Consider the following 1,153,433-nt stretch of genomic DNA (forward strand, 5'->3'; position numbering starts at 1 on the left):
GCAAATAAAAATATATTTTTTTAAAACAGTTAGAGATGATTTCCCAAATTATTCATCATTGTTTACACACTCTTCCACCAATATTCCCAAGTCGACATCAGAGCACTTTTGTTTCCTTTATCTGCCTTCATCCTTCTTCTTGGTGCCCTGGCTTGCCATTATGGCGCTGGATTTAGGTTCTTCAATGACCCCCTCTTCTAATGCCCGCTCTCTATGATTTTTCCTGCTCAGTTATGTGTTTTCTGGTTGCAATGTCATCAATCATTTGGAAGGGGACATTCACAATTTGCAAATGCTGATTCACAAAATGCGACAGGTAAGAAATCACACTTTACAAATCGGTAAATTTACATTTTAATAACTTGCAAAGTGGTGTACGAGAGGGTTGGTGCCTATGGATGTGTGATTGTCAATTAACATTTTTAGCTATTTTTCGCAATTTGTAAATTGCAAAATTGACAGTTAGTATATTAGGTGTAAGTCCTGACGATTGTATCAAGACTAGGAAATCAGACTTTTTCCCACGGCTTGCTTTGGAGTTTTCACCACTGCATGGTGACCTTAAGTTTTAATTGTAGTATCCTGTCGACCACAGAAAATTGGGTCACTATGCAGTTGCATGACAGGATCACTTGTGGCAAAGAGCCCCAGTGCTGTTGTCCTAGTTGGAAATTCTTTTAGAACTGAGGGACCTGGTTTGAGTCTCGGCGTCATCTCCACAGCCTGTGATTCTAGGCAAATCACTTAATTACCCCATGTCTATAAACAAAAAAATAAATATGTCCTTGTATAATTTAATTTTTGCTCATGTAAAGTGCTCCAATTCTTTCGCTTCAAGTTTGCGCTGTATAAAAGAGAAAATAATCCTTGTCTCTTTTATTAATTTAATAAATGTGTCAATTCAAGCATCGTTCATTCGAGTAGGGAGTATTCTGAGGAATCCAGAACAAGGGAAATCAGTATGGGGAAGTGAGAAAATATTACTGAAAACTAGTCTATAATGTGGTTTGTCAGGCCTTGGCTTGAGAAGTTTGACAAGAGAGGCAATTTAAAATTTCTGAATACAAAGTCATTCAATTTTGTTAGTTATTGGCCTCCAGGTGACTAATTGATGCACATCTATTCAGGGTGCGTTTAAGGAGGTACCAGGAATACTTACAATATTGATGCCAAAATATTGATTGCCTCTTTCTCTCGTTCCTTCTGAAAATGCACTATTCTATTGCGAATGATGGGGCCTAGAATCATGACTGGCAGACACTGACAACAGTCTGAGCAATATGACTTGGTGCCCCCACTTTCAATATTCCAATAAATGTGCTAACTGCTTTTAATTGTTTCTCCTATAGCACCTGAATACAGCAGTAGGCTGTTTCACAGTGCTTGCCAACCAGAGGCCTCTTTGGGGATGGGGAGCTATGATGAAAAAAACACATCCTAGTGATGCCCGCAGTGGTCTGTTACTGGGGGGCTTGTTCTTTTTCATTTTACTTTTTTGTTCCTTCTCTTCTTCTTGTCTTTTTTTATTTTATTTCTATCAATGTTTTCTAGACATGTTGCACAGCAGCGCATTCTACTGTGCAACATGCCTTAAAGTAAACAAAAAATGGCTATGACGCTGTCAACACCGGCAGCACTATAGCATTTTTTTTTTACTTAAAGCCACGAAGCACAGTCCACACTGCTCTGCAACATCTCGATAAAAACATTGACAATGCCAATAGGTCTTGCATTGGTGAAATCTATTGGCTTTGTTCATTCTTTATTATTTCTACACTACTGTATGAATTACAAGCAACACCCTACCATAGAAAATAATGGAATAATGATTTACTACAAAAGTGTAAGTTAATACAAAAATCCTGTTTGTAAATATGGAAAGTAATAAACTTACTCAAAAGTGTAAGTAACTACAGAAGTGCAGTTTGTGAATAGCATTTTGTGGTATTTTTTGTAGTACTGCAAAGCTTACTGCAGAGTGTGGTTGCTGTGAATCAGGCCCATAGTGTCTTTGGGAAACCTGGAGGGATCTAAGCAAATGACATCCTACTGAATTTAGAATCTTGTTTGCTTTTAAAAAAGATATAGTTTTCAGGGCTCACTTGTGGGTTTCACACTTGTTTCGATCACAAACTAAAAGCAGGCTGAAACCATAAAAATTAGGACTATCTCTTAGAAAAATGCAAAAACTAAAGTAAAAAAGTTATCTGATACAACTCTGCTTGTTCCTAAAGCTCAAAAGATGGTTATTCTAGCACAGCAAAACTTTGGTTGATGCCATTTTTAGGAAGAAAAAAACATGTTTTATTACACTGCACGTTATCTTTACTCTTATTAGAACCCCCCCACCCCCCAAAAGAATTCAGCTATATTGTGGCTATATTCTCGAATTCCATCTAGGAGAAGCTACAAACCCTGGGTATATTTTGGATACACAGAAAAGTGTGGGAAAAGTATGCAAATTTAGCATGGATACCTTGTGTGGCAGAAACGCTATTAAGGTTTAAACACAAGGTATCCCTAACATCCAATAAACGGCTTAGCACCAGGCAGGGCTGGCCCTAACCGGGACAGGACCCTGGGCAGAAAGAAAATGTGGAGTTTGTTGTGGTGTGTTGAAGTGTGAAGGCGAAGTTGTGAGGAAGATGGGAGGAGGGCAGCGGGTTGATGGGGTGCTAACAATTACACGGAGGTACATTAAGGGCTGATTACAAAGTCTTTAATGGGACTAATTGAGGCCAAGTGGGATGGATGGGCTGCTGTTTGCATAACATTTTGTCAGGCAGTTCGCTGCTGTGCCCCTTGGAATATTGGTGCCCCAGGGATGGGCTCATTTCGCCCATGCCTAAGGCTGGCCCTGGCCTGAGGATGTGTGTGTGGTAGGGGGGTTAGAAGTCAAAAGGTTAAAACACAAGCAGAGTTTCCCTCTGTGCCAGTCCACACGTTCATGCTAGGGCCTCTGAAGATACTCTTTTCGTTTTAAATGACCTATTAGAGTTCAACAAGGGCAGGGAGGTTGCTTCACCAAAAGGCCAGGTATAGTGAAAATAACCATTCACCCTGCACACCTAAACCCCCAGTGATGTCAAACAGTGACTACAGATGTTGATTATTCCTAGCACTAGAAAAAAATATATACTCTGTGCACAGTTGAGAGCTTATCCGAAGATTGGATCTGAATATCCATGTGAGTATCCAGAGTCCCGCAGCCATCGTTTCATATCATTTGGAGAGGGGTTTGCTCAAATTGAGCATTCCACCCTGTCACCAGCACTACAACACTGCCACATTGCAACATGCCCATGCCACTACAACATTGCCTTTTTGTCAGAAGCAAGTGCTTATAAAACAATCAAATAAATAAATAAATAAATTATTACCCCCCCCCAACCCTGCAGCAATGACCACATGCAGGCCAAGCAGCCTCAAGCAGGATACTTCACAGTACCCTAAAGTTGTGCATATATTTTTTTAGGTAGAGCATTTGAGACCTCTTGTATATACTTTAGTACATACTTATATATATACTTCTTTGTGGGCTTACAGCCCGCCCTCTGCTTTCAATGGTCTATTTCAGTCTCCTTTAAAAATCCTTGCTTGCTAGTGGTCAATCCTTCCTCTTGTCCCTCCTTTTTGTCTTTCATTTTCTCCCACTTGGAGCATTGGCCTCGCATGGTGTCCCTAACCTATTTGGGGACTATATTTTTCTGTTTTACTGTATTGCCTATGTTCAGCTTCGGAGCCTTAGCTGCTTACATGTTAATATAGCATTTCTTCCCTCCCACCTCCTCCTAATGCCACAATTGTGTTAGTGCTGACTCCTGCTCAGTTGCTTGCATTTATTTATTTTTGCGCCTTTTTTTTGGCAATTTTGGATGTTGACCGTCAGTGGGGCTTCTTTTGGTAAGATAGTCGTTTGGTTTTGGTCTTCCTTTTAAGGGGGTTGGGCTTGTTTTATCCTTTTTTCACTTTTTTTTATGTCGACATTGTTTACTTTATCAACATTTCATAAGCGGGGTATGCCGCACTTTATCTTAAAGCATGGCGGCCGCACCTATCTTTTGTTCTGTGTGCTTGTTTTTATTTTGGGAGAGTCTGTGCTTAGCAGGCCTCGTTAACATCACATTAAACATGATGGCGGCATTCTTTGTGATTCTGTGTAGTATTTGATATTTTTTACTGTTAATTTATATGTCACATAAGCCTTAAAATTCAGGGAAAAGTGAAGGAAATAATTGCTCTTATCCTCACATTCAGGAAGTCTAACTAGAATCTACACCCTTTCAAGATGGATCCTGCTTTAGCTACAGTGTCTTGACCAGTTGAACCTCTTCCACGACAGCCGGAAGGAAATGGCTGGAAACCTGCTCATGCTAGAACTTATCGCCGCCCGACTGCCAGTGTCAAGCAGGGCACATGCGCGAAGAGCCCACTGTTCTGTGCCACTCTTGCGGTCTGCATCAGGAGCAGGGAGGCAGCGCATGCTGCAGGTAGAGCATTGCACCCCCAAGGGAATTTATCATCAAATCCCACATTCTTTTTCTCCGCGGGGAATCACAACGCGGTCATGATAACGACTGCGTTGTGATTCCGCATACCATTACTCCGCAAGTCATAACAACGACTTGCGGAGGGGGGCGCTGGAAGTTGGAATAGTATAATTTACTATTCCAACTCCAGTCTGTGCGGACACTAGGTAAGGTGTTGGATTTTAAATCCAACACCTCCCCCCCTCCGCAAGTCGTTGTTCCAACTTGCGGAGTAATGGGTTGGGGAATCACAACGCGGTCGTGATAACGACCGCGTTGTGATTCCCCGCAGAGATAAAGTTTTGTTGTAAACGTACATCACCCCCCCAATGTCCTCTCGGGCTGCAGCATGGCTGTGCTCAGCTCACGGGCACTACAGGGAGCGCTGGTGCTGGCTTCCCTGGCTGTGGTCATTCAACTGCTGACAATGTGACTCCCTCTTCAATCAGAAGGAAGTCGTAGAGCTGGCCAAGCAGCAAGCAGGTGAGATCCCATTGTAGTCTGTAGGAGGGACACTGCATTGAGGCGAGACTCTGGATAGCTTGCACAAGCAGCATGCGAAGAGATTACTGATTGTCTGGTGTCTCCAGGGTATCACAGTTCCAGTTCTGGCTTTCATTTAAGGTTTGATTTGGTAAATCAGTGCATTCTGGGATATGTAGTCTTATTTTACTTCCTTAATATTGCATGAATTAACTGTACATAACTAGTAGCTTTGAGCACATGGCTCTGCTATAAAGACTAGTATTAAAGACTGAAGAGGAGTCTGAATTTACTTCTGAGCTTAAAGATTCAGCACTGCTCTTGCAGATCTGCCCCCCACACCTTCGCCCTCTGTGCATTCACCTCCATGATCCAGGCTCAGTGACAGGTGAACATATTTGAAGAATGTTAAACTTAGCTATTATGCCTGTTTACTCTGCTGAGAGCCGTACAAAACAAGTAACATGTAAGACCAGAATTAATAGTGTTTCTTTTTTTTATTTCTGCATGTAGTCACTGCGGTGTGTGGCTAAAGTTATAGGCCGCCGCAAAAGTCAACTGGGGGGATGCGAGAGGGGGACGGGGAATAGGGGAAAAAGAATTTTAAAAGTGCCTGTTCCTACCACCAATGCCGACGGCTACCTCATGCTTCTCTCCCGCAGTCACTGGAGAACACATGCTCCCCACCCAATCCAGATCTGCTCTCATGGTATGAGAGCAGTGCCAGGATAGGTCGGAGTGACATGATCTGCAACTCAGACAGTGCCTGGGAGCCTGTGGCTTTTCTCCAGCCTGGCTGTGAATGAATGAATAAATAAATGTCTTTATTTGCATAATTAATTAAAATCGTTGCAATAATTTACTTAAAAAATAGAATGAAAAACCAAAAGAGTCAAAATGTACAATTTTACATTTAACATGGTTTCACATAGGAAATCAATAAAAGTAAGTTAAAATTTGAGGAGTGGCGTGACTGGGGCTTGCGGTTCAGAGTCCCCGGCTTGAAAAGCGAACATGGCCGTGTTTTATGGGCAAAAGTGTCAATAGTGGGATTTCAAGAGCCATCTTCTACTATTAAAAGCAATGGTAGCAGCAATTTTTTATTGCTCATCGGCTCATCTGCTGCAGTTTTGATAAGAGGGTTGTCCACCCGAGGTCGTCTTTAAGTTTATGTGGTCATGCCATTGTTTTATCATGTATTGGTTGTTTGTCTTTTATCTTTGTGTCCACTATGGTCATATATTGTACCAGATGGTTACTCAGCTGGACTTCATCTCCAGAGAGGCTTGCAATCACTGCTTATCTGCAGGACCTTATGCTTTTTATGTTGAACAGTGGTCTAAGTAATTCTCAATGCTCCCTTAGTATTTCCACGCACATGGGTAGGAGGTGCAGAATGTCCTCCTTCCCTTCCGCGCAGAGTCGGCAGGTTGCTGGCATCGGAAAGTCAAGTGGAATGCATGTGGTAGTATACCTAGGGGAAATTTTAGGAACTTCTCTTTGATGGCCTTGGAGAAGCTGATGTGAAGGTACGTTTGCAGGATCATTTTGATGTAACTCTGAATAGTGAACCAGCTGTGTGCTCATCCTGTATAAGAGACTCTCTTTTGACAGTTTTGTTGACTAGTTTTTTTAAGTTCACGTAGGTCCCTGATGTCTCCCAGAGGCCACTTAGGCCTAGTTGATCAAGAAAGTCTTCCAAATAGTGTCTAGCTAGACCTGCCTCCTTAGCTTGCAGTTCTTTTCATAAGTATGCATTTAGGTTTTCTTGGTCCCAAATTCTAATTTTATACCAGCTTTTAATGTATGCTCCTTTGCAGGCCAGTTCTTGTTTTTTAATCCCAAACTCGAATCTCAATTGTGTAGGGGACGTATATTTTGGCAAACCATAAATCATTCGTAATGCTTTTGCTATAGTGCCGTTCAGTGTTTCTGCATCTCTTCCTCTCAAGACCTCACTTCTGTAGGTGATAGACGGTGTGAGTTACGCCTGTACTTCCCGAATCACTGAGGAGAAACTGGTGCCAGAGCTCTTATGTTTCAGATTTCTTGGTGCCACTGCTGTCGCTATCCCCCTCTTTTATATGGCCTCCCGTTGGGCGGAAAAATTCCCTTTGCTCCCAGATATTTATACTCTTGTACTATTTCCAACTGGTGTGTTGCTAGGTGCCAGGGATAGAATGACTTTGCTTTGCGTGTATTCATGCACATGACCTTTGTTTTTTCTTGATTAATTCTCAGTCCATTATCTTCTGAGTAACAAGATGTTGCATCGAGCAGGCGCTGTAGGCCAATTGGGGTCCGGCTAATGAGCACAAGATCATCCACGTAAAAAAGATTTGATGAGGCCAAGCCTCCCAGCTTCGGACATGTGTGTTGCAGCCTGGCTGATAAATCTGCCATAAAAAGATTGAAAAGTATTGGTGCAGGCACACAGCCCTGCTTCAGTCCTGAGGTTGTAGGGATCTTTTTTGTTAATTAATCTCATGTGCCTAATTTAACTTGCACCCACATATTGGAGTGTAGGAGGGTTAAGTACTCTAAGAGTAATGGTGGCATTTTTAGTTTTTGCAGCTTTTGCCATAGTATGTTTCTGTTAATGTGGTCAAATGCTGAACCGTAGTTAATGAAGCATGTGTAGAAGGGTTGTTTGAGTGCAGTTGTGGCTTATATCATCAGTGAGAGGGTTAAGATATTAGTAGAGGTCCCCATGTTCTTACAGACGCCTGTTTGATTTGGTGGAATTGCTGGGTTTTCTGTGGCCCAAGTGGTTATTTGTTGTACTATTAGCCCTACATAGTATTTTTCTTCATTGTCCAGTAAGGATACTAACCGGAAGTTTTTCGGATCATTCCTACTACCTTTTTTGTAGAGTGGGGAGATAATAGAACCCCTCCAAGATGCTGGAATCGTCGATGTTTGCAAGAATGCTGCGAAGATCGGTTTTAATGCTTTGGCCCAATATTCTTGGTCAAGTTTGAACAGAATTGGCAGGATCCCATTAGGACCTGGTGCGTCCTCTTGCTTGCCATTAGAAATTCATTTACAAATTTGATTGTTCGTGATGGTTAATAGCTGTTACGGTGTAAGGATAAGATTGGTTTGGGTCGGTAATTCTAAATTAATCCAAGGTGTATTTATGTTGGTTTGAGACCCTAGACCTCTGTTAAAATTAAGTTGGAGTAAAGTTGACCAGGTATCTTCTATCAAATGTGAATTGATGCCTTGGGTCAATGAATTAGTCAAAGTGTTGATTGTTTGCCAGAAACAGGAGTTGTTGTTGGTCTTAATATCGTATAATGGTTTTGCCCAGAGACTCCTCCTCTTCTTTTTTGAGGCGCTGTTGGACAGGCCTCGTGAAGGGCCCGCTCCCTCCCCGCATGATAGGGCCCGGACGCCGGCTCTCCCTGTATCCTCCGAAAGAACCCTCCCGGCAACCCACCGAGGCAACCCGCAACCCATCCCCAACGGGACGCCTGCTCCCGAACACCCCAGTATCGGCTGGCCCGGGCCTCCGTCAGCACCATTGCCCCGGCCCAGCCGCCATCTTTGGACACTGCATCACGAGGCCGCGTGGCCTCGGCTCGACCCCAACCCTGGGCCTGGCCAGGCCCCGACATCGAGGCACCACCATCCACCCAGGAGGTGAAGAGACCACTTGGCAGGTCAATGGGAGAAAGGAGTGTCGATGGCTCTCCCCCCGCCAGGTGTCGATCGCCCCCGGCCCCCCGGGTGCTGGCTCCACCCCCCTGCTGGGTGTCTGGACTCCCTCATCCCGGACCTCCCGACCTCCAAGAGCGAGGGTCCGGACATCAAAGGGGACCAGACCTATAATTGGGGCAGCTCCCGAGCAGGAAGGCAGTTGTATCCTGGAGTCGAGAGACACCTTGAAGAACTCATCCTTGACGGACTGCTGGCGCTGCCGCAGCCCTGCCTTGTGGACCACCTCTGAAGCCTGCTGGCGCTGCCGCGGCCCCTCTGCAACGTGAACCATCGTCTTAGCCTGCTGGCGCTGCCGCGGCCCTCCTCGTCGTAAAGCCTTCATCCTGGCCTGCTGGCGCTGCAGCGGCCCTCCTTGCCGAGAACTATCATCCTAGCCTGCTGGCGCTGCCGCGGCCCTCCTTGCCGAGAACTATCATCCTAGCCTGCTGGCGCTGCCGCGGCCCTCCTTGCCGAGAACTATCATCGTAGCCTGCTGGCGCTGCCGCGGCCCTCCTTGCTGTGAACTATCGACCTAAGCCTGCTGGCGCTGCCGCGGCCCGACCTTGCGGACCCCTGAGCTCGAGGATTGTGAGCTCCTTCTGGCCGCCCCTGTACCGGACCGGTATCAAGACTGTCCCGCTACCCCTTACCCTACAGAGACTAGAATTGGGAGGATCCTCGTGTCCTGCCCCCACTGTATCGTTGATAACCTTGCCTCAAGAACCCTATATAAAGTCTACAGATCTCATCCTGGTGTGGTGTCCATTTGTGGGGGGGGGGAAGTTACTTGTCTGTAGGATCGCCGGAGACGGCCCTCACCGGAGGCCTCTCCCCCTGTACTCGGCCGACCCTCTGGGTCCCCGTCTAACATTGGTGGCCAGCGGCGCGATCCGAACCAACGCGTAATCGTACAGAGAGTAACTCACCCCACGACTCAACCACAATGACAACAAAAGAGAGCGGAACCACAGAAAAATTCCAGATGGAGAAACTAGAGGAGTACAACCACAGAGAACTAAAACAATTTTGCATAGAACTAGGCATTGCTACCACAGGACTGAGCACGAAAGAGGACTTCAAACACGCCCTGGAATCTTGGGCAGAGACGGGTACGGCCATACCCCAAAACCAAGGCCTCGAGGCACCGGAAACGAGTACCACTCCGACAGAAGAAAGAAGATCCCGGAGGAGATCCGAGAACGGGAAAAAAGCAGGCTCCATGAATTGGAACTGGCTCGACTTCGGTTACATGGAGAACTTAAATTGGCAGAACAAAAAATAACGTTAGAACACCTGCGGCTCCGAGAGGAGCGAGAAGAGAAACAAAGACAGAGAGAGCTAGAGGAGAAAAAGCTAGCCTACGAACATGAGCGCAACCTAAAAGAAATAGAACTTCGAAAACAGAACAAAGATCTCGGGGTTCCCGAGCGCCCGAACACTCCTGCCACTACAGAGCCTAAAGTCCACATCCCCAAGGATGTCGTCAGAGAATATTACCGGAACGATGATATCCAGCAATGGTTCAAAGCCTATGAGGTAGCCATGACCTCCCACCGGATTCCCCGGAGCGACTGGGGAGCCGGGTTATGGGGGAGGTTCGTCAACGAAGGGCGAGACGCCCTGCTGCAACTCCCGGACCATCAGATGACCACCTACGACCACATGAAAGCCGCCCTCCTCACTCGATACGGACTCACGCCCGAGATGTACCGCCAGCGGTTCCGCGCCTGCAAACGGATCCCGGGTACGACTTGGGTGGAGTACGTGAACTTCTTCAGCCGAGCCTTCGAGGGGTGGATCAAGGGCAGCAAGGTGACCACTTACGAACAACTCTTCGACCTTGTGGTGTGGGAGCACCTTTCTAACAATTGCTTCGTCGAGCTCAGACAGCACCTCCTCGACAGTAAATTGACTGAACCTCGGCAACTCGCCGCCGAAGCTGACCGATGGGAAAGCACCCGAGTTGCCCGAAACGGACCCAGCGAACCGAACAGAACCACCCAAGGTCCCCATCGCCCCCGAGGGGGAGGAGGAGGCCAGGGTCGGGGCAGAGACGCCGTCCCGGTGGCTCCCGCCAGCAACGCCCCACCCCCGGCCGGCAGGGGAAACCCCCCGATGCGTCCAGGCTTCCGGGCCAACGTTACTTGCCACCGATGCCAGCAACCCGGCCACTACGCCAATGATCCCAATTGCCCGAAGAACCAGAACCCTATGCCCCGCCAGGTCGCTGCCGCCGCCCTGGGGGAAGAACAAACCCCCGAAGACCCTGAGGAGTACGAGGCCGACCAGCCCGAGTGGGAACCAGCCGCCATGTCCCTGGTCTGCCTAGGGGAAAGAGACATGATCCCGCGGGCCCCCCTACCCGCCAACACGCAGAAATACAGCCAGTGGGTCTACATTAATGGGCGCCGGGCTGAAGCCCTACGCAACACCGGGGCCAGTGTGACCGCAGTCCGCTGTCATCTGGTGACCCCGGACCAGATCTTGCCAAACATCCTTTGCCCCGTTCGGTCAGCCGACAACTCAGAAAGCCTGTGCCGGATGGCCTGCGTCCCCTTCGAGTGGGGAGGAGTGTCCGGAATGCTGAAAGTAACTGTCCGCGATGATGCACCCGTGGACTGCCTCCTGGGGAACGACCTCGAAAGCTCCCCATGGGCAGCCGTCGAAAGAAGAGAGCACCTGGGGATGTTGGGCCTCCCTGAATGGGCCTGCATAATGACCCGGTCCATGGCCGCCCGCGCCATCCCCAGTCCTGAAGAATCCGAATGGCCAGAGCCTCCTCCCCCGATCGTCCCAGAGGGAGCCACCCTAGAGGCCAGTCCTCCAGAACCAAGCGAAGAAGGGCCCGATCGGCTCCAGGACCTTCCCGAACTGGCCCAGTGGCTTCAAGAGGGTGGTCCCACCCAGGAACAATTCCGACAGGAGCAGAGAACATGTCCCTCCCTCTTGGGACTCCGGCAGCAAGCCCTCGCCCAGAGCGCAGGAGACACCTCAGGGGCCCACTGGATTTATTGGGACAATGACCTGCTCTACAGTGAGCAACGAATTGCTGAGCTGGGGGCCAGTCGGGTGCTGGTGGTACCCCTCCGCTTCAGAGACTTCCTCTTGAACTTGGCACACGATGTCCCTCTCGCTGGACACCTGGGGCAAGACAAGACGTACAACCGCCTGGTGACCCACTTCTACTGGCCCAAAATGCGAAATGATGTTTCCAACCACTGCCGGGCCTGCCCCACCTGCCAGGCCAGCGGGAAGAGCGGCCGAAAGATCAAAGCACCCTTGCAACCCTTTCCCGTCATCACCACCCCGTTCGAACGGGTGGGAATAGACATTGTGGGGCCCCTAGACCCCCGAACGGCACAGGGGCACCGATTCATCCTGGTCCTGGTGGACCACGCCACCCGCTATCCCGAGGCCATTCCTCTTCGGACCGTGACAGCGCCCGTGGTAGGCCGAGCCCTGATGGGGATCTTCTCTCGAGTGGGCTTCCCCCGGGAAGTCGTCAGCGACAGGGGCACGAACTTTATCTCGAAGTACATGAGGTCTCTCTGGCAACAGTGCGGGGTCACCTACAAATTCACGACCCCCTATCACCCGCAAGGAAATGGACTGGTCGAGCGGTTTAACCGCACTCTCAAGGGGATGATCATGGGCCTAGAAGAACCCCTACGTCGCCAATGGGACGTGCTGCTCCCGTGCCTCCTATTCGCCTATCGAGAAGTCCCACATAAATCCCTAGGCTTCAGCCCCTTTGAGCTCCTGTACGGACACCCCGTCCGGGGTCCCCTCAGCCTGGTCAAGGAAGAATGGGAGATGGCCCCCCAGAAGACTCCTCCAGATGTATATAAGTATCTCCTGACCCTCCGCAACCAGACCCGGCGATTCAGGGAGCTAGCCAAAGCCAACCTGGAAGCCAGCCAGGAGGACATGAAGAAATGGTATGATCAGCATGCCTCCTCCGTCGAGTTCGAACCGGGACAACGAGTCTGGGTGATGTCTCCGGTCGAACCCTGTGCCCTACAGGACAAATGGACAGGACCCTTCAAGGTGATAGAGCGCAAGGGGCCCGTCACCTACTTAACCGACGTGGAGTCCCCCCGGAACCCCCTACAAGTCCTCCACGCCAACAGACTCAAACCCCACTTCGTACGCTTGGAACTCAGCCTACTGATGGTAACCGATAGTGGGACAGAGGAAGACTCCGAGCCCCTCCCTGACCTACTGAGGACCCGTGAGCAGGATGGCTCAGTGGAAGGGGTCCGACTCTCCGAGGCTTTGCCCCCGGAGCAACGCCAAGACTGTCGAGCTCTCCTGCTACAATTTGCAAACCTGTTCTCCCTTACCCCCTGGGTCACCCCCTGGTGCCTTCACGACGTGGACACCGGGGATAGTCCACCTATTCGACACAGGGCGTACCGGGTGCCTGATCGGGTGTGCACCTGCATCCAGAACGAAGTCACAAAAATGCTGGCTCTGGGAGTGATCGAGCCATCTGACAGCCCCTGGGCCAGCCCAGTCGTACTGGTCCCCAAGGCTGCCGCCCCGGGCGTTGCCCCCGAGCTCCGGTTCTGTGTGGACTATCGGGGCCTGAACGCCGTTACCAGAACTGACGCTCACCCTATCCCCCGGGCAGATGAGCTAGTTGACCGCATGGGGGCCGCCCGCTACCTGAGCATCTTCGATCTAACAGCATGCTACTGGCAAATCGGCCTCACCCCCGGGGCCCAAGAACGATCCGCCTTCTCTACCCCGGATGGCCACTACCACTTCAAAGTGATGCCATTCGGTATGAAAAACGCTCCAGCTACCTTCCAACGACTAGTGAACCAGGTACTGGCGGGCCTCGAAGAATTCAGCGCCGCCTACCTGGACGATATTGCTGTGTACAGTCGCCACTGGGCAGACCACCTCCACCACCTCCGAGAAGTCCTGCACGCCCTCCAGCGGGCCGGCCTCACCATCAAAGCTAGCAAATGCCAGATCGGCCAGGGGTCCGTGACCTACCTCGGACACCAAGTGGGGAGCGGTCTGGTGGCCCCCCTTCAGCTCAAGATCGCTGCCATCCAGTCCTGGCAACCACCTGTCACTCAAACCGAGGTCCGAGCCTTCCTGGGGCTCACCGGATACTACAGGCGGTTTGTAAAGGACTATGGCAGCATTGTGGGGCCCCTCACAGAACTCACTTCCAAGAAAAGCCCCAAAACAGTCAAGTGGACTCCGGACTGTCAAGCGGCCTTCGAGAAACTGAAGGCCGCCATGTGCACCGCCCCCGTGCTCCAGGCCCCCGACTACAGCGGGGAATTCATAGTTCAGACGGACGCCTCAGATCATGGCGTTGGAGCAGTCCTCTCTCAACTCAATGCCGAGGGAGTCGACCAGCCAGTGGCCTTCATCAGCCGACGCCGGCTGGCTCGAGAACAGCGCTGGAGCACCATCAAGCGGGAAGCCTTCGCAGTGGTGGGGCCCTCAAGAAACTACGGCCCTACCTCTTCGGTACCCATTTCCGGGTACAGACAGACCACCGACCCCTGCAGTGGCTGATGCAAATGCGGGGGGAGAACCCAAAACTGTTGCGATGGTCCATCTCCTTGCAGGGGATGGACTTCACTGTGGAGCATCGTCCTGGCCAGGACCACGCCAACGCGGACGGCCTGTCATGCTTTTTCCGCCTCGGCGAGGAGAGTACCCAAGAGGATGGGTGACTCTCCCTGCCTTCAGCTGGGGGGGACGCATGTTGGACAGGCCTCGTGAAGGGCCCGCTCCCTCCCCGCATGATAGGGCCCGGACGCCGGCTCTCCCTGTATCCTCCGAAAGAACCCTCCCGGCAACCCACCGAGGCAACCCGCAACCCATCCCCAACGGGACGCCTGCTCCCGAACACCCCAGTATCGGCTGGCCCGGGCCTCCGTCAGCACCATTGCCCCGGCCCAGCCGCCATCTTTGGACACTGCATCACGAGGCCGCGTGGCCTCAGCTCGACCCCAACCCTGGGCCTGGCCAGGCCCCGACATCGAGGCACCACCATCCACCCAGGAGGTGAAGAGACCACTTGGCAGGTCAATGGGAGAAAGGAGTGTCGATGGCTCCCCACCCCCCGCCAGGTGTCGATCGCCCCCGGCCCCCCGGGTGCTGGCTCCACCCCCCTGCTGGGTGTCTGGACTCCCTCATCCCGGACCTCCCGACCTCCAAGAGCGAGGGTCCGGACATCAAAGGGGACCAGACCTATAATTGGGGCAGCTCCCGAGCAGGAAGGCAGTTGTATCCTGGAGTAGAGACACCTTGAAGAACTCATCCTTGACGGACTGCTGGCGCTGCCCCAGCCCTGCCTTGTGGACCACCTCTGAAGCCTGCTGGCGCTGCCGCGGCCCCTCTGCAACGTGAACCATCGTCTTAGCCTGCTGGCGCTGCCGCGGCCCTCCTCGTCGTAAAGCCTTCATCCTGGCCTGCTGGCGCTGCCGCTGCCCTCCTTGCCGAGAACTATCATCCTAGCCTGCTGGCGCTGCCGCGGCCCTCCTTGCCGAGAACTATCATCCTAGCCTGCTGGCGCTGCCGCGGCCCTCCTTGCCGAGAACTATCATCGTAGCCTGCTGGCGCTGCCGCGGCCCTCCTTGCTGTGAACTATCGACCTAAGCCTGCTGGCGCTGCCGCGGCCCGACCTTGCGGACCCCTGAGCTCGAGGATTGTGAGCTCCTTCTGGCCGCCCCTGTACCGGACCGGTATCAAGACTGTCCCGCTACCCCTTACCCTACAGAGACTAGAATTGGGAGGATCCTCGTGTCCTGCCCCCACTGTATCGTTGATAACCTTGCCTCAAGAACCCTATATAAAGTCTACAGATCTCATCCTGGTGTGGTGTCCATTTGTGGGGGGAGGAAGTTACTTGTCTGTACGATCGCCGGAGACGGCCCTCACCGGAGGCCTCTCCCCCTGTACTCGGCCGACCCTCTGGGTCCCCGTCTAACAGGCGCCAAATTAGTTTTTTTCATGTCGCTTTTATTTGCCTCAGTTCGTTCAAAGCGGAAAGGTCTTTAAGACATATTTTAGATTTCCGAAGTGCACGATTTATGGATGCCTTAAGATGTTTACTTGTGCGTTTTTTCCAATGGTGAAGGTGAGGGATCTGCTTTGAAGATGAACTGCTCTCCTGTTTTGCTGTTGTTCCTTTTTACCCCCATGTATGTTGCCTAAGTTTTTTGTGAATGTCTCCTAGCTTTTTATTGGTTTAGGCTCTACAACTTAAGCTTCTCTAAAAGGTTATTTTGCAAGGGCTAAATGGCCATCCGGGTTGTTGGTTTTGCATTTTACTCTTTTGTCGTTCGTTGTGTATGCTGGGAATTCTGCTGGCAGTGATCGAGTTGTTGCCAATGTTTTTATCGTAGTTTCTTGCGGCAAGTGATCGCTGTGGTCCGGTATTCCAATGTGGTAGTCGAGAGAGAGATAAAAGTATAATCGATCGTTGTACTTGCTACTGCTGTTATGGAACATTGCCGTCTGTGGACGATCTCCTGGGAATCTGCCATTTAGTGCACAGTAGTCCAGCTGCTCTAGGGTTGCAAGAAACTTCTGCGCTAACTTAGTTTGTCTTCTGCAAGTATTGCTTTCTTGTGTTGGTATTTTCCATGCGAATGGATCGTCTTCCATGTAGTTATCATCGACTGTTGAACTCAGCATATGTAGATTAAAGTCCCCAGTAATAATCATGTTGGTGGCACATTGCATGATGAATGGGATGGGGGTTATAGCAGTTATCATCCTCAAAGACAATCTACCTTTCAGCCAATTCCTCTGGATAAGGAGGAATTGTAGTTCAATAAATGATTACAAAACTGAAGCTGTGACACTGTCAGCAAACTTACTGAAAAGACAATATCCCAGCAAATAAATCAAGACATGCATGAAACGAGCCAGAAATAACCACTGCGTGAGCCTATTAGAGGTACATGAAAAAGAACCTGCATACACTCTTACCTGTGTAACCACCTGCACACCCAGGTCTAACATGATCAAGAAAGCTGTGAACTATCATTGGGGTATCCTAAACACTGGCACTCTTGAAATGCCTAAACCCAGATTTGCGTTTAAGTGGACATAGAACCTCAAAGACATGTTGATACACACAAGACCAAAGGACAGACCTAGTACGAACCAGAGACTACTGTGGGACCTTCCACCTATCATAGGTTGTTGTGTGTATTTTTTGACATGCCCCTGTGAGAAAAAATACATTGGTATGACCATGAGGGCCATAAAGACCAGAATAACCAAACATAAAAGCAGAATTCGCTGCCTTAAGACAAACACCAAACTCTACACCCACTTTACAGAATTCAGACATCCTCCTGAAAGTTTACGTTGGGTGGTCCTTGAAACACATCAACAAATAACACACTCAGCCCTTTTCAGGATAGAACAGAGATGGGTGTTTCATCTTGACTCAGCCAACAGTGGCTTTAACGATGAAATCCTGTGGAGTACTCTGAACTACTAAATGATATCTGTGTAACATGTCTTAGCATGTCTGATCATGACTCATAGTCCCCAATGCCATAAAGGTTATGTACCACCTTCTAACTCCAATAGTACATCCCCAGATACATTACAAAGTGGGGCCCCTTATTCTTACTGCACATCTTTATGCACACTCCAAGATGGCCACCATGGTTTCCTCAGTAACTTGATCACCTATTCACCACCACATGACTCTTCCGAAACCATCTGCGGCCGCTTGGCTCTCCCGTGCGCGTCTCAGAAGATCTCTGATAAAGAGCCCCTTTATGGGTGCCCGTCGGGTATTGCAGCGCCGGCCCGACGAGGAGCAGGCCAATATGATGAAGCATGACTCCTAGTTTGTTGGGTGTGTGGGGCCCTAGTTCCGACAGGAGAAATTCCCCACCTCCTGACTACCTGGAGCACATATACAGGGTGGTTAATATACCACCGAGGAACTCCGTACCCTTCTCTTTTTGACTTACCTTAGGGCATGTATGTTGGACCTTTATAAGCCCTATCCGTCCCTTCTCTTGTTGACAAGCTGAGAGATTGCCCATTGCTGTTGGCAATGTTGACAATTTGTCTACAATTGTTATGTAGGTGCAAATGGCATGAGTAAACTGCGACTCTGATTGGGCCCTCCTGATCAAATTGTTACGGTCTGCCAGTTTGGTATCGATGTTTGCCACAAAAATAGAGAGTGAATTTAGGACTGATAGTTGGATATCAATCTTGTCAGATGGGTATTGCATGGCATTTACTGACATTTGCTTAGTGAACACAGCTGGGTTTGAGAAAAAGAAATGCACATGTCACAGAAAACCAAAATGATAATATTAGTTGATTATCATTTTATTTTTCTGTGACGGACTATGACCAGTGGTGCGCTGCTCCTCCGTCATTCCAAAGGCTCAAGATGTAGGGGCAGTAAATGGCAAGCAGAGGGAGGTGATCCAGAGAGTTTTCCATAGTTTGCACGGGGAGGTATGTTAAATCTGTCATAGTATTGTGTTAAACATAACGTACCCCTGACGCTGATTCTTCAGGCTGTTCAATAATTTAGTGATGCAATCACACACAGAATGTTGCAGTGCTGCTGGCTTGCAGTGAGGCACTTGTCTTTCTGTCTCTGTGTTAACCTCATCGCTGCTAGCCATATTCCCCTCCGGTGCTGAACTATAATGATAATGGGTGTGGTCATGACGGAACAGTTCCGTCATCAGCACAGCTCCACTGTGCCTCATGACGGAACCGTTCCGTCATGAGCATCGAAGGGGTTAAAAAGCCTTGTTTTTTTATTCAGAGGCATGATCAAGCAGAGGTCAGGTGCCTCACTGTCCTCTGTGTCTTCTCGACACCTGGCTGAATAAATGTGTGAGATTGTGCTCGCTTCTGCTTTCTTCCTGTGTGTCTCAGGTCAAGGCAGGGCTTCAGTCTCATGAGACTGAAGTGCTCAGCAGGGACTCTATATATTGTTTACATAATGTTTCATCTAAACACACTGCTGCCATTGAGGATGAGGAGCGCTGCTGTCGGAATCAATCAATCAATCAATCAATCATTTGTAAAGCGCACTACATACCCGCGAGGGTCTCAAGGCGCGGGGGTGCTACTGATCGAACAGCCAGGTCTTGAGTATCCTCCTGAAGGTCAGCAGGTCTTGGGTCTGTCGTAGGCTCAGTGGGAGGGTGTTCCATGTCTTGGCGGCGAGGTGAGAGAAGGATCTCCAACCGGTGGTTGTTCTTCGGATGCACGGGACAGTGGTGAGTGAGAGGTCAGCGTAGCGTAGCTCGTGGTTGGGGATGTAGAAGGAGAGCCGTCTGTTGAGGTAGGCTGCGCCAGTCTTCTGGAGTGCCTTGTGTGTGTGGGTGAGGAGCTTGAAGGATATCCTCTTTTTGACGGGGAGCCAGTGCAGGTTTCTCAGGTAGGGGGGTGATGTGGCCGTGGCGTGGTACGTTGAGGATCAGTCTTGCCGAGGTGTTTTGGATGCGTTGTAGTCGTTTGATGAGCTTGGTAGGGGCTCCCGCGTAAAAGGGTGTTTCCATAGTCGAGTCTGCTGCTGACAAGGGCCTGGGTGACTGTCTTTCTTGTATCTGCCGGGATCCATCTGTAGATCTCGCGGAGCATGCGGAGGGTGTTGAAGCAGGAGGAGGAGACGGCGTTGACTTACTTGGTCATTGAGAGCGTTGAGTCAAGGGTGATTCCCAGGTTGCGTGCGTGGTCGGTGGGTGTTGGGGCTGCCCCCAGTGCCGTTGGCCACCAGGAGTCATCCCAGGCTGAAGGGTTGGAGCCGAGAATGAGTACCTCCGTCTTGTCCGAGTTCAGCTTCAGACGGCTGGTCTTCAGACGGCTGGTCTTCATCCAGTCGGCGACGGCCTTCATTCCTTCGTGGAGGTTGGATTTGGCGGTGATGGGGTCCTTGGTGAGGGAGAGGATCAGCTGAGTGTCGTCGGCGTAGGAGATTATGTTGAGGTCGTGCTGTCGGGCTACGTGTGCGAGCGGGGCCATGTAAATGTTAAACAGCGTCTGGCTGAGAGAGGATCCCTGGGGTATGCCGCAGATGATCTTGGAGGCTTTGGAACGGAATGGGGAAGGTGGACGCTCTGGGTTCTGCTGGAAAGGAAGGAGGTGGTCCAATCCAGAGCCTTGTCTCGGATCCCTGTGGCGTGGAGGTGTGGGCGTAGTGTGCGGTGGCTGTAATCCCTTTGTACCCTCAGGATCGGATCTAGTTCAGTAAACAACTGTATGAACAATACTAGTACATAAAGGACTAGCAAAGTATAAGAGACCATTGTAGAGGTAACCAGGTTTAATTAAAGCAAAACATATAACCAGGTATTTCAAAAGTAAGTTCAAAATAAAGTCAGTTACCTGGTTAAGGTCACCCTACGTAACTTAAATAAAGAAGGTATATAAATGAATGATTGTACTGTCCTCTGCATGAATGCTGGTCCCGGCACTTCCCAACGGAGGGCACTGTGCTAAGCAGTGGCCGACAATGCCACTCGAGATTGTTCTAAGGCTAGATAAGTTTCCTCAGCAAATGTCTACTGGTCTTACCGTCCCCCGCATGAGTGCCGGTCCCGACACTCCCCAACGGAGGGCACTGTGATAAGTAGTGGCCGACAATGCCACTCGTTCCTTCCCACACTTGCTAAGCCCTCAAGCATGAACTGGAGAGCAAAGTATTAACGATCCGCAGTTGGCGTCCTTCCCACACAGCCCGACTAGGACAAAGTAAGAATTATGTTCCAAGCTTAACTGGAACCGGGATCTCCTGCCAAGAGGGAGCAGCCGCTCACCTTGCTGAACAATCCCTTGATCGAAACAAATAACCAAATCAGGAATCCTAAGAACTGTATCTCACCTTAGAAGCTTCGTGGAGTACAGTCTCGAACGGACCCTGAATATCCGACGCCGGTTGTTGTTTCCGCCTTCCCTTTGTGCTATCAGGGGCCTGCGCATGCTTCGCTCTAGGCCCTCTGGGAATCGTAGTTCTTTGTGCGGCAGTCTTGGGGAATGTAGTTCCGCTAGCAGCCTTCTAGCGCTGTTGATTGTGTGCAGGCCATCGGTTCGTTCCTACCTGAAACCTGACAGTGGCAGACGGTGTCGAAGACGGCAGAGAGGTCTAGGAGGATGAGTGCTGCAGTCTCGCTGTTGTCTAGCAGGGTCCTGATGTCATCGGTGGCGTCGATGAGGGCAGTCTCGGTGCTGTGGTTGCTGCGGAAACCTGACTGGGAAGGGTCCAGGATTCTGTTTTCTTCGAGGTATTGGGTTATCTGTCTGTTGATGGTTTTCTCGATGACCTTGGCCGGGAAGGGGAGTAGAGAGATGGGGCGGAAGTTCTTGAGGTCTCTTGGGTCTGCCTTAGGTTTTTTGAATGGGCGTTGATCTCGGCGTGTTTCCAGATCTCTGGGAAGGTTGCGGTCTCGAGGGAGAGATTGATGACGTTATGCAGGTGGGGTGCGATGGAGCTGCTTGCTCTGTTGAAGACATGGTGCGGAAATGGGTCTGACGGAGAGCCGGAGTGGATTGTGTGTATGGTCTTGATGGTGTCATCGATGCTCGCGCTGGCCCAGGCTAGCAGGGGTTCGTGGTCAATGGTGTGCGGAGGGTATGTTGTGTTGCTGTCTGTTGGGGCTGTCTGGGTGTTGAAGTTTTCGTGGATGTCTGCTATCTTGTGGTGGAAGAAGGTGGTAAGGGAGTCGCACAGGGCTTGCGGTGGCGGGATGTGTTGGTGTTGGAGCTGGGGTTGGAGAGTTCCTTCACGATGTTGAAGAGCTCCTTGCTATTGTGTGTGTTGTTGTCGAGGCGGTTTTTGAAGGAGGTCCTCTTGGCCGCCCAGATGAGGTGGTGGTGGTTGCGGATGGCGTCCTTGTGTGCTGCGTGGCTGTCTGGAGTTGTTCACTGTGCCATTTCTTCTCTAGTTTCCGGCAGGCTTGCTTGGAGGCTAGGAGTTCTGGGGTGAACCAGCGGGCCCGCTTGCTGGTGTCTCTGTGGGGGGGTTTCTTCAGCGGGGCGAGGGTGTTGGCGCAGTCCTCGATCCAGCGCCTGAGGCTGTGGACACCGTCATCGGTGTTGGAGGGTTCAGTGGGTGGGCTGAGAGCGAGGTGTGCGTGTAGTTGGTCTTTGGTGATTTTGCTTCAGCAGCGGCTGGGGATCTGTTGGGTGTGGTGGGCTTCTGAAAGGTGGGGTGGATGCAGCGGTGGTCGGTCCAGAGGAGTTCGGTGGTGTGGCTGATGGAGACGTGCAGGATTTAGGAAAAGACAGAGTCGAGCATGTGGCCGGCGGAGTGGGAGGGCGTTGTGACAAGTTGCTTCAGTCCGAGGTTGGCGAGGTTATCGATGAGGGTTGTGGAGTTGTTGTCGTTGTTGTTCTCAAGGTGAAAATTCAGGTCTCCGAGGAGGATGTACTTGGTGCATGCGTGATGATCAAGTCGGCGATGGAGTCGCTGAACTGGGGGCGGGGTCCGGGGGGTCAGTAGACGAGGGTGCCTCTGAGGGTGGAGTTAGGGTCTATGTGGATCTGGAAACGCATGTGTTCGGTGGTGCTGAGTACGTCGTCGGTGCTAGTCGAGACCCTGATACTGTTCTTGTGGACGATGGCGATTCCTCCTCCGACTCCGTTGGTGCGGTATCTGCGGGTGATCTTGTAGCTGTCTGGGATGGCTATGGCGATGTTGGATGCGGAGGAGTCGATAAACCTGGTCTCTGTGAGGAAGGCAACGTCCGGGGATGTTGTGTCGAGCAGGTCCCAGAGCTCAACGGCATGCTTGCGGGCGGACCGGGTGTTCAGTAGTATGCATCGGAGGTAGTTGGGGGTCTTTCTTGGCGGGTGGTTCGTCGGCTCTGAGGCTGGTGTAGCTGCAGTTCCGGCAGGTGAAGGGGCCGTGTGTGCGGCCTTGAAGCAGGTGTGGCTCCATCCGGAGTTGAGAGCGTGCAGAGTGTTGGTGTCTTAGGGACGGCGGTCGTCGTGGTGGGTGCGGGGGCCTGGGGTTCTGGCACTGGGCACGGTCCAGGCGCAGACAGGCTTTCCTTAGGCGCGCCTTCGGAGCGCCAGCGGCACGGCCGCACAGCACCGGCATATATGGGGAGGTGGGTGGGAGGAGCAGCTGGGAGGCGGGAGGCGGGGGCAGCGAATGGGCAGTGGGCCGTCAGGGGGCGGGCCGCAGGAGACGCAGCGGCGAGTACAGTGTGGGACAACGAAGGTAACAGAAGGAAAAGGGGCACAACATCGAGGGAAAAACGAGTGGCACAGAAGGCAAAAGAGCACAAAAAACGAGTGGAACAGAAGGCAAAAGGGGCACAGAAATGAGGGGAAAACGAGTGGCACAGAGAGCAGAAGGGCACAAAAAAAACGAGTGGAACAGAGGGCAAAAGGACACAAAAAACGAGTGGAACAGAAGGCAAAAGGGGCACAAAACAAGGAAAAAATGAGTGGCACAGAGGGCAGAGGGGCACAAAAAACGAATGGAACAGAGGGCAGAAGGGCACAAAAAAACGAGTAGAACAAAAGGCAAAAGGGGCACAAAAACAAGGGGAAAACGGGTGGACCAAAAGGCAGAAGGGCACAAAAAACGAGTGGAACAGAAGGCAAAAGGGGCACAAAAATGAGGGAAAAACGAGTGGCACAGAGGGCAGAAGGGCCCAAAAAAACGAGTGGAACAGAGGGCAGAAGGGCACAAAAAAATGAGTGGAACAGAAGGTAAAAGGGGTACCAAAATGAGGGAAAAACAAGTGGCACAGAGGGCAGAAGGGCCCAAAAAACGAGTGGAACAGAGGGCAGACGGGCACAAAAAACGAGTGGAACGAAGGCAAAAGAGGCACAAAAACTATGAAAAAACGAGTGCCACAGAAGACAAAAGGGCCCAGAAATACCAGAAAAACGAGTGGCACAGAGGCAAAATACAGAACACAGAAATACAGGGGCAGCTAAGAACAGGAGGCAGAACAGGCAGAGAGGCACGGGGGCAGCGAGGGGAACAGAACGGAACAGAAGGGAAAACCAGGCAGAGACACAGGGGCAGCAAGGAGAACAGAAGGGAAAACCAGGCAGAGACATGGGGCAGCGAGGGGTAAAGAAGGAAAGACCGGGCAGAGAGAGCACGGGGACAGCGAGGGGAACAGAGGAAAGAAAAAGGGGCACTGGCCACGTACAAGTAGCGGGGGAAGACAGACAACAGCAGTCACAGACACAACAATGAAAATACAGGCGATACAATAAAAGCAATAAAGCGGAGGATGAACAAACCTACCTACGGTCTACCACTGGCCACCAGGGATGAGGCGCAGGTGGTAGCCTGCGGGTGGTGGAGGGCCTCGAACTTCTTCAGCAGCTGCAGCTAGAGCAGGGAGACACAGGCGGTGCTGTGCGGAGGGGGAGCAACCTACCTGGTGGGGTCAAGGGTCGCTCTCCTCACCGCGCAGCGGCCGGCCTATATGGGGAGGAAGAGCGGCTGGGAGGCGAGAGGTGGCGGCAGCAAATGGGCAGTCAGGGGGGCGGGCCGCAGGGAACGAAGCGGCGAGGGCGGTGAGGGACAACAAAGGTAACAGAAGGAACAAGCATTTGCAATGCAATAGGTCTCGCATTAGGAAAGTTTGAAGTATTGGTATTGTAAATGAATTTTTTTTTATTTATGTGTTGGTTTTGAAAATAGAGAAATTACCAGCTTTGTCATTTACAATGCCAATAGTTATAACTTTCGCAAATGTGACACCTATAGCATTTGTAATGCAATATGTGTTGTATTTACGTGACTTAGATGTATTGATATTACAAATAACAATGGCTTTTAATTTTTTTAAATAATTAATACTTAAATAAAAGTTAGTATAATTTATAATGGCAATAGCTGAAACTTTTGTAAATAACTTTTATGAAGATTATGTTCAGTGTATTTATTGTGACGAAAATCCAAGAACAGAAGTGAAATATTAACATCTTTTTGTGACATTTGTAATAAAGCTTAAAACATTGAGAGAACATATTTGAACCAGTTGTTGTTGAATGGTTGCACAGACTGATGCTGTGGTGGCGCTGAGTGATGTTGTGGTGGGGGCGAGTCATGCTGTGACGTTCAATGATGCTGTGGTAGCGCATAGTGATGTTGTGGTGCCCCTGAGTGATGCTGTGGTGGTGCTGAGTGATGCTGTGGTGGTGCGATAGATAGATAGAGTGAGTGCGATAGATAGATAGAGGGAGGGCGATAGATAGATAGAGTGAAGGCGATAGATAGATCGATAGATAGACAGATAGAGAGATAGATAGATACAGAGATAGAGAGATAGAGATAGATAGATAGATAGATAGATAGATAGATAGATAGATAGATAGATAGATAGATAGATAGATAGATAGATAGATAGATAGATAGATAGATAGATAGATAGATAGATAGATAGATAGATAGATAGATAGATAGATAGATAGATAGATAGATAGGAGTGTTGGCGATAGAGTGAGTGCGATTGATAGTTAGACAGATAGATAGAGTAAGGGCGATAGATAGACAGAGAGATAGAGTGAGGGAGATAGATGGAGTGAGGGCGATAGATAGATAGATAGATAGAGTGAGGGCGATAGATAGATCGATAGATAGACAGATAGAGAGATAGAGAGATAGATAGATACAGAGATAGAGAGATAGAGATAGATAGATAGATAGATAGATAGATAGATAGATAGATAGATAGATAGATAGATAGATAGATAGATAGATAGATAGATAGGTAGATAGATAGATAGGTAGATAGATAGATAGATAGATAGATAGATAGATAGATAGATAGATAGATAGATAGATAGATAGATAGATAGATAGATAGATAGATAGATAGATAGATAGATAGATAGATAGATAGATAGATAGATAGATAGATAGATAGATAGAGTGAGGGCATTAGATAGATAGATAGAGTGAGGGCGATAGATAGAGTGAGGGCAATAGATAGAGTGAGGGCGATAGATAGAGTGAGGGCGATAGATAGAGTGAGGGCAATAGATAGATAGATAGAGTGAGGGCGACAGATAGATAGAGTGAGGGCGACAGATAGATAGAGTGAGGGAGATAGATAGATAGAGTGAGGGCCATAGATAGATAGATAGAAAGATAGAGTGAGGCCGATAGATAGATAGATAGATAGACAGATAGATAGATAGATAGATAGATAGATAGATAGATAGATAGATAGATAGATAGATAGATAGATAGATAGATAGATAGATAGATAGATAGATAGATAGATAGATAGATAGATAGATAGATAGATAGATAGATAGATAGAGGGCGATATGTAGAGTGAGGGCGATTGATAGATAGAGTGAAGGTGATAGATAGATAGATAGAGTGAGGACGATAAATAGATAGACAGATAGATAGAGTGAGGGCGATAGGTAGATAGATAGAGCGATGGTGATAGATAGAGTGAGGGCGTTGTGTGTGTGGTTGTTGTGTGTGGGGTTGTGTGTATGTGGTTGTGTGTGTGGGGGGTTGTGTGTGTGGAGTTGTGTGTGTGTGTGGGGTTGTGTGTGTGGGGGGTTGTGTGTGTGTGGTTGTGTGTGTGTATGGTTGTGTGTTTGTGGGGGGTTGTGTGTGTGGGGTTGTGTGTGTGAAGGGGTTGTGTGTGTGGTGGCATTGTGTGTGGGGGGGGTTGTGTGTGGGGTTGTGTGTGGGGGGTTGTGTGTGTGCGGTTGTGTGTGTGTGTGTTTCTGTGTGTGTGTGTGTGTATGTGTGTGTGTGACCTGGGATACCGACTGGCCAAAAGATAAATTGTGCGGAAATGGGGAAATACTGACAGACCAAGAGTGCACGGCTGGCGAAGGAAATGTAGAGGTGTCGAGCCCTGGAAAAACTGGTGTACAAAGGCTGGGGATATCCCAGGAATTTGTGAAGATATGGGATGTCTGGGGCATGGTGGAATGCCAGTGAACGCAGCTGAGGGGGGTGCAGACCAAGAAGGGATGGGGGGGACGAACACGCAGACGACCGGAGATGTGTGCTGGGGGAAGATAGTGCACAGTTAGAGCCAGACAGGCAGGGGGTGTTAATTAAGTCCCTTGTGAGGAAAAGCCTGTTGAGGTCACTCAGTGTGGCATCCCATGGGAGGGAAGAAAACACAGGAACATTATTGATTGCAATTAACCCCCTCCCCCATTCTGCATACCCCCTCCCCAATCTCTCCCTGCCCCTGTGGCTTCTGCTTCACAAAGGAAGAAAGACAAAATCAAGAGTATTTGAGGGGGCAAGAGGCGCTTTACAGATAGGTGCAGTAAAGGGTGAGCGCTCGGAATAAGTGAACGAGAAGGGAATCAGATGAGAAAGGGGGGACACAGGAGGGGCACAAGAAACAGAACTAGAAAATGGGATTTAAAGTGTGAAACGGTATAAAATAAAGGAAGGGAAAGAGAAACACAGTAGTAAGCAAACAGATAAACTGACATCGAAGAAAATAGAATGAGAGAATGGATGAAGGCAGGTGACGAGAAATATAAATAGTTGGAGACAAACACAGAGGAGGAAACAATGTCAAGAGAAGTAGAGACGGAGGAAGGAACAAAAGGGGATCGACTGAAAACGAGAACGCTACGAGCAAAACAGCTTGAGTAAATATCTTAAAAGAAATGTAAATCACAGTGTGACTATACACAAAACGACGGGCAGGGGGGTGTCGGGGAGGATGGAGACGGCGCACACGAGTGAGGTTGCAGGACATGGCTGATGGAAACATCTATTATATCAAGTAAAACCTCCAACAAAATGTTGTTGAAATTTTTCAAAAGGATGTATTGATTAAGTGCCATGCAGAGGGTTGATAATTATAGAAGACATTATAAATTAAGTGTAGTCCATAATACCTATGTACAATGTTGAACATTCACTTGTATATTTCCTTTCATAGTAGGCCAATTTGGCGTTCAGTGAAATTTCTGTTTGCAGAGAACTTCAACAAAGCCTTGCTGTGTTGTTGTGAATGCCTGTAGCCTGTGATGTAATGAATTTACCAGAGTTTGCAGCCCCCTCCACTCCCCCTCCTCCACACGCTAAGCGTGCTTGCCTACTGGAAAGGGGAAAAAATCAGGAAATCAGAGAGAAATAGTATAAAGTATGTCTATATCGATTTAGGACGGTATAGTGATAACTTTTATGCTTCACCGGATAGAAGACAATTACTAAAATGCCTTTACAACCTAGAAGGTAGTAACTAGGGCAGGGAGGCACGGGAGGCAGAGGTTCATGGGAGAAAAAAGACACAGCATAGATGCACATGAGACAGGTGGAAGAGATGCACAGGAGACGGATGGAATAGAAACATAGGAGACAGAGACAGATCGATGAAGGAAAGAGAAGCATAGGGGGCAGAGGAGCACGGGAGCCAGATATTCACTGGAAAAAGGGAAGCACCGCAGAGATGCTCCGGAGCCAGATGGTAGAAAGAGAAGCATGGGAGGCAGATAAAAAGAGGAAAGAGAAGCACGGGCGGCAATAAGGCAGAGATTCATAAGCGAGAAAACAACACGGAAGAGATGCACAGGAGACGGGTGGAAGAGAAACACGGGAGACAAAGACAGATCGATGAAGGAAAGAGAAGCCTAGGGAGCAGAGGAGCATGGGAGGCAGAGATTCATGGGAGAGAAAGAAACAAGGCAGAGATTCACTGGAGATGGATGGAAGGAAGAAACACAGGAAACAGAGAGGCATGGGAGGTAAGAATTCATGGGAGAGAAAAGACACAGCACAGATGCACAGGAGACAGGTGGAAGCAAGAGATGCACAGGAGACGGATGGATTAGAAACATAGGAGGCAGAAATAGATTGATGAAGGAAAGAGAAGCATAGGGGGCAGAGGATCACGGGAGCCAGATATTCACGGGAGAAAGGGAAGCACAGCAGAGATGCACCGGCGGCAGATGGTAGAAAGAGAAGCATGGGAGGAAGATCAAAAAAGGAAAGAGAAGCACGGGTGGCAGTAAGGCAGAGATTCATGAACGAGAAAACAACACAGAGGAGATGCACAGGAGACAGGTGGAAGAGAAACACGGGAAACAAAGACAGATCGATGAAGGAAAGAGAAGCCTAGGGAGCAGAGGAGCACGGGTGGCAGAGATTCATGGGAGAGAAAGAAACAAGGCAGAGATGCACAGGAGACTATGCTTGCGCTAAACTGAAAAAAAAAAGAATTAGGTGGCCGACGGAAGCGAGAGTAACACAGCTGGGGGAGTGGGAGAGGGAGGGGGCAACAGACATGGGTGTGGTAGTAGCTAGTGGGGATGGCAGAGACAGATCGATGAAGGAAAGAGAAGCATAGGGGGCAGAGGAGCACGGGAGCCAGATATTCACGGGAGAAAGGGAAGCACAGCAGAGATGCACCAGCGGCAGATGGTAGAAAGAGAAGCATGGGAGGCAGATCAAAAAAGGAAAGAAAAGCACGGGTGGCAGTAAGAGATTCATGAGCGAGAAAACAACACGGAAGAGATGCACAGGAGACAGGTGGAAGAGAAACACGGGAAACAAAGACAGATCAATGAAGGAAAGAGAAGCCTAGGGAGCAGAGGAGCACGGGTGGCAGAGCGAGGGGGGAGGAGAAGTGAGCGGATCCCTTTGAAGCACGCACGGCCTTGCGGCCGTGAAAGAAGTGTGAACAAGCAACAAGTGGCTTTCATGTGGTGATGCGAGGCAGGCGGATAGAAGCGCGTTCACGAGACCACATGCACTTCTGGAAATCCGCATTTTTCAGAGCTTAGTTTAGCTCTTAGTTTAGCCCCATAGTCTCGTCCTATTTATTCCTTGTGGAATGGAATAGGACGAGACCTAAAAACAATCCCTAACAATGGGCCTCCAAAATACCGATGGGAAACCAGACTGGAAGCCGCCTGACCTACAATGGAAGTTTGGCACCGAACCTCTGACAACCACCGAAAGGGTTATGGCCGCCTTAATACAGAAATAAAAAAAGTATTATTTCTAATTCAATCTCCCCTAAAGAATCTTTACATTTTAAAAAGTAACATAAAAAATGAATGAAAAGGTCTACCTCGGAGAAAGAACTTCGCTTTATGTGGGGTGCGTTTTGTTCTTTTGGTAACATTCCCTCCAAGTGTTACCGAGAAAAACAAAGTGTTTGTGTCAGGTGTACAAATGCGTCAATTACACATAAATAAATGCACAGTAAAAAGTCACTAAAATGCCGATTTATATTTTTCTTAACACACTGCATTCTCTTTAAGCAATTAATTCAGCAACTAAATATGATTTAAGAGTGACGTAGTGTTATTCTGACAGTTTTTAAAAGCTACTTCCCTTTGCATGATGCAGAAGCCTGCTGCAGCACAGAAGACTTGTAAAGCAAAGTACAAACCCAGTGAACGCATTCCACTTGTTTGCCTAAAAGCTCATCTATTCATCTATCTGTACGCACGCGTAGCTATACAAAACACCTAAACTGCACTAACTGTGTAATGTTTAGAGTATGCGGGGCCAGCCTCGGACACGTTTCATGTGGTGATGGCAGAACAATTGGAATGCTGGTGGTGCTCATTAATCGGAGAGCGCAAACAATATTCTTTAAAGACAGAATCCATTTGTTTACATTTGCGGTGGCACGAAGCCAGCAACAGTGACACTCAATTCTTTTGCTTCTACAAACGGCAGTTTGCAAATCGCCTCAAAAGGCCAGCGCAGAGAGGAGCCGCGGCCAAACATCCGTTTTCTAATGAGGTCTATGACCTATTGGCTTTTTTCTTTGTTATACAGTTTTGCTGCCAAATGAGCTGCTGACCCAGTGTTATTCTGACAGTTTTTAAAAGCTACTTCCCTTTGCATGATGCAGAAGCCTGCTGCAGCACAGACGACTTGTAAAGCAAAGTACAAACCAAGTGAACGCATTCCACTTGTTTGCCTAAAAGCTCATATATTCATCTATCTGTACGCACGCGTAGCTATACAAAACACCTAAACTGCACTAACTGTTTAATGTTTAGAATATGCGGGGCCAGCCTCGGACAAGTTTCATGTGGTGATGGCAGAACAATTGGAATGCTGGTGGTGCTCATTAATAAGAGAGTGCGATCAATATTCTTTAAAGACAGAATCCATTTGTTTACATTTGCGGTAGCACGAAGCCAGCAACAGTGAAACTCAATTCTTTTGCTTCTACAAACGGCAGTATGCAAATCGCCTCAAAAGGCCAGCGCAGAGGGGAGCCGCGGCCAAACATCAGTTTTCTAATGAGGTCTATGACCTATTGGCTTTTTTCTTTATTATACAGTTTTTCTGCCAAATGAGCTGTACACGTTAGAAATCGATCTGTGAATACACGTCTCACTGACCCGACCAAACTGGTGAAAATGAAAGCGAAAAAAGAGAGTTCCCTCCGTAGCAAGTTATCTATTCAAAAACTTCTGAGTAGGTTTGCAAGGGAAACAGTAAGGTATTGTGAAAAAGAGCAGAGCAATTGCCTGTAGCTTGTGTGTTGCGTCAGATTTCTGTTTAGTGCTTGCATGTCGCATAATCAAGTTAATTACAAAACACTATCCTCGAGGTTTGAGCGCGCAGGTTCCTTTCTCTTGTTACAGCTCACACATGCTCGTTTGGTGTAATTCCTATGAGCAGGCCTTCAATCCGACTGTTGTTACCAACTCCATTATACATCAGTAAATATGACTGGGAACTCGAATTACGAAGTTCAGGTTCTAAAATAATTTAGGAGATCGAATTCAAAGCACTATGTGAGAGCCAAGCAACAACGAGTCTAATAGGGGCAGAAAGGCACAAAAAACGAACCTAACAGGGGCAGAAAAAACGCGGCCGCAAATTGAAAGTAAATAAATGCGGCCACGAAATGAAAGCCTTTGATGCAGCAGGGGGCGGAGCGGATCCCTTTGAAGTGAAGCTGTTGGCGGCACCACGCTGGGGAAGCAACAGATGGCTGGCTTTGATGTGGTGATGCGAGGAAGGCAGGCAGGCGATAGAAGCGCGTGCACGGGACACATACACTTCTGGAAATCCGTATTTTTGAGAGCTTAGTTTAGCTCTTAGTTTCGCCCCAATAGTCTCATCCTATTCATTCCTTGTGGAATGGAATAGGACGAGACCTAAAAAGGGCACAAAACCGAGGGGAAAACGAGTGGCACAGACGGCAAAAGGGGCACAGAAACGAGGGAAAAATGAGTGGGACAGAGGGCAGAAGGGCACAAAAAAATGAGTGGAACAGAGGGCAGAAGGGCACAAAAAACGAGTGGAACAGAAGGCAAAAGGGGCACAAAAACAAGTGGAAAATGTGTGGTACAGAGGGCACAAAAAACGAGTGGAACAGAGGGCAGAAGGGCACAAAAAACGAGTGGAACAGAAGGCAAAAGGGGCACAAAAATGAGGGAAAAACGAGTGGCACAGAGGGCAGAAGGGCACAAAAAACGAATGGAACAGAGGGCAGAAGGGCGCAAAAAACGAGTGGAACAGAAGACAAAAGGGGCACAAAAATAAGGGAAAAACGAGTGGCACAGAAGGCAGAAGGGCACAAAAAAGACGAGTGGAAACAGAAGGCATAAGGGGCACAAAAACGAGGGAAAAACGAGTGGCACAGAGGGCAGAAGGGCACAAAAAACGAGTGGAACAGAGGGCAGAAGGGCACAAAAACGAGGGAAAAACGAGTGGCACCGAGGGCAGAAGGGCACAAAAAAAGAGTAGAACAAAAGGCAAAAGGGGCACAAAAACGAGAAAAACGAGTGGCACAGAAGGGAGAAGGGCACAAAAAACGAGTGGAACAGAAGGCAAAAGGGGCACAAAAACGAGGGGAAAACGAGTGGCACAGAGGGCAGAAGGGCACAAAAAACGAGTGGAACAGAGGGCAGAAGGGCACAAAAAACGAGTGGAACAGAAGGCAAAAGGGGCACTAAAACGAGGGAAAAAATGAGTGCCACAGAAGGCAGACGGGCACAAAAAACGATTGGAACAGAAGGCAAAAGGGGCACAAAAACAAGGGGGAAAAAAACGAGTGGTACAGAAGGCAAAAGGGTACAGAAATATCGGAAAAACTAGTGGCACAGAGGCAAAATACAGAACACAGAAATACAGTGGCAACTAAGAACAGAAGGCAGAACGGGCAGAGAGGCAGAGAGGCACAGGGCCAACGAGGGGAACAGAAGGGAAAACCAGGCAGAGACACTTGGCAGTGAGGGGTACAGATGGAAGGGCCGGGCAGAGAGAGCAAGGGGACAGCGAGAGGAACAGAGGGAAGAAAAAGGGGCACAGACCACGTACAGGCAGCGGGGGAAGACAGACAACAGCAGGCACAGACACAACAATGAAAATACAGGCAATACAATAAAAGCAATAAAGCGGAGGATGAGCAAACCTACCTACGGCCTACCACTGGCCACCAGGGATGAGGCGCAGGTGGTAGCCTGCGGTGGTGGAGGGCCTCAAACTCCCTCAGCAGCGGCAGCTGGGGCAGGGAGACACAGGCGGTGCTGTGCGGAGGGGAGCAACCTACCTGGTGGGGTCAACGGTCGCTCTCCTCACCAAGCAGCGGCTGGCTTGAACACTTACCAGGGCAAATAACTTAACAGCTTGGGCAGAGACTAAACACATGTGAATACGTGAAGTTTCCTAAAATACATTATGTCGAATATGTGGATTAAGCTAAAGAAAAGAAAAAAGCATGGCAAATATTATGGTTAAAATCAGACGAATGTGAACAAAGTCAAATGGATAACTAGTAGTGGGATCCAGTATCCTAAAACATGCAGTGCGTCTGGGAGTGGAGCGTGTATAACGCGCTCCCCACATCTTTGTACTTCATGAAGGTGCATGCAGGGCAAAGCACAGCCCAGTTCCACATGCAATGGACACAGTTTGTTAACAATATACATGAATTAAACATGGACTATATAGAGTAATGCGGTGTGCACACCACCTCTTTGAATGTTAGATGCATTATGACAGTTGTGATTTTCTGTACAGAGGCTTGAACCTCATTTGACTCTTTTAGTTCAATTTTAGTCACACTTTAGTTTTTGTGCGCTGTGCACTGGTCCACCTCTTGCATCCACCCCCAAACGCCCTGCCAGGTGCCCCCTTCCACCCATCTCACTTTCTCACACCTCTCTCTCGCTCTCTCAATCACTCTTCGCACCTATCTCGTGGTTCACTTCAGGTCTTTGAGCGCAGTTTCTTTCCTGTGCTTTTTGAACATTTCCGTCTCTAAAACCCATTCTCTCCTCCACTTCTTGGGATGTCTTCTGCACACACAGGTGCTCCCTCTCAATGCGTTCATGGCCTGCTCTCCCCTTCTTTCTCGCTTTCTCACATACTTTTTCTGCTGCTCTGTCTGGAGTTCATTCACCACTTTGTGCACAAACTACCTATCCCTCTCTACCTTCCTTTCTATTCTGTGCAGCTCGCACCCCTATCTATTCACCATGCAATATAATTCCACTACACACCACATAATTCCACCGGACACAATTCCACATATCTCCGCGCTGCTTTGCCTCCTCTGCCATAATTATTGACTTGGTTCATCTCGCCTGCTGCATAGCTAAGTAGCGCTTTGCTTGTTCAGCGCTGTTTATCTGCTCAAAGTGTATCTGGCATTGGCGCTCTGTGGCTTCTGAAATTGTGCTAGCGCTTTGCTTGTTCAGCGCTGTTTATCTGCTCAAAGTGTATTTCGCATTGGCGCTCTGTGGCTTCTGAAATTGTGCCGCTTTATTGACATTCTGCTTGCTTTGTGCCTCATTTGCGCTCTGTAACATTTCAACTGCTTCCCCTACGCTCTCAGCGCATTTACCTGTAGCGCTACGCTGTGCCTCCCCCCTCCGCCTCCATTTTGTTTGTTGTCCTCGTCGTCCTCGTGCACCCGCCCCGCCTCCCAGCTGATACGCCCTCCCACTGTCCTCAAATAGCTCCCTGCCCCTGGAAGCGCCGTGACTCGCTCCTTTCCCACGAACTGAGGAGTCGCTCCCACTGTCCCTGCAGACAGCTGGTCTCTCCGCGCTGCTTTGCCTCCTCTGCCATAATTATTGACTTGGTTCATCTCGCCTGCTGCATAGCTAAGTAGCGCTTTGCTTGTTCAGCGCTGTTTATCTGCTCAAAGTGTATCTGGCATTGGCGCTCTGTGGCTTCTGAAATTGTGCTAGCGCTTTGCTTGTTCAGCGCTGTTTATCTGCTCAAAGTGTATTTCGCATTGGCGCTCTGTGGCTTCTGAAATTGTGCCGCTTTATTGACATTCTGCTTGCTTTGTGCCTCATTTGCGCTCTGTAACATTTCAACTGCTTCCCCTACGCTCTCAGCGCATTTACCTGTAGCGCTACGCTGTGCCTCCCCCCTCCGCCTCCATTTTGTTTGTTGTCCTCGTCGTCCTCGTGCACCCGCCCCGCCTCCCAGCTGATACGCCCTCGCCCCTCCCCCTCCACTATCCATATATGACAGTAGCTCCCGCGCGCAGCATTCACGCGCAGCGTCCGCGCCCAACCCGCGCCGAAGGTGCGCCAAAGGTAAGCCCGTCTACGCCCGTCCGCGCCTGGACCGCGCCCAGCGCCAGACCCCCTGCCCCTTGCGCTGCCCAGCCCCCCCGCGTTACCTACGATGCTGCCACCCTCCTAGCCCTTAACCCCGGTCGCGCCCCCAACTGCGTCCAAGCCGCTCCTGGACGCACCCATGGACCGTTCTCCTGCTTCTCCTGCAAATTTAGCGGCACCGACAACTTCCCCGCTACGACCACAACACTGATTCCCGACACCAACCACCTAGAATGCATCCTTCTCAACACCCGCTCGGTCCACAGGCACGCCATTGACCTTTGGAACCTACTAGACACCATCTCTCCTGACGTCGCCTTCCTAACGGAAACATGGATGAACGCTTCCTCCGCCCCTGACATCGCCATCGCTATCCCTGATGACTATAAGATCACACGCGAGGACCGCACCGACCACACAGGAGGTGGAATCGCTATCGTCCATAAGAAAACTATCCGCATCTCAACCAGCTCTGATGCCAACCTCGCCAACTCCGAACACCTTCACTTCCAAATCCACATCGACCCCAAGACCACACTCAGAGGCACCCTCCTCTACAGACCACCAGGACCCCGCGCAAAATTCAGTGAAGACATCACGGACTTCATCACCCCACACGCACTCCCCTCCAAAGACTACATCCTTCTGGGAGACCTCAACTTCCACCTTGAAAAGATCAACGACCGAAACACCGCCACCCTCTTGGACAACCTCGCCAACCTCGGACTTAAACAACTGGTCACTTCCCCCACCCACATCGCAGGTCACACTCTCGACCCCATCTTCACCTCCAGCAACCATGTCTCCTTCAGCCACACTACGGATCCCCTCTGGACTGACCACAGCTGCGTTCACTTCACCTACAACAAGCCGAAACCCATCATCCACCACCAACCAACTCTACAAAGAAACTGGAACAAAATCACCACAGAACAGATCTCCACATCGCTCCTTCAAACCTCCCCAGCCCTCTCTTCTAATGCCAACGAAGCCGCCTCCAACCTCACCCTTTGGTTATCCAACACCGCCGACAACTTAGCACCACTGAAAAAACGCCAACACAAACTTGGCATCAAGAAGGCCTCATGGTTCAACGACGACCTCAAGAAGTCCAAGAAACTGTGCCGCTCCCTGGAAAAGGCCTGGAAAAAAGACCCATCCACCAACAACAAGGACGCCTTCAAAAGCGCCATCCGTACTCACCACCAACTGATCCGAAAAGCCAAGAAAACAGCATTCAAAGATCGACTTGACAACAATGCCCACAACAGCAAGGAACTTTTCAACATCGTCAAGGAATTTTCCAACCCCTCAGCCAACTCCAACGACATCACCCCCTCCCAAACCCTCTGTGATTCCCTAGCCTCTTTTTTCCACAACAAGATTGCTGACATCCACAACAGCTTTGACAACCAACCCGGAAGCCAACCCACCCTACCATCAGCTGACCATCTTCCCCCCGTTAACTCCCTTAACGCCTGGAACCCAATCTCCACTGAGGACACCATCCGCCTGATGAATTCCATCCACTCTGGATCCCCCACAGACCCATGCCCTCACCACATCTTCAACAAAGCAGACTCCGTCATAGCTCCGCACCTCCGAGACGTCATCAACTGCTCCTTCAACTCCGCTACCTTCCCAGAAGACTGGAAACACGCTGAACTCACCGCCCTTCTGAAAAAACCAACAGCAGACCCCACCGAACTCAAAAACTACCGCCCCATCTCACTTCTTCCATTCCCGGCCAAAGTCATCGAGAAAGCTGTCAACAACCAGCTCGCCGCCTTCCTCGAAATCAACAAATCCCTTGACCCCTCACAATCTGGCTTCCGAGCAAAACACAGCACTGAGACCGCCCTCATCGCAGCAACAGACGACATTCGAACTCTACTGGACAATGGAGACACTGTCGCCCTCATCCTCCTCGACCTCTCTGCAGCCTTCGACACAGTCTGCCACAGCACCCTGTTACAACGCCTCAGAAACATCGGAATCCAAGGAAAGGCACTGGATTGGATCACCTCGTTCCTCACCGGAAGAACCCAGAGAGTCCGCCTCCCACCATTCAAGTCCGAGGCCTCTGAAATCATCTGCGGCGTACCACAAGGATCCTCACTCAGTCCCACCCTCTTCAACGTATACATGAGCCCCCTCGCGGCCATCGCCCGCCAACACAACCTCAACATCATCTCTTACGCGGATGACACTCAACTGATCCTATCTCTCACCAAGGACCCCAGCACCGCCAAAACTAACCTACACGAGGGAATGAAAGAAGTTGCCGAATGGATGAAACAAAGCCGTCTGAAACTGAACTCAGACAAAACAGAAGTCCTCATCCTAGGTAAATCCCCCTCTGCATGGGACGACTCTTGGTGGCCGGAAGCCCTCGGAAAAGCACCCATCCCGACAGACCACGCACGGAACCTAGGCGTCATCCTGGATTCTTCACTCTCAATGAACAGACAAGTCAACGCCGTATCCTCTTCCTGCTTCAACATTCTTCGCATGCTCAGAAAAACATTTCGCTGGATCCCCTCCGAAACAAGGAAAACAGTCACCCACGCTCTGGTCACGAGCCGACTGGACTACGGAAACACCCTCTACGCAGGTACTACCGCTAAACTCCAGAAGAAACTACAACGAATCCAAAACGCCTCAGCCAGGCTCATATTAGACATCCCACGCAACGAACACATCTCTGGTCACCTTAAAGACCTCCACTGGCTACCCGTCTGTTATATTGTTGACGGTCTAGTAGTTGGGGTGGGAGGAACTAGGTGGGCTGAGGGGAAGAGGTGGGGTCAGGAACAGGAAAGGGCAGTTAGAGTAGGGACGGGGACCAAGTAAGAAGCAGTAATAAAGAGCTCTTAAATACAAGTCAGTGTCCACGTGTATGTGTGGGTTGGGACACGACAGCTGGCGACGAGGGTGGGATCGGAAGAAACCCCACCTCACGAGTACCCCGTCCTGCAGCGTGGAGCGCACTCCGCTGCAACGTGGCCCCTGCGGCGCCGGTAACGAGCCCCCCAGGAGTGGCCTGATCTCCCCTCACGAGTGGACGAGGGTCGAGACGAAACACAGCGACACAGCAAGCGAGCGCTGAGGTGTCCTGGAAGCGCTGAATCGGAGCGCAGGAAACGCGGCAGAAAGGGCGCCGAGTGAAGAGCGCCAAACGCCGACCGCGCTAGACGCGCTCACGAGCCCATAGTGCGCTGACGCTGACAAAGGACCGGAGACCCCCTCCGATGCTGCCCAGGTGAGCCTGATATGCTGCGAAGGCGAGAGGAGGCGGAAAGAGAGCCCCAGACACGCGCTGCCCCACGCAGAAGCCAGCGCTAACCCGGCCAAGAAAAAAAAAAAAAAAGGAAAGCGAGACAAACAGCAGGCAATGCGCGAGACCAGCGCTGGACAAGCAGTCCTCACCTGAACGCGCTGTGAGAGCGGAGGTCGGCCCAGCTCCACTGTGAGCTCCCTAATACCGAATGTGTGTGCCCGGAGAGGGAGAGAAACCTCGTGTTGTGCCAGAGGAGGCGGCCATTACAAGGTCAGGCAGCTTTAGGGACAAGCCCTGTGAAAACTGAGGGCGGCCATCTTTGAGTCAGGCAGACTCTTCAAACAAGCCCTGGCAGCCCCAAAAGACACCGCCAAGCGCCAACAACTAGTGAACAGTGCTCGTGGGGCACAGCAGCAAGCAGCAACAGACAAGCATTGGCAAAGAACAGCAGCAAGGCGCAACAAACAAGCATTGGCATCTACAAAGTTTACCGAACACGCCAAAAGTGAAGGGAGCGGACGCCCGCCCCTGCAACCAGAGTCAAGCGTCAGGTTTGCGTCAGGATTGAACCCACCTCTTCAGGATGTCCAACAATCGCGCGACAGACGCACAGGATGCCCCCGCTGGAAAGGAAATCAAGGGCACGCATCTGCGAGCGCCAGAGCCCCTAACAGTCACGACAGGGAGCAGCATGGGCCTCAAGTGGCAGGAATGGTTGGAGGATTTCGAGGACTACGTCAAGGGCTCCAGGATCGAGTCAGACGAGGACAAAATAATAACCCTTCGCAATCTAGGAGGGCGCGAGATCAGCAAGATAGTGCGAGAGATCCCAACCGCTGATGGCGGCACCTATGTCAAGGTAAAGGACATATTGAACAACCGTTTCCTGCACAAACGAAACGTTGATTATGAGAGGCACAAGTTTCACCAACAGCACCAGGACAAGGATGAGCCACTAACGTCTTTCATACACCGGCTAAGGCGTCAGTCCCAATACTGCGACTTCACAAACTTCTCCCCAGATGCGGCCATCAAGTCTCAAATTATCTCGGGATGCCATTCAGAGTCGCTGAGACGAAGACTACTAAGGAAGCCACAAGAGTTGGCAGAAATCGAGGAGAACTCACGAATATATGATCAAGCTGAAGAAAATGCAGCGGAAATCGAAGTTAAACCCAGCACTAGCCGAGAACATGCCAACCGCGTCTCTGACCGACGACACGGCCGACAGGCTTACCGAGGCAATCCACGTGACCGATCACGCCGATCCAAATTCTCACCCAGACGCCGGACAGATTACCGGCCCAGAGACTCAGAGAGGAGAGACCGACGACCTGAACGCACAAGACGGTGCTACAGGTGCGGGTATGATTACCCCCACATTGACTCGTGCCCTGCCATGGGCCAACGCTGTCGAAAATGCGGACGATCCAATCACTTTGAGATCATGTGTAGCGAGTATCACCGAGAACAACGTAGCGGTACTGATCGACGCACCAGCCAGCCAAGATCTTCAAGGACAGAAACCAAGCGGCACCACGCCAGAGCCGTCCAGGATGAACCTGCTCACTCCCCAGCGTCGTCTCACTCCAGTCGTGAGTCCAGACGGTCCAGATGGGATCGCCGATCCCCCTCGAGAGAATCCAGATCCTCCTCCTCCAGGCGATCGGGCTACACCACCGAGTATGTCAACATCGCTGACAACGACCAGCTCAAACGCTACCCCCGGCTCGACATCATGGTGGGCAATCATGCAGCGAAGTTCGTCATGGACAGCGGTGCCTCTCTCAATTACATCTCTGTTGCTGAACACGAGCGCATGGTTCCCAAGCCTCACCTGCGTTTTGCACCCGTTCGAGTATACACATGGATGGCGAGGAAACCCCTCCCGTGCCTGGGGAAGTTCGACACCACCCTCACACACGGCGACATCACCATTCCCGCCGTCATTCACGTCATCAAGGGACCCGATGCCGACTGCCTGCTAAGTCTTCCGACTGCGGAGCGCCTACGCCTTGTTCACATTCTTTTCAACATAAACGACAGCTCCAACTACGTTGTGAAGTACCCAGCCCTCTTCAAGGGCCTGGGCAAACTAAAAGGCCGACAAGTACACCTGCATATCAACGAGCGAATCAAGCCCATTGCTCAACATCCACGGCGAGTGCCGTTTCACCTGCAATCCGCGGTGGCTCAAGAGCTGCAAGACCTTCTGGATGCCGACATCATAGAACGCACCGAAGGACCCACTCCCTGGGTGTCCCCGGTAGTTGTCGTGCCAAAAAAAGGGACCCCCGAGAAAGTCCGTCTATGTGTAGACATGCGCCTCCCGAACACAGCAATCGAAAGGGAGAGACACCCCGGCCCACACCTGAGCGATATGATTACAGCCCTCAACGGAGCCACGGTCTTTTCCAAGCTAGACCTCAACAAGGGCTATCACCAGCTCGAGCTAGATGACAACTCTCGCTCCATCACCACGTTCGCCACACACCTCGGCCTCTTCCGATACAAACGCCTCAGTTTTGGTGTGTCCTCAGCAGCTGAAATTTTCCAAGAGACAATTCGACTTATCATCCACCACATTCCAAATTCTCTTAACTACAGCGATGACATTCTGGTGTACGGCGCCAATCTTCGAGAGCACGACATCGCCCTTGACCGCGTCTGCAGGGCTCTGCTAGACGCAAACCTGACCCTCAATAAGGACAAGTGCGAGTTTCATCAATCGACACTGAAATTCTTTGGACATATCTTCTCATCCAACGGCATGAAACCAGATCCCGACAAGGTGGCTGTGCTCAACAATACCAAGAGCCCTGAGGATGTAAACGATCTACGCTCCTTCCTTGGGATGGCGAGCTACTGTGCTCGCTACATCCGCGACTACGCCACAATGAGTCATCCTCTGAGACTCCTCACGAAATCCAACCAGCCCTTTGAGTGGACCTCAGACTGCGAGCGTGCCTTCAGAGACATCAAACGGGCGGTTGAGTCGTCCGACTGCTTGTCCTACTTCAACCCCAAACGCAAAACAGAGATCACCGTAGACGCCAGTCCCGTAGGCCTGGGTGCGATCCTGGCTCAATATGACGACGAATCTGACCAACGGAGGATAATCGCCTACGCCAGCCGCAGCCTCACGGACCCGGAAAGGAAGTACTCTCAGCCTGAGAAGGAGAGCCTGGCGGTCGTATGGGCGTGTGAGCACTTCCACATCTTCATCTATGGGAAGCACTTCACGCTCATTACTGACCATCAGGCACTCGTGACAATATACGGTAACCCGAAGAGCAAGATGCCCCCCAGGATTGAGCGGTGGGGCCTCCGGCTGCAGGAATACACCTTTACAATCATTCACAAACCGGGGAAGGGTGACAACCCTGCTGATTACATGTCTCGCCACCCCCGAGACTCTCCAGCACCGACTTCATCCATAGCAGAGGAATACATCCACTTCGTCTCAAACCATGCTCGCCCCCCAGCCATACCAATGGACACCATCCGCGAAGCAACCAACAAAGATGCCGTTCTACAGATCGTGATGAAGCGAATACTGTCCAACAGGTGGAGACATCATCCGCAAGATGATGAGGAAAACCCCGATGTCAGAAGTGAACTCCAAGCGTTCCGACACGTTGCTGACGAACTTTCAATCACTGAAGATGGCCTTCTTCTAAGAGACCACCGGATAGTCATCCCGGCCACCCTCAGACAAGGCGTAGTTGATCTAGCCCACGAAGGTCATCGTGGGGTCGTCTCCACCAAGAGAGCGCTCCGAGAGCGCGTCTGGTTCCCTGCGCTAGACCAGATAGTCGAAGCCACCCTGAAGGACTGTCATCCCTGTCAGCTAACTGGTCCCAGCACGCCGCCGGCACCGCTTCAAATGACCCCGCTACCTGACGGTGTATGGCAAGAAGTTGCAATGGATTTCTACGGGCCCCTACAGTCAGGGAAATATGTGATCGCCATTGTAGATGAGTATTCCCGGTTTCCAGTGGCTCAATTCATCCCGTCCACCAATGCCGCCTGTACCCTTAAAGTACTGGAGGAAGTCTTCGCAACCTGGGGTGTTCCCAGAATCATCAAAACGGACAATGGGCCCCCATTCAACGGGCACGAATTCAGTGACTTTGCGAAACAGATGGACTTCCAACACCGCAAGGTCACCCCGCTCTGGCCACAAGCCAATGGAACTGTCGAACGTTTCATGGCCACCATCAAGAAAACCTTCCAGCAGGCCGCTGCCGAAAGAAGGGACCTGCAAGCAGCATTGAACGAAGTCCTCTGTGCATACCGAACCACTCCCCACTCCACGACGGGTGTCTGCCCTGCTACTCTCATGCTCGGGAGGACACCTAGAACTCGGATCCCAACCTGGGAAGGCGCGCTGAGGAAGCCCCTCTCAGACCATCAGATCAAAGACATGGTTGCAACAGATCGATATCACAAGGAGAAGATGAAGGAACATTCTGATCTCAAACGGAGGGCCCGATCCCCTTCCCTCAAGGAGGGCGACAGAGTCCTTGTTAAACAAGAACAGCGCCAGAAAACTGACTGTCGGTTCAGAAACGAACCTCTTACAGTGGTGCAGCAGAAGGGCACAATGGTGACTGCGGAGTCAGAGAACAGGCGGGTCACTCGGAACGCATCCCACTTTAAGAAATGCCCTCCTGAGAAGCGTGACTGCACGCCCCCTGCCTCCGTGCCAGAGAACTCTGAGCACCCCGAAACAAGCACACCTGACTCGGCACCCTGCATGGAACCAGCACCCGTGGTCGAGACCGCTGTGACCACCTCGGGTCGCCCACGACGACAGGTACAGCCTCCAAAGAGACTGATTGTTGAAATGGACTAATTTCACTTTGCTGTTTTGTTAAGAAAGGGGGAGATGTTATATTGTTGACGGTCTAGTAGTTGGGGTGGGAGGAACTAGGTGGGCTGAGGGGAAGAGGTGGGGTCAGGAACAGGAAAGGGCAGTTAGAGTAGGGACGGGGACCAAGTAAGAAGCAGTAATAAAGAGCTCTTAAATACAAGTCAGTGTCCACGTGTATGTGTGGGTTGGGACACGACACCGTCAATAAGAGGATTACTTTCCGACTGCTTACCCACGCACACAAATCACTCTACGACATCGGACCAGAGTGCCTCAACTCTCGACTGTCCTTTTACAACCCCTCCCGCCAACTTCGCTCTTCCAGCCAAGCCCTCGCCACTGTACCTCGCATCAACAAGACCACCATGGGAGGCAGATCCTTCTCATACCTGGCTGCCAAAACATGGAACTCACTCCCCGCTTACCTTCGCCTCACCCAGAATCACCTAGCGTTCAGAAAGCAGCTTAAAACGTGGATATTTGACAAATAATCCTCCTCCCCTCCTAAGCGCCTTGAAACCCTCTGGGTATGTAGCGCGCTATATAAGTGTTATGACTTGACTTGACATATAACAATTGCAATTCAAACCACATAATTCCACTCCAGATACATACTCTCCAAATAAAAACACATGGGTGAAATTCGCAAAGTCAATAGCTCAAACTCTCATAAATGTGAGATCGATTGCATTGCAAATGATTGTTGTAAAAGACTCTAAAGTGTGAAAGGACAATGGGCGTTGTTGAAATAGCGTGACTGTCCCCTCTGGGCGGTTCTTCTGGGAACAGGCAGCGTGCCTCGTGGGTGTTCGTTCCTTGTGCACATTGCTTCTCGCACTCTGGTCCTGGGCGTCAGGGGGGCTTGTCCGGCGCGCCGGCCCCCATTGGCTGAGCAGCATATAAGGCGTGGCCGTGCAGGGGGCGCGATCACCAGGGGGAGCTGCAGGTGAACTGAGAGCGCGAGCCAAACTTTCAGCAGTTACTCGACTGACTGACTGACTGACGTCGCGCGCCCGCCGGCATCCTCCGCCAGCAGCATGCAGAGTTGTGCCGCAGCCTGGGGGCTCTTCTGCCGACGCTCCCGCTCTTTGGCGGGCGGCAGGCTGCTCCTGCCCCACGCTTCCTGGAGCCCGCGGAGCAGGGAGAGCAGCGGCAGCGTGCAGGAGCCGGGGTGCGCCCCCAGGCACATCGAGCGCCTCGTCCCTCGCCACGATGACTTCTCAGAGAGGCACATCGGACCCAGGGACAAAGAGAAGCGGGAGATGCTGCGCACCTTGGGGCTCGGGGTGAGTGTGGAGGGGCTCGCAGGTGAGAGGGTGGGGGACGCGCCCAGGCAGCACGGGTGTCATCGGTGGCATTTGTTGCTCTGCTGTATGGTTATCCTCGTCCCATTAAGGGGAGCATCATTGTTTACCCTACATTAAAACAAATGCTAGTTCACTGTACCCACCAGGGGCGATCGAACGCCCCTGGGGAGCGGGGGCGTCCTTATGGGGTGTTCAACCCTTCAAAATGGGCATCCATTCACCCCAAGGCCGATGAAAAGCTGAGAGATGCGAGACTCGGGGGGGGGGGGGGGACCTTATCGCATTCTGCGGGGTTGAGGTGGGGGAGTTATTTTAGGTGAGCCCACTGGTACCCGCATCCTGGACAGGTATTCAACTGGAGAAGTCACTCGTGAATGCGAATGACGAGTATATGGGCCCTGTGAGGGGGCAACTTGAGCCCCCAGTATTGCATACCTAACCGAGTCTGTGGACACCAATTCCAATTTTTAATTTATTTTGTTTTGGAACCCCTACGGAGGTCCACACAACAATTAACAGGACAAACTTTAGTCTGTGGACACCCTCAACTGCCCGCCGAGAAGCCTACAGATAGGGAGCCATGAGGAGCTGAAACCAGATGAGCTATCTTCATCCACCATCACCGCTGTGAGCTGCGGCCACACGGCAAACTCCCAGACCAACCAGACAGGAGCGTCGCCTTACAAAAAGATGTTCTTATTTGGGATTTATGCACCAGAACAATTGCATGTTGTGTCCGGCAGAGGGACTCGTTTCTATCGTAATAGAGTAAACAAGGTAGATTTTGCACGCGACATCAACACAACTTGCTATTCACATAAACAAAACATTGAGGCGGTGGTATACTTGTATACCCCCCCCCCCCCCCTCCCCCTACACAATTCACCCATCCCTGCATCGCCAGTGTCTATCTGGATGGGGCTAAAGAACACTATTTAATGCCTTTCAACAGCCCATTGTAATTTGGCACAATAATTCACAAGTTAAGTGGCTCGGATTCCCACGTTGGACTTAATTAAATGAAGTCCCTGGACTGGAAACTTGGTAAGTGGTGGTCCCTACATATACGCAACGTCCATTGTCACACTATGAACCAGCGTCCATTCATACCAATTGAGCATCGCATTACATTCTTATCCCAAACCCACACCCATTTTCCTTCTTTTCTCTTCAGAGTATCGATGAGTTGATTGATCGGGCGGTTCCTGCCAGCATCCGCCTGGGGAGGCCACTGAAGTTGGATGACCCCGTCTGTGAGTGCATTTTTGTTTTCTTTTTTGTTGAGATGCCATCCATTCTTTTCAATTATGCACTGATCCCCGCTTTTTAAAAAGATACTGAATCCCCCCTTCATTAGTCAAGAGTTTTCACTTCAGAATAGGCGCATGCAGTGAACGTTCTGTTCTCAGTTGAGGATCCGCTTGGAGCTGTAAACAAAAAAAATACTTTAAAGAAAACCCGCTGCATAAAGGAGTATAAACAAACACGATGCACCTGCTCGGTGGCACGGTTCTTAAATCCTCAGACTAAAATGGAAAACAAGATTTACCAGGTACTTGCTGCTGCTTTTTTGTTTTTTTGTTTAAGGCGCCTGGCTGGCTGACAAATTATAAAAACATCTACTGACTAAATGAACTGTCAGAGCAGAGCGACTCTTAAAATGCCAACGCCCCTTCCAATAAGAGCTGTGATTTGATTCTAAACTTCAGACCCCGCAGCTCTTGCGAGGTCCAAGGCCAGTTTAATCTGGTTAGGTCGAGATGACATCCGACTCGGCGGGACCAACAGAAGCGAATAGCAGACATCCGGGGAAAGTTCGTGCTCTGCAAATCTGGAGGTGGTGCGGGAGATTATTTGTGGATTTCAGGCATGTGAGGTTTGGGTTTAATGTGTTTGCGTTTTACGGTGAGATTATCCTGGAAAACAAGCAGCAAAACGTACTTTTAAATCTTCCTCTGGGGTTGTAAATTAATTCAGCAGCAATTGAAACACGATTCGGCAGTTTTTTCCCTCATACATGACTCCAGGGCTGGCTTTAGGGTGGTACGACCGGTGTGAGGGCGCTGTGTTTACCAATAACTTACAATTTTAAAAGCAACTGCTGTAGAGTTCCTTGTGCCTCCGGCTTTCAGGCAGTAATAAAGTTGTCAAGATAACTGTTATTGTTACTGCTAGAGAGTTAGATGTGGTTTGTCTAGTGGCAGTTTTGACTTGTCATGAAGCAGCTCAGTGGGTTAACATGCCTGCTGCAAAAAAGATCTGTATATTTTATGTAGATAGCAGAGTGGTTTAGTAAAGCCTGCCTTTACCAGCCCTTTAAAACAAATAAACTGTATGTGAGAGGGATTGAGAAGGGACTGAGGAGAGATTAGGGGCCCTTTAGCCAGGCATCAATCACATCTGATCTCTGACATGTACAAAATTGCAGTCTTCAATCCATGAAACCTAGTGTGTGTGTATGTGTGTATGTATGTATGTATGTGTATGTATGTGTGTGTATGGATATATGCATGTGTGTGTGTGTGTGTATATATATATATATATATATATATATATATATATATATATATATATATATATACATATATATCTCCATCACAATTATACTCTCACTCCTCCAGGATGTTGTTCTATAGCAGGTTTATTTTAACAACGTGCCATTATAGCACACTGTCATTAACCAACACGTTTCAATCTTGCGATCTTGCTCACGGTTACAAACATTGTCCCTCCTTAGTTTCAACATTTTATACCAGGAAGTCATAGCAGCACTGTTATGATGCATTATGGTACTGGTAGTTACTTCTTACATTAATTTAATTTTTTTCTCCTTTCATAATACTTTTGCGGTGTCTAAATTATTGCATTACAATACTGGTACCGGTCAGTATAACTGTATTTGTCTCTGTTAATTTACATTCGCGTTTTTATAAGCATGATAACATAGTTCACATGTAGTCTCTTAAGTGAGTTACTGTGGATAAGTATTCCCATATGCAACCGTAGTATGATGCCATATGGATGCCCATTTTGCCACACATTAAGTACATATGCATGGAAGGATATGACATACAGTGGACTTGCAACAGTACCGGTAAAAGAGAGAGGTGGATATAGACTGATGACCCTACGTCGACTAGAATCGAGACTTATCATCCGATTTAAAACAAAGATCCCTGGGGGTTGAATGGGGATGAAGAACTTTATGTGCACCTTTTGAGTAATCTTTACCCCATCTGAAAATATTCTGGTCAATAATAAGATACATGTAGGTCAAATATGTACAATGTGTATGTATGTCTCAGAACTTGGACACTAAGTCCTTAGAGATTATAAAAGGCGCGATATACTATGCATATGTACTTAATGTGTGGCAAAATGGGCATCCATATGGCATCATACTAAGGTTGCATATGGGAATGCTTATCCACAGTAACTCACTTAGAGACAACATGTGAACTATGTTATCATGCTCATAAAAGCGCGAATGTAAATTAACAGACAAATACAGTTGTACTGACCGGTACCAGTATTGTAATGCAATACTTTGGACACCGCAAAAGTATTATGAAAAGAGAAAAAAAATGAAATTAATGTAAGAAGTAACTACCCAGTACCCTAATGCATCATAACAGTGCTGCTATGACTTCCTGGTATAAAATTTTGAAACTAAGGAGGGACAAATGTTTTTAACCGTGAGCAAGATCGTAAGATTGAAACGCGTTGGTTAATGACAGTGTGCTGTAATGGTACGTTGTTAAAATAAACCTGCTATAGAACAACATCCTGGAGGAGTGAGAGTATAATTGTGTTGGTGGTTAATTATTTACAGGGAAAGCCTGTCCCTGCAACTCGCACTGGCTGTGAAAAGTGTGCCCTCGGCAACGGGGATACGTTGGTGGATTTTATATATATATATATATATATATATATATATATATATATATATATATATATATATATATATATATATATATATATTTTTTTTTTTTTATATATATATATTTTTTTATATATATTCAGTTTCACAGGTGCCCACATGCAGGATGTACTCACTGTGAGCAAACTCCAATTTGGGGAAGAGACCCATGTTCCCAGCATCAGCAGAACCTGACTTGTTTCAGGACAACTCCCTTTCTCAAAGGCTTTCTGCAGGTGAATGACTGCCAGCAATGCGAACATCAGCGTTTCTCCCTCCTTTATTTTAATGGCACAATCATTCTCAGGTGAGTTATACACCACTGCTGCATTATGGGGCTGGTAGTTCGTAATAATAAGACCCAAGTGGGCTGCAGGCGGTCCTTTCAATCCAATATTTAAAAAATCACAGGGGCACAGGCAGAGTTCATCCCTGTTCAAATTTCTTGCTGAACAGTCCTGCTCCGCTGATGCGACGCACCAGCAGCGGGACCGCTAACTTCATCGGCGGTGCATCCTTTGACCGGGTTGGCCGATTTAAATTCAGCGTCCCACCATACCGTTGCTCTTCCCCAGTTCGCTGCCAGGAGTGTGTCCACTTAACCTAGTGTGGTACTTTTGAGTCGTGTTGCATGTGTTTGTAGTGCGATGTTTGTAGTGCGATGGTTCATCTGTATGCTGTCTTGTTGATCACCAAGTGGGCTACCTCCTCTGTTGTGTCGCTGTGCGTCTCGGTTCTTGGGTCCTCTAGCTGGTCTCCAGCCTTCGAGCCAGTCCTGTGCTTGTTTCGGAGATTCAAAAAACCATGTTTTCCCTTCAGATTCTACGCGTAGCTTTGCTGGGAAAATCATTGAATACTTCAGTTCTCGAACTTGGAGCTTCCTCTTGACCTCTCTGAAACTTCTACGTTGTTGCACCACCGCCGCTGTGTAGTCTGGATAGAAATTGACTTCTGAGTTGTCGATTTTTATTGGTGGAGTGACACGTGCGGCCTGTAAGACTGCGTCCCGATCTCGAAAATTAAAGATTCTCGCTAAGATGGGCCGTGGCGGTGCTCCTGGTCGTGGCTTTCCTCCAGGCACTCGATGGGCCCGCTCCACCGAGAAATAATTGGACAATCCTTTTGGCTGAAGTTGGTTGTGTATGAGGTCCTCCACATATAGATCTAGGGCTGAGCCTCCTGCGGATTCCGGCACAACTATCAGACGCACGTTATTACGCAGTGAGCGGCCTTCCTGTTCGTCGAGTTTGGCTTTCAGCATGGCATTATCATCTTCCAATTTTTGTACTTTGTGTTGGAGGTCCGCTGTGTCCCCCACGAGCCCCGTAGTCGTCTTTTCAACCTCTAGTAGCCGTTTCGACATCTTTGCGAAGTCTGCCCTGATTAGGGAGATGTCTGTAGAAATTGTGCCCATTGAAGACTTAATGTCCTTTAACGCCGCCATGACGTAGAGTAATCTTCTCTGTGTTGGAAGGTTCGCCGTTGAGCTGGGGTGGTGTTTTCGGCATTTCACCCCTCGCATTGTCTGGGGGGTCTTAGTGATAGGCGTACTTGTCCAGTTTCGGGGCCTGTGGGACTCTCTGCCCCCTGTCACTCATTGTCCCAGACACAGGATAATACTGGTTTGGCGAGTCACGGGTAGGTGGGGAGTATATATCTCAATATCTGTAAGCTGGTACGCTTTGCTGGCTTTCTTGGGGTAGAGCGGTGACGCGGTGATTAATAGGGCTGGGTAGGGTCAGTCTCGTGTATCTACTTCAATCGCGGCTTGATGCCCACGTAGCTTGTCCCTTGCCTCAGTGGTCGGGTCCCCGTCTCCTTGCGTGTATTTACTGGCCAGATATGAGACTCCTAACTGTTCATGGCTGCCGCTGAGTATTAGGGCAAGTCTTTTGTATGGGACCCACTGCGCTTATTATTGTAGCCCAGGGATCGTGGATTCTCAATGCCTTATGCCTTATCAGAGCTTCATTATTACGGAGTTCAGTCACTAACGGTGGTGCCTTCAGGTTTTCAGTGGTTAGGGTCCCTTGGGTTGCGCTGCTATTACCGCGTGCCAGCTGTAATGGCGCAGAGATTGCTACCGTCGGAGGCCGTCCGACCCTCACTGTGCATGCTACGGGGTATGGAGCCACTCTTTCCTCCCTTTCAGTTCACCTCGGGAGACCTCCCCGTTGCATATGGTGCAGCGTCTGTTGTTTGCGCTCAGGGGGTGGGCATTTGCCTCTGTTGCCGCTTACCGGTAGTGTGGCGTTCCTCCGAGTCTGTCTCCGCGGCTCCTGGCAGCTACTTTAATCCCCGGCTCCTGGGGCCAAAACAGGCCACAATCTTTTCTGCGGCGCCGCGGAGCTTTGGCATACAGCGAAGAGGGTCAGTGCAATGGGTACCGGAAGGTATGCCACTTCCTTTTCAGTGGTGCAGCACCGGCATTAGGTCGGATAAATGAACGGATTATTCGGAGAGGGGCTCGTCAGTCAAAGAGCTCCGTTAAGCTGCGTCCATCTTGGCTGGTCGGTAGCCATGCCCCCCTGACAAATACATTCTTGTTGCACACTTATGTTTTTAAGTGAACCTAGTTCTATGTATGTTGTGGTTAATTTTACAGCACTTCTTTTGTGGTCTTCTACAATGTTTTTAAAATATGTAGAGCGTGGATTAAGCAGCCTTTTAATCTCCCAACCCTACTTTGGGATGGGATCACCACGGACCCCTTGTTGCTGTTGTCATCAGGCCGTTTGAGCTCAGGTACAAAAAAACAACCATCTGCTTCTTGCCGCACAGATTAATGTCCTCACAGCACTCAAACAAACATTAACTATTCCCTTTGCCGCTAAACAATTCCCACCCCCTTTAACAATTTATTCTTTAACTTAATCTTGACAACTTCCGTTAGTGACAAACCCTTTTGCCCTTTCTCCTGACTCCAATATTTCTTTGCACCGAACCAGCCTATCTGGCCCTGTACCAAGCTTGCCTTCCTTTCATTCCACCATTCTCCTCTTACTTTCCGTTGCTCTTTTCCCCTATACCTCTAAATTCATCCTTAGTGCCTTTTGATGAGCTTTACCCCTATAACTAATACCTCTTTCTCTGACTGCATCTCTTTCCCAGTGCTCCACCTGCAGCTGAAGCCTATTGTCCCTGTGTACAGAGTGGGTTGGTAGGCTCAGTGCTTCCCTAGAGTAACTGCCCGGTTGTGAATTCAGAGCTGTGAAGCAATTACCACTCCCAAATCTCACTGGGTGAAGAGGGCAGTACCTAGCAATCCACCCAGTGCCCTGCAAGTCCCTCCGTGTGTGGTGTTATTTCCTATGAGGTTTAAATGAACAATTGAATTTACAAACACTGTGTTGTTCTGTAATTACCACATTTCTTATAAACCTGATTCAAGCTGAAAAAAACAGCTTCCACAAGATTCGGGACTATGGAAATTTCTGTAACAAAGGCCTAACTATTGATGTTTAGGTATACTAATAAATACAGCCAGTTGTGAACTCTGTGATATTCAGTGGGTTTTGAAGCACTTATTTTGGTACTCTTGCTGTTAGCAGATGTTAAATTCATTCTTAAGCATTACTCACATAGGTCAGGAACTGAAATGGGGCAAAAATAAAAATACATAAATGTCTTTTGTTTTCAGCAATTCGTCAAGAAACATAATTTACAATGCAATAGCGCTAACTCTCACAAATTCGACCGATAGCATTACAAATGATTGTGTTTTTTAGAAACCTTTTTGACCCTGCCAGCACACTTCCTGACCTCCGCCCCCGGCATTCTGATCACAGGTCTCACAGAAGTAAATGAAGACAGCCTGTAAATGCAGCACATAAAAAACGCACACTTCCAGGACATCTTCATTTACATGCAATTGTAGAGACATTTACGACCCCCTGGGAACCCATCCACGCCCCCCAGGGGGCGCGCCCCACAGTTTGAAGACCGCTGCCCTAGACACTTGAGAAATCGGAGGTTTGAAGTAAAATAACGAAAAGAGAAAAAAGATGTGCAAAATAGAGAAAGTTGGAAGTAGGTCTTCTAGCATTAACTAGGCCCACATGGTGGTAGTAAATGCTCCCTAGGAAGATAGACCTGGTGCAGTACACTTTAAATGATAACACTGTGCTGGAGTTCTCTGCTGCTGAGAAGGCCCTGCGCCTGGTCTGTGACACTATCTGGCCTCCTAAAGTACTGAGGTTTACAGTGGATGACGGTCACACTGCTGGAACTTTGCACAGCTGAGCTAGCTCTTCCAGGGGAAGCTGGTATTATCTGACCTTAAGCCCAGAGAAACCTATGCTGGACGACACTTTCACCGCTGAATCGCTTTACTGCTGAGAAGGCATTTCCACAGGAAGCGCTGAAAAGGCAGTACAAGGGGAATGGAAAGATTGCACTAACGTAGTCCTCTGATGCTGAAATGCAGCACTGGGGGATCCGGACCAAATTGGGCACCTAAAATTGTGGGATACCCCATCTACATGTAGTTTATACCATGTTCATCATGTAGAACTGATCCAAAGCTTATCCTTTTCAGCTGCCGAGAAGCAATACCAGCGTAAACTGGAAGCACTTGCTTTTGGAGCTATCTAGTGCCTAGCATGTACTGTAGGGGAAATTTGTCTCCACCTAGGTATCTAACAGCACATAGATGGCACATCTGGATTACGCTTGCATTGCAGGAATCCTCTACCACAGATATAGCCTTACTTTCACTCTTCAAGGTGCTATATATGATTAAATAAAAGGAAGGAGTCCAGAACCCAATAGACCCTTGGAGGCTTGGGCAAATAGAATATCAACAGGTATGTGTCTACAAGGGATTCTTTCTTCTACTCATTCTCATGTGTTATGAATTCATCTGCAATAAGCTCGGAGCAGTAGCTTACATCGATTTTATTTAAAAAATGAATTCCTTATTTTAACATGAACAGATCTATGAAAGGCTGCAAAGGAACAAAAAGCAAAACAGGTGTATATTTCTTGAAACACAAATTTATGTTGGGAAAAACATATTGAAGCGTTCATAAAACACTGCACATATACACAGTGACCGAGATTTAAACGTTTTATGTTGCTGCTCTTATCTCATTGACACATATGTGGTCACCCATTCCATACATTATATACATAAAGAAATTGTAACTAATTATACAGAAAACAATTCCACTGGTAGGCTGGAGGCTTGGGCTGCTTTTTAGTAGGGAGGGCCTGCCATGGCCCAACCAGGGTCCCATTCTCCTCTAGTCATCTTAGTTTTGAGCTGGTTTCAGCTTGTCACAGCTTAGTTCCCAGACCTGCCTGTGGGATGATCTTGGTGCTGTAATCTAGCCTTAGAACCGACTTGGCGGGCTCAACCTTTCATTAAAGGCCTGCTCCAGCGTTAACAATGGAGCGGGCCTTTAATGGCTGGTACATCCCTCTAGGAGGGTTCTAAGGCTACTAAAATATTCTGCCCCAGAGGGCAGAATATTCTAATTACTAAAAGCAAAGACCTCTTTGAGCCCAAGTGAAGGCATGAGACAAGTGTGGTGGTCTCGGTGTTGCTGTGTCAATGCTTTTTTACCCTACTCTTTACCATCTGCCCTCATGTTTCCAAAATGTCCTATTCACCCATGCTAAAGAAAAAGCTATCTGTATGAAGTGCTGAAAATGAAAACATTATTTGCAGATAACAAATTTCTTTGAAACTATCCAGTTTATTGTGGACTGCCAAAATTCAAATATATATATATATATATTTTTCATAATAGCGCTTTAAATTTTTGACAAATAAAAACCCCTTGATGTACTTCGCACAATTTTTTCATGCCGTACATTACCCACTGTGGGATAGCTGAGAGGAGGGAATGGACAGAAACTCCCCCAGCAGAGGACTTCAGATACTGACCAGATAACTAGTTTTCTAGATTGTACTAAAAGAACACCATTTTTGTCTAGATTGTACTAAAAGAACACCATTTTTGTCATTTTTTTAATAAAAAGGAGGTGTTATTCCTTGTTTTACATCACCCAGTTTATCAACTGTGACACTTTGAAAGGCTGAGTTGGCCTTGCCATGATTTGAATTTGGGGCTCTTTGAAAAACACATTGGGAAATGCACACTTCCTTTTTAGAGTCTGCCATTAAACATTTTTGTGTTTGGTTTAAAAGTGACACCAGGGCAAATTTTGTAGATGGTTCATCAGTTGTACTTTATGCCACTGCAATTTCGACAAGCATGGACAATACCAAAATGGGCCACATATGAGAGCAATTGGCTTTGTCAATGTTTGTGGCCATGTTGTAGAGCAGCATGACTTTGTGCAGCATGGATAAAACTAATAAAACCAGCACTGGCTAAGACAATAGGGTTCACCTATGTGAGCGCTATTGGCTTTGCCAATGTGTCTTAAAAATGTTGTAGAGTCGAATCTTGTTTTTAATCCGTTGTGCCCCCTGGTCTACTTTGTTGGAAGGAAGACTGTCTGTTGCATATTAGCGCGGAGCCATGCCGTGCAAGGGAGGCCCTTTCTGAAGCGTCTTGGGGAAAATGGCACTTACCCGGACCGCCTTGCATCCCAGAGGCACAGAGACTCCTCTATCACCAGATAGTCCATGACCACATGGAGAGACACTGCTACTTTAGCGATGTACCAGAACCTGCTACCTCCGGTGGTGACCAGGCTGAAAGCGCGGACTTAAAAGCTTCATTGATGCCCAGGATTACACTACGATCCTTACCGGACTTCGTTGTTCAGCCAGCCTCTACTAGAGGTATCAAGAGAAACTGGCTAAGTGGATCGCCTATCGCAACACGGTGAGAAAAACAAACTGCACTCTGGGAGTTGCAGTTTCTACGTGCTGAACTACCGAAGCGACCGCTCCTAAACGAAGCCCAGGTGTGCAATATTCTACTTCAGATAAGCCAGCACACTAAAACACTTAGAATCGCAGTGGCAGTGGTAACATGGAAGGGTGTGCATCTGAGGAAAGAGAAAGCTGAAACGCGTCATGCTATTCCCTTCAATAAAAGGAATCTTGTTTTAATCCTTTGTGCACCCTGGTCTACTTTGTTGGAAGGAAGACTGTCTGATATTGATATATATATATATATATATATATATATATATATATATATATATATATATATATATATATTCACTGAAAAACCATAGGTTTCACACCAGTTATAGTTAGCTGGAAATTTTACTGACATAAAACCATTGAAATTCCCACGTTATAGTTAGTTGGACTCACTATAACTTGCGCGCCTGCAATGCACTGCTGATGACGTCACATATTACATCACTCATGACATGGTCAGTGACATCACTCATGACATCACTCTATACATGTATATGTATGTATGATTGTATGTATATATATATATATATATATATATGTGTGTATATATGTGTATATGTATATATATATCGCCAAATTTCCCACAAGAAGAAATCAGAGGCCAGAGGGGATTTCAGAAAGGAAGCACGTTTAATTCGGAACAACGCAGTGGCGGCGAATGCATTTCAGCACAAAGCCTTCTTCAGCGCCCTGCACGGAGTCCTGCTTCATGTTCGCACAATTCTGTTCGTTAGCACCACCCCAGCATCACTCAGCACCACTCACCATCACCACATCATCACTCAGCATCAATCACCACATCATCACTCAGCGCTACCCCAGTATCACTCAGCACCACCACATTAACAGCGCCACCACAGCATCACTCAGCAACACCCCAGCATCACTCGGCACCACTCACCAGCATCACTCAGCACCACTCACCATCACCACATCATCACTCAGCATCACTCCGCACCACCACAGCACCACTCAGCATCACCACATTATCACTCAGTGCCACCCTGGCATCACTCAGTGCCACCCCGGCATCACTCAGTGCCACCCCGGCATCACTCAGTGCCACCCCAGCATCACTCAGCGCCACCCCAGCATCACTCAGCGCCACCCCAGCATCACTCAGCGCCACCCCAGCATCACTCAGCGCCACCCCAGCATCACTCTGCGCAACCACAGCATCACTGGTTCAAATGTGTTTTTTCAATGTTTCAAGCTGCTTTCAAGCTTTATTACAAATCACAAAAAGATGTTAATATTTCACTTCTGTTCTTGGATTTTCGTCACAATAAAAAACACTGAACATAATCTTCACAAAAGTTATTTACAAAAGTTTAAGCTATTGCCATTACAAATTAAATACATTATTTAAGTATTAATTTTAAAAAAAAACTAAAAACCATTGTTATTTGTAATATCAATACATCTAAGTCATGTAAATACAAAACATGTTGCATTACAAATGCTATAGGTGTCACATTTGCGAAAGTTATAACTATTGGCATTGTAAATGACAAAGCTATTCTAGCTATTTTAAAAAACACATAATTTAAAAAAAAATTCATTTATAAGACCAATAGCTCAAACTTTCCTAATGCGAGACCTATTGCATTTCCAATGCTTGTTTTTCTTGTTGTGGTTTCAGTTATAGCTGTAACAAACATATTCATTTATTAATCACTGAAGATATTCCTGCTCTAGTTTCCAGTTCTGCTGTTATTCCAGAGCCCTTAAAGTTTATTTTCTTTAATTCAGGCGAGAACTCAGTCCTCTGCTCCTTTGTTGTCTCATATGAAGGCCACTGAGTAGGCTGTTTCAAATAGAAGTAAGACTAGTGGGAGATGGAGTTTTGAAAGGGAAGCGGTCAGATGCAAAGCAGTAAGACAGTTTAACATGGAGATGGGTACGCTGCGTCTGAAAATGTAGCACTGGCATCCATTTTGGTGAGAAATACAAGTGAGAAAATCATGTATCTCATTCCATGGTAAGAAATGAAATTCAGCCGGGGCTGACAAAAGTGCATCTTGAATGAGCATACATCAATCCCTGGAAGGCAGTGTTTGAAAAAACGGAAGTGCAGTTCAGGTTCCTGGTAGTCATGGTAGCGCAAACAAGGCAATCCATACAGGAAGCATTTATCCATGCGTGAGAGCACAAAGCCCACATTAACAAAAATAAACAAGGCACTTGATACAGGATATGTTAATATGTGCATAAGAGCATAAGCTCCTCATAAGAACAAGCATTGAAAATGCAATAGGTCTCGCCTTTGATTAAGTGAAAGACATTTGCTTTGCTAATGGTACTATATAGCAAAGAAAATGGCTTTAACTTGATGAAAGGCGACACCTATTGCATTTTTAATGCTTGTTTGTACTCATGGTGCCTGGTTCTTTCAGAAAATTACTGTCAAGTCATCAAAGGTGTGAGTTTGGGATCTGTACAGAGTTCCGATTTGAACATTTTCTCCTGCTCGGTGTGTGCACTGCTCCTGAAGGAAGGGCTGGGGCAAATGGTGATGGAGGGGCAGGAAATTCAGGAATTCACAGGCGGCAGATAACTCCCCTTCTTGCTCCTTTCAAACAAGGGAGCTGAGGCATGAGAGGTCCTGAGGGAAGGGGGGGGGGGTTGGATCAACCCTGAAAGCTGGCTTTAAGCCCTGGATAAAGCAAGCACCAGCAACTTTTCCATCTCATTCCCAGTCAGGTCTGTACTAGAGTTCCTCCCAAATTGTCCATTTTCTCTGATTAATAAAAGTTTGGTTCAAAGTTGGCATAGGGCGCCTAGTTGTTAAGTAGAAACGAGTGCACAGGATAGAATACTTGTGGAGTGCACAACATAGGATCAAAATCGGGACAATATGTAATGTTACATTAGGTAATGCAGAACACGTGTCTGCCTAGATCCATGTTAAGAGCTTTGACATTCTTAATAAACTACTAAAATTCTAACTGAACAGAGCCGCACCCAACCACTTCATACATGGGATAATTGTAATAAGCCCAGTGTTTGGTACACGAGTGTGGAAGAGAGTACAGTTGAAAGTTGCGGGGCATTCAGAGATGTTCGTCACATAGCTGGTATATGTAGAGAAGTAAGCACTAGTGTGAATGTCAAATGGAGTTGTACTTTGGTGGGTGCGTGGCTGTCTGGAACTGGCAGCATGGTGTCTCAACAATTAGCCGGGGGTATATATGCACACCTCATAAATGTAAAACAGGCACTAGGTCAAAGAGAATAACTTAATTTAATGGGGCTTTAAGGCTGTCATTGGCTGCTATTTGCAAAGGCTGATGCCACCATAGGGTGCACGTTCACATTAAAAAGTAAATATATTTGCTACCCTTAAATACCCAGCACATATGATCTAAACATTATACATTAGATCGGTGAGTATGGGAAGGGTTGGGGTTAAAGGACCCAAAGTACAAAACGTGTTTGTATAAATATATGTATATAGTGCTTTACGAAGCAACCGTTAATTGTACGTCTAATCGGTAGCGCACTGCAATTGAAAACTGTTTCAAACTGGACCATGGTGTCTCCTGAGCAAGGAACGTCTGTGCCTTACTTGAGAAACAAAGTAATCTGCCCGGGCATGCAGGCAATGAGCCGCCGGGGTCACTGAAGCATCCAGAACTGCAACTCACTGCAGTCAGATGACCCCCACATCACCAGAGCAAAGAGGGGCGTTCAACGCAGGCATCCAGTCACCAAAACCCGACGCTGAGCAGAGAAATATGTGCCATGAGCCACGCGTGAGGTCATGCTGTGACCGCTGCTAGTTTTCCATGGGAGCAGCTGATGTAGTTCTGGCAAAGACCCAAAGCACCCTGGCTTCAGCGACGACAGGCGTGGAACCTGTGATCCTGCCTGCCGCAGAGTCATCAATCAGCCACCGGACCACCTTCTCCCAAAGGCGCGGGGAATAGGAATACAACCAGCCAGCTCTGTGGGGGCAGGCAGGATAACGAGAGGCGCCATTCACAGGGCTGTGCAGAGCCCGCCATAGGCACAAGCACAACCCACTGAGGACACCCAATGATCGGACCGCTCAGACCACATGGACACCAATAATGCGCTTCGGATCGAATTGCTAGAGGTGCGGGAATGACTGGGCAGCCTTACATTCTGCACGACCTTCAAAAAGCCAGAAATCCACAATTGGGGCCGCGCCCTGACAAAGAGCCGGCCCTCGCACCCATATTTAAGTGATTCTCACCACCAATAAAGGCCACCAGGAGACGCGCCATACCAACAATCGACAGGTTACAGCAGAGGACATTTTGTATCCAACGTTGTCTCCACTACATACACCACCAGGGTCTGACAGCGCAAGCTACACACATATGACCATTTTGTATTGGCGCCCCCCCTCAAACTGACTAATAAAACAACCCTGCAACCATTCATGCTTACAAACACCCAATTCGCTTCTCATTTCTGACCTCGGGATGGTACGGAGGTCCCCGGATCCTTGACTGGGCCCTTGCTGGCAAAACCAGAGCTCCAGCAGCTTCTCGGTGCCCTCAAAGAAGTGTGCGCTGTTCTCTTCCTCCTCTTGCGCGCCGACAGCCACCAACAATCGCAGAATCAACTAAAGCAACTAGGGAAACTTTAAAAAAAACTCTTCCGTTTCCCTCGTCGTTGTATGTTAAGGTTAAAATCAGGGCCACTGCAGTTTATGTATACATTTTACGTCAATATCCACTTTTCTTGTTTTGCCGAATGGTGAGAAACTTGCCCGAAAATAGATAACATTAATTTATCAAAGATTAGAGAGAAAGTGATCATGTGGCACGGAGGGTGAAGAGACCTGATAAGTTTCGGTTTCTTTTTTCGCTTGCTTTGTCTATGGACGTTAGCAGGCAGACAAGGGAGCGGTCCGTCGGAAAACGTACTTTTCAAAGTAGAGAAAATATAAGTATTTTAAGCCTGTGTGACGGTGAACGCATAGGATGGATTTCGGATGACAGGTATTTTGTTCTTCGTCTTAAGTCTCCAGTTTTTGTAACAACTAGAACTTCCGCATACTCGATGCTTGATCCCGAAAGCTCCCTGCTTTCCAAGTTCTTTTTGTAGCAGGTTTATTTGCATTCTTTCGAGAAGAGCAGTGATTGTGCTGGTATCAGAGTGACTAAAATATCTCTAAAGCGCCGACTCCTACTCCAGCATGGCATGCTATGTAAAACAAGTGGGAGGCGGCTCGGGCGCAGCACGTCTTCCGGAGACGTTCGTGTTCACAGAGCTGAATCGGCTCGTGCACAGGCCAGTAGCTGCTCGTTCACAGCTCTATCTCCCTTGCCAGTTAGCACAGTGACTATAGAACTCGCGCTGGCGGGAGCGCTTCGCGCTCCAACACCAGCTCGACCTAAAAAAAGGACAGTAAAAAAGTGACTCAAAGGGGTCCGCACTGGCCGCATCATAGAGCTTTTTACAATGATGGTCCTTTGGGTGGGGGAGGAATAGACAAGAGGGACAGCGGGAGGGGGGGGGGGTTAATGGAATATGGGACACTGCGGGGGAGGGAAAAATTAACACATACAGGGGTGTGATGGAAATAAGGAATGTGGACCGGGCCTGGTAGGGTAAGAAGCAACAAGGGCGGCAGTCCTTACCTGCCTTTCACTGCTGGCACAGTGAAGGCAGAGGAAGAAGAAAATAAATAAAAAAATAGTTCCTCAATCACAGCACCAGCACCATAAGGCACCTAATCCAAGTGAAGCAATCAGTACTTTCTTTGTCCGTGCTCCAGCCAAAACAAGAGAAGGTGAAGATGGCTTGCACTGCCCAATTAGAAGACAGTATAGAAGTGACAAGCCCGCAAATCATAACTAATGGGTGGACTCTAAGCCCCTTATTCCATACAAATCGCTCGCAAGTGAGGGTGCAGGCAAGACCTATATAACCCCTAGGATGCTGCCTGCATAAATGTCTTTTTATTATTTGTTTATTTCTTTTTTAAAAGACCATAGAGAGTGGGACAGTCAGACGGCAACCGGATTGGGCGTGGGGGGGGGGGGGGGTAGCAGATGGACAACTTAGAGTGGGTGAGAGTCGTGTGGCAAGCAGACGGGCAACAGTGGGTGGTCAGGGGGCTGGGGCAAGCAGACTGACAGCAGCATGTTGGGGTGGATGCTGGGGCAAGTAAAAGAACAATAGATGGGGCTGGGGGATTAACACAGGGAGAAGTACGTGAGGGAGTCAGTTGAAGAGCCCATGCGGTCTTGTAACATGCTCAAACCAAAAAGTAGCTCCAGAAAAAGGAGTTGAAGTACACAAGTTAATGCATCAGTGAACCAGAGGTGGGGCTAATACACAAAGAATGATTCCTTCGGAAGCTGGCAAATAAGAAGAAAGCAGATAGGTGACAATGCAGCAGAAATACCAGCACAAACTGCAGTTCGCACTGCACTCCCACCACTCGCGGGACTTCGCAGATTTTTTTGTAACTTTGTCCAATTCTGCGTTGCAAAACTCTGCCCAGCCCTAATTTATATCCCTACATAAAACGAGGGATAAGAGGTTGGCCTGCCATGTCCTCTCACTGTGAAGATGAACACATCGAAATATCCTGAAAAGGGATTTCCCCAAATAAGATTGACCCTAGTGCTTAAGAACAGCCTAGTATCTTTCCAGACAAGCACAGTATTCATGGAACGCCACACTTGAATTTTTGTTGTTATATCGATAACTTGTTTCCCAGCGTTATCTACTTATTGAAGGTAAAAGTAATGTTCTTTAGAATATCCGAATAATCCTGGTGTGATGCTTTTCTTCTATTTCTTGAATGTAAACTGTTTTTGTTCTCAAGCAGTGGAAAACAATTGTCTTCAGACTGACGGTTCCCTATATGCTCTCTGCTATATGAAATACTCTCACTCCCAATTTACCTTGATCCTTGTGTCCTGGGATTCTGTCCTGGGATTGTTTTGCAGCTAATTGTTGATGCACCACTCCTTTGGGGCACAGCCATCAGACTGTCACACTGGCAGAATACGAATTCTATACCAAGTGGAGGAGTGCCCTCGTGGAGGTTGATTACAACCTCAGATTTATGAGGTGCTATTCTTGTACCCCGAATAAGGGACAACCTTTGTCCTTAGAAGACCCCTCACTCACCAACCTGGTTGGTGACATGCTTCATCATCGGGGTCCCATCCAGACAGCCGAATGCCATCTGGGTGTGCTGCGACACCTGACTATAGTGGAGCTGGTTTCCGTAATTTTTATATGTGCAATTAACTTTGTGTGTTTAAAAATTGCCCAATACTACCCACTCGTGGATTTTATTCCGGATTGATTGGACAATGGTTAAAAAAAACAGTGGGACACCTATTGCCCGATTAGGTAGGATATTGGTGTCGATAAAGACGTGTGATTTATCTTAGCACACGGTTGGGGAGTGAGGGGTCTTCGAAAGACAAAGGTTGTCCCTTATTCGGGGTACAAGAAAAGCACCTTATAAATCTGAGGTTGTAATCAACCTCCACGAGGGCACTCCTCCACTTTTTGTTATAAAACCAGTCCAGGGGACCAGGAGTTCCCTCCCCACCCTTGTGGTGGAATTACCCTTTCTCTCCCCTTTGTTGATTAGAATACTAATTATGCCAGACCTTCATGTCCCATTGTAGTGCTGTTGAGCTGGAGAGAAATCCAATTAAAGATCACTGCAGGAGGCTCTACCTGGCCATGCTGGTCTTAACTCCAGTTTGTGAAAGGGTAGAGTTTAACTTTTCTCATGGTGAAAGAGGGGACCCTGGTGTCTGGGAAGTGCCGGCCTAAGGATGGTGCAGCAGAGTCCCGAGCAATTGGACCACAGTTGATACTACAATGGTGTGCAGTCTCGCCAGGCCACAGGAGAATAGTGGAAGGCATGGAGGGTGCTTGACTGATCCTATCAAATGGGTGGTCTGCCTCTGAGGTTTCCCACACTACCTAAACAAGTGCCTAGGGTGGGCTCGGAAACTTGAAAGTGTGATCGACCACGGAGTTGGGCAAGCAATACGCTGCTTCTGTGTCGCCATCACGCCTCCTGCTTGGAACTATCCCTTACAACAGTGGGTCCTCTGAGCTTTGTATGGTCTACATCTCCAATCTGCCACAAATCATAATGCCAAGAAGTCTGGCATTACGAACACTTCCTACCCTGTGATGATAGTGATCCACAGTGCAAGAAATGACGTGCAACCAGAAACACCACTCTTCCCACAACTTTAGAGATGGGTAGGCTAGCTTGTCTTCTGTGTTGTATCTAGGTGTTCTCTTTTTGAAAGGTTAGTAATTAAGGAGCAAATAGTGAGGTCAACAAACACTGCTTTATAAAGCACACTGGACACTGCTCTGCACAATTCGCATGGTTTATGATTTGGATGTCAAGCATCCACTTCCTCTTAATTCAGCAGTTTAGTGCTTAAGTCATTGGGTTGTTTCTGCTAATTGCATCAACGGCCCCGCCTTTAAAACTAGGAACAAATGAAAGATGGCATCCAACTGGTGTACTGCTGTCACAGATTATTGTGTCCTCCTTTGACCCCTGAAACAGTTACTTATGTTTAATTAAGACAGTCACTGTAGGGCACGTTACTGTGATCCTCCCGAAGCACCCTAGACATATAGAGGAAGGGGAAGGCACAATAGTTAGTTGACCGTAAAGCAAGTATTGTAGAAGTTTGCATGTGTTGACTGTCTTCAGTCATAGATTCCACACCTCACGTAAGGGATAATGGAAGCAGCTCCTGGAGACTTCCCGTACAGCCTAGGTAGCTTGCTTCTCCTGAGTTAAAACATACCTTTCATGGGTTACAATGAAGGCTGCATTGTTGGTACCTCTCCAAGATGGCCCTTGCAGGCTGAGCACGAAACGGGGACTGAACTGTGAGTATGGCTGGTCTTACCTGAACATTGTTACAATCCTCGCTATTGTTATTCTCCACTTGTCACACTGCATCTAGAGCAAGCTATGCAGTAATAGGGCTACTGGGTGGGGGTTGGGGTAGGAGTCCGGATTTCCTGAACACCGCATGGACCAGAGCCAAGAGGGTGCAGATATTACGGTGGTAGGATGCAACCGCTTTATCTGCTGGTAGGTAGGTTGCCCTCTGGTGTTGGAGACCTGATCGCTGTGAGTCAATAAATCCGGGTTTTGTAGAGCCTGACTACTCACCCGTAAGTGTCTCAATGTGTTGTGGGGAGGGTGGGGTCTGCTGTTCAGTTGAAGAGCCAGGTCTTGAGGTCCTTCCTGAATTGAGGCAGAGGTGTTGATTGTCTGAGATGCAGAGGAAGGGAGTTCCAGGTCCTTGCAGAGAGGTAGAAGGATCTTCCTCCAGCGGTGGTCCTGCAGATCCGTGGGCTGGTGTCCCGGGCCTGATGGGAGTGTGGAAGGTGAGTGGGAGGACTTCTGTCAAAGTTACTGTTGTGGCCTGACACCCGTAAAGTGAAATTTGTTATTTATGATGGAATGAGGAAATGTGGGTCATGAATTGGTGTGCTGCCAACTCCTCGAATTGCTGTAATTATTAACATTGTTATGAACGACCTGAAGTTGCTCGTGCTGATATTGCAGAGCCGTTCCAAAGCCAAAAATGAATGCTTAAATCGCGTTGGAAAAGTAATCTTTATGGTAATAATTTATTGGTTATCAGGGTGGTTCATTTTGGGAACAAGGTGTGCAAGGGGAGCTTGGTGGGGATACATTACTTCATTCTTTTGATCTCCATGGAAAGCATAGCCTAGTCAAGAGGATTGTTGCTTAGGAATATCCTGGTTACATTTTCAGAGTACACTTTGTGTTAAAGGTGATATACAGGGTGCCAGTAGCTCGAATGATAGTTACTTTCCAAATGGAGCCTAGCCAACCATAGCCTTTGCAATGCATGTTCTTTTGTTGGTCTAGAGACGGTTGCATTGTCTGTGGAACCTTGGCATTGATCAAGTGCTGGTATTGAATGTGCAGCCGTACCCAGTAGGCACTGGCTTGGTGGTCACCTTATGAGAGCCTTCTGTTATATAGGACGGCATGGAATTAGTAGCAGTTCTCATATACTCACTAATGACTCATAAGCGATGGTTGGTTGAGCATCAGAAATCAGCAGTGACTGCTTGCAGTACATGGAGTCCTCACCTGAGCGTGATGTACAGCTGCTCATTCCAGGTAGATCTTTGCTAATAAGTGTGAACTGATGAGTAAGTTGTAACAGGCAAGCATCACCTCGACCCCCCCCCCCCTACCCCGCGGCCCACCCCCTGTAGAGGGCTATTCAGCTGTGTTGTCTTCCGTCCAGTCATTGATTGTGATGGTGGACCAGTGATTTGCCCAGGTCAAGAACATTGTATGCTTCAAAGTCCCTTTTGATTGGTCATTTCGAAACAGATATCTCAAGGCACGCGTGGATTGAGAAATCCGTCTCGTGATTGGCTAAACCAGTTCAGGTAAACTGAAAACGGTGCACCGACCACACCTGCGCTCAACATGTTTATCAGTCGGAGCTGTGGTTCCACTCGCGTGTCGCACGTGATGGCCCACAGCTGTGCTATAAATATACACGTGCGCGGGTGCTCAGTTGATTTATAGCTTTGTGTAAAGACAATCCACAAGACCTTATCATGTTTTTCTGGGCTTCAGGTTGTGTAACATTCGGAAAGAACATTTGCAAATTATGTTCTTGAACTTGTCAACGTGACTCCAGTTCCAACAACAAATAAATATGTTTTTCAGCCTTGCTCTCCTGCAGTTTGTTGTCTTACACGCAAGGGTGTTCTTTCAGGTGTTATAGTTTGTTATTGTTTACCTCTGTCATAAATCTTAATGAAGTTATGGTGTTGACACTAAATAACACAAGTTATTTTATTTGTGGATGACGGTTGACATTTGTGTGTCGAAATGTAGTGTTATGCACTTGAAAGCTTCGGTGGAAAGGATTCCTGCAATGCCTGACGGGAAGTTCATGTCGCATACAGATATGGTGTTGGGCAATTGTCTTTCTGCAACACAACCTAGATCAGTACACGAAGATCAGTGACCTTTCTCTGTTGCATCACCTCACACCACTTTTCTGTCTGCCCGAGGGTTTTGAGACCACGCTGGAGCAAATTAGCTTATTTACTTCGCTCGGATTGATTTTCTTGTGAAATCCAAAAAACAGCAGGGTAGCCAGGATGTGTTTTTCCATTCAGCTTTGCCTTGTGTCCCTCACCTTAACATGCTCAAAACTTTGAGTAAAGTTTTTACATCATCTTCAGGACATTCTCATATCTGACTAACCTATCCACCACTTTAATTACTTTCATATTTCACTATACTAATTCAGCACTAATTCTTTATGGGTCTCGGAGTGCTAGAGTGCGTGCTAGTCGCCGAAAGAGCGCTTTGACGCTTCATCAGGGGTAGTAAGCGCTATATAAATGCAATTACAATACAATATCTGGAACTCCCCATATAAACTGATTTTAATACACAAACCCTTATTCCGAATTTGTTTTCAGACCCATGTGCAAGCCCCTGTTGGTGAAGGTGTCAGAATTCCGCATTGGGTGGTGTGTACCACACCTGGTAATTACCAAGTGTGTTGTATACATCATACGTTGAGTTTCAGTTGGTAATACCGAAATTTAACAGGGGAAAATAATACAGTATTTAGAGACCAGCATATTTTGGTGCAGTAAGCACCAAATACAATCTAAGAAAACCCAAACTGCCTGAAAATGGATAATAAAGAGCTAATAAAGTCTCTGATATATTGCAAAAAACGCTTTCAAACAGAAGTTCCCCCAAAACAAATAGCTGATCCAGCTTACAACAGGAGTTTTGTTTTCTCGCACGCCGCAGGACGATTATGGCTGCCACGCCGTACACCTCACTCTGGACATATTTGGAATATTGTTGAACACACGTCATTGAACGCTGCTCTGTTGGAGATTGGACTGACCTAAAAAGCAATCCCCTTGGTATTCTAACTATAGTGTTAGTGGATCCAGCCGTAGTTATCTATCTTAGTATCCTGACTGTGTTGTCGAGCCATCTGCTTATCCATTCTGTTCCTGCTGGTGGATGCCAAGCTGCCCTGAATGCCGACGGATCTACCTTTGTTGTCCCACATTTTGAATTGATCGTCCTGATGGTGTGACTTACTCTGGGTTAGACAACCGAAATGCGCATTGGCGCTGGAGAACCTTGTGCCTCCGTTTTGCTTTCATCTTCGCTGACCAGAAGGAAAATTGAATGACTACTGATTATTTGACGCCTACTATGTATACTGTATTATGAATGTTAACCAATTTGATTTTTTACAAATGTTCAATTTCTCTGAAGTGTGGAGAGTGAGTATGTCTGGAACTGTGTTTGATAGTGGGTATTGTGTGTGAATGTGACTGTGTGTGTGTGTGTATATATATATATATATTTATGTACGCTGGAATGGTATCCTACCATGTGTCACCCTAATGAATTGGGATTAAGTATTATAAATAATATTAAAAATACATATTTCTCTCTGTTCCCTTATCACTTATTTGTTTTGGGGGAACTTCTGTTAGTATAGCGTTTTTGCAATATATCAGACTTTATTCGCTCTTTATTATCCATTTTCAGGCCGTTTTGGGTTGTCTTACATGCATTTGGTTGTCTCCCCAGTCCGATCTGCCTGTTATCTGCTTTCAGGGGGCCCCCTTCTGTAGTAGCAGTAAGCACCAAAACCTGCATGTTAGTCCCCGTAAACTCGGAAAAGGTGCTATTTATCATACCCGATAAGTTCTGGGCCTCTGGGAATTGGATTTGTTCTGGGCCTCTGGGAATTGAATCCGACAACCTCAAATCCAACCACAGAAGTGAGTAACTTCCATGGGATCCCAATCTTGAGTGTCTTACAATTGTCCAAATTAATTATACATATTTTTTCATATTTTTAAAAGATGTACCCAAATTGCAGCACAATCTGTTTATATCGGATTCCTAGGGTTCAGGCCTAACATGTCAGAATGCTGCCTTGGTAGGTCCACCATTATTGTGGGTCCAAATCTCAAAGCATTTTGTTCAATTTAGGTTAATAAAAGTATCTATCTAGATATCCTGATTAACAGAACTAGAATTGGTAAACTCCTACATTTAAAGTGCATTTGGGAGTATTTTAATTTTGTCAGTGTGGTTACATTTTCCTAGGCTTACATTTAAGTTGGGGGTTGGTTTGTTAGTCTCAGGTGGGTCTGCCTGGAAAATAAGTGAACACCCGAAAACCTGTCAGATTGTGGGCATTCTATTACTTTTAGGCAATGGCCCACCATAAACATGCACATTTACTCCTGCCAAGGGTAGGAATTGGTGCATTTCGAGAATGGCAATCTGGAGGGAACACCTCCACCATATTACTGTGAAAGGAGGTGGTTGCAGTGACCTTTTATTTATCTGTTCGGGGCAGAGTATCAAATCCCACATCATCTGACTTAGCTTGTACTCTTGATCCAAAAATGTACAGAGCAGTGGGCTGTGACTCCCCCGACAGTGCTGTGACACTGCTTTGGGTGAAAAGTGCTATGTAAATTCACTTACAAATCAAGGTAAACTGATATTTAAAATTGATTTGGTGAGATTGGAGGGACTGTTCTCCAGCCGGAAGTGTAGGATGAGAATTTAAACGTGTGAATTTCCATTTACATCTTTAATCAAACAGATGTCTGCGCCAGGAGGGAATTGTGCATGTGTATGTTACTCGGGTCACTATGCCCATTGCCGAAGTGTCTTAACTTGCTTGAAGGACTGCAGCCTATAAGGCTGCTTTCGTTATTGGAAGGGATGTGTAGGAAGGTACCTCCTGACTATGGTTGCCCCCCACTTTTTGCCCTGTGTTTTAGCTGGTTTTTGACATAGTCGACCTGGGGCCCTGCCAATCAGGACCCCAGGCCTACTGCTCTCTGTAAAATGGATTCCATGTACCCTAGGTGCATTTCCAATTGGTACTGGGCCACCCTATCAGACCCTGTAACTCAGGGCATGGGTGTACCCAGGGCTGCCAGGGACTGAAGCATGTATTATGCCACCCCTGACTGGCCTCCTAAATTTGACACAACTGGCTGCATGACAGCTGGGGCAAAGTCGTGTAATCACCCTTTGCTGTAGATATAGTATACCTATATCTAACCATAAAATGGACACACAGATTCCTATCAGTCACTCCTATGGCAGGCCTTGACAATCCTGAAGGCAGAGTGCTTGGAATCGTGTGAGATGGTGCTCTGGCATGAGCTGAGCCTGTCTGCAGCTTGCGGAACCAAGTCCTAATAGCTGTTCCATGATATCGCATACCATATACTCTTAAGTGCATTATAATCCTCGCGGTTAAATGCTATCTTTGGTATTGCTTTATCAAAACATGTCGAGTAAGGTGTCATACGAATTGGAATACTAACCCCTCGCCAATTCTGGCGACGGGGTTAGCATTCCACCCTTCTAGAGGGACACGACATGTATGTAACTGTGAACCCCGGTTAAAGTTAACTAAAGCCTCAGCTCCACAAAATGAATGCTGCCACCACAGACACGAGTCTGACCCCCTGCAGCTGGGAGTCCTTCCAGCGAGGGGAGCCTGGACAAAGGGTTTCCTGTCAGGGGCGGTGCTAGCACCGTCCCAGACATGGTTTTGTGTATCCTGGGTAGGCAGGGCTTTACAGGAAGGTGACTGCTGAGTGGCACCCCGGTGCTCACTACGCATAGGCCAGTCTGAACCAGTTCCAGGTGCACACCAGCCCCTGGCCTGGGGAAGTCCGGCATGGGAGAGGGGTGTAACCACCCCCCTCCTAGTCCCACCCATGGGCAGGACCTAGTCACCGGGCCAGCCCCCTTTTTTAGTATAAAGATAGGAGCGGGCCCCCTGTTCAAATTAGATCATCTTTGGAATCAAGACACGACTTTCTGCGAAAGACATCAAGATTTCCTTCTTCAAGATTCTCCCTTGTGGCTAAGGAGTAGTCACCCTGCATCAAGCAGGCACCATCCTAAGAACACTGCGGTCTGCTGCAAGTCCTTCTTCACGAATCCGACGACCCAGCTCGACGAGACCCGGCTTCCCTGGCACCTCTGACCTCTACTCACCTCTACAGCAAAGCTGAGAACTGTGAGTGCGACGAGACCTCGAGGGACCGACGATCGCCAAGACTGCACGACTTTTGTAACAAGCCCACCGTGTGCTCCACTGGTGAGTGCTTTGGGGTCCGAGAAGCCCCAACCCTGAGCAGCTCCAGCACCGAAGATCAGCCCTCCAGCATCTCCACGATCTGCGTGGGGCCCTTCTGCTTTTGCGTGCTCACCGCGGTGTGTGGCTACTAGCCGGCTGGCTTGTGGCCTTCTTCACGACGCCCGACGACATCACTGCTGCTGGTCTGGTTGCTCCGGACTGGCCCTTGCTTCCTTCTTCAAGAGAGGCACCCCGGACCCTCCTGGTCCACTCCAGACGCCATTTTGAGTCCACCGCGTGGGCTTGAATTTGCCAAGGCTTTGTTGCCCAATCCTGGGTCCAGCGACGCCGACAGCTTCAATCTTCGTGGGACAGCTCGCTCCTCCATCCTGGTCGCCGACAACGCCTCCTGGTCCGTGAGATCTGCGAGCACAGCGTCACCCACTCACCTAGTCGAAGTGACTACCATCCGGTGCCCTCCTGGGGCCACCTGACTACTGGCTAGTAGTCTCGAACTTGGTCCCCTCTGCTTTCAGGTGTCATCTTCCATCGATCCAGGCTTGGATCCATCGAACTTTCTTCACTGGTCGCATGCCAGCAACTTCTTTCTTCCAGGCTCCTGGTCCGTCTACGAGGATTCCCGACGTCTTTTGAGACCTATGCAGCTGCAGCCCCTGGGCTAGGTAACTTCGGCATTTCGGTGCCCCAGCATAGCCTCACTATCCAAGGGTCCGAATCCACTTTCGTTTTCCTCCTACCAGGTCGGGTTCGCCCGAGAACACTAACTTTGCATTTACTAGCTACCATAGACTTTGTCCCGCATCACGCGTGAGAGTGCACACTCTGCACCCGAGTCCCCTGGGTCTCCTAGAAGTAATCTGAAGATTCTATAGTCAAGATCTAGCGATTCCAAAGCCTATTAGTACTGTACTTACCTGCTAGTAATTTCGCATACCACTTTCAGAGTATATGGTTTTCCATGCCCCTCGGGCATTTGTATATACTGTGCTAACTTAAGTATTTTCGTAAGAGTTTTGTTTTGTGCTTAGTACCCTGTCCTCATAAAGAGTACAGGGCTGTTGTGATTCTTAATAAATATATTGTTTATTTTCATAACACTTGTGTGGTGTCCTTTCACTGGGTGTTCAAGGGGTACATGTGTGGTATAACAGCTGGCTTAACACGCCCTCTCGAGTTTTTAGCCTTAGACTGCTCGTATCCACGCTACTAGGATAGCTGGTCTATAAGGTTGACTTACAACCAATCATCAATAAGGGTTGCTGGACTGATACATAGTGTTCACTAGAATAGTGAGCACTGCATATCAGGCCACCTTCTCACAGGATGCCCATCCTGTGACTAGCCATTCAGGCTCCTCTTGCGACAGACCCCTACTCGGCGGCACTGGCCACACTCACCTTCTGATAGTTTAAACAGTGCTTTTGTGCATTGTATGCATGTGCTGTAGAAACTAGGTTTCTGAGAGGTTGGGCATGTTGGTGGAAAGCCCAGGAGGTGAGCAATTGAGTGCAGACACCAAATGAAACACGATAGTGTGCATGTTCGGCATTCCACTAAAGACCTCATGTCTGCCGCTGGCCCTCCAAATCAAAGGCTAAGTGCTACACGTTGAGCAGCTGTGTATCTACTATTTGCACATTACAGTCCCGGTATCTTTAAGGACAACACTTTGGAGTAGTGCTGGCTTCATGTTTTATTGCCAAAGCTAATTGTCACAAGTTTTCCGGCCCAAAGTTTTGAGGCGTGGTAGTAATCCTCATACATGGAATTCACTATCGGGTGGACCTCCGCTTACAGCAGCATCTATTCTTCATAAGTGAATGCTAGAATGGTGGCCTCTACTACCACCAGCCGGCTTTGCATTGCCATCCAGTTGTACACACATTCAATAGTATAAATTTCTTAAGGTTTGGTTCTACTTGTGCTGCACATACCATTAATGTATACAGGTGTGCAGTCACTTCAAGCATTTGTTCTTCTGGGTGTTCGACTCAACTGTTCTTCAAGTGTTCATTCTACCTGTTTGGTGTCTCCCATGGGGGAATATCTTTAACTCTTTCTGGATGCACACCCACTTTTGGTGGCTTGTCTTAAACCCTTCTAGAACATGTTAATTTTTTTGGGGCAACGTGTTTTTGGGTCGCCAGAAGTTATCACTTCTGTCATTGTCATTTCTGGTCAGTGTCCCTCTTTTCTAAAGCATCTGCTTCTGGGTCCCATAGGCTTGGTACTGTAGGCAGTCCGGGTTTAAAGGCAGAAACACCATTGCCATATCCTACAGGTCCATTCCTCATAACTTCTGATGGGGCAGAGACTCTGCATGTTGCAGCTCCCTTGTACTTCTGGACCGTGCTGCCTGATGGTCTGGGATCGCTTTGTAACCATCACTCTTTCGAATTGGCAGCAATGCTAGTGAGGCTACCCTGCTAGAATCGCGCTTGTAACCCAGCCTGCTAGAGTCCCTTATGTGTAGGCTTCTCAACAAAGGGGTAAAACCAAAGCTGTATACTGCATTTAATTATTTCTTTTGTGATTGAGGTATGGTAGGCCTCCCAAACAGAGCCTTGCCTAAGCTGAAAAATTGTGCAGTAAAAGGCCCTTTTGGATTTACATTTTGCAAATTTGGATAAGACATCCCCCCCCCCAAACCCTCAAGTAAGAGGTTGGGGGTTGCTTGGCACATTGTGGTTCTTGTGTTAATCTTGTCAGGACTGCTTTTGGATCCCTTTGTATCTAGCTTCCCAATCTCCCTCTGTTGGTTGGTCCCTTGGGGCAACTGTTTTTTTTTCTGGGAATATTAGAAATCTTGGTTTATTCTAAAGAACGAATATCTGTGACCCTGGGGCTGATGAATGCAAGAAGAAATATAGCTATTAAGTCGAAGGCTCAAGACTCGCCAACTTTAGATGAATGGCGGAAGGATATGGACTGGTAAATGGGAACAGAGAAGGCCATATATATATATATATATATATATATATATATATATATATATATATATATATCCCCACTAAGTGGATACAGATTATGGGACAAATGGAGTGAATATAGAGGAAAGTTTGATGATCCTCCAGCAACTGGGAGACAAGGATTTAAAATACTGGCTGTCGATGAACCGAGATTGTAATGTCATTTTTGATCATGTGTTTCCAGATTTGCCGCTCACAAAGTATTGCTAGAGCACTGTATCTGCTCATAAATGTAAGTTGTCTGAATTGTCCAAGCTTGTTCTCAATAAAAAGATTTATAAAAAAAAATAATCCTGGTTTATGGGTACTGGCAGACAAATGTAATTCCCCTTATCTCCTTAAATACCCCAATGCCCTAAGCCAATCCCTTTTTTTTTAATATCAAACATGAGGAATCCCAGCAATATCGACATGAAGCATGAGTGTGCAGGCCAATAAAAGGACCAAATTCTGCCCCCCCCCCTCCCCTGTTTTTTAGTAAAAAGCCATAATTGGGGTGCAGGCCCTTAAACTAGTTGACCTTGGTGGTGCTACACTGGCAGCCCTAATAGCTATGCGCCTAGCTCAAGGGCATACTGGGAATTCCAAACTACTATAACTGGCTAACAGTCCCTGGCTGCGTGGGTGCAAGATCTAAGGTCACAATGTATTTCAGTGTGCAGTTTCCAGTTCTACAGCAGTGCAAGACAAGTCCCTGGCTTAACCTTCTGATCTCCTACGCCGGTTCCTCCTCTGGAGACTCTGGGTATGCTGCGATCTTCTCCTACATGACATCAGGCGGGCTGCAAATGAGGTGAATGCTAATTCACTCCTGTACCTCTTGCGTGGCTCAGATTTTCTTCCAAGCTTTACTTGGAACAAATCTCCTTCAGACACAGCACAACATGTTCATTTAGCTTATTTTTAATCTGAAGTTGAGTCATGTGGCGTTCCTTCACAGTTCATTACCCATACTTTGTTTCTCTAACCCTTTCGAGATGTTCTTGTGCTGCTGAAAATGCTTTGTTCTAGTTCCTTCAGAATCATATAAGACTCCTACATATACAGTTTTGTTATAAGCATTGCATATGGATTTACTTGGTGATAAGGAAGTGTGTATATGTTTGTATATATATAATCTCCTTTCAGGCATATCAGGCATAGTGACGAATAAATTATGCAAAAAAAAGCAGAACACTGGGTAGTTCTCAAGTTTAGGTGGAAAGCCGCGCCTGTATACAGCTCTCTCAACACTAGCGACACAAGATCTGCACCACAAATGTCTGCTTTTCTAGCAAAGTCTTTAAGCATAGGATTAGCACAGTGCCATCCACGCCGAGATAGAAAGGGACAAAGTCTTTTGCCATTTCTACAGGAAAGTCTTTAAGCATAGGACTAGCACAGTGCTGTCCTTGCCGAGCTTTAAAAGGACAAAAGCCATTTACCACTCCAAAATTATGTAAGATGGTGCCTACAAGGGATTTTGTTTTTTATGTTTGATTCAATAGTTATTTGTACAAAAGTTACTTTCTGTTCAACTCTGAATGTTGATGAGCTAATGATAAATCAAACAAACAAAACAAAGCACATTTCTTTTTCAAGCGGACAGTTTTCTCGCAAACAAAATGGGGATACACGGGGCGAGCGTTTATTCAAAAGAGCATATATTTAATATATATATCTCGAGCACTCCACGGCTGCTGTCACTGGCCCTTCGGTTTGGAAGAATGGAGCACGGACCACAAATACAGTGCATCAAATTAGTTTATTCACCCCTTGGTACAACAGCCAATACGCATTTTGGCTCCGAAGAGCCTTGATCACTATCTGTTTCTATATGTTTCTGTTTCTGTATGTTTCTATATCTTTTTATTGGTCTATATTTTTCTATGTGTGTCTATCTTTCTATGGGTTTCTATATCTTTCTATGTGTTTATATATATTTCTGTGTTTCCATATCTTTCTATATATCGGTTTCTATATAAATCTGTGTTTCTATATATATGTGTTTCTATATATATCTGTGTTTCGATATAGATATCGATCGTCCTCCAGCCACACTCCTGCTCTGTATGAAGACGAGGCAAACCCAGATGGATGTTGCAAATTTTTATTATTCAATACACGACACCACCGCCACGTCTGGTTTCAGCCCTCGTGGGGCTTTGGTCACCTGACATGTTAAAAAAAGTTACAGGCATTTAAAGTGCAAGTGTCTGACGTACTTCCCCTTCAGCTAGTAAACATGAAAGAAATACTTTTATGTAAACAGAAATGTCGATTGGTTGCCAACCAGCGTTCGTATATCTCAATACAATAATATACACTAATCATACTGAATTCAAACGATAGAATTCTGCATGTTCGCCTAGGTTCGCCTAGTCTTCATACAGTGCAGGAGTGTGGCTGGAGGACTATTTTTCTTCAAATATTTTCCGGCAGTGCTTCCTCGGAAATTGGCGAAACCCCTTTTCTACATTGGGCTGTGCGGCAAGAAGCAGCAACTGTGTGTGTGTGTATATATATATATATATATATATATATATATATATATATATATATATATATATATATATATATATAAATAATATAATCATGCCGCCAAGCACAAAATAAAGAATTGAATTTGGCCCAATACCGTGGTCCGGACCAGTTTTATTTGGAGGGAATCCATCGTTGTTACGGGTGTAATGAGATATATATTATTTTCCCCTGTTCTCATTTGTGTGTGTGTGTATAATAAATATATATATATATATATTTTATTATACACACACACACAAATTAAAACAGGGGAAAATAATCCGAATCAACCAAACCTAGTGCTAGAGGTATGACATCTCAACCTACAATGCAACTATGCGTCATCACCTGAAATGAGTAAAAGCAACCCTTGACAGTGTTTCGCTCTAATTAGAGCTCTTCAGAGAGTATAGCTTTGTCCAGACACAAGGGAGCAGCCATTATAAGTAAAAAATACCCTTTCAGGCATAGAGTGACGAATATCTATCTTTTTTTTTTTTAAGTTTGAAATTTATTGAAATAGAAAGAGACAAGGACAGAAACAGAAAATGAAGAAACAATCAAGAGTTATGAGAAAACATTAAACCAATCTTACATATTAGCAATTTTTAGTTAAGGAAAACTTATGCATAAAATATAAAAATAGGTAATGAATATGAGGAACATAGGGGGATGGGAAAATATCTTAAATTATGAAATAATATATATAATATAATAAAACAGTAGATGTAATAGATAACATAATAGTCTAATAAGGTAATGCATTCATGGTGGTTTACAAACTTCAACGTTACGTATTGGAAATGATGGAGGAGGCCTAGCCACTTTGGAGAGATAGTTAGTGAGAGGGAGCCATAAGAGATCACGTTTGATTGCTAAGGAAATAGGAGAGACAAAATTAGTGTCAAGTCTGTGATTAAAGCAGACTGCATTCCACCAGGCAGTAAAAGAAACATCATTAGCTTGTTTCCAGTGTGATGTAATATGGTGGAAAGCAATAGCTATGCAAAGGTCAAGTAATTTGTGGTTGTGATGGGAGTCTGTAAGAATGGGGGAAAGGGAGCCTAAGAAAATATGTGAAATGGAGAATGAAACAGTAAAATTGAAAATCTTCTGTAGTTGGGACCAAACTAAATGCCAGAAACGTAATATAGGAGGGCATTCAAATAGCATGTGTTTCAAATCAGCCGAAAGGGAAGGGCAGGACCAACAAGTAGATGAAATGTCTGGGGAAAAAGATGATAGGAGTAATGGAGTGAATAATATACGATTATATATAAAGAATAAGGTTTGTGTGGTATTTGCAGCTCTAGAAGTACTATGAATCTTAGACCAGATTTTGTCCCATAAATTAAGGGACCATGTGTGAGATAAATCTTTTTCCCAAGCCAACTCAATCTTAGATTTTGTACGATCAGCAGAGAACTGTAGAGATTTATAAATAAGTGAAGCAGAAAGAGATTGATCAATATTATTAGAAATCGAAAGATGTGTGGTAGGGATGGAGTTAGAGGTCGGGAGCGAAGAAAGATATTGTGTAAGGGGTGGAAGTAGTGATAAATATTGTTTACGGGAAGAGGAAGGTAATGAAAATTGTGTTTGTAAATCATGAAAAGAAAGAGGTTGATTATCTGAAAGAAGCTGTGAGATCCATTTTAGACCAAGGGAGTGCCAGGATTTCCAATAGAAGGAACGGTTACGAATTTTGAGGGATTTATTATGCCAAATAGGTTGGGTGTGAGTGGAGGAGGTAGATGGGTAAGTAGATAATAAATATGGACGAAGAAGAGAGCAAGAGTGAGAGATGATAGGGGAACATAAGGATGACAACTTAGAGGTAAAGGATAGAACTTCTTGAAATTCGTAAGGATGGAGTAGAGAGGATTCTAATGTAAGCCATAAGGGGGGAATGCGAGGAAGATCCGAAGAGAGCCATCTCATAGCTTGTTTTAAAGAAAATGCGTTGTGATATGATTTAAAGTGGGGGAACTTGACACCACCAAGAGATTTATCTTTTTTCAGGGAAGAAAGAGCTATCCGAGATTTTTTGCCTTTCCACAAAAATTTTAATAGAAGGGAGTCTATTGATTTGAAGAAATGATCTGGGATACGGATGGGAATCATGGAGATAGAATAGAGGACCAAGGGTGCTAGCATCATTTTGATGGAGTCTAAGTGGCCCCACCAGGAAAGGAAAAGAGGATTCCAACGAGTTATTGATGTATTGATTTTGTGAGAGAGAGACTCAAAATTAAATTTAAGAGTGTCCGGAATACGGGGGGCAAACCAGATACCTAAATATTTAATTTTCGCGGGTTGCCAAGAAAATCCAGAAGAGTCAAAGAGATGTTTTTGACATAAGGGGTTTAAAGGTAAAATTTCACATTTATCCGTATTAAGACGATAACCTGAAACGGTGGAAAAAGAAGAAACTTGACGAAGGAAGGAAGGGAGAGTTGTTTGTGGGTCTGAGCAATAAAATAAAATGTCATCAGCGTAAACAGATAATTTAGCTTGTTTTTGAGGGCCATAGTGAAAGCCAGTAATCGTGTCATCAAGTCTAATCTTAGATAAAAAGGGTTCTAAGGCTATAATAAACAAAAGTGGGGACAGGGGACATCCTTGACGTACCCCTCTTCGGAGAGGAAAGTAGTCGGAAATCATTCCATTTGCAAAGATTGAAGCATGGGGGCTAGAATAGAGTAAAGATATCAAAGATATGAATTTTGGGGGGAAACCAAACCATTGGAGAGCTTGGAACATAAAGTCCCACCCTATTCTATCGAATGCTTTTTCAGCGTCTAGGGAGATAGCAGCAAGTGGGGAAGAAAGAGAGGGAGCTTTACTCAAAATATTAAAGAAGACACGAGAGTTGTCTGATGATAGGCGACCTTTAACGAATCCAGATTGTTCAGGGCCTATAAGTTCTGGAAGTAAGGGGTCTAATCGAAGAGCTATAATTTTGGCAAAAATTTTATAATCAGTGTTTACTAATGATATTGGACGATAATTTTTACAAAGGGTGTGATCTTTATCGGGTTTGGGAATTAAACAAATCAATGCTTCTTGGAAAGTACCTTGAGAAGATCCAGAGGTCGCAAAAGATTGGAATAGCAAATGTAATTTCGGGAGAAGAAGGGAGGAGAAGTGATTATAGAACTCAATGGTAAAACCATCGGGCCCCGGTGCTTTACCACGACGAAGAATAGAGATCGCATGAGAGATTTCCGAAGGGGTAATGTCCAATTCTAATGAATGAAGGTCAAGATGAGAAGATTCTGGAGGAGGAATGCTTTGAAAGTATGTAAGAAGGTCATGAGGGTCAGGAGTAGATTCGGGAGTGTAGAGAGTTTGATAAAAGGAAACAAATTGAGCTAGTATGTCTTTATCTTTAAAGAAAGAAACGCCATTTGGGCCTTGTAAGGAGTCAATTTTTGTACGTTCTTTACGTATCTTAAGATAATTAGCCAAGAGTTTGCCCATCTTGTTCTGTCCGCCGTAGTAGCGGGAATTGCATTTTAGAAGAGAGTTGGAGGCGGCGTTAGTGGTATATTTATTAAAATCAAATTTGGCTGAAATTAATTCACGAAGAGAAGATTCAGAGTTTGAATTATAGTAAGCGGATTCCAATTTTTTAATTTTATCTAAAAGTTGAGTTGACTTAGAGATTGATTGTTTTTTCTTCTGGGAAACAAAATTAATAATAAAACCTCGTGCAGCTGCCTTAAACGAGTCCCAAATCATAACAAAGGGAGATTCAGGAAGGTGGTTAAATGTAAAAAATTCAGTAGAAAAATTCTTAAATTGGGTACAAAAATTAGAATCAAGGAGTAAAGAATTGTTAAATCTCCAACGGCCTGAATGAGGGGAGTAAGGGATAAGGTCAATGTCCACAAAAACGGGAGCGTGGTCTGAAATTAGAATGGAGCCTATGTCTGAATGAATGGCAAGTTGTGCTAATGGTTTGCTGAGAAAAAGATAGTCAATACGTGATTGGGAATGATGAGTAGGGGAATAGAAAGTGTATTCTCTGAGGTCTGGGTTACAAAGTCTCCAAATGTCAACTAATGCATTATTCTGTATAGAGGAGATAAACTGGGCATGCATTTTGGAAGGAACGAATTTAACTTTTGAATTTCTATCAATAAAGGGGTCATAAACTTGGTTGCAATCACCGCCAAGAATAACATACTGGTCATTGAGGGTAACAAGTTTGTCCGCAACAGCAGGCCAGAACAATTTATCAACACCAGTAGGAGCATAAACATTGAAAATAACCAGAGGTATTTTATCTATAAGGAGATTAACAATTACCCAACGACCATCTGCGTCGCATTCTTGAGATACAATTGAAACATTTAACTTCTTATGACAAAGTATAAATGTACCATTTTTCTTACCTATAGCAGGCGAATAACAAACGTGACCCACCCAACATCGCTTAAGTTTAGTAGCCTCTAACTCTGTAAGGTGGGATTCTTGAAGGAGGGCTACATCTGCCTTAAGTCTGGTTAAATGCGTTAAAACTCGTTGACGTTTAATGGGGTTATTTAACCCCTTAACATTCCAGGTGACTACTCGGAATGTACATTAGCATGAGAATGGTATAAGACAGAAGGAAAAATGGAGTTGAAAAGCAGTTTAAGAAAGGTTGAGAGAATTAGTAAGATTGTAAAAACAGATGTATGAGAGAGATAGTGAGAAAAGGTGAGACAGTAGAGAGGTGTGAAAGTAGATATACTGAAAAGTGAATTTGAAAAGAAAGATAACAGTAATAAGCATGTAAGAAACAAGAGGTGGAAGAGAAAGAGAGTAAAGAGGAAAGAAAGTGAAGGAAAGAGATAGGAGAGAAAGTTATGAAAAAGAGAATAGAGAAAGAGAACAGCAGAGGATAGAGAACAAAGCATATAGAAAAGTAATATCATAACAGATAAAGAGAGATCAAAAAAGGACTGAGGGATGACGACGCCAGAAGAGGACGACATCAACAACGAAGACTCACATCGTCGAACACCTGAGGAACCAGCGAAGGAACGAAGTGGGAGGGAATACGGATACACCGGGATGAAGAAACACGGGAAATGGATCTGTAAGAAGGTAAAAAAGGAGAAGTAAACATTAAAATACATATGGTAAAGTAACAAGGAGTAACATGAGAATATGTGATGAAGGGGACGAGATAGGCAGGGATGGAGGAAATTCAGTCAGACATAGACATTAGAAACAATGAGGAAACATGGCAAAAACAGACAAAACAGATCAAATGATCAGACGGGTCTTGCAGTGTCCATGTTTTCAGCCTCATGGCGACGCAGGAACTCTTCAAGGACGAGTGGATCTTCAAATGTAGTTGTTCTTTCTTTGTAGGTGACCTTGAAGAGGCACGGATGTAGTAGCCCATATCTGGCGCCAAGGGTTCTTAAACGAGGTCTCAAATCCAGGAATTGTTTCCGACGGTCGGCTGTGGTCTTGGCAACATCTTGAGAAAGGTATAACCTGCGTCCCTCCCACATGATTTGTTTTTTAGTCTTTACTGCTGAAAGCACTTGGAGGAGATCTGTGTATTGAAGGAACAACATGATGACACCGCGTGGTTTGTCAGAAACTTTCGGACCAAGCCTGTGGGCACGTTGAATATTTAGAGAGGTGGAAGCAGGAAGGTCTAAGATTTTTGGTAAAAAGGTTTGAAAGAAGACTGTTGGATTAGACCCCTCTGAATGTTCCGGAAGATTATAAAGGCGCAGGTTGTTTCTTCGGTTGCGATTTTCCAACTCCTCCGCCTGTCGCTTCAGAAGTGAGATATCTTTTTCCAAGAGCGAGATTTTTGCACAAGAGGTATGAAGAGTCTCTGTCGATTGTTCCACCAAAAGAACCCTTGATTCCAACGTAGACCATTTATCGTGGAGAAATTGTAAGGTTTTAGTGGTTTCGGCCATGAAGGGTTTAAGTGCCCGCAACTCTTCCAGAATAAGATCCATTGAAGCAGATTGTGATGAAGAGCCTGGAGATGGAGGATCTTTTTTCATACGCTTCGTTGAACCAGGTTGTACAATCTTGCTGGTTGAAGAGTTCTTAGGAATTGCGCCGTGAGTAGCGTTGGGTTTGAGAGAAGTGGGGTCATCCATAGTTGGTGTTGTAGAGTCAGAGTCTGAGGAAAGCTGAGGTTTGTTTTTTGATGCTGTAAGTTTGAGGGTACGAAGTTTCCCCATATATGGTAGGGAAAGTGAGTATAAGTCACCACAAAAAGTTATGAGCAAACGTTGTAAATAGGAAGTAAAGTTGCCTTTCACAGTGGAAAGGTGTAAAAGAGCGAGTATTTGTTGCACGAAAAAAATGATGAATTGCAAGCAAATATATATGTTGAGTGATAGACACGTAACCTTTTTCTCAGATACAGCCAAAAGAGTTCCGTTAAAATAAATTAATTATCTCCACCTGTCAGAGACCTTGACAAGAAGACGCTGAAAGTAACTAGAAGTGCTCAAAGCGTTATGAAGAGTATCGCGCCTTCAGTTTATGTGGAGAGAATCATTTTCTGACCTGAGGAATCATCGGTGAGAAATGGGAAATAAAAGCTGAGAGGAATTTCCCATAACCAGCAAGTGAAGGCATAGACCACAATAATTGCAGTAGAAAAGGGCGTTTTAAGGCAAATGGTCCGTGTAAACAATAACCGCGTTGAACATGCTGAGGTATGGCAACGGCGCTCGCTGTGGAGGAAGCGCGCGTCAGAGGCAGGAAATGGCGGTCGTCGGAGAGGTGAAGAGCGTCACTTACTGAAAATGCGCATTCCGACGGAGTTGAGAAGAACTGTTCGGTTCGTCTTGCACCGCTCACATTCCGACGTTCAGAAACAGCATTGAAGTTCACGAAGGTGCGGTGAACACGGAGATATTCGCCGGCTCCGGTGATCGACTCGCGGAGCTCCGGTGTCAAGCCGCCATCTTGTGCGGCGTTCAAGCCACGCCCCCATATCTATCTTCATTTTGCAAGTCTCAATGTGTTTTTTTTTTTTGCAACTCTCAATTAGAGACTCGCAATGAAATGTACAAATGTCTCCGACACATTAGCGATTTCCAATGGGATGGCAATGGACCTGCTTCATCAATATACACGAGGGAGGTAACAGAGCAATGGCCTGCCGGGGACAGCAGACCACCATGTCAAATAAAGCAACTTTTTTTTTTTTTTTTGTAATGCAGCTTGTTTTCCTTAAAGAAAAACTGATGTGTTTCAAAAACAAAAATTAAACGTTTGTTTAATTTTTTAAGAGTAGGCAGTGGTCTGTGGGACTACTGTGTGGCCGTAAACTTTTTCGCTGCCAGACACAAAAGGGGACCCCTTCTTTTTGCAACTGGCTTACAACCTACTCGGAGTAGGCAGTAATATGCAATTGTTTTGCAACTGCATTCCTGTCGCAAAACAATAGTTTATCCCTCTGCGACTCGCTATTCGAAAGGGACGCCCTTGGCACTCCCCTTCCTTATAGCAACTCACAAACCCTATTTTCCGAGTCTGCAATAGGTTGTTGACTCGTAAAATAGGTTTGTACATGGTAGAATGCATTTTACCAGTCGCAAACTGCCCATCGGTAAACTGTGTCATACATCTGGCCCCTGATTATCACAGAGGGCCTAGCAAGTACATTTTACACAGTAGTTTTGAGCTGTGCAAGGTGAATTCCATCTTAATGGCTCAAAACATGAGAAGATAAACTATGTACAGCTACCCGCGTGAGCTGCACATAGGATACTTTAAATGTGTAGTATTGCTGGTCATCTTATTTTGGTTTAGTCTGACTTCGTCGTGACTTAGGTTACTTAGCTTTTCAGGTGGCTTGCCTGCACAAACTCTGTTTCATGGTTTTAGCTTACCTTTTAAGACACTGATACATTTCAACAGGAGCGTTCAGGGTACTTATCCTTGTCCTTAAATTATTTAGTCTATCTCAGTAGTGGGGGGTAGTGGCTTGGGATGTATGCAGCCACCTTCAGGTTGGAAACAGTGACTATTTAAAAATATACTGGTAATCATCAAAGATGCACAGGGACAGGATGATCTTGCTCAGAGGAGTTGCACGTCTTCTGAACAGGCCCAGCGCGTTATAGGAGTAGCTGTATGAATGTAGCAACGCTGTTGAGCCTGAGCTGGCTTTGGTGCTAGTTATGAGCATGCTGTTTGTCTTGCTGCTTCCTTCATTGTCCTTGAATAGCTCTTGCCTTTCTGTTGTGGCTGTCTCTACTGGTTTCGCCATTTTACTTGCATGGAACAGGTCCTCAGAGCTGGGGCTCTGATCAGGGTGCAGTGTGTCCAGGGCTAGGGAAACCAGATGGGATGGTTTTCCCATGTGTTGTATTTCTGCCGTGTATGTCCGTGGCCACTTTTCTGTGTTAATGACACCCTGTGAACTGTATCTGAGAGCACTGAAGCCTTGGAAGGCTGGTGGCAGAAATGTGGACTTGCAGCTCCCTAATCTTGGTTAGGAGAGGAGTGGTTCTTTTGCCCTGATGAGGTGTATTACCAGAAAGCATCTGGTTTTAGGTAGCCTAGCTTCCTCAGTGACCTGACTGGGATGATAACGGACGAAAGTAAAGTCATCGTATTTGGACCTGATAAATATATTAAGGTAGCAAATTGAAGACTGAAGCCAAGTAGCTCTCCAGAAACAATCGAAAGATGTGTCAACCTGACTCGTTCCAAACTAGGGAATCTTCTTAAAGGCTTTTATGTATCCCTGGGCTCAACACAACATTAAAACCTAGCCTCTAAGAAACGGGGTTTATATAGATTTTGAGTTTTGGATATAAAATGAGGCCCTGCTTAGAACCACTGCCACAGTTATTAGTATCGTTTAGATCAATAAGGGGAATGATTCATTTGAGGAAAACAGAGGCTAGAATCAAAAACTAATTTCAACAAAAAAGGTTACTTCTGACACCATAAATCACACTGACTTTTTTAACAGCAGAAGTCCCTTTTATTGACCCTGCACTTTTTAAATAATTTTTTGTATCTCTTTATATTTTTTTGCAGTTAATTATTCCTTCACCGTGTACACTAATTTTTGTTTTTAAAAAGAGACCTTTACATTTATACACAAAACATAGTCTATACAAAAAAACACTTACATAACAAAACACTTAAATTCATACAAATATTTGAGAATCACTGAAACTTTACATTTTCATTTTTTCAGACAAAGAAGAAACACATTTGACACCTTTGGTTAACTTAAACGTGTATAAGCACTATTTGTTTCTCTACACGATTATAATGTCCTACTGTTATTTACTGTGTCAAGACTATACAAAATGTTAGTCCTGTACACTTGTCCTGATTTATGGTCCTTGTAAATGGTCTGAAGAATCTTTACGGTTTGTTTAAATGGATGAGTTTATCTTATTCCAACTCAACCAGGTGAAAGGAACACCGACTTATCTTATACTAGATCTTTCTAGACCACTAGAATGTGCCGACGAGTTTCCACCTTGCAGTTGTGGGACCAACACGTTAGTTTATATCAAGGTCTTCATCAGGGCTGGTTTTGGTTGTGGTAGGACTGATTTTTGATGTAGTCTTTGTAGCTGAAGAACGTTAACATTTCTTGGCTACCCTCTCTCCTGTGTTTGTGTATTTTTAGGAGTCCAATTTTTTCGATGTTTGTGCAACTGGTTTCTTCTATACTGCGGCCAATAGCAAATATCCTGGGTGTTATGGTATGTGGCAGAATTCACGCTTCTTTAAATATCGCTCGTTCCCAACAGGCTCGCGCTCTGGCTTTGGTGACGTCTCAGTTATTAGTATCAGCAGACAGTTGATCTCATGCAAGAGCTCACCTGGAATGCGTATCTGACCAGCATAATTAGCTGCTGGGGTTCAACATGAAGTCAACAGAATGGAGTTTTTGGTTGTTATAAGAACTCGATAACTGGTTCAAGTTGTCCTACTCTCTGGGTCACATCAGTGTGCTGCCTTTCTGCTAATTTCCTTTCAAATTACTTCATGCGGGTGACGTGGTATTGGCTGTAATGCAGACATTGGGGTGAAGTTTTCCTTAAGGCTATTATCTGGTAGTACTTCCAGCAGGGGTGGCCAGCATGGCTCGTGGGAGTGAGGGGTGGGGTGCACGGGGCGAAGCAGACTGCTTTAAAAAAAAAAAACAACAAAAAAAATTACCATGCCGCTGTCTTCTCTCCTGCTCACCTTGCTCACCTGTGTCCGACTCCAGGTCGGAACAGGTAACAGGAACCAGGCAGCCAGGCCCCCACCCCTAAGCCAATCGCGATGTTCCAAATGAGAACTGTGATTGGTCTGAACACCGTGACGCGGCACTCAGCCAGGGGCTGAAGGGGTGGGCATGTTCTCCATGCAGGCTATAATCCTGCATGGAGAACCGGAGAGTGCACATGACTGTTTTGGGCAGCCTGAGAGGGCAGTCAAAACCATTACGTGCAGCCACAGGAGCATTCTACCACTCCTCTGCTGCAGCTCTGCCAGCCCCCCACAGCCCACACACTGCTGCAGCAGGAGAAAAAAATAAAATGATAATACCATTCAGTTCTCTTTATTTTTTTCCTTTCTTTGTTGCTCCTGGCAGTGGGGGCGACGCTCCTCTGCCATAGTGGAGGAGCCGCCTCTGAGTACTTCGAAACTGCGCCAGAAATCTGTTTGAGATGTACAGGCCTTTCCATTTTATTAGGCGCAACACTGATGCTTTCAGTGTTGGAGCCTGTATTTTTCAGAGCGGTACAAAAGGGGGTGGTGATGGACGGAGCATCTGAATCAATCAAACACTCACACCCAGTCAAAAGATCTGGGTTTAATCCATCACTGTTCTTTAGCCCACTCTGCCACCCCAGTTCAGACATGGCTATATGCAAATCGGTCTGACCCTGTGCCTCATGGGAACAGTCCAGCCCGAACTGCCAAGCCATGCCTTCCCTGGACCGGAAACAAGCTTCCGAGGACCGGTTTCTGGCATTCTGAACTGGGGTGGCAAAGTGGGCTAAATAACAGTGATGGATTAAACCCAGATCTTTTGACTGGGTGTGAGTGTTTGATTGGTTCAGATGCTCTGTCCATTACCACCCCCTTTTGTACTGTATTTTTCAGAGGTCCGCATCACCTCCGTGTGTTTATATGTGTATCTTTTTGTGTCCAGCCTCTGGGTTTGAGGTTTTACAAGGCCTTTAGAAAAAGTAGTACATCCCTGGAGCCTTTCTGGTTCTGTAGTCCTCCCTGTCCATTAGAGAGCTTGGCCCATCATTGTTGGTCAGAGGCCCCATTGACGGAGGAAGGCTTATCCTTGCAGCCAAGTTGGTGCTTGGCCAACTGTTGAGCTTGGCTCTACTTGAAAAGGCACAGCACCAAGACTGACAGCTCCCGGGCATCCGAATCCCACCCCTCCCAACTCTTTGTGTGAGTGGCTGAATGGCAGTCTGCGATTTGTGAACTAGCTCTGCTGACTAAGCAGTACATTAGTGACAGCTGGGTGGATACCATGTGTTTTTGCTGTTTATTAACATTTGTGCGTGCGTGTACACAACTCTTGCATTGTGCCAGATTTACAGCGAAAATTGTTACATCGCATATGTTGTCAGTGTGATTAATTGAATCGCTCTGGTTTTTTTTTTTTGGGTTTTTTTTTCGTATAACTCTGAGGTTCTGACCAATTAATCTGGGATGTAAGTACATGTAATCTGGTATTTATTGAAGCCTAGCCCTACTGACACATTATTCTTACATGCTGTAGGCTAAAGTGTTTGACAAGTTCTCTACATAGTTGGGTGTGGCGTATTATGCTTGTGTAGGGATTACAATTTGCATACAAATCACTTTCTGCTGCTTCAGACTCCCTGTTGGTTCTATTTTTGTAAAAAGGAACTTCTATTTTTGTAAAAAAGGATTTTGTCATGGTTCTGTGGTTTGGTGCGTACATGTTTTAAAAAGTAATGTGTTGATGCGTTTGCTTTTCAATCGTTTTTCTCTCCATTTTACAGATCCTCAGTGAGGCATGGCTGGCTAAAGCCAACTCTTCACTAGTCTTCAGAGGAATCGACTATCTTTTGTTAAATTCCGAACTTAAGTTCTCTTAACGTTTTATAGAAAACACCAGTTGAATTGTACAGGCATCCTAGGATAAATGCATGGACATCAAGTTGTGGTAACCAGGAGCTCACCGGCTAGCCCTGGCACCCTGCTTGTATATCTGGCACTGCCACTGCTACCCGTTGTCTCGAAGTACAGGCAGCAAACGGGACCAGGGCTAGACTGGCCGTAACTGGCACCAGGCATTTTCACTGTGGGCCGGAAGGGTGAGGGCCGGTTTTGGACCGATGGGACTGTTTTTGCAGCAGTGCTGCAATATCTGCCCCTCTACCAAAAGCAGCACCAGACCACGTGGCTGGTTCGACTTGCCAGCGCCGGGTTGCGTTCCCAGTCCGGTCCTAAAGGGGACCCTAAGAAACATGTTTATACTCTTCATTTTACCCTGTTGACTCTTTCCTAGCCCTTCCACATCACATAGGAGGATGTTGATGTGCTAATGGTGGTCCAAGAGGTCATCAAAATAAATTGCTGTGACGACCACTGATGTTGCGTAGAACAGTGTTCTTGGCACACCTATACCTAATGCCAGTCTCACCACCTACTGCTACACTCCCTCAGGTAAAACGAGGCGATTCCTTGAAAGTTGCATCTTCCTAGTATGCTGGGTACAGTAGGCTTCTTTTGAAGTCATCCCTCTGTCTGCTGCCAGATTTCCTTTCTTAGGTCTCGGTATCAGTCTAATGCAGAACAATAAACCCTTTTTGTAGCGAACGAGGAACCCAATAACACTTGCAGAGGAAAGAAAACCACATACTGCTTTGTATGCAATGCTCACCTAAGGCCTAAAGTCAAGCTAAGTTAACTCAAGAAACAAAATGGAGGCATGTTGCAGTATTACTAATCCTTACCAATTGAATGATTATCGTAATGCAAGTATATTCAGTATATTTGGTTACATTGACTATTATCCAACTCATTACGTCTTCATATGAATTCCTAACATGATCAGAAGTGGGGATCTGCTACAATTCTTATTAAAATTAAACTCTGATCAACCGATCAATGAATTAAGGTGCACGTTGAATACATGTTACATGTAAATGCATATTAATTATATAGAGGGTGGAGCCTAAAATTATTATGCTCCACTTTAAGTAGCCCTTTAACTTCAGTGCCACCCTTAGTGAAATGAAGCTCATAGGGTGGGCCTTATTCTCGAACTTCATATTCCGCACAGAGGTAGGGATGACAGTGCGACTTTGAGCATTCCATCAGTGTCACATGTGCTTCTCAGGTTATGAATCCGTAACTGATCCCCAAAACCTAGTGCTTTCGCATTCCTGAACTCTTTCCTCTCATGTAATTATACTCCATTTCATTGAATGGAATTACTTTTATTTTGGGACAGACTGGACTCGCCATATGGAATATGGGGGAACACGCTTCAATTCTTATATAGCTAGGTTAGAACAGGCTATTACATGTTTTGGGAGACCTACCCAAGGAAAGTGGTCAATGTTCTGCATTGTCATTGGCTAGTGAAAAAGCCTTCAACACCATTGGCTGTGGATACTTGTCATGCAACAGAGCACATGCATTTTGTATCAACCTGCATCGGATGGCGAAGGTTGCTACATACTAAACCACGAGCAAGAGTTAAAACTAATACCTTATTTGATCCCAGGAAATTGAGTGGAGACACCAGTCAGTGTCCTTGTCCCTCTTCTTCCCCCTTGTATTTGCTCTGAACTGTTGGCTTGTGTGCTAAGAGGTAGTGGATGGTAGTGGGATTCAAATAAGCAGCACTATCACTATATGCAGATGATATTCTGATATTTTTGAATGATAGACATCCCTGTCTGTGAAGTATCAAGCTTCCAAACAAATTGGAAATAAACACTGCTCTTCTTGTGGGGCGAGTGGGTTAGACAACAGTTACATTGCGAGAAGTACAAACCCAAGGGAGGCTGTAGCATGCGCGAACCAAGATGGCCACGCAGTGTAATCCTGTCCTACCTGTAATCTTTATGGATCTTTTCGCACGGTCTGGGACACTGTGCAATAGCTTTTTTGGCTCCCGTCGCTCCACTTTCGATGCTGTACTGAAGGGTGTTTTAATTTGTGATGTGTGTAGACCGCTCCTTCTGGTGCTATGCTTACCTGCAGTTTCTCCTTTTACTTCAGAAAAGGTAGGTCCTGTAGAGGTGGTCTCATAGCTGGCAATTTTTATTTAAAACATTGGAATTTTTTACATTTTGTTCCAGATTTTCTGAACATGATCGGAGCATTGTATAATAGTTTAGAGAAATTGAGTTAGATTGAGGGGGTTAAACTACTTAAGCAGCAGCCACAATTCTTGTGAGGGTGAAACACAAGGAACCTCCAAATTAACCTATGCTTAACCCTCTGATAGGTTGTCACAAAAGCAGGAAGACTTAACTTAGAGGTAATGTGTAAAGTATTTCTGCAGTTTACCATCTGTAACAAAGTGAAAACACAACATATGAAAAATCCCACACCAATTTAGAAAGAGTAAAATCTAGTAAATAAATTCATTAAATGTAATAAATTAACAAAACTCCAATTCATAGAACCGGAGATATGCAATTAAAAATATGTAGGTAAAGATATTGCTTAAAAACAGTGCAAACTGTGGTAATCTGGTCGCGCTGTATTGGGCACAGTCTCTAGTTCAGACGTACTGCGATGGTGTACATGCCAGATACAGAGGTCAAGTTAGTCCCACTGAAAATGTTACGTTAAATTCTGGATGCAGAGTGTTACACCAGTTAGTGGCGGTCCAGAGGAGCGATGTGAGGTCCACATCGAGGATGCGTTGTGCCGTGGCAGTTCAATGAGGTCTGCATCACACAACGGTGGTTCCGATTAGCTGTGATGCGGGCTTTTGTTGTGCCTGTGTTGCGCTTCAACTGTTCTGAAGAGGTGCTGCCTGGTTTGCATCGTACTTCTTCGGTTTTGTTAGAAACCACAGCTGGGATGATAGAGCACCTTTAGCCCCACTTCAAAGTGGAGTGGAGTGGAGTGGAGTGGAGTGGAGTGGAGTGGAGTGGAGTGGAGTGGAGTGGAGTGGAGTGGAGTGGAGTGGAGTGGAGTGGAGTGGAGTGGAGTGGCACCACTTGGGTGGTAGGCCAGCTAGCCCTTGGAGTCGCTCTGGAGGTCATGGGTTCAAAGTGGTGGTTCAGTTCTTATCACTTAGTCAGCAGTGTTGCATGGCAGCACAGTAGTCCTTCTGAGTCTTCCACTGGTCCAGAAGTGTACTGAAGTCTTGGGTCAGAGGGTCCATTATTTATATCTGGTTCCCAATTTGAAGTGGGAGATGATTCTAGAGTCTTCCACCTACAGAGATGTCTGGAATGTCCTGCCTCCCTACCCTGGCTCCAGCTTGTCTGGGGGCACAAAAGACTAGTGTGACACGCTTTGAGTGTGCTGATGTAGTCTTTGTGATGAGCAAGTGTGGTATATAGCAGCTCTGCCCCCCTCACCCTGACAGATAGCCCATCACAACTACCTCTTACCCACCCACCTGTGTCTCACTGTCTGGGAGCGATGCACAAGGACCAACCTGTGACTACACCTAGTCATGTGACCCAGGTTACAGGCTGCAAACACCAAATGGTTAGGATAAGATGATGCCAAACTTCTGAAAGTGGCTTTTCAAATTGTGACTTAAAATCCAACGTTACCATTAAAGAGGGTTTTAGATTATAATTCTATAATGACCAAACGCTTCTTTCCTACTTGATAACAATTAAAATGATCACTTATCAAATGTAATAAAGTAGCTCAATGTTATCCTATGGGAGACTCAGGCCTTGCAGTAGTGAAAAACAAATGTAAGAATTTTTCACTATAGGACATGTGAAAGTTAAGTACATACCCAACTTTATACATTCAATGCACCCTGCCTCGTGGCTATTTAGAGCTTTCCAGCATTTTTGTCCCTCCTATGGAGCATAGACCTGTTTACTGTATTCTTCCACAAGTGCTTTCTTTCTGTAAACAAACCTTTACATTTTGTCTTCTTCTCACATATGCTGTGTATTCAAAGACAGAGGTCAAATGTCAGGCTCCCTTCCGAGGGACTTTGGTGTTTACTTTTCTTTAATGTCTGCAAATGAACTGTGCAAATATTCCAGAGTTGGTAAAGCACAAATAAAGCACATTTTGTTTAATTATGAAGTGTTCTGGAAGCCAATATTTTAATATGATCAAACAAATCAATACACTTGGTGATACCATTTCCACATATCCTTATTTGTGTGCTATATTGTATCAGTAAAATTGTCTGTGCAAATGTAGTGGTAATCTCAATTGAAAATGTCTTTCCCAACTGCAGTGCACTACCACACCATGCATACGCCACACCACTCTACACTACTCCACTCCATGCCACTCTACGCCCTCCACTCTACTGCACTCTACGCTATGCCGCACCATTCTACTAACTTTTAGCCATGGTGAACAGCAGCCACGCTGGTGTACAACATGGCTAAAACACATTGGCAAATCCAATAACTCTTTCATAGGCGAGACCTATTGGTTTGCCAGTGCTTGTTGCTACTTTGGTCTAGGGTTCTGTTTTTTTTTTTTTGCCACATTGCCCGCTGAATTTCAGTTTTGAAGGCAATTTTATTAACCATCTCCTCTTACCCCTGTTCCCTTCCTCCCCCTCCTCTTTTGACTCTCCGCTGCCTATCTATGTTTTCTGTTTACAGGTTACTTGCCTATGTATCAGTGGCGTTATGTGTAAGGCGCTCTAATACCTTATTGGTGCAGTAGCACTATAGAGTGGAGAATATTTGCTTTGGTACAACCTTTCTGGTGCCTATCATTAGAAAAAGCATTTGCAATGCAATAGGTCTCGCATTTACATGAGTCTGAGCAATCTGGATTATAAATGACAATGCCTTTTATTTGTTTTGGTTTTTAAAACCTAAATAAAACGCATTGAAATTTACTATGCTAATAGCTTAACCTCTGGCAAATGCAAGACCAGAGGCAGGCGAAGCACAATCTTTTTTTGGGGGTGGGGGGGGGGGGGCAGGATCTTTCTGGGGTGTCACTAGTGAGGGCAGAGGAGGGTCTAAGACTAAGGGAAGATTCTGCCTTCTGGTAGTCACTGCCATGGGGTAAACAGCTTCAGTCTACTCCACACGGGTGAAGAGTAAATGCCAATCCTCTCCCCTCCGAAGAGGTTCATGAAAACAGCAGTTCTTTAATAATCCAAGTGCCTCTGCTTGGTTTATGCTGATTTCTACATATGAAGGACTTGCTAACTGACGTGGATAAGTGAAGGCAAAGAGGCAATCGGATGGTTAGTTTATGCTGATTGACAGGCTAAAAGGCATTACTGAGATATGCTGGTTGCCAGCCCTGCCCAATAAGTCCTGCTATTGGCTAGAAAAAGATATCGCCCGCCTGGAAAAGATAGGCAACACTACACAAAATAATTACTTGTACCTTAAACTATGCGTTGAAAAAAAAACCCACAAGAAATGCAAGTAGCTTTCCGTGCCACTGTGCTCTGGTGAATTAACACTTTGCCCTTTTCAGAAGGCAGCGGCATAAACTATTTTAGTGCACATGAGTCGTGTGAGTGTGTGACAGTTTCCTCTGTTTGAGCACACTGCCAGTCTGCGGTTTCTACCGCTTTCTAGTTTCTTAAAAAACACCATTTGCGAAGCAATAGGTCTCGCATTTGCAAGAGTTTAAGCTATTGGTATTGTAAATGATGCCTTTTATTTATGTGTTTAGATAATAGAAACCTAAATAAAAGGCATTATCATTTACAATGCCAATAGCTCAAACTCTTGTAAATGCGAAAGCTCTGCCGCCATGGTCACGGGCTGCTTGTTGTAAAGTCAAATCCCGCATGGCACGCTAATGGTGCAGGAAAACGTGTGTGCCTGCAGTAGGTGAAACGCATTTAAGAAAAGAGTGCTTACCTACTAAATAAGACATACCGTGTAACAACCGAAGTAAAAGGGTCAGTCCTCATAGGAGGTTACAAATGAAGACAAGGCGGTACTAAGGAGGGACTAACAAGCCTAAGAACGAATCAGAAACCAGCATTTACAGAGGACAATGACACAAGCCAATGAAAAATATGGACGGAGAGTGGGCAGGGCTTCAAGAACATACTCCAATACAGCATGGCTCGCAGAGCAGCGCATGCTCTGCCCATGCTCGACCTAAAAATGAGTTACTGTGGATTATAAAGGCATTTGATCTGTGCAAATAGGCAATTGTGGCACTCTGTTTTATACAGAGCAATGTTAATGTATTTTTAAGTGCCCTAGAAGATATATTTTTTTTCACCCACTATCCTCCTTTTTAGGTCGAGCCTTGTGTTGCAGCGCGCATGCGCTGCTCGCTCTGAGGCATGCTGTAGTAGGGTATGAAGTGGAAGCCTCACCCACACTCCACGCATTCTTTGGTAAACGCTGGCTTCAGATTCAATATGAGGCTTCTTAGTCCCTCCTTGTTACCGCCCTGCCTCGTTTTATGACCACCCATAACGACTGGACCTTTTACTTGGGGTGTTACACGGTCGGCGTTATGTAGTAGGTGAGCATTATTTTCTTTCAGGCACACACTGCTCAACAGTGGCAGTGCTTCCCCCATCGGTGGCTGGCTGCTGTGCTTGTCACTCGCTGCCCGGAGGTGCGCTCACTATTCCGGCTGCACACACTGCGAAGAGGAGAGGTGCTCTTACTCCCGGAGGGAGCCCTGGCAGAACTCTCGTCCCTCTTGCTTGCGCTCTCCTCTCCGGGGCACCACCAGTGTTGTGGACAGTGCCAGCCGGCCCTGTACCCACCTCTGCCAGAGGGCTACGCCTAGGGCACAATTCTAGACACCTGTGGCTGCTGCCAGCTCTGCGCCCCTGGGGAGGGCCAGCTGTGTGGACCGGCGGGGGCCTGTGGGCCAGTACCGAATGCCTCAAGATCACCAGCACAGGAAGCGCCCCGCAACATCGGGGGTGTGCATGTGCAAGAGCCGGTATGTGGCAGCGATGGCGCACCTACCCCACCTGCTGCAGGACGCCAGTGCCGCCGCCCAGGAGAGGGACGAGGAGGCCATCAGCCAGTGGGCCATGGGCGAGTGCCAGCAAGGTAAGGGAGCTGCCCGGCCCCTTCCCGTGCACCTGTCAGCTCCTTGCCACAGCTGGCTCTGCTTATAGCCACTGGCACCTTTCCACGGTCCTCTTTCTCCTCTTCACAGTATCCTGTGTACTCGCTTCTCCTCGCACCTCTTCACAGCCCAAAGAGCCTCTGCCATACTTCACAGCCAGGGTCGGATTGGGATCACAATTCGGCCCGGGCACCCTTTAAAAAAGTGGCCCACATTCGCAGATTTCGCCCATTTATAAAACCGCATTTGGCTAGTCTCATTGGGCTCAGTTTTAGGAAATGTTTGATAATTTACATATTTTAATGCTCGTAGAGCCAGACACATTGGTGAAAGGTAGAAGCACTACCTTTTGGCTGGTAGTTAGGTGAAATAAAGGGGTCAAAACGCCACAAATTCGGATGCAGACTCTTAAAACATGGCAAACAGAAGATTTTTTTTATTGTAGTTTTAGAGTAAACTCTGCCCGAGGGCAGTGATTATATGAGCACCAGACACATTAAAACAGATCACATTAATGTTTGTTTTAAGCCTTAGGCATATACGTTATTTGCCCAGAATCACAGCATGTTGCGCTGAGGCTGGGACTGGAATGTATTTCCAAATTCAGCAGTGCTGACCCTAACATTACATCCTCTTAGTTTTTCTGGCTGAAAGATGCCTCACAGCGAGGCCTTTCCATTCCAAAGATACACCCATCCGTTTACCAAGGCCTGACAGACTCTGGCACTAAGGTGCCAACAACAGGCCCCCAGCAGTGCCCCTTCCCTTCACTTACCCTTCAACCTACCCAGCCAAGTAAAGCCTCAGGGCGATGACATAGCAGGGTAGGGGTACCGTAAAGCACAGAGCTGCTGCTGCTCCAGGGAGATGAGGTGATAATGGCCCAATAGCCGCATTAACTGCTCCCAGCCAGGCGCCTCAGTTTAACAGCACAGCAGGGAAATGAGCGTCTGTCCCGGGCCCACGGGGTCCAAGCTAAAGTCTGCAGGGGTGAGAATATTGACCGAGCGACGTTGCTGCAAGCTACCCCCTCCGAGCCTGCCATGATGCTTGCTCCACATTAGTGGCTGGGCTGGGAAGAGGCAGTAAGGCACTGTGTGCCGGTTGATAGAGCTAACAAAAAAACAGCCCACGGGTGACCCCTAGGCACCAGCCCATCGGCCGATGCCCGACCGCCCGCCTTCCCAATCCGATGCTGTTCACAGCCCTCTCTCTCCTCCTCTTCGAAGAGCTCTGTTCCTCTTCAGTGAATACTGCTCCTTGTCCATGGCTCTCGGTGTCTCTTCCCAACCCTCCCCTCCTACTCAGAAACCCCTATCCTCCTCACAACCCGCGATCCCTCTTACAGGCCCTGTGTTTTTTTTTCCTTTTTAATAGACATCTTTTCCTCTTCTTAACCCGCTGCCCTCTGTTTGTCTTCCCAGCTCTCTGCTCCTCTTTACTGCCCTTTTCCCAGCTCACTACTCCTCTTCATTGTCCTTTTCCCAGCTTTCTGCCACTCTTCATTGTCATTTCCCCAGCTCTCTGCCACTCTTCATTGCCCTCTGTTCGTCTTCCCAGCTCTCTGCTCCTCTTACCAGCCTCCCGTGCCCGAGTTCGGTGTTCCTCTCCCACAACCAAAGGTAGAAAGGGGAAAAGGAAGGATGAGGAATAGTGGAAACTATGGTCGAAGGGAGAAAATGGGGATGAACCCGGAATAGAGATAAAAAGAAAGGAAGTGTAGGGGGTGGGAGAAAGACATGTATGAGGTTGAATCAAGAATCGATAGCCTCTGGATTTGTCAGCAGACCGGTATTCTGCAGCGACAGCAGTGGTCTGTTAATAAACGCTTTGTACTTCTGTGCTTATTTATTTAGCTATTCATTTTTAATGTACTAAGCACAGTACACAAACTCGTCACTGCCTGGGAGCAAGATCACACACTGCGGCATCCAAAATAGGGTTTTCCTCAGAGCGCTTCTCATACAGATGGTATACTGCTAAGAAGGATCTATTGAAAAAAATCTGCTTGTTTGTTACATTATGAGGAAACCGATCTGTTTTCAGGTCCCCAAAAAACATTCTTGCAATATATATTTTTTTAATTCCACAGTATTATATCACCTTAGAGTGATCTTGGCTTGCTGTTGCAGGGTATCACTACTCGCGCTACACCCCACGTCCTAAGGTATCGAGAACATTTTTAGTCCCATCAAGCAAGGTGGTGCACTCTGTGGGTCAGAGTAACCCATGTGATTCACAAGAAGATGGCGGATCTGCAGAAATGTATCCGCAACTGCACCATAATGACGCACAATGGCCAGAAATACCGTCATTCGTACAACAGATGCCACGCGAAACACAGCAATGGCATTGGTACAGCAGCCAGACAACAACTGGTCCTACTAAGCTACAACAACTCAGCTACCACCATGGTAACCTACATGGGAAATCACAATGTCCTGCCACTTGCCCACCAACTTTGAACCTGTAAGGACCAGTTCTGGATAGTAGTGCTGGCAGCACACTACAGTGGTCATAGTGAGGCCCTTCCTCCCCCTGACCAGGACTGGTACACTGTAGGCATGCACAGGTGGCAACTGTGCTGCCAAAGCAATATGTCCAGTAGCGGCTGGCACAGGTAAGAGCAGTGGGTAGGGGGGCGGTGGAAGTCGACACACAACGGGTTAAGTAATATTAAATAAATATATAAATGAATGAATAAAAACACTTCTCTTGCGCTCGCCGCATAGCCAATGCACATATACATTTACCTACTCGACACATTGTCCGATATTTTGGCTTCCAAATTCTGGTAACTCCATTTTCCAGACGACATTGTAAATGTTACTGGGAAATGCCTCTGGTTTTATGAAGCATATATCAGCCTTTCTGTTGATTACTCGAATAGAGGCTGCTTCCGGTGTGAGAGGGGAGGGGGTGGCGTTCAGTCGCGCAGGGGCTCGAACATTTGGAGTGAATCTTGAATCTTTAATCTCGCAGTTCAGTTTGCCTTGACCCGAAGTGATAGTCTGTGCTTTACGACTTGCTGTCCCAGTGATTAATGGTTAGAATGTACTTTTAAAAATGCAAGTCATGCTGTGGAAACCGCTGGCTCAGCTGTTCAGGTAAACACATTTCTTTCTTACAGTTGGGCTGGCGGCGGAGGGATCGTCAACAATCTGTTTATGACTGACCTCGTGACGTCCCCATCTGTGATAACAGTTCCATATGTGTACAATGAACTTTGCATTTGCTGTGTGTGCCGCAGCTGGCCATGCTGTGTAATGCACCTTCAGTAGAATTCTAAAACAACTTAAATTCTACTAATGAGCAGGTGAGGCCTGCCGCGCAAAACCCGTAGGAAAGCTTCCATGCAAACAAGCACCGGCAAAGCCAATCGGACTGGAATTGGGACGAGTGCCATTGTTTAATTTTGGAAGCATATGTAACCTAATTAATTTTAGAAGTAATTAATATTAATCCTGCTCCCATCTACAGCATGCTTGCCAAATTAGAAAAATGTGCACTACTTTTCAGGAAGGCTTTGTACAGGCAAAATTACGTTACTCAAAATGCAAGACAACTGGATGAAGTGGTCTGACCCATTTCCCCGTGCTGTATGCTGTGTTGGGCAGAAGAAAGGTGTGAATGACACGAACTGATCAATGGATGCAAAAGGCTGACCTATCTGTGCTTTTATATAAATAAAATTTAAACAGGAGGCTAGTGAGTCAGCTTAAGCTTCCCCTAGCAAGACCTAAAAAAATTTAAATAACACGAGTGAGACTGTTAACATTGCAGAGATTTATTTGGCTGTTTAAATTGAGTGGAAAACAAGGTTAACTGTAGTTGTCCAACCCCATGTTTTATTTGTTGTTGTTTAACCAGCTACAAGTTTGGACACCTACTGGATAGTGCCCACACCGCCAGCGCTTGCTCCACCTTGAGCCCCATACCACTTGCATACCAAGGAGACTCATGAGACAGAATTGTGGGAAACGGTGGTGCAGGTTTATTTTGCATAACAAGTAGCAGATAAGGTGGGTCATCTTACAGGCGATCCAATGCGGCAGCCCCTCGCTGACCCGCATGCCTAATTAGCCATCTTGCACGGTGAGTCGATGCTCTGACGGTGCAGTACATTAACACTTTATTTCGTTCTACTCCCGCCCCCCCTGTCAGGGCGGAGCGATGAGGCACACCCCCGGTCGGTTCAGGCCCCCCGACCGCTCGAAGGACTAACGGGGCGCCGACGCTGTTTCCTGGAACCCCCTCGGCTCCAGGTTCTTGGCTCAGGCACCCCTACTGTGCCAGGCAGAGGTATTGACTGTATCCTTCTGCCGCAGAGGTACCCTTACTGTCCATCTGCTTCCAGATCGCCCTGTGACTCCGCCTGCAACACAAAACAGACCATTAGTAGTTCACAACTCGCCTGCCGCTCTGCTGCTGGGTCAGGGCCAGGGTGGGAACAGCGCAGAGCAGCCCAGGAAACGCGGCAGGAAAGACCGGAGCAATGTTTGCTGTGCCAGTTATAAGTCCCTTGAGGCCGCCTCCCTTGCCCTGTGCTGCCCTCCCATTGGTCGCTTGAGAAAGGGGCGGCTCAGGGGCCGGCGCGCTATCGTTCTGCTCGCGCGGCATGTGGTACTAAGACGCTGTGTCGCTTAGCTCCCCTTTGCGTCACGCGGCCAGCGGCATAGTGCCCACACCGCCAGCGCTCGCTCCACCTTGAGCCCCATACCACTTGCATACCAAGGAGACTCATGAGACAGAATTGTGGGAAACGGTGGTGCAGGTTTATTTTGCATAACAAGTAGCAGATAAGGTGGGTCATCTTACAAGCGATCCAATGCGGCAGCCCCTCGCTGACCCGCATGCCTAATTAGCCATCTTGCACGGTGAGTCGATGCTCTGACGGTGCAGTACATTAACACTTTATTTCGTTCTACTCCCGCCCCCCCTGTCAGGGCGGAGCGATGAGGCACACCCCCGGTCGGTTCAGGCCCCCCGACCGCCCGAAGGACTAACGGGGCGCCGCCACTGTTTCCTGGAACCCCCTCGGCTCCAGGTTCTTGGCTCAGGCACCCCTACTGTGCCAGGCAGAGGTATTGACTGTATCCTTCTGCCGCAGAGGTACCCTTACTGTCCATCTGCTTCCAGATCGCCCTGTACTCCGCCACAGCTCTGGAGGAGGCCCCCGTCGATGACAGAGCCCCCCCACCACCTAGCTACTTTTCGCTGCTCTTTAGTGCCATCAAGATCACTGGCACCCTGCTGCTGCCAGGGCTTCCTGTAAGTCTAGGAGGAAGACATCCATGCCAATCCCAGACAAGTGAACCCCGTCGCATTCATAATAACCCACAGTCCTTTCCTGTATCAGCGCATGCCTAATGAAACCCAGGCCCCTCCTCTCCATGAATTTTGCATGGCCCTGTTGACCCTCTTCCTGCCTTGCTCTATTGTAACTGCTGACCGCGCTCCCCTCCAGGCCCTGCGGGGGACAATCTCCGACCATATTAGTTCGGTGGCACCCAATTTGTTCGTTATAGCGGTTACATCCCTCTGCATGGCATCCCCTAGTGCTCTTCTCCCCACCGTCGCCAGATCATTTCCTCCCAGGTGTATCACGAGGATGTTGGGAGGCCCACTCCGCGCTGCTAAACATTGGTCAAGTCTGCGCCTCAGCTGGCCCCATCTCATTCCCGGGGAGCCCAGCCACAAAATTCGTGTCTTTGCAAAGGCCAACTCCCACTTCCTGTATGACACCACCCATACGCAACAGTCAACTGCAAGAAAAGACCGTTGGCATTATTGTTTTCTTTAGAATGACCTGCACCACAAACGAAAAACTTAAAACACAGTATCTGCCAGTCCTTTCCTGTATCAGCGCATGCCTGATGAACCCCAGGCCCCTCTTCTCCATGAATTTTTACTTTCCGTTGCTGTTTATTGCACCTTATCAAAGTCTATTTCTCATTGTATTGGTACCGGCCAATCAAGGTTTCTTGCTATAGTTTTCATGCTCACAATCACATCAGCCACGCCACTTATGGATATTTCTTAAACGGGTCTTAAGACGCGCCCTTGGTTACCTGAGCCATGGTGCATCAATAATCATGACAGTGATTGTCCTGGCAGGTCACTGCAAGATAATTATTTGCGCCTGGTTGGGGCCGGCTAGCGGATGCCCCTAACCGTCGATGTCATACCCAGTTCTCAGTGTTTGCCATTATTGCGGTGCTCCCCTTGTACCCGTGTTTGTTACACTTAGGTGCATGCCACCCACTTCTCTCTGAACACACCGTATGCTATCTTTCACGTGTTGTGTTACCTTTGCACTTGCACAAGCGTCATGGCTGCCTATGTAACGTTTGTTCTTGTGCCTGGGTGTCTGGCATGTATTGTGTACTACCTGTTGAGCCCCACTCGGGGTGGCGTGTTTGTCGACCAAGCATGGCATGCCATATGCTGCACCCCTTATCGCCCGCCCAAAATTGCAGATCCATTCAGGATTCTCTGGTGTAACAGTGCTTGTGTGCTTAAGTACAGCCTGGGTAGCCGTTTCATACCAGGATGGGTATCTGCCTACAATTTAGTAGATTATCGGTTGAAAGAATTTCGTCGTTTCGTATGTTAGCGAAACATTTGGAAACAATACACCTTTGCTAGCGCTAGCTTTGTCTACGGGCACGCCAAGGCCGAAACATGGCATTGGTTTACTTAACATGAACACTCACTTGTTCAGCAATGATCCTATCTCCGATGCAGGGGTGTTTGCGCCAGTCCGCATACTGCCAGTTGCAGGTTGCTATGCGTGACATCTTATAATTTGGGTGTAATTATGAGTGACAGTTCAATGCTACGAGTGACGCTTCCTCGTACGTAAAGTTCAGCAATGAAGACTAGGGAACCGCAGCTGCTCAGCAAGGGATCGTAATTACCTGATCATTGTGACTTGTGCCATAGCGACTACACTGGTTGTAGGCTTGCATATGCACACACCATTCGCACACATACATAATGTTTAGTCAAACTGGAAACAAGCTAACCCCCCGTATTCCAAAGACAGCATGCCTCTTGTTTAACTTACTGGAGAAATTGTCGTGACCTATACATAGCTGTTGAAGTTTGGGACTAGGTATGTGTGGCATAGTTTCGCGCGCGCCGTTGGAGCCCCCGGACTACGAGTCCCAGACCCCACCCATGTAAGCAACGAGAAGTTGCAGGATCTTAGAAGTGCTTTAGAGCACCGGAAATGATCGCATGTTCACCATAACTGGACGCACACAACGACATAATAATCAGTACCCAAAATGCAATATATTTGCAGAATTAAAGACACTTTAAGGCAGATGACAGTGATAAATTGCTTGCCGAGTTTATTTCAGAAGAGGTTAGAACAGGGCAATTGTCTGCCTAGGGCTGTGTGGAGCAGTGCACACCCACCTATGCACGGCAAATGGAGGAAGTTGCATTGCTATTCACGAACCGCTAACATGCATTATATTCTATTATCTGCCCCTGTGAAGCTGCAGCTGATGGACCTGTACGCGCGCCATACAATCACTGATAATTTCGTGAGGCCTCTTTCACAGGGTGCAGACTAAATGGGACCCCAAAACACCTCAGGGGTAGATTGCTACCACATGGTATTAGGTTGGATTTAGCACCCGATTATTATTTGCCAGCTGAATAACCAGCATTAGTGGTCTACATTTTAAGATTTGCAATGTGGTGCAAACAACATTTGCACAAAACGTTAACTCCTGCTGTCTTCGCTGATACAATCGATCCTATATGATCTCTTTCGTCGCTGCTTTATTGTAACATGTCTTATTGCTTCATGCGTGCACTCGATAAGTAAATGGTCGAACTGAAGTCTATCTTTGAATGCACATTCCACTGTGACTTTGGAACGGCAGTGAACGGGGAAGGGCGGTAATTAAACAATGTACTGTACTATTATTTATGTGCCTACAGCTCCAACTAAATTACCCATGGACATTTTACTGAAAATCCACTAACCCAATTGTAACACTCTATGGCAGAGGTCTTCAATCTGTGGGGCGCGACCCCCAGGGGGGTCGTGGAGTCCTGGGAAGGGGGTCGCAGATTCTGTTGGAGTGTGCAGCAGTTCCTGGCGTCAGGCTGATTGAGGCCGGGTGATCACGGTGGAGGCCTAATTCACGCCTCATTAACAAGTAAAGGTCTTCTGAAGACCTGTGAAGTACTCGGGTGTGCCTTTCTGTGTGTCCCGAAGCTGTTTCAGCCGGGCTCACTTACACGTGCTGGGGAGTGGGGGGGGGGGGGTGTCTGGGGGAGGAGGCTGTAGCCCTTTGAGTTCAATCAATGGACTTAGCTGTGGGGTTTATTTTTATTTTTAACGTTTTATATAGCGCTAGCTTAACCCGTAGGTATCAGAGCGCTTTACAAACACACATAGCAAACAGCAGAAGGACATTACAGTCATTGGTTCAAGTCCCACATACCTGGCGCCTGTGCAGGAGAAATGTGCCTGAAACTGTTCTTCACCGTGAAGTGTTTATACAGCCTGTCTGCCCCCCCCCCCCCCCCCCCCCCCAAGCAGGGAAGCACAGAGATGCCCTCCCATGAGAGAGGAAGAAGGAAGAAGACACAGAGAGATACTGACCCCACCCCCATGAGAGAGGCACAGAAAAGGTGGGTGGATGAAGGATGAATGTATGTGTGGATGGAAGGATGAAGGGTGGGTGGATGGATGGATGGATGGAAGGAAGGATGAAGGATGGATGGGTGGATGTAAGGATGAATAGATGGATGTGTGAAAAGGTAGGTGGATGAATGATGAGTGGATGGATGTAAAGATGAAAGGGTGGATGGATGGATGAAGGATGGATGGATGTGTGAAAAGGTGGGTGGATGGATGAAGGATGTATGTATGGATGGATGTGTGAAAAGGTGGGGGATGAATGATGGGTGGATGGGGGTGGATGGATGGATGGATGGATGGATGAAAGGGTAGGTGGATGGATGAAGGATGGATGGATGAAAGGGTGGATGGATGAAGGATGTATGTATGGATGGAAGGACAAAAAGGTAGATGGATGAAGGATGGATGTATGGGTGGATGGAAGGATGAAGGGTGGGTGGATGGATGGAAGGAAGGATGAAGGATGGATGGGTGGATGTAAGGATGAATAGATGGATGTGTGAAAAGGTGGGTGGATGAATGATGAGTGGATGGATGTAAAGATGAAAGGGTAGATGGATGGATGAAGGATGAATGGATGGATGTGTGAAAAGGTGGGTGGATGAATGAGTGGATGGATGTAAAGATGAAAGGATGGATGTGTGAAAAGGTGGGTGGATGGATGGATGAAAGGGTGGGTGGATGAACGATGAGTGGATGGATGTAAAGATGAAAGGGTGGATGGATGGATGAAGGATGGATGGATGTGTGAAAAGGTGGGTGGATGGATGGATGAAAGGGTGGATGGATGAAGGATGTATGTATGGATGGATGTGTGAAAAGGTGGGGGATGAATGATGGGTGGATGGATGGATGGATGGATGGATGGATGAAAGGGTAGGTGGATGGATGAAGGATGGATGGATGAAAGGGTGGATGGATGAAGGATGTATGTATGGATGGAAGGACAAAAAGGTAGATGATGAAGGATGGATGTATGGGTGGATAAAAGGTTGCATGGATGAATGGATGAATGATGGATGCATGGATGGATGTGTGAAAAGGTGGGGGGATGAATGATGGGTGGATGGATGGATGAAAGGGTGGGTGGATGAAGGATGGATGTATGGATGAAAGGGTGGATGGATGTATGGATGGAATAATGAAAGGGTGGATGGATGAAGGATGGATAGGTGAAATGGTGGATGTATGGATGGAAGGATGAAAGGGTGGATGGATGAAGGATAGATGTATGGATGGATGGGTAAAAGGTTGCATGGATGAATGATGGATGGATGGATGTGTGAAAAGGTGGGTGGATGAATAGATGGGTGGATAGGTAAAGGATGGACGTATGGATGGAAGGATGAAAGGGTGGATGGATGTGTGAAAGTGTGGGTGGATGAATGATGGATGGATGTGATGAGGTCTAACAGGCGCATTTATGGTTGTCGATAGTTGTTGATGATGAGGAGTACCAGTTTCTAGAATCTTTTGTCGTAAGGGGGTCCTTACGCCTAAAAAGGTTTTACAAGGGGGTCTCGGCATCAAAAAGTTTGAAGACCTCTGCTCTAAGGTTAGGCTCGTGATTTATGCGGCGTTCACAGCTGATGGGCCTCGCTGGCAGGTTATTGGGGATGCGTCCGTGGTTATAGGACCATTAGCGGGTGTGATCTCCATCAGTATCAATAGCTTCTAATGCGAGTTTCCAAATAAATACTGAAAGCTAACACGGTGGATCTATCTGGCCCTCCAAGTGTGTGCATAGTATGTTTGGAGCTGTTCTGTTTTGGGAGACATGCACCATCGGTTATCCTAATTATAGCTCCTAAGCACCGCTTCAAGAAGTGTTTTTCATCACAGAGATCATAACAGAAGCAACTCGGGGACACGCACACGCTTGCCTAGTAAATCAATTGTGCGGTGCCAATAGCTTTGAGTAGGGCATTTAGTTCGTATTAAGGAACTGACACACAGTACGCAGTGCATAGACATCGACAAGGAGCACCACATTGATTTGTGGTGGTTAGAAACCGTTCGCGATAATGTGTGCGGCAATAATCAAGGTTTTCATAGTCGTAGGACAAATTTAAGAGGGTGCATGTGGAAAACACGCCGATACGAGGCTCAGAATATCACATGCATGGGCATAAACAGGCGCACACGCACAGGTAGCGGTGGCACCTCACAGGACCCTTCATAGCCCTTTACAGACACCCACACACTCAAAATGGCTGCCCTGATTAGTGCCCGGCACAATAATCCTGCTGTTCTCCACCCTCTCCTAGGCGCATAGTGGCTACCAAAGTTACCCCGTAATCGCGTACGGAAAGAACCATGGAACGCCTGACTTATCTCCCTGCCTGCACAGCATGACAACCCGAGCCCGCTGTTTTTATCTTACAGGCTTAAAGAAACTGAAAAAGGATGATTAGAGAAAAATGTATCAGACGCTGTGCCCAAGTCATGTTAAGTTGCAGGAGGTTAGAAGACCAGGCCATTGGGCGGCCTCATCCTGGAGCACAAACTTCCCAACATATGTTAAGGTGCAAGCTGGTTTTCCATAGGCAAAACTATTTCTCAAAAGCTCTCTGTGCTAGACAGTGGATGGGGCGGAAGCGCTTGTGAACGGGACCGCCCAGAGCTGGAGGCCTTTGTTTCACACCAGGGTAGACTGGAAAAAGAGACTGCCCCACGTGCGTGTAAAAGGATTAGATCAACAGTAAGGCTGATTTTAACGATAAACGTCAGCACATTTCTTCAGTTTAAAAGACCCCAATATCAGATGGCCAACCAGGGCAAATCCACTATTACCCGAGATACTCAGAACCTCGCGCATTCAGAGAGGACCGGGTTAGCCGTATCCCAAGAGCTGTGGAACATATTACAGAAACCGCCGTAATTATGTATCGCGCCTTTCAAAAGCTACATTCACTGGCTATGGATCTTGAATATAAAAAGGAATGAAACGAGCTCAAAGTTCACTACGGTAATAAAGTGGTGATCAAATGGAGTTACGGGGAGCGATCGAGCGCCCTTCATCTTGAAAAGATTTCCAAAGTTAGGGTTTCTAGCATAACTTAAAACAGATAAATGCCCAGAATGAACAGACACTGCCCGGCCCGCATTTACGAATAGTTAGAATAACAATGGACCTCTTGGGTTATACATTTATATATCCCCTCGGCTCTGATCTCGACGCTACAATTTCCCACTGCCCGGCCGCATTTACGAGTAGTTAGAATAACAATGGACCTCTTGGGTTATACATTTATACATCCCCCCGGCTCTTTGTGCAAATAGAGGTTTTCTTTTTTCTAGATTACGAAGGAGGATGGTAGGTGATCTCGACGCTACAATTTCCCACTATGCTACCGAAAAAGTTTTAAAATTGCCCCCTGAATCACACGACGGCAGCACCTAGAGGAAATACCGCAACACATGGCACACACCAGCACCAGGCACACGCTACGTAGGCAATGATGGCACTTATGCACGCATCTAAAGCAAACCATTCGTCGAGCCCAATCTATGTAGCTCAACCTAACACAAACCCAGACCTCCTTCTTAGTTCTGTGTACCGAAGCCTGCTCCTCGGTATGAATTCGCTTTGGGGAGAGCAGGCTGCGGAATGGTGAGATTCTTCTAATGAGGGCCTTTAGTCAGGTTTTACTTTAGAAGAGGAACATGCGGCTCATAATATCACATCCAGTGGGCCCCACCGCCAATCAGCGGCTCTACGTAAGCACTGCTCATAGGTGGCCATAATGTAAGCGACTAGTATTCAGCGTTTACAGAGTGGAGTAGGTATTACAGTGAATATTCGTCTGTTCTTTGGACCTCTTTATCAACCGATCTGTAGCCTAAGAGCAAATCCCGGAGCCATGTTTTTAATGGTGATATATACATCTATGATACAGTCAAATGCCCAAACTGAAATATTCGATGCTGTGTATTAAAATTATACATCATGCCATACTGTTATTCGGTATACTGATCGACCATTAGATTTCACTTTTTCCTCCTCTATCTTCCCCTGACACTACAGTGCAATTTGTTCAGACCTCCACACCCACGAATACCAGCAGCGCTACCGAAGCAAATGGTGGTGTTTACACAATCACACACAGGTAGCTGGTTGTAAAATAAAACACGTGCCTGATTAATCAACAAGGTTAAAGCCCCACTCGCCCTTGAGCATCCCATGTGCAGTAAAGACGCAACAACAAGACTATGAAAGCCGCCACCAAAGCGCCTCAAAGTTCTCAGTTGGGAGGAATAATTTATCTCCCTGATATTTGGAAACTGATAAATGCAAAATCACCACGAGACGTCATGCGCATCTCATCAATGCCGCAGACATACAACTAGACAATTTACGTGCACGTCCTTGCAAGATTGGTTGTGAAAAGTACACAAAACAATGCTACGTATCGCACCAGGAGGAGACTCGTCCGAGCAAGAGACGCCTCAAAGATGCAGCGCACCTCCTGTTAACAACATTATGGCGCTACACTGTTTCCCTGAAATTCCCACAATGCACTTCTCCATACCAACAAAGGGGGGGGGCTGTAAACACATTGAGAATTAAGGTGACTTCTCACGGACTGCAGGGTACTGTACAACAACAATTTCCTATTCTCGCAAGCCCCCCGCGTGCCTCTGCATCCTAACATTCACCCGCCCGGACTGCATTGAACGCGTCCAAGACGGATGTTCTGCGCTATCCTAAAGAAATGCGCCAGAAGCATAGCCTCATACCATGGCAACTGCGGGGGGACTCGTGGAAGGAGGGCAAACCTATATAACTGTTTATTTTACTGGCGCAACGTCCTAGAAAAAGCCCAAAGAAAGGGATACGCACTCATAGTGCCGATGCTGCCATTCCAGTGTGCAATCTTAGCAACAAGTTCACAAGTAAGAGGGAAGGTAGTGCTGACAAGAAAACGCTAATAAAATACAATGTAAAAAACTTGATTATATTTAATAGATATTCATATTAAAAGCAGCATGTCTTGCAAAATCAACAAAACATAACAATCAATAAAACATACATAATTATACATAAATATCACAAAATTTATAAAATTAATCCAAAATATTTTATCAAAAGAAGAACAAGAAGTGGCAAACAGAATATTTTTCCGACGCGCGTTTCGGCGTTTCAAAGACGCCTTCTTCAGGAGCCACAAGTATGTCTGTAAAAATATATGGGAAACAACATATACACATAATCAGTAACATCTAATGACACATTTTAAAACTTAATCTTTTTATCACCTTTTCGATCTAAACATTTTTAAACATTATTTGTACAACCAGTATTAGGCAACAAACATTGCTTGGCAATTTCCCTGAAAAGCACAAGTTCCCTCTTTACTACAATAATGCAAGCAAATAACAGAACACATTATAGTTAAGATAAAGTTATATTTGAGCAGTCGTTATCAAAAAGATTCTTTTGTAAAAGGCAGAGGATCAAAGGCCCTCCCACCATTAGGCTGCCATTCCCAGCATCCCTCGGCTTCTGACCGAGTTCCAACAAGGAGATGGGGAAACCCCTGACGGGTGAAAAAACACACCAAACTCGCGGTATCAACTCGACTTGTATGAACAGAGTTACCCACGCTCTCCCTCGGCGCCCCAAACCGCTGCTCTGCGACGGAACAACAAACGACCAAAACCCCCGATCCTCGCTTCTTCCCGCTCTGTGTCCTCAAAACTCCTAACAACCCGCAAGCGGGCCCAAGAACACCAGGACTCACCGCAGACCCGTTGAGGTAACAACCCGACGCAAGACCAGCGAGGCAGGCAGACGCAGGACGGGAACAACAGCAAGAGCGCAGAGACGGGAACAACAGCAACAGCGCAGAGCAGCCCAGGAAACGCGGCAGGAAAGACCGGAGCAATGTTTGCTGTGCCAGTTATAAGTCCCTTGAGGCCGCCCCCCTTGCCCTGTGCTGCCCTCCCATTGGTCGCTTGAGAAAGGGGCGGCTCAGGGGCCGGCGCGCTATCGTTCTGCTCGCGCGGCATGTGGTACTAAGACGCTGTCTCGCTTAGCTCCCCTTTGCGTCGCGCGGCCAGCGGCAAGAATCCTGTTATAAATAAAAACTGGTAACCGAACCTTACTGGGTACAGAACGTTCTCTTCACATTTGTGTTACGTTAAAAAAATAGTGAACCCACAGCAGTTAACATAGTTATGCTTATTGCTGTGTTCCTACTTGATGTAGAAATGGGGGTTGTGGAGAGAAGACCATATAATACAGTTTATCACACCCCATGGACTAGCTATGTAATAACATTTTCAAATAGGTCCATGCCTACCACACTTAAATCCACATTTTTCAATTAAAAAAAGAAAAATCTAATCTTGATCGTTAATCCAATTGGTTCAATTAAGCATGATCAGGACCGCAATTCCCAGAATGCATTTAGGTCAAGAGTTCCATGGATTCACACAGTCCATGGCCTGTCATCAGCTAACCTTACCCTGTGAGCTTTGTTCCATCTTCATACTTAGTTTTAATAGAACCTGCAATGCTTTAACCACTTTAACTTCATAATTTCGATAAGTTTATTGAAGTGTTAGGCAAGCTTCATTTTACGTTACCAAGTGGGTAATAAGTGAGTAGCACTGATTCCAGGATGAATGTGCGATACTAACCTCGTTCTGCTCAATAAAGAGTTGGTCATTGGGAGAATCAAACAAAACTAGGTTAAGGCAAAGATTAGCCCTACCAGCAGGCCGTAGTAATTCATTTAGAGAGGTATGGGCAGACAAATGAGACGGAGGAGCTGTCCATAGACACCTTACTGCCACACCTGCTGGCAAGATAAGTTTATTAATGGTTATCCATTTGTACAGCAATAAGTGGGTGGGAGGCGGGGAAGTCTATTAGTGTCCTAAAGGGTGTATTAGCCTAGCGGTCCATATTTAAGCCAGGCAGATTCTCCACATTTTCTTCCTTAATATCAAAATATTGTACTTTTTTTTGTCAAATTGAGATTTCCTTTGGCAAGTGTCAGCTGCCAGGATGCAAGCAATGTAGAACTGATGTATGTGAATTAATGGAACAACTAAAACTGAAAAAACACTGTTAGAGTTGGCATCTTTGGCGTATTTTTCTCCTGTCTTTTTGCTTCTGACCTCCTTTTTTTGACTCTAGGCTGCATTTCGTTTTTGCTGGTTGTTGAACTCTGGGCACTTTACCATTTCTGGTCAGTGCTAAAGTGCAAGTGCTCTGTGTAAAATGAATCTGTAATTGGTTTATTCATGATTGGCATATTTGGTATTCTAGTAAAGTGCCCCTGGTGCTCCCAGGGCCTGTAAATCAAATGTTACTAGTGGGCTGGCAGCACTGATTGTGCCACCCACATGAGTACCCTTGCAACTATGTGTCCACATGAATAGCCATGCAGCCACCTGCAAGGCCCAAACCTTCCCTTATATTGCATGAAAGTCACCCATAAGGCTGGCCCAAGGTAGCCCCATGGGCAGGATGCAGTGTATTTAAAATGTAGGGCATGTATACTGGTGGGTTTTTTTTATGTCCTAATAGTGAAATACTGCTAATTTCGTATTTCACTATTGCAAGCACTATCTCTCCCATAGGTTATCATTTGAGTTGCCTTGTAACCTCTTACTGATGTAACTTCCAATTGGGAAGGGATGGTGTTAGAATTGGGGGTCTCTGGTTGGCACAGGTATACACTTGTGACAAACAGGGACCCTCTCCTCTAGTCAGGGCAAAGGACTACTTCAAGAAATAACCCCTGCTCACCCTCTAGGCGGCGTGGCATGAGCAGACAAGGCTAATCCCCAGAGTACATACGGTTAAGCATTTGTCATAATACACACACTGACTCATTAAACCACCACGCATAGAGACACAAGACTGTTCTGTAAAAATAGTCTTTATATAAAAACGCTCAAGCAGGCTTTAGGTACAGTTTTTAGGCTTCAGAAACTATTCCAGTTACTTTAAAAATGCCACAGTTAGGGGAGATTTGCTGCACTGCAGGGTCAGTGGGAGTGTAGACTCATTAATGTGGTGTCGGTATACATTCCCCCGGCGCTCCACACGGTGGCCTTCCCGGCCCTCAGTGGATTTTGGCTGTCCTTGCCAAAAGGAGACCTTCTTATTGGGGGGGGGGGACTTCAATACCATGATGGATGACCGTGTAGACCGACACCCAGTGAGGACCTTGATACCGGGGGTCCCCCACCTACAGAGCTTCGCAGAAGCATTGGGACTGGTGGATGCATGGAGGCATACACACCCAGTAGCAAAACAATACACATTACACTACTGTGCACAACAGTTTGACGAGGATAGATTATTTTCTGACCTCAGAGTCAAGTCTACAACATATAGACAACATTGATATTGGGTCCAGGGGTGTAACTGACCATTCACCAATTGTGTTAGTCTATTCTTCCCATCACACTTCCCGCAAGCGACTTTATCCTATTTATCCAGGGTACCTACAGGTCCCGCAGGTGCATAAGGAACTTCGCAAGACCACCAAATACATTACCGAAAATTTGGCCTCGGTTAGCTCCCCGGCTATTCTGTGGGAGGCCTACAAGACAGTTCTCAGGGGACAAGCGATAGCCTCCGTCACGGGACACAAGCGTAAGCAGCAACAAGACCTTGTAGCCTTGGAACGGGAGTTGAAAGCAGCTGACACTGAGCATGCGGCTGACCCAACACCTGCTTCGGCACACACCCTCCACATAAAACAGCAATACAGGGAACACCTTAGGCACGAAACGACAACAGCCCTTACGGCAACCAGACACAAAGTCTATGATGTAGGAGATAAAGCAGGGAAGTTGTTGGCCTGGTTGGATAGACGGGAGCGCGGCACCAGGGCTATAGCACAACTGCGAACTGCCGAGGGCCAGCTCACGTCGGACACGAGGGCTATAGCACAAGCACTAGCTGGACATTTCTGGGCGGTATACACATCCTCCTCGAATACGTCAGAGGCTCAGGCAGCGGGTCTTTTAAAAGACATAGCAATGCCTGGGCTCACGCCGGAGGCTTCTTTGGAGCTTGAGGCGGAGCTCGCGACAGAGGAGCTACGCGCTGCCATTGGCACGCTACAGTCGGGTAAAGCACTGGGACCAAACGGGATCCCGATAGAATTATACAAACTTATGGCAGACACTCTTTGTCCACACCTACTCGATATGTTCAACAACAGCCCGGAGAAGGGGCAGCTGCCTTTGGATCAGAGAATGGCCACGATAGTGGCTATTCCGAAGCCCGGGAAACCACCGTCTGAGTCTCTCCTATCGCCCAATCTCTACTCAATGCGGAAGCAAAAATACTAGCCAAAGTGCTCGCAAATAGATTATTACCACACCTTCCGAACTTAATTCATCCGGACCAATCAGGCTTTATGCCAAATAGAAATACAGCACTCAATCTCAGGCGCCTGCATGGCACGTTAGCTCGGTCACACGCCCTGTCTGAACCCTCGACGGTCCTTTCCCTTGACACAAGAATGGCTTTTGATATGGTGGAATGAATGGGCCTACCTTTTTGCAGCGCTACCGCACTTGGGCTTTGGCCCAAAGTTTTGCGCATGTATCCGGCTCCTTTACACCGAGCCGATGGCACGTGTGGCGGTGAATGGGCACCTATCAGAAGCTGTACCGCTGAGAAGAAGGACTCTACAAGGCTGCCCTTTATCGCCGCTTCTTTTCGCACTGGTATTAGAGCCCCTTGCGGCTTGGATTAGGGGGACTCCCCTGCTGGGTGGTATTAGATGGGCGGAGGGATGGGAAGACTGCATTTCTCTGTACGCTGATGATATTCTGGTGTACCTTGGAGACCCAGAAAGCACTATACCAGTGCTCCTTGAGCTTTGCAACACTTTTGGGAAAGTCTCCGTATATACTATAAACTGGTCTAAATCAGTCTTATACATACTGAAGGGACCGCTGCCGCGAGTCCCCCCGGACTGTCCACTGGCGATGTCCATGGACTCTTAAATACTTGGGTATTCATATAACGACAGACCCCGCGGCCTTCCTCGCCAAAAATCTGGCGCCTCCCTTGGAGCGCTTGCGATGAGATGTGGCACACTGGGCATCTCTACCCCTGACCCTGTGGGGAAAGGCGGCTTTATTTAAAATGATGGCCTTACCACGGTTTTTATATGCGCTAGAAAACACGCCATTTCCAGTACCCTTGAAATATTTTAAACGGATGGCAGCGCTGGTGTCCACGCTCCTGTAGGGCAACAAGCCGGCGTGCATTGCGCAGGCAAAACTGCACCGCAGTTGGTACGACAGTGGCATTGCGCTTCCCAACGTACACTTGTACTACTGGGCTGCGCACCTCAAAATTATCAATCAATGGATACATGCCCCTCAGGCAGATCCAGCATATATGGCTGATAGGGCACAATTGGGCACATGCAATATGATGGTGGCCCTGTATAATAAAAGACTGGCGATGAAGTTAGAGGGACCGACAAAACACACGGCCATGCTATGGTATACAGCGCAAGCACGGTTGGGATGGAGGGAGACCATCACCAAACGTACTCCTCTTTGGGACGCAAAGCAGTTGGGGACACTTAGGAATAGCAGGGGCTTTGAACAATGGGACAACATAGGAATATCCACAGTGGGCGACCTATGGGACAAGGGGACGGTCATCCCATTTGACCAGGTTCGACAACAATATGAGCTTGCACCTACCAAAACTTTCTGCTACATACAAATTTGCTACGCCCTCTTGGCAGTACTCCCACAAGATGCAGATATACCTGATGCTTCCCCCTAGAAGATAGACTACTTACAGATTTCATGCCAAAACGCGCCACATCATTCACCTACCGCAAATTGGTTAATAATCTCCCAGATCCCACCGTGGCATTGAAAGATAGATGGACGGCTGACATCGGAGCAATGGACGAGACAGAATGGCAGGAGGCACTAGCCTCAACCAAAGAGGTGGGGATCCCGGCAAGACTCCGGCTTATTCAACTCAAAATCATACACTGCTCCTACCTTACCAGGAGCACGCTACACAAGATAGGCAGGACACAACATCCATACTGCCTTAGAGGATGTTGGGGACGAGGGCTCCTTTTTTCATACAGTATGGGATTGCCCGCTGATAACTGACTACTGGCGGAAGATCCTGCGCACAATGTCCCAAACTGTTAGTGTCTCCTTGCTACCCGAGCCACGTTGATGCCTTCTATATATATGGGAACCGAATGACTTATCACGACATGGACAAACATGGGCGACATTGGGCCTCATGGTGGCTAAAAGGAACATAGTGCAGAAATGGGGGGCCACTGAAGTACCATCGTTAGAGGCTTGGTGTAGGGACATGGACATCAATATGATGACTGAGAGGATTGTCTACATAAATCTGAGGTGCCCCCGGAAGTGGACCAAAATATGGGCGGCCTGGAACACTTATAGGGGGGATATTTGCGACCCAATTCCTGAATCTGATGGTGATAGTTCGGAAGATGAATCAGGGGAAGACTGATGTGATGGGTTGGGGAGGGTACACTTTGTCTTATGATGTGAACCGCTGAGGTGGGATGGGGGAAGATAAGAATTTATGTTGATCGATTCAAACTTAGAGTAACCTTTGAATATATACCTGCTGATTGTCTCACCGATGTTCTGTGCAAAACCAATAAAAACTTTTTTTTTAAAAAAAATGCCACAGTTCTTAAATGGGATGTTAAATGCTTAGATTGGGTTGCAGGACTCTTAAAAGCGGCTTCACGATACTTATGTAATGTCCCAAGCGTTGCGGCGCTGTTCGTGAAGGCCTGAGCACTTCGTCTCGCTCCTGTACGCCTCGTACGATTACTCAGGGAAAAGGCCTACCAAAGTTCATGCGCCCTGCTTTAGACGCGTGCGACGCGGCCGATGCAAAGAGGGAGTACGGGTCATGCGATGCTTGTGCCGTCCGTACTTCAGAAGTTGGACACAAGCGTTGCTTCAAGGCGAAGCAGGGCACAGCACACAGTTGGAGGCGTTCAAGGGGCCTCTATACATACAGGCGGTGCGAGTCGTATTGTGAGTGTGCGACTCGCATGGCGATGCAGTTTCACAGTACCTGTTTCTTAGTTGAAAGTTCGAGGCGGGCGGCTGCGGGGCCCAGTCGTCCCACGTCGCAGTGTCTCCCCGGGGAGCTACGGCTCGAGGCTTTGGTAGGCGCGGCTCGGGTTAACTATGCGTTGGGGAGCGGCAGGCTTACCCGCAGCGTGCGCTTCTACCCTGGAGGGGAAGCGGCTGCAGGTGGTGCGGGCGGGTGTACGGGTTGCTGAAACGGGACATACTCACTCACCGGACGCTCCGCAGCTGTTCACTTAACAGCAGCGGGGCGCTCTCCTCAACATGATCACAGCGGAAAGATAAATGCAGGGCGGGTCCGTCTTTACTTTACGAGCTGCGGCTTGGGCCAGAAGCTTGTGGCGCTTGGACCGGACGGGTCCTCTTTACTTTGCGAACTGCAGTTCGGTCTTGCCCACAGTTACAGTGGGGCGCAGTTCAGGGGGCAAGTTCACTAGCAAGCCCTTGGAGATTGTAAAGATGCACAAGTTGAATTCAAAAGTCTTTCAGTCTTTTCTTCCTCTCTCCTTCTTGCAGCAAGGCACCCACCACAGGCCAGTCTCTCAGGCTAGAGACCATAGTCCTCCATGCAGCTTTCCCAGGTCCTTCTCTTCAGGCAGAGTTTCTTCTTGGCAAAAACAGGATCTGATTTCTTACGAGCAGGGCTCCTACATTTATACTGAAAATCCTTTGTTCTTGCAGGCCAGGGGGCCTGAGTCTGGTTCAGCCCAGTTTTGGAGCACTTTGTTTTGGTGACTCTGGCTTCTTTTTTCAGTGAGCAGGGCAGAGACATCAGACGCTCTGCACGGGGTGGAGCCAGCCCTATTCAGTCAAGGGGCACTCCTCCCACCTATCCTGGTGTAATCTCTATTCACCACCTGGCAGCGCAGACTCCTGGAATCCCGCAGCCCTGTCACTCACAGAAAACAGACAGCAGATACACATCCTAGCAGAGGCGGGCTGAAATGGTCAGGCAAGCAAATGCTAACTTTCTAAAAGTAGCATTTGCAAACACAGGATATTAAAATAAACTTTACTAAAAGATGTATTTTATTATTCTGAGTTCAGGCATACTAAACTTGACTTTCTACCATGTTCCCTGAGCCTGCTGGGATTATAGAGTGTAATAATTCCAGCAGCCATTCTGGCCTATGAGAATAGGTAGCCTTACAATAGTGAAACACGAAAATGGCTGTAATTCACTATTAGAACAAGCCACACACATCAGGGCTTGTCCTACCTTATGCTTACAATGCACCCTGCCCTATGGCCTACCATAGGGGTGACTAATGAAGTTACGGGAAGGTTTAGGGACTGGCAAGTAGGTATACTTGCGCAGTCAGCATGACAGTACCAGTCTGCACGCAGGTTCCGCAATTGCAGACCTTAGGCACATTTTACCAGACCGCTTCTGTGGGTGGCACAACCAGTGCTGCAAGCCCACCAGCGGCATTTGTATTTACAAGCCCTGGCACTCCTGGTGCACTTTACTGGGGACTGTCAGTAAACCAAAATAACCCAATCTAGGAAATCAATTGCATATAACAATTTAAGGTAGGGAGAGCTTATGCACTTTAGCACTGGTCAGCAGTGGTAAAGTGCCCAGAGTCATTAAAGCAACAAAATCAGGTCAGAGAATATTGGAAGAAGGCAAAAAGTTCAGGGATGACCCTGCCAAGAGGGCCAAGTCCAACAGATGGAGATTGAGTTTGGGGTCCCTTAACTCACAATGTAAAAATACACTTTTAGGTAAAGTTGGTTTTTAAATTGCATTTTTGAAAATGCCACTTTTAGAAAGTCCATTATCTTGTTTTACAATTCTGTGCCTCTGCCTGCCTGTGAAATCCACATCTAAGGGAGGATGAAATTTGGGCTATTTGTGTATTCACTCTTGACAGCCACACAAAGGGAGCTGAGGTGTGCCCTGCATATTCTGATGCTCAACATCAGGCTGATGGATCTAACTGAGCTAGAGTGTTGAGGAGCATTGCCACTGACACCTGAATAGGGCTGTGCTTGTCCTCACACAAAGCTGTCTCCACCCCTCTGTAGTGTCTGGAGCCAGGTCAGGAAAAGGCAAGGTCTTGTGCATTACAAAGACAAACTGGTATAAGTACTGGAGCTGTGACACCATTACTTCAGAACACTTTTGGACTAGGTGTCAGAACCCCGCTCGTCTTACCGTAGTCTTGCGGGGCGATCTCGCAGAGATAACATGAGCATCCACCACAGTCTCCACCTACCCCCATTAGAAGCTGAGACTAATAAGGATGTAGATGGGAATGGGGGAAGATGCCTGGAAAACTAAGGAAGGGTTGTGGAATGAACGGGATGGTGAACTATAGTTCCTTATGACCCCTTGAGAGACGCCGCCTTGGATGGGAGAGCAGGGAAGGATTACTACCAATGAAACATGCACATCCCCACTCTCTTCCTGAACACTTCCTTACAAATACATCAGCATATTCACCTTGTGGAAGGCACCAGGGAAAATCATTAGCAAGGTCAGCAGATCGTCAATGAAGACTGCAAAGCAAACTAGCGCTCCTGCACATAGAGCACCAGGAAACAAGCATGCGCTCCTGTGCGTAGAAAAACTCCAAAAGTAACTTAGCACTCCTGCATGTCGAAAACCCAGACACCCAGCAAGCGATCCTGCGCATAGGAAGCCAGAAAACAATATAGCGCTCCTGCACTGTGCTCCAAGAACCACAACGTGTAGCGAGATGTGGCAAGTAACAGAGGCGTACCTTAGTCAGTTAAGACACGCCGAGCGCGATTCTCTGTCTGAGCAAAAGTCACGGGAGCAGAGTTTTCCGGGACATCATATCCGGTGAAGGTGTTAATCTAAAGCACGGACGCAACTGGAACCGCGCTGGTTATGGGGATTCCCCTGGATGTGCCGTGATCACAGTGGCATCAGCTTCCGGTCTCTGGAAGCTAGACAGCTGACCTTGCGCTGTATAACAAGGGCGGATTCATCCTTCCACATTAGTTCGGGGAGCCAGAATCGTGACACAAGGAGGACAATCTTCTAGGAAGAAGAGCTGGATGCTGTAGGAGGGGAAATGCCACTCTGTTGCTTTGTGTTTGCCTGCTTCCTGCTTCTGTTCTGGGAGTGAAAGGACTGGATTTTGCTTTCTACAGCCTGCTCCCAAGTTCCTCCAAGGGCTTGTGTGTGACTGCCTTTTCTTAAGTCTCAGGGCAATCAAAGACTTCATCTGCAGCCCCTGAACTCCTCTGCTGGGAGTTCCGACCTGCCTAATAGTGCCAATTCGAGTTCTGGGCCCTTGGAGGTGTTTTTTACTTTTAAGAAACCAAGAAAAACCACTCATCTACTCTCCATGCCTGTAATTCTGATGCAGCATCGCTGTACAATAGAAAAACCAACGCATCGCCGGGGTGTTGACGAAGAATCAATGCATTGCTTGCCGTGCAGCTGAAGGATCGCAGCAACCAGATTCCCGGTTATTTTATTTTTATTTTGAGGGTTTTATATAGGGAGAACAAGACCCTTGCGAGTATCGGAGCGCTTTACAAGTCCAATGTAGACAACAAAATGTAGCACACAAAGATATAGGTGAGACAACTACACATAGCTTAGTGTCACCGACGTCCGTGGCGCACGTTCCAACGCCAGTGCAAGCTCTGGTGTGCGGCTGAAGAAATTGGCGCAACACCTGCTTCGCGGCTGGGAAATGTACTCAGCACATGCTCTGCTGCTGCCACATTGACCCAGCATGTCTGGATTTTTGACTCATCGTCCCTTGGCGCGAAATTCTTGATCGACAAGGCCCACCAGTAAGGAACCGAGGCAGCTTGTCCGGAGATCGACACATCACCTCCTCTAGCAGTAAGGAACTGATGCATCTCATCCCCTGCGTTGCAGTAAGCAACAGAATCAGCGCTTCCCCAGGCAGTAAGAAACCAGTGCATCACCTCACCTGGGAGTAAGTAAGCAGTGCATCGCTTTGCTTTTACGGCACCTCACCTTTCCTGTGCCTGTATTTGTCTATGATGCATCCCAGATACTTGCGGTAAAAGTGCATCTATAGTTTCCTATGAACTGAACTATTTTGACCCTTTCTAAAAAAAAAAAAAAAAAAAAATTCAATAAATTTAAATGTGAGATCTTGATTTGTGTATGTTGGATTTTTGTTTTGTTTTATTTAACCCCTTGCCTGCGCTGAACGTTCCGCGCTCGTGCGGAACGTTCTATTGCGAGGGCGGGGCTGCGACGTTCAACAGACGGCGGCAGCGGTGGGGTTAATTAAATATTGGCTGTTTTTCTAAACTTGTGTGAACTCATTTTGTAATGTTTTCACTGTGTGTACAAATGCTTTACACATTGCCTCTGGGATAATCCTGACTGCTCATGCTGAGCTACCAAGGGGGATGAGCTGGGGTTATTTTAGCTGTGTGATTTCCATTCCTGACTAGAATAAGGGTCCCTACTTGGACAGGGTGCAGACCACTGCCAAATAAAGACCCCCACTTCTAACAACTGCAATGGAGGAAACAAAATCATAGAAAACCAATTTTAAGGAAATAAAAATAAATCTAAAAGGAAAAATTTTAAATGAAAGATAATAGGAATGCTCTTCGCTGACTTTCTGTGATAAAGAAAGATCTAAACTTTCTTGTTCAATTCCACTTTCTATTGTTTGTTTTAAACTGTGGGAAAGACTATTTGGAAACTCTGTATATATATTTTTTAAATGTTGTACGTTAGGTTATGTGTAATACTGGAACAGACAGTTCTATCTGTCTTAGTATTTTCACTAAAAACTAAGACTAAACAAGTGAAATGTTTAAACTTGTATTGTTCCACTCGGCTAATCGCCAGGAACAATTTGTTTTATTGTGCAAGAGTCCTCTGGGTTACTCGCCCAAGTGAAAGCAAACGTACCGTGCAATGTCAAAACTTTTGCTTTATCAACGGTCCTGCATAAGACCAGAGATGATCGCTAGAGGACATTTTTCAACATTTAATGGCGCAATGTTCCTCCTTCCCCACGCCAAGTACATTTTCCTGTTGATCTCTTACTAACCATTTGGGAAGGGTGCATAGATGGGACCACGAGAACTTTCTTGGATCCTTACCACGCCGGATATGACAGTACTCCAACATGTATGCAGTCCTTGTCTTGTCTCCCAACCCCACCCCATCGCCCCACATGTTAAAAGCACTGAGCCTCTTTCATAGAGGGAACGTAATTCCTCTGATCTGAAAGCTCTGGAATACCACACCTAGATAGCTGCTCCAGGCATGCTTTTGATGAGTCACGTGCCCATCCCCATAATTTCGGTATTTCATCAGAGCGTACTTGTACATGGTGTACAGATGCACATGGTGGAGTAGTAGGCCGATGTGCAATTTCTTTCCCTCTTCACCCCACAGAGTTTTGGAGTGTTCCTGTCCTAGACTGGGTTTTACACCTGCCCTTTGAAATGTCCGTTTGCAGAGTGAGGAGGGTTCAGGGAGGAGTTTGGGAATCCCAATAAACTCCCAGGTTTGTGGGCATTCACAAACTTTGAATGCAAGCCATGCCTTCAACTTCTCACTCCCCGCCTTTTGCGTGGGATTTATTACTGGGTACATCTATGCAGATGTAGTGTACAATTCATTAGAAACAAACATTCATACCTGACGGGTATGCTTTTGTGTATAGCTGCCAGGCATGAGCATATCTACTTGCAACCTCAAAAATAGTGCTTCGATTGTAAAAGGCTTCGAAGTTGGTCCCACTAATTTTAGAGGGTTTTTACTAGCGTCTTGTTCCTTGGCTAATCCAGGACATGTTTTTTCACTCCTGAACTGTACTTTTACAGCATTCTAGGAGTTTTAATGTTCGCTCAATTCAGAGAAACCATTTGGGTCGAAGTACCTAAAAGCAGCGCCAGGACTGGGCACTGGTGTCTGCATGGACATCATTTAGGGGTCACCATGGGTTGCATCTGTGACCGCTGCCCCTGCCTTTGCGACCCCTGGCCCCAGAGGCTGCAAAGTCAGTGCCAAAGACACTGTGAGGCAGCTTACTGTTATGGGCGTGGATGCTGCACCCTTGAATTCTGCCTGTGGTGTATTATACTTGTAGCTAATTTTTTATTAATCACTGTTTGTTTAATACAAAATTGGAGCACCAAGAGCTAGAACGAGATCTCAAGTTGCAGATGATACAAGTAAAAAAAAGTTTTAATTATATGTTGCGTGCCTGCTTGTGGGTGAGAATGTTTGTGTGCAAGAGCGTGTTTGTGAGCATGTCTGTGTGAGTTTGAGAGTCAGTGACAGGTAGGGAGTGATAATGATTGTCAGTGAGTATGAGTGAGTCATTAGAGTGAGTGCAAGATAGTGAATAAGAGTGAGTGGAAGTTATTGAATGAAGGAGTGAGTGTAAGCGTGGGTAAGAATGTAGTGTATGTCATTGGCCCTGGCATACTGATGGTAATACTTGACTTATACAGGCATGCAGGAAAAATACTTCTGCTGGCAAACTGTAGGTAATTGTTAGCATGACTGGCACCTGTGGCAAAATACTGACACTGGCGTGCTAGCGTTAATTATTGGCATAATGGTCACCCTTAAGTAAAATACTTGTTCTGGCATACTAAAAGCAATTCTTGGAAACAGGGCACCCATGGAAAAATGCTGACACTGGCATACTTGATGAAAATGTTGGCATTGGGGCACCTGTGACTATAGCTTATTGGCGATAGTACTTGACAGGAGAGGAAAGCCATGGCATACTGGAGGAGGCAACCAGGATAAAACACTGGCCCTGACATACTAGAGGTGATTTTGACGTTCGATTTATGGATGGAATTATTGCAAACTTTTGACACTGGTGTATTGTAGATACATCTTGGCGTAATGGGACACCCATGGCATAACACTAGCCTGCTTGATAAAATGCTGGCCCTAGCACAATGGAGGTAATCTTTGACATATGGGGGCACCCACAGAAGATTCAGAAAACTAGAAAACAATAGGGTCTTCTCCTCAGGAGCATCAGGTTGTATTGCCTTGGTACACCATAAAAGAACTTGAATATGTCCTTTCAGAGCTGGTGGTTTTATTAACAGAATTACCATAAAAGAACTTGAATATGTCCTTTCAGAGCTGGTGGTTTTATTAACAGAATTATGTGAAAATTGTGCTTTTAAATACACTATTTGATCCCATGTAACTCCATGTTCTTAGACGAAGAGCCCCAGTTTGGTTTGCAACAATACAGGGCAAGTAGTACTGTCCACCTGTTTCAAAGATCATGTCCGCGCCCTGATGTAGGTGTTTCTAAAATGGAAGTGTGTTCTATTAATCATGCAGTTATGGTACTTTAGCTATGTCCATTATTGTGATGTCTTTAGGGGTAAAATACTGCAACACCACTTCATGGGGATATTCAAGGTCAAATGATATGACTTACTGTGATGTGTTTAAGGTGTTATGTAACTTACGCTACCCCTGACATTTTGGTGAATCGACCTCGATGGGTGCCTGTCCTATGGAGTCACGTGCTGGGGACCTGGAGGGTGCGTGCGCCGTTAGTCATGGTGTGTTGTGTAAGATCGCACACCACCCTAATGATCTGGTACTTGAATGTTTCTAGGGCTGCTTCCGGTGGGTGTTTGGGTTGTTTGCCACGCAGAGAAACGCCAGCCTTTGCTTGGTAACCACGGACTGAAGCCTGAATGGCTGTGCAAATGCAAATTGGCTGCGTCCAGGCCTTCTCTGGACATCACTTTGTATTTTTTTGGAATAGAATGTACATCAAAAGTCCATTCATTCGTCAACTCTTTGCTAGGGACTTTAATTTGCATCCACCGTGTGTCCTATCGCGGTTTTGTGCTGCTTAATAAGTGACTAAAGATAACCGGTCTGATTGCAGTATTTCCGCTGGATTCCAGTGTATTAACTAAGGCACAGTGCTGCTCCAGCGTTAAGTTTGTTTTCTGGTGTTCCTGCTGGCCTCCCCTCTGGTCATGTTGTTGACAATTTCCCGATGAGATCCTTTATAAACATAGGCACAAAGAAGCCGCGGGGCGAGGGGTTAACGCGGGGGCCGTGCGGTGCTGTCAAGCTGCGCGCTCTGCCCGGACTCTCGGCTATTCTGTTTTTAAGAGGCTTATGCAGTCAGGGCGAAGGAATGTGCTTTCAGGGCTATGAATCGGTAAAAAGAAAAGCTATTGTGTAACGAGGACATTTAAAAGCTCTCTGTGCCAGGATAATGCGCCCCCCTCCTCCTCCCGGTTGACCCCGCACCAGCCAGAGATTAGTAAGCAAGAGAATAGGATGTTTTTTTTTTGTAATGAGGGTTGTGATAAGGGGGAGAGTGCTGAGTGCTGCTGGGAATGTGACCGCACTCGTTTGCGCTTACATGTTTTCATATGAGCGGTAATCAGGGGTGATCACCTACCAAGAAGGAACATCCTGGACAGTTACTGTAGAGACAAAGAGTCCAAATCGGGGAAAAATGCAATTTTTACGAGCACATCTGAGGAGGTCCCACAATTCTAAAATAAATGGCCGAGGGAAGTGCTGTGCAGGTCAAAATGCGTTTCTTTGGTGTATGTAAAGCAAAGGTGTATTGAGCAAACGCTCACATATAGTTGAACTTAAAGACGAAAAACTAGCGAAAGTATACACTTTGTTATGACCTTGTTGACACCGTGGATGCGCTCCAACATTCGACCGCTGACATCGGGGAGAGTTGTCACAATCACCCCCCCCCCCCCCCTTCCCCACCCCTACCCCCTGATTCGACAGTTGTAGTAGCAGCGCTCTGCTGCTGAATATAGACTTTCAGTTCATAGGCAGCGGAACTAGTCGGTTTTACATCTTCTTTCCGAAGGTGCCATGTCTATCCGAGCTGTCAGACTTGTGAAGTTCTTTGTTCCCGAGAGACCAGAGTACCAGAGAGTTTAGATGTTAAGTGGTCAGTGTGAGAGCAATGGTTAGCATTGTGTAAGTATTGTGGTGAAAGTGCAATTTTTGTGCGCGTGTTGAGTGCTAGAGCGTGTGTGCTGGAAGGCAATGGTGCGGCAATACTGTGGGTGTCGGTGCTCCAATGTTGTGAAAGTGTTGAAGCCCGAGAAGGCTTTTGCTGTAAGCACTGGTGGCAAGAGACGGCATTGGTTGTGGGGGCAGGGACAATGAAACATGGTTGGCTCTCACCCAGATTCTGTCACCACCTCTGTGTAAGTGTTGTGTGTTGCAGGGATAGGACAACAGACTGCAACATGAGCATTAGACAGAGGGACATCTTTGGCAGCTGTTGCTCTTTGGAAGTGATTTTGTATCAATTTCCACCCCGAAACGAACTGTGTGAGCAGGTTGCACTTAACGAAGGGTTTTCGGGAATGAGAGGAAGGAGTGTAGGCAGGGGGACTTCCCCTCCACCACCTAGAGACCTACAACAAAATTGGAAAAAACGGGGCCAAATACGGTTTCATTTTTCAGAGCCCTTTTCCTAAAAAGCCAGAGTTTCTGAAAGAGCGCTTTGGGAAGTGTCACAGTATTTTATGCTGTGCTAAGTAAATCAGACCTACTACAAGGCCCACACACCCCAAGCAAATTTTTAGAAAATTGTTCTAAAATAGTCTTAAATCGATTTAGAGAAGAATCCAAGGAATCACCCAAAACATATTTTTTTGAATGACCTGCTTCGGTCTCCGCCACTATGTGACAGACTTGTTCTTCAATGCTAGGGAGGCTGTCGGGTAGACATGCGCTTTACAAATCCATAGCATAGCAATTTTTCAGCATGTTCCTTAAAAATTTCTCACCGGCTATAAAAGACAGGCTTGTTAGAAAACTCCATTTCATGGGTGTAGTATAAAATCCTGTCTGATACTGAGCTATTCTTAGCTCCTCAGATTAACTGCATGGTGAAAACACAACTGTTCAGCTATCGAACAGTTCCCCAGCACAAAGGCTTGGTGTCATAAAAATACCTTGTCTTTCAATAATTTATTTTACCCAAAGGTGCACGCTTGGATGCCAAACATCAGTTTGTAATTTTTGTCAAGTACTCGCGTGCTAATGCCGCCACCAATTTGCCTTTCATTCCTACATATCTCCATCTGCCTGTAACTGCCACAGTTATGTTCATAAAAGCATAATACTAGAGGTGAGCATTACCATGCCATGAATGCCCACAATACAACGACAATTGCTGTAGGAAATCGGGCTTTTGATTGGGCATGGGGGAGGGGGTGAAGACTCTTCTCAAGCAACAACCACCATTCTTGTCAGCATGAGCCACAAAAATAAATTAAATTAACCTGTGCTAAACCGTCTGGCAGCTTGGCATAAAAACAGTCCAGCTTAAATTTGCGATAGAGCGTGGCTTGGCTACATAAGGCGGATTGGGCCTCGTCTCGGCTCACCTTCGGACTAAGAAGGCATTGTGAAGATACATGCCTATGAAGGTTAAGTTCCGCAAGGCAACCAGTGGTATCCGAGGAGGAGGTGTCATTGGAGAGCCGCTGGATGAAGTTGTGGTGAAGATTTGTACATTCGGAATTGCACTTTTTTGGAGCAAATCAAATCTCCAGCTGAGGAGACGCTGCACGTGGTAATTGAGGGCTCCATAAGGCCGGATATCCCTTCCGAGGGGTCTGGGGGTGAGGAGATGGGAGAGTGATGGGGGTTTGAGGGGGATGGAGTGGATGGGGCAGGACCTATGTTCCCCTTAAGATGCGCTTCTGTGCGCCCGCACATACTGTGATATCTCCTGTGCAGAGTCATTTGATGCACACTTTTCAAAGGGCACTGGGTAATGGGAGAAGAGCTATTTGCGAGGTGTGAAGAGTGATAGAGCTGAAACAGTCTGCCGGGGAGACAAAAGGCATTGTCTCCTACTGTGAAGCACTTCTGAAACGGGGCCCATTTCCTTCCCATGGAGCACATGCTACTGGATTTTCCACTTTAGAAGGTATTTCACTGGACTGGGCAAAATAATGGCTGGTTCACCTCCAGAACCTAGTCTCCCACAAGGCATTACTGAAAAGTAATGCGTACTAATTAGCTTTGCCTTTGAAACTCAATCGAATCAAGTGCATACCTGAGTACTTGATGGAGCAGACTGTGTCCTGTGTGTAATCTAAATTTTGGTCTAGGAATTTTTTCACAATAAACCTCGGAGCGATCTATACTGTAATCTGAGTGCTCTACAAAATGTGTTGCCCCATCCTTTCCCTTTTCAAAACTCCTTGTGCTGACACATTATTTACTCTAGGTATGTGGTACATTCCTGTTTGTTTCATACGTTTGAATTAAGTGTACATTCTCTAGGGGAATTAACTATTTCAGAATGTTGAGTTTCTTTAAGTAGCATATTACTCTTGCATTGTACATGCTTTGTACTAAGTCGCTTCCATGTGTTCTAAACTGGCCACGATTGAGCAGTCCTGAGCAGAAGCTGAAGACCGTGCGAGTTTCTCACAGGGCCTATCGGTGTGACATGATAGTGTTCAAAATACGTGGTCCTCCAATCCTTGCAAAAGGCAGAATATAATGATGGACCCTTCTTAAATTCAGCACCTGAACGATTTTCTCCCCGTGATATTCGTTGACCCTTATATTAATTAGGGGGATTGTGTGCACACTGGATGGCACCCATCATCACTATGCCTAATCCCTGAGGGATTTTAATGCAGAAAAAACTACCGCTAAGGTGTCCCACACAACAAGAGGTGACAGAAAGATCAGTGCAGATGAATTGTAAGCACAGTAAGGAATTAATTTTCAAAGAGATGTTGTTGATCTTCTTTAAATCTTTATTTTCAGTTATCAATGAAACAGAAACAGCCGACGCGTTTCGTCCCAAGCTGGGACTTCTTCAGGGCTTAGGATTTAAGGTTCGTCGCTTATGCGGGGGGGTATGGGAGGAACCGGGATGCAAGGAACGCCTTCCCGGAAAGTGTAGTCCTCTTAGGAATTTGAATTGACCAGAGCTGGACTGTAAGCCTGCAGGTGCGCAATGAATGCAGCGCTTGTAGGGAATACCGGGTGGTAAAACCGGTCTTAACCCTTTAGTGTTAGTCTCAAAGTCGTTTGCTGAGTAGATGAGGAAATAAGTAGTGGACTGTATGTCCTAATCGTCCAAAAACAGCACCCGCGGCGACGTCGTGTTCTCGAACACGACGTCGCCGCGGGTGCTGTTTTTGGGACGAGGGACGTGGATGGGAGCCGGCCGTTTTAGCAGGAGCGGCCTGCTGGATTATACAGTGCCCACTCCCTCCTCCCTTGGACGATTAGGACATACAGTCCACTACTTATTTCCTCATTTACTCAGCAAACGACTTCGAGACTAACACTAAAGGGTTAAGACCGGTTTTACCACCCGGTATTCCCTACAAGCGCTGCATTCATTGCGCACCTGCAGGCTTACAGTCCAGCTCTGGTCAATTCAAATTCCTAAGAGGACTACACTTTCCGGGAAGGCGTTCCTTGCATCCCGGTTCCTCCCATACCCCCCCGCATAAGCGACGAACCTTAAATCCTAAGCCCTGAAGAAGTCCCAGCTTGGGACGAAACGCGTCGGCTGTTTCTGTTTCATTGATAACTGAAAATAAAGATTTAAAGAAGATCAACAACATCTCTTTGAAAATTAATTCCTTACTGTGCTTACAATTCATCTGCACTGATCTTTCTGTCACCTCTTGTTGTGTGGTGCACATTAGCAGTAGTTTTTTTTGTCCTCCAATCCTTGGCCTCTTTGCAGAGCACACAGAGCAATAGTCATGTATTTTAGTCACACTTGTGATTCTGTGCGAATGTTTGTCTAAAGGAAGTTCACAGTTGTCAAAATATTGACAAGGCGAAGGCAAAGAAAATACTTTGCTTACAGGTGGGTGGATGTGTTGTGTATTGGGGGCTGAATTGAAGAAGATACAAGAAAGTGCATTCAATAGAGTGAAAAAAATGTGATGAAAAGGACAAATGAGTTGTTAGATATGCAGATTTGGCAATAAAGGGCGTAAATGTCTAACGGTGAACACAGCATGTGTGATTGAGTCACAGACTATCGCTACCCCTGTCACAGGCCACGGTAAAATGTAATCAAAGTCTCACAATTTTCAGACAAACATTTTCAATATTAATTGTTTACAGCAAAACATTGTTGCTCCTAACGTACCTTGAACAGCTAACAACCAATGTCAAAGCCAAATAGTCCTGGCTGGATTTAGGTGTATGTCAGTTATGTTCTATGAATGGAAGCAATAGCAGAATGCACAGAGGAACCAAAACAAGGTCAAGAAGCGCACTATGAAATTCCGACATTTAGATTACATGTTTAAGTCACTTCCTTAATTATACAAGCCACACCCCTTTTTAAAGACCCTGACTTTTTAAATCCCACTCAAACACTGCATCCATTGCTTCACCAGTGTTATTCTCCAGGGCTGCATGTTTCCCCTACGCCTCATGCTCTTCTCTGATGCGGTCTGCTGCCCCTTCTCTGCTTGCTCTGTTCTGTTACACTCTCCCTTTACTCCCCACTTCTCCCTCTTGTGTGTTCTGTGCTGTTGGGTTCCAGTGCTCTGTTCTTGCTCTTCCCAATGCTCTGTTGCCCTCTTCTCTATGGCTTCATCCAGTGGACTGGCCGCCTACTCCTCTTCACCCTCTTTTCTAGCTCTTTCTTTTATACCCTCCTCTTTATGCGCTCTTCCAGTACTGGTCACAACCCGCGCTGCTTCACAATCTCCTCCACCGCCTCTTCCTCTTCACACTCTTCTTCAAAGGTCTCCTTTAGTGCTGTTTTCCAGTGGTCTTCTCTTCCCCCTCCTCATCATGCTCTCCTCCAGTGCTTACCACTGTCTGCTCATATGCTCTTCACCAGAGGTGTCTTTTGGTGCTCTTACGGTTGCTCTCCTCCAGTGTTCCTTGCTGCTCATCCTCTCTGGCTCTCCTTTAGTACCCCCATTGCCTGTTTCTGACGGTGTTCTACTCCAGTGCTCTCCTCTGGCACCTCCTCATTTTGCTCTCCTCCTGTGCTCTAACCCCTTCTCTGTGCTCTCCTTCCAAGGGCTGTAACTTTCATGCATAAGCATATTCGGTAAACCGTCCAGGAGACTGGGTGTTCTTTCACAGGGTTGTAGCCAATGAGTACCAGTCCAGTATTTTAAATCTCATATTTTTAGCAGCCTGATTATAAATTCTCCCATTGCTGGCAAAACATGACCGCAGAGGAGTACGTTCAAAAAGTGATTGGCAAAGAACACATGATCTAAACCTGTGGGGATGGAGGCTGGGATTATAATCCATTTCTCCTGGTTAGTTTTCACCCTGTCCACTAGACCATCTATGTGGGGGAGTTCTGATGTACTGGTGAAGACACTACCCTTCTTAGAAAAATGCCACTATGTTGGGGTCCATGTCCACATTTTGTGTAATGTTTATTACTAGCAAGTTTAGGTAATAGGAAAGCTGGAATTTAGATGTTGAGTTTACCATTTCCACCACTAAGATTTAGCCACTGGACCACGTCTAGCAGTGATGCCAGCCCAAACCAGTGAATTGTCCACCTTGAGTAGGGCCCTGTCATTGTTTTTTTTTTATAGCATTCACTACATAAATCGGACCCTGTTTCGAAGCAATCTTAAAGTTTGCAGAACGAAAGGAAACTAAAAGCATAAATAGATCATGACAGCTGGGTGTTTTTAGGTCTCACGCCTAGCGTTGCAGTGCGCAGTACTGCTCGCGCAGCGCGAGACTTCTTGTACAGGGTTCTGAAAGCTGACCACACGCTCGTGCTTTTAGTTTTGCTTTCCCCAGCTGCCATTGGCTTTAGCGTCTTTTTTAAAAAAGGCACGCAATTGGGCAAAGGTGGGCGGGTGTCCCGTCTTTTTGCTTCGCCCAGTCCAATCTGTGTACATTACGTGCATCAGCGCGGCACAGATGACAGGCTCTCTCGCCCGCTCCTTTGTGGTTCGCGTGCACCACTGGTTTTGATTTCCGCGTCCGCTGGCTCTTCGCCTGTGTGGTTGTGTATACGTGCTGCCGTTTAGGCTTTTTACATCTCAATCAAGACAAACGCCTAAGCAAGTTCTAGGCGGTTGGTAGGTTCTTGATCCTTGGGGGTAGTACGCTTTCACTCCACGTGTTCTATGGAGAGAAACTTTTTCTTTCCGAATTCCACTGCTCTGAATAAAGTCTGTAAATTGAATTGTCTTCCCAGAGTTCCATTGTTGGAAATAAAGGCGGTAAACTGAATTTTCTTTCTAAGAAATCACTGTTCTGAATGAAGACAGTAATTTGGGATTTTCCAGCATATCCCGTGCAAAAAACCTTACCAAACTCTCGGAGCGCTGAATTGTAGCTGCGTTATAATAGCATGGCCATCTCCTCTGTGCAACATACTCTGCAGGAGAGAGAGTTTTGCCACGGTCCCTGGGAAGCTATATTGTGCTAGTAAACAGGAAGTGGTGCAGGGGCTCTGAGTGTTGATGCTGCCGAAGAGGAATGAGCAGATACAATGCTGCTGCTGGTGTCCAGGGACCAGGTTCTGCTGAGGAAGAGTGGATCTGTAACAGTTAGCAGGGCAGATGCCAGGTCAACGTCCATCCGAGAGGAGATGGTGGTAGCTTATCCAGTTAATCCATTTATATCAATATATATTTTTATTGTAGTTTTACATAGCACAAACTTTACCCGAAGGTGTTGTAGTGCTTTAGATGAGCACCAACCAGTTACATCACAAGAGGAAACATACTATGGACTCCCACTAAATCATTACTGGATTCTGAGCCCCAGCACATGTCATTATTGTAAGCTCAGGACCTCTGTCCTAGGCAATTTCTATGACTTGAACCTCAAAACAATATACAACAAGCATTTTTTTTAAATCATAAGTCCCAGCCAGTTGACGTTAAGCGTCCAGTTTGTTCTTCCCATTTTCTCTGAGCCCCCTTCCTCTGTGCCACCTCCCCACCCTCTCATTGCCTCGCTCTGTACCCTGCACCCCCACAGGGACACAGCTTTTCATTCAGATGCACGGTTTGAACCTGGCCTCTTCAGTTCCACCCCCCTTGTGCTCCAATGTTTCAGAATGAGGAATACGTTCCCTCCGAGGAATTGCTAAGTTATTAAACAGTATCTACGTCCCGTGCCCCACTGTCCATCTCTGCCCCATCTCCTCCTGCCCCCGGTTTCCTGCCTAGGCCCTTCACTCTCTCAGCCTTATCTTCTTCCCTCCCACACTTGCCTCCCTCCTCCTGGACCTCTTTCTCATGGTCACCCCTCTTACCCCGCTGACCTTTCTTTTCGTCATCTACTGCTGCTTTCCGCTCAGACTACTGCACTACCTACTTCTCCCTGCCTTTTTCCCATCCTTCTCAGTTACCCTCCACTTCTTGACTCCCTCCCACCCCACTCTTCTCTCTCTAACTCCCATCGCACTTGCTTTTGGCCATCTGTCTTCTGAGCTTCTCGTGCGCCCCCCTTCTAGGAGCCCACCTGTCTCTCCTTAATTATCCTCCCCTCATCCAACGTTGCCTTTAATTGTTTTCTAGGTTTATTCTCTGCCCTCTCCAGCCCGCCGCAATCTCCATTGGTACCTTCCTGTTGTGTGACCTCTTCTGTGCCTCTCCCAGACCCCTACCTTGGCCCGTCCTTCCCTTAGTCAATCCCTTTCCTGTGTCTACAACTTTACTTCTTCCATGCCATTCTTACCTCTCCCTTACTATCATTCTGCCCATAGCACTTTCTTCTCATCTCTTTGAATTCGACTTCACTCTCCCTTCTCCCTTCACAAGCATTTGCAATGCAATGCAATACGTCTCGCCTCTACTCGAGTTTAAGCTATTGGCATTGTAAATGACAATGCCTTTCTATATTTTAAAAACCAAATCCTAAATATAAGGCATTCTCATTTAAAATGCCAAAAGCTCAAACTCAAGTAAATGTGAGACCTATTGCCTTGCAAATGCTTGTTTCTTTGGGCTCGGACCCGGAAGTAGCAATGAGGCAGTATCATGGTGTATACTGTTGTTCCATTGGTGTCCCGGGAACAGGCCACTGTTTTATTACAAGAGATCAAGGAAAGAGGGGTGAAAAGCTCTGGCATCACTTAGGAAGGAATGATTGAAACTTTAGCATTTGTACCAACTCATTTAATCAACACTTACAGGATGGATGAAAGTCTGATAGGGCAATGGGAATCCAATCAGACGCACCAATTGTAGCAGTTGATAGCTCACATAATCTTGAATTTTGAATTGTCACTTGCCCTTTGTGCACTGTAGCCTTGGTGCAGTGTGCAGAGGCCCTTCATTGACGCACAGATATTTAAAAAAATTAAGCGCAACATTGGTCAAGACTCACTCAAGGCAGAGGCCAGGTGCAGGATTCAAGGTCTCTGAAGCTTGTCTGTAGCTCACACAGGAGGCCAGCTAACTAGACTTTGCAGTCACTATGGTTGTCCTTTGATCAAGCAGCAAGGCATACCTCAAGCGGCAGGTCAGCCCTCTAAGGGGATAAGGTGGCTTCAAACATCATGGCAGTCCACTGGTAGAAGCAGGTTATCCCTCTGAGGTGCAAAGCACAAGCAGCGGGGCAGTCTTCTGGAGTTCAACGCAGTCCTTCTGGCGGGTCCCCACAGGTCCTGGAGTGTACTGAAGAGTTGGTCTGAGGGCCAAATATTTCTACTTGGTGCCAACTGTCGTAGTGGGTGAAAGTTCTTGGCTACCCCCACCTGGTTCTGGAAATGGTATTCCTTGCCCGGCTTCAAGTTATCTAGAGTGAAAAAATATTTGTGTAAGTTACTTTGTAAGTGTGCTGAAGGCAGACCTTTCAAATGTGAGTGGGGCAGGGACTAGCTCCACCCCACCTATCCTGACAGGATGGCTCATCCTGCCATCACTAGTCCCCCTTTGTCCCACTGTCTGGGAAGAATGCACAAAGCCCACTGCTAACTGTTCAGTCATGTGACCCAGGAAACAGGCACCAAATAGTCAGGACAAAAAGTCATATTTCTAAAAGGGGCATTTTTGGAGTTGTGACTTAAGCTTCCAACTTTCCCTTGAAAGAGGATTTTATATTGCAATTCTTTTGATACCAAGCATGACATTTTTAAACTTTCCAGTCAAAGGTGAGCACTTAATAAATGTAATATGGTAACCCAATGTTACCCTATGGAAGAGGTATGCCTCACAGTAGTGAAAAAACGATTTTTGAGCTTTTCACTACTTGGATATGTAAACCTTAAAACACATGCTCTATTTTTTAAATACACTGCGCCCTGTCCTAGGGGATTTTTGGGTCCTAACTTGGGGAATACTTGTATTAAAAAAGGAGGTTTAGACAGGGCAAAAGACTTATTTTTCAAGTTTGAATTGGCAATTTAAAGTGTCACACAGGCTGCATTGGCAGGCCTGAGACCTGTTTTAAAGGGCACTTGAGTGGGTGGCATAAGTGCTGCAGGCCCACTAGTAGAATTTAATTTACAGGCCCTGGGTATAAGTAGTACAACTTTACTAGGGGCTAGTAAGCCAATGTTACCACGGTTTAAGGACAGGGCACACGCACTTTATCACTGATTAGCAATGGTAAAGTGCAAAGAGTCCTAATACCAACAAAAATGAAATTCAGAAAACAGGAGGGTAAACAGCAGAAGGTTTGGGAATGAACCTGCAGAGATGACAAAGTCCAACAATTGGAAAATTTAAGACTACCTCAGTAGAAAGGCAATTCTGCAGGACGCTGTCTAACACATTTACTAGATAGGAAACTTACCTGTACTTTAAATGTAGGCCTGTTCTGGAATGGAGAGACTTCAATATATGATGGGGTCTCTGCAAGGCAGCAGGGCTGGGGCAGAGTAAATGGAGATATTTCAGAACCTGATGTTGCCTTGAAAAGTTAACATGATTGTGTGATTCGGAGCATGTTTGTTCTATTGTTGGTTTGTTTGTGGCCCGTTCTAGTGTCAAAGCACTGAGGGAGTAATGGACTTGAAAAGGAGGGACTGGCAGAGGATGGGATGTGACACCATGTTGTGGGCAGGAAAAGGTGTAGGTAGTCAGAATTAAGTAATCTGCTTGATAGGATAGAAGAGGGCAGAACTAATTTGCTTGGAATAAGGGGACAGGAGGGAACAGAAGATGAGGTGATATAATACTATATTACAGTGCATTGTCTAGGCGATAATACTGGTCAATGTAATCCCCTGGCGAGGCAGAAGACTGCCCTTCAACCCCGTCAGCAGTTTTTTATCAGACCTGGCATGTTATCGGTCCCTTTTAGATGCACCCACCTGTGTTCCTACAGCTGAAGAGGAAATTGGAGGGCGTGCAGTAAGGCTGCTTTAACATAGATGTTTAGGTTTCTGCCGGTTTGGAACAGCAGTCTCACATAGGGTACAGTTGGCTTGGCCCTTATACACGCCTAGTCTGTGGCTGAAACTGGGCTTTCGGCATTCAAGAAAGTCCCGAAGTTGCTGGCTGGACCTGGAGAGGCCTCCGTGCACTTAGCCCAGCAAGAGCTGGATCTCCTGGTTGGAATGCATGCAGGATGAAGAATGCTGAATCCCACCCCATTTTGCTCCAGGATTTCTTGTGCAATGGCAAGAAGATGAATTTGCAGTATAGCTCTAATGATAAGTTAGATGCTGGAACATCAGCTGGAGTTTTTGTTGTTGTTGCAATCACATCAGAATACAATGCAGAAACCATTCTTGACATGAGGAGCCGAACACGCAAACACGTCCTGCCAAAGTACGGACATACCAGATATTCCCCTTTTGCAGTTTTCCTACCTCATGTTTATAAAATCTTGTTGATCGCATTGTGTGGTTAACTTGGCCTCGGTCTCAGCCTCTTTCATACCATATTTCCACACCTTGCCAACCCCCTTCAGGTTGGGTAGTTCCATGTAGGCTTTTCTAGGATACAGTACATGTTGCTCTTTCAGCTATTGGAGAAATGCTTGTGCGAAGTCTCAGCAAATGCCTGGAGTAGTTAAACCTGATGATAGATGTTCTATTTTTCAAAAAGTTAGGTTGGTGGTAATTGTAGGAAGTTGTATACTGAGAAAGTATTCTTTGTGCCAAGATCTCAAACAGTCTTGTTAATCAAATGCCACCGCCTCAGCCCCCACCAAGACAACAACCACTACATCGTCTCCCCACTGACCTGAAAGTCTGTGTAAATGATTTCTCCGGGCCACATAAAAGGATGGAGTCTGCCTCTCGCCAGATGGTGGACATTTTCAATATTGCTTGTGTTGGCCTGTTACGTTTCCAAATGACAATTGGTGAAGTTATTTTTACTCAATTAAGAGTCCACATGCTGGTCATGCACAGACCTTTATTACCCCTTTCCCTCCCCCAATAAACAAAATTGTAAACTTGGATATATTTTTTTACTAAAACCCAAAACCTAATGGTGTGATAAAAGCAAAGTATTCTTTTCTGGAGCGGAAGCAACGAGACACTTTCTCCTCATTGATGAGTTACTACTTGTATATATGTCCTCTAAGTTTGGTTATTATGGAGGATATCTTATGTTCAATTTATCTTACGTTATCCAGATGAGGGACAGTGTAACTGACAATTTACAGATCTAATCCACAAAATTATGTGGTATTAGACTTTGAATACTGCTTTTTTTTACGCATTTTATTTTGTACATTTTTAGGTGAAAATGAAATTCTCCACACGCTTCACGAGATTGCAAGTAAGAATAAGATCTGGCGGTCCTACATTGGCATGGGCTACTACAACTGCTCGGTCCCACCGGTGATACTGCGGAATTTATTGGAGAATGCAGGATGGTAATTACAATTCCATATATAAATTTATAAAATGACCACGATGTGCGAACTTGTACTTCCGATAGGCGAAGAGGCATGGTTTGGAGTCTGCCCTGTGACCCTGAACAATTGTAATGTATTTGACAATTCAGGGTCTTAGTGTACCACATTTCAGCTGAGAATAGCACTGGGGGGGTTAACGATATTCTTAAACACCGTCAACGAGTAGCATTTTTGTGTTGGCAAAATCCACGTCTTCAGCTAAATCTGCTGGATTTACTCTTTGTTGTGTGAAATATTTAAAGGCCCTGGGAATTTCCTAGTGCGGCGCGGTGTTACGAATAATTGTCTGCGACTGTAGCAAGATGGTAACATTTTCTGGCCTACACACTTCATTCCAGACAAACACAACAATATCCCGGATTGCTTCGAAGGTCATTTATATTTCTTCAAGGGTTACAAACTGCCTCAAGGCCGATCGCAGTTGCACTAGTCTAGCCACGTTGTTAAAAGTGGAATTATAGTGGTGTGATTGTGCCTCCCCCCTCTGTGGTAAGAGAAGAGACCTTTTTAGGGGCAGATTCACATAACCTTTCTAAAGAGTGAGGGATTCTGGTTTCTGTTGGTAGGAAGCTGTACTCGTGCGTCTTAAGCTGATCTCCTTTGGTGATTGCCAACAAGCAGTCAGAGTTGCTTCTCCTCTGTTCTTTCTCCTGTAGTTCTCCGATGGGCGGACAGTTAGTATGTATAAATGTGCTACAATTTTGCAATGTAATCTAAAATTGTCTGTTGAGAAACCAGTTCTCCTGCACCCAGCTGACGTTGTTTTCGAGGTTTTTCCCTTAGCATTCCCACCCTCAGAGGAAATATATTGTTTCTAGTGTATATTTTTAAATGTTTGGAAGTTAATCGCCATATAAATTGTTTCGAAACATCCAACACTTAAGTGTGTGGCGTTTTTATTCATCCTGCACAGTGCTCCTTTCTACTGCTCAGAATCTTCCAACCCCCCCTCCCGTAACACTAAACGCGGCAAATCAAGCACAAGTGCACATTTACTTAGTTTCTAAACTCCATTGGGCAGGCGTTTCTGCAGATCCTGATTTTGGGTGAATCAAGGGTCTGCGCAATTGGCACACATATATACTTTATAGTTTTCCTTGCTCATCTATGTGTAAACTTGCTGATACGGCTATAATTGAAATATTAATTTTCAGGTAGTGTATGTGGAGGGTCAGCTATGCTATATTTGTTGAGTTTCATCACCACTTATGACCAATTTCTTTGAAGCTGCTTGATGACCCTTCAGCCCACAGCCTTATGGGCTGAAGAGCAAAGATGTCTGCTGTGGCCAACAAGCTGGACTTCCCTCAGATCCTGCGCTGAGCACCTAAAGAGAGGCTAAGAAACGGTAGTTCATGCACGCGTGTGTTTAAGATAGATCCCACTACAAATATTTCCTATTATTGCAAAGATCTACACAGCTTTACAGCACAGCATCTTGAAGGCGCAGCTCTACAGATCTAGACACTGGGAAAACACATGTGTGACGGGGATAGCACACATGCACTAAAGTGCAGTGCACCAGCAAGCTGCGCTGGTGTCTAAAATTGTGGTCCACAGAACTGCAGCAGAGCACTGTAGGACAGCGTTTCAAAGTCCGTGGCACAACTTACATTGCGCTAGTTGTGGTGGTCAGCACAGGACCAGTCCGGCAGTCGATGAATTTTCTGATAAGTTCCCAGGCTGGTTGGTTTGGGGTTTCTCACAAATAGGATGTTGACTAAAGTTCAGGATTTAGGCGTATTTTAGGCTTTACTTTAATTCTTTAATAGGTAAAAGGTGCCAACAAGGGAATTTATTTGCAGTAAACGTATGTAAATGTAGAATTGCTTCAAGGATTAGTCTATCTGGAACAAACCCTAATGTGTCATGAGACCACTTCAACCAATGAACTTAAGCACAGAGAACACTGAGATCCTAAATCTTTGAAGGTACACATTTGTTTATATTAAGCAATAATTAAAAAGGAGTACTAACACATGAATTTAATCAGCAAAAGATCAACAAAAGAAGTGAAATCAAATTATCCTAGCAGTTCATAACCAACAACTATTCAAACAAGATATATAGCACGAGAAATCTCCTAATGAAAATGTATGTCGCAATAGATTAACAGTTTCTCTGGAATAGAAGGTGGAGTTGACGTTTCGGTCTTGGGGCTTCAGTCCTTCAGACCATCTTCAGGACAATGGTGTTTGCTAGAAAAAGATTCTTGTATGAATAATAGAATGCAGCTAAAATCCACGAGACAAATAAACGGCCCCAAGCGTCAATATAAACACTGACGTCTATGATGCGTGCATATGTTTAAAGTCAACTGAAGCATTCGTATTGGGCAGGAGAGCATGCCCTGATTTCCGGACTTACGCTGGTCGTCACGCTACGCCATTTACTTTCTCTAAAGAAATTCAAGATACAGAACGCTCTCCTGCCCAATACGAATGCTTCAGTTGACTTTAAACATATGCACGCATCATAGACGTCAGTGTTAATATTGACGCTTGGGACTGTTTAGCTTTAGGCAGTTGGTCTTCATCCAGTGAGTGATTTCCGTCATTAGGCATTGAACTTGATGCGTGTAATGAGTTTCTTATCCACGAGGCAGCAGGCGAGTTGTCTGTCGTTGCCGTAGAAGAGGACTTGGATTTCATGAGTGCGTATGATGCTGGCTAGAGGGATCATATATGTGTTGAAGAGTCGAGCTCAGGGTGTATGAAGCCAGGCTGACTGACTGGGTCCTTCCAGTCAGGAAAGAGCAGATTGGAGTGCATGTCCTTGGACTCTGATGTGTAGTCTTTGGATGAAGATGAGGTGGGAGGCTGTTGAATGATGTGTAGAAGTACAAGAGGATGAAAGCAGCCATGTCTCCTATGTCCAGAGTCATGTGAATGTCCTCCATAACAGTGAGGGCAGTTTTGGTACTGTGGTTGGGTCTGAAACCAGACTGAGTGGTATTGAGGAAATAGTGGTTATTAAAAAGTTCGAAGAGGCATCTGTTATGGTCTTCTCTAAGACCTTGGTTCTGTAGTTGGCGAGTGTTAAAAGGTCCGCAGAGGGTTTCTTCACTAATGGGAGGACAGTTGGATGTTTCCAAGCATCTGTGATGGTTGCGGAAGAGGTGGAGGCATTCAGAATGGGTGCGAGTATGGTGCTGAAATGTTGCAGTCCTTTGGAGTAGGCATGGAGAGGGCAGGGGTCAGATGGGGCATGGACTTAATGTTTTTTCTGCGGCGATGACAGGCCATGTGTTAGTATTGGTTCTTTGGATAAGATCGGGAGATGTTTGGTGAGCTTTGTTGGTCTCATTGCGGGCTAAAGTTGCCTAAATGGCAGTGATTTTGTTGCTAAGAATTGTGAAAGATTGTTGCAGAGGTCCTGGGAGGGGGTGATCGAGTTGGAGGTAGCTGATGGTGAGGTGAAATTTTTCACAATGGTGAAGTGTTCTTTGCTTCTGTTGATGCTGACGTTGATGGGGTCCACCAGTGCAGCACATTTGGTAGCCTGAATAATTTGACAGTAGTGTGAGTGGATCTGAATGTGGTCCTGTGTGCATTGTTCTAGCTCATTCTCCTTTTGTGTTCCAGTTGTTTGCAGTGGCATTTCATCAGTCTGAGTTCCTCTGTGTGCCACTTGTCCTGGAATTTGGATCCTGTTGTATTGCTGTGTTTGAGGGGGAGGGCAGGGAGTTGGCACAGGAGGTATAACAATTGAAGTTGATTGAATTGGGGAGGTTCTTGCTATGTTTGGGTCAATAAGTTTTGAGAGGGCGCTCAAATCCTAGTCAGTGATGCTGGTCCAGTTTTCAGTTATGCTGTACAATGCTTGGTATTCAGGCTAACTAGCTTGCTGCAGTTCTGGGCAAGGGCTTTTGCCCCACTACCATTAAAGACCATTTGCCGCCACTGTTGCTGAACCCAGCTTTCAGAAATCTAACGTCTGCTTTGGGTGCACGGAGTGACTTTTTTTCTCCAGGCCTTTCACATCCACTCCTAGTACACAATGGGCTGGTCCTTTAGTTGTGCTAAGTTGACTCTGCCCTTAGAGGCAGTTTTTTTGTGAGAAATACATTTGGCAACATTACTCCCCCCGACCCCCCCCCCCCATCTCCCCACTCCCCCAGTTGCCCTTACAATGGGGCCAATAAGGCTGGCCCCACACTTCCTAGAGGGCTCTTGGATACCCTCACGGGTGATTGCTGCACTGCAAAAACACCAATAACATATAATCTATTTTGCCTGCCTAGAGTCTAATAATACAGTAGATTGTAGTGGAAGTTTGAATGTTTGCCCAGTTGTATTTGCTTTCTATTGGAACAAATACTCCACCAAATTTTCTATAGGGAATTTAACTTCAGGATCCACCCCTAGCTTTTATCACTACCCAATTTGCATAGTTTTCTTGGATCAATCTTGGGTGCACTTACATTTTTTCTAATAGTTTGATCCAGAATGCTTGAAAAGGCCCAAAGCTGTTAACGATTTGAACTGAGAAAAAAATATTTCAGCAAACATTGCAATTTAACATAATCTGCAGTGTCACTATTGACTGTTATAGGTCACAGAAGAAATTGATCAGCACAGAGGAGACAATTGTATTATGCGATCAGTAGATCTCCAGACAAGGCCTTTGCTTTCATGTCATGGCTACTGAAAAGCCCCCATTGGCCATTCACACTAGAGTTTCTCCCAAGAGCGATCCTGGACACAGAGCTGAGAACATGTTAAATTATTCCTGTGCAAAAGTCCTTCAGTCCAACATTTGTTAAAACTGTGGTACCATTTTGAAAAGATCTGGTCCATTTTTCTGGTCACTGGCCAGATATGACTAAACTTTTAATATTTTGCTTTGATTGCTAAATAGCAGAACATCTACAATAATTATCGGGATATAGGTTAAATAAAAGAGATTATGTACTACTTGACCGGCAACATAATGACTATTGGGAAGGAGGTGTTATTTATCCAGGTGGTAACCCAATGAAAATTACAAACTGCATTTTCAAAGCAAGTAGGTTTGACGTTCGTATGCCATGTCCGGGACGCCCCTTTGCTGGGGCAGCCGTGTGCTATACAAACTTATGTAACATAACATATGGATTAAACGTTAAAGTAACTCCAATAAAGCACAAAGAATAGCATCTGAAAAACTGATGCTTTTGTCAGTGTTGTGCACGGTGTAACTTTACCCCTCTCCAACTGATTTTAGACGTGGAATAGTCTCTCATGGAATCCATTGGTGGTGAAGGACGCAGCCAATAGAAAACCAGTAACATTAAAATACTCTTGTGGGCAGATGCAATATATTAAATGTCTCAAGCCAATGACTAAAGGCTCTAGGGGCAAAAAAGCCAATGGCCAAGAGGATGCCCCCAAGGCCCCCTCAAATTATATGGTACATTGGTTGTTCTTAAAGGTGCAAGCCATTGGTGTAATGAAACTTGAGGGCCCTCTACAAAGTATACGGATGGGACCCTCTCCCTGCACCACAAACTACCACTTTTGCTGAGGGGGCTGGAGCTTGCTCCGGCAGGTACATACTGACTCTGCACAGTGTAAAAACTACCACATCTACAGGCTCAGGAGGGTGGTGGCCGGGAAAATTACCACACTGCCGAGGACTCTATTTTTGTTTCAGGTCCTCAGTTTAGTGCCCCCACTTAGTTTGGGAAAAGTGGAGGCCATGCATGAACCACGCTTTGATTCTCCGTCCAGCCTTGAAGGAGAGTTTGGGGGTGCCCTAGCCTCTTGCACCACTACTGGGCTGTGCAGCTACGCTTCCTGGTGGAGTGGGGCCGTAAGGAGTCGGAAAAGCACTTGTGCTTTATGGATAGGGCGATAGCGGAACATCTGCGGAAACAGTGTCTCCACCCGGAAGGCCCTGACCTATGCCTTTGATGCTTAAAATGGGCAACTCAGTTTACTCCAGGCCTTCACCCCACAAATCCATAGGCCACTTGTCTGACCCTGAAGGACTCATACCTTTTGAACAACTTTAGCCTTCTATGGCATACCGGAGATAGGACTCCTGCGGTACCTGCAGGTTCACCACTGGGTTACCCACCCAGATTTCCAGAGGGGGCGCAGTGGGTGCTCACACCCTTTGAAAAGTGGCTACTGTACAAGGAAAGCGAGCAAGCATTATCACAGATGTATATGACCTCTTGCTGCAATCTCAAACTGAGGAGAAAATGCCAGGCCGTAAACTGTGGGAGCTACAGTTAGGATGGACCCTGACACGGCAGGAGTGGGTGATATTTACTACAGAGCGCGGCATATGGCACACAACAGCGCAAGTATCGAAGCACCTGCTAAAATTCCTACGTATAAGTATCTCACACCTGTTGGGCTACCCAAGAGGAACCCACTCTCTTTGCGTACTGCTGAAGTGGCTGTGGTGCGGGAACGTTGCTCCGCCTTATGCGGGCTTTTCTAAAGCTCACCACGTACTGGGGTGCGGTCCTGACTGACATTGACTAGTACTTTGACATGCAGCTGCCATGCTTCCCAGCAACTAATATGTTTAGGCTTTTCCACCCTTTGACCTTTTCCCTTAAATCTCGGAGGGATCAATCCATTGGCTGGCACTGGGAGGAGCACTACAAGGAATTCTCTCCCTTTGGGGGACAGAGAAACTCCTGACACATATATATTGGCTCCACAGAATATGGTGTATATTAGGTATGGAACGGCTGACCCTCCCTAGTCCCTACCGAGAGCTGCTGTGGCTACCCTACATCACACTGCTCTCGGTGGAATTGTACAAATGAACGTGTCTCAAGTAGAATTACCTAGGCCTGCTGCAACTGACAGACTGAGGATAGTATACAATAAGGAGGGCGGGTTGGGGAGGACGACCGGGCCCAAGATACAGGAGGATCGCAAGACTTAAGTGAAGCATTGCGGATTGAGTACAGGGACGTTGAGGTGCGGGGTGGAGCAGTTGAGGTTTTGTTCTGGTTGCTTTTATTTTTCACATTTCTATGCGAGCCCCGGTTAACGGGTCTTTCAGCGGCTGCATTCATGTATCATTAGCACCAAAATGTTAAGAACTATAAAAATATTTGAACCATAAGTCAAGGGAGAATGAGCCCATAACACCCCCAAGAATAGGCTTCTTTCTAGAATACTAAATACAATAAGAGTCAACATATTTAGTAAGTACATCTGTGTTAGAATCCCATGATTGTAACTAATCGCATTTTAAAAAACCGTAGTTATTTTGTTCATATTCTCAATTATTCCAGATTCACACAAGCCAGTTTCTTTTTTTTTATTTATTTTTTTAATTTTTGAAAACCTTTATTGTGCATGAAAAAGGAGGACAAATACGGGCCTACAACCATCAGGCCGGCCACGAAACAGTTGAGCACGAGAGCAAACAATCCAGACCCCCAGCGGCCTCAGGTAGTATAGCAACAAGTAGTAGCAGTTACACAAAATTGAGTAGCGCCGCCAAGGAGAAGGAGCAGTGAAGGTTAATTTTAAATTTTTCCCTAAACATAAATCGGTAAAAATTAAGTCAAGGAGAACTGAGTCCATACAGTCCGCTTACAGTACATGCAGGCAGCAATAAACATGGCAGTAGTGATGACACCCAACAATATGGCGGCACAATTCTAAACAAACAGGAGCATCAGTCCGCATTTGCATACCACCCACAGCGCCACCCACTCCTTACAAACCCCCATTACAGACCCAGAACAAAGGAAAGAGAAAATTATAAAGAGATCATAAATAGGTACCATAGAAAGTAACGAAACTAAGACATACCCCCCCACCCTACACACATGCAGAGGCTATGGCCTGCCCCCCCCCCCCAGCAGAGTGTCTGTCGCCCCATAAACCCGAAATGTAGCAAGAAAAGAGAAAAGGGGAGAGAAAAGGAAGAGAAAGTAAAGTCCAAGATCGGGAGAATGCAGAAAAGAAAAAGCGTCATTTTTGACATATAGGGAGGAAGACAAGTGTGCAAACTAGTCTATGACCCCCCAAAAATGAAGAAGGTGGGGAGGAGCCAACAATTATCAAGCTCTCTAGGCTCGCGAGCAAGGCAATGGTTAATATCCCAAACGGAGCTTCAAAATTAAAAGACCTCACAACAGGTATAAGCAAGTAGCCCACCTCCAGACCCTCTTGTCGCCCAGGACCAAGATCCCAACCACGAAGACTAGCAAGAGGATTTTAGAACTGCGGTCGTGAAAGAAGGAAGGCATCCCTTCCCCGGCGTGCAATACACAACAAATACCATAACAGGCCAAATCGTCACCAGTCAGTAAGCAAGCCAGCGTGTTAACATCCTCAGCCCTGGCCAGTGCTCCGAAATATCCCCAAACATGTCCACCGCCGTACACTCCCCACCGGCCAGACAAAAAAACAAAATGGCCCCCCCCAGCAGGGAAGGCGAAGAGGAGGAAGGTACAAGCGCCCCCAGTCGACATCACCAGCAGTATACAAATAATCCAATGACTTAGGGAGCAGGAACAGAAATCCGTCCCTGAACTCCCGTAGGGGAAGGTCTGGGAGGAGGCTATGTTATACACACATACGAACTCCGCCGGTCCATCAAGCATTCCCCGCCCCATTAGCAACATTAAATTGAGCATCAATAAGCAAGCAATTGGGGAGAGTCAATGTACAGTCCGTGGCAAAACAGGCCAAATCCGAGGCCACCCCACCTCCACCCACCCGCCCGGGCACCAAACAAAGAAAGTCTCCTAGCCCTGGCCAGATCTGGAACTCGGGAGAACAGGAGAAAATGGCCGCTCGAAGGAGGGGGGAGGTGCAGACACGAAGAAAGAATGGCGTCCGGTACCAGGAAAGGAGTCCCCCTCGGTCTCAGTCGTATCTGGCATAGTCCAGCCGTGAAAGTCACGAGGCAAGGCGGCCAAAATCCAAGACAAGTATGCTGGTACTGAAGCCGGAGGGCAGGACACCAGTAGCCAAATCCCCGTCATCTCGAAGAATCGCACACAGTCAAGCACTGAGCAGGGGGGAAACACTGTATCGGTGACAGTACTATTAAGTGGCAACACTCCGCCATCAGCCACAGCAATAGTTACTGTATCAGCCACTGCTTCTCTCTGAGACAATGTTGCGATAGTAGGCTGTGAGAACTCCTGGCCGGAGTTTTGTAGGAGATAGTCCCCTCGCTGCTGGCTGGAAGTTTGGGTGCATACATCGAGTCGTGACCCCAGCGCGCTATAGCCATTCTTCATCGCTGCACGTAACTCACCCAGGCTGCCATCACGTCTGCGAGGGTGGGTTCAGGCTGTGAAGTCCCCATGTCGGCGGCCCTGTAGGAAAATTATACACCGACCCCTCTCCCGCCGGGGAGCTAGCTGCTTTCAAGGGGGATGTGTGGATTTCCGTTTAGCAGCAAACCGCCGGTATCGCCATCTTGTCCGCTTCCCAGCGAGATAGTGCGGGGGGAGATCCAAAAAAGCAGCGGGGCGCGATCAGGCAGCCATCAGCCGTCCCCAGGCTAGCGTTCTTAAGTCCAATCGAAAACAATGCTGGAAGGTCTTACAATTGCGTGGTGAGGCAATCGGAGCCGGGTAGGGCGCACAATCACCAGCCAGAATGACTTGGGGAACGGATCATGGCGGCCGAGAACAAAGGACCCGCTAGTCCGGCGCCTCCGTCCTCCGTCACCGTGTTAGCCCAGGGCGTGCACAGTGGTTGCTGTCGGCAGGCTACGCACAGACCGTAACCCCACAGGGAAGAGCCGTGCAGTCGCACCACCCCCGCAGCAGAGCAGCCGCGGAAGGGGACGTGAGGTCCGCAACACGTTGCGGAGCAAGCTGGGTCCCGGGCCGGGGCTCATCCGTACACTGCTTCGGATCCCGGGCGGGTGGAGAGGCCGGCGGAGCACCGGTAGCATCAGCGTCGTTGCCCGCACCTTTCAGGATAAAAACTGGAAAGCAAGGCAAACAGGATCGTGGTGCGGGAATCCGGGGCCGGCGGAGCCGAAGGCTGCACGTCCGCTCAGGTCGCCATCTTGGCTCCTCCCCACAAGCCAGTTTCTTAATAGCTAGTACGAATTGTTACGTAATATATAATGACAAGTTGGGCATCCACTGGATAATGCATTGGCAAACCCAACTTGTCTGGTTATTTTAGAAGTGAAAGTGCTTCATTGTTGAGTCTGTGTGTGGATGCGATTGAATGGGCAGATGGTTGAATAAGTGCTGCATGCATGGCCGAGTGGATAGCTGGATGAGTTGAGTACATTGGTGTAACCGGCCAGCACGAATGCATCACGTGGTATTGGTGATGCCAAAATGCCAAGAATTAGCAATAGGTCTGGGCCAGTAGAAAGGTGCCCTTGGGGTTGGAGCAGCTGCTGCCCCGCTCAGCATCCGATTCCACTGAGACTCCATGATGGCCAGAACAGCTTCTATCATCACGCTGACTTCACGTCACCACTTTGTCTCGCAGACCACCTCTCTGCACCCTATGTGTGTGCAGTCGGGGTGCATGAACCGCTGCTGCAGGTAAAGGTGCTTAGTGCTCTGCAACTCGCCCACTGACAGGCAGGTCTATGCAAGTGTCCCTAGGCAAACAGCCAATCCAAAGTCTCCATGAGTTGCTCCCCTGATGGCTGAGCATGTTTCCACCTGATTGGTTGTTTGTGAGTGTCTGAGTTATGTCTGACACTTTGGTCAGAGGAAAAACCAGCCTTTTGTATGTGGTTTAAGGCTCTGGATCAGCCACAAGATGGCACGTATAAAGCATTCTGTAAAATCAAATGTATTCTTTAACACTGCAATTCTACCTTTAGTTGCGTGAAGTTTAGATAACTCCAGAGAACTTGTGAAGTTTTTGTCTTATTTGTTGCTTCACATTTTTTTATTTTTTTACGGTTTGTATTAAGATTTTCTTAGAGCAAACTGACATTGTTACATTTCAGATAAATTCAGTACATTGCGTTTTACTGGCATATGTCCAAGTCATACTTTTCATCTGAGTTCATTGTAGTATATAGTATTCGTCATACAAAGTTCTCATTGTTCCCATTGTACACAACTTTTAGCAACTGTTTCAAACCGATGCTACAACCCCTTCACGAAAGTATTACTCAACACTTTCGGCATTATGCTCCTCTCCTCCCTCCATTCCGTCCAACTCCCCTAGGTGAACTATTTAGTGTTTTGCACTGTGTTCCAAAGCTTGTGTTTCGCACGTGAGGCATTGCATTGTGAGGTCACTAAACATAATCTCAAGTTGTTCTCCATTTTGGGTGCCGTAGCATTCTTATAACCCTACTGCATCACCCTTACCCCAGATAGGCAGCAACCATCTCTATCCATAGGTTCACTGTAGTTTTTTTTTTGCAGTCCCCTGTTCTTCTGTTCGCATGGCAACTCCCTGTGCAGTAGCCAAGGTCTCTATGGCTTACTTTCACCTAATGTGCGGTGGACCGTCTGGTGATCGCCAGTGTTGTAGTAGGTCTCTGCAGGCCACCACCTGTGCTAAATCTAAAAATCAATTAGTTTTTTCTCAGATCTTTGAGCATAAAATCTTAACCGACATATTTCCATTTTTAGTAAACTACGCCCATCAACTGTGCATTCCTTGTCATCCACAACTTTCATGAATGAATAAATAAAGGATGGGATTAGTAGAGTGCACGGCTACTACTGGTGTCCCGGTGCTAGGCATAAAGCTGAAAGGGAGGGGAGAACCAATTTAGTCTTTACACAGGTGGGTTTTCAATTGTTTGCGGAAAATCTTTTTGTTGGTGATACATCTGAGGGGCATAGGGAGTTTTTTCCATTGTGTGGATGCCAGTACCGAGCATACCAAACTGCTCAATTTCATTTGTCTTGTAAATGGAATGGACAACAGATGAGGCGATTTTGACCTCAAGGATCTTTTAGGGTAGTACGGCGTCAGTTTGTGCCGTAGGTATTTAGGACCTATCCGGTAGAAGGCTGCATGCACCACTGTGCGTGCTTTAAAATTGACTCTTCACTGTAAGCCCGTGCAGCTGGGTACTGGTATATCGAAGCATGTTTAGGAAGGTTAAACAAGAGGCAGACAGCCATGTTTTGAACCTTTTTGTAGTTTCTGAATGAGGTGGTCTGGGATTCCTATGTATAAGATGTTAGCATAGTAGAGTCTGAATAGGATCAAAGCATGTACCACAGTTTTATGGGCTTTCCATGGCATGAGTTTGAGGAATTTCTTTAACATCTTAAGGATCCAGCATGCAGTTTTAACCACAGATGAGATCTGGGGTTTGAGGGATAGGTCTGTATCAATTAGAACTCCTGGGTTTCTTGCCACTTTGGCTGGGGGAGGAGGTGCCGTGCAGTTGGTTGCCCGAGCCTTAGATTAGCCGGGCGTGGGGTTGTTACCAAACAGCAGGACCTCAGTTTTATCGGGGTTGAATTGAAGGGAATTTGCTTTCAGCTATCCCATCACAGCTGTCACAGGCAGCAAATTTCACTTTTATCGGACTCATAGGTCAGCAGAAGTTAAGTATCGTCTGCATACAAGACTACATGGATGCCAAAAAAGTCGATTAGGTATGTCAGCTGCGTCCTATAAATATTAAAAAGTGTGGGGTGTAGGGCTAAGCCCTAAGGTATTCCATACTTGAGTTTTTTGGTGTCCGAATAGTAGTATGAGCCAAAATGCCTGCTCCTTATCCTCTAGCAAGCACCTCAGCCATGTCCAAGCCTTACCCTGCACCCCAATATGGATGAGTAAGTGAAGCAAGATCATGTGAGATTGTGTCAAATGCCACTGAGAGGTATAATGGAATTAGTGCGGCAGTGCGACCCTGAGGAGAGCAGTCCTGAGCTAGTTGCTGTGTAGAAGCTGGTCCCCAGTCTTCTTTCCTCATGGAAGGTTGGGCCCTCCTATCTGAAAGAGACACATTAGTGATAGATTCCTTACCTTAGAATATCACCAGGCGTCAAACTGGATCTAGAAATTTTTGCGTAGCAATACCCCTGCGCATCGGTAGGCGTAGTCCGCGGCTCCGCGTCCGGCGTCGTTCGCGCCGGAATGACGTAGTCGGAGTACTTAGACGCCGCCAATGCGCGCTGACGTCAGTTCTTCTTTTTTTCCACGCCAGCTAGCGCAGATCTGGAGAAGCTCTACCCCTAGTCATTTTTTGACTAAACTATTTGATCTTTTTGATCATTTCTCTACTCGAGTCTTCGACTCGATCGGTGCCGGTAGGGATGCCCGGGTTCAAGCCCTGCTCGAAGTGCGACCGACTGATGTCGGTTACCGACCCCCTTCGCCGGTGCCTGAAGTGTCTAGGCCTCAACCACGACGACCGCACCTGCTCCGACTGCCGGGCCCTGACGTCTAAAGCTAGGTGGGAGCGGTCCCGCAAGCGGCTCAAGCTCCGGCAGTCTGCCCCACGCCGTTCCCGGTCACGGTCCCGGTCCCACGGGAGGTCGAGGGACTGGGCGCGGGGTCGGAGTCATCGCAGCTCCGGGAGTGGACATCGGTCGTCAGGATCCAAGTCCTCCGGTAAGAGGCATGAGAGGTCAGAGAGATGTCATCGTGCTTCCGACCCACCCCGACGCTCGCACGATGCGGCCGGTGGTTCGGGTGACACCACCCACGCGGCTCCGGAGTCTCATGCGTCGCCGCCTGCCCCACACCTTCGGGTCCCTGGGCACGGTGCGTCGCCAGAGGAGATTGAGCGGTACCTCATAGCCATGAGGTCCCTCTCTCCTCAGCCGGGTTCTGTGGCGCCTCCAGGCCCAATGGTCCCGCCTGGCGGCCCTAGCGGGTCGGGTGCTTCGGCCCCGACGCCGTCGGGTGCTTCGACGCCGACGGGTGCTTCGGCCCCGACGCCGCCGGCGACTTCAGTCCCGGCGCCGCAGGACCTCACCGGATCCGCTTCCGGATCCGGGTCGTCGCCGGTCGACCTCACGACCTCACCAGCGCCGCCCCGCACGTGTCTCCCCCAGCGCCCGCTGTGAACGCTGTCTCCAATCTTCCCTTCGGTCTGACTCTGGCGCCGGAACGGCGCCGCTGGGCGCCGCTTCCGACGGCCTTTGGAGATTTTTATTTCCATGAGGAGGCCCAGTCTGTTGCCCCCGTTTTACAGGAGACGGGTGACGAGGGTGACTGGGAGGGGTCTGAGGACCCTCTGGCACTAGAGTGCCAGTCTCAATAGGACTGGACATATGAGCTTGGGGAGGCCAGTGGTATTGACACTTCACCAGACACTGGATTTGTCTCCCCCTCCCACCGTGGCTACGGAGGAGGGGGCTGCTTACAGTGTGGTGTTGACGAGGGCGGCCAAGGCCTTAAACCTTGAGCTCCCGGTCACGGCCGTGAGGACTAACCTCACTGAGGTACTCAAACCTCAGGCAAGCTCCAGTGAGCCTCTACTGCCGTTCAATGAGGCCTTGTGTGACGTTCTTGTGGGCACTTGGTCCAAGCCCGCCACAGGTCCGCCTGTGAATAGGAACGTGGCCAGACGCTACCGCCCGGCCCCGGGCGACACTTGCTTTTTGTCCACCCATCCCACCCCGAAAGCCTGGTTATCCAGGCCTCCACTTCCCAGACCGCATTCCCAACGGCTTCGCCCGATCGGGAATCCAAGAGATATGAACAATTTGGGAAGAAAGTGTTCTCGTCCCTGAGTTTGGGGCTGCGGTCTGTCAATACCGCCTGTCTCTTGGGCCGCTACACCCACACTCTGTGGGGCATGGTTGCGGACGTGCTGCCACAATGTCCGGAGGAGGTCTGGGCTAAACTCGCCCAACCCCTTGTGGAGGGCCGAGATGCAGCGCGATATTCCATCCGGTGTGGGCTGGATACCACGGACTCACTGGGCAGGGCGATGGCAAGGACAGTGGAGGTTCAACGCCACGCCTGGTTGAGGTCCACCAACTTTTCAGCCGATGTCCAGGCCACACTTCTGGACATGCCGTTCGATGGCCGTCACCTCTTTGGCGACAAGGCAGACCATGCGCTTGAGTATTTTAAGGACTCCAGGGCTACGACCAAGTCCTTGGGCCTCTCGGCCACATGCCAGCAATCGGGTGCCTTTCGCTCCTTTCTTGGCCACGAAAGGGGCGCCCCCACATGTGCTGCCAGCCACGCACCGCAGAATGTTCAACAGCGCGGTGGTGGCCATGGAAACCGCCGTGGCGACGGTCGGGGACAACGGCGAGACCAGCCCACACCTCCCTCCGCAGCGCCCTCCTCGAAACCTTCCTAGTCCGAGTTTTCAGGCCCATGTGACGCCAGTGGGGGGCAGGGTTCGCCATCACCTCTCCCACTGGCACACTGTCACGTCGGACAGGTGGGTGCTGCAGATCGTCCGAAGGGGCTACTCCCTCCCCTTCGAGGCGACCCCTCCAGCCATGCCACCGCAATTCCACCGCGTGTCGGAGGATCACTTGCAACTTCTGCAAGAGGAAGTCACGGACCTCTTGGCCAAGGGGGCCATCAAACGCGTTCCTGTGCCAGAAGTAGGGTGTGGTTGTTACTCCCACTACTTTCTGGTACCCAAGAAGGGCAAAGGGGGCCTACGCCCTATCTTGGACCTAAGGAACGTCAACGGCTTCCTCCGGAAGGAGAAGTTCAAGATGCTGACTTTTGCTCAGGTCTTAGCTGCTCTGGACCCTGGAGACTGGCTGGTAGCGTTGGACTTGCAGGACGCTTATTTTCACATCCCCGTCCTGCCGGCCCACCGGCGTTACCTGCGGTTCATGGTAGGCCATGAGCACTTTCAGTTTACCGTGCTCCCCTTCGGCCTTACCAGCGCCCCACGGGTGTTCACGAAGGTGATGGCGGTGGTCGCAGCTCATCTGCGCAGGTTAGGGGTGTCAGTCTTCCCCTACCTCGACGACTGGTTGTTGAAGGTGGGCTCGCCCCAGACAGTCGTCAGCCACCTCCAGACTACGGCCGACCTCCTGCACTTGTTGGGGTTCTCCATCAACGTGCCGAAGTCGCACCTGTGTCCCTCTCAGAAGCTCCTCTTCATCGGAGCAGTTCTAGACTCGTGTTTATCCTCCCGAACAGCGGGTTTGCGATATTCAGGCTGATTCCGATCTTTCAGCCTTTATACCGAGTCTCGGTCAGGTTGACGCTGTGGCTTCTGGGGCTGATGGCTTCCTGCATCCTTCTGGTGCATCACGCCTGGTGGCGGATGCGGACTCTGCAGTGGGACCTGAAGTTTCAGTGGGCCCAGCATCAGGGCAACTTGTCCGATCATGTCTTGATCTCGGAGGGCACTGCAAGAGTTGCAGTGGTGGCTCACGGACCGCGATTGGGTCAGTGGCAGATACCTCTCCTACCCCACCCGGAGCACGTGGTTGTGACGGACGCGTCCCTCCAGGGCTGGGGAGGCCACATGGGAGAGGCGGAGATCAGAGACCTCTGGTCTCCGGCGGAGTCCCGGCTCCATATCAACCTTTTGGAGCTGCAGGCGATCCTACTAGCACTGAAGGCATTCCTCCCCTCTGTCCGGGGGAGTGTAGTGCAGGTGTTCATGGACAACACCACCGCCATGTGGTACTGCAACAAACAGGGCGGGGTGGGGTCGTGGACCCTATGCCAGGAGGCTCTGCGCCTCTGGCAGTGGCTGGAACATCAGGGCGTGACCCTGGTGGTTCAACACCTGGCAGGTTCTCTGAATGCCAGGGCGGACGAACTCAGCCGTCGGAGCATGATGGATCACGAATGGCGTCTGAACTCGGACGTGGCGCAAGGCCTCTTTCAGCAATGGGGAGAGCCTTGGTTAGATCTATTCGCCACAGAAGCGAACGCGCAGTCATCAGTTCTGCGCGTTGGAATTTCCAAGGTGGCACTCGCTCGGAGACGCTTTTCGTCGCGAGTGGAGTTGCAGTCTATTGTACGCCTTTCCGCCTATACCACTTCTGCCCAGATTACTGAAGATCAGGCGCGACTGGGCCCAGGTTATTCTTGTGGCTCCGGAGTGGGCACGAAGATACTGGTATCCCGAGCTACTCAGCATGTCAGTCGATCCCCGGATTAGTCTGACTCCTCGGGAGGACCTTCTGTCGCAGCAGCAGGGGACGGTTCTGCACCCGGACCTGTCCAGTCTCCACCTACAAGCTTGGAGATTGAGCGGCGGCAGTTGAGGCCATTTGACTTGCCTCCCGAAGTCAGTGATGTCATTCTGGCAGCCAGGCGTCCCTCCACAAAGTCAGTATAAGGCTGCAGATGGAACAGATTTGTGGCATGGTGCACAGCAAAGGCTGTGGACCCACTCTCTGCACCCCTTTCTGAGGTTCTCCTCTTTCTTCTTTCCCTTGTCCAGCAGGGCTCTGCTCTGGGCACTCTCAAGGGGTACCTTTCTGTCCTTTCCGCCTTCTTACGGCTACCTGACCAGCCTTCCTTGTTCAAGTCCCCCATTGTAAATAGGTTTTTGAAGGGCATCACACACATGTTCCCTCCTGTTCCCTTCGTGATGCCCCAGTGGGACTTGCATCTTGTACTTACTTACCTAATGTGTGCTCCCTTTGAGCCGCTCCATAACTGTCCTCTCCGTCTTCTTACTTTGAAGACTGCTTTCCTGGTGGCCATCACCTCTGCCAGGAGAGTGAGTGAGCTCCAGGCTCTTTCTTCTACACCTCCTTTCCTCTCTGTCCATCCGGACAAGGTTGTGTTGTGGACGATACCCTCTTTCCTGCCCAAGGTTGTCACGGCCGTCCACATCGGGCAGTCCATTACCTTGCCCACCTTCATTCCGCCTCCGCATCCCTCGAAAGAGGAAGAGTCTCCACCGTCTGGACCCAAAACGTGCGCTCTCTTATTATCTGGATCGCACACGGCAGTTCCGGGTGGATGACACTCTTTGTTGGTTACGTGGGCGCTAAGAAGGGAAAGGCGGTGCAAAAGCGGACCATCTCGCGGTGGATCATCTTGTGTATCCAGGCATGTTACTCCTTGGCCAAAAAGAAGCTCCCTGTTGGATTGCGGGCTCATTTTACCCGGGCCACGGCGACTACAACTGCCCTGGGCCGAGGAGTGCCCTTGCAGGACATTTGCCAGGCAGCTACGTGGGCCTCGCTGCACACGTTTGCAAGACACTACTGCCTGGACAGCCAAGTCCGGAGGGATGGCTTCTTTGGCCGTTCTGTCCTCCAGGACTTTCTGGTGTAATTATTGGTTTGCAGACCCACCACCGGGGTTGGTATTGCTGGGGTATCTATTCTAAGGTAAGGAATCTATCACTAACGTGTCTCTTTCAGATGCACAAGTTACTACTTGTGTAACGATATATCTGTAAGAGACATTAGTTAGTGATAGATTCCTTACCGACCCACCCATCCTGCCCGTTCTGCGAACCGATATCTAGGGTTAAGGTCATCCCCTTTCAGGGCCCTAGTTTCATGGCACCAGTGTTAGTTCTATCATGGCTCTGCGTATCTGGCGCGGAAAATCTGTGTATCAGAACTGACGTCAGCGCGCATGGGCGGCGTCTAAGTACTTCGACGTCATTCCGACGCGGACGACGCCAACAGACGCGCATTTCTCCTGGGGAAGTTTTGTAACCCCCTTCTGGCCACTCCCAGTGGAAGTTGTGGCCACCCTTGTCTTGACTCAGTGGTCTGCCTTCTTTCCCAATTCTTGGAGAGAAATTAGACCTAGGTCTACCAGATACTGATGCAACTTGTCATTTGTGCAATTACTTAGCTTATGTTCTTTCATCAACACATTGTAAAGACTGAAATAGTCCTGCACATCACTTTCAGTTAGCCAACCATCTACTGTTTTTACTGAGTAGTCCATGAAGTCAACCCAAAATTGGCTTGGATTTTTGTGAGCCCCCCTGAATCTAATCCTATACTCCTCAGTTGTGAGTCCAAAGCCCTCAATCAGGATGCCCTTCAGGAGGTCGTAGAAGTCGGCAATTGGCCCAGTGAGGGTCCGTGGTCTGTCACTGCAGTTCCCAGGGAACAATTCGCAAAGTAAGGCTCCCCAGTGTGACTTCTTCACCTACCTCATTCCATAAACCCTCTCAAAGGCTGTGAACCATTTGGTGATGTTATCACCTTCCTCATATTTGGGGAAAATCCCTTTGGGGATTTTGGGGTCATGAGAACTTTCGTTTTCCCTCTGTTTGATATTTCTGCCATCATTAATTGGGGCGGGGGGGGATAAGCCATCTCTAATCTTGTGCTAGTGCCAGGAGTGTGGACTCTAGGTCTAAACTTTTGCTATAGGAATGTCCTCTTCACTGAGGCTGTCCTCTGTGATCTCATCAAAACCTGATCCACCTGTGAGTGCTACTCTGAGGCACATGGGTCCTGTTCTCCCTATCAAGGATGGGCGGGGGTTGGGTGATGTCCTCCCTGTCACTGTTTTCATCTATTTCTGAGATGGGTTCGTTCCTCTTAGAAGGGTGGTCCTTGGAGTACTCTGCCAAGAACTCAAGTTTGACCTTGGAAGGGTTGGACCCCATGGGTATTTTCTTGAGTTTGCATAGAGATCTTAACTCCACGATCTCCATATGGAGGTAAGAGGTGGTGTCGAGCTCATCCACCCTATTCTGTCTACTACTGTAGTCATGTTTTGAATCTTTTTAAAGGAGGTCAAAAACTTCTAAATCCTTTTACCCCTACTATAGTGAGTTAGAGAATACTAAAATGACTTAACCAAGGCACTAACAAGATGGTTAAGAATTCCGATAAATTGTCAATTCAAAAAGGAGTTGAAATTAAGACAGTTTTTGGATTTTAGTCCTGTGATCAGGCATTGACTTAGTGGTCCAACAAATGCAGTGTTATAGACCCCACCGCTGATCCAACAATGTAGGAAGCTGGTTCTGTATATACTGTACCAAAGTAAGGTAGTGTGCACAGTCAGTGGTCCCCAAAGGTATAGCAGAGATTAAAGTAGATAATACCTTACACTCTTTTGTGGTAGTGTGGCTGAGCAGTCAGGCATATCGGAGGATAGTGTTAAGCATTTGTAGTACATTAGGGAAAGACATTATGTAATATGCTCCAATACTGAATTCAGACCAATTGTTTGTATAAAAGGTTGTTCCTTTGGTTTAATTACTAGAACCAAGATTTACTCAGTGGCAGGTAAGTATACTTTTCATACAATGTTACTTTTCAAAATATAGCGTGCTCTGGTTTTGTAGGAACATACAACGTTTTGTAGTCAAGAATATGGGTTGTAAACTCTTTAGAACACTTACAATTACTTTAGATTACTTTTTCATTACTTTTCAGTTACTACTCTACTTTTGCACCAACAAACTAATCACACAGTCTAAGCATCACAGGACACCAGTAAGCATGTTAATTCGTTTGAAGGCACTAAGGGCCAGATGTAGGTAAGTAACATTTACCGAATCTTAATTACCGAACATTACCGAATTTTACCGATTCGGTAATTAAGATTCGGTAAATATGAGGGGTTGGTATGTAGGGAATCCAGATGTTCCCTTTTACCGAATCGGTAAAATTCAGTATTTACCGATTCGGTAAATACCGAATCGGTAAAGCCTATTGATTCCTATGGGCTTCAAAGCCCATAGGAATCAATAGGCTTTACCGATTCGGTATTTACCGAATCGGTAAATACCGAATTTCACAAGGGTGCAGGGGGTGTCACTTTGACACCCCCTGGCACCCCCTAAACAGGATTGGGTGCCATGTGGCAGGCATACAAGCCCTAGGGGCAGGTCTGCCTGCCACATGGCATAGGTGTGCATGCACACCGGAATCGGTATTTTACCATGAGGTTGGATTTCATGGTAAAATACCGATTCGTTAAGCCCTTTGGGACTCAGAAGAGTCCCACCTACATATCAATTTTACCGAATCGGTAAAAATACCGATTCGGTATTTTACAGAATCGGTAAATGTACCGATCGGTAAATTTACCGATTCTGTAAAATACAGGGCCCTACATCTCAAATTGCATTTACCGGTCGGTAACGGCCGAATTCGGCCGTTACCGACCGGTAAATGCCTACCTACATCTGGCCCTTAGTTACTCTTTTGTTGCAGTACCAGACGAGTTCAACAATTAAAATATTTTTCAGAGAAAACCCACCATACAGCCCTTTGGAGAAAAACAGAGTTAGCTTTGCAGGTAAGTAAACGGTTTTAGGAATGGCGTGTTGGTGGGGTAGAACCAAGGTTCAGGTTGGCACTCAAGCGCAACACCAGCAGCACTAGGGCAGCCGGGTGCAGAGTCTGAGGCCATACAATGCTGGATAACGGGTCAGGATCGCCGGGGGACCTCGTTGGAGGTCTCTGAGCAATCCGAGGACTTCTGGTGCAGAGTGGTGAGGACTTAAGGATACCGCTGGATCTCGAGTTCTCCCTTGGGTTGCTGTTAGACAAATCCAGTGTCCACTGGAGATCAGAGTCCTTTGGGAAGGCAGGGAAGGTTCTCTGGGTTCTTGTAGGCTGCTGGCTTCAGGACACGTTGGTTTGAGCTTGCCGGGGTTCTGAAGCAGGAAACATCCCCTTTGGTATCGCTTTGTTTGCCCTAATACAATCTGCACCCCTCAAAGGCCTTTCCCTGGCTTCCATGCCCTTGGTATCATAGGTACCCCTTACATGGGACTTATAGGTAGGTCAGAGTTGTGCCAATTATGGAAACAATGGTACAGTTTAGGGAAAGAACATAGGCCCTTGGAACCAGATTGGTGATCCCAGGGCACTCAGTCAAATGGCATCAGGTATCTCGCAAAAATGTTAGGGGCAACCGTGCAGAAAAGGCACTTTCCTAGAACTGGCTCAAAGGCCTTTGATGTTATTTTCAGACTAAGGCAAACCTCAGCATTGCATCTTTTAACAGATTTACAAGCTTGTTGATGATGCATCTATGTAACAGACTTCTGAATAAATGCCTTTAAGGCAGTGGGATGAAAATTATAATTTTAGCAACAGTCTTTATGTACATTGCAAAAACTGAGTCGCACACTTCTGACCTCACCACCGGGTGTAAACCTCGAGCATCATGGTAAATGCAGTCTTTAGGCGTGTGGGCCTTTCGTAGCTCTGGACGTCATCAGTCCTACAAGTACCGACTTGCACCCACCTGGGTGATCCACTAAAGAACTACAAGTACCAGAGTCCCGAGGGGCGATCCGGAGGAGGGGCTAGCGGTGTCTGCTCCATTGATGACTAAACTCTTTATGTACATGTTGACAGTCTGAACTGTCAGACGCTTGCTTGCATGTGAATTAAACTTTACTTCTATATGAATGGCAGCCAGTGCCTTTCTTCTTAAAAGACAACGTTTCAAGATGGCTATTTAAGAGAGTTGAAGTCCACACCAAGAACCAACTCTATCTGTACAGCATATGGGCCCTTAGATTTGCTTCCGCTGCTTGCTGTAATTAATTGCAATGCCTTCCCTAAAATGTTCTGCTTGTATCTGCTCCCTCCTACCTTCTGCAAAAGATTTGGAAGGTGGCTGCAACCAGTGTAGCATGAAGCTGTTAAAGTTGGCAATCCCTAGATTGAGAGAGTGGTCTTCAGATTAATTTAGTGCCAGACTGCGTTATTTTTCTTATTTGTGATGGTTTCGTCTTTTGCGTGTAATACGTACGTAATTACTGTAACTTATGCATCACTTTTGAGGGGGTAGTTTGAAGGTAGGGTTGGGGATCTCATGTGTAAAAACTAAAAATACACAGCACAAGTATCTGTGTCCTGTTTTGATGTTTGGGATCTTGCCTCAAGTCCTGTAGTTCTTCTCTTGCTTCCTGTGTGTATGAAACTGCACTTGGATGCATTGCAGTTCAGCTGACACCTCCTAGATGGTGTGTAAATCAGACTGCTGACCGCATTAAGGCTCTGTTTTGAAACTCTGACCGATCTTTATATTGTCTACAAATAGTCATGCTTGAACTACCATGGTCTATGCCAGGTCATCAGGGCAATGTACTGAAATCCATTCCCTCTGGCAATCTAGTTGTGTTCTGTTCATTGACATGGAACTCACTAAACCGGGTGCAGCTCAAGGGCAGGAAGGTGGCTGGAGGCAGAAGTCCTTTGGCTGATCTCCCACAATGCCTAGCCAGTAGTTTGGTAATGGAGTCTGATCAAAGTCCTCCATGACGTACTCCTGGCTCAACCGTGCTAGAGCAGGCAGGGTTCCTGGCTTCATTCTGCTGAAATGCGGAGGGTTACCGAAGTCAATTAGCACAGTTGTAAGTAAAGTGGAATAATGAACAGAAGGCCATAACAATGGGTTTGAGTTTAACATTTGAGGAAGTGATAAACAGAAACTGGTTTATTTTGTTGAAAATTAGTTTAGATCCTTTCAAGTTTTTCAATATTCAAAATGTTAAAAAGGCGGGCATACATACTTGTGCACTAGGCTGCTCGAGGAGGTGATGGTTGGGCCCACTGATTAATGTACTCTCTGAGCTTCAGGTCATGGCTGTGATTGGTTCCACAGTTTAAGCTTGGATACTACTTGCAGGGTCCACAGTTTAAGCTTGGATACTGCTTGCAGGGATAAAGAAAGCAACAGGAGCACGAACTTGCTTCTGGAGTCTGAGGTCGGTAGGTTTACATAGTGCATGCAGTTGATTGCCCTTCAAAGTCATTTCAAAGTTTCTGAAACTCTTTTCTTCATGAGTTCTCTCAAGGGATGGATGTCAAGTGCTCCACTGAGTTGCAGCATCTTGCCCAGAGCCTGCAAGGAAGTGTTTGTGTTTTTAATAAAGAAATATTTGATGCAATGCACTGATTGAAATTGAGAAGGGTGTAAATGTTACGAGATAACCATAGCACACTTTTCTGTTGACCTCTTGTGGATCAGTAAATTCACACATCCTTGTGCAGAATTACTTTCCTGCATCTGTGCTTTTTGGCATTTACTACTTTGATGGAAAGCCGCAAAGAAAATTATATTTATCACACCTTTTCACTTCAACTGGTTATGAGCTCTGCTGGTTCCCAGAGGCCTGTTCACTGACGTGATCACCTCTACGCCATCTGATTGATTGATATGGCACACAACTTGTCGATTCTGTTTGGCTTTCAGGCAATGGGGTGCCTGTAGGCATGTTAAGGTCTCAAGTGATAATGTAACATTGTGTCCAAACAACCAACCCTAGAGAGGAGTCCAGGAGTTGTATTCCTATACTTGGGAAAACCATGTTAAGTCCATGAAGAAAACCAGGCAACAAAGGGCCGCACTTTTTTGCAAGGTGACAAGTTCTGCCCTGTTAAAATCCCAGTGGCTGGCCATTGGGATGATGCAAGTGTTGTAGAGTCACTGGGCCCTTTTTAATCACTAACTTTCTCATTACCAGCCTTACTTCTCATTCACGGTCCTACGATGGATCTTGCTTCGTGCCAAGAGGGGTCGGACATAGGGGATCCAAATCCAGTTATCCAATGAGGACCAGGAATTGGTTAACTGACCTACAAACTCTTAATTAGATTCTTGCATATAACTCTCAGAACTAAGTTATACAAGTAAAATATCACTGTAGACCAAATCTCCTGATAACATTCAGTCAAACCAAGATTATACAAACCAATAATTATGTAGAGCTATGCAGAAGAATAACTAACCCTGGGCGTAGTTCGCGTAGTAGTGCTACGATTAGCTACGCGAAGTGCACTTCGCACTACGTCAGCTACGTAGTACGGTACGGAAAATGCTGTTCGCACTGATTGCAGTGCGGACAAGCATCCGGCACTGTGCAATCATTGCAAACCGCCTCTTGCACAGTGCAAGTGGCCGTTTTCCTGCCGCCTGAGTAGATTTATACTCTAGCGCCAGCTTTCTCAACGCGGATTGGTAGTTTCTCGTCGCGAGCGGTCGCAAGCATACGCGACCCCTCTCAATGTGAAACCTGACCTCCCCGTGTGAATCTCCCCAAGAGGTTTATTTTCCACGCCCGCGATCGGCAACTTTATGTTGCTCATCTCGAACAAGGAAAAAGTCTCGTTGGGATGTTATTTTGCTCGCTCGCGGTCGCCAACTTGACGTTGAGGACTGCGAGCAAGCAAAAAATGCCCGCTACACGTTTTTGCCCTGTGTTACATGCAATTCGCATAGTTGCGCAAACTAGGCACGCCGTGCGAGCGTAGCGTAGTCCTACGACCAGGGTTAATAATAACCTTAGTATCATGAAGAGACAGAAACAGGATTTAGTTAAAGTTAGTTTTATCATAATTGTTAAAGGAGTAACTACATCAATATCATGCATTTAACACCTAAGAGTACAAGGTAGTCAAACCAGATTTGGGCTGGCCATTAATTACCAAAGCTCTGAGAAAGTTCAAAAAGGGACATAAGCCATGATAGCTCAAAGTGCTCTCTCATGAGAGGGAAAGAAGTCTGATAATCGCGCACATGCGTCAGTCAAAAGGAAAGCCAATGGAGTCTGCTAATAAGTTCCAAAAAGCTCTTTCCATAAGGTGAAGGCAGTCCAAACAACATTCTTTCTTCTCTCCGTCACATAAATGTATAATATAATCCTCCAGTTCCAGGGTGACACCTCTTGGGTCACCTCATATGGTCAGATCACTGTCATTGGTCAGTTTGTATGGGGTGATTGTCATGTAGCATGAAGACCCAGATTATAGCAAAAAGATGGTGATTAGCACGTAAGCTGCCGAACCATCCAGTGTATATAACTTTCAAGCAATAGTCCCTTTGCAAAAGCCCATGAGTGAGTTCAAAAGACCGTTTCTCATGGCAAATGTTCCCAAAGTAACGAAATTGTTGCGATCAGTCCTTGTGTGTGAATGACAACTCTCCCTATGAGACATAGTTTCTTCTTCAGATTGCAAGTTTACAAAGTGTTTCCATGAGAATAGAATCAAGGAAAGTAAGGAGAATGCAGGCCTTAATTGATTACGGTTCATGAAATACGGAATAAAAAATGATGGAAATACACATTTCATTTATAGCCTTTGGGACCTTACATATTTCTATTAAATTATTTGCACTCATAAAGTATGTTAGTTTTGTTGTAAATATCACGTGTAACTATGACATATTACTGCATTTTCAAAGTACCAATATGTAAAATTATTTAAAAACATAAATTATCATGTCTGGTGATTCATATTGGTACATACATGATCATTCCCCAAAAGTTTCAGAGCATTTGGTTTTAGTATAAACGTGCAGCACCCTTTTCTCCTTTTTTTTTTTTTTTTTTCTTGGTGCCAATTTCACATATGCAAAATATGGAGTTTAGAATGGGTCTTCATTAACGCATAGAATGCCCTCAAAAGTACATTCGTTTTTAATTCTTCACACACATTATTACATAAGTGAAATTAAGAAATGTTTCTAACCATGTGAATTTATCATTTAACATTTTATATTACATTTTGAAAAGATAGAGCAATATTAGTAAATAGAGTACAATAAGTTACTGCGCCGTAAAAGCATGCAGACGAGAGAAATTAGATGAAATGTAGTCATTTGAATAACAAAGTCTTATGAATTTTTTTTCTCATGATCCTTCAATGTATAGTTGGCACAGTTGCTGTACTTATGTCGTTTTTCTCTCAAATGTGTCATCGGTTTCATGTGTCCGTTAAAGGGCACAGCAGTTCCCCTGTTTCAGCAAAAGCTTCAGGCGTGCTCGCACGCCAGTGGTGCCTTCTCCCGCCTTTGTTTACCCACCTTTTTAAGCAGTGCGCACAGCTTCAGATCTCATTGGTTATGGTTGTGGGCCATTGTGTGCTCATGTGACTTAGAGCAGCTAAAACTGCTCCTGGTGGGGTTTTCTAAGCAAAATGCCTCTGTGCCTTGCTTCTTGCCTGCTGAATTCCAAGTGGCCTGAATTCTGACATGCCAGGCTAACACCTGCCTATTTGCTTGGTCATTCACACTACCACTCTTCCATCCAATCGTCTGAGAGTAATACTGCACAGGAGATACATTGGGACCTTTCTTTATAGCATCAAAGCTTGCTTTGCAAAAAATTAGGCTGAGAGTCAGTAAAAATCATTACGTTTTATGACTGCCTAACCAGTGCTCAAGGTGTGATTTTTATGAGATAAACACCTGAGATGCTCCAACAAACCCCCATTGTCTGCACATCACTACTTCACGCTACAGTGAGATTGAAGAGTGTTACTGGGGTGCTGGTGATGACAGCGGTAATGGATACCTGATCAAACACTAAACCAAACACCAACTTCCTGATTGGCCCAGAAATTCAATCAACAGACATGTCCAATAGATATTATCCTTACTGTGTTCCAATACCACATTTCAAAACTAGGTGCATGTGTATTTGTCGTTTTCGAAATGTGAGTCACATTTTTAGGGCCTTATCTATGTGGAGGCCCGCAAATTGTATTTTTTAATTTTTAGGGCTGGCTAGAGGTGGCTGTAGTTGCTGCCTGAGCTCATGTGATACCAACAAAGTGTAGGGGGAGTGGTCAGAATACAGTTTCTTTGATCAGCCACTTGGACTAGGACCTGCTGGCCAATTGAATGCAGTCAGCTTAGGGTGTGCTTCCAAAGCATGGGCTGCAGGAGCACACCGGAGAGTAATGGGACACAACAGATTGATAGCACACAGGACAGATTACAGTATCTTCCCCCATTCCTGTCGTCAGCCTAAACATCCCCATTCCCTTTTTTGTCCTCTGTTAATATACTTTTCCTTTTTAGGTCTCGCCGGTCGATGCGCATGCGCATCGAGCTTGCGAGACTATGGGGGCTTAAACACTCTTTAACCAACTTGCAAGGAATCGTGGCGATTCCTTGCAGTGCCCGTGAAATTTAAGCTCAATGCGCATGCGCATTGAGCTTAAAAGCGCGTGCACATGCCCCCAGCCGCCTGCCTTGCATGTCTTTTCCCTCAGCCGCACTCCTCCCACACCCCCGCTCCGCCCCCTCCCCTGCCTGCCGTGTCGCAGCCCCCTCCCCACTCTCTCTCCCAGCACACCTCCCCCTCCAGCATACAACACGGAATTCAGGCTCCGCCAGCTCGTCGATTTATTTTAGTACCAACCAATTGACAAGTCGCCAAACATATGCTTTACTTGAAGTTTGAATTATTTTACTTAGCTTGGGGCTGACGATTATTTGACAGTGAGCGTGACACGCATGAAAGGGTCTCCTTGAAGGAAATTCAGTTTCTTCAACAGGCACTCTGCTCCCCGCTCCGCCCGCCCTCCCCTGCCTGCCGTGTCGCATTTCTTCAGGGCACCTCCCCTCATCACTTCCCCAGCAGCATCTGTTCCCCAGCCTGCCTAGAGCAGCTCTTCCTGCTCCGCCCTCTCCCCACTCTCTCTCCCCTCACGACGCTCCTCCCGCTCCGCCCCCTCCCCACTCTCTCTCCCAGCACACCTCCCCCTCCAGCATACAACACGGAATTCAGGCTCCGCCAGCTCGTCTATTTATTTTAGTACCAACCAATTGACATGTTCCTGTAACTTATTTAAAACTACCATATTTTATAAAACACAATTACGCCCAAATTATTTACTCATCACTTTCGCGGTGGCAAGTCTGCAATTCATGAAAGGGGGAATGGGAAGTCACCAAACATATGCTTTACTTATAGTTTGACTTATTTTACTTAGCTTGGGGCTGTCGATTATTTGACAGTGAGCGCGACACGCATGAAAGGGTCTCCTTGAAGGAAATTCAGTTTCTTCAACAGGCACTCTGCTCAGCACCCCACCCTTCCCCCACACGTGACTGCTGCCTTCTTTTAAGCTACAAATGAAGCGTACTTACTAACACTCAAACCTTCCTGCCTGAACAATTACCTTAACCGGCATATTACACCAGGCTCCAGCACGTGTAACGTGTGGAGTTCAATCTCTTACCTAAATGTCATTTCAAAGTCACATCTGAAAAGAGCTTGCTTATAATGTATAATGGCGCTGACGCATGGCTGATATAGTTCACATGATAAATAATGATAAACTTGTAACTTTCATTGTTTTACGCACAATTTCCGCAGGAGCATGATAAAAATTAAAACGTAGGAATTTTTTTTAGGCTAACTGATCTATTTCACCCTCCCACCTCCAATTGATGGGCCAACAAATGACTATTAAAACACGGACTGAATTATCTCATTTTGTATAATTATAGTCACAATCCAAATGCTGGATTTAATGCGAGCAGCTTAACAAATCTACAAGAACCGCATTTTCGAATTGGAGTAGTGGGTCTCAATTTCGCATATGCACTAAAGGCACAGTGCTCACAAACTCTCAAAGGTTATCACGAACAGTAATAATCCTAATAAATATGAGGTCACAAGGGGAAATAGGAAATGGGGTCCTTTTCGTTCAGTCATTTCTTTCTGGCTGGCTTGCCTGCACTACAACAGTACCCAGTTCTTTTTAAGTCCTGCTAATAATAGTTTCCACATGCTAACTTTAACTGGTGTGCAACTTCACTTGAGTAAATGGAACACAGCTGTGCAATTGCTCATTAAACATCCACCACCACCACATCCACCATCAACTCCAAATCCACCTCCACATGCACTACCACATCCAACATCACATTCACCGCCACATTCACCGCCACATCCACCGCCACATCCACCGCCACATCCACCGCCACACCCACCACACCCACCACACCCACCACATCCACCACATCCACCACACCCACCACCACTACATCCACCACCCCATCCACCACCACCACCGCATCCACCACCACCACCGCATCCACCACCACCACCGCATCCACCATCACCACATCCACCATCACCACATCCACCACCACATCCACCACCACATCCACCACCACCACCACATCCACCATCAACTCCAAATCCACCTCCACATGCACCACCACAACCACTGCCACATCCACTGCCACATCCACTGCCACATCCACTGCCACATCCACTGCCACATCCACAGCCACAGCCACATCCACAGCCTCATCCACCGCCACCAGATCCACCACACCCACCACCACTACATCCACCACTACATCCACCACTACATCCACCACTACATCCACCACTACATCCACCACTACATCCACCACTACATCCACCACTACATCCACCACCCCATCCACCACCCCATCCACCACTACATCCACCACCCCATCCACCACCCCATCCACCACCCCATCCACCACCACATCCACCACCACATCCACCACCACATCCACCACCACATCCACCACCACATCCACCACCACATCCACCACCACATCCACCACCACATCCACCACCACATCCACCACCACATCCACCACCACATCCACCACCACATCCACCACCACATCCACCACCACATCCACCACCACATCCACCACCACATCCACCACCACCACATCACCACCACATCACCACCACATCCACATCCACCACCACATCCACATCCGCCATATCCACCGCATGCACCACCACCACATCCACCACATCCACATCCACATCCACCACATCCACATCCACATCCACCACATCCACATCCACCACATCCACATCCACATCCACCACATCCACATCCACATCCACCACCACCACATCCACCACATCCACATCCACATCCACCACCACCACATCCACATCCACCACATCCACATCCACCACCACATCCACCACCACCACATCCACATCCACCACCGCCACACCCACCACCACCAACACCACATCCACCACTGCATCCTCCACCACCGCATCCACCACCACCACATACACCACCACATACACCACCACATACACCACCACATACACCACCACATACACCACCACATACACCACCACATACACCACCACATACACCACCACATACACCACCACCACTTTCACCACACCCACCACCACCACATCCACCACACCCACCACCACCACATCCACCACCACATCCACCACCACATCCACCACCACATACACCACCACATACACCACCACACCCACCACCACCACTTTCACCACACCTACCACCACCACATCCACCACACCCACCACCACCACATCCACCACACCCACCACCACTTTCACCACACCCACCACCACTTTCACAACACCCACCACCACCACATCCACCACACCCACCACCACTTTCACCACACCCACCACCAGCACATCCACCACACATCCACACCCACCACCACCGCATCCACCACCACCACATCCACCACCACATCCACCACCGCATCCACCACCACATACACCACCACATACACCACCACATACACCACCACATACACCACCACATACACCACCACATACACCACCACATACACCACCACATACACCACCACATACACCACCACATACACCACCACATACACCACCACATACACCACCACATACACCACCACATACACCACCACATACACCACCACATACACCACCACATACACCACCACATACACCACCACCACTTTCACCACACCCACCACCACCACATACACCACCACACCCACCACCACCACATCCACCACCACCACATCCACCACACCCACCACCACCACATCCACCAACACTTCCAACACCACCGCATACACCACCACATACACCACCACATACACCACCACATACACCACCACATACACCACCACATACACCACCACATACACCACCACATACACCACCACCACCTTCACCACACCCACCACCACCACCTTTTAATTAATATTTGCCTACCGCTTAGGGGGAAATAAGGGAGTCTTACCCGCACCATAATTTGCCACATACCCACATTTGTGGGCTAGAAGGGACTCGGGGGCTCTGCAGCATCATCGCGCCGGTTGTGAGCGCCATCTTGGAGTGGGGAGAAGTCCTTCCACTCTCAGCGCCATCTTGGTGAGGGAGAGACACTCGCCCTGCCAGGACCCTCGCATTGGAGGAGAAGGTATTATTAGTAGGACCTCTACCTCGTTCGGGCAGACCTTGACCTAGTGCTTAGTGCTAACGCTGCTCCAGCGCTGCGCGCACATCGCTCCTTTGCTTGTAGCATTTTAAGCTTTACTTGCCGTTTTATGTAAATTGCGCCGAGCGCTTCGCGCTTTTAATTAATATTTGCCTACCGCTTAGGGGGAAATAAGGGAGTCTTACCCGCACCATAATTTGCCACATACCCACATTTGTGGGCTAGAAGGGACTCGGGGGCTCTGCAGCATCATCGCGCCGGTTGTGAGCGCCATCTTGGAGTGGGGAGAAGTCCTTCCACTCTCAGCGCCATCTTGGTGAGGGAGAGACACTCGCCCTGCCAGGACCCTCGCATTGGAGGAGAAGGTATTATTAGTAGGACCTCTACCTCGTTCGGGCAGACCTTGACCTAGTGCTTAGTGCTAACGCTGCTCCAGCGCTGCGCGCACATCGCTCCTTGCTTGTAGCATTTTAAGCTTTACTTGCCGTTTTATGTAAATTGCGCCGAGCGCTTCGCGCTTTTAATTAATATTTGCCTACCGCTTAGGGGGAAATAAGGGAGTCTTACCCGCACCATAATTCGCCACATACCCACATTTGTGGGCTAGAAGGGACTCGGGGGCTCTGCAGCATCATCGCGCCGGTTGTGAGCGCCATCTTGGAGTGGGGAGAAGTCCTTCCACTCTCAGCGCCATCTTGGTGAGGGAGAGACACTCGCCCTGCCAGGACCCTCGCATTGGAGGAGAAGGTATTATTAGTAGGACCTCTACCTCGTTCGGGCAGACCTTGACCTAGTGCTTAGTGCTAACGCTGCTCCAGCGCTGCGCGCACATCGCTCCTTTGCTTGTAGCATTTTAAGCTTTACTTGCCGTTTTATGTAAATTGCGCCGAGCGCTTCGCGCTTTTAATTAATATTTGCCTACCGCTTAGGGGGAAATAAGGGAGTCTTACCCGCACCATAATTCGCCACATACCCACATTTGTGGGCTAGAAGGGACTCGGGGGCTCTGCAGCATCATCGCGCCGGTTGTGAGCGCCATCTTGGAGTGGGGAGAAGTCCTTCCACTCTCAGCGCCATCTTGGTGAGGGAGAGACACTCGCCCTGCCAGGACCCTCGTGACATCCAGTCGGCCATTTAAGATGGCCGCTAGACTAGTGCGCAGCGACGGTGCGCAGCGGGGGCGCCGTAGGGGCGCCGGAGGTGCGCCAGAGGTAAGCCCGTTTGCGCCCGTTCGCGCAACGGACGCGCTTAGGGCCGCTACCTCTGGCCCATCCGGTTCAAACCGCATAGCTTACACTCGGAGTGAGCTCATCGAACTTAGACCTGGGCAGGACCCGGTTAGACCTTCTACCTCCAAGCCAATCACCTGTGGTTTGCTTAATGTTAGATCCCTCTGTAAGCACCACACGGAAATAGCCTTCCTCATTGAGTCTGAACAGCTCGATGTCCTCTTTCTCACAGAAACGTGGACCCGGGAGGACTGTGAGGTCGAGCTGGGTTTAGCCTGCCCTTCAGGATTTAAAATTAGCCACTCACCGCGCCCACTTAACCGAGGAGGGGGAATCGGATTCATTCATAGAGACTCGCTTACCCTCTCCCAGTTAAAGATTCGAGAGGTACCGGGATTTGAACTGATGGGTTTTTCAGTCAAACAGCAGGAGTCGATCTGCTGCTCGGGTGTTCTGTGTTACCGTCCCCCAGGACCAGCACCATCCATTCCTCTTCTTATTGACCTGATCTATGAACTTGCCAGCTCCCACTCCAGGTTATTAGTTCTTGGAGATTTCAATCTGTGGGCAGGCAGCTCGCTGGAAAATGCATTTTTTTCTCTTAGCCAAGCCTGTACAGATATCAACTTAGTACAGCTGGTGAACGCCTCCACGCATCGGAAAGGCCACATGTTGGACTTGGTGTTTGCGGATCCTCAATGGGCATCATTCGTGGACATCAAGTGCCAATATTGGACGGACCACTTTCTGATCAGGTTTTCCCTTTGGTCGGAGGACCCTGCTTCGCGTAAGGCTGGACTACCTCTAGCTAAGCTAGAGAGACCTTGGTCCCGCATCCTAAACACCGTCCCATTGCCGAATATCTTAGATGAGGACTTCAAACTTGGCAATACAGTCGAAGACAGTTACACCCTCTTCTGTCAGTCCATAGCTAGCTCGCTGGATAAGTTAGCGCCCCTCCGGAAGTCGCGAGGGAGAGTGAACCGAGCTAGTCCTTGGTACACGAGCGAACTTCGCCAGCTCAAACTCGACTGTAAACGCGCGGAAAGGGCCTGGAGGAAGCAGTACCTAGACTCTGAGAAAATTGCATTTAGGTCTGCTATGCATAAATATAAAGCCCAAATTAAGATAGCGAAAGTGACCTTTCTTGAACTCACTCTGAATCAGGCCCCAAACAAGGCTCAGGCTCTTTTTAAAATTGTTAAGGACTTGGCTCACCCTACGTGTGTGGCTAGTGCTGTTCCCTCGTCGCAAGCTCTTTGTGACTCTCTTGCGGATGCCTTTGAGGAAAAAATCCGTAAAATCCTAGCAGGTCTGCAGGACCCACGGAATTCCACCACTGAGGAGGGAGCTCCGGAGGAGATGGCCAGTCGACCCCTGCAGAGGGCTACTAATCTCTGTCAGGAAGCTCCGGTCACGCCCTCCAGTCGACCCCGACCTGATGAGCAGCCCCCCAGCTTGGGAGCTCCGGCGGCGGAAGCCAGTCGACCCCAGCTGAGTAGCCCTCCTTTCCTTCTTTTGGATCAGGCCCTCAGCCTGGGAGCTCCGGCGACTGCGGCCAGTCGACCCCAGCTGAACTGTTCTTCCTTCGCAGCCCCTGATTCGGCTCCCTGCTTGGGAGCTCCGGCAACTGTAGCCAGTCGACCTCAGCAGGGCAGCCTCCACCTTCTTCCTGTGGAGCCAGCTCTCAGTTTGGGAGCTCCGGCGAGCGAGGCCAGTCGACCCCAGCTGAGTGGCCCCTCTGTCCCCACTTTGGATCCGGCTTTCTGCTTGGGAGCTCCGGAGACCGTAGCCAGTCGACCCCGGCAGAGGAGTCCCTTTCCTCTTTCCTTGGAGCCGGCCCTCAGTTTGGGAGCTCCGGCGAGCGAGGCCAGTCGACCCCAGCTGAGTAGCTTCCCCCTTCCATCCCTGAAGGAGTTCGGCGACTTAGCCCTGACGATTTCTTCCGGTTCGCCTTTGGATCCGCTCCCTCCAAGACTATGGAAGGTGTTTCAAGAGGACCTCTTCCAGCCCCTGCACGCCATCTGCTGTCAGTCATTCGAGACAGCTACTGTTCCAAGCTGCTGGAAGAAGGCAGTGGTATCCCCGCTCTTGAAAAAACCTACGCTCGACCCTGCCTGCCTTTCTAACTACCGGCCAATCTCCCTGCTCCCTTTTCCGGTTAAGATAATGGAAAAGCTGGTCACCCGTGCTCTGTCCAGTTTCCTAGAAGGGAACAGCTGGTTGGATGAGACGCAATTCGGCTTTCGCCCAGCGCATGGGACGGAATCCGCGTTGGTGACCGTGTTAGACAACCTACGGGCGCGAGTCGACAGCGGTCGGACAGCTTTTTTGGTGCTGCTCGACATGTCGGCCGCGTTCGACACGGTCAGCCATCCCACCCTGATCTCTAGGCTGGAGGAATGCGGGGTCAGTGACAAGGCCAGGGATTGGTTAATCTCCTATTTGGACTGCCGTCAGCAACGGGTTTCGCTACCCCCCTTCAGTTCAGAGGAGCGGAGAGTGGGACAAGGAGTACCTCAGGGCTCGGCCATCAGCCCCATACTCTTTAATGTCTACCTCCGCCCCCTAGTCCAGCTCTTTAAAACCTTTGGTATCTCCGCATTTAATTATGCGGATGATACTCAGCTGGTCTTTTCGCTGGAGGGTCAGGATGCAGTCACACTGGAGACCTTTCACTGGTGCATGCAGGCGACAGCGGAATGGCTCCGGTTGAACTCGCTACAGTTCAACGGAACAAAGACGGAGGTCCTACACTGCTCCACTGATCGAGTCCCTCGCGATCTCCCAGTAGACTTCTGGCCCCCGTCCTTCTCAGAGACGGTGTCTGCGGCACAATCAGCGCGCAATTTAGGCGTCACTTTTGGGCCTAACCTGCAGTTGGATCTACATGTGAATAAGATTTCTTCTACATGTATGATGCTGATGCGTATGCTGCGCAAGGTCCTTCCTCTCCTCCCTGCGCAAGCCAGACCAGAAGTAGTGCGTTGTACCATCCTAAGTCGACTTGACTATTGTAACGCACTACTTCTGGAGGCCCCGGTAACACTCTTGGGCAAGTTGCAAAGGGTGCAAAATATCGCTGCTAAACTCGCCCTTTCTCGCCCCTACCACAGTTCTTCTACGGCAGCATTGCGAGAACTTCATTGGCTGCCAGTTCATCTACGGGTGCGCTATAAAGCAGCGTGTATTGTGTTTAGAGCTATTCATGACCTGGGCCCCATTCCTTTGCGGCGAATGTTTGCCTGGTACTGTCCATCTAGAGCTTTACGCTCTTCGTCATCCAGGCTATTGGTAGTTCCACGATTCCAGAGAGTGAGGATGGGAGGCCGCTCTTTTAGAGTAGCGGCAGCCAAACTCTGGAACTCTCTACCTATATCCTTGAGAAGCCTTGGAGATCTTCCATCTTTTAGAAAGGCTCTAAAAACTCATCTTTTTCCCAGGATAGGCTGAGCTACTGTTTCATTGAGTACGGGTCAAAGCGCCAGGATGCCCTTGGTGGTGACAGGTTGCGCTATATAAGTATGCCACAATACAATACAATTCACCACACCCACCACCACCACCGTATCCACCACCGCATCCACCACCACCGCATCCACCACCGCATCCACCACCACTGCATCCACCAACACCACATCCATGACCACCACCGCATCCACCAACACATCCACCACCACCATATCCCCCAGATCCACCACATCTATATGTGTGTGTGTGTGTGTGTGTGTGGCTCTGTGTGTGTAGGTGCAAATGCAATGTGCTTGGATTTTCGTCACAATAAAATACACTGAACATAATCTTCACAAAACTTATTTACAAACGTTTAAGGTATTGCCATTATAAATTAAAATAACTTTTAATTAAGTATTAATCATTTACAAAAATAAAAGCCATTGTGATTTGTAATATCAATACATCTAAGTCACGTAAATACAACACACATTGCATTACAAATGCTATAGGTGTCACATTTGCGAAAGTTAAAACTATTGACATTGTAACTGACAAACCTATTAATTTTGCTATTTTCAAAACCAACACATAAATAAAGTGTCATTTACAATAACAATCGCTCAAACTTTCCTAATGCGAGACCTATTGCATTTCCAATGCTTGTTTTTTTACTTTTTCACCCTTTACTCTTTACTACTGTCAGCCTGGCTAAGTTTGCCTAAACACTGCTTTTAACGGTTTGTCACAGCTCTTCTCATAACAAAAAAAAAAAACATTTGACATTCGATTTGGCTTATAACCAAAAAGTTCCTGGATACTTATATCCATGCAGTCACTGTTGCATCCATCCATGCACTCAGCGCTAATCCTCCAAGCACTCTAGGCCCCTTATGCTTGCAATCATCCACCCATTCACTCAGTCACCCACTTGCCCATCCACGGTCCCACAAAGGTGCCAATATAACAGAAGGCACTTTAAGTTCTATGTCAGACCTAGTGCAGTTCATCTTCTGATCAGATCGCTCGATTTCCATACTGGAGCCACTGAGTAAAACTGTTTGAGAACCCGTCAATGGACTGGTGCAGGAAAGTCCTGTTAGGACCGGTCTTCGGAAACCAACTTCCTGCTGCACCGCAGCTTTTCACTTGGACTGTTCCTTCACTTGCCCCCCAGGCGAAGGCGAAGTTTGTTTGCTCAGCCCCGGGCACATTAAGAGACATTCCTGCTCGGGCTCCACTGTATAATTTGCATGTGCTTTAATGTACGTATAAATACCAGACTACAGACCCATAACTCGAGTTATTTATTATCTCGAGTTAACACCCTGCGGCTCTCCACACCCAGCAGCAGCTCCCTACATAGAACTGTGCTCTTCAGACCCGCCTTCCAGAACAGAAGGCGGGTCTGAAGAGACCCCACACATTCATAATTTTAGAAACCTGTGATTTTCACCCTTTTGCTGTCTGTCCCTCTGAAAATGTAGTCATCACAACTGGGCATAGCTTTCCGGATGTGCACAGGTGGTTTGTGGTAAACTGCTTTGTTAGACGTGTCCCAAAGTGCACTTTGACCTTTAATTCGCTCGGATGAACATTGTGGATTTCCAGAATGGCTTTTATAGCCGTGAATGTTATGGAGTCTGTTACATTGGTTAGTGGCCCATGGTTTTGCTACACTTGCTTCAGGCCATTCCAGTTCGCTGCACACGCTGTAGTTACGTGTCCAGCTTATGACCCTGCGTTAGCTGGAAAACGCATTAAAACTTGAAACCGGATGCCACCGACCGCACTTGTTTTCCCTTTTAATATGCATTGGCCCAGACAAATGTCCCTTCTGCCTTGCTTGCTTTACATCACTGCATAGTGTGTGGCTGATGGACAAACGTGTCGATTGGATCACGGGGGATGCATGCTTGTTGTCCCCATTCCTTCTGTCGCTCTCTGCAAGCCCCGCTCTGAGGTCGTTGCCTTGGAAACGGAGCTAACAAGTTTCAGTGACGTGACGGGAAAATGAATGGCCGGGCTTGAATGAGCGGGCTCTTCAACACATTTACATCTGGTCTAGACTTGTATTTCTGGGGGCTAGATGCACACGTTTGTTAAACCAAAGCTCGTTTGAGGAAGGTTTTGGTTTGTTTCTGTGCTCCACCGCTCCCTAGAGAATATGCTGTAAAGTTCAGGACACAAGTGATGTCGTTTGAAGGACATTTGTGTTTTAACTGTGTACCCGTATATTCACTATTACGAAACCTGAAAGGTATCGATAAAGTGTCTACGTCCCTTTTTTGTTTAAAATTGTTATTCTGGCCATCCATGCTGGTTTTACAGTTTGAGCACAACGCCCAGGAGGAAGCCAGTGTGACTGCTGACGTCAGTCTTGTTTTGTTTTTGAATATTTTTTTAAAACCTTTTTTTACAATTGCACTTTCCTCTTCACGCAACAGCTAAACAAAATGCAGTAATGCTGTAAAACTTGTTTTATTATATACACGTGTGAAAATAGTTTTTAGAATAAAGCAAGGAGTACGCTTTTGAGCCAGACGTTTTAGTGTTTCGAATGAAAACTATTGGCATCCAAGGTATTCCAGGCAAACTTTACCAGCACTGAAATGTGCATTTCTTACAACTTGTCTATACCAGGTGCTTGCTTTCTCTGTAGTTGCATGACCCACAGTAACACTCTTTGTTTTTATAAACAAGGGGTAGTGAATCTGGTTGCCATTTTGGGTTTGTGGTTCTTTTAAGGGGCAAGTTGTGTTGGGGTGTAACTTCGGTGTGGTTTGCACAGGCTGATTGCTATATGCTGAACTAGGATTTATCATTTTTACGTTGTAAATGTTTCCCCCTCCCCGGCCCCCCCCCCCCCCCCCCCCCCCCCCCCCCGTGCACGGTGGATGTTTGGTACAGTCATGGTAGCTGCTCTGTGTCCTGGGCAAGAGGATGATCTCTCATTTGTGTGTGAAGGGCGAGCATCGTTAAAAGGACCACTTTGTGTCTGTTCCTCTGTCTGATATCTTTGCTAAGGTTAAACTTGGGCGGCTCTAAAACCCCTCCCAGGGGAGAGTCCTCCTCCCCCCCACTTGCCCACTTTACCGCGTCTCTTTTACCCTTACATCACACCACTTACAACGTGATTTGGTGCCTTAAAAGGTCGCAGTTTATTCAGACATAACATGGTTGTACATTTCGCAATTTCATTAGTCATTTATAACATCCATGTTACTATATACTTCCATTGTCTTTGTACATTTATTGCTGTTATTTGCTCCCAACCAGTATTGTTTTGCGAGGTGCCCCTTTGGCCAGGCCTCTGTGACTGTGTTCCAAGGCTTCATCTTGTTACTGAAATTTGGTGGGTGTTCTTCAGGACCTGCCCGGGCTGCAAGTGGCGTTCCGCTTGCCCTGGAGCCTTTGTTGGTCCCTCGGCTGCTCCTCAGGGCCCCTGCTGTGTGGCATCCCAAAGACCCTGTGTGAGCATCTCATCTAATCGGCCTGTGGCTGTGTTCTGTCATTTAGCTCCCTCAGTAGCCCTGCCTTGAGGCATCTCAAGGGCCCTGTGGGAGCGTCACATCTACTCTGCCTGTGGCTGTGTGCCGTCATTCCTCCCTCAGGGCCCCTGCCGTGAGGAATCCCAAGGACACGGAGTCTTCCATCTACCGCTAGTAAAATTTCTCTTTTGTATATATTTTAAAAACAACCTGCAGTCTTTAAAAACAAGCACTGCCAAAGGCAATAGGTCTCATTGTTGCGAGAGCTATTGGCAATGTGTTTTAGCCATGTTGTACACTAGTGTGGCTGCTGTTAAGCATTGCTAAAAATAAGTGCAGTGGGATAGATTTGGTGGGGTAGATTGAGGTGGGGCAGATTGGGGTCGACTGGAATGGGTTGCTGTACTAGATTGGAGTTGGGTAGATTGGGGTAAATTGGAGCGGGCAGACTGGTATAGTTTGAAGTGGTGTAGATTTTTTACTTGCTTTTAAAATGGTTACATGACTCCAATTCCTTTGGCGTTATTTGTAGATTTCATTTTGTGCTTGTTTTTCCCAAAAGCTATACAGCATTAAGGTGTATTACTACTTTGTCTAAATAAGCAATTCATTTATAAACTTTCTTAAATGCCCCTCTGCCTTTTCTTTTTCATTGTTGTATGTATGGATGTTCTTGGGCTATTGTACTTTTAGGGGGGTTTTATTTCCGCAAGCAGTACAATAACGTAACTGTACATATTACAGCAGCCACATCATCAATTCCCCAGCATCGTGTACATGGTAGTAGTGACATAGCAATTAACAATACAGCACAGTCCACCCCACCATCTGAGTAATCAGCTCACTAGGTATCATGAACAGCCCAACAAGTATGTTATAAGGGGGGGGTCCGTACCTCCTTCGTCCGTGACTACGCAGTCAGGTCCTCTGATTACTTTGTTAGTGTATCTCTACACTATATCCTATCTTGCAGCCATTGCTTGTATTTTGGAACATTACTCTGGCCCCAGTATGCTGCCATCAGCCTTTTGGGCAGTAGGAGCGCTTCTGCCACAAACCAGTGTTCTTTAAGTTTTAGATTCTTGATTAAAACCAACAAGCATACCTGGATCGTGCAGTCTACAGAGTTTTCTGTCATCAAGCCCAGATCACATACCCCTGTCTTTCTTGCAAGTGTCCTACCTTGTTAGAGACAAACCCTTTACCACTCCCCTGCCACCTTAGTCTGGATATAAAATGCTCTATATGAAGCGCGAAAAAAATATTGGACACGTTTCAAGGTTTCGAATTGCTCTAAGATGTTTTTTTCTTTATTTTTAAAGGGTTACACAGTATACTCCCTACCAGCCGGAAGTATCCCAGGGACGACTTGAAAGTCTGCTCAACTACCAGACCATGGTGTGTGACCTCACTGCAATGGACGTCGCCAACGCCTCTTTGCTGGACGAGGCCACGGCAGCAGCGGAGGCCATGCAGCTAAGTCACAGGTAGTCAAAACCAATGAATTCTACCTATTAACCATCTTCCTTGAGCTTTACTGTGTAACAAGGTCCATACCCTATCTTATGCACTGTCATTAAATTAAAGCCATTCTTTGTATTGCTGTGGTGTTAGGCAAAACTAATTGGAGCCTTAACCAACTTTTTTTTCCCAGGCCATTGATCTGGAATTTGTTCTCCTACTAGAGTAGTTATCACAAAGTATGGACAGAAAGGGCACTAGCCATTTGCCCCCCAGTGGGAGTCTTGTCTTTGTTCTTTTTGTGTATTGAAAATTATTGGTAATCTGGCTAAAGTGATTACAACAGTCTAGTGCCGCAGGGTGGCGGCAGCCGGAGGGGTTACGCTGTGACCCATTCCTCAGCTACAGTCACACCTAAATGCCCTGCTTCCATAAAATAAGTTTAACCCCGTATACAAATTCCTCCTCCCTTTTTTCCCCGCTTTTCCTCCGTCATGTTGCTGAATGTAATTTCCAGAAGGCCTTAACCTCGCTTACTGAATGCAGCTTTTATTATTAGAAGCACTTCCGGATACCAGGGCGTCTGCACCCAGCCCAGGAGATGTAAAACCTATTTACATAACAAGGCAGCTACTTATTGCCGCACAAGAAATATTAAACTTTTTTTGTATCCTTTCAGGCACAACAAGAGAAGAAAATTCTTTGTGGATCCCCGCTGCCACCCACAAACTATAGCTGTGGTCTTGACTAGAGCAAAGTAAGTCATGTTCACGGTGAATATTTTTTCTGCAATTCACACAAAAGCAACATGAGGGTTATACTGGCATTGGTTAAATTTGCTGCCACACTAGACTTAACTCGAGAGTTAGTGCTTCAGCACGTGACAAAACGCAGGCCCACACGTCCCTGCATGCCCCTGCTGTGCAAGGACGCTTGCCCACAGTCAGCCAAAATACTGTGAATATCGCAAGATACTCTGGTCCCCTCGCCACAACCTGCAAAAGTGGGGGAGGCATTCATTTTGGGCTGCACCACTGTTGGAGATCTGTGGCTCCCACCCTCCTTCCACAGAAGAACCCTCTGATACATGTGAAATGGGAGATTTATTTTCGACCACCGAAGTCTTGTATTTATTGGGGGGGGGGGGGGGGGTGATGATTGCCGAAATCATCCATCTGAACTAGACTATTGTATTAAAAACAGTTGGCAAACTCCTTCTTGACCTTTGCCCATGACCCCTCCTTGCTGCAGGAAGAAGAACAAATTCCACATTTTCCCTTTGTGTCCTACTCTGGTTTAATCTATTCCTCCCCGCCAACCCCCAACATTTACTTGTGTTGAAGCTGTCCACCCACTTGGCTCAGTGGTTGGCTGGCTATCCATCACAAAACTTTCTCTAGACTTAACAAGCCGGCGACCATTTCCTCTATTTTATGTTCAAGTCACGCTACAACGTAGCCTTCAACCGAGGGGGAAAAAAATCCCACCTAATCCCCCGACTAATATTTAATTAATAAATGCATATAGTACCCACTTTGTATCTATTTTTATAAGCTTGTGCAAATCACTAATTGAGGAATGCACAGCTGCACTGAGGATAATCATGCAATGTCGATCACTCTCGCCCTCCTGCTGATCTCAAAGCATGAAGATGGCCTATTGTGATACTAAAGTCAAAGATACGTTTGAGACCATGGTCCATTAAACTTTTCCATACATAAAGCACAAACCTATGTATTAAACATAAGATTTTAAATATTATAAAATGCGCAAATAAGGTAGAAATACATTAAACATTATAAATAAAAACATCAAATAAATTAGACCCCTTTTAATATCCTTTCTTACTGCTTGCAAAATTCCCTACTGCAATTATTGCCTCTAAAAAAAAAATATCCATAGTGCAAAGAACTTTAACACTGCCTGGCGTGTTTTGATATTATATTACTTCAAAATGGGCCTTTCCTCCGTATAAAACCAATAATCCAATGAAATGTTGAAACTAGTACATTTCATATTACAACAATTGCAGTAACCACTTTGAACAGAAGAGTTGCCAATACCTGATCAAGATGCCGAAATTAAATTATAAAACTAAAGGAGACAAGACTCTTTCATTTTTATCCTCCAAAGCCTGGAATGCAATTCCCAAGAACCTTAGATCCTTAAGTCAGGAAAGCCAGTTTAGGAAGCAACTCAAAACATGGATTTTTACCCTCCCTGATGATTATGTAATGTCTGCTATCTAGCTTCCTAATTTTAACTCTTGCACACGGTTTATCTAGCGCCAGGATGCTCTTTTCGGAGCGATAGCCGCGCTGTACAAATACACAATACAAATACAAGTTGGATAGCTTTATTTCATACAGTATTGGGTTACTACCCAGTCTATATGTCAAGATGATGATCCGTAGACCTGGGTCAGGCAAATTAGAAATATAAGGATACACGTCTGCATTACTCCATCAATCGATTAGATGAATGTAGAATATTTCTGAACATTAATGCTTCAAATCAAGTTCTTTAGACATAATCACCATTTTCGTATTAAAGTCCGTTCTAGACCTTTTCATTGACTCTTAAGTGGTAGAATGTAAGGAGAGTAAAGTAAAACATTTCCTTAACTCGCAGCCCACGACCATTCACTCTATAAAATCAAATTTTTGCAAAAATATGAAATCTTGACCTCTCCATCTGGTAATAACTTATTGTAACATCGTATCCCTTATTTCATAAAGGAAAAACACCATGAGACAAGTTAAAGTTCTATCCTTATTGCTTGAACCGTAGACAATTAAGGAACACTTGAGTCTTTTTAGACTCTGGCCTTGCAGCTTGTACCAGCCATGATGACCATTGGTTAAGATTTCGGTTTCGTAAAGCAATTTTTTTGGCACCATTGGTTTAGAAACATGTAAGATCGGGATCATGGCACATATCAAGCTTGTATAACCCCAGGACACATGACCGTGCACAAGCTTTAACAGAGCGCAGATGTGGTTTCCGTTCTAAATTTGATTGGACATTAATACCAAGGTACCTATATGAGGAGACTCAATCTACCTTTTCCCTGTTAATAAACCATTGCTATTATTTCTTTTGGGGAACAAATATCAAACTCTTTGTTTTGTACATGTTAAGCACCAACCTTTTCTTTTCGCACTATTTGGAGAAACCCTCCAATTTCCTTTGTAAACTACTGGTGTAAGATACATAATTAACAAGTCGTCTGCATATAACAGACAAGGAATGTGACTTCAAACATACCACACCCCATTTTATGAGAAAATACTTGCACTTATGACAAAATAAATGGAAGCTCTGATTGGTAGAGGGCGAACAAAGTGGGAGCCAATACACAGCCCTGACGTAAACTATTTTTAATCAAGATTTTTGGGATAACAGGCCTTGCTGATTTATTTTGACCCTTGCACATTTACCCCAGTGCAATCCCTTCCAAATTTTTATTATCCCTAGAATAATTTTTAATTTCTTCTATTTCTCCCACAATGTATCCCGATTTACTGAGTCAAAGGCAGCTTTGAAATCTACAAAGCAGCAGTTTTGGTTGCTCAACATCTCATTTAATTGCTTGGCTAGAGACCATAAGCTAAAGCAGTGATATTTTCACTGATAACTGCATTAGATTGGTATTGTATTGACTTCACCATATCTCTTAGTGGTCCTTATCTAAGAAGCTTTGTCCTACAGTGAAAACTCCCATTGGCAGTTTTGACGAGTGTTCCGCCTAGCTTCTCTTAAATATCTATACTGTTCCATATATCTGAACGGGGGATTAAAGCGCTTTTTCTTTCCACAAATGTTCTGCCATTATAGCTCTAAAACTGAATGCTTGTATGCATTCTTTATGCAGGTGCCTTGTATGTGTAAAACATTAAAGAGCTACAGGCCTTCACATTTACTAAACCATGTTGGGCTCTCAATATATCACTTGTGGCGGACGGAGGGAATCCAGGTAGGTGTGACATTAAATAAAAACATCCAAGATTTTCTAACCACTGCCAGTCCCTCAAGTAGGACACGAATTCTTGGACACATTGCTATATCGAGTTAAGACTGGCAAACTCGCTTACTTTTGTTTATCCAACACATCTCTCCTTCTAGTCTTGTGAAAATCGATGAAGTGGTCTGTGGTTGGGGACAGCCTGCTTGCCATAGACCACCTGCTCAACCCTTTGCTTCATTTGCTTGCTTTTCTGCAATGACCGGTAGTCACCCACTGTCTGCTGAAAGAGAAGTACATTACTCTCCAGTGAGCTTCATCTAGTCTAGATCCTAGGAAGCTGGTCCATCTGATTTAGAAAAACTAGCAGGGATTTATTTTGGAATCTGTTAATTATTGATCATAAAAATACCAACACTGTACAAACATGGTCATTTTTTCATTTTTTCGAAAAGGAAAAGATAATAAATTAACTATATTCAGCATGAGGTAGATCCCAAACTGAGCTCTACCCTGCCCGCTCGACAACCTAGCTATAACCCCTGTCCAGCCTTTCCACTCCAAAAAAGTCTGAACGAATCCCTTGCTGCTGCTATTCACCCAGAGCCCTTTAATGATCTGAGGAATTTAGTATTTTTTCAAATTTGGGCATCACAATCTATATATCAATGTCTCACAAGTAGCCATGTCATACATGCTTTTCAGTCCTAAGTGGTAAGTTGTTAACCAAGATGTTTTTTTACAGTTTTAAAATGGCAGTTTTTGCCACTGCTATCGACCTAGATAACCATCTGTGAAGCCAAAGTCACTTCAAGGATAGTGGCTTTGTCAACGAGCAGTGCTATTCGAGCAGACAGTGGCTCTTCATCACCCAGCTATTTGTGTCCTCCCAAAAACTAGGCATATATCGGTCAGGTTTACCTAATTCCCACAATATATCTTCCATAGTTAGGGTAGCCAGATGTTCCATATTTGCCTAGACAGTCCTGTTTTTTCAAGGACTGTGTGGAAATTAAAAAAAATAATAATAATGCATGTCCAGGTTTTGAGAGGGTAGGGTGAGCTGTGAAGGCTTGTGTTTACAGTGACCCTCATCACAGCTGGGACAGTTTACTTGATAAAGAGTCTCCTGTTGTACTGCCTGGCCTCAGTCTTGCAGAACAGCGGGTTTTAATAAGGGATGAATAAGTCTTCATGGAGCACATCACACAGGACCAGTATCACAAACCTCCTTCCCTTGGAACAAAGCTTTCGGGGAGGGAGTCTTTAATATGTATATGTATTTATGTATGTGTGTGTGTGTGTATGTATTTGTGTGTTTGTATATGTATGTGTGTGTATGTATCTTTCTATGCTCTCACCTGCCTCTGCTCCACTTGCCGTGTGCTGCTTCCCGTGAAGGTGAGTCGCATCCAACTGTCAAATCCAGAGCTCCGTCTTGGCTGTGTATCAATGAAGCGCACTCTCTAAAGTTTCTATTAATAAAAGTTTACTGCCACATCGCAATCGGAATTCTTGTTGATTAAACTAAACCGCTCCACACTTCTCTCGGGGTGCCCAGCGGCAGTCAGCAGCGATTCTTCAGAAGTGGCTTCTGACTTTCCGAGTTTGGCTACTTCTGTTTTGCTGGGGGGGGGGGGGGGGGGTGTGTGTATCAGCTGACTAACCCTTGGAGTCACAACTTTTGTCTGGGGATTGAGAGCGACTTTTACTCAAGCCTAGAGCAACAGGCACAGAGCTCTTTGCTAGCCCAAAGTTTGGCAGGTGCATGTCCAGGGATCAGCAGGGCAGTCCTCCTTTCCTCTCGTCTTTCCTAATGTGGTTACTACCGAATGGGCTACCAGGAACCCTCCCACCCTGTAATAACGCCCGACTATGCGTGTCATCTAGAAATCCCAGAGTTCACTATTCTGCTCAAGATGTCTGAACTATTTCTCGGATGTTAGGAGCTGGGGTGGCTACCTGTGGGCTACATGCCTGTGAGTAAACTAGTTTGGTCCATGGTCTCTCCTCTGTTCCCGCTGCTGGCTTGCCTACCAAATAAAGGGACAGCCCTTTAGGAGTGCATTCGCCCTGTGCCCACCAAAAGTGGCTTTGCCTCTGAAGCTCACCTTTTGGCCTAATACCTTGAGTGGCTTTCTGCAAGGGGAGAGCTAACACTTTTCCCTGTAGCAGGATATCGTTCCTGAGCCTGGGTAGTCTTTCACACTGTTCTCCAGGCCGCCAGAAAGCTGTCTGGTGGCGAGTGACCATGTGAGGCCACTGGACAAAGTAGGTCAAAGAGGGGCAACTTTCTAAAAGTTGTGTTTCTATAAAAGTGACTTTAAATTAGACTTGTGCATCAAGTCTGGTTTAATGCCACGATTAATTTGATACCTTGAAGTACCCATGTCAGTAGCCCCATTGAAATGTTAGCTGAGTGATCAGCTGGCAACTCTGGTGTGAAGAAGATGGTGGAACACAAAGCCTCTTTTTTGAAGTTAAACAGCATAATATTGTCGCACCCTTTGAAGTGCTGAGTCAAGCTAACTTAACCTCAATCTGTCAACAGGACTTCTTGATGCTAGTCCTTGGGTTTTCTTTGCAAATAGAAATGAGATGCAGAGGCTTAAATGATGCACATCAAGTCTACAATCTCTAATATGCGAAAGGGGTATCAAATATAATCTTAGTACCGAACAACTGTATCCTGATGACCTGGAGCAATTCAGTACCAATGCAATCAGGATAAGGTGTTCTTTTTTTCAATGAAAAGTCTCTGATTTTCAAATTACAGGAAGGGTTCTGGACAGCACAAGTAGCAGAGGGAATATTGCTAGAGGTTGTTGTTTTTACTTTTATTCTGACATTCTACTCTGTCTAATGAAACAGATCTATATTTCCTAGATTACAAAGAGAGACCATTCTTGAAGAGATAGAATAATCTAATCTTATCAGTTACTCTTTAAGATGTGGCCGGATAAGAAAAGAGTGCAAATGTGTGGAAACGAGAGGGATGTAGTGCTGTAAATGTGATAAGTCAATCTTTATATTTATTTAATAAATTCGCCACACTGCAGTGTTGCCCCGAGGTTACAGCAAACTTTACTTAAGCGGGTTTCTAGTGTTCGATGATAGAAACTAGGATGTGGGAAAGAGTGATGACCAGTACAAGACAAAACAGAATAGTCCTTGGAATGTTTTTCTTTCACGTGAAGTCCGCGTTGGCATTTGCTGTGATTGCACTTTGCGCATTTCTGCATCTCCAGATAGTTAATGATCTTGTTAAAGGTGATGAGGATAAGGGAGGGGCAAAGCCATGTTTTTGGGAGAGGGCATTGCAACGATTCGCCCTAATAAGGGAAAACGTCACCATCCGGTCTGCATTACGGTGCACTCCAGCCCAATGCTGTATTGGGTCACTGCACTTTGACCACATTTTAAGGGTAAATTTTGGCTTCCCCCTCAAGTCTCGCTTGTTTCATTCCTCAGCCACCTGCCCTTGAGTTTGTGGCTCTACAATGACTAATGCTCAGTCTCCTTTCCTTGCTTTTCTACTGCGTTTGCGTCATCTTCTGGTTCCGGTTACCTCCGCCAGCCGTACTTTACTGGTGTGCTGCCTGGTCACCTGGCTAACCATACTCTCAGTTCTTTGCCACTCTAGGTGGTAGAAGCGGTGTGTCCTCATCCACAGCGGTTGCTTTTCTGTAATTCTATCACTGGTTGTCCAATAGCTCTGCAGACTCATTTTAGAGTAATATATAAACTTATACTTTAGGATGGTTCTCTACAAGTCTAACTATGCGAATATAAAACAGCTCTGCATTAACCTCCTCCTTTTTATTTGCTCATCAGTTACATTGGGGTTTCTATTGAACTGAAACTACCTCAAGAGATGGATTTCAGTGGTAAAGATGTCAGTGGAGTGTTGTTTCAGTATCCAGATACAGAAGGGAAGGTGGAAGACTTCGCTGAACTGGTTGATCGAGCACACCAGAATGGGGTATGAGTGGTTTATTACATAAATTGCTGAATGTATGTTTTTTTTCGCCTCTGAAACTTGACAACCTTTTCCATTCCTCCATTTCATCAGACTTTGACCTGTTGCGCCACTGACCTTTTAGCCCTGTGTCTTCTGAGGCCTCCTGGTGAGTTTGGCGTGGATGTCGCCTTGGGTAACTCCCAGAGGTTTGGCGTACCCCTGGGCTATGGAGGACCTCATGCTGCCTTCTTTGCTGTCAAAGAAAGTCTGGTGAGAATGATGCCTGGCAGAATGGTGGGAGTCACTAGGTAAGCAGTAGCCTTCATGTGGAGGATGTTGCCTGTTGTAGCATTTAAACTACATTGTTTCACATCGCAGGTTATTCCGAAATGTGGTTCCAGTAAGCTCTTGTTTTCTCACACTGATTAAATTATGCATTATTTCTAACTATTGAGCCAATTGAGTCCGATTAAGATGGCTAGTCAATAGGTAAAACGTTTTATGAATGGCCAGTAGCCTTGACCCTGTTTATAAATGTTCACCAACATTTCCAAGAAAGGTATACATTATCAGTGTTGCATTACACACAAGTGGACTAGGCCCAGGGTATGGCTGAAGGGGGTGTCCTGTGTCTGATATGAATGGTAACTGACTTTCCAGTGGTACTGGTGGCAACAGGGATACTGAGCACAAACCAAGGACAAATCTGGCACCTAGTACCAAGTCATAGGCCAAGCTGAAGGGCACTGTTAGCGAACTGGGCACAGGACTTGGCCACCTTCCCTGCCCATCACATAGTGGGCTTAGCTATTGACCATGCTCAGCAGCAACTAGAGCAAGTAAATGTAAATGTAGCTGTACTTGTAAAGCGCACTCATACTCCTGAGTGTCCTGGAGCTGTACTCATACCGCTAGGGAACCCTTCCTGGTTTTTCCCCGTGAAATGTCCACTCCTGGGCATCCCCAGGGTGCAACCAGGCATCCCCAGCGCTATTGGGGGCCGTTGTGGAGACTAAGCAAGCTATTGCCCAGAGTTGCAGCGTGGGACCCATGATTAGAATAGGCACCGAGGCGAGAAATCCGATCAGAGGAATTATGAGCCCAAGATCCGCCAAGACCAGCTGAGGTGGGAATTGAACCCTGGTCCCGGGCCAGACCTCTGCATCAGGGTCTGCCGCTCTAACCATTGAGCCACACTTCTCAGAGTGGTAAAGGCAAATTGCAGCCAGGGTTAAATTATAACATAAAGGGATGTTGGATGTCTACTAAAATAAGTTACTAACCAGTGATATAATAAACTTTATTTATCTTGCAAGTTACCTAGTTTAATGAAAAGTTAGAATTGCAATCCGAAATCATAAGAAAAATGTCTCCAGTTCACATTAGCTATAGCAACCGTGATATCCTCAAAGTGCCCGAAACAACGTACATGGCCTCAAAAGTGACATTGACATAATTGATCCCCACTATTCTAGAAAATACAGAATAGCACTTTCATCTATTTTCTGTCAGTGGAACTACAGACGGCGTTTACTAAGTGTGTGCCGTAATGATGGATTTAACCCCTCTGGACTGTGGGTGACTGTTTTGATTTGTTCTGCATTCCGTCCATCAATTGTGTCTTGTGCTTTCTCGCCCTAAGTGCGCTAGGTATGCCCATACGTGGCTCCTGGGCTCACTGTGCCACTGGAATCAAGCTATCCTAGCTGAAGAAGGGTGAAACCCCGAAACTGGTCCTAGGATGCTTGTTTCCGGTCCAGGAGGACCTGGCTTGGCAGTTCAGTCTGGACTGTTCCCATGAGGCACAGGGTCAAGACTGATTTGCATGTGGCCAGGTCTAAACTGGGGTGGCATGGTGAGCAAAAGAATGATGGATTTATCCCAGATCTCTTGACTGGGGGGTGAATGTTTTGATTTGTTCTGCATTCCGTCCATCAATGTGTCTTTTGTAATGCTATTGCTGACAGCAGGGCTACAGGCTTGCATCTGAATGTAATGTTTTATTTTACACAAGCTTAAACTTAAAACACAGTATGATTGAGGCAGTGATTTGCAGATTTATCTGAATTTAATATATTTATCTCACACAAACGCAAACCAAAGTATGCTTGAGGCAGTGATTGCAGATTTGTGATGAGTAATCAGCTAAACAAGTGCAACCTATATACAGGTTACATTGTGTACTTTCATGTTCGATCTGAAAAAATGGCCAACGTTAAGTATTCTTTCTCTGATCTCATGAAATTGCTCTTCGAGATGGTGCTAAACTCCAGTTTAAGGCAGGCTGTGATATTGAGAACTCTGCGTCGTAATCATTGGAACCAATAAAATTATATTAAAATTGAGATGCCACACAAGGTGATTTTGGTGTAACGAACGGATTCTGGTTTGTGGAATACAAAGTTGTGATGTATGCATAGTGGGTGAAAATGGTTGTAATGTTGAGTGGGAAAATACCATGAACCATTTTGAAAGCATTTGTAGAAGGCCCGCTTTAGCTGAAAGCCCTCCAGCTAGCTGAAAAAGGTCTCGGTAGTAAAGACATCATCTTGTCTGGGAAGAATGAATTTGAGGCAAGAACTCAAGAAGGCTGTTGTAATATCATTTGCTAAATACTGGAGAATTAAATGGTGCCTTATTGGTTTAGAATGGCTTGCATGACCTACTTGACGTATGTCTATTGCCTGGTATCTTGCTGCAGTGGTGGTTATAAGGAACTCTTCCATGCACCTTACAGGGTTGTGCATTGAGGCAAAGGTCAGGCTGTCTGAATGGAAGTATATAGATGCAGGTGAGGTGGTGAGAGCAGAGGAGGAGGGAGAGGAGAACACCACCTGTTTAGAAGAAGTTGTCATGATGGGCCAGAGGGCCATCCAGTACCCAGTTACATTGTCAGTCAGTAAGCATGGGCGAATTTTGCGAATCTCGCGTTCGCAAATTTTGCGGATTTGCGAACTCTCAATCCGCGAATTCTCGCGAATTTGCGGATTTTTTTTTTTTGTGTTCGCGCGGGTTTCTGCCAGTTCGCGAGGCTTTTGTACAATTTCGCAAACGCGAACTTACCTGTCGGGTCGCAAGTTTTGCGAACTTGTTGTTTCTACGTGTCCAACCTGTTTGGGACACTCTTCTTCATCACTGCCACCCTCTGTCACCACTGCCACTCTCTGACTACTCATGCCACCCTCTGGCCCACCCATGCCACCCTCTGTTTCATCACAGCACCCTCTGGTTGTCCAGTGTACATTATTGTGGCAAAGCACACCTTCCCTGCCTCAAGTGACCTGAATTAATTTGGGGCTGATTAATGTGTCACAGAAGATTTTTTTAGCTGGCACCTGCTTCCTTAGTGCTTCCTGATTAGTGATATTTTGCACTTGCTAAGTGCTTTCATTGTTGCAAAATTAGTTACAACACCTGCCCTGCCCCAACTGACAATAATGAATTAGGGGCTGATTAATGTGTCACTGTTGGATTTGAACTTCCAGCCTGGCTCCTGCTTGTCTCCCTTAGCTGTAATTCAGGACCTTTGTGGCATATGTGTAACTATTCTGAGGTTCAGAGCAGGGTCACATAATAGTTGCAAGTAGGCAACTGAACTCTGGAGGGGCCCCTCAGGAAGCACTACAGGAAATGGCTACTAATGATGAGCTTGAACTTTTGAACCTGGTAAGTAGTTTCAGTTTTGCTAAGATCGTATTTCTGCAATTTAGCGCTTAATCGCGGGGCGCGAAGTTGAACTGGGAAGCCGCGAACTCACGCGAACAGTGCGAGCAAGCCATAAAATCTGCTGCTCCCGGATTTTGCGGGAAATTCGCGAATCTCGCGGATCGCGAATTTACCGAAAATCCGCGAGCGGAACGGATTTTCCGCCCATACTTATCAGTCAGTGATGCAGGGCTGAAATTAGGGAGAGGAGATGGAGAATGGGAAGATCATGGTGCAGGCACAGATTGTGGGAGAATCCAAGTGGAGACGTCACCATGTGAGGTGGTAAATAGAGGACCTTTAACTTGTCCTTCATGGACACCAATGGCAAGGGCTGTCAGTTGAGAGATCTACAAAAAATGGTATAATTGATGACTAATAACATTGAAGTGCTGTTGATACCCGCGGGTTGTACAAAGAACATTGATGGGTTAAAAGCTACAGAAAGATGTAGGAGAATGACAATAGAGGCTTGGTGATTGTGGTGAGCAGAGAAAATATTGACATGGAGAACATGTTTTCCGTCACTTGAAGGGCACAGAGAAAGGTTTAGTCAGTTTATTGAAAAATAAATATTCCAGCGCCCATCTTCTTCCAGTCTTTTTGTTCATCCTTTTGTTGTCTGAGCAAATGCCCCATTTGATTCCTTATAATCTCTGTGGACTTCGTTAACTGTCACTGGGGAAAACATCTTTGCTTTTTAAGAATGTTTTGTCAGGACAGTCGGTGGCTGCAGCAGTTTGACACCATGCAAAGTATGTGGTGGAATGATGTCATCTGTTTTGATCCTATGTGGGAAGTGTATCCATGTCATGCTGATGACAGCCGAGGTGTGGTTATCCTGTTGATGGCTGCACCATGTAGAAGTGTCTTGGATTAAGAAATGCTAGAGAGACCCACCGTTTCATGGTTTTCTATATGCTGGTAGCTTTGAACAGCTCTGTGGGTCACTTTAAGGTATTTAACGATATACTCTGCTTAAATGGTTACTGCACTGGGTTGTCTAATCTGAGACTTCGTGTATAGTTGTGGCCTGAACTGGCATGGTTGGAGGGAGATGGAGGTAGAGATCTGTCCGGATGGGCATTTTTATTTATACCCCAGATGAGTGTTTTTGTGAGATGCGAAGATGCAGTCAGAGTGTAAAAGATATTTGAAACCTGCAGTGGTGGACTACTTTAAAGGCCTCCAAATTGTCCTGTAATGTGTGCAAGAACTCTTAAATATTCCATGCCTGCTCATTTGGTGAAGTTTGGTTTTTGGCTGTACAATGCTGGTGATGGACAACCCTCATAGCAGATGTGTATTATGTAAATTTAGGAAGTATAAGTTACAATTTGTTACTGATCGCTGTGTAATGGTTTTATCGTTAATGTGGGCCATAAATTTGATATATAGATATATATGTGCACAACTATATAATGCCACGACAAATCATAGGTTAGCCTTTTTTTAGCTGACCTGCTTATTGAAAGCAGTTTGTTCGTTGAGTTGTTTGCAATTCGTGAGTTGTAAGACTAGGATTGCACTTGAGGGTGCAACTGTTTTCTGGTCTCTGTTGCTGGGATGAAGGTGAGCAGTTATCTAGAAAATAGCCATATTTTCATCTGTCTTCAGAAGTTTATATGCTCTTGGGTGCTTCTAAAACTGGCTATTAGAGCCCACAGAGTGGTACTAAGTGCTGTATAAATTCTGCATTACAATACAATGTGATGTAGTTTATGGTGGCACATCATTGCTTTCATCCGTGTCAGTGTTGATAAAATCTATTGTGTAATGTGGATGTTGCAGTTATATCATCATACCTGGGTAATTTCACTGGCTTTTAGGTTTGTTCTTAAACTTAATGGTCCTCCGGGTTAGTTTTTTTTCCAGAGAATATTATCTTGTTTGGAACCTTGGTTAATAACTAATCTTGGCTTCATACCAAGTAGAAGGCTGTTCAAGTGGGACTGGAGCTGCAATCTGAGGTATTTTGCACTACTGATCAAATCAGAGTGGCCTCACGAAATATTTGCTTAGACAGTTTACTAGTACTTTGGTATAGGGGTGCTAGCATCCTAGAGTTACTCCAGGCCTCATAAAACCGTTGCCAAACAGTGACTGTAGATTTATTAATGAAAGATCAACTGTACAACATTTGTACAAATCTTTATATATTTTAGCTCATTTTCCTTTTTTTTGTTGTTTTTTTTTGTTCTCATCTCACCAATAAACTTCTGCGAATCTTACAAAGCCGATATTTGGATCAGTGCACCCTTCAGATTACCGCACTTGCTTAGGTCACCAGGACCGGCCCAATTTAGTTAGAGCTTGGTGTAATCATAGGACTGATTATATTAATCTCAGATTGCGACCCCAACTCAAAAGAGGCTGCCAAATGTTGTTCGAGCTTTCTTCTACTCCATCCTGATCTTAACGAGCCATTGTAAAGACCGCTTTGAGCCAGTCATCACTCTTCGGAGGTAGAGGGTCTTTCCACTTGCAGACTTCTCTGAGTGAGAAGCACCAAATATTATAGCAACCCCCGTTGTGGCTGTGATGCATTCTGGCTAAACAAACCATCACCAAAAAACACTAGAGACAAGATGACTTCAATGCACTCATTAAAGATGCCACAAATAGCGTCTCCCACCCTTTTCCTTGGTACTTTTTTTTGTGCAACCACATTTTGTCACAGATGATTGACCCTTTCTTTGCTTAGCATTTGGAAACGTTATTCTGAGAATTCGCAATTCTGATGTGCCCTCTAACAGCTGCTGAGCCATATCGCGATATTAAAATATGTAATTAGGTAAACATGTGGTTCAATGATTGTATTGTATAAATGTTACAGAGAACACCTATCCTTGAACAATGGTCTGTGTTAACCGGGCTGCCTGTGGTGACAGTCTTCCTGCTTTTGGCTCAAATTGACTGACAAATCGACATTTTAGGTCGAGCCTGCGTAAGCATGCACTTTAGCTTGCAAGACTTTTATTTTGAAAAATGGGCTTGGAATCCACCCATTGCTTACCATTCGTTGGAATCATTGTAACTTGTTTCTGATGCTTTCTAATTGGGCAGTGCTTGCCATGCGTCATTTTCTTTTCTTTCTGTGGTGCATGGGCTAAGCGCAGATTAATTAAATGTGGTTAGTGTCCCTCCACTGGTCAGCCGCTGCTTGCACTGTGATTTAGTGGTCATTTCTTCTAAAAAATGTTTCTTAAACTTGGTCAGTACTGGCTGCGTTATACCTTCTCCCCACCCCGTCCCTGTTTATTCTTTACCCGCCCCATCATGTTTTTTATCCTTCCCACCCATCCTGTTTCTTTCCAACCTCCCATCCACCCCCATTTTTTTTCAACCCATCCAGTTTCTTTTTTCCTCCCACCAGCCCCATCTGTTATTTTTTCCGTCCCATCCATTTTTTTCCCCACCCACCCATCTGTTTTTACCCCTACCACTTTCCCCACCTGTTTTTCCCCCCTTCTAGCCACCCATCCATTTTTTATCTTCGCACTCAATCCGGTAATTTTGTCCATCCGTCCTTTTATCTCCCCTCCTGCCAGCTGTTTATCCCCCTCCCACACGCCCGTCAGGTTTTCCTCTCCCACCCGCCCTGCCAGTTTTTCCTCCCTATTCATTTTTCCGTACGTCTGTTTTTCCTCCTATATCCACCCTGTCAGTTTTTCCTACGCCATTTTCCAATCGTCCGTTTTTCCTATCACCCATCTGTCCTGTTCGTTTTTTCTCTATCCGTTTTTTCCCACCCACCCTGTCCATATTTCCTCTCTCCCGCCTGCTTTTCCCATTACAGGAAGGGTTCTGGACGGGAGAAGTAGCAGAGGAAATATTGCTAGACGTTGTTTTGTTATTTTTTATTCTCACGTTCTATTTTGTCTAATTAAACGGAGATGTATATTTCCTAGATTCTCAAGCGAGACCCTTCTAGAATAGCCAGAACAGTCTAATAGTGTCAGACACTCTAAGTTGTGGGAGGTTAAAGAGGGCAAATGTGTGGAAAGGAGGGATGAGGTGCTGTAAATGTGATAAGTCAATCTTTTATTTAACTGACAAAACAGTCACACCACAGTGTTGCCCAGAGGTTACAGCAAATTTTTACTTAAGCTATTTTCTAGTGTTTGATGATAGAAACTAGGATGTGGGAATAAGTGATAAACAGTACAAGAAAAAACAGAGTGGTCCTTGGAGTGATCTTATTTCGCGTGAAGTCAGCTTTGGCAATTGTTGACAATACACCATTGAATAATGGTGCAAATATGGGGTAATAGCGAAGATTGCTTATTGTTGGTGTACAACTAAACATTCCACTCTGGCGCTCAGTGGCTTGACACATCCTCCTATAGGGAACTGTTTGACCTCATGGTCATCTGGTCCAATCCTTGAGCAATCAATCCGCCTCTCCTTCGCCTCCGGTTGAGTACCACTGAGCCGGGCAATAATGAACATTCATTATCTGTCTATAGCTTTAAGAGTCCCCTTGAGGTGCTCTGCAAATCCGCCTGCTGTATTATTACACCCTCATGTGTGATTGCCCGTGCTCTACAAATTCACATAACATAACTAATACGCCTGCAGTGAGACTATGATTACGGAGTAATGGGGCAAATCTGAGCATGCACTAGGAGAAATGAGTAATGCTACAATCGGAACATGCATTGGGGCGGTAACTCATGCTATATTGTGGGCAGTCTAGGCATAATTTTGCTCACTTCTAGTCTACTGCCAGCACTGGCATGATGATGGTAATGCTTTATATACTATAGGCATTCATGGCACAGTGATGGCCTAGAGTAATGCTTGCATTGGCATAATATTGGCAATGCCAGGCATTCTTATAACCTTTTTAAATGCTGTTTGAGTCCTCCGCTTGCACTACTGTTCTAAATTGTCCATACAGTCAACTGTCCAGCCAGCGACACTCCTCTTTACAACCCCACACAAACGAAATTACCAGCCAACCAGGACTCAGTTTTACTTATGGAATAGCCAAACCGGATGGCTTTGCCAGAGTTTGTTTTCTTTGATCCTGGACCTGGAAGCAGGGAACAGTGTTTGACTGATTTACAGCTCTTTGTTTTTTAATGCACATTATTGATCATTGTTGTATGTGAAAAACACATCATAGGTAAATGTGTGACCTTCAGAATTTGCTGCATCAGTGACTTCACGTTCTTTAAATTAGCCTTCTTACTACATCTTCTTATGGTATCTGCTGATTGCTGTATTTACGGTAATCTCAATTATATATTAAAGCTTTTAGTTTGCAGCATGTGCTGCTGTAGATCACATGTGTACACTCCTGTGTTCTAAGCCAGGACCATGCACGCCATTTTCCTTGGATGGTGTTTCAATTTTGAGGTGACTCGTGGTACACACCGTCCCATTCTACCACAATGCACCAGGACAGACACACCACAAGTTATTTATTTCTGCAATCACGTTTGGACATTCACGTTGAAGTTCATAAAGATGCGCAATGGAAAACGTTTGATTCATGATATCATAATAACATTAATGAGGCAAACGGACTGAGACCAGCCTAGGGCCTGATCGCAGCTGAATGACTCCTAGGTACACATTTAACCCTTTGTGCTGCAATATATTTCTGTGGTCTGTAATCTATACCTACCAAGAGACCACAACAGGACTGTGTGTTCAGGATAGAACATTAGGTCGAAAAAGACTATTTGGCAGTAGCAACAATTAGGTGCTTTTTGATCCAGGGCACTACTGAGTCTTCATCTGCTGCAGTCACCGAGGAAGCCAAAAGGCGGGAGACTGATAACAAATGGGCGGCCTTACCTTGAGCAAAAAGATGGGTGTCCCATAACTCCTACCCTAGAGAGGCTCTGTGGTCCTCACCTAATACTTAAAATCGAAAGCCAAAAGTGTAGGTACTCACTTCCCAGAGTACCGGTTTGTTACGGAGAAGTTCCTTTACACTCCCATTGAAAATATTTCTCTGCTGAGAAATGAAGGTATTCATGGTTTAAAATTTAAAAAATACACATTCAGTAGGTGACAGTACACACACATTTAAAGTTATGCCACCACTAAAACCTACACCCAGTGCTAGGACAACACCAAGTGTCCAGTGAAAACAGGATTGAGAACAACACCCTCAACCTCAAAAGTTCATGGGAGGCTCTTTCACTATCCTCTCTCCCATAGGGATCAACCTCCAAAGAAGCATTAATGCCTTCCTAAGGAACTTCCCCACGTGTGCCAAGGTTTAGCCACAGTAGAACCACCACTGACAAGGAAGTCTTGCGAGACTGCGCCACCTGCCACCACCAAAGTAGTGCAATTCTGTAAACACCACTTGAGCCCAGAGAGACATTGAAAACAAGACATCAGATCTCCAGCATGAGTGTGCGACTCTTCTTCAGTGTCCGTCTCTGTGCTGAAACTCATCTCGACACCAGCATCAAAGATAAAGACCAGCTTTACCACATGCAAAGAACTATATACATTGACCCACAAATTGGCCACATTTTAGCGAGGCCGCCTCCTACTATCAAGCCAGAACAAAGTCTAGGCTTTGATTTGAGAACACACTATTTCCCTAAGAAAACAGAGTAAACACCCGCACATGGAACAGAGGAGGCTACATCACAAGCAACCCCTCCAAACATCTTTTGCAGTCTATACACAGCAGTTCAGATACTGATACAGGTGCAGAACCACTACAGCTAAGTTTCCCAGGGAGGTTTGAACAGGATGATGCCTGGCATGGTTCCATTCAAACTGCAAGGATGACCCCATGTTATAAACACATCCTGATAAAGCATCCCATCTGGTGACACATGGTTAGGGTAGCAGATGACCACAATGGCCCTATACATTTAGATGGATGCTTAAGAGGATTATTTAATAGAAATACTGTCCAAAATGGAGCTCTCTACTCTGGTCATGCTAAAAACAAAGCTAAAGTACCGATCAAAAACGAAAATCAAAGATCAAGTCAATTCTAGGGGTATAACTGCAATAATTAAAATTAAAATAAACATTAGGGAGTGCCTCAAGACCCACTCTATAGAACAGACAGTGTAGCATGAGGCTGACTTATAGTACATACAACAAGGAAACCAGCATTGACCAGAAGTTCAAAATCTTGTAGGTCTACCCTTTGATGGATGACATCTTTGTCCCATAGAAAGATAAGATGTTGGGAAAAAATCAAAAAAGACATTTATACCACCAAACTCATGGACAAGTTGCATCACCAACAAAAGCATGAGTTTCGCAGGCCACAACCATGCAGAGCAACTAAAGCAGCCTCTTCAATTACAAGCAGAGTATAGACGGTCCTTTAAAAAAGGCCAGGGACAGTATAGCAGATATGGATTTAGAGGGTATGGCCATGGCAAAGGTAGAGGTGCACCAAGAAGATGCATCACTGCCAGGAACAATGGCTCTATTACTTTTCCTTCCCAACCACCCAACACTTGTCAAGGGAAAACGGAGTTGTAACTTCTTCAATAACAGTATATAACTTCAGGCTGGTCAGTGCTATCCATCATTGCCCACAGTTGTTCCTTAGCATTAATCCACCACCACCCAAACCTCCGCTACGCTCCCACATTCAGAATGGCAAACACTTGTGGAAAGGTTCTGTCACTCCTATGAAGGAAAGCCATCAGACCAGTTCCTCAGGCTCAAAAGAGATAAAGCGTGTATTCGCTATACTTTCTCATAACCAAACCAGATGGAAATGTGTGGCCAATGATCTTTAAGCTCATAAATCCAATAGATCATTTTAAATCCCTTCAAAATGACACATTTGCAGTATATCTAGGACTCCTAAAGCAAAGAGTGGCAGTATTTCAATGGATCCTTTGTTTACCAGGTGTCATCTTGTCGCACAGTGACGTTGATCGTAAAACCTCTGGGCGTGATGGCATCATGTAGTGCCTTAGTACCAAAGGCCAGGTTACAAATGCATCCTCTTCAAGAGTGTCTTGCAAAACAATGGTCAAAACTCACTGGGTAACGCGAATGTACAGTGTAAGTGAAGTGCGGGAATCAGAAGTTGTTACTGGGTACTTCGTTCTTCCATCAACAGCCATTGGTGACCACCACTACAGACATTAGATGTTAGAAGAGCTGACATGTATTACATGAAATATACAAAGACAAGTTGCAAAACAATTGATAGCTGCAGTTGCACAACCACATTTTAGAAAATCATTCTCAAAAGCAGGTGTTGCCAGGCGGATTGTAAGATTTGTTCCAATATGTTATGCAAAAGCCAAGCGTACATTAATTGCTATACCAAGAACATATTCAACTCCGAGGAAGGAGTTTGTGATTTTTATGCGTACTATTCCATTAGCCAGACATATGTATATCTGCTACTTGGTCGTTTATACATACATTTGATAAGCATTAATGTATGGATGCTCAAGCCCAACAAGATGCACAGGTCGGACACATTGTTTTAAAGACATTCCAAAAATATCCTGCATTTGCTTGCAACCCATCACTTTACTGCTTTTAAGTCTATGCACACCATATGCTCTTTCATTTGCAATACGAAGTTTATTATCTGTCGATGCCATCTTAAACAGCATGGCACCGACATCTCATTAACTCATATTACGTTCACTGTAGCAGTTAACATCAAGTACCTGTAGGCAGCATTTCAGAATCCAACTATTGTGTGTTTTGCATGAACACAGTTCTGCACTACCCCACGGGATTGCATCAGTCTGTTCACCCATGTATCATCCACTCTGCCAGTTCTGTTCACTTCCCTAGACAGTCATTTAGTCAGGCTTCAAGGTAATACTTATAATGTGACTTTATGCTCCTTGTCCTGATGAAGACCCAGCAAGAACAAGCATGCAATCCTAAATGTTACATTGACAACCACTTAAAACATGACTGCTGTAGAAACTAAAATATTATTAGCAGAGTATATTTTTACAAATCCATCCTTTATTGGGCTGGAGAACATTTAACAATATCTATAACATTAATTATAGTATGGCGGCACAGTCTTACTTTGCTTGATTGCTAACGTTTCATGTTTTGCGCCCTCGTGTCCTAGAGATGCCACAGGAAAGGAGGTGTATCGTCTTGCCTTGCAAACCAGAGAACAGCACATTAGGCGGGATAAAGCTACAAGCAACATCTGCACAGCACAGGTAAAGCATGATGCATATGGTTTCTAAATTGCATCCAATTACTGCAATTATTTCGTGTATTTTTCGTTAAAAGATGTATTTTTCTTAATCCGCTAACATTTAGGGTTTGACCAAATCACCAGTAATGGCTTTCAAGGACTAAAGTCTTATTTACATTTGTGGGCATTAGTCTTCGGTTACAGTTTTTGCGTTTAAAGTAGGGTTCGAGCTATTCAGGCCAGTATGCTGGTATGAGTGTATACAAGGAGTTGAGAGCAAGTGCTAAGCTGTTGAAGGTTGCTGCCGAGGGCATTGCAAGTGCTGTTGCCAACACTTATTCTGTGTGCCTCATCTTATGTAGCACAAGATTGAAGGTGGATCACAGGGGGGCATTCATCTGTTGCAGGCACTTACTGTTCTGTTGCCCTTACTTTCTCCTATATCTGCCAACTTCAGCCCAACATTTCAACTTCAGTGTTAACCTACAAAAGCAAAACACCATCTGCAATCACAGCACTAACCTGCATCAGCTTGTGTTTACCGAATGACCCAATTCATTGAAAGGCATAGCACACACTAAAGTAACACTATAACAAAACCAAGCTTATTACATTTGTCAGTGCTTGCTTAACCACATTTTAGGAACACACAATAAATTGGTAGTGTTCTGCATGCAAAGTGGGTGTGGGGCGGGTGAGAAGCAAATAGCTATGGTTTGCTGTTGGGTGGAGTCTGATCAATTTAAGGAAGGGATTATAGATGGGGTAGTTTTTGTTGCCATGCATAGTCTATGCTTAGGTAGATAATATTTTAGAACGCTTTTGAAGCCACCATTGGAAGTGACCATTGCAATTTTAAATAGAAATTGCAAAATGCTGTTTTATTGTTAATGTTTTGAAATTGCATTGCAACTGTGTGCCATGTTCATAGCTAACGATGAATTCTTTCCTCCCTCCCAAATAAATTAAGTTAATTGAACAACTTAACCTTATGATGTACAAAGTACTGTTACGTTAGGAGTATGTGAACTTAATGAAATCAATCTACCAATTTGAGTAACATACCTTATCTAATCTTGTAGGCACTTTTGGCAAATATGGCCGCCATGTTTGGCGTCTACCATGGACCCAGTGGTTTGAAGCATATTGCAAAGAGGGTCCATAATGCCACTTTGATCTTGGCTGAAGGTATGTTTAGTTAACTGGTTAAAGGCTGTATTATAGTGGCTTGTGCTACTAATGTTGAAGGAGTAGGTGTACTAGTGGATGCAGATCGATTTGTATTCGAGGTGCAGGAATACTAACAGAAAATGCTGGTGAAGTGGTAATCGCTCCTTGAAAATTGATGGTTTCTATTAGTGGGTTGTGATGACTATGAAAGTGTCTTCTAAATCCATCCTAACAGTTAATCATGGATGTATGAGTGATCACAAGGCATGTCTTTCTATATATAATAAAATGCTGGTTTGTTGCTGGCACTAACTTTTGCACCCCAAAATTATCATGATGTTCCTCCCCATATGCTGGTAGTTTTAATTGTGGGTATTTTAAATATTTTTTTTATTGATTTCAAGATATGTTCTATATGTTGCTAGCTCCAATTGTGAGCATAACAAACGTCTTAACTATTTTATATTCTACATGTTGTGTTTTCAAGTATTTTTATTCGAGGATTTTTATAGCTGTAACTTATTGATTTGCTTTTATGACATCTGCCGAAATGGTTTGATTTGTTGTTCTTCACTGTCCAGCATTTCATTTTTTTCTCAATTAACAATCTGCAGAGAATGTGAACTAACTTACAGTTTCTGCTAGGTCTGAAACGTGCAGGCCACAAATTGGAACATGACAGTTTCTTCGATACCTTGAAAATACACTGCGGCTGTTCTGTGAAAGAGGTCTTGGGAAGGGCTGCTCAGCGACAAATTAACCTTCGCGTAAACGGCGATGGCACAGTAAGTGGTTGTTTTTTAAATGGGCGTTAGAAACGAGTGTATAGAACAAGCTGCACTGGAGAGATACGCTTACAGCAGGGGTCCCCAGTTTGTAGTTGGCAACATTCTGCTCACAGCACGCTAAAGCGGCAGGATATCTAGACTTGGCCTACAGCTTGAAAATTCTTAAAGTAAAAAGCAGCCACCTGGCCTGAACTGTTAAGACTAGGTAAGGAACTTCGCCTTGCTTTAATGAAACTACATCGGAAGATTCAAGCAAGGAAAAATAATGTATGAAGTCTTAATCGCTTTACGGAAAAATGGAAGCCTAATGGGTGCAGGTTCTTCCAAGTCTGATGGGCTCTCCCCAGAACTCCTGGTGTTCTCCTGGACCCGTAATCTGTAAGCCTTTCGATCTTGGACAGAGGGACCATGTTTTGCTTTGTGTCAGAACTAGACGGTTGCAAATTGTAGGACTGTGGGCGACAGATCTATCCAGACTTCAGCACTGTCCAGGGCCTATATTACACATGGGAAGCACTGCCCTGGTCGGTGCCACTAGGTGCGCTGGGAGCGGACCGGGTTAGAGTGCCCGATTTTAAAACTAATGTGCTGCTCCCAACGTAGCTAGACCCAAGTTGCTGTATGCTAAATAAACGAGGCAGGCTTACCATTTGCTTCCTTTACCCTGGAGGGACCCACTAGCAGTTTTGATAATGAGGGCGTGCCTGAGATCTTACACTCACAGGGGAGATGGTCTGCTCAACACAGAAATTCCATTAAAATGGTGTCTGAAGACTGGCATCTGGGAGTTGATACAGGGTAGTGTATGGAACGATTGCTTTTGAAAAATTGCCTACCTGAAATAAAGGTGGAGTGGCTAAAATTCCATGCATCACTGACTGGCAGGATGTCTATGGTAAAATGGTGATTCCACCCAAATTTTCAAATCTATTCTTGGTCATCCCTATAGTGCTTCGTAATGTTTTATCGTGACTGCACAACCTGATGTGGCGTCAGTGAAGTGGAAAGGTCAGAGAGCACTTGCGACATGTTTGACATTTCTGCCCTGACCTTGAAGGCGCATTATCTGGTGATCAATGGCCATTTCAGTCACTGTGGTTAAAAACTAGAATGTCCCCGTCCTCATTCAATTATTACATTTTGGTCTTCATGCAATCTCCTATCTATGTTCTTGTGGCTTTATACTGGTTGATTCCATCAGGTGGGCCTCAGGGGTATAGTTGTATTCGCCCAATCTCCCTGTACATGGGTTCAAGATTTTTCCAGGAAATTGCTTCTTTTGACATTCCCATGGTATCTGTGTGTGTGGTCCAGATTTGGTCATCGGAGGAAGTCACTTTTCTACTGATTTTTTTTTTTTAAGTGAACTTTTAATAGAAAAGCTAGTTAACTTATAGCTGTTATTGTTTCATAGGAATAAACACGTGAAGGAGGCCTCTTCCCCTCTTACTAGCTTACCAAAGGACCTTTAAAGTTACCCAGTTTATCATAGAAGCTGCTCGGAGGTGTAAAATATTGTTGTAAATGTTGCCTCTCACAGTATCTTTGGGACATGCATGCTCTTCTAAGATTGAGTTGGACTAAGCTAAAAATACCTCGGGCAGTATATTAATTGAGACCTTCTGGGTTACCAAGAATCTCTCGTATCCCATGTCTACACCGAACACACAAAAAATGCCTGCCCATGATTCTCATCCCTGATAACATAAACTGATTCTGTTGGATGGATTGGAGAAGTTTGAGATGAACAACTCAGTTTTTATTTTAGACTTAAAGAAATGCATGGGTGTGCCTCTTTGTATCCCGTCTCCAGCTGTGAAGCACTCATTTTCAAATATGGAAGGGACTTTTAACTCCACAATCAATACCCACCTCCAAACACATACCCACTGCCCCACTGTTTGCTTACTGGGTGTATTTTAAGTATATGCTCTTTTTGCTAGTTGGCATAGAGCTACCCAGTAACTTGGAGCCTACCACTAATATGGGGCTTGTCTCAAGATTACGAAAGAATCGCCGTGTGACGTTTGTTACCCAAAATGTAGGCTCCACCCACCATAGAAGGATAGAGCTTCGATCTTCACTGCCCTCCATAAAACTCTATGTATGAAAGAAATTGTTATTATGACCTTACCTTCCTCCCATTGTAACATGTATATCCTGTACTCCATGCTACACCTCCGATTGTGTTATGGGAGTATTACTTGAATTTGGTTAATAAAGTCTGGCCGCTCCTTGAGTGCTACTCACTTACCTTGTTCCTCGTTATCAAACATTGCTGATTTAATTGTTGTGGTGGTCAGTATTTTTACAATTTCACAACAAATTCCAATAAAAAGTAATTGTGTTTTTGCTTTCATCCTATACTGCTTTAGTTTCCCACCACGTTAGGAATGGGTTATGCTAATAAAAAGCAATCCATGTATGAAGTAAACACATGAAAACAAACGGTGCTAATGGAATGGGATTAGGAGGAGGGGGGTTTCTTATCTTGACAAAATTGTCCTCAAGCTCTCCAACTGAAAACTGAGGGTGCATTGTATGGAAGGTGCTTGTGGTATTTCAGAATCCCATCCCACTGATTGCCTTAACAGCAATCAGATTTTGCCTCACTCAGTGAAGTGTTGGTTATCGTCTTCAGGTAGAGGATGTCACTTAATCGTGTCAAGCACTGTACTATCCTTCGGACCGCAGGCGGAGGGTGTAGAGCATTGCTTGTCAAAAAATTCACCACTGTAAAACCATATTGAGGTCTGCCAGTTCTGACCTGGATCCTGACTCCCAGGTGTGAGTTGCAGTGGCGGCCGCCGCAGAATTCAAGCGGGGGAGGAGAGAGGGTGGGATGGGAGATTAGAGAAATAAGAATTTTAAAAGAGTACCTGTCCTGCTGTCGTCTGCCTCTGTGCTCCTCTTCTCTCCTGATGGGGCCCCATCAGATCCTGGAACACCAGCACAGGCTTCCCGGCTCTTTCTCTTTTTTAAACATTAGCTCACTACATTGAAATGCCATGGAGGGCAATACCTGTGAATAATACATAATGCTTAGCTTTCACTATCAAAGCAAATGCAGTCTTTTGAGAATATTAGAATACCTTGCAATGTTCATTTTGATCCCCACCGCCAATGGTGGTTTCTTTTTGCACCAGTTTCACAAAAATAGATGTTTGTGGTGAATTGCACAGCAAAATAAAAAGGAGGAATACAGCAAGAAGTGATGGACGTAGAAACTCATACAAACAAATGAAGGTTGTGAGAAGAGGATGAGGCCGAGCATAAGCAGGCATGGAGGGAGAGAAAGTATTTAAAGAAAGCGGGAATTAAGGGGAGAGCTGGGAGACGAAGGAGCGACAGTGGGAGATAAAATAGTTCGTCATATCCTGCAATGCGTCATCTGCTGTGGACGTATGAAATTCCTCCAATCAAAACCCAGTGAAATCAAAATGCTCCCTGTGTGGTGCAAACACAGGAGTATGGAGCAAAGCAATGAAATCCGGAATAGGGAACAGAGGTAGACGAGAAATGTCCTGAGCTAGGAGTGGGCCCAAATACCACTAAGTCTACATTGGAACAATAGACCTGTTCCCAACTGACCACTAAATCCATTCGTATGCGAAAACTAAAATCGAATCAAAGGGTAATGATGGTCATTATAAATGTGTATTATGATGTCTAAATGATACCAAATGTTTAGAGGTAGAATACTGTGATTTTGTGGGATGCTCTGTTAGAGAAAGTATTTGCAGGATCTTCTTGACCGCGTCTCCACCCCTGCCCCTGCCACTAGTGTATATCTATTCACCTGAGCACCTGTCATTTCTTTCTAGCTCGGTGTTTCGCTCGATGAAACCGTGAATGAGAAAGATCTGGATGATCTGCTGTGGATATTCGGTTGTGAATCATCAGCTGTAAGTTGATGTTTTTTGTTTTGACCCAATGTGCATTGTGAATTGATTTCGAAACATTGCAGATCCTTGGTGCTAGAGATTTTAAAAAAACCTCACTGTTCTCAAAGATGTATTGTTTGGACCTTATGTATCATGTTATGTCATGTCCTGGACACATTTATCGGCTCATGGAAAATTCTCAGGAGCATCTTGCTCATGTATTAGTTTGCTTAATGCAAGGAATGTTTTTTTTAAAAATCTGAATACTTGTTCATGCAAACGAGTGTTGTAGATTGACTTCTCTTAGCCAGAGCTCAAACGACCTGCAAACGTGCCTCTATTCACTGCATCGTCTTGCGGTATATAGCATCTTGATTGCCGTTTCTGTGTAGAATGTCTCCTCTGTGATCTTGTTGCGCTGGTCTTTAGTCCTTGACTGCTAGAAGACCCACAAAGACATCAGTTCAACAAATTTCATGAATAGCGGTAGTGACCTCACATGGTTTACCCATAGTCTTATCCTTAACTCATAACCAGTCTTATATTTTCCATTTGAGTACTAAGAGGGGGCAACACATGAGAACCCCAGAAAATACTTTGTACTCCCTGACATGTCTATTACTCTGTTGCAGCTTTCATGACCCTCCGCAGTAGTGTAAGCGGTACTAGGGTTGTCTAATCAGCCAGGTGTAGTAGTAGGGAATGCTGTTTACCTGCTAAATGTCAGCAGAAGTGCTGGAATGCCTTTGTGCCCTTACCCTGGCGAGTCTTCGCTGTTCCTGAAGATGCGAGTGCTATAAGCCTATTTAACTTGCTCTGCCATCAGGCAACAAGCAGTGCCAGGGTCACAAGATACTCCATGGGAAACTTTATACATGTGTGCAAAGACTGTAACTGGCTTTTCACCTTCTGCCTACAATACCGATTTCCAGAGCGCTAATTTGAGGTATCCGATTCTAAAGTGCTACCTGCTACTCTTGTTTAGTAGAAGAATAAACCAGCAATTTGCTGCCTGACCTATATTTTAAGTCTTTGACAATTGCTTCTAACCCACGGGATGTTGATGCTACTCACAGGTTTAAGTACAAAAGAGAAAAGTTACCTTTATGTAGAGAATAACATTTGCACAATGTGTAAACATCTGATTTTCCAGATTTGAGAGACACATAATTTAATGTTGCTTATAATGTTTGTATTTGTAATCCGGATCCTAAATTTGTGATTCTTGCTACAGGAATTGGTTGCAGAAAGTATGGGCGAAGACACGAAGGGAATTCTTGGAACAGCATTTAGGAGGACAAGCTCATTCTTGGGTCATCAGGTATTTAACAGGTAAGAGAAATCGAGCATGTGTGACTGTTACTAATGGAAATGATCGTCCAGTTATTGCCAGTTTAATCTGAGGAAGGTGGGGTGGTTATGGCTTTTTTATCATGGAAAATGATTTTGATAGCTTGTCATCAATATCTTCTCTTTCACAATGTCTTTGAACGTTTGAAGTCCCAAAAAAAATTGACTTAACAGTTTGTGGATGTTTTTCAAATCCAAACTGAATCCTGATTGGCTAGGAGTAGAGTGAGCGACGAGCTGCACAGGCAGGGAAATTGGGCAGTTTAAATGTGAAGGTGAACAATTTCTTGGAAAATGGGTGAGCATGGGGTATTGGGAAAGATGAAACAGTTTGTTGGCAACATAATTCTGAAACACTGCACTAACATCCACTCTGAATTGAAGCAAAGGTTTGTACATAAAAGTTGAAAGGGCTAACAAGCATTATTCCTATGGAACCCCACAGTTAAATGCTGCTTTTACGTCCGAAGCATGGGTAGGGATGTAATACCACTGTCTGTTATATGGAAGATGGTATTGCGAATATTTGAGTATTTGAATATAGCTCTTGCAGTGCCTCTGAGCATGGAATCCGGACTATCTCGCCAAAGATATTAGCTTCTACATGATACTAAAGTTTATGCACTGTAACTGTTTCAATAGGCGTTAAGATCCAAAGTACAATAGTATAGGTATATATGTTTCGGGATCAGATCTGTCCATTTAATTGTTTAACATTTTGTTTTATTTTAAATTTTTTGTGGGGGGGCGGGGTGAGGGTTAGAGAGTTTCAGACTTAGTGCTGCTCTAATAAAGGATCCGTTCTGCCTGGTGGGAACATTTTAAGTGCTCATGATTGTTTGGCCATTGTCGAGTGGACTGAAAGTCAACGGTTTTTCTCTCCCATGCATGTTTTGGCAGTTCTGACCAGGGGTTTTAGCAGAGGAGCGTCGCCCTACTGCTCTAAAAGCAAGAAAGATAAACTGATCATAACAGTTATCATTTTATTTTTCATAGGTTTGGGGCTGGGTTGGGGCGGGGCTGGTGGCACACTGGTGGCACAATAAGTGCACATGACTGCTTGGCCTTCCACCTGGAACTGGCCAAACAATCATGCCTAGGCTCCCTCTCTAAGTCCTGAACTGCAGCGCTCAGACCAATCGCAACGCTGCATTGCATTGTTGTGATTGGCTTTGGGGAACCTGGGAGCTCAGGTCCTTCCTGGTCTCGGGTCGAAGCAGGAGAGAAGACTGCAAGCGGCTGTGAGGACAGAGGTAATATTTTGTTCCCCCTGCCACCCTTGTTCTCTGCCAGCCACTACTGATTCGGTCACGTTCTAGTTGTGGTGAGTAGTGTTTTTAGAAAGGCATTTGCATAGATGACAGACTTTTAGTTCCTCTTCAACACTGTCATCAAGATAAGGAAACCAGACTGTCTCAGAGCTTGTTTTGTGGCAATAATTTCAGTGTCGTTCATGGGCTACTTCAATTATCCGTTTGCGACTCTCTGGAATCGACCCTCTTTGTATAACTCCTTCCTGAGTTATGGACTGTTCATCCTCAACATTATTGTATTGTTGTTACTCACCATCACTAGTAAGCGGTCGAGGGTGTTGGTTCCATGACTGATGTTTAATTATATCCTGCAACTTTAACATGTCGCTATCATGGCTCGTGGCAGTAATAATCTGGGTGAACAAAATGGCAGCTGGTATGTTTGATTTTGCAATGAAGTTCATCTAGTCCTCAGCTGTCTTGTATGGAGTAATGTGACCCTGTATAGTCACTCTAGAAAAGTAGTCAGCCAGGTTCTGATCCTTCCCTGGACAATGTACAGTGGTACAATTATACTCTTGCAACCATAGTCCCCATTATTCAATGCAAGGTGGCATTTTGGCCTTTGGATTTTCAAATAATCAGTAAAGCTTGATGATAAGATACCAATCTAATAGGGTTTTCTGTCCAAGAACACATGGAAATGTTCACAAGCCCATCCAATGGCTAGGCTTTATCTTTCAGGTTGTGAGTAAGCATGTTCTTTTTCGGTCAAACTTCTATTTCCTTATGCAACAGTATGCCTTTGAGCATTCTGGTGACTGCTGTGCTGGGATAGCTCCTAACCCAACTGGGCTAGCATAAACAACCTCTGTATGAAGCTTTGGATTGAAGTATGCCATTTCAGTAGCATTCTCAATGGCTTTTTGGATTTTATTAAAACGTTTCTCTCATTTATGCGACCAATGAAATGTTTCGGCAAGTCTCAACGCAACACTTAAAGTGGCAAAGTCTTGTATGTATCGGAAACAGTAACTGGCCATGCCAAGAAATGAAAGCTCTATAGAAATATCTTGTGGGGGATCAGCATGCGCTGGTACTGTAGCAGGATATGGTTTCCTATCCCCATCAGAAAAGATATGGCCAAATACTTTTAACCTGGTCTTATGGAAAGCACAATTGTCTGCATTCAAAGTCAAACCTGCTTTGGCAGGTAAACCTACTTGGGTAAGAGCTTGATTGTATTTTTTCTGTAGCTCTGAAAACAAATGTAATCGCTGTAACTGAACGCATTCATGACAGGCTGTATGATATGTCGAAACAGTTCTTCAGCAGAGGACAGACCAAAATGTAGTCGTTTGTATCAAAACAGACCAACATGTGTAGAAAATGTACTGTTCCTGCAATCTTTGAGTTCAACTGATAACCTTTATTTAAATCAAGGCGAGAGAAGACCTTTGCACCATTTAGTTGCGTTATGTTAGCAGTATGCGGCTAATCACCCGTGAGGGTATACAGGAGATTAAATGATTTTCCTAGAATCACAGGATGTTGAACTGATGGCGAGACTCAAACCAGGATCCCCAGCTCCAAAATCGGCAGCTCTGGCCATTACGCCACATCCTCTCACACAAGGAGTAACCCATGGCGTTGGACCAGTAGAACACTCAATAATATGCTTAAGTAATGATTCAAATTCTTTCTCAACAGGTTTTCGCAAATAAAAGCAATTAGTCTGTCTTTGGTTGTCCTCATTATTATGCAACTTTACTTTCATGTTGTACTTCATAGAAATCCGTCCCATATCAGCAGCTGTGTTGAAACTGAGTAAACAGGCATGAGAAGCAGATGGATGGGTCCTTGCACCGATTTATTGTTTCATTGTCGCTGGAAATGAACCTTTGCTTTTGAAAGGTGTCGATGCAGCCCATGTATACACTTTGGTTTTCAGTGGTGTAAGTTGCTGCAATGGAGGCAATTCATTGTATTTCTCCTCAGGCATAATGTTTATCGGTACACCACTGTCGATAATGAAAGGTATCGAGCAACCATTTACTTTAAGTGTAATCCTCCGACAGTAAATTGTAAATTTTTAAAAATTGATACTTGATACAGTGTTGGAATGACTTTGGTGCTTTGTCATGCCTATCTTTCTTTGACTGACATTTTTCTTCACAAGCAGCCAAACCAACCTGTGCACTCTTTTCTGAGGTAAACATCAACTTGGCACAATCATTTTCTTCACATTTGCTTTATACTGAAATAAAAGAGCTGTTTAACAATGATTTAGATGACGATCGATTTCTTTCAGTGGCGATTTGTCTTAAGTGATGTCGCCGGTTGGCCTTGTGGGTGTGCATCAAACGTTGCTTCTGAAATGTTCTGGCTGCCATTTTGTCTTAACGTCGTGATTCACTAAATTTTTCGTTCACTTTGCAAACCATCACAAAATGGTACTCCTTCACACAGCCTTTTGTTATCTGTCCAAGAGCGGGACCTTTACCTTCGTGTGGAAACGAAAATCCACTTCTAAAACACAACTTTTTATATGTAGACATCACTGTGTCCTTCGATCTTTGGCTTACTTTTCGCACTCATAACTGGTTCATTCTGGGCAACTCCGCCCTCCATTTCAGCAGCTTATCTATCACCACTTTCTTCAGCTCTGGCAGCCATTAACACTCGTTCCAGACTACGTGTCTCTTAGCATTCATCTTCTAAATTAATCTGACCAGAATCTCTCAATCACTCTCAGATGTATAGCTTCATCATTAAATTCATTGAACTTACAATATCTGTGTGTAGAGTCTCTCCACAAATTCATCAATGCTTTCAGCAACTTTCTGACATTCTTGGTTGAAGATGCATTGTTCGTAAATAACATTTGGTATTCTATTAAACTTGAGATTCAAAGCTTTAATCTGACTCTGACTTAATCAGTTTGCAGCATTTTCTTTGACTTCTTTTACACCATCACCAGCCAGATTTTTTAAGATACCGGATAATCTTTTTGTTATCAGTCTCCTCAAGTGAATCAATGCTTCAACTTTTTGGTGGTGGTGGTTTCAGGAAAGTGGTAGCCTTGTAGCCATTTATGGAAGTTGCTAACGTGGTTGAGCCCTCTCCAGCTCCATTGGCTGTTCATCTTGACCCTGTTCATTTGAGCCATCTTTGAAGCCTTGGGACGTGCTGGCCTCTGGAGTAAGCATGGGGGAATTTTGCGAATTCGCGATCCGCAAAATTCGCGAACTTGTGCGAATTTTTTTATTTTTGCTTGTTCGCGGGGCGCTTTGCGTGTTCGCGGGGTTTTTTTTTGCGCGAGACCGCGATGCGCCCTCTGGTTCATCACTGCCACCCTCTCGTTCTTTGTGCCCTTCTGCCCCCTGCCCCACTCGTTTTTGTGCCCTTCTGCCCTCTGCCCCACTCATTGTTGTGTCCTTCTGCCCTCTGCCCCACTCCTGTTTTATTTTAGAATGGCGCCAGCAAGCTGCCAGCGCCATTCTAAAATAGTTACTAAGTGAGCTTCATCAGGAAGCACTAATAGATAAAATAAAGCAGGTGCTCGAGCACCTGCATTTTATCTATTAGTGCTCCCTGTTGAAGCTAACTTAGTAACTATTTTGGAATGGTGCTGGAAGCTTGCTGGCGCCGTTCTAAAATAGTTACAAGCTTGAAGCTTGAACTTTTGCCCCCCGGATCCGCTCCGCTTGCGGATTCGCAGATTTTTGGCAAATTCGCGGAAGTTCGCGGATTGCGAATTTGCCGAAAATCCGCGAGCGGAACGGATTTTGCGCCCATGCTTACTCTGGATCATCCTTGATGGCTTTTAGAAAGACGCCCCCAGTCTTTGCCTCTATTGGAAAAGCAGTGTTTCACTATTCCGAAGATATCCGAGACTGTGGTAGTTGTCGCGCACTTGTCAAACACAACCCCCCGTGCTTGTTCTGGGTTGCGGCGCCTGGTACTTCGGTCGTAGCTGCTCACTTTACTATGGCTCTGGTGAGTAAATGTTTGTTTTATCCTTTAGCGGCTCTTTCCGTGCTGTCTTTACTACTTTCTAATTGTAACGTTATCTTGCAGTTTGTGATTATCAATAGCTTCTCTTTGAAAATCTGGTTGTATCTGCCTTTCGCATTAACGTTCCGGATTATGTATGACTCTCTTGCGTAGCAGAGCGTTACCTTTTATGTACGGTCTGACCAGCAGGTTCTTGGTCACGGATATGTAGATTTCTTTGCAATGCTTTCGTTGTTTTCAATTCCTTTACAGTGCCTGGAGTTGCACTTTGACTTCACATGCATTAAGCATCGGTTCCGTACTTTGACTTTAACACATGTGGCACACACTAGCAGTTTGCTTGGACCACAGCAAACTGTCTGGCAGAGCACTGTTTTTCTTCGGGGTACACATCGCCTAACTCGTCGCCAGTTGTAGCATCCTCCCCAGCCTGGGTACGTGCAAATGACTACATCTCACAAGAAGCTTAGTATTACCAGTCTTAATTTGTCTGTGTGGCAAACTCAACATTCTAAACCAACCTTCATTGCATTCCGCTCTAGCACAGACACCACCATTCTACAGAGCCCATCAGTAGCCAGAAGGGTTCCATCATTTATAACTCTCAAAACACTACACTGCAGATATATCGAACAGGCAAGATTCTTCTTCATTCGGCATCTTGAATATTGTTGAGTACTTTCAGCAATGCAGTATCAGCGTTGAGATATTCTATAAAGCTATATTTTTCGCCAATAAGGCAATTAAAATGGGGCTCTTGATAGGCTCCTGTTTTTGGTTGGTTCATCCAGTGTAGTAGTATCAGAAGGACAAGGATATTCCTGCTCTCCTATTACACCGGCATCTTCCCATTTGCAAATTCCTCCTCTGTCCGCATTAATGGTGAAATGTCGTCAACTGTCTGTTTCTTGGACTGAAAACATTTTTACAGTGCCACTCCAGCCTTTCAGCTGCTGTACCATGTCATTGGGAAATTAATTAATTCAATATTTCCTCTTATCTAAAAAGTAAATTTGAATTATCTTATGCCACAAATCTGGCAAAAATGTTTTTGTATTTCTGCATTTAAGATTGCTTTATTTATATTTAGACCTTTTCATTTAAGGTTTTGACTAAGACAGGGCATCCTCTGTGTGCACCCCCACCTGTGGCCTTGCCTCCCTCTGTTGCCTCTAGCCCTCCCTTCTTCCATGTTGCTTCTCGCCCTCTGTGTTGCCTCTTGCCCTCCCTCTCTGTTGCCTCAGAGCGCAATAAAGCACAATGATGAGGCAAGTTTAGTGCCCACCCAGTGATTCTTTTGATGTATTGGCCCATCTTTCTTCCTTTACTGGTAATTCCCAGATCTCCGCCTATATAAGAGACTTGTCCCTTAGACTCTGCTCAAGCAGGTTTTCTTCCTGATCATGGGACTGAATAGGTTAAAGTTACTTTTAATATTTAATCTAAGAGACTAGACTGTGCTGGTCCTTCCTGTTTCTTCTGTATCTCATCCTCTTAGCGCGTCTTAATGAGGCTAGAGTGAGGTATTACCTTGCAATGGAATCCTTCTTTCGTAGATAGATGACAATTCTTAGTGCTTTTCCTGTTTAGATGTCTTTCATCCAGTTCCTTGTGGGATTTCTTACTCATTTCAATCTTAACATGATATCTCTACCTCACTTCATGAGATAATAAGGGTTTCAGGTTTTCTGGTTTTCTGCTATGAGGATCACATAGAGCATGTCTTATAGGCTCCACTTTCTTACCCAATGCCTGGCAGACTTTCAGAATTGTTTGAAAGACATTGGCAGTTTGATGTTCAACCATCACTTAATGGTTGGTTGGGATAAAAGTAGATTCTTAGCTTCCATTCATACAGGTATCTCTTGCCAATGTCTTGGTGGCCTTTATTGATGCTTATTTACTGGTATAGATAGTCCAGGCAGTCAATTTGGGAATCCTCTTTGACCACAGGTTATATTTCAATACCCCAGGTACTAATCTCACATCAAGATTTTGAAGCTACTGCTACCCCTTTGCTTAAAGCACCTCTGTAATTCAAAAAGAACATACATTTTTTCTAACACTGCATTTCTAACAAAGCTACAGCAAATGCTGGCCCTTGCTTTCCCATACGTTTTTGCTGCAACATGGGCTCTTTCGCTTTGAGATTTTCATCTGCTACCCTTCTAGTTCTGCCTTGCATTCATCATGCTAGTCTAGGAGGGCAACCTTTTCCATGTGTTATAGCCAACTTTAGCATTGCCTTTATATTAGGAACCATTTGAACCAAGCATACTCCTCATGGCTCTTAAACATGGTATTTTAGATGTTCTGCCTTTCTCTGCATAAGCACATTGGTTGTCTTAGCATCAGTATATCTTGAAGTCACTGAATAGTTTGCATAAGTGAGAATCATTCAATCTAAAAAGCTGAATGCTGAGGTTGAACGATTGTTTTATGAATTCAAGAAGAAATGTGGAAACAGTCTTTCCCTACTTAGTTCCTTTGTCCCCAAATTCCTTGTTAGATACACTTTGACTTCATGCTGATGGTCTCAGTTATATTGTAAACCTTAACATGAAATGGCTGTCTTTGTAAATTTTCACTGAGCGTGCCTTAGTAGACCCAGTCAGTCTTCTGTGCAGTTAGAAAAACAGGACGCCCGCATTTAAAAGATCTTTTAAAAACTGTTTACCAACTATGTGTTAAACATGTTCTTAGCTTGATCGATCAGGCGCACCCTGGGCTGACACCAAAGTTATTTTCTGAGCGCACAGATCTTGCTTTAGCTCGTATGTATACCATAACCCCTATGCTAGCCATATGTACTTCGTATTGCTGGACCATGGTAATCCAGAACATTGTAATTTTTGTTAGCTTAAGATCTGCTTCTGAAACACAAAACTGTGCAAAGTCCTGTGACCTTATTGTATTGGTTCTCACACTTGCCCTGATGTCCTGAGTGGGCTACTAGAAGTGTATGAGTGTTACAAGGAGGGTAGAATGTAAAAAACAACCTATAGCTTTGGTGATCACCTACAGGGAAAGATTGATTAAGTTTGAGCCAGTTTGTTGTAAAAAAAATAAACAAGAGAAAGGTGCTATGACTCAACCTGTTCAGTGACTTCGGTATGAAGGGTTTAACGATGGAACTAGGTTTACAACTTGTGATGCTTCTAGTTGTCATTTGATTCATCTGTGGGCCACTCTACATCAAGGCTTTTGTTAGGCTGTAGTCAGCAGTTGTAGTAGGTATTTGTGGATAATGTGTCTTTTGGGCCAGTGTTAAAAGCTTCGTTGGTAAATACACACTTTTTGTGTTTCATGTCCTGCAGCTATCACTCTGAAACCAACTTAGTGCGGTACTTGAAGAGACTGGAGAACAAAGACATTTCCCTTGTGCACAGTATGATTCCTTTGGTAAGTATTGTGGATTTTTAGTTTGAGGTGGGATGGGCAATACTGCCGGCAAGAGTGTTTGGGAGAGTGGGTTGTGAAAAATAAGTAGTCAAAATTTGCGAAGAAACGAAGCACTGACCATCAATTTCGCCTTCATTTTTTTAGGGTTCGTGTACAATGAAACTAAACAGTTCATCTGAGCTTATGGTAAGTGTTAGGTAGAATTGCTTTTTTTGCAGAACATAATGGGAAGGCAAAGGAAACATTTTCCTGTGGTGAATCACGTATCCCTGGTTACGGATATATAAAAATCAGGGTATCGAAGGATTGTACAATTTACAGTTATGGCTTTTTGTAGAGCCCATATCTCACCCGATAGGTTATCCTCACGCTAGATAAAGAGTAAAGGGGCAAGTCTTCAGTTTCTTGTGGAATTCAGGGAGGAGGTGGCTCTGAAGGGCAGGGGGAGGTCATTCAGGCCACAGGAGCCACTGGATAACTCTAGAAATGTAACTATTGCCGAACAGTCTAAATTCAAAATGCCTGTTTATTGGATGCTTTTCCTTCTCGTGTATTTCAGTGAATGTTTATGCCTTTTACTTGTTTGTCATTAAAAATTTCATTCTCGGTTTCCTATAAATGTAACCATATTCTACTTGTGGTTGCAGTATCGTGAAGTCATTTAGTCGACCATCTATAGGACACATTCTACCTATAGCTGCAGAAGAGCCTCCCTTTGTTCTGCGTCTGGGGCTTTGCCAGAAACAGGCAGTCATGAAACCTGGACAGATTGGCCAGTTTTGATCAAAGTGACAAGATACTGACCACTTAGGATCTTAATAAGATTGTATGTTGGCTATCCCTTCTGACCCCTGCAGTTGTTTGGAGTTTCGAGAAAGTCTTCTAAATCACTTTTTGTCTTTTAATTTAGAAGTAACGGTGGTGGTGATGGCGGGTAGCAGACATGTAGAGCTTTCTGTGATGTAAAACCCCAGTGTTGCTCTCAGCGCTTTTGGAAGAGTTAATCTTCTAGGTGTAATGGGTTTGCTCCCTTAATAGAATAAACCAACCAATGTAACAGTTAGAAAAACACTTGCAAATGCAACTGAAATATTGGGAAAAAATCATGCAACTACCAATGTTGGTCCTGAAGTAAGACCACTGTCCATGAAATGCACGGCAGATAAAAGGTCAATAAGATCCTGGGTCATATTAATTCTTAATATTTTGGCTCGCTTTAAATGTAATGTAGAAACTTTATTGGGAATGTTACCTGCCCCAGAGCAAATGATCCCATGACTTTCTGAAAAACATTCTGTAGCTCTAGTCACACTAACCAAGGTCTAGTGACGCTAAGCAGTCAATCTAATCTGTCTTTTAAATGCATCTAACTGTCGTAAAAGTAAACCTCTCTTCTTAAAAACCCCCAAAAATGTTTTTCTTTTTCTTTCACAGCCTATAACATGGCCATCGTTTGCAAATATCCATCCGTTCGTGCCTGTTGAGCAAACTCAAGGGTACCAACAGCTTTTCAGGGAGCTTGAGAAAGACCTTTGTGAAATCACAGGTTATGACAGAATCTCATTCCAACCAAACAGGTAAGCCATGTAATAAACTGCAATATTCAATCCAGTGTATTGGTTAAATAATTGTCAAAAATATTTGTTCTCAAATGTTTCACCTTCTTACTGCCACAGGAAGGCATTCTTTGGGACACTGTAAATCCTAATAACTGTAGCATTACTCAGTAATAGAGAATAGATTATTGAAGTTATTAGCTGTTTTTCCAGAAATATTTGATTTGGGATACAATGAATATTAGATTGTTCCATGTTATCGGGAACACCCTATTCGAGTCCAGTTTTTCTATTCAGTCCAACTGGTTCATTTGAGGTAATGCAGGACTATCAGAACATGCAAGTTGCGCAAATGAAAACCCATGACTGGAAAATGGGTCCCCCATGACATGGAGTCATTTAGTAACACTAGCACACATACACAACTGTTAAGATGTCAGAGCAAGGTTCATGTTTTGTTTCATCTGACTACATGAAAAAATATTGTTCACCATTTCAAAAATATTTTGAACTAGTGTTTTGAGGTTCCTTGCAATGGTGAATGATAGTGTGCTTTGTAAGTGCAGTTCTGGGAAGCTGTAATGTATACTGTTGACATAGGATTCTAAGACTGGTAAAACTGCATTCATACACTAACCTCTTAGCAGCTATGGAACGTCCAGCTCCAGTGCTGAACGTTCCATTGCGCAGGTGAGGTTCGAACGTCCAACGGCCGACAGCAGCACTCCTGAGGTAGTGGTGCCGTCGGCCGTTAGAATAGGCGCAGCACCTAAGAGGTTAACAATGCTTCACTGGTGTAAGTCAGAGCTGTTTACTACAAGTTGTGTATATTGTGGCTATAGTGCAACAATGAAATTTGTATCAAACAGTAAATGGAGAAGGCACTGCATTTGACGCATAGTCACAGCAGTTGTATAAGCCAGAAGACATAATTTATAAGACGGGTATTCAGATGTATGAATTTAAATGGAAGATCTTTGAATAAATGAGTTAGAAAATGGGGGGAAAAACTCTTGACGACTTTTGAACAGTGGAAGGGTTCAGAGGAAATGATTTTCGGTGGTATACTGTTCCAAACACTAAGATTAGAGAATCTGTGGGGATACCCTCTCTAATTCTGAGAGGCACAGAACGATTGTAGAGTTTTTTTTTTTGCCTCGTAGAATCTATGATAATGGTACTTCCTGAATTACTGTTATGTTCTTCAAATAGGGAGGCTACTTTGAAGGGTGTAAGCAACGTATCATGAATACCGTGAGTTTTGAACTTGAGCAAGTGAAGCTATGTCAAAAGGGGTGTGAAAGGAAGGTGCAGTATCCACGATTGGACTACTTAACTCCTTTTACACTTTTACAAGAGCTATTGAACAACATCAGGAATGCTTTACCAGGAGTTAAATGTTTTGCAAGGCCTAGTAGGAGGCATTACTACCAACTGTGACTGAGCTAGGAATTTTAGAACAGTTCTTAAGTGCCCCTTTGAATGAAGAATTGTCACTTTCTGTAAATTGACTGGGCTTGTAAAAGCCAATTTTAGAGTTTTATTAATTGCAAGGCTTAAAATAGATTGGTATCTAGTGGGAAGACTGAGATTCTGGTTGTAGCACTAGGGGTGGGTAATTCTCTAATCGAATAGACTTTTGGGCGAAGTTTGGAAGAATTGACTCTAGAGAGAAGGACATTTTCTGTCTTGCTTTGGTTACAATTTTAAGTGAGACGAGGAATGTATCCATTACTCTAGAACATTTAAGTAAACCCTTGTGGTACAGCTGCGTGCCATCTTATTGGTGGGTGGAGATGGTAGGTGTTAGTGCTGCGGCTCCTGTTGGTTCTTGCTGATTTAAAGAGATGAGGCCACAATAGAGCCTAGTCTTTCCCCATAAGGAAGAGGGATAGCAAAGGATCACAGTGATTTTTTTTATATACCAATTAGGATCTTAACAAAAAAAGGCAAGAACCAGCTCAGGCTCATGCAGGTTAGAGGCATTCTTATGATCCAATCTGTTTAGAAAAAAATGGACAGTAGTATCTAATTCTCTATTGTGCTTTACTGTGCAAAGACGTCTAACAAAATGTGGAAACAGATATACCCATTATCTGAGAACAAGGTATCATCCATCGCTTAGTGCAGCATCTGTCTATAAACAAATTAAGTTATTTAGATTGTTATTGGTGAAGTATGGTGCTAGTTGTACAGCAACTGCACTTTTGAATGAGCCTGCGTACAAAAGATGACTTGAGACACTGTTAAAGGGATTTAAGTTGTATTTCTTTAGAAGACAGCTGACCTGCTTTTGGAGATGATGGTAACCTCTTTTAACAGAAGAATTTGTGATCTTCAAGACTAAACAGGCACACTTTTACTAATCATTCAAAATGAGGAACTGAAATTATATCCTTTGTGTACAAAGATGCGATGCCCAAGTGAATTTGTGACATCTCATTGGTGTTTTGGTTTTGGAAAATACATCGTCCGGAAGGCACTAGGTGTGACGAGTTCAAAGAAAGTCTGTGGATCCTTGGAGTAGATTTTGTCCTGGGTTTCTTACATTCCTCTGTATAATATCTGCAATTCTATTATCTGCAATGTTTTGACTGTCCGAAGTATCGAGGCCTTCTCTACCCTATTATTTTCATCAATTTGTCGAGGTTATGTTCGATGTATTATAGTGCTTCAGTATGCTGTAAATCTGAGGTGTTTGTCCAATCAAAATTAATCTTCTCAACTGAAGGGGCCATAGTGATTTGTGATGCCCTCTTGCAGGGAGTGATCAAATTGATTTCTCTGTGTTGTTCACCTTGGTTAACCACCATTCTGTAGTTTGCGTAAGACTTAATTTGATCCAAATTTGAATACGGTTTAATATTTCAACGTGGTACCACTCTTGCACATAGTTTGCGATGCGTCAGTTCTGTAGTCCTCCCAAAACCCTACTTAGTTGATTCAAATGCATTATGATGATCCTGGCATTGTCACTAATATGTTTAGATACTTCCGAAAATTCGCCATGGAAAAATATTGTTTTGCAAGATGTGAACCATTGGATTGTAATTGTGTTTGAATGCAAATCTTTTGACTTAATCGCGTGTACCTTTTCTCACCAGTGGGGCTCAAGGAGAGTATGCGGGCTTGGCTGCGATTAAGGCTTATCTAAATGGCAAAGGAGAACACCACCGAACCGTAAGTGTGAAATAGTGGAGTGAAATATGAAGCCTACCTAGCTTTTGTTTGTCTACTGCTGAAGTTGAGAGCAGGCGTTTAAGGACCCTCAGAGGTAATAGCAGTATAAGCTTTAACTTCTGGCATTCTTTAATGTTTGTGAGCATGCACAGCAAATATTAGTCCATATAACCAAACAATATATGTATTCAATTGTTTATTTCGTGTTCACAGTGAAAGTAGTAAAGGCAATATTCAGTTTTGTTAGGATTTACTTATCGTTTTCTTCAGATGTGCATTTGTGTAAGAATGAGCAGATATATTGGTGAAGTATGATATTCTCTGCTACTGCGCGTTCTATCTTTGGCATATTTCATGAAGCCAGTGTTAGGAAAAGTGGACACTTAGTGCACCATCAGCAGGAGGTTGCCATGTTACCTCTATATGTAGTACCAGCACATAATATGCATCTGTACTGGTAGAACAGTGGCTAGTTTCAATTGTCACTTTACTTGAGTACCATGTGAATATATTTTTAAAGGAAGACCCTCTATACAGATGTAAGTCACAAGTGTTCCTAAAATCTGCAGGCATTTTTTTAAGCAGACTACGCTTTCACTCAAATATTGCACCAAACAATATACCAATAGCAATAAAGAAAAGTCCTATTGTCCGTTCCCTCCAGAACTAAACACACTCCTAAATATGGTCAAGTGACCGCTGCTAAGAAGGTCCTTAATCTGTATGTAGTATTTCCAGAGTGCACACATAGCCAAAAGGCAGTGTCCAATACAAGCATGAAGTGGATGAGTGACCGGAGTGGTAGTTGGGTAACTGGATGTTAATGATTTGTCATAGAGTGTTCTTTAAAGAGGTGAGTCTTCAACGCTTTCCTAGATTGGAGCAGTGTTGGGACAGACCTGGTGGATACTAAGGCATTCCAGATTGTAGATATCTGGATGGAAAATACTAGCTGCCTTGTCTTTTCATATTTCACCATTGGTCTTCAGTTTGGTGTCCTGGCTAGTGGTGTGGGGTGTGCTGGTTGTGATAGCTTTGTATATGATGCAGCTGGTTTTGAAGATGATACGGGCCAGCAAGGGGAGCCAGTGGTGGTCCATCAGGATGGGGCGGCTCTGAATGTTTCTTTAAGCTTTGTATGAGACCTGCTGCGGCATGTAGGATCCTTTAAGCGGTGTTAGAGCGCTTTCTGGAAAACCATGGAGCTGGGCATTTCCACCATCCAGATGCAAGAGTATGAGGGCTTCAACAGCAGTTCTGAAGGTGCTTTCTGAAAAACAGTTTCACTTAGTGAGCTAGTACCAAGCAATATGTGTCTTAAGAGTAATGTTTGTGTCCAGGGTGACACCAAGTGACTTATCATTCGCTGAAAGTTGGATTTCAAAGCCCGCAAGGTTCATTTAATCAAACCAGGTTTGTACTGTATGTTTTTGACAAATAACAGGAGCTCTGTGCGTTGGTTGAGCTTTAGGTAGAAGATGGATGTCCAGATCTGGAGGACGTGCAGCAGTATTTGAGGTGATTGATTCTTGGAACAAAGGAGACTTTCAAGCAGAGTCCTGTATCATTGGGATATTGGCTTGATGCTTTTATCTTTGAATAGAGCATCAAGTGGCTCAAAGAACTCGCCTCTCCTTGCCATTTTCCAAGACTCTGATCCGTAGCATGTAGCAGGCCTGATCTGTAATTTGAGGAAGGGACAGAGCCAGATATTTTCAAAGTCACTGTGGTTTTTCACTGTTAAAACTAGTCCAGTCAACTTTTGTCGGAAATTTACTGGCACATTTAAACTTTTCCATCATCAATGCAAATGTATCAAAGATTTATTTCTGTTCAGATTCCGATTATTTGCAAAATTAAATGGAGTTAAACAATATCTTTAAAAATCAGAAACCCTGTGTTAGCACGTGAACCAATTGCATTGTTGCTATTGTAGAACTACTTATCACTGCGGTGATGTCAACAGACAGCGCTGGTGCTTTTGTGTCATCCTGCCAAATTAGATAACTGGTTCTTCCCTAGCCTCAATACTATCTAATATTTTCAGAAGGCTCCTTGCAGAAATGATGCAATAGCTGCTTGAGTGTTATGGTCACAACTGTCACCAGTGCGAGCAATGTAACAAAAAAGGCATGTCTAGCTCCATTCCATCATTAATTGCCTGATAGAAATATAGTCTTGAAAGTGTGAGTGCTATGCAGCACAGAACATCTCGGGATGGGTTTTAATTGACAAAGAACAGTTTCTTATCCCCACATTAAACAGTTAACCATGCATCATGGTGTAGCCCCGTACTTCTGCATGGGTGGGGAGTAACATTTCCTTGGACTAATTCAGTTACAGTGCTTGAATCCTACAAACATTTACATCAAAGTGCCTCTCATTGACGTTAAAATAAGATTATTCCAGCTAAGGACTTCACACTAGGTATTTTCAGAATTCCTAAAAACTGAACCACATTCAACAGAGCTGAAAAATCTACACTTCTTGTTGAGCACTGTTGTCTGTCTGCACATAGTTCAATGTGCATTTTAGGACAAAGCCCAACCAAACGTTGGGCTTTTATAAATTCTATTAAACCTAGAATCTTTTGGCATTGTTTCCCCTGTATTTTTGATTTCTGAGTGTGCTAAACTTTTTTGTTGGTTTTAGGACTCTGACCACTTTACCACTATTGTCCTGTGCTAGAGTGCATGCGCAGTGTGACTAAAACGTAATACCATTTGGTTTCTCCCTGATTGGTGTTTGATTTACTAGTAAGACCCTAGTACAGGGCACTATGTGCGCCCAGGGCCTGTAACTCGAATGCTACAATTGGGCTGCAGCACAGATGGTGCCACCCATCTGAGTAGCCCTTCTAACCTGTCTCAGGCCTGCCATTGCAGCACCTGTGTGTTGTTCTGTGGCTGCTCCAGTGACCTGGCAAGTCCACAGACTTGCTAGGCCCAAACCTTCCCTTTTATTACATGTAAGGCACCCCTAAGGTAGGCCCTAGGTAATCCCGTGGCCAGGGTGCAGTGTATTGAAAAGGTAGGACATGTACATAATGGTTTTACATATCCTTGTAGTGAACAACTGCTAAATTAGTATTTAATATGGCAAGAACTATATCTCCCATATGTTAGCCTTGGCGTTGCCTTGTAATATCTTATAAGAGTATCTGCCCTTCGGGAGCAGATAGAAAATTGGAGTTTTTGTGTCTCTTGACTCACAATTTAAAAGCACATCTTTTAGTAAAATTGATTTTTAAATTTCAGGTCTGAAAATGCCAGTTTTATTATTTTAGAAAGTTGCCATTTTCTTACTTAACCATCCGGTGCCTCTGCCTGTCTCTACAATACACATCTGTGTTGGATGACAGTTGGGCTTTGTGAATTAACTCTAGGCAGTCACACATCAGGAGCTGAGGTGTGCCCTGCATATCTTGATGGCCCATCACATGGCCAATGAGATTCCCTGAGCTAGAGTGTTCGGAGGAGCTGACACTTGCACCGTAGTGTCTGGAGCCAAGGCAGTGCCTTGTGCACAACAAGGACCTTTCTTTGAAGTCTTCCTAATTCAAAGGCCAAAAAGGGTATAAGTACTGGACCTTTGACACCATATACTCAGGAACACTTCTGGACTGAGGACATCCTACCAAGAAGAACTGTTGAGCTGCCAGGAGGGACTGCCACTTTGCTGTGCTGGCCTGCTACCTGCTGCTTCTGTCCTGGGAGTGATACTACTGGACTTTGCTCTCTACATCCTGCTTTCTAAGGTTCTGCAAGGGCTTGAGTAGAGCTTGCCTCCTGTTCCAAGTCTCAGGGCCATCAAAGACTTCACCTGTAGCACCTGGGCTCCTCTGCTGGGAATCCTACTTACCTAGTAGTGTCCAATCCCGTTCCTGGGCCTTTGGAACAGAGTTCCGTGCTACAAGAAGAAACCGATGCCGAGCAACTTAGGAACTGGCACCTGTCTAACTTTGAGGCCGTGCTGCTGCATGCACAGAAGCCACACTTTGCAACGACAGCGATTTTATAATGCAAGCTCTGACAATGCAGGGCCTCCAAAGAACCATGACTGCCGGCGTCTCAAGCCCCGTGCCACTGACCTGACGCACCGCTCCATTGCTGCAGCTGTGGCTCAGTGGTTCGACCTAGACGATGTACACCCAAACCCCTGCGCTTGACATCCAGCCTAACCATTGACCACACATAGCAGTAAGGAAAGAGGGTCATCGGCAACCACCGCATCAACTCCCCTGGGCCCTGCAACATTCCTGGGCATCAGTGACTTCCTGACTATGTGCCAATGCCAAGAACAGACACCTCACTTGCTTCAGTGATGTCTCACCTCCTTTGTGCATTGCACTATCCTCGCGCGCCAACCTGCCAACAAACTGCATAGCAGTAAAGAACCGATGGCACTGGTGCCTCACCTCCGCTGCGTCTTGCACCATTTTTTGATATCCACAATCTACAGGTACTGTACCGGGGTCTGCGTGACCCCGACGCCAGTCCTCACTTCCCAAGGCCTGACTGACTTTGTGGAGTAATCCATGTCCAGTGCAACCAGATCGACCGTTGGAGCTTTTGTGTTTCTAAAGTCCTATTTGATCCAATCTTGGAAAACGTGTATTCTGATATGTATGTTAGATTATTTTTGTTTTACTCCGATAAATATTGGCTGTTTTTCTAAACTGATGTGGGGTACATTTGTGGGGTTTTCACGGTTCATGTGTCCGTACGCAAATACTTTCATATTGTCTCTGGGGATAAACCTGACTAATCTTGCCAGCTACCAAGGGTGTGAGCATGGGTTATTCTTAGCATGTTCTGTACTTTCCTTGATTAGAGTGAGGGTCCCTACTTGGACAGGGTGTGAGCCCCTGCCAACTAGAGTTCTAGTCTGTAACATATCCTATGTAAAAGAGTCCACCAGACCTGAGAGGAATGTACTAAGTCATCCAAAGTTCTAAATCTGGGAAGGAGGCGAGTGAGTTTTGTGGATTAATAAAAGTGCTTCTTAATTGACCCAATGCTTTGGTATTTACCGACTGCAAATATTTATTTGGAGTTGATAACCCTACAGCAAAGGCTTCCCAACTGATGGTGAAAACAGTGGCATACAGTAATGCCTCTCCTATGCCACCAAGTTATGAAAGCTTATTAAGAGCCTTTGCAGTGTTCATGTTTATCTAGAAGGGCCCAAACAAGTTAGATACTTAAGAGCTTAATGAAAGGAGTAACAGTGATGTGGGAAGGAACACGCTGGGACTTGGCTTGTTGTATCATAGTTTTCTGTTGCACCTTCATGTTACAGAGGAACTTTTTATTCTTGAGAGTTTAATTTGAAACTATCTAATAAACTTCAAATGATTTTATGTTGACTTTAACGTGCAAAATGACAATTGTTGCATTGGCATATCACACTTGTTACTTTGAGTGCCTTAAATGTGCAGCGCAAGAGGTAATAAGACCCGCGGTTGACGTAGCATGTTTGTGGTGCATTTTAGGTCTGCCTTATTCCAAAATCTGCTCATGGAACAAACCCAGCGAGTGCCCAGATGGCAGGCATGAAGATCCAACCAGTAGAAGTGGACAAGCATGGAAATATAGATGTTGCGCACCTCAAGGCCATGGCAAGTATTGTTGCTCTACTGTAACTGCTAACCAGTGCCTGCTGTCCTCATTTATCTTTATCCCAATCAAAATGTAATAAACCAAAGCTGGGAAATTCCTTAAACATTTTCTTGCTATTAACTTTTTATTAGTTCGGCTTGCTTCTCGTCTGTACTCTAATTTCATTTGATTACTGGATTTTCTTTTTTCAGTTACCTCCTGTATGTTTCTTTTAACTTATGTTAATAGTTGTTCACCTTTTAGAAGATATTTATGTAGTCAAAATTGTACTTCAGTTTTTCAACTTGGGGACTGTACTACACATTAAAAATGCAGTTCATAACACTTGCCTGACAAACTCAGCGGCTAGTGAATGAGTTTGGCTTCACTCCATCTACTCTTATTTCCTATTCATTCGATTCATGGTCCAGGGCCTTCATACTATTTGGGAAGCATCTTTGAAGTTTTGTTCCTGAGTTTGGGGAGGAAATTCAATCAAGCCACTAAAGACTGTGTTGGGCACTATGGTTGGAACCTTTGCCTCAATCTTATTAGCAACAGCTTCACCAATCTGCTTCTTGGCCTGTTTGTTTGAGGATCTGTTAGTTTTTTACAATGGAGCCTTGTCATTTCTTGCACTCTGCCTATGCACATTCTGCCTTTGAGTCTTCATTATAATGGAAATAATGTCTCAGCAACAAAGATCTTGAGGGACTTCTCCACCTTCTCCAGTTTGATGAAGTCCCTAAAAGGTGGCTCAACTGGGAGAGGGGTAGTTACAGGTCATGCCTTTGTGTGCATGGATAGGATGACCCAACTAGGAATCAAAAGGTCCTCGGGAGTCTTACCTATTCCAGGCATCAAGTCTGTTCTTGGTATGCCTGTGCTTTTAGCTTAAAATGGAAGAAAAGGGCGGGGGGTTAATCTCACAAAAAGGAGTTTCCTAAATATATACAAGGGATAGTTGTATTTGACATCATTGAGCAAAACAAACATAGATAGGCCGGTGCTTTAGGTGGGCGTCCTGCACACTGGTCCCAGAGGTGGCACTGAGCTTTACCGAACTCCTCACATCAAATCTGCTGCCGATTCACTTGACCCTCATGAAGGGAGATGAAAAGGAGAATGTGAAAATACTGGTTGAGAGCAGAACACCAAGCATGTGGGTCCAAAAGCAAGCCCCCGCCTCTTTTTTTTTCTGCATATCTGCACAGTCCACGCATGTCATTACTCTGAATGACCACATGGAGGGATAATAGCAGGTACATGAGTGCGACTTTAACTACCATTAGGAGGATTTTAGGTTATGTATATTTGTGTATTGCACTAATCACGTGAAGGAACACAGTCACTTTGCAGGAGGTTTAGGCAGCTGTCTCCACGGTGACTTTATTAAAAAAGTCAGGTCTTCAGCTTGTTGTGGCATTTGAGAAGAGATGAGGAGGCTCGGATGTGGTGAGGGAGGTTGTTCTGGCTTTGGGGGAGATGTAGAAGGCTCGACCTCTTGCTGTGGCTTTGTGTATGCCAGGTATGTGTGCTGTTGAGAGTCCAGCTGAGTAGAGGTACTTGGGAGGTAGGTGGAAGTGTATGCGGTTGTTGAGATAGGCAGGACCGTGATGTGAAATGCTTTGTGTGTGTGTGTGTGTGTGTGAACAGTTTGACCTGGGAGCGTTTGTGTATGGGGAGCCAGTGGACTTCTCGGAGATGTGGGTGTGGCGAGGAGAGTTGAGGAGGAGTCTTGTTGCGGCGTTTTGGATGGTTTAGAGCCGGTTTAGCAGCAGCTTTGTGATTCCTGCAGAGTGTTGCCGTAGTCAAGAATGCTGGTACTCCGTGCCTGGGTAACAATTTTCCAAGTGATTTCTGCTAGCCATTTAAAGATGTTTCGCAGCATATTCAGGATGTGAAAAGAGGTGGAGATAACTGTGTTTACTTGGACTGTCATGTCGAACTTGACGTCTGAGGTGATACCCAAATTTCTGGCTTGAGTAGTTGCGGTTGGGGTGGGCCAGAGTTCAGCTGGTCACCAGGTGGAGTCCCAAGCAAAGGCTTTCCTTCCGAAGATCACTTCCAGTGCATTGAAACTGCAGAACAGGCTGTTCCAAGCCTATTCTGAGTGATACTTCCTTAAAGAGAGGTAAAGAAAAAGCAGCAACATTTCCAAAAATAGCAGAGGCCTCTCCCATCCTCAAACAAATATTCTCGATCTCGGCAGGCCACAGAACATGTTTGTGATTCACATTCATTTGATATCTCCATTCTATGTAATAGGTTGACAAATACAAAGAAAACTTGGCAGCCATTATGATAACCTATCCATCCACCAACGGCGTGTTCGAAGAAGATATCAGCGATGTCTGTGATCTCATTCACCGACACGGCGGCCAGGTCTACTTGGATGGAGCAAACATGAATGCTCAGGTGGGGATTGTTTTCATCCTACTGACATAACTTGGTGTAGTTGGTTTTGAGTTGTGTGAGTGGTGTGCATAATGGGATTGTAATGATTTTGAGCTTCTGTTGATGGATTTGAAAGGAGATGCTGCTTCGAAGCTTTTAACAAACGCTGGTCCAATATATACATCATTGAAACCTATTCTTAATAGTCTGCAAGATAAGTGAGACGAGATTCAACAGAAATGTACATGAATGCTTTGAGAAATGTACATGTATGTCCTTCCATTTACTTTTTAGCCTGCCTTTTAAACCCAGACCCTCGTCCTGACATTTTAAGAGAAATTCTAGATTTAACTTAAGGGAGGTTTTGCAGTGTATGAACTCCGCTAAGATTGAGGTTCTGCAATGTGTCCATGTCGCGGAGAACAGGGATCCACTTCTGGGGTTTTCTTTAAACTAACTCATGGGAGTTGTATTCCTGGGTGATATTAGTTGAGGCATTTGAACGGACAAACCTGAAAACAGTGCACTGTAAAAGTAAGGCTGAGGATAGGGGCCTTGCCTCCTTAGTCTGTGCCACCTGTTACCTATATGCCTGGACAAGCCGCAGTTTAATGTATGCTGCGCTTCTTCGTACTGTAACATTCGAGGTTGTGTAGGAAACAAACCAGTTTGTTTTGCGAGCTTTTGAATCTAGGTCACAGGCAGATTTGAGTTAACTGCGTTAAGCTGTGTGTTCCCAGGCAGAGTGACCCCTTTAGTGCTGTTGAGTATCCGGATATGTCATTGTGCTTGACGGAAATCAAGTAAGCAGATTTGAAATGAATGATAGAAATTGCATACAGCCTTCAAATCCTTTCTCATGTACTTAAATACATCTTTAAAATATTACTCTGAAAACCAAATTCTGCATCTTTGCATTCACTCACTCCAGTTTCAAAATGGGCACCTTATCTTTAAGAATAGAATAACCTTGTATGTGCTTTTTATTGAACTCTACACTATGCTTTTTGTAGATGTGTGATGAAAAAAATCTTGCGTTGAAAGGAAGCTCTGCATTTTTGTAAATTAACCCTTGTGCCACAAAAAGGTCTCAAATTAAAATGGAGTTTAAAAGCTTTATCATGCTCCCCCAGCTCAGTACAAGATCGATAATTTACCACATAGCTCTCTCCACCCTTCTATACCGATTTGTATTATTTATAACATGCCGACATGTCACCAAGGCCACCTCGCAGCGCTGTGGCAGGGAAGGTGCAAAGGAGCAACATGTCATCCCCCACCTCCGTAAAGAAAGTTTCTGAAGCCCAAAAGAATCTAGTCATCAGTAAATGCAGGTTTTGTTCCCAAATGGTACAAAGTTGAATAACAAATGTTACATGGTCAAGCACCTCATATGCAACGAAATAATTGGCACTTTTTAGGAGTAAAGTGTGTTTTAATGATGCACTGCTACAATATGGTAGGGTTCAACTTTGCATCAATGGGTGTGTAAATGCGTAGAACAAGCTGTGCTAGTCTATAGTCACAATTGATGTAGGCAACAGGCCTTTTCATCCCCAGTACCAGACACCCCCTCTCAATCCAATGAGGCTGCTCTGGCCAACCCACTTGGCTCATCTGTGGTTTCACTATTCGATACAGTCGGACAGTGAGAAGGGGCGCTGCTGGAAAGTGAAGTCCATGATCTCATCACCATTGATTCCAACTGCCTGAGCAATGCCCTATCAAAAATATTTTTCCATGCCACACCAGCTGACCGTACTGGCAGTTGACTTTAAAGTATTGGTTTTGTATACTTTGCTTGTTTTCCATTAAATTGCTTTTTTTAAATGTATAACTTCGACTCAGCATGGTACGGGAGCGTATTCACTTAGGCTCGGCATGGTACAGGAAAGTATTCACTTAGGCTCGGTATGGTACAGGAGCGTATTCACTTAGGCTCGGTATGGTACAGGAGCGTATTCACTTAGGCTCGGTATGGGACAGGAGCGTATTCACTTAGGCTCGGTATGGTACAGGAGCGTATTCACTTAGGCTCGGTATGGTACAGGAGTGTATTCACTTAGACTCTGTATGGTACGGGAGCATTTTCATATATGTCTTTGTTACTAAAGTTGCCTGCAATTATTGACTACTAACAGTTCTGCTGATTTGTTTAACCAGGTTCACAGCAGGTTTGGCTGTTAAAAGTTCCTTGGGCACACTATTCGTTCTTAAAGTGCATTATGGGGTGATATATCATGTTGAGGGTATTGTTAGTCTCCTTGGAAGGGATTCTTCTAGAGATCTACTTTTAACAAATGTATGACGCTGCTAGACTTTCATGAATTTCAGCTTTCCCCAGATTGAAAATATTGCTTGCAAGGCACATCCTAGAATGTTTATCACATTTTCTTTGTCCAATTGAGAGATTGCTGAATCTTCGACTGTAACAGAGTAGCACTGGAATGGGTGAATATGGGGGATTTTTTACAATATTTTATAGCTCTTGGGGCTTGTTTTGGAAAACGTTAGAAGATCTGTGTGTGACCACGATTTATGGATTCCCAATTTATCGATTTCCATACCTTTTTTTTGAAGGTGTGACGTTGCACAGCTTTTCACTATAAAACTGTTATCCAGTGCAGAAAAATGTTATTTGGAATTTGGATGTCAAATCTGTCACAAAATCAGTTTATCTGACAGCATTTCTGGCCTTTCTTTCAACTCGAAAATATACTATTGTTTTTACTGGAATAAGTGTGGGAAGGTTATTTACTGCACCTTTGTAGCATGTTGTAGCCTTTGTGTTACTAATAAAAGGGGCTTCTGATTCCTCTGTCCTTGTGAATACTTGTTGGCAGTAGGTGGGGGAATTGGAACTAGGAAACTGAAATCCGGTAATGACCCAACAGCTTTGGCAGACAAAACTGAAAAAACACCCCTGCACAAGCACCTGCATAAAGATAGCAACCTAGCAAGGACATCGCCTAAAAGGGTTACAGGATCAACTGGAATCAAACTTGAAGAGAGATATTACCAGGATTCACTGGCAACATGCAAAGGAGAACATTGAAAGCTTCATGTTCTGCTCTCACTTCACTTAACCAGGAAGAAGTTGGAATTGTTCCGAAATTGAGAATAGAGTGAGTGGGTATGTTGGGAAAGGACTGGAGCCACTCCCATACCATGCCATGAGGCTGAACCGTGCTGTTCTGCATAGTATGTCACCGTTAAACTTAAAACCTGGGATGAGTGAGGCTTATACTGGTAGGCCAAGGATAGCTCGAACCGGGTTGCAGTGGGCTGTACATGGCTGGAGGCTAGCGGCTGACGGAAGCAGGAGGGCAGGAAACTGCACTGCGACACCATGGGTAAAACCTCATTTGAAGTGTGTCAAGTCCGTGATAGTAGCTTATTTTCATTTGCTGTCAGTTGGACTGTGTGTCTATCTAAAAATAAATTCCCCTCCTCCAAATGACCCTTTTGCATGGCATTCTTCAGGGATTTTTGTCAGTACAGAAGTAACCGAAGTCTGTGCTTTTATTTCAGAAATATCTTGGGAAGGGATTTTTTTTTCTTCCATGGCAGAAGGTGTGTCCCAAGTCTACGAGGAGGCAATGAGAAGCCCTTGTAGGCTCTTTTAAGTCGTAGAATCTTGGACAAGTTCATATTTTAGACAAACTATGAAATTGAGTGGCCTTGGAATATCATTCGTCTGAGAACAATACAAGCACAGATAGATGTGTTTGGAAATAAAATGGGTAGAACTTTTCTGGAGAAACGCATGATTTGCCTGTTCCTTAATTCACAACCCTCTATTTTTATGAATATGTAACTTTCTAGTTCCTTTGTTTACAAATCCGTTCCTTTTACCACCAAAGCGCAAGCACTTAAAAATAACACTCAAAATGAGTACATTGTCCCTTTTGCATCTCCAGTGATCTTTACATAAAACAACAACTCATCCAGTTTGTGAACCTAAAGACTGATTTTAGAAATGTCACAATTTATTCATAATTTTAAAAGCAAAGTTTTGCAAATGTTTCTTGTGTGAGCAGGATCCAGAAGGCTTCCTACCATCCGATTCAGTGTGATGGGACAGACTGACCTGATAAGCTCTTTGAAGACCATGGATCAACCCACTACCTCCCATTGCATTCAGTTGGACGGATCCTATGGATCAACCCGCTGCCTCCCATTGTATTCTGTTGGAGGGATCCTATGGATCAACCCGCTGCCTCCCATTGCATTCAGTTGGAGGGATCCTATGGATCAACCCACTGCCTCCTATTGCATTCAGTTGGAGGGATCCTATGGATCAACCCACTGCCTCCTATTGCATTCAGTTCGAGGGTTATCCTATGAATCAATTCGCTGCCTCCTAATGCATTCAGATCGAAGGAGCATGCGGACATCAGAGCTCCAGCCTGTGATATGAGATGATTGTAAATTACTATAATCTGCAGGTAGAAGGTATCCAAGAGGGCTTTTCCTGACGTGCTAGCAACTCAATCTCAAGTTTAAAAATACAGCACAAAATGTCACAAAGCTCAAATTGAATAGTCGAGTGTGTAGTAGGTAGAGCGAGCAAAAGAAAAGCACTTCTTAGTAACACATTATTTCAGTTCTCTACTTCTCGCATAACTTTCAAGCTCCTACTCCCCTCGTGCAGTAAACGCAACATTTATTGACTCACTTAAGTGTAGGCAGTACTTAATAGGATAATATAGAGGCGACCTAAATAATCCAAAGTGCAGTAAGATTTCCATCAAACAAAGGAGGCTAACAACCTGTGGCATTACATTGCATCCACATCCTAAATACGTCATTTGAATATGTTTGGACAATATTTGCTTTACTGAGATCTTATTTTTCCTTGACAGGTGGGGCTATGCCGTCCTGGTGACTATGGATCTGACGTCTCGCACTTGAACCTTCACAAAACCTTCTGCATTCCCCATGGAGGTGGGGGACCTGGAATGGGACCGATCGGAGTGTTAGTATCTTAGGGGCAAACTCACCTTGAGCCCATCGCATCAGAAAATGTGCACTTGTTACTAACAACTTTTTATTATCGTGCTCCTCTGAGCCGAGAGAATGGATCCTATACATCTGGTATACATTTGTGAGTACAGCGTGGCTGGTTTATCCAAAACTGCTTCTTTCCAGGGATGAGATCAATTTTACATATGCATTGGGTTGCCTTTCTGCATCTAACACAAAAAGAATCTGGAGTTGATTGTGTTCCCTTCTCGAGAGGGCCTTGCCTGGTAGTTCATGCCAGACTGCTCCCATGAGGGGCAGGGGCAGTACTGATTTGCATAAGGCAGGCATTGTTCTAGAGTGGCATGATGGTAAAAAACAATGTACTGGAGTACAGCCTGTAGCGATCGCTAATGGCTGAGATTGATTACATACCTTATTTATTGCCTTTTTCATCTCACCAGAAGTCTGATTTTTTATAATGTAAGGTTTTAGTTATCGCTTAGGTACGTTCATATCAAGTAATTGTTCAATTGACGAATCCTAACATTGGGTGTGTAAAATAGCCTGTTTTTCTTTACTAGCCATACTACATAGTAGGTGTTCTCTTGCACTAGGAAATGTGCCAACGGTATAGACATGCTCATCCAAATCCTACGCTCATTGGCTCAGGGATTCTCTTTGAATGGCGCAATACACCTGCATTCAGTCCCTTTACTGATTGTTGGAAGAAAAAGCCAGAGCACTTTTTGTCCTGAGCAGAAGCCGTTTGATATCCCAGGGCAGTCCTTAATTTGTATAAGGATGAGTGCCAGACCCCAAAACTCCGCTCCAATGGTGTTCTTAAAAATCGGTGCACTGAATACCAAAGGCTGCATAGTGTTGAATTCACCTCGGGCCTCTCTATCCACTACCAGTCACTTCTGCCCAGCTGCGGTTCTTCCTCTAGGGCGGAGGAGCATAGCCCTGAATGATGTGAGAGCAGCAGCTGCAGAAACATACATTTAATAAAATGGTCAATGGTCACATGAACTTTTCAAGTGCGTTGCATCCCTGTAGACTCTGGGGTGGTTGCCTAAATATAGTCCGCAACTCAGATTGGCTGGCACATGGGTCACTTCAGCCGCACCATGAATGGCTATGTTGACAGCCAGGCAGACTGCAATCACAGGCTCCTAATCAGAAAAGGAACACTGTTCCCTTGCTCAGACCAATCATGGAGCTGCTCTCATGCTGAAACCGCATGAGAGCAACTCCATGATTGGTTACATTTGTTGCCCTCTTCACTTCCTAGTCAGGTTTGGAGGATCTATGGTTAGGGAACACTAGATGGTGGTCCCGGCGTCCTGCCTCTTCCTGTGTCTTCCCTGCACGCCGTTGGGTAAGTACTTTTTCTTTTATTTCAACAAAGTACTTTCTCTGACTTAATGCTGCTGTCTCAAATCAAGTAGGCGCTGCATTGCTATCCACAACTTATGTCCCTTGTTTCCAAATCATTGGCATTTAGTGAATTGCATTGCACAATTCAGACCTTGGGTTCTTGTAAGTATTGTCTCACTCGCTTCTTTCAGTCAGTGTGAAAGTTGGAAAGTTCTTTCGTGCCCCACCGATTTCAAGTCACCAGCCACCCCTGCTTCTGTTCTTTGTCACTCTTGCTGGTGGTACCTGCTTTCTCCCTTTGTGCCCGGTTTTCCGTCTTTCTCTTCCTCCTCCTTTCACATTTGCGTGTTTTTTTTCCTCTTGTTCGCTGTCATTATCTGAGTAAAAAAATGTGCTGGAAAGCCCCACCGGCAACCACTGGCTCAAATTAAGAATTGGCCAATGGCATTACCTGGCTCATCTGCGCTTGGATGCAGATGAGTGACATAACCACAGGTTTGCTCATACTTCAGTCCTTTTTTTTATTTGGTTGTGTTTGGCACAAACCTTGCCAGACAACCTTGGGCACCACTTTGTATTTTTGTTGAGAACCACTCTTTGTATTCATTGGCAGTTCTTTTCTTTGTACATGGACTTCTACTTGGCTGGATTTAAAGAATGTGAAGCATGTTGGGGTTATTGTTACAGCATTCAGGAGCTAGCCCTCCCTATTCATGCCAAATTTCCTGGGACCACCTCACCCACACCTGTGCTATGTTTTTTCTGTTAAAAAGAACCAGTGAATGTGTCTTTACTGGTGAATGGATGTCTTCTGTGTTGACCACTCAATGCATATCGACATGTTACACAGCAGCAAATGACTGAACAGCTTTCCTCAGAAGCCCTCTTTCCTAGTGGCATAGCTCCCTCCCTTACATGCCGGGCGTCAAACGCCTGGGCCGCCTTGGGGGGCCAATGGCCTAGCTATGCCACTTCTCTTTCCACTGACCTGCCCTTCCCAGAGAGGCATAGTTACACTGAAGAGCTCTTGTAGTGAACATCATTGGAAAGCTGCAGGGCGGGGACGGTGTCTGAGTGAGGCCTTGAGACATATAAACAGAGAGCCAACATAGAACACGTCCCCATGCAAGCCTGCTCAAGCACAGGTGTAGAGCTGACCTTGGCCTTCAAAGGCTGACATCCAGTGCTGATTCCCCAGGCCCTGGGCATCTGTTTTCCAGAGTTCTGCCAAATGATGTGAAATCCAAGTAGGACAATGTAAAAGGCCCGCTGCCATTGTTCAGGTTATGAAGTGCCGGGTTTGGCTAGACCCTGGGAGCATAAGTTGTTCCCCCACTTACCCATTGAATGGGGACCTCAACTGCCCTTGAATTCTGTTGAACGGATTTAATGTTACTGTCTTTTAATACTATTAGAGAATGGTTTTGCACTGGCTGCTGCATGACCGATCTAGCCATAAGGTGTCCAATCATGCTCATATATGTACAACACACCTCCCAAAAGACGCAACTTTACATTCTTTTGCTCACTTAAGGAGCAAAGCTATGGGTTTATAAGAGATTGAGAGTCCGCTCTAGCACCTCCACTGATTATCTTCACACCGAACGCCATGTTCATGTCATTGATTCTGCATGTACAGTACTACAACATAGCAATAAAATGTTGACTCATATAGAGAACTGTCTGCGCCCTACTATCGGGTGCATAAATCACAAGGCAGTTTTTGTCCCTGGGGGTACAAGATTTACGTGGTTGCAAGAACTAACTTTTTTTTGCTGTTTTTTGTTTGACATTTTGTTCTCCCTTTGCTCAATTTGCAGGAAAAGGCATCTTGCCCCGTTCCTCCCCAGCCATCCTGTCATCCCTCTGCATACGGACAGCAATGCCACCCCCCTGGGCACAGTCAGCGCTGCACCGTGGGGCTCCAGCGCCATCCTGCCAATTTCCTGGGCGTATATCAAGGTGCGTTCGGGAGTACACTCACTGGGGTTCCATTGATTTGAGTTTGAAGGGGGGATTTATTCTCGATATCTAGTGTGGTGTAACAGGCTTGGCTTAGTATAATCTATTTTGGAAAGCTTATTGGTATCTTTTCTTATTTTGTAATCACCTGGAGTGAGTTCCTCAAGATACATCCCCTCCGTACGACATCTGAGCATAGTTAATGGTTTTATCAGGGTTGATATATATTATATTTAGAATAGCACAACTGAACATTTTTTTGGTTAGTTCTGAAGTGTGTTGGAAACAATTATTTTAATACAAACAAAATAAATCAATACACTGATGACATTTACACACATAGTTTGTGCGCTGTATACTTTTATCAGTAAAACTACTGTCTGTGCAAGTGTAATGGTCATCTTAATTAAAGAAGTGTTGTCTGTAATGGCAGTGAGCTACCGCACAATGCATATTTCACTTTACGCCACTCCACTCTACACCACTTCACATTACACCACTCTGCACTGCGTCACTTATCTACAATGCACCACTCCACACCTCTCACCTCTACACCACTCTACGCCAATGCACTCCACCACATGCTATTCTACTGTGCACCGCTGCACTCTTCGTCGCTGTACTTTACACAAATATTTGCCACTCCACTCTGTACCACTCCACTTTATGCCACTCTACTCTGCAACACTGTACACTAGGCCAAGGCACTCTACTCTGTACCACTCCAAGCCAGTGCACTCTATGCTAATCCACTCCAATCTCCAATCTCCACTCTGCGCCTCTGCACCACTGCACTCTGCACCCCTATACTCTACTTTGCAACCATTCACGCTACTGCACTCTACGCCATTGTAATCTGTCACACTTTTACTCTTCACCACTGCATTCTAGGCTAATCTACTCTTCACCACTGCACTCTAGGCTAATCTACTCTTCACCACTGCACTCTAGGCTAATCTACTCATCACCACTGCACTCTAGGCTAATCTACTCTGCACCACTACCTCTAGGCCAGTCTACTCTGCACCACTGCACTCTAGGTTAATCTACTCTGTACCACTGCACTCTAGGCCAGTCTGCTTTGCACCACTGCACTCTAGGCCAGTCTGCTTTGCACCACTGCACTCTAGGCCAGTCTACTCTGCACCACTGCACTCTAGGCCAGTCTACTCTGTACCACTGCACTCTAGGCCAGTCTACTCTGCACCACTGCACTCTAGGCTAGTCTACTCTGTACCACTGCACTCTAGGCCAGTCTACTCTGCACCACTGCACTCTAGGCTAGTCTACTGTGCACCACTGCACTCTAGGCCACTCTACTCTGCAACTCTTTATGCTACTGCACTCTGCCATTGTACTCTACAACAGGGTTCTCCAAAGTCGGTCCTGGGGGCTGGATCCATGCCATCTATCTAAATGGTGATATGCTACACATGGATCTGACCCTCCAGGACCGACTGTGGAGAACCCTGCTCTACGCCACTCTGTTCTAACTCTGCACCACTGGACCCTAAGCCACTGCTCTCTTCACCACTACTTTGCTCCACTTTATCTGCACTCCACGCAACTCTACTATACACCACTACTCTACGACTGTCTACTCTGCAGCACTGCGCTCTGCCACTGAACTCAACTGCACTGCTCTCTGCTGCGGCACTCTACTCTCCACCACCCTACTCTGCCATTGATCTCTACTCTAAACCACTGCTCCCTGCCAATGCACTAAACACCACTACTCAAAACCAATGCATTCTGCACCACTGCACTGTATGCTAACTACTCTGTATCACTGCTCTCTACACCACTGCATGCTAAGCCACTCTTTCCTACTCTGTGCTGCTCTACACCACTGCACTCCCAACACTCTACTCTGCATTACTGCTTTCTATGCCACCGCACGCTACAGCACTCTACACCATTGCACTCTGACACTGCATCCTATACCACGCTGCCCCACTCTGCGCTGCCCCACTCTGCGCTGCCCCACTCTGCGCTGCCCCACTCTGCGCTGCCCCACTCTGCGCTAAGCTGAGCCACTCTGCGCTAGGCTGAGCCACTCTGCGCTAGGCTGAGCCACTCTGCGCTAGGCTGAGCCACTCTGCGCTAGGCTGAGCCACTCCACCCCACTGCATTCTACTCTGTACCTCTCTACTCAAAACCAATAGTCTATGCCTCTGCACTCTATGCCAATCTACTCGGCACCAATGAACTGTACGCCATTTCACTCTACACCATTCTACGATACACCACTCTGACACTCTACTCCAATAAACTCTACTCCACTCTGCCACTACACTCTACTGCACGCTATGCCACTAAACACTACTCCACTCCCTCTGTCACTTTACTCCACTCTATTCTACAACACTCTACCTCGCTCTACTCCACTGTGACACTGTGCCACTCCTCAACGCCAGTCTACTTTACTCTGCCATTCCACTCTCCTACACTACGTCACTCCACTCTGCGACAATTTATTCGACGACACTCTATGCCACTCAGATCTACGCCCTTCGCCTCTACATTACTCCCTCCATGACACTGCACCACTCCATGACCCTCAACTCTGGTCTACACCACTCCACGTTACTCTGTAACACTCAACTCTACAACACTCCACGCCCCTCTCCTTTACCCCACTAACTTTTAGCCATGCTGAACAGCATCCACACTGGTTTACAACATGGCTAACACATATTGGCAAAGCCAATAGCTTTTGCATTGGTGAGACCTATTGACTTTGCCAATGTGTGGTGTTCTCCCCTACCTACACACACTCTTTCCCACACCTTCTGTGACTATCTGCATTTTCGCCCCTTCCATCTCATGTATCCAGATACCACTGATTCCTTTCCTGACCCCCTCCTCCCAGGAGTGCACCATCCCCTCCACTACTAGTGAGACATCGGCTCCAGGGCATATGTCCTCTTTTTTCGTTCCCTGCCTCTTTAATTGCTTATGTATAATCACTTGTTTTTTTTCTCACAAATTCCAGTAACATTACTCCCAGCCCCTTTGAAGTCTTGAGCTTCTGTGTAGTCCTGCCAGGTGTTTTACACAAGTTCCATTTATTAAGAGGAGACGGCAATCAGATTCGTATTGAATCAGCTAGGTCCTTTGATCACTTTGCAGGATGATGGACCTAATCAGTTATAACCAGTGCTCTAAATGGAAATACAGAAGTGCAGATACTCACTATTTAGAGTACCGGTCTGCTCCTTAGAATTGCGGCTACTCTCCCAATTCTCCCATTAAATGTATTGCAGCAGTGCTGAGAAGTGCAGGTACTCTCCCTTCAAATGAAAAAAGTGCAGGTACTCCGTACCAGACAGTACCTGCCCATTTAAAACACTGGCTATAACAGTGGAATTTGATGGTATTACCACAAAAGTTAGTGTTTATTTTTATTCGTGTTTAATAGTAACTTTTAGATGAGCCTAGGCACCACGCATGCACTGTCTGCAAGACCTGTTCGCTCCTCTATCGGCTTTTGGCATGCCCATGAATTGCCATTTGTTCATTGGTGTGCCATTTAGAAATACAGGTTTTTTTATTGGTGCATTGGGTCTGATTCTCCCGCCTTTGCGTGCTTGGCTCACGCCCAGGCGATTTCACTCATTGTTTGCTTGCATGGCCATCCCAATACCTCTGCAGTTCCTCTGGGTCATCCTGATCTGCCTTTTTATTTTGTAGGTTATCAACATCGTTATAGGCTTTCAGGCCGTTTCACGGAGCAATGCTCTCTGCGGAACCTGCAAAGTGGTAATTTCTGTTCGGTAGCTGTAACTGTAAGAAATGCGAGACCTAATGCATTTCTAATTCTTTACGTTTGTGGGGTGATCTGTGTTCAGGACCCAGGGTCAGGTTAAATCGTGTTATAAAACATTCACCCCCGTACCATATAGTGAGCACTGCAAGTGATAACTTAAGGAATGGTCTCTGCTACAGGTTTGGATTGACTGATGCATTTAATTTTTAGAGCTGAAGCGGTGCCATTTTACTACCTTAGACTGCGGTAAATGATTGATTGTCATAGGAAATTTCAAGACCTGTGCTGCTTTTGTCTGGAAAATGTAGCAGCATTTCTGAACATATCTAAAGTAAACAGAATATAGCAAAATGATATACACAAATCAACATAGCACAAAAAAACCCATCTGTGAACCGTTCCTCAAAACAGTCCAAACAGAACGCAAGACAATCACAGACCAACACATGACCATCAAATTACAATAAAGCAGTACAAAAACAGCAGCGCAGATCACCACTAAAACAAAATGCCACCCAGCATTCTTGTTGCACGTTACCACCTCCAGAAAAGATTTCATAATACGGTGGATAAAAGGGGTTTGTGCCAAGCAGTATCTTAAATTACCACCTTTGACATGAAAATGCGTCGGTCAAATGTTTTGAGATCTTGCACTGTCTGTTTATTCAGCTTTACTATTTTTGTCAGCACTGGGTGGATGTGTGGTCTTTTTAAATAATGTAACAGCCTTTAAGTGTAACAGTATAGTTAGTTGTGCAGATTACATATGCACACTCCTTTTTCTTGGACACGGAGCCTTTGTAAGGGCTTATGATCTTGCTGCCTATTTCCTTTATCACATATGCAGTAATAATAGAATACACTGATTGTTTGTTTTCTTTTTCCTGAACTAGTTTCTTATTACTTCTTTACTGTATTCCAGATGATGGGCTCAAAAGGTCTTAAACATGCTACCGAGATTGCCATATTAAATGCCAATTACATGGCAAGGAGACTAGAAACGCATTACAAAGTGCTTTTCAGGGGTATCAGAGGTAAGTTGCAGTTTATTACAACTGATTTCACATGACTGTCTTACATAGCAACCATTTTGTGAATGTGGCTTTGCTTCAGGAATATTGACCACAGACAATACCATAAACCCTCTCCTGTGCTTTTATATCAGTACTAACCAGTAGCATTCGATGTCATTTCGTTGACTTTCACACCCACTGTCAAACTGGCCCGCTACATCTTACAAATAAATGTTAACATTTATTTTCCTTTTTAATAAACTGCATACAGCATTCTTGTTCATTCCTCCACGTACTGCAGTTACTAGTAGGGAGATCGCCCTGTCATTCGCCATGTGGATAAGGATACATGCCGTCTTCCTTTCTCAAGACTCTTTGGATGTCGTGTTAGCAAGGCTATGGTACGCCGATCAGTTTTGCCCATTGGCAAAAATGAAATATTGATTCCTGTGCAACCCGTTTGTGGCTTGGCCCCAGCCCCATCTCTCCCGCTGGTGCGGGGGGGACCCTCCTCCGTTGGAGCAGAGGAGCGTTACCCCACTGAAAATCCCCCCCCCCTCCCCCCCCACCCAAACCCCACGAAAATCATTTTATTTTTCTTCCCCGTCCTGAACAGAGCGTCAGGATGGGGGCGGGCCTCTGCTGAGTGTCAGCAGCATGTCACTCAGCAGAGAGCCTACTTTAAACAGTTAGAGCCAGCTGCCCTGACAGTTGGGTTAGAGGCAGCCATACCCTCAACAGCCCTGAGGAGCGCAGAGTGAGGCTGCTCCCAACAATCGGGGTGCTGCTCTCATGCTGCATGAGAGCGCCCTGATTGGTCAAGGGAGTTGCTGTTGCCAGTTCCAGGGGAGAGAAGGGGACCGGAGGAGGAAGTCGCGTTCAGGTAAGTTAACATTTTTTTTTCCGCCTGTCTGAACCCAGCCCCCCTCATCTGGGATACGCCAGCCGTCAATGCACTAGCGCTCTGTTTCAAATCTCCATCCAGATTATGCCAGTGGCCAATCCGACAACAGCAGTGGGACTGGGAACTACTACAAAGTCATTGCAGTGACAAACATTCCTCTGCTGGTTAGCCCAGTTCTGCTTCCCCCAACTCGAGAAAAGATTTTAATTTCTAAAGTTGTCGCAGTAGACTGAGATAGATGGGAATTGCCCTCGTGAGTGGACACACCCTCACCTACTGAAACACAGACAGGAAGTCCAGTGTAAGAGGAGTCACTGGATGAAGCATAGCAGCAGCTAAGGAAGAATCCCGCTACTGTTGTATAACCCTATAAAAGATGCAAAAAGTTGAACGAAAAACATCCTCCTTCCATTGGCGTTCGGTGGGTTGGGGGGCGGTCGGAACCACATGGGAAGCACGTGGCTGGGGGGTAATAATAATTTAAAAAACGTACCTGATGCTGCTGGCTGCCTCGCGCTCTTCTGCTTCCAGTTTCTGCCATCACACTCCTCAGCCAATCCCTGCACTGCTCTCAAGCATGAGAACAGGGTGGGGATTGGCCTGAGCGGGCTGGATTAACTTTCGCTCGGGCATAGGGAGTTTGTGCTGTTTCTCCAACCAGACAGTCGACTTTTGGTTCCCCTTTCTGTGGATTATGGTAGACTGCAGAGATAGGTCACTGGTCACTTCCCGCCTGGATTACGGCAATTTACTGTATCTGGGTGCGACGGGGGTGTGTCTAAATAGGCTCCAATGTGTGCAGAATGCCGCGGCTAGGCTGGTTCTCATGCTACCCAGAAGGGCCTCCTCGAAGAAGGCGCGGGTGTCGCTCCACTGGCTCCCTATCAGAGAGAGGGTGATGTTTAAGGCACTGTGTGTGCCATCATCTCCCAAGGCAAGAGTCCTGCTTATTTGGCGGACCTGGTCTCTCACTATGTGCCCATGAGACAGCTGAGATCCTGCGGATCGGGTCTGATGAGTGTCCCTAAGATCTCAGTCTAGGATGGGCGGCAGATAGTTTTGTCGCCTGGCCCCAAAACTGGAATAAACTCCCCTTGAGTCTTAGGCTGGAGGCAGCTGAAACCAAGTTCAGGAATGACTTGAAAACTCACCTTTTTCGTGCGGAGCTTGGTCACTGTTAATCTCTGCACTCTCACTCTAGCTCTGTGCAGTCGCCTCTCACCACAGCGCGGGGACACACTAGTTGGTGTAACCAGGCGCTCTATAAATCATTATTATTGTTTTGGCTAGGTAGTGGGGCCAAAGAAAAAAATTCTGACATTAATTCACGCTTTAACGGGTGAATGTCTCCCCATGTCACTGGCACTTTAGCTGCCGCTGGGTAATGGTTAGTTATTAGGTTTTGCCTGGCGAAAGATGCGCTCTGCGCATCTTTTTCACGCAGGCGAAAAACCTAATGATTATGGTAGGGGAGACAGGAACGGCCCCTGTCTTCCATTGGCTAGCTCCATAAATGGAGGCTAGCCATTGGAAGACGGGACGGGCCTGTCCGTCAATGCCGGACCAGATTCGGGGGCGTTCCCGAGAATTTTTGGCTACGTCACGCTACGTCGGCCGAAAGCCAATTCTCGGGTACGCCCCTGAATCTGGTCAGCACATCAGCGGGCTCTTCCCCCTCCTTCGACCCAAGCTGCTGGGCTTGCCGAGTTCGTGCCCCGCTGAAGGCCGTCATTTGTGTGCACCCCAAGGATTATCTGCCTTGAAGTGCTTGGAGCCGTGCCGTGGCCGCACTGACCCGTGTGCCGCCGCTGATCGCAGCCGCCGCCACACCGTGTCCTCAGGGGCCGCCCCGCACCCTGCCTCCACCCATCTCCGAGGAGAAGTGCACCGCCCGCCTTGCAGCCCCCCACGAGCTCCCGGGACCCGAGTGAGCAGATTGAAAGGTGCGTGCTCTTGAGCGTTTGCTCCGCACCACACCTTACCCCTGAGGCTGCTCACCTCAAAGACTTTCCACATAAGACATCCTTTCGTATTACTCATGTAGGCAAGTGCTTCTGCGCACAACACAGAGGTAGTAAGCGCTATATATGCAAATGCTGCATTACAATACAATACGCTACAGGGTTTCATTTATTCTGCCACTGCCAGAGGTCCTTCCCTTCGGAAGCCTGTGAGCCATGTCCTCACAGTGCCCTCTCTTCCTCCGGGTCGGCGTCACACCACAGGCCCCTTCCTCTGTGCCAGCAGGAGCAGGCACTTACATGTGGAGCTTGAACCTGTGCCAGCTGAGCGCTCTGGACGCTCTGTGAGGCTGAGGAGGAATGGGAGAGGCCAGGAATGAACAGACTCCAGAGTCAGAGAGCAGAGGCAGTTACCGGGCGTGCTTCACTTTTCAGGGCTGCTCGCTCCCATCACTACCGCACCCGGGCGCTGCTTATTGGCTGCGAGAATTGTTATTATTTAGATAAACTTACAAACCACACCAGAACACAGTAGGCCCAGAATCAGCATACCCTCATACACCTAATCCAAACACACGATTTGAGGTAACTTCACACCGAACGTTGTTACTTTGCAAGCACACCTTTGGAGACCAAACAACACCTATCCCTCCCTCACCACACACCTTCCTGCTCCATGCATAGCGCATCCCCAAAGCGCAATGCCCGTCCATCCTCTGACACCAAGCAATGAACACACTTACATTCACCTAACATTCAAAATCAATAACATCGGAACACAAAATGTAACCTAGCAACCGACACAACTCTTTACAGCACACCCTCACACATCCGGTCCTAGCAGACTACTCAGCAGCCGGTACACACATACCTCACTCTACTCAAGGTAGCTTCTTCGCGCGCGCACCCCAAGACATGGTGCACTCCGAGTCCCGTCACACTTTGCCAAACACATCACACAAACTATACCACGATGTGCCTGGCATGCCTCCACGCACACATCAGGATACCACTCCATGCACATCACACACATTCCCTGTTGTCGCCCTCTGCCAGCACGCACCGACTCCTATAACTATATGTATGTGCGTGTGGGTATACATAGAGTGTGAAACTACTCGGTGTGTGGGGGGGCTCGCAGTGTGTGGGGGGGCTCTGTGTGGGTGTGTGTTGGGGGGCTCTCGGTAGGTGTTTGTGGGTGTCATTTGCGAAAGATAAAGCTAGTGGCATTGCAAATGAGAATGCCATTTATTTATGTAAAAAAAAAACATAAATAAAAATAATGTCAAGAGCATTGCCAATAGCTCAAACTTTAACAAAGGCAAAACCATTGCATTGTAAATGCTTGTTTTTAGAACATCTTTTGGGTCAGGTTTCTGGCCATACAGCATTTAATGGATGGAGGGAGTCTGAGCTTGCTTATTATGAGCAGGGGTGTCGTGAACCACCTGCTTTGGCAGCTACAGCTGAGGTGGGGCACTGTATGGGCCGCCTCTGTCTGCAACTCCGCAGACAAAATTAACACAATGGAGGAATTCCGCATCAATAAAAGAGCATGGGGAGCAAGGACAAAGAAAAGATAGTAAATAGAAAAGGTAAAGGACGGAATTATGAACAGAAGGAAGGGTGAAGGGAGGTATAAGTAGGCGGAAAAATGTGAAAATGTGTAGGTAGATGAATGAACGGGTGATTTAATAAGTGAACGGATAGGTGTCAGGATGGCCCTATGAATGGATGAGTTACTCAATGGATGGATGGATGGACAGGTGAAAGGATGGTAAAATGGAGGCAGAGTGGGTTGATGAGTGAAAGGATGGCAGCGTGATGGAAGGCAGAGTGAATGGAATGATAATGATGATGGATGGCAGGGTGAATGAATAGAGGGATGAATAGCAGACTGGATGGATGGCAAGATAGATGGAAGAGTAAATGGATTGATGGAATGGGGAAAGATGGACTGCCTGAAAAAATTAATGGATAGATGTAAGAACGTAAAGGTAAAATTGTGAATATCAGTGGGTGGATGGAAGGCTAAATGGATGAATGGATAGAGTTCTGGATGGAAGGCGAGCTCTTCTAGGGAGGGGTCGGCTTCCTTGCTTTGTTAGCTTTTTGCCACCAGAGCTTTCATTTCAAAGTGGGGGGTACTTTAATTCTCTGGCTATTCCCTCCATTATGAGATGCCATGGCTGGATGGAATCACAATTTTTATTGACCTATGTCGAGTCTGGGGTCCGGTGCCCAGGGCAACTCCGACCCAACAAGAGGCAGATGAAAGGGTTTTCTAGATGGGGAGGTGGGGTTGGGCACCGATCACTGCATGCAAGGGGGAACCCCAGGCAATCACCGTGTCTAGTACCACCTCTGAGCATTAGAATAGTGGTGTTGCACCCTGTTGCTTACTTAGACTATTGGTGCTGTGGCAGGTCAGGGAGGCCATGTGCTTCAACATGACCAATCAGGGAAGGTGAATGTGGCTGGGTGGGGAGCCAATCAGTGTCCATGATTTAAAGCCAGATATCCATGCAAGCTGTCCCAAGTTTCACTTATCCCCACCCCCACCCCCACCTCAGTCTTCTGGTCCTCTTTATGGCATGCCATTTACCATGTGTTTCTATGTTTCATAACTATTAGTTCTGCATCCGGATACACCACAGTACCATTAATGTTTCAAGGAAGCATTTGATAAAAGCTTTGTCACATGCACTGCTCATTAATGTTAGCGTGGTTTATTTTATTAAGTACTTGCAAAGTTAATGTAAAGGCAATGGAGTCGTGTGCACACAAGTCAAGAAATCGTCCTCCGATAAACCTTTCTCTTCTGCTCATTTTCTAACACCTGCTTCCAAATGTAGAAGTGCTCATGGTTATTTGTGATCTAGTTTGTGATTTACTCCTGTATGCGATCCAGCTATCTTTTTATTACAGGTTACGTTGCTCACGAGTTCATTTTGGATACAAGACCCTTCAAGAAATCCGCAAACATTGAAGCTGTGGATGTTGCGAAGAGGCTGCAGGATTATGGTGAGTCAGTGGAGCTCTTGAGCAGCTTGTTTTTGAAGTGCTGAGAATTAACATAAAAGGATAATCTTAATAATTAAAATGCTAAGTTCTACGGACATAGGTTTTTGACTGGTCTTTGGATGCACTGTCGGACCGCATGAAGGAGAGTTGCGTGAGACCCTAATCCTTTTTAGGTCTGGCTAGACCTAGCTTTAGCCACTGCGGGATTCAGTCAGCTCATTTTAGCCGGGGTCTGTTAAAGCGCCTTTTTCTCATTTTGCTTCTACCCTCCACTTCATGCTACATTGGCCAAAAGACCAGCCTACGTCATCCATTGGCAGCCCCCGATCACATGTGCACAGCCGCCTTAAAAGGAGTGCGCCTAATTGCCAGGACTGGCTGTCTGGTCTGCTAGACCACTCTTGTCTTTTTATACTTTTTTTACATTTTTGTCGGATTTCTTTTGCATGTTTGCAGAAATAAAAATAAAGAACATAGCATGCTTGCAGAGGTCAGACCAAGTAGCTCTTGTATGTACTTCCTTGCCAGCTGTCTACTTTGATGTAAACCTATTGCGCTTGGATTATTGCGATACTAAATTAGTAGATGGGTAATTGTGCTATTCCTAAACAGCAGGGTGCAGCCTGACACTAAAGAAAACACAAATAGTGTTGGTAGCCAATGTAAATAAAGCAAAGTGATTAAAAGGAAGGTGTATAACAGAAATGCAGTCTGGTTATACTGCAATTTGCCTTAACGATGAAATCAAACTTTTTTTCTAATCTGAATTATTTTATATTTATTCATCTGAGCCCAGCAATAGAGGAGACTATTCAGACATGCGTTAAGATCCTATGTGAACAAAGTCCTTAGGGTCTGAGGCTCACAATACACCTGAAGGAAGGTAGTGTTAGCCACTGATACATAGAAAAATCTAATTGAGGTATTTTTGGTATCCTTTCATATGAAGTATGATGGGGTTCTAGGGTGGACATTTGCCAACCGATTACACCATATTCTCTTTTTGAGGGAAGTTGAATAAAATCAGATTTTATTTGAAAGGAAAGATATCCCCTTTTCTACTGAGGCCCTAAATCAAAAGGATCGTGACGGGAGATGGTTAGGGGTCTTACATGATACTTACACAAATAGGTAATGGCAAAGGAGCCTAAAAAGACTGGACATGTGAAAGTGGGGTAGAAGCAAGGTGGGGCACAGCTCCAAGTCTGTTTACCCACAACGTATTTAGCAGTGTGGTCTAGGTAAACATGCTCTCTGACCCCAACACCCTAAAGTAAATCCCAACCGGTGGTTAGAGGACCATAGGGAATAAGCAGAGGTATCAACAGATCATAGTGTTTGTTCAACCATAAATGTCCTCTTCTTGCATAGCTCACAGGTCTGACGCTTTCAAATGATGGGCCACTAACGCATCTGTTTTACTAGACTAGAGGGTTTGTAGCTTCTTGCCTGGGGAGACGTGCCCAAAGAGACATTGCAATGCTTTGCATTTCAGAAACTTGGGTAGACACTATGCAAAACATTAGCCTTGCACAGAGCGCCACCTATCCCATATCGAACATCACCGAAACCTTCACCAAAAGCCAAGGCATTGTCAAGGTATCCATCCCCAAGAAGGAAAGATGCTTTTGAGAGCTAAACCGGTACTGCCTCACTAACACATCTATATTACTCCCAGAGTCCGGTAGCTCTACAAACAGGGTATTAGAGTTAACCCTATAGTAATGGGACACTCTTGCATTTCACTAGTTGCTCTAGCAGGATTCTTACTAAAAAAGAAAGCAACCCTTCACCCATGCAAGGTACACGCGTCATTCCTGGGAGTGCTTCTTCCCCAGCACCCAGAGCTTTTTTGGATGTATTGAAGATCCTAAATGTTTAAAATTGCATCAAGTGTGGAAAAGTATTTATTTTACCGTCGCCTTTATCTCACATATACAAAGGGGGGGCTGGTCATTGGAGGTTATTAGGGCACGTCGAATCACTAGCATTTGGTGAACATATTTCTGTACTAATTACACTGCAGTCACCTGACTTTCATCAGGACGTCATGACCATCCTAATTAGCATAAACTGACCTACCTATTCTAAACCAAGGTGGTACAATTTGTGTGATCTACTTATATAAAAAGTACAGTTGGTGAAAATGGATGCTGTCTTGTAATAGGTGCAGTAAAGCACCATATTTTGTTTGGTTCATAAGATAAAACATTGTTCATGCAATGATCAGATTCTGTGAGAAGAGAATACTCCGAGTGCTTGACCTACACACATTGACGTAGGCACACATCAACCTGTTTGTGTTGCATTGTAAACTCCACACTCATTGTGAGATCTAACGTGCTGACTTATGCCTGTTTGGTTTTATACCCCAAGAAGTCACTAGGCATTTGTGCATTTCAGTTAGACTGCCAGAGAAGTTTCTTTGTTAAGTTTGTTTGCATAGTAATTAGTCATGGATTTAGAGTCACAGATAATCGGGTGCTGAATCGTAGGGAGGTGGCCCGTCCGAGGTACACAAGAAATGTTTGTCCCTTTGAAATGGAGGAATGCAGTGCTAAAGAGGTAGGGAGACACCACCCTACTCCCTAAGATGTGGTCTGAGACAACATAACAAAATACAGTTTATCCTCAAGTACACACTAACCCATACTGTCAATACAAAAGAGTGATTAACAGTTGTCTCCGTTTATTTTTTCGTGTCTTTTTCTTGTACGATTGTTATAATCTTTTAGCCTCACAAGCAAACACGTGTTTTATCGCTTATAGGGAAATCTCCAGCGACGTCCTCAGGGCTATACTCTTCTTCCAAAGCTCCTTATTGGTTTTAACGCTGGCCTGCTCTTTTAGCACCATAGAAAAATATTACTTTCTCATAGACTCCGTATAATGTCAGATGCAAAATGTTATCGCATGGATCCATAAATAACTTGCTTCCCATGTAAGGTAAACCATTCAGGTGTGTACCCATTGCCGGTACAGTGCGTCTATTTCAGGAGCAGTATGCAGCGAATGCACCGTGTCTCTAGCGCATTGAGGCATCCTTTGACATTAAAACACACAAGATGATGGACGGAATGTTGCACAATGACAAAACATTCACCCCCAGTCACAGATCTGAGTTTAATCTATCGTTATTTTTCTCACCAATCCACCCGAGTTCAGACATGGCCATATGCAAATCAGTCTTGATCCTGTGCCTCATGGGAACAGTCTAGCCCGACCTGCCAAGCCAGGTCTTCCCTGGACTGGAATCAAGCATCCTAGGAATGGTTTCTGGCTATCAGCCGTCTTCAGCCAGGATAGCTTGACTCCAGTGGCTTAGTGAGCAAGGGACCCACGTCTGGGATTACCGTTCCCACATAGGGTGAAAAGCAAAACGCACAAGATGATGGACGGAATGTTGCACAATGGCAAAACATTCACCCCCAGTCACATTTCTGGGTTTAATCCATCATTATTTTGCTCACCAAGCCACCCCAGTTCAGACATGGCCAGCAAAATGAGCAATCATTTGTGTTTATCGAAACAGTCTCAGACAAAGTCCATCATAGTATTCATGGTTTCTGGAATAGGCATTAAGGAAAATGGACTGTTCCACAGGTATTGGGTACTCTCCAAAATGTAAATACTGACTGAGTTGAGCTGATGAAAGCCTTGATAATTGACCTTGAGCATTGAAACATCTACAGCGGTCTGTGTAAAAAAACTTGCTAATGGTTCAATTGGCTTTGAAGCCAAACAGACTGGCTTAATCCTTTCAGAGTGGCTTTGAAACCACCTCATTGGCTCCCAAAGGAGGAAATAATCAAATGCAAGATTGTGCACCGTGCACGAAGCCTGTTGGAGCGTAAGGGCTTAATGTACCAACATAAACTTGCTTCCCAGCATGACGCACACAAAACCCTATGCTTTACTACTGAAAACTTGCTCACCTAAAGAGTTGAAACTGCGAAAAGAGACCTGGAGTCTTGGATCCTACTTAATGGAATATGCGTAAATTAGGTCTGAGATTTTAACCAAATTTCTTGATCATGAAGAGTTTGAAAACAGCTGGTCTGGCTCGCATTCCGTAGAGCTTGCAGCTCTTTTATGTAGCAGTGAAGAATCGGGTTTGGGGGTTCATCACAGATTGAACGTCCAACTCCTTTCGTGCATTTCCCAAGCCATCCTAGTGCTCTGGAGTAACTGCAAGGCTACACACAACACTTCAGAATATTCCTTCATATTTTTGTTTTTTAAGTCACTAGTTGTAAGTTATGTTGACAAATGTGCCTCTGATAAGGTTTTCTTACCTGTAGCTTCATCTACTTCTACTCCAGTGAAAGATTTCTAATTAATAAAATATTTATTTGTGGTTCTGAATGCTCTGCACTGTGTGAAATGAATCTATTTTATCAGATTATTGAAGTTAAAGTGCCTAAGCAGGATGGGGGGAGGTGCTAGCATGAAGAACGAGACAATGTGCCCCTTGCAAGATAGAGGTTATAAAACCAATCGAATAGCATAGACACGGATGCAGATTGGCAACCATGAACTTTTAGTTAAAGCTTAGAAATCATGACAGAAGACAAATAGTTGTTCATTTCGGAATATACAATGGATTAGCATGAAGCTCCGTCAATAACAGAAGTCAATAACAAAATGCAGGAATAGGTGCTCCAGGCCTTCCTCAGTCTGAGTCCAAAGCATGGATCTGCTGGAGTCTAAATCTAAAAATGCAAAAATAAGCGGAGGTTAAATCTGCCCCCAACAGTGTGAGGAAAAAGCTCCCCCTGAGAGAGGCAAAGTAAGTAGGCAGAGCAAGTGTGGCTCCCCTCCCTTATAGCAAAATAGATCAAAATGTTTCGAAGGCTCAACAAATCACGATACAGAATAAAGCGCAATGACCTGTAACATTATCCAATAAATGAATAACTAATAGTTGCTGTTTGCCCTAGTGTCATCGGATGTGACCGTGCGAATCTAGTTAGACATAAGAGTCGTTTGCAATTAATAGGGCTCACTGAGCTTTAGGCCGGAACAACCGTGGGAGAAAAAGCTTCCGGAGCTTACCAAGAATGAAATGGCAAAGCATCTAATTTGTGCGTATTTTGCTACGTGTGGAGAGAGAGAAAGGTTGAAAACTGTCCGGTTCTGAATTTCAAATTGAGGTCGAAGCCTAGTTCGAACAGGCTTGCACGATGTGTGACAGGGAAGCCACTAAGTTCCAGTTACTAACAGAACGAGGTAATGGGTATTCCACGGATGTATTTATTTACATTTCTATTTCGTGACTTGTAGCCTATTTCGTACTGAAATTCTAGCAGATTCATGCATTTGTCATCCAAATGCCAACATTCAATATCCAGGAAGTCCTAGAGCGCCCCCTGCTGGATTGAAGGCTATTGCTCTAAGTAATTACTTATCCATTTCTAAAATTAGTTGTACTGCTGAATGGCGAGAGGCCAGTCCACGCTTCGCCCAAAAGCCTGCTACAAAAGCATATTCTGTTCTCGGGTGTGAAAATTAAACCTTAAAATTTCCATTTAATAATGTACATTTTGTCTCTTCTTTTGGGCTACTAATTTCTGAGCTTCCCTAGTGATTACATGAAGGCCTATCTCTTAAGTAAGCGTTTCCCATGTGTAATTCTAGCTCTGTCATGATCGGTCCTAATTCATTTGACCAGCCTCCTCTGGTTCTTGAATAAATTTGACCAGCCTCCTCTGGTTCATGCTGTCTCAGTCTCCAAATAGAAGTGAGGGACTTTTGCAGAGCATTCTGGGTGCTGTAAGGCTGGTGGCCTCCAAGTTTCAGCTGCTAATCCTTGTGCAGACTCGGCTTGACAATATATATATATATATATATATATATATATATATATATATATATATATATATCCTTCAATGAGCGAACGAGAGCCTACACTCGCTTCACCATCAGGAACAGACCACCACAAAAGGTAATTTATAAAGTGAACATTTTATTCCATCTAAGTCACAACATGACTCGTTTCGACCAGGTTGCCTTGGCCTTGATCACATGACATTTCAAGAAAACCCACGCCCTTAAATCTCATGAGGCATACTCTGGTCACTCCCATTCTAATCATGAACAGTGAAGAAAGACACAATTTAAAAAAGTGCAAAGTGCATTTAGCGTAGTCAACTCGCAATGAACAAAAACCTCGTAGTTTCACAATTAAACATTTCATTGTTAAAACCTCCTATATTAGGTAAGAAATCTGGGACAAGTGCCCAAATTCTGCTTGTGAAGAGAGAATATGCAAACCATACTATAAGATGTAATGGGAAAGAGCAGCCCTCATAATGAATACACCCAGTGTAGTAATGATGAAGCGTAGCTAAATAAACAGCCTAACTTCTATTAAAACAATTTTAAAATCGGATGCGAATGTATTACAGCAATTTGAGCAAAGATAAAAAGGCATATTTTCACCTGCTTATAGATATTACATATAATTATTAAAATTATTATTAAAAGGCTCTTCTATAGCGCATGGCCACTCGGGAGCATCCCAGCGCTTAGGACTAACCAGAAGGAGATGGATTAAAGATGCAGGTCTGTATTAACTAGTTTTTTGGGAACAGGAAGGTTTTTAACTTTTTCCGGAAGGCGAGTAGGTTAGGCTCTTGACGAAGAAGTGGAGGAAGAGCATTCCATAACCCAGCCGCATTATGCGAGAACAGACGCCCCCCTGTACGGGCCCTGCTAATCCTGGGAGTTATCAGCAGGTTTTGTTGGTTCGAACGAAGGTTCCTAGTAGGTTTGTATGGCCTGATCATGTCATCTAGAATGAGGGGGCCTCTCCCGTAGAGTGTTTTATGGACCGTGCAGAGTGTCTTGAAGTGGATTCGCTCCTTTATGGGGAGCCAATGCAAGGTGCAGAGCGCGGGCCTGGCTGATGTACGATGGCTAGTGCCCGTGAGTAGCCGTGCTGCGGAATTCTGGACAACCTGAAGTTGCCGGATAACCGAAACAGGGGCTCCAAGATAGAGCGCATTTCCATAGTCCAGCCTAGATAAAACAAGGGACTGGACTATGGTTTTCTTAGCTGTTTCAGGTAGCTGAGGGAGGATTTTTCGAATTGTTTTCAGCAGTCCGAAGCAGGTGGCTACTGTCTTCCTTGCCTGGATCTTAAATGACAGCTCTGCGTCCAACCAAAACCCGAGACTCTTTATCTCGGTCTTTGGAGTGGGTCCAGGACCCATGCAGGAGGGCCAGTGTGCCAAGTTGTTAAATATGGCCTTTTTCCCTAGAAGCATCAGCTCCGTTTTTCCTCCATTCAATTTCAGGTGGGACAAGTCCATCCATTTTGCTACCGCCTCCAGGCAACAGCAAAGATTGGAGGGGGGGGACTCCACCTGATTAAGAGAAACAACTAGCTGGGTGTAGTCAGCATAGCTTACTAGTTGGATTCCAAAGGGAGCTACTACTTCCGCCAGGGGCGCCATATAAACATTAAACAGTGTGTGGCTAAGGGAGGAGCCCTGTGGCACCCCACACTGTAATGGTATTGGTGGAGAGCAGCTGTTTTCTGAAAAGACCTTGAAGAATCTGTCGCCAAGAAAGGACTCCAGCCACATAAGTGTTCTGCCTTTGACACCGATCCTTCTGAGACGAGACAGGAGGACACGGTGATTCACCGTGTCGAAGGCGGCGCTGAGGTCCAGGAAGATAATGGCCGCGCTGCCACCTGCGTCCAGAATCCTCCTGGAATCCTCTACCACCCTCAACAGTTTCGTCTCCGTTCCCTGTCCTCTCCGGAACCCGGTTTGGGTTGGATGAAGCAGATTGTGGGTCTCCAGAAAGGATGCTAGTTGTTTGTTTACCAATTTCTCGGCAAGTTTACTAATGCCAGGGAGCAGGGAAATGGGACGGTAGTTGGAAAAGTCTTGGGGGTCGAGATGTGGCTTTTTTTAACAAGGCCCTGACCATGGCCAGTTTCCAGTCTTGAGGTACCTTCCCGGATTCAAGTGAAGTGTTAACTAAGTGGGTGATGTATGTACTGATATTGGGCAGGGGTAGATTTAAGATGTTCAAAGGGGCAGGGTCTAGCGGGGAGCCGCTTTTTATAGAGTTGAAGAGCGAGGGTAAGAGCTCTTTACTGAGGGGAGAAAAGAAGGGGAGGCAAGGCGAAATAATATCAGTGTCGTCTGCCAAAGAAGGGATTGGTTCTTCCAAAGGGAGGGAGAGGAGGATCTTTTGAATTTTTTCAGCAAAAAAAATCGCCAAATTGTTGCAGTGAGCGTCAGCTTCCTCCGTACAGGGTGGTGATGATGACGGATCGGGGACTTTTAGCAGAGATTTGGCTATCTTAAACATCTCTCTTGGGGCGTTGGCGGAGACCTCAATTTTTTCTGCATAGAAGATGGATTTGGCCACGTTAAGAGCAGATTTATATTTCTTTAGAGTGAGTCTATATTTGATTTTTTTCTCTTCCTCAAAGTGTTTTCGCCACTGCCTCTCCAACCGTTTACATTCTTGTTTTAGGGACCTTAATTCTGAAGTAAACCAGGGTTGTTTAGTGGGGCCTTTCTTTTTGGAGATATATTTTTTTGGGAGCACACTGTGAAGATTAAAGTTAGAGTCAAATCTATCAGAAATGCTAATATATATATAATCTGTCCATAAAAGTTTTTATTTTTATTTTTTTGTACTCTACGATTTTATTTCCCCCTGCGGCTTGGGATATGGGTGTATTGTTGCACCAGGAATCTGGTAAACAGATTGTGTTTTAGTACTTAAGCCTCTTAGAAAACAACCTATGTTTAGGACAGTTGCCCGTTTGGTAGAAAGTTTATCCATTCAGGGTTTAACTTCAGTAAGTGATTAAAACAGTCTGACGAACACCTGCACAGTATTTAATAATCTTCGGACTAAGTTTATCAAGAAAAAAGTAGATGGGACTTACACTTGAAGTACTCCTAGGACCTTATGAGAAGTGTTGCATCGCTGCAACACTTATCAGTGTGCCCTCCTTGCAGCACCATCGATGAGCTGTATTTACAGTACGGTGCATCATGCCGCAAGGAGTTAGATATGTCCGTATTACTGGCGTATCTGTAGGCACAAAAGAGACGCAATGCTGCGTTGTGTCTGAAAACAGACGCAACTCCAGCAATGTTTTGTTTCACATGGGGCAAACCCCTTACGAAAGGGCCTGCATCACCCTTACCCCTGCAATGGCGTCCTAGTAGTGGCGCACTGATAGCTTATAGGTTTCAATGCGCCACTTCTACAAGGGTTTGCCGGGGAACGCCTACCCTGCATACATTATACCTGATGCAGGTATAATGTAGCGCAGGGGTTTACGAAGTGACGCATCTGCCTCGATACGTCACTTCGGGAGCAACGTGGCACATTATTTACGCCGCTGCAGCGTCACAAAAAGTGACACAACAGCTGTGTAAATGTGACACAGGGCTTCATAAATAAGGCCCCTAGTGTTTACTCTAGAGCACGGGTACTCGTAGTACGGCCAGCGGCCCGGCAAGCTTTCATTGGTGGCCCGCGGACCTTGCCTTGCATTTCCTAGGAGTAAACAAAAGATGGGCGCAGGAGCATAAGCAGTGAATACATATTCAATAAGTATTCACTACGTATGCTCCTGCGGCCATCGTCTGTTTACTGCTGGCCTCGGATTGTGCCCGCCTCTGTGATGTCACGCACGGTACCGGCGAGAAGCACAGGCCCTTTAAAAGTCAGCTGTAAGGGCTTTCACAGCTGACTTTTAAAGGTCCTTTTGGGAAGCTTCCTGTCTCAGTGGTGCCGACTACGTCCTCTCTCCGCCCGCAGCCTCTTCTCTTCCGCCTTCAGTCTTTTCTTACCCCGGAGCCTCTTCACTGCCTCAGGACGACCTCTCCTCCGGAGCCTCTGCACTTCGTGAGTATGTAGGTGAGCCCATGCTGCTTCACAAAGGCTAGCCAATTTCATCTTTCGTTCAGAGAACTGGTAATTCCTCCGATAGATTTGTTTGTCCTGCAGTTTCTGTCCTCGGTACCTGTACAGGCAATGCACACTTTATTTACCCGTAGCACATCTTTGATAAGACTTTAGCATCTATGTATTTGTGTGTTCCCTGGTCCAGGAGGTACCCTGCCTCATGGGCGTAGGAACTGTGGGGGACGCGGGGGACATATCCCCCCCAGATTTTGAAGTGGGGGGACGCGGGGGACAAGGGTGGAGGGGGCGAGGGGACGAACGTTTTTCCCCTCTCTCTTCTGTCAGTGGCAGGGCCATTGGTATGTCAAAGCGCCAGTGCTTTGACGTGCTAATGGCCCTGTACTTGACCTGTGACCAGTCTGCATTTCATTTCAAGGATGAGGTAGTTTGTTGATTGCTGAGTGCAGGGCCGGCTGTAGAGTTGGTGGCGCCCAGTGCGACCATCTCTGTGGGCGCCCCAACAAACTTTTTCATTTTAAGTTATTCGGGAAAACAATGCTGGTGTAATGTTTGTTAAGGGACTCAGATTTACGGCGCTCTGAGCACATGAGAAATAAATGTGCTATTTACTAATTTCCTGAAAACAATAAAGGTATTTGGACTAGAGGCACACAAAGTAAAGGAATAGAAAGAAGTGCCTAGAATGCAATAGGCACACACTGCTGAAAGGCATTGTACATGAGGAAATGAAGAGCGTGAGGAGCACTCCGTTATTTTTTGTCAAACTGTCCTGTTTATCCACTGGTGGTGCTACGATTAATCAGGGTAGTCACTCCTGGACAATTAATAGTAGTTATGATGGGTTTTTAAAAACCCATCATAACTACTATTGAAAGGCATTGTGCGGCACACACAGTGACAGGTGCAAGGCTACGTGAAGCACAGCTACTGTAAGGTGCTTAAACCAATGAGACTTCTAAAATGAAGTGCATCTGATGCCCTATAAGACACAAAGAAAAAGTATTAGCAGGTTAGGCCAGGGTGTCCACCCACCATTTTATCCATGTTAGCAGTTTTCATATTGTGCAAACTTGGCCGAATGGGATCACAGTGCTTTATGTAAACACCAGATTATAGTACACAAGTCAGATTCATGTTTTTTCCAGGTATGGGAAAATTAAATACTTTGCCCAGAGTCACAGCATAGTGAGCCTAAGTGCCCAGTTGCAAAGTCAGAAGCTCTATGCTTTAGGCCACATCTGGTATCCTAGCCACTTCAATTCGTCGGATGGCAGACTGTGTATGCATCGAAAGCGGTATAAAAAACAGTCCATACCAGCCTGTACACACCATGACAGAAGCGGAAAACGGGTACCGGGCAGACTGAACACACCAGAGCAGCACAAGCCACAGCAGTGTAAAGAGGGTAAAAAAATAGACTGCATATAAGGGACAGCAGTTTAGACACACAAGTAGGCTATACACCAGAAGAGTAGCGTAAACAGAGATAAGGGCATACTGGACACAGCACACAGCGTCACTGGGACCCACTGGCCTGAAGGGCACATTTTCTTTCTTGCACTGGGGTCCATGACACACTGGTAGGCCTCTGGTAGCAGGAGAGCAGTGTAAATAGGCTCAGGCAGACTGTCTACCACTGTAAAGTAAGACAGTGTGGATCCAAACAGCTGTGTTAAGGGGGCAGGCTGTAAAGTAAAAACATTGACAAGCAGACTGGTCACAATAAAACATAAAGGCATGAAAAACGGCGAGACAAGGAAGGTTTGTACATACCAAAAGACAAGAGCTGTGTTTTCAGCCACAGTGCTTTGCCTCAATTTCCTGTGATGGACACTCGAGTGAAGGCCAGTGATGTTCCTCTCCTGTATCTGAGGGTTGCCCCTGCGAGGGCCCTTGGGCTTGTTGTCAGAAGCCCGAGGGTGCACGGCTGCTTAGACTAGCTGTTGTTGCGCAGCACAAGCACTGGTACAGTGGTGGACTCGAGGCCCAGCAGCAGCGCTTGCTGCATGTGCAACAGCAGAGGAGGCATCTTCAGAGGGACATACTTATTGTCCGTGTACATCCATCTGCAACCACGTGAGCGCATTTGTCCATCTTCTATTTTCACAATGTTGTGGAAATGGAAGAGGACAGTGCATGCATTTTGGTCAGAGGCAAATGACACCCCCTGAGCTTGGTGCCTGGTGCAGTGGCACCGGTCACACCACCCTAAAGTCGGCCCTGGCTGACTGCATACTGTCCCTCCTCAGCCCAGACCCTACCTCATTTGACTGTTTCACACTGCACAATTCAGCCACTCAAAACCTAATGTTTTGTTGGAATGTTTATTTTGAGCAGTTGAACCTTTCCCTGGAACATGAGAACAATTAGCATCAAACATAGTCTAAGCTATCTTGCATTATGTTATGTCAATGTGCTGGTCTGTCCTAATATTTACACAAATAACTATTTAAATACCACTATTTTGTCTTATTTCTTTTATAGCGCTACTAAACCCAATCCAGGCTGTTGGAGCGCTTTAAATCACACATCCACATTATACATTCACAATAAACCATATGTGTGTAAATCAATTTACAGGATGTGTTACATAAGATAGTGAGGGTTACAAGGTGTAGGAGTCACATGTCCTTTCCTTTATAATTCGTTTTGCTATATTATAAGGATTACAATTCATGAACTGCACGTAAATAAAGGATATCTGTGTTAAAAATAATAACCCATAAAAGAAATATTCATCATCTGTATATCACATTATGTGCTTTGCGTGAGAAATATTAACCCTCTATGCTACATTGATTCAAAACTGGGACTAGACAAAACAACTGTCTCTCCAGCAAGAGCATTCACCTCCAGAGTTGTCTGACCATTATTATCATTATTTCCTGGGTACGTAAAGAGCACTGCACCAGGTTCCTTAACCCCATAAGATATTTTAAAATGCAGAATTTCTAACCAATTTAGCAGAACAGATATACAGCCATGTTTCTCCTTATTGCCAATTTCTTTCTGGCAGAGTTTTAATACATAAATGTATAAGTAAAGGCCTAGTCCTTGCACCAGGGTTGCATCACTTTTTGGCACAACTTCGACGCAAACTCTAATTTGTTAAATATTGTAATGCGCTCAAATGTACTCATGATAGACCTGCTTAACATATGCGAGGTCTTAAAATCTGATGTGATTTTTTGTGATATCATTTCCAGTGAGGTCATGTGTTGTGATGTCACGTGCGATGTCATGCGCTGTGATGTCACTTACATACTGCCTAGCTTGGTTAGTGCCCCACTTCTTTTTTTTAGGACTTGTGCCCTTTTGGGAGAAGTATATTAGAGAGGTGATGTTGGCGGTCGTGTGAGGCTGGCTTAGGATATGGGGCACATTGCACATTCTCAGGAGAGATGCACCTTGCACTAATACAGGCAACCTGTATGGTGATTATAGTGGTCTTTGATACCCATATAAAGCTCTCAAAGTGGTAGCTGTGGAGAGAAGCCTTCAGACTTATCTTGAAGGAGTGTAAAGCAGCTTGTGTTACCACATTTAATTAACAGTGTAGATTAGATGAAAAAGAACCACACAATGTTTATAAACAAAGGCTTTTTATTATGCAACACAATCACTAACACATTGGTATATCTTCTACCCAGAGATATCAACAATACACACAAGATTACTTCAAAATGATTAGGTAAGCAGCACAAATATACACTGGTGTCCAGGGGAAGACCAAACCATATGCGAAGAAAGTGCAATGCAAACTTCAAGGAGAATGGGACTTGGACCAGAAAACTCATAGGAGATGGGAACACAAGGAGCTACCCAATGTAAGTACCCAGGAACCCCAAGGGGCTGTGTGCAGATTAGAAACACAGCCGCATGCCTGATGGACGCCAATGGAGAAGTTGTGGTTGCAGTTTTTCAGAAGAAGGACCCTTCCCAGAGGACCCGAAAAAGCACCTTAGAAGTAATCCCACCCATGGATGCCCCAGGAACCAGGTTAACTTCACCAGGGAAGCCAGGTGCATAGGGGTGAATTAACGTCGGAACCTACCATAGATGACAAAGGAAGACTTCAAAGAAGATGCCTCTGAAGAAGCATTTGAAGGTGTCCAGTGGAATCCAAGAATGGATTCTTGAAGAAAAGAACCTGCAAGCAGAGGGGATAGTCTATCCCACTCTGAAGTGACCAGAAGGCACAGAAGCACATTCCCCACCGATGTTGGGAGGTTCAAAAGTGAAGACGGTGACCGTGCTTCTGCAGCTGCGAGGACCAGGAGATGCTGAGGCAGACCAGGAGGCATGCACGAGCTGTCCCATATTGGGTGCCGGTGTTCAGGTGGTCGGTGTCTAGCAGGAGGACCAACAAGCCTTGCTAGCCGCAAATTTCATGGAAAGCAAACAGATGCAAACATTGGGACCAGTAAGATCCAAGCGACTCACCAAGTGCAGGAGAGTCAGAGCAGGACCTGAGCAAGCAGGGGAGCCCACTGAAGCAAAGGAAGACCCTCAAGAGGACCCACATGCCGAAGGTACAGGAGTCACAAGAGGACTTCAGGCAGCTCACAAAAGATGGAGGCCCACAGTGCAGAGGATGCAGTGAGGATGCTTATAATTGAGGGATGAGGTTCTGAAGGGTCTTGTAGCCCAAATATCCCTGGAGTGCAGAGCCAACAAGCCTTGGCAACAGCAATTCATCGCAGTGCACATGAGTGGTACCAGCGGCTTCGATGAGATATACTGTCCTCAAAATTGCAGAGATGACCGTTCAGGCCTCTAGGGGCTGTAGAATCAGAACCTGTGTTGCTGGGCCACGTGAAGTCCATTGGATGACAGGAGCAGCAGACCGGTCAGCTTTGTTGCAGTGCCTTCAGATGCAGGGGAGTGGCAAGGGAGATTACTTAGGATGTCCTTGATGCCCACAGGCCTTCGAGAACTTTAGTGATGCACAAACACAGAAGACGCAGAAGACTTGAAGAACAGAGGGACCAGGAACAACAGGAGCCTTCCTTGATGCAGTCTCTGGTCCAGTCAAAGTTCGGCGAAGTCCAAGTGCCCAAACGATAGAAGACTGTCTTGGTTTCAAAGGCGAGTCTTGTTCCAAGAAGAATCTGAGGACCTACCCACAAGGGAGCCCTTAAGTACCCTAGGGAAAGGGTTGCAACGACTTTGGGGTCCCTCCCAGAGGCGGGGCTGGACAGAGGGGAGGATACTCCCCTTTTCTTTGTCCATTTTCGTGCCAAAGCGGAAACCAGGGGTTCCTGAACTGTCTCAAACAGAAGTATGCAAGACAGGCACAAATTTGGGCCTTCAAAGTAGTCTGGTGCCACTGGCAAGCGCCCCCACCCCAGCCCAATATAATAAGTCCTGTCTGGGAGGTGGCCACACCTCCCTGTGACAGGAAACCTATTGTTCTACCTTCCCTTGCTTAATTTGAGCTCAGTAGCAGGAGGGCAGAATCGTGTCTGTGGTCTGCAACACTAGGTTGCTGGCAGACCCTGAAAGGCTGTTACTTGGAGTACAAGGGGGTCATCTAAGGACCCCTGACCCCAGTTGCTCTGCCTTGTCAGGCCCAAGCTCCTCTCGTAAAGCTCCTTCACAAGTACGGAGATCATCTCCCTGAGGAGGCTAATTCTCATTGTAAGTCTGAGAGGAGGATACATCTGTATCCTTCTTGCTCCTTCTCTTGGGAGCTGGTTGGTCCATTTCTTCAGGATCCAGGGCTCCTTCAGTGCCTAACCTCTTGGCCTCAGCCCTAGAGACAGCAAAGACACTGGCGGAAATTCCCATCATTTCTACACGAGTCCTGAACTCCACTTCAGACCTGTCTGATATTTCCAAATGATTGCCCAGTAGACAGTCCACAGGTAGGTTGGGGGATGCCACAACTCTCTTTGGGTCAGTTACCCCTCCCCAGCTGTGAATGACATCTGCCATGGAATCATCTGTCCTGGTATTGTTAGCATCGGTCACTTGGTAAATCTGTCCAAGTAGAATCTGCTAGGTAAACACAAGTTTTTCTGTCACCATAGTGACACTGGCCCCAGTGTCCCTGTATGCCACAGCTTCCTGACCATTGATGAGAGGCTGTAGTCTGTATTTGCCCAAGTTAGTGGGACTTAGAATAAGGGTCGGGAGCTCAGAGCCACCATCACAGACTAAAACAGCCTGAGTGGGTGTCCTGACTAAGCCAGAACCCTCTTTAGTACACAATGTTAACCCAGCTAAACTCTTGGGGGCCCTACTACAACCATTGCTATTGCTAGTGGAACTAGGAAGTTTAGGAGTAGTAGTAGCAGTATTGGTGCTAGACTTAGAGCAATTGGCATCCTTTGTCCTTTTACGTTTTTCCTTACACAAATAGCACCAAGGTTCTTGTTAGAGTAGGAAACGGAATGGGATCAACCCCCAGAGAAAGATTTTTGAGGACCTTCAGAAGACTCTTTTCTTTAGATTTCTCACCACCTTTCTCTTGGGCCTTAGAGTAATCTTCATTTGGTCTAATTACTTTGTGAATCGAAGCATACTTGCAACTGTGACTACATGCCTGCCTTTATCAATGTTTCACTACAAAACGATGCAATTGTATTCTTTTAACGGAGTGTACGGTTCCAGACAATGGTCGATTTGTATCGGGACACTGGAAAGTCCAAAAGGTTGTCCCTGTCCCCCCCAGAAATTAAGTGTGTCCTACGCCCCTGCCCTGCCTCCGTATACATAGCATCTGTTTCTTTTATCATTATTTTAGGGAGCCGCACAGCCTTGACTGGGGAATACACCACTGCAGGAGAGATGCTCTTTCTATCGAGGCCCTGCCTCTTGTCATGCGGGTTATTTGTTATCTGACTGATGGTGCTGCTGTGTGAATAGTGCTGCTACATGCTCCAGCTGCCTTTTGAGGCAGGAGCCGCAGGCCAAGCACCCTCTGCACCTAAGAAAATTGGTATTTTCTAGCTCCGGGTTGGAGTTTGTCAGCATGCTTACGAAATGGTTTACAAGGGTGAAGGAAAACGAGGAGTGAGCGATATATAGGGGAAATGACACCCAAAAATTATTATCCTAAAAAAAAGTACAATTACACAAAAACCGCACTATTGTTTTGCACCTTATTACTGTGCAAACCTGGAGGTTGGACATCGGAGCTTTAAAACCGAGGCAGATTACGTTCCAATTTTTTTTTTTTTTAGGCATAGAGTTTAAGTGATTTATGTATAATTATAGGATGCTGAGGGAAAGCTGGGATTCAAACCTGGGGGCAAATTTGATGCTGAGGGAAGGCTGGGATTCAAACCTGGGGGCAAATTTACTAAGTGTGAACAGTACAGCGCAGGACAGAGCATGATGAACCGTACTATGGCTTCCTCCCTACTCCAAACCTCTGACTTCAGTCCCCTCCCCCCCCCCCCATAGACAATCCTGCAAATACTATCTCCTGATGTTTTCCACCAAAACATGCTACCACCAACGGAAGTATCCCTTCTCTCCTATGGCCCCCATGTCCGCCAGCACAGTTGTCTTGTCCTTGTCCGACCCTGTGGCCAGCCCATGGAGTCTTCATCCACTGTGAATGGAACAGATCATGTGCAATGCCACTGTCAACCCTTGGCACATGTCTTGCCTTGAAAGCTACCTCTTGTCAAACAATCCATCAGGAAGATGCGCAGCAGCTTGAGCACCTGTTGATCCTCAGCGGACTGTCTATTGGCCACATGTACTACTGCCATATTTCCACTCTGAAAGAAATCCTTCTTGTGTGCCTGGACCTGCCCTCAGAGAATCACTGCTATACCTAGGGGTCAGAATTCAAGGGAAACTATGCTACTTCCCCGCTGCTTCCACCCCACAAACCACTCTTCCGCACACCAAGTTTTGCCAATACAACCCAACACCTAACCCCAGCATTGTCTAGTAATGTTTATAAACGGTAGTGCTGTTATTAACCCCTCTAGCCCTGCCCCCACCGACCTCCCCCCCCCTCCCCACGCCCCCCCCGGCCCCACCCCCACCCCCACCGGTGCGGCCCTAGGCCACAAACCACACTGTAAATTTGGCCCCGAGAGAAAGTTTGGGAGTACCCATGCTCTAGAGATCCAGGAATAAGCTAGGAGTACTCCCGTTGTACTCCTGAAACCCAGAGGGCTACAAGAGTGCATCACAGTAAAATCGTTGGAGTATTGGAGACAGTCTATTCTAATCTGTAATGTATTTAGCTATTTTCTACACTGTGCGCCTCATATCTAGGCTTATGTCAAAAATAATGTTCCGAGTGATGATGGGTGGGGGCATGTCAAAACGAGGTCTGTTTTATACTTCCTCTCTCAATGACTTACTGCTGTTTTCTGTCAGGCTTCCATGCTCCCACAATGTCCTGGCCAGTGGCGGGAACGCTAATGATTGAGCCAACCGAGTCTGAGGACAAGGGCGAGCTGGACAGATTCTGTGACGCAATGATAAGCATCCGGCAAGAAATCGCTGAAATAGAAGAGGGCAGAATGGACTCTAGGGTCAACCCATTGAAGGTAAGTGTCTTATCCATTTTTATTCTCCCGCATAAACGAGATATTGTATTTAATGTTCAGCATTCTAAGGCTGTGTAGGAGGTATGCGATAAAAAAAGTTACCATTGGAAGTGGAATAATGAAAAATAGGGTGCAACATGCAAAAATCAGGTAATATAAAAAGGAAGCCTGGTTAGGGTGGCGGTGAGCCTTTATTGCCCCAGCTGGCAGTATCCTTGTTCCATTATCTTTAGCCAGTGACCCGCACATACTGTTACATGAAGTTAAATTTAGTACTGACATATGAAGGTTTCTGAGGGATTTTAATCCTCTGGTTAAGGTGGAGAAGAGCTTTGTTTTGATGGCTTTTCTGAACTTCAAATGGTCATTTCCATATCTGTATAGGTAAACAGTTCCAAAGTGTAGCTAATTTTTCAGAGACTGATTATCAGGTAGTTTATGATATTAGTTTATGATATGAGTTTGTGTTTTTGATTTAGAACATAAACTCCCTCTAGAAATGGAAATGTGTAACTTTAAAAAAAAAAAATGAGAGCTTGTGTACATGAATAGCCCTGTGAGTGAGGTATGCAAATTTCAAGCGTATCCATTTGGTCCTAGGTTGTCATTGCAGACTATAAGGCTGGCAATATATGGGTTTAAGAGCAGTTTCATGGCAGGGTTTTGCATCCTTCGGCTTCCATGCAAGGGGTTCCAAAGTGTAGTCCATTCAAGGGAGTGCATGAATCTTGTTCGCTTTTACTAAATACCAGAATCCAAGATACATAACCTTGGCAGTCTCAACCTGTATTAAAAAACAAAACAATGGGACCACTGCTCCAAATTTCAGTCTTCACTAGGGCCAGATGTAGGTATCCAAATACCGGTCGGTAACTGGCGAAAATACTGATTTTCGGCCGTTACCGACCGGTATTTGGATACTGAGATGTAGGGAATGAAAAAATACAGATTCGGTAATTTTACCGAATCGGTAATTTTACCGAATTTGTATTTTGTAATGTAGGTAGCACTGTAAACAGTGCTACAGGGCTTTAAGGATTCGTTATTTACCACCAACTATTAGTTGGTGGTAAATAACGAATTCCTATGTAAATGCAAATATGTGCATTTACACCTGTGCCATGTGGCACACAAGCACTAATTAGGGGTGCAGCAGGGTGTCAAAGTGACACCCTGCCTCCCTTGAATTTTTCGGTATTTAACGAATCAGTAATTACCGATTCGGTAATTGACATTTATTCCTATGGGCCTCCAGGCCCATAGGAATCAATGGCAAATACCGAATCGGTAAATACAGATTCGGTAAATACCAAATCCTACCGATTCGGTATTTTTTTATCGAATTATTGCAGGTGTTTACAGACAACATCAACGCCATGTGGTATTGCAACAAACAATGTGGGGTGGGGTCATGGACACTATGTCAGGAGGCTCTGCACCTCTAGACATGGCTGGAATGCCAAGGCGTTTCATTAACTGTTCAACACCTGGCAGGTTCTTTGAGCGCCAGGAAGGACAAACTCAGCCACTGGTGCCTGATGGATCACAAATGGCGTCTTCACTCTGAGGTGGTGCAAGGTCTCTTTCGACAGTGTGGAGAGCTTTGGTTTCGCCACCGAAGAGAACGTGCAATGTCAGCTGTTCTGTGCGTTGGACTTTCCAAGGCGGCACTCGTTCGGCTACACTTTTCGTCGCGAGTGGAGCTGCGGTCTATTGTACGCCTTTCCGCCTATACCACTTCTGTCCAGAGTGCTGAAGATCAGGCGCAACCGGGCCCAAGTCATTATTGTGGCACCGGACTGGGCTCGAAGAGTTTGGTACTCAGAGCTACTCAGTATGAGCGTGGATCCCCCAATCAGACTGCCTCTTCGGAGATTCTTCTGTCGCAGCAGCAGGGGATGGACCTCCACCCGAACCTGTCCAGCCTCCACCTGCATGCGTGGAGATTGAGCGGTGACAGTTGATTCTGTTTGACTTGCCTCGTGAAGTCTGTGATGTCATTCTGGCAGCCAGGCGTCCTGACCTAAATCGGTATACACCTGCAGGTGGACCAAATTTGTGGCATGGTGCACAGCAAAGGCTGTGGATCCCCTTTCTGTACCTCTTTCAGAGGTCCTTTTGTTCCGTTTTTCTTTGGCCCGGCAAGGCTCTGCTCTAGGCACTATCATGGGCTATTTTTCTGCAATCTCGGCTTTTCTCAGGCTCCCTGATTCGCTCTCTTTTCAAGTCCCCTGTTAGTAGATTTCTCAGTCATTACTCACCTTTTCTCTCCTATCCTGTTTGTGATGCGTCAGTGGGACTGTAATCTGGTACTTACTTTTTTGATTTATGCTTCTTTTGAGCCGCTCCACAACTGTCCTCTTCGTTTGTTGACCTTGAAGACTGCTTTCCTGGTTGCCATCACCTCCGCTAGGCGTGTGAGTGAGTTAAAGGCGTTTTCTTCTAAGCCTCCTGGCAGTTCATCCGGACAAGGTTGTGCTTCGCACTCGTCCTTCCTCCTTGCCAAAAGTTGTCACTGCTTTTCACATTGGGCAGACTATCACCTTTCCCACTTTCTTTCCGCCTCCGCACCCTTCCAGAGAGGAAGAGAGGCTCCACCGTTTGGACCCAAAACATGCACTTTCTTTTTACTTAAATCGCACACAACAGTTCCGGGAGGATGACCAGCTATTTGTTTGCTACGTGGGCGCCAAGAAAGGCCGGGTTGTACACATGACTACCATCTCCCGCTGGGTCGTCTTGTGTATCAAAGCCTGTTATTCTCTGGCTAAAAAGGAACCTCTGGTGGGGTTGCGTGCCCGTTCTACTAGGATGACAGCAGCTACTACTGGATTGGGACGTGCCATGTGGGCCTCGCTGCACACTTTTACTAAGCATTATTGCCTTGACAGTCCAGTCCGGAGAGACCGCTTCTTTGGCCGCTCTGTTCCCTGTGACTTTCTGGTGTGATCTTTGTTCGCAGACCCACCACCGGGGTTGGTATTGCTGGGGTATCTATTCTAAGGTAAGGAATCTATCACCAACGTGTCTTTCAGAGGCACAAGTTACTCAATTGTGTAACAATATATCTGTAAAAGACATTAGTTGGTGATAGATTCCTTACCGCCCGACCCATCCTCCCCGTTCTGCGAACTGATTTCTAGGGTTAAGGACATCCCTTTCAGGGCCCTAGTTTCAATGCACCAGTGGTCAGTATCTTGCATGGCTCTGCGTTCCTGGTGTGGAAAGTCGTGTACCGAACTGACGTGGGCGCGTCTAAGTAGCTCCAGCGACGTCATCTCGGCGACTACGACTAATGCAGAGCCATAAGACGGCACCTACCGACGCGCAGGGGTACTGTTGACAAAAAACCATTCCGGATCCAGTCTGACGGAGTCTACTGTGGAGTACCCCAAGGATTCTCACTCAACCGCACACTCCAACATCTACATGGCCGCCATCGTTAGTCAGCATGGGCTCAGCATAGTATCTTACGCCGACGACACCCAGCTCATCCTCTCTCTCACGAAGAACCCCAGACTCTGCTTCCAAGAAGGAATGAAAGAGGTTGCCGCCTGGATGAGCAACCACGGTCTAAAGATGAACTCTGAGAAGACAGAGGTCCTCATCCTCGGACCCTTCCCCACTGCATGGGCCTGCTCCTGGGGCCCCCTACACTCGGAAACCCACCTACCCCGACATACCTTGCCTGGAACCTCTGCATCATTCTAGACTCTTCCTTCACCTTGACCCACCATACCCAATGCCATTGCCTCCACCTGTTTCAACTCCCTCCACAAGACATTCAAGTGCAACCCCCCACCCCCTGAAAGCAGAAAGACCGCCACTCAAGCACTCATAACCAGCAGATTGGACTATGGCAATGCCCTCTACACCGGAATCAACAAAACCTGCTACACAAGCTCCAAACCATCCCGAACACCGCAGCCAGACTCCTCCTCGAAACCTCACTACACGAGCACATGACCCGGCAACTACGAGACCTCCATTGGCTCCCCATTGCGAAGAGAGTAAACAGGCTACTCACACACGCCTACAAATCCCTCCACAACATCAGACCCAAATACATCAACGAAAGAGTCTCCTTTCACGTACCAAAAAAGAACATCCGCTCTGCCGACCTCGCCCTGGCAGAGACCCAAGCATCCGCAGAACCAGAGCAGGCAGAAGAGCCTTCTCCTACGTCGCAGCAAAGACCTGGAATGAGCTCCCAGTTAACATCAGATGCTCTCCCACTCTGCACACCTTCAGGAAGTGTCTAAAGACCTGGCTCTTCGACTGATCTGGAGCTGCACCCCCCCCCCCCCCCCCCAACCCCAAAGCGCCTTGAGCCCCTTACGTGTGAGTAAGGTGCTTTATAAACCCCTGATTGATTGACTACCAAGTGTTGCTGTTTCTGCCAGGGGATGGTGTGTGTGACTCCACCGAGAACAAGCTTTGTTTCTGACCTCTGAGGGCACAAAGGCTCTCACCCCATGAGGTCAGAAACCTGTCTGGTGGTGACTGGCTGACTGGGACCAGTCAGCCAATACACTAGAGTTCGTCGTTTTTTCAGGGGGTATCTCTGAGATGCCCTCTGAGTGCATTTTATAAATAAATCCATCATTGGCATGAGTGTGGGTTTATTATGCTGAGAAGTTTGGTATCCAACTTCAGTCAAGTCATCATGGAGCTGTGGACTTCGTAATGACAAACTCCAGCCCATTTACTCAAAATGGCCTTACTGTTCTTACAATGCCTGTGAATTACCGACACATATTGCTCATGCAGCTATGCCCTCACCTGTGGTATGTTGCACCTGGCCTTAGGGCTGTGAGGCCTGCTAGTGGTGGTGGGCACGGCAAAAAGGGATGTGTGCCATGTCGACTCTTCAGTATGGTCTGCACCAAAACAAGCAGCCTGCAATGGCAGTGTGTGGGTGTTAAGGTGAGCGGTCTCTGAGGGTGGCATAATACATGCTGTAGCCCTCAGAAACCTTCTCTGGTCTCAAGGTCTCTTGGTACCAGTGGTACCTTTTACAAGGGAGTTGCATGCGATCCAGAGATAAGACAATGGTGGAAAGAAAGGTACAGTTTTGGGAAAGAACACATGCCCTCGCAACCTGATTAGCAGGGACCCAGGTCACACTCAGTCAAGTTCACATCCGTTATCTGGCAAAAAGTGTTAGGGTAACCATGCAAAAAGGGGCACTTTCCTATACAAGGTCTTATAAATTTAACGATAGTTGGGAGAGGGAGTATCCAGAGAAGAGGGAGGTATTCGATGGTCCAAGTCGAAGTAGAGAAGGAAAGGAGTAGGTTGGGGTCGAGGGAAGAGGAGCAGTGTATTTTGATCGGAAAGGGAGGGGCTATTTAGTGGTGTCACAGTAAGCATTGGCTAGAGCGGATTGAGACACAATTTAAAGGCGAGTTTTAGAGTAGAACAAGATCATTGTTTATTAGGAAGGGCACAAAAGGGGAAGATAGAAGAACAATTGCTATTGCTCACCAAGGAGTTGAATGCAAGTTTTTCAGGTGCACTTGTAAACTAGTCTACTGACAGTATTTTGGACCTACTCTCACAACGGATATTGATTTGCACTAAGACTAGCACCAAGTGATTTACAATAGTCTAATATGGTTTTGACAGCTGCCCCATCATTAAAGCCCTATGCAATCTGGCAGTAGAGGCATCATGGGTTTTTCAAACTGATAGTAAGCAAGACAGCATACCAAATAATGATACGATACAAGAGGTATTATGATCGAATTCTTCAGGGGTTTTGTAAGTACTTAAAATAGGCATCCTCTACTTGCATGACTTAGTAAGCCTGCGGGCACTCTGAACTTGGTCCTGGATAAAGCCATGTTGACCTATATGGGCTATTAAAAGTGGCAGAAACATGTACACGACACCCAGGATGAACACACCAAAGATAAGTGGGACCAACTAAGTAGCCCACATATATTCATGACTCGCTTTTAATATTGACCAAGAGTCCTAAGAATAAAATCACTACCAAAAAAATAGGGAACCTCGAGCCAATTTTAATCCTCTCCTCACATAGACACATACCGTTATTTGAACACTCAAAATAACCAGCTCTGCTGTAATCGTGTGTCACAGCACACCCTGGGAGCATTCGGCAACCAGGACGGGAACCCAATGATGAAGCAGGTCACCTACTAGGTAGGTGAGTGAGGGTTCTTTTGAAACACCCTGTGGGTTCCAGGTTTCTGAAGCTTTAAGGGATATGCAGAACTAATACGAAAATAGGTAGGAAATTTGTTCTAATTTTGTTTATTGAATGACTTGGCTGGGAAGACAAACATATTATTAATTCTCCGTTTATCCTTGTTTATCCAGCACTTGTAAACTAGTGCACTGGCAGTATTTTGGACTTGCACTCACAACGGAGTTTGATTTGCAGTAAGACTAGCACAAAGCGAATTACTATAGTCTTACAAGGTTCTGACAGCTGCCCCATCACTTAAGCTCTATGAAATCGGACAGTAGAGGCATCATGGGTTTTTAAAACACATAGGGTGCGAATCACAAATATTAAATCTGCACACGTACTGGTAGCCCTATAAACCGCTGCAAATGTACTACTTTTTAGAATCCATGAAGATTCTCAGTAGTATGCCTGAAGAGCTGGGACAGGATCAATCTTGCAGTGGTAATATTGAACCACATTTGGAGCAGGTAGCGAGAATGTACTCCTATGTGTAAAATGCAGGGCCAGCACTTTTTTTCTGGAGCTTTCCTTTCCATTTGAAACCTCAAGTGAATATCACCCTCCGATGTGTGGTTAGTAGTGGCGCATAAATAACATCGTAGTTAACCCTTGAACATGAGAGGTTGAATTTATCGATGGAAGGTATAAAGAGACTTTTACCATCTGAAAATAAGTGGGTCAAACTAGCAGCTTTTCTAGCTAAGGAAATTTGTTATCTTGAGGGCTCTTTGATTCCCTGCTGTAGTGTTCATCCATCGGATTTTATGCCTAAAAGATTGTCAACAGGTGTTTGTCTTTTAAAGCTTCCATCAGAAATGCACAACAGTTGCGTAATCCTGGTTGTACTTCGTGCCCAGCAGTAATTATATTCATGGCTTTCCTCAGTCAATGTCTATTTTGCATTTGATTGCTTTCCCATCTTTGATACGGATTATTAAGGATGAATTGGTGCACTTAGCCCGTCGTTTTACATGAGAAAATGTTCTTGACATGCAGTCGTTATGATCATACAGAAACACTTTGATAGGGACTTACAGTCCTGGTTTCACAGATCTGCTGTACCCACTCTTGGGCTGCAGGTTTGCATTGGCTCTGACCTGTGCCGGAGGAGATCCACAACCAGATCAGGACTGCGGAAGTGTATGCAGGGCATCTGAGAAGTTCTTGAACATCACCTTTATCTGCTTATCTAAGTCTAGGAATCCTATCATGGTGCCATTCTTGAACTCCCACTTATTGCATATGTGCTATACTCTGAAATTTATTTAGTATATATGTCCGCTATATAGATATAATCTTAACTATATAAAATAGAGCCACATAAAGAATAAACCATCCTCGCCCTCCTCATTCAGGCCTTTCCAACTTGATCAGATTCTTACGGTATCTTGGTTGACCCCCTTCACCCATGCGAATGGTAAATTAGTCTTTTTGGGTTTAGTGCAGGACACGAAGGGGCATTTCAAGAACAGAGATAAAATGATCGCCGCTTTAGCGGCAGAAAACTGCTGCTAAAGCGGAGATAATAGGCTTGATAATACGCCCTGGAGAATTCCAATAGAAGCCCATGTTCACACCTGAACATGGACTTCTATTGGAATTCTCAAGGGAATATTATCAAGCCTATTATCGCCGCTTTAGCTGCAGTTTTCTGCCACTAAAGCGGCGATAATTTTTAACGCCTTCCTTGATAATATGCCCCTAAGGACTTTATTACGAGTCGCCAGACTTGCGGGGCGCCTGGTGGCAGCCTTCCAATCGCCCCAATACCACCAGGGCTTTTGGGCTGCTTTGGGACCACTGCACCTGCTAAGGATCGGAGATCCTTGGTGGCGATGTGGGGGTATTTTTCATGATAGTGTGACTGCTATGAAAAGTGTGGCTGTGAGGAAACAAAGGGGGCCCTACAGGGCCCCCTTGTGCCTCACGCCATGTAGATGTACACAGGGGGCCACAACATTTGCCCCCCGTGTGCATGCACACTAGTCTGCCAGACATGAGAACTCCTAACTTGGCGGGTGGTTTGTACATGGGTTTGGTAGTGTGGGGTGGTGCTGCACTGCCAAACTCATAATGATGCCTTAATACCATAAACTGATTTATAGACCTTGCCTTTGTATTAGCACAACTAATAACAGCCATCAACATAGTGTTAGTAGCAGCAGCCTGGGAGCTTATGCAATTTGCGCTATGCCGGTTTGCCTATTTCACGAAGTTCAATGCATTTGTGGCCGGTAGATGCTCTGTATGGAAAGTACTGGGTGTCGCAACTTTGGAGGGGAGAAGTAGCAAGTGGCAAACGTATTTTTATTTTTCCCCTTCTATAAAGTTACACAGTGATAGGGCAGCCCTCAGTGTGTATAGTCCTGATTCTGGGTGCATTTGGAATGTTCGTTTTGCAGCTACTGACCTGTCTAATTCAGGCAACGCTCGTTTTGCAAGCTTGGCTTTAACTGCACATAGTCCGGGCCTCAGTGGAGGTAAAAAAAATGCTCAGTCGGGTACAAGAAAATCTTGGGTTCATGGGAGAAAAGTAGGGTTCTATACATAACTAATTTCTGTTGAGCATCAAATGTTTGACTTGTTTGCCTGTCCCGAAGTATCACCAAGGAAAATGTGACATTGGACTAAAGCACAGCACAGGTGTCTGGATAAAGTTGCGCTTGCCCGTTTTTCCAAGCCTTAAAATGCTCAAAGAAAATAATTCTAAGCATAGACCTGTTCAGAACAAGGCAATAGAGAGCAAGCTTCCAGAGTCTGTGGAAATGAAATGCCTACAAATCCCTCCACATCGAACCCAAATACCTCAACGAGAGTCTCCGTCCACGTACCCAAAAGGAACCTCTGCTCCTCCGATCTCTCCCTGGCAGAAACCCCACGCATCCGAAGAAACAAAGCAGGCGGAAGAGCCTTCTCCTAAGTCTCAGGCAAGGACAGAAACAAGCACCCTGTCCACATCAGACTCCCACCGACACACCTTCAGGAACAACCTCAAGACCTGGCTCTTCGACTGAACCAGAGATCAGCCCACCCCCCCAGCGCCTTGAGACCCTCACGGGTGAGTTGCACGCTTTATAAAACCCTGATTGATTGTTTACCTGTCACCCTAAAGAGGTGGTTTGATGGTACACATACATTTTAAGTTGTCAAAATGAATTTGAAGCGGTGAGGTCCATATGAAGCGTTATTTGAAGGTTACCCACACACGTCAAGTTATCTGAAGTTTTATGCCTGTAGACAGAACTACACAGTTGCTGGGGGTGGTCGTTTTGTGCCCTTGTCCATCTCTACTAACAAATTGTGGCTCACACTGTTTTATTTCCTCCTGCGGTCAGTCAGTAACAGCCTGTGTTTTTTCCCCCTCTTTTCCGGTAATAGATGGCACCTCACACTTTAACCTGCATTGCTTCCTCAACATGGGACCGGCCCTATTCCAGAGAATTAGCTGCTTTCCCACTGGTAAGTAATTTAATTTTTGCCAAACCATACAGCAGTCTGCCTCAAGCTGTCGCTTCATTTGAAAACTAGCATTTGAAATGTAATAGGTCTTGCATTTATGATAGTTTGAGCTATTGGCATGGCAAATGCCAACACCTTTAATTTGTGCTCTTACAAGTGAGAAATAAAAGGCTTTGTCATTTACAATTCCAATAGATTAAACTCTCGCAAATGCAAGACATATTTCATTGCAATTGCGTTTGTGCTATAACAAGTTTAAAAAGCACTAGGAGAGAGCATTGCAGGCAGGACAAAGCTATTTGAGAAAATAGTGCTCGGAGGCTGTAATTAAAGCCTACCGAGTAACACATGTAACAGGAGGTGTTGCCATGGGGGGTTACAAAAAGACATGGTGGTACTAAGGAGGGACTACTAAGCCTATGGACCAATGAACAGCCACAATTTACAATTAACAATGACACAAGCCAATTAAAAATATGGGCAGAGCTTCAAGTCCCTACCTGAATAAAGCATGCCTCGCAGAGCAGAGCATGCGCTGCCCAGGCTGGACCTGAAAAGTTCGTTTATAAATACCCTGGTCTGCCTGATGGGTTGAAACAATGTTAAGTTCATTTGTCTTCAGAGTTGTGCATCAAATTTCTCCATATAAGTAAACTAATTCCACATTTGCTCCTCTTTCAGAAGGTCAGCCATTTTTTTCTCACTTGTGTAAGACCCTTGCAATGCCCATGCAAAACCTTGCACGTTCTTTGTGAAAAATAAAAGGCAAATGCGTAAGTTATGGCTGTGTATGTGCATTTCATTCTGACATTTTGTTGTGCTTTTTTAGCCATTCGTGAAACCAGATAGCAAGTTCTGGCCTACCATATCACGCATAGATGACATCTACGGCGACCAGCACTTGGTCTGCACCTGCCCACCAATGGACTCTTATGAATCACCGTTTGCAGAGCAGAAGAGGGCCTTGTCCTAGTCTCTTACGTTTATTTTCACAAGACTGTCCTTTCATCACTTTGCTTGAATTTGGCGATGTCCTTTTTCTTTCCTCCCCTGATTCAAAGAAGGGGTTTTATATACTGTGTATATTTGTCTTAGTCCACATATTGTTAATTGAATTGCTGCTACACAATTGTGAATACAATCAAAGCATTGGACGGGAGTAGTTCAACCCGGAAGCTGACTTGATTCAGTGCCTCAGTTTCCGCAGCAATCGATGTTAATGATGCCTTCATCAGACACCCTTTTTTAATGTTTAGGGCTCAGAGCTTCCTCTTTTCACAGTAAAGATTTCCAATTTTAATGTAACTTTTTTTTTTTTTTTTTTACTTTTGGGAGTCAGTCTTTAAAGAGATGTCCTTTTTCAGGTTTCAGATTTTTGGGTGCCTATTAAGGTAATTGTCATTGTAAATATTTACTTTTTTGTATAAAAAAAATTAGGAAGAACAGGTGTTAATACATTTTCTTCAAATGTAACCCACTACTGCCTGACCAATTTAGAAGTTAAACCTTTATTACATGCGTTTTAACGTATTGATTTGGTATTCCAATAAAGTCCCTATGTTTTCTCCTGTTCTATCTTCCCTTGCAATTTATCTTTTTTTATGTTGCTTTTCGGCGTTACCAGACGTAAGTTTTTTTAACATTTATTTTTTAAGGGTGCATGTTTTCTGGTTTCTTACCATTGAGCATCAGTTTCTGAAAATGCTTTGATCTTTGTGTTTCGGATGAATTAGAGTGTCAGATTTGAAATTAAAATGACTTTTTATGGGGAGGCGGTTTTTCATGTGTTCAAAAGGTTTGATTCCTCCCTTCTTTCCTTTTTGTCCCCTACTAACATTGTTTTTCAGCTCACTTACCTGATCTGATATCCAGACCTGCGGGCGAAATATTATTTGCTTCTCTCACAACCCTGCACAATTGGTTTTGGGTTTAAAGTTTTAAGTGGCTAATTTAAAATTTTTGTGGTGAATTTGTTTTTCTGGTTTCATGTATTTTTTAATTTTGTAATTTTGAAAACATTGACTTCATACACAATCTCATAGTGACATAGTCCGAAGGTAAGCGTAGTCGTGCATTGTGTACTATGCATCTAATACACATGTACAGGCTTACATTATATTCAACTCTTGTAAAGATATCACAGCAGTCCGTCCCAATACCTGGAAAAATACATGAGGTGTGCATACAATGTCTTATAGGAACCTGATCAGACAGCAAGTAATGATGTGCAGTATGCACTACATGATCAATATACATGTAAAAACCATATAATATGTCCATCGCTTACAAATACCCCATGCCGACCCGCCTTGCTGTTCAAGGAAATAAATTAGCTGCAGAAGCTCAATAAGAACAAAGTACAATACATAACTGTCCGCATCGGCTTGCCTACCAATATAGTCGCACAGTTTGAACTTGGTATTAGCAGTCGAAAGCATACCTTTTGCCTATCTGAGGGGGGGGCGATCGTTCTGAGGACCAGTTCTCTATAGCTCAGCATAATTAAATTATTCCAACCCGCCATCTTCTGACGCCGCAGGCATCTGACTTAACAAATACTCCGAAATATATATGGGCTCCACTAGAGGCTGTGTCTGTAGCGGCATGATTTCCCAGTAGGCAGCAAGCTGTGCCTGACAATAGGCAGCATCTTTAAGCCAGTCCGCCAACCGGGGCGAAGGCATGACAACCCCAATGTGGCCGCCCTACGTTTAGCTAGCAGCAACAAAAGCCACCAGTTTGTGCCAGTCTAGAGGCACTGCATGCACAAATCCCAGTAGTGCTACCAGGGGAGTACACTCAAGCTGGAGCCCTAGTAAGTCACCCAGTCTAGCAAAAATCTCCTCCCAGTATGTGGGGATACCCGGGCATGTCCAGGAGAGGTGGAGATAAGCAGCATCAGTGGCGGAACACCTACAACATCTAGAGTCTCCCCCAACCTCATTCTGTGCATCCCTGCCGGAGTGCGATAGACGGTGCAGAAATTTGAAATGTATGAGTCTGAGGCAGTAGTTTGGGATAATGCACGTAACTGTGAGAAGCAGTACTGCCATTGAACATCTGTTAATGGGGGCGTGATATTAGTGTCCTACGCTGCCTTACTGTAAGTATGCGCACATGGGCGGTATGTTGCATGTCGGCATACAATCTGGTGATAAGTCTGCAGGGCGAGGGGAATGTGAGAAACTACTCCAGCACGTGAAATTTCGGAGGGGCATCAGGGAACCCTGCAAATGTATGAATGGATGTTTGCACTTGGAAATGTGTAGGAGGCAAAGAAGGTAGCTGCGCTGTCCCCGAGGGCATCCTGGGTGGAAATGAAGGTATTGGTAGGAAATAGTGTACCCATGGACGTAAGTCCAACTTTGCGTAGTCTAACACAAGTATCACGGTCTGGTGTAAATGCCAGTGAAGGGTGTGCGATGATTGGAACTAAAGGGGTAAAAAGATGGTCCAGTCTAGCTCTGCGATGTAGCGCATCCCACGCCCATACTGTGCACGCAACTGTGTTCACGCAGTCCCGTGGGCGTACCGGAGTCTTAAACGTGGCCATTTGCAGTGGGCAGGGCGCTGCCCAATCGCTTTCAGGGGCCGTATGTGCCATGAACGGGGTGGGAAATGGCCAATAGTGTGCGAATTTGGCCTGTGCGCAGTAATAGAGACTGAAGTCTGGCGCTCCGAGACCACCCTGTTCAAAGGGAAGCGGCACCGTCTCCCAGGCAATGGCGGCTGAGATCCTGCCCATGTGAGTGAGATGAGGCACGAGCGAAGTTGCTTGTGGAAGCCAAGGGATAAAGGGAGCGGCAGATTTAGGAACAGGTAGAAGAACTTCAGAAAGATAATCATTTTGGCAGTGGCCAACCGGCCCATAAGAGACAATGGGAGCCGCAACCAACTGGCGAGTCATCGAGCCAGTCGACCAGAGTTGTTCTACAATTTGTCAATATTTCTGCTAAGCCAAATACCAAGGTATTTGACTGTGCCCTCTGCCCACACCAAAGGGAACTCAAAACCTGTCATGGGAGTGCCATTAGTCAAGGGAAATACAATGGACATGGCCCAGTTGATAAAAGTTTCCCCGCATCTCGAATTCCCTAATGAGTGGATCTAAGGTGACATGAGGCTCCTGCATGTAAAGAGTAACATTCGCGTACAGGGACACCAGCACATGGCGGGCAAAGAAGGCCATTCCTCTCTGCGAGTGGTATTGACACAAATCAGATGCAAGGGAATCCATAGCAATCGAAGAGGATCGGCAACAATGGCAAACCCTGTCTGGTACCCCGGGAAACAGTAAAGGACTCCGACACACTCCCATTGAGGCACAGCCTTGCTGTGGGCTGGAAGTAGAGCAAACCATCAGCCTTAAGGCAGGATGTGCTCAGACTCTAGCGCCCCAGGAGGGCAAACTGATACAGCCACTTAGTGGTGTCTAAAATAAACGTGGCCGCATGCAGTGAGATAAATGGAATAACCGTAGTTAGAATTACATTCCTTACCTTAGAATATCCCCAGGCGTCAGACTGGATCCGGAAACCTTTGCGTAGCAGTACCCTTGCGCGTAGGTAGGCGTCGTCTGCGGCTCCGCATCAGTCGTCGGAGCAGGGATGACGTCGCCGGAGTACTTAGATGCCGCCCTCGCGCACTGACGTCAGTTGTTATACATAGCTTTTCTGCGCCAGAAACGCAGAGCCATGATAAAAACCAACACTGGTGCCATGAAACTAGGGCCCTGAAAGGGGATGACCTTAACCCTAGATATCGGTTCGCAGAACGGGGAGCATGGGTGGGGCGGTAAGGAATCTAATACGAACTACTGTTTCTTACAGATATATTGTTACCGAAGGTAAGTAACTTGTGCATCTGAAAGAAACAGGTTAGTATTAGATTCCTTTCCTTAGAATAGATACCCCAGCAATACCAGCCCCGGTGGTGGGTCTGTGAACCAATGATCACACCAGAAAGTTCTGGAGAACGGAACGGCCGAAAAAGCCATCTCTCGGAACTTGGCTGTCCAGGCAGTAGTGTCTTGCAAACGTGTGCAGCGAGGCCCACGTAGCTGCCTGGCAAATGTCCTGCAAGGGGACTCCCCAACCCAGGGCAGTAGTAGCCGCCGTGGCCCGAGTGGAATGGGCCCTTAGCCCAACAGGAGGCTCCTTTTTAGCCAAAGAGTAGCATACGTTGATGCACAACACGACCCACCAAGAGATGGTCCGCTTGTGCACCGCCCAACCTTTCTTAGTGCCTACGTAACCAACAAAGAGTTGGTCATCCACCCGGAACTGGCCTGTGCGATCCAAATAAAATGAGAGCGCACGTTTTGGGTCCAGACGGTGGAGCCTCTCTTAATCTTTCGAGGGATGCGGAGGCAGAAAGAAGGTGGACAAGGTGATGGACTGCCCGATGGTGGAAGGCTGTGACTACTTTGGGCAGGAAAGAGGGTCGTGTCCGCAACACAACTTTGTCTGGATGGAAAGAACCTGGAGCTCACTCACCTTCCTGGCAGAGGTGATGGCAACCAGGAATGCAGTCTTCAGAGTAAGGAGACAAAGAGGGCAGTTATGAAGTGGCTCGAAAGGAGCGCACATCAGATAGGCTAGACCAAGGTTCAAGTCCCACTGAGGCATCACAAAAGGAACAGGAGGAAACATATGAGTGATGCCCTTCAAAAACCTATTTCCAACTGGGGACTTGAACAAAGAGGGCTGATCAGGGAGCCTTAAGAAGGCGGAAATAGCAGAGCAGAGCCCTCCTGGGCAAGAGAGAGCAGAACCTCCGAAAGAGAGTCAGAAAGGGGATCCACAGCCTTTGCTGTGCACCATGCCACAAATTTGTTCCACCTGCAGGCGTATACCGATGTAGTGGAGGGACGCCTGGCTGCCAGAATCACATTACAGACTTCAGGAGGCAAGTCAAATGGCTTCAACTGCCGCCACTCAATCCCCACGCATGTAAGTGGAGACTGGACAGGTTCGGGTGGAGGACCGTCCCCTGCTGCTGCGACAGAAGGTCCTCCTGAAGAGGCAGACGAATCGGGGGATCGACAGACATGCTGAGTAGCTCGGGATACCAGTATCTTCGTGCCCAGTCCAGAGCCACAAGGATAACTTGGGCCCGGTCGCGTCTGATCTTCTTCAGCACTCTGGGCAGAAGTTGTACAGGCGGAAAATCATACAACAGACCGCAGCTCCACTCACGACGAAAAGCGTCTCCGAGCGAGTGCCGCCTTAGAAATTCCAACGCGCAGAACTGATGACATTGTGCATTCTCTGCTGTGGCAAATAGATCTAACCAAGGCTCTCCCCACTGCTGAAAGAGGCCTTGCGCCACGTCCGAGTTCAGACGCCATTTGTGATCCATCATGCCCCGACGGCTGAGTTCGTCAGCCCTGGCATTCAGGGAACCTGCCAGGTGTTGAACCACCAGGGTCACGCCCTGATGTTCCAGCCACTGCCAGAGGCGCAGAGCCTCCTGGCATAGGGTCCACGACCGCACCCGCCCTGTTTGTTGGAGTACCACATGACGGTGGTGTTGTCCGTGAACACCTGCACTACACTCTCCCGGACAGAGGGGAGGAATGCCTTCAGTGCAAGCCGGATCGCTCGCAGCTCCAGAAGGTTGATGTGGAGCCGGGACTCCGCCGGAGACCAGAGGCCTCTGATCTCTGCCTCTCCCATGTGGCCCACCAGCCCTGGAGGGACGTGTCCGTCAAAACTACGTGCTCCGGTTGTGGTAAGGAGAGGGATCTGCCGCTGACCCAATCGCATCCGTGAGACACCACTGCAACTGTCTTGCAGTGCCCTCCGAGATCAAGACATGGTCTGACAAGTTGCCCTGATGCTGAGCCCACTGAAACTTCAGGTCCCACTGCAGAGCCCGCATCCGCCACCGGGTGTGATGCACCAGAAGGATGCAGAGGACCATAAGCCCCAGAAGCCGCAGCGTCAACCTGACCGAGACTCTGGATAACTGCTGAAAGATCAGAATCAGAGCCTGAATATCCCGAACCCGCTGTTCGGGAGGATAAACCCGAAACTGCGCTGAGTCTAGAACTGCTCCGATGGAGGATCTTCTGAGAGGGACACAGGTGTGACTTCGGCACATTGATGGAACCCCAGCAGGTGCAGGAGGTCGGCCGTAGTCTGGAGGTGGCTGACGACTGTCTGAGGCGAGCCCGCCTTCAACAACCAGTCGTCTAGGTAGGGGAAGACTGAAACCCCTAACTTGCGCAGATGAGCTGCGACCACCGCCATCACTTTCGTGAACACCCGTGGGGCACTGGTAAGGCCGAAGGGGAGCACAGTAAACAAAGTGCTCGTGGCCTACCGTGAACGGCAGGTAACGCCGGTGGTCCGGCAGGACGGGGATGTGAAAATTAGCGTCCTGCAAGTCCAACGCTACCATCCAGTCTCCTGGGTCCAGGGCAGTTAAACCTGAGCCAAAGTCAGCATCTTGAACTTCTCCTTCCGGAGGGAGCCGTTGACGTTCCACAGGTCCAAGATAGGGTGTAGGCCCCTTTGCCTTTCTTTGGAACCAGAAAGTAGTGGGAGTAACAACCACACCCTACTTCTGGCCCAGGAACGCGCTCGATGGCCCCCTTGGCCAAGAGGCCCGCAACTTCCTCTTGCAGAAGACTCAAGTGATCCCCCGACAGGCGGTGGTACTGCGGTGGCATGGCTGGAGGGGTCGCCTCGAAGGGGAGGAAGTAGCCCCTTCAGATGATTTGCAGCACCCACCTGTCCGATGTGACAGTGCGCCAGTGGAGGAGGTGATGGCGAACCCTGCCCCCCACTGGCATCACATGGGCCTGAATGCTCGGACTAGGAGGGTTTTGAGGCGGATGCTGCAGGGGTAGGTGTGGACTGACCTAGCCGGTGGTTACCACGTCCGCCACCGCGCCGGATGTTAGTCTGCGGGCCATGGCTGTCAGGATGTGTGGGGGCGCCCCTTCCGTAGCCACAAAAGGAGCGAAAGGCAACAGTTTGCTGGCGTGGGACCGAGAGGCCCAAGGACTTGGCCGTAGCCCTGGAGTCTTTAAAGCGCTCAAGCGCACTGTCTGCCTTGTCGCCAAAGAGGAGACGACCATCAAACGGCATGTCCATAAGGGTGTTTTGGACATCAGCCGAAAAGTTGGCGGACCTCAGCCAGGTGTGGCGACGAATTGCCACAGTCGTTGCCATCGCTCTGCCCAGCGTAGTATCCGTAGTATCCAGCCCACACCGGGTGGAATGCCGTGCCACATCTCGACCCTCCACAAGGGCTTGGGTGAGTTTAGTCCGGACCCCCTCCTGACATTGTGGCAGCACGTCTGCGACCGTGTCCCACGGAGAGTGGGTGTAATGGGCCAAGAGGCAAGCGGTGTTGACTGACCGCAACCCAAAACTAAGTGAGGAGAACATCTTTTTACCATACTGTTCGTACCTCTTGGATTCCCAATTGGGGGGAGCCGTCGGGAATGCGGTCTGGGAGTTAGAGGCCTGGATGACCAGGCTCCTGGATGTGGGGTGGGTGGACAGGAAGCGGTGGCATCTGGCCACGTTCCTATCTACAGGCGGACCTGTAGCAGGCTTGGACCAAGTGCCCAGAAGAACGTCTGACAAGGCCTCATTAAACGGCAGCCGAGCTTGCCTGCGGTTTAAGGACCTCAGTGAGGAGGTTAGTCCTCATGGCCGCGACGGGGAGCACAAGGCCCAAGACCTTGGCAGCCTGCGTCAGCACCACACTATAGGCAGCCCCCTCCTCCGTAGCCACGGTAGGAGGGGAGACAAAACCAGTGTCTGGCGAAGTGTCTAGACCACTGGCCTCCCCTAGCTCACCTGCCCAGTCCTGAGAAGACTGGTAGTCACGTGCCAGAGGGTCCTCGGACACCTCACAATCCTCATCGCCACCCATCTCCTGATACTCTGGGTCAAAGGATGGGGCCGGGTCGTAGAAGTACTAATCTCCTAGCGGTGTCTAATACGGCACTGGACCCGAATCGAGGGTAGGACTGGGGACAACATCGTCCTGGGACGGTGCCGGAGGAGACACCCTGGGGGCCGGCGTCGACTAGGTTGACTGGCGACGCTCCGGAACCGGATCCAACGGGTCCCTGTGGCGTCGGGACCGAAGTCACTGACTGCGCCGGGGCCGAAGCACCCGGCCCGCTTGGGGACCCAGTCGGGCCGCTTGGCCCAAAGGTGCCAGGGCACACTCCGCCGTCCCTGCTGGAGGAGTGAGCGACCTCCTGGCCATGAGGAAGGCCTCAGTCTCCTCCAGCGTTGCGTTCTGCCCAGGGACCGGCTGGTACGGAGCAGGCCGCGATTCCTGCGGCGGAGCCGCGTGGTTGGTGTCGCCCGAAAACCCGGCAGCGTCGAGCGAGCGTCATGGGGGAGTCAGAAGAGCGATGTTGCCACTTCGACTTCTTGTGCCTCTTACCTGAGGACTTCGAGCCCGAAGACTGATGACGACTCCCGGAACTGTGGTGACTCTGGCCCTCGACCGCCTTCCGGACTGGGACCTCGAGCGGCGCGGGGCTGACTGCCGCAGCTCGAGTCGCTTGTGGGACGCTCCCGTCTAGCTTTGGACGTCCGGGCCCGGCAGTCGGAGCAGAACTTGTCGTCGTGGACAGGGTCCAGACAGTGAAGGTACCGGCGACGGGGGTCGGTAACCGACATCAGTCTGCTACAATTGACGCAGGGTTTGAACCCGGGCATCCCTACCGGCACCGTCTGAGTTGAGTGACTTCGAAAGATGATCAAAAAGGATCGAAAAAGTTAGTCAAAAATTGACTTTGGATACTACTTTTTCTGGATCGGTGCTTGCTGGCACGGTAAAAAGAACTGACGTCAGCGCATGAGGGCGACGTCTAAGTACTCTGGCGACGTCATCCCGGCGCCAACGACGGACGCGGAGCCGCAGACGACGCCTACCGACATGTAAGGGTACTGCTACGCAAAATTTTCCGATCCAGTCTGACGCCTGGGGATATTTTTAGGTAATGAATCTAATACTAACCTGTTTCTTTCAGATCTGGCCTTACAACCGATGGAAGCAGCGGGAGCTGGCGTGAGGAGAGCAGCTTGGTGAATATTCTGTAGTGTTCTTGGTGGCAGATGACACTTCAAGGCCCTGGTCGAAATACCCGGTAGCTTCAACTCTAAAAGTACTGGGGCGTGATCTGAAACTGATTGTGGAAGATGAGACAGTGCGGGCCATGTTATTTTGCATGACACTAGCCAATAATCAGGCATGACCAGGTAGTGTGTGCAGTATTTATGCATGTACCTTCGCTACATACTGGGTTACTGGATCTCCGAATGTCATGTAGGTCAAAGTCTCTCATGGGTAAGCCTAGTTGAGCAGCCCCCCGTGGATGAGTAAGTCAGGAGGTGCTATCTCTGTCATTCCCGGGATCTAGGATTACATTAAAGTCCCAGTCCCTCTCCCACCGCCAATACGTTGCCTCAGGCCCAAGCGACTCAGCCTGCCTTAACACATCTGTGAAGAATTGGAGGGGGTTGTCTATGTCCAGCCCATAGACCACTATTATTCTAATTGGGTGTCACATGTTGCATGTAACAATCTCATACCTGCCATGCATGTCGCACTTGACCATGCACATTTGCCACTCCACTCACTTTCTGAAGACACTCAACCCCCTCTCCGAAGTCAGAGTAAAGCAAGGTGTGTTTCTCACCTAGCCGGTTGGACTTTAGCCTGGACGCAGACCCCTCAGTGAGATTTAGGTTTGTTGCAGGAACTACATCTATTGCATTTCACTGGAGATAAGCAAAGACTTGACTGGTATTTCGAAGATATTAAGACCTTAGATGGTCCACGTAAGAGATTAGAGACTCGGCATCAAGTTGCAATAATAGGTAATGATGTGGGTGATCTATGGCCCCCCCTCCCAAAAGGCACACCAACATTGTTTAGTATTTGCACTGCTTAGTATTTGCATCACCCAATGCTGAAATAACAACCCCCCTCACACACACCAACCACCCAACTTGGGTGTGCCCCTGCCCCCCCCCCCCCGCCCGCCCCCCCGCCATACCCCATAATGATATCTAACACCAAGGGACTCACCCGACAAAGCTAAAACGGGCATACAGCCCTACCAAAATGGCAGGGTGGCTGAGATCAGTTGCAATAAACAGACTGAAGAACAATTGTACAAACTTTAGGCTCACCAACTGTATAACATGGAGACCTACTTGTGATGGCAGCTAAGCAGGTGATTGATCAAGGTACAATGCTTAACAGTCAATAATTACATTGCACCGTAGTTGACTGTACAGACGTGCAAAGCAGGTAAATAAGTACTTTCCTATCAGCAGGTTCTGTGAAATCCATCGTTATCATTCAGTGCATGATCAGGAAGTTTCGCTGGGGAAGATCTAGGGGAGCCCCTGTGCGCTGCAACCTGCTTGTCTAATTTTAATGAAGATTTAGTATAGTTGAAAAAGTGCTATTTGCCCTCAGAAGTTACCATCAGGCGTGCTGGATAATCATTGCATAGGGGACCTAAGCCTTTTGCAGTATTTTTTTTGTGCTGGGGTGAGCTTGCGCCCGGCCGCCTGCACAGTAATAGTAAATTCTGGGTAGAAAGAATTGCCATTGCCCTGATAATGAATCGTACCACCCTCTCGGGCTATGTTCAGCATTGCGTCCTGGTCTTGATATTTTAGCAGCCATGCCTCTAGTGACTTAGCATTGGCCCCTGGAGGAGGCCTGGATCCCAGTGCCCTATGGACGTGCTCTACTGCAAACATGGCTGACAGTCCATCCCCAAACAGGTCCTTAAGTATGCTCTCAATGTCCTCTGTTTTTGTGATGTTAGTGGACTCCGGGATTATTATAACTAATGCGTGTTGAGGGCCTTATTCTTGGCCCTAATTATCTCCAACACCCTGTCCATTTTTAGGTCTCGCCTGGCGTTGGAGCGCAGGCGCTCTGCGAGGGCCTTTTGGAATCGATCTAGTTTCGGAAGGGGACTTGAAGTCCCGCCCCTCTTTTCCATTGGCATGCATCATTGTTTATGCTAAATGATGGCCTGTGATTGGAAAGGGGGCTTGTTACCGCTCTGTCGAATTTTAGGACGGCCCATCTAGACAGGCCAACACAATCTTGGTTTGTTGGGACAAAGTTGCAAACTGTGCCAATAGCATCGCGGCGAGCTATCTCTTCGCTACACAAATGTTTGTTTCCTGCATGAAATGCGCCCCGGACACTGCCTCAGTGAGATTAAAAACTGGCACAGTTTGAGAGATACAAACTGCTTAAAGGAGATGGTAGTGTACGTGCTCGCTCGCGCATGCGGGTTTTTAACTGGTCACCGACAGGCGGGTGCACAAATGCCACTTCACAGGTAAGCGGAGACGCTTAGACGAGCGAACTTCTATTCATGCTGGAACGCCAGGTACACAGTTAGTAAAGCGAATTCTAGGTTTGCACAGTGCTTTAAATGGGCAGGCACTCTCCTGTACTGAGCACAAGCACTTCTCAGCATTACTGTAATACATTTAATTGGAGAGCACCAGCGCTTCTAAGGAGCAAACAGGTACTCTAAAGAGAGTACCTGCACTTCTATACTTTCATTTAATGCACTGGGGTTGAGCCTCACCAGAGACACCATGAAGAGCTGAGGACGTGAAGGTGGCCTCAATAGCATTTCCCAAAGAGGGCAGCCTGTGACGTAAATGAAAAGTGGCAGGCACATCCCAGGCTCCCCTTGGGCATAGGCAACCACTTGCCTACACATGTCAGGCAAGGTGGTAATGCTCTGGCTTGCAAGGGCTTTCAGATACTGTGGGTGGACAAGGCCAAACAGACTCTAAATGATGCCTAAAGGCAGAGTTCTCCAACATATATCCATAAAAGCTGGACCCATAGCAGATTTTAAGGATAACCACTTAATAAATTAGTGTAATTCAGACATATTCCATGTAAATTCTTCTTCTATGGATATCAAGACATTCTCGCATCAGCCTGGCCCTGCTAAATGCGGAGCTGAAATCAGAAGTGAATGCCATGTTGCTAGAATTAAATGTCCAAAATACTGATTTTACATTCCTAAAGTCAAACTTGTGCGAACTAAAAGGTATGTTCAGGAATTATTTTGTGATAAATGTCTTGTAGGTACATCTAAATCAATGCAGTTTCCCACAAGATATATGCCTGTATCCCAGTATCTACTCAGTCATGGCATCTGTGTCTTTAAAAAACAAGCATTGAAAATGCAATAGTTCTCGCCTTTAAATAATGCAAAGCTAGAATACAATACCATTACCAAAGCAAATGGCTTTAACTTAATCAAAGGCGAGACCTATTGCATTTTCAATGCTTAACAATGGCTCCTGTGCCTCCACGTCAGATACTCGTTCAAGCTGGTCAATACGGTCATCGTGCTTATCTACTCTTTGTCTACTCTTTGCTTGACATGTTCCAGTCGGTTAGTAAGGAAATCCAATTTAGGGTCAATAGCCTAAAGACTGGACTGGACCTGGATCTCCTTTATATCCACATGAGCTGCAGCGGACTATCCGTGTGCTCAAGAGACGTTCCAGAGCACGTGCTGGACTCTCCTTGCCTGGTGCCACATTTGCTGTCAAATTGGAGCTTCATTTGTTTACTGTTGCTTTTTGCCATGGTGAGACCTCTTCCCGTGAGGCGGGTGCGCAGTGGTGTCTCATAGTTCTGGTAGCAGCAGGAACTGCATTCCTGTCCCCTCCGCCTCTGATCACGGAGCCAAGAGTCCGCACCCACTCAGTAGATAATCTAGTGGAGTCCCAGGCAGCAGCTCAGTCGCCAGTGGAGCCAAGGGGCCTGCCCCCTGGCTCCAGGAAACAGCACCGCAGGCCTCCAAATCTATTCAGACCAGGAGCGCCTAGCTCCTGCTGCCCCAAGGATGTCCAAGGCCCAGGCCACGCAGTCGCTTGATGGAGACTACCGAATAAAGAAGCCAATCGTTGAGTGAACTTTTTATTCATGAAAACAAAAACAGATTCTGCTAAGGTCGCGGAGCTCAGGACCGCTCACCTCAGTCCCCAGCTGTCACAGTCAACATTCTAAAACTGACAACTGATGACAGGGGAGGAAGAGAGCTACAGTGTCTGTTTGGACACAAGTACACAGATTGCAACACATAACCGTGCCAAGGTACCCTGTACAGGACAAGGGGGGCTGCCAGAGTAAGCTGCCCTAACGGGCTCCCCCTCACACCACTGTATCCACGTATGAAAGGACCCCTTCAGTGTGGCAGACGATGACTCCCATCTCTGGCCACAGTCTTCACTCTATCAGGGGAGTGCGACCTTATGCAGGGCCTCTCTGCTTCTCCAACGAGCAGGTATTCACCCCCCACCGGCACACACCCTGCACTGGTCCCACTGTGCACCGCGAAGGACACTGAGGCTGCTGCAGCTCTGTGGCGAGCAGCTGGGTCGCACCACTCAAGTGTTGGGAGGCCCACATCAGCCCCAGTGCAATCTCCTCAGTCACTACAGCCCGCAGGCTCTGCTCTGGCCTGCTCCTGTTGCTGCCGCCATCACCCGCTCTGCTATGCCCCTTCCTGAACTCTAGTCAGCCATGATTAGAGCGACTCACGGCTGAGTCTTACATTCTGAGACTGTTGGATTTCTGCAGGATAACTATCTCGGCTGGGGGAGCTATCTCAACGAGCGCCCATCTCGCTGCCCAGGCAAGATCTGCCGCCACTGGTTTCATGTTTAAGTATAAACCATACTAACTTAAAGAAGCACATCTCCTGTTTCAACGATTTGCCTGTTATGTAATTTATATCACTTTCCTATTTTGCATCCAAAAGTTGACAGTGCATTTGTGTTACCAAGGTTTTGATTACTACTTTGTACTCTGCTAAATTGGCTTCACCCTGTAACTTTTTTAATCTTAAACTTTGTACAGCTTAAGTATGTGTTCTGCATAAGGTAAGTCTATATGGTGATCCTTAAGTGTGGGTTGCTTGGACTCTTCTTGTTCTCTTCTGTTTTTGTTCTCACACCACATGAAGATGGGCTACCGAAGGCCATGGAAAACTGCCATCTGCTGGCTCAGATCTAGCCATTGAGACCCTGGGTCCCTAAAGGTCCTATACATCCTAAAGGAGGACCCTGCTGTTGTCAATGTGTTTCTGAAAGGAAACCATTGATCTCTGACCATTCTGCCCCAATACTGTGGTAAGTCCCTGTAAGTCTGCACTTTCAGAGCACTCCTACTTAAAATTCAGTAACCATTCCGCAACCACAGCCCAGAAGGAACACAACAGATCACCTAACTGTAGGTACTGTCACTCGCTCTGGGTTCAGCTGAGGAATATTCAGTTACCTTTTTCTTTCTTCTATCTCTCTCAAGGTATATTGTGTAGGTTGCCCCTTGGCTCCATAACTGGGTTGCCCAGTTGCTTGCTTGGATAAATAGTGAGCCCGCTTCTCTCATTCTCTGAACACTGAACATCCTGCCAGGATAACAGCCTTACACTTGAGTTTGTGACTGCACTACCATATTTTGAGTAGGATGAGCTAAGAGGCCCTAGGACAGGCAGAAATTACTGAGCCCTAATTGTGTCCACTACAATCTTTTCACATAGTTTGAGGGCAGACTTACTGGGGTCCAGCACCCCAGAAGCAAATTATCCTTTTTGACACATGACTCGCAGGTTAGAGGGGCAGAGAAGTCAAAGGTGTGACTCGGGGAAATGCTGTGGACTGGGAACACTCAACCAATGCACAGTCCGTGCTTTTTCTTTTAAAAATAAGATGTACTTTACTTGCACCACTAAATACTGCACAGTTTCAAAAAGCAATCAGAATTCTTCCTAAAATGCCTCATTAACTGCTAGGGTTCACCCTAAATAAGGGCCAGAGTCCACTAACCCCAATACTTCACCAATACACTGTAGTTGTAAGATGGCCTATGCTCTAGCAGAACGTAACCACTAACCCGTTCATACCCTAGATGTGCTTACAGCAAATCATGTAGGGGTTACACAGTTCAGAATGTAATCAGGGAGGCGCAGAGCCAACCCAGATGCTGGCGCAACCACTGAGCAAAACCTCGAGTGGCGACCATCACTCCTTAGCAGCCGGACTAGGTGAAGTCTAAGCACGTTTCAACTTTTTTCTCCTTGTTGGACTTTGGTTTACTTGAGTGGCTCAACGTCTTGGATTGCAACAATGACCTCGGGCTCCATGACTGCTGTCAGGACTTTGATCGTCATGGCCTCGCACATTAACCTGCCATATACTTGAGGGATCACTCCCTCAAGGCGTTCAGGTGCATGGCCTGGTAGTAGGGAGCAGGCCTTCGGGTTGTGGTCTGGCTTGAGGCACTAAAGGCATACACGGTGTGGGTCCATCAAACATCTGTCGGTGACAGGCGCCACAGAGCTTGAAGCTGGCCTTCTTCAATTACATTTCTGCCACACCAGGAGGTAAAGCTTAAAAAAACACTGACAAAACTTTGATAAAAACTAGTCAAGAACTTAGGGGTGGCTCTTCAAAGAGCGTGGAAAGAAAAGAACTGATGTCGGCGCACCTGGGTGGAGCCTATATAGGCACAGCAAATGTCACATCCAGCACAAATGATGCCACACTGCGTCAAATGATGCCACCTACTGGCTTGCAGGGATACTGCTCATTAAAAATCTCCGAATCCAGTCTGACTCCTCTGGATAATTCTAAGGTAAGGAATCTGCGGCTATAAGTCACTATCAGATATAGTTCTCTCTTCATGGTAACTTGCTGGCTCTGATCACCAGCTTTTACACGAAGCCCTCCCAATGGCCCAATTAATTTGCTAAGGAAGGTGGCCAGTGGAGGGAGAAAACTATGGGGCATATTAGCAGGAACCTCGTTAAAATTATTGCTGTTCCGGCATTATAGAATTCCAATAGAATCTAACCTGGGCTTCTATTGGAATTCTAAAATGCATATTAGCAAGCCCATTATCGCCCTTTTAGCAGCAGTTTCCTACCGCAATAACAGCAATCATTTTAACGAGGTTCTTGCTAATATGCCCCCATGTTTTGGGAAGCAATTATAAATACTAATTTATGTGCCAGAGTGGTACCTCAATATTACTAAAGCACTGAGAGAGATGACTGATAAGGTGAGAGCAACATAAATAAGAAGCTGCATGCCAGTGTTAAATGTAGGAAAGTGCACTCCACGTCACGAAATAACACCGTAACGCTATTTAAAAAAAAAAAAAATCAATGTTGCAAACAGACGAGGAGTACTTGGTCTCCAGAAAGAGCTGATACAAGAAAGAAAAGGAAGCCTACAGGAGCTAAGAATCAAGAGTGCAAATAAGTGACAACGAAAACAACTAGTGGTACGCAGTGTGGTTTGTAAGCCCATTGAATAGTAAACCATACATCTTGCAGTACAGCTCATGCACTGTGGTAGGTGTTAGAAGGCGACCTCAGGAGAGGCAGGTAGTGTACCTGACCACCCTGGGACCCACGCTATCTAGAAGTGTAACCGAGCACTGGCGGGAGACTCCTCAGGGGACGAGTCTCGTATCTAGGGTTGTACGCGCTGCACAAGTACCACTTCAACAAAGTGACACCACACTTGTAGGTTCTTAAGAACCGATCTTAATCTAAGAAGCTTGTGAGATCTTTATGATCAGCAAGATGGATATGTACAAGAAGAGCAAGGGCTCAAAGAATCTGGATAGGGGTAGTGGGACAGTCTTTGCGGATCAGAGTCAATGTAGGTGCGTATTCGGCGCACAGCTCTTAATCCTCGAGCCGGGGGATACGATGCAGTCTTTTGGGTCCAGCCGGACCGAGAGAGTCGTAGGAGCCGCGAGTCACTCAGCAGGGCTCAAGCAAGGGTTCAGAGGTCTTACGATCTTCAGGGGAGCCGCGAGTCACTCAGCTGGGCTCAAGCAAGAGGTCGGAGGTCTTACGATCTTCAGGGGAGCCGCGAGTCACTCAGCAGGGCTCAAGCAAGAGGTCTGAGGTCTTACGATCTTCAGGGGAGCCGCAAGTCATTCAGCAGGGCTCAGGTGTTCCAAGGTTGCAAGGGAGCCACGAGTGACTCAGCAGGGCTCAGGTGGTTAGGGCAGAAGTCCTTCTCTGCCAGGAGAGCCACGACCACGTCAGCAGGGCTCTTGTCGTTCCGGGATCGAATCTGCCCGATAGTCCCAAAGCCCCCCTTGTTATAGGTCGACTCCTCTTTGATGTCCGGAGTCCTCGCCGGCAGGGGTCTTAGCACCTGGGGGCGCTCGTTGGAGTTTCCTGCCACACGGCCCTTTGATCCTTTAAAGTCGGGTTCGGGAGGAGTCCCAGACACACAGCAGGCATGGAGCCAGCCCTCAGGGAGGCCGGAGGGGCGACCCATCTCCCACGAGGAGGTTGGAGGTGTGATAGAAACTGCTCCTCCTTCTTCCACTCACTGGGAGCGCGGTCCTCCAGCCGGGGTGGCGCCTCTAGGCCTAGGTCACGCTGTGGCTGGGCGGCCATCTTAGGTGCAGGGAAGTGGGCATGCAGGCCTTATGGGGCCGGGAAGATGGAGGGTACGGACAGGGAGGCCCGGGGTCGGGTGTGTTTTTATCGAAGGAAGGCTGGCTGGGCCGGGGTACCCCTGGGTTGGGTGTGGTGCAAGGGTAAGGGTGTGTCGCTATGGGTCAGGGAGGACCATGCCCCGAGGCCGGGTCCAACAGTAGGCAAGACCTAAAAAGAAAGCGCCCACTCCTCACCTCCTGCAGGTTGCTGCACCAGAATGGAAAGCAGACAACATGCAGGTGCTGCTGAATTCATTACCCGGTAGTAACTAGGGACCTGGAGTAACACAGCAATTAAAGAGACAAGGTGCCCTAACAACAAATACTAGAATGTTACATGACCAAAAGGTATTTTAATCAATCTACACAATGAAAATGGATGCTTGTGCAAAAACGTTCTCGGTGCTCTCAAGTGATACAGCGCGATCATCATATGTGCCAGAAAAACAAGAATAGCAAGGCCCATCAAAATAAAACGCAATGTGTTAAAGTCAACAGTGTTTCGATCCCTTCGAGATTACTTAAATCATAATCAGGACTGGCGTTTAAAGGGGAGCCCACAAGAGTTAGACGTGTGAAGGTCACTCTTTACATGAGGGGTAATTGGAGGACTTCCATGAAAAGGAGCCGATTGGGCATGCCAGGACACTGGCTGCAGGTAATGATGAAAGCAAAATGGCAAGATATAGCAGCAAGGACAATGCACTGCAGATGAGTGCGGGGACCAAGGGGAATCCAAGCAGTCTGCTGCAGAAACTGGAGTCCTCGCATTTCTGCAGCTGACTGGTTGCCCCTAGAGTAAGAAAAGGTTAGCTAGGGAGGTCTATGAGCCCCTAAAGAAGGTTGAGTGACCTATTGGACAGTTTTAGATTCATCCAAAACGTGTTGGCATATGAGAGATGGAAGAATCATTGGATTTACACTTTAGCATCCCGAACCTTTGAAAAAAAAGTGTATGGTATTTTCTAACAATTTATAGCCTGAACTGGGCATCCTGTCATGTATGTGTACATATATGTATATATATATCTCTCTCCCACATTCCACCTAGGTGACAGTGTTGTACCTAGGTGAGTTGAGGCACCAATGACGCATGCCACCACTGGGTGGGTGAGGTGGCTCTTATTATCTTTATTGATCCTATAGGGTAGACCTTTTGAACAGGTCAGAATTAATCTTAGTTTCCTCATTTTTTTTGTAATAGAATTCAGACTGAGGCATATGTACAAGCCTGGATAGCCACATGAATGTCACTTTTTGTGAGGTTTACGTGGCGATAGGGGCTTAGTATTTACAAGGCAGCGTTAAACCACTTAACGTGGTTTAACGCTGCCTTGTTAATAAGACCCCTTTCACCGCTATGTTTAGCATGACAGGGCTGGGAAGTGGGTGTTGCGGAGGGCGTTCCACTCATTGATTTTGACGCTGCCCCCTATTTGCAAGGGCAGTGTAAATAGGAGGCAGGACCAAAATTAAGACCAGGGAATACTTGGTCTTATGGAAAAAGCAAAAAGCCTTTTATTGTTTATGTATAGGAAGGTCCCCCTACCTGCACCTAAACATTCTTTAAAAAAAAAAATTGTTACTTCCATGTACTGCATTAAGCAGCACACAAAGAAGTGACAACATGGCATTTCAACATTGTTTATGTACGGAAAGAGGACCTTCTGGACATAAAAAATCTTTAACCTACATGCAGACACCCTTGCACTATGGTGCAAGGGTGCCTGCGTTGGCGATACATGCAGGGGAAAACGCAAGGCTGCACTATGTTGTTGTAAATATGGTGCAGCCTTGCGTTTCTGAAGTGGGGGAGTGAGGCGTTAAGCCATGACTGCTAATGCCTCACTCCACCACTTCTGTTGTACATATCTCCCTAAGTGGCAGCAGGATTTTAGAACCTCTAGTGCGCTCCTTGGATGAGGAATGCAAACATCTGTATTGCTAACTATAAGCACTAACCACTCTCCCACTTTTGGAAAAATTCTTAATATTAAAACGGCGCATCTACAGAAGTATCTGGGTACTTATATTTGCCTATTCCTGCTGGAATTCCATTTAATCAGCGAAAAAGGACGGAGGCAGCCCTGCTTGGTGTTTGGGATGTTAAACCCGTTTATGGATGAGAGCTATGTCAGTCTCCTGCTTAAGTTGGACCTCTCTGTAGCATACAAAATCATTGACCTAGTTACTCTTCTAAGCAGGCTGTCAGCTGCTGCAAATGCAATTAATACTACACTTAAGTGAATATATTTGCCCTTAAGTAGTAACCAACTCCAGTGCCAGACGGGGAACCCACAACAGCCCAGGCAGTTTTCTCGGACCAGCCCCTGGGGAAGCACTGCCTGGCTCCATGAGGCTGGAAACACTTACTTGCTGCTTTTATTTCTGGAGGCCGGATATTGCAGGACCACTGCAAAACCGACTCCCAGAAACAAAATGGGCATCCAACGCTCCCCAGCCTCAAGGGGAACCGCCTGATGGCCAGTCTGGCCCTGCCCATCTTGGTGAGCTCATCAGGGCTCTTCTCTTTCACCGGTAGTCTCTACCATTGATTTCACTCCAGTGTTTTGACACAGTTAAGAACACCAACGTGACAGTACAGTCATACGCCAACAATATGTAGGTCTTTAGCAAATTCTTCCAATGTAGTTTGGTGGTAATAAACCTAAACATTAGGCTAGAGTATCCTACACCCTGGATACTTGCGATTTACAACTTGAAAGCCCCAAGTGTGACTTGATTATTTGGAGACCTAATTATTCTCCAAATTATCTTCCATTCCTATCCCAGTCTACCTTTAAGCAACGGTTCCCATTATCTCTTAAGGTGCAAACCTTCGGTTAGTCTTTCAGTTAGGGCTAGCTTTAAATACTCAGGTCAGCTCTGTTGTTAGCAGCTGTTTTCATAAGCACTATTTTTAAAAACCCATTTTGGCTTAGTATCTCAGACACATAAATCCTAAATGGTGGATGAAGCTATTGTTCCAAGAATTGGTCAATACCATTCCCACCTCTCTATATCTAAAATTATTTCTGAAGTGCACAAGGTTTGCAGTCAATTATCTCTTTGTGTTTGCTTTGTTTGCCCTAAATTGGCAGGGTTTTCCCCAGACGTGGGCCCTTTGCTCACTTTGCCACTGAATTAAAGCTAGCCTGACCGGTCCCAGGAATGCTTGTTTCCGGTCCAGGAAAGACATGGCAGTTCAGGCTGGACTGTTCCCATGAGGCACAGGGTCAAGACTGATTTGCATACAGCTGTGTCTGAACTGGGGTGGCGAAGTGAGCTAAAGAACGATGATGGATTCAACCCAGATCTGTGACTGGGGGGTGAGAGTCTGAAAAGTTTAAGCGCTCCATCCATAATCTCCTTGTTTGCTTGGTTCCTGGATCAAGCAGAAAATATTATGATACCCATGCTAGATGCTTGCTACACTGTTCCTTTTCTAAAATTGCATCCTTATAAAAGGAGGATGCCCAAGTGTACCCATGCTCCTCCCCAACTTATTTCATCCAGAGAATCGCTGCTTACCAGCCAGAGTATTATCTAAGAAGTAAAGACTAACATAATCCCATTGATAAAACTTAGGTCCAAGGAAAGAAGGAGTTTCCTGTACCAAAGCCTATATTTGGTGAGAGCACGTAATAATATATTCACCAATTGTGACGCAATGAATCATCCGAGTATCTAGATGTGTATGCTCGGGAGTAACACAGCTGGACTTGTGATATGATAATGCAACTCAATGAAACTGCAATCCATTTAATGTTTCTGTTGTAGAAACAAAAACCTCTGCAAGTGATGTTGCTTTCGGAGTTTCTTTGCTTTCTTGTGTGAGATTTCTGCTGCAGTTTTCAGGAAGCAATGTGTAAGGGTCTTCAGCAATTCATATTTTACAGAAAGCTTTGTATCTTAATCGAGAGACATTTACGCACATTTTGATAACTAGCCACAATTTAGAAAAACTTTTATACATTTTCTCTTTGCCCCAAAAAACAAACAAACACTATGTATGTATATCCGCTTCCGTGCGTCGGACGGCCGACGTCACAATGCGCGTGTGCGAACCGGGCACACGTGGAATTCTCCAGCACCGCAAGGGAATTCCGGTCGCAGCAAAGCAGTTAAATAAATATATTTATATATATATATACACATACACACACACCTGAATTAAACAACCAAAGGTTCCAGCATAATTATAGTTAGGGAAACTTATTTTCTCTACACAAACCAAGTTAAAACTACACAAACTTTAACAATTCTAAAGTTCTAACTATGACTTTAATTTACAATTTATCCACCACCTTCAAATTATTATAAGTATTGAACCTCATTATACACTCTTTTCAGCTTGCTAACCAGACAACACTAACTATAACTGGCCATTATACCACACATATAGCGCCGGGAAACCCTTTGTTGGGTAGCTGTCGCGCTATATATATAAATGAAATAAATAAATATATATAAAATATTTTCTCAAAACCAATACTTACCTGCATGAAATGATACACTATGGGAGATGCAGACTACAGACAGTCAGGTGACAGAAACGTTTTAAAAATGTAGGCACAGATGCACTTTGTAAAACTTCGTGTCCGTGAGCAAGGTTGTAGTGCCAAAACTAGGTGGACTGCAATTTTTGGGAATAAAGGCATCCAGCTTCCTGAAGTGGGCCTCTATTGTTTTTTCGTGGAGTGTGAAGTGGCGGGTTTCTCTGTGCCCGTCTTGAAAGAGACCGCCCTGTAGGGTTGGGGACTTCCTACTCAGAGGCTTTTCTTGGATGTTGATAGAGAGCATGACACGCTGCCAGTACACCTACTGAAGAAATGCCAATAATGGCGAAAATAACGGCAGCGCTGGAAGGGATTTGGTTGGGGATAATTTCCCTTCTAATTGTTCTGGTGACAGGAGCCAGCAAACTGAGAAGTGGTAACATCCAGCATTACGCTGTTACAAGACATTTGACTGTTTTCCATTTGGATTTAATTAACATTATGTGCATCTGGTAGCTGAGTAGATTACGATCTTTCTGCCAGCATAACTAGGAATTTTTCTCAAAACCCCCAAACAACACTTACCTGCATGGAATGATGCACTATGGGAGATGCACTTACCTGCATGGAATGATGCACTATGGGAGATGCAGGCTACACACAGTCAGGTGACCAGAAACGTTCTTAAAATTTAGGCACAGATGCGCTTTGTAAAACCTCCTGTCCGTGAGCAAGGCTGTAGTGCAGAAACTAGTTGGACTGTTGTGCTGAAATTCTCGAAATAAATGCATCCTGTTTCCTGAAGTGGGCCTCTGTTGTTTTTTCGTGGAGTGTGAATTGGCGGGCTTCTCTGTGACGTCTTGAAAGAGGCCGCCCTGTAGGGTTGGGGCTCCTTACTCGGAGATATATATATATATATACACACACACACACACATACATACACACACATACATACACACACATCCAGGACAGTCAAAACTTCTTTGGCCCAATTAACACGTTATTTAGAACAGCTGTTCAAATAAATGCACATCCACCGATTTATTACTACAGCCCAAAGGCAAGTTTGAGTTTAATTCCACAGTACAGTAACACTGATTTGAGGAAAAAAAATAACAGATTACATATAACAATTGATGAAGTAAGTGGGGGTGCGCTAGGTAATGAAGTCTAGACAACTGCGTAGTTTCAAAATCTTTATTTCAATTTCTTCTTTTCTTTTTTTCCAATAGCACATACAGCTCAGCCAAAGCGCTTCGTTCCTACATTGGGAACTTAATCAGGGCTGAAAATTGATACATAAATGAACCAAAATCAAAATGCTAAAAGATTACTCCAATTAAGACAAAAATGGCACAGCACTTTCACGTGCAACATTGATAAGGACATTTTAAAAACACACAAACAAGTAAAACTCCTTGAGACAATATAACCAAACTATGCAAAAACAGAAACAAAAATAAAAAGCATCACACATTTGACAACACAGTACAACAGTTAAACATCCCGAAGAAACTGCCCAGTTTTACTTCTGAACAAATCTCCTATTTGGCGCATGTCAGTTTTGCCATTTTAGAACAATCATCACAGTAATTTTAACTGACACAATGCTTCTCATAAACGCGAGTTTGCACGAAAAAATATTACTTGTGCGTACATGTTGGACTTGTTGTAGCAGGTGAACTATCGTAGACGATTCAAACCATAATGATTGCGGTGAATAGAGCACGACAGAGTAGCGGTGAGGATAAACATAGTGAAAGTACAAAAGTTAAAACAAATGGTAAGTGGGTAAAAGCCATAGGAACCAATTAGATTCAACCCCCATTGTGTCATGAGCATCGACAAATGATTTCACGACGGGCACAGAAAAATCTAGGTTACATAGTTGGCGTCACCAAGTTGGGTAAGATGTCAAGAGAGACACAGACAGACCATAGCAAATTTAAAGGTCTCACCTAAAATGACAGTCAAGTTCTAAGTCCATAAGCCTCGATATACAGTATGTAGCATCCAACTTATTCGGCTGGATGACGTGGGAATTCCCGGGGCATCATCATACACAATAAGGTAACCTGTCTATGCATTATTAGAACTGGGGGTCTCTAGTTGGCAGAAGTAGGTACCTTGGACCAAATAGGGACCCTTGCTTCTTAGTCACAGTAAGGTGGATACACACTTTACTCGTCCCACGGGGGTGAGCAGGGGTTAACTAGACAGCCTTATCCCAAAGTATTTGTACCAACACTCACAGTAACACAGTGAAAACACCACAAATGGACAACACACCAGTTTAGAAAAATAAAATATCTTTAACTAAACAAGACTAAAACGACAAAAATCCAGCATACAGATACTCAGTAGAATGTCTTTAAAAAGTCTTCCTGCGCTCCGTTCCTGATGCGACAAGATGGCGCCTCGATGCGTTGCGACTATCCGGTGCGATGCGTCAAAATGGCGTCTTTGCTGCGATGCGACAACGTGGAGGCGATGCATGCACGCCCGACGGCCTTGCGGCAAACTCAGTGGTTTTCTGAGCCGCGATACGCTTCTCCAGGGAAGCAACAACACCCTCTGTGACTTCGACGCACTTCTCCGGTATTGCAGCAGTGCTCAGCGGAAGTGCACTTACTCAGCGATGCAATGGCCCTGCGACACGTTTCTCTGGTGATGTGACGGCACCATTTGTGGTGGCGGGACGCTTCTACGGTGATGCGATGGCGAGCAGCGGCGTCACGCTTCCCCGATGCGACAGTGGCTGCTGCAGTGGTGTCACGCTTCTCTCTCCTTGTGTTGTACTTCCAGCTCCCAACAGGTAAAAGCGTCACACACAGTTACTGGCCCTCCTGGCAGACTGGAACTATCAGCAAGGAAGTTCAGGGAATCTGGGGGTGAAGTCCTTTTGTGCATGGGACTTCAGAAACAGGAGGCCAGCTCTTCTCAGGTCCTTGGAGACTTTCCTTCAGATAGACACAGCAAAGTCCTTCTTCAAGCAGGGGACACAGCACACTGCAAAGTCCCTTGGTCCTCTCCCCGGTAGAAACAGCAAACTGCAGGCCAAGCAGGGGGACAGAGAACACAGCAAAGTCCCTTGTCCTTCCTTTGGCAGAAATAGCAACTGCAGGCCAACCCCAGACACACAGCAAGGGCAGTACTTGTTCTTCAGCTTTTCTCCTCAGCAAAGGTTCTTCCTTAGTTCCAAAGTAGTCTAAAGTTCAGAGGTTTCAGCTCTCATATTTATACCCCAGAAGTCTTTGTTCTCTATGTGTGAGGGGTCCTGGACCCAGTTCAAACCAGTTCAGGGTGCACTCCGCCAGTGCACAACTTCTTTTGTGAGTGTGGGCCAGGGCCATCAGACACACAGCAGGAGGTGGAGCCAGCATTATGGAAGGCAGGCACCGCCCTATTCAGGCCCAGATGCTTCTCCTCCGACCACTCCAAATGCAGATAAGTCTATTCAACCTAGTGCTGACTCACCCAGACTCTTGGAGCCACCCCAGGCCCTGTCACCCTCAAACCAGACAGTCCATCCACAAACAGGCGGAGGCACACAAAGGTTGAACAAGAAAACAGCCACTTTCTAAAAATGCTATTTTCACACACCATATTTAAAAACCATCCTTCCTAAAAGATGTTATTAAATTCTGAGTTCAGGGATACAGAATCCAATTATCCATCTCGCTCCTATGGGAAGAAATGCAGGTACACATGTTGCACGACATTCTCCATTCTGGTCTATGGGCAATATAGCCTTTCAATAGTAAAAACCAAATTGGCAGTATTTCACTATCCGGACATGTTACCCACACTAGTACATGTCCTACCTTTCACATACACTGTCCTACCTTTCACATACACTGAACCCTGCCCTTGTGCCGACCATAGGGGTGTCCTATGTATAAGAAAAGGGAAGGGTCAGGCCTGGCAAGTGGGTACACTGGCAAGGTCATCATGGCAGTTAGCAAACGGCACATAGGCACTGCGGTGGCAGGCGTGAGACATCTCTTGGGGCTACTCATGTGTGGAGTTACAATCAGTGCTGCAGGCCCACTAGTAGCATTTGAATTACCAGCCCTGGCACACTTAGGGCACCTTACTAGGGACCTATTGGTAAAACAAATATACCAATCATGGTACCCAATCACAATACCAATTTACACAGAGACCAGTAGCACTTTAGCACTGATCAGCAGTGGTAAAGTGCTCAGAGTCCAATAGCCAACAACCACAGGTCAGGAAAAACAAAGGAGGAAGAAGCAATATGTTTGGGAATAACCCTGCAAAAAGGGCCATTTCGGACATGCATAATAATTGGAACAGTTGTATTACACCTATACAGACCTCCATAAATCTCTTTAACAAGTCTTCCAAATACCCTTAACTAAGTAAATTGGGCATGGACTAGCCAGTAAACCTAGTGTTAACTAGGTACTGCCCTGTTGGCAAAAAATGTTTGTCCATAAGACAAGGCCTAACCCCTGCTTTGAAGGTGAGAAAAAAATGTGGCAGAATGAACTTTCGCTGCATTTACCAGAATTCTAACTAGAGTTGTCCATAAGGCAATGCCTGACCCCTCTTCAGGGTGAGAAACGTGGCAAAATGGATATCTGTTGTGTGACATAACACTAATATATATATCCATGTTAAGGCCTACTCTATGCAGTCATGGCTAAGCTCCCCTTGTAATTGGAAGCTCCATAAGAACTGTCCCAAACTATCTGGGCAGTGCTAGCAGATAAATGCTGTATAAGAATGCTAAAGGTTCAAGTGCAAAACTGGATACCACATAGTTCCTTAATTTGAATAATTGCATATGAACGGGGCCAAATACCCCTACAGTAAACACACTTATCGAACTCAATCCTACAAAATGTGGGAATGCGGAGATGGTGCCGCCTACACTGCCCCCCCTCCCCCACTGTTTCCCTTCATGTTACCATAATCTTCCTATCAGGCCCAATGGTAAAGCTCAGAGCCCTAAATACATATCAGGGATTCAGAATTTCTATTTACACTTTACCCCTAATAATAGGTGCTGCTTCATAAACAAACAAACTTCATTATGACGCCATAATATGCAACCACTCAAAGCCCAGAAGGACTGCCGGCTTTGCAACCAGACATCTCGCTGTAATCACTATACTTTAAGATGTCTGACAATCAATATGCTATGCCCAACAGGCTAGCCTACAATCCTGAATAACCCTCACATTCCGTATGATCTGTATGTGTCCCTCGGGAACGATAGTGTCAGCATCCCCAGTGGTTTGGCTTACCTAGTTATAGGTCCTAGCAGCTCAGTGTCCACGCATCAAGTCATGCGTGCATTGCTGGCTGTATCTGAAAGAAACAGGTTAGTATTAGATTCCTTACCTTAGAATATCCCCAGGCGTCAGTCTGGATCCGGAAATGTTTGCATAGCAGTACCCCTGCGCGCCAGTAGGCGTCGTCTGCGGCTCCGCATCCCTCGTCAGCGCCGGGATGACGTCGCCGGAGTACTTAGACGCCGCCCTCGCGCGTTGACGTCCGTTCTTCTTACTTCCGCGCCAGCAAGCGCAGGTCCAGAGAAAGTGGTACCCTTTAGTCACTTTTTGGCTAAGCTTTTTCGATCCGTTTCGAGTCGAACGACTCCATCGGTGCCGGTAGGGATGCCTGGTTCAAGCCCTGAGCCAACTGATGTCGGTTACCGACCCCCATCGCCGGTGCCTACATTGCCTTGGGCCCGACCATGATGACAAGTCGTGCCCCGACTGCCGGGCCTTGACGTCGAAGTCTAGGCGGGGGCGGTCCCCAAAGTGCCTCGAGCTCCGGCAGTTGGCCCTGCGCCATTCGAGATCCCGATCCGAAAGGAGGTAGAGGGACCGGCCGCGGGGCCATCACAGCTCGGCGAGTCGACACCAGTCGTCGGGCTCCAAGTCCTCAGGTTAGAGGCACAAGAAGTTGAAGAGGCAATATCGCTCTTCTGACCGCCCCCCTGACGTTTGCGCGACATGGCTGGGGTTTCGGATGACACCGCCCACGCGGCTCCGCCGGAGCCGCAGGTGTCAAAGCCTGCTCCATACCCGCCGGTCCCTGGGCAGAACGCGACGCCGGAGGAGATCGATTCTTTCCTCATGGCCATGAGGTCGCTCACTCCTCCGTCGGGTTATGCGACCCGAATGTGAACCCAAGCGCGCCGGGTGCTTCGGCCCTGGCGCCGTCGGCTCTTGAGCTCCCTGTCGCAACGGTGAGGTATAACATCCTCACAGAGGTCCTTAAACCGCAGGTAAGCTCCCCATAGCCTCTACTGCCATTTAATGAGGCTCTCACGGATGTCCTGTTGGTCACTTGGTACAGGCCCATTTGACGCCAGTGGGGGGCAGGGTTCGCCATCACCTCCTCCACTGGCGCTCCATCACATCGGACAGGTGGGTGCTGCAAATAGTCCAAAGGGGCTACTCCCTCCCCTTTGAGGCGACCCCTCCAGCCATGCCACCGCCGTACCACCGTGTGTCGGGGGATCACTTGTAACTTCAGCAAGAGGAAGTTACGGCCCTCTTGGCCAAGGGGGCCATCAAGCGCGTTCCTGGGCTAGAAGTAGGGTGTGGTTGTTACTCCCACTACTTTCTGGTTCCCAAGAAGGGCAAAAGGGGCCTACGCCCTATCTTGGACCTGCAGAACGTCAACGGCTTCCTCCGGAAGGAGAAGTTCAAGATGCTGACTCTGGCTCAGGTCTTAGGCGTCCTGCAAGTCCAACGCTACCATCCAGTCTCCTGGATCCGGGGCAGCTATTTCTACAACCCCGTCCTGCCGGCCCACCGGCGCTACCTGCGGTTCACGGTAGGCCACAGGCACTTTCAGTTTACCGTGCTCCCCTTCGGCCTTACCAGCGGCCCACGGGTGTTCACGAAAGTGATGGCGGTGGTCACAGCTCATCTGCGCAGGTTCGGGGTTTCAGTCTTCCCCTACCTCGACGACTGGTTGTTGAAGGCGGCCCGCCCCAGACATTCGTCAGCCACCTCCAGTCTACCGCAGATCTCCTGCACCTGCTGGGGTTCTCCATCAATGTGCTGAAGGCGCACCTGTGTCCCTCTCAGAAGCTCCTCTTCTTCGGAGCGTTTCTCGACTTAGTTTCGTGTTTATCCTCCCGAACAGCGGATTCGGGATATTCAGGCTCTGATTCCGATCTTTCAGCCGTTATCCCGAGTCTTGGTCAGGTTGACGCTGCGGCTTCTGGGGCTGATGGCCTCCAGCATCCTTCTGGTGCATCACGCCCTGTGGCGGATGCGGGCTCTGCAGTGGGACCTGAAGTTTCAGTGGGCCCAGCATCAGGGCAACTTGTCCGACCATGTCTTGATCTCGGAAGGCACTGCAAGACAGTTGCAGTGGTGGCTCACGCGATTGGGGCAGCGGCAGATCACTCCCCTACCCCAACCGGAGCATGTAGTTGTGACGGATGCGTCCCTCCAGGGCTGGGGGGGGGGCCACATGGGAGAGGCGGAGATCAGAGGCCTCTGGTCTCCGGCAGAGTCCCGGCTCCACAACAACCTTCTGGAGCTGCATGCGATCCTGCTTGCACTGAAGGCATTCCTCCCCTTTGTCCGGGGGAGTGTAGTGCAGGTGTTCACGGACAACACCACCGCCATGTGGTACTCCAATAAACAGGGTGGGGTGGGGTCGTGGACCCTATGCCAGGAGGCTCTGCGCCTCTGGCAGTGGCTGGAACATCAGGGAGTGACCCTGGTGGTTCAACACCTGGCAGGTACCCTGAACGCCTGGGCGGACAAACTCAGCCGTTGGTGCATGATGGATCACGAATGGCGTCTGAACTCGGACGTGGCGTAAGGTCTCTTTCAGCAGTGGGGAGAGCCTTGGTTAGATCTATTCGCCACCGAAGAGAACGCGTAATGTCATCAGTTCTGCACGTTGGAATTTCCAAGGCGGTACTCGTTCGGAGACGCTTTTCGTCGCGAGTGGAGTTGCGATCTATTGTACGCCTTTCCGCTTATACCACGTCTGCCCAGAGTGCTGAAGAAGATCAGGCGCGACTGGGCCCAAGTCATCCTTGTGGCTCCGGACTGGGCACGAAGATACTGGTATCCCGAGCTACTCAGCATGTCAATCGATCCCCCGATTAGTCTGCCTCTTCATGCAAGACCTTATGTTGCAGCAGCAGGGGACGGTCCTTCACCCGAACCTGTCCAACCTCCACCTCCATACGTGAGGATTGAGCGGCGACAGTTGAGGCCATTTGACTTGCCTCCTGAAGTCTGCGATGTAATTCTGGCAGCCAGGCGTACCTCCACAAAATCGGTATACGCCTGCAGGTGGAACAAATTTGTGGCATGGTGCACAGAAAAGGCTGGGGATCCCCTTTCTGCCCCCCTTTCAGAGGTTCTCCTCTTTCTTCTTTCTCTTGCCCAGCAGGGCTCTGCTCTGGGCACTATCAAGGGCTACCTCTCTGCCATTTCCGCCTCCCTAAGGCTACCTGATCAGCCCTCTTTGTTCAAGTCCCCAGTTCTAAATAGGTTCTGGAAGGGCATCACTCATATGTTCCCTCCTGTTCCATTCGTGATGCCTCAGTGGGCCTTGAACCTTGTTCTGACTTATCTGATGTGTGCTCCCTTAAGTCACTTCATAACTGTCCTCTTCGTCTTCTTACCCTTAAGACTGCATTCCTGGTTGCGATCCTCAGGGAAGCTTAAAGCGAGGCACCGACAACAGTCATCTGATTTTATCGACAATTGTAAGAGGCTGGGATTTCACGGGTACCGCTGATGGCAATCGTGACCTAAATACAAATTTACCCAAAGACTTTCAATATAACCAATTTAACGTTGAACCCTGACTGGAAGTGGGAGATTTGATTGTCGTATATAGTAATACAGGACATGCTACTGGTAGCAGCAATCTAAAAGGCCTCCAGTATAAGTCCTCGTTTTTATCTGGAATTGGTAATGGACTACTACAAACGATCCGTAACAGAAACCCAGGGGCGATTGTATACACTCCCTGGGTGTGACAGATTATTACTTGTCTTGACAAAGGTGGTAACTATAAGGACAATCCACCGAAACGCGTCAACGCAATTGTCTGTATAATTCGAGTCTCCAACACCATAATTGATATACTAATGTTGCAGCGATACAACTCTGGTGTCTTTACAACGGAGCAAGAATATACAACTTGTATTCAACAATTTTAAGTTGTACCTGTTCTGTCTGTTCTCAATTGTGCAGGTCACTTTTGAGTGTACTGTTTTATTGTGTTTTAGACTAGGGAACTAGATCAGTCAGCCCTAGTATTGTGTTTTTTAACTTATTCAAAATAAATTAATTTTTTATTTTCAATTTGTTTCTGTTGTATGTACGTGTGACATTGTAAGGCTTGGTATTCCAAACCTATGCTCAGTTTGCCTCAAGAGAACTTTCTCACTTATGCTATCACCTCTGCCAGGAGATTGAGTGAGCTCCAGGCCCCTTCTTCAAAACCTCCTTTCCATTCTGTCCATCCAGACAAAGTTGTCTTGCGGACGCGAACCTCTTTCCTGCCCAAGGTAGTCACAGCCTTCCACATCGGGCAGTCCATCACCTTGCCCACCTTCTTTCCGCCTCCCTCGAAAGAGGAAGAGAGGCTCCACCGGCTGGACCCAATACGTGGGCGCTAAGAAGGGACGGGCGGTGCACAAACGGACCATTTCCCGATGGGTCGTCTTGTGCATCAAGGCTTGTTATTCACTGGCTAAAAAGGAGCCTCCTTTGGGGCTGCGTGCCCATTCCACTCGGGCCACGGCGGCTACTACTGCCCTGGGTCGGGGAGCCCCTTGCAGGACATCTGTCAGGCAGCTACGTGGGCCTTGCTGCACACGTTCGCACAACACTACTGCCTGGACAGCCAAGTCCGGGGAGATGGCTTTTTCGGCCGTTCCGTTCTCCAGGACTTTCTGGTGTGATTATTGGTTGGCAGACCCACCACCGGGGTTGGTATTGCTGGGGTATCTATTCTAAGGTAAGGAATCTAATACTAACCTATTTCTTTCAGATGCACAAGTTACTTACCTTCGGTAAAGATATAGCTGGAAGAAACAGTAGTTAGTATTAGATTCCTTACCGCCCCACCCATCCTCCCCATTCTGCGAACCGATATCTAGGGTTAAGTTCATCCCCTTTCAGGGCCCTAGTTTCTTGGCACCAGTATTGGTTTTTATCATGGCTCTGCGCTTCTGGCGCGGAAAAGCTGTGTATAAGAACTGACGTCAGCACGCGAGGGCGGCATCTAAGTACTCCGGCGACGTCATCCTGGCGCCAACGACTGACACGGAGCCGCAGACGCCTATCGACGCGCAGGGGTACTGCTACGCAAAAATTTCCGGATCCAGACTGACGTCTGGGGATAATCTAAGGTAAGGAATCTAATACTAACTACTGTTTCTTACAGATATATCGTTACCGAAGGTAACTAACTTGTGCTTTAAAACCCAAGCTGTGCTTCCCATATTCCTTGCTCGTCCTATCACTGCTTAGGAACGAAAGCGATAATTGGGTAGGTGTCAGAGCAACCTGACTCGCCCGCAAGTATTGCGGATAAGTGAAAAATGGGACCGCCATCTTGGAAAGGTGATTGAATTCAGGAAAATGGATTCAAGGTAAAAGACCTGGGCCAAAGAGTGATGTCGGATCTGTATAATAGAAGACCTAAAACAGGATGAGTGCATCATCTGTTAGCGGTACGTAATAACCAGAGTAATCAACAAGTCGTGTCTTAAAAATCAGGTCATAAAAGTAAAAATGGGTACACCATCTTTAAATAGCCAAATTCGTAGGGAGTATAGAGTCAAGGTGAACCGGGGCCAAAAATGTTTACCTAAAGCATGTAGCTTTAGCTTCCACCTTGGTAAGCGGGCCGTCAGTCACCAGAAAAATATGGTCCAAGAATAGCAAGCGGGTAGAGAAAACTGTAACACCTGTGCCACACAATGCCACGTAATAGGTCTAGTGATAGTATCAACCATAACAAGTGTAATGTCATTTTAGGAAATTTAAGTCCAATTATGAACTAAGTAAGTGGATAGAGAGAACGTTGAAACACAAGTCCCCTTCTTCCATATTAAATCATGTGGAACGAAAAATAAATGTAGAATAATATAGATGAGAAAATAAATAAATACAAAAATAAAATAACAGAAGAAGAGAGAAAAGGGGGGGTGGGGGCTGGGGGTGGACGTGTTCACAATAAACCAGTTATCGAAAGAGTAATGTGTAATGAGGTCGGAAGCGCCCTTCCACACCACCATAATTGAGTGGTGGGAAAAAGAAGAGCAAGAACAAGAGTGTTATCCTCATATATGCGCCCAAGACCATTTCTCCTCTGACCCAGTGTCATCAGTCACTGGTAATTGGTTTTTACGTAAAGAATTCGGGCATAGGAGGGTCCTAGCAAAGCAAAGCCAATAGCTTGACTGTAATGAGAAGCAATATTCTTCATAGATAGTTGTGTCCTATCATTAAGGTGCCAGAGATGAAGAACTCTCAGGAGCTATAACTAGAATATGTTGAGGAATTTTGAGAAGAAAAAGAGAAAGCCACAAATGTTTGCACATTATTGGGCATGACATAACCCATTTCTCAGACTTGATGCCCAGCCAGTATTTATCAAAGGCCATACTATACAGTATGCTGTGGCAGTAACACACATACTAACTAAATAGAAAAATTAAACATCAACATAAAAAGTATTCACTAGCACTATATATCTATAGTAGATGTTACTGTTGGTAATATAACATTATTGCTTCAAATATGTCCGGGCCATATTCGAGGTAACCTAAATTCCTAATGCCCATTTTGTACCCCTTAGGTAGTGTACATGATGGTCAATTATGAGGGACATAAATTGTGGAACCCCATAGTTAATTATCATTAAGGGAGTAATGCATTTCTTTGTCAGTATTGTGATCCTGTTCAATATCCATTCTGATTCGCACTGTCTCAACAGCAGTTCTCGGTTACCTCCCCTCAGGCCCGCATCCACGTCTACATATAACAATTGCTTTACACAGGGTACCAGAGCTCGCAATAGCCAGGAGGTCTATTCAAAGTCATTTTATTATCCGCCTCCCATTTAACTCCTTGCATCCTGGTTTTGGTAAAATACCTTTTGCTTGTACACTTGGAAAAAATACCTTGGCATAAACCATATGTTCAGCTGTGCAGACTATAATATGTTTTCTATTACCTCTGTTGAGGGAATGGAGGTGTATCATGACTCACTTGAGTGTTCACCTTTCATGAGTCACAGCCCTTTCCAAACAACAAAGTTAATAAGGAACACATTACTTACCTTCTGTGAGGAGTCGAGAGTCCTTCCCACACTCAACAATGTCAATAAAGAACAAGTTACTTACCTTCGGTAACACCTTATCTGGTAAAGTTTCTATCTAGCTATATATTCGTTACCTTAGAATTATCCCCATGCGTCAGACTGGCTCCAGAAAGTTTTCTGAGCTGTCCCCTTGCAAGCTAGAAGATTGTGTTATTGGGCTTCTCATGGTGTTGTCGGCTGCACTAGAAGTGATGTGTGCGGTGCCTATATAGGCACCACCCCAGCTAGCTGACCTCAGTTTCATGATTATTTTCCATGCTAGAAGCAGAGCCATATTGAGGTTGAGTGAACCAGTGTGCCAGAGTGAGGTCCTTAGATTGATTGACAGGAGGGTCTGTACAGAGTTTATACTAAGAAGTCCTGAAGGGCCGAACGGACGAAAAGCCCATCACACTGGACCAGACTGTCCAGGCAGTAGTGCTTGGTGAACATGTGCATCCATGCCCAGGTAGCTGTCTGCCAGAAATCCAGGAGAGGGGCTCCGCAAGCTAAAGAAGTGATTCTGCAAGCTAAATTCTGGTGGAATGAGCCCAAAAACCCTCTGCGGGTTGTTTCTTCGCCAGTGCGTAGCAGATCTTTATGCACAGCGCAATCCACTTGGCGATCATTCTCTTCTGCACTGCTTTGCCTTTCTTTGCTCCAACAAATGCCACAAAGAGTTGATTTTCCACCCAGATGTCTTTGGTATGATCAATTTAGAACAATTTGGTAGGGTGAAGTGGAGCAAAGACATTTGTTAGCATAATATGTTGGACGTGAAATAGTGTTAACACCTTGGGTAGTAATGAGGCACGGGTTCTAAGGACCATTTTAAATGGGAAGAATGTAGTATACAGAGGATTGACAGATCACTTGCAACTCACTAACCCTACTGCCACATGTAATCGCCTCTAGAAAGACTGTTTTGATGGTGAGTAGTCTTAGAGGGTAGCTGTGCTTGGGCTCGAATGGTGAGCACATTAATAAAGTGAGAACTAATTATGGTTCGATTGGGGCATAATGATCGAGGTGGGAGGGGAATTGTTGTAAACCTTTCAGGAATCCTGTCACAGTGGGAGACTTTAAAAGGGAGGTATGATCCAGCAACCACCAGAAAGCTGAGATGGCCAAAAGATACCCTTTAACTGTGCTCAAAGCAAGGCCTTGCCAGGCGAGGGTTAATGGAAGAGGGTGTGGCGTATTGGCCAGTGCTTCCGCCTTTGGAGCTGGGGATCCAGGTTCGAGTCTCTGCTCAACATCCTGTGATTCTGGGCAAATCACTTAATCTCCCTGTGCCTAGAAACCCTCATGTGTGGTTAGCGACGCTTTATAAATCAGAGTATTACAATTATTATACTGCAAACAGGAGAACGTCATATAAGGGTGCAAACCGTGGATCAATGGTTTGGGCAGCACACCAATCCACAAATATCTCCCATCAGCAGACATATATAGTTTTGTGGAGCAATACCTGGCTGCTAAGATAATATCACACCCTTCAGTAAGCAGGTCAAAAAATTCTCATCTGTCACTGTTCCAATAGTCACGCATGGAGTTGTAGAATGTGCAGGTTCCGGTGCAGTACCCTGCCCTGCTGCTGTGACAGGAGATCCCCTCAAAGCGGTGGCCTAATCAGACTGACTGATGCTCATGTTCAGGAGTTCAGGACACCTCACTCTCCGTGCCCAATCCAGAAAAGTAATCTGTGAGGAGGAATATGGAATTATGTGTCCTGCAAGTCCACTGCTACAAACCAGTCTTCTGGATCCAAGGCAGACAGAACCTGAGCCAGTGAGAGCATTTTGAACTTTTCATTTTTCAGGAAGTAGTTGAGAGGCTGCATGTCTAGAATAAGTCAGAGACCTCTATCCTTATTTGTCACCAGAAACTAGTGAAAATAGCAACCAAAACCCTTTTCTGACGGAGGCACTCTTTCAATGGCTCCATTGGCAAGAAGAACCTGTGGTTCCTGTCACAAAAAACGAAAGGTGGTCCTCCATCAGTAGATTGGAGGACAGTGGGCAACGTGATGGGATTTGTTGGAAAGGAAGAGTGTAACCCCGCTGGATAATCTGAGGCACCCATTTGTCCGATGTTATCATCTGCCATTGGGTCATAGTGCTGTATCTTGCCACCAACCAGTTGCCCATGTTGTTGTGAGGGCATATTAAAGGGGCCTCAGGCTGTGACTGCTCGGGGACGGGAGCAGTGAATTGAGTATATCTCTGGCATTAGTTCCCGCAAGGTTTGCCGGAGGCGCGTCCATTGCCACGAAAGGACTGAGGTATCTGTTGGCAATGGTGGCTAAGGAAAAAGGATGCTGTTTACATCGCCTATTGTAGCCACGGAAGGTGGATTGCAGTTGTTGTGGGGTCATGGTGATCCCAACCGACTTATCGGTGGCCCTGCTATTCTTAAAATACTTAAGCGCCAAATCTGCTTTATCGCCAAAGAGCTGATTGCCCTCAGAGGGCATGGGCATAAGGAATGCCTGGATATCTCCCAAAAAGCCAGTTGTCCTCAGCCAGGCATAATGTCTAAGCACCACTGTAGAAGCAAAGGCTCTGCTCAGAAAGTCGATGGTACAAAATTTGCAGCAAATAGTGTACTTTGCAGCATCTCTAGCATCAGAAATAGTTTGGGAGAGTATGGCTCAGGCCTCCTCTGAGACCAAAGGCAGCACTTGTGCAACCAAATCCTATACAGTATGGGATTATCAGCCTAATAAATGTGCAGTGTTCACAGACCGCAGTGCCAACCTGGTGGAAGAAAAAATTATCTAGCCAAAGGTATTCAGACTCTAGGATTCCCTATCCGGGTGTGTGGGTAGGAACTCGCAAGGGTTAACTTTAGACGTAGAGGCCTGGACCAGCAGATTCTCAGGGATAGGGTGCTGGGTAGGAAAGGTTGGATGCTTAGGAGCAGAGCGAAGGTGGAGAGTGAAGGTCCTGTGCACAGGAGGGCCTGTGCAGGGTGTGACTCAGGCCCAAGAAGGACATCAATGAGGGCTTTCTTAAAGGGGATTGGAGGATACCCTGGGTAGAAGCACCTTTGTCAAAACATTAGTTTTGACTTCCACGAGGGAGAGTGTCCGATCCAAGACCTTCGCACCCTCTGAACCACTCTCATAAAGGACGCCCCTTCCTCCATAGCCACTGTGGGAGGAGAGAGGGGATCACTATTTATTGAGGTATCCAGATCACTGGCAGCAGCCAGTTCCTCATACCAGTCATTGTCAGCTGTGAACTCTTCTAGGGGGCAGGGATAAGTGTAGGTCCTCAGACTCCCTCCATTTGTGTTCGTTACAGGGCATTTCAGGAAAATAAGGCTCTGTTTCCAGTTCATCTGAGTCCAGTTGGCGGTAGAGCAGGCATTCTGCGATGCTGGTCGGGCTCAATATAGGGAGTCCGGAATCGTGATGGGGTTGGAGTAATTGGTGCAGTGAATGACACTAATGGAATCTACCCTGAAGGAGGTTGTGAAATCACCCCAGGGACGATCCAGATCGACTAACTCATCCTGAGGGCCCGACTAGCGCCGAGTGCGTACTCACCAGACGGGAATGAAGTTGCTGTCCCTCATGAACCCCTGGGGCCAGAAGGAGCTCCAGTGACGCCTAGCTGAGGTGCATGGCCTCATAGAATAGACCTCATGTAGTTGGGCAGGGGTCACTCTATCGCTGGGAAACTCGAGTAAGCTTGGCGCTGAGCCAGGCTGTCGCTTGATAGGGACCACGTGGGAGCAGTGCCTACATTTACGGTGTTCCTGTGCCTCGTCTGATAATCTGGACCAGCACACATAAGTTGAGGAGTGCTTTGGTTACTTGAACTCTTTGTAGGACTTACCTGAAGAACTCCTTTATTGCGAGGATGACCTCGCTACCTGGACACAGAACGGTGTCGAGTGGCCAAGAGCTTCATATCTTGTTTGACGAAGGCCTTCGGGTGCATAGTCTTCAACTCCGAGTAGGCCTTGGAGTCTTAGTCGACTCCAGGCACCAAAGGTACTCAAAGTGGGAGTCTGTCATGGACATATGCCTGCGACAGGCACCACAAGGTTAAAAACCCATTGGGTTTTTAAGGGTATATAAAGAAAGAAGTTTGAAAAAGGGCACACTGGTGAAAGTGTTCGAGAAAAAGTCAAAATAATTCAGTAAAAAAGTCAAAATGTGACAGGCACCACAAGGTTTAAAACCCATTGTTTTTTGTTAGGGGACATGTACAAAGAAGTTTGAAAAATGGCACACTGATGAAAGTGTTCGACAAAAAGTCAAAATAATTCAGTAAAAATGTGACTGAGGGGAGCCAGATCCAGGGAACTGAGTTCCGCATGCTGGATTGGCACCTATATAGGCCCTGTGCATGTCACTTCTAGCGCAGACGACATAGACGATGACACGCGGAGTTGAATGATGCAACCTACTGGTGCACAATGGGTCTGCTCAGAAAAATTCCAGATCCAGTCTGACGTCTAGGGAAAATTCGAAGGTAAGGAATCTGCGGCTACAGGTTTATCAGATTAGCATACTACACTTTGCAAATATGCATATGTACAGATACATGTATACTATAACATATATATGTTGTCTCCTGTTCGGCATAGAGTTCCTGGCCCCCTCAGAGTAGGAGCTTGCCAGCGAATCTCGTATCCGCCTTGTATTTAAAACGACAATCCCTCTTCCTAAGTAAAGAAATTAGTCTTTTCACTATTGAATACACATTTAAGATGGCAACTAAAAGTCAAATGACTCCGCTATGAGCAAGATCAATATGCATGAAATGCATTAGCGATCCACCAAGCACCCCACAAATGCAGAAGCAGAAGTTTGCTTTACAGTGGCTTGTTCCCTCCATTCACACCGGAGGACGAATTGTTTGTATGTGTATACACATACACAATATTTTATAAACTCAGACTCTAACCATCTGATTTTTATTTTCGTATTTTTTATATTATCCATATGTTAACATAAAATGGGAGGAGCAGCAAAAAAGCAATTAAAATCTTACTTTTACTTGAATTAATATTTACATCCACAACAGATTGATTTTTATTAACCTTCAAAAAGTAAGAACGTTTTTGTTTCACATGGTTTGTGCTTGCGAGCATGGTCATAGGAGTACACTCTGTTTACCAAATCATTTTATTTTAACTGGTGTACAAGCAGTAGCATTACAACGTAGGACACACTAAAGTTAAATAAGGGCATTTCACCACTCGAGCCAAATGTTCCCCATTAAACCTTTTTTCTTTTTGTAGTGCCACTTACAATGTAGGGACTGCACAGGTTTTAAAGTGTTTACTAAAACAATTATACAAAAAGTGGACTCCCAGTAATACAATAACAGGAAGATGTACTGAACTTGAATTACGAGGTTACTCTGCACTTAGTAATATATCTCATCAGGCTTGCTGGATATTTTTCATCTAAAAACATTTTTAAAAGGTGGACTAGCCTGACACTGGTACGAGAGGGGACAACAAGTCAGAATCAAAGTGCAAACTTCTTTCAGTTCTGAAGGGTGCAAGAGCAAAATGTAGTTATCCCTCGGAATTGGGCATGGGCAATTATTCTGTCGCTAACTGATGAGGCACGTGAATAGAAAACCATTAGCTTAATAAATGGGAGGCACAGCATATAAAGCAACAGCAATACTGACATCATTACAAGATCTAATCATTCAAAATCAGTGCCCATGGGAACAAAATCATTGGGAACTGGCGTAAAGTGGATGTCTTACCTTCTTCGGGTCATGGTAAATTGAATAATACAAACAAAGCCAAGAATAAAAATCTTACTCTAATACAAAAGTGTTTCATCTGAGATTGCAATCCACATCTCTCTACCTAGTTCCCATGAACAATCGTCTGCTTCCTACGAAGCTCCATGCAGCAGTATTCAAAAGATGTCAGTCAAATCCTTTGCTCCCATTTGATTTAAGGACAGTCATCAATCTTTTGCTTGGATATCAAAAGGTTCTGAAAAGTCCACAAACCCACACTCGAGGAGTACTTTGAAAACCATGCAACTGATGTATTCTCAATGGTAATTACGATATTTCATCATTTTCCTGCTTTTGAAAGATGTTTTTTTTTATTTAAAAATTCGAACACAGATATGAAAATGCGTCTGAAGAAAGTTATTGTGGGTAAAATGGTTAACTTGCCATGACTACAGATAAGTAAATGAAAATTTTCAACGTGGCAGAATCATAAAATATTTAATAAGGTATATCTTGGGGGAATAGGGGATATACTGTATATAAAATCTGAGATCACAATATGAAGCAGTTTTAAACCCTCAAGCTTGCACTGCCCTTCCTCAGCGTACAAAGCTATGTAAATGTAGACACTGATACAAGACCTTACTAAAAGCATACTGTTTTATCTAATACAAAAAAGCTTTTTTTATGTTTTAAATTTTTTTTAACACAACTAGAGTGTCTTCGTTACCTCGAAGTGCAAAAACACATATCACTTTACCCTAATGTAGCAACAACGCATTCCATATTGTTGTCATTAGTCATTAGTAGTCAACTTGCATAAGATGCGAGAAAAAGCACAGTGAAGCTCACAGAAGTAGATTACAAGCCAGCCTGTTCCTGCAAAGAATGAATTGGAAAAAGAACAGCATAATGGAAGTGGAGACTAAAGATTATACTCGCACATCATAGAATCTGCTATCTTTAGTCAAACTCGTTTTTTAAGTGCTGTTTGAGATCACACTATGATGGGCCAGGCACAAGTTATATCAGGGAGGAAGTGTGTGGCTGAGCTTTACAAAATGTTCCTATGTTATTGACACAGCCACAAAACTATGTGGTCTGTATCAAGAGTGATTTCAACACCCTACCATAAGCCATAAACCTATTTCAATAAGTCTGTGCTTAGGTTTATGCGTTATCCCCTATTGGAAGTAAAGTTGCCGTAGTCTGACTACCTTCCAAAAGCTCTGATTGACATTAGATGTAGTTCTCGCTCCACAAAGTGATGGCGTTTGGGGATGAAAGTAATTGCATCATACTAAAGCAGATTTGTGGACTCACAAACTGTCAGTTGGTCCAATTTTGAAGACGCTCTTTTTCTTTCCTTTTGGGCGATCAACTATAAAGTCAGTAGATTGAATATAGAACATTTCCAAAGCTGCGCATGATCATCGTCCTTTGGTGTACCCTGGAAAGAACTGGTCGAGCAATGTCTGTAGAATATTGTTGGGGACCATGGTATAAGACTTTCCTAGGTCGTAGCGGCAGGCAGGGCAGGTAAAGACTTCAGCACGGAAGGAACGGTTCAAACAGCTCTGGAAAAGCAACAAGGAAAAGTTTGGTTACTGTTAGTCGTTTGCAAGTTGAATATGCAGCATGCATAATCCAAGCATTTACATAGTTTTTTTGAGCAACAAGAAAGTGTTACTCTTCATAATACAAAAAGCGTTCATTTTTTGTCAGATTTTTAAAAAAATGCTTTAATCTTTAGAATATATATATAATCAAAGTATTGAAAGATCGGCCATAATCATCATTTCACATTGACATATACACGTAATCCACATTAAAGTTACTAAAAGTAAAAAGAAACAAATCGGTTATTTACATGTAGGAGTGATCTTGAATTGTGAGTGCCTGTCTCTATGCAGTGACGTCATAGCTATTAAAAAGATGTTTTGAGGGTTAGGAATTTTAATCGTGATTTGTGCATAAATTAAAATGGTGTTTTCATAAATTGTGGTAGCACCAAGTTAAGGTCCCACATGGGTGTGGGTGCTGACCTTGGTGGCACAATTTATTTGATCTCTCATAAGAATCCCTTGACAACAGTTGAGATAAAAAATACTTTTGCCTGTGATTCCCCTGGTGTATGCCGCAACGGCAAAGTGAAGCTTTATAGATAGTCATGAGAGTTTCTCATCCAACAGGTAAAAAGGCAGCCAATCACAGTGGTTTCCCAATGTGGCACTAGTTTCCCTTATTTGCACCAGTAAGTGTCACTTGGCTGTGTGATATTTCCTTGTTGGTTTCCTTGCTTCCCTGGGTACTTCCATGTATCTTTGATGCAAGCTTAGGTGCCGGAAGTTTGTTTCCACAGGAGCCATGCTGCTCGGCTGAGGAGCCTCGGTCTGTCTCCCCTGTATGATAAACATGTCCTATGAGATTAGCAGCGTCCTTACTCTGCCTGGTGCTATTTCTACCAAGTCTGAGCACCATATCGGTCTGGCCTATTATGGGGCTAGGAATATCACTGTCACAGTTGCCCGTTTAGAATTGCTTGTGACCAGAGGTATTAGTGGTTTGCAATGGTCATTGACAAAGTCTATTAATAGGGCATTTCCCGGAGACTGGTGGAGTGTATACCTGGAGGCGAAGTTTTTGCATTTGTGGAATTTACTAACACGTCTATGAGTGGTGTGCCCCATGTTGTGAACTACTTCTTGTTTGAGTTTCCACTTGTGTTAAGTGTTTCCCAGCATGCTTAATATGGCTGGCTCTTTGTTTTGGACGCCCGGTAAATGCATGGCTGTTAAAATTATGTTCTTTTGTTCAAACCATTTTTACAGCTCTTGTGCTAGCTTTGGCAGGGCATAAGATCTCATTCCTTCCTGTGACATGTCTTCAGATTGAAGAGTACTGTCTTGAGTTTTAGGATGTTTGCATTTGATCGGTTACTGAGAGTTCCATTGATCCCTGATGTTTAGTGTGCCCATGTGCGCTCCCCAGCCTGTCTAGGATGCATCTGTTGGGGTGGTCACAACTACCTTTTGACATCATGTGAACAATCTACCATTGCATTTCCCTTTAAACTCTGTTCCTAACAACCACTAGATCTTTCCTGTTCCCATTTTGTGCCTATTGGTTTTGTAACCATTCCTGAGCTGGTCTCATGTGTAACCTTAAGAATCGGAAACGTGGTATGCAAGAAGGCCATCATACCCAGTGGTTTCATCACAGCAGAGGCTGTGCCATCTGGTATAGATAAAGTTGTTCAGTTAGTGAGGTGATTATCTTCTGCACTGGAAATACCCCTTTTTGGGGTTGAGGGTTTTCCCTAGAAAAAAAACTTTGTTTCTCAGGTGTTGGCGAAGATGTCTATATGTTGAGGGCAGAACACAACCTCTGTAGGGTGTGTATCACTGCCCTTGTGCTCTTGCTTCACTTCTGCAAGGAGCTCGCCTTTACCATTCAGGTAAAGGTAGCCATACACATGTATTCCCTGTCTTTTGAGGTGAGCTGCCCCCAACAAGAACAACCTTGGTGCTGACTTTATCACAAAGGGTAGGACATTGAACTAGTAATGTCAGTTGCTTAACCACAAAGATATAGTTCTTGGGCTTGTTGTTAATCAGTATATTAAGAGAGGCATCCTTGAAGTCTATGGCAGCAATGTAGTCCCCTTCTTCCATCATCGGTATGACCTCCTGGAATGTGGTCACCTGAGAATTTTGCATATTTATGTATTTGAAGAGGAGTCCCAGACCTATACCTGTTTGGGGAACAGGAAAAACAAGGAGTACATCCCCTTGTTGTGTGCCACAGGGCAAATTTTTTCCATGGCTTGTTTTATTGACAGTTCTGTTACTTCTTGCTGTAGGATGTGCTTGAGGTCTTTCCCTTTGTGAAACATTTTCTTTGGTTTTATAATTGGTGGTTTGTGTTCCAATTCTATGCAATGTCTATTGTGTTTAGTTCTTGTCTGTCCGAGGTGACTTTTCTCTAGTCCTGGAGAAACTCTTATTTTCTCTCATACATATGTTATCTGTCGGGGTCTTGCCTTAAACAGTTATTTGGAGATTCAATGTTGACCCTCTGGGGGTCAGCCTCCTGCCCTCCATTGAAGGGGCTGCCCTTGGTGTTATTGGGACTGCCATGATGTGCCAGATTCCTTGGCCATGATAGGGTTATGTTGGCTGTATCTGTGGTTGAATCACAAGAAAAAATACCCTGCCAGTTGGACACCTTGATGAGAGTTGTACCTCAAGTGACACATCCAGGGCTTACCTAAACAAGCTGTTCCCTGTGAACGGCATGCTAATTATGGATTTGCTCACCTCCTGCCTAAATTCTGAAATTCTGAGCCAAGCATATCTCCAGAGTGTACTGCCTATGCAGATGTGTGTGTGCTTATGGTTTCTGCAGAGTCCAAAACAGATTTGAGACATGATAGCTTTTGTTTTGCTCACTGTATGACCTCTTTGTCCCTTTGCTTATACAGACCTGGGAGGTGCTGCATCAGTTTTTCTAATTCCTACCATTGTTGCTGGCTGTACCGGTTTAGGAGAACATATGAATTTGTGATCCTCCTCTGTGTGGCTGCTGAACACATAATTTCTCTGCCCACATGCCAATACTTCTGCTGTCCTTTGGTGGAGGACTTGTGAAAGAGGAACGAAGAATCTTTTCTGGCTATAGAAATAATTAAAGAGTCTGTCATGTATGGTTTTTAATATGCATAGGGTCTTGGTTGGAGGGTTTATACTTTTTCTCTATCCTCGGTGTTACTGGCTTAGAGGATGCTGGCTTTTTAAAAGCTTCTTTCCCTGATCAACGATACTGGGTAGTATGAGCAGAAACAGTGTCTTTTTTTCTTCTGGTAGTAATGTTTTAAGCAGGAAGCATGCTTCTATTTCAGTTTGATCCCATAGATGTTTGGGGCTCTCTTGTTTTACGGCATTATACGTGGAAAGATCATTCAGTGGTGAAGGCTTGGAGGGATATGAAGCAAATACTTACCCTGAAGTCCATCCCCATATCCTCCTATGCCTCTAGATCCTGTGCTGTGTAAGCCATGGGACCCTGGACAAGTTACTCTACTTCTTAGAAGTGTTTTCCTCATCTTGGGATTCAGGTTTTAGAGGGGGGCAGGGTGGGGGGATGTCAAGCTTATCCTGTTGTTGTTCCTGCTCGGTTTCCATCACTGGGTTTGGAGGGATTCAGAATTACTTGAGGAATTTGTTGAAGTCCTTGTTTCTATGTAGTAGGGCTGCCACTTTGGTTTTGAGACCTGCATCTGCTGTTCTCCACACCATGCGCCATTATTTGCGGAATCAACTGCCGCCTCTCCTTTTTGTCGCTGATAGGGCCTTTTTGGCTCCTTATCCTTAGCCTGGTTGCAATTGCCTTTTGCTGTTGAGTGAGGATGAGAACGGATGCCCTCAGTGTTTTCCTTTGTTTTGGACCCATGGATCCCTTAGTTTTGACTCTGCCTTCGACCACCTTTTGTTATGGCAGTGAGGCGGTTTCAGTTCCTGTTTATGCAGTTCTTTGATCTTGTGCACTTGTGGTGCGGTTTTCTCAGTGTTTGCACTGCCTCATATGCCTTTATGTGTACATCATCCCTCCGTGACTCGGTGTGCGTTGATTCTTCAATGTTTGACCCCAGAACTTCCTGGGCAACTTTGATGTCTGACAATTTCTAAGTCACTGGAGAGTCCTAAGTCTTTAAAGGGCTGTTAGGACTTAGATTGAGCCAAGGCATAATGCGCCCACCTCTGCTTTTCCCTTACCGTAAGTGGTTGAGGCAGAAACTCTGCACAAGTTCAACAACCTCTGGGTAGACATAAATTACACACCTGATATTTGTCTTTCTGCACCAGCTAGTGGTGGCAAGTGCGGTAAAAATTAAAAGGGGTATTTTCTATCTCTTCGAGGCCACTACCAACACCAACCCTCTAGTGTCCATTCTCCAATCACGTGGTTGAAGGCTAATTGAACAAACTGTGGTTTCCGGAGCTATACTTAGTGAATGATGATCATATTCTTTTGGTGTTTTCTTTGTTCTTCAGTGCTTTCCTCAAATACTTTTATACTCTTGGCCTGTAGCTGTGGACCATGCTTCTGTATCCATTGGCAGAAAACAGAATCTGAAGATGATATCCACACACAGGGACTTCAGGGGTTCATCTGATGGAGGGGTAGGCCATCTAACACTAGATGAAGGAATTACGCACAACATGTGAATCAAGAAAAGATTTACACAATAACACTAAAGTAAACCACCATGCTACAAACCTCACCCAAATTAAAAGTGACACACACTGTGGTAGAACCAGTACAATTTCAAAAACTAGAAGTACTTCCAAGGTTTTTGTTCATTTTTTTTATCCTCCAACTCTGAAGAAACTACAGAGACAATTTCTTTAATTCTAGAAATCGTATCCAGTAATTTTCAGAAACGTCTGGTCAGCTTATCCTAGATCCAAAGCAACAGAGAAATAGGCAAGCAGTTTATCAAATATAATGCACGTCAACTTCTTGAGTTCAGATTTTGTACATTTTTGAGAATACACAAGTTTTGGTGGCACTTGAGACTTCCCACCCATTCAAGACAGAGTCTTTACACCTGTTTTAAAGATTTGAATTAAAAGTCTATAATCTGCATGAGGCCCGAAGCAAAGCTCTTTAAGGATTATAGGACAAGAAGTGTAGGGACCTTTGGGACACAGTGAGTCAACTTGCTTCATGTGTGTGATTCAGGTTATTTTCCTTTGTCTTGAAGCATACCAGATGTAGCAGATCATTTGGGTAAGCGACTTCGCAGGTGCAATAAGTACATCTTGTGTTTGTAAAATTACCATCTGTTGAAAAGACTCTGTGGCATCTCTCGGTATTTACTATGCAGAATGTGTTGGCTTTCTAAGCTCTATTTTAGATTGTTAGAATTGTTGTTTTACAAATGCAAGCAGACAGTGATGACTGGTTCCAGACTAGTTGGAGGCTGAAGTCATTATAAGGAAATAAACTTGCTTCTGCTCAATATCATCTGCCTGCTGATTTTTTTTTTTTTTTACTATTCCACCAACTCATTTTCTCTTCACCACTCTCCAAATATTATCCAACTGGTTAAACTTCGGCTCTCGAATCCAGTTTGCCATTAAAATGAATAAACCCTCTGACCATTCACTGTCTTCCATTTGTCTTGCCTATTCAACCAGCCACTCCACTCTGTAGTCTACTCACTCTGCTACATAACAACTCCAAATATCTCAAAGACGTTCCCACTCATTCTTCTCAAACACAAATTACGCTCAAACACAATACCCAAAAAAGACTCTCATAATAAAAATATAAATTATATATCTCATAAAGTACGGGGAAGATTCTAGTAAGACACAATATTCTATAATTTAGCTCTACATATCTACTAAACATGTTACTAGATGAATATCAATGATAAGAAATAAGTGACTTACCTGTAACTGTAGTTCTCCAGTATTGGTATCTTTCATAGATTCACATGCTTGAATCATTCCCCGTCGTCGAAAATGGAGTCCCATGGTATTATATCAAAGCTTATAAAAATATATATGACTTTAGTTACACTCTCATAATAAAAATATAAAACTGTAAATGAGGGGGCGTGGCTAAGATTGCGGCGTGAGAGGACGTGAGATCCTGTCCCTCCGCTGCTGCTGAACATAAGCCTTGTTTTATCGCTCCCCTCCTGTGCCATCCGCCTCTCAGTGGGGTCGCCCTGTATCCGCAACACAGCTGTGCAGCCCCCGTTTAAATTTTCCCGGGTGGCAGCCCTCGGCTTGGGGCCCTCGGATGAGTGAGGAGCGGCGACCTAGCACTCCGGGTGGTGGAGTGGCCCAGCTGCGAGGTTCGGAAGATCAGGAGCGGTCCCGAGAGGCAGCCCGCTGGCGAGGAGATGGGTGAGGGCCGATTTGAAACTAGCAAGCAGATTGTGCAGGGTGCTGAAGTACACCGGCGAAACGAGAGTCGGTGGTGGAGCAACGGTCGCTGAAGGCGCTATTTTGTCGCGGCTGAGGGTGGCCTGGAGAGAGGACCTCGGGCGAAGTCCCGGCATTGATGGGCTCGGCTGAGGGAGCTCTCGGCTGAGGGAGCTCGCGCCTGCGTGTCTGAGGGTGGAGAGTGACAAACTGGAGAGGTGCTCCGGTTGAGCCGCTGTGCTGCCGACGGAACTGGCCTGCCTCTGCACCCACGAGAGCCCAGTAAAACATTGCGTGTGTGAAGGGAAGAGGCCCAGCACAGCAGACTCGGTCCGTAGGTCGGCGGATGGCGAGCGCTGACAGGCGGGGCGCGAATGCTGGTGGGGGCTGGCAGATTGGAGTGCTGTGACTCGGGTTCTCTCGGTACAGGGCGACCCGCGGTGCCTCAGCAGTGAAGGGCCTACAGGCTAGTGGCTGATTGCTTGGACCCGGGGTGCAAGGGCTTCCCCCTGCCAGCTGGCATCTGAGTGCACCATACCCTCAGTGACTGCGCCTTGGTGGGACCCGGGCAGCAAACGTCGCTGATGGCCTGGCTTGTTACACAGCAACGAAGCCGGGAGCTCCTCCTGATCGCCCCCCCTATCAGTCGAGACAGTGCAAAGAACCCTCTGTGTAGCACCTACGCAAGTATCTTGCCCAATGCTCCTGGGCTTTGTGGACGTGGAGCCTACTGCTGGAAGGAGGAGACATTGGGATGTGTGAGAGTCAGCAGTGAGGCCGCTGGGGCCGATTTCACGAGGGCAAGGTGAGTGAGCGGTCGCGTGGGAGTAGGGTCAGTGGACCGGAGTGACCTAGAGGGGAGTATTGGCGGTCTGCAATTCGGCGGGCGGTGAGTCGAGGCGTAAATAGGTGCCCAAGAAGGAGTGGCGAGCGGTGCCCGAACGGTGACAGGGCGAACCGTCTGGATTCTGAGGGGTGCTTACCAGTCCCCGTGAGTCATGGCTGCAGCAAGGGCACGCAAAAGGACCTCCTCCTGAAACAGTCCGGTCATTCAGCAGCACAGGGTGACTAGGAGACTGGCTCAGGATAGGGCGAAGATGCCCCTGCTACCAAAGCCCTCATGGTGGAGCTCTTATCATCGATCAAAGAGGACATACAAAAGTTACGATCCCAGCTGGCCTCGGACTTAAAGGAAGTGCGCCGCAACGTGTAGGAGATTAGGGAGCGGGTGGCGACCCTGAAAGAGCATGACCTTTCTAGGGACGAAGAGATCCATCACCTGCAGCAAGAAATGCTACGCCTCAGCAAGCAGAATATTGATCTTCAGGCCCATACTGAGGATCTAGAGACCCGCTCTAGACGAAACAACGTTTGCATCAGGGCGGTTCCCTGGAAAACAGAGGGGGATGATCTTAGATCGTTTGTCAATGCGCTCTTCCAACACCTCTTCGGTGAGGAAGAGGCTGCGAACATTCAAATGGACCAGGTCTACCAGGTGGGTCTCCCGCGAGGCAATAAAGCGCCTCCACCGGATATCTTAGTGTGCATGCATGACTTTCAGGTAAAAGAACGTATACTTCAGAAAGCCCGCAAAGCTCAGCCTATACACTTCCGCGGCTGCCAACCGGCTCTGTATCAGGACCTGGCGGCTTCCACTCTCATCAAAAGGCGAGCATTCAAACCTGTGACCATGCACCTACGAGAGCACAATGTTCCCTATGCTGGGGGCCACCCCTTTCGTTTGATTTTTAAACACCGGGGCAAGTTACAACAACTCAGGTTGCTTGAAGAAGCAATGAGAATTCTGGGCCTTGAACGTTCCACACCCGTGGATAATACGAAAAAACCCAAGTCGCAGCGGGTGCGTTGCACCTCAGACTGGCAGCAGGTGGGCAGAGTACCCACGCTCAAGAAACCGGACCAGGCCACCCGAGTCAAAGAGAAAGAGGCAGTGTTTTCCGTCTTGATGCACACCACGGACCGCCCTGCTACCCCATGAAGTTGTCAATTGTAGGCATGGGAGTAGGTACATGGAGGGGCGTCGGAGGGAAGGAACGTAGTGACCGATTGAGGGTCTCGTTGATACTTCACGGTTGATGGGGTCACGTTCCAATCTCCACTTGGGATAGATTTTGGTTGCAGCCACGATCTCCCAGATGTTACTCACTGTGACAAACTTTGGTCATGCTTTGTTTGCTAATGTTTTTTTCATTTTTGGGCGTTATGGTTTTGGTAATTTTGGGGTCGGGAGGGGGTGGGCTGCTGTTGGGAGGCTCGGCATCAGTTCTGGTATCAGGGTGGCATGCCGAAAGGGGACGCAAGATAGCTACCTCTTGTGAGGGGTGGAAGCCAGCACTAGCTTTACAATATGATAGATGGTCAGGGATCTCAAGGTGGTGAGCCTAAACGTCCGTGGGCTGAATAATCCGGTCAAGCGCGCTGCGGTGCTCTCACTTCTTGAAAACGCTGATGGTGACATTTGTCTTCTCCAAGAGACGCATTTGCTCTCCAAGGGCGTTAGGCGCATGCGCAATAAGCGATTCCCACTACAAGCTACAAGCTGGTCTGCTGGCCGTCCAAGAAAAATGGAGTGGCTATCTTAACAGGAGCCCGATGCCAATGCAAGATCATATCAACAGTGACAGAGATAAAGGGGCGGTTACTGGCCATTAGGGTGCAGTGGGAGGGTATTTACCTTACTATCGGGTCTATATATATACCCCGAGTGAGAAGAAAGAACCCTTTCTTTTGTCTGCCTTAGCTGCGGTGCTCATTTTACCGGACGCCGCAATCCTAGTCAGTGGCGACCTGAACCTGGTGATGGATGCGGATCGGGATAGATCAGGACAGTGGACACACCAGGCTGGAACACCGTCATCAATAGGAAAGGAGTGGCTGGTGAATAGTGGGCTGTGTGATGTGTGCCGTGCTCAGCATCCTAATGACCAAGACCATACATACTAATCTGCAGCACATAAACATACGTGTGACTCGATCTTTTTTGGGCTTCTACCTCACTCATGTCCAGTCTCCTCTCCTCTGACATTATGACCCGCTCCCTTTCTGATCACGCTCTCATCTCTGTTAGCCTGCCTGCGCAGCGTATGCGAGCCATTCCGCCTAGCTGGCGACTTAGAGAGAGTCTGTTGCATTCCGAAGATTATGGTGAAGCGCATGCGAGACACAATAGTGCACTACCTGCAGGTGAATGATGTGGGGTCGGTATCCTTGTCATCGGCCTGGGAAGCTCTGAAACCAGTTGCTAGAGGGGAGTTTATTGCGATCGCAGCAACCTATAATGCCATTCGTAGAGATAAGCGCGCTGCATTGGAGAGGGAAGTCTGTGAGCTAGCAACGATTCATACGCGTACCGGGGCCCCACAGATTTGGAGGGAAGTAGAGAATCGTAGGCGTGCACAGAAACACTTGGATCTGGACAGAGTGGAACATGCTCTCATCAGATTAAAACCCAAATTTTATATTAGCAGTGTTCGATGCGCCAAAATGTTGGCGCAGAGACTTTGCGTTAATACGCAAACCTGGTTCGCGATTGCAAGGGAGTAGAACCGTCGGCAGATGAGCAGATTGTGGACGCCTTTCGGAATTTTTATCAACTTCTCTATATTTCGACCAGGATTCGTCTTCGCAGGACCCGCAGACTTATCTAAGTACTGGTGGCATTTCACTTATTCCTACCTCCGTCACAGATGACCTGGAGGCGCCAATTCACATTGAAGAGGTGATGTCAGCGATCTCTAGATTGAAGCTCGCCAAATCTCCGGGGCCGGGCGGATTTACTGCATCTTTTCATAAGGCATTTTGTATAGAGCTGGCTCACTTTTTAACCCGTCTGTTCAATTATTTTCTCGATACAGGAATGGTGACCCCTTCTATGGCGGAACCGGCGATCTCGGTCATTCTGAAGCCAGGCAAAGATGCACAAGCATGTGGGTCGTATAGACCTATTTTGCTTCATAACATTGACACAAACTCTTTGCGGGGAGTCTGGCTGCGTGCCTTAACCCCCTTATGGTGGACGTCATTGATCCTGATCAGTCGGGTTTTATCCCATCCAGGCAGGGGGTTAATAATACCAAACGCCTGTTACACCTTATAGGTAGCTCACAGAGATCTCAAAGGCCGGCCTTTCTGTTATACATCAACGCTGAAAAAGCCTCTGATCATGTGGTGTGGGACTATCTATTTGTGGTGCTGCGCAGGTATGGGATCGATGAGAACTTCTTCAAGTGGATCCGGTGCATATACCACTCACCCAGAGTGGTGCGAGCGGGTCAATGGGTGCAGATCTGACTTCTTTTCTATTGAGCGTGAGACGAGCAACGTTGCCCCCTGTCCCCGTTTTTATTTGCGATCTACATGGGCCCTGTGTGCCACGTATCTGGGCCAATCAGGAGGTTAGGGGACTTAAATTTGGAGCAGACGTCCATAAAATCAGTCTGTACGCAGATGACGTGATTCGATCGCTCACGTAGCCTAAGACGACCATCCCAGCACTACTAGGCGAACTGGCAGCGTTTGAGGAAGTCTTGGGGTTTAAAGTTAATTTAGAAAAATCGCTGGTCCTGACCCTGACCGTACCCACGGGGGAAGTAGAGTCCCTGCAGAGAGATTTCACTTTCCGATGGACGCATGCCGACATAACATATCTGGGAGTTCGTTTGATGCTGACTATTGGGAGGAAAGTCTCGCTCAACTATGCCTTACTGCTGGAGCACACGACCGAGGCGCTGGGCGCCTTGTCACGACTGCGTTTGGGAGGGTGGCGGCGGTGAAGATGATGGTTCTTCCACACATCTTGTACATCTTCCAGCTGTTACCAATGACCCTGCCACCGGACATGCTCAAGAAATTGCAGGGACTAATCAATAGGTTTGTGTGGACAAAGGAAAAAGCCAAGGCTCTCTTTCTCGCAAATCACTCACCCAAAGACGTAGGGGGGTTTGGGCCTCCCGAGCATAGGCGGCTATTACAAAGCAGCGTATCTCCGCTACGCGGTGGAATGGAACAGAACTGTGTCCAGTAAACACTGAAATTTTATGGACCAGTCAGTTGGTGGCACGAATATCTGGAGGTAACTTTGGTTACCCCACAAACACAGATCAGGGGGGCTCTACTCCTCGCCGGTCACTTCGCCTACTCTTAGAGTCTGGGATAGAGTGGTGCTGAAAAGATGGTGGACGTCATTCCGATTGCCGATGACTCCCATAGTGATAACCCTGAATTTCCGCCGGGGCAGAAGTCAGTAGTGTTTCAAAGATGGAGGGAGCAGGGATTCAAACGAGTCGGGTCCCTCTTTGATTTGGAGATTTGGAGGGGCTGATACCCTTTGCGGAACTGCGACAGGACTATGGGGGGGTCAGGGGATGGGACGGGGGTTTGTTTGTCTTGTTATTTCTCTGTTTTATTTTAACAGTATGCCAATTGTTCTTAAAGTGGAAGTCACTGCATACATTTTTCATAATTGAGGCTCCAGTGCCCGATCTTCAGGATGTGAATGTGATAACTATAACCATCGCTCTGCCAGCCTTGAGAGGTAGGCAGGAAGCTGTGTACATTGCTCTTGCATTCCACTAAATAAAAATTATTGATTCTAAAACTGTAAATTATATATTTCATTAAAAAAACAGCAGATCCTAGTAAGAAAGTATTCTATTGACAGAAAATGTTTTAACACAATCTGTGGGCACTGGTTGTCTTCAAATGTTCTTCAGTATTGGATCTTTCATAGATTCACATGCTTGAATATTCCCCGTCATCAAAGTGGGAGTCCCACTGTATTATATCAAAGCAATTATATAAGTAGCATAGGCTAAGATGGCATTAGGCCATGAATTTAATAGCCATCTATGACCTTTTTAAAAAAAAGGACCAAACTTAGACAACAGTCAATCAGGCAACAGCATCCTCTAGAACCTTCCCTACAGAAGCAAGTTCCCTCAGATTTTCGAGGACAAGTGGGAACACATAGTCCCAAAAGTGAAGGACAACCTCTAGGGGAGGAGGATGGGTCATGTGAATCTATGAAAGATACCAATACTGGTGAATTACAGTTACAAAAAGTAACTTATTTTCTTCTCCAGTATTGGATCTTTCATAGATTTACATGCTTGAATCCGAATAGTCTGCAATATATTGATATGATAATAAGTATTCATATTACTGCTAACATATCAAGATAGTTGCACCATCAACAAATGACATTAGTAATCATAATCATAGAGGATGGCGGGATAGAAAGGAAACATAAATGCAAAGAGACTCCCCTTAATGAAAAGATGCAGCAACACCACCTGTCCCACTGCTATGTCAGTTTTATCGACAGCATCCAGACAATAATGCTGGGTAAAGGTATGCCTGTTGGACCATGTGGATGCTTTGCAGATTTGCTGTATTGGAACTCCAGCAAATAATAATGCAGTGGACATAGAAACAGCTCTTGTTGAGTGAGCCTGGACTCTAGCAGATAACGGTATTACTGCAGCGTTATGGCAGAACTGAATGGCTGTTGCAATCCATCTGGCAATAGAACATTTAGAGACTGGAAGTCCTTTATTCATATTGCCATAAGCAATAAACAATTGATCAGATTTTCGAAACTGTTATGCTCTGTGTGGATAGAATTTACTGGACCTCTTAACATCCAAATTATGTAAGGATTTCTCAGCCATAACGAGTGGATTTGGAAAAAGATTTCTCAGAACAGGCTCATTGAGATGAAAATCCGAAGGGACTTTTGCATAGATTTAGGGTTATTCCTTAATATTACCTTGTCCTTTTAGAATTGCATGACAGGTTGTCTAATAGGGAATGCTTGCAACTCGCTAACGCTTCTTGCAGAGGTTATTGCAAGTAACAGAGACATCTTCCATGACAGGAATTTCATGTTGAGTTTTGTGGATAGGTTCGAAAGGGCTTCTCATTAACTGACTCAGTACCACATTCAAGTGCCTTGATGGAGGAGGTTGTTTCACTGGTGGACAAGTGCATAGAAGTCGGGTTGGAATGCAGTACTTGGCCCTTGTTCATGGATAGAAGCGTCGGTGATGCTACCAAAGGAATGTGATGTTGCTCTGAGAGAAGGAGAAGCTCAGGGTACCAGAACTGTCTTGGCCATTTAGGAGCAATGAGGATCAATCTGCATGGTTTTTCTCTTCATTTTCTTTAGGACCTTCAGTATTACAGGAAATGAGGGAAAAGCATAAGCAAATATTTTCGACTATCCGATCAAAAAGGTATTTCCCAATGATCCTCTCTGGGGATGCCAGCTTGCGGAATTTTGGAATTTCTTGTTCGTCTGGATTGTAAAAAGATAGAGCTTTGAAACACCCCATCGAAGGAGGATGTCTTTTAAAATCGTTGAATTGAGTTCCCACTTGTGGTAATCTGTTGTCAATCTGCTTAATGGGTCCGCTAGAACATTGGATACTCCTGGCACATATTATGCTCTTAGTGTTATCTTGTGCTGTAAAACCCAATTCCAGATTGTTTGTGCCTGATAAGATAGAGCCACAGATTTTGTCCCTTCCTGTTTGGTTAAGTAGTGCATGCTGGTGGTATTGTCCGTACGGATGAGAACCGACAAGCCTGCAATCCTGGGAAGGAACGAACACAGCCCCAGAGCTATGGCATTCAATTCTAGGAGATTGATGTGTAATGTTTACTCGATAGTCGTCCACGTGCCACTGACTGACAGCTCCTGAAGATGAGCAACCCATCCCTCCAGGGATGCGTCCATTGTAATGACTAAATCTGTTGCTTGCGACAGAAATATCATCCCTAGAGAAACGTTGGTTGATACCATTCACCATTGCATAGCCTTTATCATTGTTGGGGTTATCCGGAATATATAGTCGAATGATCCCAGAACCTGCAGCCACTTCTTATCTAGCTGCTCCTGTAGAGGATGCATATAAAGTCTGAAGTTTGGAATTAGAGCTATGCAGGAGTTGTAAATTCCTAGGAATTACTTGTATAGTCAATAGAAGCAGACTTTCTTATACAGAGCTTTTGTGCCAGCATTTTGATTTTTCCCTGCCGTTCTGGAGAAACACTGGCTTTGTCTGACAGGGTGTTTAAGACTGCTCCCAGAAACATTAACGATGTCGTAGGTTCGAGAGTTGATTTCCGAAGGTTTGGTTTGAGACCCTATTGTTTGAATAATGACAGGCATTGTGCAGTATCCAATTTGGCTTGATGGAATGACTGAGCTTTTAAGAACCAGTTGATTAAGTACGGAAAAACCTGCACTCTGTCTAGCCTCAGACGTGCTGCCACTGGTGCCATGCACTTCGTGAATATTCTTGGAGAGGAGCGCAGTCCAAAGGGGAGCACTTTGAACTGAAAATGAGGCTACATGAAAGCGCAGAAATCCCCGGTGACGGCGATGAATCGGGCCATGAAAGTATGCGTCTTGAATGTCCAAAGCGGTCATGTAGTCCCCATGGTTCAGAAGGCTTAAGATATCCTGCAGGGTGACCATTCAAAGTGACTGTTTTTTGGGTATTTGTTTAATTTTTGAAGATCTAAAACAGGGCGCCAGTCTCCTGACTTTTTCCTGATATGGTAGAAACAGGAATAGAAGCCTGCACCCCATTGGCGTTTTGAAACTTTCTCTATTGCCCCTTTTTGTAGCATGACAGCAACATCCTTCAATAGTTGTTTCAGACGGCGAGTAAATTACCTTTTTGGAGGCGCATTCGGAGGTTTGGTGATGAATTCCAGGGTGTGCCCTTGTTGTAAGATGTTGAGGACCCACCTGTCTGTTGTTATACCGGTCCACTGGTGGGTGTACTGAGAAATGCATTCTACTAATAGTGTGGATTTGGGGGAGGCAGCCAGCTTTAAGGAAAGATCATTGCTTTCTGTTGACATCCCACCCCCTGGTGGGCTGCTTTCCTCAGGGTTGCTGCTTGTAAGCCGCTGCTGGCGGCTACCTGTACTGCTGCATGTATAGTTGTCTATACTGACCTAAGCCTGGTATTGTTGCTTATAGCTTTTAAATCCTCCTCTGAAGAAATAAGTACTTTTTGCTCTAGCTCGTCGAAAGGGTTGCTTTCGAAACTGTAAAGTTCCTAAGGCCTTTGCGGTATCAGTATCCACTTTAATTTATTGTAGTGCTTTGTTGTCAATATGCTTTCCGAATAGCGCTATTCAGTCACAAGGCATGTCCAGTATTTTTGTCTTGACTTTCGGTCTAAATGTTCGTTTTCAGACAACCTTGCCTGTGTAGGACAGCTGCTCCAGCAAGCTGACAGAATCATGTAGACGCTACATCGACAGCACAGTCTATGACCCCTAAAGAAACTTCCTGCTTCAAGAAGAATTTTCCTGGCATCTGACTTGACATCCTCTTGTAGAACATCGATGAACTGCACCATGTCCGACCACATTTGCCTATCGAATCTTCCTAAAATTGCCAGAGAATTCGCTGCTCTGACTGTCAATGCAGCCATGCTGGTAAATCATTTGTCAATCGTGTCCAGTCTACGCCCCATCCCTATTTGGTGGTGTTGTGATAGGAGTAGCAGGATTCCAAGAGGGTCTCTGAGCTGCTTGGCTGATGACCGAATTTGGCCTCGGTTGTCCGACTAACCATGCAGGGGCATTATCCGGTGCCTTGTACATTTTGTCCAACCTAGGCATAACAGCTGTTGACTTTTCATTATATGGACCCCTTCTTGTCAAATAAAATCCATAATAGGGATGAACCTTTTTAATTGGTTCTTTAAAATCATAAAGAAAACAGTCTGTATTCTTGGTCGAGAAGGATAATTGAAAGCGTTTTGCCGCTCTCTCCAAAATATTGTGGAAACCTTCATTGTCATCCGGAAGAGAATCCACAGGAGGGGTTGCCACAGGAGATGTTGTTGTTATTAAGTAATCGTCCCATTTGTTAATAGTGGAAGCACGATCCCTTATCCATCCCTCCGGCATTATCATGGTCATGCGTCTGGGGTAATGAGGATAAAGGGGTTCCTACAATTTGCAAAGTGCATGGCCTAGGACGTGGTGTCTTTTGTGAGGATTGAGCTGAAGGTGTAACCCGAGGAGCAGGAGTAGAAGAAACAGGCCCTGGAAAGCGTCTATAGTAGTCCTGCAACATTCCCTGTAGATTGGTTACTAAGTCATTTGTATTGAGCGTTATTGAGGAATATACTCAGGATAATATTGATATTCCTCCTCATAATATTCCTTGTCATCAAAGTCTTTCATAACTCCCTCGTCAGCTAGGATTTTAACACTTTTACAGGTAAAACAATACTTTCTGACAGAAGTACCGTCGACGAGACTGTCGCCGTCGACGGCGGTAACTTCGCCGACAAATGTTCCATCGATGGTGGTTTCTTTACGATATCCGTCGACATGCGCATCGACGGTGCAGGATCCTTAACCATCGACGAGGATGTCGACGAGCGCTTAGAAGGCAAGAGTGAAGACTTAGAAGGTGTTGATCGTAACTGTCTACAGGTAAAAATCGTTGTCAGAGAGGATAACATTATAAAAGGTGACGATGCTGTAGTGAATGTGGATGTCAGCATCGTCAATGTCATCGACGATGCTATCGTCGACGGGGAAAAAGAAGCAGAACTCCTGATTTTTTTGTGTCTGAGAAGATCCCGTCGTTGACGGGAGGGATTTAGAAGACCTTTTGTCCAGAACAAGTTTCTCAGACGGTGTACAAGGCTCAGAAGGAACCCTTGAAGGAGTTTTGTGGTGAGACATTTCCTGAGTTTTCCTAGAATGACCAGGCGCTTCAGGGTGGGATTTTTAAGGGCCTTTTTAGGATATTCAGGAGACTCCTTTTCTGTAGATCTTTTTTTAGATTTGGCAGGCATAAGTGAATCATCACTTTCCTCAACAGACACAGGGTTGTTTTGAGATTAAGTCTCTGCAACCACAATTGAAGCCTTCCCTATCTGTCCTTGAGGGTCTTCTGTGAGAAAGTGCGACATATCTTCCAGTCTTTGACTGTGTGGTCAGGATAAAGGCAGTAAATGTACTTTTTATGAGGGTCATCAATGAAAGTCTCTTTTTGGCACAGGTGTTACATGACCTGAATAATCCCTTCCTTGATTGGTCTGATAAGATCAGAAAATTCCCCGGGATATAGAAAGCAATATATATCTGATCTGACAGAAGGTTCTTGAAACCAGAAGCAATTACTGAGCAGAGCTCAGGTAGACTACCTTCACAAAACGTGCGTTAGAAAATCTGAGGGAACTAGCCTCTGTATGTGCCTTCTTTTTTTTAAAAAAAAAGTAACAGATAGGCTATTAAATTCATGGACTAATGCCATCTTAGCCAATGCTACTTATATGATTGCTTTGATATAATACAGTGGGACTCCCACTTTGACAACGGGGAATTATTCAAGCATGTGAATCTATGAAAGATCCAGTATTAGAGAACATATGAAGACACCCAGTGCCCACAGATTGTGTTAAAACATTTGCTGTCAATAGAATACTTTCTTATTAGGAGCTGCTGTTTTTTAATTGAACATATCATTTACAGTTTTATATTTTTATGGCGGTGTAACTAAAGTCTATATATTTTTATAAGTTCTTTGTGGTGCTTTGTTTTTCGCCCTATTGTGAAGAATGGGGTATGAAGGTAAGAGATGTATGGTTGATATGATTACCGCAAGAAGTTGACAGTTATCAAGGGAAGCCTTTGTGATTTGGTCTAAACAGCCCTGTTCACTTGCTCTGATAGATAATCTTCTTTATTTTCTAAGAACTGCCATACATTGACTGCAAGACTGGTCTGTTTGAGTGCTGGCACAAGGATCTAGCACAACGGCCGCTTGCTGAAAAACTACAAATTCAAATGGTACGTGCCGAGGAGAAGGTGGCATATGATTTGCTTGAATGGAGAGGAATGTTTAGATACTCAATGACGTAACTTGAGGTCTGAAGCGGAGGAGTAGGGGCACTCAGTAGAACTGACAGTGTGGTGACTGGGTTCATAGAATTAATTTAGCTGGGATCCAATAGATCAGATTAATATTTGCAAGCCTCTGTTTCAGACCAAGAAGAAGGGCCCTCTTGGCTGGTGGTGACAAAAAAAACATGCAGCAGGCAAACTCACTCTCTCTTCTCTGTGCTGTAATTTGAATGTATGGGGGTGCTCTAGGGAGAATGCTTAGCTTGCTGCACAACACGAAAAGGTGTAATTTTGCTTTCCAATACAGAAATAATGGCTTAAAGGAATTGCACAAAATTCTGCAGAATGTTAGAACTTAACCTAGAAAGTGTGCTTTTTGTGATTTGGTATAAACCCATTCAGATGTTTTTGGGAAATTAGCATTTAGGGAGGGGGTAAGGTAGGGCTTTAAGGAGTTAAAATGTTAGGTGTATCTGGGACACTGGTGTTCAAATATGCTCTGACTGGCAAACTTAGAGCAGCTAGTCAATTAACATTGACTAGCCACAACATGAAATATAGGTGTGGAAGTCATTACTGGACTCTGGAACAAGGTACTTATTGAAATGCATTTTAGTCAACACCAGAATTAGGGGGTAACAAAAAGGAGCACATATAAAACGTAATAACATATTTTATTCACAATTTAAAAAATGTGTTGGTGTTGTTTTACTCATTTTAGGAATTTTGGTGAGATCTCGGGTGATTTTTCTCTGTGAAAAATGCTGACCCTCTACTGCGATATGATGAACCATGTTTGAGAGAAACCTTTTCTCACATGAATTTTGTCATGGAGGTTATGGAAGGTGATCCAGAGGTTCAAATCAGAGCATATTTTCTATAAGGCTGCATTATCTACCCATTATCTACCCTATTAAAGTAACATCAGATATTCTGCTTCAAACACGTACTTCCAACAGCAGCAGCTTCTCTTTGGATCCCAACCATGTACTACTCCTGTTTTTCACAGTACTATAATGAACAAATGGAGTGCTAACATTCTGTATTTATGACAAATGTGTATATTCTTGAACGCCATCTTGATGGAATCAAAGCTTTAAAACTGAAAGGAATTTCCTACAGAGGAGACTGCAGTAAAGGAACAAAATGAAGAGGTTCTTTTATCATAGAAATTATAAGTAGTGCTCTAGAAGCTCAAATAAGGCCACATTTTCTACAGGTTCTCAAATATCATCCATGTCACAATGTTTCTGCAACGTAGAAAGAAACATGTACTTCCAAAACCTGCAGCAGTCTGTCAGTTAACTCCCTAGTAGCCAACTGCAGAGTAACCAGAGAATTGTATTGAAAAACAAGACTGCTAACACTTTGCATTCAACAAAAAAGTGTGCCTCTCCAGAACATCCTTTTGTTGTAATAGGAGGTGTTCAATTTAAAGCAATTCCTGGGGAGCAGGCAGTAGTAAACGAGCATTGAGATGTTAAGGCAGGTATGAAACCAGGGAATTAAACATGTGAGAGGATATATGTGTATTTAGCCACTTGAGCCATGATTTATTTTAAAGGAGAAAACAGTTCAAGAGAGAGGCATCTGCATAAGTGCAGCATCCCCTTACATCAGGTTACTCAGCCTACACATTATATATATATATATATATATATATATATATATATATCCAAGTGGCGGCTGTCACCACCAGGTACAGTTAGGATCGTTTTTCCATAGGAAATGTTTATTTTTTGGTCGCTAATAACTTTGGCGCCATTTGAAGAATCTCTGATTAATTTTCCAAAAGATGCTACTTTTTTTTTTTTTTACTAGTTTGCGCATGGAAAGTTTCTGGCTGATCTGTCAAGCAGAGGCCGAGAAATAGGTGGTGTCCCAAAACGCGTTTCCCCCATTAATTTTTCCATAGGAACTTTGGACACAGCTACAGATCAAACCACTGAACGGATTTACACCAAATGTGACAAAAAGTTAGATCTTGGTAAGGAAGGAGTGCTTTTTGTGATTTGGTCTAAATGTGTTCAGTAGTCTTTGAGCAATTAATGCTCAAGGAAATGTATATCTAAGGACACAGAGCCTCTGCAGATCCGACAGATCTTAAGAGATATGATTGACTGCCCACACCAATCAGGAAGTGGTGACAGCTATTTTAGGACTTGGGACTCAGTCCAGAGTCCTAAGAAAAATGCAAAAGACACAGGGGGCAGGGTGAGCTACCCTGACCCCTAAGCCTGCTGGTGGGGACCCAGCGGGCCAAAAACGTTTTTTGTTTTAATTTTGCAGCAAATTTGCAGAGGATCAGCGAATCCGCAGCAGAATAAAAAAAAGTATGAGATCATACGTGTCTTTTTAAAACCTACCCTGTAGGTAGGCCAGGTCCCAGGGGGAGACATATATTTTATATTTTGGGGTGGGGGCATGTGGCCACCCTCCCAAAGCTTTTGAGAGGCCGCAGGGATTTCAAAATAAACATATGTTTGCTCCCGTCTGGCGGAAGCATTTTAAATCTTCTGCTAAACGAGTACAAACATACAAGTCTTCTCCCAGGTAGTAGAAGCTTTAAAAATGCTGCCACCGGCTGAGAGCAGACTTGTGTTCTGTTTTCCTGCCTGCATTCCTGCAGGCAGGGAAACAGAACCGAAATTGCTCCCACCCAGAGGGAGTAAGAAGAATAGTTTCTCCTTCCAGGCAGGAGCAATTCAGCTCCCGCACCATGCTCCCCCGCAGCCCCAATGAGTTACTTTGTGGGTGCCCTGGTGCACCCACCTATAAACAGACCCTCCAGGATTTCGCGATTTTTACAAAACTGCCTGCGAAATTTGGACGGTTGGTCAGCTCATGGAAGGAGGCCCCTTTTAGGTCTGTGTTGACAGTACAGCTCTGCTCTAGTGGCTGAGAAGTACATGCTTCGGTATCAGATATGTCTTTCTAATGTTTCTGGAGCTGGGGGGGGGGTCTCTTTTTAGCAGAACTTGCCCAACCTGCTGGAATGTCGGCCCCCACGTCTATTCCTGCATGTCATGCTTGTGGGGAACAGGGGGCGGCTTCACTCCTAGGTGACTCTCTGGTAGATGCCGAGCAAGATTTCAGACAGCCTGAGCATCCTGTGGGGGAGCAGGCGAAGGAGGGATGGCTGATGTGACAGACAACTGACAATACCCAGGGACCAGCGGCAACTGCGGGCATTTAAATGCAGAAAAAACTACGAGGGACGGAAAGATGTGCAGCATGGAGAGGGGGGTGTGGTGTGGGGCTGAAAAGTAAGAGTTGAAGGAGCTGCGAATGAGACGTGAGAACAAGGATTGAAGGGGGAAGGGAGGGAGAAAGAATGAAGGGACACAAACCGGGAGGGCAGGAGGATGTAGAGGCGAAGGGAAGAGAGATTGGAGGAGGGGGAAAGATGAAGGACAAGAAGGGGAGAAAAGGGTGAGATGTGAAGGAGCTAGAAAGGGGAAGGTTGGAAGGAAATGGAAGGTGTGAGTTGGAGAGGATTGGAAGGAAGCTAAAGATGGCAAAAGAGATGGGATAGAAGAATTAGGTGTGTGAAAGGAGGCCAAGGCTAAAGAGGGGAGGGAAGGGAGATGCCTTGAGGGGGGCAGAACGAGGTTGAGATGGGGAAAAGAGGAGCAGAAGAGATATGAGAATAAGGGAGAAAGAGTACAAGATGTAGAGAGCGGTGGGACAGGAGAATAGAGATGCAAGGAGAATGAGTAAAAGGTTCCCCGAGCGGAAATAGAGGGTGGGAGGGAGAGCTTGAGAGCTGAAGTGGGGGAGAAGGGCACAGAGGAGGGAAGAGAAGAGGGGGAGAGGTGGGGAGATGGAATATAAACGAGAGTCAAAGATAGAAGAGCTGGGAAGACAAGTGAATGCGCAAGAGGCGGGAAGTAATAAGTGAAAGATAGGGAGGGAGGGAGCGAAAGATGCAGAGGGAATGGGAGTCAGATGGTAAAGAGGAGAGGAGCAGAGAACTAAGAGGACTTGAGAAAGAGTGAACGGTGTATAGAAGGATGAAAGTGAGAGGAAGAGGAGGGACGCCTGGGAGGAGGAATAAAAGGGGTTGAGGGAAAGAAGTGGGGAGAAGAGCAGTAACCCAAGGTTCAATGCTCTTAATTCATGAGAAACGCAGGCTCTGTTAGACTGTTTTTTGAATAGTTTCAAACTTAGAATAAAATGGCTTTAAGAGGTCTGACAGGCTGGCTGAGTCTTTATTTAAATTATTTATCTACTTGATACTTGTTGGCAATTCTGATTTTGTGGGGCAATAACATGTTAATTGTATTCCTTAATGCACAAAAATGTGCCTGTAATGTAATGTAATGTAATGTAAAATAAATGTATAGAGTGCATAAATCACCCGAAGGTCTCAGAGCGCTGGCAGATACCTCAGAGCAGATAGACAGAGCAGGTCTATGGGCTACCAGCCAAAAAGAGCCAGGTTTTTAAGTGTTTACAGAACCTTAGATGGTTAGGTTCAGTCCTAATCTGGAGGGAAGGGAATTCCAGGCTACGGGGGCAGTTTTACTGAAGGCCCTTTCGCCATTTCTGACTGTGCGTACCCTGGGGATTGTCAGCAGTGACTTGCCAGTGGATCTGAGGGTTCTTAACGGGTTGTGGGGTTTAAGCTTTTGTTCAATATACATTGGTCCATGTCCATTGATGGTTTTGTGGACTAGGCAGCATAGCTTAAATTTTATGCGCTTTTTTATTGGGAGCCAGTGTAGGGTTTTAAGGCAGGGCAGAGATGGGGTGCGCTGGGGGAGATTTAACACCAGTCTAGGCGCAGTGTTTTGGAGAACCTGCAGGCGGGCCAAAAGGGTTGAATTGACTGAGGACAGTAGCGAGTTCCCATAGTCTATCCGATTGATAAGGAGTCCCTGGACAACGAGCATGCGAGATGGGAGAGGGATCCATTTGAAAATCTTCCTCAAGCTGCGCATAAGGCCGAAACTGGTCTGAACTACTTTGTTGACGTGTTCAGTCATTGATAACTTATTATCAATGATCACCCCAAGATTTCTGACTGAATATTTGGGTGCGGGGCAGGGGCCGAGGGAAACTGGCCACCAGTCATCGGACCAGGTCTTATCGGCCTTTCCAAATAGCACAATCTCCGTTTTGCTGGCGTTCAGCATCAGGAAGTTCTTTGTCATCCAGTTTTGAACGTCAACCATGCACTTTTTAAATCTCAGTTTGGTCTGATCTGAATCATGGTTTATTGTAATCAGTATTTGGGTGTCATCTGCGTAGGACACGGTTTCAAAGCTGTGTGCTCGAATAACCTTTGCCAAGGGGGAGACATAAAGGTTAAAAAAAGGGTGGGGCTCACAATTGACCCCTGTGGGACACCCTTGTCATTAGCATGATAGCAGGAGGAGTGGGAGCCAACTTGGACCTTTGACCGTCTGTTGGTAAGGTAGCTTTTTATCCATAATAGCGCAGAGCCCTCAACACCAACCTCAGCAAGACGTTCTAAAAGAATGTGATGCGAGATGGTGTCGAAGGCTGCGGACAGGTCAAGTAGGACAAGTATGGCCAACTGTTTAGAATCCAGGGTCATTCTGACATTGTCAATGATCTCAAGAAGGGCAGTTTCGGTACTGTGGGATGCCCTGAAACCCGACTCTGATGGATCCAGAAGTCTGTTAGACTCAAGGTGGGTGATGAGCTGCCTATTTATTAGAGATTCCATGATTTTTCCAAATAGAGGCAAGAGGGAAATGGGTCGATAGTTTGAGAGTAATTTAGGGTCGGCTGTGTTTTTTTTTTAGGATTGGCCTAATTTTCGCCTCCTTCCAGTGAGTGGGGACGGAGGAGTGCAGGAGGGACTGATTGAGGACTTTGGTTAAGGCGGGGACCAGGACAGGGGCGATTTTCGCTAAGATTTGAGGGGAGGCGGGGTCTCCTGACTTCATTTTATGCAGGGTTGCCTCCACCTCTGTTTCAGAACAGGTTGAGAATTCCCTTAGGCTGTTGCTGTGGGTTGTTGGGTCCCTGGAGTAGTTGGTGGGTGGCAGAGTAGTCTGAGGCAGGGGGGGGGGGGGGGGGGGGTATTGAGGAAAGAGTTTGTGTATGTCATTGATTTTTTCATGAAAATACAGGGCTACGGTGTCAACCCACTCTTTAGATTCGTTGGGTGTTAGCTGGCAGGCAGGTGGATTGGTGAACTCTTTTACAATTTTATATAGCTCTCTCTGAGAGTTGGCTGCTTGGGAGATCCTGTTTCCGAGATACACTTTTTTGGCCGTGGCAATTTCACTCATCTAGGACCTGTGAGCTGCCTTATAGTGTAGCCTGTCATTAATGTCTTTGGTTTGGCGCCATTTTCTTTCTGCAACCCTGACCAAGTGTTTGGTTATTTTCAGGTCCGGAGTGAACCATGGTAAGATCTTAGAAGGAGGCCTGGAGGCTCGTGCCGGGGCTATAGAATCTAGTGCCAGGGAGATGGCAGAATTCAGGTCGGTCGCTGCAGTATTAGGGTTGGTATTATCTGTGATGGGGGTGGGGAAAAATGGGTGGCAAAAGCAGTCTGGGTAATTTTGCTCCATGATCTGCTCAGTTTTTCTTGGGTGATTTTGTGAGGTTCAGGGTGGAGACTTATGATAGAGAATGTTATTACATAGTGGTCAGTCCAGAGCACAGGGGAGATCTGATTGATTTCTACTTTGGTCGAGTTGGTACAGATAAGATCTAGTGTGTGGCCAGCGTTGTGCGTTGGGCCGGTCGGTATTGGGTAGAGTCCAAGAGAGGTCAAGTTATTAACTAGATCTACAGTATGGGGGTTGCAGGTTAGCTCCAAGTGATAGTTAAAATCCCCTAATAGCAGGAAATTCCCTGTGGCCAGGGAGTAGGGAGCAATAGCTTCAATCAGCTTATTTACAAAGTGGGTTTTAACTCCTGGGGGTCTGTAAATAAGGGCCACTTTCCATGCCTCTTTATTCCCGAGGGTCAGGGTGACAATGCCCAGTTCGCCCCAGGGCTCTAAGTAGGAGTCATGGGGATGGAGTTTAATGGAGGATTTGTATATGATGGTGATACCTCCTACTTTTTTGCTGCGCCGGTCGAGGCTGTGTAATTTGTAGTCATGGGGCAGGGCGATAGCGATGTCTGGGGTAGAGGACTCTTGAAGTCAGGTCTCTGTGATAAATAATATATCGGGATTGTCGGAGTCCAGGAGCGACCAAACTTCTAGGGCGTGTTTGGGCAATGATCTTGCGTTGCAATACATGCACATTAGGTTTGTCGGGGAGTCAAAGTCCGGTATGCTATTATGAGTTTGCACTGTTTTAGCCAGGTTTGTACCATTCCCTTTGCAGTGGATAAGTGGTTTGGGAGTTTTATTACTAGTGCTGGTTGTATTGAGTTGAGTTCCTGGTTTGTATATCGTATGATACCCATTAAGGAGTCTGGGCCCGAAGGGCAGTAAGGAAACTAATATAGAGAATGAAAAGAGCAGTCCTGTACATACCATGCCTTTTCCTCTGGCTAAATTCCCGCAGAGTTGCTTTGCTGAAATCGTACAAAGGGTAATTACTGAATGTGATAGGCATCACAACACTTACAATCTCTGGCAAACAGGTGTTTGAAGGGGGATCGCAATTTAATGGGTGTGTTATAATAAGGCTGTATACTTTTATGTATTCACTATCCAAGATCCATAGAGAAACTTATGCCTGCAAGCAATGTTACATAAATGTAAATATTAAGCAATAGACCCTCCAGCAACATTAAAGAGTTAATTTTCATTGCTTGATTTCATTGCTTGGTTTTGCAACTAAGAAAGTATCACTCGTAGTCGTTGAAATGTCACTCATAATTTCACTGAAATTATGAAAATGTCACACATCGCAATCTAAAACCTTGGCAGCTATGTGTGGGTCGGTTTGGGGAGGATGAGGCAGGGATTAAGTGGTTGGCCTTCGTGGAAAGGTAGTCATGGCGTCCCAAATCTGTGCCAAATCCAGGCTGATATGTGGTGCATACCTTGTATTTTCACTTTGCGTGACCTTCCCTGTGGCCATGTTTAAGCCGGGTCCTCATGGTCAAAGGTTCTAATCCCGGTAGGTCCACTCAGCCTTTCATCTTTCTGAGGTCAATACAATTAAACCAGAGTTGGGTAACAATAAACATCTGTTATTCAGTGTCAAGATGCCCTTGGGTGAACTTTGTTTTACAAATACTTATGCTATGTTACTGGTGGAATCTCCTCAGCGTTGGATGTTACTCAACAGAGTATCTGCACCCCCCATGGGAGAAGCCACTTTGGTGGGTTTTGGCCTTAATGTTTTATCACCAAAGTATTTCTTCCCATGGCGGATGCTGCAACTTTGTTGGACAAACCTCCTGTGCACTGCTGGTTAATCCTTCATAAGGTGAATTTTCAACATCTGTCTTTGTCAGAGGGAGTAAGTCTGCCAGCATGGGGGGTGGAAAATCCGTCAACGCAAGTCAAAAGGCGGCTGTTTGTTGTGTAATTAAAAACAAGATACAGGGTTTTACTGTCATTTCAGTAATCTCATTTCGGCCACATCCAGTAAGGCGACCCTAAGCTTAGCTGCCCGTCTCTCCATGTAGGACAGAATAAACCTTTCTAATTCAGAAGTTGCTTTAATATATGAAAGTTTGGGTTGTCTCAATCCATCAAGATATATTTTAAATGCAGGCACATTGGACACAGGAAGGTGAGGGGGTAACATGGCCAACTAGAGCATGGGTGTCAATTCACTAAAATGCTAGGGGTACTGGAAGGGACATCAAAGGAAATGACTTCACATCAGGGCCTATTTCCAAGTGGAATACTCTGCTAAAACAATATTTCCCCCACTCCCCCATATGGACTCCCCACCACTCTCTACCTGTATATTTGAATCCCTGAAAGTCTCCTACTTCCTATGTTCAGTTACATCTTTCTGTTGCTCACACAGCATTTCAATCTTACTTTCTCAATGCTGCTCTCTGTGTGTATGAGTCACTCATCTCTCTCTCGCTCTCTCTCCACACCACACTGCTGGTTTGGAAGGTCGTGTGTGATGGGTTAGAATAGGCATAGCTTACCTTGGAGATGTCTGGGCAAGTAGTGACATACAAGCGTTTTAAGAGCTGCAGGAGCAGTACCAGTTCTCCCACACCCAGTTCCATTAAGTATCTGCAGCTGCCACACACCCTCTCGGTCAATATTCCCCCCAACACGCAGACTGCTGAATTCAACCCCCTCAAGGCTAAACTGTTGATGGGGAGGCTGGGGAACCATCACCCAGATCTATTGTTCTCCAGTTATCAATGCTCCAGACCGCTTTCCTGGGCTATGAAGGAGGTGGGGAGTCTGGGTAGGTAAGTTCGAGGATGAGGAGTGGTGTGAGGCTAGATTCGACCCCATGGAATTGGCTATCCCCACGTGCCTCCGGTTGGTCCAACTTAATTACCTACACATTAAGTACATAACTCCCCTGGGGCTCCACTGAGCCAGCCTGCTCTCCCAGGCCGTGATCGCTATTCACTACCAGAAGCAGATTTCTCCCACGCAGTGTGGTCATGCCAGGCGCTGACTCCCTTATGGGAGGAGATCGGAAGAGAGCTCTCTGCAATTTTGAGCGGCACCTCATTCTCACCCCAAGTTGCTTTGTTTGGGTTTCTGGAAGATGTGTGAGTAGAGGATGGAACGCATGTTTATCGGGGTAGCAACACTTGTGGCCAAGCGACATATTGCAAGCAAATGGAGTTCTACCAACTCCCCCTAACGGCGGTGGAGTGGCGGAGAGGAGTGGATTGGTATGCTCACCAGGAGCGACCCATACATGAGGCTCGAGGGTGCCCGCAAAAACACAAGAAGATTTGGGGCAGGTGGTGGACTTACTATGGACTGGACGTGGGGATAGCTGAATAACCTTGTGTATGTACTTATTGTTTTGGCTTGATCGACTGCGGTCATGTTTGTATTTTTTGTTGTTGCTGCAAAATCAATAAAATTGGTAGTTAACAAAATAAACTCACCAACTATGAAAAAAAGGAATGGGCTGTGTTCCCTCTTTACAATAATTCTAAGTAAAAAAAGACATGTCAATTCAATTCAAGAGGGATGCAGTCCACATCAAAAGCTGTGTCAGTGTAATTAGGCATTCCTCAAGGCAGAACTGTGCACAAACAAAGCCTCTACTTACCTTGCACACATTGTGTAGGCAATCTGTTGTTACTGGCTGGTAAACCAACTCTTGACAGCAAACACACATAAATGTTTGTTCTACATTCTTCAGGAAATTCTGTTGACAGAAAACAAAATGTATAAAAAATATACAATTCTTCCACAAAAAGCAAAACATATGCCAATCTAGTATACAACTAATATACAACACAACCTACAAGGATGGATCTCATGCTATTGTACCTTCTGTCGAATGCACTATTTACTTCTACTGTTATATACCATTAGGATCTATGGACATCACTTTGATGATTCATTGGTATTAAATGCTCAACTTTACTTGTATGTCATATTTGGTTTGCAGTGGAAAGTGCTGTAAATCACATGCTGTACACTCTCCTACCGTCTAGTGTTGGAAACCGATCATTTGAAGTTGTTTTTCTTTAGAGTCAAGTTTCACTTTCTTACATGACATAGGATGCTTGACATGTTCCGGAAGCTCACAAAGCACAGGTAATTAGACTACTCAATAGATTGTGTTCTTTCTAGTATGTTGGAGAGGTGTGTTTCCTGTTGCATAATTGAAGAATTAGGTACAGTCTAATACAAAAATGGTAAGTGTAATAGCTATTTTCCCCAACACTAGGGAAGTGGGAGGGTTTTCTGTCAACCTACAAAGCTGCAAACCGAGCGCTACTAGTGAGTAACATTTTCCATTTGTAGCATGTCTTGTTGCAAGCCACATGCTGTGTACAAACTGAATACCAAAAAGTAATTGAGGAAGTGGCTAAGTTTTAAAAACTGAGTAACCCACGTGTGCCTATCTACACACATGGATGTCTACAAAGTAATGTTTAGTAAAAGAGTGGAGGAAAGTCAATGAAGCTCATACAAATATTCGCTAATGGAATGTTACGACCTATGGGACCTTTCTTTGCGCATGGATTGATGCTGTGGCATGCAGACATTTACGCTTAGCCCAGGCAAGTACATTTAAATGCAAGAAACAATACATTGTGCACTCAGTGCACTAGAGATGGAATTACCCTGATGTGGTGCAACGAAGGCTGCAAACAGTAGTCTTTTTGAACTGCTTAGTTCTTTGGAGGTAGCACATGAGGGCACTTTTGACATCCAACATACGTAACAGCCTTTCCACTAAGTAATGTGTGTTACAGAAGAAGATTAGAAGCTCAATTATTTGATTTCTTAGAAAAGTAGAGTTTGCCTTGAGCAGAAAGGGATTGTATGTTTGTAAAACAACCCTATCTTTATTTATTTGAAAATCGTTTTTTTCCAATTGCTACCTCCTGCAATTTACCGCCTGAGCAGAATGGTAATGACCATCAGTAAAGCAGCTTTCAAAGCAATGTACTATATGGTAGTGTTATGTGATAGTTTACTAGGTACTTCGTTAAGTCTGGAAGGACTAGGTCTCAGTGGTATTATTCTTTTAAGGCCTTTAATGAAACTTGAAGGAGTAATTTGAAAAAGGAAAGTCGTGTTTAGTTTTACAGATAACTAGCTAGTGATGCTAAATGAAAACAAACTGACTTGTTAGATAACTGTAACTTATGTAGGAATAAGAGGTACTGTAGAGTGTGCTGTGTGTAAGCATGTATTATGCTATTTGAAAAGACTTACAGTAATAAACAGATCATCTCTACTTGGGAACACTGCAAGCTCTTGCCGTTGAGTGACACGCTTCCTTAAGTACAGCCATACATTCTATAGGTAACTGTAAATGCATACATTCTAAGTCTTAAGATGCCGGATTGTCAGAATCAAAGAGCATGGGCCTAGGACACAGAAGAGCACCCAGTTGCTGTCCAAAGAGATTGTGTTGGGTAGACAGCTTGTGAAAAAGATGTATTGACAGATCAAGTAGATGGGAGTTCCATCGCCAACGTGTCGATGTGGGGAATACTAAATCAATGTCATTGTAGCTTGCCTCATTTTGCGAATCACATAAGTAAAAGGGGAGGGGTGCAAAGGCATAAGCAAATGTTCCTTACTAAAATATGGCATTCCCATGTAGATTGTGGATGTGTACTACTAGACAAAGAAGTTGGCACCTTTTTAATGGTGGGAGCTGCACATAGTTCTGTTTGTGGAGTTGCCCACTCTGACATTTTGGATGGTATCAAAGGGATTTAACTGAGACTCGTGAATTTCCAAACTTCCACAAGTGCAGTTCCAAATGATAAAACCGTTTTCTAAAGCATTTTTTTAAAAACAACTTTTCTGACATCTTTTATAATAACATCATTTTTCTTTATAGTTTGATATTTTGACCAAAATATCATGTTTATAAATTTCGATCCCCCTTAACATTTTTAAATACACACACACACACACACACGCACATTTAAAGCATATGTGTACCACACACACACACACGTATAATATATAAAGTGGTATTTGAAGGTACATTTTCATGTTTGAATAAATATTATACATGTGTGCGTCATTATTTTTATGTTTTTAAAAAAAATAAGAAATTGTGGACACCTTTTTAGGTCTCGCGACCTATCGATGTGCGCAAGCGCATCGAGCGGAGCGAGAATTCAAGTGGCGAAAATCTTCTTCAAACCACGGGCTTTCAGCCCCGCGGTTTTCATGAAGTTCACGTGAACCACGTGATTAAACATGCACGCGCATCGGCAGCAGGCTTGCAAAAGGCTCTCCTCCCTCCCCACATCAAAGTAATCAATCACCCTCCCACAGGCTTCCCCAGCGCTGCCCCGCCCCCTGCTTCACGCCCAGGCCATCTGTTCCCTGCCAGACCTCGTTTAACTTGTTTTCCCTGCTTGCCTCTCCCCCGCCCCCCCTCCCCCACCACAGCAATGCCGAGGGCTGGTTTCACTTTCAGCACGGAAGACTTGCCTGCTTTGCCAACGCTTGTTATTAATTTTTTTTATATATTCAATGCTTGTTGCCGTTGCCTCTCTCCAGCTCCACGCCTGTTTCCCCTCTCCAGTTCTTTCCCCCTCCACGTCTCGCCTTTGACCCTAATCTCTTCACCTCTGCGTCTCTGCTTTCTCTCGCATCTCCCTGTCTCGACTTTTATCTGTGTATCTCATTTCTCTCTTCTCATCACTTCCCTCTCTTCTCATCACTTCCCTCTCTTCTCACCACTTCATTCTTTTCTTCACTCCCATGCATCGTTTTCCTTCTCTTTGTCTCTACTCCCATGCATCTTTTTCCTTCTTTTTGTCTCGAATTTCCCCTCCTTCGACTTCTTGCCAGTTCCTTTTATCCTCGTGACTGTTTATTTCACACTCCTTTTTGTTTTCCTCCCCTGTGATTCCACTCACTTTGTCTGCATCTGCTGTTCCATCACTTTACTTATTTTTCCTTCCAACGTAGTCTAGATTGCCTCTTGTTCTCTCCTCTTCACATCTTTGTTTCGTTGTCTGTCTTCTCCGTACTCTTTTCTCGGTTTCTGTACTAAGCTCTCCAACAATTTCCATGTTCTCCCCTCTCGTCTGTTTTTCCCTTCTCTCCCCCTGCCCGCAGACCACTAATTACATATCTTTTCCGCCTGCCTATGGATTAGGCAGGGTCAGTTACTCGTAAAAAGACCCGAAGGCGCTGAATCGGAGCGGAAAAACGTAACCAAAATGATGGGAGGCTCCGAGGGAGATCCAGCCGCCTGCACAGTCGACAGGAGGCTGCCACTGCCGGGGCTTTTGAGCAGGAGCGGAAGGAGTAGTTTCTGTCCTGTAACTCAAGTTCTGTAGTAGGGGTATCTCTGTTATAGTCATAATCTAGTGAATAGTCCCGCCCATGTGCGTGGACCCCGGCAATCAAAAATAATCTCTTAAGTTGTCAAAATAATGCAGAAACTGCAAAGACACTTAAGAGAGAATTTAAAGACAAATAATGCAGCCTATATCCACAGGCTACACTGTCCAGTACTTCAACTAGAAATCCCACCAAAAATCACCACACACAGCCCAGCCTGCTAGTTTCTACCATAGAGAAACCTGCCTCCCCCAGTCAAAGACTCAGGAATGATAGAGAGGAAGGTAGGGACAGACAAGCCCCATAGGCTGCCATTATGTGGCTTAAATAGGATACTGTGCCTTTAAGACAACTTTCCAGACTTCTCCCAGTATCCCAGAATGCATAGCAGGTCCAACTTACTTTCAGTTCTTTTTGAAGGCGTATAAAACGCCAGACCTGCAGCATTGTTTACATGAAGAATTCTCCACCGGGGAGGAGGGAGGGCGCTTATGACTATAACAGAGATACCCCTACTACAGAACTGGAGTTACAGGACAGAAACTACTCCTTCTGTAGTAGGGGATCTCTGTGTATAGTCATAATCTAGTGAATAGAATGGCAAGCCCATCCCCACAACTAAGCGGCGGTGGAGAGTAAATACATAATGCCACTATCGTGCGAACAAATTCCGCAGCGAAGCCTGTCCAACCTGAGCGTCTGCCCTGGCGTCAGTGTCCAGGCAGTAATGCTTAGCAAAGGTATGAACCGACTTCCAAGTGGCTGCCTCGCAGATTTCAGCAATCGGCACGTTACGGAGCAGAGCCGTCGTGGCAGCTTTGCCCCTGGTGGAATGAGCCTTAGGCTTACCTCCTAAGGTCTTATTAGCCTTCTGATAACACAATTGTATGCAGGACACAATCCACCTAGAGATGGACTGCTTAGAGGTCGCAAGACCTGTCCTGACCGATCCATAATTGATAAACAACTGGTCAGACCTACGAATATCTTTGGTTTTATCCAGATAAAATTTCAACACCCTCCTAACATCCAGAGAATGGAGAGACCTCTCCGCTGGGGATGAAGGGTTCTGAAAGAACGTAGGTAAAGTTATAGTCTGGTTGACATGAAAGTCAGAAATAACCTTGGGAAGAAATTTAGGGTGAGTACGCATAAAAACCTTAGCAGCATGAAATACAGTATAAGGTTCATTACAACACAACGCCTGAATTTCACTCACCCTGCGGGCCGATGTAATGGCCACGAGGAACGCCGCCTTCCAGGACAGGTGCTGCAACGAAGCCTTATGAATAGGTTCAAAAGGTTCCTTCATCAATCTGGACAGCACCACATTCAATTCCCATGAAGGCGAGGGAAGCCTGACAGGAGGGAATACTTTCTTCAATCCTTCCAGAAAATCTTTGATCACGGGGATCTGGAAAAAGGAAGTCTGTGAAGGGCATTTCCTGTAGGCAGTCAATGCAGCCAGATGAACCTTAATGGAATGCACATTAAGGCCAGACTGCGCCAAATGTAAAAGGTAAGGAAGGATGACATCCTCCTTACAGGTCGTAGGATCATGGTTCTTAGACTGGCACCAGATACAAAACCTCTTCCACTTGTAAGCATATGAAGTCCTAGTGGAAGATCTCTTGGACTCCTTCAGAATGTCCATGCAATCATCGGGCAGATTAAGATGGCCATACTGCACTATCTCAGGAGCCATGCCGCCAAACTCAAAGACGAGAGGTTGGGGTGTAACATCCGTCCCCCGAACTTCGTGAGAAGGTCCGGCCTGCACGGCAACCGAATGTGAGGAAGGAGAGACCGGTGAAGCAGGTCCGTGAACCACCACTGCCTGGGCCACTCCGGGGCGATGAGTATCATCCGAGCCCTGGACCGGGCCAGCTTGATGAGCACCGCCGGAATCAGGGGAATGGGAGGAAAGGCGTACAGAAAGTTGTTCGTCCAGTCGATCCATAACGCATTCCCCAGCGTCCCTTGCTGGAAGTACCTGGAGGCGAAGTCTCTGCACTTGCTGTTTTCGGCGGTGGCGAACAAATCTACGTCTGGAGTTCCCCACCTTGCGAAGACTTCTCCTAGTACTTCGTCGTTTATGACCCATTCGTGGTTTTCCTGAAGCAGTCTGCTCAGTGCGTCTGCCTGAACATTCTGCACACCTGGTAGATGGGTGGCCGTTATCGTCAGTCCTCTGGCCAGGAGCCAGTGCCAGATCGTCTGCGCCTCCTGTGACAGAGTGCGCGATCTCGACCCCCCCTGCTTGTTGAGGTAATACATCGTGGTGGTATTGTCCGTCTGTACAAGCAGAGAGTTGGTCCGGAAGGACGGAAGAAAGGCCTTCAGCGCCAAGTGAACAGCTCCGAGTTCCAGGAAATTGATGTGATACGTGGCCTCCATCGGTGACCACGCGCCTTGAATCTGCAGAGTCCCGGAGTGCGCTCCCCATCCCAGAAGAGACGCATCCGTCACGACAGTCTGCGTGGGAATGTCCTTGTGAAAGGGAACCCCTCTGAGGAGATTCTCCGCCGAACACCACCACTTCAGGGACTGAAGAGCATGCAGCGATAGGCGAATCTTGTCGTCCCAAGATCCTTTCCTCTGATCCCACTGGTCCTCCAAGCACTCCTGCAACGGTCTCATGTGCAGCCGTGCGTGTGGCGTCAGGAAGATACAAGAGGCCATCGATCCCAGTAGAGAAGACACCGTCCTCACTGTTGTAGATGGAGTCGTCATAAGAGCCTGAGCCTTCCGAAGGAGTGATAATCGTCGCTCTTCCGAAGGAGACACGCTTGCTGACAGCGTATTGATGGAGGCTCCCAAGTACTGTATGCATTGGACCGGAGTCGGGACAGACTTGGCCATGTTGATGTGCAACCCCAGCTTGTTCAAGAGAACGCACGTCTTCTGGAAGTGTGCTCGCGCTTCCGAGAAGGAGGATGCCTTGATCAGCCAATCGTCCAAGTAAGGGTAGACGAACACCTTGTTCTTCCTCAGGTGTGCCGCTACCACCGCCATGCACTTCGAGAATGTCCTTGGCGCAGACTTCAGTCCGAATGGGAGTACTGTGTATTGATAGTGATTGGTGCCGACTTGGAACCGCAGGAACTTCCTGTGTTTGCGTGCAATGGGCACATGGAAGTAAGCATCCTGTAGGTCTATAGCGCAAAGCCAGTCTCCCTGTTGCAACTGAGGGTAGATCTGGTGCAACGACAGCATGCAGAACTTTTCTCTGCGAATCAACTTGTTTGCCTGTCGCAAATCCAGAATGGGCCTGAACTCGTTCTTGTCCTTCTTGCGAACCAGAAAGAACCGGGAGTACAGACCTCTTCCTCTCTGAGACAGAGGTACGTCTTCTATCGCCCTTTTCCTTAACAGGATATCCGCTTCCGCCTGAAGCTCGCGCAGCTGAAACTGCGAGCTGACCGGGGGAATCGCTGGAGGAGGGCTGGTGAACCGAAGACTGTATCCATTGCAAACAATATTCAGCACCCACTTGTCCTGAGTAATTTTTCTCCACTCTGCCAGAAAAAGTAGGATGCTTCCCCCTACCGGAGTGGGTAACGGATCCGGGGGAAGTAAGTTCCTAGGGCCTAGACCCCGCCTGGCCCTTGGGCGCCGGAGCCGACTGCTGGCCTCCTCTGCCCTTCTGCCGCTTCTGGAACGGCTTACGGAACGGCTGCTGCTGTTGCGAGTGCCCCGAAGCCTGTCCCCGTCCACGGCCTTGTCCTCCGAACCGCCGTTGGAAAGGGCGGTACTGCTTCTTGGTCTCCTTGGGCTTTTCCAGGCCCACAGCCGTCAGCGTTTCGGCCTCCGCCTTCATGCGGGCCATTTCATCATCTGCGTGCTTCCCGAAGAGGGTCTCCCCGGAAAACGGCAGATTGGCCACCCTCTGCTGTGCGTCCGGTTTCAGGGACGTCAGCCGGAGCCATGCGTGGCGCCGTTGGTTGATCCCGTGGCAAAACCCGTGAGCCGCCAACAGGGAAGAGTCCGCAGCCGCGCTGATTATCTGGTTGGCCACCAACATCCCCTCACTCAGGACTTCCATGAAGTCTTCACGCTGCTCCCGAGGTAAATGCTCCGCAAAGCGCTCGAGGGAGTCCCAGAGGGCGCGGTCGTAACGCCCCAACAGAGCCGTGGCACTCGCCGCTTTCATGGATGTCGCGGAAGTCCCACAGATTTTTCGCCCCGCCGAGTCCATCCACCTAGACTCCTTGTCCGGGGGAACCGTGGAGGTCGGAGTGGTGGCATGCTGCTTGCGGGCCGCCGTGACGATGACGGAGTCAGGCGGAGGCTCCGCTCTCAAAAAGGCCGGATCCGAGTCGGGAGCCCGGTATTTCTTTAGTAATCTGGACGGGGCCGCTCTCGTCACCGCCGGGGTGAGAAACAGTGCCATAGCCGGTTCTTCCAGGCCCGGCACCAAGGGCAGGAGGGGACGAGACATGTGCCTCTGATGTAGAGTCTCGAAAATGACGGACGTCTTCGGAGTAGGCACTGTCAGTGTAATGCCTAGCTTCGCCGCGCCCCTCAACAGGACGTCCTGAAAGGCAACCAGGTCATCTATCGGGGACACTCTGGTGTCCGGCGACCCCGATAGCGTAGGTGAATAGTCCCTGGTCCCAGATGATCTCGTGCGAGAGCGAGATTCGCGCCTCCTATGGCGGTGTCTCGACCTCGTGGAAGATCTGCGCCTAGAGCGAGAACGAGACCTGCCAGCTCTAGGGCGCTCCTTCGGTTTGCGAGGAGGGGTCTTCCGTGGTTCCTCACGGGGTCTCTTCGGATCCTCCCGGGGCTTCGGTTTCGGGGTCCCCTTGGGAGGAGCAGGCAGGGACGGCAGTGAAGTGGACCTCGGCGGAGGAACCACCGGCTGCGGGGTGGGCCCATGCGGAGGGACCGGAGGTGGAGCAGGATCCCCCGAAGGAAGTGGTGGTATGGGCGGAGGGTCCTCCTTAGGTACGGGTGGAGGAGTAGGAGTCCTGGGTCGAGATGGAGTGTACACTTCCGAGTACACCGAGCCCGGTGACCCTTTAGGGGACGGGTGCGGAGATCCATCCCCATCCGCAGGCGACCGCTTCCTCTTGCGTCCACTGGAAGCGGCGTGACTCCTGGGGCTAGAGCCCCCTCTGTGTCGTTTTGGAGAGGGTGACCTACTCCTCGACGCTGACCGCTGTCTGCTGGACGCAGAACGACGCTTCTCCGGCGTCGAATGGCGCTTCCTGGACTCCGGCGTCGAACGTCGTCCCCTCGACGTCGACCCTCTCATCCTCGGCGTCGAACGTCGACTCCTCGACGTTGATCTCCTCTTGCGCGACCTCTCACGTCGCCCTCTCGACGTCGGGCGGTCCGCCCTCGACGTCGACCGCCGTCGTCGTCTTGATGTCCTCGACGTCGAGGAGCCCCTCGACGTCGATCGGCGGTGTCGCCTCGACGACGACCGACGGTGTCGCCTCGACGGCGAGCGTCGGTGCCGCTTCGACGGCGAGCGTCGATACACGTCCCTGCGCCTTCGGCGTCGGTATGAAGACCTCGACGTCGACGATGACGTCGACGGCGGCTTCGACGTCGGCTTCTCCTTCGCCGTCGAGCCGTCACGCCGTCTCGACCCGGAGCCCCGGGGAGACAGGGAGCACGCCGTCGTCATCCCTCTCGACGCCGTCGTCGAAGCCCTCGACGTCGACGGAGAATGGGATCGTTGGCTGGACTTCCTGCCCCCGGGGAGCCCCCCAGGGGCCTCAGCAGAGGCAGAGGGATCCCTCCCAGGCTGCCCAGACCCACCTGCAGCACGTTGACGCCTATCCTCCAGGCCAGCCAGCCTGATCTTCAATCTGTCCCTGAGGGTCCTAGCAGAAAGTTGCTGGCAGATAACACACTCCTCAGGGCCATGATCTTCTGGAAGGCACACGATGCAGACATCATGGGGGTCGCTTTTGGCCTTCTTCCTCTCACATGCTGGGCACTTAACAAAAAGGCCAGGCATTTCGGAGCCCCAAAACGCCTAAAAAACAGCACAAAAGTGAGAAGAGAACACCAAGCAGTAACTGCAACACTTTTAAAAGTCAAAAGTGCAAAAACGAATTCAATAAACCCTTGAAAAAGGGAGAGCTCAATGCCAGGGTCCTGTAAGCAGGAGCCGGAAAAAAGAACTGAAAGTAAGTTGGACCTGCTATGCATTCTGGGATACTGGGAGAAGTCTGGAAAGTTCTCTTAAAGGCACAGTATCCTATTTAAGCCACATAATGGCAGCCTATGGGGCTTGTCTGTCCCTACCTTCCTCTCTATCATTCCTGAGTCTTTGACTGGGGGAGGCAGGTTTCTCTATGGTAGAAACTAGCAGGCTGGGCTGTGTGTGGTGATTTTTGGTGGAATTTCTAGTTGAAGTACTGGACAGTGTAGCCTGTGGATATAGGCTGCATTATTTGTCTTTAAATTCTCTCTTAAGTGTCTTTGCAGTTTCTGCATTATTTTGACAACTTGGGCGGGACTATTCACTAGATTATGACTATACACAGAGATCCCCTACTACAGAATTTCTTAAACTCCTAAATGCACATGCATTTTCATTTGCCAGCTATTCTTTTTAAACGGCATCTGGATTTCGATAGTCATAAGAAAGCCGTCTGCAAGTGTAATCGTGGCAAGGTATTTGAATCGAAATTAGGGGCGCATTCGAAGTGATCAGTGCACGCGCACTTTCGGCTGCTCACTTCAGGTGCTCTTAAAGTCTCACCTGATTGTAAAGATGTAACGCTCCTTCACGTGCGAGGCTCAGTGCGCTCCAAAAGGCCAGACTTCTGTTTCCTGTGAAGTACTACTGCGATGCTGCCAGTCTCTGGCACTCAAGAGGTTCCATAATCATAGCACGTTATTTGAGGTGTTACAGAAAAATAGGGCAATGATTAAAGGCACGATATATAGGTTTACACAATAGTCTTATAGTCTCGGCTCTTTTCCGGCCACTCACTCACGCAACGCCACTCACCCACGCAACGCCACTCGCCCACGCAACGCCACTCGCCCACGCAACGCCACTCGCCCACGCCACTCGCCCACGCAACGCCACTCGCTCACGCAATTCAACTCGCACATGCAATGCCACTCACACAAGCATCGCCACTCACACACGCAACGCCACTCACACACGCAGCGCCACTCACACACGCAGCGCCACTCAGACACGCAACACCACTCAGACACGCAACGCCACTCAAACACGCAACGCCACTCAAACACGCAACGCCACTCAAACACGCAACGCAACTCACGCACACAACGCCACTCACGCACGCAACGCCACTCACGCACGCAACGCCACTCACGCATGCAACGCCACTCACAGATGCAACGCCACTAACACACGCAACGCCACTAACACACGCCACGCCACTCACACACGCCACGCCACACACACATGCCACGCCACTCACACATGCCACGCCACTCACACATGCCACGCCACTCACACATGCAACGCCACTCACACATGCAACGCCACTCACACATGCAACGCCACTCACACATGCAACGCCACTTATCAACGCAACGCCACTCATCCACGCAACGCCACTCATCAACGCAACGCCACTCATCCACGCAACGCCACTCATCCACGCAACGCCACTCATCAACGCAACGCCACTCATCAACGCAACGCCACTCACACATGCAACGCAACACACCCACGCAACACCACTACCGCCACTCACACATGCAACGCCACTCACACATGCAACGCCACTCATCCACGCAACGCCACGCCACTCACACATGCAACGCAATGCACCCACGCAACACCACTCACACATGCAACGCCACTCACACATGCAACGCCACTCACACATGCAACGCCACTCATCCACGCAACGCCACTCATCCACGCAACGCCACTCACACATGCAACGCAACGCACCCACGCAACACCACTCACACATGCAACGCCACTCACACATGCAACGCCACTCACACATGCAACGCCACTCACTCAAAGCAACGCCACTCACTCAAAGCAACGCAACTCACTCACGCAACGCCACTCACACACGCAACGCCACTCATCCACGCAACCCCACTCATCCACGCAACCACACTCATCCACGCAACACCACTCGCACACGCAACGCAACACACACATGCAACGCCACTCACACATGAAACGCAACTCACACATGCAACACCAATAAAACATGCAACGCCACTCACACATGCAACGCCACTCACACATGCAACGCAAGTCACACATGCAACGCCAGTCACACATGCAACGCCACTCACACAGGCAACGCCACTCACACAGGCAACGCCACTCACACACGCAACGCCACTCACACACGCAACACCACTCACACACGCAACACCACTCACACACGCAACACCACTCACGTTGCCAATAGGTCTCGCAGTAGGAAAGTTGGAGCCATTACAATTGCAAATAACAATGCCTTTTATTTTTTTTTTCATTTTTAAAACATAAAGGGCTTTGTCATTTACAAAACCAATAGCTCCAACTTTCCCACTGCGAGACCTATTGGCAACGCCAGTGCTTGTTATATTTATACGTATGTAGCCTTTTCGATATTATATATATATATATAGATATATATATATATATATATATTATTTTTGTGGAAACTCAAGACCCCCCCTTATTTTATATATACATGTTTACAATGGACACCTATGTTTTAGCAATATATTTAATACCTTTAACTGTAAAAACCTAACCCCATTACATCTGTGTGCATAGATATTTTGATATAGATATATGTAGAGAAGTGTGGCTCAGGGGTTAGAGGCGGCAGACCCGGAAGCTGAGATCGGCCCTGGACCAGGGTTCAATTCCCCGCCTCGGCGGGTCTCGGGCTAAAAATTACACGGACTCGATAATTCTCGCTCCGGTGCCTTCTCGACTCACGGGTTCACACTCTGCGACTCTGGGAAATAGCTTGCTTAATCTCCACAACGGCCCCTCGCGGCGGGATGCCTGGCTTTCACCTTGTGGATACCCTGCCAGGGGTTATCTCACAGGGGAATACCAGGACGGGTTCCCTAAGCAAGCGCCGGGAAACCCACTGCGGGTAGCTGTGCGCTATATAAGCTCAAATACATTTACATTTACATGTATATATTGTTTTGGGGGAGGTAACACCTAAACACCATTTTGGGGGGCGCTAGGTGGCACACATGCAGATGGCCGCACTAGCATGTGGCTCCATTAGTCTGGCACTCAATATCCTTAATTTATCCTGCTCACGGACCTCAATGACGGATCTGACTATAGATGGAGGTAGATCTTAACTCGCTGCAACTCCGATACAGAATTCGGCCAAGCCGAGACAATATTGCAGAAGATACGACCGTGTTAAGATCTTGCCGTGGGGGCGGACTGAGAAGAGTGAAGCCGGCGAGCGGACTCGAAGAACACGCGAGCCTGCGGTGGCCCATGTGACGCTCAGACCACGGGACGCTGTTCACTACAGGGAGACTCTACAATTGTGGCCAGATAAAGACTTTGCCCGTGGACCAGTCTGATGCCTGCGCTGGGACCCTGATTGCCGAGACTGCTCTTGACGGTGATCGGAAGGGGAACTGAGGACGAGGAGTGGCGGTAGGTGCTGCACTGCGTGGGGTCTTTTTGCGGTGGGGACCCTGATCGATCCGGCTGCCGGTCCAGCTTATTTGCAATATCCGGGCAGGACTCTACTTGCCCGGCTGCAACACGGAAGGTAAATGGAGGTCATCTCTGCTACTAAGTCTATAATTTAATGCTGGAAACAGCGCAGCATACTGCTCCCACACTTGCGGGGGCTGCGTCTGACGAGCTCTGCTGCCGCAGCCCGTCCCTGCACTAGAATACTGCCTTGCCGGGGTGGAGGACGTGAAACATCAGATCGGGCGCTGCACACTCCTGGGTACCCCATAGATAGCAACCTGTTAACTCTCTGAAGGCCATAATTTATTTTTCTTTATTATTTAAGCTTGTAGAGCGCGACAGCTACCCGAAAGGGTCTCCCGGCGATACTGCAGCTATCAAGAGATGGTTGGCCAAGTAGTTATAGATCGAAAAGCCAGGTCCTAACAGCTTTGCGAAAACAAATAAGGCTGTCCTCAGACTGGATGGCCAGAGGAAGGGAGTACCATAACTTGGGCCCTAAGTAAGAAAAGGCGCGACCTCCCATTCTGGAGAGCTTGATCCTGGGAACTGAGAAAAGGCATCGGGAGGAAGAGCAGAGGGAACGGGAAGGTGAATAAGATTTTACTAGGGTCTGTAGATAACTAGGTGCCACCAAATGCCTGATCTTATGCATGTAGGTGAGAGCCTTAAACCTCACTCGGTTTTCAACCTTCAACCAGTGAAGATCACGGAGGCGGTTGGATATGTGATCGGTTTTGCGGCAACCGCTGAGTAGACGCGCGGCAGCGTTTTGGACTAGTTGCAGGCGACGGGTGACAGCCTTGGCCACCCCCAGGTAGAGCATGTTGCCATAGTCCAACCGGGAGGTGACCAAGGCACTCACCACCGTCCTTCTTGTGTCATCAGGCAACATCCACAGGATCTTGCCAACGTATGATGGTAAAACATATGGCAGATACTTTACTAACTTGACATTGCATTGTCAGGCCCCTGTCAATGACAACGCCTAAATTTCGTACTTGGTCCCCTGGTACAGCAAGGGGACCTAGGTTTGCTGGCCAGTGTCTCGAGGTCCACAGGTTAGGCTTCTGTCCTAGGACAAGGACCTCCGTCTTCTCGCCATTCAGTTTGAGAAGGTTGTAATTCATCCATTTTGCTATTTCTCCAAGACCAAACTGAAGGTGGGAGGAGGAGGCCTCACCGCAGTTCGTGAGCGAAAAGATAACCTGGGAAATCGTCGGCATAAGTGAATAACGTAAGACCGACATTATCAGCTATATGAGCTAGAGGGGTAACAAAGATTAAAAAGGAGGGGACTGAGGATAGAACCCTGAGGAACACCATGGTGCTGTGAGTAGGTATTGGAAGTGGCAGACCGGGAGAAAATTTGAAAGGTGCGTTTGGAAAGAAAGGAGGCCAGCCAGTCCAAAGCTAATCTTCCACGCCCATGGTGGTTAAGGTGTCAAGAAGGATTTTGTGAGAGATGGTGTCAAACGCCGCGCTGAGGTCAAGTAGTATCAGCGCGGCCGTTTCACCTTCGTCAAGCAGGGACCGTAGGTTCTCGGTAACGCCCAGGAGAGTGGTCTCCGTCGAAAAACCCGGCCGGAAGCCTGACTGGGAAGGATGAAGTAAGTTGTTAGGGCTCACATACTGAGTAAGATAAAAATGGATGTGACGCTCCAGGACCTTAGAAAAAGCAGGTAGCAATGAGATGGGGCGGTAGTTAACAAGAAGCTCGGGATCGGCGGTTGGCTTTTTTAAAAGTGGCGTGACCATTGCATGTTTCCATATGGCAGGAACCGTGGCAGTCTTTAATGATAAATTCAGGATGGAACAGATTTTAGATAGATGCAGGGGGTCAAGCGCCCTAAGTACAGAAATAGGGAGGGGATCCAAAGGGGAGCCAGATTTTACATTACAGAGCAATTCCTGAAGACCCTCTGGCTGTAATTCAGGCCAAGCTAAGAGCGGGTGGAGAAGGGAGGTCTCGGGCCGGGGTGCTTTCTCTACTAGAGTGGATTGGACAGCGGTCTTGTTATTAGAGTTGCAGGTGGAGATGTCCTGATGGATCTTCTCCACCTTGCTTAAGAAAAACTGGGCAATTTCATCGCATTTCCTGTCTGTCAGAGGAGGGGTTTTAGCTAAAGTGGAGGAGCCTGCAAGATTTTTCATTAAGCTGAACAAGACTTTGGAATTATCGATGGCATCTGTTAAGGATTTCGTCCCAAAGTTGGCCCTAGTAGAGGCGCACGCTTTGTGGTATGATTTCAAAGCGATTCTATAAATTTGGGCTGCATGCTGAGAATAGTCTTTGCGCCAAAGGCGCTCAAGCTTCTTGCACCGAGACTTCTCAGCTTTTAATGCCTCGGTGTACCATGGGGCGGGCATCTTATGAGATACATCCTGCTTTAGAGAAGTAGGGAGGACGATATCAATGGCATTTTTTAGCCAAGAATCGATCAGCATAGCGGAAGTTTCCACATCAACTTGTGTGGACAGTTCCAAAGGGAGATGGAAGGCAAGAACTTTATTCAAAGAACCGATGTCCAATTTCCTCCATGCCCTGCTCCTTTCCGCATAGTTGCCTCTGTGCAGGACTGCGGTGGTCAGAGCCGAAATTCTGAAATTGACAAGATAGTGATCTGACCAAAGGACGGGCAAGGCCGGAAGACATTGTAGATCTGGCAGACTGGAGAAAATGGGGTCTAAGAAATGTCCACCTTTGTGTGTGGGACCATGATTATGTAAAATAACGTTCATCGACTGGAGGTCGGTGATCAAGGTTCTTGCTACAGTGTTGCTAGGGTCGTCCAAATGAATGTTAAGATCACCCACAACTAGAAGGGTACTAACGTTAGGCAACAGGGAGGCAATGAGCTCAGACTTGTGAGTGACCCAGTCATTGACTGGCACTGGTGAGCGGTAGATAAGAATGCCATTTAGGTCTAAAAGATGCGGCTTCGCAGTTTTGTAGATTAATACGGTCTAAGAAGCATTGATACACGTTTTTAAAAAGAATGGCAATGCCCCCACCAATTTTGGCCACCCTGTCACACCTGACCATGGCATAGTTAGTCGGAAGTGCTTCTGCAATATCCGGGCCCGAACCTTCATGGAGCCAAGACTCCGTAACGAAGAGGGCGTCCGGTTATTCGTCATTTAGAAGGTCAAAGATCTCACGTCTGTGCTTAGGTACAGAGCGACAGTTCATGCTGAGGAAATTATATACTTTTTTAGAAACAATCGGCAATTGAGGTGTACAGCTATGACAGAGTTGGGGAACCTCGAGGGACAAAGAGCAGTTAGAGCAAGACTGTGAGGACTTGGTTGTTAAATTGAACGTGGAACAGTCTGCATGACGATAGGGCCTATAAGCTCGCAGTAAGCTGGTGCTGTAGGTAAGTCTAGGAGATGGCTTGGCAATTTGGCCAGGGGGTATGGCCCCTGGGCCCGTTTGGGCGCCGACGGGCACGCCTTTGGCGCGCCTGCTGCGCAGCAACCGGGGACTGTTGGCATCCATTTTAAGTGGCAAGGAGTCAGATGAGCCCTCCCCCTTGGACATTAGCATCTGCATGGGGCCTCACACTCGCATAGGAGCACGCATGCAGTAGTGAGGAACACATTGTAGTAACCTATGGGAAACGCAATTCTGAATCTCTTCACCAGTGCAATCTACCAGCTCCTTGAATGCCATAAACAGGCGCCATCTCGAAACCAGGAACTGCCGGCCTCCATTTTGAGTAGTGGGGGATAGATGTGCCTTCTTCCATGGACATTAGCACCTGCATGGGCCCTCTCACTTGCATAAGAATATGCATGCTGTAGCGAGAACCACACTGAAGTAACCTATCGGAGGCACAGTTCTGAATCCCTTCACCAGTGCAACCTGCCAGCTCTTTGAATGCCATACTTAGGCGCCATCTTTAAACCAGGGACTGCCGGCCTCCATTTTGAGTAGTGAGGAGATAGAAGCACCTTTTCCTATGCACCTGCAAGAGGCCTCACACTTACATAAGAGCGTGCCTGTAGGGGCACAAACCACTCTATAGTGGCCTACTAGAGACATAGTACTGAGCCCCCTCACCAGCACACTAGCACGGGCTGCGTGGTCACTTCACTGAGGGCTCATTGAACGAGACCCGTTGCTCCACTAGCGGGCACGAGAAATCACTAGCGGTTTCACTAACGCACAGCAGAGACATTGGCCTCAAGCTTTGGTTCCATCGCTACTAATGCGGGAGCGGCCGCAGAGTGGCCCTCATTCCTCAGTCTGGGGGCAAACATACCAGGGCTGCGAGCACACTACCAGGCAGATCATAAGCCCTATCATGGGGAAACCGGATACCCGCCAGCCGAAGTTAAACTTTGAAACAGCGAAGTGGAGTGCCCGACATCTGCAAGATGAGCAGGAGGGTGACAGGGGGGACGGTGCCCAGGAAGATGCGCCATCGCAATCTGCAGAAATGCAAAGTACTATTCAGGAGGTTCGGTAGGGTTTCGCCACCATAGTTAATAAAGTGGACAGAATGTCGAAGCGCATGGATGCCATTGAGCACAAACTTGAAGGGCATGAGGACAGTCTCAAAGAAGCCGAACGTCGCTTATCAGATACCAAAGATACAACGTCTCGGCCACAACGCAAATTGCCCAAATGGACAAGCTGTTGAAACTCATTGCGGTAAAAAATGAGGATTTAGAAGCGCGGAGTCAGCGCAATAACATCCGCGTCCTTAGAATACCTGAGTCAACAAACACGGGGAGAATGGAGAATTACGTCGAGAAGTTGCTGGTGGCGTCGATAGGAGCTGAATCCTATTCCAATCAATTTATAGTAGAACAAGCTCATCGCACCCTGGGCCCGCGGCCGCCACCGGGTGGTACACCGCGCCCTATAATAGCGAGACTCTGGAACTACAGGGACCGAGACGTTGCCCTCTGTGTATCGAGAAGTAAACAACAACTATCCTACAACGGAAATACCTTCTCAATCTACCCAGATTTCACCCCCATAGTTCAGGACGAGAGGCGCACGTTCTCTGCAGTGAAAAACAAACTACGCCTAGCCCAAATCGACTGCGCATTGTTATATCCCGCCCGCCACAGAGATACACATCAGGGCAAGCAAAATTTTTTCACGAAGCCGCAACAGATAGATGAATTCCTAAAGCATTTGAAACGCGCGAGCCGGAACAACGGATCACACACACTTTGTCTCAACAATCAACCTCGATTGGTGCAGAAGACGACTCACAATGACGGTTTCCCATATGAACAGTGTTTTTGTATATCGGCGTTACTATATTAACTGACTAACTGCTGGAACTGCGTCGCGGGACATACAAAACTGGTCAGCTAGCGGTTTGTTTTGAGTTAATTTTGATGGCATGCCAGACACCCTCTGCCCAGGTCTGTACCCACTTATCCCACCTGGCACAGGCTAACAGGGCGAGGGATACCTGTGACGTCACCTGGGATTTACCCCAAAAGAGCATTAACCTCCTAGGGCTAGCTGCGTACTGACTGCAGCATATGTCTGGACCTTATTTTTTTCTACTTGTTGGGGTTGAGGGAGGGAGGGTGGGCAATCATTTCTGGCAAGTTGGGGTTTGTCAGTGGCAGGGGGTGGAAAGTGGGGAGGGTTGGGATAAATACAATACATTTAAGGGAATGGGAGTTTAGGAGTTATAATGGCACATATGCACAAGATGTTTCACACATACTTACTTTGTTGAGTACACACATTCTGGAGTGTGAACGACCACAGATCAGGACGGTGCAAAAAGAAATCATGGCACCGGCGGATAGGGTTACACTAAGAATACTGTCTTGGAATGTCAGGGGCCTTGGGGATCCGAGAAAGCGGAGGCAGTTAGCATATTTAGAGAGACAACAGATACATTTGACGTTTTTGCAAAAAACCCACCTGGATCCGAGGGCCCAAAATCACTTTGCAAAGAAATGGGCGGGATACCGATTATTTTCTTCCTACTCCACGTACGCACGTGGGATGGCAAAACTATTTAAAAAACAAACTCGATTTGAGCTGGCAGGGGTGACAGAGGATACACAGGGCAAATATGTTATCGCATGAGGGACACAGGGGAACGTGGGCAAGGATAGATTACTGTTTGCTGTCCAGGGGACTGGTGGCAGAGGTACGCGATGTGTTTCACTTGACTAGAACATTATCGGACCACTGCCCAGTGAAGGTATCGCTCATGCTTCCATGGTATGATAGCCCTAGGCCGTGTTGGAGACTACAACCCACAGCTTTGTTGGATACAGTTTTTCAAGCGGAATTGGGGGACGAAATCCAAGACTTCTTTGACAGGAATAAGGGATCTGTAGAGAGTGTGGAATTGATCTGGGAGGCTTTCACAGTGACAATCATGGCGTTCTGAATTTCAAAGAGCTTCGGGGTACTAAAGGACATAAGGCATACCTTACAAAGACTAGAGCGAGACTTAAGGGGATTGGAGAGGCAAATGGGCAGTGGGGTGGCAGGGCAGGTGCATAGAGATTTTCAAGAGAAATTATCAGAATATGAGGAAACTGCACAGCGAGAAGTGAAGCTAAAGGGACACTATTGGATAGCTCGGAAATATGGGGAAGGGGAGAGGCCGGGTAAGGCTTTGGCAGGAGTGACCAGGCGCCCCCGCTTCAACACACATACTGGAGATACAAAGACCAGGTGAACTAGTATATCGAGATTCACCAGCCATATTGGATGTATTTGTGGCACACTACAGTACGTTATACACCTCTCACAGAAGTGTTTCACCAGAGTTACATGACTTCTTAGGGGGGTGGTGCTGGGATGGCTCAGTGATACGCAGCGAGCCTTCCTCTGTCTCCCATTTGAGTTAGATGAAATTAGGGAAGCAATTATGCAGCTGAGCAATGGGAAAGCGCCTGGATCAGACCGCTTACCGGCTGAATTTTATAAAAGTTACATTGATATCATGTCACCGGTGCTAAAAGAGGTGTATGAGGTGTCTCTAGAGATAGGAATACTTCCCTACTCGATGAGAGAAGCCATAGTTACTTCCCTGCTGAAGCCGGGGAAACCCCCAGAATTATGCGATTCATATCGGCCGTTGTCAATGATGAACTGTGACACAAAGATATTAGCAAAAGTACTGGCGTATCGCTTGTCCCTCCTAATGGACAAACTCATACTTCCGGATGAGTCAGGGTTTGTACCGGGCAGGGCTACGTCACATAACCTTAGGACCCTGTTCTCATTGATCCAAACTGTTGCGCCGGAATTCCCACTCGCCGCAGTGTTTTTAGACGCAACCAAGGCGTTCGACTCAGTGGAATGGGACTACCTATTCGGGGTTCTACAGAGAATAGGGTTCCCGCAATTGTATATATCGTGGCTCTAATTGTTATATACCCAGCCCACTGCCAGAATATTAACTAACAGGCACTTGTCCCGGCAACTCACAATCTGTAGAGGAACACGGCAGGGGTGCCCTCTCTCCCCACTCCTGTTCGCCATTGCGGTAGAACCGTTGGCCTCAAGAATACACCAGGTTCATCAGGACAAGGCATTTCAGTGATGCCTGCGAAAAATATTAAAATCACTCTATGCAGATGATATAACGCTATACGTCAGAGATCCTCAAACTAATATAAATCCTTTATTGCAAGTTTATAAGATTTAGTAGACTGTCAGGAGCCGGGGGAAGTCCCAGGTTTTTCCTCTTACGCCAGCAGTGGGTCGGTTCCAACTCGATTTCCCGTTAGAATGGTGTCACACAGACCTGCGGTATTTTGGTGTGCAGATAACCAGAGATAGGGAAGAAACCATACGAGCGAATTACAGCACAGCCATTACACATCTAACTACCAATGTTACACGCTGGATATCACTACCCCTTTCACTAGCGGGACGGGCATCCCTCATAAAAATGATAGTGGTCCCGCAATTTCTGTATTTATTTCTTAATGTTCCTTACCAGCCTGGGCGAGACTTTTTCAACACGCTGCTTTCTGAACTCACTAGACTGTGGGGAGCAACCGCAATTGAAATGGTCTATACTGACTAGGCCTTATGACCCGGGGGGGGGGGGGGGGGGTGGGGGGGAGAGTGGGGGTGGGGTTGGATGTCCCTGATTTTGAGGTATACTTCTAGAGAGCCCAGGCCCACTACGCTTACTACTGGATATATCCTCCTCGCTATATGCCCAAGGTGGCGGTTGAAGACTGGCTTGCGGACCCAGTACCACTAAATGGGCTGATATATGGACCTGTACGCACTCACGCGACACCGCCCACCACAGTAACTAGCACGGTAGATGCCTGGAACCAGATAACTTCACTCTTAGATGTACCCCTTCTCTGTTCCCCCAGACTACCGCTCACTTACCATCCTAGCCTATCCATATTACAGGAGAAGGGATGCCTAGACTTATGGAAGCGTGCTCATATCGCTACATGGGGAGACCTCTTTCAGGAGGGGGCATTTCGCACACTGGAGCAATTTATGCAGGGGGTGCAGCACACTCCCCTGGATGTATTCCTATATGTACGACTACGACAAGGAATGCGGTCGATTCTTCTCGACTTCCCACAAGGGCCAGAATGCCTGATCACACTACATCAAATGCTAGGCTCTACTGATGGAAAGCATTTGGTTTCAAGCTTATACAGCACTATACGCATGCATAGAGTGGAAGGTTTCAGCCCAGCCAGACTGCAGTGGGGAGAAGATTTAGGGCAAGACATCCCTGATGACCAATGGGAATATTGCTGCCTACAGACAGCACAGATCTCGGCTAGTTGCAGGCTGCGAGTGATACACTAAAAGTATTTACATCGCCTATACTATACCCCGGTGAAGAAGTTAAGCTTTCAGTTAACAGATGTGAACGATGTAAACAGCCTGGAGCAGGGTTTCTACATCTAGCGTGGGAATGCATAAGGATACACGAATACTGGGAACAAGTGTTTATTGCATTGGAGAAAATGGTTGATAGCGAGTTGGAGAGACACCTGCTGCTTGCACTGCTTGTGTACACAGCACTAATACCTAAAACGTACAGAAAGTTTATAGCTATATCTTTCTTACTGGAGAAACAAAGGGTGGCCTGCAGGTGGGGGAGAAGCCGAGCTCCGAAATTTAAAGAATGGATGTCAGATCTCATATATTTGCAAGAACAGACTACATGAGTAGTGTATTGCAGAGATCTGCAAATACATCCCCTGGGTAGGCACTCCAATAGGTGATCAAAGTGATTGATTCATCCACAAGGTAGAACGTTAAATGCTTTTATTCAGCAAATTTATTCAGTTCGATATTTTAGGCATATCAAATGACGGTTTGTAATCCATATAGGTACATCCATGAACTTTGCTCTCCTATGCATTTCGGGCTGGGAAGCCCTTGGTCACGGAGCGCTGTTGAGGAAGGGAGGGAAGGTGGTATCAGTAGGAGTCCGGTGGATCTAAACTAATATTTATGTACATGTGCACTATGTGACAGAGTGCCAAAAATGACGAAAGCGGGTGTACTAATGGGCTTCCGAGTGACTACGTGAGGGTAAGGGTAGTGCAATGGAAGTTACCGCGTGTGTTATCTTCAATGCGCGCAGTGCGCGATAATCTGCTGAGACGGTCGCGCTATAAGCGGGGGAGACTTACTTCATAGGGACTGGTGGCAAGGCGTGCCGTCCATCTCGTGTTCGAAAGGTCTGTAGGTGACTCGGGCGGTTGGACGCTAGTTAAAATCACTCGGTGGTGTGACGGGAACAGGTAAAACATAAACGAGGGACTGGTGTTGTGTTAGTACAGTGGCGGCCATCTTGGAGTGTGGGAGTAAGGTGTGCTGATTGTTCAAACAGGGTAGGGGTACAGGGAGTCAATGTCAGGAAACAGATGTGGTGTTGCATAAATAAGCAGAAAATCATACACAATACATAATATCAACATTACAGGTAACAACTGTACTCAATGCGATCATTGAGGCCATGTGGCTTCAGGGTCTGTAACAAATAAATCCATTCAAGTTCTCTTTTTAGCAATAGTTTATGGTTATCTATTCCTTCTCGTTTAGTTAGGGTCTCAAGCACTATGAACTTCAATTGGGCGATAGAATGTCTGGCTTCAACAAAGTGCATGGCAATGTTGGATTTCTCTACTTTCAACCTGATATTAGATTTATGCTCGTTGAGGCGAGTTTTGATCTTGCGCTCAGTTTTGCCGATGTACAGCTTTCCACAAGGACATTTCAGAGCATAAATAAGATTCATCGAGTCGCAGGTGGCATCAACTTGGAGTTTAATGTTATGACCTTTCATTGGGTGTTGAATGCTGCTGCCTTTGATAACGCTGTTGCAGTGGTTGCAATTGTAGCAAGGTATGGTGCCACGGTGTTGTATGTGGGTTTCGGTGGGTTTTGATAGGATCTCTTTGATGTTCCTGCTTCTGGTATGTGCAAACAGTGGTGGTTTTTCAAAAATGCCCTTAAAATCGGGTTCACTTTGTAAGATGGGCCAGTGTTTCCGTATGATCTTCTTGTATGTAGGGCTGACTGTGGAGTATTTAGAGACTAATACCATGCGTTGATCTTGCTCCTTCTTGGTTTTTAAAAGGCTGTCTTCTCTGGAAATAGGATCGACTCTGGATTGGGCTTCATTTAAGATGTGTTCAGGGTATCCTCTGACACGAAACCGTTCACGCATTTCATTATTGCGCATGATGTATGTCTGTTCATCAGAGACAATGCGTTTAACGCGCAGCGTTTGTGAAAATGGCAGGTGTTGCTTCAAGGAACCTTGGTGGAAACGAAAAAAATTTAAGGTGTTGTTCCTGTCTGTACTTTTCCTGTGTAGATCGGTGATGAATCCCTCTGGTGTAATCTTAATGTTGACGTCGAGAAAAGAGATCTCTGTATCACTTATGTGCCATGTCAGTTTTATTCTTGGACCCTTGACATTGATTTCTGTTAACAAATCGTTAAGGGACTCTTTGGTGTTGGACCACATGAAAAACAAGTCTATGTATCTGACGTACATTTTGGCATAGTCTTTAAACTTGGAGTTGGTATATATGTACTGCTTTTCAAAATTCTCCATGTATACGTTCGCATACGTGGGGGCAGCGCAGTTTCCCATCGCCATTCCGGATAGCTGTAGGAACCATTGATTGTCTAGCTTGAAGTAACTGTGATAGAGAATGAATATCATCAGTTCCATGAGGAAGGCCTGCATGGATGTCTTTATCTCACTGTTGAGCAGAATTTGTTCTATGGCTTCAATGCCCCCAAGATGGGGTATCGATGTATAGAGAGAACTCACGTCTGCGGTGCAGAGGATCAGTGGTTGCGTGTTGTTAACTTGGATAGATGAAAGCTTCACTAGAAATTCGGTAGTATCTTTAATGTAACTAGCAGTGTTGACAATGAGAGGTTGTAGGTACTTATCGAGTAGTTTGCCTGTGGTCTCATGTATGGATCCTTTCGTTGACACAATTGGTCTGCAAGGTGGGTCTGCTAGATTCTTGTGTATTTTAGGGCACATATGAATCGTGGGACTTTTTGGATGTTCTGTTATGAGATAACTTCTGGTTCGATCTTCTATTGTACCTGCCTCATGAGCTCGATTGACAATTTCTTTAAGCAGATTCTGAAATTCAGTAGTGGGGTTATTGTCAAGTACCTGATAGGTCTCTGTGTCTTGTATATGTTCCCATAGTTTTTGTGTATACATACTTGAGTTCATGATTACTAAAGCACCTCCCTTGTCGGCCTTGGTGCATCTGATTTTTGGATTGTTGGCCAATGCTTTAAGTGTGTCCCGATCCTTATTGGTGAGGTTGAACGCTCTCCTGGGTGCTTTGTAGTTTATCGTCTGCAGATCGTTGCGTACCAGTGTCTCAAATAGGTCGATACATTTGTGACTACATGGAGCTTGATAGGTGCTAGGGGGTCTTAAACCTTTGAGTTCATCCTCTTTTTTGCTAGTTGTGGTGGTAGTGATTGGTAGTACATTATCGAAGAAATGTCTTAGTCTTAATTTTCTTGTGAACTTAAAAGTACTGACCTCTAGTTCAAGCAAATTAGTCACAGTGGTTGGGATGAACGATGTGCCTCGTTCAAGTAAGTTCATTTCGTAGTTGGAGATCTGGGTGTCAGAGATGTTGATCACTAGACTGTCTTTTTTAGTTTCGGATCCTTTTTGGCTACCACATATGCTGAACTGTTGCCGCATGCCTCCAAACCCCGAGATATATGGGGGCCACTTCAGGGTTACCTCCTCTCACAGGACCACGAGGACGCACCTGCTATGCCACCATCGATACATGATTAAGGAGAGGTATGTTTCAGTCACTGGTCTAATTCCCTATTCCCTCCTATGCTATAGAGACACCAAGTCTCTAGACTGACAAGGGTCCGAGTGCCCAGATGGTAAAAGAGATGTTCTATCACTGCTTGTGTGCGGAAAGACGCCCTGGGGCAGCACGAATGTGATGCTGTATGGCTAGGATTCATCGCTCGGGGTCATCACTCTTCATGTAATTGTAGTCCTCTACATAAGATATTGGAAACGGAATGTATGTCGGTGGAGACTGAGAATATTGTTTATTTTTATTTTATTTTTTTAAAATTTTTGTAAACTTTTATTGTGCATGTAAATATAACAAATACGGGCCCACAACCGTCAGGCCGGCCACGATACGTTTGAGCACAGGAGCAAACAATACAATTCCTCAGTGGCACCAGGTTAAAATCAGCAATCAATTATCAGTACACCAAACAGATTTGTGTCACCGAGAAAGAGGAGCAGTGAAGGTTAATTTTAAAGTTTTTTTGTGGTCTTAAAATATATGACAGTGAAGAATAGAAATCCAGGAGAGCTGAGTCCGTACAGTTACTTCACAACATGAGCAGGCAAGAGCATCACAGGAGACCAAGCGTTAAAGCCATTCCAGGCAATATGGCGGGTACGAGTAAAACAACAAAGTCGTTAGTTTAGCAATTCCACGCCATGTACAGAGCAGCCCACTCCCTAAACGTCCCTATCCCGGACCCAGAACAGAAATTAGGTAAGAAAAGCGCAGAGAAAGAATAAAAATAAGGCCCATAGAAACCAACATGAGAACTAAAACCTTCCCCCCACCCTACATCATTGCAGAGGCTACGGCCTACCCCCCCCCCGCAGTGTGTCTGTCGCCCGCTAAAGAACCCGAAATATAGACAAAGGAAAGAGAGAGGGAAAACCCTAAGAAGAGAAGAAAGAAAAATGTTACTATTGGATATAGGGAGAAAGAACAGTAAATCCTAATCTATAACTCCCAATAGAGAAGGAACGTGGGGAGGAGCCCACCAAACACCAAGTCTCTCGGACACCCCATCCATGCAGCAACTCCCACCCTATATACCACCTAAGGATTATAAATTGTACAGTGCGAAACAAAATAGGGAGAGATCACACGTATCATAGCAGCACGCACATAAAGGGTGTCTCGTCCCGAGGTCCCACCCGCCTAACAAGTCTAGTCGTCCCATCCCCCATGTGTACCAACAAGAACAATGAGCTGCGAACATCATAGAACGCAAGGAGAATTACACTCGCACATTGCAGGAACCGTTGCAAACCGAGATTTTAGTCAGCCAGGAAGACACAGTCCACCAAAAAAAGTCTGCTAACCCTGACCAGTACGTATTCGCCCCCACAGCCAAAACCCTCGTATGGCAGTCCACACGGGCTGAACAAAGGGACAAGATGGCCGCCCTCGGCAGGAAGATGATGTTCCATAACAAAATGGACGGGTCCGTCCGCGACCAGTTCCATGTATCCCGCCAGCCAGCGCCAATGGTTGCACACCGGTCAGCGAGAGAATGAGTATCAGCAACAGGGCCAAATAAACACGGGCAGGCAGACTTACTAGTTGCTGTGTCTGTGGCGTCATTACCAAAGGTAGCAGAGCCTCGAAGGAAACTGTGAGCACTGGTGGAGGCAGAAACATTGTAGCGCCAGTGAAAGACATAGGCATCAATTCGCGTCTGCCAACACTGCCGGGAAGCTGAAGGGTAGAGCACTTGTTTGGCAACAAAGTAGCCTGGGCAGGAGTAACAACAGACACATCATCCCAGTGAGAGAGGCAGATCGGTGATGTGCAGGTCACCACGGGCGTAGCAGCCTCAAGCCTCTCATACAGCGATAAAACGCCCACACGCATCTCTGCCCACAAGTCATGGATTGCAGCAAGAATGGAGCCATAAGTTGGGGCCGCCGGGGGTGCCATATTCGCCTCGATCACAGGCGCGGGTCCCCAGACAGGACAGTGTCCGGGGGACCTCAGCACAGTCCAGGTCCTATCCGAGGCAGCGTGAGCAGTAGATGCAGCCAGGTCAGCCATTGCAAGAGCCCCGCCGGGGGAAGCAGGGGGGCGCGGGGGCGCAAGTGCCAAAGAGAACACAGGGATGTAGGTCGCCGTCCGACCGTAGACACACAATCAGTGGGCGACCCGTAATGGAAGCCCCACGGTGGTCGGGAGCAGGCTTGAGGGAGAGCTGCGGTGTTTAAATGTCCGCCATCATGGGGGTGACGCTGCGTACCTCGCTTGCAGATCGCGGCAGCGGAGGCGCCCAAAGAAGTTCCCGGACGGCAGGCACTCCGTGCATAGGTGAAGGGCAGGCGCTGATAGTAGCAGGTAGAGGCGCCAGTCAGGGCGCTGGATTCACTCTGCCTCCGCAGCCTCGGTAGCTCCGGCAGCCGCCATGCCAGCGTGTCCGCCTGGGTCTCGGTCTCAGGGGTAGAGACGAACTCCGCAGTTCTCTCGGCCGTGCAATGGCTTCCAGGCAGGCAGGAACGTCGGGAGAGCACCAGTCAATTCCGCACACTGTCCCCGTCCCCTCGCTGGCGTTTCGTGGCAGGATAAGGTCAGGATTTCGGTGAGGGGAACAAAGGATCGGGGAGCCGAGAGTCTTCACGTCCGTTCACATCGCCATCTTGGCTCCTCCCCCGAGAATATTGTTTATTAATTCACTGTGCTCAATGTGACTATGTGCTGGGTTGTCATGTCATAAAATCACAAATAAAGTTTAAAAACAAAAAACAAACAAAAAACAAACACCTAAAGCATATGTTACTTACCTTTGGTAACAATATATCTGTAAGAAACAGTAGTTAGTAATAGATTCCTTACCTTAGAATATCCCCAGGCGTCAGACTGGATCCGGCAAATTTTGCGCAGCAGTACCCCTGCGCGTCGGTAGGTGTCGTCTGCGGCTCCGCGTCCGTCGTCGGCGTCATAGGCGCCGGGATGACGTCGGAGTACTTAGACGCCGCCCTCGCGCGCTGACGTCAGTTCTTATACACAGCCTTTCCGTGCCAGAAACGCAGAGCCATGATAAAAACCAAAACTGGTGCCATAAAACTAGGGCCCTGAAAGGGGATGACCTTAACCCTAGATATCGGTTCGCAGAGCGGGGAGGATAGGTGGGGCGGTATGGAATCGAATACTAACTCCTGTTTCTTACAGATATATCGTTACCGAAGGTAAGTAACTTGTGCATCTGAAAGAAATAGGTTAGTATTAGATTCCTTACCTTAGAATAGATACCCCAGCAATATCATCTCCAGTGGTGGGACTGCGACCAATGATCACACCAGAAAGTACTGGAGAACGGAACGGCTGAAAAAGCCATCTCTCCGGACTTGGCTGTCCAGGTAGTAGTGTCTTGCGAGCGTGTGCAGCGAGGCCCACGTAGCTGCCTGGCAGATGTCCTGCAAGGGGCTCCCCGATCCAGGGCAATAGTAGCCGCCGTGGCCCGAGTGGAATGGGCACGTAGCCCCACAGGAGGTTCCTTTTTAGCCAGAGAATAACAAGCCTTGATGCACAAGACGACCCATCGGGAAATGGTGCGTTTGTGCACCGCCCTACCCTTCGTAGCGCCCACGTAACCAACAAAGAGTTGGTCATCCACCCGGAACTGGCGTGTGCGATCCAGATAGTATGAGAGCGCATGTTTTGGGTCCAGACGGTGGAGCCTCTCTTCCTCTTTCGAGGGATGCGGAGGCGGAAAGAAGGTGGGCAAGGTGATGGACTGCCCGATGTGGAAGGCTGTGACTACCTTGGGCAGGAAAGAGGGTCGCGTCCGCAACACAACTTTGTCCGGATGGACAGAAAGGAAAGGAGGTTGAGAAGAAAGAGCCTGGAGCTCACTCACTCTCCTGGCAGAGGTGATGGCAACCAGGAATGCAGTCTTGAGAGTAAGGAGACGAAGAGGACAGTTATGAAGTGGCGCGAAAGGAGAGCACATCAGATAAGTCAGAACAAGGTTCAAGTCCCACTGAGGCATCACAAAAGGAACAGTAGAAAACATATGAGTGATGCCCTTCAAGAACCTATATACAACTGGGGACTTGAACAAAGAGGGCTGATCAGGGAGCCTTACAAAGGCGGAAATGGCAGAGAGGTAGCCCTTTAGAGTGCCCAGAGCAGAGCCCTGCTGGGAAAGAGACAGAAGAAAGAGGAGAGAGAGTGGATCCACAGCCTTTGCTGTGCACCATGCAGGCATATACCGATTTTGTGGAGGGACGCCTGGCAGCCAGAATCACATCACAGTCTTCAGGAGGCAAGTCAAATGGCCACAACTGTCGCCGCTTAATCTCCACGCATGGAGGTGGAGGCTGGACAGGTTCGGGTGGAGGACGTCCCCTGCTGCTGCGACAGAAGGTCCTCTTGAAGAGGCAGACGAATCGGGGGATCGACTGACATGCTGAGTAGCTCGGGATACCAGTATCTTCGTGCCCAGTCCAGTTTCACAAAGATGACTTGGCCCGGTCGCGCCTGATCTTCTTCAGCACTCTGGGCAGAAGTGGTATAGGCAGAAAGGCGTACAACACACTGCAACTCCACTCGCGGACGAAAAGCATCTCCGAGCGAGTGCCGCCTTGGAAATTCCATGGCGCAGAACTGATGACATTGCGCGTTCTCTTCTGTGGCGAATAGATCTAACCAAGGCTCTCCCCACTGCTGATAGAGACCGTGCGCCACGTCCGAGTTCAGACGCCATTCGTGATCCATCATGAACCGATGGCTGAGTTCGTCCGCCCTGGTGTTCAGGGAACCTGCCAGGTGTTGAACCACCAGGGTCACGCCCTGATGTTCCAGCCACTGCCAGAGGCGCAGAGCCTCCTGGCATTGGGTCCATGACTCCACCCCGCCCTGTTTATTGGAGTACCATATGGCGGTGGTGTTGTCCGTGAACACCTGCACTACACTCCCCCGAACAGAGGGGAGGAATGCCTTCAGTGCAAGCAGGATCGCCCGCAGCACCAGAAGGTTGATGTGGTGCCGGGACTCCGCCGGAGACCAGAGGCCTCTGATCTCCGCCTCTCCCATGTGCCCCCCCTCCTCTCCCCCAGCCCTGGAGGGACGCGTCCGTCACAACTAGGTGCTCCGGTTGGGGTAGGGAGAGGGATCTGCCGCTGACCCAATCGCGGTCCGTGAGCCACCACTGCAACTGTCTTGCAGTGCCCTCGAGATCAAGACATGGTCGGACAAGTTGCCCTGATGATGGGCCCACTGAAACTTCAGGTCCCACTGCAGAGCCCGCATCCGCCACCTGACGTGATGCCCCAGAAGGATGCAGGAGGCCATCAGCGCCAGAAGCCGCAGCGTCAACCTGTCTGAGACTCGGGATAACGGCTGAAAGATCAGAAGGATGAACCCGAAACTGCGCCGAGTCTAGAACCGCTCCGATGAAGAGGAGCTTCTGAGAGGGACACAGGTGCGACTTTGGCACATTGATGGAGAACCCCAGCAGGTGCAGGAGGTCGGCACTAGTCTGGAGGTGGCTGACGACTGTTTGGGGCAAGCCCACCTTCAACAACCAGTCGTCGAGGTAGGGGAAGACTGAAACCCCTAACCTGCGCAGATGAGCTGCGACCACCGCCATCACTTTCGTGAACACCTGTGGGGCGCTGGTAAGGCCGAAGGGGAGAACGGTAAACTGAAAGTGCTCGTGGCCTACCGTGAACCGCAGGTAACGCCCGTGGGCCGGCAGGAAGGGGATGTGAAAATATGCGTCCTGCAAGTCCAACGCTACCATCCAGTCTTCTGGGTCTAGGGCAGCTAAGACCTGAGCCAAAGTCAGCATCTTGAACGTCTCCTTCCGGAGGAAGCCATTGACGTTCCGTAGGTCCAAGATAGGGCATAGGCCCCCTTTGCCCTTCTTGGGAATCAGAAAGTAGTGGGAGTAACAACCACACCCTACTTCTGGCCCAGGAACGCGCTCGATGGCCCCCTTGGCCAAGAGGGCCGTAACTTCCTCTTGCAGAAGTTGCAAGTGATCCCCGACACGCGGAGGTACTGCGGTGGCATGGCTGGAGGGGTCGCCTCGAAGGGGAGGGAGTAGCCCCTTCGGACGATTTGCAGCACCCATCTGTCCGATGTGATGGAGCACCAGGGGAGGAGGTGATGGCGAACCCTGCCCTCCACTGGCATCGAATGGGCCTGAAAAATCGGATTAGGAAGGCTTTGAGGCGGATGCTGCTGGGTGGATGTGGACTGGCCGTGCCGTTGTCCCCTGTTACCGCCGCAACGGTAACCACGCCCGCCGCCGCGCTGAATGGTAGTCTGCGGCCCGTGGCTGGCAGGACGTGTGGGGGCGCCCCTCCCGTGGCCACGAAAGGAGCGCTGGGCAGAAGTTTGCTGACGCAGGGCCGACAGGCTCAAGGACTTGGCCGTAGCCCTGGAGTCCTTAAAGCGTTCCAGTGCACTATCTGCCTTGCCACCGAAGAGGTGGCTGCCATCAAACGGCATGTCCATAAGGGTGTTTTGGACATCAGCCGAGAAGTTGGCGGACTCAGCCAGGCATGGCGGCGAACCGCCACAGACGTGGAAATCGCTCTTCCCAGCGAGTCCGTGGTATCCAGTCCACACCGTATTGAATACCGTGCTGCGTCTCTTCCCTCTGCGAGGGCTTGAGCGAGATTCGCCCGGGCCTCCTCCGGGCAGTCAGGCAGCAGTTCCGCGACCGTATCCCACAGAGAGTGGGTGTAACGGCCCAAGAGGCACGCGGTGTTGACCGACCGCAATCCCAAACTAGGGGAGGAGAGCATCTTCTTTCCAAATTGCTCATACCACTTGGATTCCCGATCCGGTGGTGCAGTTGGGAATGCGGATTGGGAAGTAGAGGCCTGGATAACCAGGCTCTCGGGGGTGGGATGGGTGGACAAGAAACTAGGGTCGCCCGGAGCAGGGCGGCGGCGCCTAGTGACGTTCCTATCTACAGGGGGACCTTTAGCGAGCCTGGACCAGGTGCCCAACAGGACGTCCGTGAGAGCCTCATTAAACGGCAGTAGAGGCTCTGGAGAGCTTACCTGCGGTTTAAGGACCTCTGTGAGGATGTTAGACCTCACCTTTGCGACGGGGAGCTCAAGAGCCAAGGCCTTGGCGCCCTCGTCAGCACCACACTATAAGCTGCCCCCTCCACCGTAGCCACGGTAGGAGGGGGATACAAAACCAGTGTCTGGGGGGGAGGTATCCAGGCCACTGGCTTCCCCTAGTTCCTGTGTCCAGTCCTGAAATGACTGGCACTCATGTGCCAGGAGGTCCTCAGAACCCCCCCCCCCGCCACCCCCCCGTCTCCCTCGTTGTCCATGTCCTGAAAATCAGGTGTAAAGGATAGACCCAGATCCTTGAAGAACTCCGCTTCGAGTAGCGCCGGATGCGGCCGGATCCGGACCGAGGGGTGGGCCAGGGACGGCGTCATGCGGGGACGACGCCGGGGATGACACCCTAGGGGCAGACACTGGCGGGGTCATAAGGTCGAACAGCGGCGACCAGAATACGGAACCGGATCCAGCGGGACCTTGCGGCGCCGGGACCGAAGTCGTCGACGGCGCCCGGCCCGAAGCACTTGGACCGCTTGGACTCCCAGTCGGGGCAGCGTGGCCCGAAGGCGCCGCGCGGAACCCGACGGAGGAGAGAGCAACCTCATGGCCACGAGGAAGGCATCAATCTCCTCCGGCGTCTCGTTCTGCCCAGGGACCAGCGGGTATGGAGCAGGCCACGACAGTGTCACCCGAAACCCCGGCCGCATTGCGCAAGCGTCGGGGGGAGTCAGAAGAGCGATGTCGCCTCTTGGACTTCTTGTGCCTCTTACCTGAGGACTTGGAGGCCGACGAGTGGTGTCGACTAACCCAGATGTGATGACTCTGGCCCCGCGATCAGTCCCTCGACCTCCTTCCGGACCGGGACCTCGAACGGCGCGTGGCCGACTGCCGGAGCTCGAGGCGCTTACGGGACCGCTCCCGCCTAGCCTTCGACGTCAAGGCCCGGCAGTCGGGGCACCACTTGTTATCGTGGTCGGGCCCCAGCCAATGTAGGCACCGGCGATGGGGGTCGGTAACCGACATCAGTCGGTTGCAGTCGGCACAAGGCTTGAACCCGGGCATCCCTACCGGCACCGATGGAGTCGTGCGACTCGAAACGGATCCAAAAAGGATCAAAAAAGCTTAGTCAAAAAGTGACTAAAGGGTACCACTTTCTCCGGTTGCTTGCTGGCGCGGAAAAAAAAAAAAGAACGGACGTCAGCGCGCGAGGGCGGCGTCTGAGTACTTCGACGACGTCATCCCGGCGCCAACGACGCACGCGGAGCCGCAGATGATGCCTACCGACGGGCAGGGGTACTGCTACGTAAAATTTTCCGGATCCAGTCTGACGCCAGGGGAAATTCTAAGGTAAGGAATCTAATACTAACCTGTTTCTTTCAGATCTCCATTTTTTATATTTACATGTATGTTACCTACTATATATATATACATATATAAATCATTTGAAAATTAGAAGGATAGTGGAGGAGGGCCTTTGCAGAAAATGATAAGCTACAATTCAAAGCAGCACTGAATAAATATAAAACTGCAATCAGGAAAGCTAAAGAAAATTATTACACTAAAATAATAATGGAAGCTACCAATAAATGTAAAAAGACATTTAAGATGGTGAAGACTCTAGTTGATCTAGTTTTTTCAAAACAATCAGTGAAGCCTTTACAAGATCTGTGCGAGAATTTAACAGAATACTTTAATAAAATTGAGTTGATCCTCACAGATATTACTAGTGATCAATTCTTTAACATCCCACAAATGAAGAGAGGGCAGATCCGATAAGCCTAGAACGAATAAGGCCAAAATTAGACAGAATCGTGGAAAGATAGGGAGGAGGTACTGCTCCCAAGTTTGGCAAAAATTTGCAACCAACCTTGGCAGAGTAGTACTGTAATACAGGTTTGGAACAAAGATTTAGTCGCTGCACTACTGAAGAAACAACTGCTGACCTAAACGATCCGAGTAATTATTTTCTGATCTCCCAACATCCTTATCCAACTAAAATAGTGGAGGAACACATAAGTAAATTAGTAGCAATTTTTCTGAAAAACCATAGCACTCTGGAGGTGGAACGGAAGGGCTTCAGACCAGCGCATGATACAGAGTCAGCACTAATTCGGAATTTGTATGAATTGAGGATGGTGGATGATAGTGTTAAAACAGCAGTTTTGATACTTTTAGACCGGTCTGCTGCATTGGACACCGTCTACCACCAGATACTGCTTCAGAGACTGAAAGATAGGCATGGAAGGATCTTTCCTAGAGTGTATTGAATCATTCCTGTCAGATAGATATCAAGCTATCTCACTCCGTCCTTTCTGGTCAAAGTTTAGCAAAAAAACATGGAGTGCCTCAGGACTCTGCACTGAGCCCCATTCTCTTTAACATTTACACACGTCCATTGCTGACTCTAATGAGAACCTTTGTGATCCCTTTTGTGAATTACATGGATGATACACAGCTAATAGTGCCTCTCAAGAAAAAAACTGCTCTAACTAAACAGGTAACCTCCACGCATACATTCAAGGATCGGCCAGCTGGCAAAAAAGCAAACAAAATAAACTGCATGAAATTCAACGAAGATAACACATAGTTTTTATGTTGCTCTCCTTCCAAAAGCCCCATAACACTCCTGAACAATTTCTGGCCCTGGACCAGTACAAAGGGCTCAGAAACATTGCAGGTTGTGCGAAACCTAAGTGTGTACATAGAGGAAAAACTAGCAAGAAAGCTGGCAGTACAAAGGGCAATCTTGAGCAGGTCAGACTACTGTAACACTCTCCTTTCAGGTGCCCCGGATTATCTAATTAACAGCCTGTTCAGGGTACAGAAATTTGGTGCAAAACTGGCCTTGAACAAGCTAAGAACTGATACTTCCTCAGGTGCGTGGAAAGCACTACGTTAGCTGCCGTGAAAGAAAGATTAATTTTCAAGGCTTTATGCATTGTATATAGGGCCCCCAAAAGAATTTGCACCAGTACTGTTGCAAAATAAATTTTATTACTACATGCTGAGAAGGAACTTACGCTCCACCAAGGTGAATTTGGTCTGTTTACAGAAATTCAGGAAAACTAGGGAAGGTGGGAGGACTTCCCCTATTAAGGCTGCCCAGATGTGGAATAGGCTGCCAATCCACCTTCAAGCTAGTGAAAACATGAACAGTTTTAGGAAACAATTGAAAACTTGGAGCTTTCCAAAAATGGACTAGGTATAAATCAAGAGAGTCCTGGACCAACCAGCAGAGGCATCAGTGTATTGTAGATATGTATTCCACAAATATGGTGGGGTCACTTTTCCTGATAGAATTAAGAGGGAAGAGACTAGGTACTAGATGAATTATAAGGGGCAGTTAAGGTGTGTCATGTTTCATAATAGAGCGGATGCTCCTAGTCAGGCTGGTGCTGCAATGCCCTATGGGTCCGCCGAAGGGTCACTTTAGCAGAGATCTTTTAGTTTTCTCACTGTTTGGTGAGTATGAGGAAGTCCTAATAGGGTGGTTAGTGATGTGTGTCGGAAAGTGAGTTTAAAAATGGCTAGGGTATATTGATTTTATGTTTAATGAGTTGATTCCCCTGTCAAAGCCTGGTAGGTTGGTGCTACGATGTGGGCTGCAATGTCCCTTAGTAGCTGAATGTGATTTTTGAGTGAAATAAAAACATGTTTCACGCCCTTGTTGGTCTTGAAAAGATCCCGGACGCTTCTTCAGTACTGAAAAATAGTGAAGAGAGGGTGAGTGGCCTATCCCAAATATCATTCAGATGTGAGTGGTACGAGTCTTCGCAGAGACGCTCAACATCCTATGATTCTGGGCAAATCGAACAAGTCACTTATCTTCAGTAACACATTATCTAGTAGAGACTCTTAACTAGCTGCAGATTTCTTACCTTTGAATTTCCCAGGTGTCATGCTGGATCTGGAAACATTTGCTGAGAAATTCCCTTACGCGCGCCGTAGGACGGCTCCATTTGGCTCTGTGTGATGTTGTCAGCGTTGGTTATGACGTTGCGGTGCCTATATAGGCACAACCCAGGCGCACGGACGTCAGTCTGAGCCACGAAGTAACTGACACAGTTGTGTGCAAAACTAGGGCCCTGAAGGGCATGGGTGGGGCTGTAAGGAATCTGCAGCTAGACAGTCTCTACCAGATAATGCGTTACCGAAGGTAAGTAACTTGTTCATCTGATAGAGACTTGTAGCTGCAAATTCCTTACTTTTGAATTAGATACCCAAGCTATACCATTCCGGCAGAGGGCAGCGGACCAATACCTTAAACTAGAAAGTTCTGCAGGACCGAATGGGTAAAGTGCCCGACCCTTCGGACCTGACCATCCAGGCAGTGGTGTCTTGCAAACGTGTGCAATGATGCCCATGTTGCCACCTGACAGATTTCTTGGATTAGGACACCCCGAGCCAAGGCTATGATCACAGCCTTTCCCCTGGTGGAATGGGCCCTAAATGCTTCAGGTAGCTGCTTCTTTGCCAGGGCATAGTAGATCTTAATTCAAAGAACGACCCATCAAGAAATGGTCCTTTACTGCACTACCTTCCCTTTCTTTGCTCCCATGTACCCCACAAAGAGTTGGTCGTCCACATGGAACTCTTGCGTGGGGTCAAGGTAGAATAACAACGCTCTTTTTGGGGGCAGTCGGTAGAGACGCTCATCTTCCTTAGAGGGATGCGGAGGAGCAAAGAAGGTGGGCAGAGTGATGGATTGATCCAGATGGAATGGGGTCACAACTGTTGGCAAAAAGGAAGCAGAGTGCAAAGCACCACTTTGTCCGGAAAGGACATTAAATAGGGAGGCGAGCAAGATAACGCCCACAACTCACTCACCCTCCAGGCCGTGTAATCGCCACTAAGAAGGCTGTTTTGATGGTGAACAGCCGGAGGGGACAATTGTGTAGAGGTTCAAAGTGAGCACACAACAGGTAGGTGAGGACAAAATTAAGGTCCCACTGTGGCATAACAAAGGGCATAGGTGGAAACAAGTGAGTCAGCCCTTTTAGAAATCTATGTACAATCGGAGATTTGAAGGGAGAGGGTTGGTCTGGCAGCCGCATAAAAGCAGACAGAGCAGAGAGATAACCCTTGAGAGTTCCCAAAGCATAGCCCTATTGGGCAAGGTTTAGAATGAATAGCAGGACAGTAGAGAGAGAAGTAGAAAGAGGGTCAATAGACCTTTCTGTACAGTATAATACATATGTCTGCCAACAGCAGGTGTATACCGTCTTAGTGGAGGGACGCCTGGCTGCCAGAATAACATTACAAACCTCGGGAGGAAGGTCAAAAGCCATCAACTGCCGACGCTCAATCTCCACGCATGAAGGTGCAGAGTTGATAGGTTCGGGTGGAGAACACTCCCCTGCTGCTGCAGCAGAAGATCCTCCCGAGAAGGCAGCCTGATCGGAGGATCGATGCTAATCTTCAGAAGCTCTGAATACCAGACTCTCTTCGCCCACCCCAGAGCCACAAGAATTACCTGGGCCCAGTCGCTCCCGATCTTCTTCAGAACCCTGGGCAGGAGTGGTATGGGCGGAAAGGCGTACAGCTGGCCTGAGCTCCACTCTCGACGAAAGGCGTCGCCGAGCGATAGCCTTCTTGGAAACTCCAGCACGCAGTACAGCTGACACTGCACATTCTCTTCGGAGGCAAACAAATCTAACCAAGGTTCTCCCCATTGATAAAAAAGACTTTGTGACACCTCCAACTGGAGACTCCATTCGTGATCTGCTAGGCATTGACGGCTGAGTTTGCCGGCCTGGCTTCAAAGAACCTGCCAGGTGTTGAACCATCAGGGTTACGCCCTGCTGTTCCAGCCATGTCCAGAGACGCAGGGCCTCTCTACAAAGGGTCCACTACCCCACTCCGTCCTGCTTGCTGCAGTACCACAGGGCAGTGGTGTTGTTCGTGAACATCTGCTCTAGCTTCCACTTGACAGAGGTAAGAAATCCTTTCAATTCCAATTGAATCACTCAGAGCTCCAACAGATTTCTGTGGAGCCCTGACTCTGTGGAGCCCTGACTCTGTGGAGCCCTGACTCTGCCGGAGACCAGTATCCCCTGCACCTTCCCAGAAGTGACGCATCTGTCACCACTGTTAATTGTGGTTGGGGAAGGGAGAGGGGTCTGCCGTTGACCCAACCACGGTTCGTCAACCACCACTGCAGATCTCTCACAGTTCCTTCGGTGAGGTTTCCTCGATGCTGTGCCCACTGGAACTGCAGGTCCCACTGCAGAGCCCTATATGCCACCTGGCATTGTTTACCAACAGGATGCAGGAGGCCATGAGGCCCAACAGCCTCAGTGTCAGTCTCCCCGAAATCCAGGACAGAGACAGAGGCCGAACCATCGGAATCATAACTTGAATATCCTGGACTCGCTAATCTGGTGGATATGCCACAAATCTGACCTGTGTCCAATACTACCCCGACGAAAGGGAGCGTCTGAGAAGGTGTCAGGTGTAACTTTGGCAAGTTCATAGAGAACCCCAGCGAAATGCAGGAAGTTTGCCGTATTTACAACAAGGGGTGGTAAGGGACAGAGTCTCTGAATTAAGCAGAAAGCTCTCACCCAGTCAAGAGATCAGGGCTAGGTCCAACACCGTTTTTTAGCTCACTGCACCATCCCAGTTTCAGAACCTGGCTGTATGCAAATTAGTCTGTTCCTGTCCCAGTGCATGATGGGAACAGGGCAAACCAAACTACAAAAGCCAATTCTTACACTGGGAAGGAAACAAGCTGAAGGCTGAAATGCCAGAAACCGGTCCCCGGTTGCTTGTCTCCTTTCTGGTGAAGAATTGGCTTGGTAGTTTAGTCTGCCCTGTTCCCATGATGCACTGGGCCAGGGACAGACTGATTTGCATATAGCCAGGTTCTGAGCTGGGATGGGGCAGTGAGATAAATAACGGTGATGGATCAAGCCCTGATCTTTGGACTGGGTAAGAGTGGTCTGCTTAATTCAGACACTCTGTTCATCACCACCCCCTTTTCTGAATCGTTTTTGGCCACTATAGGTGTGGCAGGGTATACTCAGACATGAGTCCCTTTCTCACTGCTCCATCAGGATTCAAGCAAGCTGGGCCGAAGACGGCTGAAATGCCAGAAACCGGTCCCCGGTAGCTTGTCTCTTTTCTGGTGAAGAATTGGCTTGGTAGTTTAGTCTGCCCTGTTCCCATGATGCACTGGGCCAGGGACAGACTGATTTGCATATAGCCAGGTTCTGAGCTGGGATGGGGCAGTGAGATAAATAACGGTGATGGATCAAGCCCTGATCTTTGGACTGGGTAAGAGTGGTCTGCTTAATTCAGACACTCTGTTCATCACCACCCCCTTTTCGGGAAGTTTGCCGTAGTCAGAAGGTGGGAGACGACTGCCTGGGGCACGGACAGCACCAACAGCCAGTCGTCGAGTTAGGGGAAGGCTGACACCCCTAACCTGCGCAGATGAGCTGTGACCATCGCCATCACCTTGGTGAACACCAGAGTGGCACTGGTAAGGCCGAAGGAGAGCACAGTAAACTGAAAGTGCTCACGGCCTACCTTGACCGCAGTTAATGCCTGTGGCCCAGAAGGATGGGGATGTGAAAATATGCATCCTGCAGGTCCAGCGCTACCATCCAGTCCTCTAGGTTAGGGCAGACACAACCTGAGCTAAAGTGAGCATCTTGAACTTTTCCTTCTTGAGGAAGATATAGCGAAGATCTAAAATGGGCTGCAACCCTTTGTTCTTCTTCAGAATAAGAAGGTAGAAGGAAGAACAACCACTGTCTACTTCTGAAACCTGGACCCGTTCTATGGCTCCTTTGGCCAAGAGAGTTGTAACTTCCTCCTGAAGCAATTTCAGATGATCCTCCGCCAGCATTTCCTGATTTGGCAGAATGGGAGGAGGAAAAGAAAGGAAAGGCAGATAATAGCCCTCCTGAATGATCTGCAAGACCCACTTGTCCGATGTTATGGATCACAAGTGGGGGAGATGGTGACGAATTCTTCCGCCAACTGGGGTAGTGTAGTCTTGCAGACTCAGACTAGGAGGCTGCAGCTGTCGGGGGCAGGGTGACCGATGGCTTCTAGCCTCCATTCCTTGAATAGAATGCACTGCGTCCACGTACGGCTTGGGCAGTCTGTGCAGGATGGATAACTGGGATAGGGATGACGAGGCTGGAAACCCCTTCCGTTGCTGCAAAAGGAAGACTGGCCACGAGGAGTAGAGCAGAGGCCCAAGAATCTGGCCGTAGCTTGAGATTCCTTCAACCTGACCAGAGATGAATCTACCTTTCCCCCAAAAAGACGGGTTCCATCAAAGGACATGTCCATGAGAATGGCCTGGACATCGCCCGAGAAGCCAGTTGTCCTAAGCCAGGCGTGGCGCCATAAGGCCATTGTCGTTGAAATAGATCTGCCAAGCGAATATGTTGTATCTAGGCCACACTGAATGTAGAATTTTGCTGCAATCTCTACCATCCTTGACTGTTTGGGAGAGCACAGTCGGGGCCTCCTCTGGAACTTGTCGCAGCACTTGCGCAACCGTCTCCCAAAGGGAGTGGGAGAAACGGCCCAATAAGTATGCAGTATTCACCGACCGCAATGCCAGGCTGGAAGAAGAAAACAATTTCTTCTCAAATGTATCCAACCTCTTGTATTCCCTGTCCCAAGGGGCGGATGGGAACGAGCCCTGGTAGGTAGAGGCCTGCAAAAACAAACGCTTTGGGGTGGTGTGTTGGCTGAAGAACTTCGGATCACCCGGTACTGGGCAATGGAGGCGTGCAACCGTCCTATTCACAGGAGCCCCTGCGCTAGGCTTGGAACACATGCCTAGAAGGACGTCTGTAAGTGCCTCAATAAAGGGCAAAAGGGGTTCGGAGGTGGAAGTCCCAGGCTGAAGCTCTTCGGTCAGGGGATTAGTCCTGACTTACACTGAGGACAGCTCTAGTCCAAGGACCTCAGCTGCCATTTTTACCACCATGGCATAGGATGCCAGTGTTGGCGGAGTGAGCATGCCAGTATCTGGAGAAGTGTCCAGTCCACTGGCCTCTCAAAGTTCCCCATACCAGTCCAACTGCTCCCTGATGTCATCCTGGTGTTCCAGAGGGTCCATACACCCCTCCCATTCCTCTCCTCAGCCAAGCACATCCTCAGAGTGCTCAGGAAACAACATAGAACCCCTGGGTTCAATCGACGTCGGAATCGGCGTCGAGCAACGCAGTTTCGACTCTATGTCATCGGATGGGGCTGACACCGGCGGCGCCGCAGGCACCGACTTTGGGTCCAACACCAGAGGAGGTCACGTTGGCACGACCAACGTTGACCCGGATCCGATCCATGAGGCCCCACCGGCGCGGACAGCATCAAACCTGATGGGACCTCTTCCGACCCCGCGGGCTCACCAACGGGGTAGGCACGCTCAAATACGCGGCGCATGGCCTCGTAATTTTTTTTCATTTGAGCAGGGGTCGCTGCACCTCCCGGAAAGGGAGGCGTGAAGTCGACCCAGGCTCCAGCTCCGCAGAACTGTGCCTAGAACGTTGATGCTCCTTACCTCTCTCTTCGGTGGACGACAGCAGAGGTGCAGATGAAGTCAGCTTGGACTTCATCTTCTTATGCCTCTTCCCAGAGTGTCCTGTGGACCTCGAGTGGAATGAAGAGGACTTAGGGCATCAGGAGCGTTCCCGCAACCTCCTTTTCTTTGATCGGGAACGAGGCCGCCGCCGAGTCTCACTTGATGGTGTCGACTGCCAGGCCGCAAGGAGTTTCATCCCCCCTCCCTCAAGGCCGTCTGAGAAAATGCCCAGCAGTCCAAGCACGACTGAGTCGTGGTCATGCTCGAGACACCAGAGGCAGGGGAGGTGGGGGTTGGTTACTGACATGTGGTGGCAGGCATCGCACGGCTTCAAACCTGTCTTCCTCGAAGACATCCCTCACACACAAAGTTGGAAATTGTTTTCCGAATTCAACAAAAGTCGAGAAAAAACCTGTCAAAAAGCGACAGAAAGCAACTCATCCCGGATCAGCGCGTAACTGGTGCGGAAAGAAAGAAAACTGACGTCCACGCGTCTGGGTGGTGCCTTTATAAGCACGGCTACATCATAACCGACGCAAGGGGTATTGCTTAGCATAAGTTTCGGTATCCAGCCTGACGCTTGGGAAATTCAAAGGTAAGGAATCTGCAGCTAGAAGTCTTTGTCCGACACTTAAAATGGAGCAAGCAAATGGGAAGCCTACTGGTGGGCTGAAGCCCACAAAGTATATACAACATGTCGCAAAGAGACAGCTACAGACCTGCCAACTTCAATAAAAACCTCAATCTGTGTGGAGGGGACGAGGCCTCAGACTGGAAATACCTAAGAGGCCATTTTACCCCCAAGTCCCCCCCCACCCCCCACAAAAAAAGTAGAAGCTTGCTGAGACTTTTTCCGTTGTCCTCGGGTGTTTTCACACCCATTAATGGAATGTGGCAGTTGAAAGCCTCTGTAAACGTAAAAGATGATATCCTTATACCATGGAAGAGCAACTAGATAACTTGCAAGATCTACATCGAATAGATTAATTCTCTTACTCCTTATCTTAGTTTTACAAAAACAATATCGAGTACGGAACTTTCATTTTTGGATTTGTCCATCATTATTGAGGAAGGAAGACATACAACCATAAACATACAAAAACACTGATTGCAATAGCCTCCTAATATACTAGTCACCACCCTAGGACCCACATGGGTAACCTCCAGTTTGGCCAATTCTTGGGGATTCGCTGTAACTGTAGCACAATCACAGACTTTGACGAACAAGCTATGTCTTTGACAGACAACCTGAGACAAAGGAACTACCCTCAACATATTATTACCCTGGCTCTGAAAAGGGCTAGGAATAATCATTGTGAAGCTCTTCTTGAGACTAAAACAAAAGAGCCTGACGACACACTCACCTGCGTGACTATCTACACCCCCAACTCTAACATAATCAGAAAGATCACCCACAAACGTTGGGGCATTCTACAAACTGGCTCTCTTGATATCCCTATCCCCAGGTTCTCTTTTAAACGCACCAGCGATTTGCTAGATATGTTGGTGCATACTAGACCAAAATCTTCATCACGGAAAGAACTGCACCAGGGACATCTTAAGGATTTTGGGGGCCCCCTGTTCATACAGCTTTCAATGTATGATCCAGTTTAAGCTCTTTCAGGCTCTCTTTGGCCAAGTCACTGACAGGGCACAGGCACACTGGTCCACATTGTAAATGTGTTACATGTAATATTCAAGGATAGTGATGTGTGTTTTCAAAATTGTAACACAGCAGCACCTCACTAATTTTGCAAATAATCTAAATAACACCCTCCCTTTGCTAATACGTGAGCTCCTATTTTTATCTAAAAGATCCTTTTTATGGATGTTGGATGAAACAAACAGCAGTTCTCTGCAAAATGTCTACAATAGACTTAGACACATCATCCACATTAACAATAAATTAAAGGAAAACAGCATTTAAAACAATCTGTTTAAGAATGACTCAAGGTCATCAGGGCAATACTCTCGTCAGAACAAAGCAGGCTCTATCAGGGGGCCCACTGAAAGGCTGGGTCTCTGGGCCAGAGCCCACTTTGCCTATGCCTTAACACGTCTCTGAACAGCACAGCCTACGGGATTTGCCAGCGGAAATGGGCCATCATCCTTGTGGCAATTCTTGTGACTGCCACTTGACAAAAATCAATCAAAGAGATAATGTTGGACAGTACTTACACCTGGACGTTAATGGGTCCTACAAACTGCAACACAAAGAACTGCATCTATATGATCACATGCCCAAGTAGACTCAAGTATATGGGCATGACCACAAGACCCATTAAAAATCCAGATAAATGAACACAGAAGTGACATAAGATATAGAAGGATAACCACTAAAAAAAGTGCACATTTCCTAGACGTGAACCCCACTCCGATGACATTGAATGGGAGGTTCTGGAGACATGGCATCATGCAAATAAAAACCCTTTCCTTTAAAGAGAACACTCGGTGTTCCGCCTGCAGCTCCACATTACTGGCTTTAACAATGACATCCCTTGGAATGTACTAGATCAAAACCGATCACTCTAGTATGTTCTGCTATTATACACTAATCAAAATCCATCACCCCAGGATGTCTTGCCCTTGATGCATTGTTTGACACTTTTTAATTCAGTGTGCCCTGCCGGTTTTGCCCGTTACTACCTTTACATTCCTACTATTAAGTGTCACACACATGACTTTATATAGCACCTCCATTCATCTGGCCCCCTTTTTGGCACTGAGCCAGCCCGATGAGCCTTACCGACATTTCCTTGCTTCCCCCATAATACCACCCTCAACACAACTTCATTAGAAATGGCAGTGTCTTTTTCGAGCCTCATTTCCTTGAATTATTATCACTATATTCTGCTGGTGATAAATCAATCTTGTTTTTAGCAGAAACAGGTTTGTTTTCAATATCACACTTTGATATATTATCACTGTCTGTGAACTTTTGTTGACCCGTTTTCAGTAGAAAAGGGCATGTCCAACATGGTGACCTCTCTACCCCTGGATCCGCAACTCCTACAGTCGGTTAGTCTCTGTGCAGCACATCTGCATGACACGTGCACGTTTGAATGCGCCTCGCCCACAAGTGCAGATCCACTGCAGACGCAGATGGTGGAGATTTAAGCCACAACCTCCCCTTCAAGGACAACTCCAGGATTGCAGAGATGGGGTAGGTCAGCAGCAATTACCATGCTTGACAGAGTGAGTATGCTTTTTTTTGTCCCAGGTCCTCTGCTTCCAGTAAATGAGGCATTGCTGTTGACTACTTTTTATTTATTGATTTACAGAGACAGCACAAAGTGCGGTTATCCCTGCAATACCTAGGAGGCATGTATCTTACTCCGACAGAGTAGGGTAATATTTAACAGATAACGTACTCACTGACCTTCGCGATGTTTGACACAGTTTAGAGTGACCGTTTGACTTTTGTTTTTACTTGTTATGCGTTTGTTTTGTCCAGTTTGTCATTCCTTGTGGTACCATTTACAGGGAGTGGTGCTTGCGATTATGAAGAAGTTTTGGGTCCAAGTTGAATGCTATCATACTATATACATGGTATATTTACTATGTTAATACCCGATAAGAGATGCCAAAATAAACATACCTCTCTGTCTACTTTCTCAATGTGATGCAATTGTAGGTTGGAAAGGTTTTTTACAAATAACTTTGCAATGCTATATGGACGAACATTTTTTATTAAAACCTTGAGTTAAAAACATTTAGCATGGTTTGTAACATCTGACTCATTTAGTATTGAGGTTACGAGTGCTTGACATATGAGTATTGGATTTGGTTGTCTGAATGTACACCCAGTGTACAGGGGAAATATATTGTGGTTACAAAGGGAAAAATTAATGATTTGACAGTGTTTTATGGAGCTCTTTCCCTTTGGATTGTGGGGTCCCTCTCATTGCACTTACTTGAGGACCAAAAAGCACAGAACCTGAGAAGGGTAAGTTCATGAGCTTCAGTTGGGTATTGTTTTTAAATGATGGGAATCTTAACCAGGAAATATCTTTTAGTGTTATACCTTGGCAGCACTCTGACAAAGCCAGGCCTGTAAAATCTTTAGGAAGGGTTCCTGCCACTAGTGGAGGAAGACCTGCGCTACCTTGTGATGTAGAAGCCAGTCATGATCGGCCAGAAGATGCAGCCGAGGTAGATCTGGCACTCATGGACTTCACCAGATGGTTGATGACCAGAAGGGGGGAGACGTGTGGCTAGTAATCAACACTATATAGGTAACTGTAATGTTCAAAGTATGGCTCGGAGTATTGAATAATTGTTGAAGAAAACATTCACTTCATGAGGGAAAACCTACAGGCCAGGTAGTAGAACTATGTTCAATTAATCTGAGTATTTAATGTTGTACTATGTTCCACTGAGGTGCAGGTCTTTTGAGAAGTACTAGATTACAGAAGCATTTGTTTTATTTTGATTTCTCTACATAAAGTTTTAAAATAATTTTAGTTAACCAAACATAACAGAACTCATTATAGTGATGGCTAGTCCCTTATGGCGTATGGATATTTGGCTATAAACAAATAGTGATGCACGTTCTTATAACACACAAGCAAAACTCATATCAGAATAATGCAAAGCATGCAAAATAATAAACACACCGGTCCTTCCTTGAGATAAACAAGTACTTGCTCCCATATCTTCTGGTTCAAACTGTCTTCATTGATTAACCCCTGCTGCTCTGGGGTCAATTTGTAAGGTTCTACTCCAAGTTCCTCTTCTGATAACTTTAAGATTTTCGGCTGTGAAACAGGCTCATCAACCTCCACTGAAAAAATACAAGACACTTGATCAACGTAAGAAAAGAAACCATGAAGAAAAGTTCCAACAAACAGTTACTAACTTTGCAAAAGGAACAGTTGTTACTATTATCTTAAAAAGGAAAGTGGCTTTCTTAACAATTACATTGCTGTCTGCTGAAAAGGGTTAACTATCTCCTTGAAACGCAATACAACCAGCAGAAACAAGGCAAAGAAAATGTTTTGTACTGCTACAGGAAACAGCAAATGAGCACCCTGTAGACAGTCTAGTAAGAGCACCATGATCCGGACAGTGGCATTGTGGGGACCATTTTGTAGGCTCTGTACAATGATGACATTCTATCCACTGCATCTTTGGTTTTTCAGCTGATTTAAAATCTCTAGAAAGAAGAGTCCTTTTGGACAGGCTTCAGCTCGTGGCCTGAGTCTGATGCAGTTCTTTAACAGCTTAAATCATTGCTCTGCAAGCACGCTCAGCAAACTCAAACTGGTCCATTCTCCACTCATTCATCTGCACTATTAGATGTGCTATAACCCTTCTCCTGTTTAACATTTACACTAACTCCCCACTGTTCATACTAAACATGTGTCGATTGAAACCTGGATGCCATCCATCTTACTGCAACTCCTCCCTAAAAAATAATAATGAAATCCATATACAAATATTTTCTGCCTGCAAAAGTACTGATCTCAAGAATAAATAATTCCATACTAGATTAAAGTGCTCGATCCCTTCTTCATTTAGTCTTTTCTTTTATACAAAGTCAATCACACAGTGGATTCGTATTAAAAAATATATGTACTTAGTGTGTTCCATGATTCAAGATTTAGTGAAAGAAGAAAAGCCAACATGTGTTTCTCAACTTAAACAATCAATTTGTCCCTACTACAAAGCTTGTAAAATTGCTAACGTGATGTCCACAGAGAGGTCATACAATATCATCGACAAGTGCCTGGTCAGTAGAATCAAGAGTTAAAGTGACTGCAATTAAGACAAAGGGGGAAGAATTTAACGTGAACAAGAAAAGAGAAAGTGTTTGAATTTATATACATAGGCATCACACCATTAGTCAGGACGCTTCTTTGATACATTAAAGGCAAAACAGATTTCCACGAATGAGTTTATGATATTCCATGAGAAAATGGCTTGTTACTTGCTACAAGGGATGTCAAATCACTGCACACCTGCATCACTCACGAGGATTTATTTATTTTATTTATAAGGTTTTGTATAGCGCGAACGTGACCCACGAGGGTATCAGACCGCTTTACAGTGTACAGTATAAAACATAAAAAGATTAGGTAGTATACAAACATTTGGTATTTGTCATTATGTATAAAAGAAGTATGTAGTATATGGATAACATAGGTGACCTGTAGCTAACAGAATATTGCACTATATACAGTTATTGAGCATTAGGTGGTTGTGATAATAAACATACTTATATATTCTCCTTCAGTCTACCATCGGAATGTGGTATATGGATAATATAGGAGACCCGTGGCCAAAAGAGCATTACATTAAATACAGTTATTGAGCATTACATGGATTTAATAATAAACATACAAATACTATTCTCCACCAGAGGTAAGCAGTGATAAGAGGATCATATAGGTGACTCAATGTCAGCATATGATTAAGTCTTAGGACGTGAATTTGTTCATTAGTAGTGTTTTTACTTCTTTTTTGAATGCGGTAAAGGAAGAGATTCCACGTACCCATGGAGGTTAGAAGTTCCAAATCTTTGGTACAATCCCTGAGAAAACCCTGCAACCAGTTCTCTTCTTACGGAAGGATTGTGTTTTCAGCAGTAAAGTACTCGCACTTCGTAGTTGTCTGTATCCTCCCGACCTTTCTAGCTTTAGAGCGAATTAACTGGGTGTATTGTTATGTAGTGCTTTATGGGTCATGCAGGCAACCTTTAGGTGTATTCTTGCCTCGTATGGCAGCCAGTTCAAAGCTTTCAGGGTCAGAGAGATGTGGCTATTTCTTTTCGTTCCTGATACCAGTCTTGCCGCAGCATTAAGTGATGCCCTCAGCGGAGCTAACTTGTATTTGGGGAGACCGCAAAGAGTGGTGCTTCCATAGTCTGATCTTGGTAGCACTAGAGCTTGCACTGCCATTTTTAGGTCGGCCTGCAGAGGAAGGGTTTGAGTTTCCTTAGTATACTCAACTTGTGATTAGCTCCCTTAGTTGCATAAGTGATGTGCGTCTGCATATTCAGGTGTTGGTCTACGGCGATTCCGAGGGATTTTGAAGAGTCAATGATGAGGGGATTACAGTTAAAGGAGGTTAGGTGTTTCAACCATAGGTTTACCTTAGGTGTGTGATTTGGTGGAGAGATGAGAATGATTTCCGTTTTTTTGGTATTCAGCATGAGGTGGTTGTTAGTGAGCCAGCTTTGCATGTTCTGTAGAATAGCATTGAGGGAAGTGAAGTCTTCTGGAGTGGAGATTTTCAGATACAGTTGGGTGTCGTCCGCATACAGGTGATATAGAATATTTGCTGATTTCAATGTGTTCGCCAGGGGTTCCATTAATAAGTTGAAAAGAATAGGTGATAGGGCTGATCGCTGTGGAAATGCCCAGGGTGACCACGAAGGGTTGAGAGAGTGAGTTCTTCATTTTGATTCTTTGTGTTTGGTTATTTAGGAAGGAGAGCCATTGTAACACTGTGCCCGAGAGGCCCATCCTTCGTTCCAATAGGATGTCATGCTTGACCGCATCGAAGGGGGTGGATAGGTCAAGAAGTATCATTAGGCATAATTTGTTGCAGTCAAGCATTTTTAGTATGTCATCCATTAGGTTTTTGAGTGCAGATTCTGTGCTGTGACCTTAACGGAAGCCAGATTGGTGACTGTCTAGGAAGTTGCAATTCTCAATATGGTTGCATAATTGAATTTGTACACATTTCCCCAGCAGTTTCACCAAAGTAGGGATGTTGGATATAGGGCGGTAGTTGTTGAGATCAGATGGGGTGGCGTGGGATTTCTTTAGTATAGGTGTGACCTGCCCTATTTTAAGACAGTTCGGTATAGCGCCTTGTTTCAGAGAGGCGTTTACAATTTTATGGCAAGACCGGAGGCTCCTATTATGCTTTCTTATCTTGCTTTATTACACACAGCAGCCAAGATAAGTAAAAAACTACAGTTCCCAGAGGGCCAGGGGACAAACTGGGCCATGGGACTGAAAAAACGTGAGAATACATTAGCCAATCACAATGAACCTATCAGATAAAGACCCTAACCGACTGCGCAGCTTCCTCTTTTCTTGCTGCTCGCAGTCAGATAAGTGCCTTTATCTTTGCTCTCAGTACTTTTATGCTCTGTATGCATTTATTGTGACCGCTTGTATTATATTTCATTTGTGCCTGTTTAGCGCGACCTCGCGCTAGTTCTTTCGCGCTGTTCGCGCGTTTCTACTCGGAGCTCCGGCGCTTCGTGCTCGCTCCCCCCCCCCCCCCCCGTTTTCAGACGCTCTTGGTAGCGTCTCAGCGCGCGCGTCTTCGCGCGCCTTCTGACCTCTTTCTGGGTTCTTCTTTCCCTCCGGTCACCGTCCTGTGTGTGCCTGCTGCTCCGCTTTGTGCTCCAGCCTCCGTGCCTTTGGAGCTCCGTGTGAAGACGTCGCTTCACGCTCTGCCCAGCCCACAGCTTGTACACGCCCCCGCTCTGTCCATTAACCCTCTCCTACCTCCTGGGTGTTATTTCTGGCTCTCTTGACAGCTGTATCATGGAACGTGATAGTTCCTCAGAGGAAATCCCTTCCCAGGAATCACATTCTTTTAAAAGGGATTTAAATAAATTTATTAATAATTCAGTGGAATCAGCTGTAGAAGTCTCTATGAAGAGAATGTCAAAAAACATGGAAAATTCAATGTTAAGCATCATGTCCAAAATGTTGGCCCAGTCTGCGGGGGAAAGCAGAAAGAAAAAAGTGGAATTCTCTGCTCAATCTCGTGCCCCTAAAAAAGCGTCTTTGATTAGCGAGTCTTCCTCGCATTTGACTGAGGACTCTGTTCCTCCCAGGCCTCCTTCTAAGGAGGGGTTTGTTGGCTCCGAGGGTAAACGCAAACAAAAAGAGAAACATGCAGAGTCTCCTAAGAGAAAATTGGTAATTTCCACTATATTGGACACAGATGACGATGATGATGCTAATTTCGATGACGCTGACCAATATTTTGACCTGTTTGATACTACTGACCCTTCCCCCCCCCTGCTAAATCTCCCAAATTGGATTCTTTTTCTTTTGAGCCTGTTTTTGACTCTGAGGGTTTACCCATGTTTGATCCCTCCACTATTCGTCATCCTAATTCCACCGAATGGTTCCCTTCTCACCATGTGGGAGAATATATCTCTGCCAGGCTGCGTCTCCCTTTGGAAGCACCGGTAAGAGCCAGACTTAAATCCGAATGTCCCAAGCCTTCTCTTCCAGACAAAATTACGATGGTCCCTTCCATCGACCAACCTCTCCTCACTTTCTTCTCCAAGTTCGGCAAGGACCCCCGCAGAGGGGTGGATAAAGCTTGGACCACTTGCCAGGACAAACTATTGGATGTTGTGGGCCCTCTCGCCCGTATCTTTGATTTAGCGGAAGCTGCCCGCTTAGAGGGTTCTGAACTTTCTGCAGATGATGTTTCCATGTGGGCCCAACGCGCCTTCTGCCTTCTAGGAAATGCCAATTCCGCTATCACTCATGAGCGCCGTAAAGGTCTCTTAATCAAATTGGATCCTAAACTTTCTAATCTGGCTCCCATGGATCCTGGCCCCAAGGCAAATGGTCTCCTCTTTGGAGATTCTCTGGTTCGTGACCTTAGTAGATTTGTTTCTACTTTTGCTTCTTTGGACAAAGCCCAGCAAACAGTAAAGAAGGTCTTCGCCCCTCGGGTTTTTGGACGGGCCGGCAGAGGCAGGGGTCGCTCTTCCGGCCGTCCCTACAACCAAGGCTCCAGAGGTTCGTCCAACAACAACCAGGACTACAAGCCTCAATTCTATCCCCAACGTGGCCGCGGATTCAAAGGCAGAGGCCAACGAAATTATCGTCAAAACTCCAACCAACAAGGTAAGCCTTTCTTCTTCCCCTCCTGTGGGGGGTCGCTTAAAACTGTTTCTTCAAAAATGGTGCACACTCAGTTCAGATCCGTGGGTCTTAAGCACGGTACAAGGCTACCTGATAGAGTTCCTTTCTCCTCCCGTCCAAACTTCTCCCCCCCCCCCTCTCGTCTTTTCAACTCTGATGGCATCTCAAATTTCAAACGAGATCGAGACTCTTCTCCTCAAAAGAGCAATTCAAGTTTTTCCCTTCGACTCCTCAGGCTTTCTAAGCTCCATTTTTCTTGTTCAGAAGAAAAACAAGAAGCTCCGCACGGTCATCAATCTGAAATGGTTCAATCAGTTTGTGGTTTACCGCCATTTCAAAATGGAGACCATTTTACATTTGAGGGACACTCTTCGTCCCAACGATTGGATGGTCCATCTGGACCTTCAAGACGCATACCTCACGATCCCCATCCATCACTCTCACTGGAAATTTCTTCAATTCCAGTGGTCAGGTATCAACTATTGTTTCACCTCTCTTCCCTTTGGCCTATCATCCGCGCCCTGGTGTTTCACAAAGCTTTTGAAACCAGTGGTCGCCTATCTTCGATCTCTTGGCATAAGGCTAATTATTTACCTGGACGATATCCTTCTCATGAATTCGGACAAACAGTCTCTCCTTTCCGACCTTCTTTTGACTCAGTCCCTTCTCCTAGATCTGGGTTTTCTCATCAACAAAGACAAGTCGTCTTTGACTCCTTCTCAGAACATGGAGTTCTTGGGATTCCTGGTGGACTCTGCTGCAGCGTCCCTTCGCCTCCCCCTTTCCAAGGTTTCCAAGATCAAAGCGGAGATCCTATCTGTTCTTCAGTCCTCTCTTTTGTCCCTCCGATCTCTGGCACGGATTGTCGGCCTTCTCTCTTCTTCCATTCAGGCCATCTTTCCAGGCCCTCTCCATTATCGTGCTCTTCAGCGCCTAAAAATCCGTCATCTTCGTCAAGGCCTTGCATATTCAGATCTCGTGGCACTAGACCCCGAGTCCCGCACCGAGCTTCAATGGTGGATAGACCATTTAGATGCGTGGAACGGGCGCACTATCTTCGCCACGGCCCCAGATCTAGTCTTAGAATCAGATGCAAGCCTGTCGGGCTGGGGCGCCCGGTGTGGACCAATCTCGACTGGAGGTTCATGGTCCGCAGAGGAGTCAAAGTTGCACATCAACTGTTTAGAGATGCTTGCAGGTTCCTTTGCGATCAAAAGCCTTTCCAAAAACAGGATTCACTGTTCTATTCTCCTCCGCATGGACAATGTTTCTGCGGTCCGCTACATCAACCATCTTGGCGGAACACGGTCCAAACCCCTGGCGGACTTGGCAAAGAGTCTATGGGAATTTTGCCTCGCCCATCATCTCTCTCTGACTGCCGAGTATCTCCCTGGAGATCTCAACAGCGTGGCGGATTGGCACTCGAGATTTCTTCGAGATTCCAGCGATTGGAAGCTTTGTCCATCCGTTTTCCTCTCTCTTTCCCATCTTTGGGGCTCTTTCTCTATCGATCTTTTTGCTTCCCGTCTCAATTCCCAATTGCCCCGGTTTTACAGTTGGCGCCCGGATCCCCTGGCCTTGGCGACAGACGCTTTCCTGCAGGATTGGTCTCGTCATCTTCATTATGCCTTCCCTCCTTTTCTGATGATCAACAGGGTTCTTTCTCAGGCTCGCCGCCAGTCCTCGTCCCTGGTTCTAGTTGCCCCCTTCTGGCAAGCCCAGGTTTGGTTTCCGACTCTTCTCGAGATGGCAGTGGACTTCCCGGTCCTTCTTCCCTCTTTCGGAGACCTACTTCTCAATCCTCAGGGCGAACAACACAATCTCATTCTCGATTCCTCCCTGCAACTCTCGGCCTGGAAAGTTTCCGGCCTTCCCCTTCTGACGTCCTCATTTCACAAGAGGCTTCGTTCTTCATCAAACAAGCTTGGGCTCCGGGAACATCCAAAGCATACAGATCCGCCTGGTCTCTTTGGACAAGCTGGTGTTTGGAAAGGGACCTCGATCCCATTTCAGCCTCTCTGTATTTCATAATTAATTTCCTTGGTTCACAAGCCAGTGCCGGTAAGGCTTACCGCACCATCAATCTCTATCGCTCTGCCATCTCCCTATACCATTCCCAAATTGATGGTAAACCAGTTGGTGCTCACCCTATGATTTGTCGTCTACTCAAGGGTGTCCGTTGTGCGAAACCTCCGTTGGCTAAGTATACCTCTTTATGGGATGTTACAGTGATATTTAAATTGTTTAATGATTGGCCAGACAATGCTGTTCTTTCACTAAAGATGCTATCTGCTAAACTCACTATGTTACTGTGTCTAGTTTCCATTAAAAGAGTTTCTGATGTTAAGGCTCTAGATGTTTCTGCTCGCCAATATTCTCCTTCAGGTGTGCTGTTTCAGATACGCAGACGTACTAAAACTAATTTGGATTCAGTGTTTTATCCTTATTTTCCAGCTCATCCCAAACTGTGTGTGGGACAATGTTTAAAAGTGTACGAACACCGAACTGCTGATCTCAGAACGCCCTCTCATTCTCAACTCCTTATTTCTTTTATTAAACCCCATCTTCCTGTCTCTTCTCCCACTCTGGCCCGTTGGGTCCGTTGGGTCATGTCTCTTGCCGGAATTGACGTCTCCGTTTTCGGGGCTCATTCGGCCAGGGGAGCCATGGCTTCTACAGCCTTTTGGTCTGGCTCTCGCCTGGAAGACATTCTGAGATCAGCAGACTGGTCAAATGACAGCATATTTCGCATGTTCTATTGCAAACCTGTTCATACTGTGGCTTCTGATATTGTTAATATGCTTTAAACAAGCATAATAGGAGCCTCCGGTCTTGCCATAAAATGTAGATTTTTCTAGTATTCATGACGGAAAATCTTAATTTTATTAAAGACACGGAGGCGAGTATTATCCCGCCGCAACATTTCTTAACTTTTGTTCTCCCTCCCTACAGCGAATCCAGCCTTGCCACCGGCTTCATCTTAGAAGATCTACCCTGCACCTTCTTCGATCTTCTCCTGCAAGTGCTCCGATTCCAATGCTCCCGGATCCTCCTCCTGGACGCCTGTTTGGTCTTCTTCCTTGGATTCCCCTGATGCAAGACTTATGTTCCTGGACTTTGGCTATATCCTTAATTTTATTCATTTTCCCTTTGTTTAATGACTATTCTTGATCTGCTCGCCAGCGAAAAGAGGAAGCTGCGCAGTCGGTTAGGGTCTTTATCTGATAGGTTCATTGTGATTGGCTAATGTATTCTCACGTTTTTTCAGTCCCATGGCCCAGTTTGTCCCCTGGCCCTCTGGGAACTGTAGTTTTTTACTTATCTTGGCTGCTGTGTGTAATAAAGCAAGATAAGAAAGCATAATACTCGCCTCCGTGTCTTTAATAAAATTAAGATTTTCCGTCATGAATACTAGAAAAATCTACATTTTTGCCCATAGTGGTAGGATAGTTGTTTTTATCATTTTGAAAAGAGCAGGAGGAGGGGGGTAAGAGAAGTGATTGGAGGGGCTAATTGCTTGAAGAGTGTTATAGATTTTTTGTTGAGAGATTGGCGAGAAGGTGTGCCATGAGGCATTGTTTTTGTGACTTTCCCATGAGTATTAAAATGGCCCTTTAGTTGTGCGCAACATTTATTATCTTGGGCCACAGGTTGTGGGAAAGCCTTCTTAAATTAGATCGATACTAAAGAATGGTGATGGATTAAACCCAGATCAGTTGACTGGGGGTGAGTGTTTGATTTGCTCAAACGCTCCGTCCATCATCCCCTTTTGTATCGTCTTCTTAAATTAGATGTCAAGCTCGATGGCCTTAGTCTTTTCACAGAAGAAATAGGCAAGCTCATCGCAGGTGGGTGTAGCCAGGACGTTTAGTTCTATAGGGTTAGTCGTGTTGCGTGCTTGTTGCTTGACGATTTCAAAATGTTTTAGGGGACGGTTGATTGCTTGTTTCAGCTGGGTTTTGAACAAGTCTGCCTTGGCCTTAAGAATCTTCCGATTGTAGGAGTTCCTTAAACCTTCTAAGGTGATCAGTGGTGGGTGCTGATTTCCATAGTCGCTCAGCAGCTCTTAGCTTGCGTCGTTCCTAGTTCAGAGTCTCATTGAACCAAAGTTTGGACATTTTGGAGGAGACATATTTTTCTTGGAGGGGCGCTGTAGAGTGCAGGATTCCAAACATAATGGAATTGTAGAAGGCTGTGAGGTCATGTACATCAGTTATGTCCATCGTGGGGGCCAGGGCGGAGTTGCATCGGTTTACCAAGGTGATGGGGTTGATATTTTGTACGTTCCTATTCCATTGCTTTGTTTTTGAGGGTTGGCCCCATTTTGGAATTACCTCGATATTGATGGAGAATAGGATGCAGTGATGGTCCTATAGCCATTATAGCCATTTTAGAGCTTTCAATTGGGGAGAGATGTGGTCGAATTTCTTTGAACCAGTTAGGAGTCTGGTGGCAGCGCTGAGGCAAGCTTTCAATGGGGCCAACGAGCTCTTGGGTAGACCTGTGAGGGTGGAGCATCCATATTCTAGTCTGGAGATGACTTAGCCCCTGGATTGCCATTTTTAGGTCGGGAGTTTCGAGGAAGGGTTTCAAGTTTCTTAGGTAGCTCAGGTGAAATCTGGCAGTTTTGGCAATCAAATTGATGTGGCCACGCATATTCAAGCTGCCGTCAAGGGTTATTCCTAGTGATTTGGCAGAGTCTATAATGATAGGGGTGCAGTTTAACACTGTGATAGCCTTGAACCATTCTTGAATGCCCGGGTTGTTTTTGTTTGGTGAGATGGGGAGAAATTCAATTTTTTTAGAGTTAAGTTTGAGCTGGTTAGAGGTGAGCAAGTGCACTGTTAGCTTCAAGGCCTCATTCAGGGAGTGAATGTCTTCAGGAGAAGATATTTTGATGTAGGCTTGTGTGTCGTCGGCATACATGTGGTAGGTGATATTGGCGGTACGAAAAACCTCTGTGAGCGATTCAAGGTAAAGGTTGAAGAGGGTTTGGGAGGGGGTTGATCCTTGGGGAACCCCAACAGTGATCGGAATGGAGCGGATAAGGTGCTGTTGATTAGGATTCTCTGTGAACGATTCTGGAGGAGGGACCTGAACCATTCTAGAATGGTGCCATCCAGTCCCATCCTGAGTTTGAGGCGTTCGAGGAGTGTTTCGTGGTTCACCGTATCGAAAGCAGAGGATAGGTCAAGGAAGATCAGGAGACATGTTTTGCCTTGGTCAAGAGCTTGTAAGGCATCATCCACGATGTGTAAGATGATGGCTTCAGCGCTGTGACCAGGTCTGAAACCGGATTGGAAGTCATCTAGTAGGTGGAAGTTGGTGATGTGTTGGCTTAGCTGCTGCTGTATGCATTTCTCAAGAACTTTCGCTAAGGGTGGGATGTTGGATATAGGTCTATAGTTGTCAGGGGAAGTAGGATCCAGCATAGGTTTTTTTTTAGGATAGGGACGACTTGGCCGGCTTTAAGAGAGTCAGGTATTGTTCCCTGTAGGAGGGAAGCGTTGATTATTGCAGTCGAAGAGGGAATGATAGCTTGAGAGGCGGTGTTTGGCAGTTAAGAGGGGAAAGGATCGTTGTATTGATTGTTCGGGTTTAAGGAGGACAGAATTTTTGAGACAAAATATTCCTCGTAGACTTTGAAGTTGGACCAGTGAGTTAGGTTTTTGGGTGAAGTCTGGGAAGGCCACTGTGAAAAGAAGAGGTAGAGCCAGTGAGGTTTGGGAAAGCGTTGCTGATTTAAGAGTATTGCCTAGTCACAGAAGAAGGTGGAAAATTCCTCTCAAGTTATTGGTGCTTTAGGGGTTTCTTTGGAGGCTTTAGCCAGTTAGTTAGATAGGTGTTTGACCAGTTTGAATAGCTTGCACGGTCTATTCTTGGCGTTCTCCAATTCAGTTCTAACAAATTCTTTTTTTGAGTTACGGACTTTCCCGTTATATGAGTTTCTGGACTGGCGGAGAAGATGTGGATGGGCTTCTGATGGGTGCTGTTTCCAGCTGCGTGCCAGAGGAATCTCCTCTCATTGCTGAGGGATCCATTGAACCAAGGGTTCCTGTCTTTGATCTGGGTTTGTTTTAGTTTTAATGTGGCCAGGTCATTGGGAATGTTGGATTACTTATGGGGGGTGATGAAACAATATGGCTTTAAAGGACGTTTTTTAACACCTTGGCTGCTAAGGGTTTTCCCCTCCGGTGCTGACTTTTTTGAAAGCTCATTTATTCATGACGAGCTCAGCTCGTCATAAGCACAGCTCAACTGTGCCTCATGACGAGCTGAGCTCGTCATGAGCATCGAAGGGGTTAAGAAGTATACAAGCTTTGTATAAAGATCCTAATGCCAAGATCAGCTATGCAGGGGCTGTTTCATCTAAATTTGTAATCTTACGGGGGACACGGCAGGGGTGCCCTCTGTCACCCCTACTCTTCGCTCTTTCTATGGAGCCGTTTATTAATGCCCTTCAAGAGCAAGTCAAAATAAAACCCATGCATCATGAAGATAAAATCTTGAAAATCACTGTTTATGCCGATGATTTAGCTATTTATACCACCAATGTGGTAGAAGCACTAGTAGGGATTTCAGAAGAAGCCAACAATTTTGGGGCTATTGCAGGTTACAAACTTAATATAAATAAAACGCAAGTCATAATGAATTATCAGTCTAATCCTCAAGTTTCAGGACATTGCCTGGCAGCGATTTATTTAGGGGTTAAAATGTCTTCAAAGATCTCGGATATAAACTCATTAAACTATGAACCTTTATTGAAAGAAGTGGCAGTTCTTTTAAAAAAGTGGCATAAGATTCCGCTTAACTTGTTGGGTCGAATGAATTTGATTAAAATGAATGTCCTGCCTAAATTCTTATATCTTTTTCGTTGTATACCACTGCGCGTTATTAATTTGTTTTTTAAAAATTGGACAGTATTATTAATAGTTTTTTGTGGGGCTATAAGAAGCCTCGAAGATCGATGGCAATTCTGAAACTACCATTGGAAAAAGGAGGCCTTAACTTCCCTGATTTTAGAGCCTACTTTTTTGCTTCTTTTTTGAACCGGCTTCGTAGTCTGTTTACTAGTTATAATCAATTTTTCTTTCATCAATTTATGCTTGGCAGAGAGGCAAAACAATTTTTGGCAAAGGTGCAGGACCCGAATTATTTTAAACGTGTAAAATTCAAGACTGCACAGGATGCAGTACGTGTTTGGAATATGATTATGACTAATTGTGAAACTTCTTTTTTTCACACTGATTTGTTACTTTGGGGTAATCCTGGACTCCCAGGGATTTTTAGTGATAAGACGGGACGGGACTGGGCTAAATATGGTATTCTAAAACTGGGAGACTTATACGGTTCAAGTGGCTTCTTACAATTTGAAACTTTGAAACTTTTGTTCAAATTACCGGAAATGATGCGGTTTAAGTATATTCAAATAAGTCAATGATACCTGAAAAGGTAATTTTATTTATACCCATTACTCATGTTTTTTGTTTTTTTATAAAGTTTCTTTTAGAGACAGAAAAAGATACACTAAAACAATCATCACAATGACTAAACCACTTATACAAAATTCAAAAAGAAAACGATCAATATGACAAATGGAAACACAGAACACAACATATTAACACATCATGCCAAACATTCTGCAGGAGCCAAGTGTTTCATTAAGTGGTTCTGTAAATAAGAAAAATACAGTCCTCGCTCTTGCTTTCACTGAGCTTTAGTTGTCATGGAATAGGAATTCATTTGTAAATATTAATGAACTGATGTGTTAATATGTTGAGTTCTGTGTTTCCATTTGTCATATTGATCGTTTTCTTTTTGAATTTTGTATAAGTGGTTTAGTCATTGTGATGATTGTTTTAGTGTATCTTTTTCTGTCTCTAAAAGAAACTTTATAAAAAAACAAAAAACATGAGTAATGGGTATAAATAAAATTACCTTTTCAGGTATCATTGACTTACACTTGTTTTCTTCTAAATAAATTTCAATAATTGAGGTGTGGGCAACTCACATTGATTTGGCAAACATGCCAAACATCGCATTTAGAAAATGTGACTGATCTGCACCTGGATCCGGAAAAGGCGGGTATGGCTCCAGAGCCACCTGGTCTGGTTCAGTCCGATGCTGTGAGGTGGATTCTGGCTGTGGCGCTGGAGACACCAGAGACGGAATAGGTGAAGCCAGAGATACAGGAGATGCCTCCCTGGGTGCTGACGAATCCCTCAGCACCAGAGAATGTACCGGAGTCGCCTGCGGAGAAGGAGAGGGGGAAGGCGATATGTAATCTTTTCTATGACGCCACTGGACTGGGGAAGCCAACCTCGATGACATGCCCTTCGAAGAACGAAGGCTTGACCCATGATAATGCTTCTTGTGTTTTTTGGACGACCTTAAGGTGTGCAGTGTCGGCAACTTCGACTTGGTCCTCTTGCGGCCTCTCTTTTCCTTCTTCGCCCGGGCCATAAATAACTTCGCCTACCCTTCCTTAAGAACCTTCGGATTAATTCTTCGACAAAACGAGCATCCCTTGACGTCATGATCTACCGACAGACACTTAAAGGCCATCTTCGTGGGGGTCCATGATGGGCATATGACCCCCACATTCCCTACAAGCTTTGAACCCGGACTTATTCTGTGTAGCCATCACGCTGCCACAACCACAGATAGACTGTAACCATGTTAATTCTACAAAGAAGGTGATGCGCCGATGGCGCGGAAAAAAGGAAACTGACGTCAGCAAGCCGACGAGGTCTTTTTATGGCTCCGATGACATCATACGGAGTCGCCAGTGGAGCTGTGCTATTGTGACCTCCTCGTTGACATGGGAGAGCTATGAAAAATGTTTCTGTGGAATGCTGCCGCAAGGGTAATTCGAAAGGTGAGGAATCCACAGGCAGATGTATCCATCAGAAATGCTTTGCAGTGCTGAGCTGTAGCTAAGGCTAAATCCAAGAACACTCTCATATGAACATTGTCAGAGATAGCAAATGATTTTTGGCGGATTGCATTCGCCATAATCTGTTCTTTAATGTGGAAGTCTGCAAAATTAACTAATATCGTACTTGTATATTTGGCATCCGCTGAGCGCTGGCCAGGGACCCTGTGAGCTCTCATAATAGATAAATCATTTGGAGCTATGGACAATATCAATTTCTTAATGAGAAAATCCATCAGTCGGGGAACATTCTGAATCTCCCCCTGCAACTCGCTTCATTCTGGAATACCAATAAGTCCTAAATTGCTGCGTTGCGAGTGATTTTCCAGCATCTCCATTTTAGTTTCCAGCTGCTGCAGTTTATTTAATTCTGTGAGAATATTCTTATCAAATCTTTTAAATCTATCTTCAAGATCAGAAATCCTTTGCTCGGCCTCCAGGAAACGTTTAGGTAGCTGTACCAGGCAATCCTCAATTTTAGACAGTCTTTAATTACCTGTTTCCGCGTCCAGTGCTTGCTTTGTTTTCAGCCCCCGAATATTCAATAAAATTGCTTCCAGCAATGGCCGTACAGGGCTCGAAAATTTCACTCGACCGCTCGCATATGTGAGCTAAATTTACTGAGGGCGAGATATTTTTAGGTCCTACTCGCCCTTTCTGGCGAGTAGGAAGACAAACTAACTTTTGTCCTCTTTCGGTGAAAACTGAGAAAATGTGACAAGATAACAAGATGTATATGCATTTTTATTGCTCACAAAGTTAATGAGCAATAAAGATGCCTTTAAATCTTGTTATCTTGTCACGTTTGCTCCGCTTTCAGGGACGGAGGTCAAGTAGGCTGCAGTTAGGTCGAAGAGATTTTTCAAGATACTAGTCCTGCAGGACTAGTACCACTTTTTGGATTTTTCGAGCCCTGCCGTAGTGCCTCAGAAGTAGTGTCTAAATGCAACTTTGCGTTATTCATTCCCAACAATGCACCCTGTGTTTGACTCCTGATGTAAATCTTGTTGCTATTCTTGTGCTGAACCTTGATCTGTATTTATTATCTTGGGGATGTCTGCCAGCCCAGCATTACTTAATAACCTTACTGACCCTGGTAGGTCCGGTATAGGACTTACCTGAATCTGGGTTAACTTTATTAGCTCTTGTGAACTTAGGACAGTCTCTGCCTGTACTGAACTTGCTTTGGGAGTGAATTTCTGAAACAGAGAATAGGCCTTATATTTCCCTAGTGTGTTGAGATGTTGTATTTATTTATTTATTTATTTATTTTTACAATTTGTTAAGCGCGAACGAATACCCGTAGGCGTCTCGGCGCTAAATAATTCCCTAGTTTTCCCTGGAGGCTCATAATGAAAATTGTCATAAATTACTGATCGAAAAGCCAGGTCTTTAATCCTTTGCGAAACTGCAGAAGTGAAGGGGACATCCTGATGTACTGCGGCAAAGTGTTCCAAAATTTAGATGCCGCCACTAAGAAGCGACAATCACCCCACGAAACTGTTTTAGATCGAGGGACCACTAGTTGGTTAAGAGTGGCCGATCGAAGCTGTCTAGCCGGTTTATAAGGTATCAGCTGATCCTTAAAATAGTATGGGCCTTGGTCATGCAGTGCTTTATATACTATGCAAAGTGATTTAAATTTGATCCGATTACGGATCGTCAGCCAATGGTATTTCTTGATGGTATCTGATATAGGCGAAAACTTGGGTGTTCCCGAAAGCAGCCGTGCTGCTGCATTCTGTACTGTCTGAAGCTTATTCGTTACCCTGACCTGGGCATTTAAAAATAGTCCATTACAATAATCAAGGGACGATAACACTAAGGAGCTAATCAGTGTTTTGGCGGCGGTGTCAGGCAAAAACGGGATGATTTTTCTGATCAACCTTAATTTGTGATGGGCTGTTGCCGCTACCTTATTCGCATGTGCCACAAAATTTAAATCCACATCAAAAGTTACTCCCAAGTTCCTAACCTTGAGAGCTGGCGTGGGTGGAACTCCCATGGCTGATGGCCACCAGGTTGTTGACCAATCTGGTCGAAGGGGTCCAAAGATAAGCACCTCCGTCTTATCGGAGTTAAGCTTAAGGCAATTAGATGCCATCTACTCTCCGATTGCGAGCATTCCGTGTTGGAAACGGTCTGCCACCTCAAGTCCGTTGTCTTTAATGGCCAAAACCAGTTGAGTGTCATCAGCGTAAGAGGTTACGCTCATCCCATATGCTTTGATGACATTAGCAAGGTCCGACACATAGATATTAAGTAGTGTCGGACTTAGGGATGAGCCTTGAGGAACCCCACACGGTAATGACAGCTTGGCAGATTGATATGGGCCCAGGGTGACTGCCTGTGATCTATCGGCCAGGAAAGATGCAATCAGGTTTCTCGCTAAATGGTGAATGCCTATCTTTTCGACACGGTCGACCAAGATATTATGGTCCACCGTGTCGAAGGCCGCCGATAGGTCTAACAGTACAAGTACTGCTGTCCCGCCTTGGTCTCGAATTGCCCTGATGTCATCTGCAGCCTTGATTAAGGAGGTTTCGGTACCATGATATCTTCGAAAGCCAAATTGTGATTCATCCAGTAGAAGATGTTTCTCTACGTACTCGACCAACTGGCCTTTTCTGTAAGCCCTCCACATTTGAAAAAATACCATCTAAAATGTGTCCGGCTTGGTGGGTCGGGGGGTCATTTGTCTAAGCCCCAATGTATCCAGGTCCGTGATAAGAGCCCGTGTATCCTTATCATCCTCTTGATCCAGATGAAAGTTCATGTCACCCAAAACTGAAAAAGATTCCTCCATAACTAACGATTCCATTATTGTACTTAGATTGTTTAAAAACGCAGTCCTTGTGCCAGGAGGTCGGTATAAAAGTATTCCCTTAAAATTATAAAGGGCACTAAACTTAATGCTAAACTGCAATGCTTCGCATGCAGTAGCTGGGATGGATGCCGTTCTAATAGGAAACCGTTCTCTGGCTATGATTGCCAGTCCCCCCTCCGAGTTTACGTACCCTATCCTGTCGATAAGCTTTATAACCTTGAGGTACAGCAATTACTAAATCCAGGTCTGATGCATCATCCATCCAGGTCTCAGTAATAAACAGGACATCTAAGTTGTTATCGATTATAAGGTCCGCTATTTCCTGTCTGTGTTCGCATACTGATCGCGCGTTTATGAATGCCATTAAAAAAATCAGTTTCTCTAAAAGGAGTTTGTGGCTTAGGTTGGATATTATGATTATCTATAAAAATCGTAGTATTGCGATCAGAGCATTTAATAGTGGCATTATATGTTAAGCTTATTGGATCATGCACTATACAGCGGGAGGTATGAGGTGATCGAAGCTCTATCAAGGAGGAGCGGGAGTAAACCAACCTGTGATCTGGTAAAACCTGGCCAAGGGTCGTGGCCCTAGGCCCGGACTCGGCGCGGACGGGCGCAGACGGGCTTGCCTTTGGCGCGCCCGCTGCGCGGACGGGAAGGCATACTATATTTATACGTGACACCGGGGAATTTAGAGGAGGGTGGGAGGCGTCCAACAACTGGAACGCGACCCTTTCCTCCCAGCAAGATGGCGTCTGAGGTGGGTGTTAACACGGTGTCAGCCCCAAAATCGGCTGCACCGTGCCAGAAAGTGTGTCAATTTCGGCTTCGGTGCGACGCTAATCTCGCGCCGAAGTGCGTGGCAGTACAAGTTTAAAAAAGCACCATTAAAATATTTACAGATATAAAATTCTCAAGTACTTCGTGATCAATGGGTAGATTTTAACAATGCCAAGGTTTAACTAGGAGCCCCCGGCTTCCGCCTCGGGGGTAGATTTAGGGAAAATCACCGCGATGCGGTGTGCTTGCCCTTAAGTAAGCTGGGATGGCGGGAGGCGTCCAACAACTGGAACGCGACCCTTTCCTCCCAGCAAGATGGCGTCTGAGGTGGGTGTAAACACGGTGTCAGCCCCAAAATCGGCTGCACCGTGCCAGAAAGAGTGTCAATTTCGGCATCGGTGCGACGCTAATCTCGCGCCGAAGTGCGTGGCAGTACAAGTTTAAAAAAGCACCATTAAAATATTTACAGATATAAAATTCTCAAGTACTTCGTGATCAATGGGTAGATTTTAACAATGCCAAGGTTTAACTAGGAACCCCCGGCTTCCGCCTCAGGGGTAGATTTAAGGAAAATCATCGCGATGCTGTGTGCCTGCCCTTAAGTAAGCTGGGATGGCGGGAGGCGTCCAACAACTGGAACGCGACCCTTTCCTCCCAGCAAGAGGGCGTCTGAGGTGGGTGTAAACACGGTGTCAGCCCCAAAATCGGCTGCACCGTGCCAGAAAGAGTGTCAATTTCGGCTTCGGTGTGACGCTAATCTCGCGCCGAAGTGCGTGGCAGTACAAGTTTAAAAAAGCACCATTAAAATATTTACAGATATAAAATTCTCAAGTACTTCGTGATAATTGGGTAGATTTTAACAATGCCAAGGTTTAACTAGGAGCCCCCGGCTTCCGCCTCAGGGGTAGATTTAGGGCAAATCAGGCAATAGAACAGTAAGGGAGTAGCTGGGCTGGCTGATTAACAAGAGATATTGCATTTGGAATGGATCACTTGCCGCCTCTGCACCACCTTCCTCTAGAAACGTCTCCTATCCTGTCGAGCACGATGAAAGGGCAGACTCTGTTATGTCCGTGGACTGTATTTCCGTAGTACCAGTAACTAAGTCAGTACTTGCCAGTATCCTTTTCTCTCTCCAACCTGTCACACAACACTGGGATGTTTTTTAGCATTGTTTTCTTATGAACTGAGTGGTTGGATACTACCAGCCTACTTTGAGTGCTGTTGCCGAATTACGTTGGGATGCATGAGCTGCCTCTGCCTTGTAAGTTGAGCCCACCCTGCGACTCCTCGTGTGCTGAACCCACCTACCTTGGGTCAGTTGGACAGCCCCGAGCATCCAGTAGTGCACTGGCTGGCACCACAATAGATCCCCCACGCTCACAATACCGCTACACCACAGTCCTAAGAGGCTGAACAAGTGCAGCTCTCTCATTTTCCACAGGGCCTCGTTTAGGCATGCCCACTTCAAAAAGCATACCGCACAGAGAAGGGACCGATCTCCTGTAAATTCCACCGGCAAACCGCGGAACTAAAGAAACACAGCAGCTCCACGTCTCTGCGGGAGTGTGTGACGTCCACTGGTGAGAGGAGACTATATCTCGGAACTCAGCAGTCAGTCATGGTGGCTCCGCTGACTGCCATCCGCCTTAGCAAGGTGTCTTGCTGCACTGCTTGAGGAAATTTAACTCAGTGATAATCAGGCCACAACTGCCTCATATCATCATTAAAATCACACACTTCATATAACAATGGAGGTGTATAAACCACCTATTAACAGGCAGCCTGCCCAATTGAATGTTTCTCAAAATAAACGTTTACAAACTATTGAAATTTTGTTCTAAAATGACTGTATACCAAAACAAGTGAATTGTGATTATTACCACAGCAATTTACAACATTGAATTATAACTTATTGCTGAATTAAATTATATTGCAAATATGAGCAATTACTCTTTATTAAAATCGTTGCTCCTTCATTCTTCACTTTTCTTATTCACACTCATCTTTCACTTATCACTTGTTCTTACTTGTGTAATCTGTATCATTTGATTCTGATGGCTGGTTATGAGCTTTGTTTGAACTTCATGCATTCACAAATTACAAGCCCTGAACAAGTGACAAATTGTTGAAGTCACGTAACAAGTGTTGACTTTTCTTCTTCCCATGAACGAACTAACACACTGGAAGTCTATCTATGTTTTTTTTTTAAATCCACTACGGGATTGATTTTGTATAAAAGATAAGCTTAACATAATAAAGGATCAACCAATTCAATCTATCAAGAATGTACTTGATCTTCAGACCTCATTTAAATTAAGCAGTGCTAACTCTTTAGTAAATGAAATTAAGCAGTGCTAGGAAGGGGTGCTGCATTCAGAGTTAATCTTGCCAGTACATTTCTTCATACGCATTATATTTTATCTGTGCTCATGTTGCATAGAGTGTCCACAAGCCATGGTTCAAATTTCAAAGGGCTAAAGTCCTAGGTATTAACATTTTGAGTACAATGCGAAGTACAACATCAAAATGATCTTATTTCTCTTTCCGAGAAGAAGAAGAAAACAAGTTACTTACCTGTAACTTTGGTTCTCCAGTATTGGTAACTTTCATAGATTCCCATAGCTTGTATCATTCACCGTCGTCGGAATGGGAGTCTTGGTAAACAAAATAACATAGCAGTAGGTACAAAAGAGAAAGAAAAAGGCCTGGGTCTCATTCCCCTTTGTAGCATATCCACCTCCTTTTGAAAAAGAGACCAAAGTAAAGCAACAGCCAATCAGATTAACCTCACCCCATAGAACCCTCCTGAGAGAACCTCAGAGCCTCAGATTTTCTACCGCACGTTGTGCTAAGGGAGTCTCTTTTGAGCTCTGCTCACTTCAACTCTAGTTGACTATTTTTTCTTCAGAATTGTTTGGTATTTCATCTGGAAATGTCTGACAAGGAGAAGAAAGCCCTTTTCAAGGCTTGTTCCACCTGTGACAAGAAGAGGCTGTATGTGGAGGACAGGCATAAGGACTGCATGTATTGCCTGTACCCTGATCACAAATGTAAATGTAAATGCAGTGTATTTTGTAAAGCGCACAGCTGCCCCAACGGGGCGTCCCGGCGCTGTGGAACCCTTCCTGGCTCTCCCTGTGAGATGCCCCTTCTGGGCACCCCCAAGGTGAAACCAGGCATCCCAGTGTTGTAGGGGCCGTAGTGGAGATTAAGCAAGCTATTGCCCAGAGTTGCAGCGTGGGACCCATGATTAGAGTAGGCGCTGAGGCGAGAATTATCGAGTCCGCGGACATTGGGCCCAAGACCCTGCCACGTCGGGACTTGAACCCTGGTCCCGGGCCTGATCTCTGCTACAGAGTCCGCCGCTCTAACCAGTTTTCTGTAGAGCAATATAAGAGAAACTTAGTAACTTCACATTTTTCTCCCTTTTTTGTCACTCTTACAGATAATAAAAGGGCTGATTGTGGATCATTCTCATTCTGTCTTAGTCTGTTTTAAGCACGAGCTGTACTCAGAAGCCAAAATTCTTGGATTTAAGCTCTTGGTCTCTCTTGGTCTCATAAATATTCTTTTATAACAGGTTCCTCCTCCCACCACCCCACGTGACCAGCTCTTTTGGCAATTCCTCAGCAGAATTTCTCACACCCACTGCCCTTAGTTCTACTTATGTTCTACTACTTGGAGATTTCAACATATAAGACACACCACTCACCTCTCCTTCGCCTCTACAGAACAAATTCTTTGCTCGCACCATCTGACCCTAATTTGGTGCCATCACTTGCTTCCCCCTTCACTACGGTGTGTCACTGTGGTTCTTAAATGCCCCTTGCATTACATTCCTGCAGATAAACTTCAGATTGCTCCAGGTAAAGCTTCTCCTTTTTTTCCCTTTCATATACCAACTCCTTTTTGGATTTTAACAGATGAATTGCCCTTGCTCTCAACAAGGGGCTCCTCTGAAACCTTTTTGGGTAATTAAATTAACCCCAATGGACCCCTGCATAAACAAGAGCTTACAAATGTGCAATCTCTTTAGTTAAACAAAAAATTAGAACATCGGCCCCGTTTTCACCCTGTCTTTTCCCCTCCCCCCGCCAGCCCAGACGACCTTTTCCTTCACTAATACCTAAATGTTGCCATTCACTCTTTATCTGTTTTCCTTTCTTCTGTTCTTCTCGATTCCTTCTCCTCTGGGCCTCTTGCCCATGTTTTAGTACTGACGTTTTTTAGAGAGCCCTGTGAAACACCATGACAAACCAGTATTGCCTTCTATGATATGCCATGCGGCCGGCCCAACACGGGTTGTAAGCGACATGCTGTGTTTAAATTACCATACAGCTTTCTCTTTTTCACTCTATCTTACGCAGCCGGCCCTGAATAGGGTTGTGGGCATGATGCTGTGTATACTTGGCCCGGTGTTTTGTCCTTATTTTGAAAAAAAAAACAGATTTGAAACAAACAATAAAAAGATTAGCAGGCATGGCACATGGATTGTAGTTATGAGAATAACTCTTCCTAACAGAAAGACTTATGCTCTTAAACATCTCTAGTGCGCTTGACTTGCATGTCCTATTATACAACAAGGTGAAATGAGACAGCTAGCTCTACTAAAGAACTTTTCAAGATTATTAACTCTGACATCATTGCCTTCCTGCTGTAGGCTGCACATTTCCTCATCACAAAAGGTTTGCCAATCTCTCTAGATTCATTACAAGATAACATTGTGAAAATCTACAACTCTTTCCCTCAGCAACTGTACTGAGACTAAAGGAGGAATCCTGCTCCAACACCTTTGCCCCCCTCTAATGTTTGTCTTCTATAATTCATCTCTTTTTTTGGCAGGCATGCCCAATTTGATGTGTTTCTTCACTCAGGCTTTCCTTGGGATTCCTGCCCAACTTTTATCTGAAAATTAGCTTGCACTCTATAAGCCTGATACTCCATGACCTTTGTAATTGATTACTGTCACTAGGTGAGGTTCCTTTTGGTGGTAAACACGAGCAGCTACATTATTGCTTAAGAAGCCTTCCTGGGATTTGTCGATTACGACCATCTTTAGGTCAGTCTTTCTCCTTTCTCTGCCTATTAAGATATTCAAAAAGGAAATTAAGTCAAGTCTCCACAATCTTTTACACTAATCTTATCCTCAGATTAGAGCCATCAGACTTTCACCCTCTACTAGCACTGAAACTGACTCAGTTTCCATCTTAGATGACTTTAGGCATATAAAGTAAGTTTGGTGGCCCCAATCCTGCTTGAGCGCCTAGCTGCCTTGTTTACACCAGGTTAGCGTCTGGCTGAAGGTAATCCCTTGGCTGTCCTGATCTCTGAAAGATAGTTCTCAAGCCATCCATCTTCCTCTTAACCAAGCGAATATAAACATCTGGTTTGTGGGATGCCTCAGAGCTCCTCTCTCAGCCCACACTTTTTCATTTCTATGTTAAGGCCAAAGCTGAGCTCAACCGGTCTTTCGAGCACATTTTCATGACCTACGCTGATGTCATGAACCTGATCATCTAGCTTAAGGATTACTTTTCATCCGCTCGTTCAAATTTCTAGAACAGCATCCTAGCAGTTGCCTCCTGGATGATTGTGAATTCTCTTAAATTCAATGATAACAAAACAGAGGATTTTTGTTTTGGCAAGCAATTGCCCAAGTAGAAAACAGAATGGTGGCTCATTGCCCTGGACTTAGCCGAACCCTGTCACTTGAGGTCTGCCAGTTCTTATTGCTGAGCTCAAATCTGCACTACAGAAGTGTTGATATCTTGTGAGAATCTCTGTATAACTGACTCTCTATGGTTGGCGCTTTGCCTTCCTACAGATTCAGAGAACTGTAAATCAAGTCTGTGATCTAAATAATTCTCAATTTAACACGTTCTTGAGCTTAATACCATGCAAGTCTCACAGCAATATCAACAAAGCATTTACATATTAGGATTTGTTTATCTCCTCTTGCAAAAGAACAAGTGCAAAAGAATTTGTCATCCTTGGAAAGATAACTGCAGTAATAATTTGCAATCAAAGTCGAAATCCTTGATCTCTGGTTGTATACAGAGTAACTCTCTGTAAACAGTACATTTTTGACAACTCCAAATGATAGTGTGACAAATTTCAATGTCCTGGCAACAAGGTTCCAACTATAGCAACGAAGGCCCAGGTTTATCAAGGGCATGTGTCATGCGCTGCCTGTGTGTCATGCAAGGCAATGCAAGCCCTTAAGTTAGATTTATAATGCTACGCAGAGCCACCTTGCATGGCTCTGCGTGGCATAGTAAATCTGGAGAAACACAAGGCAGTGTTAGTTGCTGCCTTGCATTACTCTGCATTGAAAAGGCGTTCCATGGGTGGAGCGTGGGTGTTCTCACGCATCCACCCATGGTTTTTGGCACATTCCCAGATTTACTAACACTAGTAATCCTGTGTCAAAAGGTTACGCTTTCCCAGGTGGAGCATAACCAAGATATTTCTCCTTGTTATTTTCTCGGTCTACGTGTGCTCCATTCTACTGCACACATAGAAAGAGGAAACTGCCTCTGGAGATTGTCTTTGTGCAGGAAACTGTCCCTTTCCATACAAAAACAATCCTCGCTGTAACGCAGGCACCCTTGCACCAGGGTACCAGGGTGCTTGCATTGGCACTTGGCAGCCACAAGTGCGCCAGAGCAGAGGTAGATCAAGAATGTGCAATATATGGCAGAGTTCTTTTCCAATAAAATACAAGTCATATATAACTTCTTTCCATAGGTGGTAGCCCAATAAAATGCAGTATTGAGGGATAATAGGTCCCAAGACAGAGATGGTTTAATTAAAGAAGTTACCCCTCTTGATCGGACTACTCTGCAAGGTATTCTGAGTAAATTAAAATCGGGCTCTTCTATCGACCCCCCCCCCCCCCGCCCCCCCAGCATTTTAAACGTAGTTTCAGAGATTCTGTGTTCAGTCATTCTTGATCTGATCAATGCCTCATTTACATCTGGACTTGTCCCCCCTTTATGGAAACGGGCACAGTTTAAAGCACTACTAACAAAACCCTAGTTTGGACCCCGAAGTGTGGAGTAATTATCGTCCCAAGATTGCAGAGAAACATGTGAACTTTGTACGCTCTGCTTTCCTAGAAAACAACAATTGTCTCCACCCCTCGCAGATGGGTTTTAGACCGCAACAGGGCACGGACTCTGTACTGGAGGAGGAGTCCAGAAAACGTTTAGCTGCCGGAGGCTGCGCTGCTATCATTCTTTTAGATCTTAGCGATGCCTTCGACACGGTTAACCATCAACTGCTGATCCAGAGGCTAGGTGAGGTGGGAGTGTCCAGGAAAATGCTTAAAATGCTTCACTCGTTTCTGGAGGATCGATTCTTTGAAGTCTTTGAAGATGGAATTACTTCAAAACGGACGCCTCATAAATGTGGGGTCCCATAGGGGTCCTCCCTGATCCCCAATCTTTTCAACGTTTATCTAAGTTCTTTGGCAGATGTAGTCTTACCTTTGGGATTCCAGTTGGTTATCTCCCTCAACAAGCAGGGGCATACTGGGCCGGACCTTGCCCGCTGCCTGGAAGAAGTCTCAAGGTGGATGAAAGATTCATATTTGAAACTCAATGGCTCAAAAACGGAGTAACCACAAGACTATAAATTTAGGACTTTGCTGGCCCAGCTGTCTTGGTCCAGTCCGCCCCAACTAAAAATGAATTCAAGAGCCTAAGTGTCTGGCTTGATTGTAATCTTGATTTTAACGAGCAAGGGAAGAAAGTGGCAGGTAGTTGTTATGGAATACTAAAGATGTTACGCAAAGTCCTCCCTCTGCTACCTTTTCTTGCCAGAAGACTTATGGTTCAGGCACTCATCCTTTCCCGGCTTGATTATGCTAACACCCTTTATCTGGGAGCACCTTGCTCCTCAACAAGGAAACTACAAATTGTGCAAAATTGTGCGGCGCACATGCTCCTGAACATTCCAAAGCGCCTTTCGGCTAAGTCTGCTTTGGCGACACTGCATTGGCTCCTTATTCAGGAGAGGATACAGTTTAAAGCGCTACGCATAGCACAGAAGGCTCTTTCAGGCAAGGGATCACCTGTTATTCATTCCCTGATTCAGCCATACCGGCCTAATAGGACTTTGAGGTCGGAGAATAAGCATTTGGTGGTAGTGCCGAAAATTAGAAGAGCACGAAGTGGCGGTGGTCTCTTCTCCCATAATACTGCCAAACTTTGGAATCGTCTGCCTCTACTGTTCCACGCTCAACCTAACTATTTGATTTTTAAGTTTAAGTTTAAGTTTAGAAATTTGTATAGTGCACTATCCACCCAGAGGGTCTCAAGGCGCTTGAGGGAGGGGAGGTAGATTACTTATCGAATATCCAAGTTTTTAGTTGTTTTCTGAAGAAGAGGTGGTTCTGTGTAAGGCGGAGGTGGATGGGGAGAGAATTCCAGGTCTTGGCCGCTAAGTAGGAGAAGGATCTTCCCCCCATGGTGGATCTTTGGATGCGGGGGTGTAAAAGGACAGGAGCGTGTTGAGGTATTCGGGTCCTAGGTCGTAGAGGGCTTTGTGTGCGTGGGTGAGGAGACGGAACGTTATTCTCTTGTTGACGGGGAGCCAGTGGAGGTCTTTCAGGTGACCGGAAATGTGAGCTTGGCGGGGGATGTCTAGGATGAGTCTGGCTGAGACGTTTTGGATGCGTTGGAGTTTTTTCTGTAGTTTGGCTGTGGTTCCGGCGTAGAGGGTGTTTCCGTAGTCCAGTCGGCTTACGTAGGATGTTGAAGCATGATGAGGAGACAGCGTTGACTTGTCTGGTCATTGAGAGGGAGGAGTCCAGGATGAAGCCCAGGTTAACTGCGTGGTCCGTTGGTATGGGTGTGTTTCCCAGGGCCGGTGGCCATCATGATTTGTCCCAGGCGGAGGGGGATGATCCTAAGATGAGGACTTCCGTTTTGTCCGAGTTCAGTTTTAAACGGCTGTTCTTCATCCACTCAGCTACTTCTTTCATCCCTTCGTGTAGGTTGGTTTTGGTGGAGTTTGGGTCTTTGGTGAGGGAGAGGATCAGCTGGGTGTCGTCTGCGTAGGAGATGATGTTGAGGTTGTGTTGGCGTACGATGGATGCGAGGGGACTCATGTAAACTGAGTGATGATCCTTGTGGTACGCCGCAGATGACTTTGGTGGCCTCTGATCTGAAAGGGGGAGGCGGACTCTTTGGGTTCTTCCGGCAAGGAACGAGATGATCCAGTCCAATGCTTTTCCTTGTATTCAGACGTTGCTGAGGCGTTGTATAAGGGTGTTATGACAGACTGTGTTGAAGGCTGCGGAGAGGTCAAGTAGGATGAGGGCAGCTGTTTCTCCGTTGTCCAGTAGAGTTCGGATGTCGTCTGTTGCTGCCATGAGGGAGGTCTCGGTGCTGTGTTTGGCTCGGAAGCCGGACTGTGAAGGGTCGAGGGATTTGTTGGATTCGAGGAAGGCGGCGAGTTGACTGTTGACGGCTTTCTCAATGACTTTGGCAGGGAATGGGAGGAGCGAAATGGGGCGGTAGTTCTTTAGTTCAGTGGGGTCTGCTGTGGGTTTCTTCAGGAGGGCGCTGAGTTCGGCATGTTTCCAGTTTTCCGGGAAGGTAGCGGATTTGAGGGAGCAGTTGATGACGTCTCGGAGATGGGATGCGATAATGGATTCTGCTTTGTTGAAAATGTGGTGGGGAAATGGGTCGGTTGGCGATCCTGAGTGGATGGAGTTCATCAGGCGGATGGTGTCTTCAGTGGTGATTGGGTTCCAGGCGCAAAGGTTGTTGGAGGGGGGTTTTAGTTCGGAGGTGGGTGGGGTGGACTGGTCTCCGGACTGGTCTCCAAAGCTGTTATGTATGTCAACGATTTTGTTGTGGAAGAACGAGGCTAGAGAGTCGCAGAGGTTTTGGGAGGGGGTGATGTCGTTGGTGCCGGCGGTGGGGTTGGTAAACTCTTTCACGATGTTGAATAGTTCCTTGCTGTTGTGGGCGTTGTTGTCGAGTCGATCCTTGAATGCTGATTTCTTGGTGGATCGGAACAGTTGGTGGTGTTTGCGGGTGGCATTCTTGAAGGAAGCTAGGTTGTCATTGGTTGGGTTTTTTCTCCAGGCTTTCTCGAGATTGCGACAGATCTTCTTGGATTTCTTAAGGTCATCGTTGAACCAGGGGGCTTTTTTGCTACTTTGCTTGATTTGATGGTTTTTCAAGGGTGCTAATTCGTCAGCGCTGTGGGTGATCCATTGTGTGAGGTTGGTGGCTGCTTGGTTTGGGTCCGATGATTTGGCAGGAGGGTTTTGGTGACGCGATGTGAAGAGTTGGCCGGTGGTGATTTTGTTCCAGTTTCTGCGGGGAATTGGTTGTGGGTCGTAGTCGTTTTGTAGTTGAAGTGAACGCAGCTGTGGTCCGTCCAATGGAGAGTTGTGGTGTGATTGAAGGAGATGTGCTTGCTGGAGGTGAAGATTGGGTCGAGCGTGTGCCCGGCATAGTGGGTGGGGGTGTCAACAAGTTGTTTGAGTCCGAGATTTGCGAGGTTGTCCAGAAGGGTGGTGGTGTTGCTGTCGTTGTTCTTTTCCAGGTGGAAGTTGAGGTCTCCCAGTAGAATGTAGTCTTCGGAGGGGAGGGCGTGTGGGCTGATGAAGTCAGTGATGTCTTCGCTGAATTGTGTACCGGGTCCTGGTGGCCTGTAGATGAGGGTGCCTCTGAGTGTGGTCTTGGGGTCGGTGTGGATCTGGAAGTGAAGGTGTTCTGCGGCTGTGAGGTTATCGTCGGAACTGGTCGTGATGCGAATGGTGTTCTTATGGACGATGGCGATGCCTCCTCCTGTTTGGTTGATGTGGTCTTTTCGGATGATCTTGTAGCCGTCCGGGATGGCTATGGCGATGTCGGGCGTTGATGAGGCGTTCATCCAGGTTTCTGTAAGAAAGGCGACGTCCGGCGATGTGGTGTCGAGTAGGTTCCAAAGTTCAATGGCGTGTCTGTGGACCGAGCGGGTGTTGAGCAGGATGCACTTTAGGTGGTTAGTGTTGGAGCTCTGTTTGGAGTTTGTGGATTTGGTGTGGGTCTTGATGCAGTCGAATTTGCAGGAGTGGCAGGTGAAGGTTCCATGGGTGTGTCCTGGGGTGGCTTGGTAGCAGTTTGGTAGTCGACCGGGGTTAAGTGCTGAGAGGGTTGCAGCGTCGTACGTTATGCGGGTGGAGTGGATTTTGGGGGGGCCAGGGGGTTTGGCGCTGGGCACGGTCCAGGCGCGGACGGGCGTAGACGGGCTTACCTTAGGCACACCTTCGGCGCGCATGGGGCGCGTCCGCTGCGCGTGAACGCTGCACGCAAGAGCATCCGTCATAAGTGGATCGTGGAGGGGGCGGAGGGAGGGAGGAGCAGATGGGGGGCGGGAGCGGGGTTGTGAGGTCTGGGGATGCCGGAGGGCTGCGGGGGAGGGGCCGTGGGTCAGCAGGCACAACAAATGGCACGATAACAGTGCAGGACAGGGTCGGGGGGCACTATCTGGCAAAAGCGGCGATACCAGGCAAAGCGGAGCAGAATTATTAAATCAAATGGGCAGATCGAAACAAGTTAAAAGCAATTGGCAGGCGCGGCAATGAGCACAATATTACAATATTAGATTACGAAATAGGCAAATCAAGGCAGCTTAATATCAATGGCAGGCGCAGCAGTGAGCACAGCAATACCGGCAGCCCAGGAGGGAGCAATGTGGACACCAGGCAGCCACGAACACCAGGCGGCTCAGGAGCGAGGTGGAGCGACCGGTTCTGATGAGGTCAGGACAGTCACAGCTCCTAAATGCACGTTTGTATCCATATGTGTTTCTGTGGAAGGGAGGAGCAGCTGGGAGGCGGGAGCGGGGTTGCGAGGTCTGGGGATGCCGGAGGGCTGCGGGGAGGGGCCGTGGGTCAGCAGGCACAACAAATGGCACGATAACAGTGCAGGACGGGGTCGGGGGGCACTATCTGGCAAAAGCGGCGATACCAGGCAAAGCGGAGCAGAATTATTAAATCAAATGGGCAGATCGAAACAAGTTGAAAGCAATGGCAGGCGCGGCAATGAGCACAATATTACAATATTAGATTACGAAATGGGCAAATCAAGGCAGCTTAATATCAATGGCAGGCGCAGCAGTGAGCACAGCAATACCGGCAGCCCAGGAGGGAGCAATGTGGACACCAGGCAGCCACGAACACCAGGCGGCTCAGGAGCGAGCTGGAGCGACCGGTTCTGAAGAAGTCAGGACAAATTAAAACTTTACTCTTTCCTTAATACTGTTCGGAGTCTGTAATTGAGCTGTTATTAGCACGAGGGTGCCTTCGGGTAACCAGGCGCTTTGGAAATGCAGTTTCATTTCAATTCAATTCAATTCAATATATTAGTAAATATGGCACATTACTGTCCTCTACATTTGACGATGCGCATCAAGTAGGCTTGCTTCTTTGCGCTGCATCAAATCCTAGTAAATCTGGGCCAAACTATCTTCAATTACCCAGCAATGAACACTCTAAAACAAGACAAACTTACACTCTATGGATCTAAGATGCTTGTCACCATTGCAAGTTTATTTAAAGTCCCATGGCGTTCTCGGACACGCATACTGTCTTAACTCCACTAGTGAATATCATGTAGTGCAAGATTTGCAGCCGTGAAGCCTCACACCAAGCAGCATCTACACTCTGCATGTCCCACTGACCTCCTTTGCAAGGGACTATTCAAATATCAAGTACCTCGGTATGTCAGAAGAGTACGTATCCATGCCCAGCCTGCATATACAGTGGAGTGGGTCGTAGACGTCAGTGAACTGCTATTTACATCTCCAGCTGTTGCGCAAAATTGGTTTCGGTGGTCCAGGAAATTATTTTATTTTGCCTCAACAACTTCATTTCTCTGTAGCCCGGGTTTCTCCATTTCCTCTTGCCCTTCTTCAAACAGTACAAAATGGGGCAGTGAGACTCAATTTGGGGTTACATTGCTGGCTGTTGCAGCTCTGACTTTTTTGCTCCCAAAGGGATTGTTTTTCTATCTGTGCCTAGACCAATTGGGTCCACCAAAAAAAAGACCCCTATTTATCCTCGAAAAAAATTCTCATTGTCCTGTCCACATAATTGGGGTCTCAGCTTCTCGGTTTTTTACAATCCCACCTCTTCTCCTCGGTTGGTAAGGTGGTTGGGCCTTCTCAAATCTGCTGCCAAACTTTGCAACTTTACCCATCTAGTTTTGTCTGATTGAGAATCATTTTGATTCACAAAAAGCTTTTAAATCTTGGCTCTTCGATACCCACATTAGAGTCTTTGTGCCCTAGTCTTAGCATCCTCTAACACAAGGATACCCTTCTGGGTGACTGCGACTAAGTGCACACTTAATGAAAACCTTTTAAGGTAGTTCTATTCATCGATATAGAGGGCAATATTTGAATGCTTGTGAATACCCAAAAATTTGTGAATGTGTTCGTGTTTCTGATGTTCCCAGTGGCAAACACACTTCTCCTAATCACGGAAGTCCTAGTTTCCAAACCTGTTCCCACATTTAGGACTATGCAGAGGGCTCTCTGAAGTGGTCTTCTCTATTTTTCTCTCGCCTTCTCCAAGACAATGACTGGAACTTTGGATAGCAACAACAAGAGCATCATATCCTGCACCCCCAGATTGGGAAGAATTCTGTTTCAGCATTCTTTTCTGAAATGTGTTCCATAAGAAAATCCACTTTTGCATGAAAGGTCTCATTCATAATCTTTTGTAAGCTTACAACAGCACATAACTGAAACAATCCTATCCTCTCTGAGTGGTCTTTGCAAAAAGTCAGTGCTGGCTACTCCAGCAGAAGGCAAAGGGGGAAGGCAATTAGAATTCTGCAGTTAGATTGAGTATCCACCAGAAACAGGGTTACCTAAGGTAAGTAGCCTGATCTTCTGATGGATACTACTTGTAGATTACTCAACCTTTGGTAGATCCCAAAGAAGTAGCTCCTACAAGGTAGAAATTCTGAGGAGCAGACTTTAAACCTGGAAGTTCTGCAGAACTGAATGGGCAAAATGGCATTCTCCGCGCATTTGAGAATCAAGACAGTAATGGCTGGTACCACCAAAGTACCAGACTGGCAGATGTCCAACAATAGAGCAATCCTGGCCACCACTGCAGTAGCTTACTTGACTCTGGTGGAACAAGCACAAAGACCCTTAGGAGGCTCCTTTGCGGCCATAGCACAACACACTTTTATGCACAAGATGATCCATCTAGACAAGGTTTTCTTCAGAACTGCCATTTCTTAAATTAATAAAAAAGTTAGTAATCCAAACAGTGGTCCTTAATGCATTTGATGTAAAGACTAAGGACTATTTTCCGGTACAACAGGTGAAAGCTCTTAGCCTTCTCAGCAGGATTTGGATGTGAGAAAAACACAGAGAGCATGATGGACTGTTCCACTGTGGAAGGGTGACACAAGTTCCGGCAGAAAGGAAGCACAAGTCCGTAGCACCCATTTTTCAGGGAAGAATGGGGTATACGAAGGGCACAATTATAGGCAGAGGACGGAACATATATGTGCACCCATTTAAAAAAGCATCATAATAGGTTATTTGAATAGCGAAGGCAAATATACAAAGGCTGAAAGGACAGTCAAATAACCTTTAATAGGGTGCAAAAAAATCCAGGAGATTAAGGCGGAAGCCATTGCCATTACCTTTGTAAACACACGGGTGAGCTGAGTTGAGGCTTAAGAGCAGGACAATAACCTAAAAGTTTTCTGACTCCACCACAAACTGAAGAAAGCCTCTGTGGGACTGCAAGACGGGCACATGTAAATATGTGCCCTGCAAGTCCAAAATCACCATCCAGTCCAGTGGATCGAGAGGGAAGAGGATCTGGGCTAAAGTCAGCATCTTGAACCTGTCTTTCCAAAGAAATGTGCTCAGTTACCAAAGGTTTAATTTAGGTCTGAGTTCTCTGTCATTTTTGGGCCCAAAACTCTCTCTATGGGCCCTCTGATCACCAGTGACTGACCTTACTGGGCAAGGATGGAGGCACTATCTGCCAAAGTCTGAAAATAAAGAGGTGGAACAGGAGTGGGAGTGGATATAAAAGGGACAGCGTAACTGTAAAAAACAAAGTACAGCACCTAATGGATGGAGGTAATTGCACTCAAGCCTGGCAGGTAAAAACTAGCTCTGCAGGAGCATTTAATGGACAATCAAATTGGCTTGGCTTCAATCACAGACGGCAAGAAAAAGGACTGCTGTCTTTGGTGGTGAGGTGGCCATGTTCTGTGACACCACCACATCCCATGCAGCCACAAAAACAGACAAGACTCAAACGGTATCTTCTGAATTGTCAGTATTGTTGGTGGAATTAAAAGGCTGTGGATAGCAAGCTTGCTCTGTTAAAGTGCTTCAAAACAAAATAATTTTATTCAGAAAAGCTGAGTGCCATTAAACGGGATGTGTATAGGGATGCTTACAATTTTCAAGAACACCCCATGGACTGCATCCAGGCATGGCACTGGTGGCCCTGGTGTGACCTATACAACTTGTTGTATCTAGAGTGGGTCACAACACATACTTAGCCGCACCCTGTGCATCTTGAATTGTTTGTGCAAAAGCATTTTTGTCCTGAGAACTGCAGCTAGGATTCTGCTCCTCATGTGCCAGAGGGCACTGAGCACAGTGTCCCATCATGCTTGCGTCGTCGTTCAGGGATCTCAGATTCAAGCTTGCAAATGATAAGACACTCTTCCCAATGAGTTTATGCACTTTATCTAGACAAGAGAACTGCTGGCGAATTGCGGGTGGGGGGATAGTTGGGGTAGAATTTAGATGGACCTTTCTCTATTAAACTAGGGTGAGTCAAGCCTGCAAGCCTCTGGGATTGCCGTGTCAAATCCCTGTACGCAGTCAACGGTATGATGACACAAATCTTGTAAAGACATCACGGGAATACTAATCTGTTCACTTCTAGATCTATAGTGCAATGTGTTATCAATGTACGCCGCCGAGCCTCCGGGATGTCGGCTTTCAGGCTGTGTCGGGATCTGGAGGTGTGCACGATATGATTGCTTGCTATCAGCTGTCAGCCCCCGGGCTGCAGGTGGCGAACCCTGTAACAGATTTTGATTATGAATAAAGGTAAAAAATAAAAATAAAAATCTAAATTTAAAGGCATCTTTATTGCTCATTCACTTTCTGAGTGAACAGAACACCTGTTCTTTGTCAACTTGCCAGAACGGGACAGTAGGCCTTAAAGCAGCTCACTCTAATGAAATCGAACTCATCGTAGTGAATGACCGAGTAGATTTCTCGAAGCTTGGTACCAGTCCGGGATAGACAGTGTCATTTGAAGTAGGTGTTTTTTGGTCCTTCGAGTGTGGATTGCGGGACTTATCCCCAGCTTGGGAGTGACAGGAATGAAAATAGTTTCTCTTAAGACTGCTTGTATTTATGGCAAGACTTGTACTTCGATTTCACCTTACTACAGGACAGAGACTTGGAGGTGGCCGGGGAGCTGGAAAGGCTTTTGATTGCATCAGAGAGCATCGGTCACAGGACTTTGAGTCATGCTTAGACCCTAGACACCACAGGCAGATATCGTGCAGATCCTGTTGCTTCCTGGTGTCACAGCGCCATTTGAACCCTGTGTCCTTCAGGAAGACATGTCCATAAAACACTTTCTTGTAGAAAAAGATATTGGAGTTGGTAAAACTGGCAAACATTTGGGAGCAGATCTCCAGATCCACACTGAAGGGTGCAGAAAAAAGGGAATGAATATCAGCATGCATAGGGTGACACCTATATACGCCACGTGCTGTCGCTTCTGAAGGAAGTGCCACTGTGTAGTCTATTGGAGACACCAGGTGACGCACTGGAGCAATTGCTGATAAAGTCCCAGATCTAGTCTGGTGCCAGGGAGAATTCAAAATATGCTATTTATAGAAGTATCTGTTGGAAATCTATTATATATTTGATTGACACTAGCAATTTCTGTTACACAAACACACATGCAAGCCTCTCTCATCAGGACACTGAAGATAATATAGGCTCAGTCGGACAGATATTCATTGCTGTAGACAGCAAAATAAACACATGACTCGAGATCCCTTGCTCCATGATTGTAGTGCCCAAGTGATCACTTTGCTAGTTTAGTTAATATGTTGATCTTCAATGTACTTTTCACAGCCATTGCCAAAAGTTCAAAAAAACACATTCAAAATGATTTTGAATCCTGTTCCTATTTTTCAGAATCATGCAATAATAGATAACACACACACACTCTTGTGCATCAAATGACCTCTACAACCAATCAATTCCAAGATAACATACCCTCTTCTACAGGCCGTTTCTGGTCTCCATTGCTGTGAACGGCCAGGCTGGTGATGACTTCAGGGCTGCTCTTCGGAGCCTCGATCACTGGACTTTCTACAACAGATTCAACGGGGCTTGTAGGACAGCTCTCCTTATCCTGATTTGTAGGACAGCTCTCCTTATCCTGATTGCTCTCAGAGTCTGGGTCCCCAGGTTCAGGCTTTGCGGTTTGCTTTTTAGCCTTATCTTTCTTCTCCTTCCTAGCCATGGCTTCTAAATAGCCTGCTGGAAACTACGCCAGTGGACATGAAGCAAAACAAAATGGTTATACAATCATTTTTTCAGAAAAGTAAAATAAGCAGGATAGAAAATGTTATTTCACATAGACCCTATAATAATGCAAAGATAGATAACATTGCTACAACAGAAGTGTGTGATTTGAAGGTATACAATCTTGTGTGAGAATGTAATTCTTTTCGGGACCTTTGAAAAAGGGTTCACTTGTATGTTTTGATAACTGTCAGCTATGGGCGAAGTTAGCAAAGAGAATACAATAAGATATTTTAAGACCAATAATGTTTTTGCAGTAACTACACTACCAGTAACCAAGATCAATGAGGGAACATGCTTCTCCCTCCCTTGTATATGCAGCACTGCAATATCGTCACACAATAATCTGTATGCCAAAATGAGACATGAAGGAGGAGGTTGCACAGCATAACGTTCAAACCCAAGTTGAACATTGAGCTCAAATGAGGAAAACCAGATAAAATAAATTAAAAAGATCTATTTTACCAATCAGAAACTGAAAACCCAAACATGATTTTGACAGTTGAAGCAAATACGGCGAGGGGGAGAATTGATCGACAACAAAATATAAATCACAATGTAACTAGAGAAGAAAAAATGTTCACATGGGGCAAGAAAGATTATACATTCAGATAAGGGTGCATCGTTGCTAAGCATCTCTGTAACATTAATCACACTCCATGCTCAGATACTGACAACACCTGTTAATAAGTATTATCAAAGTCAATAGGTCTCGCTTTTCCATGGTTTTACTGTGTCTTTTGGCATTGCCAATGCTTTTTTTTGCTGATGCAGGTGATGTAAGCAAAAAGAAACAAGCATTGGAAATGCAATATGTCTCGCTTTTTATTAAGTTGCTATAAAATACCATTAGCAAAGCAAATGGCTTTACCTTAATCAAAGGCGAGGCCTATTGCATTTTCAATGCTTGTTTTTTTTAGTGGGGCCCAACTTCTTGGCAGGGGGGATGGCGTCCACCCTGTGAAAAAAGTGGGTGGACGCCGTGTACCTGTGTACCTCCAAGTCATGCCCTTGTCTTGCCTCAATTTTGGCGGCCCTTGTTCCACCAACATCGGCTCTTTTGATTCACTTTCATTCGTGTGCACTACACAGGGACATATGTAATTTGCAGTGGGTCTAAGAGTGGGAGTTAAAACCTGTGCAGCGTAAGGTAAGGCCTTGGTAGTTTGACAAAAAGAACGAGAAGGGGGTTTAAAATGGTAACCAAATCCATGCATGAAAAGTTATTGCATCTCCATTACATCCTCAATGAACTACTAAAAAAAGAGAGAAGGGGCTGGAAGATGACCAACAGGTCATCGAGTCGACATAACGTCTCAACACTTGGTTTCTTCATTTCTCTAACTTTTCATGAACATGTGTGCGTGGTCTCTTATTGGGTTTTAAAAGCAAACAAACACAAACCACTACTACACAAACATACATTCAGTACAGGAAGCACGAGTAAGAGTTGTGTGGGGAGGGGAGGGAGTTATTAAAAGTATGGAAGAAAAGAAAGGATTTAAGAGAGTCACCTTGAGAGAGGAGGCAGAACGATGAAGATAATGAGGATTAGTTATTTTAGAACCTGACATTCAGGTTCTGATCTGGGAGAATCCTCCTACCCCTCTGGGCATGAGATGAGCTCATGCAGAAGAGTGAGGAATGAGATTGGGGCAGGCTTTGGCTCCAGAGGTCAATTACGTCTAGACTGGTCGGACAATTCAGAGGAGGTGAGCGATTTAGAGAGAAAGAGAGGATTGATTTTGATTCAAGAAATGTGTTTACTCTACCGTTTGTCGACCAATTTAGAAAGTTACCACTAACCTTACCGGCTGGTAATAGTGCTTCTTCTCTTTATTCACCCATACCGTGAAAAGGCCTCTTAATTGTGGGGCAACCGCTATTAGCTTCTCCAGTAGTGCGAAAAAAGACATTTTTTTCTGTATTCAGAATGATTTAGTTGACGTACTTATGAAGCACAGGAGACTAGCTAGCCCTCAGTACTAAGCAGGGACCTTTACTTCACAAGGCCTCCCTAGGCTACACCCACTCCATAATCCATTTATAGATCCCTCCACTTTTCACATACTTGAAGCACTCAGCGGAGAGGGGTTACTGGTCGGGATTAAGAAGTATTGGCAGAGCTAGTCTGGGAAGCTCGAGGCAAATCGCGCCCTGCACCTCTCGCTGCGTTACCCCACGCTTTATGCTCCCAACAGGATGTAATACAGCCAGTGGCACGGCCTGGCGCGGAAAATGTTGATAGGGGATCAGGGAATGTTACCTTCTCTTTCTTAGTGGACCATGGGCCATCCTCATCTAGTCGGGTTGATCCAGGGCTTAGATAGAAGAGAGAAGCTCCAGGTCGGGAGCCCATTTCTGTGCGACCCCAGTCTGTGGTGGGAGATTGCCCACAGTTCAGACAACCTCCAGGCCAGCGCTTGCTACTAACACAACACGGCCGAGGCCGTTGCCAGGGCAACCTAGCATGGAGGGCTAGGAGGTCACGATAAGGTCAAAGGGAGTCCGGGTGACCAGTCTCACTGTGAGGTCAGATGGAATGTTGTAATATCAGGTGAAACGCCTTGACGTCAGATGGAACGTTGATGTCGCTCTCAAGCTGATTTGCAGGGTTTTCCATTCATCTTAGTTTCCCCTCACAAGTAATTTTCAGCAAATTCCCCTTAAGTGTCTATTTTCAGTCAAGCACGGCATTCTGTTGGACGTTTGGCTATCCTATTACCCCTAAACGTTCTTTACAGTTTGGAAATCAATAGAAAACAAAGCCAGCTGCAATCCACTTAAACAATTGATTTATGAACTGTTAATTAAAGACATCTTGTGCCACATTTTTAAACCAGGCCATTAATGGAGCGCAGAGCCCCCGGTGTGGTTAATGGAGGTCACAGCAGTGGGGGCAGTTTATGCAGCGGAGAGCACCAGAGGCAGTTAGTGCAGAACAGAGCCGGAGGGGCAGTTAATGGAATTTAGATACCCCTTGAAAACCTGCTAGGACTCCACTCTCCCTTCCCATGATCCCTTTTCTGGCATCTCTTAGTAAATGCCCTCGGTTCAGGGCAGAAGGGGAGGCAGGGTCAGCATGGATTGGCAAGGTTCTGTCGAGGGGACAGCAGGAACAATACTATACAAGTGCGGGCCGTCATGGGACGGACCGAAGATGTGCACGCGGGGACTGCCTTTACTAGCGGCGAAAAAAAAGTCCCCAGTGTATCACGCCGCCAGTAAAGCATCCAATCCCAGCGTGCACATCTTCTGTCTCTTTTGTCTTCCCGCGTGCACCCTTTGGAATCGTATTGATTTCAAAAAGCCTCTGCATGGCAGAGCAGCGCATGCGCTGCTTAGCCAGGCCGAGACCTAAAAATACATATTTGCTGTGGTGGATCAGTATTGGGGGAGGGGGTTGAAGGATAGGTGCTGAAGTATAACATATACACTTTTGTGCATCACCACGCATGCATTTGTTAAGACGCAACAGCCATTTAACTTTTAATTTGAAGTACAAGATGGCGGATTTCAAGTTTGAAGCAGTAAATGGGAAAAAAACATCAGAAACGCATTAAAACCAAAGGACTGACCTGCAAGCAAATTGTAATTGCGGAGTCTAAGAAAAAAAAGATTTCAAGAACAACCACTGGCAAAGCCAATCACTTGTCAGCCTTTTGTCTTTGACAAAGCTTGTTTTGTTTAGCCATTATTACTACAAAACATAGTAGGTGGAGCTACCAAGCCCTCGCAAAAATTAGGACAAACATTAGAAAAAAGCGAAATTATTTTTTTCGGTCTCAAACAGCACACATTGCTATAGTAGATCCCTGGCACTGAATGGATCTAATTTGTATTTGGTGTGCTCCTTGTGAAAGTGTAGAATACCGTCATTGACAGTGAAGTTAGCCAATTGTTAAAGTGGGAAGACTTATTACCCCCATTTTATATGCAAGATTAGGCAGAAAAAAAAAGGGAATGACACAACTTACCAATGGTTAAAGAGGACTGGATGACCGCCCCTTTTAAGTGTAATTTTGTATGAGGGCGCTTTTAATTGTGTCAATATTAAATTCTTTATTATGTGTATGAAGCAGCATTACAACCAAGGTAAATAAATACATGTCTGAGGTAACACACTGGAACCACCTTTTCATTTTATATCCAAATCGATGTTTCTTCTGAAACAAACTGCTTTGAATTGTGTAAAAAGTGTGCATCTTTTATTTGTAACTGTGACCTGTTTAAGCCATAAAATACACACTGGGCAGCAGCTGCTTCCTTTGATGCCAGCCTTCTTGCATACATGCCACATTCTTTACCTTGCAGATTAAAAGTAGCATCATGTTCCATGCTCTTACATTGCCATGCAAGTACTACGAGGTCATACCAAATAGCAGTTGTGCGCTAATAAATGGGTTTACCATCACCTGATCTGCTTAGACAAAAAAATGTAAATATAAGCAGAGTTAATTGTGCACTACGGTTAAGGTGGGCTAGGAAACTGGTAAAGTAGAGTGTATATCGTACAGCCCGATTAGCTGAAGTTGCATGTAGGTAAAATCAGGTCAGTTCTATCATGCAACTAAAATTAGCTACAATATCTTTTACCTGCAGAAAAGAAAAATATTGCTCCATCACATAAAAGCTTGCTACAGGAGCCTTGTAACATGGATCGTATCTTCCTATGAATCTTCGATCTGTTTCCATAGCAAATCTTGTTCTTGCTGGGCAGGTCTCATATGCAGCCTGCAAAATCGAATGAGGCCTATAAATGAAGCCATCAGGCCCAACAAGGAATTGTATATTGTCTCAATGTGATTGATAGTTTTCCCGCAATTGTCTGCATTTTTCTCCCCCTTTTCCCAACTGTGTGTCGCATATCGCTCCCACAAATTGGACATTTTTCTGGGGTTTCGCCAATGATTTTTCTCTGCTTAAAGTGAGACCCAATCTCCAGAAGAGACTGAAATAGGCTTTCGAAGAATCTTTTGCTCCTTCCATGGATGGTACTTTGACTAGCCAGTCATCCAGGTATGGGAACACCTGGTGGCCTGCTCACCTGAGAAAATTGGCAACAGGGACGAGACATTTGATGAATATTTGAGTAGCTGATTGGGGCCCAAAAGGGAGCACCTCAAACTGGTAGTGCTGCTACACTACTGAGAATCAAAGGTACTTTCTGTGTTCTCGATGAATGGGTATGTGGAAATCTGCATCTCAAAGGTCCAGGGAGGTCATAAAATCCCATCAGGAGAACATCTTGTAAAATATTCATACAAAATGATTGTTTCTTTCGAAACTTGCTCAGCTATCGCAGATCCAGCATTGGTCTCCATTGACCTGTCTTCTTTTCGATTAGGAAGAACCTGGAATAAAATCCTTGGTTACTTTGCAATTTGGGGACAATTTCTATGCCTCATTTGAAGAGAAGCATGAGAATATCCATTTGAAGAGAGCCTTCTAATGAAGATGATGTTCCTCTCTTGGTGGAAAAACTGGGGATTTCTAAATTAACTTCTACGTAAGGCCTGATTGGACAATTTGAATCACTAATTTGTCTGATGTTCTGTACTTCCATGCAGGAGTAAAATGGGAAATTTTCCTGCACAACTTCTGAGAACCACTTGAAAAAGGGGGTACAAGCTGGGAGTCAAGCTTTTTTCTGATTGTCATTGTTTTGTGCTTATGAGCAACCTCTCTTGCGTCCTGAAGAGCTCCCACAAGACTGTCTTTGATTCGGAATTGAATGAGTATCCTTGCTTGTATCCACACTGTCTTTGAGGAGAATATGAACATTCATGACTTCCATTTCGATTGAATCCTCCTCTGAAATTTTGTAATTTTATTGAGTCAATAATGAAAGAAGAGACAAGCACCCCTTCTTTTAGGATCATTATCGCTGCCTCCCTCTTATCTTCAGTAATGAGTTCCAGAAAAGGAGCAATGTCATACAACATCTGACAATCATAACCTAGAATTGCCAGGGCATAGGCGGTCTTAATTGAGGTTGCTGCCATAGACGAAATTCTACGGCCCAGATTATCAATGCAGTTTCCATCCTTTGTCCATAGCACTGAAGGATGGCGTTAATGGGGTCCGAGCTCTTCTCTGAGCTGTTGAAGAAATGACAGTATTCATTTTTGTGTGACCAGTGAGACAAGTCAAAGCTGAATCGGGAACCTTATATTTTTTCTCTAGTGAAGATATCCCCGCTGGAACTGTAGATTGATCATTTCTATAGTGTCTACAGATATGTTTATCCTAAGAATTACCAGGAGAGGTGGAAGCAAGTGTTGTACAAAATAAATCATGCTCAGGAAACTGTACAAGTCTCCTCGTTTTGCGCTGCCTTTGTGGAGGCGCACGGAGGGGCATCTTTCGCTGAATACTCCCTTGAAGAGGGAGCATCTTTTTTAGAAAGAGGAAAATTCTCTTTGTCCATAAGGAATAATACCAACCTCCTTTCTCTGTCTAACAGTTTTAGATGAAAAAGTCTTAAAATATCACACTCAAGCGCCTCATGAAGTGGATAAAGGCAATAAATAACACTAAGAATGCGGATCATCTGTGAAAATCGTCTTGTTACCACAAGATGAACAAGATTTAAATAGAGACTTTGTTTCACTGTTAGCCATTGTGATAGATAATTATCAGGACAAAAGGTCTCCCTGGTCCAGAAAATAGTAATCTTCCCTGAAAACAACACACACTACTTCATTGTTGAAGATATGGCTGGTTCAAACCCATGGCAGACCAAAATAATAACAATTTATGGTTCACTGATGGGTCAGAGCAGTGGTCTGTCAGCGAAACTCCCTCACATACGACGTGCGGTAGAGTTCAGAGCAATGGTGGCGTCTAGGGGGCGTAGGAGTGCTTAAGCTTCCACCTCATTGGCTGAAGTTATGATTCTTTCAAATGAGGTGGATGCACTTCTAAATATACTATGTTGAGTCAGGCTTATGGCCCTTTTGCATTGTATATTGTATGCCGTATATTTTTATCCTGTTTACTGATACATTAATGTACCAGGGATCCCCCATCCTGATGACTGGGAATGATTTAAGTTGTGAAAATGGTAGAGAAACAGTTTCCCTAGCAGTTTGACCTGCCCACAGATCTACGATAAATTAATCTGTAGAGGACATAAAGAATCACGGTACCCACAATAGCGCTCTCACCCACCAGTCGGTCACAGTAGGAGTGACTTCATGTGTATGTGCTCCTAGATATTCAGATAGGATCACACTGATGTGTTTACACACTGTGGCTCAGATGCTCCTGGCTGCCCACGATCACCATCCTGATAGAGAACCATGCAACACAAGAAAAAAACCTGCTAACCTGCTTGGACTATGTACAGCATGCAAAGGGAGGCAAGGCAGTGAAACCCAGCTGCCAGTCAGACTGGTGGGACAATCATGCTCATAATCTGACTGTCCTGGTTTCACTCCCAGCCAGCCAGTCCGGATTTGCACTGCGACAGGGTCTGCCCAGAGCAGAGAGAAAGGGCAGCACTAAAACAGTCGTGCCCAGCCCGACCGGGTGGCTGCAGGCACGGATACAGGATAGAGGTCAGTGTTGGGGTCACAAGTGGTTTCGACTGGGAATAGTGGGCAGCATGCTGGGGTATTGGAATTACTCAACTGAGCAAGGGAGGTGGGGCAGTTTATGGAGGCAGTATCTATGCATGGAATGCTGTGCCACAGAGCTGCACGATTAAACAACAATTACAGATGTCACTACCCATGGCCATGGCATGTCCCAGTTCACAGCTGCCAGCTGTCACGGCACCCTATTGGTAACTGCGCAAGGCTTGAGATAGATCTGCAAAACTAGGAAGGGACCAGCTGATGGAGATGGTGCAGTGCCATTAAAATGTTATTGATGTTCATTAAGCAATTTATTTATTTATTTATTTTTGCAATTTATACAGCGCGAACAAATGCCCGTAGGCGTCTCGGCGCTAGATACTGTGCGTAAGGTTCCCAGAGGCTGAGTCGGTGGCTATTCTTGATCAAACAACCAGGTCTTTATTTTTCTGCGAAATTGCATCAAGGACGGGCTTTCTCTGATGGATGCTGGTAGAGAGTTCCACAATTTGGGAGCTGCCACTAAGAAGCGTCTATCGCCCCAAGTGACTGTTTTAGTTCGTGGTATCAACAAAAGTTTGAGGTTGTTGGATCGAAGCGATCTTGTGGATGAATGGAACCTGAGTTGGGATTTCAGGAAGTGCGGACCATAGTTGTGCAGTGCTTTATAGACTATGCAAAGCGCTTTGAACTTGATCCTATTCCGATCTTGAGCCAGTGAAGGTCCCTTATTTTCTCGGAAATTGGTAAAAACTTCGGGGTTCCAGACAGGAGGCGGGCTGCAGCATTCTGGATTGTCTGCATTTTGTTGGTCACTCTGGCTTGGGCATTAATAAATAAGCCATTACAATAGTTGAGAAAGGACAACACTAGGGAACTTACCAGTGTGTTACCTGCTGCAGTTAGTAAGAACGGCATAATTTTCTTAATCAACCTAAGTTTATGGTGGGCGGTGGCTGCTATTTTGTTTGAATGGGCCATAAAATTTAAGTTATCGTCAAAAGTCACCCCAAGATTTCTGACAGTAGGGACTGGTTTAGAGGGGGTTCCATGCGTAGGGGGCCAGCAGGTTGTTGACCAACTGGGTGAGAGATGTCCAAAAATGACAACCTCCGTTTTTTCGGAGTTTAGTTTTTGGCAATTGGAGGCCATCCACTCTCCAATCGCCCGCATGCCCCCTTGGAAATTTTCTGCTACTTCTGCTATTTTGCACTTATGCGTGGAAAAGTCACACGTCACAAAAAAATATCATTAGACACAAGTTTTTGGAGCCCTCTTATAACTTTTGACCTATTTGGTATATCAATATCAAACAAAGCATGAACAAAAGCTGAATTTTGAATGCCCTTTTCCCCATGCTTGGTGAAGTTGCTCGGGGGAAGGGAGATATGGGGGTGCACACTACCACTACCTACCTTTAGACCATACACCATAAGAGCAGGCTTACTATTGCATTATATTTTAGTTGGAAACTTCTGTTGATCTCAATACTGATATGCTTTTTGTATCATACACTGGTATATTCTCACTGTGCAAATACTTCTGCATATGATCTTTTACTGCATTGGCAGTTATGTTATTTTTAAATCCCCAAGCTGGTTTAAAACCAAAAGGTGAAGGAGGAGGAACAACAATAAGGGTGCAAAAATGGGAGATGGCCAAAAAAACAAACAAACTTGTCAGCACTTAATTTGTTAAAAGTTAATTGCAGAGATGAATGCTTTTTTCCATAGGAGCATGTCTCTGCAACAACAAATGCTGTTGTTGCAGAATACCAAACGGCAACTTGTTTTGCATTCCACAGTATGGTGAGGTTTGTGCTGGGAATTATGTATTTAAATGTGTAACCAACACAAGAGGAGACATTGGATTAACTGAGGGATATTGGAGAAAACAAAATCTAACAAGCATTTGCAATACAATCGGTCTCGCCTTTGGGACCTTATATGTATTAAGCAATGCAGCACATTACCCTGGGTGCTGTAACATTTCCTGCTCTTTAACATGGAGGAAAAGTTATCACCAAACTGCGTGACACGCCAGGTATGGGAACACATGGAAAGAAATATTAGCTTTCAGCGGGAAATGGTATAGTCCAAAGCTCTGTTTTTAATATAAAATCAGGGCCTTTATTGGTCATGTCACTGAAAATACAAGATTTGAAAAAGATATTTTTTTCTACGGGTGCCCTCTGGAAGACAAAAGGAAAATGCTACTTACCAGTATGCATCTGTTCTTGGCATGTAGAGCTGCAGAGTTACACACTGTGCATAGATGGCCACCTAGTGTTGGGCCCGGATGTTTGCGATTTGTTTTGTTGTAGAAAAGTCTTTGGAAGTCACAGGATAGGTGACTCCTCCTTTGGATGATATTGCGCATAGGCATCGGCTCCATCCCCAGATTGTTTTTTTCCGCCACCGGGCTTGGATGTGTTTCCAGGGCTCCGTGTTGGAACCGATTTCCTTCGGCGCTCAATCCTCACCAACTTACAAAAAATCAGTTTCGAACTCTTTCGATCTATGCCAGTGTGTAATCTGCAGCTCATATGCTTCGAACATATATTTACTGAAAAAGATGGATACTTAATTTATACAGGGACTCCAAGACACATCTCTGGAGTCTAACTGTGAAAAGTACTAACAGCCAGATGGACAAGTTACTTACCTTCTGTAACGCTTTATCTGGTAGAGACATGATCTAGCCGCAGATTTCTTACCTTTGAACTTTCAGGCTTCAGACTGGATCCGGCAAATTTTTGATAGCAGTACCCCTGAGGGAAAGTAGGTGGCATCGGTCGACTCAGCACGATTTTGTATGCGTCGTCATCGTGATGCCTGCGTCGTCAATATAACCCCCCCACTACAGCGCGCTGACGTCAGTACGTTTCAATACTTTCCACAAAAGAAGCGCGGAGCCATGAAGTGACTGACCGTGGTGTGTTAAAAAAGGCAACTAGTGCCCTGAAGGAAAAGAGCCCTTGTAGCTAGGAACATTCCGCAGAGCAGGGAGGATCGGTAAGGAACATGCAGCTAGATCATGTCTCTACCTGATAAGGCGTTACCGAAGGTAAGTAACTTGTCCATCTGATAGAGACATCTAGGCACAGATGCCTTATCTTCGAAAAGACACCCAAGCAATACCATCCCCGGAGGAGGGACGGCGGAAAGGTTTAGACCAGGAAATCCTGCAAGACAGAGCGACCAAACAGCCCTTCTCTGCGAACCTGGGAATCCAGGTAGTAGTGTCTTGCAAAGGTGTGCAGCGAAGCCCACGTGGCTGCATGGCGAAACGGGAACGGTGCACACATCACAAAGGTTAGAACTAAATTTATGTCACTGTGGCATAATAAAGTGTGACGGGGGAAACAAGTGGTTCAACCCCTACAAGAATCTCTGCACCAGAGGGGATTTGAAAAGAGAAAGCTGATCAGACAGACGAAGGAAAGGGCCGAAAGATAGCCATTGAAGATGCCCAGTGCAGAACCCTGCTGGGCCAAGGAAAGAATAAACAGGAGGATATCAGATAAAGATGCAGATAGAGGGTCAATAGGACGGTCTGTAAAATATTTACAATATTTGGACCATCAGCAGGCGTATACCGACTTCGTGGAGGGACGCATGGCTGCCAGAATAACCTCACAGACTTCGGGAGAATGATCGAAAGCTGTCAGCTGTCGCCGCTCAATATCCACGAAAGGAGGCAGAGAGTGAACACGTTCGGGTGGAAAACCCTCCCCTGCACCAGGAGATCTTCCTGAAGGGGCAACCTGATCGGAGTATCGATGCTCATTGCCAGAAGCTGGTGCCCAGTCCGGAACCACAAGATTGACTAGTGCCCAGTTGTTCCTGATCTTCTGTAGCACTCTGGGTAAGAGTGGTATGGCCGGAAAGGCGTACAGGAGGCCGGAGCCCCACTCATAACAAAAAGCGTCACCGAGCGAGAGCCGCTCTGAAACTCCGGCATGCAAAACTGCTAAAATTAAGCATTCTCTACGGAGGCAAACAGATCTAACCAAGGCTCTCCGTACTGCTGAAAGAGTCCTTGCCCCACCTCCGGATGGAGACGTCACTTGTGATCCGCTAGGCACCTTCGGCTGAGTTTGTCTGCTCTGGTGTTTAAAGAACCCACCAGATGCTGAACCACCAGGGTAATGCCCTGCTGTTCCAACCATGTCTAGAGACGCATAGCCTCTTGATACAGGGTCCACAATCCCACCTCACCTTGCTTGTTGCAATACCACTTTGCGGTTGTGTTGTCCGTGAACACCTGAACTAGCCTAGGCTAGGCAAAATGGCTTTTAGTGCCAGCCGGATTGCCCGAAGCTCCAACTGGTTAATATACAGCTGGGGTTCGGGCTTCCGCCAGAGACCAGAGTCCTCAGATCTCCACCTCTCCCAGATGACTGCCCCATCCCAGTAGGGACGCATCCGTCACTACTGGGAGTTCTGGTTGGAGAAGGGAGAGGAGTCTGTCACTGACCCAATGGCAGTTTGATACCCAACACTGCAGGTCCTTCACAGTGCCTTCCAAGATCTGGACCAGGTCGGTGACATTTCCCAGATGCTGCACCCATTGTAACTTCAGGCCCCATCGTAGAGCTGCATGTGCCATCTGGCATGGTCCACAAGAAGGATGCAAGAGGCCATGAGGCCCAACAGCCTCAGCGTCATTCTCACCGAAACCCAGGACAGAGGCTTAAATATTGGAAATATTGGCATCATAGCACAAATATCCTGGATTTGCTTCTCTGGAGGATAAGCCCGAAATTGCACAGTGTCCAGAACTGCTCCGATGAAGGGGAGCGTCTGAGAGGGAGTCAGGTGTGACTTTGGCACGTTGATAGTGAACCTCAGCGAGTGCAAGAGGTTCGCTGTAGTCTGGGGATGGGCGACAACTGCCTGGGACGAGCTCGCCTTCAACAACCAGTCGTTGAGACAGGAGTAGACTGGAACCCCTGATCTCCACTAATGAGCTGCGACCACTGCCATCACCTTGGTGAACACCTGCGGGGCACTGGTGAGGCCAAAGGGGAGCACAGCAAACAAAGTGCTCCTGGCCCACTGTAAACCGCAGATAGCGACAATGGTCCGGCAGTCTCCCGCGTCTAGGGCAGACAGTACCTAAGACAGAACGAGAATCTTGAACTTCTCCTTTTTGAGGAAGTAGCTGAGGGCTCTGAGGTCGAGGATAGGAAGGAGGTCTTTGTCTTTCTTTGGAACCCGTAAATAGCGAGAGTAGAACCACAGCCTATTCCTGGTCCGGGGACCCTCTCTATAGCTCCCTTGGCCAAGAGAACCATGACTTCCTCACGGAGTAGCGCGCGATGGAGGCAAAGCTGGACGATCTGCAACACCCACCTGTCCGAGGTGATGTTGCAACAGTGGTGGTGGTGATGGCGTATACTTCCACCCACTGGGCGCTCGTGACCCTGGAGGGCAGGACTAGCAAGGTTTTGTGGTGGTGGAGGGGCTGGTTGCTTGGCTCGACTTCTACCCTCCCGACCCTCGAGGACGGGAAGAACCACAGCCACGGCCCCGCAGAGGCTGCTGAACTTGCGGAACCCGCTGGCTGGAATAGGGGTGGCGCTGTTAGACGTCCCATCCACAGCCACGAAAGGAGCGAAATGGAGACAAAGGCCGGGTGGTAGTACTGAGTCCCAAGGACTTGGCCGTAGCGCACGAATCCTTGAAACGCTCAAGCACCGCGTCAGCCTCGTTTCCGGAGAGACGTGAGCCATCAAAGGGCATGTCCAAGAGGTTTGCCTGGACATCCCCGGAAAAGGCCAAGTGTCCTCAGCCAGGCCTGATGGCCACCATCGGAGAAATCGATCTGCCCAATGAGTCCGTTGTGTCGAAGCCACAGCGAACTTCACTGCATCACTCCTGTCTGATATTGCTTGGAAGAGCAGGATCCGGTCCTCCTCTAAAACCCTAAGCAGCACCTGCACAACCGTATCCCATATAGAATGGGAATAACGGCCCAAAAGACATGCAGTGTTCACCTACTGCAATGCGTGGCTGTGGAAGAGAACATTTTCTTCACAAAGGTCTCCAGCCGTTTGGATTCCCTGTCCAGAGGGGCGGAAGAGAACGTGCAACAGGAACTGGAAGCCTGGACTACAAAGCTTTGGGGGGTGGGGTGGGCAGTGAGGAAAGCTGGTTGGCCCGGTGCAGGTCGATGGCGGCGGGCAATCGTTCTATTAGCAGGATCCCCTGTGATGGGCTTGGACCAGGTGCCCAAAAGAACGTCCGTTATGCCTTGTTAAAAGGCAGCAAGGGTTCTGATGAGGAGACACCAGTCTGCAGGATCTCTGTCAAGACATTCGTTGACCGCCACTATAGGAAGCTGCAGGTAAGGAACTCCGCAGCCCACGCACCACCATAGCAAACGACTCTCCCTCCTACGTAACCAGGTTAGGGGGAGATAGCTTGCCAGTATTTGGGGAGGTGTCCAGGCCACTGGCAACACCCAGTTCCTCATACCAGTCCATCTCTTGGGGCTGCAGCATTTCTAAGAGATCATGCTCCCTCTCCCAATCCTCTTCCTCCAACTCTAAACTTTCAGAAAGGGGTTCGTTAGATGGTATGAAGCCGTATGGCTTTGTCGGCGCAGGTCTCGGCGCGGCAGACGCCAGACCGGCTCCATATCGTTCGGAATGAGGATGGGGGAGGCTCTGCCAGCAGGCGCCGGAGACCTCAGCGTCAGACACAGCGCTGGAAAGGTCGCTGTCGTGGTGCAACTGACGCCGGACCGCATCTTCGGCTCCGAACCCCAGAACAGGAGACTGTGGCACCAGGGTTCGAAGCCAAAGGCATGGGGTACATAGCATCTCCTTCACCTGGACCTGCAGGGCCGGAAGGCTCGCCGGCAGGATCAGGCCACCCAAACACAGTGCACATGGCGTCGTAAAATTCCTTAACTTGGGCGGGGGTCGATCCTGCCCCAGGAAAGGGAGGGAGATGCGGAGTCAAACCAGGTGCCCGCTCCGTGGAGCGGGGCCTTGAACCCTGAGGGTCCTCAGTCTCACCACGCTGCGGACAAGGCAAAGTTGAAGGATGCTTCGACATCTTGTGCTTCTTGTGGTGCATCTTACCTGACGACTTCGACGAAGAGAACTTTGGCATAGTTAATAGGTCGCGCCTTTGGGACCTTATAAGTGTTTAGCCATGCAACAGTTGATGTTGTTGCACCAAGGATATTGTGCTGGATAACTAAACACGTATAAGGTCCCAAAGGCGAGACCTATTGGCTATGCCAATGCTTGTTTCGGATATGTTCTTGAGATGGAATGGTATCTGTGAGCGATGCCTTCCTGAATGAGCATGGAGTACATTTTGAATTGTTGTCTTCTGTGTGGCTTTTAACCCCTACATAAAACAGAGCTCTTCCCCACTATTGATACCCCACATTTTTGTGGGTGTATGGCTAGTATAGCAAAGGCCGAGCTCCAGACCTTTGCAGATTAAAAATAGCGAAATCTGTTTGCCAACTGATTGCCAATAACATGTTATATGTTAAAATGGTGAATTGTTAACATTTGAATGTGTCCACATTTCTGTGGAAACAAGAGCGGCCTGTTGTTTCTACATGCAGAGTCTTGGCGTGCATCCGTGTCACGTAGCCCTGCAGCAAACAAAAAACGGCAACTTCCACGCACATCTCTTTATTCGTACGGAAAATAAAATGGCATATTCCAACTAATCACTGGCAACACAATCCCTTGATGTTTCTATTTCCCAATGTCTTGCTCATCTCACTCATATTGCAAACGCACAAAATCGGGAATATTTTATGCAAATGCATCTGCATACTTTTATATACTAAATACGTATGTCATCTTTCTGTACAAAATCAAAAACACGCACGTGTTTGTCGGTGTTGCCAGTGAATGTAGGAGTGGCCATTAAAAGTAGAGACCAAGGAGCATCGGTGTGCAAGGGCTTACGTGCAATGTGTGTGTCTGTGTAGATTGCTTCTAAGTGTACAATGTATGCGAGCCTGTGTATGACGGTCTACATCTGTAAAATGTGTATTACTTTGTATTCTATATGTGTGCTTGCATAGAGGAGCACGTTTTTCTGTGTGTACCCCACTGCAATTTACTTGTGAGCTTGTGCACGAGTCATTGTGTATGTAAACGCTCATGCATGTTTGCTTGTGCAAAAAAATGTGTACAATGATGTGTGTATCACATTTTATGGCGTGTGTGTGCTGTGCGAATGTTGTGCTTGTGCCTTTGTGCATGCCTGTGTGTTTGTGTAGATTGTGTACACCTTTGTACTTGATATATAGCTCCGTAGTAGTGCTACTATGTGTAAAGTATGACTGTCACTCAGAGCTGTGCGTTTGTGCATGTATACAAAAGCTTCTCTAACGCCTTTGTATGGTGTGTATTATTATTATTTATTTTTATTCGTACAAATCTGAGTAATGTTGACATTTTTTCACCCAGTTCTGTAATATTTGGGGAAATTTTATTGTTTTCGTACTTTGGTCCACACCAGTGTCTTTGTTAGATATAGCGTGAATCACAAAGTCTGTTTTTCATGTTTATCCACTAGCCATGTGATCTGTATGCACAGGATTGGTAGATGGTGTATTTAAAATTCTGTTGGGTCACTAATCACCCTGTTCCAGTGAGCAAGGCGACTGCATTCGCCGAAACGCGTCTGGATTTTTTCCACAGCAGTTCACTTTAAATTATTTCTTGAATAAAACACCTGCTTCAAGGAGAAGAAAGCAAGTTGTCCATTTCTCTGTCGTTGCGGAATGCAAACTAGGAGGGTTTGATTCATTATTATTATTTTTTATATAGGAGTGACTGTGTTTATAGATAAGTATGCGTGTGTAATATGTGTATGCACTGCATGTTTGTATTCCATGCTTGGCTACGAACTCTGTTGTTTTGTGTGCCCTTCAGCGTATGTATGAATTATTTGCGAATACATGTCTGTGTGCATTTGTGTAATATATGTGCCTTTGTGTGGGGCATTGTGTTTGCTTGTGTAAATCTCATGTGCACTCACCGTGTTTCTGACTCTTAATATGCACTTATATACCAGCAACAAACAAGCAAACATAAGCATTAGCAACGACCTGCTCGGTACTGCATGCTCCCTAAGTGACAGAAGTGCATGTGCCTGGTAAAGAGATGTGCCTCAGTATAATATAGAAAAGTAGAGAGGAAGAGACTGCAGAGGAAAAGCAAGTACAAGAACGACAGAATAAGAGCTGGAAGATGCCATACAACAAAGATGAAATATATAGGGGCAATATTCGCTACATTTCACTAAAATATGCCAGCGACAAAATACATAGGGCCACAGGGTGTTAAAAGGGAGGTCGGGACAGTGGAACAAAAAAATATAGCAAAGAAAGTGAACGGAGGAGTTGATGCAGAAAAGTATGAATGCAACGCCTCAGTAAGTCATGGGAAAAAAAGGAAAACGTGCATGGGAAGGGAAGGTAGCAAGCTGAACGGCAGGGGTGTAAAAGGAGGTGAGAAAGGAGGCGAGAGAAGAGAAGAAGGGAGGGGAGGCAAAGTGGTGGGAAGAGGAGAGAGGGCATGAAGGGATCGAAGGCAGGGAAAGAAACGGAAGATGGACGAGATTAAGAGGAGCCACAGATGGACTTCAGAAAAAAGAAGGGAGGAAATGGTAGAGGAGAAGACTCAAAAACACTGGAAAGAATAATGAGAAAAGAAAACAAGCAGTAGGCGACGTGTTTCTTACACATTTTTCATTTCAAAACATCCATTGTCTATTTTCACTAGGAAAACAATTTACTAAACAGCACTTTGCAGTTTTCCAACCAAACCTTTAGATTCCAGACGCATTCAATGCATGTGAAATTGGAATTTGAATTGCGTTTTTGTTTGCAGGCAAACATTTACTCACTTGAGTCCGTGCACTGTTTTTATCTAAAACAAAAAAGTGTCCATGAAGTTTATCAAGATTTTCCGAGAGTCGTGGCTGAAAATAGCCACCGTATTTTAACATTAACAAGCATTGGCCGTGTGGCCATAAAAGTAAAGGGCCGCGTGGCTGTGAAAGGGGACGTGTTCTGTGGAGTGGGAGAAGCAGATCGAGGAAAGGCAGATGGCGGCGCCGCGAAAGTGAAAGTAATCGCGGCTGTAAGGGTGCCCGCAAGATGGCGTCTGTGCTCGTAAGCGCGCGCCCGCACTTGTAACCGCTCACTGGTGGCCGGAGAAAGCCTTTGGTAGCACTTCAAAAAGTCAGTTACTAAATGTCTCGCCAGACCAGCGCATGCGCTGGTTCTGGCGAGACCTACAAAATGGCAGCAAACAGTGAATCTTTACTTCAACCTTGATTCATTCTGGATGTAAATAGAAGATATCAGACTGGTGTCATTTCCATTTAAAAATTACCAAATCTTAATTCAATCTCATGATTTTCTTCTACCACTCCAAACTTTCGGTCTCTTTACTTCACTCTTGCAGGTTCTTTTTAATCTCTGCTTTCTCGTTTTTTTTTAACATTGCTGTATCTTTTTCTTTCTTCTTTTTCTGCCTTTCTCTCTGGTGCAAAGTTTGATTATGAAAAATAAGTGCTAGTAACCACCACCTTTAACCACCAACACAAAGTAAGCACTGGTGACAGCGAGTGTTCTTATGTACTATCTGTCACCACTGCAGCACTTCAGTAAGAAGGGCTACTAATTTCACCATACATAAAAATAAAGATTTTTACTGCTTCGACTGCATGTTTAGTTTCATAGGAGCCTGGGTCATGTGAGACTGAGAATGTCAAACTGGCTTCAAGTATCAGGATGTGCACCGCCCTAAATTCGGTATATCTTTCAATCCTGCACTAGGGTATCACTCCCCCCCCTGGGGTGTAATCGAATACTTCAAAGTGTAGCAGACCTATTGAACCATAGGCCTCTCACCCTTGGCACGGTGATTGGGGCTGAATAATATTCAGCAAAAATTCATGTGAAGTAATTACTTTGTGCAATTCATATTTTTTATTTCATTGTTCAATTTGTTAATTTCACCCATATATGTTTTCATTCACATATTACGATCCATTTTCAAACATTTTCATATGGTTCCAATGCATTTCGGTGCCTCTTGCACCTTCATCAGGGAAAATCTAGAATATACAAATAAACATACTGAATACCAAATCCTCTGTGCCTCCCTGTGTCAATTAACTCGAATTATTTAAGCGTGTGCTGGTATCATAAATCGCTATGTGTTCTGGCTCCCTGGGTTTCTTCGTAAAACTCTCTCCCTTGCTAGAAGTTCAACACCTGACTCATATATGAAACCCATTTGCTGTTCAAAGATTGTTGCGCCTTTTTCATACGGATCACGTAACATAGTTACCCTTTAACTGAATTGGGCCGCTTGTCTGCTTGCCGGGTCTCTACTGTAAACGCGCTCTGCCTGTACTTAATTCGTCTTACCTCGCGAGTAGTTCGAACGCGGCGTCTTTCCTACTCTTCGTGTTTCTTCGGTGTGTGTTACAAAACCGGTGCGAGCCGGGTATTTACGCTAAGCACGTTACGCGCATGAGAGTTGGGAATAGCTCTTTTTTTTTCTATCTAACTTTGACTATCGAGTGTCCGTCTCTGTGTATCTAAATGAGATATGTGAATCACTTACAGCGTGCTGCAACCAGTATACGTATCATCTAACGCTATACATGATTTAGTAAATAACAGGAATAACAAAAAACTCATACAATGCAATGAAGTGCTGTCAACAAGTCATCATAGATAACATATAAATTCAGTCCGGTCGTTAAGCCCGTTTGGCTTAAGGCTATTCAGATGATAAATCCATTAATTCTCGCGCCTAAGTAATGTCAAGAACAACTGAAACTCATGGAGCATAGATTTCAGGATAGGGGATATCCTACCACCATTGTCAAAACAGCGTTAACGAGGGCACTACAGAAACCAAGAGAAGAACTACTCATTGGTAAACACAAACCAGCAGAGAACAGAATAACTTGCGTCAGTAAATTTTCTAATGTGAGTTCACAGTTCACCAAGATGATAAGGAGACACTGTCAGATGCTAAAATTAGAAACTGACTTTAAAGGAGCATTTGACAAGGAACCATTGTTTGCCCACACCAGGGGCCGCAATGTGGGAGAAATGTTATAAAACAGAAAAGAACCAATTGCACTGAATTCATTCTGAGGAACCATACCATGTATGAATTGCAGTAATTGTCACAACATAATGAAGAGCAATGCAATTTCCCATCAAATGAAGGGACATAAAATCCCAATAAAGGTGAACACGACATGTGACACAATGAACTCAATATACATGTTGAAATGTCCGTGTGGGTCAGTTTATGTGGGACATACAGAAAGAAAGTTTAAAACGAGATTAACGGAACATAAGAGCAACATAAGAACTGGTTCACTTAAATCCACAGTGGCTACGCATTTTCTCGAAAAACGACATCACATCAACCAATTGCGGGCTTGTATCCTGGAAGTAGTCCCTAAAGTAGAGGGTCCACTGAACAAAAACTTACTTAGGCGCGAGAATTTGCAAATGCTACTTACCAGTATGCATCTGTTCTTGTCATGTAGGGCTGCTGACATTCATATCTGTGCATAGATCGCCGCCTAGTGTTGGGTCCGGATGATTGCACATTGTTGTCCTGGAAGAGTCTTCGAAGTATCACGAGATAGGTGGCTCCTCCCCTGGACTACAGTGCGCATGGGCATCGCCTCCATCCCCAGATTGTTTTTAGCCATTATCAGAGATGGAGTGAAGTATGTGAGTGATGCCCATGCTAAGAGCATATAAATATATGTAAATGAATACTGCAGCTGCTACAGGCGCCGGGGAGGAGGGCGGGCGATATGAATGTCAGCAGCCCTACATGCCAAGAACAGATGCATACTGGTAAGTAGGATTTGCAGTTCGAGGCATGTGGGCTGCTGAATTCATATCTGTGCATAGAATACATAGCAGTCCCTCCATTAGCGGCGGCCGCCCGTGCCAGCTGCAGCAGTTTGAAAAAGTGTTTTGAGAACAGCCTGACCAACAGCTGCCTGCTGTTTAGAGTGCACGTCTACACAGTAATGTTTAGTGAAAGTATGTGTGGTAGACCATGTGGCTGCTCTACAAATATCTTCTAAGGGAATGTTACCTAGGAAAGCCATAGAGGCCCCCAACTTTCTGGTGGAGTGGGCTCTTGGTGGAATTGTGAGAGTGCGTTTAGCTTTAGCGTAACAGATCTGAATGCATTTCATGATCCACCTAGCGATCCCAGCTTTGGAGATAGCGTTTCCCTTGTGGTGTGAGGCAAATGCAACAAAAAGTTGCTTGGTCTTACGAAAATCTTTTGTCCTGTCAACGTAGTACATCAAGGCTCTTTTAACATCAAGGGTGTGGAGCATCCGCTCCGCCAGTGACTCTGGGTTTTGAAAAAACACTGGTAACTCAATTGTCTGGTTTATGTGGAATTGAGATACAACCTTGGGTAAGAATTTAGGGTTAGTGCGGAGCACCACCCTGTTAGCGTGTACTTGGAAGAAAGGTTCTTGGATGGTGAGCGCCTGCAACTCGCTAACCCTCCGTAGCGACGTAATTGCTACTAAGAAAGCAACCTTCCAAGTCAGAAACTGAAGCTCACAAGAGTGCAGTGGCTCAAAGGGAGGACCCATTAGCCTCGTAAGAACCACATTGAGGTTCCATTCCGGAGCTGGTGGTGTCCGTGGTGGAATGACTCTTTTGAGTCCTTCCAGAAAAGCCTTGATAGCAGGGACCTTAAAAAGTGATAGGTGTTGCCTATTCTGGAGGTATGCTGCCATCGCAGACAAATGAATGCGGATGGAAGAGTACGCCAAATTGCATTGGTACAGGTGGAACAGGTAGCAAATGATGTTCTGAATGGAAGCATCCAGTGGGTCAATATCGTGGTTTACACAGTACATGACAAACCGCTTCCATTTGGCCGCGTAACAAGCTCGAGTAGTGGGCTTCCTTGCCTCCCGAATGATGTCCATGCAATCGGGGGGAAGATTGAGGTAGCCAAACTCTAGGACTTCAGGAGCCAGATCGCCAGGTTGAGCTGTTGCGGATCTGGGTGCTGAATGTCGCCATGGCTCTGCGTCAGAAGGCTGGGGGTGAGATGAAGCCTTTGATGCGGTACCACGGAGAGTTCCAGAAACTTGGTGTACCATGGTTGGCGGGCCCACGTTGGAGCAACCAGGATGAGAGTCATCGAGTGCTGCCTGAGTTTGCGTGCCACCAGCGGTATCAGAGGTGCTGGGGGAAAAGCGTACGCAAATCTGCCTGACCAGTTCATCCACATCGCATTGCCCTGCGATTGCGGGTGTGGGAACCTGGCGGCGAAGCTTTGGCATTTTGCGTTCTCCTTTGTGGCGAACAGGTCCATCTCTGGATGACCCCACTTTTGGAAGTACGGTTGGAGTACTGATGGATGTATCTCCCACTCGTGCATTTGGTGGCTGTGCCTGCTGAGCAGGTCCGCCATCTGGTTGTCTTTGCCCGGGAGATGCTCTGCCATGAGGAAGATGTTCCTCTGAATGGCCCACTTCCACATGCTCTGAGCCAGATGAGACAGCTGCGGAGAGTGTGTTCCTCCCTGCTTCTGAATGTAGTACATGGCCGTCATGTTGTCCGTCCGGATCAACACGACCTTGTTGCACAGATGTACTTTGAATGCCTTCAAGGCCATGAAGATTGCCATCAGTTCCAAAACGTTGATGTGCATCCTCCTCTGCTGTAGTGTCCATAGTCCCTGCACCGTGTAATGGAGTACATGCGCTCCCCATCCCTGGAGAGAAGCGTCCGTTGTCAGGATAATCTGTGGCACAGGCTCCTGGAACGGTCGGCCCTTGCAAAGGTTTTGTGGATTCCACCAATGCAGAGAGTTGTACGCCCGACCGCTCACCAACACTAGGTCTGTCAGTTGCCCATGAGCCTGAGTCCACTGACGTGCCAGGCACTCCTGAAGCGGACGCATATGTAGTCTCGCGTGCGGGACGATGGAGATGCAGGAGGCCATCATGCCTATCAACTGCATGAACACCTTCGCTGGAAGCGAGTGCTGAGGTCTGAATCGTTGGATCAGCGTTTGGATACTGGCGATTCTCACTGAGTTTGGCTGCGCAGTGGCTGCCAGTGTGTTTATTGTCGCGCCCAGATACTGCCGTACATGGGCGGGTTGGAGATGGGATTTTGGATAGTTCAGCGAGAATCCCAGATCGTGCAGGAGATGAATGGTGCGGGACTCGTGGTCGGCGCACTGCTGCTCTGTTTTTGCCTGAATGAGCCAGTCATCCAGATAAGGATAGACGTGGACGTTCTGGCGTCGTAGATGCGCCGCCACAGTCGCCAGGCACTTTGTAAAGACTCTTGGCGCTGTGGTGACCCCGAACGGCAGAACCCTGAACTGGTAGTGCTGGTCTTGGATCGTGAATCTGAGATACTTCCTGTGGGAAGGATGCAGGGGGATATGAAAGTATGCATCTTTTAGATCCAACATAGCCAGGAAGTCCCCCTGTTGAAGCAGAGGGAGTACCTGCTGTAACGTGAGCATATGGAAGTGCTCCGAGAGAATATACCAGTTGAGGGGCCTGAGGTCCAGGATGGGGCTGAGGGATCAGTCCTTTTTGGGGATTAGAAAATACAGGGAGTAAACCCCTGTTCCCCTTTCTTGCAGTGGAACGAGCTCTATTGCCCCTTTTTGCAGCATGACTTTGACCTCCTGCTGCAACAAGTGCAAGTGCTCGCCGGACATAGGACGGCTTCTTGGAGGTATGTTTGGTGGAGTGGAAGTAAGTTCCAGACAGTAACCGTACTGGATAAGAGATTTGACCCACCTGTCCGTGGTGATGGATTTCCACGCGGGCAGGAACTGCTGGAGTCTCCCCCCGACCGGTGTTGTGTGGTCGGGGGCAGTGACAAGACGTCACTGCTTGTTGGCAGTGGTGGACCTGGAGCTGTTGTTTCCACGTCCCCTGCCCTTGACGTTGTTGCCTCTGTAACCACCTCTACCCTTGTTGGTGTATGAGGTCTGGGTATTGCTCTTATAGTACTGTGTGGATTGCGATGCCTGACCCCTTGAGGTGCCTCTGGTATTGGAGCGGCGAAAGGAACCAACCCGAAACTGCTGAGATTGGAGGGCCCCCATAGACTTAGCAGTGTCTGTGTCTTTCTTCATTTTTTCAAGTGTCGCATCCACCTCGGGGCCAAACAGGTGGTCAGGATTAACTGTTTGGTTCAGTATGGTTGTTTGTATATCTGGTTTAAAGCCTGATATCCGAAGCCATACATGTCTTCTTAGCAACACACTAGTGTTGATTGCCCTGGAGGCTGTATCAGCCACATCTAGCGCACATTTGATGGAAGTGTTAGTGATTAGCTTGCCCTCCTGAATTAACATCTCCCCAGCCTCCTTGTACTGGTCAGGTAAGTGCTGCAACAGTGTTTCTAGGGTGTCATAGTGAGCCCTATCGTAGCGTGCAAGTAGGGCCTGCGTGTTTGAAATGCGCCAAATGTTAGCTGCCTGCGCAGCAATCCTTTTCCCTGAGGCCTCAAATATTTTCGACTCTGTCTGGGGGAGGAGCGTCACCAGTGGTCTGTGAATTCGCCCTCTTCCGAGCGTTGGATACAACCAAAGAGTCCAGTGGCAAGTGTCCCTTGATGTATGTTGGATCCGAGGGCGCTGCCTTATACTTTTTGTCAATTCGAGGATTGATGACACGTGCCCGAGTGGGCTCCTTGAAGACCTCCGGCGCGTGCTTTAGCACTCCTTTGAGCATTGGCAATGTCTTGACTAACTTCTCGGCCACCGAGAAAGTGTCGAACAAAAAATCCACATCCACAGGATCTGAGTGGAGCTCAACATCATGGTTAGCTGCGGCCCTCTCAATCAAAGCGTTGAAGGCTGCAGAGTCCTCCGTCAGTGAGGTTTTTGCCGCAAAGAGCTGCGGTTCCTGACCCGACTGCGGGTCGTCTGGGCCGGCTCCGGCCGACCAAGGTTCATGTTCCTCCTCCGGATCGGAGTACGCCGGATAGTTGTACTCGACCTCCTCCTCATCGTCACCCTCCCCCGCGTTGGAACGCGTTGGAGAACGTTCTACGTGTTTGGGAGACGAAGGCTCCATAGGGGCCGAAGTACCCGCCGAGTCCTTCTTGTTTTTGAGAGGAATCCGAAAATGTTCCAACACCGGCTCCGTGGTGATTTTCCGTTTGAGGAGAGACAATTTCCCAGTATTGGCGTCGATGATGACCTCTCGACGCTCTTCCTCCGCGAGTGGCTGGAGTCGAAGCTTCGACACCACCAATGACGCTTTGGACGTCGACATCCCCTTCGAGGGCACGTCCGCCCCCTGCTTCGGAGCGAAGGCTTTCGGCGTCGACTTTGGCGGCAGGGTGAAGCGGATAGGCGTTTGCACCTTTGCCGGCTTCGATGCGGTCTTCGGCTTCACGCCCTCCGGTTCGGGAACCACAGCGTCCTTCCGAATCCGTTGCAGGGACTCCGCGACCTTTTTCGTCAAGGCTGGAGAGGGCTTGACCGGCTCGAACGATTTCCCCGAGTCGGGAGTCGGGTCGGCTGGAGGCACCGTCTTTGGAGCCGACACCGTGCCATCCTTGGCCCCGACGGCCGGAGCCGGCGCAGCCAGAGCTTTGGAATCGCCTTGACGCTTCTTCGAAGCCTTCTTCGGGTCATCGACCTCGACCATCTTCGGCGCCGACGCAGCCGCGTCGGCCGCCTTTGCCTTCGGCGTCGACCCCGAGGCTTTGGGGTCGGCCATCTTGGCGTGGCTCTTCAAGTCGGCCATTTTGAGTTTCTTAGATGTTGACGCCTCTAGAGCCTTCTGTCCCACCATTGGAGCTTTCACTTTCGGTTTCGAAACCGATGGTGTGGATCCCGATGGCTTCACTTTCGTTTTCTTCAACGGGAGTGGCGCATCAGAAATGTCCGTGGCCGGGCCGAGAGGCGGGCTGCTGGACTAGTAACAAGGTCTTGGGTAAGGCCCGAAGGCGATCCCTCGACCTGGGCCGTATGTTGGGGGTTGGCCCCTGAGTCAGTTTGAGGGTGCTCTTCCTCCGAGCTATCCCCCACGGTGGCAATGGCCCCATCGTCGTCCCCTACCTCGTCGCCGGCTTCATCAAACTCCTCATCTCCCGCGTCGTAGTCATCTCCCTCCGACGCAAGGCTAGAGTCCGAAACCTGAAAGACATTGTCGTCTTCCACAAATTCTTCGAAGATGTTGTCCGGCGGGGGCGCCGGGGGTGCCGACAACTGGGCCTGGAGTCGAGCGGCCCGACGATGCTTGAGGGTCTTCTTACACCGGAACTTTGAGCAGGCCATACACCTGGCCTCGTCATGGTCCGGTGACAAACACTTGTTGCACACAGGGTGCACGTCGAGGTGTGAATACTTGGAGGTGCACACCGGGCACCTCTTGAACGGAGTTCGTTCCATGTTCAGTAGTTTGGAGCGTCGAGTAGGCCCGTCCGCGCCGACAGCACGCGGAGGGGCAGGAAGCGTTCGGAGCTGAGAAGGAAGACAAACCCGAACGAAAACAAAACCGACGCCCAGCCTAAAGACCTTTAGGTCTCAAGGTAGAAAGTTAAACAACTATCGATCCCGACAGAGGGAACCGAAACACATCCGAACCCAATGGCGGAAAAAAACAATCTGGGGATGGAGGCGATGCCCATGCGCACTGTAGTCCAGGGGAGGAGCCACCTATCTCGTGATACTTCGAAGACTCTTCCAGTACAACAATGTGCAATCATCCGGACCCAACACTAGGCGGCGATCTATGCACAGATATGAATTCAGCAGCCCACATGCCTCGAACATTGGATTTATCATCGAATAGCCTTAAGCCAAACGGGCTTAACGGCTGGACTGAATTTCTATGTTATCTATGATGAATCGTTGACAGCACTGAATTGCATTGTATGAGTTTTTTGTTATTTCTGTTATTTTCGAAATCATGTATAGCGTTAGATGATATGTATACTGGTTGCAGCACGCTGTAAGTGATTCACAGATCTCATTTAGATACACAGAGACGGACACTCGATAGTCAATAAAGTTAGATAGAAAAAAACGAGCTATTCCCAACTCTCATGCGCGTAACGTGCTTAGCGTAAATACCCGGCTCGCACTGGTTTTGTAACACACACCAAAGAAACACGAAGAGGAGGAAAGACGCCACGTTAGAACTACTCACGAAGTAAGACAAATTAAGTACAGGCAGAGCGCGTTTACAGTAGAGACCCGGCAAGCAGACAAGCGGCCCAATACAGTTAAAGGGTAACTATGTTACGTGGTCCGTATGAAAAAGGCGCGAGAATCTTTGAACAGCAGATGGATTTCGTATATGAGTCAGGTGTTGAACTTCTAGCAAGGGAGAGAGTTTTACGAAGAAACCCAGGGAGCCAGAACACATAGCGATTTATGATACCAGCACGCGCGTAAATAATTCGAGTTAATTGACACAGGGTGCCACAGAGGATTTGGTATTAAGTAAGTTCATTTGTATATTCTACATTTTTCCCTGATGAAGGTGCAAGTGGCACCGAAATGCATTGGAACCATATGAAAATGTTTGAAAATGGATCGTAATATGTGAATGAAAACATGTATGGATGAAATTAACAAATTGAACAATGAAATAAAAAATATGAATTGCACAAAGTAATTACTTCACATGAATTTTTGCTGAATATTATTCAGCCACAATCACCGTGCCAAGGGTGAGACTCCTATGGTTCAATAGGTCTGCTACACTTTGAAAACTGAGAATGTCATCATAATCCCCCAAAAAGATCAAATACTTTTAGGGTTTAATTACAAATATGGGAAAAGTTATCAGTAAAAAAAATGGTCAGAATGTTCAGATTGGCTCCGTTGGTTTGGTGACAGCCCCACAAGACTCCAAGCCCCACAGTTCCCGAGTATTGAATCTGTAGATCAAAATTAAAACAAATATACTTACATATTTCTGACACCTGTGCTAACATCTAGGATGAGAACACTAGTTTCAAAATACATTTACAATTAAAACGGTTGGCTGTGGACAGTTGAGATGGAGCTATATCATATTTGCCTGACCCAGTTTCTTATTCTGAAAGTGCTGCCTCTGCTGCCAATTTTACACATGGAACATCAGCCTGGCATCTTCTACAAAGTGTGAAATCAGTCATGACATACATGGCAATTATGTGGAGCAAACACCTGTACATCTAACATGATTATGTCATAGTTATAAACTAGAAACAGACAATTAAAACACGCATGTCCACTATATAAAACATGACTCTTCCGTCACAATGGGTAGTACACTTCAAGTGCGCAAAGTAACACCAGCGAGGCACAGAAATGGCTTAATGCAACTCCACACCGAGCGCCCTTAACATTTTATCGTATTTACCTGATAGGGAAGCAGACTCAAGCACTGCTTTTCAATCTGAGGAAGTTTAATAGGATTTCAGTTTGAAATCCTGGGTTGAATTGTTTTCCAAAGAAAACTCTTAAAAATTATGTAAAGCAGTCAGATAGAGCATGCATTTTCAGGAGAAGTGCATCTGTAAAAATAATGTAAATTTGTCTAACCTGCATGGAAAGGCCAAGCTTCTTTGACCGCTCAATTCCTTCGGCAGTCCAAGGAGCTGCTTCAACATCATCTCTTCTCAGAAGATAACGCCAAACCAAGAATCCACATTTACCAATTTCTGGCCAGTATTTCACCACCTACATTACAATGGTTTAAATACAAATATTATCACGCAATCTAGTGTCTGAAATAAAATCCGTTGTTACACCATTTACCGACAGCCATAACGTATTGCATTACTGCAGAATGGAATGCAGAAGGAGAGGGAACCACGGGCTGCAGAATAACCAGAGGACAAACACCGAGATGGCAAACTAGACATTGTGTTTTCTAGTTCTCATAAACGATGTATCTATCCTTAAAAATGCTGGTATACATAAGCTGTTTAAGGTCACTGGTTTGTGAGGAAAAGGATAGCAGAAAATAGGCATTTGGCAAAGACAACGTTTCTGGTCTGTATGTAGTACCTAAAGTAACCACAAGATGTTGCCATTACTCTATCCATATTAAATTGTGAAGCGGAAAGAACTAGATCTGCTTCTTCTGCAACATTATAGTTTTCAAGGGCACAATCTAAAACAAGCATTTACAATGCAATGGTTTTGCCTTTGTTAAAGTTAGAGCTATTGGCATTGCTCTTAACATTTTTATTTATGTTTTTTTTTTAACATAAATAAATGGCATTGTCATTTACAATGCCACTAGCTTTATCTCTCGCAAATGACACACACAAACACACACAGAGCCCCACCCCCACACACACCCACACAGAGCCCCCCACACACAGCCACACAAAGCCCCCCACACACACAGCCACACAAAGCCCCCCACACACACAGCCACACAAAGCTCCCACACACACAGCCCTCCACACACCCACACAGAGCCTTCCACACACACCCACACAGCACAAGCAGGCAACAGGGGCACACAGAGGCACAAGCAGGCAACAGGGGCACACGGAGGCACAAGCAGGCAACAGGGGCACACGGAGGCACAAGCAGGCAACAGGGGCACACGGAGGCACAAGCAGGCAACAGGGGCATGAAAACTGAGGCACAAGCAGGCAACAGGGGCACACGGAGGCACAAGCAGGCAACAGGGGCACACGGAGGCACAAGCAGGCAACAGGGGCACACGGAGGCACAAGCAGGCAACAGGGGCATGAAAACTGAGGCACAAGCAGGCAACAGGGGCACACGGAGGCACAAGCAGGCAACAGGGGCACACGGAGGCACAAGCAGGCAACAGGGGCACACGGAGGCACAAGCAGGCAACAGGGGCACACGGAGGCACAAACAGGCAACAGGGGCACACGGAGGCACAAACAGGCAACAGGGGCACACGGAGGCACAAACAGGCAACAGGGTCACGAAAACAAGCACAAGCAGGCAAAGGGTCACAAGCAGGAATTGTAATTTAGACTGGGCTGAAGTGGAGAACGGTCAGTAGGGAAGTAGTGCGGCTGGTGCAGTGGTGTGCTGCAAACTTGAGCTGCAGTGAACTGTGAACGCTCATAACTGGAAGGTCCTAACCAAGTATTTGGGGGGAGTAGGATTCCTTTTCATTAACAAGGGTTCTATGCATTAGTTTGAGGGCAACCACTCTGAATTCCTGATTCAATAATGAACCTACAAAAAAAAGAAACTGCTTAGAAGGCAGGGACTGCATCCCGACCAGGATTTCTAAGCAGATCACAGAACAGCTTCTACTAATGCAACCTGACTCTGCTTTACAATACAAGCCAGCACAACACTCCTTCATTGACTCCAGCAATGGATCTACTATGAGCTCTGTCAGCCTGACCCATCTGAATCCTAGTTCTCATTTCAAAATTAGGATCCAAGACAGCTTTGTGCCAATGCAGAGCTCAATCAGTGCACACGTGATATCTCTACTGTTTATGATCACAACAGAGGCAGATGAAAGCTCAAAGTTTCTACTTGATTCACATAACACCAAGAGCACACACAATAAGGTCTACACAAAAGAAGATGGCTGGCAAGTGTATGCTGTATCTTTGGCTCCTAGGATTTGCACCTAGTGGCCCTTAGATGACAATCTTCGCTTGTATGTCAACAGATTATTCACTCACTAAACCAAAGAAAGCACCATCAACTAAAAGCCATGTATAACATTTTACTGCAGCGACAGGTTAAAGCTCTGCAGTTAGTACATTCCCACCAACCTTACTGAGTGCCGAAACAACAGTGGAAATCTCGCTCAGATCCACAGTGAACATAACTAACGGGCCCCGCGCTAGTTAGTGACCCTTGTCCCCAGAATTGTTCATCCTATACTCCTGGCTCAAACACACTACTCCACAGGATACCAGTCTTTCGATGCAATGATACAATATCAATTTCAAGGCTTTCGCTTAGCCTACTTACCCTGAAGCTGGTGTATCACGGATCACGGATGCAGCATTGGCAAGAACAAAACCTTCACAGCAGAACTTACCTTCATTTGGAATAAAGATGGATAATGTCCCTAAACAGAGGGGAAATATATTTCGCAACTATTCTGCAAGTGGTTTTACATTCAGGGTCAGAGCATGACCGGAATGAGTGAAAATTGAAAGAGGCATTCAAATCACATTCCATTTACTCAATTTGCTCACAAGTCTCTTTTCTAGATGCATCCCTCAGCATCTTTCTCCCTTTGGCACTATGCTGGAACTGATCTCCCAGTGAGAGATTAAATGCCACTAGGATTACATGCATCAGTCTTTTGCCTCTGTATGTGTCATTATGCCTACGTGTCTTTGACTAAGCCACCAAGCGCTCTCTCAATGCGCCTTTATTATGACTTGCATCATGCCTTGGTTTCCTTGTGCTAACACACGCATAGATCTCACAATGCACCTACACGCAGTACACACTTGTATCCGAGCAGCAGTGAGTCATCCACTCAGCCATGACAAAGCACTTCTACCCTAACCTGCTACATGAGCGTATTTCAGTACTGAGTCATATCAGCCTCCCTCAATACACTTAGATTCCGATTTGCAGAGTAAACTTATCTTGAAGTTCCGAGGTAGAGTTTACAAAATGCACACCAGTCCGAGTACTTGCACTAACCAGCACTCCTACAACGCACATCTAATCTGCACCGTATAAAGCTCTACCACTACGGAAACTCTCACAATACTCCTCGGTCCTGACTAACAGTGTGCACTGGAAACGTAGTACGAAGATTTCGATTAATCGCTTACGCTGACATTGCACTTTATGATTTGACATTGACTCTGATGTATTGGTACAGATACACTCATTTAAAATACACTAAACATTTTCTCAATGGAAACTTAAATCATTCTGCTCTGTGGTCGCCACCAAACTGTCTCAAGAGTTAATTCTTTGGCCACTGCCCTCACCCCTCGCCTTATTAAAGCGCTGAAATAAATACGGGTGTCTGTAAAAAATGAATGATATCGCCGTCTCCTTCCACAAAAAAGCTAGCTTCTATTTTACTATTAACATGAGCGCCTAAGCCCTCGGTCATAACTTCTATCATTCGGTTGCACTGAGCATCTCCTGCACATGGAACTGCTGATCTAGACAAAACTTAAAAATGTAACGTATTTAACGGGACATCACAACCGTACACCTCAGTATCTTTCGGTGAAAATGAGGACGACCACCGCCGCGGGAGATGAGCCTTCAGAAGCGGAGCCTCCACTCCAGCGCGACAGCCCCCCACCCCTGCGGTCCTCCCCTCACCTTCCCTCGGTACCGGTTTCCTCCCTCGCTGGGGTGTAACAACCCCCGGGAAGAATATGCCCCATGGTGTACCCCTGCAAATAGAGACTGATGCTAGCTGACCCTGCGCACCACCTCGGAGCAGCGAGAACGGTAACCAGTGCTGAGACGCGAAGGCGACCCTGCTTATCGAGGTGTCACACTGAAGGTACGGCAAACTGCACGGCGCGGGGTCGCACTCACAGCGGGGTACAGGAGAGGAGGCTGGCGGTGCATTCTGTTATCACGGAGCCTTCAGAAGCGGAGCCTCCCCTCCAGCGCGACAGCCCCCCACCCTTGCGGTCCTCCCCTCACCTTCCCTCGGTACCGGTTTCCTCCCTCGCTGGGGTGTAACAACCCCCGCGAAGACTATGCCCCATGGTGTACCCCTGCAAATAGAGACTGATGCTAGCTGACCCTGTGCACCACCTCGGAGCAGCGAGAACGGTAACCAGTGCTGAGACGCGAAGGCGACCCTGCTTATCGAGGTGTCACACTGAAGGTACGGCAAACTGCACGGCGCGGGGGTCGCACTCACAGCGGGGTACAGGAGAGGAGGCTGCCGGTGCATTCTGTTATCACGGAGGGAGAATCTCGGAAACTCATTACTATTGAGAGGCTTGGGGTTTCGCTGCAGCTCTTCCTCACCCGGTCCCGCTTCTTGGGGCCGGGTGCTCTCACGGGCAGCGGCGGGGCTCCTCTTTGACCATGGAGCCCTGCCGGTGGGTGCAGCTGCTTCTCCTTGTCCGCGCTGGGGGGGCGGGACTTCCGGGTCGCCCCCTCAGCTTTCGGGTCGTCGCGGGCAGCGCGGCGGCCCGTCTCAGCTACTGCAGGCGGGGAGTGAATTCACCGAGGAGTGGGCTCCCTCGAGGTGAAAATAAACAATGCCGGCAAGGCCCCTGGGCGCCTGCCAGGGGACAATTTAATTACAAAAAAGCGAGGTGAGCACTCGCTGTGGCAGAAAAGCGCTATGAGCAGAAAGGCGGGTGCCGGTTCAATGCCGGACCAGATTCGGGGGCGTTCCCGGCTTTTGGCTGACGTCGCGTGACGTAGCCAAAAGCCAAAAATTCTCGGGAACGCCCCCGAATCTGGTCCGAGATTGACGGACGGAGCCCTCTCCCAATGGCTAGCCTCCATTTATGTAGCTAGCCAATCGGAGGAGGGGGCGTATCCCGACCCACACACACAACTCAAGAGGTTTTTTGGCGCATGCGCAAAGCGCATCGCCAGGCAAAACCTAAAAACCTGCATTAAGCCGTGTTTCTTGTACTATGGAAGTTATTAGCTGTCTGTTACGGACACTACATATTTAGCAAGGCACAGAAGAAGGTGCACCTGCCTCTTGAAGGAAAAGGGACTTGATCGGATAGTTAACAAGTCAAGAAACTAACGTTATTTGTGTAACGTGGAAAGGCACTTTGTGTAAGACAAAGAAAGAGATACAAATATATGTTCCGTTGGTTCTGTGTCTCTGCAGTACAGAGGATCTGAACAGTGTTTCAGCTGTTCACTGAGGAGAGACAGGCGTCTAAAGTAACGTTGTACTACCAACAAAGGAGAAACCAAGCAGCAGGCAGCCATTGGTAAGGAAGCACCTTGTAAATGCCGTCATATCTGTTACCGTCCTCGGGGGCATACTTGCTGATCCTTTTTCCTTTACAACTGCGCACCACTCGCACAGGTTTACCAGATCTCCAGTTTTTGGACTCTGCTCCATCTTCCTCGTCGAGGGGAGCGTCACAGTTTAAAGCCAGCGCCCTAGAAGTACAAACAAAGTCATCAATAGTGCGCCCAGCACACACAAGTAGGGCTGCACAGTAGTTCACAAGCTTCGCAAACAAATTATGATACAAGGAGGCATTGTATGAGAGATACAAGTTTCTCCCTGTCCACGGTATAATATTAAGATGTGGGTTGTATACATTGTGCCTAATTTATTTAGAGCCACTCTTAATAGTTGGCATACACAGTATCTTCACCGTTCTCTTAATTACACGAATGGCCCATTTATTACAGTTTTTAACTCTGCTGATTTGCTGACGGTTAGAGAGATGCAGGAATTTTCTCGGTTTCCGATTCTATATTTTCAAGCATTATTTTTAGGGGGGCTAAAATAGCTGAGAGTAAGTGAGTTACTGAATTTGGCTTTATGTTAGGCTGTATTTTCATTTGTGGACATTAACTACAGCGATCACCCCATTCACATGCTCAAATCTGACAACTAAACTTCAGATATAAAGCTTAACATAAAATCAAATTTTCCCTAACTCGTGCCAAAAAAGAAACTTCTAGATAAACTCCCTGATGCCAATATTGTATGCAAAGAATACTCAAGTAGTTAGTAGACAGCTGTAAGAACATGAGTTTGTTTAATGCATTGGAAGCCATGCAAAGTTAGAATCGTTAAGTGCACACACGAAGGTTAGGAGCATCCTTGGTCTTACCTGTTCATGTGTGTTAAAGTTTGATCAAATGTATGTTCTCCAATTCTTTTGTTACCAGAGAGATCTCTACCACCACTTCCCGTGTAAGTGAACTCATCTCCTCGGTCCTGGTAGGGAAAGTACATTGATTTGAAATGTTAAGGATTAGAACCGTAGATACTGCTTAAGCAAAGCATCACAACTACATCAGATCTCGACATGAACTTTACAATTAAAGAAATGCATTGCCACAAACTAGCTCTAAAGGAACACTGAAACCTATTCTGAACACGGGTGACTATCATAAACAAGTGCGGTAAAGAGATGCTCCAACGAAGAATAGAATTCACGATTAGAGGCTCAAGCTGAAGTACATGCAGCGATATGTTTAGTTCCTATTCACAGTCCTCATATCAATTCTGGATTAAAAGGATGCATACCTAAAAGCCTTTGTATACATCAGGAAGCTAACGATTTTGCGTGACAATCTCCTGCTTAATTCCATTACATATTCATGTTTTTCTAAAGTGTCTGAAAGAACTGTTTATTTTCGTCCCAGTGTAGGATCCAGAGCTTTGAAGAGGATGCGAGTTTTCTGTCTCATTTGGCCAACCAGAGGTGGATCAAAAGACGTCCCCTGTGGTTCCTGGTGAAAGGCAAACAAGACTCATTCTTCTTCCGCCTCCAAAGGCAGTGATGAACCAAAATTTGAAGAGATCCTCTTTATAACATGGAGGTCACAGTATCCTTGGAAATAAATAAACTCAGTGGTGAGAAAAGGAGGGTCTCCCTGGAACAGCATGTTTTAATCTCAGGGCTGAGAACAAAACAGGTCATTGTATTCCACCACCTCACTGGAGTAGTCTTGAGAATCAATTGGATGGATGCTATCGTTTGGATCCTCCCCAATTTCATGAAAAGAGGTTTATTGGAGTTCTTCTTTCAGAGATTTTTTTCTGGGTGGGGAAAGTTTGTAACCGAATGTGAAGGTCACTCGTCACTCGAGTACATTAAACAGAACATGATCTCTAAAGAAAAACCTCAGGGACTCTACATATTCCTCAGATTATAGAGCATAAGAAGGTGGTAACAATATCTCTCTCTATGAAGACGTATTTTCTTTTGTCTCTCCAGTTCTTCTTTGTTTCTCTTCTCCTTAAGGTGTAAGCCAAAGTACCTCCAACTTCTTCAAGGAAGGAGTGTCTATGCTCCTTGTGTTTCCAGGTAGGATCGTGATGCTATCTTTTTATTTCCAAGTCATTGGCATTATCCATTTGTAATATAACAAGGAAAGTAGTTGCCTGGATCTTCTTTGAGAATCACAGATGCAGGAAGGGATCTACTGGAATTGAATGCAGATGTTATTATGTGGTTGACATAAGGGCTCAAAGAAAGAGCTGAGGCCATTATAATTCCTAGCGGTCTTATTTCTTTTGAAGGTATTGGTGGAGCAAGATGTTAACAGAATATAGTTTTTCCAACCTCAGAAATTTAAAATCTATTTTTGATTTGTTGAGTATAAGATGGTTTCTAATTATCCAGTGATCAAACGCTAGTTTTAAAATGTCAAGGTCATAAGGATTTTCTAAATTAAGGATTATCTCAGTATTATAAACCTGACATCGATCCAGCCTTGCATACACTGTTGACATGGAGCCACAGGATCACAAATGTGTATAGGGTGCTGGGGCGAGAGGCAGGACCGGCACGGACTGCCCTCCGGCTCCTATTGAACCAGAATTTACAGATCGACCTGTTGGATGAAGATTGGCCAATAACCTGTGTCAAATTCCCAAGATTTTGAAAAACACACGTCTGAAACTGCTACAATTTAATTTTGTCCATCGTATGTATCAGACTACAGCGTGGTTGCAAAGAATGTTCAGCTCTGTTTCACATAAATGCCCCAGGTGTGAGTCCGATAACACAGACTTATCACATGACACAGCAATGATCCACATTACAACACTTCTGGGATGAAATATGTAAGTATCTCACACACATACCAGACAGAGGTCACATTAACACCCCGAAGACATGCTTTTTGGGTCTTATGTCCTGCCTCAAGACGAACAAGACAGAGTAATATGATCAATTTGGCATTCATCTGTTTATTGTCAGCATTGTTATAGCATGCAAGGTGAAAAAAGTAATTATTTCCGGGAGTGGGTTCATGTATACACTGGAAAGAAAAGAGGATTGGTACGATGAATCTTGAGATACCCCTGCTTTGGTACAGTATGCTGTATTTCGACTGAGATAATACTTTATCTGTCCATAAGGTAGGAGTAGATCCAACTAAGGATGGCTAGTAAACTGAGTACAGTTGTAAATCTGAGTAGAAGCTACTTCGTTAATGCTTTGGAACAAGCCTATACATTGAGGTGGGAGTTGGGCTTAATAAAACAGGAGATGAGTGGCCCAAGCTTTGGCAGGATGCAGACAGAGGCAATAAGGCTATTCAACATGGGGACTCTTTCGCATAAAATGATAATGGGACAATTTCTGACACCTCGCAGGTTGTATAGGATGTTTCAGTATGAATAAGTTACTTATCTTTGAAAACTCTCTTTCTGGGGATACTCTTATCCCCGTTTCAGACTGGATGTGGATACTCTTGCAATCGTTCCTATGCCGACTGCTGGCGTCATTGGACTCCATCACCACTCGTTCCCAACATGACGACACAGAGCTGCACCCAGGTGCAACATCCTGTGTGCTGACATCAGTTGTCAGACAAGAATGAATTGTACTGGGAGCATGCAAAATATAACTTGAGATCTGATTAATCCTTTAAGTCCATTCCACAGAACAGGGTGACAAGTGGGAGGTGAGGTATAAACCAAAATGAGCACTTATACATTTAAGTAATTTATACTAATTGATATTTAAAACCACAGACTCCTCACCTTGTGTATTAGTACCAAAAGCAATGCCCTCTCGAAGGCAGTGGACTAAGGAATATGCTTACATCAGGTATTCCTGCAGGACCACAGGACCTGAAGGACTACACAGGCAAATTGGCCCTTTCTGCTCACTTAAGAATCAATACAGTAGTGCTGAGCAAAAGTATGTACAACTGCCCACATGGCTGCATGGGAGATCTCCAAAGAGAGGAATACAATGACCTAGGGTTGAAGTAGTGGCGTTATCTCTGGTGGAATGAGCCATAAAGCCTCCAGGAGGATCATTCTTGGCCTAAGCAGAACAGCTTGATGCAGAGGACAATCCATAGTGATAAGGGCAACTTCTGCATTGCTTTTCCCTTCAACAATTCTGCAAACTCAACAAACTGTTGATCATCAATACCGTACTCCTTGGTCCTATCAGTACAGGCACACCGTGGGTCGAACCAGTGTAGCTTTTCCTCCTCCTTAGATGGATGCAGAGAGAAGAGAATGCAGGGTGGTGAGAGAGACTGCTCAGAGTGGAAAGGGGACACTGCTTTTGGCAGAGAGGATGCATGAGTACAAAGCATTAACTTAAGAAAAAAGGTACTCTGGCAGTGACTGCTTGTATGCAGTATTGCTACAGAATCTCTGAGCTAACACACCCTCAAATAGGTAAGAACTGTTTCTGATTACTCACAAATTATTTACATATATGCTAAGCAATGATTTATTTATTTTAATTTTAGAGGTTTTATATAGCGCTGGCTGGACCCGGGGGCATCAGAGCGCTTTACATTTTGTGAGCCAGGCGGTCAAAAAAACAGGGACCCCAAAACATTACAGTATAGTATATACACAACATATAAGTCAACATATGGGGGACATCAGGAAGATAAATATGGGAAGACAAAAAACCCCATAATGTGGAGAAAGTGATAATTATAATTACATAAGGCACAAGATTAAGAAGAGTGCTGGGAAAATAGGGCAATCAGGAAAGGGAAGATAGTGGTCAGTTAGGTTGATAAGGAAGGAAGGGTAGGACAGTAAGTGGAGGGGGTTGGAGAGGGATGATGAGGGCTGAGGGTTGACGACGGACAGGGGTGCAAGGGAATGCGAGGGTGGTAGACAGGGAGGGGATGTGATGAAAGGAAGGGCGGGTGGGGCTGGTCGCGGGGAGGGGGGGCAGAAACATCTACGGTCGGACAGAAGTGGCCGGTGTAGGGGAGCAGATAGGGGTTAGGGTCCCCAGTATTTATTGAGGACATGTAGTTTGAGTTCTTTTTTGAAGCTAGAATAGGAAGGATTGCATCGAAGGTTAGTGGGAAGGGCATTCCATATGCAGGGAGCATTGCCGGAAAAGGATCGAGACTGAGTGGTTTTCTTTTTCAGAAGGGGTGATAAGAAGGAAGGAGTTAGTGCTTCTCAGGGATCGGGAGCAGCCGGCTTTACTAAGTTTGTTAGTGAGGTAGGATGGTGTGTTCTGATGGAGTTTTGTGTGTAATGCAGGCCGTTTTGTAAGTGGACCTACCTTCAATGGGGAGCCATTTAAGGGTTTTGAGGGCAGGGGAAATGTGGTCTAATCGTTTACAGTCTGTGATAAGCCTCGCTGCAAGGTAGAGAACAGATTTTAGAGGTGCTAGGTGGATCTTGGGAATTCCAGTAAGAATGGCATTGCACTAGTCAATTCGAGAGAGGACAAGAGATTGGACAGCTAGTTTGAAGTCATCTCTTGGGATGAAGGGCTTGATTTTCTTAAGGTGGCGGAGAGTGAAGAGGGCCCCTTTGGCAGAATTGTTGGTGTGGACCTTGAGGGTGAGGAGGTTGTTAAGGGAGATCCCTAGTGATTTGACTGAGGCGGACAGAGATTGAATTAAATTGAATTTAAAGGTATTTATTGAGCGCACGATCACCAGGCGGTTTCTTGGCGCTAGGGGGCAGGCCATAAAGAGGGAAGAAGGAAGGAAGCTAGGGTGAGAAAGCCTGTAGAAACAGGAAAGTTTTGAGCACTCTTCGGAACTCCAAATAAGTCACTGTTGACCTAATGGTAAGAGGAAGGGAGATCCAGAAGGCGGGGGAAAGGACTGAGAACTTCGCGCCCCCCTTTTGATCTTCCTAAACCGGGGGACCGACAGGAGAGATTGGGAAGATGAGCGCAATTGTCTGCTGGGAATGTAAGCCTTGACTTTGGAGTTGATGAAGGCTGGAGCCGTCCCAGCAAGAGCCTGGAAGGTCATGCATCCCATCTTAAAGAGGGCGCGTTCTCTGATGGGGAGCCAGTGGAGGGATCTAAGAAGCGGAGTGACATGATGTGATTTAGAAAGACCATGACTAAACGGGCGGCTTGATTTTGGACAAGTTGGAAACGCCGTAGGGCATAAGCGGGGACCCCATTATACAAAATGTTGCCATAGTCCAAACGTGAAAGGACCATGGCCATAAGAATAAGTTTAAGAGCTGAAAAGGAAAAAAACTTGAAATCTTTCGAATAGTGCGTAGGGCAAAGAAACAAGGAGACCACCGTGCTGATCTGGGAATGTAAGGTGAGGTGTTGATTGAGTGTAATCCCATGTGTTTTAACGGAGGGGGAAGGTGAAGGGGGAGGACCAAGGGACAGGGGCCAGAAAGCAGGGGACCAGGGGCTGGAGCTGCCACCTGTGAGAACCAGCTCGGTTTTATCAGGGTTGAGTTTAAGGTGGTTAAAGTTCATCCAATCCCTGATAAAAGTCATAACAGATTGAAAATTGTGAATGGAGTGGGGGGAATCCGAGAGATTAAAGATAAGCTGGAGGTAATCGGTGTAGTTGAACACCGTGACCTCCATCGACTGTAAAGCAAAAATAACAGAAAAAATATATAAATTAAACAAGAGAGAGGAGAGGGAAGAACCCTGCGGAACGCCACAATGCACCTTGTGTAAGGGGGCAGAAAAGTCGGCCAAGTGGACGGCTTGTGTCCGGTCCTTCAGAAAGGAGGTGATCCAAGCCAGAGCCGAGCCCCCGATGCCCGCCGCCTCGACACGGGAGAGAAGGATGGTATGGTCCACTGTGTCAAAGGCGGCGGACAAATCGAGGAGAACGAGGGCCTGGGGTGAGTTGACATCTATCCTCTCCCTAAGCGTGTCCAGGACCGAGACAACCACTTTTTCGGTGGAATGTAGCAGGCGAAACCCCGCCTGGCACGGTGCAAGGCAGCCGCTGTCCTCAATAAAAGAAGTGAGGACTTTACTGGCGTGGCGTTCTAGGACTTTGCCCAGAAAAGGGAGGAGGGAGATGGGGCGATAGTTGGTAAGAGACGTGGGGTCAGTGCCAGGCTTCTTCAGAATGGGGATAATGGTGGCAGATTTATGAGAGGGAGGGACCACACCTTGCTTGAGGGAGTCGTTAAAAAATGTCAGGGGAGGGAGGGGGCACACCGAGAAGATCTCTCTCAAAATATGAGCCGGGCAAATGTCGGCGGGGGATCCTGACTTCACTCGAGGGAGCAGAGACAAAAAGATTTCCCTCGTCAGAGGGGCAATCTGATCTAACTGGGAATTATTGGGAGGCGGGTAGGGGTTCAAGAATACAGGGGAGGGGGAGGATATGTTGGCCTTAATGGCCGTGATTTTGTCAATAAAAAAATCATTAAGAGAATCGCATAAGGATTGGGAGAGGGAATGCTTGAGCGTGACTCTGTCTGAAGAGGCCAACTCATAAACTGTGGCGAAGATTTCCCTGGGTTGATTTTCGACCGAGAGAATTTTGCCAGAGAAATAGCTGGTCTTGGCGTTGAGGATGGCCTTTTTATAATCATTTAAGGTGGTAATATGCTGTGATTTTAGCGTCGGGCAGTAGACAGTTGAGGGCATTAAAGTCTGTGATACAGTTCTGAATGGGGAGCTGGCTGTTTTTTGGGGAAAAAAGAATAATTTCGGTTTTTTTGGGGTTAAGTTTGAGGTGGTTCATGTGGAACCAGGCTTGAATCTTGATGAGGGTGTTGTTGAGGTGAATGATGTCGGCATGAGTTTTAATCTTATAGTAGAGTTGGGTGTCGGCGGCGTAGAGATGGTAGTAGATCCCGGCTTGTTTGAGAATGAGTGTAAGGGGTTCCATGAAGAGGTTAAAGAGAGAGGGAGAGAGGATAGATCCTTGCGGAACTCCTAAGGAGGTGGGGGTAGGGTTAGATTGGCAGTTATGGACTTTGATTTGTTGAGTGCGGTGTTGAAGGTAAGAGGCAAACCATTTGTGTGTCATACCATTTAGGCCGAATCTATCTCTAAGAACATTAAGTAGAGCAGAGTGATTAACAGTATTAAACGCTGCAGAGAGATCAAGGAGGATCAGAAGGCTAGATTCGCCATTGTCGAGTGAGTGGTGGATGTCGTCTACAATGTTGAGCCTGGCGGTTTCCGTACTGCATCCTCTCCTAAAGCCAGATTGGAAGGGGTCAAGTAAGTTAAAGTGTTCAATGTGTCTGTCTAGTTGGAGAAGGACGCATTTTTCCAGGGCTTTAGAGAGAAGGGTAAGGTTGGAGATGGGACGCAGATTGTTGAGGTCATTTGGGTCCGCAAGTGGATTTTTGATAATGGGGTGATTTGTCCATGTTGCAAGGAAGAGGGGACACAGCCCGTGGCAAGGGAGGTGTTGATAATAGCGGTCCAGGGAGGGGTGATGATATGTTTGAGGTTTTGGACAAGTTTGGAGGGGAGTGGGTCTTTGGTGTGGGAGGAAGGCTTAAGGTTGGTGATGATGTTGAAGACGTCTCTTTCAGTGACTGGCTGGAAATTAAGCCATTCGGCATTATTTTTAGGCAGAGGGTTAGGTAGCTTAAGGTTCAGGAGAATGTGGGGCAGGGAAGGGAGAGGGAGATCAGAGTTACAGTGGGTAGTAGCGGGAGTAAGGGGAGTTATGATGGAGGGGGGGTAATAAGAGAGATAAGCAAATCTTTGTATGTTTGTATATGCAAGAATAAAAAGGCAGATAACTTTTACCCCATCATTAAACTGATGCTAGTTCATGTCAACCTACAGAATGCCAGTGTGTCATGCAGGGCAGACTGAAGGTCTCTATGGAATCCCCTTTAGGTATCGCTGCCATGGCAAACCGGTTGTGCCTTGGTAATGATATTGCCAAGCTTAGGGTAAACTTTAATTAAAGATGGATCTGAATCCATGGCCGGATCCAAAACTGGATCTGGAACTGGGGACAATGGAGTACCGACTGGCGAGACCTGCAGTAGGCGGGTGGAGGCATGGCACATCACCAGAGACTGACTTTATCTGGTGTTAGTTAGTGCAGGGAAAGAACCCACCTGTGAAATCTCAACAGGAGACCTGCTAGGTGGCAATGGAAGACAACCCACTAAAGAGAGCTGGAATAATTGTAAAAATCTGCAACATGGACTCCTTCAAGGTGCAATCTGCTCCAATGTTGATAATGGCCCGAGGAACTCACCGGATTCAGATTTGGCATTGGATCCAAAAAAGGACGGCAGAGCCAGCATGGGGTTTCTAGAACCGTGACCTCTCAGGATAGTAGTAACATTTGGACATTAAAGAGCTTTGTGTACTCTTCCCCTGTTTTTTGTAACCTCTTACCATAGGAGGGTGATACTGAATCAAGAATAGCCCACTTCTTATGTTTGGCAACAGAGTTTGGCTTCTTGCTTCCTTATGGGCTTTGGTATACCTTCAGGAGCATTGGTAACAGGACTTGGAGACATGTTTGGGGCAGACACACCACAGTTTTGCAGGGCGTTAACCAACATCTCTTTACATCATACACAAGCCCTTTTGTCTTTGCGCATTGCCAAAATAATCTAAACCAAAAGTGGCGACAAAGGACAATAGTGCCACCTACAGGCGGACACAGGGGTTTGCACGAGTTTCGGCATTCAGTCCTGGCGACATTCACAAGGTGAGGAATCTGTAACTGGAAATAGCCATCAGAAACAACTGACAAGTGTTGGAGATTATGTAAAGATGTAGGTACTGTGACACAGTGAAAAACAGTGGCCAGTAAGAAGATAACGAGTCTGTGTCCAAAATTTGATGGTCATTTTAATATTCAACCCCCAAAACTGAGAAAAGACTGGATTTAAAAACTGGAAATTAATATTCCAGGTCTTGGTGGTGGCAAGAATCGTCATAGCCAGACAGCTGTCAGAACCAGTCCTTTCTTTGTTGGTTGGCGAAATTTGAGGGACTACAGCACCAGTAAGACTTACTGCATGCTCCGCTGGGAAAGATCCCAGATGATCTGGTCAGTGGTATAGCAAGGATATTAGGGGTTCTTGACGTGGAACCTCGTACCCCGATAATTAGTATTGAATCCCAAACGACCATATCTCACTATTTACCTCAGGAAGTCCACTTTGAGTTGATCTTACATGAACAGCACCTTACCAAACATTAGTTTAACATAGTATCATGTAATTAAGACTACTCAATAATTGAGTTCTAGATCAGGGGAACATTTAAATGGTTTTATCACAGAAATCTCAAACTCAGGTGGTACAGAATAAATAATTCATATGAAAGCTCAAAAGATGAGTTATACAGAGTAGTCAAAACCAGAAACAATACTGAACAGCAAAATCAAGAAAAGGTCAGAAAGCCTCCCCAAACACAAAAGGATAATCTCTAAAAATATGTCTCACCCCCAGAATCAAGAGGTTCATATACACATTCTTGCAAAGAAAATTGGCTACACCACAGATTTAGCATGGTATGATCCCATGCATCAATTATTTTGCAAATCAGAGAAATCAACATCATTATACGTTAGCACTATCCTATTTTCTAATCATCCTGTTTTCCACGTCATAGTCAATGTTTCGAACAAAGTATGCAACATTAAACAAAAGCTATTCACCAATTAATAAGACTAAACTGGGCTACAGAATAACAGTGGAAGGACCTTGGGGTTCTGTTACAGTTAGCAACACCGGAAAGTTAATTCAGAGCACAACATGAAAATTAAATCAACGTATCTTCATTCTGCAGAGCTGTGGGGAGAGAAGCTATGCAGGTGAACCCAATAGGAGGGGGCGAATGCAGTATTAAAAACAGAGACAACAGCTGCATCAATTTTATGCAATATGGATTTTTTTACAACAATGTGGCACAATTAAACACACTTCTACACCTCATATTAAACTTGTTTTAACTGCAATCATATTAGTACGCCACTAAGAATTTCAATTCAGCATAAACATTTAGAATACTTATTATATTTCAACAAAAAAATGTACTTAAAAAAATACTGTAACAGGGCCCTTGTGCAAGAAAGGAAAAGTAGACCTTTGAACCCTGGTTATGTACCAAAAGCAGAAATTACGTGTGGTTCAATGGTCCCAATGGCACCTGCGTCCGGTTTACATTGCACCTGCTGTATCACTGATAGCTATACCCCTGGATATAGCATCTAGTATTACTCTATGTAGAAGGAAAAAAAAGAATTGTCCTAACCTCTAAGACGGCAAGACTTCTAAGACAGGGCAACATCTGTTAATATATCTGGTGTCGTAGGATTACATAGGCACAGTTGGGCTCTACTTTCTACACATATGATGCATTTTCTAATGGACATGTTTAACATTTGTGACACAATTATTTCCGAACGAGAAAGTCGCAATAAAGCAGTATTTGTGTTTGCTTCATTATCAGAGCACTGATTTTTTGGAATACATTTCAATACCTAAGAACGCACTGATCTGACACTTTTTACTGTTGCTGAATCACATCATATGTGGTATCAATGAGAAAAAAAGCTTTGGGTTGGCATAGGTCGGAAAGCATGGATTTTTCTGTTTGCTATGGTGAACTGAGGAATTTGGGATTGAAATTGTGCTGACTTGGTGTGTGCCGCCTAATCTGTTTAGGATTTGAGCTTTTACTTCTAATTAAGTTGGGGGTTGGGGTTGGTGGCTTTTCCAGAGGCAGGCACCGACTCGGAGGTGCTTTTTTATTTAAGTTTGAGTTTATTGAGATAAAAAAAAAACAGGAACAGAAATGAAGAAAACAGGTGAATGATACAGTCTTACAAAACATATGATAAAAACATAATTAGCAAAAAAACGGTGTAAAGTATAATTGACACAGAAGAGAATCAATCAAAAATTACAAGTATAAAGCTACTTCGTAAGCATAACCATAACAAAGGATAGAAGATAATCAACTGTAATACAAAAGATAAAAAATATCAAATAATGAAATCATTGATGAAAGAGGCAATGGGAGGGGGTTCAAGGTGGTTTGCGGACATCATCAGAATGAGTGGTAGAGGAGGAGGGTGGGGAAGTAATTAGCGTTAATTAATTAGTTAAAGGTAACCACAAGAGATCCCTTTTGATTGCTAAGGAGATAGGAGTGACATAATTGGTGTCTAGTCGATGATGAAAACAAACTGCGTTCCACTGAGAGCGAAAGGTCACACTGTTCGCATCTTTCCAATTAGAGGTGATAAGGTGAAATGCAACAGCAATTAAGAGATCAAGGAGTTTATTTTGTGGTGAGGAGTGGGGCCATAAAGGGGAGAGAGTACCTAGAAATGCGAGGGAGATGGAAAAGGGAGTGTGGACATGGAAAATTAATTGAATTTGGGACCAAACGCGTTTCCAAAATTGGGAAATGGGAGGACAGTCAAAAAGCATGTGCTTTAAATCAGCAGAAGGGTGTGTGCAAGACCAACAGGTGGAAGGGGTATCTGATGAGAAAGTAGACAGAATTTGTGGAGTAAATAAAAGTCGATTATAAATGAAAAAGAGGGTTTGGGTGGTATTGGCAGCTCTAGAGGTCTAATGAATCTTAAACCATATTGTATCCCATAAAGGAACTGACCATTCTTCAGATAGATCTTTTTCCCAGGTTAATTCAGTTTTAGTTTTAGGCCTATCGATGAGAACTTGAAGGGATTTATACAGAAAAGAAGTAGAGGGAGATTGATCCAACGTGGAGAAAATGGAGTGAGATTCAGTTGGAATAGCGGAAAGAGGTGCTTTTGATGTTTCTCTGCAGGACAGACAGATAGAATAGATTAGAGAGAACAGATAGATTATATGTGAGCACACTGGACATTTTCTGAAAAATCACGGTATGAAAATTCAGCAAATCAGCAAAAAGCATCAAATGAAGCCAAGCACTCTATACCCACTCAGTCTGGTGTACCTTCCTTCAATCGTTTGGAGTTTTCAGTTTGAGTGGAATCTCAGAAGGTTGGGGACACCAATATAAATGTGATCCCACAATGCTATCATCTCACCTGTATGGTGCCGATCTCACTGTAAGACTCCTAAAAAATACCTTGGGCGCTTAACTTACTGCTCAGCCTTTGATTGCAGCTCAGCTTGGTTTGCTCTAAGTACTTCCACATACAGATTGTATGTCAAATTTGGCACAAACATTTGCAGAGGCCAACATTTGTTTTTCCAATGTTATGCAGATTGATTAAAGGCATGTCAAGACATACCTGGTTTCCTCCATTCAGAAATATAAATTAGGAATACGTTTTCACACTTCTCAAGATTCAGGTGATTCCCCTCTAATTGGAAAGATGCAAACAGTGTGACCTTTCGCTCTCAGTGGAACGCAGTTTGTTTTCATCATCGACTAGACACCAATTATGTCACTCCTATCTCCTTGATTCGTTATGGTGGATAGGAATACCCACCCAATCGCGCACTGTTCACTTGGTGCTGCCGCACCTTTTTATTTTTACGTTTTTAAACACAATTTAAACCAACAGTATGTCTTATTTTTTTCTTTAGTTTTTAATTTGTGCTTATGTTCACCACATCATGTAAACTATAGTTTTGTTATTCACCATTTTCATAACAATTTGCTATAAAATACATCATTTCAATGCATATTTCATTTCATAATATTTTTCAACATTTTCAATATTGTACATGACTCATATAATCAATATTCCTTGGTTGAGCCCAATGCATTTCGGCACTATTGGAGTGCCTTCATCAGGGGAAATTCTGCAGAAAAATAAAAGTAAAAAACATGGTGTAAGTGTGTTGACTTGTTTAATTCTTGGGGGTTCACTTAGTTTATAATGTATTAACTGGCATACCTTAATGTTGCTCATATGTGACGTATGAATGCTGTGCTCCGACTTGGACACAATGCTTCTGTTTAAAACAAAATTCAAACTTCTCTTTAATCAACCGGGTCTAATATGTTAAACTGATTTTGAATTATCGGCCACTTAATAACCAACGTACCTTCTGCTATTGTACCAAGATTTTCTGAAACAACAAACGGGAAATGCCTTAGCACCTAATTATTGTGATCTTATTTTGAATAGCAAGCCACTCAATGGGCAACGTACCTTATGTTAATGTGCCACAAGTTTCTGAAATAACAAACGAAGAAATGCCTTAGCACCTTGTTATGATAAAATATGGGCTTTAATCAACTCTCGGCGAAAAGCCGACTTTACCTTATCTTCCGTTTCCAACTCGTATCTCTCAACTTAGATTTCTAGTTTTGGAACAGGTACCCTTAAAACAAGGAGTCAACAACCATCAAAAACTATTACAACGTGAACTTTTTTGGATCAAATATTTTAATACCATGTACCAACAGGCCTCAATGATAAATATGATTTAGCGTGTTTTCTGTAGGGACAGCAGATGAACTGCATAGCAATTGAGGTCAGGGAGGCGTAACTCAATGTGATTTTCTGATTGTTAAAACTCATTAACGAAATGTTAATTAGACCATAATGAAATATCTTGGACAACCTTGCTATCTACTGCATGTATATAATAATATGAGGGAGTCTGACACAATGTTATACATTTAAAATATACAAACAGATTTTCTCTGTTTCACAGGCCAGCACTAAATCACACACTTAGTCATACAGCTAGCAGTATTACACTTATGACCAACCATGATAGTGCCATAAACAGTTAACTACACAACAGAACGAGAGTTTGGTTTGTTCAGAGTGTAGAGAACTTTACATTATCTGGAACGCTTAGACTTTTACAAAATAACACCCATGAATCACAAGGAGTATGTGGAATGGTAGCACGAATTCTGTCATAACGAATTGTTGTAGCGGGTTCCATTAACGTCAGCAGAATTAGGACCACTCTAAGATGGCACCTAACGGAGTGTAGTGAACACAGCGATAACAACAGATAGTCAGTTTTTGGTTTCTACTCTCGCGGAGTTGTCCCGGAGTGATTTTAAACCCAGTAAATTTCGACACACGCCGATGTTAATACAACTTACTAGGTTGCGGTTTACGTTGAGGACGGCAGAAGGCTTTTACACAGGTATGAACAGCATGCGCTACGCGGTTATTTAGAGTAATGATTCTGGCAGCATCTAGAGATGAAGGGCAACTGATGGTGATTATTGTTTGTTCTGATTTCCTCAGATACGAGTTGGAAACGGAAGATAAGGTAAAGTCGGCTTTTCGCCGAGAGTTGATTAAAGCCCATATTTTATCATAACAAGGTGCTAAGGCATTTCTTTGTTTGTTATTTCAGAAACTTGTGGCACATTAACATAAGGTACGTTGCCCATTGAGTGGCTGGCTATTCAAAATAAGATCACAATAATTGGGTGCTAAGGCATTTCCCGTTTGTTGTTTTAGAAAATCTTGGTACAATAGCAGAATGTACGTTGGTTATTAAGTGGCCGGTAATTCAAAATCAGTTTAACATATTAGACCCGGTTGATTAAAGAGAAGTTTGAATTTTGTTTTAAACAGAAGCATTGTGTCCAAGTCGGAGCACAGCATTCATACGTCACATATGAGCAACATTAAGGTATGCCAGTTAATACATTATAAACTAAGTGAACCCCCAAGAAATAAACAAGTCAACACTTACACCATGTTTTTTACTTTTATTTTTCTGCAGAATTTCCCCTGATGAAGGCACTCCAATAGTGCCGAAATGCATTGGGCTCAACCAAGGAATATTGATTATATGAGTCATGTACAATATTGAAAATGTTGAAAAATATTATGAAATGAAATATGCATTGAAATGATGTATTTTATAGCAAATTGTTATGAAAATGGTGAATAACACAACTATAGTTTACATGATGTGGTGAACATAAGCACAAATTAAAAACTAAAGAAAAAAATAAGACATACTGTCGGTTTAAATTGTGTTTAAAAACGTAAAAATAAAAAGGTGCGGCAGCACCAAGTGAACAGTGCGCGATTGGGTGGGTATTCCTATCCACCATAACGAATCATTGATCCAGGACCGACAATCCTTAACAATCGCAGCACCATTTGAGTAAAATTCTAAGATCCTGTTAACAACGGAGTGCTCCTTACAAACTCAATTATTCTTTACTACAGTCAACCCAGTAAGGAGGCACCCAAACAAACAAAGATGCAATTCGAAACAATAACAGCGATCACGGACAATAGAGCCAACACATTGGCGTACACCAATGAACAGGCAGACCAGATTTACTCGCTCATCAAGGAAGTCAGAAACATGGATGCTCACGGGGGTTCCATAAGTCAACAACTCAAACAGCTGGAATACCTTACACGACGTCAAGTTAACCAAAGAATGCACGCATCGACACTCATCCAATACCATAAAGCCAAACGCATCCCTAGAGGACTACGTTTGTCAATCAAACCAATGTTATTTCGATTCAACCTTAATTCGAAGTTCATGGATAAGTGGTACAGAATATTAAATAAATGTTCATTAGACCTTATACTGCTCATCATTGAGGAACTAGCCAAGACCATACGTGAGTTAGAAGATGAAATTTACACACTCAAAACAGAATTGGAAGCAAGAATGGAAGAAGATTCATGGAAGATGAGTCTAGAGGGTATTAATCTGAAATTGGAAAAATACGAGGAAGAATTACAAGAAGGAAAGCTACGCAAATACAAACGCGATACAATAGATTATAAGCTTAACGAAGTTTATACATGGGCGGATATCTACGCTCGACGACAATTTGTACCACCAAAAAGAACAACCCCAGCTACACATTCGTCCGAAGAAAGTCTTGTAACCGATAAGGAAACATCGATACGGAGAGGACCCATAAGAGCAACACAGTAAGGAGTAATATTACCCACTGATAACAGTCAACATGCTACAACAAGCAGAGATACGGCTTTTTTGTTACAGGACCAGGATCAGGGTCAACCACCAACATCACAAACGCCAACACCAGCATTAAGCGCAAAACAAGGCGAGGAAGTGGCAGGCAAAGCCCTAAGAAGTGGACGGACAGTAGTTTAATCATTAACATTTCTTCAACAACACTGACGAGGCAACAAACATTGACTTTAAACAAGGGACTTACATTTGTACCTACCACAGCAACAAATGAATTGGAAACAGAAGGTGCTTTTTTCAGGTTCATGAGAACATTAAAACTTAGACATTATTTTGAAAATGTAATTGAACCAACAAATACTCAGACTGAAAACACAGATAAACAATTCAAACCAAAAAGTGTATTCCAAGCTCCAACATCGCACAAAATGCTAGACACCTTTGAAATCATGGTGAAAAATGATTTGAAAACATTGGATTACAAGAAAATACAACATAACAACTTGACGAAAATTGAACAACACATAATCAACAACTTGGCCAATGATGCAAAATTAACCATTCAACCAGCTGACAAGGGTGGCGCTTTAGTGCTAATTGATACACATTACTACGAACATAAAGTAGATGAACATGTGTCACACCAAGACACATATTTACAGCTTCCTTCAGATCCAACTTCAATGCTTCAAATTATGCTTAATGGAATTTTGCAGACAGCTAAACTGAATGGATGTGTTGATGATCAAACAGTGGCATATCTAACAGAAAAAAACCCGAGACGGCCACAATTGTATATGATCCCTAAAATTCATAAACACCCGACCAATCCACCGTTCAGACCAATAGTGTCGGGGTGTGGGTCAATTTTTGACCCCCTTGGACAATACATTGACCACTACCTGCAGAAATTTGTTCAACAATGGGGTTCATATATCAAAGATAGAACTGATTTTCTGAATAAATTAACATGGATTCAAGAAGGATATCAAAACCACTGGATTATGTGCACCATAGATGTGGTGGCACTTTACACCTCTATACCTCACGGGGCAGGCCTTGAAGCCGCAGAATGGGCACTACTCAAGCTGGAAGAAGTACCAACTGACAAAAAAATCTTTTTGTTGCAGCTATTGAAATTTTGTCTCTACAACAGTTATTTTTTATGGAAGAATACATTCTACGCTCAACTCAATGGAACATCCATGGGCTTGGCTGGGTCCCCAGCATACGCTAATACTTACATGGCCCAATTTGAGGCACAGAACGTGATGAACTTGAGAGAATGGACACATGTGAAGTTATACTGTCGATTCATCGACAACATCTTCTTAATTTGGGACGACACTCAGGAATCATTGGAACACCTAATCAGAACTCTCAACCAAGTTGAGGCAAGAATACAATTCACACACAAAATAAGTAAAGAAGTAATTGATTTCCTGGATGTCAGGATAACCAAGACAGATAATGGATTTGACACGGAACTGTACACTAAGTCCACAGACCGTAACAGTGCACTCAGCTACACCAGCTTTCATCCAAGGAGTTTAATAAGGAACCTACCACTATCACAATTTATTCGGATTAAACACATATGTTCCAATAAACAAACGTGTGAAAACACCTTGGAAAGACAAGTCCAAAAATATGAGGAGAGAGGATACCCAAAGGTTATACTACAAGAGCAAATACAAAAGGTCTCATTAATGAACAGAACAGAATTGTTGAAACCACGGATAAAAAATCAACAAAACAGAATGGTATTTGTAACAAAATACACAACCCAATCACACAGAATCAGAAACATCATTAACAAAAGATGGGAACTATTATCTATGGAGCCAGATTTTAATGGATTATTCAAAGAGCCTCCACTACATGCGTACACCAGAGGATTGAACTTAAAAGAAAAATTGAAATTCAAACAACAGCCATCATCATCAACAACAAACAAAGGAACAACACGCTGTCTAAATTGCATTAATTGTAACAACGTAATAACAGGAAGCTCATGCACTCATCCAACCTCAGGAAAACTGATTCAGTTAAAACATACCAGTGACTGTAATTCACAGAACGTTGTGTACGGAATTAAGTGCCCGTGCGGAAAGATGTATATTGGAAAGACAGAACGGAAAATAAAAGTGCGAATATCAGAACATAAAAGCCGAATTCGCAATAATTCTTTAACTTCACCATTGGTACACCATTGGATACAAGAGAAGGAGTAGTTTCTGTTCTGTAACTCCAGTTCTGTAGTAGGGGTATCTCTGTTATAGTCATAATCTAGTGAATAGTCCCGCCCATGTGCGTGGACCCCGGCAATCAAAAATAATCTCTTAAGTTGTCAAAATAATGCAGAAACTGCAAAGACACTTAAGAGAGAATTTAAAGACAAATAATGCAGCCTATATCCACAGGCTACACTGTCCAGTACTTCAACTAGAAATTCCACCAAAAATCACCACACACAGCACAGCCTGCTAGTTTCTACCATAGAGAAACTTGCCTCCCCCAGTCAAAGACCCAGGAATGATAGAGAGGAAGGTAGGGACAGACAAGCCCCATAGGCTGCCATTATGTGGCTTAAATAGGATACTGTGCCTTTAAGAGAACTTTCCAGAACTTCTCCCAGTATCCCAGAATGCATAGCAGGTCCCTCTACTTTCAGTTCTTTTGAAGGCGAAGCATGCCAGACCTGTCGCATTCTTTACATGATGAAAATCTCCACCGGGGAGGAGGGCGGGCGCTTATGACTATAACAGAGATACCCCTACTACAGAACTGGAGTTACAGAACAGAAACTACTCCTTCTGTAGTAGGGGATCTCTGTGTATAGTCATAATCTAGTGAATAGAATGGCAAGCCCATCCCCACACCAAAGCGGCGGTGGAGAATAAATACATAACGCCACTACTGTGCAAACAAATTCCGCAGCGAAGCCTGCCCAACCTGAGCGTCTGCCCTGGCGTCAGTGTCCAGGCAGTAATGCTTAGCAAAGGTATGAACCGACTTCCAAGTGGCTGCCTTGCAGATTTCCGCAATCGGCACATTACGGAGCAGAGCCGTCGTGGCAGCTTTGCCCCTGGTGGAATGAGCCTTAGGCTTACCTCCTAAGGTCTTATTAGCCTTTTGGTAACACAATTGTATGCAGGACACAATCCACCTAGAGATGGACTGCTTCGAGGTCGCAAGACCCGTCCTGACCGACCCATAATTGATGAACAACTGGTCAGACCTACGAATATCCTTGGTTTTATCCAGATAAAATTTCAACACCCTCCTAACATCCAGGGAATGGAGAGACTTCTCCGCTGGGGATGAAGGGTTTTGAAAAAACGTAGGCAAAGTTATCGTCTGGTTGACATGAAAATCAGAAATAACCTAGGGAAGAAATTTAGGGTGAGTACGCATAACAACCTTAGCAGCATGAAATACAGTATAAGGTTCATTACAACACAACGCCTGAATTTCACTCACCCTGCGGGCCGATGTAATGGCCACGAGGAACGCCGCCTTCCAGGACAGGTGATGCAACGAAGCCTTATGAATAGGCTCAAAAGGCTCCTTCATCAATCTGGACAGCACCACATTCAATTCCCATAAAGGCGAGGGAAGCCTGACAGGAGGGAATACTTTCTTCAAACCTTCCAGAAAATCTTTGATCACAGGGATCTGGAAAAAGGAAGTCTGTGAAGGGCATTTCCTGTAGGCAGTCAATGCAGCAAGATGTACCTTAATGGAATGGACATTAAGGCCAAACTGCGCCAAATGTTAAAGGTAAGGAAGGATGACATCTTCCTTGCAGGTCGTAGGATCATGGTTCTTAGACTGGCACCAGATACAAAACCTCTTCCACTTGTAAGCGTATGAAGTCCGAGTGGAAGGTCTCTTAGACTCCTTCAGTATGTCCATGCAGTCATCCGGCAGATTCAGATGGCCATATTGCACTATCTCAGGAGCCATGCCGCCAAACTCAAAGACGAGAGGTTGGGGTGTAACATCCGTCCCCCGAACTTCGTGAGAAGGTCCGGCCTGCACGGCAACCGAATGTGAGGAAGGAGAGACCGGTGAAGTAGGTCCGTGAACCACCACTGCCTGGGCCACTCCGGGGCGATGAGTATCATCCGAGCTCTGGACTGGGCCAGCTTGATGAGTACCGCCGGAATCAGGGGAATGGGAGGAAAGGCGTACAGAAAGCTGTTCGTCCAGTTGATCCATAACGCATTCCCCAGCGTCCCTTGTTGGAAGTACCTGGAGGCGAAGTCTCTGCACTTGCTGTTTTCGGCGGTGGCGAACAAATCTACGTCTGGAGTTCCCCACCTTGCGAAGACTTCTCCTAGTACTTCGTCGTTTATGACCCATTCGTGGTTTTCCTGAAGCAGCCTGCTCAGTGCGTCTGCCTGAACATTCTGCACACCTGGTAGATGGGTGGCCGTTATCGTCAGTCCTCTGGCTAGGAGCCAGTGCCAGATCGTCTGCGCCTCCTGAGACAGAGTGCGCGATCTTGAGCCCCCCTGCTTGTTGAGGTAATACATCGTGGTGGTATTGTCCGTCTGTACAAGCAGAGAGTTGGTCTGGAAGGACGGAAGAAAGGCCTTCAGCGCCAAGTGAACAGCCCTGAGTTCCAGGAAATTGATGTGATACGTGGCCTCCATCGGTGACCACGTGCCTTGAATCTGTAGAGTCCCGGAGTGCGCTCCCCATCCCAGAAGAGACGCATCCGTCACGACAGTCTGCTTGGGTATGTCCTTGTGAAAGGGAACCCCTTTGAGGAGATTCTCCGCCGAACACCACCACTTCAGAGACTGAAGAGCATGCAGAGACAGTCGAATCCTGTCGTCCCAAGATCCTCTCCTCTGATCCCACTGGTCCTCCAAGCACTCCTGCAACGGTCTCATGTGCAGCCGTGCGTGTGGCGTCAGGAAGATACAAGAGGCCATCGATCCCAGTAGAGAAGACACCGTCCTCACTGTCGTAGATGGAGACGTCATGAGAGCCTGAGCCTTCCGAAGGAGTGATAATCGTCGCTCTTCCGAAGGAGACACGCTTGCTGACAGCGTATTGATGGAGGCTCCCAAGTACTGTATGCATTGGACCGGAGCCAGGACAGACTTGGCCATGTTGATGTGCAGCCCCAGCTTGTTCAAGAGAACGCACGTCTTCTGGAAGTGTGCACGCGCTTCCGAGAAGGAGGATGCCTTGATCAACCAATCGTCCAGGTACGGGTAGACGAACACCTTGTTCTTCCTCAGGTGTGCTGCTACCACCGCCATGCACTTCGAGAATGTTCTCGGCGCAGACTTCAGTCCGAATGGGAGTACTGTGTACTGATAGTGATTGGTGCCGACTTGGAACCGCAGGAACTTCCTGTGTTTGTGTGCAATGGGCACATGGAAGTAAGCATCCTGTAGGTCTATAGCGCAAAGCCAGTCTCCCTGTTGCAACTGAGGGTAAATCTGAACTTTTCTCTGCGAATCCATTTGTTTGCCTGTCGCAAATCCAGAATGGGCCTGAACTCGTTCTTGTCCTTCTTGCGAACCAGGAAGAACCGGGAGTACAGACCTCTTCCTCTCTGAGACCGAGGTACGTCTTCTATCGCCCTTTTCCTCAACAGGATATCCGCTTCCGCCTGAAGCTCGCGCAGCTGAAACTGTGAGCTGACCGGGGGAATAGCTGGAGGAGGGCTGGTGAACCGAAGACTGTATCCATTGCAAACAATATTCAGCACCCACTTGTCCCGAGTAATTTTTCTCCACTCTGCCAGAAAAAGTTGGATGCTTCCCCCTACCGGAGTGGGTAACGGATCCGGGGGAAGTAAGTTCCTAGGGCCTAGACCCCGCCTGGCCCTTGGGCGCCGGAGCCGACTGCTGGCCTCCCCTGCCCTTCTGCAACAGCTTCCGGAACTGCTGCTGCTGTTGCGAGTGCCCCGAAGCCTGTCCTCGTCCTCGGCCTTGTCCGCCGAACCGCCGTTGGAAGGGGCGGTACTGCTTCTTGGTCTCTTTGGGCTGTTCCAGGCCCACAGCCGTCAGCGTTTCGGCCTCCGCCTTCATGCGGGCCATTTCATCATCAGCATGCTTCCCGAAGAGGGTCTCACCGGAAAACGGCAGATTGGCCACCCTCTGCTGTGCGTCCGGTTTCAGGGACGTAAGCCGGAGCCATGCGTGGCGCCGCTGGTTGATCCCGTGGCAAAATCCGTGAGCCGCCAACAGGGAAGAGTCCGCAGCCGCGCTGATTATCTGGTTGGCCACCAGCATCCCCTCACTCAGGACTTCCATGAAGTCTTCACGCTGCTCCCGGGGCAAATGCTCCGCAAAGCGCTCAAGGGAGTCCCAGAGGGCGCGGTCGTAGCGACCCAACAAAGCTGTGGCACTCGCCGCTTTCATGGAGGTCGCGGAAGTACCACAAACTTTCCTCCCTGCCGAGTCCATCCATCTTGATTCCTTGTCCGGGGGAACCGTGGAGGTCGGGGTGGTGGCATGCTGCTTGCGGGCCGCCGTGACGATGACGGAGTCAGGCGGAGGCTCAGCTCTCAAAAAGGCCGGATCCGAGTCGGGAGCCCGGTACTTCTTTAGTAACCTCGACGGAGCCGCCCTCGTCACCGCCGGGGTGAGAAACAGAGCCATAGCAGGTTCTTGAAGGCCCGGCACCAGGGGCAGGAGAGGACGAGACAGATGCTTCTGATGTAGCGTCTCGAAAATGACCGATGTCTTCGGTGTAGGCACTGTCAGGGATATGCCGAGCTTCGCCGCGCCCCTCAACAGCACGTCCTGAAAGGCCACCAGGTCATCTATCGGGGACACTCTGGTGTCCGGTGACCCCGATAGGGTAGGTGAATAATCCCTGGTCCCAGAGGACCTCGTGTGCGAGCGAGACTCGCGCCTCCTATGGCGGTGCCTCGACCTCGTGGATGATCTGTGCCTCGATCTCTCCTTCCGCCCAGAGCGAGAGCGAGACCTGCCAGCTCGTGGGCGCTCCTTTGGTTTGCGCGGAGGGGTCTTCCTCGGCTCATCACGAGGTGTGTTCGGTTCCTCCCGGGGTTTCGAATTTCGGAGTCCCCTTGGGAGGAGCAGGCAGGGACGGCAGGGAAGTGGACCTCGGCGGAGGAACCTTCGGCTGCGGTGCGGGCCCATGCGGAGGGACCGGAGGTGGAGAAGGGTCCCCTGAAGGCAGTGGTGGTTTGGGCGGAGGGTCCTCCTTAGGCACGGGGGGAGGAGTCGGAGTCCTGGGCCGAGACGGAGTGTACACCTCCGAGTACACCGAGCCCGGTGTCCCTTTAGGCGAGGGGTGCGGAGAGCCATCCCCATCCGCAGGCGACCTCTTCCTCTTGCGACCACTGCTGGAAGCCGCGTGACTCCTGGGACTAGAGTCCCTTTTCCGCCGTTTTGGAGAGGGTGACCTGCTCCTCGACGCTGACCGCTGTCTGCTGGACACAGAACGACGCTTCTCCGGCGTCGAATGACGTCTCCTGGACTCCGGCGTCGAGCGCCGTCTCCTCGGCGTCGACCCTCTTCTCCTCGGCGTCGAACGCCGACTCCTCGACGTCGACCTCCTCTTCCGTGACGTCTCCCGTCGTCCTCTCGACGTCGGGTGGTCCGCCCTCGACGACGAGCGCCGCCGTCGTCTTGATGTTCCCGACGTCGAGGAGCCCCTCGACGTCGATCGGCGGTGTCGCCTCGACGGCGATCGACGGTGTCGCCTCGACGACGACCGACGGTGTCGCCTCGACGACGACCGACGGTGTCGCCTCGACGGCGAGCGTCGGCGCCGCTTCGACGGCGAGCGTCGATACACGTCACTGTGCCTTTGGCGTCGGTAGGAAGATCTCAACGGCGACGAAGACGATGACGTCGACGGCGGCTTCGACGTCGGCTTCTCCTTCGCCGTCGAGCCGTCACGCCGCCTCGACCCGGAGCCCCGGGGAGAAGGGGAGCACGCCGTCGTCATCCCTCTCGACGCCGTCGTCGATGCCATCGACGTCGACGGAGAATGGGACCGATTGCTGGACTTCCTGCCCCCGGGGAGCCCCCCAGGGGCCTCAGCAGAGGCAGAGGGAACCTTCCCAGGCTGCCTAGACCCACCTGCAGCCCGCAGACGCCTATCCTCCAGGCCAGCCAGCCTGATCTTCAATCTGTCCCTCAAGGTCCGAGCAGAAAGCTGCTGGCAGATTACACAATCCTCAGGGACATGATCTTCCGGAAGGCACACGATGCAGACCTCATGGGGATCACTCTTGGCCTTCTTCCTCTCACATGCTGGGCACTTCACAAAAAGGCCAGGCATTCTGGAGCCCCAAAACACCTAGAAAACAGCACAAAAGGGAGAGGAGAGCACCAAGAAATAACTGCAACACTTTTAAAAGTCAAAAGTGCAAAAACAATTCGAATAAACCCTTGAGAAAGGGAGAGCTCAATGCCAGGGTCCTGTAAGCAGGAGCCGGAAAAAAGAACTGAAAGTAGAGGGACCTGCTATGCATTCTGGGATACTGGGAGAAGTTCTGGAAAGTTCTCTTAAAGGCACAGTATCCTATTTAAGCCACATAATGGCAGCCTATGGGGCTTGTCTGTCCCTACCTTCCTCTCTATCATTCCTGGGTCTTTGACTGGGGGAGGCAAGTTTCTCTATGGTAGAAACTAGCAGGCTGTGCTGTGTGTGGTGATTTTTGGTGGAATTTCTAGTTGAAGTACTGGACAGTGTAGCCTGTGGATATAGGCTGCATTATTTGTCTTTAAATTCTCTCTTAAGTGTCTTTGCAGTTTCTGCATTATTTTGACAACTTAAGAGATTATTTTTGATTGCCGGGGTCCACGCACATGGGCGGGACTATTCACTAGATTATGACTATACACAGAGATCCCCTACTACAGAAACACAGCATCTCTCAACTTAGATTTCTAGTTTTGGAACAGGTACCCTTAAAACAACCATCAAAAACTATTACAACATGAACTTTTTTGGATCAAATATTTTAATACCATGGTACCAACAGGCCTCAATGATAAATATGATTTAGCGTGTTTTCTGTAGGGACAGCAGATGAACTGCATAGCAATTGAGGTCAGGGAGGCATAACTCAATGTGATTTTCTGATTGTTAAAACTCATTAACGAAATGTTAATTAGACCATAATGAAATATCTTGGACAACCTTGCTATCTACTGCATGTATATAATAATATGAGGGAGTCTGACAACAATGTTATACATTTAAAATATACAAACAGATTTTCTCTGTTTCACAGGCCAGCACTAAATCACACACTTAGTCATACAGCTAGCAGTATCACACTTATGACCAACCATGATAGTGCCATAAACAGTTAACTACACAACAGAACGAGAGTTTGGTTTGTTCAGAGTGTAGAGAACTTTACATTATCTGGAACGCTTAGACTTTTACAAAATAACACCCATGAATCACAAGGAGTATGTGGAATGGTAGCACGAATTCTGTCATAACGAATTGTTGTAGCGGGTTCCATTAACGTCAGCAGAATTAGGGCCACTCTAAGATGGCGCCTAACGGAGTGTAGTGAACACAGCGATAACAACAGATAGTCCGTTTTTGGTTTCTACTCTCGCGGAGTTGTCCCGGAGTTTTGCGGAGTGATTTTAAACCCAGTAAATTTCGACACACGCCGATGTTAATACAACTTACTAGGTTGCGGTTTATGTTGAGGACGGCAGAAGGCTTTTACACAGGTATGAACAGCATGCGCTACGCGGTTATTTAGAGTAATGAATCTGGCAGCATCTGGAGATGAAGGGCAACTGATGGTGATTATTGTTTGTTCTGGTTTCCTCAGATACGAGTTGGAAACGGAAGATAAGGTAAAGTCGGCTTTTCGCCGAGAGTTGATTAAAGCCCATATTTTATCATAACAAGGTGCTAAGGCATTTCCTCGTTTGTTATTTCAGAAACTTGTGGCACATTAACATAAGGTACGTTGCCCATTGAGTGGCTGGCTATTCAAAGATCACAATAATTAGGTGCTAAGGCATTTCCCGTTTGTTGTTTCAGAAAATCTTGGTACAATAGCAGAATGTACGTTGGTTATTAAGTGGCCGGTAATTCAAAATCAGTTTAACATATTAGACCCGGTTGATTAAAGAGAAGTTTGAATTTTGTTTTAAACAGAAGCATTTTGTCCAAGTCGGAACACAGCATTCATACGTCACACATGAGCAACATTAAGGTACGCCAGTTAATACATTATAAACTAAGTGAACCCCCAAGAATTAAACAAGTCAACACACTTACACCATGTTTTTTACTTTTATTTTTCTGCAGAATTGCCCCTGATGAAGGCACTCCAATAGTGCCGAAATGCATTGGGCTCAACCAAGGAATATTGATTATATGAGTCATGTACAATATTGAAAATGTTGAAAAATATTATGAAATGAAATATGCATTGAAATGATGTATTTTATAGCAAATTGTTATGAAAATGGTGAATAACAAAACTATAGTTTACATGATGTGGTGAACATAAGCACAAATTAAAAACTAAAGAAAAAAATAAGACATACTGTCGGTTTAAATTGTGTTTAAAAACGTAAAAATAAAAAGGTGCGGCAGCACCAAGTGAACAGTGCGCGATTGGGTGGGTATTCCTATCCACCATAACGAATCATTGATCCAGGACCGACAATCCTTAACAATCGCAGCACCATTTGAGTAAAATTCTAAGATACTGTTAACAACGGAGTGCTCCTTACAAACTCAATTATTCTTTACTCCTATCTCCTTAGCAATCAAAAGGGATCTCTTGTGGTTACCTTTAACTAATTAATTAACGCTGATTACTAAGTTTTGGCATTTTGCATTTGAAAAGGGGGGGGGGCTCTTGGCCCCCCCCCCGCCCGCATGGCGGCGCGGCGATCGTCCCCCTCCTCAGTGCTTCTCGTGGTGGGGCGTGCCCTTCCAGGCGCGCCTCACCACCGATTGGTTTGCGCCCTCCCTGACCCGGATGTCATTGTAGGGCTTCCGGGTCAGGGGGGCGGGCTGCAGGAGGGGCTGGGTGGGGGCGTGACCGCCCTCACCTGGCCCCTTGTGAATAAAGAAGCGGGGAGCGCCCAGGAGACCCTCTTGTTCTCTGGACGCTCCCCCACAGAGTCTCGTGCCCCGCGCTCGGGGCTTCTTGTTTTGTTTTTTATTCTGCAGGCCGTCGGATCCGGGAAGAAGTTGAGCTCGCCCGGCGCTCCGAGAAGCAGTGTCGGCGTGTTGTTGTTTCGTGTCCTGCAGGCCATCGGATCTTCAAACGAACCGGCGGGAGCGGAGGTCGTCCTGCGTTTAGCCAGCAGATTTGGAGCGCGAGCACGAAAGTTAAGTGGGGAGCACAACTGCCAAAAATGTGCGGTTTTCAAGCCGATTAATTTATAATTGTCGAGGAGTAATATGGCAAAACCTGGGTCCTGTTTTATTTCAAAGGAATTTACAGTAAAAATGTGTTCCGCAAAGAGCAAGTGTTTTATCTCTTGAATTTGGTCTATGGCATAGTTAAATATAGTAAGGCTGAAGTAATGAGAAAAGGAGAAATATAGATTTACAAACGGCGTTCTCTAAATTTCATTTCAATGTTTTAGATAATAGCCAAAGTGTATTTTTACCTAACAAACGGAGCGTTTGATGGAAATAACTATGTGATTGTGTAAGACCATGTGACAATGCAGGAATTTATACCAAGAAAGCAAGTTCTTCTTTTCACTGTTCGGCACATTGGAGGTCAGTGAAACATCTTTTGATTTGGATAACACAAATTGAAAAAAGTCATTTCTGCTAGGCAGCATTCCAGTAGATCACAGTGAACCTTTAGTGGATCATGTTAAAATTGTAAGAAATGCTGAAGGGTGAGAAGCGTTTTCCTCCGGCTTTGAAAATCACATTGTTATATTGATTTAACGATGAGTCTGAGGCACGGGTAGGACGCTGATAACTCTGCCATGATTGTGATTACTTACCCGCTTTTATACAAGATATCCCGCCACCCTGCACTCCCTCCCCGCTATTTTCAATTTTAAACAGACATTATGGTCCTTGAGCGAAATTCGCGCTCGTGTTATTTTGACATTTAAATACAAATATTAGGAGACGCTGTAAAAAGCTTGAGGAGGTGGAGAGCGCCTCTGTCAGGAATACTGTCAAGCAATAGCTCGTAGGCCTTTGTTTTGATCTCCAGCTTGCTCCCACACCAAAAAAAATGCTTACACAGGCACACGAACTCGCGTTCTGCCCCCTCCTTACGCCCCCGCCCTCTCAGTTCAGGCTGTGGGCTTCATTTCTGACTGCAAGAAAATGGGAAGTAAATAACTCCCTGCTCGAAGACTTCTAGAGGAAGAAGTACCATAGGAGAATACATCAGGAAGAGGATGTGGCGTAATGGCGAGAACCGCCGACTTTAGAGCTGAGGAACCAGGCTCGATTCTCGGCGTCAGCTCGACATCCTGTGATTCTAGGCAAATCTCCCCTTGCCTACATAAAGAATGTGTCGTTTTGTAGTGCAACTGGTGCTCATGTAAAGCTCTCCAATACCTTCGGGTCGAGTTCACACTATATAAAACTGCAACAAAATAAAGACCAAGGTTAACTAAGGCTTTATGTGGGCAAAGCAATGAAGCGTTGCACGCTGTTCATTACTGTGTCAATATACTTTAAACTCTGGGAAAGTAGACTGGGTACACTCAGCAAAGAGGCATTTGGATGTACACAGAGTTCGGGGGTTTGCTTGAAGGCACTGTGCAAAATCCACCCTTTCTTCAGGGGCAGAGTCACAAGTACAGAATGTATTTTGGAGCAGCTGAAATCTAGACTTGATGCTTCCATTGGCTTTCGTGCCATGAAGTTTAGAAATCGACAGTTCTTACCTTTTCAGGCGGCTAGCTCATCAGTCATACTGGTTTTCAACAGCTTTACTCTGGCTATTCTGATCAAGGAAAACCTTTGAGTAAAGGAGACTTCAGAGTCCTCTACATCGATGTTCTTTGGTAATAATTTTAAGAAAGTCTCAATGTAAGTAGACATTTTAAAGATGTTGAAACATGGAGCTCTAATGTCCAGATCTGAAAACATATAGAAGTCGTCATTGCTACGAAAAAGTTATTTTTCTTTCAAAAAATCTAACCTTGGTGGTACCAAGTACGAAAGTGTCTGTTTTGTTTGACTTAGTGTACGCCGAGCAGAATTAAGTCTAATGTTTGGCCCTATTAACTCGGCGTTACTGCATAGCTGGCCGTCCATTCCAGTCCAGCTCAGTAACCCAGGCATTATCTCTGTTCTAACTTAGGTGGCGGTGCCTTGAGTGCTGTCTGCAGCAATCCTTAATATATTTTCCTTCCCTGGTTGGGAAAATAACTCTGCTTGTTTTCTGTATGTATAAAGATATGCAGACCTTGCACCATATTTTAAACTTTTATCAATTTACAGGAATTAAAAGTATCAATAATTCAGGTTTTTCTCCTGTAGGAACTTGATGTTTGAGATATTACACATTATACCTATCAGTTTGTTGCACATGTTCAGGAATTAGATAGCTTGGTTGCAATCAAGTAACGCAGATCATTCGAGCTCATACCCTAGACATCAATGGCCCATATCATACATTTGAAAATCTCATCTTACTACAAATGCCATGGCTTATTGTTTCCCAGCAGGCGACAACGCTATCTAGCTAACGTAAACAATTGCGGCATGACAAAGACCTCGACATGCCATCACGGGCACTGAATATGCTACTTACCAGTATGCATCTGTTCTTGGCATGTAGGGCTGCTAACATTCATATCTTAGCATTAGATCGCCGCCTAGTGTTGGGTCCGGATGATCGCACATTGTTGTCCTGGAAGAGTCTTCGAAGTATCCTGAGATAGGTGGCTCCTCCCCTGGACTACAGTGCGCATGGGCATCGGCTCCATCCCCAGATTGTTTTTCGCCATTGTGGCAGAAGATGGAGTGAAAAGTGTTAAGGATGTCCATAATAATGATTGAATACAATAGTATCTGCAGCTGCGACAGGCACCGGGGAGGAGGGTGGGCGATATGAATGTTAGCAGCCCTACATGCCAAGAACAGATGCATACTGGTAAGTAGCATATTCAGTTTGAGGCATGTGGGCTGCTAAATTCATATCTTAGCATAGAATACATAGCAGTCCCTCCATCAGCGGCGGTTGCCCGTGCCAGCTGCAGAAACCTGAAAAAGTGTCTTGAGAACAGCCTGTCCTACAGCAGCTTGCTGCTTGGAATGCACATCAACACAGTAGTGTTTTGTAAAGGTATGTGGTGTAACCCACGTGGCTGCTCTGCAAATGTCCTCTAAAGGAATGTTCCCTAGGAAAGCCATGGATGCCCCCAATTTGCGTGTGGAGTGCGCCCTTGGGGGTATTGTTAAAGTGCGCTTGGCCTTTTGATAACAGATTTGAATGCACTTAACAATCCATCTGGCTATTCCTGCTTTGGAAATCGGGTTGCCTTTGTGTTGTGGTGAGAAGGCAACAAAAAGTTGTTTTGTTTTCCTAAAGTGTTGTGTCCTGTCTATGTAGTACATCAACGCCCTCCGTACGTCTAACGTATGGAGCATTCTTTCCGCCACCGTTTGTGGGTTTTGGAAGAATGCCGGCAAGTCGATAGTTTGGTTGAGATGAAACTGTGACACCACCTTCGGAAGGAATTTGGGGTTAGTACGTAGCACTACCCTATTTGGATGAATCTGAATGAATGGCTCTTGGATTGTGAGCGCTTGTAGCTCACTAACACGCCTCAGTGACGTAATAGCAATTAGGAAAGCTACTTTCCACGTTAGGAATTGTAGTTCACACGAGTGCAGTGGCTCAAATGGTGGTCCCATCAGTCTGGTGAGGACCACATTGAGGTTCCACACCGGAGCTGGCGGTGTTCTTGGGGGAATGACTCGTTTCAGACCTTCAAGGAAAGCTTTAATGGCAGGCACCCTGAAGACAGAGAGATGCTGCCTATTTTGAAGGTAAGCTGCGATGGCGGATAGATGTATCCGAATAGAAGTGAATGCTAGCTTGCACTTGTAAAGATGTAACAGATAGCAAATGATGTTAGGGATAGATGCATCTAGCGGGTTGATGTCATTGGCTGTACAGTAAATGACAAAACGCTTCCATTTTGCAGCATAGCATGCTCTGGTTGTTGGCTTCCTTGCCTCCTTGATGATGTCCATGCATTCAGGAGGTAGGTTGAGGTATCCAAACTCTAAGACTTCAGGAGCCAGATCGCTAGGTTGAGCTGTTGCGGATCTGGATGCTGAATTTCTCCATGGTTCTGCGTCAAAAGCCTGGGCGTGAGGCGCAGTCTTTGATGCAGTACCACTGAGAGTTGGAGGAACGTGGTGTACCAGGCCTGGCGAGCCCACGTTGGAGCAACTAGGATGAGTGTCATCGAGTGTTGCCTTAGTTTTCTCGCCACCAGTGGTATCAGAGGTGTTGGCGGAAAAGCGTACGCAAATTTGCCTGACCAGTTCATCCATATCGCATTGCCCTGCGATTGCGGGTGTGGGAACCTGGCGGCGAAGCTTTGGCATTTTGCGTTCTCCCTTGTGGCGAACAGGTCTATCTCTGGATGACCCCACCTTTGGAAGTACGGCTGGAGTACTGATGGATGTATCTCCCACTCGTGCATTTGATGGCTGTATCTGCTGAGCAGATCCGCCATCTGATTGTCCTTCCCTGGGAGGTGTTCTGCCATGAGGAAGACATTCCTCTGAATGGCCCACTTCCACATGCTCTGAGCCAGATGAGACAGCTGCGGTGAGTGGGTGCCCCCCTGCTTTTGGATGTAGTACATCACGGTCATGTTGTCCGTCCGGACTAACACTACTTTGTTGCACAGATGTACAATGAAGGACTTGAGCGCCATGAAGATCGCCATCAGTTCTAGATAGTTGATGTGCATCTTCTGTTGCTGCGTCGTCCATAGTCCCTGCACTGTGTAAGTGAGCAGATGAGCTCCCCATCCCTGGAGAGATGCGTCCGTTGTCAGGATAATCTGTGGCACTGGCTCCTGGAACAGTCGGCCCTTGCAAAGGTTGTGTGGAGTCCACCAATGCAGAGAGTCGTATGCCCGACTGGTAACCAACACTAGGTCTGTTAATTGTCCCTGAGCCTGTGTCCACTGATTTGCTAAGCACTCCTGGAGCGGGCGCATATGCAACCGTGCGTGAGGGACTATGAAGATGCAGGAGGCCATCATGCCTATCAACTGTATGAACACTCTCGCTGGAAGTGAGTGTTTTGGTCTGAACTTTTGGATTAGAGACTGCATGCTGTCTATCCTGACTTGGTTTGGTTGAGCTTTGGCCGTCAGGGTATTGATTGTCGCACCTAGAAACTGCCGGACATGTGCCGGCTGAAGATGCGACTTTGGGTAATTCAACGAGAAACCCAGGTCGTGAAGGAGGTGAATGGTAGTCGACATGTCCGCGGCGCACTGTTGTTCCGACTTGGCTTGAACGAGCCAGTCGTCCAGGTAGGGGTAGACATGGATGTTCTGCCTCCTGAGGTGCGCTGCTACTGTCGCCAGGCACTTGGTAAACACCCTTGGGGCTGTGGTGACTCCGAAGGGTAGGACCTTGAACTGATAATGCCTGCCTTGGATAGTGAACCTGAGGTACTTTCTGTGGGACGGGTGTAGTGAAATGTGGAAATAAGCATCCTTGAGGTCTAAGGTTGCCAAGAAGTCCCCTTGGTTTAACAAGGGAAGAATCTGTTGCAGTGTAAGCATATGGAAATGTTCTGACAGTATATACAGGTTGAGGGGACGGAGATCCAGAATTGGTCTGAGAGATCCGTCCTTCTTTGGAATAAGGAAGTACAGGGAATATACCCCCGTGCCTTCCTCCCCCACTGGCACGAGCTCGATTGCGCCTTTTTGCAGCATCACCACCACTTCCTGCTGCAATAAGTGCAAGTGCTCTGCGGACATAGGCCTTTGCCTTGGTGGAATGTTGGGTGGAGTGGATTTTAACTCTAGACAATAACCGTACTGGACAAGTTGTCGCACCCACCTGTCTGTGGTGATGTTTATCCAGACGGGCAGGAACTGCTGTAGTCTCCCCCCGACAGGTGTTAAGTGGTCGGGGGGCAGTGACAGAGAGTCACTGTTTGCTTGGGGTAGAGGAGCGCGAGTTGTTGTTCCCTCTGCCGCGTCCTCTGGTGCTGTTTCCTCTGTAGCCCCCCTTGTTTTGTTTGGGGTACGAGGATTGTGCTCCACCTCTAGAGAATTGTGACTGCTGACCCATCTGTCCTCTGGTGACTCCACGTGCACCTGAGCGACGAAAATTATTGCCACGAAACTGTTGTGATTGTAGGGCCCCCATAGACTTAGCAGTTTCGGTGTCTTTTTTAATTTTTTCTAGGGTGGTGTCAACATCTGGACCAAACAGTCTATCAGGATTGACTGGTTGATTAAGTATGGTTGTTTGAATGTCAGGTTTAAACCCCGATATGCGGAGCCACGCCTGTCGTCTCAGCATAACGCTAGTGTTAATGGTCCTAGCGGCTGTGTCCGCGGCATCAAGTGCACACTTTATGGCCGCGTTGGAGATCAGTTGTCCTTCCTGTATAATCATTTTGGTGCCCTCTTGAAACTGCGGAGGCAGGTGTTGCACAATTTACTCTAGGGTGTCGTAATGCGACCTATCATAACGTGCCAATAGTGCCTGTGTATTTGCAATACGCCAGAAATTGGCAGCCTGCGCAGCTACTCTTTTGCCTCCTGCCTCTAGCACTTTGGACTCCTTATCCGGGGGAGGAGCTTCACCCGTTGTTTGGGAGTTGGCCCTTTTTCGGGCATTTGCAACCACCAGGGAGTCAAGCGGCAACTGTCCCCGAATGTATGCAGGGTCTGCAGGTGCTGGTCTGTACTTTTTTTCAATACGTGGATTGACCACCCTCGCCCTGGTAGGCTCTTTAAAGATGTCCGCAGCATGTTTGAGGACCCCTTTGAGCATAGGCAGTGTCTTTACAGTTCTTTCAGAAACTGAAAAAGTGTCAAATAGAAAGTCTTCTTCGACTGGGTCAGCATGCATGTCCACATCATGATTAGCAGCTGCCCTCTCAATGAGTGCATGGAAACCTGCAGAATCCTCTGTTGGGGATGCACGTGTACTGAAAGGCTGTGGGTCCTGTCCCACATTTTGGGTGCCTTGGTCACCAATGTCATCATATGAATCTGGCTGTGCATGTGGAGAAGCGTGGCTCAGTGGTTAGAGGCGGCAGACCCGGAAGCTGAGATCGACCGCGGACCAGGGTTCGATTCCCCGCCTCGGCGGGTCTCGGGCTTAAAATTCCACGGACTCGATAATTCTCGCTCTGGTGCCTACTCAACTCACGGGGTCACACTCTGCAACTCTGGGCAATAGCTTGCTTAATCTCCACTACGGCCCCTCGCGGCGGGATGCCTGGCTTTCACCTTGTGGACACCCTGCCGTGGTTTCTCACAGGGGAATACCAGGACGGGTTCCCTAAGCAAGCGCCGGGCCGCTTACGGGCAGCTGTGCGCTATACAAGTCCAGCACATTTACATTTACATTTACATCTGGTTCATTGACTGGGAAAGTGTATTGGTCTTCTTCATCATATCCCTCACTTTCAGAGTGGTCTGGAGAAGGAGTTGGGCTCCTTCTTGGAGGGGGCTGGATAGGTTCCATGAGGCCTGAGGCGTCCTGGGGAAACTTTTTCTTCTTCAGGGGGATGACATAGGAGTCCACCGGCTGTGAAGTGATCCTCCTCTTGCAAAGGGTCTATTTGCCCGTTTCTGCGTCGATAAAACGCTCAGAATCCTCTTCTGAGTCGAGTACTCGACCTGAAAGTGCCCCTGCCGTTGAAGAATCCGACTGCTTTGGCGTCGATTTTGTTGAAAAGGCCTTCGGCGCCTCTTTTGGCGGCAGAAGGAAGAGGAGTTTACTCGCAGGCTTGACCGGAATGTCTATCGCCTTCTGTGGCGATGGCGTCGGCGCCGACGAAGCAGAGGCCTTCTCCCTAATTGTTTGTAGTGAAGAAGCGATGGGGGACGCGTCACTTACAGTGGCCTTTGGCACCGACGAGGAGGTCTTGACCTTGCCTTCGGATCCGACGTCCTGTTGGCCCTTCTGAGTTTTGGACGATGATGCCGCATCCGCCGACCCAGAGTCCTTGGACCGATGCGCAGATGTGCCAGCCTTCGATCCGTGTGACTTTGACGGCTCTGTCTCTACCACGCGTCCGACAAACGAAGTCCCAGTCGGAACTGGAGCCGTGCCGCTGGCTTTGGCGGGCTTTGCCGGCGTCGCAGCGGTTGACCTGTGCGTGCCACCCTTCTTAGAGGATCCCTCCTCTGGCGCCGATTTCGACACTGTGGAATCGACAGATTTCTTCGACTTCTGTGGACCGGAGGTCGACGGAGTCGATGAAGCAGGGGGTTTAGTCGTTTTTGGTGGTACGGCCGCCATCTTAGGGACGCTCGAGTCCTTAAGTTTCGGTTTCGATTTTGGGTCGGCCATTTTAGGTGTAGTCGATACCGTAGGTTTCAGTTTCGGTTTTGATACCGTCTGCGCAGCAAGTATGTCCGTGGCCGGGCCTGAAGGCGGGGCCGTGGCTTGCGCTACGGGGTCTTGGGTAAGGCCGGCAGGCGATCCCGTGACCCGCTCTTTATGTCCATAAACTTCGGGGCATAGCTCGTCCCCTGAGCTATCTTCCGCGGCCCCATAAACCTCTTCGACGTCCCCTACCTCGTCGACGTATTCAAGGCCTTGACCCACGACTCCGTCGCCGTCTTCCGGATCTGCCTCGACCTCCGTCTCGGGCGGGGAGATTTGAAGATGATGGCTCTGGTCCTCCTCTTCTTGGTCGTCGAAGATGTTTTCTGGATCCGGGGCCGCTTGTTTGGCCTCAAGGCGCACCGCGCGCCGAATCTTGAGTGTCTTCTTGGACCTGAAACTCGCACAGGCCCTGCAGTTGTCTTCGTTATGGTCTGGTGAAAGGCATTTGTTACAGACCGGGTGCACGTCTATATGTGGGTATTTGGACCCACAGAGCGGACAGAGCTTAAACGGACTCCGCTCCATGCTGGAAAGTCGCTGTCGAGTCGCGATGAGAAGGCCTCGATGTCCGAAGAGTGCAAATACTCCGCTGATTCGTGCTCCGAGAGACGGAAGAACTCGAGACCGCACGCAAACAATACCGACGTAAAGAATACAAGGCCTTTTGGCCGTTTAAAGTTATGTTTTCTCGGTTCCGACAGAGAGACGTCGAGACCGCATCCGAACCCAATGGCGGAAAAAAACAATCTGGGGATGGAGCCGATGCCCATGCGCACTGTAGTCCAGGGGAGGAGCCACCTATCTCAGGATACTTCGAAGACTCTTCCAGGACAACAATGTGCGATCATCCGGACCCAACACTAGGCGGCGATCTAATGCTAAGATATGAATTTAGCAGCCCACATGCCTCGAACTGTTTAATATAGATACGAACACTCCCTTTTTAAATTCTGAGAAGCACTCTGCTAACGCTTCGAGGTCGCGGTATGTCGGAATTCCAGCTCAGCTGATTCCTGTCCTTTCTACAAGGGATGTCCCGCTCTACAATAAGACGGACAACCTGATGACACTTGCCTGCAGCTAATGGGGAGTTAGATCACTCTGCAGAGATTCTTGGCAGATCACCCACCCTAGGCCAAACTAGGTTAAGGAGTATTAGGTAGGAGCACACTACATTATACTATATTACACCACATATATGCCAACATATTCATTTTTTAGCACAATGGTGAAATTATTCATTCTCTCCACTATTCTTGTATTGCTAATCATGGTAATATGTTTCGTTCTATTATTAATTGCAGTACATGTATTTTACTCAAGGATCTCACTGCTTCAATACATTTCGAAACTGCAGGTTGCTGTTTATTCTGTGGCCTTTTTAGTGCTACATGCATGGAAATGCAAATGCTACTTACCAGTATGCATCTGTTCTTGGCATGTAGGGCTGCTGACATTCATATCTGTGCATAGACCGCCACCTAGTGTTGGGTCCGGATGATTGCACATTGTTGTCCTGGAAGAGTCTTCGAAGTATCACGAGATAGGTGGCTCCTCCCCTGGACTACAGTGCGCATGGGCATCGCCTCCATCCCCAGATTGTTTTTAGCCATTGGCAGAGATGGAGTGAAGAATGTTAGTGATGACCATGCTATGAGCATATGTGTTTGTATGAATAAATACTGCAGCTGCTACAGGCGCCGGGGAGGAGGGTGGGCGATATGAATGTCAGCAGCCCTACATGCCAAGAACAGATGCATACTGGTAAGTAGCATTTGCAGTTCGAGGCATGTGGGCTGCTGAATTCATATCTGTGCATAGAATACATAGCAGTCCCTCCATTAACGGCGGCCGCCCGTGCCAGCTGCAGTAGTCTGAAAAAGCGTTTTTAGAACAGCCTGACCAACAGCTGCCTGCTGTTTGGAATGCACGTCTACACAGTAATGTTTAGTGAAAGTATGTGTGGTAGACCATGTGGCTGCTCTACAGATATCTTCTAAGGGAATGTTACCTAGGAAAGCCATAGAGGCCCCTAACTTCCTAGTGGAGTGGGCCCTAGGTGGGATAGTGAGAGTGCGCTTAGCTTTAGCGTAGCAGATCTGAATGCACTTTACTATCCATCTAGCAATCCCCGCCTTGGAGATAGCGTTTCCCTTGTGTTGTGTGGCAAAAGCAACAAAAAGCTGTTTGGTTTTGCGGAAATCTTTAGTCCTGTCCACATAGTACATCAAGGCCCTTTTCACATCAAGGGTGTGGAGCATGCGCTCCGCCAGCGTCTCTGGGTTTTGGAAAAACACCGGCAATTCAATTGTTTGGTTAATGTGGAATTGTGAGACTACTTTGGGTAAGAATTTAGGGTTAGTGCGGAGCACCACCCTGTTAGCATGTACTTGGAAAAAAGGTTCTTGGATGGTGAGTGCCTGCAACTCACTAACCCTCCGTAGCGATGTAATTGCTACTAAGAAAGCCACCTTCCAAGTCAAAAACTGAAGCTCACAAGAGTGCAGTGGCTCAAAAGGAGGACCCATCAGCCTTGTAAGAACCACGTTGAGGTTCCATTCCGGAGCTGGTGGAGTCCTTGGTGGAATGACCCTTTTGAGTCCCTCCAGAAAGGCCTTGATAGCAGGGACCTTAAAGAGTGACAGGTGCTGCCTGTTTTGGAGGTATGCTGCCATAGCAGACAGGTGAATGCGGATGGAAGAGTACGCTAGATTACATCGGTACAGGTGAAAAAGGTAACAGACGATGTTTTGAATGGAAGCATCTAGCGGGTCAATGTCGTGGTTCCCACAGTAGATGACAAACCTCTTCCATTTAGCCGCATAACAAGCTCTAGTAGTGGGCTTCCTTGCCTCCCGAATGATGTCCATGCAATTGGGAGGAAGATTGAGGTAGCCAAACTCTAGGACTTCAGGAGCCAGATCGCCAGGTTGAGCTGTTGCGGATCTGGGTGCTGAATGTCGCCATGGCTCTGCGTCAGAAGGCTGGGAGTGAGATGAAGCCTTTGATGCGGTACCACGGAGAGTTCCAGAAACGTGGTGTACCATGGTTGGCGAGCCCACGTTGGAGCAACCAGGATGAGCGTCATCGAGTGTTGCCTGAGCTTGCGTGCCACCAGCGGTATCAGAGGTGCTGGGGGAAAAGCGTACGCAAATCTGCCTGACCAGTTCATCCACATCGCATTGCCCTGTGATTGGGGGTGTGGGAACCTGGCGGCGAAGCTTTGGCATTTTGCGTTCTCCTTTGTGGCGAACAGGTCTATCTCTGGATGACCCCACATTTGGAAGTACGGTTGGAGTACCGATGGATGTATCTCCCACTCGTGCATCTGATGGCTGTGCCTGCTGAGGAGGTCTGCCATTTGATTGTTCTTGCCCGGGAGGTGCTCTGCCATGAGGAAGATGTTCCTCTGAATGGCCCACTTCCACATGCTCTGAGCCAGATGAGACAGCTGTGGAGAGTGTGTGCCCCCCTGCTTTTGGATGTAGTGCATGGCCGTCATGTTGTCCGTCCGGATCAACACGACCTTGTTGCACAGATGTACTTTGAACGCCTTTAAGGCCATGAAGATTGCCATCAGCTCCAACACATTGATGTGCATCTTCCTCTGCTGGAGTGTCCATAGTCCCTGCACAGTGTAATGGAGTACATGCGCTCCCCATCCCTGGAGAGAGGCGTCCGTCGTCAGGATAATCTGTGGGACAGGCTCTTGGAATGGTCGGCCTTTGCAAAGGTTTTGTGGATTCCACCAATGCAGAGAGTTGTATGCCCGACCGCTCACCAACACTAGGTCTGTCAGTCGCCCATGAGCCTGAGTCCACTGACGTGCCAAGCACTCCTGAAGCGGACGCATATGTAGTCTCGCGTGCGGGACAATGGAGATGCAGGAGGCCATCATGCCTATCAACTGCATGAACACCTTCGCTGGAAGCGAATGTTGGGGTCTGAACCGTTGGATCAGCGCCTGGATACTGGCGATTCTCACTGAATTTGGCTGCGCAGTGGCCGCCAGAGTGTTGATCGTTGCGCCCAGATACTGTCGCACGTGGGCGGGCTGGAGATGGGACTTGGGGTAGTTCAGTGAGAAGCCCAGATCGTGCAGGAGATGAATGGTGCGTGACACATGGTCTGCGCACTGTTGTTCTGTTCTTGCCTGAATGAGCCAGTCGTCCAGGTAAGGATAGACGTGGACGTTTTGGCGACGGAGATGCGCCGCCACAGTCGCTAGGCACTTCGTAAATACCCTTGGTGCCGTGGTGACCCCGAACGGCAGGACCTTGAACTGGTAATGCTGGTCTAAGAGCGTGAATCTGAGATACCTCCTGTGGGAAGGATGTAGGGGGATATGAAAATAGGCATCTTTCAGATCCAGTGTAGCCAGAAAATCCCCCTGCTGAAGCAGGGGAAGCACTTGCTGCAACGTGAGCATATGGAAGTGCTCCGAGAGTATGTACCAGTTTAGGGGCCTGAGGTCCAGGATAGGCCTGAGGGATCCGTCCTTCTTGGGAATCAGGAAATAGAGGGAGTAAACCCCTGTTCCCCGCTCTCGCAATGGAACGAGCTCTATTGCCCCTTTTTGCAGCATAACTAGAACTTCCTGCTGCAATAAGGTCAAATGCTCGCCTGACATAGGACGGCTTCTTGGGGGTATGTCTGGTGGAATGGAAGTAAGCTCTAGACAGTACCCGTACTGGATAAGGGACCTCACCCACCTGTCCGTGGTGATGTTCTTCCACGCCGGCAGGAACTGCTGAAGTCTCCCCCCAACCGGTGTTGCATGGTTGGGGGGCAGTGACAAGACGTCACTGCTTGTTGGTGGTGGTTGACCTGGAGCCATTGTTTCCACGTCCCCTGCCTTTGGTATTATTGCCTCTGTAACCGCCTCTACCCTTGTTGTTATACGAGGGCTGGGTGTTACCCTTGTAGTATTGTGCGGACTGGGATGCCTGTCCCCGGGAGGTGCCTTTTGAATTTGAACGGCGAAAGGAACCACCCCGAAACTGCTGACTTTGTAAAGCCCCTATCGACTTTGCAGTTTCGGTATCCTTTTTCATTTTTTCTAGTGAGGCATCCACCTCAGGGCCAAACAGATGGTCAGGGTTAACTGTTTGCCCTAAAATAGTGGTTTGGATGTCGGGCTTGAACCCCGAAATACGAAGCCAGGCATGACGTCTAAGTAACACACTTGTATTGATGGCTCTAGAAGCTGTATCCGCCACGTCTAGAGCACATTTGATGGATGCATTTGTAATGAGTTTACCCTCCTGAATGAGCATCTCTCCTGCCTCCTTGTATTGGTCAGGCAAGTGTTGCAGAATGGCCTCTAATGTGTCATAATGGGCCCTATCATAACGTGCAAGCAGGGCTTGGGTGTTAGATATTCTCCAGATGTTAGCTGCCTGTGCAGCAATACGTTTGCCCGAGGCCTCAAAGATCTTGGACTCTTTGTCTGGGGGAGGAGCGTCACCAGTAGTTTGAGAATTCGCCCTTTTTCGAGCGTTGGAAACAACCAGGGAGTCCAATGGAAAGTGTCCCTTGATATAGGTGGGATCCGTGGGTGCCGCCTTATATTTCCTGTCGATGCGAGGGTTGACCACCCGCGCCCGGGTGGGCTCTTTGAAAACCTCCGGTGCATGCTTAAGCACCCCCTTAAGCATCGGTAGCGTTTTGACTTGCTTTTCGGCTACCGAGAAGGTGTCGAATAAGAAGTCCGCATCCACGGGGTCTGAGTGCAGCTCGACGTCGTGGTTCGCCGCGGCCCTCTCAATCAAAGCATTGAAGGCCGCCGAGTCCTCTGTCGGGGACGTCTTGGCGGTGAAAAGTTGAGTGTCCTGACCCGACTGCGGGTCATCTGGGTCGCCTCCCCCGGCCCAGGGCACATGCTCCTCCTCCGGATCCGAGTACGCAGGATAGGTGTACTCGGCATCTTCCTCGTCCGCATCGGCCGCGGGGGAATGCGTCGGCGAGTGTTCCAAGGCCTGTGGGGACACCGGTTCCACCAGAGCCGAAGAGTCCGCAGAGTACCTTTTATTCTTGAGCGGGATTTTAAAAGGTTCCAACGCCGGCTCCGACGTGATCTTTCGTTTGAGGAGCGACAGTTTCCCGGTGTTGGCGTCGATAATGACCTCACGACGCTCTTCTACCGCAAGCGGCTGGAGCCGAAGCTTCGATACCACCAAGGCAGCTTTCGGCGTTAACACCTCCCGTGAATGTCTGCCCTGTTTCGGCGCGAAGGCCTTCGGCGCCGACTTGGGTGGAAGGACGAAACGAATAGGCGTTTTCTCCTTAGTAGGCTTAGGCGTGAGCGTAGGCACTACAGTGTCCTGAGTGGGAACCACCGTGGTCTTTCGGATCCGCTGTAAGGATTCCTCCACTTTCTTTTTAAGGGGTGCCGAGGGTTGCACCTGCTCGAGCGACCCCTCATCTTCGAGAGCCTGATCGCCGGTAGGCTTCTTCTTCGGGGCCGACGCCCCATGCCTAGGCGCGTCGTCGCCCTGACGCTTCTTCGAAACCGTCTTCGGGTCCCCGACCCCTTTCGGCGCCGACGCGGTCGCGTCGGAGACCTTCGCCTTTGGCGTCGACCCCGAGGGCTTCGGGTCAGCCATCTTGGCGTGGCTCTTGGAGTCGGCCATTTTGGATTTCTTTGAAGTTGACGCCTCCAGAACCTTCTTCACCAACGCAACTTTCAGTTTCGGTTTCGCATCCGAGGGTGCGTGACCAGTTGGTTTCACTTTTGTTTTCTTCAACAGAAGAGATGGCTTAGAAATGTCCGTGACCGGGCCCGGAGGCGGGGACGTAGGACTGATAGGCAGATCTTGGGTAAGGCCCGAAGGCGATCCCTCGACCTGGGCCGTATGAAGGGGAATAGCCCCTGAGTCCGACTGGGGATGCTCGTCCTCTGAGCTATCTCCCATCGTGGCACAAGCCTGATCGTCGTCCCCTACCTCGTCGGAGACTTCGTCAAGGTCCGCGTCACCCGCGTCGTAGTTTTCCTCTTCGGACGCGGGGCCAGAGTCCGACTCCCGCACGTCGTCTTCTCCCTCGACAGATTCCTGGAAAATGTCATCTGGTGGGGGCGCCGAAGCCGACAATTGAGCCTGGAGCCGATTGGCCCGGCGAATCTTTAAAGTCTTCTTGCTTCGGAACTTCGAACACGCCATGCAGGTGTCTTCGCGGTGATCCGGCGACAAGCAGGTATTGCACACAGGGTGCACGTCGAGGTGCGAATATTTGGAGTGACACAGCGGACACTTTTTGAATGGAGTCCGCTCCATAGCAAAAGTTGTAGTGTAGGCCCGTCCGCGCCGAAGGCACGTGGAAGGGCAGCAAGAGATAGGAGCTGAGAGTCAGAAAGAAACCCGTACGCAGCTATACCGACGCCCAGCCTAAAGACCTTTTGGTCTCGAGTAGAAGTTGAACAACTATCGGTTCCGACAGAGGGAACCGAAACACATCCGAACCCAATGGCGGAAAAAAACAATCTGGGGATGGAGGCGATGCCCATGCGCACTGTAGTCCAGGGGAGGAGCCACCTATCTCGTGATACTTCGAAGACTCTTCCAGGACAACAATGTGCAATCATCCGGACCCAACACTAAGTGGCGGTCTATGCACAGATATGAATTCAGCAGCCCACATGCCTCGAACCAGTATAGCACAATGTGAACCAATCGCTGTGAATCCATGTCAATGGCAGTTTGTGCGCTATGCAAATGCCATAGCAATAAGCGACAGAAAGGTCCTTTGACGGCAAGGCAACAGCTATTGCTGCAATTTTGTAACTCTTGAACAGTTTGAGCTAGACATAATTTGCTTTTGTACATATCTGCAGACTACCAGCAGAGGCTGGATTAGGTGTCAAATGCAGCAAAGCATGGGTTGAAGACCCTACCCTTAAGGCTATCTGTTACTTTCCAGAGAATAGTCTATGGCCCGATGCCATCCTGGTAAGAGCATCTGCAATTGAGGGTGACTTTCTGAAATCACCCTCGAGATACAGTCTAGACGGTGAAGGGGTAAGTGTCTTTACAAGTTAATATACAGGCTGAGCATGCGGTACAGGTTGAACTGCTCTTGGCTCAAGAGAGAAGCAGAGCATTGATTGCGTCACTACCTGGAGAGATGATTTAACCTAGCAGAAATATCTAGGAGGGCCTTTGACAATGTCCTTGCAAACTTCCTCGGGGGGATTATAAAGCTGGTCAGTGCAGCCGGGTAAGTGACCGCCCCCCTTTGTAACTCCCAGCAGCAGAGTTTGGAGCCAGCAGTGGGTTTTAGACAGCGTGACCCCCTCACACCACCTGCCTGTGAGGGGGCTCCTCAGCATTTGAGTCCAGACGGAAATTACTCCTGGTCTATTCACTGCCTCCTCTCTGTCAGGAAGGATTCAATATATTACATGGCAATACCTCCAGTCACACGGTTTCATAGACTTGGTGTAAGGGTCTGGTAACAGGACCCAAGATCACAGTACAAGCAGGCGAGGGGAGAAGTCTGCCTACCAGCAAGGGTGGTCGAACTTCAGTCCGAGGGAACAGGGTTCGAGTCCTAGCAAAGAGGCGCAACATACTGTGATTCTGGGCAAATCACTTAATCTCCTCGCGTCTAGCAGAAAAACGAATGTGTTCTCAGGTAACGCAACTGGGACTCATGTAAAACTCTCGGATGCTGTCATGGACCTGTCTCATGGGTTCTTAAACGATATGTGCAGTTTGACGTGTTGTAACGTGCAAGGTAACTCACGCCTGGTGTTTTTTCTGTTTTTGCAGTTTCTCAAACCTGTCACGCGGGGGAGGAACTCGCCGCGGGGCATCAGCAGGCTTCAACAGCTCAACGAAAGCAGCAAGACGCGCAACGGACACTGGTGACTTGGTTGTGGGCCACTCTGGTGTGAGGCGTGCCAAACAGGTTTATTTTCCTTGAAAGTGAATGTAGGAGGAGTGCGGAACAGGGGTTTCCGTCCCCTTAGGGGTGAGGGGGGCCTACGCCCTAGGCAGTTTAGTAATTGTTCTGTCTTGAGCTACTGTCCTAAACAACCCGCTCCCCGTCAGGGGTGATACTTCACCAGGGGGAGAACGATTTGGGCCAACCTAGGTAGGCGCATCCTTCTTGAGGAAATCATTTCCGCTGTCAGGGGGTGGCCAAGACATGTCCGGGTCAATGTTTCTCTTTTAGGTGACCGTAGGAAAAGGGCGGCACAGAAGGGGTTTTGATATCTCATTCTTTGGGAGAGGGGGTCTATGCCTCAGCCCCCCCCCCCCCCCACCCCCCCGTCAGTGGTGATACTTCACCTGGGGGAGAATGATTTGACAAACTGGGGAGGCGCACCCTTATTGAGGAGATTATCTCTACTGCGGGGTGGGTGGCCTGGATTTGCCCGGGTGGCACAGTAATATGGTCGCAAACTTATCCCTGGTGACAGTGGCGAGGGGGGGGGGGGGACTCGGTCAGGGCGTTGAATCACTCGGTAGAGAGGATCAGCACACAGTTGGACAACCTATTTCAAGCCCCCTGTTCCAGACGATTCCACAGGGGTGTATCTGGGGCGCACAGTTTTACCTGGGGGACGGGGTGCACTTGACTGAGGCAGGGAACGTACTGTAGGTTAATAATCTATGGGCCTGGTTGGAGGGGTTTTGCAAAATAAGTATGCACCTGGTTTTGGCTTGGAAGGGGGAGGCCAGATCGTCGGTTAACAATGCTGGCCTGTGGCGGTAAGGTCATGACCGGTGAGCAGCTATTTTAAGGTCTGAGGGGGCGTTCATCCTCCCATGGAGGTTCCCGCCCAAGGGGAGGGGCCCCTGGCACCTCCTAGAACTTCAGGGGCAAGGTAATTGCTGTTTCAAAGGGGCGCAGGTTGGAGTAGTCACGCTTTCCTTAGGCTGGTAGCCACCCCGCGCGCGCATACTCATGACGTCACCGGATGGCGCAGAGTAAGGGCCCTCCTTTAGTGGGTAAATGGAGTTCACGGCGTGGACCGGGTAATTACCAGGCCCGGCTGCGCATGCGCACATCTCTGGTGAGGCGCAGCTAGTAATGGAGTTCACGGCGTGGACCGGGTAATTACCAGGCCCGGCTGCGCATGCGCACATCTCTAGGTGAGGCGCAGCTAGTAGGACCTGACACCGGTTAGCGACCTTGCCATATGGCCAGAAATGTAGTATACAAAAATCTAGATGAGGATGTTAGATTCGGTTAGGAAACAACCTGTATTAGAGTTTCTGTTAAGGTTAGTCTCTCAAGCTTGTTGACAATATTGTATCTAATGTCCTGCTGATTTTTGTATAAATTGTTTATCATGCTATTAAAATTTTTAATTTTATATCTTAATAAATACGGCCGGGGGGTTTCGCGACCCCCGCCTTCCAAAGATAACCATGTTTCATGTTCGTGTGTCCGGGAGTTGGTGTGGTCATTTGGGAGGGGGGCGGCAGCCAGTCGCTGACCATGCTGGCGTGTTGCAAATAGGTACACCAACGGTGTCCCCCACCTGTCGAACTGCCTCCTTGTCTCTTGTGCATTGATCTCCCACTCGTGGGATGCCGATGTCTGTCTGCTGAGCCAATCTGCTTCTACATTGTCCTTCCCTGGTAGATGTATGGCTAGTAGGTCTATCTCTAGTGGGATGGCCCATCTCTACATTTCCTGCGCTAGCTTCGAAAGCGGGGCTGGTTGTGTCCAACCCTGCATGTTGATGTAGAACATCGCTGTTGTGTTGTCTGTCTGGCTCAACACTCTGGTTGTACAGTTTCGTCTGGAAGGCCTTTATCGCGAGGAAAACTGTCTTCAACTTCAGGTAATTGATGTGTTTGACCACATCTTCTGGTGCCCACAGACCCGTCACTCTGAGTTTCTCAATGTGAGCGCCCCAACCCTTCTGGAATGCGTCTGTGGTGATGGTCACTGTTGGTGTTGGTGGCGTCAGAGGCTTCCTTGTTATATTCCCCATGTTCCACCATTCCATCTCTTTCTGCACTGAGTGCGTTACAACCACTAGATCCTCCCAACGACCTGTAGCTTGTGACCATTGCTCTTGTAGCCATTCCTGTAAAGGTCTCATGTGTAGCCGTACGTTTGGCACTAGGTGTCTGCATGATGCCATCATGCCCATGATTTTGCTCGCCGTCCTCACTGTCCGAGCTTGCCCCTTCTGGTAGAGCTGCGTCTCCTTCACCAGCGCTATCGTCCAATTCTCGCTGGGGAACAGCTTGCTTTGTAAGGTGTCGATCTGTGCTCCCAGGAAGATTTTTATTTGTTCTGGTTCCATTGAGGATTTCCCCCAGTGAATGGAGAAGCCCAGGTTCATCAGCGTGCTTGTCACTCTCTGTGCGTGCTGTTTGCACGTTCTATATGAGCTTGCTTTTATTAGCCAGTCGTCCAGGTAAGGGTATACGTGTATTCCTTCCCTTCGTAGGTGAGCTGCGACTGTAGCGAGGCACTTTGTGAAGACCCTTGGTGCCGATTTGAGGCCGAACGCCAGAGTTGTGAACTGGTAGTGGTCTTTGTCGATGACGAATCTGAGCAGATGCTTGTGCCTTCTGTTCATTGGGATGTGCAGGTAGGCATCCTTGAGGTCTATGGTGACCATGAATTCCCCGCCTTGCAATTGGGGAAGTACCTCTTGCAGGGAGGTCATTTTGAACTTTTGCGTTGTTATGAATTTTTTTAAGAACCTTAGGTTCAGGATGGGCCTCATTGTTTCGTCTACCTTTGGTACCAGGAAGTATGTTGAGTACACGCCCCTGTTCCTTTCTCTGTAAGGTACTGGTTCTATGGCCTGCTTTTGCAGGAGCTCTTTTGCTTCCTCTTGGAGGAGCTCCAGCTCTTTCCGTGCTAGTGCCCTTCTTTTTGGCTTTCTGTTCGTTGGTTTCCCTTCCAACTCTATGCAGTACCCGAACTGTATGATGTTGAGTACCCATTTGTCTGAGGTTATTCTCTTCCACTCCTGGAAGAAGTGCTTTAGTCTTCCTCCCACTGGTCTTACATGCTCGCAGGTGTTTACTTCGCGTAACTCCTGTCTGTTGTATTTGTGCTCCACCCTGTGAGTCATTGCTTGGGGCTTGCTTAAGTCACTTAGAGGGGGGTTGTTGTCCCCCTCTCTTATTCTGACCACGTCCATTCCCTCTCCCGCGAAAGGACTGGCCTCTTGGCTGGTACTGCAGGGACTGATTTTGTTGCCCCTGCTGTGTCTGGGTGTTGGCCTGGTGGGCTTGTTGGAACGCCTGGTACGATGTCCCTGGCTGGTTTCCTCCCCTTCCGTTAGGCCTCCGTGACGGGGTGCCTCTCTTAGTACCTCTGAACTGCGATGCCCCCATGGATCTTGCAGTCTCGTTATCCTTCTTCAGTTGACTGAGCTTCTCATCCACTGGAGCCCCGAACAAGGTCTCTCTGTTGAACGGGGTGTTCAGGATGCTGTTTTGCACTTCCGGCTTGAAGCCTGAAACCCTGAGCCAGGCTTGCCTTCTTTCCGTGATGCCCATCATCATGAGTCTGCTGGAGGTGTCTGCTCCGTCGAGGGCGGTTTTGAGGCAAGAATTTGCTACATTCTTCCCCTCCTCGACAAGGTGTTCAGCTCTTTGCTTGAATTCCTTAGGCATGTTCTTTATTAACTGGCCCAGTTCTTCCAGGATCTGGTACTGGTGCCTGTTGAGCAGTGCGTTGGAATTTGCCATGCGCCAGTGCATTGCGGCATTCCGTTCAATTTTCCTCCCAACCAGGTCTATCCTTCTGCATTCTTTGTCTGGGGGTGGCCCAGAAGTAGTTGGCACATTGGCCCTCTTCCTTGCCGTGGCTGCGATGATGGAGTCTGCTGTGACCGAGCCCTGAATGTAGGGTGGGTCCTTGGAGGAGTGCTTATACTTTTTCTCCGTCTGGGTGTGACGGCTTTGCAGGTTGCAGGCTCCTTGAAAGACTCTCTCCCCTGTGCCATGACGCTTTCTAGCATGGACAGGTACTGGCGTCTTGTTTGTGTGGGGAGCAGTGTCTCTAGAAGGAAATCTACCTTCTGCTTCTCTTCGTCGAGTTTTACTTTGAAAACTGTAGCTGCTTTCCTGATGACTGTGTTGTAAACCCCAATGTCATCAGGCGGCGAAGGCCTCGAAGGATACGTGTCGACGCTCTCTTCCGGGCTCTCGGTGTCAACGTCCTGCCAATCTATTTCTTGAGTCTCCGAGGATGCAGACCAGAGGAGCGTCCTGCGGTCGGCGTCCCCTTCATATTCATAGTAGGAGGCCTCTTCTTCTGGTTCGTAGAACCCCTATGCGCTCCCCGACTGTCCTTCGACGTCGTAGTCCTCCTCCTCTGTTATCTCGACAAACTGTGGCTTGTGTTTCGTCGGGCTCATGAAGTCTTTCATCCTGGCGTCAAATTCTTTCTTCCGCTGGAGGATGTTCTCCATCTCGGCCTTGAGGCGTCTCTTCTTTTTTTCCATTTCGGCAGCGTGGTCTGTGTCGAATGGTTCGGCCAGTCTTTTCGGCGGATAGGTCAGCGCCGAGCCGACCTTCGGCGTCGAAGGTTTCGGTGCTGAGCTGGCTTCCGGGTCCTTTGTCGGCGCCGAAGTGCTCTTTGGGTCTTTTTCCCTCGGCGTCGAACGTTCCTTTTCGGGGACGTTTTCGACGTCTTTTGCTGTTCTCCAGCTCTCGGCGCCAGGAGTTTTTCTCAGAGGATCCGCTGGGCTTGGGTGTAGTCGCGGATGCCGAAGCTTTCGGCGTTGGCGCTTTCGAGGATTTACCCTCGTTTCTCCGAGAGTCAGGGTCTCTCGGGATTTTAGGGGCCGTAGAGTCTCCTACCTTCTTAGGAGTCTTCGTGTTATCGGTCTCTACGGCCGTGTAGCCGTCGTCTTCACCGGCGACGTTGTCCTCTTTATCTGATGAGAGCCCCAGGTCTCGAAGGAACGGTGGCTGGCCCTTGCCCTGCATGCTGGCGTTGGCTATCCTCTGCCTCGCTCGAACTCGAAGAGTCTTCGGCGTGAAGGCGGAGCAGGCGTTGCAGTCCTTGCTCTAGTGGTCGACCGGTAGGCAAAGGTTGCAAACCGGGTGCTGGTCCTTCTGCGCGTACTTGTGGTGGCAGTTACGGCAGAATTTGAAAGGAGTGTTGTCCATCTCTTGCGTTCAGGGGGCCCCCTGAGCGTGCATTCTCTGATGGACGTCTACGTTCTTGAAGTTCTTCTTCTCCTTTGTCATCCTCTTCGATGATGTAGTCTCCTGTAGTATTTCCAATATCTTTTTGTCCAAAATGTGTATTTTTCTTCTTCTTTCTCCAAAAATGTCTGGAGCCCTTTCGGGAACGATCCAGACCCAACCGCGGAAAAAAAAATCTGAAGATGGCGCCCAAGAGTGGGAGCTTCCGCAGGATGCGTGCCAACGTCACCGGAAATACACTAAAAGGTGGGACGTCGACGCGCACCTGGGCTACGAAAAAAAAACTAAGAAAAGACTACGATTCCGGACCCAACCACCAGACCGCGGAATAATGCACAGCATAGTGAATCCAGAAAGATTCATGCTGCAAAATAATTGTGGTCAGGCCTCCCTCTAAACTTTGGCTGATGGCGATGCAGTGACTAAAAGCATTTCCAATAGGTGGGCGAATGCAGATTACACTGGGGCAAAAAGGATGTGAGACTCAGACCTTTCCCTCGTCTCACTCTTTTATTACCCTCTAGGTCTTCTCCTCTTATTGGTCCCAAAATGCCTTCTTCGCAGCACACATAGCCCCCTTGACGCTCACAACCCCATCAAGATTCCTAGCACACCTCATGCTTACATCTCCCCTCAGTTTTCCTACACTGTACCCTCTCTACCATTACGGTCCATTTCTCCTGCCATTGTTAACTTTTCCCATAAATATCCACATGGCCTAACAGTCTCTACCTTTTCATCCCTGCCTATTTCTCCCATTATTGTCCGGATCTCTCACTGTCCACTCTCCCATCACAGGCGCACTTTGTCTCCTGTATCTAGCCCTCTGTCCATCAATATCTAAGTTACCTATTCCTACCCCTCTTTACTGCCCCCCTTTCTTGATAGTGTCGACTTCTCCCTTCAGTATCTGCCTTTCATGTCCATGTTCATCACTGCCTACCACCTCCATCAATGCCAACCTGTGATCAGTGTCCATCTTTTCTGTTACCGCCTACCTCCTTTATCATGGCCCATGTTCCCTATCAATGTCCACTGGTAAAACAAATATCTTCTTTTCCCTGCTAGCTTCTCCTGCCAAAACTCTACTCTCCTTACATGCCCTCTCCCATGCCCATCTACTTTTCAAGACAAAATGATGGTTCTTAGACAACATCCATGATAGGTCACGAGGAACTGGAAGTTGGCAGAGAGGTTTAAATTATGGTATACTGGTGCATTTGAAAGCAAACTAGACCACATTGACTTGGGTAACTATTTTATAAAGGCCCACAAAATTGAATGTTTATTGATTTCTTGAGGGAAGATTAGTACTTTCACAAATTACACTTACAATCAGGCCTCCGCATGTCTGCCAGTGAAAACCTTATTTAGCGGATAAGCTGGTGCTGAATTCATTTGACACTCGCATATACATATTGACAGCAGCAAATTGCGGGTATCTTGACAGGTCAGCTCTCCCCATTACTTCACTTTCCCTCTCCTTTCACTCACTGCACATCACTTCCACCTCTTCAGGCTCCTGTCTCTGCCCAACACACCATCACTGCCATGCTCACCTGACAATTCCCTATTTGTGTTTCTAGGTACCATTCCTGTTACTGCCTGCTCTCCTCTTACTGCTCATCAGCCGGTATCTCTGAAAGGTTGTCAGTGTTGGGGCAGAGGTTGGGTGACAGGATTTTGAAAACGGAAAACCGGGACTTTTGCAAACATCAACGTAGAACTCCATCATCACCATCATCAAATGCTTTATTCAGTTTAAAATATTAAAATCCATAAAAGTCAAGTACAGATATAAAACCGAACAATACACATACAGAATTATTAAAAAACAATATGCCATTATTCAATATTCTTAGAATTCCTTAATCTGACCATGCAATTTAAAAAAACAAGTTATAAATAAACAGATCTGAGTGTTGCTAAGTAATTGTAAAAACAATAATATAGGCCTGGCCTGAGTACAATTCCTTCCAGCTAAAAGTAGCCTAAAGAAACAGACTCAGATGTTAATAAAATTGGACAAATTGAGATAAAGTACATATGTCTTATTTAGAGATCGAGTCACAGAGACAAGGTGGGCGAGGCGCATCCGTAGACAATCCCTTGGGTACACTAAACAAAAAAAAATGACCAGGTTTAGCTTATAGCGTGTAATTAAAAAATTATATAAAATATACAGAACACATGCGGAAAATCATGGACACCGGTAAAAGTGCCGCGCTGATACTGCTCGATCTCAGCGCGGCCTTTGATACGGTCTCCCATGCCATTTTACTAAAACGATTGGAAAACATCGGGATCATAGACTTAGCACTAGAATGGTTCCGTTCGTTTCTCACGAACAGATCCTTCCAGGTATCTGCCCCCCCCCCCCCCCCCCCTTCATTTCCAAACCCCAAGACATAGGACAAGGAGTCCCACAGGGCTCTGCCCTCAGTCCATCCCTTTTTAATTTGTATATGCAACCGCTGGCGGAAGTTGCCAAAAAATGGGATCTCACAATGGTGTCGTACGCCGACGACACACAGTTGGTCATCAGCCTTAATGAGGCTCCCTCCCTCGATGCCACTAGATTCAGGGATGGACTGACCGCTGTCGCCAATTGGATGACAGCGAATTGCCTCCAACTCAATGGAGGTAAAACTGAGGTGCTGCTCATGGGCAAAAACTCCAACAGCTGGAGCAACCTTTGGTGGCCCAGCTCACTGGGCCCAGCCCCCCCTCCAAAAAATCTGGCAAAAAACCTGGGAGTCTGGCTGGACTCTGAACTTAATTTTCAGTCTCACACTAAAAAAGTTGCCGCAACTTGTATTGGACTACTGAGAAGCCTTAATCCCATCTTAGGCTTCTTTGATTCCAAAACGAGGCAACTTATTGTACAATCGACCATTCTGGCCAGGCTGGACTACCCTAGTGTCCTGCTGTTAGGAGCGAACAAAGCGGAAATCAAGAGATTCCAACGGATTCAGAATTCCGCCGCCAGGGCAATAGTAGGCCTGCCGAGAAGGTGCTCTGCGAGAGCTACCATCCACAGACTGCACTGGCTGCCTGTGGAAGCCCGTATCCAATTCAAGGCCCTCATCTTTGCCTTTAAAATTCTGTGTACTGAGGGACCAGAGCTCCAAAGGGCAACACTTAGTCCTGGTCCCCTACACGAAGTACTGCCGTATAGGAGGGCGCTCTTTCAGACTGTTAGGGGCAAAGTTATGGATTTCCATCCCCTCTCCATATCCGTAGCATTAATAACCTACTGGCTTTCCGCAAAGCTATCAAAACTCATCTCTTCCCCCCCCTGTAGGTTTTCTCCCTTCTTCTTCTCCCAGTTGGTTATGACGGTTCTAGCGCAGGGACACCCCGTTGCCAGGGCAGCTGTCGCGCTTTACAAAAGCTTAACATAACATATAGGGCTCTAGTGACATAGGAGTCTGTACAAGCACATACATCCTGTCAGAGACCTTTGACAAGACAGATGATTCCATTTCATGGCGCTGATGACCAATAAACGTGTCCTTCACCCAGTTAAGGCCTCCTTTAACAATACTCTCAGGATTAATAAAGAGGAAAGGGCAGCCTGGTTTAAAAAAGCTCTCCTTAACATATCTATCCATGGTATCCGAAGGCCATAATTCAAACTCAAACAGTCCCTTACAAATAACCTGTTTAGATCTAGCTCAGGTTTGAGGCAGACGGACAGCCTTAAAATGAGAGGCCTCAACTGGATAGTGTCACAAAAAAACCATGCCCCAGGTCTTCATGACGGACAGAGGAGAGGTTTGTCCAGCTCCTCTTGTTAATTGTTTATTTATTCATTTTATTGCTTTATAAAGCGCAAACTTGACCGGTTGGGTTATCAGAGCGCTTTGCAGAGTCAAAGAGTCATACAATAGGCAGGATATCACAAGAGTATACTGTAAATTAGGGAGGAGGGGGTGCTGGACACAAGAGTATACAAGGATAGTCAATATTACAGTTGCTGTGGACAGACCCCCGGTTTGTTGGTGGGGCGAGGTCGAAGGATGAAGGCAGTAGTCTCTGAGGTGGTTGTGGAACGGGTTTAGCCGAGGAATTTACCCATGAGGAAGGATTTAGCCTCCTTTTTGAAGCGTGCCAGAGAGGGGATTCTTCTGATGATCGGTGGGAAGGAGTTCCATATTGTTGGTACAGCCCCAGCGATCGCCAGATGATAGTTTTTTTTTTCTCCAAAAGCGTGCAGGCTGGAGTAGGAGAGCACTGGCCAATCGTGAATTTCTGCTTCCTCCGGATATCACAAGTTTCTGTGCAAGGTACGCAGGGGGAGTTTGAGCGTAGGGCCTTGTGCGTGATGCATGCCACCTTGAGATGAATTCTAGCCTTGAGAGGAAGCCAGTTAAACGCTTTCAGATGAGGAGGGATGTGATCAAATTTCCTTGTGCCGGTAAGTAGTCTGGCGGCTGCATCATTGAGGCAGGCTTTTAAGGGTGCTAGGGAGATCTTGGGTAAACCAGAGAGGGTGGAGCAGCCATATTCCAGCCTAGAAATAACTAGTGATTGGACTGCAAGTTTTAGGTCGGGAGCGTCAAGAAAGGGTAAACATCGTTTACAACGTGGTGTTTACACCGCAGTGCCTTTATAACAATGCCATTACAACGCAAGTCGTTACTGCGCTGTTGGACAAGGAATGTTGTAATTTTATATTCCAACACCTTCCCTACTGTTAGGTGGACTGGTGTTGGAATATAAAATTATAATATTCCAAAATACACGCCCTCCAACGCAAGTCGTTGTAACGACTTGCGTTGTAATGCCCGCTTTGTCAAGTACCACGATCTAAAAGATCGCGTTGTACTGACATACATCCCAAGAAAGGGTTTCAGTTTCCATAGGTAGCTCAGGTGGAATCTGGCAGATTTGGCCATTGAGTTGATGTGGTCTTGCATGTTTAGGTTGTAATCCAAGGTGATTCCCAGAGATTTGGCCGAGTCCACAATGTGCGGGGGACAGTTTAAGGCTGTGATAGCTTTAAACCATGTCTGGATCTCCGAGTTGGTTGTAAACGGGGAAATTAGGAGGAACTCAGTTTTCTTTGCATTGAGTTTGAGTTGGTTGGAGGAGAGCCATTGGACGGTCAGCTTCAGGGCCTCACTCAAGGTGAGGATCTCCTCGAGAGATGAGATTTTTATGTAGCTCTGAGTGTCGTCGGCGTACATATGGTAGGAGATATTTGCAGTGCGAAGGACTTCGTCAAGGGGTTCTAAATAGAGGTTGAAAAAGGTGGGGGACAACGTTGATCCTTGAGGGACTCCCACCTTGACCAAGGAGGGAGCGGACAGGTTGCCGTTGATTAGCAATCTCTGAGATCGGTTTTGGAGGTAGGAACTAAACCATCAAGGACAGGGCCATCTAATCCCATCCTAAGCTTGAGGCGTTCAAGTAGCATCTCGTGGTTGACCTTGTCGAAGGCTGAGGATATATCTGGAGGATTAGGAGACAGGTTTTGTCTTGGTCAAGGGCTTGTAGGGCATCATCGACAATGTGGAGCATGGTGGTTTCAGTGCTGTGGTCGGCACCCAGATTGGCAGACATCGAGTAGATGGAAGCTGTTGATGTGCAGACTTTGCTGCAGTTGCACACACTTCTCCAGCACTTTAGCCAAGAGAGGAATGTTGGAAATCGGTCTAAAATTGTTTGGGGAGGCTTGTTCCAGCGACGGCTTTTTAAGAATGGGAAGAACTTGGCCTGCTTTCAGAGAGTCCGGGATTCATCCTTGCTGGAGAGAGGCGTTGATTATCGCAGTCCAGCTAGGAATAATGGATTGGGCGGCGGTTGCAAGCCAGTTTGAAAGGAGCGGGTCGTTGAAGGGGTTGTTCGGGTTTAAGGTGGAAAGGATTTTGGCAACAGAGTCTTCGTCGGTCCAGTGTGCTAGATTCTTAGGTGAGGACTGTGGAGGCAGGGATGGAGGAGGCAGAAGGTCTGGGGTCGGTAGAGAGAGAGTGAGGCAGCACTAAGTTCGTTACGTAAGGTTTTGATTTTGTCTGCGAAAAACAAGGAGAATTCCTCGGATGAGATGAGAGACTTGGGGTTTTCTTTAACTGTTTTGGTCAATTTGTTCGATTGGTGTTTGACCAGCTCAAAGAGTTTGCGTGGTCTGTTCTGGGCATTCCCTGGTTCCGCTCTGAAGAACTCTTTTTTTGAGTTGAGGATCTTCTTGTTGTATGTATTTCTGGCCTGGCGGAGAAGTTTTAGGTGAACGGCCGAGGGGTGCTGTCTCCAGATTCTTTCAGCTTGTCGGAGGGATCTCGTCTCGTTGTTGAGGGAACCAGTGAACCATGGGTTTCTATCTTTCACTTGAGTTCTGTTTAGTTTAAGAGGGGCTAGGCATTCCAGAATGTTCGACATCGTTGCAGAGTAGTGATCATTGAGGTCACTGACCGATGTGATAAGGGGGAGGGGGGGGGGGGGAGGGGTCGGATTTGCAGCAGATCTCAATTTCCTTGTGCTCTAGGTTCTTGGTGTCTCTGACCCAGCGTTTAGGAAGCACCGGTTGTAGTGTTCTTATCTTGTGGGTGCCAGGTAGAAGGAAGGCGATGGCGTGGTGGTCAGACCATTTTGTGTGAAGACCAGTCACAGGGGTCTATAGAGATAAGCTTGACGGTTGCCTCTTTAGAGATTATCCAGTCAAGAGTGGCACCTTTCAAATGGGTTGGGAGTGAGCAAGCTTGGGTCAGGGCTTGATCGGCCAGGAGGTCTTTAATGGCGTTGACATGAGGATCCTTGAGATCGTTCCAGTGCAGGTTGAAATCTCAGAGGAAAATGTCTTGGTGTTGGAGGAGCTCTTAGCTGTGATAATTTCCATGAGGCGGTCAGTGAAGGGGTTGTTCATGCCTGGGGGTGGTAAAAGATGTGCAGGTTGCATAGCTGGGTGGTGTTACTGCAAATTGAGAGGGCTAGATATTCGCAGGAATCTGTAGTATCCGCCAGAAGCTCTGTGACAAGGAGGTTGGAGCGATAGATGCAGGCGATACCGCCACCTTTCTTGTTATGTGGTCTGTCTAGCCTAGCAATGTTATAGTTAGGGGGGACTAAGAGGTCAAGGCATGGGGATGAGGAATCATTAAGCCATGATTCTGTTAGAATAGCCAAGTTGGAGTTATTGTTCAGGATGAGAGCAGCGACATCGGCTGCATACTTTACTGCTGATCCGCAGTTAATTAAGAGACCAGTCAGGGAGGGGAGGGAGGTGGTGTCGGGAGTCGGGGCAGACAGGTGTACAGGCGCTAGATTGCTTCTGATCACCCTTCTGTTACAGAGGGGAGCTGATCTGCAGGGGTTGATAGCGACCGTGCAGATAGGATTAGTGAAATGCAAGATGATACTCTGAGGAGAGATTTGTATAGTTGAACTGAAAATAATTTTATTCTGCGTAATTTTTGCGCTAGCTGTTGAATCCTTATCTGTCTTTTTGCAAGATGAATGCCATGTCCTGGTTCGTACCTAGAACTGCTCCCAAAAAAAGTTAAGGTTGTTGAGGGTGTGAGATAGAATAGCTATGTGCTGAATGAGGCTCAGGTCTTTGAAGAGTCTTTGAAGAGTGTGAGATCTGTTTTTGCTTTTTGGGATATCTAGGTAAGAAAATACCTGCACTCCCTTTGTGCCTCAAATGGCAGCCCCTGGAGCTGGACATTTGATAAATGTGCGGAGAGCTGATTTTAATTTGCGTGAATTGGGATATGGAAGTAAGCATCCTGGAGATCTAGTACAGTTATATGATCCTGGAGTGGAAACAGATTCCACTCTGGGTCTCTTGTACCTCTTCTACTGCTCCTTTTCTTACCATACTTAATATCTCCTGAAGAAGCTGTGGTAGATAGGGCTTAGGCGGTTCTCTAGCAGGGGGTTTTGGTCGTTCTGTCTGAGATAACATCCAGCATCCCTCTGTCTGTTATGTGGAACCATTATTCGAGATTCAGCCCTCAAGTTGTTTTTACGAATTGCGGGGAGTAACCGGCATTGTTGTATGGTCACAGTTTTCTGCCAGTGTCTCTCCTCCTGGGGAGGTTGTTTACATCTGAGTGCCGGCTTGTAGGCAGCTGTAGGCTGCTGTCTATATTGCAGCTGGGAATATTGAGAGCGATACTGGCTTTGAAAGGGCTAATATTGTTGACTGTATGGCTGAAAACCTCCTCTGTAGGTATGATTCTCTGCTCCTCGAAAAGGCTGGCTGCTTATCTGCAGTGTCCCAAAGGATTTTGCCATATCAGTGTTGATTTTCATGGTTTGGAGAGCGTCATCAACATGCTTCCCGAATAATGTGACGCCGTCAAACGGCATTTCTAAGATCTTGCTTTGTACTTCTAGCCTGAAAGATGTTGCCTTCAGCCATCTCGGTCTCCTGAGAACAGCTGCACCAGCCAGGTGCCTGAATCCAATCAACGATATTTCTACCACGCAATCAATTATTTCAGTGGAAGTTCTTTCTCCTGACTGCAGAATTTTTCTGGCTTTGCCTTTTGCATCTTCTGAAAAGAGGTCAATGTATACAGGGATGTCAGACCATATTTGCCAGTCATAACATCATATTATCTCTAGGGAGTAAGCTTCTCTCACAATAGAGGCTGCCATGGTAGAGAAGCATTTTTCTATATTATCCAGCCTATGTCAGTTTTGGTCTTATCGTATCCTAATAGGGGTGGACAGATTCATAGAGTGACGCTGGTCTGCTTGCGTTATAACCAAATCCGGTTTGGGATGACTGATTCAACATGCAGATGAATCGCCCAGTGCTTTTTAATTTATATCCAGCCGAGGCAGCACTGCAGACACAGTCACTTGATTTTTCATAGCCTTGATGTCTTCCTCCCATTTAAAGTCCACAATGGGGATTACTCTGATTGTTTTTTTTTCATTAGCTCTTTAAAATCGTAGAGGAAACAGTCTGATTGTTTTGTTGTTAGAGGGAGCTGAAACCTTTTACTTGTCCTTTCCATAAGGTTTTGGAAGCCACAGATGTTGTCTGGTGGGGAATCTGCTGGTGGTAGCCTAGGTGAAGATGGCGCTGGGATCGGATAGTTATCCCACTTATTGGAAACTGAAGAAGTGTCTCTGATCGTGCCTTCTTATTTGTCCTCATCTGAGGACGGTGCGTCATCTGCTGGCTGTTCAGTCAATGTACTAGCCAGTGTTGGTCATGCGTAATGGGTTCACCGGTGCTGTTAATACTTACGGTGAGCGCAAGACTAGTGTCTGGATTTGTGGTGAACATACTAGTCTTGGTGCTTGTGGTGGAGGAGCAGCTCTGGAGACTTCTTGTAATAGTCTTGTAGCATATGATGGAGATTATTGACCAAAGTCAGGGGCATCTGAACTGACTCTTCATGCTAGGCCTGCCGACCATAACTCATCATCATATTGCTGAGTTTGCTCCCCTTGTATAATATAACTCCCCATAACATGGATTGTTGTCTACGTCATCGCCCTGATACTTCCCATTTAATTCAGAGGGACTATGCGCTACCCCAAAGGGGCCCTCATTCTCTGATTCGTCGTAGTCTAGGAGATGGGAAGGTGGGAAAGGAGAAACCTTGCTTGGCAATGTATGAGCTGGGAAGAACATAAGTTACTTACCTGTAAACTGTGGTTCTCCAGTATTGGTGTCTTACATAGATTCACATGCTTGAATATTCCCCGTAGTTGAAGTGGGAGTCTCACGGTACATAAAATAGCAGTAATATATGCATATATAAGTAAAAGTATTATAATTATATAAATCACATCCGAACCCAATGGCGGAAAAAAACAATCTGGGGATGGAGTCGATGCCCATGCGCACTGTAGTCCAGGGGAGGAGCCACCTATCTCGTGATACTTCGAAGACTCTTCCAGGACAACAATGTGCAATCATCCGGACCCAACACTAGGCGGCGATCTATGCACAGATATGAATTTAGCAGCCCACATGCCTCGAACATACATATACATATATAAAATACAGTAAAATATCCAGAAAACTCAAAAGTACCATAGAACAGAATAGGACCATAGAAAGCCTAAGGGAGAAACTCAACTTGGTAACATATCAGTGTCATTATGTTTTGGTCCAAATTCCAGCCAATCAGGCTGTAGCTCCCTCTAGAACCTTCTCCTCAGAAGCCCAAGACCTCAGATTTTCGTAGCACAGAGTAACCAAAAGTGCCTGAGGAGAAGAGAGCCTCTGAGGGGAGGACGGGAGGGTCGCATGTGAATCTATGAAAGACACCAATACTGGAGAACCACAGTTTACAGGTAAGTAACTTATGTTCTTCTCCAGTATTAGGGGTGTCTTTCATAGATTCACATGCTTGAATAAGAGTAGAAAGCAGTAATCATCACATAAGTCATAAAGGTAACAGTAAATTCAAGCATACAATAAACATATCCTATTAAAGAGAAAAAACCTTTATGACTGGAGGCGGGTAGCAACAGAGGCTCACCTTTAATGGAAAAGATTCCGCAGCACCGCTTGTCCTACTGCTGCATCTGCGGCGTCTGTTGACTGCAGACAGTAGTGCTTCGTAAAAGTATGGCTGCTGGACCACGTGGCAGCTCTGAAAATGTGTCGCAGAGGTACCCCCGCAAAGAGGGCAGTAGAAGCTGACACAGCTCTAGTTGAATGAGCAGGTACTGGAGCAGGAAGAGGCTTTGATGACAAAAGGTAAAGGTGGAAGAAATCCACCTAGTAATAGTTTATTTGGTGACAGGTTGTCCTTTGCAGATCGGGCCATAGGCTACGAACAGTTGATCAGATTTCCTGATGGATGCAGTGCGCTGAATGTAAAACTTAACCCCTTCCATGCTCATGACGAGCTCAGCTCGTCATGAGGCACAGTTGAGCTGTGCTGATGACGAGCTGAGCTCGTCATGACACCAGCAAAATGGCAATTTCCAGCATAGGGGAAAAATAACCACAGCAGCGATGTGGTTAAGACAACGTTTCAAATCCAGGGAATGTAATGAACGTTCCGCAGGAGTTTGTCGTTCAGGAAAGAAAGTTTTTAAAATGACTGGTTCATTGAGATGAAAATCACTGGGAACTTTCAGAATAAATTAGGGATTAGTACGTAGTGTAACAGCCTCTTTTGAGAACTGGAGAAAAGGAGGCCGAATTGTGAATGCCTGAATGTCACTGACACGCCTAGATGACGTCAAGGCGAGCAATAGGGCAACTTTCCTCGTAAGGAATTTTAAGCTTGCTGAATGGATGGGTTCAAAAGGAGGTAGGAGGAGCTGAGACAAAACCAGATTTAAGCGCCAAGCAGGCGGAGGACGCCGAATGGGTGGAAACATACGGAAGAGGCCTTTGAAAAACTGATGAATGATTCTAGACGAATACAGTGAGGTAGAACCATCATTGCGGAAGCGGGAGAGAGCCACCAGAAAGACCTTCAGAGTGGAGTGGGAACAAAGGCAGGATCTTTTCTGGTTTGGCGGTCATCGGATCCAAGGCTTTGGTGTGGCACCAGACACAGAAAAGCTTCCACTTCAACTGATAGGTTTTAATGGTGGAAGGAGCACGGGCGTACGCTAATACCTCTACAGTCAGCGTCGATGGTCAGACGCGCAAATTCATGGTGTTCAGGTTCCAGGCATGGAGCTGGAGGTATGCTGGATCCGGATGGCAAATCTGCCCCTGCTGCATCGTGAGGAGGTGAGGCAGTGGATGAAGCGGAATTGGCTCGTTCTAGGAGAACAAGAGCAGGTCCGAGAACCATGGGCGCCGCGGCCACTTGGGTGCGATCAGGATGATGTGGCAGGGTTGAAGCCTCATCCTGTGCAACAAGCGCGGAATCAGAGGAAGCGGAGGGAAAGCGTAGCTGAATGCGTTCAACCAGCTGATCGAAAATGCATTTCCGCTCGACTCTCTGTGGGGATGAAGACTTGCAAAGCGTTGGCATTTCCTGTTGGTGATAGTCGCAAATAGATCCATCTGCGGCTGGCCCCACTGGTGGAAAATGAACTCGAGAGTTGGTTGATTGAGTTCCCACTCGTGGTTGTCCGAGAAAGACCTGCTGAGCGAATCCGCCAGAACATTGGAAGCACCCGGCACATGGATGGCTGTGAGATGAACTTGATGACGAATCGCCCAATTCCATATCTCCTGTGCTTGTTGGGAAAGCAAAAGGGACCTTGTGCCGCCCTGCTTGTTCAGGTAATGCGTGCTGGTGGTGTTGTCTGTCCTCACCAGCAGAGATTGACCTTGAACAATCCGTTGGAAAGACTTCAGGGCAAGGAAGATCGCCAGAAGCTCTAGGCGGTTTATATGCCAAGTGAGTTGGACCGCAGTCCATTTCCCTTGTACTGACAGATCTTAGAGATACGCTCCCCAGCCCTCCAGGGACGCATTGGTTGTAAGCGTCAGATTTGGAACATCGTCTTGAAAAGACCGACCTTTTGAAATGTTTGGAGGGTGAGGCCACCACTCCAGAGCTTCCTGAATGCGGGGCGTGAGAAGGATCCTGCTGTTGAATGATCCTGAAATCTGTTTCCACTGCTTGTCTAACTCCTCTTGGACGACCCTCATATGTAGTCTGCAGTGGGGAATGAACTGTATGGCAGAGGAAGCCATGCCGAGGAATGATTTCAACATCCGGACTGAAACGTACAGTTTTGACTGCAGGGACCGTACCATCTGGAGCATACGGTCTTGTCTTTCCTGGGAGACATAAACCATTGCCAGCTGAGAATCTAGTGAGGCTCCTAGAAAATCTCGCCGCTGAGACGGGCGAAAGTGTGACTTCTGGCAGTTGATGGAAAGGCCCAAGTCTTGAAACAGGGAGATGCAAGACTGAGTATGCTGGATTGCCAGTTGGAGGTTCGGAGCCTTTATGAGACAATCGTCCAGGTATGGATAAATATGTATGCCTTGCAGGCGCAGAAAAGCAGCTACCGGGGCCATGATCTTGGTAAAGACCCTCGGTGCTGAACGGAGGCCGAACGGCAGGACTCTGAATTGGAAGTGTAGGTGTCCAATGTGAGAAATTGGCCTGATAGGCAGTGCTCACTATTCTAGTGATCACTATGTATCAGTCCAAATGACCCTTATTGATGATTGGTTGCAAGTCAACCGTAGATCAGCTATCCTAGTAGCATGGACAAGAGCAGTCTTTAGGCTAGACTCTAGAAGCCAGCTGTTATGCCATCACATATACCCCTTGAACACCAAGTGAAAGGACACCACACAAGTTGTTATGAAAATAAAAGGATATTTATTATAACACAACAGCCCTGGACTCTTTATGAGGACAGGGCGCTAAGCACAATACAAAGCTCTTAAAGAAATACTGAAAGTCGCACAATTTACACAAATGCCCGAGGGGCACGAAAAACCATATACTCTAAAAGTGGAATGCGAAATACTAGCAGGTAAGTAACTAGTCTCAAAGGCTTTAGGATCGCTAGGACTGGACTACTGAACCTTCAGATTACGAGCAGGAGGCCTGGGGAGATCGGGTGCAGAGTGTGCACTCTCACGCGGGATGCGGGACAAAGTCTATGGATGCTAGATTTTGTAAAGTTAGTGTTATCGGACGAATCCGACTAGGTAGAGCTGAAACGAAAAAGGATCTGGACACTTGGATAGTTAAGCTATGCTGGAGCACCGAAATGCTTAGGTTACCTAGCCCAGGGGCTGCGGCTGCATAGGCCTGAAAAGACGTCGGGAATCCTCGTTGCAGTCTATGGAGCCTGAAAGAAGAAGTTGCTGGCAGGCGACCAGTGATGAAGTTCGATGGGATCCAAGCCTGGATCGGTGAAGAAGGATACCTGTAAGCAGAGGGGACCAAGTTCTGAATCACTAGCCAGTGATTAGATGGGCACCAGGATGGCACCGGACGAAGTCACCTCGACCAGGTGAGTGGGCGACGCTGGGCTCTGCAATCTCTCGGACCAGGAGGCGTTGTCGGCGACCAGGATGGAGGTGCGAGCTGTCCCACGAAGGTGTCTGCTGTCGACGTCGCTGGACCAAAGATTGGGGCAACAACTCTTGGCAAATGCAAGCCCACGCGGTGGACTCAAAATGGCGTCTGGAGTGGACCAGGAGGGTCCGGGGCGCTCCTCTGTTGGAGGGGAGCAAGGGCCAGTCTGGAGCAACCAGACCAGCGTTGGAAATGTCGTCGTTCGTCATCAGGAGGGCCACAAGCCAGCAGGCAAGTAGCCGGACAACGCAGTGAGCAGCAAAGAGCAGAAGGGCCCCACGCCGATCTCGTGGATGCTGGGGGGCTGGTCTTCGGTGCTGGAGCTGCTCAGGGTTAGGGCTTCTCAAACCCCAAAGCACTCACTCGAGGATCCCTCGGCGGTCATGCTGGGCAAGCGTCGTGCAGTCTTGAAGATGGCCGGTCCCTCGAGGTCTCGTCACACCCACGAATCTCAGCTGGGCTGATGATGCAGGTAGAGGTCAGAGGTGCCAGGGAAGCCGGGTCTCGTCGAGCTGGGCAGTCTTGATCCGGAGGAGAGACTTACAGCAAACCGCGATGTGCTTGGGTGGTGCCTGCTGGGCAGGGTGGCTACTCCTTAGCCACAAGGGAGAGTCTTCTGAAAGGTTCAAGAGTTCTTTCGTGGGAAGTCATCAAGATTCGGAATTATCTAATTTGGGAAGGGGGCCCGCTCCTATCTTTATACTAAGGAAAGGGGCTGGCACGCGACTAGGTCCTGCCCATGGGTGGGACCAGGAAGGGGGGTGGTTACACCCCTCTCCCATGCCGGACTTTCCCCAGGTCAGGGGCTGGTGTGCCCCTGGAACTGGTTCTAGCCGGCCTATGCATAGTGAGCACCGGGGTGCCACTTGCAGTCACCTTCCTCTAAAGCCCTGCCTACCCAGGATACACAAAAACCCTGTCTGGGATGGTGCTAGCACCGCCCCTGACAGGAAACCCTTTGTCCAAGCTCTCCTCGCTGGAAGGACTCCCAGCAGCAGGAGGTCAGACTTGTGTCTGTGGTGGCAGCATTCATTTTGTGATGCTGAGGCTTGAGTTAACTTTAACCGGGGTTCACAGTTACACACATGTCGTGTCCCTCTAGAAGGGTGGAATGCTAACCCCATCGCCAGAATTGGCGAGGGGGTTAGTATTCCAATTCGTATGACACCTTACTCGACATGTTTTGATAAAGCGATACCAGAGTTGGCATATAACCGCGAGGATTATAATGCACTTAAGAGTATATGGTACGCGTTATCATAGAACAGCTATTAGGACTTGGTTCCGCAAGCTGCAGACGGGCTCAGCTCATGCAAGAGCACCATCTCACATAATTCCAAGCACACTGCCTTCAGGATTGTCAAGGCCTGCCATAGGAGTGACTGATAGGAATATATGTGTCTATTTTAGGTTATATATAGGTATACTATATCTAAAGCAAAGGGTGATTACACCACCTTGCCCCAGCTGTCGTGCAGCCAGTTGTGTCAGATTTAGATGGCCAGCCAGGGGTGGCATAATACATGCTGCAGCCCCTGGTAGGCCCTGGGTACACCTATGCCCTGAGTTACAGGGTCTGATAAGGTGGCCCAGTACCAATTAGATATGTACCTAAGGTACATGGAATCCATTTTACAGAGAGAGCAGTAGGCCTGGGGCCCTGAATAGCAGGGTCCCAGGTCAACTAAGTCGGAAAACCAGCAAAACACCAGGCAAAAAGTTGGGGGCAACCATAGTCCGGTATCCACCCTCCTACATCCAACTGTAAAACGAAGATATTTTCTGTGCCTGGGGTGGATCGGAACATGAAAATATGCGTCCTGGAGGTCGATCGAGGAGAAGAACTCTCCGGGATTGAGGTAATGTAGAATCTGGAGCAGGGTTAACATTTGAAAAGTTTTGGACGTGATGAATTTGTTTAAAGCTCGTAGATCCAAAATTGGGCGCCATTCCCCCGATTTTTTCTTGACTAGAAAAAAGCGCGAGTAAAATCCTTTGCCCTGCTGGCCTTGTGGTACTACCTTGACAGCACCCTTCCTGATCATTAATTTGACTTGAGTCAAAAGGTCTTTGAAATGGGGAGGAGGTGGGCCAGTAGGAGGGCGGGGTGGAGGACATTTTGTGAATTCCAAGGTGTGTCCCTTTGAAATCAGATCCAGGACCCACTGATCGGAAGTAATGGTGGACCAATTCAAGATGTAATTTGAGATTCGACCTCCAATTTTTACAGTTGGTGGAGAAATAGTGCTGGGACTGTCACTGTTTCTTTGCATTTGAACCACCTCTATAGGTAGTTTTTCTTTGGTATGGTCTGGAGGAGGTCTGACGACTCTGGGACTGGTAAGTTTGTCTTTGCCGGTTGTCATTGTAGGAGCGATATTGGTTTGAGCCACGAAAAGTGGACGAGTTGCCGCCTCTACCACGTGCTCCTCAAAAAGGGTGTTTCTTATATTGGAGAGACTTCAACTCCTTGGCAGTATCCGTGTCTTTTTTAATTTATTTATTTTATTTATTTTAGATTCTTTTATAGCGCAGGAATTCCATCTCCGGAGAGATATCTCCGCTCTTTGTTCTTTCTGATATCCAAGTTGAGACAGTAAAATGTGAAAAGTAAATGATTGGCATATGGGAGCTAAAGAGTGGAGAATAAATATGTCTTTAAACATTTCCTAAATACAGGTAGATTGGAATTAAGTCTGAGGGTGAGTGGCAAGGAATTCCAGATAGTAGGGCCATTGTAAGATAAGGCTCTACCTCCTTGTCTCTTTTTCCTAACTCTAGGGATTGAGAGTAAAGCCTGGTGTTTTGATCGTAAAGAACGACCTGGTTGGTAAGGCTTAAAGACTTCTACAAGATATCTGGGTCCAGTGCCGAACAGGCATTTGTGGATGGTACAACAAATCTTGAATTTCACTCTCAGGCGGATGGGGAGCCAATGGAGTTTGTTTAGAAGGGGACGGGAGGGAGTCCTAGCTGGAACATTTAGGATCAGTCTAGCGGCCGTATTTTGTGCCACTTGTAACCTCCCCAGTTGTTCCTCGTTGGCTGATATAAGTAGCCCAGTGCAGTAATCTAACCTGCTAATTACCAGGGTTTGTACTAGTGTTCGTCTATGATGGTCTGCTAAATAGGGGAAGACTCTTCTAAGTAGGCCAATCACCCTCATACAGGTTCCTGTAACCTGTATGACGTGATCTTTAAGTACTAGGGATTGGTCCAATTTAACGCCTAAGTTTTTTTACATTTTCTTTAGGGCATGGAGCCGTGCCTAGTTCTGGCGGCCACCACTCGGGACCAAAGAAGTGGAGCATTACCGAAGAGCATGACCTCCGTCTTGCCCACATTACACTGTAGGCAATTGGAGGCCATCCATCCGGCAATGGCTCTCATTCCAGCAGCAAATGAGTCTTTCACCTCAGATGTCATATTCTGGAAGGGAAATAAAAGCTGAGTATCATCAGCGTAGGATATAGGTGTAAACCCATATTCTCTCACGATAGTCGCCAGGGGGGCCACATATATATTAAAAAGTGTAGGGCTCAGGCATGAGCCCTGCGGAACCCCCTTTGTGAGCTCCCTATAGATGGAACTGTGGGAGCCCAGGCGAACACATTGTGAGCGGCCTGAGATAAAACTTTGCAGCCATGATAGGGCCACTCCACCCACTCCCACTTTTTTTAGACGACTGATGAGGATGTCATGAGATACCGTGTCGAAGGCAGCGGACAAATCCAATAGCACCAGAATCATTGAGCCTCCCCCATCTTGTGCCATCCTGATGGTATTGGTCACAGAGGAGGGCTGATTCTGTGCTATGGTTTGGTCTGAACCCAGATTGTGAGGGGTCCAGGCCGTCCGCTGCCTCGATGAATTTCGACAGGTGAAGGTTGACATGTCTCTCAGTCATCTTACTTAGGTGGGGCAGGAGGGATATCGGGCGGAGATTGTTAAGATTTGACCATGGTAAGGAGGTATTCTTCCGAACCAGGTTTACAACTGCTTTTTTCCATTCATTAGGGATATTTCCCTCCTTGAGGGAGAGATTAATTAATGACGTAAAGCTCGGAGCTAATAAGCTTCCTAGAGAGACCAACATTTTGGCAGGTATCTTATCTGTTGGAGAGCCAGTTTTTATTGAATTGAGTAGGATGGTGACTTCTGTTAAGCTGATTTCTGGGATTGTAGTCAAAGTGATCCTACTGTTGTTCATTTTGTCTAGCTTAGGGCTAGGAAGGCACAATATTTCTCCATTATTTATTACCTTGGTGATTTTGTCATAGATGGAGTCAATCTTGTTTTCAAAGAATATAGAGACATCATCACACAAGGTTTGGCTAAAATCGTCTGAGCTTTCGCAAGCTATAGGCTTGACGAATGTTTGCAAGATTTTATAAAGTTCTCTTGTGGAGCTTCCAGCCTCCGTTATTTGTTTCTCCAAATTATATTTCCTTGCTTTTTTTTATATTTTTGAAGTACTTGGATTGTGCCTCTAGATAAAGCATTTTACTAGTGGGGGTATGTCTTTTCCTCCATTTTTTTCCAAGCTTCTACATTTTTGCTTCTCAACTCTTAACTCTTCTGTATACCATGCTTCTTGCTTGGTTTTCGGTCCCTGCTTCTGTAGTTCTAGTGGAGCCAGTAAGTCAATAGCTTCCAAAAGTGATTTCTGAAATTTGGCAAGGCCTTGTTCGATATTATCTTCAGTTAAAAGCACGGGTTCTATCCATACTTTTTCTAATTTTTCTAGGGTTATTTTGTGCCACTTCCGTTTCCAAATCGCAGGGAGACTTTTTTTTGTAGGGGTGGATAGGAACCAAGTAAGTTAAAATTTATCATGTAATGATCTGACCAATTAATAATAGTGGTGGGAAGACCTTTTATTTTCGGACAGTTAGTCAAGATTAAATCAAGTGTATGGCCACCTAGGTGAGTTGGGCCCTTATTCTGCACTTGAAGTCCCAAGCTAGAAAGATCACCCAATAGAGATTTACTATCGGGGTGATCTGGGAGATCTACATGAATATTGAAGTCTCTGAGGAGAATAAAATCATCATGGGCTTTTAGGTATGGAGCTAGTGACTCCATAAGTGTTCAGGAGAAATCAGAGCATGGGCCGGGGGGGGCGATATACTAGTGCTCCTTTCCATTGTGATTTCGGGGAAAGGGAGAATCTAAAAATCATTATTTCCATGTGGGCCGAGCATTGTTGGTCAAATATTGATACTTTTAAACTTTCTTTATAGACCACAGCTACTCCCCCCTCCAACTTTGGATATTCGGTCTAAGTGCAGAATCTTATATCCGACAGTAATTCCTAGCATGATTACAGGGATGGTGTGAGGTTTTAGCCAGGTCTCAGTAATAAAACAGATATCTGGTTTATCTGTATTTATTAGATCCCATAAATGTAGGTAATGCTTAGGTAGGGAGCGAACATTTAATAAAAAACACTTAAGTTCCAGATGAGTGTTATCGGTAGCAGAATTAACGTTAGATATATGCACTCCGTTAGGCAGAGAATTGATTCGAGGACCTCGACATGCTTCCCGAAAAGCGATTCCCCATCATAAGGAAGATCGAGGACTTTCGCTTGGACCTCAGGGCGAAATGCTGTTCATTTTAACCAGCCTTGACGCCGTAAAACAGCAGCTCCCGCCAACTGTCTAAACCCCGTAGAGGAGATATCAATGGCGCAGTCAATGATCTCCGAGGAGATTTTTTCACCCTCCTGAATGATGGTTTGTGCCTCTGCGCAAATATCATCTGGAAGTTGTGGAAGCAATGCCGCAATCTCGGACCACATTTGGCGGTCATACCGTCCAAGAATGGCCAAGGAATTAGCTGCCCTTACAGTGGTGGCTGCCATTGTAGTAAATGTTTTCCCTATGGAATCCAGCTTTCGGCCTTCCTGATCTGGAGGAGAAGTAAGGGGCGTGGAAGGATTGCGAGACCTCTTTTGAGCCGCCTGAGTAATGACGGAGTCCGCTTAGGTTGAGACACCAAACATGCTGGAGAATTTGCTGGTGCTTTATATTTTTTATCAAGTCTTGGCAGGACAGCTGGGATCGAATTTGGCTGCTCCATTAATTTGAGACCTTCCTCCCAAATGTGGTTAATTATAGGGATAGTGTGAGCTGGCCTTTGAGGTAGGTCCTTAAAATCGTAGAGAAAACAGTCAGTTTGTTGGACGTCCAAAGTGAGAAGAAATCTCTTAGCCGCGCGGACCATCAAATTGTGGAAGCTGCCAATGTCCACAGGAGGCGAAGCCAATGGCGACGTTGGTGGAGTGGAAGGTGTGCGAGCCCTGTAACCATCCCAATCTTGAAGGGCATTGTTGTCATTATCATTTGGATCCGTATTTTGAGGATCAGGATCGTCATTGTCTGTATAAGGCAGGGCCTGCACCTGTGATCGTGATGGAACTGGTGCCGAGACTTGTGTTTGCGGAGGTGGCTGCGGGACTGGAGAAGCAGGCCGAGATGGAGGAAATCTGCGGTTATAATCATCCAGCATGTGTTGCAGATTCATTACCAAAGACAGTGGTATCTGTGTCGTTTGGTCTGACATAAGTGCTTCCGACCTATCTACTGGAAAAAGTTCTGTCCCATCTTCGACGTACTCTTCGTCCTCATCATAATCCTGGCACTTAATGTGCAGCTCGGATGGACTAGTCGCTTGACCAAAGGCATTATCGTGCTCCGCATCATCATTGGAGTCCTCCTCCGCAGACTGAAATAACTTTTCAGGAAGTGCAGAACCACTCTTAATTGGACTCAGTTGAATTTGAGGTACAAGTCGCAGCGTAGAAGCAGTAACCACTGTGAAGGTGGTAGCTGTGGCTAGAGAGTGGTGCAGCGTCGACGAGCACGACGACGTGGCGATGGAAGAGTCAACAGCCGGTTGAGGCGTTTGCACTGTGTCCACAGGCAAGGATTCCGTCATCGGATGTGTCTTAGGCTACGTCGACGAAGATTTCTTCGCCGTCGACGGCGCAGTCGACGAGGCAAAGGACTTGCTCGTCGTCGAAGCAGGTCCCGTCAACGGGCGACGACCCGTCGACGATGTAGAAGTCTTGGTCGACGACGAGGAGTGCGTCGACGAAAGGCGCGTCGACTGGTGAGTCTTCGTCGACGAGGTGGATTATGCAGCCGTAGACGAGATCTTCGAAACAGAGGTAATAGGCCTCAGCTCATGTGATGTCGTCGACGAGGTGGACGTTGTCGACGTAGTTTGAGGACATAGAGCAAGTCGTCGTCGACGTGGAGACAGCATCCACGCAATTTGCCCAGATTAGAGGATGAAGGCATGGCTTTGGACAATGACGCCAGAGAACCAGGTCTCGTAGGCGCATGTGGAGGTAAATCCTGTGGGGAGACAACCTTAGAAACATCAACAAGTCTCTTTTTCTCAGAAAAGGAGAAGGTATTTCAGTCTCTGACCCACGTTTCTGAGAGGTCTTTGATTGAAAAGAAGAGACACTCTCGTCCTCCGAGACCACAGCGTCCGTTGTCTTCAACTTCTGAAGCCACAGAAGGAGACTGGCCTCTCTGTCCCTTAAAGTTTTAGGTGGAAAAGTACGACAGTGCTTACAGGTCTTCACTTCATGGTCAGGGTAGAGACAGGGTAGAGACAGTAAATACATTTACTGTGTGGATCTTCATGAAAGAGACGCAGCTTTCCACAGGATGGACAAGATCCGAACAAAGATTTCCTTGAAGAAGACATTAGAGTTGAAAAAAGTGAGCAGAGCTCAGGGAGACTCCCTTCACACGACGTGCGGTAGAAAATCTGAGGTCTTGGGCTTCTGAGGAGAAGGTTCTAGAGGGAGCTACAGCCTGATTGGCTGGAATTTGGACCAAAACATAATGATACTGATATGTTACCAAGTTGAGTTTCTCCCTTAGGCTTTCTATGGGCCTATTCTGTTCTATGGTACTTTTGAGTTTTCTGGCTATTTTACTGTATTTTATATATGTATATGTATTTATATAATTATAATGCTTTAACTTATATATGCATATATTACTGCTATTTTATGTACCGTGGGACTCCCACTTCGACGACGGGGAACATTCAAGCATGTGAATCTATGAAAGACACCCCTAATACTGGAGAATATAAGTTCTGTAAAGGATCTTTCTTTTACAGAAATGAATGATAATGGCATCAATGGTGTCAATCGTGTCTTTGAGATCTTCAATGGAGGTGTTGTCGCCAATGAGGATCTTGTTGGCATTGTTGTCGTTGTCTGAGCTTTCGCCAGCATTGTTGTCAACAGGGCTCTCGACGACGGGATTACCATTGCTGACCTTGTCAATGTAGCAGTTGGTGGCAGTACAGTCATCAACAGTGCTTTTGTCTACATTTTCTATGAGGTCTTCCTGGTAAACAGTTTTGTCGTCGAGAGAATTCTTGCAGTTTTTATAGTTGTTTAGGCTTTCTGGGACCACGAGATAATCATCGGTGATGCAGCAGACGAATAACTAAGGAAGGACCACAAGCCTACACACCTGCTCAAGTGCCTGTATAACCTCACTGGGTGATTTGTGTGCTCTACAATTCGACATAACATAACATACAAAAACTAGTTACCTTTTCGGGAGCAGCAAAACAATAACCATGCAGAGCATGCACAGATGCCATTTTATGTTTTTTAGTTTAACTACATTAAAAGAAAAAATAGTGTCAATGGGAGCTCCCTAAATATTATCTCACTATCCGCACCAAAGATTAGCATTTAAAACCTACCACTTCATCTTCAAATCCACCAGCCAATACAAGGGAGTATGCACCATCATTGCTGCGTCCATGGATTCCACCAACATGGGGTCTGTGAACTCCTGCTTCGCTCACCTTAGAAAAAGAACAAACAATATTGCTATTAATTTTAAACTTTCCAGACATTAAAATTATCTTAAGGAGAAGAACTGGCTTCACTGCTATGTGCCGATGCAGTTATGACTTTGAAATGAAAGCAAAGGAATTATTAAAAAGGTTTGGGGATCCATTGAGCTTAGAAACAGAAACATGTAGGAAGATGTCAAAAACCATTGAAGAAGAGTATTAAAATCCCCTACATGTGTCAGACTCTTCTAGAAGAGATTCTGATTCAAAAAGAGGGATAGGTGTCATGTGGTAGTATCCATGAGAAGCTGCATTGAATGATCCTAATCCCTGCAATGCATAAAAAGAGGAGCAATGAGCTTTCGCTGATAACATACGGACATACGATGAACACCTCTATTCCCTTAACAGCAAAGTGTACAGTACACACACGCCAACACACTAACACAAAACACACCCACCCACACTCTCTCTCTCTCGCTCTCTTTCCCTCTCTCCACCTGATGCATAATCTATTCCAGTTGAAAAAGGGAAGTCATGACTAAAATATGTTTTGCGTCTCTTAAAATGTTCTTGCAATCTTTTGGCAGATTTAAGTGGCTTTAATGTTTCTGTTCAAACTGAATACTTTTGAGCTCAAAGACCGTAAGCTGGGGTGAAGAAGTGAGTTTAGTAGCAGAGATAACGGATTTAGTCTGCATGGAGGCTCCTTTTGTGCTCTTGTACATGTGGACGTGTTCCAATAATCACCTATACCTTGATCATTTAGGGGCAATTAGAAATATGTTTAAGCTGACATGTTTTCATAATTTGTACTGATGTGATAAATGGCTTGGTGAAAAAGCACCAAGATATTTACCTACAGTTGATCAAAAGGTTATTTGCTAAAATATGGCATTTTTTAAGGTGGCACGGAGAGCTATTTGTTTCAAGCCCAAGTACAAAAATACTTTTTTTGGAACCTCATCAACTAAGACCCACTTTTCATACTCTTGCAATATTCTACAGAGCATATCTGCTTTAATATTCAATACACCTAGCAGGTGTATTGCTTTTGTTAGGTGGGTCCTGGTTCTTCTGAGGTCAGGACTTTTGACTTTGTTCCCCTGTCTGTTCAGACAGAGTATTGTGGTAGCAATGTCTGATTGAATCAGCATTGAATGACAGGAAGAAGGACACCATGGCTGGATTAGCAGCTGTGATCTCCAGAAGATGAATGTGGTATCACAATTCTTTTTGGGATCATTTACTTTGAACATTTTGGGGTGAACATTTAGCACTGCGCTCTGTAAGGAAGGCATCAGTCACAATTGCCTGCGTGGACAATTGTTGATACAATGGCATTTCCACCAAGAGGGTTCACTGAAAAACACTGTCTAGGTAAAAGACTGTGGAGTAGTTAAGGACAGACTGAAACTGCCCTCCAAGCTGCATTTGAAATGGCTCCTTTAATCTTTTTGGTTCTGTTGAAGTGGTCTCATGTTTCATAAAGCATCTGGTTCAATGAACATGCAAAATGCCATGCAGTCCACTCACCAAGAGATTAGATAAGCAGTTAGCAGCTTCTGGATAGGGAATATGCTACTTACCAGTATGCATCTGTTCTTGGCATGTAGGGCTGCTGACATTCATATCTGTGCATAGATCGCCGCCTAGTGTTGGGTCCGGATGATTGCACATTGTTGTCCGGGAAGAGTCTTCGAAGTATCGCGAGATAGGTGGCTCCTCACCCGGACTACAGTGAGCATGGGCATCCTCTCCATCCTCAGATTGTTTTTCGCCATTGTGGCAGGGATGGAGTATGATGCAGTAAGTGATGTCCATGCTAAGAATAATTCTGAGTGCTACAGCTGCGACAGGCACCGGGGGGGAGGGAGGGCGATATAAATGTTAGCAGCCCTACATGCCAAGAACAGATGCATACTGGTAAGTAGAATATTCCGTTCGAGGCATGTGGGCTGCTGAATTCATATCTGTGCACAGAATGTATAGCAGTCTCCCCCTTAGCGGTGGTTGCCCGTGCCAGCTGCAGCAGCCTGAAAAAGAGTCCCGAGTAAAGCCTGTCCTACAGCTGCTTGCTGTTTGGAGTGTACATCTACGCAGTAGTGTTTGGTAAATGTATGTATGGTAGTCCATGTGGCTGCTCTACATATGTCTTCTAGAGGAATGTTTCCCAGGAAAGCCATGGATGCCCCTAACTTGCGTGTAGAATGCGCTCTTGGGGGAACTGTTAACGTGCGTTTAGCTTTTTGATAACAAATGTGTATGCACTTAACAATCCATCTGGCTATACCTGATTTTGAAATGGGGTTGCCTTTATGCTGTAGTGAAAATGCAACAAACAGTTGTTTAGTTTTTCTGAAAGGTTTTGTCCTGTCTATATAGTACAGGAGATCTCTTTTAACGTTTAGTGTATGTAGAGCTCTTTCTGCCACTGAATCTGGAGTTGGAAAGAACACTGGCAGTTCAATAGTTTGATTGATGTGAAACTGGGATACCACCTTTGGCATAAATTTAGGATTTGTACGCAGTACTACTCTATTTGCATGAATTTGTTTAAATGGCTCCTGAATAGTTAGGGCTTGTAGCTCACTAACCCTTCTAAGTGATGTAATCGCCACTAGGAAAGCCACTTTCCACGTTAGGAACTGTATCTCACAAGAGTGTAGGGGTTCAAAAGGTGGTCCCATCAGTCTGGTTAGAACCACGTTCAAGTTCCAGACAGGTGAAGGTGAGTGTCTTGGAGGAATCACTCGTTTGAGTCCCTCCATAAAAGCTTTAATAGCAGGTACTCTGAAGCGTGAAAGGTGTTGCCTGTTTTGGAGATAAGCCGCCACCGCAGCTAAGTGTATACGTATGGAGCTATAGGCTAGATTGCATCTATGTAAATGTAACAGGTAACATATGATGTTTTGAGTAGATGCATTTAGCGGATTTATGTCATTATTGGTACAATAGATGACAAATCGTTTCCACTTCGCCGCATAGCAAGCTCTGGTTGTAGGTCTTCTTGCCTCCTTGATAATGTTCATACAGTCAGGAGGCAAGTTCAGGTAACCCAACTCTTTGACTTCAGGAGCCAGATCGCAAGGTTCAACTGTTGCGGTTCTGGGTGCTGAATGTCTCCATGGCTCTGCGTTAAAAGACTGGGTTTTAATCGCAGCCTTTGATGAGGCACCACGGAAAGTTCTAGGAACGTGGTGTACCACGGTTGCCTCGCCCACGTTGGAGCAACTAGGATGGTGGAAATGGAAATGGAAAAGCGTACGCAAACCTGCCTGACCAGTTCATCCATATCCCATTGTCCTGAGACTGTGGGTGTGGAACCTGGCGGCGAAGCTTTGGCATTTTGCGTTTTCCCTTGTGGCGAACAGGTCTATCTCTGGGTGACCCCACTGCTGGAAGTACGGTTGTAGCACTGAGGGATGTATCTCCCACTCGTGCATCTGGTGGCTGTGTCTGCTGAGCAGATCCGCCATCTTGTTGTCCCTGCCCGGGAGGTGTTCCGCCATGAGGAAGATGTTCCTCTAAATGGCCCACTTCCACATGCTTTGCGCTAGATGTGACAACTGTGGAGAGTGTGTCCCTCCCTGCTTCTGTATGTAGTACATGGCAGTCATGTTGTCCGTCCGAATCAACACGACTTTGTTGCACAGATGTACCTTGAAACGCCTTCATTACCATGAAGATTGCCATCAGTTCCAGCAGGTTGATATGAATCTTCCTTTGCTGTGTCGTCCATAGTCCCTGCACTGTGTAATGGAGGACATGCGCTCCCCAGCCCAGGAGAGATGCGTCCGTTGTCAGCACGATCTGTGGTACAGGCTCTTGGAACAGTCGTCCCCTGCAAAGGTTTTGTGGGTTCCACCAATGCAGAGAGTGGTATACACGACCGGTCACCAACACTAGGTCTTTTACCTGTCCTTGAGCCTGATTCCACTGCCGTACTAAGCATTCTTGAAGCGGACGCATGTGTAGCCTCGCATGAGGCCATCATGCCTATCAACTGCATAAACACCCGTGCTGGGAGCGAGTGTTGGGGTCTGAATTTCTGAATCAGCAACTAAATACTGCTGATTCTTGCTGAGTTTGGCTGTGCTTTTGCTACCAGAGTGTCTATTGTCGCTCTAGGTACTGTTGTACGTGAGCAGGTTGGAGATGATACTTTGCGTAGTTTAATAAGAATCAGAGGCTGTGCAGGAGGTGAATAGTGTGCGACATGTGGCTGGCACATTGCTGGACCTACTTTGTCTGGATGAGCCAGTCGTCCAGATAGGGGTAGACGTGGACATGGTTTCTCCTCGGGTGCGCCGCTACTGTCGCTAGGCACTTGGTAAACACCCTGGGGGCTGTTATCACCCCAAAAGGTAGTACCTTGAACTGGTAGTGCCGATTTTGTATGGTAAACCTGAGATACTTCCTGTGTGCAGGATGTATTGGTATGAGGAAGTACGCGTCTTTTAGGTCTAGTGTTGCGAGGAAATCTCCCTGACTGAGCAATGGTAGAACCTGCTGTAAAGTGAGCATGTGAAAATGTACTGACAAGATGTATTGGTTTAGGGGCCTGAGGTCCAGTATTGGCCTGAGAGACCCGTCCTTTTTGGGAATTAAGAAGTACAGCGAATATACCCCTGTACATTGTTCCTGTATAGGGACAAATTCTATGGCCCCTTTTTGCAGCATGCTGATGACTTCTTGCTGCAATAAGTCTGTGCTCTGCTGACATAGGACGGTGTCTTGGGGGCATGTTGGGTGGAGTGGAGGTTAGCTCTAGACAATAGCCGTACTGAATAAGTTGTCTCACCCACCTGTCTGTGGTAATGCTCTCCCAGACTGTCAGGAACTGTTGTAATCGCCCCCGACCGGTGTTACATGGTCTGGGGGCAGTGACAAGGCGTCACTGTTTAGTATTGGCGGAGGTTCTGGTGCTGTTATTCCCCCGTCCTCTGCCTTTGCTGCTGTTGCCACCGTATCCACCTCTATTATTTTTATTGTAGGTGGTAGGCGTGCTCCCTTTAATGTATGGAATTTGTTGTGATGCCTGGCCTCGTGTAGCTCCTCGGTTACTGGAGCGACAAAAGGAACCTCCTCTAAATTGTTGGGACTGCAAGGCACACGTGGACTTGGCTGTCTCTGTCTCTTTTTTAATCTTTTCTAAGATTGTGTCCACATCAGGACCAAAAAGATAATTTGGGTTCACAGGCTGATTTAGTAATGTGGTCTGAATCTCAGGTTTGGATCCAGAGATGCGCAACCAAGCATGCCTCCTGAGCATGACGCTTGTGTTGATGGCCCTGGCTGCAGTGTCTGCTCCGTCTAGCGCACACTTAATGGGTGCGTTGGATATGAGTTTACCCTCTTGGATTAGCATCTCTGCTCCCTCCTTGTAGGCCTCAGGCAAATGTTGTAGCAGTTGCTCTAGAGTGTCATAATGTGCCCTATCGTATCTGTCTAATAGGGCCTGTGTATTAGAAATCCTCCAGATATTAGCTGCTTGAGCAGCCATCCCAGAAGCTTCTAGTACTTTAGATTCTTTGTCTGGAGGAGGAGCATCACCCGTAGTTTGTGAGTCGGCGCGCTTACGAGCATTTGAGACCACCAAAGAGTCTAACGGCAGCTGTCCCTTAATATATGTAGGGTCCACAGGCGCCGGTCTGTATTTCCTTTCAATCCTGGGGTTAAAAACCCTTGCTCTAGTGGTTTCCTTGAAGGCCCCTTGGTGTCATGCTTCATCATCGGGGTCATCGTACCACATCGGAACACAGAGTCTAACAAGTGCTCCCACATCTCCGTAGGTCGCAGCACGCCGTACCCCGTAGAGGGGTACGATGACCCCGATGATGAAGCATGACACCAAGGGGCCTGTTGGTGTGTGAGGGGACCTAAAAACATAAAGGTGGTCCCCACTGTGGAGGAGACGCCCTTAATCTCAAGGAGTGGATTCTAACTGTTTATTTAAATATGCCCAGGGAGAATGAATCCATTCTGATTTCTCTCTCTCCATCCTCTGATTGTTAATCATGCTTGAGTTTGGTCATCCTGATTAGTGTCCTCAGGGTAATTATATTGTTCATCATCATCATAACCCATATCCTTAGTAGTGGGTGTGGGCGAATATGCCGAAGTGTCCTGGCCATAGTACCTCACAGTCTCAAAAAGGACAGGTGATGTTGCAGAATCCCTTTTCTTTTTGAGTGGAATTTTGTATGATTCCAAAGTATTTTCTGATCTGATTTTCCTCTGATAAATAGTAAGTTTACCAGATTCTGAGTCGATATGTAACTTGGACTGGTCATCATATGAGTGCTCTTGGTACATAACGTCCTCTTCCAGAGGATGACTCCTTTTTCCCCAATGACACTTGTTTGGGGGTTTCGACCCCAGGTTTTCAATCGAGTGCAGTTGGTGGTAGTCCGAATTTTATCGGTGGCATAGTGTCTTTAGACAGACTGACCTTCTTCGGCGCCGGCGTCGATGTAGGCCCGACCGACTTTGCCTTTTCGCCAATAATTTTTTTGGGCGTGCGCCGACTTCGGTGCTTGTGGCGTCGGAGGCGCACTCTTCTGCCTCGACTCGACGTCTTTCGAGGCGCTTTTGACTTTCGACTCGAGGCCTTTGACAAGCTGTGGTCTGTCGACCTGATGCTTTGGATCGAGACCCTTCCGAGACTCGAGTCCCTTGTTTGTGTCGCTGTCCATCGACGTCAACTTCTTCAGTTCGACGTGCTTGGTTTTAATGGCGGACTTCAGCGCCCGATCTTCGGTACAACACTCTTTACTTTCGACCCCGCAGGGTCGTCGACACCTGATTTCTTCGTCTACTCCGATGGGTTTGAGGTTTTCGACCCGAAGACTGTTTTTAGCACTTTCGGTTTTGTTATTGGCTCAATGGCTTTCGGTTTCGTTTTGAGTAGTGGAACCGATGGCTCTTGTGATGTTTTCTTAGCCGGGCCTTGACGCGCGGCTATAGAATGTTGTTCATGATCTCGGCTAAGGCTTTCTGGCGATGCCTCGACCTGAGCCTTTGAAAGTCTTTGAGTGTCTGTTTCGGGCCCCGTACCCACTGTTGGGCCGGTTTCATCGCTTGAGTCGTCATCAACGGCTCCGATGGGGGATACGTCGTCCCTTACCTCGACGACGTTTTCATATTCGACGTTGTCTTCGTCTTCTTCATAATAGTTGGACCATGCTCCGAACTGGGATCAGACTGCTGTTCCGGATCCTCTGTGTCGACGACCTCATCGTCGTCTTCTTCATCGAAGATGTTCATCGGCTCGGGCGCTGGCTTCGACATCGTTTGCCTCGCTGCGCGTCGGAGTCTAAGTGTCTTCTTCGACCTGAATCGAGCACAAGCTAGACAGTTGTTCGCGTCGTGCTCCGTGATAAGCACTTGTTGCACACTGGGTGTACATCGATGTGTGGGTACTTAGAGTTACAGAGGGGGCATTGTTTGAATGGGCTCCGTTCCATCGACGATCAGGCCTCCGGTGTCGAAAAGGTCACGCGGCTCTCTTCGACGTCCTGCTCAAGAAAACTGGAACAAGAACTCGGCACCGAACGAAATAATACCGACGACCCCGAAGGCCTTTTGGGCTTTAGAAAGTTTCCGAACTTGAGTAAAGAAAAGTACATCCGAACCCAATGGCGGAAAAAAACAATCGGAGGATGGAGAGGATGCCCATGCGCACTGTAGTCCGGGGGAGGAGCCACCTATCTTGTGATACTTCGAAGACTCTTCCAGGACAACAATGTGCAATTATCCGGACCCAACACTAGGCGGCGATCTATGCAGAGATATGATTCAGCAGCCCACATGCCTCGAACATAACAGTTTCTCCGCCAAAGAAAATACTTTTGCTTTTTGTGTAACCACTGCAGCTCCCATGCAATGAATACTCAGCATGGAAGAAGGCAAAGCTGTGGCAAAAAATGTGGAGCTTCATTAGCAAACAAACAAATACATTTTTATGGAAACGTGTTCCTGACTATACCTATTCATTGACAGCCACTAGGTAATATGTATATACACACACCAACAGCAAGAATGTGCGATAATCTGGGTTGAGTGCATATACATATATGTGTATGTATGTATATGTATATATATATACACACACACACATATATATATACACACACACACCCACATACACATACATACACACATACACATGACATGACAAACATGCACAAACTCTAGGTTAAGTAGAGTGGATGGTGTTTCCAGTGAGGCATAATTCTTCATACTACTTAGTACTGAAAGGATCATTTACATCAAATATTCTTCATTTTAACCTGAACCCAAGATTGCCCTGTGCTAGTCATGTCATTTACTCTACCTGAGAAGAGTTTGACAAAGTGGCAATCACATATAGACCCAGTACCTGTCAGAACCAGTACTAGGGGTGCTGATGGCCGTTTTACAACATCTGGAGCCTCTGGTCTAATGTCCTTCACGCCGCGGGATGGTGTGAGTTGAGATGAGGACCTGTTGATCATTGAATTACAGTGGCAACATTCTTCCCACCCGTAAACGAGGCTCATGGAGCAGTCTCCTATCAGTTCTAGCTTACATTTCAGAAATGCTGATTGGGCTTACATTCTAACAATACTGACTGGGTACTGTATTTAACCGCATGCGCGCTAGCGGGTTTTCCCGCTGCGCGCTGAAAATTAAAAAAACCCGCGTTACGTGACAAAGCCAGCTTGTCATGCGCGCAGCGCAGGTAACGCCCATGACGAGCTGGCTTTGTCATACGCATCGAAGGGGTTAATGCATAATAATTTTTTTTCAATGTTTTGTATAGAGCACATCATTCCTACACCATTTGATAGCAACATAGTTAGCACTGAAGGGATCATCTTTATGTTATGTTAAAATAAGTTTATATAGCGCACGGCTACTCTAAAAGAGTGTCCCGGCGCTTTCCACAGGCGGCTCTGTGTGTAATAACATAACAAGAAAAACAGATACAAGAAAGAGAGAAAGACCCACCAAAGAGAAACTAGCAATTAAAAAGCCAAGTCTTCAGGCTCTACCTAAATTGAAACAGATATGGGGTGCTGCGTAGCGCCAGAGGTAGAGAGTTCCACAACTGGGGCGCCTTGAAGCTGAAGGAACGGCCCCCAGTGCGGGCCTTCCTCACACGCGGAACCACGGCAGTAAAAAGAGATTCGGACCGCAGTGAGCGGGCTGGGCGGTAGAAGGCCAACCTGCGCCGTAGGTACCCGGCCCCTGAGCCAAACAAGGCTTTGTGCATCAACGTAAGGGATTTAAACATGATCCGCTTACGGATAGGCAACCAATGGAGCTTCTGCAGCAACCCAGAAGCTCGTGCTCGCCTATGCAGGCCAAAGATGGCACGGGCAGCAGAGTTTTGTGCCACCTGTAGGAGCTGGACCAGATAGTCAGGGAGGCCAAGAAAGAGGGCGTTGGCGTAATCAAGCCTGGACCCAATAAGCGCCAGCACGGTAATCCGCCTGTGCTGCGCAGAAAGCAGTGGAAGAAACGTGCGGAGCATCTTCAAAATGCCGAAGCAGGTTCCGGCCAGACCAAGGACATGAGTTCTCAGTGACAGCTTATTGTCCAGTTTGACACCGAGATTTTTGGCGACCAATGATGACTGTGCGGGAGGACACATTTCAGACGGCCACCATTGCCGCCACTCAGGGTCGGTGACACAGCCGAAGAATAGAACCTCCGACTTACTAGAGTTGGCCTTCAGGCTGTTGCGCTGGAACCAGTCGAATACCATGCCCAGACAGCCCCGAATACTCTCTCCGTCAAATGCCTGATCTTTACCGCATGTGAAGAGGAGTTGAGTGTCATCGGCGTAGGACACGATCTGGGCCCCGTAAGCCTCCACCGCCGCCGCCAGAGGGGACATAAAGATGTTAAACAACGACGGGCTCAACACAGAACCCTGTGGAACCCCGACCCCCAATGGCGGCATCTCGGCGGAGCTCTGGGAGACGCAGATCGTCTGGCGGCGGCCATCAAGAAAAGATGTGAACCATTTGAACACCGTCCCCCTAATGCCGATGTCATGGAGCCTGGCGAGAAGCGCCGCATGGGGGACAGTGTCAAAGGCCGCCGACAGGTCCAACATTACTAACATGGCCTTGCCACCAACATCCAAGGTCTCCCTGATGATCTCCGAGACCTCCAACAACGCTGTTTCCGTGCTAAAGTTGGGACGGAATCCGGATTGGGAAGGATGGAGAAGATGGTTGGTTTCTAGAAAGCTCGACAAGACGCCATGGACATGTTTCTCGGTGATCTTGGCCAGAGCCGGGAGAAGTGAAATTGGCCTGTAATTGGCCAGAACCTCGGCATCAAGACCCGGCTTTTTCAGGAGGGGGATAGCCATCGCCCTCTTCCAGGTGCAAGGCACCCTCCCCTCCCTCAGGGAGGTGTTGAGGATGGGATTAACCAGAGGATTCACCACTGCCGCCATCCCAGCCAAAAATTTGGCAGGGCAGGGGTCAAGTGGCGAACCTGATTTGAGGCTGGCAAGCAGCACCCGCGACGCCTCGCTAGTGACAGCAGGAAAATCTGTCAGCACTGCGGCAGGCGTGGGCGATAGCCCATGTCCCGCCCCGGGGCCGCAGCCACCCTCCTCGACGCTCTCCGAGAAGGAGGCCTGAATCGCCTTGATCTTGTTGGTGAAAAAACTGGCGAGATCACACGCCCACGCATCCGATGATACTGGCGGGGTGAGTGGGAACTGGGGGTCGTGAACTCCTTCACCACTGTGAAGATCTCCTTACATTAGTTCGCCGCCGCCTCAATCCTCCTAGCAAGGTATTCTTTCTTGGCGCCTAGGATGTCTCGGTGATAAGCCTTTACAGCCGCCCTGTAGGCAAGTTTGGCCTCCCCATTGTACTGAAGGCGCCAGGCCCGCTCAGCAACCTTGCACTGTCTGCGAGCCACCCGCAGCGCCTCTGTGAACCACGGCGCAGATTGCCGTAATACCGTGGACCGAGGGGCTGCCAGTGGGGCAAGATCGTCCAGCCTTTCAATCAGCCACGACTGCACAGCCTCCGTGTCTCTTTCCAGATCACCCGAGAGGTGGCAGGGATGTTCCGCGAGAGCCTGCTCTAGCATATCAGGTGTCACTCTATGCAACGCTATCGAGGCTGGTCTAGGCAACATAGGGGCAGTGTTATCCGGCCGCCCATTCTCCAGCACGGAAAACCTGATCAGCCTATGATCCGTCCAGAGCACCGGCAAAGTTTCTACATCGGCAATCGGAACTGATGAGAACACTTGATCAAGGGTATGCCCTCTCATGCGTAGGACCTGACACAAACGGTGCGAGGCCCAGCGGAGATGTGATGTCCAGCAATTTGATAGTATCCGGGTCGTCTGTCACATCAAGATGGAAGTTGAAGTCGCCAGCCACTACACAGTGCTGTGTAGTCAGCGCCAGCCCGGAAATCGCTATCTGCAGATCATCCAAGAAGGAGCCCATAGGGCCTGGCGACCTATAGACCAACAGCCCCATAAATGCTTGGGCCGGAGACAGTATGAGCGTAAAAGCAATGGACTCCGAGCCCCCAATGAGATTCAGAGGGAGAACTGAGCAGGAGACGTTCTTCCTCACCACCACAGCTACTCCACCGCCCCTACCCTTCCCTCTATCCTGCCGAAAGATGTTATAGGCCGGAGGAATAGCAGAGAAAATATCCGGGTTTGACGCTTCTCCCAGCCAGGTTTCGGTTAGGAGAAGACACAAGGGGTTTTCCCTCACAAGGAGATCGTATAAGTGCAGGGCATGACAGCCCATTGACCTCGTATTAAGCAGCAAACAAAGGTGCTTAACACGAGCCTCTACAGGCCTATACACGTTGACCGGTGTCCAGGTGGGCGACCAGCCGCAGGCCGGGCAGCGCCGTTTACCCTTAAAGCGCCCTGGAAAAACCGAGCGACAGGAGCAGGAGTAGGTCTGCATGGCACGCAGCATCGCCGAGGTGTAAGTGATCATCCTCCCCCTCGCCTGACCGGGCCGCAGTCCACCGCCGCCCCGGCGCCTCCGGGCCGCTGACGGGCAGGACTCCGGCACGACTCAGGCGAAGGCGTCCCCCTGCGCGTCCCGCTGCGCGTAGGGGAGCGACTTTAAGTAGGCGCTCCCGTCATCCCTTCGCACGCGAGTCCGCTCAAAGATGGCGGCCGCCGCCGGATGAAGTGCCCCAAACAAATATGGCGCCCGAAGTTGACCCCCAGGTCCCGGACCCACCAAAGTGGTGGTGCTTTGGAGGCACAAAGTGCGCTTTTTAAATGCAGTGAGGGGGCAAAGGGGCGCGCGCTAGAAGCAACAGGTTAAAAACAAGGGTAAGTGAAATAAAATACAAACCAAGATACAAAACTAGGAGGCTTTAAAAAAACACAGCGCTGGTGCAGCGCGAGCTCAGCAAAGTGGTAGGTGGTATAGGACACCGCTACACAAAGGACCGCCTTAAGTAGGCGCTCCCGTCATCCCTTCGCGCGCGAGTCCGCTCAAAGATGGCGGCGGCCGCCGGATGAAGTGCCCCAAACAAATATGGCGCCCGAAGTTGACCCCCAGGACCCGGACCCACCAAAGTGGTGGTGCTTTGGAGGCACAAAGTGCGCTTTTTAAATGCAGTGAGGGGGCAAAGGGGCGCGCGCTAGAAGCAACAGGTTAAGAACAAGGGTAAGTGAAATAAAATACAAACCAAGATACAAAACTAGGAGGCTTTAAAAAAACACAGCGCTGGTGCAGCGCGAGCTCAGCAAAGTGGTAGGTGGTATAGGACACCGTCACACAAAGGACTGCCTTAAGTAAGCGCTCCCGTCATCCCTTCGCGCGCGAGTCCGCTCAAAGATGGCGGCCGCCGCCGGATGAAGTGCCCCAAACAAATATGGCGCCCGAAGTTGACCCCCAGGACCCGGACCCACCAAAGTGGTGGTGCTTTGGAGGCACAAAGTGCGCTTTTTAAATGCAGTGAGGGGGCAAAGGGGCGCGCGCTAGAAGCAACAGGTTAAAAACAAGGGTAAGTGAAATAAAATGCAAACCAAGATACAAAACTAGGAGGCTTTAAAAAAACACAGCGCTGGTGCAGCGCGAGCTCAGCAAAGTGGTAGGTGGTATAGGACACCGCCACACAAAGGACCGCCTTAAGTAGGCGCTCCCGTCATCCCTTCGCGCGCGAGTCCGCTCAAAGATGGCAGCCGCCGCCGGATGAAGTGCCCCAAACAAATATAGCGCCCGAAGTTGACCCCCAGGACCCGGACCCACCAAAGTGGTGGTGCTTTGGAGGCACAAAGTGCGCTTTTTAAATGCAGTGAGGGGGCAAAGGGGCACGCGCTAGAAGCAACAGGTTAAAAACAAGGGTAAGTGAAATAAAATACAAACCAAGATACAAAACTAGGAGGCTTTAAAAAAACACAGGGCTGGTGCAGCGTGAGCTCAGCAAAGTGGTAGGTGGTATAGGACACCGCCACACAAAGGATCTCTTAAGTAGGCGCTCCCGTCATCCCTTCGCGCGCGAGTCCGCTCAGTCCTGATGAAGAAGCCTTGACGCTTCGAAACATGTTGACTTGACCAGGAGTATCCGCACATTACACGCAGGACATCTCAGAATCAACATTTTAACAGTACCAGCCTCAATGACCTATTATATTCATTAAGTCCATAAGGCCAAGTACTTTTTAATTTACTCAACTCATCCACCCCGACCCTTCCTCTCACTACCTATACACCACACATAGTACTGCAATAACAGTGCTCCAGCGTAGTCGCCAGTCGTAGCACGCCCGTCCCGCAGCGAGGCAGGAAGACCCCTATGATGAAGCATGACAACAAGGGCCCTTTTGGTGTGTGAGGGGTATTTAAGCACACGCTGTGTGTGCCCTACCAAGACTGGGAACACATTCCTTTGAACCTCTTTGAGGTGGATCCTTTTATTTTTGTATAAAATAAAGGGGTACATGCTCATCTGTATGTGGCTGGACATATGTGCATGTATAAGGATCTTAGTCTCCATTTGAATGTATATGTGTGCTGGTGATGTGTGAGCACAAGTGAGGTCAAGCTGAGCGTGTTTCTGAGCGGAGAATGTTTACATACATTCATAAACATAGACACAGCGAAACACACACACTCCATGATATGGCAGCCTTCCAGCTGGTAGATATTCCTAGCAAAGAAGTGGTGACCACTGCTCACAGCAGGTTTGTTCTATCATAACAAGACCTACTCCCCCTTGTCTTGTAGAGGACAAAGCAGCAATTCCTATAAGAATCCCTGGAATAATGGTGGCCTTCCTTTATAATATGGAAGCATCTTCGTCATTGTTGCGGTCATCACTGTCATAATGATGGCCATGTAATAGGGCCCATCTTTTGCATATTGCAGGCATCCATGACCTACGAAGGGCCATCTCAGGCATAATGCTGGCCAATGCAGAAGACGGTCTTCCTTGCACTTTTGCGGACACCATAGCATTTGTGTGGCAATGCCTGGTAAAATGGTGCTCATCTCTGGAATACTGTGGGCTTCCATATCCTTGGCACTATGGTGGTTTTCTCTGAAAATGGTGGGGAAGCAAGGGTATGTGAGAAAGAGTAGTCCATGTGAGGTATGAGAACACCGGTAACTAAAGGTTAAAAGCGGATGTTTTGAACAGAAATGCGCATTTATTTAAGATGGATATTTTGTATTGCTGCTTTTTTTTACAATATGAGGGTTTTGTTTTGCCTAAAACAAAAAGCTGGCGATTGATAGTAAACTGTGTTTTCAGAAATTCAATCAGTGATGCTCAGGAACCAAACTATAGCATTTCTAAAATATATTTGAAGCTGATACCTCAACTTGGAAGGATATTTTCGAAAGTTTTTTTTCACTGATACCACTTGCAATTACTATAATTCATTTATTTCATTACTCATTTAAAAGGATTTCATCGTGTGCATCGCCAAAGCCTTTGACAACAAAAAGCTGTTGTCTTGAGCAAAACCCTTCAAGATTGAGCTAACCTATCTTAAGTCGGTACATTAACACGTGTTCTACCTTTTCTGCCTTCAACCTGAGAAAATTAGATGTGTATTGTTTCAGTTTTTCAACATTTTATGGTGATTCTCTGTTCAGTCTCTAAATATGACAGAGAATAACATAGGAATAAGAGGAGATGTATAAGCAAGTGGAATATAAAATAGAAGAAACATGTTTCATACATTTTGATAGGCTATGTAAAGATGCAGAACTGTCTGTTCACACTGAGAAGTTTTAGGCAATTTTTAACAAAGTGGGTGCACTCTCGCTCGGATAATGATAGATTTGTGAACATGGAGGAGGTTAAATCTCTCTCTCATGGAGGGAGGCATATCCTTAAGGATATGGGTCCTTCAGAATCAAGTGAGAATCACACCTAGCAAGTGTGGTGAATATCTAAGTAACTAACACTTGAGAACACCTACCTGATGACTACTAATTCTTGTGAATTGGCATTCAGAACTGGAAGAAGGGTGTGTGCATATTATTTTTAACACCCCGTTTGGTTAAGGGTCATGGGACGGTGCACACTGCTTAACTCCATTGTAGTGGTTGCACCTGACAATGTATGTCTCGCAACTGAGGAATAATATTAGATGTGTGTGAAATTTTAATTATGCCTGAGAAAATGTAGTAAGTCTTGAATATAATGTTACTTGAAATTTTGCATTATTCAGATTTGCTCACAAGACACTTGTTAGCACATACAATTACACATTTACTGCTATTACCAGTCTCCTACTGGTATCTTGTGAGATTAATTTTACTCGACAAGGTGTGAAAAAGTCACGTTAGATACCGACAAACACATTCCACTCTTAAAGTGTAATCTGGTGTCATACTGTGAAATTGTTAAGGATTTTTGCTAAAATAAGATGTGTATGTTTTACACCCACAACATGTAGAATCCGACTTACTTTTCGCCTTTACAGATGGAAGGAATAATCTTTCAACCCCACCAAATTGAGAATCTAGAGGCACAGGTCTGATCAATCAGGTAATGGAGACTTCATAGACAGCATGTAAAGATAATCTGAGCCAATAACTATACAATTAGCACCATGGGTGCTTATGTACTGAAAAGCTGCATAGAAATACTTTGACCTACCTGTACTCTAAATTTCCAACTTGTACCAACTGGAACGCCTGGTACAGGTCCGTAGTGATTAGATGGAACAATAGTGCACTCCTTTGTGCGACCAACACATGCCATTCCCTGGAAACGCAAAGAAATATCTCAGGATTTAGCTTGAAAGCTGCAAAAGGTAATTTGCTATAGAAACAATTACATGCATCCTCCCCTAATATATATCACATAACATCATGGAATAAACTACTGCCTTAACAGCTTTTGCCACAGTAAAAGCATTGTACCTGTCTCAAGACTTTTTTATTTACCCTTTCTGAATAAACTTTTTTCTGCTCATTTACATGTCCCTTCAGCCAGCGCCATGAAACCTCCGGGTGTTAGTGCGCTTAATAAGAATCATTTAACATAACATAACATAACATAAAATGGCATTGTACCTAAAATGGAGAACTCAATAAAAAAAAAGTACTTCTCTCAAATTGTTTTTTTTTAATTACCTAAGGTGCAATAAAGAAAAAACAAACCCTTAAAGAAAAAAATACATGGCTGCTTACTGGCAATGAGTGTCGGCAGGAAATCCTCCCTCAAGCTGATACCTGGCTGATTGGGGTAGAGGGCTACTTTACTGCTCTCCTCCACCTATGTGAAGTTGTTTCTGCCAATCCATTAAACTCAGACTGGAAACTAGAGTTTTTGGCACTTTTGGAAGGCCCATAAGATGCTTAGACACCTATGCACCAAACCCTGTTAAAGAGTTTATTTTAAATATAACATTAATTGTGAACTAATTAAGAAATCTCCTTCAGAGGAATATATTTTTTAATTATCTAAGGTGCTCTGAAGGACAAACTTACCTGTAAAGAAATCAGAAAACACAGGCGATTATTGGCAATGAGTGCCAGCGGGGGCACATCTATCCACCCATCCCCAGCTCACCCTATCAAGCTGATCAACCTCAGAACTGAAACAAAGATATGCAGTTCACTAAATATCATAAGCTGTGGTCAAAAAAATCACACACAACTCTACCCGACTTTAGCCCCGTAGAAGCGAAGGTCTTCATGGGAGACCTCCCGGATCGCAAGATCTCCCGAATATACCAGACATTGGTCATTCACTGTTCCCCCAGCCTGCTTAGGAATGCATGGGAGGCAGATGTGGGTGAATTAGAGGAGGAGGACTGGGCTGAGGCTCTAGCGGCCCGTGAGGAGCGGCGATAGCAATGCGCCTACGGCTAGTGCAATTTAAATACTCACACAGAGTGTATTTCACTAGAGAGCGCCTGTGGAGGGCCGGAATGATTGCCTCTTCCACATAAGGTCTGGAGCTGCCTCTCATTAAATGGCTTCTGGAGGGGGATATACTCCTGCCTCTCTGAGGTATTCGGTTGGCAGCTACCCTGCACGCTGTGTTTGGCCCTGCTGCATGTTATGAAGGGAGTGGGGGGCAATACTTCCAGATGTCGCCTTCTATTATTAGACCTCACATTAGCGAAAAGAGATATCGCCAGGTCCCGGAAGGCACCTAGGGCTCCAACAGTGGCTGCATGGAAAAATGGGCTAGATTTTTGTATGATGCTTGAGCAACCCACTTTCCTTGCCAGGGGGTGTCCGCACAAACATTACAGGATATGGTAGAGGTGGGTGGACTACCGGGGTCTAGAATTGGACCCGCCACAGGAGGTAGAGGCACGCTTGCCAGACTGATTCATATGCAGTTTACATGGAAGACGGTGGCGGGGGCGGACGACTCGGAGGGACTGGGATTCCCAGGTGTGAAGTAACGTGATGGATGGACTCATGTGGCATAGGTGCAATCTGGCAGGAGGGGGGGAAGGGGGGGTTGTTATAATGCGGTTTGTGATTATCCATAAAAGTCAAAGTCATTATTACTGTGTATTTGATGTGTGCAGTTGTCTCTGGAGTGCAGCCCATGACTTGCAGCACCTGGAAGCATCGCACCTTCACCAGGGTCTTACATATTCTCAGACAGTCAGCCTTACAGACGAGGTGCAAAAGAAATTTCATGGTGGCTCTGATACATGGAGGCCTGGAATAGGAGGGCTATCTTTGGATCTGCTCCGGAACTCATCATAGAGTCAGACACAAGCAGATCCTGATAGGGAGCGTGTTGTGGTGAGTTTTCCACAGGGGGTCGTGGTCTACCTAGCAGCAGGTACTGCACAGCAACTGTTTGGAGCTCTTGGATAGCTTGTTTACAGTCATATGTTGGACGAAGGACAGAGCCCACTCACGTGTATTGTTCAAGATGGACGTGTCAGCAGTCAGATACATCAACCAACTTTGGGGCACAAGGTCCAAAGTACCTAGCGACCAACTTTTGGCAATATTGCCTGGACCATCAAGTCTAGGTCACAGCAGAATACCTACGAGGGCAGGAGAACCAGGTGGCGGAGCACTCCTGTTACCTTCGGGACTCCAGCCTCTGGAAACTGGACAGTTACAGACCAGGTAGGGCCTGTTTTCGGTGGAACTGCTTGCATCCCGGCTAGACCACCGGTTGGCCTGGTGTTACAGCAAGAGACCGAAATGGATGCTTTTTTACAGGATTGGGCTTCAGAGAAGGGATATGGCTTTCCCCTTTCACCATGATCACTCGAGCATCGTCCCAGATCCGGTGCCAACATGCAGAAGTAGTAATGGTCACGTCGACTTGGAGATCTCATGTGTGGTTTCCGGTTCTACTGGAACTTTCCAGGGATTTTCCTTGAAACTCTTCCAGTTTCCTCACATCCTTCTCAATCCAGATCGGATTCCCCACCAATTAGCACTGAACAGCTCCCTTCCCTTGATGGCATGGAGGATTACAGGTAACGATGGTCGATACCAGGGCTTTCGAGCCAAGCTGAGAAGTGCTTCTCTAAGGCATGGGCAGACATCACAGTCAAGTGGTACAAATCAACTTGGACACAATAGAAATGTTGGTGTCTGCGAAGGGGTTAGGATCACGTGGTCGCGGATGTCATTCAGGTTTTGAATTTTTTAGCAGATCTAGCCACTGAAAGCTTGGCATGTAGGTCTATTAACATCTTTAGATAAGCCCTCTCTGCAGGTCACTCTCCAGGGGACAGTGTGCCAGTGGGGGAGCATCCTTTATTCAGCGGATTACTTAGGGGAATCAAACTGTCTCTCCCTCCTGTCCTGAGGTGCTCGGCGCTTTGAGACGTTAATCAGGTACCAAATCTTTTCCTTTCTTGGCAGCCAAACAGGTTCCTGTCTCTTAAGAAACTTTTTGCCAAGATGGCATTGCTATTGTGTCTAGTTTCTTGCAGACGGGTATCAGATATCCGAGCCCTGGATAGAATTGGTAGGATTGTTTCTCCTACAGGGGTGTCATTCACAATCTGCAGAAGGACAAAATCCAATATGAGGACTATTATGTATCCAGCCTTTCCAGACTCCCCAAAACTATGTGTGGTTCAATGTCTAAAAGCATAAGAACAAATGTCTGAGGAGTTTCGAACCCCCCGGGTGAGAGAAACGTCTGATTGCTCTAAGGAAACCGCATGCAGCAGTGTCCTCTCCCACCAATGCACGATGGGTGCAATGGGTTATGAAGGATGCAGGTATCGACCGAATCGCCTTTCGGGGCAAAATCCACTAGAGGAGCCATGGCTTCTAAGGAATTATCTCTAGGAGCAAGACTAAAGGTCTTTATGAATGTTGCGGATTGCGCCTCAGATTCTACGTTCAAGAGATTTTACTTCAAGCCGGTGCTGGATATGGCTCATTTGGTGGTGAGCAAGCTTTGAACCAGCATAATCCTCGCCTCCAGTCCTGACACAGAATGAAAATTGTTCCTGTTGTGTAGGAAAGTTTCAGGTTTATTAAGCACACGAAGGCGAGGATTATCCCACCGGGTGGGAAGGCATTCTCTGTTTGGATCCCACCCTAGTGCGTGAGTGCAAAGTTTATGATAAAGTACGTTATTAATGTATGCTCTAAGACTCGGTTGATGATGTTTCCACAAACGGATCTGTAAGGATTGTGTATGTACATAAAATGTAGATCCAACATAACTCCTATCTTTGTTCATAGCAGCAGAAGGCATGAAGCTGGACTAGTGAGAAATAGATGGAGGCTTGACTAGAGCAATGAAAGAGGGAGATCTCAGTCAAGGAAGGACTATATCAAGCAATCAGAGGTCTGGATTGGATACTCCTGCGGACTACAGCTGTGATGCTATTGGTTGGTGTGGGAGTGTTCTCCCAAGGACTCATGGAATTTTTAGTTTTGAATATTCTTCTTTTAGAAAAAAGATTAAAGATGTTGTTTTGTGTTTCTTTTTAAAAAAGAAGTTTGAAGCAGATGTTTTTATTAAAGGCTGCTAATTAATAAAAGCAAAGAGAGTTCAGCATAATCCTCTCCTCTGTGTCCTTAATAAAATTGAAACTTTCACCACAACAGTTAGGATCAATTTTCATTCTCATTTGGAATTCACAAGCCTTGAACACACAAACGCTCTAGGACAGCAGCCCACTGAAATGAAGCAAATATACAGCAGGCACAATAATTTGCTGCTTGCTATGCGTCACAGTTCCTCAAGATGATGCGAGATACAACTTCTCACTGAGGAGCACTCTGTTGCTGATAGTATGTGGAATCTTTGTAGCAATAATGAGACCTGTAATATTTTCTCAATTCCTCTAACTCCAACACTTTTAAGGTTTCCATTTAATGGGGGGCGTGGCTTAGCCAGCTGCAAAATGGCCGCACTATAAGTGGGCTCCGCCGGCCTAGCCTTAAGTCCATCTTCATCCTGCGGATTCCATCGGAGCTGACTCTCCTACCTCAGCGCTTATAATTTCCTGCTCCGCAGGGCGATGAGAGATCCCTCAGCGGTCGCCCGACTCCACCGCCACACTGCTTACTGTCGAGCTCCTCTTTATCTGTGTGTGGGGCATCTTGTGACAGGGTTGGGGGCATGCAGGCCGTACTGTAGTGTAGTTCCCATATCCCTAATAGGCTCTGTGCATTGGAATAACATACACTATAGATTTGACATAGGACTGAGGTCAATATGTCTCTATAGAGTATATTAAACTTAATTGTGTGTGTGCCAGCTAACTAAGAGGTCACTATAAACGTTCTCGAAAAAACAAGTAGGGATTAGTCTCGGACAACCACATAAACATGACAACTTTGTTCCCCTAGAATCGGAACAATATCTTCAAAGTCGTGGAAACAATAGATAACTAGTTCACTCAGTCAATCGGGCATGCTTCGTTTCTACAGAGTTGCATAGAAATAGATAGACGGGCGTTTCAATAAAAAGGGTTTATTGAACAGTCTTATTTCTCATGCAAGAGATATGAACTGCTACAATCGTTAGACAGAAGGCGAAGTATAATGCGTACAGTGTAAACAGTAATATAAAATAATACTGTAATAGCATGTTCTGTTGCTATGATATATATAAAAATACATACATAAATAACACAGGCTAAAATACTCAACTGGTGCTTCTAAAATACGCCTACCCCAGTGTACCTAACCTAGGTCTAGTACGAGGGAAGAAGTAGATGCTGTTTTAGCTATGTTTAGTTTTGCCAAGAATCTGCCAAAGGTTAATCTAGGTTCTAATCAGCTCCATACCTTAGAATGAGAGAGATTGGTATCTCTTTCCCGGGACTCGATTTCCCAAAACCCCGCAAGGGGAGTCAGAAACACTGGGCAGGAGGATGACAGCATCTAGTCAGTGTGTCAGCTGGAGAGTTGGCTTCCATCTGGACTAGCTGTGGTGAGCTGCGTCGTGCAAGTAGGTAGTCGAACTGCACCAAACCACACCGTCGTTTGCCATAGCAAGTGAAGGTATATTTATACCTTGAAGGTGTTTAGGAATACCAGTATTGACGTAAAGTCGGGCATATGAACATGATGAATGAACCCCTAAGAAATAAATGTTCATGCATAACAAATGAGATCTTGGAGAAATCAATATCCAAGCAAGGGGGAAGTCCCTAACGGCTTAAGAGTCTGGTTTTCCAAGAAATAGTTGCGACGTAGATGAACGGATGGAAGTAGCCATGCCTGTATTTGGGTATTATTTCCCCTAGGGAATAAATGTTCATGCATAATAAATGAGTTCTTGGAGAAATCAATATCCAAGCAAGGGGAAGTCCCTAACGGCTTAAGAGTCTGATTTTCCAAGAAATAGTTGCGACGTAGATGAACGGATGGAAGTAGCCATGCCTGTATTTGGGTATTATTTCCCCTAGGGAATAAATGTTCATGCATAATACATGAGTTCTTGGAGAAATCAATATCCAAGCAAGGGGAAGTACCTAACGGCTTAAGAGTCTGGTTTTCCAAGAAATTGTAGATGAACGGATGGAAGTAGCCATGCTTGTATTTGGGTAGCATGGGCTATGCTTAAATAAGGACTGGATTTCTATGCCTATATAAGAGTAATGTGAATTGTACATATATAAGGGCATGAATCAGGAAATTCATACATCTGTGGCCTGTAGTCTGCTGCACCGCTAACATTCTCTGGGGATCGCTGTGCATTGGGGGCCCTACCAGCTACCACTTTCTGCCTCTCCATCTGGCTCATACACTGACTGTTCCTGGCGGCGGGGTCGGCGCTCTCTCCCCCATCCTTGTGCATGTGTGGAAAATGAGCTCTGACTTTCACCCATTTGACAATCTTCGGTACAGTGAGTTCAAGATCTCAGTCCCACTAAGTGACTTTCCACCAATGCCATATTCTGTGCATGGATACATTAAAAGAGTGTTCTACTTGATCAGAAGATGTGTAAATGTTTTGGATCATGCATATGAGGAGAAAGAACTGTGTGAATTTGGTTGGGAAGACACTGATGGGGTGCTAAAACCTACAAAATTTCTAAAGCCTCTACTCATAGAACTTTCATGTTCATGTACTTGCAAAACCTGTGCTGCAAAAAGATGTCCCTGTCGATATGCTCTTCTCAAATGTTCAGCATTCCGCAAATGTACCACGAGCGATTGCCGAAACAAATAAAAAAAGTGACCAATGAAAATTTCTAAAACAGAAATGATAAACAATACATTTTTTTCATATTCAGATCATAAACATTATTTGGTGTATACATACAAGGATTAAAAAGCATTATCATTAGTTTCATTTCTGTATATGTCTCTTCTCCTCTATTATAGCCGCATTTTGGAAAATGGTGGAAGGGATGTTCTGAGGAGTTATTTTCTGTATTTACATGTCCTCGAAAACCTATGTTTTGACAACAAAATGAATTATATATGTCTCAAGGTTCCTGAAATATTACATCATCACTGCAACACATTTTCCATTTTTGAAAATGTTGTTCAGAAAAATTCGGCCCAGCTCAGCAATGTCTGACTAAGCTAAATTACTTCTCTAATTATCCAAAAACACAAATCTAAAATGAAAATCTCTGGACAACATTTTTTTTACTGAGGTATATCAGGGGGCCAGGATAAATTGTGGTTATGTTGCCTGTTTGGATCAGGATTCTGTTCATTGTAAAGGAAAGTAGGAAGGCCTTCACAGCCAAAAGGACTGTCTTCAACTTCCGGACACTGATATAGTACAGCTTCTGTTTTTCTGAGGACAACCACTGCATAATCAGAAACTGCAAATGGGCTCCCCACCTCCTGAGAGGTACATATGTGACAACAGTTTGTGTTGGAAGGTTATGTTGAAACTAGGTCCCTTTTAGAATACTACTTCAGTTTGTTTTGCCAGGAGAGATAATCTCAACTTGCATTCTAACATGTTCTCCCACTGAGACAATTGATCTTCTAAGCATCCTTGCTGGGGTCACATTTGAAGTCATGCATTGGGTACAAACATGATTCAAGTGATTCAAGTGACCACTGACACCAGAAGGTAAAGAATTTGACAAGCTGGAGCGGTGTGGCTCACTGGTTAGAGGCGGCAGACCTGGAAGCAGAGAACGGCCCGGGACCAGGGTTCAATTCCCGACGCGGCAGGGTCGTGGGCCAGGGTCAGCGGACTCGATAATTCTCGCCTCAGTGCCTACTCTAACCAGGGATCACACTCGGCAACTCTGGGCATTAGCTTGCCTCATCTCTACAACGGCCCCCCCACATTCGCCGGGGATGCCTGGTTTCACCTTGGAGATACCCAGTAGGGAGTATCTCAGAGGGATTTATCAAATCGTCAAAACCCTCTCCAAAATTTCCCCCACTGCAGTTTCAGCAAATAACCCTATCAGCCGCTGCAATGATTTAACCGATTTTTTTCACCAAAAAATCAACAATATATACTCTTCCTTCACCTTCACCACCTCCGCCCCCGAGCCTAACATCAATGGGCCTCAGCTCTCAACAGATACAATACTCCTGTGCCGAGTAACCATGACCAACTTCCCACCATTAGACCTGGAATCACTTCAAACTCTCGCACAACAGATTAAATCTGTCTCTCCCTCGGATCCAGCACCCCCCTTACAATGACCATGGCCAGCCAAATCATTTTCCCACCCTCCTAGAGCTATTGAACTGTTCCTTGGAAAAGGGAGTCGTACCTCCCATATGGAAACAGGCGATGGTGAGAGCGCTTTTGAAAAAGCCCAATCTTAACGTGAACGACTCTAACAACTATCGTCCCATCTCTTTGTTACCTTGGGCAAGTAAGATACTGGAGAAACATGCTAATCTCCACCTAACAAAACACCTCGAAGAAAATCTCCTATTGGATGTCACCCAAACAGGATTCCGCCCAAAACATGGCACGGAAACAGCTCTTCTAGCCGTGGTGGAAGAATCTAGAAAGATCCTAGATTGAGGGGGATCAGTGGCAGTGGTCCTCTTCGATCTCAGCGCCGCATTTGACACGGTGTGCCACAAAACCCTGTTCCAACGACTGCTTGATCTTGGAGTCTCTGGAGATGCTCTTGCTTGGTTAAGATCTTTCTTGAGCGGAAGGACCTTCCAGGTCTTCGATGGTGACGCCCGCTCCACCAGCAAACCTCTGAGCTGCGGGGTGCCCCAGGGCTCTTCCCTAAGCCCCACGCTGTTCAATGTGTACATGAGACCACTGGCTGGGATAGTTCGTCAATATGGTATTAAGATCATATCATATGCAGACGATACCCAGCTCGTGGTCTCTCTGGCACAAAAGAACAGCGGGCTCCCGCAGGTCAACATGGCCTCCTGCATGGAAGAGATAAAAAGCTGGATGACGGCATCTTCTCTAAAGCTGAATGGGGATAAAACCGAGATCCTGCTTCTCGGTTCCCCTGTCCCCACCACCATCCCCCAGCTATGGTCCTCCAGTTTGGGCTTGCCCCCATCCCCGAAGGAGGACATCAAGAGCTTAGGAGTCTGGCTCGATAAATCGCTGACTCTTAACACTCAGGCAACTAAGACATCAGCAATCTGCTTCGGGTTAATCCGGATGCCAAAAATAATCCTTCCTATCCTCCCCCTTGAAGCCAACCAAATCGTCATTCAGGGCCTTATTCAATCTTGGCATGATTTTAACAATGCCCTCTACTTGGGAGCACCAGAATACGTATTATAAAAGCTTCAACTGACCCAGAACTGTGCAGCCCGGACCCTACTCCAGATACCCCGTAGAGAGTCAGTTAAGGCAGGGATTCGATCTCTCCACTGGCTCCCTGTCACGGAGAGAATACAATTCAAAGCCCTCTGTATCTCCCACCAAGCTTTCTACAGAGTTGGCTCTCAGATCAACCACTCCCTTCTCACCCCCTACCGCCCCGGTAAACAACTTCGTTCATCAAATGCCTGCCTGGCCGCAGTTCCCCGAATCAAAAGATCCAGGGCAGGAGGCAGGTCCTTTGAGCTCAACGCTGCTAAACTGTGGAACTCCCTCCCCCCCTCCCTAAGATCTAACCAGATCCTCTCTTCTTTCCGCAAAGAACTAAAAACTTTCCTTTTTAAAAACTAGGCACCCCTCACCCCCTCAGAGTACTACACCGTCTACTCAGCGCTTGGACGCCCTCGGGCAGCAGCCGCGCTATACAAATCCCCTTTTCATTTCATTTCATTTCATAGCCAGGACGGGTTCCCCAGCGGTCTACAGCGCCACGACGCCTCAGGGCAGCAATGCGCTTTACAAGACACATACATTACATTACATTACATTACAAGCTGTCGGAAAAGGAGCCCTCTAAACATGATGGTACATCTGAAAACTAGTAGATACTCTATTTAATGTAATTCCTAGACAGAGTGATTTTTGGAGGTTAGCAGGGTGACCTGGTCGATGTAAAAGTGCAGTCGAGATGTTAAAGTCTTGACAACTTGTCTGAAGTGTGCACCTTTATCAACCAAGTGACGAGATAGGAAAGGTGTAGATATTCTGTTTGTGGAGATGAACCCTCACCACAATATGCAGTTTGAAAAAGTCCAAGGTGCAGATTTCAGAACAAATGGAAGAACTGTGTATTGGTAATAAGAATGGCGTACTGTGAAGTTCAAAATGTTCTGTGCTTCCTCACTACTGAAATGTTAAAGAAAGAATTTTGTAAATTCACAGTACAGATTCAGTCTTTTTTCATAAGAAGAGGATATTTTAGGTGTAGAGATAACATCCAGAACCTCTGTCTCTTAATCCATTTGTTGGACTGCCTCAGGTCTAGAATCAGTCTGAATTCTTGTTTGAACCCATTTCTGGGGATCCAAAAATAACCTGCTCTATTGCACACTTTAGCAGAAAGTCTATTACCTCCATCCAGAGCAACTGAAGTAAATGTTTTAGTGCAGGTTTCAAAGAGATTGAGTAAAACGGATTTGCATTGAAGATTTTAATCATTCTGAATTAGTTGTAGGGACTTTCTGTGAGTGGTTATGTTTTGCTACTCTCCAAAATGATTGAAAATAGTCTCCCATCAGAGTGGTAACCAGACATTAGGAAGTAGGAGAGTCCTTGTCTAGGATGAGACTGGGACTTCACAGAGGAGGCAAGTTGCTGGTGTTGCTATTTACCTCTACCAGATCTTCTATGGAATAAAAGTTGTGGGTGTTGGTGTTGTCTTGGTGGTAATGACAGTCCCTGCATCTACACTGAAAGCTGAAGAATTTCTTCTGCTCCAAACCTTCCACTACCAACGTTTCAGCCCCATTCTCCATTCTTTGTATCTCCTCATTCATATAAAAGCAGAAGAGGGACCAACTATTGAATGGCAGGGTCATAGTGTTTTTTATTGCGCATCAGACTTCAATGATGTTAAAAGAAGTCAGTAAGTAGGCCTTACGGGGATTTGGTGACAAAATGTGGTAATCGACTAATTCACAGTGTCAGTGGAAGCACTGATCACTTGGTTTGTCACTTGCTGGCGCTTTTACAGGGCTTCCATGAAATCTTACCTTGGTTCTCTTGGGTGTTCCTAAAGTGGCCAAGGGTTTCTATGAGGGTCTGTCATATTGGCCTACCAAGGCCATGGTGCAAGCGGTCTTAAAAGCAACAGCAGTGAAACCGCAAACTTTACGGCATGCTGCAAAGACCTTTGACACCAAGGCAATGACAGAATCCGCTTTAGGTTCTTATCGTAGGAATACTGAATGGTGATCAGAGGGTATGAATTTCTTTTTAAATCTTGGTGTAGCCATTTTCATTGTGGCTGGAAAACGGTCCCTCTAAAGTCCTTTAAAGCTGGATTCAAAGGCAAGAGGACCCCTGGGCAGAACGAAGCTGTAAGGTCTCCACGATAGCCAAGACTGTGGTTTGAAGGCCTCAAATTGTACTTTGAGCTTCACCGCTCCACTTAGAATATCATCATAAGTGGTAATGAAGTTGTTTATAGGTAAAAAACGTACCAGGGAGCAGGAAGTGATGTGGGAGTACAAGAAGTTTAAGATAAATCTGACGAGTAATGTCTGAAATGATACATAGATTGAGACCTCTTTCTCTTAAGCCTTCTAGGAGACAGTGAAAGCAGAGACTAAGGACGATTCAAAGCTCTTGAAGTAAAGTAAGGATGCACTGGAGCCAGAGGCATCTTTTTGATGGAAAACAGAGAAGTGCCCTAGGAAAAAACACTGGTTTCAATGAAGATCCAAAACTTATAAAGACACAAGCAGCACCTGGAGAACATCCTCTATAGGAATTACCTGTGAACCTGACGGCAACAGTGACACCAATGGCGAAGCAGAGAAGGATGTTCAGAAGAAGAGTTAGAAAAATAGATGTTGACTGCCTGGAGAAGTGTTGCAAGATCTATTCAGCAAGAGCCAGATAAAAGAACTGAGGCTGTAACACAAATTGCTATAACAGTTCATGCTGGGAAAGGGAACTTGCTGGCTCCTTAAACAAAATGGTGCAGGTTTTCCAGCCGTGTACACTACCTCATACCCTATTTTCCTTCATGGTTCTTCTTCCTGTCGTGTAAGGGTGTGAAAGGTCAAATCTAACACTTAAGGACAGCTTTTAATTATATGCTGCAATGTTGCCTTTTATTTTGTTTAAAAGTGGTCATTACCAGAGAGAAATATTTGAAAGAGGTTGGCCTGCTTTCTCACTTTCAGACTGTTTTACACCTCCATTTGAAGATATGGATGTTGATTTTGACTATATTTAAAAAGAGGTAGCCTGGATTCCCTGCAGCCTGGATTCTTTGCAGCAAGCATGAATATTCAGAATGTTGTGAGTTTATAGTGTGTAGGATATTTTCATATTAGTGTGATAACCAAGCCAATATCTAGACACACTCTGGCAGGACACTATATGCTGAACAATCATTTGCAATGATGGAATTATGGATACAAGAACGATAAAGTAAACACACATTTTTGGAACATGTGGAAGCATGAAGCCCTTTCTAAATGATTGACTTAACCAGAAATACACTTTGGCTATTTCACCACTAAACAAATTTCCAAGTCACCATATGATACTTTTCCATTTGAAATAAAGATTGAGTAAAAAAAAAAACTATGGGACGTGACAGGAAATAGAGGCAATACATCCTCTTGGGCAGGAAAGTTATGAGCTTGTGGGCATGCTGGCCACTCGCTCGACCCAGTCTTCTCCTCAAGCCCGTACGTCTCCATCAGCGACACCATCGAACTCCTCTGGACCGACCACCAAAGCATCCACTTCACCTTTTCAGAAACCCACCCCAGACCACTGCACCCAACAGATTCCCCGCTGCTGCTGGAGCAAAATCACCAAAGACCAACTACACACAAAACTCGCTCTCAGCCCACCCACCGAAACCTCCAACACAGACAACGCTGCCCACAGCCTCAGACGCTGGATCGAGGACTGCGCCAACACCCTCGCCCCGCTGAAGAAAACCACCCCACAGAGACACCAGCAAGAGGGCCAGCTGGTTCACCCCAGAACTCCTAGCCTCCAAGCAAGCGTGCCGGACACTAGAGAAGAAATTGCACTGCGAACAAACTCCAGACGGCCACGCAGCACACAACGACGCCATCCGCAACCACCACCACCTCATCAGGGCAGCTAAGAGGACCTCCTTCAAAGACCACCTCGATAGCAACGCACACAATAGTAAGGAGCTCTTCAACATCGTGGAGGAACTCTCCAACCCCAGCTCCAACACCAACGACGTCCTGCCGTTGCAAGCCCTGTGCGACTACCTCGCCACTTTCTTCCACCGCAAGATAGCAGACATCCACGACAGCTTAAACACCCAGACAGCCCCAACAGACAGCAACACAACAGACCCTCTGTACACAATCAACCACGACCCCATGCTAGCCTAGGCCAGCGTGAGCTTCGATGACACCATCAAGACCATGCGCTCAATCCACTCCGGCTCACGGACCCATTCCCGCACCACGTCTTCAACAGAGCAAGCATCGCCATCGCACCCCACCTGCGCAACGTCCTCAATCTCTCCCTCGAGACCGCAACCTTCCCAGAGATCTGGAAACACGCTGAGATCAACGCCCTACTCAAAAAAACCTAAGGCAGACCCAAGAGACCTCAAGAACTTACGGCCCAGCTCTCTGCTCCCCTTACCGCCCAAGGTCATCGAGAAAACCGTCAACAGACAGCTAACCAGATACCTCGAAGAAAACAGAATCCTGGACCCTTCCCAGTCAGGGTTCCGCAGCAACCACAGCACTGAGACTGCCCTCATCGCCGCCACCGACATCAAGACCCTGCTGGACAACGGCGAGACCGCAGCACTCATCCTCCTAGACCCCTCTGCCGCCTTCGACACCATCTGCCACCGCACACTACGCACATGCCCCCACGCCACAGGGATCCGAGACAAGGCTCTGGATTGGCCAGAACCCAGAGCGTCCGCCTCCCCCATTCCGTTCCAAAGCCTCGGAGATCTGCGGCGTACCCCAGGGATCCTCCCTCAGCTCGAGGCTGTTAAACATTTACATGGCCCCGCTCGCACACGTAGACCGATAGCACGCCCTCAACATAATCTCCTACGACGACGACACTCAGCTGATACTCTCCTTCACCAAGGACCCCATCACAGCCAAAGCTAACCTCCACAAAGGAATGAAGGCCGTCGTCGACTGGATGAAGACCAGCCATCTGAAGCTGAACTCTGACAAGACGGAGGTCCTCATCCTCGGCTCCAACCCTTCAGCCTTAGACGACTCCTGGTGGCCGACGGCACTGGGGGCAGCCCAGACACCCACCGACCACGCTGGCAACCTGGGAATCATCCTTGACTCAACGCTCTCAATAACCAAGCAAGTCAACGCCATCTCCTCCTCCTGCTTCAACACCCTCTGCATGCTCCGCAAGATCTACAGATGGCTCCCAACAGATACAAGAAAGACAGTCACCCAGGCCCTCGTCAGCAGCAGACTCAACTACGGAAACGCCCTCTATGCGGGAGCCCCAACCAAGCTCATCAAACTACTACAACGCATCCAAAATGCCTCGGCACGACTGATCCTCGACGTACCATGCCACGGCCACATCACCCCCCACCTGAGAAACCTGCACTGGCTCCCCGTCAACAAGAGGCTATCCTTCAAGCTCCTCACCCACGCACACAAGGCGTGGGTGATGAACTCCGTAAGTCTGGCCCAGCCTACCTCAACAGAAGGCTCTCCTTCTACATTCCCAACCGCCAGCTATGCTACGCCAACCTCTCACTCTCCACAGTCCCGCGCATCCGAAGAACAACCACTGCACCCTCCCACTGAGCCTACGACAGACCTGAGACCTGCTGACCTTCAGGAGGATACTCAAGACCTGGCTGTTCGATCAGTAGCGCCCCCCCCCCATCGCCTTGAGACCCTCGCGGTGTGTAGTGTGCTTTACAAATGATTGATTGATTGATTGGTGTTGTGGGATCCTGACTACATGCATTGCTGGTGTGAAACATCCATACATAGCAAACTAATGTGTTTGACTGATGCTAACAAATATTGCCAGTGTCATTATGAAAATAGACTTTTATATATGATTTTTAAAAAGCTCATAATTTAGACATTGGTATAACTGAGCTTACAAACTTATTGTGATATATTTACTTTTGAGTTTCTAAGCTTGCTGAGTGCATTTAACTTCATATACAATGTGAAAGAAGCTTAGTTCAAACTGCAAAAAGTTCAATAACACATACAAGCAATTTGAGACAGTAAAATACAGTTTCAGATCTTGTAATACTCATGAATCGATAAAATACAAAAGACTTTAAAGAAATGTTCCCTGTTAAAGACGAACATTTTTTTCCTCATGCTGCAGAATTCAAGTTTGAATATATCCATTACCTTGCCCCAGTCCCGCTGGCATTCTGTCACTGCAGATGGCATTTTTGCTTTCTTTTTACTCTTCTTGAGCTTCTCCCCGGCATTCACAACTTCAGACGAATCAATTTTGCACGATGGACAGTACCTGGAAAGTTATGATTTTTAATATTTTCTTTATTGTTTCTACTAAGTGATAAAGAGGAGTTTTCAAGTATTGCATACATGCCATGTCAAGTGACACTGTCCCATTCAAATACATTGAGGACTGAGGTCACAGGTAAGCAGTTATTTATGTGCAAGAACACGACCCTGAAAGAAATTTGCCAGCAAATTTATGGTGTCCAGAACCCACAAAGAACCAGGGACCATAGAATGTTATGACAATTTAACATGTGTTATTCTTGAAAGTAATGATCATTTATCTGTCAAGCTTTTGGAAGGCACCGTACAGATTGATGAATTATTGTTATTTTGTTTTATAAACCGTGGAACTACCCCATAGGGCAGCAGGGCGCTGCACCATAATACAGAAATTGGACAAAATAACTAAAAACATGAAAAGATCACTACAAACGCGTTTTCAAAACCTTCCTAAAGCCATGATGGTTGCAGAGGAAGGCCAAAACAAATATTGGCTGCCATATTATGAATAAACTCGACAAAGTGCATTGAAATAATCCAGGTGTGAGACGGCTGTTACACAAATAAACCTGGAATGAGCACTAGATGGTAACATATGAAGGATCTGGTTTAAAACTTTTAGATAAAAAACAAACAAGTGAGGTTTGCAATATGAACAGAAGAGTTCAGCTGATCAAAGATGAACCCAAGATTGTAAACGAGGGCACTGGAGGAGGGATATTAGCTAGTAACTAAGTAACCATTCTCGACATCATAAGGAAACTGAGCTCCCACTCGTGGGATGTCGATGTCTGTCTGCTCAGCCAGTCTGCCTGAATGTTCTCCTTCCCTGGTAGGTGTATGGCCAGTAGGTCTATCCTGAGGGGGATGGCCCATCTCCATATCTCCTGCGCCAGTGTCGAAAGCGTTGTTGACTGTGTTCCACCCTGCTTGTTGATGTAGAACATCGCTGTGGTGTTGTCTGTCTGCAGCAACACCCTCTGCTTGTACAGTCTTGTTTGGAAGGCTTTCAATGCAAGGAAGATTGTTTTCAATTCCAGATAATTGATGTGCTTCGACGCATCTGCTGGTGTCCACAGACCCCTGACTTTGAGCTCTCCCATGTGAGCGCCCCATCCCATCAGGGATGCGTCTGTGGTGATGATCACTGTTGGTGTTGGGGGTGTAAGAGGCTTTCCCTTTGCTATGTTCTCCATGGTCCACCATGTAATTTCCTTCTGCACTGCGTGCGTCACAACCACTAGATCCTCCCAACTCCCTGAAGCTTGTGACCATTGTTCCTGGAGCCATTCTTGGATGGGTCTCATGTATGTATGTATGTATGTATGTATTGGCATTTATATAGCGCACTACTTACCCGTAGGGTCCCAAGGCGCTTCGACCGCTGCGAAACCCTTCCTGGCTTCCCTGAGAGATGGTCCCTTAATGGGTATCTCCAGGGTGAGACCAGGCATCCCCGGCGGTCTGGTGGGGCCGTTAGTGAAGATGAGGCAAGCTAATGCCCAGAGTTGCCGAGTGTGATCGCTGATCAGAGTGGGCACCGAGGCGAGAGAATTATCGAGTCCGCTGACCCTGGTCCAGAAACCTGCCGCGCCGGTGCAGTCGTACGTTTGGTACCAGGTGAATGCATGATGCCATCATCCCCAAAATCTTGCTCGCAGTCCTCACTGTCCGAGCTTGTCCCTTCCGGTAGAGGCGAGCTTCCCTCACCAGGGCCCCTGCTCTCTTGTTGCTGGGGAACACTCTTCCCTGCAAGGTGTTGATCTGTGCCCCTAAGAAGATCTTCACCTGTTCCGGCTCCATTGATGATTTTTTCCAATGGATGGAGAACCCCAGGTTTATTAGCGTTCTCGTCACTGTATGTGCGTCTTTCTTGCATTTCTGGTACGAGTTTGCTTTCACTAACCAGTCGTCCAGGTAAGGGTATACGTGTATTCCCTGCCTTCGTAGGTGCGCTGCGACTGCCGCGAGGCACTTTGTGAAGACCCTCGGTGCTGATTTTAGCCCGAAGGCTAGTGTTGTGAACTGGTAGTGGCTTTCTCCGATCGTGAACCTGAGCATATGCTTGTGCTTTACGTTCATTGGGATGTGCAGGTAGGCGTCCTTGAGGTCTATTGTGACCATGAAGTCCCCAATCTGCAATTGCGGTAGCACCTCCTGCAGGGAGGTCATTTTGAATTTTTGCGTTCTTATGAATGTGTTCAGGAACCTGAGGTCCAGAATGGGTCTCATTGTCTCGTCGACCTTTGGCACGAGGAAATACGTTGAGTATATTCCCTTGTTTTTTTCTTTGAAGGGAACCCGTTCGATGGCCTCCTTTTGAAGGAGCTCTCCTGCTTCTTCCTGAAGCCGCTGCAGCTGATCGTTTGTTAGTTGCTTTCGCTTTGGTCTCCTGCTTGTTGGTCTCCCTTCCAATTCTAAGCAGTACCCGTATTGGATGATGTTTAGAATCCATTTGTCTGATGTGATCTCTCTCCATTCCTGGAGATAGAGTCTTAATCTTCCACCCACTGGTGTTACGTGGTGGTAGTTGTCCATTGTGTCCTGACCCCTTTGTACGTGCTGCCCCCTGGGATCTTTTCTGTGGGCGGGCACACGGGTGACTCTGAAGTCATTTAGAGGCGGGCTGCTGGCCCCCTCTTTTATGCTGTCCTCGTCCATTTCCTCTCCCTCGAAAGGACTGGCCCCTTGACTGGTACTGCCAGGACTGCTTCTGTTGACTCTGTTGCGCCTGAGAGTCTGCCTGGTGCGTCTGTTGGAAAGCCTGGTGTGAAGTACCTGGCTGGTTTCCACCTCTTCCGCCGGGCCTCCGTGACTGGGTGCCCCTTTTGCTGCCTCTGAACTGCAAGGCTCCCATGGATCGCGCAGTTTCATTGTCTTTCTTTAGTTGACTGAGTTTGTCGTCAACTGTTGTCCCGAACAGCGTCTCACTGTTGAACGGGGTGTTCAAGATGCTGTGTTGCACTTCAGGCTTAAAGCCCGAGATTCTGAGCCATGCGTGTCTTCTTTCCGTGACACCCATCATCATGAGCCTGCTGGAGGTGTCTGCACCATCCAGGGCCGTCTTGAGGCAACAATTTGCCGCATTCTTCTCGTCTTCCACCAGTTTCTCGGCCCTCTGCCTGGCCTCCTGGGGTAGGTCTTTCACCAGTTTCCCTAGCTCCTCCATGATCTGGTACATGTGCCTGTTTATGAGGGCATTGGAATTAGCCATGCGCCATTGGGTTGCGGCATTCCGTTCGATCCTTCTGCCCACTAAGTCCATCCTCTTGCTCTCCTTATCAGGAGGTGGTCCAGAAGTAGTGGCCACGTTAGCCCTCTTCCTTGCTGTGGCTGTGATGATCGAGTCAGCTGAGACCACGCCTCGGATGTAGGCTGGGTCCTTCGATGAATGTTTGTACTTTTTTTCGGTTCTGGGAGTAACTGCCTTGCATGTTGCGGGCTCTCTGAATGCTTCCATCCCCTGCGCCAAGACGCTGTCGAGCATAGGTAGATACTGGCTCCTTGTTTGCGTGGGGAGTAATGTCTCGAGGAGAAAGTCCACTTTCTGCTTCTCCTCGTCGAGCTTGAGCTTGAAAGCTGTTGCCGCCGACCTTATCACCGAGTTGTAAGCTCCGATGTCGTCTGGCGGCGATGGCCTCGAGGGGTATGTGTCGACCGCCTCTTCTGGGCTTTCGGTGTCGAGATCCAAGTAATCCTCCTCCTGCGGGTCAGAGGTGGCCGACTCGGCGTCCAACCTGCTGTCCTCTTCCTCCTCATAGCTGTAAGCCTCGTAGGGATTCTCGTCCTCTTCCTGGTCGTCGACCATTTCGGTGCCAGGCTCATGTTCTTCGACCTGTTCCTCATCCTCCTCGACCATTTCCTGCATGGGTGGCTTGGTCTTGTGGGGGATCGTGAAGGCTCTCATCTTGGCGTCGAAATCCTTTTTCCGCTGCAAGATGTTCTCCATTTCGGCTTCTAGTCGCCGTTTTTTCTTTTCCATCTCGGCCGCGTTGTCCGCGCCGGATTGTTCGGCCACTCTCTTCGGCGCCTGGCTCGACTGTGAGAGTTTCGGCGTCGAGGACTTGGACGTTGAACTGGGTTTCGGGTCCTTGTACGGCGTCGAGGCTTTAGGGTCTTTCTCCCTCGACGTCGATCGGTCCTTTTCGGGGACGATCTTCGACGACTTGTGCTGCTCAACAGCTCTCGGCGCCAGGGACTCCTTCTCAGAGGATCCGCTGGGCCTGTGGGTAGCCGCGGACGCCAGGTGTTTCTGCGTCGGCGCTTTCGGGGTCTTGACCTCGTTTTTTCGAGACTCGGAGCATCTCGTGCTCTTGGGGAACGACGAGTCTCCTACCTTATCAGATGTCTTCGTGTAATCGGTCTCTACGACCGTGTAGCCGTCGTCTTCGGCGGCAGCGTTGTCCTCTACTGAGGACCTCTATTGAGGAAGAGCCAGAGGGTAGTGCACGCCACCCTCCAAGGAAAAGCCCCGACGCCATCGCTGTACGAGCTGGGGATGTCCTCGGAGGAAGAGGGTCCCGTGAGCAAGAGGCGCAAGCTTCGAAACGCGTAGGGTTTGTCCGTGTGCCAATAAATATATAGCACTTTGAACGAACATTTGGGCCCCGGCTCTGGTGTGTTGCTGATTTATGAGCTCCAACTACCAGGAGTGTGTGGATATAGATATATATATATATATACAGTTCCTGACCGCCAATTGCAAGGCGGATTACAACAGGCACAGACCACTTCCCAGACGTTCTTCATTCAATGATGAGCCATAGCACCAAAGGTTCGTGCAAGCAGTATTATTTCTTTATTTAAGAAAAATCATAGACTGGTGTCTTCCATTTACGCGTTTCACTCCGTAAAGGAGCTTGTTCACATAACGCGCCTCAACAGGCATTGCAAATTTAAAGTGCTTTAAAAGCCCAAACAGCTCCAAAAAATGAACTGAATCACGTAAATAGTGCAAAGTTAACATAATGACTAGCCATGGCAGCAAAATCACACACATATTGCGGTCTGCAAAAAATGGCTGCTAAAAAGCTACAGCTGCTCTCCCTGGTGAGGGGAACTGGGGCTGCGAGCTGCTGATGAGCTGGACAAACGCGATTTGAGGCGCATTCATTTCAGCCTTCCCTGCATAGCAATTGGAGCGTTTTTAGACCAATTTTAAAATCGCCGCTTTTTAACTTTGGGGGCTGTTAGTTTAAGGGGAATTGAGAAGACAGGCACTCTGACACCTCTCACACCCTCTCTTCCTCTTGTTTCAGCCCTGCCGCTTTGAATTCAACATCACTCGGCGGTGGGCGCCATCTTGAGTGAGGAAGGTGAGGTCAGCGCTATAGTCGCGCTGTCCTCCCGCCCTCCCATTGTATTTAGGTGTGTTTTTACCAGCGTTCCCTGCCTTACAGATGCTCTCCCTGGTGAGGAGAACTGGGGCTGCGAGCTGCTGATGAGCTGGACAAACGCGATTTGAGGCGCATTCATTTCAGCCTTCCCTGCATTGCAATTGGAGCGTTTTTAGACCAATTTTAAAATCGCCGCTTTTTAACTTTGGGGGCTGTTAGTTTAAGGGAAATTGAGAAGACAGGCACTCTGACACCTCTCACACCCTCTCTTCCTCTTGTTTCAGCCCTGCCGCTTTGAATTCAACATCACTCGGCGGTGGGCGCCATCGTGAGTGAGGAAGGTGAGGTCAGCGCTATAGTCGCGCCGTCCTCCCGCCCTCCCATTGTATTTAGGTGTGTTTTTACCAGCGTTCCCTGCCTTACAGATGCTCTCCCTGGTGAGGGGAACTGGGGCTGCGAGCTGCTGATGAGCTGGACAAACGCGATTTGAGGCGCATTCATTTCAGCCTTCCCTGCATAGCAATTGGAGCGTTTTTAGACCAATTTTAAAATCGCCGCTTTTTAACTTTGGGGGCTGTTAGTTTAAGGGGAATTGAGAAGACAGGCACTCTGACACCTCTCACACCCTCTCTTCCTCTTGTTTCAGCCCTGCCGCTTTGAATTCAACATCACTCGGCGGTGGGCGCCATCTTGAGTGAGGAAGGTGAGGTCAGCGCTATAGTCGCGCCGTCCTCCCACCCTCCCTCCTTCCTATATAATGTGTCACCCATTCAGACGGCGCAGCGGGCTGGCGCAGCGGGCGCGCCGGTTGCGCGCCGAAGCCGCGCCTAAGCCAAGCCCGTCTGCGCCCGTCCGCGCCAGGATCGCGCCGGGCGTGGGCCATGCTGCTCCTACACCCCCAGCCCTCAGGTACGACTCCTCTGCGCTGCTTTCTATGCGCCCCACCTTACCCAGTCCTTCCTGTCATGTTCATTCCTTTTTAGACCACCTCTGGGGCCCTTTTATCTGCCGTTCATGTGGTTGGTCATCCTCTAGTCCCGTCAGCACTATTCCTCCCCTTCCCTTTCTTCCTTGTCACAAGACAACCTCTTTCAATGGTGGCCTCATCAACGCCAGATCTTTAGCGTGCCACGGACAAGACATCAATGACCTTATTGTATCAGCTGATCTGGATGCCCTATTCATTACTGAATCCTGGCTGCATGATGCCTCCAACCCTGATCTTGCAACCGCCCTCCCTCCTGACTTTACCATTCTCAGGCAGGACAGACCCATTGGTCGGGGAGGCGGGCTGGCCATCATTGTAAAGAAATCATTCAAATGCCATACATTCGATCTGGCCGCCCTCAAGGATTGTGAGTCCCTGGGATTTGTTATCCAAATCAGTTCTTCCTCCGCCTTCTCAGGAGGACTTGTCTATCGCCCCCCTGGAAATGCCTCTCCATTCTTAGACTCCCTTGACGAAACTCTGGCAGCCCTTCTTACCCACTACCCCACCTTCACCCTCCTAGGGGATTTCAATCTCCATTTGGAATCCTGTACTGACCCCCACACTCTTAATTTCCGCCACTCCCTTGAGATTTTTGGTCTCTCCCAATCAGTCTCCCATCCTACTCATTGTGCCGGGCACACTCTGGACGGTATTTGTACAAACCTGGCCTCCTTAGATGTCTCTCCCCCACTACCACAAATATGGACAGATCACTGTTTCATTCCTTACTCCATCAAAACCAAAACCCAGCTCTCTCCCCCCATTAAACACTCTTACACCCCCTTCCCCGTTAATTGGAAGAAGGTAGCTGAGTGCATCAAACTTAATCCCCAACTGGCTGTCCCCCCCCTCCTATTATGGGAGACGCATCACTAGATTCCACAAACTTTCACCTGTGGATTGACAGAGTGGTCTCTGCCAATTCAAAATCTGCTACTCAAAAACCAGTCCGAGGTAAAAAGAAGCCCAATGCCCCCTGGTATACTCCGGCCCTCACTGACTGTCACCTTAAGTGTAGGCTTTTGGAGAGAGAATGGAGAAAAACCTACGACCCTATTGCCAGATCCTTATACATTCTCCAGAGAAAACAATATCTTTCCAATATAAAAAAAGCAAAAAAGACATTCTTCACTCTAGCAATAGACTCAGCTAATCAGAAACAACAAACGATTTTCAACATTGTAAAATCTTTCACTCATCCCAAGGCACTGGCACTTGAAATTCCCCCCTCACAAACCCTCTGCGATCAAATCGCAGATTTCTTTGAGGAGAAAATTAATAATATTCATAAGGACTTCCCCCCCTTACCCACGTCAACCCAAGAGCCTGACACAACTATTCCCTTACTAAATCAATTCACACCAGTGTCCCTACAGCAAACGCAAAAAGCTATTTTGGCCTGTAAATCAGGAGCCCCTACGGACTCTTGCCCCCCAGTCATCCTGCACCACCTTATTGAGGCCGTCAACCCTCTAATCAATGCTATTGTGAACGAATCTCTCAACTCCGGTATTGTTCCTACTGATTGGAAGAAGGCCATAGTTAAGCCCCTCATGAAAAAGCAAAATAAATCCCCTACTGATTTGTCTAATATGCGCCCAATTTCCCTTCTCCCGGCGCTAGGCAAAATCACCGAGCAATTAGTCCATGAGGAATTAAAAGATTTTGTGGAAAACAAACGCATCCTGCACCCACAGCAATCCGGCTTTCGCCCTGGCCATTCCACAGAAACCGCCCTGATTGAATTGTCAGACACCATTAAGTTCTTGCAGGATGAGGGCAGGCAGGCTGTCCTCATCCTGCTCGACTTAACCGCGGCCTTCGACACCATCTCACATGCGATTCTAATCAATAGAATGCGTGAGATTGGTGTCTCGGGTTCCGCGCTTGCTTGGATAATTTCATTTCTGTCCAACCGCTCTCAAACGGTTTCCTTAGGCTCTTTTCTTTCTGGCGAACGATCCATCATCTCAGGTGTGCCCCAGGGTTCCATCCTGAGCCCTCTCTTTTTTTATGTATATATGGCCCCCCTTCTTACGTTGATCGAGTCACATGGGATTCTTGTGACATCCTACGCTGACGACACCCAGCTTGTCGTCACTATTGACAAAAGACTCCCTGATGTTGCCATTAGATTTCAAAACTGCCTGTCAGAAGTCTTTTCCTGGCTTAACCTGAATCATCTAAAATGCAACAGCGCCAAAACCGAGATAATACCCCTCGGTAAAGGCACACTCTTTTCCCCCAAAGACTGGTGGCCTCATAACTCCGAAGCACCACCTAGCGCGGTTGTCTCAGCCCGCAATCTGGGAGTTCAATTCGACGCATCCCTTAGCTTCGATGAGCATGTCCGTATTACCGCAGGGCGATGTTTCAGTCTGATCAGGCAATTAAAGAATTTTTTTTATTTTTTGCCCATTTCAGCCAGGAAATCAGTCGCGGTGGCGCTTATCCTCTTCCGGCTGGATTATTGTAACGGCCTCCTAGCAGGCATTAAGAAATCCTCTCTTAAAAAATTACAAAGCGTTCAACACGCAGCAGCCAGGCTTGTCCTGAAACTCCCCCGCAGGTCCTCGGCCTCTGCAGCCCTCAACGCCCTCCATTGGCTGCCCCTCCATAAGAGAATCTTATTCAAGCTTCTAGTTACTGTCTTTAAAGCCACCAGGTGTACGGGCCCATCTTACCTGATCAAGCGCTTCCAGCGTTATATTCCAACTCGCTGCCTGAGGTCATCAGGCGCTAATTTCATCTCTGTACCCCGAATAAAATTAAAAACCAAGGGCGGAAAGACCTTCTCATTTCTTGCTGCTAAGGCATAGAATCGTCTCCCCCCCAATCTTAGGCATGCCCCCTCCGAAAGCCTTTTCAGGAAATCCCTGAAGACTTGGATTTACTCTCAATCCGACTCCTCAGTTCTCGCAGCCATTTGATCCTTGCTCCCCATAGTTGATCTTCTGTGTGCTCAGCGCCAAGATGCTCCCTCCGGAGCGAAAGTAGCGCTTTACAAATGCTAATAAATATCAAATATCAAAATATTGCAAGGGAAATGCTGACAAAGGCATAACAGAAGCACAACCTAATTCATACTGGCAAGTGCCATATTAGTAATAAAAAAAGGAGCAGATCATCAATTTTCTAAACATAATTATAAACAACATAGTTGTCAATATTCATGTGTTTGAAGCAACCATTGAATTGTTGCTATTTGAAATCCCCAAATAAGATGTCAGTGCATAATTCAAACAAAATGTGCTTGAAAGCCCATGTCACGCACCAATTGCCACACAATAATTTCTTAGAGCAATTCTAACATTATCATAAATAAAGTGCAAGTGCAAAATATAGAAATTCTTCAATAAATATATGCTCTATCTGAGCCACCGTCCAAATGAAGTGCGAGTGCACATACAGTCTCAAAAAACCAACTACTAATGCAAATTCAAACTGTCACGTTAATGCGACAATATGCCATGTAATCTCTTAATTGTAGAAAAAAAGGGTGCTGTGCAATATAATAAACAAAAACATACAAAATATATCTAACAGCAACACTGAGGCTCAAAGTATGAGAAACAGAGTATTTCAAAAAATTCTTTACAGCAAAAACAGCAATGAGAAAAAGAACTGCATGTATGGTGAATAACTATTATAACATCGAATGGAGAAATACATAGTTAAAGGTCACCATTAATTTAAAAAAATTATGTAAATCTTCATTAATGTTCAAACCATTCGGAACCCTGGTATCTAAAGAGAGAATGAAATGGGCTTCTTTTTGTCTTAGTAGCTTGTCTCGATTCCCGCCCCGTCCGGGGTTAGGGACTGAACCTATGACAGTATACTCTAAGTCTTTAAGTTTGTTATCATGTACAGACTTAAAATGTCTGGCCACCGGATAGTTACTGTCGGAATTGACGATGGCCCTTATGTGCTGTAAGATACGTTTGTTAACCGGAAGCTTAGTACCTCCAGTGTATTCCAGATCGCAGGTACATCTAAGCTTGTAAACTACATATTCTGACCTGCACGGGAGATATTCACAAATCGGGATCTGTTTCTCACTAAAGGCAGTTCTATAATGAGTGCCAGTCTTTGCAAACGTACAAGCACGACAAGACGTGTATTTAAAGAAATCCATTTTGGATAACCGGGTTTTCTTAGGTGGAACTTCTGGCATGGATCTATCTAGGGCATCCCTCATAGAGGGCGCCCGTCAAAAAGTAATAGCAGGCTTGCTTGGCATGATGGGACCTAGAATGCTGTCAGTCATAACAATAGGCCATTCTGAGCAGATAATCCGTCGAATGGCTTTTTCCTGGGCACAAAAGGTGGTAATTAGATGGACCGGGCAAGCTGTTTTATGATCAGTAGATATAACAGTACTAGATTTAAGCAGGTCATCCCTCATTCTAGCTTTAGCTTTCAAAAGTGCCTGATCCAGAATTTTCTTTTTATATCCTCTCTGGAGGAATCTCTGAACAGATTCAGCCAGGTACAAGTCTGATGTCACTTCATCGCTACAAATCCTACGGATGCGGATGAATTCCCTGTACGGAATATTTGTAATGGTGTGACTGGGATGCGAACTACGGGCATGTAGAATCGAATTGCCTGCTGTGGACTTCCTGTGTAGCTTAGTGTGGAGGATGCCTGCCTCAATATAGAGTTGCACATCTAGAAACTCAGCGGAGTCGTTGGTAATAGATGAGGTGAACTTGAGATTGATGTTGTTAAAGTTAATGGCATTAACAAAAGCAGTTGCTTCTTCAATAGACCCCTTCAAGATAATGCATATGTCTTCAATATATCGCCAGTAGTGAACAATATTCGTCCACCACTAGCGATGGGGGACTCCGAGCACGTGCCTCTCCCACCAGCCTACATGCAAGCACAAATAGCTGGGGGAGAAGCACAAACCCATTGCAATCCCACGTAGCTGTTGGTAAATCTCATTCTGGAATTGGAAGAAATTGGTAAGCAGACAAATATTAATCATTTCTAAAAGCATTTTGTTATGCTCCCTTAAGCTAACATCACGACTGCCAAGAAAAAATCCAGTAGCCTTGATACCCTGCCAGTGATAAGTACTGGTATAGAGTGATTCTATGTCCATGACAAATAATAAAAAATCAGAACACCAGTTAACATTTTTTTACTTTAGTTAAGAAATCAGTAGTGTCCTTTAAATACGATGGTAAACTTGTCATGTGTGGTTGGAGAAAAAAAAATCAACATATTTGGATACATTTTCATTCATGCTTCCATTAGCTGATATTATAGGCGGCCTGGAACAGGAGTGACCAATTTGTGCACCTTTGGCAGAAGGTAAAGAATCGGTGTGATAGGATGTTCAATACTTAAAAATGTCGATTCTTCTTTAGACAACAATCCATTTCTCTGCCACTTATGGATCTTTTTGCGAGTAGTTTCTTCACATTTCCTCATAATTATCTTAGTACTTTTGATGTAACAGGTGGAATCTGATAGATGTTTTTCAGCTTTGTTTAAATAGTCCTTTTTCGACCATAAAACAGTGTTCCCACCTTTATCTGAATTTTTTATAATTACATTGTGATTGTTTTGAAGTTTCTTAATTAAAAGATGGTATTGGTCATTGTTATAGTTAGCCTGTTTCGATTTGCCCAATTTTTTTTTGTTGAGGTCTTTCAATTCAGCGATGATTCGATCACTGAAAACATCTACAGCGTTCTTCGGCATGAGTGGTAAGAAAGTGGATTTGGGGCGAGAAGGACTGGGTGCAGATTTATTAACGTTGATAACTTGACTTACAGTAGGCGCATTCTGTGTGCCATCTTCAAAGGCAAGATCATACATGGATTGTAAATCCGGAATGTCTCTAGCTTGCATAGAATTGGTGGAATCATCACCTTCTGATTCAATAGATGTTTTCCTCTTCGGAGACGAATGTAGCTGAAAATACTTGATCAGTTTGATCTTCCGAATAAATTTAAAAACATCTGTGCGCATTTGGTTGTATGAAAAATCCTTTTTAGAGCAGAATGTAAGTCCCAAAGAAAGGAGCTGTTCCTCAGCCTTTGATAGTATGTCATCAGTCAGGTTTACAACTGTATTTTCCATCGTGGCGGTTATTTTTTCCAGTTTCTCCGCGCATTGCCTCGCGATGTACCTCTGTTTGTGTTTGCGCCTCTTATCGCGCCGGTTCCTGTTGGTACTTTTCCTTGCTTCGGCAGAGGTTGACGAGGGCGCAGGGAGTACCTCCGGTCCTCGCTCACAAAATGCAATTCATCCACCACTGAAAAATTCATCATGTCCAACTGGCCCGTTGATGTACTTGGCCTGGTATCATCAGAATCGGTATTTGATGTTGGAGAAGCAACATCTGTGTCGATTTCTCCTGGAGTAGCTGTATTCCCAGCTGCCGCACCAGTACTTTGTTTTTTCTGACCTGTTAGAGCTTGGCGCTTGTAGCTGTCGTATTTTCTGGCGAATGTGAATATGCGACCAGTAGCATAGTCATTTTGGTCACGGGCAAATTTGAATACTTTGCGCTCCTTTATAGTTTCTTCAAACTTTGAAATGCGTGCTTCAATTTCTTTCTTGCTTTTAGTAATGACGTCCACTTCGCCAGTAGCATCTAACAAGCCATTGATGCGTTCAATTTCAAGCAATAATGCCTCCCGATCGGATTCAGCATATTTAATCAAGATGTGTAGCATGTTCATCAATGTTTTAAGATTATTATCAGCCCACTCCTGCAACATTTGAGGGTTGGGAATTTCATAAGTGTGCACAATTAGTACTCGAAGACCTCTGGGCACACGGTTGGAATCACAATATTTTTCTAATGATTTCTTTTCCCACCACTTTGACAGTTCGTTACGTAGTAGTTTCTCCAATGTTTTTAATAAAGTTCTTACATCAATGTTGTCAATAATAGTTTAGTTTATTCGCGGTTCTTCCGTTACTGCTGGAAGGTTCTCAAACAGTGCCTCAGCTGCTGTCTCCCTGTGTCTGAGCGAGTCGCTGGATAACATGTTGTTTGGTCAATTGTCGGCTCCTATAGTTAGCTGTAATACTGCTTAATTGCTTAAGATGGTATCAGAGGGAAATATCCCGTAACCCGCTAAATGTCCAGAAACAAAATGATAATGCAGTCTGCACGTGTGTGCCTTACCGGAATCAGCATCGGGTCTCACGTCTGTCAGCCCACCTTCCGGACTCCTCAGCAGCCACGCCGTCAGGCACCACAACACAGCAGCAAATGTTTGTTGTAATCAAAGCGGGGGGCACAGCAGGACGCAAAACTCATCTGAGTTGAAACTGGCAATACGCAGAAACGTAGATGACTGTGCAGACGCCGTGCCTCATAGAACGGGAGGGTCCAATACAACGGAAACAGCCAATTCCGAATTTCGATATCTAAGTGGAGTTCCTGACCGCCAATTGCAAGGCGAATTACAACAGGCACAGACCACTTCCCCGACGTTCTTCATTCAATGATGAGCCATAGCACCAAAGGTTCGTGCAAGCAGTATTATTTCTTTATTTAAGAAAAATCATAGACAGTTGTTTCCATTGATGCGTTTCACTCCGTAAAGGAGCTTGTTCGCATAACGCGCCACAACAGGCATTGCAAATTTAAAGTGCTTTAAAAGCCCAAACAGCTCCGAAAAATGAACTGAATGGCGTAAATAGCGCAAAGTTAGCATAATGACTAACCATGGCAGCAAAATCACACACATATAGGGCGGTTTGCAAAAATTGGCTGATAAAAAGCTAATATTGCAAGGGGAATGCTGACAAAATCATAACAGAAGCACAACCTAATCCATATTTATATATACACACACACATGATTTAAAAAAACCTTATAAATTCACAGAAAATCCAAAGGTTACAGGGACGTTCTAGCTAGGCTCAGAATTCACTCGTACAAAACCAGTGAAATGCAGCGGTTATAGGTACCTGAGCCAACTATAACTTACGTCCTCCGCCAAATGCACAGCTTATGACCTCACATATTACTTCACTCATGACATAGTTAGTGGCATCACTGATGACATCTCAAATGACGCATTCATTTAACTTGATTTGCCCCAGGGAGGTGGCGGTCCCCGGGCCCAATCACATTTATATTTCTGTAGAACCCTAGACCGCTGGAAGGGGCTGAGGGGTTGGAGGAGCAGTGGCGTGGTAAGGGTACTATAAGTCACTGCATTAATTTAACTTCATTTGCATGCAATGCTCAAGCCTTTTAGTACAAGCAGGAGTGGCTGTGAAGGTAAGAGCATTGAGACGGGTTGGGGACTCAACAGACAAGGGGAAAAAAATGTATTACATTTCCCTTGTCGTTTCTTAAGTTCCAGCCCCCCCACACAACACCCCAGTGCTCTTACCTGCAAAGGCCGGTCCTGAGTACAAGATAAGTTGTTGATGTTCATTTTTGAAAGAAGAGGAGTCACATTGATTTAAATTTGAAGATCTTAAGAGAAATGCACTGGAGACAGCACTGTTACTGTGAGCAACCCAGTGGCTCTCTCTTAAAGTCCCAAATTTTCCCACAGAGCACAGTAAAATATTTGTCCTGATGTGGGCAAGAAAAATATGTATTATGATGTAAAGGGTTCAATGGAACAACTTGATTGTGACATAGCGAAAGAAACTTCACCAAACTGTAAGAAATGTTTGCGGCTTGAACACATAGGTGCACATGCAGCAGCATATCTTGACATCTAACTGTTCAGTTGAAAAAGTGCTGCTGTTTTCCTCCAAAAATATGAAACTGACAACAATGTCTCATGAGTTGGCCCTAACTTAAGGTTTTCTGTTTATGCTTTAACCTGCTTGTAAGAAAATGGGTTATTAGTTGGGGAGGGTGTGATTTCTTCTTAATTAATAAGACACATTTTGTCATTTCCAACACACAATTTCAGTAAAATAAATCGGGTTCAATCACTGTTGGTCATGGCACAGAGCCGACAGACTTACCTTAAGGAAAATTAGCAGTATCATATCTTTTAAAAAGTTAAAACACAACAAAATAAAAATCCCACAGACAATTTCTAAAAACAAAAAAACAAAAAGAAAATTGTTGGCAAACCCAAATGTGCTATGCCAACAGGACTAAATCAACTAAACACTACCTCAACGGGCCAAGTACGTCCAAATCCTGACCTGAGCTATGCATAAAAATATGGATTTCTGCTACTGTAACCTAAAAGTATAGTACAATCCATCAGCGTAGGTGTACCAGTCTCAAAACAGAATTAGTTTAAGAAAGTCCAATCGTGAATTCAGCAATAATTCTAAACCAAAACAACAGGAACAATTCTTCTGCAGGTTTCTCCCAACTGTAATGCATGTGTGTTATCACGGGTACACTCATACCTAGATGAAGAAATTGTCAGGTAATTAGCATTAATTTATCTTGTCTTCGTGCATGTGGGAACATTCATGAAACAGACTCTGTTGCTAACAGGCAAAGGACCAGGGAATATATACTTGTTTGGGTTGGTAAAGACACCGGTCGTGATTTCCCACTGCCTTGTCTGCCTAGTTTGTCTCATCACTGTGAATGAACTAATATCACAGATGGCACCACTAAAATGGCTACAAGAGTACTATGGCATTGGAACACGCTAGCGGTCATTGATTTATGCATTTCTATGTTTTATGACATTCCTCTTAAGGGGTAACCAGCCAATATCCACTCTTCTCTTACGTTTTAGGTGCTTTTGACAAACGATTGTGTCCTGATGAGACCTGACAAATAACGCTGAGTCAAAACGTCAACACCTCCTCCTCCCTTCGGTTGTCTTATGACACACTATATAAGCCTATGTCGATTTATTCATATAGGCTTACGATCGTACTGTTTCCCTGTATATTATGCACTTCAATCTTTTTTCGAATAAATAATGGCATTGGAAAGTAAGAGAGAAGAATTATGACATCCCATTTCAGAATGAACCCATGTATTATATGATCATTCAGACTACCTGAAGGAATTTATATGATTAATTAGATAACCTAGGATTAACACATGAGGTGGTCACTTGAATGAGTTCCACAAATGTTGAGTATACTAGTTGTAAACAGATATAGTTCTGAGGTACCTCATTTGTTGGAAATGCTACTTAGACCATTATGCTCTGCAAGAGTAAATCCGAAGGGGTTACTTTTAACTAGATGTGTCCCCCAGTGAAGAAGGTTAAAAGCTTAAATAAATGTAAAAATAATGACCAGGTCACCTCACCAATGCGCACCTCCCTGTTTACAGAGTATTCAAATCAGCCATACCACAGTGGTGAGGTAGATGGAACTGAGAAGATCGTCAAACAAGGCTGGGTGGATGAACTTGTGGGGGATTTGCTTGGGAAAATCAAAATAGTGATAAAGGAGGAACTTTCCCCAATATTATAAAGATTATCCGAAGTTGAACATTTCATAAAATCTTCCACTAAGGAGCCCCCACTTATATTACCTGGAAATTCTAGGGATAGCACAGAGACTAGTGCAGAGCATATAACGGAAACTAATTGTAAAACAGAGCAGAATGGTTTCCCCCATACTTTAGGAGACGGGACGGGCTCGGTTACCCCATGGTAGCAACCTCAGATCACACAGAGGAGGTTCAGAATTCAAGTAAAACCAGGACGACCCCACAAGCCAATAAAAAGGACACAGCAACTGATACTGTGAACTTACCCGATATTGGATTGCTTCCCGAAACAACTTTGTTTGTCGTTGTAATGGTTGGAGTTCCAAGCCTTAGAATGGACCAGAAGGAAACATTTCCTGAGCTCAAAAACAAGTTAATTAATTGGTTGAGACTTTATAGGAAATACCCCATGTCACTGGTTGATAATATCCTTTTTACCCGATGAGTGGACTGGATTGGTGAGGGGTTTAAGGATCAAGAAGGAGACTGTATTGCTATTAACCTCAGAGATTCATGTTTTGTGAGGACTCTATTACAGAACAGGACAATTAGGTATACAGGGGGCATGGGGCCTTCAAAAATAAAACTTCTCCTATTGGGATATTGTCATATACCTTTTATAGGAGTCATCAAGATAAATACCCTATTGCCAAATCCCAGGTGGTACCAACCTAACGTAACATATAACATTCCTGTCTATAATAGGTTTGGGCCCTGGACCAAGTTGACTGACTGAAGGTGGTTGAAGAATTCCAATATCCAACTCGCCAATTCAGAAATGCCCACCAGACCAGGGTGAGTAAATCTAAAATTCACATTAATAGCCGTTATAAGGGGATCACGGTAAAGCAGCAACGAGTTTGTAAAATAAATGCCTTACAACAAGGAAGCCAGGCACCGTACACTTGTACAACATTATTAGATTCTGACGGCCCTGGGTACACTGGGAAAGAAAAATCTAAACCTAGTAGACCACCTGAAAATACAACCGGTGAGACCACCACAAATGAGGTTGCTGAGAGAGTACACGTCCCGAAGATAGTTTCTTGGAATGTTGCAGGAATTGGTTCAAAACATGGGAACCAGGACTGGGAATATTTTTTTAGAATAGTACGACATATGCCTTTTCCAAGACACCTGGCACTCTTCGCTTGTCCACTGGCGGGCTATGTTACATATGGTATAGCAGCAGCAGAAGGGGTGGGTGCCAGACCCTCTGGGAGTTTACTGGCCAGGGTGGGGATGCATCTTGGTATCATGGTGTTGAGCATAGAGGAGGTTTCAATGACATTTAATGTGTAACAATTACATTTCTCAATGGTCGTATTCTAACAGTATATAGAATATTTACCCAAGTCACCTTCATTAAACATGGCAAAACTACCACCAGCGTATATAAAACTAATAGGCGGCGATATTAACTACCAGTTTGAACCTTTGGACATCTATTGCTGCACTATGCTATCAGAAAAAGACAGACTGTGGGCAATTTCCGACTTAAACCTCCAACCCATCAAAAAATGTCCAGCCCTGTCAAATCAAATCAACGCAATAACTCTTAATCAGGGCATTTAAGCATGTAACGGCGGGACCAATTCAGATAAGACAGGAAACCCGACCTTTTATAGAGCATCCAGTCCGAGTCTTATAGGCTACATCTTAGTAGATGTCAGATTATGGCCTTGTGTACTGGATATGATAGTGATAAACAGAATAGACAGTGACCATAAAGCTCTAGTTCTTTCTTTGAGTATAACTGTGAGAAAAGATGCATATACAATTTCTCACCCCTTAGATAATAGATGCCAGCCATCAAAAAATAAGCAAAGAATTCAATGGTAGTCAGTGAAGTGCTCAGAGGAAACTATGAGACATGTATACAGATTAGTGGAAAAGAGCCTAGGGGCTTATTGCACCTTAGATATAGATCTAAATGAAGCTAAGTCTCTGCAAGCAATAGGGGGAATCCATTTCGATCTTTTTGGGGACCTTAAAGATTTGTTTTATATAGAAGCAGAGAATCAGGGCAAAATTAAAAAGGAAACACTGACTTGGTATAGCAAGAAATATAGATTGGCCAAAGAAGCCCTGATAAATGCAGAAAAATCTAAGAACAGATAGGATATCCGAAAATGTCAAGCAGATTATAATAAAACACTAAAAGATTAACAAAATTAAACGGGACAGAGTAAAGTGGGATTTTCTTTTGGCCGCAACAAGAGAAAAAAAACACCACACAACCTTCTGGAATCTGGTTACTAAGGGAAATGTCAAAGGAATCACTAAAATCAAAACCAATATAGCGGCAAAAGTTTGGACCGTCCACTTCTCACGTATATATTTAATCCCACATTGTACAGGATTAAATGATAAACCATCAGAGAAACTAATATAACTGACTCAAATAGTCCTGAAAACTTTCCAATAATTACGTGTGAAGAAGTTTAAGATGCTACTAGCAGCCCGCCCCAGCGTTGCCTGGGGCAGAAAGGGGCTGGGGGCAGTACACCCGCTCCCGCCCCGACCTCCTCCCGTCCCGACTCCCTCCCGCCCCCACTCCTCCCGCCTGTCCGTCTTTGCACACCCGCTCCCGCCGCCCGCCTCGATTTCAATGAGCATTTGTTGCCTGGGGCAGAAAGGGGCTGGGGGCAGTACTTCCGCTCCCGCCCCGACCCCCTCCCGAATCCCTCCCGCCCCCACTCCTCCCGCCTGTCCCTCTGTGCACACCCGCTCCCGCCTCCCGCCACCCGCCTCCTGCACAATGAGCATTTACTTTACCTGAGCTGCCGCTCCTTCCCGCGATCTTCACTTTACCGCCGCTCCTCTTCGCCATGATGCGCCCGCGCTCCTCACTTCACCGCAGCTCCATGTCTCTCCTCCTCGTCATCACGCACGTCCTCATCATGCACGTCGCGGCCAGCGCTACGTCGCGGCCAGAGCAGCGTCGCGGCCGGCGCTACTTCCAGGGCACTACTTTTTTTTTAAAGTTATATTCTTAAATGTACGTTTTTTTTTTTTTTTTATAACCTATGTCCATCTGCACACCCTGACAATTTCTACAATGTATCGGGTGTGTGGATTGGCGCTGTGGTTCCCGAGTTTACCTGGCTCAAAGGTGCGTGTTCTCTCTTTATAATAGTAGTATATATTAGGAAGCTAGTTCTCCACAAAGCCCCTGGTCCAGATAAAATCACGACGGATCTATTCCTGTCTGAGATAAAAATATCAGAGCCCTACCTTACTTTGATATTTGATGCTATTTTAAAAGGCCTACAGGTACCGCACTCTTGGGCTGTAGCAGAAATATTCCCAATTAATAACCAGCATTGGCATAGCTAATAGGTCTCGCCTTTGGGACCTTCCGTGTTTAGCCAGAACTTTTGGCTATGTTGTAGAGCATTGTGGCTGCTGTGCATCATGCCGAAAAGTTATAATAAAAAGTGTTAAGCATTTTTGTTACTTTTATACAAACCAAGACGACATTATATACAACTGAACAACCTGGTTAAAAAATGATTTTAACATAAAATATGTCTTCTAGTATTTTTGTAGTCGCACTGCTGGCAACTTCTTCCTGCCTGTTCTCATGCTTGTTTGTTGGAAAAAATGTTGTTATGGGGGAACAGGACATAAATAACGGGGAGTGGAGATTGGAAAACAGTAATTTAATTAGAACATGAGCAGTGGACGGACACTAGGGGAGAATCAACAGATGCCAGACTGACATGATGCTTAGGTGATGTTTAAGTGATGCCTAGGTGTGTGTAATTATGTGGCACTGAGTGGTAATATGTGGAGTGTATTTATGTTGCATTGAATATAGTAATTGTTACATGTGATTATATGGTACTGAGTGGTATTATGTGGAGTGTATTTATATTGCATTGAGTTGAGTGTAATTACGTGGTGTGTAATTATGTGGTACTAAGTGGTAATATGTGGAGTGTATTAATATTGCATTGAGTAAAGTGGAATTATGTGGCGTGTTGTTACGTGGCATTGAGTGGTATTATGTGGAGTGTATGTATCATGCAGAAGAGTATAATTATGTGGCATGTAATTATTGGCACTGAGTGGTATTATGTGGAGTGTATTTATGTTACATTAAGTAGAGTGTAATTATGTGGCACTAAGTGGTATTATGTGCAGTGTATTTATGTTGCATTGAGCAGAGTCTAATCATGTGGCTTTTAACTATGTGGTACTTAGTGGTATGTGGGGTGTATTTATGTTGCACTGAGTAGATAGTAATTATGTGGCGTGTACCTATATCAGACTGAGTGGTATTATGTGGAGTGTATTTATGTTGGATTGAGTAGAGTGTTATTATGGGGCATGTAATTATGTGGCACAGTGTTATTATGTGGAGTGTGGAATATGCTACTTACCAGTATGCATCTGTTCTTGGCATGTAGGGCTGCTGACATTCATATCTGTGCATAGATCGCCGCCTAGTGTTGGGTCCGGATGATTACACTTTGTTGTCCTGGGAGAGTCTTAGAAGTATCACGAGATAGGTGACTCCTCCCCTGGACTACAGTGCGCATGGGCATCTTCTCCATCCTCAGATTGTTTTTCGCCATTGTGGCAGAGATGGAGATAGTAAAGTAAGAGATGGCCATGCAAAAGATAATGCTGCAGCTGCGACAGGCACCGGGTAGGAAGGCGGGCGATATGAATGGCAGCAGCCCTACATGCCAAGAACAGATGCATACTGGTAAGTAGCATATTCCGTTCGAGGCATGTGGGCTGCTGAATTCATATCTGTGCATAGACTGTATAGCAGTATCTCCTCTAGCGGTGGTTACCTGTGTCAGCTGCAGCAGTTTGAAAAAGAGTTTTTAGGACAGCTTGGCCTACAGCAGCTTGCTGTTTTGCTTGCACGTCTACACAATAGTGTTTTGTGAAAGTGTGTATGGTGGTCCATGTGGCTGCCTTACATAGGTCTTCAAGAGGAATATTCCCTTAAAGCCATGGATGCCCCCATTTTTCTTGTATAGTGTGATCTTGGGGTTCGGTTAAAGTGCGTTTGGCTTTTTGGTAGCACATTTTAATGCATTTAACTATCCATCTGGCTATTCCTGACTTTGATATTGGATTTCCTTTATGTTGTGGTGAAAAAGCAACAAATAATTGCTTTGTCTTTCTAAATGATTTTGTTCTGTCCACATAGTAAAGGAGAGCTCTTTTTACATCTAGTGTGTGTAGGGCTCTCTCGGCTACTGACTGTGGATTTTGAAAGAACACTGGCAGTTCTATTGATTGATTAATATGGAAATTTGATACGACTTTTGGCATAAACTTAGGGTTTGTTCTAAGAACTACCCTGTTAGCATGTACTTGCATGAAAGGTTCTTGAATTGTTAGTGCTTGTAATTCGCTAACTCGCCTGAGTGAGGTAATGGCAATCAAGAAAGCCACCTTCCACGTTAAGAATTGCAGTTCGCATGAGTGTAGAGGTTCGAAAGGAGGTCCCATATGTCTGGTAAGTACTATATTTAGATTCCAGACTGGGGAAGGAGGGTGTCTTGGAGGGATCACCCTTTTAAGACAATCCATAAAAGCCTTGATTGCTGGTACTCAAAACAGTGAAAGGTGTTGCCTGTTTTGAAGGTATGCTGCTATAGCAGCTAGGTTTAATCTTATGGAAAAGTATGCTAGGTTGCATCTTTGAAGATGCAGCAGGTAACATATAATGTTTTGTATGGAAGCATCTAATGGGTTGATTTGGTTATTGTTGCAGTAAATAACGAATCTTTTCCATTTAGCTGCATAGCATGCTCTAGTAGTTGGCCATCTTGCCTCCTTGATAATGTTCATGCAATCAGGAGGCAAGTTAAGGTATCCGAACTCAAAGACTTCAGGAGCCAGATCGCTAGGTTCATCTGACTGGGATCTGGGTGCCTGATTTCTCCATGGTTCTGAGTTAGAAGATGGGGTGCGAGGCACAGCCTTTGATGAGGAACTACTGAAAGCTCCAGGAACGTTGTGTACCATGGTTGTCTCGCCCATGTGGGAGCATCTAGGATTAGCGTGAGTGACTGTTGCCGCAGTTTGCGTGCTACCAGCCGAATCAGCGGTGCTGGGGGAAAAGTGTACGCAAATCTGCCTGACCAGTTCATACATATCGCATTGCCTTGTGACAACGGGTGTGGGAACCTGGCGGCAAAGTACTGGCATTTCGAGTATTCTTTTGTGGCAAACAGGTCTATCTCTGGGTGACCCCACTCTTTGAAGAATGGCTGGAGAACTTGGGGGTGAATCTCCCTATCGTGTAGTTGTTGGCTGTGCCTGCTGAGCAGGTCTGCTATCTGATTGTCTTTCCCTGGAAGGTGTTCTGCTAGGAGAAAGATGTCTTTTGGAATTGCCCACTTCCATACAGCTTGGGCTTTAAAAGGCTCAGGTAGGTGTTGCATTAAGCTTTCAAGCTGGTCATAGTGTGCCCTGTCGTAACCAGCTAGCAGAGCTTGTGTATTGGCAATCCTCCATGAATTGGAGGCCTGTGCTGCTACCCTTTTACCTGAGGCTTCTATTATCTTTGATTCCTTATCGGGGGGAGGGGCTTCCCCCGTTGTCTGTGAGTTGGCCCTTTTGCGTGCGTTAGCCACCACTATTGAGTCTAACGGTAACTGCCCTCTTATGTAGGTAGGGTCTGTAGGGGCTGCTCTATACTTTTTCTCAATCCTGGGATTGATTACCCGTGCCCTGGATGTATCTTTAAATATGTCAGGTGTGTGTTTTATACACTCCCTTTAGCATAGGAAGGGTTTTGACACTTTTTTCTGAAGTAGGGAAGGTGTCAAATAAGAAGTCTTCCTCTACAGGGTCATTATGCATATCTACATTGTGGTACTGAGCTGCCCTGTCTATTAATTGGTAGAAGACAATGGTGTCATCAGTAGGTGAAGGCTTAGTTGGATAAGAGGAGACATCAGGGATGGGATGGGTGTTATAAGGGTCAGTTGGCTCCTCCCATGGTTCATTTTGTGTCTCAGGATCCTGTGGATAATCATAATCAGGCTGAGGATCCTCCCCTGTGTTCCCCTCATTGTCCCCATAGTGAGAAGGAGAGTAAGGAGCAAAAGGAGTAGTAGGCATAATGGGATAGAAGGGAATGAAGGGTCTAGATGGAGAAGTCCCAAAGTCCTTCTTTTTAAGTGGAATAGGGTAATGAAAGTCAGTGTCCAGTGGCCTCTTCTTCCTGTGCAAGATTGTGACTTTACCAGTCTCAGGATTAATATATATTTTTGCCTGGTCGTCTGTTGGATCAGGATGAAAGAGTTCTTCCTCCACTGTTTTTGGTTGTGACTTTTTTGGTGAGATCTCGTCATCGGAGTCCGAGTAGTCTTCGACTGTGACGATCTCTAGGTCCGAATCTGGAGCTTCTGGAAGTTCTTTGTCATCATCGAAGATGTTGTCCGGTGCCTGTCGCTGCATCTCTTGCCTAGCGGCCCGTCTATTCCGTATGGTTTTCTTCTACCGAAACTGGGCGCAGGCTGGGCAGGTTTCTTCCTTATGGTCCGGAGAAAGGCACTTGTTGCATACTGAATGCTTGTCAGTATGCGGGAACTTTGAGTGGCATTGTGGGCATCTTTTGAACGGGCTCCTTTCCATCGACAGCAGGCCCACGTGGCGTCGCAAGGCCCAACGGCCCGCGTCGACGACCGATTCGAGATGGAAAGCTTTATCGAGTCAAGAGGTACCGAGCAAGAACAATACCGTCGAAGTCGAAGGCCTTTTGGCCTTTATAAAAGTTTTGTTTCGATTCCGAAGTTGGAGTGTAGGAATAACATCCGAACCCAATGGCGGAAAAAAAAAATCTGAGGATGGAGAAGATGCCCATGCGCACTGTAGTCCAGGGGAGGAGTCGCCTATCTTGTGATACTTCTAAGACTCTTCCAGGACAACAAAGTGCAATCATCCGGACCCAACACTAGGCGGCGATCTATGCACAGATATGAATTCAGCAGCCCACATGCCTCGAACATTTATGTTGTATTGAATAGAGTGTAATTATGTGGTGTGTAATTATGTGGAACTGAGATGCAGTGGTCATGATGAGTGAAGCTGTGGTGCGCTTAGTGATGCTGTGGTGGCACTGCATGATGCTGTGGTGGCACTGAGGGATGCTGTGGTGGCACTGAGTGATGCTGTGGTGGCGCTGAGTGATGCTGTGGCTGCGCTTGTTGATTCACCATGACACACCAGCAGCAACCCAGATATTTCTACCTCTAAAAATACACGCTAATGTCTTATTCATGTAGTGCTCGCTGCCCGTCTTTGTACAAAGCTGCGGCGTGAATCCATCACTGAAACTGTAGTGAATGTCAGTCAGTGCGCGCTGTTCTGGCTGTGACAGGCAGGTTCTCACTCCCTAACCCTTCTCCGTGTGCTCTGCTTTCCCTTTATTGCAGATATTAGTGAACATCGGAGGCAACTTCCACGTGGTAAAAGTGTACAACAGGCAGACAATTACATGGAAAGAATGTGCGCTATATAACAGGTCTAACATCACAACATATGCTGCACATGCCAGTATTTAATGAGGTCTGATTTAAAAATGTTATGTAATCCAAACTTGTAAAATGTATATATACCCATAGGGTTTTCGGGCGCTAGTGAGGAGACAAAGTGACAGCAGTAACAGGGAAAACAAGCGCAGAGTTTAACAAGAAAAAAACACGAGCACCATCTGTTTGCAATTACCGCCAACGCGAAAATTGGAAACTGATGGGGCTAAAGCTCGCTCCCTCGGACCCTAGGCCTTCGACCAAACAAGGTGGGACAATCACCCGCCTTGCACCAATTGTGTGCTCTGTTTTTAAAAAAGACACATGCACAGGCCAATTGCAGGCTAAGAAAAAAAAAAGCCCAAGCGTGTGTTCAGAGTTCAAAAACCCTTACTTAATGCCTCACAGAACAACGCATGCGCGCTGGCTCAGGCGAGACCTAAAAAGGGTAGTCACCTAGACCGAGCAAGCTATAAGCCAATTAGGCTAGTAGACACTGTCCAGTTTTTTTTAGAAAGGTTGGCCGACATCGGCTCCAGTAATGGTTAGATAATCAAGAAGTCCTATGCCTTTTCAGGCAGGTTTTTGAACCAATACGTCAACTATATATCAAATGTTTAGGTTCCAGTTAATTTATTGGAAGACAGTAACAATAAATAAAGGAAGGCTATGCTGTATTTGTGGATCTCAAACAGCTTTCGACCTGGTGCTGAGGGCCACTCTGTGGAGGGTTTTAGCAAAGACGGGGATACCAGATTATATTCGTGGAAAATACTTCATTAGTCTAATTTCACACAGGTCCGAAGTGGCAGACTAGGCGAACCTACAGAACTTTTTCTGTAAATAAAGGTGTGTAGCAAGGGTGTGTCCTTGCCCCTAACCTATTTACACCGTTTGTCAATGGTCTAGGTGGCTACCTAAATAACTGTGATAACGATGCATCCAAACTTGCAAAAATGAGGGTCACGGCCCTCACATTTGCTTACAACACTCTTCTTTTGGCTAAGTCTCCAATGAGGATACAGATATTACTGAACCAGTTCAGCAGATGCTGTCTAGATATGGGGGTTGGAAGTTAATGTGTCGAAGACCAAGTATATGGTCTTTAATCAATGCCAGACAACTCAATACAACCCAAAGCTCAATGGGGTCCCTATAGAACAAGTGCAATTATTTGAATATTTGGGAGTCACCCTTCGTGGAACGATGGAATGGACCCACCACATTAGCAAACGAAGGAGCAAATTTGAGCAACAAATCAGAGGGTTGCTAAAGATATACTGGAGCCTCTACTTTAAAACATGTTCTCAAGTTGTTCAGCTCTACTTTTGTCAGGCTCTGGGGATGGCCCTACATGGAGAAGTTATGGGGGCACAAAAACATTAAAAACTTAGAGCTCATGGAAAATAGATTCTTGAGGCAGGTGTTAAACTTACCGGCAAGTACCCCTAGGATTCCCCAAGACTGGATCAATCAAAGAAAAAGCAGCACTCAAACCCCTGACCTTCTGGAGAAAAGTTTGGGCTACCACAGAATTAATACATTATCACAAGGGTCTGGAGGATATGAAAATAAGTTACTTACCTGTAAACTGTGGTTCTCCATTATTGGTATCTTTCATAGATTCACATGCTTGAATCATTCCCCGTCGTCGAAGTGGGAGTCCCTCTGTACATAGAATAGCAATAGAGTAATGAAAAATACTCAAACAGTAAAGTTAATAGAGAAAAAACATTCACTTTAATAGCTCGTCCTAGTCATTAGATATGGTCCAAACTCCAGCCAATCAGGCGACAACACTCTCTAAAACCATCTACACAGACTCCAGGCTCTCAGATTTTCGAGCATAAGTGTGGTATAAACCTACCAAAAAGCAGGGGAGCCTCTATAGGGAGATGGGTGGGTCGCATATGAATCTATGAAAGATACCAATACTGGAGAAACACAGTTTACAGGTAAGTAACTTATTTTCTTCTCCAGTATTGGGGTATCTTTCATAAATTCACATGCTTGAATCAAAGTAGATAGCAGTTATCACAGAAGTATGAGGCGGTCATATCAAAAGATTTATCGTTAACAGTGTACAAAGTAGAAATGTATGCTACCCAATAAGACATACTTCAGAAGTCGCTGCTCTGCAAATTTGTTGAATAGGCACACCGGCAAAGAGCTGTAGATGATGAGACTGCTCTCGTAGAATGTGCTTTAACAGTTGCATGCAGAGGCTTGCCAGCTTGCTGATGATAAAACTGAATTGCACATGAGAGCAAACGTGCAATAGTCTGTTTAGTCACTGGATGTCCTTTTCTTATCTTTCAACGGGCTACAATAAGCTGATCAGCTTTACGGATACAGGTAGTATTTTGTAAATAAAACTTTAAACATCTCAACATCCAGAAAATATAAAGCCCTTTCCGCTGATGCCTGAGGATTAGGGAAGAAAGTCTTCAAAATGACTGGCTCATTTAAGTGAAAATCCGATGGTCCTTTAGGAATAAAGGCAGGATTTGTACAAAGCACAACTGAGTTCTTAGTAAATGCAGCCCCAGCCAGCTGGCGAAAACCTGTGGAAGAGACATCCACAGCGCAATCAATAATCTCAGCCGAGATCCCCTCTCCCTCCTGCAGAATTTTTAATGCTTTGGCTTAGATTCCTTAGTCAACAGCTCTATAAATGGCGAATTGTCCGACCACATTTGCCTGTTGTATCTGCCTAAAATAGCGAGTGAATTGGCCACTCTGACATTTGCTGCTGCCATGGTGGCAAACTTTTTGCTGATAGAATCAAGACGTTTTCCATCTCTATCAAGAGGAGCCGATAACGGGGATGAAGGATTTCTGGTACAACGTTGTGCCGCCTGGGATATAACAGAGTCAGGTTTAGGTTGTCCAATAAGACAGGCAGGATAGTTATCCGAAGCGTAATATTTTTTATCTAATTTTGGCCATACTGCAGGAATTGAGGCTGGGGTCTTCATGACCTTTAATCCTTCCTGCCATATGAAGTCAATAATAGGGATAGCTCGAACCTGTTTCCTTGTTTGTTCCTTAAAATCATATAAGAAACAGTCATCCTGATTGGTGACCACAGGAAGTTGGAACCTCTTCACCGCTCTTTCCATCAGAACTTGGAAACCTCCAATATCTGCAGGTGGTGAGTCTATTGGCGGAGGAGTGGAAGGCGATGGTGTCTGGATTTGGTAGTCGTCCCATTTGTTAGGAAGGGATCCTTCATCCAACACTCCCTCTTCCCTTTCTTCATCAGTAGTGTGAGTGTCTTCCGGATGTTGTGACACTGTGGCCACTGGAGAAACTGGAGGGGGCGATCTGATCAGCAAGGAAGGTTGCGGAACAGGTGTCTGTGGAGTGGAAGATGCCGGATCCGAGGGTGGAAACCTGCGGTAGTAATCCTCTACCATGTGTTGTAAATTTGAGACACGAGACATCAGCATTTGCATGGTCTGATTTGCTTGTCTTTCTTGAGTAGTAGCCTCTGGGTAATAATCGTAATCATCATCATCATCCTGACACTTAAGAAGTTTGAATGGACTTCGAGCAGCACTAAACCTCTCATCATCCTCTGAATCCTCTTCATCAGCTCCATAGTCAAAAATCTCCTCAGGAGGACAAGGAGATACTTTACTTGGAGATGTATGTAATGGTAAATGAATTTCTTGGGAATTCTTTCTCTTCAGAAGCCCTGAAGCATCCGTTTACACCGATGGTACAAGCATTGATGAAGATGTTAAGGGTAGTACTGACATCAAAGTTGTAGATTTAACCAATGGTTCTTCTGTTGTCGTTTTGGCCGTCAACGAACTGCGTCGATGAAGATCTGCATCGGAAAACTTCTGCATCGTCGATGAAGCTACCGTTGATGAAGCTACCGTTGATGAGGCTACCATCGATGAGGCCACAGTCGGCGAGGCCACCGTCGACAAGGTCACCGTTGACGAAGATTTCTTTTTCAGAGCCGTCGACAGTCTCAGCAGCGATGAAGCTTCCATCAACGTGGGCTTCTTCGTTGACAAGGATGACAAGGACAACTTCGACGTAAGAGGTCTCATCTTCACCGATACCAACGTTGACGGAGAAGATGCGGAAAACATAATCATCTTGGGCTGAGGAGAAGAAAAGGTAGATGTTGTTGTGGCGACGGATGATCTCGTCGTTGAATAGATCGTCAACGACTCGTCTTTTTCTGAGGTAAAAGTGCCTCAGTAAGAGACTTAGACGCCTGCTTAAACTTTGAGGAAGATTTTAAAGGCATAGAGGGCACAGAATGACCCTTAGGAGTGGCAGGTGCCTTTTTTGAGGATGAAGGTTGATCTTCTTGCTTAGAGGTGTGATGATGTTTCTTCAGCACTTAGCCTTAGGAGATACCAACTCCGCCTCACCTGCTCTCTTTTTAGAGGCTGTTGTTTTGATAGAGGAATAACTCCTCATCAGACAAGGGATTGTCTTTAGTCTTGAGCTTCTGTAGCCACAGAATACTACGTACCTCCTTGTCTCTCAAGGTCTTCTGAGAAACAATTCTACAGATCTTGCAGTCTCTCACCTGAGGATCTGGGTAAAGACAGTAGATACATTTTTTGTGGGGATTATCCGAATGAAGTTGTAGCTTTCTACAAGATTCACAGTGTCTGAATAGAGATCTCTTAGAAGTAGACCTGTTCAGAGAACAAAACAAAATAAGCTCAGGGAGACTCCCTTCACAAGATGTGCAGTAGAAAATCTGAGAGGCTGGAGCCTCTGTGGAGATGGTCTAGAGGGTGCTGTCGCCTGATGGGCTTGAGTTTGGACCATATCTAATGACTAGGACTAACTATTAAATTGAATGTTTTTTTCTCTATTAACTTTACTGTTTAGAGTATTTTTTCATTACTCTATTGCTATTCTATATACTGTGGGACTCCCACTTCGACGACGGGTAATGATTCAAGCATGTGAAGTTATCCAGCGGCAGGTGAATTTGAGTGGTTAAATTACATAAGGGTCTCTATTAATGAATTAGGTTTATCCAAATTGTGGGATGAACCGGGGTACAGTTGTTGTGCCATTTCAGGTACAGAAATAAAGATCCAATTTAAATCACACAGACAAAACGTACTATTAACTTAATCGACACTGGGCAAATTGACAGATACATTGCTAATGATTAAGGATACATACAGAATCGAACCCTTCTTAGGTGACATTGACCCAACCTTGGCCAGGAAATTGTATCTGCACTTTAGTTATGGGACTTTTCCACTTTGCACATTCACCTCAAGATGGGCCAAGACAACAGACCCTGCTGCTCTGAGTTGTCCAACTTGTGGCCACGGAAAGGAAACCATAGCACAGATGCTGTTTTTTTGTCAGACATACAGTAATGCAAGGGCGAAATGGACAATTCCTATATGCAGATGTATAGGAATTACTAGAAAACTTGAGGTCAGTAGAATCTTACATACAGATACAACACCCTCAGCAGGGTTTGCAGATTCTTGTATGTGGTACGCAAGGAAAAAAAATATAATAACTATTAAACCTATGTAATTTATTCCACGTTTTTTATAATTTTTATAACAGGAGTACTCCATGATGCTGGAATTTTAATGGGTAGTTGATCACTCCTTTTTAATCATATTTGTTTTTAAACAAACATGGGCCTGCCTTTTTTAAATTGAAGGGTTTCATATTTTTTTTAAATGTTTGTCTCTTTTATGGTATTTTACCGACATTAAGAGTTTTCGATACAAAACAGAAATGCTACTTATTTTATCAGTGTCTAGTAGTCATTTATGTTAATGGAAATATTTCAACCCAATTGGTCAACCAAATTGTTTTCCATGCCTGCTATGTATTTACCATGAAGTTTATTACGTTCTCTAAGGTCATAAGCCCCTACGCCTCATGTGTCGATTTAAAAAATTTGAGATTCTGTATTTTTTTTATCACAGAATGAATTTTAACACTTTCTTTATTACAACCACCAGGACTTCCCTATCTCTTTGCTCTGTTATTACGGAGTGCTGCACCACTCATGAACAATGCATGAAATCATTTCATGTGTAGTCGTTCACCGTAGTCGTTCACTGTGGATCAGCTAATATATATATATATATCAGCAAATCAGAACCAGTAGGTTCACCTGTGCCGTAGGTTCACCACCTATGGCACAGTAACCAGTACTTTTGGTCAACATTTCTTTTTGCTGGGTTTTAAATCTGTGGACGTTTTAGCATGCTTTGATTATTTGAGACCATTACTTGCAAACCAGTGTAAATAGTGTGCGTACAGGCTGCCTAAATCTTCGCTGTCAATGCTGAAAATATACTTACCAGTCCTCGTCCTCAGGGATCTTGGTTATTGGTGGATTCAGGCAGTACATATGGTAGGCCATGTTGCACTCGTCACACAAAAGCTGCATGTTGGCATCCTGTTTGCCTCCACACACCTGGCAGGAGCAAAAACGGCATTCGATAGCTAGGTCTCCTTTGCAGTGCTTACATTCAGGACCACTCTTCCCTGTCAGTGAAAGAAGAAAAAAATCTGTTTTTTTTGCATATCAAAATGAGGATGCGCACGAGTAGAAAAACAATTTTAAGAAAGACATAGTTAGTTGTAATGAATAATTGTTCCAAAAGCCAACGAGAATAGGCTAAAGATAATCAAAATAAAATATATATTTAAAACTGACAAGAGAGCTCAAATAAGATATTTATTGTCCTTTTCAATAGCCCGCTCTACTAGGATAGGTGCTCGCCTGAGATGTGAACAACTACAGAGGCATGTCTCAAATAAAAAGTAACAAGAGTCCTAAAATTAGCGATCAGTCCTGAGATTAGTAGATAACCACAACAAGGGAGGAACAGGGTTGCGTCTTATCTGGTTAGGGGAATGGGGGGCCGGAGGCTGAAAAGAATAGCTTGGGGTAAGAGAACAGGAGGACAGCTAGATAAGAGAAAACGTAGAAAAGGAAGAAAATAGCATTATAGTCTAGAGGGGAAGAGATCTTACAGGACTCCTTTCAGACCTTGTAAGGTCCGAAGCGAACTTCCTTCATTAGCTGTGACTTCGGTTCACGTTAGAATCAAAAGGTACACATTTTTGATGCTCTTCCACATTCTTTCTGACAGATTATTTTTTGTTCAACGCACAGAAAAAGCGAGCTCTTATTTAAACCTAAAATGGGAAGTAAACCTGGAGGGAAGCAGAGAATGGGGTTAAAGGAGAAATATTTACTCTGCAGTGGGGGCTCTTGCTGTGGCCTTAGAGACAAGTATTGGACCTTATTTTTTCAAACGATCCACGAATCAAGGTGGAGGTTCCCTTGCCATTAACGTGGTCAGACCATTGCCTGGTTCCATTTAGCAGATTAAGAAGTGGTAGGAAACATATCTCGAGACCAGAGTCTGTGAAGAAGAGAAACTGGAAGAGGGTCCCCTCCCCCCCCCTCCCCCCCCCCCCCTCCCCACCTGAGTCCTTAGATCCCGTCCTACATAATACCCACCTCTGTTGACAGGTGATCCCAACATGGATGAAACCTCCTTTACTGAGTGGGTTACAACTTCATTTGATCTCATTGCTCCCATGAAAATGGTAAAACTTGCTAGGAAAAAGCCCTCCGTTCCCTGGTTCTCTTCAGAGCTCCGCTTAGAGAAAAGCGCTAGTAAAAAGTTGGAGCGCATCTGGCGAAAAACGTATAATATGGATGCGAAGAGTGTTTACAAAACTGCACTAAAATAATGTTGTGCCCTCAAACATCAGACTAATGGAATTTCCTAGTTACACAAATTAAAGAGTGAGACAATTCATCCACGGAAGTTTTTAAGATCGTGCAAGATTTTATGAAACCTCAAGCTACCATGAGCACGATTATGCCATCAGCGGACCTATGCAGAGACCTGTCGAATTTTTTCCAGGAGAAGGTCCAATCTATATATTCTTCCTTCTCGGTGTCAGAGGATTGTTCAACCACCTCTGAGGGTCCTGTTTCTCCCAGTATTTGGTCTGAATTTCGGCCTTTTTGCCTGACTTTTTCCCTGCCAGACCTAGTGAGAACCAAACCAGACTCGCCTCTTGATCCTTGTCCAGCTAGATTTTTTAATCTGCCGGCTCAATTTTTCAATCCTCACCTAAATGTTATCTGGAATGCATCTCTAATGTCGGGTAGCTACCTCTCTGTATGGAAAAGGGCATTTGTTCTGCCGATTCTTAAAAAGGAAGACGCAGATCCTGACATACTCAAGAACTTTAGGCCCATTTCGCTCCTGCAAAAATTCTGGAGAAGACAGCTCTCCAATTACTTGTGAGTCCAATAACCTTCTTCATGACTCCCAGTCGGGCTTTAGGACGGGCTATAGTACTGAGACGGCTCTACTGGAGGTGGCGGAAACCATCCGAGAATCACTAGACCAAGGAAGCTCTGCCATGTTTGTGCTGTTGGACTTGTCCGCAGCCTTCGATAGGTCTCTCACTCGATTCTTTTAGACCAACTGGCACAGCTGGGTATCTCGGAGACCATCTTAATTTGGTTCCACTCATTTGTGGATGAGCGGTCTCAGCAGGTCTTTCTGCGCCCCCATGTCTCCTCCTCCTCCTGTTCCATGGTATGTGGAGTTCCTCAAGGTTCGGCATTAAGCCCCACCCTGTTTAATGTCTATCTTGCTCCTTTGGCATCAGTAGTGGAACACGGTGGAGTGAGAATAATATCATACGCTGATGACACCCAGCTTGTGTTTTCATTTAGAGACACTGCAAAGGCTGCGTTTGACAACTTCAGGCATTGCCTAACCAAGATCGCTTCCTGGATGACGGATAATTGCCTGGAATTAAATGCTGACAAAACAGAGGTGTTGTTCTTCAATCAACCTATACCCCCACCGACTGATCTATGGTGGCCGATGCAGCTGAATCCCCTTCCCATGCCTGTCACCTCAGTTAGAAATTTAGGCTTCAAATTGATTAAAAATTGTCAAGTTTCCAGAGCGTGTTTTAGGAAACTTAAAACCCAGCGAAGATTTCTCCATCTGCTGTCGATGGACTGTTGGGCCACTATAGTCTATGCCCTTATTAAATCTCAGCTGGACTATTCAAACAGCTTGTATCTGGGTCTCCCTGCCTATCTTACCAGTAGGCTGCAGACAGTCCAGAACGCTACAGCAAGGTTCATCAGAAATGTGCCTCTCCGACATCACATTTCCCCTCATTTGCGCAGCCTTCACTGGCTCCCAGTGAAAAGGAGAATTGAATTCAAGGCACTGTCTCTTGCCTTAAGAGCCACAAGAGATAGAGGTCCAGGTTATCTGAAACAGAGACTTCAGAAATACCATCAGAACAGAACACTGCGATCTAACTCTCAGATGCTTCTCCACACCCCTCGCTTTTCTAAATCCAGGATTGCCGGGCGAGCCTTCGCAGTAAGAACAGTCGCTCTTTGGAATTCTATGCCTGATCACCTGAGTAAAGCAGAGTCGGAATCCACTTTAAGGAAGGCATTGAAAACATGGCTGTTTGATTTGCCCTAGCCCGTCCCTCTTCCCCCTGCCTGACCATTTAGCGCTGGGACACCGACGTTGGTGGTAGCTGAGCGCTCTATAAATGTTTTAGTATGGTATGGTATTGCCGAAGCCAATAGGTCTAGGCTCCAAAAGGCAAAGTAGTTGGTTTTGCCAATGCTTTCTTGATAAAAAGTGGCATGCAAACATGTGAGACATGACCCATTGAAGATGGCTGCCAATGCATATGCAAAAATGCGTACAGCATGATGCATGCATGCTCATTTGAACGGTGGCCACCTAATTAACTGTTCTGGCAGAGGGCCATGATAGAACTGTAAATAAAATGTAAGAAAGCAGAAAAACTGTGTGCCGGTGCATAAAAAAAGGAAATACAACTTAATTCACTCAAGCTTAGTTACGTGAATGCCAACTCAAACCTTTTTTTTAAAAATAATTTTTATTGTAGTCATACCAAAACAGGCCAATGCACAGATATTCAGCACCATAAGTTTGAGCAGTTACATAATATGATTTGTTGTCTCATACACAGCCTTCGTGCCCACAACCCGGGGGTTGGACGGCGATAATTTCACGGCTCTCCCACGCCTGACATTAAAGATAAAGGAGTAGCTGGTTTCCGGATTGTGTGCATGACTACTTTTATACCTCGGCTAAACAACGCGCTGAACCCCAACTCCCATCCCCTGCGCTAAAACCTGAAACCCCTCCCTGTCCCGCCCCGCCCCCCACCACCAGTCTATGGCCCTTGCAACGATCATTCCTCCGTTACTAAAGTGCTTACTTCGTCTCCCCTGTATACCTGCCGCCCCTAGGGCATCAGCTTGCTCCTTCTACCCTTCCTGCCTCGGGGGCCTCCTCCACCTCGTCTGCCTCGCTATCTCGAAGTGCTTGTGCCATCACTTCCCATAAGGTCGCTGTGTCAGTCGCTCTCTGGCTAGGGGTCCTGCGCACAAGCTGGTACCTGTGTGTGCTGTCAGCCGTCGCCCATTTCAGAAATTCCTGCCGCCACCTCCGGGGAGTCGGACCCACCCTCGCTTTCCAGTTCCTAGTGATCTCCCTTTTAGCCACCATCAACCCCATGTCAATAAACTTGCAATGCCAACTCAAACCTTGTGTACAATGCATAAGCCTCGAAATCTCTTCGGAGACCTAACGGAGCCTGATGCAATATCCTTCCAGATGCGCAGCACAAATAATACATACGATTCCAACACGTACACATCTTTATTAGAAGCTACCCTGTCAACATCCTATGACGTGCTTGCTTGCACAGTACACCTTGGAAATCTAAAACCAAAGTCAGACAAGCAGAAAAACTCAGCGAATAAAACGTCCATGTGAAAACTAGAAACGCAGAAACGTTGTTTAGAAACAATAAGACATAGGAACGAAATGAATATGCTACTTACCAGTATGCATCTGTTCTTGGCATGTAGGGCTGCTAACATTCATATCTTAGCATTAGATCGCCACCTAGTGTTGGGTCCGGATGATCGCACATTGTTGTCCTGGAAGAGTCTTCGAAGTATCCTGAGATGGGTGGCTCCTCCCCTGGACTACAGTGCGCATGGGCATCGGCTCCATCCCCAGATTGTTTTTCGCCATTGTGGCAGAGGATGGAGTAAAAAGTGTAAAGGATGTCCATGCTAATGATTGAATACAATAGTATATCTGCAGCTGCGACGGGCACCGGGGAGGAGGGTGGGCGATATGAATGTTAGCAGCCCTACATGCCAAGAACAGATGCATACTGGTAAGTAGCATATTCAGTTCGAGGCATGTGGGCTGCTAAATTCATATCTTAGCATAGAATACATAGCAGTCCCTCCATTAGCGGCGGTTGCCCGTGCCAGCTGCAGAAACCTGAAAAAGTGTCTTGAGAACAGCCTGCCCTACAGCCGCTTGCTGTTTGTAATGTACATCAACACAGTAGTGTTTTGTAAAGGTATGTGGTGTAATCCACGTGGCTGCTCTGCAAATGTCCTCTAGAGGAATGTTTCCTAGGAAAGCCATGGATGCCCCCAACTTGCGTGTGGAGTGTGCCTTTGGGGGTATTGTTAAAGTGCGCTTGGCTTTTTGATAACAGATTTGAATGCACTTAACAATCCATCTGGCTATTCCTGCTTTGGAAATCGGGTTGCCTTTGTGTTGTGGTGAGAAGGCAACAAAGAGTTGTTTCGTCTTCCTAAAGTGTTGTGTCCTGTCTATGTAGTACATCAAAGCCCTCCGTACGTCTAACGTATGGAGCATTCTTTCCGCCACTGTTTGTGGGTTCTGGAAGAATGCCGGCAAATCGATAGTTTGGTTGAGATGAAAATGTGACACCACCTTTGGAAGGAATTTGGGGTTAGTACGTAGCACTACCCTATTTGGATGAATTTGAATGAAAGGCTCTTGTATTGTGAGCGCTTGCAGCTCACTAACACGCCTTAGTGACGTAATAGCAATTAGGAAAGCAACTTTCCACGTTAGGAATTGCAGTTCACACGAGTGCAGTGGCTCAAATGGTGGTCCCATCAGTCTGGTGAGGACCACATTGAGGTTCCACACCGGAGCTGGCGGTGTTCTTGGGGGAATGACTCGTTTCAGACCTTCAAGAAACGCTTTAATGGCAGGCACCCTGAAGACCGAGAGATGCTGCCTATTTTGAAGGTAAGCTGCGATGGCGGATAGATGTATCCGAATAGAAGTGAACGCTAGTTTGCACTTATAAAGGTGTAACAGATAGCAAATGATGTTAGGGATAGATGCATCTAGCGGGTTTATGTCATTGTCCGCACAGTAAATGACAAAACGCTTCCATTTTGCGGCATAGCATGCTCTGGTTGACGGCTTCCTCGCCTCCTTGATGATGTTCATGCATTCAGGAGGTAGGTTGAGGTATCCAAACTCTAAGACTTCAGGAGCCAGATCGCTAGGTTGAGCTGTTGCGGATCTGGATGCTGAATTTCTCCATGGTTCTGCGTCAGAAGTCTGGGCGTGAGGCGCAGTCTTTGATGCGGCACCACTGAGAGTTCGAGGAACGTGGTGTACCAGGCTTGGCGCGCCCACGTTGGAGCAACTAGGATGAGTGTCATAGAGTGTTGCCTTAGTTTTCTCGCCACCAGTGGTATCAGAGGTGTCGGGGGAAAAGCGTAAGCAAATTTGCCTGACCAGTTCATCCATATCGCATTGCCCTGCGATTGGGGGTGTGGGAACCTGGCGGCGAAGCTTTGGCATTTTGCGTTTTCCCTTGTGGCGAACAGGTCTATGTCTGGACGACCCCACCTTTGGAAGTACGGCTGGAGTACCGATGGATGTATCTCCCACTCGTGCATTTGATGGCTGTATCTGCTGAGCAGATCCGCCATCTGATTGTCCTTCCCTGGGAGGTGTTCTGCCATGAGGAAGATGTTCCTCTGAATGGCCCACTTCCACATGCTCTGAGCCAGGTGAGACAGCTGTGGTGAGTGGGTGCCCCCCTGCTTTTGGATGTAGTACATCGCGGTCATGTTGTCCGTCCGGACTAACACCACTTTGTTGCACAGATGTACAATGAAGGACTTGAGTGCCATGAAGATCGCCATCAGTTCTAGATAGTTGATGTGCATCTTCTGTTGCTGCGTCGTCCATAGTCCCTGCACCGTGTAAGTGAGCAGATGAGCTCCCCATCCCTGGAGAGATGCGTCCGTTGTCAGGATAACCTGTGGCACTGGCTCCTGGAACAGTCGGCCCTTGCAAAGGTTGTGTGGAGTCCACCAATGCAGAGAGTTGTATGCCCGACTGGTAACCAACACTAGGTCTGTTAATTGTCCCTGAGCCTGTGTCCACTGATTTGCTAAGCACTCCTGGAGCGGGCGCATATGCAACCGTGCGTGAGGGACTATGAAGATGCAGGAGGCCATCATGCCTATCAACTGCATGAACACTCTTGCTGGAAGTGAGTGTCCCGGTCTGAACTTCTGGATTAAAGACTGTATGCCGTCTATCCTGACCTGGTTTGGTTGCGCCTTGGCCGTCAGGGTATTGATTGTCGCACCCAGAAACTGCCGGACATGTGCCGGCTGAAGGTGTGACTTTGGGTAATTCAACGAGAAACCCAGGTCGTGAAGGAGGTGAATGGTAGTCGACATGTCCGCGGCGCACTGCTGTTCCGACCTGGCTTGAACGAGCCAGTCGTCGAGGTAGGGGTAGACATGGATGTTCTGCCTCCTGAGGTGCGCTGCTACTGTCGCCAGACACTTGGTAAACACCCTTGGGGCAGTTGTGACTCCGAAGGGTAGGACTTTGAACTGATAATGCGTGCCCTGGATAGTGAACCTGAGGTACTTTCTGTGGGACGGATGTAGCGGAATGTGGAAATAAGCATCCTTGAGATCTAAGGTTGCTAAGAAGTCTCCTTTGTTTAACATAGGAAGAATCTGTTGCAGTGTAAGCATATGGAAATGCTCTGACAGTATGTACAGATTGAGGGGACGGAGATCCAGAATTGGTCTGAGAGATCCGTCCTTCTTTGGAATGAGGAAGTACAGGGAATAAACCCCTGTGCCTTCCTCCCCCACTGGCACGAGCTCGATTGCCCCTTTTTGCAGCATCACCAACACTTCCTGCTGCAATAAGTGCAAGTGCTCTGCGGACATAGGTCTTTGCCTTGGTGGAATGTTGGGTGGAGTGGATTTTAACTCTAGACAATAACCGTACTGGATAAGCTGTCGCACCCACCTGTCTGTGGTGATGTTGATCCAGACGGGCAGGAACTGCTGTATTCTCCCCCCGACAGGTGTTAAGTGGTCGGGGGGCAGTGACAGCGAGTCACTGGCTGCTTGGGGCAGAGGAGCGTGAATTGTTGCCTCCTTTGCCGCGTCCTTTGTTGCTGTTTCCCCTGTAGCCCCTCTTGTTTTGTTTGGGGTACGAGGATTGTGCTCCACCTCTAGGGAACTGTGACTGTTGACCCAACTGTCCTCTGGTGACTCCACGGGCACCTGAGCGACGAAAATTATTGCCACGAAACTGCTGTGATTGTAGGGCCCCCATAGATTTAGCAGTTTCAGTATCTTTTTTAATTTTTTCCAGGGTGGTGTCAACATCTGGACCAAACAGTCTATCCGGATTGACTGGTTGATTAAGTATGGTTGTTTGAATGTCAGGTTTGAACCCCGATATGCGGAGCCACGCCTGTCTTCTGAGCATCACACTGGTGTTAATGGCCCTAGCGGCTGTGTCCGCGGCATCAAGTGCACACTTTATGGCCGCGTTGGAGATCAGTTGTCCTTCTTGTATAATCATTTTGGTGCCCTCTTGAAACTGCGGAGGCAGGTGTTCCACAATCTGCTCTAGTGTGTCGTAATGTGATCTATCATAACGTGCCAGTAGTGCCTGTGTATTTGCAATACGCCAGAAAGTGGCAGCCTGCGCAGCCACTCTTTTGCCTCCTGCCTCTAGCACTTTGGACTCCTTATCCGGGGGAGGAGCTTCACCCGTTGTTTGGGAGTTGGCCCTTTTGCGTGCGTTTGCGACCACCAGGGAGTCAAGCGGCAACTGTCCTCGAATGTATGCAGGGTCCGCAGGCGCTGGTCTGTACTTTTTTTCAATACGTGGGTTGACCACCCTCGCCCTGGTAGGCTCCTTAAAGATGTCCGCAGCATGCTTGAGGACCCCTTTGAGCATAGGCAGTGTTTTTACAGTTTTTTCCGAAACTGAAAAGGTGTCGAACAGAAAGTCTTCCTCAACTGGGTCAGCATGCATGTCCACATCATGATTAGCAGCTGCCCTCTCAATGAGTGCATGAAAACCTGCAGAATCCTCTGTAGGGGATGCACGTGTACTGAAAGTCTGTGGGTCTTGTCCCATATCTTGGGTGCCTTGGTCCCCAATGACATCATATGAATCTGGCTGTGCTTCAGGTTCATTGACTGGGAATGTGTATTGTTCATCTTCACCATAGCCCTCACTTTCAGAGTGGTCTGGAGACGGTGTAGGGCTCCTTCCCGGAGGAGGCTGGATAGGTTCCATGAGGCCTGAGGCGTCCTGTGGAAACTTTTTCTTCTTTAGGGGGATGACATAGGATTCCACCGGCTGCGAAGTGATCTTCCTTTTGTAAAGGGTTAACTTCCCCGTGTCCGCATCTATGAAACACTCCGAATCCTCTTCTTGGTCGAGCACCTGACCTGAAGATGCCCCTGCCGTAGAAGATTCCGACTTCTTTGGCGTCGATTTCGATGAAAAGGCCTTCGGCGCCACTTTTGGCGGTAGAAGGAAGAGGAGTTTACTTGCGGGCTTGACCGGGACGTCTGCCGCCTTTTGCGTCGATGGCGTTGGCGTCGACGAAGAAAAAGCCTTCTCCCTGATTCTTTGTAGTGAAGAAGCAACGAGAGATGCGTCGGTGACCGATGTCTTTGGCACCGACGAGGTGGCCTTGCCTTCGGATGCGACGTTCCGTTGGTCTTTTGGAGGGATGGACGGCGCCGACCCCGAGTCCTTGGAGCGATGCGCAGATGTCCCCGTTGGAGCCGGGGCTGTGTCGCTTGCTTTGGCTGGCTTTGCCGGCGCCGGCGCGCTTGTCTTGTGCGTGCCACCCTTTTTAGAGGATCTCTCCTCCGGCGCCGATTTTGACCCTGTGGAATCGCCGTGTTTCTTCGACTTCTGCGGACCGGAGGTCGACGGAGTCGATGAGGCTGCCGGTTTATTTGTCTTTGCTGTTACGACCGCCATCTTAGGGACGATTGAGTCCTTAACTTTCGGTTTCGGTTTCGGGTCGGCCATTTTAGGTGCAGTCGAGACCGTTGCTTTCAGTTTCGGTTTCGAAACCCTCGGCGCAGCAAGTATGTCCGTGGCCGGGCCAGCAGGCGGGGCCGTGGCTTGCGCTACAGGGTCTTGGGTAAGGCCGACAGGCGATCCCGCGACCCTCTCCTGATGTTCGTCAACTTCGGGGCATAGCTCGTCCCCTGAGCTATCTTCCGCGGCCCCATAAACCATATCGTCGCCCCCTACCTCGTCGACGTATTCAAGGCCTTGACCCACGACCCCGTCGTCGTCATATTCCGGATCAGCCTCGACCTCCGTCTCGGGCGGGGAGATTTGAAGATGATGGCCCTGGTCCTCCTCTTCTTGGTCGTCGAAGATGTTTTCTGGATCCGGGGCCGCCTGTTTGGCCACAAGGCGCACCGCGCGCCGAATCGTGAGAGTCTTCTTCGACCTGAAACTCGCACAGGCCCTGCAACGTCCTTCGTCATGGTCTGGCGAAAGGCATTTATTACAGACCGGGTGCACGTCTATATGTGGGTATTTGGACCCACAGAGCGGACAGAGCTTAAACGGACTCCGCTCCATGTTGGGAACTTGGTGTCGAGTCGCGATGAGAAGGCCTCGATGTCCGAAGAGTGGTAAAAACTCCGCTGATTCCGGCTCCGAGAGACGGAAGAACTCGAGACCGTACGCAAACAATACCGACGTAAAGAACCCAAAGCCTTTTGGCCGTTAAAATTGATGTTTATTCGGTTCCGACGGAGAGACGTCGAGACCGCATCCGAACCCAATGGCGGAAAAAAACAATCTGGGGATGGAGCCGATGCCCATGCGCACTGTAGTCCAGGGGAGGAGCCACCCATCTCAGGATACTTCGAAGACTCTTCCAGGACAACAATGTGCGATCATCCGGACCCAACACTAGGTGGCGATCTAATGCTAAGATATGAATTTAGCAGCCCACATGCCTCGAACATGTAGATCTACTCCCAGATACTAACACACACACTGATATTCAAACACGTGCTTTTTGGTAAACGTTTTTGTACTGGCAGGGCCGTTTCTATGTGTTTTGCCGCCCTAGGCAAGAATTGAAAAATGTTGCCCCCTCCCTTTTACTACCATCACTCTCTCCCCCTTTCATCCACGCTTTTCAATATAAAAGTAAATATTTTAACAGCATATTTTTGGGTGAAAATGAATTGAAGCAGAGCTGAAGATGCCCTGGGAGGTCGGGACTGGAGCTCTGTGAGGACTGAGGCTGCTAGGGGACGGGGGCTCTAAGAGGGCTGGGACTGCTAGAGGACGAGAGTTTAAGGTGCAGAGGCTGCTAGTGGATGAGAGGTCTGAGGGACCGGAAGCTCTGGGACAGGAGCTAAGAATGCCGAGGGTTCTGGTGAAGGCCCGGGCTGCCAGGGGGTAGGGAGTTCTGATACGACTGGAGCTGCTAGAGTGTGGGACCTTTAACGGCCAGGACAGGCAAGGTTTTGAGAAGACCAGGACTGCTTGAGGACGGGAACTAAGAGGATGGGCTGCAAGGAGACATAGGCTCTGGGAGGACTGGGGGTCGCAGCAGCTAGAGGAAGGGGTCCGTGAGAGTGCTGGTGGAAGCTCCAAGAGACTCCCCTGGGGCACTGGACGGTCCAAAGGGCTGGGGGCTGCTAGAAGCAGCGAGCTCCAAGAAGGCCAGTGCCACTAGGCGATGGGAGGTCTGAGAACACAGGCTGGGTGTTAAGGAGAGTCTCCGAATGTACCGTGTCTCTGCCTCCCATGGGCTGAGATTTGAACTCTCAGTGCTGCCTAAGCCCCGTTACGGTTTTGAGAGTGCTTGTTCTCTAAGGAACCTGTCCCTACCTTCAAGGCCCTACTGCTGAGATGATGGACAGAATGCTGAATAAATTAACATTCACCCCAGTCAAGAGATCTGGATTAAATTTGACGTTCCTTGGCTCACCGTACCACCCCAGTTTAGACTTACCCATATGCAAATCTGTATTGCCCCTTTGGGAACAGTCCAGCCCGAACTGCCAAGCCAGGTGCTCCCTGGACCAGAAACGTGAACCCTGGGACGGGTTTCCGGGTTTTACCCCTCATTGGCCAGGCTAGCTTGAATCCTGATCTTTGACTGGGGGTGAATGTTTGCATTTTCCAGCATTCTATCCATCATGTACTTTTTGCAATTGTCACCCTAAGTGGGCAGGGTATGCCCAGACGTGGGTCGCATGCTCGCTACGCCACCAGATTCAAGCCATCCTGGCTAATGAGGGGCTATGCCCCGAAACAGGTCCCCGGATGCTTGTTTCTGGTAGGGAGGACCCGGCCAGACAGTTCGGGCTGGACTGCTCCCATGAGGCACAGGGTCAAGACTGATTTGCATGTGGCTGTGTCTAAAGTGGAATGGAATGGCGTGGCATGCAAAAAATGATGGATTTAACCCAGATCTGTGACTGACTGGGGCAATGTTTGATTGGCTCAGCATTCCGTCCATCTTCTGTTCTTTTTGCTTTCGTCAGCTTAGGTGGCAAAGAGTGTGTGTACCTACAACATCCGAAGCCACATCCCACTGGCGTGGTTTCTGCTTCGTAATGTGACAAAGTAAAACAAACATTCTTGTCTGGGGTGTTGATAAAACATGTCATTTTAAGCATGTTTTGTGGTATCTTATAACTAAGGATGTGTGTATGAGGGCTGGGTGTTCTGCTGAGGGCACTGTGGGTGTGTGTGTGTGGAATAGGTGGGCAGTAGGAAAACAAAAAGAAACAGGTAAATAAGTAAGAGGCGAACTGATGGGGTAACAGTCAGGGACACTCAGGAAAGGTAAGGGGTAGATATGAAACCCAGAACACAGGCCAAGGATGCAGGACATAGGCACAGATGGCCATGGTGGGCTGTGGTGAGGAGGTGGGAGGTGTGCGCGAGCACCCCTTCTGTAGCAAACATTCATGGCAAATGCAACTAGAGGGAGACAAATGTTATTTGATGAGAGATGGGATCGGACTTTTAAAATCCGACCACTTATTTTGGGGGAAATAGGACGGTGACAATAAAATATTGACCAGGGGGTCAGTGTTTAGTTCTGGCTTGTCGACACAGCTGTTTCTACAACCATTGATAGTCATTCTTTAAATTACCCATACAGTAAGCTTCAGTCAGAGAAGTCTTTCTCTCAACTCATGCTATTGGCTGTATCCTTTCCCCTCCTATGTCATGTTTGCTTGGCAATGCATAAGGGACTATTTCACATCTGAATCATGTCACATTAAATAATTTTTCTCCTAAATGCAATGTATAAGAAGAGCAATCGTTTGACCTTTGTTTTGCACTACCATAGGCATTTTAAAAATACATCAGTCAGGTTTCAAAATGTAAGCCACACCCATTGGCTTTGCCAATGCTTGCTTTATTAAGTAGGGTGGGGACTATCTGTGTCTCAAGGTAAGGCTTTGGCGGAGTGGTTGATTGAGTGAAACTGCATTGCTGCTATGTAGTGTTCGCATCTCAGGAGGATTAGGGATTGTAGGGAAACGAGGGAAGCTGACAAATGTGTGAGTTAAAAGGGGAGAACTGAAGACTCTGCAGAAGAGAAGAAAAGATGCTAACGAGGGGGGTATAAATTGGTGAAGTATTTGAACTTTAAAGAGAAGCCAAACTAGTACTTTTCTGATTATGTGAATTAGACTTTGGCTCATTGCGGGGGTGAGGGCCTGGGGGCACTGAGAGAATGATGGGACTGATGGCAGGTTAGGATGAGTGCACGAAGAGGAGGTCAGTCAGTAAGTGAAATCTATCTTGCTGGCTCGAGAGCTGCTGTGAGGCTGAGAAGAATAAACCAGCAGACGTAAGATGTTGTGGTGCCGGGTTATCTCGACTTGCGAAGGAGTGAGTGGACTGATGATTAGATGGCATTAGGCCCCTTAGAGGCGAAGAGTGAGTGGAGTGAAGAGTGAAGCGGTGGAGAGGGAGCAGGGGGATAGGGAGGTTGGCACAGTTATGAGATGGTTGCCTAAATTAAGCATCCGCTGCAAATATTACATCAATATCACGACAATGACAAAGTTTGCAGCCTATTGTGTGCCTGAACTGCATGCTAGGATTTACGAGTGCAGGAAAAGGCAGTCGGCCTCCCGGTCTTGTAATAAATGTCAGCTGGTCCAATACGGCAGATCTGAATACCCCTTTTGCCAATACACATCACCCCCCTGCTCCTGCGCACAGGCTCCATGTACATGCCCTTTCAGGCACCAATATTTTATAGCTGTTTGACAGCAGTGCACACAGGCCGAGGCGCTTTGCCGGCCTTTGTACCGGCTGTAAGAGAGGCCTGGGCAGCGCCCACCCTTCTGGGAACAGCTTGGGAAGAAGCATGCGGTGACAGGCTGCTCTGCCCTCCTCCCCTGACCCAGGGCCCCCATTCATGCCCATCTCTTCCTCCAGGTGATAAATCACTGACTGTCTCATAGGGGCAGCGTGGGGGCGTCTTACCCGTGAACCCCATGCACTGGGGTCTGCTGCTGTGTCTCATTCTGGCACGAACGTCACTGGCCCCCAATTAAGTCCCTCATTTGAGCCATTCAAAGAAGGCGCTGCTTTGTTTTACACTCTCTTGGACGAAGATCACACAACAAGCAGTCACGTTGGAAATCAGAAATGTCTCTGTGACCCCAGAGCCTCAGGAGTCAAGGTCCAAACTCATGTTTTTTGCCGCCCTCCCCCTTTTGCCACCCTAGGCGGCCGCCTAGGCTTGCCTAATGGTAGAAACGGCCCTGAGTCTCAAGAGTACTGAAGGAACTGAAACTTTAAATCATTGATGAGGTGAGCATGGTCTCAAACTTAATGTTTGCCTTTGTACACTTGAGAATGTAACAGATTTCAAAAACAGTACGATATGCTGTTTGGAGGAAAGATGTAATTGTATTTGGAGACCTGATACAACTTACTCCTGTTAAGGGCAACCTGTTTTTAAAACACATCTCCATGATGACACAAGGACATCTTTGGGAAGTATCTTAAATTCAAATATTTGGTTAAAGTTTGAATATAGAGAACTTAAATATGTGACAAGAAGCTGATGAAAATCACAGAAATGTTCTTAAAGACATAAGAATCAGCATGTTGACAAAACATGGTGAACTAGCTTTAGAAAATAGGCTAATAAGGAATTTTTTTACAACTGAAAAAACACCAGCAGAACTAATATACAACATGCTCATAGAAAACAAATCCATAGTTTGTCTAATGCCTATACTGCAAGAATGTACTACGTTTAATGAACAACTACTGAAACTGGAAAAACAAATTAAAGCTATTGACAATATGGAACATCTGGGAGTAACATTTCTACTTACTGAAAAACTACAAGCTACATTGGATTCTTGGGAAAAGTCTGTACCTAGAACTACAGGATTAGAAAAATTATTACATCAATGTAAAAACTGTAGAGTAATTTTGCGCCACAATTTGAATGTAGAGGAAGGATTGGCAAATGGAGCAATGGGAAACGTTGCTGATTTTGTGAATTTTAGAGATGGAATAAAATTTTTGATTGTACAATTTGACCAGATTAATGATGTAAGACAGGATGGGTGTTGTGTTGCATGTTTTTTGCTTGTAAAGCAATTGCATGTTCGAAGACAACAGTTTCCTCTGTCTTTAGCATATGCAGTAACTTTTCACAAATCTCAACATTTAAGTATAGACAGAGCTTTTGGAAGTAATATGTTCAAAGAGGGAATGGCATATGTTGCATTGTCTTGAGTAAGGACATGGTCTGGTTTGTATTTGATAGAAGTTGATGAGAAAAAAGGTTAGTGCTGATGCAAATTGTGTAAGAGAGTACAATCGCTTAGGAGGACTTTATGCTCCTCATTTATGTGAATACCCAATATACGAGAAACATATACTATGTCCAAAATGGAAATATTACGAATATTCAACACAACTTCAAGATAAGAAAATAATTTAAGAGAAAGTTGAAGGTGTAAAGAACAAAAAAATGGAAAATGATGGTGGCATTATAGAATACCAGTTAGAAAACAGTTCAGGTATCAACTGTTATGCTAATGTAGTTCTGAATGTAATCTTTCTTTTCCCGCTCCTTCTTAATGAAATCGTAGAAAACCGTAAAAAAATAATCTATTCTCCTAACCTTCTCCAGTTGAATGCTAGCAAGACCAAGATTATGCTAGCATGGTGACAAGAGTTTATCTGGCAGAGTTCATTGGAAGCAGCCCTTTACCCTCTTCTAAGATCAAGTCCTTGTGAGTCTATGTTGACACTCAACTATCTATGGTACAACAGATTAAAGTTGTCTAGTTAACCTGTTTTTTTCAGTTAAGAATTTGTCTTTTTAAACTACACAATTCCACATGCAGGTGGTCTTTCCCTGCGTCCTTCCTAAAATTTCTTATTGCAACATACTTAATTTAGGAATTCCTGATGCCTCTCGGAAAAATCAGCAGAGGACTTTGGGGTCAGATCAGTATGTAGAATGAAGAAAACTGATCATGTGTCACAAGCTCAAATGAGGTTAAGCTGGCTCCCTGTAAAGCTGAGGATTGATTTGAAAAGTCTTAGTCAGATGTATACAACTTTTTATGGCACTGGCATGGGGAAATCCCAGCTGGAATCACACCTTCAGCCTTATGTGTCAGTTAGGTGTTATCATTCTAATTCGCAACTCTTATTTATTATACCATGCGTTGGGGACACCAGGGTTGGGGAATGTTTTGTCCTTCTTAGGATCCCAACTCTGGAATAATCTCCCCTTTGGTATTAAATCTATAATTTCCTCTATGTCTATCAGGAAAGCCTCAACACCCTTTTTATTCTGTTAATCTGTCGATTGTCTCTGCGAGCTGCACTTCGCCACTAGTGTGGATTTTTCTGTAGCAAAGGCATGCCTCGTAGGGGGAATGCCACTCTTCATAAATATTTTTCCATTCCATTCCTATTAAATCAAAAATATTTAGTGAATATATAGTGTTGACCAACTTAACTCCTGGACAGCCTTCCTTTGATTCAAACCTTAATCCCAAAGCCAAGAAGGAATTTCCTGGATATAGGTTAAATTACTCTTGAAGTTTACAATGTGTTAGTAGTTAGAATATTTCCAGTCAACATATTCTACGTAGACTGGGCAAAACAGTGACGAAAAAGGTCAAAGATATTTTATGTGTACACCTTGCATTTAACTCTCATACAGTCAACTAGTTGATTGATGTTCAATGAAAATAGATAAAAACTATTGGAGAAGTGGTTTTGTTCAACTACAATGGGAACATAAATACTTATATTGGTTGTATAACTAAACTGTCAACGATTGGATGCAGTGAAGGTCTCTCTCGCTTTTCTTGATTAGCTGGAGAAAGGGTGACTACCCCCAGTAGCCATGACGCCAACCTACGATTAAGATACATATGAAAGTTGTCACATTTCTCATTAAGAGAGCCTCACTTGAGAGGGAAATGCCATACAGCACTGATAAAATTTTGTGCTAACACGAGTAGTTCTTGTTTAAAGATAAAGAGTTTTACAAGAATTGGAAAGCAAGACACCAAAATTCCCCTAAGGCGGAGCTGAGAAAATCAATGTAAGGTCTTCCTAGCAGTAGAATCGAATCTGAAAAACAGCTGCACAAAAAGAGAAATAAACAAGCATTTGCAATGCAATAGGCCTTGCAGTTGTGACAGTTTGAGCTACTGGCATTGTAAATGGCAATGCCTTTTATTTACGTGTTGGTTTTTAAAACATAAATAAAAGGCATTGTCATTTATAATGCCAATAGCTTAAACTCTCGCAAATACGAGACCTATTGCATTGCAAATGATTGTTGTGTAGTGGTACCAGTAGTGAGCCCCTCCATGACTCTGGGACAGCTGACCCCAGATATCCTATCCTGCTCAGCTGGGCAGTCGCTTGCAATAACAACTCCAGTGTGTCTCGCTCAGCAGTCCACTTTTCTAGGCAGACTCAACAGCAGGATTCAGTCTAGGGTAAACAGTCCCTCACAACCTTGGGAAAACTGGTACTCAGAGGCTCTAGCCCTGGATCACGGTCGTCCTCCTATACCCTGTTAAGTGCACTCCTTTAGTCATGGAAAACCTCGCAAACACTGAATGGAATCTAGCGCCATACTTCATACAGCTCTTTCAGACAGGTTTTGTTGATGCTGGGTGACTGTCCCAAAAATACTTAATGTGATGCTTCTCTCAGGGCTAACCAAAAGACTGGCACAACAACCTTCACACTTGCCAAAACGGCTAGCTTTTGTATGTAGCGCCTTTAGCGGAACATAAGTCAGGACAGGAAACACCACTGTCCTTCCAAGATACCCCTGTCACCTGTCATTACACACACTGTTTTCATTAGTTACCAAAAAGCTACGTCTGTATCAGGGATCTGCAATTCACTTAGCCCATCTGGAAGGCGAATCTCCATTTTGTATACAGTACCTACACAGCTATCTCAAAATACATTCAGCATTGCCTATTGGTTTAAAATAGCACACAAACTCCATGAACATTTCTGACTTACACTGACGGTATGTCAACATACAAGCGCTACACATACGTACACAGAAAATTAATGTAGCGTACAGCTGTACTTATTACTTTACAAGGGCGAAGACAATAGGCCACTCGCCTCAGGTATCAGTAAAGGGACTCCGCTCCCTTCTAGTAATAAATCAGGCTGCCACCTCTGGCAGTACCTTACAATCCAGTGAGAGGACATTGGTCCCTCTTTCTACAGAAGTCACATTTTTGCTTCAATCTATACCACAGATCCACACTGAGTTACTGCACTTTACAGTGCCTACAAACCACAGCTCTCAGCACACACGCATGCTTCACTTGTGTGCCAAGAACATAACATAAAAGCAAAAACTCAACTATACGCCCAGTAAAAGCAGAGGCTCATGCTTGCAAATCATGGAAGGGGCATTGCCTGGCCAACAAACCGCTTTAGCTGTTCCACCCCCTGAAGTGGAAAGGACTTTTGAGCACCCCAGCCAATCCGGAGAGCCCTGCATCCAGACCCAAGAGAGCCCTCCTGGGAAACCTGTTGAACCCACTCAAGTTGCTACTACTTCTAACACCCACTCTGTGCCTGTAGCTCATAAGTCTGACGTGTTCAATCCCTTACCTGTGGTGTAGGCGAGCCCCCAAGCTGGACTGCCCCCAGAAGCTTGGGATAGCGGTAACCGGCGCAGCTTTCCTCCGTGGGGTCCAGAAGGGCTAGCTCCAGCCACACTGGATGCTGTTTCTTAGAGGGGGGCCCAGACGGAGGCTCTGTCGGGGTTCCAGGCGGTCGGTGCTTCTCCACGCAACGTGAACTGGAAGTCGTTCCTTGCTGCACTTGGACTGGACGTGTTCCTAGCTCGTGTTGCTGCAACCCTGCTTGCTCCTTATGACGTACCTCCTGCTTGCGTACCTGTGACAAATGTTGCTCATTGTGACGCGTCTCTAACTCGTGTTGTGGCAACCTTTGGGGCTCGCTGTGACGTGTGTCAGACTCTGGCTGTGGCGGTCGTTGATCAATGTGATGTGTCTCTGACTCAAGGTTGGGCCCTGGTTGTTCACTGTGACGTGATTCTGCCTCTCGCTACGGGGTTAACGTCACACAGGGCTCTAGTTGCACTTTGCCAAGACGTGCTTCTAGTCCACACTGCTGTTGTGACGCTTCTTGCAGTGCCTCCTTTGCTAGCAGTGTCATCTAGCGTATGTCGAGCTGGCATTGGGGTCCCTCGAGCTGCTGCAGTGGGCCCGGACAGGAGATGTGCACGCGTATGGTGCAAGCAGGAGTTGTGATTACGCCGCGAGCCGTTCGTGTGCACATCTCCTGTTCTCTGCACGCGTGCACATGTCCTGTCCCTCTTCAGCAACCAAGTCGACAACAATACATCTCGCCAAGGCGACAGCGCATGAGCTGCGTCGCTAAGCGAGACCTAAAAATCAGGGAGAAAAAGTAGATTAGGTGGGCGATGATAAACAGGGAATTTGAAAGCACAGCAAAACCTCATTCTCAGTCCAAAGGCTCCTTGTACATTAGTTAGATAGGAAAAGACCTCACCAAAAATAAAACTTTTCTACCGTGGATGGGAAAACCCTTGCAACACAAACTGGAATCTTGACCATCTTGGTTAGGAATGGATATAAGCCTAACCATGCTTCAAAGGAAAATGGTTTTGAATGCCAAACACAAGAAGGGAAACCAAATGTTTGGCATTCTGCAAGTGATTCATTTGGTGTCTCAGATTCTCCATGTACATGTGCTGCCTTTTTTTGCTGACTCTTCAAACTGGTGTCCTGTTTTTTGATGGGAAGACATCATAGTTTTAGTCAGATGACATTCCAGGGTACCAGCATTCAAAGACCCATTTGGGTGGCAAAACAAACTTTACCCTGCTTAATATTTACGCTATGTACTAGTATTTGGAAAATCACCTTGTAGAGTCTGCCATCACAAAAACACACAGAAATCAAGTCCAGTCTCAAATCTAAATGACCATTACTCTATCTGAAGAACACTGTGGATTCTGCAGAGTACACTAGTGTGTCCTTTGCCCCCTACTCACCACTGTGGCCTGGGAGCCTTGGACTATAGTCCCCCAATGAACTCCTGATCTTTTGGCTGGCGGAACATTCCCTTTACTCAATGGATATTTGGATGAGACCCATTCTAGTTTGAGCACAGCATTTGTGTGGGCCTGTGATTGCAGCGAATGGTTCTGTGACTTTACCTGGCTTGACAGCAATTGCTCTGTGAGCCTTGAGTAGCACACAAAACGAGGAGGGCCGGGAAAACAAAGGTGCTGTTCCTTAGGGGCTGCAGAAGAGCACAGACCCCTCAAACAGGTTTCCCTGAACAACAACACAAGATAAAAGGTCCCTTTGAGAACTTTACCATCATATAGGTTACAATTTGCATCTGCTAATCCACGGGTGGCCTTCCACAGCAAAAGAACGTGATAGAGAAGAAAGTTTATGAACTAAGCATTAGGGTCAAGGCAAGAACCTAAGTTGAGTCATTTATTACATTTTGAGGCTCCTTCTGTCTAGTTCCAGTAGTTTACTAGTTTTACTATTTTCCCAAATTATTATGCTCAATTGATTTGTCCAGTATATTTTGTATGCGGTGCATAGCATTAGGTGTTTTTCTTACTAATTTAAAGCACTAGCTGAACAATTATATTGTGTTATTAATTTCAGACTATTCATCACTATACCATCTCCCAGAGTAAGCTTTGGACTGCTCAACCCCCTACTCTAAGAGTCAATGATAAAGGGTTGTACTTGGTGCTCAGTGTTCAGAGCCCTAGTTGGTCAACCCTTGTACACCAGAGGCAAACAGAGTCAATTACAGCGATTGAGGTCCAGAAATCTCAGAGTGCCCAGACCAGTTCTGACAATTAGTGGTAAGCATGGAATTACTAGAATTAATTTCCAACAAATACAGGACTTTAATAAGTCCAGTTTTATTATACCATAACTTTACACCAAAAAATGGCAGATTCTAGATGGAAAGTGTAAAAATGAAATACTTATCCAAAGATTAGTTGAGCAAGTTGTTGTTTGATAAAGGGTGGAGGGCTCCAAAATGCAAGGATAGGGAAATCCTTGAAAAGCAAGCCATTGAAGGAAGGAATTGGGGAGAAAGCTGTAAAACTCAGGATTAGGGTACCATGGGAGGCAGAAAGACTACAAATCAACAAGCATTTGCAGCCCCCTAGGGCACATGTTCGTAACCCTAATGTGTTCCTAGGTTTTTCCCACAATTTCTGTGAGACAATCACCTCCGCATCTTGAAAGTACCCCTTTCACCAGTCGAATGACTCCTCCTTGAGTCACATATAGACGACACATGAAGTTGGCCCTTCAGAAAGGAAAGGCAGTGGAAGTTTCCTCTGGACTACAGCATATCGACAACTTTGTGTTTGACTTCTCAGTCCCGACACTACCCTCCCTTTTCTCGACACTTAATGAACCTGCAGTTTTTCTGGACTGTGATGCTTTTATTTTTATTGGTTTATCTCCTGTGCTCTTTGAACTTTGCTGAGCATTTCCTACCTTTCCGGATATTACTTTATACTGTATTTTTCGCAAAAATCTTAATATTGTTATTATTACTCTGCTCCCTGTATACTTCTGAAGCGCTCTGATACCTGCAAGGATCTAGTTTGCGATATAAAAATAAATAGAGTGTTTGAGTTAGAAAAGATGAGATTTGCTTGACATAAAAAGGAGACGAAGGGACAGACAGGAGAAGTGATCCCAAGAAGAGACAGGGAAAATGAAGGGAGGGAGGGACCACGGGAAAAAATAGGAAAAGGAACGGCAAACACAGGAAAAAGAAAGCGAACTGGAAAAAGAGTGAATAGCTGTAAAAATGCAAAACCAAAGGCTTGCAGTGTAAAGGGTTAGTTCTGGAATAGGTGAAGGCCCCTCCACACCTGAAGAACTCCAAGCCGAGGTTTCAAACGATCGTGTACACAAGTAAGGGCCAACCTGTGACATTTTGGTACGTTTGTTAGCTAAGAAATCACTTGTAAAGTTCAGGGACTGAAAGAGATCTACTGAGTGGACTTTCTACAGAGGAGCTGGGGGTGATGATTTTATTTATGAGTAAATGAAAGAGCTCTTTTCAGAAGCACAGAGCAGAACTCAACACAGTACATGCAGAGATTTTGGCAAAACTAGAAACTGAATGGTGATATCTTTGAGAATTCGATAAATGATGTACAGCATGGTTTGAACGAGTAGGCGAGAAGGATGGAAGCAAAAGTCTACTAGTCTCTTAACCAGTTCATGTTGGCCAAGCGACTCAGTGAGGAGTGCTCTGCCCCTTTCAGGCAGCATGTGTCTGATTCGACAGAGGATCTAAAGAAATATGCAGTGGTGGCTGAGTTGTTAGCCAACCTGGCAAAGGGGCTGGAGCAGCACAGCTCGGAGTCCAAAGAGCAGATGAACTCTCAACAGAATGGTTTTCAGACCAGAACAGTTAGAGCAGTTCTCAATGGAATCATCAGAGTGCTCAGAGGAAACAACATGGAGCACCTACTTGCCTAGGATGAAGTAGATAGATGTCAATGGGAGACAGCTATGACTGGCAAAGGGGTGAGAAAGAAGCAAGACACTGGTTGGTTGGCTTTTGGCCAATGATTTGATTGCATATGGAATAGCCCCAGGAACAGAGGCCTGCATCGATTGGACCACAGAAGTTTTGCTTACCAGGTCTCAGGCTGCATGTCAGCTTCAGGAAGATACTATGGCTATTCCAGTGGTGGAGAGACCGAAGGAGAGTAGCATATAGAAGACCAGGACAGGTATTGGGAAGACACCGGCTAAGATGCATCACTGTGTTAAGAGGTGTGGTCGTTGGCAGACCTCCAAGGGTTTGGAAGAAACTGAAGGGCCATCCTGGGTGGAGGTTTTCAAGGCGCAAGATGAGTGCCCTACTCTAGTTGGTCTGTAGAAGGAAGAGGAACAAGTCAGCTTTGAAGTGGCAGGTAAACATTGTGTGGCCTAGGAGGGCAAAAGCTTGCACATAGTGCCTGTAAACACTGAGCCAAAAGCCAGTAAGAGGCTGATGATTCCTCTACAGCACATAACGTTTCCTGTTATCACTGGTCCATGAGGTCCAGGTAACAGAGTGTTTGGACATCAAAAAGACTCATGATAGGTTGGACCTTCTATTTTACTGGCCAAAAGTGTGCCATGACATAGAGCAGTTCTGTACAACCTGCCTTGGTACACAGTGTTGCTTTTCGAAACGTCTCCAATGTCAACCTGCTTGGTTAACACGAGTGCCACAAGCAAACCTATAAGAGTGGACCACTTGAACCAGTTGAAGCCTTGCCTCCTGAGAGGTAATGTGGTGAAACCTCTGGAAAAGCAGAGGAGTGTGAGGAGGAAAGTGTGCCACTCCCATCCTGTTGCACTGCAACAAGAAGGATGGGTTTCTTGAAGAGGTGCAGCTTGCTCCTGATCTAACTATTGAGTAAGCAAGAGTGCAAATAGGTTTTGGATGGACTGCCCACATCCTCTCTCTGCCTTTATGGCTGATGCTTTGTGTCCTCCACATAGACAGTGGGAAGATTAAAATGCACATGTTACACAAGGTGCAGAAGTGTATTAGGGCAGAGGTAGTGAAGATGCTGGGCTCCAACTTTTTTGAGGGTGCAAACCAAGAGGACAATTGAATAAACTTAAATCTAGACAGGTAATTTACAGTCTAGGCTTGTAATACTTCCCATGGATACACACCCTCTGATGTCATCAGGTCTATCCATGTTGTAACACCCGCCCTCCTAAATGGCAGACTTAAGCCGTCTTTTAAGCATACCGGGGTGCCGAGGGAATCACAAACTGGAGCCAAATCTGAGTAGTAACCAATGCCCCACCTCCTCCTAAACTTATACCACAGATTCAAAGCAGATCTTAATACTTTTAATCAAACTTTCTTGAAAAACCATGGGGGCCCCAAACTTATAGAGGAATCCCTCCATGCTCCACTGCTTCACCATCTCCCCAGAAGTTTTCCCCAAGTAGAATCATCTTCTTTGACCAACAGCATCCAAATGTTTTTAAATTGGAAAGCTGAGCAATACTGGTTAAAATAGGGCATGGCCAATCCACCTTTATTGTGCCTACGTCAAAGTTTTTTCAAGGAAAACCTAACACCCTTATGGGCCCATTTAAAGCTCACAACCTTCCCCTGGATTCTTTTGATGCCTAGTTTAGGAAACCTGAGGAGAGTAGCGTTAAAAAGGTAAGTCAATTTCGGACAGATTTCCATTTCTATTAGATTGATACGTCCAAAAATTGTCAACAGCAGGTTTTTCCATCTAGCTAAGAGGCAGTCAATTTCTCTAGCCACCCTTTGCAAATTGAAAAGCAACTGGGGGTGACTGGGAGCTGGAGCTCTCTCTCCAATACATAAGGTCTAAGAGTAAGGAGGTTGCAAGGTGGTATGAGAGGCTTTTGGTAGCTGAGGAAAAGAAGCTAGTACCCCCTTAGTCTGGAGTGGAACCTTCCATGAGAGAGATATCAAAACGGTTTGGAACAACTCCCAGAAGCTCCTGTATTCATCTGTCAAACCAGCCGACCTGAAGAGGAATCACTTTTTCACCATCAATGGTCTGTACTGGACCCCTTTTAAAATTACAAAGTACGCTCCCCATCCTCTCCTCAAGTGTGTAAGGTGTGGTGGTCTAGGAGCCAAGGATGTCCATATCTTTTTTGAGTGGTCCAGGTTGAGGGATCACTGAGGAGGAATAGAACTTGCTTAAAAAGGCATCTTTGGTCGGGAGATCGATTTGAATGCAATGCTTATTCTTCTCGGAGGAGATGAGAAAATAAGCAAGTTGCTGAGGCAGTGACACAGAGGGTTGCTCTTTTATTGGATTCTAACTGCATAAGAGAAATATGTATGACATGGAGGGACCCTATACCCCCAAAAGTGGAAGACAGGGTTAAGGCAGCTGTTAAGGTTTGGCGACTCAATCAGGGCACGGAGAAGAGCCTTGCTCCAGATATATGGACTGATTTTACAATCTGGTGCAGCTCTTTGATTACTCGTTCCCATGATTACACCAAGGCATCGATAACGGTGATGGTCAGGGATGGTACTAGTACCTGGGCGAATTCAACGACCGCAGGACGGTCAGTTTGACGGTGCGTTTCATTGAGTATTGCAGACGCTCTCTGGAGATACGAGGGGGAAAAAAATATAATGAAAAATGTAAAAAATATGCTGGGCCTGGGAGTCACTGAGGGTTCTTGGAGCCAATAGGCATCAGGCTTTCAGTATTGTAACCAAGAGCGAGGCACATCTAATCGCGGAGCTGACTGGCAGGTGGATAGGCTAGGTACTGCTTAGCAATTTAGCAAATCTGACTTTGTCAGAGATCACAGGCAGACTGTGCTGCCAGCTGGTCCCTAGGAGAAGACTGCATTCTCTATGCCTGAGGGCCAAAACAGTCTACGGTCCTCACCTTTACTATAGCACCACTTTTCACTACCTGATCAACAATGTGGTGTTGGGGTTGGAAGAGTTCCGCATGGCCTTCCGTGTGACATTGTCTGTTTATTGCAATTCGTGAGTGAAGCACCTAAAGCAAAAGTATGATGATACAAGGAGGCAAACTGACCATCAAGGCTACAAAGAGCCAGGTTAGTCAGTCCTACGTAGTCTGTCTTGGTCATCAGGTAGACAATCAATAGAAAGATTTGCAGTTGCAAGCCAAGGTGCAATTAGCATTGGATTGGGACGTCCCCATTAGACACACTTACATACAAGCTTTTCTGGGCCATGGTGGGTATTAGAGGAACTTATGCCCAACTATAGAATAATAGTTGTGCCCTCAACAGCACTGATATTTAGTTAGCATCCTAGAAGGTGATCTGTTCTGCAGAATATCAGAAGGCATACAAGGACTTGAAGACTGACTGCAATGATCCAATTCTGAAGGGCCCAACCAAGGCCAACTCTTGTTGGTGCAGGCGGACGCTTTAAACAAAAAAGTTGAATAAGTCCTCACTCAACTCGATGACCAAGGTTGGGAACATCCAGTCACCTTTAATAGTGGCATATAGATTCTTAGGAGACAGTAGTGGATGCCAATGAGAAGGAGTGCTTTGCCATAAGGTTGTCCCTTTGTAGATTTCAGCCTTTCTTGTTTAGTTCCAGGTTTATGGTCCAGATGGTCTACAAGCCTGGTTTGTGGTCCAGTTGCTCCAAAAGCCTCTCAAGTGTTTTACTGCGATACTGCAACTAACACATAGACTCGGTGACCCCCCTATGTTAAATAATTCAAGTTAGTAATGTTTTCTTCTATGTATACACACGTCAATACCTCATGTTTGTTGCACTGCATAATCATTTTTCACAACACTTCATTGTTGATAACAAAGCATATGTGCTAACAAAGTTATGTAAACCCATTTTATTCTGTTTGTTATCACAATATGTACTAAAGATTGCTTTTCTCTGTTGAGTGAATTATCCTCTACCACGGATCACCTTTAATGACCATGAAAAGAGTACAACGGATTCAGAACTCCGCTGCCAGACTATTCTTGCATATCAAACTGCGAGACCACATCTCCCCTGCCTTGAAAGCCCTGCATTGGTTACCGGTTGCCAGAAGATCCACGTTCAAGCTGCTTTGTATCACCCACAAAGCAATACATGGAATGAGACCGCTCTTCATCAGGAATAAAATCACCAAACACATTCAACAAAGGAACCTCCGCTCTAAAGGAGAATCTCGCCTCAAAATCCCACCATAAGAGAAAAAAAACATGGGTGGCACATCCTTCTCTGTTCAAGCAGCGAAAGTATGGAACTCTTTACTCCCCAACATAAGGGGGAATGGAATGCCATTCCTTATTTGCGAGTCGCAAATAAGGAATGCGTAGGATTCACAATTTTATTTGTGAATTCTACATACATTGCATTTTGCAAGTCCTTAATAGCGAATCTGAAAAATTCGCTATTAGAGACTCGCAAAATACAATGGTAATACATCTGGCCCATAGGGTGGTAAGGGTATTTTTAGGGTTTAGGGGTGGGTAGGGGTACAGAGTGGTAAGGGTGCTTTTACAGTTTACAGATGGTTAGGGGTATAGGGTGGTTAGGAGTTTTTAGGGTTGAGGGGTGGATAGGGGTATAGAGTGGTAAGGGTGTATTGGGTTTAAGAATGGGTAGGGATATAGAGTCGTAAGGGTATTTTTAGGGTTATGGGGTTGGTAGGGGTACAGGGTGGTAAGGGTGTGTTAGGGCTAAGGGTGGGTAGGGGCACTGGGTAATAAGGATGTTTTTAAGGTTGGGTAGGGGTATTGGGTGGTGAGGGTGTTTTTAGAATTTAGGTGTGGGTAAGGCTATAAAGGAAAACAAGCATTGGAAATGCAATAGGTCTCGCATTAGGAAAGTTTGAGCTATTGGTATTGTAAATTACACTTTTTTTTATTTATGCGTTGGTTTTGAAAGTAGCAAAATTAATAGCTTTGTCAGTTACAATGTCAATAGTTTTAACTTTTGCAAATGTGACACCTATAGCATTTGTAATGCAATGTGTAATTTTGTAAATAAATAATACTTAAATAAAAGTTATTGTAATTTATAATGGCAATAGCTTAAACGTTTGTAAATAACTTTTGTGAAGATTATGTTCAGTGTATTTTATTGTGACGACAATCCAAGAACATTGCATTTGCACCTACACACACAGAGCCACACACATGTAGATGTGGTGGTGGTGGATCTGGGGGATATGGTGGTGGTGGGTGTGGTGGTGGATGTGGTGGTGGTGGTGGATGTGGTGGTGGATGTGGAGGTGGATGTGGTGGTGGATGTGGTGGTGATGGTGGTGGATGTGGTGGTGGATGTGGTGGTGATGGTGGTGGATGTGGGGGTGATGGTGGTGGATGTGGGGGTGGTGGTGGATGTGGTGGTGGTGGTGAAGGTGGTGGTGGTGGTGAAGGTGGTGGTGGTGGTGGAGGTGGTCGATGTGGTGTTGATGTGGTGGATGTGGTGGTGGTGGATGTGGTGGTTGTGTATGTGGTGAAAGTGGTGGTGGAAGTGATGGTGGTTGGTGTGGTGGATGCGGTGGTGGATGTGGTGGTGGTGGATGAGGTGGTGGATGAGGTGGTGGTGGATGCGGTGATGGATGTGGTGGTGGTGGTGGATGTGGTGGTGGTGGTGGTGGATGTGGTGGTGGTGGTGTGTGGTGGTGGTGGTTGTGGATGTGGTGAAAGTGGTGGTGGATGTGGTGGTGGAAGTGATGGTGGTGGATGCGGTGGTGGATGCGGTGGTGGATGTGGTGGTGGTGGATGCTGTGGTGGATGAGGTGGTGGATGAGGTGTTGGTGGATGCGGTGATGGATGTGGTGGTGGTGGTGGATGTGGTGGTGGTGGATGTGGTGGTGGTGGTGGATGTGGTGGTGATGGTGGATGCGGTGGTGATGGTGGATGCGGTGGAAGCGGATGCGGTGGAAGTGGTGGATGTGGTGGTGGATGTCATGGTGGATGTGAAGGTGATGGATGTGAAGGTGATGGATGTGATGGTGGATGTGGTGGATGTGGTGGTGGATGTGGTGGTGATGGTGGATGTGGTGGATGTGGGGGATGTGGTGGTGGTGGATGAGGTGGTGGATGCGTTGGTGGATGCGTTGGTGGATGAGGTGGTGGATGAGGTGGTGGATGAGGTGGTGGTGGATGCGGTGGTGGTGGATGCGGTGGTGGTGGATGCGGTGGTGGATGTGGTGGTGGATGTGGTGGTGGTGGTGGATGCGGTGGTGAAGTGGTGGTGGATGTGGTGGTGGTGGATGTGGTGGTGGATGTGGTGGTGGATGTGATGGTGGATGTGATGGTGGATGTGGTGGTGGATTTGATGGTGGATGTGGTGGTGATGGTGGATGTGGTGGTGGATGTGGTGGTGGTGGATGTGGTGGATGCGGCGGTGGTGGTGGATGCGGTGGTGGTGGTAGTGGTGGATGGGGTGGTGGTTGTAGTGGATGTGGTGGTGGGTGTGGTGGTGGTGGGTGTGGTGGTGGGTGTGGTGGTGGTGGGTGTGGTGGTGGGTGTGGTGGTGGTGGGTGTGGTGGTGGTGGATGCGGTGGTGGTGGATGCGGTTGTGGTGGATGTGTTGGTGGTGGATGTGGTGGTGGCTGTGGCGGTGGATGTCATGGTGGATGTGGTGTTGATGGTGGATGTGGTGGTGGATGCGGTGGTGGTGGATGTGGTGGATGGGGTGGTGGTTGTAGTGGATGTGGTGGTGGATGTAGTGGTGGTGGTGGATGTGGTGGTGGTGGATGCGGTGGTGGTGGATGCGGTGGTGGTGGATGTGGTGGTGGTGGAAGCGGTGGTGGTGGATGTGGTGGTGGCTGTGGCGGTGGATGTCATGGTGGATGTGGAGGTGATGGTGGAAATAGAATAGGTTACACGTGGCTGATAGACCACATTAAACAGAATGCAGAACCTAAAATCGAGCCATATAATGAGTATAGGACACAAAAACCAAGTACATTCTAAACTAGATATACTAACAAGCCAATAGGTTTGGCTTTTTCGTGCCAAATTTGTAAAATGTAGGCATTAACAAATGATATTTAAATGTGCTGCATGCCCAAAGGGTTTTTAATCACTTTAAAGCCAGTGCTGCTGGTTTTGCCAAAGCTGGGAAAGTATCAAACAAGCACTGGTGATGACAACAGGTCTGGCTTATGACTGAAAGGGTTTTGTGTGTTGTTGATGGGTTTAGCCGCTCAATAAGTCATCTGACTTGCACTCTGTCACTCATCCGTGCACTCATGTATGCATTTACCCAACCACTGACTCATTCTTGCATTCGCCCTCTGACACACTGCAATATAACACACTCAGCAACATACGAAAAATAAATGAAAATAATTGAAGTAGAAGAAAACCATGCTGCCAGAAAAAAACATGGTAGATATATTCTTGTAATAATGAAACTAAATACAGCACCAAGTGTCCATTTTGCAGAGGTTTGGTGCATAGCTTATCACGACTGCCCAATTTAGAAGCAACATGTTGGCCATCTTGGAATGGTAAAACAAAGATACACTTGACAACAACATTCCATAATAGTCTCCTGGGCTAGAGAAGCTGCCATGTGGGATGCAGAAGAATTGAGAAGCAAGTGGCCAGTTAGACGAGCCTTGACAGCTGTTGTATACTCTTAATGAAAAATACAAAGAGGAAAAGGGATAGAAATGCAAAACTATAAGTGGAGAAAATTGAAAACTAAAGGACTGGCCAACCAGCCCTAAAACTGCCGCCTTAGGAGAGGGAGAGAATAATCTCCAAAAGTAATCAAATTCCAATGCACATCTAAAGTAATGTCTGAAATACTAAGATATTCCATAGATTTCAAGCAAAATGCCTAGCTATGGCTGCCTTATGACCATTCAAACACCACTCACTTTGAAAAGGTAACAGATGACCATTTAAACACACCACTCACTTTGAAAAGGTAACAGTCCGACTGCAACATGAGCTTTTGCATTCCTCACAATGGTTAAATGCCAACGTGAATTCCTTATGTTAAAGTCAATTCACCTAGGCAATTGAGGCGCACACATGTTCAAATGATCGGCCTAGGAGGACAATGTACCTGGAATTTATTCACATACAGTCCTAACACCTGATTGGATTGTGCTGCCTCGTGTGTTTACACCAATAAAAAGGAACGTAAGGAAAAGCGGATGACATTTAACAAACACTGAATTCTAGACTTCTAATGCAGTTAGCATGATTTCATAAAACATTGCTTGTTGCAAGGAGTACACAGTCCAACTGAGAAAAAATCCATTGAGAAAAAAAATCCATTGAGAGAGTGGGGGCTGTGCAACGTTTTAAGTCTTGTACTGATAAAAGTTACTGCTCTCACACCCATCACACAGTACAGGAGCTCCCCTAAGCAGTAACGCCCCAAGTATCACATCCCAAATGAATCAATACCCTTACAACATCAATATCTCATGGAGCATAGCCCACTGCCCCCTTCCAGTTAGTTATTTAGTATGCATCAAAAACACGATTCATGCATGCGACTACAAGGTCTACTTTGAGTTGTGAGCCCCTACACCAGGGCTTCCATGCTTTGATCAACTGTTAATGTTATTTTGCAATCAACGTCTGCCCCAGCCAACAGGTACTCGTATATATGCTCCCATGCTATGCTATTGTACAGCCGTAAAGTTGGGGCGATCTTGTTGTCTAGAGAGAACGCAACTAAATGAAAAAAGCCAACAGAGCCACGTAGGTCATGTTGCAAGGACGGATTTCTTAATTATTATTCTTCAATTGAATAATGACGACTAGTGCGGCCTCATGCCCTATAATGCATTACCACCAGAGACTGCAGTTGAGAATCGTACTCACAATTACAAGTCAGCAATTTATGTGCCAAATGGCTTGGAATCCGCTTTTTCAAGTGTTTCATTTTGCACACTGATGACCTGAAGGAGAGACAAGTACGCTGGGCTGGTCTGGTCTGAGAGGAACCAAGTTAGCTGTTTTTCCAGACCAATACTCGTTTCCAAGAGAACTTACAAGTATTTGTAAGCTGTGTTGATAGGTCAGAAGGACACCTGCCAAAAACTTTGCCCTACGACTATGGAATAGGAGATACACATGATGTTAAATTGCGGGTAATGTCAATGAAAAATGTATGATAATGAACATTAAAAAAGGCTAGAAACAAACAAGAGTTATCAAGCAAGATAACAGATAAGGAGAACGACTAAGTAGATCAGCATGGACATCTTTTTCTGCCGTCACCTCGCAACGGCGTTTTTTAAGATTTCGAAATAATAAAGAACGAGTAATATACACATTCAGTAACATACAGTCAGTTTATACAAGCTGATACCACTGAGACACATGGTCATTTCCAGAAAGCATCTCGACATTGGTAAAGGAGTGTCAAACAGCCCAGTTCTTACTTAGCTGTGGGGCCTGTGGAGAACACAATAAACCTTCCAAAGTTTTCCAGGCCATCATGAAGGCCACAGTGAGTGCAGATCCATAGTCTGGGGTCAGTGCACCTTGGTGGTTTCGCCTCCATGTTTCTTCTTCGCTTGATTGGATGGCCTGCCTTTCCTGACCTGGTTATAACATAGCGTCTAGGGGAATACCACATACATGCAAATACGCATACCGATAAATTTTTACATTAAATGCTAAAAAGACATGCAGTGTTTTTCTCCATATATTGGCAAGTTAATGCACTGGATTATCCCGCATTTTGCACTGCGTGTGGGGTGGAGGAAGAGGCGAAAGGCTGCCTAAAGTAGGTGGCCTCCAATTGGCTGACCTAAGGAATTAACTGTAAAAGCCCTTGGGCATTTGGGTAAAAAAAAAACGCCAGAACGTATTAATATGTAACAAGTGCATGAGGAACAAGCTGCTCAAAACGCAGACAAATCTGTTTTGTAATAAAGCTAATTAGTTTAGTATTAACTACATTACACTACCTGTTTAAAAATAAAAGCCACTCGTGTTCCAAAAAAAACACTAAATAAAAGCACTAAAACATCAAACTTCACAAAAAGTGACATAATTTACAGAAATAACATTGTCTGAAGCATTATGCTAAGATGGTTTTCATTGACCTAAACGAAACATTCTCTTTTTAAATATGTTAGGGCTGCAGGATCAGTAACAGGTTTCAAAACTTGATATTTTTTTTTAGCAGATCCGAGTGATTTAATTAATCGGATGCCAGTTTAACGCGTCCGTCAAAGTAACGGAGGCGTGGCAGTGACTGGGGGTACCTCAAAGAAAAACATACGTTGGCCCCTGAGAACTACGCTGACGATTCAAACACTTAAGAATTACGTTACCCGCACATTACTTATTGACTGGCATGCAAAACTCTAAAATACCCATTACCGCGGATTCAACCTGGGCGCAGCGTGTCTACTCTTTAGTCCGGAATGCAGAAAATCAGGTCAGTGTGTTTGAAGCGGTTTAGATCACGTTTTATGCAAATCAGCCCTTTGGTTACATGTTGTTAAAGTAATGCACTACAAGAAAACGATCAATGCATAATTGCACGTAGCACATAAAACCGGTTTAGGATCAACTGTAAAAAAAAAAGACAACATAAAAGAAAAAAAAATAAACTTAACAAAAAGGAAACCAAGTCGACAACAACAACAAACAAGTAACGGTCTAATCTGCGACTTACTTTGAAAAGTAAACGCTCTGGGGGTCCAAACCTGAGCAGCAAGGTTGTGCTGGGAGAGAGAGAGTGGGGAGGAGAGTAGGAGGAGGAGGGGGGAGGAGAGTAGGAGGAGAAGGGGGGAGGAGAGTAGGGGAGGCACAGCCTAGCGGCCGTGCAACCAAGAAGTGAGGGGGCGGAGCTGGGGGAGGCTGTGAGAGAGAGAGTGGGGAGGAGAGTAGGAGGAGGGGGGGGGAGGAGAGTAGGAGGAGGAGGGGGGCCAAAAGAGACAAGACGGAGGGAAGGCACAGAAGGGGAGGGGGGAGGAGAAATGCGACACGGCGGGCAGGGGAGGGGGCGGAGCGGTGCGGGGAGAGGGTGTGAAAGCAGCAGGGCAGGCGGCTGGGGGCATGTGCACGCGCTTTCAAGCTCAATGCGCATGCGCATTGAGCTTGAATTTCACGGGCACTGCAAGGAATCGCCACGATTCCTTGCAAGTTGGTTAAAGACTGTTTAAGCCCCCATAGTCTCGCAAGCTCGATGCGCATGCGCATCGACAGGCGAGACCTAAAAAGGGGGGGGGGGGGGGGGGGTAAAATTAAAAAGGCATAGGTTGAGGGGTCTGCTCAATAATTGAAATTAACCTTGCTACTCCAAGAGATCATTGCACTGAAGACAACTTCTATTTTGCGAAGCCTCAAAACAGATTAGGTGCCTCGGTACACAGATCACACACCAGACTGACCAGTTATAAGAGGTCAACTAAACACGCCTACTTGCAGACATTAAAAAAAGACCTGGGGTAATGGCAAGCCTTGATGTTTTTATGGACAGGAAGAATATGCTCAATAAAAATGAATATTTTGCAGGGCGTGGCCAAGGAGGCCAAGAGCATCGTTCAACATCCTGCCAGACAGCACAAGCCTGAGCGCTCCTACTGGACCTTTCCCACCCGTGGTTCTCGTGTGGTGGACACCATCTGGGGTTCTTCGTGGCACCCAGCGGGGCAGCAGGGCTGAATTGCAATGACCGTCGCGTGGGGGAGAGGAGAGCCTAAGATGGAGGCCAGTAATCACTGGGTCTCCTGGCCCAGAGCCACTAGATGGTGGCCATTGATTTTGAGGTGGAGTGTGCCTTTTCCTCCCTGCCTTGGATTCAGGAGATCCGTGGTCGGAAACAGATCTGATGGGGCCACGGCACACAAGGTGAAACTGAAGGACCTTGGACGGGCCTACTGGCAGCCAGTGCGGCGACAGCGATGACAACACCACACAAAGGTAGAAGGCAGCTACTGAGCCCGGCTGCTGTTGCCCCCCGACTTACCCACCCACGCGGGGTAAAGGGAGGTCTGTTGTACCACCTCCCCTGCTGAGATTAACTGGGAGATCGCGTGGGCCTCTACCACTGCCCAGACCGTGGTTGAACCGCACTGCTTGAAGACTGGGCTGACCCCTGGGAGATGCTGTGAGGCCCACCTTGCTGCTACCGTTGGACTGTTCCATCGGGGGACATACTGGGGAGCAGCGTGGCGGAAGGTAGAAAAGAACCTAGCCGGTTCGGGAGGGTGACCTCGTGGAATGCAGCTGACCCCTTGCGCGCTACATGCTGAAACCTTGTGCTCTGGCTTGCTCTAGGGGGGCTTTGTGAGAGGTGGGATTGGGTCTGCCCGGGAGGTGGCTCCCCCGCGACTACCTGAAGAAGTTGGGGTGGGGAGCTGTGCCCCGATGATAGCGGACCCAAACGACTGCTGCCTCCTCCGTTGCTCCGGAGTGCCAGAGGGGAGCGGCTCAGCCATCCCTCCCTGCCCAAGCTCCCCCCTCCTTGGTCGATACACGACTCCCTCTCCTCTAAGAGGAACATCGGGACTGCTGGCTGCCGGCTGCCTGTGCTGCTTTTAGGCAAGGGGATCGGCTTAGAGTGGTACCCCATTTGTCTGGCAAGCCTAATCCACCATGGGGGGGTGGAGGGGGGGCTCATGGGTGGCTTAGCGGAGGGCCCCTTGTGACCTGAGCCGGGATTCACCTCTCTAGGATCCGCCCATGTTGCCGAAGATGAAGGGCTTAACCGTGCTTCACTACACTCTTACAGTCTATCTGGTGATCCTCATGTGACTGACAATGGGCTGTTATAAGCTTCCACCATCGAAGACCACCCAAGCAAGGTGCATCTGGGGAATTCTCCTTGACACGCACAGCCTCACCTGCTGTTGACCTGTCAGCCATCCTCACAGTGATTCAGGTCTCTAGGGAGGCGGGGGAAGCCAAAGTGAAAGGTATCCATATTGACATCTCCCTCCTGCACCAAGACCTTCGCAAAGGTAGATGAGAGAGTTACTGAGGCTGAAAAGTGGATCTCAATGACCGAAAACGACTTTGTGACCCTTAAACGTCAAGTCTCTCAGCTGAAATCCATTGTGGCAGTCCTTACCGAGCGAACTGAGGACACTGAATATCATTCCAGACTGTGTCTGATTGGCCTGTCGGAAGGGGTAGAGGGAGCCAACATGCCTTATCTTTTGGAGGACTGGTTCCAGTCCTGGGCTCCAGCTGTCTGTTTGCTTTGTGGTGGAGTGGATGCACCGTGCTCTGACCAAAAAGTCTCCGTCCAGGGCCTCTCCCTGTACAGTGGTGGCACACATTCTTAACCACCGAGACACCATCCTTCGATAGGCCCGGTCCCACCCCAACCTATGACACTACAATGCAAAAATGATGATCTTCCCGGATTAACCAAGGAGGTCCAGCAGCGATGTTGCACATTTGAAGAGGTAATGCAAAAACTAAGTCTGCTTAACATCCGCTATATGCTCTTCTTTCTGGCCCATGAATGGGCAACAAAACAGAGACCGCTCCGCAGAAGGGGTTTGGAGGACTGGGATGAATCCGAGACGGGAGAGCCTCAGGTGCCGCCTCGAGCTCCAGTGCCCCACAGATGACATACCAAATCCTGAAAGAGAGACGAATCAAGGAGGGCAATAGATCGCCTTAAGCCCAGCTCCAACGATTGTTGCATGGCAGCCTGCAGATCAGGATGCCTCTCTATGTGATAGCCCGGTCTGATGAGATGTGACGCTTGGTTCAGGATGGGTTTGGGGCTGGCAATGGGGAGGCTGTATGGAAGACCGCACTACTTTTTATGCAGACGATGTCCTGATCAGTGACCCACAAAAGACAAGTCCTAGGTACCTTGAAATCCTTTGACTATATGCTGAGGCATCTAAACTACGGGCGAATGGTTGCAAATCTCTTAACCCAATGGGATAAATTGCTCTGTTTAAAAGGATGTGTTTGCCTCAGTATCTCTATGTCCTGGCGAATTACCCTTACCCTATTTCCCGTACGTAGTTCTGCTCCATTACTTTGAATTTAACTTCTTTCATTTGGGCGGGTGGGCGACACAATGTGGCCTTCGCATCAGCCTGAAAATCACCATTCAATGGAGATCTCAGCGCTCCTGACCTTTATGGGTATTATCGTATCGCTCACCTGGTCCCTGTGAATAAATGGTTTAAAATCTTGAACTAGAACTTCTAGGTTTTAATGGGCTCCTTGATCTTCTCTCTGGCACCCCTCTGCCCTCTACGGTTCCGTCCTGCCCTCCAGTGATGGGGTTCTGCAGGAGAGCAGGCCTACGCCTCACTCGATGGACGCACCACCACACAAACATGACACCGCTGTTGCATGGCACCTAGCTGGATCAGGTGGCTGGCCTTGCAGGTTTTTCTCAATGGAACCGCATCAGTACTATCTATCTGGGTGGCATTCGTAGAGGGGGACTCCTAATGTTCTTGCAAGAATTGCAGGTCCAATACAGCCTATCACGTACACAATTATTTTGCTATCTACAACTGCATCATGCTCTCTTGACCCACTTCCCGGCAAACACGCCGATCTCTGAATACAGCCCCCATGAAGCAAAGCTCATGACAGGCAGTCTAGGCAAAGGAGCAATCTCCATGATCTATCGCTCCTAATGATCAATGCGTCGGATCTCTTCTCACACCTCCACCGTAAATGGGAAGACTGGGTGGGCGATCTGGAGGACGATGACTGGAGGGAAGCCTGTCTGGTTCCAAGGGAACTAGCTTTTGCCCTCATTTGTGGATGTTCAAAGTTAACTACCCTCATACAACATACCTGTCCTCCCATCAACTGCAGTGAATGGGCCGGGAGGGACAAGCTGTCTGCACATGCTGCTACGCCCCAAGAGACAACTTCTTTTATATGGTATGGTCCTGCCTGCTCTTCACACCTTTCTGGAGTAGAAAGAACTGGGAGATTTCTGAGGTCCTAGGCCACCACATTGAGTTGGGCTCTCGGGAGGCACTATTGGGTTTGTTAGAAGGCGCTGGTGAATCCGGTGCATACAGAATATTTATTGGGGTGGCATCCTTAGTGGCCAAGAGAGACATTGCTCACTGCTGGAGATGTCCAGAGGCACTTTCCCTTGATGTCTGGTGGAAGGGCGATGATTGGTATGCGTGCCAAGACCGGCCAATTAACGAGGCCGGTAGCTGCCAGCGGAAACACAAGGAAATAGGGGGGGGGGAGCACTTCCCATGAATTGCCTCTGTAAAGAACTATTTCGGCTGGGAGGTTCTCAGTATTCGACGATCGATTGCAGGTGTGATTTCACTTGGTTGTAACTAGGTGATGATGATGCTGCGTACTACTAAGTGTAATAAAATTTGGGTTAAAAAAAAATTATATTTTTCTTCGACTCCTTTATTTATTTCAAGCTTTCCACTTAAAAATTGAGCATGCTTTCTTCGACCGACTGTGAAAGGCGACAGTGAGGTTTGTCTGGAGGGAGGTGAGACCCCAATGTCCAGTTGAGATTATTGCACCAGCAGAGAGAACTACTGGACACATGATCTAACCTACATAAGTATTAAAATGTTGTCATTCTAGGGAATGGGAGATATTAAGGGCACAAGAGGATTTACGGAAACTGTAAAAAAAATGCTACACATCTATATATCACGTATTATGGATAAAGTGTTTCTCCATAAGGTTCTTGTTTGTGATAACACATGTTTTGTACCCAAGGGAAAAAAAATGCATAGTTCACAAAAAAATAATAAAGTACTGCTGAATAAATATTGCTGTTATCATCAAGCAAGCATTTACTACTATATGTAATGTTAATTTCAGCCCGTCAATGAAGAATAATCCAAACATATGAATCTACGAACGATTCCGAACTAAAAAACAATAGTTCCAAAGTACCAATAGAAAACTGCCATATTCAAACCTGATAGAAAAATGTGGGGCTTTTCAAAGCTATAACTTTAATATCAATTCTTACTTTTGAAATCTCCATCACCAAATGTCAGAGGATAAGCTCCAGGTTTTTCATTCTTGTACAGTTCATCTGGAAACGGAAGTTTGCATTCTGGTCCCTTTTCATCCTGCACACTGTAAAATACAAGCACTTTGAAATAAAGGGGTACTATTTTTGGTCAGCTTGACACTATAAATAAATTATGCCAGAAACTGTTGCTAAATGCTACTGTAAAATGCTTCATAAACCTGGCAACATATTGAGGTGCTAGTTATTATACCAATAAATATATGTAATGGTTTCATTGTGCATAGCTATTTATACATTTTGACAAATAGGAGACTGAGACACCTCAGTTAAATGCAGCAGCAAAACTCATTCACTGGCAGTGAAGAGGGAAAACAAGGAAGTTACCTGTACACTGTGGGTCTCCAGTATTAATATATTTCATAGACTGACATGCTTGAATCTTCCCAGTCGTTGAGGTGGGAGTACAGCAGTAATTATGATCAGCAGTGCCAAACCAAGTCTCATACAATAGATCTTAAACTGGTAATATTGTAAGCCAATACTACTTATTTTAGAAAGAAACGAACTGTAGGCGCATAATTGCTCTCCCATCATCTCTTCCCACCAAGGCTAACACACCTCAGATTTTCTAGGAATAAGTGTAATGTATACATATCAAAACAATAGATATTGAATGAGGTGAGCAGTCTGAAAAGGGAGGTGGGAGGGTCCCATGCGCATCTATGGAAGATATCAATAGCAACCTGTTTTTTTTCTCCAGTATTGTATCTTTAATAGATTCACATGCCTGAATACGAATAGTAAGCAGTGTATTTAAGGTGGCAAAACTGGTTAAAACATCATATTTTACAATATATATATATATATATATATATTCACCAAAACTGCCCAGCAGATGACGCCGCACAACACAACAAGTGGGGACGCATGAAGTTACAGATGTTTCAAGAGCCTCTGAGGAAGGAGGGAGACACCCTCTGAAACGCGTCAGGATAATGAAGAAACCAACACGGGATCGTAAGCTGCCTGTTGTCTTAAATAAAGGAGTTTCCTTACATGTTGTGTTGTGCGGCCTCATCTGCTGGGCAATTTTGGTGAATATATATATAATGGCAGACTGGTGTTGGGCAAAATAAACGTTTGAGCACCTAAGAAAACGGGTCTCGTCTCTTCCTTCCTTATTGTTTGGCTGGGCATGCTGATTTAACAGGACACATACCGCATATATATATATATATTCCCTACTGGCGGTCGCCAGTAGGTAGTTATAGTTAAGACCTATTTTCCATAGAAAATCCGCAACATTCTATTTAGAATAACTTTGGCGCCGGTTGACGAATATTCGCGAAATTTTCAAAACTGGTGGAGGGGTCCGATCCGCTCCTATCCTGAAAGTCTTGTTGTGATTCGTGAAGTGGGGCGAGAAAAAAAGGGGGTCCCAAAACGTGTTTTCCCCATGCACTTTTCCATATTGACCTGTAGCCGCAGCTACAGCCCGAACTGCTGAACGGAATTACACCAAATTTGGCAAAGAGGTAGTCCTTAGTTCAGACTCATGCATTTTGCTTAAATGGTGTAAATCCGTTTAGTAGTTCCTGAGAAAATGACATTTAAAAGTACATATATATCTATGGCCGCCCAGGATCCGCTCACCCTAAGCGCACCCTGCCGTGCACGAGTTGAATTCTAATTGGCTGTCAACACTCCAAATCAGGAAGTGTTGGCAGCCATCTTGTGCCTCGGTAGAACCGAGGCACAAGAAACCTAGGAAACAAACGCAAAAAACGCAAAAAGGGGGCAGGGTAGAAACACACTGACCCCCTAGGCCTGCTCAGGGGGTCCCAAAAAAAAGAAAAATCGACAAAAACTGCGCAGGGTGCGCGGATCTTGCCGATGAAATAAAAAACTATGCGCGGTCTCCCGCGCTATATTACTCATTAGCCCCGGGGGCAATTAAATAGTTTAGGTGGTCCCCCAGCCCCGGGGACGGCCACCCCCGGGGCTTTATTATAAATTGTGCGGGGGACTCATAGCCCCCCCCAGCCCGGGGACCGCCACCCCCTGGGGTTTTCATCAAAGTGGGTGGGGGGGCTCAAAAGCCCCCCCCAAGCCCCAGGGACCGCCACCCCCGGGGCTTTTTGCTAATATATGCGGGGATCACCCCTCCCCCCCCCCTGCAGCCCCGGGGACTGCCACCCCCCTGGGCACTAAGTTTTAAATTTGGGTGTCCGTTATGGACCCCCAAGCACCAGGGACCACCACCCCCTGGGGCTTTTCATATGGTGGGAGGGGGGCCGCCCTCGTGGAGCCCCTGATGGCCCTGGGGACCACCACCCCCCAGGGCCTGCTCCTGCACCTGCAGTGTCCCGGGGTTCCCACCCCATATTTTTATTTGTTCAGTCAGTGTTTCATCAACCTCTTTGGTAGTTTTCAAACAACATGGTTTGTGTGTGGCTAATTGGACACATTTATATATTTTGGGCTAGGGAGTATGCCAAACAGTGTGGTATTGACTGTTATTTAGGTTTGATATAACATGGGTGGCTGAAAGAGGTTTGAGGTGGAATAACACCCTACCTCTTCTTTCATCTCTCACGGTTTGTGAGCATCCATAGTTTATAATTATTCATTGTGGAGGGAATGATGTAGGTCACCTCACTGGTTTTAGAATAGAGATAGAGATGAAAGCTACTTTACTGTCTTTAATGACTATATTTCCTCACACCCATTTTCTGTTTTCAAATATTTGACAAAGGATAAAGTGGAAGTATACTCATTTGCGAATGCTAATAAGTTTGAGAAAACCTGCAGACATGTTAACAAAACTGTGTCAGCATTTCTAAGAGATCACAGCAGGTCATCCATCTTCCACTTACACATTGTTTTTTTTTCCATTCTATATCGTAGAGATCATGTTTTTTCCAGTTTCTTATCTATATCTATATCGTAGAGATGATGTAAATTTCACCTCAGATGAAATAACCTGTTCCTTACTAACATCCAACAATGGCTGCAAAATCATATGTTTATCCAATTTGAACACTTTAAATCAAAAACTTTTTTGAGGGCCAACCTCATCCTCAAATAGTAAATATATGCCTTCTTTTCTAAAAAATACTTTAACTGTACCGTGATACTCTCTATAAACTTTAATGGTAGTATGCTGTAATTTATTTTTTAAAGCATATAGCAACTTTTGGAAAAGTTTCCTTACCTACTACATTTGACCTAAAGCGGTAATAAATACAGGAAGAATACTCAAATAGCGATAGACTACAAATTTGCAGCGATAGACTACAACGCCCAAGGTACTGTTCGCCGCCATGCTCGTGTGAGGAGCAGGTTGGTGACGCCCGTGGGCGGGGCAAGTGGAGGTCGCTTTTAAATTTACCTGTGCAATCACTCCTTCAAATTGCTCACAGCCACTGAGGAAGGAAGCGTGTGATGCTTCTGAAACGCGTCTGGCTATTAACTGCTTTGAACTGCCTGCCTGTACTTTCCAGCGCCTGCATGTCGCATTAAACTTGTGCCCGTAATGGTTTTCCGTGTGGCGTCCTAAATTTGGCTCCTGGACTGTGTGAATATATATATATACTCACTCACTCTCCTGGCAGAGGTGATGGCTACCAGGAAGGCAGTCTTCAAAGTAAGAAGGCGGAGAGGACAGTTGTGAAGTGGCTTGAAGGGAGCGCACATCAGAAAAGTAAGAACCAAGTTCAAGTGCCACTGAGGCATCACAAAGGGAACAGGAGGGAACGTATGTGTGATGCCCTTTAAGAATCGATTAACAATAGGGGACTTGAACAAAGAAGGTTGATCAGGCAGCCTCAAAAAGGCTGAAAGAGCAGAAAGGTAGCCCTTGATAGTGCCCAGAGCAGAGCCCTGCTGGGCAAGAGACAGAAGGGAGAGAATAACCTCAGAAAGAGGGGCAGAGAGGATCCACAGCCTTTGCTGTGCACCATGCCACAAATCTGTTCCACCTACAGGCGTATACAGACTTTGTGGAGGGATGCCTGGCTGCCAGAATGATGTTACAGACTTCAGGAGGCAAGTCAAATGGCCTCAACTGTCACCGCTTAATCTCCAAGCATGGAGGTGGAGACTGGACAAGTTCGGGTGGAGGACCGTCCCCTGCTGCTGCGACAGAAGGTCCTCCTGAAGAGGCAGACGAACCGGGGGATCGACTGACATACTGAGTAGCTCGGGATACCAGTACCTTCGTGCCCAGTCCGGAGCCACATGATCTTCGCGCCTGATCTTCTTCAGCACTCTGGGCAGAAGTGGTATAGGCGGAAAGGCGTACAACAGACCGCAACTCCACTCGCGACGAAAAGCATCTCCGAGCGAGTGCCGCCTTGGAAATTCCACGTGCAGAACTGATGACATTGCGCGTTCTCTTCGGTGGCGAATAGATCTAACCAAGGCTCTCCCCACTGCAGAAAGAGACCTTGCGCCACGTCCGAGTTCAGACGCCATTCGTGATCCATAATGCACCGGTGGCTGAGTTAGTCCGCCCTGGCGTTCAGAGAACCTGCCAGGTGTTGAGCCACCAGGGTCACGCCCTGATGTTCCAGCCATTGCCAGAGGCGCAGAGCCTCCTGGCAGAGGGTCCACGACCCCACCCCGCCCTGTTTGTTGCAGTACCACATGGCGTGGTGTTGTCCGTGAACACCTGCACTACACTCCCCCGGACAGAGGGGAGGAATGCCTTCAGTGCTAGACTAATCGCCCGCAGCTCCAAAAGGTTGATGGAGCCAGGACTCGGCCGGAGACCAGAGGCCTCTGATCTCCGCCTCTCCCATGTGGCCTCCCCAGCCTTGGAGGGACGCGTCCGTCACAACTACGTGCTCCGGTTGGGGAAGGGAGAGGGATCTGCCGCTGACCCAATCGAAGTCCGTGAGCCACCACTGCAGCTGTCTCGCAGTGCCCTCCGAGATCAGGACATGGTCGGACAGGTTGCCCTGATGCTGGGCCCACTGAAACTTCAGGTCCCACTGCAGAGCCCGCATCCGCCAACGGACGTGATGCACCAGAAGGATGCAGGAAGCCATCAGCCCCAGAAGCCGCAGCGTCAACCTGACCGAAACTCGGGATAAAGGCTGAAAGATTGGAATCAGAGCCTGTATATCCCGAACCCGCTGTTCGGGTGGGTAAACCCGAAACTGCGCCGAGTCGAGAACCGCTCTGATGAAAAGGAGCTTCTGACAGGGGCACAGGTGTGACTTCGGCACATTGATGGAGAACCCCAGCTGGTGCAAGAGGTCTGCCTTTGTCTGAAGGTGGCTGACGACTGTCTGGGGCGAGCCCGCCTTCAACAACCAGTCGTCGAGGTAGGGGAAGACTGAAACCCCTAACCTGCGCAGATGAGCTGCGACCACCGCCATCACCTTGGTGAACACCCGTGGGGCGCTGGTAAGGCCGAAGGGGAGCACGGTAAACTGAAAGTGCTCGTGGCCTACCGTGAACTGCAGGTAGCGCCGATGGGCCGGCAGGACGGGGATGTGGAAATAAGCGTCCTGCAAGTCCAACGCTACCATCCAGTCTCCTGGGTCCAGGGCAGCTAAGACCTGAGCCAGAGTCAGCATTTTGAACTTCTCCTTCCGGAGGAAGCCGTTGACGTTCCGTAGGTCCAAGATAGGGCGTAGGCCCCCTTTGCATTTCTCGGGTACCAGAAAGTAGTGGGAGTAGCAACCAAATCCTACTTCTGGCCCAGGAACGCGCTCGATGGCCCCCTTGGCCAAGAGGGCCGAAACTTCCTCCTGCAGAAGCCGCAAATGATCCCCCGATACGCGGTGGTGTTGCGGTGGCATGGCTTGAGGGGTCGTCTCGAAGGGGAGGGAGTAGCCCCTTCGGACGATCTGCAGCACTCACCTGTCCGAAGTGACAGTGCGCCAGTGAGAGTGGTGATGGTGAACCCTGCCCCCACTGGCGTCACATGGGCCGAAAAGCACGGACTAGGAAGGTTTTGAGGCGGATGCTGTGGGGGAGGGTGTGGACTGGCCTCGCCGTTGTCCTCGACCGCCTCCACGGCGATTTCCACGGCCGCCACCGTGCTGGATATTAGACTGCGGTGCGTGGCTGGCAGCACGTGTGGGGGCGCCCCTTCCTTGGCCACGAAAGAAGCGAAAGGCACCCGTTTGCTGGCGTGGGGCCGAGAGGCCCAAGGACTTGGCCGTAGCCTTGGAGTCCTTAAAGCGCTCAAGCGCATGGTATGCCTTGTCACCAAAAAGGCGACTGCCATCAAACGGCATGTCCATCAGTGTGTTTTGGACATCGGCCGAAAAGTTGGCGGACCTCAACCAGGCGTGGCGTCTAATCGCCACCGTCATTGCCATCGCTCTACCTAGTGAGTCGGTGGTATCCAGCCCACACCGGATAGAATATTTGGCTGCATCCCGGCCCTCCACAAGGGCTCGGCCGAGTTTGGCCCGTACCTCCAACGGACACTCTGGCAGCACTTGTGCAACCGTATCCCACAGAGAGTGGGTGTAGCGGCCCAAGAGGCATGCAGTGTTGGAAGACCGCAGTCCCAGACTCAGGGATGAGAAGATCTTTTTACCGTACTGCTCGTACCTCTTGGATTCCCTGTCCGGCGGAGCCGACGGGAATGCGGTCTGGGAATTGGAGGCCTGGATGACCAGGCTCTCGGGGGTGGGGTGGGTGGCAGGAAACATGGGTCGCCCGGGGCCGGGCGGTGGCGTCTGGCCACGTTCCTATCTACGGGCGAACCCGTAGCGGGCCTGTACCAAGTGCCCAAAAGAACGTCGGACAAGGCCTCATTAAAGGGCAGCAGAGGCTCGGCCGAGCATGACTGCAGTTTAAGGACCTCAGTGAGGAGGTTAGTCCTCACGGCCGCGACGGGGAGCTCAAGGCCCAAGGCCTTGGCTTCCCTCGTCAACACCAGACTGTAGGTTGCCCCCTCCTCCGAAGCCACGGTAGGAGGCGAGACAAAACCAGTGTCTGGTGATGTGTCCAGACCACTGGCATCCCCAAGTCCACCTGTCCAGTCCTCTTGAGACTGACACTATGGGTCAGAGGGTCCTCAGACCCCTCACAATACTCCTCATCACCCATCCCCTGATAGCCAGGGTCGTCAAACAATGAGGCCGGTTCACAGAAGCTAAACTCCCCAAGCGGCGTTGAAAGCAGCGCCCAGCGGCGCCGTTCAGACGCCGGAACCGGAGCGAGGGAGGCATTGGGGACGGCGCCGCCCGAGGACGGCGCCGGAGGTGACACCTGACGGACCGACGCCGGGGGGGTCGTTAGGTCCACCGGCGAAGACCCGGATCCCGAAGCGGATGCAGTGGGGCCCGGCTGCGCTGGGCCCGAAGGCACCGGCGGCATCGGGACCCTGGGGCCCTGCGGCGCCGAAGCACTCAACAGCGTCGGGCGGAAGCCGCCGACCCTCTAGGGGCCCCAGACGGGTCCGCTGGGCCCGAAGGCGCCACGGAGCCCGTCGGAGGAGAAAGGGACCTCATGGCCATGAGGAAGCGCTCGATCTCCTCCGGCGTCGCGTCTTGCCAGTGACCGGAAGGTGTGGGGCAGGACGAGGCGCCCGCGACTCCGACGGAGCCGCGTGGGTGGTGCCACCCGAACCCCCGGCCGCATTGTGCGAGCGTCGGGGGGAGTCCGAAGAGCGATGACGTCTCTTCGACTTCTCGTGCTTCTTACCTGTCGACGACTTCGACCCGGAAGAGTGGTGCCGACTCTCGGAACTGTGATGGCTCCGACCCCGCGACCTGTCCCTCGACCTCCCGTGGGACCGGGGCCTTTCGCGGCGCTGGCCGATTGCCGGAGTTCGAGTCGCCTGCGGGACCGCTCCCGTCTGGCTGTCGAAGACAGGGCCCGACAGTCGGGGCAGGTCTTGTCGTCGTGGTCGACGCCGAGGCAAAGTAGACACCGACGGTGAGGATCCGTGACCGACATCGTGCGGTCGCAATCCTCGCAGTGCTTGAAACCAGGCATCCCTAGGCCCTGTCCGGAGTCGTTAGACTTCGAAAGAATGACCAAAAGTGATCCAAAAAGTTAGTCAAAAATTGACTACGGGTTACTGCTTTTTCCAGATTTGCACTTGCTGGCGCGGAAAAAAGAAGAACTGATGTCAGCACGCGGAGGCGGCGTCTAAGTATTCAGACGACATCATCACGGCGCCCACAACGCCGACGACGGACGCGGAGCCGCAGACGACGCCTACCGACGCGCAAGGGTACTGCTACGCAAAAATTTCCGGATCCAGTCTGACGCCTGGGGATATTCTAAGGTAAGGAATCTATCACTAACGTGTCTCTTTCAGATTGAAAGGGCACGGTGTGGCCACGAAATTCAAACATGGACGAGGGGTTAGGTTAATGGAGGGAGCATGTGTTATGCACCCCATTAACCTAGCAGAGTGCATGTGTATTGGGAACAGTGCACGTTTCCAAAGAGATGAACCAGGAAGGACCATAGAACAAATCAGGTTTCTTTCCTCGGACGGGGAGTGCCCCTTTAAAGGGACTGTGTGAAGGAGGTTCTCGGGGTGCATAATGCCAACATATGTGCCTGGATATATCTGCCAGCTGGCTGCACCACCGAAAGATGCAGGGGCGGGACTGGCATATAATAATGTGTAGTGCTCTTGAAAGGCCTTTAGGATCAAGTCCTGCGAGTATAAGAGAATGTCTTGAGCACTACGGATGCCCATGATAGGTGGGAGGGTCGAGTCTTGCTTAACGAGCCATGCCAATAATGTGGCCGCCCTGTCTCCTTTATGGACACAGGCTGCGTACTCCACAAAGTTATAACTGCGCATACTTGCCAACGCCTCCTCATATGCAGTTTTGGCGCTAGCAATTTGGGCCAGCATGGCTTTACCCGGGTTGGCCTCTTTGGTAAGGGCAGCCAGCGCCTGTTCTGCGCTTAGGATGTCTTGCTCCAGGACCTGTCGGACTCCCGTAATGTGACAAATGCAGGTGCCACGCATAACGACTTTAAAGGCATCCCACTCTGTCGCGCGTGTGGTGGCCGTGTTAGTATTTTCTTGGAAGTAATGGTGCATGTGGTCCGCCTGAGACAGTCCCTAGGGAGATGCCATTAGGGTGTGGTGAGCACCACCGGATCGTGAGTTTGTGGGCGTTGTGATCTGATATGGTTCTGCCTAGATAGTCTGTGTCTGAGATTATAGGCAGGATAGGGGGGAGCAGAGGAAACAATCTAGATGCACCCTAAGATCATGAGGCCTCGAATGGAATGAGTAGAGTCTGGTGGTGGGATTCCGGGTTCGCCAGGCATCTGTGAGGGACCAGTGTTGTGCCCATGCTGCAAACTGTTTTGCTTGCACTACAATGGGTGACGCCAGATGGGGAGGATTAGCTCTATCCAGTGTTATGTTTTGCACGCAGTTGTAGTCCCCACCCAGGATCCAGGGTACTTGTGTGTATGCACTTAAGGGGGTGGAAAGCGTGTCCCAGAACTTATTTTGGTCTACGTTGGGCTCATATACGCTCCCAAACAGTACTGCCTGACCGTCCAACCGTCCCTGCAACAGAACGTATCGGCCGGCTGGATCAATGGTGTGAGCCGGCAAAAATAACAGTTGATGGACAGAATGCAGAACAATGTCATACGTTCACCCCAGTACAGAGATCTGGGCCTAAATCCATCGTTTTTTTGCACTCCACACCAGCCCAGTTCAGACATGGCCATATGCAAATCAGCCTTGACCCTGTGCTCATGGGAACAGTCCAGCCCGAATTGCCAAGCCATGTCTTTCCTGGACCGGAATCAAGCATCCTAGGACCGGTTTCTGGCTATCAGTCGTCTTCAGCCAGGATAGCTTGACTCCAGTGGTGTGGAGACCACGGGACTCACGTCTGAGCATACCCATCCCACTTGGGGTGACAAATGCAAAAATAACAGTTGATGGACAGAATGCAGAACAATGTCATACATTCACCCCAGTACAGAGATCTGGGCCTAAATCCATCATTTTTTTGCACTCCACACCACCCCAGTTCAGACATAGCCATATGCAAATCAGCCTTGACCCTGTGCCTCATGGGAACAGTCCAGCCCGAACTGCCAAGCCAGGTCTTCCCTGGACCGGAATCAAGCATCCTAGGACCGGTTTCTGGCTATCAGCCGTCTTCAGCCAGGATAGCTTGACTCCAGTGGTGTGGAGAGCATGGGACTCATGTCTGAGCATACCCATCCCACTCGGGGTGACAAATGCAAAAATAACAGTTGATGGACAGAATGCAGAACAATGTCATACATTCACCCCAGTACAGAGATCTGGGCATAAATCCATCTTTTTTTGCACTCCACACCACCCCAGTTCAGACTGGAATGGAACACCGGGACGTATCCATATGAGAGGGCCCGAGCGAAGGCCGAATATGTAGTGGCACATATGGTACCTCTCCACCGCCTGCACAGCTTTTCCACTTCCCCTGCTGTAAGGTGCGTCTCTTGCAGAAACGCGATTTGTGCATGGTGGCGTTTGATGTAAGCTTATATATGGAGTATCTCTTCCGCGCGGTGTGTATACCGTGCACATTTAGTGTAATGATGGTGGTGGTGGTGGTGGTGGTGGTGGTGGTGGTGCCGGTGTGTGCCATCGGTGTATGCGTAAGGTATATGGGGCAGGATGGGCAAATGGGCTCCCCTGGAAGTCTCGAGCTCTAACCCATTCCCCCAATGCCCGCAATACTGGGGCGTCAGCGCAGTTATTTAGCGGCATGTTGGCGGGGACACAGTGCAAAGTAAGTATGTTCGGGGGGAAGGGGAAACTGGGGTGGGGCAAAGAGAAACCGCCCCAACGCGGGGGGACCCATCGTCAAGGGCGATACGAGCAAACTAGCTCTTAATTGGTGTGAGAGCATCAACATGTTGTAGGGGTGACGGCCTGTGTTCGCGATGTATCTCGAAATGTGGGCTATTCGCATAATATACGGCTGTCGCTGGTCTGCCTAAATGCATATGGGTAGATTAAGCCTGAGGTAGCGGGAAGGTGCCTGCGTTACAAGGGCTGCCTGTATCAACACGCGGAAGGTGTTGCCTCCCGCCCTAAACTCCCCATGTATTGCAAAGGTCTTTTCATATCAGGTCGTCTCCCGTTCACGGGGTGACCGAGGGCTTAGCCACCGAGTCCACTCCGGACTGTGTCGTTTCGCTGTCCTCCGACGTAAATTTATGTGGGGAGCCCGTTCAATGTCTGTTGTAGGGGAGGCGGGGCGGAGGCCCACCACTGCCTTCAGGGCCTTACGTCTTTCCTGAACTATTTGTTCCAGAACCGGGGACCCCAGGGTGCCTGAAAGCGATGCAGAGGCACCCGGTCGGTTGCGGCGCCGTGAGCATTGTGTTCTGGGGCCTGTTGCTCTCGCGTGTTGCTCCTGGGTGCTTTCTGCTCGATGGCCTGCGGTACAGTTCTGGTCAGCCCAATCATGCGCTTCTTCCGGGGTCGTGAAGAAGTGAGTAGCGCCATCGTGTAGAACTTTAAGGCGGGCAGGGGAAAGCAGGGAGTATTGTATTTTTTCTGCCCGTAGGCGCCGTTTCACTTCCAAGAAGGATGAACTTTGGCGTTGGACCGCTCAGGAATAGTCGGGGAAAAGCATGATGGTTTTTGTTCTCAACCCAGAGCGGTCCAGTCTGTCCGGCTGCCCGTAGCACCACATCACGGTCTCTGAAGTGTAGGAATTTTGCCTGCATTGGGCGTGGTGGTGCTCCTGGCTGGGGACGACACGCTGTAACACGGTGAGCCCTTTCGATGAAGAAGAACGCCATCCGTTCTGTTCCAGGGGTGAATGACTTGGTCCAGGTCTCCATGTATTCCACTGCGTCAGACCCTTCGATTCCCTCTGGCAGGCCAAGAATGCGTATATTGCAGCATCACGATCGCCCTTCCAGATCATGGATGCGTTCTTCCATGGTGTATATATTGCGTCTTGGTGGGTCTGCACCATGGGTTGGATGGCGGGGACTGCTCTCGCATTATCTGAAACCTTGTCGGATAACTTTCGGTGGTTATCACGGAGGAGGCTAATGTCCGTTGTGAGGGTGCCCAATTGTTGTTCTATGGATAGCCTGGATTGTTCTATTGCCACTAGAACTTTGTCTAGCTTGGCCGATAGGGAGAGGTCCGGTGACGGTCCATAAGCTTTCGGGCGCCACTGGGATGATTATTGGAAGCTTCTGAGGCAGCCCCGAAGTCACCATTGCTGCTCTGGATTTGCCTGTGTTGTCCGTTGAGGAGCGTGGAGGGCATTATTATCAGGGTGGAGTGCTGCCCTGGCCGACGATGGGTCTCCCAGCATTGTGACCAGCTGTTGCGCAGTGTCCCGTGCGAATGGAAAGGTCTCTGGAGGGAGGAAGGGCTTAGGTATGACCGTGGGTTTCGGGTGTCCCGAAGGTGAGCGCTGTCCCGGAAGGTGAGCGGTGTCCGTTGGGCAGATGGAGTGGCTTCTCTACAGGCAGCCGGGAGGGATGGTATCTCGCGATCCAACCCAGCGCAATTTACTGAAGTTGGTGCCAGTCTGTGGTCTACCGTTTCCTGATCAGTTGGTATGTGTGCAGTGACCCCTCGCCTGTCACCGCGCCACCTGCTCAATGCCAGCTGTTGGAAGTGGATGGTAGGGGAGCATCTTCGGGTTGGTGGTATCTCTTCGCCCAGATAGGGGCCCAGCAGGTGATACTGTCCGCGTGCGTGAGCTGGTGTAGCGCAAACACTAGTCAGCTAGGCGCCCACTGCGGCGAACAGTGTGATTTACAAGGCGTTGGCGATTGCTGATGTCTCTTAGCTGCAGGTACGCAATCGGCCTCTCCTGATGGTGGGGGCCCCAACACAGTCCCAGTCCCCGGGGGCCCCTGCGGCGCCGCTTCGTCAGGATTGTCAGTAGCTGAGCTGAAAGGCTGCCCTGCTCTGGTGCACGCTAGTGAGGGGGGTATCTGGGTCAGGGCACTGCGTATCCTCTGTGGTCCCACCCAGCTCATAGAGGGTCCAGTCTAGCCTTTGTTGGAAGGTCTTGTGCTGGGACAGAGCCTTCGGGCTCCGGTGGGTGCCAACAAAGGCACCAGGGCTCGCTGTGCAATCGCGTAGGCCTTTAGGCGAGGACACGAGGGGCCGCCATCTTAAGGTCAGGCAGGCCGGATAATGGCCACCAACCCCTTCAATGCTTGCAAATCGTGCAGGGTCTCTCACCAGGTTTCCCCCACCGTCGAGCGGGATCACCTGGGCTTCTGCAGCAGTTTGGGGTCACAGGAGGCAACACCGGCATCAGGGCTCGCTGTGCAATTGTGTAGGCAGTTAGGCGAGGGGCCACCATCCTAAGGCCAGGCAGGCTGCGCAATGGCCGCGACCTCCGGCTATATTTGCAAGGCGTGCAGGGACTCTCACCAAATATCTCCCGCCGTCACGCGGGCTCTCCAGGACCCCAGCGGCAGTCCGGGTTCACGGGAGGCACGCCGCGCGGCTCCTCAGGTCAGCAGCAGACGAGCTCCTCACGGCTGGTTCAGGTGGTGACGACGCTCACTGGCAATGCGGCCCTCCCGATTTCCACCAGCCCATGCAGACAGCTTTCTCTCCGCGATGGATCCCAGGTGGGGGGGGGGGGGGGGCCACTGCTGCTCACCGGGTGAGACTGAGGTAGGGTGCGGGCATCTATTAACAGCCACGCCAGGGTTCACGCCGTTCTCGGGAAGGTGTGCAATACTCTCAGCATCGGAGGTCTGTCGCCATCCCCTCCGACGCGCCGGATTCTTCCACATCGCCTTTAAACTGCCAGGATACCGTTGCGGTGCCGCAGTAGGTACGTAGGCCCATGGTGATTCAACCGTTGAGGCGGGAAGTTACAGGTCGGGAGGGCGCCATCTTTTGCTCAGCACCGCATCCCCACTACAAGAGCCAGATTTCTGCCCCTACAAGGCCTAGTCCGTGGCGTGGACGCTGGCACGGGCGCTTGATGCTGTTAGGTACCGCTGGGTGTGGGCTAAGACCAGCTGGACTCCATGGAACTGGCGGGGTGAAAGCCCAATCACGGCGAATCAGCGAGACACGTCCGCCTTGGTGGCCATCTTAGCCACGCCCTCTCCAATAGTCCAACTTGGATAGAACTAGGGCCGGGATGACATTCATTTTAGTGTTAGTAGAAAGAAAAAGAAGGTGTTTCTTGATCATCCTGTAAAAAAGAGAAGGAAACCATAGCATTAACTTGAATAACGCGAAGTTGGGAAGGACTACTTGTGATGCTCAATGGACCATCATCATCGTCATTTCCATATCCGTCAGTTCCAGAAGACGAACTGGTGGTAAGGGAGGTACCTTGCTTGGGGAAGTTTGGTATAGTCTTAATGCAAACTCAGTAAGGTCTAGTCGACGGTGCAGCCGTCCATGTCTGTTTTTGTCTACAGCGTGGACAAAAGAGGTTTTCTCGTAGACTGTGGTTTCGTCTTTGAAACGTTTGTCGACAATATCATTAATGGAGAAGAGCCAGTCATTGACCTCGTCAAGGTGCAACTCGTCAACAAAGCAGCTGCTGTCGGCAAAATCAATCCAGACAGCGATGAAGCAGTAGTCCTTAAAGTGGATGGCGTGACTGTCGGTGTCGTTGCCGGGGTTAACGTCAAAGCTTGCTTTTTGGATGGTGGATCAGAAGAAGATTTTCTCAATTCTGAGGAAGCCAAAGCTTTTTCCAGATGAGTAGATGGCTCTGACCTAATTTTCACTTTGAATTTTATGCTAACCTTAGGTATTTTGTCATTTTGTAGATATATCAGACATTTGGCCCTCATGTTTTCACTTTTTGAAGCTTTTCATAAAGTTGATATTTTTTCCTTCTCATTTCCAGAGAATAGAGTTTCTATTGATTTTTTCTTTTGCAGCTACAAAAGAAGCCTTGCGTCCCTATTTTTAAAGGGTTTTGGCAGAAAAAGTTCTGAAATACTTACATTCCTTAAGTTTATGGCCAGGATGAAGGCAACATAGGCACTCTTTGTGAGGGTCTTCAGAGAAAAGCCTACGTTTGCCACAGGACCTAAATGGCCTAAATAATACTGTTTTAGAGCCTTCTGGCATATTGATTTTAGTCAGTAAACAACAGACCCAGAGATCTCTGCTGTAGAAAGCAGGAGAGTTTAAATGAAGGTCAATAATACAAAATCTCTTACTGAAACTGAGCAGAGTTCAAAGAGATTCCCTTCACAAGATGTGCAGTAGAACATTTAGGTATTCTAGCCTTGTGGGAAGGGATGATGGAAGAGCTGCTTTTTGATTTGCTACAGTTTGGTTCTTTCTACAATGAGGTGAATTGGCTTACAGAATCACATGTTTAAGATCTAGTGTATGAGACTTGGATTATAATTAAGGCTCATAGTTTTCCCTTTTTGTGGATGTTTACAGATAAATACAGACATAAAACAATGTGTTTCCTGTCTGTATTTATTTTTAAAAGCGCACAAATACTGTAAATTGTGCTTTTTATGAAAGACCCTTTGTGCTGTCTTTCATGAATCCCAAGCAAAAGATGAGTCGATAGTCAGATAGGGAGTTACAAAACAGTATCAGATTTCCTGAACTACAAGCATTTGTTTACACATATTTGCAGTAAAAAGCGAATAGGCACCTATGGGTGTAGTATTTTATTACATGTGGCTGCTTAATATGCTAAAACGTGACAGCCTTCCATGAATGAGGGCACGTCTAAGAGTTAAATAAATGTGAAAATATATCATTTTACTACTCCATTTATTCTCAAAACACAAAATAAATGTGGACGAATGCTATTAGAAAGGTCCAAAAATGAATATGGATAAATGGACGGAAATGTTAAAAAACACACACACACACACACACACCACACAACACAACACACACACACCAACAACACTGGGAGACCTAGTTATAATTATCGTGAGACTCCCACCTCACCGAAGGGGAAGATTCAAACATTTGAAACTATGTAATATTCAATACTGGGGAAACATTGGGTTCATACTTAAAGAAGAGGTTTCATCCTTTTCTTTTTTTCTCAGATAGTCTAATGCTCCAAGGCAGAGAGGTTACTCTATTTAGTTCACCAGGTTACCTTCCCAAAAAATTATTCCTATGACATGATCAGTACCATGACTACCACGAAGCCACCCTCTCACTGCTCCAAACCTATTTCCTCATCTTTGATGAAAAAAGGCTGATCATGTTTGACTTAATACTTCATTAAACAAATCACTGTTTCCATGTTTCAAGACACAATTCCAGACTTCTTAAAAAATAGCTTAGGTCGCACCTGTGCTAAAAACCACTGGGAGTGAATCCTAAGACCCTGAACATTTTCCAGCCATTATCAACGAGCCTGTTAAAGGTAAAGAGCTTATGAGGTTGTGTGGTAACCAGGGTGAAGTCATTTATGAATGAGAATCAATTCCTTGATTGACTTCTATCAGGTTTCAGGCCAAGATCCAGCATCTAAACTATAATACTTTAAACAGCAGATGACACTATGTATAATGGATAAGAACACTATCTACTCATTCTCCTGCTTTTGACATTTTTATAAACACTTTATTTTGAGTTTAAGTTATGATTTAGCAATTGTTAGCATCAAGACTCTTGGTGATCGAAAGCAGGCATCAGCAAAATACAAGCACAATATGATACATTACGTTCAGGAAATATGTATATCATTTCTCACCCCTGACATAATTTAAGACTAACAAAACCTTCTATGTGTCTGATATTTCTAGAACTGTGCACCTACGGTCTTAACGGTTGGTACTAACTTCCACCAATCACTCTTAATTTTGGATGACTTCAATTGGTCTCCGTATTAAGGCAAGGAAACCTTCATGGCAGAGATTGTCATGCATTACATCTCTCCAAACTACCTCAGCTACAAGGAGATCATTTTAAGTGGCTAACGCCACCTTCTGAACTGTGACATTCTCCTACTTTGAAACAATCCTTATACAGGACACCCAAGTGTCTTGACTTCACTGCCCCCTGCTTTAAGCACTATACAAGCATCTGCAATTTCCCAAAAAACTGGAACTTGTGCTTTTTCGACAAAATATTGCCCTCAAATAGAGTCCTATCACCTTTTGGGGGGACCTGATAAGTTCTTTAGGAAGCAAAGTGCTCACTAGTATGATACAGCATGATTATATTGGGTGCCTTCCTTACTCATCACCAATGGGATATAAGGTGACATTTTGTTTTCTTTCATTATTGCGCACTATATGTATACATGCTGTGCGTGTCTATTATTCATCAGACCTGTGCATAAAATGATAATAGGTTTTCAGTTTCCTAATGGTTTATTTTGATGGTCTCATAACTTTTTTTACAACTACTTATGCAAACTATGCTTATGTAAAATGCTCGGATACATTGAGTCTGGGCAGGACTAAATTAAACTGTAAATAAATAAATAGGTTGGCACCAACTAGAAGTCACCATTTTTAACATCTGTATGACTGAAGACAAAAAACGTCCTTAAAAGTATTAAGAGCTGCACAACTGATAACCACCAGAAGGCATTGTTTTGCATTTCCAGAAATTCATGGTATTGTGTTGGACTGTATTGTAATAGCATTTGTATAGCGCTTACAACCCCTGACGAGGCGACAAAGCACTTTTTTTGGCGAGTAGCACGCTACTTCGGGACCCATAGAGGATTAGTGTTGATTAGTATAGTGAAACATGCAAGTAAATTTTAAGTGGTGGATAGGTTAGTCAGTTATTTGGATTCGGAAGGATAGCAGAAGAAAAAAGGTTTGTATTTATATAGCGCTTGTTACCCCTGATGGGGTGTTAAAGAAAACAAGTTACTTGCCTGTAACTACACTTATCCAGTATTGGTATCTTTCATAGATTCACATGCCTGAATCACTCCCCGTCGCTGAGGCGGGAGTCCCATAGTAAATTACAAAAGTAGTGCCATAAAAAAATAATAGTAGTAGGCTAAAAGAAAAAAGCCTAAGGCCTAAATCTTAGTAGCCCATCTACATCCTTATAGTAAAAAGAACCAAAGGTCAGCTCCAACCAATCAGCTACCAGCACCGTCAGCTCCAACTAATCCGCTACCAGCACCCTATAGAACACTCTCGGCAGAGGCAGTTCTCCTCAGATTTTCTTAGCAAAAGTGGGAAGTAAGAATCCCAAATCATAGAGAACTGACTCGCCGGGGAGGAGGGTGGGTGCATGTGACTCTATAAAAGATACCAATACTGGATAACTGTAGTTACAGGTAAGTAACTTGTTTTCTTATCCAGTGTTGTGGTCTCTTTCATAGACTCACATGCCTGAATCAGAGTAACATGCAGTATACCAAATGTACTGTTGTTTGCGGATGTTGGGAGACAAGTATTCATAAACTCCCAAACTGCATCCATAACAGTGAAAAATTGAAATGACCAACCTTTAAGAAATCAAAAATCATCTTAAAAGAGATTATCAGAAATAAAACATGAATATATAAACATTAATGCACAAGTTACTACTTGTGTAATGATATATCTTTAAGAGACATTAGATTCCTTACCGTAGAATATTCCCCAGGCGTCAATCTGGATCCGGAAAGTTTTCTGCTTAGCAGTACCCCTGCGCGCCAGTAGGTGGCTTTGTGCGGCTCCACGTCTGCCACTGGCGTCGTAAGCGCCGGGATGACGTCACGGAGGCTACTGAGGCGCCACCCATGTGCGCCAACGTCAGTTCTGTACACGACTTTCAGCGCCGAAACGCAGAGCCATGCAAGAAACTGACCTTTGGTGCATAAAACTAGGGCCTTAAAAGGGGATGACCTTAACCCTAGTAATCAGTTCGCAGAACGGGAAGGATGGGTGGGGCGGTAAGGAATCTATCACTAACTAATGTCTCTTACAGATATATTGTTACACAAGTAGTAACTTGTGCATCTGAAAGAGACAAGTTAGTGATAGATTTCTTACCTTAGAATAGATACCCCAGCAATACCAACTCGGTGGTGGGTCTGCGAAGAAGATTACACCAACAAGTCACGGAGCACAGAACTGTCAAAGAAACAGTCTCTCCGGACCTGACTGTCAAGGCAGTAGTGCTTGGAAAACGTGTGCCGTGAGGCCCACGTAGCCGCCTGACAAATGTCCTGCAAGGGAACGCCACGTCCCAAGGCAGTAGTGGATGCAGTTGCCCTGGTCGAATGAGCACGGAGCCCCACAGGAGGCTCCTTCTTGGCCAAGGAGTAACTTGCTTTGATGCACAGAATGACCCACCGGGAGATGGTCCGTTTGTGCACAGCCAGATATTTTTTGGTGCCCACATAGCCAACAAAAAGCTTTATCATCCACCTGGAACGGCTGTGTACGCTGCAGATAGAATGCTAGCACATATTTTGGGTCCAGACGGTGGAGCCTCTCCTCTTCCCTTGAAGGATGCGGAGGCGGAAAGAAGGTGGGCAAAGTGATGGTCTGCCCGATGTAGAAGGGCATGACAACATTTGGCAGAAAAGAAGGACGGGTCCTCAAAACCACCTTGTCAGGATGAACAGAAAGGAAATGAGGTTTGGAAGAAAGGGCCTGAAGCTAACTCACTCTTCTGGCAGAGGTGATAGCAACAAGGAAAGCAGTCTTTAGAGTAAGAAGACGTAAAGGACAGTTATGAAGAGGCTCAAAGGGAGTGCACATCAGAAAAGTCAAGACAAGATTTAAGTCGAATGACGCATTATGAAAGGCAAGAGAGGAAACGTGTGTGTAATGCCTTTGAGAAAGCGGTTAACAACCAGGGACCTAAAAAGAGAAGGCTGATCAGGGAGCCTCAGGAAGACGGAAATAGCAGAAAGATAGCCTTTAATAGTGCCCAGAGCAGAGCCCTGCCAGGCCAAAGATAGGATAAATAGAAGAACCTCAGCAAGAAGGGTTGAAAGGGGATCCACAGCCTTTGCTGTGCATCACGCTACAAATTTGTTCCATCGGCAGGCGTATAACGTTTTAGTGGAGGGACACCTGGCTGCCAGAATGACATCACAGACTTCGGGAGGAAGGTCGAAAGCCATCAACTGTCGCTGCTCAATCTCCATGCATGGAGGTGGAGGCTGGACAGGTTCGGGTGGAGGACCGTCTCCTGCTGCTGCGACAGAAGATCCTCCCGAAGATGCAGACTGATCAGAGGTATCGATGCTCATACCGAGTAACTCGGGATACCATACTCTTCGAGCCCAGTCCGGAGCCACAAGAATAAATTGGGCCCAGTCGCGCCTGATCTTCTTCAGAACTCTGGGCAGTAGTGGTATAGGCGGAAAGGCGTAGAAAAGACTGCAGCTCCACTCGAGACGAAAAGCGTCTCCGAGAGAGTGCCGCCTTGGAAATTCCAACGCGCAGAACTGATGACATTGCGCTTCCTCTTCGGTGGCGAATAGAGCCAGCCAAGGCTCTCTCCATCGCAGAAAGATACCTTGCGCCACGTCCGAGTTCAGACGCCACTCGTGATCCACCATGCACCGGCGGCTGAGTTCATCCGCCCTGACGTTCAGAGAACCTGCCAGGAGTTGAACCACAGAGGTAATGCCTTGGTGTTCCAGCCATGTCCAGAGGCGCAGAGCCTCCTGACATAGGGTCCACGACCCCACCCACCGTTTTTTGCAATACCACATGGCCATGGTGTTGTCCGTGAACACCTGCACTACACTTCCCCGGCCAGAGAGAAGGAATGCCTTCAGTGCAAGCTGGATCACCCGCATCTCCAGAAGGTTTATATGGAGCCGGGACTCCGCCGGAGACCAGAGACCTCTGATCTCCGCCTCCCCCATGTGGTCTCCCTATCCCAGGAGGGACGCTTACGTCACCACTGTGTTACGGTTAGGGAAGGGAGAGGAATCTGCCACTGACCCAATCGCGATTCGTGAGCCATCACTGCAACTGTCGTGCAGCGCCCTCAGAGATCTGGACGTGATCGGACAGGTTGCCTTGATGCTGTGCCCACTGGAACTTCAGGTCCCACTGCAGAGCCCGCATATGCCATCTGGCATGAGTCACCAGCAGGATGCAGGAGGCCATCAGGCCCAGAAGCCAGAGTTCCATCCTGACTGACACCCGGGATAGAGGCTGAAAGAGCGGAACCATAGCCTGAATATCCCGGACTCGCTGCTCGGGAGGATAAACCCAAAACAGCGTCAAATCCAGAAACGCTCCGATGAAAGGGAGGTTGTGAGAGGGACTCAGGGGCGACTTCGGCACGTTGGAGAACCCCAGGAAATGCAGGAGGTCGGCCGTAGTCTGGAGGTGGGCGACAACACCGGAGGCGAGCCGGCCTTTACCAGCCAGTCGTCGAGGTAGGGGAAGACTGACATCCAAGACCTGCGCAGATGAGCTGCGACCACTGCCATCACTTTCGTGAACACCGAGGGGCGCTGGTATGGCCGAAGGGGAGCAAGGCAAAATGAAAATGCTCCTGGCCCACCATGAACCGCAGGTAACGCCAGTGGGCCGGCAGGACAAGGATATGAAAATATACGTCCTGCAAGTCCAACGCTACCATCCAGTCTCCGGGATCCAGGGCAGTCAGGACCTGAGCCAGAGTCAGCATCTTGAACTTCTCCTTCCGGAGGAAACGATTGACGTCCAGAAGGTCCAACATGGGGTGCAGGCCCCCCTTGTCCTTCTTGGGGACCAGAAAGTAGTAGGAATAACAACCACTCTCTAGTTCCTGATCGGGAACGTACACGATGGCCCCCTTGGCCAGGAGGGCCGAGATTTCCTGACAGAGAAGAGCCAAATGATCCCCCGACATGCGGTGGTACCGAGGTGGTATGACTGGAGGGGAAGACAGAAAGGGGAGCGAGTAACCACGGCAGATTATCTGCAGCACCCATTTATCCGATGTGATTTTGCACCAGTGGTGGAGGAGGTGACGGACCCTGCCTCCTACCGGCGTGGGGTGCCCCCTGAAGCTGGGATTAGGAAGGCTTGGAGGTGGAAGCAGCGGGGGTGGAGGTGGACTGACCCGCCCGCTGGTTACCAGACCCGCCCCTGCGGAAGCCACGTCCGCGGCCACGTTGAGGCTGGTTCTGCACAGGCTTTGTGGAGGAGAGCGTCTGGGCACTTTTACCCTGGCCACAAAAGGAACAAAACCCAGGCGTGGCAGGGCTCTTCATGGAAAGACCCAAAGACTTGGCCGTGGCCCGCGAGTCTTTAAAGCGCTCCAGGGCATTGTCAGCCTTGTCGCCAAAGAGTCAGGAGCCATCAAAGGGCATGTCCATGAGCGAGCTCTGGACATCAACCGAGACCCTGGTAGACCGCAACCAGGCATGGCGCCGCAACGCCACAGTCGTGGAAATCACCCTGCCCAAGGAATCAGCTGTGTCCAGACCACACCTGATGGCAAACTTAGCCGCATCCTTGCCCTCGGGATTGCTTGGGAAAGGACAACCTGGACCTCCTCAGAACACTGAGGCAGTTCCCAAATCCCCCACTACATGGGAGTAACGGCCCAATAAGCAAGCGTTATTAACTGACCGCAACCCCAAGCTGGCCGAGGAGAACAACCTCTTGCCATATTGGTCCAGCTTCTTAGAGTCCTTATCCGGCGGAACCATGGGAAAGGCATTCTGCGATGTTGAAGCCTGAATGACCAGGCTCTCAGGCGTGGGTTGAGTGGTCAAGAAGGCAGGATCAACAGGCGCCGAACGATGAAGCCTAGCGACGTTCTTATCCACTGGTGCCCCCGAGGCCGGCCGCAACCAAGTGCCCAAGAGGACTTCGGTAAGGGCGTCATTGAAAGGGAGCAACGGTTCCAACGACATAGACTCCTTCTGGAGCACCTCCATAAGGAGGTTGGACATAAGGGCCACCGTAAGTAGGTCGAGATGGAGAGCCTCCGCAGCACCATGGTATAGGAAGCGCCCTCCTCCATGCTACTGGAATCAAGCTATCCTGGATGAAGAGGGGTGAAACCCCAAAACCAGTCCTAGGATGCTGGTTTCCAGTCCAGGGAGGCCCTGGCTTGGCAGTTCGGGCTGAACTGTTCTCATGAGGCACAGGGTCAAGACTGATTTGCATATGGCTGGGTTCAAACTGAAATGGCATGATGAGCAAAATAACAATGGATTTAGGTACTCTGTACTGGGGTGAATGTATGACATTGTTCTGCAATCTGTCCATCAACTGTTGTTTTTGCATTTGTCACCCCGAGTGGGACGGGTATGCTCAGACGTGGGTCCCGTGCTCTCCAGGCCACTGGAATCAAGCTATCCTGGCTGAAGAGGGGTGAAACCCCGAACCTGGTCCTAGGATGCTTGTTTCCAGTCCAGGGAGGACCTGGCTTAGCAGTTCGGGCTCGACTGTTCCCATGAGGCACAGGGTCAAGACTGATTTGCATATGGCTGGGTTCAAACTGGAATGGCATGGTGAGCAAAATAACAATGGATTTAGGTACTCTGTACTGGGGTGAATGTATGACATTGTTCTGCATTTTGTCCATCAACTGTTGTTTTTTTAAATAAAAAAGATGGCGTAGGACAGCCTGTCCAACCGCTGCATCTTCCTGTTGTGCAGATGTAAGACAGCAATGCTTAGTGAACGTGTTATGATTTTTCCATGTCGCAGTACAACAGATATTTTCCAGAGTCACTCCAGCAAACAATGAAGTAGAGGCTGCCATAGTTCTTGTAGAATGTGCCTTGGCTTTCCTCTGTAAAGGTTTGTTGGCCTTCTCATGGCAGAAATGAATAGTAGATGCCAGCCATCTGGCAATTGTCGCCTTTGTCACTGCAGGACCAAGTGTTGCTTGACCATAGGCCACCAACAGTTGGTTGGAAGGTCTGATATCTTTAGTCGTCTGAAGATAGAATTTTAAACAGAGCTTAACATCCAGAGAGTGTAATGCTCTTTCAGCTGGAGTGGATGGATTTGGAAAGAAAGTTCTTAACCTTACCGGTTCATTCAAATGGAATTGTGAAGGTACTTTAGGGATGAATCTAAGATTTATCCGAAGAGTTACGTAGTCCTGAGTAAAATGTAAAAAGGGTTTTGTGATAGTGAAAGGTTGGATTTCACTAACCCTTCTAGCGGAAGTTAGAGCCAGTAAAAGGGCGACCTTCCAAGTGAGGAATATAAAGATCAGCTTTGTGGATTGGGTCAAATGCGCTAGTACGGTGTTGAGTTCCCACTCTGGAGGGGGTGCCCGCACCGGAGGGAAGGCTCGAAAAATTCCTTTCATGAATTGCTTGACAAGTGAGGACGAACAGAGAGAAGGAAGTTTAGCGCATTTTCTGAATCTGGAAAAGACAGCAAGATGGACCTCAACCGATGAAAAGGTAAGCCCAGACTTGGCTAGAGAAAGCAAATAAGGGAGAATTTGTTCAGCAGGAGCTTGAACTGGGTGAATGTTATTCGCCTCGCACCAACAACAAAATCGCTTCCATTTTAGCCGATAAGTCTCGATGGTGCTCTGAGCACGAGATTTCGCCAGAATTTCATGACAGTCTTGTGAAATGTTGAGGTCCTTGAACTCTAAGAAATCAGGAGCCATGCGTGCAAGTGCAGGGACCATGGGTCCGGAGAAAGCACTTGGCCTCTGTTCCTTGACAACATCGCTGCCGTCGGAAGAAGCCAAATGGGCTTGGCTTGAAATAATAGCATAAGTTCCTGAAACCAATCGGCATCAGTCGTTAAGACAAAGTCTGGAATGGCTTGCAGGAATGTGAGGCCTTGGGCTAGATTCGCTGTTTGTGACCACCAATGCAGAGAATCTATCATGCGCAGTGTGATCTTGATGGAATCGTCAAACGACCACAAGGCTTGCTGCCATTGAAGGTGTAGTTCCTCCTGAAGAGGCCTCATCTTGAGCCGTGCCAAGGGTATGAGATTTATTGCAGAAGAGCACATCCCCAGGAGTGTAGCAGAAATCCGGACAGAAACTGACCGTCTTCTTGAAATTATAGTGGCTAATTTTTGGAGACGTATTTGGCAGTCGTGTGACAAGAATGCTTTGCACTGGACCGTGTCTAGCATCACTCCGAGAAAAGGAATGACTTGAAGTGGATGCAACTGCGATTTGCTCTCGTTGAGAGTCAACTCCCAGAGAAGCAAAGAGATGGAGACATGCTGCTGTGGCAAAGTTTGCTTTTTGTTCCGAAGGAGCTTTGAGCAGCCAATCGTCGAGATAAGGGAACACTTGGATTTCTTGAGATCTCATTGCTGTTGCTACTGGTGCCAAGCACTTCGTGAAACTTCTTGGTGCCGATTTCAGGCCAAACAAGAGCACTTTGAACTGATAGTGGGCGCCAGCCACTGTGAATCGAAGATACTTACGATGTTTGGGGTGGATAGGGATGTGGAAATACGCGTCCTCCATATCCAGAGAAGTCATAAAGACTCCTTCGTTTAGACAGTTTAAAATCTCGGAAAGCGTGACCATTCGTAAACTTTGCTTTTCGAGGAATTTGTTGAGCTTGTGGAGGTCTAGAATCGGTCACCATTCCCCAGACTTCTTTTTGTTCAGGAAGAAACAAGAATAGAAATCTGTTCCTTTTTGAGATGATGGAACTTTCTCTATTGCTTTTTTGAGGAGCATTATTAAGGCTTCTTTGAATAGTGAGTGAAGACGATGGGGAGGGGAGGGGGACCCGTGGGCGGAGTAGTAGGTGGCTGGTTGATAAATTCCAGGGCATGGGCATTGGACTAGGTCCAGAACCCATCGGTCTGAAGTAATTTCCTGCCACCGGTGCGCATAGTCTGAGATCTTCGCGCCCACGGGTATGGAGGGTGATTTGGTTGGCACCCTGTGGAGATCACTGTTTTCTGTTAGTGTCTCGACTTTGATTTTGTGACCGTTTTCGACAGCCCTGACGGGAGAAACTAGCTGTAGAGGATTGGCGGTATGATAACCGATTGTAAGGCTGTCTATACTGAGATTGATACTGCCTATTTTGTTAGATTTGGTATCCTCCTCTTAACTTAAAACCACGTCCTCTTGCGCCTTTGAAAGATCCGCGCCTGTATTGAAAGGTCGCCTAAAGATCTAGCGGTATACGTGTCAGTTTTGATAGCTAGGAGGGCCTCATCAATGTGCTTGCCAAACAAAGAATCCCCGTCATAGGCCATGTCCAGCATCTTTGTTTGGACCTCAGGTCTGAAAGTAGTGGCTTTAAGCCATCTCTGGCGTCTAAGCACTCTAGCCCCAGCGAGTTGACAGAAATTGGTGTTAATAATGTCCAGTGCACAATCTATAGTTTCTGAGGCAGCACGTTCTCCTTCCAATAGAATTTTTCTGGCTTCCTGTCTATGGTCTTCCAGAATTAGGTCAATGAGACCCGCCATATCTGACGACATTTGACGGTCATAACGGCCGATTACCACTAGAGAGTTAGCAGCTCTAATAGAGGCTGCTGCCATGGTGGAAATTATTTTGCCTATGAGGTCCAGATGATATCTTTCCTTGTCAGGCGGTTATGTTATGTTATTTTATTTTTATATAGCGCAAATCACCACTGGTCTCTAAGCGCTTCAGAGAAGGAGCAGGGCACTGCATAGCTACAGAGCGGAGAATTAAACAGATGTCAGGGTTTCTCTAAACAGGTGGGTTTTTAACAGTTTTCTAAAGGGGAGCAGGGCTGATTCCTTGTGCAAGGTCTCTGGTAGATCATTCCAGATCTGTGGCAAGAGGACCGAGAACACTCTGCCCCCTTTTGTCTTAATGTTGTATTTGGAGGAGGCTAGCCTGCAGGTCTCCGAAGAATGCAGGGCCGTCCAGGCACGTACTTTTGCACTCTGTCTTTTATTTATTTCAGTGCATCTCCATATAAAGCCTTATGGGCTATACACAGGCTCTTAAAGTGCACCCGCTGTTCAATAGGCAGCCAGTGCAATTCATGAAGTAGGGGGGTGGCTCGCACTCGCCTAGGGAGGCTAATGATTAACATGGCTGCATCATTTTGTACAACCTGCAGTCTCCTCAAAAGCTTCTGTGGGATGCCTAAATAAAGGGCATTCTCATAGTCCAGCCGGGAGATGACAGTAGCTGAGACAATTGATTGTAGGACAGAGGTGGAGAGGATGGGAACAAGTCTCCGTAACTGCCTAAGTAGGCCCATACAGATGCCCACCACTGCCGATACCTGGCCAGACATCGACAAATCAGAATCGATTTTCAGGCCCAGGCTCTTTACTACTGGCACTGGGATTGGTGCCACTCCTAGTTCTGAAGGCCAGAACAGTTCACACCAAGGGCTATTTTGAGCTGGAATAATCAGCACCTCGGTTTTATCTGGGTTGATTTTTAACTAATTGACCGCCATCCAGTTAACCATGAACCTGAGGAGATTTTTCACTGATTCTTGTGACTGGCTGGTGTAGTCAAGATGGACCAGGAGTTGGGTGTCATCAGCATAGTTAAAGACCTGGCAGTCTCTGCCTGTGAGCACCTCCAACAAGGGCTGCAGGTAGATATTAAAAAGAAGTGGAGACAAAGCAGAGCCCTGGGGGACTCAACAGGACAGGGAGCCCAAAGTAGGTACCTGATCCCCCATTTGGACTCTCTGGGTACGGTCGGTCAGGAAGGAGCTTAGCCACTGAAGTGCTTGCCCCTTTAAGCCCAAGTTCGACAAATGGCTCAGCGAGATGTCATAGCTGACCGTGTTGAATGCCGCTGACAGATCTAATAGAGTCAGAGCACTCGAATGTTTGTTATCGGCTCTGATTCTCAGCTCGTCCAGAACTGACACCATCACCAGCTCGGTGCTATGGTGTGCCCTGAAACCCGCCTGTCTAGAGTGGAGCAAATGGTGATCATCTAAATATTTTGAAAGGGATTTCAAGACATGTTGTTCCAGTACTTTAGCAAGGAAAGGGAGCTGTGAGATGGGCCTATAGTTTTTTTAAGGCTGACGCATCTGCCCCTGGTATTTTTAATAGGGGAGTGACCCATGCTTCCTTCAGCATCGCTGGTAGCTAGCCTAGGTCTAACGACTCTTTGAGTAATTCCAGGGCCTGTTTTTCCACTCCCGGCAGGGCCATTTGAAAAAGGCCCGGCGGGCAAGGGTCCATTCGCGAGCCTGATTTAATCGGTTTGGCCACTGTAGCTAAGGTGACCCGGTCAAGCTTTGGAAAGCTAGCCAGCTGGCTACTAGGGCATAGGGGGTTTTCTGGTCTCGGAGGCTGGGACCCACGGGGTTTGCAGTAATTTCTGAGACAATATCCAGAACCTTTTGAAGAAAAAACCCCTGAAAACTATCACAGGTCGGCAAGTTTTCCATGGTGTTTTTGTCCCCTTTTTGGCTCAGTTCCTTCAGTATTGCGAAGATCTCTTTTTGTTTGTTTTCCGCTGAGCTAATCTTAGCTTCATAGAATGCCGCCTTCTTACCTAGGATAGCAGATTTATACATGAGAAGGAGAGCTTTATACGTTTTTAAAACTAATGGATCATACTTGAGTCTCCATCTCCTCTCAGCCTGACGAAGAGTTTGCTTTTTTTCCCTTAAAGACTCATCGTACCAAGGGGCTCCTTTTCCTTTATCTCTAACCCTTTCTTTCCGTTCAGGTGCCAATTAATCAATGGCCTGAAGTAATCGGGAGAGCAGGGCTGCGCATTTGTGGTCCAGGTTATCCTCACTTAGCACAGGGACAGGGATAAAGTGGAGTAAAGCGACTAAGGAGTCTGCCTCGATATTCTTCCACAGTCTAACTTTCCTCCATAGAGGTGGGGGCCGCAGGAGTGGACTGTCCATGGGGGACCCAACATCTCAACAGCGCATGGTCCGACCAGGCACAAGGACTGATATCAGTGATCTGTGCCTGCGGTTTAGAAGACCAAATTAGGTCTAAAGTATGCCCTTTAGTATGAGTTGGTCCGTTTACCAGTTGCACCATTTCCATAGAGCTCATGTTTAATTCAAATAGAGATTCCGCAAATTCTCTTTGCGTCCCAATGATAGTTAAAATCCCCCACTACTAAGAGGTGTTTATATCTGGAGCATAGGTCAGACATAAGTTCCAGAAAACCCTCATTGAAGTCAGGGGTGGATCTGGGGGGGCGATATGCTACCATCAGTATAAAACAGGATGATTTCAGGAAGATTTTTATTGCCACGATATCAGCACTGTCACAGTTTTCCGCAAGTATTTTAGTAACCAAGAGGCTCTTTTTAAACAGGACCGCCACTCCCCCTCCCCTGCAATCTCCAGGCCTATTGTGCCAGACTGCGTCAAAGTCTACAGGAAGGGCTGCCACCAAGTCAGGGGTAGAAGTATCCCCCAGCCACGTCTCAGTGAGTGCGGTGTGGTGATAGGCGTGGCAGGATTATTAGATCACTGTTGGGCGGCTTGCGAAATGACCGAATCTGGTCATGGATGACCTCTAAGACAAGATGGGCTGTTTGCAGGGTCACAGTATTTTTTCTCTATGCGAGGAAGGAATGTTTGACAAAATATCGACAGACAAAAAAAATATAATCGACACAGAAATATCGAAGACAAAAATATTGAAGTCCTATCTACATAAAGGTAGGTTCAAAAATATCGGGAAAAAAAATCGTTGTTAAAAATATTGTTTTTTAAATGTTTTAATAATGTAAAAATAAGTAAAATATACATATAATTAAAAAAATATAGATATAAATATTAAAACATTAAAACAAAAATACCATACATATAATATTAAAATTAAACATCTACATAAAAATTTATATATATACTTACTCCACATATTGCAACATTAGGGAAAGCGTTGGATAGTGTCAGGATAAAAGTTACTATTCCCACTCCAGAGAGTGCAACAGTAGAGAAAGAGCTGGATAGCGATGGGGTAAAAATTACTATTCCAAATCCAGACAGTGCAACAGTAGGAAAACGTGCTGGATAGCGATGGGGTAAAAATTACTATTCCCACTCCAGTGAGTGCAACAGTAGGTAAAGTGTTGGATAGGGTAGGAGTTAAATTAACATACTTCCCAATTAAATATTTTTAATAAAATAAACATAACAATTATTTAACATAAAATTATTAATAAATACCTATTAAATTAAATTAATATTTAGTTAAATAACATTAAATTACTTCCCACCTTATTCCCCTATAAACACACAACGTGCTACACATAAAAAACAACAATTAATTTAATTAACAATTAATACAAATTAATTGCCAATTAAATATTTAACAATAATTTAATATCAAAATAAAAAGTCATTATAAATTAATTATTATAAAAAACATTACAATTAACCAACTAATAAAACGCAATTACCAATTAATAATCAATAACAATAGATTAATAATCAATAACAATAAATAAAAACATATGAATTGATTATATTTATATTACTTCTCACCCTATTCCCCTATAGACCCACAACCCGCTACACATTAAAAATAACAATTTAATTAGCAATCAATAAAAAAATAATTACCAATTAATTAATTTACAATACATTAATTAACAATAACAATAACTAAAAATAAATATACATTAATTCTAATTAATATAATTATAAATTAACCAATTAATAAAAACTAAAACCAAATAATTAATTAACAATAAATTAACAATCAATAACAATAAATAAAAACACATTAATTATTGAATTATAATTAAATTACTTCCCACCCTATTCCCCCATAAACCCACAACCTGCTCGAATACTAAAACGCAAAAAATAATTTTTAAAAATAGGACTATTTTCTAAACATTTAATACATATATTTAAAAATAATGAAAAAATATTAAAAAATGTTAAACATACATAAAAAATACATACTTAATACTTCACACTAGAAAAAAATGTGATAATATTTACAACTATATTTTTGCTAACAATATTTTTGCTAACGATATTATTTACTTTGATATTACTTACTTCGATATTAAACAAATCAATATTACTTACCTTGCAGTCAATATTCTGGTCAACGATATTCTTGACTTCGATATTCTGTCCCTACGATATTAGTGTAGGTTGATATTAAAATGTCGATATTTTGACTGCTCACCGCAAGGAAGTTCTTCAGGAATAGATGCAGGCGTCTTCATTATCTTAATCCCCTCCTGCCAGATATAGTCTATAATGGGTACAGCTTGCGTGATTTTTCTGGATTCCTCCTTGAAATCATGTAAAAAACAATCTGTCTGCTCGACAGTAACTGTCAGTTGGAATCTAGTGGCCGCCCGCTGCATTAAATTGTGAAAGCCCCCGATGTCCTCAGGAGGAGAATCAGAAGGTAGTGGAAGAGGTGGAGAATGCATCAGAATTATATATTCGACCCAGGGATCCGTAATGGGAATATTTTCAGGCAATTCGCCCTCCTCAACCTCATCCTCAGAGGAGGTAGTGTCATGCTGCACCTGTTAAGAAGGACCTGAAGGATGAGCTGGTATAAAAGGAGCCTCAGGCTCAGGTAACGGATCAGGAACCACCGCTGGTGGGGGCGGATTTTCGGAGGCAGCCTGTTGCGGGGGAAACCTTTGATGGTAATCCGCCAGCATAGCTTGAAGATCCTGTATGAGCATTGGAGGAAGGTGACTCATTTCCCTCTGGTGTGATTCCCTTCGATGGAATTCATATCTATGATGTGGAACCATAAGTTGTTCCTGATATTTTTGCTCCTGGTAATAGTCATCGTCATCCTAACACTTGATGTTAAGCTCAGAAGGATGGTGAGCTGTGCCAAATTGTCCCTCATCGTCTTAGTCTTCATGTTCATCATCTTCAACTTAAGTTTCTAAGAGGTGTGAATGCAAAAGAGGAGAAATCATACTATAATCCTGTTGCCTTTGGAAAGTCTTGAGTTGAGAAAGTCCAGACGAGGTGGGCGTCGACTGTGAAGGTATAGTGATAACCGCTGATACGTTAGTTTGAATTTGTACATCTGTCGTTGACGGGCTCTTCATTGACAGGCTCTACGTCGATGGGCTCTACGTCGATGGGGTCTTCGTCGATGGGGTCTTCGTCGACAGGGTCTTCGTCGACAGGGTCTTCGTCGACAGGGTCTTCACCGACTGTGCCGCCGTCGATTGAAAGGTCGTTGATGGAACAGTCGTCTACTGTGTCATCGGTGATAGGGCAGACGTCGACGACGTAGAAGATTTTGTCGATGGTAACACCTTCGTCGACGGTGGAGACTTCGTTGACGTCGATGGACTCGACGTTAACGGTGTGGTCGCAGACGGGGACTTCGTCGATGATTTCCTCGTCGCCGATTCTTCAAGGAAAGGCTTTTTTGGTCGTGATTAAGATTCTGGTAGATAGAACAGGTGAGGTAATAGCCATCGTCGAGACAGTAGCCATCGACAATGGGGCAGATGAAGTCACACAAATCGTCGATGATAGCGTCAAAGTGACAGATTTGACATGTCCTTTAGTCACGGTTTTGAAGAAGATGTTTTCTCCTTGACCGATGTAGAAGGTGGAGACAGCGTTGATCCAAAGGAAAGCTTAGGTGACCTCTGTGAAGGGTCAGTAACATCATGGAAAGATTTATGATGCTTTCTTCCCTCACTTGAAGAGCCGTCATGAGATCTAGCTCTCTTGCTAGAAGTAGAGGTTCAGTCATCATCCTCAGCTGAAGAGGGTTTGAGCCACAAAAGCAGTCTTGCCTCTCTATCCCCAAGAGTCTTGGTAGGGAAAGTACGGCAGATTTTGCAATCTTTTGCCTCAGGTTTCGGATAAAGGTAATAAATGCAGTCCTTATGTTGGTCATCAACATGGACTCTCTTCTTATCACAGGTCCTGCAGGGTTTGAACAGAGCTTTTCTGTCAGACATTCTGAAGAATTGAAGAGAAGAAACTGAGTGGCACTCAGGAAGACTCCCTTCCACAAGACGTGCGGTGAAAATCTGAGGAGAACTGCCTCTGCTGAGAGTGTTCTAGGGTGCTGGTAGCGGATTGGTTGGAGCTGACTTTTGGTTCTTTTTACTTAAAGGATGTAGATAGGCTACTAAGATTTAAGCCTTAGGCTTTTTTCTTTTAGCCTACTACTATTATTTAGTTATGGCACTACTTTCATAATTTACCGTTGGACTCCCGCCTCTGCAACGGGGAATGATTCAGGCACGTGAATCTATGAAAGATACCCCAATACTGGATAAGCACGCGACTCCATAGAGATTTCTGGATACTTTGACTACCTGTAAAATGCCCTTTCAAATAATGAATTTTAATGCAAGTTGGAGCTTTTTCCAAAGTACTAAGTAAAATAAGAAACAATATATGCACATGAACAAAAAAGGGCGAACAGCAGAAGGTCAATAGTTAGTCAGCAAAACAAGGTATAGCTTAGAACTCAGACAAGAACGATTATTCACCAATAAAGATAATAATATGGGATTCGGCAAAAAACTCAGAATTACTTTGTCAAATAACTCTGCGTCGGGGCTGGAGAGAGTTTGAAGGCTATCGAGAGCCGTGTAATTCAGCAGGTTTTGTCACAATCTCAGAAAGACATTCAGAATCAATCTTTTAAGAAGGTGATCACAGATGTGGCTAAAATGTACAAAAACATGACAAAAGCTTTCTCTCCCTCCTTTTGTAGTGGTGAAACACACCTTCTGTTACCTATCCCACACAGAGCAGACACTGCGTTCACGTTTGAAAGAATGGTTTGTTGGTTGAGGGGTGGGAGTTGGGTTTCTGCCAATATGGGACAGGCAGGTCTGAATTAATTGACTGATACTGGGCCACACATCGTTTCACTCCCATTCCTTTATTAGCCCCATCTGATCACATGGCTAAGTGTTACCACTTCCCTTGCGCTTTCCCTTAAAGCTACTCCCCATCTTTTTGGTTCCAATTGTCTCTGAACATCTTGAGCTGGGCCTAGCCCAGACTGAGACATGGCAAGGGAAGTGTTTACTGGTCTGGGGAAAACCCCATATACAAATTGCTCTGCTTTGATCTTTTAGCAGAGTGCACTGGTGTTCTAGAGTTAAACAGCAGAGCCCTGTTTGCAGTTCATCAGAGAGTGGAACCACAACAGCCCCTACAGAGTAGTCTGCTATACAATTAGTTAGCAGGTTGTGCACAGTCCTCCCAGCACACAGTGAAACTACGTCCAAGAAAGACCAGGCAGAAAGAAGTAGACCCCTGGTACATAAAAAGAGCACCACAGGAGACAGAGAATGTGGTGAAAAAGGACATTACCACAAATGACACTGTTGCCACGTCTGACAAAAGGTGAGTCATTGTCACATCACAGTACACCATTGTGCTCACCCTCAAAATAAAACTGAATATTAAACAATGCAGAACATAATCTAAATATATTAATTGGAGCACAGAATAGGCATAAACATGCAGATGGTCTTTCAAATGTTTTTTGAAATAATGGAAGCGAGGTTGACTGGTGCACAAACATTTTTAGAGAATTGAAACATTAGAGAGCCAGGGCCCATGTTCAGGTAAATTGTTGGGTAAAGTGCGGCTCTTGATCCCTACATGGAACACAAAACCATGATAAAGCAAAATCTTCACTGTATGTACACCAGGTGACATTATGGTAAGATAGGCCGAACCGAATCAGGGGCATTCAGAAACATGGGGGCAATGACTAACATAATACAGAAGAAACTTGTGTGAGCCACAAGTTGTCTCTCAAAGCGCTCAAGCCACAGTACACCCAACTGTTTGAAAGTGCTTTTGTGCATTTTTTTTAAAGCAACATTACCATTACATATAGTTAAAAGATCATCTTCAAGTCATTGCATAATGTATAACACACTTGAATGCGGTGAACTAAAAAGTGTTTGGGCCATATTCATTCTCACTAGATGAACACAGGGCATACAGATGAAAAAGTTACTTACCTTTGATAACTCTCTTTCTGGTGTATAATCTGTTGAGGAGCAGATTTCTTACAATTTGGCTATCCTCAGGCGCCATATGCGATCTGAATTTTTCAACAGACATTGCTCCCGTAGGGGAATGCTGTGTAACTCCGCAACACCCCTGGCACTGCCCTGGAAGTAATGATTTAGAGGCACATATAGGAGACGACCACCAAGTCAAGCTGACATCAGTTTTGTCTTGAACTTTACCATGATCTCAAAAGGCAGATCAAGCATGAAAGATTGGAGAAGGGTTTTCTGGATCTACTGTGGGACCTCAAAAGTAAACTTCACTGAACGAGGAGAGAGGGTAGTGAGAAATCTGGTGTTAGGCAGAATATCCACCATAAAGATCCTGTTGAGGCAGTAGTGGTTGGTGAACATATGCAGACACCTATGTAATCACCTGGCTGATGTTTGGGGCTAGAACAGCATTTGCAAAGACACTGATGAAGCTTTGGTTCTGGTGGAATGAGTTTGTAGGCCCCCAGAGGACTTCTTCTTGGTGATGGGATGGCATGTCTATTTGCACAGGACGAGCCAATTTGACAGAGTCTGTTTTTTTACTGCCTTCCCCAGGTTAGCAGTAGCACAGCCCATAAAAAGCTGGTTGTCAACTCTCCATTACTTGGTACACATGGTGATGTAACAAGCTTGGACGTCTATTTGGATCAAGCCGGTGAAACCTCTCCTCTTCATTCGAGGGGTGTAGAGGAGAGAAAAAAGCAGGACTGGTGATTGATTGACCCACATAAAGGGCAATAATAACTTAGGCTAAAAGGAAGCCCAGGTCTAGCTACCAAAGAAAGTGGTGTGCAGAGGTAGCACTGAGAGAGCCTTCAGCTCACAGACACAGAGCACCAAGGGGATTGGATTGTGATAAGAAAAACCATCTTGATGGCGAGGAGCCATTGAAAGCAACTATGCATTGGTTTGACAGCAGGCACATCACAAAGGTTTTAACCATGTTAAGGTCCTATTGAGCGAGGCATAATGAAGGGCTTCAGTGAAAATGAGTCAATTGGATAAGGAATCTCATCATACCAGGAACCTTAAAAAAAAAAAGCCCAGAATTTCTCCCACTGCTCCAAACAGATGGATTTAGTTTAGGCGTGCAAGAATCACCTATATGACATGAGCAGGTAAGTTAAAAATGCTCACTTGTCACCCCTCACTCTACATATATTGTGGCCAATGGTTGTAATTAGTGTATACCTTTGGGTTCTTCTCTAGAGCTCTGCTCTTATAGCATATTCCCTATGAAGTTGGGAAGGTGCTTCCTTCTATTTGCAGTATTGGCACAGCGCTAAATCACGCAGTTGAAGACTACAACTGCATAGATATAAAGTTGCCGCACACTTGTCTCGCATTACCATAATTTGCTTTTAAAGATGGCGGGATCCTATTTCCCATTCTCCAACCTTTTACCTACAATACCGACTGTACTTAGCTTTTTTTAACCTCTATGATAGTCTTGGTACTATTACACACTGTATTGGAATATTTATATCTCAAGTACGGTACCCTCCCCCCTTTGAGCACATTTTGTGTTCATTTCGGATTGCTGGATAACTTTTATTGGCTTCTCACAGTAGGGTTTTCCTTTTTAATAGGAAATGCCACTATAAAATGGATCATATTAAAACAAAGCAGAGTTAAAAGGAATCAATTCTGAGGATTAGAAGTGAAAGAGAGATACAATTCTAACCCCCGATGGCATTTTGATTGATTGATAGTAGCTTTCACACTATGTGATGCCAAGTTTACTCATGTGGATCTCTTGTTGGCGATTAAAAAAGGCATTCTTCACCAAGACCTCTTTTCCTATGCTTTGAGTGTTAAAAAAAGCTCTGGCAGCCCTACATTAATAAAAGCTCTATTCTCATACACAAGCCAGGTAAAGGCTGCCACATTATCTCAAGATAGACAGTCAGAGATAATAAACCTGGAGAACCTAGCTTCCGTCGTACTGCAAACCTTCAACCAGAATAGCAGAGGGCTGATCATAATTTTATTAATCAAATGCACCAACCCACACTCTAGGTGGCACATCAGTGAAACGTGATCAAATTATACCTTTTTGTATATTTATTGTGTGTTTTTTTACCCTCTTATAAGCATGTTTAATGGGAATTTATTTTATGTGGTATATTGAATCATCTTTGCTATTTTAAACATGATATAAGGCTTTGTTTGCCTTTGCTTTTATGCTTACATGTTTTTTATCAACCAAATAAAGCCTGTTATGACTGACTGACTGGCACCTTAGGGTAGAGGGAGACTGGGGCACAGCAAGGCCCCTGCACAAAACCTTGTTGTAGATGGTCAATACGAGCATAACCCAAAATCCCTGCACCAAAACAGACAATTGCAACACATTTGTTCTTATAAATATGAATCATTTCTTTAATTGGTTTATGGCCCAATTTGGCCCAATTTGGATGCAAAATGAAATAAAGACTCGGCAGACCTTTGTTTACCTTGTGCTTGACCAAGGGATCCCAGTTCACTGCAGAGTCAAAATGGATGACTAGCTATGAAAAACTATACATTTCATTACCTCTACTCCGTTGATTATAAAAGTCCCAGTTTTCAAATTATTTGGCCCACAACGAATTTTTTTTTAAATATGTTTTTTATTAGTTTAAAAAAAAAAAAACATTCTGACATAGTCAAGATACACAGTTGTTCGGGTGCCCATCTATCGACAATATATTCCGATCACTCCCATAAACAAGTGAACCATCCGCGGGCTATGTTGTACATACTCCAGTCCACAGAATCAGAGCTCCACATCTGTCCCCGAATTGTTGTGAATCGTACACAATAATGACAAACAATAAGCAAGGAAGACCATAAGAATGGCACCGGACCTTCAAGCTGTAATACACTAAACAGAAATATCCCCCCACCCTCACACCCTACCCCCACACCCACGGCGTGACACACGAAGCAAGATAGTATTACAACAGTAGGGAATAGTGCATCAGCTCGCTACACAGATATCATACATTGCAAATTAGAAAATTCTACAGCAAGAAAGATAAGTGCAGGCAGGGGTACATTGGGTTCAATTAGATAGGTACGGATCACGTAGCCATTAGGGCAAAACAGCGAGATCACCAGCCAAAGATTCCTCATCCGAGTCAGCCTCTGAGGTTTTCAATAACATCACTAAAGCTTCCCAAGCTCATGCAGCCTCCAAAGTTTTCTCGCTGCGCGTGCGGCTAGCAATTTGTAGTCTAATAGTGCCCCCACATTCCGCCCATTTAGAGAACATAGTCCTCCACCTTCGAACACTCGGACCCCTCTTAGCCTTCCAGTGTGCTGTAATATCTCTTTTGGCCAACAGAAGCCCCAGATCCAAAAACTTGCTAGTAATTTTGGCCTTGGAGGTGTGGGGGAACCAGTGCAGCAAGCAAGAGCCTATAGCGGGTTCAATCTCTCTCTCAGTAATATCACATAACAGCTCCACCATCTCTTCCTAATGCGCCCCAAGCTGGGGACAATCCCACATCATGTGACGGAAATCCGCACCCTCCATATTGCATCGCGGGCAGAGTGCTGTGGTCAGGTTAAAATATTTGTTAATCTTCGCTGGGGTAAGATACAGCCTATGCAAAATAAAAATATGTACCAGTTGAAAACGGGCATTTCTAGTGCTTTTCCATGGCCGTTCAACCAGCTCGGCCCAGACCTTCTCAGGGATTCTCATCACCCAAATCCTCCTCCCACTTCCGTTTCAGCACCAGCAGGGGAGTCAGCGTCTCCTGCGTCATTCGTCGATATATACAAGTAACTGCCTTAATGGTTCCTGCCGCCAATACTACATATTGACAAGCTCTGAAGGTCTGTGGCTCAGAAAGCCATTCTCTCCTGTGCTTTTGGATAGCTGAAACAAGGGCCGAATGTAGCAAATAGTCCCCACGAGGCAGGTTGTGCCGATCCCGCAATGCATCAAATGGTAAGAGGGCATTATCTCTGTATAAGTCCCCTATCACTGTCAAGCCCCGCTCCCTCCAGTCAGTTAATGTAGCGCAGTTTCCCCCATGTGGTAAAGCCTTGCACATGGCCGAAGGGATCTCAGGCGCCTAGGGATTCCAACAAAGCCGAAACGTTCTCATTTCAGTAGTAAGTGTCTTGAGCCGCAACGTTAACTGTAATATCATGCGAGATAATACCAGCCCAGGTACCCGCCCACCTTCCCGTTCACCCACTCCCCGAAATTCCAGCGCCACTGTCTAGGTAAGCCATTGCAACTGGGCCACCAGATAGTAGGTCTCAAGATCAGGAACCGACAGACCCCCTCCGCTCTCTGGCGCATGAGAGTCTTCAGGGCCACCTGTCGTCTGCCAGCAGCCCAGGGAAAACCAGTGATCATCGTCTGAAGCCGTTTAAAAATCGACGCAGGGATCCAAATTGGAAGGGTCCTGAAGTAATAGAGGAGCCTGGGGAGTGCTACTATTTTAAGAAGAGCCACCCGGCCCGCTACTGAAAGCGGCAAAGTCCTCTAAAACTCCATACTACACTGAAGGCCCCGAATGGCTCTACCCACATTTCCCTCTAATAAATCAGTCCGAGTATGATAAATATGGGTCCCCAGGTATGTCAAACAACTATATTCCCATTGCACACCATCAGTAGATGAGGGGCTACCAACCAAGGGGGTAGCGGAGAACAGGCACGACTTTGCCCAATTCACCCTGAGGCCCGCACAGCCTCGAGATCGGAGTAATCGCTTCGCTCCAGTGAAGGCAGCAGTCGTGTCTGCTAAAAACATAAGCAGATCATCGGCATAAAGCGCGATGTAGTGAGTTAGGCCACTCACATTAAGACCCGAATATCGCCACCCCGTCCGGGCCTGAGCCGCCACTGGTTCTATAGCAAGGGCAAATAACAGCAGGGAAAGGGGACATCCCTGTTGTGTCCCGCGGCTCACCTTGCATGTGATTGAAATCAGGCCCCCCATTTTAAACCGAGCCGTGGAAGACCGGTATAACAATTCCATCCAATCCACAAAAGCATTGCCCAAGTCAAAAGTGCGCATGACCTGAAATAGGAAAAGCCATTCCAAGCTGTCGAAAGCTTTTTTGATATCGACCGAAAAAATGGCAACGGGCGACTTCGGATATATATCAGCCTCCACTATGCGAATCAGTCACCGTACATTGATGGCAGTATTCAGCATCGGGATGAATCCCACCTGATCTTAGTGTACCAAGTGGACCATATGCGGGAGCAGGCGGGTCCCTAAAATTCAACTTAGAATTTTATAGTTCGTATTAAGCATGGACAACGGGCGATAAGCGGTCCTGTCTGAGGGCGACGTTCCGGGCTTCATCACTGGGATAATTATAGCTTCACGCGTTGTGACTGGGAGTTGCCAGCACTCTTTGCCTCATTATAGAGAGTCACTAATTTTGGAGCTAAAAGATCAATGTAGGTCAGATAGAACTCGATCGGCAGACCCTCCACTCCGGGAGTCTTTTTCCATGCCATATGTTTAATTGCCCCTCTAAATTACCCCAATGTAATATCCTGACCCAGCAATTCTGCCTGCGTCATATCAAGCTTTGGAAGGTCAGCTGCCGCCAAAAACTCCCCAAAAGCATCTCCATGCAATTGCATCTTGCTTTGATAAAGCTCCGTGTAATAGGTGTGACACTGATCATTAATCCCCTGCTGCGTGTGACAAAGTTCCCCTGTTGGACTACATAATTCCAATATGACCCTCCCCGCCTTGCTGGTTTGGCTAACCAAACCAGCAACGTGCCTGATTTGTCACGCTCTGCATGAGCACGCACCATGTATTTTTTATAATCAAAACAGCGCAGTCTCTCGGGGGGAGGAGCCAAGCTCGCGGCCGTGATGGCCGCATTGTAGCTCGGCTCCGTACACCTTTCTGCCTGAAGTGCATATCCTGTACCTCATCCTGCCCCGAGGAGACACATTGTCAGATATGTGACGGTGACGCACTGCTGGCACTTACCGTTCGTCCCGGGGGCTCCTAGGTGCCGCAGATCTGGAGTTGTGCCCTTGCTTGCTCTGGGGCCTCCGCGACTTCTCGTCTTGGTGCCTGCCTTCGACGGCCGGCCGGAGTGGGGAGTCGACGCCGGCCCCCAATGGAGGAGAGGGGTCGGCTGAAGAGGCCGTTGTGCGATTGCTCCGGTGGCTACTGACCGGGTCCGGTCCGGTGGCCCGGGAGGCTCCGCGGCGGGACGCGGCCCGTCTTGATCGGGGGTGGACGGTGCGGGAGGCTTGTCCCCCCCCCTTCTTGCTGCCTTGTCCGGCCATCTTGAAGCCCTTCGCCCGGAATCGGCGGGCGGCACCTGCGAGGTGGCGGCGCCGGCGACCCCAGTTTGTTGGTGGCCCTTCTTTCTGCACCAAGATTGCCATTGCTGGAGCTCGTGGAGACTCCGGTGGGCCTGAATCTAGGGCCTGATCCAGAGGTAGAGGAGCAGAGAGTCCCTACGGCGGTGACAAAATGGCCGCCGACACCCCATGTCCCGGACCACCTTGGGGTGGCGAACCTAACTTGTCAAACTACACGACTCCTGTTACCGGCGAGCGTGAACCCACTATCGGCGATGTCCTTGCCGCCCTCTGCTCTCTGCGGACGGCCATGGCCTCTGATGCTGGTGCGTGTGATAGCGGTACTGCCGCCGCGCTTATGGCCTCGTCCCCCGTGCATACGGCTCGATTGGTGGTGTGTACTGCTCTGCCCCCCTCGCCTGCTGCTAAGGAAGATGCCGCTGTGCTCCGGCGAGGATGTATGCCGGTGACCCCGCGTCTCCAGGAAGCTTTGCTTAAGGCTAACGTGAGCGGGGGCTCTGTGTCGGTGCCTGTCCATGCCGGTCGCGCTGGGGAGCTGTGCGGAGGATTGTTTCGAACTGCCTTGGTGTGGTCCGGAGGCAACCCTGCAGGGGTCATCTCGTATCTTTGTACGGCGGAGCCGCACCCAGTTTACTTGCTGCTCCTGCTGCTGCTGCTTAACGGTCTGGTCTGCCGGAGCCATCGCTTGCTTTGTTGTTTGGAACTGCAACCCTCTGGACTACACCCTTGTCCTGACTTTCCTCGATCCTGTTTATCTTCCATACTAGACTGCTGGCGATCTACCACTTTGTTATGCACGACAGCTATGCTTAAGAAAGGACAGGGGTGAGGCAGTATTGTATTGGTGGACTGATGTTTAATGCATGTGGATGTGAACTCTTGGTAACTGTGCCAATATGGCCAACTCTTTTTCCCGTTCCTGATGTTTGAGTCTGTGTCTCTCTTGTTCTTCCATGGGTTTCAGCTGTGTTAAGGCGGGGGGTGGGAGCCGACAGTTCGACTGCATATCTCCTCTCCCACAGGTTCCCCTTTTCTTTTCCTTTCTTCCCCTTCTTTTTCTGTCGGGTTCGGTTTCCTACTTGTTGATTCTTCTATATTTCGGGTTCTAGTTAGGGCGACAGGCACGCTGTGGGGGGGTTAGGCCATAGCCTTCTGCAGGGGTGCAGGGTGGTGTGGGTGGAATGGGGTCTTTTTACTGTTTGTCTTTCTCTTTCGTTCTATGGCTCTTTTGTATCCCCTTTATCGGGACGCCGCGTCTGCACGCGTTACGCATGGGTGTTGGCTGGTGGTGGAGGGGTCGCTTTCCCGCTTTCATGATATCTACTGTACACTTGGCGAGTCTTACATGACTCGCCTTGATAGCGGATCCTCTGATCCGGTGTGCATTACTGGTATGGTGTGGGTACTGTGGCGCCGCGTTCCTTCTTTCCCTCTTTCCGACATCTTCTTCTTTGCCCCCCCTTTTTTCTTTTTACCTCTTTGGGTTAGTATAGTGGATGACTACTAAGTTGTTGCTGATTCTTCTGATCTTTGCTGGCGCGCATATAGGTGATGCCTGGTGCGTGGTGGGCCTGGGTGGGTAACTGCGTTGAAATGGGGAGACCATATGTAGATTCATGTCAATTGCTGCTATTACTCCCATTTATTGACTCCCTTTGTAATGATGTTTCTCATATGACCCACCGGGTGGGGTCAGATTTTGATAGTCGCACTTGATCCTGCTATACTTCCCTACTATATTATAAAATTAACCTTACTTAATCCTGCCTCTAGCGGTTGCAATCGTTTACTATTGTTGGACTGCTTGCCTTCCACTACTGGGTGACTGCTGGGGAACTTCGATTATGATTCATGTGCGCTCATAATGTGTCGTGGCCGGCCTGACTGGTTGTAGGCCCGTATTTGTATGCTTCTATTCGCACAATAAAGGTTTTTTAAAAAAAACAGCGCAGTCTCAACCCCCACAGCTACCTCTTCCCTCGCTTCCAATAGATCCCTCTGTCTATGAGGCTGCTCAGGTCTATTGCGCTCTCGTAAATCGCTGGTCCACTGCCTCTATATCCCGCGATAGTGTCTTACGCACCCCCAGCGCCTTAGTAATACAAAGACCCCTCAGCACTACATTAAAAGCATCCCACTCCACAGAGGTACCCACGTTTTCAAGGAAATATTGGGTGATCCCAGTCCCCACCGCCTCCCGAAAGACTTGATCCTCTAAGAGCTCTGGATTTAAGTACCAAGTCGGAATTACGGAGCACGCCTGGGACCATTGCACGCGTAAAAGCAGTGGGATATTATCTGATAGTGTCCTAGTGAGGTATTCGCTATGGTCGACTGCAGCATGTAAGTCTGGGGAGCACAGTATAGCATCTAGCCGAACATGGAGCTCATGTAGCGCTGAAAAGAAGGAATATTCGCGCTCTCCCGGGAGGTGCACCCGACACGTATCAACCAGTCCCCAGCAGGCCTGCCAATCCCTCCTGGCCTTAGAAATCTTATGAATAGGTGCAGCAGGAAGGGGCGGGTGTGACCTATCTAAGAGGACATCAGTGATAGAGTTAAAGTCCCCGCCCATAATCACAGTGCCAGTCATGAAGGGCGCCAGTTTCCCAGACAGCTGATTGAAGAAAGTCGGCTGATCTATATTGGGTACATACACACTGCCCAGTGCACCATCCTTGCCATTGAGCCTGCCCGCAACCACCACATACCTCCCCTCTGGGTCTGTGATCTGCCACACAGGTTGGAAGGGGACACCCGCCCTAATCCATATCAATACTCCTCGCGCAAAAGCAGAATAACCTGTATAGTAGACCTGACCCCTCCATCTACCCTGCAGGGCAAGACCCTCTTGACCCGTAATAGGAGTCTCTTGAAGGAAGGCAACTTGGACCCCCCCTACCGCTAAGTAAGCATGTAACTTGTGACGGCGCTCCATAGTATGCATGCCCCTGACATTCCACGATATGCATTTTAACTCAATCAACGATCCCATGGCTAAATCTGAGCCCAGTACCCTAGTGAACTTCTAAAAGTGCCACGCCAAGGCCCCCATAGAACATCCCCAAAACCCCAACTTCCCCTCCCAAGGACGGTTACTATCAAACAAGCTCCCATCCAAACTATATTAAACTACAGAAAAACCCCTGACTAGTTCAGAGGTACAAGTGGGCGCAGCTGTCTAGGGACCATGTATGCCCAGGTCGCAGGGCATCAGCCCCACTTAAACTAAGCTAACTCAGGGTCCCCAGAAACCATATGAGACCCAGGTTGTCTAGGATCATCATGAACTCTTCGCCCTAGCATTACTAATCAGACAATGTCATCCACACTTTGAGGTATTACCACAGGCATCTTCACACTGCTACTGTGAGACGTGTCCGAGTCATTAGCAGCCGATTCCTTGATAGAACCAGCTTCATCATCCGTTGGAGGTGGACTCCGGTTCTGCAACAATAACACCATTGCTTGTAGCGCCGCAGCTCGTTCCTTCTCAGCTTGTGTCGAGGAAGGTCGTTTCGGGACCCTCCTCCGTGATCTGCGAGGCATACGTGCCCTGGGGTTCATGGTCTTCGGCCTCACCCCTTCACGATTTGCACCTCCATCAACCCTCCTTTGTAGCCTACCAGCCAGTCCCATGTTCCTGTGGGGGAGTCAAAATAGCGTGTGGTGTCCTCAAGGGCAATGCGCAGACGGGCAGGGAACGTCAGGGAGTACAGTAGCCGCTCGTCTCTCAGCGCTTTCTTAACCACCAGGTAGGAAGCCCGCCACCTTTGAACCTCCAGAGTTTAGTCCGCAAACAAGGTAACTATTATTGTCCACAATGAAGGGGCCATCAGCTCTCGCTCTCTGCAGTAGCAAGTCTGTCCCGGAAGTGGAGCAGGCGGGCCACCACTGGTCTAGGAGGCCTGCCCGGAACTAGGGCCTAGCAGGGCCTAGCAGGTACTCTGTGGGCCTGTTCCAATGTGTAGAAGTTGGACAGCCCTTCCGAGGCCACTACAGATTTGAACCAATTCTCTAGATAGGACACAATGTCACTCCCTTCTGTCCCCTCCGGCAGACCAACCACTCTAACGTTGTTCCTCATATTACTCCCTTCCGCATCTTCGGCTCTACGTTCTAAAACACTCTGTCCGTGAGGGCACCCAGCCGTTTTTTTTCCGTGCTTTCTGTGCCGGCATCATCCCGGCAAGACTCGTCTCTGTGTCCTTAACCCTTTAAGAGAGTTTCTTGTGCTCCTCACGCTACAGACCCAAGCCTACTGCCACAGTGCTTATGTCCTGATGTAGAGTGGCCTTGGTGTCGGCGATGGCATCAAGGATTTGCTTTAGCTGTTGCTGGACTGGGTCCTCAGTCGCACTATCCTCCGGATCCAGCTTAGATCCGGCGGTCTTGGCTCTGGATTTACCCATGCTGGCACACCAAACTGCGACCGGGGTAACCCTGATCTCATCGCGGGTATGCTCAATCCCAACGCGATGTGTCTTGGGTAGACTCCCGCAGTTCACAAGTAGCAGATCGCCCTCAGTATCAGCGTCTCCCCAGGCACACGATCCTCCACTCAGCAGGCCCGCATCCAAGGTCCCATGGAAGCGCTGTTGCCCAACAATACTAATGCATGCACCAGCAAAGGAGAAACCAGTTAGGTACTGGCCCGTGCAAGTAGTATGGGCACTATGCAGGGTAATTATCTCCCTCCGCTCAGACACCACCCCCCAATACACGGATCAATTCCAGGCAGTCGACCACAGCCCAATGCCAAGCGCCCCGGGAAACAAGCAGTTAAGCACCTCTCTCCATGCCGCCGCTGACTCCAGGCTTAGGACCCCCGGTCTGGCCCCCGCAAAACACATCCTTGTGCAAAGTCCCAGCCAGATTCAGCATAAGCCGCAAATTCCCGACTCCAAGATGGCAGCAGCGCCGTTCGATATCGGGCCGCACCACGTCCTTTAAGTCGAGTCCCTTAGACAGCTCCACTGTGTGCACCTAGCTCCAAAGCCCCAGGAGACACTCCCCCCCCCCCCCCCCCACACCGGCAGTCCCTTCGAACCTCGGCGCCGGATCCCAATGACTGGCGTCTCCCTCCTGATCGGCTCCGCCGCTCCTCGGGTGGTTCCGTCACGGCAACGGCACCCGTTCTCTTCGCTCTTCCTCAGCCAGCGTTCAGGGAACGACCGTTTCAGCCCCAGTAATGTCGGCCATGGCCGAGCGAGGCACGTCCTCACCTCTCGCCCCGAAAGCCCCGGTGATCAGTCATGGGCCTCTTCTGACTTCTCAAGCTGGGGTGCTGAGTTCCACTGGGGCCGACGTAGTCACCCTGGCGTGCGTCCTCCGCTCCCCAGATCGAACCGAAGGGCACTGCTCCCAGCTCTCGGCACCGGCAGCCTCCAAAAACCACACAGCTCCTCTCAAATGCACCGCATTCAGTCAGGCGGCAGCAGGGCGTCGCAACTCTGCCCGGTCGTCATATTTTTCAGGAGAATCGAGCGGCTGATGCGGAGCTCCTCGCTCACGTATCCGCCATCATCCCCAGGCAAGCCACACCCCCTTAGCCTACAACTCATTACAAATGTTTACCTTAGATTTCTGTTTTTAGACCCATATCCTCCATAAAAGAGCTAAAAGCATCAAGTAAAATGTGAAACCCATTGGCCGTTCTTGCAATTAAAACAAGATCTTCTGTGTAAAGAGAACTGGCACCAAGAAGTTTCAAATTAGGGCATATCTTTGCCAGCTTTACACAGGTGTTTACCTCTAGACTGTTTATGTACAATAAAAAGAAAAGGGTAAATTTGATACTGGGAGGAAGTTCACTATTAGTACCAGAACGCATCTTAGCTGACGTGTCCAAGTGTATGCAACGCAGAAGGACAATGAACACATAATCCATACCCATCCCCTTCATAATATCCTGTAAGTTAGAACGTATCACTGTGCCACAAGCACAGGAGAGGTCCATAAAAACCACATGGGTAGATCCTCTCCTGGCGCCGACGTATTTTCCAGTGAGATGGAGGTTAAGGCACTGCTCAACTGAGCCAGTACTTGGTCGAAACCCGAGCTGCACTTCTGACAATATTTTATTCTCTGCTGTCCAGTCCTCCGGTTTAGAGTCTCAAACCCCACTTAAAATCATGAAAGTGCTGCCCAACAAAGATATGGGCTGATAGCAACTAGGGTGGGTTATGTTGCCTTTTTTATTTTTAAACTGTGACCACAATTGCCTCCCTCCAAGAGGAGACTAGAAGGCCAGCTAAAACCGCTCTTATCACGTTGGTAATTATGTGTGCCCAGACAGGGATTTAAATAAATCAGAAGGAACCCCATCAGGACCAGGAGGCTTTCCTGGTGGACTTCTGTTGATTGCAAGCTCAATGTCTTTAATGCCGATAGACTGGTTAAGTATTATTGTGGTCACCTGATCAACAGAAGCATTTTCTGTACTTTACAAACTACCATCAGAGCCCTTAGGATTTGAAATTTTCTTATAATGGGCAGCCCAGGTATGTACCGAAATATGGGACTCTATTTGAGACCTTTAGTAATCTCTGAAATGGGTAATAACCACTTATCAGAAAGCAGATCTAACCTGAAGTGTCCCAGCCTCTCTAAATCGCCCCAGGCCTGCTCTCTGATCTCTGACTTCCTGGTCTCCAGAATTCTCTTATAAGCCTTCCTTGCTACAAGTATCTCAGCCATATCTCACTCGCGTTCACCGAGAGCCATTTTAAGTTTAGTGTGCGCTGCAGTACAGTTGTGATTAAATCATCCCATGGAAGGATGGCTTTTGACCTGCTTACGGACATGAAGCTTGAATGGGATAGAAGCACACAATAAAATAAAAGCAGCCAATAGAATTCATGAATCTTTCTCTATATAAGCAATATTATGAAATAAGTCCTGGTTCTCCTTGACAAGATCGTGTATATAATGATCCTTATTTATTTTCTCCCACTTAATGCTGGCTCATTTATTCTGTGTGTAGTCTAGCTCCTGATATTCTATCTGTGTATATACTTCACTTAGACTTAAACCAAGAGTAAATATAAGTGGATTGCCGATGATAGTGCGTACCTACAAATGAACCTGTAGCGTGTTTTCCTGCTATTGTGACCCAAGCAAATAACTGTAACCATCATAAGAAGTGTTTTGTTTTTTTCTAAAAAAAAATTTTTGTCCTCATTCTGCCAATTTACTTGCTGGCTATACTCGTCCCCTTCTCCGGTAAAACACAGGCCAGGTTGGAGCCCTTCCAATCAAGAGAGAAAAGCCGTCTCCAGTTCCACCCTTCCCGAGAGTGCCCATAGCACGGAAGGGACACAGGACCAATAGCTCAACATTGGCTTAATCATTGGACTCCAGATTTTGAGACCAGTTTACCAACTTAAGGCATACTTTCTCTTTACTGCTGGAATCACACATTAGGTCCTGCTTACTTATGTATATAACACTTTTTTTGCACTCCAGAAAATACGGTGGAAGGTTAGCCTTCCATGATTTACAAATCTCTCTTCTCCCTAATAAAATTACGTAAAAAATAAATCTTGCATCTAATCTACTAATAGTAGTAGTATTATCTTGCCAAATTCCAAAAAAGACCAGGACAGGACTAACCTTCACAGATATGCCTGTAACTTCGGTTAAAAATTGGCACACGTCAAACCGAAACTTCTCAATTTCAGGGCATGTTAGAACCATATGCATATCGTCAGCTACTGGATCTCTGCATCTTGGACAATCATAGTGTGTCCTTAAGAACCTCTCTAATCTCGCCGGGGACCAATATACCCTGTAGACCGTGAAGAGGTGTTTACGTTTTAAATAGGGAGGTTTCACACTTTCCCTCAACAGTGCAAAGGAGGCCAACCATGCTTCCCTTAAATTAGTATCCACTACTCCCTCCCCCCAGAGCCTCTGAATGTCTCCTATATCATCGTCTGCATTAACCAGAGATTGGTATCACAGAGCTACCTCCTTCTTATTAGCGCCAATTTTAGTCGCCTGAGCTAACCACCTGTCATCCTCCTCTTCACTCCAAATTTGATCCCTCCACCATGCAGAGAGCTGGTAATATTTAAACCTGGTTAGATTTCCCCCGGTCATTTGATTCAAAACTTCCCAATTAACTAACTCCGTTCCCATCTTCAAATCCCCCCAACACGAGATACCTGAAACCTTTAATGGGAAACTAAGTGAGTCATTCAGGCATTCCGGAGTCCCTGGTTACTCCCAAATCGGGGCCCTAGACGCATAATATGGAATACCTAACTTTTTACGAATATAAACCCAGGCTTTCAGAACACCCGATAGAATCTTCAGCCTCACTTTTTTGAAGAACTTCGGGTCTCCAAACTTAAACAAAAATTGATCTTGACCCTCCCTTAGTTCTTCCAACATAGCTCCAAACAGACTGCCAATAGCCGAACTGTCAACCCTGTTTAAAAGCATCCTGCAATTCTTAAAAAGAAAAGCATATCCATACGTCCTCAAATCGTCTAACGCCAGCCCACCCTTCTCCAATCTCCTCCTCAATCTCTTCCAAGATATGCGTGAACCCTTAGAAGCCCAGATAAAACTTCCTAGTCTTCCTTGTAACTTAGCAATTTTTTTGTCAGATATGAACAATATGCTGGCCTCCGAATAAATTGGGATAAATCTGTAGTGATTCCTCTCACGGCTGTTACATTGGAACCGGATCTGGAGTACCCTTTAAAAGGGCGAACAGACCCAGTTAAATACCTGGGAGTCTGGATCCACTAAGACCCAGAACTAGTCATCAGAGAGAACTATGGCAGGGCAATGGAGAGACTAGAAGTACAGGTAGACAAATGGATAAAATGCCCTTCTCAATGGCAGATAGAATAGCCTTGCAGAAGATGATAATACTGCCTAGGTTCTTATATCTGTTCTGAAATATACCTATATGGTTAAACAAGGCCTTCTTTGAAAAACTACGCTCCCTACTGCAGAGGCTGATATGGGCAGGAAGACAGGCCAGGGCCAGCTGGAAGGTCCTCACGCAACCGTACCACCTAGGTGGCTTCGGGGCGCCAGATTTTCAATTATATTTTCTGTGTGCACAAGCACAACATGGACACTACTGGACGAAATTCCACGCGTACATACCCCATATTGCGGTGGAAAGAGATAGCGTCTCCCCCACGCCATTGACTGCTCTCATAGCTGACCCTGTGAGATACACGCCAAGGGATAAGATACATACAGCTCAGTGCACTTCAAGGGTGTGGCATGTGCTGGCACGTAGGGCAAACAAGTTACCGATATACCCTCGGGCGTTGCCCACGACTTGACATCCTAATCTTACTTTAATACAAGAACAGAAAATGCACACGTTACTGGCGGAGATGGGACTAACCTCTTTGGGGCAATTATTTTCACACAATAAGTTTATTGAATGGACGGATCCATCACTTTGTGCACACCAAATCCCCCTGAAGAAATTTGCTTATTTAAGACTGCGAACGGCAATCAGGTCCCTATACACCTCATTCCCAGATAAACCCATGCAATTAAGCACACTACAAATACTCCTAACGGCCCCTACCCGGAAAAACCTGGTAACCCGTTTATACAACGCAGCCCAAGACGAACAGGCTGAGAAACCTACCGCAGCTCTAGGTAGATGGGAAGTAACACTGGGCGAGACAATAGATGAGCCAGTCTGGCAATACAGCTGTACACAACTTTCACTCCTCAAGTCAAATTGCAACTTGCGTATTATACATTTCAAATTCCTTCATCAACTATATTACATGCCAGTCAAACTACACAGACTGGGCCTAAGGGAGACAGATGCCTGCCAGAGGTGTAATGCACAGGGCGCAGGTTTTCTGCATGTACCATGGGCATGCTCACAACTGCAGACGTACTGGGGTGAAGTCACCTCCACACTGACTGCTATGCTGTCGGAACAGAGCCCCAACATCCCTTTGGTATGTATTCTAGGCGTCAGAAAGCTCAAACATGCTAGGCGCAGGAAATTCTTAGCAGTAGCATTACTGCTTGCAAAATGGCGAATAGAGATGAGGTGGGGAAGCAAGAGACCCCCCCAGACTCATAGACTGGATCGCGGACATGACTTATTGCAGGGAAACGTTAGAGACTTATGCAGAAGATGTGCCACAGGCCTCACGACCCAGAGACTTCTGGGGACCACTTGTCCAATATTTGCAAGCAACCCCGGAACCAGACAACACAAACTGATAACTAATATCACTGAAGCTGGTACACTACTTTATGGACAAATCACACAGGACTTAAACGAAATGAGGAGCGCATGGTAGTGGTCTGGGAGAGATGCGAAATTACAGGTGAATTACATTATTGATTGCTGCTGATGAAATTAAACGGACAAAAGTGATACATTATGTGTGTGTAGCACAAATTGTCCCAATAAGTGTCATATGTTAATACATGATTGTAATGCAATGTCGAATGTGCCTTGTAACTACTGGTTGGAAGAAAAAATAAAGTAATAAAAAATACTTTTCAATCTATCAAATAATAATGGTATTGAATTAAAAAGAAAAGTTATCTTAGGTAGAATGACCATTTTGATAAGATTCATCGGACCATACAGATTTAGCAGGAGATTTGCCCATCTGACCAGCAGTTTCTCTACTTCGTGCCTAATCTTTTCCCAATTTACCTTAGTGACTTCAGCCAATTTCTGCGTAATTATCACACCAAGATAACGCATGCTTGATTTTGCCTGTACTTGTTGTACTGGTTGGTTCCATTCCATAATTTCAGTCTTGTTTATATTTACTCTGTATCCTGAAACTCTTCCAAATGCTTCAGTTTTAGCCATTAATATGGGATAGACACTTACGGATTTAGTGTGTAGAGTAAAAGATCATCCGCGTAAATCGCTAATTTAATCTCAAGATTCCTGTATCTAAAAGGAATAATCGCAGGGTCTTGTCTAATCCATGCCGCTAACGGCTCAATATACATATCAAATAGAAGCGGAGACAGGGGATATCCATGCCTAGTTCCTCGTGATATATTGACCCAATCAGTTAACTCCCCATTAACCAAGACCTTTGCTCTTGGGTATTTATACAAAAGTTGAAAGGACTTTACTACCTTATGGGGAAAACCGAATACCTTTAAAACTTCCCACAGATATGACCAGTGAACCTGGTCAAAAGCCTTTGCGGCGTCTACCGCCACCATCGTTACAGGAAGATTGTAGGTTTCTGCTAGATCTATTACTCCCAATATTTGAAAAGTTAACTCATTGAGCTGCCTTCCAGGAATAAAGCCCTTCTGGTCTTTGTGTATTATACCCTTAATAACCTTTGCAGTTCTGGCGGCCGAAATCCCCGCAAACACCTTCTAGTCCATGTTTAACAATGATATGACCCTATATGAGTATACCGCAAGGGGGTCCGTATTGGGTTTCAGTATCAATGTTACTGTTGCCTCAGCCCAACTTGCAGGGGGATTGTCTCCCTCCCTTAGTATTAAGTTGAAAAATTCCCTAAGCACTGGTACCACCTCATCAAGGAGCTTAAGATAAATCTCGGTTGGAAGGCCATCCGGCCCTGCAGCTTTCACTCTGGCCATTTTCCTAAACTGTTGTTGAATCTCCTCTTCTGTTATATCCGCATTTAATATTGTCTTCTGGTCTTCACTCAAAACTGGGAGTTCAATTTCCTTAAGGGAGCCTTCGATGTTATCCCTCCCAGGGGAAATTTCCTACTCATACAACTTACTCAGATGTCTAGAGACCTCCAACCCAATTTTGGCGTTAGTATCTAATGTGTCCCCTGTCATATGGTCGGTCAGGCATACTATTTCATTACGCACCCTATCAATATTTGCTTTCCATGACCATCATAATTAGTGTGATGCCTGCCAAAGATTGTAATCCCTGATGCTCCTGGTCGTCCGAAGGTTGCGATACAATGCTGAAACCTTGTGTAAGTCTGCCAAAGATGTCTGTACAATGTCTTTCAATGCTGCAGTTTGTTCTTAATAAAAACTGTTAAAAACAATATATATATAAGTGGATTGCGAACACTAATGCAGCTAGATAATACATTTTATTCTAATAAAAGAGGAGTGAAATCAGAGGACACAATTATATAAAATCAACAGTGCTACAGTTTCAATTACCCTTAAAGTTCGGAAGATATGTAGAGTTATTAGGCCCACAATTGCTTATAAATAACAAATCTTTAGACATTAATATGTTTTTTAGAGTACCTCCACAGGGCACATGCGTAACATGAGTATTCTACAGTGTGGCTGCACTATACAATTGGTTATAAAAAAAAGTGAGTGTTGTAAACAATAAAGCTATGTTAATATGGCCTTGGGTATACTAGGAAGATCAATGAATTGTGGGTTCTAGTCAGAGAGCTAGCATTCCAGGGATGTCAGTTGGAGTATGACTGGCAGCGGCATAGCAACGCTTGAGTTGTGGTTAAGGTACTTCAATAAACAACCGTTTTAATTACCCTGGTTGCGACGTTCTGCAAGAGGGGGTGCACGAATTGGTGACGAGAAGCCAGCCAGCACCTGCAACTCTTCAAGGTAGCTCTGAACTCATCTTTGGGTGTACACCAGGCATTGGACAGTGGGGACCGGTGGAATCCACACGATGATGCTCTGACTGGATGCTGCTTGGTGAGCAGGAGTATCAACCCTGATTGGTACTGTTTTATTTCTGGGGACATGAGTGGGATGAATAGGCACGACAGAAAGTTCAGCTCGACGCGCGCTTTACCGGAGTGGTGGTGCAAGACAAGACCGAAGTGCGAGCCGATTGACTCGGGAGCTGACGTGCAACGCATCACTCCCCATTGTCTAGTCACTGTCTTTGCTGGTAACGTGGCATGCGTGGGCACCACACAGTGATACGCACACTAATTGCTACAGATACGTATCTACCACGCTACTGTTTCAGCGCTACCATTTGGGCTCACACGGTGATACGTACACCAATGTTTGCTCACTGTTAATTACCGGTACAGTTACGCTACGGTAATTGAAACTCGCTGGTACTGTGTGTTACTGGCGGATATGGTTTTCACTTCCTAGTGAACCAACACACCATGGCAAGCACACCTGGGAATATAATCAGATGATATTTGCGTGGATCACAAGGCATTGCATTGGTGATTCACACAGCAGGTTTGTAGTGTTTTGCTAATCGTTTCCTCTGTGATTCACACACCTTTGTTTTATTATGTCAATGACTGTTTGCTGTGTTTGGGAGCTGTGATTTATTATATTTTATATAATACTGATATTCTAGTGCAGTTACTTGCCTGCTAGTCTCTACCATTGCCAGTATGCAGTCTCATAACGCTATTGTTTCGCCTCCCTTATTCCTTTCACAACCTGGCCCATTATCAGTAGAATGGGTGGGTTGGATAAGTATGTTCAAACTTAAATTGAAGCAATGGATGGTCAGTAATTCAGTGGGTCAAGGAAAAAAGCCTTACTTCTAAGCACATTAGGTAAGGAAGGCCAACATATTTTTGAGTATTTGCCAATAACAAAGGAGCCCAATGGTGCCCCATTGAATAGGTTTATCTTGAAGCTAAAAGTCATCTCAAACGTAGGTTTGCAAAGGAAGTAAACTTGGTGATGAATATGTATATACTCACCTGCAAGTTGAAGGAGAGTCAACTTATGAATTTGTTTCTAAATTGAGAGAACGTTCCAAGAAATGTAAATTTGGAGGTATGACATATGAATGACTTTGTGACCAATTGACTGTTCATTGTAAGAACAAGAAGATTCAGGAACGTCTGTGGGCTGCGAAAAACCGGTCACTTAAAGATGATACTGACATCACAAGCAGTCAGAACTTTGTATGAGGTAAATGCAGGAAAGAATACACTAATTGTGGTGTTGTGGCTAATGCAGTAAATACAGACCCTGAAGTTGGTGCAGTATTTAAGTCAGGTCATTCTACTACAGAAAAATCAAAGCAGCACACGGTCTTGTAATCGGTGTGAGAGTAATTTTCACACTACAGAGTTTTGCAAATGTATAGCGATTAATAAAGACTGCAGGGAATATGGGCAATTTGCTAACAGAAAATAAAAACTAGGGTAGCTACTGTTGATTAAGAGGGCATGGCGCAAGTGCAAGCAGATAGAATTCTTAGTGTGGGCAATTCAGAAACTCATAATGAAACTGATCTGGGTAGGAAAAGGAGGCCCAAAGCAGAATTTCTTATTGAGTGTAAACTTGAAGAACTGATGATAGACTCTGGTTCCATGTATACCATCATTCCAAAGGAAATATTCTTAAAGCCCTAGTCAGGTGTGCACTTGTTGCCCAAAGACATTAATCCTGGTGGGTATTAGGCACAGATTATCAATTTGGCGGGGTACATGAAGACCACAGTGGAATTTGTGAAAGGGAAATAATGGGAAAGGTCTACATCGCTGAAGATTAGCCACCTATACAGGGATGGATGCATCAATATAATCTTACCATATCGGTCAACCCAAGGGAGCCTAATCAGGTGGTGGTAGTTGAGGACATTCCATTGGCTGCTTTTTTTGGATAAGGCACAGGATGCGTTTGTAGAAAAATTGGGCTATTTGAAAGGTTACGTCCATAAAATCGTGTTGAAGCCCGATGTCATACCTGTGCAACACAAAGTAAATAAAATTCCCCTAGTTGGCTGAGCTGCTGTGAAGGAATTATTGGATGAAATGATCTCTTTTGGGGTGACTGAACTGGTAGAGGCATCCAGATGGATATCTCCCATGGTAATCACTGAGAAGTGTGATGAGAAGTATAGGTTTTGTGTGGATCTCAGGATCCTCAACCAGAATGTAGTGGTGGACACGTAACCGATGCCGAACATAAACGGATACTGGTTTTGGGGGGTGGGAAGATTTTCTAAACTTTATTTGGAAAATGCTTACTACCAGATCAAACTTGATGAGGAATCCAAACCGCTTATGGCTTTCATCACTATGGAAGGGACTTTCCAGTTTACATGGATGTTCTTTGGTTTATGTTTTGCAGCGAGCGTCTTTCAAAGGATGATGAATGAGGTGTTCAAGCCGATGACCGGCATCTTATACTTCCAGGTCAACAGTCTCATATTTTGTTACTCAAGTGAGAAGCTGGTTTGTCACTCTGACATCACAAATGCAAATTCTTGGTAGAATAACTGCGCTACAATATTAGGGCAAATGCAGGGAACTCCAAAGAGAATTTGTTAGATTCAATAAAGTTAGCTTCTTTGCCAATGGAAAAGATCGGTTGAGGTCTTTTCTAGGCCTCATCGATGATTATGCCAAGTTTGTTCAAAGGTTTTCTGATAAGACTGAATGCTTGAGGTTTTTAATTGAAGAAAGGAGTCAGCTTTGTGTGGGGAAAGGAACAGCAAAAATATTTTGATCTTATAAAAAAGATCTGTGGTGCTGGGATTTGAACGCCGTAACACCAAATTGAAATCTGTACTCACTTTTGATGCCAGTGCCAGGGGGATAGGGGCTGTTCTGGCACAGTTCCATGGACAGCATGAAAAAACTGTAGCATTTGCTTCCAGAACCCAGACCACCTCTGAGAGGCATTACTCCGTGACAGAGCGTTAAGTACTTGCACCAACCTGGGGAACAGAGTACTTTAGAACTTACCTGTGGGGAACGAAGTTTGTGTTGAGAACATACTGTAACTTATTAGTAAAAGTTCTGCTTCCTGGTGGGGCTGGTAAGGGTTCTGCGCGGTTAGCCGGACTTGGGGCTCTTCTTCAAGAGTTGAAGCATATTCAGAGATGGAGGGACTGTCAAGTGGACTGCTTATCGAAGCTGTCTTTGGGTTGGCGGGATGTTGATGATCCTGCTGTTGTGGCAAGGGAGAGTGAAAGTTCGGTGGCGTCTGTGCAGGAAGTAATGGATATTGGGGTTGTGCATGCAATTACCATGCAAGAGTGGATTAAGGAAATGGAATCTGATTCCACAATGAAGAATGTGAAACCTTTGATTTTGTTGGGAGGTAGAAGGGAGAGTTCTGTGGCACTCGATGTTAGACTGTATCTTTAGGTCTTGGAGGAATTGTATGTGTGCAATGACATGGTGATTATGATGGGAGGAACAATTGATCCTCCACAAGGGCTATGGTGAAACGTAATAGAGGTGGCACATGAGGGGCACCTTAGGCAATCCAAAACAAAGAAGAGATTGAGAGCTGAGTGGTGGTGGCCTGGTATGGATGACCAAGTGGATAAGTGTGTGGAGAAGTGTAGTGTGTGCAAGGATAGTGAGAAGCATTTGAAAGTAGGAGCAAAAGCAGATTTAGGACAGATATCCGATCGGGCAAAGCATGGCACACCTTATGTTTAGATTTTATAGGACCCATGAGTGGGTTAAGAGGGGAGTGGAGGAATGTCATGGTAGTGGTGGATGTACATACCACGTAGTTCACAGGCAAGTTTATGAGGAAGATTACTACCAAGCAACTGTTGCTTTGTTAAAACATCCTAAGCGAGGAGGGGGTTCCTTCTGTTATTTTTACGGATAATGGCACACAACTGAATTCACATCAAATGCGAGATTTCTTAGAGACATTTGGTATTAGGCACAATTGCACATCGTTGTAAAACCCACAAAGTGATGGTGTGGTGGAAGGGCAAATAGAGTGGTCAGGATGTAGGTGATCATGGAAATGGTGTGGGCTTATCGTACAAGTGCTCATGGAGCGACAGGTAAAACCCCATTTGAAATGACGCAACGCAGGTTGCCAGGAATGAAATTAGTTCCTGGATGGATGAAGGAGATGGTGGAGAGAACTCAAGAGTGAGGCCTAAGTAGTGGAGATGGTGAAAGATACTGTCTCCAGACGTATCAATGAGGGAGATGGGTGAAACTTTGCTGTGGTCAGAAAGGTAGAGGTTTAACTAATTTCAGAGGCCCATTCAAGGTTGTGTGTGTTCATCGTTATTCAGTAGTATTGGACAATGGTAAGAAGTGGAACAATAGACGGGTAGCCTTGTACCAAAGAGACGGTCAATGTGAGGTCAGCAAAAAGAGTGCCGCTTGAGGCTTGGGACGTGATTGTCTGCTGTTCGCCCTTTCCCTACCTCGGAGTGAGAGCTGGGATTTCTTGCTGCCAGAAGGGGACCAGCGCCGCCAAAGGAACCACCGGGTGAGACGCGGGACTGCGAGGACCAGGGGGCCAAGCAACACCTGACAGGCCGCACCTGGTTCTCTTCCCGCCCCGCCCCCTCGGCATTGAAAGTGCCTCGCGGACCCGGTCCTGCGGGTGCCGCTTGAGGCTTGGGACGTGATTGTCTGCTGTTCACCCTTTCCCTACCTCGGAGTGAGAGCTGGGATTTCTTGCTGCCAGACGGGGACCAGCGCCGCCAAAGGAACTACCGGGTGAGACGCGGGACTGCGAGGACCAGGGGGCCAAGCAACACCTGACAGGCCGCACCTGGTCCTCTTCCCGCGCCGCCCCCTCGGCATTGAAAGTGCCTCGCGGACCCGGTCCTGCGGGTGCCGCTTGAGGCTTGGGACGTGATTGTCTGCTGTTCGCCCTTTCCCTACCTCGGAGTGAGAGCTGGGATTTCTTGCTGCCAGACGGGGACCAGCGCCGCCAAAGGAACCACCGGGTGAGACGCGGGACTGCGAGGACCAGGGGGCCAAGCAACACCTGACAGGCCGCACCTGGTCCTCTTCCCGCCCGCCCCCTCGGCAAACGACCATCCCTTGGGAGCATAAAATCATTGCACGCCTCCCGCAACGCGGGACGCACGCGGGACGTAGCCCGGGGCTAAGACCGGGCAAAGAGCGGGCCGTTTCAGGCCGTTAGAGGCCGGCAGAGACCGGACCGGGCCCCCCCTCTAACGTTGTCCCTGTCCCAAGGCTCTTCTCCTTACTCCATCAGCCTGCGGTTCTGACTGTTCCTCTCGCCATGGCTACTAGAGTATCCAGGAGCAAGGCTGCCCAACAGTGCTCTAGCACACTGGAAAAATTCTTTCCGAAGGCCAGTGCTGCGGCTAGCAAAGGTCACACAGTATCAGACACTCTCCTTGAGGTGAACTTAGAAAACGCGTCAGTGTCAGTGGACCCCTCGGACTCTTCTTCCATCGATGTTAGTACTCCAATACCCCTTGACGCCACCCATCTATCTCTCATGGATAGCATTGATCAGACAATCGAGTCAGTCCTCCAACAACTTAGGACCCCGTCTAATCTCCTGAGGGATAGTGAGCCTTTGCGCCCCTCGGGGGTGGTGGAGACTACTCCGTACATGAACTGTGTGGAAATGACTAAGGCGCAGGATGAAGGGCAAGTTGCAGCGCCAACAGATCCCGTAGGCAGTAGAGTGGACCATCCTCTGAAAAGGAAAAGGTCAAGGAAGCTTAGAGGGGCAAAAAGGGCCAAAGTGGATAAAACCAACCCAACATTAGATGTTAGCTCAGACATTTCGGCTTCTCCTGGAATTGGGTCTGATCAACCAGACTCGCCATTAGCCACAGTGGTACCTGGGTGTTCTGGGCCGTTCATATTTGGTGGAAATCCTCTTAATGCGGCAGGGGCTCTAATTGGCTCATTTAGGGACATTCTTAGGAGCCTGTTGGAGCCCCTGTCTGCAAAACTGGACTCCATAGCTGCTAGACTCAGGGCTATAGAAAACGCACATAACAGAAATAGTCCTAGCAGGGGGTTGGGTCCAAGTGCACAGACGGCTCCCCGGGAATCTGTAGGGAATAGACCATCTACTGCTGGAACAAGCATACAGGCCCCGGCTGGGGCACAACTCAGTGTTACAGGCAGTCATGCTCCCCCACTGCCCTCTTCACAAACGTCTAGGCCCCCTGTCCCTGCACCTAGAAGATCTAAGCAACCGACACTACCCCTTCCAACGAGTGGGGGGCGAGTTAACAATGAACATACTGGTCGCCCCATTAGCCCCAACACTAGGCGCAGGGCGGTTAATCTGCCCCCTGAGGCTGTGCCCTACACAGCGATTATGGTGGGAGTACCTGAGCTCACTGGCGACACCAGAGAGCCACAGGACTCACTCCGTAATAAGGTAATTAGCTGGCTTAGCATTAACAGGCCCCTCCCTTCCAATATCAAAGGTGATGTGTTGATGGTTAGAAGGATCCCATGGATCGGAGTCACCCCCAAAAACAGGGTAGGGGACTGTATCATAATTAGTTTTAAAAGCCCACTGGTTGCCCCTTACATTTGTAACTGGCTGGTAAGGCCGGATAAGTCCAACATAGAATTAGTGTCCCTCTCATACTTCTACCCAAATGTTTCCAATCTAGTAGTGGGGAGGGAACAGAGTTGGACCAGAGTGGGCTTCGCCGTAGGTGGTTCACGGTACAGACCCAAGTACAACACACTGCCCGCCCATGGCAATTTTGTCCATCAGAATAGATTCTCCTGCCTGGACCAAGTAGATTGACCAAAAAGGGGAGACTCACCACAACACCCAGTAATTTCTGCCTATGGGTCTACACTCAGGGGGGAAGGCACATCTGTTCCCGTAATTGACAAAAGGTCCCTGGCCCCTGCAAATGAGGGGGGGACCGCCCTGGGAAGCATCCAAGTTTTAGATGAGGATCCACCAAGCACACCAACTGCTCTTACAACGCAATTGGTGGAGCTTGTTGAATTACCCACCCCGTCGCCCATTACTACTGGCTTGGGTGACCTGGGTAATTCTGCACATGACATACCGCCTGCACTAAGTGAAGCAGGTCCACAATCCCAAGGTCCAGGCCTGACTATCCTTTCCTGGAATGTAGCTGGCATCTCAAGTAAGGTGGGCACCCCGGAGTGGGAAACTCTGGTTAGTAAAAGTGACATCCTCCTCTTCCAGGAGACATGGGCTAGGGCACCACAGCTTAGGAGGGGATATGACATTTTTGAAATCCCGGCAAAGTCGAATGGGAGGGGGAGGGGGAGACCCTCGGGCGGTTTAGCAATCTGGGTGGCGAGCCACATTGGGTGTCAGGTGGAAAGGATGGACACACTCTCACAGGACATTCAGTGTGTGCTCCTCAGATGGCCTGGTAAAAGTACATGGGCTATTGTTAAAGTCTACTCACGACCAGTCGCTGTGGGCAAGGAATCCCCAACCCTAGTTGATCTTTCATCTTTTCTAGGGCAATTGCCAGGTGACCTGAAAATAGTGATGGGAGGAGACTTCAACTGCCATTTTGAACCCCTGGAATGTCTAATGGAGGGTGCCTTCACTGCCGAGGATGACCACTGGGGAGTTCCACCTTCCACCTCACCTCACCCCAAAGCTTGGTCTCCGTTGGCAGTACAACTTACCTCTCTCACTCTGAACTTTGCACTGAGGGCGTGTAACGGACGCACCCCTTCTGACACTCCCTCGGTGTGCACTTTTAACAAAAAGGGCCATGAGTCAAGGTTGGACTACATATTTATAGATATTTCCCTGTGGCCCAAAGTTCAAGATTTTAGAGTGATCCCGAGGACAGACAGTGACCACAATTCCCTTCTGTTGGAGATCCAGCACTCTGTCCCTGCTGTAGGGCTGCCAACTACCGATTCTGGAGTCGACCAGGGAGACATACTACTCACTACAAGTAGGCGCCGGGTGAAATGGGGGAAGCTAGTTGACAAAGAAGAAGCTATAAATAACCTCTATGGCATAGCACTCCCCAGGTTCCAGGAGGTGGATGCTCTCATCAATCACCCAAGACCCTCTGACTACAATGAGAGACTATTTGGCATTCACCAGGCCTTAGTGAGGGACCTTGTAGATGTCTTCAATCCGGCGCTGCCCACCAGAAGGAAAAAGACTCGCGCTCCGACTTGGTACACCTCCACTTGTAGGAAAACTAAGTCTGAGCTACTCTCCACAATTAAAGAGGGTAGCGATAAGGTGAAGGTTGCAGCCCTTAGGAGGGGGTACAAGTTAGCACTGGCCAACGCAAGGGCAGAGTGGGATTGGAACCACTGGCATGAACTGACTGAAGCCCTCAAATCCAAAGACTCTAGAAAATGTTGGGCTCTGGTAAATAATGAGACAGGGGATCGGTTATCCGCAGTAGAACCCAATATTGCCCCCTCTATTTGGGAGGCTCACTTTGGGACACTATATCAAGAAACCACTCTCTGGCCTGAAGGGATGGTGGTGGAGTCCCCCTGCCCTTCAGATGTGGCCCTGGAATTTTCCTTGGGGGAGGTGAAGTTAGCACTGGAGCGCCTAGCGCTGGGGAAGGCACCGGGGTTGGATAAGCTACCCGGTGATCTGTTCAGATACCACCCTGACATCTGGGGCCCGTACTTTCTTGTTCTCTTTAATGCTATATTGGGAGGTATGGCGGTCCCTTCCTCTTGGCTAGGGGCTGAAATAGTTCCGATTTACAAGAAAGGGTCCCCTTTGAGCACGGCAAACTATAGGCCTATTAGCCTGATAGATGTTCCCCAAAAGCTCTTTGGGCGCCTCATTCTGAACCATCTATTAGACTGGGTGGAGGAAAATGACATCATGAGTCCCCTGCAGGCTGGCTTCAGGAAAAACACGTCGACCATGGACCAGATCTTCCGCCTCGTTCTCCTCAACTGGAAGACGGTGAGGATCGAGGGGGGGAGATTGTACATGGTCTTCGTGGATCTGAGGTCAGCCTTTGACCTAGTCCCGCGCAGGAAACTGTGGGAGGTGCTGGAAAAGTTAGGAATTCCCCCCCAGCTACTTAACATCTTAGCCAGGCTGCATGAGAACAACTATGCACAAGTCAGGTGTGGGAGAGATGGCAAACTTTCATCCAGGTTTCCTGTCCGTCGAGGTGTGAGGCAGGGTTGTGTCTTGGCACCGACCCTGTTTTGCTTATTCATCAATAACGTCATCTCACACCTGGAAAACGTCAAGGACAACGACGCCCCCTGTTTGGCAGGTAGGAAGGTACCGGCAATCATGTTTGCCGATGACACCCTGTAGTGTAGTTCCTAGTTTCCCACTAGGCCCTGCGCATTGGAATAACATAAACAGTAGTATCGACGTGGAACTGCAGATATTCCAGGCCTCCACTGACTATGCTAAACTTAATTGGGTTGTGTTACCAACTAGCTCAGAGGTCACTGGAAACTTTCTTCTCTGCATAGGAAGTGATCAGCTTCCTTGGCACAGACAAGAAGGGATTCAGCTTTCCAACAACCGTGCAACATGACAGCTTTGCTCCTCAGATCAAGAGTCAATCTCTAGGGTCGTGTGAAACAATAGACATGTATTTCACTCAGTCAGTCTAGTGCAGTTTACTTTCACGAGATGTAGAGAATAGAGAGACGGGCGTTTGTCAATAAAGGGTTAACATTTATTGCACAGTCTTTCTTCTCGTACAAGAGAAATGTATTACCACAATTGCAATAATTGTTATTATAAAAAGTACGTACAGTAAGATAAGTATTGCGAAATAGAACTGTAAAAGCATTGATATGGTTTCTTAGCCATACAATGGTTTAAAAGTAATAAAACATATATACAATCATATATACATTAGGCTAACATACTCAACTGGTGCTTCTAACTAAGCCTACCCCAGTGTGCCTGACCTAAGCCTAACACGTGAAAAGGGGAGTAAGTAAGTAGCTTAAGTTAAGTTGGTTTTGCCAAGGTTTGTTTCAAGAATTCTCGTCTAAGGGTTTAGTCAACACCATACCTCTGAATAGAATGATGGAGGATTGGTATCTCCTTCAGGGGTCTCTCTCGATATCCCAGTCACCCGCGAGGGTAAACCGGAAGCGCCGGGACTGGATTTCTCTGCACGAGAAAGGCAGCGGCTTCTCTTCAGCGCGTCGAGGAAGGAGGGGGGACAGCGTCCGCGGGCAGCTGGAATCTGCTGGATGTCTTCGCAGAGGGACGGCTGTTCAGCTCCTTAAGCGTACTGCACCATAGTTCGCGCTGTAGCGGCGATAATGGTATCAGCAGCTTCACCACCACAGGATAGCAGGCTGCAGCGACAGAGTGCTAGATTTACCAACACGGGGTCGTGCAGGCAGCCAGCATCAGCAACAGTAGCTTGCAGCTCACATTGCTTAAGGCAACGATGGTAATATTTATACCTGACAGGTGCCGGGTTTGACGCAAGTTTGCTGGACATAAGACGTCAATTAAAGATGTCACTAGGAAGTGATAGTTATCAGTTGCTCATTAGAGTTCCATTACTAATCAAAACATAGCAAGCGGGGATTTCCAGGTTTGCTAAGTTTTTATCTTGTTGAAGAACTCGGAGTGTTATCTAGGAATATCAGATAGTGACTACTGCTCTGTCATTGCACTAATTGGTCGCAAAGGAAGTGGCAGAGAGAACCATGCTGGAATGTGGCTCTGTTCGTGTGAGGTCAGAGATGACTTTTCAGAAAATCGCACTTGAACGGTTATGCCAATATAGGGAATAAATGGATTTATAGCCGAATAGGGGCATAAGGTCACAGTATCGATCAGGAACCTAGATAAACACGCAACAACCCTCCTCCTTTCAAAATCCCCCATGGGGATCCAGAGGATCCTGGATGGATTTGGTCTTTTCTGTCATCAGCATGGGTTGGAGGTGAACACAGAAAAGACTAAGTTCATGATCTTCAACCCACCAACCAAAACTAGGCCCAATCCCACCCTGGGGACCGCCAGCCTTGAGAGGGTGTCCACCTTCATATATCTGGGGGTAACACTGCAGGAAAATTTATCATGGGACCACCAGATAGTACGATCTAGGGCCAAATTATCCCAACTGTCGGGTGCAATCCTAAAAGTGGCTAATACTTCATCCTTCAAGCCCATAAGCCCGGCCCTTGAAACTTACAAGACCCAGGCCAAGGCTGCGGCCATGTATGGCAGTGAGCTATGGGGGTACAAAGCGGTGAAGGACTTATCGACAGTTGAAAATAGTTTTCTAAGGCGCCTCCTAGCCCTTCCACGTGCCACGCCACTTCAGCCTCTGAGAATGGACATGGGTCTCCCCCCTATTGCAGAGGAGCTTGTGTCAAAGCCAGTGAAGTTCTGGCACAGGCTCTGGTCTACGGACGAACTTCATCATTATAGGGAGGATCTCACCCATGTCATGAGTTTAAACTGCAGTGGCAAAATCCCCTGGCTCACCTTTGTGGAAAATGAACTGTCTGCCATCAATCTCCGCGACCTGTGGGAGGACCCCGCGCGAGGCTGTCAAACAATCTCGCGCAAAGCCCTGGCACAAATCTACAAAGCCAGGTCCCTTGCTCACTTGATGGACGCTCAAAATAGCGGCACCCTAACCTTGCGATTTTTAGAATCCAAAAATTCTTATGCTCTTGAACCTTTTATGGATTTTATCTTTCCCATCCTGGCGAGGAAACTGTATGTTCAATGGAGGCTTGGCACACTCCCCATTAACTCATACACCTGTAAGTGGACAAATGGGGGCGATAAAACATGTCCCTGCTGCAACAACCATGTGGAAGATGACCCCCACATCTTGTTTGTGTGCCCTGCATACCAAAGGCCTAGAAAATACTGGATAGCGCCGCTATGTAAGAACCTGGGGTTCAGAGAGTATGCACAGGCATACAGGATTTTGAAAACCAGCACCCTGGGCCACATTGTGTTCGCTGTTTCCAAATTTCTTATGGCCATATGGTTGATCAGAAAGAAAAAATCCTCGGAAGCCCCCTGAACTTTCTAATGCAATTTTAAATCACTCCTCGCTGGGAGAGCGGACTCTATTTAAATGTATTTTAAAATTATGTATTTTAATGTCTGTAATGTTTGCACTGCATCGTTTATGGTCTATATGGCCGAAATAAAGAATTTTTGGAATTGGAATTGGAAAAAGAGACAGGGAAGCAATATTTTCATGTTAATGTCAGATAAGAAAATGTGTTGCTCTACACAGGTGTCTGAAAACACTGTAGGGGTTGCCAGAGATAGGGGAGATGTGGGTGTAAAAACACTTGAGTCTAACCCAGCAAACCAATCTGTGGATGGAATGAGGGGCAGAAGGGACCACTGACCACCTATGTATTTGAGTGACTGTCCGTTAAATTCAATTAAAACCTGTTAGAATCTGTTTTTAATCTCTTTGTATTTTTTATTTATCCCTCATTCTTAAGTTTGTATGATGTTGAGAATTTCACGAAACTCTGTAATGTGTTTGCACTCTTTGCTATATCTTTCTGTGCATTTGTAAAGGAGGAAGATATGTTTTAAGCTTATAAGTTATGTTAAGGTTTTCATTGGAACTAGGAATGTCATTGCATTTGGGGTTCCAGTCAGTGAGCTAGCATTCCAAGGATGTCAGTTGGAGTCTGACTGGCTGGGAGATAGCTACACCGAGTTGTAGGCAAAGTACTTCAATAAAGAACTTTTTATTTACCCCTGGTTGCGACGTTCTTCAAGAGGGGGTGCAAGAGTGAGTCCGCTAATCCCCCCTCAATATCCTCAAGAACACATGACATATGAGATACTAGATTACACAACCAAATTTTAAAATCACCAACACAAAGCATAAGTAAGTAATACCTTTACAAGCACATCCATAAATTTTCTTAACTGTACATCTAAGCCTTCAGTCACATAGGAAGCACCAGCATCAAAAATGCTGTGGTAAAAGTTAACCAACAGCAAATCATAAGATTCCAGAATATTGAATAATAACATTTGATAATGGGCAGTACAGTGAATTTCAGAAACTACTAACCCGAGAAGTAGATACAGCTGCCCACCACAAGCAATATCCATTCAGGGCTCGAAAAATCCCAAAAATTGTACTAGTCCTGCAGGACTAGTACCTTAAAAATGTCCTCGACCTAACTGCAACCTACTTGACCTCCATCTCTGAAAGCGAAGCAAATGTGACAAGATAACAAGATTTAAAGGCATCTTTATTGCTCATTAACTTTGTGAGCAATAAAAATGCTTTTAAATCTTGTTATCTGGTCACATTTGTTCCGTTTTCACAGACAGAGGACAAAAGTTGGTTTGTTTTCCTACTCGCCAGAAAGGGCGAGTAGGACATAAAAACAGCTCGACCTTGTTAAATTTAGCTCGACTATGCGAGCGGTCGAGTGGAATTTTCGAGCCCTGCCATTAATACAGAATTGATCGCTAGCCCAAGTTTCCTGACAGCATATTAATTTATAGTTCTCTACCAACAAAAGCCAATTAGAGTTATTTAATATGGACCGAGTACTAGCCATGTTCCATGAGAGCAGACCAAAGCTTGTGCTACTATCAGGCTTGTTGGGGAGTGTATAAAACATGTCTTTCCCCAATGTGAGTTGTGATAAGAAAGCTCTGGGACAAACCTTGAAGGTCTGCAGTTGTTGGAAATTCTGCAGAGTGGGATTAGAGTGGAGTCAATCCTGCTGCTCCCTAGACGAAAGGGCTTCATAATTATTTCTTGTCTCTACATTAAAAGTCTGTTGCCCAGAAAAGCCCTGTATTTCCTCTGCTACGGAAAAAGGTACATGAGCCTGAGGTATTCGCCTATAAAAAATAGCCGAGCAGCAGAGCTGTAATAGTCAGGTATCGAATTCTGGGGCTGCTGTCATTGGAGAAGGTCACTAACCACAAAAGGTTATTTAAAGTTGATGATTACACAGTCTCCCAAGGATTCTACTGCCTGATTTCCAACCCGTGCTGTACTCAGAAACGAAATGGTCTCAGCTGATAAGTCACATACCCTGTCTGCGTTCTCTTTGAGCCAATACATCATTTTTGTCTTTAGTGCAAAGTGATTTTCTATAGGTGAGTTGGCTAAGATAGATACATTCTTTAGAGCTACAAAAGAAGGGGTCAATTCAAGGGGAAGCTGGCGATAGATACAATTAAGTTGGTAGGATGGTCTACTTCCTTGGCCCGCATAGGTCATTTCTGAGAATTTGGCCAAGTTATTCCCTACTGGGCATATTGACTGTGGTCCTAAGACTAGGCAGTAAAAAGTGCATTTTTTAATCTTTCAAGCGGCCCAAGAGCTGTTAATATGTGAGCAGTCTCTAATTTGAATAGAATGCACTTAGTCAATTCTCCAACAATATCCTGGAAACACTCACGGCCATATGTACGACGAAGTGGCGGAGCGTGTCGATAGCCTCCTGGGCTTGGCGACATGCTCTCCCACTTTGGAAACGCAAGGCTGCACAATATTAACAAGAATGCTTCATGCAGCACACATGTAAGTTACAAAATGGCATTTTTAAAAATGTTTGTTTATGTACAGGAGGGAACACCTTCCTGTACATAGACAAACCATGGCATTTAGCTTTTTCCATGTGTGCACAAGGCAGCACACATAGAAAAATAAAAAACTAGGAGAAATAATGCATTTCTCCTCATTTTGCCACCTTAAGACCAGGGTTTTCCTGGTCTTAATTTTGGCGCTGCCTCCTATGTACACCACCCTTGTACATGGGGGGCAGCGTCAAATACAATGGGTGTTGCAGGGGAACGCCCACCACAACATCCACTGCACGCCCCTTTCACGCTAAATATAGCGTGAAGGGGTGCTTTGTGTACGGGGCAGCGTTGGGTCACGTTAAGTAGCTTGGCGCTGCCTTGTACATAGGGCAAGGCCCCTATAGCCAAGGGAACGTCACAAAAAGTTATGTTCCAGTGGCGATGGGGGCTTGTACATATGGCCCTCAATTTTATTCACCCTTGTGGAAATTAGAGGTTCATAACACAGCCAAGTGTTGCTTACTGTAAGTACTCATTTAATGCACAGATCTGTGTGCATTGCAATTTTCTTAATTGTACACTCAGTGCACAAGGCATGCATTGCACCTTTTTCCATGCATACTCAAGAAGAAAACAAGATACTTACCTGTAACTTTGGTTCCCCAGTATTGGTAACTTTCATAGATTACCATAGCTTGCATCATTCCCCGTCGTCAGAATGGGAGTCTCAGTAACAAAATAACATAGCAGTAGGTACAAAAGAGAAAGAACAAGCACTGGCGTTGCCAATAGGTCTCGCAGTAGGAAAGTTTGAGCTATTACAATTGCAAATAACAATGCCTTTTATTTTTGTTTTCATTTTAAAAACATAAAGGGCTTTGTCATTTACAAAACCAATAGCTCCAACTTTCCTACTGCGAGACCTATTGTGCACTGCACAGTGTGGGTGAAAGTGGCACTGCGTGGGAGTGAGTGGCGTTGCATGAGTGAGTGGCGTTGCATGAGTGAGTGGCGTTGCATGAGTGAGTGGCGTTGCATGAGTGAGTGGCGTTGCATGAGTGAGTGGCGTTGCATGAGTGAGTGGCGTTGCATGAGTGAGTGGCGTTGCATGAGTGAGTGGCGTTGCATGAGTGAGTGGCGTTGCATGAGTGAGTGGGGTTGCGTGGATGAGTGGGGTTGCGTGGATGAGTGGGGTTGCGTGGGTGAATTGCGTTGCATGTGTGAGTGGGGTTGCGTGGGTGAATTGCGTTGCATGTGTGAGTGGTGTTGCGTGGACAAGTGGCGTTGCATGTGTGAGTGGCGTTGCGTGGGTGAGTGGCGTTGCGTGTCTGAAAGTGGTGCTGTGTGGGTGAAAGTGGCACTGCGTGTGTGTGAGTGGCTGTGAGTGAGTGAGTGAGTGGCGTTGCGTGTGTGAGTGGCGTTGCGTGTGTGAGTGGCGTTGCGTGTGTGAGTGGCGTTGCATGTGTGAGTGGCGTTGCATGTGTGAGTGGCGTTGCATGTGTGAGTGGCGTTGCATGTGTGAGTGGCGTTGCATGTGTGAGTGGTGTTGCATGTGTGAGTGGCGTTGAATGTGTGAGTGGCGTTGAATGTGTGAGTGGCGTTGCGTGGGTGAGTGGCGTTGCGTGGGTGAGTGGGGTTGCGTGGGTGAGTGGGGTTGCGTGGGTGAGTGGGGTTGGGTGAGTGAGTGGGGTTGCGTGAGTGAGTGGCATTGCGTGTGTGAGTGGCGTTGCGTGTGTGAGTGGTGTTGCGTCTGAGTTGCGTTGCGTGTGTGAGTGGTGTTGCTTTGAGTGAGTGGCGTTGCATGGGTGAGTGGCGTTGCGTGGGTGAGTGGCGTTGCGTGGGTGAGTGGCGTTGCATGTGTGAGTGGCGTTGCATGTGTGAGTGGCGTTGCATGTGTGAGTGGCGTTGCATGTGTGAGTGGCGTTGCATGTGTGAGTGGCGTTGCATGTGTGAGTGGCGTTGCATGTGTGAGTGGCGTTGCGTGTGTGAGTGGCGTTGCGTGGGTGAGTGGCGTTGCGTGGGTGAGTGGCGTTGCGTGGGTGAGTGGCGTTGCGTGGGTGAGTGGCGTTGCGTGGGTGAGTGGCGTTGCGTGGGTGAGTGGGGTTGCGTGGGTGAGTGGGGTTGCGTGAGTGAGTGGCATTGCGTGTGTGAGTGGCGTTGCGTGTGTGAGTGGTGTTGCGTCTGAGTTGCGTTGCGTGTGTGAGTGGTGTTGCTTTGAGTGAGTGGCGTTGCATGGGTGAGTGGCGTTGCGTGGGTGAGTGGCGTTGCGTGGGTGAGTGGCGTTGCGTGGGTGAGTGGCGTTGCGTGGGTGAGTGGCGTTGCGTGGGTGAGTGGCGTTGCATGTGTGAGTGGCGTTGCATGTGTGAGTGGCGTTGCATGTGTGAGTGGCGTTGCATGTGTGAGTGGCCTTGCATGTGTGAGTGGTGCTGTGTGGGTAAAAGTGGCACTGCGTGGGTGTGAGTGGCGTTGCGTGGGTGAGTGGCGTTGCGTGGGTGAGTGGTGTTGCGTGGGTGAGTGGCGTTGCGTGGGTGAGTGGCGTTGCGTGGGTGAGTGGCGTTGCGTGGGTGAGTGGCGTTGCGTGGGTGAGTGGCGTTGCGTGGGTGAGTGGCGTTGCGTGTGTGAGTGGTGTTGCGTGGATGAGTGGTGTTGCGTGTGTGAGTGGCGTTGCGTGTGTGAGTGGTGTTGCGTCTGAGTTGCGTTGCGTGTGTGAGTGGTGTTGCTTTGAGTGAGTGGCGTTGCATGGGTGAGTGGCGTTGCGTGGGTGAGTGGCGTTGCGTGGGTGAGTGGCGTTGCGTGGGTGAGTGGCGTTGCGTGGGTGAGTGGCGTTGCGTGGGTGAGTGGCGTTGCATGTGTGAGTGGCGTTGCATGTGTGAGTGGCGTTGCATGTGTGAGTGGCGTTGCATGTGTGAGTGGCCTTGCATGTGTGAGTGGCATTGCATGTGTGAGTGGCGTTGCATGTGTGAGTGGCGTTGCATGTGTGAGTGGCATTGCATGTGTGAGTGGCGTTGCATGTGTGAGTGGCGTTGCATGTGTGAGTGGCGTTGCATGTGTGAGCGGCGTTGCATGGGTGAGCGGCGTTGCATGGGTGAGCGGCGTTGCATGGGTGAGTGGCGTTGCGTGGGTGAGTGGGGTTGCGTGAGTGAGTGGCATTGCGTGTGTGAGTGGCGTTGCGTGTGTGAGTGGTGTTGCGTCTGAGTTGCGTTGCGTGTGTGAGTGGTGTTGCTTTGAGTGAGTGGCGTTGCATGGGTGAGTGGCGTTGCGTGGGTGAGTGGCGTTGCGTGGGGGAGTGGCGTTGCGTGGGTGAGTGGCGTTGCGTGGGTGAGTGGCGTTGCGTGGGTGAGTGGCGTTGCGTGGGTGAGTGGCGTTGCGTGGGTGAGTGGCGTTGCATGTGTGAGTGGCGTTGCATGTGTGAGTGGCGTTGCATGTGTGAGTGGCGTTGCATGTGTGAGTGGCGTTGCATGTGTGAGTGGCCTTGCATGTGTGAGTGGCATTGCATGTGTGAGTGGCGTTGCATGTGTGAGTGGCATTGCATGTGTGAGTGGCATTGCATGTGTGAGTGGCGTTGCATTTGTGAGTGGCGTTGCATGTGTGAGCGGCGTTGCATGTGTGAGCGGCGTTGCATGGGTGAGCGGCGTTGCATGGGTGAGCGGCGTTGCATGGGTGAGCGGCGTTGCATGGGTGAGCGGCGTTGCATGGGTGAGTGGCGTTGCGTGGGTGAGTGGTGTTGCGTGGGTGAGTGGTGTTGCGTGGGTGAGTGGCGTTGCGTGGGTGAGTTGCGTTGCGTGGGTGAGTTGCGTTGCATGTGTGAGTGGCGTTGCATGTGTGAGTGGCGTTGCATGTGTGAGTGGTGCTGTGTGGGTAAAAGTGGCACTGCGTGGGTGTGAGTGGCGTTGCATGGGTGAGTGGCGTTGCGTGGGTGAGTGGCGTTGCGTGGGTGAGTGGCGTTGCGTGGGTGAGTGGCGTTGCGTGGGTGAGTGGCGTTGCGTGGGTGAGTGGCGTTGCGTGTGTGAGTGGCGTTGCGTCTGTGAGTGGTGTTGCGTCTGTGAGTGGTGTTGCGTCTGTGAGTTGCGTTGCGTGTGTGAGTGGTGTTGCTTTGAGTGAGTGGCGTTGCATGGGTGAGTGGCGTTGCGTGGGTGAGTGGCGTTGCGTGGGTGAGTGGCGTTGCGTGGGTGAGTGGCGTTGCGTGGGTGAGTGGCGTTGCATGTGTGAGTGGCATTGCATGTGTGAGTGGCGTTGCATGTGTGAGTGGAGTTGCATGTGTGAGTGGCCTTGCATGTGTGAGTGGCCTTGCATGTGTGAGTGGCCTTGCATGTGTGAGTGGCGTTGCATGTGTGAGTGGCGTTGCATGTGTGAGTGGCGTTGCATGTGTGAGTGGCGTTGCATGTGTGAGTGGCGTTGCATGGGTGAGCGGCGTTGCATGGGTGAGCGGCGTTGCATGGGTGAGTGGCGTTGCGTGGGTGAGTGGCGTTGCGTGGGTGAGTGGCGTTGCGTGGGTGAGTGGTGTTGCGTGGGTGAGTGGTGTTGCGTGGGTGAGTGGCGTTGCGTGGGTGAGTTGCGTTGCGTGGGTGAGTTGCGTTGCATGTGTGAGTGGCGTTGCATGTGTGAGTGGCGTTGCATGTGTGAGTGGCGTTGCATGTGTGAGTGGTGCTGTGTGGGTAAAAGTGGCACTGCGTGGGTGTGAGTGGCGTTGCGTGGGTGAGTGGCGTTGCGTGGGTGAGTGGTGTTGCGTGGGTGAGTGGTGTTGCGTGGGTGAGTGGCGTTGCGTGGGTGAGTGGCGTTGCGTGGGTGAGTGGCGTTGCGTGGGTGAGTGGCGTTGCGTGGGTGAGTGGCGTTGCGTGGATGAGTGGCGTTGCGTGGATGAGTGGCGTTGCGTGGATGAGTGGCGTTGCGTGGATGAGTGGCGTTGCGTGGATGAGTGGTGTTGCGTGGGTGAGTGGCGTTGCGTGGGTGAGTGGCGTTGCGTGGGTGAGTGGCGTTGCGTGGGTGAGTGGCGTTGCATGGATGAGGGCATTGCGTGGATGAGTGGCGTTGCGTGGGTGAGTGAGTGGCGTTGCGTGGGTGAGTGGTGTTGCGTGGGTGAGTGGTGTTGCGTGGGTAAGTGGCGTTGCATGTGTGAGTGGCGTTGCGTGGATGAGTGGCGTTGCGTGGATGAGTGGCGTTGCGTGGATGAGTGGGGTTGCGTGGATGAGTGGGGTTGCGTGGATGAGTGGGGTTGCGTGGATGAGTGGTGTTGCTTGGGTGAGTGGTGTTGCTTGGGTGAGTGGCGTTGCGTGGATGAGTGGCGTTGCGTGGATGAGTGGCGTTGCGTGGATGAGTGGCGTTGCGTGGATGAGTGGTGTTGCGTGGATGAGTGGTGTTGCGTGGATGAGTGGCGTTGCATGGATGAGTGGCGTTGCATGGATGAGTGGCGTTGCATGGATGAGGGCATTGCGTGGATGAGTGGCGTTGCGTGGGTGAGTGAGTGAGTGGCGTTGCGTGGGTGAGTGGTGTTGCGTGGGTAAGTGGCGTTGCATGTGTGAGTGGCGTTGCGTGGATGAGTGGCGTTGCGTGGATGAGTGGGGTTGCGTGGATGAGTGGGGTTGCGTGGATGAGTGGGGTTGCGTGGATGAGTTGCGTTGCGTGTGTGAGTGGTGTTGCTTGGGTGAGTGGTGTTGCGTGGGTGAGTTTGGTGTTGCGTGGGTGATAGGGGGCTTGCGTGGGTGTGAGTGGCGTTGCGTGTCTGAAAGTGGTGCTGTGTGGGTGAAAGTGGCACAGAGCCTTTGATGTGGCCTGGCGCAGGAGAAATGCTGCTGCTGCTAATTAAATATAAAAAGTGTTTAGGGAGTCACGGCTGCCGAGAGTAACAAGGCAGTGCTGGGAGGGGGGCTGCGCACCAACTGAAGTGCTCTGGTTGCACGGCCTGCGGCCGTGTGAAGTGATAAGCCTTCGAAGTACACAGGCATGCTGTGACGGAGGTGTGAGAGGTCTGGCAGGGAACAGATGGCCTGGCCGTGAAGCAGGGGACGGGGCAGCGCTGGGGAAGCCTGTGGGAGGGTGAATGATGCCTTTGATGTGGGGAGGGAGGAGAGCCTTTTGCGAGCCTTGTGCTGGAGAAATGCTGCCGATGCGCGTGCATGTTTAATCACGTGATTCACGTGAACTTCATGAAAACCGCGTTTGAAAGCACTTGGTTTGATGATGATTTTGGCCATTTGAATTCTCGTTCCCTCAATGCGCTTGCGCGCATTGTAGGTCACGAGACCTAAAAAGGCCTAGGCCTCATTCCCTTTTGTAGCATATCTACCTCTTTTTACAAAAGAGACCAAAACTAAGCAACAGCCAATCAGAACAGCCTCACCCCTTAGAACCCTCCTGAGAGAACCTCAAAGCCTCAGATTTTCGTACCCGTTGTGTAACAGTAACCACATCTGCGAAGGCTGAGCTTACCCAGGGGAGGAGGGTGGGCGCATGGGAATCTATGAAAGTTACCAATACTGGGGAACCAAAGTTACAGGTAAGTAACTTGTTATCTTGCCCCAGGATTGGAACTTTCATAGATTCCCATAGTTTGTATCAGAGTAGTCAGCAGTAAGCAATAAAGCACATTTTGTGACAGAGATATTGAAATACCTCAGTATCCATACTTTCATAAGAAATAAATAGGACTGCCTGGCCCACAGCCGTGTCCTCATGTGCCAAGGATTCCAGGCAGTAATGCTTCGTGAAGGTGCGCGTGCTGCTCCAAATCACAGCTCTGCAAATGTCTTTGATCTGCACTACCGCAAAGAGCCGTAGAGGAAGCCACGGATCTTGTGGAGTGTGCTCTAACTTTGCCTTCTAGAGGTTTACCCGCTGCAGAGTGACAGTACAGAATGGCATTGGAGATCCATCCAGCAATACCCTGCTTTGACAGGAGAAGGCCCTTGCGATGAGCACTAAATGCGATTAATAATTGAGAAGATTTACGAAATCCCTTGGTGCGATCCAGATAAAATTTTAAGCACCGCTGTATATCCAGTGAATGTAGTGACCTTTCGCTGGCGTGGAAGGATAAGGAAAGAAAGACTTGAGAATCACTGGTTCATTGAGATGAAAGTCTGAAGGTACTTTTGGTATGAACCTCGGATTAATCCTTAGAATCACAGTATTTCTTTTGAACTGGAGAAAAGGTTCCTTTATTGTAAGAGCCTGCAATTCCCCAATGCGTCTTGCCAATGTGAGAGCAAGAAGAAGTGCTAGTTTCCACAAAAGAAATTTCATGTCTGCCAGATGAATCGGTTCAAAGGCATTCTTCATCAGCTGGGTGAGTGCCAAATTCAAATGCCATGTGGGAGGCGGAGGCCTCACCGGGGGAGAGACTCGAAACAGGCCCTTGAGAAACTGCTTGACAATTCTGGATAACCAGAGAGAAGGTCCAGATGCAGTGCGCCTGTAGCGAGAAATTGCTGCCAATTGAACTTTTATGGATGAATGAGCCAATCCTGCCTTAGCCAAGGACAGGAAATAAGGAAGAACCTGATGAGGCTGAGAAGAGAAAGAATCAACACTCTTCTTCTGGCACCAGATGCAAAATCTTTTCCATTTCAAACTGGGAGTCTTGTTAGTGGAAGGGGCTCTAGCTTGAGACAGAACCTCTCTTATCTCATCCGAGAAGTGAAGGTTTATGAACTCTCGCTAATCAGGAGCCATGTTGTCAGGTGTAAGGAACTAGGATCCGGATGCCAAATTTGACCGTAGGACATCGTGATAAGATCCGGAATTACCCGAAAAGGAAGTGGAGGAGCCAGAAAAAAGGATGTGCAGCTCCGGGAACCAGAACTGCCTCGGCCAAGCAGGAGCTATTAGGATCATCTTGCACGGCCCCGCCTTGATCTTTTTGAGTAGCCTTGGAATCACCGGAATGGGGGGAAAGGCGTACACAAATTCTCTTGACCAAGCTACCGAAAGCGCATTCTCCAGCGACCCTTGATGGTGTAACCTGCTTGCGTAAAACTGGCATTTTCTGTTGATCGGGGTGACAAAGATCTATTGAGGTTTTGCCCCACCAATGAAAAATCTCCTCCAAGATCGTCTGGTTCAGTTCCCATTCGTGGCTGACTGACGACAGCCTGCTGAGTCTGTCCGCCTTTTCGTTTAGTACTCCTGGTAGGTGTTCTGCTCGTAGCGATATTCCGTGTAAGATCGCCCACTCCCAAATTTTTTGGGCTTCTTGAGATAACGGAAGAGATCTGGTACCCCCTTCCTTGTTTATATAGTGCATGGCCGTGGTGTTGTCCGTGCGGACGAGAACCGCCGACCTTTGGAGTCGTGGAAGAAACACCTATAGCGCCAGCCGGATTGCTCTGAGCTCCAGGAGGTTGATGTGAAAATGACGGTGCTGGGGCAACCAATACCCGCTGACATGAAGATCCTGAAGCACCGCACCCCAGCCCTCCAGCGAGGCATCTGTCGTTACCACCTGAGGAGCTGGATTGCTTACGAAGGATAGACCTTGGGATAGGTTTTCTTCCTTCGTCCACCACAAGGCTGCTGTTCTGATTGCCGTATTAATCACCACCTTGTCGTCGAATGAGCCGTGAACTTGTCGCCACTGCCTATCTAGCTGTTCCTGAAGAGATCCCATCCACAATCTGCAGTGGGGTATCAGAGGAATGCATGAAGAAATCACTCCTAGAAGGGATACTGAAAGACACTTTCTTTTTCTCAACAAATGCTCCATGGATTTCAGTTTTTCCTGCCTTTCGAGGGATAGAAAGGCCTTGCCGAGAATCGTGTCCAAGATAGCTCCTAGGAAACGTGCTGTCCTGGAAGGGAGGAGAGACGACGTCTCTCCCTGTTGAGAGTGAGACCCAGGTTTCTGAATAGGTTCGTACATGCCTTGACTGTTTTCTATGCAGCCCCCCTGGACAGGGCCTTCAGGAACCAGTCGTCCATGTATGGGAAGACCTGAAAATGTTGTTTTCTTAGGAAAGCTGCCACCGGTGCCAGCACCTTGGTAAAGATCCTCGGGGCAGAGTGAAGCTCGAAGGGTAAAACCCTAATTGGAAGTGGCTCTTGGCTACTGTGAATCGAAGAAACCTCCTGTGAGCTGGGTGAATGGGTATGTGAAAATATGCATCTTCGCGATCACAAGTGGCCATGAAATCTCCTGGATTGAGGAGACGTAAGATATCCTGGAGCAAAACCATCCGAAAGGATTGAGAAATTAGATAGGTGTTTAGCTCCCTGAGATCTAAAATTGGGCGCCACTTCTCCAGCGTCTTCTTTACCAGGAAGAACCTGGAATAGAATCCTTCCCTTCTTTGAGATAAGGGAACCAGCTCCACAGCTCCCTTGAAGAGCATCTGATGAACTTCAAGCTGCAAGAGACGCAGATGTTTCGAAGGAATGGCAGCAGGGGGCTTGGAAGGTGGTATTTGAGTAAACTCTAATGTATGGCCCTCTTGAATGATGTTGAGCACCCAACGGTCTGATGTTATCCGTTTCCAGTTGTGGAGGTATTGAGACACCCTGCCTCCCACAGATGTTGTTGGGGAGGTGGGTACAGCAGTCAGAGCCAGAACGCCGCTATTGTCTCTTGGAAGAATCACGTCTCTGGCGATTCTGCTTTACTCTAGCCATGGACCTAGAGAAAGACTAGGTTGGCCTTGTTTTTGCCGGTACGGTTGTCGATACGATTGAGACGTTGATCCATAAGAAGAGTACCGTTGTTGTTGGTACGAACCTCTTTATGAAGTAGTACTCCTTCCTCTGGCTCCCCTGAAAGGAGCCTTCCGATACTGAAGAGTACCAAGAGACCTAGCCGTCTCCGTATCCTTTTTTATCTCTTGGACAGCATCATGGATGTGCTTGCCAAACAATGCCTAACCATCAAAAGGGAGGTCCAGGATCTTGTTTTGGACCTCCGGCCTGAACCGTGTCGCCCTGAAGAACCGCTGCGCCAGCCAGCGAACGGAAAGCCGTAGTGGCAATATCCATGGCACAGTATCACCTCTGCCAATGTCGCTAGCCCTTCCTGCAGTATCTTCTTGGCCTCCCCCTTGGACTCCTGGGGAAGTTGGTCCAAATATGGTGATAGATCACACCATAATTGGCGCTCATACCTGCCAAGGATCGCCAATGCATTTGCCGCTCGCACCAGAAGACTTGCCATAGAGGAGAATCTCTTCCCCGCATTATCAAGGCGCCTGCTCTCTTTATCAGGAGGAGTTGTCAGGGGTGCTGAAGGATTACAAGACTTCCTCTGTGCCGCTTGTGATATTACAGAGTCCTGTTTCGGCTGTTCAGTTAAAGACGCCGGACCATCCTCAGGGGCCTTGTGCTTCTTCTCCGGCGTGGCAAAACTGGAATTACCGTAGCTGGGTTTTTTATTGCCTTTAGACCCTCCTACCAGACATGGCTAACAATAGGTATTAACCGGGTCACCTTCCTATAGGGTTCCTTAAAATCATAGAGGAAGAACTCTGTTTGTACAGAAGGCATAGGTAGCTTGAACCTACTAGATGCTCTCTCCATCAGCTTGTGAAAACCTCCAATATCCACCAGGGGAGAGTCCACTGGGTCCGGACTAGGAGACGCTGGGTCCGGGATCACGTAATCATCCCTTTCCAAACCTTGGTTAGGCCCGTTATCTTCATCCTGATCCCCATCCGAGGAATCATCATGAACGTCCTGGATCACTGGAGGTATACTTGGAAGAGGTGTCTGTGGCTGAGAAAACACCTGGGATGGCATTTCCGGAGAAACCAGTATTGAAGCCGTGGGAGCAGGTATAGCCTGTGCTTGCGGGACAGAGGGAACAGGAGGCGGAGCCTGAGAAAACCTGCCCTTATAATATGCCAAGGAGATCTGCCAAGAGGGAAGAAGGAACTGACACCATCTCCTGGCCTGCGCTCTCTTGACGTCGATAAGACTGCTGGTAAGAGCATTCATGAAGATACTCGCCCTCAGAATCAGTCTCTTGGTACTTCACCAAAAACTGAGAAGGATTATGTGCATAGCCAAAAGAGTCCTGATGATCCCATCAGAATCCACTTCTTCCTCTAGTAACAGTGCGGGAGGCAAGGGGGTAACCCTCTTTGGAGATGTCATGTCAGGTGTTATCCTTTTCATGGAAATAGTAATCCTCTCCGGTACCGTCGACGATGGTGTTGTCAGAGAAAAACTCGTCGACGAGGTCGTGGACGGAAGAACTATCGTCGACGGTTGAATCGTCGACGACGCGATTGGTGTCGTCAACACTGCCGTAGACGAGACCGTCGACGCTCCTGCCGTCGTCGTCGTCATCGAACCTCTCGTCGACGACATCCTCATAGTCGTCGCTGTCGTCGTTGATACCTTCGTCGACGTCGCTGTAACCTTCGTCAACGCTCCAGTCGACGACTGCACCGTCGACGAGCCAGTCGACGGTGTAACTTTTCCCACCTGCGATTTAGAAGCCTTCGTCGACGGAGTCTTCTGCAGCGTCGTCAATGACTTGGAACCCTTCTCAGACTTCTCAGATGACAGAGAAGAGGGCTTCTTAAACGTCTTAGCAGCCTCCACCACTGCTGTAGCTGTAGATAGCCCTTCCCTCTCCTTTACACCGAGGTGAGGAGATTTACTAGGACTCCGGCTCTCAGACTCACGGAGGGCTTTTTTAAGGCCTTAACTGGACGCTCTGAAGTAGGTGAAGGGGAAGCCCTACCCCTTTGACTGACCTTCTAGATGAGGCTGTAGATGAAGAGTCCTCACTGTCACTTGACAGAGTTTCCTTCCTTGACTTTAATTTCTGGAGCCAAGTGAGGAGGCGACCCTCACTGTCCCGGAGGGTCTTCAAAGAGAAAGTGCAGCAGATCTTGCAGTTCCCAGCCTTATGATCTGGATACAGGCAATAAATGCAGTCCTTATGCCCGTCTTCCACATACAGCCTTTTCTTGCCACAGGTGGAAAAAGCCTTCAAAAGGGCTTTCTTCTCCTTGTCAGATATTTCTAGATGAAACACCTAACAATCCTGAAGAACAAAAGCTGAAAAAAAATCCTCAAATAGAGTTGAAATGAGCAAAGCTCAATGGAGACTCCCTTAGCACAACGTGCGATAGAAAATCTGAGGCTCTGAGGTTCTCTCAGGAGGGTTCTATGGGGTGAGGCTGTTCTGATTGGCTGTTGCTTAGTTTTGGTCTCTTTTGCAAAAAGAGGTGGATATGCTACAAAAGGGAATACGGACTAGGCCTTTTTCTTTCTCTTTTGTACCTACTGTTATGTTATTTTGTTACCGAGACTCCCATTCCGACAACGGGGAATGATACAAGCTATGGGAATCTATGAAAGTTCCAATACTGGGGCACCTTTGCCTTTGGAGAAGGCTTGGGGACATTTCCAAAGAAGATTTTCAGACTTACAGCTGTCTTTCACCACTAAATGGGAATAATATATGCTTGCATAAATTACACTGTATTTACAAATGTTAATAGACTGCATAGATCAGTGACAAAGGAGAGGAAGATGTATGAAGGTGAATCCAGACTTACAAGCCTCTTGACTTTGAAAGAGGCTCTTACTTACTGCAGTTATATTTTGCAAATAAAGCTCTGTACAATTGAAAAAAAAAAAGACTAGGCAGTAGACAATTTATCATTTGAACCTCTGGAACTTGGCTACCGGCATGTGAAACACAATTGGATTTACTAGCACAGGCTCATTTCCTAAGGAAATATTTTCAGACCTTTTTCTATTTTCAATTCCAGGTCATTTAGTTCCTCCAACATTATGGTGCAAATATTTTTGAGCTACTCCTCTAAGCTATTCAGACTACTTGGGAGATGATCTTATTTTTTTTCTCCTTGCATTGACAAATTAGTGGAGCTCATGGTACCCGCAGTTCAACTAAGAGGCCTTTTCTTTTGGCCATTTGTGAGGTCCCCCTTTCTTAGCCCGACTTGGCTCTGAACTGGTTTCTCTGCTCACTTTGCCACAGAGGTTGCTGGTAGCTTCTTTCGTTTCCTTTCGAGTGGGAGCCACCCAGTTGTAGCTATAGGAGCAACCGAAAAACCAGGGGAAGATTGTTGTACAACACAAAGTTGCTACTAGACCCAAAGCCAGACTTTCCCATATGGCTTCCTCCGTTGGTGGATTTGGTTGTATTGAACCCACAATCAAAGACAGCAGAGGAGCTGGTACCCTTCAAATTACCACACCTTAGTACTGCATGAATATCAACAGTTGATAAAGAGGAATGTCTTTAAGCAGCATCAAATTTGTTCTCTATACCAAACATATTCCAGATTGTATCGCCCCCATCAATGAGGACAAATAAGTAGTTCTAGACTCTTTCAATAGAGCTGAAGGGTCATTATAGCCGCATGGAGTGCTAGCTTTTATCTTCCAAATTTTGTGTAATCTGGCTACAAAACAGCAAAACATGTGCCGGTGATTGAAACGTGGTTACCTTTTATGTCCTTAATGGTAAACTCCCAGAGCCAAGAGGGGTGGCCCAGCCCAACCTCTTTTGAACATGGAAGTACCCGGGCGAGTCCTGCGTTAAAGTACAAAACAAAGCACTATATGCACTGGAGCAGATGTGCTCCGCCTCCTGCAATTGCTGGCTTATGAGCGTTGTAGGTCACTACCTTGATAGCAAACATAGCATCCAGCGCTGCAGGATAAAATCGATCACTATATGCGCTAGGGCTGGCGTGCTCCTCCTTACGCCGCCACCTGGAAGTGTTAGCTTGTGAGGTTTGTGGTCCTGCCCCCTGCCAACAAACTCTGCTTTCCACCCTGAGGGAGAGAACAAAACGCTATATGCGCTGTGGCTGATGTGCTCCTCCTCCTGCCCCCCAGGGAAGTGCAATATTTTTGAAATGGTAGCTGAGTAAAAAGGCGCACACAAACCATGCGTGCAGTAGTAACAAAACAAAAACAAATCGATACAGTAATTAAATTAAACATAGAGGATCTGGGTGCTTCAAGGTGAAGAAAACCACCAGATTTCCATCAAGAAGACAGTGTCCATAGACAAGCTTGATTACTGAGCACTCCACCACAAAAAAAGTTAAATCTTGTATAACAAGGCTTCCATGTACTTTATTCGCAAGATAGCATGATCATATCCTTGATGCAACAGTTCTTCAGAAATTAAGCTAATCTATCAACTCAATTGCACTGCAAACCAAGCATAAAAAGTTATTTCCTAATTTTGAAAGTAGCTCATATTGATTAATAAGTCTATTGTAATCCTGATGGTTTATCGGTTAATATTTCAAAGCTGAGTTATATTTCAGCTCAGAAGAAAGTCAGAGTTTCAAATTCTAATAGACAGTGGAAATACAAAGTCTTAACCGCTATAGTACAAGCAACAATACAAGTTAAAACATCAGTATTGCTTTTTTAGGTATCACTCTGGTAGTGCATATTAAAGTCAGTAGAAGTGTGATGATACACAGTATCACTGTTTATCTCCCTTCCTCCATTCCACTTTCTCTGGGTCTACTATACAACTCCACAACAGTTCAGTGGAGTTGGCTGTTGGTTTGAAGCACTATGGCAGTATTCTAAAAAGAGGACAGCACTCATGTGGGGAAACTGAGACAATAGGAAACAAGGGGCAGAGCAGAAGAAAAAACACTATAAAAATAAAGAGGGGCAACAATTACTTGCACAAGGAAAGCAGTATTTCTGACTTGATATGAAGTCCTCCTCTGCCTGAGATAGAGGATACTCCTCCAAGTCAAGTCAATAATATTTATTCGGATATTTCATTATCCATAAAAGTTCACACATAATCACGTACATGGCTTTTTTAATAAAAAATCACATTAAAAGTATACTCCTCCAATGGCTGGCCTTCGTTTAGGAAGCCAGCCAATGGAGAAGAGGGGCGGGTTTAAGCCCCACACTAAGAAACATAAGATCTCGTCGGCGAGACTGCGCAAGCGCAGCCTATGCAGGCTGAGACCAAAAAAGGACAACAACTCCACTTTGATGACAACCGTATGGCAGGCTATAAGGTACACTAGAAATATGGTAACCCGTGAATATTTTAATCTGTCCTTGACTACTTTTGGTGCAGAACAATTATGGGTTTCATCCTTCTCACAAGTCGCATTTGATAGAGTGGTTAACGGAATCAGCAAAAAAGTGTCATCATTGATGGATAGAGAGGCCCTAGCGAAAAGATCTCACGCTTGGATGGTAATTGCATCATACCGCCATCTAAAACCACAGAATTATCTAGGGGGTTTGAACGGTCTAAAAGCAAAACTTAAGTTTATGAGACTCCGGTTAGGCAATTTCCAATTTCGAAGCAATTTGCCAGTTTGGAAAAGGCTGGGCAGCTCAACATCATGTTGCCTTTGTACTTATTACACAGAAGACGTCTGTCATATAGTTGTCCAGCTTTATTGGGTGAACACAGAAGCCTGCCAAGAGAGGGTTTTAATGAATATGCCATTCGCACATGTCTTCAAGCAGTAATTGTTGGCTTAAGGGAAGAATATTTATCATTTACTTGCAAGTTTTTAAGGTTTATTGAGGTAGCGGATGGTAAACTAGCTAAATGTGTATAATAATGATTTACGATGTCTATTAGGCTATTTACCCACGCTCCTACTGAGAGGAATGAGACACACCGATAGTAATGGTTTTCCTTCATATAAACGCTTGAGTTGTTGGATTCATGGGGAATAAGCTTTATAATCCTTAATGAAGAAAGTGGGCGGAATCGATATAGGCTGGGTTACTATGGAATAATCTCTTCTTTTTAAACTTTGAACCAGTTTAAAGTGTATTTTAGGACTGTGTTACAAGGTGATTTTAAGTTTGCTGAAATGTGGTACATTAGAAGTTTATTATAAACGGAATGTCAAATTAATACTTACTTTGTTTTTTTACCATGGCCAACCAGGCTGATGATATGCAAAAATCATGGATTTCTTCTTTTATAATTAGTTTTGTAAATGATTACATGAACTCATTGGGTGTGTTTAATCCATGACTATTATAACAGAGGATCCCTGTCAGGCACGTTGCACTTTAATTAGGTTGTACAAATTTAATTGTAGATTAACCTACACTGGTGTAAATAGGACATCTAAGGCGATATGGGCTATTCAGTGCAATAAGACTTTATGAAATGGTATAACTGTAGATCGGTACTGTTAAAAATCAGTTTCTACGTAGCTGCTTTGAATATATTAGGAAGATTTTAACTGTATTTTAAGACGGTTCTTTTAAAAGGATATTTATTTATGATGTGTCATACGGTAGTGTAAGAGTGTTTACCTTTGGTAACGCATTATCTGGTAGAGACTCCAGCTGCAAATTCCTTACCTTTGAATTCCCCAGGCGTCAGGCTGGATCCGGAAACATTGGCTAAGCAATACCCCTTGCACGCGGCATGGGGTGGCTCCATTCGGCTCCGCGTGACATCGTCGGCGTCGGTTATGACGTTGCAGTACCTATATAGGCACCACTAAGGTGCGCAGACGTCGGTACTTTCCGTACTTTCCACGCCAGAAGGGCAGAGCCACGAAGTAACTGAAGTAGTCGTTTGCAAAACTAGGGCCCTGAAAAGGGGAACAACCCTAGCCCTACAATATTAGTCCGCAAAACGGGGAGGCATGGGTGAGGCTGTAAGGAATCTGCAGCTAGATAGACTCTCTACCAGACTCATACTCAGAAGCTCTGAATACCAGACTCTCCTTGCCCTGTCTGGAGCCACTAGAATGAATTGGGCCCGGTCGCTCCTGTTCTTCTTCAGAACCCTGGGTAGGAGTGGTATTGGCAGAAAGGCGTACAACAGGCCTGAGCACCACTTGCAGAAGTGTTGCAGAGCCATAGTCGCCTTGGAAACTCCAGCATGCAGTACTGCTGACACTGGGCGTTCTCTTGGAGCAACTTTAAATGATCCTCCGTCCGCCGTTCCTGAGTTGGCAGGAGGAAAAGAAAGGAAAGGTAGAGAATAGCCCTCCTTGACGATCTGAAGGACTCACTTGTCCAATGTTCTGAATCTACAGTGGGGGAGATTATGATGAATTCTCCCACCAACAGGAGTAGTGTGGTCCTGCAGAATCAGCCTAGAAGTGCTTGGAGGCTGCGGCTGCTGGGGGCAGTGTGGTAGACTACTTTTGGCCTCCATTCCGAGATCGGAATGCACTGCGTCCACGTCTACGCATGGCTTGGGAAGTCTGTGAGGGAAGGTGGCTGGGATAGGGCTGACGCGGCTGGAAACCGCTTCCGTAGCCACGAAAATGGTGAAAGGAAAACTGGCCAGGAGGAGTGGAGGAAAGGCCCAATGATCTGGCCGTAGCACGAGAGTCCTTGAACCTGACCAGGCAGAGTCTGCCTGTTCCCCAAGAAGGCTGGTTTCATCAAAGGGCATGTCCATCAAATTGGCTTGGACATCGCCAGAGAAGCCAGTGGTATGAAGTCAGGTGTGGCATCTCAGGACCTTAATGGCACAGTATCCTGTTTTGAGCCACATAATGGCAGCCTATGGGGCTTGTCTGTCCATGTCCTCCTCTCTATCATTCCAGAGGGTTTTTGCTGCTGAGGCAAGGGAAATCTGGACAGGCTTTGCTGTGTGTGGATTTGTTTGGTGGAATTTCTAGTTGAAGTACTGGACAGTGTGGCCTGGTTATAGGCTGCATTATCTGTCTTTAAATTCTCTCTTAAGTGTCTGTGCAGTTCTGCATTTTTTCGACACTTTAAGAGATTATTTTTGATTGCTCCGGGGTCCACGCACATGGGCGGGACTATTCACTAGATTATGACTATACACAGAGATCCCCTACTACAGAACTTTGGGTCGATTTTAGTTTCGAGTGCAAAGTGGAACTTTGGGTCGACCAGAGCTGGGCGATGGCGGCGTGCAATAGTCCTATTCACAGGAGCCCCTGTGCTAGGTTTGGACCAAGTTCCTAGAAGGACGTCCGTAACTGCCTTATTAAAGGGCAACAGGGGTTCGGAAGTAGAAGTGGAAGCCCCAGGTTGAAGCACCTCAGTCAGGAGCTAAGTCCCAACCTGCACCGAGGGCAGCTCCAGTCAGAGGACCTCTGCTTCCCTATTTACCACCATGGCATAGGACACCCCCTCCTCCGTAGCCACCATAGGAGGAGAGAGCATGTCATTATCTGGGCGAGTATCCATACCACTGGCCTCCCCAAGCTCCCCATACTAGTCCAAATTCTCTTCCTGAGTTTCAATAGGGTCCCCAGACCCCTACAATTCCTCTCCTAGGCCTAGCACATCTTCAAAGTACTCAGGCGACAACATAGAACCTCTGGCTTCTGTCGATGTCAGAATCAGCGGTGGTTGGTGCCGTTCCAGCTCAGTGTCATCAGGGATGAGTATGAGGCTTGAGCTACCGACGGGCATTGGTGACGTCACAGGCATCAACTTCGTGTTAGATGCCGGGGAAGGTCGCATTGGCACGACAAGCGTCGAACCGGATCCGGGATCTGATCCGTGAGGCCATGTGGCAAGTGCCAACTGTGTCGAACCCAATGGGGCCCTTCTGACCTCCTGGGGCCAAAGGCTCGCCAGCGGGGTCGTTACGCTCAAATACGCAGCAAAAGGCCTTGTAAAAACTCTTTATTTGAGCAGGAATCGCTCCGGCTCCCAGAAGGAGGGGGAGGCACAAAGTCAACTCTGGCTTCGGCTCCGCAGAACCGGACCTAGAGCGTTGGTGCTCCTTACCTCTCTTGAGGACGGATGCCAGTTGAGGGGAAGACAAAGTCCACTTGGACTTCTTCTTCTTGTGCCTCTTCCCTGACAATCCGAACACAACTTTGTATCGTGGTCGCGCTCAAGACATTAAAGACATATGCAGCGCAGTGGGGAATCGGTAACCAACATCATGCAGGAACAAGTCCTGCATGATTTGAAATTGCATTCCTCAAAGACATCCCTCGCACACGAAGTGGGATTCCCCAAAATTTCGACAAAACTTGAGAAAAATCCTGCCAAAAAGCAGCAGAGGGGTAGCTCTTCTTAGATCGGCGCTTGACTGGCGTGGGAAAAAAAGAACTGACGTCCACGCGTCTGTGTGGCGGCTTTGTAGGCACTGCGACATTATACCCAACGCCGACGTCACGCGGAGCCCAATGGAGCCACCTAATGCCACCCGCAAGGGCTATTGCTCAGCAAAAGTTTCTGGATCCAGTCTGACGTCTGGGAAAATTCAATGGTAAGGAATCTGCAGCTAGAAGTCTTGATCAGATTGTTTTATCACTAGGGTCCACTGAAATTAGCTTTTCGCTCATGCTCGCCATTAAAGCCGCTATAGCCTATAAGCCAATACTTACTGTGTATTCCAAAAAGAGGACGAGGAGCATAGAACGTAACATCTGTTCTGGGGCAGCAGTTGGAGGAGGACTGGACAAGAGAGGACACAGTCTTGCTTACTCCAGTAAATTATATACTCACTTACCTGCATGTTGTAGTCATCTCTACATTCCCTCCAGATACTTGTAAAGTTTCAATAGAGACACACTGTGTCATTTAGACCCAGGAAGGTGGCCACTGGTTGCCACGTCAGTGGAGGTCATCTATTCAACTCCCCTAGTGAAGTACAGAGATCCATATCAGGCAGGTGAGGATCGTTTGGCATTCAGTTCAGCTGGTGTGGCGTTTCCACTGAAGGCATTCAACTCTTCTGAGTAGGAGCCCTGTTTGCTACACAAGTTAGCTATTTTTGTTTCAGGAAACAAATTCACAAAGCGGGAGCTTGTTTTCTTGAAAACAAAGAGCAGTGGCCTAATGCACAGGGAGTTTTCTCCCTGTATGTGGGGGCCATTGCGAATATTTCCTGCCCAGGACCACCATGCCTTGCACAGTGGTCCCGGACAGGGAAAACTAGTGATGGTAGCCACTTTAGACAGGTCTGGGTAACTTTAATTTTAACCTGACGGCCCTGCCAGGTCACAAGTTTATGCCTGCTGAGTAAGCAGAGACTCTAACAGTTTAAACCTAGCACTTCCTATAACTCTAAATGAAGCGGGAAAAACACAAATATGGCAAGGTGGAGACAAGGCTGATTAACAACTTTGCTCCAGCTCCAACAATTCTAAAAGTCCCCCTTCAGTGTGAAGAGGCATCTTCAGTTTGATTAACTGATCCTCAGCATTGCTGTTAAAGTGAGGGATAATCTTTTCACCTTCAGAAAAAATATATTGCTTATATCCTTCTCTGCTTTCTAATTAGTCATAAGTGATTAGCATTTGCCGCAGGCCTGCTTTCATTAACTTAAAAAAAAAAAACATTTATGCTTCAAATATAACATTTTACCAATACTTTATTTTGACAGTGTTTTGGCTAGTACACAATTAGCTTTTTTAGACATTTGTACATTTCCTGAAATGAACTCCAATTAAAGTGATATGGATGATAATAAAATACTTTAGAATTTTATTACATTAGGAAAGAAGTAAAACAACAAATCTCAATATTAAACAGAGAAAACAACCTTACCTCAGGAAAATTCTGGCATGCACCTCTTTGTTAGTCCTCGAGAATACGTTCAAAGCTGTTATTTGGGCATCATACCAGAATCCTCTCTCCTCTGGACTCTCAGCATTGTAGTTCGCCATCACAACATCTCCCACTTTGAGTTCACTCCATTTCAGAATAGTTCTTGCTCGTGGGCGAAGGTTGCGGGAAGACATTTCTATAACACCACTCTCTGGATATCTTCAAATAAAGATAAAGGGGAAAGAGAACGGTTACTGAAATCTATTGTGTCTGCATGAAGCAACACTGAAAACAAAACCATACATGTCAAAAAGGGCAGAAATCTATAAATATCCACTGAAAACACAAATTTATTTGCAAAAATTTCATGTTTGGCTTTAGCCTTCTCAGTTACAGTATTTCAATGATAAACTGATATTGTAAAAATTAACAGCCTTCTTGAGTGGTAACAGAGAAGATTATGAACCAAATGTGACCTTTCGCTCAAGACTGAGGCAAACCTTGATCACAGAGCGATAACGTAAAGTTTTATTCCCAGCCCCTTTCACAAAGTTGTTCCTAGATAATAAATAATTAATTATCATATTTTGTAATTATTAATACAGTTTAAGAAATGGAAGAATAGATGTTCTTTTCATCTGAAACAAATGTTTGTGTTATTCTAAACATGCTCAGTTGAAACATATTGTTCGCAAGCTACATCTAAACACAGGACGTAACCTTTCCTGATGAGAAAAAATATCCACGGGGGTGGGCGTGGCCTGGTGCCAAGGAAGATGGCCGCCTGAAGGTAGAGCTCTGCCGGGTCTGAACCCTTAAAACCCTTAAAATCCATTATTATCCGGCAGGAGTGACCCAGACATAATCACAGCATTTGCGAAATGACACCGGACCAGATCGCTACAAAATCGGGCCCGTGGAAGGACGTTTTGGGACTGCTCCGTAACACTGAGACGCTGCCACGACTGCCAGGTAAGGCCGTGCGCGGTCTGGAAGTAAACCCCTCGGCCGCCTCCCAGCTCACTCTGCACGGAGGCCCATTCTGCCATGACTTTACTGGCGCTGCCCTCTCGTTCACTCGCTCCACGTCTCCCTCGGCAACGCCTGGCAACCGGTTACCTTCTGCACCGGGAGCCTGCCCGAGTCTCGACAGCCACCCTGGGGGAGCAGAGGCACGCATCATCGAATCCCTGGAAGCCGCTCTCAGCACTGCGGGACACTGGATAAGAGGGGCTGATTGTGGCTCACGCTCTAACGCAAAATCGGAGCTGCACAGCTGGGATCAGCGACACGACCAGCACTCGCTCACCCAGCTGGGACATATTGAGATACTTATAGGGAAAACACAGCATACTCGGACTAGAGACACTATACCTCCGCTGAGCGGGGCGGAACTATGCGCCCTCACAATGAAGCCCAAGGGCAGCAAAGTAGTGCAAACGAATAAGCTTGATAAATATGAGGTCCCAAAACAAGCCCCCATAGAAGAGGGAGCCAGGGTGGACAAACTGGAGACGCCGAGCCATCTCTTCCATCCATAATGGTGGCCATCCAGGTGCTGGGTGCCACACTCGAAACTAAAATCGACAACGTTTCAATCGAAATGAACCTGCTGAGAGCCGATATGAATAAAACCTCAGACAGAGTCAAGGTCAACGAAGCGAACGTTCTGGAGCTTCAAACCTCCACGAAAAAGCTCAAGGAGCAGGTACAGCGACTAGTTCACCAGCACCGCCAGATGGCTCTAAGCCTCGAAGATCAGGAGGGGAGAGCCCGCCGAAACAACATAAGAGTGGTCGGGGTGCCAGAGGGCTTAGAGGGGCCCGAGTATGGACCTCTTCCTGGAGGACTTAATCCTCAAATACCTTAAACCGAAACGGCTTTCCTCCTTATTCACAATTGAGTGGGCACACCGGGCCCCAAGTCCCAGGCCCAAACCTGGGGCAGCCCCAGCACTATAATCGCAAAAATTCACATCTATACGGACCGTGACGCAATCCTACAGGCAGCTCGAACACAAGGAGACCTACAAAACGAAAATGCAATAGTCCGATTCTTCCCTGACTTCACGCTTAAGGTCCAACAGGAATGGCGTTCCTTCGACGGGGTCAAGAAAGTGCTCAGAGAAAGAGGAATCAAATACATGATCTTTTTCCCCGCAAAGCTCAAAATCATAGCAGACGGAAAAACACTTTTTTTCACGACTCCACCGGAGGTGCAGGATTAGTTGGACAGCGTGGCCATGCAGAGAACAGCGGTGACCACAGGCGACAACTGGAGAGAAACCCGCATTCATTCACCGGGCTCGGCGGATGGCCGATCAGACATAGACAGGCGGAGTCAGTGTTCCTGAAGATCGAGGTCCAGTAGCCCGAGGACACTAGTGGCTCAAATAGACAAAGCAAACCGAAATTTGTGGTGTTGGACTCATGGATCTGCCTCAACAAACTGTAATGGATAAAACTTTCCTATGAGAAGGTGGGCGGGGGATATGTCATGAGGCGCTGGTTCGGCAAGAGTCTGGGGTCCTCAACCTGACATCTTTCTCGAAGGGTGGGGGTAGGCGCCTGGCGGCCAGAGTTGATACTAGCTCATATTCCCTCATAACCGTTTACTTGTTCCCAGGGTGATAGGCACTCTGCTAGTTGGGGATGTGGGTAGTTTTAAACCTATGTGGCAGGGCAGCAGGGAGGGGGTTTGGCATCGGGGGGGTTATATTTTCAGTCTTACTGTAATTTTCTTTCATTAAAGTTGTGAAGGGATGGGGTGATTATTCGTCATGCAGGAAATGACATTTCATGATTTGGTTGTGTTACGTGACTCGCGGGTTTGACAGATCTTTTCTTTGTAAAAGTGAATATGCAGTGGGATAAGAGTCTAAAACTCATCAGTTGGAACGTCAACGGGCTGGGGGACAAGGTGAAAAGAAGCATAGTGCCCCCAACACATAAAGCGCCACTCCCCGAATGTCGCATTACTCCAAGAGACACACCTAATCGGTAACAACTGTAAGGCACTAAATAGATGGGGATACACACTGGTGGCACACGCTGGCTTCACTTCCGGCTCTCGAGGGGTAGGCTTCCTACTCAAACGTACCTTCCCGCTCAGCATCAAACACACCTGGACAAACCCACTGGGGCGCTACGCGGCGGTCTCGGGACACTGGGAAGGGCAAACCCTTACGCTACTAGTGGTATACATGCCACCAGGTCACCAAACACAATCATATAAGGATCTATGGACATTCGTACTCTCCCTTCCTTAGGGGCAACTCATACTGGGTGGATATTTTAATGCAGTTGTATCGGGCATGCTCGACCGACACCCGCCCCGAGACATTAGCACTGGGCACAATTGGCTCTCCAACTTCATTGAGGCTTTTGGCCTCACGGATCTCTGGAGAATGCGCCATCCTGACCTCCAACAATACACTTTCTTCTCGGGGTCTCATCACACATTCTCTAGAATAGACTACATCCTCAAACCTATACAACAAAATATGATCACGCAAGAAATCAAGCACCTGGCAAGGGACATTTCTGATCATTCCCCCACTGTGGGTCCACCTAACCATTGGGGAAAAAGGGTAGGCTGTGTAGCACCCATCAACCCATGGTATCACCGCAACCGAGAAATCAAAGCTGCGCTCACCCACACCTTTGATCAATATTTCCAAGAAAACGAAGGCACAGTTGTCTACCCTACTACCCTATGGGAAGCGTTTAAAACAGTAATCAGGGGACACACCCTCTCAGCCATAGCTGGGCTGCGCAAGGTAAAAAATAAACAGATGGTTACTATCGAACATGACCTCCTTTGCTTCGAGGAGGCAGCAAAGACGGTGACGACCAAGCTGCTCTCCACAGAATGCAGGTCAAGGAAGCAGAGTACAAAGCACTGGCAACGGAAGCTGCCAAAACCATAGCGAGAGACAGGGAGGGATGCCTATACGACCAAGGAGATAAAGCGGGCAAACTAATTGCCTGGTTAGACAAAAGAGAAAGGGCGAAGAGGCTAGTGCCATAGCTTAAAGGCAGTGCGGGTACTGTGTTGACGGAACCCCACGATATAGTACACAAGTTTGTCACACACTTCGCACAAGTGTACCAGAGTGGTTCGGAACTTCCGGAGGAGGACTCCTCCACACTGCTTGCAGACATCCCATTGGCCGTCCTCATCAACTCCAAAAGAGAGACATTAGAAAGTGCACTTACCAATGACGAGCTAGCTACGGTGATCAGAGATCTACGGCCAGGAAAGCCTTGGGCCCAAACGGTCGGCCCATTGAGCTATACAAACTCAAGCCCTACAAACTGGCCCCCTATCTGAAAAACATGTTCGAAGATAGTAATACTCCCACAGGACAAACGTATTGCCACACTAGTGGCCATACCTAAAGCAGGGAAACCAAAAGACGAATGTACCTCATATAGACCCATTTCCTTATTAAATGCGGAGCCCAAAATACTTGCAAAGCTACTGGCAAAAGGCAAGTAATAGACAAACTAGTTCACCCCGACCAATCGGGCTTTATGCCACATCAAAACACTGCAGTTCATTTGCGAAGACTTCATGGAGTATTAGGGCGTCATGCCACCATCCAAGAAGACGCCATTGTGGTATCGTTAGACGCAACAATAGCGTTCGACACACTCAAATGGGCATATCTGATGGCTGTCCTTAAAAAGTTGGGCTTCGGACCCAATTTTATTGGATTAGGGCGGCTCCTTTACACAGAACCATTGGCACAGGTGGTAGTAAACAACAAAATCTCAAAACATATTGCTCTCGGCAGGGGGATGCAGCAGGGGTGTCCCCTCTCGCCCCTACTTTATTGCTCTTTCCCTCGAACCGCTTGCAGGCTGGATACGGAGCGATCCTTTCATCAGGGGATTTAGATGGGCCAAAGAATGGGAAGATCGAACCTCATTATACGCAGACGACATCCTCCTATATCTTGCCTCCCCTCGGAAGTCACTCAGGGTGGTCCTAGATATTTTCACATGTTTCGGGAGAAACTCTGGTTATAGAATTAACTGGAGCTAATCGTGTTATACATTTTGCACGGTGACCCCCCCACAGTACCTAAAGACTGACCAATTCAAACAGTAACGGACGGATTCAAATACCTAGGTATCATAACAGATGCTAAGATCTGCTATGAAGGAAATCTCCTCCCACCCCTACAGAAGTTCAAGCGAGACACAGCCACTTTCATTACTGGGACGGGCAGCCCTCTTTAAAATGATGGCATTGCCCAGTTTCCTTTACGCCCTCCAGAACTTCCCAGACCCAGATCCACCGGGATTTTTTGAAGACATCGAAACTACTCAAAGAGGCCTACTGTGAGACAGTAAACCGCGTATATCACTCCACAAACTGACGTTAGGATGGTAAGATGGAGGTATAGCACTCCCGGATATAAAAAAATATTACTGGGCGGCACACCTCTCAGCCATAAACCAGTGCACTTACCACAGTGGGGACGACCCGGGTTACAAGATGGACAAATGGGTACTCCCAGGCAGTAGCTTCACAAGGGCGCTTTATTCCAGACCCAACAAACATTCCCTGACAGGACTCAGACACCATTCAGTTCAGCTCTGGCACACGGCAAACCGCAGCCTAGGGTGGGCCAAAAAACTCACACTTGCCACTCCACTATGGGACTCCGAATGCCTGGGTACACTGGGTCGAACTAAGGGGTTTGACAACTGGGACCTAATAGGACTCTCCCGAATTGGGGACCTATGGGGGCAAAGCGGAATGGTCTCATTTGCTTCGCTACAGCAGACACATGAGTTAGCCGGATCGGAATACTTTAGATACATGCAGGTCAGACACTCCCTCCAAGCTAACATCCTGGGGGGTCCCTCCTCTAGAAGACAGACTGCCCGATGGATACCTGCCGGAAAAAGCTATCTCCCTCAAATACAAAAAGCTAATACACAACACTCCGGATCCTCTAACATCATTGAGGGAGGGAGAAATGGGGGCGGGGCGGCCTGGAATTGGACGATGAGGAATGGCAGGAAGTATTCTCCTCACCGAAGGAGGTCGCCATTTCAGCAAAACTGAGGCTGATCCAATTAAAGATCTTACATCGGGTTTATCTCTCCGGTCCTAGACTGGTACTGATGGGCAGGAGCGAAGAGGGCTGTGTAAAAGGCATTGCGGCCTAGAAGGGTCCTTTCTACACATTATCTGGGAATGTCCACTAATCTGCACCTATTGGGGTAACGTTCATGAATGTATGAGTGAAGTATGGGGGGTGGAAATTCGGCTTGGAGCCAAAATGTGTCTCCTGACCGTTTAGGAGCCCACGGACTTGAACACCAAGGGCAAACTCTGGACAACGCTTGGCCAGATGGTATCTAAGCCTAATAGCGCCCATCTGTGGGGAGCAACAACACCGCCAACACTGAACGCCTGGAAGAAAGATATGGACTGGTGTATGGTACGGGAGAAAACGGTATATGTAGCAGGTGGTTGTCCCCAAAAAGGATAGCGCTCTGGACTAAATTTATATTTATTGTGGTAGTATATGTGAGCCCCCACATTGACACCTTGATATATATATATATATATATATATATATATATATATATATATACATACATACAACTACAATCCTGTTCTACCCCACTGAGAATGTACGAAATAACTGCTTGATTTGCGAATCTGTGACACAGCTGTAATTAATGATTTACTGTATACAATGACCAATCTACCTGAACTGTTTAATAAAAAGAATTATAAAAAATGTTTTAAAAATATCCACAGACACACTACTTAATTGCATCTCAAGCTTTTGGTACTCTGAATGGTCAAGGGGCTTGGTAGGCTGTTTTTTTACTCACCATGCCAGGCAAGTCAAAGGCATTATGGTCAGCTGAACGCAACATTGCAATAGTGTCATGACGTACATCCAGCAGGTATAATTCAAACTTCATTTCGTTAAAATTAGGGCCCTGGGCGGAGGGGGTGTTCTTTGCCTATGATTGTATGACATGTTTATCCCTCTTCTATGTTCATGCAGATTCATTGCACCATCAGGATTCAAGCAAACCGGGCCGAAGACGGCTGTAATGCCAGAAACCGGTCCCCGGGATCTTGTTTCCTTCCCAGTGTAAGAATTGGCTTTTGTAGTTTGGTTTGCCCTGTTCCCATCATGCACTGGGACAGGAACAGACTAATTTGCATACAGCCAGGTTCTGAAACTGGGATGGTGCAGTGAGCTAAAAAACAGTGTTGGATCTAGCCCTGATCTCTTGACTGGGTGAGAGCTTTCTGCTTAATTCAGAGACTCTGTCCCTCACCACCCCTTGTTGTAAATATTTTTGTCCACCCTAAGCGTGGAAGGATATTCTCAGATGTGAGACCCTTGCTCATTGCACCATCAGGATTCAAGCAAACCGGGCCGAAGACGGCTGTAATGCCAGAAACCGGTCCCCGGGAGCTTGTTTCCTTCCCAGTGTAAGAATTGGCTTTTGTAGTTTGGTTTGCCCTGTTCCCATCATGCACTGGGACAGGAACAGACTAATTTGCATACAGCCAGGTTCTGAAACTGGGATGGTGCAGTGAGCTAAAAAACGGTGTTGGATCTAGCCCTAATCTCTTGACTGGGTCTGTCCCTCACCACCCCTTGTTGTAAATATTTTTGTCCACCCTAAGCGTGGAAGGGTATTCTCAGATGTGAGACCCTTGCTCATTGCACCATCAGGATTCAAGCAAACCGGGCCGAAGACGGCTGTAATGCCAGAAACCGGTCCCCGGGAGCTTGTTTCCTTCCCAGTGTAAGAATTGGCTTTTGTAGTTTGGTTTGCCCTGTTCCCATCATGCACTGGGACAGGAACAGACTAATTTGCATACAGCCAGGTTCTGAAACTGGGATGGTGCAGTGAGCTAAAAAACGGTGTTGGATCTAGCCCTGATCTCTTGACTGGGTGAGAGCTTTCTGCTTAATTCAGAGACTCTGTCCCTCACCACCCCTTGTTGTAAATATTTTTGTCCACCCTAAGCGTGGAAGGGTATTCTCAGATGTGAGACCCTTGCTCATTGCACCATCAGGATTCAAGCAAACCGGGCCGAAGACGGCTGTAATGCCAGAAACCGGTCCCCGGGAGCTTGTTTCCTTCCCAGTGTAAGAATTGGCTTTTGTAGTTTGGTTTGCCCTGTTCCCATCACGCACTGGGACAGGAACAGACTAATTTGCATACAGCCAGGTTCTGAAACTGGGATGGTGCAGTGAGCTAAAAAACGGTGTTGGATCCAGCCCTGATCTCTTGACTGGGTGAGAGCTTTCTGCTTAATTCAGAGACTCTGTCCCTCACCACCCCTTGTTGTAAATATGGCCTGTGGAAGTGGCATTCTCTCATTTAAAGAAAAGTTTAGGTATCAATGTATTTTGCCAGCATGGAAAATAAATCTACTCCAATTGGAGGGTGCAACTATCAATAACGGCACAACAGCTACTCCATTGAAGCCAATCCAAAGTCTAGTCCTTATGCACCCAGAATTTCTTTTTATTAAAAAAAAATGTTATTAAACATTCGACATATTGGTACAAGTCACAGAATCAATTGTGGGTTACAGTAAATCAGGTTACACACAATACAGCAATATGATTCATGGAAATTCACGGGGATGGGGGGTAATCTTCATCAGCTTCTTGGGGAGGTGTACACATATCACCCCGGTATGCGTTCCAGGGGGCCCAGACCTTAGACCATTTGCGGGGACAACCCCGAGCCACATAAACGGTTTTCTCTCTCAGCATGCACCAGTCTAAATCTTGCTTCCAGGCTACAATCGTGGGTGGGTGAGGGGCTCCCCAGAGCTGTGCAATGTTTCTTTTGGCGATCATGCAACCAAGCGTGACCCATTTTGTAGCGTAAGTGTTGAGGTCGGTAGGCTGCCAGATGTTAAGGAGGCATCTAGGTGCCTCCGGTCTAATTTCTATCTCCAACACTTCACTCATAACCGTATGGATTTTACGCCAGTATTCTTGGATCTGGTCACAGTGCCATAGTAAGTGTATAAATGTGCCCAGTTGTGTGCATCCCCTCCTACAAGACTCGTCTGTTAGTCCACCCATGCGTGCCAGCTGGGGACCAGTAAAGTAAGTTCTGTGAAGGATCTTTAATTGCACCAGCCTGGATAGCGACAGTCTTCGGAGAGGAGACCGCTTCCTGCCAGGTTTCGTTATCCAATTCTATACCGTCCTCAGTCCATTTGTCTCGTAGCTTTGAAAAGGGGTTGTCAAAATTGTTAATGAGTTTTCGATATGTTAGGGAAATGGCTCTATCAGGCAGGTGACCATCCAGTAGTCTGTCCTCTAGTGGGGAGGCGTCTGGCGGAGTCGAGCCTTCAGGAATGGCTGTCTGCAGTGAATGTCTAATTTGTAGGTACCGATAATATTCTGAATCCACCAAGGCGTATTGAGTTTTCAGCGTAGCAAAAGGTTTAACACCCTCTGCACACCAAAGGTCTTTAATAAGGGAAATTCCTTTTAAGTCCCATTTAGCAAATCCTTTGGAGTTCCCCATGTGTCCCAGTCTTTGTGAGTCCCACAAGGGTGTGGCCATTGTCAATTTGTTTTGCCAGACGACCGATTTAGTGGCAGAGTGCCAGATCTTAAATGTATGGGCAGTGGGCCCAGTGAGTGGGTATTTATGTGGTGCTGAATATAGAACTCTCATGAAGGTTCCCTTGGGTAAAAGCCAGCGATCCATCAGGTACCCCGGATTGTCCGGGTGTCCATATCCGCAATGGTTGACAGCTGTTAGATGCACGGCCCAGTAATATTTTTTGATATCAGGTAATCCAATTCACCAATCATACCAGCTAAGTGTCAGCTTTTTCATAGCAATTTGCGGTCTCCCTCCCCATAGGAGGTCTCGCAGGAGGCCCTCGAGATCCTTAAAGTACGAGTGTGGGACTAGGTCAGCTGAATTGTGTAGCGCGTATAGGAAACGGGGCAAAGACATCATTTTAAATAATGCAACCTTGCCCAATAACGAGAGCAGGAGGGACTTCCAGTGTGTTATATTGCTTTTGAGCCATTGCAGCGGGGGAAGCAGATTGCGGGCATAACGGACCAACGGGTCTAGGGATATAAATATGCCCAGGTATTTAAAGCCGTCTGTGACCACCGGGATCGGGCAGTCGCGAGGCAAAGGGGGAGAAGTTCCCCAGAGGACATACAGGAGTGATTTTTGCACCCAGAATTTCTTGGTCAGTCAGCGACTTTGCAGGGCGAAGATGCCTTCGGGGAAGTCATATGGCATATTTTCGCCATTTAACCAGTACACAGCACAGCTTAGGGCCTCAAGATTCAGCAGGGGCCTCCAGTCGGGCCTCCATCAGCGGGTCCACACTTGGCATCGTCTGGGCCCCTCGAACATGCATAGAGTTCAGCACTGGCACTGGTGCAAACTTCAGTTCCGGGGTCATCCTCTGTGCTTGTTCCCTTTGCATCTCTGCCAGTACAGATGCAGTCGATGCCTAAGAAGGATTCGCAACATATTGTGCTGACAGACTCAGACAATTAGAATTCACCACAAATTGACTGAGGCTTACCCCAGCTGCCACCGCAATACAGTCAACCAGCAATCTTTTCAGCACCGACTTGAACAATGACAATCTTAATGAAGGTGGTGATCTTGTCTCCTAATACGATGAAGAAGGAAAACTGGTATGAAGAACTCCAAGATGCCAGTGGCCTGGATGCTGCTCCGGATACTGGCCTAGTTTCTCCTCCTGGCCCTCCCTCTCCTTCACCTTCATTATGCGAAGAACAGCAGAAATATTAGACCTCCAAATCCAAACTATGGAGGTGAAGATTAATGTTCTGACTTAGGTACTCCAGCTTGGTTAAGCGCCTACAGAAAATATAATACAGCGTAATGAGGCCCTCACGGATACCCTTTTGGGCCCTTGGACACAACCATGTTTGTGACCATCAGTTAACAGTCGGGTCGCACTATGCCATCGTCCAGCAGCAAGCAACCGCTCTCTTCTTTTACAACTTGCTCTGTGGAAAACCTGGTGGTGCAGGCGTCCACCAGTAAGGTAAATCACAAAGCCTTCCCACCACCCCACAAGATTTTGAATCAAAGAGAATAGAGACATTTGGCAAGCATATGTTTACCTATACGAGCCTTGCTATGCGATCAGTAAATACCAGCTGCCTTCAAGGCCGCTACTTCCATGCCCTATGGGACTCGGTGACCCAAGTTTTACCTGCAGTTCCGGACAGGCTGCAGGCCTCCCTAGCCTGAGCCATTCAGAATGGCTACAATGTAGCAACATTTGTGATCAGCTCAGGCTTGAGCATAACTGATTGCCTAAGTCGGGTGATGGGTAAGAGTGTTGTGCTTCAGTGCCATGCCTGTGACAATTTCACCATTAATTTTGTCCTCTCTGTGGCTATGGTTGGGGTTTTCAGTTTCAACTACATCAGACAACTGCATCAGTCCAGCAAGCCTTCGAGCCTTTTTGTGGCCAAGTTTGCGGCTCACAGTCACAACGTTCAGGACATCAGAGACAACGTGCATTTTAGCACTCCATCTCTACAGCATCCCCAGCTGCGAAACCTTTTTAGCATGCCCTTTCCGGCACACAGCCACCATGTCAGAGCAGGATCCAATATTTGCTCCAGGGCTGGCAAGTCATCACTTCAGACAAAAGGGTCCTCAAAATTATATACTGGGGTTTCTCACCTCCTGATTATCAACTATTGGTAGTATTTCCCACCAGGAGATCCTGCGTTCGCGACTGAGAGGCGGGCAATAGGATCCACTCCACTATGTACGATTGGAGAGGGATAACATTTTTTCCACCAGTGACCCATGTGGTTCTTCAGACATGGAAACGCTCCTTGCAGCAAATGGGGTGGTGGGGGAGGTTGTCAGAACAGATGCCATTATGGGAGGGCGGTGTGCTAAATTAGATGGCGCAGCTGGAAGGATTTCAAGCGTGGAACATCATTGGAATCTCCACTATAGGGGACGTTATGCAGGGAACAGAATAAAAAAACATTTGAAAAGAAGCAAAGAGAGTACCTGCTGCATTGCAGTCAATTCTATTGGTACCTGCAGTAGTGCCATGCTCTCATCTTGTACATTAGGAGCCTCACGGATTTCCCAGAATTAAGCCTCGGAGGGCAAGCTCCTTATGGGGGATCTGGGTGCCCACAAAATAACGACACTTGTAATTAACAGCTCTACTATTCTACCGGCCTTTCGGGCGGCACCGGAGGTGGACCTGGGATCACTTGACAATGATCTCCGGCAAGATTGGAGTTCGGGACTCCTGTATGCCTTCCCTCTGCTGCCTCTCCTGCAGAGTGTTCGAAGGTTGAAAATAGGACCATGCCCAAGTCATCTTAGTGGCACCAGAATGGGCCAGGAGAGTGTGGTACCAAGACCTCCAGGGCATGAGCATCTTCCCTTTGATAAAGTTGCTGCCTTGGGAGGATCTTCTTTTGCAGCAATAGTGCAGGGTGCTATGCTGCATCCTGTTGCTGTATCCTGTGACCTTCCTTCTGAAGTCATTGATGTGATCTTAGAAGCGGGGACCCTCTGCAACATCAGTCTGCGCTAATTGCTGGAAGAAATTTGTGGCTTGGTGCAGTACCTTATTTGATGTTCTGTTGTTCCTTTTGTCTGGCCCAGAAAGGATTTGCTTTCGGCACTGTGAAAGGCTTAATGTCAGCACGTTCTGCTTTTTTGCGGTTGTTGGATTAGCCTTATGTATTTAAATCACCTATTTTGGGGAGATTTGCAACATGTATTTCCGTCAAAACCCTTTGTGATGCCACAGTGAGACTTGAACTCAGTCCTCCATTTTTTGATGTGCTCCAGACGTTGCAAAGTTGTACATTGAGACTTGATGTTGAAAACAGTCTTCCTCATACCCCTAACATCCACTAGGGCGTGAACGAGTAGCAGGCTCTTTCAGTTACCCCAACTTTTACAACATTCTTCCCTGATAGGTTGGTGTTGAGGACCCAAGCTTGTGGTCATTCCTTTTCATGTTAGCCGTACTATTACTCTCCCAGCATTTTTTGCTCCAACTCCCCCTTCTAAGGAGGAAGAGAGACATCATCATTTGGTGTGTTGTGGGCCCACAGGTTTCCCTCAGTATGTCCACTCTTGTGGTAGGTCAAGATAATCAATCTCTGAAATCTCAGGGGCCAAGTCACCAGATTGAGCTGCCTGAGGGTCTGACTCTGCTGTAGTTTTGTGTTAGAAGGTCCAGTCTGTTGGTGAACTTCTTGTGAGGGGCAATGGGCATCTCCAGAAGCTTGGAGAATGAAATGGTTACTTACCAGTAGGAGTGGTTTTACAGCTTGGGTTTTTCTTTTAAGGCATGGGTAAATGCTATTAACCAAACCAGACAATTCCGACATTGGTAAAATGTTTAGATGCATGTTGTCAGATATTGAAGGAGGAATGCAAGGTTTTATGTACAAGTTTGGCGACCCAAGTACTTTAAGGGAGTACGCCTCAAAACTTTACAAAGTATGGCAGAACTTTGGTCTAAGATTAGGAAGGAGGTTAAACTCACATACTATAGTAGGTGGGCGCCGATTTGGAGCACCCCAGGATTGCCTGAATGCACGAAGGTTTCTTTGGTCAGTCCGCCAAGAGAGGCAGGAATGTGGAGATGGGGGGGAATATGAAGAAGAAAGAAATCTGGTAAACGGGGACAATGTGCTAAAGCTGTCCAATAACCATCTCTCCAGGTTTAAATATCTGCAAATGAGAGGTTGGTTTCAGTCATCTGAGGAGGAGGAGATTGGTGCGTCAAATGATTTGGAAGATGACTTAATGAGCAGAGTACCAAAGAAGAAGGAAGTGGCAAGGTGGTACTGACTATTGGTGGATCTAACAGAGGGTGCCTTCAAACTTCATACCAATTTGTGGGGAAAGAGCTTGCCGATGCTGCAGCTGGAAGACCTATGGCAAGTGCTTCATGTAGGCTACACAGCGCTTGCACATGAAAACAAACCAGACCCTCTTGAGAGACGCCATACAACAGGGTGACAAGAATACTGGTGCTCTAAGGTTAATTGCCTGATGTTAATCTGTGCCAAAACCCATGCTAACCACCTATAAAATATAAAACTAACAAAAAAGATTGGAGGACAATAAAATTGTGTGGCAAACATTCTTCGTGAGTGTAATACACATGGTGGTCTTAAGGCAACCTCACATACTTGCGCAGAAGGATCAGGATAGGCTAAACCATTGAGACCTGCTGGGGAACATACCGTTTAAATAAATCAGCACTGTCCCTACACCCTAATCACAGATAGAAGGTATAAAGACAACTATTCTTCTCAGAAGCACTAGCAGGAACAAAAGAAAACACACAAAAAACAGCCCTCTACTTCTACAATGCCCGATAGAGCCATGGAAACGATTCTAAAATAAATCATGTCCCTCCGACTCTCATTCACTTCTATGGACGAGAACAAATTAAATACAGAAAGGGATCAAGTATGTGAGAGCAGACCTTGCTGTTTTCATTGGTGTTTCGAAACAGAAGAAAAGATTATCGGATAGACAGGGAAGATTTGACACAGACCCTGATTGGAGAAAAAAGAAGACTATGGATGCTTCAAGTGTTAAACTATAGCAAATGAAGATTGCTCCCACAAACAGCCCATTTGTGTTTTAATGGCATACAGGAATACAGAATTAGACCCCAAAACCTTAACAAAGCCAACATCCCCAGACCAATAATTGCTTGCTTCCTGACACACACCCAAGCAAAGCAGGTGATAATGGCAGCTAACAACAATGGCCGTATTCGTTTAATGACCACAAACTAAGTGTCTTTGTTTTACACATGAGCCATACGTGAAAGGGAAAACATTCTTGCACTCTGGTCTCAGCCTCCAAAATGTGGTGTCAAATATGGCCTACTTGAACCTGCCAACATGATGATAATAGGTCAGCAATTCCAAAGAATTCAATGATCCGGATTCGCTGGAACTTTTTCTGGACTCCCTGCCAACCCAGTGATATTGACTTATTTTCCATCTCTGATGCAAATAAAGGAATACCACCAGGACTTCTAATCATGAGCATAAAGCGACCTAAAAGAGACTCCAAAAGACATTCTCAGATATTCATATACGCAAGTCTGAATAAGGTCTTTGCAGTTTTGGTGAGAGATAGAAATAAGTCTATATCCTCACTGAAAGGCAATCCAGGGTTGTGTGCCAACAAAGATAAGTGAATTGCTGGTTTGTCCCCCCTCTTTTGCCTTGGGTATAATAAAAAATTGTGAGCCTGTCAGACGTTACCTTTGATTTACCTGGAGTGACATTCTCTTCCCTCACCCTATACTAAGAAAGCGGATCCCTCGCTGACAAGCGCTACAACCTGAAGACAAAGTTACGCAGAGCTCACCTCATTTCCCCACATCCCACCCCTATTCACTTATACCGGCTTTAATATACAGTGTATGAATACGTTATTTCTTCTGTAAGGTGATTTATATCTTTCAGTTATGCTTGCTATATTTTTCATCACTCAACAGTTGAACTTTGATTCCGCATCACAGTTTGCATATTGGTTGAATAGATCACATTGGTCCTAATATTGCCGAATTTGTTCACACGGTCATTGTGAAATGGATACATACTGCCACCTAAAACAACTGACCACTGATATCTATAAATGCAAATGGTCTCCCTCATTATATAAGAAGAAAAATAGATCTTGACATCCCTGGCCTTTAAATCTCACTCTCATGCGGCAAATACACATTTAACCTGCTCAGTCCCTGAAACGTCGGAGGGATAGAGTATGGAAGGTTACTTGCCCATTGGAGGGAGGGAAGGCGAGAATCAGTTTCAGTTTGCTCTTCTAAAAAGCGTGGGCTTCTTTGCTTTTTAGGAAATCCTTACCCTGTAGAATTTTCAAAACCTTAACTGAAAAGGCAGGTATGCTTTTGTAAAGACAGGAACCATGGGTACCAAACTGACTGAGTTTGATATATACCCCTAACTCATCCAGATCCCCTTTTGTTTTCTTTTTTTCTCACAAAGAACAAAAGAATTGGATTATTTCTCGAACGGTAATGGGTGACTTTTGAAACCTAACGCTAGACACAATTCTGGACAGAACAGGACCCTTATGTAATTCTAATGTAACATATAGGGTGATCTTATACAATAGTCAAGAGTAGCACAAACCCTTGGAGAATTGCCAACCCTTGAAACAAGGAGCACTGCTTTGTGTCATGCGTCCTATTACAGATTATACGAGTCAAGTAGTGTTATGACGGTCATGTCACACTGATTTATCTGAGGGAAGTATCTCGGATCACTCACCTGTATTACTAGGTTTGGACCTGACACAAGTAGCGCCTCCTTCAAAAAGATGTAGAATGAATACACTCCCATAGGAAAAAGAAACCATAAGACAATATATAACTGTTCCTAAAGGATAATAAGTATTCAATATCCTCTGATCACGTTTCAGAGGCAGCAGTAAAAACCTCGAGAGAGAGAGAGAGAGAGAGAGAGAGAGAGAGAGAGAGAGAGAGAGAGAGAGAGAGAGAGAAGAGAGAGAGAGAGAGAGATGATGATGATGACTTGGCCGCAGCTAGACGTACAAATAAGCTAGAACAAACTAGAGGAAGAAATACAAGACATGGTGCAACAGTATTGTACCCAGCAAACACTTGACCTATCATTAAACTTAGAAAGTTTCTTTAAAGACCCTATATACTTCTAAATCTGATTGTGCATTGTCACACTTCTAACAATGACACCTCAAGCAGGGACAGAAGGCAGACTGCTTTCTTGCTTCTCAATTAAAAATAGAGAGGCCTCCGGAGACCTTTCTTTCTCAAAAGAGTGATATCACGAATTCCGCAGAGCTCACAGCAGAAGAAGCATTCCTGACAACAAATGTTTCCTTACTGAAACTGGCAAGTGAAGGAGGAAGCAGATATTTCCATTGATGAGATATCTGACGAGACAGCTGAGGTGCCCTATAGTATATCACCAGGAGATGATAGGATCTTGGCTGATTTAAGCAAAACTGAGCTTGCTAAAAAGCTTCATAAGGTTTACAAAAAAGGCCAAATACACTGGAATGATTTGCCCTAAATTTTATAAACTAATAATTTGCCTCATCAGCAAGCCTTATATACTCAGTGCCCACCGACAACTGTGTGACTACAGGAGACGCCCCCCCGAGCATCTGACCGAGGTGTAAATTACTCGCCCTAGCTAGGTGATTACTCCATGAAAGAACGGTATGAAAAGCTTCTTATCACTTGCATGTAGAGGTGTTCTAGTTTAGGAGCATTTTTTATCTCTACCTTTGACCGCCCTGACGAATGCCCGAAACGATTAGTTAGGCTAATTTATATGCAGAAATATGTTGTCAGAAAAATCGGTGCAACAGTTATACCCTCTCTAACTGATTAATATAGGTAAGGGTCATAGCACTCGTAAACATTTACTGTAGCTTTTTTTTTAACCATACCTAAGGTACCTGATAATAAAGGGATACTCTATTATCTACAAATTATAATTTATTAAGAACTCCCTCATACTCATGAGGTAGAGTCCAACCCAGTAGTACCAGCTTAGCAGGGTGGGGTGAGGAAGCCTATAATGAAGCATGCGACATTATGTGGGTGAGGCTTCCTTATCCAGAACTACTGGATCTGATCTATCACCTAGGGACTGCTAATACTGAAGGAATGTTATTCCGCATTCCCTTGTGACCCCCCCATACTCATTGTGGTGTAACATGTTTACAGTCTGGAGGACGTAGGGTGTGCATCCTTTTTCCCTCTCTATCCTCCCTTGTGATTGCATTCTTCTTATAATATCAGGAACACAATTTATGCATTTATTGAATCCATTGCTAAACAAGTATATGCTTGTTAATGGTAAATATGACGGTGCATTTCATGTAGCTTAATCTAATTTTACGTTCAAAAAATATATCCAAAAACATGAGCAGGATTTCTGAGATTTTTGCAGTTACTAATGATGCTTAAACCAACTGGTTTGTGCTACAATTTACCCTGTTTCATCCTGGGAAACGGATACTTCAAGTGGCGACATGGTGATGTTGAGTTTTGAAATCTCATAAAAAACCCTTTTAACCACTAGCTGTAGATAAGTGCCCCTTTTTGCATGGTTACCCCTTAATCTTTTGCCAGATACCGGATGCCAACTTGACCAAGAGTGCCCTCGGATTCTGCTACCCAGGCCCTAGCACCTGTGGTTTTTCCTAAAACTGTACCTTTGTACCCACAATTGGCACATCTCTGGGCCCCTTGTAAGTCTCTTGTAAAAGGTATTCCTCGTACCAAGGGCATTGTGACCAGATAGGGCCTCTGAGGGATGCAGCTTGTTCTATGCCACCCTCAGAGACCCCTCACCTCAACACCCCACCCTGCTAATTCAAACTGGGTGTTTTGGTGCAGACCAAACTAAGCAGCCAACACGGCACACATCCCTGTGTGCCATGGCCACCAACACTGCCTGTGGCATGGGTAAGTCACCCCTCTAGCAGGCCTTACAGTCCTAAAGGCAGGGTACACCATACCCAGGTGTGGTCATAGCTGCAAGAGCAATATGCCCCTACAGTGTCTGTGCCAATCACAGATGTTGTAAGTGCAGTGAAGCCATTTTGAATGAATGGGCTGGGAGTTTGTCAACATGAACTCCACAGCTCCGTGATGGCTTTACTGAAGTCTGGGAAGTATGATATCAAACTTCCCAACACATTAAACCCACACTGATGCCAGTATGGGATTTAATGAAAAAAGCACTCTGAGGGCATCTTAGAGATGCCCCCTGAAAAACGACCAACCCTGACTGGCTCCCAGCCATCTGCCACCACCACACCACACTCTGGGTCTGGAAATAAAGCCCATCCTAGACAGAGCTGTCACGCCTCTTCCCCTAGGATGGGCAGGGTCCTCAAAGGGGGAACTTCAAAGGCCTTACACCTTTCTTATGCCCCCAGCCTTTTGCTGCTATCAGCAACTGGCTCCCACCGGTTCTGAACCCCATTTTGGGCGTGAGAACCGGCAGGAAAACCTAGCCAGGAAGGGAGGTATGGCCACCTTTGCCAACTCCACCGCTCAGGTGGAGGAGGCGCAGTGAAGGCCACTTCTTAGTCCCTGCCATTTTGGAGATGGGGGGACCCCTCCAATCAGGAAGAGGCCTATTCCCCCCTCCCATTGGAGGGTGGCATACAAGGGGGCTTAGACACCCCATGGAAGGGACCCATTAGTCCCAACCTGCATAACCCTGTAATGCCCCTAAATCTAGTATTTAAGGGCACCCCTGAAGCTTGCTTCTTCAGATTTGATGTGACAAGAAGAAGGACTGGAGAGCTGTGCTGCAGAAGAGGAGGACGACAACACCTGCTTTGGCCCTAGCCCTGCCAACCTGTCTTCTGCTCTGAAACCACTGCAAGCTGAAACCAGCGCGTACAGCAGCCAACAGCCTCCAAGAACCCCGGGAACCTGACCTGCATTCCTAAAGAACTCTGATCTGCCGTGGACACCGGATTTATCCATCAACAACCCAAACCAGGACTCCAGATCCGCGAGTCCTCCCCACTCTGCACCCAGCACCCATGGCCCGAGTCAGAGTGCCCAACACCCCAGCGAGGTCCCCCCAGAGATCCTGACATGTGTTCCAGCATGGGACGACCTCAACTGACTTTCTCCTCAACGCCTGCAGCCTCAGCCTGAAGGGTCCCCCCCAACCACGATCGGAACCGGTAAGGAGAACCCAACACGAAAGGACACCCCGGCACCCGCCGCTCTGGAGGTGCCCGACCTACAGTGTCCTGGTGTCCAGCAACTCTTCGTCTTCATCCTCCAGTCGTTGGTTCCCTTCATCTGTCTTCTGGATCCAGCCTGCAGTCCTTTCCCACGACCGACGTCCTCTATTGAAAAGCATTGGACTCCTGACACATCCTGAGCACCCTGCATCCGGCCGCCCCTGCACCGCTGGTGGTGTGGACTTGGTGCCAACCTGGGATCCCTTTTGCCCTTACTTTAACCCTAGGAATTTAGGTCCCGAGGCCTAGTAGCCTGCCTGTGAGCAGCCCCCAAACGAGGTGCCCACTAAATCCATTGGCTAACATTGGCACCTGCACCGCTGCATTGGCACCTGCCGCCCTAGTGCCGCTGGTGGTGCTCCTTGAGTGCCAACCTGAACGTTGGTTCTACCCAACAAAACTACAACCCTGAAACCGTTTACTTATCTGTAAACTTACACTTTGTTTTTCTCCATAGGACTTAATGGTGGGTTTTCTCTAAAAAGTTCTTCTTCTAATGGGTCGATTACAATGTAGTTTGGAAAGGCTCCGATCAGCGTTCGATATGTACGAATCCGATTCGGAACCCGCCTTTCCGACCGACTCAGACACTTTTCCCAATGACCAATTACGATGGCTGGAAAGCGTTTGGAGTTCCCGACTCGGTTCCGGAAGGCATTGGGAGTAACTGAGTTGGACAGAGACGGATCGCAGTGGTCTTTGGACCGTGTTTCAAGCAGAGCGATTAGGATGTCAGATTCGGACAGCTTTACCAAACCGGCTATTTCAACAAGTATCACTGTCAGAATCAGTCTTTGGGGGCTCGTAGTGGGCTCCCCTTCACCCAGGGCCCTCCGAATCGGGCCGTGGGGCGTACCCATGGATCCCCCCTTCCCATGCATGCATAGTGTGGCAGGCACCATGGGATGCCCGCCACCACCCCTTTTGTCAATGGGAGCCTGTGTTCTCGTTCGGAACACAGGCTCCCATTGAAGTCAATGCGAGTCCGACCGAGCAATATCTGGAAGCATCGTAATCGTTCGGTCTCGCAGAACCCGATTCAGTCAGAAACTATTCTGATTTGGTCGGAAGAGTTTCCAAACAACATCATAATTGGCCCCCAAGTGTTGAACTGACTTATACTGCAACTAAAAGTAACTTATTACCTTCACAAAAGTTAAATTGTTTCCTAATGTCCTGTGGTGTTTAAACTGTGTTAGGAGGGTGTTTCACGCTAAACTAGGAAAGCAATCTCGAAGCAATCCAAAAGAAATCTACAAGTAATTTCAAGTACTTTTGAACTGTTTACAAATAGTTTTCTGAACTGCAAAAGTAATATGAATGTTCCTCTAACTACAGTGTTCACTGTAGTTCTCAAAGTAACATTGTATGAAGAGTTTAACTTATCCGCTACTAGGTGAATCTTGGTTCTAGAAATAAAACACCACAAGAACTTTTTAAACAAACAATTGGTCTGGATTCAGTCTTTGAGTGTGACATCATTTCTTACCCGAGTGTGTACAACAAATTCTTAACACTACTCTCTGATAAGCCTGACTGCTCAACCACACTACCATAAAAGAGAGCAAGGTAATATCTACTTTAGCCTCTGCTATACCTCTGGGGATCCGCTGGACTCTGTGCACACTATACGTCACTTTGGTGAAGTATATACAGAACCAGCTTCCATATGAATTTGGGGGCACGTCAAATCAAAGTAGCATAGTGATATAAATTTACATTACAACCAACAGCTTGATGTGAAATATGTGCTGACATTGATTGCCAAATATAAATTTGTCTGCTGCATACTCTTCAGGTTTTAAAACCTGCAGTTTTTGCAAAAAATATGTATCCGATGGCCAATCACAATATCACACGCAAACTAATACATACTCCCGGATCCGTCTACTCTACCACGTCACTTATAAAAGTAGAAGCATAGACAAAAAGTCATTTCATTGGAATGCTACTTGTCTAATTTTTTTTCCTCTTAACATTGATTCCATTCACCAGCAGGTTTTGCAGCTTTTACAGGCTGTTTCGCTCTTAGATAGAGGCCCTTGGGTAATTTCTAGACTCCTCTTTCTCACGCACATAGAACAATGCAAACCTGCAGACACCAAAACATTAGGACAGTTTTAATATGTAGCATAGGGGAAAACAGACTTGTTAATTCACCAAAGGTTATCAAAATTTTGGAGATTTCTCACATTTTACAAATTCCTCACCGCTTTTTAAAAATTCATGAACATTTCTGTAGATTTTCTATCCGTTTTAATTTCAACGTGGGAAAAATCCTGCGTTAACATTAGAAATGAAGAAGAAATATAGAAATATAGAAATAAATAAATAAATGTATAGTTACATGCAAATATAAGCTGTCGTCAGTTAGGTCAGGCGCGGGGGGTTCATAACATATAGTCGAGACAAAATAGAAAGTAGGTCATACGACTAGGTTACTCACTTATTACAGTGGATCAAAGCATGACATACAATAACACCGTGCAAGGATATAGCATTAAGTTATAGGTCACGGGGGATCGAAATGAAAGGAAGACGCGTCAAGTGATATATACATATAGCCCTGATTCCAGGCAACAACAGACAATTGTATTTTGGAATTATTTCAGTACTGTATTGTTGTCGAGCAGCACATTTGATTTTATCTCTGTACATGTTGCCTTAATGTATTTCATTTATTTCTCTTCAATAAAAACGATTTGAATATAAAAAAAGAAATGAAGAAGAAATGGCAGAAGCAATGGTGGCAAAGCCATTGAGGCCGTGTTCAGTAGTGTGATAGGCTTGGCTGAGAAGGGTGTAGCTGTATATTATGTCTCTGCACACTACTGCCTAGCTGGAAATACTGTGTCCAATGCAGGTTCTCTCATTTGCCATACGACAGAATTAGTCTGACATCTGGGTGCTTTTACATTTATACATGCCTATATAAAAATTACCTATGAAGTCAATTCCTGGAGGGGATGAAATGGCCGAACAAATGCGCCAGAAAGCATAGACTCAGCAAAAAATGAAAAATCAGCTTGGTCAATGTGACTGCCATTGTTAAAATAAAAATCGAAAATAAGAGGCGACGCAGCTCTATCGCACTGATGAAAAGGGTTGGTAGAGAAACAGGCAACTTATATTATGAAATGTATTAGATAGAAATTGAAATATCACTCCGGATTTTAAATATTTGTGAAAAATACAGACGATACTACATTGACTCGTGTAGCCTATGGTGTGCGTGCTTTGCACACTAATGTAACTGCTTCCGCTGGAACGATGTGTTCAGAAACTGGAAATATTCATGGCTGCCCTTTCTCTGCCAGTCGCGTTTCTGACGAAAATATCAAACAAGATTCTAAAGCTGCAGAGGACGTCGGCAGAAACAGGCCAATAAAACCAGAGTACCAAAAACTAAGCACGTATGGAGATTTCTCATTCGTCAAATTAATGAATGTGAATTTATTTTTCTGGTGTACCCATGTGTGTATCAAGGTGTGGGGCAGCAATTAGGGCATTCGCCAAAATGCAATTTTACACTCTTTTGTGTGAAGATTTTTGTAAACGGAAAAAGACCTTCCTCGCTTACCTAGAAACTGAAACAGTGCCAAGCGGAAATGTAATAATTTGTAATTTTTCACGTAATTTAAGTTTTGCCATTAACCAATCGGCATGTAGCTATGTGGAATGCCAACGTTACTTAAAAAGACTTGGTAATCTTGTGCGTCTTTCCCCTTTCATCATGCCCAAACCCTCCATCCCCAAAACTGTGTGTGTTCAGAATGAGAAGCATGGATGTCGAACCACAATGCTGCACAAACTTATCCAGCCATGTCGGCCTATCTGCGTGGGATGCATGCATAAGTATTTGCAGCCCACAGTGTATTTTGTGTACTTCATACAGCAGATACATTCAGTAAACGTTGCACAATCTTTAAAGCAGGCCAAAAACTCTGGTCTGTGGGTTCTAATAGGTATTGTGAATGCTCAGGGTAGAACCACTGAATCCCGAGGTACAGAAGCTTTCACAGAGAAACAGTAGTCCATCTGATATTCTAGTCAGGTACAACATATTTTGAACCATTACAATCTCCCACTGTAAGCTAAGGAGACTTTATATTCCACAGCTCTTCCGGTCAAAAGCATGCATATGCAGTCCTTGGGTTTTGATTTTTTTTTAGAAAAGTATGCAAGCTGAAGTGAAGTCAATATTTACTATGAATTTGCCAAAAAAGTCAAAAGCAATTCGTTCACCATGCTAGTGGAATGTTGCCAAAATTATACCTTCAACACGACCTTAAGCCTGCTTAACATCTAATTTAACATCTAATTTTTTTCTTCATTTTTTTGTTTACGTGTTGATAAACGTTTTTACAGTGGCAAAACAACTCCTATAGCATACGATATTCTGACATTTACAGATTTGGAATTTGTGTATGTGTAACGTACAGAGTGCCTAAGCAAACAGCGTTAACTGTGTATAATAAAACGCAAATGTAAAGTCCCATTGATTTGACAACTTCTTGTGTTAGCCATGATGCATATCCGCCGTCTTCGATCCGCCCCACCTCCCTCATTTCTCCTTAGTTGTGTATTACCGGTGTTTGACATCACATCTTACTGCTCGCATGATCTAGCTGTGGCTTGGGTATATGCATGAGGTCATATGGCTGAGATACCCGCCACCCCCTCTCAACACAAATCCCCAAGGATGGGAAGACGGAAACGGTTCTGAACTTTTGGAAGGCGGGAGGGAGTTACCCTTCCCGGCCGTATTTATTAAAATATGAAACAAAATTAAAACATTAAAATAACAGTTTCATATCATGTACAATTTCATTTATACAGTACGATGTTCTTGGCTGACCTTAACACATCTCTAATACAAAGGTTCTCCTAGCCGATACTAAACATCCTGCAAATGCATTTCTGAACATTGAAATTGTACATCCTAACGTTACGGGCCAACGGCAAGGTCGTAACCGGTGTCAGATCCCCAATACCAATTCCCCCCTCACTTGTGAGGGGCGGTCGCACAGCGGACTGTACCTCTGTGCCCACTTCCAATTTCCCTTGCCTTAGCGGGGGCCCCCTGTTAACTCGACGCCATCTTAGTGGTCGTCCGAGGACTCGTGTGAGGTGTCTAGAAGGTAGCGTAGACCCCCCTCCCACCCCACACAACTTACCACACCTGCCGTCGCAGATGTCCGGGCCCCGGGAAATTCCGAGGAGGGGTCCGTAGCCCCTCCTCCCCAGTGAAGGGGCCTATGGCCGCCTTCCCTTTCGGCGTCCCATCCTTAGATGGGACCGCCTCCCGTTTGAGGGGCCTATGGCCGCCTCCCCCCGGGCGCTCCCATCCGTAATGGGTGACGCCCAAACCTCTAGGGATCTTCCAATTACTGCTCACCGATCATGACCTTACCGCCCGACCGGAAATAAATACGACATTTTGAACTAAGCTAACGAAAAGGAAATTATTACATTTAAACGATTTCACGTAGAACTCTACCGAGCATAACCATTAAAATTAATCGCAAACATTTCTGCTAAGAAAACATGTTAAAACGAAAATCATCCTTTATTACACAACACATTATCAACTTTATTCCAAGACAACCTGTAAGAGAAACCAATTCACGTCAATCAATTTTTATTCCAACAAATCGCTGTCAACAGGGGCTGGTGGGTGGGTCAAAATTGGCTCTTCGTTCCGTCTCGAGCTCACGTGCAACGGGGAGGTGCAGCTTCAGAGCACAGGAACAAGAGGATGCTTCCTTGGCTTGTCGCTCCTTTTATCCTTCTTCGGGCGGGCGTAGACCCTCCTCCAATCCGCTTCCCGGGCGTGGCTGGCGGTGTTGGTGTCTAGGACAACCCCTTCTTGGGCGGGAAAAGGCGCGCCCCAGCTACGCCGCTTCGGGCATACCAGCCGGGACACGCCTCCCGCCCAAAATGGTTTCCCGGGGGGATCGGGGTACTCCACCATACGTTCGGGGGGACCGAGTGGTCGCCCCTTTCCATATGGCTGAGATACCCGCCACCCCCTCTCAACACAAATCCCCAAGGATGGGAAGACGGAAACGGTTCTGAACTTTTGGAAGGCGGGAGGGAGTTACCCTTCCCGGCCGTATTTATTAAAATATGAAACAAAATTAAAACATTAAAATAACAGTTTCATATCATGTACAATTTCATTTATACAGTACGATGTTCTTGGCTGACCTTAACACATCTCTAATACAAAGGTTCTCCTAGCCGATACTAAACATCCTGCAAATGCATTTCTGAACATTGAAATTGTACATCCTAACGTTACGGGCCAACGGCAAGGTCGTAACCGGTGTCAGATCCCCAATACCAATTCCCCCCTCACTTGTGAGGGGCGGTCGCACAGCGGACTGTACCTCTGTGCCCACTTCCAATTTCCCTTGCCTTAGCGGGGGCCCCCTGTTAACTCGACGCCATCTTAGTGGTCGTCCGAGGACTCGTGTGAGGTGTCTAGAAGGTAGCGTAGACCCCCCTCCCACCCCACACAACTTACCACACCTGCTGTCGCAGATGTCCGGGCCCCGGGAAATTCCGAGGAGGGGTCCGTAGCCCCTCCTCCCCAGTGAAGGGGCCTATGGCCGCCTTCCCTTTCGGCGTCCCATCCTTAGATGGGACCGCCTCCCGTTTGAGGGGCCAATGGCCGCCTCCCCCCGGGCGCTCCCATCCGTAATGGGTGACGCCCAAACCTCTAGGGATCTTCCAATTACTGCTCACCGATCATGACCTTACCGCCACAGGCCCGGATAGTTGACCGGCTATCCGGACCCCCCACAAAACTCCTACCTAAAGGTCATGGCTACAAATTCTTCAACCAAGCTATGAAGTCTCCTATGAGTAAATCATTCCCCACCCGGGACAAATGAACCCCGTCCTCTAGATACATCTGATCCCCCCTGATACACCCATGCGGAATAGAATGCAATGTATTTGTACGAAACAATCTACCAAGTTTGTTATTTACTTTCTTCACAGAATGATTTAAAGCAGACACAGAATTAGCCCCCCCGCCACACCTTCCGTGGGATCATGTGGGACCATGCAATTGTGCACCCAGGGACCCTTTTTGCCAACCAACTTACAGTGGATAATATCACCTCGAGAAGCACTCGCCGACCAATGGTCACCAAATTATTGCCCCCAAGATGCACTATGAGTATAGATGGCGGTGACCTCGTCCGCCCTAACAAACCCTCCATAAAAACCTGAAACTGGTCAATACAGAGCCCGCCCCTTCCGTAGAAGGTCACCCTGTACCCGTATTCCCCAGCCATGTGAATCATGTCACCTGCTTTGAATACGTCTGCGGCACGCCTCACGTATGAGTGTCCCACGACCCACACCACTCTGTCCACAGCCGGTGTCCTTTGACCGCTGGTCCCCTGGTGTCGGGTCGACTGCACAGTCTGCCCCGCCTCGTAAGCTTGCGAAACTGTAAAACCAAACAAAAACAAGAAGCGTGAGTTCATGATATTAGCTTCACAACATGTGCAACCGCACGTAACGTTTATAACAGTTCGAGGACCAACGCCCCAACTGTTTTACTTTATCAACACTCAGACCCCTGGCTGTGGCCTCAGTAGCAGCCCCTATCCTGAAGGAATGGGTCCCAAACTCGCACGGGTTCAAGCCTGCGGCTGTAATCGCCATCGCAAGCACCCGTTGGAACTGAAACCTCGTCAGTGGGGTGGCGTCGGCGTGCCTCAGTAAGCTTCCCCCCCATGCTGCCGCCCTCTGCGCCAAATATTCCTCAACGCATGCTACCGGGCACATGGGCGATCCGGGAATCCGGTGGACTACTACACAATCCCCGTTCGCTCCCTGATCGGTCTTGGACCTGGCAAACGAGACTACCATTGTTTCCCCTTTAATTCGGATGTGCTCTCGGCACAGTCCCCCCCTGTATCCTGCTTGTTCCTTGCTACCAGCTCGCTTACCCTCATAGCCCCATGGAATGCTAATGAAAAAGCGGCTCTAAATAGTACTGTCTCAGATTGAGATGAACATGTTGCCGGGAGTACTGACATCAACAGGGCCAACCGTTCCAGACCTATCGGGTGCCTGTCGTCCACTCTGCAACCCTCAAGGCGTTGCCACCCTCGCAGCGCCTTCTGAACCACAAAAGACGCTGTGGGGTCCTGGATACCATGGGCCCGTGCCATGAAAGAAATAGCGGCCCGGTGCCTCTGTGCCGTGGCTACTGATTTGCCTGCCTGGTGTAAGGATAACAGAAACTTCAGGACCTACTCCTCTTGGCCCCAAAGCTCCCCCCCAGCAGAACCCAAAAAGGACCAATAGGAACGGAACGCCCCTTCGTATGCCTTCCTTGTCCTGGGAGCTAGACTCTCTCCCACGAGGTCTTGTAGTCCGGGGCACCGAGAGACCAGAGAGCTTCGGGAAAAGGTGCCGCCACCGGGTCCGCTGAGGGTAGGAAACCCCAGAAGGCCTGCATACGGGAACGAGAAAGCGCATCAGCTGCCTGATTTAACACCCCTGGCACATGTCTTGCCCTAAAGTGGACGTTTAGTCTCATACACAGCAGGACAATCTCCTTCAGCAATCTCAAGATCCATCTGCAGCGGGCAGCCTGACTATTGATACACTCAACAACGGTCATATTATCAGACCAGAACACCACAGCGCGGTCACGAAACCCCTCAGGCCATGTGTTCAAGGCCACCAGAATAGGGAACAGCTCAAGAAATCCTATGTTACCTGTGAGCCCATTCTCGTGCCACCATGCCGGCCAGGTTTGTGCTGACCAATGATTACCAAAAATGGCGCCAAATCCAACACTCCCTGCCGAGTCCGTCCACAACCCCAACTCCTCTGAGGAGACCCCGGGTTTGCTCCACACGACCCGACCGTTGAAATCCGCCAGGAATGCCAACCATATGAGCATGTCCTGCCGAACCTCTGCCGAGAGCCTTGTGCGGTGGTGGCCTTCCTTAAGGCCAACCATGGCCTGTGCAATAGAGCGGGAAAATGGGCGCGCCATTGGGATCACTCTCAGGGCAAAATTTAGTTGACCCACAACCTGCTGTAACTGATGTAATCTCACTTTCGTCGCGCTAATACATGTTTTAAGCGATGCCTCAAATTTCGCCACCTTTTCCTTGGGCAAGCGGAAGCACCCCTCTTCGGAATCGAGCTCTATTCCAAGAAACTCGAGCGAAGTAGACGGCCCCACTGTCTTACCTGGTGCCAATGGCACGCCAAAGCGCCTCATGAGATCGCAAAATTTATTCAAAGCTCGTGCACACTCTATGTCCCCAGCTGCCCCCAGGAACAGAAAATCATCAAGATAATGCATCACATGAGTAAACCCTGTTAATCTTGTGAAGGCTCATTGCAAAAACAACTGAATCTTTCAAAATAAGCACAAGAGATGGAGCAACCCATTGGCATACATTTATCCATGTAATAGCGACCCTGAAACATGAAACCAAGGAGACGCTGATCCTCTGGGTGTACCGGGAGCAACCGGAACGCTGACTCGATATCTGATTTAGCCATCAGCGCTCCGGGCCCTAGGCGATTCAAAATGGCGACGGCCTCATCGAAAGATGCGTACCGCACCGAACAAACCCCCGGGTCAATCGCATCGTTCACCGAAAGACCCCTTGGAGCTGACAAATTATGTATCAACCTGAATTCCCCCGGATCTTTTTTGGGGACTACACCCAGGGGTGAACAAACAAAATTAGCAACTGGCGGGTTGTCATATGGTCCAGCAACCCGACCTCGGGCCACCTCTTTACCAATCTTTGCTTGTACCACCGCCGCATTCTGCTGTACCGATAGTTGATTCTTACATTGTGCTTCACCCTGAAAAATCCCCCGCCGGGATGCGGAAACCATATGAGAAACCATCTCGCAACACCCCAGCGGAGATATGATCTGGGTATTCGTTTAGCCAAGGGATCATTGCCATGACATCAACCAGGGTCGGTAGAGGCGCCCCCTGGACCATTTCAGACCTGTTTGGCGCTACCTCTACTCCCCGTATCACTAGCCTTGGCTCTGCACATATTCTCCGGATGGGAGGACTGCCCACACCCCGAACATTCGTGCCTGAACTTACAAGAACCCTGTGGCCTAGTACATTTCCCTCTGTTAAAGCTCCAGCAGACCCCTTTTTTCCCTGTGCCGCCGCTATTCCTTGAGTTCCGGTCATTACTGGAACCCGCCCGAAAGGGCGTTCCTGACGAATGGCGGGAAAACTCGGCCACCTCACCCCCCCCAATGCTGGTGACCTCCCCACGCCTGGCTTTTCCATATTTTGCCATGAAATGGAATCAAAACAATCCCATGTCAGGGATGAATCATGTTCCTTGGATTTACGAAATATATTATCATAAGCAAACCATTGATTTCCTCCATAAGTTTCATAAAATCCCATGATACGTGTCTGATACACAGCCAATTCTCCCAACAAATCGGGCCTACGTTCCCCCATAATTGCAGTGAACATTCCGAACGCTCTGCCCCAATTGCCTATCGATTCATCGACTCTAAAACCGGCCATCCTGGCTCGCCATACACTTGGATGTAGAAACTCTTTTTGGTTCTTTACATGCTCGATTTCGTAGTGATCGGTCAACAAGGAAAATATGTTTACATATTTGTCCGCCCATATCCTCTCTTTTACCTCCATCGGGATATGCTGCACAATTCGATCCCTCCCCAACCATCGGCAATGGCTTACCTGAACCTGCCGCTGTAACTGTCGATCCCGCCGTACCAACGCCTGATCCTGGTTGACCCACGGGCGCCTGCGGGGAAACAAAAGGACAAGGTGCTTTTGCGGCCTCTCGGGATTGCCGCAACTGCCTCATTAATTGCTTGGCCTCCTCGGCCGTGTCCACTGGAGGAACGGAACCCACACTGTTACCGCCCAACCATGCCGCCAGCTGGGCGGCCAACTCCGGGGGCATGTCCCCCTCGTTCACAGGGGTAACTACAACAGGTATCGGCTGCGCCGCGTCGGGAACCGGCACAGGAGCCTCCACCGGTCTGGGAGGACTCGCCGGGGGAGCCTCCGGAACTGGGACCTCGTCCTCATTTGCCCCGTTCCTGGCCCTCTTTCTTCTCCCGGCAGGGGCCGCCCCTGGGACGATTCTTTTTGGCCGTCCCGTACCGTCCCTGGCCGCCATTTTCCTCTTCATCTCCGCCATGTCTTTCATCAGCATGCGGAGCATTTGGTCGGTGCTAACCTTCTTTGCGACCCTTTTGCCCGGCATTTTTTCACGGATGAAAGGTCCTGAACAAGACTTGTAGCGCTAGAAGAGAAAAAAGAGAAATTACAAATTTCAAAATTGGCTCTTCGGTCCGTCTCGAGCTCACGTGCAACGGGGAGGTGCAGCTTCAGAGCACAGGAACAAGAGGATGCTTCCATGGCTTGTCGCTCCTTTTATCCTTCTTCGGGCGGGCGTAGACCCTCCTCCAATCCGCTTCCCGGGCGTGGCTGGCGGTGTCGGTGTCTAGGACAACCCCTTCTTGGGCGGGAAAAGGCGCGCCCCAGCTACGCCGCTTCGGGCATACCAGCCGGGACACGCCTCCCGCCCAAAATGGTTTCCCGGGGGGATCGGGGTACTCCACCATACGTTCGGGGGGACCGAGTGGTGGCCCCTTTCCATGATGTTTAAGGCCCTGCAGGTTCCTATGTTAACAGCCTCCCAAGTAGCAACATCTGTTTTATTCTAAATAGTCGGGTTACTCTGGTGTCCTACCCACCCCTGAGGGAGCACCCTGTGATTCAGAATATTCCTGCCAGGAGCCACGGAAGTCTGCCGGTATTACATCCCACGCTGCCACCAGCGGCAATGCGTCCATCACCATTCCTTTTGTACCGCTTTGTCGCCATAAGTTGGCAGGGTATGCTCAGACGTGAGTCCCTTGCTTACTTTGCCACTGGATTCAAGCAAGCCTGGCGGAAGACGGCTGAAATGCCAGAAACCGGTCCTAGGAAGCTTTTTTACGGTCAAGGGAAGGCATAGCTTGGCAGTTCGGGCTGAACTGTTCCCATGAGGCACAGGGTCAGACTGATTTGCATATGGCCATGTCTGAACTGGGGTGGCAGAGTGGGCTAAAGAACGGTGATGGATTAAACCCAGATCTGTTGACTGGGTGTGAGTGTTTTATTGGTTCAGATACTCCGTCCATCACCACCCCCTTTTGTACCACCAGTGGCAATGCGCGCAGACCTATTGTTTGTTCACAATGAAGCACCACGCTATCCGCCTGCGCCAAGCATAGTAGGAATTGGAACCAGGTCTTCACAGCCGGGGATTCATGGACTTCCAGCGCCTGGCCACAAGGAGTCCCAGGTCTATAATTCGAGTTATGACCTTATCCTTTTTAGACCTTTTGGTAGAGCCCCAGGAGACATACCTCCCAGGTCCACTCCAATATGCGTTCTGTGAACTGGGCTAAGTTCTTAGTGACTGTTTCCCAGTAAATCACAATAGCAGTGCAGGCCCACAGCATGTGTAACAGGTCACCTCCCACTAGCACACACCTGGGACATTGGGCATCGTTGCGGCCAAAGTATCAATTGATCTTGGATGGTGTCATGTATGCTGTGCACTATGAAATATTGGATGAGGCAGAATCTGGTGTTCCGAGGAATGCATGTGGGTCCTTCTAATATGGTCTCCGGTTCGCGCTCTGTCGCTGTAGATCTATGTCCTAGTGGGCCCTGAGTGATGTCTGTAAAGGTACTGCGTGCGCACACATGGATTCTGCCAACCATTTGGTGAGGTGCCGGCCTGTGCCTAATTCGTATAAGTATTGGAGTGTTAAATTGGTTGCAGGCTCCTGTGTTACAGCGTCAGTGCAGCATGAATTGGCCTTGTGGCAGGTTGTATTCTTCAGCAAGAGTATCGAACAGCATCAACTGCTTATCTCCATATAAGTCCGTTAGGGTTTGGATTCCTGCCTCCTCCCATAGGTAGAGTTCTGCTCTGGTGGTTTTTAGGCTTTGTCTGGGTGTGCCAAGCACTGGTAGTGATGGTGCGTATGGGGTGACTATTCTTGTGATTCTTAGGCTGCGGAGGCAACAGGCGTAGGCTACTCTCATCAACAATTGGGTGGGTGACATTCCTGCCCTGCGAAATAATGTTACTATTTGACGGTGGGGGTAGCCCTGTTGTGTAGCGGTGTCCACAAGGTGTCGGCCGCATAACCATCAGGCCACCCACTGTAACTGTGCCACCAGGTAGTAATGCTCCATGTTAGGCACAGCCAGGCTGCCACGGTTAGTTGGGAGATATAGTTTAGCTAGTGCTACCCTGCAATGCGTTCCATGCCCTATAAACTGTTGCAGGTTTCGTTTGAACATGCAAAAGAATGCTGGCCTAATTTCGTGAAGTGATAAAGGAGCCTTGGGAGTACCCCCATTTTCAGGAGCCCATGACAGCTAATGGAAGGGTACGCCAGAATGCTATTTGTGACGTAACTGCTGTGGTGGCTCGCACGAGGTTACCCTCTAATAGGTCTATTGGTTCCCTATTGATGCGAATCCCAAGGTATCGGAACGCAGATCGCTGCCAACGTACCAACGTATTGTTAATCAACAGCATTGGGACAGGGGTTGACTTGCCAAAGGGGTACAGGCAAGACTTCTCCCAGTTTACTCTAAGTTCTGATAGAGAGGCAAAGTCCAGCAGAGCTTCTCTATTGTTCCGCACTGTGACCTGACATCTCGAAGATATATTAACAGGTCATCTGCGTATAAAGAGACCGCATGTGTACCGTCTCCTAAGGTGTAGCTCCACTCTTCTTGTTTCCTGCACAGGCATTCAGCTAGCAGTTCAATGGTCAGGGCGGACAATAAAGGGGAGAGCTGAGATATGTATGGGCCCGTCTTAACTTTGGTTGTAGGTGGAGTATATAGCAATTTGACGAGATTTAAGAAGTTGGCACCTAGGCCATACTTATGTAAAGCAGCGAATAAAAAATCCCACTCCAGCGTGTCAAATGCTTTCTACAAGTCGAGCACCAGTTACCCAGAATGTGTCCAACATTCCTTTGAGGAGTGAGCTACTCTTAAGAAGCGCCTCAGATTTGGTGATGTGCAGCGGGCGGGTACACACCCATTTTGGTCTGTGTGTACCAGATGCGGAACCAATGGGGCCAGCCTACTTGCCAGTATTATGGCTAGTATCTTATAGTCCGTATTAAATAATGCTAACGCACGATATGAGCCTATCAATTCCGCATTTCTATTGGGCTTAGGCAGCGACACGAGTAGCGATTTGCAGAGTCTCTCTGGTAATATGGATGCTTCCTGTGAGCTGCGCTGCGCCATAGTAAGAGTAGTTGTGGGGCTAGAGCGGACGGGTATGCTTTGTAGTATTCGGCTATCAGTCCGTCTGGCCCCGGCGCTTTACTGGTGGCCATTGCCTTTATCGCCTGTTGTACCTCCAGGAGCGTGATTGGCTCCTCTAGCTCAGCACTCTGCTCTGCAGGTACACAAGGCTTACTGAGCGGGGCTAGAAAGGATTCCAGTGCTATCAGTGTTACGCAGATTACTGACTTATACACTCTGGTGTAGTGGGCGGTGAACTCACAGTGAATGTCATAAGCCTGCTTAACATCTAATAAAGTCAACAACATTCATGACATGTTCATGGACCCGTCTCTTCACTTTCTTCCACCACCCAAAATGGGTCTTTAAAGCCAAGATCGTCAATCAAATCTCACTTTCTTCTCTCAAACGAGACCATCCTGATCAAAACCAGAAACACTGGTTAAGTATTATAGTTTCACTGCTCTTCTTGAATATGACAATCTGCAATGAGATCCTAGGGATGGTGAAGACGGGAGGTGATACAGCACTGCAAAAAGAAGTGACACCCATAGTTTTAGATGAGCTTTATTTTTTAAGATTAGACAGCTAAACCTCCGTCCAAGGAGAATACAACAAAATCAAAAGCCTCAAAGAGGAAGAAGCAAAGACAAAAAAGGAGAAGGGGATCTCGGGGACAAAGAGCAGCACAAGGAGAAAACAATGAAAAGGAACAAGTAGCTGCCCTGAGCCCGTCTGAGAACTCAATAATCAACCTCAATGACATCAAGTTAACTTCGAGTGAAATGGGAATTTTACAACTGGGACTCTCCTAATGCTCACTACAAAACATGGATTATGTACAGGCAGGTATAGATGTGTTTAAATTGATTAGATCTATTAAACTTAAGATTTTTTTTTTACCCAGCCAAAGATCAGAAATAGGAATGCAGATTGTGGGGCAGGGCAAGAGGATGGCACTAATGAGCTGCAAGACCAAGATAAGACTCTAATGTTAGAATTAAGACAACTTGAATTGGCTAATGAAGGCCTACAGGAAGACATCAATGAGGAGAAACTGATTGATGAGCAAGGGCTAGAAACATTTGGAGATGCCCTCATGAATTTCAGATCAAAATCGAAATTCATACCGGTCATGACAAGAGACTCTATTGACAATTTCAGTGACTTAGTAGTGAATGAATTAAAAACAATATGTATCGCAAGCAAAAGATCGAAAAATGTGAGACGAGAAGAAGAGTATCATGACCTAGTGAATAAACTGCAACTGAAAAAGTGTGTGGTAATGAAATCCAACAAAGCTGGTAATATAGTGTTATGGGGCAAATAGTTGTACATGGCAGAGGCGTATAAACAACTCAATGCAGCCAGAGGTTACTGCAGGACAGACATTCAGGTTATGGAAGCTGCATGGTCGCAGGTTCCTGTTAAAGTACAACAGTGGAGGGAGCAATGTCTACTTATTAAAGAAGGTGATTCAGAAAAGGGGGTGGTGATGAACAGAGTGTCTGAATCAAGCAGACCACTCTTACCCAGTCCAAAGATGAGGGCTTGATCCATCACCGTTTTTTAGCTCACTGCACCAACCCAGCTTAGAACTTGGCTACATGCAAATTAGTCTGACCCTGGCCCAGTGCATCATGGGAACAGGGCAGACCAAACTCCCAAGCCAATTCTTATACTGGGAAGGAAACAAGCTTCCGGGGACCGGTTTCTGGCATTTCAGCCGTCTTCGGCCCGGCTTGCTTGAATCCTGATGGTGCAATGAGCAAGGGACTCACATCTGAGTATACCCTTCCACGCTTATGGTGGACAAAAATGATTCAGAAAAGGGGGGTGGTGATGAACAGAGTGTCTGAATTAAGCAGACCACTCTTACCCAGTCCAAAGATCAGGGCTTGATCCATCACCGTTTTTTAGCTCACTGCACCATCCCAGCTCAGAACTTGGCTATATGCAAATTAGTCTGACCCTGGCCCAGTGCATCATGGGAACAGGGCAGACCAAACTACCAAGCCAATTCTTATACTGGGAAGGAAACAAGCTTCCGGGGACCGGTTTCTGGCATTTCAGCCGTCTTCGGCCCGGCTTGCTTGAATCCTGATGGTGCAATGAGCAAGGGAATCACATCTGAGTATACCCTTCCACGCTTATGGTGGACAAAAATGATTCAGAAAAGGGGGTGGTGATGAACAGAGTGTCTGAATTAAGCAGACCACTCTTACCCAGTCCAAAGATCAGGGCTTGATCCATCACCGTTTTTTAGCTCACTGCACCATCCCAGCTCAGAACTTGGCTATATCCAAATTAGTCTGACCCTGGCCCAGTGCATCATGGGAACAGGGCAGACCAAACTACCAAGCCAATTCTTATACTGGGAAGGAAACAAGCTTCCGGGGACCGGTTTCTGGCATTTCAGCCGTCTTCGGCCCGGCTTGCTTGAATCCTGATGGTGCAATGAGCAAGGGACTCACATCTGAGTATACCCTTCCACGCTTATGGTGGACAAAAATGATTCAGAAAAGTTCTCACTGCACCATCAGGATTCAAGCAAGCCGGGCCGAAGACGGCTGAAATGCCAGAAACCGGTCCCCGGTAGCTTGTCTCCTTTCCGGTGAAGAATTGGCTTGGTAGTTTAGTCTGCCCTGTTCCCATGATGCACTGGGCCAGGGACAGACTGATTTGCATATAGCCAGGTTCTGAGCTGGGATGGTGCAGTGAGATAAATAACGGTGATGGATCAAGCCCTGATCTTTGGACTGTGTAAGAGGGGTCTGCTTAATTCAGACACTCTGTTCATCACCACCCCCTTTTCTGAATTACTTATTAAGGAAGAACATCAGTTTTTAAAGCGAGATCACCCTGTCACAACAGTATTTTATGTGATACCCAAAACACACAAAAACAGAATTAATCCCCCTAGGCGCCTGATCACATCTGCCATAGGTAGTTGCTTAGAGAATGTATCTTAATACATATATCACTTTCTATATGAGTCTCCTGTCCTATATTCAGGACACTGGGGACTTTCTACAAAGGGTGTACGACCTCCCATGGGAAAAACATTATATTCTGTTAACAGCTGATGTAACCTCATTCTACACAAGCATCAACCATGCGGATGGCATGAGGGCTGTCAGCCACTTCTTAAGAACTAGACCTCTGTAACTGTGGCAACACAACAGAATGCTGCTTGAAATGATAGAGCTGTTTGACAAGCAATTGTTTCCTTTTTAATGGAGACATTTTTCAACAGAAATGTGGAACTATGATGGGGACCTACTTCTCCCCCAGTTATGCCAATTTGCATATGGGCTGGTGGGAGGAGCATGAGTTCCGTGTGGAACACCAAGTAGATTAGGAAGATCATGCTATTCATTGGTGTCGTTTCATATACGACCTGTTCATTGTCTGGAAGGGCACAGATTAAAGTGCCAAGAGGTTTTTGGAAAAGATTGAACTAAACAGTTTAAATCTACACTTCAAAAGTAATATGAGCAGGTCTGAGTTGAATTTTCTTGGTTTAACTGTATATGTAGAGGGAGACTGGCTAGAAACAAAGCTGTTTAGAAAACCAACGGCGGGAAACACCCTATTACATTTTTCTTTTTTATTTATTTATTCAGTGTTTTCTATAGCACGAACAAGACCAAAGAATTGGGTGTCAGAGCGCCTTACATAATCACCCCCTTCAAAATCAGAGGATATTCAATTCTTTAACAACAAGTGTACAAAAGTATTCAATATTATTGGCAAAAGCTAACCCAAGCCCAGCTCACAACATATTGACGGATAAAAGAAATCACTAGGTTTTTTTGATTTAAGTACGCTTTTATTGTAGGTTTTTCGGGACTATCTTAATTGTTTTAGGTGGGGGGATGATGGACTTTGTCTCCATATCCGTTCCGTAAGTCTGAGTTTCCATCTTTCTTCATTATGTGAACTATTGAACATGCCTCTAGTTTTTATCCCCATAATTTAAAATTAAGCATGCCGTATGGGGAATGTTTCAGAGTGAGACAGAATTGTAGCAACAAGCTATGGGATGAGAAAGAGCTCCACAATGAAAAAGAAAGGTTTAGAGATAGGGGATATACAGAAGTGTGCCTGCAAAAAGCTCATTTTTAAGAGCGATCAATAATCATGATCCTGACCCTGTAGCAAGGCACTTCGAAGAAGTGTATTAGGGGAGAACTGAGGGGCTCACATACTGTGTAATATATATATATATATATATATATATATGCGATCCCCAAAAGTTTACAAGGAGGTAACTGGGAGAAAATCTAAGACAATTAGAGTCAAGGTACATTATAGAATGCAACACCAAAATCCTGGGAGGGCTCAATATTGAAGAGGACCGCTATACACACCTGTGGTTTCTCTAGAATGTTTGGTGGTGTTGTGAGGACTGTAAAATGATACTAAAATCTAGAATATAGACACACCCAGAGACAAGACTGAAATAAAACAGGCCCGACTTAGTACAAGTACAACATTTCAAAATTGTTAAATGGAAGAACTGTAAGTGTAGCAGTAGATGTGGCCCATCAGGTGTTAGATGTTGGGACAGCACTATTTTCACACAGCACTTTATGCCGATTGAGTAACAATATGAGACAGCTGCCAAGAAGGTGTAGAAACATAAGAGCAGCAGTGCCCACTTGGGCCACATGGACAAAAATGTAATACATTTTATAAAAATGTGACGGAAATCTGATAACAATTTGATACAAATTTGATAGATTCAGATGCAATAGATGATTTTATCATGAAGGGGGGATTTTTCTTAAGAACAGATTTGCTTAAGCAACCTATGATATATATAACAAAAACATTGGTTTTATAATTAAGTATGCTGGAATTCATGTTTTAACATCTCACTTATGCATAACTTCATAAGAAAACCTCATATCAATTTTTTGTATTAAAATGCTGCTCATATGTGGAATGAATTGGGCCACTGTGGCCACACATTACAGTTGTCAGTTCCTTTCCTTCCTGGGGCCCTTTTTGTTGGCTTGATTTTAGCATACAAAGTGTGTAGTTTAGCATTTTTACACTGTCTATGGTCACATGGTACTGTAAAGTTTTTAAATATGCAAAAAGAAGGGCGTTTCGTCAGCATTAAGAAAGGCTAGCAATAGCTGAAACGCGCTTGATGTTTAGTCCGTGAGAAAATTAATTACAAAAAAAGAAATTCCATGTGCATGTGTCTTCGTCTATCCTTGGAGGCTTTCAAGGAGGAAGGGAAGTGATAAAAACATTTTGAAAAGTGTTCCAGGGTCCCCACACGTGGGCGGGACTATTCAGTGTTTATGACGATTGAGGAGGATCCCCTGGAAGGTAAGTGAAAGTTACTATAAAAGTGTAAGTTACCACAAAAGTGTAGTTTATGAATACTGAAAAGTAGTAAACTTGCTCACAAGTGCAGTTTGTTCATCAGGCCCTGAATACTTGAAGGAAACATGCATAATGCTGCCAAAATAGGTCTTAGCAAGGAAACAGGCAGGCATCAAGAATAAAGATGCAGAAATGATTAAAGAGATTTATTAGATGCCCCCTTTTATTAAGCTTATGCACTTTCCTATTCACACTACAAATTTCTGCAAAAGAATGTACAAAAATAGACCTAAGCAAAGCGACCAAAATGTAATACATTTGCAGCAGAATCAGATACTATTCCTTCTCGGAATCAGTTTTGGTCACTGGTCATTTCTGTTTAGGATTCTGTATATATTGTTTCTGATAAGTCATCACAACAATAAAAAAAAAGGTACATTTGTTATGTTCTTATTCAAAACGTCGGTTTTAAGCTGTAGCTACTCACAAATCTTTTTAAGAACTTAAATTGCAAAAGTTTTAAAATACTACTATTTTATATCGTAACAAAATGTTAATCTTAATTATACTTTTTTATTTTTATGGCGGACTAGTGGAATTTGTAAAGCACTAATGCAATGAGTGTGGTGATTTTCAATGAATTGTTAGACATCAAAGTTAGGAATGATTCCTACTACAGATGAGAAAGTACCTTCAAGTGGTATGGTTTAATGCTGGAGCAATATGGCGGTCTCAGACAGAGCTTAAGATCATAACAAGACATTTGTGCAAATTGAAGCTCGAGAATGGCAACTATAAACATCTGTGAAGGAACTTACAGAGTGTCTGGTGCACTGGTGGAGCTCTACATGGTGACCGCTCTCACTGAGATTAAATTGTTTTTTCCGATTCCCTTCATCCAACATGTGTCTGTGCACCCAGATGTGATTCCAAAAGTCACTGCATCAGCTGATGTTCTTCTGGCCGTGTGCAACTATTTGAGGGAAGCTTGTCCTTGCAACATGAGCCGGGGCTGTATTATATGGAACGTGCCAGTGCTTTACATATAGGCGATTGACTGAGGGTGGGGTAGCAAAAGAATCATACTGATGTAAACTACATATAGGATAATGTCTCCATATCAAATCTAATTTGAGTGACACAAGTGAGAGTAGGGGTAGTCACAATGATCTTCATACAGCTGACAGTGCACAAGCTCCGGAATATGTCCTAACCAATTTTCTTTTTACAAATTGCAGGTGCTGATTTCTTCAGACATTAGTAGTGTAACACCGAGGAGGTGAAAAAAATTCAAACTGCAAGCCTTTTGTGTACATGGGGCAGAGAAGAATATATTGTTCCCATCGAGCTGACCGTCATCAGGAACAAGTAACAGTTTTTGTTCTGGTGCACGGAGTAAGGACATTCAATACTTAGTTTTAAGTTCAGTTTCCAACTAACAAAGCCTTGAAACGGTTTTAGAATCTTAACTGTTATGTTCTTGGTACTCCACTTACAGTATACTACACCCATTTCTGAAATTCAATAAGGATTGATTAGGGAAAAAAAGTATTTGGTTCATTATACGCAGACCCCTTTCTTTTCTGGATACCTTCTTACGGAATAAAATAGCCCGTCATGCCATATTCAATTAGCTAAATGGAAGTAGACAGTGGGGATGTGACAACTAGTTCGGAGTGGAATGTTTAACCACCAAATTATTTTTTACTTCAAACGTTTAATATGCTTCAGATTCTTGTGATTAAAAAGGCACTTTCTCTTTCTGTACAGGGATTCGATCTTTTGCTGGATATTCACGGTCTTGCTTACAGCAGCTCATTTCGGTCACTAAGACGCAATTCTAATTTTGAATGCCCACAGACAGTGCTGAAATCTCCAGTCCTGGCACTAGCTCTTTGACGCTCACTGAAGCTGCTAGAATACAATGATACACATTGCTTCAACTGCACCCTTACATCTTTGCCTGATACCCACTTGGTTTCCTTTCACTGAGCTTTTTGTGGTGGCAACAGTGGTAGAGTAGCTGTTCTTCTATATTTTTCCAGGTGGTTCTTCTTGCATGAGTATAAGGCACAATGTAGCTTACATTTTGGACACCCCAAAGTAGAGACGAATACTGCCACTATGGTTGTATGTAGAGAATATGGCCAACAAAAACATCATGCAAGAAGAATAATGCAGCAATAATATCAACAAAAATATTACAACAGCTTTGTACCTTGACAATATACACATGATCAATGTACATAGAAACCTGTACTTACCTATTACAATTTGACTATATTTGAACTGCAATGTTATTGCTATGATATACTTACACCATGATATGTAAAACTCAATATACTGGTGTCATACCGCCACTACAGCTCGAACAGGAAGTGCAAGCTCTTTGTCCCCAGTCGCTCTCTTTGACAGCCTTGTGTAAGCATGTTCATAGCCATATTAATGTAAAGCGTTTTCATTGACCGGTTGATGCTTTTCCAACCATACCAAGAGACAAACCGTGCACTCCCATCATCATTGGTAAGCATTTTTCTGAGATCCAGCCAGGACCACACAGAAATCCTTAGAGAGTACTTTCTTGCGACGCCACCAACTACAGAGGCGCAGGCTTTCTACCTTTTCTCGATTCACACACGATGTGCTAGTTTTCTCTGGTTTGAAATTCAGCACACCTGGAATAGAACGGTTGTTGACATAAAAGCTAATAGTTACTCATAACGAATAGACTTCCTTGTTTTCCGTCTAGAGCTGGAAATATTTTAGCTTTTTCCCTTGAAACTGATGATTCAGTTTCAGAATTAACCACTGAGCAAGTTCGGGATAGGATGTAACTGAATTGGTTTGCTCTCTGATAGTAGGAGGAGCTCCGTAAACCAATACTGGCGCGGCCATCTGGGCGCGATCAGGATCAGTCGGCAAGGTTCCTTCCTCATCTTCCGCAGAACCCTGGGGACTAACGGAATCGGTGGGAAAGCGTACGCAAACCTCAGGGACCAATCGAGGGAGAATGCATTCCCCAGAGAATTCTTGTGGGGGTGCCAGCTGGCGAAGCTCAGGCATTTGCTGTTGGTACTTGTCGCAAATAGGTCTAGGTCTGGCCAACCCCACTGATGAAAGATGTGGTCCACTGTGTTCTGGTGAAGCTCCCATTCGTGGTTGGTGATTGTGGTCCTGCTGAGTGCATCCGCAAGGACGTTTTCCGTTCCCGGAACATGCACCGCATGCAACTGTACATTGTGGTGAAGAGCCCATGTCCATAATTCCTGCGCCTCTTGAGACAGGAGAAGAGACCGAGTTCCTCCCTGTTTGTTGACGTAGTGCATACTTGTTGTGTTGTCTGTTCTTATCAACACATTGGTGTTCTGAATGATGGCACAAAACGCCTTGAGGGCAAGAAAAATGGCTCTCAGTTCCAAACGATTGATGTGCCACCGTTTCTGTTGTACAGTCCATTTGCCACTGATCGTGAGGCCTTGCAGATGAGCCCCCCAGCCCTCGAGGGATGCATCTGTAGTGATGGTGAGACTTGGTGGTTCTTGAAGGAACGCATGACCCTGACTGAGATGACACCTCTGTGTCCACCACAGAAGAGACTCTTTCATGAGTGGTGTGATTTGAATGAGGTCCTCGAAAGTGCCTGAAACCTGTTGCCACTGCAGGACTAGTTCCTCCTGGAGCGGCCTCATTTGAAGCCTGCAATTTGGAAGTAATGGAATACAAGCCGATGCCATCCCCAGAAAGGATTTGTATAGTCGGACAGAAACTGACTTTCTTTGCATGAGATCTTGTGCTAGCCGACTTATTTTCATTTGTCTCTCCTTGGAGACGAAAGCTTTGCATTTGTGAGTGTCCAACATTGCTCCTAAGAATGCTATTCTTTGAGACGATTGCATTTGGGATTTGGAGAAATTTATTGTCAGGCCTAGAGACTGAAACAGGTGGAGACACTGGTGAAGGTGACGTTGAACGGTGCCATGAGAATTGGCCTTTATAAGGCAATCGTCCAGATATGGGAAAATTTGTATTCCCTCCAGTCGGAGGTGCGCAGCTACTGGAGCTAAAACCTTCGTAAAAACTCTTGGAGCTGACCGTAGTCCAAAAGGAAGGACTTTGAATTGGTAGTCCCTGCCAGCCACCCTGAAGCGAAGGAATTTCCTGTGGCGAGGTAGGATGGGGATGTGGAAATATGCATCCTGGAGGTCTAGGGTGACCATGCAATCTCCCGGTGATAAAAGATGTAAAATTTCTTGAAGAGAGAGCATCCGGAATGTTAATTTCCTTAGGTATTTGTTTAATGCTCGAAGATCGAGGATCGGGCGCCACTCCCCGTTCTTCTTTCTGATCAGGAAGAACCTGGAGTAAAATCCTAGTCCTCTCATCCTCTGAGGAACGCTCGAGATAGCTCCTTTTTGTATCATCATTTTGATTTGGGTAAGCAGCTCCTTCAGGTGAGCTGGAGGCGGGCCCTTTGGCGGTACATTTGGGGGAAATTTTTCGAATTCTAGGGCATGGCCCCTGGCGACAATATCCAGGACCCATTTGTCCGTTGTTATCGACTGCCAATTGGAGTAAAATTTGGAGATTCTTCCGCCAAGTCTTTTGAGAGGGTGAAAAGACGGTGGTGGCAGGTGAAAAATATCATTGTCGCTTGTCCTTGCCGCGGTATGTAGCCCTACCCCTGTTTGGGGTGTATTGAGATTTTTTCTGCCCATAAGACTGGTAGCGCTGATTTTGGTAGCGCTGATTACCCTGACGGTATGAGGATTGTTGATGTTGTTGCTGGTATCCACCTCTATTGAAGGACGTTCCTCGTCCTCTCGCTCCTCGAAAGGGCGGCTTGTGAAATTGAAGAGTGCCTAAGGATTTGGCCGTTTCGGTATCCTTCTTGATAGTCTGTAAGGCCTCCTCTACCTCGGGGCCGAATAAATATTCGCCATCAAATGGCATGTCTAGAACTCGGTTTTGCACTTCCTGTCTAAAGGCAGTGGAACGTAACCACCCCTGTCTACGGAGAACCGCAGCCCCTGCTAATTGGCGAAAACCTGTAGATGCTACATCAACAGCTGAATCAATTATCTCTTCAGAGGTCCTTTGACCTTCATGGAGAATCTGGAGCGCTTCCGCCTTGGATGGCTCAGGGAGTAGATCGATAAATGGTGAGATGTCAGACCACATTTGACGGTCGTAACGACCTAAGATGGCTAATGCGTTGGCAGCACGAACAGTTGTTGCAGCCATGGTGGAAACTCGTTTTCCTATTGAGTCTAGGCGTCTGCCATCTCTATCCGGCGGTGCCGTAACTGCAGAGGACGGATTTCTGGCCCTTTTCTGAGCCGCCTGGACAATTACCGAGTCAAGTTTTGCTTGTCCAATGAGACAGGCAGGCGTCTTGTCTGGAGCTTTATATTTCTTATCAATTCTTGGCAAGACTGGAGGAATGGAAGCCGGTGTTGACATCACCTTAACGCCTTCCTTCCAGATGAATTCCACAATGGGTATTGTCTTAATTTGTCGTCTGGGCTGATCTTTAAAATCGTAAAGGAAACATTCTTGTTGAGTATGCTCCATCTTCATATGAAAACGTGCGGTTGCACGCTCCATCAGCAAGTGAAAATTTGCTACATCAACAGGAGGGGAGGCCGACGCAGTCTGAGGAGATGTAGAAGGAGATTGGACCTGATAGTCCTCCCACTCCGATAAATCATCCACTTCTCCTTCCTCCCGTTGGTTGTCATCTTCCGAGGATTGCGGGTCCTCTTCGTGAGCAGGTTGTGGGTGTGAAGGTGGGCACACCGATGGGAGCACGGGTGGAGGCGTTTCCGAAATTGGAGTTGCTTGTCCAGAACCTGCCGATTCCGAAGGTGGAAACCTCCGATAGTAATCGTCCAGCATAAATTGTAAGTTGGATATTAAATCCAAAGGCACTTGACCAACAGGGGTAGTGACAGGCATCGATACCTCAGCAGGAGTGTGAGGATCCTCATATTCATCATCTTGAAGTTTAATATGTAACTCCGATAGACTAGTGGCTTGTCCAAAAGTATTCTGGACCATCTCATTGTCACTGTCAGAATCCAGTAGTTGGTCTGGGACTTCAGAGGACACCTTGTGAGGTGAAACACGCAGGGGTGAAAGCCTCATTACAGTGTTGCGCAGCTGTTCTGCTGCTTGGCGTGGTGTTAAAAACACCGTCGACGGAGACCACACCTGTAGTGCCGTGCATGAGGATAACTGCGGCGTCGTCGGAGGGTTAACTTCCGATGGATTTGTCGTCGACGGATCACCTCTCGTCGACGGGACACTTTTCGGCAACGAAACAGCCGTCGTCGACGGGACACTCGTCGTCGACGGAAGACCTGTCGATGGGACACTCGTCGTCGACGGGACACTCTTCGTCGACGGGACACTCTTCGTCGACGGGACACTTTTCGGCAACGAAACAGCCGTCGTCGACGGGACACTCGTCGTCGACGGAAGACCTGTCGATGGGACACTCGTCGTCGACGGGACACTCTTCGTCGACGGGACACTCTTCGTCGACGGGACACTCTTCGTCGACGGGACACTCTTCGTCGACGGGACACTCTTCGTCGACGGGACACTCATCGTCGACGGGACACTCTTCGTCGACGGGACACTCTTCGTCGACGGGGCACTCTTCGTCGACGGGACACCCTTCGTCGACGGGACACCCTTCGTCGACGGGACCGTCTTCGTGGACGAGTCACTCCTCGTCGACGGTGGTATTTTCGTCGACGGCGTAGAGCCTGACGACGAGCTCGTCGACGGAGTCTTTTTCGTCGGCGGTAAAGTCTTTAAAGACGTCGACGACGAGGCGTCGACGACGGACGTCGACGAAATAGGCCTCACAGAAACAAAAACCATCGTTGGAGATGCCGTAGACGAGGACATAACCATACTAGGTTTAGGAGAAGAAAATGTTACCGTAGATGTCACTGAAGTCGTCGTTCTCGTCGACGAGGAAGCTGAAGAAGACTTCACAGGAGGCGGAGATGAATTCTGTGGTAAAATCCTGTCAGAAGATAGGGGAAGCTTGAGTTTTTTCCCCTTTGAGGAAGCAGAAGCGCCTTCCATGCCCCTGGAGGTGGGGACAGCCTGAGAAGTGGAAGGCTGATCCAGACCTTTAGCAGGTGGTTGTTTTTTAGGCAGTTTAGCCTTGGGAGATGACATTCCCTCAGGCGCAGATCTCTTCCTGGAGGCTGAAGTGGAAGCAGATGTGACACTGTCTACTTCTGAAACAGTATTAGAAGAATCCTTTAGCCTCTTCAACCACAGCAGTAAACGACCCTCTCTATCTCTGAGAGTCTTCTGAGGCATGGTTCTGCAGATTTTACAATCAGAGGCCTGGTGGTCTGGATAGAGACAATAAATACACTTTTTGTGTGGATCCTTCTCAAAAAGCCGAGGCTTACCACAGCAATCACAGGCTCTGAAGAGAGATTTCTTTGAAGACATCCTGAAGAGAAGACACAGATGAAGTAGAAGTTAGAAAAACTGAGCAGAGCTCAGGGAGACTCCCTTCACACGACGTGCGGTAGAAAATCTGAGAGCCTGAGCCTCTGGGGAGAACATTCTGGTGGGTGCTGGCGCCTGATTGGCTGTAGTTTGGACTATACAAAATGACTATGATAGTCATAGATGGGAAGTTTTTGCCTACTGTACCATTGGCTGTTTTACTTCCTGGTTCATTTCTATTGGTATTACTATATATTTATAGCATTTTATTGCTTTTTTATGTACCGTGGGACTCCCACTCCGACGACGGGGAATGATTCAGGCATGTGAATCTATGAAAGACACCCCTAATACTGGAGAAGGAGTGAGGTATGCTATTTAAATTAGTCAAAACATGATGAATCGCAATCTTTCAGCTTCTGATTTAGAGATTTAACAAAACCTTTGATCTGAACTCTTGTTGCATTCAGAAAATCCAGATCCCATAACTGAATATGTTAGAAATCAAGCAACTGCGTTTCACAAGTTGAAACAAATCGCTGAAATAATCATAACAATATTTCAAAATAAGTGATGATATGCAGAAAATCATCTTTAAGAAACACTAAATTATGATCCAATGTAGACCATTGAAGGCAATCTTCAGAGTTACGAATTTAGCACAAAATGTGGAAGAAGACCATGGTACTGATATGAAAGTGGGCAATAAAGGCCGCTGAAGGTTATCACATGTGCATTAAAACAAGCACCACTTTAACAAAACAAAAGAATCTCCAAATACAGAACAAGAATAAGACTGCAAAACGAACCCAAATGTAAGCATACAACAAAAGAGTGATTAAAAACATATACATGCAACAATTACTTTGCCTTGCAATGCTTCCAATTTTATATATATACACAGAGAGAAAAATTCTCATGTGGTTGCACATTGCCATGGAAACCCTTTTTAGAAATTGGATGTTCTTGGCTTGGCTATGGGCAATATGAGTGCATTTCTGGAATGAGATGCAGAGAAATGTTAACCCTGTATCTATCTACATGCAGCTTTTCTTGCCGCTATCATTAAAAAAAGAAGTGGGGATACTAACCAAGTTAGGCAGTATGCAAGTGACATCATGGCACATGACATTCTGGCGCGTGACAACGCACTAAGTGGAATCACAACTAATGACCTCACAAGAAGTGACATCACAAACATTGGCATCAGATCTTAAGACCTCACACATATGTTTCGCACATCTATCAGGAGTACATTTAAGCGCATTACAATATTTAACAAATTAGATTTTGCATCGGGGTTGTACCAAAAAAGTGTAACACTCACTGTCTTATGTAAAACATCCTGTACATTAATTTACACATACATGATTTATTGTCAATGTATAATGTGTACTTGTCACACACTCTGACACTGATGAGTAGCACAAAACAAAATAAAACAAAATAGTGGGTATTTCAAGTGTTATTTGTGTAAACACAGGGATAGACCAACACATTTGACATTCTTACAATGCATGCATATTTCTTGTATACAAGGGACTGAATAGACTGAACAAAGTCAACAAGCATTGGAAATGCAATAGGTCTCGCAGTAGTAAAGTTTGAGCTATAGGTGTTATTTATTTTTTTGTTTTTTATTTATGTGTTGTTTTTTCTAAATAGCTAAATTAATAGCTTTCTTCTTTACAAAGCCAATAGTTATAATTTTTGTAAATGTGACACCTCTAGCATTTGTAAAGCAACATGTTTTGTATTAACGGGACTTATATGTGACTTATATGTATTGATATAAAAAAAATCAATGGCTTTAAAAAACAATTAATAATTAATACGTAAATAAAATGGATTTTATTTTATATTGCCAATAGCTTAAAGTTTATTAAATATATTTAGTGAAGATGCTGTGGTTGCGCTGAGTGAGGGTGAGTGAGGGTGGGTGAGGGTGAGTGAGGGGTTGAGGGTGAGTGAGGGTGAGGGGTTGAGGGTGAGTGAGGGTGGGTGAGGGGTTGAGGGTGAGTGAGGGTGAGTGAGGGTGGGTGAGGGTGGGTGAGGGTGAGTGAGGGTGAGGGTGGGTGAGTGAGGGTGAGTGAGGGTGAGTGAGGGTGAGTGAGGGTGAGTGAGGGTGAGTGAGGGTGAGTGAGGGTGAGGCGTTGAGGGTGAGGGGTTGAGGGTGAGTGAGGGTGAGTGAGGGTGAGGGGTTGAGGGTGAGTGAGGGTGAGGGTGGGTGAGGGTGAGGGTGAGTGAGGGCGATAGATAGATTCCGATAGATAGATAGATTCCGATAGATAGAGTGAGGGTGATAGATAGATGTCTGTTGTTCCTGCCTGTGTGTGTGAGATGCGCCCCCTGTTCCTGCCTGTGTGTGTGAGATGCGCCCTCTGTTGTACCTGTATGTAAGAAGCGCCCAGTGTTGGTCCTGTCAAGTGTGGGAATGAGTGAGAGAGGAAGAGGAAGAGGGAGAGGGAGAGAGAGAGAGAGCTATGATCTAATGGTACTTTGCCCAGTGGTAGAATAAAAAACAAATTGACAGTGTGCAAACCACAGTGTCAATGGGCAATAAGAAAGCAGGAGCAAAACTCCGAACTGTACTCTATTACCTATCAGCCTCATAAACACGATGTTTTGTGCGCAAAGGATTCTGGAGGTATGTATGGAGCAAAAATTCCTTTAGATCGATTCTTGCTCTACACATTTTCTTCTCATTTAATACCTTAAAAAAAAGAGCGAGAAGTCCACTGTGTCGTAGCCCATCACCCCCCAAAAAATGAACAGCAAACAATAACTACCAGATGGGAGAATTAATATATTCGTCCAGGCCACAAGCAGCAAGGAATCCAGGCGCCTGAGCTGAGTGTGCACCACGTATGTTCCTCGCTTGCATCACCCACCCGAAGGATTTCACAAGTGCTGCACAACCAGTAGGCATAGAAACAAATGGAGAGGGAGGGGGTGGGCTGCCTACTAATGCGTGTGGCAACAGAGAGAGAATGGTGCGCGTGCTGGAGAGGGAGGGGGTGGGCTGCCTGGTTAGTGCATGTGGCAACAGATGGAGAGTGAGAGCAATCAGGGGGGAGGAGAAGTGAGGCCAGAGCGAGGCTGATGCCTTTGATGATGGAATGCGAGCTCCCAGAAGCTGTGCCAATGGAATTAACGTCTAGACTAATGGTACATTCAGTGGAATATTAGTTATTGCCCCTCACGGCCCGTGTACGACTTTACTTGCGGCTCGAGTCAATAACTGGAGTGCAGGCCCCATAGTCAGTTATGCCACAACTTCAAGACATCTTCTGACAAGGAGAAGTACCACATAATACGAGCATAGCAATAAAAATGTAAATTATGTACCATATAAAACAAAATATGCACTGCAAACACAATATCAGCAAGCACTGAAACATGATCAGTTATATTTGGTAATAACAGTAAAAACAAGCGAAAGAAAGGCCATTGCAATTTTGTAGAAATTGAAAATGCACGTGATACATCTGACTAGTTCTACGCAATCACTCCCAGTTGTGAGTCTCAGATGCAGCAACAAAAATGCTTTATGAAGAGCAGAGCAATGACCGAGTGAAAATAATTTTTACAGTGTACAGGACTGGTCTTTAGGCGCTAGCCATGCTACGTGGCAAAGACTTTAGAGCGGGTCTTGGAGATAGGAGAACTGTAACCAATGGAAGGCGGCTCCGCTACCCGGACACCAACGAGGTGGAAGGAGAGCACCGCACGGATAAAATGTTTTTTGTGCGAAGCAGGTTCTGTAAAGCAAAACAGCCTGCACTTCAAATCTTGGCTGTTGTCCTTGGGCGTGCAGTGAGAAGAGGCTGCCGCAAGGCAGTGTTTATGCAAATGATGCTTGTACATTACAGAGAAACATAATCCCTGCGTACAATAACAACATCGTGCAGTGACCACGAGAACCCTATGTCATGTGGCTGACGCACTTCCTTTAGCTGTTGGGCATGCATCCGAGTTTTTCACCAAATCCTGTGTAAATATATTTTGAACAAAAATGCTTTATGAAGAGCGGAGCAATGACTGAGTGAAAATAATTTTTACAGTGTACAGGACTGGTCTTTAGGCGCTAGCCATGCTCCGTGCCAAAGACTTTAGAGCGGGTCTTGGAGATAAGAGAACTGGAACCACTGGAAGGCGGCTCCGCTACCCGGACACCAACGTAGTGGAAGGAGAGCACCGCACGGATAAAATGTTTTTTGACAATATCAAAATAAAATAAATATGTGGGTTACAGGATTGGTGAGTTTCTTTTGGTGAAACACAAACCAGCTAAATATTGACCCAATTTCTAATTTCGCCTGAAATGGGAAATAAAAACGGTTCTGACGAACATAGCAGCATTTGAATCCCTTTCTTTTAAGGCTATGCGGCCTAAAGAATGTCACTCGCGATCACTCACGCTCAATGAATGATCAATACAGAAGTAAAACTGTCGAATCTAGGGGAAAGTAGATCTAAAGAAACCTTGCAACGGACGCACAACAACCCAAGAAGAAATGAATAATTAAATACATGAGTGGCCGAAGTCTTTATCCAGAAGAGTTGCGCCGCACGGGTTTGTAATCCCCGGTCTGCATATGCGGCAAAGCTAGGGCCCGCCCGCCCGCCTGACTGCCAGGATATGCGCCGTCAGCACTGACCAGCACAGAAGCGTTCCATCACATGGCTCGACCCCAGCATGCCCGTGCAAGGAGGTGCTGAACAGAGGCCGCTATGAGCCGGGCCACTGGAATAATGTGGTAACACAAGCAGCAGAGCACGGCGTCAGTGTTGGCATTGCTGGGGGGTAGGGGGGAAGTGGGGATTTAAAAAAAAATGCGACATGGCGGGCAGGGGAGGGGGCGGAGCGGGGAGAGGGAACAGACGGAGGGAAGGCAAATAAGGGGAGGGGGGGAGAAGAAATGCGACACAGCGGGAGGGGGCGGAGCGGGGAGAGGGAACAGACAAAGGGACGGCAGATAAGGGGAGGGGGGAGGAGAAATGCGACACGGCGGGAGGGGGCGGAGCGGGGGCCTGGAGTGCGGCTGAGGGAACTGATGTGCACGCGCTTTTAAGCTCAATGCGCATGCGCATTGAGCTTAAAAGTCACGGGCACTGCAAGGAATCGCCACGACTCCTTGCAAGTTGGACAAAGAGTGGATAAGCCCCCATAGTCTCGCTTGCTCGATGCGCATGCGCATCGACAGGCGAGACCTAAAAAGCATGACTCTCTCAAGTACCTGTGAAGTGATCAGCTGTATGCCCTGTTTCCCTTTCATTTAATTCAGGGGCGAGGCTCCCAATAGCTTCCAGCCTGGATACTCCCAACAAAAGGAGGGCCTAATGGCCCCTTAAATTGGGCCTTTGTTATGGTCCCAGTTGTAATCTGATAACTCCTTCCCTGCCTGAATGTTGCTGCTTAGAATGAAATCAATGAATGTGTCCTGGTGTCTGAAAATTACACCAGGACAAGTTTACCATGTTTCTATGGTGTCCCACCTCTTGGCAGTGTAGACGGCGTCCACCCTCTGAAAAGAGCGTGGACTTTTCACAGGGTGTATACTCTACTTGTGCCATGGTTGTACGTGTTGATCAGACTGTTTACTCCACACTTTTCAAGGTACTTGCTACGCATCTCTCTCTCTCTCGCTTTGTATACAAAAAAAGAGACAGGAATTAAGACCGACCTAAAAATACATCATTTGTTGTTAGTTACAGGCCAGAACGGAAAGAATATCGTAACTAGACGCCGACAGACAGAGTTTCACGTTCTGCTCTGAGACTGTATTGCATAAATGACTCCGAAGTACCCTTCGCTTCTCTCCACCCTTCACATACCTTAGTCTGGTCCCTTTATTTAAGGTCATTCCCAAGCAGACAGGAGCATTAACATTTATTGGGCACATAACGTGACGCACAAAAAATAACAGCATGGACAAAACAAGAGTAAAAACCTTTATCTAATGTCATTTCCATTACTTGCCACAGAGGTCTAAATGGAGTGCAAAAATATAATCCTTAATTTAAACAAAAAATGCACACAAAGGAACAATCGGATGTGGAAAGCAGAGATCCAGCACAGTACCTGGCATAGCTAGGAGTATCCCACAAAGGAAAGCGGTTTTACTAGGCTCCTGCATTTAGCTAAGGCTTTCAGGGAAGCATTGGAAAAGGACAACGCTTGAGGTTCCTGGCAGATTGAGCCGATTCCAAGGAGCAGTATCCTGTTTTCTGAGTAACTGCCTTGGGTGAGGGCAGTTAAGCGACCATCACAACCACAACGCCTTGCTATCTTTGAGGACATATCAGCAGCGATAGGGTGGTTAGTTTAAGGTAAGCTGCACTATATGGTGAGAGAACGGCTAACCTTGTGTTCCCCTTCTCCCTTTCCTCTATCCTCCCTGACCCTTCTGGTTTGGGGTCCTCTTTTACCATCTGCTTTAGAGATCCTTGGTGCACGACTTTATGATGCACATTAAGTCAACAAAATGAAGGAAAACGTGGGAAGTGTGGAAGATTTATTTTGTTTGAAAATAGTGTTAATTTGTTATGCCTGCTTTTGGACTTTTTCCACCTTCGGTCAGTGCAGGTTGTACCTGATGTTGGCGACCCCAGCCATTATGCAAAGGACGACAATTAATCTAACCCTTCATTTTGTGGTGCCTGAAGTTTTTGCACATGCATATTTTTGGCATTCTTCGGTCTGGGCTATTGCTTTAGTCTAGCCTGGAGTAAGCTAATGATTCTACTACCATGAATAATATCACGTTGGCCTTAACTAGATTAATTATTTTCCGTAATCTGGAGAGGGGCATAATACATATTCTTGCTTGTATAGAAGTCTTTTGCTTCAGTAAATAGGCGCGCATCGAAATAAGCTTTCCAACTAGGTCATCCTCAATAACCACCCACTTCTATTCTCTAGGTTTTGAACTCCTACTAATAAAGGCTACCAGCTATATACCTTTGGCATCCAGTTGAGCTGGCACAGCACCAACTCCCTTGTTAGAGGCATCCACCGGTACAATGAAAGGCTGACTATAGTCATGAGCTTTCAGAACAAAGTGCATTGCATTGTGCCTTGTTCAGTTCCTCAAATGTCTTTTGACACTCCCCAGCCATATCACCCTTTTGGGCTGATTATTGGAGGTCAAAGTAGTCAACGGGGCAACTTTTCTTCCATAGTTTGCCACAAAGTTCCTAAAATATCTAGTGAGTCCTAAATTGTCCCCCACTTAAATTAGGATAGTAGGCATTTCCCTCTCCATCACAAATATGAATCTTGGCATTCAACAGGCAAACCTTCCCATTACCCAACTTATGTCCAAAGTAGACTACAGTGCACTGCCTGAACCGACCCTTGGGTCACCTTGATGGTCGTTTCGCCTTCTGTATCTTAACCAACAGTTCCACGGGTCTCAGGTGGTCCTGCTATGAATTGATAACCATCGCAATATCATCCAGGTATGCCAAACAGAACTACATCAGCTCTGCGAGAACATGGTTCACCAAGGGCAGAAAAGTGGCAGGAGCATTGTTTAACCCAAAGAGCATCCCTTTCCACTGACAGAATCCCCCTGGCATATAACATGCAGTCTTCTCCTTGGAATTTGGTGCTAAGGTGATCTGAGAGTACCCACTGGTGCTCAAGTATTCTGCAGCATGTACCCAATCTACAAGCTCATCACTCTTGGGATTGAATGGTCATCAGTCTGGGTTAACTCATTGAGGGCTTGGTAGTCAACTCAGAACCACGATATCTCTCAATGACCTCCAATGTCCAACATTTTACTTCCTTTTACCTGGTGAGATATTCTGTATATTTCGCTTTTCACTGGCAGACTGTCGCCTGTGTCTGTGTCATGCACACAGACAGGTGTTAACCACAGTACCAGCGAGAAGAGGTTGGAAAGCCATCCCAACACATCCCTGCATTCTTTCTGCTAATCAGGGCTAACTGAATCCCTTCCACAGTACAATCCTTCATGTCTCTATGGAGGGAGGAAAAGGTTCACTGTCTTCTTCAACCTCCTCTGCCACATCCATGTTATTCACAGAGCAAGGTTTCAGACGGTGCACATGAATACTCCTCTTGTTTTCCTTGTGGTACCTCGGTCCACAAAGTGGTCCTCAGACACCTTCTGAATTGCCTTGTACAGCCCACACCATTTGTCCTCCAAAGTACCGGAGCAAATAGGTTTTGGCAGAAATACCTCCTGACCGTACTAATACCAAGTCAGCATTGGTTTCTGGTCATACCAGTCCTTCATCAGCGCCTGGCTAGCCTGAAGGTTTTCCTTTGCCTGACTTGTATTGCACCATCAACTTCCTAAGGCCAATCACATAGTCCTTCTGTGTGGACTCGGAGGTTCTTTCCTACCCTTCTCTAAGGTGAGTGGACCCTGCACAGGGTGACCATACAGAAGCTCAAAGGGACTGAACCCTACCTCTTTCTGCAGAATCTCTTGTTAGGCAAATAAAAAACATGGTTGGATAAGATCCAGCTTCCTCCTGTGGTTCTCAGGCAGAGTTCCCATCATTCTCTTGAATGCTTTGTTAAACCACTCCACCAAACCATTAGCTTGTGGGTGGTATGCCATGGAGAAGAAGAATGCCACACCAGCTTGCTCCCACATCTCTCTCCTATCCCTAAAAGTGGTTCCCACGTCAGAGCTTACCATCCTCGGAAATACAACCATAGAAAAGATTCCTCAGGAGAACTGTTGCTACAACCCTGGTAGTCATGCTCCTCAGAGGTAATGCCTGTAGATAACTGATGGTGTGATCCATCACAACAAAGATATACTTGTTGCCAGAGTGTGTGGGGGAGGGGACAAATGGACCTACTTTGTTTTTTCCCATCCAATCAAAAAGACACAGCTATCACTGTTAGAGTCAGCAACCGTGGTCTAGTCCTCCCTCCGGACTTATACCATGCACCTAACAAGTGACACAGGATCTACAGACCCTCTCTGTATCTCTGTGCATCCCATGCCAATAGGAAATAGGTTCCAACCTAGCCTGGGTATGTCTAATTTCAAAGTGTCCTTCCAAGAACACTTATTGTTCCAGTGAGAACAGGAATTTCCATTCACTAACAGAGCCATTAGCCTTATGCTAGATCCTGGTGCAGGATTCACGGGCTCCATACAGAGTAGGTAATCCTCTCAGAGAACAGTGACCGGGAGGATGGCCACAATCCATTTGCAAGACAGCTCACTTTTAATGAAAAAACAGTCTGGAGAGTGTATAGCTGTGATAAAGAATATGTTCCTGTGATGGATGGTCTGTGAGTAAGTAATAGAGTATACGTCAAAGTTTCAGTCTCCTCTGATACACCCGGTATACCTTATACTTCAAATGTCACAGGTTGCCATCGCTATTTTTTTATGCAATCCCATATATGCCCATCAACACCATGTGTATAGATAATTACCCTGATCACATTGTACTGTACGTGTTGTTTTATGCCAAAATAATGTATACAACATTGTAAAGCCTACATATGACTAGTTGGAACATAATTCCGTTCTGAACTGGTGGATCAATGTGTAATCTATATATGAAAATCTGTTAAGAATACTGGACAACTTGCTCCTGACTGTATGTCCATATAAAATTCAATCAATAAAAGTATTATTTTTTTTAAACAGTTTTGGTCTAATAATGTATTAGATACACAAGACCACCCTCAGGACTAATTGCACCAGTGTTTTATTCGTGGTCCTTCCATGAAGAAGGCTTTTTTGGGGAAATAGTCAGAGTCATAAGTTGACCCCTTCAAGAATATGCAATATTCTTCCCGAATGTGACATTATCTAAGTAATTTCAGGATTCCTCTATAAACATTGCGCTAATTCAGAGCAAACCATAAAAGGGGTCTCCAGCTATCATCAAAATGCAATTACACAATTCATCTGTCTTACAAATGGTTTGTGTTTAATAATGTACAACTATAGATGTGTGTTTGTTGCTTTATTTGAACCCCTCATAAACTTAGGAGAACAACTTGTGTCTGGTACTCGATATACACTAAGTGATTGCTACATCATTACTTTTGTACGCCGGTTCTTTTATGTTATAGTGATTTACTTTGTTGTGTTTTGATTGCTTTCAAATAATTGATTAATTGGCATAGTGTTTTTCACAGCATTGTATTTTATGGAAGCATTCATACTACCATTAAATATTATTTGGTCCATAAATGATCCCGTTGTAGGCAATTTACTTCAGTTTATCCTATTACCCAAGTTCACATGTAGTTATTGGGTTACCCTTCCTTGTTTCACTCTTAATTAGCAATGGCCAATGGATAGCTCTTGCACCATGGACACCTAATCATTAGGCATCCCTTCACTTGCTGCCAACTTTCAGAGGGCCACCCTGGGAAAAAGGAAGGTACTAGGCCCAACTCTGGTGGTAGAGGTCTATTACTCCTGATATCCCAGGGCCCGTCCTACAATGAGTCCTCAAGGACTGGACCAAGTACCCTTCAGCAATGGATTCTCTGCGGTAGCGCAGGTTTAGCGGTCCAAGGCTTCTCAAGGGAGAGATAGGTGCAAGGTGAACAGGTGAACCCCAAAATACATTCAGCAACCCCAATAAATCAATGTCCAGCCAGATATTAGCTACTACAAAAAAAGAAGTTTTATATTCAAACACAAAGTGAAATACAATACACACAGTCCTCTTAAGGCTGGCACTCTAGCATTGTCCAGGCAGAGTCTTGCTGCCCTGCCTTCTGGCAGTGGTTATTGTCCCACTTACTATAGGCAATGTTCAAGTTAGGCCAAACATGGGGGGGGCACACTATCCAGCTGTCACAATTAGGTCCGATCATCTGGAGATGGGCCATCATTCACAAAATATATCTCCTTGCAGAACACCTTCCAGGTGTAAACAACCAGATTGCAGATCTGCTCAGTCGTCAACAACAGATCCACCAATGGGAAGTCCACCCTCAAGTTCTCCTCCCATTCTTTCAAATGTGGGGCTTCCCAGAGATAGATCCGTTCGCCACACAGCCAAACGCAAAATGCCCAAGCTTCGTGTCCAGGAATCCACACCCATTGTCTAAAGGCAATGTACTATGGATGAACTGGTCAGGGATATTTGCTTACGCTTTTCCACCTCTCCCACTCATTCCGTAAGTGGTTCGGAAGCTCACACAGCAGTCCCTGACACTAATCCTATTTGCTCCCACATGTGCCCGTCAACCCTGGGTAGGAGTTATCAGTAGTTGCTCACAAAAAACTACACCCAACTCCCAATCTCCTCACTCCGAATCGTGGAGGGATAAGGCATCCAGATCCCAGTCATCTCAACCTAGCGATCTGGCACCTGAAATTTTAAGAGTTTGGCTACCACAATCTTTCCCCAGACTGCATAAATATCATCAAAAAGGGTGAACACCCTACTACAAGAGAGTGCTATGCAGCAAAATGGAAGCGGTTTGTGATATATTGTAATAACAATCAAATCAATCCGCTGGACGCTTCAATCCAAAACATCATTTGCCATCTGTTACATCTACAGCGTTCCAATTTAGCATACACATCCATACGCTTACATCTTGCTGCAATAGCCGCATATCTGCATAACAGACAACATCTGTCTCTTTTCAGAGTGCCTGCTATTAAAGCATTTATGAAGGACTTAAAAGAGTAATTCCGTCAACACTTCCACCTGCTCCGGTGTGGAACCTCAACATCGTCCTTACCAGACTCATGGGTCCACCTTTTGAGCCATTGCACAGATGTGAACTACAATTCCTCACTTGGAAGGTAGCTTTCCTCATAGCCATCACATCTCTGAGGAGAGTGGGTGAGCTTCAGGCACTAACCATAGAAGAACCATTTTCACAAATCCACCAAAACAAAGTGGTTCTTAGGAATAACCCAAATTTCCTACCTAAAGTATTTTCTGCCTTTCATATCAACCAATCTGTTGAGTCTAGACTGTGGCAGAACGCGCTCTTCACACCCTAGATGTGAAAAGAGCATTGCTATACTACATTGAAAGTACAAAACCTTTCCGTAAGACCAAGCAACTCTTTGTAAATTTGGTCAACCACAAAAGGCAATCCTATATCAAAATCAGTTATTACACGGTGGATAGTCAAGTGCATTCAAACATGTTACATTAAAGCAAAACCCACATTGACAATTCCCCCTAGAGCGCACTCCACTCGCAAACTAGGGGCCTCTATGGCATTTTTAGGACACATACCCATAGGTGACATCTGCAAAGCTGCAACATGGTCTACACCACACACATTGACAAAACACTATTGTGTTGATGTCTTAGCTGGACAGCAAGCTAGTGTGGGCCAAAGAGTTTTACGTACAATATTTCAGACAGCTGCAACAGCTACAGGTAAGCCACCGCTTTTGGAATTACTGCTATATAGTCTATGCACAGCATGTGATCTACACCTCACGTGCTTCAAACGGAAAATGCTACTTACCACAGTATGCATCTGTTCTTGGCATGTAGAGCTGTAGAATCATATGCGTCCACCCACCTCCTCGGGTACCTGTACCTGTTGCAGTAATATCTTACTTAGATACAATCTACATGGGCAATTCTCTTTACTACTCTTACTAACTCCATCATCACCCTCTGCGGAAAAACAATCTAACCATGGAGCCGATGCCCATGCGCACTATCACCAAAAGGAGGAGTTACCGATTTTGTGACTGGAAAGACTTATTCGAACAAAAGCAAAGTGCAAACATCCGGACCCAACACTAGAAGGCAAGCTATGCACAGCATGTGAATCTACAGCTCTATATGCCAAGAAGAGATGTATACTGTGATAAGTAACATTTTCCTTCTCCAGTATTGGAATCTTTCATAGATTCACATGCGACCCGCCCACCTCCCCTGGAGAAGGCTCACTTACCTATCTTTTTTTTTCTACTTGAGCGCACTTGTGCTGGGAAAATCTGAGGCACTGGAGCTTCTCTCTGGAAGGTTCTACAGAGTGGTCTCTTCTGATTAGCTAGTTCTAAGATTGGTCCTTTTTTACTAAAGGACAGATATATGTTACAAAAGATTTTTAGGCCTAGGGCCTTATATTCTATGTCTAATAGGACATTTCTTTTAATAATCCCGGGGACTTCCATCTCGATGACAGGGAATGATTCAAGCATGTGAATCTATGAAAGTTCCAATACTGGAGTAATCTTAGAAATCAGACTATGGCTTTTTAGAAGTCAAAGATTCCAGCACCATAGTTCTATGAGGCAGAGCAAATTTCCATATGGAAGACTCTGGATCATACACCACTCTGGGGTGATGTTGGACTGGAGAGGCAGGCAGAATTGAGCAGTAGTCTCCCGGCTGTCCTCAGTGCACATTTAGATGATGCAGTAAGTTCATCTGATCTCACTGGGTGGTCCAGTGCAGTCACTCGGCCCAACTGATGCTTCCGTTGGGGCTCTGGGTGCACTGGTCAGAACCTACTGCCACTGCTTGGTCACATAATGCAACCGGTGATGGCCCTCCTTCTTGGAATACCGTGCACCAGGGTGATGGCCCTTACTCTTCATTGCTGTCCCCAATGCCATAGAGAGTTGCAGCCTTAAGTAGTCACACAGAAAACAGCCCGATCAATACAACAGAAGTTACTTTTATGGCATCCCCTTCTGGTTTACAAGATCGCTGACTTTAGCCTGCACCCGACTATAAGCCAGATCAGTGTAGCAACCGCTTTCCCACACCTCACTAAGGAGATCCACCCTCCAGGATCCCCAACTGGTCCTTGCTCCCGTCAGGCTCTCCCCTCCACCTCACAGACTCCTCTGAATTCGGCAGGCAGGTATACACTGGTGCCTCATGGCAGATGGTCTTGATTTACCTGTGTGATGCCCTTCACCCAGATGGGAGACTGCAGACTCTGAACCCCAGTTCTGGTCATATAAAGCAGACCTCTTGCTGAGCTTCTCCACATCTAAGAACAGCCCAGGTAGGTTGCTTAACAGTTGACCGTTTGGGTGCTTCAGTTGTGCGTCAATTTAGATACCAATATATAGGTTTCCCGATTTATGCCCTCTTATAGGCACAACTCACATTGCTCTTATTTAGGCATAGAAATTCAGTCCTTATTTAGGCATTGCCCATGCTAACCAAATACCGGCATGGTCACCTACATCCGTCCATCCACGTCACAACGAGTTCTTGGAAAACCAGACTCTTAAGCCTTTAGGACTTCCCCTGCTTGGATTATTGATTTCTCCAAGAACTTATTTATTATGCATGAACATCTATTCCTTAGGGGTTCATTCATGATGTTCCTCTGCCCGACTTTTACGTCAATACTGGCATTCCTAAACACCTTCAAGGTATAAATATACCTTCACTTGCCATGGAAAGTCACGGCTGCATACTTGCACGGCTCGGCTACACAGCTCGCCATGGCAAGTTCGGAAGGAATTTGAGTCCCCGCATGATGCACTGACCAGACGCTGTCATCCTCCTCACAAAGAATCCAGCTCCCGTGTTTCTAACTCCCTTTGCAGGGTGTTAGAGATCGAGACAAGGAAAGAGATTCCAACCTCTCTCATTCTAAGGGTTGGAGCAGACTAGAACCTAGAGGGACTCTTGCCAATACTGGAAAATACTAACTATAGCTAAACTAAACTATAGCTGTATTATGTATGCATGTATTTTATGAATATATGTCATAGCTACAAACCATGCTATCGCAGTATTATTTTATCTTACTGCTAACGCTGTAAATATTATACTTCGCATTCTGTCTTACGATTGTAGCAGTTCATATCTCTTGCACGAGAAATAAGACTGTTCAATAAACCCTTTTTTTTTTATCCTCATATTGCGAAAATTCTATGTATATGGAAAATTTGGTTTCTACCTTTGAAACTTTTTTTTTTTGTACCGTCACTGCCCATTTTTCACTTGTTATGGGAGTTTTCCCTTTCTTTGTTTAATCAGAGGAGATTGCCATTACATATTCACAAGTCTGTAGACGAGGGAGGAGGGAGCTAGCCACCTTGACTACTCTTATGAGTATCATACTCATATTCCAGACTGTGCTTTCGCTTTAATCATAGGACAGTGTGTTATAGCCTACTTTATGGATTTAAGTGTTTTTCCATAATTTCCCAGTAATTAAACTTCTTACTGCCATTTCCCCTTCTGTCTAATTTGTTTATTTTAATAGCGGAATTCATCCATTCCCCATGTGTAGGGGGTGTTGATCCAATCCACTTGATGCATATTTCTCTTCTCGCTATTACCATTAACACGAAAAGTAACTTTGTTTCCATTACTGTTAGTTCTACTTGTTCTGTTGAGTTACCAATCCCAAAAAGAATAAGAGTTTCACTTACTTTTAGATGTTTTCGGAATATCAAACTTAGCGTCTTACCAACTTCTTCCCAGAATGTTCTCAGTGTTGGGCAGCTCCAGAACATATGAATATCATCTGCCCTTTCTTCACCGCACTTAGGGCATTTTTTGATTCCTGCATTCTTAAATTTTGACAGTTTTTTCGGAGTCCAATAGGCTCTGTGCAGGGTGTACAGGTGATTTCTTTTCAGTCTCACAGATTTCAGTGTTGACCAACACTTTTCTACTGAATCTTCCCATAAGTTTGCTAATTCTTCTGTATCTAGATCTTTCCCCCACGTTTGTTCTGCTATTTGGTAGCTTTCCTCTTCTTCCGTTATTAAAGTCCAATACCATTTTGCTACCTCCTCTTTTATGGGTAGAATTTTTGTCATTTCTTTTTCCAAAGTTTTACTATCTTTATCCTGTGATGGTATAGTTTTTGCCCAGCTGTTCAGTTGATAATATTTAAATTTTGATATTGTTCCATTAGTATTTTTATTCATTTCTTCCCAAGAGATCAATGTTGATCCATTTAGTATTTGACCCCAATAAGTAATATTGTTTTGTTTTAGGGGAATGGCCATAACGTCTTTCAGACAGTTCGGGGTTCCTGGGGAGTTCCATATCGGTGCCAATGCACTATAGTAAGGAATTTTTAAAATCGATCTAAATTGTATCCAAAGTTTTACTGCTTCCTTGAGAACCTTTAATTTAATTTTTTTAAAGTATTTTTGATGTCCAAATTTGAAAAGATAATGATCTTCTGCTTCTGTAATGACTTGCAAATATTCCGGGTAGTAGTGATGTATTCCCAGAAGGTTCCTCATATTTTTAAATTGGAATGCTCTGCAATATTCAGTCAGATCCGGACTTGCAATACCTCCTTTCTCTTTTTTTCTCCTTAGCTTCCTCCATGATATTCTGGTTCCCTTGGATGCCCATATAAAGCTTGACATTTCTCCCTGTAGTTTTTTTAGTTCAGCTTTTTTGAATTGCAATGGGATATTATTAAACAAAAAGGTGAATTTTGGAAGGATGTTAATTTTTATGATATTTGACTTCCCTATGAAACTTAAGGGTAGGCTAGACCATACTTTAAGTAGTTTCCTTACGTCTCGAGCTACTCTGTTCAGATTGTTTTGTGGTATTTTGTTTATATTATGATTTATCAAAATGCCCAAGTATCTTATCTCTTTTTTTATGTTGGGACTATGAAAATGGGTGTTCCACGTCATGATTTCTGTTTTGGTATGGTTTACTAAATATCCTGAAACTTGGCCAAAATTAGAGATTTCTTTTTCTATAGCTGGTTTGGATCTCTCATATTCCTCTGTAAATAGCATCAGATCATCTGCGTAGAGTGCTAGTTTATTCTCCCATCCCTGATATTTAAAGGGAGTTATGTCTTTACAGTTTCTAAGTTTGTTTGCTAGAGGTTCTATATACAAGTTAAAAAGTAGGGGAGAGAGGGGACATCCCTGTCTCGTGCCTCTAGCAATTTTTATATTGTTCGTGAGGTTGCCATTTACTAGGATTTTTGATCTAGGGTTTTTATACATTTCTCCTATTGCATGAAGAAAGGGTTCCCCTAGATTATTTTTGATCATTATACTATTTAGAAAAGCCCAGTTCACTCTATCGAATGCCTTGGCAGCATCAACAGTTAGTATTGTAAGAGGAATATTTTTTGCTGTGGCGATATCTATTGTGCTTATGAGTTCATGTGTCAGTTTGTGTAGTTGTCTTCCTTCTGTGAAGCCTTTTTGGTCTATGTGTACAAGTTGGGGTATAATCTTTCCTAATCTTGTTGACATGATTTTAGTAAAGATTTTATAATCTGCATTGAGCAGAGATATCGGCCGATATGATTCGCATTTTTTGGGGTCCTTTCCTGGCTTTAATATGATTGTTATTATTGCATCATTCCAGGTATCTGGCAGCATTTCTTTTTGTGTAAGTATTAAATTTGTTAGTTCTGTTATTTGTGGGACTAGTGTGTCTGTTAAAGTCTGATATAATTCGTTCGGTAGTGCATCAGGGCCTGCTGCTTTTCCTTTTTTCAATGATTTTATTATATTTTTAACCTCATCAGGTGTAATTTCTTTATTAAGCTCATTTTTCTCTTCCTCCAATAGTTTTAATACGGGCATATCCTTTAGGTATTCTTCTATTTGTTCCTTTGATGGGTTTATGTCTTCAGTATATAGCTCTGAGAAGAAAGTCTCGAATTCTTTTCTTATTTCATATTCTTCTGTAGTTAGACTTGATTGATCTTGTTTACCTATGGTGTTTATTTTGTTTCTTACAAAGTCGGTCTTTAACTTCCATGCAAGCCATTTCCCACATCCTTCTCCGAATTCATGCTTTGCCATCTTACTCGCTTCCCATTTAGTTTTTTTCTTTCTTCAAGAATATCACTTAAACATTCTTTCTTTTTCTGTCTATCTTTCTGCAGATTTTCTTTCTTAATCGGATCCCTTTCTGTTAGTATTTGTGTATCTAGGACGTTTATACCTTTTTCGATATCTAGTACTTCTCGTTAGGTCTCGCCTGTCGATGCGCATGCGCATCGAGCAAGGCGAGAGTATTGGCACTTATCCACTCTTTATCCACACTGCAAGGAATCGTGGCGATTCCTTGCAGTGCACGAGAAATTTAAGCTCAATGCGCATGCGGATTGAGCTTAAATGCGCGTGCACATGCCCCCAGCCGCCTGCCTTGCCTACTCTCTCTCACAGCCTCCCCCAGCTCCGCCCCCTCACTACTTGATTGCACGGCCGCTAGGCCGTGCCTCCCCTACTCTCCTCCCCCCTCCTCCTCTCCTCCCCTGCCTGCCTGCCGCTAGGCCGTGCCTCCCCTACTCTCCTCCCCCCTGCCCCCTCCTCCTCCTACTCTCCTCCCCTGCCTGCCTGCCGTGTCGCACCTCTCCCCTCTCCGCCCCCTCCCCTGCCTGCCGTGTTACGGTGAAAGGCTTGTTTTTAAAAGTGTTGTGTATACTAACTCTCAGCCATGTCATTCCCCAGCCCTGCTATTCAGCACTTTTTCTCTCAGCTGTGTTCTGGTAAACACATTATGGTTTTAACTACTTTTTTTGGGGAGGAGCCTGCCTGCACGACAAGCTCACCGATGTAAGAAAAGCTGATCCGGTGGTTGCAAAACACGCTGTTTGCTCGACATTTGTGGTGTCTGTTAACGAGGAGTTTTAACATGCAGGCTCAAAGCGCACAACTGCTCCTCATTACAGCTGGCCGCAGTATTGGCACTTATCCACTCTTTATCCACACTGCAAGGAATCGTGGCGATTCCTTGCAGTGCACGAGAAATTTAAGCTCAATGCGCATGCGCATTGAGCTTAAATGCGCGTGCACATGCCCCCAGCCGCCTGCCTTGCCTACTCTCTCTCACAGCCTCCCCCAGCTCCGCCCCCTCACTACTTGATTGCACGGCCGCTAGGCCGTGCCTCCCCTACTCTCCTCCCCCCTCCTCCTCTCCTCCCCTGCCTGCCTGCCGCTAGGCCGTGCCTCCCCTACTCTCCTCCCCCCTCCTCCTCCTACTCTCCTCCCCTGCCTGCCTGCCGTGTCGCACCTCTCCCCTCTCCGCCCCCTCCCCTGCCCGCCGTGTTACGGTGAAAGGCTTGTTTTTAAAAGTGTTGTGTATACTAACTCTCAGCCATGTCATTCCCCAGCCCTGCTATTCAGCACTTTTTCTCTCAGCTGTGTTCTGGTAAACACATTATGGTTTTAACTACTTTTTTTGGGGAGGAGCCTGCCTGCACGACAAGCTCACCGATGTAAGAAAAGCTGATCCGGTGGTTGCAAAACACGCTGTTTGCTCGACATTTGTGGTGTCTGTTAACGAGGAGTTTTAACATGCAGGCTCAAAGCGCACAACTGCTCCTCATTACAGCTGGCCGCGTGCCAGAAGATTTTTGGACGCAGGAGCTGAAATATAGCTCCACAACATCAGTTTAAATAAAAAAAATAAACCTGCAGGGTTATGTTTTTTTCTACACGCTCCCTGCGCAGCTCCAGCCCGCCCTTTGCTTGACACCATGTCCGGCCGCGCGCCAAGCACTGCAAGCCCTGTGTTCGGATGTCGCGGTGGCACGTGATGGGCGGAAACCTCCGCCCAATCAGCGCGGACATGTGCCTCTCGTTATGTGTCGCCCTTCTCATATCGCCTGAAAAACACACTGTTTTGTTCTGGTTGCCTGGACTGCTCTAGTGAGCTTAAGGAAGTGACGTCATAACCCTGCCAAACAGTTGTCTTTTTGTTATGCTCATTTCTTAACAACCAAAAAAGTATATTTAAAAAAAAAAAACGGGTTCAAGTCTCAAAGTCACAGATACATTCTTGCAACACTGTTTCTCATTTTACATATGCAGGGTTGCAATACTGTTGTAGCCATGGTAACTCGTGTGCCAAATAGCTAAAATATCACAATTTACAGAGTCCCCCTCACTCACCCTCACTCACCCTCACTCACCCTCACTCACCCTCACTCACCCTCACCCTCACTCACCCTCACTCACCCTCACCCTCACCCTCACCCTCACTCACCCTCACTCACCCTCACCCTCACTCACCCTCACTCTCACTCATCCTCACTCACCCTCACCCACCCTCAACCCCTCACCCTAACTCACCCTCACTCACCCTCAACCCCTCACCCTCACTCTCACTCATCCTCACTCACCCTCACCCACCCTCAACCCCTCACCCTCACCCACCCTCAACCCCTCACCCTAACTCACCCTCACTCACCCTCAACCCCTCACCCTCACTCACCCTCAACCCCTCACCCTCACTCACCCTCAACCCCTCACCCTCACTCACCCACACTCACCCCCACTCACACTCACCCCCCCTCACTCACACTCACTCACCCACCCTCACTCACCCTCACCCTCACTCACCCTCACTCACCCTCACTCACCCTCAACCCCTCACCTCACTCACCCTCAACCCCTCACCTCACTCACCCTCAACCCCTCACCCACCCTCAACCCCTCACCCTCACTCACCCTCAACCCCTCACCCACCCACACTCACCCCCACTCACACTCACCCCCACTCACCCTCACTCACACTCACTCACCCACCCTCACTCACCCTCACCCTCACTCACCCTCACTCACCCTCACCCTCACTCACCCTCAACCCCTCACCTCACTCACCCTCAACCCCTCACCCACCCTCAACCCCTCACCCTCACTCACCCTCAACCCCTCACCCTCAACCCCTCACTCACCCTCACTCACCCTCACCCTCAACACCTCAGCCTCACCCTCACTCACCCTCAACCCCTCACCCTCACTCACCCTCAACCTCATGCTAAAGATTTACAAAAAAAACCATAAACAATTCTAAAAGCACTAACTCTAATGCTGCGAGACCTATTGCATTTCTAATGCTTGTTTTAATTTCTTTGTTCTGTATGCTCCCAAGCTAAGTAGCTTACCCCTAATTACTGCCTTATATGTGTCCCAAACTATTTGTTTAGTAGTTCCTGTTTTATTATTTTCAAAAAAGGCTTCTGTTTCTTCCTTGAGAGCTTGTACTATTTCTTGATCTCAAAAACATGGCTCTTTCTACTGTGAATCTTTTATGTGTATGGATTGTTTTTATTTGTAATGTTAGTTGTACAGCTGAGTGATCTGATAGATGGGCTGGAATGTGGATTAGGTTTGATACATTTGTCTGTAGACTCCTATCAACTAGGAAGAAATCTATTCTAGACCTATGTCCTTATCTTTTGTTGTGTAATGTGAACGGTTGGCCCTTATCCCCTTTTTCTTTCCATATGTCTATTAAATCTAAGTCCCTCATATATATGCTAATCCACTCCCTCATTTTAGGTAAATTAGGCGAGTTGGAATTTCTTCCTGGGGGAGACCTGTCAATTTTAGGGTCTAGAATAAGGTTAAAGTCTCCTCCTAAGATTACTGGGGTGTTGGCTGTTAGTAATTGTGTATACAGATTCTGTAAGGGTTCTGGATCGTCAAGATTGGGGCCATAATATCCTGCTATTGTGTACGCCATGTTTCCTAGCTTTATGTTTGCTAAAGCCCATCTCCCTTTACTATCAATAAACCCTTTTTATTAAAAAGCTTGTCTACCTATTTCTGTGTAACTCTGTAGAAATGAAGCATGCACGATTGACTGAGTGAAACTGTTATCTATTGTTTCCACGATTCTGAGAACTGTTCTGATTCTAAGGAAAACAAAGTTGTCATGTTTATGCGGTTGTCAGAGACTAATCCCTTCTTGTTCATTCAAGAAGTTTCTAGTGACCTCTGAGCTAGCTGGCACACACAAGTAATTAAGTTTAATGTACTATGTCAAAACTATAGTTTATAGTATTCCAATGTGCTGAGCCTATAAGGGGTATAGGAACTACACTACATGGCGCCCAACGGTTTGGTAAGGCACTAATTTAACGCTAGATACTGAAGTAACTCAGTCATGCTTTTTTCAGAGACCCTCTACTCATAATACTCCATAATACTCCATAAGACGTCTGGAGTGGGTAGGGATAATATCCGTCATAGCTGAGAGGACTAAAGTCCTATGTATTAGCTGTTTGGTTTGTTCAACGTTGAAGGATACAGTGTTCCAAAATATTGTGCACCTTATCTTTGTTCCCTTGAAACTTGCTCTGCAATTTTTAAATAAACAATGACCGAAAACGGCAAACGCGCTGACAACGGTGGAGCTGCGGCTAACCCAGTCGAAGTAGCTTTTAATTTAACATGTTTTAACGAAACCGATGAGGATGCTTTAATCATCCCTCCTAATTTAAGGAAAACCATCACTCTAAAACTTACAAAACATGGCCTGACACCAAGAGGTGATAGAGCAGTGTTTGTGATAAAGGCACATGAATCTTGTCTGACAGAGGTATTCTACTCATAGATAGTATTCCCAGAATCACATCCAGCAACACATGTTTCACTTCTACAAAGAAGATGATCCACCGGAGGAATATATTCCTTTCGCAGATATTGAAATTTCTCTCACATACCAGGAGCATGATCTCTGGTTTAAAGGCGCCCTAAAACAGTACAATCACATTACCAGGCTTTGTCCACTAGGTAGACCAGGAGCAACATGGCCGATTTTAGCAGGTTACACACCTCATCCTGAAATTGAAGACATGACAGACGTAGAATTACTCATTCAACTCAAAGAGTTAATCAAAATCTACAGACAATTGGTCCAGTATGTCATTCAGACTTTCACAGTCCAATCACCAATAGCTATTCCAAAACAAACCTCTCACCAGGGGAATACACTAAAAATCACTCCACAGACTTTACACGCAGCCATGGGTTAGATGCCCATCTTACAAGAAAAAAATCCATTCTGGATAGCTCACAAAATTACTCAAATCGAAGCAGTATTTCTTAATACTAGCCCTTATGAGAAACACAGAATTCTAACAATCTGTTTACCAATGGTGATCACAACACATCTGGAAGACTGCACCACTTGGGGCACAATCATTGCTGCTATCTATACTAAAACACATGGTGTTCCGTCTATGGCGGTAATACCTGATGTCATGAAACAAATTCAAAACGAATACGGGGCAGAGCCTGCTCTGAATTTAGGTATGAAGTTACTGAAACATTTCAAACAGGTCTCAACAATAATATTATCAAATATTAAAGGAGAAGCAGCGTCAGTGGCGATCCGCCAGAAATGAAGGGAATTTGATGTAACATAACCACAAGAACTAGCCAGAATAATTGAAAAACCCTATGAAGAATTAGGCAGAGACAGTTTGGGTGGGAAACCAGTTAAACCACAACTGTCTGAAGGTTCTGAAAAGGAATCTATTAAAAACAATCCTACATTTTCTAAAAAGAAGTGGGAAAATAATAAACATTCAAAAGAGAAACGTTCTGAATCCCGAGGTAGGTCTCCTCAAAAGAAGCCCTCTGAAAGGGGGTATAACCTCAGAAATAGGGATAGTTTGAGAAAACCCGATAGGTATCAAGGGACTGATACACGTTCCTCTTGTGCCTTTCAGATACCGTCACAGACATGTGAAAGAAGAAGACGGTCAGATCAAAAAGAAGAACGCGTGAAGTCCAAAGACAATCAGCATGTTCAGAAAAACAAACAAAAACCTCAATTCTCCAAGAAGAAGGTAGCAGATCTGAAAATCAGACATGCCGAGTATTCGGAGAACAGAACTCGAAAACGGAGAATGGGCTCAGACAATGCTGGACAGTGCAGTAGAAGTAACAATAGCTTGCCAGAACCTGAAGGAACTTCTGAAGACAGTGGACTTGATTGAAGACATTCAAGTAAAGACTGTAGACACCAGGGTTAGTTCTCCACATAGGTTATATGAAATAACACTCCGGATGGAGGGAGACATACCAAGAAAAGTGAAAGCACTCTTTTGGGAGCGTCTTTCAAAGGGTTAGGATATACTTCTAGCAGAACAGGACTGGCCACCAGAATTTGTCCATCTCCAACCATGTTCCAGTACATTTAAAATATACTTATGCCAGAAAATGGCAGTTGCCCAAGCCCCAGCATTATTTAAAAATCATGTAGGATGGAATGAGGACTCACCTCACCACAAGATCCAATTAAAAAATCAACCAACTGCACAAAGGCAGTACCCAATTAAGCAAGAGGCTAAACAACAGGTGAGGGAGATCTTAGATCAACTTGAATACCCAGGGGTGATTGAAACATGCACCTCATCAATGAACAATCCTTAGTTTCCTGTTTCCAAACCAGGTAGTTTTGGATTACAGACACCTGAACTCTTGTTTTAAAACATTTGCTGTGCAAAATGCACATAGTACAGCATTAATGAATAACATTGTGCGTAAAAAATATCAAACCACATTAGACTTCTAACGGTTTCTTTTGTCAAAACATAGCAACCGAAAGTAGGTATTTGACAGCTTTCTCAATAATGGGGACCCAGCGTCACTTTTGTTGACTCCAACAAGAGTTCAAGAACAGCCTGGGGTTATTCTCAGCAAGAGAAACAGAGTTCCTACAAATTTATGATGTTAAGGCATTGTCATATGTCGATGATATCTATCTGACAGACGACCCGGATAGGCACTTGAACAGGGTGAACACTATTATACTTAGCTTCACCTTTGAGGCCTCCAAATTCAATTTCAAGAAATTTAGAATTGCCCACCTCAGTGTCCTTTTCTTAGGATATGAACTTTCAAGTGAAGGCAAAAGCCTGGCAGCCAACTTTTTAGAAAAGTGTGCGCTGCTTCATCCTCCAAAAATGCTGAAAAACTTAGTTGATTCTAGGTTTCCTGAATTTTGGAAGAACTTACATTCTAAATTACGTAGAAAGGGTTAAACCTCTCTATGAATTCACTAAACCTGATTTTAAAATCATAAATTGGACACAGGAACACACGGATACCCTGCGTTCACTTCAAGCTGACAAGTTAGCAACAAATCACTTACAAACACGCATAGACATACGCAACTTAGTGATCCGAATCATTACAGGTCAATGCAGATTCACCTACTTAACTTTTAACGAAGGTGAAAAAGTACCAATTGCATACAAATCACATTTGTACACGCAAGCAGAAATGAAATTTACATCAACAGAAAAAATTCTGACAGCAGTTCAAACTGCTGTAGCAAAAGAATGAACCCTAGCACAGGGGAAAAGCATTATGTTCGTAACCCCTGTACCAGCCTTAGAGGCAGTTCCAAAAGCGAGTATTCTGAATGCAAAAGCTTTACATCCAAGATGGATACAATGGGTTAATTCTCTTGCTGCAACTGATGTTGAATATGTTGTTGATCCTTATTTGAAAACACAAGCATTCCTGCAATACGAACATGCTTGTCCTCTGCCTACTGAGGTTTTCCCTCTTGACCAGTAGGAATTTATAAGTTACACTGACGGATCTGCATAACCCGCTAAGGGGAGTAAGCAAGCTTATAGTGCAGAATGTCAAATTACATATTTGTAAATGTAGAAGGTAACAAATGATATTTTGGCCCCCCGGTAGGAGCTCTTCTTAGGAGCTCCTAGTGCTTGGGATCCCACTTTTGGATTTTATCCCTGTTAACACCCATTGCCCCGAGGAACGAAACGAGCACAAGTAACTGGGGAACATCCTCTACAACCCCACACGACTTGCGGATCGTTGGAGCTTACCGTGGGCTCAGATTCGTTTTCGTGGTGTCTTTGGTCCGTGGTTCGTCTGCGAGATGGTGGACATCGGAGGAGCACTAGTGGGCTGAGGGCTCCCCGGCTTTTTACCGGACTCTTTGCCGGACTAGGGACCACAGCTGGCCATCGGCGGAGACAGAGGTCCGGAGCCGGATGCATGTCCTGCGGCTGCCGAGGAGGCTGAAGTGACCGGTGACCGGAATCCACAGAGAGCCCTGCGGACCATTGGACGTCCCCGAGCCGCCTGCAGCCGGACCGGACCCAGGGTCGGGACTCACGCCGGGGGTCCTTGCACCTATGCCCAGACGGATCAATCGAGGGGCTATCCGGGAGACAGGCGGCTCAGGACTGGGGTTGCACACTGCATCAACCGCTTCGCGGCCAGATGGTGGGGACGGCGACGACGATCTGTGCCCTGCCGCACTGGCGATCTTGGCAACCAGGCGGTCTCCTGTGAGCCTTGCATGCATGATCGGGCAGCCTCAGTGCAGCATTGGTCCCAGAGAGTGTGCGCAGCCCGGTTCTTCGCCTGTGCACTGTCTCGACTCGGCCCCTCTGCTGGTTACCGGGAACACTGGGAGCGGACTGTGCCATGGACTGATGCCTCTTCCACTCCTCTCACCCCCTGCATTCCCTCTCCTGTTGCCGGCACCTTTCATGAGCGGACCTGCGGACTGTTCCTGGAGGTGCCTGCGCTCTGCTGAGCTGTGCATCTATGGACGACCCCGATCTCAGGTCTCAAAAGAAAAGGGTTTTTGCTTTGGTCCGTTTATTCCCGGATTTTTCATTTTGGTTTCTCTATTACCCAAAATGGCTGGGACCATAAACGGGAGTAATAAAATGCCTCCACTGCCCCCAGATGACCACGAGGCTGCAAAACAACGGGGTCAGGGGCCACCAAAAACAGAGATAAGACTATCTCCTCCCCACCAAACAACCCAGAAGCTGGACTAATTCGACCTGCCCCAGAGTAGAAAGGGAATCGAAACTCTCCAAACTTTCATCACAACAGACAGAGGACTACTTTTCTCATTCATGCTTTCCTATTTGGTGGCCATCTTGACTAGTCTTCCACAGTGGCGGCCACCTTAGACTAGTCATCCTCATCACAGATCACACTGATGGTTAGTCCCAATTTTTATTTTATTTTATTTCTATTTTACTTTATTTTATCTCATTTATATCTGTTCACATAACCCTGTATTTACACCTACCTTCACACACCCATCCTCATCAATTTTTATTCTATTCTTATCTTACGTCATTCTTATTTCATTTATTCTTATTCATATAACCCTACAACTTCAACTACCTCACACACCCCCCCTCATCGACCCACCCCACCTCCCCTAACATGGAACACACGGGCAAGCACACATACAAAATTAACTACCCACCCGAGCTCACCAAAAAAAAACGCCAAACGCTTCAAACACAACGTACTGAAGGCCCACCCTGAAACCCCTTTCGTGGACTCCTACTTCTCACTGATCAATGGAGCCACGAGCACCGATATCATCTTCTACACCACACGTAGAGCACAATGGAGGAAAGCTTTCCTCTCCCTCCTCACTATCTCCACCACCAGGAAATCCGCTCAAGGCCTAACACTCTCTTGCACACCATCCCAACTCTTCCCAGGCAGAGCTACCATCACTATTTACAACAATGGGATCATCCTATTACAATCCACCGATAAGAACCTTGACCTACTCGACAACTTGTTCCCCACCTTCAAAGAACATATCTCCAATAGGCAGACCTCCAATCCAAGCACCTTGGACTACACAACACCCCCTACCTTGAATCGCCTATCTGACCCTCCTAACCGTGCACAGCATCAGAACGACATGCACCCCCACCCCCACCCCCAGCCTCCCATTGTAGCTACTTCACACCCCACAAGTACAGACATAGATCACTCCCCCTCTCACATCCCCCACACCCCCACCCCCCCTACCCCCCACCTCGCACCTCCTACTTTCCCCGCAGAATTCCCCACCCCCCTTAACTCATCTCCCCATCCTCGCAACATGACCTTCTCCCACCCTATCGCCCCCACTCTTAGCCCCTACTACAGCACTCTCCCAACTAGTCTCTCAGAACACAACACTCACCTTACCATACCTCCTCCCCCCTCTCTCTCTCCCATTCTCAGCCCCCACCACCTTACCTGCACCCCAACCTTCCCTAGCCTACACTCATCCCCCAACTCGCCCTCGCCGCCTCCCACCAACGCCCTCACTTATACCACAATCCCCCCCCTTACTCCTCTCACTCCCATCACCCAGTTACTCGCTCACCAGCCGAATAACATCCTACTTACCAATACAGCGAAACCCTGCACTAACACTAGCGCACCCCTCCCCCCACACTCCAGCTCCAGTTACAATCATCCACCATCGGCTCTCATCCCCAACACCACCTCCAATCCTACAAAGGACATGATTATGTCCACCCTCCTCCAAGTCAAAGAAGAACTTCGCACCATCAAAGAACTCCTCCTCATACACCCCCTTACAAACACCACTTCCTCGTCCAAAAAGTCCCACAGCGTCCACACTGCCCCTCTCACTCAACACTCCCCACATTGGCCCGTTATCACGGCACGCAACCACACCAACCGCCCCCGCCGCTCCCTCAATCCTCTTTCGGTCCACGACATTCACACCCTCCTCCGCTCATATGGCCCAGTTCCCGTTAACCACACTTCCACCACACACCTCTCCATACCCACGATTCTCTCAAATCCCCTTAGGCCCCCCACTCAAAACAACAGAAGCTCCGTCCCAGATAACCTTAGAAAAGTCCCCCTCTCTCTAGAACCCTCTACCACCCTTTTCACCCCCAGACTCAAATGTATCCTACTCAACTGCAGATCAGCCCCTAGACACTCCTCCGACATCACAGATCTCATCATAACAATGGACCTTGACCTAGCCATTCTAACAGAAACCTGGCTATCTGAATCTCCACACCCATAATGGACATTCTTGTACCCCCCAACTACCACATCATTAGACTCGACAGGTCCGGCAAGACGGGCGGGGGAATCGCATGCATTTTTAGGAGCAACCTTTCCGTTGCTCAAGGCACCTCCCCTTCCCTCACCTCCTGTGAACTCATCTGCCTCGACGTCAACAGTGAGGGGAAACCTGTATGCTCTCGACATGTCATTTACTACCCGCCCGGGGACAACCTCACCTTCACCTAACACCTCATGGACACGATCTCAGCCAATTCCGGACGACAGAACACACAAATCTACCTGGGTGACTTCAATCTCCACTAGAACGGCGAGAAAGACGCAGTGGTGAATAGTCTTAAAACTTTCCTTAATGCGCTTGACCTCACCCAAATCTGCAACAGCCCGACACATGACAAAGGCTCTATCCTTGACCTTATCATCGCCAAAGAGGACTCTACCCAACTGGGGTCAATCCAACCCTGCGATTGGTCAGACCACCACATTATCACATTCTACATCAACGAAAAAGTCAAACTTAACCCGGCTCAACCTATCAAATCCAAGATCTGGAAAAGGGACCTCAAGAAACTTATCCCCAACTACTTGCCTTCACACAGCTGCAGTCTCCTCCTTCCACCCACCGGCGCATCAGACGTCCAATCTCTGACCGACCTCTACCTCACCTCTATGACTTCAATAATCAACAAAGTCACCCCCCTGCAGCTGAAGAGAGTCTCCACCAAGAACTCAAACCCATGGTATGATGGCAAACTCAATGAAGACAGGCGTGCCATGCGAATGGCTGAGCGCACCTGGAGATCTGACCCAGCTCTGCACTGTACCGTAAAACTCTTAAGAAGAAGAGAAATGCCTATTTTAGGAAAATCAAGCGCTTAAAATCAGCTTTCTTCAGCCTCTAGCTCGATCAGGCAAAAAATAGACCAAGAAAATTGTTTGAACTAGTCAAAACTCAAACCAAGGAACAACCTCTACATTCAAACATCACCTCAAGCGATATACCAACCTGTGAAGAATTCTCTGCTTTCTTTAAGACAAAGACCGATACTATAAGAAGCGATCTCCTCAATGATGTTTGCCGTTACTCCAACCCCATCGGCATAACTTCCATTCAACCTAAAAACAATGCGACATGGTCATCCTTCGACACCTACTCAGAAGAAACAATTAACAAACTGCTGGGCACCTTGAAACCCTCTAATCACCTCACTGACCCCTTACATGCGAATGCTGTAAAAGACTTCACCCGCCTGCTCCTCCCACTCTGGACTAAAATCATTAACTGTTCCCTTCAACAAGGTCTCATCCCTAACTCCCTCAAGGTGGGGCAAGTCACGCCTATACTCAAGAAACCTACAACTGACCCTGCGGACCTTAACAATTACCGCCCTATCAACAATATCCCCACCCTGGCCAAACTGCAGGAAAAATGCGTTCAACTCCAACTGACTAAACACATCGATCAGTTTGACCTCCTCAACCCACATCAATCAGGTTTCCGAGCAAGACATAGTACGGAAACGGCCATGACACACATAATTGACGACTCCCTCCAAATCCTAGACCGCAATGACTCCTGCCTCCTCATCCTACTTGATCTCTCCTCAGCATTTGACACCGTCAAACATGAGAACCTACTTGAGCTGCTTAACACCAGAATGGGTCTATCGGGAACTGTCCTCAAATGGTTCACTTCCTTCCTACATCACCGGTCTCAGAAGTTCAAGATCAACAACGTGCTATCCCCAGCTGTGCCTGTTTCATTAGGCGTCCCTCAAGGATCTTCACTATCCCCCACATTGTTCAACCTAGTCATGGAACCACTCACCACCTTGCTCCAAGCATCGAATGTACACTTTCATATGTACGCCAATGACACTCAACTCTACCTCAAACTACAATCCCCGGAAGACATCAAACTTCTGAACTCTACGCTCAAAAACACCCAATCATGGTTGGCCGATAATCATCTCAAACTAAATGCTCTGAAAACTGAGTTCCTTCTAATCTCACCTCCGGCGAAAATCTCCACCACTCAAACCTGGCTTAGCACCTAACTGCATTCAATGTCCAACCCACCATCGTGGACTCCGTGAAATCATTAGGCATCACTCTTGACACCAACCTCAACATGCAGCAGCATATCAACAAAGCAACTAAGGGAGCTAACTTCCAAATCAACACTCTGAGGAAACTTAAACCCTTCCTCCCAGCTAAGGACTTCCAAACTGCAGTTCAAGCCCTAGTCATTCCACGCATAGACTACGGAATCGTGGCTCTCAGCGGACTCCCCCTATCAACAACAGCACCCCTAAGAGCCTCCTTGAACGCTGCAGCGAGACTTATCACTGGTTCTAGAAAACACTCGCATATTTCCCCTGACTTAAAATCCCTGAACTGGCTCCCTTTTGAAGCCAGAATACAGCTGAAAATTGCCTGTATGACACACATGGCTGTACACCACAAGTCTCCCAGCTACCTCACTCAAAAGCGGACTTTATCAGGAGGTTCGAGAAACAACAGAAGCACAAAGAATCTCCTCCTGAAACCTCGAAGATTCCGGAAGGAAAAAACTTACAAGCGCTCCTTCTCAGGAATGGCACCCAGGATTTGGAATGCCCTCCCTCCCGAAACCAGGCTTATCTCCTCCACTGCACTCTTTAAGAAAGAAGCAAAAGCCATCCTTATGGCTAGTCGCACTTGAACCCTTTTTTGGTTGTACTGAAGACTGTGCACAGACTTTGTATTATTGCTTATTCTGATTGTCTATTGTACCAAGTTGTTTATCAGATTTTTACTCTAGTTTGTTACACACCTACTACCCACTACTATCCTGTACCCAAAAGTTGGCTTTTGCCGGTCCATCTTATTGTCTATTCGTTCACAAGTTGTTTATCTGGTTACTATCCTAGTTTGCTACCCACCTACTACCCATTACTATCTTGTACCCACAAGTTTGCTTAATCTCCCGCTTGTTTCCCTTACCCCGTGTTTACTGTAAAGCGCTCTGATATCTGCAAAGATCTTGTCCGCGCTATATAAAACTTTGAAAATAAATAAAAATAAAATAAACATCTAGGGGATCAATTTGGTTATTGTTGCAGTAAATGGAAAATCTTTTCCATTTAGCAGCATAGCAAGCTCTAGTAGTAGGTCTCCTGGCTTCTTTAATGATATTCATACAGTCTGGTGGTAGGTTAAGATAACCAAACTCTAAGACCTCAGGAGCCAGATCACCAGATTCAGTTGACTTGGGTCTGGATGTCTAATTTCACCATGGTTCTGCGTTAGCGGGGATGGTGTCAGGCGTAGTTTTTGGTGTGGAACTAGGGATAGTTCTAGCAGAGTTGTATACCACGGTTGGCGTGCCCATGTGGGAGCTACTAAAATCAGTTTGAGCGACTGTTGTAGTAGCTTGCGCACTATTAGTGGTAGTGGCGGAAAAGCGTACGCAAATCTGCCTGACTAGTTCATCCATATCGCATTGCCCTTGGACAGCGGGTGTGTAAACCTGGCGGGGAAGGTTGGGCACTTTGCGTTTTCGTGTGTGGCAAACAGATCTATGTCTGGATGACCCCACTTGTGAAAGAATGGTTGCAGAACTTGCAGATGTAGTTCCCGTTCGTGAATCTGTTGTGTCTGCCGACTTAACAGATCTGCTATCTGATTGTGAACTCCTGGAAGGTGTTCTGCTAACAGATATATGTTTTGTGGAATGGCCCATCTCCAAATGTTCTGTGCAAGCTGGGACAGCTGTAGAGAGTGTTTGTCCCCCTGTTTTTGTATGTAGTACATAGCGGTCATGTTGTCCGTCCAGATTAAGACAGCTTTGTTCTGTACTTGTACTTGAAATGTTTTGAGTGCTAAGAATATTGCTAGCAGCTCTAGTTGATTGATATGGAATGATTTTTGTTGATTGGTCCATTCCATTGCCCTTGAGCTGTATGATGTAGGAGATGGGCTCCTCATTCTGTGAGAGATGCGTCTGCTGTAAGTACTATTTGTGGAACAGGTTCGAGGAACTGCCGCCCCTTTTGTCAAGTTTTTGGTGTTCCACCACTGCACAGAGTGATGTGTGCGGCTGTCTACCAACACCAGATCTGTCAGTTGTCCTTAAGTCTGATTCCACTGTTGTGCTAGACATTCCTGTAACGGGCGCATTTGCAGTCTTGCATATGGTACAATGAAGATGCAAGATGCCATCATGCCTACTAGTCTCATGAACACTCTGGCAGGGAGAGAGTGTTGATGTTGGAACTTTGTGACCAAGGCTTGAATGCTCTGTATCCTTGTTGGACTGGGATACGCTTGAGCTGTAGACGTGTTTATTGTAGCACCTAAATATTGATGTACATGAGAGGGCTGTAGGTGTGACTTGGTGTAGTTGATTGTGAACCGTAAGTCGTGCAAAGTTTAAATTGTTTGATGTGTGTGTTGAACACACTGATTGAATGACTTGGCTTTTATGAGACAATCGTTTAGATAAGCAAAGACAAGTATTTGTTGTCTTCTGAGATGTGCAGCTACTACTGCTAGGCACTTTGTGAACACTCTTGGTGCAGTTGTTACCCCGAATGGAAGGACTTTGAATTGATTATGCTGTCCTTCCAGTACAAACCTTAGATACTTCCTATGAGAAAGATGTATAGGAATGTGGAAGTAGGCGTCTTTTAGATCTAGTGTTGTAAGGAAGTCGCCTTGTTGCAGCAATGGGAGCACTTGTTGTAAAGTGATCATATGAAAATGATCTGAGTGTATATAGTGATTCAGAGGCCGGAGGTCGAGAATTGGTCTTAGTGTCCCGTCCTTTTTGGGTATTAGAAAATACAGCGAGTAAACCCCTATTCCTTGATGTTGTAAAGGAACTATTTCTATTGCATTCTTTTGAAGAAGTGATGGGACTTCTTGTTTGATGTTTGATGTTCTGCCGACATTGGACGCTGTCTGGGTGGTATGTGTGGAGGGGTAGCTGTAAGTTCGAGGCAGTAGCCATACTGGATAATTTGTCTTACCCACCTGTCTGTTGTGATGGAATTCCAGACAGGTAGGAACTGTGTTAGTCTGCCCCCCACAGGAGTGGAGTGCTGTTGGGGGAGCAGAGGGAAGTCACTGTTTTGTGGTGGAAGAGGTTCGATTATTGTTGTTACCTCAACCTCTTCTTTTATTGTTGTTGCCTCTGCAGCCTCCTCTAAAATATCCTTTACTGGAGGATGCCTGTGTATTGGATTTGAAGGAGCTGTATTGTCTGCTCCAGTTTGTTTGGAGACTCCTCTATAGAAGGAGCGATGAAAGGAGCCTCTAGCCTTTGTGGATTGCAAAGCTCCCATAGATTTGGCTGTATCTGTATCTTTTTTCATTTTCTCAAGTGCTGTGTCTACATCTGGTCCAAACAATTGATGTTGGTTGAATGGCTGATTTAAGATGGTAGTTTGCACTTCCTGCTTAAATCCTGAAATGCATAGCCACGCATGACGTCTAAGTAGGACACTAGTGTTTACAGCTCTGATGCATTTTCTGCTACATCAAGTGCACACTTGATTGAGGCATTTGAAATTAACTTGCCTTCTTGTATAAGGTAGTTTGCCTGCGCCTTATATTGGTCAGGTGGATGTTGCATACATTTTTCTAACTGATCATAATGAGCCCTGTCATATCTTGCAAGGAGGGCTTGCGTGTTAGCTATACGCCATGTATTAGTAGCTTGTGCAGCTATTCGTTTGCCTGAAGCATCTATCACCTTAGATTCTTTATCAGGGGGTGGTGCTTCACCTGACATCTGTGAGTTTGCTCTTTTTCTAGCATTTGAGACAACTAGTGAATCTAAGGGTAGCTGTCCTTTAATGTAGGCTGGATCACCAGGAGCAGGCCTGTACTTTATTTCAATTCTGGGGTTTTGGATCCAAGCACGTCCAGGATCTTTAAACACCTCTGGAGCATGTTTGATGACCCCTTAGATCATAGGAAGAATTTGAACAGACCTTTGTGATTGTTCAAATGTATCTAATAAAAAATCTTCCTCTGCCTCATCTGAATGCATGGTGACCCCATGATAAATGGCAGCCCTATTCAGTAAGTGCCAAAAACCAATATTGTCTTCTGGGGGTGAAGGTTTTGATGGATATGAATGTGGGTCAGGAATATCTGGCAGATCTTGTGGGTTTGGGTACTCCCAATCTGGATCATCAACAGGGTAGGGAAAAGACTCATCTGGCTCTACCCCTCCCCTTATACTATACTCATCATCATTTTGAGGTGTATGTGGTGAAGAATGAGGAGGAGAGTGTTCAGGAGAATTGTGAGATGAATTGTTAGGAGGAACAGGAGATGAAGGAGAAGGAAGTATAGGAGAAGAAGCATGCATAGGAGATGTGGCAGAGTCCTTCTTGAAATGCATTGCAGGTGTAGGTGCTGTGTCCGATTTCCTCTTTCTTTGTAGTGTAGTGGATACGTGACCAGTGTTTGGATCAATGTAGATCTTCTTTTGTAGAGGATCAGGATGGAAAAGCTCTTCTGCTTGTAGGACCTTTGCCGGCGCCCATTTTTTCGGTTCCGGGCGTGGTTTCTGCTTGTCTTTAGCCTTAGGAGTTATTACTGTGTCCTTTGGCGTAGATTTCGGCACCGAAGGTGTTGTTTTCGGAGTCGTAGGCTGTTTTGAGGGCTTGAGCGCATCGGAATCAGGCCTTGTATGTTTCGGTACCAAAGATTTTGTCTTCGGAGTGGAAGCTGGTTTCATCAGCTTCGAGGCGTCTGAAGCAGGCTTCATCGTTTTGTCCTTAGAAGTCAACGGTTTTGGAGCCGGGACTTCTTTCGGTTTCGATGCCGAGGGAGCTAGTGGGATCGGCACGTGCGGCTTGCTCGGTAAGGAGCTACCGGAAGGCTTAAGTATTTTCTTCGGAGCCTGGCTCGATGGCGGGGCTTTCAAAGTGTTTTTTCGGTCACGACTGGGCCCCGGAGGCGGAGTGTTGACCTTTGCCTTCGATTTGGGTGATGGATATGGGGCAGGGGCAGTAGTACTTACGCGCTGACTCGATGGTATGGAGTCATCGGAGTCGTCTGCCCCATTAACGATTTGGAGATCGTCTTAATCTTCTTCGTGGATGAGCGGAACTTCTTCGTCGAAGATATCCACCGGTTCCAGAGCTGATCTCTGCATGTCGTGTCGACGGGCCCTCCGATCTCGAATGTCTTCTTAGATCGAAAGGATGCACAGGCTGTACAGCTGGATTCGTCGTGTTCTGGCGATAAGCACAGGTTACAGACCTCGTGATGGTCACTGTGTGGAAACTTTGCTCCACACTTGGGGCATCTTTTGAATGGCGTCCTTTCCATGAGGTGTAGGCTTCGCGGCGTGGATGGGCCCAACGGCCCGAATCGATGACCGGAATCGAGCTGATGGAGTAGAGTTGACGTTATACGGTATCGAAAGTAGTTTAGTGAAGTTTGAATAAGTTTTTACGCGTCTAAGTACTTGAAAAGTAGATTTTCGACCGGAGCGGAAAAATTCCATCCGAACCCAGTGGCAGAAAAAAACAATCTAAGGATGGAGCCGATGCCCATGCGCACTATTGTCCAAGGGAGGAGTCACCTATCTTGTGACTACAAAGACTTCTTCCAAGACGACAACAACATGCAATCATCCGAGCCCAACACCAGGTGGCGATCTAATGCAGTGTAAGATCTGCAGCTCATATGCCTCGAACACTATGTTTTGGACTGTGAAATATGCCAGAAGATGAAAATCTCTACTGTGAAACGTCCTGTGCAGACGCCCCTGTTAATATCAGATAAACCATTAGCTCGTGTTTATCTGGACCACTGCGGTCCCTTACAGAGGGATGGTAACTATAAATATATCATGGTCGCAGTAGATTCGTGTTCAAGGTTCCTATGGATGTGGCCTCAGCGCTCGGCTGACGCTCGAACTGTTATAAAAGATTTGAGAGTCTTTATCGGCACATATGCAATAGGCACACTACACTCTGACCAGGGCCCTGCGTTTAGCTCTCGAGCTTACAAAGAAGCCATGGCCAGTTTGGGCGTAGCCTTGCGGTATTCTTCTCCATTCCATCCTGAGGGAATTTCAGTTGTGGAAAGAAAAAACCGGGACATAAAGCAGTCTTTAACAGCTAGGGTATTAGTTCTCTAGGAGGTGTCACTCCGTATGAGGTCCTATTTGGGACTAGAATGTTGGTACCGGACCATGACATGAAAGGCAAAGTGGTGAAAAATAAACCATTTAATATCAAAGATAGTTTGGCTTTTTTACAGGACTTAAATGAAGTAAGATCGAAACAAAGCAACGTGTAAACGTATTTGTTCCCTTTGTGCAGGAGGGCTCCGAGCCCGGTCCAAACTAGTTCTGGAGCACCGTTTACATGACTCCTCTTTCCTTTTACAGTGCAGAGCAGAGACATCAGACGCACCACAGAGGGTGGAGCCAGCACTGTGGGGGGCAGGCACAGTCCTATTCAGGGCACAGGTGCAACTCCTCCCTCCCATCTAGATGTCACCACTGAACTGACTCATTCTGTCTCCTGGAATCCCCCAGCCCTGTCACTCACAAACCAGACAGTCAATTCACAAACAGGCCAAGGCACACAGAAAGGTAAGACAAGAGAACAGCAACTTTTAAAAGTGCTGTTCTCAAACACAGGATTTAAAAACCACCTTTCCTAAAAGATGTGTTATTAAATTCTGAGTTCAGAGATACCAGACTTTTATTTCCTACCTTGCTCCTATGGGAAGATATGCTGGTAGCCACTGTAGCCATTATTCCCCATTATAGTCTATGGGCAAGGTAGCCTTACACTAGTGAAAAACGAAAATGGCTGTCTTTCACTACCAGAGCATGTCACCTGTACTAGTACATGCTCTACCTTTCACATACACTGCACCCTGCCCAAGGGGGTACCTTGGGCCTTCCATAGGGATGACTAATGTGCACAGAAAGAGAAGGGTTAGTCCTGGTCAGTGGGGACACTGACCAGGAGGACATGGCAGTTCACAGACTGCACACAGGCACTGTGGTGGCAGGTTTAAGACACCATTTTAGGGCTACTCATGTGGGTGGCACAATCAGTGCTGCAGGCCCACTAGTAGCATTTGTATCGCCAGCCCTGGCACACTCAGTGCACTTTACTGGGACTTCTTGGTGATACAAATATGCCAATCATAGATAACCAATTACAATAACAATGTACACAGAGAGCATATGCACTTCAGCACTGATCAGCAGTGGTAAAGTGCCCAGAGTCCTATTGCCAACACCCACAGGTCAGGAAAAATAAGGGAGGAAGAAGCAAAACGTTTGGGGATAACCCTGCAAAAAGGGCCATTTCCAACATCTGGGTGCTCCAACATCTACTGTTCTTTCACATAGACGTTTTGACACTAATAGGCACTGCATTGAGAAATATTTTTTTTAAGTGTTATTTCTGTACATATTGTAGTCTGAACTTGTGATTGAATGATGCTTGTGATTTTTGTAACGTTATTATTGGAACACTTTCCTTAATGTTTATTAATTGATCCAGTGAACACCACAGGGTGCTGACGGGGGAGGAAGGCTGGCGCTCTACTTGTGATAATGCAGGACGCATAATTTTAAGAGAAGAAAGCCGCTACCTAGTCCTAATAAATAAAAATGAAAACCTGGCAGTGACAGGATACACATTAAAAGAACAATAATTCAATGTGAACCTCTGATGTCTAAAACAAATTCTCCAACAACACAATGCACAAAACTCGATTTATTCATAAAATGAGATACGTCTGCAGCTACTGTAGAAATCCATCGTAAGAAAGAGAAACCTTTCACACCGTGCTGGGTTACAGAATGGGTGTTTTTTCAGCCTCGTTTAATTGATGGTACATCTTGCTGCATTGTTTTCTCAGCAATTTCTTAAGAAGCATTTTGTGTATCCCTAGTAAGTGATCAAGTTTGAGACTGGCCGTCAAACTGCACAATTATTCAGCCTTACACAATGACCTGTACGTGAAACCCAATTTTAAGGTGTTAAATGGGTTATAAGTGTAGTATATAAATAAAATAATAAAATGCCACGTTCTAAGCGGCACAGGCTATTCGTTATGTGTACATACAAAGATGCTGGAAGTTAGCTCATGGTGTGAAAGACTGAAGCCCCTTCCTTCCCTTTTTTGCAATTTTATATACAGCAAGTTCAAACCAAAGGTATTTAAGCACTTTACCTTAGCTCCAAGGTCAGATTCCTTTTTAGACACATGAGGTTAAGTGTTTTGCCCAGATTCACAGGATGTTGAGCCTAAGCCAAGCCTCAAACCCGGTTTCAAAGTATGTAGCTCTGATTATGCACTCTCTCCAAAGCTGCACCGGAGATATTGCGTATTGTTATAGATAGAAGAAGCATTGTGTATAATCTAAATATATAAGTATTTCTTATGTAAAGCCACACATTGAAAAAGTAGTCCCTGGGCGGTGTCCCCAAACTGTGGTGAGTGGGCAGAGACTGTGAGAGAGACTTTGGCATAATAATGGATGCAGAGGGATCACTGAAAGGCGTTGTAAGTAAGCATGCATAGTGCATATATATTTATTTAAAACAAAAGGTGTTGGATTATGCCAGACAAAAAAATGGGTGATCTCGGAAAAAAGCGGTTTACCAAAGAAAGAGAGGAGCCAGACAATGTTTTCTAGCAGTGAACCACAATGCCGCACAGGCCAATCACTGGGAAGTGCCCTGAATATGATTTGGTTGCAAGCACGTCTTGCATCCACTCAATTAGTTGATGAGAGTGCTGTGTTTATGCTGTAATGGCTCTGGCTGCGCTCTTGGCTTTAACCAGTTCGCACTATTTGCCCATGATGCTCTGTGCACTGGCAGGCGGCTCCTCTTAGGAGGGTCAGACTGGTTTATTAGATTGTTGTTCCGACAGGCTCAAATCAACTTCCATGTTAAAGATTTAACTAAGGTGCAGTGTGTTTAACGCCGAAAAGTTAAACGAGAAGCGTGTTGACTAGGAAGACGGAAATACTTTCACTCCAATTTAAATGCAGACAAAGGTTGTTTTCCCTAAACCAAAGAAAAAAATATATACATAAATTAGCTACAAGCCTGGGTCCTACATTCTTGCACCCCCCAGAGGGGGCGATGGGCATTATTATGATACAGTGTGGTTGCACGAGGCACTTACAGTCACACCCTGATCCAGAAAAAAAAGAAAATACCATACGAGTGAAATCAAAAGGTACGGGGCTGTATCACTCCTAAACTAAGGAAATTGGTGAAATGGAGAACGGGCTATTTCACTGTGCACTGCCTACGTATGTATAGCTCCGAACGGCGAATAGGGGCACATTCCTTCCCAATGACAACTAGCCACTATGTCCGTGCCCTGCTCATCAAAGTGCATGCTGTGGCCTTGTGGGCACCCACTGACCACTGTAGCCAATCCTACTCTGAAAGCAGACGCTGGAGTCCGAGCAAACCAGTAAAATTCCAGAGTGACGAGTCCGACCATGTAGAGGAGGCAGAAGGGGTAAGAAGGTGAATTGTGCGTATTAAGGGTGGCAAGTACAGAATGTATGCATGTAGGAAGGACAAAGTCAGAACCGTCAGTCTTTAATACTTTCGCAAGTAATTAATTCCCTACTTGTACACCATGTTACCTAGTAGAGAACACTTTTGCTTATTGGGATTATAATGAACAAGTCCCCAGTAACTCATGCATTTTGTACTACACAGCCAGCAGGGTTTTCAGTGTATTTGTTTTGGTCCAAACTGGGCTTTCGCTGCGACCGTAGCAGCAGCAACAAACAGAGGCATCTCTGCCGCCGTAGGAATGTGAGCCAAGGAAACAAAAGTGTGCGGCTTGCAATCAGGGACAGCATCCAAGGTGAGCATCAAATGGCTAAAAGAGCGGAAGGTTCCGCAGGGCCTGTCCTTAAGTTTCATGCTGTGTGCTATGCTGGTCTTCTAACCAACAGAACACTGGCAGGATTAGTGAAGATCCACACCCAGTCTTCATTCTCCATGTTCCAATGAAATCTGTCTTGAAGCAGATTTGTTAAAGAAAAGCGCACGCCTCAAGACGTCCAGCGTTGGTTTTAATGAAACGAGCAGGGGAAGGCAAACAAGAAGCGCGGCCGAGCTAATTTAAAACAGATGGCCCATGTGTGCCGCTGTTCGCTCCTGCAAGGTGGAAGCCAGCCACATGCACGAGTCTCAGAAAGTGCAGACCGATTCCAAGAGGTCATCTACTAGAGCAGCGCTAAAAAAGTGACCCAAGTAGCCACAGATGTGACATTATCCTGTTACTCTGACTGCGCTCTTGATCTAACTGCTGAAACTGAAGGAAAACTGCTGACAGAAAAGGAACACTATCCTGACTCCATGTTGGCTCCCACTTCTTTCAGTATGCTGCATATTTAAAGGCCAGACAGAACAAGAAATCCACATGCTATAAATCTGTAACGCCTTGTATTGCAGAAGAAAGTGTGATTGTAGTTCCGAGTACCAAACTCTGGTACGATAATTTCACTAGCTGGAATTTTAAGTCCAGGTAAATATGAACACCCTGGTGATGCAAGTGGGATACTGCTACAGCTATCACTTGTACAAATCATTGAGGGGGTGAAGATAGACAAGAAGTATTTGTTATTCACTATGAATCTTAGCTATGAACTGTAATCCTCTTCAAAGGGAATGTGAAAATGCACGCCGTGCAAACTCACCAATTCCAATTAGACTTGCCACTGAATGACCGGGAGAATCTGAGAATGGGTTGCCATCTCGAACTTCTCTATCTTGAGGAATCTGCAGAGAAATCAAAATTCTAGTACTGAAGGCAAGCCATCCCCTTTCTTGCAAACCAGACCAAACCGGAATTAGCAACCCAACCTCTTTTTACCAGTGGCACAATCAGTAGGCTCATTAATGGACAATGTGGTATATTTTATATGGCACAATTTGTGTGTGGTTGTAGTGGGACTGTTAATGGGGAGTGACAGCCAGCAGCCCCTTTAGTAAGGGGAGCAAGAAACCAGATCTTGTTATGTAAAGAGGCCACCGAACCTTTGCTCTTCTCTACCATTCATGAACGAAAACCTCCACATGCCACCTGACCAGAATGTTAAACTCTAGAAAACAAACTTCGGAGAACGTTTGAAGTATGTTCGGTGTAGCAAAGAAGGGGGACTGCTGTTGCCTTCTTCTACTCGAAACGCAACCCCGTTTGAAGTATGTTCGGTGTAGCAAAGAAGGGGGACTGCTGTTGCCTTCTTCTACTCGAAACGCAACCCCTTCAGGATTAAAGAAACTGCTGCTAAGGGACACACTGGGGCTGCTGACATAACCTGTTTGCTTGGTGGTAAATAGCTAGACCTTCCAGTATTATTGGTAACATGTTTTAAGCAGGGGAGGCAAGATCCATGGGCCTAGCATTCGCTCTGCTCTGTCTAACAAGTTCAAGAAAACTTTTCATCAAGGAGATATGGACAGTCAAAGGGCATGTATAAATATTGGGCTTGCTAGTGCCCCCACTGCATTGAGGGGGGCTCGCTCAACTCCTTTGGCCACCAGTTATTGATCCAATAATCTTGGCTCGACCGAACAACAAGATTTCGGTCTTCTCAGAGTTACACTTCAGTTTGCTCTTAGTCATCAAATCAACCACCTGAACAAGGCAGTTTTCCAGATAGAAAACCAGGTATTTATTTGCCTGTTATATTTGCAAAGTAGTAAGATTCAGGACAGCATCCTGGTTGTTTCAGATATCTTTTGTATAGCAAATGCTAAAAAAACTCGCATACGGCAAGACTTGTTAGGCTTACATTGTAGACACACATATTGACAGCCTATTATGTCCTCAACCCTGTGGCTCAATTGTAGGTAGGGTTTCCCAGCACTTCTTGGCTATTCATCCCATTCCATTAGACATTATATAGACAGGTCATGTTCTCGGTTTCCTCTTTAACTGAAAATCCAAAGGAAAAAAAACAATTTCCCACCACTTAGCCCAAAAACAACTTAATTTGGCAGGTTTTTTTCCAATCAAACCAATCAGGCATCCTCGTAAGCTGTGTGCACTTACTCGTCATATTTGATATGATAAATTGTATCCTCATCATCCTCTATGTCGTCCGAATGAGAAGTGGAAGCTGCAGAGTCCGAGTTATTTAAATTATATCTAGAATAGTCCTGGCTTAAGTCGCCATTAGTCCTTTTGCACGTGTACCCACTCTTTTCCGGTGACTTTCCGTTATCATGTCTTCTTGATGCGCAGGTAACGTTTTCTATGTGCGCTTCAAACCAGGCTGCCATGGTTTCATCACGAGCATCCACCAATTCATTAATCTGAAACAGAAATTACATCTTTGAATCAGTGAAAGTCAGAGTACATTTGAAGAATGAAGTGTAACGGCATGCAGGTACACCAGGCATTACGTTTTTGAGATGGGATATTTGGAAAATATAAAATGACAATTAAAAATGATATCTGTTTCATACTGCAGCTAACAAAATTCATGATAATAGACTCATCATTTATTTATAGCCACCTTAAAACGACCATTAAAGCAGTTTTTTTTTTCAGGGAACCCAAATAAAGAAATCAAGTTAGCAAGGCACTTTGAACCTTTAATAAACACTCTGGTTTTGTAAAGTGGAAGATGGATTTCTTCCACCAATTGACAACTCTGTAGGCCAGAGCTACAGGATATATTACATAGTGCAGAGTCTTCTTTCCATAAAGGTCCCATCCCTGTACATAGGTGCCACCAAATATACCCTGAGGCAGGCAGTTCTAAGTATAGGAGAGTTTTCCTCTACTAACCTACCTGGGCTCACCCCCTCTAACCATGGCATCAACCTGAAGTGTACCAGGCAGCCAGGATCCAGGAAAACTATAGGGCACGTCTATATTATATTTTAAAATAACCATTATCAAACCACTAAAACAATCCACACATTATCGAGAAATCATGCTTCCAATACACAAAGTGATGCACCACTTGTCACTGCAAAAGGTGTTGTAAAGCATACTGTAGGACTATGAACACAACACAACCCGCTGGGATTTTTTGCGAGTTTAATATAGTACATCACTGCAGGAGATGCCAAAAAGGAACTCGACCAGCTGCAAGGTTAGACACTGTAATGCCCTTGAACTCTACTAGCTTGCTGCAAAGAATGACTCGAATGCAGATCATTCAGAAATAGCTCTGTCCTCTTCTCTCTTGTCCCATCAATGCTATACAGAATTGCTATCACTGATGGTGCATTGTTCAGACACACACATATATATATATATATATATACACAAATGTATATCTCACAAAGCTATGACTCCCCAGTCAAAACACGAGTGAGACCCGACACAAAGCTGACATTTAAATTCTTACTGCAAAAATGTTTAAAACCCATAGCAAACACACATATATGTATATCTTGGTTGGAAGGTGTAGTTTATGTAGTAAGTGTTTTGAAAGAGTATGTCCTTGTCCAAACTACTGCTCGGGGTCAATGCACATTAAAAAAACTGGAAAAAAATCAAAGGTTAAAGTAACATTATAGTTATGTGAGAATTTCATTGACAACGTAACCTTTTAAACGTACAAAACCACTGAAATCCACCAGATATAGTTCGCTCTGGTAACTGTAACGCGTGCCCCAAGGTAACCATCACTTGTGCCCCTGCCATGCACAATTTTATCATCAATAATTACATTGCAAATGTTGCAGTGATGTCATCAAGCCTGTACTAGAAGATGTCATGAGTAATGTAATATGTGGGGCAATTAGCAGCGCATGGCGAGGCACAAGTTATAATTACCTTTTTGGCTTCCTAGTTGATGTGGTGGTAGCCGATAGGATCTCAGCTTGAGATCTCTCGGGTCTGCAGAGCCGCCGCGCAGTTAAAAACGTTTTTGAGTATTAATGGCTCAAAAACGACTCAAAGGATTTACACCAAATTACAATAAGTATTGGCAAAGCCAAAGGGTCTTGCCTTAGTAAATATCAACTTACGCAATTTTTTAGAGTATGTGTAATTTTTATAATTTAGCATTATAGTAATGGATATTTTATTTTCTTGTTTTTTTAATTAGGCATGGAAGGATTGAGGGACTGAATGTGTTTGAGGGATTGTATGTGGACAGTACGGAATACTGGAACAGCTGTTTTACTTTATGTATGGTGTGTGCACTGTAAGGGTAATGGGTTGCATATCTGCAACATGGATACAGACTGCAGAAGGCAAACTTTACTTTTAGAAAAACAATTGGTAGCGATTATTATTTACAAAGTTACCAAATGTTAGAAATCTTCACATTTTTAAAAGTATCTGCATTAAAACGTGTTATATTTAGAACAATTCCCATAGGTGGTTCTCTGACGACCTCAGGAAGTACAAACTTGAGGTTCGTCAGCGGGAACGCTTATGGAGACGCGATTATTCTGTGGCATCCAGACTGAGATACGTAGCTGCCCGTAAAGAGTATAAGCAGGCCATCCTTTCAGCAAAATCTGAGCATTTTTCTCACAGAATTCTCTCTGCTAATAACAAATCCAGAGAGGTATTTAAGATCTTGAATGAGCTTACCTCAGACGATAGGACCCTCCCAGCTCAAACCCCTACCATAGAGACCTGTGATGCCCTCAATCTTTTTTTCATTGAAAAAATTATTAAAATAAAAGATTCGATTATGTCCCCTTCACAGCCACCACCACCTGACACTTCTTGTAATAACCCATTGTCCTTCACGCAGTTCCCTGCCTTGGATCACACCACCTTAGCGGAACTGGCTATCCGGGTAAAATCAGGCTCCCCGAGTGACCATTGCCCTCCTTCGGTGTTGCGAGACATCTGTCTAAAATTCCCTGAGTGTATACTACCCCTGCTGAACAGATCTCTCTCCAGTGGCATGGTCCCCAGCTCCTTCAAGGAGGCCATTCTTGTGTCCCTTTTGAAGAAGCCTGGCGCGGACCCTACAGAACTCACCAATTATCGCCCAATATCTCTGTTGCCCTACCTGTCTAAACTTATCGAAACTCATGTCACCAGATGTCTCTCTAATTTCATCGAGAGTTCACACTTCCTTGAACCCAATCAGGCGGGCTGTAATCCTGGCTGTTCTGGATACCCTGAGGAGGAATGCTGATGCGGGAAGCCCTCAGGCCCTGGTACTTCTGGATCTATCTGCCGCGTTCGACACGGTGGATCACAACATCCTTCTCCACCGTGTCGAACAGGCTGGCATCCAGGGCCTCGCTCTTGGGTGGGTGGAGTCATTTCTCACCGGCAGAACCCAAGCCGTTCGTTTGGGATCATTCACTGCGTCCAAAACCCCCATCACCTGTGGTGTCCCCCAAGGTTCTCTCTTTCCCCTTTATTATTTAATTTGTACCTCCGCCCCCTCATTCACTCACTCCAAAGCTGGGACGCTACAGTTTTCAACTATGCGGACGATCTGCAGATCGTCCTCCCGCTTCACTCCCCACAAGCTGTCAATAATTTTCACTCAATTATGACCCACATTCAGCAGTGGATGAATCACAACCAACTAAAACTTAATCCTGGGAAGACTGAGCTCCTTCTCCCTGGTTCCAGTGCTGCTTACTGGGGTCCGCAGTTCTGGCCTATTGAGCTCGGCCCCCCTCCTGCTCCGGCCAAGACGGTGAAGAGCCTTGGAGTGACAATCGATGCCGAGCTCTCGCTTAAAGCCCAAGTAGGTGCCACGATCTCTTCATGTATGTTCCAGCTCCGAAAGATCCGGAAGATCAGGCACCTACTACCACATGCGGCACTGGCCCAGGTTGTCATGTCCCTGGTTCTTTCCCGCCTGGACTTTTCTAATTCTCTTTATCACGGACTCCCATGTTCTCTTGTGGGCCGTCTCCAGGTTGTGCAGAACCAGGGAGCCCGTCTTATTTTCAAAGTCCCAAAATGGCAGTCTGCGAAGCCCTTGCTCCATAAGCTCCATTGGCTGCCAGTAGAACAGAGGGCGGCCTTTAAGCTGGGCTGTCTTACGTTCAAATCCCTCCACTGCACCAGTCCTGCCTTTCTTAACTCACTGATCACTCCGTACCAACCTGCACGTAACCTTCGGTCAGCTCATCATCACCTACTTGTCACTCCGAAAGTCAAAACCAGCAAGGTTGGGGGCCGTCGCTTCGCCCACCTCGCACCTAAATTCTGGAATTCTCTTCCAATAGTCATTAAATCTAATGGTTCCTTACTCCAATTCAGGAAGCTTTTAAAAACTTTTCTGTTCTCCAGCACTGGTTAAGTTTCTGCCTTGGGATTCTGTTTTTGTTCTGTCAGTTAGCGCCAAGAAACCTCTGGTGTTAGTGCGCTTAAGAAGTTTCACCTAACATAACATAACATAACAATTTTGTTTTGAGCATATACTTTTCTTCTGTTAGTCTGACGTCATGAGACCCGTTAAGTAACACATTCTAATCTCGGCTACATTCAATGTATCAACCAAGTTCAAGTTAAGTTTATTTTTATTTATGTTTTGGAACTCATAACAGAGGTCCACATAAAATCCTCAAATAATGGTATTACAATACACAAAGAACAAATCTAATATATTTCCATAAAACTTTTTTAAAAGTTAAAAATTGTACAGCAAAACCTCTCATTTGGCGGATTATAGATAGCATCCAAAAGAGCAGAGCGGAAGCAATATTTAGCCTTAAACAAGTAGGTCTCAACCATTTGAGGCGGTGTTGTTTTAGGGCCGGACAAACAAATAACACAAAATTAACGTCCTGTTTAAATTTGTTGCAGAAATTACACATTACTGATGAGCCATACCATTTTGACAGTAGAACATTTAAAGGGAGTAGGTCCTGCCTCAGGAGAAACAAGAATCGACGTACCCCATGGGAGATTCCAGGAAATATAAGATTGAGAAATTCTAATTTGATAATGATTAATAACTGGTAGCGGACTTCTTTTTGCCGCAAGGGCCTCTTTGTCTAGATCAAAACTTAGATTCCATGAGGCCAATTTTAGAGTCAGTTTTAACTGGTAAGCAGATAACGAAAAGAGTGTCAATGTATCAACCATAAAAGAACTTCTTTCTATGTAGCGTTTAATAGAGCACTTTTGCCATTTCTAAGCACTGTACACAGCAGGTGTTGTTCCTATTCTCTGATTTTGGGCGCTCAAGTCAAGTCAAAAGAAGCTTTATTCGATTACATTTAAAATCATAAAAGCGACAGGACAACATATAATTAAAAAATTGATTACAATTTTAACAAAGTTCATGAGGTTAAAAAACAATCGAGGGTTCAGGTCTGTCAGGGTATCTACTGTATATACATGTAAAAGTTCACATCGGTATAAATCATACACAGTTTAAAAAGTTAAAAAATGGTTAAAAATCAATAGCAGAAATGCAGGATAATAGAGTCACCCTTCCAATTGTCTAGGGGATAGCGTCCTGGTCCTTGTACGCATGGCTGCGACCAGGAAGCTATTCTACCAACCTATTAAAGATGGAAGGATGAGTCTGTATCGCTGTGATTCAACCTCAACACCTGCAGATGCCAGCCAGCATATGTCAGTGAAGTCCGGTTAAGTAACTGAATTTCTTTGCCGAAAAAACATGAAAGGCTGAGTGTACACTGCTGCTGGGATTAGAACCGGTAACCCAAGGCTGTAGGCAGATAGCAAGAGCAGGTGGTTAACAAATCAACAATCTTACAGACCTATTAGATGCTCTTAATTATTCTAGACAGAGCTTTGGAGCACCTTGGAGGTGGCATAAAGCTCTATCCAAATGAGATAAGTAACAATTACTCCAGCGTGCCGTGTGTTTAGTATTGCAGGCAGATTTCAGGAAAAGTACTAAAATAAATGAAGAAGTGATCCTTTTATCTTCAACCCTTTGTTTGGGGAAAGACATGGGGGGTGGGGGGGGGGGGGGATAGATACTGGGTAGGACGGTGATGATCGCGTGAGAGAGATGGCAACCTTTACCTTAAACAGACTGAAAAGACAGTTACCCTGGACAAGCAGACACGAGTGCCCGAGTAGTGGACTTGCTATTCCCATATGGTATTTTTATGGCATCTAACCACTCTTTCCTTGCTACCTCACAGCGCTCGTCAAACCATTAATCTTTGTTATTATGTGTGGCAATACCGTTCACTGTTTTATAGAAGATTTTAATCTTGCACGTCAAATTAGTATGTGTTTAGAGTTAATTTTGCCTCACCATCAGACTTTACAAAATCGATGAGTAATATACTACTATATTGTATATCTGGGCATGGGTGTCATACTTTCCCTCAATCTTGGGCCATTTAATCCTCCTTCTGTTATTACTGGTAACTACAGGGAACGTCATTGCTCTCACTGATTCGAATTCCGAAGGGATAAACTTGTTGTTCATTTCTAGGGCAAGGGCATTGCGATCACTATCAACAGCATATACATACAACAGCACATAGCATATTCAAGTGTACGCCCATCATAATATCATAATTTATAAGCTCTGTTTTTGGTTTAGTACCACTTGTGTCCCGGAGTGTTATTGCTATCTAGGAAGTGACTGGTGTCTACTTTTAGATATCTGTCTACTGGATAGGGATTTTGATGGGTGTACACTTGGCTATGCTATGTGCTGTAGTATGGAAATTGTGGCACTATACCCATGTTTTGGCATAACGAATAAGAGGTTGGTTGTAAATTATAGTTGTGATTGTCAAGCAATAAAGTTGAATAAACTGTTTGCAATACTGATTTTAAAACTGGACTAAATCTACCACAATGCCGTCTGATTGGCAGTGAAGGAAGTAGTATAAATTGCCTTAAAAGAAAGACTCACCTACCATGACAAAGACCCCGAGTGTTCAAAACACGTTAGTGAAGCATTTGCAAAGCTGTAATAAATCTTTGATATCAGTTCGCAGAGTGATAAGTTTCCCTGGTCAGAAAAAATAAATATATATTACCTACTGGCAGTTGCCAGTAGGCAGTTCTAGTTAGGACCATGTTTCCATACGAAAAGTGTTTTTTGGCTTGACTATAACTTTGGCGCCATTTGATGAATCTTCACAATTTTTTTCCCCAAACTGCCCCTGATTCTAAATGTGCATGGAAAGTCTCAGGGTGATCTGTCAAGCGGGAGCCGAGAAAAATGCCAAAAAAGGTATGTTTCCCATGTTAACTCTCATAGACTATGGACACACCTGCAGCCTGAGCTGCTGCATGGAATGACACCACATTTGGAAGAAAGCTACCTTTTGGTCTGCAGATTATGCGTTTTGATCTGCAGAGCTCTGATTGGGTGCCGATCCTTCAAAAAGGAAGTGATACCAGCAATCCTGGGACTCTGCTTCAGCAGGGTCCCAAAACCCCCAAAAAAATAAAGTATTAAAAAATAGAAAAGCAGGGGACAGGGTAGCAATACTCTAACCCCTAAGACTTGGTCTTGGAGTCCCAGAGAGACCCCAACAGGGCAAAAAAGCAATAAAAAAATTGCAGTGAATTTGCAAGAGAAAAAAAAGTGTGGACTCCCAAACTTGTTTTTAATTAAGCCCCAGGGTGGGCCAGGTCCTGCGGCCCTGCCAATTTTATAAAAGGATGGGGGCGCACTTCGGGCTATCTAGGGGTATTTTTATGCCCTGGGGACCGTAAGCTTCCAAGGACTTATGTTTAAAATAATACGGTGGCAGAGCGGACCCCCCCTACCCAGGACCACCACCTCCCAGGGGCATTAAATAAAATAAATAGGGGGGGACAACCGGACACCCCTGAACCCCGGGAACCACCACCTCCTGGGCCAAATACAAGAAAAGAGCGGGTCGCGTGGCCCCCTCCTAGAGCCATTAATGGCCCTGGGGACAGCCACCAACAGGGCAGGCTCCCGCTATGTCCTGGGGTGCACACCCCCGGGACATAGCAGTTTGCTTTTGCTTAGTGGGAGCTGAACGCTCCCACCAAGCAAAATCAAACTCTCCGGTTCTAGTGGACAGGAGCTTTCAAAGTGCTCTTGCCCGCTGGAAGCTGATGTTTCATCTCTTGCTCTTTTTATAAACATGTGGGCAGGGAAAGAGATGAAAGTATTGCTCCTGCATGCAGGAAGCTGCTTTTTCAGAAGCTCCCTACATGCAGCAGCAATAACGGCTCCCGCAGGATGCAGGGTGAGGGCTTGACCGCGGGGGCCTTGGGGATCCCCCCCAGTCACTAGGGAATGGACAGAAGGGAGCAGAAAGTGGCAGAATGTCGGTCAACAATGAGCAGGAAGTCAAGATTAAGGAGACAAACTAGCAGAAAGAGACAGAATGAAGGTCAGCAACAAGCAGAAAAGAGACAGAATAAAGGTAATCAACGAGCAGAAAGAGGAAAAATAAGGGTCAGCAATGAGTAGAAAGAGGCAAAATAGAGGTCCTAAACATGCAACAAGATGCAGAACAAAGATGAGAATAAAGTAGGACAAGCATTGACATACCCAATAGGTAGCGCCTTTGGGACCTTATAAGTGTTTAGCCATGCAACAGTTGAAGTTGTTGCACCAAGGATATTGTGATACATAACTAAATACTTATAAGGTCCCAAAAGCGAGACCTATTGGCTATGCCAATGCTGGTTTTACTTTGTTTTTTTTAGCCCTGCAGCACAGCATCCAGATGCTGCACAGAAGGGTGAGACCTATTGGCTTTACCAATGGCTTTTAAGGGCGAGAGCTGATGGCTTTTCTATTTTGCGTTGTTTTTTTAATATATTTCTCATACTGCAATCCAGAGATTTATAACATTGCACAAAATATTAATATCAGTAGGTGGATATGAGAAGTACGATTAAAACTGGGTACCTGTAGAAATGTTCCCTTCTTACCTATTATCTAACATGGACTGTGAGGTGTGGAAGATTCCAGGAGCTGGCAGTTATGAAATGGATCTGCTGGAAGTGACAGTATTTTACATTGCATAAAGAAACTAGTGACTCACTTCTGGATTTGTTTGGAGTTACTATAGGTTTTTGGCGACGAGTAGCTGCACAGAGGGCAGCCATTGAAACCTGCACCTCCACCTCTGCAGAATCTTGTTAGCGGTTCAAGAAAATTGTTAAGACCAAATTGTGAGTAATTGGGATGGAGGTGTTGTGAGGCGGCAAGCAACGGTAAAGACCAAACTGTGAGTAACTGGGAACAAGGTTTTTTGAGGCAACAAGCTGTGATTTTATCAGATGTCGGAGGCCAGGAGCTGAAACTAAGATTCTCTTGCATCGGCCGAGCTGCGCACGAATTGGGTAGGGAATGTGGCAGAGAAGTTGAGTTGATGTAAAAGAGAACTCCTGTTATTTGTTTGTTTACATTTTATATTTCCTATGGTGAGACTTTATTTCAGTTACATTAGTAACACAAGAAAATTAGGCCATCGAATATCCGGCCGCCAGGCGCCTCAATAACGTGTTCCTGAAGTGTTGCACAAACTGTCTTGAGCCTTGCACTCCGCGTGCCAGCTGGCATATCGCAATCTTTAAGGGCCACATGAGGCTGTCTTGAGCCTTGTTCACTGCACCCCCGAGTCTTGTTCACTGCGCTACACTATAACAAGGCTGTCTCAAGCTTTGCTCACTGTGCGCCACTATAAGGCTTTTCAAATAGTGTGCCTAAAGTGCTCAAGCTAATCTACACGCCGCATGCAATCCGCTCTTGTAAAGTAAATGGAATTTAACTCACCGTAATCGACGAGGGAATCAACAGGGTATAGTGCCTTCCTGGGGACATTTATAATACTGCTCAGCCAGTGCCCTGCCAATGATTGCATTAAAAAAAAGCATTTGAGTAGTGCGGTTGTGCGTGGTGCGCACAGAGCGTGGTGCGCGCCGCACTAATTTAAAACAGATGGTAGAACAGAAGGCCCCTGCTTGTAACGGCTACTGCAGGCCCTGGGCGGATACATGAAGACGCCTTTTCCCAATTGGGTGATGTCTTTTTCAGAAAGACACGCAAAGACCAGTGAAAAAAATGCCCCAAAAAACCACGCATGAGCGTGTGGAAAGCCCAGAGCGATTCCAAGAAGTTGTTTCCTAGAGCAGCTCATGCGCTGCGCTAGGCTCGACCTAAAAAGGCAGAATAAAGGTCAAAATGAACAAAAAAAAATGGAAAATAAAGGTGAGAATCGTGCAGAATAGAGCTCAGAAATTATCAGAAAGAGGCAAAATAAAGGTCAGAAGGGAACAGAAAGAGGGAGAATAAAGGTCAAAAACAAGCAGAAAGAGGCAGGAGAAAGGAAACCATAGCCACCAAACAACAACAAAAAACTGTCCAAACGATCCAACCCCTGGTTCAACAGTGATCTTAAGAAAGAACAGTGTCTCCTTGGGCTTGCTGAAAGAACACTGAGACACACTCCCTCCTTGGCCAACCTTAAATTCCTGCGCCAAAGATGCCATGCCTACAATAGGCACATTAGGAACTCTAAAGCAGTGTTCTTTCAAAATCAACTCGACACCGCTACTAATAGACTTAAGAAACTGTTCGAAATCATCAGCAATCAATCCACCTGCAAAAGCAATCCTGCCTTCTCAAATAACAAAACAAACACAGGAAGATGCAATAGTAGTTTCTTTAGACGCAACAATGGCGTTCGATATACTTGAATGGGCGTACCCGATGGCGGTCCTTAAAAATGTGGGCTTTGGCCCTAATTTTATCGATTGGGTGCGACTCTGTAAAGAAGAATAAGTTATCCAAGAAGGACGAAATCGTAGGTGTAGATTTATATCCAAATGGGTTTTATTCCAAGAAATCTCAGCATCACACGGGAGCGCCACCAGCTCTCAGGCAGATTATCAGTTTAAAGAATCTGCAACAACTGTATGTTTAAACTGTAAAAGCATTCTCGAGAGATGCACCTTCAAACACAAACATGTTTGAAAGTACACTCTCTGCGAGGATACCAGAAACAGAACGTGCATGACTTAGAACACATTGCAACACAATAGAATCATAAGAAGGTAAAACCAGAAGAAAGACTATACCTTACAGACTCCTATACACGGAACCATTGGCTCAAGTGATCGTAAACAACAAAATCTCTGAAGTGTTCGCGCTTGGTAGAGGTACGAGGCAGGGCTGTCCGTACTCGCCACTTCTCTTCGCACTGTCCCTGGAGCCTCTCGCGGCCTGGATACGGAGAGACTCTTCTATACAGGGATTTAAATGGACTGAAGGAAGGGAGGACCGTATCTCCCTATACACAGACAACATCCTCCTATACCTCACATCCCCCAAAACGTCACTGCGGGTAGTTCTAGACATCTTCACTAACTTCGGGAGAAACTCCGGTTACAAAATTAATTGGAGCAAATCACTGACATATGTCCTACGTGGAAACCCTCCCTCCATGCCAAAGGACTGCCCGATTCAGACAGTCACAGAAGGATTTAAATACCTCAGCATCTTCATTTCCACCGATGCCAGGACCCGCTACGAACGCAACCTCCTCTCACCCTTGCATAGATTCAAACGAGACACAGCTACCTGGAAAACGCTCCAGTTGTCTCACCTGGGACGGGCAGCACTCTTTAAAATGATGGCACTTCCTCTTTTCCTATATGCCTCCCAAAATTACCCAGACCTGGTCCCACCAAAGTTTTTTATAGATACTGAAACTACACAAAGAGACCTACTGTGGGACGGGAAGCAACGTATCTCGCTCCACAAGCTGACACTTGGCTGGTACGATGGTGGAATTGCTCTACCCGATATTAAAAAATATTATTGGGCTGCACACCTCTCAGCCATCAACCAATGTACAGACTGTAGTGGTGATGACCCCGCATATTGCATGGACAAGTGGATTCTACCTGGAGGTGACTTCACGAGGACATTGTACTCCAAGCCCAGCAAAGATCCCCTTACGGGACCTACAAAACACTCTGTTCAAATTTGGCACGCGGTAAATCGCTGCTTGGGTTGGCCCAACAAACTCACGCTTGTAACCCTACTCTGGGATTTTGAGTGCCTGGGCACACTGGGTCGTACCAAAGGGTTCGATAAGTGGGATCTGATAGGGCTCTCACACATAGGAGACCTCTGGGGACTGCATGGAATAGTAACATTTGCTTCACTACAGCAGACACACGAATTGGTTGATTCTGAATATTTCCGATATTTACAAGTCCGACACTCCCTTCAGGCAAACATCGCAGCAGGCGCAGTACTCCCAGAGTCTTCTCCCCCCGAAGTTAGACTGATAGATGGATATCTGCCAGAGAAATCCATTTCCCTTACATATAAAAACCTCATACATCACACTCCTGATCCCCTTATGACGCTGAGGGAACAATGGGGGAGGGACGGTCTAGAAATAAGACTATGAGGAGTGGCAGGAGCACTCTCTTCCCATAAGGAAGTAGCAATCTCAGCAAAGCTACGGCTGATCCAGTTAAAGATCCTACATCAGGTGTATCTTTCTGGGCGCAGACTGGTGTTGATGGGCAGGAGTACAGAGGGGATGTGTAGGAGGTACTGTGGTCTTGAGGGGACTTTCTTGCACATACTCTGGGAGTGTCCACTAATCCAACGTTACTGGAAAAAAAAGTCCATAGATGTACAAGCACGGTATGGGGGGTGGACCTTCGACCGGAAGATGTCTCCTAAAGATTTGGGAGCCCACGGACTTAAATGCGAAGGGCAAAACCTGGGTAACGCTGGGACAGATGGTTGCCAAGCAAAACATTGCTCGCCTCTGGGGAGCGGCAATGCCACCAACATTCAGCGCATGGAGAGATGACATGGATTGGTGCATGACACATGAGAAGACAGTGTATGCAGCTCGAGGCTGTCCCCGAAAATGGATAGCGCTCTGGCCCAAATGGAATGAATATGGAGGTAATGTAAGTGAACCAACACTTATCCCCTCCCTTGACGAACCACCAACACCATGATATATGTAAGTGAGTAGAATGTGCTAACCCTAGAGTTGTTCAAGATCACAATGTATTACACTTCTCCCTGACGATGATCGTGTAACACTGATATTCAAACAAACTGCTATTTGTATGCAATGATCACTTTTTTGACTGTTCAATAAAAAGAAATTAAAAAAAAAGAAAACACAAGGAGATGATGGACAGAGCGCTGAGACTTTTCAGAAACTCATCCCCAGTCACAGATCTGGGTTGAATCCATCATCGTTCTTTAGCTCACTTCGCCACCCAAGGTCACACCCAGCTATATGCTAATCAGTCTTGACCCTGTGTCTCATGGGAACAGTCCAGCCCGCACTGCTAAGCCAGGTCTTCCCTAGATCGGAAACAAGCATCCTGGGACCGGTTTCGGGGTAATATCCCTCATCAGCCACGCTAGATTGGATCCGGTGGCAAAGTGAGCAAGGGCATACCCTGCCAACTCAGGGCGAACAAAGCAAACACAAGAAGATGATGGACGGAGAGCTGATACTTTTCAGACACTTACACCAAGTCACAGATCTGGGTTCAATCCATCATCGTTTGCATATGGCTGGGTCTAAACTGGGGCGGGCATAGTAAGCAAAAGAAAAATGGATTTAACCCAGATCTATTGACGGAGGGTGAATGTTTGATTTGCTCTGCATTCCATCCATCATCTGTGTGTCTTTTGCCTTCTCAAATACCAAAGCACCTCCTAATTGTGAAACTTTTGACTCATTTTTCGCTGAGAAAAGATAGTTAATCACCAACGACATCCAGACCGCACTTAGTCTTCTACCGCCCCAATCCCTCCGACTATCCCCACATTGGACCAGGAAGTTGGCCCGTATAACCACCTCTTTTCACATAAAAATGATGCCTCCTGTCTCATCATAACCAATGATGAGACTGGCACTCTGCATTTTCTGACATCCTTGAAATATTCTAACCAGTTCATCGGTCCCCTCCCCTCTCAACTACTAAATGAGACCATTCACCTCCTAATACTACATGGACTAAGATAATCAATGCCTTTCTCTCCCAGGGCTACCTACTGGACTGCCTCACAATTGGTCCGGTTACTCCTATCCTAAAATAACAAACCAATCAGTCTGATCTTAACAACTACCACCCATCACCATTATCCCAACACTGGCCAAACTTCTCGAAAATGTGTGCACTTATAGCTCCTCAACCACACTGAACAATTCCAACTCCTTGACCAGTGCCAATCTGGCTTCTGATCGGGTCACAACACGGAGTGTGAAAAGGTTACGCTGTACAAGAGAGTTATGTAGGCTATATGTATTACAATTGGCTGCCGACTGCTGAGTGTTACGCTATTAGCATTTGTGGGGACCATAAGGATTATATATGAAGTGACATTACTTTAGAATACCCATGCTAGCCATAGGCCAGCCCTTAATAACTTACCTGGATATTGAACGTAATGTGCTGGTTCGCCACATCTGACAGCGCGATTCACATTACTGATTTGTGCAACGTTTACAGTCTGCCTATGTGTCTGGCTGTCCTAACCCCACCTTACTAACTGTGCAGTGTTCAAAGATTGCCAATGTTGCCAACAAAGCCCTTCACTGTTTGCGCTCCAGTTCAAGGAGAACCTGACATGGCAATGTGGTCTGGACTGTTCAGATTGGAGAAAGTGCAATACTGATTTGTATATAAATGGGTCCAAACTGAGGTGAAATGGTGAACAAAATAACAATCTATTGGGATGCAGCCCGAGTAATTACCAGTGGCTGAGATTAATTCAAGCATTCCATCCATCACTTTTTGTAAACGTGAGTGTGTCACTCTAAATGGGACAGGTATGCCCAGATGTGGGTCATGTGCACATTGTCTCACTAGAACTAAGCTATATCCGGAGCTCTGCCACCCATGAGGCATAAGCCATTGAGTTTCTCTACATGAAGGTGAAGGGTGGCGCAGAGAGCGTCGTCATTTGTATCCAATTCTTCTGTGGATCATAGGTTAGGAATACATTTTGGATTAGACAACTAGTCAGTCTGGTCTATTTTGTGCTCGCTTCTGCAGAGATAGATTACTTTTTGTAATGCCTCTCCATTCACTTTTTTCAACTGACACAAATATTGCGTAAATATAATGTGATGAGGGTGTAGGCGTTTCTGTGACCCACCTCAGTGGTACTATTATTAACTTAAAGAGAAAGTTTGAGGGTGTTCTACTAGGGTTGAAACGTGTGCTAATTCACTACTTGCGGGTCTCACTAGTGTTTGCTCAATGCTACTAAGCTTTTTTAATACCCTACGGTTGCCGTGTTACCATTATAAGTCAAAGACAAAAGTTCAATGTCCTATGTCCATGCTAAACTCTTATTGCAGAGCGGACTACCGGGCAGTAGGTATGTCCAATCAGAAGTGAACAATCATACTGACCTTACCCAAATGGACAACAAACTGTAAGTGTATAAGGCAAAGCTTCACCCTAGTGAGTCTCACGATACTCAATCAGACCTTTATGGTTTAAATATGTTTATTCACATATATAAAGGCAATAGTACCACCGCATATAGCTGCAGTGCACTCCGCAAGCATAACTTATGTAAATCAGACGAAGGAGCGTTGCAGCGCTCTGTATGTGAACATTTTAAGAAGAGAGGTAATAACAAGAAACAAATCCCAAAGAACCCGCCCCTCCCACCCCCACCCCTCCAGTACTCATCCCTGAAATAATGGATGTGTCAATTGTAACGGAAGCCACTCCCTAGTTGCTCACCTGTCACCCGTATTCAGTTCAGGGGAGGATTCCGCTAATCGGAGTATACACAAGTTTTTGGGGTTGGTGAGTTCTCTAGATTTCGTGTTTAACAGGGCAAGGAATGGACGCCAAATCTCCCCAAATGAAATCTTGGAGGCTGTGAGGGATGTAGCCAGCCGCTCCAGCCTCAAAATGTACCACACTTTCTGAAGATAACCCTGATATGTGAGAATGTTTTGATTGCCCCAGTGTGTGAGGATGTTCTGGACCGCCGCTACCAATGCCAGACCCATTTGCCTCCCCTTGCGGGATTTATGTGGATAGGTTAAGGGATTCGGCACCCTAAAATCATGTGAGAGGGGAACCAGGGTATATGGGTTTAAGTCTATGTCATTTAGGAGTTGGTTCCCATAAGCAGTAAGATGCAGGCATTCCCACAGCAGATGCCTTGGGAGTCACAGCCATGCCAACAATCTGAGCTCCGTTCTAGGTTGCAGTTATGAAGGCACACCAGGGTCAGGTACCAGGAGGTTACAGTTGCTATGCTAACCATGTTCTGGGGAGTGTACCGCTCCATATAATATATCTCCTTCCATTCTCTAGGGGACAACTCTCTCCCCAACTCCCTCTCCCACTGTCGCTGTCTAGGTATGCTATGTGGAAGGGTGGGCTGGCGTAGAAAGGCATATAGCTCCGAGATGAACCGTTTGTCAGCGCTTTTGGTAATCAACCATTTTTCGAAGTGCGCGAGCTGTCTGCTAACTGCGGGCGAGTTAGAGGGGTGCAAGAGCGAGTGTCGCAGCTAGAGGTAGCGCAGCCTTTTAGTCTCAGGATTTATTGTTGACATAGTTGAGGGAACGGAATAATACAGTTTTCGTCGACGAGGTGGCCCGCAGCTTGGCATTGTGTCTGCCGCCAGGCTCCAAAGGCTCCAAAGGCCCCCGGGCGTAGGCCCGGGAGAAAATTCCTCATTGTCAAACAGGCGTTTAGTAGCTACTCGGTCTCATACCTCCATGACAGTCTCTGTTGGGAGAGTTTTGCAAGCTCTTCGGTCTGTTCGCTTTTTTGAGGAAGGGTACCTTCCAAAGGGGAAGACCCGCTATTGCCCGGTCTTGGAATAGCCAGTGCTTTTCAGATTCATCTCTGTTCCACTCTAAAAGACCACGCAGCTGCATGGCTTGGAAATAGATCTGCAAGTTGGGTATCCCCAGTCCCCATTCTCCATGGGAAAGGTAGCTCAGTTAAATGTTCATTCGAGGTCGGGCCCTCCAGCCGCACAAATTGGTTAAATTAGTTCTGTAGCACAGGAAGCATTTCCCTTGGTGAGGTGACGGGTATCATCTGAAAGATGTACAGGACCTTCTGCAGGACTGTCATCTTAAGGGCAGCGATGCTCTCAAACCAAGAAAGGCGATGCCCGTTCCATCCATTTAGGTCTTCCCTGATCCAGCGGAGTAAGTTGTGGTAGTTTATAGAGAGGGTCTGTGGGATCATGGGAGCGAGCTGGATCCCCAAGTATGGGAGTGACTTGTCAGTTTTTTTGTGGGAAACTGTCTTTAAGGCGAGCAATATGGTTGCTAGAGATTGATAGACCAAGGGCCTACGACTTATTGACATTGATGCGGAATCCCAATGCCGCTCCAAACAAGGACATCTCCTCTAGAAAAGCCGGGAGAGATATGCTTGGGTTAACCAAGGAAGCTATGACATCGTCCGCATAAAGTCTAATTATGTGTGTCCCCTCTCACCCCCAAGGAGATTCCTGTGGTTTCCGGGTTGTCCCTAATCCGCTGGGCGAGTGGCTCCATGTACAGGGCGAACAGCATGGGTGACAGGGGGCAGCACTGCCTGGTGCCCCTGCTGATGGGGAAGGGTGAGGAGGTAATGTCGTTAATCCTGTCACCTTGGGTGAGCTGTAGCAACTAACTACCCAGGCTCAGAAGCGAGCTCCTAGTCCAAGGGCAAGAGTCTGCTCTAAATAGTGCAGGGTGAGGGGGCGTGGCCAAGATGGCGGAGCGAACGGACGTGTTCCTTCCGAGCTCCCGCACCCGCCTAGGCCCTGAGCCCTGAATTATCACTTTTCTCCCCCCCAACCGGCCCGGAAGATCGGGTGTGGTCGGGAGAGCCTCTGAACGCGGACGCGTTGAGCTCCGGTTCCCCCGCCGACCGCAGCGTCAGGAGCGGCGAGCCCGGCCGCTGGCGCCCCAAGCAGCGGTGGTGGAGTGGGGACGACTTGAGGTCCGGCTGACGGTGGCGCAGACCCTGGGGGCCGTGGAGAGAGACCCGATGTGGGGAGGCCGCCCGTTGATGACCCAGCGGTGACGACGGCCTGGGATCGAGGTGAACTGGCCGGACCTCCGACAGCGCTGTGAGCCCCGAACCCGCCCCAGAGACTAATCGAGGCCGCGGCTGCGGCCTGACCGGGTGAGGAAGAAGGCCTTGAACGCTGACGGAGCTGCACTGGCGGGAACCGGCGAGAGGTCCTGAGGGGTGCGGAGGAACATCGGCGATCCACCGGCACGGCGAGCCTGGACACAGGGATCGCTGCCAGTTCTCCGGTGGTGAGGGGGACCCGGTCCCGCCCCGGAGACTACTCGAGGCCGCGGCCTAGCTGGAGGAGGCCGGAGGCTGAGTGCACCAGAGAGGCGGCGCCGAAGAAGTAGCGTGTCCTGACGGGCAGATCCCCGGCGCTTTGCGGACAGCACCTGAGGGCTGGAGCGGTACTGGTCTGGAACATCGAAGCCAGACTGTGACAGAGCCGGGCCCGGGACATCATTCCCCCCCCCCGATTCGGCAGAAGAGGTGAGGAGCGACTCGGGGGTGAGTGAGAAAGAGCAGAGCGCCCAGGGGTATTGCGGATTGACCCCACGAAGAGCCAGAATCTGCAGGGCACAACACCGGGGTGGAACTGGTGTCGCGGCGGAGCCGGGCCCGTGATACTTAGCCGGGAAGGGGACGTGGCACCAGAGAGCAGAGACTGAACTGAGAGGGGCTCCCCTTGAGTGGTCGTCATCAAAGGCACAGTGGGTTCCACCGGATGGCGCAGTAGACTTTGGGACAGCAGCGCACGGGTCCGGGGCCGCTGCGTGGTCATTGCACCGGCTGCAGGAGAGGTCCGCCTGACCTGTGGAGGAGAGGCGCTCGCGAAGCGCGGAGAGGCAGCGAAGACTGCTGGTGCCGGGGTGCACCTGCCACGCTGTCAGGCCTGGCGACCTGAAGGCCCGAACCTTTGTTACTGCACACGTCGGCAGAGTCAGCGATTGCGGGGGCTCGTAGGGAAGAACATTGGTACTCCAGGCCTGGCGTTGAGCATCGGCTCGACTAGTGTTACGGTACATAACGTGCGCGTTGCACAGCACAGGACAAAGCACAGGACAGATGGCCGGACAGAGGGGTGGCAAGGGGAGCAGTCGCACACTCCCAGAGATGCTTAACAAATCCCAAAGTAAAGGGGACAAGAACTCAACGACACCAGGAGGTGCTAGCGGTTCCCAAATGGTGGGCGGTGGAGAGCCCCCGGTCACCAGATCATTTCTGGAGTCCCTTTTTGGGACATTGAGGGAAGACTTTCAAGCGCTGAAACAGGAGGTGGCTGGCGAGGTGCGCGAAATACGCAGAGAGGTGGATGGGCTAGGCGAGAGGGTGGCCACAATCTAAAGTTCCACGCAGAGGCAGGATAAGGAGATCACACACCTGCAGCAGGAGGTGCTCCGACTCAGAGACCAGCACATAGATCTGCAGCTACGTAATGAGGACTTGGAGAATAGATCAAGGCGGAACAACGTTAGGGTCCGGGGAGTGCCATCCACGGAGGAGAACACTGGCATAATGGACTACTTGCAGGGGCTATTCCGTGACGTCCTAGGCGAATCAGAAGATTTCCCCATCAGGCTAGATAGAGCCCGTAGGGTGGGACCACGGCGACGGGCCACAGGGCCCCCCCCGGACATTCTGGCTTTCATTCCAGATTTCCCGCTGAAGGAGCGGATCATGGCGGAGGCGAGGAGAAAGCAGTCGATCGTCTTCCGGGGTGACCCGGTAGCGCTGTACCAAGACCTGTCCGCGACGACTCTCCAGAAACGGAGAGCGTTCAAGATTGCGACGGATTTCCTGAGGCAACACGAGACACCCTACTCCTGGGGGCACCCCTTTCGCCTCATCTTCCGATGGAATGGAGAATCACACCAGCTGCGGTCCCTCCTGGATGTGTGCGAAGTGCTGGGGATTACTGCCGAAGAAGAGGACTCCTCCACACCTAGGAGGGGGGACCCTGCCGCCGCCGGCTGGCGGAGAGTTTCGAGGCGCAGATCGTCGGCTGCCTCGCGTAGACCTGGCTCGCCCACCATTAGGGCGGAGATGGCGGATGCAATCCAGACTGTCTCCAGGACCTCAGCGGTTGAGGAAGAAGTGGCACTGACCGCATAACTTGGCTCCGGGGGGAGAATGACTACGCATTACTGTTGAAGCAGGCTCGGGGAAGGGTGGAGATGTGGGGGCGGAGGGGGGATGGTTGTGGCAGGTCGCCCACGAAGGTAATTCACCACAGACTTGTCCGGTGAGGACAGGACTGGGACTATCAGGACTAGGGGTCATGGGAGGGAGGTGGGAAGGGGGTGCATGGGGGGCAGTTGGGGTTCGAGTTGGGGTATGGGGGGAGAGAGTGTTGGGGAGTTGGGATTTGGGGGACCGGGGAACCGGGAGGGGGGAGTTGGGAATGGGGGGGGATGGATCTGTCCGGTGCTTTAATTGGGGACATTTCGCAATGCCAGAGCGCGCAGGTACATTCGATTGCTGGTTTGACACTTCCGGTTGTGGTCCGGCTGCTGAGGCGAGGGGACTGATTTGACATGGCGGCACTGAAAGTGGTGACCCTGAATGTGAAGGGATTGAACAATCCTACGAAACGTAGAGCAATTCTCTCCTTGTTAGAAGGATCCCAGGCTGACATTTGTTTGCTTCAGGAAACACACCTGCTAGCCGGTGACTGCCATAGGCTGCGATCCCGCTCCTTCCCCACGCAGTTCTTCTCCTCCAACACCACGAAAACGGCTGGGGTGGCTATCCTAGTGTCTAAGTCCTTTAGAGGGGAGGTCCTACACAAACTCGTTGAGCAGAAGGGGAGGCTGCTGGCTTATAGGTTTAAATTAGGCACCCTGCAGTTCACCATAGGCTCAATTTATAGCCCCAACGAACAACAGGACCGATTCCTCCACACTGCTTTAATTGATGTCACGGCGTCACCTGATAGGCACATCATTTTAGGGGGGGACCTGAACTTAGTGTTTGACTCCTCTATGGATAGGTCTGCGCAGCGATACCCACAGACGGGGGAATTGTCGAACGCAGTGAAAAAGCAGCTAGCTGACTCGGATCTCCATGACCTCTGGCGGGGACTTCACCCTTTAGATAGGGACTACTCCTACTACTCACACGCACACAAAACATACGCTCGGTTGGATTATCTGCTGGTCTCTGGCCCGGTTCGGGACATGGCCACTGCCTCTGAGGTGGGGGTCATTTCTCTGTCGGATCATGCCCCGGTCTCGGGGACTTTCCTCCCCCAGCCGAGCTCGGCGCGACGTGGGGTTTGGCGACTTCGGGATACCCTCCTGCACAAGAAGGCTGTGGTGCAGCACATAACGGAATCCGTGCGAGAATTTCAACTGCATAATTCCAACGCTGATACCACATTGGCGACCCAATGGGGAGCTCTTAAAGCGGTTTTGAGAGGTAATTTCATAGCCATTTCGTCGGCTGAAAACAAAGAGAGAAAGGTCAAGCGGGAAGAGCTCACGCAGAAGGTTAGGGAGCTGGAGCAGGTACACCGTCGCACCGGGGCTCCCAGAATATGGAAGCAACTAAAGGCGGCGAGGAAACTCCTTTCTGCTCTGGATTTAGATAGAGCGGAGTATGCAGCGCTGCGGTTGAAACACGCTTACTATACAGGGGGGGATCGCTGCGGTTGGTTGTTGGCAGCTAAGCTCAGGGTAGCACACCAGGCCCATAGGGTAAAAGAAATAGTGGGGGCAGGTGGGCGTCCAGTCACCGAAGACATCGACATAGCTGAGTGCTTCCGCAAATTCTACTCGGAGCTTTATGCGGGGGATGAACCGGGTATAGATGAGCCAGATGAGTATCTAGACTCGGTGGCTCATCAGTCCCTGGCCCCGGCGCAGACCGAATACCTGGAACGGGAGATACGAGTGGAGGAGGTTGTCACGGCAATCTCTAGGCTGAAGCTCGGGAAAGCCCCTGGCCCGGACGGCTACACCTCTCTTTTTTACAAGACGTTTTGCACAATCCTAGCGCCGGTACTGACCAAGCTGTTTAATTCCTTTGCTTGCCCTGGAGCCATCCCGCCGGATCTCCTGCAGGCGACTGTATCAGTTATACCTAAACCGGGGAAGGATAGGACTCAATGTAGCTCGTACAGACCAATCTCCCTGCTAAATGTCGATCTTAAAATATATACGGGGATCCTGGCAGCGAGATTAGCACAGTATCTACCTGGGCTGATTGAATCGGACCAATCCGGCTTTGTGCCTGGTAGGCAAACAGTGGATAATACTAAAAGATTGGTGCACATACTGGAGAAAGCCTCGCGGATCCCGGGGGAGAGGATGCTGCTTTCGGTTGACGCCGAAAAGGCGTTCGACCGGGTGCACTGGCCGTATTTGGAGCAAGTGATGGCGCGGATGGGCATAGGGGAGAAATTCAGGACCATGGTGTTTAACTGTTACAAGTACCCATCGGCTGCGGTACGTGTCAATGGCTGCGGTTCGCGGCACTTTGATATTGGGCTTGGCACGAGGCAGGGGTGCCCATTGTCTCCCCTTCTTTTTGCTCTCTATATGGAGCCCTTCGCCAAGCGAGTACGGCAGAACCCGGATGCGGTCGGGGTACGGATGGGAAGGTACATTCACACGGTCAGCCTATATGCGGACGATGTCATATTTACTCTAGAGGACCCGAGGCGGGCCCTACCCGCATGTATGGGGGAGCTCGATGCCTTTGCGAGAGTAGCTGGGTTTCGAATGAATGTAGGGAAATCTGTAGCATTGGACATCTCCCTGACAACCGGGACGAGACAGGACCTGCAGGGGCGTTTCCCGCTCCAATGGTCGCGGCGCCACGTGCCGTACTTGGGTATCCTGCTCGCTCCCACGTTGCAGGAGATGGTGGTGGCTAACTACGAAGGACTAGGCAAGAAAGTCAAGGAGGAACTGGGGAGATGGGGCAAGGGGACGATTTCCTGGCTGGGTCGAATAGCGGCGATCAAGATGACGGTCCTGCCCCAGATCCTGTACTTGTTTCGGGCGCTCCCGCTGCAGCCCCCTCGAGGCTGGATCCGACAGATGCAGACCGACCTGTCCCGATTTATCTGGCAAGGCCGCAAGCCCCGAATGAGGAGTGCTTTGACAACTCTGGCGCCAGAGGCGGGTGGACTGGGGGTTCCTGATCTTCTAAAATACTATCAGGCGTCACAGCTAAGGTACCTGGTGGAATGGAGCAGGTGGGAGTCTGACAAGCACTGGCTCTTCCAGGATCAGGCGGTGGCGGGAAGACCCCTGCAAGAAATACCGTTCCTGCGCAGGACGCACCGTCCACCGAACCTTTATGCATCCTACGTCACGAGGGAGCCGCTGCGGATTTGGGACGCCACTAAAACACCTTTTGGCCTCACCACGTTCCCCTCTCCATTTACGCCCATAGTAGACAACCCGGACTTTACGCCGGGGACAGAACCGGGAGCCTATACACACTGGCGGGAGAAGGGCTGTAGAGCACTCTTTCATATGTATGGTGAGGACGGGGTCCTCCCCTTCGAGGCTCTCAAGGAAACTTACCAGCTGACGGAGACGGACAGGATGAAGTACTGGCAGGTCCGACACTGGGCTCTGCAGCCGCAAGTGCGGGAATCAGCAAACAGGAACCTGTTGCCTTATGAAAGGTGGCTAGCGACGCGCAAGGCAGACGCCAAACTGATATCTGATCTGTATAAAATGCTGCAACCACCGCCTTCTCATTTGTATAACCCCGGCAGAGAGAGGTGGAACAGGGAGCTGGGAAGAACACTTAGCCACAAGGAGTGGGAGCAAGTCTCGTACAGGGCACGGCATTCCGCGTATCATGTAGGGCTCACGGAAACCTTCACCAAGGTTTCTACGTATTGGTACCACACTCCGGAACGCCTCCATGAAATGAACCGACTCCTAGACACTGCATGTTGGCGTAATTGCGGGCACGTTGGCACACTGACACACATTTTATGGGACTGTCCCCTACTACCGGATTATTGGAGGGAGGTAATTGACGAGATAGATGCATGTTTCGGGATAGAGTTGCCCCGCTTCCCGGCTTACATTCTGCTGGGTCTCCCCAATGATCTAATGTATCCACTGAAATCTCGACGGGGGAAGACACATTGCCATTGCGCTAGGCTCAGCGATTCAGAACATTTTGATACACTGGCGTACACCCACTGTCCCCTTGATCACAGGTTGGCTTCATAGGCTGTGGCATGTTCTTGGCATGGAAAAAATATCACTTACACTGGCAGGAGACGTAGATCAATTCCAGGAGCTGTGGCTACCCTTCCATACACTACTAGCAGCCGAATTCAAGGAGATTACCTGCCCGAGATACCTGAGGCTACTGAGACTCACTCCTCCCATACAATGAGAGATTGAGGGAAGAATTCAGGACTGCACACCGGACACGGGAGGGCAGGTGGACGAGAGTAGCGAGTGTTGGCGTTCTATTGAGTGTAGCACCGGACAGAGGGTGGGAGGGGAAAGGGGGAAGGGTGGGCGAGGGGTCGTTGGGATTGTTTCTTTAGTTGAAAGTGAGGTACAGCGGGGCTGCTATTCGCCAGCGGTCCATCGCTTGGACACATTACATGAGCGGGACGCCCAGGGCGGCTTTGCAAATGCTGAGACTGTTGGACTTTACAGGTAGCGGCTAGCCCTGGAGGAGGCGTTGCTTTATTTAGGCAATGATTGCTTCTTACTGCTTTACTCTTATGCCTTCACTGTTGTACCACGGTCTTTAATAAAATACTTTAAACATAAATAGTGCAGGATTACGCAGTCTAACGCCTTCTCTTCATCTACCGTGAGCAGGAGGGCCTCGACAACCGAGGGATCGGCCTAGTCTATTAAATGCGGGACTCATTTTGTATTATCGCTGCTTTGTCTTTGATAGAGGAACCCAGCTAGACGGTATCGATGACGCCCGGCAAATGGAGTCCCAAACGGGCTGCAAGTATGCTTGTAAAGAGCTTAATGTCTACGTTTAAAAGTAATATTGGACAGTAGGAACTACATTGTTGCTTGTCCTTCCCTGGCTTAGGGATGACCACTATGGCCGCCGTCAACATTGAGGGAGGGATAGAGGAGGGCCCAAAAACGAGTTAAACAATCTAGTGAGTACAGGGGCCAGGATCTGGCAGAAGGCTTTATAAAACCGTCCGAATATACGTCTGGACCTGGGGATTTTAGGAGCTTCAAGGGAGAGATTGCCGATATGACCTCCTCTAGTTTAATGGGAGAATCTAGTGAGGCTGCCTGTGCTCACGAGAGGCTGAACGTGTGTGCCTCTTGCAGATGCGGCTATATCTTGTTAGTCTAGATCTTGTCTCAAGTATATATCCACACAGAAGTTCCGAGATTCCGCTGCTATGGATTTGTCATCTACCAGTGTCCCTCCTCCTTTTTTTTTTTTTTCTTCTTGTTAGATATGTTTATTGAAAACACAAAGAATGTGCATACAAAACAATAGATACGACCCATACAGATGTCAGACCTGGACAGTCAGCTATCATCACGAAACATTACATAGATTCCGCACTTTCCTGACGAATACCCATTGTTAATTCCACTGTTAGGGACACCACAGGATTGCCTCGATATTTGTTCCAAATAGACCATTTCCGGTCCCATTTTTTGGGGCACTCCCTAACCACAAACACTTCCCTTTCCGCCAGCATGCATCTGTCAAATTCTGTATACTCGCTGCCACCTATCCTCTAGCTATCTCCCATTTTACCAGCCTGTACCCCAGCGTCACAAACTGTTTTTCCACCTCCGTCAAATCAGTTGCCTCCCAGATATTCAACAACCCTAATTTCGGTTTCAGGACAATCTCCTTGTGTAAAGCCCTACTCATGTGTTCCGAGGCCCCCTCCCATAAGACACTCAGTCTCGGACAGCTCCACATTATGTGGTAGAAGTTTGCTGCCGCTGAGCCCTCACTTTTTAGGTCTAGCTATTAAATCCAGCAGGGATTAATTTGCTCGACCCTATACCAGGGGAACAAACTCTCTTGACCAAGCGGATTTCTCTTCGGATTTCTCACAATGCATGTTAACTCTTGACGTGTGACGCTTCTCCAGCGCGTGCTTGGCCTCGCACACCACATCAAAGGCTTCTGCTCCCCCTCACTCACACTCCATCCCCATATGCTCCTTCCCTCCCTCCCACTCGCTGGCTCCCTCGCCCCCCCCCCCCCCCCCCCCAACCAGGCTCTTGAAGCGCGACGCTTCGCCAGCGCTTCCCTCTCACTCGCTCACTCACACACACACACTCCCCTTCTCCCACGCGCGACTTGTTTTCTTTGTAAACTTTCACATGCACGGGTGCCACGCTACATGTTTTAGTGCGGTGCCCTCTTTTGTGCTTATTTTAGTTTTTTACATTTTCCACAGCCTGCCGTTGTTCTCCCCCTGCAGCCGCCAGAGGCAGCCTGGCATGCAGCAGTACCGTGTCGAGTTCCCCCAGGGACTAATACGGATCCAGCCGCTTTTGCTTAATACCTTCCAAACACCGACGACTGGCCTACTTCTACATAGACTGAGGGTCCCCAGCGCTTTGCTGGCACCTCTACATAGCCTCCTGTTAGCCAACAGCAACCCCTATGCCGGCCTCCAATAAGACATTCCAAACGCATCTAGAACAGAAAAGTGTAAAGTCTACAGCCATTTACATTTTTTATAAATTCGTACTCATCTTTGGGTTAAAAAAGAAAAATCTGCACAGCGAGCTTATTTTTAGCCCAAGGACAATTTAATAATACATAACCGCACCCGAGCCAGCAAAACGCAGCGGAATGAAGCTCCGCAAACCAGCTCCAAACTGCTCGTTTCTCTACATTTCACTTTGACTGTTATCTTTAACTGCTGATTTCCAATCCAACCATAGCTGTTCATTTACTTAGATATAACCGAAATCCTTCTCCTAAAGTGTTTGTTTTTCCGACTGATTTCCTTTCTTTCTTTATCATAACAAGCAGCAAGCCCTTTGAAAGCACAACAACAAACCGTAGGATGCAACATTTAAAACTTGCTTTTTTGACCCATTTTTCCTGTGCCGTACAGTTTATTTAGAAGAATTGCGCCTTTTAGATCATCGTGGAGTGCACGTCAAAAAAGCACACACTGCTTTGTAGAAATAACACCGAGTTTACGTGATAAAATAAGTACGCACAGTATGTTCACTATATGGTATGCATAAAAATTATCTCCGTATACTTCATGCAGCAAAGACTGAAATAATCACAAAGAACCCATGATGGCGCTCAAAATTCAAACTAGCATTTATTCAGATGACGGATACGGAAATTAGCTCCGCGAATCAGACGGTGCAGCATTTGGGCATTAACCTCCATTAAGGCCCGGTAGCTTTATTTTTTGCAAGTCTAAACTTCAGGTGTCCTCGGGGCTCACAACGTAGAGAAAAATATAGTGCTTTCAGAAACACTGAAAAATATAGCGCTTTCAGAAACACTGATGGGAATGCCATTAACAAACTCGTTATTATGTAAAAATTGACCTGGTCATTTTTTGTATCTGTGAAAGCTATATTTGTTAAAAGAGGTGTCTGCTTTTCATCCGTTCCCCCTCGCTCCGGTTTTGTTTTCCCCATCCCTTTGTTCACGTCACCTCCCGTTCTCTGTGTTTTCCATCCTCCCCCTCCCGTTCTGTTGCCTGTGCGCTTCTCCCCTGCTCCCTCCAGGATGCCCTTGTTTTGAGCTGCATTCATTTCCTGCCCTTTTGGACTGGTTTGACTTGCTAAATCGGTGATTAAGTGTTACCTCATGCTGACTTGTGGATCCCGACTGTGACACAAGTCCATCTTTACCAGCCCCCCTTGGATAACTTCGAAACGAAAGTTATTGCATATTGTTTTCTGGACATTGTTTACACAGTCTATAAATTAATCTACATGTGTCCACCTTTGGGCTATTTTTTTCAGCGTTTTGGTACATTAAGACTGCACCAGTAAAAGTAAACATGCACTAAGAATCTCTCGAAGCATGTGGCCGCTTATTCATAGCCTTTTTTAAAAAAAAGTTTTATGTAGCACAAACTCGACCCGAAGGATTTAGAGCGTTTTACATGAACACCAGTTGCATGGTTGCACCAACAAAATGTGCTTTTTTCTTTGCCCACTGGAGTGCATTATTCTGTCCATATTAGTAGAATGGCGGTAACGGGAGCGCTGAGACGCACACTTCGCCAGATAGTCTAGAGTCGCCTCTGCAGGGGGCTAATAGATGTGCCATTTATGAGAACATACACTGTGATAGGGGGCCTGTGTTTGTTGCATGGGTGATTTAGTTTAACAAGCATTTGCAATAGGTTTCGCATTTGAGAGAGTTTAAGCTATTGGCATTGTAAACAACAATGCCTTTTATTTAGGTTTTAAAAACCAACACGTAAATAAAAGGCATTGCCATTTACAATGCCAATAGCTCAAACTCTCCCAACTGCGAGACCTATTGCATTGCAAATGCTTGTTTGGCCAGTAGTCATCTAACCTGCCCCCCTCCCCCCTTGTAAAAGGAGTGTTTCAGACAGAGAGCCATATATTCGGGCCTGTATAGACCTGCGAAAAGAGTTTGCGTTGTGCCTAATGGGCGCCACATCCTCAGGGCCCTCATTCGGTAGTGGATGCATTCCAACTCACTGACCAGATTGGTCAAATGGTCTCTCTTGTCTTTACGGGTTTTATTGTCCGCTGCTAAAATTGCTAAGAGCTCACCCCTCGCTACCGCTTTCTAGGCCTCCCACAGGGTGGAGACTGAGGTCTCGAGTGTCGTTAAAATCTAAGTATGTTTGTATTGCTTTAGTGACCTGCGTTGCAACTGTTGGGCGTAGGAGCAGTGTCTCCCTGAGCCTTCATGTCCTAGAGGGCCCTTATTGTGGGGGGAATTCCAATGGGAGTGTAACTGCATCATGGTCTGATGGACCTTCCGAGATCTTCGTGATGAGGTGTACCTCCTTGGTCCCCAACATCTAATCCAGTCTGGCAAATGTTTTATGTGAGAATAAAGTGTATTGGAGGGTTCATGAGTGGGACTTCCTCCAAAGGTCCACTAACCCGTCTCCCGCAGCCATTCGGTCCCTCCCTTGGACAAGGTCCATGCCTGGCCGTAGCGATTGCCAAATCTGTTTTTATCTGTGACTAACACCAGTTCAGATCCCCTACAATTAGTACCTGGAGTGTCTGGGAGGCCATCACTTCTGACACTGCTATGTGTATGAACTGTTGCTGACCAGTGTTGGGGTCATATATGGATCCCAATACCATAGAGTGGACATCCACGCATACAGTGCATTTGTCGAGTCTGTACTTCCTTCAATTCCTCTATTTTGGGTCCCACTCTGCCCCTAAAGAATTTGGCAATCAGTATAGCTACCCCTGCTTTTTTAGTTGAAGTGGAGGAAAAGAATTGGTGAGGAAAGGCATGAGAGCGGAGTCGATGCCAATCTCTGCTCAGAAGGGGAGTCTCCTGGAGCAGACAAATGTCTGCGACCAAGTACTCTAGGTATGACAATATTGTCCGATGCTTAATGGGGTTGTTGAGGCCCTTCACGTTTAGCGAGAGGACCTTAACTAGTTGTGGAGGCATATCTGGTATTTAAGGACACAATGCAATGTTGTGTGGTTCCCTCACCCAAGCCCCTGTCCACGCCCCTCTCCCCTGTCCCTGGACACCTATGAGAGCATAGCCTACTCATCCCATGTCTTTTTTAAAAAAAAATTTATTGCATGTAGGTCAGGTTACAAACATATTTAAAGCAAAAAACAACAATAAGACAGCAGAGAGAGTTTCTTGTGTAAATAGTACATAAAAGAAGAAAACAAAATTTTCAGTCAGGTTATACATAGGGGAGGGAAAACAACCCCAGGCAAAATTATGATTGATAACATAAGAATCACTACCCCAGTTCCCCCTCCATCCATCGCTCTACAGGCGCCCAGATTTTTATTCCTAATGCCCTTCTTTTACGCCCTTTCGTTCTATAAATCTACTCATCCCATGTCTACAGCAATTCTGAGTACTAGTCCCCAACAAAACTAAACAAATTCAAAAAGATAAATGTGAGAGAGTCAATGTTAGTCCTAGACCGGCGAAATGGGTCCCCAGTGCTCAGGTGACGACAGTAAGGGGTGCATGTGTGCCCTTTTGTCCTCTCCTCCCTATCCCCGCCGCCCAACCAGCAGCCCACTCAATAAAACACTACTGGCATGTCCAACGGGCTCATGTGCTGTCTTTGTTTGGTTGTTTCCTGGCCAGCGACTCTAGGACTGCTTGACTGTCCTTTATCTAGGGTGGTTCTGACGTTGTCTGTAATCTCGAGAAGGGCGGTCTCGGTGCTGTGGCGAGCCCTAAAGCCGGATTGGGAAGGGTCCAAAAGTTTATTGTCCTCTAAAAAAGAGACTAGTTGCTTATTGATCAAAGATTCCATAATTTTCCCAAACAGGGGGAGGAGCGAAATGGGCCGATAATTTGCAAGGAGAGTAGGATCAGCCGAAGGTTTTTTTAGAATTGGTCGGATGATGGCCTGCTTCCAGTGCGTAGGGACAGAGGCGCATGATAAAGACAGATTGAGAGTCTTTGTGAGGTCCGTTATTAAGGCTGGTGCTATTTTAGCCAGCAACTGCGCCGAGGCCGGGTCGTCCCGCGAACCGGTTTTGATAAGTCTAAGAGTGGATTCAACTTCTGTTTCAGAAAAGAAGGTAAATTCACTTAAGGCTGGGCTGGGAGGATTTATGTTAGTGGTTACCCTGTTTGCAACAGGGACCGGCTGATTCAAAGGAATAGATTGAGGAAAATTTTTATGTATTGCATCTATTTTATCATGAAAATACTCGGAATCCGCAGTGACCCACTCGTGAGACTGAGTAGGGGAGGGCTGACAGGCGACAGGATTGGTGAATTCTTTCACTATTCTGTATAGTTCTTTATGCAAATTTGCTGCTTGGGTTATTCTGGCCTCGAGATGGCTTTTTTTGGCCCTAGCAATGTTGTTCATGTATTCTCTGTGCACCTTTGTATACTGTTGCCTGTCCGAAGGTGCTTTAGTATGTCTCCATTTCCTTTCTACTGCCCTAACATCTTGCTTAGTTCGTTGTAGGTGAGGAGTAAACCATAGAGTAGTTTTAGATAGGGATTTTGAGGTCTTTACTGGTGCAAAAGTGTTTTAACAATGGCGAGGTCCAGATCGATGGCTGCAGTGTTAGGATGAGTAGCGTCTGTAATCCGGGGGTGGGAAAAATGGGTGGTAAATGACTCTAGATTTATCTTGCTCCATGATCTACAGACATTTATTGAGTTGCTGGGCCGAGGTCGGATGACCCGGTCGGAAATAGTGAATCTAATCACATGATGATGATCCGACCATAAAACGGGGAGATTTTCAACAATTTCTACCAGTGGGGAGTTGGAGCATAGCAAGTCCAACGTGTGACCCGCGATGTGGGTGGGATCCAAGCTTAGCACATTTAGTCCTAAGGAATTTATGCCTGACAGAAGATCATTCATCTGCGGGTCTGTAATTTGTTCCGCATGGTAATTAAAATCCCCTAAAAGGAGAAAATTACCTGAGGCCAACACGTGCTGGGCTGATAATCAGCAAGTGGGCGGGACCATGGCTGAGAGGAGCAAAGTGTAGAGCGCTAACCCTCACAGGGGAGGAAGTGAGTGAGTCTTGAGAATAGGCTGGTGCTCCGCCCCTTCGCTCAATCGGCTCTTGCCGCGGCAGAACAGGGGCACACCTAGCCCGAGGGAGTGCGCACAGAACAAGAGGTAATTTTTACATCAAATACAATTTTTAAAAGCAAAATGCAAAATATAGGATATCAATTTTGAAAATCAGCGAAGGGCGGGATCAGCACGACCTTCACTACATGATTGATCACTTTCTGAAACTTAAATGGACCAATGAACCGGGGTTGAAATTTCATGTTCCCTTTTAATTTCAGATGTTTAGAGGATAACCAGACCTGATTTCCTACATCAAACTTAGCACCCACTCTCCTTTTCTTATCCACTTGTCTCTTATATGATTCATTTGCTTTTTGTAACTTCTTTTGAGCCTTTTTATAGGAACTCTCCAATTCTGATAATAATTCTTTCACAGCTGGCACCAGTTCATCTTTTTTACCCACAACTAGACTAGTATGTCTTCCTGAGTTTAATTAAAATGGAGTGTACCCTGTTGAGTCATGTATAGCGTTGTTGTATGAAAACTCAGCCGTCCACAGCGAATCTGACCAGTTACCCTCCTGTTCTAGCAAGTACAGCCTCAAATACTGTTCTAGCTCTTGATTTAACCTCTCTGTCTAGCCGTCCGTCTCAGGGAGGAAACTGGTAGAACACAGAGTGTCGACTCCAAGTTGTGCATAAACATTTTCTAAAACTTGGATACAAATTGGGTTCCCCGGTCTGAAATTATTATTTGTGGGACCCTGTGAGCACTAAAGACATGTTGATTGAAAATTTGAACCAACTGTGATGTCGTAGGGACAGCCTTTAAAGATATGAAGTGGCTCATTTAGGAAAAGGAATCAACCAGCACCAATATGGCCTTGTAACCCTGACTGGAGGGTAGATCCACAATGAGATCTATGGAAACTGTGTGCCACAGATAGGGACCATTAGGCATTGGCTGTAACAGTCCTTGTGGAGCTTGTCGATATGGTTTCCCTTTCATACATATCTCACAGGTTGAAACCTACTGCCCCAACTCAGCAGCCATACCTGGCCACCAAAAGAATCTTGATATCAGATTCAAGGTCTTTTTTGTGCCCTTATGACCCACCATGCGATCATCATGACAATTATTCATCGCTTTTTCTTGTAGGTTCTTTGTGGGTACATATAGTAGGCTGTCAATGTACGGAAGACCATTTTGCAGAGTCCTTTTTAAATCTTCTCCAACCCAACTTTCTAGCTCCTTGACTGGACATTCTTGTCGGATTTCTTGAGCAAAATCTTCTAAATGAATTGTTCAAATGATTTTATCCAAGGGTACAATGGGATCAATAGGGAGAGTTCTCGTTTCTTCCAATACATTCATCCTGGATAAAGCGTCAGCTTTCCCATTCTACACTCCTGGTTTGTATGTGATGACAAAATTGAATTCCGAAAAATACAAGGACCATCTCAATTGTCGTGGAGTGAGCGTTTTGGCCGATTTTAGAAACTGCAGATTACGATGATCTGTAAACACCGTCACACAATGTTTGGCCCCCAGGAAGTATGGACGCCAATCTTGAAATGCCTCTTTTACTGCTAACAGCTCCTTGTCAGCTATTGAGTAGTTAACCTAAGGTTCAGACAGTTTCCTGCTTCTGTAGGCCACCGGATGAAGTTGTCCGGAATGGGGGGGTCTCTCTGAGACAGGATTCCTCCGGTAGCAAACTCGGATGAGTCGGTTTCCACGTAAAACGGTTGTTGCGGGTCTGGATGCATTAATATTGGGGCAGTAACAAAAGCTCTCCTTAGGAACTGAAATGCCTCCTCTGCTTCTGTTGACCAGCTGAACCGTTGACCTTTCTTTAGAAGCCGAGTGATGGGTGAAACCTTTGCAGAAAAATAGGAAATAAATTTTCTGCAAAAATTGGCAAAGCAAATAAAACTTTGTATATCTTTCACATTTTTAGGTGAAGACGAGTCCTGAATGGCTTGTACCTTCGATGGGTCCATTGCCACACCTTCCGCGGTTAGTATGAATCTAAGAAATTCTATCTCTGCCGCATGAAAAATGCATTTTTTCTAATTTGACAAAAAGATGACTTTCCAATCATTTCTGTAAGATAGCTCTAACATGATTACCATGATCTTGAAGGTCATCTGAGAAAATCAAAATGTCATCAAGGTATACAACGGCCACTCGATCCAAGAATTCTCGTAAAACGTCATTGACTAGGTGCTGAAAAGCTGCTGGGGCATTGCACAACCCATATGGCATAACTTGGTATTCAAAAAGCCCATATTTCGTTCGAAAAGCAGTTTTCCATTCGTCGCCTTCAGCGACCCGCGCCAAATGATAGGCGCCTCTCAAATCAAGTTTTGTATACATATCTTTGCACCCTTGACTTGATCCAGTAACTGGAGATATCAATGGTAGAGGGTACCGATTTATTATGGTCACCTGAATTAGTGCTCTGTAATCGATGCAGGGGTGCGAAGTTCCGTATTTTTTCAATCGGAAAAAGAGTGGCAAAGATACGGGAGATTGAGAAGGTCTAATAAATCCAATCTTCAAGTATTCATCTAAATACTCTTTCAAATGGACATTTTCCGATTTGGTTAGAGCGTAAATACGACTGCATGGTAATGTGGCCCCAGGCTCCAATTCAATCTTACAGTTGTGTTCTCGATGTAGTGGAAGTTTTTCAGCATTTTTTTTGTCAAATCCTGGTACTCATTTGGAATTTCTTTAGATTTAATTACACATAGTTGATTTGTAAGTTCAGCTAGCTCCATAGCGGGTGAATCTTCACACCTTTGGGTTGCGTTCGAAAAACAATATTCTCTGCAGTACTCCGACGTCATTTCCACAGTTCTTTTTTCCCATACATTTTTGGATTGTCAACAGTCAACCACGGTAATCCTAAAATCAGTTGAAATTGAGGGGCATCGATAAAATTAAATCGTATAAATTCCCGATGCTCCTGAAACCCCAGCAATTCCAACATTTCAGTTTCTTCAGTGACGGGTCCAGAGGTGAGATGGGTTCTGTCCACTGCTCTGACTAGCTGCAATCTTTCTTCTTGACAGCATGGATTCCAAACTCTTTTGCGTACTTCAGATCGCAAAAATTGCCCGTTGCTCCAGAGTCGATCATGACAGACACTCCTTTTACTTCTTTGGACCCAAATCGTACTGTGAGAGACGCCTTCAAATGTGGGACCGCAGACTAACTGTTGGGGTTTTCGAGTTGGCTCTTCTTTATTTCCCACCAGGGATTTGTCTTTTAACCCATAACTAGTTTTGGTTTTTTTGGAACAATCTTTTACGAAGTGACCGGAGGCGCCACAATACTTACATAAGTTATTGGACCTTATATGTTCTCTTTCTTCCTTGGAAAGAGGCCCTCTAGTTGACCCAATTTGCATCAGTTCTTCTCCGGAGGTAGTTTCTACTTTGTTCCCATCTGACCTGACCCGATTCAGCGAAGAATGAATGGACGAATTTCTTTTTTCTTTTCTGATCTTCTTTGGTTGAGACGGTGATCAATTTGAAGGACCAAGTCTATTAATTCAGAGATTTCTTGCGGTCTCTTAGGTATCTGAGCAAGAGCGTCTTTTAGCTCATCCTTTAAGCCACGATAAAATATTGCCGACCATTTACCTTCTGGCCAATCAGTCTCCACAATCAATTTGTTAAACTGAGCGATGTAGGCTATTAAATCGTGGTTCCTTTGTTTAAGATCTAACAGCTCATTGTCCGTAGCCTGATTATCTGTTCTGTCAAAAAGTGTTTTACATTATTTTTTAAAGAGTTCAAAATCATACAAGGCTGGGTCATTTCGAGAGATAAAGGGCATAGACCAAGCGGCAGCATCACCACTCAGGTAGGACAGCGCACATGCAACCTTTGCCGGATCTTCTTTAAACACCACAGATCTGCACAAATAGTGTAAGGAGCACTGAGTGAGAAATATTTTGAGCTTTATGCGGGTCACCAATGAACCTTTCAGGATTAGCCAAAGGAACTATGGGAGTTATTGAATGTATTACTTGAGTAGCAACTCCTGCAGCTGAGTTTGAGCCTGATTCTGACCCTTGCAGTGTTGAAGTACCCGCCAAAATGTCATCCATTCTATTTCTAATTTGTTGTGTTTCCTGTTGGGACCGTCTAATTTCTTCCCTAAGACTCCTGTTTTCCTCTGCCGACTAAGTTAACTGATTTTGCAACCCTTCTAGGACCCCTGCCAAAGCTTTATGGTCTAAAGCCCCCTCCATTGCGGCTCAGGTGGTAATTCTGGCACTTCAATCTGTTAGATTTCAGAGTCAGACCACAGGAACCATTGATGGTTGCCCATGCCACCACACCCCAACAACCACCCAAAAGATATAACTTCTGGATAACTGTTCAGGCACGGGGGGAATGGGAGAGACAGAGAGACAGCCACCGTGTTGAAGAACGTGAGTCCTCGTCCTCTTCGGGTCAAAGCAGCTTACGTCTTGAAAACTGTACCTGTGGAGATAACATGCACTGAATACACTCTTCTGATTACAATTCTTTTAGACTATTTCTACAATCTTCTAGTTCAAAATATTTACCCTTTTTGACCCAGGCTATTGGCACTCTCTACTTCGTTGGTGTGTTGGAAGTACACCAGTATCTGCACAAGATAAAGAGTTTAATTATAGCTTACTTTTATTTTTGTGATTATTATTTATTAAGCTGTTCTAGTATTCGCCCCTTACCTTACTGTGTGTGTAGTTCCTACTCTCTCGGTTATTTATTGGTTATAATTCTTATTCACCAGGAATTCCCTTCAATAACTTCACTACAGCCTTGTAGACCAACGCTGCATTAATCTCCTGCGGCGTATATATGAGCACAAAAGGTCCTGGATACCTTAACTCAAGGAAACACTGGCTGAAAACTGGCTCCGAAAAGTCTCTAAGATAGCGTTAACCTCAGAGTCCTTGTTAGAAGAATTCCATTGACTTGCCCCACGAAATGGGACACTCCCTTGTTGCGCATGCGTTCTTCTTTCTTCTTTATTTGTCCACAGAAGTCAGACACTAGACTAGAAAAGAAAATGAGACACTACTCGCGGCTCTACTTCCAAAATTGCCTGTGCGAGAAGGAAGGAGACACTTGCTCCTCGCATGAAGAAATGGTTGAAGTGCGCAGCTCCTTCATTGAGCATGCACATTAACCGTTCTAGTGATCGCAAGCCCGCAACCACTAGATCGCTACCCTAGAACTTGGCAACTGCTTCAAAACCGCCTTTCGAGGGTAGGAATCTGATACTTTCCATACAGCATCGGAGGAACAGAACGGAGACTTGATGAAGATGGACCTTGCCTGGATTTCTCTGCCCTGTCACCAAGCGCACATTCTTTAACCTATTTATCACTAATCCTTGATCGGTGATCGCAGTAATCCTGTCATAGACTCCATTTTTTACCCTGGTTTTGATCTGTGCAAAAGACTCGGTGTTGTAGACTGTATGAAAGAGTATGACTCTAGAATTAAAGATCTTCGCCCTCAGGATGCTAATCAACTCCTTATTTCGTTTGTTAAACCCTTTAAACCAGTTTCTTCTTCCTCCATAGCCAGATGGGTCAAGTCCGCAATGAGCCTTGCTGGTTATGACTTATCTAAATTCCAAGCCCACCCTCTAAGAGGTGCTATGGCCTGTAAATCATTTTGGTCTGGCGGTAAGTTGGATGATATCCAATGCATCCACATTTGCTCATCACTATTGTAAACCTATCGAGCATATGTCTGATGTTGTCCTTCACGGCTACCAACATGCATAATGTAGCCTCCGGTCTTGTAATGAAATTGCGATTCTCCTATTAGCATGACCAGAGAATTTGGATTTCATTAAAGACATGAAGGCTAACATTATCCCACCCGTCCCTCCCTTGGACGGAGTATTTATTGCTTTATTACTGTATGCATCTTGCTGTCAATTGTCTCGTCCTGTTTATTTAATCCTACTGCTTTAATCGCTCGAGTTTATGATCTAGTTAACATTTTCCTCCTTCGTTCTAGACAATTCAGCCTAAAGTATTATTCTCATCATCCTCGAGTACTCCTCACTTCGTTTCTCCCCTCCATACTCCTGGATTCTTCACTCAAGATCAAGTTGGATCTCACCCTTTTGGAACTTTTGTTGCTTCTACTCATTTAAAAGAGGCAGTCTGTTTGGCCCTCATGCCTTTTATACAATTTGTTCACTCCATTCTAGAACGGGTTTCTTTATGATGTAGTGCGGCTCCTTGTGACTGCATTAAAAGATAATGCATAATCTTAGCCTCTGTGTCTTCAATGAAATCCAGATTCTCGTGCTAATAGGAGAATCGCAATTTGTTATATAACTAGTTGCGTTATAGTATAAGCATAACATTGCCTCAGCCTCATTTAGATGGGTAGTTTAGGGACTCCCTGGCCACTAACAAGTTAGTAGCTCTCCCAGAAACAGACAACGTTTTAATGTTCATAAGGCGAAAGGGTAAATTGACAAAGCAATTAACTAATTGTAGGCTGCTGAGTGTATCACAGAGTACTGCTAGAGTAGGCTATGGTGTATTCTACAAAGTTACATTGTCTCAGAAATCAGTCTGAGTGGAATAAAACACACCTCCACACTTTAATACATTTTAACAATTCCAAGCACGTTTTATATTCAGAAGGGGGACACAGCAACTCACGTTCTTACAAAAGCATCGTGATACAGAAAATATGAATGCATCGCTTCTTCTGAAGAAACTCTACTAGGCAATTAAGAAAAAAATTTGGATCAACGAAAAACAACCCGGTAGCTGACTTCAGTCTATCAACGGTTTGTGTAAAAAAAATATTTGTTCAAAGGCAGATCTGTTAATAAAACATTAGTTTATTACTACAAAGAATTTAAAGACCAGTTAAGCATTATTGGGAATTACTGAGCTGGAAAACTGATGGAAGGCAAAATGTCAAAACTTATTTTCATAACTTGTGCACTCGTCCTTTGCTCCACAGGCTCTCGTGTTTCGGTTTGAACGGATTAACATCCTTATCCAATCCTTAAGAGACACGTTGTATGGCACCATAAACGAGAAAATCCTGCGGTCACTGTGTTGACTCCCACGGAACTGAATGGAAAAGACACGCAAACTGCTTAATTACCACTTATGCTTTTGGAATGTCTGCCTGTAATGTATGCCCAGGCTCTCTTCGCTCATCAGAAATCTGGATTCATATTTTCCCACAGTCTACATCATATTGCCGGTCTTTTTTTCTCGGAAATCTGGTTGCATAAGATAGAGTGCTGTTTACAAATATCCTGAAATAGTCAGTTATCAAGGCTCGACACCAACCTGGAACTGCATGTTGTGCGCGGATAACTGCATGTTGTGCGCGGATTATTTCATTCATATCAACCAAACAAAGATCTGTATTGTGGCTTTATCATGACACTATGTTGCTACAAATAGGGAAACTTGAGAAGGTTCTCTGGTTTCATAAATACCGGAGTGATGAAAAGATGAATTCTAGAGACAACTAAAAGGCGTGGCCATTTGCCGATGTCTATTCATTTATCAATTCCTAGCTCTACTCTAGAGTCGCACAGTAAGTATAACAAATTTAGTTTAGAAAGCGTTTCTGTCTACCCAATTCACTTGCCGCTGATCCGGTTTTATGATGTATGGTTCCTGTGTGAACGAACACCTGCTACCAGGGTTCATAAAGCAAAGTTATTTGTTTTACATTTGTCTTTAAGATTCACCTGCTGAATCCTACAAAAAAAGCTGATAAAGAGTTAGTCATCACAAAAGATAGAGAGTTGGGCTGGGAGCCTTTTGCCGAGATTGTCCTCACTGAAATTGCCAATTTAGGCGAAAATACAAAAAGTACACTGCAGGACCGAATTGAAAAATATAACTTCCTAGATTAAAAAAAAAACAGAAATCTAATCTAGAATTTCAGTAGACAAAAAAAAAAAAAAAAAAGAACAGAAATAATGCCTACTATGTAAAATGTGCATCAGGTCAAAACAAACATTCTCAAAGCCAATAGGTCTTACCTATTCAAGAGCTAATGGCATTGCAAATGTGTGGCAATGTGTTATAACCATGTAGAGAGTGGCGTGGAGTGTCCGAGTGGAATGGTGAACAGCAGAGTAGCGTTGTAGAGTGGAGTGGCATAGTGTCATGTATTAGAGTGGCACAGTGTGCAGTAGCGCAGAGTAGAGTGGACTGGTGTAGAGTGAATTGGCGTAAAGTGTTGCAGCGTACAGTGCAGTGGCATAGAGTGTGGCGGCACAGAATTCAGCGGAGTAAAGTGCAGCATCTTAGAATGCAGTGGAGTAGATTAGAGCGCTGCATAGTAATGCAGTGCCGTAGAGTGTAGTGATGCAGAGTAGAGTTGCAAAGAGAGGTGCAGAGTAGAATATAGTGCCATAGAGTGCAGTGACCGAATGTAGTGGTGTACAGTAGAGTGCTGCAGAGAGCAGTGGCATAGAGAGGAGCAATACAGAGTAGTGTAGCATAGAGTTAATTGGCAAAGAATGCAGTAGTAGAGAGTAGAGTGGCCTAGCATAGAGTGCAGAGTTGCAGAATAGTGTTATAGAGTGCAGTTGTATAGAGGGCAGTCGCACCGATTATACTGGTGTGCAGTAGAGTGTAGTGGCGTAGAGTAGAGTGGACTGGTTTAGAGTGCATTGGCGGAGATTATTGCAGGGTATAGTGGCATAGAATTCAGTGGAGTGCAATGCAGCGTCGTAGAATGCAGTGGCATAGTACAGTGGTGTAGAGTGCAGTGGTGCAGAGTGGGGTGGTGTAGAGTAGAGTGGCGTAGAGTGCAGTGGTGCAGACTACAGCGGCAGAGAGCGCAGTGGTATCGAGTGGTGCAGAGCGAAGAGATGTAGAGTGCAGTGATGTAGCGTGCAGCGGCGCAGAATAGAGTGGCATAGAGTAGATTGTGGTTCAGAGAAGAGTGAAGTGGCGCGGAGTGGTGTAGGGTAGAGAGCGATGGCGCAGGGTAGCATGGCGTAGAGTAGATTAGCCAAGAGTAAAGTGGTGTAGAGTGCATTGGCGTAGAGTGATTTGGCATACAGTGCAGTGTTGCAGAGTAGCGTAGAGTTGAGCCGTGCAAATTAGAGTAGCCTGGAGTGGTGTACAGTGCAGTGGCAACGAGTTGAGTTGACTAGAGTGACGTGGAATGCATTGGCATTGAGAAGAGAGGTGTACAATGTGGTGCAGAGTAGAGAGGTGTACAATGCAGGGGCGTAGAGTGGAGTGCAGTGGCACAGATAGCAGTGGCGTGCAGTGATGTAAAATACAGTGGAGGGGAGTGGAGTATGCACTGTGTGTCTGCACAATCATTACAGACAACACGTTTTCAATTAAGATAACCAATACATTTGCACAGACAATTTACTGATAAAATTATACAGCGCACAAACAATAATGTTTGGATATGGCTTCAACTAGTGTATGAACTTATTTTGATCATATTAAAGTATTTTTTTCCCACACACTTCAGAATTAACAAAAATGTGCGTCATTTGTGCTTTTTTTATTTGGATATATTCTGAAATACTTGCACAGTTCATTTAAATGTGTGCTAGGGAAAAACTTTCCTACCCCCATGTGCAGCAAGATTGTCACATAAATCCTCTCACTCCTAACTCAGAGAAAGAAAAGTAAACAGAAAGCTTCCTTGGAAGACGGAGCCGGACACTGGACCTCTGTCTTTAAATGCACAGCAAATGTGACAAAATAAGAGCAAGAGATTCACAGGCCTGTTTACAGAAAGGAGTCGAGTGGAAGAATACAATCAATCAAAGACATTTATAGAGCGCACTACTTACCCGGAGGGTCTCAAGGCGCTTGGGGGGGGTGGGGGGGTGCTGCTACTGCTCGAACAGCGAGGTCTTGAGCTTCTTCCTGAAGGAGAGGTGGTCTTGGGTCAGGCGCAGGTCGGTCGGGAGGGAGTTCCAGGTCTTGGCGGCCAGGTAGGAGAAGGACCTTCCTCCTGTTGTCGTTCTTCAGATGCGGGGGACGGCGGCGAGGGCGTGACTGGCTGATCGGAGGTGGCGTTTGGGAGCGTAGAAGTTGATGCGGTTGTTGAGGTAGCTCGGGCCTTGATCGTGTAGGGCTTTGTGTGCGTGGGTGAGGAGACGGAAGGTGATTCTTTTGTTGACGGGGAGCCAATGCAGGTCTCTCAGATGTCCGGAGATGTGGCTGTGTCGTGGGATGTCGAGGATGAGTCTGGCTGAGGTGTTCTGGATCCGCTGGAGTCTCTTCTGGAGCTTGGCGGTGGTTCCGGCGTAGAGGGCGTTGCCGTAGTCCAGTCAGCTGGTGACGAGGGCCTGGGTGACCGTCTTCCTGGTCTCGGTGGGGATCCACCGGAAGATCTTCCGTAGCATGCGCAGGATGTTGAAGCACGACGAGGAGACGGCGTTGACTTGTCTGGTCATGGAGAGGGAGGAGTCCAGGATGAAGCCCAGGTTGCGTGAGTGGTCTGTCGGTTTGGGTGCGGTGCCCAGGGCGGGGGGTCACCAGGAGTCGTCCCAGGCGGAGGGCGAGGAGCCCAGGATGAGGACTTCCGTGTTGTCGGAGTTCAGTTTCAGGCGGCTGGTCGTCATCCACTCGGCTACATCTTTCATCCCTTCGTGAAGGTTGACTCTGGCGGCGGCGGGGTCGTTGGTCAGGGAGAGGATCAGCTGGGTGTCGTCGGCGTAGGAGATGATGTTGAGGTTGTGTTGGCGTGCGATGGCCGCGAGGGGGCTCATGTAGACGTTGAAGAGGGTGGGGCTCAGCGAGGATCCTTGAGGGACGCCGCAGATGACTTCGGTGGCCTCGGACTTGTACGGTGGTAGACGGACTCTCTGTGTTCTTCCGTCGAGGAAGGAGATGATCCATTCCAGTGCCTTCTCCTGGATTCCGACGTTGCTGATGCGCTTCACTAGGGTGCGGTGGCAGACAGCGTCGAATGCCGCAGAGAGGTCTAGGAGGATGAGGGCCGCTGTTTCTCCGTTGTCCATCAGGGCTCGGATGTCATCGGTGGCAGCGATGAGGGCGGTCTCGGTGCTGTTGTTGGCTCGGAAGCCAGACTGTGAGGGGTCGAGGGATCCATTCGTCTCGAGGAAGGCGGCCAGCTGTTTGTTGACGGTCTTCTTGATGACTTTGGCTGGAAACGGGAGGAGCGAGATGGGGCGGTAATTCTTGAGTTCGGTGGGGTCCGCTGTTGGTTTCTTTAGTAGAGCGCTGAGTTCGGCGTGCTTCCAGCTCTCCGGGAAGGTGGCTGTGTCGAAGGAGGTGTTGATGATGTCCCGCAGGTGGGGTGCGATGACAGCGTCAGCTTTGTTGAAGACGTGGTGAGGGCAGGGGTCGGTCGGAGATCCGGAGTGGATGGAGTTCATCATGCGGACGGTGTCTTCGGTGCTGATCGGAGTCCAGGCGCGGAGGGTGGTGGTGGGGGGCGTTGCTGCGGTCGTGGCGTGCGTCGGTTGAATGATGAAGCTGTTGTGTATGTCCGCGATCTTGTTGTGGAAGTAGGAGGCGAGGGAGTTGCAGAGGTCTTGCGATGGGGTGATGTCGTTGTTTCCGGCGTTGGGGTTGGAGAGCTCTTTCACAATGTTGAAGAGTTCCTTGCAGTTGTGTGCGTTGTTGTCCAGCCGGTCCTTGAATGCAGTTTTCTTGGTGGCGCGGATCAGTTGGTGGTGCTTCCGGGTGGCAAGCTTGAGGGTGGTCATGTTGTCCGGTGTTGGTTCCCTTCTCCAGACTCTCGAGGGCTCGGCAGTTCTTCTTGGAGCTCTTGAGTTCGTCGGTGAACCATGGGGCTTTCTTGCTGCCAGGTCTGCTGGGCGGGGTCCTCAGTGGGGCGAGTTCGTCCGCGCAGTTGCTGATCCACTTCGTGAGGTTGTCGGCGGCCTGGCTGGGGTTTGCTGAGCTGGCGGGAGGGTGCTGGCTCAGGGAAGCGGCGAGCTGGTCGGCTGTGATCTTGTTCCAGCTTCTTCGGGCAACCTGTTGCTGGTGGTGGTGGATCGTTGTTCTTCTGAAGGTGAAGTGGACGCAGCTGGGGTCCGTCCAGTGGAGTCCTGTGGCGTGGCTGAAGGCGATGTCTTTGCTGGATGAGTAGACGGCGTCGAGTGTGTGTCTGGCGAGGTGGGTGGGGGTGGACACCAGCTGCTTGAGTCCGAGGTTGGCGAGGTTGTCGAGCAGGGTGATGGTGTTGCGGTGGCTGTTGTTCTCCAGGTGGAAGTTGAGGTCCCCCAGGAGGATGTAGTCAGCGGAGGGGAGGGCATGCGGGCTGACGAAGTCGGCGATGTCCTCGCTGAATTGTGTGCGTGGTCCCGGGGGTCGGTAGATCAGGGTGCCTCTGAGGGTGGTCTTCGGGTCGGTGTGGATCTGGAAGTGTAGGTGTTCGGCGGTGGTCAGGGTGTCGTCGGTGTTGGTCGTGATGTGGATGGTGTCCCTGTGGATGATAGCGATGCCTCCTCCCATCTGGTTGGCGGTGCGGTCCCTCCGGGTGATCTTGTAGCCCTCTGGGATGGCGATGGCGATGTCGGGCGCTGAGGAGTCGTTCATCCAGGTTTCCGTGAGGAAGGCAACGTCAGGAGCTGTGGTGTCGAGGAGGTTCCAGAGTTCGATGGCGTGTCTGTGGACGGAGCGGGTGTTGAGCAGGATGCACTTGAGGTGGTTGCTGCTGGTGTTCGGCTTGGCGGGTGCTGGTGCGAGGCAGGTCCAGATGCAGGTGAACTTGCAGGCGTGGCAGCTGAAGGGTCCGTGGGTGCGTCTCGGGGTGGCTCGGTAGCATCCCGGGATTCGGCCGGTGTTGAGCGCGTTGAGGGTGGCGGCGGTGTACGTCCGGCGGGTAGGCTGGGGTCCTCGGGGGCCAGGGGTCCTGGCACTGGGCGCGGTCCAGGCGCTGACGGGCTTACCTTTGGCGCACCTTCGGCACTCAATCGGTGCGTCCGCTGCGCGGTCGCTCTGGGGGCGTCATAAGAGGGGAGCCGGGAGGGAGGGTCTGCGGGGAGGCGGGTAGTGCGGCAACCAATCGGGGGTCAGGGGCGGGGTTTCGCGGGAGTCCGGTGGGAAAAGGAAAGCCTGGGGGCTCAGCGGCGGCCCTGCGGTGGCTGGGGCGGCGCAGTGGCGGCCCTGCGGTGGATGGTGCGGCTCAGCAGCGGTCCTGCGTCGGCTGGGGCGACGTGCAGTGCGAGGCACAGGCAGCAGGTAGCAGCAGGTGAGGAGGAGCAGGTGGGGGCGACCAGGCCAAGGGCGCAGTGGTCACCCCCAAAGATAAGTAGAGTGGAACGGCTTTGCTCCTTGAGAGGGACGAATTCCTGCTGAACTGCAAATAAAAGGCCAGAAAATGTGAGTTGCAAACAACAAAACCAATGGTAACCAACAGGCAGAATACATTCCCAGGGAAGCTTTCTGAATGTCCCCAAGATGTCTTTAGCATAGCTGCGCTGTCTGGTAGGCTTCGACTTACAGAGGACAGTCCCCCTTTAAGAGCTAAGCAGCTTCTCACAACCGGCATGCACTATACTAGCAGTTTGGTTCCTGTATAAGTTACGATCACCAAAACGGTTTTTAAAAGGGAGACTGATGGTTTTGCAGGTGGCTGCAAGACTATGCAACCTAGGGGAGGGATTTACCCAGTGTGGAGATTGTAGACCTGTGGCAAGTGTCTCTAAAATTGTTGTATGCACAGTGAAATCTGCCACACTCAGGAGGAGTAATTTGTTTTAACATTCACAGGTGTTTGTAATTTGGACCCCTCTTAAATTGGCTAGGATTGCAAGAAATGAGGTGTGCACCTGTAAGAGATGTGGTCAACATGAAGTAAAGGATGCACACATGTTCCTGTGTATTGTTTTGCATGGAGAGTATTTTGGCAAGGTATGGGTAAGGTCATGGCATCTGTATTTAGTGTGGTCGTGAAGGTAAGCTCTATTTCGTTTTTTGCATCAACTAAACTGGGGGCAATAGGGCTGATCAGGACTTCAGCAGGTTACTTTTTCTTATGGTTTTGTTGCAAAGGGGGAGATTTGCAGGAAATGGTTGCAAGCCTACCACTCCAACTACAGATGAGTGGTTTGGAGCTGTAAAGCGGGTGCACATCACTGAAAAAACAGGGGAGCTTAAAGGCTCTGATAGGTGTGGGCCACTCTAGAGAGTTAGATATCCGTACGAATATCAGACATCACAATCCTATGATTACACCTGACCCCTCAAGAACTGGGGTTGTGGATTCTAATCATTCATGTTGGTACTGGTGATGTAGACAGACCATACCAAACTGGAAGCGACACACCGGGGCCCTGAAATAGTTGAGAGGTCCTCAAACAAGCGGTAGGAAGGGACACGTCCTCCATATTCAATACATTGAAAACTTAATGGGTGTCCCATCAGAGTAACACAAAGAGTTTCTCAAGAAAGAGGGGGGAGGGGAGGGGAAAGGAAGGGAACTACAGGTTTTTTGATGGTTCTCTCCAAGGTGGAATGCACCAAGAGTTCCTCTATCCAATCTGGAACCAACCCGTGGCTATGGGTGGGAAGGGAAAAGAAGCCTTTTCTTTATATAGCCCTCACTTACTCACCTCATCGCACCTCTACAGATCATGCCACAGTATGCCGCCTCCCTGACGGCAATACTACCCCCACCTGGCCCAGGTGGTTGCTGTAGCTTGTCACGTTTCACTGAGCTTTAGACAGACCCCCCCCCCCCAGGATATTGCGGCATAGATTTGCATATTTAGCGGCACAAAAATGGAAATTTAGCGGCACAAAAATGGAAATTTAGTGGCATTCTTGCAGCACTTTATTTTACTCGTAAGCATTCCTTTTCAGCCTTAAATCAATGTAAACTTCTTTAACAGGGAATTCCACTGTGAAACTGGCATGTTTAAAGTGTCTGCGGTTCTACAGAAGGACAGCTCCAATCTGCACCTCGTGAGAGGGGGCCTATTTCTCCCTGGGGTGTTCTAGCACCCATGTATGCACCCCTGCCGGGGTACTGCTGCCTCCTGGACACGTACATTTTAAAAAACAGTCATTTCTATCACCCTTTTTAACATTGTAAATATATTGATAATACAAATATGACCCATACAGGAAGTCTTGCTTTGCTGCTAGAGCGCTTTACTAGAAAGTAATGCATTGAATTAAGTGTGACAATTTTAGTGACACTTTGTGAGTGGACAAAGGCAAGGAAATCCATTAAAAAAAACTATCCTCCTATCTGAAACCCAATGGTCTAAAAGGGCCTTAAAATATCCCCAGCAGTTCTGAAGCGCTGCTGCAGGGTACATAACTGCCAAGGCTTCAGGTTGCTATGTGTGACATTTTCATAAATTAAGTGTATATATGAGTGACATTCAACGATTATGAGTGACAGTTTCTCCTGAACGAAATCAAGCAATAAAGTCTAGGGAAACAAATAAATATCAGAAATACCCCCATTTGAGCAAATAGAAACTCTAAGAATATCTTGAAACTGCAGCAAAGTACCAGAAAAGGAAGGACATTAGCCTAGTGCCTTTGTAACCTGATTGAAAGACCTGTTAAGTACTCAGGTGCGGCTGCATTAGACGTCGCCAGCCCGCCAAACTGTGTCATCCTGGGCTGACACGAACGACGGGTGGGGGGGCTGAAGCCCGGTGAGCCCAATGGGTGTTGCGCGCCCGTCTTAAATCCACCTCCTGCCTGGTACTCCACTGCCAGACACTCCCTGTTCTATTATCTCACTCTGGCAGGTACCTGCTTTCTCCTTTTGTGACGGGGTTGCCATCTTTCTAATTGTCTCTCTTCCTGATCTGTGTGTTTTCCCCTTGATTCGGTGTCCCCCCTCACCCCCCCCCGCTCAAATTAAGCGATGTCCTGCTCTGGGAATGATTGGCTTGCCATCCTAGCATTTTCTCTGTGGGTTGCGTCCTGAGTGAGGAAGAGAGTGGACTGCAACAATCCAACCAGGCCCTACGTCATCCATCTAGTCATGGCCATCTGCAGTGACGAGTCCATTTGAACCTTTTCACCAGTACTTATATTTGGTTTTCACTTTGGTCGTGGACAAGAGCAGCAGTAATACGGTAATGTTCCTGCTTTATTTTTGACTGCCCCCGTACTCGAAAGATCACAGATTCAGTTTCTCTGAAGCCTTTCAAGCTGAAATGTAGGACAGGGCAGAGGCCATTGTTTCCACACATCAGAGGTACAAGAAATGTCCTCGCATCTTTCTTCAGTGTCGCAATTCCTTACTGCGGCAGTGCCTCGGGCCACTCCACTGTTTATTAGTTCTAATACTCAGTTACACAGGTAAAGTGAGCGGTATTCGAACACTTGGGGGCAAAGAGTCGCATTCCTTGTACCCACCCTCCCAGAGCACCGGCCTTGAGCTTTCTAAGGGAAAGGTGAACGCAGCAGGTAAACAGACGCTGCACACGAGCCTCAAACACAGGGTTTGGTGACGGGGAGATAAACTTTAGCGCTTGGAAAATGATGTAAGCCGTGACCTTTGCCCTTACAGTACTCGCCTGCCAGAAGGTAGGAAGGGGTGCAGCCTCGCCAGCAGGCTCAGAGTTTGTTATTGGCCTCAGGCGTCATGATGAGAGAAAGTCCTGTTCCCGGAGCGAGGTGCCAGTAGCTGCATTTACACATCAAAGCCACACAGGCTAAAGGATTGGATCTTGTCAAGTGGGACACAGCAGGTATTCGGCGGCTGGACGGCGGCAGTAGTGACATGTGCGCAAACAGCCTATAAAAGGGTAATGTTTGATTTGGTTACAATTATCGCGGCAATAATTGTGACTATCGCGGCCATCGCGCTAGTCAGCCGATTTCGCGGTTTTTTTGCAAATCGCGAAAGGCTGGAGGGTCTGTTTAGAAGTCATTGTTGCTGTCCGCACAGTCCTCCCCATTAACAATCTTTGTTTTTCTTATCCCATCTTTAGTTTTGGCATGACAAAGAAGAATTTACCCTCAATTGTGTACAGTGCAGTGAATATAGAGAGTTGATTGGCAGAGATCAAAGGCGGAGGCAGAACACAGTGACATTAACCAGTACCCAATGCTGACTTTCATGTTGTTTATGTCTCGCCTAGTGACGCAGCGCCTACGCTGCTTGCTTTGCGAGATCTATTGTCCTTGATGTTTCTTGCAAAGGGGGACAGGAGATGTGCACGCCTACGGAAAGGAGATGTGCACCTTGTTCTTCGACTGCTTATTCTCTCTGTGTATCATTTCCGGCGCTGGCCGAGTTTAGGAGGCAGAGTGGTTTGTAATCCTTGCAGCATTAGTGAGCCCCCAGTACCCATCAGCAGTGCTTGTAAGGAAGTGTTCAGTCGCTGTGGGCGGATCCTGTTGAGCTTATTAGCTCCTCTGCATATCGCTTTTAATGCACTACTAACATTCAAAACTCCGAGATATAGTAAAAAGCCTGACCTTGTCAACCTCTCCTACCTTCCACCTACCGTCTGTCACTTCCCAAGGGTGCGATGCAAAAAGGACTGTACTGTACTTATCCTTACCTCTGTGGGGGTTCTATTTTCTAGTAGTGTCGTTTGCAGATCACTCTTCTGGTTATAGTGGCGACGCTACAATCCAGCTCTAATTATAATCCCAAGCACAGTATTCTCAGACTGATTCATGCACGATTTCGTCCCACGTTGACAGGGACCCTCATTTAATTCAAGAAAACTGTTAAAATGGCTGGTCCAAAATGTAATCAGATTAAAACAAGCACTGGCGTTGCCAATAGGTCTCGCAGTAGGAAAGTTGGAGCTATTACAATTGCAAATAACAATGCCTTTTATTTTTGTTTTCATTTTAAAAACATGAAGGGCTTTGTCATTTACAAAACCAATAGCTCCAACTTTCCTACTGCGAGACCTATTGGCAACGCCAGTGCTTGTTGCGGGGGCTGTTTATGCCTGCTTTGAGCTAACAAACCTCTGTATGACTGTTCGCTCCGCCCACAGATTAAAGATCACGTATGCATGAAATGCTGTGCAGATGTGTAGTATCGTCTGCGCTGCCTGTACCCAGCTCTCCTGGGCAGACAGCCATTGGCCACTGCTCTGAAGGAATGAACAGTAGGTCAGAAAGTGGCAAAGCGTGGGAGGAAACGTAAAATACAAAGTGCTGCCATAGCAACTTAATTCCTCTAATTATTTTCCAGACAAGTTGCTTTTCAATGTTTTCATTACTCTGCCAACTTGAATATTACATTATTCCTTGTTTCTAGACATGTTCTTGCTTTCTGCAGAAAAAAAGGCCTCTTGCAGTCATGGCATTTCGTGGAAGGGGACAGACTTTTCAATTGTACACAGCAATCTATGATTCACTGGAAAGTAATTACTTTCCTTAAATAAGCCCTAACTGGAGAGGAATATGGAAAGTGAGAGTGAGGGAGAGAGAAGCAGAAGGAGCGAGCGAGAGAGAAATACATGGAAACAAAAAGTGCAAGAACGAGAATGAGATGGCGAGGCGGCTGAGAGAGGAAGCGAGAGAGAGTAAGTAGTGGCCGGGAGAGATAAATGGAAAAAGAGAGAAAGAGAAAGGGGGTGGTTTAGGAGAAAGCAGTGGAAAGAGGACTAGAGTTTGAAAAAGGAAGAGAGTGGCAATAAGTGAGTATCTGCGAGACAAAATGAAAGAAAGGGTAGTGATGTGCACGAGAAAGAGAAAACGACGGAGAGTGAGAGTGAGCCATAAACAACCAGAGGGAAATAAAAGGGAGAGGGGGGCAGGGGGGGGGGGGGGGGGGGGGAGTGGAACACAAAACATGCAGAACAAAAGAAAAGGAGGGCGGCAAGTGAAAACTTGGGAACATGTTTATTCATGGGAAACCCACTGCGGGTAGCTGTGCGCTATATAAGCTCAAATACATACATACATACATGCTAGAGAACGGGGGTGTTGCGGTTTCAATTCGGGCAAAGCCAACTTAGTTTGTCTCCTGGTTCTGCTTAGAAACAGAAAAAATCCGGCCGCAAAATAAAGTAGCAATCCGCTTGAAACGTAGAAACAAAGGAAAGACGAATCGGGGACTGTGAGGAGTGGTGGGGGAAAACCACGAGGGAGACGCACGCAGAGAGGAGACAGTAAATGGCAAAGGAAAGACGAATCGGGGACTGTGAGGAGTGGTGGGGGAAAACCACGAGGGAGACGCACGCACGGAGACAAAGTGAAACAACACTTACATGAAAATGCAGAGCGGCCGGGAAACTGAAAGTACGGCCGGCCTGCCATGAATAATTAGGAGACAAAGTAAAACAACAAAGTAAAACACGTACCTGATAATGCAGAGCGGCCAGGAAACTGAAAGTACGGCCGGCCTGCGGCCGGCCATGAATAATTAGGGGAGGAGAAGCCGCACAGCGCACGCTGGGAGAAGCCCTTTGATGTGCTGTGCGGCCGTGAATGCGCGTGCTTGCTTGGTCACGTGATTCACATGAACTTAATGAAAACCGCAGCGCAAGAAGCCCTTGGTTTGACGAGGATTTCGAGCACTTGAATTCTCGCTCCGCTCAATGCGCTTGCGCGCATTGATAGGTCGCGAGACCTAAAAAGGTGCTACTCTTCACCGATTATTCTAATGTTGGGTATTAGGAGCAGGAAAATATCATTTGCAGTAAAAAATATTTTGGAATTCATTTCCGATCGCGTTTGACAATGTCTAGGAGAAAGCAGTGGAAAAATCTTGTTTATTTAATATTCAGATATCAAATGAAAAATGAAGATGGAGTAAGTACCTCTTAAGTGAAATATATAAAAAGGATAATCAGTTGGAAGGTGTATATAAGCATATAGTGAGCAAAACAGGTTACTGAGCAGGTATGAAAACGGGTGAATATGGCCAAGGTCGGACTGTTTTGGCTGTTTGGGGGCCTGTTTCATGGTCCTCTGGGCCAGTTTTTACTGTTCGTGTCAAATTAAAAACTTTACCTGCAACAGGAACAAATGCCCGCAATCGTCCATACCTTGCAAAACACTTATACAGTGTGTCTTTGCAAGTTTAAAACGTCCCTAATTTGCAAACATTGGCCACTTTTTTAGTTTTGTAATTCATTGATGGGGGTGGGGGGGGGGGTTACTTTTCTTTTAGTACCCGGGTATTTTTCTTCCCCAGTCCGACCCTGATTATGGCTTGGTGCTTCATGAGGTTTATGAATAGATACCACAAGTTATCCGATTAGCATTTCCAACCATCCCTTGCTTTTGAAAACCGTAGACTTTCGTCGCTTCTCTTGCTGGCATTTCGCCACGAATTCCATTGCTACCACTTGTCTCTTGTCATATGGATTTCGTTCACCCAGCCACATCTTTTAAACTAGCATCACACTCTATAGCCCGAAAAAGGTAAATACAAGTAGCCCTGGTTATCCCTGGCTAGCCACATTTGACCACATTGTGCTTAGCTCTCCGTCTCCTACTTGGATGGACCCAATCTGTCACCAGAAGAAGACCATGCAAAATCACACACCACAACTAATAACCTACCAACTCTCCCACCATCCCAGTTTGATCATAAAACCTCATCTACAGCGGAACTTGAGCCACAGATATTTTCTTTTTAACCTGGAACCAATAGAAGGCCAAAAAGGCAATCACGAAGTTATCATGAGTGAAACCAGTAAGACATGGCAGAAGTAAAGGGAAGTCCTGGAGAGAAGTGTTGGCATACTCTAAGGGTGGGTGGGTTGGTATCAAGTGAGTTTGCCAGACAATGGTGGGCGATCAGTTACTTGTATATGGAACATTTATAAACACATTTGTTCTGTAACTTTGGCCAACACTATGTGGGTTTAGAAGACTATTGGTGAACTGTTTCAAGAATATTTGCAGATTGTGCAATTGCACATTCATTAGGTAAGCAGCAAAACACTGTAGGATTCAAAGACAACAAACTATCTTCTGGTGCAACCTTTAATATTCTCCTGCTTTTGTGTCATGGGGACATTAGGACCCTGCAGGTAGAGTGTTCCCCAGGACCACAGAGAGGATGCTGGACATAACGGCTTGCCCAGGTGGACTGGACAGGAAGTGAACGGTGGAGCAGGACATTCCAGGTTAAGAAAAGCCGGGACAGCATGATTGGAGACAAGCTCCCCCAGAAGTAGAGAAACAACAAAGCCAGAGAGGGTTTCACTAATAAATAGAAGGCTATCAATAGATCAATGAAACTGTGTTAATTTAACCTGTGGATCCTGGGATCTCGAAACAACACCTCCCATCCACTTTTATGAGTTTCAGCTTGTATGCAGCAGAAGAGTAAGGAAGAGGCATTTCAAATATAATTTTTGAAGGCAAGTATGGAAATATTTTTCCCCTTGCAATACCCTATCAAAGTAACTGCCAAAGACAAGCACTTACAATGCAATAGGTCTCGCATTTACGAGAGTTTAAGCTATTGACATTGTAAATGACAATGCCTTTTATTTAGGTTTTAAAAACAAAAACAAAATTAAAAAGGGATTGTTATCGCACTCTGCAAGACTGCTTTGCTGTACCTGGAAGGACTACTTTATTGTCTGGAGCCTGCCTTGAACCCTGGACCTTCACCTGCACCCTGACCTACCAGAGTGACTCCAAGGGCTAGTTTGCTGGCCTCCTGTTCAGAGTCTCAAGGACACAAAGGGCTCCCACCATCATGAATGTGCCCCTGGAGTCCATAATTGTTGTCCCACCAGTCATGTGCTCTTGGCTGTGGTGCTAAAGGTGTCCAGATGACCAAAATCCAAAACTGACGACTTTAGAACTTTGTCCAAAAACTGCTCTGAGAACCAAGAGGAAACCGGGACCAACCTGCTTGTCAATCCGCCCAAGCTGCATCGTCGGTTCGCCTGACTTTGTTGCTGCTCTCGCTAAGTTCATCACAGCAGCAATCCTGTTCATCCTTACTTCTCCAAAGGGGTATCCTAGCCACTAGAATTGTCTTTGGCTGCAGACTTCTGCCTCGCCCCACTGGAAAATTTCAGCTTACTAAAAAGAGACAACGTCTGAACGTAGAAATCTGCACCCTGGCTTCGACCCAAGACTTCCTAATGACAACGCTCTCTCCTTGGACACCACATGCAGCCTTGCCCAGCTCAACTTTACCTTCTCAGGATATTGTTCTCAAAACTTCTCCTAAGTCCCAAGATAAAAGCTGACAAGGTCCAATCTACTTCTATCCGACCAGTGTTCCATCGTGATCGACCATATTTTTTAATCTGACCCTGTCTTACGCAACTAGAAGTCAGCGGTTGGTGCTTTGATCCCTTAGGTGCTAGTTCTTATTAAAAACTTTAAACATTCCTAATTCAGGTTCTATTGATTGGATTTGCCGTTTTAGTGTCAGATAATTTGTTAAAATGCAATCTATTTTCTAAATTAGTGTGTAGTTGGTCTTGTGTTTGTATTTTCACTTTATTACGGATTGGGTGCTGCATAAATACTTTACACATTTCCTTTCAGTTAAGTCTAACTGCTTTTTGTGTCAGGATACCCAGCATTAAGCACAGGTCAATTTAGTGATTTTTTTGTAGTTCACCCTGCCAGGGATTGCGACTGTTGCTTCACCAGGACTCACACCCCAGACAACCAGCAACCCAATTTCTCACAGTTCGATAATGAGCTTGCCGCCTCTTTCATACATATGGACAACACCACAGAAAAAGAGGCAGAGGAAAATAGTCACAAGGGAAACTAGAGTCTTGATTCTCTGATCATCTTGTTAAACATATGACATCAGTTAACCTGCATGACAAATGGCGCCAGAAACATGACCCCCCACTAAAAACCATATACAAAAGCATTTTTTTATGATAATAAACATATTATGGATCTCAACAGTGCCTGTGATTTCAAAATATTCTTATGTACAGGAGGGTTTTATTTGCTCCCTGCATGCTGAGGACAGAGTATTGAGTGACACAACAAGAACTGGGAAAGAAGGCATACATACCTTCTGTTCTATTTCTTACGGTGTCCCATCAGAGATTAGTATTATATTCTGACCTCTTTAATCTCTTTTTATTAATATAGTGATGGCACCCATGTTCTCAAGAGCTTTCAGGTTTATCTAGATGTCATCGCCAACATATTCCAACTCTGTGAGGGAGCTAAGGGATTGGATATGCAGCCACTCACCCTAATTGAATTTAAAAATGTCCACAATCACTGGGGGCAGAACCGACCTCAGAATGTCCATTTGCTAGAACCTTAGTTTGGAGCCATATTCAGAGCAAACAAATATCTAATTTGGAGCTTCAAATAGACAATTTGCCTTTAAAGGCACGCATGATGCCTATCAATGGTTTGTGTTTCTTATATTTATTTAATGTGACTCACGTTATGGTTGCTGCTCTGCTGGGATTATGGCAAATCCTTATACCAGATATTAAAATTCCATTATATGCAGAGAAGTTTGCAACTGGTCTCTTATGTCTCCCCTGCTGTTTAGGCCATTCCTCTCCTCTGCTATACAGCCTTAACTGGTCTCCAGTTTTAAAGAGGGCTTATTCCAAGGTCCAAATGGCCATCTTACATTGCTGATGAGTTTCCTAATTTTCTCAAGGATAACTTGCTGGTACACCCAGTTTCATTGTCACTGTTAAGCAAACATGGGCCTCATTGGAATTTCTCATTTCAGGAAGGATACTGAAGGGTAGTCATGCTTTCCATCTTTAGTTAGCATGTCTTCTTGACATTCACTTTGTTCCTAATTTTCTGTAAACAAATGAAAACATGGCTTTTTTGATTTGCAATGGTGTACTCCCTCAAAAGTCTCTAAACAGAACAGGGCCTGACTGGCATTGAACAACAACCCCATCAAATTTAAGACACTGGAGGGGTCTATAACACTTATCAAAGACTCCCTCTAAGGAAAGGCTTGCTATCACTCGTCCCAAGTGTCTATATATTCAAGTTTTAATAAAACATATCAATACATCACAAAAAAACCTGAAAATTCCAATAAGGTGCGTGAAAAGATTGTGAGAAAGGGAAGAAAGAACCTCATTGTAGTAACGCCAAGGGGGCTTGCTGGTTGGTACTCACTAGCACACCCACTTATCATCGCTTGCTTTCTTCCCATAAAGAAAGCGTGTGTATTTTTCATCATAAAGTTCTCAACAGTGAGGGAAAAGAAAGAAGACACAATGCATTTATACTTATTTATTCACAGTCAGTGCTGGTATCACTAAAGTGCCCACTGGTCCCCATGAGAAAAGAAAAGATGCAATTCCCAACTTTTGAAACGAGGTACTACTCACTAGCTAGACAAGGCTTTATTCAATGCTGTGTGCGTCCTCAATTAAAAAAAATTGTACATCTTAAAACATTTTTCAAATGGAGAAAACCAACATGTTTCGTTGCCACCTATTTGTGCAACTTCATCAGGGCTGCCGGGGTAACCAGTATCCACTCTCTTGACACTTTTCAAAATCGAGTGGTTGCGAGTGTTCCTCGTACCTGCAACACACTCTTCAAGGAGCACGAGCCAACCAGTCGCGTGTCCACCCAGTGAGTGCAAATGTTCACGTCACCGCTACCGGAACCTGCCAGTGTCCTGTTACTCCGTCCTGGTGCTCCTTCTGTGTTTATGTCCGCCTTCATAGTGCCTGGAAACTTTCTTTAGTCCGAGTATGCCATATGAATAGTCTCATCATCACCACCACCATGTACAAATACTATGACTGCAATGAGTACGTTTTGATGAATGAAGGGAAATGATAAATCTGACTGTACATCACAGGTTTAGCAAGAGCCTAATAATACTAAACAAATGTGGCAAGCACATTAACGTATAAAGCAAGGAGCTATAAAGCACTACAGAGCACCTGTGTTAGGAACTTGATTCAAGTGCCTAATGCAGTTGTGATACAATACATATTTTGCTCGCTTGAGCTCGGTGACAGCCTGGAACTGGGATACAGCACTGCCCGATTTCAGTGATGCAAGATCATTTATTTAGAAGTTGTGCACTGTACACTAACCACAGTCATGTCCATTTTGTCATTGTATAGTATATGATCTAGATGTCATACACTACTGTGAAAGATGAGTCAGCACTTTCTTAGGGTATTAAATATAAATCTATATATTTGAATTGTTTTATTAGGTTTAATAAGGGTTTATGAATAATAAACAAGGATAAACTAGTACTGATTTATAACAACCGTTTTATATCATTGAACTGTAAGACGAGCCACATGTATACCACCTAAACCTAGATTAAGCTTTACTTTCTTTGCTTTATTCCAACAGCAGCCCTTTTAAAACAGATAACCCAAACCACATTTCCCAAACAACCTCGGGAAATTAGTTATTAGAAAAAGAAATAAAGAAGGGACAACATATCCCTGAGTCCAAGAACCAATCACAATGCTGGGTCCACTGTATAGTCCCTCTTCCGCACCTAGCTCATCCTCTTTCTTTGCTGCTTGCAGCCAGAAGACAAAAATTAGCTCGTTTCCCTTCTCGTTTTTTTAACTTGATAAGACGTTTTCACCGCAGTCGCGGGCCGCGTTTTACCCCCCACGACGGCGTGACACGTTAGCTCTAGGTTATCTACTTTTACTGTATTATCATTAGTCATTGCCGGCATTGTGCATATGTGGTAATTATGAGCATTCTGCCGAATTCCTCTGTGCGTGTGGCAGCTCCGCGATGCGCGTCTAAGTGCCCTTTAGTTTTCTCACCTGATTGTCTGTGCGCTGTGTGCGGGCTGTCCAGTGTTTTTTCATTGCAGGTAACGGCTCGCGGGTCCGTTTACGGACCTATGCGAGACCGTGTTGCCCAGTCCCTGCAGCGAAGCGCGGCCTTCACCTCCGGCCTCTAGAGGGCATTGGAAGGCGCGCACTGCGCGTCTACGCCTCTGTGTCAACGACGCGCAGCATTTGGAATTTGTGTTTGTTTTTCCATTTCCGCCCATTGTCGACTGTTGCCTCCGCAAACCCTAGAGACAGACACCCTCATTAGAGGGTCTGTACACGTTTTTGGGCCCAAAAGAAATGACGCTCAGAGACTGATCTGTAGGTAGGTGTCTGTGTGGAAATCTTCTTGTCGCCCGGTGGGTGTATTTCGAATACCTTATTTGCAGGCTGAAGTCGGGCCTGCAGGGACACGTTCCTAAGGGGTTTTGATCAGGTCGGTTGGATACTGTAAGCAGGGTGTGTCCCAGAGGTTTCTGCCTCATATCTTTGGTCACTGAATTGGGGCGGTGCCCTGTGCTATTAGCTGGTCCCCAGCATTTTGAGTACAGGCTGTGGAGGTGGCCACTGGCAAATGTAAAGACTAGTGATCCAGTTGGCAGAGTCTGTATACTCTAATTATCATGTCTATTCAGGTCGACATGCAGTGGGTGGAGGATCCCCAAGCAAACCATCATGGGACGATGAGTGTTATACCGCAGTTGAAGCATCAATTTACAGGTCAGTTGCGGAAGTGATGGCACCCATGGAGGAACGTTTGGCTAAAAAAAAAAAAGAATGCGCTTGTGGAATCCACCAGCTTCCAAGCGACCTAACACAACACAAGGTGCGCAGGGTGGGGGACCCAATCCCAGCCAAGCGTCCCAAGGTGGACCAGGACGCTTTTGAGCGCTTGAGGAAGGCCTTCCTGGCGCAACCTCCCTGGGAGGCCCCCTTACACCCCACCCCTTCACCAACCCCCACTGACCCAGTTAGTCCATCCCAAGGGTTTGGGGATGACGCCCAGGGTGATACGGATGAGGAGCCTGGACCGTCTAGTCCATGGCAACGAGCGTGGGACTACTGTGCCTCAGGGGACGGGGACAGCTCGGCTATGTTGGGTCACAAATTAAATATGCAGCCCGATCATAAGAACAGACACCTTCCACGAAGGTCGCAGACCACGTGGCCAGTAGGATTCTTACCCCCATGTGGAAAGAAGCACGTAGTCTCCTTCGATCGGAGTGTGCGCGCCCCTTCCTAGGCAGAAAAGTTGCGCAGGCCCCAGAGTTAGACCCCAGAATGGAGACATTCTTGGCGAAATTCATTAAGGACCCCCAGAAGGGTATAGACCGATCCTGGAAGGCATGCCAGGACAAGCTTCTGAATGCCCTGGGGCACCTCACAATGATCCTCGACATGTCTGAGGATGCCAAAAGTTGGGGTGCCCTCATATCCCCAGACGCCCTGTCAGGTTAGGCACAACGTGACTTAGTCTTCTTGGGGTACGCCAACTGCGCGCTCTCGACAGAGCGGAGGAGGTCTTTCCTTATTAAGGTAGATTCAAAACTAGGAGATCTGGTCAACTCGGAAGCGGGGGTAGTTGCCCAGGGAGGTTTGTTTGGCGAACCCTTTATTAAGGAACTTGGCAAGTTTGTCAATTCTTTCACATCGCTTGATAAAGCGCAATCTTCCATCAAAAAGGTTTTTTCCTCCAGGGTTTTCCCTGGGGCCGGTCGAGGCAGGGGCCGCTCGAACGGCCAGGCCCCCCAGAATTCCAGGGGACAAGGCTCCAGGTGAGGGCAGTATCAGAACCAGAGCAGGTACAATACCTTCTACCCTTCCCTTGGGCGCAGATCCAGAGGTTGTGGCTTCAGAGGAGGTGACAAACCCTCTACCACCAGTAAGTGTCTCTACAGAGTCCCTGGTGCGAGTGGGCAGCCGGCTGGCCATCTTTGTGAGTGTCTGGGAGTCGGACACGTCTGACACTTGGGTGTTGCAAACTGTTCAAGGTTTTCAGACAGTTTTGTGGCAACCCTGATCAAACCGTACGACCCAGACCGATCCACTTTTCTTGGCAAGAGGAGGAACTGATCGTTGCGAAGGTTTCCGCACTTTTAGAGAAAGGGGCGATTTGCCGCGCGTCTTGCACCCGCAAGGTTTTCTCAGCAACGTGTTCTTAGTGGACAAGACGGGTGCGGGGCAGTGTCAGGTCTTGAACCTCCGCAAATTCAACGAATGGCTCATATAACGCCATTTCAAAATGGAGGGGGGTTCATCTTTTAAGAGACGTTCTGCATCGGGCGGACTGGATGGTCCGTTTAGATTTAAAAGATGCCTACTTGGCCATACCTATTTTTCCTTCTCAAAGACTATTCCTTCAGTTTTCTGGCGACAACAAGTCTACCAATTTGCCACTCTTCCTTTCGGGCTTTCCCCAACTCCTTGGTGCTTCACGAAGGTGCTCTGACCAGTCGTGAATTATCTCCGAGCGCAGGGAACGCATCTCATTGTGTATTTAGACGATATGCTTCTGTTGGCCCAAGATCCACATGTACTTCGGGATAAATTACAGCAGGCGGTCAGTCTCCTGGAGAATCTGGAGTTTGTGATAAACACCAAAAAAAAATCACTGTTCGTACAAGCTCAAAAGGTGACATTCTTCGGTTTGGTCTTAGACTCCTCAGCGGCAACCCTCAGCCTTCCGTCGTGAAAAGTGACCAAGATTTTTCACGAGTTACGTTGGACCTCGACCAAGCAAAGAGTTCCGCTTTGACAGCTTGCCCGCGTAGTGGAAATTCTGTCTGTGTCTATCCAAGCAATATTTCCGGGACCACTGCATGATCAGGCCTTGCAACGCCTCAAAGCAAAACATTTGCGGAAGGGACTACCTTACTCCCAATCCAGTTTCCCTGTCGGAGGAGGCACGGGAAGAGATTTATTGGTGGCTCTCTCACATGGAAGCCTGGAATAGGAGATCGATTTTCGGCTCTGCCCGAAACCTGGTCATAGAGTCAAACGCCAGCAGGTCAGGTTGGGGCGCCAGGTGTGGTGAGTTTTTCACAGTAGGATCATGGTTTCCACGGGAACCGACCCTGCATATCAACTGTCTGGAGCTGATGCCAGGGTCTTTCGCCATGCGGTGCTGGACCAAAGATTAGGTTCAGTCCTGTGTCCTGCTGAAAATGGACAATATATCAGCTGTTTGGTATATCAAACACCTGGGGGGCACCCGATAGAAGGTGCTGCCGGATCTCGCAACGAATCTATGACAATTTTGCCTGGAACATCAAATTTCAGTGACGGCAGAGGATCTTCCCGGAAGGGAGAATCAGGTGGCAGATTGGCAATCGCTCCACTTCACAGATTCCAGTCTGTGGAAGTTGCATCTCGACGTTTTTTCGATGGTGCAGGACATTTGGGGTCCTTTCTCAGTGGATCTTTTCGCCTCCAGACGGGACCATCAGGTTCCTTGGTTTTTCAGCTGGAGGCCAGATCCGTTAGCAGTAGCCACGGACGCCCCTGCAGGATTGGTTGCAGGAACAAGCATATGCATTCCCGCCGTTTGCGATGATCATCCGGGTGTCGGCCCAGATCAGATGACCATGATCGCAAGTGGTTCTCGTCACACCGATTTCGAGGTCGCAAGTTTGGTTTCCAGTTCTTCTGGAACTTTCTTGGGATTTTCCAATCTGACTCCCCCACTTTCCAGAGTTGCTTCTCATCCCGGATCAGGTTCCTCATCAGATGGTACTCAACCGATCCCTACGGCTCATGGAGTGGAGGATTACAGGAGTAGATGGTCTATCCCAGGCCTTTCGCAGTTCGCCGAGGGCCTCTGATCTAAAGCCTGGTCGGATAGTACTATCGATCAGCCTGACCCCGATGGTGTCGTTGGTGTGTGCGACTGGGTTGTGATCCCGTGGGTGCAGAGGTAGTCCAGATTTTGAATTTCCTGGCAAGTCTGGCCCAATAGGGTTTAGCTTATCGTTCAGTGAACACGTCACAATCCGCCATTTCAGCAGGCCACATCCCCGTGCAAGGGGCACCAGTTGGGGAACATCCTTTTGTTTGCCACCTCTTGCTGGGGCTCCGGTTGTCACTTCCCCCTGAACCACGCTACTCGGAATTGTGGGATAGAGTGCTCAAAATGTTTTTGTCTTGGCCATCTAATGAATTCTTGTACAAAAAGGAACTTTCTGCTAAGCTGCCTAATCTCCTGCAGGAGAGTGTCGGATGTAAGGGCCCTGGACATCACTGGCAGAGTTTTTTCTCCTTCTGGAACGTCTTTTACCATACGACGTCGAACCAAGTGTCGCACTAGGGTAATAGAGTACCCAGAGTTTCCAGATTAAATGTGTGTGTCTTGTAAATGTGTGTGTCTTGTAAAGCGCACTGCTACCCGGAGGCGTCCTGGCGCTATAGACCGCTGGGGAACCCGTCCTGGCTTTCCCTGTGAGATGTTTCCTCCTGGGTATATCCAAGGTGAAACCAGGCATCCCCAGCGTTTGTGGGGGGCCGTTGTGGAGATGAGGCAAGCTAATGCCCAGAGTTGCCGAGTGTGATCCCTGGTTAGAGTAGGCACCGAGGCGAGAATTATTGAGTCCGCTGACCCTGGTTCACGACCCTGCCGCGTCGGGGATTGAACCCTAGTCCCGGGCCGTCCTCTGCTTCCGGGTCTGCCGCCTCTAACCAGTGAGCCACACCACTCCACTCCACTCCCCCAAATAGTGTGTGGTCCGCTGCTTAAAAGCCTATGAGTACATGTCTTTGGAACTCAGACCACCCGGGGAGAGACATCTATTGATTGCCCTCCAGGAAACCTCACAAGGCAGTTTCATCTCTGACAATCGCACGATGGATGCAATAGGTCATGCTGGAAGTGGGCATTAGTCTGCGCCAGTTCGGAGCGCATTCAGCTCGGGAGCGATGGCTTCAAAGGCATTCGCGCTTGGAGCGATATTAGAGGACATAATGAATGCGGCTGATTGGTCCTCAGATTCAACCTTCAAAAGGTTTTATTTCAAGCCTATTATTGCTATGGTTCATTTGGTGGTAAGTAAGCTTTAAACTAGCATAATCGGAAGCCTCCGGTCCGGACATAGAATGAAAAATGTCCTAGCTATCGTAACGGAAAGTTTCAATTCTATTAAGGACTCAGGGGTGAGGATTATCCCACCGTCAACATCTTTCAGGAACATCCGCCCAATGGGAGTAAGTGCATTTTTTCTTTTGTCTTACATTGATGGAGGTAATTGCATGTATTGCAGTGCTTGGAATGTGATATGGATCAATGATTCTTGACTTATTTGATGAAAATGTGTTTCGAGTTTTAAGTTTTACTACCTTGTTAACTGGTATGCAAAGACATTGGTTTTGGACTCTGTTGGTTTTTATAGTCCCTAATGTTGTCTTTTGGTTCCAGGAGTCGATTCCGGGAAACAGGATGGCTAGAACAAGACAAAGGGCGTGACTCGCGCAAAGAAGGAGGATGATCTAAGCGAGGAAGGGGGAATATAAAGTGGACCCAGCGCGGTGATTGGTTCTTGGACTCAGATATGTTGTCCCTTCTTTAGTTTTTTTTCTAATAAACAATTTCCCGAGGTTGTTTTGGAAATGTGGTTTGGGTTATCCGATTTAGAATGGCTGCTGTCGGAATAAAAGCAAAGAAATTAAAGCATAATCCTCGCCCGAGTCCTTAATAGAATTTAAACTTTCTGTTATGATAGCTAGGAAATTTTTCATTATACAACAGCCACTAGATGAAAAAGTCAGGTTGAAAGAACCTATAACTAGGTTTGTATATAATTTTATTACATTTAATTTTGGCTAACCACAAACATAAAAATAATAAACACATGGCTGCTTGATGCATAACAACGTTCTTGAAAGATTTAGAGATTAAATCAGGAAGGAAGGAAGCACCTACCTTGTACAGACCAATGCCAGGATCAATAAGAAATGTCCGGGCAGATGTGGATGGCTGAGTGAGGGGCATGGTGGCTCTGACTGCATTTTTTCTTGGTGCATTCTTTGGGTGGGGACTGACATCACCTTTCTTCTTCTTCTTTAAAAAAGCAGGGGAGTCCTCTGATTGAGATCGAATCAGCAGCTGCACTATATCGTTAAGTCCAACATTGTAATCAAATAATGTGTGCCCATCTTCCAACTGTGAATAAAAAAAAAACAAAAAAAAGTGCGTGATATTTCTTACAGCAGTTATGTAAATAAACATTATGGCCTCAAGCCACATATACATTTAAAAAGGACCCCACTTTCCTACCCTTCCATACTATACCCTAAGACACATCCCAACTGGTGTCATGCGCTTCGTTCCCTGTGGCTAGGAGCTATGGGTCTGAAGGACAAGCCCACTAGGACACAAGACCTGTAGGCTACAGCTGAAAATTTGTTTCCGCCTCCCTGCTCTACAATTTTGTGTATTGCTTTTGGTTAGCCATGCACTGTTGAACCAACCAGTGGCGTCACCTCTAACCCTAACTGGGTCATTAGGTCAAGTATGGAAGGGACTTGCCAATGGCAATGTATATTTCTATCTGACGTGAAAAAAGAAAACAAAGCACAGCTACTCTTAGATATGCTGCTACCCCTTGTATCTTTGCAAATACAATTTTTACATTCATCACATAATTTCTATAAGTTCAGGAGTCTTTCTAGGGGTGAGTATGAGGTTCAGAGTGCATTACACACACCCGAGTCCTACCTGCAAGTCCCAGTTTGAGTCTGAATCACATTTATATTTTGTATATGCGTGAGCACAGCTGTACGTTGGTGCTCTGTAGGAGTCCTTTAAAAGAATGGTTCTCAAAGATTTGATAAGAGGACCTTATGGCCATGTAGAGAGGGGCGAGGTCTTGCTTAAAATTGTCTTCTCGCTTGCAAGTCACAGGGGTGTGAGCATTGTGTTGTCCTTCGAGGAGTCATGATCCTTTAGGTGGTTTGTCTTTAAGAGCACTTACATCTTGTCTAAGTTATATATTATCATGCTTCCAACATCTAATGTGTGCAAGTTCTTTTCAGCATTTGCCAGAGATGTTTTAATGAAAATAAACAAGTTAGATTGTCTGATTAACATGAAAATATAAAATCACGTTTCATGTGAGTCTTGTGTATGTTCTTAAAGACCATCATCTTACCCTTATAGAACCAGGTGAGAGGTTTTGGTTCACACATTTTTTAGAAAGAGGATAATAAAAAGATAATTAACATCGTTGTACAGCAAGCCAAGACGACATAGGTGCAAAACTTAAGATTTAGGTTTACTTTTGACAAATCCTTGATTCAAAGTAGTAGTTTTGATCCTTACATAACAGACAATAAAGATAGGAAATTAAGTGGATGGGAGGAAAAGAAAAAAAAGCATGCAAAGGCGAGAGTATAACCTTTTAAAGTTCTACCAGAATTTCTGAAGATAACATAGTGACTTCGTTGACAAATTAATAGTTCTAACTTTGGATAATAAACTGTTACAGATTGATGCAAGTATAGCCGTTACTTGTACCACGGGATTTCAAAGTGGATAACAGGCTTAAACTACAGATTGCCTTTTGAGAGTATGCATTATCAAGACCTTTGTTAATTTGTTTTAATACAATGTCAGTATCATGTTTGAAAACTTATCCCACACGACCGCATGGGAGTAGCATGTTTATGGGAACTGGAAATTGAAAATGGAGCAAGAACGAGAAGAAATAGGTATATTTTTCAGAGGAATAAAGACTGTTCTTGCCATGCATTCCTCCATTAAACGCCAGGCACTGATGCTTATTTGAAGAAATTATTCCGCATAATTTAAAGTGGTTGTTAATTATGTAAAGTCTGCTGGGCAACTGAGATGCAGGTCAACAGAAACAATCTTTAATGATAGCGTCACCCAGGGTTTCTGTGTAAACAATTTACTACAACAACGATAAACTTCACCCCTTTTATCCCCTGCCTCCTCCTCAAAACCAATTTGTGTTTCCTAGCAATTGGCCTACAAGTGCTAAACGTTTGTTGGGTTCAAATCGGGAGTCTGTCTGTCTCTCAATCTCTCTCTCTCTCTCTCTCTCTCTCTCTCTCTCTCTCCACGCCATCAGTTAAACGGCTACTCAACATTACAAGAAATGAGTGCTCTAGGGGGATTAGGACACCTGGGTATACACCCACATATACAACCTCTGGGAGACGATTGCTGGTAGGGGTTCTATAGGATTATCACCCATGGGTCCAGCCCATCTATTCAACTCCAAGTGATTGTTCCTCACAGCCCACCCACTGGACTCAAGGGGCCTATCACCCTGGGTGCAACCCACTAATACATCAACTAGGCAGATAGCCACCTCGGGTACAACTCACTTCCAGTTCCACAGGGAGAAGTCGCTCCTGACACAGAGGCCTGAGTTTAGGGGGGTGCAACCGGCGCAGCCCCACATGGCGTGACCTGGCAGGGGCAATGTTTTTACAATTACGTTATGGGTTTAAAAGCACCTGCTGCTGAGGTCCTTGTGTGGCCAAGAGTTTCAGGCAGCAATAAAAAATGTCAAGATAACTGTGACAATTAATGTTCCTGATGGACAGATAGGAGTTTGGTCAACTTGCAGTTTTGACTTATAAGGAAGAGCAGATGGTTAATATGCCTGCTGCAAAAAAAAAAATAAAGTGTACCATGCTGTTCACAGAACTGTATTTTATGTGCATAGCTTAGTGGGTTACTGCTTTTGTCACAATCCTTTTGTTACTTGCAGTTTATAAGTTACAATTTTAATACAGCACAGTAACCTATGAACTATCAGCAATGAGCCACATGCGAACTGCATGGTATAGGTCACAACGCTAGGTTGTTTGACAGTCTTTCATTATCCTAATGTTACTAAAAAGGGGTTGTTTGAGTAAAAAGGCACTGCTATTAGTAAAGCCAATGCAATCCACTGTGGTACTTTTTAAATCCTGGTTTGTGCTTTAACAGATCTAACACTCTTAATATATACTGCTTACTAGTATGGATGACATGAGATTGCTACACATTGTAATCCTCATTTCCTTCTGCGACAGTTCCAAAACATTGATTTACACATGTATGATTCATTGTCTGTGTGTAAAGACTTTGTGATGTAAAGGTACTCTGACATCCTGCATTTGTACCACCATAAAATAAATTAAATGTATGTGAGAGAAAGGCTATGGAGAGATAAGGGGCACTGTTTGAGGGTGGTAATGAAGGAATCAGTGGAAAAGGAGGTCATTGGGGAGGAGCCCAAAAACATTGTCGCACAAGGCAACACCAGGGCTAACGCCGGCCCTGCTGGATCCTGATCGCTCCTATTCAGACACAAGCATCAGAATCAACCCAATCTACTTCTATCACAAGACGAAGGGCATTAACTCTAGTATTTCTGAAGGGTTTTCACGTCACAATATGATGTAATGCACATCACATTATGATATATTTTGACTGTTGATTACTTGATAGTTTGTCTTCAAAGGGACAGGAATTAAATGTATCAAAGACCCTCCGGAACCTGGCTGGCAAACAGAGAGCAGACAGGCTGGTTTCACCAGCCCACCTAAGAAAACAAGTTACTTACCTGTAACTTCTGTTATCCAGTATTGGTATCTTTCATAGATTCACATGCTTAGAATCATCCCCCCCCCGACGAGGTGGGAGTCTCGCAGTACAATAAAACATATACATTACAGTCATATTAACATCACATTATACGCTACAGTAGATAGCAAGTCACTACATTAGCCTATCTTAGTCCTTTTGTAAAAAAGAACCATACTTGGAAACCAACCAATCAGGCAGCAGCACCCTCTTAGAACCTTCCCCGCAGAGAGGCAAACCCTCAGATTTTCGTTGCACAAGTGACAGCAGTATGCCATAATAAGGTAAGCCTCTCCGGGGAGGAGGTTGTGTCGCATCTGAATCAATGCAAGATACCAATACTGAATAACTGAAGTTACAGGTACGTAACTCATTTTCTTATCCAGTATTGGGGTATCTTTCATAGATTCACATGCTTAGAATCAGAGTAGCTAGCAGTAACGCATACATAGATGCATAGAGGATGGTGGGTATCATAAATAAAATCCAAAATCCACCACATCAAGCAGGCATATCTGTACTGAAATAAATAGTAAGCCAATCATATACGCAACTTTTGGTTAAGATTAATAGAGTTGTACAATAGCAGAAACAATAAATTCCCATCACAAGGCTTACCTTATCTAAAAAGGTTTTGTAGTACTGCTTGTCCAACTGCTGACTCAGCCTCTGTTGCCAGATCCAGGCAATAATGACATTGGCCACCTTGTTGCTGGTACTTCTGGTAACCTCCACGAAAGGTGTATGAGCCTCTGCCCCATGCTCCTCGAAAAGGAGTTTTTCTATACTGCAAGGTACCTAACGCCCTAGCAGTATCGGTGTCCTTTTTTATTTCTTGCAATGCCTCATCGTTGTGTTTACCAAATAATAAATCGCCGTCAAAGGGCATGTACAAAATCTTTGTTTGAACTTCAGGGCGAAAGTTAGTGGATTTCAGCCATCCTTGGCGTCCAAGGGAAGCTGCTCCTGCAAGCTGACGAAATCCCAGAGAAGCTATATCCATAGAGATATCAATGACTTCAGAAGCAGCTCTTTCGCCCTCCATGAGAATCTTTTTTGCTTCTATCTTCTTATCAGGCAGATACTCTATATAAGGTGAAATGTCCGACCATAATTGTTTATCATATCTACCTAAAATTGCTAAACAATTCATAGCTCGAACTGTTGTGCCTGCCATGGTGGTAAAGCGTTTGCTGAGGTCGTCAAGGCGCCTACCATCCTTATCAGGAGGAGCCGTTATCGGGGCAGAGGGATTCCGAGACTTCCTCTTCGCCGCCTGAGATATAACGGAGTCTGGTCTAGGGTGACCTGAGAGGCAGGCAGGGGCCTCTTCTGGCGCCTTGTATTTTTTGTTAATCCTAGGGAGGATCGCCGGAACTGAAAACGGAGTCTTCATTATCTGCATCCCTTCCTCTCAGATATGGTCAATTATTGGAATTGAGCAAGTTGATTTTCTGTTCTGGTCTTTCAAATTATACAGAAAACATTCAGTTTTTTGTACTGGCATTGACAGATGGAACCTAGAGGCCGCCCTTTCCATAATAGCATGAAAACCTCCGATGTCCTCAGGAGGGGAGTCAACAGTTTGGGGAACTGGCGAAGCTGGCGTTGGTATAAGATATTCGTCCCATTCATCCACAGTAGTGGGAGAGTTTGGGATTTCTCCTTCTTCGGCCACCGCGTCTCCGCCATCATCCTGATGAATTGTGGAGGTAAATCCACCTGGGGCTCTGAGACAGGGGTAGTAGGGGTCGCAGGTTGCACATGTATTGGTGCAGGTTCTCCTGCCGGAACTGCGACTGGAGGAAAACGAGTATTATAATCCTTTAACATTGCGGTTAGGTCTTGTAGCAAAGCTGCAGGTATCTGAATCATAGGTTCTTGGTGGAATGATTCTTGAGGCCCTCTTAAAGACTCACAGGGCTCATAAAATTCCTCTTCGTCCTCATCCTCCTGGTATTTTAATATGAGTTGAAAAGGGTCATGTGCTTTTCCAAATGGATCCTCATCATCAGACTCCTCCGAATAATGGCTGGGAGGTAGAGGTGAAATATGTGACATCCTGGTAAAATTGCCTAGAAGATGTTAATTTGGAGCTTAAAACTGGCGTGATTTGTAAAACCAGCAGCCTTTTACGCTTGAGCGTAGCAGAAATGTACATAGATGGCGAATCCGAATCTGTAGAAATTGCCATAATGGATGATACCGTCGACATTGAAATCAAGGATGTCGTCGACGGAAAAGTAATTGTCGACAATGTGGTCGTCAAGGTCGTTGTTGACGGTGGGCTCGTCGACGAAGGTGCAATCATCGTCGACGGTATGCTAGTCGACAATAGCATCGTCGATGGTGGGCTCTTCGATGGGACTTGTAAGATCATAGACGGAGTACTCGCCGAGGAAAGGTGAATAGTCGTCGACGGTGGCGGCATCGTCGGCGGGCTCGTCGACGGTGATGTAATACTCGGAAGTTCTCGTCGACGATAGAATTTTCTCGCCGCCGCTGAAGGTTCACTCACCATCTGAGATTTTCTCGTCGCCGAAGCAGTTTTAGACGTCGACGGAGGCCCAGGAAGGGATTTTGAGGAAATCTTTAACCTTTCTCCAGATTTCACCACAGAAGAAAAAGACGACTTCTCTTTTTTTGAGGAAGAGTGACCAATCTCAGAGTTAGATTTCTTCAGGGTTTTACTCTGTTTTTCTGGTGGATCTCCAGACCTATCCCTCTTCTTGGCCAGAGGGGTGGAAGCTTGAGGACTCACACTGCCTTCTTCTCTAGATACCACCTCAGACGAAGCTTTAACTTCTCCAGTAATACCAAAAGACGTCCTTCTCGATCCTTCAAGGTCTTGGCAGGAAAGGTTCTATAGATCCTGCAATCCTTGAGCTTGTGTGCTGGGTAAAGGCAGTAGATACATTCCTTATGTGGATCCTCAAAGTGTAATCTCTTCTTCCCACATGAAGAACAGACCAGGAACAAGCTTTTCTTAAAAGAATCAGACATTTTCTCTCACAAAGAGGTAAAAGTTAAGGAAAAAACTGAGCAGAGCTCAGGGAGACTCCCTAACACACGAGGTGCGGTAGAAAATCTGAGGGTTTGCCTCTCTGTGGGGAAGGTTCTAAGAGGGTGCTGCTGCCTGATAGGTTGGTATTCAAGTTTGGTTCTTTTTACAAAAAGACTTAGATAGGCTAATGTAGTGACTTGCTATCTACTGTAGCCTATAATGTGATGTTATTATGACTAATGTATACGTTTTATTGTACCGCGAGACTCCCACCTCGTCGGCGGGGATGATTCTAAGCATGTGAATCTATGAAAGATACCCCAATACTGGATATCTAACCAGTCAATACTCACAAGACAGGTCTGCGAAGACTTGAGAAATTTGCTACATACACATGCTGGTTACCAGAGTACTCTAACCTAGCCCACCCTGAAGGTCCTAAATTGCCAAAAAACCCTATTATGGCAAAAGGGAGTTTGTAACAGTGCAAATCTCCTTAGTAAATGTCTTATAATGGCAATCACAGAAAGAAGAACTGTAATGTTGTCTATCCAATCAGATCTCGGATTCTCTACACTTCCAGATCCATAAGATCACAGACAGGACGACCTCCTGCCACAACCAGCAGCAGAAATGGTATTAAAATAAAGAAAAACAAATCAACTACATCAAGAGATTTGCAGAGCTAATCTGTTCTGCCAGCATACCTCAAACTATAACAAGAATTGGCAAAGGAAATTGGCCTTGATTTGGGCCTACTGGCTTTGTCAATGGATGTTCTTGATGTTGGGCGGAATTGGCAACAGAAATGTATTTTTCTGAAGTTATGCAGTATCAGAACAAAAAAGAAATTGAAGAAAATAGCACAAGGATGAGTACCTGTCATGACTCCATGGCATACCAGTATGAGAACTTAAGCTTGTGCATGCGTCACCACCTATGCGCTCATATTTAAGGCAGACGCCAGTATACGGTTTCTTTCTTTATTTTAAATTTACTTTTCCAATACAGGGCCTGATTACAAATTGGGCAGTTAATTCAGTCTACACATTGGCCGGAATTATGAGTTTAGTCATATTTAACGCATTGGATAATTATCGGATGCATTAAATAACCTAGCATGGTTTACATTTTAGGTCACACCTGCCAAAATTTGACAGGGGAAAGCATGCGGTATATACCGTATTATGCGGATTCTGGTGCGTTAAACACCAAAATCTGCAAGTTATTCCCCATAAACTCCTAATAGGTGTTATTTATCGAACACGATAAATAACTTACCCCATGATATCGTTATTTAGCAAGGGCAATAAATAACACCGTAACTTGTAATCAGGCCCATTGTGGATGCCACTTGGAACGGTAAATTCAAATATGGAAGAACAGAGAGGCATGGCAGAAAATGGCATCTGCTGGGCCCATAAAGAAGCCAAAATAATGTTCTTTTTCATAGCGGTCCACAAAGTGAGGTGTTCTCAACGCAATGGAGAAGCATTTGGGAGTGTATGGGGGAGAAGTCAACATGGGGGAGCAAAAGAAGGGCTTGAGGAAGGGTAGTACATTATTAAAAAAGCAAAAAAAGAGTGGAGTAGGTGGAACCTATGGATGAGTTGGGGATCAGGCGAAAATCTGTTTTCAGGCAAGATCTAAAAATGGAATCCTCATCCAGCACATCGCCAAGTGCTGCGTCCCATAACATGACAAATGCACGGATGTATTTGAAATGACACACTTCTAGGAGCCAGGTCTGGTGAGTAACTGGGTTTATTAGTGGAGCAGATTAACAACATGCACCTCACCAGCTGACCAGACCCTAACTGTCAAGTCTGGAATCTCGCTTGGCGGAGGCAAGACTTTAGAACACACTAAACATTCTGGAAGACTACTTAAAGGGCAAGGAAAAGAATAGACTTAGTACTAATGACAATTGTAAAGAAGTATTCATTTACAACACACCTTCTTCGCTTAGGGTAATAAAAATCTTAGTAGAGAAAAGTAACATATATAGTCATTCAAATAAAAAGGTAGTCTACGAGATTGTGAACTTCTGATATTATGCGAAACAGAGAGATCTTGCGAAACATCATTTTGGGAAAGTGTACCATTATTATGATTTACCTGTACACCAACCTGGTCAAAAGCATCACCAACACCTTCCTCCCTTCGACTTAATGTAGGTGAAGATGTAATCACTTCCTCTGGAGTAGCAATCATGTAACCACTATTATACATTGAATCATAAACTTCCTGACTGATATTTTTATAAGCAGTAGATTTCTGATACAGAGCTACTCTGCGAATATTCCACTTTTCATCATTATCTAAAACTACATAGTATGGAAAGACTTTAACTAAACATGGACCTTTAAATTAGGAAAGTCCTTTTGTTATCCTTCCTGGTTTCACCTTCACAAAGTCACCAACAGATATTAGAGTGAATATCATGCGATGATGAGGGTATATCTTTAATCATACTTTTTTTAAGCTGCGAAGGTGTAAGTTCTGTACCAGCAAGTCTTCCTCGCATAAGCTCAAAAGGGGATTTTCCCCTCTTCTCGTGAGCAATAGTGCGATAAGCCCACACCATTTCTTGAACAATATCATTTGAAAAAGTACCTGAAGAGCATGTCATTTGTATAATCCCTTTTACAACCCTGTTGGCGCTCTCACAGAGACCATTTCCTTGAGCATTACAGAGGGTAGTGCGATGATGCGACACACCACAATTTGTCAAAAACAAACACATTTTTCTGGAAATAAGTGGTGTACCATTATCTGTAATGAGTACACACGGGAAAACTTCATCCAGAAATATCTTTTTGAGAAAATGTATTGTGCAATCAGTGGTAATTTCTTTAACAAAATTAACTATAAGCCACTTTGAAAATACATCAATTGCAAAGCGATGAGAAGATGGTAGTTCATCCATCGGACCAATGAAATCTAGACAAACACTGTGCCATGGTTGATTTGGGGAAGAAATGTGACCCATCCTAGAACCAGAAGCAACTTTCAGTCTTTTTCCCTTCCTTACAGCAAGAACAATTTTCAACCCAAGACGCTGCTTGTGTGTCTATGCCTGGCCACCAAAAATCTGCTTTAATTCTACGCTGAGTAAATGTCTGCCCTAGGTGTCCTTCATGTGCAAGTTTGATCAACTTTGTTCTCAATTCAAAAAGTGGAATAAATCTATCACCCCTCAAAAGAATATAGTCACCATAAATCGAAAGTTCATCCAAAATCTTAATAAAAGGTTGTACAGGAGGTATAACACTGCTTTCACGCCTAGAACCTAATTTAACTAGATCTGTCACTTTAGCTAGAACAATGTCTTTTTCCATAGCTGAACACCACTCCTCCTTGGTGAAAGTGCCTTCCCCTAACGTTACAATGTCATGAATAAAAGCAACTGCACTTTCTTCCTGAGCTTCAAATAAATCATTACCAGAATACACTCTCCATTGGGAGCCTAGAAAGACAGTCTGCTTGTATGTTGCGTCACTCTTGAATGTAGGACATATCATATTGATATTCCTGTAATCTAGAGGCAAATCTTGCTAATCTAGGAGATCCTTTACCGGCTCCACCTGGAGACACAACACTAACTAAAGGCTTGTGGTCCATTTTAATCTGAAATTTTGTCCCCCACAGATAAGTCCTAAAATAGTGTACTCCCCACACAGCAGCTAGAGCCTCTGAATAGACTTAGTACTAATGACAATTAGAAGTATTAATTTACAACATGCACCTCATGGTCATGCATGAAATGGAAACATTTCCTATACGAACGCATACTCACGTCCAACCACACACATTGACATGGTGTGGAACGCTGTCCGTATAGATAACCCTTTCATTGCCCCTGATAACGAGTAATATGTGCTACACACATAAACCATGGTAACATAGTGGCTTCTTGGCGGTGAAGAAAATTAAAAGGGCATGAAAGGAGTCTTAGACTAGCTGAGCAACAGCTACTCATTTAGTAATGTCTCAAGCGCTTCACTTAAAACATAATATTTTTGATTTCTGACAGTCAGTGGAACACTATTCAAAAGCGTATGCACACCCCCAGACAGTGGGTCAGTTTAATCACTGCATGCTGTAAGAACAAAAAGATTTCTCGATCTCAGTTATTACTGCAAAAGATGCACGAAGAACACTCCACTGGTATAAGGAATTAGTAAAAAAAAAAAAAAAATCATGAACTCTCCACTGCACGCCAATGTGGACTATTTCGGACAGCAGAGAGTTGATTAAACTTGTTTATCCCGAATATACTGTGTAGTACAATATGTTGCACTTGATGTAATCTTGTAAATTGGTAGGCTGCAAGGTTTATGTACAGAAAGGCAATTGCAATACACTAGACAATGTATAATGTGACAACAGGAAGGACAACTAGAGCTTTACTTAGCAAAAGCAATAAATAGCAACAAGCATTTACAATGCAATGGTCTCGGCATTATTAAAGGTAGAGCTATTGGCATTGCTCATGATTTTTTTTTTATTGATAAATAAATGGCATTGTCATTTACAGTGCCAATAGCTTAATCGCTCGCAAATGCATGACCTATTGGATTTACACCCACACAGAGCCACACACACAAAGCCACCCACACACACACATACAGAGCCCCCTACCCAGAGCCACTCTCACAGACAGAGCCACCCACACATAGAGCAACCTACAAAAAAAGCTATCCACAGAGCCCCACACACACACACACAGACACACAGAGCCCCCACACACACAGAGCCCCCCACACACAGGGAGTGACGCCCCTCTCCTCCAATGGCTGGCCAGCAATTACGAGGCCAGCCAATGGAGAAGAGGGGCAGGTTCAAGCCCCCTACACTTAAAAACATAAAATCTTCAGAGCTCCCCCCCACTGCTTACGCAGTGCAACGGAGTCCTCGACCTAAAAATGAATGATCCCTAGTTACAGTAGTATATTTAACAGACATGGCATCTTAAAGTGGGTATATTGCAGAGGATGTAAGCCCTGAAGTGGTGTATATGATACAAAAAACTAGAAGTGAGCGAATTACTAAAAGCAATCATGAGACCTCTCTTAAATGCAGGTATATTAGAGCAGATGTGAATACTGGAGCAGAGTAGAATCGTTGCAGGGGTCTACATCACAGAGCAGTGGGCCGTCAGGACAATATAATACACATAACTGGAGGGCATGTGTTACTTAGAATTTGACCTTTTGTCATTCTACATTACATCTGAAGGCTGTTGAAGTTCCATTTTAAAGATAAGTACCATAAAAAGTGCACTTAATAAATAACTGAAGTTGAGTGTATTTGATATATTAAGGTTGTGAAGCCCTTGCACAGGTGTAAATTAAAAGAGCATGTGACATTTGAAGTAAGCTATATTGAATTGGGACCTGCGGAAAAGAGTACAAATAGCACGATTTCTGATGATGCCCACAGTCGACCCCACACACTGCCACAGCCATACATCGCTTTCAAAAGCAGGGTGTGTTGAGACTTATCATCACAGTGGCTACCTCGCCCCCACCCCCCCACATCCACCCGCACCCCGCATGTATATCTAATGCTATCCCCCACCACCCGTATATCTTATGCAACCGCCATTTGCATAGCGCCTTATTTTCGCAGCCTGGCTCCGGCTCCGCACGAGATTGTAGGCTCCCTGGGTCGCGGCGGTGCATAGAGCAGCAAGCAGGAGTAACCCCACCGGGCAGCTGCGTCTTGTATGTACCGCTGTCTCCTGCACGCTGTCCTGCGCCTTCTGCCCCTCTTCCAGTCATCTGCTCCCATCTGTCTATGCCGGCTGCACTCAGGCCGTGAGCCCGCCCACCCTGCTGGCTTCGCCCCGTCCGGATGCCCTTCAGCAATTCCGCCGTTTTAGGCGAGAAGCTTTGAGATTTATGAGGCGTTCTGTGTGAAAATTGTTCAGAGTTTCAAAAAGCTGCTCTCTCCTCCCGGCAGCCCGATAAAGTCTGTATTATGGTACTGGGTTACTGCAAAATCTATTTGTGTTTTGCGTACCCACAGTCAATATCGTTTCAAGGCGCCTAGCATTGGTGTACTGTCAGATTCTGAATTCAGCCTAAATAAAGATGTTTGTTTGCCCCCTTCAGGGTCTGGCCTCTGCAATAACAGAGCCATGGCCCACTGCAGAAGAGTGCGGCGCCGGCTTTTATCTCCCGGCTACCAATCACACCCTGGCTGCGACTGACCCCGGCACGCACATTAACAGCTACCTGAGAGCAAGATGGTTGACCGCTGGGCGGTACTGGTGGCTAACTACTGCTCTCTGCTGCCAGTCCCTTCCCTTAACATCAACGTCGTGGGGTCGCGCTGGCTGGCAGTTATCAACAGTGTTGAAAAGGCTGTGGCCCCTGAACCACGAGTCGACAACAGTGTTGTGGGGTGCGGGTATGCTGGGACGTGGCCAGTAATGCACAATGAAAGGAGTATCTACTCTACTACAGAGTCTGTGCTGCTATGCTGTGGCCCCGCCGTGCGTACGTGTAACCGACTGAGTGACTCGGGATTCAGGCAGGCAGCCACAGCACCGGGGACACCGGACTACTTATCTCTCCCATCCAGTACTGCTCTGCTCCCATCCGCCTCTCCAGGTACCGGCAGACACAGACAAACAGAGCGCACAGCACAGCCAGAATGTGCAGACATACACAAACTGTTGTTAAGTTAACTTGTGTACCTGACCTGGCGCAGTGGCGCCTTTCCCAGCAGCACTCATATTTTTAATTTCACGGGCTGGCTTCAAATCTTGTAGTAGTAACAACAGTCTCACAGTAACTAACTAACTGTAGTAATAGCCTGAGTCTTCCTGGCATTTCGTCTTCATCACAGAATACCCGCCCCGCCCGTGCCGCTGCCTGCCCCCCCCTCCCCCCTCCACCCGCCCTGTAGCAGTGCCAGAGACAGTGGACAAACGATCGTGATCAGGACTGGGAGGACAGGGTTCAATTGATTGCGGGAACGCGATGCTGAGATGAAAGACGAGGCTTTGTCCCCGGGAGTCCCCGTTTTCAGATAAGGCTACTGCTGTGTATCGGGCGGCCGCCGCGCGCACACCCGCACCTATCCCCGCCGTGGCAGCTGCAGCGCCTGACCCTCAGCAGATGCGGCCGGAGGGCCCTGATCCCTCACGGTCTCAGGGAAATAAAGCGGCAGGGGCAGAGCGGCTAGCCCAGCAGCCACAGCAGACCAGAACAGCAGGGAAGGGAGGAGAAATGCACCAGCGCGTGCCAGACTCACCCCTCCTGAAGAGTTGCGGTCCCGTGAAGAACTCCAGTAGCGACGGGCAGATGTTGCACAACTGAGCCCGGGGATGCTAGTTATGGCAGGGCCGCCCTACCCATATCACCACAGCCCTGCGTTACCCCCAGTGCGTGCACGCACCGTGTTGTTTGTGGGGTGAGGGGCCTGCTGCTGTTTTAAGCGGGAGGAAGGGATGTGGGTCCGTCGGAGCGCAGGGAGAGGAGGAGGCTGAGAGAGGAAAGGTGGAAGGAAACCGAGGCAGGATGCAGCATCGGGACAACGAAGGGTCTGTTGCGTCTGGCGGTTTGGCAGAAATGCCGACCTCAAGCTTGCGGAATTTTTCGAATTCGGGGGCGTGTTTTGCTGTCCTGAGTGACGGACGACGTCACGAGCTAAAGAACAGCAAAATTTACGCCCCCGAATCCGAAAAAGACGGGGCTTGTTTGGAGTGACTCACTTCTCTTCCAATGGCTGGCCTCTGTTTAGGAAGCCAGCCAATGAAAGCGAACTGAGCTGAGAGGCGGGTCTAAAGTGCCCTACTAAGAGTCATTAAATCTCCTGACCGGAAGCTGCTTCGCAGCTTCGTCCCCGAGACCTAAAAAGCAGGTGCTCACAACACATTAAATGTATACATGTATTGATAAACTTGTATCATTTGCAAATGATGTAAATATAACCTATAAAATCATCTCACCCTAATTAAGACACTAAACACCAAGAAGGGTATACACAAACAATATAATCAAAAAGCAAATATTACTAAACCAACCTTAAATCTCAAGGGCAACATGTCATATGTATTCACAACTGACTACCTCTGCTGTAATTTGAAGCAATACAATCTTCCATGAAATTAGACGAGTGGTCAAATAGTAGAAAAAAATCCAAAGCTGCAATTTTATCTCCTGGTTACCAGTGCCCTGTACGCCATAACTTTAATGAAAGAAATTGTATTTTCTCATCAATGACAGTAATATATTGGCCCAGTGTTTGTGCCCATTTTGGGCACTGTAAACATTACGTGTAATAAGAATCTTCTTTGGTTTAGTAGTTTTGGCCACGGACAAATAAGGTGCTTTATAGATTCAAATGACTTATGAAAGAGTCAAGCCAGAAACCCTCAATTGTAGATCAATTGCTTTAAACTACATCTCTATTCTATAGATATTTCCAGGGTCAAACCATACATTTTGTAAGTTTCCTTCCAATATACAGTAAGAACTGATTGGTTGCCACTCATTCTATGAGTAAGCTTAGTTTGACATTTTAGTGACAGAGTATCCGCGTTTTCACAACACCACATACATGACACATCACTGCCTATGTGGATTATACCAAGTTCCAAGAGAATATAACACTACAGTGTACTCGTTCATAAGCTTAATAATAGCTCCAACTTTTCCAGTACTATTTTGACTAACAGTTTTCCTTCAGAATCTCATAAGTTGGTTAGTTGATGGTTTATCAGCTGGACCACGTTTGTATGCGGGTAATCAGATAGCACCATATCACGATGAAGGGGTTATGACTTAAAACGACAATATTATTAAAAAGAGCAGTCACTCCCATAGAGAACTGTCATTGGTTTTCTTCACTACATTAATGGGTATTCCATTGGGCACCAAAAACACAGAATGTCAGTTTAGTTATTAATAATAGCTAAACTTCATGTGCAGTCCCGGAAGTAGCTGGGGTGAGATAAAATTCTAACTGGTTGCATTGTATCAGTATAAATGCAGTAGTTTTAGGACGAGATATTGGTTTTTCATTTTTTAGGCTGCCACAAACACTACGAGGTAGTCGTCAAAACTGTTGAGTCCTGTGCTTTTGCTGCTTCAAACAGCTAAAGCCAGGTCTCCTCTTTCACCTCCAAAGTTCAAACTTTAAGCTTTCTCCTATAATCGTGTTTTATGGCTTGAAGCGGTCGCTCTTTAATTTCCTTCTATAGGATTGAATACCTAGTGATCACAGAATTCTTGTTATTTATGCCATGTTGTTTATCTGTACTTTTTTGGTATTATCATTATTGCCAATACACAAAGATTTACAATAGTGTGCATAAATTCCCTCCACCGATCCATCCATGTAAGTGGTTCCAGAGTGTGAAGCATACATCCAAGGTAGACCAAATCTGCTAAATATTGTTTATCTTCTCATATTACGGAGATCTTTATTTCTAAATGGCATTTCCGCTTTATACATTTCCCTATATTAATATCCGCTGTAGTCAGCAAACTGTTAATTTGCTGGGGTAAGAAGGCAATTGGCCATTTCAACTGGTATGCACTAAGGAAAATGGTAACTATTGATAGTACCACTAATGAAATTATCAAAACAATTGTGAAAGTGAAAAGTACACAGAAAGGTGTAGTCCCAGACTGCACGTTTCCAAAATGCATGGTTATTAATTGGGCAACCCTATCACACTCTGGCTTTTAGTACTTTCAACTGCATCACACTAAAAACAATGGATTTAAATCTCCAGTGAGAAAGTGGCATGTTAATTGGGGTGGATAGTCCACCTCAAGTATCAAATGGCACTATTCTGGTTAGGTCTAGTAAAGTTTTCAGTGACTAAACTAGAGTTCAACCCCTCATAGCTATGGCACAGACCACGGAGGCCTAATTTACAAAATTGTGTAAGGCATGTAGAAGTACCAGAACTCTTAAATATCAAACACAGTAGAATTATTTACTTAACAAAATTACACCAAAAAAGCTAAAACATACAATAAGGACGAATCAGAAATATACATTTTAAAGTTTTTAACAAAAATAGCACAAACAAATACAATAACCCCAACCATGGGCAACTAGTCGCACTATGTACATAGGTAAATTTTGAGGCTGCCCACGATGGAGCATAGGTCAGGTACACAGCTCAGATTTGTCCCAGTCGGAAGGTTACTTTCACACTTAGAAAATTTCAGAAAAGGGCTACTCTTTAGTGGGACATGGTTGAAGGCTGAATCCGAAGAAAGGCTTTTTTGAACATGGGTTGATGAAGGACAAAGCCTCAGTGAAGTTGTCGTCCAAAGCGGAAAGAGCTCCTTTAAGCAGGAAAAGACCAGAGTTTACTCCAGAAAGTTGGCGATATTGACCGGATGCTGCTCGGAGTCAGGCCCTATGAAGCTTTCTACCTTAAGGCTCTTTTCTGGAATTCGGATTTCTTCAGTGGGGCTGGCTACAGGATGTAGGAGCAGAGGGTTTGAGTTCATTGGATGCCGTTGTGTGTGGGTATTGCTTAAACTGATTTGCTACTTTGCATATTTAAAACCGGTTCTGGAGGGCAGCTCCTCTGCCATTGGATGGTTGCCCGGATGAAGACAAAGAAGGGGCAGGCACAGGAGTTAGCTACATCTGCATGTGACAGGGTAAGCCTCTTTAAAGCTAATTAAGTTTCTAGGCACTGCCCAGATGGACATCCTGTCAGTGGAACGGAACACCTCTTTGTCTCTGCTCTGGGGGCAAGTTCACACCTCGTCAAGTAGCTATTCTCCTGGATGACAGTTGGAAGCTCATGCAAATGGGCTTCTAAAGGCTTTAGCAAGGAACAAGGTGACCTTTTAAAAGTACCTTCTGCAAAATATGTATTACAAATCTGACTTTACCAATATATTGGGCTTGTGATGAATATTTTAAAAAGAAAAGTCTCACAATTGATTTTGTTGCTATTTCATAAGCAGAGATAAAATTATTTGAAATGAAATGAATTTGTAAAGTGCATGGCTGCCCGAGAGCGTCCCAGCGCTATAGAACAAGGAGTACTGCGGGGGAGGTTAGGGATTAGGATTCTTAGGGAAACAGGAAGGTTTTAAGAAGCTTTCGGAACCTCGGATAGCTCGGTTCAGTGCGGATCTTGACCGGAAGGGCATTTCACAGGGTGGCCGCATTCACCGAGTATCGGCGCCCCCCTGTTCGGGCCCGCTTGACTCTCTGGACAATAGCCAAGTTGCCATGATCAGAGCGAAGGGATCTAGTAGGCTTATAAGGGCAAACAAGGTTCCCCAAGATCAGGGGACCCTTCCCCTGTAGGGACTTGTGAGCAATACATAAGGATTTAAATTTAATCCTTTCACGTACTGGTAGCCAATGAAGGGCTCAGAGTGCATGCTTGGCTGAGGATCTGCGAGACGTGCCAGTAAGCAGCCTCGCTGCCGAGTTCTGGACTCGTTGGAGAGTATTGATTGTTGTTTCAGGGGCAGCCAGGAGAAGGGCGTTACTATAATCTAATCTTGACAGGATTAGTCCTTGGATCAGTAGTTTCCTCGACTGCTCTGGCAATAGGGGAAGAATCTTGCGAGCAGAGCGAAGTAGCCCCATGCATATACCTGCTGTCTTTTTTGCTTGGGTCCGAAATGTCAGATCCTGCTCCAGCCATACCCCCAGGCTTTATAGTTCACTCTTTGGAGTGGGAGCGGGCCCCAAGCAGACGGGCCAGATAGAATTGGGTAACAATGTTTCATGGTGGCCTAGTAACATGAGCTCTGTTTTGGATCCATTCAGTTTCAGTTGTGAGCTGTTCATTCAGGAGTGGATTTCTGAGAGGCAGGGGTGAAGATTTTCCACGCAGTGTTCCTCTTGGAAGAGGGAGACAACTAGTTGGGTGTCGTCAGCGTAGGTGACTACTTTTATCCCATAGGGATGCACCACGTCTTCCTGGGGGGCCATATATACATTGAATAAGGTAGGGCTCAATGATGAACCCTGCAGGACCCCACACTGGAGGGGGATCAGTTTGGAACGTGCTGCACCCTCTCAAACCTGGAAGGTTCGATTCTCCAGGAAAGAGGTTAGCCATCGTAGCACTGTGCCCGCTACTCCCAGATTAATCAGGCGGCGAATTAAGATCTTATGGTCCTTAGTGTCAAATGCTGCACTTAGATCCAGGAGGACCACCACCGTTGATCCCCTGAATCCAAGATACGCCCATCTTGCTGATACCAGATAGCAGCAAGATTGGTCGAAAGTTAGCCAATTTTGTAGGGTCAAGCTCTGGTTTTTTTAGGAGCGCTTTGACCGTAGCCTGCTTCCAGCTAGGAGGGACTATTCCTTGCGTGAAGGAGGCGTTAAGAAGGTCTGCAATTAGCGGAGTAATGGTATCTGTTACTCGTTTCAAAATATGCATGGGGGCAGGGTCACTAGGGGAACCATTCTTCACAGCGGCCAGAATTTTTTGGAGGTCGTCCCCTGAGATCGGCGCAAACGCCTCAAGACGAGGGCCTGAGGTGTAAGCAGTAGATTGATCCGGGTCAGGGGATCGATCATTCCAAGAGAAAGTTTAATGTTTTGGATTTTAGTTTCAAAGAAAGCAGCAAATTGATTACATCTGGTTTCCGATGCTTCTTGCCCCATCGGAGGGCATGGTGCCTTGAGGAGGTCTTTCACAATTTGAATGTCTCTCTGGATGAATTGAAGGCTGTCTTAATTTTCTCCTCAAAGTATGCGGCCTGAGCTAGTTTCTGGGATAATTTGTAGGCCCTAATGGCAGCTCTATACTTGGCTTTGTTATGGGAGGCCCAATCTTTCCTCCAAGTCCGTTCGTTTTTTAAAAAAATTTTCCTTAGTTCTCGAAGTTCTGGGGTATACCAAGGTGTTTTGAAGACCCTGCTTTTCTTCTCCATTATTTTCTTAGGAAGAACGAAGTCCAGGGAGCTATTAAGCCAATAGGAAAGTTTTTTGTCCGCCTCCAAGGGGTCAGGATCTGACTTGGTAGCTGTCTGTTCCAATCTGTGAGTCCAACTCTCGAAGGAAAGTCGAGATTGTAATTGTAATATTCTATCCCTGTGTTTTCCTTTGGAACAGCTAACACTGCTACAATAAAAAGAGCTTTTAGGGCGTTGTCACTGTAAGAAAATGTTGTATATTAAACCTTTACATGCCCTACTTTTAAATAACCTGACGTATTAGATATTAAAGGTCTGCTTAAGGTGACTTGATAATATTCGAAAGGAGCACTTAGGCCTTCCAAAAGGGGTTATTCGGACAGGTCAAATTTGAAGTTTTAAAACTGCAGCCGGGCTACAGTATTCAATGTTTCAGAAACTGGGCTGACACGCAGTCTTTCAATGTCCAAATTAGGTTGTTACATGCCCGTTCACCGCTTTCTTCCAGGCAGAAATGGGTATTTCGTGATCAGGGCAGAAAGCCTGCCCTGATCTTCAAGGTGCTAATTTCCGTTCCTAACCATGCTTGCCATGGACTGCCCTCATCTTCAAAAACTATTTACAGGTGGTGCTTGAGGGAAGCCCCTGCGACTCGCAGTACCCAGAGATAGTACTTTGTAAGATCCCCATGACAATGAAGGTCAGGGCTCCAGAGGCACAACTTTAGTCTCAACCTTGTTCTTCTGGCTTTGAGGGGTCAACAGCATTGTCTTGTACGTCTTGATCTGAGAGTCCATTAAAAGCCTGACGAAAGCTCCAGGATAGGCCAAATGGCCATAGTTGAGGGCTTGAATTAATTTTACTTTCAGAAATATCAACATGGGTTTGGCAGTAGCACTTCATAGGCCACTGCTTAGGCGCTTCAATGCATGGATAATGCAGGTAGATTTCGTTCTGAGGTACCTAAAGTGAGCTGCCGGTTTGGCCCCCTCTGAGAACCAGACCCCAAGTAGTTGTAAGCTGTTGCAGTCCCTATTGGCAAATCTCCAAGTTGCCAACGTGTTTGTTTTTTATGGGGGTATTTGCCGAATAAGACTACCTTGATTTTGCTCTGCTTTACCTGCAATTTATTCTCCTGATTGTAACCGGCACTGTGGTCCATAAATGCAGTATCATCATCATACTGCAGGATAGGCAGTCTCACCCCACCCAGCCTTGGAGTCACTAAACTGGCCCCTTGCAGGGCTGGCTCCAGGTCTGCAGTGTTGATATTAAAAAGGAAGGGGCCAACACGCATCACCTCATCCTTCAACACTGCTTCTTCCCATTCTTCCTCTGAAACGCACCCAAAACCTGCTTTTTTCAACAATGCCACTATGTAATTCTCCTCACACTCCATACTTGGTGCTTCACCTTTGAGAGGCAGTATAAGCAATCTGCGAAAACATTATTTTGTACCGAGAATATATTCCAATCTGAATTGGCACCTAATTTTATAATGCCACTTTGCTATGCGAGGAGTGGCGCTGCTAGCTCCCTTGGTAGTAAACGCATTTACCAAAGGCTTGTGGTCCATGGCAATGACAAATTCAGAACCCCCACAAGTAGTTCCTGAAATGGAACACTCCCCGCCGCTCGCGCGAGAACCGACTAGGTAGATTCACCTCCTCTAGCAGAGAAGCGAAACTACAACTCACTCACTCACTGCCGGCCTGCCTTTTTTGCAAAAGCACAGCATCTAAACCGTGCTGACTGGCATCAGTTACTCATAACATGGCTCCCATCTCGGTTTGCGGACTACTGGCTGGGCTCCTTCTTTCAAAATTCTGCAGTAGGAAAAGCCTTTAATTCTCCTCAGTTTTTTGCTAAACACCTCAAGAAAGGCTGCTTCCCAGCTCCCTACTTCACCCCCCCACACAGATTTGCACTCCTCCTTTCGTGCAAAAAGAACAATTGATTGAAAGAACGCAGAACTATGTCTTACATTTACCCCAGTACACAGATCTGGTCCTAACCACCTTGACAGTGGTTGCCAAGGTGGCTCATGCGCCCTAGGTTCTACCACAGAACCCAGACATATCATTCATTCATTCATTCTTCTTTATTTCGGTTAAACAACCTTAAAAGAATGCAGCACAATACATTTTAAAAACATTATAATACAATATATATATGTCTACACTGTACCAAGTTAAGAATAAAAAGAGAACTAGCAGCAAGGTCCTTCTCAGTTAAATCAGCACACATATTCGAGGAACACTTAATAAATAGCAATTCATAATATTTAAAATGATGTTATAAAACAGTAAAAACAAAATACCAGGAAACACTAAGATCAGGCCAATTCCTATTGTCATTATTCTAGTCAAAATTACAATATAAGCCTAGATCATATTCAGTTACAATATAAGCCTAGATCATATTCAGTTACATGCACCACTTGGTAGTAATAATATCAGTTGGGTTACATTAGATAATTACATAATGCACACGTTCCAGTAAAGATTACATAGGTGCAATTAATTCAAATACAATAGGCACAAGTCAGGATACATTTCAGCTGCTGAACTACAGTCATGCCACCTCTCTTTTTACATTTTATGGCCTTTTCTCTTCCTGACTATCGCTACTGATAGGATGAAGCGGCTTAGACTGAATACTATTGGGCGTGCAGTATCTCCTTTAAACACTCTTTCGCCATCTTTAATGTGGCGAAGGCCCAGGAGTTGGCATATGGGTTTTAGCCATTTTTTTCCTCGCATGTAAGTAAGCGGGACATATGAATAGCACATGGGACTCGTCTTCCCTCAGGCCCATTTCGCATAAATCGGATCCAGTACTACCTCCTGGTCCTTTATTACAGTGCCATTTCAAAGTCCTAGATTTAATGTGGAGGGCACTATAGCGAAATTTTAGATATAAAGATTTGGCCATAGGTGGGTAGATTTCGTCCATAAAAGATTCTAGTTTCATATCCATTTTTAGTTCGAAGAACCCGAGGGTCAGAGTCCCCACGTTAGGATTTCTCAACACAGACTCTTTAATATATTCCCAATACCTATTTTTTAACAATTTCTTGGAGTTATTGGTAATCAGATCCGGGTCTGACCATAAACTACTTAAGCCCAGCTTTGTAAACCATTTTTTAATGTAGGCCAACCATATTAAGCATGTAGAGGTTTTTTTGCCATTATCTCCTTTAGAGCCTCTCTGTAGTCCACTAGCTCGTCAGTGGACCAGAGACGAATCCAATATAGCAATGGGCGCAATGCAGCGTGGTCATCTGATCGGCGAAAATTAAGATCCCATATAACCGGGGTAAGGGGAGACAGGTACACCTAGCAGCTGTCTGATGAATTTGGTTTCCTGGACCAAGAAAGTGCCTTTCGAAATATGTCCCCAGAGTTCTGCACCGTAAAGGGAAGCAGATTGTGCTTTATATTTTAACAAAGTGATTGCTGGAGTAACTGATTTATAATGACTATTTTTGTGTTTCCTTAGAATAAGAGCTTGATTCTGAACTAGTCTGATCTTTGAGGTTTCCCGACACATATGTTTTGCCTAAACTGTTTATTCTGCTACTTGTTAATATTGAAGTCAAAAATGTCTTAGTATTTTCAACCCTCACTGCCACGTTGTCGGAGGTTTCACCTGGCATATTGATCCCACCCCTTAATTCGGTAGCTGATACTTTAGAGATGTTAATAGATATAGTTTGGTGCTCAAGAAATAAGCAAATCAGAAGCCCTTATGGTTGTTATTGAATGTTCCACCTAAATAGACTTCGGTTTCCTTGGGTTAAAAGGATGATGTGTAATGTTCATATCCTCTATATCTGTATTTCTGTTTTTGCCCCATCACTGGGGTACTTAAACCCAGTTTTTATTTTTTGTTCAGCCTTCCTAATTTTTTTCTAACTACAAACAATCATACATTTGTCTGCCACGACCAAGAAGTCCACAGTATGTGCTAAAATACCATATTAGGATCTGCCCTCCTCACTTATTCTTTCATCCCTCCTGTAATTATACGAGTTTCCTCTAATGGTTCCGCCATTGACGGGATGGTAACATTCAATTTGTGAGCTAGCAGGTGGTTCAGATATTTTTTTATGTTAATGAATGTCAGCACATGCAACCATATTTAAATGTTAGATAGATGTTCTGTATGGGGTAGAATTTTTATAATTCTACTCACCAATAGCTTGAATTATAGCTCCTATATCTGTTAAAAAGGTTAATGATGCCCCCGATCTTGATTCTTTACAGACATGATTCCTTTCTTGGGATTGGAGCATATAGATTTGTATCCTTGACAATGAGTATTGGAGAATTCTTCAGTTTTCCTATTATGTTTTATATTATGATGATCAGAAATGCTAATAAACACAGAAAGAAAAAAAGAAAAAAGGCGAAGGTGTCCACTTTTCCATATTTTTAAAATTATGATTTGACAGTTATTGAGGGGTTTGGGGGGGGGGGACGTTGAACATTATTTCAGGTCCCGGATTTTTGGCTGATTTGCTACAGCCTAATACAAAAGCTGTTCAACTTCTGGTATGCGGTCCAATCCCCTTAAGTTACCATAAGATGATGGTAAACAACGCTGCATTGTTAATGAGCATTGCCTTAATCCCCCTTCATGTAATTAGAGTCTTGCTCTACCAGCATAGTTTACCTGTTATGAATGTTCTCATCCTGGCATAGCTATGCACCATTGTTTACTGACCTACTATTCAAGAGAAACACTTTCTCATGCAGGGAACATTCTTTAGAACATTGCCACCCTGCTCATGTGATGGCATATCCAGGCAAAGCACGGCACTCTATGCTTTTTAGGTCTCGCCTATTATTCCCGCAAGGGATAATAGGACGAGAGTATAGAGGCCAAACCAAGGTCTGAAACCATCGCGCATTTCCTGCAGTTCGTGTGGTGCACTCGGGCGGAACGCACATCCACATCAAAACAATCAGCCTCCCTCCCACAGGCATCTGAAGCTTCCCCCAGCATGCGATCTGTCTCAGGCATTTCTCCTCCCCCTAATTACTTTCACTTTCACGGCCGCGTCTCGCATTTCTCCCCCTGATTTCACTCTTATTTTTTTTTTCGCTCTCCTCCTCCCCTGTCGGACCATTCCTCCCTCCTCTCCTTCCGTACTGCAACCTCTCGTCCTTTTCAGCCCCACTCCTCCACTCTGTTTTCCTAAACCTTCCTTGCTCAGCTTTCTTCTCTTTCTCCCCATCTCCGCTTCCCCCACCAGCTTCTCCTGTTCGTAAACAAGCTCAGGCACACACAACTCAGCTGCCCCGGAGTGGCGCGAAGTAACGCACAGAATTGCTTCAAGTTACTTCATTTTCAAACTCCCGTGGGCATGATGCAAAAGTGTGCAAAGCCACTCAACCAACCCTTAGCAATAAAACCTACACTGTCTCAGAGTGCTTTGAAGTGGCCATCAGGCACCACAACAGCACTTTATACAACGAACAATATTGGCCATTATCTCTGTCCAACGCTCCCATCATTTTCACTATGTCATTAAGATGCCACTGCACTGTTTTCACTCATGTTGTTATTTTAATACTCTTCGCATGTCTAATTTGATTAAAGATGGGTGCATCATCTTTGAAGTCATTTGCACAATTTGTTTAGCAAACTGCATTTCCTGAATGGGCCATCTGCAATCCAGCCATCTGGTCTCCGCTTCCCTCCTTTCTCCGCGCAGCTTCCCTTCGCACTCCCGTCCTTTTCACCCACTCTCTGACTTTCCTTTGACAGTTCGCGCTCCCCGCCCGCCTTTCCGATCTCGTTTTCCACCGTTGCCTGGGGTTTATAATATCCCTGTCACACTTTCTCCATCTGCTGGTTCACCAGTCCCACAAAAATAGAGAACTAGTCCTAACTCCTGGATGGTTTTAGTAAATAATAAAGTCGTTTTCCCTTCACTATGGATAGTTTTAAAAGTGAATCTGAGCCAAATGTGCCGACGATGAACATGTAGTTCTCGTACTTGCCTCGGCATCTGTTCCAGACGTTGTTTTCAGTTCTCAGATTGCTGGGAGGCCCTGGGGTCAGAGCTACATATGGTATGAATTGAGACACATTTCTCCTGAACTTTCTTTCATACCCGCTAATATTTACGTTATGTGCCCTGGCTTCACGCGCTGCAGTGGCTGTGATGAATCCTTCTGTTCACCTCAATCCAGAGCGCCCCTTTATTGTAAATTCATCTCAATCCCAACTTTTCTTTGCAGCCATCCACAGTCGATTCCACAGCCCCTCCACAGGCAAGGTTCAATATGTAAAAGGGTCTGAAACGAGCTTCGTAAATCGAGTTTATAGGCTGAAATACCGCTTCAGGCACTGGCGAATTTAGGCACTCAACTCATCATACAATGCTCTATGTCATTCATCCTTACATTCATACACCCATTCATCTGCCCACTGACGCATTGTTGCCTCAGCTTACTCACCCATTAACAACACATACAAACTCAATAAGTGTATACACACACACATATTTATAAATTAAAAGGAAAAAAATAAAAATGGCACCTAAACTTGGCATGGGTAGCTTGCTATCAAATAATAAAGTTAAAAAGTTAAACACTGCGAAGAGTTACCATCCTGGAATGAAATTATAGGGGTATTAATAAGCTGCCAACTCTTCCTGCATTATGATTGTTGCTGCCAGTGGGGGAGTAAGCCCTGCCGCACCGCTGGGGACTTTACTTCCCATGTTTGTGCCTTTCTGCCCTCTGCATCACCACAGCATCACTCAGCAGCAGCACCACCACATTATCATTCAGCGCCACCGCATTATCCCTCAGCGCCACCACATTATCCCTCAGCACTACCACATTATCCCTCAGCAGCACCACTCAGCACCACCCAGCAGCACCACATCACCCAGCAGCACCACATCACTCAGCAGCACCACATCACTCAGCAGCACCACTTTAGCACAACCACAGCACCCCTCAGCACAACCACAGCACCCCTCAGCACCACCACAGCATCCCTCAGCACCACCACAGCATCCCTCAGCACCACCACAGCATCCCTCAGCACCACCACAGCATCCCTCAGCACCACCACAGCATCACTGGTTCAAATATGTTCTCTCAATGTTTCAAGCTTTATTACAAATGTCACAAAAAGATGTTAATATTTCACTTCTGTTCTTGGATTTTCATCACAATAAAATACACTGAACATAATCTTCACAAAAGTGATTTACAAAAGTTTAAGCTATTGCCATTATAAATTACAATCACTTTTATTTAAGTATTAATTATTTTAAAAAAAATACAAGCCATTGTTATTTGTAATATCAGTACATCTAAGTCACGTAAATACAAAACATGTTGCATTACAAATGCTATGGGCGTCACATTTGCGAAAGTTATAACTATTGGCATTGTAAATGACAAAGCTATTAATTTAGCCATTTTCAAAACCAACACATAAATAAAAAAATTGTCATTTACAAGACCAATAGCTCAAACTTTCCTAATGCGAGACCTATTGCATTGCAAATGCTGGTTTACACTTTATTCTCTGTGCCACCTCGTTACTTTCTTGCCCCTCTTAAACGTAGGAGTAAAATAAGATCATATAAACTAGCTCTGATAACCTAACAGAAATTGGACACATCAAATATCAGTTTTGATTTTTAAAATGTTATCACTATCAGGTAAAGGTACAAATCCATTGTATGCACTTTGAGCGCCAATTTTTTTAAATATACTCTATTTTTTGCTACATCTGTTTATTTTATTGGAATGTATTGTGATGTTTTGCTCTTTTATGGATGTTTAGCCAAATAAAGGATATATTGAACTGAACTGAAAAGAAACACTTTGCTGATCTTCTTCCTGACCATAAATGCAATCAATATCAGAATTCTTGGTCCATATGTTCCACTTTTTCATTCTCACAAATCAATTCAGACAAGCATTTTTTATTCTGCAAAGACTTCACATGGTAAGACTCTGTATTTTGTACAAAAATTAATAGCTGGTTGGATTTATCACATTAATCTTGCATGTAACTGTATCAACTGGTTTCTTGGTATTGTGTATAGTTTTCAAGCACAATTAACCACAATCAGCCAATAGTACCCGCGACCTGCTTCCTCCCCAACAGCCTTCTGGACGCATTTTACACACTGAATTAAGTTATGTCAACCACAGCTTGTTGCTCCATGGAAACAGTGCAGAATTTATGCCCTAGAAGGGCCAATCTTTAAACGGAATTTGGCACTCAACTCACACCCCTCTGAACCAGTCATCCTCCAAACTGGACCAGTTCAACACTGCGATAAAGGAAGAGGGAAAAACCTTTTATTATAAATCCTGTCTAGGGCCAGTCTCCAAACTCCACACAGAGTTCCGCTGTGGTGGCCAACCTAAAGTCGTAGGGCTGCCACTGGTGGAGAGGACGGTGGGTTGAGAAGAGAAATAAACTATCCATAAAAAAATGTTAAAAAAAGGTGCCTGTTGCTTCGTTCCTGCCTCACTACTTCCATCGTTGCCGACGGGCTGGAGGAGGATGGGCCTGCAGGGCACAGGCTCCACACCCAATCCTGACGCTGCTCTCACATGAGAGCAGCGCCAGGATTGGTCTGAGCAGCCTCGTGTGCCGCTCAGACGGTGCATTGGAGCCTGTGCTGCTGCTCCAAAAACATAAGTACGTATGTGTGTTTGGCCAGCCTAGGACATCCATCCAAGCACAGATGCGCACTTATGAGTCTACAGTACTCCTCTCTGCCTCGGCCCGGCCCTGTCCCGCCCTATATGTACTGTATTGAGGGGCTCAGACAGCATGCATAAAATGATAACATTGTTGTAGTAATGAGGTCCAGGCTGGTTGTAGTAATACGGGAGGTTTTATTGTAGCTTGTTACATGTTCGATAGATCAGCTCAGAAACATCCCCACCACTCAACTGGGAACTAGGATACTACATACCGCCCTTGCTTATTTAAAAAAAAAAAAAAAAGAAGAAGTAAGAAGCTTAACTAACAGAGAACCATAAAAGAGGAAAGAAAAAGAGGAATACAGAAACAGCATAAAAGAAGCAAGGAAGTGCACAACGAGGAGAGAGCAGAAAGATAGGTGGGAGTAGAAAAAGCGGAAGCAACAGATGAATAAAACCCATCCTCCTGTCTATAACTATCAACAGAAAATAAAAGAAAGACATAGCGAATGGCAACAACGAGAAAGAGAATAGACGAAAAAGGCACAAATGATTACCCCTAGTTACACCTAATGGCCAGACAGGAATGCGATGAGGCAAAGCATTAAAGGAGAAAGAAGGAAAAACAGAGACAAAAAGGAGAGAATACAATAAGATCACTCATACTCCTCTGTTAAAATTGTAATGAGAAAAAAACAGCAAGTGGGATTGAGACCCAAGCAAAACACCCTATGTAAAGGTAAAGATGTACCAAAGTATGCGAGTTTGGGACTAAAACCCATGAAAGAACAACCTCATGTAGAGGTCATATGCTATGCACTGTAGAAATTTCGAAAATGTTCTATTTATGATTCAAGTCTCCCCATGTAAATCTCTCTCTGGACTTCTTATTTACCGCCCGCCGGGCCCAATAGGACAATTCTGTAGCTCACTCCTGGAACACTCAGGCATATTGGCTGCCACCCACTCTAGCTTTTTGATTTTAGTAGATCTTAATATCCATTTCAATAAGGGCGAAGATAAACTAGCCTCTAATCTGCTTCTAGACCTTGAAAAACACCAGCTCCAGCTGGAAAGTCGGTGTCCCACCCATATGCTAAGGCACCTCTTGGACCCTATCTTCTCGAACATCACTGACCTAACAATCCTAGGTCCTACACAGATACCATGGTCTGATCACTTCCTAATAGTGCTGAACTGGAGACTTTCCATCCTCGCCCGCCCCAGACCTCCACCTAGTAAACCTACATGCCCCTGGGCTAAATTACCCCCGATCCTCCCTCCCCTGTGGAACCATCGGTCAGCCGGTGTAACGAATTATCCGAGTTTTTCGATTCCATGGTTAAAAAAATTCTTATCTCCCTCCCCCTACAAACACCGGACAAATCAACCCCTCATAACTCGCCCAGACCTGTACCTCAAGCTCTAGAGCCCCAGCTGACTTGGTTCGCCCCCACGACAGTATATACGCTATCCCCAATACTACAATCAAATCAAAAGTGGATCCCCATTAGACCCCGCACCTTTTAACATCCTAAAATCAGTCGCCCCAACCATCCTGCCTCTCATGGCGAATCGGATTAACACCTCGCTTGCTCATGGTATTGTCCCACCGAGTTGGAAAAAGGAAATTATTAAGGCCCTGATCAAGAAACCACACCTAGATCCCCTGGACCTAAGCAATTTTCGGCCGATCTCCCTACTACCAGGCACCAGTAAGGTCGCGGAAAAATATGCCAGCCGTCAACTTTCCGACTACCTAGAAGTCAATGGCCTACTTAAGCCCTCACAGACGGGCTTTAGACCAGGCCAGAGTACGGAGACCGCGATGTTGGTGGTGGTCGAAGAGGCAAGAAAGATCATTGACTCAGGAGAATCAGTGGCAGTGATCCTCCTGGACCTTAGTGCGGCCTTCGACACAGTCAACCATTCCACACTGGTCCACAGGCTCAAGGACCTGAACATCTCAGGGCCTGCTTTATCCTGGCTGGAATCCTTCTTGAGTGACCGTTCCTTCCAGGTAGCGGACGGTAATTTCACCTCCAAGTCAATACCTATACACTGCGGGGTCCCTCAGGGCTCATCCCTGAGACCGACCCTTTTTAATGTGTACATGTCCCCCCTCGAGAAGATCGTCTCTCCATTTGGAATCAAGCTTTTAACCTAGGAGGATGACACCCAGCTGGTGGTATCCCTTAGTCAGCATGACTATCCTCCCACTAATCTCTACACCTGTCTTAGTGACATAACAAAATGGATGGACAGGTCACACCTTAAGCTCAATAGCGAAAAGACTGAGATCATGGTCCAGGGCAACCAGTCACACTTCCGCCCAGAGTCCCTGTGGCCTCCCTGTATGGGCACACCCCCCACCCCTAAACGTGAAATCAAGAGCTTAGGGATCTGGCTGGACGAGGGTCTTAACTTTTCTACCCAAGCCAGGAAAACGGCCAGAACTTGCTATGGTCTCCTACGGACCTCCAGAAAAATCCTCCCTCTGCTCCCTGCAAAATCCCAAAAACTACTGATCCAGAGCCTTGTGATGTCCCGTTTGGACTATGGTAATGCCCTGTATCTAGGGGCCCATAACAAGGTGCTGGCAAAACTCCAGACTGCGCAAATCACTGCTGCCCGTCTTCTCACAGGGACACAGCCGCTGCTCAGCCAAACCAGCCCTCAAATCACTACATTGGCTGCCTATCCAAGAAAGGGTGCATTTTAAAGCTCTTTGCACCATGCATAAAATCCTGCACAGAAAGGCCCCACCCATCCTAAAGGGCCTTATTGCCCCCCACAAAACTAACAGAACCCTCCGCTCTTCACTTTCAAACTTGGCAGCAGTGCCCAGGATTAGGAAAGCCCGCTCTGGAGGCCGACTATTCTCATACAATGCCTCCAAGCTGTAGAATACTCTTCCCCCAGACATTCGAGCCCAGCCCAACCTTCTTCCTTTTTGCAAATCACTCAAGACCTGGCCGTTTCCCTAAATCCAACCTCCCTCTCAACCTCTTCTAATCTATCACTAGCGCTAGGACGCTCACGGGCAGCCATGCGCTTTACAAATCTGTAAAATAAATAAATAAAAATAAATGGGACTATAACCCAAACGACACTCCCTGTGTGGGGTAACAGTACAAATAGTCTGTGCAAGGACAACCTTGTGGAAAGGTCCAATGCTGTGCACTGTAGTTTTTGGACTAAAACCCATACGACACACCCCATGTAGGGTAACAGTATAAATAGTCCGTGTAAGGACAACCATGTGTAAAGGCCACATGCTGTGCACTGTAGTAATGGGACTAAAACCCATACTACACACCCAGTGCAGTGTAATAGTATAATAGAAGACTGAACCTAAGATTTACCCCAAACGTGAGGGAGGTTAACTATGGTCAGGTACCGTATATGGGTCTGAACCCATGACTTATTCCAACACAAAGAAAGTAAGCTATTGTTAACTAGTATATATGGGTGTGAACCTGTGACTTGTCTCTAAGAATAGAGATGTGTAAGTGATGCAAATAGGACTAACACCGTTGCATAAATGCCCTGAAAGTAGGAACCATACATAGTTAAAGAGGGCAAGAGTAATGTGAGCAAATGGGAATAAAAACACCTAGACAAGAGTGTAAGGGAATCGCACCCTTTGGACTAACCTCCATATAGGGGTCAAGTAATGCACTGTGTCTGAATGGGACTAGTGCCCATCCCCAATGGAAGGTAGTAGACCGCGAATTCCACCCACTAGAAGACTAGGACGTCCCCAAGTCAGGGAACCTAAGCCGTGGCATCACTAACGTTCTGCATTCTGTCCATCAACTGTTGTATTTGCATATCTAAATAAATGTCCTGTAATTGTAAATCTCGTCCAACTTAAACTCTGGATAGATTTCCAGTACCGTAACCTAAATGGCTCTGTAGATGAGAAATACATCAATTACTGTGAAAATTTGTAACACCAGAAAACACGCTGGTGAACGACAACTCACCCGAGCGGTCCCTTGACACGACTTGGCACACAGTATGAGGTACTGAATCGCAAAAACATTTCATTTGTTAACAAAGTCTTTAGTTTATTCCATGTAAGATATTTCACGATTTCATATTGCATTCACAATAAAAATCATACTTCTGAGTTCACGTGTCAAGAAGAAACAGTAGATTGCCATGTAAACAACTTCAGATCACAGAAGTTTCATTGAACAGAAACCAAACCGCGCTGAATCAAAGTACCTTGCAGATGATACAAAACATATATTCAGCATCAGATTTAACGGTAATTTGCCAGGCCGAATCCCACGACGAGACGTAAAAAAGCTGCCAATGCTCCAAAAAAGTAGCTGTTAGTACTTGATGCTTAAGTTGGCGACGGTTGAAGAGGAGCGTAAGAGAAATTTGCATCTCATATTCCACTGCGACGCAAGGTACTTCAAGATGGCGGCACGTTGTATCACGTTGATGCAGAGTGGCTCACAGCACGCCACGGCTGCAATGTCTCCATCAGCAGTCAACATAAAACGTCACTGAAGTACCCACAGGACCCACGCGCAACACCAAGACAAAGGTGAGAGGCACGTGCAAACAAATTTAAACTTGAGGAAAACATTTGTCTGAAAGTAAAGTCTAAAAAAAAAAACTATTTGATGGACAGAATGTAGATCAATGTCTTACATTCACCCCAGTACAAGGATCTGGGCCTAAATCCATCGTTTTTTGCACTCCACACCACCCTGGGTCAGATAATGGCTTTATGCAAATCAGCTCTGACCCTGTGCCCCATGGGAACAGTCCAGTCCGAACTACAACAGCCATATCTTTCCCAGACCGGAATCAAGCATCCGAGGACCGGACCGGTTTCGAGGTAACACCTCTCATCAGCCCGGCTAGCTTGACTCCAGTGGTGTGGAGGCTCTGGGACCCACGTCTGAGCTACCCCAGTACACTCAGGGAGAAAATTACAAAAAACAATTTGATGGACAGAATGTAGATCAATGTCTTACATTCACCCCAGTACAAGGATCTGGGCCTAAATCCATCGTTTTTTGCACTCCACACCACCCTGGGTCAGATAATGGCTTTATGCAAATCAGCTCTGACCCTGTGCCCCATGGGAACAGTCCAGTCCGAACTACAACAGCCATATCTTTCCCAGACCGGAATCAAGCATCCGAGGACCGGACCGGTTTCGAGGTAACACCTCTCATCAGCCCGGCTAGCTTGACTCCAGAGGTGTGGAGGCTCTGGGACCCACGTCTGAGCTACCCCAGTACACTCAGGGAGAAAATTACAAAAAACAATTTGATGGACAGAATGTAGATCAATGTCTTACATTCACCCCAGTACAAGGATCTGGGCCTAAATCCATCGTTTTTTGCACTCCACACCACCCTGGGTCAGATAATGGCTTTATGCAAATCAGCTCTGACCCTGTGCCCCATGGGAACAGTCCAGTCCATCACCTGTTTTGTTTGCAATTGCCGCCATAAGTGCGCTGGGGATGCTCAGACGTGGGTCCCAGGCACTCCACACCACTGGAGTCAAGCTAGCCGGGCTGATGAGAGGTGTTACCTCGAAACTGGTCTGGTCCTCGGATGCTTGATTCCGTTCTGGGAAGGACATGGCTTTTGTAGTTCGGACTGGACTGTCCCCATGGGGCACAGGGTCAGAGCTGATTTGCATATCGCCATTGTCTAACCCAGGGTGGTGTGGAGTGCAAAAAAACGATGGATTTGGGCCCAGATCTTTGGACTGGGGTGAATGTGTGACATTGATCCACATTCTGTCCATCACCTGTTTTGTTTGCAATTGCCGCCATAAGTGCGCTGGGGATGCTCAGACGTGGGTCCCAGGCACTCCACACCACTGGAGTCAAGCTAGCCGGGCTGATGAGAGGTGTTACCTCGAAACTGGTCCGGTCCTCGGATGCTTGATTCCGTTCTGGGAAGGACATGGCTTTTGTAGTTCGGACTGGACTGTTCCCATGGGGCACAGGGTCAGAGCTGATTTGCATATCGCCATTGTCTAACCCAGGGTGGTGTGGAGTGCAAAAAAACGATGGATTTGGGCCCAGATCTTTGGACTGGGGTGAATGTGTGACATTGATCCACATTCTGTCCATCACCTGTTTTGTTCGCAATTGCCGCCATAAGTGCGCTGGGGATGCTCAGACGTGGGTCCCAGGCACTCCACACCACTGGAGTCAAGCTAGCCGGGCTGATGAGAGGTGTTACCTCGAAACTGGTCCGGTCCTCGGATGCGTGATTCTGTTCTGGGAAGGACATGGCTTTTGTAGTTCGGACTGGACTGTTCCCATGGGGCACAGGGTCAGAGCTGATTTGCAGATCGCCATTGTCTAACCCAGGGTGGTGTGGAGTGCAAAAAAACGATTGATTTGGGCCCAGATCTTTGGACTGGGGTGAATGTGTGACATTGATCCACATTCTGTCCATCACCTGTTTTGTTTGAAAGTAAAGTCTGTCAGCAATATGTGTACGGAATTAAAATAATCAAACAAAAACTCACCAAACTTAAGTCACTGCACATAACGGATGTCCCGTGACAAGTCTTATCCAGTACAAGTGGAAGACTAAGCTTCACCAACGAAGTACAGTAGATGGAGTCAAACATACAAGGCAGGTACACTGCAGTGTAAGATACCATGAAGTGCTGAGGTGCACATAGCTGGGTTAAATCGGGCACACTTGTAAGGAGACACCAGCAGGAACAGAAGGTTTTTACTGTAACAGTCACGAAAAAGTAAGTCTGTGCTCACTTGTCTCTAGCATAACTACAAGGAGGTTGGAACTGGTTACTTGTGTGGAAAACTCCCCATATGGTACGAAAGGGAGCAGGACTGGGGTGCCCGGGTTGAGGCCGACCGATATACTGGTCACTGTGAATGTCAATGTGTGTAGCAATGAGAAAAATCAGAGATAGCAAGTAGATGTAGAGGCTTACCATCGTAGAAGGCATAACACTTAACAATGTGGCCACATGAGATTGAATACAGCACGCTTGGGATGAGGCTGTCCGATGTAATGGACACTGGTAGGGCTGCATGGCGTGCTGTTCCAATTTGTTTTGTTTCCTTAGTGGCTTCTTATGTTTCTGAACATCTTCTAGCAAGGCAACTTGACTTGTGCGAGTGGCCTCTGGTGGCCCAGATTTGTTACGGTGCATTGTCTGCGCTTGTAAAAATCTTTGCTTGTTCTCAACATGTTAACTGGATGTAGAAGTCATCTTGAGCTTCTTGGATCAACTATAGAGCATGGGAAAAGCTTCAACTCATCACCAAATAAATGTAGTAACGAGGTCCAGGCTAGTTGTAGTAATGCAGGAGGTTTTATTGTAGTTTGCTACATGTTCGGTAGATCAGCTCAGAACTAGCCCCACCAGGAGCAGCTAGCATGCTAAGATGCAGATGGTCGTCTAAGATTTTGTGTGGACTTGAGATCATTAAACCACAATGTAGTGGCTCATTCTTTTCCTCTTCCACACATAAATGACTGAATGTCTTCCATAAAAGGTAGTAGGTATTTTTTTTAACTGAAATTACCGTGAAATTGCACAAAGAGGCTAAGCAGCTCACTGCTTTTATAACAACGGAGAGTACATTTTAGTTCACTTGTATAGCGTTTGGTCTAGTATCAGCTGCAAGTGTTTTTCAGCAGATGATGGCACAGCCGTTTGAAGGGATGGAAAACACTGTTTTGTCAAGACAATATTCTGGTCTTTGGGGAGTCAGTAGAACAACATAACATGAGTCTGAAAAAAAGTCTTGAAGAAAGTAAAGGAAGCAGATTTGACTTTAAATCAAGAAAAATGTAAATTTCTTGCACAGCAGATTGAGTACTTGGGCCCTTGGGCTATTCCAAAATTGATTGTGGGATCAAAGCAAACAAGAGGTCTCTCGCTGCGAGACACTGCTGCGCACTGCAACGCTAGGCGTGAGACCTAAAAAAATGTACTTGATGCTTACTTTGCCTTGGGTTTAATATAATATTACTTTAGTTTAATAGAATATTACTTGATGTTTGTGGGACAAGACAAAGAAATTGAGAAAATTACTGTACAAAGGTAGAAAGTTTGTGTGGGGTATGGATCAACAAATATGCTTTGAGAAAATAAAATTGGACATTTGCGAAGCAAACATATTGGCGGCGTTTGACACACGGGTCAAGTCAGAATTTACTGTAGATGCACGTGCCGCTTGATTCGATGTTGTTTTATCACATGGGAGGAAAGAAAAGACTGGTGTTTGTGTCAAGTTGTTTGACACAGCCAGCGCAGAACTATTCCATAAGTTAACGTGAAGCTCTTGCTGCTGCATGAGAAGTGGAATATTTTCAAGTGTATGTGGGGCACACAGTTTACATTGAAAACTGGGCACAAACATTTGATAAAGATTTTATCGACTTGTGGGGCGGGAAAAGGTTCTGCCAGGTTGGCGAAATTGGCCGCAAGACTACAGGAGTATATGTATACTGTGGAATGTATTCAAGGCTGGCGAAATGTACAAGCAAACTGTTTATCCAGAATGTCAATGGATTGAAGTGTGTTGATGATACCGCTGTAAGGGAAGATGCAATGGATAGAGCATTGGCTTTAGTACAGAATGTTGTGCATTGTGGGGCAGGAGCATTTACTGTGCAAGCGTGGGAGGGAAGATGGAGAAGGAAATAGATAGGGTCTTGTTGGAAGTCATGAAGAGGAGATGTAAGGGGGCAACCAGGGAAACTCTAGTTCCTTTATCTGCCAGGTCAGATTTTAAGATTCAGGAGGAAATCACTGTCTATGGCCAGAAGGTCATCATGAGAGGTGTTCGGCTTGTACCTCCTCAGGGTTTGAGGACAAGGCTGATCATGTTGTCTCACGAGGGTCATTTGGGGCAAAACTTGACTAAGAGAAGGTTAAAAATAGAATTTTGGTGGCCTGGGTTAGATGAACAGGCCAATGAGTGGATTGAAAAATATGCAGAGTGCAAGAAGAGTGAAAAGAGGTTAAGAGTAGGAATGTTTTGAAGGGCATATTAGGGATCTGGGTAAACTGTGGCACACAGTGTGTCTGGATTTTATAGGTCCCATGTCAGAGTTGCCACAGGAAATGCGCTTTGCATGGATGATGATGGGTGTGAACGCAAAGTGGTTAATAGTGAAATTTATGAGAGATGACAGCACTATGGCAACGGTCATGGTCTTAGCGGGCATATTTACTGATGAAGGGCTACCTGTAGTGTAGCATACCATTGGTATTGAAGACAGTTTTTTTTAACTACTTAGAACATAGCAATGTATATCGGTCTAATTCCATTTTTAGGTCGAGCCTACCATATAGTAACAATTGCCAGGGTGCGAAAGACGTACTGTGGGCTTACCAACAGCATAAATGGGCTTGCAACCCGCCCACTGCTTACCATTCGTTGGCTTTATTGTCAATCTCGCTTGCTTCTTATTTGATGGCTTACCCAGTCAATCTTGTGTGTTTGGCCCTACCCTGGAGCCGGCCTCTTTACTGGTGCCCTTCCACTGCTCACTTTGAGTGAACTATTTCTTTTTCTTTTTGCTGCAGTACTCCATGAGAGTGTGCGTGGTTTTGCAGTACTAAGCCCACCCATGTGTGGTTATCCTAGCATACGTCATGCCCCCACACTCCATGTTGCCCTCTCTTTGCGTTTCCCCCGTACTGTTGCTCTCTTATTGGTGTCATTCCGAAGCCGGTCCCAGGATGCTTGTTTCCGGTCCAGGTAGGACCTGGCGTGGCATTTCGGGCTGGACTGTTCCCATGAGGCACAGGGTCAAGACTCCCATGAGGCACAGGGTCAAGACTGATTTGCATATGGCTGGGGCCAAACTGGGGTGACATAGTGAGCTTAAAGAACAATGATGGATTCAACCAAGATCTGTGACTGGGGGTGTGTCTGAAATGTTTCAGCACTCCGTCCATCATCTCCTGATCTCTTATAACCCACATTCAACTTGGGCACCACCTTAAAATATACCTAACTGGCGCACCCTTTCACACAGTCTTCTCACCTCACTCACCACACTACGTTAACTATAAATTCCCCCTTCTCAATACACTACCTATACCCTTTCATTAGAGAAGTTAGAGCATGTGAAATCACTGCATTAACACCACATGTAACATGTAAAATTTAATGATTTGCCCGAACACACTGCATTGTACAGTGGGGAATTATAGTTGATGTCATTTGGCAAGTGAGGTGAGTAGACCGTGTACAGAGGTGAGCAAGTTGTGAATTTAAAGTGGTGCGTAAGTTCAAATGTGAGTTGTAAGTATGACTTGTATTAGTGTGAAAGTGGTGCTTGATGATAAACTTTATGTATACCTATAACTGTACAACTTCTGATGTTTGTTTAGTTTAAGTTGGGTTTGTATAGTAAACATAAATAAAGTTTGTCTAACTATAATTTTGTTTAATCTTTTGGATGCAGGCGAAATTTTCCAGCAGTGCTGAAAAATTTCACGCGTGCGCAATATGGACGGCTCCCGGAGGTCCGACGCACACGCCACCCGTAACGTCAGACGGCCGGGGGCCGTCAGACGCACCCAAAGGGTTAATCTTTGTTTTTTGTGCGACTGTCAATAATTTTGTAATGCGAGTAACAAATGTGTAATATTGGTACAGTAAGTGGAGTGCAGTACAATATAGTGGGTGGATAGTGTTGTAAAGTGTACTATGGTACTGTATATTTTGGAATACCGGACTTGAATAAAGTTAAATGAGTTAGATTAAAGTGGCGTACACTGGAAAAGCATACAGCGGAGCGGCATAGAGTGAAGCCGCATTCAGTGCAGTAGCGTACACTGAAGTTGGATACAGTAGAGTGCTGTGTATTGCAGAGGCATAAAGCTTACTACTGTATAGAGTAGGGTTGTACCGTGGGATAGCTTATAGTGAAGTGTGGTAAAGTGGAATTTGTTCCGTAAATATTGAGAGTATTCCTGTACACTCTAGTGGCGTACAGTGGAGTGGTACAGAGCAGAGTATACTGTAGGGGCATATCTTGGAATATAGTATTCTAAATTAGGGTACAGTGGAATGTGGTAGAGTGAAGCAGCATAAACTGAAATAGCGCACACTGGAATGGGGTACAGTCGAGGGACATATAATGAAGTAGCGTACAACTGAGTGTTGTACAGTGAGCCTGTGTAAGAGAATTGCCATGCGTTAACTGTACTTACAATTACTGTTCTAAACACGTTATTTGAGATGTGACCTGTGACTGCTCACTTGCTCTGTGGGTTCCGAATGCCACTGTTGATCAGTGGCGGACAGAAGGCACAGAACGAGATCACAGCTCCATGGGCTCCTACATTGTACTGTAATAAACTTCAAATACGAACTTCTCTTACCTCTGATTACTTTTAACTCCTTGTTACACCTGCAGACAAGTTATTTATCTGGAGCCCACCCTTTTCTCCTTTGCACAGCGGCACCGAGTGCTGCAGTACTGTTGGTGTGCACTGCAGCTGCTTTATATCTGCCGACACGTCATTAAGGGTTGCCCCCTAACCACAAGCTGGCCCCTTGGGTCCTGCTGTTGGCATTTTGCTACAAGAAGTTTCTCAGCCAGTGCCACTGCTTCCAAATGCGAGCGTCCTTTGAAAAGTACGATGGATTCCTTTCACCCAATTTGGCTGATACGCATCATGTGACCAGAGACATCATGAAGCAACGTGTGGCGGCCATCTTTGAATGGGGGCACAGTTCATTGCTACTAACCGGAAAGTAGTGTTTTACTGCATCTTCCTGGTTGTTGGGGACATTTCAGTAAGGAGGTTAACCAGATGCTCTTGCACTTCAGCTTCTTTGACAGCTTTGTGGCACTGTGGTTAGGTATTTTTTTTATATTCAGCATTATTGGATCTACTTGAGCTATTCTGCTACATTTACCTTAGAGTTATAGACATCATGGCAAACACCACACAAGTTGTTCAACTGATATCATTTTTACAGGTACCTGGTAAACCCAAAATACCCTGGAAAATTTTGTATTGTTCATTTGAAAATGCTGTTGTTGCAACTGATGCAAAGAAATGTTTGCCTAAAAGAAAGATGGCACAACTTTTCAGTTATCTGGGCAGCGAAGGACAGTAAGTATATGACAATCTACCGCTGATCGATTCGCCCTCTGGAGATGCCGATAACTGGAATGTTTACAATGAGACAGTTATGAGATAGAATGGCATTCTTGGAACAGCCTAGAGTCATGTTGAAACGTTTTAACTTCATGAAGAGAAAACATGCAGTAGACAGAAATCATAGCAGGCTACATTTCAGCTCTTAGGAATTTGGCATTGTGAGACGGACGGTGTGCCGATCCGGAATGACGACCGTAAGTGGGGTAACCCGAGGAGTGACACCAGCGCCAAACAGAAAGCGGTTGACGGTCTAGATGTCGGTCATGCCAGGCGGTCCCGAACAGAGAGGAGGGACAATAAAAGCCTTACCCAATTGGAGGACGGACGGACGGCGTAGGCAGGAAACAGTTTCCTGGAGCCCGGAGGAAGACGGAGAGACCGAAGAAGCAGAGCCCAACAGTATCGACGACGGAGAAGAGCCCAGCAGTCTCGGCGGCGGAGAAGAGCCCAGCTGTACCATCGGCGGAGAGGAGCCCAGCTGTACCATCGGCGGAGAGGAGCCCAGCAGTTCGGGAGGAGCGAAGAGAGGAGAGAGCAGGTTCAGCGGAGACCAGTACCCAGATGAGAACCAGTCTCCTAAAGATAAGGCGCATACACCCGGTGGCCCAAGGAAGGGAACAACAGCCCTGGGTCCGGACGCCACGGCCCTGTGGACGGGCCGTGGCCCAAGGCAAGTACCGCTAAGAGGTGCTTTCTGGTGGGGGTGGTGGGGCAAGTACCGCTAAGAGGTGCTTTCTGGTGGGGTGGTGGGGTGGCCAGGGGTAGTTTCAAAAAAAAAAGAAAAAGGCACGTCGGCACTTTCCCTCACGAATCCTCCCCCACCCCCCCCTCTCCTTCACTACGCACAGTGGTGGTTGCACCAGTGTTATGAGCATTAAAACGGATGAGACTAATCCCGGCCCTAACTTTCTTTCTTTCTTTTCATTCTGCCCTTCTGAGGAGTCCCGGGTAGCCAACACCAGAGAAGACCAAACCAAGGGCGGCGCCGAATACTGTCCGGGGGAACATTCGCTTCTGTTTGTTACGTTTAATTCTTTTTTCTTTTGTTTATCACTGTGAACCATGACCCACGACCCTGACCCACGACTAAAACAGTCTACTTAAGTCTGTCAGACTGAAAAATAAAGATACTTGCAACCAAAAGAACCCCAGACATCCCTTTCCTCATTGCCAACCACCCGGTCCAACCTTACAGGCATCTAATTGCAATTTTGGGTCAACTTTAGACAAGCGTATTAGGGATCAATTTGTTTACAGTTGCCCCTCCCAAAAAATCCGAAGGACGATTTGGAGCTGTAGAGATCCTTTACTCACTGAAAGGGATTGATGTGGCAAAAGGAATTGAACAGGCTATTGTGTCTTCTAATTGTATTTCTAATGATGCACCTGCTAGCTCTATGGTTCATCTAGTCCATGATATGGAAGCGGTCAATGAGATTATATGAAAGAACAGGGCTTCCAGACTGGTCTAGAATAATATGTTTCAGGTGTGGTTCTGGTCCAGCTCTAGGGAAGAAATGTCTCCAATGCAGCAAAATGGGGCATTTCAAGTATGTGTGCAAAGGTAAAAATGGGTTACAAGTAAGTAATGTGCAAATAAGTGATGTACAACTAAATGATGAATCTTTGCAAAGTGAGTGTTTACAGGATGAGTTTAACAAAATGGTCCTAACTGTTGATGCAGATGTTGCTCAATCAGGGCACCACGCTACGGTTCAGTCAGGTACTAATTGGTCTATTGTCTTTGAATATAATGGCTGACTTATGCTCCTGTTGCCATTATTTCAGATCAACGTTATGTGCAACATTGATCCGCTAAGTGCAATTCCAACAAATCGATATTTTGCCTAAGGCTTATGAAGATAGAGATATTTCTATGTTGGGATATTTTGTGGAGAATGTGTCTGGTTTGGGTAGAAACATCAAGACCAAGGTATACGTTGCCGTTAAGGGCAAAGGTATAGTGGGTTGGCAAGATTTAGCACGGATGGGATTAAAACTTGTCCCTAGTTCAGAGAATCCTGTACAGATGAACGCCATACTGATTGTAAGAGAAGATGACAATGATTTGCAGAAGCCTTTTGGGAAATTCTCCTTAACGTTGAGTAAAAAATGACCAAGATCACCAAATTTGAACATGCAATAAAACTGAAGCAGAATGCTATACCTGTTGCACATAAGGTCAAGTCAATCCCTCTAAGCTTAAGGGATGATCTAACGCATTTGTTTGATAAATTAGTTGTGAAAGGTGTGATTACAACTACAGATTCCTCATAGTGGGTTCAGTCCCATTGTAGTTGTCCACAAGAAGAGTGGAGACATATGTCTCTGTGCTGACCTACGCATCTTCAATAAGAATATAGTTGTTGACTGCCACGCTCTCACTAAAATTCAGGAATTGCTGCACACATTTGTATTATGCAAATTTTCAGCCTCCTGGAATAAAAGTCTACATACCATCAGATCCCTTCAGCCACAGAATCTTGTGATCTCACCGTCTTTGTTACACCTTTTGGGGCATATACATTTCTGATATTACCCTTTGGCTTGGCCTCAGCTGCAAGCGTTTTCAGAAACTTATGGAACACATTTTGGCTGGGATCGATGGTGTGCCGGTGTATTAGGACAATGTTCAGATATTTTCAAAGTCAGTGTCAGATCACATGGTTATCTTGAATAAAGTGTTAAACATTTTCAAAGATGTGGGTGCCACTCTTGGGCATGACAAGAGCAAATTTCTAATACATTACTTAGATCACACTATTACTTCCACATGTATTAAACCCACGTTTTCCCAAATGCTAGCTATTGCAGATGTTCCACCTCAAAAGGATAAAGACACTCTGAAATAATTCCTAGGGATGAGCAAATATTATTCCAGGTTTGTACCTGGGTACGCTTAAGTGGTTCAGCCACTATGCTCTTTTCTTAAAAAAAAAAAAAACAGTGGTGTTAAAGTGGGAAATCATCTTCGATTAAGCTTTCCAGAATATTAAAGGGTTAATTGTCAATGCTCCAGTGTTATCATTTTATATTTCATGACAAAAGTGCTCACTGTTGCTGCTAGCCAGCATGGCCTTGGTGCTGAGCTTGGTCAATGGATTTCAGGTAAACAGCACAATATTGGTTTTGCTTCTAATGCCATAAACAGGTGGAGTCTCACTACAGCACAAAAGAGAGGGAGGCCCTTGCCAGTACCCGGGCTGTAGAAGATTTTAAGACGTTTTGTGGGGAACGCAATTAAAAATAGTTAGCGACCACAAGCCATTACTACATCTCTTATATGGCAATTCAACTGACAATGCCTCTGCGAGGTTAGTGAGACTTTTGTCATGTTTACAGGAATTCCATTTCTTTATTCAGTACATATCTGGCAGACGAAATGTTAGTCGCGATTTCCTTTCCAGAAAGCCTTTGCTGGGTACTGTACACCAAACCTGCAGCCTGATAACCGAGGAAACACACCTGTCTGTGCAGTGGCCGGGCTTGGCTCCGCCATTCCGTTCTTGCTACCGACCGGCCGGGCTTGGCTCCGCCGGTCGAACTCCACCTCCCAGCAGCCTCCAGGGGGAGGCGCCGACGACATCAAGCAGCGCGCCAGGCGGCGCATAAAGCTCCGGCAGGGGCCGAGTCCCCTGTCTTTCACCAAACCTGCAGCCTGATAACCGAGGAAACACACCTGTCTGTGCAGCGGCAGGGCTTGGCTCCGCCATTCCGTTCTTGCTACCGACCGGCCGGGCTTGGCTCCGCCGGTCGAACTCCACCTCCCAGCAGCCTCCAGGGGGAGGCGCTGACGACATCAAGCAGCGCGCCAGGCGGCGCATAAAGCTCCGGCAGGTCCCTCGTCCCGCAAGGACGCACCCGTGACGCGCCGGACGAAGCCCGGAATAAGGGCGGACAGTCTAAGACAGTCCAAGACTGGCCACGACTGGACTGGACCAGGCCTCTTGCAAATTTGTGCTGTGAGGTATTTGGCCTTTTGAGCCTTTGATACTTATTGTCTTGGGGACATTGATATCTGCACATTGCATTAGCTTGCTATACTTTATCTGGGTTTTCCAGCCTTGCACATGTCTAAACAAAAAACTCCCATTGCTCCCACCAACACTATGGACAACTATTTAGTGCAGGTGGTGGCAAAAATAAATAACGAACGGAGGTCCTCCTTGGGACTTAGTACCTCACCAATATGTTCTCAAGGAGAGAAATCGGGTTTGATTGTAATAGTTCTATGGCATTTGTTGTGTCAGAATCTATCTACACATCACAAAAATGATAGCCCATTGTTAAATGTCTCCACGGTTTCAAATCTAGACACAAATGTTGACATAATAGCGGGGGAAGACCTAAATATATCCCAACACGGCCAAGAGATAGTTGAGGAATGTATCTCTCCACCAACGCCTGTCCCTGCGCCAAGAGTAGCCAGAGGAGCCTCTAAGATTCCCCCCAAAAGAGAAGGTTTGCGGTCTAGTAGGAAAAGACCAGCAACCCCACCAAAAAATTGTGTCTTAGAAGGAAAAGGGGAGGAAGAAAATGGTAGCATGGGATGGGACGATGCCATTATGAACAAGCTTATGGGTATGCTGGACACTAAGTTAACTCAGATAATTAAACCTCTTCTGTCTAAAATTGATCATCTAAAATTGATCATCTTACTGATAAAGTCAACAAACTGGAGACCCTCTTAAAAACTACTAATGACCGTGTGGGGGAAATACTGAATCTGGTAATAGGTAAATTTGAAGAAAAACAATTGATGGAGAATATACCAGGGGGGTCTGAAGACATACTAGCTCCTATTCAGCCAACTAGATTAAACCCTAGCATGCAACCAAACAACCCTACAGTTGAGGCCCTCCCAATAATCCCAGGGAATACTATAGTTTGTGACTTTAATCTACAAACCAGCCCTGTGGAGCCAATTGTAGAAGCCTCACCCCTGATTCTTGTTCTTGCCAATGTGCCATCACTGAATATAGGCCAGATCGAGACACCAGATTCCCTATTAAACAAAGCACTGCAATGGTTGAGCAATAATATGCACATATCTCCCTGGGGCAAGCAAAAGTTGTCAGAAGACTTGTTAACAGCAAGACGGGTAAAGTGGATAGGGAATAAGCCTAAGAAATTTGCAGGTGACTGTGTTGTACTAAACTTTAAGGGCCCTGAAGTATTACCGGATATCCTGCTTAACATATTCCCCCCCAACGCAGAACGGCAGAAATAATACTTCTTACGTTGGACTTCTTCTATAGTAGAAGAGGACTCGTGGCGAAGCCAAGTATACTAAGGACTAAGTGGTCAGTTGTGGGAAATAGAAGGGTTAGGGATGGCCCTATTTGTGATTGGGGGCTGAATCTGGAAAATCGTTTTTTCGGCTTTATCCAATCTAAACGAATGCGATTGACTCGCAAGGTGTAAATCTTTGTCCCCCAAAACACAGAGAATGCAAACTAACAGATTGGCAGATAACATGGCATGCACACAATCTATTAAGCTGAAAATAGGATGCAGGGAACTTCAAACCTCAATTTCTGTAGAGCTAGACAAAGAACCAGAGGGCATAAATAAAAATAGGGAAGCGGCAGGGAACGAGGCAGCATTGATGGGAGAAGAAATAATAAATCGCTGACTCTGAGGCAAATGTAAATATTGTGGAGATGGGCCTAACAACGCCATATCAAGAAACCTCATCTCTGTCCCTCGTCTCATGGAACATAGCAGGCGTAGCAAACAAGATAGCTACTCCAGAATGGGTTGATTTCATTGACCAACAGGACATTATTATGTTACAAGAAACTTGGTCACTGAACCCAGTTTTTCGCCAAGGGTATCTAAATTTCCACACACCAGCAACTAGAAATCGTTTAGGACGCCCCTCTGGAGGCCTATTAATTTGGATCCGCCAGTCGCTGAATTGTTCAATAACGCAAAGATCTGTACCATCTAATGACATTTTAGCACTTAACATTAGATGGGAAAATGGCCAAGAACTTGCCCTGTTTAATGTTTATGCCAGGGGGATGGGTGTCAGTAAATAGTCAGAGGCAGTAACTATTCTAGAACAGAATATTGAAATGTTAACACTCCAATCTCACATTATTGTGGGCGGAGATTTTAATGCCACCTTTGAACCCTTGGGTGAAGAAGATAGGATTCTGTCCGAGGAGGAGTACACCAAGTGGGGAATACCCCAGTTGGAGGTGCCTACCATTAAAAAAATGGAGCGCTGTGTCAATTCAGCTAAAGAGTCTCTGCTTAGCAAGAGGATTGAGAGTGGTAAATGGGCGCTCGCCCTCTGATCTAAAAGGGAATAATACGTTTGACAACGGCCGAGCAGCTAGTAGAATTGACTACCTGTTATTAGATGTAAGGGCCTGGTACAAATTGATAGACATGGTTGTGGAAAAAAGATTGGAAAGCGACCACAATCCCTTATGCATGACCTTTTATTCCTATTATGAGATCATAGAGCATACCAATAAAAATTAATGGGTGACGCAAGATGTTTTATGTTCAAACAACCAACGCCACCTGAAATGGAGAACGCTGTTAGAAGATGTAGCAAAATTAGAGGTCCTTAAAAAACTAGTGATAGATGAAGTAAACAACATCAAGTCCCATTATGGGAATCTTAACTTCCAGGACTATATGATGGAGGCCCATAAAAACCTCTTCTGCAAACTCCAAAGCTTCTTCATTAAAACAGTAGATCCAAATAAAGCCAAAAGAGAACCACCAAGACAAGGATGGTATGACAAGAGTTGTAGGTTGGTACGATCTAATTTAAGTGTTGAATTGAGAACGAGCAATGCCACAGCAGTTAGGAAGGCGAGAGATACCTATAGACAGATCCAAAAACAAGCAAGGAAACGTTGGGACGAAGAATGCTGGCAGGACTTGAAACAGGCTTGCGCAGCTAAGGATTCTAAGTTATTTTGGGCTACAGTTAAATGGGACAAGGGAGGGACAGCCGCGCAACCACAAAACCATGTTGCTAAAAATAAATGGATTGAGTTTATCCAACCGCAGTATGCCCGAAATCCAGCGTATACTACCGACCCCCCCCCTCCACCTGTCTTTTTCAAGCATCAAATATTTAATGAAAAAGATGTCAGCATGGCCTTGGATTGCATAGCGGGGGGAAAAGCACCGGGCATGGACGGAATTCCGGCAATGTATTTCTATCTGACCGGAACTCATGGTGCACTTATTTTAAATGGTTGGCTAATGCAGTAGCCATGGGAGGGGGAGTGCCTGCTTCATGGCAGGGAGCAGAAATGATCCCTATATTTAAAAAAGGTGACAAAACCCTGGCTAAAAACTATAGACCCATCAGTCTTATTGATACAGCACAAAAACTCATGGGGCGCTTAGTCCAGAATAAACTGCAACAATGGATTGATGGAAAAAACATACTGTCACCTTATCAAGCAGGGTTTCGTCCCCCGACTAGTAGTGTTGACCAAGTTTTTTACTTCATAGCAATCTATTGGAGGAATGTCTCACTAAAAAAGGGGACATTGTATGCTGTTTTTGTGGACTTAAAGGCTGCTTTCGATCTGGTCCCAAGAGAAAAACTGTGGCAGACCTTGGCTGTTGTAGGCCTAAGCCAGGAACTTCTTACCCTGCTAGTGCACCTCCATGAAAACAATTTTGCTAAAATCAGGTGGGGCAAGCAGGGAGAAGTAACTGAGCCCTTCCCGGTGGAGCGAGGGGTAAGGCAAGGGTGTGTCCTGGCCCCAACACTATTTTCAATTTACATAAATGGTATTGTTGATCACAAACAAATCTCCAAGCGACGCCCCAATTATAGCAGGTTCTCACGTCCCCGTCCTAATGTTTGCGGACGACACGCTTTTACTTTCACGTACACAGAGCGGTCTCCAAAAAACGGTTGATGCCTTTGGTGAATTCTGCGATAGCAGGGGCCTTGAATTGAATACCACCAAGAGTAAATTCATGTGCCTAAACCATCAGTCCACTTTCAAAGGTGTAATAAAATACAAAGGCACTCCGCTAGAGAAAGTAGATGCTTTTTCCTATCTAGGCATCATCTTGCAGGGGGACATGAAATGGAAATCGCATATCAACACGGCAGTACTGAAGTTTAGCCAGCTTGCAGGCGTAGTCGCCCTAAAACATAGAGCCTCTCTGACAAAACCAATAAATTGCGCCCTTGAAATTTATAATATGAAAGTATTGAGTGCCTGTTTATATGGTTCTGAACTTTGGGGGTTTTCAAATTTAGGAGAGTTGGGGCGGGCAGAAAATAGATTCTTGCGAGGGCTTGTAATGGCCCCTCAAAGCACACCCATAATCCCATTAAAACTGGACCTTGGCAGAAAAAATATAGAGGATTTAGCTAGGCTAAGGCCACTTCTATATTGGAGACGCTTGATGGTGACCCCAGAGTTAAGCCACTATGCTACAGCCTTGTCAGATGTTGTTAAGTGTGATCGATTCCTTTGTATTGTATGGTTAAAAGAACTACGGGGCCTACTTGTAAAGTTAAAACTGGAACACCTATGGGGCAATAAGGATGTGGCTAGTTTTCCTTCGAAAACAAAATTGAAAGAATTGTATTGGAGATGGTGTATCTAACAATGTATTGCAAAGGATCTGCACCAAATTGGTCATCCCGCTTCTTGGATATAAAAATGTTTCCGTCATGTGAACCATACTGGGATATAATTGAACGCCCACATGACAGGAAACTATATTTCCAATTTCGTGTTGGAACACTACCAGTGAATGCTTTTAAGAAGCACTGGTCCCCATTGTGGGATGAACATTGTTATCACTGCAAGGATCAAATAGAGCACATCTCCCTTTTGCTGCCCATTATATACCAGCCCTAGGCGTAAATGGCTAAAGCCAGTTTGCCTAAACATCGGCACCCGCAGCCAATCGACAGCACTTAGAATATTAGAATCTGACTGTTCCACACCATTTGTAGTTGCTGTAGCAAAATTCCTTGCTTGGGCAATCCGCACTCGCACTTTATTGTTAAATGTAACAAAATGAAATATGGTTGCTATGTCCTAACTGCTTTGCCATTTGAAATGTTTTTTATAATAATGTTCTGAAATAAGGTCAAATTTTTATAATGTATAATATTAGACTGTCATTGTTTAATATGCGTTTTAAAAAAGTATTTTTAGCTATAGTATTTATTGTAATAGGGTTAGGATGGATGCTTTTATGACAAATGTCGAATAAAGCTTTGAAACTTGAAAAAAAACTTGTACAAGATGACACACAAGACGATGTGGAATATGTGGTTACAAATGTTGAGGATATGATAGAGTCTGTATGTGTGGTACAATATATAAAGTGGATGCCACACAACAGGATGAGTTCTTACAATCAGCAATGGAGTTCGTAAGAAAAGGGTGGCCTAAGGTGCGCTCGGTTCCATCTCCTCTCAAATCTTTTGCACAAGTACACACAGAATTTTCTTCTACATCCAACACCATGACAGTCATCAAGTTTTTGGACAGGGTCTTCAATGTTGACGGCCATCCTCGAGAATTGGTGACCAACAATGGAACTCATTTCACATCAAGGTACATGTGTAAATGTTTGCTTTTTCATCACATTAAACATCTGTGTGGTTCTTTATTCCAATACACTTGTAGAAAGGATGAACAGGTTTATGAAGGAGGGGATACAAACAGCCATTGCTATAAATACACCTGTGGAAGAGTTCTTGAAGAAGAAACTTTGGTCATATTTCATTATCTACCACTGGGACATATCCTTTCCGCCTATTGGGTAAAATTGATCCCAGAGCAAATGTGTGTCCTGATTGGATCAAAGATTTAAGTGTGAGCTCTAGCTGATGTACATGTACCAATAAAGAAAATGTTACAAAACACCTCCTAATGACAAATTATGAAAATTATGTATTTTGACTCAAGACACATGGTGAAAGATCAAGATTTTGTGGTTGAGATTGGGTCATGATCAAAAGCCCAATCAAAGTTAACACCTTGGCTGCTAGGGGGTTTTCCCCTCCTGCGCTGGAGATGCATGATATCCATTGTTCATGACAAGGCCAGCTCGTCATAAGCACAGCGCAGGTAACACCCATGACGAGCTGACCTTATCATGAGCATGGAAGGGGCTAAAAATGGGGCGTCTATTTTTTCGTCTCTGTTCAAGTTTGAAGTGCAAAATGGTTCTTTGTTTTGGGAAAAAAATGGGGTGGTGGAGTAGGAAGTGTTTGATCAAACTTTCTCTTGAGCAGGCGAACAAAATTTTGGCTCAATTTTTTTTACTGTGATCGTTTACGTGATATTTCTCATTGGCCTTCCAATAAAATGTTGTCCAAGGACAGGAATGAGGACTTGCTGCATGCCAACTCAAACACACGCTGGTTTACACACGCCCAAAATGGTTGATACCCAAGAAGTCCTATTGCATCTATCGAAACAGTGCGAGTATTCCATGTGACACAATGGTTACAGGTACTTCACATGATAAAATGCATTCAGTATCTAGGCAGTCACACAATGTTGTCGTACCACTGAAGTATAGAGATGTTGTTCTCTAGTAGTAGTTTCAGTTTAAGATTTTTTTTTATTTATAAGGGGAAAAGCAGAAGTAATGATAAGTACATTGTATTAGTCTGCTTTATTTTCCCACACTTACTGAACATGCATGTGCTCGAGAATTGTTATGCTTTACCTGTACTTACAATGCATGTTGTGAACATGTTGTTATTTGAGATGTGGCCCGGGACTGCTAACTCACTCTGTGGCTTCTGAATGCCACTGTTGGCCAGTGGCTGGCGGAAAGCATAGGACTATGGCGTAGCACCGTGGGCACCTGCATGTTCCTGCAATAAACTTAAAATACGAACTTCACTTGCATCGTTTTACTTTTATTTCCGTATTACAGTGAGCCTGTCACGTCCTGCAGGTAAAATGCCCCCCAAATTAAAGAGGGAGTTTAGAGCGCTTGATTGCATGAGCACCTGGGCGCCATGCCCCTTCTTTGAAAAGTGTTCCTCAAAAAGAAGTTGAGGAGACCGGACAGTTGCGCAATTGAAAACATTGACATTTACCGTACTGTGAAGAGCTCATGAGGGACACACATATGGAAAACTACGGTATCCAGAATAGGACACATTAGGATATACACAACACGTATAAACACTGCTCCAGGGCTTCTAATTAGCAGGTAACCCAGAAATCGTTATGACCCCGCCCACCGGTCTTTTAACGTCGACATCTCGCGCCACCGTTCTTTGATGCTAGAACGCGCTTTTTGCGGCTTCACTTGCCACTGCTAGCACGTCGTTGGGAACATCCAGAGTGCGAGAATTGTAGGTCCCGTTCCCCAAATACTCCCACATAATGCCAGGTCGTTAGACAGGATCGCGTGGCGTCTCTCTCAATGTATGAGGCCGCACGTAATGGAGACGGTGGTATAGGTTTACTGTGTGGGTAACCGTTCGCGCTCTCACGGTGTTAACAGGCGGGGGTGTCACAAAAAAATGCCTTTTTCTGTATTCGCATCCATGCCCCTATAAGCTTCGATATGGTTGGGGCAACCGTGGGAGACCAGGAGTGGACACTCTAGGAAACCGGCCATTTAGTCTGGATATATAAGAGAAACAACCCATGTTTGGCAGGGAAATGTGTATATTAAGTAGACTTGGTGAACGTCAGCGTACCCCAAAAGAGTGCGTTTTACTCTGGCCTATAAACCAGGCCAAAGGTCATCGCCATGGCCACCGCATCTCGTGCTCACGGAAGCATACTGAAAGCGTCGCTTCCGGGAATAAATTATCCTCCGGCTTTCCGCCTCCTATTCACCACACTTGAACGCCTCACGTCTTAGCAGCCCAGTTTCCTCTCCCTTCCCTCGAGTGCTGTGATATGATTCATCGGGAAGTCATGTCCCCGATCCCAAGTTTTCACCCGAAAGACAGAAACAACTTACACTAGAGGCGAACTCGGCCCCACAACACGGTTTGTAGTGCTGAATTCTAAGCTCTACCAAACTCTCGCTTTTCCGGATTCAGCCGCGGGCAGGAAAAAACACTCCACGCTCACATGGCACCACCCCCTGGTCGACGCACGCGATGTTAGCATGTCGGAGGTACACGCGAGGGCTGCATGTAATGGCACCCAAACAATACCACACATACGAACGTATGTCTGCGGCGGGCTTTTTGTGGACTACCACCCTCGCCATGCCAGGGACGGTAGTGTTAAAAAGGAGGTGCTTCCGAGATCCTGAATGAAAAACATCTTTTTGCGTCGGCGGGCATTGTTTACCTGCTTCCCACGGTAGAAGAGCCTCTGCAGGTCCGGGTTTACGTTGAAGGTCTCCTGGATCTTAAGTCTCAGACTCTCGATCTTGGTGAGACGGGACAAATCGTCTATAGTATGCGTCTCTTTGCCGTCAATGGTTCGGACCTGTATCCACATCCTGCAAATATTCCAGTTTTTGTTGCCTTTTGTGAATCCAGAATTCAAAACGTCCTCCTCCCTTTGTATGTGCGACAAACGGTGCCACTCGCTCTCGGGCTGCAATCAGACGGACGCCTTGCAGAGGCCGGGCATGGCCGTCGATGATCGTCCAAAGAAATCGTCCAAAGAAATCTGCAGGGCGGGAAGCAAAGGGATGCCAGCCCGCTTCGCCGCCTCTTACAACCGGGAAGCCATGGCTGAGCTGCAGGGAGTGTTTACTAGGAGCTGCTCTCACATGGGGGTCACGGCGCCAAGCAAGTCTCGCGAAATGTACAGCTAGCAGAGGGTTGGGTCTCGCTCGGATTAAAGAGCCTGCGGGAGGGCGGGCGTGGGGGCTGCTGCGCACTGCCTCCTTCCTCTCCTCCCACTTAAAGCTGCAGCCTGATTTCTAGGTCAGTCCAGAAGGAATGGCACGCATGAACATTTATGAATGGCCTAAAAGATACAATTGTCGCGCGCGCTATATCTGATCAGCATGATCACGCAATAAACAACATCCCTCAAACAGTATCTGTGACTGGAAGCCTTTAACCGAGTTACGAAAACGAAACTTGTGAGTGAAAATTAGTTCAGCTAGTTCATGAGGTCAGGCTACAGTTGATCTCAAAAGTTGATTGGAAAACTCGCATTGTTATGATTTTATCAGCCGGCTTGTCGAGTATGCCTCGGCACAACACCTTTTATTAGATATTTCCACAATCCTAATAGTTGCTGGCGGTGCGGCTTTAATTAAAACGCATAATTTTATTAATACAGTGTACATAACATAATGAATTCACGATATTTTACTGAAAACGTTTTATTAATTAAAAGTAAGACTAGATTTCAAAAGGGATATTGGCGCCTGTCGCCATCTTATTTCTATACAGTCGCCTTTGTCTTTTCACTATGCACTCAGCACACAACAAAAGAAACGTTTTGAAACGCGTTATTCTCAAGTGTACAACATAATGCTTTGGTCTTAAGCCTCATGCTATGAGCAAAGTCTGTTTCCTCAATGCCTCATCTACTGGGACCACGCTGTAATTACTTGTAGAGAAATTAACCTTGATTTGTAACATTTGGACTAATGGGTGTGACAGGAGCAATGGGATAGGAATTGTAAAAATCTGTAGGACAGTGCTGGCAAATGTGAGTTTAAATGGTAATATTTTTTCTGTAATATGATTTTCTGGGATCTTTTGGCTTTTGCATGTTCACATCTGTCAAATGTATGGACTCTTGTATTTTACCCCATGGGCTTCACCAGAGGATGTTGGGTTAATTCTTCCCTGATCTTTAGATGAAAACAAACACTGCCAGTCCGATTACTGATGGGCGTACCTTCACTTGATCTTTAACAAGCAACAGTGTTGGACTGATCTTTGATTTATAACCAATTACTGAGCTGCAACATACTGGTCTGCTTTTTTATGATTTGCATTATATTCTGAGGTTCACTGTGATCCAGTGGAAGGATTGTAACATTTTGCGGACACACCATTACCGACCACACCATAAACTATACCCTCGGAAATATATTTCACAACAATAGAGTTTGGGCCCATAGAAACTCTACAACCACTTACAAATCATAAGGTCCTCCGATAGATCTTTGTAAGAGCTAATAGGGACACAGATAATTGGAGTCTGAAGCCATTCCTTCAAGAGGACCTGTAATGAAGAAATGCCTATATAACAATAATCAATACTTGTCAATAATATTAATAAGCAAGCAAACTCCATAGATTTATCAAGGCACTTTTATCTAAACTTCAAATACGAATGGTCAAAACACAATCCATTTGAATTTTCAGTCCATAGGTTTCATTGAGATGCAGGTAAATGCACAATATAATCACAGTTCAAAGCAAAATAGATCAAATCAATTAACTTGCGTGAGGGGAGAAAGAGATAAATAAACTTAAATTGCAAAACAGTGTGCAATTTCAGGAATACTACAAAGTTCAGATGTAGATCAGAACTGAGATGCAAGATGTACTAATGCACTGCATGCAATAGTCTGGAATAATTAAACCTCTAGCTGAAAGGTTTAACCTGCTCAACTTCACCAACCAAGGAAGTGCAAGGGAAATCAGGAGAGTTCAGTTCAGGATAGTCAAGAGTTTGGACCGACAGCATGTCTCGCCCAAGAACTGCAAGGAAAGCAGCTGCACATACTTTTTCCCACAAAGTTTTTATACCTCGAAAATTTTCACAACTCCAGCCCACAAAGGTAGCCTTTTACACAGTTTCCAATATTCTATTGGTTGGGATCCATGGTGTAATCGTAAAAAGATCATTCTTTAGTCCAAATCATCTGGAACTTGCACATTATACCCTCATTCATTATCTCTCATTTTCTATGAAAATACAATATTTATTTCTCCTGGGAAGTAGGAAATACATCTATCACTCAGCATATCCATGTTCTCGCTTCCAAACTAACTTGCAACAAATGTTGACACAATTTATCATACAGAGAAAATATTCAGACTAAAAGGAAACTTTAGTGATTATATTTGTAACTAAAGCAAGCTAACTCCTCATTTTACTCTGTTTCAAAGGAAATAATGAAGGACAAAATACATTTCTCTAAGCCTGCAGTGGAAAGACATAATACATTTTTAAGGCCTACTTGGAAAATCAAGAGCGTTAACGTTAAAAAAAAAACTTGAGGAAAACATAAATCACATGAAATATAAGCGAAAAGGAAGAACAGGACAACCTGACCAAGGTGCAGCACAACCAAAACAATAGTGTAATCCAAAGTAATTGTTGTGCAGCACACTTCCTGTGCCTGTTGTCCAAAGGCACAGAACCGGTCAGCAAGTTTTCAACAAAAGGCGGAAGGCGCACTTGTTAAGAAATTGCAAAGATGATGCTTTTAGTCCCAAAAAGTTTTTCTTCTTTATTTAGGTAATTTTACTAAGTAAAATACACAGCCAACGCGTTTCGCTACTCGTCGTAACTTCGTCAGGGCTGAAAACAATCACAACGAAATACAAATTACATGCAATAACTGTACAAACAAATAATTGACATGAAAAAGGTATAAATGGTATAGTGCAGGATAGAAAACACCACAAAGACATGGTCAAAACAGTATTACAATCAAAAAACATATCACAATACTTGCTCACAAACTCACAAAGTGACAATAAATAAATACAATGATAACACAATACACATATATATCTATTTACACATCAAATTGATAAAAACATATTTACATGCCAGATTGGGTGTATTGCCTTGACCTTAAGCTTTTACGGCACTCTGGTATTTCCGGGTGGTGCTTGCACGTAATCAGGCGCTTTACATATAATTTGTAACCATTTGTATTTATTGGCTACGATCGCTTGTCTTCGTTTGGGCTACACTGTCCTGTTTTTGACCTGATCTTAACAGTGGTCGTCGCAGTTTGAGTTTGGGGTCAGAAGAAGCTCGCTGTTTGCCGCAAAGGGATCGGGGGATAAGGGTGGGTGTACCGCCTTCACCGTAAGCTTACCGATACTCTGCCATTTCTAGGTTATATTTATACGGAACCAAGCGCTTTATTTATAACGTAGCCGTTTTGTAGTTACTGATTTACATTGTTAAAGTATATATAGGCTCGGCCCTACAGGTATAATAAGCAAAATAGGTGGCAGTCATTTTTTTGTTTGAATAAATTGTTCATAGAAGTCGTATTTATGGGGTACATCTTTTTCCTCTGCAGCGTTTATTTCCACATAGGAGGTGACATACATATTCCTGAGGTCTTATTTCATACTCTTATCGGGAGATTATGGTCGTGCTAGGTAAGATTGTTATTGATCACAACTGATTTGGCCATTATGTCTGTGATATCAAGGAACTCTTGTAAGACCAGTCCATACTGTTGGTCCTGGAAGTGCGACCCGTTTGGACATAATATTTAATTTTAAAGATGTTATACCTAATGGATGTGCATGATTTGATTCGGGATCCCTCTCTCCCCCTCCCTCTTTTTCGTAACTATTGTAAGTGCTTACTGCATCATTGTTGTTTATATAATAGCCGGTTTTCTATACTTCACAGCGTTCATGACCTCATAGGATACCACTAAAGTACCGTCTGGTCTCCATTCCTCTACATATGTGGATTTTTTAGTGACCCGGTGAGATGACGCTATAATTGGTGGTAATGTGTAAACAGGGTTGGGATTCCGTCTACAGACACCGAATACGATCTGAATAGGTTGTGTCTGGTGATATCCAATAGATCACTTACCTGCCGCCACAGCCGAGAGTCACATCCTGGGACCCGTCTGCACTGACCTGCCAGCCGCCACTGCCGAGAGTCATTCCAGGCTAATTTAACGCGCCAGAGCTGACGCCCAAGCCGCCACCGCCGAGAGTCACATTTGGGCATTGGAAACCGCGCCGCCGCTCCGGGGGGACTTCAACTCCCGGCAGGCCTCGCGGCGGCGCGCGGAAGTGACGCGAGACGCGCCAGCAGAGCGCTGAGAGGCGAATAAAGGGGGAAGGAAACCCGCGTCGCGGGACGCCCGGGCAAAGGGCGGGCCGTCTGAGGCCGTCCGAGGTCGGCCAAGGTTGGGTTGGGCCAGGAACTCTGCCCAATCTTCTACAGGCCTGCAGACGATCACAGTTCTTCCGATCCATCGACCTCCAGGTAAAACATTCACCCCTTATTTAGCCTCTAAGTCTTGTTTTAGCGCCAAAGCCATCTGCACACATGCCTGGTAGAAAGTTAACATCAGCCACTAACACTATGGAGAACTACTTAGTCCAGGTAGTGGCGAAAATAAATAGTGATAGAAGGTCTTCTTTGGGCTTGGATTCATCTACACAATCTCCACTAGTAGACAAAGTGACAGAGGACTCCTTTGATCTGATAAACAATAGCCTCTCTGGAGTGGCACATGCTTCCGCTCAGGACACTGTTACCATTCAGCCCAGTGGCATAGTAGCCAGTACTGAAGATAACAGTGATAATGAAGTAGTGACTGTGAGCCCTACGACCTGTGAGCCCATCATCCCTTCTACTGTCCCTATACCAGCACCGAGGGTTACAGGGGCCAAAAGAAAAGCTATACAAAAACGGGTGGGATTAAGCTCAGCTAAAAATAAAATTGCAACACCACCAAGGAAAATTTCTGACGAGGAGGAGGACGATATGACGGGGGAAACCTATGTGACCTTCTCTAATATTCAATTTCAGAAATTTTGCAGTTTGATGGACACAAAAATCAAAGGGATAGTTAAACCTTTGATAAGCAAAATTGATAAATTAGCCGCTGAGGTAACTAAACTGGAAGGTCTTCTTGGAAAAACTCTGGGTGAAGTGGGGAAACTCCCAGAAGTCATTACGTCCAGTGTTCAACCTTTGGTTAATGACATTCAATCGATTAAATTGCCACCTACTGTTGCCCCAAACCCCCCAGTGGCTTCACTGATAAACCCACCCAAAAATACCTTTGGTGCTGTACCCTCCGCCCATTTTAATGGTGAACCTAATACCTCGAAAGGGTCATTTGAGCTGGTGGTGGAAGCTTCGCCACTAGTTCTTGTACTAGCAAATGTGCCCCCTCTGGCTCCTGGTGAAACTGAAACAACATCATCACTTTTAAATAAATCTTTATCTTGGCTAACTAATAACATGGCCATATCTCCGTGGGGGAAACAGCAATTAGCTGAAGAACTGGTAAATGCAAGAAGAGTGGAGTGGATTGGGAACAGGGAAAAAAAGTTCAAGGGTGATTGCGTAGTGCTCAATCTCTCTGACCCTGAGGTTCTACCAAACATCTTGCCTAACATTTTTCCTCCACAAAGACGATCTACTTCTATTGTTCCATTGACTCTAGACTTCTTTTACCCCCGGAAAGGCAGAGGCCCCAATCCAAGCACCGTAAGAACAAAATGGAACGTCGTAACCAAAAGGGGCAGTAAGAATTTTGGTTCCGTTGAGTGGGGTCTAGGATTGGAAAACAGATTTTCTGCTCTTTCCAATCTAGATGCTTGTGATTGACAAATAACTAATTGTATGCCTCTGCTGCAAAATTCTTCAGCCGCTTGCACAATAGGGGGGCATAGTCGAGCTATAGGTTCACCAAATGAGTCATGTAATCCTGATGCTCCAGTAGGACTAATTTATCCAATTGTAAATGACAATGTTAATGTTGATGCAAATTTGAACGGGCTTGATCACAGTTCTGAAATATGTGCGGAGTATGCCTCCGGGAATTTACTATCTTGGAATGTAGCGGGGCTCTGTTCCAAAATGGACTGTGGAGAATGGTTTGTATTTGTCAGCAAGTATGATGTTTGCATTTTTCAAGAAACATGGGCCTGTGATCCTGTTTTTGCTTTGGGGTATTTGAATTACTATGTACCGGCCATTAAAGGTCCCAAAGGGAGACCGATGGGAGGACTCACTATATGGGTCCGTCAGTCCCTGAAGATCTTAGTAAAAAATCTAGAGCTTAATCATAATGATATTCAGCTCATTAGACTTACGAGGGACTCATCCACCTCCATTGACATTTATAATCTATACGCTAGAGGAGGAAGTGCTGGTAAATCAGTGGTCCTATCGTCTCTGTATAATTACCTAGATATCCACTCTTCTGGGAACAACATCATATTGGCAGGAGACCTAAACCGTACTTTTGAACCCCTTGATACTGGTGAGGCTTTTTTAGGTGCGGAGGAAGATAAGATCTGGGAAATCCCTGCACTTGACCTAACCCCAATAACTCGCTGGACCGAGGATATCTTAGGTTTGAATGCTATGTGCCTTGAACATGGGTTAAGGGCTTTGAACGGTCGTACTAAGTCAGACAGAGTATCAGCCATGACTTTTAATAATGGAAGAGCTAAGAGCCGTATTGACTATGTTATATGCAGCGTGTCCCTATGGTCATCTATTATTGATATGGAGGTTAAGGAAAGGCTTGAGAGTGACCACAATCCTCTTTGTGTTCTCCATAAATGGTGGCTGTCTGATGTTACTGCTCCTAGTGCTTCTGTTGATCCCTTACCCCCGCTGATTGTGCCTACAAATGACTTACGCAGGCTGAGGTGGACTAGTGTTAAAACAGATCAGCTGGTTCTGGAAAAAATAAGTATGGCAACTGACAAGGCTATCATGGCCCTTGAGGGTGAAGCTGTGGTCCCTCCTAGCAAAAACACTGTCACCAAGGTCCATGAAGTTCTCTTTAATGAAATCAAAGGCCATTTTCTGAAACCGGTAAATAAAAAGAAGATCTGTGCCTATAGACCTGCACGATGGTACAATCATGAATGTAGGGTGGCAAGAACCTCCTTGGGTGATGCTATCAAAAACAAAAATCTAGAGGCTATTAGATCTGCCAGGAAGCAATATAAACAGTGCATAGCAAAAGCAAAAAAAGATTGGGATGAGGCACACTGGAACAATTTAAAAAATGCAAGTGATCGAAAGGATTCCAGGTTATTTTGGCATATAGTCAAATGGGGACATGACAGGTTAGAAGAGGCTAGCACTAATAATGTCCCCCAGGATGCATGGGTTAAGTTTTTTAGCGAACAGTATGCCTCCAGAGATCAGGCAGTGGATAGAAGGTGCCTGCATTTTTTACCAACTGAGGATGACATCTTCACCAAGAACGAAATAGTTACTGCCCTTAATACTGTTCGAAGTGGGCGGGCCCCTGGTATTGATGGGGTTCCGGCAGATGTTTTTTTGAATGACACTGATAGATGGTGCAAATATATTCATTTGTTGATAAATTTGATCACCAGAGGGGCAGATATTCCAGTAACCTGGCGGGGTGCTGTAATCATCCCTATATACAAGAAAGGAGATCGAGCACAGCCCGGTAATTATCGCCCCATTAGTTTAATAGACACCATTCAGAAAATAGTGGGGCGAGTAATTGTTAATAGGTTGCTCGATTGGGCTGATGAATGCAACATTTTATCACCCTTCCAGGCTGGATTTCGCAGGGCAACGAGTACTGTGGATCAAGTCTTCAGTTTCCAACTGATACAGTGGAAGACCGTGGTGCTAGGCGGAGGTAGCCTGTATGCAGCATTTGTTGATTTGCGGGCTGCCTTCGACCTGGTACCTAGGGCAAAACTGTGGGAAGTGCTTGAGACACTAGGGGTCCCTGGGGATCTGTTGATTTTAATTATGCGACTGCATGAGGGCAACTATGCCAAAATACGATGGGGAGGATATGGGAATGACACTGCCGAATTTCCTGTTGAGTGCGGGGTTCGGCAGGGATGTTCAATGGCCCCTACTTTGTTTACTCTTTTTATTAATGGTATTGTTTCCCGCATGCAATCTCGGGCTGTGGATGCCCCTTCTCTTGCTGGTGAGAAAGTCCCTATTTTAATGTTCGCTGATGACACCTTAATTTTATCAAAAACCCCTAGTGGTTTACAAAAAGCATTGGCAATATTTGACGAGTTCTGTGTTGATCACGGACTTGAGGTGAATGCGTCCAAGACAAAACTCATGGCTTTTAACCCACATAGAAATTTTAAATCAAAAATTACCATGAGTGGTCGCGTTCTGGAAGTTGTAAAATCTTTCACTTATCTGGGGATCCTGATCTCCAATGATAATAAGTGGCAGCAACACCTCAATATTGCTACATTAAGGCACAAGCAGCTAGCCGGCACTATAATCAAGGAGCATAGGAAGTCACTGACAAAACCCATCAAACCACCCTTGATAATATATGAGGCAAAAGCAATTGGGTCTGCTTTGTATGGTGCGGAGTTATGGGGGCACGAAAACCTCCATGAACTCCAACTATCTGAAAATAAATTTTTGAGGTCGTTGACAGGTACCCCACAGAGCAGTCCGCTATTGCCCCTGCGTTATGAGTTAGGTAGAAGAGAAATTACGGAAAAGGCTAAACTACGTCCGATACTATTCTGGCGTAGACTTTGGACTACGCCAGAGCTCTCTCACTACGCGGAAGGGTTCACTGATGTTATTAAAGCTGACCATTATAATAAAATCAGATGGTTTAAAACACTAAAGATTGCACTGTTCAACTTAGGACTACATGCTTTATGGACCGACCCTGCTGGGGCTTTATTTCCCTCTAAGTCTGTTTTAAAAGACATTTTTTGGGAATACGTTGCCAATAGAAGTATGCTCAATACTAACAGTGGGACCATGGCCACTAGTTACCTAGAAGTTAAAATGTACCCCATTTATGAAAAGTATTGGGATTACATAACAAACCCCTTGGACAGGAAATTGCTATTCCAATTGAGGGTAGGCTCGCTCCCCCTTCGTAATTTAACAACTAAATGGAAATCTGGGGGGGGGGGGGTAGCATTTTGTCCAGTCTGTGGGGTAGGAAAAGAAACCCTAGGTCACTTTTTGTTTTGTTGCCCAGTATATTTTGCCCCAAGGCGAGCCTGGTTGGCTCCTATGTGTAGGAATTTAGGTACAAAAAGTAGTATGGTGGCACTGCGTATAGTAAAATCCACTACTGAAGAATGGATCAATATTGCAATTGCAAAGTACTTGGGGTGGGCGTGGGTTTTAAGGCAGAGACTGTTGGTAAGTTAATTACTCGCCATCAAGTTGATCAGAGACTGCTAGACAGTTGTCTATTCTCTGTAACTGCTTAGTAAATAGCCAGAGACTGCTAAACTAATGTTTATTCTCTGTAAATCTTTTAGCTGACCAGAGACTGCTAGACTTTTGTCTATTCTCTGTTTATGCTTATGTAATGTGTCATCGGCTTGAACTTTGAACTTTCAATGGAATGAATTCTTGAGGATTTTTATATTGCTATTATGAATATCATCCCTCTGGTATTTTTTAACAGTAATGATTTTTGCACCTGTATATATGATGTGTCATTGTTTTTAATTGCCAAAATTGTGTAATAGTTTTTAATTGTTTAAATTATGTAATGTGCTTTGTCTGATTGACTATGTAAATGTAATTGGTTTTTATTATATGTTTGTATGTTTTGCTTTTATGAGTAATACTCGAATAAAGCACTTTTGAATTGAATCGAATTGATATCCAATAGAGAGCAAGTCGTTCCTCTTTTGTCAGTAACTTATTACTGATGCAAGATGTGGAGATAACCCGTCTGACCAACTAGTTACTTTTCCTGTCTAGATGTGAATTATGACTACCATGTGGCTCTGTTATATGTTTATGGATACTTCTGTTTCACGTCGAGGCTGCACTATTTTTCTTTCATATCAGGTTAACCTAGTTGATATACTATTTATTTATTTATTTATTTTTGAGATTTTTACTGCGCGACAATTACCCGAAGGTGTCTCGGCGCATGTGACTATTCAGAAGGACCAATACCCAGAAGCCTTACTGGTTGAATAACCATGTTTTAAGAAGCTTACGAAAGATGACAAGATTCGGAGCTGTTTTAATAGTCAGAGGGAGGGCATTCCATAGCTTGGTTGTTGCTACCATGAAACGCCTGTCCCCCCAGGTCATAGTTCTGGTTCGGGGAACTGGGAGCAAACAAATGTTTGCAGATCTAAGCTGTCTTTTAGGGCTGTAGATCTGAAAAGGCCTCTATCAGAAACCTGGGGCCCATGTCGTGGATAGCCTTGTAAGCAATACAGAGGGCCTTGAACTTGATGCGATTTTCCACTTTAAGCCAGTGGAGATGACGAATGGCTGTGGTGGTCCGGTGACGTCGGGGAATGCCTAGCAGAATTCTCGCTGCCGCATTCTGTATGGACTGAAGTTTATTTAGGACTTGTTTCTGAGTGTTAAGAAAAAGGGCGTTCCCATAGTCCATCTTAGAGAATACCAACGTGGTAATAAGGGTTTTTCCTGCAGAGGTCGGAAGATAGGGCATGAGTTTCTTGATTTTCTTTAAGATAAAAAAGGCAGATGAAACAACTTTGTTTACGTGGTGATTGAAAGACAGCCTATTGTCGAAGATAACTCCCAGGTTTCTGACCTTGGCAACCGGGACAGGCGGGGGACCCATCTGACTGGGCCACCAGATGGATGACCAATCCGGGACAAGGTTGCCAAAGGTCATAACCTCGGTCTTATCCGAGTTAAGCTTCAGACAATTTGTAGACATCCAGGAGCAGACAGCAAGCATTGCTTCCTGGAATTTTGCTGCCACCACTGGACCATCCTTGTGCACTGCCAGGACTAATTAGGTGTCATCTGCATAGGATGTCAGACGCAACCCATGGGCTTTTATCATCCTCGTTAAGTCCGTCACATAGATGTTGAATAGCGTCGGACTTAGCGAGGAGCCCTGGGGGACCCCACAGGGGAGCGCAAAGACAGGGGAGTAGAAGTTGCCTAATTTCACTGTCTGCGTTCGACTAGCCAGGAAAGATGAAATGAGATCTCTGGCCAGGCCGACAACCCCCAAGGCTGTGACACGGTCGATCAGAATAGCGTGATCGACCGTGTCGAAAGCCGAAGACAAGTCCAAAAGGATGAGGACTGCCGCTCCTCCTTGGTCCATGATGGATCTGATCTCATCAAAGGCTTTTATTAGTGCAGTCTCGGTCCCATAGCCCTTCCTGAACCCAAACTGAGTATCATAAAGGAGATGGTGCGAGTCGATGAACTCTGAAAGCTGTTGCTTCATCAGCGTTTCACATATTTTGGCCGGGAAGGGGAGGCCAGCAATCGGTCTATAGTTGGCCGAAACTGTGGGATCCAGCGATTACTTTTTCAACAGAGGCTTGATGAGCCCTAATGCATGCCTATTTCTTGATTTTTGATTGTAGTGCTTTCTAAAGTTGTGGACTTGGTAACTCTTTTCCATGACTGTGTTTACTACTATCAGCTCTCTGGTTTAACCTTAGCAGCAGAGTACACAGTGAGTGGCCTTTATAATGACTTATGTTCTTAGGATGGTTCATGACATGAATTGATCAAATCGCTGGTATTGCGCAAAATCTACATGTTACAAATCCTAAGATCCTTTCCGCCTTTTCTAATCATGAGATAGGCTTAATGTAGGTAGGAAGATACAATTTCGTTTTTAATATAGTTTCATTGTTTATTAATTTTGTTTACAGTATTTTCCAAAGTCGTGGAATTGGTAATCCACGATAATTGGCTCTCTTGTTTTACTTCACACAGCAGAGCACATGGTGAGTGGTTCCTTATACTGGGCTACTATCTTTAGGATGGGTTCCTAACATAAATCTGTAATTCGTCGTAATGCGTCACATTTATTAGTTTCTTCCACTCTTTCTAATTATGACATCATGATTTTATTTTGCCCCCTTCGTCTCTATTGGTAATCCATGTTTCCTAATAATTGTTCCCGAAGAAATATATATATCCTCTCTCTGTTTCCGTTCCATTTCAGTCGACATTATGGGTTTGCCTTACATGGTGTCTTTCTTCTCTCTTACTTATCTTTCCTTCTAATCATACCTTCATCATTATACTTCTTCGCGCATGGCATGTAAATATGTTTTTATCAATTTGATGTGTAAATAGATATATATGTGTATTGTGTTATCATTGTATTTATTTATTGTCACTTTGTGAGTTTGTGAGCAAGTACTGTAATATGTTTTTTGATTGTAATACTGTTTTGACCATGTCTTCGTGGTGTTTTCCATCCTGCACTGTATTTATACCTTTTTCATGTCAATTTTTTGTTTGTACAGTTATTGCATGTAATTTGTATTTCGTTGTGATTGTTTTCAGCCCTGACGAAGTTACGACGAGTAACGAAACGCGTTGGCTGTGTGTTTTACTTGGTAAAATTACCTAAATAAAGAAGAAAAACTTTTTTGGACTAAAAGCATCATCTGTGTAATTTCTTAACAAGTGCGCCTTCCGCCTTTTGTGGAAAGCATATGAAATATAATATAACTATCTTTATACTATTTTCTTACGTAATCTAATCATGTTTCATAAATTATCAGTTTTCTTCACAGTTTTTGTTTGGCGGTCTGAAAAACATAGCAAGTCCTATTTGAAATACAGAAACCTTTTCAAGAAATATTCTACTAGTAATAAATTAAAGCATTATTATTCTTTCACATTATTTTCCATTAACACATATGTAGTTTTTCTTTCTCTCTCATAATCTTTTGGTTTCACCAGTTTGTGACCCTTCTGCATGCTTTTACGATGCAGTTTTAGAATTCTGTGTTCAACGAGACACGTACATCCGGGTTTCTTTTACTAAACACAACAATGAGAAGGATTTGATCAAGCAAAATCATGCTCCATCAACTGTTTGACACATGATTAACTGACTCTTTGCTATTGATTTTTGTGCTTTCACTAATGTATTTACTTGTAATAAACATCCGTGTGGTCATTTTAATACATGTCAGACTTTATTGTGAAGCCTAAAGGTATTTACATTTAATTCTGAAATGTTACTTGATATTAAATTTACCTGTTGATCAAGTCCAGTTAACACTGCTCTTGGTTCGTCAGTTAGTAGCGTTTTAGATTGGAGACTGGAGAAAAAGCACCTCATGAATGCTTTTTTTCCCTTTATTAGGGTATTGCATTAATGAAGCAGAACCCAACAAATAGTTCTGTAGTGTGGGAGGAATGAAAATGTTAAGAATACATATTTCATTCATAGGGAAGTTTGGTGCCTATGTGAGAAGTGACGTCTGAAACCGTCGTAGACAACAATGGAGGACTGCAGTGAAGTTGCCGCTGGCAATGATGAAAGAGTCCGGTGGAACCCAAAGGTGGATTCAGGAGAAGTACCTGCAAGCAGAGGGGGCCGAGTCTATGCCTCTTAGGAGTGACCAGGAGGCATGGAAGACGAATGCCCACTGATGTCTTAAGATGCAGGAGAGTTGACTGTGCCCTTGATGTGGGGAGCCTAGGAGCCATTAATGAGCTGTCCCACGTTGGATGTCAAGAGCCAGGGGGTTGGTGTACGGTGGGAGCACCAACAAGCCTTGGCAACAGCAACAAACGTAGCAGGTGAAAAAGGTGCAGGGTCGTGCCCAGCAGGGTCAAAGTGACTCACCACGAGCAGGTAAGTCATAGCAAGCAGGGGAGCCCACTAGAGCCGAAGACCCTCCAAAGGACCCACAGGATGGAGGCACAGGAGTCACAAGAGGACCTCGAGAAGCTCACCAATGATGAAGGCCCATGGTGCAGAAGATGCAGTGAGGATGAAGATCTTGGTAGCAAAGGATGCTTGAGGCTGGAGCTTCTTGGAGCCTGAAGATCTCTGGAGGAGAGAGTCAGTAAGCCTTGGCAATGGCAAGTCGATGCAGTGCACCGGGGTACTGCCCAAGCGGTTCATACAAGGAATATTGGCTTCGAACTTGCTGTGAAGACTTTGCAGGCCTCGAGGGTGTTTCAGAACCACCATCTGTGTTTGCGGAACCTTTCAGAGTTTTCTGAGAGCTCAGGAACAGCAGACCTGTCAGCTTCGCTGCAGTGCCTGCAGATGCAGGAGAGTGACCCCTTCACTCCAGGGGAGAGTCCTTTGGGTGTCTTGGATTTCCACAGGCCTGTATAAGAACCTGTATGGAGCATAGGCACAGATGACGCAGAAGACTGGCAGGACGAGGAGAACAGGAGCAGCAGAAGTTTTCCCGGTGCAGTCTCTGTTCCCAAAGCAAAGTCCAAAGTGCCCAGACGGTTGAAGAAGTGGTTTCAGATATGAATCATGTCCCATGACAAATGTAAGGAACCACCTACAGGTATGCCCTTAAGTGCCCTAGGTAAAGGGTTGGGAAGATTCAGTGATCCCTCCCACAGAAGGGGCTGGACCGTAGGGAGGATACTCCCATGTCCCTTGTCCAGTTTGGCACCAGAGAGGGAGCCAATAACTCCTTGAACTAGTTCTACCTGGAGTATGCAAGGAGGGCACCAAATGTGGCCTTCAAAGCAGTCTAGTGGCACTGGCAAGCTCCTGTCAGGTAGGTGGCCACACCTCCCTGTGACAGGAAACCTATTATCCTGTCTTCCCCTGCTTGAGCTTGGCTCAGCAGCAGTAGAGCAGAATTGTGTCTCTGGTCTGCAGCAGCCATAGTTTGCTGTCCAGGTCTGTAAAACCGATACCGGGGGCACTGAGGGCTTCCTGGTGGAGCCCTACAGTGTATGGAATCATATCTCCAACACCGTTACGTTACAGTGTTTGGGTATGATTCCAACATGTTTGATACCAAGCATGCCAGGGTTAGTTTCAGCTAGTTTAGAGTTAGCCATTGCATAATGATGCATGGCCACTCTATGTATTGCAATGGCTGATGCACTTACAACCCAGGAGAATAAACTCTGGGGATTGTAGGAGTGTCCTGATCATGCAAGGGCACCCTCACTCTTATAACGAGCACCTGCCTTCAGGATTGAAAGGTCTGCCTTAGGTGTGACTTATAGGTTTTAAGTGCAGTGACCTCAGATATAAGAAAAAATATCTGTTGTAAGAGGTGCTAGCACCAGCTTACACAGGCTGCAATTGCAGGCATGTAGTCACAATTTGAGTGGTCTCCAATGGGTGGCATTAAACATGCTTCAGCCCATGGGGAATCCCTGGTGCACCTATGCCCTGGGTACCTTAGTACCATATACTGTGGACTTACAATGGTACACCAGTAGACAACCTGGGGTGTACCAAGTGCTCACCATGGTCTAATTTAGAGAAAAAGCACAGAGCCTGCGGTCCTGATTGACATGATCCCAGTCAGACTAGTCAGAAAAACATGACACCAGCAAAACGTTGGGGTAACTTTAAAAGCAGACCCTACAGTCACTGTTTTACTTATTGATATCGTAAAAGAAAAAGGTTTCCCTTTGGTGTTGTCTAGCATAAAGGCTAATCCCGCCACACCTGTTCACTCGCATCAAACACACTTTTTGAACCAAGAACAAATTATAAAGCACTTGCAAAGAAAAATTTTACTCAAAATGTATCTCAACATTTTTATTTATCAATTAAAAACATTACCCCTAATACACAGATATATTAAAATTAATCACATGAAAAGATTTCGTTAAAAACACACTGCATGCGGGAGGAGCCGAGCCGGTGACCAAGATGGCCGCTTAAGGTCTCTGCTCCGCCGACCTCTTTCTCCTGCCTGAAGATCCTGGCACACATCCTGGGCTTCTGCCCGCTCCCGTAAAAAGGAGCTGAAGCGACGCCCGTGCGTCCAACCCTGAACGGCCTCCGAGCTTTGATGGCAGAGAAACGCCGTCGGTAGGACTGCGGCCTGCTCCAGCCGAAAACCCGGGGCCTCGAGTGGCGGCGCGGCCGGCGGCAAACACAACAACATCGGCCTCGGTGGGCCGAGAAGAGCCGGTAGGCCCGGAGGAAGGTCGGGTCCGGCCCGAGATTTCCGGCAGATCCCGTGGCCTCACCACAGCACCGGAGGTATGGGGGAGGGGCACAGGCAGCAGAGGTTGCTCCTGGAGGGCCCTGCAACCAAGGAATTGTGGCAGAATCGGCGGCCCCGGTGTTGGCCTGGAGGGGGCTGCTGTCTGGCCTGCAGGACTCACCTGTGATGTGTGATGTGATGTGAGATGGGACTTATATAGCGCGCTACCACTCCAAGGAGTATCTTGGCGCTTGGATTCCAGAAAACAGCAGGTAGTAGATGAAAAGAGGCTACCAGTCTATGAAGCACATCATATGAATCCCATGCATTCAGAGTTGGACAGGGAGTAAATCCATGTTTTTAGAGACTTTCTGAATTTTAGTTCAGTTGTGGATTGACGCAGGAAAGAGGGAGGTTTGTTCCATGCTTTCGCGCCAATGACTGCAATGGATTTTCATCCTCTAGTTGACATTTTGAACCTGGGGACAAGGAGTAGATTAGCTGTGGAGGACCTGAGTGATCTTGACGGATGATATTGTTTAAAATATTTGGGCAGGTACAGTGGGCCGTGGTGGTGAAAGGCTCTGTAAGTAATGGTAAGAACTTTAAAAAGTATGCGCTTGTGTATAGGAAGCCAGTGTAGTGCATCCAGAGCTGCAGAAGCATAAGATTTCCTAGGCAGTCTGAGGACCAGTCTGGCGGCTGCATGTTGGACCATTTGAAGTTTATGCAGGGCTGATTTATTAAGTCCTGCATAAAGACTATTACAATAGTCCAGCCTAGATGTTATTAGGGCAACAGCTACTGTGCGTCTGGCGCTCAGGGGAAGAAGATCGAAAACATTTCTAAGGCTCCTGATGATGCCGAAGCATACCCCTGCTACTTTTTTGGCTTGTTGGTTGAAAATCAGAGTGTTATCAAACTTTATGCCTAGGTTTTGAGCAGCATTGATAGTGTTAGGGGGGGCTTCTGCCTGTTCAGGCCACCAGTCTTGTGGTGAGAAGGAATTGTTGGGTCCGAAAGGAATGATTTCAGTTTCGGACGAATTACACTTCAAGTGGTTGTGTGACATCCATTTTAAGGTTGCTGACAGACATTCTTTTAATGTTTGTTCTGCGTTAGATTGATTTTTGTCATGGGTCAGAACAAGCTGAGTGTCGTCAGCGTAGGCGACAGTACTGATGTTAAAGGAGGAAATTAAATTTAGTAGGGAACCATGTACAGGTTGAATAAGGTAGGGCTTAAGCTAGAACCCTGCGGGACCCCTGTTTTAGTGTTTTTTTCTTCTGAAGAAAAGTCACCTAGCCTTACAATTTGGTGCCTGTGTGCTAGATAGTTTTTAAACCATTCGAACACGGTTCCTGCTATGCCTGCATTGGTAAGGCGATGTAAAAGGATAGCGTGGGATACCGTGTCGAATGCTGCCGAGAGATCTAATAGGATCAGGGCAGCATGTTTGCGCTGATCCAATGCAGCACGAATGGTTTCAGTGGAGAACAGGAGTGCAGATTCAGTGGAGTGATGGGTCCTGAAACCTGCTTGACAAGGGTGTAATATGTCATTTTCTTCGAGAAATGCCATTAGTTGTTTATTTGCAAAGGATTCTGCAATTTTGCAGATGGCAGGAAGAAGAGAGATGGGACGTAGGTTAGAGAGTATAGCAGGGTCTTGTGAGACCTTTTTCTGTAGTGGTTTCACTATTGCTACCATCCATTGAGGAGGAATCTCCCCAGATTGGAAGGATGAATAAATGATGGCGTTGATGTAGGGGTTGGCCTCCTGTGATATGGATTTAAGAAATGAGGGTGGGCAGGGGTCAGAGGGGGATCCTGATTTAAGGGTAGAAATTCCCTGTAGAGTGTCATCAAGGCTAATGGGACTAAATTTTTCCCATCTGGGTTGATGGGGCTTGAGAACAGTTTCACTCTCAGGTTCTGCTGATAGGAATTGGGGAAAATCGTTGGTGAGCGTTTCTATTTTTCGGGTGAAGTAAGAGGCTATGTCGTTACATAAGGTCTGGGACGGGGGGATCTCTTGGGTTGCAATATTAGGTTTAGTGAAACTGTTGACGATTTAAAAAAATTCTTTTTGATTGTTGTTTGCTGCTTCAATACGGGAAGTAAAATAGTTAATTTTTGCATCCTTGATGGAAGAGTGATATGATCTCCTTGCTGTCTTATATATTACTTTAGCTTGATTGTCGTAGTTCAGTCGCCATTTGCGTTCTAAGAGTTTAATTCCCACTAATTGCTCTTTTAGGGTGTCTGAAAACCAGGGAGCAGAAATGTTTCTTTTTCCTATGGGATCTCTAGTTCTTTCTGGGTTTCTAATATTGTTACCAATGTCAGACATCCAGTTTTCAAATTTTTGATAGTCTATGGTAGTATTTCCAGAAAGAGTAGGTTTGCTTTCCTTGGCCCAACTCGTAAGATCAGGGTGTTTCATAATTTTTCCCCAATTGGGTAGAGCGTTACCCTTATTTGTTACCTCTTTGGACTTCAATTGGCTTCCTGTGAGTTCAATATGGAATTCAATGAAGAAATGATCGGTCCAGGTCTGAGGTATGGGATCCTTAACCATCATTTTATCCAAATTAGAACTAATGCAGTCAAGGGAATGTCCAGCCTTGTGAGTGGTTTTGAGAGTCTTGAGGGTTAATCCCAGGATCTGTAAAATTTCTTTAAAGGTGGAGGCGTGATTATCATTAGGGTTGTCTAGGTGGAGGTTTAGATCGCCTACTGTAGTGAAGTTGGAGTATCTGAGAGTCAGGTCACTAAACACTTCCCCCACACTTACAAGAAACTGCTTGGGATTACGGGGAGGGCGATAGACCAGTGCTCCCGAAAAGGAGAAAGTGTTGTGCACTTGAATACAAAAATATAGGCTCTCAGCTTCTTCAATGTCCGGAAGCTCTCTAATTGAACATTTATAGATATCTTTATAAATGATAGCTAATCCACCACCACGCTGTTCTAAGCGATCTTGTCTACAAATAGAGTGGCCAGGGGGGACGGCATGGACTATATCAGGGTTGGACCAGTCGCGAAGCCAAGTTTCTGTTATAAATAAACAATCTAAATCGTTTTCGCTAATTAAATCAAATATATGAAGTGAAATTTTGCACATTGAGCGTGCATTAATCAGACCACCCTTCAGAAAGTTAGGAGTGGGTTGATTTACAGTATGGTGATAGGGTTTAAGTGTATCTCTACAGACAGCACAGCAAATGGGACCTGCCCACTTGTCTACGTCGAGGGCATGATGGTAATGGGAACAGGTATTGTTTAAAGCTAGAATAGCGTTTCTGGATAAAGGAGTCACCTGAGTATAGTGGGTGGCCCTAGGCCCGTCCTCGGCGCGGACGAGCGCAGACGGGCTGGACTCAGGCTCGACAATGGCACGCCCGCTGCTCGCGTTCGCTGCGCGAAGCAGTGGCCATCTGTATTTGTAGTCCCTTCTACAGCAAGGGCGCTGGGACTTGTAGTTCCCCACCGGAGTTTTCAGGGGTCTGGTCCCGCGATTACCGGCCACAATACCTAGTCGTTTGTGAGCTCGGAGGGGGTGCAATCAATGTTTTAAAGCAGTGGGGATAATAATTTTAAAATGACAGATGTCAAAATTCGCCGCAAATGAAAATTAATTACACAACGTTTAAAAATACAGGCTGACTACCACCCGGCTTCCGCCTCAGGTGCAAGGAAAATTAATGTGCTAGTGGACGGAGCAGCCAAGTAGTAATCACCAGGCTCCCGCCTCGAGTGTTAGAGGAATCTCGCGTCTCCTTGAGCGCTCCTCCCTTTGTAGTCCCTTCTACAGCAAGGGCGCTGGGACTTGTAGTTCCCCACCGGAGTTTTCAGGGGTCTGGTCCCGCGATTACCGGCCACAATACCTAGTCGTTTGTGAGCTCGGAGGGGGTGCAATCAATGTTTTAAAGCAGTGGGGATAATAATTTTAAAATGACAGATGTCAAAATTCACCGCAAATGAAAATTAATTACACAACGTTTAAAAATACAGGCTGACTACCACCCGGCTTCCGCCTCAGGTGCAAGGAAATTTAATGTGCCAGTGGCCGGAACAGCCTAGTAGTAATCACCAGACTCCCGCCTCGAGTGTTAGAGGAATCTGGGGTGCTGGCGTGTGCAAGATCAAGGGGGAGGCTTTGAGGAGCCCAGAGGAGCGGGCCTAGTATATTGTGGAGGCCGGCCCGGGAGATCAGGAGAGTGGTGTTGCCCCAGAATGTGGAACCGGATACACTGTCTGACAGAGGCACACCGGTGACGGGGGTAGTAGTTGGACTTTGCGAGGGTGAATCCTAACCTTGCTGAGTTGTGGAGGACCTTGTGATTCTCCCTGTCTTATCATAGTCGGGAGCGGCTGCTGGGATTCCCCCTTGGAGTGTAGACTGTGGGAGAGGCCCTCGCATCACTGTGGCGGTGGCCATAGGAGGAAGCGAAGCTCCCTTGGTCCTCTTGTCGGGGGCGGTGAGGAGACGCCATTGAAACAGCGGCAAAGCCATAGAAGCCGACTGAAACACGGCCAAGCTGCACGGAAGACCCGTCAAAGGGGGGGTGCTGACCGTTTCGGAGTTGGCTGTGTGCCGGTTCTGGGGGATACATTTTGAAGCTGCATAAGGCCCTTAGAGGACCCAGTACCTTCCTGGAAGCCGGACAGTGTGCGGGGAACGACTCGGACCGAGTGACTGTGGGTGCCCTGGAAGAGGAGTGCTAGACGTGACTGAAGGAGGCTAGTAGTTGACCACTGGAGAGGGGTGAAAGTGCGGAGGTCTTCCCATCGGCGGGGAGAGCAGACGTCGCAATTCAGAAGGCGAGATGGCGACCAAAACAGAAATGGACAAGACTCTGCCCCGGTCCTCCAAGGGGACTAGGAATGTCCAATTCAATACACTGGACCGCTATTTTAGGCCCAAGGGGTCCCCAGTGGAAGCGAAAAGGGCCATTGTTGGGGGGGAGGAGACGTCGTTCGCCGGGGACGAGCCAACACTGAAGGATCTCATGGAGGCTATCACTGGAGTTCAGTCATCCCTCGGCAAAAAAGATGGAGGCCCTGGATACCATACTCGAAACTGTTACCATTGAGATGGGGCTAATAAGAGCGGACCTTGTGAAGGCAAATGAAAAGGTCAGGACTCTGGAACTCAAAACAGCTAGCCTAATAGAAGATGTGAACCTGTTGCAGCAGGAGGTGCGTGATCTTAAGGCCTCTCAAGTACAGGTGGATCGAAAGTTGGATGACTATGAAGGGTGTGCACGACGAAACAACGTTCGAATACTGGGGGTGCCAGAAAAGTCAGAAGGCCAAACACCGGACCTGTTCGTGGAGGACCTCATCCTCAACCACTTAAACCTTAAAGGGCTTAGCAACTTCTTCACAGTTGAGCGTGCTCACAGAGTTCTGGGGGGTAGACCCAAACCTGGGGCGCCCCCCTGTCCAATGATTGTGAGGGTTCTAAACTATCGCGACCGGGATGCGATCCTCCAGGCTGCCCGAGCTGGGGCTCCATTGAGGTTTGAAAATGCAACTCTCTCTTTCTTCCCGGATTTTACCCAGATGGTTCAAAAACAATGCCAGGGTTTCTTGTCGGTAAAAAAGAAACAGAGATAAAGGGGTAAAATATGCCATGATGTTCCGGGCCCGCCTCCGAATGGAACTCAACTGGAAAGCCTGTTTTTTTTACAATCCCAAGGTGCCGACAGACTGGCTGGAAAGTATTCACATGCCGGACCCGGCGAGCCAGGACCGAGGAGATGCGGATGAACAATAACTTTGGTGAAAATAGTGGTTGCGGGGACCTTATCTATATACTACTGTTGTGGGGGTGGGCTAACAATGGATCCCCTGACCTGTAGAGCTCAGCAGATATCTTAGTGGATTAATATGTACAGGGGCTACGTTGGGGTGGCAGGGGGGGAGGAGGGGGAGGAGCTCGCACATGGGCCCTCCTCTATTTTCTACTTTTAGTTAGTCGTAGATTAGATTGGGGGCGACAGGCACACTGCTAGTTGGGGATGAGCGTAAGCTACATGCAGGGGTGCAGGGTGGGGGGTTGGGTGTTTTGGGGGTTTGTGTTTTTGTTTTACGAATGCGCACAAGCATTTGTAATTTATTTTGGTTTTATTTTAGCATCAGGTGACCTCGACAAGCTTTATCATCGTAATGGCAATTGGTAGACAGGGTCTGGGGATTACAGCGCTTGGTTGGAATGTGAATGACCTATGTGATAAGATTAAAAGGGGGATGGTCAGCCAGACGATTAGGAGGCACTCCCTGGATGTGGTGTTGTTGCAGGAAACGCACTTGATTGGCAACCGTTGTATGGCCCTGCACAGGGGAGGTTATAAATTGGTGGCGCATACTGGATTCACGACTGGGTCTCGGGGGGTGGGTATCCTGGTGAGGAACTCCTTCCCGCTGATTGTTCAGGCCACCTGGGCAAGAGAGGTAGATACATTGGCATTTCCAGATTGTGGGAGGGTAGATTGGTGACGTTTTTGTCAGTCTATGCCCTGCCGGGGCTGAAATCCGACACATTTGGGGACCTGTGCAACATTTTTTTATCCTAGCCTGTGGGGTTGTTGATAGTGGGGGGAGACTTTAACGCTGTGATTGATGGCGAAATGGACAGATACCCGGCCCGAAAGCTGACGCCGTCTTAGGGGTGGTTGCCAGACTTTGTAGAAACCACGGTCTCGTCGACGGGTGGAGACTTAGGAACCCAGGTGGAGTGCACTATACGCACGCCTCTGCTGCACATCACTCCTTCTCCAGAATAGATTACGCTTTGGTGCTGGCACTACAGGCGGCTTGGATCAGAGAGGTGCAGCCCTTGGGTAGAGGGATTTCTGATCACTCCCCAGTCTGGCTTAGTCTGGTAGTGGGACAGAGAGACGTGGGTAGGATCGCTCTGCTCAGCGCTTGGCACATAAAAGACCCTGATACTAAGAAAGAAGTGGTACAAATTACAGACTGATACTTCCAGGACAACGTAGGTTTGGTGGAGTCGGGCGGTCCTTGTGAGAGGCTTACAAGACGTTCAGTAGAGGGGAGGTATTGTCGTTTGTCTCTGGAAAGAAAAGGAAAGCACGGGCTGAAGTGGACAGGGTGGAGGCTGAACTGTCAGCACTGGAGGGGGAGGTTTCGAGTGCGGCCATCCCGGAGGGATTGCATCGACTGAAACTCCTCCGTGATGAATATAGGAGTCTGGTTAAGGACAGGGCCAAGGGTCAGATCGCTGATACGCAAAGTAGGATTTATGAGCACGGCGATAAGGCTGGAAAGTTGATAGCGTGGTTGGAGAGGGGGGAATGGGCATCGCGGTTAGTGCCGGAATTGCGGACTGTGGAATCAGGACTGGTGACGGACCCACAGCAGATTGCGGATGAGTTTTCTGCTTATTATACACTGGTGTATCAGTCGGAGGGGACCTATACAGAGGCCGAAAATACGGCTATGATACATGATCTCCCAATGCCCAGCCTCTCGGAGGAGGACATGAAATATCTGGACTCCCCCCTAATGGATGACGAGGTGGCACAGGCTATTAGGGGTGTCCACTCTGAGAAAGCCTTCAGCCCGAACGGAATTACCATAGAGCTTTATAAACTTAGCGCGAACAGACTTGCGCCATTTCTCTGTGCCATGTTTGTCGAAAGTAGAGAAACGGGCCAACTCCCCTACGACCAACGTGTAGCAAACATCGTCGTTATCCATAAAGAAGGCAAGCCTAAAACGGAGTGCTCTTCCTATTGGCCGATTTCGCTACTTAATGTTGAACCTAAAGTGTTGGCTAAATTATTGGCGACTAGGCTGGTTAGGATAATATCGACCCTGGTCCACCCAGACCAGTCTGGCTTTATGCCACGCCGAAATACAGCCCTCAATCTCAGAAGACTGCATGGGATTCTGGGTGGCGCGTTGAGCGTACATGAGCCTACAGTCCTGTTGTCACTGGATGCAACCATGGCCTTCGACAGGGTCGAATGGCCCTACTTGTTTGCGGTTTTGGTGAAGTTGGGTATCAGGAAGGAGTTTATTGGTTGGGTCCGTCTCCTATATACCAATCCCCTAGCCAGGGTCTGGGAAAACAACCACAAATCCGCAGACTTTCTTCTGGGAAAGGGTACAAGGCAGGGATGTCCCCTATCCCCACTACTATTTGCGTTGGCACTTGAGCCACTTGCTGCATGGGTCAGATGGGACTGGTCGATTCACGGGCTGCGCTGGACGCCTGAGTGGGAGGACAAGAGCTTGCTCTACGCGGATGACGTTCCGCTTTACCTTACCAACCCCCGGGCCTCTTTGATCAACTTTATGGACGTCCTGGCCTTATTTGGAAGGTACTCTGGTTTTGCCATTAACTGGGCGAAATCAGTGCTTTTTGTCATTAGCGGTGACCCCCCCCCTGTCATTGCGGATTGAAAATGTGGGGTTTCGGTATCTGGGCATATTGTGACTAAAGATCCAAAACTGAGGTACGAAAAGAACCTGGAGCCCCCGCTGGCCAAGTTGTGCAGAGATGTGATGAGATGGAAATCATTGCAGCTCTCCTTATTGGGCCGTGCAGTGTTATTTAAAATTATGGCTCTCCCCCGCTTTTTGTATGTGCTCCAAAATACAATGGATCCAGTGCCCCCCTCGTATTTCAAGGATATCGAGTCCCTACAGAGACAGCTTCTCTGGGTGGGCAGACCCCGTATTGCTTTCTCCAAGCTTACTCTTCCCTGGTAAGACGGAGGGATCGGTTTACCGGACCTCCGTAAGTATTATTGGGCTTCCCAGTTGGCAGCGATAAATAACGCTATTTATGGGTCCCCTTTGGACCCGGGATATGCGATGGATCGTGGGCAGATGCCTGGGGTTGATTTCACCAGGGCACTTTACGCTAGGAATGGGCGCTTTCCCCTGGTTGGACCGGCGGCACATGCGATTCATGTATGGCATGCCGCTAATCAATGTCTGCAATGGTAGGGGAGACTTACTATGGCGACCCCACTGTGGAGTTCGGAGAGGCTGGGCAGCCTGTGGAAGACGAAGGGCTTTGATAGATGGGACCTCATTGGAATCTCACAAATAAAGGACATGTGGGGCAAGGATGGGGTACTAACGTTTGCCGCCTTGCAGGAACGACATCAGATGCAGGAATGTGAGCGTTTTCGATAGCTTCAGGTTAGGCACGCCCTGCTCGCAAATGTTCCCTGTGTCACTGAACTTCCAGAGGCCTCCCCACTAGAGGACCGAGTGCTGGATGGTCTACTACTAACCAAAACCATATAATTGATATATAAGAAACTGATTAACCATATGAGTGACCCACTGGTAACTGTTAGAAAGAAGTGGGGCGCAGATGGCCTAGTCTTGGATGATGAAGACTGGAGACAGGCCGTTTCCTCCCCAAAGGTGGTAGTCATCCAAATGCGACTCAGACTAGTGCAGTTGAAGATTTTACATAGGGCATACGTTACGGGTCCACGTTTGGTACATATGGGTTTGGCGGACAGCGGGAATGTAGAAGGGGGTGTGGTGAGACCGGAACGCTTATGCACATTTTGTGGCACTGTGTGGCAATACAGGACTTTTGGGTCAAGATCCACGAGAAAATCCGAGAAGTGGTAGGGGTGGAACTGGAGGTAGAGGCACGACGATGTATATTGAATGTCTGGGAGCCAACTGATCTGACTTCACACGGGAAGCAATGGGTGACCCTGGCATGCATGATAACCAAGCGTAATATAGCTCAGTTGTGGGGAGCTGGTCAGGTGCCACAAATTGGGAAATGGATGGAAGACCTCGACTGGTGCATGTTCAGGGAAAGATCGGTTTACGTTGCTAGGGGCCGGCCCCAGAAATGGGGGAAGATCTGGGGAGTGTGGAATGGCTACAGGGGGATATATGTACTCCACCAAGTGTTGGCGCCGGTGTGCCAGTGACCCTTATTGTCATTTCAAATGTATTCTGATAAATGGAAATGTGTAAACACTGTGAAAGAGAAATATGTCACCTGATGCTTTTTGTTTGTTCACAATAATAAAAAGATTTTAAAACAAAAACACACTGCATATTTTCAAAAGCTGATAGGAGAAACCAGACAATGCGCTTCGTCTTGCTGATGTTAATTCAGAATAACTTGGTACAACTGAGGGCATGAGTTTTAATTCCCTCTCACCACAACACTGTTGACCCTTCCAAATTTAACAGAAAATAGAGCGTTGACACGTTTCAGTGGTCTTAAATCGATAAAACCACCTTCATCAAGACAGATTTAATATATTTCTCCTTATAACAGGTGTCACCTAATTCAAGATAAAACAAAACATTCTTTTATCTTTTGAAAATAAAAAGCATTTTTTTTTTAAATCTGAGACAATGTACAAAAGAGTACATAGAGTTTATAGAGCTACTGCAATATAGTCTAAACAAATCTCAAATGTGCATCCCATATATATACTCAGTATATCCTATATGGTCAGAGCTGCAAACATTATTAATACATAATCAGAGACAGCTTCCTGCCCCAACAAATATTACTATGCAATCGATTGCTCATTGCCCCTCCTAGTTCTCTATTATTTTTTGTAAGTGCTTCACTCTTGGTCCAATTGCAAACTACACAATCATTCATCCTCACAAACCAATTATATTCACTCTTTGTAAATATTCTGACTCACCCGTGCGATCGCACATGTGTGAGAATCCTCCTCGGTTTTGTTAAAAGGGGTATTTCAATATCACAGTTAAAAAATCGGTGGAATATAACAGAATTACTGTTACTAATCCAAGTATGATAGTGTTGGACAATCCTTAAGGTTACAGATTCAATCTCTATACATTTTATGCAGTGGGGGGGGGGGGGGGGGGGGGTTTACCTTTTATAAATCCAGTGTCTAATCTTTAAAATGGTTCCCTGGATCAGTCAATGGGATAACCTTGAAACGAACCCTGTCAGTCAAAGCATAAGTACACATAAATGTAATACTAACGCTCACTGATTTTGACATAGCCTAAAAATCAACTGCACAGAACGAATCCTTTTATTATTACCTTTATTATTGTTGCATGGTGATTGTCTATTTACCACTGAATGTGCTGTTTATTTCTCAATGTTCTCGATTGATTCACCTTTTTAAAAGAAAATGAACTATTTTGGTTGAGTACCCTAATCGTGTTGCATCATAAATTGGAACAACATGGAGATCCCTTGTTTTAAATTTCCCTCAGGTGTTCCGGTTGGGGAGCATTTTTTACCCCAGTTTACAATGGATGACTATTGTGTCACAAGAAAACAAGGTGGCAAGCATCCAAATGGACGTTTTGTGAAACCATTTATAAAATAATATATATAAAAATAAGATATGCATTTTAGAAAAATGTGTCATTATGACATTTATGTGGTTTGAGGGCACAAAACAGTTCATTCTTATTTTGATATGGGTTATTTCAACTTTGGTACGTATATGATTTTTGTTGGGGATACATTGAGAACCTCCTAAATATAAAGCCCTCCCAGCACAATTTTTTTCTTTTCCTCTTTTATTTTTCTTCTTCTTAACAATCAATAAAATAGCCCCTTAGCCCACAAGCTATGCAGCATTGCTTGATGCATCTTGTCTTGTCCTTCTTGTCTTTCAAACCAATAAAGATATTTAAACCTAAACTAGCCTCTTATTCAGAAAACATAGAGCATTGTTATACACACTTATGGCTAATGGGAACATCAGAACTTTTATACAAATGAAATTAATTCCTTCTGGGCATCTTGCCGTCATGTGATGTAATTTATGGGTGTGTGAGAGAAGAGCTGAAGATAATTTAATATGGCATATGGGTAAAGGATACCTGGTATAATCAATCTCCTGTGTATGACCTGCTGTACAGTTAGATCTGGGTCCAAAAGGAATCGTCCCATAGAGTCTCTCTAAATGTGTTATTGAACTATAAGGATTTAAACGAGTGCAACATTTTTGTATTGTCAGCTATATACTCCTCTTTGAGACATTTGGGCTGAAATGTTGATCATGGATCAACCATTGTGTATCAATAGGTACAACACATTGTCATTGTCATATGGGCTTCCCCTTTCCCATGGGATCTCAATGTATGCACATATTGTATTGTGCAGTGATTAGTAGACAAGTTTGATGGTCATGAGTGTTTTAATGTTTTTGTTATTGTGTGTCAACATGTTGTTATTTGGTATGTGTTGTGTGTCTTTTATATGTTTCTTATGTATTATTTACAGCCCTGATGAAGTTCAGTTTTGCTGAACTAAATGCATTGACTGTAACCTTGGTAGTTATGAAAAGACATCAACATTTCAATGAAGGAGAAAATTAATATAAAAAAAATTCTGGACTTTTTCACGGGTGCACCATTCTGTGGTCTACTATTACTGGGTGCTCGTAGTCCCCCAACAAAACATTGACTGAAAGCAAAATTTTGGTTTCTAAAAAAACACATTACCTACTTTACAAACATCGGTTAAGATTCTGACCTGGTTGCCCCTGGGACCTCGAACGAATATAGTGCAGTTATGGTTACTTTTTAGATGGGGTGGGTGGAATTGCCCACACATCGACACGGAAAATATGGGGTAACTTTAATGCTGGTTTTATGGCAAGGCCCGAAGACCAATATTATGCATCATCTTTTATTACTCCTCAAACACAGCAGCATCAGCATATAGAATTAGAACCTTATAAACACTCTAGAATGCAGAACATGCTTATAACCCAAGAACAAGCAGCCATCTTCCTCTTTTGTTGCTGCTCAAACACAAGTTAAGTTTAATTTATTTCTTACTGTGTTTTACTAGTATTATTAAGAGATTTAATATAAATATTTTAATATTAATGGAATGTGTTTATTTAATATGGATAATGGTTATTTAATGCAAGTTTTGGGATTTTAAAATTAACATCGAAAAAGTTTGTAATTAATATTTAAAGGAAATGTTTATTTTGAGTAAGGACTTTACTGTTTTGAGAAGAGGAAGCGTAGCACGTGTTTTTTCAAAGTACTTAGGCAAATATATTAGAAGTTAATGTACCAAAGACATTGTTACCGTTGTGGCGTATGTTGAGGCATTAATTGAATGAGAGCATGTAAGGGAGAAGGAGCGCGTCTCTTCAGTCGGTAGACTTGATGCTGCACAGGGCTCGAGCGCTTCATTAGTGACGCTCGAGCGCATCGGTGCGCATGCATCTTTGTGTATTTTCTCGGCGTGCTGGTGAGCGTTCGGGAAAGATCAGACAAGAAAGAACAATTTTCCCTTACCTACCACATAATTCAAAAATGCAACTACTACAATATAGGTGACAAAAACTAGACCATAACTTGCAATATTACAACAAAATATATATTATTTATTTCATTTGTATAAATATATGCTCCATAAATTTACTTCAAATAACATTGTTTCAAGAATTCATCAGATATGGTGAGATTTATAATTTTTATACAAACAAAATATTTTTATAAATACAGAAAAAGAGAACACAAGAAAATAACATCAAATGTAAATGAGTCAGACATTTATAACAAATCAAATGACTGAAGACTAATACATGTTTGAAACAGCCCCTGGAAAAAGGAAAAAAGATAACAACATCCAAACACATTCATAACAATCTCCACATTCTCACTCAAACTTCACACATTCCCACAACATTTAAAACACGGAAGAAAATCATGAGTGCAGGTCTCCAAGGTCAATGAGAGACCCTGCACTTGGTCGACGCGTTTCGGCGGCTCAAGGCCACCTTCTTCAGGACCACTTCCGATAAAGAAACCCAGATATCCAGGGGGTCTACAATATATAAATAATAACATTGTCACCAAAAAGAAAAAGTGTATATTTCACATCATTGAAAACAACAATGAGACATCCCGATAAATGTCACCAGCAGAACATTAGAAAAGACAATAAGATAGCACAAGATGCTTGATACATGTAAAAACAACAATGCAGGAAAATTAAAAGCATGCATGGATTAACCTATAGGACATACAGAGGTCTCAGCAATGTTGTCTGATATCTAAAAAGAGGGAAGGCGACCCCCTCATACCCTGCAACCTCTCACACCCTGCACCCTAGCTTTGATGTAAAATCAGGGTTCAACTAATAAAAATCATAAGTGTATGAATACTCACAAAAAGGAGCTAGGGTTGACAATACTGTTGGAGTTCTAATGATACAATCCAATTACAAAATTTCCTGAAGATAGTATATTATCTATATTTCAGATAATGATCTGCAAAAAGAATATACAAAAAGCCATGCCATAAGCCAAACGTATAATATGTCTCTCATAAACAAGAGATTAACACTGAGTGCACAAATAGCTCTTACCCCTATATAGGTAGATGTTGGAGTAAATCGGGTATTCTGTGATTACTGCAATCAGTATAATCCTTGACTTTCTATTTATTGAAAAAAACCACCAATAGTTGGGTCCCAGCTGAGGATAAGAATAGAGATAAAGAAGAACTAAATGGAAGAATCAATGATGATTTCTCGCTAACTACGTGGCTCTAAAAAAACTGTTACAATACTTACCTCTATTAGATGACAATTATGTCCTTAAGGTTTTGTAAATTCATTTTCTATTCAGAACACTGAGGGTATTTCATCCAAACTTTAGAGCGTCCTAGTAAATAAAAGTACAGATCTCAATAGGCTGATATGCAATGATACCACCCGTACAAATTATATACATATTTATTTAAAGCACCACTGCATGTATGCTACTACAATGTGGTGAAAACGATACTGACATGTCATAGCTCAAAGTGATTAGAAGTGGATGAGCATGAGAGGTTTTTCAAACCACAAAATCCTAGATCTAATTTGAATTTAATATACATTCCTTACTACCATTAGCTATTTAAGGATTCTCAAACTAATGAAGGCTTGCCGATATACTGATAACACAGGAAAAAGAAACCGAGTTGAGCCCATACAAGAAACGGAAGCACCCAAATGCCGACTACAAAAGTATTACAAGGATAATAAAGAGAGAACGGCATGTGTCGATCATTTATGCCTAAAAGTGATTGTCCGTACGATATAATGCGACTTAACGCTGACCAAATAGAAACACACAGCCCCGTGAGGAAAAAGAGTGGCCATATAAAGCGACCGAAATCGGCGTTTTGGATTTTAAAGTAAACCACCCGTAATGAGAGCCGTCCCTACATCCCGAGTACTAACGCTCACCTGATCAAATTGGAGCCTCGATTTTAACGTGTCCGCATCTCAGGCAATCTCCAACGCAGGGAAGAAATCTCAGACATTAGGTTTCTCATTTTAAACACTCGCGCAACAGCGTGATCTCGCGATATGTCCTGGAACCCAGGAAGCATAAACAATGACCTTCCTTAATGAAAATAAAGGACGTACTTAAGTAACACCATATTGAAATGGGCACTAAAGTAAATCACTTAACGCAGCGCAAAAAGTATAATGCAAGCCCGAGTCGAAAGAAAAATATATCAAAAATGTGGGATCGAGACGCCAGTATAATGAATGGCATTCTTAATAACATATCGCATTTAAGTGAATAATTCACAAAGAAATAAAAAATTGCACACTTAGGGAATACACAAAACGCGCTAGGGTACCGCCATATTGGAATAGGCACCAAGGCATGGAATACAATGTGTTCAGTACGTGCATGAGAAGAAAAACAATAAGTGCCATGAATGATAAACTGAGCTCCCACAAAGATGAAGTAAGTAGCCTGAGTAATACAATAAAGGCAAAGAAAATAGGTATGAAAGACATTTATTTGCAATAGAGAGAAAGACTCTAATTGAAATGATCTATGTGTAAATACAATACCTATAAAATATATAAAACAGAGTCATATAAAGCAGAAAAATGACCAACTGTATTAAATAAAGAAGAAAAAGAGTCTTTTTAAACACAAAATAAAACACAATCATAATGGTAATGAAATATCATGGGAAAAACCCCATAGTATTGTCAATATAGATTACAGAAGAGCAATTATCTAGTGACATACCAGTTTATATCTTCATTGAGGCCACGTTTGACGCAATCAAGATGGAAAATCCAAAAAGTTTCTCGTTTTTTACGAGTGACTTCCACTGGTTGTCCTGGTAGGGGTTGAACCTTTTCAAGGATTGACCATTTAAGATCTTTTTCATTGTGGTTCATGTCTGCACAATGTTGTACTAATGGTGCTGACAATTTCCTAGTTCTAACTGCAGACTTGTGCTCACTAAATCGTAAGCGGAATTCGTGACCAGTTTCTCCTATGTAGGCTAATCCACAACTGCAGAACAGAATGTATATAACATTGTTACTGCGACAGTTGGAAAGATGCCGCAACTTGATTTCCTTTCCATTGTATGAGATACCATCTGATACAATGGCTGCCTCACAAGCGTGGCAAGAACCACACCTATGGTTGCCTAGTATTATAGGTAGGCCTGTTATGGATGCTTGGTTCATGCATTGCAATTTCTTGCTAGGGCGTGAATGAACTAACATGTCTTGAAGGTTCTTATTGCGTCTATATGCCACCAAGGGTAATGGTAACGTTGGAGCATTGTCATCATAGTTTAAAATCTTCCAATTTTTATTAATGACATTCCTCATTTTGAAATTTAGCGTAGAGTGGTTAATAACGCAAGTTATCCGGTCTTGTTTGGGGCGTCTCGACCCCTGTAATAGTGCCTGACGGTCATAATATTTAGCTCTCTTATAGGAGTGTCTCACAAGCCTGTGAGGATAGCCCCTTTTAAGTAGTCGTTCTTTAAGTGCATCTCCATGCATATGAAAAGAGGTCATGTCCGTACAGTTACGGCGGATCCGCAAGAATTCGCCAAACGGGATGGATTCCCGTTGACAATTCGGATGGTAACTATTGAAATCTAGGATCGTATTCTTGGCCGTACTCTTCCTAAATAGACTAACCTTCAGGTGTCCACTAGTGCCATCAATCTTAATGTCCAGGAAATCCACCTGAGCATGGCTGTAGTTCGCCGTAAACTTCAAGTTTGGATCACTGGCATTAAGCCAGAGAATAAATGATTGCAACAACTCAACAGAACCACTCCAAATAAAAAAAATGTCATCTATAAAGCGTTTCCAAATAGATACATTTTCAAAAAATGGCGCCATTTCATTATAAATGTGCTGTATTTCCCACTCTCCCATGAATGTATTAGCCACACTAGGGGCACAAGATGCCCCCATTGAGGTACCCTTAATTTGTTTAAAAAGGGACCCATTGTATTCAAAAAAGTTATTCATCAATACCGTCTCAAGGCACTGAAGAATAAAGTTATCAGGCCGATTATCAGGGAATCTTTGAAGTAAGGCCGACACCGCAAGTAACGCTCGACACTGAGGGATGTTGGTGTACAAAGCCTCAATGTCGAGCGTCACCAGGATGTCAGTCACTTGATTGAATGGGATGCCCTCTATTTTATTGATGATGTCACCAGTATCACGTATGAAAGAAGTGTAGTGATGGGTTAAGGGGCACAAAAATGAGTTCACATATTTGGATATTGGTTCGGTACTGGAGCCAATAGTTGAGATAATTGGTCTCATGGGGGGTCAGTTTCTGATTTATGAGTCTTGGGAAGACCGTAGAGTACAGAAACGACTGGACAGGTTTTATTAAGAAAAACATATTCGTCATCACAGATGTATCCCTCCGTGAGGGCTACCAGAGTCATGTCACGGATCTGGGCATTGAGTCTATCAAGCTCCCTGCGTTGAGCTGGTCTATAATGATCGGTAATGGCAAGCATACCAGTCATTTTTTGATCATATTTATTCTTATCAAAGATGGCAATCCCTCCACCTTTATCGCAAGATTTAATTACGAGACTAGAATCATCTTTCATTTTTTTCAAGGACAAACTTTCTGACTTAGATAGGTTAAATGAGGGTTTGTACAGATTGTTCACAATGCGGGCAGTGTCACGCAATACACTTTGCTCAAAAATACGAACCTCAGGTCCCACCATGTCAAGTGTGGGAGTGAAGGTGGACGGAGGTTTACATCTAGATAGATTGTTGTCTTCCTCCATAGGAGCTCGATCAAGGAAGAATCTGTTGAGTCTGACCTTCCTGAAGAACGCAAAAAGATCTTCATACAACTTGAATTTATTGAGACCCGTACTTGGAACAAAAGATAAACCTCTGCTCAACAACTGTGTATCTTCAGGTCTCAATATTTGGGATGATAAGTTGTAGATAGGTAAATCCCCTCCAGTATCCGTGGTAGAGATTAAGTTATTATCTACCACCAGTACTGTTGATTGCGAGTTCTCACATATTGTTGAGGAGGTTGCGGGCTCATTGATTGCTGAGCTCCCTGGTCCTGCCATCTCACATTTCTTCCTCGATATGGGCCCCTGGGTAAAAAACCCCTTCCCTGGAACGTTCTCTGAGTAGATCTACCTCTAAAGGGTCTAGAATTAAATTGACCACTGCCTACGTCTTGATAGTTATCACCATCAGAACCTGAGGATCCTGAATCAGAGAAATTTGTATATCTCCTGCGTTGGTACCCATTATAGTTGGTATTATAATTACCTTGTCCTCCATCTTGGTAGTAGGTAGGGTTAAGGTACGGGTAGATTTTTTCTTTTGTGAACCATCTCACATCTTTTCTTAGCTTTTCTGTTTTCTTATTAGTGAGATAGGTATCAAAATCTTTCATTTCTATTTGGATTTTATCCAAGCTATTTTTAGCCTCATCAACTGCTGTGGAAGTATTTAATTTAGCTTCCAGATCATTAATTTCTTGCAGCAAGGTAGATGCCATATCCTTTGCTGTTTCGATGATGAGCATCATCCAGTCCCTGGAGCAGCGGTTAGAAATGAGGGACCACCGCTCCAGGAACTTTCTGATCTCAACAAATAATGCAGGGGCATTACGTACTCTCAATCCAGTGGGAATGACACCTTCCTTAAGATACTCAAACATGTAAAATGCATGAGATTCAATGCGTTTAAGTTTTTTGCGCATATTTAATAGGTTTTGCCATTCACTATTTTCAAGGTGATGTGAGGTAGTGGCCCCTGTATCTCCAGTAACTCTACCCATTAATGAGTTAAAGTCATCGTCAGTAAAGCCAAATGTTTGGAATCTATCCATGATTCTTATATGTTAGAAATGACAGATATTCTACTACGCATAAACGCTCACCTTAACTTTCAAGCTAGTCAAATCCTGGAAAGTATAAAACAAAAAAAGGGGAAGAATGAAAAAATATAAGCAAGAAACAAGTATTAAACCACAAAACACCAAGTGCAAAAAGGAATAAAAAAGTGTGAACAACTGGTCATACGGGAATGTCTAAAGTTGAGATCAAGGTAGTGAAAGGGTATCTACTACCTACAACAAAGAAGCAAACAAGTCAAGAAAAAAACACTTTAGATCCCACGGTTGAAAAACCGCGAATGCTATTAGCAATAATGATGGGACCCCCTCAAGACTTAATCAAGCCAGGGAATAGGCTTGATTAAGTCTTGAGGGGGTCCCATCATTATTGCTAAGAGCGTTCGGGAAAAGGAATTTGTGTGATATGAGCCTCCATACGCACGCAGCATGCGGCGGCCATTTTAGTACATTGGGGAAATTGTATGATTATTAGTGGAAATGATGGCGGCCATATTTTGGGATATTTATTTGCGTCTGACTGAACAGAGGCAGTTTCAGTCAGACGCAGGTGAAAAGTTCGTGAGGAAGGGTCGGAAGTTGAGGAAGGTGATTGTTAGGTTAGATTGTGACTAGAATTGGGTTGTTATTCAAGGTTTTGGATAGTATTAATTAGAGAGGGAGTTATTTGAAGATTGATAGTGGTTTTTAAGTGTTGACTAGAATTTTATATTTAAAAAATTGAGAATTTGGAAGGAAATATGGAGGAGAGAAGGAAAAGTTATATGGAGAAAACGTTTGGTGATTTAACAGCTTTAATTGATAAAAGAATTGAGAGCTCTTTGGAGAAAACTTTTAAAAAAAGATAATAGACAAAAGTCCTGTGAGGAAGACAGTTCCTGGACAACTGAAGAGGTAGAGGTAGTTGCAGTAACGTCTGGAGAGAAAAATAAGAGGAAGGAGAAAAGAAGACATGTTTTGAAAGGAAAACAGTCAAAGGGTATTGAACATAAGGTTCAAAAAGGGTTGGCTATAAATGCCAGAGAAAGCGCTATAAAGGTGCATAAGAGGAGACATAGTGCTGTTGCGTGTGGCTCAAGTTCAACCAGCGGTGATGTTGAGTTGACTTGTAGCTCGAGTTTGGAGTCTGACGTGGAAGAGGTACCAATTAAGAAAAGGAAATTAGATGAAGGAGAAATTAAATTGGAAGCTGGTGATTTTGTGGATCCACAGGGCAAAAAGATGTTCGACCCTTTGTTGATTCAACATCCTCTGTCCCCACAATGGTCTCCCGTTGAACATGTGGCCAGGTACATAAGATACTGGATTAGAAGAGAAATCCCAAAAGACGTGAGAACAAGGCTAAGGTCGGAGTGTCCGGGATCTAGTCCTAATAGCAAGGTGGTATTTACGCCCGAATTGGACCAAAAAATGTTGCCATTTATCAATAAGGGTGGAAAGGATCTTAGGAGAGGATTAGACAAAGGGTTGAAAGGTTGTCAAGACAAGCTATTGGATGTCTTGGGACCTTTGACAAAATGTTTGATATGTGTGAAGAAGCTCATACAAATAATACTGGTGTGGATGTTGGTGAGATGCGCCAGTGGGTACACAGAGCCATATGTTTGCTAGACAATGCGAATGCGGCTTTGTGTTTGGAGAGAAGGAAAAGTATTTTGTTCAAAATTGACCCAAAACTTGCAGATTTGGCAAGTAAAGAATTAGGGGAGCAGAGTGACAGTCTTTTGTTTGGTGATGATTTTGTCAAAGATATGGCAAAATACGTAGGAACATTTAACTCATTGCAAAAACCCCAAAAGGATATTAGAAGGGTTTTTGGGATGGCCGGGCGAACGCGGGGTCGGTTCCCCAGCAGAGGCTTTGGAGTTACCAGAAGTAATTTTGGAAGAGGTAATATACCCTATGGATCTGGATATGGAGGAGGATATGGTTATTCAAGATCTGACCAGGGGAGTTTCTTCTCGCAAAGACAGAGAGGAAGAGGAAGAAATTCACGGTCAGAAAGAAGGCCGAGGCGAGTCTCAGGTAAGACTTTTATGAGACCCTTCGTGTATGGAATAAAATTGGGCGGCAGACTATCCCAGGTTGTTTCCAGATGGCAGGAAATCACTCAAGATCCTTGGGTTTTGGAGACTGTAGCTGGGTACAGAATAGATTTTATCAGTATTCCGGTTCAGGGCAAGGTTCCAAAAATGTTGAGTTTTTCAAAGAAAATGGAGAAATTAGTAACAAAAGAAGTGCAGGTATTGGAGAGAAAAGGCGCAATAGAGAGGCGAGGGCTGTGCCAGGCTGTTTCATAAGCAATTTATTTTTGGTGGAAAAGAAAGACAAAAAGATGAGATCTGTCATAAATCTAAGAGAGTTAAACGATTGGGTTGTTTACAATCATTTCAAAATGGAAGGGATTCATATGTTAAAAGAGCTTTGTTGAAGAAAGGAGATTGGTTGACAAGGTTGGATCTAAAGGATGCTTATTTGACGATTCCTATGTGTCAGAATCAAAGGGATTATCTGCAATTCAGATGGTTGGGGAAACATTGGAGGTTCAAGAGTCTACCGTTCAGTCTAACGTCGGCTCCATGGTGCTTCACAAAAGTAATGAGACCGGTAGCGGCATGGTTGAGATCAAGGGGTATTCGTCTAATAGTTTATCTGGATGATATTTTGATTATGGCGGAGAAGGATTTAGCGAAAGAACAGACAGTTTGCGGTGAAGGTTATAGAGGATCTGGGATTTGTGGTAAACATAGAGAAGTCATGTATGGAACAGATGCAGGAAATTAAGTTTTTAGGTTTTCTGATACAGACATTGGAATGTGTGTTGAAGTTGCCTATGGAGAAGGTGAAAAAGATGAGAAAAGAGGTAGAGAGAGTGAAGTCTGCAGATTGGATTACACTGAGACAGTTAACTCGATTGCTGGGTCTTCTGTCATCGTCGATTCAAGCAATTTTTCCAGCTCCTCTGCATTATCGTGGGTTACAGAGACTGAAGGCTTGTCATTTAAGAAAGGATGTGAGATATTCTCAGAGGGTGAAGATGAATCAGGAGACTCTGGATGAGTTAGATTGGTGGTTGATGAGTTTGGAAGCGTGGAATGGACAGGCGATATTCGGAGTGATGCCAGAGCTGGAAATAGAGTCGGATGCAAGTCTGTACAAATGGGGTGCGAGATGTGGAACTGTTGCATCAGGGGGGCAATGGTCCAAAGAAGAAGGTCAGTTGCACATAAATTATTTGGAGCTACTGGCAGGTTCATTTGCGATTAAAGAGTTTTGTGAAGGATCACGTGAAATGTTGTGTACTTTTGAAGATGGATAATTTATCAGCAGTTCGGTATCTGAACAAGTTGGGAGGTCCTCGATCAAGAGGGTTGGCGGAACTAGTCAATGAGTTTTAGAAGTTTTGTTTGGAAAGGGAGATTATGGTTCAGGTTCAGTATATACCAGGATTTAACAACGTAGAAGCGGACTGGTATTCAAGATACCTCAGGGATGCGAGCAGCTGGAGAATGTGCAGGGAGGTTTTTGTGAGCTTAGAGAAGATGTGGGGTCCATTCAGAGTAGATCTTGTTTGCGGACAGATTGAATACTCAGTTGAAGGTGTTTTACAGTTGGAGACCGGATCCTGAGGCGAAGGGAGCAGATGCTTTTCTTCAGAATTGGAAGGAAGGCAGGAATTATGAGTTTCCTCAGTTTTCAATGATTCAAAGTGTTTTGAACAAGGTCAGAAGTGAGCAAGCAGAGTTAGTTCTGATAACACCTTATTGGAAGGCTCAGGTATGGTTTCCGGATTTAATGAATCTTTTGGTGGAGGATCCAGTCATTCTGTCAAATTACAGGGAAATCTTGATGGATGTTCAAGGAAACGTACACAATTTAGTGGTTTCAGGGCAGTTAAGGTTGATGGCATGGTTGATTTCAGGAGAATTTGACACATGCAGGGATTATCAAAAGAGTCTGAGGAACTTGTATCCAAATCATGTTCTAGTTGGGCATCAAAAGTTTATGGATCAGCATGGAGAAAGTGGAATGGTTGGTGTACGGAGAGGGGTTTGGATCCCATATCGGCACCTGTGGTAGAGGTGGCAAATTATTTGTCAGAGCTATTTAATGAGGGTTTAGCGTATAATACTGTCAATTCGAGTAGGTCAGCCATTTCTGCTGGGCATGCATTGGTGGATGGGATTCCTGTAGGTCAGCATGTTTTAATTAAGAGACTAGTTAAGTGTGTAAGAGTAGTTCTTCCTCCTAAAGTGAAATATGATTCCCTCTGGGATCTTTCTTTTGTGTTGAGAGAGCTTGAGAGTCGGGGAGCGAATTAGAGTTTGGATTTAAAAATTTTAACTTTAAAGATGGCTATGCTTTTATGTCTAAATTCGTTTAGAAGGGTTTCGGATATCAGAGCTTTAGAGGTTAATTCTAGGTTTTTTTCAACCAGAAGGTGTTTGTTTTGAATTAAGGAAAAGGACAAAGACTATGTCAAGGACAATATGTTATCCTTTTTTGGAGGGTGAGAGTGTTTTATGTGTAGTTAAATGTTTAAAGGTATATGAGAAGAGAACTTCATGTTTGAGACAGGGTAATTGTTCACAACTGTTAATTTCGTATGTGAAACAATATAAAGCGGTTTCTGCTCCTACATTGCAAGATGGATAAGGAGTGTTATGTTCAAGGCGGGGGTAGATATTAGCGTATTTGGGTCACATTCAGTTAGAGAGGCTATGGCTAGTAAAGCATTTATGAAAGGTTTCAGTTTAAATGGTATTATGAAAGCTGCAGATTGGTCAACTGATTCAACTTTTAGAAAGTTTTACTTTAAACCTCTGGAAAATGTTTTAGAGAAAGTCTTGGATGAACTTTGAACATGCATAATATTGGCCTCCGGTCCTTGCCATAAACTGCAGATTTTGCACAGTTTTTTTTGTGAAAATCTTTTTATTGCACAATAAAACATTCCAACAAATAAATTTAAAAAAAAGAAGTCTCAGGTGAAAGCATACGATTGCAACACACGGGTCTAAGCGGCACAATACAGAATCTAACAGATGACAATTAACACTGGGGTCAAGGGGATTCCTGTGCTTCTAGGTCAGGCTCCGACATAGGCGGCTCACAAAGTTCCCGCGGTAACTGTTCCAAGCTCCCCAGACCTTCCCCCACTTCTGCGGACAACCCCTGGCCACATATACTGATCTTTCCCGGAACATGCACCAGTCAAGGTCCTCCAGCCACTTGCCGTTGCGAGGTGGTAGACTAGCGCCCCAAAGCTGAGCTATATTACGCTTGGCCACCATATATGCTAGCGTAACCCACTGCTTTTGGTACGCATTCAAATCGGTCGGCTCCCATACGTTCAACAAACATCTCCGAGCCTCGGGCCGCATCTCCACCCCCAACACCTCTCTCAACTTGTCATGAATCTTCATCCAATACATCTGTATCACCTCACAGTGCTAGAGGATATGCATCAGGGTACCCACGACTCCGCACCCTCTCTGACAGTCTCCACTCTCAGCTCTCCCCATTCACACCAGGCGCTGCCCGGTAATGTAGGACCTATGCAATACCTTCAGCTGTACCAATCGAAGCCGCATTTAGATAGCAACTACTCTGGGGGAGGACACCGCCTCCGTCCAATCTTCATCATCCAGCTCTAACCCATCCGCACTCCACTGAGTCCTGATCTTCAACAGCGGGTTCTCAGAGTTATTAACCAACTTCCTATATATCAGTGAGATAGCCTTCTCGGTCCTCGAGAGGGGATGCCTCCGGGAGCTCTGTGCCCCTGGGGACGTGAGCGGCAAGAGCATGCCTCACCTGCAGTTATCGGAAGTATTAGTTCTGGTGCAGACTATATTGCTGGACTAGGGCATCAAACTTATGTATCAAGTCTTTTCCCCACACATCCTTAATCTGGGTAATACCTATAAGGTCCCACCTATCGAACCCCTTGGTCTTCCACAGACTGCCCAACCTCTCAGAATTGAACAAGGGGGTAGCAAGCGTCAATCTGCCCTCCCACCCAAGACATTTAGTGGCAGCGTGCCATACTTGTACCGCATGAGCAGTCGTACCAGTCAACAGAAACCTCCCTGGCTTAGAATACAAAACTCTGTCTATCATTCCACCCGGGGCTAAGGACCGATCCATCGCATAGCCCGGATCTCCAGGGAGTCCGTAAATGATGTGGTTTACCGCAGCTAATTGCGAGGCCCAATAGTACTTCCGCAAGTCTGGAAGTCCAATCCCGCCATCATACCACGGGAGAGACAATTTATTGAAAGCGATACAGGCCCCACCGTTCTACAGAATCTGCCTCTGCAGGGCCTCAATCTCCTTGAAATACGCAGTCGGCACCGGGTCCATCGAATTCTGTAAAGCATACAAAAACCGAGGCAACGCCATCACCTTAATAGAGTGGCCCTGCCGAGCAAAGAGAGCTAAAGGGCTCTCCAGCGCTCCACATCTTTCCTGCACCTGGCCCACTGGGAGGCCAAGTTGTAATCATACCGTAACTTAGGGTCAAACGTGGTAAATATACCCAAATACTGAAATCCTGTAGTCTCAATGTGGATAGGGCACGTCTCCCGGATCACCGGCGGGTCTCCGGATAATACAAACATCACTGATTTAGTCCAGTTAATGGTTAACCCAGAATACCTCCCAAAAACAGCAAGCACATCAAGGAAGTTACGAAAAGAGGCCCCAGGGTTGGTGAGATAAAGGAGCACATTGTCAGCATATATTGAGATCTTGTCCTCCCAGGTAGGCGTCCACCGGAAGCCGCGTATCGTAATGTCCCATCTGACCCAGGCAGCAAGCCATTCCATCGCAAGAGCGAAGAGCAAAGGAGACAGCGGGCAACCTGTCTGGTGCCCCTCCCCAGGGAGAAATCCCTGGATTTACAGTTGTTCACGACCACCCTTGCGAGGGGGTTCACATACAACAAGCGCACCCATCCGATAAACCCACCTCCAAAGCCTAGCTTTGTCAATACTGCAAACAAATAGTGCCACTCCCTTCTATCGAAGGCCATCGTGGCGTCCAAGGACACCAGGGCCGCCTGTTCACGCAGCCACGGGGACCCTCCAATAACACCATGTAGCCTACGCAGGTTTAGCGCCGGGTTCCGGCACGGCATGAACCCGGATTGATCCGGGTGTATCAAAGTCATGATCACCTTAGCTAGTCTAGTTGAGGGCAAAGTTTCGCCAGTATTTTGGGCTCCGCATTGAGAAGCGATATGGGCCGATAAGAGGAACAGGATGTCTTTGGTTTGCCTACTTTGTGCAGGACTACTATGTTTGCCACACGCTGGTCGTATGGAAGTTCCCCTCTCTACTTTCCACGAACATGGCACGCAAGCGGGGGGCGAGTTTATTGGCGTTCAATTTGTACATTTCGATAGGTATGCCATTAGGACCCGTTGCCTTGCCGGACTTAACCTGCCTAATCGCCTGTGCAATTTCACTGTCCGAGAGCGCCAAATCAAGATAACGCATATCGTCATCTGATAGGCGTGGCATAATTATATCCCGACACCACTGGAGTCAAGCTAGCCGGGCTGATGAGAGGTGTTACCTCGAAACCGGTCCGGTCCTCGGATGCTTGATTCCGTTCTGGGAAGGACATGGCCTTTGTAGTTCGGACTGGACTGTTCCCATGGGGCACAGGGTCAGAGCTGATTTGCATATCGCCATTGTCTAACCCGGGGTGGTGTGGAGTGCAAAAAAACGATAGATTTGGGCCCAGATCTTTGGACTGGGTTGAGTGTGTGACATTGATCCACATTCGGTCCATCACCTGTTGTTTTTGCAAATTCCGCCCTAAGTGCGCTGGGGATGCCCAGACGTGGGTCCCAGGCACTCCACACCACTGGAGTCAAGCTAGCCGGGCTGATGAGAGGTGTTACCTCGAAACCGGTCCGGTCCTCGGATGCTTGATTCCGTTCTGGGAAGGACATGGCCTTTGTAGTTCGGACTGGACTGTTCCCATGGGGCACAGGGTCAGAGCTGATTTGCATATCGCCATTGTCTAACCCGGGGTGGTGTGGAGTGCAAAAAAATGATGGATTTGGGCCCAGATCTTTGGACTGGGTTGAGTGTGTGACATTGATCCACATTCGGTCCATCACCTGTTGTTTTTGCAAATTCCGCCCTAAGTGCGCTGGGGATGCCCAGACGTGGGTCCCAGGCACTCCACACCACTGGAGTCAAGCTAGCCGGGCTGATGAGAGGTGTTACCTCGAAACCGGTCCGGTCCTCGGATGCTTGATTCCGTTCTGGGAAGGACATGGCCTTTGTAGTTCGGACTGGACTGTTCCCATGGGGCACAGGGTCAGAGCTGATTTGCATATCGCCATTGTCTAACCCGGGGTGGTGTGGAGTGCAAAAAAACGATGGATTTGGGCCCAGATCTTTGGACTGGGTTGAGTGTGTGACATTGATCCACATTCGGTCCATCACCTGTTGTTTTTGCAAATTCCGCCCTAAGTGCGCTGGGGATGCCCAGACGTGGGTCCCAGGCACTCCACACCACTGGAGTCAAGCTAGCCGGGCTGATGAGAGGTGTTACCTCGAAACCGGTCCGGTCCTCGGATGCTTGATTCCGTTCTGGGAAGGACATGGCCTTTGTAGTTCGGACTGGACTGTTCCCATGGGGCACAGGGTCAGAGCTGATTTGCATATCGCCATTGTCTAACCCGGGGTGGTGTGGAGTGCAAAAAAACGATGGATTTGGGCCCAGATCTTTGGACTGGGTTGAGTGTGTGACATTGATCCACATTCGGTCCATCACCTGTTGTTTTTGCAAATTCCGCCCTAAGTGCGCTGGGGATGCCCAGACGTGGGTCCCAGGCACTCCACACCACTGGAGTCAAGCTAGCCGGGCTGATGAGAGGTGTTACCTCGAAACCGGTCCGGTCCTCGGATGCTTGATTCCGTTCTGGGAAGGACATGGCCTTTGTAGTTCGGACTGGACTGTTCCCATGGGGCACAGGGTCAGAGCTGATTTGCATATCGCCATTGTCTAACCCGGGGTGGTGTGGAGTGCAAAAAAACGATGGATTTGGGCCCAGATCTTTGGACTGGGTTGAGTGTGTGACATTGATCCACATTCGGTCCATCACCTGTTGTTTTTGCAAATTCCGCCCTAAGTGCGCTGGGGATGCCCAGACGTGGGTCCCAGGCACTCCACACCACTGGAGTCAAGCTAGCCGGGCTGATGAGAGGTGTTACCTCGAAACCGGTCCGGTCCTCGGATGCTTGATTCCGTTCTGGGAAGGACATGGCCTTTGTAGTTCGGACTGGACTGTTCCCATGGGGCACAGGGTCAGAGCTGATTTGCATATCGCCATTGTCTAACCCGGGGTGGTGTGGAGTGCAAAAAAACGATGGATTTGGGCCCAGATCTTTGGACTGGGTTGAGTGTGTGACATTGATCCACATTCGGTCCATCACCTGTTGTTTTTGCAAATTCCGCCCTAAGTGCGCTGGGGATGCCCAGACGTGGGTCCCAGGCACTCCACACCACTGGAGTCAAGCTAGCCGGGCTGATGAGAGGTGTTACCTCGAAACCGGTCCGGTCCTCGGATGCTTGATTCCGTTCTGGGAAGGACATGGCCTTTGTAGTTCGGACTGGACTGTTCCCATGGGGCACAGGGTCAGAGCTGATTTGCATATCGCCATTGTCTAACCCGGGGTGGTGTGGAGTGCAAAAAAACGATGGATTTGGGCCCAGATCTTTGGACTGGGTTGAGTGTGTGACATTGATCCACATTCGGTCCATCACCTGTTGTTTTTGCAAATTCCGCCCTAAGTGCGCTGGGGATGCCCAGACGTGGGTCCCAGGCACTCCACACCACTGGAGTCAAGCTAGCCGGGCTGATGAGAGGTGTTACCTCGAAACCGGTCCGGTCCTCGGATGCTTGATTCCGTTCTGGGAAGGACATGGCCTTTGTAGTTCGGACTGGACTGTTCCCATGGGGCACAGGGTCAGAGCTGATTTGCATATCGCCATTGTCTAACCCGGGGTGGTGTGGAGTGCAAAAAAACGATGGATTTGGGCCCAGATCTTTGGACTGGGTTGAGTGTGTGACATTGATCCACATTCGGTCCATCACCTGTTGTTTTTGCAAATTCCGCCCTAAGTGCGCTGGGGATGCCCAGACGTGGGTCCCAGGCACTCCACACCACTGGAGTCAAGCTAGCCGGGCTGATGAGAGGTGTTACCTCGAAACCGGTCCGGTCCTCGGATGCTTGATTCCGTTCTGGGAAGGACATGGCCTTTGTAGTTCGGACTGGACTGTTCCCATGGGGCACAGGGTCAGAGCTGATTTGCATATCGCCATTGTCTAACCCGGGGTGGTGTGGAGTGCAAAAAAACGATGGATTTGGGCCCAGATCTTTGGACTGGGTTGAGTGTGTGACATTGATCCACATTCGGTCCATCACCTGTTGTTTTTGCAAATTCCGCCCTAAGTGCGCTGGGGATGCCCAGACGTGGGTCCCAGGCACTCCACACCACTGGAGTCAAGCTAGCCGGGCTGATGAGAGGTGTTACCTCGAAACCGGTCCGGTCCTCGGATGCTTGATTCCGTTCTGGGAAGGACATGGCCTTTGTAGTTCGGACTGGACTGTTCCCATGGGGCACAGGGTCAGAGCTGATTTGCATATCGCCATTGTCTAACCCGGGGTGGTGTGGAGTGCAAAAAAACGATGGATTTGGGCCCAGATCTTTGGACTGGGTTGAGTGTGTGACATTGATCCACATTCGGTCCATCACCTGTTGTTTTTGCATAATTATATCCCGAATCATGTCGCTGTTGTCCCTTTCTGTAAAGTCGCTACCCGGCGTATACACCTTCTGGTAATAGTCAGAGAATTCATCCGCTACGGCCTGGGGGTCGGTGATCCTACTTGACCCCAGCCCCTCCAGCTCCGGCACCAGCCTAGACGCCCGCTCCCCACGCTCAAGCCAAGCAATCAACTTGCCCGCCTTATCCCCATGTTTGTATATGCGGCTCTGGACCGCATTGTGATGGGCCACCGCACGATCTCTAACAAGAAGTCTATATTCCTCCTCACTGAGTCACAGCAGATGAAGGTCAGCCGGCTCGTGCGACCCAGCCACCCTCTCCTCCAGAAGCAAGACCTCCGCCTCCTTTTTGGCTACTTCCGCCTGCCCCTCCTTCCTTTTCCTCAACACCAGGGATAGTACCTCACTTCTAGCTACCATTTTGTATGCCTCCCAGAGGGATTGGGCAGATTCTACCGACCCCTCGTTCTCCCGGAAGTATCGGTCCGACATCTTAAGCACCTCCTTCTTTATCAATGGGTCCTTCAACCACCAAGCCCCTATTGGCGCCACTCTGCCTACAGACGACAACCCGAGATCGAGGCTTAGCCACAGAGGGGAGTGATCTGAAATCCCTCTGCCGAGATATTTAATTTCGCGAATCCTGGACACCAGTGCCGCCGGAAGCAGCATATAGTCCAATCGGGACAGGTTGCCATGAGCCGCTGAATTGTGAGTGTAGTGTGCAGACGCCGGATGGCGCACCCGCCAACCGTCCACCAGTCCCAGGGTGCCCAGGAAATCAGAAACAGTATCCCAACAGGTATCATTCATTTAGACAATTACAAAGATATGCGAAAACATTATCATTGACAGACAAAAGAGACTCAGTATATCCGTTTTTATGTGCCAGTGGCATCAAAATTGAACAAACAAATTTGAAAGGACAGTACTATCAGCACTGGAAGTTAAAATTACACAACCCAAGTTGTACTTGGTGCAAACATGGCGCAAGTGATGTGCACGACAGCGACGCAAGTGACAAACGTGCTCAGCGTGAATGGCGCAAGAAATACAAGTGTACAATATTTACAGTGATACCGTGTGACTAGATCCTAAATAGGAACAAATTGTTTCTGGTATTTCAAGGTGGTCACATTGTGGGTGGCGCCTTTTAAATGGGCTGGGGAGTCGACGACGTTTCGATCCACTCAAGTTTGGATCATCCTCAGGACAGGGTTGTCGGATGGAACAGTGCTGTAGAAAGGGGACAAGGGAATTGGAGTTAAAGGGAGACAGGTGCCAAATATGGACATCAGAAAGCTCTCACTATATCTTCCTGGAGGTAGGGACCAGAATACCAAGGGGTTCTAGGAATGTTATGGCTAACCGGTTCCAAGTTGTTTTTGTAATCCCTCGAGATGCATGGTTCAAAAAGAACCAGAGTGATATGGCCCCGCCAGTGGTTAATGGAAGCCAGGATAAACCGCTGTACCCATTGGGATAAGGAGCATGAAATATCTGTAGTCCAAGAGGTCTACGCCAGCGTATCTTAATAATGTACAGAGCTCATTAGCAGCATGAAAGTATATCTGACTCGCTGTGAGGAGCTGGAGGTTGCACGCTTGGACAGCAAGTGTCTGCGCACAAAACCGTACATCGTATCAGCTACAATCAAACTCATAGTTCTAATGCTGAGGAGAACTAACAGCTGTGTCCCAGCGTCAAAATCGGCCGCGGGAAATCGCCACCGGCACCGCTTCACCGGCGCTGCAATTCGTCGACCTCAGATGCCAGGATGAGTGACAGGATAGTCTCTGTGGCGGTGGGGGACTCGGGAGCCCCGAGCTCACGCAGCCATCTTTGGACGCGCGCAAAGCTCCTCCCCATTTTCCACAGGTTTAATGTACAGAAAATCATGATTTTATTAAAGGCACGGAAGCTAATATCCCTCCACTGTTCCCACCCTACTACTATTTTTTTTGTTTTATAGGTTAAAGATGAAGAAGGAAAAAGTTGGAGCTTAAAGAAGACAGAAGAATTCTAAGTTTGAAGAAACAGAAGTATTGTGGTTCTTGGGACTTTGGTTTTTCGCAGCTACAAAAGAGGAAGATGGCTGCCTGTTCTTGGGTTATAAGCATGTTCTGCGTTCTAGAGTGTTTATAAGGTTCTAATTCTATATGATGTTGCTGCTGTGTTTGAGGAGTAATACAAGATTATGCAAAATATTAGCCTCTGTCCCTTTAATAAAATCATGATTTTCTGTACATTAAAACTGGAAAATCTGCATTCACTGTAAAGATTTACTTTTTGAATACCCCCATAGGGTACAACCTGTAAAATGCTACGGGCTGATTGCCCGAACCGACAGATCTTCGAATTACTATAATTGTCATCTACTGCATCTTGAAATTCTCCACGTGAATGTTCTTTTATATGCTTATAAATGGCAATAAAAATAACGCAAAAAAAGATTCTGACCTGGAAAACATTGATATAGAAATTAAATTTGGTTCCTCGTTGTAACACTGTACCTCCCACGGCCGAGAATTCCAACATGGTGCCCGCGATTGGGCACCAGGAAAAGGAGGTCGGCAGTGCAGCCCCGAAATGCAGGGGAACCCTGGCTCAGGAAGAGGAGAGAGAAAAGAATGCCATGGAGCCGATCGGGCTGCTGCGGCTGTTGGAGAAGGAGAACCCTGAGGAGCAAGAGCTGGAGCTGCAGAGAGAGAGAGAGAGAGAGAGAAGCGCTGGGGGAAGGAGTCCAGGAGAAGGAGGACATGCCGACTGAAGAACCGCCTAGAGGCAAGGCCCCAGAGTCAAGCCAGTTTGAAGAGGAGGAGGATGGCGAGGCTCCCCTCGGATTACGTCATTCAAGACTACCATGACCCAACCCATTACCATGGAAGCAATGGTCGCCCAGTTCGACAAAGTTCAGTGGCACTTGCAGCTGGTCATTGAACACCAAAATCAAGAAGCACAAAAAGAAAGGGAGGCCTTTCAAACCACCTTAAAAGAGCAGGCAGCTCTTCTAACCAACAGGCCCAAGACACCACCATTGTACGCCTCACTGACGCTATAAACACAGCCCGGGTTCACCCCAACAAACCCAGTTCAATATTACAAAAATATCAGGAGGGGGAGGACCTAGATTATTTCTTTGTTAATTTTGAAAGGGTAGCCACCACAGCCGCTTAGCCTCCTGAGCAATAGGGCCAGTATATAGCCCCCCTCCTGTCCGGTGAACTCCCGGCCAGCAATCCCTCCGGCCTTACACCCTATCCTGAGATTAAGAAGACCATCCTCAAGAGGTTAGGGTTTGATTCAGAGTATTATACAGCAAAGGTTCGTATGGAAAAGTGGGTGGCAGGCGACAACCACAGAGCACTGAATTACCGTATCGGGACCTAGGAGAAAGATGTTTACAAACTAGTAAGTCCCCTGTTGAGGAAATTATGGAGGAGGTGTACTCACAGCAGTACTTGGAGGCCCTTCCCCCCAATACCCGGGCGTGGCTAAAACAACACCTTCACTTGACGGTACAGACTGCTGTGGAGCTAGCTTGTGCCTACCATAGGTCACCCGACTTCAGGGCCCAGCCCGTAAGAACTCCGACCTCAACAACCCAGAGGACTGTCCCCAGACAGAACGATTACAGGGTTACCGGATTGGGAAACGGAATAATGATGAACACCCATACACCCCGTCCTTACCCCGGCAGGGCTTCAGTGCTTTAGGTGTCTAGAGCGGGGGCATATTGCTAGGAATTGCCCGGTCAAGAGTGAGGGAGTTGAGCACATGGAGGCCGGATTAACCCGGGGTCGAGTACTTGCCACAGGGGTGTCCAGACACGATATAGGAAGACCATCCGCCTTAACGGCCAAACCATAGACGCCCTGCTGGACACCGGATCCCACCACCCGGTGGTATCCGGGGAACTGGTCCCTATCAGTCATATCACAGATGAAACCCAAATACAAGTGTCTTGTGTACATGGGGATATCCGTTTGTATCCAGTGGCCAATGTCCTGATGGAGATTGATGGGGACCCAAAGGCATATCAAGTAGGGGTGATACCAGCCCTTCAAGAAAAGGGTTTCCTTGGAACGGACATACCCCGATTCCATGAGTATTTGACAGACGTATCCCATGAAAAGCAGGAAGTCAACTGGTTGAAGGAAGCTCCCTTCTATACACCTGAGATACCCCAAAAGGTGAACCCCACAGGGTGAGTGTTTGTATTCTTTTGGCCCGGTGTTCTTCTCCCCTCTAGCCAATTATCTAACTTACTTACTACACCATATGGAAAAGGATTTGCCAAGGGAGGTCCCAGTCACCCCTGATCTCTCCAAAGCCCACATCTACTGATAGAATGTTGCAAAAGACTATAGGTAAAGTGGCTGTGGAGAAAGAATTAACCGAGAGGCGGCTGTCACTGTCCTTGGTTCTGCAAGGTGCTCTGATAGGCACACAGCATGTTCCACTACGAAGCCCAAATCTGCCCGAGTGCCAAACAGCACAGGTTAATCAAGAAGGACAAGAAGATAGGAGAGGGGATTTAGGCATTGGCTGCCCCCAAATCGAGTAAAGGACAGCCAAACCCACTAATAAATCTACTGTGGCCACCAAAAAGAAAGACCGCCCTAGGTCCTATTCCAAAGTCCACCAAAAGCTCCAATCAACATTGCGGCGATATTCATTGCACTTTGGGTAATATGATTCCAGCAAATGCACATAATGAAAGTGAAACTGTTGCTCAACCAATATGGGTAGACTGTCTAATAAGGGATATTTGAGGAAAAATCAAAACTATCATCCAAGAAGAATTGAGTCCACTCAGTCTTGATAAACTGAGCAGCTGGTGTGGGGAGAACAACAATAAGGCATATTTGGGGTTGGTTGGTAGAGTGGATGTACAATGCCAAACAGACCAGGCTGTGTCAGATAACCTCACACATTACAGTACAGAAGAACACATTCATTTGTGGTAGGCACGGGGAGACAAAGCGATTTGCCTGGAATCACAGGATGTTGAGCTGATGCCGAGATTCGAACGTAGCTCCCCAGCTCTAAAGTTCGCAATTCTAGAACTTGTGGCGGGAGGTGTGTCTAAAAGTGTATGTCAGTGCTGGCCATCAATGAGAGAGACCTGTGCATTTTTCAAATGGGTGGTGAAAAAATATGAGTATGTTGCTGGAGATGTGGGCCGCCGTGCCACCAATGTACTTACCGGGGGGAGGGTAAACACCCATTATTCCGCAACTTTCTTTCTGCATACCATCACTCCGCATACTTTCATTACGAAAGTACCATGACTCCGCAATGCCATTATAACGCATGGCATTACATTTTATATGCTTTTACCACGCATACATTTACAACGAAATTCGTTGTAAATGCATGAATGGTAAAAGCATGTTTTTTTAATGTTTGGATAAGGTAAGTATGAGTATAGGGGTATATGTTTTGGGGTACTGAGGTATATGTTTTGGGGTGTATGGGTATTTTAAGGGTTCAGATATAGTTTTCGGTTATGGGGTACAGGGGTAGTTTTAGGGTTTAGGGATAGGTATGGGTTTTGGGGTACAGGGGTATTTTTAGGGTTCAGGGCTAGGTTTGGTTTTGGGGTATAGGGGTATTTTTAGGGTTCAGGGGTAGGTTTGGGTTTTGGGGTACATGGGTATTTTAAGGGTTCAGGGCTAGGTTTGGGTTTTGGGGTACAGGGGTATTTTTAGGGTTCAGGGCTAGGTTTGCGTTTTGGGGTACAAAGGTTTTTTAGAGTTCAGGGGTAGGTTTGGGTTTTGGGGTACAGGGTTATTTTTAGGGTTCAGGGCTAGGTTTGAGTTTTGGGGTACAGGGATATTTTTAGGGTTCAGGGGTAGGTTTGGGTTTTGGGGTACAGGGGTATTTTAAGGATTCAGGGCTAGGTTTGGGTTTTGGGGTACAGGGGTATTTTAGGGTTCAGGGGTAGGTTTGGGTCTTGGGGTACAGTGGTATTTTTAGGGTTCAGGGCTAGGTTTGGGTTTTGGGGTACATGGGTATTTTTAGGGTTCAGGGGTAGGTTTGGGTTTTGAGGTACAGGGGTATTTATAGGGTTCGGGCTAGGTTTGGGTTTTGGGGTACAGGGGTATTTTTTGGGTTTAGGGATAGGTTTGGGTTTTGGGGTACAAGGTATATTTATAGGGTTAAGATGGGTTAGTGTTTAAGGGTGTTGGGGTATTTTAAGGAGTAAGGGTGGATTATGATTATGGGCTGCAGTGGTATTTAAAGGGAGCAGGGTGGGATTAGCACACGATATGAGACATGGCATGAAGGGCGGAACGTACTACACGTCCCCAGCGTTTGTCACGCCCCCAGCACACGCCCACAGCACAACGCAGACACGCCCACAAGGGACTACTTTGCTGGCACAGTTCTTTTACCTTCTAAATGTATATGGTGGGCGTCTGCATAGCCTATGTCCTTCTGCTGCAACTGCCCTTTCCAACGCTGTATTGGGTGTTGTGATTGGTGCTGTGGTTCCTGAGATTACCCGCCTCAAAGGTTTGGGCTTTCTCTTTATTATATTAGTATGGATGTGATGTAGTGCTATTCCAGAAAACCTGTAACAGGGAGGAAGCACAATGCATGGGTTTTTCAGCATTTGCCAAGTTGGCTACCAGAGGCAGGAGGGGCAGACCATCTGGGCGGCTAACCAAATGGGTTGTTACCCATCTGGGCTGTCTGGCCAAGCAAGTTAAAACTAGGTCGGAAGGTATACTGTGTGTTGTGTTTAATTTTGCACCCGAAGTGGCCATTGGCCTGGTCAATGTCTATTCGAGGCCATATGGGTATAGGGCAGGAATCTCCTGTAGTTGAGCATTTATCCACTCTCTTGACTTATGTTTTGGGGAGCACTTTTAAGATTGTTTGGGGTGACTTCAACTGCCAATTTGAGCTCCTGGGCAATGGCCAAAATGATACCTTAGGCAAGAAGATAGGCTGTGGTTCATTCCAGCTTTGGCTATTCCCCCTAATAAAAAGTGGCCCCCATTGGCCCTCCAAATCAATGCTCTTATATTGAATCATTCCATAAGGGCATGTAATAGGTGTACCAAATCAGATAGGCAAGGATTGCACACATTTAATCAGGCAGGGTCCTCGTCTCTAATTGACTATATTCTTGTGAATGCCAGACTATGACTGCAGCCCTAGATTTTGTTATCTTACCTAGGTTCGACAGTGATTGTGACATCAGGCTTGGTTCTGTGTAGAATCTTGCCAGAGGTTCCATATGGAATCTCTCTATGTTTTGGTTCTCAAGTTGTCAGTTGCTGAACTGCTGTCGATGGCTGGTGTGGATAAACCTGACTTGATCATACTTGGTGTTTAAGAGTATTTTATTAATGTGGTAGACACCACATTAATTTGGCGATGAGCGTGGTACTCACCTTAACATCCAGTGGTGTATCCAGCATCTCCTTCATTTTCAAGAAAAGATCTGTTGATTCATCCTCCTCCAGCGGCTGAATTTATCTCTGTAGAGAAGGTTTTGTCAAACTTCTCCAGTGGCAGAAAACGTTTTCACTGACACATTGATGTGCAGAAAAAGCTGGTGAGGGGAGGGGGCGTGGCTTGAGGCATCAAGATGAAGGTCACACTCTAAGAGTGCTCCGGACCCCCTCCGTCATCCGCCTCGCATCTGCCCGCTTTTACCTGCCATCGAAGCTCCACGTTACCGGAGGCGACTTCTTCACCCCGCCTGCATTGCCCGGATCCTCCTTGAAGGCTGCCTGGTGTCCGCGCCGCCTTCGCTGGCCCTCTCCTCCGGGCGGCCCTGCTTCCTCAAGATGGTGGCCCCATCGCTGTCTGGTCCTTGGGACTGACATCTCGGCCCGGACGCTCCAGCTTTTCCTCTCCCCGCCCTGTCCACCTGTGTCCCTCCTGGCGGAAACGGGCCAAGCCAGAGACTGTCGGTCTGGCCGTGGAGCCCGTAGTTGCTGTGTGGGCTCTTCCCCCAGTGCCTGCTGCATCGGAGGAGACCGGTTCAGGGGCATAGTGGAGGCGCCCTGAAGAGCGGAGAGGCGCCTTTGATCCACCGGAGGGGGGGCTTGGGGGGGGGGCAGCCGACCGTAGGGAGGTCCCCACCCCCGGGCTGATTGGGAGGGGCTAGTGGGGGGGGTTGTCCTCGGAGCGCCAGCCTTGGGCTGCTTTTGGGCTTGTTTTGGGCTCCCTCAGTTCCTACTGAGGGAGCCCAGTTATATATTCCTTTGGCTCCTCCTCCCGGCCACCATTTTAGGCTGAATGACCTGGTGGCCGGGAGCTCATTAGATTAATTTGAAAATTTTGTGTGGTGAATTTTCTACTTTGACATGTCTACCGAGGATTACCGAGTTCTTGAGGCGATCCGCCTTCTTAGCGAAGCGGGACGCCTGGACCTGGTTTTGGGTGACGTTCCTGGAACGTCGCGTCCTCGGCGGCAGGCCTCGGCGCGTGTTGCGGCGGTGGTCGCGGCGTGTGGTTCGCCGAAGAAGTCGCGTAGGGAGGCGGTAAGTGAAAGGGGCCGCCCGCGCTCTAGGAGAGCGGCCCCTGGTAGTGTGACGCATGTGGAGGGGGAAACGGTTCCGCTGCGCGAGGCGGGGTTGGGGGAGGGTGAGGCGTCGGCTCCCCTTGTGTCCGTGGGGCTGCCGGTGCGGTCGCTTTCAGTTCCCGCTGCCAGAGGCAAGCGGGCCGGTAAGCGCGGAGGCAGGAAGCGCTCGGCTTCTGCCTCCGTGTCCCATGATGCGGAGCTATTGAGTGAGGAGCTGGCGGTTGGTGCGCATGCGCGCGTTGGAATCCTCGAGCCTCGCGCTGGCGGTGAGGGTGTGTTGCCGGCTGTTGGGCCTGAAAGACAGTTTATGGATTTAACGGATTTGGGGGCTCGAAGGTCTGGACAGGTCGTAACTCCGAATGTAAGCGCAGGGGCTGGTGGTGATCGCTTTTCGACGCCGGCCCGTGTTTCCGGGGAGGTTTTGCATGCTAGTGATGTTGCCTGTGGTGCAGTACAGTCTGCTTTTGTGCCATATAGCCCCCTGTTGTTTTCCCCCCCTGCCTCAACCCGGGGTGAGGTACTTTCTGTGCTCAGTGGTTCTGTGGGGGAGGGGGAATGGGCGCAGGTGGAAAGGAGGGCAGGGGCAGGTTTGCTGGGACAGCAGTCTGGTCGTGTTTTGTTGTGTGATCCACAGGATGTTTCTGGGTCTGGCAGGGGGATCATTGAGCCTTCTGTGGGTGGTGCTGTTAATTTTCCTCTGCAGGAGAGTGGCGATAGGCAGGTGGGTGCTAGATCTTGGGAGGGTTTAGATGTTTTTCCTTCCTGGGCAGAAGGGGTTCGTGATGCGGGCAGGGCTACACCCATCCAGGGGACTGATATGCTGAGTGGTTTTGGGGGCACTTTGAGTTTTCCGGGTTTGCCTGTTGGGGGCAGATCGCTTGGGAGGTTGGAGCAGCCCCGCTCTGATATCCAGCAGAAAGGGCAGGGTGGACTGGCATCGGGACCTGCGTCTAAGATTGTTCAGGAGCTGTTGAACTGGAGTAGTGGTGGTGAGGAAGTGGAGCCTTCCCCTCCTCGGCGGGGGTTGTCGGTTCGATCTAAGGGGTCTGTTTCTCGGGAGGTTGGTCAAGTGCAGTTTCAGGATTCTAGTTTTTGTATGGCTAGTGGTGTTGATAGTTTTGGCCGTTCTGGTAGTAAGGGTCCCGGCACATCAGTTCAGCCTTTTTCTTTGCAGGTCAGAGAGCGTCGTGGAGAGGCAGACTTGGTAGGGTGGAGTGCGGCCCAGTTACACCGAGGAGAAGGGAGGGTGGAGCCTGGCGCGGCATACCCCGTACCGGCGAGGGACCCCGGCGCGGTCAACGTAAGCAGGTCAGGCGCGACCTCGTTGGCCCCAACGTCTTCCTTTCAGGATCTCGGCGCGGTCAGCAGAAGCAGGTCAGGCGCGTCCTCGCTGGCCCCAACTTCTCTTTCTACAGGTATCGGCGGGGTTGGCAGAAGCGGACCCGGCGCGTCCTCGCTGGCCCCATTGTCAGGTTCTTTGGATATCGGCGGGGTTGGCAGAAGCAGGACCGGCGCGTCCTCGCTGGCCCCAAATGTTTCTTCTCATCAACAAAAGGATTCATCGTTGGTTAAGGTGTACAGAACTGGTCAACGTTCGGGGGAGTACAGACGGGTCCAGTCGGCTCCCCCGCCTCAGGTGTCAGTTCGGGCTGGTAAGGCCCAGGTTGGTTTCAGAAGTCCGTCAAAGGTGTTGGCCCCTCCTAGGTTGGAGGAATCTTTGGTTTTAGATTACGATGAGGAGAGCCCTGAGGAGGGCGAGATACGTGCTGAGGGTGCAAGGGGGGGGCTTTTTCACGCTTCTGATGATGTTTTACAGGCACCGGTGGTGGTGCGTCCGAGAACTACAGTTTCCAGACCAACTCGGGAGAGCGGCCCCGCGGTGAGGGTTCCTCGGTCAGGCGACGATGTTGAACAGATGGCATGGAGAGCGAGGCCGGTCCAACTGCCTTTATTGAATCCAGGTGAGCTTGCTGGGCCGCGGGACAAGCCATTGATGGTTTCTGTTGGAACGGGGGGGATCCTCCTTCTGAGGGTGTGGATCTTAAGCTCCACAAAGGTCGTTATGTTAAGGATCAAGGAGTGGGTACGGGTGACGGGGGTGTGGGTTCTAAGGTGGATTCTGGGACTGTTACGGAGCCCATGGAGGTAGGTAAGGATCCCCCACACAGCAAGGAGCTTAAAATAAAGAAATTGCCTTACATGGGCGTCACAAAACCGTTGGGCGCTCATTTAATGCTGTCCACTAAGGAAAGGAGTTGGAAAGGGGAGTACGTGGAATTATTGAAGCTCTTACATAGGGAAGTTAGGTCTAAGGAGGGGTCTAAGGAGGAAGAGTACGAGTTGGCCAAGCGCCCAAAGGTTCCTTTGACCATCGAAAACTGGACAGCGGCATTTCTTATATATGCTAGCGTGTACTGTGAGAAATTCCCTGAGCGCTCTGTGGCCCTTTTTAAGTATATGGATGTGATCAGAAAGGCGCAGATTACTGGCAGTGGTTATGCCTGGTCACAGTACGATGAGGAATTCCGGGCTCGGATGGCTTGGGATCCTGAAGCGAAATGGGGGGAATTGGATAATGACTTGTGGCAACACACTATGGGGGCATCGGCGGGTGGTAAGATGATTTTCACAGCTAGTGGGTATCCATTACCTTCACGGCCCTTTCAGGGTAAGCCCACTCGGGTAGGGGTGGGTGCAGCTGCGTCAGTCCAACCTGCCAATGGGACCTGTTGGGATTTTAACAGAGGATATTGCCCGAGAGAGTATTGCAAATTTAGACACGAATGCTCCCAATGTGGTAGAACGCACCCACTGTCCAGGTGTTGGGGGCCTCGGGTTACAGGGGGCAGGCAGTGGTCACAGCAGACGGCCAATGCCCCTGCTCCTGCACAGCAGCCTCAACCTAACAGGGGGGGGGAAAAACACTTCTGGAACTGGGCCCAAAGGCTCATACGCCAGTTAATCCTTTTCACTTGGCTGTGGCTCTGAGGGGTTATGGGAATGTCGAGGCTGCTAAGTTATTGTTGGATGGTTTTCAGGAAGGTTTTCGACTTGGTTACACAGGGCCGCGGTTGCGGCGGTGGTCAAAGAATCTTTTGTCAGCCAATGAACATCCAGAGGTGGTGCAAGACAGATTGGACAAGGAAGTGCGTGAGGGAAGGATGGCGGGTCCTTTTGATGATTGGCCCTTGGAAAATCTTATTGTCTCCCCAATTGGTGTGGTACCTAAAAAAGAGCCTGGGCAATTTCGTTTGATTCAACATTTGTCATGGCCGGAGGGCTCATCAGTTAACAATTTCATTGATGGTGAGGCTGCTTCAGTGTCTTATTCTTCAGTGGATGTGGCCATGGCCCTGGTTGTCTCTGCCGGCACTGGTGCGGCAATGGCAAAATGTGACATCAAATCTGCATTCCGTTTATTGCCAGTACATCCTGGGGATTGGGATCTTTTGGGGATTCAATTTCAAGGGAAGTGGTATGTTGATAAGGCTCTACCAATGGGTTGTTCCATATCCTGTGTGTTATTTGAGACCTTTAGCACATTCCTCCAATGGTTTTTCACCGACACGTCAGGACACCAGCTTGTGACTCACTACCTGGATGATTTCTTTTTTTAGGCGCTCCCAATTCCTCAGCATGCCAGAATGCTTTGCGAACATTCCAAACTCTGATGGAATTTTTAGGTGTGCCGTTGGCACCGGAAAAGACAATGGGCCCCTGCGCGACCATGTCTTTTTTGGGGATCGAAATTGATTCTAATGTTATGGAGGCACGCTTACCAGTGGATAAAAAAGCAAAAATGTTGGACCTCTTACATGTTATGTTGAACAAGGCAAAGGAAGTTCAGGTGCTGCTGGGCCATCTTAATTTTGCTTGTAGGGTGGTCAGGGCAGGTAGAACTTTTTGCAGGCGTTTAGGTAGAGCTCTGTCTGGTCAGTTTTTACCTCACCATCACGTCCGCTTGTCAGCAGGTGTTAAGGAGGATCTGCGGATGTGGGTAGCCTTTTTACACTCTTTCAATGGCATTCCTCTGTACAGAGAAGAGAATTGGATTTGGGACGTCCAAATTTTTTCAGATGCTGCAGGCAGTGATGGTTTCGGTCTTTACTGGCAGGGCAGATGGTACGCTGAACAGTGGCCTGCTGCGTGGAAGAACGGAGGCAGGAGTATTGCCTTCCTTGAGCTTTTCCCTGTGGTGGTGGCGTTGACTTTGTGGGGTCAGGAGCTTGCTCACAAAAAAGTGCTGTTTCGAATTGATAATAAGGCTGTGGTGGACATTATCAATCGGCAGTCGGCCAGGGATGCTCACATCTTGAAGCTCTTGTGAGTCTTTGTGTTGGGGTGCTTGACGTATGACATCAGTTTTAAGGCCTTACACATTCCTGGGGTGGACAATGACATTGCGGATGCTTTGTCTCGTTCACAGTGGGAGAGATTCCATGGGCTAGCCTCGGAGGCGGACAGGACGCCGACCCGCATGCCAGAACATCTGTGGACTGTAGGCGAGACAGGGTTTTGCAGTTGGTGGTAGGTTCGCTCGCAGTTTCCACTAGGGCAGCGTATGAATTGGCCTGGAAAGAGTTTTTGGAATCTGGGGCCGGCTGGCGCGCTCCGGGCTGGAGACGATCTGAAGATGTGGTACAGTTCATTCTTCACTTGATGGACAGGGGTTTGACACGTGTGACGATTGCTGGAAAATTGGCTGGTATTGCGTTCATGGGCAAATTACTGTGGGGCTATTGTCCTTCGGCAGGGGCGGTGGGTAAGCGCATGCTGGAAGGTTGGTCTAGGGAGAGGGGTAGGGAACACATGGTTCGCCAACCTTTGTCTTGGCAGACATTGGCCCGAGTTTTGCAGGTTTTGCCCTCAGTTTGTTTGAATGAGTTTGAGGTTTGTCTGTTTTCTACTCTTATGGTTTGGATGTTTTTTGGTGCTTTCAGAGTTTCTGAGTTACTGGGGTCGAAAGTTACTTTTGGGGTGGGGTGGGGGAATGTTCGATTTTTGGAAACAGGGTTGCACGTCTGGTTGGCTCGGGCAAAAACTGATCAACACGGCAAGGGGAGGGGCATTTGGCTGGAAGCTTCTTCCCCTTCTGAGACGTGTCCTTTGAGGTGGGCCAGGCGTTTGCGGGACTGTTCGGGGGCCGCCTTTGAGGGCCCTGTTTTTCGACATATGGATGGTTCCAGGGTGACTGAGTATCAACTGCGCATGGTTTTGCGTAAAGCGCTGCGCTTCATGGGCTTGGATGAGACACAGTATGGTACGCATTCTTTCAGGATTGGGGCAGCAACAGAAGCTCAGTACAGGGGTTGGTCGCAGCAGGACATTATGTCTTTGGGACGTTGGACCTCCAACTGTTTTAGGCGCTATGTGCGTACTGATCCTGTTTTGGCGCCTGCGGATGATAATTTTTCTTGAGTTTGATGCTGCTTTTCTTTTTCAGGTTCAGTGGCCGACCCCCGTTCTTCTGTCATGACGATCTGGATAGTGGGACATTCCTTCATTAGGCGCGCGGAAGATCAAGCTATAAGAAGCTATTTTGGTCCCACGCTTGGTTTTAATTCTCGTCTGTTTAATGTTGTATGGAAGGGGAAGGGAGGTATGATCTGGAGGGAGCTTATCCCGGCCTTGAATTCTTGGTTGGTGGGGGGTATTTGTCCTGATGTATTGCTCTTGCTCCTTGGTGAGAATGACCTTTGTGGGGTGAAAGGGGTGGTTTTATTGAGAGCGATGAAGAAGGATCTTTCCCTTATTCGTCAACAATGGGCGGGCTGCCATGTTTTATGGACGGAGTTGGTCCCTAGAAGAACCTGGAGGGGTGCGATCAAGCCTAGGGCGGTTGATAAGGCGCGAAGGAAGTTGAATTTGGAGGTTTCCCGTTTTTGTAGAGATCTGGGTTTTGGGCGGGTGTCCCATAAGGACATCCGTTATGACACTATGGAGTTTTTTCGCAGCGATGGTGTTCATTTGTCTCGTATAGGGATGGATTTATACTTATTGGAATTGCGAGAGGTGCTCTCCAGGTGCTTGAAGATTCAAAATTTTTTGGGTTGAGGTGTTCTGGTTCCTTGGTTGGTTAGTTTTGGGGGGCAGAAAGAGAGGAGGGTAATTCCTTTCCCCGTCTTTTCTGGGTGGCGGAAATTGGGCGTTCTTGGTCAGCAGGGACATGAAGGTTGTTGGGTTTTTGCTAAAGTTGGGCTATTGCTGGAAAAGTTTAAATAGTTGTTTCGTGGGGTGGTTACAAGGTTTTGGGTAATGTAAGTTGTTGGTGGGTAATTTTTGGAATGTGATGTTATGCGGTGGGTTGGGATGATATTTAAATGATTATCAGGTTTTGGTATTGTTTGAATTGTAATTATGTTGTGCTGGGTGGGGGCGGGGTTTGTGACGTGTTAGGGGCGGGCCTGACGTTTGGGGTTGTAAGGTAACATCTTATTTAGTGAGGACTAGTTTTGTGAGGCGGTTGCCAGGTTTGTATTGTTGTAAATATGCACCTGTTTCAATAAAAGCGGCCTTTTGCACACTCTCAATTTGGTCTGGTGTTTGCTCACCCCCCCTCACCCCTCCCTCCCAATGGGGGCTTGGGGGGGGCAGCCGACCGTAGGGAGGTCCCCACCCCCGGGCTGATTGGGAGGGGCTAGTGGGGGGGGGTTGTCCTCGGAGCGCCAGCCTTGGGCTGCTTTTGGGCTTGTTTTGGGCTCCCTCGGTTCCTACTGAGGGAGCCCAGTTATATATTCCTTTGGCTCCTCCTCCCGGCCACCATTTTAGGCTGAATGACCTGGTGGCCGGGAGCTCATTAGATTAATTTGAAAATTTTCCCTCCCTCCCTCCCTATTCTCGGTTAGCTCTGTTTCCTTTTTTCCCCGGGTCTTTTATTTATTTATTTAAATTCATTTATTTATTTATTTAGTTTATGCTTCCATAATTTTCGGGTCTTTTTGTCGGAACAGGTGGATATGGGGTGACAAACATTTTGTTCATTGTCGCTTGGAACAGGTGCCGTGCGGAAATTGGGCGTTCTTGGTCAGCAGGGACATGAAGGTTGTTGGGTTTTTGCTAAAGTTGGGCTATGGCTGGAAAAGTTTAAATAGTTGTTTCGTGGGGTGGTTACAAGGTTTTGGGTAATGTAAGTTGTTGGTGGGTAATTTGTGGAATGTGATGTTATGCGGTGGGTTGGGATGATATTTAAATGATTATCAGGTTTTGGTATTGTTTGAATTGTAATTATGTTGTGCTGGGTGGGGGCGGGGTTTGTGACGTGTTAGGGGCGGGCCTGACGTTTGGGGTTGTAAGGTAACATCTTATTTAGTGAGGACTAGTTTTGTGAGGCGGTTGCCAGGTTTGTATTGTTGTAAATATGCACCTGTTTCAATAAAAGCGGCCTTTTGCACACTCTCAATGTGGTCTGGTGTCTGCTCACCCCCCCTCACCCCTCCCTCCCAAGTGGAGGTGACTGCGGGAGGATGTCGACCGGCCCTCCGGACGACGCAGGGTGGGGCGTCACCCGCACGCCGTGCCTCGGCTGAAGAGACAGGCCGGGTCTGCGGAACAGGGCTGCTCCGATCTGCGTGAGTGCGGCGGGGCCTGGGGAACGCGGCTGACCTGGCTGGATGCGGGAGTGCCTGGCTCTGGGTGCAGCCTGAACTGCTCCCCTGGGGCTGTGAAGAGACTGGGAGACCAGCTTTGTGTCGCCTCCCCCCGAGCCTTTCTGTGGGAACACCGGGGCCATGCCTCCCGGGCGGGCGGAGAGACTGTGGGCCTTGGTGGTGCCTGTCCTAGGGGACTGCCCTTAGGGCCGGAGGCTGCTGTATGGACTGCTGGAGAAGCCTGTGTGCCTTACTACAACCCTGTGTGTGACTCCCGCAGGGCACCGTGATCCCCCGCAGCTGTTCGCGCCCTCCGCCATCTTGGAGTTGCAGTGTGGGGATGCGTGCTGCGGGACCCTCCGGAGGAACGGTACGGCTGGCCTGAGACCGTCCTGCGTCCCTCAAGGGTGGGCTGCTTGGTCCGCTGCGGGATGTGGCACTTCCATTGACTGCCCTGACACTGGAGAGGTGGGGTGCCCGACTTCCAGGGCTCTGAAGGTTCTCCGACCTAACCCGGACTCGTTGCTTTGAGGGCCCGCTTCTCCCCACTATCTCGGGCCGCAGGGTGTGCTGTGGTTCGTTGTGGGGGCAGATCGGCTACCGTGTCGGGTGGCACTCGTGCCTACCCCCCGTTCTTCCTCTGCATGCCTGGGGCCTTCTGCTGAGGGCTGTTGGCGGGGGCCCCCTGGGGTCTTGGGGCCACCGGAGCTGCCTTTAGGACGGTCATTGCTGTCAAGAGTTGGGCTCCCCTAGAGAGTGCCCCCCCCTCAACGTCGGGGAGTGGGTGAGGGATCGGCCACTATACCGAGTGGCGGGGGCTGCGGCCGAGGCGCAGGTGCGTCCCCCCTCCTTCGGCCACCTCAAACTGACTCTTCGAGGACATGGGCAGAACCCGTGCCACCCAGGCCACCATTCCCCCAACCCAAACAAAAATGGACCAATTTATCAAGTCAGATCGAGACCCAGGTGGCGGGTCTATGGCTGCGCCTGGGACTGCCGGGGGTGATCTCTCCACTATCCTGCAGGCGATTAGCATGTCACAAGCCTCGGTGGAGAGCAAGATTGGAGAGGAGGGTGGACGTGGCCTTGATTCGACAGGACCTCCGTAATGCCACGGCACGTATCACAGAAACGGAGTCCCGTATCTCTACGGTGGAGGACGATGTGGGTGCTCTCAAATCCCAGGTGGCCCGCCTTCAGACACAGACCTCGGAGCTACACCGCAGGGCCGAAGATGCTGAAAATAGGGCCCAAAGAAACAACCTGCGCCTCCTGGGTTTTCCGGAGGGAGTGGAAAAAGACCGCACTGACACCTTCTTTGAGGCCTGGGTCTGCTCCTGGATTCCCAAAGAGAAACTCTCCCCCTGGTTCGCGGTGGAGCGGGCTCACCGCTCCCTCGCTCCCAAACCCCCTCCCGGGGCTCCCGCTCGTCCCATAATCCTTCGCGTCTTCAACTTCCGGGACAGGGTTGCGATTCTGGGGCCCGCCAGGGAACTGGGACCGTTACACTTCCAGAACTCCAAAATTATGTTCTTCCCGGATTACTCCAGAAAGGTGCAGACTCAGCGCCGGTCCTATGACGAGGTCAAGCAAAAACTCAGGGCCATAGGCCTCCGCTATGGTCTCCTCTTCCCAGCTCGACTTAAGGTGATCTTCCAGGACAAAACATTTTTCTTTGACACCCCCCAGGCGGCATGGACCTGGCTTATGGAAGAGCGGCCCCTCGTACCTGGTGCGGCCCGTCCCCTGCCCGAAGAACGACGCAGCCTAGCCAGGAAGCACCCAAGGCCCAGAGGCGCCGAACCGGATCTTGAAGACGAAGCAACCGCCGTGTGTGGAGCTATCACTCGCCGGAGGCGCAGTCCCTGCCCTCCCCGACTCAGGCCTCGAACCAAAGGGCCTACTCCCCCACCCTGGCCTCTTCTCTTATAGATATGGGCAGCGCCCCAAGACCAGATGTTACCCGGCGGAGGGCCATGTCGGACTCGGACCTGTCTGGGAGCCCCATAATCCGTGGCTCTGGTGGGGAGGAGGGGGTGTGATCAGTGCTACAGATTGTGTAACTTACATTTCACCCTTCAAGACGGGACTGCCCCCGACCCCATGAGAGGGGATCTACCTGGCTCCACTGGGTGGCCCGTCCAGGGTTTACCTTTCAATTGCAATCCCAGGTTTGATTTCACCTATGACTCTTACGTTATCCCCTCCATGTTTTTCTACATTGGGCAATCATCCATATACATGGAGGGGGGTCCAACTCAGCCATGTTCCTGATTGTTTGTTGTTAACCATTTTAGATTAGCGAATCACCGCTTTGTGGGGTAGTTAGTGGTTGGGGTTTGGGACGACAGATGCTTCCACTTCAGAAGTTTAGGGTGGGGGAGTTGAGGGGGCAAGGGAGGGGAGGGGTACAGTTGTCTCCCAACAGTTTGTTATTTTTAGCCGCCTACGGGCTGCTGTCTGAGGTTCTCATTGGTAGTCGTGACTTCCTAATTGTTTTCACAGTTGACGAGCAGATCACCACTTCCCATGCCCCCTTTCCTGGGCCCGGGTGTGGATGGGTGCTCCCCTTAGGCTGGGCACGGTCCCAAGTCTACATTCGCCCTTCCACACACCATTCCTCTAGATGACCTACACCCTCAATAGGCCTATCCACATCCTCTCCTGGAATGTCAATGGCCTCCTGGACCAAATAAAGTGCAAGGCCGTCCTCTGCGCTGCTCACCACCACACACTGGACATTCTCTTCCTCCAAGAGACGCACCTCCTGGGTGCACACTGCAACTTCCTGGCCCCATACGGATTTGACAGGGTCTGGCTATTTTACTCAGAAAGGGACTTCCCTTTACCCTGGGTAAAACCGAGACTGATGCACAGGGCTGTTACTTGGCCGTCTCAGGAACAATTGAGGGGCGCCCTCTGAACTTCCTATGCACTTACATTCCCCTTGCACTCATGCCTCCCACTCTTCGCCACCTTACACTGGTAATCTCCTCCTTTCCACAGGGTCTCACGGTGGTTGGAGGGGACTTCAACGCCGTCCTGCAACCCCTGCGTGATACGACAGGGACCCCATCGGAGGCCCGCAACGCCTCCGCGAGGACCCTCTCGAACTGGTCTTCGGCCTAGGGCCTTTGTGACGTATGGAGGGTATGGAACCCCCGCAAGGAACAATACACCCACACATCGGCAGCCCACCATACTCACTCCCTCATAGACTATCTCCTGATGCCTGCAACAGACTGCCAACTGGTATCGGGGGCCACGATATTGCCCAGGGGGCTTTCGGATCACTCCCCCATCTCCCTCCGTCTTGGGTCCTCTTCGGCGGGCACACGGGTGACTTTGGACTCTGAACTAGTGGAGTCATTCAGACAGAAATTGTGTCACTATTTTTCCATAAATACGGGCTCGGTTCCCTCACCGGGGACGCTGTGGGAGGCCGACAAGGCTTTTGTCCGGGGGGTGGCCAGGGGACTGGTCCACGCGAAGCGGATGGAGCAAACGGCACAACTAGTGCATCTGGAATCTCGGCAAGGGCAGCTGGAAAAAACCCAGCTCACTAACGGTCGCAGAGACTCCTCCCGACAATTAGCAGTGGTCCGCGAGGAGATTTGCCGGATCTCGTTGGAATCCGCTAAAATGCTCTTGCGTTCATCTGTGGCACGTATTTATGGGTGGGGTGATAAGAATGACAAGCTCCTCCACAACCTAGTGTCCTATTCCAAAGTAAACCGCATTATTCCCGAAATCCGCTTGAATACCGGTGCCCACCGGGTGACGTCCTCAGCCATTCCGCAAATGTTTGCTGATTACTAGTCGACCCTATATACCGCTCGCCCCCTGGGCGCTCCACTGGCAGATTTGCTGGAGAGGACTGTGTCGGAGGGATGGTCGGAAGCAGAAGCGAGGAGGCCGAATGGGGTCAATAGTGCGGGTTTTATTAGACTTTCACGTTTTAATTGTAAGGTGTAAAGTCCGGGTGAAGCAGCACTGAACAGTCAGAAATGGGGTGGTGTGGTAGACAGTCCGGGGATGGGTACTCCGCTCTTCAGGGTGCTTAGAAACCTATTACGGGCTTCTGATGGTCTGCTCGGTCTTGAGAAACTTATTACGGGTTTCTGATGGTCTTCCTGGAGTGGGGAAACCTATTATGGGTTTCTGATGGTCGTCCTGGAGTGGGGAAACCTATTACGGGTGTCTGGAGTTCTGGGCCGGTTCCAGGTGGCACCTCAAACAAAAGAGAGTGGCGTCAGTGTCTACCCTTTTACTAATATGGAGTACTGTCACCAAAACCACGTGAGTGAGACAAAGGAAGGTTCGTGTAGGACAAAATGAAGCTTATAAGGAAAAGTAGGGTTTAATATGCTACGGCTCGGCGTGTGCTAAATCATAGGAGGCACTTCTCTTGCACCGAATATGTGGGCAGGTATCAGGGAGAGGTGTGAAGCAGTTTACTCGGTTCAAAATCTGTGGCAATTATCAGGGCGAGGCGTGAGATATACAAAGTGACTTGCCGTCAAACCCGCCCTTTCCCACATTATTTTCTCACCCACTGCAGTCTCCCTTTCCTTCCCTAAGTCCCTGTCCCACCACGTAACGCTAATAACCACAAATCTCCGGAGATGTGGCGGCTCGTGCGTCCTCCGGGGTCCACCAGTCTTCGCACCAGCTCTCCGGCTCCTCGTCTTCGGTTTCCTCGGGTTCGGCGTTGGAATTCTTCTTTGGCGGCTCCTGGATCCTGCGGGTATCCTCTTCCGGTCTTTCCTCCACAGTCGCGCCCAATGGTGTCTCCCCTTTCCTTTTTAGCGTCTGCTGTTCCTCTGTGCGTAATCCCGATTGGTCACGGGAGGCGTCTGTCCTGCCTCCCAAGGAACAAGCTACATCCGGGTCATTTCCAGAAGGCTGTGGAAGGAGGGAAGAGTCACGTATTAGCAGTGGGGATCCGGTAATGGTTTCCTCCTCATTCTCATACTGGTAGGGAATTCATGTTATGTCTTTGGGGTGATTCACACGGGTGACGATGGGGGCGGGGTCACCCTCACAGACTGGTACTCAGCTGCCGTGCCTTCCTCTGGAGACCGCAGAGGCTCTGGATCCCCCCTTCACCCTGGAAGAAATCCACAAGGCTATTTCACTATTACAGCTGCTCCGCGCCATGACCAGGCGCTGTACGTGGGGGTAGGTCTGGACGGCCTGGACCGCGCGCCGCCAAGGTACCATACCCGATTGTGCCGGTCCCACAGGAGCAGTCCTTTTTTTAACCCACCTTCACTTCACGACTACACTTCCTCCTGCCCTCTCACACGCATGCACCATATGGCTGGAACAAAAGATCTCCGATAAAGAGCCCCTTTAAGGGAGCCCGTCAGACACTGCAGCGCCAGTCTGACGAGGAGCAGAACCCATATGATGAAGCATGACACCTAGCTTGCTGGGTGTGTGAGGGTTTTAGTTCCCAAAAGGGAATTTTATCTAGCGGATCCACACAGTTCTGGCCCCATGTGCCTGGAGGTCCTCTCCACGTTCGAGCGAGTCTCTGGATTCCGCCTCAACCCGGCAAAGTCAACTTTGGTCCCTCTGCATCCCTTCCGGGCTTGCTTTGACTGGCAAACGGGCATCCCCCTTAGGAGACAATCTTTCAAATACCTAGGCGTGTGGGTTACCCTTCTGCCAGAGCTCGAATAGGCTTTGAATGTCGCACCTTTAGTCAGCATGATGAATACGGACCTCAAGAAATGGCAGACCCTCCCCCTTAACCCCCTGGGCAGAAGTGCGCTCTTTGAAATGATGATCCTCCCCTGTTTTCTTTACATATTGTAAAACATTACCATTCACCTCCCAGGTAGTTGGTTCCGGGAGCTAGTCGGTGTTCTTACCCGGCTTCTCTGGGGTAGGGGGTGGCCGCGTTTATCCCTGGCGTACTGTCGTATCCCCCCCTTTGATGGGGGCATGGGAGTAACAAATCTCCACCTCTACTACTTGGCCACAAGACTTATTGTGATCCACGATTGGTTTGTGGGTGGCTTGTCCGACCCAGCCTACCGAGTGGAACTCAGCACAACATACTTCACGCAGCTCCAGGCGTTTTTATATGGCAGCTCGGGCCACAGGCTCTGCCCCCTGTCACTAGGACGGTGCTTATGGCCTCGCACACGGCCCTATGCCACGTGCGGTGGGATCGGAACCTCACTCTACAGACGCCTCTTTGGCACGGGGCCTGGTTACAAGAGTTCTCGTCCCTGCAGGGGTTCGGCCACTGGGACCTCATTGGGATTTTGTTGCTCGGAGATGTATGGGTGGGAAACCACATTCGATCCTTAGCTGACCTGCAGCAGCGCCACGCCCTTCCTCATTCCCAATTCTATAAATATCTACAGCTCAGACACACCCTCCATACACACGTTTCTTCCCCTGCTTCCTTTCCAGAGTTCAGCCCCCTGTAGGCCCAGGTGATGATGGGGAACCTGGGGAGGGGGGGGGGGGGGGAGTATCCTGCATATACCGGTCACTGCTGAACAATGGTCCCACTTCTCTGGACCGGCTCAGGGCTCGATGGGAGGGATGGCTGGGCCCCCTAGAAGAGGCGGACTGGCGAGATGCCCTTATGGCACCCAAAACCCTGACCACATCCTCCAAGTTGCGCCTGGTCCAACTTTACTACCTTCATGCAGCATACCTCACTCCGACACGTCTATTCCAGGCCCAGATGAGACCCTACCCAGCATGCGCGCGATGTGACTCCGCCCCAGCCGATTTCTATCACATCCGGCTGTGGCACCGTTCTGAAGAGGTGTGGAACTCGAACTCACGCAGGCCCTGGGATGGGAGGTCCCCCAAGACCCGAGACGCTTGCTGCTGGTGGTGTTTGACGGCCTGGATGGCTCTAGGGCAGACAAGCGCTTTCTGTGGATGGCTGTGGCAGTGGCAAAAAGAGATATAGCTGCGCTTTGGTCCCAGGCTAAGGCGTCAACTGTACAGAAATGGAAGAGAAAAGTGGATTGATGTGGAATGCAGGAGTAATCCCTATTTGAATCCCTATTTGAAGCCCGGGGATGCCCTGACTTATTCGGTAAAGTGTGGGGTAAATGTTTTAACCGCATCGCTGCTGCGGTTATTTTTGCGCTACGCGGCTTTTTCGCAAAAGCCGCGTTAGATGACACACGCCCCCCGTGGCTGATGACGAGCTGAGCTCGTCATCAGCATCGAAGGGGTTAATCTGCTACCAATGTGATGATCTGTCTTTTTTATACATCTGTATGACCTATCTGGATTGCCGTGCCCAGCCCTGCTGCGCCGCCCTTGTCTTGTTAACTGTATACAATGTCATGTGGTTTATTTTTTTCAATGATAAGTGATTAGCTGCTAATTAATTTTTGTGTTCCTGAAAATCCAATAAAGTTGATTATCAAAAAAAAAAATAAAGCTGGTGAGGAGGTCCGCGGGAGGGGTGTGAGGTGAAACGCATTTGCGCTTCAACAGTATCGTTATTCATAGGCCTTAGAAGAGTGCTGGAACGCATTTGCGTTCAGCCTTTGAAGAATATTCGGTGCGTCTGTGTGTGTTGTCACTCTCCTCCCCTCCTGGTGATCCCAACCCCCCCCCCCCGCGGGGCCTGCAGCCCCGCACCACCGGTCGCTCCCATTTACCGCCTGCATCAGTGCTCCACATCTAGTGTATATAGCATGAAATGAATTAAATGTGTTCTATACAGCTAAGCACTGGTATATTGTATTTGAGCCGCCTATGTTATGTACCTTCGGCCAGGGCCCTGCTTTTTCTTAGCCTGGTTATGCAGCATGGCTGAGAGCCCACATCTTTGTTTGCCTGGATCTGCAGAATGGGCAGTGGCCCTGTTTGTGAGCTTAGTTATTCACCTTATGGTAATAGAAGTTATATTTATAATTGCAAAAAACAATGCGAGGTACTAACCTTAACAAATGCCACTGTAGCACTCAATTAGACCCCCAAAATATACATCCTAGTTAATACTAGGCAAAAAACATATTTTCCTAGATAGGATGTAGTATGAAAAATCTACACAAAAAGGTGTTGTGTCAGATAAGAATATAGCGTGTCCTTAAGAAATTAGGAAACTAACTTACATATATTTTCTCTTTATATCCAGCCCGTGGTAAATAAGGGAAACACAAGAATAACAGTTTTTCCACTTTTTGTGGATCAGATAAATCAGATAAGTAACTATGTCCTTCTAACCATATATAACATCATCATCCTACCATATACCTGGGGATTCTTTGGTTAAATATATCTTTCTTCTCTCATTGTATTCTGTACAGGACCAGAGGCTGAAGAAACTCTGGCGCAAAGAAACGGAGCTACACAAGCAGGTACCTCCGGCGAGGGAACGTGGATGCGGACAGGAACCCGGAAGAAGAGATCAACGACCTGTAAGAGGAAGACCCGCATGAAGGAGCCGTGACATGTCAGAGACGTCCAATCAAGGTACCACAAATTCTCGACTGCGGGACAACAGGACAGAGCAGGTAAGTCGACAACACAAAGGGAGTGCAGGAAATGCTAGGCAGGTCTGTGACTGAACGCGAACCACGTTCTTGTCACGGACTGACCAATTTATCCACACTTGACTCCACCCAGCTCCCTGTCTGCAATAGGAGTGAGCTTGACTGACAATGCCCGCACCCTGCTCTCATTGAGCCTTGTTATGTCTAATGCTGGGTTTTTAGGGCCTTGTTTTTTGTAAACCAGCTTTTGTGTCATAGATTATGGCCATCTTCAGTATTACCTGTTTTAGATGCTGAAAGGAGGATGTGGAATGGATCCTTGTTCAACACATTTGCAATGCTTTGATAATTATGGAACAGATAGATCACTGGTATCCTGGAAAGCTATCATTCTGTCCTGATAGTATTTCCAGAGGCATATTTGTTTGAATGAGTGGTGAAAGGGCTTGATGCCACAGTCATGCAACTGTATAGGGACAACATTGAATCAGTCAACTGTTAAATGCCAAACTTGTCACTTCCCCAAGCTGGAAAAGAACACACGTGGTATCTCTCTCATGTCTCTAGATGTCTAAGACGTTTATTTCTGACCTGCTCCATCACTTGGCCATGTGAAAGCCACTGCAACCGTGGCTGTGCATTGAGATTCTGTCTTACAAAAATGTTTGAACCCTTGCAGCGATAATATTAACTTTCACATGCTACCGTGGCAAAAATATTAAAGTATGTCCATGTGCTTATATAGTTTTTCCAAGTTTGTCTCAGCCAATAAGACTTAGCAACTTACTAACTGAAAAAAGTAGCAGCAAATTGCGACCTGGCAGTGTATCCTTTTTCCATGGTCTGGAACACAGAGTTGTGCCCTGTACCTTATAATCATGAGTTCATCAAGTTATGTGGTCAGTGCCCCATTCCACATGGCAGTGATCAGTGGCGTGGGGCAAACTTTCCTTGCTCTGCTACTACTAAGCGTGGCCTCATGACTCGGTTTGCACTTGTCAACTGGTATTGGGGGAGTCTGTTGCGAAAGCAGATCCACACCCAGCCACTACTGGCACAATTTCCACTCTAATTGATCTTGAACTATGAAAATACTTGAATATACATAAAGTGTTAAAATATATATTTGCATATGTGGTCCTGGATCATATTATTGTACAAGGACTCCTTCACACCTAACTAACAGACGTCTGCAAAAGAGCAATAGGGGAGGGGTTGTAGCTCATTGAGAGTTTGCGCTACAAATGGCATGCAAATCTGGCGCAAAGCCTTGAGTTGGGGTTTAATTTCAGAATGTGTAGGTCTAGGTGAGGAGCTCAAACTGGATGAATGGTTGATAGCAAACTGCACTTATAAAACACTGTGCTCACAGCTTTTCTTTAGACCTGATCAGCTCCCCCAATAATTAGATCAGTTGCCCTGTTCCAAGCACTTGGCCTTAAGCTCCTTTTTGGATTTCTGGTCAGTATGGTAATTTCTTAGACTGTTTTGCAAATAGGAATATTGTAAGTAGAGTTCAGGCTCAACATGGCTGCCTCCATGATGGTTTTGTAAGTTAAATCTGGTATTGATTGCTTTCTGTTTGCATAGGAAGTGGGACAACGTCTGGTGAACGGCAGTTTCTTCACTTGGACGGGGCAGCCCAAACCAATTAAAAACCTAAAAAAGTGGCGGTAACATGATACTGATTTATGTTAATTTCTTTTTTCCCAGAATTTATGAAGTCTATGTGCAGGGATGGCGGCTGGCCAATACTGGACAACAAAACTATGAGAAGGAAGCTGGCTATAACGTATGCAATGCCGGAAGAGGACTAAATAAAACTCTGAATCTAGAAACAAATAACGAAGTTGCTGGCTTTCATTCAGCCTTTTGTTCTTCTTGTAGTATTCTGGCGTTTTCTTCCCCTCTAGAACAGTGTCCTAGACTTTTTTTGTTCTATTATTCGGTATCCTGGCTCCTATGGAACCAAAAGTGTTTTAGATCAATAAAATTACACGTGGACACATCCCCTTTGATGCTTTTTCATTTAACCATGATTTATTTCAGTCTTTCGTTACTGGTCATCAAGTTAAATAGGTCTAGGTAATTCTCTGTAGCTCAAAGTAAGGCAAGTCCCAGTGAGTCGGGAGCATGGGAGTAGCTGCACAAGTTGTTAAGCTCATCTAAATGCAAAGCATAACATTGTTGCAGACCACTACTTTTGTGTACATATGGTATTTCTATAGCACAAAGCTAGCCAAAAAGAATGTTTCTGAGATTTATTTCATACAGTGCCCGCATCTCGCGATAGAGTTTAAAAGTATCTTTCCAGAGCAGGAGAATATTGATCTGATAGTTGGGACCAGATTTATGGATGTTTTGCTTTTGGTGTGCTTAAGTTTTCTAATGCAGACTTGATTCAAAACCTTTTCAGGATTTACAAACCAAAGCAAATTTGGTATTTGGTACAACACTCCTCCAAAATGGGTAAAGTTTTCACTTTTTTCTAGGCATAGTATTTTTTGTACTGAAAGAGGACCCTTCCAGTACAAAACCTAAGCTAGACTCTCGCAGACACCTTTGCTGACTGACTCTCTCTCTCTCACTCACTGACTGACTGACTCACTCTCTCTCACTGACTGACTCACTCTCTCTCACTGACTGACTCACTCTCTCTCACTGACTGACTCACTCTCACTGACTGACTCACTCTCTCTCACTGACTGACTCACTTTCTCACTGACTGACTGACTGACTCTCTCTCTCTCTCTCTCTCACTGACTGACTCGCTCTCTCTCACTGACTGGCTTGCTCGCTCTCTCTCACTGACTGACTGGCTCGCTCTCTCTCACTGACTGACTTGCTCTCTCTCTCTCACTGACTGACTCGCTCGCTCTCTCTCACTGACACTCACTCACTGACTCTCTCACTCACTCACTGACTCTCTCACTAACTGACTTACCTTCACCCTCCTGTTATTTATGCCCCCTCCATAAAGAAAAAACCCCACAACAAGCAACCATTGGGACAGGCAGATACAAGTTGCCAGCATTGAAAGGACAAAAAAAACCTCCAGACGTTATTTTTGATAATTTTTTAATATGGTCGTTATTATTATTATTATTATAGCGATTTCTAAAGCGCCTGGTGACCCAAGGGCATCCCCGCGCTATAAAGTTTGTGATCCTGTTAAGGGGTAGGGAGAGTGAGGGGAAACAAAGGAATTTTATTTAGGGAATAAGTGAGTTTTTAATTTCTTACGAAATGTCAGGTAGTTGGGTTCGAGTCTGAGGAAACGGGGAAGAGCGTTCCATCCGATAGCTGCTTGTACGGAAAACTGTCGTCCTCCTGTACGAGTTCTTTTAAATCTAGGAATACTAGCTAGGTTCTCATTCTGAGATCGTAGGGATCTGGTTGCTGTGTAGGGGGTGATCATTTTGCTAAGGATCGCCGGACCCACTCCGTTGATCAGCTTATGTGTCGTGCACATCGCTTTGAATTGCACCCTTTGGCGCACAGGGAGCCAGTGCAGAGCTTTAAGGGCTGGCTTGGTGGACATTCTGGAGGGGATGTTGGTGAGCAAGCGTGCCGCCGCATTCTGTGTCCGCTGGAGTTTCGTTAGGGTGGCCTCAGGGGCTCCCAGGTAGACCAGATTACTGTAGTCCAGTTGTCCATAAGGTTTTTGTGGTCCTATCTAAGGTAACAAAAATGCTTCTGCCACTTCTTTATTATAACTTTTCAGAATGCAGCAGAATCTGTACAGAACAGCTTAAAGACATTGGTAAATTCAATATATCACGCTAAACACTTAAAAGTTTCCAAAGGCGAGACCTATTGGCTATGCCAATGCTTGTTATTATTTAGTTGTGTGAACCAGATGCTTCATCCTTAGAACGTTTGTGGCATTTCCTATTCATGCCCCCAGTGCTTTTCTTTGCACTTCGTAGGCATTATGTGATTGATTTTTTTTTCCAACTTCACCTATTTGATCATTATGATCATATTCTAAATAATGTAATAAACACTGGATGTTAAAAATAAAGTTAATACATAAGAACTATGCTATATTTTACTACTAAAAAGGCAGCCTCAATTGCAGTCACATGGTCAAAAAGGCAAAGCCTATTGGCTTTGCCAATGCTTGTTTTTGTAACCATTATTTGCTCTGCTAACAAAGTAATAAAACTGTATTTCTTAACATCTTGTGAATGGCAAACAAGTATTACTACTGGAGGTCATCCTAGAATAATACTTCTGCATATTGACACCGCCATGCAGTAATGCAGCCAGAACCCATCCTGCGGTAATACACACCCATTATTAATTAATCAACTAGTACGGTTCCTGTCACATTCTAAAGTTATCCTTGGATCATCCATGAGTAATGCAGCCTCTTCATGGGATCATTCTGGAGTAGTACAAGGTCATCACATGTTTTCCACTGAAGTAATCGGGGACCCATCCTGGAGTAATCCACCCTAATCCTGTAATCAGCATGGGATCATCCGGCAGTAGTTCAAGCTCATCACATCTTTTCCACTGAAGTAATCTGGCCCTATCCTGGAGTAGTTTCTCTGATGACTCTAGATAAAGTCATCCCATTTAAATATTTTTGCCTGTGGGCAGACTTCAGGATGGCTTCGGATGACATCCCCAGTTAATTGCAGGAATTACCTGGCTGAAGTCATCGAATGACTTCAGAATCACTCCAGGATGATCTTCCTTTTTGACTTGGGCTCTTTGCTTCTTTATGCATGAGTTTTATTTGGTTTTTTTTAAATGAGAGGCAACTCATGTTTGTATTGATTACTTACTAAAACGGTTTATTCCTGCAGTGTATGCACATGATTTTGATGCAGTGAAAACTCATAGTTTTTTTTATTGCTTCAAAAAATTACAGTGAGTCCACATTACAGTGTAACTCTGTGTTAGTTTAGATCCACTATTTAGAAGTTTCTTACAGTGTGCAAAGTACGTTTTATTTCTTCTTTTGATTCTAATACATAATGCAAAACGTAACTCAACCACCATTTTTCTTGACAAGCCCAGGAGAACCAACAATAAAATGGCAAAAGTAGAAGATCTTTGTGAATTATGAGAAAGTTTGTTGGGCAAACTTAAGCACAAAACAAAAACATTCTTTATTGTTACACTGTTTAGGGGGAGAGGGACAGGAGGTTCTCGAACATTTGCAAGAACTAAGTACTGCTGACCAGAGAACATTGGATAGGCATTATCTCCCTTGACTAAGCACAATAATGGAGAGGTATCATTTTGGGCTACGTGAGCAAAAGAAAGATGAGTCCATTGAAGTGTTTGTCTCAGCTTTAACCCCTTGCCCGCGGCCGGAATTCCGCTCCTGTGCGGCACATTCCGATCGCGGGCGTGGTCATGACGGCTGGGAGCCGTCATCAGCACACGAGCACTGTGTGCCATGACGGCTCCCAGCCGTCATCAGCATGGAAGGGGTTAAGAAAGCTTTCTTCGACATGTAAGTTTGGTGGTACTGTGGAAGAAAGGATTAGGGATAAATTTGTTTTGAAATGTGCACATGGCAAAATTAGAGAAGAGGTTGTGGTTAAAAGACGAGCCACCATTGGATGAAGTTCTGGCAATTGCCAAACATGTGGAACACATGATGAAATGTGTAGAAGAATTGATTACTGTAAAAAACAAATTGAATGCTTTGAGCACCAATGTTGAAGAAAGTGTATGTCTACTTAAGAGTAAAACACCTGTTGAATGTGAATTCTTCTCGTGATGCTGAAGGTGTCTCTTCACTGGACAACAGACCAGTTTTTTCAGATGTGGGAGAACAGGTCATCGATCTTATGCTTCATTCTGTCCTGCTCTGCATATTAATTGCAGTGCCTGTGGCAGGAATGGGGATTTTGCCAAATGTTGTAAAAGCAAGGTGAAAAGGAGGGAACCTTCTCAAGTTAAAGATCAACCACAGATGAAAGAAATAATGTATTAAGTGGATGAGGAAAATGCAAAACATCCTTCTCATGTGGTCTCTGTTGGAGGTGTAGAGCTTGAGTTTAAGTTTGATTCTTGCTCACATCTCACCATGATAAAAATGGATGTTTTTGATTAACATTTTAGAGAAAAGGTTACTCTCATGAAAAATGATGTTTTTCCTGTTGGATATGGTGGGTTGCCTATTAAAATGCTAGGTTATTTCTTAGCTTGTATCAAACTGAGTAGACGAATGACTGATGCTAAAATATATGTGGCCAAGCGAGGTGACGTACTTTTAGGGTGGCCTCATCAACATTTACTTGGTGTTCTTCTTAATCCCAATGCTGTGCCATAAGTCCAAGTTCAGGTGGTAGATGATTCTATTTCTGGTTTTGGTTGAATGTTTTGCGGATGTTTTTGAAGAAAAACTAGGATGTCTGAAGGGGTACAAACATCACATAAAATTGAGAGAAGGTGCTGTACCTGTTGAGGCAAAGGTTAGGAAAGGTCCTTTGAATAAACAAGCAGGTGTTCAGAAAAAGATAGAGCATTTGATAGATATGGGAGTCATTGAACCTGTTGAAGCAACGGAGTGGTTGGCTCCCATAGTTATTGCAAAGAAAGCCAGTGGCGAGTTACATCTCTGCAGTGACTTACGCTCACTCAACAAAGAAGTCGTTGTGGATAGGTTTCCCCTGCCCAACATTGACGAGCTGGTTGGCAACTTGGTGGATGCAAAGTACTTCAGCACCCTTGATCCTGCGTCAGCATATCATCAAGTGGAGTTAGACAAATCTTCACAGGAATTAGCAGCCTTTGTGACACCTATGGGAACATTTAAATTCCGTAGGAAGCCATTTGGGCTTGTCTCTGCTGCGTCTGTTTTTCAACGGATAATGTCTAAGGTACTCAAGGTTCTTACGGGGTGAGGTGCTATTAAGATTACTTGTTGATTTCCGGAAGTACCAAGGCAGAGCATTACTCTAGGGTTTGTGCGGTTATTGAACGTCTGAGAAAAGGCTGGATTGACTCTTAAAAAAGAAAAATGCAAGTTTGCTGTCGAGGAGGTGAATTATTTAGGACATTGCATTTTTGGAGAGGGTGTCTTTCCGAAGAAAGAACTGGTTGAATCCATTGTGAAGATTAGTGAGCCTACCAACAAGGAGGAGTTGTTGTCCTTTCTAGGCATTGTTGAGTTTTACTGTACGTTTATACCTGGATACGCTGACGAGACACAATACCTTAGGAGGCTAATGGGTAAGAGTGTGGTTTTTGACTGGAGCACAGAGTGTGCTAGTGAGTTTGTTGCTATTAAGGAGGAATTACCAAAAGCACCTTCTTTGCAAGCTTTTGTTCCAGGTGATGAGTGTGAGAAGTTGGCCTGATATTCAGTGTTCAGTCCAACCAACCCTTATGGTGATTGGTTGTAAGTCAACCTTATAGACCAGCTATCCTAGTAGCATGGATACGAGCAGTCTTCGGGCTAAACTCTAGAGGGCGTGTTAAGCCAGCTGTTATACCATCACATATACCCCTTGAACACCAAGTGAAAGGACACCACACAAGTGTTATGAAAATAAACAGTGTATTTATTTAGATCACAACAGCCATGTACTCTTTATGAGGACAGGGTACTAAGCACACCACAAAACTCTTACGAAAATACTTTAAGTTGCACAATTTACACAAATGCCCGAGGGGCACGAAAAACCATATACTATGAAAGTGGAATGCGAAATTACTAGCAGGTAAGTACTGGACTAATAGGCTTTGAAATCGATAGGACTATGTTACTGAACCTTCAGATTACTAGTAGGAGGCCTAGGGGACTCGGGTGCAGAGTGTGCACTCTCACGCGGGATGCGGGACAAAGTCTATGGAGGCTCGTAAAAGCAAAGTTAGTGTTCTCGGGCGAACCCGACTAGTTAGGCTGAAAACGAAAAAGGATCTGGACCCTTGGATAGTGAGGCTATGCTGAGGCACCGAAATGCCGAAGTTACCTAGCCCAGGGGCTGCGGATACATAGGTCTGGAAAGACGTCGGGAATCCTCGTTGCAGTCTATGGAGCCTGAAGAAAGAAGTTGCTGGCAGGCGACCAGTGTTGAAGTTCGAAGTGATCCAAACCTGGATCGAAGATGGATGACACCTGAAAGCAGAGGGGACCAAGTTCTTAATCACTAGCCAGTGATTGTGTGGGCACCAGGATGGTACCGGGCGAAGTCACCTCGACCAGGTGAGTGGGCGACGCTGGGCTCTGCAGTCTCACGGACCAGGAGGCGTTGTCGGTGACCAGGATGGAGATGCGAGCTGTCCCACGATGGTTGATGCTGTCGACGTTGCTGGACCCAGGATTGGGGCAACAAGTCTTGGCAAATTCAAGCCCACGCGGTGGACCTAAAATGGCGTCTGGAGTGGACCAGGAGGATCCGGGGTGCTCCTCTTTTGGAAGGGAGCAAGGGCCAGTCTGGAGCAACCAGACTAGCAGTGGTGATGTCGTCGGTCGTCGTCGGGAAGGCCACAAGCCAGCGGGTTAGCAGCCAGACAACGCGGTGAGCAGCCACAAAGCAGAAGGGCCCCACACAGATCTCGTGGATGCTGGAGGGCTGGACTTCGGTGCAGGAGTCAAGTCAAGTCAAGTCAGTAAATTTGTATAGCGCGCTACATACCCAGAGGGTCTCAAGGCGCTTGAGGATGGGAGGAGAATTGCATGTCGAATATCCAGGTTTTAAGTTGCTTTCTGAATGCTAGGTGGTTCTGAGTGAGGCGGAGGTGAATGGGAAGTGAGTTCCAGGTTTTAGCCGCCAGGTAGGAGAAGGATCTTCCTCCCATGGTGGTTTTGTTGATGCAAGGGACAGCGGCAAGGGCTTGGCTGGAAGAGCGCAGCTGGCGGGGGGGGTGTAGAAGGAAAGTCACGTGTTGAGGCACGCATGGGCCCCACGCCTCAACCAAAGTGCCATATAAAGAGCTTAGGCATTTGGTTGGACTCCAACCTCAGCTTCATGCAGCAAACTACTACTCTCTCTGCCACATGCTTTGGGCTAATGCGTATGCTGAGAAAAGTGCTGCCTCTTCTCCCTTTTGAAGCTCGCAGAATAATGGTTCAAGCCATTATTCTGTCCCGCTTGGATTACGGGAACTCTTTATACTTAGGCGCCCCTGCATTTACAATCAAAAAGCTACAGGTGACTCAAAACGCCGCAGCTCGCCTCCTGTTAGGCCTCAATAAACGAGAATCAGCCACCACTGCCCTGAGGAAACTGCACTGGCTTCCTGTTAAGGCCAGAGTGCTGTTTAAATCTCTCTGTTTTATGCACAAAGCCATGTGGAAGAATGCCCCCACTATGATCTGTTCCTTGGCAAAACCCTATCTTCCTCACAGGCCCCTAAGATCTAGCACTGCCTTTCTGGCTACTGTCAACAAAATCAGACGGACCAGATGGGGCGGACGTTCCTTCTCCTGGAATGCCGCAAAAGAATGGAACTCTCTGCCCACCTCCCTTCGCAGTGAACCTAGCCTTTTAAAATTTCGGAAGGATTTGAAGACTTACTTGTTCATTTAACTTTTTTCCCTTTTAGTATGACGGTACTTAGCGCTACGAGGCCTCCGGGTTGTTTGCGCTCTACAAAACCCGATTAATAATAATAATAATAATAATAATTCGGGTCCAAGTTCGAAAAGTGCTTTGTGTGCGTGGGTTAAGAGGCGGAATGTTATCCTCTTGTTGACGGGAAGCCAGTGGAGGTTTTTCAGGTGGCCAGAAATGTGGTCTTTACGCGGGATGTCTAGTATGAGTCTGGCTGATACGTTCTGGATGCGTTGGAGTTTTTTCTGAAGTTTGGCGGTGGTACCGGCGTATAGGGTGTTTCCGTAGTCCAGGCGGCTTGTAACCAGAGCATGGGTGACCGTTTTTCTAGTTTCGGTGGGGATCCAGCGAAATGTTTTTTTGAGCATGCGAAGAATGTTAAAGCAGGATGATGAGACGGCGTTGACTTGTCTGGTCATCGAGAGTGAGGAGTCCAGGATGACGCCCAGGTTCCGTGCGTGGTCCGTCGGGATGGGTGCTTTTCCTAGGGCCTCTGGCCACCAAGAGTCGTCCCAGGCGGAGGGAGAGGTACCTAAGATAAGGACTTCTGTTTTGTCTGAGTTCAGTTTCAGACGGCTGTGCTTCATCCACTCAGCGACTTCTTTCATTCCTTCATGTAGGTTGGTTTTGGCGGTGAGAGGGTCTTTGGTGAGTGAGAGGATCAGTTGAGTGTCATCGGCGTAGGAGATGATGTTGAGGTTGTGTTGGCGTGCGATGGTCGCGAGGGGGCTCATATATACGTTGAAGAGGGTGGGGCTGAGTGAGGATCCTTGTGGTACGCCGCAAATGACTTCAGTGGCCTCTGACTTGAACGGTGGGAGGCGGACTCTCTGAGTTCTTCCGGCGAGGAACGAGGTGATCCAGTCGAGGGCTTTTCCTTGGATTCCGATGTTTCTGAGGCGTTGTAACAGGGTGTTATGACAGACTGTGTCGAAGGCTGCGGAGAGGTCGAGGAGGATGAGGGCGACTATGTCTCCATTGTCCAGTAGAGTTCGAATGTCGTCTGTTGCTGCGATGAGTGCGGTCTCAGTGCTGTGTTTAGCTCGGAAGCCGGACTGTGAGGAGTCGAGGGATTTGTTCGTTTCTAGGAAGGTGGCGAGCTGGTTGTTGACAGCTTTCTCGATGACTTTGGCCGGGAATGGTAGGAGCGAGATGGGGCGGTAGTTTTTGAGTTCGGTGGGGTCAGCTGTGGGTTTTTTCAGAAGGGCGCTGAGTTCGGCGTGCTTCCAGGTATCCGGGAAGATGGCGGAGTTGAGGGAACAGTTGATGACGTCTCGGAGGTGTGGTGCTATGATGGAGTCTGCTTTGTTTAAGATGTGGTGAGGGCATGGGTCAGTGGGGGATCCTGAGTGGATGGAGTTCATTAGGCGGATGGTGTCCTCAGTGGAGATTGGGTTCCAGTCATTAAGGATGTTCAAGGGGGGTTCAAGAGGGGTTTGGGTTCGGAGGTAGGTTGAGTGGGTTGGTCTCCGGGTTGGTTGTCGAAGCTGTTGTGGACGTCTGCGATTTTGTCGTGGAAGAATGAAGCAAGGGAGTCGCAAAGGGTTTGGGAGGGCGTGATGTCGTTGGAGTTGGCAGTGGGGTTGGTGAACTCTTTGATTATGTTGAATAATTCCTTGCTGTTGTGGGCGTTGTTGTCTAGTCGGTCTTTGAATGCGGCTTTCTTTGCAGTCCGGATTAGTTGGTGGTGTATACGGGTGGCGTTTTTGAAGGCGTCCTTGGTGCTGGTGTTAGGGTCTTTTTTCCAGGCCTTCTCAAGGGAGCGACAGAGTTTCTTGGATTTCTTGAGATCATCGTTAAACCAGGGGGCGTTTTTGCCGCCTAGTTTGATTTGATGTTTTTTCAGAGGTGCTAGGTTGTCGGCGCTGTTGGTTAGCCATTGAGTGAGATTAATGGCTGCTTGGTTGGGGTTCGAGGAGTGGGCAGGGGGGTTTTGAAGAAGCGATGAGGTGATCTGGTCGATGGTGATTTTGTTCCAGTTTCTTCGCAGAGTAGGTTGAGGATGGTTGTGCGTTGTCGTCTTTTTGTAGATAAAGTGCACGCAGCTGTGGTCCGTCCAATGGAGAGCTGTGGTGTGGCAGAAGGAAATATGTTTGCTGGAGGTGAAGATAGGGTCGAGTGTGTGACCTGCGGAGTGAGTGGGGGTATTGACAAGTTGTTTGAGTCTGAGGTTGGCGAGATTGTCCAGGAGAGTGGTGGTGTTTCTGTCCTTGCTCTTTTCCAGGTGAAAATTGAGGTCTCCCAGAAGAATGTAGTCCTCGGAGGGGAGGGCGTGTGGGGTGATAAAGTCAGTGATGTCTTCACTGAATTGTGCACGGGGACCTGGTGGCCTGTAGAGGAGGGTGCCTCTGAGTGTGGTCTTGGGGTCGGTGTGGATCTGGAAGTGGAGGTGTTCGGCGATCGTGAGGTTGTCATCTGAGCTGGTTGAGACGCGGATGGTGTTCTTATGGACGATGGCGATTCCTCCTCCTGTTTGTTTGGTGCGGTCTTTTCGGATGATCTTGTAGCCTTCCGGGATGGCAGTGGCGATGTCGGTGGCTGAGGAGGCGTTCATCCATGTTTCTGTTAGGAAGGCGACGTCCGGAGAGATGGTGTCTAGTAGATTCCAAAGGTCGATGGCGTGTCTGTGGACCGAGCGGGTGTTGAGCAGGATGCATTTTAGGTGGTTGGTGTCAGATTTCTGTTTTGTGTTAGTGGATGATGAGTTGGTCTTGGTGCCGTCGTACTTGCAGAAGTTGCATGTGAAGGGTCCATGGGTGCGTCCAGGAGCGGCTTGGGCGCAGTTGGGGAGTCGGCCGGGGTTAAGGGCTAGGAGGGTGGAGGCGTCGTATGAAACTCGGGTGGGGAGGGTGGTACGGGGGCCAGGGGGTCTGGCGCTGGGCGCGGGCTTGGCGCGGACGGGCGTAGACGGGCTTACCTTTGGCACACCTTCGGCGCAACTGGGGCGTGACCGCTGCGCGTTCTATGCGCGCAACTGCATCTGTCATAAATGGTTGGTGGGGGGGAGGGGCGAGGGGGGCTCAGCTGGAAGGCGGGGCGGGCTCAAGAGGACGGGCTTCTCCTCAAAACAACAATAACAGGTACAAAATGGCAGGGGAGGGGAAAGCAGAGCGCCGGGGATTATCGCGCTATCAATTTCAAAGGCACTGTAGCAAGTTTAGCGCACAGAAAGCGAAGCAGCAATCACGAGGCACTTTGAAAGCCAAAAGCAGCAGAACGATACCAGTTCTAGGCAGGAGCCTGGGGAGCGACCACTCAGCACAGCAGCGAAGAGGTGGTCACAGCGCTTCCAGGTGCTGGAGCGCTGTATGTAGTCAGTGGGAGGGGGGCTCAGCTGGGAGGCGGGGCGGGCTCAAGAGGACAGGCTTCTCCTCAAAACAACAATAACAGGTACAAAATGGCAGCGGAGGGGAAAGCAGAGCGCCGGGGATTATCGCGCTATCAATTTCAAAGGCACTGTAGCAAGTTTAGCGCACAGAAAGCGAAGCAGCAATCACGAGGCACTTTGAAAGCCAAAAGCAGCAGAACGATACCAGTTCTAGGCAGGAGCCTGGGGAGCGACCACTCAGCACAGCAGCGAAGAGGTGGTCACAGCGCTTCCAGGTGCTGGAGCGCTGTATGTAGTCAGTGGGAGGGGGGCTCAGCCGGGAGGCGGGGCGGGCTCAAGAGGACAGGCTTCTCCTCAAAACAACAATAACAGGTACAAAATGGCAGCGGAGGGGAAAGCAGAGCGCCGGGGATTATCGCGCTATCAATTTCAAAGGCACTGTAGCAAGTTTAGCGCACAGAAAGCGAAGCAGCAATCACGAGGCACTTTGAAAGCCAAAAGCAGCACAATGATACCAGTTCTAGGCAGGAGCCTGGGGAGCGACCACTCAGCACAGCAGCGAAGAGGTGGTCACAGAGCTTCCAGGTGCTGGAGCGCTGTATGTAGTCAGTGGGAGGGGGGCTCAGCTGGGAGGCGGGGCGGGCTCAAGAGGACGGGCTTCTCCTCAAAACAACAATAACAGGTACAAAATGGCAGCGGAGGGGAAAGCAGAGCGCCGGGGATTATCGCGCTATCAATTTCAAAGGCACTGTAGCAAGTTTAGCGCACAGAAAGCGAAGCAGCAATCACGAGGCACTTTGAAAGCCAAAAGCAGCACAAGGATACCAGTTCTAGGCAGGAGCCTGGGGAGCGACCACTACTCACCAGAGGATCCCTCGACGGTCGTGCTGGATAGAAGTCGTGCAGTTCTGATGATGGCCGGTCCCTCGAGGTCTCGTCGCACCTATGGTTCTCAGCTTAGCTGTAGAGGTAGGTAGAGGTCAGAGGTGCCAGGGAAGCCGGGTCTCGTCGAGCTGGTCCGTCGGATTCCGGAGGAAGGACGTGCAGCAAACCGCAGAGTTCTTAGGTGGTGGTGCCTGCGGATGCAGGGTGACTACTCCTTAGCCACAAGGGAGAAATCTTGAGAAGAAGTCGAGAGTTCCTTTCGTAGAAAGTAGTTTCTTGATTCAAAGATGATCTAATTTGGAAGGGTCGCCGCTCCTGCCTTTATCCTAAAGAAAGGGGTGGGTACGCGACTAGGTCCTGCCCTAGGGGTGGGACCAGGAAGGGGGGTGGTTACACCCCTCTCCCATGCCGGACTTTCCGCAGCTCAGGGGCTGGTGTGCCCCTGGAACTGGTTCTAACCGGCAGATGTGTAGTGAGCACCGGGGTGCCACTTGCAGTCACCTTCCTGTAAAAGCCCTGCCTACCCAGGATACACAAAACCCTGTCTGGGATGGTGCTAGCACCGCCCCTGACAGGAAACCCTTTGTCCAAGCCTCCCTCGCTGGAAGGACTCCCAGCAGCAGGAGGTCAGACTTGTGTCTGTGGTGGCAGCATCCATTTTGTGATGCTGAGGCTCGAGTTAACTTTAACCGGGGTTCACAGTTACATACATGTTGTGTCCCTCTAGAAGGGTGGAATGCTAACCCCGTCGCCAGAATTGGCGAGGGGTTAGTATTCCAATTCGTATGACACCTTACTCGACATGTTTTGATAAAGCGATACCAAAGATAGCATTTAACCGCGAGGATTATAATGCACTTAAGAGTATATGGTATGCGTTATCATGGAACAGCTATTAGGACTTGGTTCCGGAAGCTGCAAACGGGCTCAGCTCATGCCAGAGCACCATCTCACACGATTCCAAGCACTCTGCCTTCAGGATTGTCAAGGCCTGCCATAGGAGTGACTGATAGGAATCTGTGTGTCCATTTTAGGGTTAGATATAGGTATACTATATCTAAAGCAAAGGGTGATTACACCACCTTGCCCCAGCTGTCGTGCAGCCAGTTGTGTCAGATTTAGATGGCCAGCCAGGGGTGGCATAATACATGCTTCAGCCCCTGGTAGGCCCTGGGTACACCTATGCCCTGAGTTACAGGGTCTGATAAGGTGGCCCAGTACCAATTGGTAAATGCACCTAAGGTACACGTTGTAATTTAGTGAGAGAACAGCTAGGCTGTGGGTCTGATTAGCAGGCCCACAGCCAGAGAAAGTCGTAAACCAGTGAAACACAAGCAAAAAATCTGGGTGATCATAGGATTGCAGACCCTACTCTCCTACATGACCCCCCCCCAAACTTTGGGACAATAAACTAACCTTGACCAGGTGAGTCTTGCTCTAAGTGGAAATACCTGGAGAGCCCATCCGCATTGCCATGATCAGTGCCAGGTCTATGCTCCACTGTAAAATCCATCCCCTGTAGGGAAATGGACCACCTAAGCAGTTTGGGGGTTTCACCCTTCATCTGATTTAGCCATACGAGGGGCTTATGGTTGGTCTGAATTTTGAAATGAGTGCCAAACAAGTATGGCCTCAGTTTCTTCAGGGCCCAAACCACAGCAAAGGCCTCCCTCTCAATAGCTGACCAATTTTTCTCTCTGGGGGTCAGCCTTCTGCTTATAAAAGCAATTGGCTGGTCATGACCATCAAAATTCAGTTGAGATAGAACAGCTCCCACACCCAACTCAGAAGCATCTGATTGGACAATGAATGGTTTGGAGTAGTCTGGACTCTTGAGGATAGGTGCTGTGCACATGGCCTGCTTTTGGTCATCGAATGCCTTTTGACAGCCTGCTGTCCACTGAACTTTCTTTGGCATCTTTTTACTTGTCAGTTCATTAAGTGGAGTCACAATTGATCCATAATTCCTGACAAACTTTCTGTAGTAACCAGTCAGGCCCAAGAAAGCTCGAACCTGAGTCTGGGTGGTTGGAGGAGCCCAGTCCCTGATTGACTGTATCTTGCTCTCCAGTGGCTGAACTTGGCCCCCACCTACAAGGTGGCCCAAGTATACAACCTGTGTCTGCCCTATCTGGCTCTTTGTGGCCTTGATAGTGAGACCTGCTGCTTGCAGTGCCTCCAACACTTTCCTCAGGTGGACCAGGTGACCCTCCCAGGTGGAGCTAAAGACAGCTATATCATCAATATATGCTGCACAGAAGTCATCCAGCCCAGTAAGAACATGATTCACCAGCCTTTGGAAGGTGGCAGGTGCATTTTTCAGACCAAAGGTGCATTTCCACAAATTGATAATGTCCACCAGGGGTTGAAAATGCTGTCTTGGGCTTGGCATCCTCAGCTAACCTGATTTGCCAATACCCAGCTGTCAGGTCAAATGTACTTAAGTAGTTGGCAGAAGCCAATCTATCTATAAGTTCATCTGCCCTTGGTATTGGGTGGGCATCAGTCTTAGTGACTGCATTGAGACCTCTGTAGTCTATGCAAAACCTCATCTCTTTCTTACCACCCTGAGTGTGAGGCTTTGGCACTAGAACTACTGGACTAGCCCAAGGGCTATCTGAGGGTTCAATGACACCCAACTCCAACATTTTCTGCACTTCTGTTTTGATGCAGTCTCTAACATGATCAGGCTGCCCTTAGATTTTACTCTTAATTGGCAAGCTGTCACCAGTGTCAACCTCATGGGTACACCAATTGGTTTGACTGGGTGTTAGAAGGAACATATGCCTGAAGGATTGAAGAACTTGTTTGCAATCCTTCTGTTGATGTTCAGAGAGGCTGCCACAAAAGACAACACCATCTACTGATCCATCATCAGGATTCTGAGTGAGCAGGTCTGGGAGAGGGTCACTCTCTTCCTCCTGTCCCTCATCTATGGCCATGAGCAAGCTCATGTCCTTCCTGTCGACATATGCTTTGAGCCTGTTTACATGGAGCACCCTGTTGGGGCTCCTGGGAGTTCCAAGGTCCACCAGGTAGGTGACCTCTCCCTTTTGCTCAAGGATTGTGTGGGGCCCAGACCATTTGTCTTTGAGTGCTGCTGGGGCCACTGGCTCCAACACCCACACCTTCTGTCCAGGCTGATACACAGTCAGGACAGCCTTTTGGTCATGCCAAGCTTTTTGGAGTTCTTGGCTGGCCTTAAGGTTTTCAGATGCCTTTTCCATATACTCAGCCATCCTGGAGCGGAGACCAAGTACATAGTCCACTATGCTGGTTGCAGGCTTTTTGAGAGGTCTCTCCCATCCTTCCTTCACCAAACACAGGGGTCCTCTTACAGGATGCCCATACAGAAGTTCAAAAGGGCTGAAGCCAACCCCCTTCTGTGGGACCTCTCTGTAAGCAAACAAAAGGCAGGGAATCAGGACATCCCATCTACGCCTGAGCTTTTCAGGTAGTCCATGAATCATCCCTTTTAGGGTCCCGTTAAACCTTTCAACAAGCCCATTACATTGTGGATGATAGGGTGTAGTGAACTTGTAGTTGACTCCACATTCCTTCCACATAGCAGTTAAGTAGCTTGACATGAAGTTTGCACCTCTGTCAGAGACAACCTCCTTAGGGAAGCCCACTCTGGAGAACACTCCAACTAGGGCCCTTGCCACTACAGGTGATGTAGTGGTCCTAAGGGGAATAGCTTCAGGATACCTGGTGGCATGATCCACTACCACCAGTATAAACCTGTGCCCTGATGCTGTCTGGGGTTCCATTGGACCAACAATGTCAATCCCCACTCTTTCAAAGGGCACCCCCACCACAGGCATTGGTATAAGGGGGGCCTTTGTTGTGCCACCTGACTTACCACTGGCTTGGCAAGTGACACAGGAGCGACAAAACTCCCTGGTATCTCCATTCATGTGAGGCCAGTGAAAGTGTGAGACAAGCCTGTCCCAAGTCTTTGTCTGGCCTAAGTGTCCTGCTAAGGGAATCTCATGGGCCAAGGTAAGAAGGAAACCTCTCTGAGACAAGGGGATAACCAGCCTCCTGGTTGCACCAGGTTTGGGGTCTCTTGCCTCAGTGTACAGGAGTCCATCATCCCAGTACACCTTGTGGGTACCTGTGGCGTTCCCAGCAGCCTCAGCAGCAGCCTTCTGTCTGAGGGGTTCAAGGGAAGGGCAGTCTAATTGTTCCTTCCCCAGGTCTTCTCTTGAGGGTCCCCCTGAGCCCAGAAATTCAATTTGATCAAGTTCAAATTCTTTAGGCTCAGTTTCCCTCAATTCCTCTAGGTCAGCCTCCTCTGAGACTTGATCCTCAACCTGGGGCAAGGGGGAAGGCAATGCCTTAACCCTACTGCTCTTCTTCTTGGGAGGTGTCTGGTCCATTGTTCCAGGATCCAGCACCTGTTCAGTGGGGCATTTTCTGACCTGTGACCTAGTCACAGCAAGCACATGTGCTGGCAAGCCTAACATCTCCATGTGAGTCCTCTGCTCCACGTCTGACCATTGTGATGACTTCAAATCATTGCCCAACAAACAATCCACTGGGAGGTCTGAACTAACTACAACCTTCTTTTGGCCATTTACCCCTCCCCAGGAGAAAGCAACAATCGCCATACTATGACTGGTAGTGACGTTGCTGGCATTGGTCACCAGGAAATCTGTACCTGGCATGATCTGTCCAGGGTCCACAAAGTTAGGTGTCACCATGGTGACACTGGCACAAGTGTCCCTATAGGCCTGAGCCATTTTGCCATTTATCAAAGGTGTCTGTCTGTATTTGCCCAAAGTATTGGGACTGACATCAGGGGATATATCCACATCCCCTGTACAGACAAGGACAGCCTGAGTGAGTGTGCCAACTAAGTTGTCATACCCCTCAGAACCCAAGGTTAACCCAACTAATCCCTTGGGAGGTGCACTACCACTGCTGACTGTACTAGGGGGTGCAGTTGCCTTAGGGGCTGCAGTGGCAGGAGTTTGCCCTCCTTTCTTGGTGCACTCACTAAACCAGTGAGTTTTACTTTTACAGTATTGGCACCACCTTTTTGACTGGCCTTCTTGAGTCTTCTTCTTCTGGGAAGCCTGACCCCCACCCTCTTTGTTTTGTTGGGGACCTGTTGAAGACTTCTGGTCATTTTGTTCACCGTTATCTTTACCCTTCTGGTCTGCTTTCTTCTGACCACCCTGGTTCTGGCCCTGGTTCTGCTTAACCCTTGTTCTGACCCATCTGTCTGCCTTCTTTCCCAATTCTTGGGGAGAGGTCAGATCTGAGTCAACAAGGTGCTGATGCAACAACTGGTTCTGACAATTGTTTAAAATCTGTTCCCTCATGATCAGATTGTACAATCCTGTATAATCAGTAACCTTACTGCCCAGCAACCAGCCCTCCAAAGCCTTAGTGGCACAATCTACAAAGTCAGACCAATCCTGAGACTGAGTTTTCTGGGTATCCCTGAACAGCAACCTGTACTGCTCAGTGGTTAGGCCAAACCCATCTATCAGTGTATTCTTCAGGACTTGGTAATTGTTAGCATCCTCAGCTCTAGTAGTGAGGAGCTTGTCTCTACCTTTACCTTCAAAGGAGAGCCACAAGATAGCTGCCCACTGACTCTGGGGGGACACACTGTACAGTGCAGGCCCTCTCCAAAGCAGTCATCCATTTGTGGATGTCATCCCCTTGTTTAAAGGGGGGCACTATCTTACTCAGGTGTCTAGTGTCTAAACTCCTGTCTTTCTCTCTTGGGAGAATGCTGCCACCAGTGAGATCTAACCCACTTAACTTTTGCTCTCTAGCAAAGCCAAGCCTCTCTTTGGCCAGGGCAAGTTCTTCCCTTTCAATCCTCAGAGTGGCTTCCCTCATCTTAGCTTCATGCTCCCTTCTCTTAGGGGATGACATCCCTCTACGAGAAGAGGTCTGAGAGCCATTGGGTCGAATGGATCTGTTAGAGCCTCTAGATAGAGACCTAACTCGTCCATTCCCAATGTTAAGTCTGCCTGAGAGTGGCCCTGGGGCTCCCCCAAATCCATTCTCATGCCTACTTAAGTTGGTCCTAGTGAGTCTACTGACTTCTACCTGACCTTTGTCTGCCTCCTCCCCTGATAACTCTTCTTCATCCTCATCCTCAGCATCATCTGCCTCCTGGAGGCGGTGATCATGGTTATCAAAGGGACCCTGTAAGGGGGGCATATTCCCATCTGGATGAGAAGGATCTGCGTTGGCAGACCTCCTGGCATCATAAGTCTCTAAGAGACCAATCAGAAAGGGAATGGTAGGGTTTGAACCCTGTTTTAACTTCCTGGATGTACAGATTTGTCTCATCTCCTGGAAGCTAAGAGCAGCATATCTGGAAGGGACCTGTGGAGGGTTCACAACCACAAGAGGGGTCTCTGAAGACTCTCCGTGGTTAGACATGCTTCTAGTGTGGTGTAAGTGATGCACCTACCTACACTATTTGTTTGCCTACTGATCCCTTGCTAAGAGTTGTAGTCAAGGTGTGCTAAGCCTTGTTAAACTACAACAGCTGGTTCAGTAGAACTCAGAGTATTCTAAGCTAAGTTATATGTACCTTAACTTATGTGATCTTTCACAAAGATATTCTTAGGATACGTGTGGTAAAACAACAGCAAGCTCAAATCCCAACCGCTGCTCACCAATGTGAGAAGTTGGCCTGATATTCAGTGTTCACTATTCTAGTGATCACTATGTATCAGTCCAACCAACCCTTATGGTGATTGGTTGTAAGTCAACCTTATAGACCAGCTATCAGAGTAGCATGGATACGAGCAGTCTTCGGGCTAAACTCTAGAGGGCGTGTTAAGCCAGCTGTTATACCATCATAAATACCCCTTGAACACCAAGTGAAAGGACACCACACAAGTGTTATGAAAATAAACAGTGTATTTATTTAGATCACAACAGCCCTGTACTCTTTATGAGGACAGGGTACTAAGCACAAAACAAAACTCTTACGAAAATACTTTAAGTTGCACAATTTACACAAATGCCCGAGGGGCACGAAAAACCATATACTATGAAAGTGGAATGCGAAATTACTAGCAGGTAAGTACTGGACTAATAGGCTCTGGAATCGCTAGGACTACGTTACTGAACCTTCAGATTACTAGTAGGAGGCCTAGGGGACTCGGGTGCAGAGTGTGCACTCTCACGCGGGATGCGGGACAAAGTCTATGGAGGTTAGTAAAAGCAAAGTTAGTGTTCTCGGGCGAACCCGACTAGTTAGGCTGAAAACGAAAAAGGATCTGGACCCTTGGATAGTGAGGCTATGCTGGGGCACCGAAATGCTGAAGTTACCTAGCCCAGGGGCTGCGGATACATAGGTCTGGAAAGACGTCGGGAATCCTCGTTGCAGTCTATGGAGCCTGAAGAAAGAAGTTGCTGGCAGGCAACCAGTGTTGAAGTTCGAAGTGGTCCAAGCCTGGATCGAAGATGGATGACACCTGAAAGCAGAGGGGACCAAGTTCTTAATCACTAGCCAGTGATTGTGTGGGCACCAGGATGGTACCGGGCGAAGTCACCTCGACCAGGTGAGTGGGCGACGCTGGGCTCTGCAGTCTCACGGACCAGGAGGCGTTGTCGGCGACCAGGATGGAGGTGCGAGCTGTCCCACGATGGTTGATGCTGTCGACGTCGCTGGACCCAGGATTGGGGCAACAAGTCTTGGCAAATTCAAGCCCACGCGGTGGACCTAAAATGGCATCTGGAGTGGACCAGGAGGGTCCGGGGTGCTCCTCTTTTGGAAGGGAGCAAGGGCCAGTCTGGAGAAACCAGACTAGCAGTGGTGATGTCGTCGGTCGTCGTCGGGAAGGCCACAAGCCAGCGGGCTAGTAGCCAGACAACGCGGTGAGCAGCCACAAAGCAGAAGGGCCCCAAGCAGATCTCATGGATGCTGGAGGGCTGGACTTCGGTGCAGGAGCTGCTCAGGGTCGGGGCTTCTCGGACCCCAAAGCACTCACCAGAGGATCCCTCGGCAGTCGTGCTGGATAGAAGTCGTGCAGTTCTGATGATGGCCGGTCACTCGAGGTCTCGTCGCACCTACGGTTCTCAGCTTAGCTGTAGAGGTAGGTAGAGGTCAGAGGTGCCAGGGAAGCCGGGTCTCGTCGAGCTGGTCCGTCGGAATCCGGAGGAAGGACGTGGAGCAAACCGCAGAGTTCTTAGGTGGTGCCTGCGGATGCAGGGTGACTACTCCTTAGCCACAAGGGAGAAATCTTGAGAAGAAGTCGAGAGTTCCTTTCGTAGAAAGTAGTTTCTTGATTCAAAGATGATCTAATTTGGAAGGGTCCCCGCTCCTGCCTTTATCCTAAAGAAAGGGGTGGGTACGCGACTAGGTCCTGCCCTAGGGGTGGGACCAGGAAGGGGGGTGGTTACACCCCTCTCCCATGCCGGACTTTCCCCAGCTCAGGGGCTGGTGTGCCCCTGGAACTGGTTCTAGCCGGCAGATGCGTAGTGAGCACCGGGGTGCCACTTGCAGTCACCTTCCTGTAAAGCCCTGCCTACCCAGGATACACAAAACCCTGTCTGGGATGGTGCTAGCACCGCCCCTGACAGGAAACCCTTTGTTCAAGCCTCCCTCGCTGGAAGGACTCCCAGCAGCAGGAGGTCAGACTTGTGTCTGTGGTGGCAGCATCCATTTTGTGATGCTGAGGCTCGAGTTAACTTTAACCGGGGTTCACAGTTACATACATGTCGTGTGCCTCTAGAAGGGTGGAATGCTAACCCCGTCGCCATAATTGGCGAGGGGTTAGTATTCCAATTCGTATGACACCTTACTCGACATGTTTTGATAAAGCGATACCAAAGATAGCATTTAACCGCGAGGATTATAATGCACTTAAGAGTATAAGGTATGCGTTATCATGGAACAGCTATTAGGACTTGGTTCCGCAAGCTGCAAACGGGCTCAGCTCATGCCAGAGCACCATCTCACACGGTTCCAAGCACTCTGCCTTCAGGATTGTCAAGGCCTGCCATAGGAGTGACTGATAGGAATCTGTGTGTCCATTTTAGGGTTAGATATAGGTATACTATATCTAAAGCAAAGGGTGATTACACCACCTTGCCCCAGCTGTCGTGCAGCCAGTTGTGTCAGATTTAGATGGCCAGCCAGGGGTGGCATAATACATGCTTCAGCCCCTGGTAGGCCCTGGGTACACCTATGCCCTGAGTTACAGGTAACCATGGGCGGAAAATCCGTTACGCTCGCGGATTTTGCGGATTTTCGGGAAATTCGCAATCCGCGAGATTTGCGAATTTCCCGCAAAATCCGCAAATTCGCACGCAGCGGATTTTTTTTGCGGTGCGCGGCGTTTATCATCGTTTGCCGAGTTGTTTTTCTCGATATTTTGCGAGTGCTGCGCCATTTTGGATCTTGCTGTGTGATCCCACGGGAATTTGGCGAGCGCGATTACGTCATCGCGGTTTGCCAACTTGCACAGCGAGAGTTTGTCAACGCGAGTACGGCGAGATCACGTCTCGCGGTACTTCGCAATTGCGAGATTTGAGATGCGGCGAGCAGCAACAATCTCGCACAAGCTAAAATATAAAATTTGCAATTCTGCACAAGAAATCCACCAGCAAGCAGCATAAACCTTCTTGAAATGATGATTTTTATCTTAATAACTCCTTAGGTTGACATTTGCCTGCACTATTTTAGCGAGGAGTCCATTTTGGGGAGGGGGGGAGGGGGGTGGGAGGAATGAAGTGCCCCACAGTCTTCAACTTCCTGTTCCTGTCCAGCAGGCTCCTCCCAGTGCTTTGTCCATCTCCTGGTCACTTTTCATTTGGATCTGGAGCTGGAAGGATTACTTTTTGTGGATGCTGCTGGATATTTGGATCTGAGGCCTTTTTGACTTTCTTTTGATCACTGTTGGATTAGAAATTTTACAAGTAATTTTGTTTGGGGCATTACAGTTGCTGCAACTAAAATTTTGGAATTTTCGATTTTTGGGCTGTTTTGGGGCCTTTTGCCCAGGGGTACTCAGTGGTGGGTGGACTGAGTCTTTCTGTGGGTTGTCTTGAACTTAAACATCATGGAGGGCATGGATGGATTGGGATTGTGCTGATTTTTCAGTGATTTTCGTTTTTTGGGGCTGTACTTGTGGCCTTTTCACCAGGGGTATTTGAGTCTAGCATGGGCCTAGTCTTTCTGTGGGGTGTCTTGAACTTAAACATCATGGAGGGCATGGATGGAATGGGATTGTGCTGATTTTGCAGTGTTTTTCGATTTTTGGGGGTGTTCATGGGGAGGGACAGGCCATGTGGCTGGGGGCCATTTTGAGTGCTGCTACAGGCCCTGGCCATGTGCTGGGAGGCAAGTGGCCATTTTGAATGCAGGCTTTGTTGTTAGGCCTGCAACCAGTTTGCCTACTTTTCAACCTTTATGCCCAGGGGTAGTGAGTCTTGCATGGGCCTAGTCTTTCTGTGGGTTGTCTTGAATTTAAACATCATGGAGGGCATGGATGGATTGGGATTGTGCTGATTTTTCAGTGATTTTCTTTTTTTGGGGCTGTACTTGTGGCCTTTTCGCCAGGGGTATTTGAGTCTAGCATGGGCCTAGTCTTTCTGTGGGTTGTCTTGAATTTAAACATCATGGAGGGCATGGATGGATTGGGATTGTGCAGATTTTTCAGTGATTTTCGTTTTTTGGGGCTGTACTTGTGGCCTTTTCACCAGGGGTATTTGAGTCTAGCATGGGTCTAGTCTTTCTGCGGGGTGTCTTGAACTTAAACATCATGGAGGGCATGGATGGAATGGGATTGTGCTGATTTTGCAGTGTTTTTTGATTTTTGGGGGTGTTCATGGGGAGGGACAGGCCATGTGGCTGGGGGCCATTTTGAGTGCTGCTACAGGCACTGGCCATGTGCTGGGAGGCAAGTGGCCATTTTGAATGCAGGCATTGTTGTTAGGCCTGCAACCATTTTGCCGACTTTTCAACCTTTATGCCCAGGGGTAGTGAGTCTTGCATGGGCCTAGTCTTTCTGTGGGTTGTCTTGAATTTAAACATCATGGAGGGCATGGATGGATTGGGATTGTGCTGATTTTTCAGTGATTTTCGTTTTTTGGGGCTGTACTTGTGGCCTTTTTACCAGGTGTATTTGAGTCTAGCATGGGCCTAGTCTTTCTGTGGGTTGTCTTGAATTTAAACATCATGGAGGGCATGGATGGATTGGGATTGTGCTGATTTTTCAGTGATTTTCGTTTTTTGGGGCTGTACTTGTGGCCTTTTCACCAGGGGTATTTGAGTCTAGCATGGGCCTAGTCTTTCTGTGGGTTGTCTTGAATTTAAACATCATGGAGGGCATAGATGGATTGGGATTGTGCTGATTTTTCAGTGATTTTCGTTTTTTGGGGCTGTACTTGTGGCCTTTTTACCAGGGGTATTTGAGTCTAGCATGGGCCTAGTCTTTCTGTGGGTTGTCTTGAATTTAAACATCATGGAGGGCATGGATGGATTGGGATTGTGCTGATTTTTCAGTGATTTTCGTTTTTTGGGGCTGTACTTGTGGCCTTTTCACCAGGGGTATTTAAGTCTAGCATGGGCCTAGTCTTTCTGTGGGGTGTCTTGAACTTAAACATCATGGAGGGCATGGATGGAATGGGATTGTGCTGATTTTGCAGTGTTTTTCGATTTTTGGGGGTGTTCATGGGGAGGGACAGGCCATGTGGCTGGGGGCCATTTTGAGTGCTGCTACAGGCACTGGCCATGTGCTGGGAGGCAAGTGGCCATTTTGAATGCAGGCATTGTTGTTAAGCCTGCAACCATTTTGCCGACTTTTCAACCTTTATGCCCAGGGGTAGTGAGTCTTGCATGGGCCTAGTCTTTCTGTGGGTTGTCTTGAATTTAAACATCATGGAGGGCATGGATGAATTGGGATTGTGCTGATTTTTCAGTGATTTTCGTTTTTTGGGGCTGTACTTGTGGCCTTTTCACCAGGGGTATTTGAGTCTAGCATGGGCCTAGTCTTTCTGTGGGTTGTCTTGAATTTAAACATCATGGAGGGCATGGATGGATTGGGATTGTGCTGATTTTTCAGTGATTTTCGTTTTTTGGGGCTGTACTTGTGGCCTTTTCACCAGGGGTATTTGAGTCTAGCATGGGCCTAGTCTTTCTGTGGGTTGTCTTGAATTTAAACATCATGGAGGGCATGGATGGATTGGGATTGTGCTGATTTTTCAGTGATTTTCGTTTTTTGGGGCTGTACTTGTGGCCCTTTCACCAGGGGTATTTGAGTCTAGCATGGGCCTAGTCTTTCTGTGGGTTTTCTTGAATTTAAACATCATGGAGGGCATGGATGGATTGGGATTGTGCTGATTTTTCAGTGATTTTCGTTTTTTTGGGCTGTATTTGTGGCCTTCTCACCAGGGGTATTTGAGTCTAGCATGGGCCTAGTCTTTCTGTGGGCTGTCTTGAAGTTAAACATCATGGAGGGCATGGATGGAATGGGATTGTGCTGATTTTGCAGTGTTTTTCGATTTTTGGGGGTGTTCATGGGGAGAGACAGGCCATGTGGCTGGGGGCCATTTTGAGTGCAGCTACAGGCACTGGCCATGTGCTGGGAGGCAAGTGGCCATTTTGAATGCAGGCATTGTTGTTAGGCCTGCAACCATTTTGCATACTTTTCAACCTTTATGCCCAGGGGTAGTGAGTCTTGCATGGGCCTAGTCTTTCTGTGGGTTGTCTTGAATGTAAACATCATGGAGGGCATGGATGGATTGGGATTGTGCTGATTTTTCAGTGATTTTCGTTTTTTGGGGCTGTACTTGTGGCCTTTTCACTAGGGGTATTTGAGTCTAGCATGGGCCTAGTCTTTCTGTGGGTTGTCTTGAATTTAAACATCATGGAGGGCATGGATGGATTGGGATTGTGCTGATTTTTCAGTGATTTTCGTTTTTTGGGGCTGTACTTGTGGCCTTTTCACCAGGGGTATTTGAGTCTAGCATGGGCCTAGTCTTTCTGTGGGTTGTCTTGAATTTAAACATCATGGAGGGCATGGATGAATTGGGATTGTGCTGATTTTTCAGTGATTTTCGTTTTTTGGGGCTGTACTTGTGGCCTTTTCACCAGGGGTATTTGAGTCTAGCATGGGCCTAGTCTTTCTGTGGGTTGTCTTGAATTTAAACATCATGGAGGGCATGGATGGATTGGGATTGTGCTGATTTTTCAGTGATTTTCGTTTTTTGGGGCTGTACTTGTGGCCTTTTCACCAGGGGTATTTGAGTCTAGCATGGGCCTAGTCTTTCTGTGGGTTGTCTTGAATTTAAACATCATGGAGGGCATGGATGGATTGGGATTGTGCTGATTTTTCAGTGATTTTCGTTTTTTGGGGCTGTACTTGTGGCCTTTTCACCAGGGGTATTTGAGTCTAGCATGGGCCTAGTCTTTCTGTGGGGTGTCTTGAACTTAAACATCATGGAGGGCATGGATGGAATGGGATTGTGCTGATTTGTCTGTTTTTTTTTCGATTTTTTTGTGGTGTTTAACTGAACTGATGTTCCTCTGTCTTCCATTGTTTTTAGGTGCACAAGACTCAAGAGAACCACCAGTGCCAGGAAGAAGTCCTGCAGCGGTGTGTGTGTGCAGCATAACGTCACGCGACGTCACGTCTGGCCTCAGACAACTCTACAATTCGTGCAACTGCGGCCTGCTGTCTGACCTGCTCTGAAGAAGATGGCCCCAAAAAAAGTTCTCCGTAGCTCCTCTAGCAAGAAAGTTGCTAGTAAGGAGCAGAAGAAGCAAGTTACCAAGGAGGCTGGTGTGCCAACCGCCACGTTTTTTGGGAGCAAAAAAAAAAGTACGCGTGCAGCAGCAGCAGGATCTGCTGGGGACTAAGCTGGGAGCAGCACCCCTGCTCCATTGGGTTCAGTGCCTCCACCACCATGCCAACTTAAGTCAAAGCCCTTGAGTGCTTCAGAGGCAGTCAGTGTACTTCTCCAATCACCATCGACCAGTGATGTTGGCTCATCGCAAGAAAGTAGCAGCAATGTCCCTGAATCAACACAGGTTGTTGTAACTCATCTGACAAGTGTTGAACAACCACAGCCGCAACAACAACACCATGTGCAAGTACAAGCCCAAGTACATGTGGAAGGAGATGCAGCAAAAGGAGATGCGCAAGCAGAGGTGCATGGAGGGTCACAAGTGCCCACAATAGTTGTTCCTCCCGAAGTAGGGGCACATCAGGAAATCGACAATGAAGCCGAGGTATCATTGGAAGCCACTCCTCCTGATGATCATTCATTGTCTTCCACATCCCTAGCAAGGAAAAGATCAAGGGGGGTGTCTACATCTTCTTCAAGCCCACCTCCTTCTGATGATACGGATCAAGCTTGGGAACCACCACTGCGGTCTGAGAGTGAGGCACACCATGATCTGACAAAGGTACCTAAGCGTAAAAGGAAGGTCGTCGAAAAACTCATAGCTATGGAGTGTGATGAGGCTCAACAAGAAGTGACAGATACTGCTGGTGATGAAGCCTCTCACGATGACGACGAGCCAGTCATCACAAAGGTCACTGCAGCCCCAGCGGGCATGCAGCAAAGAGACATTTTGACCCTATCCCGAGAAGCTGCTGAGCGTGATGATGATGTCGACGAGGAGGCAATGGAAATGGAAACACAACAATCATTAGATTTGGAGTTAACTAGTACACCAACACCTACCGCTTCCATATTTCTTCCTCGCAAGAAGGGACCTACATCCACCTCGACCTCAATTCGTGGTGGTGAAAGTGCAAAACGTACTGAAGTTCGGCAATCCACATCCTCCACTTCATCTGGCATTAGCAGCAGGACCACCACCACCAGTATCGCCGCCTCCTCCGGCCCCCAAAGACATTTCAAGTCTGCAGTTTGGGACTTCTTTAGTGTTGGCCCAAAAAATGAAACCGTAGCCATTTGTAGCATGTGTAAGGTTCGAGTTAGTCGTGGTAAGTTGGGTTCCAACTATGGTACCGGAGGCCAGAGAGGTCATCTTGAAAGAAAGCACGCTGTCAAATGGTTTGCGCACCTACAGGCGATCAAGGAAGCCCGAATTGCACGTAATGCTGTTTCATCTGATGATGACGAGGAGGAAGAAGACGTGTCAAACCCTTCACTTACACCCAGTACCCATGTCAGCAGCACACCCCATGTGAGCCACACTAAGAGTGTGGGAGAGAGTGATACACCATTGCGAAAAAGTTCATCAGCGAGCGTAACTGGGTCGAAGATATCATCATCATCCCGTAAATCTTTGGTCCAGGGCAACATTAAAAAGATGTTGTTTACAGAAGCGCAATATGAACGCAACCACTCACTGACGCGTCTGTATAACACTAAGCTGGCTAAAATGCTAGCTCTGGACCTTCTCCCTTTTTCTTTTGTAGAAGGGGTTGGTTTTCTAGAATTAGTGGCAGCGCTCTGCCCTAAATGGAAGGTTCCTAGCCGGTTCTATTTTGCCCGAGTTGCGGTTCCAGCACTACATGAAGATGTTCGGAAGGTGATTGGGGCAGCTTTGCAGAAGAGTGCTGTTCACACTATACATATGACAACAGACATGTGGACCAGTGGCGCAGGCGCTGATTACATGTGCATCACTGCACACTGGGTCTCTTTTTCAGGGGCTAAAGCAAAGCTAAACACAGGTGTTGACACGGACATTGTTTTTAAAGCTGCTCGGAAACATGCAACCCTAGCCATGTTTGGTTTGGAGAAACGTCACACAGCAGAAAACATTTTGGATGTCTTTAACACAAAGGTCCTTAACTGGCTGTCCCCACTAAAACTCCAGGTTAGTTATGTTTCCACGGACAATGGCGCCAATATAGTTAAGGCCATGAAGCTGGGTCACTATTTCAGAGTGCCGTGTTTGGCGCACTGTATAAACCTGGTTGTCCAAAAATTCTTGGCTAATAAAGGCAGTGCAGCGTACAGAGTATTGGACACCTGCCGAAAAATGTGCAACCATTTCAGCCATTCTTTTAAGGCCCGGAAGCAGCTGAGGAGCCTGCTATATCAACGTAAAATGCCAGTGAAAGCACTCATCCAGGAGGTGGTAACACGTTGGAACTCAACCTTCTACATGCTTGAGCGTCTGTATGAGCAGTATACGGTACTCAATCAATATTTCCTTACAGAGGGTACAGAGGACCTGAGGATGGGTGCGGCGCAATGGAACATAGTTCAAAGCCTGACACGCATGCTTCGTCCTTTTGAGTTCTTCACGCGTGCAGTCAGCAAGGAGGACTGTAATTTGGGAAAAGCTATCCCATTGTTGTACATGCTGGAGGACCAACTGAAGGAGGTGTGTTCTGTGATTGAAAAAGATGTAAAAAACCAAGACTCTTTTCTTCTGGCTGAGAATTTATTAGAGCTCCTACAAGGTGATGAACGTCTTAAAAAGATCCACTCAGAAGAGCATTACATTTGTGCTACTATTCTGGATCCACGCTACAAAAAGGCGCTGGCAGGCCAAGCATTCTTTCCTTTTGATGATGAACATGTTCCAAAGTACAAACATTGGCTAGCCTTGTCAGCCAAGAGGTTTGAAAGAGAACGGCTGAAAATTGAAGGAAATGGCAGTACATCAGCAGGCCATCCCCAGTCAAAACAATCCACTTCTGCACCTGTGGCTGTGGCACAAGTGACCTCTCAGCCGTTAAAGACACCGGCAACCGGATCATCTGCACCAGACACAACAGAAACATTGGAGGCTGAAGAGGATTGGCTAGCTCTGCGTGGGTTTGGTTCTCAAAAGTTCAGAGGCACAGCAAGAGCTAAGCAAAGTGGAGGAACCTTGGATGAGGACCTTGAGTCGATGGTGAAGGACTATCTGAATGACTCAACAGAGGTCTATGTTAATTCTGACCCATTGGCGTATTGGCATGGGAAAAAAGAATTGTGGCCACAGCTCACCAACCTGGCTTTAAACTACTTGTCTTGCCCACTCGCAAGCGTGTCTTCTGAACGGGTTTTCAGTGCTGCTGGTGGCATTGTAACTCCCAAACGGAGCCGCCTCTCGCCCAAAAATATGGAGAGGTTAACAATGATCAAGATAAATCAGCACCTCATACCACCAGATTTCAGAGTACGAGAAAGCGCGCCGGATGAAGACGAGGTGGCCAGCAACATAGATGAGGGAATTTCTACTCTGTCAGGTGACACTGAGCTCACCCTGCCTGAATTCGCAGAGTATGATGACGAAGCCTTATTCTCATTCCTGGACCGTGATACCGAGCCCTGAAAATGAGACAACGAATCAATAACTTTCTTTTTCGTCCTTATTCACTTTTATTCCTGTGTGTCTGTCTTTCTTTGTTGTGCACAGTTAATATATTTCAAACTTTAATTAGATAATCACAAAAACAAGCCCATCAGCAGAACTGTCTTCACTGGTTTGCTAATTGATTTGAAGTTGCCGCAGTCTGCATTCCTCAGGTTCACAAGTTCAGAAGAACATGCTCCTCTATCCTCCTCCTTCAGACTCCTATTTCCATCAAACCAGAGGGCTGGTTTACGCCCAATGAAGAAAGACTCAGCACTTGTGGGGGTGTTGTTCTACCTCTTTGCAGGTGAGTTGACGGCTCTGGGACCATTGTTGGGAAGCTCTAATACCGGATAAAAGTGGTTTGGACCAAATCCGAGGCGCAAATTTTTTAGTGTTTTTGCTGACTTGCTTGCCTTTGAGGTGCTCTTAGGGGGGGCTCCGTCTGTTTGTGGGTGAGTTTCGGGGTCTGGGAGCACTGCTGGGACACTCTAATCTTCTTGATTGCATTTGCTTTTCAGGAAATCCGTGGTGGCAACCCCGACTTATGGCCTAGCTACGCAGCGCGTTTGGACCGAAGGCCGAGAAATATTGCAAGTATGAGATTTTGCTTTTGGCCTGTTTGGGGGTGTTATGCTTCTTGGCGGGTGGATTGGCGGGTCTTGGGGCATTCATGGGAAGGTCTAATACCGGGTAGAAGTGGTTGGGACAAAATCCAGGCCGATTTTTTTTGTGCTATTTCTGACATTTTGCTCAATGTAGCGTTTTCGGGGGCCTGTTTGTGGGGCTTCCTGGTGTTTGTGGTTGAGTTTCGGGGTCTGGGAGCACTGCTGGGACACTCTAATCTTGATTGCATTTGCTTTTCAGGAAATACGTGGTGGCAACCCCGACTTATGGCCTAGCTACGCAGCGCGTTTGGACCGAAGGCCGAGAAATATTTCAAGTATGAGATTTTGCTTTTGGCCTGTTTGGGGGTGTTATGCTTCTTGGCGGGTGGGTTGGCGGGTCTTGGGGCATTCATGGGAAGGTCTAATACCGGGTAGAAGTGGTTTGGACAAAATCCAGGCCGATTTTTCTTTGGCTATTTCTGACATTTTGCTCAATGTAGCGTTTTCGGGGGCCTGTTTGGGGGGCTTCCTGGTGTTTGTGGGTGGGTTTCGGGGTCTGGGCGCACTGCTGGCTATATATACTTTACTTTGCAAGAGGTTTGAAGCAAATCCATGGTGGCAGAGGGGAGTTAGGGCCTAGCTGCAGAGCGCGCGCAGAGTGATTTGGGAAATTTGGGAAAAACTGACAAAGTCCCCATTTTTGTACTTTTGCTCTTTGGCTGTTTGGGGGTCTTCTACTCGTTTTCTCCTGGGTTGACGGCTCTGGGGCCATTGCTGGGAAGCTCTAATACCGGATAAAAGTGGTTTGGACCAAATCCCAGGCGGAATTTTTTTTGTGTTTTTGATGACTTGCTTGTCTTTGAGGTGCTTTTAGGGGGGGTTCCGTCTGTTTGTGGGGGAGTTTCGTGGTCTGGGAGCACTGCTGGGACACTCTAATCTTGATTGCATTTGCTTTTCAGGAAATCCGTGGTGGCAACCCCGACTTATGGCCTAGCTACGCAGCGCGTTTGGACCGAAGGCCGAGAAATATTGCAAGTATGAGATTTTGCTTTTGGCCTGTTTGGGGGTGTTATGCTTTTTGGCGGGTGGGTTGGCGGGTCTTGGGGCATTCCTGGGAAGGTCTAATACCGGGTAGAAGTGGTTGGGACAAAATCCAGGCCGTTTTTATTTTGGCTATTTCTGACATTTTGCTCAATGTAGCATTTTTGGGGGCCTGTTTGGGGGGCTTCCTGGTGTTTGTGGGTGGGTTTCGGGGTCTGGGCGCACTGCTGGCTATATATACTTTACTTTGCAAGAGGTTTGAAGCAAATCCATGGTGGCAGACGGGAGTTAGGGCCTAGCTGCAGAGCGCGCGCGGAGTGATTTGGGAAATTTGGGAAAAACTGACAAAGTCCCCATTTTTGTACTTTTGCTCTTTGGCTGTTTGGGGGTCTTCTACTCGTTTTCTCCTGGGTTGACAGCGCTGGGGCCATTGCTGGGAAGCTCTAATACCGGATAAAAGTGGTTTGGACCAAATCCCAGGCGGAACTTTTTATGTGTTTTTGATGACTTGCTTGCCTTTGAGGTGCTCTTGGGGGTGGTTCCGTCTGTTTGTGGGTGAGTTTCGGGGTCTGGGAGCACTGCTGGGACACTCTAATCTTGATTGCATTTGCTTTTCAGGAAATCCGTGGTGGCAACCCCGACTTATGGCCAAGCTACGCAGCGCGTTTGGACCGAAGGCCGAGAAATATTGCAAGTATGAGATTTTGCTTTTGGCCTGTTTGGGGGTGTTATGCTTTTTGGCGGGTGGGTTGGCGGGTCTTGGGGCATTCCTGGGAAGGTCTAATACCGGGTAGAAGTGGTTGGGACAAAATACTCGCGGAAAAGCCTTTTGGCACTTTTTGTAACTTAGGGTTCGTTAGGGTTAGCCCTAGCAGCAGGATTGCATGTGTTTCGGGGTGTTCTAGATTTTTGCAACTGAGTTCTGGGGTCTTAGAGCACTCGTGAGAATGTGTAATTTTGGTTGCAAGTCATTTGAAGAAAATCCATGGTGGGAAAGGGGGGATTTGGCATAGTTAAAGAAAGCCTTTGCCACTATTCTTAACTTAGGGTTCGTTAGGGTTAGCAGTATTTCTATTGCATGTGTTTGGGTGGTGGGGTTTTCGAGTCTTGGAGCGATGCTGGCTATGGATACTTTTGTTTGGTTGCTTGCAAGTGGTTTGAATGCAATCCACGGTGGGTAAGGGGTAATTAGTAAGGGGGTACTTCGGCCTACTTTTACTTTCAAAGTAAGTTTTGTCACCAGTTTTCTGCTAGGCCTCGTTTTTTGAGATTTGATTGGGGGTCTTCTACATTTTTGCGACTGGCTTTAGTAAGGGTCTGGGTGGGAACACTGCTGGGAAGATCGAATTTTGTTCTAAAACACAGTTTACAGTACACCTAGCTTGAGGGGAAAGATCCGCTACATTAATTTGCCCCTACTTATTTATCCTTCAAAAGGTGACTCAGACAGAGTACGCACTTTCAAAAATATTGTACTGTCTACTAGGAAAATCAAAGTGTGACTTTTTGCACTCCACAGCCTACATACCTTATATTTATTTATCAGTGGTGTTGTAATATTATATCACTTCCTGTTTTTCGTTGAATAATTACAGGCCGGGTTTCAGTCTCTGCAATGGGGAAAAAAGGATGGAGTCAGGCTTCACATTAGCGAGCCACAATTCAGCATCAGGCAGGCAGTGGACAGGGTGTCTTCTGGTGACCAACATTGATGGACGAAGCGTCGGCTGCAATGGAGGAGTGCCGCTAATAAGAGGATTTTTTTTCTGCAGGCAACTTACTTACCACTTTCAACAGGACAACTACAACAACATAGATACAGTATCCCTTGCCTTTTTCTCTGACTGTGACTGCATTTCTTGGATCTCTCTCTGCTTCTAAATTGATCCCTTAACACATCACTTAGTCCACTCCACTATCACATCTGCACCACACATAGTCATTTGTAAGTGCTCCTACGTAATTCGCAAGTCGCAGCACGCCCCAGCCCGTAGAGGACTGGGATGGCCCCAATGATGAAGCATGTCACCAAGGGGCAACCCTGGTGAGTGAGGGGAAACCTAGAAAAAAAGCAATTTCTCCTTTTCTATCTACTATACCTTCCAGACCAACCCCATTGAGTGTTGTGAATGGATTTATAGTGACCAGCAAGGCTCTCAGGTATCTGGCTACAGAGACGTTATGTTGAATATAGTTATCAATAATTCCACACACGCCCTGTACTGTCGCATTCTTTCTTCCACAGTTGTCGAAAGTACTACTTACTTTTCACTGACATGCATGCAGTAGTGCATGCACTTTCAAAGATTGATGGATAGGTTTGTACCCAAAGAATTGTTTATGTTCAATTGTTTGTCTATGCTGTGCTTTTTTTACAGGGTGTCTTCTGGTGACCAACATCGATGGACGAAGCGTCGGCTGCAATGGAGGAGTGCCGCTAATAAGAGGATTTTTTTTCTGCAGGCAACTTACTTACCACTTTCAACAGGACAACTACAACAACATAGATACAGTATCCCTTGCCTCTTTCTCTGACTGTGACTGCATTTCTTGGATCTCTCTCTGCTTCTAAATTGATCCCTTAACACATCACTTAGTCCACTCCACTATCACATCTGCACCACACATAGTCATTTGTAAGTGCTCCTACGTAATTCGCAAGTCGCAGCACGCCCCAGCCCGTAGAGGACTGGGATGGCCCCAATGATGAAGCATGTCACCAAGGGGCAACCCTGGTGAGTGAGGGGACACCTAGAAAAAAAGCAATTTCTCCTTTTCTATCTACTATACCTTCCAGACCAACCCCATTGAGTGTTGTGAATGGATTTATAGTGACCAGCAAGGCTCTCAGGTATCTGGCTACAGAGACCTTATGTTGAATATAGTTATCAATAATTCCACACACGCCCTGTACTGTCGCATTCTTTCTTCCACAGTTGTCGAAAGTACTACTTACTTTTCACTGACATGCATGCAGTAGTGCATGCACTTTCAAAGATTGATGGATAGGTTTGTACCCAAAGATTTGTTTATGTTCACAATTGTTTGTCCATGCTGTGCTATTTTTTCTTGTCTCCCAAAACCTTTCCCAAAAACCCCCGTACCCATCCATTTTTCAAACCCTAACCCTCTTCCCCCGGGCTGTGTGGTTTTGATTGATGTGTGACTAAATTACAGCAATAAATCCACACACTTGCTGGGGAGGATAAGGTGATAGCAACAGGCTGGTGAAGAAATCCAAGGATATATTCTTACTCTGCTTGACAAAGACCCATGGCTAATGTCAAAGAACTTCAACCGAATTAGTACTTATACTTTACCATTTGTTAGGCTACAATGTGGCACTGTTCTAGTGTACTTCTGTCACCTGCTATATTCTCTATTGTACCGTTGAATTGCTCAGGAGGACAAACCAGATTTAATTTTCTTTTTTTTCATAGGCATGCAACTGCCACTGTGTCACGCCACTAGTACCACCGCTATGAGGAAATTTTATCCGACCAAGATTGCCAACCTTATTCGCTGTTTCCCGTGGAGCCAGCCCTGGGTCTAGCCCTACTTTCAAACACAAATTACAGGTAAGATAAGCGTTTGGTGGTTTGGGGGTATAATGGAGTATTAGGAGGAGAGACGAGAGACTGACGGTAGTACTACTAAAGTCCTAGGACTCTTGAATTCACTTCACTTACTCGGTGAGAGGCACTTAGTGTTGAAAACATTTGGGCATTTACACTTAAAGGAAGAAAATGGAACTAAACTTTCAGGAAAACAAAGTCACTGTTAAACCCCCACCCACCAGGCAAGCAGTAAAAAACAGGTATGCTCAGATAAAGTTTGAAAAAGTATATTTATATCCCTAACAAAATAATCTCCCACAAGACCCTCCCTAACCCCAACGATTGTCCTTCAAGAGTCCCCAAAAACCCAACTCCCAATTCCCACCCCCCAAAAGTCTCTAAAAAAGGGGCAAGGGACACTATGGGTGGATGCTGTCTACTTTGTGGGCCAGGGCATCATGCTCCTGGCGGAGCAAGGCGTGCTCTACGCGGAGCCCCTCCAACACGTTTGAAAAGTGGTGGAGCTCCTGCTGAAGGCGGGACACCATCAGGGTACTGCGGCGCAGGCGCGCCTTCACTGCCTTGCAGGTGCAACGGCTGTGAGAGGAAGCTGTTGTCCTTGCTGCTCGGCGGTGGCGTTTGGCTTTGGCAGCCCGGCTTAGTCTGGGTGGATCACTGTGCTGGGTGGCAGCCCGTGGGGGCACGGAGGCCGATGCAGACGACGTTGTTGTGGTCGACTGCACACTTTCTTCGTCCTCCAGGGCCACCAGCCGCCGATATTCGGCCACAGTGGCATCGATCCTCCGTTGCCGGGACGCTCTAGCCAGCTCCTTCCTCCTTGTTCGTTTGGAAGGAGCATCTATATGAAGAAAGAAAGACATAGTCTGTAACCAATGCTCTTTAAGATTAACTCAATCATTCAGCAGAAATTTGTGTTGCAGTACAACTAGCAACTTGCAAGCGCATTACATAACTATTGAGGCCAGTATCTATCTAACCTCACACTTCTTCATCCTTGCTCTAACATTAGTGGGAGTTTAAGGAACAAATTCTACGAGCACTATGGACTTCCATTGGAGTCGACTATGAAAGTACACCAGTCTTATTCTTCTTCTTGTCTCTTGTTTAGGAAAATTGGTACGTTATCTTCTGCAAGCCGGCATAATGCCAGCGCAGTAAACTTGCACCCGAGAAAAAGAGACGCACGCCATGATGAGTGACCTAGACTTTGCGTTACTGTACCCGTCCAGTACATGCAGGTGGTGAAGCTCTTACTTTTCTATTACGGGTGGCACTGAGAATACTCTGTTACAAGGGCTACTGCTTAATTAATTTAACTTTCACCCTACAGTGCAAATGAGTACTAGAAATGGAAAATTGAAGAAGATAAATAATCTGATTATCTATCACTGCACATGGGATGTTTTTGCTTATATATGGGATGACTTTAGGTGCTTTGCTTTTTATTGAGTGACCAGTGATACATCCACACATGAATGACTGAGTACTACTAAACCTATTAAGAGAGGTAGGGAGTGTCCACCGTAATAACCGGATCTATGCTGTGCTTGCAATACAAACTACTGCTACTATTGATGGTAGTATTTGGACAAAATTAAAACTTCTTTTCCTTGCCTTTCCTACACTGGAACGGACGTGCGGGTGCAGTGTTACATGCTCTTCAAAGTTACACTTAGTTCATCCACTGACCATCTACTCTCTCTAGATCATGGGTACTCACAAACTTTCTCTCAGGGGCTAAATTTACAGTGTAGTTTGTGGCCGAGGGCCGCACTGGTGGGGGCGGAGTCAGAGGGGGCGGGGCTAAAGCAAAACGAAAACTTGTGACCATGAGGTTGCACACAGGTCCCTGCAGCAGATGCCTTCATCCACTGAGCCACCAGACCCAGCATTTACATACATCTCTCTCACTCATGCTCTCCCTCCTGCCCTCCCTCTCCATCTCTCTCTCCCTCCTGCCCTCCCTCTCCCTCCCCCTCTGTCATCTCACTGTGTGTGTGTCTGTCTGTGTCAGCCTTCAGCCCGGGCTGAGACAGCTTCCTCGACGCGCACACACAGACAGCCACACCAAAGTACTTAACAGGTCTTTAAAAGACCATTAACATATTATTGAGGCTTTGTTTGTTGTAGCGCCCCTGCATCTCCACCCTGACAATCACTGCTTGCCCGGCCCCACAGAGCAGAGGCTTTGTTCTATTTCACCTCTTTGTGGCCCTGCATCTCCACTCTGCTCTGTGGGGGCCGGGGGAGCAGTGATTGTCTGCAAGGTCTGCACACCGCCAAGGAAGGCTTGCCGGGCCGCCACCGGCCCGCGGGCCGTACTATGAGTACCCCTGCTCTAGATACACATATGCTATCTAAGAGTCAGATAGTAGCATGATCCAGGTATATGGACACATACAGTTTCTGTGTCACCCACCCAGGATGTTGTCCTTCCACCAATCATTGCTTCATCATTCACCCAGCCATGCATCTCATATTCTTTCCTTCCCAGCCACGTCTTCAATCTCAATAAGTAAGGAATATATAAGAGCTTACCTCTGCCCGCCACCACCACCGTCTGAACTCTCACAGCCGGCACTGGAACCGCCGCATCCTCCCCTGAGGAATTGCCCTCCGCCTCCGTGTCGAGCACCACCACCTCCGCGTTGGCCCCGCCACCAGATGTTCCACCTACAAAGTACAATTAAGAATGTTAGAATAAACCACTCACTAGTATTTGGTCTAGGAATGAAGACATGTGAAAACAATGTAATGCAGCACTTTTTGGCACAACTGATGAAGGCTGGCTTTTTAACACGCACCATTTTTTTCCACACAGACAGAAGATGGACTTCTAATAACAAGATCAAGTTGAAACAAGGTGAGAGCTCGGCTCGACCACAAGAAATGTCTTCAATTAATCGTCAGCACTAACCACTTTTACATTCTCAGTTAAACGTTTCGTTTTTTTATTATGACTTCATTTTAATAAATGTGTTTACTTTTAATAAAGCTTTTAAACTTAGAGAGACTCTGTGTTTTTTGGTCCAGAGTGACTAGAGTGACTGAGCGAAAGGTTTTGCAATTTTTGCAAGCATGAGTCCGTGCCTCTGACACTTCTTGACTCTGACTCCGTACTCTTCAGCTACGTTGGATAATAATCATCATTGGGGATCAATGATCGATGAATTCGGGAGGTAAATGACTGTGCCACACTATGTAGTCAAACTGTGAAACAAAGAAGGTTTTGGATCCTACGTTTACCCAGCCCGGATCTCAACAACAGGGTAAACAGAACAAAGTGGCTGGATAGGAAAAGTTCATATCATGAGTAATAGCAACGCAGTCAATATGTACTACGTAGCCACAGCCATATGTACCAAAGCAAATTTATTTTCTTTTTATCTGGTTTTTCAAAATTTCAAAAACACAAGGGCAAACCAAGAACTGTCACGACAGTGATTTCATGGGTACAATATCTACACATATACAAAAGTACAAATATACAATATTTACAAAATGAATGAAGCAAAACGAATAAGGACAGATAGAAATGACACACCAAAGACAATGAAGAAATTCAGTATTCACAAATTAATTGCATTTATATACAGTGAAAAATTCGTGCAAGAAGCAAGGGAACAACTAGTCCGTGGGAATGTGAAACCAAGGGACAGGCGGGGACAGATGGAATGGGACGCCTGCCTGCCTGACAAAACTGTGGTTCAATGTTTATATTGGGTTGCACAGCTAGGATCCCAAGTGATGGACAATTTCTTTTCCTAGATGCACCCTTTTGACTAACCACAGGGTGGAAGTGTTGACGCGTTTCGAACCGGAGTATTAAGGGTTCTCTTCAGGACGGGGACTGGGAACAGTGAGTCTGTAACAATATACAGAATGGGTGTCAGAGTTGTATATCATAGTATTGTGACAAACAAAAATGAACAGTGACTCCACACATAGAAGTCGATTTTTACCTGCACGTGGCAAGGAGTATGCCGTGGTGTCGGTAATTCGCAAAGAAATGGTTATATCTGGAAAGACATATACAAAGGGTGCTTAACTTCAGGTCCCGGCTCATTGAGACACTGCCCGCTGGCTCCAAATTGGCCTCTGTGACCAGACGCCCTATTCTGCATAAGCTACTTACTAAGGTAGGAATTGCCACTTTGTCCCGCAATCACTACAACCGATTTACATAAAAAATCCGGCCAACCTCGCATACTAAATTTGATGTGTCTTCTCCAGCCTTCAAAGACAATACAGTTACAATGTGAGCCGTTCCCCCTACCGAGTTTTGTACCGCGCGGCGGGCAACACATCAACAAGAATTACACTTGGTTAACCACAGGTATGAGCTATCATTCCTTATGGCTTTAAGTGACATGTACCAGTCTAGATTCCCTTATATTCCTTAATGGACCAGTGTGCTAAGCACCCTTTGTATATGTCTTTCCAGATATAACCATTTCTTTGCGAATTACCACGGACTGGTTGTTCCCTTGCTTCTTGCACGAATTTTTCACTGTATATAAATGCAATTAATTTGTGAATACTGAATTTCTTCATTGTCTTTGGTGTGTCATTTCTATCTGTCCTTATTCGTTTTGCTTCATTCATTTTGTAAATATTGTATATTTGTACTTTTGTATATGTGTAGATATTGTACCCATGAAATCACTGTTGTGACAGTTCTTGGTTTGCCCTTGTGTTTTTGAAATTTTGAAAAACCAGATAAAAAGAAAATAAATGTGCTTTGGTACATATGACTGTGGCTACGTAGTACATATTGACTGCGTTGCTATTACTCATGATATGAACTTTTCCTATCCAGCCACTTTGTTCTGTTTACACTATGTAGTCAGTCAGTAACGACATTGGGGGTTCAAAGTCTGTTATCACAGAGGTATGTGGAAACTCTAACAGCGCCTATTATAATTGATAAGCAATGCACTATTTATTGTCCATAGTTCTGTTTCTGCAGAAGAATTGTCCGCGCCACTGTAGTGGTATGGATTGTCCTCCTATCCAAACCAAAAGGTAGTATCTTATTCTTTCTTGGTGGTCATTAACATTTTATAGTTGGGAATTTTCAAAGCAGATAGAACACTTCAAAAGACATTATGGACAATCCCAGAGGACTGCACTAAGTTGATAGAGCTATTGCTGACTAGAATGGGAGTTTCGCCAACCGTGCAATCTTAGTTAGCTACACAGACAGACTAATAAGAATAATCTAGTAATACCACAGGGAGTCATAGTAGAGGCAGGATAAGAATTTAGATACAGTCTACAAGAAGATCAAAGACGATTTTGAAAAAATCAAATGAGGAACGCTAGGAAAAATAGGTACTAGTCTAAAATGAAAACTTACTGGGGCCAGCAAAGGAGCCCTCGCCTGCCCGATCCTGGCCCTGTTCAACAGCATCCGCCGCCTGCTGCTCCTGTGTCCTCCCCTCGCCCCTGGGGGGAGCTGACATACAACATGAAAGAAAGAACAGAAAACATGGATGATTGTTGCTTGTCAATGTCAACCAAATCAAACATTTCAAAAGAACAATAACAAAATATTTCCGCGGAATTATATTGATTAGGGTTAGTTTTCATTTATTTGCGGACCTGTGACTTCGAAAGTCACGTAACTCACTAAACAAAGTACTGAAAGGTTCACCTAGGACTGGCAGGCAGCAGTCCGCAGGCAAGACGCAAAGTGACAGACAAACTCCATTGTGATTTCAGTCAGATCAGTGACAACACTAACAGTTGCCTGCTACATTACCAGTCATTTAAATAGTCAAACTATCAATCCACCGCCACTATTTTTCTTATTGTCAGGGGTACAAAGGAAGGGGCAGATTTAAGCCCCTTGCGGCTCTTTTGCTCCGTTCTTGCGTGACTTTTGTGACGCAGCAGCTAAACAAAAAAGGGCGCCATGGTGCGGCGTATAATATTATAACAACGTGACGCATTTGGGAGATGCATCCCGTTATAAAGCCCTGCGCCATCAGGGGGCGTTCCGGCGCAAGGGAGGGCATTCCTGCGCTGGAACACATCCTAAAAGTGGCTGAGGGAAATCTACAAAATTTCAATCAGTCACCTTTAGGACAATGATGCGTCACACAAACCCTGCACCTGCTTGAAGCAGACGTACAGCTTGACCCAGAGCATTGCTGGAGCTGCGCCATCAATGCGAAGCAACTCCAGCAGTAAAGCTTCGGTGACGTTTTGGGCCCATGGTGCGCCGCATTGCAAATACGGCGCACCATGTTTGGTGGTGGTAGCGGGCCGCACAATTAATGGCGCATCCCTGCTACTTTGCAGGGATGCGACGGTAATTGCAATTCTGCCCCTTAGGGGCATACTTACTTACGCGTTCTGGCGCATCTCCAGAGATGCGCCAGATCAAATGCGTCACGCAAAACTACCCTTGCGACACGGCAGATGCGCCTCATTTACAATGCGGCGCGCCCTGGCGCAAGGGTAGGCACTTACGTGACGCATCTCGTCACGTAAGAGCGGCGCATCGCTGGAGTCACGTCGCCAACGCAATGCAACTCCAGTAATGATCAGGGCCACCCAATACTTAACATGCTGTGTCAGTCCTTACGCCTGCTTCAAGCAGGCATAAGGAATTGAATTGACGTAGCAGCGTCGCAGAAGTGCCTGCGTTAAATCTTGTAGATTTCACGCTGGCAATTTTGCGAGGCGCACAGCCACCGGACCGCCCACCCTGCGTATTAGGAATGCACCCATTGTGGTGCAGGCCCATGGCTTTATAACGTGACGCATCTCCCTAGATGCGTCATGCTGTAAATGACTCGCAGGGATGCGCCACGTTTACGCCGCTGTTGCGTCACGCAAGGCAACGTAAACGTGGTGCAAGGGGCTTGTAAATGTAATCTGCCCCCTAGTGTCTAGCATTACGCAGTTCTGTAAAGTAGACTCATACATAATAGTTACTCAGGCCAATGAGACCACAAAATAGAAAACAAATAAGCATAGTAGCAACGCCACTGAGAAGGAGAGCAGTGCACCTGAAATGCACAGAAGATTTTGAAATATAATTTAACTACAATGTAATCGTCATCAGCTGCATTATTGGCTTGCTCCATGTAAAAAACAAATATTTACAATACAACAACACAGAGCAGTAGAAAACATCATAGTAGTGAGTGATGAAATAGCTACTACTACTCACCAAGCCTGGGGATCTTCAAGCCAAGCTGGTCCAGCAGGTCGCGCTCCCGGTCCAGGAGGTCCGTCCAGCGATGGGTGACCTGGCTGTAGGTGCGCTGGACCCCGTAGAGGTGGGATATGGCCCAGCACACCTTCTCCCACCGCTTCCGGCGCTCCCGGATGTTGTAGCCGCCGGCCGCGATCCTACCGCCTCCCGCGATGGTCCTGGGCAGGCGGCGCTGGACGAAGTAGACCAGCGCGCCCACTTCCTCCAGGCTGAAGATCTCCCGTCGCATCACCTGCTCCCCCCTCAATCGACCGCATGGTGTCCTGGCACTGGGTCCAGGACTCCTCCTCCCCGCCGCCGCTGCCGCCCTCAAGTGCCTGGGCAGCTTCACGGTGCCTGGCTTCACCATGGTCTGGGCAGGTAAGGTAGGGAGTAGAACATTAAGAAGGAATAGGATAGGGAAGAAGAAAAGAAAAGAGTTTAAAAAAGTAGTTTAAAAGTAAAGAAAAATAGCAGAAAAGACAAAAATATACAGCTAGGAAAAGAGAGGGATAGATAAGAAGCAAAATCGTTCAAAAAAAACTGAAAACAAGCAAAGGATGGCAAAGATAGCAAGAGGAATAAACACCATGCCCAGACACAGGAAATGAATGAAAAACAAGATGGCCGGCGCCCGTTCACGAGCGCGAAAGTAAGTTCGCACGAGATTTTCCTCACAATCTCGTGCGAACTTGTACTCGCAATGCGCTTACTGCGCGAGATTATACATAGCGGGCGGAAACGGAAATACGTCACGCAAACAAAATGGCCGCGCCCGTACTCGACCTTGGGGTAAATTCGCGTGTTGCGCTGCAAGCGGCTCGCGAATACTGCAAAAAAACAACAAGCCGCAAAAAAATATAAAGCTCATTCGCACAAATTGGCGACTTCCGCGGTCGGTTTCGCACGACGCCGCGCCCCGCGAATAGTGCGAAAAAACCGAAAAACGATTTTTGCAAAAGCAAAAGCAATGAGCAGGTGCAAAAGGTCAACCTCATGATTTTTAACGATTCCCTGTAGTGCTTCCTGAGGGGGCCCTCCAGAATTCGGTTGCCTGCTTGCAACTATTGTGTGACCCTGCTCTGACCTTAACTGTATGCCACAAAGGTCCTGATTTACAGCTAAGGGAGCAGACAAGCAGGTGCCAGGCTGGAACTTCAAATTCAGTGACACATTAATTAGCCCCTAATTCATTATTGTCAGTTGGGGCAGGGCAGGTGTTGTTAATAAAATAACCCCAAATTAATTCATGTCAGTTCAAGCAGGGCAGGTGGGCTTGCTTTTCCCCCCATCTTCTACAGTGAGGATGAACCAGAGGGTGGCATTGATGTAACAGAGGGTGGCATGGGTCAAAGAGAGGGTGGCAGTGGTGAAACAGAGGGTGCTGGGAGGCTGTGATGATGAACCAGACGTAGAAACAACATAGTCGCGACCGTTGCGAGCCGACAAGTAAGTTCGCAATTGCGAACTAGTACCAAATCCTCGCGAACTGGCAGAAACGCTTGTGAACACAAAAAAAAATCCGCAAATTCGCGGGAATTCGCGGATTTTGCGGATTGCGAATTCGCAAATCCACAAAATTCGCGAACGCGAGATTCGCAAAATTCGCCCATGCTTAGTTACAGGGTCTGATAAGGTGGCCCAGTACCAATTGGTAAATGCACCTAAGGTACATGTTGTAATTTAGTGAGAGAACAGCTAGGCTGTGGGTCTGATTAGCAGGCCCACAGCCAGAGAAAGTCGTAAACCAGTGAAACACAAGCAAAAAATCTGGGTGATCATAGGATTGCAGACCCTACTCTCCTACAATGAGACTTAAATTTTGGCAGATGCTAGCGCAAAGGGTTTGGGAGCAGTGTTGCTTCAAAAGAATCATGGTGTTGAACGTTTGATTGCTTGTGCGTCTAGGTGTTTGAGAGGCTCAGAACTTAACTATTCAGTAATTGAGAAGGAAGTTCAGAAATTTGATTTGGGGTACTAAGGTGAAGGTGCTATCGGACCGTAAACCCCTGAAAGAAGTATTTCTAAGAAAGGATTAGATTCAGTTTCTTCAAGAATTAAGAAGTGGATTATTTCACTTCGAGAGTTTGATTTTGTTGTGGACTATATTCCAGGAATTATCAACAAACCTGCTGATTGTCGATCTAGGTTAGTTGATGTCAAGGCAAATGATATGGATGAGGTGAGTTTAGTGGATGACATGGTTAATGTTTGTAAAGTCAAGTTGTGTGCTGTGCATGAGTCAGAGTGGAAAACTGAAATAAGGAATGATCAAGAAATTACAAAAGTTATGGGATTGCTTTTGTTAGGTAAAAATAAACATCTTGAGAAGCCTTGGCCTTTGGTTTGTAAGGAGTTGTCTGTGGTAGATGGTGTTCTCACTAGAGGTACTTAACTTGTTCCGCCGTTGGATGTGCGTAAGAAGCTTCTATGTCTTGCACACTCTGGTCATCTTGGCATAGTGAAGACGAAGGAGTAATTGAGATTGCAATTCTGGTGGCCATGGATGGATAAGGAGATTGAGAGAATGGTGCATGATTGCATAGAGTGTTGTTCGAGTGACACAATATTGAAAACAAAGCAGATGCCCATGGTCTGCAGGAAGTGACCTAAACATCCCTGGGATGAGATAGCCATTTATATTGTTGGACCTTTGCATGGTGTGTGTGATACTCCTTATTTGATTGTTGTTCTTGACCTGTATTCAAGATGGATTGAAGTAAGTTCTGTAAGAGATATCTCATCAGCGAATGTCATCAAGTTCTTGGAGGAAGTATTCAAGAGGGAAAGCTTCTCTAATAGCACTCTCTCCGATAATGGACCTCAGTTTGTTCCTCCTAATTTCAGTCTTATTTGAGAGATTGTGTCATTAGTCATAAACGAAGTTCTGTTTATCATCCAGAAACTAATGGATCTGTGGAAAGGGTTAACAAGACTCTCAAAGAGTCCATACAGCTGGCCATGGAAAGTAATTTGAATGGAAAGCTGTTCTGCAAGACAGAATTACTGCTTATGGAATGTCTCCTCACATGTCAACTGGAAGAACTTCCTTTGAGTTATTCAAGGGTAGGGCCCCAAACTCTAAGCTATGTCCAGAGTGGATGTGTCTTAACAAAGGGTTAATATGTTAATATGTTAATAATCATTTATAGAGCACACTTACACCAGGCGGCTTCATGACGCTAACAGGCTCAGTATGCTAACCAGAAATTATTTAATTGTATGCTTGCAGGAACAGCCAGGTCTTGAGAGATTTCCTAAATTGCAGAATGTCAGTGCTGGACCGTGTTTCCAATGTAAGGAAGTTCCAGAGTTTAGGAGCAAGGACCGCAAATCTGCAGCCTCCTTGGCGTACTCACTTGAAAATTTGAGTGGTGAGGAGTGAGAGATGGGCAGATCGAAGATTACGTGAAGGAATTTGCCTAAGTATCAGGTTGTTAATAAATGCAGGGCTATTGCCATGCAAGGCTTTAAAAACAAGACAGCCCGTTTTAAAAGCACAGCACTGGCAAATGGGGAGCCAATGTCATTTCCTAACAAGGGCGTAACTGGTTGCCATTTCGGTTGTCGAAAGACCAACCGGGCTGCATGGTTTTGAACCAGCTGCAGCCGTTTAAACAGGTAGAGTGGCATTCCCAGATACACCGAGTTGGCATAATCCAGATGTGACAGAACGGTGGCAATTATATTCTGGATCAGTGCATCATGAGTGAAGAGACGGTGTATCTTCCTAATCTTACACAGCTGGAAGAAACACTTAGAAATCACTGTGCCAACCTGAGATTTCAGCGTAAGTTTGTTGTTGAGGGAGACCCCCAATGTTTTGGCAGAGAGGGAAGGGAAAGGAGAGGGACCCAGCTCTGGTGGCCAGTAGTGCGGGCTCCAGAACATATGGCTATCCCCGGTCAGAACAAACTCTGTCTTACCCGGGTTTAAGTTAAGATGCTTATGGTCCATCCATTGTTGCATATATAACATCGTTGCCTGAAAATCCACAACAGAGCTGTGAGAGCCGTCAATCTTGAAAACCAACTGTAAGTTGTCCGCGTAGTTGAAAACTGTCACCTTTCTTTCCTTCAAAGATTGAATCAGAGGGGAAATGTAGATATTAAACAAATGGGGTGATAGTGCCGAACCCTGTGGGACTCCACAGGTGACTGTACGTGGGGGAGCCAGGAAGTGCTCTTGACGGACAGCCTGAGACCAATCATCCAGAAATGAGGTAAGCCAACAAGCAGCCCCACCTTGGATGCCAGCAAGTTTGACACTGTCGGCCAGAATAACATGGTCGACCATGTCAAAAGCGGCAGATAGATCCAATAGTACTAGTGCCTGAGGAGAATCCTTATCAGCATGGTCCTGGAGAGTGTCCAGGACTGCCAGGATGACAGTTTCGGTGGAATGGGCCCGCCGAAACCCTACCTGGTGAGGATCAAGGTATTTGGACTCCTCCAGAAAATTAGAGAGGCATTTAGCTATGTGGGCCTCCAATATCTTTGCTAAAAACGGGAGCAAGGAAATCGGACGATAGTTGGATGAAAGCATGGGATCAGCTCCTGTTTTTTTTAAAAGAGGTACCACTGTGGCTTTCTTTAAAGCCATAGGGACTTGGCCAGAAGAAAGAGACTCATTCAAAAGAGTGAGTACAGGACCTGGAAAAGCTGTAAGGCAGCCTTTGAGTATGTGTGGCGGGCAGCAATCAGAGGGGCGCCTGATTTAACCTTCATTATAAGTTTATGGAAGGTTTCAGTGTTAATACTGGGAAAACGACTTCAAGTGCTGTTGTTTTAGGACAGAGCAGAGGAACTCAGAGTGAATGGATGCTTGGGAATATTAGCCTTGATAGCAATGATTTTATCAATGAAATAGTCATTGAGGGAGTTACACAATGCTTGAGAAGGCAAAGCCTTCAGTAAAATTCTCTCTAGATTAGATAGTTCATTCACTATATTAAATATTTCTTTAGAGTTCTTATTGGATTTAAGAATACATGTAGAAAAATGGCTAGCTTTGGCTGTAAGGATGCTTTTCTTATATTCTTTCCTGGCTGCGATATAGAGGAGTTCTTTATCAGGGCAGTACTTTAATCGCCACTGTCTCTCCAGTTGGCGTAGCGCCAGTTTCTGTTTTGTAAGTTCTAGAGAAAACCATCTCAGCGCTTCAGTACGACGGGCTGATTTTAACCTTTTAAGGGGAGCATGGTTATCACTGGCATTCAGTAGCCATTCAGAGATATTCGCTTCTGTAGCATCAATATCTGTACCACGAGACGGGGCAGTGTCAGATAGCATGCAGAGAAAATCTTCTTTATTCGCAGTGTTCCATTTCCTAGCAAGGCCACCTTTGGCCGTGCTGGATTTCGCAATGGACGGGAATCTTAGTATAAATTTCAACAGATGGTGATCAGACCAAATGCATGGAGCATTAATAAGGGTGGAAGTGGTCAGACCATTTGTCCAGACTTGGTCCAAAATGTGACCTTTCTGGTGAGTAGGAGACAAGACCTGCTAAGTGAAATCTAAGTTCGTAAGGTCAGTCATTTGAACGGAATGTGGCCCTTCATGAGGGTCTTTGTACCAGTGATTAAAGTCTCCTACGAGAAGGACCTAAGCATGATCAATTACAAGTTTAGACAACTGTTTGCTGAGTGCCAGAGGAAAGGAAGGCATCTGGTAGGGAGGCCTGTAAATTAACACACATACAAAAGAGTCATGAAGAGATTCAAGATTAATTACAATATTCTCAGTATCCTTGAGAGAGAGGCTGGCTTGTCAAGGAGCAAAACCTATAGTCAACATGAATGATAGCTGACACCCCCCCCCCTGGTTTATCAAACTGGCGATTTACATGAATAAAATAGTTGTTAGTAGGAATGGCCGGCAGCATATCAGGGGCAGAGTCAGCAGTGCGCTATGTCTCAGTCAACAGGAGGATGCTAGGTTCATCCGTGAGCAAAAGATAGAAGATATCCAGCTGATGTTTAACAAGGGTATTAAGATAATAAACAGTTAAGTGCGTAGCCCCTCATTTAGCCTTATTCTGTGGGAAGCCCTTAGGGTCTATGTAAGTCTGAATTTTGGAAAAGATGGTCCATTTTATAAGGATTTTGTGTTCAGAGAGAATAGACAGAGTATCACTAGCGGGGTACAAATGGATAGAATGCATACTTTTTAAAATATCCGAGGAGTAAGTGGAACAATGGGCATGATAACTGGCCCCTGGTCACGGACAGGCGCAGACAGGCTTGCCTTTGGCGTGCCTTGGGAGTGCCGCCGGCGCATCCGCTGCGCTTCCCTCACGGCGTGTTGCATTTAGCTCCGATTCCCTGCCCTCAGCTCCTGCGTGATTGGCTGCTACGGGGGAGTCTCTAGGGGCATACGAGGGACCTGCAAACAGCCGTTTTAGGCATGTAGATCGAGTAGTTATTTGTGCAAAGTCAAGTAAGTGCCATTTCCTAGTTTAAAAGCAGTTATTTTTTACAATTAAAAAGTAACAGTTCCTAACAATGCCACACAACGATTCTGACAGCAGGAAGCCTAGTGTGCGACTCCCGCGCTGTAAGCTGCCTTTAGCTCCGATTCCCCGCCCTCAGCTCCACCCTCTCGCAGCGTGATTGGCTGCTACCGGGGGAGTCTCTAGGGGCATACGATGGACCCGGAAACAGCCATTTTAGGCAAGTAGATCGAGTAGTTATTTGTGCAAAGTCAAGTAAGTGCAATTTCCTAGTTTAAAAGCAGTCATTTTTTACAATTAAAAAGTAACAGTTCCTAACAATGCCACACAACGATTCTGACAGCAGGAAGCCTAGTGTGTGACTCCAGCGCTGCGAGCTGCCTTTAGCACTGATTCCCCACCCTCAGGTCCACCCTCTCGCAGTGTGATTGGCTGCTACCGGGGGAGTCTCTAGGGGCGTACGAGGGACCCAGAAACAGCCATTTTAGGCGTGTAGATTGAGTAGTTATTTGTGCAAAGTCAAGTAAGTTTAATTTCCTAGTTTAAAATCAGTCATTTTTTACAATTAAAAAGTAACAGCGTCGCAGGGATTCTGTTCTCACACAGAACTGTGCACAGAGACTTGGAACCTCAGTGAATTTGGGTTTCCCAAAACTCCCCTTGTACCCAAATATCCCCTACCAGACTAGCAACAGTGTCTCATTGGTTCTTACACACTCCCAATGTTTAGACAAACCAGAACATGGACAGAACACCTCAGGTAATGTGGAACACATGAACACTCTTTCGTCGGTGTACCAACATATCAATCCAGAATGAGGAGTAAATGAAAAAACGTGCACTTTTGAAATGTTTATTTTCTAATGCAGTGTTCTCAAGCGCAGTATCTTAGCTAATACAAGCAAACATATTATAAGAAACAAAGTAATCAGCATAGTGACTAGTCCATAGAATACAAAGGGAGAAAGCATGTTAAAATGCTAAAGGGAAGAAGGCTAAAGTGCACCTAAATCTTACCCTCCCTTGCTAATGTATTATTTTATATCTAAGAAGGTCTCTTTGGGTTCTAGCAGGGCGGCCCCATACCTCTGATCCTAGTGGAAAGGGATCACATCATCTTCCACCAGCTCTCTGCATGCGAAGCATCATCATGTGTGTGTGTATTCTCTATGGAATGCAATATTAAACGCGCCTAACGCCAGAGTTTGGCCGCAGCTGCATGTATGTTATGTCTAGAACGTGCGAAGATCAGACCTCACAACAACCACTGTGTTGAAGTCTCCTTGAAGGCCTCGGCACTCACTGTACAGACATAGCTTACCAAGCAAAGCTGATACCGAAGCAACAACATATTATTCTTGTGTGAAGAAAAACGCTCTACTAGGCTCAAAGCTAAAATAACAATATGTGCTCTGTGCAGAAGCAGAAGAAAGGCAAAATGGCGTTTAAGCTTCTAATAAGCTCGTGCTAACTTAACACAGTGTGTAGGTAAAGCATATCTATATGACAACAGTTCCTAACAATGCCACACAACGATTCTGACAGCAGGAAGCCTAGTGTGCAACTCCCGTGCTGCGAGTTGCCTTTAGCTCCGATTCCCTGCCCTCAGCTCCACCCTCTCGCAGCGTGATTGGCTGCTACCGGGGGAGTCTCTAGGGGCTTACGAGGGACCCGGAAACAGCCGTTTTAGGCATGTAGATCGAGTAGTTATTTCTGCGAAGTCAAGTAAGTGCAATTTCCTAGTTTAAAAGCAGTCATTTTTTACAATTAAAAAGTAACAGTTCCTAACAATGCCACACAACGATTCTGACAGCAGGAAGCCTAGTGTGCGACTCCCGTGCTGCGAGCTGCCTTTAGCTCCGATTCCCCGCCCTCAGCTCCACCCTCTCGCAGCCTGATTGGCTGCTACCGGGGGGAGTCTCTAGGGGCATACGAGGGACCCGGAAACAGACGTTTTAGGCGTGTAGATCGAGTAGTTATTTGTTTAAAGTCAAGTAAGTGCAAAAGGGTTGAAAGACAATCAAATTGGTGAGTGTAGACAGAGGGAGTGTGATAAACAGTTGTTTAGGAAAATGTACTTTGATGATAAACCAGTGATGTGGATGTGGGGGACCATGTTAAAATAAAGGCACTTGTTGAATGTCAACCCTGGTCAAAGTTTTGTAAAGTAAGTGAAAACTGTCAAGATCTTCAAAAATGTGGTGAAAACTGAAGATGGTAGGATTTGTTATGCAAAAGGTTTTGGGACCCCCTCTGCACAAATTACTTTTCAAAGGTCAGGGAGAAGAGGGGCAATAACAGCAAACAATACAAAGATACTCCCTCATGACCTATATATTATTTCTTACAATTCCAATATACATTTCAAACATGGGCTATTGAACCAAGAACTCACTAACATATCCAACTTGTTTTTTTTACTTTTTTCATTTTACTCTAGTATTATTCTTTTATCATTAGTCATTTTCAATGTTATCAAAAATACATATTTCTATTGTTCACAACAATCTCTTAATACAAAATTATTTTCCACAATTATAAAATGTTCACACCCAGGTAGAGAACCGACCCTCACATACCACGCATTCATACACACACATTACATGCACATCCCATTCGCAACTCTATATAGCTATTCCAGTTAAAACGTTCAGTTGGTTTCAGCCTCTATGACCATATACAGGGCTGCTGCTAAATAGTAGGATTTTGAAAGGACTTGGTCAACGCGTTTCAGTGGCATAAAAAAACGTGAGAGCCACCTCCATCAGGACCCGCCAGATATCACATCAATGGTTCTCTACACCCTGGGATTTCTTGAAAAAATATGTAAAACAAACAATAAGTTACTAGCCCATGACCTGTAAATTTAAAAGACACCGATTGGACCAATTTACCAACATTTTTAGACATATTAAAAAGTGTTATTTAATACAGAAGTGCCACCTTGTCCCATTGAGCAATATAGGCATTAGTGATTGTGATATTTCTGTAGTTATCCTGCTCCTACTTTCTAAGGACAAGAATAAGACAGGATAACGTAGTAGATAGCAGCACAACCTATTCAACCACCATCACCATATTCAAGTACACTGTACAATAAATTGATACCTCCGCGATAGCCATCTGAAGGATATCATTTCTTGGGGATACAACACATTCTTAGACCATTTAATCTCACCCTACAAAAGTTCACAAAAGGGTACTTACTGAATAGAGGTATTACTACTGGGACAAGATACTTCCCAATATTGTGTGGGACAACACCCACAACGGTACCACATGCAGGAGTTTTCCCGTATCCTCCATCTCTAAAAGAATTTTTCTTACCAAAGGGCAAAGTCTTCTTTCTGCTTTTTAATATGAGGTTTAGTCGCTAAAAGCCCGCTGATAAGCACCAATACCTGCATAGGAAGATTTAAATTTTATATTAACCCATTGAGCCACCCTTGAGTAAAGAAGACTTTGCCCTTTGGTAAGAAAATTTCTTTTAGAGATGGAGGATGGGGTAAGGATCAATGCAGGAGGGTCAAGTCATAAAGAATCAACAATAACTTATAGCCTCCTTCCGTTTATTTTGGTAGGATACGGGCAAACTCCTGCACATGGTACCGTTGTGGGTGTTGTCCCACATGATATTGGGAAGTATTTGGAACAAGAGTTGTGTAGTCTTGGTTAATGATAATAATAATCCATCTGTTGGTCGATGAGGTTTTGCCCATTCTGATTTCTCAATAACTGATGCTGATTCTTCTCTGACACTGTCTCGTTCTTTCTCTGCAAATGTCAGACAGAGGAGTCAGAGAGTGTGCAAATTATCATTGTATATGAAAGACTATGTTTACTGAATTTATTTATCTCTTTTGTTCACTTCCTCTTATGAAGTGGTATTTATTGCTAGTATTTACTTATCACATGTCTTCTGTTTTTTTTATTTTGTTAAGCTTTATTTTGGTTGTAAAGAAGGGGGATGTGTGACATCAGGCTTGGTTCTGTGTAGAATCTTGCCAGAGGTCCATGTGGAATCTCTCTATATTTTGGTTCTCAAGTTGTCAGTTGCTGAACTGCTGTTGATGGCTGGGGTGAATAAACCGGACCTGATCATACTTGGTGTTTAAGAGTATTTTATTAATGTGGTAGACACCACAGTGAACATAATGGTTTGTCTTTAGACCCGACAATAAATGATGGGAGTCACAGACTAACGTGTTATGACTCGCTTGAAGATTGTCTCTGTTACCATCACAATGCCAAATCAATTGGGCCACCATGCAGCAGTCTCCCGATCTATTAGGCACCCTGTATGAGATGGTGGGCAACTCTATGACAGATCTGAGTAATTCTATTAAATGTGACAGAAAAATGTGTTCCTTAGACAGAGTGGTAGAGATACATGTAGTGTTAACAGGCACAATGAAGGACCTGTTATTTGCTGAATTGCAGACTAGGGGCCAAGGGCAAAACATCCCCCTGTGGTACAATACTCATTGTAGGAATGCCAATACAGCCCCAATGTTAGCAGTAAAAGCCAAGGACAGTGTTATGATTCAACTTGCGGGAGCCACATACAGTAACACTATTAATTTGGCTAAGAAAGAATGGGATCAGTCCAAATGGGACTCTCTCCTCCAGGAACTAAAACAAAAAGACTCAAGGGCCTTCTGGAATATAGTGACCTTTGGGTACAAGGAGGGCAGATCCAACATTGAGCCTAACATAGCGGCCGAAAAGTGGAATGGGCAATTTCGGTCCCTATATGATGTCCAGGGGGGCCAGGAGGAATGGGTGAACACTACTACAAGATTCCCTAGTAATGAATCATTTGAGCATGACTTGAAGGATTTTCCTTTGATAACTCTCCCAGAAGTACCTAGTGACATTTGTAAAATAGAGCCCCTGGAGGCACCTGGCATTGATAAAATACCTGGGGAATTTTATCTCTCCGAATCAGATGTCTGGGCCCCATATATGTGGGCAGTGTTCAATGATATAATGAGGGCGAGGTCCATTCTACAATCCTGGGCTAGAGCAGAAATATTTCCTGTTTATAAAGGAGGATCTCCGCTGCTACCAGAGAACTATAGGTCCGTCACTTTGATCGATGTGATGCAGAAAGCTTTCTTAAGGATAGTCTTGGAACGACTCCATGAATGGATGGAGGATAATAATGTACTTAGCACACTGTAAGCAGGCTTCAGGAAGCAAACCTCTACACTGGACCAGGTTTTCAGGCTCCAACTCCTATACTGGAAAACATTTGTCTTGAATATTGGTAGCCTTTATTTAACATTCGTAGACTTAAAGTCAGTTTTTGACTTAGTTCCAAGACCTAAACTCTGGTCTGTAATGATTGACATGGGGGTCCCTTTCTACCTCTGCCCTATCATAAGAGAACTGCACAAAAAAATCTTTGCACAAGTTCGCTGTGGGAAATTGGATGGGGCTCTCAGAACCATTCCCTGTGAGTAAGTGAGTTCGCCAGGGTGTGTGCTGGCCCCTACTTTATTTTGTATTTATATAACTGGCTTGCTGGACTCATTAACTGGGGTTAGAAACAACAATGCTCATATGATTTTTGTAATTAACAAAAACAATGTCCCTAGACCAGAGAACAATGAATTCCAATAAATATGGACTCAATAGTTCTATATCCAATGTCCAGCCGGACAGTTTAATTTTCAATGTATAAAGTGCATAAAGGTTAGGTGTGATACAAGTGGTAGAGATACATGTAGTGTTAACAGGCACAATGAAGGACCTGTTATTTGCTGAATTGCAGACTAGGGGCCAAGGGCAAAACATCCCCCTGTGGTACAATACTCATTGTAGGAATGCCAATACAGCCCCAATGTTAGCAGTAAAAGCCAAGGACAGTGTTATGATTCAACTTGCGAGAGCCACATACAAAAACACTATTAATTTGGCTAAGAAAGAATGGGATCAGGCCAAATGGGACTCTCTCCTCCAGGCACTAGAACAAAAAGACTCAAGGGCCTTCTGGAATATAGTGACCTTTGGGTACAAGGAGGGCAGATCCAACATTGAGCCTAACATAGCGGCCGAAAAGTGGAATGGGCAATTTCGGTCCCTATATGATGTCCAGGGGGGCCAGGAGGAATGGGTGAACACTACTACAAGATTCCCTAGTAATGAATCATTTGAGCATGACTTGAATGATTTTCCTTTGATAACTCTCCCAGAAGTACCTAGTGACATTTGTAAAATAGAGCCCCTGGAGGCGCCTGGCATTGATAAAATACCTGGGGAATTTTATCTCTCCGAATCAGATGTCTGGGCCCCATATATGTGGGCAGTGTTCAATGATATAATGAGGGCGAGGTCCATTCTACAATCCTGGGCTAGAGCAGAAATATTTCCTGTTTATAAAGAAGGATCTCCGCTGCTACCAGAGAACTATAGGTCCGTCAGTTTGATCGATGTGATGCAGAAAGCCTTCTTAAGGATAGTCTTGGAACGACTCCATGAATGGATGGAGGATAATAATGTACTTAGCACACTGTAAGCAGGCTTCAGGAAGCAAACCTCTACACTTGACCAGGTTTTCAGGCTCCAACTCATATACTGGAAAACATTTGTCTTGAATATTGGTAGCCTTTATTTAACATTCGTAGACTTAAAGTCAGTTTTTGACTTAGTTCCAAGACCTAAACTCTGGTCTGTAATGATTGACATGGGGGTCCCTTTCTACCTCTGCCCTATCATAAGAGAGGGGGGGCTCTCAGAACCATTCCCTGTGAGTAAGTGAGTACGCCAGGGTGTGTGCTGGCCCCTACTTTATATTGTATTTATATAACTGGCTTGCTGGACTAATTAACTGGGGTTAGAAACAACAATGCTCATATGATTTTTTTAATTAACAAAAACAATGTCCCTAGACCAGAGAACAATGAATTCCAATAAATATGGACTCAATAGTTCTATATCCAATGTCCAGCCGGACAGTTTAATTTTCAATGTATAAAGTGCATAAAAGTTAGGTGTGATACAAGTGGGACACCAGCCGGTGCCCAACTAACACACTCAAGGAAGGAACAAACAGGGGAATTTTAGGGGGTCTGAATATCATAAATTATACACAGACAATCCAAAATATACACTTATGCAAATAATAGTATCACAAGATAAATACGCATTTAGTGTATAAAAGTCAACGACGTTTCGAACCCTATTCTAATTCAAGGTTCATCTTCAGGACAACACAAGATTGCCTAACAATTATATATACAGAATGCCCACACTGTGGGGTTATATTGCCAAATTACGTAATTAAAAGGAGAATAAAGAAGAGGGGAGGAAAAAACATAAACAGAAAATTAGACACATGTCTGACATTTTGACCATCAGTTGTTAGCAATAAGATCTGTGTTAAAGAGCCACAAGAATGCCATTCACAGTAAGTGTAGTGCATACCCCGACAAGTTAGTAAGAACCTGAAAGGGCTTTACATGCAAATTAAAAGGCATGGCAACACACAGAATAGGAGCGTGTATATAGAAAAACCGTGACAAACAGTAGCCAATATCAACTGTGCACATAACTTATGAAGAGTGACGCCAGAAAAAGAAAAAGAAAACCACATGTGTACAGAACATAGTCAGTAATTGTATACACAAGCGCGTAACCAAAAGTAATGTCCAAATTGATGATATAGCAGTATGGGGATAATGATTTATATGCCCTACGGGGTGCAGAGTCAGTAAAGTGACCGTTCACCTAAAAGATACCAAGGTAATGTGGAGCTTACCCGGGAGCACCGGAGTCGGCTCAATGGTGCACAAGATATTTATGGAATGGCCATCCTGGAGCAAAAACAAGGCCATAAAATGAGACAGAGCGTGCCAGTAAAAACATCTATAATGTAGGAAGCCCACCGAAAAGAATACCCTTCTGAGTTATCAGAGCCACCATCCCCGTGCGCTTCGAGACTCGTTACCATATTCTCAATTTCTTAGGCTACGCAGAAATTGTTACCAGAAGGAGGACTACTTTAGCGAGGCCAAAACATTGAGTGAAAAGCTAGGGGCGCGTGGATACCCACGGAAGATAGTCCGTGCCTCCATGAAACGTGCCTGGTACTGCCCCAGAGAGGTATTACTCGAGCCTAAACCCAAGAAGACACAGAATCGGTTGGTTTTCGTTACCACTTTCTCACCCGCATCGAATGCTATTACCAAAAGCAATAAGAAACATTGGCCTGTGGTCAATACAGGTATTCTTCAACTTGAGAAACCGCTCTTTGCTTTTAAGAAATCTAAAAATATTAAGGACCACCTTGTACGTGCAGCATTGCCTGTATCAGATCATGATGGCACTCTGGATAATATATGGGGACTTCCACGGTTGACAGGACATGCAAAGTGTGGTAACTGCTCAGTTTGTGATGCTACTATCGAGGGCAGAGATTTCGTCTTTAATGATGTTAAATTTGCACGTAAACAATTTTCTAACTGTAATAGTGTCAATGCTGTATATGCCATCATCTGCCCTTGTTCAAAAATCTATATAGGGCAGACTACACAAAAAGTGTGGTTGAGAATGTGCCAACATAGGAGCAGGATACGATGTAAGACCCCTAATGCTTTCTTGGTCGATCACTTCAATGAACTTTCAAACACAGAACTGGATTTTAAGTGGACAATCATCTCTCTGATCAAGCTACCGCCTAGGGGTGCTGACTTACAACGTCTCCTGAACAAGGAAGAACTCCATTGGATTTTGAAAACCAAAAGTCTCCACAGTGGTCTGAACAGGATGGAGGACTGGACTGCACTGATTTAGCGATTTTAATGTGTGCTTAGATCTTTTTTGCTGTACATGATTCATTATTGGAAAGCACTTTGTGTTTTGTTCTTGGTGACTACATTTATATGGTGCGTTTCATTCAAATACCCTGTGGTTCTCTTGCATTTGGGCTGGCTTTTGCGATATAGATTTTATTCCACCTTGTTCTGTGCCACATGCTACCCCTTCACAATTTTATGATCCACACTCACTCTTATTACTTTGATTGTGTTTACGTTGTCACTATTGGGTTGTTTTCTTTTTATTTATACTCACTTTGCACCCCGGGACGTCCCCAGTTTCAGCAATTGAACGCTGCTTTATTACTGATTATGAGAACTGACTAATTTTATGTCTCATTGTGGACATTCAACCTAACGCCAGCATTAAGCCATTTCCAAACTAGGGTCATCATTAATGCTATTAATAAGTAGCTTCTGCGCCACCTGCGGAACGGCCGCAATTCAGTTAAATTGTTAATTAACCTTCGGCAACTCTCTGCTTTATGTTATATACAGATCCCTTTATTGGACCTGTATCACTACTTTAATCGGATACGCTGTGGGGTTATTATTATTAATATTTTCACTTTCCTTTTAAACACTTACTGTGTCCCCTTCTGACACAGTCCATTCCTATTATCTGACCGTAAATAAGCTTGTGGGTATTTTGTCCTTGCAATCGGTCAAGACAGGGCCCTTTAGTAATGGCCGACTCCTTTGCAATACTTCCCCAGCTGACCCCGGTATGGTATGTCTGCTTGCTACCTCATAGGCTAACATCGAATCACGTGCACCGGAACAATCCCCTTTTCCGGCGTCACCGCGATTCTTTCAAATGATTGTGAGGCTTTCCCACGTACTACGAGGACCCCCATTGAAGACCCGTATTCATCTATTTACTGGTAAGCGGCCCCTGCGTGTTACTGTGTATATATGTATTATTGGTTAAAGCGTATAATTAAAAATTTGCAAACATTCGTGACAAGAATTTTCAATTTTATTAAGGACACGGAGGCGAGGATTATGCTTTCTCGATTTCTTTACTACCAACAGCAGTGACGTAAATAATTAATTTACTCTCTTAATTTCTATGCAGGTAAGTACTTAATCAATAATAACTCAATCGGAAAGAAAGAAAACAGAGTCCGTGGTGTTAGAGTTCTTAGGGGTTTTATTCCTCAAAAAGGAATGGTCAAGACCAGGATATCATGTTCTGACCACCACAGGGGTGTCAGATGGGATAGAGCGCTACATTTTATTACATTACACAGCTTATATATTTAATTCATGTCATAGGAAACAGTTATAGTAGGCGTAACAGCTGAGAGAAGACGAGATAACAGTATACACGTGTTACTAGTACGTAATCAGAAGGCGTGGACTAGGCGTGGACTAGGCGTGAACTGGAGGTGTGTGCTAGAAACGTCACAGATAGGTGTCACAAAAGGGGTGGCACTAACAGAAATGTTGCAATGTCAGCGGAAATTGGAAACTTGGATGCGCGCGCAGCTGCATGACGTGTGATTGACGTGAAGCTGGAGGGTGCAGGGGGCTTGACATTTGCACCGACGGAAAGAGACAGAAGTCTGGCATGTCAGATCAACTTGTACTTCTATCATATCTGATATCTGATGTTTAGGAACCATGTTATCTGGACGGAAAGGTCTCTAGGGCAGAAGCTATTCTATACTAACTGTGGATGCGTGTATAAGCGCCTAAGTGTCTGCATGAGAAGCGTGGGGGCACGGGGCCTTCCATGGGAGCATGGCAACAAGGGCTATGAATTACTTGAATTATTTGCACAGAGACAGGCCGGCCCTTTGGCTCTGCAGCTGAGGGGGATGTTTACTGAAGCTAGCAGGCAGGAATGTATTTTCCGGGAGCGGAACAGATAACTCGAAGGTTATAGTCAATCTTGGCAGGCAGCGGGCTGAGCTGAGCGCGAGGGGCCGCGCTGAAAGTAAGTCAGAGTTCACGGGTACAGAGGCAGCCTGGGCAGAGGCCCTTGGAGTCAGAAGCCAGAAAAGAGGCTCGGTGGCAGAAATTCAGGGCCTACTCAGCTAGAGCTGAAAAACGGAGAAGTACACCACAAAAAGACGTTGGCATGGCATACTTAGGAACGGACCATTCAACCCATTCAGGGTGGATCTGAAAGAGGACATGTTAACGTTGGACGCAAATGTATTTGCGTCTTCATAGCTGGTACAGGAGGGAAGTTACATGCACTTTAACTCGTACATGGAGACGGTGGGGTACACGCTAGGGAACACAACTTGACCATAAAATTTATATTTCCTCATTCCCTCCTTGTTCCCTACGGACCCTTCATGATATATCGATCATCATAAATTGATCAGTTTGTTCTTGTAACATAATTTGTTCATCTTTCTTCCGTTGTCTATTTGAGAGAAAACTGGAATGTTCAATGCACGATGTGGCACACAGTCCACATATCGCCGGCCCACACTGTAGGCACAGGCAGCAGCTGAATACTATGACAAGGCCAAAACCTAGGAAGGATAGGATCTTCCATCCCCAAGCAGTTAACGTTGTCCAGAACCAACCGGACCAAGTCCAGGTGCCTGGATTCTGATGTATCTGATTTGCAATTTTATGCAGACGGGTAATAGCTTGATAGACAGATGGCGCGTTTTGTGGGATGAAAACGCAGCAACTTGACCCGATGACCTTACAGGCTCCACCTCTATCTGCCAAGATGACGTCAATAACAAGACGATTTTGAAGGACAACAACCCGCATAGCAGATTGCTCCTCTGTTAGATTACCTAAGGCGGAGGCAGTTTCATGTACTACAGCTTCAAGTGTTCTAGTTAATCTACGTATTAATTTACTGTTTTGGACAGGTCCTAAAAAGAAAAAGAATCCTTTATTAAAATCAGTGTACTGTTCCCATGCCGTTTCTGTGTAGTCGACAAGTGGGATATCTCTTCTGGGTCTATTCTTTACTAGATTTGTATTTCTATGGTAATCAGGAGGGGCTAGAAAAACGGGTGGCAGAAGGAATGCAATGTAACAAGTACCATCCCAATCTGGAGGCAAGCGTATGTATGCGGTATGACCACAAACAAAATAGGAGTGACTGATAGCTTTGAAGGACGATTTACCATGATCACTGAATTCGACCACAGTAGTGCATTTACTATGACCTAAGTGTACTGAACCTTTCTTTTTGACACATAATTCACCAGTGACTGGTAATACTAGCATATGGGGCAGGACTGGTGCAGCCTCGGATTCAACAGTAAGGATCATAAGACTAATTGTGTAATTACCTAATCCATATACTTCATTTTCTAGATCAGTTCCTATTCGAGTGGGGAGTCCCTCCTTATCGGGGTAACAGACGTCGAGCAGGACTAAGTTCAAGTTTCCCCAAACCCAGCCCCCATCGAAAACAGCAATATCAGGATCTAAGGAATTAATTATTTTAAACCATGCCCCACAGGAGCCATTGTGAGTGAACGGGTACGGAAAGAGGGGAAGGGCTCCCTTGTAATTCTGGTAGGGAGGGAGTCGGCCACATATCCAGCAGTCTGTAGCATTGTTAGTCTGATGGGAGTGATGTAACATACTAATGAATGTGTTGTTGCGCAGCGCAAGTCTGTAAGAGAGTTCGTGTGGAGGTAACTTGCTAAAAGTGTGTTCAGCAGAGACATTGTAAACAGATTGTTCACGCCTGAAAATAGGGTAGTAGATAGGTAGCAAAATGCTAGCAACAATAACTAAGATACTCAGAATAAACATGATTAATAGTGTCACTATACAGTGACTACGAAGTGATTTACAATATGCACGTTTCTTGTACTCTCTCTCTCTCTCTCTATTTCGATCTAGGGGATACATGTCAGAAACTATTTAACCGATTCACCTAGGGGAGGACTTAAACAATTAAACTGTCTGACTTGCTAGATCGGAGTTTCGACCGGTACTCCTCTTGGGGGAGTTTTTTCTCGTTCGGTAACTGTAAAGTCTTTTGGCTCAACACAGTCTTTGGTGGGGGTGGACGAGTCTCGGTCTGGTTTCAGTTCATAGAATTTTTTCACATGACTCGTATGGACCCACCCCTTTCTCCCTTCGATCTTCACGGCGGTCCTCGTGGTGAGAAGGACGGTCTTCGGAGATTTCCAGCGGGGCTCCAGCGGACTCTTCCTATCAAAATTTCGCACCAATACTAGGTCCCCAGGACGGACATCGTGCGGCTTTACATCAGTGTTGTCAGGGAAGGCTGCGGCAACCTGTGAACGACATGATTGGAGTGCAGACATCAAGGAGGCAAGGTAATCTGTCAACATATTACAATCAACATCAGTGATCTTTTTAGGAATGGGCGTCCCCCACATATTCGGTGGTCTGCCAAAAACCACTTCGTACGGGGATAGCCCTGATCTCGAGTGGGCGACCATTCTCATGTAGAACAGTGCCACGGGCAGGGCGACTATCCAGTCGACCCCTTTCTCCTGACATATCTTTGCAAGGCGGATCTTTAGTGTCTGGTTATGCCTTTCTACAAGGCCTGCGGCTTCGGGGTGTCGGACACAATGAAACTTCCACTGGTATCCTAACAGTAAAGAAACTTGTTTCATTAGCTCGGACGAGAAGGGTTGTCCGTTATCTGAGTACACGACACGAGGCAAACCGTATCGTGGGAAGAATTCACGAACCAACTGCTTGGCAGTGGTCGGAGCAGTATAATCTGGGACTGGGTATGCTTCGGTCCAGCGGGACAGAGCACAAACAACTACAAGGACATACTTGAATCCTCGACAACGGTTCATCTGGATATAATCCATTTGGAGGACTTCAAAAGGGTGATCGGGAGGATGAAATCCACCTTGCTCTACAGGGACGCTTTTACCTGGGTTGAACTGACAACAGATCATGCAAGTACGCACTTTCTGTTTTGCGGCTGCTCGTAAGTGTTTATTGTTCCAAAGATTTTGTAAACTGTCTAACATCGCTTTCTCTCCTAGATGTGCTGGGCTATGTGCTGTATTAATCATGACTTGAACCATAGAGTCAGGGAGAAACCATGTAGATTTTCCCTTCGTCATCCAACCTTGATCTGTCTGGATCCCTCCTAGTTCAATCCATCTCTTTATTTCTTCTGGGGTAGCATGTGCCTGAATATCAATTACATCTAGAGCGGGATCCTTGACTGCCATACACTTTGTCGGTACTATTGTCTTTGTCACATCAGTTGTCTGGGTGTGAGTCAGTGCTGTATGTTTTGCTGTCTGGTCTGCCAGGTCGTTACCCTGGGAAACAGAATCCGTGACCTTAGTATGTGCTTTACACTTCATGACTGATATGCCCGAAGGCAAATGTATTGCTTCTAACAGTGCTTGAATGAGGGGACCGTGTTGTATCTTGGCACCATGAGAGGTCAGAAAACCTCGTTCTTGCCATAACATGCCGAAGTCGTGTACGACTCCGAACGCATAACGGGAATCAGTGTATATGTTAACATTTCTGTTCTTGGCTAGTATACAAGCTCGGGTCAGAGCGATGAGCTCTGCTGCTTGAGCAGACAGTGTGTCAATACGATGTGTTTCTTTAACTTCAGTTTCAGTGGTCACTGCATATGCGGCCACTAATTCTCCTGTACTTGTTCTCATGCATGAACCGTCCACATAAAGTGTCAGGTCTGGATTTGTCAGTGGGACATCTGTTAAGTCTCGTCGTGGTTTTGTTACTGCATTTATGATTTCTATACAATCATGCGGGGCTGGATCTGTCATAATTGTAGGTAACAGTGTTGCGGGGTTCAGAATGCTGCAGCGCCTGATTTCTATGTGTGGCTGGAATAACATTAACTTGTAACCTGTCAGTCGTGCTATAGTCAAGTGCTGAGTCTGGGTTCTGTTTAACAGAACCTCTACAGAGTGTGGAACTTGTACTGTTAATTGATGGCCTAAAACAATTGAATCGCTCTGTCTGATGGCTAGCGCTGTTGCTGCTACTGACTTCAAGCACGCAGGGAGTGCCTGGGCTACTGAATCCAATGTACTTGAGAAATAAGCGCAAGGCTTATGTGAGCCTGCTTGATCTTGAGTGAGGACAGACAACGCTGTACCATCACGTTCTGTAACAAAAAGTGTAAACGGTTTGCTGTAACATGGTGTCGCTAAAACTGGTGCTTGGCATAAGGCTTTCTTTAATTCTTCAAAAGCTTGTGTGTGTTCCTGAGTCCAAGGGAGGGCAGTCGAGGTTGCTGCCTCCTGCGTTGTTAACTGAATGAGTGGTTTAGCTAGAAATGCATATTGAGGAATCCATTGTCTGCAGTACGAGGTGAGGCCTATGAAGGCCCGCACTTCCTTTTGTGTCTGTGGTTGTGGCATATTTGCAATTAACTGAATGCGATCGGGAGTGAGCTGTCTCCCCACTTTGGACAGCAAGTGACCCAAGTACACAACTTGCTGAACACAGAATTGTAGCTTCGAAGGAGACACCTTGTGTCCCTTGTCGGCCAGAAAATGTAAAACTGTCAGCGATGCTTGTTCACATTCGGGCTCACTTCGTGCGGTGATCAGCAGATCATCGACGTATTGCAGTAAAGCGGTGTTAACTGGCATTTGAATACAATCTAGTTGTCTTTTCAGTGCTTGACTGTAGATGCTGGGGCTTTCTGTGAATCCTTGAGGTGCGCGTGAAAATTTGAAACTGCGTCCATTTAAACTGAATCCGAAGAGATATTGGCTCTCTGGATCAATAGGCACGCTGAAGAAGGCGTTCTTGAGGTCAATTACAGTAAAGAACGTTGCTTCTGAATCAATAGCAGTCAATAGGGATGAGATGTCGGGAACCACAGGGTACTGTGGAATAATGCATTTATTCAGTTCTCGAAGATCAATCACCAGCCGATATACTGGCGGTGCATTAGGATCAGTACGTTTAAGAATCGGAATAATGGGTGAATTACAGATATTGGAGTCGGTCTCTATGACCACTCCTTGTGCTATGAGCTCTTCAATGATTTCCAGTAAAGCCACTACAGCATCAGGTGGTAACTTGTATTGTCTGATTCGTGGTAGTACAACTCCTGTCTTGAGTGTAACACGGTATGGTGTGATATGCATACAACCTACATCAGTTGGGCCTTTTGCCCACAAATGATCTGGTACATTTTTCAATCTGACGTCGAATTCTCGCAAAACATAATGACCCTTGAAATCCCGTAGAAAGAGTCTAACTCCCTCCGGGGAACAGCAGATTATAGCTCCTAGAGCCTTCAATGTTTTAATTCCTAACAGATTTTCTGGACATGATTTTGTAAGTAACAAGTCTGTAACACGTGATAATGGACCCACAGCCAGGGGGACTGGTTCTGATACTTCATTTACAATGGGCTGTCCTGAAAAGCCAAGGGAAACATTCTGTGAGCCTGAGAGGGGTGCCCCTGGGACTTCATTATGACTTATTGTGGTGCGGCTTGCCCCTGTGTCAATTAAAAACTTTCTGTCTTTTCCCAATACTTGACTGTGTACATAAGGACCCTCTTGATCTACAGGGATTTCAATAAGAGGCAAGCCAAATTCCCTCTCTAGGCTGTTTCATGTATATCGCTGATAATCAGGGTAAGCGGACTGGGCATACTGGTACATCTGTTGTGAAACTTGCTGGGACGCGGCAATAGGCTGTGGCTGTGATACCGCTACTGTCTGTGCTGGAGGTGAAGAAGCATGCATAGGCTGTGTATTCTGTGTATTCTGTGAAGACTGATGCTGGTTATGGTCTTGTCTAGGCGGATGCGGTCTTTCTTTAGTTTTACCTGTTGCTATATTATGTTTCAGGACTGGGCATTCATGTACGTAATGACCTGGCTGCTTACAGTAATTGCATGTCCCTTTAACGGGAGCTGTAGTGTGACTTGTCTGGGTCCCACCCTTTCTCTGACCGTCGGCTGGGACCGTCTGAGCTACTAACATTTTCATCTTCGTGTCTTTCATGCGTTTTTGTTCCTGATCTTGTTCTTCTCTAATTCTATTCTGATGATATTGGAGCATCTGTAACATCTGGGATGGCGTATTCGCCTGCCAAGTACTTTCAACTTTGTACACTCGGTTTTTAACTAATGGTAGGGAGTTCTCGACTAGTTTTGATACAAAAAGATGCGGATATGACTCGCTACTTGGTTTGAGGCCACTATTAATAATGAAACATTTCTCGAATCTTGAATAGAAGTCACTAGTATCTTCATCATGTTTCTGTTTACAGGACGAGATCGCGTCCCAATCTTCCTTTCTAGTTGTCAATAATCTGGGCAGAACCTGTACTATTAAACCTGGTAATGCTTTAGTTTTGTCCCCAAGGCCTACCCCTGGGACACGTTTGCTTTCTTCGTCTTCTATCTCTGCCCATGCAATCTTTGCGTCTCCCACCTCCCAGTCTTTTTCTTTTAATTTCTCGTAGATGCCCGTGGGCAACAGTACCTTCAACATTTTCATGATATCTTCATACGTGTAATCCCCCATTAGTAACATGTCTTTAAGCTCTCTGTGAAAACCTGCAGGGTCTTTATCATGACACGGGACTAGTTTCTTCATTTCTAACAGCTCTAATTTAGTCAGTGGCGTGTGTACATACACGCGTTTCAAACGGTGATCCTCACCCATAACTGGGTGTACTTCTCGTAAAGGGTTCTGGCTTTCAATGCCATTCCCGCATTGCATGTGGTACATTTTCCTTTCTGGAGGCGGGGCGGGAACATATTCAGAGCTTACGAAAGTGTTATATTTATGTCGTTGTTCTAGAATTATTTGTATTAACTTGGTACTGAAACCTCTCCATCTATCCATAAGTAGTGCTTCTAATGTTTCGTGTAAGGGACCTGGATCAGAATGTTGGTTTCTGTATTTTATGAGAAGGTGCTGAATCATGTATACACCTGCTAATTTCTGCTCGTCTGGGGAAAGGTTCAGAAACGTCTGTGCTAAGGTATCATCATTATATATGTCTGCATTTTCAGCCCATAATATGGCTGATCGGGCTAGTTCTTGTTCATCCATAGAATTCAGTACATGGTACCCCATTCTTTCTCGTAGTCTTTTATCAGTCTCCTGAAACTGATGTTCAGAGGAATTCGGATTTGTTAAAGCAGAGAGAAAAACTCTCTTGTTTTCCGGACGGGTACCCTTCCTAAGGTAAGTTCCCTTACCTACATACGCTATAATATCTGTAGTCTTTACTGGTTCTTCCTGTTCTTCTTCCTCCTCGGAGGAAGCTTTTTCTTTCTCTTTTTGGTGTACTGCTATCACTGCTTTTCTTATTTTTCTACACATACTGGCTATGCAAGTCCCCTTGTCATGTTTTCCTTCAGCTATATTTTGACCCCACTTGTTCAATGCATCTAATTCACTCTGATCTGTTCCAGGCCTGTCTCGTTCTCTTATTAGGCAATTTATAAAAAAACGTAGTATCTGTGCTTGAATGTCGACTTTCTGTTTCTCCATGGCCTCCTTAATACTGTCAGGGTCTTTCCCTGTCTGAACAAACTCATATATTCTATCTAGACGGTCCTTCATTCCTACATAGCATAGCAAGATATCAGTAGCAGATCTTAACCGTAGTGATGCCAATATCATCAGATCGTCCTTTCCGGGTACTGGATCATATCTGCAAACTGAAATGTTTTCTTTAAATGCGTCAAGGCGGGGTGACCTGAACGTGAGAGGACTCTGCATATCCCTGACATTGAATCTGTGTGTTAATGGCGGGGTCCGAGGACCCGCGGTCGCACCTCCTGAAGCGGATGCTTGTGCATTATCTCCCTGTGGAGTCTGTATCTGAACTTGAATTTGTCGTTTAGTAGGATCAGGTAGACGTTGTTTCGGTAGGTCAATTTTGGGTGCGGGAAGTGGCGGGGCTGGCGGAACGGGGGAGGTCAGTCGCGGTACTGGCGGAACATGATCTGGGGGCGGGGTGCCACCCCCGTCCCTGTCAGTAGGCAAGGCACGAACAGGCAGATTGGTGTAAGCCGGTGCTACATCCTCTAGATAAGAATTTAGGAATATATCTTTAGTAGTCTTATGCATTACTTTAGTTGGAACTAATGGTGGCGGTAAGTTTTTCGGTATTTCTGAAAGGGCCTCAGGTGTACCCTCGGCCGCGAGATACATACCGTTTACAAGATTATGTCGTGCGCGGTCTATCTGTTCAGTCTTTACTCGGATCCCCTCGGTAACTAGTTCGTTTTCTTGGGCTTTCTCTGATTCTTTTAGTCTATCTTCTCTACGTAATGCTCTTTCAGCACGTTTATGTGATTCCTTACGCCAAAATTCTATGGCATCTTTCTGAGATTGTCTGGCTTTCTTTTTCCATAGTGCTTCCTCTACCTTCATGATGCACTCGGCATCCCATGTTCCGTTAACGGGCCATCTGTGTCTTTCGTCTAGATGTTTGGTATAGTCAGTCCATAAGTCTAGATACAATATGGCATCTATGCCATGTTTGTGATACATAAAGTTACCTGGAGTGTCCCTAGGGGGAATAGGAATTTCTTCCTCCAGTATCCCTTTTCTAGTTCCTATCTGCTTCAACTTGTTAAAAAACGGCATTTTGCTTACTTAGTACTGAATGCTCAATCCTTGGTTTACTTAATACTGGGTACAGCTAATTATACAAGAAACACAATAATGCACATTAAAAACGGTCACATTCATACCACGACATTAATCACATGAAAAGACATTTGAGACATAGATGACTACCCCCTATACTGGATGTACTGCTAAACAGTACAGATACACTGGTGTAACAGTGCAGAAATTCAGAAATTCAGAATACTAGATATACTGCTAAACAGTACAGATACACTGCCTAAAAACAGTGCAGACCGGACTTGTGTACCCAAACCCGTCTAGATACGTCCCAGCAATGGTACTCACCGGGAAGCACGGAAACAGAAGGCCTCGGAAAACTCGACTGGACTCGACACGACACTTCGGAAAACTTCGGAAAACTTCGGAAAACTTCGGAAAAACTTCGGAAACCTGGTGGGCCTCTTGACACCTCGGACCTTGCTTCTTTCGGCTAGGCTCTGGTCGGGATCCTCCGCACTCCTCACCGCCTCGTCTGGGTACTGATCGCAGTCTTCGTCACCTCCGTGGGTCAGAGGAAGATGCAGGAAATCCTGCCGGTACGCGTAGTTTCCATCTAACTGATGGCAGGGGACATAGCTTGCAACGCACCAACCGGCGCGTGAGGTGGGGGAGGGGTCCCTATTCGGGCGCCAAAATGACGTAAATAATTAATTTACTGTCTTAATTTCTATGCAGGTAAGTACTTAATCAATAATAACTCAATCGGAAAGAAAGAAAACAGAGTCCGTGGTGTTAGAGTTCTTAGGGGTTTTATTCCTCAAAAAGGAATGGTCAAGACCAGGATATCATGTTCTGACCACCACAGGGGTGTCAGAAGGGATAGAGCGCTACATTTTATTACATTACACAGCTTATATATTTAATTCATGTCATAGGAAACAGTTATAGTAGGCGTAACAGCTGAGAGAAGACGAGATAACAGTATACACGTGTTACTAGTACGTAATCAGAAGGCGTGGACTAGGCGTGGACTAGGCGTGAACTGGAGGTGTGTGCTAGAAACGTCACAGATAGGTGTCACAAAAGGGGTGGCACTAACAGAAATGTTGCAATGTCAGCGGAAATTGGAAACTTGGATGCGCGCGCAGCTGCATGACGTGTGATTGACGTGAAGCTGGAGGGTGCAGGGGGCTTGACATTTGCACCGACGGAAAGAGACAGAAGTCTGGCATGTCAGATCAACTTGTACTTCTATCATATCTGATATCTGATGTTTAGGAACCATGTTATCTGGACGGAAAGGTCTCTAGGGCAGAAGCTATTCTATACTAACTGTGGATGCGTGTATAAGCGCCTAAGTGTCTGCATGAGAAGCGTGGGGGCACGGGGCCTTCCATGGGAGCATGGCAACAAGGGCTATGAATTACTTGAATTATTTGCACAGAGACAGGCCGGCCCTTTGGCTCTGCAGCTGAGGGGGATGTTTACTGAAGCTAGCAGGCAGGAATGTATTTTCGGGGAGCGGAACAGATAACTCGAAGGTTATAGTCAATCTTGGCAGGCAGCGGGCTGAGCTGAGCGCGAGGGGCCGCGCTGAAAGTAAGTCAGAGTTCACGGGTACAGAGGCAGCCTGGGCAGAGGCCCTTGGAGTCAGAAGCCAGAAAAGAGGCTCGGTGGCAGAAATTCAGGGCCTACTCAGCTAGAGCTGAAAAACGGAGAAGTACACCACAAAAAGACGTTGGCATGGCATACTTAGGAACGGACCATTCAACCCATTCAGGGTGGATCTGAAAGAGGACATGTTAACGTTGGACGCAAATGTATTTGCGTCTTCATAGCTGGTACAGGAGGGAAGTTACATGCACTTTAACTCGTACATGGAGACGGTGGGGTACACGCTAGGGAACACAACTTGACCATAAAATGTATATTTCCTCAGCAGCCAATAGGAACATAGTAAAGAAAATAATAAACTACAACTCCCATGAACACTTAGGCAACCATAGAGACTACATGCTATATAAGTCACCATAGAGGACAACACTTCCTCTTTCTTTGTCCAGGAATTATAAACAGTCAAAGTCATTGAAGAAAGTACCGCCGACTATCCTGAAGGAAAGTCCGAAGGCAGACCCGCAAAGAAGTCCAACTGGAAAACAGGCAACCATCCAAAAGCGCAGAAGGTGCATCAAGAAACACAGCAAATCCAGGCTTCAAGGCGCGGAAAACAGTGCAGGAGAGACCAAGACGAAGGATCATTTCTGGTCCGAACCTGAAAGAAAAACAGAGCCGTAACACATATCCCCAAAACCTTGGAAGGTAGCATCACATAGGGTGGGGAAAAAAGCAATGCAAGAAACAATGCAGATCATGGTAAAGCAAACATGCAACAGCAATAATGCAGTAGAATACAAATGGGTGGGATAATCCTCGCCTCCGTGTCCTTAATAGAATTGAAAATTCTTGTCACGAATGTTTGCAAATTTTTAATTCTATGGCAGGACAGGAGGCTCAGATTATGCTTGTTCAAAGCTGGTCCACCACAACAGAGGCAATATCAACAATGGGTTTGAAATAAAACGTCTTAAACACAGTATCAGAAGACCAATCAACTGTTTTCACAATGTCTTGCAAACTTACACCAACATGAAAAGCTTTAGAGGCCATAGCACCCCTCGCGGAATGAGCGCCAAAAATGGAGACATCAATTCCTGCCTCAGACATAAGCCAGCGCACCCAACGAGCCAGAGTAGCTGGCGCCACAGGCTTAAAAGGCTTTTGCAAAGCAATCAACAACTGTCCAGCCATATCCTGACGAAAAGGAGCAGTACTCACCTCGTAATCTTTTATGCAGCGAACCACACACAATTGCGGATTGTGAGGAAACGCTGGGTAAGTGACAGTAGACAGATTAGTCTTGGTACGCCTGGAAATGGTAAAAGTAACGCCTTCTGGGGAAAAAGAACGACCCGCGAGATCCAACGCGCGGGCATCCGAAACACGCTTACAAGATACTAAGCATAAAAGCATCGTCAATTTCGCCGACAACTGCTTACGAGACAGAGAAGCGTTGGGAGGCCAAGCGTCCAGAAAACGTAGCACAATGGAGACATCCCATAGAGCGACATATTTCGGACATGGTGGTTTAGCCATCCGAACACCACGCAGCAATGTAGAGATGAGAGGATGTTCCCCAACAGGCTTCCCGTCGACCAAATCATGGCCAGCAGAGAGAGCGGAGCGAAAAGAATTGACAGTCCTGTAAGCAGAACCAGCAGAAGCGATGGAAGCAAGAAAATTAACCACTAGAGAGACATCTGCTGAAGCGGGATCCAAATTCCGTTCAGAACACCAATCACACCACCGACACCAAGCGGACGCATAACGCTTGCGCGTGTTGGGGGCCCAAGCTTCATTGATAAATCTCTCAGCGTCTCCAGATAAGCCAGGGACTTTCCAGCGTTCCCCGAAAGACGCCACGCCACCAGACGGAGCTGGCCCGACAGAATTAGAGGGTGTGGATGGAGCAGAGGATCCAACAGCAAGTTCCACTTCGTTGGAAGCAGGAATGGAGTCGAGCAACTCATTTCCAGAAGGTCCGGAAACCACGCTTGAGCTCTCCAAAGAGGAGTGATCAGAATGATCTCCGATAGAAACTGGTTCGTTCTGGCCAGGACCCGCGGAATCATCGCGAACGGGGGAAAAGCATAGCAAAGCTGAGGAGGCCAAGTCTGCAGAAATGCATCCGTGGCCAGAGCCTCCGGATCCGGACGCCAGCTGTAAAACCTGGGCAGGTGAGTATTGAGGCGAGAGGCGAAGAGATCGATCCAAGGGCGACCCCAAAGGCGAGACAGGGATCGAAAGACCCGAGGATGAAGGCGCCAGTCGCTGAAGTCCAGCAGATGGCGAGAATTCAAGTCGGCCACTTGATTCTGGCGACCCGGGAGATACTCTGCATTAAGAGTGATCTTCCTCTGAAGGCAGAAATGCCAGAAATCCTTCGCAATCTCCGCTAACAATTTCGACCGAGTCCCCCCCAGTTTGTTCACATACCGCACCGCTGAGATGTTGTCCATGCGGAGCAAAATGCAACAGCTGGTGGCCTGCGGAGCTAGGCTGCGGATCGCAAAGGATCCCGCCAGAAGTTCCAGGCAGTTGATGTGAAGGGCTAATTCGTCCTGAGACCAACGGCCGCCCGTCGTCAAGTCCCCGCAACGGGCTCCCCATCCCCACAGACTCGCATCCGATTCCAAAACCAAGTCCGGAGTGGAGCCGAACAGGGCTTTCCCGTTCCAGGCTTCCATGTGATGGAGCCACCACAACATTTCTGATTTCGCATCCTGGGACAGAGGAACAAGGTCGGAATACCGAAGAGCCTTCTGCAAGTGTCGGATTTTGAGACGTTGCAGAGCCCGATAATGCAGGGGACCCGGAAAGATCGCCTGAATGGAAGAGGCCAATAGCCCGACAACCCGAGCGATCGACCGCAACGATACGTTCGGTGCAGACAACAGTGACTTCAACTCCCTCTTGATAGACCTGACTTTCTGGGCAGGTAAAAGAAGTTGGCAAGAGAGTGAGTCCACAAGGAAACCCAGAAACTCTATTGATTGAGTGGGTTGCAAATGAGACTTCTGCGGATTCACTAGAAATCCGAGAGACTGAAGTAGATCGATTGTCCAAGATAAATGGGAACGCAGTTGTAGCGGGCACTGAGCCATCAAAAGAATGTCGTCCAGATAAACTATCAGTCGCACCCCCCGTGCACGCAGTGATTCCATGACTGGTCGCAGGAGCTTCGTGAAGCACCATGGGGCGGATGAGAGACCGAACGGGAGAACCGTGTACTCGAACCATTCCCCCGACCATTGGAACTGCAGAAAACGGCGATGAGGCGGAAAGATGGGAATGGACAAGTAAGCGTCCTTCAAATCCAGGCGAACCATCCAGTCGCCCTTGCGAAGAAGATCCCTGAGAAGATGGATGCCCTCCATCTTGAAGTGGCGATAGACCACCCCGTTGTTGAACTCCTTGAGGTTGAGTACAAGACGAGACCCTCCCCCTTTCTTCTCCACCAGAAACACATTGCTGACGAACCCCTGTGGATGTAAGGTCGTTCGCACAACGGCCCCTTTGAGAAGAAGAGAATCGATCTCCTTGGATATCACCTCTCGATCTCGTTGGGAAAAAACAAGGGGAGAAGGGACGGGACCCTGAAGGGGCGGGTGGTAGAACTCGATGTGGTACCCCTGAACTGTTTGCAATATCCAAGCATCGTTGGAGATCAAGTGCCAATTCTTTAGAAAATACTGAACCCTGCCCCCCAAAACAACACTGTCGTAAGGAATCAAGCTCACCTGTAGCGGAGTAATCTTGTCGTCCTCCTTGGCTTCCACCATAGCCTCCCTTGTTGCCTTGTCCTCGACCCTTACGGGAGGGGTAGAAGGTCGTCTTAGACCCGGAGTAGGACTGTTGCTGCTGCTGACGCTGTCCGCCTCCACCCTGGTGGGACTGTTGGCCACGTTGTTGACCTGAACCTCGGCCGAACGAACGTCCCCCAGATCGTCCGGCCTTGGCAAAAACCGGGCGGAATGCCCTGCGCAAGGAAGATTGTGCCTTGTCGAGGCCACTAAAGGTCGCCACAAATTTTGTCAGCTCTTTCAAAAACGGCTGACCAAATAGTAGACCCTGAGCCAGAGCACCGGACTCGGACGTAGCAAGCTCAGACAAGCGTGGATCCATTTTCAGCAAGATGGAACGCCTACGTTCCGTCGAAAGGGCACAGTTTGCGTTCCCCAGAAGACAGATAGCCCGCTGGGCCCAACCAATAAGGACATCGGGGTCGATGCCAGATGCCTCTCCTTGGGCTTGATACCCCAGATCCAGGATTTTCGTCAGGGGACCAAGAAGATCCAGCAACTTGTCCTGGCACAGGTGCCAGGAACGGTCAATCCCTTTTTTTGGATCTTTATTAAATTTTTTAAGGTAAGTCAAAATCGTGGGGTCGACCTCCGGGGTTTCAGCTAATTTATCCGCCAACTCCGGACGAGGGCACTCGGAGTGCAACCGAGAACGCACCTCCTGATCGAAAGAATCACGGATATGGGCCTGGATATAATCCGCGACCTCTGGAGCAGGGCACCAAACTTTGGAATTAGGGTGTATGATATCCGTAGGCTCAAAGGTCAAGACCGGTGGATGGGAAGAGGCGTCAACAAAATGTGCTTTCCGGGACTTTTTAGCAGGAGGAGGACCAGAGGGACCTGAAGAAGAGGATGAAGAGGTATCCTCCGTGTCAGGAGGTTGAGAATGACAAACTTTAGCAGGGGCAGACAAAGACTTGGCCAATCTTGCAAAGTCCGACCTGTGAGGATTACCGGGCGACTTAGAGGAAAGTTTGGAAGCAGAGGAAGGAATCCAACCCTGTTGTTGGGCATAGTCGGTCAAATGACGCTTCAGTGGCCCAATCGCTCGGACCAGCGCAGTATTTACTGAATGTTGAACACCCTGGTCAAGGGCATCGACCAAATCGTACTCAAACGATTCCTCCTGCTCCTCCTCATAATAATACTCCTCAGCGTCGACATACTCTGCCATGGTTTCGAAAAAACAAAGCACCACTGATGAAAAACAGGTAAAATACAGAAAATATAGATATATATCTATATGCCCACAGAAGACCAAAAAAGGCAAAGGTCAGGCCACTACCCAGCGACCCTGTCAGGGGGGGTGACAGCCCCACGCAAGCTAGAGAGGCAGAGCACGAACTCGACCAAAACAACTAGAATAGAAGGTGGAGGGACCAGCTTGCGTACAAAAGACACCCTAGGCACCGCCTCTATAGATTATACAGCCCAAAACCTTCCGTGAGGTAGAGGGCGTCAGAAGGAGCTCTCCGGCAGACAAGTGGGCAGAGGCAATTGAAGAAAACGCCGCCTCAAAGCGTGTCCGGGCTCCTGTCACACGGAGCGTCAATAGTCGCCAGCGCGCATGCGCGGTGGCGTGTCTGCAACCCGGAAGAGGAGCGGCGTGCGACACGCGCGCGTGAGTCCCCGAGCTCCGGTCCCACTCCACAAAACACAGACACGGGCACAAGGCGCCCGCAAGTCCAGAGAGGCGAACACGCGCTCTCGAAGAAGCACAACACAACGTCCTGAAAGCACTGAAAAACGCCAGCGGCAGCACTACACGCACACGCAAAGCGGCTGCACTGAATGCATAAAGCGAAACCGGCGTACAGCAACTGTAACAGGACAGCAAGGTAATAGGCAATTTACATGCAAGAAATACAATAAACGTAGAAAAGCACTTAACTGGCTGCGAAGCAGCAAAGAAAGAGGAAGTGTTGTCCTCTATGGTGACTTATATAGCATGTAGTCTCTATGGTTGCCTAAGGGCTCATGGGAGTTGTAGTTTATTATTTTCTTTACTATGTTCCTATTGGCTGCTGTTGGTAGTAAAGAAATCGAGAAAGCATAATCTGAGCCTCCTGTCCTGCCATAGAATTTCTCGGGCGCTGAATATACTCGTATTGTCTTGACAGAATTGCCTGGTTACATGCGCCATGCACTAGCGGCTATCGGGTAAGTTTTGAGCTGCCCAGAGAAACATTATAGATATTTTTACTGGCACGCTCTGTCTCATTTGTAGTTTAGTCTGCCCTGTTCCCATGATGCACTGGGCCAGGGACAGACTGATTTGCATATAGCCAGGTTCTGAGCTGGGATGGGGCAGTGAGATAAATAACGGTGATGGATCAAGCCCTGATCTTTGGACTGGGTAAGAGTGGTCTGTTTAACTCAGACACTCTGTTCATCACCACCCCCTTTTCTAAATCGTTTTTGGCCACTATAGGTGTGGCAGGGTATACTCAGACATGAGTCCCTTTCTCACTGCTCCATCAGGGTTCAAGCAAGCCGGGCCGAAGAAGGCTGAAATGCCAGAAACCGGTCCCCGGTAGCTTGTCTCCTTTCTGGTGAAGAATTGGCTTGGTAGTTTAGTCTGCCCTGTTCCCATGATGCACTGGGCCAGGGACAGACTGATTTGCATATAGCCAGGTTCTGAGCTGGGATGGGGCAGTGAGATAAATAACGGTGATGGATCAAGCCCTGATCTTTGGACTGGGTAAGAGTGGTCTGTTTAACTCAGACACTCTGTTCATCACCACCCCCTTTTCTAAATCGTTTTTGGCCACTATAGGTGTGGCAGGGTATACTCAGACATGAGTCCCTTTCTCACTGCTCCATCAGGGTTCAAGCAAGCCGGGCCGAAGAAGGCTGAAATGCCAGAAACCGGTCCCCGGTAGCTTGTCTCCTTTCTGGTGAAGAATTGGCTTGGTAGTTTAGTCTGCCCTGTTCCCATGATGCACTGGGCCAGGGACAGACTGATTTGCATATAGCCAGGTTCTGAGCTGGGATGGGGCAGTGAGATAAATAACGGTGATGGATCAAGCCCTGATCTTTGGACTGGGTAAGAGTGGTCTGTTTAACTCAGACACTCTGTTCATCACCACCCCCTTTTCTAAATCGTTTTTGGCCACTATAGGTGTGGCAGGGTATACTCAGACATGAGTCCCTTTCTCACTGCTCCATCAGGGTTCAAGCAAGCCGGGCCGAAGAAGGCTGAAATGCCAGAAACCGGTCCCCGGTAGCTTGTCTCCTTTCTGGTGAAGAATTGGCTTGGTAGTTTAGTCTGCCCTGTTCCCATGATGCACTGGGCCAGGGACAGACTGATTTGCATATAGCCAGGTTCTGAGCTGGGATGGGGCAGTGAGATAAATAACGGTGATGGATCAAGCCCTGATCTTTGGACTGGGTAAGAGTGGTCTGTTTAACTCAGACACTCTGTTCATCACCACCCCCTTTTCTAAATCGTTTTTGGCCACTATAGGTGTGGCAGGGTATACTCAGACATGAGTCCCTTTCTCACTGCTCCATCAGGGTTCAAGCAAGCCGGGCCGAAGAAGGCTGAAATGCCAGAAACCGGTCCCCGGTAGCTTGTCTCCTTTCTGGTGAAGAATTGGCTTGGTAGTTTAGTCTGCCCTGTTCCCATGATGCACTGGGCCAGGGACAGACTGATTTGCATATAGCCAGGTTCTGAGCTGGGATGGGGCAGTGAGATAAATAACGGTGATGGATCAAGCCCTGATCTTTGGACTGGGTAAGAGTGGTCTGTTTAACTCAGACACTCTGTTCATCACCACCCCCTTTTCTAAATCGTTTTTGGCCACTATAGGTGTGGCAGGGTATACTCAGACATGAGTCCCTTTCTCACTGCTCCATCAGGGTTCAAGCAAGCCGGGCCGAAGAAGGCTGAAATGCCAGAAACCGGTCCCCGGTAGCTTGTCTCCTTTCTGGTGAAGAATTGGCTTGGTAGTTTAGTCTGCCCTGTTCCCATGATGCACTGGGCCAGGGACAGACTGATTTGCATATAGCCAGGTTCTGAGCTGGGATGGGGCAGTGAGATAAATAACGGTGATGGATCAAGCCCTGATCTTTGGACTGGGTAAGAGTGGTCTGTTTAACTCAGACACTCTGTTCATCACCACCCCCTTTTCTAAATCTGTCTCATTTTATAGCCTTGTTTTTGCCCCAGGAGTGGTCATTCCATAAATATCTTGCGCACCATTGAGCCGACTCTGGTGCTCCCAGGTAAGCTCCATATTACCTTGGTATCTTTTAGGTGAACGTTCACTTTACTGACCCTGCACCCCACAGGGCATAAATATCATTATCCCCATACCACTATATCATCAATTTGGACATTACTTTTGGTTACGCGCTTGTGTATTCAATTACTGACTATGTTCTGTACACATGTGGTTTTCTTTTTCTTTTTCTGGCGTCACTCTTCATAAGTTATGTGCACAGTTGATATTGGCTACTGTTTGTCACGGTTTTTCTATACACACGCTCCTATTCTGTGTATTGCCATGCCTTTTAATTTGCATGTAAAGCCCTTTCAGGTTCTTACTAACTTGTCGGGGTATGCACTACACTTACTGTGAGTGGCATTCTTGTGGCTCTTTAACACAGATCTTATTGCTAGCAACTGATGGTCAAAATGTCAGACATGTGTCTAATTTTCTGTTTATGTCCCCCCCCCCTCTTCTTTATTCTCCTTTTAATTATGTAATTTGGCAATATAACCCCACAGTGTAGACATTCTGTATATATAATTGTTAGGCAATCTTGTGTTGTCCTGAAGATGAACCTTGAATTAGAATAGGGTTCGAAACGTTGTCGACTTTTATACACTAAATGCTTATTTATCTTGTGATACTATTATTTGCATAAGTGTATATTTTGGATTGTCTGTGTATAATTTATGATATTCAGACTGCCTTAATTTGCCTAAAATTCCCCTGTTTGTTCCTTCCTTGAGTGTGTTAGTTGGGCACCGGCTGGTGTCCCACTTGTATCACACCTAACTTTTATGCACTTTATACATTGAAAATTAAACTGTCCGGCTGGACATTGGATATAGAACTATTGAGTATATATTTATTGAAATTCATTGTTCTCTGGTCTAGGGACATTTTTTTTGTTAATATATAAGCACCCAAGGTCCCTAGCTTATTGCACCTTTGGGTACCCTTGTGTTCTTTAAACCACATGATTTCCTTTGGCCAAAGTCCCAGCACTGATGTTTGCTGACTACATCCTTCTTTTATCTACATTTCCAATGGGTGTGCAAAGGATTTTAGATGGGTTTAGCTCATTTTGTAAGAAGAGGGGGTTAGAAATAAATGTTGCCAAGACAACATTTATGGTGTTCAGTCCTTTGTATTCCATATGGCCAATACCTCTCTGAATGGAATTCTCCCTGAGAGAGTTACCACCTTTGTTTATCTAGAGCAGGGGTACTCATAGTACGGCCTGCGGGCCTGGGGCGGCCCGGCAAGCCTTTCCTGGCGGCCCGCGGACCCCCAAGACATCATACCTGTGTTTTACGTTTTTTTTTAAGTGTCTGCAGCAGCGTGAGACTCTGCTGCTCTGTGGGGACTGCCGGCCGGGTGATCCTAGCAATGGCCAGAGTAAAGCTGCAGGGGCCTAAGAAGAGGTGAAATACAAAGGCCACATTAACATGCAAATGGTCTTTTAAAGACCTGTTAAGTGCTCTGGTGCGGCTGTGAGTATGTGTGCACCCCGGCTGGCACACAGGCAGGGTGAGATGACAGAAGGTGACAGAGGGAGTGGGAGGGAAAGGGAGGGGGAGGGGGACGGAGAGGGAGTGAGAGGGAGCGAGTGAGTGAGAGGGAGTGAGTGGGTGGGAGTGAGGAGTGAGTGAGTGAGAGGGAGGGAGGGAGTGAATGAGTGAGAGTGAGGGAGTGAGTGAGTGAGTGAGTGGGAGAGAGGGAGTGAGTAGGAGGGAGGGAGTGAGAGGAAGGGAGTGAGTGAGAGTGAGGGAGTGAGTGAGAGGGAGTGAGTGAGTGAGAGGGAGTGAGTGGGAAGGAGGGAGGGAGTGAGAGGGAGGAGTGAGTGAGAGGGAGGAGTGAGTGAGTGAGAGGGAGGGAGTGAGCGAGTGAGAGGGAGGGAGGGAGTGAGAGGGAGGGAGGGAGTGAGAGAGAGGAGTGTGAGGGAGGGAGTGAGGGAGTGGGAGTGAGGGAGTGGGAGTGAGGGAGTGAGTGAGCGGGAGTGAGTGAGAGGGATGGAGTGAGTGAGAGGGATGGAGTGAGTGAGTGAGAGGGATGGAGTGAGTGAGTGAGAGGGATGGAGTGAGTGAGAGGATGGAGTGAGAGGGATAGAGTGAGAGAGGGAGTGAGAGAGAGGGAGTGAGTGAGAGAGAGGGAGGGAGTGAGAGAGAGGGAGGGAGTGAGAGGGAGGGAGTGAGAGAGAGGGAGTGAGAGAGAGGGAGTGAGAGAGGGAGTGAGAGAGAGGGAGTGAGAGAGAGGGAGTGAGAGAGAGGGAGTGAGAGAGGTAGTGAGAGGGAGGTAGTGAGAGGGAGGGAGAGGGAGTGAGACGACAGGGAGGGAGAGGGAGTGAGGTGGAGATAGAGAGGGAGGGAGAGGGAGAGGGAGGGAAAGGGAGGGAGACGGAAAGGGAGGGAGACGGAGAGGGAGGGAAAGGGAGGGAGACTGATAGGGAGTGAGATGGAGGGAAAGGGAGGGAGACTGATGGGGAGTGAGATGGAGGGAAAGGGAGGGAGACTGATGGGGAGTGAGATGGAGGGAAAGGGAGGGAAATGGAGGGAGAGAGAGGGAAAGGGAGGGAGAGGGAGGGAAAGGGAGGGAGACAGAGAGGGAGTGAGAGGGAGGGAAAGGGAGGGAGACAGAGAGGGAGTGAAAGGGAGGGAGACGGAGAGGGAGTGAGAGGGAGGGAAAGGGAGGGAGATGGAGAGGGAGGGAGAGGGAGGGAAAGGAAGGGAAATGGAGGAAGAGGGAGGGAAAGGGAGTGAAAGTGAGTGAGAGGGAGGGAGACGGAGAGGGAGGGGGAGAGAGAGGGAGGGAGAGAGAGGGGGAGTGGGAGTGAGAGAGAGGGAGTGAGACACAGGAAGACAGGAGAGAGGGAGGGAGAGAGGGAGAGAGAGCTAGAGAGAGGGAGATAGAGCTATAGAGAGGGAGGGAGACCGAGAGAGAAAGAGAGAGAGAGAGATGTATGTATGCCAGGATGGCTCAGTGGACGAAGGCGTCCGCTGCAGGGACCTGTGATCAACCTCATGGTCAGTTTTATGTTGTTGCTCTAGCCCTGCCCCTCCCCCACTGACCCCGCCCCCCACTGATGAGGCCCTTGGGCACAAACCAAACTGTAAATTTGGCCCCCGAGAGAAAGTTTGTGAGTACCCATGATCTAGGGCTTAATTTTAATGAGAATATGGATTGGACTTTCCATATTGGCAAGCAAAGGCTGAAACTTGTACAGATCACTGGTGGTCTTTCTAGGGTGCACACAGGCTCTTTTTCCAAGCCTATAAGTCCCTCAGTTAAGATTTATACTGTACCTACAGGGCAGACCTATTGGGGCATAAATCTGTGAAAGAAATAGTGCTGACCAAAAACAGATTTATTAGACAGCTAGCGAGTCTTCCCTCTAGCACTCCGCTAGTCACACATCAACATAGGAATCAGACCCATTTCAGAAGGAATTTGCTTAGACTTCTCCTCTTTTTGAGGAAAATGTGGGTTAACTCAGAGTTGTCATCATATAGACTTGCATTGGCAGAGATTTTAGATGTAGCCAGGGCTAAGAGATTGCCATGGTCTTCTTACATTGGGGCTTCGCTGACCAGAATGGTCTAGGGGGCCTATGGTCTGACCCTGCAGCAGTATGCTTTTTAATTTCGAGGAAGGAACTTGTGAATCCGTACAAGCGTTACAAACCCTCCTCTATGTTGACGGATTCAGCTATGGACACTTTGACAGAAAGATTCATCCTGGTTAACGATATCTATAGCCCTGAGGTTTTTCTCGATGAGATCCAGCCAGCAATAGCTAGAAAACTATATACAGTTTTGGAGTGTAGTTCCTATATTCCCAATAGGCTCTGCGCATTGGAATAACATAAACAGCAGTGTAGACATAGGACTGAGGTCATCTAGGTCTCTACTGACTATGTTAGACCTAATTAGTTTTGCCAGCTAGCTCAGAGGTCACTAGAAACTTTCTCGAATGTTCAGGAAAAGGTTAACCGTCCTGATTTAGACAAGAAGGGATTAGTTTCTGACAAACGCATAAACATGACAACTTTGCTCCCCCAGAATAAAGAGTGTATCTCTAGAGTTGTGTGAAAACAATAGACAGCTATTTCACTCAGTCAATCGTGCATGCTTAGTTCCACCAGAGTGCAGAGAAATAGAGAGACGGGCGTTTTCAATAAAAAGGTGTCATTTTATTGAGCAGTCTTCTTTCTCATGCAAGAGAAATGAATTGCCACAATTGAAATGCTTATTATAAAGTAAAGTGCGTACAGTAAAAGTATTATGAAATAATACTGTAAAAGCATTGATATGGTTTCTTAGACATATGATACTTTAAAATGGATAAAATATATACATACATAAAAACATTGACTAACGGACTCAACTAGTTCTTCTAAATACGCCTACCCCGGTGTACCTAACCTAAGCCTAATACGTGGGAAGGAGTAAGTAAGTTTGCAGTTTTTAAGTTAAGTTAAGTTTTTGCCAAGTATAGGAATCAAGAATTCTCTCTAAGGTTTTAATCAGCTCCGTACCTTGGTTATAGAATGAAGGAGGTCTTGTATCTCGTTTCTCAGGACTCGATCTCCCAGCAACCCGCGAGGGTGACTTGGGAACACCGGAGCTGGATTTTCTCGGCTGGAGAAAAAAACAGCGTCTCTCTCTCAGTGCATCAAGGGGAGGGGCGGTTTCCGTCGGCTCTCATAACAGCTGGGCTCCCGGGCAAGTAGAACGTCGCTCTGCTCCCAACCACTGTGTGTTTGCTTAAGGCAACATTGGTATATTTATACCTGAAAGGTGCCGGGTTTGACGTAAGGTTGGACATAAGACGTCACTAGGAACTAACAGTTCTTTCTGGACTCCAGGAGTTGTTGTGCAAATCAAAACAAAAGCAGGGGGGTTTCCCGGGCTGCTGGAGGCTTGGTTTGTTTAAAGAACGCGTTGTGCTTTCTAGGAGTCTATGGGAGTAGCCTTGCCGTGCTTTGGACTGCATGGGCTATTACTAAATATGGATATGATTCTTATGCCTTTATAAGGATATTATTAGTTATAACCACATAAGGGCATGAATCGGGAATATCGAATTAGGGTCCTAGATAGAAATACAACACTTTAGGCATGGATTCCCTTCCCTTTGTGCTCTTTTACCAACAATTGGAGGGGGGACTCAACTCAGAAGTGGCCTTCCTGTGGCGCATCAGCAGAAACTGAGGTACATGTCCTCTTTATCTGCCCAGCATATAAAAAATAAAATATAGGTTTAAATGGATAGTGCAGACTTGTAGGGATCTAGGGACTTACACCTTCCCAATGGCCCTTTTATATGATACCCACCAGCCTATAGTTTTTCCTTTATCAAGGTACTTGTTTGCGTTCTGGTGTGTACGGATAAGGCTTATCTGAAAACAAAATGTTTTCCTTTGTCAACAAGTAGTCAAAAGCCGTATGCCCTGACTGATATAAATGGACAGCAAGATATTGACACTAGAATCCAAGCATCTATAATCAACTGTGTGTAAATAAATAGAGGGGGTGCTCCTAGTATTAGATTAATCTGCTTTTAACCTAATATGTGATGTACATAACACTGTATTTTATTAAGACATATTATTGATTTTTAACTACCTTATGTCTTTTTAACTGGGATATTTATATTGTATTTAAACTTGTATTGTGCCTGTCGCAAAATGTACTTTTATGGTTTTTGTGACTGAAATAAAGATGAAAAGAAGAAGAAAAAGAAGCTAGGAAAAGATAAGTGTATAGTTGTATCATCAGGCTCGCCGCTGGATCCACTCCCACATAGAATTTAGAAAGAGCTGAGTTCAGATTTAATTCCAACTATTAGACAAATTTGCAATCAATCATTGATCATTGGGTCGGTACCAGATTGCTGGAAACAAGCGGTGGTGACCCCTCTTTTGAAAAAAGCAACATTGGACCCAGCTTGCCCTAAGAATTATAGACCCATCTCCATGCTGCCTTACCAAATTAAGATCATGGAATGGGTGGTCGGTAAGGCGCTCTCCCAGTTCCTTGAAAGCAACGACAAACTGGAAGACGTGCAATTTGGTTTCCGTCCAGGACATGGAACAGAGACAGCTCTGGTAACCGTGTTGGATGATGTTTGATTGCGGACGGACAGGGGCAGTAAGCAATACTGATTTTGCTGGACCTGTCCGCTGCTTTTAACACAGTTAACCATGAGATTCTTCTGACCAGGCTCAAGGACATAGGGGTGGTGGGTACAGCATGGAATTGGTTCCAATCATACCTCTCCAACAGACGACAGGCAGTGGCCCTCTCACCCTATTTATCACTAATAATCCGCACTGTGTTCCCCAGGGGTCCGCTATTAGTCCCATATTATTTAATATCTACTTGAAGCCCTTGCTGGCTAACATAAAAGCACATAATGTCAGCCTGATTAACTATGCGGATGACACGCAGCTCATCTTTTCCCAAGAAGGGGACCATTGGACCGCTTTGGAAGACTTCCATGCTTGTAGGAATGTTGCAACAGGCTGGTTGAGAGAGAATTCTCTACAATTTAATGCACACAAGACAGAAGTCCTGAGCTGTGCAACAGATAAAATTCCATCTCCATTACCACTGGACTTCTGGCCCTTACCTTCTGCCACTCCTCCAACACCTTCAGAGATAGTGTGCAATCTAGGAGTTGTGTTTGACAACAAACTGAGTCTGGAAACTCAGATCAACAAAACAGCTGGCTGCTGTTTTACTCTCATTAGGGTGCTTCGGAAGATCCTTCCTATGCTACCCTCTCACGCCAGATCATTAGTAGCCAGAAGTGTCATTTTAAGCAGACTGAACTACTGTAAAGCGTTACTGCTGGAGTCTCCAAAGTATTTGATTGAGAGACTGCAGAGGGTCCAGTCAATGACAGCGAAGCTAGCCCTATCAAAACCAAGACACTCATCTGCCACGCAGGCTCTGACAGAACTTCATTGGCTCCCAGTATCATAGAGGATAACGTTCAAATCCCTCTGTATAGTGTTTAGAGCACTGCACAGCACCGGACCTAGACCCTTGCAGAACAAATTTGCATGGTATGTCTCCACCCGGAGCCTCCGCTCCTCATCAGCTAATTTGGTCCAGGTGCCCAAATTTAGAAAGACCAAAACAGGTGGGAGAGCTTTCAGCATTGCGACTGTGAAGCTCTGGAACAGTCTCCCTACCCACACCAGACAGTCAGACGAGCTGATGCAGTTCAGGAAAAGAGTCAAAACCTGGCTCTTTCCCCAGGTCTGACTTATCATCGTACTTAGCCTACCGTGAGCAACTACTGGTTGTCCATCTACGGTTGTACCTGAGCACACGTCTCATAGCGCCAGGATACCCTTTGGGTGACAGTTCGCGCTCTACAAGTGCTTTATACAATACAATACAATACAATAATAAGCATTATTTATTTTGGTGTGTTTCATAGAATAGTAGTTGAAAGCCTAAAATAGAAAAGCGTAATGTCATTCTGTGTTATTCTAATATCAGTTTGTGCACTTGCTAGAAAAAGACAGTAAGCATTATTTTTTTCCTATGAATCACACCAAAAAAGAATCATTATCAAGTGCACTGTTACTTGAATAACACCGAACAGCATTAGACTTTTCTATTTTTGGCTTTCAACTACTATCCTATAAATTAACCCTGGGCCAAGCACTACGCTTGCGTAGTTTGCGAAGTTTGCGCAACTTCGCACTACGCGAGCTGCACGTAGCACAGTGCGAACACGCGTAGTGCAGCGCAGTGTAGTGCAGAGGTCATTTTTTGCTTGTTCGCGGTCCTCAACGTCATGTTCGCGACCGCGAGCAAGCAAAATGACACCCCCGCGAGATTCTCAACGCGGATGGGTCAGGTTTCTCATTGCGCGTGGTTGCGAATGCTCGCGACCGCTCGCGTTGAGAAAGCTGCCGCTCGAGTAAAAATCTACTCGAGCAGCAGAAAACTACAGCTCGCACTGTGCAAGATGCCGTTTTCAATGATTGCACAGTGCCGGATGCTTGTCCGCACTGTGCAATAATTGAAAACGCATCTCGCACACTGCGAACATGCTACTACGCAGCTCGCGTAGTGCTACGTAAAGTTCGCGAAGTGCACTTCGCGTTGCGCTACTTCGCGAACTATGCCCACCCTTACTATAAATCATACCAAAATAAATAATGCTTATTATCTTTCCCTAATAGGTGCACTAACTGTAATAACACGGAACAATATTACACTTTTCTATTTTAGGCTATTGGATCAAATATGGGTGCAATATCTAACCTCATATTACTGTTGTGTTAATGAACAGCAAGTCCAACATGATTTGAATGATAACCATTTGCTGTATGAATTAGTGTTATTGTAAGAACTGGAAGGCATTTTGTTAATGTTAACCATATGGAAAACACTTTGAATAAGGTTAAACAAGGACAGGGATCTACAATAATTATGCTCACAGGTGCTTCCAAGAAATGAAGACAATTTCATGATTTAAGACAATTTTAAAACTGCTTTGAGGCGGGAAAGGCAAACATAGAATATTAGAGGACATCATGCAGTACCATAGTGAGGGTAAGATTGATTTTCTTATTTGTTTTTTATTTGAGATGCATTTTAATTATTATTTTGGTGACAACTGGAATTGAAAGGTCTTGAACCACAGTGATGACAAATCTGGTAAAAACTATTGGTGTTAATAGCTAGAGAACTAGTATTCGGATCAGTTCAGGCTTCAATACTGTGAATCACCAACTAATGATCGAAAGACTCAGGGAGGTGGGAGTAACCGGAATAGCATTGAAATGGCTATAGTCTTTCCTGGAAAACCAAGTCTTCACAGTCTTCGAGGAGGAATTCACCTCAAAGCAAATGCCCATGACATGCGGAGTTCCCCAGGGATCTTTCCTAAGTCCCACCATTTTTAATATCTATATGAGTTCTCTGGCTGAAACTGTATGCTCAGCTGGGATGCAGATGGTCACGTATGTGGTCACGTATGCCGAAGACACCCAGCTAGTCGTCTTCCTTAATCCGCAGGACAATTCTGGTCCTGGCCTGGCCCCAGGTCTTGAGAACGTATCCATATGGATGGATAACTCATACTTATGCTCTTGGGTCACTTTGTCCCCTCAAATATAAACTCCCTGTGGCACAGTTGTCTGGGCTTACCCCTGCTCCAAAAAAAACAGATCAAGAGCCTGGGTGTCTGACTCGACTGTAACCTCAATTTTAAGGAACAAGCTCGGAAAGTCGCAGCTAGCTGCTATGACCTTCAAAGAATGATTAGAAGAATTCTTCCCCTGCTTCCTTTTGCTGCTAGACGGCTACTAGTTCAGGATTTAATTCTATCACGGCTGGACTATGCCAATGCCGTCTATCTAGGAGCCCCTCGGGTCTCAACTATAAGACTGCAAACTGTGCAGAATTTTGCAGCCCGCCTTCTACTGAACATCCCTAGATGCCTTTCAGCGAAATCTGCTCTTGCCACTTTACACTGGCTACCAATCCAAGAAAGAATTCAATTAAAAGCGTTGTGCATCGCACATAAAGCTCTCACCTGGAAGGGCTCGCCTATGATTCGTTCTATGATTTAGCCCTACCCACCTAGCAGGGCATTGAGATCTGACAAAAAAGGCCTAATTGCAGTCCCGAGGATCAGGCGATCACGAACTGGAGGCGGTCTGTTTTCATATAACACGGCTAAGCTCTGGAACCCCCTTCCTCACTACATACAGCTTGAACCTAATTATCTGAATTTCAGAAACAACTGAAAACTTTTCTTTCCCCTTGATCTGCTCAGTGCTCAAGTGGCGCCACAGGCAGCGCTGGGATGCCCACGGGTAGCCATGCACTTTACAAATGTTTTTTCATTCATTCATTCAAACATAGTATAGGGCTCCATGTAAATTAGGCTTAAACTCAACAAAGCTGGGCGTGGGGGTCTCTGGGAACAATGTACAATTTGCTTGGCCTTTATTAGCTCACAATGATTTTCACTGATCAGAAGTAGCTCTAACTGCAAAAAAGGTTGGAGACACCTGACCGGTGTTTCCAACCAGTAGATCGAGAGCTACCAGTAGCTCACAGACACCTTCAAAGTAGCTCACATCCTTGAGTTCATTTTTAAATAAGCACAGGGTCACATTTTCCTTTTAAAGTTAAGGGATGGATGTGTTTATTTTACATTATTATCTTCGGCTGCAGATAGCATGGCCTGATAATGAGCACTGCTGGTGTCAGATTTATCATCCAGGGCACAAAGGTGAAGAACTGAAGCACTGAGGTATTTAAATATTAAATAAAAGTCCTTGTCAACGCAGTATTGTAACCTGAATACGAAATGTTATTTTTGAATGCTTTTAAAAGGGAGAAAATTAAAATGAAGAGTTAGCTTAATGATTGAGTTACGTCTTCATTTTAATGTCATCCCATTTCAAAGTGTTGCTTTTACAAACAGCAGTCCTCTTGATCCTAGTGGCCAGTGGCCTGTGCTACATGTATAACTGAGAAATACTGTCATTTTTTTCAAAAGGGAGAACTTTAAAGTGCATAAAATATTTAAATGAAACACTGAGTCAGTGTTTTTCTACACTTTTAATTAAGCTAATAATTCTTAATATTTTATGAAGCATGCTTTTTTACTTTAAATCCGTCCTATTTAAACAAATGGCTGTATTTTTCTGTTATTAATATGGCACCATGCCTACAAGCCACTGGATGCAAGATGCCTACAGTTTGTAAACGTGATACTTTTAAATGGAAGAAAATTAAAGTGACGATTTTTATGGAATTCATAAAAACATAAAGTTAACTCCTCAGTTTCAAGTCAAGTCAAGTCAAAAATCTTTATTTCGATTAAAACAAGAACCATAAAAAAATAGCAGGGACCAATTTCCAATTCCGCTCCCATATTTCCCACAGTTCATTATTGCCAATTGAAGATCAATCAGAGGCATTTGCGATTTTAAAACAATAAATACATTTTCAAATCAAAAAACATATACCATTCATTGAGAATAATGCAATCAATGCATTACAATTAATATTTCATTAAGCTATGTTTAGTATTAGTGGTATTGCTTATTTTTCCTGATAAAGAAAAGAGAAACTGGATATTTAAAAGTTATAGGCAGTACTGACATAGACTCATAGTTCCCCATCCCATCTCTAGCAATTATGTTGGTTCAATCAAAAGCCTAGCCATATATCATTAGAGCTTAAGACCCCTTCTCCTTCTTACTATCTCCACAGAGAACAGATATCTGCTTACACTAAAAACAATGGATTGGGTTGTTTCAGTTCTAAAAATTATTTCCGCCTCACTGAAACGTCTGAAACCCAAGAGACGGCAAATAGGTTTTAGCCACTTTTTCCTAAGATGTGTGTAAGCAGAACAGAAAAATAATACATGCGCCTCATCCTCTTTGGCGCCAATACTACACAATTAACATTTAACCAGATCATCCTACCTTACATTATCTTCACTGCACACCCATTTTGCAGTATTTACTTTGATTTGTAATATGCCATAACAAAATTTTAAATACAGTGATTTAGCTAAAGTTGGTAAAATCTCGTCCATAAATGATTCGAATCTGCTCACTGTCTTCATGCCAAGATACTTGAGAGTTAAAGTCCCCAGTTCCGGGTTATGCAATTTTGAATTTAAGACAAACTCCCAGTATCTTTCTTTCAACAGCTTTTTACAACTCAAAGTAAGACACTCAGTATCAGCCCAATAGTGACTTAGCCCCAACTTTGCAAACCAATCCTCGATATGGTTCAGCCATACCAACCTTGTTCCATTTTTTATTTTGATAATTTCTTTTAGGGCTTCTCTATAATCTACTAGTTCATCTGTAGACCACACCCGGACCCAATACAGCAAGGGTCGTAAGACCGCATGGTCATCAGTGCGATGTATATCCAGATCCATTATGAGTGGAAGTAAGGGTGTGCACCGTGAAATTACTAGTATTTTCTTAAGAAAGATGTTCTCTTGTGTAGTAAAGGTACGTTTAGCAGCATAGCCCCATAATTCGGCCCCATAAAGTGAAGCAGTTTGGGCTTTGTATATATATAACTCCAATGCTGGGGCGACAGCTCTGGTGTAACTACTCTTGTGATGTCTCGCTATTGGAACTATTGGATCTTTTTACTTTTATCTATTTGAGTTTTCCAATCCAGTTTAGTGTCTAAGGTAAACCCAGATAATTAAAATGTTGCACATAGTCTATCATTTCATTATTAACAGTCAGTGTTTTTCTTAAACTTCTATGGGGATTAATCGCCATGTATTTAGTATTGGACGAGTTAATCTCTAATTCTTTAATGTCACAGTAAGACCGAAAGGTATCTAATACGTTTTGTAATCCTTTCGGTGTCTGTGATATTAAAATAGTATAATCTGCGAATAACAATGCAGGCACGTGGTCACCACCCAACTTGGGAGAGTCATGCTCGCAGCCCAAGAGGGTGTTTGGTATGTCATTAACATACAAGGAGAACAGTGTTGGTGCCAGCACACATCCTTGCCTAACACCTCTCTTTATATTAATGCGGTCAGTCAGTTCTCCATTTGGACCCCATCTCACCCTGGCGTAGTTGTCCTCGTGCAGCCTGACAATCTGTTTCAAAATTTCCCCAGGAACACCCTGGTCCCTCAGTCTTGACCACAGTGCATTTCTAGGGACAAGGTCAAAAGCTGCCTTAAGGTCAACAAAAGCCGCGTATAAGTGTGCCCGCTTTATTTTGATATATTTCCAGATGATACATAAAAATCTAAACACCTGATCAATTGTGTTGATTTTTTCTCTAAAACCTGCCTGATACTTGGTTAGGGTACTAGTTTCCCCAATCCAAGCACTCAGCTTACTTAAAACTTGTCTCGCACATACCTTCTGTAGGACATCAATTAGGCTAATAGGTCTATAATGGGCCGGATTCATACGATCCCCCTTTTTAAAAACAATTACAATCTCGGCACCCGCCATGTATCAGGAATAGGGGCACCCTTAGCAATATTGTTACAGAGATAATTAATATAAGGAGCGAATATCATGTTTTCATGCTTCCATAGATCCCCAGGTATCCTGTCCGGTCCAGGGTCCTTCCCTGGTTTTATTGCTTTGATGGCAGCGATAGTTTCTGCCATACTAAACAACAAGGATGTCACACTCAGATTAGGTCCTGAGTCATCATTGGCAAAAATAGGCTTATTATTGGTAGGGGAATATAATTCAGAAAAGTGAGAAACCCACACGTTGGCTTCCAAAAACATATCCCTACTAGGGGTTCCACCTCTGGAGCCCTGAGCAATCAGGCCCCAGAACAATGTCTGGTCATTTACCTTGCAGGTTTCCAACAGATCAGTTGTAAGAAGAGAGAGGAACCCCTTGAGTTAGTCAAGGGAAGTGGGGTGTTGGACCCAGAAATAAGACTAGTTCCCTTGAGACATATACAGGATAAGCTAAAACTTAGCTTTAAAGCAACTAACGATAAAATCATGAACTACTACAATTCTAAACATAAAGTACACATCAATTTATTAAAGTAACAGAAATAAAAACAGTTTACATTTATACATCATACAATTGCTAAAAAACAATTAAAATTTCAACTAATAATACAATCTATTGTGACCTGCACAATGCAACAGACAGACAAAAATGTGTTGTAAAACGTAAAGAATTGTAAAATACAAGTGGTACATTCTATACTACAATTTCATCACTCCCTAGTTTTATGGCCACAAATTTGTATATCAACAGGGGAGGAGAGGACTTGAATTGTACAGGAATTTGGCGTTGACGCGTTTCGGTGGTTCTGAAGCGAATATGTTCCACCTTTATCAAGACTAAAGTTCGATGTCTGTCTTGTTTCAGGGTCTGTACAATTCCCCTACAATAGAAATACATACAATTAATCTTCCATTTTCACAAAAACCAATCACAGTTATCATACTTGGTTGGTACTCCACAATTAGATGATCCTTGGTTAGCTACTCATTCCTATTACAGAGAAAGTTTTACAACTAACATAGTACATTCATTAGCTTCTATTTTACTGTCATACTATATCTCTGTAATCTCCCACATAGTTTGCTATTGCACGAATAACCAAGTCTAAATTGCTAGGGATTCAACAGATAAGAACACAGTCACTATTCTTGATCACTGCTTGGATACAGTGTTGCCTAGTCCCTGTGAGATTCTTTTGGACTAACTCGGAAACCCACGGGTCCATTTAAGTTCTATATCCCTAATTGGGTATGATGCTGCAAAATCCTAATCAGGTGCTGTTAGAATGTTACTGATATTTTCATGACTGTAAGAACCCCCTGTTCCTATTTAATGTGGGATTGGAGTGCATATGGGAGACTTTGAGGCCGTTGCACTCGTATATTAAAGCGGAAAGGCTCCTAGTACAGCTTGCACTATTGGATAACCCTGATGCCATTGTAATACGGTTAATACAATTTCCATCTTACCGGTGTGTTTCTGTGCGATGTGATTAGCTGATGGGTCTGTTCTCTACCACGTTTTTAAGAAGTAAAATAGGATAGATTCCTGTAAATACAGATGGTTATTATTAAAGGTGTCTGCAGGGATAAGAATTGTATGTACTATGTGTGGCACAAGTATAGTGTATTGAATGGGTCTATACTCCTAGGTTGTATGATACACTGTATTATTACCATAAAAGGGGTTTAAAATCCTCACACTGGTCTAGAAAGGATGAGGGTGTCTCTTTACAGAGATAGATAGAAAACCAAAAAATGATACCTGTATAATCTCTTCAGAATGTTGAATGATGTCACTTTATAGATTACGACGGTGTACAAATTACAATGGTTCCTGAAGGAGATCAATCAAGTTCCATCTACTTAGAAAAACACACAGAGCCGCTCGGTCAGGGAATTGTTTTAGTGACACTACTGGATTATATTTGTAAGCCCTAAATACACGTACCTCTAAAATCGAGTGGAGAATCTTCTCCAAACTGGAAAGAAGAACGTTTACGTTAGCGAGGTTTTGCTGGAAAATGATGTGCGCTTGACACGTTTTTCGCTGTCAGGTAAAGCTGATTTTTAAGGTGGAGCGCTCTAGCAGTTTCCTCGAGCGGGAATACAATCTCCCCTGGAGAAATTTAAAATAAGACTGTTAAGTCTTTTGAATCTTATAGCGGGGACATGAAGGATTCGCCTATGTGCTAATGCTAGGGAATCTGGGCTGTAAAAGTCTTACCTCCTAAAGCGGATCAATCACGCTGCTTCTGGGAGTTCTGGTTCGAATGGTATGAACATCTTACATTTAAGCAAGGTTGTTCGCGGGCCTCATATCATTCGAACCAGAACTCCCAGAAGCAGCGTGATTGATTCAAAAGACTTAACAGTCTTATTTTAAATTTCTCCAGGGGAGATTGTATTCCCGCTCGAGGAAACTGCTAGAGCGCTCCACCTTAAAAATCAGCTTTACCTGACAGCGAAAAACGTGTCAAGCGCCCATCATTTTCCAGCAAAACCTCGCTAACGTAAACGTTCTTCTTTCCAGTTTGGAGAAGATTCTCCACTCGATTTTAGGAGGTACGTGTATTTAGGGCTTACAAATACAATCCAGTAGTGTCACTAAAACAATTCCCTGACCGAGCGGCTCTGTGTGTTTTTCTAAGTGGATGGAACTTGATTGATCTCCTTCAGGAACCATTGTAATTTGTACACCGTCGTAATCTATAAAGTGACATCATTCAACATTCTGAAGAGATTATACAGGTATCATTTTTTGGTTTTCTATCTATCTCTGTAAAGAGACACCCTCATCCTTTCTAGACCAGTGTGAGGATTTTAAACCCCTTTTATGGTAATAATACAGTGTATCATACAACCTAGGAGTATAGACCCATTCAATACACTATACTTGTGCCACACATAGTGCATACAATTCTTATCCCTGCAGACACCTTTAATAATAACCATCTGTATTTACAGGAATCTATCCTATTTTACTTCTTATAAACGTGGTAGAGAACAGACCCATCAGCTAATCACATCGCACAGAAACACACCGGTAAGATGGAAATTGTATTAACCGTATTACAATGGCATCAGGGTTATCCAATAGTGCAAGCTGTACTAGGAGCCTTTCCGCTTTAATATACGAGTGCAACGGCCTCAAAGTCTCCCATATGCACTCCAATCCCACATTAAATAGGAACAGGGGGCTCTTACAGTCATGAAAATATTAGTAACATTCTAACAGCACCTAATTAGGATTTTGCAGCATCAATACCCAATTAGGGATATAGAACTTAAATGGACCCGTGGGTTTCCGAGTTAGTCCAAAAGAATCTCACAGGGACTAGGCAACACTGTATCCAAGCAGTGATCAAGAATAGTGACTGTGTTCTTATCTGTTGAATCCCTAGCAATTTAGACTTGGTTATTCGTGCAATAGCAAACTATGTGGGAGATTACAGAGATATAGTATGACAGTAAAATAGAAGCTAATGAATGTACTATGTTAGTTGTAAAACTTTCTCTGTAATTGGAATGAGTAGCTAACCAAGGATCATCTAATTGTGGAGTACCAACCAAGTATGATAACTGTGATCGTTTTTTGTGAAAATGGAAGATTAATTGTATGTATATCTATTGTAGGGGAATTGTACAGACCCTGAAACAAGACAGACATCGAACTTTAGTCTTGATAAAGGTGGAACATATTCGCTTCAGAACCACCGAAACGCGTCGAAGCCAAACTCCTGTACAATTCAAGTCCTCTCCTCCCCTGTTGATATACAAATTTGTGGCCATAAAACTAGGGAGTGATGAAATTGTAGTATTGAATGTACCACTTGTATTTTACAATTCTTTACGTTTTACAACAAATTTTTGTCTGTCTGTTGCATTGTGCAGGTCACAGTAGATTGTATTATTAGTTGAAATTTTAATTGTTTTTTAGCAATTGTATGATGTATAAATGTAAACAGTTTTTATTTCTGTTACTTTAATAAATTGATGTGTACTTTATGTTTAGAATTGTAGTAGTTCATGATTTTATCGTTAGTTGCTTTAAAGCTAAGTTTTAGCTCATCCTGTATATGTCTCAAGGGAACTAGTCTTATTTCTGGTTCCAACAGATCAGACCAAATTTTTTCATCCCAACATTTCTTAGCCTTAGCAATTGTCCCCTTATAGTACCTCCTTTTCTCCCTTAATATTAACATGTTATTACTTTTTGCAGCCGCTATGAGTTCCTTTTTAGTGTTGCCGCAGTCCTTATCATACCAAATATCCCCCTTGACAAAATTTTTCTGGCCTTTTTTTAGTGGCTTGATAATTTTGGTTAATATTTCTCAAAACACCCCGGGACATATTTCCAAGGATCAGCATAATGGGGATCTCCTGTGCTGAAAGATTAATATACGGGGAAACTAGATCTACATACAACTCATTGATTTTCTTAACAGTGCTATCATTAACCAATACTACTGGCCACTTTAGGGCTCTGCGATTATTTGAAATCAATGGGTCAATATCATTGTATTGGAGGGAGACTCTTCCCTTGAATGGCAAATTAAGTAGTGACGCAGTAAGGGTCAAGCTAAGTGGATAATGGTCACTCTCAATTCGGTTCTCCACTACAAGGTCTCTTACCATCGGCCAGAGTGGGATTGAGACCATTAGATAGTCTAAGTGGCTATTACAACTGCCCCGCTTAAATGTTGGCTGGCTGGGGCTATCTGATGGCAAAACGCCCATTGCAAGGACGTAAACCATGTGCTGCGGTCAGTCGCAGTAACTGTGCTGCAGCCGTTGAGCATGGCACTGCAGGGCTGGTCTCAATTCCAGGAATGTTATTAGCATTATCCTCTGGTTCAAAAATATTTTCCAGGCCTATTATCGGTTCAAATTTGCGATTAAAATCCCCCCCAATAATTATTAGAATTCTCTCATCAAGCATAGAAATAATATTGTCTAGCTGCTCGATGACTTTTGCCTCTTTCTTTGCCGCTAAAGGCCTGCTATAAACATTTAGAATACAAATTTCTCTTTTATTAGGCCCTGTAAACCTCACTCCTAAGATATCTAAGTTATTGGAATCAATTTGTTCAAAGTTGATTCCCAAAGTAATTTTTGTCCAGATTGCCAAGCCTCCCGATGGTCTTCCTTTATTTGCAATGATTGCCGGTACACTGAAAGGTCTATAGCCAACTTTAAAATGGTTTTCAACAGCCCAGGTTTCTTGGAATAGTATAATATCACTGCTATCAATGTATTCCTGCCATGTGGGGTCACTCAGTTTTTTTTTATACCTCCTATGTTCCAGGACCTCAATTTAATACTAGTTTCGGTATCTATATCAGGTGCATTACCATTCAAGCTTATGTTATTAACTTCCGCGGCTTGCATAGCCTCAGTGTTAACATTTTGGGCACTCCTAATTGGGGGGGGCACCTTCGATCATTTTGCCCTGGTTCTGGTGTACCAAATGGGGATCATGTACACTCACTTGTGTTATTATATCCATATGGCTGCTCTCACAAATTATTTCATTGGTCATTTCAGTGATCATGTCCTCATTATTAGCGTTAATACCTGGGTCTAAGCCCTCTCCCATACTGTTTAGATGCAGAATAGGGTCCAACTTAATAAAAATTGTCCTTACTTGCTTCATGGGGTATTCTTCAGTACTCATTTTATTACCAACACCCCCTAATTTTCTATCCAAAACTGCTAATCTACTCGGTCCTCGGTCTATCAGTCAATCCACCCCTTCAAGCCCATATAGCTCCTCAAAACGATTGGAAGTAGGGATGGAGAAATTATTTTTGAACCTACCCATAGTCCCTACTCGTTGTATTCCAAAGGGATTGTGGTTAGATAGTACCCTGGGAGTTGGGCGATAGAAGTAGCTTAAATCATAGGTATGAATGCCACTCCCATCACTTGCATATAATCGATCACAAATATAGCCAACTACCCGCCTATCCCTAAAGTTGACAATAAAGGAGTCCCCCTCTATGTCCTTGGGTCTTTGCCCAACCCAGCTTACTCTTCGTGCATACAAGATTTCCCTATTGATATTGCTTGGGAGGGGTCTATTCTTGTTTAACCAGAAGGTTACCTTATTTTTCAGCTCTGGGTAAGTTTCTGTTTTATCATTCTTTAGCTCAGGAACCCTCGTAAGTACAACATATGGGCAGCACTCCGGTGGCAGGTCAATGCAATTTAAAGCAGGTTCTTTCTTTGCAGTATTGGAAGTTTCCTTAACAGACACTAGATTATCCTTGGCCTGCCTTACAATACTGTTCACATCAGTCTGCCTCTCCTCCCTTCCCCCGACAGCTTCTCACTAAATCGCTTATCCCACTATCAAGAGGTGTAGCCACCTGGTTAGTTCTAATGGGTACCACAGAGGTTATATTAGCTTTGATCGGGGAAGGCAGTGAGATTACTACAGCTACGGGTGCCTTCGGCATATTTACTTCACCCGTGTTGTCTCTCGGTATACGCTCAACCAGATTCTTTATCAAATCAAGATTCTCTATAGTGGTCTGCTCGAATCTCTCCAACCTTTCACTAATTACTTTTATCCTTTCTAGGAGGGGTAAGATTAGTGACTTCACTCTCCACCTCTACTACTTGGCCACGAGGCTTATCGTGATCCACAATTGGTTTGTGGGCGGCTGGTCCGACCCGGCATACCGAGTGGAACTTGCACGACAGATTTCGTGCAGATTCAATCCTTCTTGTACGGTAGCCCGGTACCGCAGGCCCTACCCCCAGTCACGAGAACGGTACTCATGGCTTGGCGCACAGCTTTGCGCCATGTGCGGTGGAACCGTACGCTCACTCGACAAACACCGCTCTGGAGCGGAGCCTGGCTTGATGAGGTCTTATCCCTACAGGGGTTCCGTCGTTGGGACCTCGTCGGAATCTCGTTGCTTGGAGACGTATGGGTGGGGGATCACATTCGTTCCTTTGCCAATCTGCAGCAACGACATGCACTCCACCACTCACAATTCTATAATTATTTACAACTCAGGCACGCCCTCCACGCACACATCCCTTCCCCTGCCTCTCTTCCAGAGTTCAGTCCGCTTGAGGCCCAGGTCATGATGGGGAATCTGGGTAGAGGGGTGTCCCGCATATACCGGTCACTAGTTAATAATGGCCCGCATCTCTAGACCGGCTCAAGGCACGATGGGAGGGATGGGTGGGCCCCCTAGAAGAGGCAGACTGGCGGGATGCCCTTATGGCACCAAAAACCCTGACATCTCCCCTTATAGGCGCCCCTCCCCGCTTTCTCTTCACAATAGTAACTGGTCCTGTCATTTGTTTTGGCATTTGAGATTTTGTGCTATTTTGGAGCAAAGGACGCTGGGAGGTGTAGTTCACCTCCTCCTCCGGCGTCTGCCCGCGATGGAATGGCCCCCGGTGACTCTCGGCGGTGGCGGCTGCTGGCTGAATAATCCCCCAAAGTAAGGTGGCTGGATGTTGGCAGTATCAGTGAAGCAAAACAAGAAACAAGCTCCCGTGCCGTGGGAGCTCGAGCGTCCTTTTGGGAATCGCATGGCGCTCTGGGGTGTCGTCTGCGGCATGCGTGGAGCAAAGGATGCTGGGAGGTGTAGTTCACCTCCTCCTCTGGTGTCTGCCCGCGCTGGAATGGCCCCCGGTGACTCAACAAGCAAAACAAGAAACAAGCTCCTCAGGTTCATTTTCTCCCATTTCAAAGTGTCGCATTTACACACAGCAGGCATCTTGCTCCCAGCGGCTGGTAGTCAGTGTCATATTTATAAATGAAAAATAGAGCCATTTTTTTAAGTGGGAGAAATTTAAAGTTCAGAAAATGTTCCATAATATGAATTTTTTTTGCAGACAATGTTTCTGCACTTTTAAATTTCTCCCATTAAAAAATGGTTGTATGTTTGTGTTTTAAATGTAACAGTGCCACATATGGTGAAGGTATGTTTTGTGCCACAAGTACATACAACACAGACTGTCATTCATTCATACACATATATCCTATTCATACTCATCAGGGGTGGCTCCTCCACTAGAGCGAAGCAGCGACGCCCCACTGCTTTCTCGCAGTGCGAGAAAGTCAAAACTTAAAATGGTAATAACTAAAAGTTATGTGCGGCCGGGTCTCCTCTTGCTCTTTGAGCAGCGCAGGAGTGGTTTGCCGACTCCTGAGTGCGAAAGACTGTTTGATCGGCCCTCTCAGCCCGCCCAAACCAGTCATGCGCACTCTGCCCTTATTCATGCAGGCCTGCATGGAGAACATGGCCACCCCATTAGCCTCTGGCTGGGCGTCGTCTTGACCAATCACATTGCTGCTTGCAGCATTATGATTGGCTTAGGGGAGGGAGCCTGACTGCTTGCTTCCTGTTTCTGTCGGAGGCAGGAGAACAGGAGCAGGACGCGAGAAAACGTGGGACCCGGCGAAAAGGTACGTTTAATTATTGTTTTATTTCCCCTCGAATTCCCCCCCCCCCCTCCCCGGAACCCATTGCGCCCGCCCCCTCACCCGCGAGCAATGCTGGCTGCTATTGATACTCACACATGTTCATACAACCCCACAGACCACTCTTTCTTTAGGATGAACTTGTTTTTTATTGGTGTTCGCAAAAGTAATTAAACCAGTTAACATCCAAAGGCTGGCGAGGAAATAAAAAGGACAGCAAGAAAGATCATGAAACGGGTGGCGTGGAGGGAAGGAGATGGGATATAAGAGATTCCCCCACATATTACGAAAGTGGGAGATGAGACAAAGAGAAGTAGGTGGATGCTTTCAACAAATCAATGTCTCACATTCCATCTAAACGCATACGGGCATATTACCGTGCAGGTCACCCAGTGTCGGATAGCGTTGTAGCACCAGTGCTGGGACTCAGGCAAGCCACAGTCTGCCTTTGGTTGAGGGAAGTCTAATAAGCCCTGGATGTCAAATAGGTCCCCTATTCATTTACAATTGGCTTCTTGCCTGTAGGCGAATGCCATACCATGTAGCACCGGGAGGAAAATCTGGATTACCTATGATTGGTGTGAGCGGGGAGATTGAAGTAGAGAGCTGTTTAGACAGACTAAGTTTATCCCACGTCCCCACTGTGGCCCTAATCACTGGGCAGATATATATACCCCTGGCGGACTGTGTTTCCGAAGGGGCGAGGGAATTTTCAAAATATATATGCCCATGAGAGAGCGCAATTTGAATAAAAAGTATATCCGGACCATATTTACAAGCATATCGTATAAACGTAGAAGTTGTAACGTGAAATAGCACTTATAGTATAAAGTTAGCATATGTAACATGAATAATAGGAAATGTATTTGTATTTACGTTAGAAATGCATAAGATTTAGAAACCATATATGTAATGGGCTAATGTAGTAATGTGTAGAAATGCTTACGAACAGAAGAACGTGCAAAGTAGAATTCATGTACGTGTATAATCTAAATGGAGAAAGCGGCGAGAAATGTAAAATGAAGAAATGTACAGAGCATATACAACCGATGTAACAGGAGAATATAATTTTATATTCTATGTATATGGTTCATATTCTATGTAAAATGTTATAAGCAAAGGATTTGCTAAATGCGATTATATATAAATGTGTGTTAAAAGGTTATACTGTATAGAAGAAGTTATAGGAATGTTAGAAGAGTTGGGTCATGTGTGATTTTAACCTGACTGACCAAGGGTTCGCAGGAGTGTAGTCCGCTGTATGTAATTTAGTGGGCTCACAGGAGTCGTGAATAGCCTTCATCTGAATGTGCGAGCCAAGGAGTCTAAGTTCTTGCTAGATTTAAGGTGACAATGTCGGACGAAGTTTATGGCCTAAACGTGAGAGGAGACATTTGGAATTTGAGTCTTGTTTTGAAATGACCATTCACAGGACCAAATGAGGTTACGTATACAGCCATAAAGAATGAAGTTCTGATGAGGTGATAGACTTTTGCTCCGAAAGTGTCAAATGGAATGTCAATGAAGTCACCAGCAAGAAGATGAAGATGGCGACTAAGGAGAAAGGTCAACTTAACGGACGACGCGAAGAGACGAAGCTATGGAAAGACTAGAAAATGACATCATACGTATGAGTATGTGGTGGGCGTCAAGGGGCGTTCCACCCATACGGTGATTGTGTATTTAGGGACAGCACCCTGGGGAGGAAAAGCAAGCAAGAGAGAAGTCAGCGCAGATGGCCTGAGGCAAAGGCAAAGAGAGAGAGATCAGAGCGCAAGAGAGCAGTAGGCCGAGGACCCTTAGAGAGCGGATGGGTAGGCAGAGAGGGTACTGTTTTCGACATAAGTTACCTTTAGAGGCTAAGAGAGTTTGAACTTCTTAGGAAGTCAAACTGCTGACACCTTTTTAGGGTACTAGAAAATTGCGAAGTAGGGATGTCATCTAGCATAGAGTAGGGACAGATTTAACTGGTATTCTTTTCTTTTTAGATGACGCAACGGAACCACATTATATCTATGTTTTTTTAATCTGTTGATTCTGGAACTGACTTTGATTGTATTCGTTTGTAGACTGAGGTTCTTTAGGGAATTTATGTTCCTTCTAGTTCCTGTGTATTTGTTGAATCTTATCCTGAGAGGATTGTATTTGCAACTTTTCTTGATTTTATATTAAATCTTTTAAACTTTATCAGTCGTAAGTGGTTCTTCAGAGTTGCGTCAGTTTATGGGGGTTATCTAACCTATGTGGGGTTTGTCTTTTACTCAATGACAGAAAATAACCGATCCAAATTGATGAATGAGATTAATATCTAAGTGATCAAAAAGGGCATCAAAATCTCATTCCCGCAGTTGGTAGCAGAGAAAGATGGTTTTCTTCTTGAGGAAGACAACCTAGGTCAGGTCTAGATTACCCCAAGGTCCCTAGTCATCGACGACCAGAAGAAGAATCCCTGCCGAAGAAGGTACTGACGGTGCGTCAAGAGAAAAGCAGCAGAGTCGGTCGAGAGTGAGTATAAGGGTCATGCGTTGCCAGATTGCGGTGTTTTATGTTGTACCTGTGTTGTAATGTCAAGCGGAGTTGAATGCCTGTAGTGTGATTGAGGGAAGGTTGTGAGCGCGCGCAACCGGATAAAATCTTAAGATCCAGAGAGGGCTTAAGTGGTTCGGGTGTATCGAACACCCAGAGTAATTTGTCTACCATTTAAAGGGGGTCATGAGGTACCATTGATCGCCCGCAAACCGATGATAGGGGGAGCGTTTGAGTGAGTGTATGAGTAATGGACGCTGGTCGTACGTTTACTGTGTGTAAGTAACCTATCAGTTAAGGCGAGCGTCTGACCGTAAGAGGAAGACGTCTCGCCAGTTGAGGTGACAATTACAGTTAGACTGTGGCCGTACAGTCAGAGAAAAGTGATCGCTTGGACGGAAGTAGTCATTTTTCGGCGTATGAATGAGACGTATGTAAGACCGCAAGGCAAGCTGAGAAAGGAGGGGAACTGCTGCAGAGGGGACAAGTGACGTCAGCGTAGAGCCGCGCTGAGATTGGCCGGTTAGCATAGAACCGCGCTGGGATAGGCTGATTAGCGAGAGTCGCACAGGGATTGGTGGTTTGTCATCGGGACGTAAACAAAGGAGAGAATTAATAAGGAAAATCGTAGATTATCGAAAATGAAGTGTTTTAAGAGTTTAAGGGCGATCTTTAGGAGAGATAGAAGAAACTTATATGCAGGAGAAGAAGCTCCACCAGAAGGGACGCCAGCTTATCATATGGCAGTGAATGTAGGCTTACACTCAATATTATGGATCTCCGAGTGGAACAAGCTAACAGAAGGGAATAAAGAACTGACATTCCCGAGATACGGGACGTTTAAGCTAGAAGTATTGAACCAACTGAAAACAGTAATGCTTGCAACAAGACCTCTACCGAGGCCAACACAGTTCGAAGCACTTAGTGCATGGTTTAGAGCAGCACACGAAAAAAGTTTAAAGAGACGCCAAGAAAGAGTGAGACGATCGGTAAAAGCAGTACAGGATGCAAAATGGGATGACGAAGCTAAAAAGTGGAGAGTGCAAAAGATAGAAGCAGACAAACTGTTCACAATGCTAGAAGCTACGGGAGAAAAGAAACCGCTAGAAGAAGATGAGGATAGCGAGCCAGATGAGGATCTGATAGAGAGACTATTAACAGATAGACCACCTCCGTACAACAGTGAAGCCGAAAGTCCCGTACTACAGCAAGGGGACGGAGCTAGGTGGGGGGAATATAAATCGCTCCCCACATCAGAGTGGGATCCCAAGAAAGGTGAGGAAGTAACTCAATCTAGTCCCGAACAGAGAGTAGTGGGAAGATTCGTGGTCCAGAAGGTGCCAGAAACACAGCATGCAAGGTCGTATCAAATGCCAGATGCTTTACAAGTACCTGTTACCATAGGCCCCATAGTGTCAATCTACAACCCAGAGGGGGTCCAGCAGGAGGAACAGGCACGATGGGACAGGGAAAGGGCAGAGATGGAGAGTAGGAATAATACGATCAATTCCCAAAGGCAGTTGCTAGCACCAAAATGTCGGAGTACCCCATTAGATTCCGCAACGGGTCCCTGGATAGAACAGGGGGGCCAAAGAGGACAGATGGATTTAAGGGGACCGAAACCGAAATCCTATAAGGAGCTAAGGGAGTATTTGAAAGAATGGGATGCTGCCGAAGAGACTCCGAATAAAAGGTTTGAAACAGGAGCAGAATGGAGTGACCAGGATAATAGGATCCTCTCTCATTGTGGAGCTGGCGAAAGCAGCCCGGAGTGGGAGAGAGGGAGTCAAGGAAGCAGAGGAAATACTTGCTATACTACCAGTGGCAATAGGCAAATGTGCGATGACAGGAATGCAGGGTGTGGGGGAGTGCCTCGCGTCATCCTTAGTGAGGGAGAACGAAGGACGCAGGAGTATCGAGATAGTTTTAGGTGCACTCACCATGCCCCGGACGAAAATGTGCGACATTGGAATCACGGGAACATGGAGAGTCGCGAAGGGTCTCGCCATGCATCCGGTGATTATGGACGAAGTCATGAGAATATAGGGAGTCGCGAAACATCTCGCCATGCATCCGGCGATCACGAACGAGATCGCGGGAACATGGAGGACCGTGAAGGACCTTACCGTTTATTGAGCGACACCAGACAACAAGGGAGGTGCAGTGATACAGAACAGAACGGAGGATCCTACATTGTATCTAGAGAGACCGAGCCGAAAAGACAGAATGTAGTGATGAGGAATGGAGCGTTGTTCCACCATATCCCAAGGGAGGATGGAAAAGCTTGGGATCTAGAGAGGTGGGAACAGAGAGATACAAGAAGAACTCCTCACAACTCACCTGTACTTAGACGTAGGGCGCGTAGTGGAGGAGAGAGAGATGTAAGAGAACAACCTAGGACTGACGTACTGAAGGCTGAAATAAAAGCAAAGCGGATTGATGTAATGAGCTTGAAATCAGACTTGGATGAAATCATAGATGGCACAGTAGCAATAGAAAGGTTAGAGCTGTATGAACCAGATGAAATACTGTTTTTATCTAAGGATGTTACTCGGAAAGCAAGGTCAGCTCATGAAAAATTATCTGAATTGGCCGATAGGTATATGATAGACATGTCACGAACTAAAGCCTTACAACCCAACCATAGACTAAATTGCACGGATCGGGATCTAGATGAGCGTAGGACGATTGGCCTAAGAGTACACATAAGGGAACTAATCATGTGTATCAGAATATGGAGGGATCTGGATAGATGGGAGGAAAGATGGTCTAAGAGGGGATCCGTCAGAAGGAGTACACTTGCGAAGTCCCAGGATGGAGAGCTAATGCGAATGGAAGCTTTCCCTTTGCGAGAAATCGCGAACGGAAACTACGTCCATGTGCCCTGGAGTAGGGGGGATTTAGCGGCATTTACTAATTCTTTCCCCAAGTTGAGAGAGAACCCCGTGGAGTGGTATAAGCAGGTAGAGAGGTTTGTGAAGATCTCTAAGGTACTGTGGATCGATTTGAACACTCTGTTTGATATCGTAGTACCCGGAGATTTGTGGACGGCATGTAAACTTAGTATCGAATGGCCCACTTGTGAGCCTCCGAGGGATGCACAGACGAATGGTCCATCAGATAGAGTCATGGAAAAATACGAGAGAGTAATTGCTTGGTTAAAAGAGAAAGTGCCGGTGCAAGACATAGACTGGGTTAAGATAGATCGAACGACTCAGGAACCCAAAGAGACCGTTCACGAGTTCTATGAGAGGTTGCTGAAAGCATTCAAACAGTACAGTGGGTTAGACGTAATGGATCCTAAAGACATAGGACAGTTTGTGTCTAAGTTTGTTTTAGGATTGAGACCAGACATAAGCCTGATGATTCAACAGCATTTGATCTGTTGGCAAAACAAACCTTTAGACGAGATTCTAAGGTATGCGAGGTACTGTAGCGATGAAATAGATTCGAAGGCAAAGAAACTTAAGGAGAAGCTAATGCTAGTACAGATGCAATCAGCTGGAAAGGGTGGACAGCGGCAACAAGGAACAGGAACGCCAGGAAAGAAACAGAATAATCAAAGCAGAGATGAGGAAGAAAGACCGAGACCGAGAATAGATATCGCGACACTGAAAAAGACAACGAGGTGTCATCAGTGTAACGAGGTGGGACATTGGAGACGCGAGTGTCCTTATAATGTTGAGACAGGGGAATTAGAACAAGAGGAGGAAGAGGTACAGAACAACGTGGTAAAGGGAACTGCAGTCCCGAAGGGAAAGTTTGTCAAAGGGGGGACTCAGACTCCTCGAGCCCCGTTTCCTCAACCGCCTCGTATCACAAACGGAGGGAAAACCTATAGACAAATGCCATTGTTTGTAGGAGGAGAAGAATGCTACTACGTTGATCCTCTTACAGGGCAACGAGTGAATAGGGAAGAAGACTGTACTCTAGGAGCAGCCCTGGAAGTAGATCAGAGAGGACCATACGTAGAGGCTGAAGTAGCTGGATGTCCTACGACATTTTTGGTGGATACAGGGGCCACTCGATCCACTTTGAGATCAGCGGTAGTCCCAGGTCTGCCAATGTCGGGAGAGACGATTCAGGTGGTAGGAGTCGCAAATAGGAGGATGACGAATCCTCTGACAGAACCAGTGTCAGTGAAAATAGGGAATTACAGTGACGAACATCAGTTTGTGATCTGTGATTCTAGCCCGGTGTGTTTGCTAGGAAGAGACCTGTTGTGTAAACTGAATTGCACAATACATTGCACACCTGAAGGAGTAGAAGTGCAGACCAACGATGAGGATGCCGATTTCAAGGTTGTAAACTCGCAGGAATGTGTGGAACTATATCCTACCTTAACAGTGGAGGAGCTTCCACAGGACTTGAGGGAGAAAGTGTCAGCTGAGGTGTGGGATTTTACTGGAGAAGAAATAGGACTGATCAAAGGGGTAGAACCAGTAAAGATCATGGTAAAACCCAATGCCGAGTATCCCAGAACACCACAGTATAAGTTGACACCGGAGACGATTGCAGGAATAAAGCCTGTGATCGAATCCATGACTAAACAGGGAATACTGAAGGAGATCGTGGGTAGTCCATGTAACTCCCCGATTATGGGTTTGCAGAAGCCTAGTGGAAAATACAGAATAGTGCAAGACCTTCGAAAGATTAATAATATTGTTGTCTCATGTTGTCCAGTGGTACCGAATCCATCAGTGATATTGTATCAGATACCGTTCCAAGCTGAATGGTTCACCGTGATAGACTTATGCCAGGCTTTCTTCTCGATTCCTTTGGATGAAGATAGCCAGTATCTTTTCGCTTTTAAGCTGGAAAATCGCGTTTTAACATGGTGTCGTATCCCTCAGGGGTATACAGAAAGCCCATCGATATTTAACCAGCTGCTGAAGAAAAATCTTGAAAGTCTAGTGCTGCCCAAGAACTCAGTTCTGGTCCAGTACATAGACGACCTCCTAGTTGCGTCAGAGACTGAGGAAGCTTGCAAGGTAGACACCATTACCTTACTAAATCACTTGGCCGAAAACGGACACAAGGTGTCTCCAAGTAAATTGCAATATTGTCTTACCGAAGTGCAATACTTGGGCCACAGGATTGAAAAGGGAAAACGGAAGGTGTCTCCAGACAGAATAGAGGCGATCATGAAAATGAACGCGCCTAAGACACAAAGAGAAGTCAGGATGTTTCTAGGCATGGTCGGTTATTGTCGGCAGTGGATAGCCAACTTTTCACTGAAGGCAAAACCGTTATTACAACTGACGCACAAAGGAGTGAGTGATCCGGTACCATGGGACAAAGATTGTTTGATGGCATTTTTGCAGCTGAGGGAGGACTTGTGTCGTGCCCCGGCTTTAGGAATGCCTGATTACACAAAATCATTCTTGCTTTACTGCTGCGAAAGAGAAGGTTGCGCTTTAGCAGTTTTGGCCCAGATACACGGAGATGCGCGTAGGCCAGTTGCGTATTTTTCGGCTACATTAGATCCAGTAGCCGCAGCGTTGCCCGGATGTCTCAAATCCGTAGCTGCAACGGGTGTCAGCATTGAACGATGTGAGAGTGTGGTAATGGGACATCAGTTAGTGGTGTACGTACCGCATTCTGTGGAATTGTTAATGACCAGGACCAAGACTCAGCATCTGACGAATAGCAGGCTCACACGCTACGAGCAAGTCATATTGGCTGCCGAGAATGTGACCCTAAAGAGATGCTCCGTCTTAAATCCTGCTACGTTGATGCCACTTCCAAATGAGGTGGATGATGAAATTTGTACAGATCATGACTGCCTTGATGTGACTGAACTATGCACCAAACCGAGACCAGATATCGTAGATGAGCCATTGACTGACCCCGATGAAATTTTCTTTGTTGATGGTTCATGCGTAAGAGACGATATTGGTCAGCTGAGAGCAGCTTATGCAGTTTGTACAATCACCAGAGTTGTAGAAGCCGCTTGCCTGGAAGGAGTACATTCCGCTCAGGTAGCTGAAATTATTGCTTTGACGCGTGCCTGTTTAGCAGGTAATAAGATTCGAGTCACCATATACACCGATAGCCAGTATGGTTTCGGGGTAGTTCACGATTACGGGCAGTTATGGTCTCAAAGAGGTTACATGACCTCCTCGGGTTCTCCCATTAGGAATGGAGAATTCGTGAGATTACTGTTAGAAGCATTGCAAGGACCATCAGCTATCGCAGTTGTCAAATGTGCCGCGCACACGAAAAACGTAGATTTTGTGTCGCAAGGCAATCGTTATGCTGATGAAGTAGCGCGTTACTGCGCAGAACAGGGATATTCTCACACTAATGTAGAAGTGGGGGGAATACAGGAAAGAACTGATTTGACTATGTTGTTAGATACTGTAGATACGTGGGATGAACTGAAATGTGTTCAGGAAAATGCACCAGATGATGAGAAAAAGGGCTGGGAAACAGCTGGGTGTACGAAAAGCGAAATGAACTTTTGGATTTCTGCAGATGGGAGAGCAGTTTTACCGAATGAACTTGTTAGTCCAATGGCAAGGAAATAGCATGGATCAGCACACATAGGTAGAGATGCTATGGTGAGAGTATTCAGACAAACGTGGTTTAATCCGAAGTTTAGAGTAGCGGCAGAAGCAGTATGTCAGCGTTGTGCGATCTGTCAGCAACTAAACGTAGGAAAGAGAACACCAGTCACGTTGAGTCACATAGGAAGGTCTGGGGGGCCTTTCAACAGAATGCAGCTTGATTTCATTGAAATGCCCAAATGCAACCGACTCAGATACGTTTTAGTGATTGTCTGTATATTTTCTAGATGGGTTGAAGCTTATCCTACACGTAGATGCGATACACTTACAGTAGCAAAGCTGTTGCTTAGGGAGTTAATACCGAGGTTTGGGGTGCCATCCTCTTTGGAATCGGACAGAGGAACTCATTTCAACAGCGAAATAGTGAAGATGTTATGTTCAGCTTTGAGTATCGATCAGAAGCTCCATTGCAGTTATCGACCAGAGGCTTCAGGGATTGTAGAACAAATCAACAGCACAATAAAGTCCAGACTTGCCAAAGTTTGTTCATCGACATCCCTGAGTTGGCCTGATGCACTTCCATTGGTTCTTATGAGCATACGTAGCACACCAGATAGGAAAACAGGCCTCTCTCCACATGAGGTGCTAATGGGGAGAGCTATGAGATTGCCATCGGTTCCGACTGCAGCGTTGTTGAACATCACAGACGATTTGATCTTGGACTACTGCAAGGGACTATCTGATGCCATTAATTCTGTGTCCCTTCAGGTCCAGGCTACAGAGGTTCCATCAGCACAAGACTTGTGCCATGACCTGTGTCCAGGAGACTGGGTCCTGGTGAAGAAGCACGTAAGGAAGAACTGTCTAGACGTGCGCTGGCGAGGACCATTTCAAGTCATACTTGTTACGAACACTGCAGTAAAGTGTGGAGGCCTGCCCAACTGGATACACGCCTCACACACCCGAAGAGTGCCAACACCTCTAGAAGAAACAGCTCCTCTCTCGGATGAAAATCCAGCGGAAAGTGGAGAAGCTACAGAGGGGGAGAGCCAAGCTGTAGAGGTGATTAAAGAGGCTGAGCCTGTGTCGGAACAGGTCGATGATGGTCAAGACACCAGTGAAACCGAAGCTGTCTCAGAAGAAGGAAGTAGCTGGGAATTCGAGTCAGACACCGATCAAGCTATAAGTAATCAAGAAACGAGACCAAGAACAAGGAGCAGGAGGACAAGGAGTGACGAAGCTAGTTGGCCAGAAAGAAGGAGAAGGCCAAGCTTAAAAGCACCACAAGAAAGTACCCTTGTCCCGATCGCTGAAGAGCCAGATCAAGAAGAAGAAACTACAGACTCAGGTTCCGAGAGTCCAAGAAGATTAAGAAGAGTACGCGTGCCCTGCCGAAGGTACGCCACCCCAGAGTGGACTTATCTAGCAGATGTCTTGGGGACAGAAATCTGGGAGAGTGAGAGAAGTGAAAGTAATCGATCTCGATCCATTTGTGGCAGTGGAGATATGGATGTTGACGCCTGGACTCGAGACTGAGGGGTTACTGACTTTCACACTTCCCATACCCCCTTTACCTAAGTCGGATCAAAGATCTAGTGCTAAATCGATTACAGTTTCCAACTTTTGGTCATCAAATTCCAGAACAAGAAGAAAAAGTCATTCGTTTTGAATTATTGGAACTTGTTATTAAAGCTGCAGGTACGAGAATAATTATAGATGCATAAAGACTTTTGTGCTTAAGCTATAAAGAAGAAGATAACCTAGCGCCGAGTGGAAAGAAGAATAAAATTAGGGATTACATTTAGAGGAAGGAGAAGGGTTAGGGTTGTCTGTTGTTGAAGATAAGAGACATTGTTGCGAAAAGAGACTTTGTTGATAAAGAGCACTTCACAGACTGAGAAATCAAACAAAGCAAATAAAGACTTGAAAAAGAAAACTTTTCCACCAGAAAGAAAGAGTTACATTGTTTGATAACATGGAGAACGGCAACCCAAACCGAAAAGCTAAATGCATAATAGGCACACTAATAGCAGTAGTAATTTTTCTCATAATTACAGTAGTGACCATATCATACATAGTAGGACATGAAAGTTATAAAGAAATAACAGATGTAAAGCCTGTAACGACTTTGAAACCTGCTCTTATTGGGAAGAAGGAGGAGAGCAATGTAATCCGTGAAAAGGCGTTACTGGCAAAAGAAGCTCGTAGGTTACACGTAGACGAGTCACAGGGAAACTTTAGGTCAAATGCATATGCCAAACTATTGTATGAGTATATCGATGCCATGGAGGCCAAAGATTGCTATGTATGTATGCAATTGCCGGCTTCTGTAGATGAAGGCATCAGATATCATCATCTCCCACTGACTTATGGGATAACATGTAGTTTATTGCTCAGTATATTTTATGGTAGAGAAGGGTTCGAGTACTACTTTTCAAATTATGATTCGGTACTGCCTGAAGTCCCGAATTATAAACAAATGAATAAGTGGGACTATTATAAAAAGGAGGATAGATTAGCCAAATTCTTTCTTCCTTGGGATACGCTAGATACATCATATGCACGCAGAAATAATCTGACTTGCAAAGTGTCAGAGATAGAGAAAAAGTTCATAGGACAAGTAGATGACAGATACAGAAGGCAGAAGATTCTAAAAATGTCAGGACAGTGGAAAACTGATTGGACCGAAGAAGAGAAGGCACACAAGAAGAAAGGGAGCAATGGTCCAATAGCTTTGGATAGAACGCAGAAGGGAAAGTTATGTTTAACTCGAAGCAAGACATATTATGAGAATGTATTTGTAGGTGAAGTAAATTGCGAACATGCTTTTAGGTTGGAATACTATACGAAAGATTTTATGAAGGAGATGCAAGCTATTCCTAATGTGTATTTTGTATGTGGAAGAAATGCCTATGTAAAACTGCCTGACAATTGGTATGGTTCGTGTTACTTGGCAATTGTTTTCCCCAAAATATATCATGCAAAGGATTTAGCAATCATAGAAGAAAAGGCTTCGATAAGAATGAAAAGAGAAGTAGGAGATGCTGAAGTAGTTGGAGACATATTTGGAGCAATGTTTCCTATGTTAGGTTTAATACTTAACGATGTTAAGATCAGGAGACTAGCTACAGTTGTAGATAGATTATCTGCAAGTACTGCAAGGTCATTGATGCTAGTAGAAGGCGAGATGCAGTCGATTAGAGCAATGGTTCTTCAGAACCGACTTGCTTTAGATGTTCTGCTAGCAAAAGAGGGCGGAGTCTGCAAGGCTCTGAAGGTCCAGGAATGTTGTACTTATATTCCTGATAATTCAAAACCACTTGAGAAAGTCATACATAACATTACAGAGATACATCAAGAAATCGAAGATTTAACAAAAGCAAATGTTTGGGAAAAAGTAGGTCATGGAATGGGAAAGGTTGGAAGTTGGTTTGCCAATCTAGGTAAAAGCATTATATGGTATATATTGGAACCTGTTTTAATAGTATTAATTTGCATAATTACATTGTTAGGGTTAGTGAGATTGTATAAATGGTATAGGACAAACCGGTTACAAAGATCTATGAGAGAGCAAGAAAGGAGATTAGCTGCTTTACAAGATCAACAGTATAAAAGTTTAAGAGCTCTCGAAACGAGAAAAAGAGGGAATCTTGTAACTAGTTCTGTGTAAGGAGTTATTCAAATTGCATTTTAGTGATGACCACTAGAGGTCATCAAAGGGGGGAACTGAGAGAGCACAATTTGAATAAAAAGTATATCCGGACCATATTTACAAGCATATCGTATAAACGTAGAAGTTGTAACGTGAAATAGCACTTATAGTATAAAGTTAGCATATGTAACATGAATAATAGGAAATGTATTTGTATTTACGTTAGAAATGCATAAGATTTAGAAACCATATATGTAATGGGCTAATGTAGTAATGTGTAGAAATGCTTACGAACAGAAGAACGTGCAAAGTAGAATTCATGTACGTGTATAATCTAAATGGAGAAAGCGGCGAGAAATGTAAAATGAAGAAATGTACAGAGCATATACAACCGATGTAACAGGAGAATATAATTTTATATTCTATGTATATGGTTCATATTCTATGTAAAATGTTATAAGCAAAGGATTTGCTAAATGCGATTATATATAAATGTGTGTTAAAAGGTTATACTGTATAGAAGAAGTTATAGGAATGTTAGAAGAGTTGGATCATGTGTGATTTTAACCTGACTGACCAAGGGTTCGCAGGAGTGTAGTCCGCTGTATGTAATTTAGTGGGCTCACAGGAGTCGTGAATAGCCTTCATCTGAATGTGCGAGCCAAGGAGTCTAAGTTCTTGCTAGATTTAAGGTGACAATGTCGGACGAAGTTTATGGCCTAAACGTGAGAGGAGACATTTGGAATTTGAGTCTTGTTTTGAAATGACCATTCACAGGACCAAATGAGGTTACGTATACAGCCATAAAGAATGACGTTCTGATGAGGTGATAGACTTTTGCTCCGAAAGTGTCAAATGGAATGTCAATGAAGTCACCAGCAAGAAGATGAAGATGGCGACTAAGGAGAAAGGTCAACTTAACGGACGACGCGAAGAGACGAAGCTATGGAAAGACTAGAAAATGACATCATACGTATGAGTATGTGGTGGGCGTCAAGGGGCGTTCCACCCATACGGTGATTGTGTATTTAGGGACAGCACCCTGGGGAGGAAAAGCAAGCAAGAGAGAAGTCAGCGCAGATGGCCTGAGGCAAAGGCAAAGAGAGAGAGATCAGAGCGCAAGAGAGCAGTAGGCCGAGGACCCTTAGAGAGCGGATGGGTAGGCAGAGAGGGTACTGTTTTCGACATAAGTTACCTTTAGAGGCTAAGAGAGTTTGAACTTCTTAGGAAGTCAAACTGCTGACACCTTTTTAGGGTACTAGAAAATTGCGAAGTAGGGATGTCACCTAGCATAGAGTAGGGACAGATTTAACTGGTATTCTTTTCTTTTTAGATGACGCAACGGAACCACATTATATCTATGTTTTTTTAATCTGTTGATTCTGGAACTGACTTTGATTGTATTCGTTTGTAGACTGAGGTTCTTTAGGGAATTTATGTTCCTTCTAGTTCCTGTGTATTTGTTGAATCTTATCCTGAGAGGATTGTATTTGCAACTTTTCTTGATTTTATATTAAATCTTTTAAACTTTATCAGTCGTAAGTGGTTCTTCAGAGTTGCGTCAGTTTATGGGGGTTATCTAACCTATGTGGGGTTTGTCTTTTACTCAATGACAGAAAATAACCGATCCAAATTGATGAATGAGATTAATATCTAAGTGATCAAAAAGGGCATCAAAATCTCATTCCCCGCACCCACGATTCCTGGTCTATAAACCAACAGTGCTTCTTTGTGCTCAGGCGCTGCCACTTTACTAGGTACCTCAACTGTGCCACTTGGTAATAGCATACCAGGTGGGGGTGCATCAATCATCACTCCGCCTTGGGTAAGTATGTTCTTTTCCTGACCCTCCTGGGATGCTTGCCTTTCCAGATGAAAGTGTCTGTAAGCTGCTGAAGCATTTGTAGGACATGGGGTGGGGGTTGGAGAGGCAGTGTCTCCATAAGATAAAGGATCTTAGTGAGAAGAGACCTTTCAATGGTTGCTATCCTCCCAAGCCACCATATGGGTATGAACCGTGCAGTGTGCGGTGTCCAGCAGGATGCATAGTTCCGCTCTGCGATCTTGTCCGGAGTGGAGAACAGTTGATTTCCTAGATACAGATCCCCCTGGGTTGCCCATGGGAATGGGAAAAGGGCCTCTAGGTTGGCTTTTTCACTTTGAGGAATAGTGAGGTTGAGGGCCTGGGGTGTACGTGCGTTCATTTTAAACCTGGACGCTTTGCCAACCAGCTCGAGTTCTGCCAGCAATGGGGATAATAACTGACGGGGCTTTATGACTGCTAGAAGCACATCACTACAGAAAAGGTTGGAGACACCTTTATGACCTCATTTAGAGGTCGGTGCAGTACTAGACTGTGGCGCACTTTTCATGCTTGATGTTAGGGCCTCACTGACTTAGATTTGTGCTCATAAAGTAATTTCATCTGTTTAGTAGTAATATTAATTTTGCACATCTGTGTCACTACTGCAGCGTGCATTTTATTTGCATCTCGTTATACAAATTGGCCATTAGAGTGGCCGTACGAATGAGATTTGCTTTATTTTAGCACCATCTTGTGGGAAATAGGTGTATTAGCCATCGCTGGAATGACATACCCATTACCTATTGCATAAAATGAAATCATGAACGTGTGCTGTGTTTTAGATTATTTTGTGATACTGTTTTGATAAAATAGATCATTATTATACGAGAAACAGGAATTAAAAATCAAAACACGTACACGCTAAAGAAAGCAAAAATGAATCAGAAAGTATTCATATCACCAGCTAGGTGAAAATAAACACGGTTATTGTTTTGTTAGTTATGGCCAGTGATTTTGTTTTTTTTGCCTTTGTGCAATGAATAGTGAGATAGTTCTGTTCTCAGATGTTGCCTCTTCTTAATATCTGTGCTCTATCAGATCTAGGGATGATCTCTTCTCCTCCCAGGTCTGATCCCAGTCACTACTCCTCCAAGCTCCCATCACGGCTGCTGGTAGATTTATCCACTCAAAAGCAAGGGTGGCCGAACAATGGGATCGAAAGTCCGTCCGCCACCCTGTCTGGAGCAGGGACCATCCGCCACAAGGGCGGAGGTACCGTGCCCCAAATTAGGATGCACCCACCACAGTGACGGGCGCATCCCGCATTTTTAACATTGCGGCCGACGGTGCCACCGTCTGCTGCAATGTCAAAAATTCATGTTGTGCGTTTCACAGCACAACATGACAGGCACTGCGCAGTGCCTGCCATGTCGTACTGCGAAACGCAGGGGGGTACCATAGGTACCCCCCATGTGCACCTCCCCCCCCCCCCCCCTTCACCCTGGAGGCCCGAAACGGGCCCCCAAAGCAAAGCCCCTATGCCTTTTTGTGGGGGCATTGCCACCACGGAAAAGCATCTGCCTCTGGTCATTGTAATATGACTGGCGGTGTCTGGAAGACACCGCCAGCCATATGAACCCTTTTCTACGGCCGGGACAGAAAAGCGGCGGACGGTGTTTCTGTCCGCCGCGGGCCCCCCCCCCCCAATTGTAATATGGCGGGGGAAATTGGTGGCGGACGGGCACAAATGGTGGACGGATCGCCACCGCCTGCATTGCGATGGCGATCCGTCCGCCATCCTAATCGGCCCCAATGTTGGTGGAATTGTGGGGCTCACGATGGACGATGGACATCTGCCTGGGGGTGCATTGTGAAAACCCCATGATAGTGATGTCTTGTTCTGCCGCTGTATTCCCTGGTACCAGTACCACGTTAAACCTTAGGATTACCTTCGCTGGGATTGTGCAAGCATCGGCATCCCCAGCATAGAGGAACCTGGGGTGGGGCCTTTACTAGCTGAGCCGGATACCGTCTGCAGGCAATTTTCCGAAGGAGGAATCCACGGGACTCCCTTGCTTTGGTGTGTTTGCATGAGTGAAAGCTTTCTTTCGTCTCCCTCCACGGGCGCTCACTCATGGCGATCCTCTGAATTCTGCGTGGCATGTAAGGAATGGGGGCTCCCACCAAATTTGAGCCCCCACAACCGACCACCACCAACCTTCGATGCTGCTTGTTCATGCCAGAGCAAGGAGGCACTGGCGTAACGAAACTCTAGGGGGCCTCCCTGCAAGGCACGTGGAGGGGCCCCCTACGGGCTCAATCAGGAGCTTTGCAGATAGCCTGCGGTGCTGAGGGGGCTCCCTGGAGCCAGGGCTCTCCCCTCCCGACCCTCCCGACCCCACCCCCGGCACCACAGGGGCCTGTTTTACGCTCCTGCAAGGAGGCGAGTACCGCCACCTCATCTTGACATAGGTGGGATCCAGAGACGCAACTAGAGCCAATTTTCTTGGGGGGGCTACTAAAAGTTTCAGGAGGGGGGTGATTCTTCCAGCAATATACAGAGTGGAGATGCAGGGGCTCTAAGAAAGGGTGAAAACACAGCAAAGCCTAGTTAGCAAGTAAATGGTCTTTTAAAGGCCTGTGAAGTACCCAGGTGCGGCTGTGTGTGTGCCCGGGAAGCTGTCTCAACCGGGCTGATACACACCGGGAGGGGGGTGGTTTGGCACCCTTTGTGCCTAATGTGTGTTGCGCGCCAGGTGGGATCCCACCAGTGATGATCCAGTCTGACCCTGTGGCACCGCGGCGGGTGGCAGGACGTTGGTGTGAGGAGGCAACTCATTCCAGTTGTAGCTCTTGAGTTCCTACCAAAAATTAGCAAATACATTTAGTGATGACAGGCAATAGGTACAAAAAATGCTAGTTTTGCAAAAGATTTAAATGACATTAAAACACTATTATCTCGCACTGGCACCAGGTGCAAGCATGACTAGTAGAATATAAAAATAGGCCCGCAATGAAAACCAATCTCCAAAACTACGGACAGCACAGAATGCACATAGACAGACAAGTTATTCAAGACAAAGAGGCCTAATTTACTGTATTTTGTCACACAGCAGTTCAGAAAGCCTTCCTGCTGTGCTGCTCTACGTAACAATAAAAGGGCAGGAATGTGCCGTATCTACAAGATATGGTGCATTCCTGTCCTTCTCCCCTGCGCTGGCGCACAATGGGCTGCCATGCGCCAACACAGGCACCCTGATCAATGGTGCAACGATATCTGCGTTGTAGGGTGATTGTTTTTGTGGAGGAAGGGACGCTGTCCTGCACAAAAACAATAACACGGGGTGTTTTCCTCTTTCTACGTATGCTGCAGAATGCAGCACACATAGAAAGATGAAAAACAAGGAGAAATGTGGATATTTCTCCTCATTGCGCCTCCCTAACGCCACCCCTTGGGTGGCGTTAGAATCTGACGCATTCCCAGGTTTACGATTCCTCATAAATTTGGGAACACCCACAGCAAAACCAATAGAATGCCCAATTTCATGCAGTGTTTTGCGTGAAAGGGGCACATATTTACTAGGCCATAAAAAGCTACGCAAAGTAGCTTTGCATGGCCTTGTAAATATGCTACGACACATTGCGCCACCAGCGCGTCAAAAAAGTGACGGTCCAGCGGCACAAAAGTGCTGTGTTGGAGGCTCATAAATTAGGCACTTCGAGTTTTTCTCAATACTGCACCATGATAGAGACATAAGCCAGCTAGTTCCCACCCAGGTATTGATGTTGATCTTGTTACCTGTTGGCCTCAAGGTATTACCAGTTCACAGTGCCAAGGCAAGGTGTGTGTCCCGAAGTGAAGTGTCAACAGTTAGACAGAATGGTAGCTCCTTGAGCCCGCCAGAAGTTGCTGCAACGCTCAACACAAACTGCTACTAACACTGAATGAAGGTTCGTAGTTCGAGCAGCCACAAACAGAACTGACTCAAAATGCAGAACTGAAAATGTACACTAGACCAACACCACAAAGCCCCAGAGCAAAAAGAGACAAAAATATAGCAAGGCGGAAATGAATCCGCCATAAGAATTTTAACTGTGTTGCGACGCAGTGGAATTATGCATTGGAGGCATTTTTTATGCTGTGTGGCAGGAAGCAGGAAGTAAAAACATGTCACAGAAGCGTGATGGCCGTTTTGGGTTGGTTTGAACGCTAATACATCATCAACACAGAAAGGAGCAAAGGGGGAACAAAAGTCAGGCCGCCCCCCACTCAACACATGATCAATAGTCAAGACCTGACTTAATGGACAAATACCCGGAAACCCCAGACACTAGAGGGGTCTATAAAGCTTCCTAATGACTCCCGCAACGGTGCGGTTTAATACTGCTACTTCAAGTGTCTATATGTCCACATTTTAAGCAGGAAGTAAAAACATGTCTCAGAAGCGTGGTGGCCGTAATGGAACTATACTTTCCTCCCTATTTAACTGATTAAGAAAGATATCTATATATATAGCAAAAAGAAGAGGAGAAGACGGGCATCCTTGGCGTGTTCCTCTTTGGATAGGAAATAGTGCAGATTTATTATGGCATATTTTTATTACTGAAACTGGATTTTTATATATTGCCTTAAATGCATTTACTATTCCTGGCCCAAAGCCTTTCATAGATAACACGTCCCATAGATAGGGCCATGCTACTCTATCAAATGCTTTTTCAGCATCTAGCAGGTACGGTATACCGAGCCCTTGCATATGCTGATGATTTAGTAGTGGTCACTAAAAATATTGAAAGAACGTTTTTGAGGATTGAAGAACTAGCGGGCATATTCGGAGCTTTTTCTGGGTATAAATTAAATTTATCTAAAACACAAATTTTGTTTACAGGATCAAACCCACCTCCTATTACAAATATAGTTACTGAAGCAGTTTACCTAGGTATCAGATTAACTATACCTACTTCTAAGATACCTAGCATTAATTATACTCCGATCCTTAAAAAGGCTAAATCAACTTTGGAAAGAATAAACCATTTACATTTATCTCTTCATGGTAGAAACAATGTTTTAAAGATGCTTATATTGCCGAAATTTCTTTACTTATTTAGAACAATCCCCTTGGAATTTCCTCTAAGTTTTTTTCAAGAAATTGAAAGAATCGCAATAAGATTCTTGTGGGGCTATAAAGGCATTAGAAGAGCATATAAGAAGTTGATTATACCGAAAGATAGGGGGCGGTGGGCCGCACCGCATTTTCTATTTTATTATTTAGCTGCCGCACTTCAATATATGTTCCCCCTAATCGTGGGCAATAAAATCCCTATTATTTGGGCACAATATCCAAATATCTATGAAATGGTAGTAGGTACTGATGCGAATCATCATTTGTTAAAATTTATTGAGCCAAGCTATTATAAAAAAACAAAATTTAAGATATTGCTTGCAGCATATAAAGCTTGGCGAATTATTAAAAAAGTGGTGGGAATTAGAAAAATCACTAGATATACGCCACTAAACTCAAGTCACTGTTTTCCCACTATATTTGGAGACCAGGTGATGAAAAAATGGAATGATAAGGGGATTACCGCTCTCTCTGATTTATATAATAATAATTCTGAAACTTTACTTTCTTTCAGTGAACTACAAAGTAACTTTAAAATTCCTTCTCATGATTATTTCAAACTCTTACAGATTCATAGTTTTTTAAATTCACCCTCCAATATAGAAAGACAGGATTTAACCCCAATCTTACTTATAGATAGTCTAAATAATAAAAGAAGAATTGGGTTTTACTATAACACCTTAATGACTTACCTTGTGGATGACTTTAATAAGTTGAGGGATAAATGGGAAGAGAAATTAGGTACAAAGGATGTATTCTTGGAAGAATCAATCAAAATGGCCACCTCTATTTTATTTTCTGGGCGTAATCGCACTCAACATTACATGATCTTGTGTGACCTATATTATATGCCGGCAAAAGTTCTGAAATGGGGGAGTATTACTGGAATCAAATGCAATCGGTGTAATTTAAGAGGGGCCGACACTTTACATATGTTTTGCTCGTGTGTAAAACTTAATGGATTAATTTGTGATGTTCAGAAATTTATTGAACATATTCTTTGTAAAAATATTGTTTTGTCACCTGAACTTATATTATTTGGTGTTTCTAAAGATTCAAAGGACATTGAACAAACCAACTTATTATTCATTATGATGGCTGAATTTCGTGCATGCATATCTCAGGATTGGATTAGTACAGATTCACCATCTTTCTATACATGGAGGGGACGTCTCCTTGCTAGATATAAACTTGAATCAGCAATATATGCTACCAAGGGGAAAAAAAGGAAACAACTTGGGTTAAAAATTTGGTCACCAATTCAGAAATGGACTGATGAAGTAATGATATAATGAACTTTCTATATTGGGTATTCATGTATTATCTATTTTTTGATATTCTGTATTGTTTTTGCTTTATCTTCTTTTGAATATGTTGTATAACTTGTATCTTAATATCATTTTAAGAAGGAATCCCGTTATAATCTGTTTAAACTTGCAATTCAAATATCAATAAAAAACAAACAAAAAAAAAAAAACAGAAGCGTGGTGGCCGTTTTGGGTTGGTTTGAACGCTAATACAGACATAAAATGAATATGGCCAGGTATTTGTCGAACCCCCCTCACTCACAGATACCTCCCTTCCATCCCGTGGCCTCGTGGGTATCACCTTAACGCTCCCCCGAGGCATAGATCTTACAAAACAACATACCAAAACGTATCTTTGGATTAGGGGTCATAACAACGTTGGACATATTTTATTAAACAAGACAACACATTAACGTTTTGTACATTCAAATACGCAGACCCCCCCCCCCCCCACAAAAATCCATAGAATATTCAAATGCTATATTTGTGTACAGCTATTATTTACAATGTTTGCGGATGGCTAACCTTAACAGAGATTCTACTACATAGCCATTCCTTAATCCTAAACTAAAGAATATATACATTTGTTTCTGCGTATCCTGAACGAGCCGACGGGCAAGTTCATGACTGATCTAACTATCTGCTAGGTCTACTACCCCTCCCCCCGGAGTGAATTTGCGCAGGAAGCCCGTCTGCCCAGAAGGTTACCTACCTCGGACACCCCCTACGTTCTCAAATACCACCCCAAGGGGATGCGCTGTTATGCCAACTTGGTGCCCACGCACCAGTGTGGGGATTAGCTGCAAGGGCCTACTGGACTGCACTTCCCCATCACCGTACCCTCCTGCTCTAAGCGTCCCCTGAAGTTCCATGAAAGACCACTGTCCTCCAGCTATCCCCATTAACAATGGAGATGCCTACTAAAGACCGTAAATGCACCACCAATCATGACCTGCCTGAAGACCAAGGATACCATACATGCAAAATATGCTGACCTGAAAAAGAAAGATGTTTGGATGATACAAAAAGCAACAACCGACAGACAGTAATTCTTAGCAACCTGGAAGAAAAGAACCTAAAAAACCTGCAACTGAAACAAGAACCATCATTAATCACACAATCTGCTGCCTCAGGGGATGGTGGTTGGGAGAAAACAAAAGGGGCACGCTTGAAGTGACCCCTTGCTGTGGCAGGAGACCGGCAGGACGATGCTGACAATGGTCAGGAGTGGCAAGGAAAAAGACCGTCCCAATGCTCCGATGCCCCCTTTAAAGGGGGGGTGTACAAACCACCAGGAACCATCTGTGCCCGTTTTCCTTGCCCCGGAAGTCTAATCAATCTGCAACTTGGAACAAGGATGGTGAAGAGGTTGAAATCCATGGAAGGAAGGGAAGGAAAAACCATGGAGATCCATTAATTAGAGTTATCTGAAAATAAAAAATGAAGAACATCAAAAATTTGAACCGTTGACATACGAGGAAAATTCAGAAAGTTAGCAATAACATTCGATGTAAACAATCTTGAATTTGAAAATTGAATACTCATCAAAAACATTAAATGTTATTAATGTCTAATTGAACAAAATATCCCAAGAATATTCTCCATCCCAGGGAGGGAAGGGGGGATAATGTTAGCCTCCGTGTCTTTAATGAAATCCAGATTCTCTGGTCATGTTAATAGGAGAATCGCAATTTCATTACAAGACAAGGAGGCTACATTATGCATGTTGGTAGCCCTGAATAACAGCATCAGAAACATGTTCAATAGGTTGGCAGTAATGATGCGCAGAGGTAGAAGCATTAGACCAGTCTGCACACTTAAGGATAACATCCAACTTACCACCAGACCAAAAGGATTTGCTGGACATAGCACTTCTTAGAGAGTTAGCTTGAAATTTAGAAAGGTCAATACCAGCAAATTTCATAGCCAACTTAACCCACCTAGCAATAGAGCAGGATTGATGGGTTTAAAGGGTTTGACATAAGAAACAAGAAGTTGATTTGCATCAGGCGGACGAAGGTCTTTCATTCTTGAATCATATTCCTTCATGCAATCAACTACACAAAGTATTTTGCAGCGATCAAAACGAGGGTAAAAAATGAAATCAGACAACTTTAAATTTGGCAGGAACCTTAAACTTGGCAGGATCTACTCACAGCGGCAGGCTACCCTCTGGCTCCTGATACCGGTGGAACCTCTTGGCTTTCCTTTGCGGGCTCCTGACATCAGCCCAGGGTCCCCCTCCGCCGCCAGAGACGCCAGCACATCAGCGTCACGGCCGCCGGGAGGGGGGGACTACAATCCCCAAGAGGCTTTGCGACCGACGCTGTACACCTGCAGTCGGCGCCCGGAGGCGCATAAAAACAACGCTCCTTTCCCGGAAGAGCGGGAAACAACTTTAAATTTGGCAGGAACCTTAAACTTGTCAGGATCTACTCACAGCGGCAGGCTACCCTCTGGCTTCTGACACCAGCGAACCTCTTGGCTTTCCTTTGCGGGCTCCTGACATCGGCCCAGGGTCCCCCTCCGCCGCCAGAGACGCCAGCACATCAGCGCCACAGCCGCCGAGAGGGGGGGACTACAATCCCCAAGAGGCTTTGCGACCGACGCTGCACACCTCCAGTCAGTGCCCGGAGGCACATAAAAATAACGCCCCCTTCCCGCGATACGGGACGCGCGCGGGCGGCCGCCGGGCTGAGCCCGGGCAGAGGGCCGGCCGTCTGTGGCCGTCCGGGGACTACAGGGGACGGGACGGACCACCCCCCTTCCCAGTGGTATCCTAATTCATAAGGATTCGGCGTCTACTACAAAGGTACTGTTATCTGGACTTCTTTGCCTTCTAGCCATTGCTCACTGACTCAACGGGTTACCATAGGATTGAGAGTGCTATATCTGTTTTGTGCGGGACTTGTTATTCTACTTAATTCCATCTTAAATACTTAGCTGGTAATTTAGCCATCATCCCCAAGCAAAAATGAGCATTCAGGGTAAGAAATCTAAATTACCTGCATCTCGCCCAAATACTAGACTCCAGGCAACATTGCCACAGCCCTTGCCAACATTGACGGCTATTGACAAAATGCTACAACAAACTATAGGGGTGGTGGCCAATGCCATTGAAAACACAGAAAGAAGAAAATCCTTTCCACCCACAGCATGTCGCAAAGACCGTGGCGAGGATTATTCAGTTATTGCGATTGACCCCACGATCTTGGACTCCTATTTAACATCTACATACGCTGAGCTGCCCTGTGCACAGATGCCGGCTGAGACCTCAGTAGATGTTGATTTAGCACAGGTTTCAGCAGAGTCCCCTACAAACAATGATGATCAACCCTGTACTCTGACATCTCTTCCCCCTGTGGCAATTTCAAAACCTGGTAGGGTGGGCTCCAAGACGAAAAAGGATAGCTTCCCTAAAAATACGGTTAAAAAAAAGCAGGCCAACCATAACTTGGTGACCCCGTCTGATAACACCCTACATTCATTTAAAGGGATACCATGCTGGGTCACCAATATGGTGGCTACCTTCAGGCAAGTTTGGAGCAAACTATTGCCTCCCATATTAATGCTCTGGTGTCAAAACTGGACAGACTAACCTCCATCTTAAATAATAGGATTGCAGGGACAACAATGTCATCAAATCCCCAAGGTAATTTGGCACCCCCTTCATCTGTTGGTGCTTCTACAAAGGCACCCTGTCCTGAAGTAGCTAAGTCCACTGTCCCAGTAGTATTGAATAAAAACCTAGGGCCAGCAACAACTACTGCCAAGCCCATAAACCCCGTACCTCCCCCCATATCAACGACCAACACATCAGGTCATACCATTCTCCCCGTAGTGGACCCTACTGGTAAATCTAGACGACATCCTAAGGAGGGTAAACATTTGGGAACAAATATTACAGCACCATTATCGAGACATCCTGTGCCCAAGGCAGTTTCTAGCCAATTGCCGTCAATAAACCTGCCTCCGGAAGCACAACCATACGTGGTTGCCTTAGTGGGTGTCCCAGCCCTTAGTGAGGGGAAAAGAAAACATGAGGTAGACTTACATAATAAGTGTGTCCAGTGGCTGAGCTTAAATAGACCTTTACCTCCCAATATCTCGGGTCAAATACTGGCAGTGAGAAGAATAGATTGGATTGGAAGGGGCCCTAAAACAGTGGCAGGGGATGTTGTTACAATTAATTTTAGGGACTCCTCTGCTGTGGACTACATCTGTAGAGCCCCATCTCATAGAGATTCCCAAATATTTCCTTTGCACTTATCCTATTTCTATCCCACCCCTATTCACAAATCGACCTTCCATAGGAGGCCTCAGCATATTAGAAATCGCCTCTCCCCTCCTAATAGGATTCACCACTGGCAGCCATTTGGGGAGGGTATCTTTCCACCTATTCCTACTTACCCGTTGCAAGCCCATTGGAACATGTTTAGTGTCCTTGAGGAGGTTGATTGACTCACCCCGATAGGTACCTCTCCACTAGAACTTAACAACGGTAACCTAGTGGAGGGTTTTGTAACAAAGGAAAAGATTTTACCCTCGGTTATCGGAGAGGATTCCTGTCCTAATGAAATTACGAGGGTGGGGACCAGGGCAGAGCAGAGTTTGGACCAGGGACCCCCTAAAGAACAAGGGGATGTGCAAGGTATAGAAAAGGTCATGGAAGGAAGTATAAAAATCCTTTCATGGAATGTAGCCGGGCTAAAGAGTAAGCTACTTGTACAGGAATGGTCTTCTTTTATGGCCACACACGATATTTGTTTGTTGCAAGAGACTTGGTCCCTAGAGGAGAGTGCCAGTCCCGGTTCGGTGACCTACGATATTCCTGCAGTCTCTAGGGGGAAGGGACGCCCTTCGGGTGGTCTTTCCATATGGGTAGGCGCACACTTAGGTGTACAGGCTACCCATGTGGATACAAAATCCCCAGATATCCAATGTGTCTTACTAAAGCCCGTGGGTAAATCCCGGGTGGCTATTATAAATATCTAGTCCAGGCCCACCATGAATGGTAAGGAATCGGGCACTATTAAAGCACTCAACCTTTTTTTTCAGACACTTGACCCCACAACTTCGATAATTCTCGGCGGCGATTTCAATTGCCAGTTCGAGCCCCTGGGTGGATCCGAGTTGTGTGACGAGGATGAGGTCGACTCGCTTTGGCATATCCCTGCCCCAAGGATTGCCCTGGGAAAGGCCTGGACCTCGTTAGTACTACAAATCAAATCCTTGACCCTTGCAATGTCTCTGCGGGCATGCAACGGAAGGGCCAATAACGACAGTTCCCACAACTTCGATAATTCTCGGCGGCGATTTCAATTGCCAGTTCGAGCCCCTGGGTGGATCCGAGTTGTGTGACGAGGATGAGGTCGACTCGCTTTGGCATATCCCTGCCCCAAGGATTGCCCCGGTAAAGGCCTGGACCTCGTTAGTACTGCAAATCAAATCCTTGACCCTTGCAATGTCTCTGCGGGCATGCAACGGAAGGGCCAATAACGACAGTTCCGGCCTACCCACATATAATAGGACTAATCGTATTTCCACCATTGACTACCTCATGTTGGAAGCCAAACATTGGGACAGGTTCAAAGACTTTAGGGTTGTTCCAAGGCACGACAGCGACCACAATGCGTTGGTCCTGACGCTTAAGCTGCATTTGGACTAACTAACCCTGACTCCAGCCCTAACTTGCTAGTGCCACCCTATATTATATCCAATAACAGGAGAAGGGTTAAATGGCCTTTCTTTCTGGACTCCCCCACCCGTCTTGCAGAAATTTACCTGATTGCTACCCCACTAATAAGTGACATGGGGAGCACTACCTCTCATGGGCAGATTATAGAGATTCACAGAAAGTTAGTTGTGAGTCTAGGGGATGTATTCTATCCACTTAGTGGGACTAAGTTGCATAGGATCAAAACACATCCCTGGCATGACCACGCCTGTAAAAAAATCAAAGAATGATCTTCTTACAGCAATTAAATCTAAGGACATCCTAAAAATTCGAGCATCAAGACTACTGTATAAGAAGGTACTCATCAGGGCCAAGAGTGAGTGGGAGGAATCCAGATGGGATGAGCTGAGACAGACACTCCTCTTAAAAGATTCTAAGACCTTCTGGGCCATTGCTACCTCCTCGGCGGGAGGTGAGAGAGATGCTGGGGTCTCGAATATCACTCCCATAGTGTGGAAGGCGCATTTTAAGTCACTTTACACAAGTCCTGAGTTGGGGGGACCTGTGCCAAGGTCGGGACAAGTTGTCCAAAGTGGCTTTGGTCCCTCGGACCTGTATTGCCCAGGATCTCCGGCACGAGCATCGACTGCCGGGGGTCCCGGGGCCTGAGGTTTTGGTCCCCCGGACCTGTATGGCCCAGGACCTCCCGCACAAGTATCGACTGCCGGAGGTCCCGGGCCCCGGGGCTTCCTCCTGTCAAAATCAGGACACCATGCGAGTTCCCGGGATTTTCATGGCCCCAGACCCCCCGCACGAGTATAGACTTCCGGAGGCCTTGGGCCCTGGATTCCAGATAGAGCAACTGGATGCCCACGAGAGGACCGCCACTAATAATTTAGACTCCATCTCCCTCAGGGAAGTTGAATCGGCAATTGAGAGACTGCTTCCGAATAAAGCCCCCGGTCTTGACAAGCTCCAGGGAGACCTTTTTCGTTCCCAACCAAAAATCTGGGCTCCATACCTGGTGGTCTTGTTTAATGCAGTCTTACAGGGTTCCGCATTACCTGAGACCTGGCTGGGAGCCGAGATTGTTCCGATTTTTAAAAAGGGCTGCCCGCTCATCCCATCCAACTATAGACCAATCAGTTTACTTGACACCACCCAGAAGCTGATGGGCCGAATCCTACTCGATAGATTATTGGGCTGGATGGAGGAGAATAAAACTTTGACCACCCTCCAAGCCGGATTTAGATCAGGGGTCTCGACCATGGACCAGATCTTCCGGCTCCAGGTCCTATACTGGAAAACTGCAAGAGTAGAGGGTGGCAGCCTCTACCTTGTCTTTGTGGACCTGCGGGCCACATTCTATCTGGTTCCTAGGGAGAGGCTCTGGACGGTGTTGGAGTAACTTGGTCTCCCTCCCTACTTATTAGATGCCCTAATCAGACTTCATACTGGGAATTATGCACAGGTGAGGTGTGGGAGGACTTCTTTGGTGTCCCGAGAGGGGGATTCTTGCTTCATGCGGCAGTGACCAGAGCAATGCAGGCCCACTGGGGTGCTGGACTTGAGGAGCCTGAGACGGCGGCGGCGTGCCAGTACACTATGATGGCGGCGGGCACGGTCAAAGCGGTAACGTGCCTATACAACCGAATGGTTAGAGAGGCCGCTCCCCCCCTTCCAACCCTAAAAGCCAAGTGGGAGGCGGACCTGGGTAGGGACATACCCGACACAACGTGGGCACAGCTTATCCGTAGGGCTCGCAACAGCACGAGAAACGCTCGGTTCCAATTAATCCACTATTACATATTACACAGGGCGTACATGACCCCGGGGAGGATCAGGCGGTATTTCGGGGCAGTAACAGCAACTTGTCCCCGGTGCCCGGAGGAAGGGGTGGAATTAGTGCATATGCTATGGGCGTGCCCGGCCCTTCGGAGTTACTGGCAGGAAATAGGGGAGGTGTTGAATGAGGTGACAGATAGGGCCATAGACTATGGACCGGCGGAATGCCTCTTGCATTGGTTCCCCCATACCCCCAAGACCAAACTCACGAGCAAATTCATCGATATGGGGTTGATGGTGGCTAAGAGGGAGATCACTAGGAACTGGAAGGCGAGGGTGGGACCAACTCCACGGAGGTGGCGGCAGGAATTTCTAAAATGGGCGGCGGCTGACAGCACACATAGGTACCAGCTTGCGCGCAGGACCCCTAACCAAACTGCAGCAGACACTGCGACCTCATGGGAAGTGATGGTTCAAGCACTCAGGGATAGCGAGGCTAACGAAGAGGAGGAGGCCCCCGAAGTAGACAGGGTGGGAGAGGCCAGCTGAGCGCCCAGTAGCAGCAGTTATGCGGGGGGGGCTATTGCCAGTACTCCAGGCATATCCGCTAGAGAAGCCTTAGTTGGGTGGTGGTGGGTGGGAGGGGGCAAGGGGGGGGGAGTTATAGGATTAGCGCAGGGGGTGGGAGTTGGGGGTATTAGCGCACAGCTGGGTAGGACTATAAAAGTAGGCATGCACATGATCCGATTGACAGCCACTCCTCTATCTAGAACGTCAGGCATGGAAGAGCAGAGACATCATCGCCGCCCAACCTCCGGGTTGTGGGCATAACGGCTGTGTACTGTTCAACGTACCACACTGTATACCTGCTCGCTCTTATGACGCTGTTTCTATGTGTAAAGGCCTGTACAGGTATGCTTACAATAAAAATTATTTTACAAAAAAAAAAAAAACAGGTGAGGTGTGGGCGGAACGACTAATTATCAGCTCGCTTCCCTGTCACCCGGGGTGTACGCCAGGGTTGCGTACAGGCCCCCACTCTTTTCAGCCTGTATGTCAATGGTCTGATAGATAAACTTAATGGTGTTAGGGATAACGATGCTCCGCGCCTGGCCACTGGTAGGGTGCCCGCTCTGATGTTCGCGGACGACACCTTGTTGTTGTCGCGGACATCATCGGGCATCCAGCGGATCCTGGACAGGTTTGTGTCTTTCTGTGCCTCGCGGGGATTGGAGGTCAACTTGGAGAAAACCAAGTTTATGATTTTCAATCCCCCGAGGCACACCCGCCCAAATCCCGCACTGAATGGAACTCCCCTAGAGCGAGTTAAGACTTTTATATACCTGGGGGTCACGTTGACTGAGCACTTTGCATGGGACCATCAAGTCTCTAAATCTTCCCTGAAACTTGCGCAGATTATGGGAGGCATAGGCAGATTTCACAGAGCCTTAACTTTTAAACCAGTTACCCCTGCCCTTGAGGTATATAAAACACAGGTCAGGTCTGCAGCTTTGTACGCTGCAGAACTTTGGGGACACACGAGCGCATACAACTTACTGAAGGTTAAACAGGCTTCATGCGACATCTGGTTGCCCTTCCCCAAAGCACGCCCCTCATACCACTACGCTTGGATCTGGGCCTGGAACCCATTAACGAACTGGCAGCTGCATGACCTCTGCTCTACTGGAGAAGGCTCTGGTCTGTGCCGGAGCTCGTATCCTTTAGAGCAGAGTTCATTGCAATGTGGGGGCAGCTAAGGAGCAAGAACATACCCTGGCTGGCTCATGTAAAGGCTCTCCTCTACCAAATTGGTCTACCCCAACTATGGGACACACAAGAAGATAGCTGCACGAGGATGCAAAGGTCTGTATTAGTGGCGGCTGTAAGGTCACATAACCTCAAAATACTATATTGCTCAACTTCCTGGGGCAGGCTGTCTACTGAGTTCCTACTGATGAAAACCGAATCTAGGACGGAGGTGTTCTTGGACTTTGTGCAGCCTCCACTTGCAAGAAAACTATATATCCAACTGAGGCATGGCTCTATACCGAATGGGGCATTGACATCCAGATGGGCAAATTCGATGGAGGCCAACTGCCCTGCTTGTAATTACTGTAGGGAAGACATTGTACATATCTTCTTTTTCTGCCCGGCATACAGCGAAATTCGGAAATGCTAGATTATTCCATTGTGTAAAAACCTGGGTTTCAGACAAATTGTACAAGCTTGCAGAGTTTTAACCTACGATACCGCCCCTCCCATTGTTTTCGCTGTCTCCCGATTTTTACATGGCATGTGGCGGAGAAGAACTGTTTTTATTAACAAGAAATAATGGCCCATTGCTTTTTATTCTATCTCATCTTTGATAACTAACGTTTAATAACTTTTTTAATTTTCTGTACTTATGGTTTTATTTCTGTGCCTGTACATATTTTATTGCACTTTTATGGTCATTGACCGAAATAAAGTTATCAAATGAATGAAATCAGACATGGTCTTAGTTCTTTTATAGATTTCAAATTTAACACCAAACATGTCATAACATCTATAAGAAATATCTAGAGCTTTGACGTCGGATACCCTGCGATAAGAAATCAGACATAAGAGAGAGGCAAGTTTAATTGAAAGACATTTTCTGTTAAGAAGGGGGTTATCAGGCCAGGAGCAGAAAAGGTCAAGCAAGAGATTGACATCCCAAACAGATTGGTATTTAGGCCTAGGGGGTCTTTTAAGCCTAATACTTTTAAGAACTCTACAAATGATAACTTTCTTACCTACCGTCTTACCGTTGACATGAGAATGTCCTGCAGAGATGGCGGATCTAAAACAGTTAATTGATCTATAGGAAAGAACAGAGTCGAAAAGTTCCACCAAAAAATTGACTATATTAACGATAGGAGCCTCCAAGGGATCCAAGTCCCTTTCCAAGCACCAACTAGTCCATTTTTTCCAGATATTATTATATCTGTAGTGTGTTCCAGGTGCCCAATATTCCCCAAGGAGAGTGAGAGCAGATGACAAAAGTCCAGACAATTGGTTAGATTACCTGACACTTTCCAGGCAAGAAGGTTCAAACTCCCTGAGAGAACCAGGTGGTGATCTTCTCCGTTTGCGTTTAGAAGGAGCCCTTGAGTTGCCGGAATCAGGAAGGGAACGTCGCAAGAGAGTTCCAAAGCTGTGGGGAACCATGCTTGAGATGGCCAGAAAGGGGTTATCAGGACTAGAGAGCACTGTTCCTGTCTCACTTTCTGCAGAACCCTTTGGATCATGGCGAATGGCGGAAAGGCGTAGGGGCGGAGAGGAGCTCAAGGTTGAAGGAAAGCGTTCACAGCTAGAGCGCCCGGGTCTGGCATCCAACTGAAATACTGAGGAAGTTGGAAGGTCAAACGGCTTGCGAAAAGGTCCACATTGAAAGGACCCCAGAAGTGAACCAGGGAATTGAAAACGGGCGTATCGAGTTTCCAATCGCTGAAATCTAGAAGGAATCTCGAGTTCCAATCCGCTGAGAGATTGGATTTCTATGGAAGGTATTCTGCCTTCAGTGAAATCTTGTGTTCCAAACAGAACATCCAGAGTTTCCCTGCCAGGTCTGATAGGTCGGCAGACTTCGAACCACCGAGACGGTTGATATAGGAGACAGCGGATACGTTGTCCATCTTCAGGAGAACGGATCTGCCCTGAAGAGAGTGTCTGAAACTCATCAAAGCATAGAGACCGGCCGTCATTTCTAGGAAATTTATATGGTGGGATGACTCTGAAGGGGTCCAGACACCACCAGTGTCTTGGTTGAGGAGACGTGCTCCCCAACCGTGAAGGCTGGCGTCCGACTCTAAAACGAAGTCCGGAGTCGAACCGAAGATAGCCCTTCCATTCCAAGCGTCCAAATTGTCCAGCCACCAAGAGAGTTCCAGTCTGGCTTGTTCGTCCAGAAAAACATGGTCTCCATACCAAAGGCCGGATCTGAGAGCATTGGCTTTCACTCTCTGAAGAGCACGGTAGTTCAGCGGACCTGGGAAGATAGCCTGGATCGAGAAAGAAAGGAGACCGAGGAGGCTGGCTAATTCTCGGAGGGAGAGAGACTGTTGCTTCAGAGCAAACCTGATCTCTTTGCGAATTTTGGCAATTTTCTTTTTGGGGAGTAAGAGGAGACAGTTGGAGGTGTCCACTGTGAAGCCTAGGAACTCCAGAGATTTGGAGGGTGAAAGAATGGATTTTTCCCTGTTTATAATGAATCCGAGATCCTCTATGAGGTTCATGGAGGTTTGGAGATCTTCTAATATCTGTGCATGAGATTGGGACATGATAAGGATGTCGTCTAAGTAGATGATGAGACGAATACCTTTGGCTCTCAGGATGGATTCGATCGTTCTCATGACCTTGGTGAATCACCAAGGTGCTGAAGAAAGGCCGAAAGGAAGGGCTTGAAACTGAAAGAGGCGATTGTCCCAAATAAATTGGAGAAAGAGTTGATGTTCTATAGCCATGGGTATGGTGAAATAGGCATCTTTAAAGTCCAATTTGACCAACCAATCTTCTTGGAGGAGAAGGTCCTTGAGCAGATGGATCCCCTCCAACTTGAATTGTCGATAGACGAGGTATTTGTTTACCTCCCAAAGGTTTATTACCGGACGCCAACCCTTGTCCTTTTTCTCGACTAAGAAGAGGGTGCTTACAAAGTTTTTTTTAGACCAAGGTACCTCAATTATAGCGCCCTTCTTCAACATAGAAGAAACCTCTTCTTTGACGATTTCTAGGTGTTCTAAAGGAAGAACCAGAGGTTTGGGAGTAACAGATTGATATGGGATCTCTATGAAATCTATTTTGAAACCCTGTACTGTCTCGAGAACCCAGGGGTCTTGTGTCAAGGAATTCCAAACATGAAAGAAATGTTTGAGCCTGCCCCCGACCTTTGGAGGGAAAGAAGAAAGAGAAGCACTTACTTTGAGTATTGTTGTTGGAAGCACCACGGGCGGGAAAGCCTCTTCCACGTGAACCTCTTCCTCTCTGTGGGTAGTATTGTCTGTTGTTGGAGGGGTAGAAGCCTCTACCCGTAGAACCTCTTCCTCTTCCTGATGAGAAGGGCCGGAAATTTCCGTGGCCGGAAGAACGGCCCCTTCTTCCAGCTTGACCAAAAAGGTTTGTAGGAAAAACTCGTTTCATGTTATTTTGAGCTTTGTCTAAAGTTGTAAAAGTTGCAACATATTTACCAATCGTTTTTATCATATCCTCTCCAAAGAGGAGGCCATTGGGCTTAGTGGAAGGTTCTTTCTCGGCAAGATCCCCGAGTTTTGGATTGATTCTATTAAGGACAGTCTTCCTTCTCTCAATGTTAAGCGAGGAATTAGCGTTACCAAGAAGTACTATTGCTCTTTGGCTCCATCCCCCTATTAGATTGGTATCAAGGGGTGAGTTAGAAATGTGGGATTCCTCAGCTAAGTCGAGGATCCTAGTGAGGGGGCCTAATAGGTCAAGAAGGCGATCCTGACAGGCTTTAAGAGCCCTTTCAAGGCCCTTCCTTGGATCCTTGCCCAATTTGAATAAGAACTTTATAAGGTCGGGGTCTAGATTAGGTGTTTGGCAAACTTTATCTTCTATGTATGGTCTAGGACACTCAGACCTCATAGTGTTGCGTGGTTCTCTCTCGAGGGAGTTCCTCAGCCATTTAGTCACAAACTTTGTGACGTGATCATGTGGATACCATCTTGAGCTGTTAGGATGGGAGATATTGTTCGGGGAGAACATTTCTCCACCTAGGGGGTCAAGGATCGCGTCCTTTCAAGAGGGGGAGGAATCTGCCTCTGAAAAGGTGTTAAGATCCAAGTCGTCTGTGCCCGTTTTCCTTGCCCCGGAAGTGCTTGAAGCACTTCTGGGGCATCCCCGCAATTGACAAATCAGTGGGCGAGGTCGGGGCTGGTGCTGGCAGCGTCATCCACCCGTCACCAGTCCCGCCCCCTTTACGGCGGTAACCAGCACAACCACTATAGGACTGGCGTGCCCGAGTCTGTGTGCGCACCTCTGCCACACATTATTGCCTCTGCAAGCAAGTTGTTGAAGTGCCATGTCTTCAGCTGCAGAGCTTGTCTGCACACCTTAAGGACCTAGCCCGTTCTTTCCCCATGGCCTCCATGAATGAGGCGTGACAGAATTTAACCTGTAGATGCCACTTATTGTAATCATCAGTTCTGTTTTAGCTGGCTTAAATGTAAAACATTTGGCAGCCATCCAGTGTCGAACTGTCGTGCAGGTGGATACAAGGTCTTCGCAAATAGATGTAGAAGCCAATTGTGAATGATTTGAGTGCTGAAGAATTAGGATGAATAGGGTCTTACTGGCATACATATCGAAGCAAGTACACATAGAATGAAGGAGCTGGGCCGTAGGAACCAAGTAGATGTGAAATATCAGGGGTACAGTATTGAGCTCTGAGGTACTGAGGCACTTACTAGGTCGCCAACTTGGGACCAGAGTTGAAAGGTGGCAGAAAAACTATCTAATACAGGTTGTGAGAACCCCTATGTAATTAAACTGCTGCTCAAACTCACACTATTGAACTGAGAGCCAATCACATCCTAGATTCTGACCATAGAATCTGGAAATTAGAATGGTATGGTAGATGGCATCAAATGCAGCTGAGAGAGCCAATAAAATGAGAGCGCTCTTATCGCCACTATCTATACCTTCTCTAATCTCGTCTCAGACTGAGGTGGCGACTTGCTCTGTATTATGCTGTGCCCTGAACACCACTTGCCAAGAGTGTAGCAGATTATTGGTTTTAATGAAACGTTGAAATTCATTGACGAGTAACTTCTCCAATGTTTTTCAGAGAAATTGCAAGAGGGAAATGGGCGCCAAATATTTGGATCAGTCGTGTGAGGGTAGGCTTCTTTAACAGCAGTTTTACCATAGCTGCTGTCCAATCATCCAGGTCCTTACCTTTCTCAAGTGAGTGATTAGACAATATGTTGCTTTCATCTGCAAGATAAGGGACAAGTTGTTTCATAATGTAAGTGGAGTATAAATGCCGTGGAGAAATGGTGGACTTGGAACTGGCAGGGCCTGTGTTATTTCTGACATACATTTCTCAGAAGGAAAAGCTACTGGACACTGCTGTGTTGGGAGTGATTTATAAACTTGAGTATTAGTCCTAGCTTGGAAAAGAGGATTCTTCTCTATCGAGGCCCTGATGTTAATGATGAAGAAATCGGATAAGGTTTCACAGAGTTGCTGTGGGATTGGGTATAAATCCTGTTTATCTTGGAGAAGGGGGAGGCCGAAATCAACATCTTTGATCCATAGAGTATAAGTTCCTCGTGGTCCATAACGTTGTTGCTAAGCAATCATAATACCTAATTGCTGAAGCCGGGACTTGCTGTTTAGAAGTTTGGAATCCTTGTAAAAAGATATTCTTGGAAATTGATGAAAGACATTTCTTAATTCAGAGAAGCATTCTAGCGCAAATACTCATAAAAGGATATAAACTTGCATATGGTTTCAGAACTTCTTGATTAAGGCTTGTGAACCTCGTATTGTGCCTGTTATTTTTCACATGGAGTCGTCCATTAGGATTACAAACTCTCGGTATGCACTATTGTCAATTCACTCAAGGACTTTTCCATTAAGATTATGAACTCCTTTTCATTTGCACTTTGTTTATTACACAAGGAGTTACCTGTTACTACAAATATATTTATATTGCACTTGCATTATTTCAACAACAGGAGCTTGTGGCATCTCACTATGCACAGTCTTTACGTTATAATTAGAACATTTATGGTATATGGATGTTCTTTTGAACTATCAAGTGGTCGCTTGTTGTGAAGATGCACTATATTATATAGGTGAGATGTGCCCTGTCCTAGGAACTAATTCACATTCATACTACCCTGTGAAGAGCCCTCCTCTTTAGCATACAGCGTATAACTATGAGTGTTGTTTGCAGTTATCACATCAACTCTAATCATATTTCAGCTCACAGAAGATATTGAGTTTCATTCCAGAACAGAGAGATGCCAATATGTATACAATATCAGATGTTACATTGACAAGTCAATGCCATTTAGCCATACTGAGAGTCCTCTCTTGTCTTCTTATCAATACTCCTGCAGTACAGATCAAGACTAGCTGTGCAATCAGTTAGTGTGAGGCTTTTCAGTGTTTCTGTTTCTCTCTCATGTGCCCTTAACCTATCCCCTGGTCGACTTCTAACTTACATGTTGTTTGTATAAGGATGGCAGTGGGTTTGGAGAAGTGTGGAAGTTTACATTGCTCCTGGATTGCAAGGTTAGTGTATCTTGACAGCCTTAATTCACACCCTATATTATCCCTTATATTCGGTTTGATCCTTACCTGAACCCTAACTGTAACTCTAACCTTAACCTTAGCAGTTCCCACACTGACTCATGCAGAGGAAGCCTTAGATGCACCTCTGACCCTAACTGAAATATTAGTGTCTATCGTACAGTTAGCAGAAGGTAAAAACCCGGGCTCCAATGGATTGCCAGTGGAGTTCTATGGCGCGCATACAGATTTATGCCCCCATGCGCCCATTACATGAGATTGCTAGACAAAGGAATCCTGCCAACCCGGACCAGCAAAGTGGTAATAGTACTGTGCTACAAACCCAACTGAAACCGTCTGGATGATGAAATCTTACTACCTGTTATCAATGTTACATATGGATTGTAAAATCTTAGAAAAGGTAAAAGCCAACAGATTACTCTCCTGGTGCTTTATACCCAACCATAACACTGCTCTGGATTTACGTCAAATGTTTGACTCGATTGTGACAGTTAAAGAAGGTAAATTTCCACCTGCGGAACTACACTTGAGTTTGAAAAAGCACCCAAAACTCTTGGATGGAATTATTTGTTTGAAGTATTAAGCAGAATGGGCCTTAGTGAAGGAATATTGACTTTTACATGACTACCACATTCAAAACTCATGGCAATGACGCGCGAGCACGTGATCCAAGATGGCCACCACCCGGGAGCTCTAGTGCGTTTTTCGCCTGTTTTTAAACTAATAACGATGAATTCATGTCAGAAATTGTGCTCAAAGGAGGTCGCTGCATGCTTAAAGACCCTATATGCGTTGTGGAGTAATATCCTTTGTTTTTAAGCGACAGAAGTGGGATTTTTCATCTCCTGGTTGCTGCTCCCAGCTCTGCTTTCAGGTACAGCCAGGGTTTTCTGTCATGGGGCGGAGTGAACTATCAAGAAAGGGCCTGGCTTGGGCCTAGCCACTCCCACAGTCCAATTTAGCTGCTGCACCAGTCATTCTTTGGATATTTCCACAGTTTTCATCCTGTTTTCTAATAAACTGCCTATTTATTCATAAATGTAATTCTTTTTTCAAGAAAATAGAGAATAAAAATTCTATTAACAATTAAAGGAGACGGCAGGTTTCTCCTCCGCCAATTAATTCAGAAGTAGTAGAGTCATCTGAACCCTCCTTATCTTTAATACTGGAGGAAATTTAGGCACTTTGTGCTAATACAGATACAATTGCATCAGAAGTCAAAAGTGTAGGCAAAGAAATGGCCAGTTTGTCAATGAAGATATCGGACAACTCAATTAAAATTCAAGATAATAAGGTCAAAGTCGACGCTTTCACTCCACTTGTGGCAAATTTTTTACCTATGTGCTCAATACTGTTGGACATGGAAAACCGCAACAGACAATATAATCTGCGCATATTTAATTTACCAGAAGATGTGGAGGGAGCTAACTGTAAACTTAATTTGGAAAATCTAATTCCTGGCCTCTTACAAATCAAATTTCCAGAAAAATTTGATGTTGATAAGGCTTACAGGATTCCCTCCCATCGGAACCCTCAGCACACAAAACCGCGACAAATGTTCTTTAAAGTTCTTCCTCACCATCATTTGGTATTAATCAGGAAAGCATCACGAGAGATACCTTCACTAATGGTAAATGGGAAAAAAATATTTATTCATCAAGATTTTGCCAAATAAACTGTAGCAATTTGCAAGGAATTTACGGCTCTTCGTCCTCAACTGCGAAGTCTTGGCTTCAAATATGGACTTTTTGATCTATCGACGATGCACATTTGCAAAGATAATTTCTCGAAATCTTTTCAACGTCCTGAAGATGTGAGACATTTTTTGGATCAACAGTCACAGCATTCAATAGATACCAATGACTCTGCTACTTGATTTTTACAAGTTATGTTTTTTCTGACACATTACTGATATTTTGTAGAGCGTGTGTGCGTTTCAAGTCTCACATTTGTGTCTTCTGTTTGTCTTCTTTTCCTTGTTTTTTATTTCTCCTTTCCTTCTGTTTGTTTTGGAGCTACCTTTTTCCCGTTCTCTTTATCTTCTTTTATCTTCCTCTTCTTAAACTCTTATCTCTTTCATTCTACTATGGCTAATACTCATAATCTTAAAGTAGTTTCATTAGATATTAAAGGTTTGCCTCATCCAGTTAAAAGTACAAACATTTTAGATTACTTAAGTAGTTGCAAAGCTGGTATTTGTTTTATACAAGAGACTCATATTGATGACAACATTTTAGATTATATGAAGTGGGTGGATGTTCTTGTCTCTTCTCCTGCTAATGGTAAAAAAAATGGTGTGACTATTCTTTTTGCAAAAAAAATGACACTGTCAAATTTTGAGTACAAATTCTGATACAGATGGTAGATATATATTTGTTTAAATTAAAGTTCATGATTCATTCCTACTGCAGATGACCCTGTTTTTTGGGCTAATTTTACGACAGAGGTTCAAATCCTCATAACTCCCATTCTAGAATTGATTGTTTATTGGTTTCCAGGCAACTAATTAATTCAGTAACTACTCCTAAAATTGGTAACATTGATGTCTCAGATCATGTTATAATTTCTTTGGTTTTGAATTTAGAATCAACTTTTACTAAACAATCTAGATGGCGAATAAACACTGGTATAGTGTTAAACGAATTTAACAATCCAAAACTTTTAGCTTCCATTCAAGAGTATTTTGTACTCAATCCTGAAGTTTCTACTTCGATGATTAATAGATGGGATGCTTTTAAAGCCTATATTAGGGGTGCAACAATATCTATTATGGTACCCAAAAATAAATCCTTTAATGCAAATGTTAATAACCTACAAAAACAAATTGCTAAGTTTGAACGACTTTTTTTTTACATCTATTGGCCCTCAATATAGATTTAAATTACAAAAACTGCGTTATGAATTTAACTCAATCCTTAGTAAAAGAGCTGGCATTCAAATCTCTAATGCTAAAGCCAGATTTAGGTTTAATGCCAACAGATCGGGAAGACTGTTAGCTAATTATTTGCGCATAAAAAAGGATAAAACTCAAATCAATTTGATTCATGCTTCTCATGGTAAAATTGCTTTATCTCACAATGAAATCGTTACTGAATTTTTATTCTAAATTATATAATAAACCCGATTTTCAAGATGTTTCCTTAATTGATGTTTTTTTAACTTCCTGTGGATTACCCAATATATCACAATCAGATAAAATTGGACTTGATGCGCCAATCACTAAAGATGAAATTATATCAGCCATAAAATCTCTTAAAAAAATAAATCTCCTGGTCCTGATGGGATTCCGGCGGAATTTTACAAAGAATTTCAATCACACCTTTTACCTTTTTTATCCCAACTTTTTACGTTTTTTGGATCTTCAGGAACGACCTCTGGTTATTTTACAGAAGCTTTAGTTATTGTACTTCCTAAGCCAGAAAAAGATCCCACTCTTGTTTCTAATTATAATCCTATATCTTTAATTAATCAAGATTGTAAATTATAAGATAAAATACTTGCTACTAGAGTAGGCCCTATTTTAGCTTCTATTATACACCCTGACCAATCTGGTTTTATGAAGAATAGATTCTCTGCAAATAACACAAGAACTTTGCTACATATTATGGAACAAAGTTCTACTTTTACTTTACCCTCAGATATTTTAGCCTTAGATGCTGAAAAAGCTTTTGATAAAATCCATTGGCAATTTGTATTTCATACGTTATCATCATTTAATTTTGGAGATTCTTTTGTATGCATGATTTCAGCTTTATATTTTGCCCCCACTGCTCGTTTATATATCAGTGGCCAAGTGTCAAATCAATTTTCACATTTTAGAGGTACAAGGCAAGGATGTCCCCTTTCTCCACTTTTATTTTCAATTGGCATTGAACCTTTCCTCACATCTATAAGAAAATGTGATAATATTAAGGGAATCAATATTAAGGATGTTATTGTTAAAACCCTTGTATATGCGGATGATGTGCTTCTATTTATTAGTGACCCTAAATCCTCATTCCGCTCTTTAATGGATGTTACAGAAAAATATTCTACAGTTTCTCGATACACTTTAAATACCAACAAAACTGATTTTTTTTCCCTAAATATTTATTGCACTCCTGATATGCTTCCCATGAATAAAAATCATTTGGCAAAAGAGTAAATTAAAATATCTTGGTATTTTATTTTCTTCATCCATAAAATAAACAATAACTTTAAATTGTGACTTCATCTTAAATTATATTAAAGACAAAACATCTAAATGGTCATCATTACATCTCTCATGATGGGGTAGAATGGATTCTATCAAAATGACTATAGCTCCTAAAATCTTTTATACCCTTGCCATGATTCCTACTAAATTTCCATTAAAGTTTTACAAGGATGTTGATAAATTTCTATCTAAGTTTTTATGGAACAGCAAATCACCTCGTATTAGTTATAAAAAATTAAGGGTACCCAAACATAATGCTGGATTCGGTATCCCTGACTTTTTTCTGTATTATAAAGCCTTTATTTTAAAACAAAGTGCAATATGGCTTAATCAATCCTGTTTACATAATCCACCTGCTTGGCTATGTATTGAGAAATCAATAGTAAATCCATTTCCATTACCCACTTTGATAACTATGTCTAACAATCCTACATTTTTTCACAAAATCGGTTATTATTAAATCCACTAAAATGATATTTAACGATCTAGACTTCATTTTCCTTTTTCCCATGAATAATACTGAAGACTTATCACTTTGGTATAGTAATGTTATTAAAATGAACAGCATTATTAGTTTCTGGTTTTCATGGATCAAGGCTGGTATTTTTTATCTTAAGGATGTTTATTCCAATAATACTTTCATTTCTTTTGAAGCGTTACAATCAAGATTTGGTTTATCTCAATCCGACCGTAGTAAATATCAATATTTGTGCAATTCAATCTTAGATTCTTTCCCTAATGCTATTCCCTCTAATGTTATAGCTGATTTATCAATTTACATCCAAATGGTCTCCAAATCATCTCATGGTGTTTCTATTTTATATAAAAAATGATCTAATACTTTAGGTAACAATATAGGTATGATTTCAACTTTTTGGAATAATGAGCTTTCACATTCTTTGTCTACTGACGCTTGGAAAGATATTTGGCTCAGTAGTATATCAGGTTGGTTACCTGTTTCACTCTACCAAACTAATTCTTATATTTTATTCAATCGTTTATGGACTCCATTACGTATATTCCATGCTAAACTTATTCCCTCTGCAGACTGTTGGCATTGTAAAAAGCAACCAGGTACTTTACAACATATGCTTTTTGGTCTGAAGTTTGGGATATTATAAAAAAGATTTTAAAAATTCATATAGATGTTTCCTACCAATTGCTAATATGCAAATCTGCTATTTTACAACAAAACGTAAATGATTTAGAATGTAAGCTCTTTCATTTCCTAATTTCAGCAGCATTGAAATCCATTACTTTTTGTTGGAAAGATGTCTCTCTATTATCTGTTAATGCTTGGTGGTCTTGGGTTATTTTTAGTTATCCATGAATGGGATTATTCATAATTCTGTCTCTTATCAATCTTATTTGTTACCTGTTGATGTGTATTTATCCTCGTAATAATGTATTTATTACTTAGCTTTTGATGTTTTTAAAAGTAGATTATACTAGTTATAAGATACAGTAGCTCTATTTATATTTAATGCATTAGTTCGTATACTTGTTCCCTCCTTCCTGACCCCTTTTATAATTCATATCTTAAAGAAACATCTTCATACCTATTGTAATTTTTAATGACTTTGGTAATTTATGAACTGTTATTTAGGTATTTTCGCTATTTAGTATTATTTTCTGTACTGTCTTTGTTTACTGTCTATAAAGGAAACTCAATAAAATATTGTGAACTAAAAAAAAAACATGGCAATAGTCCAAACAAGGCAGCCTAATATCGAAACACTGGCAGCTTAGAAAGGGCACCGATCATGGATGTTCCTCATCACCTTTTCTTTTATTTTGTTTTGTTTTCTAATCTGCAACAAGATTTCACAATGTTTGATAAACAACAGAAGAAAACTTTATCGATGCTGTGGTTGGGTGACTACACTATCTTGTACCTGTGCAAAGCAATGAAGACCAATTTTGAATTTAAAAAAAAGTAACCCAAAGAATTATAATCACTTTTATCCTACATATTTACCTAACCCTATCGCTAACCCTGACCATAAAAGTAATTGTAATCCTAGTCGTAATGATAGACCTTACCTAATCAACTCCTTACCTTATTTCTAAAACCACCTTTTACCCCACTCTATCAGTTACTGTTATCCAATTGAAAAGGTGGAACACTATAAAGTGAAGAGAAGAGAAGTTAAGGCCGGGTTACTAACTATATGGAAGTAAACGAAACAGTGGCATTGCAAGGTACCTATTATATCCCTATAAGGCGTTTATATTCTGACAGTACCTTCCACGTCCCAGAAGTTCTGACCATGTGACCTGGGAATGTAATGCATATATTTGTTCCATTTCCACTACCAAAGTTTTCTTAGCGCCATTTTCGACAACTTCCATGCCTGTTCTCTCTGTAACCTTAGCTCTAAATCCCTCTGAGTCTGAGGGCAATAACATTTGTGCCCTCCCGACTATTATCTGCCGGTGTTTTCTATCCATTCCTGATATTCCAGTCAATATTTTAATACCATTGGTATTCCCTGTGTATCAATATGTGTTAAAATGTCAAAATGGTTACGGAATAATGTCACAGAATGTGCCACTAAATTTGCTTTTAATTGTACAATATGTTGCATAATTTGCCCTTTGTTTCTGCATAATTTAGTCAACTATGCCACATTGCTTTTGACCCCTGAATGCTGTATTTGTGGAGAGATAGTTTTGCTGTAACAAGGAACTCCTTGTTCTTCTGTATGATCAACATAGCATCTTGTATCTTGTCTTTGCAATAAGAGGACTTACCTGAAGAACTTGCTTCTTCATACCTTCACTCAACTATTCTCAATGCAATTTCACTCTCCCTTTCCTGGGTGCAGCACTTCCACTAATACCTACCCCTGTTGCACCATCTCTTGCACCCATCCATGATGTCCCACCAGACCTTCTGGAAATCATGATTTTCATGCCCTGGCTGTTGTGGGTTGCTACTTAAGCATAGTGGTCATTGTTAATGTGTCTGGTGCATGCATTTAACAGAGAAGGACAGATGTGCGGGGTTAGGGCTGAGGCAGGATACAACAGACCCCCAGGCTAAGCAGAAGTATGCTCTGCTAGCTGGAAAGAACAGAATCTCAGCAACGGATGATAATTTCTACACAGTACTAAACCGGAGGATTCAAACCATTTCTCCATTTCACCCTAAGGACTCAGAACAATGCCAGGAGGCATTCCCTCACAGGTACAAAACAAGTCTGGGCAAGCTATATGCAGCTTATGTTGTTATGTGTCTAGTTGGCCCGCAGGGCACAGATTCATAAAACAAAGACAGGCCACTCATGCAATGCAGCCCTTTAGTGTCCCTTAGGGGAAGCCATTGGGAAAATGCTGGAGGGATATGGTGGCGGTCCATAATTCAAATTCCAACCTGTTTGAGAATGAAATTGAGGGTTCTTTAGGTTTCACCTGACAGTGCTTGAGCTGTGCTTGAGAAATCTTTTGTTTGTGATATAAACTGAAAAGGGAACTGCATCCTGCCTCCTCTCGTTCCTGGTTTTCATTGGTTCATGTGTGTGCCACTTACCTTGCCTCCATTTCTATTGGCAGTAGCATATTTTCCTGCATTTACCAATGCTTGTTACTCGTCTGCTTCTCTTATCAGTTTCCTGCCGTTGAAATACTGTTATCATCTGCTTTGGTGGAACTATATTTTCATAAACTTTTGCCTTTTATTCTTGCAGCATATTTATATAACAATTTATCACCGGGAGAGATTAAGCGATTTACATACAACCACAAGATGTTGCGCTGCACTGCTGAGACTTGAACCCGGATCCCCAGCTCTTGAGTCAGCAGCTCGGGCAGCTGCACCACGTCCTCTCCACTTCTGTGTTATCTGTCAAGGAGCTCTTACCTTCTTCCTTCATGATTGATGGAAACAGCTCTTTAAATCATTACATAAGTGAAACTGATGCATTACCAATGCTTGTTTTAAACATACTCTTGGTTAGCAGTAAATAAAGTCCTGTATGTGTTGTATACAAAGCAAAATAATAGTTGACAACATTCTGTTGCTTATTTATTAGGAATTTGTCTTTCACCTAAAGTCAAGTTAGATATTAGCAGATTTTAATATTGAGCTTCCTAGTAGAATCCTTCACATTTAAGTAGATCACTTGTGCCATTTCCCACTTTAGCTATGTCTGCCTGTAAGGGCAGGCTGTCACTACTTCTAGGAGAAATAGTTAAGTCTTGTGGATTATTTCGATTTGGGGTTCAAGGCCTTGGGTGACATCAAAAACGTCCTTCCACTGGATGTTACCAACTGATGTTTTATAGAGCAGATCTGGCGTGTTTCGTTTTGTTGGCTCATTGCATCAAGTTCAAACCAAGTCCACTTCAAAGGGTGAGTTTGAGTGCGAAAGGGAAGTAGTAGCTTTTGACCTACAGCAAAAGGATAACAAGCATTGGCATAGCCAATAGGTCTCGCCTTTGGGACCTTATAAGTGTTTAGTTATCCAGCACAATATCCTTGGTGCAACAACATCAAGTGTTGCATGGCTAAACACTTATAAGGTCCCAAAGGCGAGACCTATTGGCTATGCCAATGCTTGATGGTAGTTGCGGGGATATTATGTGATTTGCCTCGAATCACAGGTTGTTGAGCCGACGCCGCGACTTGAACCTGCTACTGGCATATCTAACATAAAGCTACAAACAACATAACTTCCACTGTAGCAAAGCTCCAGGTGTATAACACTATATAACAGCAAGTATCACATATAAATGTGGCAGTCCTCAATCCAAAATCGACTTATCTTCGTGTAAGGGACGATGTGGTCTACCCCGAATCCAAATGAAAGGGGACCTCTGGTGAAAGATGGGTAGAAATTGGAGTTTCTTCCCAAATCGGGATTCCAAGGTTGTCTATGGACACATTTCATCACGTAAATCGTAATTGAACATGTCAGCAGAAAACAGCGCAAAATGTGGGGGGGAAACTGCCTAAATCAGTGTGGAAACGAGAAACTGAATAATGGTTAATGTTTCATTCCAAAAATGCCACCTTGCTCCAGTGTCATTATTTTCTGGTGCAGAATTCCCGTAACTGAAGTCCACGAGAATCCAAACGAGTGCCTTAGGTGTGTGGCGATCTCACACTGACAGCTACGAATTTACTCCAGGTTTCTGCTGTAGAATAGTATGCATATAGCTGGCCACGCTCCATAAATGAAGCTATGGCCTTCCACTGAGTACCGTACCCAAGTAAAGAGCTGTGCCATGATACCCCCCGCAAGGAAGTGTATACACAAATGGGGCTGCCCCTAGTTGGGTTCCTACAGTATCCTACAGAGTTTCCTTGAGATGCGGCACCAGTGGGGGCATCTCATAAAAAGTGACGGACTGGCCCCACATACCCCCACGAGACACCCAGAACTAAACAGTCCTTTGAAGAGCATTTCCATCATGAATATTTACACCTTGTTGCCAGAGAAGGTTTCGCAGATCAGGTCTGTTTAGTTTCATGCAAACTTTTAGTGAAGCAGCTCACCAACTTGAATTCAAGCTTGCTAGTAAAATAGGAGAGGACAAAACCAGGGGGCGACTCTAAGCAGAACACAGAGCAATTTAGCAAAAAATGTCAAAATAGCACCAAGTATAAACCTACCTGTTAGGAGCCTTTCAGTGGGTGTGCTATGAAAGAGGTTCATAAGCTACCCAGCTGCAGACAGGCTACGTCAGAGCAGAAGGACAAGCTAGAGTTCTTGTGGTCTTTTACAGTGTCTTCTAGAGCCCTAATGTTGTGACAGTTCACACAGGAATGTAATTTCAAGAAGCTCCATTTCTACACCACTTCCAAATGCGAGAAACTCCAAAATTCAGAAAAAAACAATTAAATAAATGGGTGGGAACCAGTAACTTAATAAAATCTAGTATGGGTGAAGACTGAGTTCAGACAGAATATCCGAAGTGGGAGGGGGAGAAGGGAGGGGGGAGTACTAGCAGAGGAGCATTCACAGCAATAGAAGACACAAATGAAACTGACGAACAGGGAGGGGGAGAAGGAAGAGGAGAGTGTGAGCAGAGGAGCATGATTCACTGCAATAGAAGACACAAATGAAGCTGACCAGGAGGGAGGGGGAAAAGGGAGGGGGTAGTGCACACAGAGGTGACTGATTACAGCAATAAAAACACAGATGGCAGCTGTGCATGCCCTCGTGAACGCAAGCTGGAGGCCAGCAAAAGCCTCTGGTGGCACTTTTTAAAGCCACTTACTAAATGTCTCGCAGAGAAACTTTAGCAGGCTAATCGATAGGCTGATAATATGTATGCTTGTATGCTATAAGAAGTCAAATTAAAAATGACTAGCTATAAACCTTGATATAACAAATGATTAATGTGATGATGGTGGCAGCCAATATTGACTCTGAGTTTGCATTTTCTAGTGGTATACGGCATCCTTGCTAGGCGATCCAGATGTTTAGCTGCTTCAGCCAGTGTCTTTCCATCTGAAACCCTCAACAACTTGAGGAGAGCTGTTTCCATGGAAGCCTTGCGTTCTGGAACTCACTGCTCTTGTTAAGGATTCAGTGGTATTAAGGAAGAGACTGAATATTTATATTAGGAGACAAATCCATTTTATATGTTGTGAACTAGAAATAAAATAATTAATATATTTTAAAGGGATTTCTGGTCTATTGTTTCTTAATGTATTTATATTTGTATTATGTAAAGTTAACAGATAGGATGCTTAAAACTCAGGATGTTTATATTGTTTATGATGTGCATATTGTGATTAAGGGATTGATAACTCACGGAGAGTAATTACTATAATCAGCAAACTAAAGCAACACTGATTTTCCAAAACATCAGATGTCTCAATTCATATGGGAGTCAGCCATTGAGCCAAAAAGAAGGTATATAATTATGTATAAATACATATATGTGTTTGTGTGTGTGTGTGTGTAAATATATATATATTACCCACTAGCGGTCACCAGTGGGCATTTATAGGTAGAACCTAGTGTCCATAGGAAAAGCGTTTTTGGCTTGTCTATATCTTTGGCACCGTTTGATGAATCTTCACAAAATGTTCCCAAAAAAGTGCCCAGCTGGTTCTAGGTTTCTATGGAAAGTTTTGAGGTTAAGCCGTCAATCAGGGGCTGAGAAAAAGGGTGTTTCACAGGTTAATTCCCAAAGGGATTGTAGACACTACTGCAACCTGAAACGCTGGACCGAATTACACCAAATTTGGCTGAAAAGTAGCTCTCATCTAGAAAACAACCATTTTGCAATTTGGTGTAAATCCATTCAGTAGTTTTCAAGATATTTAAAGAAACCCAAATGTGTATATCTAGAAGCGGGAAGCCTCCATGAATATTGACGATCTTATGCAGAGATCTGATTGGTTGCCAGCACTTCAACCATGAAGTGTTGGCAACCATCTTAGCACTCGGCCTCAGCCGTATCCCCCCTCAAAAAAACGTGAAAAGGGGGGAAGGGTAGAAATACCGTGACCCCGAGCCTTGGTGCCGGGCGACCCCAGGGATTCCACCAGGGCAAAAAAGCATATATTTTTGCTGCAAAATTGTGAGGATTCATGAATTCTTGACAATTTTTTTTTAAAGCTCCGTCTCCCACGCTTGTTTGCACCTTACCCCCGGGTGGGCCAGGTCCTGGGGGGAATCATTAGCATTGCAGCATACGGTTCGAGCAGTCTGCCCTGTGACAAGCAATTGTGCAATTACTAAATCAATCAAGCATAACACAGACCATGTTGGTGCACAGCAGATCAGTGCTGCGGTATATGAGCCCTTCACTTCTAGTCATTACTCCGGCTGTGGTAGAGGGGCCATTTCAAGCAAGAAACAGTTGCTGCTAGTCCAAACAATACCTGTTACCCCCTACACCCCGACTCTCCAAGTCTCCCAAAAAACACAAGGACCTCTTTCGAGAAAAAGTGGAATGCAAATTAGTTGACATTGTCTGTTACCACCTTACATGTTTCTAAATTCCCACAAACGCTGTCAGTGCTTTCAAACAGCTCCCTCGCACATTTACAGTTCCACGGAAAGTGACAAAATGTTTGATTTTTTGCTGGCTGTAAAGAACTACACTCATTGTTAGCACAATGTTCACACATTTGTAATGCACGTTATTCCTGAATTCCCTACATAGTTCTGCCCTGCGACAAAATACTGAAAAAATAATGGTAGAGAGTTTCATAGCAACTTTACTGGTACTGTACAATACAGATGGATATTTCCCCCTCGCGCTGACCTCCCCACAAACACCCCTATGAAAAATGCTGCTTCCCCTCTTTGTGTTTTATGTGGAGGTCTAGGAATAGTTAAATCAATAAATGAAATACAACGGATATGCAAAAAGCTTCATAAGTAAAAAGATCAACTTTGCTGTGGCTCCCAGCGGCGCAGGAGGAACAAAAAGACTTCTCCGTTTAGATACACGGCTTTGTGGGACACACGCTGTGTCTTGTTGGGTGTGCCACCTTACATGATGTAAATCACAGTGAAACTTGACCGAATAACAGTGCTTTTAGAAAAAGTATTCTAATTATTGTTTGCAGCTGTCATTTGGATGTGAGATGCCTAGATTTGCAGAATGCCTGGATATGATATTGTAGGCCAACCCAAAGGACCCAGAGCGACAGCGCAGAATGTGCCCTATATGACTATCACATCAATTGTCTTGCTGTGTGCGTTATGATGCCGTATAGTGCAGTGACTCCCCTAGCTGACAATACCGTTATATAAAATATATATACAAACATTTTTTTTTTTTAAATGGCGCTTCGTCACCAAAAATAAGTGGTCATGTTAATTGGTTAAATTGGGGAGTAGGAAAAGTGAACTTAAATAAGTGAGCCACGACTGTATAGTCGGGATGTAAAATCTGTTAAATAAAACAAAAACACGGAGCAAATACATCACCAGAAAAAGATTGCCAGAAAAATGTGTAATTAAGTGTTAATGGTTTTGTGGGGGTGTATAGCCAAAGTGTTCAGGGTCCTCTCAGTGAGTGGGAGAGTTGCACACCTGTGTGTCGGAGGGCTGTGTGTCACCAGGGGTGTGGTGGTCACCACCTATTTATCTGGAAGGGGGTGCTTAAAAGTGCGTACACAAATTGCCTCCAAGAAATAAACAGGAGTGTCTTGCGAAGTTGGAGCGCTGCTGCAACACTAAAAGCCCCTGTGGACCTGGGCCAGCCGCACCAGTCTGATGAGAAGGGTTTGTTTTCCTGGAGCACAAGGAATATATCCGAAGCAACAAGCAATATGAGAGAAGTGAAATCAAACTCATGTGTTTGGCTGATGCATGTAGATACATATTCAGGGCTTTAAGTGGGCCGGGTCTCCCCGGTGCTGAGTTCAGGCAGTTTTTAAGTCTTGTCTAAGGCATTGCTTTAGCAATGCTTTGGCCGAGATATTAAGTAGGGGCTCTCAGAAATGCTCCCAAAGGCGGATTGCCTACAGTGCATGTGTGTGGGCTCGTGCACATCGCACACCTTTTGCAGTCTCTGAGCCTCTCTCCGCACTCATGCTGGTTTGTTTGCAGCCAGCATCAGACTTCAAACACTTCAAAGGAATCCGCTTGGGCGCTCCTACTAACATAAATTAACAAGTCGTTGTCACAAAGCTTCACAGAAAAGACCAGCGACGCCATATGGACAGCAGGCCGCTACAACACATCTTCCCGACTACTCTTTTCCGACCATTTTTTTGTCGCTTTCCAGCCGCTCGACTGGCTTCCAATAAAATCAAGATTCTCAAGTGAACTGCAGTCTTATTCATTATTCTAAAAAAAAAAGATAGATAGAAACATATCTTGGAAATTGC

The 1,153,433-nt window shown here is 46.3% G+C and overlaps 3 protein-coding genes across 3 annotated transcripts; 2 read left to right on the plus strand and 1 right to left on the minus strand.

Annotated features, from left to right (window-relative positions):
• The first annotated feature begins 44,139 nt into the window (after positions 1–44,139).
• GLDC (glycine decarboxylase) lies at positions 44,140–276,293 on the plus strand. Its single transcript, XM_086961354.1, has 25 exons — positions 44,140–44,658; positions 45,854–45,932; positions 136,691–136,826; positions 178,138–178,302; positions 178,956–179,033; positions 186,075–186,222; positions 186,313–186,509; positions 198,965–199,061; positions 200,122–200,227; positions 200,855–200,994; positions 204,822–204,902; positions 206,116–206,213; positions 214,819–214,903; positions 215,048–215,089; positions 216,338–216,480; positions 219,564–219,639; positions 225,134–225,259; positions 227,508–227,657; positions 232,502–232,614; positions 235,802–235,943; positions 240,635–240,746; positions 246,519–246,614; positions 264,870–265,042; positions 274,638–274,718; positions 275,548–276,293. Exons 1-25 carry the CDS (start codon positions 44,410–44,412, stop codon positions 275,689–275,691), a joined length of 3,057 nt encoding a protein of 1,018 aa, XP_086817480.1. The 5' UTR covers positions 44,140–44,409; the 3' UTR covers positions 275,692–276,293.
• A 38,771-nt stretch (positions 276,294–315,064) lies between these two features.
• Positions 315,065–931,830, minus strand: UHRF2 (ubiquitin like with PHD and ring finger domains 2). The gene is made up of 16 exons (XM_086961356.1): positions 931,340–931,830; positions 878,629–878,868; positions 815,489–815,751; positions 725,877–726,095; positions 637,213–637,322; positions 598,312–598,498; positions 566,606–566,729; positions 550,935–551,042; positions 534,718–534,822; positions 462,430–462,536; positions 461,581–461,743; positions 456,245–456,382; positions 427,754–428,027; positions 392,673–392,839; positions 345,802–345,900; positions 315,065–317,371 (listed from the first exon to the last, which is right to left on the minus strand). Exons 1-16 carry the CDS (start codon positions 931,490–931,492, stop codon positions 317,225–317,227), a joined length of 2,604 nt encoding a protein of 867 aa, XP_086817482.1. The 5' UTR covers positions 931,493–931,830; the 3' UTR covers positions 315,065–317,224.
• A 55,317-nt stretch (positions 931,831–987,147) lies between these two features.
• On the plus strand, positions 987,148–992,384 carry LOC147727301 (uncharacterized). Its single transcript, XM_086963087.1, has 2 exons — positions 987,148–988,291; positions 991,774–992,384. The coding sequence occupies exons 1-2, from the start codon at positions 987,148–987,150 to the stop codon at positions 992,382–992,384; spliced, it is 1,755 nt and encodes a 584-aa protein (XP_086819213.1).
• Positions 992,385–1,153,433: the final 161,049 nt, after the last annotated feature.

Source organism: Lissotriton vulgaris, chromosome 3_1 (assembly GCF_964263255.1).
Source record: "Lissotriton vulgaris chromosome 3_1, aLisVul1.2, whole genome shotgun sequence".
NCBI classification, from domain to species: Eukaryota; Metazoa; Chordata; class Amphibia; order Caudata; family Salamandridae; genus Lissotriton; species Lissotriton vulgaris.

Excerpts from the sequence above, each read along its gene's own strand:
- LOC147727301 (XM_086963087.1), top strand. The coding sequence starts at position 987,148 with ATGCTGAGTGGTTTTGGGGGCACTTTGAGTTTTCCGGGTTTGCCTGTT. Across the intron at positions 988,292-991,773 it reads ACTGCCTTTATTGAATCCAG|GTTCAGTGGCCGACCCCCGT; the intron begins GTGAGCTTGCTG and ends TTTCTTTTTCAG.
- UHRF2 (XM_086961356.1), bottom strand. The coding sequence starts at position 931,492 with ATGTGGATACAGGTCCGAACCATTGACGGCAAAGAGACGCATACTATA. Across the intron at positions 726,096-815,488 it reads TATCATATCAAATATGACGA|ATATCCAGAGAGTGGTGTTA; the intron begins GTAAGTGCACAC and ends CTTTATTTGAAG. Across the intron at positions 456,383-461,580 it reads GATATGACGGCATTTACAAG|GTGGTGAAATACTGGCCAGA; the intron begins GTGCTTCCTTAC and ends ATTGTAATGTAG.
- GLDC (XM_086961354.1), top strand. The coding sequence starts at position 44,410 with ATGCAGAGTTGTGCCGCAGCCTGGGGGCTCTTCTGCCGACGCTCCCGC. Across the intron at positions 136,827-178,137 it reads TTATTGGAGAATGCAGGATG|GGTTACACAGTATACTCCCT; the intron begins GTAATTACAATT and ends TTATTTTTAAAG. Across the intron at positions 274,719-275,547 it reads AATTAGCTGCTTTCCCACTG|CCATTCGTGAAACCAGATAG; the intron begins GTAAGTAATTTA and ends GTGCTTTTTTAG.